The sequence below is a fragment of the Pelobates fuscus genome, chromosome 11 (genome assembly GCF_036172605.1).
Source record: "Pelobates fuscus isolate aPelFus1 chromosome 11, aPelFus1.pri, whole genome shotgun sequence".
Classification (NCBI taxonomy): Eukaryota; Metazoa; Chordata; class Amphibia; order Anura; family Pelobatidae; genus Pelobates; species Pelobates fuscus.
This window is the reverse complement of record NC_086327.1, coordinates 87962213-89115645: the sequence shown is the minus strand read 5'-3', so window position 1 is coordinate 89115645 and position 1153433 is coordinate 87962213. Positions and strand designations below refer to the sequence as shown.

Here is a 1153433-nt window from a genome sequence, read left to right as displayed (position 1 = left end):
ACGTATAGAATGCTGCAATCTGCTTATGCATGCTTTTGAATTGTATCTCTGAGTGTAGCGGAGCTGCAATAATAAAACCAATATATCCACTGGTGTTCTGTAAAGCATGCAAGAAAACGTTGTTCTGCAGAATAATCCCAATGACCCAGTAACTGGCCGACACACAGTTCTGGTAGTCAACTGGTTACTGGGGGATTGGGATTATTCTGCTGAACAGGTCCTCGGCGGAGGTACTCAGCCAGGGATACAGGGAGCTCCATTACACTGAAAAGCTAGACATCAAAGATATAGTGGAGACAATGAAAGCCATTAAAATATATACATTTTACTTTAATTTGCATTGTAAAATGAAATGTAGTTTGTAAAGCCAAATCTACCTTTATTTCTACTCTGTGAGTGATTACCAGCTTGTAGAGAAATTAATTTATTTTCCAGAAACCCATTCCACCCATTTGATGTCTGCAAATGGGCCATAAATAACAGCCCCCTGCCTGCCCCTCACCCCTCCTCCCCCACACACTCCTCTTTCTAAAGAGTTAAGGATGCTTTAAAGATAATACAATTCCTACAGTCAGGGAAGGAAGAGAAGTGATTGACATCTCTCATATCCCTATTTGCATTACTGAAATTGAGACATTTTAAATATATTATATTTGAAAAATACACAAATTAGCTGTACTTACTGAATGTGGGCACTATTCTTTATTTTATTTTTTAAACACATTCTGTTGCATTATCAGTGAACAGATAGTAATAGCATCACGGTCCTTACAAATACTTATAAGCAGGGTACTTGACATTTTTTATTTATGTATTTTTGTCACAGCTAAGGTATGAAAAAATAGCATTTTATATGGCAGCTATGCATTCTATGTTTCATAATATGCTGCTATTTTTGAAAACAAAAACTGCTTCACATCGAAGGGATGGCAAAACCCCCACCCAAGCTGCGGCGGCTAAGGGGGCTACAGAGGTTATGGTGTCCAGTGCTGTTTTTATGGTACTCGGTGAGCACTAGGAAGCGTGATTGGCGGAGGTACCAAGTCGGGGTGCCAGACGGTCCACCACATCTGGTGGCAGAAGTGGGATGGCTCCCTAGCGAGTGGAGAAGCATCCTGGAGACACTGGAATCGTTTGGATTATTAACCAGGGGGATGGCGCTAGCATGCGTGCAGCGTCCCTGTCTGCGAAGGAACTCAGCAGGATGAAGCGAGCTAGCCCCCGGGCAGTCTTCCCATACGAGGATGAGGAGTTCCATCGTGCAATGCGTCTCGAAATTCTAGTGGCCACTGATTTACAAGATAGGAGGGAACACGAGCTTTGGGTGGCCAAACTGAAGTCAGAGATTGCAAGTGGGGGACCTGCTTCTGTTACCAGAAGACAGGGGGACTCCAGTGAATGGAACATTGTAGCGTCCTCTAAGCAGAAGTAGTTGTAGTTGGCCTTCCTGTTCAACAACAGTGTACCCTGCAGGGAGCAGAGACAATCGGTCTCGCACCCCAGCAGCAGTGCCTGTCCTCAGGAGACAGGACCTCTGCGGTGGAGGTTGCAGATGGGACCGTGGTCTCTGTACCTGCAGAGCAGGGAAGCTGGGTGGATATCCTGGGGATATCTGGCTGCTGTACCCCCTGCTTCACTACCAGTTCCAGAAACAGGGGACATCATAGACTGGTCCTGGGAGGACATCCAGTTGGCCGATGCAGATGGTACCGAGCAGGGGCGGATTGAGAACCCTCAGGGCCCCCGGGCAAAATAAATCAAGGGCCCCCTTACAGGCCCCACCCATACTCCGCAGCAAGCGCCACCCATGTCCCGCCTCCATGCACCGCCTCCAGCCACACCCTACACAATCTTTAGACACAAGGAACAAAAGTGCAATAATCCCTTCGAGGCCCCAGTAGAGAGTACAATTGAGGGCTAATGGGCCATGGAGGGGGGTCTTTCTAGCAGAGGCTATCTCAGTGTCCTTTAGAGAGTGTGTTAGAAATAATTTTCTCCAGGTCCCATTAGAGACTACAATGGAGTCTAATGGGGCCTGGAGGGGGGTCTCTCCAACACTCTGGTTCCTATTCACAATATAGCAACACAACATAGCTCGCTGATACCTAGGCCAAGTTAGCTCCTCTTACCTTAATTACTGTTGCTGGCTGGCAGTCTGTGGGCTTGCTGGAAGGCTGTGGGCTTACTGGCTGCGGCTGGCAGGCTGTGGGCTTGCTGGCAGGCTGTGGGCATGCTGCCAGGCTGTGGGCTTGCTGGCTGCGGCTGGCAGGCTGTGGGCTTGCTGGCAGGCTGTGGGCTTGCAGGCAGGCTGTGGGCTTGCTGGCTACTGCCGGCAGGCTGTGGGCTTGCTGGCTGTGGCTGGCAGGCTGTTGGCTTGCTGGCTGTGGCTGGCAGGCTGTTGGCTTGCTGGCTGTGGCTTGCTGGCTGCGGTTGGCAGGCTGTGGGCTTGCTGGCTGTAAGCCTAACTGGTGGCCTGTGGGCTGGCTGGCCGGCCTGTGGGCTGGCTGGCTGGCCGGCCTGTGGGCTGGCTGGCTTGCATGCTACTGGAGCACTTGTAGATTATTTAAAGAAATAATCCATGCACAATAACCACTACTGCTCTGTGTAGTCGTTATGGTGCCAGGAGGGCCGGACCCCCCTTTCAGAGTAAGTAGTCAAACCGTTTAAGAACAGTTTGACAACTTACCTGGGGTCTGCTGGGATATGAGGCTGTAGTAGGGTATAGGAGCAGTGGTGCAATGTGTAAGGGGTGCAGTGTGTGTGTGTGAAAGGTTCAGTGTGTGTGAGGGGGTGTAGTGTGTGAATGTGTAGGGTATGTGGGGCAATGTGTGTATGAGGGGGCTGTGTATGTGTGTGGCAATGTTAGTATGGGGGGCTGTGTGTGTATGGGTGGGCAGTGTATGAGTGTGTGAGGCAATGTGTGTAAATGTGTATGGTGTGTGTGGGTGTATGGTGGGCAGTGTGTGAATGTGTATCGTGTGTGGGGGCAGTGTGTTTATGGGGCTAGAGTTCACTCTCACCACTGCGACCACCAGGAATCCCAGTGCTGAGAGTGAACTCTAGCCCGTAGCTCCAGGGCTAGAGTTTACTCTCGCAAGAGCCGTAACGTTGTCGTGGTAACCGCGGCAACGATCTGTGCTCGCGCAAGAAGGACCCAGAGGAGCTGCAGGCTGAGCTCCCGGGTCCTCTCTTCCTCCCTCCCCTGCCGGCTGCCCGCACGGTGCCTGTGGACAGGGGAGGGGGCAATTGCCCTCCTCTTACTCCCCCCTCCCCCTCTTCTTACCCCCCTCTTCTTACTCCTCCCTCACTCTCTTCTTACCCCCTTCTTACTCTCCCCCTCTTCTTACTCCCCCCTCCCCCTCTTCTTACTCCCACCTCTTCTTATTCCTCCCTCTTCTTACTCCCCTCCCCCCTCTTCTTACCCCCTCCCCCCTCTTCTTATCCCCCTCCCCCCTCTTCTTACTCCCCCTTCCTCTTTTTACTCCCCCCTCCCCCTCTTCTTACTCCCCCCTTCCTCTTTTTACTCCCCCCTCCCCCTCTTCTTACTCCCCCTCCCCCTCTTCTTACTCCCCCTTCCTCTTTTTACTCCCCCCTCCCCCTCTTCTTACTCCCCCTTCCTCTTTTTACTCCCCCCTCCCCCTCTTCTTACCCCCCTTCCTCTTCTTACTCCCCCTTCCTCTTTTTACTCCCCCTCCCCCTCTTCTTACCCCCTTCTTACTCCCCCCTCCCTTCTTACTCCCCCCTCCACCTCTTCTTACCCCTTCTTACTCCCCCCTCTCTCTTCTTACTCCCCCTCCCTCTCTTCTTACCCCCCTTCCTCTCTCTTCTTACCCCCTCCCTCTCTTCTCCTAACCCCCTCTCTCTTCTTACCCCCCTCCCTCTCTCTTCCTACCCCCCTCCCTCTCTCTTCTTACCCCCCTTCCTCTCTCTTCTTACCCCCCTCCCTTTCTCTTCTTACCCCCCTCCCTTTCTCTTCTTACCTCCCTCCCTCTCTCTTCCTACCCCCTCCCTCTCTCTTCTTACCCCCCTTCCTCTCTCTTCTTACCCCCTCCCTTTCTCTTCTTACCCCCTCCCTTTCTCTTCTTACCCCCCCTCTTCTTACCCCCACCCTTTCTCTTCTCCCCCCTCACCCTTTCTCTTCTTACCCCCCTCCCTTTCTCTTCTTACCCCCCTCCCTCTCTCTTACCCCCTCCCTCTCTCTTCTTACCCCCCTCTCTCTTCTTACCCCCCTCCCTCTTTCTTCTTACCCCCTCTTTCTTCTTACCCACCCCCCTCCCTCTTTCTTCTTACCCCCCTCCCCTCCATCTCTGTTCATTTCCCCCCTCCCTCTCTGTTCATTCCCCCCTCCCTCTCTGTTCATTCCCCCCTCTGTTCATTCCCCCTCCCTCTCTGTTCATTCCCCCCGCTCTGTTCTTTCCCCCCTCTCTGTTCATTTCCCCCCCTCCCTCTCTGTTCATCCCCCCCCTTCCCTCTCTGTTCATTCCCCCCTCCCTCTCTGTTCATTTCCCCCCCTCCCTCTCTGTTCATTTCCCCCCCACCCGCTCCCTCTCTGTTCTTACCCACCCTCTCCCCTGTAGCGTGGCCGAGCTGCTGTCCGGTCCGCGGTGCCCGGCCGGAGTGATAGGAAGGTGCACACTGAGCACCTTCCTATCACTCCGGCCGGGCATCATGGACCGGACAGCAGCTCGGCCACGCTACAGGGGAGGGGAGGTGAGAAGCTGCAGCCGCCTGAGCGCTCTTACGAGAGCGCTCAGGCGGCTGCAGCATTTAAAGGGGCGGCCGCCCCCCGCAGAGTGTGCCGCCGGGCCCCCTGATGGCGGGCCCCCCTCCCGGCCGGGCCCTCGGACCATGTCCGAAGTGCCCGACCGGTCAGTCCGCCCCTGGTACCGAGCTATCTGCACCAGCCTTACAGGAATGCTGTGCAGCCAGCCCAGATCCCCAACAGCAGCTAGAAGTACCGGCAGAGAGGGCAGTCAGTTGTACTACCCAGCGGCAGCATACCTTACAGAGAGAGGAGACAACCGGTCTCTCTCCCCAGGGGCAGTAGGACATACCGGGAGAAGAGACAGCTGGTAACTTTCCTCAACTACTGTGGGAGCTCATGGGAATGGAGACAACCGGTCCCACTCCTCAGCAGCAGTGCCTGTTAGCAGAAGACAGGACACCTGAAACAGAGGGTGCAGATGGGACCGAGGTCTCTGCACCAGACCTAGACGGATGCTGGTCAGCCATCCCAGATCCCCAACAGCCCCAATGAGAATACCAGGGGGAAGAGGTGGTTCATTCCTCTTCTCAACTGCAGATTCCCAACCGGGTCCTGGGGGTAGTGGATGGGACGGCAGTATCCCCTGATCCCATCCCAGCGGAAGAGCTGGCATCAGGGCAGAGTGCAGCTGGCCTCTGCCCTACCTGTCCCTTTGTTCCAGAGCTGGACTATCCACAGGCCAGCTCAGCGGAGGCACTGGCTACGGGGCAGAGCGCAGCTGGCCTCTGCCCCTCCAACACTGACAGCTCCACGACTGCATAGGCGTGCGCACGGGGTGTGCCGGGTGTGCCTGGGCACACCCTAATCCCCATGGCACGCACTATGTATTGAGTCCTGCAGGAACAGCGTTCCTGCACTTTTATTTGAGCAGGAACGCTGTTCCTGCAGGCACTCAGTGCCCCCTTCCAGACCCATGTTCCCCCTGTCAAGGGGGGGGGGGCAAGAGGTGATCGACCCCCCCCCCCGTCGGGTGCCTGTCTTCATCTCAGCCGCGGCGAGGGAGCTGTGTGTTCTGTCTGCTTCCTCTCGCCGTGCGCCGTTTGCTGATGCCGGAGCCGGAGTATGACGTCATATTCCGGCTCCCAGCTACAGCAGACAGCCCGCGCGGTGAGAGGAAGCAGACAGCACACACAGCTCCCTCGCCGCGGCTGAGATGAAGACAGGCACCCGACCCACTGGACCCCAGGGACAAGTCCACGCCAGCACTCCAGGTAGGGAGGCTGGGTGGACATTTTTTTATTAAAAGAAAAATAATTTGTATGTGTGTGTCTGTAAGTGTGCCTGTGAATGTATGTGTGTGTGTCTGTAAGTGTGTCTGTCTGTCTGAGTGTGTGTGTGTCTGTGAATGTATGTGTGTGTGTCTGTAAGTGTGTCTGTCTGTCTGAGTGTGTGTGTGTGTGTGTGTGTGTGTGTGTCTGTAAGTGTGTCTGTCTGTCTGAGTGTGTATGTGTCTGTGAATGTATGTGTGTGTGTCTGTAAGTGTGTCTGTCTGTCTGAGTGTGTATGTGTCTGTGAATGTATGTGTGTGTGTCTGTCTGAGTGTGTGTCTGTGAGTGTATGTGTGTGTGTGTCTGTAAGTGTGTCTGCCTGTCTGAGTGTGTGTGTGTCTGTGAATGTGTGTGTGTCTGTATGTGTGTGTCTGTGAGTGTGTGGGAGTATGTGTGTGCACGCGTGTATATATATGTGTGTGTCTGTGTATGTGTGTCAGTATATATATATACACACACACACACACACACGTGTATATTATTTTTTGGGGGGTAGGAAAAGAGTTCCCACACTTTATTCCCCAGGACTTCTCCGGAGATCTCCGGATCTCCCCTGTCGGCTCACGCAGAGATGGCACTATCTGAGTGCCGGCTCTGCTCTTAGCCTCCATGGGCTGGCGGGGAGATCTACCTCACTAACCCACAGCAACATGGAGGGAGGCAGGAGAGGACCCGGGGAGCTCTAGACAGCAGCTCTGCCAGGTTCCTCTCACAAGATCTGAGCATTGCCACGGCAACACTCAGATCTTGCGAGAGTTAACTCTAGCTCCGCAGGCTAGAGTTCACTCTCCACTGGACCACAAGGGATGGCGCATGGCAGCAAGGATCCCCCTCCCTACATAAGGTAGGGAGGGGGGATATTTACTAATCTGCCCCCACCTCCACAATCCCTCCAAACATACAGCCCACACACACACAGCACCTAGACACATACAGCACGCTCACACACACAGTACACTAACCGCACCCTCACAAACACACACAGCACCTTTACAAACACACAACACCCTCACACACAGCACACTAACAGCACCCTCAGAAACACACACACACAAACAGCACCCTCACAAATACACAACACCCACACACATCACACAAACAGCACCCTCACACACACAGCACCCTCACACAGCACAGTAACAGGACCCTAACAAACACACAAACACCCTCACACACAGCACACTACCAGCACCCTCACACACAAACAGCACCCACACAAACACCCTCACCCACATAGCACACTACCAGCACCCTCACACACATCACACTAACAGCACCCTCACACACACTAACAGCACCCTCACGCCACCCTCACACAGCACACTAGCAGCACACACACACACACACAGCCGTGTATGTGTATATGTATATATATATATATATATACACACATGCGGCGTGTGTTTGTGCTTTAGGGTGCACACCCTAATGCAATAGGCTGCGCACGCCTATGAACGACTGGGAGCAAGGGGGAGATCGGGGGATGACGGATATCACCCACATAGTCCCGTGGAACTATCTGGGTTGAGCAGGGAGCAAGAGGCTACCTGGTCAGCTACTTGGTTTTGGGTGGGCTTCCCGACTAACTCAGGTACAGACCAGCAGCAGGTCTGGTACCTGTTTAGTCTTCCATTGGGGGGGGATATGTGGCAAACATAACCTCGCCACAAGCTTCTGGAGAAGTCTGCTTGCCAGCCTCCTGCCTCAGGACTATGGGCCCAGCAGGATACACTGTAAAATACACTTTAAAAGGCTCTGTTCATGTGATTTGGGAATATATTGTTTGGGAACCGAACAACCGCACGAACCAGAGACCACTCGTGTGCTTGTTAGGCCCAATTGAAACCTTGTAACGAGTTCCACTGCAGTGTTCTAATTGTTCGTCTGGGTGGCCGCAATTCGTATGAACGACCACGAGGTGGCAGCCATCTTGTTTGCAGGCAGCGGTGTTTGGTCATCGAGTTCATGGAACTGAAATCGGACACTGAAACTCCCGAACACCGCTGGATTTCCATAATCGCCTGCGTTCGGTTCTATACAACTTAGAAGGGCACTGTTCGGTGGAATCTTTCCCACGAACAAGGTGAACAAGCTACATATGTTAACTATGGATTCCATTCGGTACTTTATGACCCTTTTATACTCCTGAAAGAGACCGACCGTTAGCACTGATTTCATGGAACTGTTTTGGGCATAGGACTATGTGTGCTGTCGGTCAAATAATAACTTCCATGGACAAACTGAACCACCGATCTGGGTGATATGCGAGAATGTAACTTTGGTGGGGTTTCTATGGATTTTGGGGGTACTTTTTGGATGTTTATAAATTGTATGTTTTTTGTACCTGAGAGATAATGTAATTAGATGTTTTCTTCTCAGATAATTATCTTGCAGGCACAAAGGATCATAGGAGGGATTTTCCTGTATTGTTGTATTGGAAACCCCTTGCAGGGGCTTTTGCCTCCAATAAACCAGATGACTCCCAGCTTAAGCCTTGGCTCATGTGTGGGCGGAACAGCTATTCTGCTATACCACTTGCTCTTTTACTGGCTATACAGCGATACTCTCTTGGAGGAGAGGTCTTCCCACTGGAAGCTGGATCCAGGTGTTTGGTCCAGGGTGAGAAGGGATGACGAGACCCCCAGCCAAGCTGTGGCGGCTAAGGAGGCTACAGTGGTTATGGTGTCCGGTGCATTGCTTATGGTACTCGGTTAGCACTAGGAAGCATGATTGGTGGAGGTACCCAGTCAGGATGTCAGGCGGTCCGCCACATATTCATTTTTAAAATGTTATATGGTGGCATTCTGAATGTAGAGTAATATATTTTAGTGACCTTCAAACTTGTGCACTTACTTTTATGGAGTGTGATAAATCGTTTTAAAAAGGGACTTATATTCACCCAAGATAAATGTATTTTTTTTTAAAGTTGCCATCAACTAAATCTGTCCTTTGACAGCAGCAGCCCGCTGCTTGCTGCTGGGTTGTCCAACTAGGGTGCCTTATATCTTTATTAGAAATATAGAAACATAGAATGTGACGGCAGATAAGAACCATTCGGCCCATCTAGTCTGCCCAATTTTTTAAATACTTTTAATTAGTATTTAATTAGCCTATCCCACGCATGCTTAAACTCCCTCACTATGTTAACCTCTAGCAGTTCAGCTGGAAGGCTATTCCATGCGGCCCCTACCCTCTCAGTAAAGTAATACTTCCTGATATTATTTTTAAACCTTTGTCCCTCTAATTTAAGACTATGTCATCTTGTTGTGGTAGTTTTCTTCTTTTAAATATAGTCTCATCCTTTACGGTGTTGATTCCCTTTATGTATTTAAATGTTTCTATCATATCCCCCCTGTCTCGTCTTTCCTTATTGACCTAATGACACACCTTGTGAGATGTGGGAGATTGGTATGCTGTTTATAAATACCTATTTTTAATTGATGTTCTAGGCAAGTATTAACCTTGCACAGCTTTAAACATGAGGCTAGAATAAACAAATATTGTTTATATTAGTTTAACTGTCAATTGTCATGGTTGGACAATTAGCACTTGTATTTTGGAGTTTTCAAAGTAGCAGGATGAAAAATATGTTGTTCCACGGAGGCCAAATAATTGATGCCTGAAATTCAGGTCATTAGTTCGAAAATGTGAAATATTATTTGGCATGTCATCAGAAAACAGCATCTACAGCAATTATGAAAACTGTTTCCAAGTCCCAACTCACCAGTAGGTATAGATGGACATATCATAGATTATTGTCAAATTGATTAAATAGACAACAAGATTACATCATGACTTGTATGATGAGTCTTGGCAAAAGCTGTACACCATGAGCATCACAAAGATGGAATTAATAGCAGGGTGACCATTCAGAAACTGCTGGTATCCAAGGTCAATGGATGTGTAGGCACATAACCTTGTGTAAGGAGTGCAAAACCGAAACTGTAGAATGGGAAAAGAAATTAGGTCTGATAAGTAAAATGTCACCATATTTGCTAAATTTAGGCAGTTTTGTGTTTAGGAAAACCAATGGATGATTCAACATTCCGTGTGTGTTAATAGTTGTGTAAAATGCAGGATCAGTAAGTGTTTGGACGTCCATCTCATGCGAGTCATTAAGGTCAATGATTGCTCTGTATGATCATGTGTTGATCAAGAGATATGGGTCCATTATATTAGACCAGGGATGCCCAAAAGGTAGATCCCAGATGTTTTCAAACTACAGCTTCCATTATGTTTTGTCATTCTAAAGGCGTACAAAGCATTATGAGAGTTGGAGTTTGAAAACATATGGGGATCTAGCTTTTGGGCACCCCGTGACTTTATGGCACAGACATGATGAACGTGTATTTACAAATATAACTCTTCTTTACACAACACTTAGGAAATCCAAGAGTGGTTCCATGAATATCACAACGAAGTCTCCAATCACCAAGTATAAACATTAGTAGACATTTAGTGAAATTTGGGGGCGTTTAAAGTGAGAACATTTCCAGAGAAGTGAAAGTTCCCCCCCAAGAAAACATATATATATTGATTATAGTACTAGCTTGTTTAGAAGTATTAAAAGTACATTGTAATATGCACCAACGTGTACTTAATATGATGTAATTTTGGTGTTCACTGACTAACCAATTAATTGTGGTGAGTTAATCTCAGACTAAGCTGTCTTATTTATTTATTTTTTTAACTCTGCTATTTTTTGGGCTAAGTCAGTCATCATTGCAGTGAAACTTGCTCCTAAGTGAAAAACATATATGTGGGGCAACTCTTCAACTTTTTGCAAACAGGGACAAAATGAAAAGAAATCTCTATTATAAGCTCATATAAGCTATATATGGTATGATATTACACATAGTATACAGTGTCTTGCATAGTCACCCCTTTTGCATGATTACACATTTTACACTATTATAACCTGGAATTAAAATGTATTTTATTGGGATTTTTTCTGTTTGTTTCATACAATGTACCTATGACTTTGAATAGTAAAACTACAGACAAATGTTGGTTACATAAGTATTTGTCCATCTGAGTTAATACCTGGTATAACAAAATTGGATTGAAACTGTTGTTTATCACCAATGTTCAAGTCTTTCCACAAATTCTCAATCGAATTGAGGTCTGGGCTTTGACTGTTTGACTGATTTTAAACTTCTCCACCGTAGCTCTGGCTGTGTGCCATCATCCTTCTGGAAGGTGAAATTCTCGAAAACGTTATTATAGATTAAAACTTACTTTCCTTTAGAAATGCCTCTCATATGGCTCCATCCATTTTGCCTGAAATCATGACCAATTTCTTAATCCTTGCCAATTAAAAAAAAAAACTCCCCACATCTGCATGCTAGCACCACTGTCCTTCACCATGACGATGGTGTGCTCTAGAAGATGAGCTTTCGGCATTGCTCAAATTCCATTTTGAATAATGTCTTTAACAGAACTCCAGGGAATGTTCCAAAGATTTCTTTTTTTTATAACCAAACATTGATTGTTGCTTCTCCAGATTTTATACTGGGATTCTTGCTCAATGGTCTTCATGATCTATTTGCCAAGTTATGCTTTATAAAGGTACACTAAAGTCACCCAGGCCTCTTCATCTATGTGAAGTGGTCTGGGTGCAGTGGTCCAGTTCGTTTAGCCCTGCAATGTAAAACTTTGAACAATTATGTTGTTTAGGAAACTGCAAATAAACACACCTCCAGTGGCTGTTACACTGATAGTCACTAAAAGGCACTTCCTGCTATAGCAACTGAGTAAAACATGGTCACTAAACTGCAGACTCCTAGCAAAAGCATTGATCCAATACATTCTATTGGGGACATTTGATGGACATGCGTTACTCGCCACACATACACATAGTGTCACCGATGCTCCTCTGTGGAAGAGGCCATGCCTCCTCTGTGATGCCGCAAGAGGAGGAGAGGTTAGAAGCTCTGAGAGAGGCACCAATACAGATAGGGACAGAAACACTAAAGCATTAGGAATGCATTTTTGTATTCCTAACACGTTTATATTCCTATCGCTTTAGTGTTCCTATTACCAAAAACTGAGACTTTCCAGAAAAAGATGTATATTCATTTTTAGATCACGTGACACTTTAATTGCATACAATTTGACTCTATTCAACTAAATGTAACGTCTGAGAGCAGTTAGCTGCACCACAGCTTATTCATGGATTTTATAGTAACTGGTGTGAATGCATTTGTAACCAAGTAATGTCGAGGGATTTTGTTATTTTAGTTTTTATGTCACAGTAAAAAAAAAAAAAAAAAAAAAACATGTTGGTATGTATTACAAGTCAAATGGTAGAACTCCCAATTAAATCCATTTAAATTCTAGGTTAAACCAGTACAGATGGAGGAAACATGGAAGGAATTGGATATTTATGCAAGGCACTGAACGTAAACTATTATGCTTAACAGAAATGCTTTTGCATCAACTAAAGGTTCAAATGCTAGTCATATTTATTTTTTGTGCAAACCATTTACATTTTTTCCTTGCGCTTTAGAATATTTTTAATTCCATAGTAGAGATGAGTACAAAAGAGAAAGCATCATATCCACTACAATATTAAATCAGAGAAAAAAAGTTGTGATATATGGATCAAGAGATTTTTTTGTAGGAACATTCAGTGCAGGTCTAATATAGAGATGTCGCGAACTGTCCGCCGAACCGTTCGCGAACATTTCGCTGGCGAACAATAGCGTGTTCGCGGCGAAACGAACATACGCAATTTCCGGTCCGCCCCCTATACGTCATCATTGAGTGAACTTTGGCCCGGAACCTCACAGTCAGCAGACACTTCCTGGGAGGAAGGGTCTGCTGCTGATTGGCTGGAATGTGTCTGCTGACTGTGAGGTTCCGGGCCAAAGTTCACTCAATGATGACGTATAGGGGGCGGACCGGAAATTGCGTTTGTTCGTTTCGCCGCGAACACGCTATTATACCAGTGAGGTTAACCACCAAAAACACCCACAATAAAACAAATCAAAACAATTAAGGTGTAAGTGACTAATGAAAAAAAAAAACACAGTATATAATAATATACAGGAAATATGTAGGAAAACCAAGGTGTTAACCAATACTGAAATACTGGACATGGCTCTGCACCACATGAGTGGCTCTTTAAAGAGGGCAATATTTTTTCTTGCTATATTCATATTACATGTGTTATTTCTTTCCGATTGCTTTGAGATAATCTGGACACAGTTTGCAAGTGAATCATATATAAGTATTACGTATGTGTGCGTATATTTCACAATATTGGTTAACACCTTGGTTTGTGTGGCTACATTTTACTACACGTAAATACGCTCAATATAGTGGTGTTAGTGCTGGCACTCTATATGCGGTCCATCTGTTTTTTGTTGTTTGTTGTTTTTAAGCAGTTTGACAAAAAAGAAGGATTCTCTGGCACAAAGAAAGGCCATCCCATCTATTTCAAACTTTTGTCCTAACTTTTGCAGTTTGTTTTTTATGTAAATTAAAATTGTCTGTTTAGTGGAAGCGTTGCAGTATGCTGAATCCTGTGCTTAAAATCTATCATCGCATGTACAAATTTTCCTCATTATGACATTCCAAGCAGGAGTGAAAGAAAGGAAAACAACCTTAAAAAGTTTAAAAACACTTTGACGAAAAACTGAGAAATTACATCTCATACAGACCCTTCCTCCTTAACCATTACACTTAGTTGTGTATTTAAAGTACTTTAATTCCCATTTTAACCTTTGATATTCATAAACGATTAGTGAGAGCCCGTGATGAGCTACATACAATGTACACCGGCTAGTTTCACAGCTTAATTTGAGGCAAATTTATCGTCAATTCGGTGTGGCAATTTGTTTGATTTTTCTTTTGTACACCAAGTTTCTATTAAAAGGATGGGTGAGGCATAAGAGAATGAGAAATTGAAATCTGCTTGGCAAGTCACATATTCACCAAACAATTTTACCAGAGCAGAAGCGGAAAATACTCAACATTTCAAATGGCCAACGAAGGACACATTCTTTTTGGGAGTGGAATTGAAGGTGTACCCAAGGAAATTGGACGATTTCAGAAATATTCAGACTTCATGATGTACCAATAGACAGTAATTTATTTGTACAAGTCAGACACGTTTTAATTGAAATACACAGTTTTATTGGTGTGGGGCTTTATGACACACTCAGTCACACTGACATTTGTATTCCTTAAAATAATGAACAACAGGATAGAAGAGATTGAAAAGGGTAAATTGTGCCTAAAAGAAGGAATGTCCTTCCAAAAATGGGACAGGTACGGTATTAAAGCCAATATTGGCTCACCATGAATTAGGCTTATTAAAACCTTAACGTTACATTTAAATGATCAGTTTACAATTAAAATAAAAAAGGCATTACGAAAAGCTAGTACCAGCTTTATTGGCTCAAAAAAAAATTAGATTCAATCTTGGATGTTCCAAACAGACAAAGCTGATTTTTTTTTTTTTTTATAAATCTGCATCGTGCAAATTAGCAAACCTATTATAAAATCTATAAATATATATATATATATATATAATAAATCATATTATTTCTAAAAAAAATAAAAATAAAAAATAATGAAATAATAATAATAATATTTTTAAAAAATAATAATAATTTGGGCTGATTAAAAAAAAAAAACAAGCATGTATTTACAGTTTAGGTTTGGAAAATGAAAATATAGATGACATATTAACATGATTTTATTTTGAAGATGTTGCCTGTTTGGGTCAGCCTGTTGCATTTGAACACCTGTGTGGATTTGTTTTTTAATATATTGAAAAAAACATTTTTAAAAAAATAATTTTCTTTCGTTTACTTCTTACAGGGTCTGAATGTTTGTGGAGCAAACATGTGTGTATTAAATAGCAGAAAGAATGCTCAGAGGTGTCATCCTTATTGGGCAGCTCTGAGTTTTTTACTTTGCATTACTGAGATTTCTGGAAAATGGCAAGCGATCAAATTTCCCAAATTCCCCACACGCCATTTCAGCTCTAAGAGCAACAGGTAACTTAACAAGACATCTCAGTCTGGCTGGGTTGTATCTTATTTTTTTATAACTGACCCCAAGCATTGCAATACTCTTTCTCTCTCTGCGCCATATACTCACTTGTTAACCCCTTCATGGCTGTAAAAAATAAAGATAAAATGTTTTTTTTTTGCAAGCGACACAATCATCAGGGTTGGATTTTCCTTAATGCACATATATCTATATATAGGTGGTACGAAAACATTAATTATGTGGGTGTGGCTCTATGTGAGCCCAGCCCACTTTGGCCATGCTCCTTCCTGTCCGCAACGCCGCACTTGTAATATTAATTTATTTTATGTGTATGAATATGTGCCTAGGCTGTAAGGCCAGCCCTGATCAGCATTGAAGGGGTTACAATAACTAGCCTGGCTGGGCATTATTCTTTTATTTTAAACATAGGCTTTGCCATACGTAGGGTTCATCAAATACCAACTAACATTTTTCAACTAACCCCCCCAAGGGAATTTATTTGTTTTATTGAACAGATGAAAATAGTTTGTAAATTTTACATGGAAACAGATATTTAACAATACAAACACATTTTACAGGTTACTCTGTAGAATAGTTTAATACGTTATGTCTATTGGTGACATTGTTTAAACAAAAAAATTCCTGGGGAATGTGCTTGATAATGATAATGGCTTCAGTATTCATCATTTCTGCTTTTCAAGGGAGTTTTACATAAATCAAAATATCTCTGAAAATTATAATTAAAATAATGATGTCTTTCCATGTGTATAACAATCTTTTTTTTCTTCCTGATTTACTGTTATATAAATGACAGTACGGTGTGATCATAAACCCCCCACCAAGAATGAAAGGTGTCATGGAATTCTCTCTGTATTCCTGTGTTAAGTCATTATGCATTTCAATCTAGAGTTGTCATGTCACCATCTCAGCGAGACATGATTACAAGAAATTGATATTTTACATTGATATTTTAGCTGTATTGGATTGGTCTACATATTGGCTAGTAAATCCTTGAAGCATCTCTTTAAATATGGTGTGACAACATTATTTCACTCTGGATCAGAAACAGGAACATTAAGTAAGTCCCTTTATGTGCTCACACTCAGATGATATATTTGCATACTGTGGTATTTTGGGGAAGTTGCATTTCCAAACATGCCAGCAAGTTCTTTACAAATATCTAGAAAGAGGTAAATTTAAATCACACAATGTGGTAAAGACTTTTGTGGAATGATTTGCCAATATTTTATAACCAGCCTGAAATATTGCAAAATTAGTGTAATCTCCAATATTTTGCACCCGCTCCCTATACCTCTCTAAATGATAGATAGAACAAAATAATACATTTGTACTCTGATTATTGTGCAGGGATAAACAAATATATATTTTTTTAAATCTAAATCTATGTTTTCAATATTAAACCCAGGTTTAAATAAATGTAACTCTTAATTTTGACTTAATGAAAAGCAATCAGTAGTGAACAGGTTGTTGCATTTTTATGGTTACACCTTCCTGAGCTCTGCTCCCATGATACATGATAAATTAATTCTTGTTACTATACCACATTACAAAACACAGGTGATTTAGATAGGAATATGCTCCAAAAAGTTTCCATTGATAGCCATTTGGTGATGCATTTAGGGCCTTTCAATTGCCAATTTCATATACAGCAAACACAAAAAAACAAATTGCATATTCATTACACCCTGCAGACTCTCACTTCCAAGATGAAGTTGCAAGACAATCAAGAGGAACAGATAGGTGTTTGTATTCCTTATACCCCTGTTGTAAGTGGTATTCATTCATGTTTTTTCATCAGTGAAACCACTGTGTCCCGGTCAGCTTCTCATGTTTGTTGTTGCCTGTACACCATTCCAGCGATATCTGGAGGCAGTGCAGCGTAAATGGGATCTGTTAAGTGATCTCTTTAGAAGAAATGGGAAGACTAAGATTGGGACTTTTTTTGTAAGGGGAAAAAGTTTTGTTTTTCTTCACAAGAATGTGCAAAAATTGAGCAAAAATAGAATTAACAATGTGCCGTGTATCTCCATGTACAGTGAGGTTTCCTTATAATGCTCTTTTAATTGGTGCATGATCTCAATAATTTAGTAAAGAGGAACAGTTTTTTGTTTTTTATTGAAAATGGCGGGGGGGGGGGCGACGGCATATATTAGGGGCAGGGACATTATCGCATTAGGAATGCATGTTTGTATTGCTTACGCTAAAGTGTTTGCACATTATTTACACATAATTTTTGGGTACCACCCTAACCAAAACAAAAAACAGATAAGGCAGCATTAGTTTTACAAATTAATTTTACAATTTCTACACCCAGGTATATTTAATAAAATATAGTCTGTAACTGCAACTGTATTTCTGTTTGTAGAACAAATATGTATGTGATGTTTGCATATATAAATTCTTGAGTGCCTTTCGGCATGTAGTGTAGGAATGCATGTGTGCATATTGTCAATAATTACTCTGAAGCAAATACGTGCTTCTCTGTGAATGTGTGACTGCATGTAGGTAGAGTATATATATATGTATGTGTAAATGCATGAATTCATGGCCACAGTGTGTCAGTGTAGTAATGTGCAATAAAACAGGTTGAGTCAGCACAGGATACAAAGGCAACCCATTCGTAAAGTAGTAAACTTCAGGACGTACTGCGCGGCATTGTGAAAATTAATAATAATAGGATTCTCAATATTAAATCTGTCTCTGTGCAAAAACAAGCTTTGTTACCTTATTGTAACAACTAAATCCCAGGTGATTAGGAAGCTGCACAAATTATTTAACTCTGTGTTGTGTCACTAATGACTCTAATGAGCAATGCATCCAAATGAAAATACCGCTCCCCCCACAATTAAATGTTTGGAGTAGAACACTCAGTCACAGCTATCTTTTAACAAATTATTTAAAAGAACAATGCAGATATCATAAAACTTCAGCAGATTGAATTCCTGGTTCCTGGGATCTGTGAATATGCAATCCAGATTCACTGCTGAACAGTTTACCTACCGATTAGGCCTGAAGCCTGGTCTTCAATGATGACATGCTGAAGGCATATCTAAGCCCTGGTTCCTGCCATACCAGGGGTATGAAAAGGCAGTGTGTTTACATTAAAAAGCCTGGAATGACATTAAGCTGTAGTTGTGCTGGTGACTATAGTGTCCATTTAACAAAACCCTACAGCTCAACAAGCAATGTCAAGTATGTCAGATCTTACATGTATTCCATACAAACAGACCAATATGTTCATTTTAGATATTTAAATTGTTGCAACATTGTAACATCTACATAAATTAGATACTTGAGTTTGATTTAGAAAGAAGCCCAAAATGCCCATAACTGATTTAAGGTTCAAGTAACCTTCCAGCTGGTGGAAATCTAAGTTACAAAAAACTACACCCATCACCACCAAATCCTTAAAGTCCAACCAAATATCTGTTTCTGTGGGTGATGCAAAAGAAGGTTAAAAACACTGAAACTATTTCCAGTACTGCCATAAGGAAAAAAATCCAATGACTTATTGATTACAAAATCATGTTTATCAGATATCTGTGATATCAACACTCTTACTAACACATTAACTATTATATCACATAATAGTCTGTTATTCAAAAAAAATAAAAATCTAATTTTAAAAAAAGAAAAATAAATCTCAAACGAACCCGAATAACCTTAGACAGAGAATTAAAATGTTTTGTCATTCTTACTAGAAACAATCCTTTCCTCTGCGGTAGGTGAAATCCGCTTTATTCAAGTCTCAACTTGTCCGATGTCAAGTTACTCAGACAGCTGTATGTATTGATGCTGCATAGATTTGTATAGAGCTATCATATCCAACAGAGACGTTTTATGCCCAAAGTTAACAAATGTAGGCTTTTTAGGGGTAGATTTGCACTCACCATGTAACACTAGTGTAGCTAGTGTTATAGTCCTGCTGAATGGTTATTGGTACCCTTTATGTAATGAGTTGCAGAACAGCAAGGAAAAGTGACTAATGTAGTTCTAATATCTTTAAAGGTTTTATAATACTTAAATATAAATAACTTTCTTCTGAAACATTTAAATATAATATATGTCGAGGTCCCTGGCTTGTTCTGTGTCCCCAGCGACGTCACGCCGATGGAGCACCATATGCGCATGCACACTAGTGCTTTCCCCATACAAAAGCATTGAATAAATGCTTTCCTATGGTGATTTTGAACACACTGGATACCCTAATTCAATGTTGCTCTGTTAAAAGCCAGGAAGTGTCTCTAGTGGCAGTCTGGAAGACAGTTAGTAGAGTTTGTCTTAACCCTGCAATTTAAACATTGCAGTTTCTCTGAAATTGCAATGTTTTTACTTGCAGGGTTAAGGGGTAAGGGGCATTTTACCCTGACCACCTTCTTTGAACACGGTAGTCTCCTCTAGTAGCTGTCTAGTAGACAGCCACTAGAGGAGGACCTAACCCTGAAATGTAAATATTGCAGTTTATGAAGGGTAGTGGGAGTTGGCACCCAGACCACTCCAGTGGGCAAAAGTGGTCTGGGTGCCTGGAGGCATAAGATATTTCTCTCTAGATATAAGATAAAGCCAGGGACTAATGAAAACAGAAAATTGGGCAACTACGTGGGCCGAATGGTTTTTATCTGCCGTCACATCCTATATTTCTGTATTACATTGCTAAAAAATGTTTTAAAACATTTAAAAGAAACTCATTGAAGAACTGGTGTTCCACCAGCATGTTTTTGCTAAGAGTATTTGGTCTGTTCTTCTGCATCACGCAAATGACTGTAAATGTGATGGTACCTTTATGGCTCAAAAATATAGGACTGCATTCTAGGAGTCTACGAAAGTGCTGAAGACGTTAGTATACCATTATCAGATATTTATAGAATAGTTATTTTTTTAAAATAAATGTTTAGTTTTTTTGCGTTTGATCTTTCTGTGTGTGTTTTGGAATGTTATTATGATTTTTGGCAATGCATCTAATGCTTTGGAGTGTGAATGAATAGGAAATTATCTAAGGTGCAGACGTCCAGATAAAAGGTAAGGGTTAAAAAAAAAAAAACAGAATTCACATCAGTTTGTGCGCAAAACTGGCTGTTCATTTAAGAGTTTTAAAAAGTGCTGGCATGTAATAAATGTACACTTTAATGTATGACATCCAAATTGCTAGTAAACAGAAATTAATTTGTAAGCGATGATGTGACCTGTTTGTGCTACATGGCTATTGGGTCATTCTAATTACAGCCATGGTAGGCCGGTGAGTAGAACATTTAGGTTACATTAGAGTGGGAACCATTCATAGGGAATACTAATATGATATTTTTCTGATACTCCATAATGGGGTTGATACATAGGACAAGCTATTCACTTGTTGTCCACTTTAAATGTGTATCGTTTTTGTCGAAGAACCTTCCAAGAACCTATTCATCTACCAGTAGTCACTTGATGGATTTGTTTTCCTTGCATTCATTGTTTAAACACCTCTAGGGCTTAGAGATGCTCCTTACTCAAGACACTAGTAGAGGCAATTCTGGGCCCTTCGTGCATGGACTCTCTGGAATATGAAGATGAGGTTCCTGGGATCCATTCTGCCAAGGAGTACCGAAATGTCCAATTAAACACTTTTAGGTCCAGAAAGCACCTTGGAAGGTTCTGTGAAATTAAAACTGATTGCAGGCAGACTTTGTTTCAGAACCACCAACACAGTCTTCTTATTATAGTATACAGACAAAATATATTTTGTTTGTGTAATATCTTGGTTTGCAATCTGGATTCAATAAGCTCTATTGTAAGCACATTTGTGAAGAATATTAAGATGCCTGTCTTCATTGCAAGTTTTTACCTTCTGTTTTGGACCAATATTTAACTGCACATCAGGTCTCCTAACTTAGTTAGGACAGCCCTGCCGTGTTGATTTTGTTCCCAGACAGTACAGCACAAGCACCATATGAGACGTTCTTGTGCTCTGCTGAGGGACACAACAAGGACCACCACCCTCTACAAGGTCCAGAAAAACCAGGCTGACACAACTTTTCTGTGAGCAGCCCTGCCCCCTTTACAGTCAGGATCACCCACTTTGGATATCACCAGTGACAGCTATATTGGAAAAAATATGGATTTCTTCTGAAATGGATGATTTTTTTTCCTGACTCTCTTGTTTTAACCTTATTTTTTTGTGCTACACCTCTGAGGTGCTTAGAGTACATTGAACAATACAACTGGGAGCTATCAATATACTGTACAGTAATTTCTGCCAGTTAGCTTCAGTATCAATAGATATTTTATGGTAAAGATTCTTGATAAGAACAGAGAAGGATTAAGAACCCAATGGGCCATAGACATTCTACCGGTTTAGAGACCCTTCTTCATTCTTTATATAGGGATGCAAATGCATGGTCCCTTGGCCCTAGTTAGCCTTTGAAAGTTAATCCTGAGCTGGATTTGAATTAACTTTCTTGGAACAGAATTATTGAAAAGTATACTCATACAGACCTCAATATAGGATGACATCACAAATACCATTGGGATGTACAGTTTGATTTTTATACTAATTTATGTGTGGCAATAAAAGTTAGATCTAAAACATATTGCAGATGAAAGGGACTGTGTGATGAAAGAGTTATACTTTAACTGCAATATACTGTTCTTATATATGGAAATTATTGAAAGAGTGATTTATTTTTATTTTGTGAGTGCAATGCAAGACACAGATGCCAACATTATTTAAAAAAATACATACACTATTTGCACGGTATCATATCAGATAAAACTGTTCTAGATAGAGTTTTCGGACCTTAGATGGTTAATAATAATATTCAATGCTTTTATGGCAATACAAAATTAAGGACAAGACACTCGGAGCTATATAGAGTCTTATCTGTGACATCACTGTACAAATTTGGATCATCAAGCCTCACCCATAAGTAAATCTGGTTATATATTCTTCATCCCTATAGGCCAGTGGTAGGCAATCTTCTGCACTTTAGATATTGTGGACTACATCTTCCCTGATGCTTTGCCATCATTATTGCTGTAAGAATATTATGGAAGATGTAGTCCATAGCATTCTAGGAAGAAAGTGAACACACTAAAATGAATAAATATAAAATGTTTGGTGAGTCAGGAATGCAAAACAATTTCTAAGGTGTGGACAAAACCAATGTTTTGGATGACATTGAATGGCGTTATGACCAAGTCACAACCATGTGTCTCTCACAACTCAACTAAAATGTCAAGCTCTGTGTAGGCTTCTCTGCTTTATGGGAAATCTTACCCTACGTGTAATAATATTAGGATTCCTGCAGTGGAGATATTTATGGAATATGTTGAGAATGGGGGAGGGAAGTGAGAGATATCATATATTCAGAACAAACGTACACTGGGAAAAACAATGATACACTCGCAACTGGATCACTCCACGAAGGTATCCAAATGTAACAAATGGATATAGCATCAATACGTCTCAAATCCAATGCAAAAATTAAGTAAATCCGTAAAATTCTGCATCGTTCAATCTTACATTCCGTGATTACTCATGTGAAAACGGGTCTCTGCCTAAAGCATTGCATGGTATGCACTCTTGCAGGTCACCTGTATTCATGTGAGGACTTCTAGAAAATGGAATGGCTTCGGTACAACAATTGTAGACATATTTTAATATATATGTATTATTGAATGCATGGTTTAAAGATTTGCTGACTTTTATTTACTCCACAGTAGCTATGATTCATACCACTCAGAGCAGACAAGCATGCTTCCAATTCTCTATGTCAATGGCATATTATGTTAGCACCTCGAATGTTTGAGAATTACCTTTGTGAAGACTCTTACCCACCCTGGCTGGGCATTATGTGAAATGTACTTTTTAGACATCTTAGATGCCGAGATTAGCCACAGTTGCTCTATTTGTACATAATATAAAGTATTCCTTCCTAGATCTGTGTTTTAAACACTGCACTATTACGTACATTTCATTGTTTGTTTTTTGGTTTTTTTTCAGAGTGAAAGAATTGAAAAAGGCCAAGGAACTTGAAGATATAAAACAACGTCCCTTAGCAATGTGACAGCGCTTTTCAGACTGTTTTCATTTTCTGTTTTTAGCAGAGACATGCAACAAAAAAAAATAAAAAAATTAAATAAAAAATAAAAAATAAAATAAAAACCACTGCAGATTTCGAGAGATAACCTGCAGGATTTTAACAGTAATCTTTTGGTCATTGCATTTGCACTTTCATAGACAACTTTTGCTTTGTTCAGCAAGACATCTTGGAATTGAATCTTCTGTTGAATCATGGGAAACAAAATGGCGCCAGGCAGAGTTCGAGAGTATCTCTAACCTTTCCGAGGGTGGAGAGGTGTGTGATTCACATAGGGCTGAATTCAAACAACGTGTGGAACTGTACAAATATTATACCAAAAATTATTGAGAAAAGGTGGAAATGCACAAGCAACAATTAAATGCTACACCCAGAACCATTGATTCGCTCACAAGTATTGTGCCCAGGAAAACACAAGATCGTGAATATGCTGGAAGGGTTTGGATCATGATTCTTATCTTTTTCTTCTGACTTTTCTCTGTCGCTTATATCGTCTTCATTACTGGGTCTTCACTGTTGCAGATATTTCCAGCGCTGAAGAAGTCAACCCCATACATAACATATGCAATATATATGCATATATGATTAGATATATTAATGCTTAGAACATTTTTTCGAATTCAATAAACCTGCACGAATCCTAGGTTTTACCTTCAAGAATGTGAATCTTTTAGAAAACCATTAGGAAACCATTGATGTGACCTCTAAAAAAAAAAAAGAACATGTACCAAACAAAACTTACCAGAACTTAAACCATTCTTCAGAAACAAAAGCTATCATTGGGTAACAAGCTTTGTATATAGTCATTTATTTACATATGCTCATTATATTTTTGACAGAAATGTTTGGAGTCCATTTTGGGTTTGCGAAAGGCCAATGCAAAAATTCATTTGGCAAAGAAAAACGTTGGCTTTGGAGATACATTGAAATGATGTTAATCCTTTTTCATATAGCAGTTGATGTGCGGTTTGCAAAAGGTGATAAATATACATATTCAACGTCAACAAAAAATGTGCTCTGTATAATTTTTATTATACATTGTACATTAAAAACTGTTGATCAATTTACAGAAAAAAAAATATAATAATCTGTCTTTTCTGGGAGTAGTTATTTTAAGTTCCCTAAATATTGTCCTCACAAATGCTAAAAGTGATATCTATGCATCCTGTGTTTTAATCTTAAATTAGAAAGATGATTGTAATTTTTCCATTTTTTAAAATTAATAAATTTGATCATCTACTAATCACTGGAATTAGAGATATGTATATAAAATTAATTAGAGAGGATTACTTTTTAAAACTATGTTTTCTCATTGTTATTTATTCTATATTCATATACCTGTAGACAATATATTCATAGCTGACAACAAAATCATGTTATATCTATTTATATATACGTATATCTATTTATCTATATAGTTAGATGTATAGGTATACAGGTATATATAAATATCTACATAGTTATATATACGTAAAATGCCCATAGGGGTTGCATTTACATTGCGTGAACATTTTAACACCTAATAGTCAATGTGGTGCTGCGTGCAAGCCAGTTAATATATTTGGGGCTTATCTATTAACATACCTGAGAAAAATAAATTGTATATACAATAGAAGGAATTTGGAAAGAAAAATACTATTTGAGAGAGATTATTATTGAAATGAAAGAAAATTTGATTATATCGAGGTGGGTAAATAACACGCCGGAGACCACTAATATTTGTATAGTCTGTTGGAATGAAAATGAAAAGTGTGGATGTATTGTTTTGTTTGTACATAATGTATATATTAAAAATAATTTAAAAAAGATACGTGCATGAAATCAAGACACAAAAGAAGTGAATAAGCAAAGCATTAGTGGATATGGTCTGTAAAATTAAACAAAACTTTATTTCACTATAAGAGTACTTTATTTTAAATGTTCTTTAGAAGAACATTTTGCTAAAGCATGACTAAACTGCAAAAAAAAGAGCTACTGTATTTAGACTTAGAAAAAAAAAGCCGAATAACATTATTATTAAAAAAAAAAAAAAAAAAATGTTTACATTTCATTTTTGGCTACCAGACCATTTTCATTTTACTTTTATTTTATTTTATTTTATTATTTTTATATATATTTTGCCAATGGTGCCAAGTAACGTGAATGCTATATCGCTTAAGAAAATTTATTTAAATTTGCAAAGCAAACTCATAAAAAAAACAAAAAACCTATATAGCTTAACGCCATACACTCACTCCAATAAAGAACATGTAGAATGAACTTAACAGTAAATGAAATATAAAAAAAAAAAAAAAATATGAAATAGTATGAAAGTAGAAAATATGTCTCACATTTTCATATCTCCTTGCCGGAAGCTAGAAAATGTGAAATTATCGCACACACACAAAAAGTGTAAAATGTAAAAAAATATATATATAATTAAAAAAAATCAATAAAATTGATGCAAACTGGTCTTGTAGGGGACTCATGATTATTTATTATTTCCACACAGAAACAAGCCAAAGTAGTTTGATAAAGTAATGAAGGAATGGAAATAAAAAGAGAGGCCGCAGTGTTAATCGTTAGGCTTTGTTTGCCAGTAATGTCTAAAAACTTTTACTATACAAATCTGCTAGCTATTTGATTGTAGGGGGAGGTGAGAGTACCATGTAAAGGTTTATCAGCATTTTTCCCCTGCCGAAACAGTTTTTACTGTATAATTTTTTTTTATACTGATAAATAAAATGTAAATCTTACACAATGTGCATATATAAGATACTTTTAATCAGGTTGCTAAAGACGAGGGGTTGAAAACGAAACTCAAAATACATACTGAGGACAGTACTCTTGCTGCTTTTTTTAAACTGTTGTTCATTTTCTTTCACATAAGATGTACAGATAGCCGGTAAGCCGCTGATGTATAGGTTATATAATGCTCAGATCACACACAAAGCACCATTATGAATAGTCTGTACATTTGAGAAAAAAAAAATAGTTCTATACTTGCTCTTTTTTGACGGGACATTGATTGTTCCAAGAAGAATGTATTTTATTATGTATTCATGAGGAATGGAAAGCAAAACATATCAAAATGCCTTTTTGAACTAAGTGACACTGCTCTTATGTACTAACATTAGCAGAACTTTTAGAATTTTGTTATCTTGAAGTGTAAATTTATATTCCACTTTTCATGACGAATGTACCTATTTCTCACCCTAGCAAGAGTACTGGTCTCAGTGTCAATGTTGTATCCTCTGTATATTTGTACTTAAAAGGTTTATGTTGTGCAGTATGTCGATATGTTACCAGATTCAGCAACATGCAGGGCCTTCTAAGTCGGTATAACGACACCAATAGCTGTCAGAGAGTCTCATTCTCGTGCATTCAATGAAGTGAGCTATCTCCGATAATGGACATCTGATACAGCTCGTTTTTGCTACAGACCTATTTTTGGCTGTGAATCTTAGATCTGAATGTAAGATGCAAACAAATCGTTTACTTGGAAGGAGTTACATTAGCTTTCCCAAGTGCCAGGATTCTTGTCATACAATGTAATTGTTAATCTTATCCTGTCTCTCTGCATTTTTATTCGTTTGGTCTTTTTTTTTTTGCTTCAAATGTGAACATTTAAAAAAAATAAAAAAATTACATCTGTGCTGTGTGAGAGAAATAAAAAATATAACGTGAAATCCCTACATGGTTGCACGCTTACGGCAGTTCCACACAGTAGTTGGCGCCAATGGGGTTCCCAAGGCTTGCATGTAAAGCTAGTATAGATGTCTCTTTTTTGTAAGTTTTATTTTTGTAATTGTGCATGTAAAACATCACTGAAACTAATGGATCTGTGGAAGAACTCAGCTGCTGGAACCATGCAAAATGTTTTGAATTGCCCTTAAAATATGGAAAATGTTTTCTGAATGCTTTATATTCTTTCTGCTGTAAATTAAAAACGAATTAAATTTCCCCACATTCTGTGTAGTTTTTTTATTTATTATTTTACATTTTAACATGCATGCTTTCTGATGTACTCTACAGCATAGCAATAACTGATATATAACCAACTAGAAATATCACAATATTCTATTACAATACAATAAACATAATGGCTTATTGTGCTTTCTGTGGATGCAAATTACTGGGCAACCATAATTTTCTAGGAGTTTAAGTATTATGTTTACAAATCTACATGTATTTAGCAAATATGTGTTGGCAATGTTGAAAAAATTAAATTAAAGGATCACTATAGTGTCAGGAAAACAAACCCGTTTTCCTGACACTATGTCACCCTTAGGGGACCCTCACCCTCAGGGTCCCCCTCCCGTGGTGCTGAAGGGGTTAGAACCACTGCAGCAGCTTACCTTAATCCAGCGCCGGGCTCCCTCGGCGCAGGTGACCTCTCCTCCCCCGCCGACGTCAGCTCGAGTGGTGCTGAATGCACATGCGCGGCAAGAGCCGCGCGCGCATTCTAACAGTCCATAGGAAAGCATTTCTCAATGCTTTCCTATGGACGTACTGCACGCTGGATGCGAAGTTCGCATCCAGCGTCGCAGAAGCGCCTCTAGCGGCTGTCAGGAAGACAGCCATTAGAGGTTGGATTAACCCTGCTATGTAAACATATCAGTTTCTCTAAAACTGCTATGTTTACATGTGAAGGATTAAAACCTGAGGGACCTGGCACCCAGACCACTTCATTGAGCTGAAGTGGTCTTGGTGTCCCTTTAAATGTAAAAATCTATACCTCTCTATCCTGGAATAGAGTGTCTCCATATTGGCTCCCTATCAATTCTTGTTATATGCTCTGCCTTCCTGTCACTCAGCAGACAGAGCAATGGAAAGAGGAGAAACAAAACAATGTTTTCTTTCTTCATCCTCCAAGCAGTATGTGTCTTAAAGGGACACTATAGTCACCACAACAATTTTAGCTTAATGAAGCAGGTTTTGTGACTAGATCATGCATCTGATGTTACACTGCTTAGTTTGCTGCCATTTAGGAGTTAAATCACACCTCCCCTGGCTCTGACTGACACAGCCTGCATTATTATTATTATTGCCATTTATATAGCGCCAACAGATTCCGTAGCGCTTTACAATATTATGAGGGGGGGATTTAACTATAAATAGGACAATTACAAAAACTCACAGGAACGATAGGTTGGAGAGGATCCTGCTCAAACGAGCTTACATTCTATAGCATGAAAACAAAATGATTTCATTTTCAATCAGATGCAACTTACTTTAAAAGCATGTATCTCCTGCCCTGTAAATTAAATTTTAATTACCTACTGTAGGCTCCTTCATGGTCTAGCAAGCTATTAACAGTGCAGGAGATAAGAAATTCTGCATTAAACAGAACGTGCAATAAAGGAAGTGTAAACATTAGATGACTCTTTACAGGAAGTGTTTAGGAAGGCTGTGTAAGTCACATGCAGGTATGTGTGACAGGGTGTATATACAAAGTGATTTAACTCTTAAATCGCCAAAAATTGAGCAGTGAGTCTGCAGGGACATGATCTATACATGCAAACTGCTTCATTACGCTAAAGTTGTTTTGGTGACTATAGTGTCCCTTTAACTGTACCTGGACTGAAGTGGATTGTGATGTCAATTTCTAAATCCTTATTATACATTTCAAATAAAATGGACCATCACATGAAAGAGAGGTTAAAATAACAAAGGTTTCAATCTTTTATTCAATGTTGCAATGTCCACAGACGTTGCAGTTTCTCTTTAATGTCCTTTTTATCCTGAGCCAAAAGATGTGACAGTAAGAAGCTGCCCACATTTTAGAATCTTTAGCTCACAAACATTCTCTGCTCAGAAAGTGTAGCGCTATCATTTATCATCAAGATCACGAGATATATGCACCAGCGTCTATTTTTATTGCTGGTGTTGGGAGAGATTGTTAGTGATGATTTAGGGTTTGAAAGGGCTAGTTTTGTGAGGGACCTAGAACAATGGTTGCAGTTGGGGTCTTGGGGTTAGGCTTACAGGTAAGTCAAGAATTTGTTAGCTCAGCGTAAGAATGATGACAATTAACTCATAGGGTACTATCGGCCAGGGGTCAAGTCCTGGGGAATAAAGTGTGGGAACTCACTCGAGTTCCACCCTCACCCCACCACCAGAAAAAAACAAAACTTGCATGCATATATAAACACGTACACACACACTCAGGTGCACACACACACTCACAGAAACACACACAGACTCACAGACAGACACACATACTCCCAGACACACACGTACACACACACACACACACATACTCAGACACAACACACACACACACACACTCACAGACACACACTCCCAGACACACACACACTCCCAGACACATACACAGACACACACACACATACACTCCCAGACACATACACACACACATACACTCCCAGACACATACACACACACACACACTCACAGACACACACACACTCCCAGACACATACACACACACACACACACTCACACACACACATCCACTCACAGACACACACACACCCAGACACACTCACAGACACACACACTCACAGACACACACATACACACATACACTCCCAGACACATACACACACACTCCCAGACACACACATACACTCACAGACACATACACACACTGACAGACACACACACATACACTGACAGACACACACACACACTCCCAGACACATACACACACACACTCCCAGACACACACACATACACTCACAGACACACACACACTCACAGACACACACACACTCACACTCACAGACATACACGCATACACTCACAGACACACACACACATACACAAAAATTATTTGTATATATTTTTTAAAATTTAAAAATGTCCACCCAGCCTCCCTACCTGGAGAGCTGGCGTGGACCTGTCCCTGGGGTCCAGTGGGGCTTCAGTGCAGCCGGCTCTTGTCTCGCTGTCAGATGCGGCGAGGGAGCTGTGTACTCTCTGCTCCCTCTCGCCGTGCGGGCTGTCTGCTGATGCCGGGAGCCGGAAATGACGTCATATTCCGGCTCCCGGCATCAGCAAACGGAGCGCGGCGAGAGGGAGCAGAGAGGACACAGCTCCCTCGCCGCGTCTGACAGCGGGACAAGAGCCGGCTGGGGGGGATCCTTCAGGTGGCCATTAGGCCATTAGGCCACCTCTTGGGCCCCCCATGACAGGGGGAACACGGGGACATTTGGGGGCGGCATTTTTTGCCGCCCCCTGAGTGCCTGCAGGACCATAAACGGGAACGGCGTTCCTGCACTAAAAAAAAGTGCAGGAACGCCGTTCCCACGCGTTCCTGCAGGACTCGAGCCCTGCTATTCACCTTAACTGTAAGCTGGCCACAATCATTGTGACATTAGTGTGCTTTGAGCTGACAGGATATCAGCTGATGATTTTAACCCCTTAAGGAATCCTTCTGGAATAAAAGGGAATCATGACATGTCAGACATGGCTGCCATCAGAAATTTTGGGGCCCCTGACAAAGCACAAGGTCTGCCCCCCTCCCCCCCCGACCCCACCCTCCCGGGCCCGCCCACGCCCTACCTAGTCCGCTGACAATGATGCGGGACTGAATGTGGTGTGTATAGTGGAAGTGAATTAGAATGTGTGTAATGGATGTAGTGTTTGTGTGTATTAGATACTGTTTGTGCAGTGAATGCAGAGTGTGTTAGTGTAGCGGATGCAGTGTGTATAGTGAACGCAGAGTGTGTTTGAGTAGTGGATGTAGTGTGTGTACAGTGATGTAGTGTGTGTTTGTGTAGTGGATGTAGTGTTTGTATGTACTAGATGAAATGTGTTTAGTGGATGCAGTGTCTGTAGTTGATGTAGTGTGTGTATTAGACGCATGTATAGTGTATAGTGAATGCAGAGTGTTTCAATTTGTGGTGGATGTAGTGTGTGTACTGTGAATACAGGATGTTTGTGTAGTGGATGCTGTGTGTACAGTTGATGCAGAGTGTATGTTAGTGTAGTGAATGCAGAGTGTGTGTCAGTATAGTGAATCCAGAGTGTGTGCATAGTTTAGTGAATGCAGAGTGTGTGTTAGTGTGTAATAAATGCAGAGTGTGTGTTAGGGTGTAGTGAATGCAGAGTGTGTCAGTGTAATGAATGTAGTGTGTGTGTAAATTTGTAGTGGATGCAGAGAGTGTGTTAATGTGTAGTGAATGCAGAGAGTGTCTTAGTGTAGTGAATGCAGAGAGTGTGTTAATGTGTAGTGAATGCAGAGAGTGTGTTAGTGTGTAGCGGATGCAGAGTGTGTGTTAGTGTAGTGAATGCAGAGTGTGTGTTAGTGTAGTGAATGCAGAGTGTTAATGTGTAGTGAATGCAGAGAGTGTGTTAGTGTGTAGCGGATGCAGAGTGTGTGTTAGTGTAGTGAATGCAGAGTGTGGTAATGTGTAGCGAATGCAGAGTGTGTGTCAGTATAGTGGATGCAGTGAGTGTGTTAGTGTGTAGTGTATGCAGAGTGCATGTTGTATTAGTGAATGCAGTGTGTGTATTGTATTAGTGTATGCACTGTGTGTGTTAGTGTATGCAGTGTGTGTGTTGTATTAGTGTATGCAGTGTATGTGTTGTGTTAGTGTATGCAGTATGTATGTTGTGTTAGTGTATGCAGTGTGTGTGTTTGTGTATGCAGTGTGTGTTGTATTAGTGTATGCAGTGTGTGTTGTGTCAGTGTATGCAGAGTGTGTGTTGTGTTAGTGTATGCAGTGTGTGTTGTGTTAGTGTATGCAATGTGTGTTGTGTTAGTGTATGCAGTGTGTGTGTTGTGTCAGTGTATGCAGTGTGTGTGTGTTGTGTTAGTGTATGCAGTGTGTGTGTGTTGTGTTAGTGTATGCAGTGTGTGTGTGTTGTGTCAGTGTATGTAGTGTGTGTGTTGTGTCAGTGTATGCAGTGTGTGTGTGTTGTGTCAGTGTATGCAGTGTGTGTGTGTTGTGTCAGTGTATGTAGTGTGTGTGTTGTGTCAGTGTATGTAGTGTGTGTGTGTTGTGTTAGTGTATGTAGTGTGTGTGTGTTGTGTTAGTGTATATATTGTATAGTGTGTGTGTGTTGTGTCAGTGTATGCAGTGTGTGTGTTGTGTCAGTGTATGTAGTGTGTGTGTGTGTGTTGTGTCAGTGTGTGCAGTGTGTGTGTTGTGTCAGTGTATGTAGTGTGTGTGTGTGTTGTGTCAGTGTATGTAGTGTGTGAATGTTGTGTCAGTGTATGTAGTGTGTGTGTGTTGTGTTAGTGTATGTAGTGTGTGTGTGTGTGTTTTGTAAGTGTATGTAGTGTGTGTGTGCTGTGTTAGTGTATGTAGTGTGTGTGTTGTGTCAGTGTATGTAGTGTGTGTGTGTGTGTGTGTGTGTGTGTGTGTTGTGTCAGTGTATGTAGTGTGTGTGTGTAAATGTCCAATGAGGAGGGGGAGGGGGGGCATGTTAACATAATAAAAAAAAAATTAAATTGTTTCTCCCCCCTCCCTGCTTACCTTTGTCCAGGGAGGGAGGAGATTCCATCCCTGGTGGTCCGGTGGGGGGCCCCCCGGCTCCCTGTTACCGCAGAGGGGGCCCAGGCAGCACACAGCCTCTTCTCTTCTCTCCTCCAATAACTCTCGCAAGACCCGTGGAGCGTTGCTATGGCAACCGGGTCTCGCAAGAGTTATTAGCAGAGACGAGAAGAGAAGAGGCTGTGTGCTGCCTGGGCCCCCTCTGCGGTAACAGGGAAGCCGGGGGGCCCGCGGCTGCACACATAGATAGCGATATTCGCTATCTATGTGTGCAGAGAGGGGAAGTGGGGCCCGGGACTGCCAGAGCAGTCCGGGCCCGTGACAACCGTCATGGTTGTCACCCCCTGATGGCGGCCCTGATGTCAGACATGTCATGTGTCCTTAAGGGGTTAAGAGTGGCTGAGTGGCCATATGGAAATTCTACTTTGTCACTGTTGTCAACCTTTTCCACTCTGATAAAAAAGGGTTACTTCAAGCACCATGACCACTTCAGTGATTTGAAGCTGTCATGGTGGTAGAAGTCAGCATATGCTGTGTTTCAGTTGCACACTGCACACGCTGAGATATTTTTAATTGTGTGCTCTGGGCTACTTACACTGCCAGCACCTGACATTGGCAATGTCAATTATTTGCATATTTTGCTTCTGTCTTTAGTGCGCTGGTGACAGACATGCTAATATCCACCTTTGCAGGTAGGAAATTGTCTCCTCCCCAATTCTAAAGTGCAACTTATGCCCTACTTATGTACCTCTCCCCATACTCCACACACCTTTCTCCATTTGTGGTTCTCTCCCAACATTATCCTCTTGTTCCCCTTCCTGTTTATCCCCCCATATATCTCTACTTATAGAAAAATTGAATGTGAAGGCAGATAAGAACCATTCGGTCCATCTTGTCTGCCCAATTTCCTAAATACTTTCATTAGTCCCTGGCCTTATCTTATATCTAGGATAGACTTATGCCTATCCCATGTATGCGTAAACTCCCTCACCATGTTAACCTCTACCACATAAGTTGGAAGGCTATTCCATACATCCACTACCCTCTCAGTAAAGTAATACTTCCTGATATTATTTTTAAACCTTTGCCCCTCTATTTTAAGACTACGTCTTCTTGTCGAGGTAGTTTTTCTTCTTTTAAATATACTCTCCTTTACTGTGCTGATTCCCCTTTTATATTTAAATGTTTCTAATATATCCCCCCTGTCTCATCTTTCCTCCAAGCTACACATGGTAAGATCCTTTAACCTTTCCTGGCAGTGGCGTACATACCGGGGTCCACCCTGCGACCCCGTATGTACCCACTGTGGCCAGCCTCTTCTCCTGGGGGGCCCCGGAGCTGGCCACCTCAGGGCCCTCCAAGGCTGGTCCTGGTGTCACAGTGCGGGCTGGCAGGCAGGCTGGCGGGCGCGCGAGGGAGCACTCTCCTCTGTGTGCTCCCTCTCCCCTGTGTGCTCATCTTCTGGCTCCGGCATCAGTACGCGACGCGCGAGGGAGCTGAACAGGAAGCACTCAGGGGAGAGTGCTCCCTTGCCCGCCCGCCAGCCCGCCCGGTGACACCACTGGACCCCAGGGAATCCCCTCAGCTCTCCCAAAGGTAGGGAGGCTGGGGGGATTAAATTAAAAAAAAAAGTGTTTTAGTGTGTGTGTGTGTGTGTGTATGTGTATGTTAGTGTGTTAGTGTTAGAGTGTGTGTGTGTGTTAGAGTGTGTGTGTGTGTGTGTGTGTGTGTGTGTGTGTTAGAGTGTGTGTGTGTGTGTTAGTTTTTGTGTCAGTGTGTGTTAGTTTGTGTGTGTCAGTGAGTGTGATAGTGAGTCTGTTAGTGAATGTGTGTTTTGTAAGTGAGTGTGTATGTGTCTGTCTGTCAGTGAGTGTGTATGTATGTCTGTCACTGTGTGTGTCTGTCAGTAAATGTGTGTGTCTGTGTCTGTTCGTGAGAGTATGTGTGTCTGTTAGCTAGTGTGTATGCGTCTGTTCGTGAGAGTGTGTGTGTCTTCAGCACTTACCTTTCTCGAGCGCCGGACTCCCTTGGCGATGGGGATCCCTCCACCCCGATCCGCCTCTCTAGCTCCAAATGCGCATGCGCAGCAAGAGCCACGCGCGCATTCAAACCGCCCATAGAAAAGCATTACTCAATGCTTTCCTATGGACGTTCAGCATCTTCTCACTGTGATTTTCACAGTGAGAATCGTGGAAGCTCCTCTAGCAGCTGTCAATGAGACAGCCACTAGAGGCTGGATTAACCCTCAGTGAAACATAGCAGTTTCTCTGAAACTGCTATGTTTTCAGCTACAGGGTTAAAACTAGAGGGACCTGGCACCCAGACCACTTCATTGAGCTGAGGTGATCTGGGTGTCTGTAGTGGTCCTTTAAGTGTATGTGTATCTGCATGCACTGGCGTACATACCGCGGTCACAGGGGTCACAGCCCTGCGACCAGGTGCCCGCTGCCATGTGTTGCGGCCCCAGCCAGTTCAGTTTTTGCACCGGGGCCCCATGGGTTGTGAGTACGCCACTGTTTCCTAAGTTTTATCCTGCAATCCATGAACCAGTTTAGTAGCCCTTCTCTGAACTCTCTCCAGAGTATCAATATCCTTCTGGAGATACGGTCTCCAGTACTGCATACAATACTCCACGTGAGGTCTCACCAGTGTTCTATACAATGGCATGAGTACTTCCCTCTTTCTACTGCTAATACCTCTCCCTATACAACCAAGCATTCTGCTAGCATTTCCTGCTGCTCTATTACATTGTCTGCCTACCTTTAAGTCATCAGAAATAATTACCAGATTTGACTAATTACATGACGTAAAGTCATGATTTTATAAAGGACACGGAGGCGAGTATTAGGCTTTATCTCTTTCTTTATTCCTCAGCAGCAAATAAAGGATATTGATATTTTTAATATAGCAATAACAAAAAACAAATACCCTTCAGGGTTAACCATATTACATTCCAGATATATTAACCAATGGGATCATGCCTTGTACTATGTCCCCTCATGTGACCTAAGCCACTCCCTCTTTCTAGCTGACGCCGAAGCTGAACACATCAACGGGAAAATTCATGAACTTGGATAGTCTCCGGTAGAGGGTTCCGGTGAGTCTTCTGGTATAATTAGGGGTTAGAGGATGATCCCGGTTGGTCCATCAAAGGGTTAAGCTGTAGGAGACAGAGAGATATATGGTAAAATATATTCCAAAATCGTTTTCATGCATATAAGCTGTACCAGTTTTTCAAAACGTTCATATATGAAACCTTTTCCTTAAGTCCAGGAAATTCCGATTCAAATTTAACATTAGTGGTGTATCACATTGCACCTGAACATCTAAATCACTCTTACCTGTTTATAGGCAATTGGGTGGGAAGATGCATGTATGTTTGCTTACCTGTCATCGGGTGGGCTAATACTCGCCTCTGTGTCCTTTATAAAATCATGACTTTACGTCATGTAATTAGTAAAATCTGGTAATTTTATTAAAGGACACGGAGGCTCATATTAGGCTAGTTTAAAGCTGTGAGATGACCATAGAGGAGATATGTTCAGTTGGCCGAAAATAGTATTCTTTAAATGTCGATTCTGGGACCAATCAACTGTGCGGAGAAGGTCCTCCAGTTTAAAACCCGCTGAGAATGCTTAAGAGGCCATAGCGCCTCTTATAGAATGTGCTCCGTAAACTGATGTGTCGATGCCAGCAGCAGACATTATCCATTTCACCCAGCGTGCCAGCGTTACCGTGGATACCGGGTGATGAGGTCTCCTCACCGCCAAGAATAGGTCGTGTATTCCGAACTGACTGGGTCCTTTTTTCGTATTCTTGAAGGCATGCCATCGGGCAGAGGTTAGCGTTGTGAGGAAATGATGGGTAGAAGACTGATGTGATTTTTGACTTCGTACGTCTGGTGATATTAAACAGGACACCCTGTGGGGTGAAGGACCGCGCATCGACATCTAGGGCTCGAACATCTGACACCCTTTTGCAGGAAATTAAGCACAGGAGCATAGCCAATTTTGCAGACACCTGCTTGAGTGTGAGATCCGAGTTTGGAGGCCATTCATCCAGTAAACGAAGGACCTTATTAACATCCCATAAGGCCGTATATCGGGGTTATGGTGGTCGTGCAAATTTTATGCCTCGTAGGAGGCGACAAACCAATAGATGCTTTCCAGCTGGGAAACGTTCCCATCCACTGTGGCCGGCTGAGATCGACGATCTGTACACATTTATGGTGCGGTAGGCCAAACCTTGGTCATACAGGGTAGTAAGGAAAACCAGGACGTGATTCAAAGGAGCACGTATGTGATCCACGTGTTGTTCCACGCACCAACTACACCATGTGTTCCAGGCATGAGTATAAGATCGTCTTGTTCCTGGGGCCCAAGCTCCTGCCAGTAAGTCCAAAGTTGTTCGTGGAACGTTCGGCAGGGCCCAGGTTCCCCAGAGAGGAGCCACGCTAGAAGCCTGAGGTGGCCTTGTATCAGAAGTGGGTGAGAGTTCCCATCGGGGTCTGATAATAGGTCCGTGGTTCCTGGGATCAGTCTGGGAAGGTCGATAGACATTTCCATGAGTGAAGGGAACCAAGGCTGTGCCATCCAGAACGGTGTTATTAGAACTAGCGATGTTCGGGAGCGTTGTAGGTGTAGGAGAGTCCGTGCTATAAGTGAAAAGGGAGGTAAGGCATAGAGCCGGTCGTTTGGCCAATCTTGTAGGAAGGCGTCCACTGCCAAGGCGTCTGGGTCCGGTCTCCAGCTGAAGAACGAAGGGAGTTGAGCATTCAGCCGGGAGGGATGTGCATCGGGCCCCAGAGTTGTTGGAGGTTATGGAATATCAAGTGGTTCAATCGCCAAGCACTGTTGTCTCGTAAATGCCTTGAGTTCCAATCTGCTACCGTGTTGGAGAGTCCCGGAAGGTATTCTGCCTGTACTGATATGTTGCGGCTCAGAAAGAAATGCCAAAATTCTTTCGCCAGGTTCGTGAGTATTGTCGATCTCGTGCCACCCAATTGATTGATGTAACGAACGGCCGTGATATCGTCCATGCGCAACAGTATGGAACAATTGGTCGTGTGTCCGAGGAGGCTCCGGAGAGCGAATGACCCCGCTAGGAGCTCCAAACCATTGATGTGGAGTTCCTTTTCTTGTGAGGATCATTTTCCACCTGTAGAGGTGGGACCACAACGAGCGCCCCATCCGAGTCTGCTCGCGTCGGATTCTATGATGAGATCCAGGGTGGTTCCGAATATCGCTTTGCCATTCCATGCTTCCATATCACCGTCAGATATGCATCTTGGAGGTCCAGTTTCACCATCCAGTCTCCCAGTCTTAGTCTCCCAGTGATGGGGCTGGGCTGCAAGACAGGACTCCACAGAGTCAACAGCATGCACGCCAGGGACCAGATTGAACAGTTGTAAGTATGTAATTGTGTCTGTGTGTATATGTATGTATCTATGTATGTCTCTGTATGCATGTATGTAACTGAATGTATGTTTGTCTTTGTATGCCTGTATATATATATATGTCTGTATGCATGTATGTAACTGTATGCCTTTATATCTTTGTATGCATGCATGACTGTATGTCTTTGTATGAATATTTCTGTATGCCTCTATGTATGTGTCTGTATGACAGTATGCCTCTGTATGTATGTATGTATGTATGTCTATGTATGTATGTATGCCTGTATATCTCTGTATGTATGTGTCTGTATGTCTGTATGTATGTTTCTATATGCCTGTACGACTCTGTATGCCTTTATGTCTCTGTATATATGTCTCTATGTGCATGTATGTTTCTGTTTGCCTGTATGTATGTTTCTCTATGTCTGTATGTACACATGTATGTGTCTGTATGTCTCTGTATGTATTTTTCTGTATGCCTATATGTCTCTGTGTGCCTGTATGTATGTATGTATGTATATGTCTTACGGTATACCTCTGTATGCATGAATGTCACTGCATGCATGTATGTGTCTGTATGCCTGTATGTCTGTCTCTTTATGCCTGTATGTCTCTGTATGTATGTTTCTGTATGCCTGTATGTATTGATGTCTCTGTATACATGTATGCCTGTATGTGTGTATGTATCTGCCTTTATGTTTCTGTGTGACTGTGTCTGTATGTCTGTACATCTCTGCCTGTGTGTCTCTGACTGTATTGTGTCTGTATGTCTCTGTATAATTGTTTCTGTGTATGTATGACAGTGTACCTGTATGACTTTGACTGTGTGCTTGAAAAATGATGCCTGTGTGCCTGTGGCTTGGGAGGAAATATACACAAAGGGATCTGGAGGGGAGGGAAACAGATCCACACAGAGGGACTGTGGTGGAGAAGGAGACAAATAAAGGGACTGGGGTAAGAATGAGACACACAAAGGGTCTGGGGAGGAAGTAAGATACATACAAAGGGGGTTGTATGACACACTAAAGGGGGAGTAAAATACACTTGAGCACAAAAGGGGGGGGATTACAACAAGACACACAGGTGAAGATGCGTTTTTTTTGTTTTGTTTGTTTTTTAAGAGGGGGTGGCAAAATGCATCTTCACCTGTGTAGCTAAAAATCCTTGCACCGGCCCTGCTGTTGAGAAACACATACCCTCCAACACTGGCATCCCAAGAAGCGGGACACTGGTGGGAGGGGAGTGAAGTTGGCGGGCGATGAAGCAATCAAAGGGGTATGTCAGTTCATTTTTCTGGTAGGTCAGTGTGAATGCCTGCCAAGCAAGTAGGCCAGTCTACTAAAGGCAGGAAATGCAGGGAGCACTGTTTCCGTGCCCCTGCAGGCTCCAAGTGCCCTGAGTATAGCACAAGCATTTGTGCTACACGTTTTGGAGACCATTTCCAGGGGTCCCCAAAAAAAAGGACACCAGGGAACAAAATCAGGACAGTAGGACAATAACCACAAATTGGGAATGTCCCACCAAAATCTGCATGGTTGGGAGGCATGAAAACGGATCTTTAGGGGAAGATGAATTCCTATAGTTATTGGTGACCTAGTGAAATTCTGCAGTGGTCCTAAGGGCAGAGGTAGTCTCTCATGAACTGATCATATGTCCATCTGGGACAAGACTTCATTTCTGAATCCAGATACTATTGGCCTGATTGAGAACTTAAAATTGGAAATGTAGATGATTTACTATATGCACCCAATCAAAGACCTCAAATGCCCTTAGAGGCTCTGTTATGGCTTCCTTCCAATTTTAGTAAAAAAATAAATAACTGGGTAATCTGTTTTTTGGAAAATGTCTAGCTAGACCCTCCTTTGGATCTGCTAAAATTAAGATTGGCTTATCTAGTTCTGTTACATCTATAATCACACAGCAGATGGATCTATGAACAAGCAAGTGGCAATAAAAGTCTAAACCTGCTCCAGTCAACCATCATGGAAAGGGCTCAGAAGATTGTTCTATAATTCTTAGCATTTTCGATTCCAGGCCCAAACAACTTCAGGGCAGTACCCCACAGTCACACTAATGGAAATTGAATCCCAGGCTTTTATAGCAACTAACCAAGCTATGGAATCTACCAGATCTAGACCTTACTGCCCCAGTCATCAACAATCATCTGACAGTATTCTCTTCTCAAAGGTTTCACCTCAAACCTTGAAACTGGGTGCCCTGTCCACCCCTGGTCCTATAACCTGGAGTACTTATTTCCACCAATACCTCTAAAGAAAATCAAAAAAGAACATGTTTAGTTTGTAGAAATCATAAAATTTTGGCTCTACAGACCATGGTTCTGTTATTACACTTTCTAACAATGGTGCTACCAAGTGAACTCTCTCTCATTATGAACTTGCCGATTCAGGGTCCAACATCTCATCAATCCAGACACAAATTATATTTGAGGCTGAACAACAATCCAGAGAATTGTTTAGAATCCAGAGGATTTTCTGAAGCTATTGTTTCTCCATTGTCCAAAAGAAATTCAACACACTCCACGTTTTACAGAATTTATATGATCATCTATACCAGGGGATCCCAATAATTTTTTCCTGTGGAACCCTTTGACATAATGCTCTAACAATGTGGAACACCCCCAAAATTTTGGGCGTCCAGTGGGGCTGCTGGGCTGAACAGCTGGTGTGCGGGCGTAGAGTGTGGGTGGCGAGCAGGGCCGGACTGGGAAAAAAATTAGGCCCGGGCATTTTTCAATCAGAGCGGCCCCCTAAGAAGGGGGCGGGGCCAGAGAGTGTGTGTTTTGTCATCACTAATGACAAGCACGCCCCCTCTCAAAGTGAGCATGTTAGTTCAATGCGCAGAGCCCCACTGAAGAGCTCTGGCATTAGAAAAAGGCCCTGAATTTGTTCTGCGCAGCGCAAGCAAATTTAATAACATGCTTGCGCTGTGTTTGCTTTTAAATTGTCTCTGGTGTCTCCACAAGTGGGATACCAGAGGACAAAAGGGCCAGGAAAGTGTATGGTGCATGTGTTTGGAGCCTGCTTGAGGGATTGCGTGTGTGTAGAGTGTGGTGTGGTATTGTGTAAATAGGTCAATTTCATTTGTGTTTGTGGTGTAATATGTGTGGCTAGGGGCTGTAGAGAGTGTGTGTATAGGGAGCATAGTGTTATAGGGGATGTAGCGAGTGTGTGCATACGGGTTGAAGTGTGTGTGTATAGGTGACGTAGTGTTTGTAGGGGTTGTAGAGAGGATGTGTTTAGAGAATGTTGTATGTGTTTGCTGACAAGGAATGTAGTGTGTGTGTAGGAGATCTACTGTGTAAAGGACCCAGAGTGTGTATAGGAGATTGTGTGTGTGTGTGTGTGTAGAGGATTAAGAGTGCATATAGGGTAAGGGATCTAGCGTGTATCTGGAGCGTAATGTGTGTAGTGGTGCAGTGTGAGGGGTGCTTTAGTGTGTGTGTATATATATATTTGGACATATTGTATGCGTGAGGGGCGCAGTGTGTGTGTATGTAAGAGGGGTGCTGTGTGTGAGGGTGTTTTTATGTGCCGTCACATTCTAGGTTTCTAATTTTCTTAGTCTGTTAACTCACTGAGGGTTATTTTATTTATATATATATATATATATATATATATATATATATATATATATAAATATAAATAAAATAACCCTCAGTGAGTTAACAGACAAAGAAAATTAGAAAGAGCTCATATATATATATATATATATGTGTGTGTGTGTGTGTGGGAGTTTGCTGTATATGTGTGAGCGAGGGTGCTGTGTGTGTCTGAGGGTGCTGTGTGTGTCTGAGGGTGCTGTGTGTGTGTCTGAGGGTGCTGTGTGTGTCTGAGGGTGCTGTGTGTGTCTGGGGGTGCTGTGTGTGTCTGGGGGTGCTCTGTGTGTGTGTCTGGGGGTGCTGTGTGTGTGTGTCTGGGGGTGCTGTGTGTGTGTGTCTGGGGGTGCTGTGTGTGTGTCTGAGGGTGCTGTGTGTGTTTGAGTGCGCTGTGTGTGTTTGAGTGTGCTGTGTATGTTTGGGTGCTGTGTGTGTGTCTGAGGGTGCTGTGTGTGTCTGAGGGCGCTGTGTGTGTTTGAGTGCGCTGTGTGTGTTTGAGTGCGCTGTGTGTGTTTGAGTGTGCTGTGTATGTTTGGGTGCTGTGTGTGTGTCTGAGGGTGCTGTGTATGTTTGGGTGCTGTGTGTGTGTCTGAGGGTGCTGTGTGTGTCTGAGGGTGCTGTGTGTGTGTTTGAGTGCACTGTGTATGTTTGGGTGCTGTGTGTGTCTGAGGGTGCTGTGTGTGTCTGAGGGTGATGTGTGTGTCTGAGGGTGATGTGTGTGTGTCTGAGGGTGCTGTGTGTGTTTGGGTGCTGTGTGTCTGGGGTGCTGGTGCTGTGTGTGTGTCTGGGGGTGCTGTGTGTGTCTGGGGGTGCTGTGTGTGTGTCTGGGTGCTGTGTGTGTTTGTGTGCTGTGTGTGTGAATGTATATTTTATTTACATTTAAATATATATTTTTTATTAATAAAAAAAAAAAAAAGTTATACCCCCCCTCCTCCGTTCTTACCTTTTAGCCTGGAAGGAGGGGGGGGGCTGTTCTGCCTGTGGGGAGAGGGGGATCCGTTCTGCCTGGGGGGTGGGGGGCGTGCCGTGCAGCTTCCTTCCCTGGTGGTCCAGTGGTGAGAGTGAACTTTAGCCTGAAAGCTATAGTTCACTCTCGCGAGATCTGAGCGTTGCCGCGGTAACCGCGGCAACGCTCAGACCTCGCGAGAGGACCCGGCGGAGCTGCTGGCTAAAGTTCCGCCGGTCCTCTCGCCTGCCTTCCTACCTCACACCCTCTCCTGCCGGCGGCCGCCTGTCAGTGTCTCTGGGCCGGTGAGGGAGATCTTTGATCTCCCCACCGGCCCATGGAGACACACAGTAGGGCCGGCGCTCGGGTAGCGCTAGCCCTGCAGGGGCTGGCAGGGGAGATCCTGTGATCTCCCCTGCCGGCCTCGGCCCCACGGCCATCGCGGCCCACCGGGCATTTGCCCGGTATGCCCGATGGCCAGTCCGGGCCTGGTGGCGAGGGAGCAGTGATCTTCCTGCTCAGCTCCCTCGCTTGCCTCTTAGTGATGCTGGGGCCAGAGTGACGTCATATTCCGGCTCCGGCATCACTGTGGTGAGTTTGAGCGAGCTGAGCAGGGGAGTGTGCTCCCTCGCTACCAAAGCGCGGTGGCCATTTTGTTTGCTGGAATTTTGGCAGAACCCCCTATTGGAAAATGCTGATCTATACAATACAATTTCCCTGCTTTTGCCTCTTATTATTGATACTCTTTAGTTTTCTCAGATTGGTCTTTATAAATGGCTTAGTCTAAGTTTACACAGTGTTCTATTCTGGTGGGCTTTGGATTTTATCATGTCAACGTTTCCTACTGTCTACAAAAGAGACCTCATCTGTTAGTTTTAAGAGAACTTATTTTGTCTCTTCAAGCTTCATATATATATATTGTCACCTTTAAATGCCCTGCTTTGGTAGCCATAATATCTGCGAGGAAACGATCCAGGAATCAGGCAATATTCTCAGAAAAATATTCACTAAGCATTGCATAGGTAAAACGATTAATTATCCAACAGGCTGCTTCGGCCAATACCCATATTCAAGACAGCTACCTGAGCTTCAGCTAACAAGTTCATTAAGCATTATCCCTTGGATCTTCATGTCAAGAATTTGAGTTTTCACAGAAAGGTGCTTAAATGAAAAAACTCCAAAGAACTGCAACCATTACAGTGGGCTATAGTGGTTGTGGTGCATGGAGTACTCTGTTCCACAACCACCACCCAAACATAAGGTTAGACTAAGGTTAGACTAGGACTTCCGGGAACCATAGCAACTTAATTGAGATGAAGGGATGGTGGAGAAGGAGGGCATGGTGAAGAGAAGGAAAGAGTAGGAAGGAGGGGAAAAGAAGGAGAGGGGAGGGGAGGAGAAGGGAGCAAGAATGAAGAGGAGAAGAAGAGAAGAGGGTAAAGAAGGGAAGGAGGAAGAAGGAGAGGGGACGAAAGAGAGAAAAAAAAGAGATGGAAAATGGGAAAGGGGGTAAAATTGAAAGGCTTGAAAGGGAATAACATAGAGAGGGCAATGAAGGTGGCCCATTGCTTAAGAAAAGAATCAAAAACGTCAATCATAGATTAACATGTTGTGAAATGGTGCCCCTGTCTCAGGTGGGTGTCTCTGCCACATTAGTGGTAGCCTGCCTGGGTTTCCGTTGCCTTTGATCCAGAGGCACTGCCTGTAGATGGAAATAAGCAGGGAGGTAATGGTCTAAAAAAGTGGTATTCAACCTGGCCACTAGTGGGTGATTCATGCTTTCATGGTAGGGGGTGGTGGGTTTTATCTGCGACCCTCGGTTATCCGTCACAACCACATGCTCCGTGCAGGCCCTCGCCTCCCTCCAGCCATCGAGAGAGACCTCCCAAAAAAGCCCAACACGCATTGCATCAATGTCTCTGTTTGCTAAATCTCTTTCGATGGGTACAAGGAATCGAGCGCGCGGTTGCACACTTGATCAGGACGGATGGGAGTGTGATAATGTAACACACAGGAAGAGGAGGGTAGCTGATGCACTTGATGTGAAAGCAGAGACAGGAAGAAGTGCGGCGTTTAGTGGCTAAAATTTAACTTTGACAAGCTAAATTCTGTTTTTTTTTGCTTTGTTAAGCTAAGTTTTGTTATTTTCTGTTTACTTGGTTTACTTAACATATAATAAAAGAAAGAAGGAAAAGTAAAAGAAGTAAACCAAGGAGAAGGAAAGAAAAAAAAAGAGAAAGGAAAAAAGAGTCCCCAGATATATAGATATTCCTTTTTTATTTATTTTTTAAATTTTTTGTTGGCTAATAATAAATTGGGCTACCAAGTTCACCCTTCATGCTGGTGACTGCAATGAGGAAGGAGAAAAAAGAAAGGAAAAAAAGGAAAAGGAAGAAAAAAATAGTAAAAAGCAAAAATCGAGTTTTCACCTTTAACTTTCTTTTACTTCAATTTAAGCAGCTCCCACACTAGCAGGCGCTGCATCAATGGAGATGCGGAAATTCATTAAATTGTAATCATATATGTGTAAACAAGCATTAAAGCGGCACTGTCATGGTCGTTTTTTTTTATTTAACCCTCCTTCCGACTACACTACATCTAATTGCCCCCCCTAGTTACCACCAAATGCCCCTGGGTCCCCCATATTACTTTAATAAAAACTTTATTTTGTGACCGGACCTAGGTCCTGGGCACCACCATCTTAGTGTGGGCAGATGAAGGCCCTGTGGGACACGTCATTTGCCCACACTAGGTAGCGCTGTGCAATTCCCGCGCATGCCCAGTTAAACACTTGCGCATTCGGATGGGAATTTCGTCTATTCATTCGTCAGAAAGACGAATAAATGAATAGAAATTTCAAACTAATGAACAAAGACCTCTTCGTTTGTTCGGTTTATTACAAGGAGGGAGCTACTGGCTCGCAGCTCCCTCCTTGTAATATGTGAAAAAAGAAGCAGGGGGAGCAGTGCTCTCCACCATTTCCTAACTCCCCCATACCCCCTGTCATTCCAGGAGGGTCAACATGACCCCCATATTAGCATAAGGGAGATTAAAATCTCCTGAATGCCCCTACTCGCTATGCTATGAGTAGGGGCATGTCTACTAAACAGTGGCTGTTCACTGTAAAAAACAAAACAAAAAAAAACATCCTCTCCCTGAATCAAATAAAGTGGGATCTGGCACATGTTTGGGCATTTTCTAAAATAATTAACAGGGGAGGACTATGCAATGGAACTGGGACATAGGGTCCCACCCTGTCCCCCACCCATGATTGGTAGGTAGGGGCCCCAAGTAACAAAAGGGAGGACCTACTGTCTCCCCTCATGGCCCCCACCCATGCGTGGCGGGTGGGGGCCCTAAGTAACAAAAGGGTGGGGACCTGCAATTTGGCTCACAGCACTCTGATTGGTTGGTTTAAGCCAACCAATAAGAGTGCTCCGATAGGTAAATTTGAGCCTTGCAAGTTACCAATCAGACAAAGGCTGGGGGGGGGGAGAGTCTTAGGGCCCGCAGCCACCGCTCAAGAGTGGAGGCCGTGGGGAGACAATACGTCACCCCCCATTAATACTAAGGGCTCCCACCCGCCGCTCATGGGTGGGGGCCGAAGGGGGAAGACAATAGGTCCCCCCCATTGATACTGTTTAGTAGACATGCCACTACTCGCGGTGTAGTGAGTAGGGGCAGAAGGGGGAGTTAAATCTCTCTCATTTACTAATACTAAGTAATTTTTTACTTAGTATTAGTACATTTGTCTGAAACACCAATCTTGGTTTTTCAGCCTTTCAGTAGTTAGCTCCCTGATACCGTGGGAATTAGGGAGCTATCTACTAAGTTGCTGCAAGATACAGACGCAGCACGAATAGGATCGGCATTTCATTCATTCGAATGAAATTCCGATCTGAACAGAAAATACTGAATTGCGTCCTAACATGAATGAATAAACTATTCTCATTTTGTTAGGGCGAAATTCAGCAGTTTCGCTGGCGTCCTGTCCATGTGACTAGACGTTCGGGAATACGTTCGGGAATACATTCAAGTGAGTACTGTGAGAAAATTTCTGTGACCCACAGGAAGTCCCTACTTTGTCTTATGTTTTAAAGAAAACTAGAGCAGATAGGAAGAAACAGATAACAGATCTTTAGAGAGGGAGAGAAGTGGAAGCAATTGGGGAAAGGTAAGTTCGGAATGACAGTGCCGCTTTAAGTAAAATTAAAAAGATACATTAACATTTTTTAATTTTTTTTTTAAACCCTCCTTTCTGTAAAAGAAATGTGTACTTGCGCTAAAAAGTGTGTTAATGCGGCACCGGTGGGCGGTAAGGAAATGTTACCATCAAAAGAGATGCAGAAGTGGGTGGTAGATATTAAAAAGGTTGACTACCCCTGGTCTAAAGGGTCTGTCATCTAATAATTAGTGAGATTAAGTCTTCTAACTAGCATTCTGAGCCAGGAGGGCTCAGTTGAGAGGCCGCAATGCTCTCCTGTAACCAAGGGTGGAAGGGGAGAGATCCGGATACAATTGTACCTCATGTTGGTTATAGGTGAGTGCGGCGGACCGCCTGGAACCCCAGCTGGCTACCTCCGCCAAGCAGGTTTCCTAGCTAGAACTGGGACACCTGCAGTGCTTCAGCCCCCAGTCAACGCAACTTGACTGGGGTCTATCCAGAGTTTCCCACCCTGGAACAGGGTCCTGTGTACAGCTTCAAGTGATTAAGCTCTCCTGCTAAGAGTATAGATGTGTAGCTAGGTCACCCAAACACTAGCCGTGACTTAGGAAAGGGTGAAGTAGAACTGGTTTTATTGAATGAACCACAGATTTATATAGGTGTAATCATAACCGGGGGTCATCAAACAAAACAATACAAGTAACTTCTTAGAGTCTTGGTGTCTAGGACAGAATTAGGTCAAGAGTCCATAACTGAATTACCTGCCTGACGCCAAGATCCATTGCACAATAGCCATTGTATAATGAACTAATTATCTTCCTTTCTGTTCTACCTTTTATACACACAGACACGGTAACACAATTATCTCCCCTAGTACAAGAAAACTCCTAAAATACATATAATACTATACAACAGAGGAAGGGGGTCTCTGGAACAATAGAACAACGCCCTTCTGGGAAAACAACAAGGAAAGGGGGGAGAGAATATCTAACAAACAAATACATTACAAACCCTGTACCTACGTAATCTATGGACTATTTATGTAATCTACCTACATAAAGTGTCCATCTTCATCCCCCAGTGATGGTGAACACTGTCACAGTGCACATCCCAGCATCGCTCGCAGCTTTCAAGATGTCCTCCTTCAGGGGGAAGAGATTTAGGCAGCAGACCACAACACATTAGAGTCCACCTGGAGGGTTCCACGGATGAAGGACCCTGTTGGCTCTTACATAGTCAATGGGATCAGAAGGGGATCAGAAGGGGATCTCCCTATGAAGCAGCTCATTAAAAATTGTCAGGATGGAGCAGAGCTGGCCTGGTGATTCCTCCACCTCAGGGAGGCTCTGGAGCCTCAGATTACTTCGCTATCCATGTCTGCAAGATTTCTGGCCATGCCTCGATGAAGTCTGCGTGGTGAGTGAGGGTATTAGCTCCCTGAGTCTGCGCAGAAGTAAGTTGGTCACATGTGGCCTCCCGCAAAATCCGAATGTCTGCCTATCGATACCTGCAGTGGCCTCTTTACTGCTGCCAGAGCCTCCTTAGTTGAGAGCTCTAAAGGTAGCCAGTTTGGGTATTCATGATCGATGTGTCTTTCCCAAGTCAGTTATCACTTAGCAACTCAAGGTCGTCAAGGAGAAGACGGATCAAGCGGCCATCTTCCCCATTAACCAAGCCACACACACACCATTATTTATTTTTTATGTCTTAAACAGGCAAACAGGAATAGCGAACCCTATAATGATCCTACACATGTACGTAGGAAAATAAAATTACAGAGGACATACGGTAATTTAGTACTAATTATTTTAGTTCCAATTTGTGGACATAATATAATTAATTAATGTGCAGGGCCAGTGCATCCTATTAGCATCTTCCTCTTTACTGCCTTGGTCGGCTCCAGTGTTTATTGAGATGTGCATGCTACTGATGCTGATGGAGATTATACACCTCTGTATGTGCAGTGTTTCAAGTTGAAATGCTGCACGTACATACTCCAAGCAACAAGACCACTTCAAATCACTGAAGCATTTATGGTGCTTGATGTAATATTTTAATGTAGTGGTTATGATGCAAAGTCCACAGTCTATCAGGTGTAAACAGTGACTTTTCTGCCTGGCTGTCATTCAGAGTTGCTTATTATTTCGATCCTGCAATCTTTGCAGGATGACGTACGGAATAAGGAAATCAAACGCTCCCATAGAGATGCATTGGAACATTGCGTTTGATACCTATTGAAACGCATGTGCAGTGGGCCCTCAATGCTTCTCTATAGAGATCGTTAGCCAGGAGTGGTGTGATTATGGCTTCATAAACAATGTGTTTTTGTTTTTTAACCCCTTCAGAACGGAGTCAATAGTACACGTTCTGATCAAAACAAAACAAACAAAAACTGGAATTTGCGCTATATGTCTGTTCAACCGTAATTCACCTCTTTCACATTAAATGCACCCACACTTATTGTATATCATTTTGTTCAGGAGAAACAGGGCTTCCATTTTATATCAAATATTTATATATGAAACATAATTTATTATGAATAAAATTAAAAAAACTGTGAGAAATTTTACATTTATTTTAAAATTTGTAGTTCCGCCTCACATTTTAGCTGTAAATGTCATAATACTGTTAGGTTTTACTAAAAAATGCACATATTTGTAATCAGCGATGTCAAACAAGTATAACAGTACCCCCCATTAACAGGTTTTATGGTGTTTTGGAAAGTTACAGGGTCAAATATAGAACGTTCCATTTTCAAATTGAAATTTGCCAGATTAGTAATGTTACCTTTGAGATGGTGTGGTAGCCCAGGAATGAGAATTACCCCCATAATGGCATACCATTTGAAAAAGTAGACAACCCAAGGTATTGAACGTGGGGTATGTTTAGTCATTTTTAGTAGCCACTTAGTCACAAACACTGGCTAAAGTTAGCGTTCATATTTGTTGTTGTGTGAAAAAAAGCAAAAAACTAATATTTGGACAGTGTTTGTGACTAAGTGGCTACTAAAAATGACTGGACATACCCCATTTGCAATACCTTGGGTTGTCTACTTTTGCAAATGGTATGCCATCATGGGGGTAATTCTTATTCCTGGGCTTCCATACGGTCTCAAAGGCAACATAACTAATCTGGCAAATTTCAATGTCAAAAAAATGAAATGCAAGCCTTATATGTGACTCTCTAACTTTCCAAAACACCATAAAACCTGTACATGGGGGGTACTGTTATTCTCGGGAGACTTCACTAAACACAAATATTATTGTTTTAAAACAGTAACAATAATATAGTCCATAAAAGTGCCGTTTGTTTGAAAAAAAAAACGTCACTTTTACTTAAAATATCATCATTGTAATACAATTTACCAGTTTTAAACACTAATATTTAAGTTCAGCGAAGTCTCCCGAGTAAAACAGTACCCCCTATGTACAGGTTTTATGGTGTCTTGGAGAGTTACAGGGTCAAATATAGTGCTTGCAAATTCAATTCTCTGCACTTTCTCCCTGTGTTGGCAGGCATGTCAATCAAATTTTAATTAATCCAATGACATAATTATGTTGAAAAATTACTTAAATATACACGTAGAATTTTAATATATATGCATTTATAGGTATTTAAATTCTACGTGTATACTAATGTAATCTTTTATGTAATTATATGTATTTATCTATATATATATATATATATATATATATATATATTTGCGGTTATTTGTATTTTATATATAGATAGATATATATAGAATGTCATTCTAAGTGTAACGACGTTAAAGGACCACTCTAGTGCCAGGAAAACATACTAGTTTTTCCTGGCACTAGAGTGCCCTGAGGGTGCCCCCACCCTCAGGGTCCCCCTCCCGCCCGGCTCTGGAAAGGGGAAAACGGGTAAAACTTACCTATTTCCAGCGCTGGGCGGGGAGCTCTCCTCCTCCTCTCCGCCCCGTCGGCTGAATGCGCACGCGCGGCAAGAGCTGCCGCGCGCATTCAGCCGGTCGCATAGGAAAGCATTTACAATGCTTTCCTATGGACGCTTGCGTGCTCTCACTGTGATTTTCACAATGAGAATCACGCAAGCACCTCTAGCGGCTGTCAATGAGACAGCCACTAGAGGATTAGGGGGAAAGCTTCTCTGAAACTGCTGTTTATAAAAAAAATGGGTTAACCCTAGCTGGACCTGGCACCCAGACCACTTCATTAAGCTGAAGTGGTCTGGGTGCCTAGAGTGGTCCTTTAAGGTGTTAAGAATTGAGCAGTGAGACGGTAGAGCAACTATCTACACAACAAAAAAAAAAAAAAATGTTTTCTTAAAGGCACACTGTAGACACCCAGACCACGTCAGCTCATTGAAGTGGTCTGGGTGCAATGTCCCATGTCCCTTAGCCTCCTCCTCAGAGGCTAACTCTGGTCCATTATCTGACGCTGGACATCCTCACGCTCTGCATGAGGACCTCCAGCGTCAGATTTTTCCCTTATAGGAAAGCAGTGATTAATGCTTTTCTATGGGGAAATCCTACTGCGAGCACAGCCATTGCAGCGCATTAGGTCTCCCCTGCTGGCTGATGTCGGCGGGGGAGGAGTGTGGGCTGAGCCTTACCCAGCGCCGAGGGAAATTGGCGCTAAATTCAGGTAAGTGACTGAAGGGGTTTTAACCCCTTCAGCACCGCAGGAGGGTGTGCGCGAGGGAGGGGAGCATTGCAGGAGCCTATAACACAGCTTTGTTTTCCTGGCCCTATAGAATCCCTTTAAGCCAAAGTTGTTTTGTTGAAAATCCCCTATCGAAAATGTTTAATTTCAGCACCGTGGAAGAGTCCAGAATAGCTCTAAGAGCAGCTAAACAGCACTCCCTTACTGGGAATCTGGGGAATCTTCTGAGCATATTGACGTCTCCATTGTACAGCGCTACGGAAGGTGTTGGCGCCGTATAAATCATAATATTAATAGGCAGTCTGTGAAAACTTAATGTGTCCATGTTAGTGATTGCACAGATAGTATTACAGGGGTAGTCACACTCATACTGGGAGTACAACCATTATAGAGCCCAGACTGCTACATCAATGGATGATGGGCGTGGTAGTCTCCAGGCAGGCAGTGGATGATGGGCGTGGTAGTCTCCAGGTAGGCAGTGGATGATGGGCGTGGCACACACAGACTAGCTGGGAATGACGTGAGTTCCCGGCGTGCTCACGCGGGATTAGCTTCCTGTCCATAGAATGCAGGAAGGAAAGGCTGGAAACCGTAACATCGTGAACAATACCCACTGCCCAACCCTCGGCGTCTGCCGTGCCCCGCCAATCATAGCCCTGCCCAGTGACAGCCTTGTCCAATAGCAGCTCTGTCCAATCACAGCTCTGTCCAATCACAGCGCTGCCATTTTACAGTTCAGCCAATCACATTCTCAACCAAGCCTGTCAGATCGCAGGCCCACACTTTCAGAGCCCTGCCCAATCACAACCACACCCTGTAATAGCCCTGTCCAATCCTAGCTCTGCTCTATCATAGCCCCGCCCAATCACAGCCCTGCCCTATCGTAATCCCGCCCAATCACAGCCCTGCCATTTCAAAGCCCCGCCCAATCACAGCCCTGCCCTGTTATCATCTGACAGAAGTATTCCGTACCGTGTGGTGACAGTGAGCGCAGCCCAGTGTGTCCCTTCGCATTGATCATGTGAGTATCCCGGGGCCGCGGGAGGGGGCTTGGTCTCCGGTATTATCACTGACTGACCGGGCCTTTCACAGGCCATGTGACTGGGTCAGTGAGTTATAGGCCAGGGGTACAAACCATGGAAAGAGTCACAGGCCATAACACTGGGTCATGGGGTCCCAGCCATGGAAAGGGCTACATGGCACAGGGACAAGGGGTACAGGGTATGGTTACAGGCCATGGCACAGGGACAAGGGGTACAGGTCATGGCACAGGGACAAGGGGTACAGGTCATGGCACAGGGACAAGGGGTACAGGTCATGGCACAGGGACAAGGGGTACAGGGCATGGTTACAGGTCATGGCACAGGGACAAGGGGTAAAAGGCATGGTTACAGGTCATGGCACAGGGACAAGGGGTAAAAGGCATGGTTACAGGTCATGGCACAGGGACAAGGGGTACAGGGCATGGTTACAGGCCATGGCACAGGGACAAGGGGTACAAGGCATGGTTTCAGGTCATGGCACAGGGACAAGGGGTACAGGGCATGGTTACAGGCCATGGCACAGGGACAAGGGGTACAGGGCATGGTTACAGGCCATGGCACAGGGACAAGGGGTACAGGGCATGGTTACAGGCCATGGCACAGGGACAAGGGGTACAGGGCATGGTTACAGGCCATGGCACAGGGACAAGGGGTACAGGGCATGGTTACAGGCCATGGCACAGGGACAAGGGGTACAGGGCATGGTTACAGGCCATGGCACAGGGACAAGGGGTACAGGGCATGGTTACAGGCCATGGCACAGGGACAAGGGGTACAGGGCATGGTTACAGGCCATGGCACAGGGACAAGGGGTACAGGGCATGGCACAGGGACAAGGGGTACAGGGCATGGTTACAGGCCATGGCACAGGGACAAGGGGTACAGGGTATGGTTACAGGCCATGGCACAGGGACAGGGGGGTAAAAGGCATGGTTACAGGCCATGGCACAGGGCCAAGGGGTACAGGGCATGGTTACAGGTCATGGCACAGGGACAAGAGGTACAGGGCATGGTTACAGGTCATGGCACAGGGACAAGAGGTACAGGGCATGGTTACAGGTCATGGCACAGGGACAAGGGGTACAGGGCATGGTTACAGGTCATGGCACAGGGACAAGGGGTACAGGGCATGGTTACAGGTCATGGCACAGGGACAAGGGGTACAGGGCATGGTTACAGGCCATGGCACATGGACAAGGGGTACAGGGCATGGCACATGGACAAGGGGTACAGGGCATGGCACAGGGACAAGGGGTACAGGGCATGGCACAGGGACAAGGGGTACAGGGCATGGCACAGGGACAAGGGGTACAGGGCATGGCACAGGGACAAGGGGTACAGGGCATGGCACAGGGACAAGGGGTACAGGGCATGGCACAGGGACAAGGGGTACAGGGCATGGCACAGGGACAAGGGGTACAGGGCATGGCACAGGGACAAGGGGTACAGGGCATGGCACAGGGACAAGGGGTACAGGGCATGGCACAGGGACAAGGGGTACAGGGAATGGTTACAGGGCATGGCCCAGGGGTACAGGGCATGGTTGGAAGGGCATGGCCCAGGGGTACAGGGCATGGTTGGAAGGGCATGGCCCAGGGGTACAGGGCATGGTTGGAAGGGCATGGCCCAGGGGTACAGGGCATGGTTGGAAGGGCATGGCCCAGGGGTACAGGGCATGGTTGGAAGGGCATGGCCCAGGGGTACAGGGCATGGTTGGAAGGGCATGGCCCAGGGGTACAGGGCATGGTTGGAAGGCCATGGCCCAGGGGTACAGGGCATGGTTGCAGGCCATGGCCCAGGGGTACAGGGCATGGTTGCAGGCCATGGCCCAGGGGTACAGGGCATGGTTGCAGGCCATGGCCCAGGGGTACAGGGCATGGTTGCAGGCCATGGCCCAGGGGTACAGGGCATGGTTGCAGGCCATGGCCCAGGGACAAGGGGTACAGGGCATGGTTGCAGGCCATGGCCCAGGGACAAGGGGTACAGGGCATGGTTGCAGGCCATGGCCCAGGGACAAGGGGTACAGGGCATGGTTGCAGGCCATGGCCCAGGGACAAGGGGTACAGGGCATGGTTGCAGGCCATGGCCCAGGGACAAGGGGTACAGGGCATGGTTACAGGCCATGGCCTAGGGACAAGGGGTACAGGGCATGGTTACAGGCCATGGCCCAGGGACAAGGGGTACAGGGCATGGTTACAGGCCATGGCCCAGGGACAAGGGGTACAGGGCATTGTTACAGGCCATGGCCCATGGACAAGGGGTACAAGGCATGGTTACAGGCCATGGTACAGGGATAAGGGGTACAAGGCATGGCAATGGTTGCAGGGGTAGGCAACCTTTTAGCAGCACTGTGCCGAAATAAGATTGTGATGTCCCGTAGCGTGCCGATACTATTTTTTTTAAATTGAGGTGTGTATGTTGCCGTATTCTGCTTATTATTTCTACTGCAGTTGCTTTGTATCTTTGTATTTGTGCATATATGAGTGATTATATTTTATATGTTCATGAGTAGTTTATGGTATCGTGCGTGATACCTATGAATGTGGGCTGTGTATGGTGGCTGTTTGGGGAATTGTGTGTGTGTGTGGATGGAAATGTCACATTGTGTGTTTGGTAGTGTGGGGCTGTTTGGGGTATTGCATGTGGGGTTGTGTGTGGGCTGTTCATATAATTTGTATGAGAGGAGGGTTATTCCTCATTTCTGTGTGTATCTAGCAGTGTCTGTGGCTTCCCTGGGTTCCAATGGGGACCAGGCTGGCCAGGTACAGGTCAAGAACAGGAGCTGCAACAGCTGTAGGCTGCTCTACTCCAGTGCAGATTCCCATTTACAAGTGCTGGAATGAAGTGAACTGAGATCACTTCCTCTATGTGCTGCAATGCATAAATTGAGGATTGTCCTTCACCACCTTATCGTATTCGCAAATATCTGAAGATTCACTGGACTCCTGATAGGCCAGAGCCTATTTGGCTCTAGGAGCCTCGAGTGCCGTGCGAAGACGCCTCGAGTGCCGTGCGAAGACACCTCGAGTGCCGTGCATGGCACACGTGCCATAGGTTGCCTACCCCTGGTCTAGGGTAACTGACTTACTACATGGCAGGTTTGCAGACATGACAAAGGGGCAGAAGCTACAGGGTTTTGGCTGTTTGCAGTTGTTACTGGCATGGCAGAGGGTTACAGGAAGTCATGTGTGTATGTGTGTGTGTGTGTGTATATATATATATATATATATATATATATATATATATATATATATATATATATATATATATATATATATATATATATATATATATATACGCGCGCTCGTCTCTTCAACATAACAAATACATCTTGAACTTGGTGCTGACCCGCGTTTTATTTATTTATTTTTATATATATATATATATATATATATATATATATATAATCTATATCGTGTACTCTGAGGTGTTTACAATCAATATGTCAAATTTAATTTTCTTCTTTAACCCCTTAAGGACACATGACATGTGTGACATGTCATGATTCCCTTTTATTCCAGAAGTTTGGTCCTTAAGGGGTTAAAAAATACACAATGTCCCAATCAACGTTTTCAACCCCTGTCGGTCTTTATCAAGATCTTATGGGAAAGCATTGGATTGGTCAAGGAGGCAGATCAGGGGCAGAGCCAGCACAAACAAAACACAGTCTCTGCCAGTCAGCATCTCTTCATCAATGCACCTCTATGGGGAAAGTACAGTGTCTCCAAGCAGAGGGTGGAGACACTGAATGGCAGTGCTGCTCACTGTGCAGCACTGACCGGAAGCACCCTAGCAGCCATCTGAGGAGTGGCCAGTTGAGTTATCACTAGACTGTAATGTAAACACTGCCATTTCTCTGCAAATACAGTGTTTACTGCAAAATGCCTTAAGGGACGGATTATACTCACCAGAACAAATACATTAAACTGTAGTTCGGGTGACTATAACGTACAACAGTTTTTCTTCTTAGTTGTAATTTTTGTAAATATTGAAATATAGAGAAGTATGCTGAAATATAGAGAAGTGTGCTTTGGTGGTGGAGCGAAAGGTGTTTTTTTTTTTTTTGTTTTTTTTTTCTCTATTCTTCAAATATGTTTCTTGGCTGTTCTGATTGTTGCACTGTAGATAGCAGATATTCAACCAAAACTGACTATTTGCCAGTGATGTCATCATTGCTTCTATTGTAATCTGTCTCTAATATACAGATACCGTGTTATTGTATTTCTGAGTGAGTGACTTTTATTGGTTTAAGGCCTTAAATTATCAGTCGTCATCTTTTTTATTTTTGTGAGTGCGTCACAGTTGGTTCCCAGACTTTGTTGGAAAGTGTTTTTTGTTGCATGCATTTCCTATTACACTTTACAAGAGGTGGATGAAAATAATTGCATTGTGTGTCTTTTGCAAGACAATTGTTATACAATAGTGTGTGTATCTATGTGTATGTGTGTGTGTGTGTGTGTGTGTGTGTGTGTGTGTGTATATATATATATATATATATATATAGCACAGTGTTGTCGTAGCGTTCCCATAATAACACGCGGCAACGCTCTGACCTCCATGCTCACGGGAGGATCACAGCCTCTCCCTTAACAAACTGCCAGGAGGCCGGTGAGGGAGATCTTTGGTCAAGGATGATTTCGGAGTGGATGTTCCCCACCGATGCTCTAAAGCAATATAAACAGTACAGTTCAGTATAGTGGATATATTGTCAATAACTTGTCTGGCACCCAGACAACATCTTCTCCACAGCCACATGAATTCACACATGCGTATTATTGATGTTCATTTCAGTAATAAACACTCAAAAACACCTTTTTAGCCTATTTTATTTATTTTGAGTCCCTGTTTTAAATACACTTCATGTGTTTCTTCTGTTCTTGTTGGAACACTACATTTTGTGTGTATATATATTATTTTTATTTTTTTATCTTAAAATACTTTATTTTGTTATGCTTTGGGCGCCAAACATGCGTATCATACACAACGGTGGTGTAGGTGACAGTATCATATAATGGACATTCTGGATATTGTGTGTTAGAACTTTGCACTTTTTATATTTAAAATCAACAAATGCGTAAGGTAAAATAGAAACACAGCTTAAGACACTTTTACTAGCGTGGGTAGACAGTACTCTAGATTGAGTGGTAGTAGAAGGGGTGCGATCCAATGTGTGTAGTATTGAATAACGTGGGGTTTATAGATACTATATACAGAGGGACCTCAGTTCACGAATTTAATGCATTCTCCGGGACGTTTCTTATTGCGAAAACTTTGTAAACCGAAACGTGGTTTCCCATAGGAATGCATTGAAAACCAATTAATCCGTTCTCAAGGTCAGAAAAAAGTCAAAATTAGCTGGCATGGAAACCAACCCACAATGCTGAACACAATAAAAGGCATGCAAACGACGAAGCTCAGCTCCCTACCTTTCCACAGTTTGAGAAATGCACCAAAAAGTCCCAAAACAACAGCAAACCATTCCAGAATGGCTCCAAAACTCGATGCAAAAGCCGCTCCAACACCTCCACATTCGGCACTACATGTTACCCGCAGGGGTCGGTGCTATAAACCTCCCAGGTGCAATGCATCCTGGGGAAACTTGCTTTGTATTGCGAAACAAATTTGTAAACCGAGGCATTATTTTTAATGGATTTTCATTTGTAAACTGAAAATTATGTTAACCGAGGCGTTTGTAAACCGAGGTCCCACTGTATACTGACTGTCGTGACGGTAGTTGGTAAGGTTCCACATATGGATTATTAGGGTGGAAGCGTAGTTTTGAATTCCTGTTAGATAGGTGTGTGAGTAGGCTACATAAAGGCTTCTCCTCCATGAGGAGTTATGGAATTCATGGGTGTTATAGGAAAACTATATGGTTTTTTTTTTTTTTATTTTTTTTTTTTTTTTATAAATAAATTCTACAGACAACCGTATAGATATACAATCAGGACAATGTTAACATTTTACAGATAGATATGCTCCTAATTTATACATTGTGCTAGTGAAATTGATGGCATGTTTATAGATTTAACAATATTCTTTCCTGGAAATATATCCAAAATGTTCACACATCTCTGCCCACCTCAAACTATTGAATGATAGCTGTATGGTGTGCACTTCAACTAATTGAAACTACTTGTGTAGTCGCTATATTTGTAGTTTTGCTGTGCAAAATATCCACTGACCCCATTAAAATAGCCTCGAGGTAACCATCAAATTGTGGTAAATTAGAAACTAGAAAACTTTTCAATTGCACGCCATTCACAATTTGCCAGTTTTAGCCTCCATTTTGCAATTCACAAATTCCCTAAAACAAAAAAATAATTAGTTTTTGGCATGGCAGAGCTTTGCCGCTGACCTTAATGGAATTTTTATTTTTTTTTTCCTTGATTTTTTTTTTTTGGGCGATTGTAGGCACAAGTTGAGACATCTACATCCTATTTTAAGTGGGGAACACACTGTCCCTATTTCGGACAGGGCAGGTGAAGGGGACAATTCTCCATTCTGGGTGATTCAGGGTATCTCCTGGTCAAGCGCTCTGTACCCGGAGCAAGCCCAGGGTCACTGGAGCTAGCTAAATAGTACAACTGTCCTAAAGAGTAAGGGCACAGGTTGGAGAAATTATTAATGTGGTTTTATTTCTTTTTTTTATTTTTTATTTTTTTCGGGGGGGGGGGGGGGGGTGGGAGGAAGAGATTGGCTTGTGGTTCTGTACCATAATGACACTATCATAGTCACTGATCAGGGCTGGTTCATTATAAGCCTCATGTTATTTCTATTGGTTTTACAACTTTTGTAAAAAAAAAGATTTTATTATTATTGTTTGTTTGCAAATGGTTCCCTTTTTTTTTTTTTTTTTTTTTTTTTTTTTTCGTGAGCCTTGTAACATGCTGGGTTCATATCGTTCTCTTTTATTGAGCAAACTGATACCTAACCTTTACCACGCAGTGGTTCTTTCCTACACAGGCTAAGCAGTAGTGACTTCTATGTTACTCTTTGACACCGTTGATTATGCTCTCCTTCAGACTCTTCAATCACTCGGTTTCTGTGACTCTGTCCTCTCCCAACGCTCATTCAGCACCTCCTTTTCTAATGATACCTCCTCTCCTCGTCCTGTCTCAGTTGGAGACCCCCAAGGCTCTGTCCTTGGTCCCCTTCTATTTTCTCTTTATACTGCCTCTCTTGGCAAACTTATTACCTCTTTTGGATTCCACTACCACCTGTATGCTGATGACACCCAGATATATCTCTCCTCCCCGGACCTCTCCCCTGGCGTCCTGCAGAGTGTCACTGCTTGCCTTTCTTCCATCTCTGACTGGATGCCCTCCCGCTTTCTGAAACTCAATCTCTCTAAAACTGAGCTCCTTGTCTTTCCTCCTCCTAATACTGATCCTCCTTTTTCGCTCTCCCTTCAAGTTAGTGGTATCCACATAAGGCCATCCTTGCAAGCGCTCTGTCTTGCCGTCATACTTGACTCTGGCCTCACCTTTGAGCGTGTTGCATGTTGCCAAATCCTGTAGATTCCATCTTAAAAACAGCCTGCATCTGCCCCTTTTTTTTACGCAAGATGCTACCAAGGAGCTTGTCCAGGCTCTAGTACTTTCCTGCATGGATTATTGTAACCCTCTCCTAATTGGTAATCCCAAAAGCCGTGTTGCACCGTTACAGTGCGTAATGAACGCTGCTGCCAGACTGACTTTCCTCTCTAGTCGGTTCTCTCACACCTCACCCCTCTTCAGTCCTTACATTGGCTTCCTGTATCCTTTGAGTCAATTCAAGGTACTAATTCACACCTATAAAGCACTGAACAATTCTAGCTCCTATTATATCTCCCCACAGATCCATAGGTATGTCCATTCTCAGTCTCTCCGCTCTGCCCGTGACCACGTCCTGTCCATTGTTCGCACCCATACAGCCAACTCACGCTTGCAGGACTTCTCGCGGGCGGCTCCCTTCCTATGGAAAAGTCTGCCTACCGCCATCAGAATCTCCTCTAGTCTTCAATCGTTTAAGAAGTACCTTAAAACCCATCTCTTTAGGAAAGCTTATCGACTCCCAGAGTAACCTCTACCTTACATACCTGTCTCTTGCTCTCTCCTAAAGGGCAGCACTCTACTCTCTCCTCCAGCTCTGCTTCACCCCCACCTTATTTGTTTGCAAATTCCTGTCATATTGTGTTTTATACCCCACCTCCTATAAAATGTAAGCTCATTTGAGCAGGGTCCTCTTCAACCTATCGTTCCTTTAAGTTTTCTTGTAGTTGGCGCTATATAAATGGCGATGATGATAATAATACTCTCTTCCTGCAAGGTATAAATCAAGTAGCTATGCGCTCAGTTAATCCTCTGTTATTTTAAAGGGGAAACTATAGTCACCAGAATAACTACAGCTTATTGTATTTGTTCTGGTGAGTAGAATCATTCCCTTCAGGCATTTTGCAGTAAACATTGTCCTTTTCAGAGAAAATACAGTGTTTACATCACAGCCTAGGGATACTTCCACTGGCACTCCTGAGATGACTGCTAGTGGTGCTTCCTGGGGCAGTGCTGCATACTGTGTAACACTGCCATTTAGTGTCTCCACCCTCTGCATGGAAACACTGAACCTTCCTCAGATGTATTGACGCAATGAATCTCTGAGGAGATGCTGATTGACCAGGGCTGTGTTTGACTTGCGATGGCAGTGCCCCTGATCTGCCTCCTTGACAAACTCAGTCAATCCTATGGGAAAGCATTGTGATTGGCTCAGAGAATCACTTCTGATTATTTCAGTCAAGTAGGCATATCAGAGGCAGCAGCTGCAGACTCAAAAACAAATAGGATTTTGCTACATTTAGGGGTCTGAAGGTGGTGGATACATGTTGGATTTTACACCAATGAAGAATACATGTTTGTGTTCTTGATCCTATAGGGTTCCTTTAAAAAAATAACATCTGTTTTGTGGGATGTCATTTTTCTGCATATATCGGATATTGTCTAAATTTGCTTTCATTAATGTCTGATTGTAACAATGCACAGCGAAAATAAAAATTAAATGTAAAAAAAAAATGTTGTTCAAAGTCATCAGGTGGATTTTCTGTAATCTACTGTTTTAATTTAAACTTTGTAAATCTGTTTTCAAATCCTTATAGCTAACTGTAATTAATCAATCCCCAAAACTTGGGAAATACCTCTGTTTCGAGAACTAGTGGCTTTTAGTGATTGTCAAATTCTGACGTCCTGTCTATTTTGAATTCATGTACTTTTCTTATGATGTGCAGAGTATGACTGTGTTCTTCTTGTAAGATTTTTCACTTCAAAATGTAGTTGTTATGGTGCCAGGAGGTCACTGATGCTGGCTTTACTTAAATGGTTAAACTCTTCTCGTATGGTTTAAACCCAAAGGCTGTGTTCCAGCACTGACTCTCTCTGTCCTCCTGTGTTTTCAATATTTGGAAACCAGAGGGCTTTTGCAGAATCCCAGCTGATTGGCTGGAAGCAGTCAGCTCACACTCTCAGCCAATCAGTGACTTCCCCATTACATAGTTACATGGCTGAAAAGAGACTTGCATCCATCAAGTTCAGCCTTCCTCACATTTGTATTTTTTGCGGTTGATCCAAAAGAAGGCAAAAAAAAAGTTTGGAGCGCTTCCTATTTTGCAACTGTTACGGTTGCCTCCAGGCTGGCTGGAAGTTGGACCGTAGAAAAGGATGCTCCTAGCGCTCACCAAAGGATCATCAGCACCGCAGCCACCATAAGCACTGCAGACTCCACGAACCACCGCTGCTGGGCTGGTATCTCGCCGTCTGCTCTGCGCCCTGGACCTACGACCAGGCTCCAGGTTCCAATAGGCGAACCTCTTCCTTCTGTACAGCGAAGCAGGATCAGGAACAAGAGCTCTTACAAGAGCTCAGTAGCTAAGGGAGTATGAAGAGCATAGCAATCCCTGTAGTGATTATAGCTGTCCCCTACAAACATGAGTCAAGGCTGCAAGTTAGAGGGTCAGAATAGGTCTCAGGTGCTGGAACACCCAGCCTGGCTTTTATTGAGGTTACATGCAAACATGACACTCCCAGGGGGAGGCATAAATTCACCAATCACACATCCCCTCCCCTCAGATAAACAGTTAAACCAATTATTACATACAATAAAAATACAGTTTTCACACACATACTGTAACTTTAAAACCATACATTCAATTTCCATAAAAGTTACATATTCAGACTCAGCATACATCAAACATAAACACTTCCAAAAATCAGCCAAATCCCTCCAGTGGATCAAAAGTTAGCTGGAGGTCCCTTTATGACCGACCGCAAGCACAATTTCCTGCCCAAAACAGTTCCATAGATTTGGGCTGTGCGGTCGGTCAATTTCTAGCATAAAAACGGCTAAGTCCCATTCGAAGTGTGGCCGGTATTCGAAGTGTCGAAGTGGAGTCGATGTTAAGGGTTGGCGGTGTTCGAAGTTAAAATGGCCGCCGCCACGTGGTCCTTTGTCCGATGCCGGCCACTTCGGTAACTTCGACAGCTTCGACTGTGTCCGAAGTGTCATATACAAAAGTACCAATCCTTCCCCAAAGTATTTAAAGAGCTAGGGACAGTATAATACAATCCACCTGCCCAAAAGTAGTTCTTAAAGGGTCAGTACATTATGGTAGAAGTCCATAAGCCCCAATTCAGTCCCTTAAAGGGCAATATCTCCATGGGGCCATAGTCGTAAGGAAGGAGGCTGGCAAATAGGCTTCTCCACAATCCAGGGAAGCAGGGCAATTTTCCATTTAAAGGGCCAGTTACAAATAGCAGTTTGTAACAGCAACAAACTAGAAAAAATTTATTCTTGGCCTCATGATCTATATATCATTCATAAAATGATATATAGATCCTCCACTGAGTTAACACTACCGACAGGTGAAGTGAATAACATTGATCATATTGATCTAACGGTACCTTTCAAGGGGCAGCATAAATTGGGGATATATTAGCTAGTGAAAAGTCCGTTTTTGGATTTCATGTGTTGGAAGCAGGAAAAGTGGGCAAGTGAAAGGATCGGAGTGCCATTGAGAAAAGGCCAGATTGTAATTGCTAGACGACTGGGTCAAGTATTTCCAAACCTGTAGTGTTCCCAGTATGCAGTGATTAATACAGGGCATGAAAAAATTTGCATGATGATACTTTTTATGGATCTTCAATAAGATTTCAACTTTTAACTACGAAAGACCGTGAGTGCAAGCCTATTGTTAATGTGTGTGTGTGTGTGTATATATATATATATATATATATATATATATATTAGTGTGTGTGTGTGTGTGTGTGTGTGTAAAAAATAAATAAATATATATATATTTTTTTTAAATAAACGTACAAAAATAAAATTCTTAAAGGGTCACTATAGTCACCAGTACTGCTAGAGCTTACTGTAGTGGTTCTGGGGTCTATAGCCTGTCTTTGCAGGCTTCTTAATGTTAACACTGCCTTTTCAGCAGTAAGGCAGTGTTTGCATTGCTGCCTAGTAGCATCTCTAGTGGCCGTCACTCAGATGACTACTAAAGGTGCTTCCTAGTCCAGTGCTGCACAGTGTACAGCACCTACATACATCATTTCCACACTCTGCATGAAGGTGCTGAACGTTCACCCATAGAGATGCATTGCTTCAATGCATCTCTATGAGGAGATACTGATTTGGTGCAGCGTTTTGCCAAGCATGTGCAATAGCCTGCCAATGCTTTCCTATGTAAGACTGCTTATCTCGGCTGTTGTAGCGGGGCCCGTCGCAGCTAGTCCAGTGCATTGTGGAAGTAAAGGTAAGTAAAATCATCTATTTCAGCACAATTGAGTTGGGACTGTTACCTAAACAGCCACACTAGAGCTATAGTGTCAGGAATACATGCTTGTATTCCTGACACTATAGTGTTTCTTTAATCTCCTATGTCATCAGCTATTTAACACATAGTCAATCCCTCTCAGATCATACTTACTACATATGCATAGTGTGATCTGTTTTTATGTGTGCTATTTCATCTGTCATTTACTCCCCTCGAGGTGATGTGGGAATTTGTTATGCCTGTTAGTTTACCCTTCTTATACTCGTGTTGAAAAGGAATTGGCATTCATTCTGTACAGATATTTTATTGCTCTGTGCTTTGAATATTGCTGTACTGTCTGTGTCATGCCATTGCTACTCCACAGAATTGATTGCCAGGGCAAGGACAAACTGAGAAATGTAACATGAAACCCCATGTATTGAATTGGACAAGTGACAACTTGTGAAACCACAGGCAACGTTTGTTGAGAACCGGTTTAAAAGGGAAATACTGAAGTCCCTGTAAGGACTAAATGTAGATATAATATTTGCCTCCACTTGATAAAAGATTTTCATAAGAGTGCAGGAGCCTCATGATTTTATCATTTCATGGCAAGATGACAGGAATTTCAGACTAAAATCCTATAAAATGTAAACACAAATTGTAAATTGGCACTCCAGGTTGAAATTAATAAATGGGAACTGCTCTTCGTTGATTGATTTGCAAAAAATAAACTCAGAGTTTATCAGGTGTTCTTAGGTGCTTCCCAAAGCAAGACATGGTGTATATGCACACAGGTGTTCCTAAATCACCTTACAAATACAAACGACAAGTACGTGATAATACAATTACCACACAAAATGCAACACCCAAAGTGACACTTTAAGGGTATACTTCCGAATAATTGCGTCTAATATCAGTAGTACAAGTCTTTCTTGGGAAATCTAAAAGAAATAAACAGTGCCATACATAGTTAAATCCGTATAATAATAATACAATCGGGAGAAATGTGAGATGTCAACTTGCAAATATAGAGCCGTGCCAGGCTCTGTATAATCAGCATAGGGCTGCCAGTAACTGGCTATGAAAGTGCTCCAAAGTCGGATCTTGTTGTATCCAAATTTATTAAAGCAATAAATGTAAAATGGAATAAAAATTACAATAACATTTAAATCAGCAGTATGTGGAATATATAATACCGCAATAGATAAAAAAAAAAAAAATTCTATAATAAATCTTCCATACGGTTCCGGGTCACATGACCGCCAGCGTCCACTTCCGGTAACGTGCGTGCGTCATCACGCGCGCACGATGATTACCTCTCAACCCATGCAGGCAGTGCTCTAGCATCCATATCAAGTGTGGGCAACAAAGAGTATGAGGAGAATCCCAGGGAGACACCCACAAGAAAAATATATGTAATTTATTTACAATATATATAGAAAAAAATATATAAATTACAAAAAATTAGCCAAATCTAAATTCAAGCCATTTGGATGAAGAGAATCCATCTTAAAATCCATTGGCTTTCTATTCTACATAACTCCCTGAAATTATCCTCGCCCCTCCAATTGTGTTCCCTCTGGCTTATAGCAGCTCCTCCAGCTCCCCAGTGTAAATCTTGCGAGACCCACAACCTAGACTGCTTCATTAAAGGGTTATTCCAACTACCATGATTGCTTCTGCTTTTTGGTTATGGTGGTAGAAATACATATGTGCAGTGTTTCAACTTGAAACCCTACACATACTGAATTATCTTTTTAATTGTGTGCCAGGGCTAGCTGCACCCTAAGCACATGTGACTTAGCCAGCTCAGAACTCTGTTACAGGTTGCCTTATGTAAATTCTGTGCATATTTTATATCTATCTGTGAATGACCAAACCCAGAAAGTACCTCTAGTAGCTGTTCAAGTGATGGCTACTAAAGGTGACCTTGGGCAGCAGTGTAAACACTGCCTTTGCTCGAAAAAGGCAGGGTTTGCACTTCTAAAGCTTTAGGGATAGGCTATTTGCTAGTGGTTCTAGTGCCTAGTGTCCCTTGAAGAATAACCTTAAAACAACTTTCCAACAAAGAGCACTATGAGTAGAATGCACTTCAAACATTCTAATTGATTCTGATAAGCCAATTAAACATGCGAAGAGGTATACAATAAAGCTGTATTTTTTTAAATTGATTTTTATAGTCGTAGTGGTTATGGTACTAGGAGTGCCCTAGCGCCATCACGCAAGAAGATGTCAGTTTTTAGCACATTTTTAATCATATTGCTCTCTGTGAATTACCTGGAATTAAAGGGACACTCCATTACCAAATACAAAAATAAAAAACACTTTAGCAGATATGCCCCAAATTATTATTATTATTATTATTATTTAAAAAAAAATAAAAAATATTATTGGGCACAATTGAAAAACCGCTAGCAAAACCTGCTTGTCTTCAGCCTTTGCAACCTCCTCCCTTCTAACCCCGGCCAGACTTTCTGTGTCTATCCAATCACAGACCTCCCTTTCAGCTCAATGAGAAGTCTTCACAAGGCAGGTGCTCTGGGCAATTGGTGCCTCTTGAGTTTAACTTCACTGAGCGAACCGAACCAAAAAGTATCGTTACCTGTTGTTGCTTGAAAGCCAAGGGGGTTGTAACCAAAATAACGTATAAAATTGTACATTTCTATTGAAATTTACACTTTTTGCTAAATGATGATGCTCTGCATGCCTTTAGAATGGCAAAGCGTCATGAAAGCTGTAGTTTTTAAACTTTTGGGGATCTAGCTTTTTGGCACCTTTTTAGAAGAAACTGCGTTGATACCAGAAATAATGGATCTACTGAGGGGTTGTTTATATCTGTGTATTTTTGGTATAGTATATAACTATATAGTTCCTTCTGCCCCAACCCAGCACAAAAATGGTCATCTGATGTGGAAGGCTAATGAGCGCGCGCCGCAAGCGCATTAGGCCCGCCCTATAGGAAAGCATTACTTCAATGCTTTCCTATGGGAATTTAACTGACGCTGAATGCCCTCATGCAGAGCATAAGGATGTCCAGTGTCAGTCTTTCCAAACTTCGGTCTAACTCCAGGAAGTGCCTCTAGTGTCCGTGTGACAGTCAGTGAGATGAAGTGGTCTGGGTGACTATAGTGTCCCATAAAATCCATAGTTTAAAACTTTATCTATAAACTCAAATAATTTTGACTGAATCACTTTAGCCGGAAATTTAGCCGGATCACTTTTTTTAAAATAATTTTTTATGAGTATTTTGTCCAATGGTAAAACCTTTGCCGTATTGAACACCATCTTAAGTGCTCCTATTTTATAAATTAAAATATTTTAGGTCTGTTGTTTAACCCCTTAAGGACACATGACATGTGTGACATGTCATGATTCCCTTTTATTCCAGAAGTTTGGTCCTTAAGGGGTTAAAGAGGTACCACACAGGTGTTTAACCCCTTAAGGACCAAACTTCTGGGATAAAAGGGAATCATGACATGTCATGTGTCCTTAAGGGGTTAAGAGCAGCTTTTTGTTTGGACACCAAGTATTCTCAAACGTTTTTGTTAACTATATGTTAAACAGCCGTTTGAGACCTACCTGAGCCCTATTGTAGCAAAAAAAAAACGCTATTGCTGAATGGTGATCAAACATCATCCTTTGCAACTACAGTTTGTTGATAAGCAGCTCGGAAATGATCCAGTCTTTATACAATGTTCATCACATGATGCAGCTAATTTCAAGATATGAATGAGAGCAGATAGTCACATGCATACCCCCTCCTCCATGTTTGTCTCTCCATATCAAGAATGAAAGGACACATCAGACGCAAACTTGTGACTTTCATTGTATAAAAAGTATTTGAAACACCACACTCCTACACTATATGTTGGATTACAGATTATGCGGTGTGAGTGCCATGTCAACTCAAACTTTTTGAGTTACTTATTTTAACAAAATACTTTATAAATACCTTTTCAAGTCAACGTATACATACCTGCTGAATAAACAACCATTTGGATGTTTGCACCAATAGACTTTGTTCTATTCAGTTTACACTGGTCATTCTTGGCATGTTTGTTTTATTGCAGCATTTTAAGAGGACACAAATGAGACTTTTAACCCCTTCACTACTGGGTCTGTTTTAATTGGGAAAAATAGTAGCATAACATTTGTTTGAAGCAAGGTATGCTTAGCTATCACATAAACGCATAATAATACAGCAGTTTTGTTTATAGATTGTGTTAAAGGAAAAACAAATGTTAATTGACACAATACGTTCAGCGTTACATAGTACACAGTTTATCTTTTAATATTCTGCACAGGGTCTAAAATGTTTCTGTAAAAACAAATGCATTTTTATTTTTAAAATTTGTTTTTTCACATACAGTTGATAAAGGGTGAAATACCTTGCTTATAGGTAATTGTAAGGCACCTGAAGGCCTTACTAGCAGTGCAACATATTAAAAATGGCGACAAAATGTAAAAATGTCTGCATTTGAGAATAATGGTAAAAGCAATTAAATCCTCTATTTCTAAAGTATAGGTACTTTAAAACCACTATAACAATCTTTACCATATCACTGTCGGTATTACATTAGCAATTCGGAGATTTGATAAAGTCCTTTCACTCCTACCTGACTGTAGGAATGGTAGGACCCATTGAATCTTGCTGTACTATTTGAAAGCAGGAGGTGAGCTTACATTTTTTGCATATTTCTTTGGCAGAAAATCTGTGTTCCTCTACAGGCTTGTAAGCATAACTAGAGTATAAACAGGGGTCAGTGAGGCTTTATTTATGGACTAGATTTCTTACTGCAATATATACAAAAATAACAATTGAGGGGGTTAAAAGCTGTTTGAATGTAGCAGAACAGTGTTTGACAATTTTTTTTTTTTTTTTTTTTTTTTTTTTTTTTTTACAAATAATTGGCAGAAACATTTAGAAGACAGGTATGTTCTACTTGGCATCCAAACTTCAGCTATCCTATATGTAGAACTATATATAGAAAAAACTAATTTGATCAATTGTACATCCTCCCCTATTTATACAAATATAGTTCCTTTTTGTCCACAATGTATTGAAATATGGTGGTAATTGCAATTCTGTCTTTTTTGTTTTGTTTTTTCTGTGGTTTTTTTTCTGCATTGGTCACGACTGTAAAGATTGAAAAAGTTGTTAATTGTGACTCTCTTGCGTAATACAAAGATTCTTCAAAAGTATATTGATTTAGGGACTAATTAAATACTGTTCAGAGAAACATGAAAAAGTATGTTCTTTCTTGCATGGCATAATGAATAAAGTGCTGCTAAAATACTGTATTGTGTAACGGGATGTGCAAATAATTATTGCCAATGTCTTGCATTCTGTAGCAAAACAGGGATGTGGACTTGTATAGCCAGATGCCTGGGAATGTAGTGCCAGTCAGCCTGTGTGGGTTTATTTTATTTTTAGTTTTTTCCCTTCTTTCACCCTGGTTCGGTTAAGCGGCAGAGCTGGTTCAGGGGTGGACAGATCTGAGGCAGTGAGCATGTGATATGTACCTCAGGTGGGTGCAAATAACAGTAATTGCTCCCTCGCAGTCTGGTTCTCTATAATTAGGGTGCAACCTCTGGGATTACTGTGATGCGCTCTCTCACTGAATGCCAAATCCCAATGTAGCGATTACTGTGGTGAGCAGTCCACACACTCTTAAATTGAACCATCAGGTAGTTTTAACCACTGTTGGACCACCAGGGTTCACAGTTCCAATCCCTGCAGAAAGATGAGGAGGGGGCAAAACCTCTCACACACATGAATTACACACATCACACACAACTGGTGGGCTCTGTACACAAATATATTACGCACACACACTATGGAGGGCAGTGGTGAGCTACTTTGGTTTATTCACTAAACTCTAAATTTTGCAGATTTAAATATGAACGTGGGCTAAAGGTTAGCGAAGTTGTGTTTTCTTTTTTGGGGGGTGGGGTTTGTTTTATTGTGAGATTATGGACCGCAAAAAACGGGGCGCAAGAATATACTGAGAATGGGCAGCAGCTGAAATAGCCTGCCCTTCGGTGGGTCCCCGATCAGATTTCAGGCTGGTTTTAGCTCATCTTGTGCCATTACAGAGAAAACATCTCTGAAACATATCAGACTGGTCCCACCCATACGGGCAGTCCACATCCGAAAAGTCAGCAAGTTCCCTCTGCACGAGAGACACCGCAACCCCAGACGATCTTGCGCCCCCATTTTTTTCCCTCCATAAATTTAAAGGGTAATCCAGACGTGGACCCATTGCTCACGGTGCCTAGAGAGATATCAGCTATGCCTCACTGATGATGCCTAACAAGCCTGAAACGATCGTTTGGGGTTGCTGTGTCTCTCGTGCAGAGGGAACTTGCTGGCATTTCGGATCTGGACTGCCCGTATGGGTGGGACCAGTCTTGTATGTTTCAGAGATGTTATCTCTGTAATGGCACAATATGAACTAAAACAAGCTTGAGATCTGACCCACCATAGGGCAGGCTACTTCAGCTGCTGCACATTCTCCGTATACTCTTGCGCCCTGTTTTTTGAGATTATGGATAGGTCAGCGATTAATTAAACAACCAGGCTAATTGCCACATGTAAAGAAAATTCTAAAAGGAGAGGGATAGGGAAAGCAATCCCGCCCCTGAAGCAAAGGCCTTCATCCAGGCATTCCATATTTTCAGAAAGTGTGGTTTTGTTAATAGCAACTGTTTTTTTTTGTTTTTTTTTCCCCCCATTTTAATCAAACACCAAATCTTGGCTATCTGAGCTAGTGAAGGCGGGGCTCTCTATTGATGTCATGGCCAAACAGAAGCACAAATTTTGCGCAACTCATGAAAGGTTCAGATCCCTATACTCCCTATTTAGGAGAGCAACCCAAGGATCTGGGGGCAGGATCTTGTTAAGGCAGCAGGGTCATTTGGCAAACAAGCAGTCCCATAGTGGCTTTAGCTTCAGGCAGGACCACCAGGCATGCAAGTACGTACAAGCAGTGATCGTACCGGGTTGAGCCTTTGCCAGTTTATATGGATGGATATGCCATCACTCTAGCACCTTTTAACAGTGTACCTTAATCTGGGCGGAATGAATAGGGTGCATCAAGTTAGAAAATATGTCCGTCCAGTCACTCCCCTCAAACTTGGGGGCCCCCCAAGTTGTGTCCCCATTTAGAGATGCAGCATGGTCGGATAGGATTGGCCAAGGGTAATAAATGGACATACAATAAGAAGAAAGCAAACCTTCCTTTTTTTTTTTTTTAAACTTGACAAACTCCTGAAATGTGGGTTCCCCATCTAGTAAATTCCAAAGAATAGCCACACGAAATGGAGTTATTTACATGAAAGTATTAGGATATATACCAGTAAGCGAGAGAAAATCCAGGCACTCCAATAACTTTAGGCACATTTATTTGTACATGTGGAACACTGCAACGTTTCGACCCAGGATCGGTTCTTTGTCAAAGAGAGAATGCAATTTGCTCCCCTCCAAAGAGAGGTCACCCACACCTAGTGTGTGTGAATTCTAACCTGGGCCGATAGTAAAGTCAAATGTTAAGGATTACAAATATGTATTCCCAACGCTTTGGTGTTCCTATCCCAGGTCTGGTGTCCCTCACATAATTAAAGGGTTTAAAAATGTTTTGCTGACTTTTTTTTTTCCAGGGCAGAGGCTCTCTCATTGCCATTTACCTCTCTCCATCAAGTGTGCCTTCCTCAGTTGGTGAATATCCACGGAGGAAGCCACACTTGGCAAAATGCGTCTTGGTGACTATTGGACTTGTGTTTTATGCTCACTTTATTGTTTTATTTATACCAATAAGTTTGTTTACCTTTACCTGATTCCTGTAACCCATCATTCTTTGGGAAGATATTGGATCATCCATACGCAGTCTATATAGTGGGGTTTGGATCTCCCAGAAAGGATCACAAGGAAATACAAACCTGAGCCAGGTTTTTTATATGGCTTTATTTTTGTGAGTGTGCATTAATGAGATCCTCCTATATTTAGGCTTAAATAAGGATAATCTGCTCTATTGTGTATCCCTCGGTTTCTATTTTAGCACTGTTGGCTGTATTAAGAAGAGAGGGAAGTATTATTAGCTCCACTTGTGTTTTTGTATTATGTCTTAAGGTGTAGGTCAAGGGGATACCTGACAGGTGTCCTGAGCTAATCACTACTGAATGATATACTATTTGCTTTTGTTACAAATTATATTGTGGCTGTTTGTTTTTATAAGCCATCAACTGTTGCTGGACTTTGAACCCTTTTTTATTTTATTTTTTTTTTATATGTAGATATGCCATCCTGTTGCGTTATCGCTGGATGCTGCTGCTCCCGTGAAATTAAAACCATGCATTTTAACACTTTGAGTATCAATGGTGCACAAACTGCATTGCGCCACACCCCTGACACTCAAAAAATATACTTTTTCCAAATGTCTTTTTTCCAGTCTTTATTCGTAGAATAAAAACAAAAAACTAAGCACAAGCTGAATTGGCAAAAGAAAATTGTCAGTTGAGCTCGCAGTTGCGTGTTTGTGGTTATTTTTTTTTTTCTTCCTTTATTTCTATTTTAGAGGCTGCATAGACCATTTTTATATTCTGGCCACTAAATGATGTAAACAGCTTTTGACCACACGGTGGTGCTGTATAGCTAACTACATTTGTATAAACACGCTATTCATGTTACAATGGTATTAACATTGGGCCCTGTATGGAAAACCCATCATCCTACTCAGGAGTACCGTACAAATACTATAATCTAGGGGTAGCTCATTTGAAGGCCAAACCGCAAGTCCCAGTTTTTTTCTGAAACCAACAGCTAAATTTGTAAACATGTACAGATGGCAGTAAAATATCTCGGGTCTTCAGAGTCTTTTCAGCAGGAAATTTCTAACCTCTGATTAGTTATGGCTAGTGGTATCATCTGGACTTTGTCCATGCTGTACCATGCCCTACACACGATTTCATAGAATTTTGTCTGAATTTCAGAACCATGGCAATTGGTATATATATTTGAGCAGGGTACCTGTTTTGGAATGAGAGGGGTGTTTGAGTGACAGCCATTAGAGGTGTCCTTGAGGACAAATGTAAACCGAAAAGGCAGTTTTAAAAATGTCAGACTGCAAGGACAGTGTCTTTACACCTGAATTACTACATTAAAGGAACAGTGTTGGCACATTAACAGCTTAATCTTATTGAAGATGGTATGATTACTGCACTCCTACCCCCAAAATACTTTATTTCACGAATTAGAAGGCTTGGAAGTGTGGCGTCAAGCCACGCCTTTTAGGTATGAGAGCCAAGATTCTTACTTCTCTGCTCTCATATCTTAAAATACTTGCATGTGCAGTGTTGCCACAGTCTGCCATAGAAAATCATTGTATTCAATGATTCTCAATGGCAGAATCTGAGGCGCGACAAGTGCCACGCATGCGCCTAAGATCCCAGATATTCCTCTAGGGAGCGCATTGGATTGGACAGTCATCCTCGAGTCACGCCTCCAGGATGATGATACTCGAGGAGCAGGTTGTGGCACACCGAGGGAGAGACTGCACTGGACAAATGCAGTGTAATTTGTTTTATATGTCTTTGTAAAACATAGAGGGGCCATAAACTAACTATAGTATTGGGAATACGGATATGTGTTCCTAGCTCTGTGTTCCTTTAAGCTGTAGTGGTTCTCGTGCTTAGATTGTCCATTTATGTGGTTTAAAGGCACTGTCATATACTTGGGTATATTTGTAGACTGTGCTTATCCTTTTTGCAGGTGAAAGGTAGGTTAAGCACTTAACAACCACATGACTGTCTATGCCGTCATGCAGGGCTTTAATGCCCAGTGATGGCATAGACAGTCATGCAGTAAAAGTACCAGCAGAGGTTAAGTACCCCTATGTATTTTCTGATCTCACGGGTACCCTCTGTCAGCTGGGGCCACAGTTAGTAGCCCCAGACTGACAGATTAGCTCAAAGTAAAGCTCAGACACAGTATTTCTGTCCCTGACTCCAAATATATATAACACCTTGGGGTCCCCTCTTCCTCTGACAGTCGGTGACAGTCAGTCCCCAGACTGACTAGAGGGCTATAAACGGCAATGACGATGAGCGGGGGGTGGATGGGAAGCACGTTTAACTAATTTCCCCTAGATTTGTGATAAAATGGTTAAATGAAATGTGTCAAAATGCTCTTAGTTACATATCCATGTGGATACATTTGGATTATCCATTAATGATACATTACCTGGAAGAATTAAACAGCCATGCGTTAGTGTATCACGCTTAATAATCATAGTCCTAACCAATGAACATGAAAAAAGTGTTAAGTAGCCATTGCGTCTTCGCCCGATGAATTCTTATAGTGGAATAGTCATCTGTAACAAGTGTTACTCAGACATAAATGTGTGATTAGTCCCGATATAAGGAAGACCAAGCATAAGAGGACAGCGACAGAGGATAAGAAGGGGGGGGAAACAAAGGGGAGTGGGGGGGGAGAGGGGTTAAAGGACCACTCTAGGCACCCAGACCACGTCAGCTTAATGAAGTGGTCTGGGTGCCAGGTCCAGCTAGGGTTAACCCATTTATTTATAAACATAGCAGTTTCAGAGAAACTGCTATGTTTATTAATGGGTTAAGCCTTCCCCCAAATCCTCTAGTGGCTGTCTCATTGACAGCCGCTAGAGGCACTTGCGTGATTCTCACTGTGAAAATCACAGTGAGAGCACGCAAGCGTCCATAGGAAAGCATTGTAAATGCTTTCCTATGAGACCGGCTGAATGCGCGCGCAGCTCTTGCCGCGCGTGCGCATTCAGCCGACGGGGTGGAACGGAGGAGGATCGGAGGCAGAGAGCTCCCCGCCCAGCGCTGGAAAAAGGTAAGTTTTTCCCCTTTCCAGAGCCGGGCGGGAGGGGGACCCTGAGGGTGGGGGCACCCTCAGGGCACTATAGTGGTCCTTTAAGTTAAAAAATAAAATAAATTTAATTGGCACATTTTACAAAGTTTTAGCTTTGAAATTGTAGTTGACTCCTTGCAGTAATTGTTTAACTTCTTAAACCATGTTAAAATCCAATACATATTGGGTGTTTTAACAATGACTAATTCTTACAACATGTAATGAAAAGATGTAAAAATATCTGAAAATCTGGCCCCTACTTTCACAGAACGCTAGATCTCTCTGCTATATTCACACATTCAATCGAACTGAGGTTAGGCTGCTGCTTCACTCCCTGCACAGAGTGGTGGTGTCATCGGCCATTGCCCTGTGTGGTATGCCTAGTCCAAATTCTGACCACATTGGCAATTCTTATCTTTGCTTAAGTCAAAAGTGGTTGGAATTCAGTCGGACCGATTGATTCTGCAACATTGGTACGGATGAGGAAGTCACTGATTTTCTGAATGTGCTATTTGCAAATGACTGATAATTTGAAGACCTATTTGCCCACTGAGAGCGTTGGCAGCCAGCCGGCAAATGGTTTCCAAAAAAACACCTTGGCAGCACAAGCCTTATGTATGTGGCAGCTGACCAGCGCTTATTATCAATCCGCCACATGGAAAAAGTACAAAAAAAATTTTTTTTTAGAATTGGTAAATAACAATCTAATGTGGGTCAAGAAGATAACTGATGTATTTTTTACCTCCCTTTCATACTGCACTGTCAGTAGGCGAATAGCAAGTGCTGCAGATTGGTTCGCAAAACAGTGTTACAGGATTGGTGAGACTGACCGAATGTGATCGCAATTTGGACCAGGCAGACCACACAGGGCGATGGCTGATGTCAACAGCTCTGTGCTGGGAGTAAAGCAGGAACCCAATGGTCAGATTCTAGGTCAGTCTGACCGAAGGTGTATGAATATGGTAGAGGGGTCAACTATTCTGAGAAAGTAGTGGGCAGATTCAGGTATTTTTACATATAATTCATTAAAAAAAAGAAATACCAATGCTGCAAGGATTCTTAAAATAAAAAATAATTTCAGGTGACCGTTGTAATTTAAGGAGTTAAAAAATATATATATGTATATAATCTTTCTTTGTTGGATGTTTTGTGTGCAAAAAAAGTCACTGTAAATTATTCTATTTATTTTTTTTTGTATTTAGTTTTGGTCTGCTTGCATCATTTCCAAACTCTGTATAGCAGAGGGAGCTGAGATGTCTCATGCTTGGCTCCCTTGTTTGCTTTGATAAGTGCACTGTACAGATTGCTCTGCAATTGGTGAGCGATCAAATGACTTTCAAAATGCTAAATAAACCAGTTTAGATATTTTTATTGGGATTTTGCCCATTTCTGTTCAGAAATTAGTTTTCCATTAGCACGGTTATTTACTATACCCTTGCCTACCAACCACCCTCACAAGACACAAGTACAGCCTCCTGCAGCACCGCACTAGACATAACTGCTTGTACCAACCACTTAGTGGCTGTATAGTGGCTCAGAAATGATCGTTCACTCTGCAGATATGCCACAACACCCCATCACTTTTACACGGCTAATTACTAAAGTGTATTTCAATAAATGTCAAGAATTCAAAGTGATTTTGAAATTTGAGGCCAAAGTATTTTTTTTTTTTTATTTTTTTTTTAAGTTCACTTTGAATTCTTGATAATTCTCACTTTAATTGAATAACCCTGTTGGCGATTTTAAGTAAACATCCACAAACCGTGTTAAAGTAGCTCTGTCAAATTGTGATATTGCCACTTGGGTTGTGGTGGCCCAGGGGTGCAGCAGATGTGAGTTATACTTACCTGATGATTTCCCCAGTGGGCCCCACCATCTTCAGTCGTCTTCAAGCTCTCTTTTTCTGACTGACCCAGTCTTTCTGTGGCTCTCCAATCAGACTTTCAGTGCAGCTCGATGAGACGTCTTTGCAAGGCAAAGTGCACTGAGCAGTTGTCTGCCTCTTGAGTTTAGCTCAACTGAGCTAACTAAACCAGGAAGTAACAGGACCTGCCGTCTACTTGAAAGCCAAGGAGGGTTGCAAACCTAGTAAATTTGTAAGAATGAAGATTTCTGCACTTTTTGTAAAATGAAAAATGAGGACACATGCTATTCACACACGCAAAGCATTTTAGCAAGCTAAAGTTTCAAGAGTGTCTCCTTAATCTCAAATAAAACAAAATGTATCATCAAAGCTTTAGAATACTGATCTAATCACCTTAGAGGTCCAATGTAGGATCTCCTGGGTTGAACAAACAAAGACCCTTAGGGAGGCAAGAGTTTTACTGCACATGTGCTGCCAAAAATTCTTGGTGGAATTTTTATCTGTCTATAGATATACAGTATAGTTTATTTGCAGTTAATTACATTGTGTAAGTGCTCGAAATGTCTTCATCAACATTGCAACATTCCTCTCCAACATTCCTTTCCAACTGCCACACTGATATTTAAAGGCCTGAAATTAACTGTCACTTTGTATGTGTACCCATATAACCTGTTGTGACCTACTTTGGGGCCACAACCTGGGTAAAGAAGGGATTGACAAATTTGCTTGTAATCTAGGAGCCAGCTAAAAAAGTTAGGAGCCAGATTTTTCAACGTCACACACAAAAATAAAGAATTGAAAATAAATAAATTTAAGGGACACTATAGTCACCAGAACCACTACAGCTTGATGTAGCTTTTCTGAAGTCTATATACTGTCCCTGCATACTTTTCAATGTAAGCACTGACTTTTCAGACTAAAGGCAGGGTTTACATTGCAGTCTGGTAACACCTCTAGTGACAGTCACTCAGACGGCCTTTAGAAGTGCTTCAGTGTGCAGCACCTACATTAATGCTCCCCATAGGGATGCATTAATTCAGTGCATCACCCTGAGGAGAGGTTGACTGCGCAGCACGATGTGCATGTGCAATAGTGTTCCAATGATTTTCTATGGGGGAAGCATTGGATTGCCTGAGATTATCAAGATTGATGATCTCAGCCATGGAGGTTGGGCCAGCCGCAGGCACACCAGCACAGTGTGGAATAAATGGTGAGTAAAAACACCTTTCCCATGTGATTGGAGGGGGGCAGGTCACCTAAACATACACACTCACAGACAGACACACACGCACACTAATTTGATACTCACTGAGACACTCTCACTGATTTCTCACGCACTCACTCTCAAATCATTACGCTTTATTATTTTAAATCCATCCTGCCTCCCTATCAGTTTTCCCTGGGGGGGCTGCTGTCAAATGTCTGCTCTGCTTCCTAGAGTGCTGTTCAGTGATGCAGGGCTGGAATGATGTCATATTCCGGCTCTCGGCATCACTGGAGGGTGCGCAAGGGAGCAGAGCTGGGAGATTACAGCTGCCTCGCCACCTCCCCCCTTCATTGAATGAATGGCCCGCTGCTCTCAGTGAACCGACTGCCTGCCCGCCTCAACCCTCTGTGAGCCAACTGCCCGCTAGGACAAATTTCCTGCTCGCCATGGTGACCTGGCGCGTGGGATTTGTCAAGCCCTGATTTAAAGTACTTGCACTCAGGCTCTGATTAAAAAAAATTGTCCAGGTGCTTAAAGCAAGCTGTGATGTTTCCAAAAATTAGGAAGAAATGGTAACGTTTACAGACATTTCTTTAAAATAACAAATATGGGGGGGGGGGGGGGGAGAGAGAGAGTTGTCCTAACATATGCAACTTGTGTATGGCCCCATATCCTCTTTCTACTTTTTGTATTGTTTTTCAAGCATACCCTGTTGGTATTATTACATAATGCCATCCAATGTATACAATTAAGAACACACTATAGAGCTTTGAGCTTTAGGGTGACAGAACATATTTTCTGTAAAGCCCCAAATGCCCCATTGCTGCACCTTACATAACTTGATCCTCAGAGTACAGTGTAGTTTATAAGGGTTTTTTCAGATTTGGAACAGTTTGCACAGTGTACTTTATAGAAGCAGGTGGATCCCAGAAATCAAGACAGGGAGTTGTAACATATACATGGTGTACAAGCTGAACTGTACTTGGCATAATTTCAGAGGTCAATATAAAATGATTTAATTACCTGCCTACTTCTATTACCTCATCTCTGTAATCTACTCCCCACAATACAACAATAAGCAACAAGTCTAGTACAAAAATCTAAATGCTAAGTTTTGTGCTCTGACTTTTTTTTTATTTATTTATTTATTAAAGTATCTTGTAATGTCTGAAAGCAAGGGGTGTGTGATGTGGAATTTAGATCGACACCCAGGGCTAGCAGTTTCTCTATTCTTTTAGCCCTGCCGCAGACCAGTATTGGTGCAGTGGAAGGACTTTCCACTGCGGAGGCAAAGGCGTTTAGATGAATAGCAGAACTACCATACCATTACCATAATAGCTGTTTGTATTCACCAGATATTGCATTTACCTGTTGGTTCACTCACTTATTGTACACGAGCACCACTGTATACAGTTAGTTTCTCATTTGATTAGTTCATAAAATGGATTTATTTTTTCTTTTAACTGTTCCAGGTCTGGAAGTTGGCTTCCAGGTCTGGAAGTTGGCTGGCACTCTATTTAGAGTATATTACCTCCCAGTTCCCGTTGGTACACTACTCTTTGTTAACCCACTGACAAATGGAGAGGCTACACCCAGGGTTATTCACAAAATCTTTGCAAAATAAATCCAAATGGCAAAAGTGAAGCAAAAATACCCTTGTACCCCTAATTTTACCCCAAAAAACTGGGAAAACGTATTGACTCGAGTTTAATACTAGGGTGGGAAATGCAGCAGCTACTGATAAATTTCTAAAAAAATTATATTATTGAATATTTATTTACAGTGTGTGTGTGATGCAGAGCCTTGGTGGGGGGTGGGCATTTTTTTTATTTCATTATTATTAATTTAATATATTTTTTTATATTAATAAAAAAAAAATATTTGTATTTATTTTTATTCGTCCCCCCTCCCTGCTTGTTAGCTGGCCAGGGAGGGGGGCTCTCACTCCCTGGTGGTCCAGTGGTGTGCACTGTGTAGGAGGGGGGCTGGCAGAGAGCTGTAACTTACCTTTCCTGCAGCTCCTGGCAGCTCCCTTCGCTCTCCTCCGGTCCGTGCAGCTCCCAGGTCAGCTCCCACTGTAAGTCTTGCGGCCGCGCGGAGCGTTGCCACGGTAACCCGTAGCAACGCTCTGACCCCACAGCGCTCAATAGGGCCTTGCAGAGGGAGCTGACCTGGGAGCTGCACGGACCGGAGGAGAGAGAAGGGAGCTGACAGGAGCTTGCAGGAAAGGTAAGTTACAGCTTCCTGCCAGCCCCCGGTCCTTGTCTGTATTATGGCAATGTAAGTTGCCATAATACAGACAATTAAACTGTGCTTAAAAACTCGTCTTATGCTCGAGTATATACGATGGATTGAATTAGTGAAATTGCGTTTAGAAAATAGGCCTGTCAGTGTCCATGGTTCTAGGCAAGGGCCCCCTATCTTTGATATTATCTTGTATCAGGACAAGTAGGTTGTCCTGACTGACTAGTAGATTGGGCTACCACTTTAGTCCCTTGAACAAGTAGATTTTATTTTATTTTTTTTATTTCCACATTCCTGGTGTAACAAGGTTCATTTATAAAAATGCCAATTGCTCTTGACATCTGCACTTTTTGGAAAATCGAAAAAGAGAACATACTGTTCACACATGAAGCACTTCATGAAGATTTAGATGTTTGGATTGTTCTTTTAAAGTGTTATTGTCTTTGTCTTTTTCTCTATCTTGTTAAAACATGAAATATCAAGGTATAAAAATGTGAGCTTTTTGAGTCTTAACTTACTAATCGGCCTAAACATTTGTAGCCATAAATGCTCATGAAGCACATCTTTTGTCCTCACAATAGACTGTCAGTTTATGTAATCACCTGGGTGTATTTACAAAGAGTGTCAGTGAATTTGTATCCGGATGTATGTGTCCTTTTCCCAACTGCATGTCTGTGACCCAGTTATTTAGATTCACAAATAACTTTGGTTAGGGGCTGTGACAAATGGAAGAATGGTCTCTGTTACATGGGTGGCAGGGGGACTAGAAGTGGGTGCTCCTTCCCCTGCTGCTTTGTTCGATATATCCGCTCGTCTCTCTCTACCAGTTTTCTCGTCCCCATTGGCTCACTCCTATTCACCCTAACCCGCATTCTTTCCCACTGCTATTTCCTTTGCCTGCAGATGGGTCACCTCGTACCTGGTTTCTGACAGCATTGGACATTAACAATGACCTGTACTTAGTACTGATCTCAGGGCACCTTTACAGTGCCTCCTAATGTAATTGATGGAACCAAAATGTGTGAGACATCACTACATTGCGAGAAACCCGGAGTTATTTTATGTTAAATCTTTGCTGTAACTAGTGTCTAGTAGTGTGTGAGCTAAGCATCTATTGGCACACCTTAAATTCTCAGTGTGTTACTTCCCTTGTCTCATGCAATGCTTAGTGACAAGGGGGTCCTTGGCAACTAACCTTCTTCCCAGAATTACTTTGTCCCCATTCATTTTCCTATCTTGTGCCGCTTGCGCCTCATAAATCCGCTGCAATCTTATCTAGTCTTAGGGCCCTTTCTAACTTTTTTTTTTTTTTTTTTTTTTTTTAATCCTCTCCTCCGTTCTGAGAGACTATAAAGAGTAGATATCTGAGGCTTTTTTTTCTTTATCGCATTTACATTTAAAATGTATAATTTAATTTAGCAATCCATATTTCTTTCAAACGTAAGCATTACGAAAGTTAGTCACTTTTTGTTTACAAAAGCCTTAGTATGGTCACCTAATTTCTAGCAGTTGGGTTTAAACATTGTTCTGAAACGTTGTTGCAACTAATAAATCTCTGATCTGTTGAAACATTATTTAGTAGTATTGTGATCTTTTAATTGGGGAATTTGATCTTTTGCATACAAAGAGTTTACCTTAAAAATAGGGAATGGTTGCTAGTTACTGTAGTGTACTTTCTGGTCGTGTTTTGTAAGCGTACATTACTGTAAATAACAAACTGTACTGTGTAGAGTTGTTTCCCTGTTCTACATCAGGGAAGGTGTGTCTGTACACGTGTGTGTGCTTTAGGCATGACCTAGTACAACGCTCACATTTCTTTCCATGTGAAATCTCTTCTTGTATTCAACCTTATACTAGCAAAATGGTGGTTGTTTTTGTTTTGATTTGCTGGGAACCCTCTACATTTTGTCACTGGATATTGCCATATGGATTACATTAGTTGGCTATAGGTGCTGGAGACAGATTATTAGCCTATGGTTCTAAGCAATATAGTGTCATCCAGATTGCAATTGGAATGTGGAAGTGCTTAAAAGGGCACTCTGCACACAAAAACCTTTTCATCTTACTGAAGTGGCTTTAGTGCATAAATGTTGTCCCTTTACGTGGACAATTTAAAACATTTGCGTTTTTATTTTAATTTTATTTTTTAATCTGCAATGTTTACATATATTTGAGAACATAAATCTAGTTGTTCAGCACTGTGGAATATGTTGGCGCTTTGTAAACTCCAGTAATGGATAACCGATAAATAGTGGCTGTTGGACACCTACTGTGGGACACCGCCTCCTTACGACTTTTCATTTTCTTGAAGCTCGTAATTTCTGTCCTCACACAGATCATGATGATGCCAAACACATCCATTGCACTGAATTGGCAGAGATTGCCGTACATGTACCCTATATCCCCAGTGTTTCTGTCCGCAGCTTTGGGTTGGACAAACGTCATCAGAGTGTACTCCAAAACTTATTTCTAGCATACTTTTTGTCTAATCCACATGTTTTTATGTTCTCCTATTTTGACATATCCCTGATACAAATGTAAAAAATTATCATATTGTGTCTGAAACGTTGTAACAATTTTAAGTAGTCCTACAATGATACAAAATGTCACCATCCTTAATTTGATTCTTTTAGGTCTACTCCGGCACCAGCAGGCTCCAGCGATGTGGCGTCCAGTAATCGTCGTCTGCAACAGACACAAGCTCAAGTCAATGAGGTCATCCTGTTTCCATGAATGCAATTTTAAGCATTTTTTTCCCTTTTAGTTGTAACAGCACCTGTCACATTGACCCAATTTGCTCCATTAAATGTAAAAGGTTTTGGTTTGGTTTTTTTTTTTTTTTTTTTTAAGCTGTATTTCACCTGTGAGATTGAACATGTGCCAAAAAATAAATAATAAAGACCACCACAGGATTTTACAACATGACTGTGATTAAAATGTTCCTGTCCTTAAGTTCATAAAACAAAATAAGGGGTTCAAGTTCATCCATAATATATCTTGGTGTTGAACAAAGCTTTTTTTTTTTTTTTTTTTTTTTTTTGTGATAAGAGTTAATTTGTTTGACGCAAAATATACAAAGGTGATATTTGTTTTTTGGGGGTTTAATTGCCATGTCAGAAGACTACTAGCATCACCACTCTGCAAGCATCTTCATGGCAGCGCTGAAAGACCTACTTCTAAACAAATGCTCTATTTATCCCAGTTCATTCAAACCCCAGGTTTATCAGAAAGCTCAATTGGTTTCCGCCGCAGCTCTATTTTTGGCTTTCCTTTTGTCACAGAACTCGGCATAAATTTTTCATGTGTCGATTTTGTGAATGACTTTAAATTAAATCTATGTGGTTTGTTTGGCTCTTGCTTTAAAAAGAACATTTCTGTCCTGCTGCTTAATTTACTATTTTCTCTAAAGGCTTGTTTGCATGCATGTTTGTAGTTTCATTGTACTGATTTAATAATTGTGAAATAAAATGTTCCTTTTTTTTTTCCCCATTCTTTCTTGTGTATATGTGTGTTTTTTTTTAGTTTTTTAATTTTTCTGTTTTTTATTGCATTAAAATTGGAGCGATATTTATTTATAATATTCAATTGTTTATAATTTAGGTGGTGGACATCATGCGAGTTAATGTGGATAAGGTCCTAGAAAGGGACCAGAAGTTGTCTGAGTTGGATGATCGAGCAGATGCTCTACAAGCGGGTGCATCACAGTTTGAGACTAGCGCTGCCAAGCTGAAGAGAAAATACTGGTGGAAGAACTGTAAGGTAATGACGTTTTAATGCATTCTGCAGGCCACTCTCATTGCTGCTTGGATGTGGAGGATGCTTTGATATCCCAGGCAGCCTGTTTTAGAATCTTTGGTTGAAGTGATTATCTAAATTGTCCCATTTCATTACATGTTTGTTTGGCTTGAAGGAACACAAGGTACAACTCATCAATATTTAGTGATTGGTAGCCTTGACATTGGACATTGATTTGTTAAATTAAGAGTGGGGCAAACGGAGGAGAGGGGGGGTATGTGTATTGGGAGATATTTCATGGCTTGACATTGTCAAGTGTGTAACCTATTCTGGAGAAATCAGCAATCTCTGATAGGAGTATCTTTAATATCAAAGGCTACCTTATAACGAATAGTACTCTTCTTACTCAATGGGTTTCCCTCCCGCCAAATTTCCTTCTGTACAAAGGCATAGAAAGCAAAACTTCAGAGATTTTTTTATTTTTTTTGCCATTAATTTTTTATACTTTTAACTTTCCCAGCCAAAATGTCTTCCGTTATTGTGTGTGAAAAGGAGTTGGCGTGTTCTTTGATACCGATTTCATGGAATGGATCACAAACTAATCATGCTAAATGTTCTAAATGTGTTTCTCACAATGCAGTTAATAAGATTTTGTTCTGTTGATTATTTACCACCAGCACAATTGGTTCACATTTTTCGCTCTCAATTTCATTTATGCTGGTGTGGCTGCTTGAACACTTGCACATATATGGTGGTTTTGCCCTATTCTAGTGCAATTCAGAATATAGCCAGGGTAAACTTCCCACTTAAAGCGGCACTGTCCTGCCGAACTTACCTTTCTTTAATCACTTCCTCTTCTCTTCCTCTCTCAGGATCTGTTCTACATTTCTTCCTGTCTGCTCTAGTTTTCTTTAAAACCTAAAACAAAGTAGGGACTACTTGTCTTATGGAGGTTTCCTACGCCTGACCAGCGGAGGAGCAAAGTGTGCTTCATTTCCTGTGTTCAGAGCAATTTTCCCACAATTCTCACCTTTCCTCTGTGCTCCCGCGAAGCCTCCTTTCACTTTTCCCGGGTGTCCTGTCATTTAGACAGAACACCGGCAAAACTACCGAATTGCATCCTAACAGAATGAGAACAGTTTCTCCATTCGTGTTAGGACGCAATTCGGGACTTTGTTCCGATCAGAATTTCATTCGAATGAATTAAACTCAGATCCTAGTCGTGCCGCAGCTGCATCTTGCAGCTGCTTAGTAGATAACTCCTTAATTCCCACGTTATTAGGGAGCTATCTACCAAAGGGCTGAAAGACCTAAATTGGTCTCTCTGCCAAATTTACTAATACTAAGTAAAGAGTAGGGGCATGTCTATTAAACAGTGAGCACCCCTCCCAAGCCCCCTAAAGATTACGTAGTTGTTTAAAATAAAAAATAATTGTATTCCCCCCCCACCCGTGCCAGTCGAATGAGGGCTATTAAAGGGGGACCTAGCATCGTTTACCCCCCCCCCCCCAAATAGAAAAAAACCTGACGCTAAAAAATTATCTTCACCCATGGAGGGCACGGCGCAGAATGAACTCCGCAGGGTGGGCAAAGGCTTATAAAGCCTTCCCACGCCCTGCTATTGGGCTCGGAGCGCTCTGGTTGGTTTAAGCCAATCAATCAGAGTGCTCTGACAGGTAAATGAAGAGACTGACAGGCAAGTCTCTACATTTGGGTGCACATAGTAGGATCGGGGAGCAGCGCCTGTTATGGAATTCCCGCGCTCCGAATGATTTGGAGGAGGGAAGGAAAAAGACATGGATTTAGTGTAGTATGTTAGGATCTTAAGTGGTGGTAAATGAAGGAATTGCACTTACAATTTTCTGGAGCTTATACTCCTCTCCAGATATGTGCGCCTGGATGGTATAATCCCAGTCTATGGGTATGTAGATGGTCCTTGGATGTCCTCAAAAGGGGGTCTCCAGAGGTAGAGAGATAGATATAGATAGAGATGGAGATATAGAGATATAGAAACACAAAATAGTGCTCTCTGGATGATACAGAATAAAATGTTAAAAGATGGAGGTATACTCACAAGTGAAGAGCAAATGGGATATTGCTCACTATATGCAGGCGTAGGTGGTATGATCCCACCAAGGATATCACTCCTCGAGTCCTCCAGTGGGGGTGTTAGAGAGTAGAAAGGAATTATATTTAAAAAAAAAAAAAAAAAAAAATTAAATTATAAAATAAAAGGATAGGCTTCGAGGCTCCAATAGCATAACTGGGCAATTTTTATTGGAGACAAAAAAAAAACTGACATAAAACAGCTTTAAAAACGCTGTTTTATGTTACTGATTTTGTTTGTTTGTTTTATGTTCCCTCCTCCAAATCACTCAGTGTGGGAATTCCATAACAGGCGCCGCTCCCCGATCCTACTATTTGCACACATCGTACCACCAGAAAAGAGGAGAGGTTTCAGCAGCTACATACTATAATTACAAGTACTGATATTCCACCAACCCCTCTAAGTCTCTACATTTACCTGTCACAGCACTCTGGTTGGTTGGCTTGAAATCCAACCAATCAGAGTGCTCTACGTCATTTTACACAGCGTGGGAAAGTTATTTGGCATTTTTCCACGCTGTGTAAAATGACACAGAGCACTTTGGTTGGATTTCAAGCCAACCAATCAGTGCGGTCTAAGCCTAATTGCAGGGCGTGGGAAGGCTTTATAAGCGGAGCTCAATATGTCTTTCTCCCCCCCCCCATTGTTATTTAGGGGCCCCACCTCATGGAGTGGTGCAGGGGGGCATGCTAGGTCCCCCCTTTAGTTTAATAGCCCCCACTCGAGCGGCTCGGGAGGGGGATACTATTTTTTTATTTTTATTTTTTATTTTAAAACCGTGAGCAGCCACAGGATGAAATTCCGATCCGAACAAAGTCCCGAATTGCGTCCTAATACTAATTGTGAAACTGTTCTCATTCTGTTAGGACGTAATTCGGTAGTTTTGCCGGCCTTCTGTCTAAATGACAGGATGTTTGGGAGAAGTAAAGTGAAAGGAGGCTTCGCGGGAATACAGAGGAAAGGTGAGAATTGTGAGAAAATTGCTATGACCACAGGAAATGAAACACAATTTGCTCCTCACCTGGTCAGAGATGATCAGGTGTAGGAAACCTCCATTAGACAAGTAGTCCCTACTTTGTCTCTAGTTTTTAAAGAAAACTAGAGCAGACAGGAAGAAATGAACAGATCCTGACAGAGAGAGAAGAGGAATCGATTAAAGAAAAGTAAGTTCGGCATGACACTGCCGCTTTAATGTTGAAGTTTTGGGGATTTTATCCTTCATGTCTTATCTATCACATAAGAGTTCTTTGTTTTGTTTTGTTTTTTGTTTATGTATTTAAATTTTAATTATTCCTTCTATAATCGCTATTGCTAGTTATCTCCAACTTTACCCTCTTTATCTATAGTAGTACAGGATCTTGAAAAGAATGAGAGGGTAGAACAAATGGCTACTATTTTGGTTCAATAGTTTCAAAAGTATGGGACCAGTTTAAACGTTGTCCTGTCATATAACCTGATTGGCGAAGAGAGATGGAAAATAAAACCTGTTTATCATACTTCTACTTAGTTTGGTTCTGTGGTTATTCAGAGATGATATGGGTTGTACTGCTTTTGTTGTAATTGTAACCACTAAAATTTAAGGATTGGGCAGTGTGTTACTATTAAGTGGAGGAGCTGCATATGCGAACAGGTTGTTTTTAAAGATATAAAAAGCCACCCAATGCTGGTTGCATTGCAATTCATGGAACTGAAACTCAAAATGTTCTTTTTTTTTTTTTTTTTTTTTTTTTTTACAAGGGAAACTGTTTTTAGGTTGTGGTGTTTGACTTTTGTTTTTTTCTTTTTGCATGAGTATCATGGGCACATCTTGAGGACCAAGGAGTATAATTTGTTTGCATTTAAAAAAAAAAAGTGCAGTCATGTTATTACACCTGAGTAATGGTCTGAGAAACTTTTTTTTTTTTTTAAATTTTTTTTTTTTTTTTTTTTATGTAACTAATAATTAAAAAAAATATATTTTTTTTCTTCTTCTAGATGTGGGCAATTCTTATCGCTGTAGTCGTGCTCATAATCATCATCATTATCGGTGAGTATTATTTGCCCCTTTAAGAAAGGTTGTGTGTTTTGTATTTTTGTTGCTTACAACGTTTCAACAATTTTCTTTTTTTTTTTTTTTTTTTTTAATTTATTTGTAACTTTGCAGTGTGGAGTGTTTCGTGATCTTCTCAGGATCCATGGATATGAACTGATGCCACGCTGAATAACAAGGCTGCAGTTCTCAATCAAATCTGCTGTATGAAAAGTATATATTCATATATAGCTAAATGATTTTGTTTGTTTTTTTTCACCCCGTTAAGCATTGTTTTGCCTTTAGAGTTAAGACCCTTTACCAGAAAACAAAACACACTCCATTTTTTTAAAAGCTTAAAAAGCACAACCAGCACTTTTCACTGTGTCTTAAAAAGGAAGTGTTTTTTTTTCTACATATATTATATATATTTTTTTTTTCAACTGTGAATGGTTTTTGATCCTCGTTATCTTGTAACGTGCAGGTTTTTTTTATTCACACCTGCAGAAAGCGTGCCTCCAATTTTGTTATCACTATTTGATTTGTATGCAGCAAAAACAAAAGATTAAAAAACATAATAATCTCTTCAAGATCAATAAGAAAAAGCAAAGTGCCTTAAAATGTTTAGCATGCGTTTACAGGTGGACTGGTCATCTCAATAAAACAATACAGTATAATTCATTCATGCTGACATTGGGTCAAAATGGAATTGCCAAAAGGTCTTACTTATTTACCAAAGTGCCTTTGCAGATTGTCTCAGATGAGTGCTGAAAAATGCAGTCCTGTAAGAGCAGGAACATTTAAATAGTTCTCTGATTATCTTGTCCAATAATTGTAGGTGACCTTCAAGTTACTGTGTTCAGTTTGCAATGCCATTTATTGTAATTTTTTTGTTTGTTTATGCATACATAGTATAAGCACATTTTGTATGCATGCTTACTAGAAGCACAATTGGTGTAATTTGACACGGGACTTGGAAGTACCTATTGCAAAAAGCCGCCAGGTATGAAATTTGTTAAATGTTATGGTCAGTGGCGATTTGGAGTAATTCTTTTTATGGCTTTGATTTTTAATATTTTTGGATAAAAAAAAACATAAGAAACAATGTCATGATATAATAAAAAAAAAAAATTAAAAAAAATATGATTGGATTTAATTTGCAAACGTGACTTGCTCATGCAAAACTAATATGATCTCCACTTCATATAGGGTAAAAATCAAAATTTATAGTAACATTAAGCTGTCCACATCGCAAGTTTGTCATTGTGTCAAGTTTATATAATTTGTATGCTTTTGATGTAGCTTACTAGTCAAAAACATAGTACATCCTTTGTAATAGATCTATTTGCTGGCACATTTTGCTAGCATTTCTGAATTAGAAATTTTCATCAATGTGTTTCCACTTGAATACAAAAGATCCCCAAATCGTCCGGTTTGTGTCAGGCTTTATAGACTTTGACTCTGAACCTTTTCTTCTTCAAAGGTGTGCGCAGCCATTGAAGGAAACGTAGACTAGACAAAGTCCTTTATAAATATAAAAGGCAGTATTGTAGAGTTTTACCCCTACAGGCACTTGTGAAAGTTGCAGGAACTATGTGAAAACTCTAGCTGACATGCACATCCTACTTGTTGGCATGAAACTGGCGTGTCTAGTTATTAAAACTTATTGTTACTACTGACTTAGGATGATTCAGATGAAGGGGGTCTACCCACCATCTAATCAACCACACCCCTGTACCTGCAACAACTGAGACTGTTATCCATTGGATTGTATACTGCTATTACGCCATCTATGTGAACTCACAATGTTATGCTTGCACACATATTAAATGGCACAAATGAAGATTGTTTAAAATTATACCATAACCTCAAATCCCCTTGTTTCTCACCTGGTGTTTAAAAGTTTATTTTAATGCCAATTATGGAGGCTAAGCTTGCTTTTATTTTTGTTTTTTTTATTGCAGAAAAGTTGGGGGTTACTGCAGTTGATTGAGTAAATAAAACCTTTTGGGTTGTACATATCATACTTTAAGAAATTGTTTTGCAAACACCAAAAAGCAGCCTTTAGAAACTCTGTATATGTAAAATGGTGTCAGTTCCTGGGTGAACGTTGTCTTAAATACCTGGCTTGTGATTAATTAGCTTACAATGTTACATGTTGTGCAGTATGACAATTTTGGAGTCTTTTTCTTTAAATCTTTTTACTTATTCTCTCATTTATGTTTTCAAAAATAAAAGAAAATGGTTTGTGTATAAGCTGAATTAATTGGATTATATTAGTGGGAGTGACATTTTGATTTAAATACTCTGCCATAGTTCAGCTTCAGTGTCTGTTCCAATGGCGATTTATTCATTTTTGCCTGTTCAAGAGATGCAACATGTCTGTAAAGGGTACAGTGAACAGTTTTAAGTCAAATACCTTAGCTGTTTTATCTGTTTACATGGATGTTGGAAAATACCTTTTTGTAACTGCCTTTTTTTCTATACGTTTGACTAACTTCAGGCCTGTCAGCGCACCTATCAGATTACCTATCAGATTGTCAAGCTCACACATACTAAAGTAAAACGTACTGTAGATTGAGATGTTCTAGTCCACCTTTTTAAGACTGCAAAAACTCTACCAAAGTGTGCTTAAATCCAAATGTGCCTTGAGACACACTTTTCTTAAACCAATGTTTAAAAAAATTATCTACACAGGGAAATTAGAGAATTGTGGGCACACCTGGAACATGTGTTTCTAAGTAGTGATGCTTCTGTAAAGACCAAAATAAATATATATATATATATATATATATATATATATATATATATATATATATATATATATATATATATAAATGAATGCATAAAATACAGATAAAGGAACAGCACACACAAAAAAATAGTTTTAAATTTTACAAGGCTACTTAAAATCCCTTATCTTGGCAAACAAACTCAGGGATACAGTTACACCATGGCCATATTGTGTTAAGCCCTGTTATGTAGTGGTGGGCCATGGTGTAACTGAATCCCCATATTTATTTGCCAAGATAGGGGATTTTAAGTAGATGCTTTTTTTTTTTTTTTTTGCTTTTTGTTTTGTGCTGTTCTTTAATCTGTGTCTTTAAAAATTATTCTAATTTGTGTAGTATGCTATTAAAATCCATGAATGCTTGTGGTGTATATTTTACTGTGTTTATAGAGTTAAAGTTCATTAAAGATTTTGTCATTAAAGTTGTCAAACACATGTCTTTAAGGTTATTATTTTTAATAAAATCTTGCTTTAAGCTTTTCAGCCAAAGTTAAGTTTTGATGCTAATGAAGAGTATGTGCTTTATAGGATTGCAGACTCATCTGAACTTGTAACCTTTTAAAACATGGTCATTACACTGTAATGTCTTGGTGGTGTTTTCCTCCTCTATGGAAGTCCCTGTTAAAATTACTATTCCAAACTTTCGATAACTGTTTTTGGAATACTTTAAACACTTAGTAGTGCATTCTCTTATTGCCAATGAAACAATCTGTAGCCTGTTGAAAACTGAGTGTATATACCCGCGTGCATAGCAAACAGACCTACGCCATTAATTAAATAACATCGCCTCTTATGCAGTCTGTACTGAGGGGTGGACACAATGCATTTGTAAAGTCATCAGGGATTTTGGAGAACATATTATAAACCTCTACGTGGATTTTCTTGTTTAATACACCAATACCAAAAAAAATGTTTTCAATAATAACTCTATTAATTATTAAAGTTGAGAACTGTAATGCTAGTGCAATGACTTTCTTCTAGCTGTAAATCCATAGAGGAGACGTATAGTAACCAGAAAGCATCTATAGCTTCTCTTTTAACCATGTTTGGGGATATTGAAACATGTAGAGGTGTGTTTCCTAAATGGTAATTCTGTGGTATATTGGCAGTGATACAGCTTCACTGTATGTAGGATAATCCCCATAAAAGTGTCAGAGTAGTTACCTTGTGTTGATAAAACTCTTGCCTAGTTAAAGAACTCTCTAGACACCATAACCACTACAAATGTTGCTGTTCCACTTGCTGCCAAAACTCCTGCTACAAAAAGCTCCTGCAAGGCTTCCAGTAAGCTCTGAGCTAAGCTCCAGCGTTCAGGGCTGCAGTTGTTGGCTGAGAGGATCAGTTGAGTGGTCTATGTCAATAAGTGCAGCCAGGCATAGCAGGCTACTGAAACTTTAAGTGGTGTGTCTACTTATTGTGGGATTTTGCAAGGGCACTATATGGTTATTGTGCTTGTAATGTCTCTTTAAGGATTATGTTTTGTTTTTGTTGTAAAATCTAATGTTTTGTGTTTACTGTTTTCTATATAAATCCTGTAACTAGAAAACAAATTAGGTTTATTTGTAAGCTTTTGCGCACTAACACTCATTTATTGTAAAATGGAATCAAATAAACGTTGCCCTTTGTTTGAATTTATTTCCTTCTGTTGTATGTATTTTTACACAATGGGATCTTTGTCTTTTGAAACTGTTATCTAACTGAATTCTTTTCAAGAATAAAAGTACATCAGGCTGCATTTCAATGTATCTCAGTCTTTAAAACATACTGATGGTTCAGATTATGTCAGCATCCCATTTGGACTACTTCAAATCACTAAAGTGGCCATGGTGTAAATTTTTAACTTTTTCAGCAAAAGTGGAAAGAGTTAATTAAATTAAGAACCAAGATGTGGAATTCCTGTCTACAGACAAGTTGTCTTTTAGAACTATTCTGTAGATTTCTAAAAAAAAAAAAAAAAAAAATGTGTGTGTGTGTATATATATATATATATATATATATATATATGATATAGATTATCTTAAGCAAACAAATATGTTTGAATGACTATCTGTTCCTGTCCAAATCTGAGATGATTAAATTGCGTATACGCAGAAGTAAATTCACACTGACACATGGAGTTCAGGTTAAAAGAACTTCAGAAAATTTAATGGCATCTGGTTAAAAAGCGGGTATGCAGACCCTTTTAAAGGCAATATTACATCATCATAGAATATCAAGATAACAACAAATAAACATCATTAATTGGTCTATGTATTAAGTGGTAAGTTAAATGCCCTCCCATCTATATTAGTAATTGGCTTAGGGGTTTGAGTGGCTAGTGGGGCATCCTCCCATCATGGGATGTCGTCATTTCTGACAAGGATGAGACATGAGATTCAGTCGCCATTGTTGATTAGCACGAGGCTCACTCGATGGGAGGGGGAATCTGGCAGCCAGCCATTTTGAATACTTGGCACCGTTTAGCTTCAAGGTTAGTTTCTCAGGCTTTTTAGTAAATGAACATTTCATTATTATGGGCTAGCTATGGTATACTTTGTTACATATTACAGGATCTTGATAATTCCGGTGTTAGTCATATCCTTCTAGAAAATACATACAATACATTCTCTTTCTAATATTCTAAATGCTGTTCGGAAAATCTGTCATATAATGAAGTTAAATGGAGTTAGTGCAAAAATGTAATAAAGGTTTAATAAAGGTTTTTTAATAATTCTACATCAGTCCCCCCTATGAAATGTTAGATTCTAAAAAGATAAACTTTATTTGTTAGTTCCAGAAGACATGTTAGCCCAAAGGCACAAAACCCTATGAAGTAACAGTTCTTAAAGTCTTCTTAGTTCTTCAGAGGGACATCATAAAATAGACCAGCTTACATTACCATATGGACCTGTGTTATCTGGAGTATAGGCACAACAAGTCATGGTGACCGGTAGTATTTTACATACACCCCCCTTCTCAGCTAGAATCATGTCTAAGGCCATTCTGTTCTGGAAGGTCATCTGGGATGTGGCCTACAACTGTTCGGCCAAGCCCTGGAGGGCATCTCTGGTGTAGTTGACAAAACGTTGTTGGTTGCAATAGATATAATAAATGCAAATCAAAATATTATTATTAGCAGTGACGGTTGGGAAAATGGACTCAAACTTTCCTTTAACTGCGAAATCATCTGGAACCCCCCCTTGGCACACCTATGGCATCAATATATATGTATATATGTGTCAAACTTCCCTTTAGAGGGGTGCTCCTCTTCGTGTGCTGAAGCATGAATGTGGTGTGTCAAGAGTACCTTGTCATGTATTATGTGTATGGACATAATAACATTGGCTAGGGCACATTTGCTTATTCATCATAGTATTAAAACCTGTCCCACGCTACATCAGTGTAGGTGGACTCGGATCATTTAGTCAATATTAATATCACCACAAACTCAGGATGGGCAGATAATCCTGAAGAAGCTTGGCGTTTGAATTTTTTTAGCTTCACGAGGTCTCCTTTTGGGGTCCTCGGCTTTCCATCGATGGCAGGTGGTCAGGCATTATTATGGCCGTCAAACACCTACTTGGTATCTTTGTTTTCCAACAAGTCATTTTTCCTTTAGAGTCAAAGGTTTGTCAAAATCAACAAATGTTACTTCCCATGTTGCAGAGAGAGTCTTGAATATGGAACAGTGAATCCACTGAGTGATCTCTGCAACTTTCACAATGCACTATTGGGTATATGGTCTTGGTTGTCACATTGATGACCGGCTAGGCTTCTGGCCATCCTGACAAAATGTCTATTATAACTAGTGCATATTTGACCCGGCAGCTCTTTGGCACCTGGATATAGTCACTTGGATTCTTGAAAGGGATAGTAGTGAGAGTTAGCTAGGTGCTTAGGATTCTCCTCCTCTTCTGCCGGAGCTGTCCTTGGCACAAATGACACAGGATCGGCAGTAACTGATGATTAGAGGAGTAATTCTAGGTGCTTCAGAGTATTTAGAGATCAAAGAGTTCATGAGGGTCTTGGATAGGTATAAAGTTCCATGGGTCCACTGTCCAGTACATGTTTTTGGGTAAACAGAGCTTGAGAGTGTTGGAGTACAGCCCGTCTTCAAGGGTTGCCCCTTTCTGTTTTTCCAGCTTTGTATTTCTTCAGGGTCAGCAGCTGCTTGTCATTCTTTCAGAAGCTTGAGATCTGTGGATAGGATCTACATGGTGAGTATAGAAGTTTCTTCAGCGGACACCCTTCTGTCCACTTCCCTTGGTGTACTTGTGGCTTGGTTGGCAGCTTGGTCAGCTGAGTGGTGCTTCTTGTCTTCCAGATTGATCCAAAATCATGTGCCGCACCCAGGGCATATCTTGAGTCAGTGTAGGTATTGGCATGTCTTTCTTCAGGCATTTTGTATGCCACTGAAAAGGCTGTCAATTCAGCGTCTTGAGCAGATGTGGGTGAGGAAAGTGAAGATGCTTGACGCACCTGATCTTCTGTAGCAACAGCAAATCCAGTATGGTACCTTTCCTCTTTATCCGCAAACAGAGTGGAGTCAGGATCTGGTAAAGCTACTGCATGCCCTGTTGAAAGGTGTCTTGTTTCTTCTTTCATCTGTTCAAAGCAACCATGAGGAGCAGTAGAAGAGGTTTCCTCACCTATTTCTGTGTGAGATTGGGGGTATTTGTCTTTCTATTTACAGTTCTCTTGCTGACCCCCTCTCTGTAGAGTGCTGATATTGATTTTTAGTGTTTCATGTTTTTGTTCTAATGAGTCAGGTTCCTTTCATGAGATTTCTGGGGACTTAGTGAAGAAAACATGAGGGACAGCCACCTCCCAGTGATGATACAGGTGTCTTACTTCCATGGGTATCTGGGTCAGGACCGCACTATTTCCTTGAGAGTGCCCAAAACAGGTCTTTCATGATGAAGTGCACCTCCAACAGTCTGAATAATTTTTTGTGAGTGTGGTATTCCCCCCTGGGAAGTGGCGGAAGAGTGGCCAGAGCAACTTTTCTTCAAAATATAATGTTGTCAGGTAGAGGTAGAGTTGTCTATGGGCGGAGGAAATTGGTAAGGAATAAGAAGGGAGGAAGCATATAAAGGATATAGATATGGTGGTGGGGAGATGGAGGAATGAGTAGTGGATGGAGCGAGAGGGGGAGAAGGTGGAGTAGGAAGGACAGGAGAAGTAGGAAGAGGAGAAGGTGGAGTAGGAGGAGGAGAAGGTGGAGTAGAGGGAGGAGTAGAAGGAGGAGGAGAGAGGAGAAGGTGGAGTAGAAGGAGGAGGAGAGAGGAGAAGGTGGAGTAGAAGGAGGAGGAGAGAGGAGTAGGAGGAGGAGAGAGGAGTAGGAGGAGGATAAGGTGGAGTAGAGGGAGGAGAAGAAGGTGGAGTAGGAGGAGGAGAAGGTGGAGTAGAGGGAGGAGGAGGAGGAGGAGGGAGGAGTAGGAGGAGGAGAGAGGAGTAGGAGGAGAAGGTGGAGTAGAGGGAGGAGTAGGAGGAGAAAGTGGAGTAGAGGGGACTGTAGATGAAGGGGAGGGATCGGTGGAAGGAGTAACCGGGGGTGGGCAGGTAAGGGAGCAGACAGGTGATGTAGCAGTGGAGGATACATCAGAAATCAAGACTAGGTAGAAATTAGGAGGCAGGTAGGATTCTCTTCCGCTATGGAGGCTGCAAATAGCCCATGTACAACAACTATTAACTGACCCTATGCTTTCCCTAGAGAAAAATAATAAAAGGCTAACATGCTCATCTTGTCTGCACAGACCTCGAACGCTTCACTCCGTGGGTGTCCCGCAGTGGCTAACCCACTACATCTCCCACACCAGACTTGTGCCCGTGGAGACAGACGCTATCCCTGACTCTCCATTCTTTATTTTATTTATTTATTTCTAATATCTCAAAATGTAATTCTTACTTATATCACAAATATACATTATCACAATTTTATGTCTCGCAAATGGGATAAAACTTATTCTACTCTTCACTGATAATGTATTTTCAAAACATACAAAATAGACAAATAACATTGTCTTCTGCGAAATAAATGAAAAAGATAATGGAGATTTTGTTAAGCTTTATAAATAGCTATACATTAATTCACCTTTCTTGTTTTCCAGTTTCTGGCTGTTAATGACAATGTACAATGTAATAGGGCAGCTGGAAATGCTAGCAGAATGCTTGGTTGCATAGGGAGAGGTATTAGCAGTAGAAAGATGGAAGTGCTCATGCCATTGTACAGAACACTGGTGAGACCCCACTTGGAGCACTGTATACAGTACTGGAGACCATATCCTCAGAAGGATATGGATACCTTAGAGAGAGTTCAAAGAAGGGCTACTAAACTGGTTCATGGATAGCAGGGTAAAATTCACCAGGAAAGGTTAAAGGATCTTGACAGGTATAGCTTGGTGAAAAGACGAGACAGGGGAAATATGATAAAAGCATTTTAAATACATAAAGGGAAACAACACAGTAAAAGCGGAGACTATATTTAAAAGAAGGAAAACTACCACAACAAGAGGACATAGTCTTAAAATAGAGGGACAAGGGTTTAAAAATAATATCAGGAAGCATTACTTTACTGAGAGGGTAGTGGATGCATGGAATAGCCTTCCAACTGAAGTGGTAGAGGTTAACACAGTAAAAGAGTTTAAGCATGCGTGGGATAGGCATAAGGCTATCCTAACTATAAGATAATGCCAGGGACTAATGAAAGTATTTATAATACGGGGCAGACTATATAGGCCGAATGGTTCTTATCTGCCGTCACATTCCATGTAATGTACTTGCTGCTAGTAACAGATCTAGAATCAATACACTATAATGCCCAAAGTCTCAACTTCTATGCATATGCAATAATAAAATATCTGGGCTTACATCAACAATTATGTTAGTCAGTCTTTAATCTTGGAGGCAAACATTATCCAATAAAGACAGATTTGGAGCACACTCCCCCCTTATCCATTTGTTAATAGTTATGCTTATAATGTTTACTGGTTCCTTTTCAATTAGATTTAAAACATTTTGAAACCAATCCTTAAAGCGGCACTGTCATGCCGAACTTACCTTTCCTCAATCTCTTCCTCTTCTCCGCCTCTCTCAGGATCTGTTATTCTTTTCTTCCATTCTTCTTTAGTTTTCTTTAAAATTATAAGACAAAGTAGGGACTCTTTGCCTTATGGAGGATTCCTCCGCTTGACCAGCTCTGACCAGCGGAGGAGCAAAGTGTGCTTCATTTCCGCTGGTCAGAGCAATTTTCCCATGATCCCTAGCTTTCCTCCCAGTTCCCACAATACTTCCTGTCAGTATTGCCGAAAGTCCTGTCACTTAGACAGAACGCCGGCAAAACTGCCGAATTGCATCCTAACAGAATGAGAAGAGTTTCTCCATTGGTGTTAGGATGCAATTCGGTACTTTGTTCGTATCGGAATTTCATTCTAATGAATGAAACTCCGATCCTATTCATTGCTGTGGCTGCATCTTGCAGCCGCTTAGTAGATAACTCCCTAATTCGCTATCTACTAAAAGGCTGAAAGACCTGAATTGGTCTTGAAGCCAAATGTACTAATACTAAGTAAAGATGACTTAGTATTAGTAAATAATATGCCCCTACTCGCTATACCGCGAGTAGGGGCATGTCTAGTAAGCAGCCTGTGGCTGCTCACTGTAAAAAAAAAAAAAAAAACACCTAATAACCCCCCCCCCCTGCGCGGGGGTTAAAGATGGGGGGACCTACTGTCCTCCCCCCTGGCCCCCACCCCTGCACGGTGGGTGGGGGCCCTAATAAAATAATAAGGGGGGGGACCTACTGTCCTCCCCCCTGGCCCCCACCCCTGCGCTGTGGGTGGGGGCCCTAATAAAATAATAGGGGGGGGGACCTACTGTCCTGGCCCCCACCCCTGCGCTGTGGGTGGGGGCCCTAATAAAATAATAAGGGGGGGTACCTACTGTCCTCCCCCCCTGGCCCCCACCCCTGCGCGGTGGGTGGGGGCCCTAATAAAATAATAAGGGGGGGGACCTACTGTCCTCCCCCCCTGGCCCCCACCCCTGTGCGGTGGGTGGGGGCCCTAATAAAATAATAAGGGGGGACCTACTGTCCTCCCCCCCTGGCCCCCACCCCTGCGCGGTGGGTGGGGGCCCTAATAAAATAATAAGGGGGGGGACCTACTGTCCTCCCCCCTGGCCCCCACCCCTGCGCGGTGGGTGGGGGCCCTAATAAAATAATAAGGGGGGGGACCTACTGTCCTCCCCCCCTGGCCCCCACCCCTGCGCTGTGGGTGGGGGCCCTAATAAAATAATAAGGGGGGGGACCTACTGTCCTCCCCCCCCTGGCCCCCACCCCTGAGCGGTGGGTGGGGGCCCTAAATGAACCCCCCCCCATCAAGGTGACTAGGGGTCCCAAGCCCCTAGTCACCCCCCCCCCACCCAAAACATTCTATCCCCTACCTACCCCCCTCACCCTAAAAATAGTGAGGGGGGAATAAAATAACTAACCTGTAAAAAAAAAAAAAATTAAACTTACCATTTGACGTCTTCTTTTTTCTAAATTCTTCTTTCTTCAGCCCCCAAAAAAGCCAAATAAAAATCCATCATACCCGTCGCACTTTAAAAAAAAACAAAAAAAAACCGAGCGCAAAAAAAAAATTAATCCATGTTCACCCATGGAGGGCACGCCGCGTACTGAGCTCCGCAGGGCGGGTCAAGGCTTATATAGCCTTGCCCCGCCCTGCAATTAGGCTTAGAATTGCCTGATTGGTTGGTTTAAGCCAATCAGAGTGCTCTGTGTCATTTTACACAGCGTGGGAAAATTCAAAAGAACTTTCCCACGCTGTGTAAAATGACAGATCACTGTGATTGGATGGTTTTCAAGCCATCCAATCACAGTGCTCTGTGTCATTTTACAAGCGTGGGAAAATTCCAAAGAACTTTCCCACGCTTGTAAAATGACACAGAGCACTGTGATAGGATGGATTTCAAGCCATCCAATCACAGTGCTCTGTGTCATTTTACAAGCGTGGGAAAATTCCAAAGAACTTTCCCAAGCTTGTAAAATTACACAGAGCACTGTGATTGGATGGCTTGAAAACCATCCTATCACAGTGCTCTGTGTCATTTTACAAGCGTGGGAAAGTTCTTTGGAATTTTCCCACGCTTGTAAAATGACACAGAGCACTCTGATTGGCTTAAACCAACCAATCAGTGTGTTCTAAGCCTAATTGCAGGGCGGGGCAAGGCTATATAAGCCTTGACCCGCCCTGCGGAGCTCAGTACGCGGCGTGCCCTCCATGGGTGAACATGGATTAATTTTTTTTTTGCGCTTGTTTTTTTTTTTTTTTTTTTTTTTAAAGTGCGACGGGTATGATGGATTTTTATTTGGCCTTTTTGGGGGCTGAAGAAAGAAGAATTTAGAAAAAAGAAGACGTCAAATGGTAAGTTTAATTATTTTTTTTACAGGTTAGTTATTTTATTCCCCCTCACTATTTTTAGGGTGAGAGGGGTAGGTAGGGGTTAGAATGTTTTGGGGTGGGGGGGGGTGACTAGGGGCTTGGGACCCCTAGTCACCTTGATGGGGGGGGGTTCATTTAGGGCCCCCACCCACCGCTCAGGGGTGGGGGCCAGGGGGGAGGACAGTAGGTCCCCCCCCTTATTGTTTTATTAGGGCCCCCACCCACCGCGCAGGGGTGGGGGCCAGGGGGGAGGACAGTAGGTCCCCCCTATCTTTATTTAGGGCCCCCACCCACCGCTCAGGGGTGGGGGCCAGGGGGGAGGACAGTAGGTTCCCCCCCCTTATTATTTTATTAGGGCCCCCACCCACCGCGCAGGGGTGGGGGCCAGGGGGGAGGACAGTAGGTCCCCCTCTATCTTTATTTAGGGCCCCCACCCACCGCGCAGGGGTGGGGGCCAGGGCGGAGGACAGTAGGTCCCCCCCCCCTATCTTTATTTAGGGCACCCACCCAGCGCTCAGGGGTGGGGGCCAGGGGGGAGGACAGTAGGTCCCCCCCCCTTATTATTTTATTAGGGCCCCCACCCACCGCGCAGGGGTGGGGGCCAGGGGGGGGAGGACAGTAGGTCCCCCCCCTTATTATTTTATTAGGGCCCCCACCCACCGTGCAGGGGTGGGGGCCGGGGGGGAGGACAGTAGGTCCCCCCCTTATTATTTTATTAGGGCCCCCACCCACCGCGCAGGGGTGGGGGCCAGGGGGGAGGACAGTAGGTCCCCCCCCTTATTGTTTTATTAGGGCCCCCACCCACCGCGCAGGGGTGGGGCCGGGGCGGGGGACAGTAGGTCCCCCCCCTTATTGTTTTATTAGGGCCCCCACCCACCGCGCAGGGGTGGGGGCCAGGGGGGAGGACAGTAGGTCCCCCCTATCTTTATTTAGGGCCCCCACCCACCGCTCAGGGGTGGGGGCCAGGGGGGAGGACAGTAGGTCCCCCCCTTATTATTTTATTAGGGCCCCCACCCACCGCGCAGGGGTGGGGGCCAGGGGGGAGGACAGTAGGTCCCCCTCTATCTTTATTTAGGGCCCCCACCCACCGCGCAGGGGTGGGGGCCAGGGGGGAGGACAGTAGGTCCCCCCCCCTATCTTTATTTAGGACACCCACCCAGCGCTCAGGGGTGGGGGCCAGGGGGGAGGACAGTAGGTCCCCCCCCCTTATTATTTTATTAGGGCCCCCACCCACCGCGCAGGGGTGGGGGCCAGGGGGGGGAGGACAGTAGGTCCCCCCCCCTTATTTTATTAGGGCCCCCACCCACCGCGCAGGGGTGGGGGCCGGGGGGGAGGACAGTAGGTCCCCCCCCTTATTATTTTATTAGGGCCCCCACCCACCGCGCAGGGGTGGGGGCCAGGGGGGAGGACAGTAGGTCCCCCCCCTTATTGTTTTATTAGGGCCCCCACCCACCGCGCAGGGGTGGGGCCGGGGCGGGGGACAGTAGGTCCCCCCCCTTATTGTTTTATTAGGGCCCCCACCCACCAAGCAGGAGTGGGGGCCGGGGGGAGGACAGTAGGTCCCCCCCCCTTATTGTTTTATTAGGGCCCCCACCCACCGCGCAGGGGTGGGGGCCGGGGGGGAGGACAGTAGGTCCCCCCCCTTATTATTTTATTAGTGCCCCCACCCACCGCGCAGGGGTGGGGGCCAGGGGGGAGGACAGTAGGTCCCCCCCCCCTTATTACCATTTATGTTTTTACAGTGAGCAGCCACAGGCTGCTCACTGTTTAGTGGACATGCCCCTACTCGCGGTATAGCGAGTAGGGGCATTGGGGAGATTTTAATCTCCCTTGTACTATTATGGGGGTCATATTGACCCCCATAGAGTGAGGGGGGACCTAAGGGGCTTATGAAGTGGTGGGGAGCACAGCTCCCCACCGCTTCTGTCTTTACATATTACAAGGAGGGAGCTGCACGTCGGTAGCTCCCTCCTTGTAATAAACTGATCGAACAAACGAACACTGATACTCAGTGTTAGTTTGTTCATCTGATTTTTTCTATTCATTCATTCGTCTGTCTGATGAATGAATGAATAAGTGAAATTCCCGTTCACATGTCCAGGTGTTTCACTGGGCATGTGCGGGAATCTCACAGTCTGTGTAGTGTGGGTAGATGACGTGTCCCACAGGGACTTCACCTACCCACACAAAGATGGCGGCGCCCTGAATAAAGATCGGGGCAGAAGATACAGATTTAAAAATAGGTAATCTGGGGGGCTTAGGGGCATTTGGGGGTGACTAGGGGGTCAATTGGATGTAGTGGAGGCGGGAGGGGGGTTAAAAAAAAAACGGGATTCGGCATGACAGTGCCGCTTTAATTGTATTACCATTTGTTCAAGAAATGTTTGTTTATTAGAAATTTCTTTTAGTAAATATTCTTTAAGATAACCCTTCTTCCAGCATGTTATCAATTTTTGTACACAAAGTTAAAACACATTTGTTACTTACACGTGAATCGATATATATATATATTCTATCTACATATTAACCATCAGTTATCACAGACACTTTTCTGATATAGGGAAACTAATAGTAGGATTATTTTAGTAATTGTAACTTTCTTGTTTATAATATGTGGGATTTAAGGAAAACAGCATGTCTTAAGATAGGATGAGCATGATAGGAGTAGGTCTCGTCAGCCATGACAGCCATGAAGTGGATATATGGGCGGAAATGACCTCACTGATATGGTAAGGGCAGAAGTAAGGGCAGGAGCCAGGACTGATGTCACTTAAGGACAACCTTCTTGGGGCGGAGCCTAACCACCGAGCCGACCAGACGTGCTGTAAATCAGCTCCCACAAAAAAACGACGAAAACGGACACGTTCTGGAGCCTGAGTGCACCCATCGAATCAGGGTTACCATGGGGCGTCGAATGAAGCCACAAACGAGTCGTAAATCGCCCGGAAACCTGAAATCCGTGTATGGGGCCTATCTGTGCCGGAGCCAGGGAGAGACGGCCGCTCTCCTGGACGGTAATGCCAGATATCGACCCTTTCAAGCACCCATCTCTATTCCGCCCCCCCCCCGAACCGGTGGGGGTTATCCCGGTCCGCAATCTGCTCCACGGACACGCTGCCGAGCAGACCACACAAGCATGGCACGGGCGCACTAAGCAGCAGGCCCTCAACGAGACCAACTAAAATGGCGGACGGCACACTATCCCGCATGGTGAAGATGTCGCAGCCACCGACCGCACTCCTGAGGCGCCCAGAGGCAATCCGGTCCCACCCCTGGGACTCACCTAGGGGGAGACAACAGGCAACCCGACCCAAAACGCCTCCACCACAGATGAACGGCAAACGGAACCGTGAATGCCGGGGAAGGAGGGGACTAACCCCAGGTATAAACCCATCTCACCTACCCATCCATGCGCAACCTTACCCACCCGGGCAGCAGGCCGTAGGGCATAGAGCCCGTAAGCATCATCCACATCGGCGGAGGAAACAGAGACTCAAGCGACAGACAACGACCCGCTCTTCCGTCTCTCCCACAAGTGGAGTAAACCCGGACCCCAGGGGCAACCGAGTTTGTGGAACGAAGATGCAGGCCTGCACTCCAGCCTGGGGCCGGAGGGACACCCTCTCTGACACAGGTATTGCAGCGAACCACAACTACCTAGAGTCGGACAATCATCGCCTATACAGAGCCGGCATCGGGTGATAGAGAACCGGATGGAGGCTGCATGTAAGCGCTGGTACGGGACACTGTCGCACTGCTAGCCCTGCATACTTTGGGCGCTAACATGCTCTAACAGCGGATTTGTAAAAACGGTTGGACATGCTTTTGGACTATATGATTTCCAACAATCTTGTCTTATACCTTGCTATGTAGGTGAACAGTAGCAGGTTTAGATACACTTTATATGCTGCCAGCAAAAGCATCTTAGAGCTTAGACAGTTAAGCAACACCGACACATACCTGCCATTTGACCTTACCCCTACTAGAGGGCACACGCTCACATGCAATTGATTTATAACCAGGATGCATATATGTACATTGGAGACCATGTAACTTGTTCCACATATGAGCATTACACTGTACAGACAGGGACCGGTGCATAGGGGTACACTAATATTGTTTACATGTCCAAAACCAAACCGTTTAAGCGTTAGTCTACCTGGGTGATACTAAGGGACAGGAGGCGCTAGACACCAATGGAAGCTGTGTTACAGTTCACTTAGTCCATACGCAGGCCCTACCCGCTTACTTTATGTGATTATCTGCTACGCTACAGTGGTTATATTCTGTTGTGATCTGTTCGGTAGTTTTTGGAGCAAATCCAGCCTGAACCGTGCTATAATTACTAACTGCATGTCTTAGAAATAATATTGTATTTTGCTAATCCTTTGACATTCTAACACGTCATGCAGTGCTCATGAATATATTATGTTGTTCCTGAACGACGAGATAAAAATTTAAAAAACGAAGCATCGCTATCCCAGAAATGTAATAGTTTAAAGCTGACAATGTTTAAACCCTCTACTGTAATCAAACTATACGTTTCCCTCCTTCTCTTCTGTACCCCATCAAAACTGCTTCAATAAAATAAAGATTGACAAAAAAAAAAAAAAAGGACAACCTTCTTTTGTTCTAGGGGCCATTTTCTTTTAGGGAATTTCAGCTTTACACTAAATTATAGCCTAATAAAATAAATCAGAGAAGCAACATTCTGTTCAGCAAAATGAAATACCAAACTATGGACAGACTTGACGGATTAAATAAGACAAATTCCATTGCTAACACTGAAGAAACCAAAAACTCCCCCCCCCCCCCCCCCGCACACGGAGAACAGAAGCAGGCGAGGGAGGGAGGAAGGGGGGGAAGCAAGAGAGGAGAGAAACTACAGGCACAAGATTTAACCATGTCAGCACTGGAAGGACAGTTACGTTACAGTTATTGCAAGCAAAGGGACACAAAAACACAACATTTACTGAGAAACACAGCAAATCTCTCCTGATCCAGCCAGGTCAATCCTAATATAGTAATATTCTCAGTGAAACTCAATACAAAACCCCCACCCTCTACCAGGGTGGTCCTCTGCCATCTAATGGCTAACACAAAATACAAGAACAATTATTATGATATACATACATTCTTAACCCTTTGTGATCTAGTTCTTCCTCAACCCAACCTTCCTGCTGAATAGCTTTTGCTACTTTGTACCAGGCTTCTGCAGTACGTAGTAAATCATTATCTGCAAGCTTGCCTTTCTTCTCTGTCAGTAATCTACGCCAACTTTCTGGCTGCAATCTACCACATGAAGGCACAGCAATCTTACACACCTTAGCAATCTTTTCACCCTCTCTGTCTTCAACTAGATCACACGCTAACCAGCCCTTACCGGGCTTTTCTAATCCCTGACCCATTCCCCCTATAAAAGGCGTCCCAGATATAGAGGAAAGAAGGTTTTAAACAGAGTGTCTACAATGCTCGACTGCCACTTGAAAGGGTGGGTCCCCCTAAGTGCGTCTTCCCAAAACGTAGACTAGTCACTAATTCCGCCTACCCGAGGTAGCCACGGATTGGAGCGAGGTGAGAAGTGTGTGACCAATCACTTCTCTCACAAGAGAAATAGGAGTGGAAAGTGTAAATAACACAAAAAGTAGAGTAAAAAGTAAAAGTAAAGTGAAAGTAGAGACAGACACAGGAGTTTGAATGACTCCCAATTAAGACAACATTTCAATAAAAATACAGTGCATGCATCACAGTTCAAATAAATTCAACAATAATCCCTTTCCTTTACTCATGTGGCCAAAGCCACCTCCCTCAACCTCGTAGTGTCCCCGCTCGGAGAATGACTTCCTCAAGTCTCACTACCAGCGGCCACAGAAAACAGCTAACACCGGCCCGAGATCTGTATGCCTCCCCCGTTACAGCAGTCCAATAAGTGTGGCCACCACTATCCTCACCCTCGTAGCGCCCCTACGGACCCACCCGTAAGTCTCACTACCCCGTGGTGATGGAGAGAGCAATGCCTGCCCGAATCCACGCACCACAAATAAAATTGGAATGCCACCAGCCTCAGCGCTCGAAGCTGGAGGGTACCACCTCTCTGCAAGCAGAGCTATGTGCACAATGAGGCTAGCTAGGCTATCAAAGTGACACCATGGGGAATCCCCAGGAAGCAGTGAGTCTACACCCTTCCACAGACTCCCCCCACCTCTTTTTCCTTACTGCTGCAGCTACCCAGCACCTAAAAGAGGTAAACAGGCAAAGAAGACCCCCAGGAAAACTTCCACAGGTCCACCCCCCTTTTTCCCTACAGCCACAGCCACGTGGCTCCTAAAAGGAGTAAACAGGCAACAGAGGACCCCCAGGCAAACACCCACAGGTCCACCCCCCTTTATCCCAAAAGGGGTAAACAGACAAACAGAGGACCCCCAGGCAAACTACCACAGGTCCACCCCCCCTTTATCCCAAAAGGGGTACACAGATAAACACTCTACCCGGGCACTTAAGCTAAAGACAGACCAATACAAACACACCCAGGCAACAGATAGTCAAAAATGCAGGTAAAAAGTATTAACAAATAAGGTATAGGTTCTCTGGGCAAGATATTACCTGTCTTTGATGTCCTCTTGGCAGCAGTCACAGACACTTGAACAGATAATTCAAAGGGGAAAGAAACGTACCGGGGCTGCTGCAGTCTCCACCGTGTATTCAGAGGTGATCAATCTCCTTCCTTCCCCTAGGATTCATCTACCCAGGTCTTCTTGGACGGCTGCCAGATAGGTCATAACACAAAGCCCCACGTTGGGCGCCAAATTTATATAGATTATCTTTCTCATTTATCGTTTTTATTTATGCATAACTGCATCACATATCAGAGCATGTAAGGTACGATACATAGATAAGAACATTGCGCGTACATATCCTTTACAGTCTTCAACATACAAAACTTAATGTGATGCATATAACGGTTTTAGTGTAGTTTTGTAAGGAATTTCGTACTAACTGGGGAGGGGGATGGGGTACAGAAGAAAAGAGGGGAGAGGGGTGGGGGGGGGCCCTGGACTCTTACACAATAATACATAATAGTACAAGTGTAGTAGCATAGCAGGTTGTTATGCAGAACATATTAGTGTGAACACACACTATACTACTCTTTTGTCCACCTGGACTTCGTGTCTTATCTCGCCAAATGTTTTTTAAGAGGTCAGCCAGCTTGCCCACTCTTGTTCATATTTTTCCAAACGCCCTGACAGTTTATATGCCATCTTCTCATAAGCACTTATTGTATCCAATTTGGTTGTTACCACTTCCATTTGAGGGGCCTGCTTGCATTTCCAGTTACCGGCTATTGCTATTTTCGCTACCGTAAGTATATTTAAAACCACCTTTTTGTGGGGGTGTGTGCTAAGGTCAGGTATAGTATGGAGCAGATAGTTTTCTGGGCGTAGGGGTACGTTGAAACCCGTCTTATGAAAGATTAAGGTTTGGATTTGTTTCCAAAAATCTTGCAAAGAGGGGCATGACCAGAAGGTGTGGAGCATGTTACCAGTGCTTGCCTCACATCTCCAGCACTTGTCCGTAACACCTGTATACATTCCCGCTAACCTCTGTGGGACTAAGTACCACCTCATGTTCACTTTACAGTAGGCTTCCCACAATGAGAGGCCACTCGAAGCTTTTTTTGTGTTTTTCATTGCCACCTGCCAGTCCTCCCGGGGAACTTGATATCCTAGTTCCCTCTCCCATTTCATCATGTATTGCAGTTTGTCAGGGATATTGTTGGTGGTGATCGCGTTGTAACATAAGGAAAGGGGTTTAGCAAATTTGGACAGCGATATTTGGCTAGGAGTGAATGCAGGGTCTATCTGTCCGCATAGTGTCTGTTTGCTGCGGGTTTGCAATATGTTTTTAATTCTTAAGTACAAATACAGGTCTCTCGAGTCTAGTCCTAATTTGACTTGTAGTTCTGGAAAAGGTTTTATCTCACCCCCTGTCATAAGGTCACCCACCGCCCTGGCTCCTTTAGCCATCCATTTTCCTACCTGTATGTCTGGGGAGTAGGCTGCCAGTGTTAATAGCGGAGCCTTTTTGAAAAGTTGTGTTGGGTCCAACACCAGAGGGCACCAGATCCTCCACGCCCTGAGCAAGATGCTCGAGCAGTGAAGGTTCGGGCCCGCTGATGTCTTAGGCATTGCACATGTCCACAAATAGTGAACAATGTCTTTTGTGTCCAGGCATGCATTTTCTAAAGACATCCATAATGGGGCGTGGGGTGAATTATATTCTCTAATGAGCCTTATCCCCTGTGCCAGAAAGGACGCTTTGTAGTAGGCTGTAATGTCGGGTACGCCTAACCCTCCCCTGTTGTATGGGAGACCCATACTTCCTTTGGCTACTCTTGGGGGTTTTCTCTTCCATACGTGTGCATTGATGGTGCTTTGGAACTGTTTGAGCAATGAACTTGGCAGGGAAATAGGCAGGGTTCGGAAGAGATACAGGATATGTGGCAAGATCATCATTTTAACCAAGTTGATACGACCTAGCCATGAAACCTCCATTCCCACCCATTTGGCGAGGGTAGTTGTGATGCGTTTAAGCATAGGGTAATGATTTTCTTTGGTTAATTTATGAGGGGATTTGGTGAGTTTAACTCCCAGGTATTGTATAGAGTTTGTGCGCCAGTCAAAAGAGTGGTGCGACGTCAGCCTGTCCGTTACATCTTTTGGTAAATTAATCGGTAGAGCTTGCGTTTTGGATATATTGTTTTTGTAGTACGACACCAAACCATAGTCTTTCAACAGGTTTAAGAGAGAGGGCAGGGAAGACTCTGGTTTGGTAGTGAATAGCAAGATGTCGTCAGCAAACAGAGCAAGTTTTTTGGTACCCCCTGGGGTGTGCAACCCATGAATAGACGAGTCCTGTTTAATGATTCTGACCAAAGGTTCCAAGCACAAGATGAAAATTAAAGGGGAAAGTGGGCAGCCCTGGCGGGTCCCGTTACGAATGTCAAATGTTTTGGATACAAAGCCAGTGCTAAACACCTTGGCTGAGGGGTTTTGATACAGGGCCATTATGCTAGATTGAAAGGTCGGTGGGAACCCCATTTTAGCAAGTGTGAGTAGCATATATCTCCAATGTAGACGGTCAAATGCCTTCTCTGCATCGAGCGCGAGTAGAAGTCCCGCTTGCTTCGAGGCATTTGCCCAGTCTACCAGGTTTAAAAAGTGTCTGGTGTTGTCACCTACTTGTCGGCCTTGTACGAAGCCGGCCTGTTCTTCCGAGACCAGGTCCGGAAGTATCTGTTTTAGCCTGGAGGCAAGTAGCTTGGCGTACAGTTTGGTATCCGCATTTAAAAGGGAGATCGGGCGTAAGTTTGCGCATTGTGTGGGGGGTTTGTTGGGTTTGGGGAGAGTTACAATGTGTGCTTCCAACATTTCTTTGGGCATAATCCCTACATCTTTGATATGGTTAAACAGCGATGTGAGGGGACCGGTTAGCTGTTTGACTAGTGTTATGTAATAATAGTTGGATAGTCCATCAGGGCCGGGGGCCTTGTGTTTGGGCAAGGAGAGGATCGCGGTCTCTACTTCGTCTTGCGTGAAGGGGCTCTCTAATTGAGTGCATTGCGCCTGAGTTAGTCTAGGTAGAGGTGCTTTATCTAGAAAACTGGAAATTTCGTCATCTGTAGGTTGATGTGTAGTGGTGTTGGTCTCTAGTTGGTATAAAGAGGCATAATATTTTGCTAGCTCGTCTACTATATCTTGGGGGTTATACAGTTTATCCCCTGTATCTGAGGTGATGTAAGGAATTTTAGATTGTAACTTTATTTGTTTCGCTTTCCTTGCCAACAGTCTACCCGCCTTGTTACCTAATATGTAGTGTGATTGTTTCAAAAAACGTAAGTGGCGCTCGGTTGTGGCTAGGTGGAGGTTGTGTAGTTGCCTGCGGAGTATCATCAGTTTCTTGTGTGTGGATTTGTTTGGGTTTGTTTTGTGGATGGTCTCTATTTTAGCCAGGTCCTGCTCTGTACTTTCTAGCAGCGTTTTTTGACTTCGCTTGGCCCTAGCTCCCATTTGAATCAGTTCGCCCCTCACGACCGCCTTATGGGCCAGCCATTGCATGGTAGTGGACGACGGGCAGTTTGCATGGGTCATAAAATACTCCCCTACTCTGGTTTGAAGCCTCTGGAGGTGGACCGGCACGTCCAGTAGCCCCTCATTCAGTCGCCATGTACCTCTACCTCTAGCTGGGTACGGTATGCGCATAGTCACTATATGTGGGGCGTGATCGGACCAAGTAATCGGACCTATCGACGCCTTGGTGGCAAAGGGTAGTGTTTTAGTGTCTAGTAGGCAGAGGTCAATCCTCGTGTATGTCCTGTGGACTGCAGAGTAGTATGTGTAGTCTCTGCCACTCGGGTTAAGGCCTCTCCAAGTGTCGTAGTAGTCATGGTCATTCAATAATTTCCTAAGGTGTTGACCCAGGGAGACTGAGTGGAGTTGGGGTGATTTATTGTCTTCCCTTTGGATATCGACCTCAGGGTCTGGGGCGCAGTTGAAATCCCCACATATAATTGTGTGACCCATTTTCATGCTGTCAATCTTGCGGAAAACCTTAGTGAGGAAGGATTGTTGTTTAACGTTAGGCGCATATATAGATGCTATCGTCATCAGCAGGCCATTTAGAGAGCCTACTAATATCAATATTCTCCCATCGCGACTTGCGAATTGTTGGGAAGGAGTGAATACCCAATCTTTGTGAAAATATATAGAGACACCTTTGGCCTTAGTGGGGGACATTGCATCGTAGCTCTGGGGGTAGTGTTTAGTATAAAATTTGGGTGGGTTTTTAACACAAAAATGCGTTTCCTGTAAGCTAACAATGGCCGCTTTAGATTTGGACATCTCTACCATCGCCATTCTTCTTTTATGTGGGCTATTGAGGCCTTTAACATTTAGATTAAATATTATCAGGGAGTCACCCATAGTCCTGTGGGAACGCCGACTGGCGTTGGGGTTTAAAGGGAACACTTGCACCTCTTGTTGGGCGTTGTGGGGTCAGTCCAGAGCATAGGAGGTTTGGGGGGGAAATAGAGGAACAGAGAAAGGGTATAAATAACGAGCAACTATAATACATATAAAGCGCCATTAAGAGCGTCGGCGCTCTTCGTGGGTGAGATGCGAGGGGGCATACGGCCCTCCTCGCAGTACTCATCCTGGGGTCGCACCGGTAAGACGGGCCGAGTGAGAAACAGCCTGTCATTAAGCGGTATTGTTCTCACCCATGTTGTCTGTATTTTGCCCCGTACTGTACTTTCGCGTATATGGTTTGGTTATTATCTACGGCCTAGAACTCATCTGGGGTAACTGAGGTGTAACATACAGATTTCACGTAATATTCACATTTGGTATTTGTCATACTCACAACCCAATGTATTGCATGGTACTTATCATGGTGACATTATAAAGGCAGAATGTCTTTTGGTTGGCATATGTGACAAAGTTCAAGTTCGTGACAGTCGGGGCAAGTACCAGGTCTCAGACGTGTTTTTGTGGCGAGCCCGCCATTTGCCATTCTGCACGTGGTCTATTCGACGATTTTGAGCTCGCAGCGTCTCGGTCTTGTAGCGGGAACAGTCCCCATTCTTTCAGCAATCGCATCCCCACTTCCGGATCGTTAATAACGTGTGACTTGGCGTTTCTCCATACGAGTAGTTTTGTTGGGTAGCCCCATCGGTACTGTATATCGTTGTTTCTCAAAGTCTTTGTGACCGTAATAAATTCTCTGCGCCTGCTCATCGTCATGGCCGACAGGTCCGCAAAAAGCTGTACAGTAGCGTATGGGTCCGGTAGTTTAGGTAGTTTTCTTGCCGCTTGCAGTAGAGAGTCTTTCGTCGTATAATAATGAAAGCGCACTACCACATCACGTGGCGTGTCTTGCCGCAGGTTTTGCGGTTTCGGTAACCGGTGTGCTCGGTCCATGAGCCATTCATTATCCGCCATGTTTGGCACCACTGCTTTACATAGGGACAGGAGGAATTGTGATAGTTGGTCTCTTGTGACGGATTCTGGTACGCCGCGAAAGCGTATGTTGTTACGCCGTGAGCGGTCTTCCATGTCCGCGATTTTGCTTTTAAGGAATTGGTGTTCTTCCAATAGGGATTGAACTGTGTCCGCCATGGTATCTTGCGCAGCACAAATATCGTCAGTGCGCGCTTCTAGATTGTTCGTTCTTTCCCCCAACTCAGCTATCTCCTTCTTAATGTCATTTGTGGCCTTCTTTAAATCCGATTGTAGGGAAAATCTGAAGTCTTGCAGCATGGCAAATAACTTCTATTCAGTGACCGGAGCGTCTGTGTACTGCAGCTCCTCGCCTTCAGTGTGGATATTTGCGGCCTGCACTGTTTCCAGCTCCTCACCTCCGCCATCTTGCGCCGGTCGCGGCCGGTCACGTTTAGTCTGGCGGATCGGGTCTGTAAGTTTGGTTTGCTTTGCAGGGGCCATACCAGGTGTTGTAAGGGTATCTCGCCCGGGTGTCGGTGTCTGTCGGGTGGAATTGCTGCTGTAAATCACGCTTTAGGCTGTGTCGGACCGGGAGCTCTCACTCCATGCGTCCGTCCACCTCGGCAGTCGGCCACGCCCCCCTATATAGATTATCTTAAGCAAACAAATATGTTTCAATGACTATCTGTTCCTGTCCAAATCTGAGATGATTAAATTAAAGGATTTTTTTGTATCAATAAAATAAAACTTTTTTAAAAGTGTGTAATAAAATGTGTGATTGTTGCAATGTCAGTGTGTGTGTGTGTATGTCTGTCAGTATGGGTGTCAAATCATTGTGTGTGTGTCTGTCTTTCAGTGTTTGGGTGTGTTTCTCTGACAGGCCCCCCTTCAATCACATGGGAAAGGGCTTTTACTCACTCTCCATCATCAGTCTGAATGGATCAATATACGGTCAGGAACACAACCATGTATTCCTGACCCTATAGTGTTAACACCACCATCTGGGCCCCTCATGCCTCCCTAAATATAGCAAAATCTTACTGTATTCAAGCCTGAAGCTGTAACGCTGCATGTGTTTGCCTCAGTAAAACAAGCAGTGTACTGACATCAGAAGTGGTAGCCTGATCTAAGCACAATGGTTCCCCATAGGATTGGCTGAGACTGACAAAGAGGCAGACCAGGGGGAGAGCCAGTATGATTCAAACACAGCCCTGGCCAATCAGCATCTCCTCATAGAGATGAATTGAATGAGTGAATCTCTATGAGGAAAGTTCAGTGTCTGCATGCAGAGGGTGGATATACTGAATGTTTGGATGCATTTTTAGGCAGCCATGACCCAGGAAGGATCTCTAACAGCCATCTGAGGAGTGTCCAGTGAAGTTATCACTAGACTGTAATGTAGACACTGCATTTTCTCTGAAAAGACCGTGTTTACAGCAAAAAGCCTGACGGTAATAATTCTACTCACCAGAACAAATTCAATAAGCTGTAGTTGTTCTGGTGACTATAGTGTTCTTTTAATGAGCCCAGCCAATCCAATGATTTCCCATAGCAAAGCATCGGGAGGCTTTTGGCATGCATGACAAAATGTTACGCTGTGCCAATCAGCATCTCCTCATCTATGGGGAATCTTCAGAGCCTGCGCCCTGCATGAAGACACTGAACGTAGGTGCTACGCACTGTGCAGCACTGACAGAGGGTGCACTTCCAGAGGCCGTCTGAGTGACTGTCACAAGAAGTGTTAATAGGCAACTATGTAAACACTGCCTTTTCTCTAAAAAGTGTGCTTGGACAGGCCATAGACACCAGAACAACTACATTAACCCCTTAAGGACACATGACGTGTGTGACACGTCATGATTCCCTTTTATTCCAGAAGTTTGGTCCTTAAGGGGTTAAGCTGTAGTGGTTCTGGTGACGTGTCCCTTTTGAGAATTTTATTTTTGACATTGAAAATCTGGCTCCTAACTTTTTTTTGCTGGCTCCTAATTTGAGCAAGCCCTGGTTTATGTATCTGCATATGTCAGTGTGTCATTGTTTGGATATGTGTGTCTGTACATTTGCATGTGATTCTATCTGCACTGTGAGAAGCAGGGGGAACCTGGGACTGAAAAGGTCAGGGGTGCCTGGGGCAGAGGAAGCGCAGGAGGGAGCCTGGGGCAGAGGAGAACGAAGGGGAGGCCTGGAGCAGAGGAGGATCATGGGGCAGATGTAGAGCAGGGGAAGCCTGGGGCACAGGAAAAGCAGGGGAGCCTTAGGCAGAGAAAGGTGTCTACATTCTATATAACAGCAACTATATTATTAAACCTTTTATTAATACAAGGGGTACAATTTATGGGAATGGGCTGCCAAGAGGTACTCAAGTTAAAAAAGGTTTAGGAGAACATTAGGGTTCTTTTTTTGTTTTTTTTTCTTCCCACTTTGCATAGTTAAAAATCACTTCAGGTTGAGTTTAACTTATTTTTGATCAGCAGAATAAAGGTTTAAATGTGAAAGCATGGATTTGGTAGCTTATTTTTTTATTTTTTTAGCTCAGAACTCCTTTGTGGAGTCCAGATGCTATTTGCATTTGAAAAATATTGTAGACTTTATGGAAATGTTCACAAGGCAATATTTTTTTTTTTTTTTTTTTTTAAAGCCTCACAGTCACCGCCTGGGGCCTCTGCAGAATTTGCAAAGACCCCCAACGTTGACATTGCTGCTGTGGGGGTGGCTAAGCAAGCTAAGATTTTCTTACCTGATTCTGTCCCTTGCAGATGCTGCCATCTTCTAGAAGTATAAGAAATATACAGAAACGGCGTAGTCCATACTTTATCTCTTAAATGAGTTGTAATTTCAGTGAAACTCCAACACAGTCAGTGAGTGTTTATTTTATTTTTTCAGTGGAGGGATGACCGTTTTAAAGGTTGAAAGATAAACTTCTCAAACAACTTTCCCTGAAAAAGGTAATAATGCAAAAAATATCTGCTCCTCCTTAGACAGCGGAGTTAGAAAGGATGAGTAATGCACATTCCAAGTTACATAATAAACGTCGGCTACAATTTTCTCTTGTTTCTTTATATTGTCAGCCTGAGCATGTTATGGCACATGGACCACTGCTTAACCCCTTAAGGACCAAACTTCTGGAATAAAAGGGAATCATGACATGTCACACATGTCATGTGTCCTTAAGGGGTTAAGTCCTGTATTTTGTGCTTAAGCAGAACATTGTTTGCTAATAGATATACAAGCTGTTTAACGTTTCTCTTGCTACGATGTTGTGGCTTTTGAGCTCTGCCAGTTGGTGGGAGTGGATTGTAAAAGGTAGTGTGGCCCTTTCATTTTTTTTTTTTTTTGTATCCCTCTTCTCTCCTCACCTCGATACATTAAACTAGTTCTGGTGACATTAGTGTCCTTTTTAAAGTGTCTGTCACTTGAACGTTTTTCTTCCTAAATCTGTTTTAAGGGGGGGCAAGAAATAAATATTTATATCCATGCATGCCTAATGTCCACGATGAAGGCACACCTATGGAGGACATATCAGGTATGAAAATAAAAAGAAACGATTGGGGTTAAACTCTAAGCACCAAAACACCTTTTGCTTAATGAAGTAGTTTTGGTGTATATCTGCAGTCTCACAGCTCAATTATCTGCCATTTAGGAGTGCCATCATTTTATGTAGCCCTAGGCACATGTTTATTTGAGGTTGTATTCCCCCCCCCCCCATGATTGTAGAACACCCTATCTAATCTGTTCTTAGACAAATGTCCATGGTTTAACCCCTTAGTGACCTCGGACGTACCTGATATGTCCACGGCAAATATGAGCATGATCACTTCCAGCCGTTCTAACGGTATTCCAGTGATGCCTCGATGTCGAGGCATCCTGCAATACCTCCCCTGACTGCGGGGCCACGGCAGGATCGCTCCCCTGGAGCGATCGGCTTCCAGGTAGCCCCACGTGGAGCCCGGCAGAGAGGCAGAACATCGGAAGCCATCATGCAGGCTTCCGATGCTCTGCCTGTCTCCTGAGTGCCTTGAGGCATCGAGGCACCCAGTAAAATAAATAAAATGTTAAAAAATCATTAATAATCCCCCCCCCAGGACCCCAGACATGCCTAGTACGTCTGAGGTATTCCTAAATTACTTACCCGATCGCCGCCGTTCCCCCTTGCCATCGATCGATCTTCTCCATCGGGGGGGGGGGGGGACTGTCTGACAGCACAGACAGTCTCCACTCGGCAAAATAGAACCCCAAGGGCCATGTGATCGCTCTGTAAGAACGGTCACATGATCGCCATAGGCTTCCATAGTGTTGGACAGGCAGTCCCCCTGCTGGTAAAAAAAAAAAAGTAAAGTTTTAAAATAAAAAAAATTAAGTTAATAAATTATAAAATATGTATATATGGGAAAGATAGATATAATATATATATTGTAGTGGACCCAGGGTAACCCGACTGGTTACTTCCGCTAATTCCCTTCCTTCAGCCGGTCGGGAACCACTTAAAAGGTAAAGAGGCCAATTTCCCCTCCAGTAACTGGACAAGACATTTCTGGAGGTACAACACAATTTTATTGGCCATACACGGCTTTTATGCATACTCAGTGCAAGGGATGGATCACACAGACATACAAAGACATCCCATGATCCTCCCCCTCCCGGGGTCCCAGCGCAGGAAGGGACTCCATTCCCTTTGTCCCCAAAGCCCACCACTAAATCCCCAGGGTTCCCTACACCAACAGCCAGGGGTCTTCTTCCCAAGATCCTCTGTGCCTGGGAGCCTAGGCGCTGGAAAAAGGGACTATCCGTTTGTCTCCCAGGCATGAGAGCTCGCCAGTGCCCCAAAAGTGCACACACCAATCTTGGGGATCCTCACCTCGGTCCCTTGATCGATACGAATGCTCCCCCTGGATGGCGTTCGTTTGTACATATGGCGGCCACCCAGGGGAGCAATTATTAATTACTTCCCTTGCGGTTTCACACCTATGTTGCGGGTGCAAGCATTCTGATTAATTGGTGTGAACGTTCTAATGGGGCACCAGGGAGGCCCTCGTTCGGGATTTGAATGAGTCCGGAAACAATCCACGAATGCTCCCCCTCGTGGCCTTAGGAAGTACGAATGGCAGCCACCTAGGGCAGCACTCATTAATTGCTTCCCTTGCGGTGTGCGGTTTTGACACTTATGTTGGAGGTGTGAACATTCTATACTAAGATTCTAAATGAGGTATTGGGGTGGTTCCCATTCGGGAGGTGAATAAATTCCCTTCGAGGAAGCACTCCCAAACTGGGAATGGGCACAACAAACGAAATACAGAGATGACACACATATTACAAGCGGGAAGCATACGAACCGCACATCCACCACACATATATTATATATAACGTTTTTTTTTATTAATCTATATATTAATGTAAAATTACACACGTGTATCTACATAAAATATAACTATATAGTGTATACATATATTATAAAAAATAAAATAATAAAATATATATATGTAATTTTATTCTAACTGTATTTTGATAATATATATTTATATCAAAATACACAGATATATAATTTCATTCTATGTATATGTAAATAAATAAAAATACATAAATTTCATAAATATACACGTAGACTACAAATATATAAATATATATATATATTTCAATTCTACGTGCATGAACTGCTCCAAGGTCCCTGATAACTAAGAGGTAGCAGACTTGGCGGAGGCACTCGGTTGGAGTACTGGAGCTCCGTTACATTGGTGGCAAGCGACGGGATCTAACGTTCGAATGGACCTCCTGAGGAAAACTAGTCAATGGCCCAGCTCTACGAAAGATTAAAACAAATAACGCTAAAGGATCTGCTGGAACCTCGGGAATACAGCAGGATTGAGCTGGGAGGAAGCAGAGTTTCAAAAGAAAGTGAGATGGTGGCCCAGTTTGTTGGGAGCAAACCCTTCACCGGAGCTGGTGGTTCAAATTATGGAACAAGAGTCCATGTCAAAGACGGCACAGAAATCCAGCATGTATCTAGGAGAGGCAGCATCGCTACCAGGATCTACTAAGGGAGGACAGCGTAAGAAAATGAATTATGCTGCTTTTAAAAACTTTACAGATGGTGAAAGGGAAATTGATGCATATTTACAGGATTTTAAAAGACAATGTGCTCTGGAAGGTCTGGATAAAGAGAACCGGGTAGCGATACTGAGCAGCAAATTATACGGAAGAGCGGCTGAGGCTTAATGGGCAGTACCCAACTCAGACATACACAATTATGAGCGGGTAAAGGAAATGTTATTGGCCCGGTACGCTGTGACACACAAGGCCTACAGGAGGAAGTTTCGGGGGCTCAAGGCTTTACGCTGAGTGGCCTTTCCGAATGCACAGGGCAGCAAAGAATTGGATGCAGGACTGCCAGGCAACCTCTCTGGATGACGCTCTGCAATTGCTACTGCTAGTGCAGTTCTTTGATCATACAACAACAGAGATCTGGGACTAGGTGAGGGACCGTAAGACTGGAACCGTGGAGGAAACAGACAAATTGGCTGATGGGTACCAGGATGTCAGGAGAATGTCAGAGGGCGAACCCCTTCAGGCCATCCTATCCAGCGCAAAGCGCACCACCCCCACCCAGACCAACTCTAGTTATGCTGGCCTCTACCCCAGCACCCTTCCGACGCACTACGCCCTTGTGCCATGGGTGCAGTCAACCGGGACATTATAAAGCTAACTGCCCACACCGGAACCGAGGGAGCTGGGAACGTTCCCCCCCCACACCCACAGCCAGCTCGGGTTACAGTCCACTACTACCATGCTCACAGACAGCAACTACCTAGCCTCAGACCAATGCTCAAGCCCCTAATTACCAACCTTGGACCACCACTAACAACGAGGGGGAGAACTCCTCCAACTCGCAGGCACCCAGATACCCGTCCCGCAGTGGGGTACAGTGCCATAAGTGCAATCAGTTTGGACACTATCGACGAGACTGTACCCAGAGCAGGAACCAAGCTGTATGGATCTGACCAGAGTCACCCCCTCCAGCACAGACAATGGTCCCCTACTATCATGCAGAGGTTCCCCCAGTTGCACCCAAGTTCGAACCCACCGAGGAGGAATTGGGTACCCTTCACGAAGCTGACCCAGTGCAAGCCGCTACGGAGAATTGATAGCACCATCGACAATCCGTCCAGTTAAACGGAAAGCCAGCGCAAGGTCTCCGAGACACGGGAGCCATTCTCACCTTGGTCAAGCGACACCTGGTCCCAAATACCGCCCAAGCCAGAGGTTCTGTAGTTGTACGGGTAGCAGGGGGGCAATACACCAGGTACCCACTGCGAGGGTCCACTTGAATTGGGGTGCTGGATCAGGTCTGATTGATGTGGGGTTGATAAAGGAACTCCAAACAGACGTCTTACTGGGGAACGACCTAGGCCAGTTGACCTCCGCATTCCTGCTGTTCCAGATCCCAGGCTCACATCAGCATTCAGCATTTCTGACAAATATTAGTGTTTCAAAACAGTAAAACATATCACAGCGATGATATTGTCAATGAAAGTTTTTTTAATTTTTCACACACACAAACAGCACTTTCACTGATGATATCATTGTTGTGATACGTTTTACCGTTTTGAAACACTAATATTTGTGTTCAGCAAAGTCTCCCGAGTATAACAGTACCCCAATGTACAGGTTTTATAGTGTTTTTGAAAGTTACAGGCAGGGACGGCGCTACTGTTAGGCAAACTAGGCATTCGCCTAGGGCGCCAGCGTGATAGGGGCGCCCACCGCGATATTTCCTGGTGGGCTCCCCCTATCTTGAACCACAGCGCTGAGCGAGCAGCTCTAGAGACGCTTCCCCCCTCCCCCCCTTCAGCGCCGGGCTGCTCCGCCAGGCGCCAGAAGATGGGGGCGCCCAGAGGAGCCCTATCACAATAAGGCAGAGCAGGCACCTTCTTACCTAGATTAGAGGTGCCTGCTCTGCCATCAAATGCCGGTGACCGGACGAGAGGGGTTGGAGTATGCAGGTGGCAAGGGAGGCTCTTCTTGCAGCCTCTCACTCCTCCCTCGCGCGCCCTCTGTGATGCCGGGGGCCGGAACATGACATAATTCCGGCCTCCAGCATAATAAGCGGCGGGCAGGAGAAGTGAGGATCTGCCCCACACTGGACTCCAGGGAGGGTAGTGTTTGAGTGTTTGTCAGTAAGTGAGTATCTGTCTGTGTGTGTCTATCAGTGAGTGTGTGTGTGTGTGTGTGTGTCACTGAGTGTCTGTTTGAGTGAGTATATGTCTGTCAGTGAGTGTGTGTGTATTTGTGTCTGTCAGTGAGTGAGTATATGTCTGTCACTGAGTGTGTGTGTCTGTCATTGAGTGTGTGTGTGAGTGTATGTCTGTCAGTAAGTGAGGGTGAGTGTATATCTGTGAGTATGTCTGTCAGTAAGTGTGTTTGTATGTCTGTCAGTAAGTGTGTGTGAGTGTATGTCTGTCAGTGCATGTGTGTGTCAGTGAGTGAATGTCTGTCAGTGAGTGTGTGTCAGTGAGTGAGAGTATGTCTGTCAGTGAGTGTCTGTGTGTGAGTGTATGTCTGTCAGTGAGTGTGAGTGTATATCTGTGAGTATGTCAGTCAGTGAGTGTGTGTGAGTGTATGTCTGTCAGTAAGTGTGCATGTGTGTCTGTCAGTGAGTGTGGCTATGTCAGTGAGTGAGTGTGTCTGTGTGTCAATGAGTGAATGTCTGTCAATGAGTGAGTGTGTGTGTGTGTGTGTGTGTGTGTGTCAGTGAGTGAATGTCTGTCAATGGCATCAAAGTGGTAATTTAAACCAGAGGGATCCAACAGTTTCTCTTCAGTTTTTATTAAATGTTTTAAATCAGGCACACATACTGTGGCCATCCAGCACTGGCTGATTAAGGTCACCTAGGTAATTATTTCATCACAGCTGTTCTGGTTCTTAAATATTAATATAGCGTTGGGGTCTGGTAAATGTCAAACGTTTAAACATTTTGCATATATTCAAATGATGATGGTATTAATACGATTTCTATTCCGTACTTTTTATAGAGTACTTAACCTGGAAAAGGGTCTTGATGCCACGTCCACGTCTTGATTATCTCCCCTGTAAAAAACGCTTAGAGATATCTGGAATTAAATTGTTTAAGCGATATTTAGACTGTGGGTCTGGGTCATGTATGTACTCTGGTGAGCAAACAATTTCCCTTAAAGCAAAGTTAATTTCAGTGTATGTGGATTTTGTGGGGGGGTTGTTTTATTTTTTTATAATTCTTTATTTTGATCGTGCAGAGAGGAACAATAAAGCTTACAATGCCACATCCGCAGAGACAGGTGCACTCATTTCAAAGTCTAACATAGGCATGACCTTGAGAATCAAAACACAGGTTTTTGTTAAGTAATAATAAAACAGGATATGTTTCAGCACGAGTTTGAAAAGTTGAAGAACAAGTAATAAGAGTAATGCAATAAAACATGCAAATTTGTAAAGGATTAGAGAGGGGTTTAGAGCGAGCTATATCAACATAAAAACTAAGCCTGGTATACTATAAGACAGGAGTCCACTATCAGTATGTGAACAAGATTGGTGCCTATGCCAGCAAGATTTTCATAGCAAGCCAGGAATTTGCTGGGGCCTCCATACTCCTTAACCCGATTCCCCGCTTTAGGTGACAGGTGAGTGTTGCAGTGGACTCAGGTATTTGCCGGATAGTCTCTATGCTTTCCCTTTGTGGATATTCAAGCGACCTTGGTGAGTCTATTTAGGCAGCCGAATTTCCGAAGTGTAGTAGTGCCGAATTGCCGAAGCACAGTATTGCCTAAGTACTAATATACTTACCCATTGAAAGAAGAAGAATGTTACACTGTATACAATTTCAAATAAAAAGTATACAAACCATAGCCAGGATTCACACTGTAAGCATTTGCAACACTTACAACAATCAAGTAACATGCATTCATATAAAATGTAAGTTACTTAGCCAGTCATGTAATGACAGGAATGAATAAGTAGATAGCTCCCTAATACCGTGAGAATTAGGGAGTTATCTACTAAAGATTACTTAGTATTAGTAAATTATGCCCCTACTCGCTATACTGCGAGTAGGGGCTTGTCTATTAAACAGTGAGCAGCCTGAAGGAGGGGCCTATTGCCCCACCCCCCGGCCCCCACCCCTGAATGGCGGGTTGGGGCCCTAAAGTAAAATAAAGGGGGGGACCTATTGTCCTCCCCCGGAGGCATGAGCGGCAGGTGGGGGACCTAAAGTAAAGTAATCGGGGGGGTTTAATGTCCTCCCCCCTGGCTCCCACCCCTGAGCAGTGGGTGGGGGCCCTAAAATACTAATTAGGGGGGGGGACCTAATGTCCTCCCCCATGGCCCCCACCCCTGAGCGGTGGGTGGGGCCCTAAATAAAAAAAATAACTCCCCCTCCCCCAGGTGACTAGGGGTCCCCAAACCCTTAGTCACCCTCCTCCCCCAAAAAATTAGGGGAGGACATTAGGTCCCCCCCTAATTATTTTTAGGGCCCCCACCCACTGCTCAGGGGTGGGGGCCAGGGGGAGGACGTTAGTCCCCCCCAGTAAGTTTTTAGGGCCCCCACCCACCGCTCAGGGGTGGGGGCCAGGGGGAGGACATTAGGTCCCCTCATTCTAATTTAGGGCCCCCACCCACTGCTCAGGGGTGGGGGCCAGGGGGAGGACGTTAGTCCCCCCCAGTAAGTTTTTAGGGCCCCCACCCACCGCTCAGGGGTGGGGGCCGGAGGGTGGACAATAGGTCCCCCCCCACTATTATTTTACTTAAGGACCCCCACCTACCACTCAGGGGTGGGGGCAATAGGCTTTTTTTTTCCTGTGCTCACTGTTTAATAGACATGACCCTACTCGCGGTATATCGAGTAGGGTCACAATTTACTAATACTAAGTAATTTTTACTTCGTATTAGTAAATTTGGCTGAAAGACCAATTTAGGTCTTTCAGCCTTTTGGTAGATACCGTCGGAATTAGGGAGTTATCTACCAAGCGGCTGCAAGAGACGTTCCGAAATTCCGAAGTGTCGAAGTCCCGAAGTGCCGAACCGAACAGAAAATTTTTCCCATGCACATGCCTAGATCCGACAGGAAACACCAAACAGGCAAAATGACCAGAAACTAGGTTTCAGACAGGGCTGGCTTTTACAGCCTGCTAATTAGGTGCAGCTGACCCCAATTGGAAAGGGCTGCAGGTGGATCAGTGCCGCTTAATCCAGGCAAGGAGGTCATGAAGCAGAAAAATGCAGACAGAAACTGAAGCCCCCTGGTGGATGTCATGGCAGAGACTTGGATAATGGAGCAGTGAGTTCAAACACAGCCAGGTCTCTTAAAGGGGCAGAGTAAATGGTGGGAACCGCACTCATTCCCAGCGGCCACAGGTGCTCCAGAGCAGGACCAGCAATCCCAGGATAATAGGTAAAGAAGAATGACTCACAGGCACTCCGAATTCAAGCCGCAGGCAGTTTTATTGTAACAGAATGTAACGCAACGTTTCGACCGTAAAGGCTTGAAAAAGACCTTTCCGGTCGAAACGTTGCGTTACATTCTGTTACAATAAAACTGCCTGCGGCTTGAATTTGGAGTGCCTGTGAGTCTTTCTTCTTAACGCCTAAAGGACACATGACATGTGGGACATGTCATGATTCCCTTTTATTCCAGAAGTGTGGTCCTTAAGGGGTTAAAGGGGCAGTCACGCCTTGCTGTCTGCAGAGCTGGGGCTGAGCCGTGACAAAATCAGTTATGTAATCTGTCAAAACCAGAGTCAAAATACAATGAATGCAAAGAATTTGTTATAAAGAAGAAAAGACTTACAGAAAATGTATGATATTCAGAAGACCTGGTGCATGTTTTTTGATTTGCCGTGGATAAAATTGTGAGGGAGTAAAGGTTATACCTTGTATCAAAGTGGTTTCCTTTCGACCATTTACTTGAACCTTCCCTATGGTTTCCTGCAAAAATCTCCTTGGTCTTGCTTTTTTATCTTTTGGCAAAGATCAAATGTAGTGACCCACAAGAGAAATATGTATGCTCTGGCTAGAAGGCTGAAGAATGCTGTGAAGCCCCCAATGATTAAATAACATGCTGTGTATGTTTTCACATACACAGTGTGGAAAACTAGCGCCAATGATTACATTTTATAACATATAATATAATTTAAGTATTTGGAAATTAGCACTCTCCTCAGCACACACCCTATACCAGTGGATGCCCCTTTACAGGGACACTTACTTGTGGCAGCACCACAATTTTTATTAATAAAAAAAAAAAAATTGACAGATTAGGACCAATTATTACAATTATTTATCTGGGTGGGAGAAATAAGCTTACATTTATTATTTTTTTTTTTAAACGGGGAAATAACATACACCTGCTATTGCTTATGTGTGTCAAAATTAAAAGAAGGAAAAATAAAACTGTGTCACTTTAATTCTGTAATAAATTTGAGTACTGCAGAGCCCATCCCCTTGATGGAGAAACTTTTGTGAGAGCAAATAGACATGTTAAAAATGTCTCAGCAGTTTTGCACATGTCTGTTTTCCTTACGGAAGGAATTTCAAGGGACCTCCTACTGACTTGCTAAAGTCAGCTGGAGTCATGCAATTGGCCTTTATATTGGGGTCATCATTGGCTCAGAAGTGGGGTTGCTTTTCCCACAAAAAAAGAGAAGCAAGAAACCATCTGGACGAGGCAGAATTAGAGCAGAAGCACCTGCCCAATGTTCACTGTAAGTATATAACAATATATTTTTATCTCCCTCAATAGCCTCAGTGTCTGCCAGAGTACTAATTTGAGAAGAAAAGATTTTACTTAATCTATTATCACTATACAATGTGTGCGTTTTCATAGAGAGATAGATCTAGATAGAAAGAAAGATGTAGCTAGAGAGAGAGATGGATATCTCTATCTTGGATCCCGGTCAGCCCACGTTACTAGTAAGTGTCCCAGGACTAGACATCTAATGATATATACCCACCTGAAAATTATGAGGGTAACACAAACAAAGAGTGTAATGCTGGCTCAGATGTCTCATGGATTAGCAAGGTCCACGTCAGATACTAGCGAACCAGAGCAATCTGACTAATGGGCTATTGGAAAAAAACTGGACATGAAATGAGAACTAAGATCTGCTTGACTGCTACTACAACAGCAGATCCAATTAAACTTGCTACATAAAATATATGAGGGAACTACACTAACCCCAAACAGCTAGTTACACAACTTTGAACATTGTCATGAGGAGGCTAGTGTCACAACTGGAATTAGATGGACTTATACAAACCTCATACCACTGACATGAGCCTTACAGTGGGTTGCCATCCTGAATCTCCCCCAAGATGGGAGGTGATCATAGAAAAGTTAGTAGTCCTTGACTTCAGGACAAGATCACCAAAGATCACTGGAAAATTGTCACCACACAGTATGCTAGCAGCAGTTAATGACGCACTGTCCACACTCTCAGCCAACACCCTCACAGAGACCAACAAGCTCATGTACACCACTACATATATGGTCCTCCTCCAACTGCTTAACTACAAGCTGAAGGCTTAAATAGAAATAATGCCCACAAGGGAGACTAAAACTGGAAGCAAAGATAAAGGCAACACGTATGCAGGTTACTAAGCTGGATCAACTTTAGATGGAAAGATCTACTAAGAAAATAAAAGAGAATGTAGGAACCAGTCACCATCACAGTAGGAGATATCCAACAACAAGTAGCCCACATGAAAAGTTGGTCAGCCCCACAACCTGTCATGATCTAGATCTACTATATAAAGACACTAACAATGCTGCATGAATATATAGCAGCACAAATAAACCAGCTACTACCTAACACCAGAAAATACGAATCACAATACCCTCACAAGTGAACATCTTCTAACTACCGACCAATCACCTGACTCTCCACAACATGGAAGCTCCTGTCGGGCATCATAGCCTCCAAGATCGATGACATATGCGCTAATACTCCGTAATACTCAGAAGGAGATTGGAAACAACACCAGAAGATCAACACACCAATTTACACCAGGCACTCACATGGGATTGTAAGACCAGACAGACCAATCTGTGTACAGCCTGGATTGGCTTCAAGAAAGCCTATGACATAATGCTTGGCTGTATACAAGATCATAAAAATGCTAAAGAGCCTTCATCAATAAGACCAAAACACGAGACACTCATGCTAGCTGAAAGGTTGTAAAATTCCACACTGCATGACTGGGGCTGTGATTTTGGTTGCTGAGCAGATTCTAATAGTTTCAATAGTTTTATTCTGTAACGATTGTTGCTTCTTTTAACTATGGAGTCCTGCATCCCACCATCTTTAAACTTCACCAGCCGTCACTACCACATACGTTTTTTGGTTGACATAGCAAATAATTATTACACTACTTTTGAGAAGCTGGGCACACTAATGTTACTTATGTATTCCACCGTGCACCTTTTTATTCCTGTCACAGAATAATGTCACATGATCACTAGTTCAAAAGAATCCTCGTAGACAAGTGTTTGGTAAGAATCGTGGCTTTTTTTTGCCAGCATCTCATGCTGATGATCTGGTGTCCTTTTCTCTTCTGAGAAAGGCCTCAAAGAATAGAATTGGTGCAGTGCCAGATGTCCTCTTCTGCACAGGTCCAACCTTCAGTCAACCTGGCATGCATGGGTGCTGTACTGTCACCCTCCGTTTCTGCAAATTTTAACGTCTAACCTACTTGACTCTTTGCAAAAAAGAGGGAAATGCTGGACAATAGAAAACTCATATCATCATCGTAGACTACCAGTGCCTGTCCCTTCTATACCCCAGGAGTGAAAATTATGTTTGAACACTGCTTCTTATTTCCATAGTAAACTAGCTCAAATATTTGTCAGTGGGTTGCGTAAGGAGTTCAAATTTACATGGAAATGAAATGATAGCTGTACGTTTCCTGTGACACATGACACTAGAGAGAGTATGATGTATGCAGTAAATGGATGTGATTCATTCTGCCTGTCCCATTCTGATGCTCATCCTACGTTCATTTTTTCTCCTCTCTTCTAAAACATTAATTGCTTTTACCATTTTAGAACCTATATTTTTATCACTGTTTATTGACAGAGCACTTTCCCCATTATTATTTTTTTTTTAATTCTTTATTTTGTTCACTCAGCAGGTGATGAAGAAAAAACAATACAATATGTGGCCTGTTGCCCATAACGGTCACATATAATAACAAAAGCTTTGTCACTGGCTGAGGACATGGTGTCCTGCTGAGTGGGTTTTTTGTTTTTAGGGAAGCATGTTAGTCAACAAAGTATTTTAACACCAGTATGACCCCCTGGCACCTATAAGTGGTTTACTTATAAGTCGGTCCATCTGGCTTGAGGTGTTCCAGGGATCGGGTGTGGCCCCCTCCAAGATTTCACCGGAGTAGGTTAACTGAACTATCATGGGTGGGGGGAGTGGTACCTGTGCCAATGTTATTGTGGACATTTCTAGCTCAAGGTAGCGCTCTGTGCGGGCCCATCTGCATCTGATTCTAACATGGGAAAGGGAGTCTGTGAATGGGGCGGTACTTTGGTACTCTCTAGTTTGGTAGAGAACAGATGATCACAACATAAAAGACAAAGAAAAAGGGAAAGGAAAAAAAAGGGAAACATTTGTGAGAACAAATATTAAAATGCTGGCATAGTGTCCTTCAAGCGAAGTAACAAGTAAGACATAATATGCATAGTCACTGCGTGTAACGGCGGGTTCTGTGGCATCCTGTAGGATGGAGTCTATTCCTGTCTGTGTTTCTCCCTCACGTTGTGCCGCCCGCTGGGTTGGCACGCTGGGACGATCTGTGTACAAACTCCCTTACTGTGGTGGGGTCCAGCCGGATCAGGGCGGTTGTGGATTCCGCTTGCGGCGTTATTAGGTCCAGCTGTGTTAGGTGAGAGTCTAGCTCCTGTAGGCTTCTTGCCCGGTATGCGGTCCCTTGAAAGGTGAACGTCACGAGCCTCGGTTTGCCCCAGTGGTACTGGATGTCTTGTGTTCTTAGATGTTGCAGGCTCGGTTGTAGCCCTTTACGCCAGCTGAGTATGCTCTTAGTTAGATCAGGGAACAGCTGTAAAAGTCCTCAAAAAGTAGACGAGTCCTCAAAAAGTAGTGGGGTTTTCCCCCTGCACGCTGCCAAGACAGTGGCCTTGTCTTGGTGGGTTTGGAATTTCACAATGAGGTCAGCTGAGGCATTTGAGGGTGCTTTTGCTGGCTTGGGCAGGCGAAACAATTTGTCTAGTTTCACCTGTTTGGCTTGTTTGGGTTGCAGCAATGTTGCCATGAGGCGCCGCTCGTAGTGTGGGAGGTCGGCAATCCCCTCTGATTTTTAAGTTGTTTCTCCACCTGTGGTCTTCTAAGGCCTCCACTTTGTCTGCTGTGTCTTGTTGTAGTTTGTGGAGGTCTGATATTCTCCGTTCCAGAGTGGTGATGCGGCCATCGTGGTCAGTGACGTTGGTCTCCAGAGAGGTAAGTCGCGTGTTGGCCCTTTCCATAATCTCTTTGAATGTTGCCCTGTCGGCAGCTAGGTCTTGTCTGAGGTCTGTAAACATTTTTGTTAGTAGGGCTGCAGTGACCGGTTCTCCTGCTGGGGGTGCTTTGGTCGTGTGCCCTTTAGATTGGGTGGCCATTGCGCCTTCCCCCAGGTCTGGATAAAAGTCTTCTGAGGAGTCAGAATACTCGGCTTCTCCCAGTGCCATTTTCTCCCTTGCGGCCTTCTGCGAATTCCTCAGGAGTTCGCCGATATCGTGGCTAAATGGTGGCTTGTCAGGCCTCGTTTTTTTGTTCTTCTTGCCCATCTTTGCTTCCCCCACCAATAGGTAAGGTGTGGGCAGGGCCGGCCTTAGGTGTTCAGGCGCCCTGTGCGAAACAATCTTGTGGCGCCCCCCCCCCCCCACCCTCACCCGTCTCTGCTTGGACCCCTTCAAACTATTTTAGGAGCATTCACAATCTGTCACCTCCACCCCCTTCTACAAAACCCCTGCACCTCTTAACCAAAACCCCTGGCCAGATCTTCACCAAGCCCCTGGCCACCCCTTCCCCTTCATCAATGCCCTGGCCATCCCTTCATCAAACTCCTAGCCACCCCTTGCCCTTCATCAATCCCCTCCCACCCTATCAATTCCTGCCACCCCTTCATCAGTCCCCTGCCCCTCTCATCAATTCCCTCCCACCCTTTTCTCAGCCCTCTGCCCCTATTCATCAGCCCCCTGACCCCCTCATCAATCCCCTCCCACCCCTTTAACAGCCATCTGCCCCATTCATCAGTCCCCTGACCCCCTCATAAATCCCCTCCCACCCCTTTAACAGCCCTCTGCCCCATTCATCAGTCCCCTGACTCCCCCCTTTTATCAGCCCTCTGCCCCCATTCATCAGCCCCCTGACCCCCTCATAAATCCCCTCCCACCCCTTTAACAGCCCTCTGCCCCATTCATCAGTCCCCTGACTCCCCCCTTTTATCAGCCCTCTGCCCCCATTCATCAGCCCCCTGACCCCCTCATAAATCCCCTCCCACCCCTTTAACAGCCCTCTGCCCCATTCATAAGTCCCCTGACTCCCCCCTTTTATCAGCCCTCTGCCCCCATTCATCAGCCCCCTGACCCCCTCATCAATCCCCTCCCACCCATTTATCACCCACCTGCCCCCCTTTAATCAGCCCCATGCCCCCCTTTTCAATTTTCTGCCACCCTTTATGAATCCCCTGCCAATTAATCCAATCCATGCCACCCCTTCATCAATCCCCTGCCCCCCTTAATTAAATTCCTGCACGCCTTCAACAAAACCTATTTAATACAAAAGAAAAAAAAAAAAGAACAGTCACTCACAGTAAAGGCTGCTGCTCCCTGGACTGAGCTGTCTCCGCCGATTGAAGAGCACCGGGCGCCGCCTTCACTCACTGAATTGGATCCTTCCGCGGCTCCCTCTGATGACAGAGCACGTCGACGTCACGCAAGTACGCGGCGTAACGCCCCCACGCTCCTCCTCCACACTCCACACAGAAGTGGATTCCCGGCCGCTGCTCTCTGCTCATAATTTGCAAGTCAAGTGCAAAGCAGCATTTTGCACTTGACTTGCTCTTCACTTGAAATACATAACTCGGCCGGCCTGCGAGCTGTGTTGGCCGCCCGGCGCCCCTGTTGCCATGGCGCCCTGTGCGACCGCACAGCTCGCACACCCCTAAGGCCGGCCCTGGGTGTGGGGTAAGTAGGTGCCGAATCTCCACCGGTAGATTGGTTAAATTGCTTGTTTTGGCCCAGAGCTTTACACAATGTGTCTGTGCTGGTCTGCGGCTAGCTCCGCCCCCCGTCACATTATTTTTAAACATGATTGATTCAAAATTGAATAGGCACTTCAAATTATTTAACTTTTTTGGGTGCATTTTTAAAATGTCTTTTTTACAATATTAAAAAATAATTTATCAATAAAGAAAAAATATTTTATATAAAGTTAAATCATTTGAAGTTTATCTCAAAATGTTAAATCATTTAGCTTATCCCAAAATATTAAAGGGACACTTCACTGCCAAAATAAAATTTATTTATGTTTTAAATCACTGTTTAGTAGCTATACCACAAATGAATACATGCATTATTTAATTATGCATTTTTTTTTGGCAATGTATCTGAAGTTATAATGACTTTTGTCCAATTCAATACTTCCCTTGGAGATTCATTGAGATGTAGGGCTCATGAGAAAAAATCCCATGCTGCTACGCCAATCAAATCCTGAGAAGGACTGCATCTAGGGCTCCGTTATAAGAAGCACTGTACACATTTAGAGTCATCATGCTGTGTGCATGATTACCATGTATGCACCAAAATCATTTAATGAAGAGGAACTGATTTTGGTGCTTACAGTGTCCCTTCAAGTATTTTCGATGGTTATGCACTCCTATTAAAACTTTATTTCTCTCCATATTCAAATCTTAAAAAAAACCAAATGTGACTTTTTTTAAAAATACATAATCCCACCCTCTTCACCATGCCTCCCCTTTTCAAAAGACATCTTCCTGAATGGAAGTAGTTGGGGTATGTACAATGAGAGATCATTGTGAGCCAAGCTGTAGATATGCCTGCTGCAAAACCAATCTCTATCCACTCTTAGTAACTGCCTCCTTCCCCATTATTCCATCTTTGAAATATTATACAAATAAGAATTGGACAGTTATTGGATGTCGGGCAGAGTCAATTCATCAAAGCCACTCATTTCACACTGATGTCTCATTGGCTGAGCTACATTTTTATTTGTATTTTTTTAATTCTTTATTTTTGCGTGCATGTGAGCATTATTCAACAGTTCACCTGCCACAACAGCTGGTGTCTATGTTTGTTTAAGCATTCAACAACATTTTGGCAAGAGTCTATGCACATTTATTTTTTTGTGTAAGAAGTGAGTCGTTGTGAAGGTAAGTGGTACCAGTCGCGTCTGTTATAGGGTAGGGGTCCTTCACTCCAGTCTCCTTGGCTGGGTCGTGTTGGTTCCTGGTGAGTGTCCGTTAGTGTGTCAGGTTAAGATATGTAATGTTAGTCGTTGGTCTACTAAAGTGTTGCAGTCTAGTTAGGGGAGAGGGGGGGGGTGAGTCCTCCGCGTCTCGGTGGGTACTGTGACCGTGTGGTCTAATGGGGATAGTAGAGTCCCTTGCTCATTAGATGTTTGCACTGTGGTGTATGTTATGTGCGCCTAGATTACCCCTTGGCATGGGGGGGGGTTATCATTCAGTTGGTAGGCAGTCAGGATCTGGTCTGGGCCTCTGCTTCCCTGTCAGTAGTTATGGTCTGAAGTCTCTCTAGGTGATGTGGATTGACGCTGCATGGGGAAATGTCCCAAAAGTCTCTTGGTGGTCTTCAGGTCCGGTTCAGGTCGTGGCCACTGCGCGCTGCTCCACTTGAGGCCTCCTCAGCACGAACTCCGGTGCTCTGACTGCATCCCGCCCAAGGGGGTACATGGTTCTCGCCGGTGGTCACGCTGGTAGAAGGGCGTTCAGGGGGAGACCCAGTGCGCCCAGGGCCCTCGTGGATTCTTGCATGTTGCTTACGGTATGTGGCGTGTCTCCCCTCATGATGTGTAGGGTGTGAGTTGGGCCCCAGCGGTACTTGATTTGGTTGGCTCGTAGCACTGCAGTGAATTGTTGTAGAGATCTTCGCCACGCTAATGTTCCGCTGGAGAGGTCTGGGAAGAATGACAGGGTCATGTTTTCAAAGAGGTATGCCGACTGTTCCTTGGTGGCTGCTAGGACTGCAGTTTTATCCCTCAGGTTTTGGAATTGGAGCACTATGTCCCTAGAGGTGCTAGGTGGTGCCCTGGTCAGTCTTGGCAGGCGAAATATGCCGTCTAGCGTAATCGCCCTGGCGGTTTTCGGGGTCAAGAGTGCGGTGAGGAGCCGCCTGGTAAAGTGTGGGAGCTCCACGTCTGGAACTGAATCAGCCACCCCCCTAACCTTTAGGTTTTTGTAGCGTCTTCTGTCTTCCTGTAAAGAGAATCGCTGGTCATGTAGTTGGTTCTGTTTTTTCAGTGCACTGATTGCAGCTTTTAGCTCAGTTATTTGAGTGGTATGTGTTGTGGAGATTCCCTCCACTGTCTGGAGTCGACCTGTCAAATTTTTTAAGTCATCCCTTATCATAGCCACGTCAGTCGCGATTTTTCTATGATGCTCAGCCATGAGGTCTCCTATGGCTTCCATAGTTACCGGTTTGGGGTCAGTCGCGGGTGGCTGGGTCCATGTCTGGGCCGGCTGTTTTAATGCTGGGGCCGGTGATGGGTCTCCCTCCATGTCGTCTGAGGACCCCTCGTAGAAGTCCGAGCAGCCGCCATGCAGGGACGCCATCTTGGAGCTCGCGGCCTCATGGGCCTGCCGCCAGAGGTTCCCGATATCCATGCCGGGTCGGGGCTTATCCGGCTTTTGTTTTTTCATTTTTCTCCCCATCTGGTCCGAGGGGGGTTCGGGACTCACCGTGCGGTTGTTTCCGCCGGTGCCCAGGTGTGGAAAAGGTGGGTTTTGTAGTAGTTTTACCCGGAGCTCCTCCACCATGAGTCCGTATGCTTCCCAAGCTTAGCTCCGCCCCGGCTGAGCTACATTTTTTTACTTCTGATCTGGAAGACATTATGTGTCTTCCAGACTCAACTGTAAAGGAGGTGGTCTTTTTCTCCCCTCAATGTACTTTCCAACCAATCATAACTCCCACTGCAATATCCTTTTCTTCTTTTGAAGTTCACACTGTCAACTTATTTAAACCCACTCCTTTAAGAATTGCTATTATCTGCCGCCCCCCTGGTCATCCTACGCTATTTATTGAGCACTTTTCTTCCAGGCTTCCCCACTTCCTCTCATCTATCACTCCTTCCCTTATACTTGAGGATTTCAATATCCCAATCAACATCCCCAACTGCACTGATGCCTCTCGTCTGCTCTTTGTAACCTCCTCCTTTGGCCTTACGCAACGGTCCAATTTAGCAACCCATACAGCGGGAAACACTCTTGATCTCGCCTTCACCAATCTCTGTACTGCCTCTAATCTCTCCAATATTCATTTTCTTCTATCTGACCACCATCTGCTGACTTTTGACATCGGCATATCGAAGACCCAATTGACACCACAATTGAACATCAATCTCACAGAAACCTCCAATGTCTTGACCTAGAGCATTTCTCCACTAATCTCCAAACTCTCCTTTTACCTATCTCAAACCTCACCTGTCCTAGTTCTGCAACCTCCTTCTACAATTCCACCCTCTCCTCTCAACTAGACATCATGGCACCTCCTACATTTAAATGCAGCAAGTTCCCCCAACAACAACCTTGGCACACCAAGCTGACTCAATAACTCCAAAAATGCTCCAGAACTGCTGAACGCTGTTGGAGAAAGTCTCACTGTACGTCTGACTTTCTCCACTATAAATTTATGCTGTGCTCATACAGCTTGGCTCTTTCCTCTGCAAAAGTAAATTACTTCAATACCCTCATAACCACACTCTCCCGCGGACCCAAACTACTATTTCACACATTTAACTCTCTTCTTCGCTCTATTGTTCCTCTTCCACCTACTAACTTGACCGCCTCAGACTTTGCAACTCACTTCACTGACAAGATCTCTACAATCAGGGAAGAGATCTCTCATCTTTCTTCTTCCTTTCCTTACAATACTCCCCCTAACCTCACTCCCTGTAATGATATTGATGTTACAAAGTTTTGGAGTCCAGTAGCCAGATCAGCAATGTTTTCTGCCAGAGGTAGCCACTTGTTACCCAGGTGGTTGAGCCCCTGAGCCTTGAGTGTCTGTCTGGTCTTAAGCAGAGATGGGAGACTGGAACAGAGAGATGATAATCGTCGTGAGGCAAGCCGAGGTCAGTGGGAAGGAGAAGCAGCAAAGTCAAAACGGTCCAAATTCAGCAACAGGTAGGAGAAACAGGAACAAGCTTGATTAGAGAGTACAGGAACCACAATAAGCTGGCAAAGGTACAGAGACAGGAAGTGGCTTTTATAAGCCAAGAACCAGACACATGACCAGACACAGCTGAAGAGACTTGTCACTGATACCATTGCTTGTAGAGTCAAGGTTACCAGATCTCAGGTAAATTTGCAAAAGGCAGGCTGGTGTACTGGTAAGGAAGAGGTTTAGCTGCATGTAAACCAGGGTTCGAAAACCAGCAGAGTCAGTTCCTCACACTCCCTCTGCTGTTCTATGTTCATTCGCACCTGCTACAGCGGAAGAGGTTTCTGCTCTGCTCCAGTCCTCCCGCCCCACCACCTGCTCCCTAGATCCAATTCCCTCACATCTCATCCGTCTTCTTCTCTTTCTCTACCTCTCACTAAAATTTGCAATCTCTCTCTCTCCTCTGGTATATTTCCATCGCCCTTCAAACATGCAACTGTAACCCCAATTCTAAAGAACCCTAACTCCCTGTCCAACTACCGCCCTATCTCACTACTGCCTTTTGCATGCAAGATCCTTAAAAGAGTTGTGTATGTGAGATTGACAGACTTCCTTGAGACCAACTCTTTGCTAGACCCGCTTCCGGCTGGTTTCCACGCTAAGCACTCTGTGGAAACAGCACTAACCAAAGTATCAAATGATTCTACTTGCTGCAAAATCCGTGATCACTACTCTATCCTAATTCTCCTTGACCTTTCTGCAGCTTTTGACACTGTTGATCATCAACACCTTTATCTCATCCTTCGCAACATAACGGTCTACAAGATATTGCTCTCTCCTGGTGCTCCTCCTACCTCTCGCAGCACTCTTTCAGTGTTTGTTTCTCTGGCTCTGCTTCTTCTCCCCAACTCCTCTCTGTTGGTGTCCCCCAAGGTTCAGTCCTTGGGCCCCTACTGTTCTCCAACTATACTGCCTCCCTTGGTAAACTCATTAGTTCCTTTGACTTCCAATATCACTTCTATGCGGATGACACGCAAATCTATCTGTCCTCTCCTGATCTCTCCCCATCCCTCTTGACTAGTGTCTGACTGCCTCTCTGCTATTTCTAACTGGATGGCTGCCCACTTCCTTAAACTCAACTTGACCAAAACTGAAATTCTGGTCTTTCCTCCCTCAACTGTTGCTACTCCTGTGTCTGTCTCCCTCCAAGTCAACGGTGCGAACATCAGCTCCACCACGCGGGCTCGCTGCGTAGGTGTTCTCTTTGACTCCGACCTCTCCTTCACGCCTCATGTTCAGTCTATTGCCAAATCCTGCCACTTCCATCTCAAAAACATTGCGTGCATCCGACCCTACTTAACGCCAGATGCGACTAAGGTGTTGGTCCATTCCATTGTCCTTTCTCGCCTTGACTACTGTACCGTTACAGTCCATAATGAATGCAGTGGCAAGAGTCATCTTCCTGTTCGCCCGCACTGCCCACGCCTCACCCTTCCTGTAAGATATAGGGCTCAATTTAAAATTCTGGTTCTTGCTTTCAAATCTCTACATAATGCTGCTCCCACCTATCTATCCTCCTTAACCCCTTCAGGACGGAGTCAATAGTGCACGTTCTGATCAAAACAAAACGTAAACAAAAACTGGTATTTGCGCTATATATCTGTTCACCCGTAGTTCCCATCTTTCATATTAAATGCACCCACACTTATTATATATCATTTTGTTCAGGAGAAACAGGGCTTTCATTCCATATCAAATATTTATATATGAAACCTAATTTATTATGAATAAAATTTAAAAAACTGTGAGAAATGTTAAATTTTTTTACAAAATTTGTAGTTCCGCCTCACATTTTAGCTGTAAATGTCATAATACTGTTAGGTTTTACTGCAAAAAAATGCACATATTTGTAATCAGCGATGTCTCACGAGTACAGTACCCCCCATTAACAGGTTTTATGGTGTTTTGGAAAGTTACAGGGACAAATATAGAACGTTCCATTTTTAAATTGAAATTTGCCAGATTAGTAATGTTACCTTTGAGACGGTGTGGTAGCCCAGGAATGAGAATTACCCCCATAATGGCATACCATGTGAAAAAGTAGACAACCCAAGGTATTGAACGTGGGGTATGTTTAGTCTTTGTTAGTAGCCACTTAGTCACAAACACTGGCCAAAGTTAGCGTTCATATTCATAAAACTAATATTCGGCCAGTGTTTGTGACTAAGTGGCTACTAAAAATGACTGGACATACCCCATTTGCAATACCTTGGGTTGTCTACTTTTGCAAATGGTATGCCATCATGGGGGTAATTCTTATTCCTGGGCTACCATACGGTCTCAAAGGCAACATAACTAATCTGGCAAATTTCAATGTGAAAAAAATGAAATGCAAGCCTTATATGTGACTCTCTAACTTTCCAAAACACCATAAAACCTGTACATGGGGGGTACTGTTATTCTCGGGAGACTTCACTAAACACAAATATTAGTGTTTTAAAACAGTAAAACTTATTACAACAATAATATAGTCCATAAAAGTGCCGTTTGTTTGTAAAAAATGCAAAAAACTTCACTTTTACTTAAAATATATAATTTACCAGTTTTAAACAGTAATATTTGAGTTCAGCGAAGTCTCCTGAGTAAAACAGTACCCCCTATGTACAGGTTTTATGATGTCTTGGAGAGTTACAGGGTCAAATATAGTGCTTGCGAATTAAATTCTCTGCACTTTCTCCCTGTGTTGTCAGGCATGTCAATCAAATTTTAATTAATCAAATGACATAATTATGTTAAAAGATTACTTAAATATACACGTAGAATTTTAATATATATGCATTTATAGGCATTTAAATTCTACGTGTATACTAATGTAATCTATTATGTATTTATACGTATTTATCTCTCTATATATATTTGCGGTTATTTGTATTTTATATATAGATAGATATATATAGAATGTCATTCTAAGTGTATTTTGTTACCAATATATATATATTAATAACAAAATACAGTTAGAATAAAATTACATATGAATATATAATTTATTTTACATTTTGTTTCAATATTTTATTTATTTATTTAATAATTTTATTTATTTATTATTGTAATTATACGTATATATATATAATATATGTGTATATATCTATTATATATATAATATATATACATATTTTATATATGTAACGTCACTCTAAGTGTATTTTAATACTAATATATATACTAATATTACTATTAAAATACATTACGCATGACGTTACATATATATTTGTATATATATTATATATATAATATATATACATATATTATATATATAAAAATGCATTTATTTTAATTTTACACATGTCTAATTATTTTTTTTAATTCTTCCCACCAGCAGGGGGACTGTCTGATATTTCAGACAGCCCCCCTGCTGGCAGATCCACAGCCAGCTATAGCGATCACATGGCCCCCGGGGGCCTGATTTGCCGTGGGGGGGCTGCCTGGGCTCTGAGGCAGCCCCCCAGAAGAGGATCGCGGCGGAGGTGAGTACCGCCGGACCTCCTGGGCTGCAAGCCGTTACGGCGTTCTATGCCGCCGCAGCGGCTTTAAAGCCCTTTAAAGCCGCGACGGCATAGAACGCCGTAACGGCGTTAAGGGGTTAATACACAATTATGTCCCTTCTAGGCCCTTATGCTCTGCTAAAGACTTACGTCTATCTTCTGTCCGTGCTCCCACCTCTGATGCTTGCCTTCAAGACTTCTTGAGGGCTGCACCGTTCCTGTGGAACTGGCTTCCTTCCTCCGTTAGATGCTCATCCAGTCTCCACTCCTTCAAAAAATCATTAAAAACCCACTTCTTCTTAAAAGCGTATCAATTAAACTGTTTATAACTCTTGCGTGATTCCTCTCTTGCAACTGTCATTAGTCTAATACTATCCTTACCTTTTGTGTCATTTTACCCCACTCCCTATAGCATGTAAGCTCACTGAGCAGGGCCGTCAACCCCTCTGTTCCTGTGTGTCCAACTTGTCTGGTTACAACTACATGTCTGTTCGTCCACCCACTGTAAAGCGCTGCGGAATTGGTTGGCGCTATATAAATAACATAATAATAATGTGAAAAGGGAAAACAAGGCTAAGGGGATAATGTTATATTGCAGAAAGCTGCAACACATTTTTTTTTAATTATAAAGAAACCTCAGAAATTGGCTTATATTGTGTTGGTGCCCAGAGTGTTCTTTTGAATTGGGCAGTGGAATCTTAGGTTAGATAGGGCAGAAAGCTTGGGAAATAAATCTCCCCATTCACATTCTACTTTTGTATTGTTAGCTACAATAGATGGCTTGTTGGCTGGCTTAGAGGTCCCGATTTGGGTGGTGTTGAGTGACAGTCATAGTGGGATAGGCTTGAGATCCAACAAGTAATCTATCAGCGAGGTAGATACCAACACTCCAGCTAAGAGTACAGTGAGGCTTTAGAAACCTAATTTTTATTTGGCATTGCTGTGCAATGCTAAACAAGATGTTTCCATATAAGAGTGAGGGGGGTTAAACTCTCTTTGAATCCTAGCACAAGCACACTACAAATATATAGTTAATTTTACCAGCATATTCATACAACTCTAATAATATCTATTCAAGGAACGAATAGTAAACTTTGCTCTAATTTACAGAACTTAAACACGGTACAAATACAGAACGTGGTCTTTTCAACGAACACTGATCAAAGCATTCTGTACCATAGTATTTGCATATGGTCTATTCTTTCAGTACAATATACAGACAAAAAGTCATACTTTCTAACTGATCTCCTAATTATAAAATTACCTCCATTTCCTGTGAACCTGCGTATGTTGCACAAAGGATTATTTTCAGAATAACTGTTTCCTGTTCGACATTATGTAACAACACAACGACCCTTAACTAGAGTCTTACGCTATGGTTTCATTCGGTTTATCATGAATGTGAAACACACTATTGCAACTTTGCCATTGAATCATCTAATGAGACTATAAATAACAGGATGTTCTTCAGCGAATGGAAACAAGCGATGCCAAAGGGGAACCCCTTAAAATAATTGTTGTGTCCTCTGCTTTGTATCAGGTTAATATAAAGCACGCTTTGGCACTTCTGTAATAATACATAAATGGCACTAATGAGAAAAAAAAAAATTCTGAAAGGATTGCTATAGTTGACAAAATAAAATACAAAAAAACAATCCACAATTTGCAGCTGGGTAATCAGATACATTCATGTGTCAGCCACATCAATAGCACTGTGCAAGCTATCTCTAACAGATCTTATAAAACATATATTAAGCCGCACAGACATGTTATTTATATTTTAACGTCAGTGCTTCTGGATAGTTATCACTCTGATGCAGTTATGGTTGTGACGCGCATATTCATTAAATAATTATTTCCGGGTTTAACAGCATAGGAAATGTATCCCCTAACAGTCCAGGATTTAGGGATTACCTAGTTGTGTCCAAGGTGTTTTTAAAAAGAAAGAAAAAACACTTTAGACACAACAGGGTAATCCATAAATCCTAGACTGGTAGAGGGTACTTGAGGACTGGCTTGGGAACCACTGATCTTGATGAAGTTGCTATAGTGACTCTTTGTGTTCCCCCTTCCATAGTTGCCACAAAGCTCAAAAGTTTAATAATTAGACGGCTTGGGAGCGTAGCTACAAGCCAAGTTCTCCGGGCATGAGACCCGGGACATTTTCTGAACCTCATACCCTACAATACCATTATATCACGTGCATGTGCGCTGTACCATCATACTCTTCCAGTGGTGGAACTACCGCGGTCGCAAGGGTCGCAGCTGCAACCGGCCCGTCTCTCCAAGGGGCCCAGTGACCGGGTGCCCGCCGCCATGTGTTGCGGCCCCGGCCTGCGCGGTGGAACCGTCGGGGCCGCGCGTTCTGGGTCCCATCAAGTGGCCCATGCTGTGTGTGTGTGTGTCACTGTATGTATGTGTGTGTGTGTCACTGTATGTGTGTATGTGTGTGTGTCTATATGTATGTGCATGCTCCCTTGATAAAGGCTTCTTAGCCGAAACGTTGTTTTTTTTTTATTTACTCTGTCCCTGCTTCTCACTGAACTTGGTATGGTTTTTTGCATTTTTGTATATGTTTGGGTTTTGATTATACTAGTATTACAGTGGTCTGTTTGCATGATACTTCTTTCATTTACATATCACGCATTGTGCATTTATATATGTCCAGAATTTTTTCTGGTAAATGCTTTACAATAGTATGACTTTGTATTTTTGTTGATAAAATTTAAAGAGACATTCCTATAGTATATACCCATTTAATAAAGATTGTTTCAGATATATAAAGATTTATGGTTGTGCTCCTTACTCTATTCATATTGTTATGTATTTTGGGTTCTTCAGGGGATAGAGCCTTATGTAAGTGAGCACCCAGTATTTATTTATTTAGCCTTCTCCTGGGGCTATTTTGTCGTTTAGTCGAGTGTGCCCACCTTGTTTCATTTGCATTATATGTATGTGTGTGTCTGTTGGTATGTATTTGTCTCTGTATGTATGTGTGTGTGTGTGTGTGTGTTTGTCTGTATGTGTATCTGTCTGTCTGCATGTGCATCTGTATGTCTGCGTATCTGTATGTCAGTATGTGCCCTGTGTACCTATATATGTGTCACTGTTTCTATCTGCATGAGTGTCATTCTGTGTATTTGAATGTTTGTCCTTAAGTGTTTGTGTATTTGTCTGTATGTGTGTCTGTGTATCCGCATGTGTGTCAGTGCATCTGTATTTGTGTCAATGTTTGTATCTATAGGAGTGTCATTCTGTGTATCTGTGTATCTGCATGTGTATCTGTGTATCTGCATGTGTGTCTGTGTGTATATATGTGTCTGAGTGTCAACATGTGTATGTTTGTGTATGTATTTGTTATTGTCACGTATCCTTCCTATCCATGTGTCAAAAATGGAGATAATTACCTTCCGAAGATTGAGGGGAGTGGTGCGCGGCAGTCTTCTGTCATGATGCCTGGCTTGTGGACTGCGGACCTACGCAATTATATAGCCCCACGTCCGTCCACGGTAAAGACGATGTCGACGTGCGGGTGACAACACGCAAAAGACGCATACTCACATTTTGGGATCAAGGGCTAGGTACAGCCAATCAGATCTGCAAGAGGGTTATTTAAACTCACTTATTCCTTAGCTCATTGCACTGTCGTGGTTTCCCTTAGATGATTATCCGAGAGTGTGTTGCTGATCGTGTTTTTCTGTTTTTTGGCTTTGGCTTCATTTTGACTTCTGGCTTTTCCTTATAGCTGTGTCTCGTTCTGTGTCCCAGTGGTGTACCTTCAGCAGTCACAGAGGTTGCAGCTGATGCTGCATAACTTCAGGGCTGGTGCACGGCTGCACTTGTTTACCTGCATTTAGTCTATCTGTTACCTGGGTGTGTTTGAATTGGTCTGTTTTGGTTAAGTGCCCGGGTTGAGTGTTTATTGGTTTCCCCTTTTTGGGATAAAAGGGGGGTGGACCTGTGGTAGTTTGCCTGGGGGTCCTGTGTTTGTCTGTTGCCCCTTTTGGGATAAAGGGGGGGGGGTGGACCCGGGGGATTTGCCTGGAGTCCTGTTGCCTGTTTACTCCTTTTAGGAGCCACGTGGCTGTGGCTGTAGGGAAAAAGGGGGGTGGACCTGTGGAAGTTTTCCTGGGGGTCTTCTTTGCCTGTTTACCTCTTTTAGGAGCCTCGTGGCTGTGGCTGTATGGAAAAAGAGGTGTGTTGGAACTGTGGAGACTGTGTAGACTCATAGTTTCCTGTGATCCTTCTTGTGTCACTTTGATAGCCTAGCTAGCCTCATTGTGCACGTAGCTCTGCTTGCAGAGAGGTGGTACCCTCCAGCTTTGAGCGCTGAGTTGGAGTCATTCCGGTTTTTATTTGTGGTGCGTGAATTCGGGCAGGCATTGCTGTCTTCATCACCACGGGGTAGTGGGACTTATGAGTGGGTTCATAGGGGCACTACGAGGGTGAGGATAGAGGTGGCCACTTTTAGGTGGACTGCTATACCGAGGGAGGCATATGGATTTCGGGCCGGTGTCAGTCGTTATCCTTGGCCGCTGGTAGTGAGACTTACGAAAGTCGTTCTCCGAGCGGAGACGCTACGAGGTTGAGGGAGGTGACTTCGGTCACACGAGTAAAGGAAAGGAATTACTGTTGATTTTATTTGAACTGTGATGCATGCACTGTATTTCAATTGTATTGTTGTTTTGTTTGTTTAATTAGGAGTCATTCAAACTCCTGTGTCTGTCTCTAAAATTCCACTTTACCTTTTTTACCTTTTCTATACTTCCTGAGTTATATACACTATCCTCTCCTATTTCTATTGTGAGAGAAGTGATTGGTCACACACTTCTCACCTCGCTCCAATTAGTGACTAGTCTACGTTTTGGGAAGACTCACTTAGGGGGGACCCACCCCCCCTCTCGGGTGTCAGTCCACCATTGTAGACACTCTGTTTAAAACTTTTTTCCTCTATATCTGGGATGCCTGTATATGAGGGGAATGGAACAGGGATTAGAAAAGCCCAATAAAGGGCTGGCTAGCGCGTGTGATCTAGTTGAAGATAGAGATTGCTAAAGTGTGTAAAATTGCTGTGCCTTCATGTGGTAGATTGCAGCCAGAAAGCTGGCGTAGATTACTGACAGAGTAGCAATGCTATTCAGCAGGAAGGTTGGGCTGAGGAAGAACTAGATCACAAAGGGTTAAGAATATATGTATATTATAAAAATTGTTTTTGTATTTTGTGTTAGCCATTACCCTGGTAGAGGGTGGGGGTTTTGTATTGAGTTTCACTGAGAGTATTATTAAATGTTGTGTTTTTGTGTCTCTTTGCTTTTACGATAACTGTAACGTGGCTATCCTTCTGTCTTGTTACTGTACAGCATTGACATGGTTAAAGAGATTCTGCTGGCAGTCTCTCTCTCCCACTTCCCCCGCCTTCCTCTCTCTCTTGCTTTCTGTGAGGGGGGGTTGCGTGCTTGCAGATTCAGATTTGTGTTCCGTAGAGTTACTACTGATAAGACTTAGCAATGGAATTTTTGCTAGAAAATATTCTAATTGTGTATTTTGTTATTTTAATAGAAGTTGTGCCATTTATATGACGCCAACAGATTCCGTAGCGCATTATATATATATATATATATATATTTTGTGTTTTGTGATAAGGCAGTGGAAGATCGTGTGGGAGACTAGCTCACAAGAATACATTCCACCTTTCTGAGGCTGTATTTCCTTTCGCCGTGCAAAGTATTTTCTCAAAGACTGGTGTATAAGATAGGGAGTCGGGGATGTAGCTCAGTGTTGATTACGAAGGTTAGGAAAGTGAATCTGATGCAGGAATAGAGAATTATTTGGACGAGTTAAAAATGTAAAGGCAAGTGTGATTTGTTGCAATACTATGCAATGTGGATAGAGGGAATATGCAAAGTTGTTAAGTTAGATTGTGAAGAGGAAAAGTGATTAATGGCTGTAGGCAAATTGTTTGAATCCTGTGAGTTTATTTTTTGCACCATGTTATTTCAAAGCTTCACGGGCTGTTAAATGTATAATGTTTTCATTTGTCTTATTTAATCTGTCAAGTCTGTCCATAGTTTAGTATTTCATGCCCTAAAAGAAAATGGCCCCTAGAACAAAAGAAGGTTGTCCTTAAAGAGACACGTCAGTTCAGGCTCCTGCCCTCACTCTGCCCTTAGTGAGGTCATATCCGCCCATATATCGTGTCAATTCGAGATCTACTTCTACCACGCTCATCCTATCCTAAGACATGCTGTCTTCCTTAATTCCCATATATTATGAACAAAAAAGTTACAATTACTAAAATTATCCTACTATTAGTTTCCCTAAATCAGGAAAGTGTCTGTGACAAGTAATGGTTAATATGTAGATAGAATATATATATATGTCTATCGATTCGCGTATAAGTAACAAGTGTGTTTGAACTTTGTATACAAAATTGATAACATGCTGGAAGAGGGGTTATCTTAAAGAACATTTACTAAAATAAATTTCTAATAAACAAAGATTTCTTGAACAAATGGTAATACAATTAAGGATTGGTTTCAAAATGTCTTGATCTAATTGAAAAGGAACCAGTTAACATTATAAGCATAACTATTAACAAATGAATAAGGTGGGGGTGTGTTCCAATCTGTTTTTTACTGGATAATGTTTGCCTCCAAGATTAAAAGACTGACTAACATAATTTTTGTTGTAAGCCCAGATATTTTATTATTGCATATGCATAGGAATTGAGACTTTGGGCATTATAGTGTATTAATTCTAGATCTGTTACTAGCAGCAAGTGCCTATTCCACGCATGCTTAAACACTTCTACTGAGTTAACCTCTACCACTCCAGTTGGAAGGCTATTCCATGCATCCACTACCCTCTCAGTAATGTAATGCTTCCTGATATTATTTTTAAACCTTTGTCCCTCTATTTTTGAGACTATGTCCTCTTGTTATGGTAGTTTTCCTTCTTTTAAATATAGTCTCCACTTTTACTGTGTTGTTTCCCTTTATGTATTTAAAATGCTTTTATCATATTTCCCCTGTCTCGTCTTTTCACCAAGCTATACCTGTCAAGATCCTTTAACCTTTCCTGGTGAATTTTACCCTGCTATCCATGAACCAGTTTAGTAGCCCTTCTTTGAACTCTCTCTAAGGTATCCATATCCTTCTGAAGATATGGTCTCCAGTACTGTATCCAGTACTCTAAGTGAGGTCTCACCAGTGTTCTGTACAATGGCATGAGCATTTCCCTCTTCCTACTGTTAATACCTCTCCCTATCCAACCAAGCATTCTGCTAGCATTTTCTGCTGCTCTATTACATTGTACATTGTCATTAACAGCCAGAAACTGGAGAACAAGAAATGTGGATTAATGTATAGCCATTTATAAGCTTAACAAAATTTCCATTATCTTTTCCATTTATTTTGCAGAAGACAATGTTATTTGTCTATTTTGTATGTTTTAAAAATACATTATCAGTGAAGAGTAGAATAAATTTTATCCCATTTGCGAGACATAAAATTGTGATAATGTATATTTGTGATATAAGTAGGAATTACATTTTGAGATGTTAGATATAAATTAATAAAATAAAGAACGAGAGTCAGGGATAGCGTCTGTCTCCACGGGAACAAGTCTGGTGTGGGAGAAGTGGTGGGCTAGCCGCTGCGGGACACCCACGGAGTGAAACGTTCGAGGCTTGTGGAGACAAGATGAGCATGTTAGCCTTTTATTATTTTTCTCTAGGGAAAGCATAGGGCCAGTTAATAGTTGTTGTACATGGGCTATTTGCAGCCTCCATTGCATTTCTGCCTAGTCTTTATTTCTGATGTATCCTCCATTGCTACATCACCTGTCTGCTCCCTTACCTGCCCACCCCCGCTTACTCCTCCCACCGATCCCTCCCCTTCATCTACAGTACCCCACTTTCTCCTCCTACTCCTCCCTCTACCCCGCCTTCTCCTTTCTCCTCCTACTTCTCCTCTACTCCTCCTCCTCCTCCTCCCTCTACTCCACCTTCTCCTCCTCCTACTCCTTCTTCCTGCTCTTACTCCTCCCTCCTCTTTCTGCTCCACTTTCTCCTCCTACTCCTCCCTCTACACCACCTTCTCCTCTCTCCTCCTACTCCTCCCTCTACTCCACCTTCTCCTCCTCCTACCCCTTCTTCCTGCTCTTACTCCTCCCTCCTCTTTCTACTCCTCCCTCTACTCCACCTTCTCCTCTCTCCTCCTACTTCTCCTCTATTCCTCCTTCTCCTCCTCTTTCTCCTCCTCCTACTCCACCTTCTCCTCTTCCCACTTCCCCTGTCCTTCCTGCTCCACCTTCTTCCCCTCTCGCTCTATCCACTACTCATTCCTCCATCTCCCCACTACCATATCTATATCCTTTATATGCTTCCTCCCTTCTTATTCCTTACCAATTTCCTCCGCTCATAGACAACTCTGCCTCTACCTGACAATATTATATTTTGAAGAAAAGTTGCTCTGGCCACTCTTCCGCCACTTCCCAGGGGGGAATACCACACTAATGAAGAATTATTCTAACAAAAAATTATTCAGACTGGTGGAGGTGCACTTCATCATGAAATAACTGTTTTGGGCATTCTCAAGGAAATAGTGCGGTCCTGACCCAGATTCCCATGGAAGTAAGACACCTGTAAGGGAGGTGGCTGTCCCCCATGTTTTTTTCTTCGCTAAGTCCCCAGAAATCTCATGAAAGAAACCTGACTCATTAGAACAAAATATGAACAATCAATTCACAACTCTCTACAGAGGGGGGTCAGCAAGAGAACTGTGAATAGAAAGACAAATACCCCCCAATCTCACACAGAAATAGGTGAGGAAACCTCTTCTACTGCTCCTCATGGTTGATTTGAACAGATGAAAGAAGAAACAAGACACCTTTCAACAGAGCATGCAGTAGCTTTACCAGATCCTGACTCCACTCTGTTTGCGGATAAAGAGGAAAGGTACCATACTGGATTTGCTGTTGCTACAGAAGATCAGGTACGTCAAGCATCTTCACTTTCCTCACTCACATCTGCTCAAGACGCTGAATTGACAGCCTTCTCAGTGGCATACAAAATGCCTGAAGGAAGACATGCCAATACCTACACTGACTCAAGATATGCCCTGTGTGCAGCACATTATTTTGGATCAATCTGGAAGATAAGAAGCACCACTCAGCTGACTAAAAGCTGCCAACCAAGCCACAAGTGCACCAAGGGAAGTGGACAGAATGGTGTCCGCTAAAGAAACTTCTATACTCACCATGTAGATCCTACCTACAGATCTCAAGCTTCTGAAAGAATGACAAGCAGCTGCTGACCCTGAAGAAATACAAAGCTGGAAAAACAGAAAGGGGCAACCCTTGAAGACGGGCTGTACTCCAACACTCTCAAGCTCTGTTTACCCAAAAACATGTACTGGGCAGTGAGCCCATGGAACTTTATACCTATCCAAGACCCTCATGAACTCTTTGATCTCTAAATACTCTAAAGCACCTAGAATTACTCCTCTAATCATCAGTTACTGCCGATCCTGTGTTATTTGTGCCAAGGACAGCTCAGGCAGAAGAGGAGGAGAATCCTAAGCACCTAGCTAACTCTCAATATCCCTTTCAAGAATCCAGGTGACAAAGAGCTGCTGGGTCAAATATGCACTAGTTATAATAGACATTTTGTCAGGATGACCAGAAACCTAGCCGGTCATCAATGTGACAACCAAGACCATATACCCAATAGTGCATTGTGAAAGTTGCAGAGATCACTCAGTGGATTCATTGTTCCAGATTCAAGACTCTCTCTCTCTCTGCAACATGAGAAGTAACATTTGTTGATTTTGACACACTTTTGACTCTAAAGAAAAAATGACTTGTTAAAAAAAAAAAAAAAAAAAAAGATACCAACAAGTAGGTGTTTGATGGCCATAATAATGCCTGACCACCTGCCATCGATGGAAAGCCGAGGACCCCAAAAGGAGACCTCGTGAAGCTAAAGAGATCCAAACGCCAAGCTTCCTCAGGATTATTTGCCCATCCTGAGTTTGTGGTGATATTAATATTGACTAAATGATCCGAGTCTACCTACGCTGATGTAGCGTGGGACAGGTTTAATACTACAATGCATAAGCAAATGTGCCCTAGCCAAGGTTATTATGTCCATACACATAATACATGACAAGGTACTCTTGACACACCACATTCATGCTTCAGAACATAAAGAGGAGCACCCCTCTAAAGGGAAAGTTTGACACATATATATATTGATGCCATAGGTGTGCCAAGGGGGGTACCAGATGATTTTGCAGTAAAAGGAAAGTTTGAGTCCATTTTCCCAACCGTCACTGCTAATAATAATATTTTGATTTGCATTTATTATATCTATTGCAACCAACAACGTTTACCTGTCACCATGACTTGTTGTGCCTATACTCCAGATAACACAGGTCCATATGGTAATGTAAGCTTGTCTATTTATGATGTCCCTCTGAAGAACTAAGAAGACTTTAAGAACCGTTACTTCATAGGGTTTTGTGCCTTTGGGCTAACCTGTCTTCTGAAACTAACCAATAAAGTTTATCTTTTAGAATTTAACATTTCATAGGGGGGACTGATGTAGAATTATTAAAAATCTTTATTGAACTTGTATTGAATTATTGTACTAACTCAATTTTAACCTTACACTGTGACAGACCCTCCATTTTGTCCTCATTACCTGACAGATCCTCCATCTTAAACTACATTACATGACAGAATTTCCCAGCAACATTTAATACAATGAACAGAGACTGTATTTTCTATAAAGACATAGCTGACTCCGGAATTATTGAATCTCCTGTAACATGCAACAAAGTATAACCAAGGCCAGAGCCAAGGCCATGAGAACACTGTACTAATGAAATGTTCTATTCATAAGAGAACCTTGCACCTGACCACAAGACCTGACATCACTGACTGTGTAAAATGACGCTCAAGCCCCCCTTTCCACCGAGTAAACCTCATGCTGGGAAAGATGGCGCTTGAGCCTTCTGTCCACACCCGTGTCCAGAACAATACCACCTCCCGGTGGGAGGACACCTAGCTAGTCACTCAAATCCCTGAGCCAATTAATAATATTGATGGGTGGACACTGATATAGTCACATAACATTTAATCCAATTAATGATGTTTATTTGTTATTATCTGATATTCAATGATGATGTAATTTTGCCTTTAAAAGGGTCTGCATAACCGTTTTCTAACCAGATGCCATTAAATTTTCTGAAGTGCTTTTAACCTGAACTCCATGTGTCAGTGTGAACTTACTTCTGCGTATACGCAATTTAATCATCTCAGATTTGGACAGGAACAGATAGACATTTAAACATATTTGTTTATTTCTAAATTAATCTACATCATAATACACTAGAAAGACACCCCCCCAAAAAGTGTAAAAGTGTAAATTCAATCGTTTATATGGCAATATTCCTGAGCAAAAGTGATATTGCCGTATAAACGATTGAATTTGGAACTTCTCCTCTCCATATACTGCGAGACAGACACCAGCTTCCACTGCTATCCAGTCTCTATTATATACATCTGATCCTTGATTTGGATAATACCCCTGACAGGGTGACAGGCGTGATTACCATCTCTCTCTTGTAAGTTCTCTACCACGTGCAAAATGTATCTTTGCCTTATTTACTTCACCATATTTTGTGTTTTTGCCATTTAATAGATTCCACATATACAGGTTGTATTGTTTTGTACCACCCTCTACTGATACCGGAGAAACTGACGGAAGCCAAGCACAGAGAGATGGACACAGGTTTCTTCAGGAAGGAAGAGATTCTTTATTGGATCACCGATCGGGACTCAGAGGGACTAATGTCACCAAAATACAGCAAGTTCTGAGCCCCGGACAATAGTGCAGGCTCCTTATATAGGCACATAACTCCTCCCATATTAAGCTCCACCCGCACATTCTCTTGACCAATCAATACAAATAAGAATTAACTTCCTGCTTGACCGCATGGCCTGTCCAGCACAATGGAGGAGGGGAATACTACATCCTGTATTCTTGCACATGCTCCGTACACTACTGATCGTATCTTGCCTCGTGCAACCAACTGATCGATATGTCAGCATATGCACGTACACATGCCACGTGGTAATCTCGGCCTACTAAATTTATTTTTACCGAGATTCCACCACATTCCCCCCTTTGATGCCTCTTGATATTTCACAATTACTTGAGGCATCACTTAACCTTGGTTTGCATACACCGCAAGTTACCTTGAACCAGACCAGACTTATCTTATGATGTGAATCTTCAACACTCATCTTCCTGCATTGGTTCTCCCTGATCTAGAGCCTTATATTTATATATAGCCATTATCTGTGCAGCAGCCTTCCTTTCTGCTATATTTTCTATCAGGCTTTGCACAGACCTAACTACTAAGGGTATAAGACACGGCAGGAGTAGACACAACATTAAAATCAGTAGGACTCCACCTACCACTGCCTTAAGCCCTCCAAACCACTCATACCAGCTACCAAACCAACTGCTTGGATTATACCCTTTCCATACCTGAGTAGGCACATGCGCTAGTTTAACCATATGGCTAGTAAGCTCAGCTATTGCTTGCCCTTCGTCATCTATTTGAAGACAGCAATTGCTCAGGTTAAACTTCCCACATACACCTCCCTCTACTGCCAAAAGGTAATCCAAGGCTAATCTATTTTGGTATACTGCTGTCCTCATCCTGGTATTATGCTTCGCTAGAAGATTGAGCGCTTGTGATGTCTCGTTAGTAATGATCTCAACCACTGCCTGTAATCTTATAATACGGTTGAGCATATAAATTGGGGTTCTATAACCAAAGGTACCGTCCTCTGCCCACGTGGCTGGCCCATAGTAATCTATAATACGCTGGGGAGGCCATTCATTATCTTCCCAGGCGCCTATCTCTATGGGTCCCCTTTTCTTCCTATGATTCACATCATACACTTTAACACCTAAAGTCTCACCTGTTTCAATAGGTAACAAGAAGAAGGATGGTTTGAGCATACCCAACACACATGCCCCTTCCCAGTCCTGTGGCAACTCCGAATAGGCTTTCTTACCACAGATCCAGTACAAATTTGCTGGGGCTCTCCAGGTAGATGTGATGGATAGATCAAACCACACATCCTTTAAATTGGCATATCTAGCAAACGGGTTAGATGGTTCTGAGACATTTGAAGCCGACCACCAAGTTGTATTCTTTGTATCATCATCATAAGCTTTTTGCCCTAGACAAGTTAATTCTCCTACAGAAGTATTATACATCATTCCTTTCCTCGCTATGCAAACATAACCTATGATGGAGGTCTTTAATCTCCACTCAGATTTACCTCTAACACTCATATGATAATCGGCTTGTGTAGATATTAATTGGTCAACTGCCTCAGAACCGGACATTACCTCCTTTGCTTCCCAAGGCCATTGGTCTCCCATGTTAGTACCTCCACACACATAGCAGTTGGTAACATTAAGACTACCGGCAATACTTTCGGCTAAATCAATAAACAGGTTTTTAGCATTATGGGGGATCTTATTATCTATGCTCATCTCTTCATAAAAGGAATGGTATACTTGATGAGTCTGGGAGGATACCGTATCAGTCTCTATCCCTATAAACAATACTGTCCCAGGATCTAAACCCGTCCCATATATTTGAAACCCAAATAAATTACCATATTTATCTAAGAACTTGTCGGGGTTATTTATAAGTATATGGACTGGATTGCATTCCATAGACTTACAATATGGGCTGGTAGGCAACTTAGTCACAATCATGTCCTTGTCTACTGTCTGTCCCCAAGTTGCCCACCCCACACAAGACCAATATGGGCAAAAGTTATAATCTCTATTTGGTATCTAGGACTCACATATTTATTTTTACTACTGGGACAAATATATTTATCGTTAGACCCATACGTCCTCTCCCATCTAAGATCCCCACATACATTCCACGGCTTTCTACCACTTGATATCGCCTTACACGCATCAAATAGCAGAACACCCGAAGAATGTACGGATTCTAATACCGTCTTATTAATTAGGGTCCCCTGAGGATCTCCATTCCTGAGAGTCAACCAAATTGTACGAGGTTGATACTCCGGACTGAAGCACTTAGGTTCTCCTACTCCTAAATGGCACACACTATATTCTATATTTAGGTATCTACATCTTGATACATCTCCTTTACACTCGTATTGTGAATGCCAAATTAGGGTTTGGGAAATATGGTTACCTGTTCTTGTAGTCTTAATGCATACCTCACAGCTAGGAGTGTCGGTACCTCTACCTTCCTGAATATAAAAATACACATATAAAAACATTATCAAGAACACATCTTTCGTCGTCATCCTCAGTCTTCGTCCGTGCGAAGGCACCTCTGCTTCCAGGATGTAAGGGCTGCAGGGAATGGAGTTCTGCTCGTCTTCACAGGGGTCCCTTCGGGACTTTTCCTGGCTTATACACTATACGTCGGTGAGCGGACAGGCTTTATTATGGCCTTCTCACTCACTTACCAAATCTCTGAAACAATAAAATTTGTAATCCACAAGGTTCCTCGTCACTCCGACTGAGTCGTGCGCTTTAACCGGATCTTGCAGGGATTCTCTGGATCTGCTGTAACTTGCCAAGAATCGACTGCTGCTGGTTTAACCCTGGAGTGATGTATCTACAGAGTCACTTCGGCTACTTTTATCGCTGTAGGGGTAGACAAAAGAACAACATAAGGACCTCTCCACTTGGGCCCTAACGGTACATTATTCCACTCTTTAATCCACACTTGGTCTCCTGGGTGGTAACTATGAACTGGGGGATAAATATTCACAGGTAATCTATCTTGTACCCATTTCTGTACCTCCTCCATAGTCTTACCCAACTCTACAACCTGCTGCCGGGTAATTCCTTCTCCCAACTGACTCAAATCCCCCCTTAAGTTACCAAGTACGGGAGGTGGTCGCCCATACATGATTTCAAAAGGAGAGAGGCCCATCCTTCTGGTAGGTGTACTGCGGATTCGCAATAGAGCTATGGGCAAGAGAACGTTCCACTTAAGTTGGGTTTCCTGACACATTTTAGCCAACTGATTCTTAATAGTTCTATTCATTCTCTCTACCTTACCAGAACTCTGGGGTCTATATGCCGTATGAAGCCTCCACTTTATACCAAGCATATGAGTCAGTTGTTGTAGGCACTGATGAACAAAAGCTGGACCATTGTCCGATCCTATAGAGCAGGGTAGTCCATATCGGGGTATTATTTCTCGTAGCAGGAATCTCACAACTTCTCCTGCTTTCTCTGTACGAGTAGGACATGCTTCTACCCAGCCTGAATAGGTACACACAACCACCAGCAGGTAGCGATGTCCACCAGATTTAGGCATCACTGTATAGTCAATTTGTAAATCGGACATGGGGAGTCCCCCCATAAACTGGACTCCTGGTGGCTTTACTGGTCCTTGTCTTGCATTATTTTTAGCACACGTTACACATCTTCGTACAATGGCCTGAGTCAAGTTGGACAATCTTGGTATGTAGAAATGTTTTCTGAGAGATTCTTCTGTGCTGTCTCTCCCAGAATGTGTCCCGTTGTGATAGTTTTGGACAATTTCTACCGCTAGTGATGCTGGAATGACTATTCTTCCATCTTCTAACTGATACCATTTGTTCTCCAAATACTTTCCAGGTTCAGTCTTTAACCACTCCTCTTCTTGAGCTGTATAAACTGGAGTCCACTGAGACAGTGGAGTTGGTATAAGAGCAGCTATATGCCCCACATACTCCTGTCTTCCCGATTCAGCGGCATGCTTAGCTGCACTATCTGCCATCCGATTTCCTTTGGTTACATCACCATCTCCTCTCAGATGCGCTCGACAATGTATAATACCGACTTCTCTCGGCTCCCACACTGCTTCCAATAGTTGTAGGATTTCAGCTGCGTACTTGATTTCTTTGCCTTCTGAATTCAATAGTCCTCTTTCTTTATACAAAGCTCCGTGGGCATGAGTGGTTAAAAACGCATACTTGGAGTCCGTGTAGATGTTCACTCTTAAACCTTCAGCCAATTGTAACGCTCGTGTCAGTGCTATCAATTCTGCCTTTTGTGCTGATGTTCCTTTTGCCAGTGGCCAAGCTTCTATCACCTTGTCTATTGTTGTTACTGCATATCCTGCATAGCGGATCCCTTCTTTCACATAACTACTGCCGTCGGTGTAATATTGAACATCGGGGTTCTGGATGGGAAAATCACGAAGATCTGGTCTACTTGAAAATACTTCATCCATTACTTCCAAACAATCATGTTGACTTTCAGTAGGTTGTGGCAAAAGGGTAGCTGGATTTAAGGTATTTACAGTCTCTAAATGCACTCTTGGGTTTTCACACAACATTGCTTGATACTTGGTCATACGGCTGTTACTAAACCAATGATTTCCTTTGTAATCCAACAACGTCTGTACTGCATGTGGGACTCGTACATAAAGTTCTTGACCCAGAGTGAGTTTATCGGCTTCAGCTACTAGCAGGGCGGCTGCAGCTACGGCTCTTAGACAAGGTGGAAGTCCGCTGGCCACTGCATCCAGTTGCTTAGACATGTAGGCGACAGGTCTTTGCCATGATCCCAAGTACTGTGTCAATACTCCCACAGCCATTCTTCTTTGCTCATGTACATACAAGTAGAATGGACATGTGTGATCAGGTAGACCTAATGCTGGGGCACTCATCAAAGCCTTCTTCACATCTTCAAATGCCGTTTGCTGTTCTTGAGTCCATAAGAAGGGGTCGTGCTCTGTACCTTTGATAGCTGCATACAGAGGTTTTGCCAGTATCGCGTAGCTGGGAATCCATATCCTACAGAATGGATATAGACAAAAAATGGGATACAGCTGAATAACTAGAAAAAAAAGAATATAAAACACATAGTGAAGTACATTAACAATAATTGGATTTAACCCACAAAGATTGCACTCACAAGATAGTGTAGGGTAATGCGCCTTTAAGCCCACACTGGGCTAAAATGGTATTTGCCTTCCACGGATCGGTTGCTCTGTCTTTCACAGGAAATGGAAGAATGCCAGTTGAAATGTAAAAAATATTTTTCTTTATTCAAAAGGCAAAATAGCCTTGAAAGATTCAATCAGTAAAATTATTTTAAAATAACTGCAATCTAACGCGTTTCGTCCAAACAACTTGGACTTCATCAGAGAAAATTCTGCAGTTTTAACAATCACATAAAATACAAAGCATGCATAATCCCACCCCCAACAGAGTCCCTTAAATACAACCAGTCCGTGTGTTGATTGGAGAATTCTCTCCTGGAACCACTTCTCCCATTAGGGTATATTGCCTCCAGATGGCTCTTGTTTTGTAATTCCGCGGCAAAAAAACATAGCCGTTTTTCATCCGTCTAGCTTATCAAGATATGCGTTCCAAATGTCCGTTTCCGGTTGCGTTCCAAGCGCATACTTCCGGTTGCGGACGGCGACGTACGTCATGACGTCAGCGTTGCGTTCCAAATGCGGCATATGCGTTCCAAGCATGAAACAGCCACTTGAACAGTTAAATAACTGAAAAAAAATCTCAAAGTAATCGCAATCAGTGATCAGACTTTCAAATTCAAAATAAAAACTTATAAATAACAAAAAGATACATCATCATTCAATAGAGCTGTAGGACTTTCATCTTCTGCCAATTGCCATAGTATAAATATATACATAGACTCCAAAAATTATAATGAAAAAAATTATATATGTGTACACTAAAAAATAAATAAATATAAATAAAATAAACAAGAAATGAACCAAAAATGAATAAAATTAAATAAAAATAAAAATAAATATAAAAATAAAAATAAATATGAATAAATAAACAATAAAATAAATATAAAAATAAATATAAATATGAAAAAAATGAAAGAAATGGAAACAAAAAAATAAAAATAATAAATAATCAATGATAAATAATAAAAAAATATCATAATAATAAAAAATAAAAAATAAAAATAATAATAATGATAAAATATCAATCTAAAGAGAAAAAACTTTTTATGTGGCAGAAGGTGGAAATCCCCCCTAAATTCCAAAGACATCTCTAGAAAAAATACCCTTATACCATGAAACTGGCCAAATCAACATCTATATTTAAACCTTTGGGTGTTAAGGTATCCAATTGATATATCCAATAGGTCTCCCGTTGTGCTAGTTTCAATTCCCTATTTCCTCCTCTCCAGTGGGCGGGCACATGTTCTATACCACAACCCCTAAAATCCCTCCAATTAAAGGCCTGGCATGTATTGCAGTGCACTGGCACTGAATGAGTTGTTATGCCTTTCCTTATATTGTTAATATGTTCCATGAGGCGTATTTTAAGAGGTCTTTTTGTTTTTCCCACGTACTGTTTGCCACACGGACACTGCAATAAATAAATCACAAAATCCGTGTGGCATCCAATACTGGACTTCACTGGGAAAGAAATTCCAGAAATATGACTTGTAAATTGAAGAGTTAAGCCTAGGTTCATTCTTGAGCAAACCCGACAAATTTGGCATCCCTTAGATCCCTTTGTATGTGAAATGACTTTCTTTTTAGGGATATCCTTTCTAGGGAAACTGGGAGCGACTAGATCTTTAAGGTTTTGACCCTTCTTATAGATAATAGATGGCCGGTTTGGAAGGATACTTCCAAGAATTGGATCCTGGAGTAATATGGGCCAATGTTTTTTAAGGCACCTATTAATTTTCCAATGGTCTGTATTGTATTTTGTTATAAATGAGTGTCTAAAATGTTCATTTTGATTATTTTTCGGACGTTTAATCAGTAAGTCACTTCTGTCTTTATTCCTTAATATTCTAATTTCTTTTTCAATCGTGTTCTTATCATAACCTTTATTCACCAATTTATTTTTTATATGTTTCGCCTGAGTTTCAAAATCTTGAGTGTTAGAACAATTTCTACGTACCCTTGTGAGTTGACTTTTGGCAATGCCTCTTAGCCAAGGTTGATGGTGGCAACTTGACTTATGGAAGTAACTGTTCCCATCAGTTTTCTTAAAGAAACATCTGGACCTAATTTTATCTCCCTCCCAATATAGGCTTAGGTCCAAAAAATTAATAGTGTCTTTGTGCCACTCCGGTGTAAATTTCAAATTGAAGGAATTAGAATTTAAATACTGAACAAACAATAAAAAATCCTCTTGAGTACCCTTCCAGATGACAATCACGTCATCGATGAATCTCCGCCATAGGACCAGGCTCGCCCGCCAGTCATGCCCGCACCAAACAAATAGGTCCTCCCATCTGCGCATATAGATGTTGGCATAACTGGGGGCGAACCTGGTTCCCATGGCGGTCCCTGTCAACTGAAGGTAAAATTTACCCTCATGAAAAAAATAATTATGTTCCAATATAAATTTGATTGCCAACAAAATAAAATTTTGAAGTGCATCATCAACCTCGGGATCATCTCCTATAAAAAAATGAACTGCCTCAATGCCTAACTGGTGATGGATGACTGTATATAATGACGTCACATCCAATGTTGCCCAGCTGTATTCCTCCTTCCAATTAATATCTTCAAACTCATGTAAAATGGCTGTGGTATCTTTGATATATGAAGGGGCACCCTGGGCATACTTTTGGAGCTTTGAGTCAATAAAGGCTGACAGATTCGCTGTGATAGAGTTAATGCCACTGATAATTGGGCGTCCAGGAGGAAAAAACAAATTTTTATGTAACTTTGGCAAAAAGTAGAAAATGGGGATAACGGGAAAATTGTTAAACAAAAATTTAAAATTCTTTTGAGATATTACATTATTTTCTAAGGCTCTTAATAACAAACTTTTTAGTATAGAGTTAAATGTTCCTGTCGGATCTCTATGGAGTTCTACATAGGTTTCTGTTTGACCCAAGATATTTAGGGATTCTTGATGATAATACTCTGCAGACAGGATGACAATCCCCCCCCCCTTTGTCAGCCTCCCTTATAACTATATCCTCCCTTTTAGTTAAATTTTTTAAACACATGGTCTCTTCCTTTGTCATATTAAAATTCTTTTGTTGGTTGCTATTTATCTTTTTGAAATCCTGGCAGACCATATTCTCAAAGGTTTCAAGATGGGCACCCTTACTTTGGACAGGGTAAAATTTAGATTTTGGCTTAAATTTCGAAAAACCATTGTCTGTATTTGAATTAGATTTTAAACTAATGGGTGGATTGGATATTGATAATGAACCAGCATTATGATTAGTTCTAAGATTAATGGAAGTATTAGTCAATGGTAATGGAATGGTACTTTTTTCAAAATGTCGTTTAACTGTTAATGTTCTTATAAATTTCTTTAAGTCTATGAATAAGGCAAAATCATCCACTGTACGTGCAGGAGCAAACTTTAGGCCCCGTTCTAATACACGTATTTCCAATTCAGTTAGTGGTATTGATGATAAATTAAATATACCTACATTTCGTTCTTTTAATGGGAAGATCTCTCCTTTCTGTACTGATTTAGGGGTTCTTCCTCCATTCTCATCCTTTTGAGGGAAGTTTGTGTTTGGAGGGGCGAGTAACGATTTGGATGTGCCCAAGTAGTTTTGCGTGGTAAAAAATAATCCGTTATCCGTTGGTCTTTTTGTATATGGCTTCTCTCTAAAAAATCACTGGTACTGGGAGGAGTATTCTCTCTGTGATCAACTTTTTCCCTTGTAGCATCTACATATGGCCTCCTACCTCTATAGTCAATTCTTTCCCTTGTTACATCTGCATATGACCTCCTATCAAAGGACTCCCTTTTTTCCTCATTTCTTTTAGGAGACCTTTTCTCGCCATTCATTCTCCTATTAGTAGGGGACTTATAGGAATATGAATTACTTTCATTTGGCCCCACTCTGTTTGTTTGTGATACTCTCTGTGTTCTATATAACTCCCTATCACCAACCTTTGGTCTCCATTTATATTGGTTGGTGCTGGTGGAGTTTCTATTTGCTGTTTTCTGGGTTTCAAATCTATTATACGGAATTGTTTTGGTGGACCGTCTCCTACGGGACAATTTGTTGACTGTAGAAAAAACATTATTGAGTTTATCTTCTTTGTCTCTCCTATATTTTTTACTTTTTGTCTCCGCTATTCTTTCATCTAATGCCTTCAATTTATTATTCAGTTCCTCCTCGTGTTTTACAAGTTCAGAACTGTCTAAATCAAATGATTGTTTATTATCCAAATCTTGTAGCTGTGTCTCTAGGTTGCTTTTCATTTCTTTAGAGAATTGGATCGCGTAGCTGGGAATCCATATCCTACAGAAGCCTGCTGCCCCCAAGAATTCTCGCACTTGTCTTCTATTCTTGGGTATCGGTATTTGGCACACAGCTTCTTTTCTCTCTGGCCCCATAATTCTTTGACCTTCAGAGATATGGAATCCCAGATATTTGACAGTTGGCAAACACAACTGAGCCTTCTTTCTAGACACCTTGTATCCTGCCTTCCAGAGAATGTGTAGTAGATCGTGCGTTGCTTGCTGACATATTTCCTTTGTAACTGCTGCTATCAACAAGTCATCTACATATTGTAACAATACACACTCTCCTGGGATGGACTCGAAATCCAGTAGATCTTGACTTAGAGCTGAACCAAATAGGGTAGGTGAATTTTTAAACCCTTGGGGCAGTCTTGTCCAGGTCATTTGGCGTTTTGAGCCCGTCACAGCGTTTTCCCATTGGAAAGCAAAGATACATTGGCTTTCTGCGGCAATTCGGAGGCAAAAGAAGGCATCTTTGAGGTCTAAGACTGTAAAATAAGTAGCCCCGCCCGGAATTAAAGCAAGCAGGTTATATGGATTGGGTACAACTGGATGTATACTAACAACCGCATCATTGACTGCTCTCAAGTCCTGCACAGGTCGATACTCATCTGTACCGGGCTTTTGAACAGGCAGCAATGGGGTGTTCCAGGGGGAAGTACAGAATTTTAGGATACCATACCGTATGAACTTATTGTCAGGGTACCTGTGGTCTCTACCTCCGAAAGAGGTAGAGACTTAGCTGTTCCTCCATCCAGACGGTCTGATGGCTCCCTTCCCCGCGGTCTATCCGGTCATGCTAGACCGGCCGCGAGGGAGTGACTGCCTTTTACAGCATCTAGGCAGGAAGTAGTCATCAGGACACTCCCCCGGAACGACCTGTCAGTCAATTGCTGCAGGACCAATCAAGACGCCTCGGAGGCGTGGTTACTGCTCTGAACAGGGTATTTAACAGAGCTTCTTTCATTAGCTCATTGCCCTGTCGTGGTTCTAGCTTGTTCTAGTCACTCAGTGCTTGTGTATTCTATTATCCCTTTTGGTTTTGACCCAGCTTGTTTACCTTACTCTGCTTATCTCTGTTACCCTTGATTCGGCTTGTCTCTCACTTACCTGTCTTCTGTTACCCTCGACCTCGGCTTGTCTTTGACCATTCTATACTGTACTACTTACGTTAGTCCGGCCATTCTAAGGTCCGGTATACGTATCTGGCTACTGTTTGTACTCTGCGTGTTGGATCCCTGTCCCGATCCTGACATTACGACAGGGCCAATGGATCCTGCAAGTACAAACAGTAAGCTGGCTGCTCCTGATCCTAGGTTTGAAGCCATGGATCACAGAATGGATCAGATGGCGCTTGCGCTACAGGCTCTATTAGCTTGTGCCAATAACCCACCAGAGGAGATACGTAATACCCCTGTTTCTCCTGTCGGTTCAGGTCTAGAGGTAGCCACAGTGGGTGCTTCTTCTCACATTACCCCCCCAGTACGCTATGGTGGGGCTCCTGAGAAGTGTCGTGGTTTTTTAAACCAAATTAGTATCCACTTTGAATTGCAACCTCGCTCTTATCCTACAGATAGGGCAAAAGTAGGATTTATTATCACCCTACTCATTGAGAAAGCTCTGAGATGGGCCAACCCATTATGGGAGAACGATAACCCATTAGTTTATAACTATAACGCATTTGTAGCTGCTTTTAGAAGAACATTTGACCCTCCAGGTAGAAAGGTTAATGCAGCCAGATTACTGTTGCGCCTGAGACAGGAGAACCGAACACTGGTGGATTATGCACTAGAGTTCAGGTCTCTGGCGGCAGAAATCAAGTGGAATGAGCAGGCGTATATGGATGTATTTTTGAATGGCCTATCTGATGTAATCCTTGATGAGGTTGGTACCAGAGAACTCCCTGAGAATTTAGAGGATTTAATTTCGTTCATCTCTCGTATAGATGAACGTCTAAGAGAGAGACAGAACACTCGAGAGAGGAACCAGAGACCTTCTTTTAGGTTAGCTCCCGCTTTTCCAAGTCCTGACTCCACGATATCTTTGCTTACTGAACCTATGCAGATAGGGTATACCCGCCTCTCTGAGGAGGAAAGACAGCACAGGAGAAGAGAGGGTTTGTGTATGTATTGTGGGGCCAAGGGTCATTTACTCTCGAACTGTTCTAACCGCCCGGGAAACGCTCGCACCTAAGTCTCTCTAGAGGACAGGCCTTGGGTGTTTCTATTTTGTCCTCTACTCCTAATTATAAAGATCACAGGCTTCTGCTACCAGTTTCCTTAACTTGGGGGAAGGAAGTAGTAAGGGCTATGGCATTGATAGATTCCGGTGCTGCTGAGAATTTTATCGACCAAGCCTTTGCTAGTAAGAACAATTTCCCATCCCAGCTAACGGAGACACCTTTGGCCGTTGAGGCCATAGATGGTAGACCACTACTAGACCCTGTTATCTTTCGTGAGACCATACCCATTGATTTAAATGTTGGTATCCTACACGTGGAGAATTTATCTCTTATGCTCATTTCGTCTCCTTCCGTTCCCATAGTTCTGGGGTACCCATGGTTGAAAAAACATAACCCTATTATCGATTGGGAGTTAGGAGAGATACTCTCATGGGGCCAGGGCTGCCAGGATCGGTGTTTGTGCAAGGTTTCTCCATTAGCTAATATTAACATACCGGAGAATCCTACTCAGTCCACAGAAAGACAAATACCAGACCTTTACCTAGACTTAAGGGCAGTGTTTGACAAGAAGAATGCCGATTCTTTGCCTCCACACAGGTCATTTGACTGTAAGATTAAGCTTCTACCCGGCACTATGCCTCCGAGGGGCCATGTATATCCTTTGTCTGTTCAGGAAAACTCGGTTCTAGAGGAGTATATTCGGGAGAATTTAGAAAAGGGATTCATCAGGAGGTCTTCTTCTCCGGCCGGGGCTGGGTTCTTTTTCATTAAGAAGAAGGATGGCACGCTGAGACCATGTATCGATTACCGAGGCTTGAATAAAATAACTGTCAGAAATGCCTATCCTATCCCACTGATTACCGAGTTATTTGATCGTCTTAAGGGCTCCAAAATCTTCACCAAGTTAGATCTCAGAGGGGCTTACAATTTGGTGAGAATCCAGCAAGGTCACGAGTGGATGACGGCATTCAATACCCGGTATGGCCATTACGAATACACTGTTATGCCATTTGGACTATGCAATGCGCCTGCAGTATTTCAAGATTTGATTAATGAGGTACTTAGGGAGTTTCAGCATGATTGTGTTATTGTTTACCTGGACGACATACTAATACACTCTAAGGAGATTGAGACTCACCATAGACAGGTCAGAAAGGTATTACACAAGCTGCTGCAACATGGTCTATATTGCAAATTGGAGAAGTGCAGTTTTGATCAGTCTCAGGTAGACTTTCTTGGATACGTGATTTCTGGGGAAGGTTTTAAAATGGATCCTGTAAAACTCCAATCTATTTTAGACTGGCCCTTGCCCAAAGGAATCAAAGCTATCCAAAGGTTTATTGGTTTTTCCAACTACTATAGGCGCTTCATTAAAGGATACTCCTCTATCATTGCGCCTATTACCAATATGACCAAACAAGGGGCTGATACTAAGTTCTGGTCTAAGGAAGCTCTTGGTGCTTTCAAGACTCTCAAGGAACTTTTTGCCTCGGCTCCCATTCTAGTCCATCCTGATACGACTCTGCCTTTCTTGTTAGAGGTCGATGCCTCATAGACAGCAGTTGGGGCTGTTCTGTCTCAAAGGTTAGGGGTGGATAAACCGTTACACCCTTGTGGTTTCTTCTGTAAGAAATTTTCTGGGCCTGAGAGCAGATATGACATCGGGGAAAGGGAACTGTTAGCAGTCATTAAAGCCTTAAAGGAGTGGAGACATTTGTTGGAGGGGACCCTACACCCTATTACGATTTTGACGGACCACAAAAACTTGTCCTATATTGGGGAGGCTAAGCGCTTATCCTCTAGACAAGCTCGTTGGTCCTTATTCCTGACTCACTTCAATTATGTACTGACTTACAGATCTGGTTCTAAAAACTCTAAAGCCGATGCATTATCTCGCCAATATGAACCTTCTACTGTACCTGAACCAGTTCTTTCTTCTATAGTTCCGAAATGCAATATCATTGCTAATACGAATCTCAGGATTCATTCTCCATTACTGGCCGAGATCATTAAGTTGCAACATCTAGCACCTAAACAGACTCCTGCGGGTCGTCATTTCGTTCCTCCTGCTCTTCAACTGGAACTTTTACAGTGTTTACATAATAGCAAGATGGCGGGACATCCTGGTATTCGTAAAACTTACGCGTTAATCTCTAAGGACTTCTGGTGGCCTGCTTTACGGAGGGATATTGAGGAGTTCATCGCTGCATGTGAAGTTTGTACTAAAACCAAACAACCCCATACGCTTCCATGTGGATTCCTGCACCCCTTGGAGGTTCCAGAAAAACCACGGTCCTGTTTGGCCATGGACTTTATTGTCGATCTACCTATCTCTAAAAGACAGACTGTTATCCTCACCGTGGTTGACAGGTTTACTAAGATGGCACACTTCATTCCCCTGCCTAAACTCCCGTCTTCTCCCGAATTGGCAGAGATATTCGCTAAGGAGATTTTTCGCCTACATGGGATACCCTCTCAAATTGTATCGGACAGAGGCTCCCAATTTGTTTCCCGCTTTTGGAGGTCCTTCTGCTCTCAACTTGGTATTAAATTAAACTTTTCTTCTGCCTATCATCCTCAGTCTAACGGAGCTGCTGAACGTACCAACCAGAAAATTGAACAATAGTTACGATGCTTTGTTTCTGAACACCAGGATGATTGGGTCGGTTTGATTCCTTGGGCGGAGTTTGCACACAACAATCTGCGATTCTACTCATTCAAGCCCCTTCTTCATGAATTATGGTTTTCATCCGTCTATTCTTCCTTCGGATTCTCCTTCCCAGGGGGTGCCGTCGGTTGATGTTCATGTTGCCAATTTGAGGAAGTTGTGGGATCAAACTCGACAAATCCTTGTGCACAACTCTATGTTGGTTAAGAAACATGCTGATAAACGTAGAAGGGCGGCTCCGGTCTTTGTTCCAGGTGATAGGGTATGGCTGAGCACGAGGAACATCCGTTTAAAAGTGCCATCCATGAAGTTCGCTCCTCGTTATATTGGACCCTACAGGGTGCTGACCCGTATCAATCCTGTTGCGTATCGTTTAGCTCTTCCTAATACCTTACGCATCCCGAACTCGTTTCACGTTTCATTGCTGAAACCACTCATATGTAACAGATTTTCCTCCACAATAGCCCCTCCTCGCTCCGTTCAGGTGGAGGGTCAGGAGGAGTATGTGTCACGTTCTGTTCCTGGTTGCGGATCATTCTGGTAATGGCTTCTGGTATCCAGTACTCCTTTTGCTATTCTTGTTTAATATTTCTTGGTTTTTGGTTTTCTATTCTGTGTCTGGTTTTCTTTATGCTGGGATTTCTGGGTTCATTCCTATAGTTCGTCCCTGGATTTCCCAGTCTCCAGGTTTCCTTTAAATGTTTGTTTTATGTGCCACACCCTTATGTTTCCAGCTTTCATTATGTGTTGGAGTTCCTGCAGGCAGCGGCTCAAAGCTTCTGTCTTTTCTTGCAGGTAAGTGCTATATATGTGTTCTTAATCTGTGGTTGTTTTAGCATACATTAGGCAGTGTAGGACCTGCCAGATATGGGGTACATTGGCGTTGTTGGCAGGCTTATGCAATGTATGATCATATAGTGTGACTAAACCCCCATGATTTCCATATGTAGTACTTAGTTATTTCTCCTCTTGTTTTGCCTATGTTATCTTGTCGTGTCTTAGTTTGTATATACCTGTCCATGTTCAGCCCTGTCCCGTCATGCCCATGTTTAGTTAATGTTCCCTTATGTATTGTCATGTTCTGGGTTTAGCTTCCTATCCTTCTCTGGTTCTGGGTTCTACTAGTTATGTCTTGTTTTCATGTTTGGTGCCTGTTCTAGCTTTGTCTTGTTTCTAGTACTGGATACACCCTTGCTGCAGAGCCTCCCTATACAGCTCCTGGGAGGTCTGCTTATTTCCTAGCTCCTAGTTCCTTGGATCCGCAAAAGCTGAATCAGGGTTCTGGTTGTGGCTGCACAAACGCTGGTGCTCAACACCAGGGGGCGTGCGGTTACCCTGCACCAGACCCTGCTAATCCACCTCCACGCTGAAGACTCCCACTTCATCAGGCATTATGGGTCCCGGTCCATGCGCCGCCGCCTGGACACTGTGTCTGGGTTCCGGGCACCGGACTACCACCCTGACATATGGCCGTAAGTACAATGGAGTTCGTGGAGTGGACCCTGCAGCTTTCCTGATCTGTTCTGTCTGTGTCATGTCTTGCCTGGATTTCGCAGCATCAAGAGTACCTGTATCCGCAGTGGTTGTCTTGCCCTGCTTTCCTGGCCTGGCCTGACTGTATCCTGTTCAGTCTGGATTATGCAGCATTCAAGGGTACCTGTATCTGCAGGTTTCATCTTGTTCTGCTTTTGTTCCTGTTTTTCCGGCATGCAAGAGATTCTGTATCTGGACCAGTCTGCTGGAGATGACTTCCTCATTCCTGTTTTCTGTTTTGGAGGGGGTCGATCTGCTAAGCTGTTCGTTGGTCGATTCTGGTGTTCTCTTGTGATGCCTCGTTCCTGTTTGCTGACATACTCCTTTTCTGGTGGTGATCTTCATTCATTGCTGGAGGCTCTTTTGCAGGAGGCCTTTCCGGTGGGGGATGCTTGCCTCCGTGGAAGTCAAGAGGACTTCGTTGCAGTATCCGCTCACCATTCCTGGTCTCTGCCTGAGAGCTGTTGGGAGCATCCGGACATTCCTTTCTGGTGGTTCCTATGCAGGAGACCTTTTGGTTGGGGGATCCTTGCCTTCGTGGAAGTCAAGAGGACTTCGTTGCAGGATCCGCTTTTGTTCTTGGTCTCTGCCTGGGAGCTGTTTGGAGCGTCCGGAGTTCGCTCCTTAAGAGGGGAGTTATGTCACGTTCTGTTCCTGGTTGCGGATCATTCTGGTAATGGCTTCTGGTATCCAGTACTCCTTTTGCTATTCTTGTTTAATATTTCTTGGTTTTTGGTTTTCTATTCTGTGTCTGGTTTTCTTTATGCTGGGATTTCTGGGTTCATTCCTATAGTTCGTCCCTGGATTTCCCAGTCTCCAGGTTTCCTTTAAATGTTTGTTTTATGTGCCACACCCTTATGTTTCCAGCTTTCATTATGTGTTGGAGTTCCTGCAGGCAGCGGCTCAAAGCTTCTGTCTTTTCTTGCAGGTAAGTGCTATATATGTGTTCTTAATCTGTGGTTGTTTTAGCATACATTAGGCAGTGTAGGACCTGCCAGATATGGGGTACATTGGCGTTGTTGGCAGGCTTATGCAATGTATGATCATATAGTGTGACTAAACCCCCATGATTTCCATATGTAGTACTTAGTTATTTCTCCTCTTGTTTTGCCTATGTTATCTTGTCGTGTCTTAGTTTGTATATACCTGTCCATGTTCAGCCCTGTCCCGTCATGCCCATGTTTAGTTAATGTTCCCTTATGTATTGTCATGTTCTGGGTTTAGCTTCCTATCCTTCTCTGGTTCTGGGTTCTACTAGTTATGTCTTGTTTTCATGTTTGGTGCCTGTTCTAGCTTTGTCTTGTTTCTAGTACTGGATACACCCTTGCTGCAGAGCCTCCCTATACAGCTCCTGGGAGGTCTGCTTATTTCCTAGCTCCTAGTTCCTTGGATCCGCAAAAGCTGAATCAGGGTTCTGGTTGTGGCTGCACAAACGCTGGTGCTCAACACCAGGGGGCGTGCGGTTACCCTGCACCAGACCCTGCTAATCCACCTCCACGCTGAAGACTCCCACTTCATCAGGCATTATGGGTCCCGGTCCATGCGCCGCCGCCTGGACACTGTGTCTGGGTTCCGGGCACCGGACTACCACCCTGACAGTATGAGGTTAACTCTATTATTGATTCTCGAATCTCCCGGGGGAGAGTACAATATCTGGTTGATTGGAAGGGATATGGTCCTGAGGAGAGGAGTTGGGTACCTCAGGAGGATGTTCATGCTCCCCGTCTCCGCAGGGCGTATCACTCTCGCTTCCCATCTCGTCCCGGTTCATTCCGCCCGGTGGGCGTATCTGAGAGGGGGGGTACTGTCAGGGTACCTGTGGTCTCTACCTCCGAAAGAGGTAGAGACTTAGCTGTTCCTCCATCCAGACGGTCTGATGGCTCCCTTCCCCGCGGTCTATCCGGTCATGCTAGACCGGCCGCGAGGGAGTGACTGCCTTTTACAGCATCTAGGCAGGAAGTAGTCATCAGGACACTCCCCCGGAACGACCTGTCAGTCAATTGCTGCAGGACCAATCAAGACGCCTCGGAGGCGTGGTTACTGCTCTGAACAGGGTATTTAACAGAGCTTCTTTCATTAGCTCATTGCCCTGTCGTGGTTCTAGCTTGTTCTAGTCACTCAGTGCTTGTGTATTCTATTATCCCTTTTGGTTTTGACCCGGCTTGTTTACCTTACTCTGCTTATCTCTGTTACCCTTGATTCGGCTTGTCTCTCGCTTACCTGTCTTCTGTTACCCTCGACATCGGCTTGTCTTTGACCATTCTATACTGTACTACTTACGTTAGTCCAGCCATTCTAAGGTCCGGTATACGTATCTGGCTACTGTTTGTACTCTGCGTGTTGGATCCCTGTCCCGATCCTGACACTTATCCAGATAAGATTGGATGTTCTTCTTAGCCTTCTGCGGGATGTGATATTGTCTTAGGCTTACTGGATAAACCCCAAGTTTTAGTTCGATTTTAATAGGTGGAATATTGTGGGCCAGTCCTGGTGGGTTGTTCTCTGCCCAAACTCCTGGTATGTTGAATAAGGACTCATCACTCCTAGGGTTTTGGCTAGTCAACGCTGTATAAAGTCGCCACTCTTCTTCCTTTGGTACGGATAATGTCATAATACCTGAAGGTCCATTAAACTTTAAGGATGTTGTTCCATTTGGTAAGAACGTAATCTGCGCTTGTAACTTAGATAGCATATCACGTCCCAGCAATGGACTGGACATTCAGGCATATAAAGGAATTGATGTTTTACTACGTGGCCTCCCAATGTACAGAGTCGACTTTTAAGAACCGGTTTTGCAGCACTTCTTCCAGTTGCTCCTATTACAGTAATAGTTCTTCCAGATGGAGGAGCAACTAGATTAGTCACCACCGAATGTTCAGCACCAGTGTCGATCATGAACGCACTCCTTTTTCCCCCTATTGATACATCGACCATAGGCTCCGCTCGACCAAGGGGGATGGAGCCCGGTCGGTATCAATAGTCCTCCTTGACCGTGTCAGCCAATCCTACAAAGTCCCTACCTTCTCTATCGCGGGACCTTTGCGCTGCTGGATAGTACCTATCTTCCCTTACACTTCCTCTGTTCCCATTACTCCCTCTATTACCATTGCTCCCTCCGGGGCCTCCTCTACCTCTCGCTCTGCCTCTAAATTTTCCGTAACCTGCCCTGGGTAGGTCTCTCTCGTACTGCTCTCTTTGCGGACGCTCGTTTCTCCAATGCCCTTCTTCCTTGCAATACGCGCACTGATTCCTACTCAAAGGCTCCCTATTCCATCTACTATCGCCTCTATCTGGGCCCCGTCTATCTACGCCTGCGATCGCTACCGCTAGCATATCAGCCTTTTTACGCATCTTGCGCTCTTCCTCTTTCTTTGTCTCTGTTTCCCTGTTCATGTACACTTTATTCGCTACCTCCATTAGTTGGGTGATAGACATACCTGCAAACCCTTCTAACTTCTGTAGCTTGCGCTTAATATCTCCGTAAGCTTGGCTGACAAAGGCGGAGTTTACCATTCGGGAATTATCTGCGTCTTCCGGATTAAAGGGGGTATACAAGCGGTATGCCTCCAATAATCGGTCATAAAAGACACTGGGCGCTTCATCACTTTTCTGAATCACCTCAACTGTCTTCGACATATTAATAGCTTTCTTTCCTCCGGCTTTCATGCCAGCAATTATAGCGTCTCTATAGGCTTTAAGTTGGACCATATCTGCGCCATTAACATTCCAGTCGGGATCGGTGTTAGGATAATGTGTTGCGGCCCATGCTGCTGGATTGGCTTGGTTTAAAGCACGGGCTCTATCCTCTAGCGCTTTAATGGCCGCTTGGTTAATCCTTGTCCTTTCCTCATTATTAAACAAAGTCATTAATAACTGCTGGCAATCAGCCCATGTCGGATTATGTGTCTGAACTATCGAGGTGAACAGATCGGTCATAGCTTGTGGTTTCTCAGTGTATGAGGAATTGTGGGTCTTCCAATTCAAGAGATCGGTAGTCGTGAACGGGACATATACGAAGACTGGGTCAGCATGTGCCATTTGACCTGCGGCATCGAGATAGGCCGACCCGGGATTCAGACGAAGAGGCATCTGATAATGTCTAAGTTGTTGGGTACCGGTCAGTTGTCTGGTTAGTATAGGGCTACGTGGAGGGGCGTCAGTTATGGGTTCCAGTCGGGGGGAAATAGGGCATGAGGATGTGGGAGCTTGATTTTGGGAAAAGCTGGTAAATAGAATACTCCCAGCCGAGCTAGAAGAAGCTTGACCGGAAGTTTGAAGTGGCGCCAAATCAGGATATTTAGATCTAACGGGGGTTGGTTCTGGTTCCGGAAGGGGAGGTTTAATACGAGGGGGGGTGGATTCTGTACTAGAGGAGGAAGCGGAAGTGGATGAGGGCAATGAGGGGAGGGGTATAGAACTTCCTGCATTCGCGTCATTTCCTCTTAAAGGGAAGTAAGGGGGCGGCAAAGGGATCTCGGACTCAGGGGGCGTGTCCAAAATGGGCCTAACCACAGTCCTAGTGGACAAACAAGTTCTGGCCACCATGAGGCGACACTGCTCCTCGTGGCATATCTGAATCCATTTTGGCGAGTCGTTTACGGCCTGTCTCCAACAATCAATATATGGAAACTGTCCGTAAAGTTCAGGCCTACCTGACACAGCCACGTGTACACGCTGTATCAGGGTTGGATCCAAACTACCACGTGGCGGCCATGCCGCAACCAAAGTAGGCCACTCCCTAGTGCACAAAGTGACCAAACGTACAGGAGACATTTTAACACCAAAATCACATGTTTTGAATCCCTTTTTAAAATTCTTTACCATACAACCTAAGGGATCCGGAATCGTTGACTCCGACGCGCCCATACTTATCAATGGAACGTCGTTGACAACGAATACTATGCACGCGTACTATTCAACAGTCACACCCGTTTCCTCTGGCAACAGCACCACGTGGTACGGTTACCAAGTGAAACGTACACAATAACACAATAAACACTCAGGGAATTCCCGTACACACACAGCTGTTACACCAGTCACTAGATAATCAATATTATGCCCTTTGGCGAAACTATACAGTCACCCACGCTATAATTCTCTATATATGAATTACCCGTCTATAACACACCCCAGTAACATCGTCTTTTACAAATAGCGGTTACAGTACGGTTAGCATAGGTCAAAGCACAATTTAAGGTCACAATACAATTATTAGTGGTTATGGTGTTAAACATGCAATGGACGACAATGATTAGTACTTATATACAGTGTCAGTAAATATACAGGGTTATGGTACCGTGCACTATGATACAGCAACACACTATTAACACTCTCGCTAGACGGCTGAGCTCGCGCTATCTAACAAGATATACACTTTACTAACAATCTTTAACACATTTACAATCCCAACTAAACTATTGGCCAGTACCTTGAATGGACTACCTAAAACTATGTACACCCGTTTTGGTTAGCCACACTGCCCAAGCACCACATATAGCGAACTAGAGGACCGAATTTACACAGACGCCTCTTAGTCGATTACTCTATCAAAAATCTAGTGGGTTCCAAATTTACACGCCTTCCCACTTAGCCAAGATAGGTTGAGAGCTAGCGAACCGAATTTACACAGGCGCCGCTTAGTCTCCCGGTCCCTCCGACCTAGCGAACGTAATATACACCCTAGAACGCTAGTCTAGACAAGACACCGGTGTCCGGCTAGGGCTATTTACACAGGACCCCGCCTGACTAACCAAATCAAACGGTCTTACTAAAGAGCGTTCGATTGAGCGGTGCGCCTTCGCTCCTTCCCTCCGACAGAGGGGGCAGATTCCATACACAATTCAAACCCCTTATGGGCCTACCGCACAATCGGTATACCCCTAGTGGGTCTGCCGTCTAAAACAGCAGTTGTCTTACCTCCTCGTTCCTGAACCTGAGTTCACACTCATCGACGGGGACACCCCAGCACTTCTTACGTAGAGGCCGATGATCTCCTGGACAACAGACCAGTGGCGCTGAGACGAAGGGAGGTCCACGCAGAAGTTCAGGGGTGCAGCCGTAGAGAACGTGGGCAAAGATAGACCGTCTCACGCCTCTGCCTCTCAGCTACCGTTGAACGATGAGCTTCCCGGCCAATGCACCAAATGATACCGGAGAAACTGACGGAAGCCAAGCACAGAGAGATGGACACAGGTTTCTTCAGGAAGGAAGAGATTCTTTATTGGATCACCGATCGGGACTCAGAGGGACTAATGTCACCAAAATACAGCAAGTTCTGAGCCCCGGACAATAGTGCAGGCTCCTTATATAGGCACATAACTCCTCCCATATTAAGCTCCACCCGCACATTCTCTTGACCAAACAATACAAATAAGAATTAACTTCCTGCTTGACCGCATGGCCTGTCCAGCACAATGGAGGAGGGGAATACTACATCCTGTATTCTTGCACATGCTCCGTACACTACTGATCGTATCTTGCCTCGTGCAACCAACTGATCGATATGTCAGCATATGCACGTACACATGCCACGTGGTAATCTCGGCCTACTAAATTTATTTTTACCGAGATTCCACCACACTACCTGTGTATACCACCCTTAGGAATACATATTTGTATTGCTGACAATATAGTGTTCCTTTAACATCTTACACACCATACTCAACAGGAGGACACTAAGAGTGAGCTCTTTCTACAATGTATCGGCTATAGCATCAACAACGATATACCTCCTTTCAAGACGAATATTTTGCTTATTCCTGTAACACAAGGATGTACATGTGGGTGGTGTGTGTATGTGGGCATGATGTATATTTGTGTAGCTTTCAATTTGTGGGCCCCATGATCTTCTATTGCCCAGGGCCCCATGAGTTGTCAGTCCACCCCTGCATTGAGGGGCTGAAAGGGGAATGAGACACATGGAGGGGCTGAAGGGGAATAAGACAAACGGAGAGGCTGGGTGGATAATGAGATACATGGAGGGGCTGAAGGGGAATAAGACACATGGAGAGGCTGGGGGGTATGCGACACATGGAGATGCTGAAGGGGAATTAGACACTTGGAGGAGCCCCAGGGCAATTTTCGCACTGGGGTCATGGTGGCTTCTAGTTACACCCTTGTGCACATCCTATACTCCTGTTTATCACAATAATGCAAAGCTGGTATTTCTGAAATAATAGTTATATTTAGAGTCACCAAAAGGCTGGTAAAACACCAATACCAATTCCACTCTCACACCTGCTCCCATTATGTGGGACACGTCTTGTATTTGGAGTGGCCTACTTACACTAGCTGTTGCTAGGTGCAGCTTCATGGAAGAATATTTGCCAATAGTTTGACAAAATATTCTGGGTATTTTTTAGACTGGAGAGTCCTTTTCAGAAGGCACAAAGAACAATAAGTAGGAAATACAGAGATTAAGGCAATTAATAGCCAAGAGTTATTTTTAGGTTGCACGCAATTGGAGTAGGTTTTCTAGTGTTGTGCGGTATTATTATACAGATAGTAAAAGGAGGAAGCTAGCACTTATCACCAGGAGAAATGATGTGTTAAATCATTTTGTGATACCTTAAGAGTAACAAATATATATAAATTGGCAATTAATTTGTCTGTCTGTCATTTCTGCTACAGGAGTATGGGTATGACTGTAACACTACAAGAGAAATGTAGCTACCCACCTGTTTACTAGTAGGCAGAGCGGGCACCTGAGTTCAGGGCCAGACTGGCCCACCAGGATACCGAGAAATTTCCCGGTGGGTCGGCATACTATTCGGCCGGTGCGTTGTGCGACCTGCGGGCTGATGCGCACTAGGTGTAGCGTGGCCGAGCAGTCAGACCGCGGTACAGAAGCTTCTGTTCCCTTACCCGGTCTGACAGGAAGTGCTCACAGAGAGCACATGATTGCTTCCTGTCAGACCCGGTAGGGGAACAGAAACTCCTCTACCGCCGTCTGCCTGCTCAGCAACACTACAGCAAGGTACAGGCCTACAGGGGGAGGTGGGGGTGCTATAATGGGACACATTGGGGCATGGGAGGGGGCTACAATGGGACACATGGGGGCTGGGGGGCTATAATGACACATGGGGGCTCGGGAGGGGGCTAAAGGAACACATGGAGGGCTGAGTGCTAATAAGGGGGCTCATTGGGCACATGTGGGGACGCTGCTGAGACACATGGGAGGACTAATGAGACACATACAAGGCTTGGATGGAGCTAATCGAACAAATGGAGGGCTAATGAGATGCATGGAGGAGCCGGGGGGGCTAATGAGACACATGGAGGGGCTAGGGGGTAATGAGACACATGGAGTGGCAGGGGAGTAAAAAGACACACAGAGAGTCTGTGGAGAAAAAAGACACGGTCTGGGGAGAAAGAGACAGAGGGGCTGAGAAAGACGAACAAAAGACACACAGATGGACTGAGGAAGGGGAGAATGAGACACACAAGAGCTGTGGGGAAAGAGATACACAGAGTTGCTGCGACCTGGGAAAGAGACTCACAGAAGGGGAAATCTGTCTAAGCCTGTCTCTGATGCCTTCATGTTGGAGGTCGGGCATGCAGCCATAGAAAAAGAATGTTTAGCTCTTGTATGGGCCCTCAAAAAGTTCCCACTTTATCTTCATAAACGAGACTTTACAATTGTCATGGATCACTCCAGAGACTATGGCTGCCTACTACGGTGGAGCCTATACTTACAGCCTTATAATTTTAATGTGAAACAGACAGGGTCATGCTCACGGAAGCGCTGATGGCCTCTCAAGAAAAGAGCACTGTTAACAATGTTACAGACAGATTTGTTGGTTCTCGTCAAGACCAACCCAATATGCCCTCTCCTTGCTGGAGGGGGAGGGGGATTGTGGAGAAGTGTGGCAACTCAGTCTCCACTTACTGTTATGGTTGTATTTCTATCTTACTGTTATTATTTTATTATTATGTTACACATAGTTTCGGAGAAAGAGAGGTACTTTAGCAGGCGTCCTGGGTGCTTGTATGGGCAGGACATGCTGCATGTGCCAGCGCTCTAAATGTAACGCTTTGTTTATTTTTTGTGTTGTTCTGTCACTGACGTTGCTGTGCTGTGTCTCTCTGGTTGTCGGATATCTGATAATATCCATAAAGTTTATAGAACTAAAACAGTGGTTCAGGCTCTGTTATTAGGAATATGACATCTAATATCCAGTAGACATATAGTAAGAAAGCCCTAACTATCCTATAACATATAAAACAATAACACAACAAACCTATTTTTCAGTTTTTATTTAGGTCAACTGTACTGTTTTTGGTTTTTTTTTAAGGAAAAACTAAAACCTGGCCAGGCCTGTAATTGGACATAAAGTTCCAATCAGCCAGAGAGTGAAACCAGTGTCAGGTCTCACTGCTGACTACAATGGAAACATGAAGGGGGCTGGACTTGGGCGTGGCCTCTCCTCCCCCGTCCCGCCCAACTGCAAGCTCGAGGCCCTTGTGGAACGTGCACACACAGGTGACAGTCCGCGAGGCTCGAGGAAACAGCACCAATGGTCGGGTCTCACAGCACCTCCCAGCCCCGCCCCGGCCAGTCAGAGAGCGGCATGGCGCGGAGTGCGGCCAATCAGCGGCCGGGGGCGGGGTCCTGTCACGTTGCACAGGGAATGTGTGTTGTGTGTGGTTTCAATATGGGGAGTCAGACTGGCAGCGGACAGTGAGCGGGTACACACTGTGACTGTTCCTCTCACAGAGCGCGAGACACCGGGGACACAGCCAGCCAGCAGCAGCAGCAGCACCACCACCACCGGGACAGAGCGAGACCTGCCGGCCTGGTAATATAAACTGGGTGCTCCTCCACACCTGTACACACACACACCCCCGGCTGCACACGGACTGTCTAATAATACCCAACACACCTATATACACTACTGTAATATACTGCACCCCTCACTGTAATAATACCCCTCAATAGATACTGTACCCCTCACTGTAATAATATCATCCATATATACTGCACCCCTCACTGTATTAATACCCCTCAATATATACTGCACCCCTCACTGTAATAATATCATCAATATATACTGCACCCCTCACTGTAATAATATCATCCATATATACTGCACCCCTCACTGTAATAATACCCCTCAATATATACTGCACCCCTCACTGTAATAATATCATCAATATATACTGCGCCCCTCACTGTAATAATACCCCTCAATATATACTGCACCACTCACTGTAATAATATCATCAATATATACTGCGCCCCTCACTGTAATAATACCCCTCAATATATACTGCACCACTCACTGTAATAATATCATCAATATATACTGCACCCCTCACTGTAATAATATCATCAATATATACTGCACCACTCACTGTAATAATATCATCAATATATACTGCACCACTCACTGTAATAATATCATCAATATATACTGCACCCCTCACTGTAATAATACCCCTCAATATATACTGCACCGCTCACTGTAATAATACCCCTCAATATATACTGCACCTCTCACTGTAATAATATCATCAATATATACTGCACCCCTCACTGTAATAATATCATCAATATATACTGCACCCCTCACTGTAATAATATCATCAATATATACTGCACCCCTCACTGTAATATCATCAATATATACTGCACCCCTCACTGTAATAATATCATCAATATATACGGCACCCCTCACTGTAATAATACCCCTCAATATATACTGCACCCCTCACTGTAATAATATCATCAATATATACTGCACCCCTCACTGTAATAATATCATCCATATATACTGCACCCCTCACTGTAATAATACCCCTCAATATATACTGCACCCCTCACTGTAATAATATCATCAATATATACTGCGCCCCTCACTGTAATAATACCCCTCAATATATACTGCACCACTCACTGTAATAATATCATCAATATATACTGCGCCCCTCACTGTAATAATACCCCTCAATATATACTGCACCACTCACTGTAATAATATCATCAATATATACTGCACCCCTCACTGTAATAATATCATCAATATATACTGCACCACTCACTGTAATAATATAATCAATATATACTGCACCACTCACTGTAATAATATCATCAATATATACTGCACCCCTCACTGTAATATCATCAATATATACTGCACCCCTCACTGTAATAATATCATCAATATATACGGCACCCCTCACTGTAATAATACCCCTCAATATATACTGCACCCCTCACTGTAATAATATCATCAATATATACTGCACCCCTCACTGTAATAATATCATCAATATATACTGCACCCCTCACTGTAATAATATCATCAATATATACTGCACCCCTCACTGTAATATCATCAATATATACTGCACCCCTCACTGTAATAATATCATCAATATATACGGCACCCCTCACTGTAATAATACCCCTCAATATATACTGCACCCCTCACTGTAATAATATCATCAATATATACTGCACCCCTCACTGTAATAATATCATCAATATATACTGCACCCCTCACTGTAATAATATCATCAATATATACTGCACCCCTCACTGTAATAATATCATCAATATATACTGCACCCCTCACTGTAATAATACCCCTCAATATATACTGCACCGCTCACTGTAATAATATCATCAATATATACTGCACCCCTCAATATATACTGCACCCCTCACTGTAATAATATCATCAATATATACTGCACCCCTCACTGTAATAATACCCCTCAATATATACTGCACCCCTCACTGTAATAATACCCCTCAATATATACTGCACCCCTCACTGTAAAAATACCCCTCAATATATACTGTACCCCTCACTGTAATACCCAGGCACCCCATACTGTACCCCTCACTGTAATACCCAGGCACCCTATACTGTACCCCTCACTGTAATACCTGCGCACCCTATACTGTACCCCTCACTGTAATACCTGCGCACCCTATACTGTACCCCTCACTGTAATACCTGCGCACCCTATACTGTACCCCACACTGTAGTACCTGCGCACCCTGTCTAGTAGCCTTCACTTTAATACCAAACCAGAGTACCCTTCACTATATTTCCTGGGCACAAACCACTGTATCACTTGGTATTGCACCCTGTGGGGCATCCAGCACTCTAGCTTTCATGTTACAACCTGGGCGCTTTAGACTGTCTCTCTTGCATAACTACCAGCGCATCTGGATTGGGTCCTCACATTACTACCTGGGTACCTGAATCTCCTCACAGTAATATCTGAACATCAGGCACTGCATCCCTCACATAAATTTATGCTCACCTGGCAATGCTCACCTGCATTATTTGGACATCTGGCTCTTGTCTCCCTTGTATCTGAACCCTGAATCCTGTGCCCATTACATTTATACCTGGATATCTGGCAAGGTTGCACTTGCAATAATATATGGGCACCTGGCATTGTTGTCTCATCCACTCATTCATTAGCAATTGGCACTTTTACCCGACCCTTTTCCCTTCACACTCATTACTGGAAACCTTGCTTGATACCCTCAGGTTTACATCTACCATCACTGCCGTTATATAAGTGTCTGGAAAATGTACCCCTATATGTAGACATTGCTCTACCTTCCATTAATTCCAAGACTCTGCTTATTTCATGTTAATATGGGTGCTTCTTCTACATACGCCAGCAATAATATCTGTTTACCACATCCTTTTATATGTACCCGAACCTCAATATGTACATGCTGAATGCACACATGTACCCCCCATGTGCATTAATACATATGCCCTTTGAATGTAAACCTGTCCCACAAATAATACATTTATTCTCATTGAACATGTTGTTTACTCTTCTGTTATGTGTTTATTAAGAATTGTACCTTACATTAATCTGTCAATGTTTTGAATACCTGTTGTGCTATATTTATTACACATATATCTAGCTATGGAAAATGCACATCTGTTTTCATTGTATCCAGTGGTTAATGCACGCCATGTATGATCTTTGCCTCAGATCATTATTGGCATAGCACCTTTGTGCATTAATTGAAAAGTTTGATAAAGACGGTTGATCTATGTTAGAACAAGATGCTGTATACCCTGTCAGCGTCTTTGTGCAGAATTTTTCCATTGTTATCAGCTAACACTTCAGTTCTGCACTGCTTTCTGATCATGTGGATTGCATGGATAAGGCACATGACAACATGCCTCAGAGCCTGTAAAGTAAATTTTTCTTAGTGCTCCAGCCTCCTGGCAGGTCTTCTGCTGAGCTTGTGTAGTTTTTTTTACACCACAACGTCAGATCATTTTGATCATGTTTCACAGTGCCCTTAAATTGTCTTCTATGCTGGTCTTTTTGGGCTAATAAATGTTATTCAATTTCATGCCTTAAACAATCCATTCAATGTACTTTCCCTGCTTCATGCATTACATTATAAATGGCTTATATTTATTTATGCTTTGCTTTTAAGGTGAAGTGATGGCTTACGTTGGCACCTGAACCTTTCTGAAAATAATGGGAAATTTAGTTGTGAAACGTACGATTTCCAATGTTGGCTATTGCTGTTTTAGTATTAATGGTAAATGCTGTTTTTGTGATAGAGTTCTAAAAAAAATAGTGTCAAATATATTGGTCCAGCTGGTTTGCCATTCAGGTTCATTTTTAATACTTTATAACTATAGAACACGGCAATTAAAGGGCATCTGTCACTTCAAAATAATGTTTTAATAGCATTATCCTTTCATCACGTTTTGAAGGGTAATAGATTTTTTTTTTGTGCATGACAGGATCTATAGTGTTCCCTGCTTTAGTTCGAGTAGAATATCAGGTTTTCAAACACTTTGTGATCCAAGGTGCGTGTATATGACTGAAGGAACCTGTTATACACAAGATTTAGGGGATTTGTTTGCATACACTTCATAAAAACAACAACAAAAACTGTCGAAACATTATAATAAAAAATAGGTGTATCTTTAATTCTTAAGGTTTTGTTTTAAACCGCACTGATAGATACTAATAGTAGATCTGTATGTGAATATTTCAACGTTTTCAAGATGCACTTTCCATTGGTTTCTTTTTTTATATATTAATAATAATGCTGCTGGGCTTTAGGAACCCTGAAAGATGGCAAGTTGTGCCAAATGCATGTAGTATATTAGCACTGAAAGCAGAGCCAATAGAAATGGCTGAAGAGCTGGCTGCATTCATTGGTTGTTCAGCAGCTTAGAAATCATCAGCTTTGCCATTCACGTGAATCTAACATGCTTTCTAGAGAACACGATTCCGTGCAGCAAACAGCTCTCTTTTAAACACTTTTTTTAAAAAAAATTTTATGTGGTATGTAGCCAAAACAATTTGGTGCTTAACCCATTAATTACGATAGAATTGTATCAGGCTTTAAAGAATTTCCAACTCATTTTGCACATAATGAAGCTGTATAGATCTGCAAATGCTAAATAAGTAGGAAATGCCATGCAGGCATTTAGATCTTTAGGAACTAGATTTGACTATGACCTGAAATAACATTCATTTTTATTTCACTCCAAAATGGAATTCTTGTTTATCAGTAAGCAGGACTGTATAGAGCTGTCAATGGTTAATGAACAAATCTGTTTCGGAATCAAGTTCATAGGAACCATACTGTGGTAACTTTGAGGTGTTGAAAAATATATTCTAGTTATTATTGAGAATGTTATATATAATCTGAGCTTTTTTGTTGTTGTTAGTACTGATATTAATGTACAAAGCAAACATATAACCATAATTATTTTGTATGTCACTCCAAAACATGATGATTTGTACGATTTTTATTTGAGACAAGTTCAGTCCATGTGCTGGAACATTCCATGTTGATTCATCCTCTTTTAGGGTTTTGCCCCTTAATTACGTTTTATATAATCTCCTTTAGGGTGCTAGGTGTGCATTTTACAGTTGAAGCAGTGCTTGTTCTTAAGACCCCAATGAATGAGGCGGTACTTCCACGTGTTTAATTCATTGGCTAAGACGGTATTATGTCTGCACGTCAGTAGGAGATCACAGTTGGACTTTGGGAACAGGCGGCAGGGATGTGTGCGTCCAGGCTAATGACATGATTCTTGTGTATGCCATCAGTGTTGCCACAATGCTCTGTTCTCAAATATTCCCAGTCACATTTCATAACTGACAAATCTATACATGCATACATGTCTTGTACAGGGAAATAATTTGGTCTAGTTTTATACATTTTTTTTCTGTTATCTTTTATCTTCATCAGAAGCTTATAATTGTCAAAAGAAAGATGCATAATTCTAGCCAAATTAACTGATTGGTTAATTTTAATTCATTACCAGACTGAAATCTCCATTATAATGTTGACAATTTAAAAAAAAAAAAAAACTATTTTAAGGACTGCATTCAATCTATTTTAGCCCTGAAGTCAGAATTGTTGTCTCATCTTGAAGTGATTTGAGGCAACAGTTGAAAACCGCTGCTTTAGAGAAATGATACCTGGTCACTGCAGTAGTGTGCCCCAAGTGGATATCTGTGGGGATGTATCAAATGCCCATTCTCTTATTATGATCCATCTGGCTGTCACGACTCACATCCCTGGATATTCAAATTGCCAGAAACACTGCCATGTTTACTGCCACCATAAATTGTCCACTTCTAGCTATCACCGATTCTTTATTTTACAGTTGAAGGTAATTTAAACTAAAATTGCTATTCTAGTGACCATTCTTTTTATTTATTTTTGTATATATATATTTTTTTTTTTTACCTGCCGCATCGTACAGCAATCCCCTGCTACAAACCGGGTTTAGGCAAGAAGAACAAAGGCAAATTGTTTCTCAGTATAGTGAAAACTGACACAATTTCAGATTTGAGTTTATAGCAAGATATATAAATATTATTCACCTATTACATTTTGTTATTGACATACTTTGTCAATAGTGACCTTACAAAGAAAATAACTACTGGTGTATATATTCTTTGTAACTGACATTTTTATACTTTTGGCCATGCTAAAGATACATTTTTCTTTTGTATCAAAGGGCATTGTTGAAGCTTAGCCAAACACTTTTTATTTACTTATAACTGCAAAAGGGACAACATGTACCTATGTTGAATTACATCCAAAAACCTTCTGCAAGTGCAGCTTTTGCCCCCTCCCCCCCACCACCCAATCTGTTAACCAGACTATGACTTGGTCTCTTGTAATCACAAAGGCTGACACTGGGGATTGTATTAAACTTTATCATTTTATTTCACAAATTATGCTTCTGTGCTCATAAAGTTCTTGTCTACATGCATGCTAATTTCTATTCTCTAATTTTGGGGTGGTTGTTTTCTCCTTCCTTTCAAGCAAATGTTATAATTTGTAAAATTTTAATACACAGAAGATCCTTACCACCTCTTTGAGTATGAAGATTGTTTTCATTTATGTTTACTATTTTCATTTTCTCTGCTTAGAACATTATATCTCCTAATTGGAATGATGTGTGCTATAACTCACTGTTCATAATGTATTTAATCTGATTTAATAATATATTATTTGGCTAGAAATATGTTGCTAGTTGACTTTGGTTAGGTTTAAGAAAAGAACACTGGAGTTTATGAAGTCCAATGGTGGTTTGCTCAGTCTTGTATGGCTTTAAAGTGTTTATTTCCCCCCTTTTTACCCTTCTTCTTTATGCTAACATCACTCAGTTTTGTTGCGAATACCCTCAATATAGCTGTGTAGCTATATTTAGGCATCAATCTTCACAATGTACTGTTTTGGGAAAATGTCTAATTAGCTGGCAGAAGATCGGCATTTTAAAAGAGATAGAGGAATGACAAATCCACAGCCGCCAACTGGTTATGCAATGCTACCTTGTACACACCTATGGCACTGAACATTTTGTACAAATGTTTTTCTCTGCCAAATCTCTTCGCACACATGTTCTAAAACAAAGAAAATGCCAAACGCGGACTAGACATGTGATGTAGAATATAAAGAAACAGCAACATATTTCTCTGTATCTTCATAAAAACCAGACCAGCTGTTTTTGTTTAAACACACACCAGAACAATTCTGTTCCCAGCGTTTGTGTGAACTCCTACACAGGCTTTGAAATCAATAGTCACAGAATTGTTTTGTCCTGGCCATATCATGGAGGGCTATTGCTGGGGTTACAATTATTAGACTTGTTCCTCTTATCATGTTGTTTAGATTTCAGTAAGGCTGTGGGGTGTGGGGAAGATGGACAAAACTTCTTTGGATTTCAAGTTGTTGACCTGTTTCATTCATAACATAGTAGGTGGTATACATGAATTTCACATGGGGAAAAAAATATTCACTAATCCTTATAAAAACTGACAGGAGGAAAATATTTACTATTCAACCCATAGCTGTAGAAAGAAAGCACGTTGCATCTCCATTACAATTCCACCGTCATTTGCTAATTTCCCAGAAATTTGTAGGAAAAAGGGTACCTGTTTGACAGTTATGGTTTAGATATTTTAGCTCAAGTCCATTTATGTGGGGCCCACTGGCCAAGTTTTTTTTTTAGTTTCGACGAGCAGGGGAGTCTACAGAACTGTACTGACAGATGTGCGAGCACATTCAAAAATCTGTGCTTCCATACACACAGCCACGCTCAAATCTTGATTCCCTTGCACACAAGGGGGACAATCGGGGACATATCTTGGACTTGGACCTACTTCTCTATCCTCTGATGGGTGGCTGCAGAAAAATACTTGGAGGGCTGAAAATGGTTTGTGGACCACTAATTTTAGACCCTTTATCTAAAGCTTTGTTTCAGTAGGACATTTAAAGGAGGTGTGTGCATAGAAGTGGCACTGTGTCATATACTTTGCATGTATATGCAAAAAAATGATAGAAAATAACTCTGCCTGGTTACTCCAGGCTTCATCTTCTGGCCTCATAGCCATTTAAAGTAACAATCACCTTAACCACTACAGATCACTGTTTTCAAAATTTTGACATCTTACCTGGAGGCTACGGGGCTCTTCACGACTAGCCCAGCATTTTTGAAGAGCTGAAAGTTCCTTAGGGAATATTGCTCTCGGCCAATGAGCATTGTTGAGCTTGGCACACGAGTGCTAAAGGAAGTTTTTGCTCTGGAACTTGTAACTCTTTGGTGATGGAAGTGAGAATTGGTTGGCATCATGATACATGGAGCTGTAGTAGTTATGGTGCTTGGAGTGTTTCTTTCACCTTTTCAGCCCTTGTCTTGTGCTGAAGGAAGTGCAGTGTACTAGGACATGGCTGAGTAATACTGCTCACATGGATAGGAATGTGTCTATGGTTTGGTTTAGTCAGTAGAAACTGTACTGTAATAGTTGTCTCTCATACAAATGTACAGTATGTTCCCGATAATAGGTGTGTCACAGGAACAAGTAAAAATATATTAGCTGTACTCTTAATGTTTGGCAGACCTGTTAATTGTGTTACAGTAACGAGACAGATCATGTAATGCTAGAATGTAAACCACGACAAAATTGTGTCTAATAATCCGCATTCAGATCCTACTTGCGGAGCTTTACACAATTACTGTCCGGAAGAGTCCTATTTTCTTTGATGTAAATGACGTACAGAGTATCTTTTTCTAGTATCTGATTGTGATGGCTTTGTCATTATTTCTAATCTTTAAGATACAAAGAAACGTAAGTCATCTTTCATTGTGCATTCTTCATCCCACCTTTTCTGCTACAATCTACTGTATTTTAGTCTGTATCATGTGATCCCAACTGTGCTGGCATATTGATTAGGAAAACAAAATTGTACTTAGCTGGCATGCTGAGTAGAAAATTGATGCTCTCAAATTGTTAAATATAGGAGCATTGGAAACAGGATGTGTGAGTAAATTCAGCACCCTAATAACGGCCTAATTATAATCATTACAATTCTTATTAGACTTTTTCACTGTGCATTTCTTTCTTTGTAATGTACGTCATCAAATTTGCTATAGTGGGGATAATCAAGGCTGTTGTGGTAAAAACGTAATTTCAATTCACACAATATGCTAAAAAGCTGTATTTTGTGAATTGACGGAGAATTTGCTGTTCTGAAACATTTGTAATGATGAGCAGACATTGTGGGACTGTGATGGAGTCTTTCATGAATTTTCAGTAAGTCTGGATTAGTTATTATAAATGCAAAGTAGCGTTAGTCATATAGATTTTAACTTTTTGGGTGCCGGAGGATTGAACAGCACATTGCTAGTAATGATCTATGACAGAACTTTTGTATGACATATTAGAATTACTGCTAGTGTGTTGATTAGTAATGAATTAGTTATGTTGACTATTTTTAAAGTACTAAATATTGTTTGAAATGATGAACTTTTTTCATGCTCTAGATACTGTAAGAGACTGGAAATTGAGCCGATACTGTGTTTCTGATATGAGAGAAGTGATTTGATTTAGTTGGAAGCAGCCACAAATACATTTTTATGCATAAATATGTGTGTGCGACATATAGAAAGGGGAAAAAAGCGAAAGTTACCAGGGTCTGAAAAAGTACTCTGCCTGTTGCTGATTCGCCAAAAAAATAATAACCTGAATGATAGCACTCCAAGGACTTGGTTCACAGATCGATATAAAACTTAGCTTTTATTTAACGTTTGCAAAAAAAAATAAAAACATTTTGACGTTTTAGTTTGCATATTAGCAAAAAATGTAAAAACAAATGTCATGTTTCAATTTACATATAGATATAAAGAAAGATATATATATATATATATATATATATATATATATATATATATATATATATATATATATAAAAGGTATGTACACTTGCCCTTTTCAGGAGCTATAATCCTGCTCTGACTTTAGTGTCTGGGCTGTTTAATCCCCTCTTCGGATACAGTGTGGCACCTATGTGGTCGAGATTCCTTATGGTAGCAGAGGCTCTTGCAGATATATAAAAGGAGAACAGAGTAAATTAATATTGTGCAGTAAATTTAGGCCTAAAATTCTAAAAGTAAGTCCATATATACATTTTACACTCATAGTTTATATATTGACTTACTTCTTGAATTTTGTTGTCTACTAAATATAGAAACGTATTTCTTGGTGTTTCCCTAATAATTAAAACCATACTGGGCAGTATAGAGCCAACAATAAATCTTTAATTATTTTTCTTTTTTACACTGCTTATAATTTATAAAAAAACAAAACACAGTTCCTGCTATTCTACACCCACCCCACACACTCGCTGGAGGAGGAAAGCAGAGCTTAATTGTTTGAAGCAGTTTACAACAGATAATTAATCCTGTCACAGGTTAATCTGAGTTTTGCTAATGTGTTTTTACTGCGACTCAGTTGGGTTAATCGCTTCCTGTTCAGATTTGCGACATTAGAATCATCCTTTCACTTAACACAATTGGGCCAGTAGGCAACATATCAGTCACCCTGGATGTAGCAGTGGCGGATCCAGAGCCTGATCTCGGGAGGGGCACTTGTAGATTATTTAAATAAATAATCCAGACACAATAACCACTACAGATCAGTGTAGTGGTTATAGTGCCGGGACCCCCTCCCAGAGTAAGTAGTCAAACCGTTTAAAAACAGTTTGACAACTTACCTGAGGTCTGCTGGGAAATAGGGCTGTCATAGGGCATAGGAGCAGTGGTGTGTGTGAGTGGTGCAATGTGTGTGAGGGCGGCAGTGTGTGTGTGTGTGTGTGTCTATGGGGGGGGCAGTGTATGTGTAGGGAAGTGTGTAGGGCAATATGTTTATGGGGATAGTGTGTGTGTGTGTGTGTGGGGGAAGTGTATGGGGACAGTGTGTGTGTGGGGGGGGGGGAGGGGCAATGTGTGTGTAGGTTGTGTGTGTGTGTGATAAGGCTAGGGTTTTTTTTATAATATGCTTTTTTTTATTTTTATTAAATATTCATGATGTCCCCCCTCCCTTCTTACCTTTTACTGAGGGAGGGGGGACATTTCTCCGTCCCTGGTGGTCCCAGTGGTGGTGAGGTGAACTCTAGCCCATAGCTACAGGGCTAGAGTTCACTCTCGCGAGATTTGGAGTGTTGCCGTGGTAACCGCGCCAACGCTCTGTGCTCGCGAGAGTAGGACCTGGAGGAGCTGCAGGCTGAGCTTCTGGGTCCTCTCCCTCCCCTGCCAGCACAGTGCCTGCGGACCGGGGAAGGGAGATCTCTGATCTCCCTCGCCGGTCGGCAGGCACATTGCAGGGCTAGCGCCTGCATGTGCTGGCAGGGGAGAGGGAGACCCTTGGTTTTCTCGGGGTGGGGAGGGGGGGCAGTTGCCACCCCCCGGATCCGCCACTGGGATGTACCGTAGTTAGTTTGATTGAGCCTCATGGGAAATGTAGTTCACAAATATTTTGGATACCAAGGTTGGCTATCAATTGGCTACATTTCTCTGCAAGCATATTGGTGAAAAGAAAAATATGAAATGGCTTTGCTCCCATTACTTTGGGGTTTTTAGCTGGATAAACTTGATATGTAACAAAGTTGCATTTTTGTTATAACCCTTACCCTTTAATAATCCCACTCCGTCACGCCATGCAGGTATGTGGTGATATTATCCATTTACACAAGCAGAATGGAAACCTAATGATATTTTATGCTAGACTGGACAATCCATGGTAGAGTTCTGGCTACCCTTGCAGCCTTTAGCCTGGATTGGAAAATAGGAGAATGTAAACTACAAGCATCTGCCGTGTCTAGGATAGACAAACCTTTCCTAGGAAATAAGAAGCTGGGTAACCTCATATTACTGACGCCACCATTTAAGGATATCTCATATGGTGCCTCGGTGTGCTGCCATTTTTCTTCGCAGTTTTGTCAAAGTTTGTAATTTTGTTGTTGTTTTTTTTTTCTTTTTCAACTTTATGTACTTATTACAATTTACTCGACATGGTTCTCTAATGCATTTTGGGACATTTTAGTAGCTCACCTATTTAAATTATTCCATAAATGCATACCATTTGCAAACCTGAGACCACGGATACCCTTATATGCTACAGTTTGAGCTTTATTTACGTACCTTTTTAAAAAAAAAAAAATTCTTGTCTATTTTTTTACGTTTGTGGTTTATATTTTTATTTCAAACTTTTTACATATACATTGATGGTTTTTGTGCTTTTTGTTAAACATCTCTTCATGTGTCCCATTGTAATGATTTCACCTTAACTATATTCAGCAACATCTCCTGAGTACAATACCCCATATGTGTATCTTTATAAAGTAACAATTTTAAGCCCAGTCTAAATCATTACTCCTAAACCAAACCCCAATTCTAAACTAAATTCTAATCCTAAATCTCATAATAAGCTAACCTTAATCCTAACCATTACCCTAATTCTATACCTCACCATAATTTTAATCCTAACCCTAACAATACTGTTTGAAGGATGCTTGCTGAAATCAGCAGAAGGATGCTATTGCTGTCCCTAATGCTAACCCAAACCCTATTCTGAATTTTAATATAATATAGGGTTCAAAGTTGTTGATGTTTGACTCTTCATACTTCTGGAATAAACTTTAAGTGTCCGTCTGTCTGATCCATCAATCCATCTACTAAAGTGAGGCTGCCTCTGAAAGATTTGTGCCTTCTAAAGAAGCCAAACTTTAGGCAACACCAGCAATATTTAATGTGTCTCCTGCTTCACATAACTGCTGAAATGCCATGTTACTTGAGCTATGCCATAGCTAGCTGCTAGCAATTAATTTTTCAGGATATGGGTTTATTGCGAGCGTTTATTTATAACTTGTTGTTTCCTAGGTATCTGTTTTGTGATCCATGAAACCACTCATGTTTATTCCTTTTTTGTTTTGTTCAGTTTTATAATACTTTGTTGTTGTTTTTGTTTTTTTTGTTTTTTTTTAGGTTGAAGTGCTTTACCTGTGTTTGCCACAGATTGTGATTGAAACTTTCATGAGCAAGGCATTGTAAAAAAGAGCAACAAATGTGGAACATTCTTGAAAATAATTTTATATTGCTCAGAGTTCCTTATCAAAGATTGATGTACTCTCCAGAAGTGGATGAACAATCCTGAACTGTTTTGATTGAAAATACCTAATTTGGTGTGGGTAAATCAGTTACTTCCTCAGTATTTGAGCAATGGTAAGTAGTGTGTCTTGTGTATAGTATTCACAACAACTATGACTGCTGAGCCTCAGAACGAGGTCTTGATCCAAAATGAGGAGTGGTCAGCAGCTACACAATCTGAAGCTGAGGTTCCCCGAGAAAAGACTTTTAACTGTGAAAATTTAGTAGAGCAAAACTGTGAGCACCACGAAGACATGGAACTACATTCCAGTGGGTCCAACGGGAACGACTCAAGTGGACATGACTGCAATGGGCATGATTCCAGTGGAACTGATTCTCATGTCAATGAGCCAAGTAGAAGATCAAATTGTGCTTTTAGACGGCCCAGCAAATCAACGGGAAGCAGCAACAACAGGTTATTTTCAATTTTATCACCTACATATTTTGCAGACCATGTTCGTTTTCCCTATCTAAAAGGACACGTTCTCCCACACAGTCTTTGCAATATTTATGTAGAGTATTATAAAATGTATCTGTATATTTTTAATAAGTGTGTGTCTGTGTCTATACATAAAAACACATGCAGCGCATTAAGACACTTTTTTTTTTTTTTAATTTTTTTATTGCACTGCTCTTACACAAATCCAAAACAATATTTTTTTTGACACAATTGCAAATATATTTAACTGAAATATCAAATTGACATAAGCATTCAAACCCTTAAATCAGTACTTAGTTTTAAGCATCTTTGCAGAGATCACAGTCTAAAATCATTTAGTTATGATGCAACAACCTTTGCACACCTGGATTTGGGAAGCTTCTGCCATTCATCATTATAGATCCGCTCAAGCTCTGTTGGGTGGGGACAGTCTGTGGATAGTCATTTTCATGTTGCCTCAGAGATGTTCAAGGCCAGGCTCTGGCTAGGCCACTCCAAGATGTTCACAGAGTTGTCCTTAAGTCACTCTTGTGTTGTGGCTGTGCTTGGAGTCCTTGTCCTGTTGGAAGTTAAGCCTGAGGTCCTGAGCACTCTGGACCAGCTTTAGGATAGTATTGCACAGATGATGAGTCGTGCCTGGTTTTCTCCAGACATAATGCTTTGAATTGAAGCCAAGTGGTTCAATCTTTATTTCAGCAGAACAGAGAATCTTATTTCTCACAGACTGAGCGTCCGTTAGATGCGTTTTGGCAAATTCCAGGCATTCTTTAATGTTTCTTGCAGTTGGCCAGTCTGCCATAAAGACCATATTGGTGGAGTCTCGCAGCGATTATTGTCCTTCGGCACGTTTCTCCCATCTCTTTCAATTATGATTTTTATTTTTTTTTACAATTTTTATCTATCTGTCAAAGTAAGGCGAAATACATACATCTGCGCTTAGTTTCAAGTGTCTAAGCAAAGGATCTAAAAATAAATTGTAATAAATTTGCAAAGTTTTGAAAATCCCCAAAAGCTTACACTTGCATAGTAAGAGTAGGTTGTATGTTTTGTGAAGGCTTTCAAATTTTATTTTATAAAATGTAACAAATTAAATCCTGGCATATACATGTTTTTACAGTGAACAAATGGACAGAGTTCGCTCTCACAAGGAACTGATGACCATGGTTCAAGAAATGAAACGGCGTCTCCCTTCAGAAAAGATAAATCGCAGCAAACCGAGCACAGTGGATGCATTAAACTACGCCTTGAAGTGCGTCAGACAGGTGCAAGGTGAGAGGGCAGCTAATCTCAATGAAAAAAAACGTGTATATCCTGTATATTATTTTCAGTGCGACTGATTAGATTTGGGGCTTGCTTTTTAACTCTGCATCATCAAACAAGCATTTATTAAAAATAAAGTTTTTTTTCTCTTTGTTAAAAGATTCATATTACCTATTGTGTTTTCCTCCTTTTCTACAGCAAATAGTGCATTTTTCCAAGTCCTTGGTGACAATGGAACATCTCGAATGGATGCCACAGTTCATACAATTGAAGATTTACAAACCATTACATCTGAGCATCCACCAAAGAATACGGTAAGCTCCTTTGTTCTGCAATGCAGGTTTATTATATCAATCCACTTCCTCTGCTTGCTAGATTTAGTATGTGGAGCATACATACCATAGTTAAAGAAAACACTTAAAGCTGCACTGTCACTTCAGAGTTTTCATGATGAGATAAAAATTATGAAACACCCATTGACTGTTGGAAATTAATTTCCAAGTTTTGGCTTAATTTAAAGTTTTAAAGGACAAAATAGTCTTATGCACAGTACCGAAGCTTACAAAAGTTGTCAAAAAGCACAGCTTTAAAAGAGCTTCAGCTATTAACTTTTTTGGAGTATTCAACCTTAGAAGTGGTTGTTCGATAATTATTTTTTTGTAAATCGTCTGAGAAGTTCTATGGAGATGGCAGAGCTATTTTGTTCTCATGAGTATATGTGAGGTTGCAACAGTGACATTGGCTCCAAGGGAACAAAGTAGCAGGAGCTGAACTAGGCAGAACCCACAAAGTACCTTCAAGTACATATCTGTACCTTTAGATAAACTCTCATGCTGCCGCAAAATGTGCAAAGAACTGAAAACCAGTAGTGCAGCTATAAACACAAATGTGACATTTAAATTCAGTAGAGAACGCATGATGTTTATAAAATGTTACATTATTTCACGTTTCTTTTTTTATTTTTTAAATTAAAGTTACACCTTGTTAAAGTTATCTGTAATTGATTTTAATTCTCAGGATACATTTGTCATTGTGTTTTCAATGACCTCTGGGAAGATGGTTTATATCTCAGAGCAGGCTGCATACATTCTAAATTGCAAGAAGAAATTGCTGGACTCTTCGAGATTTGTGGAACTTTTAGCTCCTCAGGACGTAAGCGTCTTTTACAAGCACACAACTCAATCTCACCTTCTACCCTGGAATATAGGTACCGAGACAGGTAGGACACATTTTATGGAGAGCTTTCTCTGTCCAGGTCAAAGTTGATCTAGTTTAACTCTGATATGGGTAGCTTGATATCATCACAATTTATTTTTAAGTACTACGGTCTCTTGTTGCTTGCTTCTATTTTTTGTAAAGACCCCTAAAGGTGATTTATCTGATTCCTTGGTAGCGCCACGGGTGATGTGGAAAGTAGAAATGATTACCTCCATTGTGTTGGTGATTTCTGGCAGATGAAGCCATGTGAAACCACTTTTGCTGATATTTTCTTGCACTTGTGCAAGAGGGTAAAATGGTCCTGTGTTGTGTATGAAGATGTCATCCCATCCCCTGTTAGCAGCTTATAAAAAATGTCATGAATGGCAACTTGAGTTGTTTGAAGTTTCACCATGCCACATTTTGCAAATTATCTGCCTAAATATAAGATAAGGTAATCCCTACTTGCTATATGAATTGCTGCAATAGAATTTAATTTTACATTTGTATGTGGTTATCCTAAATAATATACATTAATGAAAAAGCTCTGTGTGATCTCCTGAGAATGGCATATTTGAACAAAGCACACAGAGGTGTAGGAAACAGCCATAATTAGGAGTCACATCCACAACAGTACATGGCTTGACCTTAAATCTCCATTGAGTGGTCTGGAGTATGTTTTTTTTTTTTCTTCTTTTTTTTTTTTTTTTTCTTATGGTTTAGTAGCTGCAAGGACTGCAGTCAGTTCAATAATTCATCATCTGTTTTGTGAATATTGATTATAACCCTTTAAGCAGGAAGCTATTAGGCTGATTACATGCTGTAACCTTTTTAAAATATATAAAAGTCTTACCATAACCACAAGTTATTTGAGATTATCAATTAATCATTATAATTATTATTTTTTTGCAGCATCTTTGTATGAGTACACTCAAGTGAAATCCTTTTTCTGCAGACTAAGGTAAACTTCCAAGGCTCACGTTTTTTTATTTTTTTACTTTTTTGTTGTTGTTTGTTTACCATTGAAATAGTAACTAAAATGCTAACTAAACATTTCTGTACTGTTTAGGATATAAAATGTGTGTAACATTAAAAAGAACACAAGCTTATAATTGAAGATTATTGATTGTATGTTCTTAATATTGTTATGACCAATACAGTTAAAGTGATGTGTGTGTGTGTGTGTGTGTGTGTATAGTGTCAACATATTCCGATGTACAATAGGAAACAAGCCAAAAAGTTAGGTTTTATTCAAGAGGGAATCGGGCCAGAACGAGTGAGTGCCAACTTCGCAAGTTTTGGGTTAAACCATTTTAAAGCATATTTGCCTGTTTTTTTCTGGCTCTATTAAAGTGGATTTCTTTGCATATTTAATGTTGAATGAAAGGATGGCATCCAGGGTTGCTAGACCCTACAACCACTTTAATGAGCTGAAACCGTTATAATGCCTATAGTGTCGCTAATCCATTATGTTTATATGCAGTCAGCGATAGGTTAGTCATGTGGGTGTGCATATGGGGGTATCACTTTATAATTAATAATACTAATGAATAGATTAGGAAGATAAGGATTTTAGCTACACACTGAGCAAGGCATGCATGTGTTGTATAAGTCATTTTCTGCAGAGCTTTAGGCATCTGCTTGTGTACACCCCTGTTGCTGTTAGAATATAATGTTATGTAACCTTGTGAGCTAGGATTCACATTAGTCTCATTATCCCAGATTCCTGAAAGATTTAATACTTGATTGAGTTTAATTGGAACTTTGCCTTCATTATTTATTGCCTGCTGTGAATTGAATGATTTAGAAACATAGAATGTGACGGCAGATAAGAACCATTCAGACCATCTAGTCTGCCCAATTTTCTAAATACTTTCATTAGTCTCTGGTCTTATCTTATAGTTAGGATAGCCTTATGCCTATCCCACACATGCTTAAACTCCTTTACTGTGTTAACCTCTACCACTTAAGCTGGAAGGCTATTCCATGCATCCACTACCCTCTCAGTAAAGTAATACTTCCTGGTATTATTTTTAAACCTTTGTCCCTGATGATGTATACAAAAATTGGTTAAATTATGTGGTAATACAACTGTTGTGGCTGGCTGTACTTCATGGAAAAGGTAAGCCACAGCAGCTGGTCTGCCCCAAAGGATAGCTACTACTCACATGTCTTTTTCATATCCTGATTAAAATTTGGATATTTTTTTTTTTTTGTAACTTTTACTTTCATTTGCTCCTTTTAACCCCTTGAGGACGCTAGACGGTTCAGGACCGTCATCGGCATTTTTCCCTTGCCGACCGACGACGGTCCTGAACCGTCCTAAATTTAAAATGTACTTACCCGATCGCCGTCGTTCCCCCGGCGGCGATCGGCGGTGCTCCCGTTGTGGGGAGACTGCCTGCAGCCCAGACAGTCTCCCCATGGCGGTTTAGGACCCCTGGGGCCATGTGATCGCCCAACAGGGCGACCACATGGTCACAATAGGTGTCCTAGTCTCTGCCTGCAGGAGGACTGTCTGTGCTGACAGGCAGTCTCCCTGCAACTGTAAAGTAAAAAAAAAAAATTAAAGTGAAAGTTAATAATAAAAAAAAAAAAAAAATATTATATATGTGTATATATATGATATATAGACATATATTATACCTATATAATATATGTCTATATATCATATATATAATGTCATGCTAAGTGTATTTTTATATTAATATGTACATATATTAATATAAAAATACACTTATAATTAATTTACACACGTGTATATATATAATATATATAATAACTATATATATATATATTATATTATTATAAAATACGAATAATAAATAATTTAAATTAAATAAAAAAATTAAAAATAATAATAAAAATTAAAAAAAAATTATATCTATATGAAATTTTATTCTAACTGTATTTTGATATTAATATATATATATAGTTATATCAAAATACACTTAGAATGAAATTGTATATATATCTATGTATATATTAATAAATAAAAAGAATGCGAACTATTCATATGTCCATATACAAAATTACATAAATAATTATATAAATATACACGTAGACTTCAAATATATAAATATGCATATATATTTAAATTCTACGTGCGTATTTATGTAATATTTTTACATAATTAAGTTATTTTATTGATTGCAATTTAAGGGACCTGCCTGCCAACCCAGGCCAAAAGTCCAGAGAATTTAATTTGCTATCACTGTATTTTACCCTGTAACGTTCTACGACACCCTAAAACCTGTACATGGGGGGTACTGTTTTACTCGGGAGACTTCGCTGAACACAAATATTAGTGATTCAAAACAGTAAAACATATCACAGCGATGATATTGTCAGTGAAAGTGACTTTTTTTGCATTTTTCACACACAAACAGCACTTTTACTGATGATATAATTGTTGTGATACATTTTCCAGTTTTGAAACACTAATATTTGTGTTCAGCAAAGTCTCCTGAGTAGAACAGGACCCCCCATGTACAGGTTTTATAGCGTTTTTGAAAGTTACAGGGTCAAATATTTTTACATTGAAAATGGCCAGGTTGGTTACGTTGCCTTTGAGAGCGTATGGTAGCCCAGGAATGAGAATTACCCCCATGATGGCATACCATTTGCAAAAGTAGACAACCCAAGGTATTGCAAATGGGGTATGTCCAGTCTTTTTTAGTAACCACTTAGTCACAAACACTGGCCAAAATTAGCGTTCAATTTAGTTTTTTACTTTTTTCACACACAAACAAATATGAACGCTAACTTTGGCCAGTGTTTGCGACTAAGTGGCTACTAAAAAAGTCTGGACATACCCCATATTGAATACCCTGGGTTGTCTACTTTTAAAAAAATATGTACATGTGGGGTGTTATTTAGCAATTTATGACAGATAATAGTGTTACAATGTCACTATTGATACATTTTAAAAATGTATGTTTTGAAACCGCAATATCCTACTTGTACTTATAGCCCTATAACATGCAAAAAAAATAGCAAAAAGCATGTAAACACTGGGTATTTTTGAACTCAGGACAACATTTTGAATCTATTTACCAGTTTTTTTCATTCGCTTTTGTAGATGAGTAAAAGATTTTTCACATAAAATTCAAAAAACTTGTATTTTTTTTAATTTTTCATATTTTTTCATTTTTTTTTTAAATTAAATTACATGAGATTATATAAATAATGGTATGTAAAGAAAGCCCATTTTGTCCTGAAAAAAACAATATATAATTTGTATGGGAACAGTAAATAAATGAGAGAGCGGAAAATTACAGCTAAACACAAACACCACAAAAGTGTCAAAAAGATGCCTGGTCGCAAATGTACAACATCGCAAAAAAAGTCCGGTCCTTAAGGGGTTAAAATAAACATGCTCATTCTTAAAATGTATTTGATGAGGGAAAACACTGTATTTCTTTCTTTACAAATATTATTTTACTTTGAAAACTGGCTGTAAAATGTAGAAGGGTTATGCCGAGAAGCAAACTAAGCATCCAAATCTTTAAAATAATTAGTTGAAAATTGCTGGCTGTTATACTTTGTTATAAATTCACTATAATATACAAAGGATACATTGGGTATAGGAATAATTCTGTATTTTCCCCTTCATTCTTGTTTCTGTTGTAAGGTGTGTGTGTGTGTGTGTGATTATGTAACTATCAGGTTTTCTTCTGAGCAAGGCATGTGTTGATGCTGCAATTAAATCGTATTTGAAAGGATTATAGGACCGTAAACCTGTGTGTTGAAGCTCAGTTAAAGGCTCACATGGTTACGCATACGTACTTATACAAAAAAGCCATTGTTAATTATTCTCCTTTCAGATGACTTTTTGAGATTTTTTATTTATTTGATATACAAATGTCAGATGCGTGCAACAATGGAAAGGCTAAATAGATGCAAGGAGCTGCCTACCATGCGGTGCTTGATGTTTCTTCAGTCTTTTCAAGCTAGTGGCAACACTATGGATTTCCTAGACGTGTGTGTGTGTGTGTGTGTGTGTGTGTGTATGTATATATGTATATATATATATATATATATGTGTGTAGTATATATGTGTGTAATATATATATATATATAATTTTCCCACTCTTCCTGGCTGGTATATTTATTCCTCATTCTCGTGTCCTCTACCAAAGGCCTAGGAGTCTGAGGGTTCTGCGCAGTATTTTATACAAGTGGCACATCATATTTATTATGACCCAAGCAACTACCTTTAATAAATAGCTCTACGGCAATCTCTGGTGCAGTGTAAACCAACTTCAAAGTATATGATAGTGTTTAGCCAGATATATATATATTTTTTTCAATTTGACAATTTTTATTGAGTTTTTCCAGGGTACAGAAAAGAAAAGGGGAATGTCAGGAGGTAAAATGTCGTTCATATAAGAAATACATTGTGGTTTAACATTGCGTTGTACAAGGTGTCCATCTCTGGACCATTGTTATATTGTATCTATACTCATTCCTACGGCACAGAGAGCCGAGATTTGTTACCTCTTGACAACATTTTGTGTACTAATTCCTAAAGCATTTTGTCTTTATAAGCTGGGTGGAAGAGGGAAGGAATGGGCTTGGGGCAACTGGAATCATGGGATGGGGCATTAGGAATAGAGAGGTGTCTGTAGTAAGTGGATGATTCAGTCCTCAGGTGTTATCCACCTTAAGCAAGTGTGTGTGTGTGTGTGTGTGTAGGTGGGGTAAGTGACACTATGTTTAGAATAGCCAAATATATTTAAATATAAAGTTTTCTGTTTATTTCAGTATAAATTAAAGGTCACAAAACTTAATAAGATATACCGAAAGAATGTTAGGCAGCCATATATCCTAATATTAACTTTAGGCTTATAATGTTTTAACTGATGATTTTTTTTTTTCTCACCTTTTTATATCTCTTTTTACCTTTAGAGGTGGGAAGGATCGGGACCATGAGCTTCGCTACAATCCATATAGGATGACTCCCTATTCTGTCAAAGTGCAAAATCCTTCTAGCACTGAGCCAGAGCCATGTTGTCTTGCTTTAGTGGAAAAGATTCATTCAGGATATGAAGGTAAACCATTGAAATTAATATTTATATATATATATATATATATATATATATATATATACACACAATACTCTGTAGTGGTTATGGTGCCAGAAGTGTCCCACAATGTAAGCAGTCAAGCAGTTGGGGGTTCACTGAATGCCAGACCTGCCTCTTTACAGCAGGATTGAGAGCATAAATCACCTGCTAGGAGTTTCAGTTTGCTCCTGAGCCAATTTCTGCAGTGCAAAGCCATCTCATTGGCTCAGAATATGTCATCTGATCATTCTCAGCCAATGACCTAAGCCATGCGCCCAACAGGCTTGGCTCATTCAGAGAGCTCCCAGTTGCAGTGAGGCAGAGATAATCATTTATAAAAGTGTTTTGCATCAGCATGAACAGCATAGTGTCACTGGACACTTTGATGGCTTCTCTCAAAGAAGCATTCGATTTAACTGAGCACTGTGATTGGCATGCAATACCATGAGAAGCATTGGCAGAGATCATCCACGAGGATGATCTCACAGCAGGATAAGCAGCTACAGCACCAACACCGACATTTAATTATGATTTATAAAAAATGGAGTTTACCATTGTGTTTTACATTCCACAGTGGAGAACAGTAATCTAAAAACACAGAGGAACATGCTAGTGTTATAAATAAATATAACCATAAAGCTAACCATTAAAAGGACAGTCAAAGCACTAAAAGCACTTTGTTGTAATGAAGAGACTTTGAAGCATAAATGCTTCCTTCACAGCCTTGCAAGTGAAAACGATGGTGTTTCTGGGCATTGGCATGGTTTACATTTTGTAATCTTTACACCTCTAGCGGCTGTCTGATTGAAATAGATTCAGTAATTGAATCTGTTTGGTGTCCAGGGTCAGCATACTGGCTGTTTAGAGTAATACTGATGCTTCTTTTAGAGACCCAATAAAATGGTGAATTGTGGTGATTGCCACACGCAGCATGTGTCCTCAATGTTTCTACAAGCATTTAATTAGTGTTCCTTTAAAATGTTTACCCCTTTTTTCACATCTATTTTTAAAAATCCATTCCATTTGATGCTTTAGGGTCTCACAAGAGAACCCTTTCAGCAAATATGCACTGACTGTTCTCATACTCTGATGACATTGTTATGCTGAGGCAGGCAGCAGCAAAGTGAAATTCTCTGTTGAAACATTGAATCAAACGTATACAAACCATGCAAAAAACATTAAATCTCCCCAAAGACCCATATGTTAAAAGGAATCCCTAGTAACCAGGGAAGACTAGATGTGGCCTTTCTTTAACTCCCTCTGGTGTGAGGGGTTAGTAACTGGAAGGGAGACATGCACTTTATCCACAGTTTCCCTTCAGTGGGGTGGATAAAGGTATAATGTAAGACAGCTAGAGGTTCCCCCAAGACAAGGAAATATGGAATGGCACCATCAGGCATTGTAAAGTTGTCAGAAAAAGAGACTGACATCTCTCTCTGTTCTGATTGGTCCATAATTTTCTACATTTGTCAAAGGACTTAAGCATCTTAAAGAGAGTTCTTCACTAAAGTGAGAATATGTGGGAATTTAAAATGAATTCAAAGTACATTTCAAATTGAAGACCGAAATGACTTGGAGAGTTTTTCCAATTTGGCTATTTTTAGCCTAAAGTTTGGAATTCCTGATAATTCTCACTAGTGTTTAACAATCAATGTGCTTTTATTAAACCTACCTAATTTGTACCCATCATAATGCTAAGTGTACTTGTCTAGTAAATTGCTTCTGATTTAGTACATGTACATGTAGTCACTCAGTTGAAGTCACTCATTTTATCTATTCCAGAATATCTAAAGATATCTATGTTAATACTGCTAATTTATTTTCAGCTCCTAGAATCCCTATGGACAAAAGAATATTTACTACAACTCACACACCAGGCTGCGTCTTTCTGGAGGTAGATGATCGGTAAGTTGTCATCTGGCTCATCATAATTCCACTGTTCTGATCAGTGGTACAAGAGAGAAGGGATACAGTTTGCCTGCTCCCTCACAGCTCTTACCCTAAGGCAAAACTGGATTCTTACCTTCTTAGCATGTAAATCATTGGAGTGCCCATTTAAACTCAGAAATGTGAAACGTTGACAGTGTAATAAGGCCAAAATAATAGCATCTACAAAATAAAAAACAACTTTTTAATTTGTAATTTCCTTGCCAGTAAATAGTTATATTGTTATTGCAGGTTTTTATTTACTATACATTATCAAAATAGCACTCAACATTGTTGCTGAAATGTATCTTTAATATGTACTCTGTGGTTCTGTTTCCAGGGCTGTCCCTTTACTAGGTTACTTACCGCAGGATTTGGTTGGAACCTCTGTTTTGATGTATTTGCATCCCGAGGATCGTCCTTTAATGCTAGCAATGCATAGGAAAAGTAAGCACCTTTTACCTATTTAAATATACAATTTTTGTGAAGTGTTTGTGTATTCTGTGTGTCTGTTTACAGTTTGTTGTGTACATTGTTCAAATGTTAATGGTCCTTTATGATGTCAAATCCACAGTGCTTGCAGATAAATACTGCATTTACTTATCAGAAGAGATGCAAATTATGTCGAGAGCTTGAACCTCTTAATTTTTCCAATTAAATGTTTTAGCCTTAATTTGTTTCCTGCGTTTCTCTTTATAACATGGTATCAAATTGCAAGGAATGCATGAAATTGTTACATCCAGTTAGATCACACTGTGTTGGTAAACCATATGTAAGTGTATTCATTTTAAAGAAATCAAAAGAATTGCATGGATTGATGACAATTGTATATTCTCACTCAGTTAATTTACTTGGAACTGATTCATCATGCTAGGCATTTAAGAGAGCCATAAAATTGTTCTTGTTGTAAAAAGCAGTTTGGAATTGTAGTCGGTGCTCTTAATGTATGTTTTTATTTTAGTTCTAAAATATGCAGGTCAGCCCCCGTTTGAGCATTCACCAATCAGATTCTGCACGCAGAATGGAGACTATATTACACTGGATACCAGCTGGTCCAGTTTTGTCAATCCATGGAGCAGGAAAGTAGCTTTCATTATTGGGCGCCACAAAGTCAGAACGTAAGTTATTGACTGTTCATATACTATCAAATTAAATTTGGCTTGGTTGAAAAGTGATAACAAAAAAATTAATTAGTATATTCTTTTTAATATTTGTGTCTGCTTTATAACTGGTGCTTCTTGTGTAAAATGTCTCTAATCCAATAAGTTTGTTAGCATTCACATATTGGATGTTTATTCATTTAAACAGCCGTGATGAGTTAACAAAAATTCCAAAATAGGCACGTTTTCATACTTATCATTTTGCATGCATATTTTTTTCCCATGTTACATATAAAATAGTTTAAATAACTAAAATCTTTCCTATCGAGTGTTTTTTTTTTTTTTTTAATGTCAAGTCCTCATTTTGTGCTCTATTCTATAATACTACTCTACCCTGGTATTAGAAAGGTTAGGAATTTGTTATTTTGTTTAAGAGACAACTATGGTCTACATTTAGCTTTCTATTCATATATTTATTTTGCAGTAGGTCTAACCATTTGTGTATGATTTATGTCTGAGAATTTGACATTGAGGGAGAAAGGAGTTCCCCACTAAATTACTGTGTCCTCTTTACCTCTGATAGGGGTCCACTCAATGAAGATGTTTTTGCTGCTAGAAGCCGAGAAATAATCAATGTTGACAAAGAGATTAAAGAACTTCAAGGGCAGATATACAAGGTTCTTTTGCAGGTATGACATTTAAAATGAATACTCAATGATCTAATCACTCCTCTTTTCAAAAAAGAAATAAACTTAGTTGATCAACCTTTACTGGGTGTATAAAACACACTTGGTTATTGCCTTTCATTATGAGCATTGGCGTTATACGTATTGCATTATCTAGCTATAGAGCTCCAGATTTTATAAAGTTTCTCAAAATGCTTTGTTAGTGAGCTGTGTGGCTGAGTAACACGAAGTCTTTGGTCTGCACTAGTCATCCCTCATAGTTTAAGTGAAAAGTCTCTTCCGGTTTGTGCAACACAACCATGTTGCCTTTTTTTTTTTGATGTTGCGCAATGCACTTGAACTGTCTTTTCAACCTCTTGAGTTTTATTTGCTTAATTACAAGTTAGCCTAAGTTGACTCTGCTGCTGCTCATGTTTATGAAAAATTAAGAGACTCCTACTCTTAAATGCACTTGTGTTTAATCTGTTAGTTCCCTCCACATCTGTCACCCTTCTGAATTAAATTAATTTGGGAGATGATTAATCTGCATACCTGACCCCTGATTAGGGAATCTAGCCTATGCAACAATTAATGCCAAACAATAAGGACTCTTCTCTTGCGTGCTTTGAAGTCACCAAAAACGAGTGCTGAGCTTGAGCTTTGCAGAGTTTTAACTACTGAAAGGGGTAGGTTGATGTATGTGCTTGACACTAGTACAGCATATTGCCTCCAAACAGAGATCCTCTTGAAGTTAATGGGACCTGATTGTTCACCTTTGATAGGTTTTCCAGTTTGTTTGTTTTTTTAATTTGCTAATCACTCTTGTCTGGTCTTAATGAAAAATTATTTCTAAATGTCACCCAAAAGAAAGTTCCATAAGTCACATAAATCTAAAATACACAGTCTGTCAAATACAGAAAACACATTTTTACCTTTCTTCTTATTTTAGTTTCTAATATTACTTAAACCTGAACCTGTATTTGGTGTCCTTACTGTTACAATCCATTAATAATATAAAAAGGCTAATGATGAACAATCCTTTCTTTAAAAATTTTTTCCTGTACATTGAAAGGGTATTATGTAAAAAAAAAAAAAAAAAAAAAAAGGAATAATGAAAAGTCAGGACCATGTTTATTTAGGCCACTGTAATTTTGAGGAAGGTTTTGAAAGCGGATTCTTTGTTGCAGATATTCCCCCCCCCCCGCCCCTTTGTGAACCATAATTTGCCTCCACAGAGAAGAATGGGGCATTACATCACTACTAGATGGTACAGCGCTGCTCAAGTCATTTGTTCACAGGGATACCATTGAAATATTTAGCCTTCACAGACCAGTCTACAGCCAGCTCTGAGTGATTCATTAATCACATGGATCTTTCATTGCAATCATTATCTGTTCTAGAAACACTGCAAAATGACATTTATTATATCTGTATACCTTTGAAACAAAACAAAAAAGACTCTAAATACCATCAAGTGCAAGAATGCATCAGATAGAATCATTCAAAAAGTGTTTTATGTTTTTTTGTTTTGATTTTATTGTACTTTTTATTACTGTCCAATTTTTTTTTTTTTTTTTTAAAAACAAGTCCACATCATCCCACCTTGTTACCTGTTGATAAGTTGGTACTGCTACCACAAACAAATAACTATCTCTCTGGTGTTAAAAATAGGGATGTTTTTAATGTTGTTCATTTTATTTTAGTTTAGATCACCCAGCCCCTCCTTTGGGTTTAATAATAATTATAAAAGCCTTTAAACTTACCTGCAGTGTCAGGACAATCTCCTGTATGCAGCCCACTCTGCCCATGTTAGATCATCAATCCTGATAATCTCTGGAAGTGACATCGTGATAGCCTGGGTATCTAGGCATATGTAATGGCAAGTTTAAAAAGGAATGAGAAAGTAACATGGGTGTGGACTACTACCATGATGAGTGAATAGGGGTATGACTAATCTTTCGCAAAAACACTGCTGCATTCACAAACACAATACGTCCCTGCATTCACACATAGTAGACATTCCACTGTAAAATCTCTGTATTCACCTTAAGCACAAATACAGTCCTACATTAAAGGAACACTTTGATGACCATAACAACGTTATCTCCATAAAGTTATGGTACCTGGAGGTCCTGGTGCTCACGCGTTTTACAAATGGTTTTAACCCCTCTTGGCCTCTATTCCTCCTTTGTCCCTGACTTCAATATGTCCGCATCAGGCCTCGGACTTGACGGTAATGGGCTCAGAGCAACAGTTGACATTCTTATTCTATCAGTGGCTTTCTATTTAGAACAATGCTTGAGAAACATATGCTTTCATTCTGTCACCAACACCCAGTTAAAGGCTTCCGCATTTAAGCTGGGGAAAGAGGAACCTGGAGGATGGGCAGCTTCTGAACCTTTTTGAGGCTAAACCGTTCATTTCATAAATGGTCTAACCCCTTAGAGGTACAGTCCTTGGAAAATGTCTATATTTTTGACAAGTTAGTGGATATATTCAAAAAGTCATGTTTTTTTTTTTATTTATTTTTTTCGTCTGCATGTATTCTTTGGGAATATATGAGGGAGAGGACACAAAAGCTGCAGACCCACGCACTTTCCCCAGTGCATACACTATTCAGAGGTTCACCATTGAAATTAAGTTGTTATGGTTTCCAGATTGTTCTTCAAACACACTTGCACACTAGGTTGCAAACAACCCATGAGTCAAAAACTAAAATGGCTAGAGAGCAGTGTTTTAGGGCTGGCTAATGTTTCTTGACTTGAAATTTAAAACACTGATTTATCAAATTCACTGTTTAAATCCTCATATTAATTCATCTTTATAGCCTGTTCACAACAATGGGTCCAGTGGATATGGCAGTTTGGGAAGCAATGGATCTTATGAACATTATATAAGCATAGCTTCTTCCAGTGATTCCAATGGAAACTGTGTGGATGAGACTCACAAAGAACCGGTAAACCAATTATATAAGCTTTCTACTTGTGGTTTGTTTTTAACTTCATTATTGATTTATGTGACTGTGTCTGTGATTTGCATCAATCCACATATACAAATTACTTTTGGCTATCTATATTCTTTTTAATTTTTCATTGTAGGTGACATTAAAGCAAGTCTGTACAGACATAAATCGTATCAAGAATTTAGGGCAACAGGTGTACATTGACAAGAGAAGCAAACCTTTATCCAAGAAAAGGGAGATCTTTGAAAAGCATGTACCCAACGGTGAGGATAGCCCCTGATTTTGTGCATGGGTGATTTGGTTAAAGTGTTGTGAAAAAAAATATCTAACAGTCTGCTGAGATGTTTTGAACATAATCTGTATCATTAAAACACATATGAGACTGGGAAGAAATGTGATCCAAGTGGCTTTGATGATGGTTTGAGTGTATATACTCATATACTCCTGAGAAGCCGTAATTATCTTATTTGTTTGAGTCATTACTGTGAACTGTTAATATTTCTATCTGGAGGAACAATTTCTATTATTTATTCACCACTAGTCCAGAAGCAGTTACAAGTGTCACTGTATCTCCTTCTTGCTATTTACTTGCCCTAGTATTCTAGATCAACCCAGGTTTAATCTCAGCAAAGTACGAAACTTCAGTTTGTAAAAATCGTGGTTAGGACCCAAAATTGGATCCATGTGTTATTTCCAATTAGTCAGCATTTATTGAAATCAGCATATTCTATTGCAAAGGGCCTAGGCAAACACCAACACTGATTTAGTTTTTAGTTTTTTTTTTTTTTTTTTTTGTTTACAAATAGTGCAGTGGTGACACCTATTGCACTGCACAGAACTGATCTAAATGTATAAGGCTTAAGGGGACACCCAGACCACTTAATCTCCAAAAAGTGGTATGGTTCCAGTGGCTCTATCCTTTTAAACCCTGCAATTTAAAGCATTGAAGTTTTTTGTATGTGTGTGTGTGTGTGTGTGTGTGTGTGTGTGTGTGTATATATAAATATATATATATATATATATAGATAGATAGATAGATATTTACACACACTGCAATGGTTAATTCTTTGACTGCACTTCTGCTGAATTTTACTCAGTCATGTGATGGGGAAGTCCATAGGAGAGCTTTGAATACAATGCGGGAGACAGAGCAGATCCAAGGGAGCCTCAGTGCTGGAAAAAGATCCGCAAAGCTTTCATTAATTTTTATTGTACGGGGGGAGAGGGAGACACCTGCATATAGAATAAAAAAAAAAAATACAGGATTGTATTCCTAACAGTATAATTTTTCTTACATTTGAAGTGGGGGGGGGAATATTTTATGTTTAGCAAATTCTTTTCTGATTTTGAAAAAATAACTTGTTCATTTTTTTTGTTTGTTCGTTAACAGTGAAGTCAAACCCAAATATATTCTTGAGACCACAACATGAAAATGCCACTGTTGAAGGACAAGCAGCCACTTCTTGTGATGCATCCAGAAAGGGACAACATATTCCCTCCTACCAGCAAATCAACTGTGTGGATAGTATTATTAGGTAAACATTCTATACTCCCTGTGAGTATATACCCTGATTCTTGATTCGATAGGCAAAATAATAAATTAAGCAAATTTGTTCGATAGGCAAAAGAATAAATGAAGCAAATTTGTCCTCCTGCATAAATGCAGTCATTGTGATCGATCAATCTCCTACTTGTGTATAGAAATGGAGATGTGCAGAATGATGATTTGTCTAAATAGATAAAACCCATTCCCATGAATTTTGTGCTCTCTTTTTGTCTTCCAGGTACCTGGAGAGTTATAATATTCCAGCATTAAAAAGAAAATGTGAATCCTCAACAAACACTACATCTTCATCTTCAGAAGAAGACAAACAAGGCTGTCAGGGACAAGAGGACCTGGAGGGTTTGGAAGGTAACAATTTTTTTTTTTAGAATACTAGATGTCTTTTTGTTCAACAGGTTGATCTTTTGCAAATAGTAGGAGATTGTGCGCAGTTCGTTCTGCTAGTAAATAGGTTAAACAGCTTACCTTTTTCTTAAATTGACTCTAACAACCTATTTAGACTATACAGTGAAAATGATCACCACCGTTCAGATTAAAAGATATATATATATATATATATAAAGATCAAGTGTAGGAAAAGCACTCCAAGGACTTCTTTCAATGTAGAAAACAAATAAATTTTATTCGGCAACTGCCATGAAAACTCAACGTTTCAGTCCTGTGTCAGGACTTTCGTCAGGATCCTAACGAAAGTCCTGACACAGGACTGAAACGTTGAGTTTTCATGGCAGTTGCCGAATAAAATTTATTTGTTTTCTACATTGAAAGAAGTCCTTGGAGTGCTTTTCCTACACTTGATCTTTATAAATTTTGCTGACAAGCACCGGGCAATATCTACATTTCTACAGGAGTGCAAGCATTGGACAATATTATATATATATATATATATATATATATATATATATATATATATATATATATATATATATATATTCAAGATTGTTCTAACTAAAACAAATAAATAACTGCAGTACTGCATTACTCTGATACTCATTGCATTGCAGACTTTAAAATTATTATAGTTTTGTGTTCCTAACACTTTAGTGTTCCTTTTAAATTGAATGATCCTGGTACCATAACCACTACAGTGAGTTCCCTGCAACATTCCTACTGTAAATGGTAAAACCCTTTTTGAGAGTTTTAACTCCTATTTGGGGATCCTAGACACCCACGTTCTAGTCCCCTGTTTATGCATCTAAAGCTGAAGGAATACTTTAGCGAGATCTAAAGTTTATCCCTAGTTGGATGAAATGAAATGAATAAGCATCAGCGGACACCATCAGCCAATGAATTCTGTGCAAAGATTGGTGGATTGCATGTTGCTAATGCGGAAGTAGAGACTTAAGTGAAACCTGAAAAGGGGGCTATACTTGGTGGACCTTGAAAAGTGTCAAACCCTCTGAAAAGGATTGGACTACTTTTGCACCAAGTAGCTCCTGGCTCCATATCCACTACAGTACTCTGAGTCCACCTTTAAAATATCTCGCTTTTTGATTTATTTTTATTTGTGTGCATTAACTGATCTTTGGGGCATTATTTGCTGAAGCACATGGAATTGTAACTCTTAGCACTATTACCTCTGCAATATGCTGTATTGGTTATGATGACTAAGGGGTCCCTTTATTTTAGTAATTGGTTGCTAATTGCCTATAAATATTTGTGGCATGCAGAATGAGGGAATTAGCATGTCATTTAGATTGCTCCTCCACCAGGTTTTTCCATTGTTTTGAAGGGGGGAGGGTTTAAGAAAAATGATCTGCACTGATTGTGCAACATATATAGAGAATATCAGTGTCCAGGGGAAATCTGCAGTCCGATGACTGTCCTGAAATAGAGTAGTCAGAATTTTTCATGTGTAGACTGTAGCTGTTGCTTTATTATGAGAATTTGACACTTCCAACAGTATGATGAATTGTTAAAAAATAATAATAATAATAATAATAATAATAGGGACATGGACCGAAATGTTGCTATTTTGGCGTGCATGTAGAATATATTATGTATGTGTGTACTTTAACTTCCTGATAACGTTTACAAATGAACTTATAGACTTTACATATCCTTATATTTTGTTGCATTTGTTGAACAAATCTGCACTGAATTAAAATGACCTAGTATTGTCTGCTGACTATTTTTTTTTATCTGGTGTCTAACAGAAAAAACAGATATGACATTCATGTGCATGTGTGATAAACTTTACACTTCGAAGTTATGAGCATCAATGTCCTAAACCTTTTTTACGTTTAAATGTTTAACCCCTTAAGGACCAAACTTCTGGAATAAAAGGGAATCATGACATGTCACACATGTCAAGTGTCCTTAAGGGGTTAACGTTTATCACCATATGCTAAAACAAAACCTCTCTTATATTCAGATTCATTCTTAAAGGAACACTATAGGCACCCAGACCACTTCAGCTCAATTAAGTGGTCTGGGTGCCAGGTCCCTCTAGTTTTATCCCTGCAGCTGAAAACATAGCAGTTTCAGAGAAACTGCTATGTTTCACTTGGGGTTAATACAGCCTCTAGTGGCTGTCTCACTGACAGCCGCTAGAGGCACTTCCGTGATTCTCACTGTGAAAATCACAGTGAGAAGACGCTGGACGTCCATCGGAAAGCATTGCGCGCATATGCATTCGGAGCCGACGTCGGCAGAGGGTGGAGAGTTCCCCGGCGCTGGAAAAAGGTAAGTGGATGAAGGGGGTTTTAACCCCTTCAGCCCAGCAGTAGGGGGGCCCTGAGGGTGTGGGTGACCTAATGACTCTATAGTGCCAGGAAAACGAGTTTGTTTTCCTGGCACTATACTGGTCCTTTAATGATCCCCGGTGCAATTAAATCTGAAGTGTAACTCTTGCGGACCTCAAACATCCAATATGTTTACATACATAATCTCAGTTTTGCAGCTATTATCTTATGGTTTAAAATACATGGGCTTTCTTTTAAAGAATGGCATGGTTGGGAGGCTTGCATATGGGAGCTGCAGTTTTGGCTCTTTACATATGCTTTCAAATAACTTCTAATTACTACATCCTGTAATCACATCTCCTTTTATCTGGTTACTTACAACAAATATTGTGATCTGTATAAAACTAAAGAACTGGGCTACAATCGAGGAAACACACTTGGAGCATTAACATTGTCTTCTCTTACATGACCTTCACATTCACGTTTTTTTGTTTTGTTTAGTTTTTTTGTTTATTATGTTTGTTTTTTCTTCCCTAAAATATGTCTTAAAGGAAGAATATTTTAATATATTCTGCTTGGTAAAGTTGTACTGGTCTTTATTTCCTCCACCAGCCTTTCTTGGTTATATCACATTAATAGTATATTTCGGCTAACTGCTGTAGAATACTTGGGGAAACAGCAGCTGGCATTGGAAGGAGGAAATAGCCTGCAACAAAAACCTAAACGTCTATAGCCATGACCACTTTACCAGTGGCTTATATTAATATACACTACACCGTAGCAAAAACTAACAATATAGTATATTCTTTTTCTGTTTGGATTAGTGTATTGTAAAAACACTAATTGGTTTTCTTCTTCGGTAATACCCCTGTGGAGGTTCCTAAAAGATCATTTGAAAAAACTCACAATTTGCCTTTAAAACACATTGTCATCGCCTTTGTGTTGTATCGTTGCAAGATGTTCCTGTGTTAACTGCACCCATCGCCACAAGCCAGTTATCTGCTGAATCCATGGTAACAACAGATGCTCAGACAACAGCCGCCGTGGTGGGAGCTCCGTTGACAGATTTGACTCTTTCCATCAAGGCCATGAGTGTGGTTTCTGTCACCAGCCAGTGTAGCTACAGCAGTACAATTGTGCATGTTCCACAGCCAGAGTCAGGTATCTATCCACGCCTCAAGGGTTTCATTTGCATAGAAAAATTGTTTTTTTATTTTAATTTTTTTTCAGTTTTTCTCCTCAAAATATACAATAATACATTTTAACAAAGTCACAGGCAAGAGCTAGATTATAAAAACTGCAATATCTACTAAAGGTAAATAATGCATTGGCTGCCAAATAAAATGTTTCTAAAACTCGATGACTTATTCTAGGAGCACATAATTTCCTATGAGGTACAGAAACAGTCCATTGATATAGAGCTATATCAGAGCAAATATTATATATAGCAATTTTAGTAGTTATACCCCTTGAAAATATGCATGTATTTTTTTCCTGGAGGTTTTCTTTGGGGGTATATTTAAAAAAAAAAAAAGAAAATTGCAAGCCCTCCCCTTTTTGCCTACGATTACTCCAATCGGGCTTCGCATTGAAAATCCTCTCTGCTTATGCATGTAGTACAGCTCACTGAGAAAGGGGGGTAAGGCTGGAGTGCACTACCACCGAATGCGTCTGCTGCTTCCATTAGCTCTCTGGGGAGTTAACTGAAGAGGAAAGGCAGTCAGGGAGGATTTCTTCCTCTTCAGTTATAAAAGTTACATCCTCCAGTTATAAAAGTGGGAATTTCTATTGAGCCTACATACAGCTGCAGTTTAGACCCGGTTCAATAACCAAACAGGATACATAATTAGCAGACTAAGTCTGCTTTAAAATGCAAACCTTTTGGGACATAATAGTAAAAATTTGCCTCTTAACACATATCACATAGATGTTTGAAACCCCGTTACATGATATGAACTGAACTTAATTCAGCTAACGAGCAATCTTTTTTATTTTATTTTATTTTTTTGTTATTTTTTTTTTTGGTCCCTATTTCTAGAGTTACTTTTCACCCCAGAGTAGTTTTTTGTTTTTTTGTTGGGCACAGGTCCCCCGTTCTTTCCTATAAAATCCTCCATGTTTTTGGCACCGGATTCTCTTTCCATCCGATGCAATCTTAAAAAATGTGGTCAGTGATGCCCTTGCTCTGTCTTCATCTGCCCTTCCTTCCCCTCCTCCCTAATCTCCCACTCCCATTACAGGGAATCGACTTGATGAAAAGGTGGGTACTCTGGGGAAAATGTATGCTTCATAAAGGAAGTAGAGCTTGCCTTAAGCTCCACCCTTTGTCAAGAAATATCAAGTGTAGGAAAAATACATAAGACAAAGTATTCCCTACTTTGGTCTTGTGTTTTTAAATAGAAATAGATCAGAAAAGAAAAACAGATTGGTAAAGAGGAAGCAAAGCGGAAATAATCGTAGAAAGTTAAGTATGGGGTGACAGTGCGTTTTCTTAAACCAGAGTCAGTTTATTTCCATTAAAAAAAATGGAAACTGCTGTTGGTATTGTTCTAATGTGAGGGCAACATTGGCAGCCAATGTAGGTTTGACCTTTTTATTAAATATAATCATTTTTTGTAAAGGCTCATGTTTAGGAAAGCACCTGAAGGATAAAGATATATGCTCCATGACATAGCTGCAAAATTATTGGTATTTTGCTTATTTTAAAATAAAATGGCTGAAAAGTTTGAAATTTAATTAGTGACTTATTTATTTTTCTTGCAGTTAATCTTGGCTGAATGGTCTAAATTTCATCATTATTATATTTAAACATTAACAAAGTTCACAAATTTTAATTTCAGAAGCCAAGTTATTAAAAAACTAATACCCCCCAAAAAACACTTTATGCATACCATGTTTTTGAGGGGTTGATCGCAAATTCACCCCTTTTTTTTTAAAATCGAACTCATCTACACAAACAAAAATACAAAAATACCAAATGATTGGATGATGAAATTGCTCACAGAATACAGATTTTAATGTTTTATTTTTATTTGTAATCACAAAGTGTATTTTCCTAAATAGAAGTCAACTTGTATCTTTTGACACCAATTTGGCTCGTGTTTTTTTTTTTTTTTTTTTTTTTTTTTTTCACTCCGGGTGCTACATGTAAAGTATGAGAGATTAGGTATAAGCTGGTCTGTTAACTTGACATTTTTGCCACTGTAAATCTGCAATATATCCCATAAAAATAACAAGTATGTTTATTATATTCAGAGGTTACAGCTATAGAAGATGCTACAGTTGGTAGCGAGCAGATTGAAATGAGATCTTCTCAAGCAGCCGGATCCACTGTAGCTCCTGAGGAATTTAAGCAAGTTGGTTTAACGAAGGAAGTACTATCTGCCCATACTCAGAAAGAGGAGCAGAATTATGTTGACCAATTTCGGCAAAGGATTCTCCAGTCTCCATACAGCAGCTACCTCCAGCAGGACAGCAGAAGTAAAGTCTGCTCTCATGAACAAGGTATGTAAGTGTGATTTTGATGATTGAAGTTATGTCCTCTTTAACAGCTAATCTTTAATTATCCATTAATTTAAAAAATAAAATAAAATGGAATCTTGAATCAATGTATAATTGTTTGCCATGTGTCACTCTCTTTCTAAAATGTAGCTACCTAGCCTAAAGGACCTCCATCAGACAAATCAGCACATAGTGTTGAAACTTAATTTCAGCTAATTGTTCCTGTCCAATTTTGCTTTTCTGTCTGGTAAATCAACACATTTTGTTAATGTTTATGCCATTATGGTCATAAATGATCACTTGACATGCAAACATGATATGGTGACATATGTTAATAACATTGTATTGGCTGAATTTACTGGTGAATATAGAAAAAAAAATATTTTTATATTGTAGCATAAAATTGAAACCTAAATGTACAACCACTTCAAGTGGTGTGACTATCCTGTGGCAGGTATTGGGATTTACATTTCTTCCCTGAACATTTGCTGGCAATTTTTCACAAAAATATACCTTTTATTATAACATGCCTGTAGGGGCCTTTCAGATGTATATTTGTAAACAAAGTTTGCGTTTTAATCAGTTTTTATTTTTTTCCACATCTATCAGCCTCTTGCAGACTATCACTATAATTGTTGTTTTGTACTCTATTCATCTAAAAGTTTAATGTGTAATAAAGGGGGAAAGATTATTCCATTATCTGAAGCCTCTGCTCCTTCCAGTTTGAGTATTTTTATGTTTGACTTTTTCTTTGCAGGGGAACATTCTTCGCAGCAAACAACACCAGCTGCTTGGAAGAAAGGAAAGAAACATGGAAAACATAAAAGGCAGAAACCCATGGAATCATCAGATAGCAATGGTTCTCGTCCAAATTTACCTCCAAGGCCAAGGAGACCAGGACCTCAACCACAGTCTTGGCCACCATCTGATGTATCCCATTCTAGCCCTTCAAACCTCGCCTTTCCCCCTCCAGTGATGATACCTATTCAGCCAGCATATCCGATGCCTGGGTTTCCGCTCCCACCCATTGGTACAATGACTGGAAACTGTCCTGCCTCATCCACAGCCACTGAGTGTCCACCTCAATCCAATATATCCTACAACATGCAACCCGCCATGCAACAATTTCCAGCATTTCCATCCCCGTACATGGGCACACTCATGGCAGTCATTCTCCCAAACTACAACATGTTTCCACAAATAAACCCACCAATGCCTCCACCTTTCTTTCAATCTCAGTACCCTGCTTCAAATTCATACCCGTATACTGGAATGCCTGGTCCAGCCCAAGGTATGCCATCTCATATTCCAACAGACTTTGTGGACCCAACTTCCCGAGCTTCATCTCCTATGTCAGCAGAGGGACAAGATGAAATACAGAATGAGGATCCCAGGCTCTTCAGTAACTCAAGGAGTAGCTCTCCTCTGCAATTAGTATTACTTCAGGAAGAGTTGCCAAAACCTGTGGAACCTCCAGAGGGCACCACGGTTGAAAGCAAAGCTGATATCAAATGTGTAAGTTTATAATCTTTCTAGTGTCAAATCAAAATTTGTGTTGACCTGTTTTTTCACCTTAAAAATCAACTCATTTTAGTTTTCTAAAAAAAAAAATTCATTTTGAGTGACCACAATTGGAGCTTTAATATCTAGAGAAATTGGGGTGCAAAGTTCTAAAAATTACATGATCAACAGTGACTTTCCATTAGGTTCCAAAGCAATTGAACAAGGATAACTGTTCATCATGATTATCCTATGTAAACAACCCTAGTAATCTCTCTATTAATGCCTTAATATTAAATAATTCCCTCCAAGTACCTTCCCATCTGGCTAATGTGAAATCTGTACCTAAAAATATGTCTGTTGTCTGATTGCGTAGCATTCTGGCGCCAAATGTCCAATTATGGTTCTCTTGCTCCCTCTGGCCCTCCATCTCCATGCTCCTGTCTTCCACTTCCCTCACTGATTTTTGGGTGAGGCAATAGCTGCACCTGCACACAATATTGAATACTTCTCTATGAAAGCATTTCATTAGGCCACAGTGACAGGGAGGTGGACTGGGGATGCAGAGAGAACCTGGGGTACTTTTTAAATACTGGTATTATTCCATGCCATTTTACTATACCAGCAAAGATTGTTTTTGGTTGGAGTTGCCCTTTTGTTTTATAAACGTTTTTGTGAAATAAAAGAGGGCCAGTTGACATTTTTCTAAAGTTCTCTGAGATAAATAAACTTTAGAGTCTTACACTATTTTTCTCTTCTCAAACCTTTTAGCTTCAACTAGACAACACATTATGTAGATTATTAAACAAAAGTTAATACATAAAAAAGCACTCCTTTAAACACGTTTTGTAGACTTTGTTTTGTAGACTTTGTTTTCCAATGCATGTGCAAATAGTGGGCTTGTTATATATATATATATATATATATATATATATATATATATATATATATATATATATATCTCCTAACCTTTGTATTTGTCCTGTTTCCTGTAGGTGGATGGAGCTGAGGATAGCGGGAACAATGACAGCCACTCAGCTTCCAGTGAACTGTTTGATCTCTTACTTCAAGAGGATTCACAGTCTGGCACTGGATCTGCAGCCTCTGGAAGTGGGTCAGCTAATTCAAGCTGTTTAGGGTCTGGATCAAATGGTTCTACCTCAAATGGAACTTCTGGAAGTGGCATAGGTAGGGATATGATTCAGTGCCTAACCATATTGAACCGGTAGTTTTTATTTTCAGGTATTCATTATCATATTCAAACAATGCTCAAACAATGGCTCAAAATAAAACATAGCCTTTAACGTAATTTACTGTATACCAGGACTGGCTGGGAATGGAACAGATTTTCCAATGCCGGTTATTAAATGTGGCACTCCAAACATCATAACTGCCTATGTTTTTTGCATTGGTTATGGTGCAAGGAGCTAAAGGCCCCTGTATCTCTTCACACTGTTTATTATCACTGCAGTGATTTGCAAAAATTACTGCAGCTAAATGCTTACCACCACCTAGGACATCACAGGTCACTCAACCCAAAAGTACAAGTATGTATGGTGTGTTTTATGTATGCAATATGTATCTTGAGTAGGCGCTCCCATGGCTTTTTATCACTTGCACGCACATCATGTCTTAGCTTCACTTGTGGGGGGAAAAAACATGAAAGATTCCAAAGGGCAGTAGCTCATATATACACATAAGCACATTGTAAGCAACAGGGGGATCAGAATAGACTGAGAAATCTCACCCTCTCTCAGGTCTGTACAAAAGTTTTAGATTTGCACCAAACATTAGGCTTTTTCAAGAAAGTTTCATATGTTTCACTTCTTATGTTATATTTTGCATTTTTTCTATAATGCCTTAATGAAGGCATTGTTCTTTAAAAATAATATTTTTGTTAGAGCTTGATTATCCTAGTTCTGTTGACAGTATAACTGTGTGACCATATTTAAAGCATGTTTGAAGTATCCATCACAGCTGGAGGCTCAGAGATGTGTGTCCCCTGGCTTGTGTTCCACATACAAGGTGTATCTTCAAGCCCTCATCAGTCTTTGTTTCAGTCAAACTCCGTAATGGAAGCTGTTACAGAGGTCTTATCAGAGGTCTATTACTGTGAGACTATTGTTGAACCTTCTCTTCTTATCCTTGGTATGGGTCTTTTCTGTACTTTCCTTCCTTCATATGTAGTAGTTACATAACAACTGGCACCCAGAAAAATATTCGATTGGGTACTTGTGCCCACTACCACTAGTAGCATTAGTAGATTTGGATACCAATTCACCAATAGATTAGATCTACCATATTTGACAGTCCTTGTATACTTGTAGTTTTTTTTTTTTACATTTTATTTTATGTTTGCTTTAGACACAATTTAACTAAAACATCTCTATCTGTTAACTTGATCTATATTTTGGAACTTTTTAAATTCAGATAATAACGATGTTTATGTTCTTTCATAGAAGCTGGATCTCATATTTATCGCTTTCACCATTGTTTGGGTATTTTACTAAAATGATAATGTTTCTAATGTGTTTTACAGGTAACTTTTCTGTGCTTTCCTCCACTTTAAAATGTCAGGGTCACTGTGGACAAGATAATCACGTTATAGCTTTTGTTTGGTTTGTATTCAATAAAATAATAATATCCAGACAATATTAGGTGTGATCAGATTATAACTAGTAATTGTGTAATTTCTCAAGCTGTAATTCTGCAAGATCATATTCAGATCTGGGTCTGAATATTTTGGGTCTGATGAATTTACTTCTGAATTGATCACAGTGCATTAGCTTTCGCTTTTCCATATGTGTGCAGCAATGTTGATTTTTATGTTTTATATTAGATTTGCGATTTTATATCCCTTTTATTTATACTGTGTATTTTAGAGCTAAGTCACCTTGTATTGAATATTTTGATGTTATTAATGTAGTTTTATTTGAAAATGGTACATTTTCATTATTTTATTTCTTGTTTTTTTTTTATTAAAACTTTAAAGGGAGTAGTAACAGCAGCAAGTATTTTGCTAGCAAGTCCTCTGATACCTCCAAAAAGGGTCATAAGCGTCCAGAGGTGTTGGAAACGGATAATTTCCCCAAGGCCGCTGGAGACTCTATCTGGACTATAATAGAGCGTACACCTACTCCTCTAATGATGACCTATCAGGTACCTGAGAGGTAAGAGGAAAAAAAAAACCAAAACATTATTTTCAACTATTTTTTGTTTTATGGTTTTATTTGTCTGCTTGTTACACATTTCTGATTCTTCCTCTGTGTGTGATTGTCTCCAGGGATAAAGAAACTTTGTTAAAAGAAGACTTGGAAAAACTTGCTGCAATGCGGAACAAGCAGCCATGGTTCACTGAAGAGCAGAAAGAGGAGCTTGCAGAAGTGCATTCATGGATAAGGAACCGGACAATCCCTCAAGAAATAGACACACAAGTAAGAAATACCTGCCTTTTTATTTTTATACATCAGCTTTAGGTAGAAATACACATTGTCTATATTTTGTGCTGGCAAAATCACGTGCAGATGTGTAGATTAAATAATACATTCCAGAATACAGATTAACTATATTTCTGTGTGCACTGTTCTCTTAATTTAGGGCTACTTAAAAATCCCCTATCTTGGCAAACAGCGTGGTGATTTCGTTACACCATATAGCCATATCGTATAAGCCCAAACTTTGTCAAAATGCCAGGGGGCCGACACTGCGTTTAACACGGGAGAAATAAACCTGCTAACTGCAATATTTACTATTTAAACTGCTGCCAGATACTCTTCTCACATTTTTGCTTTCCTGTGGTCACTTCCAAATGGGCACCTGGAGTGGAGGAGCAGGGTACTCAACTCAAAATGTGGTGTATATTTGGAATCTGTTCATGGTTCTAAATATACCCAGGAAAAAAATAAAATTCAGGTGCATGCATTTCTTAGCAGTAGTAGACGCTGCTTGCTATAAAGGCCAAAATCTAGATTAAGGAAACAGTGCACATAAAAAAATTCAATTTAAAATCTTACAAGAATACTTAAAATCACATATCTAAGCAATCAAAAATGGGATTTGGTTGCACCATATGGCTGTACCATGACACTCCATTTTGTCAGTATGCAAAAATCTGTAGGCCTACACTAAATTTACTTTATTGCAATGTATTCAACTTTCACCTGTCATGCAAATCTTACATACTGGCATGTTGTGGATATTTTACCTAATGCTCTATATAGTTTGTCTAAATGTCTGGAAAACATTTCATGATACAGATGCTAGCTTACATTTCATTATCATGGGCATATTGATACACAATACAGCTGTGACAGCCTGTGAAATACATTTAAAGAGAAACTTCAAGCTGGATGTACTTAAAGGACAACTATAGGCACCCAGACCACTTCAGCTCAATGAAGTGGCCTGGGTGCCAGATCCCCCAGGTTTCAACCCTGCAGCTGTAAACATAGCAGTTCCAGAGAAACTGCCATCCATGTTTACACTAGGTTAATCCAGCCTCTAGTGGCTGTCTCATTGACAGCCGCTAGAGGTGCTTCTCACTGTGAAAATCACAGTGAGAAGATGCTGCTGTCAATAGGAAAGCATTGAGACTGTCTGAATGCGAATGTATATGTGTGTGTGTGTGCGCGCAGCTCTTGCCACGCAAGGAGGAGGAGGAGAGTTCCCCGGCGCTGAAGAAAGGGAAGTGTTAAACCCTTTCAGCCCGGCGGGAGTGGGACCCAGAGGGTGGGGGGGACCTATAGACCCTATAGTGCCAGGAAAACTAGTTTGTTTTCATGGCACTATAGTGGTACTTTAATTATTATGTTTATGAGAATACATTAAAATATTTTAAAGGGACACTATAGTCACCTGAACAACTTTAGCTTAATGAAGCAGTTTTGGTGTATAGGACTTGCCCCTGCAGCCTCACTGCTCAATCCTCTGCCATTTAGGAGTTAAATCCCTTTGTTTATGAAACCTAGTCACACCTCCCTGCGTGGGACTTGCACAGCCTTCCACAAACACTTCCTGTAGAGAGAGACCTATTTAGGCTTTCCTTATTGCAAGTTCTGTTTAATTAAGATTTTCTTATCCCCTGCTATGTTAGTAGCTTGCTAGACCCTGCAAGAGCCTCCTGTATGTGATTAAAGTTCAATTTAGAGATTGAGATACAATTATTTAAGGTAAATTACATCTGTTTGAAAGTGAAACCAGTTTTTGTTTTCATGCAGGCTCTGTCAATCATAGCCAGGGGAGGTGTGGCTAGGGCTGCATAAACATAAACAAAGTGATTTAACTCCTAAATGACAGTGAATTGAGCAGTGAAATTGCAGGGGAATGATCTATACACTAAAACTGCTTTATTTAGCTAAAGTAATGTAGGTGACTATAGTGTTCCTTTAAATCTTCAGAGGGAAGTGGCTTAGACATGTCATCCAATTTGTGGTCTCCTATTGAAACCACGCTAGTAACAGTCAAAATGGCTACCATAAATTTGAATGACAAGTGAATGTAATTACTCTGTTTCACTTTGGAAATACTAATGACCATTTAAGCCACATTGGGCATCTTCTGTTTTTTCAATTTGTGTGGCCAATCTGTAATAGTTCTACAAAATGGCAATTATTAGGGCTGAATCGATAATTGTTGCCCTTTTAATAGTAAGCCAAGCAGATTAATAAACTTCCATTACATTTGAATGTAATGCCTTTTGTTTGTCACAGTATAATAGTTTCACTGTCAATTCAATATATTTTTGTGAAATCTGATTTATTCCTCTTTACCCACAGGGTTGTGTCACGTGTGTGAGCATTGCAGCAGCAGCAGACATAAAAACAGAGAAAAATGAAAGCCACCCAGATGCTGGCACCAAAGTAAACAACCAAGGACAGCAACAGTGCCTGAGTAACAGTACTTCTAATTTGGGAGATGCCACAAACTCTGACACATGACTTCCTTTGTAAATACTTTTTCTATAATATTTAAGCTCATTTTCAGCACAAAGACAGCCGAAGAGTTGCCATCTTTCTATTAGCTGTGGGGGGAGGGATCTGTCAAAGATTCTAGTGCCGATTGTTTAAAAAAGAAAGACTGTGCCAAGACACCCTGCCCAACTGCATCGAGGGCAAATGGGTTTCTGATTACGCAGCTGTTACATTTCCCACTGGACCTCTTCAATGTTCTTTGGAAAATGAATACTAAGTTCTATGAACGTCAAATATTTTAAAACATTTTCAACAAACAGAGTTGCTTTCTTCATGCACCTTACTGTTTAACATGCTTCATTTGTAAATACCACAAACTTGAAACAAGTAATAGGGGAAAGCATTGTTTTAAATGATATTTTTTTTCTTTTTGTAAAATATGCCTGGTTGATGAAACCATATTGTGTAGAAATAAACACGTGTATACCTTTATTTATTTTTTTTGCTTGTTTTTTGTTTTTCTTCAAAAAATTGGTTGAACGTGTACTGAAGAGAGAGGTTAATGTGTTTGTCATTTCAATCTTTACTTCCTTGTAAGGGTGAGGAAAATGAATTGGGGTGAGGGGGCTGTATTACGGCAAATTGAAAATATCTCATGGATCTAACACGGCGTCGAGCCAAACAGGGCAGTTAAAGGAACAACATGCAATGGTTCCATTTTACATTCCGTAATATACAGCTAATTTCTACGCCTTGAGGTATAGCTACATTTTCTAAAAGAGTCTGTGGAGCACTGGTTTATTCTGCAGTAGTTTATAGAACTGCTATCATGAGTTTATGGAATTTTCTTATGACATTCATAGAAAATATGGTATCATCTGGACTGGGTGAGGCAGTTTCTCTTCTTGGGTCATTGCATGAGCTGCAGAGCCTGACGATTTGCAGAAAGAGAGGTCATATCAAAAGTGAGACCAAATCAATTTGAACAGATCAGGTATCTAATCTTAAAATATTCAGGTGCTAGTTATCTGATAAATACTGCTGGCTGTTTATGTAAATGATTAATAATAAACAGAGGTACAGGTAATGCATGAATCCTTAATAAAATGTAAAGAAAAAATCACACCTAATCCATTGTTATACAATATATATTACAATTTCCTCATAGTCTTCAATTCTTTAGCCATAGGAATATAGAAGCTATGATCTGCCATTTTGTAGCCATTTTATGATTGATAGAAAATGAACTGGTGTAATTGATCCTTCACGGACATATATCCAGTTATTATGCACTTATGGTGCATGAAAGTCCCAGGCTCTGGATTACCTCAAGGGGTTTAGCCATTTGTTTGGGGCTTAACCCTAAGGTCTTCAGTCTGACACCTGTCAATACTGCCCACTCGCTTGCATTGCAATCCGCGGATTCATAAGGAAAAGCCCGGCTGGGCGCCGCTGAGTGTGTCAGCCGACACTCTCAGAATATCAGTAGCACATCATTTGCAAAATGGAGCCAAAAAGATATCTGTTAAAGACTTTGTGGTTAAAAACCAAACCAAAAGTTTAATCTTTTGAGGAAGCTGGCTTTTATGACCTCCTTGCACTATAGCAACTGCATTACAATTAAATAGTTATGGTGCCCAGAGTCTAGGAAAATACAGTTAATTCTAGAGAAGTTTGTAGAATAGGAGATATATATAATAAACCAGGACAGAAAGGAATGGATATTTATTGCAAAAGTGCACTCTCTTTGTGTAATACTTTCACAATATTGCCCAGCGTTTCTAAAGTATTAAGTGTGGAGTGCACTCTTCCTAATTAGTCTTACAGAGCCCTATAATATAGATTTTTTTTGATTTTTTTTTCAATATGTGTAGCTACCAGAGGCGTAACTAGAAACTACTGGGCCCCAGTGTGAAAATTGCCCTGCCCTCCACGTGCCTCATTTCCTTCCCTCATAGCACCTCCATATGTCTAATTTCTTACTCCCACCAGCCCCCCAATGTGTCCCCCCAGCTCCTTACATGTGTCCAATTCCCTTCCCCCTTCTGAACCTGCTCACCGCCATAGTATTTGTCTGACAGAAAGCGTTCTCTTAGTGGGCACTTCCTGTCAGACGCGGTCCCTTCGGCCACGCTACACACAGGGCATCGGCCCTGAAGGCATACTGGCAGCCCATGATTGCAGCTGTAGCAAGCAGGTACGCCACTGGTAGCTACATCGAGAAGCAGTTGTCTGGTGTGAAATAAAAATGTAAAAAACATGTATATAACACATATCCTGCTTTCTCATTAATTATCGTGAAGGGCTACACATTCTCACATCCAGTGCTTCAAACACCCCCCTCCACAAGTCCTATGTTCTAAACAAAAGCTCAGTGACTGGATAAGAAGCAGTGCCAACACTGTGGCCTGCAAACTTAAGGTAGATCCCCAACTCGCAAAGCACTATGAGAGTTGTATGACAGACAGGGATCTATCTACCTTACTTTCCATCCTTGCTATAGGGAGGCCCAAAAAAATGATTGCACCAGGGCCCCATCTACTTTAGTTCTGCCACTTGTAAGGAGGATACTGGCCAGAAAATCAACAAATAGGCCAATGATACAAGAAAAAGCTGGAAATATTCACACAACCCTGTTCAAGTCTGCAAGATATACAAGTCTGGGGCAAACGTTATCCTTCCAGGAGTAGGATAATGATCTAAAACACAGCAAAAGTCCAAGTGGAGTGTGTCAAATGTTTGCCAAATACAAGCTCTTAAGCCATTGTAATTTTTCTTAGAAAAATTGCAGTGTCTAGATGTGCAAAGCTAATGGAAACTCACCCTAAAAAATACTCTGCTTTAAAGGATCACTCCAGGCAGCATAACCACTACAGCCCCGCTGTACCAGTGGATGCAGCTTCTGCTTCCAGTCTTCTCATGCATGCAAATCTGGTTAGTTCTACAGTGTTAATCTGGGTCATATAGAACCATGCTCATTGGCTGAGATCATTAGCTGAGTGATCATAGCAGATTAGCACATGCCATGCTTAGCTCTATGGAAACATCTGGCTTCTTCTGCAGCAGGAATCCCAATATGGTGCAGGCACCCATGGGACCCAGTTAAGTTGTCAAACCATTCTAAAACAGTTTGACTACTCCTGGCAACATAATGACTACAGCCGTCTGTAGTACTTATAGTGCTTTAAAGGGACACTCCAGGCACCCAGACCACTTCTGCCCATTTTAGTGGTCTGGGTGCCAACTCCCACTACCCTTAACCCTGCAAGTGTAATTATTCAAGTTTTTTTTTTTTTATAAACTGCAATAATTACCTTGCAGGGTTAACTCCACCTCTAGTGGCTGTCTACTAGACAGCCACTAGAGGGCACTTCCTGGTCCATAGCACAGAAAACCTGTGCTAGAGCATCGCTGGACATCCTCACACTGTGTGAGGACCTCCAGCGTCGCTCAATTCCCCATTGAAAAGCATTTTCTATGGAGAGCTGTAATGCGCATGTGCGGCATTGCTGCGCACACGCATTAGGTCTCCGTGGCGGGCGGGATCGGTCTGGCACACCGGCCGACGTAATGAAGAGGAGGAGGAGGAGCGGCGGTGACCTGATACCACCGCCGAGTGACAGCGGCGGGGGTCTCAGGTAAGTGACTGAAGGGGTTTTCACCCCTTCAGCAACCGGGGATTGGGAGGTGGGAGGAAGAGGGGACCTGCAGTGCCAGGAAAACAGATTGTTTTCCTGGCACTGGAGAATCCCTTATAAGATGAGTGAAAATTGGTTGCCTGATTTTGAGGGTAAACCACTCATGAATACATTTTAATGTATATAATAAACCTATATTTTCTTTCCACAATGCTTCTGAAAGCTGAGCTTTGCTGCTTTTGGAATCGGCACTGAAAGGGGTAGTTACTACAATACACATACATAGTCAGAGTTTTTAAGATTTCTAAACTAGAGTGGTCAGACTTACAGAAATATTTCAACACTTCAAACTAACTCTAAAGATCTTTTAAAGGGACACTATAGTCACCAGAACAAATACACCTTAATGTAATTGTTTTGGTGTCTAGAGTCTGTCCCTGCAGGCTTTTTAATATAAACATTGCCTTTTCAGAGGCACTTAGACAGCCTCTAGAGGTGCTTCTTGTATCAGCGCTGCACAATGTGCAGCACGGACATTCAGTGCTGAACGTTCCTGATAGAGATGCATTGATTCAATGCATCTCTATGAGGAGATGCTGTTTGTCGCAATGGATCATCAAGTTTGTATTTCGTTAGCTTTTGATAACCATCTGGTGTCAGCATGACTCTTCAGTAGTACTTTTAACAAACTCATTAAAGTGTCCCAGCAACGGCTTGAATGGGAAAAAGCTGGTACATATTATTCACAATGCCAAAAATTGTACACTCCTGACACCTTTGCACCATTGTCATAACCTTCACCTCTCACTTCTTGTGTGTCGGTAGAGGGTAACTGTGGGCATAAACCTTTACCATCGATACCCACCATTTATTCCCTAAATGAAAGTAAATAGTAAATAGGTCACTGCTCTATTATAAATATATATAAAAAATAAACTTTAACATAAACACTATATACATAATTACTCTCTATTAGTAAATAGATATGTCACTGAGTACCACCTTGCCAACCAAACATAACGTAGGGCAGCTGCCCCCTCCCCCCTCGTACCAACCAGTACAAGGCCTTTTCTTGGGCCTTCCATGACGTAATGCTAACCACTAGCCATTTATTGGCTCAAGGGGCACGTCTGTTATAACTGTAGTTGAGGTTAGGGGAGGGACAGCCCTACCCATCCACTTTCCACAGACTGCTGGTCTAATCCCCGGTTGACAAGGGCCATATACCACCACAAGACCTGCTAGTTTACCCCCTAAATCAGTGGGGCTATCCCAACACCAAAGCCTCCCCCAGTGCACCCTGCAACATTAGGTTAAACAGATCCAGTCCTACCTCCGTCAGGTGGACCCCATCACTCCTAAAATACATAGCTGCGTTACGCTCAAAGATGCGGTCATGCACAGTGAGCCTCCCCTCCCCCCCCCCCCCCCCCCATTTCCCTTACAAACTTCGAAACCCATTTGTTAAGCTTAATTCTGCCCCGTTCCAGAGCCCTGGGGTCTCTTGCCCCCCTCCAATAGTTCAGAGAGAGCACCTCGGACCATACCAGACACACTCTTGGGAATCTGAGCCATAGCTCAGCCAAATCTTTCTGGATCATCTCCCCCAGATCCCAAGGTCACTCTCCCAGCATGAATCAGGATAACATCAGGAACACCGAGCAGGCTGGACAAACGGACCAATTCGGGCAACAGGTGCTCCCACCGCATCCCCAGGGTACCGAACCAATGGACTTCTGCCATCGCTGGCGACAGGCCCAGTTGTAGTCCCCCAGGACGATGCACCCTGCTGTTGCGCCCAAAGAATATATGAATGGCCGATGACCCATACTCGCTTTCCGGCACCTACAACAACAAAAGGGAAAACAAGGGGACAAGTTGGACGAACGTATGATTGGAACCTCCCAGATTCCCATCTCCCAATCCTCTTGATAACTTCCTCAGCCAACCCCATGCGAGGTGCTTCAGTGGCAGCCCCTGTCCAAAAGGAGTGCCCCCCCAAACTCTGCACTAGGCAGCCCCAACACCTCCAAAGCCATGTGGAAAAACCTGATAAAGTGGAACCTGGAGAGGAAACTAGCATCCCCCTGAACCAACAAAGAACCCACGCCTGCTGGGCGAACCTCCAAGAAAGCATGAAGACAAGCCAAAGGACAGATCATAGAGCCCGGGATGCTACGTAACGTGACCCACATCAAAGAACGTCCATCTTGGACTTCTGAATCAAAAACCTTGCTACATCCATTTCACCAAAGACATTCCCATGGCCCTGAAAAAGGCAAAAGAGAACGCCAACCGAAATAACACCACTTCGAATGGAGAGAAACAGACTTGCGGTAAAACATTGAACAATCCCACCATAAGAGCAACTGAAACCGTCCTCCGAGAGTCCGCAATCTTGGGCCACTTACGCCATCCCCTCATAACCAATGAAACAAGAACATCCTTAGTGATGCCTGAAACCTTGGTGAGCTTAAACCAAAAGCTCAGCCCAGCCAACTTCCCAGACACAGCCAAGGCATCCCAGAACCAAATTAGCTGTAACAAACCTTGTACACACTCACCATCAGACTGAAAACCCCCAAGGTGCCTCTCGAATTCCAACCATTCGCTCTATGCCTTGCCATAACGCTGCCAAGTGAACTCTGAGAACGAACCCAGAATCCAAGACATTATTCGGTCAGCCCAAGTCCCCACAGATCCACTGGGCATGGGTTCGTCCGCACCAGGCACTGCCGCCCGGAATTCCCAACACTGAAAACGTAAAAGAGCATCCGCTGTATTGTTAGCAACCCCGGGCACATGTACAGTCCTACACATTCAGAAGCAAACAGCACAGGACCAGGCACCTCAGAAGCCAAACCACCGGAGGAGAGGAAGAAGACAAATTGTTGATGGCCTGCACTACCCCCATATTGTCACAGTGGAAGACCACCCCGCAATCCCTGAGGAGATCACCTCAAATATCCAGAGCCATCACGATAGGAAAAAGCTCCAAAAAAGCCAGGTTCCTGGTCAACCCCATCGAATGCCAAGCCTCCGGCCAAGCTTCAGCAGTGAACCTCAAAGATGGCTCAAAACGCACCTGCGGCATAGATGGAGCTCGGCATGGGACACCTCAGGCGCCTGCCAATATGACCGACCATTAAACCCATCCAAGAAGACAGAGCAAACCACCAGATCATCGCAGCGATTAAATACCCTTCCCCTAGGAATAATCCGGCACACAAAGTGCATCTTACCCAAGAGCGACTTCAGGTGTCGCAACTGAATCTTCCTGAGGGACATGGCGGCAGAGGCCAAGTCGCGCAGTTCCAAAACCTTATCCTCAAAGGCCGGTTACAGCCTATCAGATATAGAAGAGGGGTATTTAGGCCCAGTTCTCATCCTGCTCAGTGCCCTGTCGTGGTTTCCCTTGTGGTTGTCCGAGAGCGCGTTCCTGATTCAAGTTTCTTCTGTTTTTTTTACTTTGGCTTTGATTTTGACTTCTCTGTATTCTGGTATCCCTGATTTCTAGCTTTCCCTTATCGTTGTGTCTCTTTCTGTATCCCCTGACCTCGGCAAGTATCCTTACTACTCTTTGGTACGTTAAGTCCGGCCATTCTAAGGCCCGGTAATACATTACCTATTAGTCATCTGTGTGACACAATTCTACATGCTGGATCAACTAGTAATCCTGACACCAGCCCTTCTGAGAAAGGACGACATACCGCCCTGATACAAGGCAGGGCAAGTCATAATTCTCCAAATAACTCTCCAAAGGACGGGTGAACCGCCATCCGCTGGCAAAACTGTTCGTCATAGCTCCACCAGCTCAACCTCCCATATACCTGTACAGTCGAAACCATATCCTGATTAAAGAAGAGGGCTGATCATTTCTCAGGCGCCTTTTCCCATATGACACTGGCCAGGATCGAAAAGACCTTGATCCAAAATTGTTTTCGGGATCTTCCAATACCGAAACGTTTCTTTGTCCTTCTCAGAGTCATTAGTCTCCTTATCAGGAGGGGGCAAATCCTCCAAGGGGAGCAAGGAGAAGATCTCAACAAACCACCCCTTCCAAATTTTGTCCCACACCTCCTGGCGCAAATGCAGCCCCAGTGGGCCTGACCCACACATGTAGGCCGCACCATGCTTGGCCGGCGCAACCTCCTTGCCCGATGGCACCACCGTGGGCGGGGAGGATTCTGGGACCACTGGGGTGGAGGCTAACGGCACCCTCAGCTCCTCATGACGAAGTAACCGAAGTAGGGTCCCACCCCGCTCTAACCTGCGCATCCAAGGACGGGGCTGCAGAACTACGCTCCCAGTTATCCAAGAGTCCTCTCAGACACCCCATCAAGGAACTCCAGGCCCCAGAACTCCCCTGGCTACCCCCACCCACCGCCCGACCATCTACCAGTGCAGAACCAGACTCACCAGTGGGCGCGGAAGTGGATTGGAGTAGCGGAGCCGTAACTGCTACCGGAGGCTGGGCTGGAGCTGCCACCTCTATAAGGAGTGAAACTGGTGTCACACTCAATGAGGCCTGGAACATGGCCTGGTCCGGAGCCACCTAGGGAGAAACAACAGGTGAAATCCCATCCCTCCCCCTTGACCCAGTAAAATAGACCCACCCCAGGGGGACAGGGAAGGCAAGGGGTGCCTGGTAAGTCCAGACGGCACCCCATGGCAAGGCAGGGGGCTAGCAGAGCTACCACAGGAAGGGGTAGGAGAAAGACGCCTCACACTACTCTCAGCCACCACCCGCACTTCAGGAGGGGAGGCCTCTGCCCCCCGAGAGACACCCTTAAGCCTACTCACCCGCCTGGATGCCCGACCACCGCTCAGTCCAACTTGGCCGTGGCATTTTCCCACGCTGTGTAAAATGACGCAGAGCACTCTGATTGGTGGATTAAGTAACCACCAATCAGAGTGTTAGAGTCAACTTACACAGCGTGGGAAAGTTCCGAAGAACTTTCCCACGCTGTGTAAAATGACACAGAGCACTCTGATTGGTTAGCTTGAAATCCAGCCAATCAGAGTGCTCTGTCATTTTACAGAGTGTGGGAAAGTTCTTTGGAATTTTCCCACGCTGTGTAATTTGACTCATAACACTCTGATTGGTTACTTAATCCACCAATCAGAGTGCTCTGTGTCATTTTACACAGCGTGGGAAAGTTCTTTGGAAACATTTTTTTTTCTTTTTAAAGTGCGTCGGTTATTTTTATTTGGCCTATTTTTGGGGCTGAAAAAAGAAGATTATAGAAGAAAGAAGACATCAAATGGTATTTAGATAAGGGTCCCCCCACATTATTTTTAGGATGAGGAGGGTTGACTAGGGTTTTGAGGATCCCTAGTCACCTGGGGGGGTCTAAATTTTTATTAGTTCCCCCCCTTATTGTAATTTAGGGGCCCCACCCGCCGCGCAGGGGTGGGGGCCTGGGGGAGGACAGTAGGGTCCCCCCGCAATTCTTATTTATGGCCCCCACCAGTCGCACAGGAGTGGGGGGCAATAGTGGGGGCTGCTCACTGTTTACTAGACACGCACCTATTCGCGGTATAGCGAGTAGGGGCTGAATTTACTAATACTAAGTAATCTTTACTTAGTATTAGTAAATGTGTCTGAAAGATCAATTTAGGTATTTCAGCCTTTTGGTAGATAGCTCCCTAATACCGTGGGAATTGGGGAGTTATCTACTAAGTGGCTGCTTATTTTGTTATTTTTAAGTGCTTTCCATATCCACATTTGTTTGCAGGGCACTTGTCCTACTCTTACACACATTTTACTTCCTTTTGCAGCCCTCTAGCCCTTTCCAGGAGTTTTTTAGAGCCATTTTTGTGCCCAAAAGTTCGGGTCCCCATTGACTTCGGACTCGAACATCCAGGTGTCCGCTCAACTCTAATTACAGCATAAAGTGTTACCTTCAGAAAGTGTCCCCATTTTGTTTTTCAGTTTCAATAGCTTTTTGTAGTGAGACATCAATAGACTCTCTGCTTAACAAACTCTTGCCATTGATTTCCATCCACAAAACCTTTAGCAAAGATTTGTTACATGTTGTGTTCCATAATACAATTACATTTATTTCCAGTCTTTAAATCTTACTTCTGGGATGGCATCATTTGGTTTGTGTGTCCTTGAAACAAAAAATGGACTTACAATTTTCTGAATAAATAAGCCATTTGAAAACTTCTTTAAACAAACCGTAAATTATTATTATTTTTTTTTTTTTTTTTTTTAAATTCTTTATTTTTGTTGTGCAGGTGATTACAGGGCATTGTCATACGCCACAACAACGTTCATTTACATAAAGTTACATATGAGTTAAACAGTGGCATGAGAAACTTGCACAAATTTTGTTTTTGTTGAACATGCTAATCTAGGCAATTTTGTGTATACGTTAGCAATCTATTTGACAAACGATTATATCTACATTGGGCCCCAGCGTTGCACATAAAAAGAAAACAGTGGTCTAGTATTTATATTTGTGTCTACATGCTGAGTTACATGCTAGTGGATTCGTTTTTGTAGTCGCTTATGTAGTCGCTATATGGTTTTATATGTAGCTTATCTCATCTATACAGTCCGCATTTATACTAGTTTAGTCGCAAGATTTTGTGAGTGCAGAGTATAACACAAGCTTACAGTGACATTACACATGGGAGTATACAGGAATATACAAGAGTAGGCTTAATAAGGTTGAGAAATGTCAAAATACTGCACTTTTTATAATAACAAAGAATAAAATGATAAAGGGAAGACTTGTCATGGAATAGAGAGTAAAATAAATCAATCAACAGGCTGCTCTAGCCGAGTAACGTAAAATAACGCTGCAATACTTAAAATAGGCATCTATGTTACGGAGCAAAATCACAAATAGGTGTAAACTCGCTTGAATCTGAGCTAGTCTGGACATAGTTACTTTCATGGTACATCCGAAAGATTACCAGTGGCTTCTCACCCCACCAACCCCTTTGTGAACAGGCTAGGAATCTGAGAGGGAAGCAGCAATGTCGGCATACACTCGTGTGAGTCCAGTTAAAGTAGAAAAACCTTAGCGATTGCGAGCACCCAGCCCATAGCGTCCTGGTCTCCCTGTTGTCAGCCGATGCCTTTTAGGTGGTGAGTGGGAGCCCCCTGTGTCGGTCTGTGCTGCCTTGATGTGGGTTGTAGTCCCTTCAGTTTGGCAGTGTGTGGCTTGGGTGCCTCAGCGTAGTTCGGCGTCAGTGTCGGTGAGTGAGCTGTAGCTTTGATAGTGGGTCTCTTCCGACTGTGTGTTGTCAGGCTGTAGCTGTAAAAGGTGCATCCAGTGGGACTCTCTTGTAAAGGTGCCGCTTCTTGCCGGATCTGCCCGCAGGTACATTCTTTTCAGAGGGAGCGGTGTGGGCCGCTTCTGGGCCTCGCTGCCGGTTTTGGCGCCAGCATCTATGGTCTCCGCCATCTTGACTGCTGCGCCTTGGTGTTGGATCCGGGCGGCCCTGCTGCTGCTCCCAGGATGGTCGGGGCATGCTGGGGGTGGGGACAGGGATCACCCCCCCGGTCCATAGGGGGGGGAGAAACGGGGCCATGTCTCCATGGGTCTAGCTCCTGTCTGAGCACCAATGGGCAGGATAGCGGGGCAGCGGCCGTCTGCCCCACTCACCGCCGGAGTAGGCCTCGTTGGCGCCAGTGAGGATTCATCCACCAGGGGACTGAAACCGGTCGGGCCAGCCTCACCCTGGGTCCGGTACTCTCCACCCGATGAGTTTCACCGTCGTTTGTCAGCTTTTTTATGCCAATATAATCAGATTTCTTGTTCTTTTCGTTAGAAGTTTCAGGAGCGGGTCTGACATGCAACCATCTCGCTCGGCGGCCTGGCCCCTCCCCCCACAAAACTGTATTTTGAAAATGTCCTACCATCTTTGGATGTTGACTCTTGAAATTCTGCAGTTTTTCCTTGGTCATGTCCATACTCAATAAGGTGACACCTAATTTTATCTGTTATGCAAGGCCAGGAGGGTGGATCATTTATACGTTAGAATCCCTGGATAGGAATTACATTGCAGCTTTTAGATGTTTGCTTCATTTATGATATTTAAGGTGCTAAGTATCTCATCATTGACAATATCTGATAATGATGATTAATGATGTTTTACTCACAATCCAATTGCTGTTTAATAGCAACATTAAATTCTAACGCTGAATACTCGTTACTATCAGATTCCAGTGACAAAACTTTAAATCGTCTCTTCAGAGACACTGGGTACTTCAGTATTCTCATCGTTTGATGCAGATTGTACTAGCCATTTTCACATTGATGACATTTTATTTTGTTTTTTCCATTTCGGCACGATGTCTTCTCTTACGGTATACTGCCCCACTTGGTCAAATACATTGTAGCGTCATATTCAATAGACTATAATAAAAATACTACTCTGTAAATTTAATACACCTAGTTCATCTAAATATAACTCTAACAAAAATCTTACAGATTAACAACCTGTTGTCTTAGAATCTGGCAATTCCAGGAGTAGGGGAACCATTTATTCTTAAGATCCCCACTGCTAGATTCTTATGTTTTTTTGATTGCTCCATGGAAGTATAATTTCCTGGCTCATAAATTTCTCTGTTTGGCTCAACAAGCATACAAATATCTGCAAATCTATATAAATGGAACTATAAATTTCATTAAGATATACTGAGCTTGACAACAGAACTTCCATCATTCTATATTGATCCCGACACTGAGCATGGTACATCATAACTCCTATCATTATATATTGATCCAGATACTGAGGGTGGTATAGCATGACTCCTATCATTATATATTGATCCAGGCACTGAGGGTGGTATAGCATGACTCCTATCATTATATATTGATCCAGACACTAAGGGTGGTATAGCATGACTCCTATTATTATATATTGACAGGCCCGTCGCTACCGGACAGGCAAACCAAGCAACTGCTTGGGGCCCCGAGCTGGCCGCAACGGTTGTCATGGGCCCGGCGGTCCTGGGGGGCCCGGACTGCTCAGGTCGTCCGGGCCCCACATTCAGTGGGTACATACCGGGTCGCAGGGGGCCCTGCGACCCCGGTATGTACCCACTGGGCCAGCCTCTTCTCCTGGGGGGCCCTGCACCCGGTCACCTCAGGGCCCCCCAGAGGCTGGCCCTGCTGACACCCGGCAGGCGCGCGAGGGAGCACTCTCCTCTGAGTGCTTCCTCTTCAGCTCCCTTGCGCACCATACTGATGTCGGAGCCGGAAGATGACGTCATCTTCCGGCTCCGGCATCAGTACGCGGCGCTCGAGGGGGTTGAAGAGGAAGCACTCAGCCAGGGAGAGTGCTCCCTCGCGCGCCCGTCGGGTGTCAGGGAGGACATTTCAGTGAGTGGGGGTGTGGGAGAGGGAGGGAGGAAATTTGAGGGGGGAGGGAGGAAATTTGAGGGGGGAGGGAGGAAATTTGAGGGGGGAGGGGGGGGAGGAAATTTGAGGGGGGGAGGGAGGAAATTTGAGTGGGTGGGGGGGCGAGGGAGGAAATTTGAGTGGGTGGGGGGGCGAGGGAGGAAATTTGAGTGGGTGGGGGAGAGGGAGGAAATTTGAGTGGGTGGGGGGGGAGAGGGAGGAAATTTGAGTGGGTGGGGGGGGAAGAGGGAGGAAATTTGAGTGGGTGGGGGGGAGAGGGAGGGAGGAAATTTGAGGGAGTTGGGGGAGAGGGAGGGAGGAAATTTGAGTGGGTGGGGGGGGAGAGGGAGGGAGGAAATTTGAGGGAGTGGGGGGGAGAGGGAGGGAGGAAATTTGAGTGGGTGGGGGGGAGAGGGAGGGAGGAAATTTGAGGGAGTGGGGGGGGGAGAGGAAGGGAGGAAATTTGGGGGGGAGAGGAAGGGAGGAAATTTGAAGGGGGAGAGGAAGGAAATTTGGGGGGGGGAGGAAGGGAGGAAATTTGAAGGGGGAGAGGAAGGAAATTTGATGGAGGGGAGGGAGAGGTAGGAATTTGAGGGGGGAGAGGAAGGGAGGAAATTTGAGGGAGGGGGAGAGGAAGGGAGGAAATTTGAGGGAGGGGGAGAGGAAGGGAGGAAATTTGAGGGGGGAGAGGAGGGAAATTTGAGGGAGGGGGAGAGGAAGGAAATTTGAGGGAGGGGGACAGGAAGGAAATTTGAGGGGGGAGGAAGGAAACTTGAGGGGGGGAGAGAGGAAGGAAATTGGAGGGGGAGAGGAAGGAATTTGGAAATTTGGAGGGGGGAGGAAGGAAATTGGAGGGGGAGGAAGGCAATTGGAGGGGGGGCGAAGGAAGGAAATGAGAGGGAGGGGGAGAAGAAGGAAATTGGAGGGGGGAGAAGGCAATGAGAGGGAGGAGGAGAAGAAGGAAATTGGAGAGCGGGGGAGAAGAAGGAAATTGACGGGGGTAGGGGGAGAGATTGACATCCATCACACACACACACAATGCACCCCTTGCACACAGAAAAACACACAATGCATTACACACAGACACACATACACAAGCAATGCATCCCTTACACACAGCAACACACAATGCACCCCTTACACACACTCAGTGCATCCCTTACAGCAGTGTTTCCCAACCCAGTCCTCAAGGCACACCTACCAGTCCAGGATTTAGGGGTGACCCAGTTGTGTCTAAGGTGTTTTTTCTTTTTTTTCTAAAAACACCTTAGACAAAACTGGGTAATCCTTAAATCCTGGACTGGTAGGTGTGCCTTGAGGACTGGGTTGGGAAACACTGCCTTACAGACACACACACTGCATCCCATACATATACAAACTCACCTTGCAGCCCTTACACATACAAACACAGATTCACACAATGCATTCCTTACACACATCAGGACATCCCCCCCCACACACACACCCCTGTGAACAAACTCATTGGTGGAACATGAAGGTGGACCCTGGGACCCAGACCTTGAGCTGTGTAAATGGCCCTCAAAAAATGGAGCTGCTTCCCGTTCTCACAGAACATTGATTTTTGTGACCACAGTTACAAACCGCCTCCAGAGAGCCTGTTCTACACAAGACCAGTGGAGCCAGACGGCAGCTGAAGCCCATCATCATCCTCATCTGGTTGTAAGTAGGCAATCTACTATATTATTCGTGGCACTAATCTCTAATTTACCTCACATTAAAGGGACACTATAGTCCCCAGAACCACTGCAGCTTAATGTAGTGGTTCTGGTGTCTATAGCCTGTCCCTGCAGGCCTTTTATTGTAAACACGGCGGCACTGCAGCACTGTGTTAGTTAACATGGCAGATCATATGGGTGGGGCACTGTGATGTCACATGGGGGGCGGCAAACTTTACTTTTGCCTAGGGCGGCAAAAATCCTTGCACCGGCCCTGCAGACACTGCATCCCTGTGGGCGGACTCGCCTGTAGGCCTTGCGTGCATGTAGGGGGTGGGGGGGGGGGGGTTGGAGTTTGGGGGTGCCTCCATGTCCGTTTTGCTTGGGGCCCCCAAATTCCTTCAAACGGCCCTGTATATTGATCCAGACGCTGAGCGTGGTATTGCATGATCACTATCAATACAGGGAGTGCAGAATTATTAGGCAAGTTGTATTTTTGAGGATTAATTTTATTATTGAACAACAACTCATTAATATCAAAGCTGAATATTTTTGGAAGTAGTTTTTAGTTTGTTTTTAGTTATAGCTATTTTAGGGGGATATCTGTGTGTGCAGGTGACTATTACTGTGCATAATTATTAGGCAACCTAACAAAAAACAAATATATACCCATTTCAATTATTTATTTTTACCAGTGAAACCAATATAACATCTCAACATTCACAAATATACATTTCTGACATTCAAAAACAAAACAAAAACAAATCAGTGACCAATATAGCCACCTTTCTTTGCAAGGACACTCAAAAGCCTGCCATCCATGGATTCTGTCAGTGTTTTGATCTGTTCACCATCAACATTGCGTGCAGCAGCAACCACAGCCTCCCAGACACTGTTCAGAGAGGTGTACTGTTTTCCCTCCTTGTAAATCTCACATTTGATGATGGACCACAGGTTCTCAATGGGGTTCAGATCAGGTGAACAAGGAGGCCATGTCATTAGATTTTCTTCTTTTATACCCTTTCTTGCCAGCCACGCTGGATGCGTGTGATGGAGCATTGTCCTGCATGAAAATCATGTTTTTCTTGAAGGATGCAGACTTCTTCCTGTACCACTGCTTGAAGAAGGTGTCTTCCAGAAACTGGCAGTAGGACTGGGAGTTGAGCTTGACTCCATCCTCAACCCGAAAAGGCCCCACAAGCTCATCTTTGATGATACCAGTCCAAACCAGTACTCCACCTCCACCTTGCTGGCGTCTGAGTCGGACTGGAGCTCTCTGCCCTTTACCAATCCATCCATCTGGCCCATCAAGACTCACTCTCATTTCATCAGTTATAAAACCTTAGAAAATTCAGTCTTGAGATATTTCTTGGCCCAGTCTTGACGTTTCAGCCTGTGTGTCTTGTTCAGTGGTGGTCGTCTTTCAGCCTTTCTTACCTTGGCCATGTCTCTGAGTATTGCACACCTTGTGCTTTTGGGCACTCCAGTGATGTTGCAGCTCTGAAATATGGCCAAACTGGTGGCAAGTGGCATCTTGGCAGCTGCACGCTTGACTTTTCTCAGTTCATGGGCAGTTATTTTGCGCCTTGGTTTCTCCACACGCTTCTTGCGACCCTGTTGACTATTTTGAATGAAACGCTTGATTGTTCGATGATCACGCTTCAGAAGCTTTGCAATTTTAAGAGTGCTGCATCCCTCTGCAAGATATCTCACTATTTTTGACTTTTCTGAGCCTGTCAAGTCCTTCTTTTGACCCATTTTGCCAAAGGAAAGGAAGTTGCCTAATAATTATGCACACCTGATATAGGGTGTTGATGTCATTAGACCACACCCCTTCTCATTACAGAGATGCACATCACCTAATATGCTTAATTGGTAATAGGCTTTCGAGCCTATACAGCTTGGAGTAAGACAACATGCATAAAGAGGATGATGTGGTCAAAATACTAATTTGCCTAATAATTCTGCACTCCCTGTATATATTGATTCAGACACTGACGGTGGTACATCATGACTCCTATCATTATATATTGATCGGGACACTGAGGGTGGTACAGCATGACTCCTATCATTATATATTGATCGGGACACTGAGGGTGGTACAGCATGACTCCTATCATTATATATTGATCGGGACACTGAGGGTGGTACAGCATGACTCCTATCATTATATATTGATCGGGACACTGAGGGTGGTACAGCATGACTCCTATCATTATATATTGATCCAGACACTGAGGGTGGTACAGGATAACTCCTATCATTATATATTGGTCCAGACACTGAGGGTGGTATAGCATGACACCTATCATTATATATTGATCCAGGGTGGTACAGGATAACTCCGATCATGATATATTGGTCCAGACACTGAGGGTGGTATTGCATGACTCCTATCATTATATATTAATCCAGACATTCAGGGTGGTACAGCATGACTCCTATCATTATATATTGATCCAGATACTGAGGATGGTATAGCACCACTCCTATCATTATATATTGATCCAGACACTGAGGGTGGTACATCATTACTCCTATCATTATATATTGATCCAGACACTCATGGTGATATAGTTTGATTCCTATCTGTGGCATAAATGCCTCTGACACGTGTTCCTGGAGGGGCCTGCTGGACTATGGGCCCTGTAAAAAGGCTGTTAAAAGACTTAGTTCATGCCATTTTCCTATGCTGTTCGGGAACTGAACAGGCTACGAACCATGGACCACCCAGAAGCTTGTTAAGCCCTATCATCACCTCTTAATGATTCTAACTGCAGGGTTTTAATTGTTCATCTGGGTGGTCGCAGTTAGTATGAACGACCTCAAGGTTGTCCCGCAAACGCAGGCAGTGGTGTTTTGTCGTTGAGTTCATGGAACTCAAATCGGACACGGAAACTCCCGAATACCACTGGACTTCCATCATTGCCTGCGTTCGTTTCTACGCCACCTGGAAGGGCACTGTTTGGTAGAATTGTTCGTCTGGATGAGTGGAATAAGCTGCATGGTATGACTATTGACTACGTTCGGTAGTTTGTTCGTTTTTAAACTACCGAACTTGACCGTGTTCCATGAAAAACCTGAACCCCTGAACCGTTCTAGGTGATTTTTGGATATGTTGGTAACCCAAATCAGGGGATGTGACTTTTCTGTGGTTTTTATGTGTTTTAAGGGGTACTTTTGGGGTGTTTGTAAATTGTATGGTTTTTCGTACCTGGAGATAATTGAGTATGTACAGTTCCTGACTCAATTATCTCTCAGGCACAGGGGAGAAGTTTGTGACTTGCATACATTCTGTAACTGTGTTGCCATTAAACAGACTACTTCTCAGCATTAAGCCTTGGCTCATATGTGTGGGGGATTGCCATACTGCTCTTTGGATTACTGTTCCTGCTATATTATCTTGGAGGAGAGGTCTTCCTACTGGGAGCTGGATCTAGGTGTTGGTCCAGGGTGTGAAGGGACGGCGAGACCTCAGCCAAGCTGTGGTGGCTAAGGCGGCTGCAGTGGTTATGGTTTCTGGTGAGCACTAGGAAGTGTGATTGGCGGAGGTACCCAGTCGGGGTGCCAGGTGGTCCGCCACACTATCATTATGTATTGATCCAAGAACATTACAGGAGATTCCCAGGAGATGTGCGTCCAAATAAAAAAGTGTCAATTGCAGATTCCCTCTTTTTTGACAACATCCACAACTTAACATCTTTATCTTCAGATGTTTAAAACTTATTTCTAATGTTTTCCAGTACTCAGCCCTCCTCCCCACACAGCCCTGCATCAATGACTTAAAGAATATATATTTGACAAGAGATAAAAACTTTTATTTTGCCCATTGACCTCTGTCAATCTATTCTGGTGCTTGTCATTAATAGCCAATTTCTACTGGTTGGTAAAGTTAAACCTACGAGTAAAATTGCCCTGGGGCCCCACTATTCCTGAATCAACACATAGACTCATAAAACTAGTTTCATACATGATCTAACTTTTCACGGTGGCACGTTTATTCCATATCATCACCAGGGCTTATGCTCCCCCACCTGAGAAGCTATGGGACCAAATTACCATCAGACTAAGTTAGAGGTTTTATTATTAAGACTTTGACTTGGGCTGCCTGACATTCTAGTATTATATAATAAAGTTAGGTTACAGTGAATATGAATATGATTTCTTACATTTTTCATAGAGAAAAATTAAAAACATTTTAGCCTCTATGAAAAAATGGCAAGCCGTGTTAAGGGTAGAGAGGATTTATACAAACGACGATGGCATCAGTGGTTGGAAATAAGAGATCAGTATGTGCCAATGATGAATATTGCTACATAGCCCTTAAAAAAAAAAATATGAAAAGGAAAAGAGAAAGGAAAGAAAGAAATATTTTTAATCTCTCTCTTTTTTTTTTTCCTTCTTCTTCCCCCCCCCACCCCACTTGTAGACAAGACAAGATAATGGTTTGCAATATATGTAAGAGAGATAAATGATACTGCATGTGATGATATTGTTTATAAATCTATATGCAATTGGCAAAAAATTTAAGGTCTGTCCCCCCCCCCCCTTGTTTTTCTTTTCTGTATCCTATATATTTGATAGTTTTTTTGGGTCATATCTTCAATGACCGATGTAATCAACATAAAAATTTTAATAAAAACAAGATATATATAAAAAAAAAGATTTCTCACATTTTTATGCCACAAAAAGGGGAAAATTCCTTCTTGACTCCATAATGGCAGCCAGATTTCTCCTGGGGTCACAAATCTTGGATCAACAACACACATTCATGTTACATACATAGGCACTCTATCTTTATATCCAGTGATGTGGACAGTACCTCTAAGGGATTACAAGTAATTCACTAGACTAGCCCATCCTCCACAAAAGGCTGTTGCTGGGAGTGGAGTACACTGCTTGCTTTATTTCCTATCTATACTGTAATGATGATCCTGTAGCCCCATGTAGCTAGAGCGCAGCTAAGCGGAAAAAGGCCTTGACAGGGGTTAGGAGGCGGGCTTAGGAGGAAGTAAGCAAGGGTTGGATTATGGGTAAGTAGGATTGGCTATTTAAATGAGCAGCCATTTTAGGTGAGTCATTCTAACTTCCTACCTGGTTGAGTTTGTGTTCACCTCGGTGTGCGCGGACTTTGCTTGGTTGGATTTTCTTTGTCTCCTCTGCAGGACCAATGGACGACGTAGAGCGATTGCTGGAGGGGATCAGGTCGGCAGCACGGCATCAGGGTGTGGACTGGCTACGGGCGCAGCTCGGCCCTGCCCTGGCGGAGGCGGCGGATCGGGACGGCGATGGCGGGAGACCGGTCAGGGCCCGGAGGCCCCCGAGGAGGCTAAGCCCGGGCACGGGGCCCGGTGAAGTTGTCCCCGGAAGCAGTGGGGTTCCGGTTGCGACCGGCAGCAGGCTCGGGAGCCGCGTGGTCGAGGCCTTGCCTCCCCGCGTGCGGACGGAGCCTCGGACGAGCACTCGGAGGCAGAAGGATGTCGTGGACGGGGGCGCTGCTGCTGTCGGGTCGGAAGTGGCCGGGCGGCCCCCTGGCGTTGCAAGACCCACGGAGGGGAGGTCTGGGCGGGCTTCCCCCCCATCGGAGAGTACCGAGGACGACGAGGCCGGATCCGGGAGACCGCATGGCCGGCCCGGGAGGCAGCAGGCAAGTGCAGGGGGCTCCGGCCGGGGCCCTCTTGGCGGGAAGGTTGTTAGGGGGAGCTCTGCCACGGAGAGAGGCGGTAGTAGGCCAGTGGGGGGTGCCCAGGCCATAGTCCCAAGGGGGGTGGGTCCCGGGGCCCCTAAGCGAAAACGTAGATCGAAAGGTGTGAGTTCCAGGGGCGGGGGGGGGGTCTCGAGAGGCCAGGTCAGAAAGCGGGTCCCCCGTAGGGGCGGTGGGTAGGTCCGGGCTGTCGGGGTCTAGTCAGAAGGGGGGTAAGGGTAAAGGGGCGGTGGGGATAGGCGCAGGAAAAGGGGTTCCGGAGGCGGTCAGTCGGAAGAATGCAGGAGGTCGGGGACCGGGATCCTCGGTAGTGGTCGGGCGGCGGGGGGGCCCGGATTCTGGGAGTGGTAGCGACAGTCCATCACCCGTTAGATCGCAGGGGTCCCGGGAGGCGCGGGGGAGGTCGGGTCGGCACTGCTCCCCCTCGGACAGCTCGGCAGGGGAATGTGCGGCAGCCCCTAGGTATGGTCGGCAGGGGCGGCCTACTAGTAGAGACGGGAGGAGTCGTAGCCCCAGGGGTTCCAGGGTGCCACGTGGTGGTAGAGGTCAGCGGGAGGCTTCGGTACAGAGCAGGCGCTCCCGGGGTCGTGACGGGAGGGGTATTGATGTCCGTTACACCCTACCCAGGACTTCTTCTCCTTGTCCTAGGTCTCGGAGCCGTTCCGCCTCCTCGCAGGCTGGTCACCGGGTGGGCTCCCCGGTCGGCGAGACAGCAGCGGAAGTTCCTCTTCCTGGATGTCGGGCGATCTGCACTGCAGCCCCCACCGTCCCGGTTTCGGGGGGCTTGGCCGGTGAGTCCAGTGGGTCACTACACTCTAACGCTTTAATTACCACACTTCAGGCACTACTCCACTCATTGGGGGCGGGGGGTGACACTAGCGGCATTGGTCAGGTGTGGGCTCCGGGTGTTGTGGCTCCAGGCTCTCGGGTTGGGAACTCCACAGGGCCTAGTTCGGGCGGGGACATGGTGTTGCCGCAGGACGTAGGGGAGATTGGGAGCGAGAGGGCTGAGTTGACAGGGGGCATTCCCGACGCGGCTAGACAGCACGCGTATGTGTCGTTTGCGGGCCCGTTGGGGGTCCATTTGAAGCAGGATGTGAAGGATAAGATATGGAAGGGGGAGTTTTGTGAGATCTTCTCCCTCCTCCCCTTGGAGGACTTTATAGACCTCAAGGAGGAGGATAAGAAGGACGAGAAGAAGGAGGAGGAGGAGAAGAGGAAGCGGTATCGCAAGATTCCGAAATCCTTTGGGAATTGGCTGAGGGCCTTTTGCGTGCTGGCTAGCGTGCTCGGCGAGAAATCGCCGGGGTTATGCTCCTCGCTGTTTTGTTATTTGGATGGCATTTGGGAAGCGTACCGGACTTACGGAGGGTTGGCGTGGTGGCGGTATGATGAGCAGTTTAGGCAGCGGCTGGCGGCTAACCCGGGTATGCGGTGGGACCAAATGGACCTGCCGCTCTGGATGAAGTTAATGATGGCGCAAAAGGCGCAGCCCTTTCAGAACTCGGCCGGCGCTAGGGGGCAGTCCGCCTCGTCGGCCGCCTTACCGAAGGGCTTATGTTGGCTCTATAATGAGGGCCAATGCAAATGGGGGACCACCTGTCGCTTCAAGCACGAGTGCTCCGGCTGCGGAGGCGCTCATGGGCTCAACCGCTGCTTCAAGAAAGGGAAGTCCGGTGGCGCCGGTGCTGCGGCCGCGGCCGGGGGAAGGGGAGCATCCGCTTCCCCTGGGCTTAACCCCAGTGAGGCTAAGCGCGATGGAGCCATGGCTAAGCCGCTACGTTAACAGGGCGGATGCCGATGTGCTCCGGGCGGGTTTTGAGAAGGGGTTTTTCATTCCGTTTCAGGAGCGGGAGGGGGGATCGGGAAGGCTGCGCAACCTGAAGTCTGTGGCTGACTTCCCGGACGTGGTTAGGGAGAAGCTGGGCAAGGAAGTCGGGCTGGGCCGCATGGCGGGCCCGTTCGCAGTGCCTCCGCTGGAAGGCCTGCGGATTTCCCCACTCGGGGTGGTTCCCAAGAAGGAGCCGGGTAAATTTAGGCTCATTCACCATCTCTCGTACCCGAAAGGAGAGTCGGTGAATGACGGTATTCATAAGGACTTGTGCTCTGTGTCTTATGCGTCTTTCGACCGGGCGGTCGATTTGGTCCGGCGGGCCGGGCGTGGGGCTCTGATGGCGAAGGTGGATATTGAGGCCGCGTTTCGGCTGCTGCTGGTCCACCGGGACTGTCATCACCTGCTGGGGTGTTTCTTCGAAGGGGACTACTTCGTGGACTTGTGCCTGCCCATGGGTTGTTCCATTTCGTGCTCCTATTTTGAGAAATTTAGCACTTTTCTCGAATGGGTGGTAAGGGTGGAAGCAGGGAATCGTTTTATTGTACATTATTTAGATGATTTTCTGTGCGTGGGGCCAGCTGATTCCTTGGATTGCCTGCGCCTGCTGCGGACGGTTGAGTGGGTGGCGGGCCACTTCGGGGTTCCGCTGGCGGCGGATAAAACTGAAGGCCCGATCACGTGTCTGAGTTTCCTGGGTCTGGAGATTGACTCCGGGTTGGGTGAATGCCGGCTGCCTCGGGATAAGCTGGACAGGCTTCGAGGGGCGGTGGCTGCTGTAGCGGGGGCGCGCAAGGTTACTCTGCGGCAACTCCAGTCTTTGATTGGGCTGCTCAATTTTGCGTGTCAGGTAATCCCGATGGGAAGGGTCTTCAGTCGCAGCCTGTCGGCTGCTACTGCGGGGGTTCGGTCTCCGCACCATTTCATCCGGGTGTCGGCGGCCATGAAGGAGGATCTGGGCATTTGGGATGCCTTCTTGCGGGATTTTAATGGGACGGTGTTGTTCAGGCAGGAGGGCCAGTCATCGGCCGAGCTTGAGCTTTTCACGGATGCTTCGGGCAGCGTGGGTTTTGGGGCATACTTTGGTGGCTGCTGGTGTGCGGAGAGGTGGCCGGACTCTTGGGGTTCGAGCCCTCTTATGCGCAACTTGGCTTTCCTTGAGTTATTCCCGTTAGTGGTTGCGATGGCACTATGGGGCGACAGGCTGCGTGATCGGAAAGTGGTCTTTTTCTCGGATAACATGGCGGTGGTTCACGCGGTGAATCGTCAGTCTGCGGCCTCAAGGCCGGTGGTTAGGCTGCTTAGGCGACTGGTATTGCTGTGTATGTCTCGGAATGTTGTTTTTCGCGCGCGGCATGTTCCCGGTTATTTGAATGAGCTGGCTGATGCTCTGTCTCGTTTTCAGTGGTCCCGATTCTGGCTGGTGGCGCCGGGGGCTTCGAAGGACGGGCAGGTTTGCCCGGACGAGATTTGGCAGCTGGGAACATCCTGCTTGGAGGACTTGTGAAGGCTTCCCTGGCACCGGCCTCTTGGGCCTCGTACAGTAAGGTTTGGGGCCTGTGGGAGCGGTCGCTGGACGGGCTGGCCGTGGACAGCGGGGAGGCCCTGCGGGATGCTTTCCTGTGGTACACTTGTCAGTTGCTGGCGAAAGGGGCGTCGCCTGCCATGGTGGACAGGTCCATGGCGGCGATGGCGTTCTGGTTCAGATGGAATGGGAAGGAGGACTTTACTAAGTCCTTCATTATCAGGCAGGCCCTGAAGGGCTATCGCAAGGGACGCAGGTCGCCGGATACCAGGCGCCCGGTGTCGGTTCGACTACTGGGGGATTTGGTGGGTTTGTTGCCCGAAATCTGTTTCGATGGGTTCGAGGCTTCACTGTTCAAGGTGGCGTTTGTTTTGGCGTTTTTTGGGGCATTCCGAATTGGGGAACTGGTGAGCGCTAATAAGAGGGTGCAGGGGGGCCTGCAATTTTCGGGGGTTCGTGTCTTGGATGGGAAGGTGGTGGTGCACCTTGGCAGATCCAAAACGGACGTCCGCGGCGTGGGCCGGGACGTGGCACTGGGGGCCTTGCCGGGCTCGGCTTTGTGCCCGTTGGCTGCTACGGCAGAGTACCTGGCGCGGAGGCCAGTGATGGGGGGTTCCTTGTTGGTGCATGCCGACGGATCCTCCCTCTCTCGGTTTCAGTTCACGAAAGTTTTTCGGTTGGGCTTGGGCAAGTTAGGGCTTCATGCTGAACGATTTGGAACGCACTCGTTCCGTATTGGGGCTGCCACGGAGGCGGCTCGGTTGGGATTGGGGGACGAGGTGGTGAAGCGGATCGGGAGGTGGGAATCAGTAAGATTCCGTTCCTATGTCCGATTGGGTCTGTTGGATTAATGAGTTTGGGGACCGTTTTATGCAAAAAAAAAAAAAAAAAAATTTATAACTGTTGGGGATGAGAAACTTGTAACTGGCTGTACTGTAACGGTTCACTGTGTTATTTGGGCTGGGGTGGGGGTCTCTGTCGGACTTCCCTCATCATTTGTTTTTCCCCCCAGGGCGTGAGGCATGGATCGTGGGCCATTCGTTTGTCTTCTGGGCCGAGAGGAGGGCCGCAGCTCGAGCGCAAGGCCAGCAGCTGGGTTTTCCGAGGGGCCAGTTGGCAGTTCGCTGGTTTGGGTATCGGGGTTTCTGCTGGGGGGATGTTTGTGGTAAACTGTTTGGGATGCTGGCGGCGGGATACACGCCAGACTTACTGGTCCTGCATATTGGGGGTAATGACCTGGGCCTTACGCCGCAACGACGGCTGGTGAAGTGGATGAAGCAGGACATCAATAAGTTGAGGGGCCTGCTTCCGGGGGTCATGTTGGTGTGGTCGGAGATCGTCCCGAGGCGCCGGTGGCGGCACGCTCGGGATCCGTTAGCTATGGATCGGTGCAGGAAGAAGGTGAATAGCTTGATGGCAAGCTTTGTGCGGAAGGTAGGGGGTGTGGTAGTAAGGCACCTTGAGCTGGAGGAAGGGTTGCCAGGATACTACCGCTCGGATGGTGTTCACCTCTCGGAGGTGGGTTTGGACCTGCTCAACTTGGGTTGGCAGGATGGTATCCGGATGGCTCTGTTTCTTCGGGGTGGCGGAGCTCAGACAGCTTAAGGGGTCAAGGTCTGAGCTTGTGGCGGGACGGGGAGCCGAAGGAGAGGAAATAGGCTCCCCTGGATGAACGTGAGGTGGAATAACAGATTGTGGTCATCGGTGGTTAAGTGGTTTCGAGTCCTGGAGGTGACTCAGAACCTGGTGGGGCAGGGGTATCCGGGTATACCCCTGCCGTGGTTAATGGTTGGTTGGCACTTTGGAATGTTGGTGTATGTTATAAATATGTTATAAATATGTATAGGTGTTATTATATGGGGGTCATTGCCTTTTGTATGGTAGCCGAAGGAACAGGATGCGAGGGGGCGGAGTATGGGGGGCAATGACCCATGTTAAATATGTTAATTTATTATTGTTATTGTTATTATTATTATTATTATTATTATTATTATTATTATTATTATAATTATTGGTTAATAAAGCTGTGGACAAATTTCCCCATAATACTTAGTGTCCGTGTGTTATTGGGTTAGGTTATGGGGGTTGGTTTGTCCTGGATTCCGACTTCCCAAATGGCGACTATACACCTGTCATGTAGCCCCATGTAGCTAGAGCGCAGCTAAGCGGAAAAAGGCCTTGACAGGGGTTAGGAGGCGGGCTTAGGAGGAAGTAAGCAAGGGTTGGATTATGGGTAAGTAGGATTGGCTATTTAAATGAGCAGCCATTTTAGGTGAGTCATTCTAACTTCCTACCTGGTTGAGTTTGTCCCACCCACCCTCCCTTTGTTTGTTATGTGTTTACTTCACCCGTTTCTTTCACAGCGGCGGGACGGGGAGCCGAAGGAGAGGAAATAGGCTCCCCTGGATGAACGTGAGGTGGAATAACAGATTGTGGTCATCGGTGGTTAAGTGGTTTCGAGTCCTGGAGGTGACTCAGAACCTGGTGGGGCAGGGGTATCCGGGTATACCCCTGCCGTGGTTAATGGTTGGTTGGCACTTTGGAATGTTGGTGTATGTTATAAATATGTTATAAATATGTATAGGTGTTATTATATGGGGGTCATTGCCTTTTGTATGGTAGCCGAAGGAACAGGATGCGAGGGGGCGGAGTATGGGGGGCAATGACCCATGTTAAATATGTTAATTTATTATTGTTATTGTTATTATTATTATTATTATTATTATTATTATTATTATTATTATTATTATAATTATTGGTTAATAAAGCTGTGGACAAATTTCCCCATAATACTTAGTGTCCGTGTGTTATTGGGTTAGGTTATGGGGGTTGGTTTGTCCTGGATTCCGACTGCCCAAATGGCGACTATACACCTGTCATGTGATGTCAGCCATGCCTTTATTCTATGGTGTTCAGTCTCAGACAATCACGGAGGAAAGTGAATGGGTGATGTTAGAAAACCCTTCTAGGAGCAGACTGAGCATGTCTGCAATGTATCCTCAGTTGGGGCAATTTCCTCCAATGCTCCAAGATCTCAACATGCCCAGCTGCCTCACCAGCTGATACAGACTACCATTAACCAGGAGGGGGGTAAAAGGTAGAACTGATATACTGTTAGATACAAAATAAAAAACACTACGTCACACTATAAAACACATGCATAATGTAAATAATCAGTGCTGAAAAAAGGCGCCAATTTTCCAAAACAAGTATATCCAACCCCTATTCTGGAAAAACAAAACATGTTTCTATATTTTAAGGTCTTATTTAAAACACCAGGAATATATCTCTACCCTCAGAATGTACTGCATATTGCCTTTTGTGTAGCTGACATCTTGAGGACCCTGAACAGCGCAAGGAGGTAGAGATGGCAGCTCCCTGACAGTTTAGTGATCTGAGCTGGTTGGTATTCAGATCTTCTGAGCTGGATTGACAGTTTGTTTCATGCATCTTTAAATAGTTTTGGACCTGTAGGCAAATATGGCCGCCTTTTCTACCTCAGATAGTGGCTGTCGGGGTACATGCTATATACGGTATATGCATATTAAATATAAAACTGTGTGGGAATAATGCAGCCAAACAATCATTTGGTTTTAAATCTGACTGACAATATTGAGTAAATCTTTGTAATCCCTTCATATATTATGAGAAGGGTTCTTTCAATATGCAGGGCCATGCACAAGACAATTCTTTGGGCTTCCCACCATCACACAATAATAAACACAGCATGATTACCGACACATACTTAACTTGCTACTCAAACATACAACTGGCGTGCACTGCAACAAAATTAGCTACACAATCCCAAACATATCCATAGAAACATACAGATATGTACTACCACGATTAATATACGTTTATTACCCTATCTTTGTTTTTATCCTTAGCCAGGGAGAGGGAAAATACATGCTTCGGTGGTACTTAGAGACTCTCAGACTTTATCTCCACTGGGTGCAGGCTCTTCTAGCGAACCCTGGCATTATGTGGTATTAACAACTTGCCATAGTGACCCTCAGCAACACTTTAAAAGGCTGGCTAAAAGGCTAAAATTTGCAAGAGGCGTAGGAAGGAATCGGTGGAGGTGGAGGCTGTGAGTCTCCCAGGAGTCCAATTCCATGCAGGCCTGCAAGGGCCACAGCTATATATATATGTAACATATATCCACACTTTATGAATATAGAGTACAGGTCCCTTACATGTGTAGGGGCTGTACACCCCTCAAGGCAGACCTGCATGAGAGATTGGATTCATTATCCTTAAATCTCAAAAGATTGAAATTATTACTTAGTAAGTATGTATAAGACCTCAAATATTACTTAGGTAACAAAGTAGCACATTGGGATCTTAAAGGGAGAGGAATGAAGAGGGTATTGGATGTTCCTTTATGTTCTAGGGTGCTACACACTAGAGCCACGTATTATTTCTAATACCAATTACATTGTAATTATTTATTAACACTAATATGTTTTTTTATTATTTATTTCACAATATAAGGAGACGTATGTATTACGTATTTTTTTATTGATCACATTGCTTATGCTCCACCCCCATTATGTATTGTGTTTAGATTCACATATTAGTCCTGATTATTAAATATGGAATGTACTGTAAAAGTGCATTTTTGAAAGTTTAAGGACAAATATTACAAGGGCTGAATTACAGTACTAAGCCTTTTCTATATTTGGTTGTCTGAAACAAAAACTTTTATAGTAAACACAGAACAAAAAACAAGCAAACAGAATGTAAACATTTACATTAAAAAGCCTGTAGGGACATCCTGTAGACACCAGAACCACTATATTCAGCTGTCCTGATCCCAGGTAAGAAGTAAAGCCTGTGGAAAACAGTTTGACAACCAACATTTGGGTAGGAGGGAGGGCACCAGGATGCTTCTGGCAACATAACCTTTATAAGTTTACAAGTTATAGTGCTTTGAATGTTACTTTAATAGAGTACTGTAGACTAATTATCGGACCAGATGATGTCCAGTTCTAATATCTTTAAAAAATCTTATCTGTTATATAGAAAAATAATTTGACATTCTTGTGTTTTTTCCAAGGGATGCAAATCTCAAAATAAGGGAAGCAACCTCAAACCTCATAAACCTGGCATTTATGCAAAATGCTTAGATCGTGACAAAGTATTGAAACTCAATATATTATACAAACCACATGATAATTTAAAACTGAACACATGCACAGAAAACAAAACAAAAATACTTGAAAACTATTTATATATTGCCAGCATCATTGGCAGAGCTGTCTACAGGGAAAGCAAAACACTTTAATCACTGTGACAATAACTGCACACACGGTACAAAATTGGGGGGTTTGTAGCCTTTAAGATAGGTGAGGATTATAGGAAATTTAATTCACAAACATCTACTACTAACGTTAGTTATCAATGGCCCCGAGCCACAATCATTGACCCCGAGCCACGATCATTGACCTATAGATGCTGACTGCCTGAACTATCTATATACGTAATAGGTTCGAGCTGGACGCATGAAGCACAGATTGAGGAGAACTTGTATGTCCATTTCTCTTTGATCCTGACATTTCTTTCTGGTGTATGACACTCTCGTTGTGAACAAGATTTATTTAATAATGGGCCTGTTGTCAAGATTCCATGTCAGAGACTGATGATGGGTCTTGAGAGAATTGATAAGCCTTATATATCATTGGGATGTTAGGCATTAATACACCATTAAGTGAATGCTTGTTGTAAATCCTCTTAGGGTTTGTTTGAAACATTACATGTTGCAACAGTTTTTACTTGAATTTCTGAACTTTTAACACAGATGTACAAATAGCTTAGTTGTGTAAGTCGAAATACAATATATTTTAAATCTTTTATGTTTCTTTAGCATATAATATTTTTCTGGTAATTTAACACGGTTCTCCTATTTACTCTAGATCAGTGGTTTTTAGCCTCTTGTTCAGGATGTGTAATTGGGCCCCTCATATTATTTCAGTGGTTCCCCAGTGGAACTGTCACATCATGTTTATCAAGTAGCAGGCAACGGCCCACAATTAATTAGGAGATTTGTTTCAGGCTGAATCAAGATGACTTGATTAGACTGAAAAAAACAAATTCAAAACAGCCCAATAATCTACGTAAACCTGAGGGAACCGAAACAGCAAGTGACTAAATTGTTTTGGTTGCTTTGAAATTCCAGTTTCACTATTTGCATGCTTGCAGCCAGCAAGCAAAACAGTACAAAAAATAGAGTGGGGTGGCTCAGGTGCACACACCCATGTTTATCAAGTGAGGTCTTCAAATTGAAAAATGGGGGGTTGACTGGTCACTATTGAACCCCTTTCCCCACTTGTGTAAATTAAAAACATTAGGAAACCCATCCTAGCTCACCCTTGCCCCAACCTGTGGATTGCATTTTGGGAACACTAATTAAAATAAACAAGTGGTAGACACCTAGTTTCCCCCACACCTGCCACCCATTTTTAGCGGTGTTAGTCTCTAGTTTTAATTAGAGTGAGCAGCTTCTGACTGAACACAGCTTAGTATATTCTAGAGATTTTATACCTCCCTTACATGAATATGGGAGTCATATTGATCCACATAAGTTTTTTTTGTTTTTGTTTTTTATATTAATCTGACGGCTGGCTAGCAAGCGGTAACCAGGTGCCACATGATTAACCCTTGTGCCGCCAAGGTGCTGATAATCGGTTTTCATGACAAAATTTCGTCCATATTGACAAGCATGCTAAAATACCAAATATTTGTACTAATCAAATCCAAGAGGTCCTTAGTCCTTCGTTTAATATCTGATGGAGATGTTTGCACTGACTCCATTAAAAAAAAGGCAAACACATACAGACAAACACAATACAATTTAATGTAATTTGTGTCATGCATATATGAATTGACCACTTGGTAGAGATCAGATGACAGAAGGGGTAATGTAAATTGCATAGGAGTGGGAAAAGGGTCAGATGGTTCACCCTATGGATTGATCCTTTGATTAATCAAAGACTCTGCAAGGTGTGAGAAGTCACACATAAGTGGCCTGAAAGTCTGGTTTAAATATAAACTAACTCTCTAATTTGCCATATGTCTAGTTTCCCTCTTAGATAAGTGAATGCTTTGATATGTTAATGGTCATTATCTCTGTGTTCCAGTATTATATCCAAAAGAAACATTAATATTTACCCACAGATTAATAATTAAGCCTCATTTTTATTATATTTAGAATGGGACAAGCACAATCTTCTAATCAAGCCCAAACATGATTTGTGTAACTTAACCATAGGGGAAGGGATTGTGATGTCCGCTATATTGGGTCACAAGTAAAGAGTGTGACACATCTATTGATTGGAAATATAGTAACAAATTCATAGACGCAATTTTTATTTCTGCAGCAAATACATAAGAGGAGATAGAACCAAATGTTTCCATTTGGATTGATGTTGGTCTGGAACACAAGGGGGTGTTCACTTGTAGTTATTATAGGTACGCCTTGTCTCCACCTCTGCGCGAGGCTTGGTAATCCACATGGTATATATCTAATGATACTGAAGTGTGTATTGTACTTGCTTGGGGCCAGAATCTAATTCTGAGTGAGTCACCATCTTGCTTGCCAGAGACCCCCTGGGGCATAAGTTTTACTTTAAAAACCTGAGTAATTGATTATGACTTCTGTTATTGTATCCCTTTTGTTTTTATCTGTTGTTGGTGTAAATAATTTATCATCTATTTTTTGTATGCACTGTGACTATTTTTTTCTCATAATAAATATTCCTTTTTTTAAGTTCTGCCTTTGTCTGGTTAAGAATCACGTTACCTGAATAGACTTATTAATGAGTGTTTTGCAATTGCTTAGGTATTGTTCTAAGTTGTATTTGGTGTTTTTTTATTATTGATTTACCTGGGGGACCATGGCACCCCGTTTATAAATTGTTTTGGTGGTGGCAGCATTAAAATAGTAATATTTATATTATTATGGATAAGGGTGGGTGGTGTTAAGTGGGTTTTTATAATTATTTCCGGTCTAGTTCAGACAAATAGTGAACTTTAACCCTTTGACCACCACAACTACGTCACGCACACTCTTGAAGTAGGGTGCATTCGTGACACTATTCACTAAAGTGAGAATTAAAATTTAAGGCCAAAGTAACCAAACTGTAAACGTAGCTGACTTACAGGTTTTTTTTTCCAGTTGGGCTATTTTTAACTAAATTTTAAAATTCACTTTGAGTTCTCACTTTAGTAAATAGCCCTGTCAGACTGTGACTGTATCTAATTCCTTCAGTGCAATCAGATATTCAACATTTCATATGAAGTTATAGCATTGTAGAATTGCTGCAGATTTTCTGTGAAACTCCACCATGTTCTGTGGCTCCCAAATGTCCTGATTTTGGCACCTTAAGGTAGCCGTATCCACATTTCGTGGTCACTTATAAGTACTGATAGGCAGCACATAAAAAGTGTTGCCTTGCGGAATATAGAATTTACAAGCTGTGCATTACATTAAGAATTCAGTGAGGTATCCGGAAGAATATACATTATATATACTGCGTGTTTTGTGTTTTGCAATTAGCACAAAGAAATTGTGTGCTGGAAAAAATGTTGGATATCGCAACGCTATACATCCATCTATTGTGTTATAAATGAATTTAGATGTAATACCTGTATGTCCTCTCCCAGGTCCCCTAAGAGAGAAGAGACCAGGGGCTACAGTGAATTAAAATCTTAAACCCCAATGGGTGTCAAAGATGTGCCTCTAGGGATATTGCTGTGATAGTGTATTGGAATTTTTAACCAATGCATTAACTAGAAAGATTAATGTGTCTATGTGAATAGGCACACTTGATATAAGCTCTACCTGCTCATTATCGGCTTCAGTAAAACTATTTTATAGTACAAGTCAGGAATTAATCAGGTTTTTTTTTCCAACCTCCCATCCCTCAGTGGGATTACTGTTCCAGTGTGTACCAAGTAGAACTGCCAAAAATGCAAACCAGATTAATGTTTCTACTGGGCATATATTTTATGCTGACCTGTTGGTAAAATACCAGCTTTGATCCTTCATTCTCAGTTTTCCTGAGAACCTAGAGACATAAAGTAGGTACTTAAGAAATTTATATACGACTCCCTTGATTTGGGAATTATTCAAATGTGGGTCGGGGGATTTAAATGGGTAGAAACCCAGAATCCTTAGATTTAGTGAAAACGGTTAAGAAACATGAAGGCAATAAAATGAAGGGTTTGAAGAGTTAAAGCTTATATTCAAGGATGGCATTTCTGTAAGGCACAGGTAGCACTTGGTTAGAATGCAACTAGTCGGCATTATTCATTGCTAACTTTTCTTTATTGTGATTTTGGTGAGAGTTCTCCTCCGTGAGGATTTGCTCATTAATTTGCTGCATCTGTTCTCATTTGACACTAGAATTTTGGTGTATGGTTCACCTATCAGTTTGTTTGTTTTCTTGTTCTGTGTGTGTTGGTGCATTTTATTTTATTCATTTATTTTTAATCAAGATTAATAACCAGAGTGAACACATTTTGTAATTTTCAGATAGTTTTAACACTACTCAAAAAACACAACTTAACCTTCAGTCTTTGTCATTTTTTTTTATTTTCATATCTTATTAAACAGCTATTTTGGAAAGCAGAAAAAATATACCAACTATTTGCAATACATAAAATATTTATTAATTTCAAAATGAAAAATAATATATACTTAATTATTCTAGCCTACACATTCCTCGCTTTACAGTTTACTCAGGTGGTTTAAACCAGGCGTCAATTTATACAGCTTTCCGGGGCAAATCAAGTTTTGTAGACATAAGCAGAATATCTCCTTGTCCTTAATTTCAGACACAGTATTTCCAGAAGCATTCTGACAAACTGCCCCGTTTCTTATACTGCTTTTTGTCTTTTGTTTGCAGACGGTTCAACAATGATATCCTTGGGTGCTTGCCAAACAAACTCTGAAAAACAAATGCAGAAAAAACATTAATTTGAATGTAAATGTAGTCAAAATATGTCCAGCAGCATCACAACATGGTGGGTGCAATTTTAATTTGCCCAAACTTCGTTTATCCACCTTCACTAGTTTCAATCCAGGTTTCTCAGGGGGTAAGGCATGGGAGAGTTTGCAAGGGGGCAATGGCAATTGTCTCCCTAAGCTACTAACTACCGGGGTTGTCGTTGAAGGTCATTAGTCAGTATGAAGTGCGTTGAAATGTTTGTTAGTAAATGCATACGTGAGGCAGCAGGCAGTTATTGTAAAGGGACTTTGTTGTTTTAGCACAATATGGGTTTGTGAATGGGCTGACAGCAACTGATCCACAGGGATATTTCCCATTGGATATCTGCATCTGGATGTCTGTTTACAAGTGACTGCAGACCATGGTGATACAGTGTCAATTGTACCATAATCATAACACCAATTGTCATTGTGGCAGTTGTGACAAGGGTATGCAGCTCTTTGTGAATGATCTGCCATGTTGTGAAGGCCATTTCGAATGGGTAATAACAGGCCACTCATTTGTTCTTGACATCCAGGCAAAAAGTTACCAGTCCTCACCTCTCCAATGGGATATCTGTTCCTATATAGAGTCTCAGAGCTCGTACTTCTTCAGGTTTGTGTGTTACTTGGGAGACATCTTTCCCAATATCACTATAATGACCAGATATCTCATGCCGTTTTCAGAAGCTAAACTGTGCAAACATTATGCCACAATGGAATAGTTTACTTCTTGAACACCCACAGATAAATAGAACCTTAAGGACAGAACCTTATAAATGTTTAATGTTTAGAACATTCCATTATGGATTAGGACCTGATTGTTATGGTGACATAGACAAACAATTGCTAATTCTAGGATTATGTAAGGGATCAGAGTTATGTAGATCTGTGCTATATGAGAAGTCTCCACTCACAGTTTAGATACCAGATGTGGAGGCTGTGGGCATAGACAATGCTGTTGACCAGTGTTGCAGATGGGCTGTGCAGCTTGTGGAAGGAGAAACCTAAATGTCGATGCCAATTAGAAGTAAGTTTGTTCACCTAGGCAGTACATGCTTTGTTTCAATCATTGATACACGTGGATAAATGCTATATTTCCGGTTGCTGTCATTTTACAGGCACTATATAAATAATCAAATAATAATAATAATTGTCGAATGATAAGTGATATGTGGTTGTCAGTATTGGTGGAGGTGGGTAGAGTGCAGGTCTTAAGGACATGAGTGGACCTTGGTAACCTGTTTTTTAGCCACAACATATTTTGGCTATTGGTAGTAGAAATGCTTAATAGCGGCTTTTTAACAACAAGCATGGAAATGAAATTATTGTTTGGTGTATTCTGAAACTCAAAAATAATAAAATGTGGTAAAACCAAATCACTGTAATTAATTTAATAAAAAAGACATTACCATTTTTTTTTAACATTGGGGCAGTTATAGCAGTTTTGTTCATTTGGTGGCAATAGGTATGTGCAGCCACAAATGTCTGTCACGTTTGCTTCAGTGACCTATTTATACATCTATCATGTTAAACATTTAGAGGTACAAGTGCATTTAGAGATGCAAAATACTAAATCCCTTGTCAGCGTAAGAAATTTAGCAGCCCTCTAATTTTGTTTGAGGACTGACAAACTGTAAAGGTGAATTGTTGTAGACTTACCCAAGGAATGGAAAACATAGCTGACTTGATGGATGTTTCCCATTTGGTGATTTCTGTCTAAAATTTGCAAACTTAAAGTGAATTCCCAGTGATTCATAATTAAGTGAATAACCCTGCAAGTCAAGCTACACTGGCCTGAACTTGCTTTGTCATTCACTAACATAACCCCCAACAAAGGTGGGACACTGATGAGAGAGGGGTAAATGGGCAACGCGATCTTGTCACTGGCTTTGCCCAAAAGGGACGGACCTGCTCTGAAAGTGGGGGGAGGCGATCGGATTACTGGCAGGTCAGTGTGAATGTATGCCACGTTGCCTGCCAATCAAGCAGGCTAGCTAACTGAGGGCAGACCATGCAAGAAGCACTGTTTCAGTGATCTCCGCAGGATCCTAGAGCCCTAAGTGCAGCACGAGCAAGTCTAATGATGTGAGTGTGCTACTCTCTTTGTGGACAGTTACCTGTAAACTCCAAAAAGAGGATACCAGGGAACAAAGACAGGATGGCAGTACAGGGCCCAAAAATCAAGACTGCCCCAACTAAAGATGGTAGGGAGACATGCACTATTTAGTGAGCATCATCGTAAGAAGCATAGAAGGACCTACACACATTGAAGGTTTTATCAAAAGAGTAATTACTTTGTTGCATTTTGATTTCCGGAACACCTTGTGGTGAAATATGGAATTTCAACAAAAATGCAAATATGTTGCGGTTGTGTCTTAAAACTTTAATTTGTCTGAAAAATTAAAATCCATCAAATTAATAAAGATAATTACATATCTGATTCAAAAGTGTAATTAAAATAGTAACATTGCCCTGAAAAGAGGCAATCTAGTATGAAATATTAAATGCAGCCTAAAATGTCCAAACCTAGCGGGAAGGAGTGTAATATTTATCTTGGGCCCATAGGGGTCTCTTCAGTAAATGCAGAATCTTGCCCCAAGATTATAGGAAAAAAATATAGTAACAATCTGAGCATAAAGATAAGTGTGCAGCAATGATAAAGATCTGGCAGCAAGGGTTATTCATCAAAAATTAAACGTTGCTTTTTGGTCAGTTCCTGGTTATCAAAGCATCCCAATGACAATTGCTTCTCTGCCCACTCCGATTTGGAATATTATTAAACTAATCTTTCTATATTTGATCAAACATAATAATGGCAGCTCTTTATTCACCAAATGATTATATTATTCTTTTTTTTTTTATATTATGGAATAGAAAATAACAGGCGTTCTCAAATGTATAGCAAAGCAGCTGATAGCTCACCTCTTTCATGCTGTCTTCCATGTTGTAAGTACCTAGACTGAGTCCTAATTGAAGGAAACAATAGGAAAGGTGTTAACATGTGTTTAGCATTAGACTATAGGTCAGGATTGCTGTAACAAATCAGCTGAATGTAACTAATCGATGGCAACAAGGACACCCCAGGGTGTCAGGGATGAAAAAAAGATAAGTAGGCCGTGGGAAGACTTGAACCATGACTTTTTAATATGTATATGTGACACTTTTACTCAACTGCCTGAATTGACCAAGTAAAAAAAATAAAATAATGTTAATTAAATCCCAATATTTGAGAAATTGCATGGGTTATTTACTAAAATAAGAATTCAAAGTTAATTCAAAGTGAGTTTCAAATGTAAAGACAGGGTAGCTGAATTGAAAGCTTAGCTCACAGAGAATTTTCCCAATTCTTCTCCATGAAGTGGTGTGGGTGCAGTGGCCCTTTGGTTTTAACCCTGCAATGTAAAATATTGCAGTTTTGTATACTTTATTTTTTCGAACAGCACCCCTGCTGAGAAATGCATATTACTGGTGTGCCCCCAATCCCTCATTTTTTTTTTCTATTGTAGGGTTAAACACATCTCTAGTGAACGGCTGTCTTCCTGACAGCCACTAGAGGCACTGCTGAGTCAAACTCAGTTTTCAATCAACTAGTGCTCCTAGATCAGCATTTGATTGGTGTAGCACAGCAATTTGCTGCAAATGCACACTAGCCACCTAATGCCAAGGAGGCAAAGTGGCCGTGACGAGCCCAGAGTGGGAAGAAAAGTAAGTCAGATTCACCTTTCAATCACTCCCAGGTGAGGGAGGACAACACCTAAATAGGTGGCGGGACCCTGTAGTATTAGGAATAGGTTTTTGTGTTCCTAACGCTATAGTGTCTCTTTCTTAGAGAAGAACTACTGGGTTTGGCAACCAAGTTCACTAGCTAATTCTCAGCAGTCTCAATTTAGCACATTCTACTTTTGCTGAGAGGTAACAACAAAACCCTGATTACTTTCAATGAAAATGTGTGTTCCCAAATCACATCTCTTCTTAAACTCATTGCTTTATTCTACCATAGCTTCTTGGGATATCAGACCAGTTGGTGTCTTCAGGGTGGGACAAGAAGACCCTTTGTCCCCTCTCCTGCAGTAAAGATGTGTGGGGGAGATATATCATGAGAAATAGGGGCTGTTTTGAGAGCAAATCGCTACATGTTCAAATAATCCATTTGGTTACATGGTGATTGCTCCTTATTTAGCACCTTGCTCCAGAATAACAGATGTTTTATCTTGATAAATCTCCCACATATAATCATGGGGTTTTGATAACGTGTACCTGGGATCACCCAGCAGTACAAGGCACTCATTAAAAATGTCCCCTAATATCTTGTGGCACACAAAGCAGTACATACTGTACAGGTACTGGAGATACTTCCTATTTAAAAAAAAAAAAAATGAGTAGATCTCGAGGACAGTAACGTTAATCATGCTTTTGGTAAATCCTTTAATTCAATTTTCTCATATTCTGCTAAATTGGTGCTCTTGCTAACAACCTTATCAAGAATGAAAAACACACTTGAGGTTTATTTATTAATCTGTGAATTATTGTAGAATACTGGCATTGAATTTTCACATTTTAGACCAAAAGAAGCAGTGTTCATAAATTGTCATTTGAGACATGGTCCATTAAACTCTCAGATCAGCAAAAAAAAACAACAAAAAAACAGGATTTATTTTTCGTTGGTATTGTTGGTGTACCCAAATTGTTTACACTACATTTGTTTGAAAATCCCAATGGTTAATAAAATTATAGTTGAACATGGTGTTATCTTTTTCATCGATATACAATCCCTACGTTATGTTATGATACATTTCTTATTTACCTTCTCTACTGAAAAAATCATCTCTATCTTCCCCCAAACGATGCTTGCCTAGAAATGCTGGGAGATTCTGCAGTAAATATGTCTGATCGAAATTATTTAATTCTCCAAAGTCCAACTTTGAGTCTAGATGGAGACAAAAAAAAAAAAATGAAAAATTAATTAATTAAGATTAATCATTGTTTTAATCATTTGAGAATTTAGGTTCTCCGCTAATAGTGTTACTTTTTATTGGGGAAAAAGGGGCAAATATTGATGCTAGTATTGTTGAAATCTCCTAAAAGGGACAGTAAGAGTTTGTGTAACTAGCCAGTTTGGAGCTACATTGGTGGAATAGTTAATATCATTTTTAATATGTAAAAAAAAAGACCTTCACTATTTGCTCCAAGTTTATTGAAGCTTTTCCACTTAGACCACTGAGACCATTTAGAAAAAGGAAAAATGTTATAAAACTGTCTGTCTGAAACGTAACTCTTTGTTATTCTTACCCTTGATCACACATAAAAAATTATGAAATTAAAATAATTTGTGAGATTTCAACGCACACTGTGCCCAGAAGGTATAGTTTTATCTGTGCCTAAACTTTTATATTTTCAGCCCAGCCAAGGGGATTAGCAAACAGTGAAGTGACGAGAGCTGCTGTAAATGTTAAAATGTAACAACAATAAAAGAAAATCCAATTTCAAATTAATAAACCCAATCTCATAACTATATCTTAATAAAATGACCTGAAATTTCCTAGTCCTAATTATATACATTAAATGTTAAAAAGTGTTCTGTCGGTAACACCATCCCTCAGAATATATTGCCACTCTATAAATAATTGCATATCATAGATTATCCATTTGTATAATATAATAAACAATTTATTATAATAAATCTTTGTAAGGTTAATATTTAGGGATAATACATTTTAACTGGTTGCCTTATTTCAACATTTTCACATTAGAATTGAATTACTGCTAAAATATATAAAACAGTATATCAAGGTAGTAAAGATAGCACTCACAAAACATACGTACTATATCTAAGTAAAAAATTAATTGTTTTTAGATTTGGTTCTAATGAGTAATAAAAATGAGTGATATATTGCTACCATACTCTTAGGTACTCAAAAAGTGCTTTATGTTTAAAGATATAAACGTCTCGTTACATGATTTCTTTTTTTTCTTTTTTTTTTTATTTTTTTTGGATGAGGCTGCATAATTCAATAATTATGTAATATTGGGAAACAACACTTGTCTGTAATAAAGTCCTATATTTTGTAAATTGGATAAGTGTTAAAGGGAAACTGTAATTTTTCATTTTATGTTTACTTATCCCTATATTTTACAAACATGTATTTGTAAGGTGTGAAAAATAAAATTAAAGGTCTAAATTACCACCTCTTTATCGTGCCACTGGGTGCCTCCAACTTTGCTCTCTATTAATCATATATTTTTATAAATTATATCCTTTTCATCTAGCAAACAGCATCGTAAAACCATCCAGAAAGGAAGATGAATTAAACAATGTTTATATTTTTCCTCTTCATATTCCTGTGCCTGGACTGAATAATTTGATACACTTTTAAATGTAAAAGAAAATACAGCATCACTTGAAAAAAAAATGTTGACTAAAGTAATATGTGATTCCAAATGTTTTATTCAATGGTGTAATTTATAGATAAACAACTGTTCTAATTTAAGCAAATACATTTGTCTTTGTCTTCTATCTACATTTAACCCCTTAAGGACACATGACATGTGTGACATGTCATGATTCCATTTTATTCCAGAAGTTTGGTCCTTAAGGGGTTAAACCTGAATTAGTAAATCTAGCATTTAATCATAAGCATTAAAACAGAATAGGCAACATCCCTGATAACTCAATGACAATGCATCCGAAAACCACAAATGAATGGATTAAATCAATATCTTGAATTAATGGATTGCAAAGTAATGTCCTTGATTCTCTTTGAAGTCAAGTAAGTAAAATGAAACCTATACAATACATTTAAAATAAAATCTAATTTGACATTTCAGGAAAGGACAAAAAAACAAAAAAACAATGAAGTTTCTCTTACCTGGCAATTGATATGAGACCTCACTAGAGTCAATTATTGGATGTGACATTAGAGGAGAGGAAAAGCTGGCAAGCACAAAACAAAAAAATGTAAGCTGATGCATGGTTGCTGGACGGGAATAGGAGTCTGCTTCTGAGACCTGGGTATTATCACAATCTGTTCCTAAACAAAAGTGTCTTCTCGATTAAAATTCTCCACTTATATACAGTTTCATTACGTCATAGCCTACATCACTCTCTAGCACGCCATCTACAAAGAATAATGATAAGCCAATAGTTCCATTGCCTGTGAGTTGTAAATGCAAAACACTTTGCTTGATGTAATTCTTCACAGTTCATAGACAATAAATTTACTGTCTCGTGGGCCTTTTTGAAAAGTGGTTACAGTACTGCAGCAAATGTGGCGTGGCAAGTTTGATGTGAATTAAAAAAAACAGCCCCGATTATAAATCACGAGTTAACAAAGGGTCAAGTCTTGTTTGAGATGACCAAGGCAATAAGACAGGTGATTTATGGACCTCTACCTGTTTTGACGTAGGAAGCATGAAATGTGGAATTTTTTTTTTGTTAGAGAAGTGAATAGATGAGATGTCAAATTCTGTTGAGGGCATCCAAGCCAATAGATTTAGAAGATAAAGTGACCGTTAATCCCATTTGGTACATCTGTTTAACCCCTTAAGGACCAAACTTCTGGAATAAAAAGGAATCATAACATGTCAGACATGTCATGTGTCCTTAAGGGGTTAACTTTCAATGAAGAATTGGTTGTTACATGTCAGCAATTTTAACAATTTTCTATTTATTTGCGAAACTGTTAGCAAATTAAACTGATTGAAAAAAAAAAAAAAGAGTATATTTTAGCCAATTTGTTAAAGTACGGGACACCAATCGCATATGTATAACATATCATTTTTTTAGGTTAAATAAATTCTGGACTGCATTTAGTAAGCACAAGGCTTGGTAAAGGGTCACTCCAACCACCATGGCCACTTCTGCTTTTTATAAGTGGTCATGGTGGTTGGAGTCTGGATGTGCAGTGTTTCAGCTTGCACATCCAGAGATTTTTTTTATTGTGTGAGCACACCAGCATACGTGATTTAGGCATCCCAGAACTCTTTTCTTTTTGTGCAATTGTAGTGTTTCTGTATGCAGTGGAACCTTGTTCCAGAAGGCTGTTCGAGTTTCGATTTGTTAGACAACCGAATCAACATTTCCCATAGGAATTAATGTTAATTTGAGTAATCTGTTCCAGACCCCCAAAATTACAGCATTTTAACACAAATTTTACTGTTTAATAATGCCTTACATGCATAAAACCATATACAAATAAAATAATAAACACAATGTACAGTTAATGAAATGAAAATGTCACTTCACTTTAATTGTAATGATGAGAAATGATGGCGTAGGTGGAAAGGAGAAGACCTATCATTGTCTGGATGGGAAGTCACTGTAATTACAATAGGTACTAACTGTTCTGGCGTTCTTTCCCTTGATCGTTTCACACCACTGAAACCTGATTGAGGCTCACTGGACACTTTTTTTCTTCACTACAAATTTGTCTATTGAGACCTGCAGTTGCCTATGTTTCTAAAGTGAGACATATCATTATCATTGAACATGTTTGTGGCATGACTTACAGCAGCTTTATCAGGGTGATATTTTTCAACAAAATTTGGCACTTCAACCCACTTCTCACACATTTCTTTGATCAGTGCAATAGGAAAATTTTCCCTTCCCTCCTCCTCCTCCTCTGAAGACAATTCCTCAGATGACCTCTTTTGCTGCTCCCTCTGAGGGTCTTGGAGCTCTTCTGTGGTGAGTTTGTTCTGGTGATCCTCCACTAACTCCTCCACATCTTCATCATTCACCTCCAAGCCCATTGATTTCCACAGAGACACAATTTTTTCAACAACAGGAGCATCCTGTTCAATACCATCATAGACTCTTTCAGGGACAGCCTGTGTACTGAGTTGTATTGGGGGGCAAAAACCTCACAGTAATAAAACTGAACTCCTCCATCAATTTGTCCTCCAATCCTGGAGGGTGAGCAAGAGCATTATCCATAAGAAGCAGAGCCTTGACAGGTAAGATGTTTTTCTTGTAGGTATTTTTTTAACACTTGGCCCAAACACCTCATGAACCAACTCAATAAATAATTGCCAGGTTACCCAAGCTTTGCTGTTATCCCTCCACATCACCTGCAATTTGCTTTCCAGGACATGGTTTTTCTTAAAAACCCTCGGGTTTTCCAAGTCGTAGACTAGCAAAGTCTTCAATTTAAAATCCCCACTCGCATTCACACCCAACAACAGGGTTAGCATGTCCTTCATTGGCTTGTGTCCTGGCAATGATTTCTCCTTTGTTATGTAGGTCCTCTTTGGCATTTCCTTCCAAAACAGGCCTGTCTCATCACAGTTAAACATTTGTTGAGGATAAAATTCCTCAGCCTCTACATAGACTCTAAATTCAGCAACAACATTTTCAGCCTCATCTTTGTTAGCACTGGAAGATTCACCATGTCTCACCACACTGTGTTTGCCACTTCTCCTTTTAAACTTTTCAAACCACCCTCTACTTGCCTTGAAAACTTCACTCTCAGCACTCGTTTCAGGGGTGATTTTCACAAGATCAGCGTGCAAATGTTCTTTTTCACAAATTATTGCTATCACCGGCTAACTGTTTTTCATTTATCCATATCAATAACAATTTTTCTACTTCTTCTAGTGTATGGCTTCTTTGTTTTGTAATCGCGTTCACCCCTCTAGAAACATTGGATTTTTTAATATGGCACAAATTGTAGATTTGGCCATACCAAACTGTGTTGCTAGATCAGAGACACGGACATCACTTTCATGTTTTAAAATAATTTCTTTCTTCAACTCTATTGTCACAATTGCACAATTTTCCTCTTGGGTTGGCTAATATCCTTGGGACCCATGGGGAGTTTTTGCAGACTGAATGGAGCTCTACGTGAAGACTTAATTACATTTATTTAAGACTAAATGCAACTCTATTTGAAGACTTAATTGAACTCTATTTGAATACAGAATAGAGCTCTATTTGAAGACTGAATGGAGCCCTGCTGACAGAATGGAGCTCTGCTGAATGGATGGAGCTTTTGCTGTCAGAATGGAGCTCTATTTGAAGACTGCATTGAACTCTATTTGAAGACTGAATAGAACTCTATTTGAAGACTGAATAGAACTCTATTTGAAGACAGAATGTAGCTCTGCCCACTGAATGGAGCTCTGCTGACTGGATGGAGCTCTGCTGACTGGATGGAGCTTTTACTGGCAGAATGGATCTGTTTGCTGACAGAATTCAACTATATTTGAAGACTGAATAGAACTCTATTTGAAGACTGAATGGAGCTGTTTGCTGACTGATTGAACTCAATTTGAGGACTGAATTGAACTCTGAAGTCTAAATGGAGCTCTGCTTACTGAATGGGGCTCTGCTTACTGGATGGAGCTCTGCTTACTGGATGGAGCTCTGCTGACTGAATGGAGCTTTTGCTAACAGAATGGAGCTGTTTGCTGACAGAATGGAGCTTTTGCTGGCAGAATCAAGCTCTGCTGACAGAATGGAGCTGTTTGCTGACAGAATGGAGCTGTTTGCTGACAGAATGGAGCTGTTTGCTGACAGAATGGAGCTGTTTGCTTAGAGAAGAGAGCTGTTTCCTAACAGAATGGAATGGCAATGCGTTACACTAACGACGTACCAACGAGTTTACCACCGAGATTACCATAGAGGTGAATGTCGCGTGATGTATTCGGGTACCGAGGAACGTTCACATACCAAAATATTTTTTACTCAAAATTTTAGTTTGACTTCAGAATTGTTTAACCGTTCGAGTTCCAAGGTTCCACTGTGTATATATGAATCACAACCCCTGAAAAACACGTTTTGGAGAGAGTACTGATTGTGCATTACTGTAACAGTTTCTAAGACCAGGTGTGTTAAATAAAGATTGTCTCTTCAGCTGTTTGCTCGGTTACATTTACCATAATGTTCGGAGGGATGTTGGCTATGATTAAAAAGTTTTCGAATTTTTACAAATCAGAACTTTTTATATAAGTTTTGAAATTTTGTTTTCAACTCACTACAATTCTGTGTTTTGTGAATTAAAAGGAAAATAGTTTTACTTCTTATGTGGTGTTTCCCGGGCACAATTCCCTGCCTCCACTAATATAGGAGAGTTAAATGTTCCTAAGCAGAAAATGAGCTAAGCCCTGCACTGCTGAGCATCGGTCAGAGCTTTCGACTGCCATTCCAGAATGGAGCAGCAAACCCCAGTATAAATCCTACATGTGATATAATTATGCATTTTTAACTTACTAAGTGTGATATTATTATGGGTACATAGTATGCTAAGTACAGGGAGTGCAGAATTATTAGGCAAATGAGTATTTTGACCACATCATCCTCTTTATGCATGTTGTCTTACTCCAAGCTGTATAGGCTCGAAAGCCTACTACCAATTAAGCATATTAGGTGATGTGCATCTCTGTAATGAGAGGGGGTGTGGTCTAATGACATCAACACCTTATATCAGGTGTGCATAATTATTAGGCAACTTCCTTTCCTTTGGCAAAATGGGTCAAAAGAAGGACTTGACAGGCTCAGAAGAGTCAAAAATAGTGAGATATCTTGCAGAGGGATGCAGCACTCTTAAAATTGCAAAGCTTCTGAAGCGTGATCATCAAACAATCAAGCGTTTCATTCAAAATAGTCAACAGGGTCGCAAGAAGCGTGTGGAAAAACCAAGGCGCAAAATAACTGCCCATGAACTGAGAAAAGTCAAGCGTGCAGCTGCCAAGATGCCACTTGCCACCAGTTTGGCCATATTTCAGAGCTGAAACATCACTGGAGTGCCCAAAAGCACAAGGTGTGCAATACTCAGAGACATGGCCAAGGTAAGAAAGGCTGAAAGACGACCACCACTGAACAAGACACACAAGCTGAAACGTCAAGACTGGGCCAAGAAATATCTCAAGACTGATTTTTCTAAGGTTTTATGGACTGATGAAATGAGAGTGAGTCTTGATGGGCCAGATGGATGGGCCCGTGGCTGGATTGGTAAAGGGCAGAGAGCTCCAGTCCGACTCAGACGCCAGCAAGGTGGAGGTGGAGTACTGGTTTGGGCTGGTATCATCAAAGATGAGCTTGTGGGGCCTTTTCGGGTTGAGGATGGAGTCAAGCTCAACTCCTAGTCCTACTGCCAGTTTCTGGAAGACACCTTCTTCAAGCAGTGGTACAGGAAGAAGTCTGCATCCTTCAAGAAAAACATGATTTTCATGCAGGACAATGCTCCATCACACGCGTCCAAGTACTCCACAGCGTGGCTGGCAAGAAAGGGTATAAAAGAAGAAAAGCTAATGACATGGCCTCCTTGTTCACCTGATCTGAACCCCATTGAGAACCTGTGGTCCATCATCAAATGTGAGATTTACAAGGAGGGAAAACAGTACACCTCTCTGAACGGTGTCTGGGAGGCTGTGGTTGCTTCTGCACGCAATGTTGATGGTGAACAGATCAAAACACTGACAGAATCCATGGATGGCAGGCTTTTGAGTGTCCTTGCAAAGAAAGGTGGCTATATTGGTCACTGATTTGTTTTTGTTTTGTTTTTGAATGTCAGAAATGTATATTTGTGAATGTTGAGATGTTATATTGGTTTCACTGGTAAAAATAAATAATTGAAATGGGTATATATTTGTTTTTTGTTAAGTTGCCTAATAATTATGCACAGTAATAGTCACCTGCACACACAGATATCCCCCTAAAATAGCTAAAACTAAAAACAAACTAAAAACTATTTCCAAAAATATTCAGCTTTGATATTAATGATTTTTTTGGGTTCATTGAGAACATGGTTGTTGTTCAATAATAAAATTAATCCTCAAAAAAACAACTTGCCTAATAATTCTGCACTCCCTGTATGATACAGGTATTTTATGGGTATATTGTATGTTAAATGTGATATTGTTGCGTATATAGTATACTAAGTGTATGAGTATATCGTATTCTCAGCATGTAGTAAACCTCACAAAGCTTGGGTAGAATGTTTTCACTGATCTTGCCAAGTACGGAGAAATATGTTGGTCCATAATATCTGTTCCAGGTAAAACTACCTCCATGAAGGAATAGCATTTTCAAATTACATGCAAAGTGTAACATCATTATTGGTAAATAGTATGTATATGAATATATATTTAATCAGCCACAACATTAAAACCACCTACCTAATATCATGTAGGTCCCCCTTGTGCTGCCAAAACAGCTCTGATGCATTGAGGCATGGACTCCACAAGACCTCTGAATGTGTCCTGTGGTATCTGGCACAAAGACATTAGCAGCAGATCCTATAAGTCCTGCAAGTTGTGAGATGAGACCTCCATACCTGGTCTGCAACAATTTCTAGGTAGGTGGTACATGTCAAAGTAACATCCACATGAGTGGACCCAAGGTTTCCAAGCTTTACAGTAATTTGAGCTACAGTAGCTCTTCTGTGTGATCAGACTAGATAGCCTAGCCTTCACTCCCCACCTGCATCAATGAGCCTTGAGCGCCCATGATCCTGACACCAGTACACCGGTTGACATTCATTGCACCACTTTTTTTTTTTCAAATTCGTATTTTATTGAGTTTTCAAAGTATGAAATTGGGGGGGATACAGAAAGGAAAAAGGGGAGGGGGGTATCCACAAACATACATATCCAAGTTTCGTGTTACGGTAGATACAGATAGTTCGTTACAATTGTGGTATTCCATAGACATAGTCTATTATACAAGCATAATATAGTATAGACACACTACATTGCATGATTGTTGATGCAGAAACACTGTAGATCTAGTTTTGACAAAGCCAGAGAGTGAAATGCCAGTTGCTAAAACTCATATTAGTCACCAGTGGGCAGATTGGGAGGGTTATGGGGAGAACCCATAAGTAGATTTGATTTAACACTTAACAGCATACAATGTTTAGCGTAACAGACAGGGATTGAAAGCATAACATTCTAGCTAGTTGCACCACACCTGCAGGTTAAATGTGGGTACATTGCGTTTACATAATAAAGAAGGCGCATTTTGACGGGAAATAGACATTCAAAACATAAGATTGCGATCAGGAAAATTCATCTGTCTGGAAGCGCCATGTGTATACAGCATTATAAATGGTATTTAACGGCGGGATTGAAACAGATATGGGTGAGTAACCCTTCGTTATCAGTTATGTATTGTATGCCAGGTTTATGGATAATGCTTACTCTCTTATGTAGTACCAACTGGGCCTGTACGGCAGATCATTTGGAGCTGTGATTTTCGGTTATGTAACGGCTCCATCTCAGCCAGTTATTGTGCGCTATGTCTCTACGTTTGGACGTAGAGGAGGTCAATGTTTCATGTTTCAAATATTGTTGTATTTTGTGGTGTAACTGTTTTGGTGACGGGCAAATCTGTTGCTTCCAGTGGCAAGCAATAAGGTTCCGTGCAGCTAGGATTAGCATAATTAACAGGTGTTTGTCCTGTGGAGGGACCTGATCGGGAAATATTAGGAATATGGAGTTGGTGGGTGTAAGTATTTCCCTTAAAAGTCCCATGGAGTTGCCCAGATGTTGGACCTCTGCCCACAATGGTAGGATAGTGGAACATTCCCACCAGATGTGACTCATAGTTCCCATCCCATTAGTACATCGCCAGCAAGTTAGTGGGCTATTCGGATAAATCTTATGTAGTTTGTGTGGAGTGAGATACCATCGATACACTAATTTTTTATGTGCCTCTACATGAGTATAGCATGATGTTACACCTTTGAGTGCACCAAGTGATTGCAACCATTGGTCATTGGTGAATTGTGGGTGACCTTCTTTATGCCATTGAGTCGCAAAAGCAAAACTCGTCAGAGGAGGATGTTGCTGTAATACGGCGTATCCTAAGGATAAAGCTTTGGGCCTGAGTGGTGCTTTGTGGCACCTATTGTACATGGCTATAAGCTCCATGTTCGGAGTGTTAACATCTTGGCTTGGTGTACGTACCCTGTCTATAATTATGCTTTTAAGTTGGAGGTACGGGAATATATAGCTTGACGGTAGAGCATACTTAAGTTGGAGATCAGGGAATGGCACTACGGTCCCATGTTGGTACACATCATTAATATGCGATATGCCCTTTTCTTTCCATTTGTGGAAGAACAACCATGGTGATATGGACTGAAGCGCTGTTATTGGGGCCCACGGGGAAAATTGTGTAGTGTTCGTACGTTTCTTATGTAGGTAATCCCACATCTGGATCGTGAGTTTGGATGTAGGAAGCACCGAGGTATTTTTATCCCTGAGGTGTTTGGGCGTCCATAGCATGTCTGCTACTGAGGAGTTTGGGGAGTAGCTGTTTTCCATATCTACCCATTGAAATAGATGTGGAGGGGCATGCAGTTTTATTGCTGCTTCTAGTATCGCAGCTTTGTGATAAAGTGCAATGTTAGGGAGGCCTAATCCCCCTTTGTTTGTCTGCCTTTGTAGAAGCACGCATGGAAGGCGTGGTTTCTTGTTATTCCATATGTAGTTGTTTATAAGGCGTTGGAGTTGTTTGCTCAGTGATGGTGATAAAGGGAGATGCAGCATCCTAAATACATACAGAAGTTTGGGAAGGACCACCATTTTTACTGCATTAATTTTCCCAAGCCAAGACAACCTCACATCTTTCCATTTGCGTAATGTGTGCAGGCAGAGGTTCGGGAGTTGGGATAAATTGAGGGTATTGATTCCTCTAAGTGTGGGTGCAATTTTTACTCCTAAGTACATAACATGTGTAGTTCTCCAGTCAAACTTGTGTTGCTGTTTAAGCGACTGTACCAACTCGTGCTGTAGCCGAATTGGAAGGGCTTGGGTCTTTGATTGGTTCAGTCTATAATACGAAACTCTGCTATATTCTTCGAGGGTATTCATGAGATAGGACAAAGATTTATCGGGGTCTGCCAGGGTTATGAAAATGTCATCAGCGAACATAGCCAGTTTGAATTCGTCTGTTCCCACCCGTATCCCTCTAATTTGGGCATGGTTCCTTATCATGTGTGCTAAGGGTTCGAGGGAGAGCACAAATAGCAATGGAGACAATGGGCATCCCTGTCTCGTCCCATTTGTGATGGTGAAGGGGCTCGAGACAAAGCCTGCACTAGTGACTCTGGCTGAAGGCTGTCGATACAATGCCATGATCCCCTTTATAAAAGATGATGGAAAACCATATTTAAGCATCACTTGTTCCATGTAGTACCAGTTCAGTCTATCGAAGGCCTTCTCCGCGTCCAGCGCTAGGAGAAGACCTTCCAATCTGTTTGTGTCCATATGGGCCAAGATATTTAGAATTTTTCTAGAGTTGTCTGACCCTTGCCTCGATTTAATAAAACCTGACTGGTCATTATGTACAATGCGTGTTAAGATCCCTTTCAGTCTCTCCGCTATAAGTTTTGCATATATCTTAGTGTCACAGTTCAAAAGGGATATAGGTCGAAAATTTGGGCATACGACTGCAGGTTTGCCCGGCTTCGGTAATGTGGAGATATGCGCTTGAAGCATCTCTTTAGGCATACAACCTTTGGTGTAACAGTGATTTATAAGCAGGGTCATATGTGGGAGTAATGCTTTCGTAAATGTTTGATAATACAGGTTTGTAAACCCATCTGGGCCTGGAGACTTATGCGCGGGTAGATTTTTTATTACTGCCGCTACTTCTGATTCTGTGAATTCGCTCGTAATCATTGTTATTTCCTCGTCTGTGAGAGTAGGTAAGGTCATTTTGGATAAAAACTCTTGGACTTGGGCAGGGGTGGGGACGTGTGTACCCTCTGAGTCTTTGAGGTTGTATAACGTACTATAATATTTAGCGAATTCATCCACAATGTTTTGCGGGTGCAGTATTTTTTGTTTGTCGGCCGTTAGGAGGTAGGCTATTTTGGCATTCGGTGAACGCTCTTTAAGTTTCGCCGCTAGTGTAGCGCCGGATCTATTACCATGCGCAAAAAATTTATGTCGGAATTTGTGTAAAATATAATTCGTTTTTTCTGTCTCTATATCACTTAGTTGTGTTTGAAGAGATTTAAGAGTTTCATAGTGGTCTTGGGAAGGGTTTGACTTGTTCGCGTGAGTCAACTCCGTTATTCGTTGTATGAGGTTTGTATATTTAGCAGTCCTCTGCTTATTTCTATAGCTGGCATGTTTGATCAAATTACCCCTGATTACGGCCTTGTGGGCCTGCCAGTTCGTGGCTATGGAAGTCTCTCTTGCATCGTTTATAGCAAAGAAGGTGTGGATATCGTCTTCAATGCTTTTGACTATGTGTGGGTCGTGTAGTAACGTTTCGTTGAGTCTCCATGTGCCTTGACCCTTGTGTGGGAAGTGTTCCTGTATTGTGAGTAGCACAGGTGCATGGTCTGACCATGTCATTATCCCTATCTGTGAATTGATGATTTTTCGGGTCAGAGCAGTGGGTATTAAAAACCTGTCTATTCTGGAGTATGAATTATATACCTGCGAATGAAAGGTAAAATCCTTTTCAGAGGGATGCAGTATCCTCCATATATCTATAAGGCCTGCATCATTTATTGTCTGTCGTATTTGCTGTGTAAGGAGAGTGCGTTTTCGCGAGGTCGTTCTATTTACCCTGTGGGCGGAGGTTGTGTCGGCATTGCTGTCGAGAATAAAATTAGTGTCACCTCCTATGATTAGGTTCGTGCAGGTGAATCTATGGGCTAAGGATATGATTTTGGACAGAAAATCTCTTTGATTGCTATGCGGGCCATATATATTCAGTAGTGTGTATGGGTCTTCATTTATAGTGCAACATAGTAAAAGGAACCTGCCTTCCTTGTCTTTAATTGTTTTTTGGAGCTTAAAGGTAACATCCTTGTGTATCAGAATAGAGACGCCCCTCTTTTTCTTCGTGTACCCAGAATGGAACCCTAGGGGGAATTGTGCGGAGGTGAATTTGGGCATTTTGGTTTTAAGGAAGTGGGTTTCTTGAAAAAACGCAATTTGGGCTTTAAACTTAGTAGCTTCAGCCAGAGCCAGTCTCCTTTTATGAGGGGTGTTTAGGCCTTTAGCATTTAGTGAAAATATAGTTAGGGTCGTCATCTGTGGGCGTTGGAAGCCGCTGAAGGATTGCACCACTTTTTGTGGGTACTAACCAGTGCATACTGTGAACGCCCCACAAGACTTGCTGTTTTGGAGATGCTCTGACCCAGTCGTCAAGCCATTACTTTTTAGCCCTTGTCAAAATCACTCAGATCTGCTTCCTAATATATCCCACCCCTTGACAGGTGCCATTGTAACTATATATTCAATGTTATTCACTTCACCGGTCTGTGATTTTAATGTTGTGGCTGACCAGTGTACATTTTAACATGGGGTGCATAGTTATTACATAAAAGTATGGTAAACTAACAATTTAGTATATAAATCGCCGAGGAAAAAAACAGCTATTTGTGAATGTGTGAAATCACCATTTGTATGTCATATGTGTGATGATATATTATTATATATTCCGTACACTATGAATGATAATGTATTGTACTGGCTAGCAGCAGTATACTTCAGAAACATTTTATATTACATGTTGTCTCTGCTCCTTTTATAGAGTTGGGCAATGTACGACAGAAAAATACAAAGCTAACAATTTATCAAGCATCTCAGACCTCGGCAGCCTTTCTAACTTGTAGCTGGGTATTTTTGGATGTCAGACTGTTCAATTTATCAAATTCAGAAAAATGATATTAAAAGAAATGGTCAAAGATGGTCTGCAGACGTGCCATGTGCCATGAAGATTCTTAGATTCTAAATAGGACTATTTTCCGATAAAGTTTCGAGATGCCTCATCTAATGTTTTAAAATGGATGAGACTCATTGAAATGATTAAATGATTTTATTCATTATTTTTATAACATATCTAGAAGGCTAATGTGTCAAATTACACAACAATTCTTTTTTTGCCAATCGAGATGCTTAAAAGTGTCTGTTTGTTGTTGTGATATTCATAATTAAAATACATCAAACATCACTTCGAACTGCATAAACTATCTGTTTATCTGCATACCAGTGATGTATCTATAGCAACAACACCCAAAAGTAAATAACAACTTCATATTCACTAAATTGAGCTGGGCTGGAAACAAACAAATGTTGAAGAATACTCACAATTTGCTCTTCTGAGCTAAAATTTTTAATTCTTTGTTGTCACCCAGAATTGCTGTTTTTTTTTTTTTTTTTTTGAATTCTTTATTTTTGCGTGCATGAAAGGTAACAGACATCTTTCCTCGCCACAACAGCGTTTGGAAAGCGAAGCATTACACAGTTACTATACAGTTATGGCATGAAAACAGTGCACATTATTTTTTTTAGTGACAGTATGTTGATATAGACATGCAGATTGCCGAATGTTGGAGCTAGAGGTATGCAAGATTTAACGAATTAATAAACATCAACTAAAATAACATACGAGTGGACCAAAAGGTTAAAGCGTTGGTTTCAGGTTTATAATGCTAACAGTGCTTGGGTGGGTATTCACTATAGTATGGTGCATTATTACATAGGTATTCTAGAATGCATAGCTGCATCGCTATTACAGGCACCTTTCCCTGCTCAGTGAAGAGGACAGGTGGGGTACACGATTAGGTAGAGCGATGTGTCATAAAACTGCAGTTAGGTTGCGCTATTAGCCACGGTCATGGTGCGGTAGCACGGTTATAAGGAGGCTCATGCATAGAATTGTTTGCTATAGAGATGAGCATAACTTAATGCGTAGCTCGACGTGTAGTACACCACACATTATTTAATAAGGTTAAGTAATAAGCATATAAAGTTAAAGCAGGGGTACTTGGTTATAGAGCAAGTGAAATATATTGCTGGTAGCTATTGGTGGACATTTGCAATATATCGCTAGTTATCCATATAGCACATCAAAAGGATGTCCCCAGAAAAATTATAAACAAAATATTAAACATAGGCAAACATCTTGAAACATATGGGAAACTGTCCTGAGAGAGAGGGGCACCAAAACAAATAGGAAGAAGTGTAAGCAATGGGTTCTACATTGGTGTGAGCAGAGTGGCCTCGACCAGAGAGTCCGGTATCCGCCTGTCCCCTTACATGGGGCTGCGTGTTGATCCAGGTGGTTCAGCCTATCCGATGCCCTTACGTGAGGCTGAGTCTAGCGGGTCTGTTGGTGGCGCCGTTGGTCTTTGCTTCCAGGCTGTCTGATTTCGACGGGAGCTCCTTGCAGTCGATTGTGTGCAGGTATGGAGCGTCTGTGAGGCTGTTCCTGTGGTGGAGAAGTGGCTCACCTGCGGCCTAGTAGTAGTTTCCGCCGATTCAGACTGAACAATCCGCCATCTTCTCCTTCTGCCAGGTTGGGCTTTTCCGTGTTTGGGCTTGCATCGGGTGGAGGCTTTCCGGTGGGGCTGCCTGCAGCTCTGCACCGCAGGGATCCCCTTAGGTGTTTTAGCTTTGTATGGGCTGTGTCCAGGGGCAGTGTTGCGCCGTTTAGGCGCTATCAAGATGGACCCTGTCTTGTGAGTGTTCGTGATATGAGGGGGGGTCATCCCACTTTTTCCCTTACTTTTGCGCTTCCGACCCTGCAACACCTCGCTGGGTGAAGGTTCAGCTTGTGTGGACACCAGTAAAGCCTCCAGCTTCTCCCAGAGTGTCTGGAATAAGTGGTCGTACTTGAGTTTCGTTTCCTTCTGGATCTTGAGCTCGGCCTCGGAGCACTGGCTGGCCGCCATTTTGTGAGTTTCGTCCGCTGTCTCTGGACTCTGTGGGTTTATCGCTTGGGCCTTGCGTGGCCGGTTAGTCTCGTATAGTAGGACCGGGATATCCCCCGCCGGTCCAGAGGGGGGGGAACGGGGGTTCCATGCCTGTGTTCCCTTCGTTTTCGGCGGCGGGGAGGCGGCAGGCTCTCCCGCGCCTACCGCGCCAGTAGGCCTCACCGGCTCGTGGGGTGTAAAGCGGGTCGGTCGTCGCTTGGAGGGTGACATATTGTGTGTCCCGGTTTCCCTGCACGTTTGGTGGCCTTCATCTGGTTCTCAGGTGTCGTTTTGGTAGGGTTTTCTCGCTATTTTAGGCGTTGAGTGCAGGAGCTGACATGAATTGCTGCCGTCCAGCTCTGCGGTCCGGCCCCGCCCCCCAGAATTGCTGTTTTTTTGACTGACCTTGATAGTGTTTTCATCACATACAGTCACCACCACCTCTTACTATCAACTACCTTATAAAAATCAGCCAGATGCATTTTGACACATATATTTGACAGTGGTAATTAGGCTTAAAGGAACACTACATTTGGAAATAATATATCATTTTACAACTTAGTAGATATACACCCATTGAAAACATGCATGCATTTAGTTCTGCGTTCTTTTATTGGCGGTGTATCTAAAGACAACTTGTAAAAGCTGTGGATCTCTTGTCTGCAGCCTTTGCAAGCCCTCTTCTTTTTCCCCAGCAAAGGTTTTATTTAGAAGTTTCTAGTGAGAAGTCTCTGTGCTAGAGCCTCCAGCTCACGTGCACATGATCACAGATTTCCATAGCTCTAGGTGAGCTGTGTTACAGGCATTCGCGAGCTTGCACAGCTCACCTGCCTCTTTCGTTAGCTTGGTGAAGAAAACCTCCCTGCCTGCCTGATTCTGCCGCTCAATGTGAAAATCTGAAATGCTTTATGCGTATAGAGTGTATCTTCAAGATCCTTGTTGCTGTCTACCACAAACTTTATATAAATGTTTTACTCAGTAGACACATGTTTGGTATATATTTGGTGTTCATAGCCAGCTATACATCTTGCAGTCCTGTATTGTAAACTGTTAATATTTAGTGATATTGTTAGTGTAGCATATGGGTTACTGTTAAGTGTTAAGACATTGGCTGAACAGATGTAGAAAGGGCCCCGGTGTAAGACATTTTTTTTGCTCCCCCCAGCGCAAGGGTGGCCAAAAGGCAGATTTCCATCTGTTGTACGTCTCCAACAGCAGGGAATCCACAATTTGACCATCCTTGCAGTATTTTATTTGCCTGCAGTTTTTGTGTTTTTGAATGTAATCATGTTTTTTGCTTTGTTTTAATGCTACCCAAGAGTTCTCAGCAGCTCATCCTCCTGTGCTACTAGGGTTGCCACCTGGCTGGTATTTTACTGGCACAGCCGGTATTAAAGCACCACTATAGTGCCAGGAAAACATATTCGTTTTCCTGGCACTATAGTGCCCTGAGGGTGACGTCACCCTCAGGGACCCCCTCCCGCCGGGCCCTGGAGAGAGGAAGGGGTTAAAATCTTACCTTTCTCCAGCGCCGGGCGGGGAGCTTTCCTCCTCCTCTCCTCCTTCCTCGCGACGTCATCGGGGAAGCGGGCACATTCAGCCGGTCTCATAGGAAAGCATTTACAATTTACATTTACAATGCTTTCCTATGGACGCTGGAGTCTTCTCACTGTGTAGCGGCTGTCAATGAGACAGCCACTAGAGGCTCTGGAGGCTGGATTAACCCTCAGTATAAACATAGAAGTTTCTCTGAAACTGCTATGTTTATAAAAAAAAAAAGGGTTAACCCTAGCTGGACCAGGCACCCAGACCACTTCATTAAGCTAAAGTGGTCTGGGTGCCTATAGTAGTCCTTTAAATGCTGTGTGGCTGGTGCTGGTATTGCAAAAATCTTGACAATACAATTACCGGTATTTGATGCTGTGTGGCCATTGCAAATATGACAGTATTGCAAAAAAAAAAATAATAATAATGTGCTGCAATAATGGCACCAGCCCCCAGAGAGTGCAGTGTTCTCAGGCCGTGCTAGGAAAAAATGTTGGTGCTCTGCTGTGTGGAGAGGGCTCAGATGGGATGTTGCAGCATGTACCTGCCCTCTAATAGAGTCCGTGTGGGAGGAGTGGGAGGAGCGGGAGGAGCTACAAGACAAGGTAAAGCATGGCAACAGGACCTGAGAGCAGGTATGTCTGTGCATGTATATATTCAGCAGACTGTGTGTGTATTCAGCAGTCTGTGTCTGTGTCTACATTCAGCAGCCTATGTTTGTGTATTCAGCAGTCTGTATGTATTCAGCAGTCTGTGTATATATTCAGCAGGCTGTGTGTGTATTCAGCAGGCTGTGTGTGTATTCAGCAGACTGTGTGTGTATTCAGCAGACTGTGTGTTTATTCAGAAGTCTGTGTGTGTATTCAGCAGGCTCTGTCTGTTTACATATTCAGCAGTCTGTGTTTGCATATTCAGCAGTCTGCATGTATTCAGCAGTCTGTGTGCTTGTATTCATCAGGCTGTGTGTGTATTCAGAAGTCTGTGTGTCTATTCAGCAGGCTGTGTCGTTGTATATATTCAGCAGTTTGTGTTTCCATATTCAGCATCCTGTACGTATTCAGCAGTCTGCGTTTGTGTATAAAGCAGTCTGTGGGTGGAGGGCCGACCCGTCCATAGACCGCTGTGGAGCCCAGGCTCCAGACAGCACAAAGACAGTCATCGTCATCTAAAACAGGAGTTCCCAACCCGTGGCGGTGGTGCAGCTGTGTGAAGGTCCATCTGGTGGCCTATGCCCTTCGGGCCACCCAATGGACATATGCAATGAGGGGCCCGGTCATGCACTGCGACCAGGTCCCTTCCTACCCACAGGGAGAGCTGGGAGGAAGTGACAGCGTATCACTTCCTCCCAGCTCAAACACACAGAAGCAGGAGGGAGCCGCAAAGATGAGACCGGACCAGAAGGCCCCCAACTTCCACCAGCCACAGCCAGCAGAAGGTAAGAAACTGCTGGGTGGCTTAATTTTTTAATGTGTGTATCTATAAATATGTGTATTATTATTATTATTATTGCCATTTATAAGCGCCAAACAGATTCCGTAGCGCTTATGTATCTGTGTGTTTGTATGTGTGTAATATATGTGTTTAGTGTGTGTATCTGTGTGTTTGTGTAAGTGTGTATCTGTGTGTTTGTTGTGTGTAATGTGTGTAGTGTGTATCTGTGTGTTTGCATGTGTGTATTGTGTGTCTGTGTGTAGTATGTGTATCTGTGTGTATGTGTAGTGTGTGTATCTGTTTGTTGTGTGTGTGTGTGTAGTGTGTGTATCTAAACACACAATAACTTACACAAACATAGTAGACACACACTCACAGTATACAGACACTGACACATGCTTAGACCACAGTATGCACACTCTATTATACACATTTAGACAACAACACACTGCTAAACACACTACTACACAGACACTCATACTGTGGTGGAATCTCGGTAAAAATAAATTTAGTAGGCCGAGATTACCACGTGGCATGTGTACGTGCATATGCTGACGTATCGATCAGTTGGTTGCACAAGGCAAGATACGATCAGTAGTGTACGGAGCATGTGCAAGAATACAGGATGTAGTATTCCCCTCCTCCATTGTGCTGGACAGGCCATGCGGTCAAGCAGGAAGTTAATTCTTATTTGTATTGATTGGTCAAGAGAATGTGCGGGTGGAGCTTAATATGGGAGGAGTTATGTGCCTATATAAGGAGCCTGCACTATTGTCCGGGGCTCAGAACTTGCTGTATTTTGGTGACATTAGTCCCTCTGAGTCCCGATCGGTGATCCAATAAAGAATCTCTTCCTTCCTGAAGAAACCTGTGTCCATCTCTCTGTGCTTGGCTTCCGTCAGTTTCTCCGGTATCATTTGGTGCATTGGCCGGGAAGCTCATCGTTCAACGGTAGCTGAGAGGCAGAGGCGTGAGACGGTCTATCTTTGCCCACGTTCTCTACGGCTGCACCCCTGAACTTCTGCGTGGACCTCCCTTCGTCTCGGCGCCACTGGTCTGTTGTCCAGGAGATCATCGGCCTCTACGTAAGAAGTGCTGGGGTGTCCCCGTCGATGAGTGTGAACTCAGGTTCAGGAACGAGGAGGTAAGACAACTGCTGTTTTAGACGGCAGACCCACTAGGGGTATACCGATTGTGCGGTAGGCCCATAAGGGGTTTGAATTGTGTATGGAATCTGCCCCCTCTGTCGGAGGGAAGGAGCGAAGGCGCACCGCTCAATCGAACGCTCTTTAGTCAGACCGTTTGATTTGGTTAGTCAGGCGGGGTTCTGGTGTAAATAGCCCTAGCCGGACACCGGTGTCTTGTCTAGACTAGCGTTCTAGGGTGTATATTACGTTCGCTAGGTCGGAGGGACCGGGAGACTAAGCGGCGCCTGTGTAAATTCGGTTCGCTAGCTCTCAACCTATCTTGGCTAAGTGGGAAGGCGTGTAAATTTGGAACCCACTAGATTTTTGATAGTAATCGACTAAGAGGCGCCTGTGTAAATTCGGTCCTCTAGCTCGCTATATGTGGTGCTTGGGCAGTGTGGCTAACCAAAACGGGTGTACATAGTTTTAGGTAGTCCATTCAAGGTACTGGCCAATAGTTTAGTTGGGAATTGTAAATGTGTTAAAGATTGTTTAGTAAAGTGTATATCTTGTTAGATAGCGCGAGCTCAGCCGTCTAGCGAGAGTGTTAATAGTGTGTTGCTGTATCATAGTGCACGGTACCATAACCCTGTATATTTACTGACACTGTATATAAGTACTAATCATTGTCGTCTATTGCATGTTTAACACCATAACCACTAATAATTGTATTGTGACCTTAAATTGTGCTTTGACCTATGCTAACCGTACTGTAACCGCTGTTTGTAAAGACGATGTTACTGGGGTGTGTTATAGACGGGTAATTCATATATAGAGAATTATAGCGTGGGTGACTGTATAGTTTCGCCAAAGGGCATAATATTGATTATCTAGTGACTGGTGTAACAGCTGTGTGTGTACGGGAATTCCCTGAGTGTTTATTGTGTTATTGTGTACGTTTCACTTGGTAACCGTACCACGTGGTGCTGTTGCCAGAGGAAACGGGTGTGACTGTTGAAAAGTACGTGTGCATAGTATTCGTTGTCAACGACGTTCCATTGATAAGTATGGGCGCGTCGGAGTCAACGATTCCGGATCCCTTAGGTTGTATGGTAAAGAATTTTAAAAAGGGATTCAAAACATGTGATTTTGGGGTTAAAATGTCTCCTGTACGTTTGGTTACTTTGTGCACTAGGGAGTGGCCTACTTTGGTTGCGGCATGGCCGCCACGTGGTAGTTTGGATCCAAACCTGATACAGCGTGTACACGTGGCTGTGTCAGGTAGGCCTGAACTTTACGGGCAGTTTCCTTATATTGATTGTTGGAGACAGGCCGTAAATGACTCGCCAAAATGGATTCAGACATGCCACGAGGAGCAATGTCGCCTCATGGTGGCTAGGACTTGTTTGTCCACTAGGACTGGTGTTAGGCCCATTTTGGACACGCCCCCTGAGTCCGAGATCCCTTTGCCGCCCCCTTACTTTCCTTTAAGAGGAAGTGACGCGAATGCAGGAAGTCCTGCACCCCTTCCCCCATTGCCCCCATCCACTTCCGCTTCCTCCTCCAGTACAGAATCCACCCCCTCTCGTACTAAATCTCCCCTTCCGGAACCAGAACCAACCCCCATTAGATCTGAATATCCTGATTTGGCGCCACTTCAGACTTCCGGTCAAGCTTCTTCTAGCTCGGCTCGAAGTGTTCTATTTACTAACTTTTCCCAAAACCAAGCTCCCACATCCTCATGCTTTATTACCCCCCGACCGGAACCTCTAACTGACGCCCCTCCACGTAGCCCCATACTAACCCGACAACTGACTGGTACCCAACAATTAAAACATTATAAGATGCCTCTTCGTCTGAATCCCGGGTCAGCCTATATCGATGCCGCAGGTCAAATGGCACATGCTGACCCAGTCTTCGTATATGTCCCGTTCACGACTACCGATCTCTTGAATTGGAAGACCCACAATTCCTCGTACACTGAGAAACCACAAGCTATGACCGATCTGTTCACCTCGATAGTTCAGACACATAACCCGACATGGGCTGATTGCCAGCAGTTATTAATGACTTTGTTCAATAATGAGGAAAGGACAAGGATTAATCAAGCGGCCATTAAAGCGCTAGAGGATAGAGCCCGTGCTTTGAATCAAGCCAATCCAGCAGCATGGGCCGCAACACATTATCCTAACACCGATCCCGACTGGAATGTAAATGGTGCAGATATGGTTCAACTCAGAGCCTATAGAGACGCTATAATTGCTGGCATGAAAGCCGGAGGAAAGAAAGCTATTAACATGTCAAAGACAGTTGAGGTGATTCAGAAAAGTGATGAAGCGCCCAGTGTCTTTTATGACCGATTATTGGAGGCATACCGCTTGTATACCCCCTTTAATCCGGAAGACGCAGATAATTCCCGAATGGTGAACTCCGCCTTTGTCAGCCAAGCTTACGGAGATATTAAGCGCAAGCTACAGAAGTTAGAAGGGTTTGCAGGTATGTCTATCACCCAACTAATGGAGGTAGCGAATAAAGTGTATATGAATAGGGAAACAGAAAGTAAGAAAGAGGAAGAGCGCAAGATGCGTAAAAAGGCTGATATGCTAGCGGTAGCGATCGCAGGCGTAGATAGACGGGGCCCAGATAGAGGCGATAGTAGATGGAATAGGGAGCCTTTGAGTAGGAATCAGTGCGCGTATTGCAAGGAAGAAGGGCATTGGAGGAACGAGTGTCCGCAAAGAGAGCAGTACGAGAGAGACCAACCCAGGGCAGGTTACGGAAACTTTAGAGGCAGAGCGAGAGGTAGAGGAGGCCCCGGAGGGAGTAATGGTAATAGAGGGAGCAATGGGAACAGAGGAAGTGTTAGGGAAGATAGGTATTTTCCAGCAGCGCAAAGGTCCCGCGATAGAGAAGGTAGGGACTTTGTAGGATTGGCTGACACGGTCATGGAGGACTATTGATACCGACCGGGCTCCATCCCCCTTGGTCGAGCGGAGCCTATGGTCGATGTATCAATAGGGGGAAAAAGGAGTGCGTTCATGATCGACACTGGTGCTGAACATTCGGTGGTGACTGACCTAGTTGCTCCTCCATCTGGAAGAACTATTACTGTAATAGGAGCAACTGGAAGAAGTGCTGAAAAACCGGTTCTTAAAAGTCGACTCTGTACATTGGGAGGCCACGTAGTAAAACATCAATTCCTTTATATGCCTGAATGTCCAGTCCAATTGCTGGGACGTGATATGCTATCTAAGTTACAAGCGCAGATTACGTTCCTACCAAATGGAACAACATCCTTAAAGTTTAATGGACCTTCAGGTATTATGACATTATCCGTACCAAAGGAAGAAGAGTGGCGACTTTATACAGCGTTGACTAGCCAAAACCCTAGGAGTGATGAGTCCTTATTCAACATACCAGGAGTTTGGGCAGAGAACAACTCACCAGGACTGGCCCGCAATATTCCACCTATTAAAATCGAACTAAAACTTGGGGTTTATCCAGTAAGCCTAAGACAATATCACATCCCGCAGAAGGCTAAGAAGAACATCCAATCTTATCTGGATAAGTTCATACGGTATGGTATCCTAAAATTCTGTACTTCCCCCTGGAACACCCCATTGCTGCCTGTTCAAAAGCCCGGTACAGATGAGTATCGACCTGTGCAGGACTTGAGAGCAGTCAATGATGCGGTTGTTAGTATACATCCAGTTGTGCCCAATCCATATAACCTGCTTGCTTTAATTCCGGGCGGGGCTACTTACTTTACAGTCTTAGATCTCAAAGATGCCTTCTTTTGCCTCCGAATTGCCGCAGAAAGCCAATGTATCTTCGCTTTCCAATGGGAAAACGCTATGACGGGCTCAAAACGCCAAATGACCTGGACAAGACTGCCCCAAGGGTTTAAAAATTCACCTACCCTATTTGGTTCAGCTCTAAGTCAAGATTTATTGGATTTCGAGTCCATCCCAGGAGAGTGTGTATTGTTACAATATGTAGATGACTTGTTGATGGCAGCAGTTACAAAGGAAATATGTCAGCAAGCAACGCACGATCTACTACACATTCTCTGGAAGGCAGGATACAAGGTGTCTAGAAAGAAGGCTCAGTTGTGTTTGCCAACTGTCAAATATCTGGGATTCCATATCTCTGAAGGTCAAAGAATTATGGGGCCAGAGAGAAAAGAAGCTGTGTGCCAAATACCGATACCCAAGAATAGAAGACAAGTGCGAGAATTCTTGGGGGCAGCAGGCTTCTGTAGGATATGGATTCCCAGCTACGCGATACTGGCAAAACCTCTGTATGCAGCTATCAAAGGTACAGAGCACGACCCCTTCTTATGGACTCAAGAACAGCAAACGGCATTTGAAGATGTGAAGAAGGCTTTGATGAGTGCCCCAGCATTAGGTCTACCTGATCACACACGACCATTCTACCTGTATGTACATGAGCAAAGAAGAATGGCTGTGGGAGTATTGACACAGTACTTGGGATCATGGCAAAGACCTGTTGCCTACATGTCTAAGCAACTGGATGCAGTGGCCAGCGGACTTCCACCTTGTCTAAGAGCAGTAGCTGCAGCCGCCCTGCTAGTAGCTGAAGCCGATAAACTCACTCTGGGTCAAGAACTTTATGTACGAGTCCCACATGCAGTACAGACGTTGTTGGATTACAAAGGAAATCATTGGTTTAGTAATAGCCGTATGACCAAGTATCAAGCAATGTTGTGTGAAAACCCAAGAGTGCATTTAGAGACTGTAAACACCTTAAATCCAGCTACCCTTTTGCCACAACCTACTGAAAGTCAACATGATTGTTTGGAAGCAATGGATGAAGTATTTTCAAGTAGACCAGATCTTCGTGATTTTCCCATCCAGAACCCCGATGTTCAATATTACACCGACGGCAGTAGTTATGTGAAAGAAGGGATCCGCTATGCAGGATATGCAGTAACAACAATAGACAAGGTGATAGAAGCTCGGCCACTAGCAAAAGGAACATCAGCACAAAAGGCAGAATTGATAGCACTGACACGAGCGTTACAATTGGCTGAAGGTTTAAGAGTGAACATCTACACGGACTCCAAGTATGCGTTTTTAACCACTCATGCCCACGGAGCTTTGTATAAAGAAAGAGGACTATTGAATTCAGAAGGCAAAGAAATCAAGTATGCAGCTGAAATCCTACAACTATTGGAAGCAGTGTGGGAGCCGAAAGAAGTCGGTATCATACATTGTCGAGCGCATCTGAGAGGAGATGGTGATGTAACCAAAGGAAATCGGATGGCAGACAGTACAGCTAAGCGTGCCGCTGAATCGGGAAGACAGGAGTATGTGTGGCACATAGCTGCTCTTATACCAACTCCACTGTCTCAATGGACTCCAGTTTATACAGCTCAAGAAGAGGAGTGGTTAAAGACTGAACCTGGAAAGTATTTGGAGAACAAATGGTATCAGTTAGAAGATGGAAGAATAGTCATTCCAGCATCACTAGCGGTAGAAATTGTCCAAAACTATCACAACGGGACACATTCTGGGAGAGACAGCACAGAAGAATCTCTCAGAAAACATTTCTACATACCAAGATTGTCCAACTTGACTCAGGCCATTGTACGAAGATGTGTAACGTGTGCTAAAAATAATGCAAGGCAAGGACCAGTAAAGCCACCAGGAGTCCAGTTTATGGGGGGACTCCCCATGTCCGATTTACAAATTGACTATACAGTGATGCCTAAATCGGGTGGACATCGTTACCTGCTGGTAATTGTGTGCACCTATTCAGGCTGGGTAGAAGCATGTCCTACTCGTACAGAGAAAGCAGGAGAAGTTGTGAGATTCCTGCTACGAGAAATAATACCCCGATATGGACTACCCTGCTCTATAGGATCGGACAATGGTCCAGCTTTTGTTCATCAGTGCCTACAACAACTGACTCATATGCTTGGTATAAAGTGGAGGCTTCATACGGCATATAGACCCCAGAGTTCTGGTAAGGTAGAGAGAATGAATAGAACTATTAAGAATCAGTTGGCTAAAATGTGTCAGGAAACCCAACTTAAGTGGAACGTTCTCTTGCCCATAGCTCTATTGCGAATCCGCAGTACACCTACCAGAAGGATGGGCCTCTCTCCTTTTGAAATCATGTATGGGCGACCACCTCCCGTACTTGGTAACTTAAGGGGGGATTTGAGTCAGTTGGGAGAAGGAATTACTCGGCAGCAGGTTGTAGAGTTGGGTAAGACTATGGAGGAGGTACAGAAATGGGTACAAGATAGATTACCTGTGAATATTTATCCCCCAGTTCATAGTTACCACCCAGGAGACCAAGTGTGGATTAAAGAGTGGAATAATGTACCGTTAGGGCCCAAGTGGAGAGGTCCTTATGTTGTTCTTTTGTCTACCCCTACAGCGATAAAAGTAGCCGAAGTGACTCCGTGGATACATCACTCCAGGGTTAAACCAGCAGCAGTCGATTCTTGGCAAGTTACAGCAGATCCAGAGAATCCCTGCAAGATCCGGTTAAAGCGCACGACTCAGTCGGAGTGACAAGGAACTTTGTGGATTACAAAATTTTATTGTTTCAGAGATTTGGTAAGTGAGTGAGAGGGCCATAATAAAGCCTGTCCGCTCACCGACGTATAGTATATAAGCCAGGAAAAGTCTCGAAGGGACTCCTGTGAAGACGAGCAGAACTCCATTCCCTGCAGCCCTTACATCCTGGAAGCTGAGGTGCCTTCGCACGGACGAAGACTGAGGATGACGACGAAAGATGTGTTTATGATAATGTTTTTAAATGTGTATTTTTATATTCAGGAAGGTAGAGGTACCGACACTCCTAGCTGTGAGGTATGCATTAAGACTACAAGAACAGGTAACCATATTTCCCAGACCCTAATTTGGCATTCGCAATACGAGTGTAAAGGAGATGTATCAAGATGTAGATACTTAAATATAGAATATAGTGTGTGCCATTTAGGAGTAGGAGAACCTAAGTGCTTCAGTCCGGAGTATCAACCTCGTACAATTTGGTTGACTCTCAGGAATGGAGATCCTCAGGGGACCCTAATTAATAAGACGGTGTTAGAATCCGTACATTCTTCGGGTGTTCTGCTATTTGATGCGTGTAAGGCGATATCAAGTGGTAGAAAGCCGTGGAATGTATGTGGGGATCTTAGATGGGAGAGGACGTATGGGTCTAACAATAAATATATTTGTCCCAGTAGTAAAAATAAATATGTGAGTCCTAGATGCCCAAATAGAGATTATAACTTTTGCCCATATTGGTCTTGTGTGGGGTGGGCAACTTGGGGACAGACAGTAGACAAGGACATGATTGTGACTAAGTTGCCTACCAGCCCATATTGTAAGTCTATGGAATGCAATCCAGTCCATATACTTATAAATAACCCCGACAAGTTCTTAGATAAATATGGTAATTTATTTGGGTTTCAAATATATGAAACGGGTTTAGATCCTGGGACAGTATTGTTTATAGGGATAGAGACTGATACGGTATCCTCCCAGACTCATCAAGTATACCATTCCTTTTATGAAGAGATGAGCATAGATAATAAGATCCCCCATAATGCTAAAAACCTGTTTATTGATTTAGCCGAAAGTATTGCCGGTAGTCTTAATGTTACCAATTGCTATGTGTGTGGAGGTACTAACATGGGAGACCAATGGCCTTCGGAAGCAAAGGAGGTAATGTCCGGTTCTGAGGCAGTTGACCAATTAATATCTACACAAGCCGATTATCATATGAGTGTTAGAGGTAAATCTGAGTGGAGATTAAAGACCTCCATCATAGGTTATGTTTGCATAGCAAGGAAAGGAATGATGTATAATACTTCTGTAGGAGAATTAACTTGTCTAGGGCAAAAAGCTTATGATGATGATACGAAGAATACAACTTGGTGGTCGGCTTCAAATGTCTCAGAACCATCTAACCCGTTTGCTAGATACGCCAATTTAAAGGATGTGTGGTTTGACCTATCCATCACATCTACCTGGAGAGCCCCAGCAAATTTGTACTGGATCTGTGGTAAGAAAGCCTATTCGGAGTTGCCACAGGACTGGGAAGGGGCATGTGTGTTGGGTATGCTCAAACCATCCTTCTTCTTGTTACCTATTGAAACAGGTGAGACTTTAGGTGTTAAAGTGTATGATGTGAATCATAGGAAGAAAAGGGGACCCATAGAGATAGGCGCCTGGGAAGATAATGAATGGCCTCCCCAGCGTATTATAGATTACTGTGGGCCAGCCACGTGGGCAGAAGATGGTACCTTTGGTTATAGAACCCCTATTTATATGCTCAACCGTATTATAAGATTACAGGCAGTGGTTGAGATCATTACCAACGAGACATCACAAGCGCTCAATCTTCTAGCGAAGCACAATACCAGGATGAGGACAGCAGTGTACCAAAATAGATTAGCCTTGGATTACCTTTTGGCAGTAGAGGGAGGTGTATGTGGGAAGTTTAACCTGAGCAATTGCTGTCTTCAAATAGATGACGAAGGGCAAGCAATAGCTGAGCTTACTAGCCATATGGTTAAACTAGCGCATGTGCCTACTCAGGTATGGAAAGGGTATAATCCAAGTAGTTGGTTTGGTAGCTGGTATGAGTGGTTTGGAGGGCTTAAGGCAGTGGTAGGTGGAGTCCTACTGATTTTAATGTTGTGTCTACTCCTGCCGTGTCTTATACCCTTAGTAGTTAGGTCTGTGCAAAGCCTGATAGAAAATATAGCAGAGAGGAAGGCTGCTGCACAGATAATGGCAATTTATAAATATAAGGCTCTAGATCAGGGAGAACCAATGCAGGAAGATGAGTGTTGAAGATTCACATCATAAGATAAGTCTGGTCTGGTTCAAGGTAACTTGCGGTGTATGCAAACTAAGGTTAAGTGATGCCTCAAGTAATTGTGAAATATCAAGAGGCATCAAAGGGGGGAATGTGGTGGAATCTCGGTAAAAATAAATTTAGTAGGCCGAGATTACCACGTGGCATGTGTACGTGCATATGCTGACGTATCGATCAGTTGGTTGCACGAGGCAAGATACGATCAGTAGTGTACGGAGCATGTGCAAGAATACAGGATGTAGTATTCCCCTCCTCCATTGTGCTGGACAGGCCATGCGGTCAAGCAGGAAGTTAATTCTTATTTGTATTGATTGGTCAAGAGAATGTGCGGGTGGAGCTTAATATGGGAGGAGTTATGTGCCTATATAAGGAGCCTGCACTATTGTCCGGGGCTCAGAACTTGCTGTATTTTGGTGACATTAGTCCCTCTGAGTCCCGATCGGTGATCCAATAAAGAATCTCTTCCTTCCTGAAGAAACCTGTGTCCATCTCTCTGTGCTTGGCTTCCGTCAGTTTCTCCGGTATCAATACAGATAGTATACACACACACACTACCTCACATACACAATGCCATGTGCACAGACAACGTACAAACCTTGTAAGTAATTTATTTTTGATTTAGAGAACAGTCTCCTTCCATATGTTCTCATTCTCTTATATACATTGTGTCCTGCGATATAAATAATAATGTCACACATATAGAATTAATTCTGCAAAATAGCATTGCTGGCATTTTGTTTCCAGAAAATGTGGCAACCATTTGTGCATGGGCAATTGAGGAAGCATTTTTCCGAGCAGCAATGCAAATCTGTGATTGGCTGACTGTGTCTGCTGAACACATACAGCCTATCACAGTGCCCATTGCTGATATGAATCTGTATGGCTAGAAGGAAGTGTGCATTCTCTCCCTTGGCCATATCTTTATTGTGGTTGGGGTTATGGGAAGCAAGGAACTCTCATTCGGTGTAAAAATGCTTTAAAATGGTTTAACACTAAACGGAGGGACAGTGCCAAGGGGACTCCAGGCACTATCACCAATTCAATTAGATGAAAAGGGAATAGTGCCTACAGTGTCCCTTTAAATCTATAAAGGTTGGAGTGACCGTTTTATACAAAAGGAAACAGTGTGCACAAAGCTGAAGTAAATGTAAAAACAAAAGGGAAAATGTTTGTATTTAACTCCCATTATGTCTGATTCAAAGACCTGAAGGTCGTAGAAGGTTGCACTCTAAGACAGGATATTAGAAAAAAAAAATTTTTTACTAGTCACAAGTTTAGCAATAGTAATAATTTACTAATCAAATTATCACATACTGTGATATTTGTAAATTTAAATGAGCAAATATATTTTCAAAATATATATATATATATATATTAACATGTTATATATAAACGATAATGCATTTAATAATGTTATTATTTTGTAAGTGATACTTTATCCCTTTCTACCTGAATTACAGGCAATAATAAAAAGTAGTTATATGTTATCCTACTTTGTCTATAATGTTCTAATTTCCAAGCACAAATCTTCTCCTTTTGGTTTTAATTTCCATCCCTTTTGTCCTGAGGTTAACCTTCCACAAATCAACTAATTCCCTCTTTTCATAGTTCATTGGCTTCTGGATTTGGGATATTAAACATGATCTGACAACCAGTAAAAACTGTTTGTATTTAGGCATTGACATATGTCAGCATGGAAAATATACTGAGCTGTGTGAAGTCCGCTGTGTTGAATGCTTGTTCTATTTAACTAGAGCTTGTCAATCTGGCTGCTAATGTCCCAACTAATCATGTAGTTGCTGACTGCGCTGTTTGCAACAGATTTGGAACCCGTTGCATGCTTTTTAGCTTTCCGATGTTCAATATGAGACAATGCCAACTTGGCATGACTGTAACTTGGAACTTATGTGGCATCGCCCCCAATGTTTGGTAGTCTACAGAGATGAATCGCTATCAGTTTTATGGGCAAGTGCCCGCTCGAACGCCCACTGACAGCTGGCTACACTCTAGCAACAGATACCTCTTTCTGTATTAGCTGTAGGTTACAAGTTTCCATCTGTTGCAATATTGGATTAATTAAACACTGAAATATAAGAACGTGTGTATGTTTACAGAACCGAAATATAAATCATTGCTTTAGCACATTCAGTGCCAGACAGCTGCCACACCCACTAATCAACGATTTACGAGTAAACCTTCTAAATAAGTTAATAATTCATTAATAGTTGGGTACGAAATTTAAAACATTTCGTATAACGAATATTACTGACAACCATTTATATGACAAAACTGTTTTCAGAATAAACAGAAATGCTAAAAAAATGTAAGTATCTGTGTTTTATTGTGTGATGGTAATTCGATCAACGCATCCGACTAGGTGTTCCTTGCAGGTTGCGCACATTGATTGTCTTGCGTCCTGCTTCCGCATAGCAATTGGAAGCTGCCCACTCTAATGGCGCTTCCTTAAGTTCGAAAGTCGCAGAATGTCCCTTCATGGTCGGAGTTGTTCATGTCACCCAGGCGACTTCATTTCCGCACTTTTCCGAAGTAATCAGAGCCCAAGTAACCTTATTTAAACGTGTTTTGACCTTAGTTCAGTGCCCGATCATGCTTTATATCTTGGTTCTAGAGTAGAGCGTTCCTTAAGTCTTCTTTGTATTTTCTGGTATTGACTGCAGCTTGTTTGTAGGAATTTGAGTACCTCTGTGATCCTGACCCGGTTTGTCACCCATTTTCCGACTATCCTGACCTTGGATAGGTTTCTTTGCCTCTCTCTTTATTTATTACGTGAAATCTGGCCACTCTAAGTCTTGGTTATACGTCTATTTCTGTTCCTCCTGTTTGAGATTCCTATTTCCTGCGTGTATGTCCCATTTCTGTTCCTGGGACATAATGATAGTCTTCAGAGCAGAGAAGGCACCAGATTTTCTAAGTTTTGGAGGTAATCAATTTTCTAATTAAACCATTATAAAGCAAAGTATTATTTCAACAAATGTTAGTGTCTCCCATTGTTATGTCATTCTTAACCCTCTCCTGCTCTTTTATTGCCTCCTGCTGGTGGAATACAAGGATGTCCTCATGCTCTCACCCTTATATTCCACTAATGAAGGAATGGTGCCAAAACTAAGGGACCCCAATAAATCTTAGTGACAGCTACTTCGTAGGGGCCCTTTGCGCCAATGTCACCTTCTTGTAGGTTTCACGATTCTTGGTGGTGATGATGACGCAATAACTGGAGTACATAGTAATTAAAGCAGTTTAAACTGAATTCTTGGCATAGACTATGACTCTTGAGTCCATAAACAATGGAGTTGACTTTGACAAGGGAAACTAAAAAGAGTAACACAGGAAATTATGGCATGTATTATTTAGAGCCTCCTTCAGGGATCTCCTGCAATATGGAGAAGGCATAAAGTAAGTGTCAGGATTACTGTTTGATCCAGCATGTAGAACTGTACAGCACGGATGACAAATAAGTAACGTATTACCGGTCCTTAGAATGGCCGGATTTAACGTACAAAGAATAGTCAAAAATACTAGCCGAGGTCAGGGAACACAGAAAGGGACACAGCGATGAGGAAAGCCAGGAGTCAGGATACCAGAATATAGAGAAGTCAACAAACAAAGCCAAAGTAAAAAAAAACAGGTAGAAAACTATAAACAGGAACGCGCTCTCGGACATCCACAAGGGAAACCATGACAGGGCACTGAGCAGGATGAGATTTGGGCCTAAATACCCCTCCTCTAGATCTGATAGGCTGTAACCGGCTTTGACCCCAAAGTCAGTTACCAGCTTTCATTTGCATAATTGCTGCTCAGCATTAACCCTTCTGTGGATTAGGTTGCTGCTCGGCACAACTTTTCCTGTGTGGACAGTAAATGTCATTAACCACATTTTTATAAGCGGATGAATACGTGACAGTAAGTACCCATATAGGGGCAGGAGACCTGTGGTGCACAGTAGGGAATGAAAATCATGTGGGGATGGACAAGCACAGGTTTGAAGTTCCAGAGTGGAGGAGTAAGACTAACAACGGTGAAGTATACTGAAGTTTGAGCAATTGAGAGAAGATCTGTGAGAACTTTAGTGGACACAAGGTCTTTGAAACATTGGAAAAGGGAACTGAGTTTACCATGAGTTGAATACTTAGGAGAAATACCTGTATGAATGGGGTAACGGTTCCAGGAACGATTGTGAACTGAGGTCAGAACAGTTACGGAAATGTTAGTACCTTTTTAGAATTTTATGAATGAGGCGCTATAGATTGGCTTAGAGCGTCATCTGAATGCTCCAAGCCAATCAGCAGTGACCATGCTCAATGCTGTCCAAGCCTTCCGTGAAGAATTTCAGAAATAGGAATGACAGGGATCAGACTTTGGTGTTAAATAGTTTGTGTACAGTATAACCACAGAGGTAAACCAGCATCATCCTTTCATTTTGATGGCGTTCGTATGGTACCCAGAGTGTTCCTTTAAGTCCTGGTACTCTAATTATTCTCCACTCTTCTTCAGGACCATGTGAGATGGGACCCTGATATGATACATCTACCTCCTAGTTATTCCTGTTTGCCCTATTTTTCTATTCAGAATACAGAGGAATTGGAACATTGAAGCCTTAATTTAAACCTTTTTATTTGGTTAGTAAAAGTTTGAAAATAAAAAGTTTTCAAAAGACCTTTCCTGCATCAGTGGAATTCCCATAAAGCTTTTAAAATATCATGAAATACTCTATTATTTCACATCTGAATCAGGATACTAATACTCAGATAAGAATTTTTTTTTTATATATCTAAATACTTTATTGCCCAACCACGTAATATAATAATATCCTGATGTATGTATTATTACATACTAATCAAAATATCTTCATAATGAAACTTTTTGAGCGTAGCTTAATATATATTCCGTTTTTTTCAGTAGAGAAATCATCTGATGGGTGAGAAAACTTTAAATGTACTACCCTTTAAACTACGTTCCTAGTATACTAAACAACCATCACTAAGTTAGTCAGTACTACGGGCCTATTGATTCATTTATTTCAATTAATAAAATGTATGTTTTAGGCTTTGAGCCAAGGCACGTACCTTTCTATTAGTCAGAGTTTTATTAGGCACACTTCCAGCTTTAGAGTATTCCTAAGTGCAGGCATTAATATACTCTTTCTATCCTCCTTTAGAAGCATTTGCCCATATTTATTAGGATGTGACGTGGTCTGTAGTGAATGAAATCTCCCTTATTTGCAAGCATATCATGTTTTCAAATTGCAATGCTGCATAACATCCTTTGGAGTGATATTATTTCCGAAATAATTAAACCAAGGACAAAGTGAGTGATACAATTTAATTAGGCATTTAACAGAGCTCGCCATGTTGTCTGTAAAATGGGTTATGTCTTAACATTGTTTATAAGAGACCTTTTAGATGATGATGACAAAAGAAGCAATTTCATTCCCGGAAGATAATGTTAGATGGAGTTCATTCCATCCAAATCAAATTTTTTTTAGCCGCTGACTTAGCTTGCTGAAAATGAAACACAACTTATTTCCCCTTTGGATCATGTCATAGTGACTGGCATGATTAATGAACTCATTTCAGGTGGTGGTATATGAATTCTGCATATTGACCAGCAGTATAATTCAACAGACTCCTACTGGCATAAGAAACTTATAAAAGAAGGAAACATGTTGAAAGAATGGCTCAGTAAGCTACAACAACTTTAAAGTATATATTAACATAATTTGCCAAGTATGTAGTTACCCTTCTTACATAAACTTAAAACGTATACTAATGGTTATATGAATTTAAAATGGTATAAGAAATTCCCCCCCAGTTCTCTTGTCTTTATCGCAGGAAATATTGTTACGTAAGTGTTTTTTTGTGCGGTATATTATATATATATATTTTTATATATATATATATATATAAATCTTTATTTTTCAATTTAAAAATTTCATTCATATACAGCTTTTTCAAGAATAAATTTGGAACACGGTACAATAAGTTGCGTTACAATAAAATATTATGCGTATTTAACAACGGGACCGTGTTTCATATGTTCAAATACTCATTTTCTGCTATATCTACAGTCATACAAAAGAAAAACATACGATACCGTTCGTCTTATATCCGTACTCATATATCACTGCGACCTAGGGGTGGCTATCTATAGGGGAGGGGGGGGGGGGGGTTGAGTTTTATGCTTAAGGAATCTATCCCAAGGGGCCCAGACTTCATTACCGTATATACTCGAGTATAAGCCGAGTTTTTCAGCACATTTTTTGTGCTGAAAAACCCCAACACGGCTTATACTCGAGTCACTGTCTGTATTATGGCAATTTGCATTGCCATAATACAGACAGGGGCTGTGGGGGCTGCAGAGAGATGTTACTTACCTTTCCTGCAGCTCCTGTCAGCTCTCTCCTCCTCCGCCGGTCCGTTCAGCTCTTCTGTCAGCTCACAGTGTAAATCTCGCGAGAGCCGCGGCTCTCGCGAGATTTACACTGGGAGCTGACCGAGGTGCTGAACGGACCGGCGGAGGAGGAGAGAGCTGACAGGAGCTGCAGGAAAGGTAAGTAACATCTCTCTGCAGCCCCCACAGCCCCCTCCTACACAGTGCCCATCCACTGGACCACCAGGGAAGGAGAGCCCCCCTCCCTGGCCAGCTAGCAAGCAGGGAGGGGGGACGAAAAAATTTATATATATTAATAATAATAAAAAAAAATAATAATAATAAAATAAAAATAATAATAAAATAATAAATAATAATAAAATAAAAAAATTATAATAATAAAAAAATGTAATGAAACAAAAAAAATATTAAAATAATAATTAAAAAATAAAAATGCCCACCCCCCACCAAGGCTCTGCATCACACTCTGCATTACACACACACATACACACACTGCACTCATACACACACACACTGCACTCATACACACACACACTGCATTCATGCACACACACACTGCACTCATACACACACACACACACACTGCACTCATACACACACACTGCATTCATGCACACACACACTGCATTCATGCACACACACTGCATTCATGCACACACACTGCATTCACACACACACACTGCACTCATATACACACTGCACTCATACACACACACTGCACTCATACACACACACTGCATTCTCATACACACACACTGCATTCTCATACACACACACTGCATTCATATACACACACACTGCATTCATTATATACACACACTGTAAATAAATATTCAATTAATATAATTTTTTTAGGATCTAATTTTATTTAGAAATTTACCAGCAGCTGCTGCATTTCCCACCCTAGTCTTATACTCGAGTCAATACGTTTTCCCAGTTTTTTGGGGTAAAATTAGGGGCCTCGGCTTATATTCGGGTCGGGTTATACTCGAGTATATACGGTATATTTCTCTCTAGATATCTTACTTAGAGCAATTCCAGCTTCCATACTACGTTGATATTCTATCTGTGTGCATATATCATGCCAGTTTAACGCACCCATATTTCTCCAATTTCTGGCCATAACAATTTTTATTGCCATACAGATATGAATCATAAGAATTTTAAATTTTATGTTGCTTTTTGGCAAATCTAAATGAAACAAAAACATTTGGGGCGTAGTAACAGTTTGAACCTCATAAATAAAATCTACCAATTCCGATAGCATTCATTTCATAGGTTTCAACTCCTCACAATCCCACCAGATGTGGGGGAATGAACCCAACTCCCTACCGCATCTCCAGCAATCTGGTAGGAGTGTGGGCTGAAACCTATGGAGGCGAGTAGGTACCAAGTACCAACGGTATATAATTTTAAAGTACACTTCCTGTATATTCACCCCGTGTATATATATTTTTACAGCTTGTAAGCCCGAAAACCAATCCTCAGCCGAGGATGAAAAATGGAGTTCTTGTTCCCATTTATTCATTGCAGGCGCTTTATCTATTTGCCTTTGGCTTCTTATAAGTTGATTAAATCTGGAAGCAATTTCTTTTTTATAATGAAATGCTACAAACTGATCGTGTGGTATATTATATTATAAATCGACAAGCTAAATGTTTTTTTCTATACACAAGTAAGAACCAGATATAGTATTAAGCTATATATGTAGAGATGCTTATTTGTCTACGTTAATATATTGTGAATAATGTAATATTTAATGTGTGTATGTTTGATGTCATGTAATGTTATGTTTTTAAAATAATAAAAGAAAATATTAAACAGAAAAAAAAAGAAACTTACAATGTCCAAGGAAATAGAATTAAAGAACAAAATAAATACCACACAGAGATGACAGACATAGTTGATAGAGAAAAAGACGATAGAGGTAGACAGAAACCACTGCTTTCAAACTGTCCCAAATCCCAATATCAGCGGGTTCTACACTAATATTATCATAGGAAATAAACATGCTAACTATAAAACTTACTTCATCAAGGACAACTGTCATCACATTTTCAATTCTCATATTTTAAAAGTTTATTACATTTAATGAAACAAAGTGTTTTTTGTTTTGTTTATCTGGCTGAGCAGCCATGTTAGGTTAGACTCTACTGTTGCTGCTCAACCTAACGTGCTTGCTGCAGGAGTTTGCATAGAGCAAATTAGGTTGGGCAGTAGTTGGTCTGATAACAGTAGAGTATGAACTAACATCAGAGCAGCCAGATAATAAAAAGTGAAATTTTCTAAAAAAAAAAAAAAAAAAATTCAATATACATAATTTAACAAAAAAAATAACATTAAGTTCATTAAATGTAATTTAACTTTTAAAAAAAAAAAAAGAGAAAAAAATGTTTGACGATGCTTCAGAATGCTCTCCTTTGTTCTGGTCACTTCCAATAGGGCACCTGGTGTGGGGTGGTGAGGTTCTCAACCTATGAAACGTAATTAAATAATCTTTTCTGGACTTGCTCTATTTACATATGATATGATATATCCATAGATAGATAATTAGACAGTTGCTATTTTGCTATGTTAAGATGATATACTTTAATGAGATTTCACAAACATAAGTGTGCAGCAGAACGTTCCTGGAATGTCATGTACAAATACACGGATAGATTTTTGCAGATAAGCACAAATGTTCTCAACTTGTCATTCTAAACATAGCATACACTGATCAACCACAACATTAAAACCACCTGCCTAATATCATGTAGGTCCCCCTTTGTGCTGCCAAAACAGCTCTGATGCATCAAGGCATGTACTCCACAAGGCATCTAAACGTGTCCTGGTATCAAGACATTAGCAGAAGATCCTTTATGTCCTGCAAGTTGTAAGGTGGGTCCTCCATCGATCGGATTTGTTGTTCGATCGGATTGAGATCTGGGGTATTTGGAGGTCACTGCAACACATTGAGCTCTTTGTCATGTTCCTCAAACTATTCCTGAACATTTTCTGCAATGTAGCTGGTTGCATTATCCTGCTTAAAGAGGCCACTGCCATCCGGAAACACCATTGCCATGAAAGGGAGTACATGTTCTGCAACAAACTCTAGGTAGGTGGTACATGTCAAAATAACATCCAAATGGATGCCAGGACCCAGGGTTTCCCAGCAGAACATTACCCACAGAATAACATGGTCTCTGCCGGCCTTCCTTTTTCCCATAGTGTATACTGCTGCCATCTCTTCCCAAGGTAAATGATGCACATGCACCAGGCCATCCACCTGATCTAAAAGAAAACGTGGATCATTAGACCAGGCGACCTTCTTCCATTGCTCCATGGTCTAGTTCTGACACTCATGTCCACATTAAAGGCCCTTTTGGCGGTGGACTGGGTCCTCAAATGAAACAAACTGCGATGCACTGCGTGTTCTAACATCTTTTTATCATGGCCAGCATTAATGTATCAGCATCACACACTTCTGTGTGATCAGACTGATACCGGAGAAACTGACGGAAGCCAAGCACAGAGAGATGGACACAGGTTTCTTCAGGAAGGAAGGTTTCTTTATTCGGATCACCGATCGGGACTCAGAGGGACTAATGTCACCAAAATACAACAAGTTCTGAGCCCCGGACAATAGTGCAGGCTCCTTATATAGGCATATAACTCCTCCCATATTAAGCTCCACCCGCACATTCTCTTAACCAATCAAAACAAATAAGAATTAACTTCCTGCTTGACCGCATGGCTTGTCCAGCACAATGGAGGAGGGGAATACTACATCCTGTATTCTCGCACATGCTCCGTACACTACTGATCGTATCTTGCCACGTGCAACCAACTGATCGATACGTCAGCATATGCACGTACACATGCCACGTGGTAATCTCGGCCTACTAAATTTATTTTTACCGAGATTCCACCACATTCCCCCCTTTGATGCCTCTTGATATTTCACAATTACTTGAGGCATCACTTAACCTTGGTTTGCATACACCTCAGGTTACCATGAACCAGACCAGACTTTTCCTATGATGTGAATCCCTTAACACTCCTCTTCCTGCATTGGTTCTCCCTGATCTAGAGCCTCGTATTTATATATGGCCATTATCTGTGCAGCAGCCTTCCTTTCTGCTAAATTTTCTATCAGGCTTTGCACAGACCTAACTACTAAGGGGATAAGACATGGCAGGAGTAGACACAACATTAAAATCAGTAGGACTCCGCCTACCAATGCCTTAAGCCCTCCAAACTGCTCATACCAGCTACCAAACCAACTACTTGGATTGTACCCTTTCCATACCTGAGTAGGCACATGCGCTAGTTTAACCATATGGCTAGTAAGCTCAGCTATTGCTTGCCCTTCGTCATCTATCTGAAGACAGCAATTGCTCAGGTTAAACTTCCCACATACACCTCCCTCTACTGCCAATAGGTAATCCAAGGCTAATCTATTTTGGTACACTGCTGTCCTCATCTTGGTATTATGTTTTGCTAGAAGATTGAGCGCTTGTGAGGTCTCATTAGTAATAATCTCAACCACCACCTGTAACCTTATAATGCGGTTGAGCATATAAATTGGGGTTCTATATCCAAAAGTACCATCCTCTGCCCACGTGGCTGGCCCATAATAATCTATAATACGCTGGGGAGGCCATTCATTATCTTCCCAGGCGCCTATCTCTATGGGTCCCCTTTTCTTCCTATGATTCACATCATACACTTTAACACCCAAAGTCTCACCTGTTTCAATAGGTAACAAGAAGAAGGATGGTTTGAGCATACCCAACACACATGCCCCTTCCCAGTCCTGTGGCAACTCCGAATAGACTTTCTTACCACAGATCCAGTACAAATTTGCTGGGGCTCTCCAACTAGATGTGATGGATAAATCAAACCATACGTCCTTTAAATTGGCATATCTTGCAAACGGGTTAGATGGTTCTGAGACATTTGAAGCCGACCACCAAGTTGTATTCTTTGTATCATCATCATAAGCTTTTTGCCCTAGACAAGTTAACTCTCCTACAGAAGTATTATACATCATTCCTTTCCTTGCTATGCAAACATAACCTATGATGGAGGTCTTTAATCTCCACTCATATTTACCTCTAACACTCATCTGATAATCGGCTTGTGAAGATATCAATTGTTCAACTGCCTCAGAACCAGACATTACCTCCTTTGCTTCCCAAGGCCATTGGTCTCCCATGTTAGTACCTCCACACACATAGCAGTTGGTAACATTAAGACTACCGGCAATACTTTCGGCTAAATCAATGAACAGGTTTTTAGCGTTATGGGGGATCTTATTATCTATACTCATCTCTTCATAAAAGGAATGGTATACCTGATGAGTTTGGGAGGTTACCGTATCGGTCTCTATCCCTATAAACAATACTGTCCCAGGGTCTAAACCCGTCCCGTATATTTGAAACCCAAATAAATTACCATATCTATCTAAGAATTGGTCAGGATTATTTATAAGAATATGGACTGGATTGCATTCCATAGACTTACAGTATGGATTGGTAGGCAACTTAGTCACAATCATATCCTTGTCTGCTGTCTGTCCCCAAGTTGCCTACCCCACACAAGACCAATATGGGCAAAAATTATAATCCCTATTTGGGCATCTAGGACTCACATACTTATTTTTACTGCTGGGTCAAATATATTTATCATTAGACCCATACGTTCTCTCCCATCTAAGATCCCCACATACATTCCACGGCTTTCTACCACTTGATATCGCCTTACATGCATCAAATAGCAGAACACCCGAAGAATGTACGGATTCTAATACCGTTTTATTTATTAGGGTCCCCTGAGGATCTCCATTCCTGAGAGTCAACCAAATTGTACGGGGTTGATACTCTGGATTGAAGCACTTAGGTTCTCCTACCCCTAGATGGCATACACTATACTCTACATTTAGATATCTACACCTAGATACATCTCCTTTACATTCATATTGCGAATGCCAAATTAGGGTCTGGGAAACATGATTACCTGTTCTTGTAGTCTTAATGCATACCTCACAGCTAGGAGTGTCGGTACCTCTACCTTCCTGAATATAAAAATACATATAAATAAACATTATCATAAGCACATCTTTCGTCGGCATCCTCAGTCTTCGTCCGTGCGATGGCACCTCAGCTTCCAGGATGTAAGGGCTGCAGGGAATGGAGTTCTGCTCGTCTTCACAGGGGTCCCTTCGAGACTTTCCTGGCTTTTAAATCACTCGTTGGTGAGAGGACAGGCTTTATTATGGCCGTCTCACTCACTTACCAATCTCTGAAACAATAAAATTTGTAATCCACAAGGTATCCTCGTCACTCCGACTGAGTCGTGCGCTTTAACCGGATCTTGCAGGGATTCTCTGGATCTGCTGTAGCTTGCCAAGAATCGACCGCTGCTGGTTTAACCCTGGAGTGATGTATCCACGGAGTTACTTCGGCCACTTTTATCGCTGTAGGGGTAGACAAAAGAACAACATAAGGACCTCTCCACTTGGGCCCTAACGGTACATTATTCCACTCTTTAATCCACACTTGGTCTCCTGGGTGATAACTATGAACAGGGGGATAAATATTCACAGGTAATCTATCTTGTACCCATTTCTGTACCTCCTCCATAGTCTTACCCAACTCTACAACCTGCTGCCGAGTAATTCCTTCTCCCAACTGACTCAAATCCCCCCTTAAGTTACCAAGTACGGGAGGTGGTCGCCCATACATGATTTCAAAAGGAGAGAGGCCCATCCTTCTGGTAGGTGTACTGCGGATTCGTAACAGAGCTATGGGCAAAAGAACGTTCCACTTAAGTTGGGTTTCCTGACACATTTTTGCCAACTGGTTCTTAATAGTTCTATTCATTCTCTCTACCTTACCAGAACTCTGAGGTCTATATGCCGTATGAAGTCTCCACTTTATACCAAGCATATGAGTCAGTTGTTGTAGGCATTGATGAACAAAAGCTGGACCATTGTCCGATCCTATAGAGCAGGGTAGTCCATATCGGGGTATTATTTCTCGTAGCAGGAATCTCACAACTTCTCCTGCTTTCTCTGTATGAGTAGGACATGCTTCTACCCAGCCTGAATAGGTGCACACAACTACTAGTAGGTAGCGATGTCCACCAGATTTAGGCATTACTGTATAGTCAATTTGTAGATCGGACATAGGGAGTCCCCCCATAAACTGGACTCCTGGTGGCTTTACTGGTCCTTGCCTTGCATTATTTTTAGCACACGTCACACATCTTCGTACAATGGCTTGAGTTAAGTTGGACAATCTTGGTATGTAGAAATGTTTTCTGAGAGATTCTTCTGTACTGTCTCTCCCAGAATGTGTCCCGTTGTGATAGTTTTGGACAATTTCTACCGCTAGTGATGCTGGAATAACTATTCTTCCTATCTTCTAACTGATACCATTTGTTCTCCAAATACTTTCCAGGTTCAGTCTTTAACCACTCCTCTTCTTGAGCTGTATAAACTGGAGTCCATTGAGACAGTGGGGTTGGTATAAGAGCAGCTATATGTTCCACATATTCCTGTCTTCCTGATTCAGCGGCACGCTTAGCTGCATTATCTGCCATCCGGTTTCCTTTAGTTACATCGCCATCTCCTCTCAGATGCGCTCGACAAGGTCTTTGCCATGATCCCAAGTACTGTGTCAATACTCCCACAGCCATTCTTCTTTGCTCGTGTACATACAAGTAGAATGGTCGTGTGTGATCAGGCAGACCTAATGCGGGGGCACTCATCAAAGCCTTCTTCACATCTTCAAATGCCGTTTGCTGTTCTTGAGTCCATAAGAAGGGGTCGTGTTCTGTACCCTTGATAGCTGCATACAGAGGTTTTGCCAATATCGCGTAACTGGGAATCCATATCCTACAGAAGCCTGCTGCCCCCAAGAACTCTCGCACTTGTCTTCTATTCTTGGGTGTTGGTATTTGGCACACAGCTTCTTTTCTCTCTGGCCCCATTATCCTTTGACCTTCAGAGATATGGAATCCCAGATATTTGACAGTTGGCAGACACAAATGAGCCTTCTTCCTAGACACCTTGTATCCTGCCTTCCAGAGAATGTGTAGTAAATCGTGGGTTGCTACATTTCTCTTGTGACTGCGGCTATCAACAAGTCATCTACATATTGTAACAATACACACTCTACTGGGATGGACTCGAAATCCAGTAGATCTTGACTAAGAGCTGAACCAAATAGGGTCGGTGAATTTTTAAACCCTTGAGGCAGTCTTGTCCAAGTCATTTGGCGTTTCGAGCCCGTTACAGCGTTTTCCCATTGGAAAGCGAAGATACATTGGCTTTCTGCGGCAATTCGGAGGCAAAAGAAGGCATCTTTGAGGTCTAAGACTGTAAAATAGGTAGCCCCGCCCGGAATTAAAGCAAGCAGGTTATACGGATTGGGCACAACTGGATGTATACTAACAACCGCATCATTGACTGCTCTCAAGTCCTGCACAGGGCGATACTCATCTGTACCGGGCTTTTGAACAGGCAGCAATGGGGTGTTCCAGGGGGAAGTACAGAATTTTAGGATACCATACCGTATGAACTTATCCAGATAAGATTGAATGTTCTTCTTAGCCTTCTGCAGAATGTGATATTGTCGTAGGCTCACTGGATAAACCCCAAGTTTTAGTTCGATTTTAATAGGTGGAATATTGCGGGCCAGTCCTGGTGGGTTGTTCTCTGCCCAAACTCCTGGTATGTTGAATAAGGATTCATCACTCCTAGGGTTTTGGCTAGTCAACGCTGTATAAAGTCGCCACTCTTCTTCCTTTGGTACGGATAATGTCATAATACCTGAAGGTCCATTAAACTTTAAGGATGTTGTTCCGTTTGGTAGGAACGTAATCTGCGCTTGTAATTTGGATAGCAAATCACGTCCCAACAATTGGACTGGACATTCAGGCATGTAAAGGAATTGATGTTTTACTACGTGGCCTCCCAATGTACAGAGTCGACTTTTAAGAACCGGTTTTGCAGCACTTCTTCCAGTTGCTCCTATTACGGTAATAGTTCTTCCAGATGGAGGAACAACTAGGTTAGTCACCACCGAATGTTCAGCACCAGTGTCGATCATGAATGCACTCCTTTTTCCCCCTATTGATACATCGACCATAGGCTCCGCTCGACCAAGGGGGATGGAGCCCGGTCGGTATCAATAGTCCTCCATGACCATGTCAGCCAATCCTACAAAGTCCCTACCTTCTCTATCGCGGGACCTTTGCGCTGCGGGATAGTACCTGTCTTCTCTTACACTTCCTCTGTTACCACTATTACTCCCTCCGGGGCCTCCTCTACCTCTCGCTCTGCCTCTAAAGTTTCCATAACCTGCCCTGGGTGGATCTCTCTCGTACTGCTCTCTTTTCGAAAACTCGCTTCTCCAATGCCCTTCTTCTCTGCAATACGCGCACTGATTCCTACTCAGGGGCTCCCTATTCCACCTACTATCGCCTCTATCTGGGCCCCGTCTATCTACGCCTGCGATCGCTACCGTTAGCATATCCGCCTTTTTACGCATCTTGCGCTCTTCCTCTTTCTTACTTTCTGATTCCCTATTCATGTATACCTTATTTGCTACCTCCATTAGTTGGGTGATGGACATTCCTGCAAACCCTTCTAACTTCTGTAGCTTGCGCTTAATATCCCCGTAGGCTTGGCTGACAAAGGCAGAGTTTACCATTCGGGAATTCTCGGTGTCTTCCGGATTAAAGGGGGTATACAGGCGGTATGCCTCCAATAATCGGTCATAAAAGACACTGGGCGCTTCATCACTTTTCTGAATCACCTCAACTGTCTTCGACATATTTATGGCTTTCTTCCCTCCGGCTCTCATGCCAGCAATTATAGCGTCTCTATAGGCTTTTAGTTGAACCATATCTGCGCCATTAACATTCCAGTCGGGATCGGTATTAGGATAATGGGTTGCGGCCCATGCTGCTGGATTGGCTTGGTTTAAAGTACGGGCTTCTTCCTCTAGCGCTTTAATGGCCGCTTGATTAATCCTAGTCCTCTCCTCATTATTAAACAATGTCATTAATAATTGCTGGCAATCAGCCCAGGTTGGATTATGCGTCTGGACTATCGAGGTGAACAGGTCAGTCATGGCTTGTGGTTTCTCAGTATACGAGGAATTGTGGGTCTTCCAATTCAAGAGATCGGTAGTCGTGAACGGGACATATACGAAGACTGGGTCAGCATACACCATTTGACCTAAAGCATCAAGATAGGCTGACCCAGGATTCAAACGAAGAGGCATTTGGTAATGTTTGGGTTGTTGGGTACCGGTCAGTTGTCGGGTTAGTATAGGGCTTCGTGGAGGGGCGTCGGTTATGGGTTCCGGTCGGGGGGTAGTAAGACGTGGGGATGTAGAGGCTTTATTGTGGGGAAGGCCGGTGAACAGAATATTCCGAGCCGGGCTAGAGGAAGCCTGACCGGAATCTTGAAATAGCGCCAAATCGGAATAGATGGACTTAACGGGGGCTGGTGTCGGAAGGGGAGGTTTAGAATGGTGGGGGGTGGATTCTGAACTGGAGGAGGAAGCAGATGGGGACAACAGGCGAGTGGGTGTAGAACTTCCTGTACTTGTATCACCTCCCCCTACAGGGAAATAAGGGGGCGGCATAGGGATCTCGGACTCAGGGGGCGTGTCCAAAATGGGCTTAACCATGGTCCTAGCGGACAAACAAGTCCTGGCCACCATGAGGCGACATTGCTCCTCTTGGCATATCCGGATCCATCTTGGCGAGTCGTTTACGGCCTGCCTCCAACAATCAATGTATGGAAACTGTCCGTAAAGTTCAGGCCTACCTGATACAGCCACGTGTACACGCTGTACCAGATTTGGATCTAAACTGCCACGTGGCGGCCATGCCGCAACCAAAGTAGGCCACTCCCTAGTGCACAAAGTGACCAAACGTACAGAAGACATTTTAACCCCAAAATCACATTTTGTAAATCCCTTTTTAAAATTCTTCACCATACAACCTAAGGGATCCAAAATCGTCGACTCCGACGCGCCCATACTTATCAATGGAGCGTCGTTGACAACGAATGCTATACACTCACTCTATTCAACAGTCACACCCGTTTCTTCCGGCAACAGCACCACGTGGTACAGTTACCAAGTGAAACGTACACAATAACACGATAAAAAACACTCAGGGAATTCCCGTACACACACAGCTGTTACACCAGTCACTAAGTAATCGATATTATGCCCTTTGGCGAAACTATACAGTCACCCACTCCATAATTCTCCATATATGAATTACCCGTCTATAACACACCCCAGTAACATCGTCTTTTACAAACAGCAGTTACAGTACGGTTAGCATAGGTCAAAGTACAATTTAAGGTCACAATACAATTATTAGTGGTTATGGTGTTAGACATGCAATAGACGACAATGATTAGTACTTATATACAGTGTCAGTAAATATACAAGGTTATGGTACCGTGCACTATAATACAGCAACACACTATTCACACCAGGGCCGGACTGGGACAAAAATTCAGCCCGGGCAATTAAAGGCAGAGCAGCCCACTATTAGGGGCGGGGCCAGAAAGGGGGCATGTCATGTCACCACCATTGACACGCACACCCCCTTCCCCCCCCCCACCAAATGAGTATGTTAATGTGACTGCTCCAGAGCATCCAGTGCTCCTGGCTAAAATAAATGCCAGGATTTTTTTTGGGGGGGAAGGGGGGGGGTTGAGTTTGTGCTGCGTTTGCTGGCGATTTGTCTCTGGTGTCCTCAATAGTGGGATACCAGAGATCAAAACAGGAACCGGACTGTTAAAGAGTGTTGTGCATGTGTGGGGATGTTCCTTGTGTTGTTGTAAATGTTTGGACGTTGCATGTGTGTAGAGCAATTGTGTGTGTGAAGAGGTCTGTTTGTGGCGTACTACATGTGGCTAGTGGCTGTAGTGTGTGTGTCTCTGGGTTGTAAAGTATGTGTGTTTGTGTGTGTGTATTTATATAGGGCCTGTGGAGTGTGTGCATGTAAGGAGCTGTACTGTGTGTTTGTGAGTGTATCTAGGGGCTCTAGTGTGTGTATGCATATGGGAGCTGTAGAGCACATGTGTATAGGGGGGATAATGTATGCATAGGTGGTGTAGTGTGTACAAGGGGTGCAGAATATGTATTTATAGGGGATATAAATTAGTGTGGGTGCATGCAGGGGGTGTGATGTGTGTGTTTATAGGGGTATAACGTATGAGAGTGCAGGGAGTGTAGTGTAGGTTTATGGGGTATAGAGTGTGTTTAGTGTGTGTATGTGAGTGTCAGGGGAATAGTGTGTATATAAGGGGTATAGAGTGTCTGTGTAGTGTGTTTGTGTGTAAGTGCAGGAGGTGCAGTGTGGATATAGGGGTATAGAGTGTGTATTGTGTGTTAATGCAGGGGCTGTAGTGTGTATGTAGGGGTATAGAGTGTATGCAGTGTGTTAATGCAGGGGGTGTAGTGTGTTTGTGTGTTAGTGCAGGGGGTGCTGTGTGTGTAGTGTGTTAGTGCAGGGGGTGCTGTGTGTGTAGTGTGTTAGTGCAGGGGAGCAGTATGTTTGTGTGTTAGTGTGTTAGTGCAGTGTGTGTTAGTGCAGTGCGTGTTAGTGCAGTGCGTGTTAGTGCAGTGCGTGTTTGTGTGTTACTGCATTGTGTGTTAGTGCAGTGTGTGTTAGTGCAGGGGAGCAGTATGTTTGTGAGTTAGTGCAGTGTGTTTTAGTGCAGTGTGTGTTTGTGTGTTACTGCAGTGTGTGTTTGTGTGTTACTGCAGTGCGTGTTAGTGCAGTGTGTGTTACTGCAGTGTGTATTAGTGCAGTGTGTGTTTGTGTGTTACTGCAGTGTGTGTTAGTGCAGTGTGTGTTAGTGCAGGGGAGCAGAATGTGTGTGTGTGTTAGTGGTGCAGTGAGTGTTACTGCAGAGTGTGTTTGTGTTTTACTGCAGTGTGTGTATTAGTGCAGTGTGTGTTTGTGTGTTACTGCAGTGAGCGTTAGTGCAGTGTGTGTTAGTGCAGTGTGTGTTAATGCAGGGGAGCAGAATGTGTGTGTGTTAGTGGTGCAGTGAGTGTTAGTGCAGTGTGTGTTTGTGTGTTAATGCAGGGGAGCAGAATGTGTGTGTGTTAGTGGTGCAGTGAGTGTTAGTGCAGGGGTGCAGTGTGTGTAGTGTGTTTGTATGTGTGTAATGTGTTTGTGTGTGTATATGGCCTTAAATTATTATTATTATTAAAAAGTAAAAAAAAAAAAAAAAAAATCAATTTATTCCCCCTTTTAACTTTTATGTGGGGGAGGGAACATTCACATACCTGGTGGTCCAGTGAGGGGGGGGGGGGCTACGCCACACACACATCCCTGGCGGTCCAGCGGCAGGTAATTCAGTCTGTACCCCGCAGGGTACAGACCATCTCTCTCTCTCCCTCTCGCAACGCTCTGATAATCTCGGAGCTCGCGAGAAGAAGAGAACGGAAGCTGCTCGCCGTGCGCGGAGGGAGACCGGCTCCCTTCCCGATCTCCCCATCGGCCCATGATGGGATAGAACTCCATCTTGGGGCCGGTGCTGCTGCGCATGGGCCGGCAGGGGAGATCTCTTGATCTCTTGATCAGTCCGGGCCTGATTCACACTCTCGCTAGACGGCTGAGCTCGCGCTATCTAACAAGATATACACGTTACTAACAATCTTTAACACATATACAATCCCAACTAAACTATTGGCCAGTACCTTGATGGACTACCTAAAACTATCTACATCCGTTTTGGTTAGCCACACTGCTCAAGCACCACATATAGCGAACTAGAGGGCGGAATTTACAACAGAACCCTTTTAGTCTTTCTACTCTATCAATAGTCTAGTGGGTTCCAAATTTACACGCCTTCCCACTTAGCCAAGATAGGTTGAGAGCTAGCGGACCGAATTTACACAGACGCCGCTTAGTCTCCCGGTCCCTCCGACCTAGCGAACAAATTGTACACCCTAGAACGCTAGTCTAGACAAGACACCGGTGTCCGGCTGGGGCTATTTACACAGAACCCCGCCTGACTCCAAATCAAACGGTCTTACTAAAGAGCGTTCGATTGAGCGGTGCGACTTCGCTCCTTCCCTCCGACAGAGGGGGCAAATTCCATACACAGATTTAACCCCTTATGGGCCTACCGCACAATCGGTATACCCCTAGTGGGTCCGCCGTCTAAAACAGCGGTCGTCTTACCTCCTCGTTCCTGAACCTGAGTTCACACTCATCGACGGGGACACCCCAGCACTTACTACGTAGAGGCCGATGATCTCCTGGACAACAGACCAGTGGCGCCGAGACGAAGGGAGGTCCACGCAGAAGTTCAGGGGTGCAGCCGTAGAGAACGTGGGCAAAGATAGACCGTCTTACGCCTCTGCTTCTCAGCTACCGTTGAACGATGAGCTTCCCGGCCAATGCACCAAATGATACCGGAGAAACTGACGGAAGCCAAGCACAGAGAGATGGACACAGGTTTCTTCAGGAAGGAAGAGATTCTTTATTCGGATCACCGATTGGGACTCAGAGGGACTAATGTCACCAAAATACAACAAGTTCTGAGCCCCGGACAATAGTGCAGGCTCCTTATATAGGCATATAACTCCTATATTAAGCTCCACCCGCACATTCTCTTAACCAATCAAAACAAATAAGAATTAACTTCCTGCTTGACCGCATGGCTTGTCCAGCACAATGGAGGAGGGGAATACTACATCCTGTATTCTCGCACATGCTCCGTACACTACTGATCGTATCTTGCCACGTGCAACCAACTGATCGATACGTCAGCATATGCACGTACACATGCCACGTGGTAATCTCGGCCTACTAAATTTATTTTTACCGAGATTCCACCACAAGACAAGACAGGCCTTACTCCCCATAAATTATCCTTGACCACCCATGACTCTGACATAGTTTCATTGGTTGTCCTTCCTTGCCACACTTTTGGTATGTACTTATCACTGCATACGGGGAACACCCCAGAAGACTTGTTGTTTTGGAGATGCTCTGACCAAGTTGCCAAGCCTTATCAAAGTCACCTAGATCTTTTCACTTGCCCATTTTTCTTGCTTCCAACACAAATTCAAGAGCTGACTGTTAACCTGCTCCCCAAAATATCCCACCATTAACCCCTTAAGGACCAAACTTCTGGAATAAAAGGGAATCATGACATGTCACACATGTCATGTGTCCTTAAGGGGTTAAAGGAACACTATAGTCACTTAAACAACTTTAGCTTAATGAAGCAGTTTTAGTGTATAGCCAGGGGAGGGCTGGCAGCCTTAAGCCTGGGGGGCAAAACCAGTCAAGTGGCCCATTGCGCCACCAAATCAGTTCACCATCCATGCCCACCTTTTCCTGGTTTTATAACGGATATTGATGTTATGCTAATCAGTAGCTCTTTGCCATACCCGCTCCTTCACGGCTCTGACTTTCAATGTTGTCAGAGCACAGGCTGAGAATCTCTGAGCCTGTGCTTTGACTCACTAACTGAGCGCCGGAACCACGAGGGAGAGGATATGATCTGACTGCACCTACTGCTGGTGCGCACCAGTGGACCACCAGCGAATCGTTTAAATTAAATATGCTGGTGTACCCAACTTGTGAGCTGTGTTGGCCGCCGGGCGCCTCTATTGTCATGGCACCCTGCGTGACCACACAGCTTGCCTACCCCAACGGCTGGCCCTGCTGACACACACTGATGTTACTACTTAGACATCCCTCAATATTAATACAGAGATGAGAGTAAACACCAATAAACTGTGGAAACAGAGCTGATCCCCCAAATTTATAAAGGTTTGCTTAGAGGATTTATTCAAGATTAAATCATGCCTCCTCCTCTCTCCCCCATGCGCTGCTCTGTAGGCTGGGAGGAAGTGAAGAGTAATCACAGTCTCCCAGCACAACGCCACCTGTGGCTGCATGGGGAACAGCTGTTTAATGTAATGCTTGCAGGACGGCCAGCTGCCGCAGAACCTCTTTGTTTCCGTCTCTGCAAAGGGCTCTAGGCACTGCTTGTTGTGAGTGTGAGCCACTGTAAATTAGGGGCGGAGGGCACTTGCACTGCGGTCAAGACGGGTCTGGGCAGGAGGAGAGTGCAGTGCAATCAGTGCACTCCCCTCCTGTGGGTCACCAGTAGACTGGTGCGCCTGCCCAGGATCAGAGCCGGTGCAAGGATTTTTGCCGCCCTAGACAAAATATAAATTTGCCCCCCCCCATATGATCTGCCATATGAACTAACGCCAGTGCTGCACACAGTGTGTGTTTACATTAAAAAGCCTACAGGGACCAGCTATAGACACCAGAACCACTTCATTAAGCTATAGTGTCCCTTTAATGTGATGTAAATTATAGATTAGTGTCACTAATAATATACTAGATTGCCTACTTACAATTAGATGAGGATGATGATGGGCTGGAGTTTGGCTCCACTGGTCTGGTGTAGAACAGGACCTCTGGAGGCTGTTTGCAACTGTGGTCACAAAATTCAACGTTCTGGGAGAATTTGAAGCAGCTCCATTTTTTGGGGCCTCTTACACAGCTCAAGGTCTGGGCCCCAGTGCCTGACGGTGAGTATGCCCATAAGGCCCACTCATAAGTCCACTTATATGTTCCACCCACCCATGAGCTCGCTCACAGGGAGTGGAGTGTGTAGGGGATGTGTTATGTGTTATCTAATATGTGTGCTTATGGTATGTAGTGTATAGGGATACCAGTTTGTGCAGGTGATGCAGTGTGTTTGTGTGTAGTGGAAGCAGTGTGTATTTGTGTATGAGGGATGTATTATGTGTTTCTGGTTGTGTGTGAGGGATGCATTGTGTGAATCTGTGTTTGTATGCATAAGGGATGCAAGGTGTGTGTCTGTATGTGTGTGCATTGAGTGTAAGAGATGCATTGTGTTTCTGTGTGTATGTAAGAAAAACAGTGTGTGTGTTTGCATGTGTGTGTAAGGGTTTGCATTGTATGTTTCTGTGTATGTGTGCAAATGATGCATTGTCTTTGTGTGTAAGGGTTGCATTGTGTGTGTGTGTGTAATGGATGCATTGTGTGTTTCTCTGTGTGTAAGGGAAGCATGTTCTGTTTCTGTGTATGTATAGGGATGCATTGTGTGTTTCTGTGTATGTATAGGGGTGCATTGTGTGTTTCTGTGTATGTATAGGAATGCATTGTGTGTGTGTGCGCGTAGTGTTAAAGAGCTCCCTGTCTTGCCCCCTGTCCTATAGAGCTGTCCCTTCTGTCCCTTAGAGCTCTCCTCTCCCCCATCCTCCCCTAGCGGTCTCTTCTCACCCTTACCCACCCTCCCTGTGCTCTTCTCATCCCCCCTCCACCCTCCCTGTGTTCTTCTCACTCATCCCTCTGTGTGTTCTCACCCCACCTGTGTTCTCTTACTCCCCCCCCTTGTTCTGCTTACCCCCTTCTTCTTATTACTCCCCCCTTCTTCTTACCCCCTTCTTCTTATTACTCCCCCCTTCTGCTTACCCCCCTTCTTCTTCTTACCCCTCTTCTTCTTCTTACCCCTTCCTTCTTCTTCTTCCCCCTTCCTTCTTCTTACTACCCCCTCATCTAATTACTCCCCACTCTTTTCTTATCTCCCTCCTTCTTACTTCCCCCTTCTTCTTAGTCCCCCCTCTTATTATCCCCCCTCCCCTCTTCTTACTCCCCCCCTCCCCTCATCTTACTCTCCCCCCTCCCCTCTTTTTACTCTCCCCCCTCCCCTCTTTTTACTCCCTCCCCCCCTCCCCTCTTTTTACTCTCTCCCCCCTCCCGTCTTTTACCTCTCTCCCCCCTCCCACTCTTTTACTCTCTCCCCCTCCCTCTTTTTACTCTCCTCCCCCCTCTTTTTACTCTCTCCCCCCCTCTTTTACTCTCTCCCCCCTTTTTTACTCTCTCCCCCCCTTTTTACTCTCTCCCCCCCTCTTTTTACTTCCCCCCCCCTTTTTACTTTATCCCCCCTCCCCTCTTTTTACTCTACCCCCCCTCCCCTCTTTTTACTCTCCCCCCCTCCCCTCTTTTTACTCTCCCCACCTCTTTTTACTCTCCACCCCCTCCCCCTCTTTTTACTCTCTCCCCCCCTCCCCTCTTTTTACTCTCTCTCCCCCCTCCCCCTCCCCTCCCCTCTTTTTACTCTCTCCACCCCCCTCCCCTCTTTTAACTCTCTCCCACCCCCCTCCCCTCTTCTTACTCCCCCCCTCCCCTCTTTTTACTCTCCCCCCCTCTTTTTTACTCTCTCCCCCCCTCTTTTTACTCTCTCCCCCCCTCTTACTCTCTCTCCCCCCTCCCCTCTTTTTACTCTCCCCCCCCCTCCCCTCTTTTTACTCTCCCCCCCCTCCCCTCTTTTTACTCTCCCCCCTCCCCTCTTTTTACTCTCTCTCCCCCCCTCCCCTCTTTTTACTCTCTCTCCCCCCCCTCCCCTCTTTTTACTCTCTCTCCCCCCCTCCCCTCCCCTCTTTTTACTCTCTCCCACCCCCTCCCCTCTTTTTACTCTCTCCCACCCCCCTCCCCTCTTTTTACTCTCTCCCACCCCCCCTCCCCTCTTTTTACTCTCTCCCACCCCCCTCCCCTCTTTTTACTCTCTCCCACCCCCCTCCCCTCTTTTTACTCTCTCCCACCCCCCACCTCTCTTTTTACTCTCTCCCACCCCCCTCCCTCTTCTTACTCCCCCCCTCCCCCTCTTTTTACTCTCCCCCCCTCTTTTTACTCTCTCCCCCCCTCTTTTTACTCTCTCCCCCCCCTCTTACTCTCTCTCCCCCCTCCCCTCTTTTTACTCTCCCCCCCTCCCCTCTTTTTACTCTCCCCCCCTCCCCTCTTTTTACTCTCCCCCTCTCCCCTCTTTTTACTCTCTCTCCCCCCCTCCCCTCTTTTTACTCTCTCTCCCCCCCTCCCCTCTTTTTACTCTCTCCCCCCCTCCCCCTCCCCTCTTTTTACTGTCTCCCACCCCCCTCCCCCTCTTTTTACTCTCTCCCACCCCCCTCCCCTCTTTTTACTCTCTCCCACCCCCCCTCCCCTCTTTTTACTCTCTCCCACCCCCCTCCCCTCTTTTTACTCTCTCCCACCCCCCTCCCCTCTTTTTACTCTCTCCCACCCCCCTCCCCTCTTTTTACTCTCTCCCACCCCCCACCTCTCTTTTTACTCTCTCCCACCCCCCCCCCCCTCCCCTTCTTCTTTCCCCCTCCCCTGTAGGTGGCCGAGCTGAACTCCAGTCCGCGGTCCCAGCCGGAGTGATAGGAAGGTGCTCAGTGTGCACTTCCTGTCAGTCCGGCCGGGTACAGGAAACAGAAACTCCTGTTCCGCGCGGAACAGGAGTTTCTGTTTTCCTGTACCCGGCCGGACTGACAGGAAGTGCACACTCAGTGTGCACCTTCCCATCACTCCGGCCGGGACCGCGGACCGGAGTTCAGCTCGGCCTCCTACAGGGGAGGGGGAAAGAAGAAGGGAGGGGAGGGGAGAAGCAGCTGCAGCCGTCTGAGCGCTCTTTACAGGAGCGCTCGGCGGCTGCAGCATTTAAAGGGCCGACCCGCCGCGGCCGGTCCTAAAAGAATTTCGGGCGGCCTTGGGGGGCAATTGCCTCCCTGCCCCCCGGCCCAGCCCGCCCCTGTGTATAGCACTATAGATCATACCTCTCAGGTTTTACTGCTCATTTCACTGCCATTTAGGAGTTAAATCGCTTTGTTTCTGTTTATGCAGCCCTTGCCACACGTCCACTGGTTCTGATTGACACAGCCTGCATGAAAAAGACTGGTTTCACTTTCAATCAGATGTAATTTCTTTCTCTGTAAATTGAACTTTAATCACATACAGTAGGCTCTAGCAGGGTCTAACAAGCTATTAACATAGCAGGGGATAAGAAAATCTAAATTAAACAGAACTTGCAATAAAGAAAGGATAAACTTTAGATGATTCTTTACAAAAAGTGTTTAGGAAGGCTGTGCAAGTCACATACAGGGAGGTGTGACTAGGGTTCATAAACAAAGTTATTTAACTACTAAATGGCAGAGGGGCTAGATTTAGGTGACCGGCAGGAGGGAAGCACACAGCGCTCCCTCCTGCGGGTCACTTAATGTAGCGTGGCCATGCGGCGCGGACCGCGTGACAGGAACTTCTGTTTCCTGTACCTGGCCGCCGGCGGAATAACAGAAGGTGCTCACTCAGTGAGCGCTTAGCTTCAGTCCGCCGGCGGCCGGGTACAGGAAACAGAAGTTCCTGTACTGCGGTCCGCACCGCAAGGCCACGCTACATAGGTAGGACCACTGAGGGGGTGGGAGGGAGAAGGGGGAAAGGACCACTAAGAAGGGTGGGAGGAGGGGGAAGGGACCACTAAGGGGGGGGAGGAGGGGGAAAGGACCACTAAGGAGGTGGGGGAGAGAAAGGACCACTAAGGAGATGGGGGGGAGGAGGGTGAAAGGACCGCTAAGGGGGTGAGGGGAGGAGGGGGAAAGGACCACTAAGGGGGGAAGAGGGTAAGGACCACTGGGGGGGGGAGGAGGGGAAGGACCACTAAGGGGTTTGTGAGAGTGAGGGGAGACAGAGGACCACTAAGGGGGGGGGAGAGGGGAAGGACCACTAAGGGGTTTGGGAGAGGGGGGAGGGTAAGGACCACTAAGGGGGATAAGAGGGGGGAGAGGGGAAGGACCACTGAGGGGGAGGAGGGGAAGGACCACTAAGGGGTTTGGGAGAGGTGGGGAGAGGAGGACCACTAAGGGGGGGAGAGGGAGGACCACTAGACCACTAAGGGGGGGGAGGGTAAGTACCACTAAGGGAGGGAAGAGGGGAAGGACCACTAAGGGGTCTGGGAGAGGGGGGAGAGGAGGACTACTAAGTGGGGGAAGAAGGGGAAGGACCACTAAGGGGTTTGGGAGAGGGGGGGAGGGATGACCACTAAGGGGGGGGAGAGGGAGGACCACTAAGGGGGGGAGATGGTAAGGACCAATAAGGGGGGGAAAGGGGAAGGACCACTAAGGGGGGGAAGAGGGGAAGGACCACTAAGGGGGTGGGGGGAGAGGATGACCACTAACGGTGGGGAGTGAGAAGACCACTAAGGGGGGACTGCAGAGGGACAGGGGCCAAGGGAGAGCACTAAGGGACAGAATGGGAGATCACTAATTGACAGGAGGGGAGAGCACTATAAATTTTTTTTAAATAAACAGCTGCTCCCCTCTCAGTCCCTATCCTACCCCACAAACCCTCTCTTTTACACTACACACATATACAATGCATCCCTACTCACACACAGACACACGCGCACACACAGAAGCAAAATGCATCTCTTACATACACTCAATGCACCCCTTAAAGACACACACTGCATTAAATTACATACACAGAAACACACCTTGCATCCCTTACACACACACACGCAGAAACATACAATGCATTCCTTACACACAAACACACACTGCATCCCCTATACACACACACTACATCCCTTAGACAAATTGGTATCCATATACATTACATTACATCCTCTACTATAACACATAACACATCCCCTAGACACATACACTCCACTTCCTGTGAGAGAACTCATGGGTTGGCCATATTAGTGGATTTATGAGTGGGCCTTGTAGGCATACTCACGATCAGGCCCTGGGGGCCCAGACCTTGAACTGTGTAAGGGGCCCCAAAAAATGGAGCTGCTTCCTGTTCGTTAATTGCTGTGAGCACTGTTACAAACAGTCTCCAGAGAGCCTCTTCTACACCAGACCTGTGGAGCCTGAGCCCATCATCAGCCTCTTGTCCTCATCTAGTGATAAGTAGGAAATCCAATATATTATTAGTGGCACTAATCTCTAATTTACCTCACATTAAAGGGCCACTATAGTCACCAGACACACTACAGCTTAATGTAGTGGTTCTGGTGTCTTTAGCCTGTGCCTGTAGGCAATTTAATGTAAATTTAATGTAAACACATTGTCTTTTCAGATAAAAGACACTGTGTGCAGCACTGCCGTTGGCCCATATGGCAGACCATTACAAAAAAAATTACAATAGTTTCATCCTGTTCTCCGCTATGAGCCCTTAAGTAATACATTTGTCCGGACAGATCCTTGTAATTGCTTTTTATAATAACAAAGGTTATTATACCATTACCTTCAGTAATGTATTTCCAATGCTTTAAAATGCTAATACTGTTCTCATTTCATAACTGCCAAGATGTCGGCAAAAAAATATTTTTTTATTATTAATTAGAGTATTTATGAAACTGTTATGTTTATGTTCGGAATTCTATTTCAGAGAAGGCATACGCTTAGGTGACAGAGTTTTAGGTTAGTTAGTTAGATGACAGAGCTAGTCACATGGGGCAAAGACAAGCTGAGGTCTCTGTAGGATAATATTTATTACCCCAATAATATTTATCACACTGTGTTCATTGTCCGAATTTAGTAATGTATAGTTATGTCCTCAATATACAATTTGTTACTCCACCAATTCTAAGCAGAAGGGATGATTTAGCAGCTACGATCTTCTTGTGGTACCAATGATCATTGACACTTAAAGGTCTGTAAACACGTAGATGGGCAAGAGACACAAGGGAGTACTAAACATTTTATTGATATCTGTACAGAACTGGTAACTATGTAAAACAAATAACGATCTCATAGTCCCAATACATTTTCAAGCACATTTATACTATTAACAGATTGGTAAAAGGGCACTATACCTGCCATTGAATATTTACATTTTGACTATCACAGTCTTTCCATAGATAAATTATTGACATGTTAGTTAATGGAATCATTGGACATTCAATGTCATCATGGTGAATGTCAAATTCAATACCTAAAAAGTTACTGAATACACTTTTTGATAAATATCCAATGTCCTGCACATTAGGCACAAATCTGCTATCTAACACAACTTTTAGTAACATTTATCTATTTTTGCATTACCTACCATCTTTGGGTATGAAGCAATAACATGGTAGTTGAGGTGATGAGTATGGCATCAGGGTTATCCCTGCAAAAAGAGGAGGATAAGAACCCATCAAGTTATGCGTCCAATTGAACAGACAGAGCCAAAGTCAAAGACCGTTATATTATAATAGTAAACGTTTTACTGCTAATAAGCCAACTGTGTGAGAATCAAAATAGCTGTTTGTCAAAAACAGCTATCGAGAGGTACGACTTAGATACACCCCCAGTGGTGTTTCTCGTCAAAATTGCCGAAACTGCAACAGTAGTCTGTGTAGCATATGGTTGCAAGACAAAAACGGTGGTACCAGGACTTAGCGTAGCCTAACATTGCAATTATTTTATACATTAGTTCTTTCTTTTACTTACGTAATCAACATCTGGTGCATTCATTAGACAAAACGGCGTTACCATACCTTAGCAGTACAACTATAGTAGAATCCTGAAATCGGGGGGAAAAAAAGAAGAAAGAAACGAAAAAAAAAAAAAAATTGGCAAGCTCCAAAAATGACAAGCAAATGTGCGTAGGGGAGTTTGCACATTAAACAAATTGACCTTGAAGTATTGAGTCCAGAGACCATTTACAATACATTAGCTTAGTGTTCTACTTTGGATTTGTGGTTAGGTTAATGAAATTCCTTATCAGAAAGTACTCTCAACGCAAGATACAACATTTAATCATGTCTTCCATTTCAAATCATTAGAATAAACAGAGGTGGCTTGGCGTTTAATTTGTTGAAAGTTAATATTTTATTATTAAAGCAATAAATATATTAAATGGCATACGCCGCAATACTAAGTTGAAAGCAATCACTGATGGCCTTTGGCAACATGTTTCAAATCAATAAGGTCTGAGATGAATTTGTAGATTGATTACTGACGTCAAGACTTCTAAAACAACCTTTGGATTAATGGCATGGAGTTTTGCAGTTGAAGTGTACAAAGTGACGTGTCATCCAGATACCTTTAAAATACTTTTGACAGGGCATTTTCAATAACATAACATTGTGTGTATTGCAGATGTTACTGTAACTGTATATATATAATATATAGTGTTCAAGTAGAGATTACAGCTGTATTATTCCAGTGATGTAGATGTAAAACACAGATAAAATTGGTCTATTTAATACCTTTTTTATTGGACTAACAGAATTTTGTAATGACAAGCTTTCGGGAGAACCTCCCTTTCTCAAGTCTGAAGCATTTTTGAGCAAGACGACACATAGAATTCAAACTTGAGTTGTGATACAGGGGTTAAAGCAACATGAGTGCAGATAAGACAGGTTTGATAGAACATAGACACCATTCTTGCAGAGGGTCGTAAATATATTATGTGATGATCACAGAGTGAGGGGGGAGTGAAAGAAAAAACAAAAAGGGAACAGTGCAGAAGATGGTGCTAGAAGGGGGGAGTATTAATATAAAGAATGCATGAATTCCCATCCAAGAGTTACAGGATATGCATAAAGGCATATGTGTCTGTGTATATGCAGACACACGTACACACTCACACTCATGTACATATACCTATACACAAGTAGTGCATATGTACAAGTATACACAAGAACATACACTATACATAAGTACATACAATATACATATAAATACAACCAAATGCCCAAATTAACGTGCATGCACACCTACACATACATCCACACACAAGCACCAATACATGTACCTACACATATACCAATGTGCCTACACATACATAGACCCATATATATGTATATGGTAGATCTTGAACAGAGATTCCTAGAAATACAGCACACCAAACCATACAAATATTATCGCTATATCGATGATATCTTCATAATTTGGACTGAAAGCGAAGAAAAACTGATACAGTTCCATGACACCTTTAACACATTCCATCAATCAAACTAAAAATTGAATATTCCACTAGATCTGTGAACTTTCTGGACACCACTGTGACATGTAACAATGGCACAATCCACGCCTTGGCTTACAGAAAATCCATAGACAGGTGCAGTTACCTTCACAGCTCCAGCGTCCACCCCTTCCATACTAAACAGGGCATCATCTACAGTCAAGCCACTACGTACCATCGCATATGCTCTGATCCTAATGACCGTAATTCCCATCTAAATGTACTCTCCCAATCTATGAGACAGAAAGGCTACAAACCAAAGACTATTACCAAACAAATCATATCTGCTGTAAAAACTCCACGCACGCGCCTGCTACAGTACTGTCACAGCTCCCGGTGATTCTGCCAGCGTGGATACACAAAAAGTAAGCAACCACACCGACAGAAACAAATCTCACTTACTTTGTTTGCAGCAGATCACTGCCCGACCTCCCTCCATCAGGTCCCTAGCGGGTGCGACGCACTTAAGAGCGGCCACAGCTGCAGTTCGGATTTTTAGAACAAACTTACCTTCGCCCACACCAAAGATGGCGCCAACGTGCGTGCGACGTCACGTCATAGACGAGCACACACATTCAGAGGTCGGAGGGGTCAGAGGTCGGAGGCAGCCAATTACAGCCAAAGGAGGGGTATTTAAACCCATCTTACCTTTCTGTCAGTACCCTGTCGTGGTTTCCCTTAGTTGGTGATCCGAGAGCGTGTTCCTGAGCGTTTATTTCTGGTTATTGACTTTGGCTTCAATTTGGCTTCCCTGTATTCTGGTATCCTGGACTTTTGGCTTTCCCTCATCATTGTGTCTCCTTCTGTGTCCCTGACCTCGGCAAGTATTCTAACTATTCTTTGGTACTCTAAGGCCCGGTAAGACGTTACCTTTTAGTCCTAGGTGTGATATAATTCTACGTGCTAGATCTACTAGTATATTTGATCCTGCAGAATTATGTCAGCACATAGTAGCTTGCGAGAGGAAGCTAGAGGAGAATGATCACCATATGGATCGATTTGCCCAGGCTTTCAGTACGCTTCTTACTTGGACAGCGCATTTCCAGCCTGAGGTCCCTCCGATACACACACACACATGTACAGACACATCGACAAAATGTATACAGACACACATACACAAACACACACCGACATTCAAACACACACATATGCAGACACGTACACTAACACAGACACATACATGCTTTAGTCACCCTCCTGTTTCCTACCTTTTAGGTGCAGAAGGGTGACTTCCCTGGGGTCCAGTGACTCAGCGTGATGGAAGTCAGATTTCCCACTCCCATATAGTGGCGTACATACCAGGGTCGCAGGGGTCGCGGCTGCGACCAGGCCCGGCCCACCAGGGGGCCCGGCCGCCCTGCGACCCGGTATGTACCCACTGTGGCCAGCCTCTTCCCCTGGGGGGCCCAGGAGCTGGCCACCTCAGGGCCCCCCGAGGCTGGCCGTGGTATCACCGGGCTGGCGGGCGCGCGAGGGAGCACTTTCCCCTGAGTGCTTCCTCTTCAGCTCCCTCGCGCGCCGCACTGATACCGGAGCCGGAAGATGACGTCATCTTCCGGCTCCGGTATCAGTACGCGGCGCGCGAGGGAGCTGAAGAGGGAGCACTCAGGGGAAAGTGCTCCCTCGCGCGCTCGCCAGCCAGATAACCCGCCCAGCAGCCCCACCACCACTGGACCCCAGGGAATCCCCTCAGCACTTTTAAAGGTAGGGAGGCTGGGGGGATTAAATTAAAAAAAAAAAAAGTGTGTGTGTGAGTGTTAGTGAGTGTGTCAGTGTTAGTGAGTGTGAGTGTGTCAGTGTTAGTGAGTGTGTGTGTGTGTGTTAGTGAGTGTGTGTGTGTGTGTGTGTTAGTAAGTGTTAGTGAGTGTGTGTTAGTGAGTGTGTGTGTGTTAGTGAGTGTGTGTTAGTGAGTGTTAGTGAGTGTGTGTGTGTTAGTGAGTGTGTGAGTGTTAGTGAGTGTGTGTGTGTTAGTGAGTGAGTGTGTGTGTGTGTTAGTGTTAGAGTGTGTGTCTGTTAGTGTTAGAGTGTGTGTGTGTGTTAGTGTGTGTGTTAGAGAGTGTGTGTGTCTGTTAGTGTTAGAGTGTGTGTGTGTTAGTGTTAGTGTGTCAGTGAGTGTGTTACTGTGTGTGTGTGTCTGTTAGTGAGTGTGTATGTCTGTCACTGAGTGTGTGTGTCTGTTAGCTTGTGTGTATGTCTTAAGCACTTACCTTTCTCCAGCGCTGGACACCCTTGGCGCTGGGGATCTCTCCGCCACTCAGCTCCGAATGCGCATGCAAACCGCCCATAGGAAAGCATTACTCAATGCTTTTCTGTGGATGTTCAGCGTCTTCTCACTGTGATTTTCACAGTGAGAATCGCAGAAGCTCCTCTAGCGGCTGTCAATGAGACAGCCACTAGAGGCTGGATTAACCCTCAGTGAAACATAGCAGTTTTTCTGAAACTGCTATGTTTTCAGCTGCAGGGTTAAAACTAGAGGGACCTGGCACCCAGACCACTTCATTGAGCTGATGTGATCTGGGTGTCCGTAGTGGTCCTTTAAGTGTATGTCTATCTGCATGCACTGGCGTACATACCGCGGTCGCAGGAGTCGCAGCCCTGTGACCCCTCTGACCAGGTGCCCACCGCCAGTTCGCGCAGAGTAAGCGCGCGGGGGGGGGCCCACGGATCAGTTTTCGCACCGGGGCCCCATGGGTTATGTGTACGCCACTGCTCCCATAGTATGTATCTGAGTGTGTGTATGTCAGATTGTATGTTTGTGTGTGTTTATCTGAGTGTCACTGTGTTTATTTGAGTGTCAGTGTGTGAAGCTGACTGCATCTGAGTGTGTATGCATGTGCCATTTTGTGTATCTGAGTGTGCATGTGTGTGTGTGCGGGCGCGCGTAAGGGGAATAGCGTGTGGGGCAGGGGGTCATTGTTAAGCCACCTCCCTGAAATTAGATTTTGGATGTTGGGATGTCTGCATGCTTCTGCCTCTTAACCCCTTCTGCTCCCTGTCCTTTCCAGTTTCTCTCAGCTTCTGCTCCATTGACCTCTTCAGCCCCTTACCATGCCCTACTTTAAAAATATTATCTGCATTACATGTTATCCAGACACTTTATTCTTCAGGGACTGTATACCTGCACCTTGATGTGTTAGTGTGTTAGTTTGACAGTTATTTTACTTCACTTCATTTTTTTTTTACTGTTTTGTTTAATAATTATAGTTATATTGCACTTACAAGTTTGAAAGAACACTATAATCACCCAGATCTCTTCAACTCAATGAAGTGGTCTAGATGGAATGTTCCTGTCCTCTTAACTCCATTAGATTGAACAGCAGATGACGGCAGAAGAGGTTGTTAAACGTATGCAAAACTTTTTTATTTTATTTTTTATTTTAATGCACATGGGGCGACCTGAAAAAGAGTAGGGACACCTCAACCTGCAAAAAGCTCTGACCATATGGACTCTCAATGCAGCCAAAAGCTTGATACCACTCTTTTGGAAAAATGAGATCGCCCCACCCCTCACTCTTTGGTTCCAACGCAACTATGTTCCATGGAGGATCTCACCTTCCAATCGAGTGGCAGAACACAGGCATACTTTGATTTCTACACTTAGCAAAGGGCAGTTTGGGCCATTTTTTCCTCTTCCTTCTCTCTCATTATTTTTTTCCCACTCCACTAATCTTTACATATCCCCCTCCCCCTGCACCCTACTTTGCAATGGGAACGAGCTGGAGCACAGGCTCATTGGATGTAGACAGTTACGTCAAGTTGACATCCGCCCTTACCTACCTATTGTTCTGGTGTCACTGTGTAATTGTCTTATTTATTGTAAATCCCCCCCTTTTATAATATTGTATAAAAAATTAACGCGGACAGTTTTTCTTCGGGAAACGCATTTCTGCAACAAGTCTATTCCCTCTTACAGTAAGCAACTCCAAAAAAGCCAATAGGTTCCAAAGTATTCATGAGAAAATCCAATTCGCCTCAGTTTTATCAAGATCCTTATTCGTATTGCCACCTCTCCAAGATACATTAACTTTCTCTATTGCTGCAAATGTAAGCCCTGTATGATCCTGACTATGGATTAGGAACTTGATAAACATGGAATTTTTTATTTTTTTTAATGAATACATTGGAGCCTACTTGTTTGAATGGGAAGTTTGAACTGAATGCCCTTTTAACTAATCTATTTCCTAATTATAATTATATTATTATATTATTTTGTTTGTTTTTGTGAGTGTATGTCTCTCTCTCTCTCTCTCTCTCTCTCTCTCTATATATATATATATATATATATATATAAAATTCCTTTTTAACAGTTTTTTTTAACCATTTCTTTATATTTCTTATATATTTTCATTATTTCTTGAAATTAGCTTGTATTTTAAAATTTTATAGCAACATCGGAATATACATTTTTAAATAGCTTTTCAATTTTGAAGTGGCGTATTCATTTCAATCCATTTTTAAATAGCTTTTTAATTACAATCAGTTTTTTACATAACCTTTTTCTGCCCTATCAAAGATCCATGTTGCTGCTCCCTCGTGAATGCAACAACATTCTCTCAGAGGTTTATTCACTAAACTCTGAATTGCAGTGATTTAAAACCGAATTGCAAAGTTTTAGCAAAAACAGCAGAGCTGTGACTGTCTCAATTGGATAATTCTTCTAAATAAGCTATTTTGGCCTATATGTTGACTTTTGGTTTCCATTTAGGTTGGATCACCTGTCACTTTCCTCCACAGTGCTCATTGCTCTCTCTTAACAGTCTGTGTATCCTCCCTCATCTCCCGCCCCCCCCCATATTTAATTTTTGTTTCAAATTTTTTATAAATACAAGATCATGGACACGACAATACAACATAAAACATAGTTATTATTATTATTATTATTTTATTATTTATATAGCGCCAACAAATTCCGTAGCGCTGTACAATGGGATTATGTGTGTATATATATATATATATATATATTTATTTATTTATTTATAAGCGTTATGTATCTTTTACATCGTTTGATTTAACATATTTATATTTGAAAGATAAATATTTCAAAAATGTATTTTTTACGTATAAATACAGTCACAAGACCATACAATACAACATAAACACAATTATGTGATTGTAAGTGTAACACTGTGTTGTACCTTCCTTCATATCCCTTTTTTAAACACAATGCTCCTATTCAAAATTTACATGTTACCTCGCATAACAAACATACCATGAATACTATTACAAACTATACTAAATTAACGAATTCCTGCGAGGCAGACCAGACTTTCTAGGATATCGATGTTTTATGTTACCTGTAACGGAACTCCCCGTACTCCGACCGAGTACCTTCCGTTGATGGACGCTTCCTAGCTTGTGCCGAGGACCACAAGCACTGCACCGGACACCACAACCACCGCAGGCTCCACAACCGCAGTAGCTTAACTGGAGTCTTGCCGTCTTCTGTCCACCCTGGATCAGCTTCTGTCCTCCAGGACCGTGTGGGGAAGACCTTTCCTCCAGGAGAGCGTATCGGGAACAAGCTGTTAAAAGAACTAAGTGATTAAGGCTCAAGGGAGAATGCAGAGCATAGCAATCCCCAGTGTTAATATAGCTGTCCCCTCCAATCACGAGACAAGACTACGTGTTGAGGGTCAAGAAGATCTGTGTTTTAATTAGCACCAAAGGGCTTTCTTTTGTGGAGGTCTTACACATACAGGACCGCCGACAGGGTTTTGCAGAACAACCAATAAACACGTAGTATACAGTACAAACACTCCTATCAATTACACACAAACAGCCTTTCCCCTGAGTGCTTCCTCTTCAGCTCCCTCGCGCGCCGCACTGATACCGGAGCCGGAAGATGACGTCATCTTCCGGCTCCGGTATCAGTACGCGGCGCGCGAGGGAGCTGAAGAGGGAGCACTCAGGGGAAAGTGCTCCCTCGCGCGCTCGCCAGCCAGATAACCCGCCCAGCAGCCCCACCACCACTGGACCCCAGGGAATCCCCTCAGCACTTTTAAAGGTAGGGAGGCTGGGGGGATTAAATTAAAAAAAAAAAAAGTGTGTGTGTGAGTGTTAGTGAGTGTGTCAGTGTTAGTGAGTGTGAGTGTGTCAGTGTTAGTGAGTGTGTGTGTGTGTGTTAGTGAGTGTGTGTGTGTGTGTGTGTTAGTAAGTGTTAGTGAGTGTGTGTTAGTGAGTGTGTGTGTGTTAGTGAGTGTGTGTTAGTGAGTGTTAGTGAGTGTGTGTGTGTTAGTGAGTGTGTGAGTGTTAGTGAGTGTGTGTGTGTTAGTGAGTGAGTGTGTGTGTGTGTTAGTGTTAGAGTGTGTGTCTGTTAGTGTTAGAGTGTGTGTGTGTGTTAGTGTGTGTGTTAGAGAGTGTGTGTGTCTGTTAGTGTTAGAGTGTGTGTGTGTTAGTGTTAGTGTGTCAGTGAGTGTGTTACTGTGTGTGTGTGTCTGTTAGTGAGTGTGTATGTCTGTCACTGAGTGTGTGTGTCTGTTAGCTTGTGTGTATGTCTTAAGCACTTACCTTTCTCCAGCGCTGGACACCCTTGGCGCTGGGGATCTCTCCGCCACTCAGCTCCGAATGCGCATGCAAACCGCCCATAGGAAAGCATTACTCAATGCTTTTCTGTGGATGTTCAGCGTCTTCTCACTGTGATTTTCACAGTGAGAATCGCAGAAGCTCCTCTAGCGGCTGTCAATGAGACAGCCACTAGAGGCTGGATTAACCCTCAGTGAAACATAGCAGTTTTTCTGAAACTGCTATGTTTTCAGCTGCAGGGTTAAAACTAGAGGGACCTGGCACCCAGACCACTTCATTGAGCTGATGTGATCTGGGTGTCCGTAGTGGTCCTTTAAGTGTATGTCTATCTGCATGCACTGGCGTACATACCGCGGTCGCAGGAGTCGCAGCCCTGTGACCCCTCTGACCAGGTGCCCACCGCCAGTTCGCGCAGAGTAAGCGCGCGGGGGGGGGCCCACGGATCAGTTTTCGCACCGGGGCCCCATGGGTTATGTGTACGCCACTGCTCCCATAGTATGTATCTGAGTGTGTGTATGTCAGATTGTATGTTTGTGTGTGTTTATCTGAGTGTCACTGTGTTTATTTGAGTGTCAGTGTGTGAAGCTGACTGCATCTGAGTGTGTATGCATGTGCCATTTTGTGTATCTGAGTGTGCATGTGTGTGTGTGCGGGCGCGCGTAAGGGGAATAGCGTGTGGGGCAGGGGGTCATTGTTAAGCCACCTCCCTGAAATTAGATTTTGGATGTTGGGATGTCTGCATGCTTCTGCCTCTTAACCCCTTCTGCTCCCTGTCCTTTCCAGTTTCTCTCAGCTTCTGCTCCATTGACCTCTTCAGCCCCTTACCATGCCCTACTTTAAAAATATTATCTGCATTACATGTTATCCAGACACTTTATTCTTCAGGGACTGTATACCTGCACCTTGATGTGTTAGTGTGTTAGTTTGACAGTTATTTTACTTCACTTCATTTTTTTTTTACTGTTTTGTTTAATAATTATAGTTATATTGCACTTACAAGTTTGAAAGAACACTATAATCACCCAGATCTCTTCAACTCAATGAAGTGGTCTAGATGGAATGTTCCTGTCCTCTTAACTCCATTAGATTGAACAGCAGATGACGGCAGAAGAGGTTGTTAAACGTATGCAAAACTTTTTTATTTTATTTTTTATTTTAATGCACATGGGGCGACCTGAAAAAGAGTAGGGACACCTCAACCTGCAAAAAGCTCTGACCATATGGACTCTCAATGCAGCCAAAAGCTTGATACCACTCTTTTGGAAAAATGAGATCGCCCCACCCCTCACTCTTTGGTTCCAACGCAACTATGTTCCATGGAGGATCTCACCTTCCAATCGAGTGGCAGAACACAGGCATACTTTGATTTCTACACTTAGCAAAGGGCAGTTTGGGCCATTTTTTCCTCTTCCTTCTCTCTCATTATTTTTTTCCCACTCCACTAATCTTTACATATCCCCCTCCCCCTGCACCCTACTTTGCAATGGGAACGAGCTGGAGCACAGGCTCATTGGATGTAGACAGTTACGTCAAGTTGACATCCGCCCTTACCTACCTATTGTTCTGGTGTCACTGTGTAATTGTCTTATTTATTGTAAATCCCCCCCTTTTATAATATTGTATAAAAAATTAACGCGGACAGTTTTTCTTCGGGAAACGCATTTCTGCAACAAGTCTATTCCCTCTTACAGTAAGCAACTCCAAAAAAGCCAATAGGTTCCAAAGTATTCATGAGAAAATCCAATTCGCCTCAGTTTTATCAAGATCCTTATTCGTATTGCCACCTCTCCAAGATACATTAACTTTCTCTATTGCTGCAAATGTAAGCCCTGTATGATCCTGACTATGGATTAGGAACTTGATAAACATGGAATTTTTTATTTTTTTTAATGAATACATTGGAGCCTACTTGTTTGAATGGGAAGTTTGAACTGAATGCCCTTTTAACTAATCTATTTCCTAATTATAATTATATTATTATATTATTTTGTTTGTTTTTGTGAGTGTATGTCTCTCTCTCTCTCTCTCTCTCTCTCTCTATATATATATATATATATATATATATATAAAATTCCTTTTTAACAGTTTTTTTTAACCATTTCTTTATATTTCTTATATATTTTCATTATTTCTTGAAATTAGCTTGTATTTTAAAATTTTATAGCAACATCGGAATATACATTTTTAAATAGCTTTTCAATTTTGAAGTGGCGTATTCATTTCAATCCATTTTTAAATAGCTTTTTAATTACAATCAGTTTTTTACATAACCTTTTTCTGCCCTATCAAAGATCCATGTTGCTGCTCCCTCGTGAATGCAACAACATTCTCTCAGAGGTTTATTCACTAAACTCTGAATTGCAGTGATTTAAAACCGAATTGCAAAGTTTTAGCAAAAACAGCAGAGCTGTGACTGTCTCAATTGGATAATTCTTCTAAATAAGCTATTTTGGCCTATATGTTGACTTTTGGTTTCCATTTAGGTTGGATCACCTGTCACTTTCCTCCACAGTGCTCATTGCTCTCTCTTAACAGTCTGTGTATCCTCCCTCATCTCCCGCCCCCCCCCATATTTAATTTTTGTTTCAAATTTTTTATAAATACAAGATCATGGACACGACAATACAACATAAAACATAGTTATTATTATTATTATTATTTTATTATTTATATAGCGCCAACAAATTCCGTAGCGCTGTACAATGGGATTATGTGTGTATATATATATATATATATATATTTATTTATTTATTTATAAGCGTTATGTATCTTTTACATCGTTTGATTTAACATATTTATATTTGAAAGATAAATATTTCAAAAATGTATTTTTTACGTATAAATACAGTCACAAGACCATACAATACAACATAAACACAATTATGTGATTGTAAGTGTAACACTGTGTTGTACCTTCCTTCATATCCCTTTTTTAAACACAATGCTCCTATTCAAAATTTACATGTTACCTCGCATAACAAACATACCATGAATACTATTACAAACTATACTAAATTAACGAATTCCTGCGAGGCAGACCAGACTTTCTAGGATATCGATGTTTTATGTTACCTGTAACGGAACTCCCCGTACTCCGACCGAGTACCTTCCGTTGATGGACGCTTCCTAGCTTGTGCCGAGGACCACAAGCACTGCACCGGACACCACAACCACCGCAGGCTCCACAACCGCAGTAGCTTAACTGGAGTCTTGCCGTCTTCTGTCCACCCTGGATCAGCTTCTGTCCTCCAGGACCGTGTGGGGAAGACCTTTCCTCCAGGAGAGCGTATCGGGAACAAGCTGTTAAAAGAACTAAGTGATTAAGGCTCAAGGGAGAATGCAGAGCATAGCAATCCCCAGTGTTAATATAGCTGTCCCCTCCAATCACGAGACAAGACTACGTGTTGAGGGTCAAGAAGATCTGTGTTTTAATTAGCACCAAAGGGCTTTCTTTTGTGGAGGTCTTACACATACAGGACCGCCCACAGGGTTTTGCAGAACAACCAATAAACACGTAGTATACAGTACAAACACTCCTATCAATTACACACAAACAGCCTTTCCCCTGAGTGCTTCCTCTTCAGCTCCCTCGCGCGCCGCACTGATACCGGAGCCGGAAGATGACGTCATCTTCCGGCTCCGGTATCAGTACGCGGCGCGCGAGGGAGCTGAAGAGGGAGCACTCAGGGGAAAGTGCTCCCTCGCGCGCTCGCCAGCCAGATAACCCGCCCAGCAGCCCCACCACCACTGGACCCCAGGGAATCCCCTCAGCACTTTTAAAGGTAGGGAGGCTGGGGGGATTAAATTAAAAAAAAAAAAAGTGTGTGTGTGAGTGTTAGTGAGTGTGTCAGTGTTAGTGAGTGTGAGTGTGTCAGTGTTAGTGAGTGTGTGTGTGTGTGTTAGTGAGTGTGTGTGTGTGTGTGTGTTAGTAAGTGTTAGTGAGTGTGTGTTAGTGAGTGTGTGTGTGTTAGTGAGTGTGTGTTAGTGAGTGTTAGTGAGTGTGTGTGTGTTAGTGAGTGTGTGAGTGTTAGTGAGTGTGTGTGTGTTAGTGAGTGAGTGTGTGTGTGTGTTAGTGTTAGAGTGTGTGTCTGTTAGTGTTAGAGTGTGTGTGTGTGTTAGTGTGTGTGTTAGAGAGTGTGTGTGTCTGTTAGTGTTAGAGTGTGTGTGTGTTAGTGTTAGTGTGTCAGTGAGTGTGTTACTGTGTGTGTGTGTCTGTTAGTGAGTGTGTATGTCTGTCACTGAGTGTGTGTGTCTGTTAGCTTGTGTGTATGTCTTAAGCACTTACCTTTCTCCAGCGCTGGACACCCTTGGCGCTGGGGATCTCTCCGCCACTCAGCTCCGAATGCGCATGCAAACCGCCCATAGGAAAGCATTACTCAATGCTTTTCTGTGGATGTTCAGCGTCTTCTCACTGTGATTTTCACAGTGAGAATCGCAGAAGCTCCTCTAGCGGCTGTCAATGAGACAGCCACTAGAGGCTGGATTAACCCTCAGTGAAACATAGCAGTTTTTCTGAAACTGCTATGTTTTCAGCTGCAGGGTTAAAACTAGAGGGACCTGGCACCCAGACCACTTCATTGAGCTGATGTGATCTGGGTGTCCGTAGTGGTCCTTTAAGTGTATGTCTATCTGCATGCACTGGCGTACATACCGCGGTCGCAGGAGTCGCAGCCCTGTGACCCCTCTGACCAGGTGCCCACCGCCAGTTCGCGCAGAGTAAGCGCGCGGGGGGGGGCCCACGGATCAGTTTTCGCACCGGGGCCCCATGGGTTATGTGTACGCCACTGCTCCCATAGTATGTATCTGAGTGTGTGTATGTCAGATTGTATGTTTGTGTGTGTTTATCTGAGTGTCACTGTGTTTATTTGAGTGTCAGTGTGTGAAGCTGACTGCATCTGAGTGTGTATGCATGTGCCATTTTGTGTATCTGAGTGTGCATGTGTGTGTGTGCGGGCGCGCGTAAGGGGAATAGCGTGTGGGGCAGGGGGTCATTGTTAAGCCACCTCCCTGAAATTAGATTTTGGATGTTGGGATGTCTGCATGCTTCTGCCTCTTAACCCCTTCTGCTCCCTGTCCTTTCCAGTTTCTCTCAGCTTCTGCTCCATTGACCTCTTCAGCCCCTTACCATGCCCTACTTTAAAAATATTATCTGCATTACATGTTATCCAGACACTTTATTCTTCAGGGACTGTATACCTGCACCTTGATGTGTTAGTGTGTTAGTTTGACAGTTATTTTACTTCACTTCATTTTTTTTTTACTGTTTTGTTTAATAATTATAGTTATATTGCACTTACAAGTTTGAAAGAACACTATAATCACCCAGATCTCTTCAACTCAATGAAGTGGTCTAGATGGAATGTTCCTGTCCTCTTAACTCCATTAGATTGAACAGCAGATGACGGCAGAAGAGGTTGTTAAACGTATGCAAAACTTTTTTATTTTATTTTTTATTTTAATGCACATGGGGCGACCTGAAAAAGAGTAGGGACACCTCAACCTGCAAAAAGCTCTGACCATATGGACTCTCAATGCAGCCAAAAGCTTGATACCACTCTTTTGGAAAAATGAGATCGCCCCACCCCTCACTCTTTGGTTCCAACGCAACTATGTTCCATGGAGGATCTCACCTTCCAATCGAGTGGCAGAACACAGGCATACTTTGATTTCTACACTTAGCAAAGGGCAGTTTGGGCCATTTTTTCCTCTTCCTTCTCTCTCATTATTTTTTTCCCACTCCACTAATCTTTACATATCCCCCTCCCCCTGCACCCTACTTTGCAATGGGAACGAGCTGGAGCACAGGCTCATTGGATGTAGACAGTTACGTCAAGTTGACATCCGCCCTTACCTACCTATTGTTCTGGTGTCACTGTGTAATTGTCTTATTTATTGTAAATCCCCCCCTTTTATAATATTGTATAAAAAATTAACGCGGACAGTTTTTCTTCGGGAAACGCATTTCTGCAACAAGTCTATTCCCTCTTACAGTAAGCAACTCCAAAAAAGCCAATAGGTTCCAAAGTATTCATGAGAAAATCCAATTCGCCTCAGTTTTATCAAGATCCTTATTCGTATTGCCACCTCTCCAAGATACATTAACTTTCTCTATTGCTGCAAATGTAAGCCCTGTATGATCCTGACTATGGATTAGGAACTTGATAAACATGGAATTTTTTATTTTTTTTAATGAATACATTGGAGCCTACTTGTTTGAATGGGAAGTTTGAACTGAATGCCCTTTTAACTAATCTATTTCCTAATTATAATTATATTATTTTGTTTGTTTTTGTGAGTGTATGTCTCTCTCTCTCTCTCTCTCTCTCTCTCTCTCTATATATATATATATATATATATATAAAATTCCTTTTTAACAGTTTTTTTTAACCATTTCTTTATATTTCTTATATATTTTCATTATTTCTTGAAATTAGCTTGTATTTTAAAATTTTATAGCAACATCGGAATATACATTTTTAAATAGCTTTTCAATTTTGAAGTGGCGTATTCATTTCAATCCATTTTTAAATAGCTTTTTAATTACAATCAGTTTTTTACATAACCTTTTTCTGCCCTATCAAAGATCCATGTTGCTGCTCCCTCGTGAATGCGACAACATTCTCTCAGAGGTTTATTCACTAAACTCTGAATTGCAGTGATTTAAAACCGAATTGCAAAGTTTTAGCAAAAACAGCAGAGCTGTGACTGTCTCAATTGGATAATTCTTCTAAATAAGCTATTTTGGCCTATATGTTGACTTTTGGTTTCCATTTAGGTTGGATCACCTGTCACTTTCCTCCACAGTGCTCATTGCTCTCTCTTAACAGTCTGTGTATCCTCCCTCATCTCCCGCCCCCCCCCATATTTAATTTTTGTTTCAAATTTTTTATAAATACAAGATCATGGACACGACAATACAACATAAAACATAGTTATTATTATTATTATTATTTTATTATTTATATAGCGCCAACAAATTCCGTAGCGCTGTACAATGGGATTATGTGTGTATATATATATATATATATATATATTTATTTATTTATTTATAAGCGTTATGTATCTTTTACATCGTTTGATTTAACATATTTATATTTGAAAGATAAATATTTCAAAAATGTATTTTTTACGTATAAATACAGTCACAAGACCATACAATACAACATAAACACAATTATGTGATTGTAAGTGTAACACTGTGTTGTACCTTCCTTCATATCCCTTTTTTAAACACAATGCTCCTATTCAAAATTTACATGTTACCTCGCATAACAAACATACCATGAATACTATTACAAACTATACTAAATTAACGAATTCCTGCGAGGCAGACCAGACTTTCTAGGATATCGATGTTTTATGTTACCTGTAACGGAACTCCCCGTACTCCGACCGAGTACCTTCCGTTGATGGACGCTTCCTAGCTTGTGCCGAGGACCACAAGCACTGCACCGGACACCACAACCACCGCAGGCTCCACAACCGCAGTAGCTTAACTGGAGTCTTGCCGTCTTCTGTCCACCCTGGATCAGCTTCTGTCCTCCAGGACCGTGTGGGGAAGACCTTTCCTCCAGGAGAGCGTATCGGGAACAAGCTGTTAAAAGAACTAAGTGATTAAGGCTCAAGGGAGAATGCAGAGCATAGCAATCCCCAGTGTTAATATAGCTGTCCCCTCCAATCACGAGACAAGACTACGTGTTGAGGGTCAAGAAGATCTGTGTTTTAATTAGCACCAAAGGGCTTTCTTTTGTGGAGGTCTTACACATACAGGACCGCCCACAGGGTTTTGCAGAACAACCAATAAACACGTAGTATACAGTACAAACACTCCTATCAATTACACACAAACAGCCTTTCCCCTGAGTGCTTCCTCTTCAGCTCCCTCGCGCGCCGCACTGATACCGGAGCCGGAAGATGACGTCATCTTCCGGCTCCGGTATCAGTACGCGGCGCGCGAGGGAGCTGAAGAGGGAGCACTCAGGGGAAAGTGCTCCCTCGCGCGCTCGCCAGCCAGATAACCCGCCCAGCAGCCCCACCACCACTGGACCCCAGGGAATCCCCTCAGCACTTTTAAAGGTAGGGAGGCTGGGGGGATTAAATTAAAAAAAAAAAAGTGTGTGTGTGAGTGTTAGTGAGTGTGTCAGTGTTAGTGAGTGTGAGTGTGTCAGTGTTAGTGAGTGTGTGTGTGTGTGTTAGTGAGTGTGTGTGTGTGTGTGTGTTAGTAAGTGTTAGTGAGTGTGTGTTAGTGAGTGTGTGTGTGTTAGTGAGTGTGTGTTAGTGAGTGTTAGTGAGTGTGTGTGTGTTAGTGAGTGTGTGAGTGTTAGTGAGTGTGTGTGTGTTAGTGAGTGAGTGTGTGTGTGTGTTAGTGTTAGAGTGTGTGTCTGTTAGTGTTAGAGTGTGTGTGTGTGTTAGTGTGTGTGTTAGAGAGTGTGTGTGTCTGTTAGTGTTAGAGTGTGTGTGTGTTAGTGTTAGTGTGTCAGTGAGTGTGTTACTGTGTGTGTGTGTCTGTTAGTGAGTGTGTATGTCTGTCACTGAGTGTGTGTGTCTGTTAGCTTGTGTGTATGTCTTAAGCACTTACCTTTCTCCAGCGCTGGACACCCTTGGCGCTGGGGATCTCTCCGCCACTCAGCTCCGAATGCGCATGCAAACCGCCCATAGGAAAGCATTACTCAATGCTTTTCTGTGGATGTTCAGCGTCTTCTCACTGTGATTTTCACAGTGAGAATCGCAGAAGCTCCTCTAGCGGCTGTCAATGAGACAGCCACTAGAGGCTGGATTAACCCTCAGTGAAACATAGCAGTTTTTCTGAAACTGCTATGTTTTCAGCTGCAGGGTTAAAACTAGAGGGACCTGGCACCCAGACCACTTCATTGAGCTGATGTGATCTGGGTGTCCGTAGTGGTCCTTTAAGTGTATGTCTATCTGCATGCACTGGCGTACATACCGCGGTCGCAGGAGTCGCAGCCCTGTGACCCCTCTGACCAGGTGCCCACCGCCAGTTCGCGCAGAGTAAGCGCGCGGGGGGGGGCCCACGGATCAGTTTTCGCACCGGGGCCCCATGGGTTATGTGTACGCCACTGCTCCCATAGTATGTATCTGAGTGTGTGTATGTCAGATTGTATGTTTGTGTGTGTTTATCTGAGTGTCACTGTGTTTATTTGAGTGTCAGTGTGTGAAGCTGACTGCATCTGAGTGTGTATGCATGTGCCATTTTGTGTATCTGAGTGTGCATGTGTGTGTGTGCGGGCGCGCGTAAGGGGAATAGCGTGTGGGGCAGGGGGTCATTGTTAAGCCACCTCCCTGAAATTAGATTTTGGATGTTGGGATGTCTGCATGCTTCTGCCTCTTAACCCCTTCTGCTCCCTGTCCTTTCCAGTTTCTCTCAGCTTCTGCTCCATTGACCTCTTCAGCCCCTTACCATGCCCTACTTTAAAAATATTATCTGCATTACATGTTATCCAGACACTTTATTCTTCAGGGACTGTATACCTGCACCTTGATGTGTTAGTGTGTTAGTTTGACAGTTATTTTACTTCACTTCATTTTTTTTTTACTGTTTTGTTTAATAATTATAGTTATATTGCACTTACAAGTTTGAAAGAACACTATAATCACCCAGATCTCTTCAACTCAATGAAGTGGTCTAGATGGAATGTTCCTGTCCTCTTAACTCCATTAGATTGAACAGCAGATGACGGCAGAAGAGGTTGTTAAACGTATGCAAAACTTTTTTATTTTATTTTTTATTTTAATGCACATGGGGCGACCTGAAAAAGAGTAGGGACACCTCAACCTGCAAAAAGCTCTGACCATATGGACTCTCAATGCAGCCAAAAGCTTGATACCACTCTTTTGGAAAAATGAGATCGCCCCACCCCTCACTCTTTGGTTCCAACGCAACTATGTTCCATGGAGGATCTCACCTTCCAATCGAGTGGCAGAACACAGGCATACTTTGATTTCTACACTTAGCAAAGGGCAGTTTGGGCCATTTTTTCCTCTTCCTTCTCTCTCATTATTTTTTTCCCACTCCACTAATCTTTACATATCCCCCTCCCCCTGCACCCTACTTTGCAATGGGAACGAGCTGGAGCACAGGCTCATTGGATGTAGACAGTTACGTCAAGTTGACATCCGCCCTTACCTACCTATTGTTCTGGTGTCACTGTGTAATTGTCTTATTTATTGTAAATCCCCCCCTTTTATAATATTGTATAAAAAATTAACGCGGACAGTTTTTCTTCGGGAAACGCATTTCTGCAACAAGTCTATTCCCTCTTACAGTAAGCAACTCCAAAAAAGCCAATAGGTTCCAAAGTATTCATGAGAAAATCCAATTCGCCTCAGTTTTATCAAGATCCTTATTCGTATTGCCACCTCTCCAAGATACATTAACTTTCTCTATTGCTGCAAATGTAAGCCCTGTATGATCCTGACTATGGATTAGGAACTTGATAAACATGGAATTTTTTATTTTTTTTAATGAATACATTGGAGCCTACTTGTTTGAATGGGAAGTTTGAACTGAATGCCCTTTTAACTAATCTATTTCCTAATTATAATTATATTATTATATTATTTTGTTTGTTTTTGTGAGTGTATGTCTCTCTCTCTCTCTCTCTCTCTCTCTCTCTCTATATATATATATATATATATATATAAAATTCCTTTTTAACAGTTTTTTTTAACCATTTCTTTATATTTCTTATATATTTTCATTATTTCTTGAAATTAGCTTGTATTTTAAAATTTTATAGCAACATCGGAATATACATTTTTAAATAGCTTTTCAATTTTGAAGTGGCGTATTCATTTCAATCCATTTTTAAATAGCTTTTTAATTACAATCAGTTTTTTACATAACCTTTTTCTGCCCTATCAAAGATCCATGTTGCTGCTCCCTCGTGAATGCGACAACATTCTCTCAGAGGTTTATTCACTAAACTCTGAATTGCAGTGATTTAAAACCGAATTGCAAAGTTTTAGCAAAAACAGCAGAGCTGTGACTGTCTCAATTGGATAATTCTTCTAAATAAGCTATTTTGGCCTATATGTTGACTTTTGGTTTCCATTTAGGTTGGATCACCTGTCACTTTCCTCCACAGTGCTCATTGCTCTCTCTTAACAGTCTGTGTATCCTCCCTCATCTCCCGCCCCCCCCCATATTTAATTTTTGTTTCAAATTTTTTATAAATACAAGATCATGGACACGACAATACAACATAAAACATAGTTATTATTATTATTATTATTTTATTATTTATATAGCGCCAACAAATTCCGTAGCGCTGTACAATGGGATTATGTGTGTATATATATATATATATATATATATTTATTTATTTATTTATAAGCGTTATGTATCTTTTACATCGTTTGATTTAACATATTTATATTTGAAAGATAAATATTTCAAAAATGTATTTTTTACGTATAAATACAGTCACAAGACCATACAATACAACATAAACACAATTATGTGATTGTAAGTGTAACACTGTGTTGTACCTTCCTTCATATCCCTTTTTTAAACACAATGCTCCTATTCAAAATTTACATGTTACCTCGCATAACAAACATACCATGAATACTATTACAAACTATACTAAATTAACGAATTCCTGCGAGGCAGACCAGACTTTCTAGGATATCGATGTTTTATGTTACCTGTAACGGAACTCCCCGTACTCCGACCGAGTACCTTCCGTTGATGGACGCTTCCTAGCTTGTGCCGAGGACCACAAGCACTGCACCGGACACCACAACCACCGCAGGCTCCACAACCGCAGTAGCTTAACTGGAGTCTTGCCGTCTTCTGTCCACCCTGGATCAGCTTCTGTCCTCCAGGACCGTGTGGGGAAGACCTTTCCTCCAGGAGAGCGTATCGGGAACAAGCTGTTAAAAGAACTAAGTGATTAAGGCTCAAGGGAGAATGCAGAGCATAGCAATCCCCAGTGTTAATATAGCTGTCCCCTCCAATCACGAGACAAGACTACGTGTTGAGGGTCAAGAAGATCTGTGTTTTAATTAGCACCAAAGGGCTTTCTTTTGTGGAGGTCTTACACATACAGGACCGCCCACAGGGTTTTGCAGAACAACCAATAAACACGTAGTATACAGTACAAACACTCCTATCAATTACACACAAACCCTCCCCTCTGCCTGTGATATAATTACTGAACACAATGGGTTAAAGTAATTATCACAGGCAGGAAAAAATATACTTTTTACACATACACTGTAACTTTAAAAATATACATTCAATCTTCATAATGACATATTCGAACTCAGCACACTTTAATTACGAACATATCCAAAATCCAGCCAATTCCATACAGGGGTTAAAAAGTTAGGTGGAAGTCCTTTACGACCGACAGCAAGCACATTTTCCTGCCCAAAACAGTTCCATAGATTTGGGCTGTGCGGTCGGTCTATTTTACACAGAAAAATTACAAAAAAAAAGTCCCATTCGAATGCACGAACGGAGCCGTTCGTGCATTTAGCTTAGTATAGCAGTGAGTTCAAACTGCCGAACGGGACTTCTAGCTAGCTGAAAACTGAGTGTAGGAGAAGGTAAAGGTCAGCGGTGTTCGTTGAAATTCAGTTCCATGGATTTGGCTACACATACCGCTGACCTCGTTCGAATTAACAAAGATGGCCGCCGCCACGTGTTCGTTTGTTGAATGGTGGCCACTATGTTATTATTATTTATTATTTATATAGCGCCAACAAATTCCGCAGCGCTTTACAGTGGGTGGACGAACAAACATGTAATTGTAACCAGGGGCGGACTGAGAGCCTTTGGGGCCCCCATGCAAAATTAGATCCCAGGCCTTGTGAAGGCCAAATATATGTGCATTAAATAAATGTTAAATATAACTCTGACAGGTGGAAGAGTGTGGGAGGTGGTGACAGGTGGCAGAGTGAGGGAGGGGGTGCCTGGTGGCAGAGTGAGGGAGGGAGGGGGTGAGTGGTGGCAGAGTGAGGGGGGGTGACTGGTGACAGAGTTAGGGAGGGGGTGACTAGTGACAGAGTGAAGGAGCGACTGGGTAACTAGTGACAGAGTGAGCAACGGGGTGACTGGTGACAGAGTGAGGGGGTGACTGATGACAGTGGGGGTGACTGGTGACAGAGGGAGGGAGGGAGGGGGTGACGAGGGACAGAGGGAGGGAGGGGGTGACTGGTGACAGAGAGGGAGGGGGTGACTGAGGGAGGGGGTTACTGGTGACACTGGGGGGGTGACAGAGTGAGGGAGGGGGTGACTGGTGACAGAGTGAGGGAGGGGGTGACTGGTGACACAGTGGGGGGTGACTGGTGACAGTGGGGGGGTGACTGATGACAGAGGGAGGGAGGGGGTGACAGAGTGAGGGAGGGGGTGACTAGTGAGAGTAAGGGAGCGGGTGACTGGTGACAGAGAGGGAGGGGGTGACTGAGGGAGGGGGTTACTGGTGACAGAGTGAGGGAGGGGTGACTGGTGACAGAGTGAGGGAGGGGTTAACTGGTGACACAGTGGGGGGGTGACTGGTGATAGAGTGAGCGACGGGGTAACTAGTGACAGAGTGAGCAACGGGGTGACTGGTGACAGAGTGAGGGGGTGACTGATGACAGTGGGGGGGTGACTGGTGACAGAGTGAGGGAGGGAGGGGGTGACGAGGGACAGAGGAAGGGAGGGGGTGACTGGTGACAGAGAGGGAGGGGGTGACTGTGGGAGGGGGTTACTGGTGACACTGGGGGGCTGACAGAGTGAGGGAGGGGGTGACTGGTGACAGAGTGGGGGGTGATTGGTGACAGTGGGATGTGACTGATGACAGAGGGAGGGGGTGACAGAGTGAGGGAGGGGGTGACTAGTGAGAGTAAGTGAGCGACAGGGTGACTGGTGACAGAGTGAGGGGGTGACTGATGACAGTGGGGGGGTGACTGGTGACAGAGTGAGGGAGGGAGGGGGTGACAAGGGACAGAGGGAGGGAGGGAGGGGGTGACTGGTGACAGAGAGGGAGGGGGTGACTGAGGGAGGGGGTTACTGGTGACACTGGGGGGGTGACTGGTGACAGAGTGAGGGAGGGGTGACTGGTGACAGAGTGAGGGAGGGGTTGACGGGTGACACAGTGGGGGGGGGTGACTGTGATAGAGTGAGCGACTGGGTAACTAGTGACAGAGTGAGCAACGGGGTGACTGGTGACAGAGTGAGGGGGTGACTGATGACAGTGGGGGGTGACTGGTGACAGAGGGAGGGAGGGAGGGGGTGACGAGGGACAGAGGGAGGGAGGGGGTGACTGGTGACAGAGAGAGAGGGGGTGACTGTGGGAGGGGGTGACTGGTGACAGAGTGAGGGAGGGGGTGACTGGTGACACAGTGGGGGGGTGACTGGTGACAGTGCGGGGGTGACTGATGACAGAGGGAGGGAGGGGGTGACAGAGTGAGGGAGGGGGTGACTGGTGACAGAGAGGGAGGGGGTGACTGAGGGAGGGGGTTACTGGTGACACTGGGGGTGGTGACTAATGACAGAGTGAGGGAGGGGTTGACTTGAGACACAGTGGGGGGGTGACTGGTGATAGAGTGAGCGACAGGGTAACTAGTGACAGAGTGAGCAACGGGGTGACTGGTGACAGAGTGAGGGGGTGACTGATGACAGTGGGGGGGGTGACTGGTGACAGAGTGAGGGAGGGAGGGGGTGACGAGGGACAGAGGGAGGGAGGGGTGACTGGTGACAGAGAGGGAGGGGGTTACTGGTGACACTGGGGGGGTGACAGAGTGAGGGAGAGGTGACTGGTGACACAGTGGGGGGGGTGACTGGTGACAGTGGGGGGTGATTGATGACAGAGGGAGGGGGTGACAGAGTGAGGGAGGGAGTGACTAGTGAGAGTAAGGGAGGGGGTGACTAGGGAGGGAGGGGGTGACTAGTGACAGAGGAATGGGAGGGGGTGACAAGTGACTGAGGGAGGGGGTGACTGGTGACACAGTGGGGGGTGACTGGTGACACAGTGGGGGGTGACTGGTGACAGAGTGAGGGAGGGGGTGACTACTGACAGAGTGAGTGAGGGGGTGACTAGTGAGAGTAAGGGAGGGGGTGATTAGAGAGGGAGGGGGTGACTAGTGACAGAGGGAGGGAGGAGGTGACGAATGACAGAGAGAAGGAGGGAGGGGGTGACTAGTGACAGAGAGAGGGAGGGGGTGACTAGTGACAGAGGGAGGGAGGGGGTGACTGGTGACAGAGGGAGGGAGGGTGACAGAGTAAGGAAGGGGGTGACTAGTGACAGAGTGAGTGAGGGGGTGACTGGTGACACAGTTAGGGGGTGACAGAGGGAGGGGTGACTAGTGTCACAGGGAGGGGAGTGACTAGTGACAGAGTGACTCCCCATCTCCCCCTTATATCCTACCTTTGTTCTGCTCCCTCTGGTCTCTTCCAGGCTGCTGCTCCTTCCCCTCGCTGGCTATGAGAGGTCTGTGTGAGAGGAGAGTACAGGAAGTGATGTCCCTTCCTGGCCCCACCCCTCCCATCACACAGAGTGCCGCGTGGGACAGGAAGGAGACCTGGCAGAGAGGGAGAGGAGGTAATGCTGCCAGGTCTCATTAAGTGGGAGGGAGGAGGGGGTTAATATGCAGAGGTAGGTTGCTGAGGCCCTGCGCTCCATCAGGGACCCCACAACCTATTAAAGGAAGAGATATATATCTTTTTTTGCCGTTCTAGTTGGAGAGATCTCTGATCTCTCCAGCTGGAGCGTGGCTGTGCGGCCAGGCCCCTGGCTGTCTCTGGCCCTCGGTCCATGACCGATGTGCCCGACTGGTCAGTCCGCCCCTGATTGTAACCAGACAAGTTGGACACACAGGAACAGAGGGGTTGAGGGCCCTGCTCAATGAGCTTACATGCTAGAGGGAGTGTTGTAAAGTGACACAAAAGGTAAGGATAATATTAGACTAATGACAATTGGAATAGAGGAATCAGTCGGGAGCTATTAAATAATAGCTATTAGCTATTATTTAATTGATACGCCTTTATGAAGAAGTGGGTTTTTAATGATTTTTTGACTGAGTGGGCCAGGGTGAGCATCTAACGGAGGAGGGAAGTGAGTTCCACAGGAACTGTGCAGCCCTCGAGAAGTCTTGAAGGCGAGCATCAGAGGTGGGAGTACGGACAGAAGATAGACGTAAGTCTTCAGTAGAGCGTAAGGGCCTAGACAAGAAATACTTGTGTATTAGGGAGGATAGATAGGTGGGAGCAGCATTATGTAGAGATTTGAAAGCAAGAACCAGAATTTTACATTGAGCCCTTTTATCTTACAGGAAGTCAATGTAGGGACTGACAGAAGAGAGGTGCGGGCGGACAGGAAGATAAGCCTCACCGCTGCATTCATTATAGACCGTAACTGCGCACGTTGGGAGTACGTAAGACCACTGAGAAGCTGATTACAGTAGTCTAGGCGAGAAAGGACAGTGGAATGTACCAGCACCTTAGTCGGATCTGGCGTTAAGTAGGGTTGGATGCGCACAATATTTTTGGCAATAGACTGAACATGAGGCATGAAGGAGAGGTCGGAGTAAAAGAGAACACCTAGGCAGCGAGCCTGCGTGGTGGAGTTGATGGTAGCACCGTTGACTTGGAGGGAGACAGACACAGGAGTAGCAACACTTGAGGGAGGAAAGACCAGAATTTCAGTTTTGTTCAAGTTGAGTTTAAGGAAGTGGGCAGCCATCCAGTTAGAAATTGCTTAGAGGCAGTCAGAGACACTAGACAAGAGGGACGGGGAGAGATAGGAGAGGACAGATAGATTTGCATGTCATCTGCAAAGAAATGATATTGAAAGCCAAAGGAGCTAATGAGTTTACCAAGGGAGGAGGTACAAATAGAGAACAGTAGGGAACCAAGGACTGAACCTTGGGGGACACCAACAGAGAGGAGTTGAGGAGAAGAAGCAGAGCCAGAGAAAGAAACGCTGGGAGAGGTAGGAGGAGCACCAAGAGAGAGCAATATCTTGTATACCGATATTGCGGAGGATGAATAGAAGCTGTTGATGATCAAAAGTGTCAAAAGCCGCAGAAAGGTCAAGGAGAATTAGGATAGAGTAGTGACCACGAGATTTTGCAGGGAGTAGATAATTGGATACTTTGGTCAGTGCCGCTTCCACAGAGTGCTTAGCACGGAAACCAGACTTAACCCCTTAAGGACACATGACATGTGTGACATGTCATGATTCCCTTTTATTCCTGAAGTCTGGTCCTTAAGAGGTTAAGCAGGTTTAGCAGTGAGTTGGACTCGAGGAAGTCTGTCAATCTCGCATACACAGCTCTTTTTCAAGGATCTTGGACGCAAAAGGCAGCTGCGAGATAGGACGGTAGTTGGACGGGGAGTTAGGGTCAAGGTTGGGCTTTTTTAGAATTGGGGTTACAGTTGCATGTTTGAAGGGCGATGGAAATATGCCCAGCTTTGGTGGTATAATCCCCACCTGGGATGTGCAGGCACCAGGAAAAGAGTCTGCAGCACAAAATAATAAAATAGGACTTAAAATATATTTAAGAAATTACTTTAAGTTAAAAATGTATAGTTAAATCCATACACGATATTGTGAATAGAAAACGATTGGTTGCATCAATCTCACACTTTATGCATTTCTCCCAGCAGTGGTAGGTTTATCACCAATTGTAACATATATTGTTTCTTTACACAAGATTTTTGTCGAATATACTGCTGCCATACATTGCATGCTATAGTGAGCGCCTACGCTATCTTTGCTTTACATCCACTATAATTTAGTCTTTAGTTAATGAAACCATTTCCTGTTACCCTGTTCTACATAAAAAAAAATAGTTTTTCTTATTCACTATACTATATATATATATATATATATATATAGGAGCACCCTCTCCTATATATATAGTTTATACACAGTTTCTCTTGTATCTCCTGCTTTGTAATTTAACTTTAATCACACACAGGGTGCTCCTGCAATAAAGGAAGTGTAAAGATTAGAGGACTCTTTACAGGAAGTGTTGTGTAAAAGGCTGTGTAAGTCACATGCAGGGAGGTGTGACTAAGGCTGCATAAAAGTGATATAACTCCAAAATGGCAGAGAATTTAGTACTGAAATTGCAGGAGCATGATCTATACACCAAAACTGCTTTATTAACCTTGATTTGTTTTGGTGCCTATTGTGTCCCTTTAAGCCTTTTTGTTAGAAAACAAATTATAGCAGATTTTTACATGAATGGCAGCAAAATCACTGATAATTAACCTACTTTCTCTTTAGCTGTAGAAAGATGGTGTACAGAGGTGTTTTTTTCTGGAGGTAATTATTTTATATAAACACTATGTCCAATGCATTTGCACTTTTCTCCTTTTTTTTTTTTACAGCACTTCCCCCTGTCTCAGTGCCAACACACTGTGTATGAGGTTCCTAAAGGCTCTATCTGAAATGCCTTCCCCACCAAAAAAAGTCCAAAGGCACTGTATTCCGCCCACCAGCAGGTGGCGCACTTTGCTCTGACTTGTCTATCTACAGCCTGGATTTGTGTGTGTGTCGCTTTTCAGTTCCGCTTTGTGTTTGTTTCCGGGTCAGCGGGGAGGCAGACTAGACAGACCTGTGGAGTGCTGGTGGCAGTCTGAGCCGGGGGCAGTACTGGAGGGTGTGTGTTTACAGCCTCGGGGCGATATCACACGGAACAACAGCACTGCTTATTGAATACAGTGTAATGGGTTAACAGTGTGTTATTAATGCAGGTTAATGGGTTAACAGTGTGTTATTAATGCAGGTTAATGGGTTAACAGTGTGTTATTAATGCAGGGTAAGGGGTTAACAGTGTGTTATTAATGCAGGTTAAGGGGTTAACGGTGTGTTATTAATGCTGGTTAAGGGGTTAACAGTGTGTTATTAATGCAGGTTAATGGGTTAACAGTGTGTTATTAATGCACGTTAAGGGGTTAAGTGTGTTATTAATGCAGGTTAAGGGGTTAAGTGTGTTATTAATGCAGGTTAAGGGGTTAACAGTGTGTTATTAATGCAGGTTAAGGGGTTAACAGTGTGTTATTAATGCAGGTTAATGGGTTAACAGTGTGTTATTAATGCAGGTTAATGGGTTAACAGTGTGTTATTAATGCACGTTAAGGGGTTAACAGTGTGTTATTAATGCAGGTTAAGGGGTTAACGGTGTGTTATTAATGCAGGTTAAGGGGTTAACGGTGTGTTATTAATGCAGGTTAAGGGGTTGGCGGTGTGTTATTAATGCAGGTTAAGGGGTTGGCGGTGTGTTATTAATGCAGGTTAAGGGGTGAGCGGTGTGTTATTAATGCAGGTTAAGGGCTGAGCGGTGTGTTATTAATGCAGGTTAAGGGCTGAGCGGTGTGTTATTAATGCAGGTTAAGGGCTGAGCGGTGTGTTATTAATGCAGGTTAAGGGGTGAGCGGTGTGTTATTAATGCAGGTTAAGGGGTGAGCGGTGTGTTATTAATGCAGGTTAATGGCTGAGCGGTGTGTTATTAATGCAGGTTAATGGCTGAGCGGTGTGTTATTAATGCAGGTTAAGGGGTGAGCGGTGTGTTATTAATGCAGGTTAAGGGCTGAGCGGTGTGTTATTAATGCAGGTTAAGGGCTGAGCGGTGTGTTATTAATGCAGGTTAAGGGCTGAGCGGTGTGTTATTAATGCAGGTTAAGGGCTGAGCGGTGTGTTATTAATGCAGGTTAATGGGATAGCAATGTATTAATGCAGGTTAAGGGCTGAGCGGTGTGTTATTAATGCAGGTTAATGGCTGAGCGGTGTGTTATTAATGCAGGTTAATGGCTGAGCGGTGTGTTATTAATGCAGGTTAATGGCTGAGCGGTGTGTTATTAATGCAGGTTAATGGCTGAGCGGTGTGTTATTAATGCAGGTTAATGGCTGAGCGGTGTGTTATTAATGCAGGTTAATGGCTGAGCGGTGTGTTATTAATGCAGGTTAATGGCTGAGCGGTGTGTTATTAATGCAGGTTAATGGCTGAGCGGTGTGTTATTAATGCAGGTTAATGGCTGAGCGGTGTGTTATTAATGCAGGTTAATGGCTGAGCGGTGTGTTATTAATGCAGGTTAATGGCTGAGCGGTGTGTTATTAATGCAGGTTAAGGGGTGAGCGGTGTGTTATTAATGCAGGTTAAGGGCTGAGCGGTGTGTTATTAATGCAGGTTAAGGGCTAAGCGGTGTGTTATTAATGCAGGTTAAGGGCTAAGCGGTGTGTTATTAATGCAGGTTAAGGGCTGAGCGGTGTGTTATTAATGCAGGTTAAGGGCTGAGCGGTGTGTTATTAATGCAGGTTAAGGGCTGAGCGGTGTGTTATTAATGCAGGTTAAGGGCTGAGCGGTGTGTTATTAATGCAGGTTAAGGGCTGAGCGGTGTGTTATTAATGCAGGTTAAGGGCTGAGCGGTGTGTTATTAATGCAGGTTAAGGGCTGAGCAGTGTGTTATTAATGCAGGTTAAGGGCTGAGCGGTGTGTTATTAATGCAGGTTAAGGGCTGAGCGGTGTGTTATTAATGCAGGTTAAGGGCTGAGCGGTGTGTTATTAATGCAGGTTAATGGGATAGCAATGTATTAATGCAGGTTAAGGGCTGAGCGGTGTGTTATTAATGCAGGTTAATGGGATAGCAATGTATTAATGCAGGTTAAGGGCTGAGCGGTGTGTTATTAATGTAGGTTAATGGGATAGCAATGTATTAATGCAGGTTAATGGGATAGCAATGTATTAATGCAGGTTAAGGGCTGAGCGGTGTGTTATTAATGCAGGTTAATGGGATAGCAATGTATTAATGCAGGTTAAGGGCTGAGCGGTGTGTTATTAATGCAGGTTAAGGGCTGAGCGGTGTGTTATTAATGCAGGTTAAGGGCTGAGCGGTGTGTTATTAATGCAGGTTTCAGTTTTATTTTTTGAATTTGACAATTTTTATTTTGTCAGGACACAAATAGAAGGGGGGTACAGAAAGGAAAAGGGGTAAGGGGGGAATAAGCATTTGCATCCAGCATTGACATATTGATGTATTCCTTGTTTTCATACAGGGTACTCTGTATCATACATGCAAGTTTACACAGTATTTACACAGTAACAATGGTTTGGTGCCGTTCCTTTGTGTCTGCTTATGTAATCGTGTCAAGATTTGTACTTTGGTTTTCGTAGGTTAAAGAGTTACTCAGTCTTGTGTTAGGGTTGGGAGGGCGCTTCCCGCGCCAAGGTTATTCTGCGCTGTTTAGTGGTATACAAGGGATGTCGGGTGCTAGTGGCGCTTTCGTCAGTGCTGTTCTGTTGTATTCCATTAGGAGGGGATGGAATAAAGTGGTGGTTAGGGGGAGGGGGTGGTAGGTGATACTTTTAAGCACGGATGTCGGGATTGTTCCTGTCGTGAGGTGTAGTGTTATGGAGGCTATTATGCTCCTATCGTGGAGCTTGTAGTGGTTTCGAGTCAGAGCACTAGATGTGTCAAAGTTCTACTTGTGGTGCATTGCTTGGTAGTGCTTAAGAGGGTTCTGACTTGTATTTGTCCCACAGTTCACAGGCTGTGGACCAGTAGGATGCTTTCGATCTTGCCTTCCTTGCCATCTGTTCGTAGTGCTTAGTTGCGTCTATAGCTGTGATACATTGTTCGATTGTAGGTGGTCTGGTCTGTTTCCAGTTTCTGCTTATGGTCGCTACTGCTGCCACAATAATGTGGTATAGGAGATATCTGTGGCTTTTTTGTAGTTTTGGTGGGAGTAGTAGGAGAAGAAATGTTTCGGGAAGGAGTGGTATGTGTGTTTTGGTACATTAGGGTGCTAGTTTTGCCACATCCTGCCAGAATGTTGTGAGCTTTTGACAGTGCCACCAGGTGTGGATCATGGTGCCTTTGTCCGCCTGACACCTCCAGCAGACGTCTGACGAGTTGGGGAAGCTATGTTTAAGGCGTGTGGGTACCAGGTACCACCTGTACAGTATTTTGCGTGAGAGTTCCACATGAGTTGCGCAGAGGGTTAGTTGCTTGTGTGCCTTATAGATGTTTTTCCATTGATCTTCCGAGAGTGGGTGCTTTATATCTTTTTCCCAAGCTGCCTTGAAGGACGGAGGATGTTGCATTTGTGCATTATGTTCCGAGGCGTAGATTAAAGAGATCATTTTTTTTTTTTTCCGGTTTGAGTTTCAGGCATATCTTTTCCACTTCCGAGAGGGGCGGTGTTGATGGGGCTATCGGTTGATGTTTCGTTTGCGAAGCGAACCAGGCTTGTATTTGTCTGTAGCAGTTGCAGGTATATCGAACTCCTGTTGGAGGTCGGTTAATTGTTTTAGGCGGGTACCTGTCATGAGTTGGGATAGGGTTGTCACTCCGTGTTCGTTCCACACTTTTGTAGTTGAGATCCGTTATGATTGCGCTCACTGCTTCTATCGGCAGGGCTGGGGAGATATTTGTCATTATGCCTGTTTTTTGTTTTCTCTTTATTTTTGTTGTGCTTGAAGGTTACATATACGCTTGCACTGCCCCAACAGCGGTAGTTTCTCTGAAACTGCTATGTTTATGAAAAAATGGGTTAACCCTAGAAGGACCTGGCACCCAGACCACTTCATTAAGCTGAAGTGGTCTGGGTGCCTAGAGTGGTCCTTTAATGCAGGTTAAGGGGTTGGCAGTGTGTTATTAATGCAGGTTAAGCGGTGAGCGGTGTGTTATTAATGCAGGTTAATGGGATAGCAATATATTAATGCAGGTTAAGGGGTTAGCACTGTATTATTAATGCAGGTTAATGGGTGAGCAGTGTATTATTAATGCAGGTTAAGGGGTTGGCGGTGTATTATTAATGCAGGTTAAGGGGTGAGCGGTGTATTATTAATGCAGGTTAAGGGGTTGGCGGTGTGTTATTAATGCAGGTTAAGGGGTTGGCGGTGTGTTATTAATGCAGGTTAATGGATGAGCGGTGTGTTATTAATGCAGGTTAAGGGGTTGGCGGTGTATTATTAATGCAGGTTAAGGGGTGAGCGGTGTGTTATTAATGCAGGTTAAGGGGTGAGCGGTGTGTTATTAATGCAGGTTAAGGGGTTGGCGGTGTGTTATTAATGCAGGTTAAGGGGTTGGCGGTGTGTTATTAATGCAGGTTAATGGATGAGCGGTGTGTTATTAATGCAGGTTAATAATGGGTTAGCGGTGTGTTATTAATGCAGGTTAAGGGGTTAGCGGTGTATTAATAATGCAGGTTAAGGTTAGTGTGTTCCCCCCTCCCCTCATCCCATAGTGTGTTCCCCCCCTCCCCTCATCCCATAGTGTGTTCCCCCCCTCCCCTCATCCCATAGTGTGTTCCCCCCCTCTCCTCATCCCATAGTGTGTTCCCCCCTCCCCTCATCCCATAGTGTGTTCCCCCCTCCCCATATCCCATAGTGTTCCCCCCTCCCCTCATCCCATAGTGTGTTCCCCCCTCCCCTCATCCCATAGTGTGTTCCCCCCTCCCCTCATCCCATAGTGTGTTCCCCCCTCCCCTCATCCCATAGTGTGTTCCCCCCTCCCCTCATCCCATAGTGTGTTCCCCCCTCCCCTCATCCCATAGTGTGTTCCCCCCTCTCCTCATCCCATAGTGTGTTCCCCCCCCTCATCCCATAGTGTGTTCCCCCCCCTCATCCCATAGTGTGTCCCCCCCTCCCCTCGTCCCACAGCGTGTTCCCCCCTCCCCTCGTCCCACAGTTTGTTCCCCCCTCCCCTCGTCCCATAGTGTGTTCCCCCCTCCCCTCGTCCCATAGTGTGTTCCCCCCCCCCTCGTCCCATAGTGTGTTCCCCCCTCCCCTCGTCCCATAGTGTGTTCCCCCCTCCCCTCGTCCCATAGTGTGTTCCCCCCTCCCCTCGTCCCATAGTGTGTTCCCCCCTCCCCTCGTCCCATAGTGTGTTCCCCCCTCCCCTCGTCCCATAGTGTGTTCCCCCCTCCCCTCGTCCCATAGTGTGTTCCCCCCTCCCCTCGTCCCATAGTGTGTTCCCCCCTCCCCTCGTCCCATAGTGTGTTCCCCCCTCCCCTCGTCCCATAGTGTTCCCCCCTCCCCTCGTCCCATAGTGTTCCCCCCTCCCCTCGTCCCATAGTGTTCCCCCCTCCCCTCGTCCCATAGTGTTCCCCCCTCCCCTCGTCCCATAGTGTTCCCCCCTCCCCTCGTCCCATAGTGTTCCCCCCTCCCCTCGTCCCATAGTGTTCCCCCCTCCCCTCGTCCCATAGTGTTCCCCCCTCCCCTCGTCCCATAGTGTTCCCCCCTCCCCTCGTCCCATAGTGTTCCCCCCTCCCCTCGTCCCATAGTGTTCCCCCCTCCCCTCGTCCCATAGTGTTCCCCCCTCCCCTCGTCCCATAGTGTTCCCCCCTCCCCTCGTCCCATAGTGTTCCCCCCTCCCCTCGTCCCATAGTGTTCCCCCCTCCCCTCGTCCCATAGTGTTCCCCCCTCCCCTCGTCCCATAGTGTTCCCCCCTCCCCTCGTCCCATAGTGTTCCCCCCTCCCCTCGTCCCATAGTGTTCCCCCCTCCCCTCGTCCCATAGTGTTCCCCCCTCCCCTCGTCCCATAGTGTTCCCCCCTCCCCTCGTCCCATAGTGTTCCCCCCTCCCCTCGTCCCATAGTGTTCCCCCCTCCCCTCGTCCCATAGTGTTCCCCCCTCCCCTCGTCCCATAGTGTTCCCCCCTCCCCTCGTCCCATAGTGTTCCCCCCTCCCCTCGTCCCATAGTGTTCCCCCCTCCCCTCGTCCCATAGTGTTCCCCCCTCCCCTCGTCCCATAGTGTTCCCCCCTCCCCTCGTCCCATAGTGTTCCCCCCTCCCCTCGTCCCATAGTGTTCCCCCCTCCCCTCGTCCCATAGTGTTCCCCCCTCCCCTCGTCCCATAGTGTGTTCCCCCCTCCCCTCGTCCCATAGTGTGTTCCCCCCTCCCCTCGTCCCATAGTGTGTTCCCCCCTCCCCTCGTCCCATAGTGTGTTCCCCCCTCCCCTCGTCCCATAGTGTGTTCCCCCCTCCCCTCGTCCCATAGTGTGTTCCCCCCTCCCCTCGTCCCATAGTGTGTTCCCCCCTCCCCTCGTCCCATAGTGTGTTCCCCCCTCCCCTCGTCCCATAGTGTGTTCCCCCCTCCCCTCGTCCCATAGTGTGTTCCCCCCTCCCCTCGTCCCATAGTGTGTTCCCCCCTCCCCTCGTCCCATAGTGTGTTCCCCCCTCCCCTCGTCCCATAGTGTGTTCCCCCCTCCCCTCGTCCCATAGTGTGTTCCCCCCTCCCCTCGTCCCATAGTGTGTTCCCCCCTCCCCTCGTCCCATAGTGTGTTCCCCCCTCCCCTCGTCCCATAGTGTGTTCCCCCCTCCCCTCGTCCCATAGTGTGTTCCCCCCTCCCCTCGTCCCATAGTGTGTTCCCCCCTCCCCTCGTCCCATAGTGTGTTCCCCCCTCCCCTCGTCCCATAGTGTGTTCCCCCCTCCCCTCGTCCCATAGTGTGTTCCCCCCTCCCCTCGTCCCATAGTGTGTTCCCCCCTCCCCTCGTCCCATAGTGTGTTCCCCCCTCCCCTCGTCCCATAGTGTGTTCCCCCCTCCCCTCGTCCCATAGTGTGTTCCCCCCTCCCCTCGTCCCATAGTGTGTTCCCCCCTCCCCTCGTCCCATAGTGTGTTCCCCCCTCCCCTCGTCCCATAGTGTGTTCCCCCCTCCCCTCGTCCCATAGTGTGTTCCCCCCTCCCCTCGTCCCATAGTGTGTTCCCCCCTCCCCTCGTCCCATAGTGTGTTCCCCCCTCCCCTCGTCCCATAGTGTGTTCCCCCCTCCCCTCGTCCCATAGTGTGTTCCCCCCTCCCCTCGTCCCATAGTGTGTTCCCCCCTCCCCTCGTCCCATAGTGTGTTCCCCCCTCCCCTCGTCCCATAGTGTGTTCCCCCCTCCCCTCGTCCCATAGTGTGTTCCCCCCTCCCCTCGTCCCATAGTGTGTTCCCCCCTCCCCTCGTCCCATAGTGTGTTCCCCCCTCCCCTCGTCCCATAGTGTGTTCCCCCCTCCCCTCGTCCCATAGTGTGTTCCCCCCTCCCCTCGTCCCATAGTGTGTTCCCCCCTCCCCTCGTCCCATAGTGTGTTCCCCCCTCCCCTCGTCCCATAGTGTGTTCCCCCCTCCCCTCGTCCCATAGTGTGTTCCCCCCTCCCCTCGTCCCATAGTGTGTTCCCCCCTCCCCTCGTCCCATAGTGTGTTCCCCCCTCCCCTCGTCCCATAGTGTGTTCCCCCCTCCCCTCGTCCCATAGTGTGTTCCCCCCTCCCCTCGTCCCATAGTGTGTTCCCCCCTCCCCTCGTCCCATAGTGTGTTCCCCCCTCCCCTCGTCCCATAGTGTGTTCCCCCCTCCCCTCGTCCCATAGTGTGTTCCCCCCTCCCCTCGTCCCATAGTGTGTTCCCCCCTCCCCTCGTCCCATAGTGTGTTCCCCCCTCCCCTCGTCCCATAGTGTGTTCCCCCCTCCCCTCGTCCCATAGTGTGTTCCCCCCTCCCCTCGTCCCATAGTGTGTTCCCCCCTCCCCTCGTCCCATAGTGTGTTCCCCCCTCCCCTCGTCCCATAGTGTGTTCCCCCCTCCCCTCGTCCCATAGTGTGTTCCCCCCTCCCCTCGTCCCATAGTGTGTTCCCCCCTCCCCTCGTCCCATAGTGTGTTCCCCCCTCCCCTCGTCCCATAGTGTGTTCCCCCCTCCCCTCGTCCCATAGTGTGTTCCCCCCTCCCCTCGTCCCATAGTGTGTTCCCCCCTCCCCTCGTCCCATAGTGTGTTCCCCCCTCCCCTCGTCCCATAGTGTGTTCCCCCCTCCCCTCGTCCCATAGTGTGTTCCCCCCTCCCCTCGTCCCATAGTGTGTTCCCCCCTCCCCTCGTCCCATAGTGTGTTCCCCCCTCCCCTCGTCCCATAGTGTGTTCCCCCCTCCCCTCGTCCCATAGTGTGTTCCCCCCTCCCCTCGTCCCATAGTGTGTTCCCCCCTCCCCTCGTCCCATAGTGTGTTCCCCCCTCCCCTCGTCCCATAGTGTGTTCCCCCCTCCCCTCGTCCCATAGTGTGTTCCCCCCTCCCCTCGTCCCATAGTGTGTTCCCCCCTCCCCTCGTCCCATAGTGTGTTCCCCCCTCCCCTCGTCCCATAGTGTGTTCCCCCCTCCCCTCGTCCCATAGTGTGTTCCCCCCTCCCCTCGTCCCATAGTGTGTTCCCCCCTCCCCTCGTCCCATAGTGTGTTCCCCCCTCCCCTCGTCCCATAGTGTGTTCCCCCCTCCCCTCGTCCCATAGTGTGTTCCCCCCTCCCCTCGTCCCATAGTGTGTTCCCCCCTCCCCTCGTCCCATAGTGTGTTCCCCCCTCCCCTCGTCCCATAGTGTGTTCCCCCCTCCCCTCGTCCCATAGTGTGTTCCCCCCTCCCCTCGTCCCATAGTGTGTTCCCCCCTCCCCTCGTCCCATAGTGTGTTCCCCCCTCCCCTCGTCCCATAGTGTGTTCCCCCCTCCCCTCGTCCCATAGTGTGTTCCCCCCTCCCCTCGTCCCATAGTGTGTTCCCCCCTCCCCTCGTCCCATAGTGTGTTCCCCCCTCCCCTCGTCCCATAGTGTGTTCCCCCCTCCCCTCGTCCCATAGTGTGTTCCCCCCTCCCCTCGTCCCATAGTGTGTTCCCCCCTCCCCTCGTCCCATAGTGTGTTCCCCCCTCCCCTCGTCCCATAGTGTGTTCCCCCCTCCCCTCGTCCCATAGTGTGTTCCCCCCTCCCCTCGTCCCATAGTGTGTTCCCCCCTCCCCTCGTCCCATAGTGTGTTCCCCCCTCCCCTCGTCCCATAGTGTGTTCCCCCCTCCCCTCGTCCCATAGTGTGTTCCCCCCTCCCCTCGTCCCATAGTGTGTTCCCCCCTCCCCTCGTCCCATAGTGTGTTCCCCCCTCCCCTCGTCCCATAGTGTGTTCCCCCCTCCCCTCGTCCCATAGTGTGTTCCCCCCTCCCCTCGTCCCATAGTGTGTTCCCCCCTCCCCTCGTCCCATAGTGTGTTCCCCCCTCCCCTCGTCCCATAGTGTGTTCCCCCCTCCCCTCGTCCCATAGTGTGTTCCCCCCTCCCCTCGTCCCATAGTGTGTTCCCCCCTCCCCTCGTCCCATAGTGTGTTCCCCCCTCCCCTCGTCCCATAGTGTGTTCCCCCCTCCCCTCGTCCCATAGTGTGTTCCCCCCTCCCCTCGTCCCATAGTGTGTTCCCCCCCTCCCCTCGTCCCATAGTGTGTTCCCCCCTCCCCTCGTCCCATAGTGTGTTCCCCCCCCTCCCCTCGTCCCATAGTGTGTTCCCCCCCCTCCCCTCGTCCCATAGTGTGTTCCCCCCCCTCCCCTCGTCCCATAGTGTGTTCCCCCCCTCCCCTCGTCCCATAGTGTGTTCCCCCCCTCCCCTCGTCCCATAGTGTGTTCCCCCCCTCCCCTCGTCCCATAGTGTGTTCCCCCCTCCCCTCGTCCCATAGTGTGTTCCCCCCCCTCCCCTCGTCCTATAGTGTGTTCCCCCCCCTCCCCTCGTCCCATAGTGTGTTCCCCCCCTCCCCTCGTCCCATAGTGTGTTCCCCCCCTCCCCTCGTCCCATAGTGTGTTCCCCTCCCTCCCCTCGTCCCATAGTGTGTTCCCCCCCTCCCCTCGTCCCATAGTGTGTTCCCCCCTCCCCTCGTCCCATAGTGTGTTCCCCCCTCCCCTCGTCCCATAGTGTGTTCCCCCCCCTCCCCTCGTCCCATAGTGTGTTCCCCCCCTCCCCTCGTCCCATAGTGTGTTCCCCCCCCTCCCCTCGTCCCATAGTGTGTTCCCCCCCCTCCCCTCGTCCCATAGTGTGTTCCCCCCCTCCCCTCGTCCCATAGTGTGTTCCCCCCCCCCCCTCCCCTCGTCCCATAGTGTGTTCCCCCCCCTCCCCTCGTCCCATAGTGTGTTCCCCCCCCTCCCCTCGTCCCATAGTGTGTTCCCCCCCCTCCCCTCGTCCCATAGTGTGTTCCCCCCCCTCCCCTCGTCCCATAGTGTGTTCCCCCCCCCCCTCCCCTCGTCCCATAGTGTGTCCCCCCCCTCCCCTCGTCCCATAGTGTGTTCCCCCCCCTCCCCTCGTCCCATAGTGTGTTCCCCCCCTCCCCTCGTCCCATAGTATGTTCCCCCCCTCCCCTCGTCCCATAGTGTGTTCCCCCCCTCCCCTCGTCCCATAGTGTGTTCCCCCCCCCCTCCCCTCGTCCCATAGTGTGTTCCCCCCCCTCCCCTCGTCCCATAGTGTGTTCCCCCCTCCTCCCCTCGTCCCATAGTGTGTTCCCCCCCCCTCCCCTCGTCCCATAGTGTGTTCCCCCCCCTCCCCTCGTCCCATAGTGTGTTCCCCCCCTCCCCTCGTCCCATAGTGTGTTCCCCCCCCCCTCCCCTCGTCCCATAGTGTGTTCCCCCCCCCCCCCCTCGTCCCATAGTGTGTCTCCCCCCCCCCCCCCCCCCCCCCCTTGTCACATAGTGTCCCTTAGTTACTTATCTGTATTGTAGCATGGGCCGGCAGAACTGCGCACACCGCTGTACAGGAACTTAAATTTCAGTTTCCGGCCGGACTGAAAGGAAGTGTGCACACTGAGTGCGCACTTCCTTTCATTCCGGCTGGAAACTGAAATTTAAGTTCCTGTACCGCGGTGCGCCCTGTTCTGCCAGCCTACACTACAATACAGGTAAGTAAAGCTTCACATTCGCTCCATAAGACGCACAGACATTTCCCCTCACTTTTGAAGGGAAAAAAGTGCGTCTTATGGAGCGAAAAATACGATATATTCCCCTGTCCGCAAAAAAACACAGTTGTGTTTATCATTAATTTTTAGAAATCAAAATGGGAGAAATTAATGCTTTTAGTGATGCAGTTTTGTAAAGAATCTGTAGTAACTTCATATTTTTCTATAACAGTTGGCTGGAAGGATTTTTTAATTATTGCATTTGTTCTATTCACAGAGAAACAGAGTGTGGCATGCAAGGAGAAAGTCATGAAAGAGGATACATCAAAGACCAAAATTTGCTTTTAAAGGTGTATATGAAAGAAATTAAAGTCATGGGTGAAAGAAGGAGGACAGAAGCCGCTAAAATGAAAAGAAAGACGTAGTTGGATTTTGTATACAAATATCTGCATCTTTATACAGTCATCCTAAGCATTTTGTTTCCAAGAGAATTGTGTATCCACTTTGGAGATTAAAATGCCTAAGTTTCAAGTTAGAATTTTTTGTATAGCCATGCCTTGTCTGCATTTCACATGAAAAAGTTGCAGTCAAGAGAGGTCTGTCCAAAAGGAGTGTGTATGGACTGAGTCGTACCAGCCATATCCTTAAAACGGTATTGGTTTTACGGAGGCTAACACTTTCGTGATGGGTCGGAAAAAGAAGAGTTTACATGACTATGCTGCAGAATTCACTGATCTGACAGTGAAAAGACATTTAATTGAGCATAAGGATTCTGGGCAAACTTCATGGGTAGAAACACTGTATTGTAAATCATGTGAGATACCCATGCGTGTCAGGAGAGATCGAATACTGGAACACCTGGCCTCTGGAAGGCACTATAGAAACCGGAGACTCATTAAGCAGCATGGCAGCAGGGCCCCACTTCTCTTGTAAGTCTATTTTACTTTTAGTAGGCAGTTGTTTGAAGTAATGCTTCCTGTAGAAGGAATAAAAAAAATCAATGCTTTCAGTCTTCTATAAAATTACAAATCTTTATTTTTATCAGTTTTCTAACAGTTTGTGAATTTTATAATTAAATGCCAAAGTGGCCAAACTGCTAGGAAAGCTGACTTGGAGAATGTTTCCAGTTTGCCTATTTTGGACTTGTGTGTGTTTGTGAAGGGATGTAATTTGTGTAAAATGGGCAGGAGGGGAGGCATTTTTAATTTTTAATATTTTTTCTTTTTTTTTTGTTTCCCCTCCCTGCTTGTTACCTGGCCAGGGAGGGGGGCTATGGCATTCCCTGGTGGTCCAGTGGCATTGGCTGTGCAGTGGAGGGGGGCGGCAGCAAGCTGTTACTTACCTCCCAGCAGCTCCCTGTGTAAATCTCACGGCCTGCGTGCCGCGTGGAGCGTTGCCATGGTAACCCGTGGCAACGCTCTGCGGCCACGTGACTTGCGAGATTTAGACAGGGAGCTGCTGGGAATGTACATGCCACATGTAGTGGATGCAGTGTGTTTAGACAGGGGAGCTATGTGTGTAGTGGATGCAGTGTGTGTTTGTGTAGTGTGTGTATATAATGAATGCAGGGTGTGTTTGTGTAGTGTGTATAGTGAATGCAGTGTTTGTGTAGTGTGTATATAAAGTGAATGTAGTGTGTGTGTGTGTGTGTGTGTGTATAGTGAATGCAGTGTGTTTGTGTAGTCTGTTTATATAATGAATGCAGAGTGTGTGTTTGTATAGTGTGTGTGTGTATGTATATATCATGCAGTGTGTGCATTATATATACACACAGTGTGTTTGTATAGTGTGCGTTTGTGAAGGGATGTAATTTGTGTAAAATGGACAGGAGGGGGGGGGGGGCATTTTTTATTTTTAATGTTTTTTTTTTTGTGTTTTTTTTGTCCCCCCTCCCTGCTTGTCACCTGGCCAGGAACGGGGGCTATGGCATTCCCTGGTGCTCCAGTGACATTGGCTGTGCAGTGGGGGGGGGGGGGGGCGGCAGCAAGCTGTTACCTGCCTCCCAGCAGCTCCCTGTGTAAATCTTACGGCCTGCGTGCCGTGCAGAGCGTTGCCATGGTAACCCATGGCAACGATCTGCGGCTGCGAGATTTAGACAGGGAGATGGAGGGAGCTGCTGGGAATGTGCATGCCACATGTAGTGGATGCAGTGTGTTTAGACAGGGCAGCTGTGTGTGTGTGTGTGTGTGTGTGTGTATATATATATAATGAATGCAGGGTGTGTTTGTGTAGTGTGTATAGTGAATGCAGTGTTTGTGTAGTCTGTTTATATAATGAATGCAGAGTGTGTTTGTGCAGTGTGTGTGTGTGTGTTTGTGTAGTGTGTGTGTGTGTGTGTGTATATAGTGCAGTGTGTGTGTAGTGTAGGTGCATTATATATACACAAACACACACACAGTGTTTGTGAAGGGATGTAATTTGTGTAAAATGGGCAGGAGGGGAGGCATTTTTTATTTTTAATATTTTTTTTTTGTGCCCCCTCCCTGCTTGTTACCTCGCCAGGGAAAGGGGGACTATGGCGTTCCCTGGTGGTCCAGTGGCATTGGCTGTGCAGTGGGGGGGCCGGCAGCAAGCTGTTACTTACCTCCCAGCAGCTCACTTCATCTCCCTGTCTAAATCTCGCGAGTCACGTGGCCGCAGAACGTTGCCACGGGTTACCATGGCAACGCTCTGCGCGGCACGCAGGCCGTGAGATTTACACAGGGAGCTGCTGAGAGGTAACAGCTTGCTGCCGGCCCCCCCCACAGCACAGCCAATGCCACTGGACAACTGCTTGCTGCAGCCCCCCCAGGACCGCCGGGCTTGTAATGGGCCCAGCGGTCCTGGTATGTATTATCGGCATCTATATTGGCCGATACCGATATTGCCGAAAATACAGAATATCGGCTGATCCCTAATGTGGATGTTACTTTGACATACACCCCTTACCTAGAGATTGTTGCAGAGTGCAATGGTAATTGTGTTACCTGATAGCAGTGGCCTCTTTTAGCAGGATAATGCACCCTCCCACAGTGCAAAAATTGTTCAGGAATGGTTTGTGGAACATGACAAATAGTTCACAGTGTTTACTTGGCTTCTAAATTCTTCAGATCTCAATCCGATTGAGTATCTGTGGGATGTGCTGGATTAGCAAACCTTATCCATAGAGGACCCACTTTTCAACTTGCATGATTTAAAGGGTCTGCTGCTAATGTCTTGGTGCCATATACCACAGGACATATAACATTCAGAGGTCATGTGGAGTCCATTCCGTAACCCCTTAACGACGAGTGACGGACGAGGTCCGTCACTCAGGGGAAACCCTTAACGACGAGTGACGGACCTTGTCCGTCACCCGTTAAAATTAACCCCAGATCGCCGCGATCGCGGGGTTAATGGTGCTCCGGTCTGCCTCTGTATTAGAGGCAGACCGGGAGCACCGTATCCGGCTGTCCCAGTACATGTGCCCGCTCTGACAGCATGTCAGAGTGGGCACATGTGCTCAGTATACTCACCTTCCGCCTCCCTGCACTTCCGGGTTCACTGTGAAGTGCAGGGAGACGTATCAGTGCTTATCTGCCCCCTGTAAAAAAAATAAAGTTAAATTAAAATTCCACTCCCCTTTACCCAGTTTAATAAAAAATTAACCCCTTCCCTGCCAATTGATCACTGACTACAGTGATCAATTGGCAGGGATTTCATTTTACTATGATCTGACTTTTTTTTTGAACCCTCAGGGGTTAAATTTATTTTATTAATTAATATAAATATTTTAAAATGATAAATTTAGCTAGCTGGGGAGGGTAGAAGTTAGTGGGGAATTGGGGGATTTAGTGTTAAGCTAAATAGGGGTTAACGTTAAAAAAAGTTTTAAAATAAGCTTTAAAAAGTTTTAATAACGTTTAAGTAAAAAATAAAAAAACACCCCCCTTTACCCAGTCCAAATAAAAATTAACCCCTTCCCTGCCAGTCGATCACTGCCTACAGTGATCAAAATACAGATCACAGTATTATACTGTGATCTAATTTTTTTTTTAACCCCTGACGATTAACTTTTATTTATTTTTTAACCCTCGGGGGGTTAAATTTATTTAACTAATTTAAATATTGTTTAATTAAATATTTTGCTAGCTACGGTGGGTGGGAGTTATGGGAAAATGGGGAATTTACTGTTAGTGCTGCTAAAGAAAAAGCTTAGAAAAATGCTAAATCTGTAAAAAAAAAAAAAAAAAAAAGTTTTAAGAAAGTTTAGGAAACTTTAAAAAGTTAAAAACGCTCATTACCACTACACCTGGAACAAACTAGAGAAAAAATTATCCCACGCCAAGGTTCAAAATATGCCTTTTGAATTACCCCAGGGTGTATTCTTTAATAAATAGTATGTGTTTGTGCGAAAGTTTCAATAACCAACCATCTAAAATACTCCAAATTGGAACATGGACACAGCGTAAAACTTCAAAGTTAGAAAAAAAACTGGCTGCGTCTCAAATGTGCCCCTTCAACATCCACATATACCTGGCAAAGGTACATACGGGGGTATTGCTGTACTCAGACCACATAGCTGAGCAACATATGAAGTATTATACAGTTGTAGCACACATAAGGTTTGCAAAATATACTGTGCAAACTCACTTTGTGTGTCAAAATGGCAGAAAAAACGCTTATTACCAAAAAAAAATGATCCCACGCTAAGGTTCAAACTATGCCTTTTGAAATACCCTGGGATGTCTTCTTTAAGAAATGGTATGGCTTCATGGGGTATTTGGATTATATAGCCTGGTAAAATACTCTAAAATGGGACATGGGCACAGCGTAAAAATTTAAAGTTTGAAAAAAATGGAATGGCTGTGTCCCAAATGGTTTTACCGATATAATCGGCCGATATTCAGTATTTTCGGCAATATCGGTATTGGCCAATAGAGATACCGATATTGCCGATAATACCTCCCAGGACCGCCAGGCTCATTACAAGCCCGGCGGTCCTGGGGGGGGGGGCGGGTAGCAAGCGTTTACTCACCTTCCTCCAGCTCCCCAATGTAAATCTCGCGAGACCCGCGGCACGCTGCCGCGAGACTTACTCTGGGGAGGTGGAGGAGCTGCAGGGAGGTTAGTAAACGCTTGCTGCCCGCCCCCACAGCTCAGCCAATGCCACTGGACCACCAGGGATTTCTCCCCTCCCTGGCCAGGCAACAAGCAGGGAGGGGGGGCAACAAAAAATAAATAATAATGATTAAATATAAAAAAATAAAATAATTTAATATAAAAAAATTAATAAAAAATGACCCCTCACACACTCCATTATTATACACATACACTACACAAACACACTGTGTATATAATGCAGTGTTTATATAATGCAGTGTGTTTGTATAGTGTGTATATAATGCAGTGTTTGTATAGTGTGTGTTTGTATAGTGTGTGTTTGTATAGTGTGTGTTTGTATAGTGTGTGTTTGTAAGAATACCCCAGGGTGTATTCTTTAATAAATAGTATGTGTTTGTGCGAAAGTTTCAATAACCAACCATCTAAAATACTCCAAATTGGAACATGGACACAGCGTAAAACTTCAAAGTTAGAAAAAAAACTGGCTGCGTCTCAAATGTGCCCCTTCAACATCCACATATACCTGGCAAAGGTACATACGGGGGTATTGCTGTACTCAGACCACATAGCTGAGCAACATATGAAGTATTATACAGTTGTAGCACACATAAGGTTTGCAAAATATACTGTGCAAACTCACTTTGTGTGTCAAAATGGCAGAAAAAACGCTTATTACCACTACACTTGGCACAAGCTAGCGGAAAAATGATCCCACGCTAAGGTTCAAAATATGCCTTTTGAAATACCCTGGGGTGTCTACTTTAAGAAATGGTAGGCCTTTGTGGGGTAGTTTGAATTTAAAACCTGCGAAGATGCTTGGAAATTGCACATAGGCCCAGCGTCAAAATCCAAAGTTCTGTAAAAACTAATATGGCTTGGTCTCCTATATGGCACTGTAGCTTCACGAAATAGTGCCAAAGACATTCATTGGGGGTGTCTTTTTACTCTTTTTTACATAATTTGGGGGTTTTGAACTTAGTGGCACATATGAAATATTCAAAATGCCCAGCAAAAATGCAATCCGTATGTAAAAAAAAAATGCCCAAAATATTTTTTTACCACATACTTTGGCATTTATTGGTGGAAAAAAGGGGACATGCTAAGGCACAATATGCACCTTATGAGATACCCTGGAGTGTCTACTTTTACAAATGGTAGGCCTTTTTTTTTTTATGAACAGTCAAAGTGTTAAAATACCCCAAATGGAAGCATAGGCTCATTAAATCCGTCTCTCAAAACTCTACTGTGAATACTGAGAAGGACAGGTCTCCTGTATGGCACTGTAGCTTCCCGAAATAGTGCCAAAGACATACAATGGGGGTGTCTGGGGGGGGGGACCTACATGGTATTAGGCAGGTAGTAGTAATGTTGTGGCTGATCAGTGTATGCTATGTTTGGAACGAAAAGAACCTGTGAATGAAGGTGTTCAGAAATAGAATAGAAAAATTCCCAGACCTAATGAGAAAATTTGTACTTAGCTGCAAAAATCTATCAGTGTATTTGTGCACGACATCTCAGTATGTCATTTATCTTATTGACAGAAGTCTACCCTGACAATTGACGGATAATGGTAAAACCATTGTCCGTGTTTTATTTAAGGAAAGTTATGTATCATGACAAGTCCACTAGCAGGGAACCCAGGTAAGGCAGAATATTTATATTATTGTGCTTCTATCCTTCAAAAGAACAAAGAGTTCTACTTTTAAAGGTAACTAAGCAGAGGGTAAGATCTGAAACTTTGCTCAAGGTACACAGTTCTTCCAAAAAGTGTGCAACACAGAAAAGGCGAGTTTTAAGCCAGGAATTTCTTTAAAGTTACACAATGTGTGATGTCACAAACTGTACTACTACGCACCATGCAACAGCAGCAAAAAATGCCAAGACTTATGAAGCTAACTTCCTCAGCCAGGATGCTAACAACAAACAGAGAACATATGTAGAAGATGACTTGATCTTGTGAACACCTGTTTTTTTTGTTTTTTTTTATCTATAAATGAGTGAAGAGTTATTTGCACACAACCTGTTTTTTTTTTTTTTTGTTTTTTTTTATATTTACAATCAACCTTTTAAATGGACACTATAGTCACCAGAACAACTACAGCTTAATGTAGTTGTTCTGGTGAGTATAATAGCTCCCTTCAGGCATTTTTGTGCAATCACTGCCTTTGCAGAGAAAAAGTAAGCGTAATGACGTTTTTTTTTTTTTTTTATATATATATACAGAGTTGGGCCTAAAACGAAAAAAGGCAGTGTTTACATTGCCCCTAGGGACACCTCTAAGTGGCCACTCCTCAGATGGCTACCAGAGGGGCTGCACAGTAGGCAGCCCTGCCGTTCAGCGTCCACACACTCTGCATGGGGACTCTGAATTATCCTCATAGAGATGCAATGACTCAATGCATCTCTATGAGAAGGTGCTGATTGGCCAAAATTGTGTTTAGCCCTGCCCCCTTGACGATTTTAGCCAATCCAATGCCTTCCCCATGGATTGGCTAACAATTGTCATGTATGTGCAGTAGGTCCCCAATGTTTCTAATTGCGAAGCTTTAGATTTGGACAGAGATAATCTGTATTGATCATCTGAGAAGAGGTAGAGCCAATGCATCAAGTAGAATGTCTTGGGATTGGATTACAAGTAAGCGTAATGGCGTTTTTTTTTGTTATTTTTTTGTTATTATTATAAAGAGTTGGGCCTATAATGAAAAAGAAAGACACAGACTTTAAAAATAAATATATATATTTTTAAAGTTTGTGCTTGTTAAAAGCACAAATTTTGTATTTTCATCAGTTTCTTGTTGGTCCCAATCCTCTCTGCATGTTAGGAGTGTATAGGTGCTTCTTCAAATCCTTGCAAAGATTAGCACTTCTTCAGTTAAAATCTAGACGTTTGTGGAAGATACACTGCACTTATTACAGGTACACTCGATAAAAATGTACATTACACCCATGTTAGCATGTGGTTAACAATTGATGCAAATATTACAGTGATGTTTCCTGACTGGTTTCAGTATTGATGTACTGAGCTGAAATGAATTTATAGCTGAAAGCTTACTACATATTTTATGATAAGATTAAATGGATGTCAGAGACCTGGGACAAGAGGTGAAGGCTGAATAAAATTCCTGGCAATTGTCAAACAAATTGATTCTGAAGATTCGGTTAGTTCACAAATGAACTATATCAGAATCATCTCAGCCGAATCAGAATTAAAACCCTTTCAAAAAGGATTTTTTTATTTAGATGATTCTGCTTCGTTTGTGAACAAACTGCATTTTCAGAATTGATTTGTTTGACTGACAGAAATCTGATTCAGCTGAATCGCTTTAAACAAAATATCTGAAGCTGATATGTCAAAATTAAAGATTATATTGCATGGAGTATAAAATAACTACTGCTCGCACTTGCTATCTGTGGTCATTGGCATAATTTTGATCTCTTAGCCAAGTTAATATATGGCAGTGGGGGAGCATTGTGTGGTTTGAATCAGAAGGTGAAAATATGGCCTCAGGACAGGAAATGGGTTTGGCTTGAATGGCGATGGCGATAAATGAATTCTCAGGGAACGCCTAGGAAGGGCTGACACAATAGATTAGTGACAAATTGTGTAATTTGATATTTTCCATTTTTTTCTCCCTTTGTGATCAGATCTACAGGTGGAGATTTTGGAACATCCCTTCCAATGGCGCTGGACTTCTCTTCTCAGCCTTCATTTCTTCTTCCGACAAATCAATGCACTACTAGCAACTCAGCTCAAAGCAACTCAAATATAATATCTTCTCCATCGTCATACCGTCATCCACCCTTGCTGTCAGTTCACCCAAACACCATCAGTTCTACTTCAAATGTTAATTTGGTTAGGGAAGACCAAACACCTTCTACCTCTTCCACTCACCCATCATTTGTCTCCATCCATGTCCGAAATCCATCAGTGTCTTCAAAGCACACCAATCACAGGCACATAATTTCTGAAGCCTCCAGTAGTGTTCTCCCTGGAGGGCTGTATAATAACAACCGTTCTCAAGAACACCCCATTGGCCTAGCAGTGATTGATGTTGGCAATGCCAGCAAGGCACTGCTGCAAAGTTTGACAGAAGAAAATGGATGCTGCCTGTATTACATTGTGGAAGACCAGTTGTCAGAAGTGGAGAGAGCATTTAGTAGTGAATTATTAACAAAGACCAGGATATTGCAAGAGCAATATGTGGACATTGTTTTCAGTGACCATAGGTAAGATTGCATTCCAGTAAATAATGGAAACTGTTATGGCAAGAACAATGTCCAACCATATGGTGCCTATGTGTGACACTAACCTTGTTTTTAAGTTTTTCCACTTTTGTCTGAGCTCTGGTGGCCACCCATTGTAAATAGTTAAACCATTTTAAAGGTGTTTGACTTCTTAATTATGGTCAGCCATACTTCTTCCCATCTTCACTACAGCCGACAGAAGAGGGCCAGAAGCTCCTGTTTATGTGCTCTTGTTAGTTCTTCTCTGCTTTGCTCTGCGGTGCAGCATAAGCTGATTCCTCAACCAATAAGCTTAACAATTCACCAATGGACTTGGCTCAGGCAGTGAGCGTCCCTCTTTTTGTAGGATGTATGGGTGGTCGAGAGTGGTGTCCAGCAGACTTCAAGAAAGAAGGCAAACCATAAATTTTTTGTATCTGGCTAAACAATAATCTATACATATATTTTAAATTGTACAGATGCTAGCTAACAGCGAGCTTGTGTAGTGATTATTCTCTAAAAAGTGATACATTTATTACTTTTTCATGCCCGACAGTTTAAAGGGAAATTTGAAACACCAAAACTTTAGCTTAAAGAAAAACTTTACAAAGATGTATTCCTAAGACTAACATGTTCTTTAGACCCCTCAGCCCCCTCCTATATTTGTATAGGGTTAAATAATCCTTTATTCACTTACATTGGGGCTGGGTCACAGTCCACCTCTCCCATCGTCATCTGATTGGGGGTCCTAATGCTCATGCGCGGTAAGTGCTGCGTGAGCATTAGGCCTTCCCCATAGTTAAGCATTGCCTCACTGCTTTCCCAAGGGGTTTTCTCTGACATGGAAAGCGGGAGGACGTCCAGAGGCAGACTCAGTGAAATTCTTGGAAGCGCCTCTAGTGGCCTTATGGTAGACAGCCACCAGAGGCAGTCTTAGTGCTGCAATGTTAACATGCGATGAAGTGGTCTGGGTACCTATATTGTCCCTTTAATGAAGTGCCTTTGGTGTACAGAAAATGCCCCTGCTGCCTCATTGCTGAATTATTTTACACTTAAGTTAAATAACTTTGTTTATGCAGGCCTAGGTCTATCTCCTGCTCTCTAATAGCCCGCTAGAGCCGCCTGCAGCAGCCTTGTGTGTATGATTAAAGTTCCATTCAAGCAGAGCAGGAGACAAGACCACGTTTTCCTGTAGAATCTGATTGAAAATTAAACCATTTTTTTAATGGAGGCTATGTGAGTGACAGCCAGGGGAGCTGCAGCTGCATAAACAGAAGCAAACGTGACTTAACCCCTGAATGGAAGAAAATTGAGCAGTGAAACTGTAGAGATCTGATCTATACACTAAAACTGCTTCACAAAGCTAAAGATTGTTTGGATTTTCCCTTTAAAATCCATATGTCGGGCAAAATTAGATGGTGCTGATTTCATAGTCTGACATTTCCTATGTACTGTATATTGCTGTAGTGTATGTATCATTGCGTTTTATAGGGATAGACTGATTATCAGTCTGGCCGATATTATTGGCTGATATTCTGTATTTTCAGCAATATCGGTATTGGCCAATAAAGATACCGATAATGCAGACCAGGGTCCTGGGGGGTCCAGCACACTCTTACTTACCTTCCCAGCAGCTCCCTCCAGCTCCCCTGTCTAACTCTGCGGACGTTAGAGCGTTGCCACGGGTTACCATGGCAATGCTACGTGCGGCACGCAGGCCGCGAGAGTTAGACAGGGTAGCTGCCCCCTCTGCAGAGTCTATGCCACCGGACCACCAGGGAATGTCATATCCCCCCTCCCTGTCCAGGTAAGAAGCAGGGAGTGGGGACTAAAACAAAATGTAAAAAAAAATGTAATATAAAAAAAATAATGCCTCCCTCCCCCCATTTTACACACATTACATACCTTCATAAACACACACACACTCACTCTGCTTTCATTATATACACACACACTAAACAAACACATTGCATTCACTATACACACACTACACACTGCATTCACTATGCACACACTACACAAACACACACACTCTGCATTCATTATATACACAAACACACACTGCATTCACTATGCACACACTACACGAACATACACTGCATCCACTATACACACACTACATAAACACACTGCATTCACTATGCACACACTACACGAACATACACTGCATCCACTATACACACACTACATAAACACACTGCATTAACTATGCACACACTACACAAACACACACTCTGCATTCATTATATACACACACTCACTGCATTCACTATACACACACACTACACACACACTCACTGCATTCACTATACACACACTACACACACACTCACTGCATTCACTATACACACACTACACACACACTCACTGCATTCACTATACACACACTACAAACACACTCACTGCATTCACTATACACACACTACACAAACACACACTGCATCAACTATGCACACACTGCATCCACTACACAAACACAAACATACTGCATTCACTAATCAAATACTCTCACTGCATTCACTACACACACATCAATTCTTGAAAACAAAAAATTCTGACTGGCATGTATATTTTGTGCATTTACCTTAATAAAAAAAAAAGATTTTCTAAAAAAGAAATGCATAATAAACATGTTCAGTTAACAGCAGATTTGTGTAGAAATAGTTTATTTTTTCAAAATGGTAAATGTACAGAATATCAGTATCGGTAAGTTATCGGCTCTAAAAAATCAATATCGGTCGATCCCTAGCATTTTATTTATTTTATGTAATATTGAAGTTACCAACATATTGCTTAGAGATATAAATTGTACCTGGATCATTTTTTATGGTCCAGAATCTGAGTGCATCCCCTAATGCTTGTGCATGCAGCCGCAAACTGAAGAGCATTGTGGGTGCATTTTTTTAATTTTATTTTTTAACCTGTCATTTATTCATTTTGCAAAATAATGAGTGTTCAGTTAAAGCAAATTGTGACACTCACACACTTTCCCTATTTGGACTTTTGCATCAATGAGTGCCTTCTCCACCGCAGATGTTATTGGTTACATATCCTAAAATGCTTTGGCAGCTGGGAACTGTGTCATATCTCCAATGTTACTGTCCCAAAATCCTCTCTTCTCCAGAAGCTGGAATAGCAACATGGAAGACACAGTTGACCGCATGTGGGAGGGCAGAAATTGTCTTCGTTCTTTATATAAACAAAGCCAAAATTCAGTACTATGACAATAAGAGGTAAAGGACTGTTTAGAAAATCTAGACTTCAATTTATTAGGATAACATTTAAAATATTTTTTTTTACCATTTCAAGAATTGCTTTCTAGTATTTTCTGATACATTATTTGCTTTAAATCATTCCTGTTGTTGTTTTTTCAGGGTGTTGGGAGTTGTGATTTGTTCGCCTCCTGAAGTAGCAGCTGTGATGGTGTTGGAGAGCCTGAGGGCAGGTAAGGGCTCCGAGTTTCCATATGTGGTGGTCACATCTTGCCAGCATTAGTCATTACTGTGTTCTAATGACTAAGGTGTGCAATCCTCAGTGCTTGAGAGCTGGTAGAGGCACAGGCACTCATTGAGCCCAAGCATGCCAGTGTCGTTCACATTTACCTTGCTTCAGTTCTATATAATTGGGTAACAGGACAGGGCTGCAGTAATTACTGGTGTTCAATAAAATATGGCCATTATTGGGAGGACAAATAAAATCTGTTCTTTAATGTTTGTAAATGATTCCTATTACATTGATTCACTGTATTAGGCACCTAATGATTTTAGTTTGTTGGCTTTTTTTTTTGTTGTATTTTTTTTATCACAGTTATGACATTATGGTCATATTTAGAAAGATGTTAAGATTTTTCAGAAAGATTGTTTGCACGATGTATGCATTTTGGTTATTTGTTTACTTCTTAAAGGGACACTATAGTCACCTGAACAACTTTAGCAGCCTCACTGCTCAATCCTCTGTCATTTAGGAGTTAAATCCCTTTGTTTATGAACCCTAGTCACACCTCCCTGCATGTGACTTGCACAGCCTTCCATAAACACTTCCTGTAAAGAGAGCCCTATTTAGGCTTTCTTTATTGCAAGTTCTGTTTAATTACGATTTTCTTATCCCCTGCTATGTTAATAGCTTTCTAGACCCTGCAAGAGCCTCCTGTATGTGATTAAAGTTCAATTTAGAGATTGAGATACAATTATTTAAGGTAAATTACATCTGTTTGAAAGTGAAACCAGTTTTTTGTTTTTTTTTTTCATGCAGGCTCTGCCAATCATAGCTAGAGGAGGTGTGGCTTGGGCTGCATAAACAGAAACAATGTGATTTAACTCTTAAATGACAGTGAATTGAGCAGTGAAATTGCAGGGGAATGATCTATACACTAAAACTGCTTTATTTAGCTAAAGTAATTTAGGTGACTATAGTGTTCCTTTAAACAACCAAATGTATTGCAGTACTGTACAATCCGGTGTACACAACATGCTAAGAATTGAGATTTGGAAACTGCAGATAAGAGTCCTGCTTGAATGAGTTTAGTCGTGCCGAAATAATGCACCTGAAACCATAGACTAAGTGAAGAACATATGACTCATCTAGTACACAAAGGTTACAGATGCAGAATTCTTTTTTTTAACCCTTTAAATTTTGTAAAAATAAGGTTTTGTATAACATAAGGTTAAATTATACATTTCTTTTTGTGTGTTATTTCCAGGGAAAGCCGTACTTTGCGAAAAACTTTTGAGTTCTAACAGACAAACAGCAGAAGCGTGCTTTGATGAAGCAGACCGATATGGCAATCCCCTGGTCTGTGGCTTCTACAAGTAAGAGAAGACTTTTTTTTTTTTTTTAGTTTCTAGTCCACGTTTTACAGTTATCTTATGCTCACAAACTTTTGCTATTCAGTTGTTCATCACATTTTACTATGTAATGTATAAATGTCCTCTTGTCTTGTGTCCTAGTTGGGTGTCTTGCTAAATATATTTACTTACATACATAGGCGTTTTGACCCAGCGTTGAAGTTCCTGTATAAGAAAGTCCACAGTGGCAACTCACTTGGAAGAATTCAGAGAATATCATGTGTTAGCCGGACATATCCCCCTGCTTCACTCAGCAAGCTTAAAATGTCAGGTACTAGATTGTTTGCCTCTAATTCACATCATAACCAATTAATGAGCTGTGTCAGATGTGGCCATTGAGGGTTACAATCCCAAAACGTTTGAAGTGGAATCATCACTTTTAAAATCAGGACTATCCAACCTGCGGCCCCCCAGATGTTGCTGAACGACAACTCCCATGATTACCTGGCGATCTTTTTATTGAAAGAATCATGGGAGTTGTAGTTCAGCAACATCTGGGGAGCCGTAGGTTGGACAGCCCTATTTTAAATGTATTTGAAAGATTTAGCAGTTGATGTCACAATCCACACTACATTGCTCACATGAGCATTTCTCCACAGAGATGCACTAGCTCAGTGTATCTCTGTACGGAATGTTTGGTATCTTCATGCAGACTTGTTTCCTAGACTTGTTGAAGGAAAATATAGATTTTATTAAAGACAGGAGGCAAGTGTTATGCAATATTCTTTATTTCAGCACCAAAGGTTAATATGAACAAACAAGGTAGTATGTAAAGTAAAAATGACAACCAAACTATAGGTATCAGTGACAGCCAATCAAACTTAGCCAAGTCTATAAATAATATTCATAACAATAAGTCTGTAACCAACTCCTCTTTCACGCTGCAGTGAATCTTGAAGAATAACAAGTCAATATGGAAACTTTAGAATAATAGAAGAGCAATTTAAAATGGGAACCGACCTCCAATAAAGAAGCTGCAGACAGACAAAAGCTTGAAAATAATCACTGTAAAACAAAAAAGCAGACAATTAAAGATGTGAAATTCTAGACAGACAGAAGGCTTGTACTATGCACATAACTATATATGATTACACTGTTACAAAGTGGACATAGATAAATATGAAACAGGTTTAAAATAGAAAAATGTAAACGTCGATTCAGATAACCAGTCAGATGATTTAAACATGCCATTTAAAGAACCACCTGCCTGCAAAGCTTCAGTGAACGTGGCTCCTCTATTAGAGTGAATACCAAATACAGGTAGATGTATCAAGGACTGCCAACGAAGGACAATTTAATTCATCTTAGCTGATGTGGCAGAGGAAACCGGCAGAAAAGATTTTCAATATGAAATAAAGAATTAGGAAGGGGAATGATTGTGTAAACCAGTACATTCTTATCGGCTGTTGCTGAGACCTGTACCTGGAGTTTGTTTGGGACTTTTTTTCTTTCTTTGCATTTAAACTTTTTTGTTCATGTTAAAGTAACTCTTTAATCTGTGGCAGAACAGAGCCAATCTCTTGTTTGCAGAAGGATATATTTAATTTATCTCTCTCTATCAGGTGGAATTTTCTATAATGCTGCCTTACTTGATATTGATACTGCCAGCTGGTTACTGGGAGAGAGCGCTCCGGATACAATATTCTCTCTAGGACATGCTTTCTGTCAAGGTAAAAAAAAAAAAATTGCTTAACGCCGTTAGGGTGTCATAATGTCATAAGCGTATATTGAGATATATATATATATATAATCTCAAAATACACTTAAAATTATAAAGTGTGTGTGTGTGTGTGTGTGTGTGTATATATATATATATATATATATATATATATATATATGTGTGTAAGAAATTATGACCCTCTTACAAGGATATTCTTTTAGGGAATGTGTGACAAATAAGACACAAACACAAGTGTATAATAAAATGTATTGTTAATATTAATTTAAGGATACTGTTAGATTTTAAAAAGGATATACACGTTACACATTATAACCATAGTTAGTCCAAAACCAAAAGATAGATAATAAAAGGGCAATACTTAAACATTTCAATGGAGGTCTTCCCCTTGCGCCTTCATCTTGGGTAATCTGGGACAGACTATCAGTTCACCATGGCCCTGCTTGCTGTGCTGTCCTCTCCAAAGAGACAAAGAGAGAGCGAGCCTTCCTTGGATGTTGTCCTTTTGGAGACTGATTCTTGGAGTAATAAACTACAAGTCCCAGAATTCCTTTTCCCTCCCAAAAGTGGTTTATCCCGCCCTCTTTCTCCAGAGAGTTCCTTCTTTACACAAGTCTTTCCCTTTGATCTCTTCCCTCCAGCCATAGTGTAACATTGTGAAAGAAGTAACCAGTTAGGGTTGGTTTCTTGGTAGTTTGGACAGCTTGGGAAAACACACACTTCCATGGCTACACCTAGATGTTAATTACTTTGGTCTTCTGATAACATACATGGAATACTGGAAGGATGTAAGCTTTTGTTTTAGCTTGATGTTGTAAAATGCAATTGAAAGCTTTGATCCTTATCACAATGACCCCCAATGATATATATATATATACATACACACACACACACACACACACACACATTATTAAATATATGGTGTGTGTGTGTGTGTATATATTTATATCTTCAACGTGTATATTTATTTACTATATTTACTTGATTAATTATAATCCAAGGGACCTGCCTGACAACCCACGCAGAAATTCCATTGAATTTAATTTACATGCCCTATAGTTAACCCTGTAACGTTTCATAACACCATGAAACCTATACATGTGGGGTACTGTTGTACTCGTGAGACTTCGCTGGACATAAATATGAGTGTTTTAAAACTTGGAATGATGATGATATCAGTGATAGTGCAGCTTTTGTGTGAAAAATGCAAAAAACAAATATGAAAACTAACTTTGGCTAGCGTTTGTGACTAAGTAGTTACTACAAAAGACTGGACTTGGGGGGGCGTGGCTAGCTGAGCAGCTAAGCAGACGTGTATACAGAGAGCTCCTGGAAAATCAGCTAAAAAATACCTCAAAAGGCCACGAAAAGCCTGCAGAATAACGCCACAACCGGGCTCTTGGCGACCCTGAACCCCCCAAAGGAGAGATGGGGCGCAAACATAGAAAATTGCTGGCTTCTGAGGCTTCCAAAATGCCAGACATTAGGTGGTCGTTCGATAGGCCGCAACAGCCAGCCAAGATGGCGCCTAGCAGGCCTCGAGGCTCCAGTGAATCAGAGATGTCCCCGGACGAGGAGGCACCAGAAACAACACAAGCCCCTAGTGGGATATACAGAAAAGATGACTCTGATTCAGATACATCACCCTCTACCAAAGGGGATATCAAAAGGCTCCTGCTCGAACTCCGAGGAGTCTGGAAGAAGGACCTGGATGAGGTCCGCGGAGAACTGGGCGGCATCAGGGCCCGCATCGGAGCGGTAGAGACCCGAGAAGTGGAACGCAGTGACACCCTGGCAGAGACCCAGGTTAATGTAGAGGACCTCTCCCAGTAGCTCCAGCGACTCACCCGCACCATGGAGGCTAGGCACCGAAAGAAGAACATACGCATCCGCGGGGTGCCTGAAACAGTAGGGCCCGAAGCAGTGCTGGAGTTCGCTAACAAACTGGCCACAGTGATGGAGGTGAGGGAAGAGGGAGGGCTGCCGCCAATAGCTATGGCGTTCCGGATCCGAAAGGCTGCGACGGCCCCAGTGGACGCCCCCAGGGACATAATCGCTGTCACTCGGAACACAGCGGTGAAAACAGCGATCCTGACCCGCTCACGGAATACACCCCACACCGAGGTGGATAGCTGCCTCGTCAGAATCTTCGATGACTTACCATTTGCGGTCCTGTAGGAGAGACGTAAATTTATGCCAACCACCAAACTGCTTAGAGACCACGGAATCAGGTACCGGTGGGGAGCGTCGGGTACCCTGGTAGTGCCACACGGGGAAACAGTACTATCGCTCTCCGTCACAGATGACCCCACGGACTTTCTGAGGCGACTCCAGATACCGCAGCTGCAGCCCGCTCCACTAGGAGCGAACCGAGCTCACCCCGCGGAGAAACTCACCACCGAGAGAGGAGGAAAGACTGGCATGGCGACGGCGGCGGAACGGCGATTCACACAAGGGCAACCTCCATAGTGCGGCTAGCCCGGAAGAAAGAACGCAGCCGATAAGACTGTCCATACCCCATATGAACCGCTACAGCAAACCACCAGACTGAGAAACTTTGAACTCGACATGAGTCGTTACAGGTCACCAGATCTTAAACTTTATACAAGAGGTTACAAGTTTATACCAGACAGTTTTCCCTTTTCCTTCTTTCCCACTTTCTTTTTTGTTTTTCAAACTCTACATGAGACACTAAGTACTTTAAACTGCTCACGTTAAACTCTAGGTGAGAGGCAAGAGAGCTATACCAATATGTATATCTTTACCTCTGCACCAGCTGACCAAGGATGGCCCCAAAGAAGACAACATACTACTCTAAAATGTTTATTTTTATAATTTTTTATTTCTAAACTGTAGTTATGAGAGGGATGTCCCTAACCTGTTTTTTCTTAATCAACCCCACAAGAGCAACCAGTGTGAGGTACCACAAATATTTTGAGGGCTGTAAATGTCTATAGGGCTCTGTAGATAACATACTACTTTAAAATGTTTCTTTTTATAATTTTTTATTTCTAAACTATAGTTATGAGAATGTTACACTAGTAGGTATACCAATCGCTCTATATGAGCCGTCCGAGGGATGTCCCTAACCTGTTTTCTTCATTAACCCCTCAAGAGCAGCTAGGGTGAGGTACCACAAATGTCTTGAGGGCTGTAAATGTCTATAGGGCTCTGTAGATAACATACTACTCTAAAATGTTTTATTTTTATAATTGTTTATTTCTAAACTGTAGGTATGAGAATGTTACTCTAGCAGGTATACCAATCGCTCTATATGTGCCGTCCGAGGGATGTCCCTTACCTGTCTTTTCTTAATTAACCCCACAAGAGCAGCTAGTGTGAGGTACCACAAATGTCTTAAGGGCTGTGGGTATCTATAGGGCTCTGTAGATAGCATACTACTCTAAAATGTTTATTTTTATACATTTTTATAATTTTTTATTTCTAAACTGTAGTTATGAGAATGTTACACTAGCAGGTATACCAATCGCTCTATATGAGCTGTCCGAGGGATGTCCCTAACCTGTTTTTTCATAATCATCCCAACAAGAGCAGCTAGTCTGGGTTACCTCAAATGTTTTAAGGGCTGTAAATGTCTATAGGGCTCTACAACCCCCACCTGAGCTGCCACCGTACTCATCCGGGTCCGAGACACGAGCACTAACTACTAAGATAGGGGGGGACCATAACGGGGGCACAAAAGGGACGGAGGGAGACGGCCTACGTGAGGAACACAGAAGGGAGAACGGAGAGATGAACAGGTCAACAGTGGGTGACAAATAGGGACCAGACATACGATCAGGCACCACAACGCCACAGGATCTGGGGGACCTCCCAGTCCATAAATAAGACTGTAAGGAGACCACTCACGGACAGGCCCGCCAAATAACAGCGGGAGACTCATTGAGAGACAACCGGGTGACCCGAAAACCAAAAGAGACAAAAAAAGAGACTGAAGGGGAGGAGGGAGCGAAGAAGGGCAAGGGCTGGTAGGCACATGTACCACCCAATGGAACAAGAGAGACACCTCACGAATAGTGGGATAGAGATGACACCCACGACTGAGGAACGAGAACAAGATAAGAGGGAACCTCAGGGGGACACATAAGGGGATCCATACAGTAACCCAATAGCCTAACCACAGGGGACCCACCTGCTCAATCGCAATTGATTATTATATACCACTGAAGTATAGAGATGCTTGTTTCTTATGTCTGTATTATTCATTTATATGTTTGCTTTTATTCTTTTTGAACTGGAAATTGTATACTATTACCACAAACCGTGGAAATTTTCCACAACAAAAATAAAGAATTAAAAAAAAAAAAAAAGACTGGACTTACCCAATTCTGCATACCCTGGGTTGTCTACTTTTGTGAATAGTATGATGGGGGGGGGGGGGGGGGGGAGAGAGGGGTAAATCTCATTCCTGGGCTTTCATACAGTCTTAAAGGCAGCTTAACCAATCTGGCAAATTTGAATGTGTAAAAAACTAAATGGGCAAGCCCTATATTTGACCCTGTAACTGTCAAAAACTCCATAAAACCTGTACATGTAGGGTACTGTTTTACTCATGAGTAGTCGCTAAAACAAATTGAGTGTTTTAGAGCAGTAAAATGTATAATGACGATGATATAATCAATGAAAGTGCAGTCTTTGTGTAAAAAATGCAAAACATTTATATGAACGCTAACTTTGGCCAGGGTTTGTGACCAAGTGATCACAATTTATATGAACGCTAACTTTGGCCAGGGTTTGTGACCTACAAAAGACTGGACATACCTCATTTTGAAGACCATGGGTTGTCTAATTTTACAAATGATACGCATTGCTGGGGTTAATTTTCATTCCTGGACTGCCATACAGTCCCAGAAGAAGACAGCATAGGCCCAGCAAACCAACCTGGCAAATTTCAATGTGTATAAGTAAAAAAAGGGAAATCTCTACTTTTGACCCTGTGACTCTCCAAAATATCATAAAACCTGTACATAGTGGGTACTTTTGTACTTGTGAGACATCGCTGAATACAAATATATGTAATTTATTGCAGTAAAAACAAACCGTATTATGATATTAACAGTTAAAATGTCATGCAGAACTTGAAAAATGAAATGTCTTAATTTCTCAAAGTTTTTAAAATGTTATTCATATTAAATTATGTTTCATGTATAAATATTTGATATGACATACTAAAAGCCCTGTTTCTCCTGAACAAAATATATATAATATGTGTGGATGTACTTAATATGAAAGAGTTGAATTATGGTTGAACAGCGCAAATTCCAGGTTTTGTTTACATTTTGTTTTGATCACAACTTGTACAACTGACACCATCCTCAAGGGCTTAAGACCAATAATGTTTTCTTTATTATTAAATGTATCTGTTGATCTTTATTTTATATATATTTGTAACCATTAAAATTAACATTTAAGGGAAGTTTGTGACATAAATATTGCAAGGGGAATGTTTGTAAATGGATGTATTGTCAGGAAGTTCCTTGTTTTTATTCATGTAATTTCTGGTTATTTAGAGGTGGCAGCGATGAAGGATGCAGACACTGTAACCATCAGTATGAAGTTTGCCAGTGGAACCATTGTCAGTTTAGACATTAGCCAGCACTGCACAAAAGCTTGTGACCAGAGAATAGAGGTAACCCTCCTTCATTAGCTCTTGCCCCATCTCTGTGTTTGTAACATTAAAGGGACACTATAGTCACCAGAACAACTACAGCTTATTGAATTTGTTCTGGTGAGTAGAATCATTACCTTCAGGCTTTTTGTTGTAAACACTGTCTTTTTCAGAGAAAATGCAGTGTTTACATTACAGCCTAGTGATAACATCACTGGCCACTCTTCAGATGGCTGTTAGAGATCCTTCCTGGGTCATGGCTGCCTAAAATGCATCCGAACATTCAGTATCTCCTCCCTCTGCATGCAGACACTGAACTTTCCTCATAGAGATTCATTGATTCAATCCATCTCTATGAGGAGATGCTGATTGGCCAGGGCTGTGTTTCAATCATGCTGGCTCTGCCCGTGATCTGCCTCCTTCACAGTCTCAGCCAATCCTATGGGGAAGCATTGTGATTGGATCAGGCTACCGCTTTTAATGATGTCAACAGACTGCCTGTTTTTCTGAGTCTAACAGCATGCAGAGTTACAGCTTTAGGCTTGAATACAGTAAGATTTTGCTATATTGAGCTAGGCATGAGGGGCCCAGGGGGGCTAGATGGTGGTGTTAACACTATAGCACTACAACACTACATGTTTGTGTTCCTGACCCTATAGTGATCCTTTAATGAATAGTGTAACCTTTGAATTTAATATAAATTGCATAAGGTTTACCACGTCTACTTTTCTGTACTGTACGGTTTGGCTAATTAAAGTGAAACTGTACTTTTTACATCTAGCAAATTTAACATCTAGTAAATATGAGGTAGGCAACCTTCTGCACTCCAGATGTCGTGGACAATATCTTCCTTGATGCTTTGCCAGCATTAAGACTGTAAGAGCATTATGGGAGATGTAGTCCTTAACATCTGGAGTGCCGACGGTTGCCTACCCTTGTACTAGATTGTTAATTATGGAGGGCATTGGATTGGCAGATTGTGGCTAGCACCACAAAGGTTCTGCGTGTCTCTGTGAGAATGTCTGATTGGATACTATTTAATGGAACACTCCAAACACCTTTAGCTGGGCAGTGGATTGTCCCTTTAATGTCAGTTAATAGTAATATTTATAAGTTAACCACATATTCACTGCTGAACAGTGGGTTACAGATACACTCCTCTATGCCACTGAATTTCCAGTCTCTAATGCTTATATTAATGTGTTATAATGCAAGATTTCCTTATCTGTACCTTTTTATTTGACAGGTTTTAATTTAATATTTTTGGAGAAGCTTTTCAAATGATTCTGTATTTTTGGATAAACTTTTAAAAGTATTTTTTTCATAATATTTAAATGTAAAAAAAATTGTATGTATACAATATCATTTTTTACATTTCAATATTTTGAAAAAAAAATATTTTAAAAGTGCATGCAAAATTTGAAATTATTTAAAAAGCGTATCCAAAAATATTAAATCAAGGCCATAGAGGGGTGTTTTCACCAGAGAAGGAATTGTGTTGAATTAAGAACTTATTTGCCAAAGTAGGTGAAATGGAGAAATTCTCCTAACTATGTATTTTTACAACTTGGCTTGTTGCCTACATTTTGAAATTACATTTTCAGTTCAATGCAATTCACTTGTTGCATTACATTAAAAAGTTCTAAGGCTGTGTTTTTTTCGCTTTTTTTTATTTTATTATTATTAGCTGTATGGTTCCCAAGGTTCTCTACGTGTAGACAATCAAAACCCACTGGGCATTGTCGAGAATGGCACAACATTCCCATCTGCTCAAACACAGGATGAAAGATACAAGGATGCATACAAAGAACTTTTCCGCCATTTTCTTAGAACCATTAAGGGTCAGTAATGTTTGTTTTATTAGAACAATTCATGTATACTATTTGTTGTTTTAAAAACTGTAAAGCATAAAGAAAGAGATTGGTAAAATACTGCAATAATCTTTTTTTTAAAAGTACACTATAGGCACCAAAACACATTTAGCTTAATGAAGCAGTTTTGGTGTATAGAACATGTCCTTGCAGTCTTGCTCAATTCTGCACCATTTCGGAGTTAAATCACTATGTATATACAGCCTGTATCACACCTCCTTACACAATTTTTCTAAACACCTTCTGAAAGGGAACCTAGAAATTCTAGGCACCTTTATTGCACATTCTGTTTTAATCTAGGATTTCTTGTCTCCTGTTTTTTTAATAACCTCTGAAGCCTCATGTGTGTTATTAAAATTCAATGTGTAAAGGAGGAGATCAAAATATCTAAAGCAAGTTAACATCTGATTACAAACGTTTTTTGTGCAGGCTGTGTTTAAAAGTGATTTAAAGGAACACTATAGTCACCTAAATTACTTTAGCTAAATAACGCAGTTTTAGTGTATAGATCATTCCCCTGCAATTTCACTGCACAATTCACTGTCATTTAGGAGTTAAATCACTTTGTTTCTGTTTATGCAGCCCTAGCCACACCTCCCCTGGCTATGATTGACAGAGCCTGCATGAAAACGAAAAAACTGGTTTCACTTTTAAACAGATGTAATTTACCTTAAATAATTGTATCTCAATCTCTAAATTGAACTTTAATCACATACAGGAGGCTCTTGCAGGGTCTAGCAAGCTATTACCATAACAGGGGATAAGAAAATCTTAATTAAACAGAACTTGCAATAAAGAAAGCCTAAATAGGGTTCTCTTTACAGGAAGTGTTTATGGAAGGCTGTGCAAGTCACATGCAGGGAGGTATGACTAGAGAAACTGCTATGTTTACACTGCAGGGTTAATCCAGCCTCTAGTGGCTGCCTCCCTGACAGCCACTAGAGGCCGCCTCTGCGATTTACACTGAGTAAATCGCACTTATCTGATGCTGGATGTCCTCACAGAGTCCAGGGTCAAATAAGTTTCCAAAAGGAAAGCACTGAGTAATGCTTTCCTATGGGCAGGTTTGAATGCGCGCTCTGCTCCTGCTGCACATGCGCATTCGGCTCCATTCGGGAGCTGACATTGGTGGGGGAGGAGACATAACCAGTGCAGAGGGAGCCCGGCACTGGAATAAAGTAAGTGGCTGAAGGGATTTTAACCCCTTTAGTGCCAAGGGAGGGGGGGGGGCTCTATTGCCAGGAAAACAGTTTTTTTTTTCCTGGCACTAGAGGATCCCTTTTAACTCCTTAATGGCAGAGGATTGAGCAGTGAGACTGCAGGGGCATGAGCTACACACAAAAACTGCTTCATTAAGCTAAAGTTGTTTTGATGCCTATAATGTCCCTTTAAAGCACTATAGGAAAAGCAATTCTTGACCTGAAAAGCTAATCTAGTGCTGATAGCCATCCTTCATGTCTGTGTTAGTTACTGTGATTTTCTCTTTGAGGCCTGCTTAACTTTTATTTGTTGGCATGTCTATTACCCAAAGTTAGACAGTTTGTTTCTATTGCATTTTAGAACATAGTTGATAGGAGACTGTAATGAGAAATTATTGATTTAATATTGTGACTCTTTCTGTTCTAGGGAAGGAGCAGCCAGTTATCACTAAAGAGCAGTACATTTGTGCCCTACAGGTAGCGGCAGCTGCAGAGCAATCCTTCCAGAATGGCTCCGCTGTGGATCTACGCAGCGAAGTGGTAGATGTTTCAATCATAAAGACGGAGATTGTGTGAGCCAGTAGCAGTATGTGCAAAGAATTCTTGGTGGTTTCACCTTCGTGTGACCATTAACGTTCTTCGTGTGGTGACCTCCAGTCATTACATCTGCTAAGCAGTGTTAATACAAGCCTACCGTAATAATCAATATCTCCTTTGTTAGAGCAGTATAAACCATTCTTTGCCGCAATTTCTTAGGTTCTTCAGTGGGAATCTAATGATGGTCTTCCTGCCCAGATGTTTTGTTACTGCCCTATTCTAATCTCTGGTGTATTATTGTTCTTTAAACTTGAAACTTTTTGCATAAGTAGTGAAGAAAATTGGGTGGCTACCTTTAGGACATCTAAGGGAAGTAGCAGAATTCACAATTCCTAAAATACACTCTATCCAAGCTTCCACCTCATCTCTATGATTAGCAACACAGGACCAGTGACAAGGAATCAATTTTACATTTTTAATTTAGTTTTGCCAGCTTGCGTTCCTCTCACTGCCTGTACACATTGTATATTAGAAGGAATCGGTCATGTACTGAGCACCATTTGAGAAATCAAATACTCAAACATAGTTTGTTTATTTGGAACAGCTCAATGACAATAATTTACCATGCTGTTCAGACACAAGTTGAATTGTCTCTTACAGAGGTGTATAGTCAATCATTTAAGGGCATTACACCGTATGCACTTAATATACACTTGTATGTTAATGTATTCTCTGAAATATGTTTTAAGAAAAATGAAAGGGAGTGTACCCCTGTCTCCTAAATTCCTTGATAATCCTCCGACAAATCTTTTTGATACTGGAAGTCTGTTAAAATGATTGTTTTTCTACCAATATTTATATGTAAAAATAGGCTGCTTTATGCTATGCATTTCAAAGACCAAAAAAAAAGAAAAACCAAACAAACCCAAATGTTTTATTGTCTATTTGTCTCTGGTTAAAGAGCTGCTAAACTTTAATAATAACTTTCACTACCATGGTCAGAGAAGAAGTTATTTTTAAACTGCACCCAAAATGGCGAAAGGAGACATTATAAGACACGTTCACTGGAGTGTGCACTGCTTTTTATGCAGTATATATTAAGTAAAGTTAAATAATCTAAAATGGAAAGCAATACCAAAGACCAAATACAGTAAAACTCCCCAGAGTTCTAACGGTCCTTTTTAATCACAACCCATGCTGTGGTTTAAAACAATTGTGTTTAAAACAGTGTCCCTGTGCTCATTTGCATGTGAAGCTTTGAATTCTGGCATCGGTGTGGAAATATGATTTATTACGTTTACGTGCCTGAGGAGACTTTCCAAAGTCTAACTTAAGATATGCATATAATGCACGTGTGTGTGTGTGTGTGTGTATGTGTATATATATATATATATATATATATATATATACACACACACACACACACACACACACACACAAAAAACAAGGTCCTGCACTCACTCGTCAGTTGTACTTGCCAAGGTGCTCCTCCAGCCTTTTAACAATACATGCACTCGAAGAAGGGCACTCACTGGTCTTCTTAATTTGCAAACTTTATTCACCAATGTTCAGTAACTTTACAGTATCATCAACGTTTCAGTCCTCATCCTAAACTGACAGGGGAAGTGAATAACATTGGTTATATTGTTACAACGGCACCTGTCATGAGGTGGGATATATTAGGCAGCAAGTGAACAGTCAGTTCTTGAATTTTATGTGTTGGAAGCAGGAAAAATGGGCAAGTGAAAATATCTGGGTAAACTTTGACAAGGGACAAATAGTGATGGCTAGACAGCTAGGTTTAGAGCAACATTAAAGCGGCAAGTCTTGTGGTTTGTTCCAGTATGCAGTGGTTAGTACCTACCAAAACTGGTGCAAGGAAGGACAACCGGTGAACCGGCATCAGCGTCATGGGCTCCCATGGCTCATTGATGCACGTGGGGAGTAAAGGCTAGCTCATCTGGTCCGTCCACTCAGAAGAGCCACTGTAGATCAAATTGCTGAAAATGTTAATGATGGCCATGATAGAAAGGTGTCAGAATACACAGTGCAGTATCGCAGTTTGCTACATATGGGTTGCGTGGCCGCAGACCAGTAATGGGCAGTAAGAGTGCCCATGATGACCCCTGTTTACCTCCTGAAACTACTTCAACGGGAAGGTGAGCATCAGAACTGGACCATGGAGCAATGGAAGAGGTCTGATGAATCACGTTTTATTTTAGATCAGGTGGATACCCAGGTGCGTGTGTGTCCATTTACCTGGGGAAAAGATGGCAGCAGGATGCACTATGAAAGTAGGCAGGCCAGTGAAGGCAGTGTTATGCTCTTGGCAATGTTTTGCTGGGAAACCTTCATTTGTTTGAATGCTTCTTTCACATGTACCACCTAGCTAGAGATTATTGAAGACCACGTATAGCCCTTCATGTCAATGGTGTTCCCTGATGGCAGTGGCCTCTTTCAGCAGTTTAAAGCACCCTGCCAGTCTGCAAAAATTGTTCAGGAATGGTTTGAGGAACATGATAAAGAGTTTGAGGTATTTCCTTGGCTTCCAAATTCCCCAGATCTCAATCTAATTGAGCATCTGTGGGATGTGCTGGAACAAGAAATCTGATCCATGGAAGTCCCACCCCACAACTTGCAGGACTTAAAGGATCTGCTTCTAATGTATTGGTGCTAGATTCCACAGGACTTGTTCAGATATCTTGTGGAGTTCATATCTCGCTGAACTGTTTTGGCAGTGCAGGGGGGACCTACAAAACATTAGACTGGTGTTTTTAATGGTGTGACTGATCAGTGTATATGTATATTTGTGTTTGTGTGTGTGTGTATATGTATATGTAGTGTGTGTATATTATTTTTTTTTGCAGAAACTGTAAAAGCAAAACATTTATAAAACATACCTCTTGCATCATAAAGAGGCTTGAACATGAACAAATGCACTCTACTGCTTAAACATAGTGAGCATAGGAGTGTGTTAATGCATCTTAATTTGGCTCACACTGCTCGCCACCCCCAAATTACGATAAAGTTGAGCCTTTTCACTAGTTCTTATGTATGGATTGATAGTGTAGCTAAGCACGTCTTACTACCACATAATGCACACAACTATGAGCAGGTCAACGAATCTTAAAAAAAAATGTTCTTGGTATTTTTAGTTCAAGGTGTATTCTACAAGTAAATTTTATTAAATAAGCACAAGCAAATTTGAAACTTTAGTGGCACTGTAATAAACATGATCCTGTTTTCATACCATTTCGCTTTACATTTGGGCATGTGCAAATATGTATCATTTTTCGTTTGGTTGTGTTTTTAAAATTTGCATTTTTCTGCAAAGGGATTCATCATATTAGATTCCTAATATTTATCCTCTCATGTAAATAATATTTTTATTCCTTGAAGACAGGATTTGCTATCACATTAATCAGACCAGTGATGGGACTACTGCTGGTGTAAGCAGTTTTTTAACAGGGGTCCTGTTGTGCTCTTAAAGGGCCACGATACCCAATCGGGTCCCTGTTTACTTCCTCCCAACTTCATTTAAAGAGTGCTGCACGGGAGGCAGAGTAGGATATGGCACAGGTAGAAGTGGGGAGAGAGAATAGAGGAGAGCGCTGCTCCAGACCTCACAGTCCCAGCAGCCGCAGTTAGCAGCAGGACCCCAAGCAAGCCAACCTCCTGCGCACAAAAGTTATGTTAACAGGAGGGTGACTGCAAACATGAAAATCATTACATGTCTGTGTGTGTTAATGTGTATCTTTGTAAGTATGCATGTATGCAGCAGTGTATTTGCATGCATTCCTGCAATCAAATACCAACACAATATGCAAACACACCCCTGCAAACATTTCTGGCCCTTACTGACATCCTGAATAATCTGTGTGTACGATACTTTTTTTTTTTTTTTTTTTTTTTGTATGCGAAGCTTTAGACGACATGTTTACTAGTTATTTGCTGCTAACATATACCCTTTCATTGTAGATATTGATACAGAGTTCATCATACTGGGTAACTATAACATTGTTGCATCTTTGGAGTATACATTCTTTTTTCAGTTAAAAGAGTGATCCAGTCTGTCATGGTCCCAATTCTCTTTTAAATAAACGTATCATTTCTAAGGTTAAAAATTTTGAATTTCCAATGTTCCCAACAAAGCCGTGCATAAGCAATGTTGGCAGTAAATGGGATAAGCAAGGGACTAAGTCATTTGCAGAGTTATCCAGTAAAGTGAGAATTGTTGGGAATTCAAGAAGAATTTCGCATTTAAGGCCAAACTTTAAAAACCTCTAGTGCTTCTAGTTCGGCCATAAAATCTACTTTGGCCATAACATTTGAAATTCACTTTGAATTCACAATAATTCTCACTTTACGGACTGTAACCCTATGGAGTTAAGTTGAAGAAAATATTTTCTGTCTGCATACATTAGTAAAATTGTTTGTGCAATGTTTATACTTTACCCATCTTTAGAATTATTGTTAAATTGCAAAAAAAAATTGCAAAGCAAATATATGTTTTTTATTGCTCATCATCTTCTGATATAGGCCACTGACATACTATCAATATGTGAACAAACGTTTTCTTTACACGTGAGAATCTATGATGTATAAATGTAAGGTTTCTCTTATTCAGTATTTTTTGGAACTTTGTTTTTTTTTTTATATACATTAAATAACAGAAGTGCCTTACATTAATAAGAATAGGATTACTTGAGATCAAAAAAGCTGCAAATGTGATGCTCTGTTCTCTATCATGTGTTCTCATTGTGCTTTTTTTTTCCCTTCCCTTTTTTATGCAATGTAAACTTGCTACAAAATATTCAATAATTGTAATAACTATTTTATAAACACTCAAGAGAATAAGGTATGACAACCCGATTGCTAATTAACAATCCATATTGATCCCATTTTTGCACCTCCACAACCACAATGCAAAGAGCTCAATGCCCACAGGACAGGTTGGCATTATTAAGATTACAAAAATGCATCCGCATATGTTAGTGAATAAGTAGTAAGCCCAGTGATGTTAGTTTGTTTTTAAAGAACTTTTACTTTTGACATATGTATGATTATCTTGGTAAGCACAATACATGGGAAATTATATTTTCTTTTAATTACACCTACAGTTTTCAGTGCATGGTATATTTACATTTTTTTTTTTTTTTTTTTAAAGTTGCTCTGTCTTCATCTGGGATCTTTGCATAATTTGCAAAGACCTCAGACGGTGACATCACAGTTTGGGATCCAGTGGCCATGGAGGCAGGGGAAAGTAGGTTATACTTACCTGAACCTGTCCCTTGTGGGCGCTGCCAACCTCTTAGTCTGGCCCTCTTCAGCTCCTGGCTCTTAAGCGGCCAGGAGTCTACATCAGCGCTGTGCAAGAGTACAACATTAAGAAAAAGCTTTTATTTCCCTACAGCCTTCACTGGTGATGGCTGGGGTAAATAGCAAGCTTGGTAACTTTTGTCAAGCAGGAAGGAAAATACTGAGACAAAATAGGACCTACTTTGTATCAGTATATCAGTGTGTCTAGATCCGCTTTGTTTTGACATTTAGGTTAGGGGAAGACCACTTCTAAAAATGTATTTTCTTGTTAGTGCATACATGTTTAAAACTCAATTTTTCTAAAGTTATTAACATTCATTACATTTAATTAATTAATATTTGTTATAAATGCAGAGGGTTTAATTTAATGGCTAATTGTGCACTTAGATTAGCATTAATGCTTATAAGTGTTTATTATGGTTTGATCCATAATTGTGTTATTGAACATATAATTACATATCCTTTGTCGGGTTTATTTAATGAATATTGAGTTGTGGCCACTTTAGAAACCTCTGAGAGTATTTGAGTTGAAGAAAAAATAAACGCAACTTTCCCAAATTGTTTTTTTTTTTATTTTACAACTTGCCTATTCATGTCTAAATGTTGTAAGTTTTTTGACAGCTGGCTATTTAATAAATAATAATTGACTTTTTATGTGGAAAAAAATGCACCTTTGGAGATTTACAGGAAGATAAAAAACTGAATATATTTCCATGTTGCCTTGCAAAAAGCAGATGTAGTGTTAGTTATCCCTGATATAGCACAGTTACCCTCTTCAGTGTTTTTATTTTGTTCCTGCCCCTTGCCTTTATATGCAATATACCGTATATACTCGAGTATAAGCAGAGTTTTTCAGCACATTTTTTGTGCTGAAAAACCGCAACTCGGCTTATACTCGAGTCATAGTCTGTATTATGGCAATTTGCATTGCCATAATACAGACTGGGGGGAGAGGGGTGCTGGCAGAGCTGTACTTACCTTTCCTGCAGCTCCTGTCAGCTCTCTCCTCCTCCGCGCCGTCCGTTCAGCACCTCGGTCAGCTCCCAGTGTAAGTCTCGCGAGAGCCACGGCTCTCGCGAGACTTACACTGGGAGCTGACAGAGGGAGCTGCACAGACCGCGCGGAGGAGGAGGGTGCTGACAGGAGCTGCAGGAAAGGTAAGTACAGCTCTGCCAGCCCCCCTCTCCCCCCCACTGAACTACCAATGCTGGACCACCAGGGAAGGAGCCCCCCTCCCTGCTATGTATCAAGCAGGGAGGGGGGACGAAAAAAATATATAATTAAAAAAATAATAATAATAATAATTAAATAATAATACAAAAAAATAAAATAATAATATAAAAAAATAAAAAAAATAATAATATATTAAATGCCCACCCCCACCAACACATACACAAACACACACTGCATCACACACACTGCATCACACACACTCACACTTCATTCATATACACACACTGCACTCACACACACTGCACTCATACACACACTGCACTCATACACACACTGCACTCATACACACACTGCATTCATACACACATTGCATTCATACACACACTGCACTCATACACACACTGCACTCATACACACTGCATCACACAAACTCACACTTCATTCATATACACACTGCACTCACACAGACTGCACTCACACAGACTGCACTCACACAGACTGCATTCATACACACACTGCACTCACACACACTGCATTCATACACACACTGCACTCATACACACACACACACACTGCATTCATTATATACACACACTGGAAATAAATATCCAATTAATATATACGCACACACACAGCACTCATACACACACACACACACTGCACTCACACTGCACTCATACACACACACACTGCACTCATACACGCACTGCACTCACACACTGCAATCATACACGCACTGCACTCATACGCACTGCACTCATACGCACACACTGCATTCATACGCACACACTGCATTCATTATATACACACACTGTAAATAAATATTCAATTAATATAATTTTTTTAGGATCTAATTTTATTTAGAAATTTACCAGTAGCTGCTGCATTTCCCACCTTAGTCTTATACTCGAGTCAATAAGTTTTCCCAGTTTTTTGGGGTAAAATTAGGGGCCTCGGCTTATATTCGGGTCGGCTTATACTCGAGTATATACGGTATTATCTTGTTCATAAACATCACATATATTGTGTTATTTTCATTTACATGAACAAGCATAGCCTATTGTCTTCTCCTTTAATAGTCTTTATAAGTTGTAGAAAAGCTAAAAAAATAAGATAATGCAATTTTTTTGCTTTTATAGAGTGCAGCCCTCACAGTTGTGTTTTTTTACCGTCGTTCAATTTTAGATTTCTGATGTGGAAGTGAAACTTCTGCAGTATCTACCGTATGTAGCAGAGCGGACGGTCTTTGGGTGCTGGGAGAACCCTTATTTTTGTGAAATGTCTCGAATATTGTTTGGGAGTATTGGCTTTGGTACTTAGTTATTTAACTGTGGTAAACTGCATTATAAACACCAATGCAAAAAATTAATGTTTGAAAGAAAGTGGTCAACCTTGCAAATGTAATACCTTTTATTGATGTTCCAAATTTAAGTTTCATTTAAAGCTCTTGCATTTATTTATGGTTCCATTCCTCTGATTGTTTTGTTAATTTATGTGACATTAATGGTGTAAACACATATAGGAATCCAAAGGCAGCTCATAATTAAACACAAAATATATTTATCCTTGGTGGTGGTTTATCTTCATTGAAATGTACGTGTTACTCCAGATTTGTATGTGTTAGCATAATGTTTGACAAATCTGTTTCTGTGTTTTAACATGTCTTTTACAAGGGGCATTGACGGTTTTTAAAATGTTCCTTCCAGAAACCCATTTGGTCACTTATTATTTTCTTTGCATTCTCAGCAACACATGATTCAGACATTGAAATAGACACCTATCAAAAAGACCTAAATACCAACGTCTGTAAATCCCAAGTAGTACGCTAAAGCAAATAGAAATAAATCAACATTATTTCCATTTTTTACTTATGTTTGTAAAATAATGATTTTTTTTTTTTTTTTTTTAATTACAAAAGAAACTGAAGTAGAATGCTCACTGTGTCTAAAGGGGTGTCCGCTACACCTGGCTGATTATACCAATGTTATTACAAATAACAGCATAGAAATAATATCCTAAAACTGGCCTGCTTACGAAGCTTAAAAAATACTTTTATTAAGCTTGTCATATATCATATTTTACTGTAATACGAGTCACAGTTGCCTTTCTTACTACTTACTACTAATCGTACTACAATTTTAACTATTCTCTTTATGTGTAATTCTAATTTGTTTTTTGAAAATTATGAAATGCATTCAGATACCACACATCTTTTTATGTGTTATATACAAGTTAGTGATGCCCACAAATATAGAAGACTTCTCCACCCAAATTTACATGCCAACAGATTGTAAATAACCGGAGTTAAGAAAAAAATATTGTAAGATAGTTTAGGTTAGGGAAGAACAGAAGCACCCATTGTCTTATGGTAGTCATTTTGTATTTTTAATTGAAATGAACCAATTGACTAGCACAGGTTTAGTGCACCATTGAACAGTGGAGATTAAAAGCAGTTGACTACAAATGGTAAGGCGAACAATATATTTTATTATGTGACACAGAAACAAAAATCGCGATCACAACAAAAAATACAATTCCATTGATATTACACTTTTCAAAAAAAATATGTACAGTCAAGTTTGGAGTATATAAATTAATACTGCCAATGAAAGTATTACATCACCTTGAATTTCAAATGAGTAAAGAAAATAAAATTAGGGCAATTTCCCTAATTGCCACAGCAGTTAAAATGTATCCACCTTCTAAACATCCCAGTTTTTAGCTATGACCCTGTAAGACCCTTACATCCAAGGTGGAGTTACACATAAGGGAACAGGGAAGATATGTGTGTCCCCAGGCTACGAACTTTGGTTATTCAATCAGCAGGTTAGAATTTCATGATATACCTTCTTTAGCACAGATGAGTTAATTAGTGGCTCACTAACGCTCAGTGAGATTCTTGATCACGATGGTAGTACCATCAAACACTTAACTGATTGAGGATCTATAGGATGGGTTTGAAGAAAAATGAGCTAGAGGATCACGGACTGTAATAAGCGTGACATGTTCTACTCTTGCCCCCACAAGGTAGCTATATAATGGCTTTGGTCAGTGTCACCTTGCAGGAAAAGTACATTTATTGATGCACATAGCCCTTCTTCATGTAATAAATCATCACAATTTAGATTTCTGACCTACTATATTTTCTAGATGTGAAAAATCTATTACTCTACATATCATAATGTGCTTTTATTGAAGCCTTCCTACCCAACCAGTGTCAGTGAATTAAAAAAAGTCTAAAGTCCTTTAGAATACATCATCATGTTTTTGTAGATATCCTCTTCCACTACAGCCGACAGCCTGCCTAGGAGTTTCCATTAGCCAGCTCATTGGATCAGAGCATCAGCTGATGGCTTGCAGCAAAGATCTAAGCCCAACAGTGCCAGACTGTAGTGGAGGTGGGTAGCTGACTTCAGGTGAGAAGTTAAAACCATTCTAAAATGTTTTTGACTACTTCCAAGATGGGAACGGGCCACTTACGAGGGTTATGGTGCTTGAAGTGTTCCATTAAACTGTTTTTTACAAGTATCTAGAGATGGTAAACCCCTAAATGTACATTTTCTGGGGTGCAAAATCCCAAAAATTAGGAAATGATGTGGTTAACCTAAAACCCATAAATGCTGTTTTACCCATTAAGAACTACTGATAAGGCAAATAGTTATGATATAGCCCCAAAAGGACCCAGACTAGCCAGTTAACTTTTCTTATTTTGTTAATCAATGAATCAAACCTGTTTTTGTTTGTTGCCGGGGAAGGGGGAGTGGGTTCGGGGGGGGGGATGATTGTTTGAACTGAGCATTTAAATGTTTACGTACAGAAAATACCCTTGCCCTGCAAGGAGTTCTGCCCAAAAATATACATTAAAAAAATTTAAACATTTTTTTAAAAAATGGCAAAAATTATTTATAAGCATTATAAAACAATATACCTGTTTATGCCAAAAAGTATGTGTGTGCAATGAATTTGAGCCATCATGCTACACCAGCACACCCCATAGCACTGAAAGGGTTAAATCATTTTTTTAAATTTTTTTTTAAATGAAATATTAGACCTTTACATTCATACACAAAATAATTTTGAGAGATTATAAGTCTTGACGCAGCAAGGACATCTATTTTCTTGCAAACTGTGCTTTAAACTTAACAACCAAATTTAAGTGGTAGTGAGTGTGAATTTTGAATTTTTAAGCCACGAAAGCTGAATTGAAAACATAGCTAATTTTAAGATTTATTTTTTCTAATTTGGTTATATTGGTCTAAATGTGAATTTGAGAATCACCCTGCAAATCTATAGACAATAGAGTTGCCAGATTATAATTTCACTTGCTAAAAGACAGCCCTGGTATACATAATTAGTTTTTGGGTTTTTTCAGTCATCTGCTCATACAGCAACCCCAATTGATAAAGTGTTTTAAATTTGATGTAACTACTAGAATTGTATCACTATCATATACCGCCCAAGTGTCCCTCTTTTCTAGAAGCCCCATATTGTTGGTGTGTCTGAGTGTATAATAGAGCTACACAGCAATAATGTAACTTTAAACTACACTAAATGTGTAAATAAGATACATTGTTCTTGTTCTAACGTACATTTTAGCTGTATAAATTGTTGATAACTCATCTAATATGTCACAGAACAGCCTTGCCCCTGTGCACGTTTACCTACCAGATAGTAGAAGGTCTCTAGTCTAGACCAAATACAACTGTCAGGATTATGCATTAAAGTGAGGATTGGTGGGCATTTAAATTGAATTTTAACTTAACGGCAAAGATAGCTAAACTGGAAAAAATTATCCAAGTAAGTCATATCTCCTTCAGCTACTTTGCCCTTACATTTGAAACTTATTTTTAATTCACTTGAAATTCTGAACAATTCTCACTTAAGTACATAAACCCTGTGTGAGTCTTAATTTAGAGTGGCTATGGACTGTTCTCACAGTCTGTGGGTTTGGCAAAAAAAGAAGAGTCTGAATGGGGCTAAATATCAACCTGTTGAAATCCCATATCACAATAAAAAGGCCTTACCAAACATATTTATTCAAAATGGCTGTCTTCCTCCGAGAAATGATGTATCCTACTTTGACATGCAGTTTTCTCACCATAAAATTAGCAAAACCTACAGTCTTATTCACTAAAGTGTGAATTGCTGGAAATGCAAAATACATTTAAAATATTCGGTTATAAAACCAAAAATAAATGTTTCAATGTCTGCTTTTTTTTTCTGCTTAGCTATTTAAATTTTGGCTTAAATTTAAAATTCCTATTTTAGGGCATAATCCTTCCTGTGCATGATTTTGCTCAGCCAGCCAGCGTTCATCATCATTTGCAGGAATAAACAGGTTTGCGGAAAGAGGTAAAATAAAATCTTAAAAAGCTGACAACAATACCATTAACGGGTCAAATATACTTTTCTGCAAATATACAAAGAAACAGACTGCTACATTACATGTTATATTTACATTGACAGAAATACATTAAACAATTTCTAGAGTAAAAAAAAAAAAAGATTTTGTTTTGTCCCAAAGTAATGTACACTTTTCTGTAATCTTGTTTAGTTGGTTTTGGTGTAATTAACTATTCTTTAGTTAAACAGAGAATTCAGAGATAAAAAAAAAAATACAGAGTTCTAGCGTTTTTAAATTAAAAAATAACTTCTGCACGTTTACTTATTTGACTGTAGGGGGCAGGCATGTCTTGGTGATATATCCATGTGTTATTTTTTTTTCGCCATGATGACATTGGTTAACATTTAAAGACTTTCTCAGGTTATTCTTATGGATTACAAGTTACGATCTTGAAAATACCGTATAACAATGCAGAGTTGGAAAGCTTGAGGGTAGATGGTCCCCTCCCCCCCCCCCCCCCTCTATGTAAGCCAGTAGTACTGAATCACTACTAAGTCATTCAAGAACATGTGACTTGCCTGGGATTCAAAGTGATTTTTATGTTTTAGGCCAAAATATTCAAATTGGCTAATTCTCCAACTCTGCTTTTTTTTCTACAATTTTTAACTCGCTTTAAATTCCTGACAATTCAGACTTGACCATAAAAAACAAATGACATCAAGTGATAACTGTTTTTCAAGGAGATAATGCGGTCATGGTTGTGACAGTGATGTAATTTTTTTTCACTAGGCCAAGAAGGTCTGGACCAGAAGTGGCTGCCTTTTTTATTTTCTAAAAATGTCAGAGTTCCAGAGACTGGGCCCGCAGAAATGAGGGGAGACAGCTGGAGCAAGTACCGATTCTTGCAGTCCCCCACCAGTGATAAATAGCAATGGATTGATGGATGTGAAAGGAAAACTGGGAGAGGAACGGATGGGTGGGAGGCATAGGAAGAACACGAGACCAATGTATGTGACTGACTGATTAATGAATGAGAAGAGGACAGAGTGGGCAGTAGTGATAAGAGGAACGGGGAGAGGAATATATGGGCGGGTGTTACAAGGGGAAAGGATGGATGGGATTGATAGGACGGGGGGGGGGAGGGAGGGGGGTACAAGCACTGACTTTTCTTAGCAAAGAGAACATGATTAGTGGAGTGCTGTAACTGAGAACTCTGCCTCCTACAGGTGGGAGGAATAGCCTTTTATTTACAGTTAAACACTGTAAAAATTAATGTTTGCATCATAATACAAAACATTTTTAAATAACATTGGATTACAACTCACAACTCCAAAAAGTCACATTCCATTATTAACTATAAATAGAAATGCTCAAATGATTTTTTTTTTTATGTTAACCCATGTTAAAATCAAGAACTGGAATAATACAATAATGTTATTTAACACCATCAGTGGCCAGCAAGGAAGCCTCTCATATACAATTCTAAACCAATTCTAAACATCATATATCTGGATAGGTGACACTTAGCACTCCAAGTGCTGGTGGTCTCTAGATGCGGTCTTCAATCTTGGTCCTCAAGCTGTTAACAGGACATCATGTCCCAGAACCCCTGCCAGCCAACTCTAGGAGCTTTCAGGGATATGTAGTCTAGCAAAAAATGGAGAGCCAATTTTAGAGTTCCCAGCTGTAGCAGTTGTAAAGCCCTGATATTACGCTAGGATTTAGCAGATGCAATGAATGATTTCATAACAGCTTACCTTACAGATAAATAAAACAAATAAACAAATGGGAATAAGGGTGAGGTAAATATATATATACACAATTCCAGTAGGTCACAGACATTAAATGCCTCTATATAACAGTTGTACATGCCCCTAAAACGCAGCTGAATTGAGACCGACCAGACCTATGTTTAACGTATAAAGCACCCTCTGCGGTGCAGTTATATACTCCTTTCTCTTTCATCCACATGTGTATTAAAAACGCACATGAAAGGTGATTTTGAAAATATCATACAAAGAATAAAAAGACACTTAAAATACTTGTTTTTGGCAGTTCATCAGGAAAGAGAATCATTCTTTTCGTCCTATTTTTGCCAGCCAATGGCAGACATCTGGAAATAGATGTGTCTCCCTTATCTGTGTCAATCCATAGGGTCTTCATGATTGACAGGGAATCTCTCAGAGGGGATATCCTTAATTAAAAGAGAACACAACATTCACTTTTTTATGTCAACTGAAGTTTCCAGACATGCCTTCCTTGTCCCAAAACCTTGTTACAAAAACATCTTCATGCAATCGTACGTAGACACTTGTTCTTGTGGTTTCACCCACTAAATTGATCCCCTTAATTAATTTACCATGCCGTTTTAACCGCTCAATGTGCACACTTATTACAACCTTTTTTTTTGGTGGGGTTGGGCCTGGCTCAGTTACCATTACAGTCTCTGTTTTGTTTTGTTTTTCTGTTGAACTTATGAGCTGCACACGGTTCTGCCATTGCTGTGTCTCGCATTATCAAGAAGGTTATATCTTTTGGTCTGCTTCATCACAGGTTGTGAAATTCCTGACTCGTTTAATTTTAGTTGATGTCACTTTCTGCAAACTCTTCCTTTATGGACTGTTTACGCGATTTGCAATCGGGTAAATCAAAACCAAAGTCTGCCCAGTCATCAGCACCACTCCGGTTCGGAATAGTGATGGTATGGCGGACACGGAAATGGACTGCCTCCATAACACGCTGGCGCTGGAGCTCACCGGAGCTGCCTATGGAAATGGTAGAAGCGTTGCTGCTTGACCGGATGAGCTGCTGGGCTCCATAATCGTGGCTCTTGTTCAGCTCTTGAATCCCTCTCCATATTATAGTTTTGTAATGTTCTGGAATCTTCAATGCTCCAAGATCCTAGAAGTAGCAAGTGATATAATTAATGTTTTAAAGCATTAGAAGTTTTCAGATCTTTATAAAACTCACAAATGCTTTGTGTTAATAAGTTATATAATTTGTGTGCAAATAAATAAAAAATAATAATAATAAACCAGTCTAAATCACCATCTGATGTGTCAGTTTGCTTTACCTTGAATGCATAATCTGTTAAACTTCCAATGTATTTTTGCCAAAGTACCAAAAACATCACCAGGCACAATTTTTTAAAATCTAATTTTGGCTTAGATTTTATATTTTTGGATAAGCTTTTCAAATGATTTAATGTTTTAAGCATTTTAAATATTTTTTTCAAAAATATTAACACATCAAAAACTGTGTATGTGTGTGTATATATATATATATATATAATTAAATAAAAATGTTTTTTTGATGTGTTACTTTTTTTTTTTTAAATTATTTAAAGTTAATCCAAAAACATTTAATCATATGAAAAGCTGATCTGAAAATATTCAAGTCAAGGCCTTTGTAAGATAGCATTTTTGTGAAGATTTTCCCAGTAAGCTTATTTTGTTTGATCTCTAGTTATGTGGGTGGGTGCTAAAGGAAAGCAAAATCCCGCACTCTTGCTTAAATGTTCTAGAACTTCTGGGATTTTAGTCTTGAACTGGTGTTTCAGTCCCTCGCTGCTGTTGCCCATGCAGTCCCACAGGAATTCTACTCTGTTCTACAGGGCACTGATGTGCAATTCATTTTAGTAGTAAAAAGGGGGTCATTCAATAATAAAACATTAATTTAAACTTTATTCAGCATATTATTTTTTCAATATTTTTTTTCAAGTGTAACAGGCATGTTACACTTATCAGGTTTTGCCAGAGCCCTACAAAATCCAAAATCTTTACCCCTCATCCCCTATTATGAAAACACTAATCTAAAATATAATGCTGTTTTAATATGTATTTGTAGGCAAGAGATGAACCAAGTGTAGTTTGATACTAAGAGGTATGAAAAGCATTATATAATACAGACAATGGTAAATAGCGGATACGGATCTGAAAACATGTTTTTCTTGAGATTTTTCATTACTTATTAATTATACTCCCGCCCCCCAGCACAAGAATCCTTGTAATTAGCAACACATTGGCCCATGCCACTCAGGTCCTGCTGACATCTTGCTGATGGGAGTCCGCAAGTGGGCTGGCGGGAGTTTAGTTAAAAAGCTTCAATATTTCCTCTAAAGAAGACGTGATATTTCTTACTATTGTTTTTTGTGATTTTTTATTTTTTTTTGTGTGAAATATATAGCAACTGTATTAGAGAAATGTATACTTTAGAAATATGTGAAAGCATGTTGGAATTTGAATTCTCTAATCTCATGAAATATTTCTATACAATTAATCGGGGATAAAAACAAGTGTAGTCACGTACCGGAGGATAGAATCAAAGTGCATTATCTTAAGCAGACCGCATGCATGTTAAAACAAACATACATCTAATGATCACCCATAAAAGCCAGTCACACTGGATGTAAGTAGAGCAATACATTGCGTTAGGTGAAATGCAGTGTAGATTATCCACAGCTTATCATTGGTGCTTCAGATATTTGGGACTACATTTCCCAAGTGTACCCACACATCTAGATCACCAGATGTTGTAGAACTGCAACTCCCATGCAAAGCATCATGGTAGTTATAGTTCTGAAACATCTTGTGATCTACCTTTTGGGCAGCCCACGCTCTAGACTGAACATAATAGAAAATGTAGTTCAATAGTAAACTTTGGAACATGATGGATTTAATCTGTCCTAGTCCTATTTCCTTAACTGGTCTGACATTTTTATTTAAAATATTATTTCACATAACACGGGTCCATTATCTAAATCTCACACACTAATAACAAGCAGAGGAACAAACAAACTAATGTACTCATTTGCAAAAAGACTTCTTAGACTTAAACAAATAACTACTTTTTATGCTTTTTACTAATCAAGTGAATTGCTCATTTCATATTTCAGCAATATATATTCAAAATGTAAGCTGTCATATTATAATACTTGAGATTCTCACCATGAACATTTTATCGACTATTTATCACAGTAGTTCAATTATTTATCTTTGACATTGTTTTATCTTTGCTTGTTTTAAAAAAAATAATAATAATAATTAACTAGGAAAATTTGACATAACATCCACTATTAGGTTGTTTTTTTCTGTACACTGTTCAGGATTTTCACTTTAAATAGCTCACTCCCTACCTCAATAACCAGATAAGATCCACTTGATCCCAACACCTTGAGATAATATTTAACATACTGTGGCTCACTGGTCAGGGGAGCAGTCCAGAAATCACTATAACAGCATGAAACACGTCCTGGCCCTATCCCCATTCTCTCTCTTTAAGTTTGTTTATATTTTTATCAACACTCTTCAACAAAGCGGACATTTTAAAGGGGTACTTCCACTTCAGTGGAAGTTACACCATTGAGCAATACATTAAAAATAGTCTATAACTTATCTTTATCAGAAGATTGCTGTTCATGGAGACAACGCATTTTTACGCCACGTATAAAGTACCTGAAATACTTGAAGGTACCGTGGTGATTAAGACTGTATTCCACACAGCAGAAGATTGACTAAAATTGGACTGAGGTATTTACCGAGGTATACCACCCATGCTGATGGCAAGAGCAAAGTACGAAATTATTTTTCAAATTTCTGTTTCATGTAGGGTATTTAACTGCATCTTACATGTCAAGTCTACTAATTTTCGTTGGATGAAATAAGAATACATCTAAGTTTAAAGAGGCAGTATTGTAAAAAAAATTGTATGCCTGAATAAAAATGTATGTTATAAATCTGAGTTTATTTTTTGAAATATAACATACATTTGAATCTACAACATTTTGAACAAGAAGAACATCAGGAATCCTGAGACTGATGTTACGGATTTTGTCGGACAGTTGAAGTTGTGCGTGATGTTATGGCAATGTGCATTAACATAAAGCAACATTGTACTAACTTCAAATGGCAGACATCGAATTAGAGTCTCATGGAAAATAATTGTCATCTCCAGGCATCAGAGAAGCATAAAACTTTACTGTCCATATTAGAAAATAATCTTGTTTTTTTCCCCCCTTATTATCCCATTAAGGAATATATGGCACTATGTTTCGAACTAGCAAATGTTACATAATAAAACTCTCCAGGTGTCCATATTGCCAACTAATGACCATCAACAGCACTGGATCCAACTAATTAATTTATCCTTATTAATGTTCTTCTGCATTGTATGGATTTTGAGCTTAGTTTGTATACTTTTTACCAATAAAATATGCCACGATTTCTTACTAGCAATTTAATTGCTAATTTTTATATGCTGTGTGGGTGAGCCATCAATACAAAGTTAGGCCCACATGCTAAATATGAAGCAGCTAAAAGAGAGCATTTCACTAATTTATACATAGAACATTCAATATGTGGAATATATTGAGTAATACAATATTTCTCGATTGTGTCAGTTTAATCTTGGTAAATATGGTCCTGTGTACATATTCAATATCAGCATCGCAAGTTATTCCGTTATATCACTCTAAGTCTAGGCAGTGACCTTTTTGGGGGAAATACTACAGCTCCTCTATGTTTCATCTGTGGTTTTGTGAGCATCTTTTTTAAGTGAAAGAGTTAGAGCGTGTTTACATTTGAGTCAAGTTCTTCATTGCTTTTATGGTCTGATCATGTTTCGTGTTAGTTAGAGTCCACCATCACCACCACTAGAAAGCCTGTACCACCACATGCTGAAGCAGAAGCCTAGATAGAGAACAGGAGAGCACCACAAATAGTGGCCCATGGCCAAGGCCTACTGAAACTCTTACATGGAACTTCCAACTAATATATTGCAGCTTTTGCCAATTCATTGGAGTTATAGATCCGGATGTCTACAATTTATTTGGCCACCTATAGGATCTATGGCCAAACTAAAGATACATAATCTAAGCACTGCAGAACTTTTTGAAACACGCTTCCTATGATGTTCAGACATGCTGAAGGCTAGTCAAAGACATGTTTACAAATATCTGTGACTAACCATCACTGATCTAGAGTTAGTCTAAGGTGTGCCCAAAAGGTAGATCCCCAGATGTTGTAAAAGTAAAAGTCCCATGATGCTTTACATGTCTTTAGAATGACAAAGCATCATGAAAGATGTAGTTTCAAAACATATGGGGACCTACCTTTTGGGCACATCGGGTCTAAGAGAACATCTATGAATTGCATGATTCTTCCTAACAATACAAAATGTCAGATGGCCCTCTCTTCTGGGTTTCCTAGGCTATTTGGAGATTGTAATCTTAGTAGTAAGACGCCAATTGCTTAAATTAATTTTTATGTTATCATTGCTGTGTTCAATCCCAGTATCAGTTATTTGATAACAGATTTATTTGTCTATTTGATAACCGATTTATTTGTATGATTCAGTTTGATGTTTTTGATACTCTTTGCTTCACACATAACAAAACAAAAACTATTTTGTCTAAAATTAACCATCGTTACGTAACAAAATAGATAAGAGTACACTTCATAAAAAGATGTTTTATAATGTAGGAAGCATGGACTGTGATCTCTGTTACGATAAAGGTAGCCACATGTGTTCTTGAATGACATTGGTGTCCTCAGATGCCTATATTATCTAATATGTCTGGCATCTAACAATGAATCAAGTGTAGGAATCTGCAGGTCCTGAGTTACAATTTCTAGTATCTTGACTTGTAGTCAGTCATGTGAATTAGGTTCATAATATCTAGAAATCACAAGTTGATACAACAGCTCAGAGACAGGTTTCTCAAACTCTGTTCTCCAATGCTGATCTGTTCAGCATCTCTTAAGGATGGGATCAATGTTTGGCATTCTGGCTAATGAAACTGGCAGTAAAATATGCTAAAAGCCTAAAAAATGTGTACTTGAGTTCTGCCACAGACAACATCTGCTTTGGTGACTGAACAGAACCCTTCTTTCGGATATAATCCTACAGAGAACAGGGATTGAGAAAAAGGATCAGAATTGTTATGGCAATAGGCGATATCTGTTGAAGAGATGGAAAAATAAGATTCATAGGGGATTGCGGTCATGTAAGAGGGACATTGAATATATGATTTTGACTATAATTAAGGTTGTTGTAGAAATATAAATGACAGAAAGAATGAGTGGAGGTTTGATAGGTTATTCTCTCAAGATAATTGTCTAGCTAGAAACAATAATGAATACAATTAAACCAACATTAAATGTATCCACTGTTCCATGGCTTAATAGAGCAAATTATAGAGATGTTTGGATAAAGCCAAGAGAACTACACTTTATACTACAAATACATTATTGTATATCCCTAGCTGTCGTGTGCATGTATGATTAAATCCAGAGATGTGTATGTAAAGATTGATCATTGCAATGCAAGTTCCCCTCCTTTTTGAACAACCTGTCCATACATTGTTTCTTCCTCAAAGCATTTACCTCTATAGTTAGGTTCTGCAGGTGGTAAATATTCTGTAAACCTTGTGATGTGAAATACTCGATGCAGTTTGGACACCCCAATCCTGTTAAAAAACTGCAGAAACAAAAGAATTTGGAAAATAAAGCAGCATTAACTCACAAACACAATGATGACACATTTGGAGTCATTTATACGCCTTCAAGAGGACATGATGATGACTAGAGGGGGAAAATCTTTGGAGATGAGATAAGCTGCTCGTTAATATCATATGTCATTATTTATATATGTCATATCATATGTCATTCAAGTAAGCCCATGTACTTTAAAAAAAATGCCTTTACTTAGTATAAAGATTTTGTAGAAGAACATCGGAAATGGAAAATGACAAGACCTAAGTTGATCCCTCAAATCAGAGATGATAGATACCTTGTTTTGGACATGTAGACAGGGAACTAAGTCTCAGCTAGCTTTTGATGCTTCTTCTAAACCCTGTAAAAGGGTTCTGCTGTTACTGCCTTATTAATTACACAGACAATAAAGGTTCTAAACAAGTGCTAAAATTAGAACATGAAGAATTATGTCTAGGATACATGTCTAACAATGATAAAAGATGAGAGTGCTTTATGGTGCCATTTGTTTGAGGACTATTCCATCTCAGCCTGCTGTAGACTTAAACCACACAGCACAGTGCTCACCCAGGAGAACATTAATGTTCCTAGATCCATAATTATACTTATGATTTTTCTAAATAATGTCTTTGTAAATAAAACACTACTTGGGCTTCTTTTATAATTACGTTTACATGCACTATCCTTGAGCATTTTTTTTTTAATTCAGATACCTTTGCAGCCCTTAAAGAGTGTTTTAGGCCAGATACAAAGCTGATTTCTTTGGAACTAACGTATTCCTCTCTTCTGTAGTGTAGGGAAATTTAGCTTCGCCCCAAACTGCAACTAGTTCTAGCAAACAATGCTGATTGCAACAACCATTGCACATACCTAACCATTTTGTGTTTATGATAATGGACTACCAGGCCTCTGAGACACACCACTCAGTTTCAGACATAGTAAATGGTATTAAAATGCCTGTCTCACCCGTATCACTCCCATAATATGGATTTCCCACCCATTTCTCTGAATTTAATAACGATTTTGAGGTAATTTACTAAACCCGGAATGACCAGTAATTTGCAAATTTCAAGCGGGGAAAAAAAAAATTAGCTGGAAAATAGATGATTTGAAAAATCTTTACAATTTTTTTTTTTTTTTTATTTAAATGACTGAAAATTCATACATCCACTGAGACAAGTATCAGCTATCTCCATAAATCTAAAACACTGGTTCCACAATATTTGGAGGTAGGATCCCTTAACAGTTGTATGGAATTGAATACAGTTGACTGTATGAATGGATGAGTGAGTATTTGGTAATTGCGCATCAATGGCCTAAGAAGGTCTTCAATATCTGAAATAACCCTTTTTAATTACCTGTCTAATGTGTTAGATGTAAGACAGCTCACATTGTGACTTGAGTTCTTATTGAGGGGATATGCAATGTTAATAGTACTACATAAATCACTTAGTGATACATACAGTGGTTATATATAATACATTGGTCTGATTGAAATATATTATTTAACACACAGCTGCCAAACTGTTCTAATCAATGTATAAGCAACAGAGACTTTTAGAGACTCATTTAATCTTATTTTTTTTACCTTCAAAATCAGATCTGGGGCTGTATTTGTAAGGTACACAGAGCAAACACACTGTTTTAGGTACGTGGCATCAATGGTTTTGTAACTGAACTAACTTCTGCCAAATCTAAATAGAATTATGTCAAATTACGGTAGTTAATTCAGGTAGGTAGTTGCAGATAATGTGTCCGAGTTGTGATTCTTTTACAAATAACTACAACAAATCCAATCAAAAGTAGAAAACTGGTCATATCCAAACTGGATTTGTTTAATACTTTCTATCTATAGATTTTAGTATAGATTTTACAAGTAAGTTGTCAATTGCAGGTACCCACTACTGTTAGTAAGAAAACACCTAGCTACCCTGAATACATAACGTGGTATGTAAAAGTGTGCTTAATAAATGTATTTTTAGAATTATTCTTATTTTTGTTTAACTTTACACGTTCTTTGGCAGTCTCATACAGAGGTGATTGGCATAGCTAAAATTGGTCAATCACAGAGCAGCGGGAAGTATCAAATTGGCTACGTAAATCATAGACAAAGCGAACCATTCACTTACTGTCTGATCCCAATAGAAGGTCAGGGAATGGGCTTAGATCATACATAGAATTAGAATCTGATATGAAAAAAAAATCAGCACTAGAATACATAAATACAGTAATATAGTTCCTTAAGGATGGATAGGTAGTTGGAGCCAACATGTCATCATAAGGGACAAATGTCCCATCAGAATATGTCAGTGTTTGACTCTGAATTAAGACAGGATTCCTATTGAGTATTATATTGAGCAAATTCAACTTTCTTTGTACAAACGAGGGAGTGACATTTCAGGACTCAGGGTTTTACAAATTTTTTACATTAACACTTATGTTACTTTTATTTTGTCTAATACAATTAATCTAACCACAAAATAGTCACGGTTTTTCAATCAATCAATGTACAATCAATGTACTAATGATGTTGGTTTTAAATGTGTAGAAGATGCCTATTTATATTTTTGGGGTGTGCTTTCCCACTTTCTAAATTAAAAAAAATATTGCTAGAAGTACAGACAGACAGATAACGTGTATTATTATTAATTGGCAATTCTACAGTCCAACACTAGATGCCAATGGATTTACAAAAACAAATACATAGCAGCATCTCTTTGCTTAACTTATTACTAGCGATTACTTTCTTATTGCCATTAATTACTGTTACACAAATTAAAAAAAAAATGACACATTTATGTACATTGTAAGATTTTGTATGTTTAAAGATATCAAAATTACTTATTTTGGTTTAAGAATAATAAATCAAACTGTTTCTAATCAATGCTACCTACCTTTAACACCTGATCCAGACAATCAAAGTGTATTTGAAAGCTAAATACATAACAGGGTTTTTTACGAACTTGAGAATTCCAAGTGAATTCAAAGTGACTTTTAAATTCAAGGCCAGAGTAGCCTAACTGAAAGCATTGCTTTTTGACATTAATTTGTAATTCTATCTGAATTCACTTTAAATTCTCACCTGGTGAATAACTCTGTCAGTAAGAAACAGAAGTAACCGTAATTAAGTCCTAAATGTAGGAATTAGGATGGGATGTTGATGTGGTTTAAAAGTTAGATGCCATGATACTCCGTTAATGAAAGCCACTGTTTAGGTTAGAGTGATGCAGACGTTCAGAAAACAGAGAAAAAGGAAATATACCTAACGAGACTGGGGTCCGCATTATAGGGTGGGGGTGGAGTGCAGTGCGATCCGGAAACCATAGATTGTGATGAATGACCTCCGTTCATTTCTCCATTGGTTTGCATGTGATGATTGTTGAGCATTCCGGGACCTGGGCATCAAAAATGTAATGAAAAAATGTATATTAGATTTAATTTTGCCACATTTGTCAAGAAACTTGATGAAGCATGATTATACTTTTTATATATCACAGAAACGTTCACAGTGTTTGATACAGTTTTAAAAACAATGTATCACATTTGATTTGCAATAAAAAGCCAAGTTGAAACAAAAAACAAAAACAGCACTGGTAACCCTACCCTCAGAATACATATCAAAGAGGCATAATCACTGGTATCTTGCACAGGTAACACAATGCAAAAATTGAAAGTATTTGTACCTAAGCAGTAGGGATCTCACCCGTGTTCCATGATGTCATATCCTGTCTCCCTCAGATTCTATTTGCAACTCACAAAAAGAGCCCAGCAAAAATGTTTGAATTACCCAGGGAACCAGGGCCGGCTCTACCATAAGGCGACACAGGAGGCCGCCTTAGGGCGCTCCGGCCCAGGGGCGCAAATGTCAGGGTGACCGGCAGGAGAGAAGCACACAGCTCTCCTCTCCTGCCGGTCACTTCCTGTAGCGTGACCGAGCGCCGGCTGCTGCATCCCCACAGACCAGCCTTCCTTACTGCATCATGCCACGGACTGTGTGGAGGGGGCGGGGATATGAACACGTCATATCCCTGCTCCCCGCGTAGCATACAGCCCGGCTGGCTCCTTGCAGGAGCTGGAAATACCGCCCCCTCCGGATCTGCATGGTTGGAGCTGCATGGGAGAGCAGAGAGGAGGGGCTGGGAGAGGAGATCAGCCCATAACTCCCAACTATCTCAGCCAGATCTTCACACTGGATTCCAGGGAAGCCACCCTCCTGCACCCAAAAGGTAGGAAACAGGAGGGTGGCTATAAAAGTATATATGATTAGCATGTGTATGTGTGTGTATCTGTATGTCTGTCAGTGTGTGACTGTGTGTGTATCTGTATGTCTGTCAGTGTGTGACTGTGTGTGTATCTGTATGTCTGTCAGTGTGTATGTGTTTGTATCTGTATGTCAGTGTGTATGTCTGTCACTGTGTCTGTGTGTGTCAGTGTGTGTGTGTGTATGTCTGTGTATCTGTATATATCTGTGTGTCTGTGTATATCAGTGGGTGTGTATGTGTATCGCAGTGTTTGTGGCAATGTTTGTGTAAATGTGCATAAATCTCAGCAGTAAAACGACTACATACAAAGACACCCCTGCATTCAAACGTCAACACAACACACCCCTACATTCACATAAACATACTCTATACTGTATACAAAAACATGCTTACATTCAAATACATAAACGCTGGCCTGAGATGTAAATATGTACATGACTGCATGTGTGACTGCTTGTGTCTTTATGTCTCTCTATGACTATGTCTGTGTCTGTATGTCTCTGTATGACAGTCTGTCTGCATTTATATGACAGTTTACCTGTAAGTGTAGATTGTTTGACTGTGTTTGTATGCATGTGTTTGTTTGATTGTGTGTCTGTATATCTTTGTCACTGTGTGCCTAAATAACGGTCTGTATGCCTGTATGATTGTGTGTTTCTATTTTTGTGTCTTTGTGCATATATGTATTTTTGCCCATTTATCTATGTTTGTGTGGGAGAAAGAGACAGAAAGGGGCTGGGGTAAGAAATAGACTTAGAATGTGGCTGGTGGGGAAGTAAGATATAAACAAGAGGGGTTGTAAGAGACACACTAAAGGGGGTGTAAGAAACAAAAGGGCAAGACATTAAAGAGAGGGGATATGAAGCACTAAAGAGGGTAAGAAATTCAAAAGGGGGCTACGAGACTCAAAGGTGAAGATGCATTTTTTTGTTGGGGGGAGGGGGGGGGAGCAGCAAAATGCATCTTCGCCTGTGTAGCCAAAAATCCTTGCACCGGCCCTGTGTTCACTGGGATCACCATAAACATCTTATGTTAAGTACTTAGAGACTTAAAAATTTGGTTTAAACCATTTTAGTCTTGCTAAGGTTTGTCCAGCCCTAGTCCTCTGTCCTAGTTCCATGAGAACACCAGCCTTTTTTACAAACAGATTAAATAGTAGACTTATGGATCAATTTTTGGCCAAATTTCAATCATTCAAATCTCTGAAGTACCGTACGGTCATACAACTGATCAAACGACTAGCTCAATGTTTGTTTGTTTCGGGATTCAAAGTCCCATCCATAGAACGACAAAAAGAGATGATTGGTGGAGGAAAAAAAAAAAGATATTTGATGGTTAGGGCATCAAGTGAGTAGTGACCAATAGAGAGGGGAAAAGGCAAAGTCGATTGAGGTGTGCCAAATTCAATGGTCAAGTTAGGCCTGTAAATAAAGAGGGCCTACCTGGGAAATAACAAAATAGAGTTAATGGATAAAAAGGGTGGGCTTTGTCCAATGTTTTGGCTGAACCAAATGTTTCCGCAATGAATAGTAATCTTGTTGAAAACAATTAAAGCAAAATACAGTTTTATTAAAGTAGAGTGACCAGATGTCCACAATCAACCTGAAAACTGATTTAAAAAAAAAAAAAAATTTCATAAGTTTTTCATGAGTGTCTCTGGTTTAAGAGATTATCCAGTCAACATATATTTTTCAGAGTGATGTTTACATACCCATTGGACCCAAGTTTGGGCCTGTGTTTGAGTTGTGCTGATTTGGTTGCCCCACCAATTGGTTAACAGATGGTAGCTTGTTAATCCCTCCATGCATCTTATTTATTGGTGAAAGGACAGGACCATAGGATGATTGACTCTGTAAGTGATTCCTGCAGGGGAACAGTAAGAAATGAAAAGTAAGAACACACTCAGATTTTTAGAGTAAAAATTATTTTCATCAATATAATTAGAAGGGTTTTTTTCTGGAGTGCTATTGAGAATAGGGTATTACGACTAGTTTCAGAAAATCTGGATAAGCAAGAGTATTAGAACCTTTTAATTCATGTTTTTCCTTTCCATAAAAAGTACCAAGATATTTTCTCCTTCCAATATAGAGGGGTACATGTGAACTCCAGCAGATAAAAATATTGTGTGGTAGTATTAATCAATAGAGGAGAACTTAGAAGGTCACCATGACAATTTCATTGTTTTGAAGTGGTCATGGAACTTGGAGTGTGTATGTGCAACGTTTTCAAAAATGTGAAAATTCTCCTAGTCAGCTACTTTGGTCTTAAATTTGAAATTCACTTTGATTTCACTTTGAATACCTGACAATTCTCCCTATAGCGAATAACTCTTAAAGACTTTGCATAGACCTGGAGCACTGATCAAATTACCTTGGGATTTAGCATCTTTGTTAAGATGACCGCTGGCATATAAATGGAGTTAAGAGCCATGGTGCACAACGTGTCTTACATCATTTGTAAACATTTCAGCTTTTTGTCTTGATTACTCGGACAGCAATCAGTACGAAAACATCCTTCTGTGATATGGTGCTAATTCCCTCCTCTCCTTCCGTTCCCCTTGTTTTGCCAGTACTTATATTTATTTTTTTATTTTCCTTTTTAACTTTTCCTGGTATTTTTTTCTCTTGATGCAATATCTTTTTTTTTTTTCTTTATGGCATGTCATTATTATTATTTATTTATTTTTAACAATATTCATCAATAATTTTATAAAACCTCACAGTAAATATGGGTGGCCATATTATCATTTCTTATAAACACTGACAGGTACACTCAACGAAGTGATTAGTTAATACTATGAGTTCTATTTATGTGTCCATGTTCTTACGGTCTCTGTAGAAGCTGCTGCTGTTGCTGTCTATATGAATCGACCAACTGCTGAGGGACCAACTCCACAAGTTCCAGGCTTTCCTTTATTTTCATCAAGATTTCAAAGTTCTCACGACCACGGACCTATAAATCATGGAATCATACAACATGAAATCCAGATTACTCTACATAACAGTACAGCAATTTCTGTGATTATATTTGTAAAAGCTGACTGCATCGAAAGTTTAGCAAAATAAATGGATGCAGATGTAAGGGAGGGTGCTTTTTTTTTTACAGGGTGCTTTTCTGTACTTTACATATAAGTTAATGGTGATCATAAGTGGGTCCTGAAATTTCACTCACTCATTTGTACAAAGAAAGTTGAGTTTGCTCAATATAATACTCAATAGGAATCCTGTCTTAATTCAGAGTCAAACCCTGACATATTCTGATGGGACATTTGGCCCTTATGATTACATGTTGGCTCCAACTACCTAGCCATCCTTAAGGAACTATATTACTGTATTTATGTTGCGTCACAGACTACTCATGATCACTTACCGGTAAGTAAAATATCTCCTCCTCACCATGTCTTCTCTTCTTAATGTTGACTCCCAAATTTGGCATCCCTGGTGGGCTCTGTTTGCAGGCCGCTGTAAATGAATAATCTTATTAGTAACCTCAAACTTCTACATTCTAGAATTCTCTTATCATTTCCAGTGAGGTTGACTTGTTGAAACAAGCAAAAATGTGGGAGTTTTAGTGAACTTGTTTGGACTCAAAGAAAACTATTTGCTATAATTTAATGTGCCCATTTTACCAACGCAAAAGACAATACAATTTGTTATTCTGGATGCCGATTGTGCATTAACATTCAGTGTTGGGCAGCCACCAGGTGTAGAGTTGTTGGATTTGAACCCTTAACCAGCTATAAACTGCATTCTGCCTTCCTAGTTTGTGCATCAGTCAAACTGATTGACTAAAAGCAAGTTATCAGGAAAAATATACCTTTATACATCGTAAGATATGTTAATATAAGGTCCTTTGCAAATGTTTAATGGTTTGAACGATTTAAGTCCATTTTTTTTCTTTTTTTAATGTCTTGACATCAGTGAAAAAAACAAATCTTGAGCACAGGTCACCTGACCCAACAGATTGTCTGCATATTCTACAGAATTCTGTCTGTAAAATATACAGGGAACACAGCAGTTGAGACAAAATAATTAGCTAGTAACAACAATCTCAATAATCTAATCCTAATAACAAGTCTATTTGTGCTGTATCGCAGATTTTTTAAAATGTTTTGTTTAAACAATTTGACAAGAAATGGTTTTCTCCCTGGAATCCAGAGACCACATCCTTCACAGCTGCAGTGATAACATAGAATTTACACTTCTGCATTATCAATATAAATGCCTTCCAACATTGACAGCAGGTAAAAAAGGGTCAGGGGGCACAGAGATCTACCTTGATTTATAAGGTTATGGTCCCTTTTTCCTCCTTCCCCTTTTTTGCCCATCATAGACCTTTAATAATTCAAGGAATAATTTTATTTATATACAGCATGTATGTACCGCGAGGCTAACAAGGCATTTGCCATGGACGGCACTTTCCAGGTGGTGGCAAAAACCTCCACCCCCCCCAAATACGTTTTATGGAGGCCCAAGAGCTGGCAGGCTGGCCACCTTTGGGCCCCCCAAGGCAGGCAGACATTTGTGTTCCGGGCAGGTGGAGAGGGAGCATTTTCCCCTAGGCTCTCCCTGCTCAACTCCCTCACGCAACCCGCAGTGATGCCAGGAGCCGGAATATGACGGCACCTGGCATCACTCTGTGGTGAGCGAGGGAGCTGAACAGGGAAATTACAGCTCCCTCGCTGACAGCTTAAAGCGGCTACACTCCTACCTGCACATCTTCCCGCCCAGCAACCCCCACTGGACCCCAGGTAAAAATCCACCCAGCTATCCCAAAAGTAGGGAGCCTGGGTGGATCTTAATTTAAAAAAATAAATAACAATAATTGTGAGTGTTGAGGGAAAATGTGTGTGTTTGTTTGTCAGTGAGTGTGTGTGTTTGTTTGTCAGTGAGTGTGTGTGTTTATCTGTCATGGTGTCTGTCAGTGAGTGTCTGTGTTTATCTGTCATGGTGTCTGTCAGTGAATATCAGTCATTGTCTGAGTGTCTGTCTGTCAGTGAATGTGTGTGTGTATGTCCGAGTGAGTGTCTGTGAGTGAGTGTGTGTGTCTTTAAGTGAATGTGTGTGTAACGGTCAGTGAATGTGTGTGTGTTTGAGTGAATGTGCGTGTGTGCGTCTGTCAGTGCTTGTGTTTGTCTGTCAGTGTGTGTATGCATACACCTGCATACCAATTGACCTATGTTATGTTGATGTGGTGCTGTAATATTTTTCTTGGCTGACTGCTTTTTGGCATTTGGGGTATTGCGATTGACTAAATCATGAAATGTATTGATTCCCTGAGCATTTGGAGAACTTAAGCAACAATACATAGGGTACATTCAGGAAACACTTCAGGACATAAACATTATTGTGTGGACACACATACTGCAATTGTAAATTAACTCCTTGCCTAATATAAGCTTAATCTGTATACATGCACATGCATGTGCCTAATTTAAGCTTAATCTATATAAATGGACATGCATGCGTGTGTGTGTGTGTGTGTGTGTGTGTGTGTGTGTAGATATACAAATATTTATACATTTCTCTCTTGTGTGGCTTATAACAACATCATTGTTTTAAATACCTTTTGGATTGTTCACTTACTGCGTTTATTTGCATTTCCATTTTTTACAGCTGTCTCATTTAAAGCCGCCTGTTCCCGAAAGTGATCTTCATCAGCCTTTCGGTCTCTGCCAGGACAGGCACAGATACGACCTTCAAATGACCTTCTGCCCAATACTTGCCCGCTAGACAGCAATAAAAAAAATCCAAACTATATTTCCTTTAAAATGCATTACACAGTTGGCACCATTGTCAGTCACATAATTGCTCTTTCAAAAAAAAGAACTGTGACTAACTCTGAAGAGCAAACTAAAATATATCAAATGGATGACTTTGAACAAAAATATTAATACATTTTTTACAAGTATATGAGTTTGTTTAGGCAGGGCCTCTTCATCTACTGTTTCCGTATGACAAATATGTTTTGTTAGAATGAAATGTTTGTTTTGTTTACCTATTGTATAGTGCTGCGGAATGCGTAGGCGCTATATAAGTAATTGGTCTGTTCATCCTTACTGTTTTTATTATTAGCATGTACCTCAAAATAAGCCAAACATTGTTTGGTTGGGTAGTCATGATTCTTCCACATGTGAAAATAATGGCAGCTATTAATGTGTCTTAAAGAGCAGTGGTAATGCAACAATGACATGGTGGCAATTTATAGACGAAAGGTTCTAAACCCCGTCTTCAAGGTACCTCCGTGGTTGAATGTTTTGTCAGTATCCCCATTGGAACAGTATTGGAAAATGCCTGAATCCTGGATTGTTAGTTTTCTTTGAGGACTAAGACGACACCATCATAGACAATAATTCCACTTTACATTATGTAGCCATACTGCTAGTAACTGTGCAGACAACATTGTATTTAATGTTAATGATCCAAACTAGTAAGTATTTGTTTTTGGCACAGATTTTAAAGTTATAGCTGTGAAAACATGGGTGTGCACATGTGTGTCCATTAAAACTTGTTGCAACTAACTTATTTTTCTAAGACTTCTCCAGCACGATGCATCGATTACAAATGTATTTTATTATTAACCAGTCTTATCGACCTTACATTTTCCTGATGACAGATCCAATTTAATCCCACTACTTTAAAGAGTACTAAGGTTAGAAGGTTAGAACTGGAAACATACAATATCTATATGTAAAATATTTAAACAAAAAAACAAAAAAAAACCACAAAAAACGATATATACCAAATGGAAATAATGACGCCAACTCACTCTCTTGTCTCTAGTGTAATGATGATCAGAATGGGGCGCCTGTTCATTCCTCCAACACAGCTGCTATTGCACATAAAGTTATATAGGATAGTGGTGAACTCTGTGCCAACCTAAATGGATTAAAAAATAAAAAAAAAATGCAGTGAATATCATGCAAAAACTATTGATTAATACAGAGGGGAAAAAAGGCAAGCAGAACAATAGGGAGGAGAGACTGATAGGAATTGACTATCACAGATCTGAAACTCTATGCAGAAAAACATGGGAACTGTTTAATAAGACTTGCAGGGTTCCTTTTAATAAAGGAGTAGTTATTTTAATTGTATCAGTACTGGCTGGCTTCCAGTCAAGGGGGCAATTCATAAAAATGTTTTGTTAAATTTTTTTTTTTTACAAAGTTCTAGAAGTTAGGCAATCACCATGGGAACCAGTAGACCCAGCAAAACATTTGATTGATGCCTCTTCCCATTTTACATATTTGCACCACTTTACAGAATACGACATTTTGATGAATCTTCCCTTATGAGTGAGTGATATTTTGTGATATATACTTTAAAACAAGTTTAGAACCAACACCTATTACTGAAATAAGCACAAGCAGTGTTTAACGCTATAGCTTGTTAAAATGAAACACATTTGGACACTAGAGGGAGCCACTAGAAAGTTTATATTATTATTGTGGACGTGCTGAAATTTGCAGAGTGGTACTTAAAAGGAAAATGTGAATCTTTAATTTAAAAAGTGAAAACATATATGCTTGGTGAAGGACCTTCTACAAGAATATGGCTCTGTCTTAATCTTTAATATGAAACTGTCCCTCTCTCTTTCCATCTCTTTACTTAGAGAGACAAGGATCATTTTGTACACTAAAGAATTCTAAATACTTAAGGATGGAACATGATCGGGGCATCCAGGTCCCTCTGGTCTATTATTTTATAAGAACTCAAATTCCTATGCAACTTAGTCGATGGGAAAAATATCTGTCAGAAATCTTTGGCCGTCTGAGAATGTGTAGTAAGGAAAGCAATCATAGGTGGGGACTAAACAACAATTTAAAGATTGTAAATAATAACGTTTATTTTTTTTGAGCAAATATAAGTCAATGTTAAAGTATCTGTGGGTAAGTCCTTTCAAGGTATCAACAAAGCCATCAGATGTAATTGAATGGGCACTACAAGCACCAAAACAACTTCAGCTTAATGAAGCAGTTTTGGTGTGTAGATCATGCCCCTGAAGTCTCACTGCTCAAATCTCTGCCATTTAGGAATTAATTCAAATTGTTTATGCAGTCCTAGTCATATCTCCCTGCATGTGACTAACACAGCCTCCCTACACATTTCCTGTAAAGAGAGATCTAATGTTTAAACTTCCTTCATTGCACAGTCTGTTTAATTTAGGATTTATCTAGAGCCTGCAGGAGTTTTCTGTGTGTGGGTAAATAAACAAATAACAGCTGTACCTGTGGCGGTTCATATGGTACCATAACACTTTGTCTCCCAGTAACTGGATCATCCACGTATTGAGATAAATTATTGCCTTCGACACGTATAAGATGGCTTGCTGGTGCTGCCTGGCCTGGAAATTAATACACAACATAAATACAAGATAATGAGGAGGAATTACAGTAAGATGTACATAAACTTACTGCCAAATAAAGTACACATTTTGTTTTTACAATTATATTTCTCTCTTCAGTGATATCAATATACACAAACTGGACAAGGCAGTAGACATTTTCACTTTATATATAATTATTTTTAATACATCCAGGTGACCTAACACAATAAAAATGAATAGTGGTTTCCATTTCATTCTTAAAATGTGTCCCCATGGATCAATAGAACCCCTTTTCAGCTACTCCAGCAGCTTCTAAGTGTTAACACAGAATTTTCTGGTCTTACTCCTTAAACCCCTTTGTGACAGTGGACATACAGTGTACACCCCAAACCCTTCTGTAGTTGATGACAGTGCATGTACAGTGTACTGCTGTTGTCTACATCCTAGGTAGATTGGTTCTCAGGGTGTGATCACCCTGGGAGTCAATCTCAGTGATTATATACCTTAGCTGAAAGCAGTGGCCTAGGCCAGTAAGGTAATGTCATGCATGAAAAAGGGCATTCATTCTCGGGATGAGAATATCATTTTGCCTCTTTATAAATCACTGGTAAGACCACATATTGAATATGCTGTGCAATTTGGGGCACCTGTTCTAAAGAAGGATATTATGGCACTAGAAAAAGTGCAGAGGCGGGCTACAAAATTAATAAAAGGAATAGAACATATCACCTATGAAGAAAGGTTAACAAATGTAAACCTATTTAGTTTACAAAAACATCATATAACATTATACAAATATATTCGGGACTAATACAAACCATTGTGTGGAAATCTATTCACAAACCGGACTTTACATAGGACACGAGGTCATGCGTTTAGAATGGAAGAAATAAGATTTTGTCCAAGGCAAAGGAAAGTTTTTTTTACTGTAAGAACAATAAGGATGTGAAATTCTCTGCCTGAAGAAGAAGTGGTTTTATCAGAGTCCATACAGATTTTCAAATAGCTACTAGATGCATACTTGCAAAAACAAAATATTCAAGGATATAATCTTTCAATGTAGGGTAATAACTGCTTGATCCAAGGATAAATCTGACTGCCATTCTGGGGTCAATAAGGATTTTTTTTCCTAGCTTGTTGCAAAATTGGAAGTGCTTCAAACTGTTTTTTTTTTTGCCTTCTTTTGGATCAACAGCAAAAAACAAATGTGAGGAAGGCTGAACTTGATGGACGCAAGTCTCTTTTCAGCTATGTAACTATGTAACTAAGACAATGTGATCCCTATGATCGGTTTTCACAGAAGTCACTTAGTTTGATATAACAGCGTAGAATTAAAGAGACACTCCACTGTACAAAATAACAAAATAACTTTTTTAAATCACTGTTTAGTAGACATACCCCAAATGAAAACTTGCATGCATTTGATTATGTACTTTTGCAATGGGGATATATTTAAAATTAATTTGCAAAGCCTGCAATTATCTTGTCTGCTGCATTTGCAAGCTCTCCCCTTTTAACCCCACCCAGACGTTCTTTGCGTGTCCAATCACAGACTTCCCAATGAAGCTCAATGAGAAGTCTTTGTAAGTCAGGTGCTTTGGGCAATTGCTGCTTCTTGAGGTCAATTGCATTAAGCTAATGAAACCAGGAAGTAACATTACTTGTTGTCTGATTAAAAGCCAGGGTTTTGTAACCAGGTTCATTTATAAAAGTGTCAATTTCTATTGAGACCTGCACTTTTTGCAAAAAAAAACAAAACATTGCTAAAGTTGTTTACAGTCTGGAGTGACCCTTTAAAGTTATTTTTATCTAGTGTTACAACTAGTTAAGGGTAGGATGAGTTTGGATTAGAAGAAGGATCAGGGACTAGGATTAGTATTAAGGTTTAGAATTAGTATTGAAGGGATACTCTAAGTACCATAGCCACTTTGTTGAAACACTTATGGTGCAAGGAGGATTACACTGTATGTGTAATGTTTCTTCTTGAACCAATGTTTCTTCTTGAACCAATGACAATATTTTTTCATTAATTGCCCATGATTAACGCTACCTCCAACAGCGGCATCAGTCAGCGAAGAGTTTCGGCTGGCTATGCAGAATCTGTGAAAATTTAGCATTCGTCAGCATGCACAGTAGACATGCGTGATTCATTTAGTTCCGAACGTACATTTGTACGAATTTCATGCCATTCGGACATTCAAATGCTTATGAATGTCCGAAGTGCTGAAGTCCCGAAGTTCGGTAGTTCGGAAGTGCCGAAGTGCCGAAGTGATTCGATTTCTGAAAAGTGGCAAAACAAGAGAGAGGGAAGGAAATTATGTGAATGATCACAGGAATCTTGACCAATAAGCTAATTCCTTTGAGCTTGCCTGCTACCATGCTTTGATGTGGCACGTCTTCCAAGCTTGATTCCCCCCATCCCTGGCTGCTCTTGACTTCAGAACATCTAATACTTCTGACTGGTTGATTGGATTATAGCTTCTAAATCATTTGATTGGACACTGCCCAACCTGAACAAGGATATTTGTCAGATATGCAGCTAATGCAAGGTAAGTATGTAAAACTTAAGAAACTTAAGAAAGCCGATTAAAAAAATAACTGCACTTTTTAATATATATATTTTTTTATTATTATTTATGTGCTTCATTAAACCAATATATATATATATATTAACCTAGACTTTTCCTTTAAGGCAAGCATTTGATTAGGTTTAAGGGTAACATTAAGACTAACAGTGTTAGAACCAATGTTTGGAGTTATGATTAGGATTAGAATTCCAGTTAAGGTTAGACTAAGATTTATATTTCCTTCGTTCATTCAGTAAGAAAGAAGCTGGAAGTTAAGTTGAGGTTTAAGTGATGATAAAGTATATTAAAAACTATATATTTCTTTAAATGCACTAGTTCTGTAAAAAATATTGAATACAATATTTGTCTTTATTCTTTTTTTGTGCCATTTTTAATATTTTATTCACACTTAATATTGTGTTTTACATTTAAACAGAGCATCAGAAGAAAGTGTATATGTATATTAAAACATACAGAGTATAAATGGGAGCACTTAATGAAAAGGAGTGATTATGGTGGAACAAACACATAGCAAAAGAAACCTCACACAAGCGCATCCAATTTTGAAAATAAGTTCAACGTCTCAATTGTATAGAATTTCCAGCAGCCAAAGAGAATGTTATTATAGCCAACTTGTGATTCCTAATTAAAGGACCACTATGGGCACCCAGACTAGCTCAATGAAGTGGTCTGGGTGCCATGTCCCCCTAGTTTTAACCCTGCAGCTGAAAACATAGCAGTTTCAGATAAACTGCTATGTTTACATTGCAGGTTTAATCCAGCCTCTAGTGACTGTCTCCCTAACAGCCACTAGAGGCGCTTCCACGATTTACACTGAGTAAATCACACTTATCTGATGCTGAACGTCCTCACCGAGGCCAGAGTCAGATAAGATCCCCATAGGAAACCATTGAGTAATGCTTTTCTATGGGCGGGTTTGAATGCTTGCGTGCCTCTGGCCACACATGCGCATTCAGCTCCACTCGGGAGCTGACATCGGCAAGGGAGGAGAGGTAACCAGTGTCGAGTGAGCCAGGCGCTGGATTAATGTAAGTGGCAGAAGGGGTTTTAACCCCTTCAGCGCCGAGAGAGGGGGGCCGAGAGGGTGGGGGGCTCTCCAAGAGCCTATAGTGCCAGGAAAATGGGCTTGTTTACCTGGCACCATAGGATCCCTTTAAGTATATTTTCTATGTGTATATAAGTGCCAGAAAGCAAGTATAAATTAACTAACACTAGTAATAACAATATATATATCAATATAGAAAATAAACAGGATTTTTAATCTTGTCCACACGGCTCTCACCGTCATTAAAGTCCCGTCCCAGTTCATGGTTAGGACACCGTTTCACCACTTCTGTAACATGTTCTGCTTTCTTATAAACTGGCATTGCCCGAATAACTGTGCCAGGTGGAGGATGGGTGGATACTTTGATCTGAATGGGGCATGTTTTTGCAATCTGGCAGTAGAGCTTCTTCAACAGAGGAGAATACTGAAAAAAGAAATACGAAAATTATTAAAGACAACACTTCATGCACATACAATAAAACTAGCATAGCTTTACCCAAAGTCAAAGTTAAACCCTTTTATCCAGATATCATAGTTCTGAGATAAATAGGTAAATTCTCAGGGTTAAAGGCAGATATAATGGATGAATGAATAGATAAGCTCAGAAGTGCATCATCAGTAGAATCTGTTCAACCCTTCCCAGCAGGATTGACTCAGCCCTTCATCCTTCTAAGGTAGATGCAATGAGTACCATTATATTGGGTAATAGTAACATCCCCTGGATATTATGACAAGGTAACATCCCCAGGACGTACTTAGAAACCAGAGTAATCTGAATGTACCTTTCCTGGTTAAATACTTGGTTGTTTTTATTATTATTATCATCAGGTGTCAGATTGAATGAGTATATTGTCAGGGTAAATGGTCAGAGCCTCGTGGTATTTGGTGATGAGCAGTATATAAATGTGAAGGGGTAGATTAGATTAGCTTTTTTTTTTCATGCAGGCTTTGTGAGTCACAGCAAAGGGAGTTGTGGCTAGGGCTGAACATCATGATCTCATGATGGGTTTAGCTATCAAAGTGACACATAAGGAGTCGGACTGCGCTAGAGGACCAGACTATAAAATCTAACTGAATTAGTTCAAGGTAACAACATTCTAGAATAAGGAATAGGTACCTGGAACTCCAAATGTACTAGGTCTACTCTTGTTATGTAAAATTTGAACAGCGTGCCGTGCTTGCATTCTCCAGTGGCTGAATCACGTTTCTATAGTGCCATGTTTGAGCAATTTAATGCCCCAACCCCAGATATACCTCCTATGTCAGGAGTAGGCAACCTTCATTACTACAAATGTTGAGGACTACATCTCCCACAGCCATAATGCTGTCAAAGCATCAGCGCTCTGTGCGAGGTCTTTCACATGGGAATTAAATCTCTCACTGCAGTAAAATAACTCTTCAAGCCTGCGTGAAGAGTGAAAATGGCTGAATTACAGGAATAAAACACTCACTGGATATTACAAGAAAATAAAAATATATTTAATTTTGACAAAAAGTATATATATATTTTTTTTAATAGGACCGAATGGCTATTATTTTTTATTTATTAACAATTTATGACCCTCATTGTTATGTCTTAACATGTCATTTATATGTCACATGATGCTTAGTATATTTAGAGCTGTGATCCCAAACAAGCCCGTGCTAAGTTTGCAGTATTAATAAACATCAAAGGCTCAAGCTATTCTTTCCTTTATCTAATAGTTTGCTTTATATTTTGAATCATAAAATCTGTCTGGTCTTTTATGGTTTTACTTTGTATTAGTAGTTCAGTATCCTGTAAAAATAAAAAAAAAAATAAAAAAATTATATTTTATATATTTTATATATATTCAGAATTCTGAACTTCTGATACAAATATATATGTGTAAAATTAAAGATTATCCTCAAACAGGTTAGGACAGGCAATAGACCTTAAACATGATCCCAAAAAATTCACCTGGAGCAAAAAAGGCCTTCATGCACCGTTTGGCTCCGCATTGAGATCTGCCGAGACAAGTTTGGAGGAGCTGGATGTCAATGATGGTTTAAAAAGGATAAAAAAAAAATAAAATACAAAGAAGTGTTTTGCTAATTTGGAGGATGGTGAGATATTAGACTATGGAAAGTAGTGCTTCAGCAAGGAAAATGGTTCTAGTTCTGTCATTTTATTTTATGAAACAATTTAAGTGAAAACTGCCATTTTACGCATTTCCTCTTTACTGAACATGATGATGATGATTGGAACATTTTTTATGCAACTTGTGCAGGGTCCCTCTATCAGTATTAATATGCAGTGTAGCAGGATCTGAGTAAGCATGCATTGTAGGATCTTCAATGTCGGTGTCAGAATGTGATGTAGAAATTGTTTCATATATGGTTAATAGGGCAGTCTCTGGACCACTCTCACAATGCAGTGTAGCAGTCTCTGGACCAGTCTTACTTTGCAGTGTATCAATATCAGCATGCAGTGTAGCAGTCTCAGTAGTGGTCTTAGTATCTAGTGTAGGAGTCTGTATATCAGCATGCAGTGCAGCAGTCTCTGTAGCAGTCCAAGTATGCAGTGTAGCAGTCTCTGTATCAGTCTCAGAATGCAGTGCAGCAGTCTCTATATCAGCATGCAGTGTAGCAGACTAGCAGTCTCTTTAGCAACCTCAGTTTGCAGCGTAGAAGTCTCTGTAGCAGTCTCAGAATGCAGTGTAGCAGTCTCTGGACCAGTCTCACAATTCAGTGTAGCAGTCTCAGTAGGGGTCTTAGTATCGAGTGTAGAAGTCTCTATATCAGCATGCAGTGTAGCAGTCTCAGTAGGGGTATTAGTATCGAGTGTAGGTAGCAGTCTCTATATCAGCATGCAGTGTAGCAGTCTCTTTGTCAGTCTCAGTATGCAGTGTAGCAGTGTCAGTATGAAGTGTAGCAGTCTCTATATCAGAATTTAGTGTGTCAGTCTCTGTATCAGTCTCAGTATACGGTGTAGCAGTGTCAGTATGCAGTGTAGTAGTCTCTTTGTCAGTCCAGTTATGAAGTGTAGCAGTGTCAATATGCAGTTACAGTTTGTGTATCAATCTCACTATGCAGTGTATTAGTATTAGCATGCAGTGTAGTAGTGTCAGTATGCATTGTGGCTCTGTACCAGTCTCAGTATGCGGTGCAGCAGTGTCAGAATGCAGTGTAACAGTGTCAGTATGCATTGCATCAGTCTCAGTATGCAGTGTAGCAGTCTCTATATCAGAATGCAGTGTGTCAGTCTCTGTATCAGTCTCAGTATGCAGTGTAGCAGTCTCTTTGTCAATCTCAATATGCAGTGTGTAGCAGTGTCAGTATGCAGTGTAGCAGTGTCAGTATGCAGTGTTGCAGTTTGTGTATCAATCTCACTATGCAGTGTATTAGTATTAGCATGCAGTGTAGTAGTGTCAGTATGCATTGTGGCTCTGTACCAGTCTCAGTATGCGGTGCAGCAGTCTCAGAATGCAGTGTAACAGTGTCAGTATGCTTTGTATCAGTCTCAGTATGCAGTGTAGCAGTCTCTATGTCAATATGCAGTGTGTAGCAGTGTCAGTATGCAGTGTAGCAGTGTCAATATGCAGTGTTGCAGTTTTTGTATGTCTCACTATGTAGTGTATTGGTATTAGCATGCAGTGTAGTAGTGTCAGTCTCAGTATGCAGTGTAGTAGTGTCAGTGTGCAGTGTGGCAGTCTCTGTACCAGTCTCAGTATGCAGTGTAGTAGTGTCAGTGTCAGTATGTAGTGTGGCACTCTCTGTAACAGTGTCAGTATGCAGTGTAGTAGTGTCAGTGTCAGTATGCAGTGTGGCAGTCTCTATGTCAATATGCAGTGTGTAGCAGTGTCAGTATGCAGTGTAGCAGTGTCAATATGCAGTGTTGCAGTTTTTGTATGTCTCACTATGTAGTGTATTAGTATTAGCATGCAGTGTAGTAGTGTCCGTCTCAGTATGCAGTGTAGTAGTGTCAGTGTGCAGTGTGGCAGTCTCTGTACCAGTCTCAGTATGCAGTGTAGTAGTGTCAGTGTCAGTATGCGGTGTGGCAGTCTCTGTACCAGTCTCAGTATGCAGTGTAGTAGTGTCAGTATGTAGTGTGGCAGTCTCTGTACCAGTCTCAGTATGCAGTGTAGTAGTGTCAGTGTCAGTATGCAGTGTAGTAGTGTCAGTATGCAGTGTGGCAGTCTCTGTACCAGTCTCAGTATGCAGTGTAGTAGTGTCAGTGTGCAGTGTAGTAGTGTCAGTATGCAGTGTGGGAGTCTCTGTACCAGTCTCAGTATGCAGTGTAGTAGTGTCAGTGTCAGTATGCGGTGTGGCAGTCTCTGTACCAGTCTCAGTATGCAGTGTAGCAGTCTCAGTATGCAGTGTACCAGTCTCAGTAGTGTCAGTATGCAGTGTAGTAGTGTCAGTATGCAGTGTAGTAGTGTCAGTATGCAGTGTAGTAGTCTCAGTATGCAGTGTAGTAGTGTCAGTATGCAGTGTAGTAGTGTCAGTATGCAGTGTGGCAGTCTCTGTGCCAGTCTCAGTATGCAGTGTAGCAGTCTCAGTATGCAGTGTACCAGTCTCAATATGCAGTGCAGTAGTCTCAGTATGCAGTGTAGCAGTCTCAGTATGCAGTGTACCAGTCTCAGTATGCAGTGTAATAGTCTTTGTACCAGTATCAGCATGCAGTGCAACAGAGTCCATGAATCCGTGTCTGTAGCAACAATGTAGCAGCTTCTGTATCAGACACGGAAAGCTAAAAGTTGCGTAAAATACAATTATCATCTAAAATTAAAAGCCTTGTTGACTTAATTATTTTATATAGATGAATACATAAGAACAATATTAGTTGTATCCATTCACACTGTGTATATTGTCAAGTCCAGTATAAAACAAACCTGGAAGAATGGATTTTCAGGATTTGACATATTCCTGGCCTTTGAAATCCACCCACTTATTGTTTTTACCTCCCAAAAGTGTTGAAGAAATATCAGACTTGGGCAGGAATAATTACTCATTTAAAACAAGTTTTTACATATCCTGATTCGTGTAGCCACATCCATATGGTTTAATTGTCAGATCTCTGAATCCATCCTATGGAATGTAACCTAGATTAATGCTTCAGGAATCTGGGAAATTACAATGCTGGGTACATTGTTACCGTATACACCAGTTACAAAATTTATTGATTTTAGTAATAGGAAAATCATGAAGATAAATTAAAAACATGTATTCATAACCGACAAGGTGGAATTTACAGGTTGCCATTACATTACGCCCCATCTGTACTTTGCAATCCATCCACCTCACAGGTGTGGCATATCAAGATGCTAATTAGACAGCCTGATTATTGCACAGGTGTGCCTTAGGCTGGCCACAATAAAAGGCCACTCTATAATGTGCAGTTTTATCACACAGATGTCACAGATGTCGCAAGTTTTGAGTGAGCGTGCAATTGGCATGCTGACTGCAGGAATGTCCACCAGAGCTGTTGCCCATGAAGTGGATGTTAATTTCTCTACCATAATCCATCTCCAAAGTCGTTTCAGAGAATTTGGCAGTACATCCAACCAGCCTCACAATCGTAGACCAAGTGTAACCACACCAGCCCAGGACCTCCACATCCAGCATCTTCACCTCCAAGATCATCTTAGACCAGCCACCCGGACAGCTGCTGCAACAATCGGTCTGCATAGCAAAGAATTTCTGCACAAACTGTCAGAAACCGTCTCAGGGAAGCTCATCTGCATGCTTGTCTCACTCATCGGGTTCTCGACCTGACTGCAGTTCGGCGTCTCAACCGACTTGAGTGGGCAAATGCTCACATTCAATGGCGTCTGGCACTTTGGAGAGGTGTTCTCTTCAAGCATGAATCCCGGTTTTCACTGTACAGGGCACATTGCAGACAGCGTGTATGGGATTGTGTGAGTGAGAAGTTTGCTGATGTCAACATTGTGGATTGAGACGCCCATGGTGGCGGTGGGGTTATGGTATGGGCAGGTGTATGTTATGGACAATAAACACTGGTGCATTTTTTATTGATGGCATTTTGAATGCACAGAGATACCGTGACGAGATCCTGAGGCCCATTGTTGTGCCAATCATGCACGACCATCACCTCATGTTGCAGCATGATAATGCACGACCCCATGTTGCAAGAACCTGTACACAATTCCTGGAAGCTGAAAACATCCCAGTTCTTGCATGGCCAGCATACTCACTGGACATGTCACCCATTGAGCATGTTTGGGATGCTCTGGATCAGCTTATACGACAGCGTGTTCCAAGTCCTGCCAATGAAAAGGAGTGGACCAACATTCCATAGGCCACAATCAACAACCTGATCAACTATATGCGAAGAAGAAGTGTTGCACTGCGTGAGGCAAATGGTGGTCACATCAGATACTGTCTGGTTTTCGGACCCCCCCGGATCCTCCCAATGCAGTACATAGAAAAAGTCTTAGATCTTTGAGTTCAGCTCATGAAAAAAGGGGGGAAAAACAACAATGTTGCGTTTATAATTTTGTTCAGTGCAGATTCAGCCTGATCAGAATAGGGTTGTTTAGGATGAACTCTCCCATGCCCTAGCTTAATAGCCAAGCCATCAGTCTTCCTCTTCATGTATTTATTCTCAGTCTGTCGGATATTCTGCTGGCATCCTATTTAATAAAGAGACCATTTGATTCTGATTCAATCAGGCTTCATGTTGCCTATGTTGCTTTTCTAACCAGCATCCATACCAATGCAACCCACCACTTACATTTCCATTAGTACAGGACACTGAATAATCAAATATTCGAGGGCTTGAAATTAGCCAGAAACTACAGGAGGAGGTACCGGAGTTCCCAAAGCACGGTCTGGCTGAGAAGGACCATCAGCATACAAGCATAACAGTCTAATTAGGGATAAACCCAACTGTGTGGATATTTGTGTGCATGTGTGTATCTGTACAAACAGCACTATACAAATATACCAGGTCACTGAATTGAAATCAACTTGTTTGAGCAATATATATTGGTTTGAAAACAACGGTATGTAACAAAGAAACATGCACAAAGAAATATTGATACACTAAAAAGTAAAAATACTATGTGTGGTTTATTCACAAAAGCCAAGAATTATAAAGAACTGTCAAAGACAGCTGACCAAAAAAATTGTTGAGTTGGACTATTTTCCACAAATCACCCTATATTTACCCTATATTTGCTTTTGTTGAAAATCCATTACCGAAATTTGTCACGAATCCGTGTTGGTGAATAAACCTTTTTGTGTTAGAATGCAAAAGGGAAGCAAAATAAAGAAACCTTCCTCCTATCATATCTAGGCACAATGGGCAAGCTTATAGCTGCAGCAATTTATGCAAATCTGTTTACACCGAGACAGATATAAGGGGACCTCTTTGCATCATAAACTGTCAATGAGCATATGTAGTGTCAACGATGTTTGTAATGTACCTTTGAGGTCATTGCAAGGCCGCAAATGCTGTCTGAGTTCAATAAATAAGGTTTATCCCATTCAGCATTTTATTTTTGCTGTTCATAAAATATAAGCTTAAGCTGATCCAAAAGAATGAAATTCAAGCCCCTGTGTGAAATAAATATTTTCAAATTATCACAATCTGTTAGAAAAACTTTTCAAATAATGTATCTAGAAAAAAAAATCGACTCTATTCTATTTGTATTAAAGTGGCTCTGTTACCGTCTGGGGTGTTTGAATAATTGGCAAAGATCCACAACGGTGACATCGCCACTGGGGGTCTGGTTGCCATGAGAGAGAACGAGGGCAGAAAAAAGTGGGATTTGCTTACCTGAACCTTTGTCTCAGTACATCTTTTGACTGGGTAGGAATATCAGTGAAATTGGGTATTTCATGAAAATGGGATCTTCAAGAAATACTTATTTTTGATATGGTGGTAAAGAGTCGTTTTAATACTCGCATCCTTTTCCCCTGGTTCATAGGCTGTTCAAGTGATTAATGTTATCTTTTTTATCTTAAACCCCTTAACAACCTTTTTATTTTACGCAGGCCTAATAACGTCATTGTTTGTAAGTATATTCTTTTCTTTCTCAGCTCCATATTTGAATTATTACGTGACCAATTCATTTGATTAGACAGAGTGATTAGGTGCAGGTCTGCCTTAGGCTGGCCACAATAAAAGGCCACTCTAAAACAGACTTGAGTGGGGAAATGCTCACATTCGATGGCATCTGGCCATTTCACATTGGCTCCTTTTCAAGGCTATTCTGAGCTGAAATTTTCCAGTTTAGATTTTCTCCAATATTTTTCCAACATTATTCCCTCTTAATAATGCGAATTAATATTACGTTTTAATATTTGCATTTAAAAAATGTATACTAGTCAAATACTCTCGTTAATAGCCATTTCTACAACCCATTGTTGACTTCTTTGTATGTTCATTCCAAATCATTATTGATATTCCAAGTTTTATAAGAATAATTATTGCCACGGTAATCCATCTTACGTTCTTCTGTGACGAGCAGCTTACATGTAATAAACGGCTAATGAGGGGATAATTGTCTATTAGGTCCCTCAGTGTCATGTTAGCCTGAAGGCTTGTAAAAGAAAAAAAAATACCAAAAGGACAGGAGATAACTATTTACATCAATTAGCTGCTTAAGCCCTTAGGGATAATGGGTTGGGTAACATGCCTGGCACCTCATTGATCTTTAACCCCTTAAGGACCAAACTTCTAGAATAAAAGGGAATCATGACATGTCACACATGTCATGTGTCCTTAAGGGGTTAAAGCCTTTAAAAATTGGATAATTTGACCAGATAGAGTTTTCTTTCCAAGACTTGTTCTACATAAGCATTATTCTTCACCCAAATTGGTTAAAAAAACTACTTCTACCAATAGCAAGACTATTAACCCCTTAAGGACCAAACTTCTGGAATAAAAGGGAATCATGACATGTCACACATGTCATGTGTCCTTAAGGGGTTAATAAAATGCACATTCTAAACTCAGCATCTGAATTATTCCTGAAAATTTAGAATTGGTAATCTAAAGACTTTCTAAACATCATGGGAAATTCCTATGTCAGCCACAGAAGCAGACATAGGCATTTGTAAGCGAATGTAGAATTTTTAGAAAATATTAAAATTTTTAGTCTTGTCCCCTATATAAGCACGTTTTTTTGGGCATTAAAGGAATTGATTATGTAGCAAGGAGTGGTATCAACATTGTATTTTATTATGATTATTAACATTCACATTTTTTTGGTGTATTGAGAGGTGCATGAAAAGTGCTACCCAGCAATATGTAAAATATGTAACATTCATGCAGCTTGGGTTTGTCCTCTCTTTAACATCTGCCCGATGTCTGCTGCAACCAATACTGACCACCACTTGGAATTTACACTGAAAACAGTGAATGCAACAATTAACTGAAATAGCATAGCCAACTTAACAGAGTACTAACTAACCCTTTACTTTCCACACCTTAATGGTAAAACCAGGAGATGCCTAGTCTACTGGTCCCATGATGGCCTAGTCTACTGGTCCCATGTGGGAAGCAACAAACTCAGAGAGTTCAGCAGGTAAAATTTAGCGGCTAGCAGGGAAACTAGTTGGTAACTAGCACGTACCATGTCTATGATCTCACATGTTAATGGCACCTACTTTCCTATCATAGCCTCACCCGTGACTATTGATTCTATCCTGTAGAATTGCATACTGTGGTAGTTGTTCAACGGACATGCACAAAAAAGTACACATTTAAAGAATTTAAGACAATGCAACCAAGTCGAACATTTTCTTAACCTCTGCTATTTCCATCTTCTTCTTTTTTTTCTATTTTTTTATTCTATTGTTTATTTATTCTAGTTTCCATTTGTGAATTCTCCACATTAATTTGTAGAGGATAGAATCCTGAACGTACCAGTAAATGAAAAAATAAAATAAAATAAGAAGCTCAAAAATATTTAACGATACATAATAATAATTGTAAGTGTAATCAAAATGAAATAAATGATAGGAGTTTACACGGACGGCTTTCTGCTAGGCTCGGAAAATACATCATCAACAATTTGGGGGAATTTCTAGCAGCCAGGTGCTAATGTACTGTTTAATATAGTCAAAGGACCCTTTTATGTAGACATTCCCAGACAATCCTGAACATGCCCGGGAAATAAAATTTCCAGAAGAGGAGATGTGTATTATATTGAGTTCTTAGGTAACAAATTCTCTCATTATGCCATGTTATGACATGGATAAACCTCTGCTAAATAGCGATCCATTTGCCCCCGGGAGAGAAAAACTACAGTCCAACACAAACATGTCTCTACTTTACACTTCTCGTGTTGTAACAGCTCTGATATCTTCTTCAAATATCCTTCAACATCATCTATTTAAACCATGCATATTTTAATCATGTTCCCTATTAATTTCTGTACAGTGTCCAATGGTTGTTATTCACTAAACAGTGTGATAACATGGTATGAATTAACAGACACGCTGGATCTGTTGAAACAGTAATAGACAACTCCCTTATCTATTGACTCTTTATATTGTTCCAAAGTTTGATGGATGGGGAGACATCAGTGACCATTCTAAAGAGAGGAGAAATGCACAGTACTCCCTTGTTTACTAGGAGCGCTTCCCTCAACCCCACAGTCTATGAGTGAATAAGATATAGGAGGGCTCAAAATTTCCACTCCCCACTAGCCATTGGCAAATGAAAATGTAGCCCTTGTGAGTAAAAAATTACCCCGGATTAAAAAAATAAAAATTTCCCGGAGGGTGTGCCATGGATTCTCCAGGCTTGCAGTGGCTAGTAACTTTTAAGGCCTGGCTAGTAGAATCAGACTTGAAATTTTATGCTGTGAGTTAACATTTTAACTCGTAGTAAGGTTAAGTATTGTCAAAATATTGGGAGCATTAATGGGGTCTCCTATGGATTTATCCAGACCTCATTTTTTTTTATGAGTCCCTGTCTGCTGCTCCTCTCAGAGAAAATAACATAATGACCAACTTAGTTGTAGTCTAGAACAGTGTTCCTCAACCCAGTCCTAATAGGCCACCAACAGTCCAGGATTTGTGTATTTGCCTGTTTTATTCCAATGGAGATACTGGCAAAACCTGGACTGTTGGTGGTCCATGGGAACTGGGATGGGGAACACTAGTCTAAAAAAAAACAAAAAAAAAACAACTAATTTTACCGTAGTAGATTTCTAGACATTAGTTTAAAAAAAGAGGACATTAGGAACATCCAATATCCATGATTTGGACAAACTAAGCTGGACGACTATGAAAGTTAGTTCAAAGTCAGAGTTTGACGAATGACTGACTTGTTATACTTTAAATAGGCTGCCAGCTGTTTTTACTTGCCTTACCCAACTTTAAGTTTACGTTAGCAAGTATAGGATGCCCCAGTTATTACTTCTGAGTTGTGCATCTGGCTGTGAAAGTAAATGTTTACCTCCTATTTCTAAGTGTGTCTAAGATTAAAAACATTCACTATATATGCATGTTAATTCAGAGAGGATTGATCACGCCAGTCTGCTAAATGTTATGTGATCAAACAAAAGAGGACAAGCATAAGAAATCTCTTTAAGCACTATTCTTGGTGCGAACATCCTATCTGTTGGACCAAGTAAACATTAATTTTGAGGGCTCAAGGCACTGGAATAATATTCAACAATCGGCAATAGTTGGGTGCTATTCTCCGCTAAGATTAAACACATATATAGAAATTAACACTGATGACCTCCAATGTATATACATGTATATATTATCTTAAATCCAAAAGAATTCTCCTTTTTTTTCTATTTTTTTAAGTGAAAAACATAATTTAAACAATGCAAAACTAAATGGAATATCCAGTGCGTATAAAGTGTATGGAGATAGCTTTAACCAACATAGCCCATTAGATCATGAGTGACTGAAGATAATAGGAGTTGTAGTTCATCGACTACTGGATATTCACATGGTACCTGCTGCAGTCTAATCATCTGTTTGGTTTTTGCTGTAACTAAATCAATCAATCAATCAATCAGGGTTTAGCTGCAGGGTTTATTCACTGAGCAATGAAATGTAGTTCATTAAACACTGTATTACACAATTTAGGTTAAATTAACCAAGACGTGACTTGAGCTGGCATTTTTTTTCTTCCAAATCCGTCTTTTTTGCCATTGTTTGGCAAACTGCTTTTTAGTGATGAGTGGTTTCAGTAGTTTTTTAGACATGGTTAAATGTAAAATCTTTCTTCACTCATAACTAAACAAGTGAGATACTAACAATTCAGTTATGCTCAACAAATGTCAAGGTAATTGTACATTAGACTTGTGCGTTTGGTTTCCAATAAGGAAAAAAATGAGAAACAAGAAAACTAAATAAATCAATCAATATTTATATATTTAAAGGGTTACTCCAACCACCATGATCAAGTGGCCATGGTGGTAGGAGTCTGTATGTACAGTGCACCTGAACTTTGGTGCTGGATGCTAGTTGCACCCCCAGCACACGTGACTTAGGTAGCCCTGAACTCTGTGCAAAAAATACATCTGTTGTCAGTTCGCATTGCAAGCTGGTGACAGATGTTTTAAGGCGGTGCCTGAAAGGGGAAGTTTGAATGTGCTCTCCCTTCTTTATTTTAGCCCTCCCCACCTACCTGCAATATGTAATGGTCTTTTTTCCCCCAAAAAAAATCTTCCCGTTGCTCCATTGTCCACCCCTGACTTCCTCCCTCCCCGGCTCAGAGCGTGCATGCACTCTGAGCAAGCGAGAATGAGCCAATCAAATGCTTCTCGGTGAGAAGCATCTGATTGGACCTCACAAGGGAGGCTTTGATGTCGACAGGAGTGTTGGAACTATTGTGGGATTACAGTTAAGTTTCTAATTTACTTTACAGGATTTTAAGGCTGTACCTAATAGTAATGCCCAATAGGGCAGTATAAATAATTATAATAATAATAAAAAAAAAATAAGATTTAATGAGAAAGGTTTGGGGTAAATAAAAGTAGCAAAGTAAGAAAAGACCCAACAGATAGAGTACCAATGGGCAGACATCACTGTTCTTTTGCAAACAAATGTCTTATTTTAATCTTGTATGCTATGAAAGCATGCTAAAGAGTTAACCATAACACACCCTATTGAGCTTAAACTTTCTATAATAAGAACCCATTTGTATTGTGTCATTACTTCATTAGGCAGTAAAACGTAACCATGCAAGTTAATATTCCTGTGCCCAACAAATGTTACATTTCCTAGCTGCTGTTGTCCCGTCCTTTTTTGGGGATTGCTTCAATAGTCGCCGCACTAAGACAATTTATCGACTTTAATCTATGTTCTAATTAGGATTGTATATTGTACATATCTTCATTCACAATAGTCCGATTATTTTAAAACATTGTAGTGCTCGAAGGCATCTGTAACATATCGCTCGGCTCTGACTTTTTTTCTTCCACTTCAAAGATTTAACTGCAAACCACAGAATGAAATAATTTTATAAACTCTACAAGCGACACACGCTACAGTAACCCATCACTGGTTTGGTAACCAGTAATGGAATATAGCACCTTTTGGAATGATTGGAGGTATTGTGATGATTAAACATCAGTTGATATTCTATGCACAATTAAACACTTAAAGAATATACATACAAGTTATGGCACTTGCTCATTCTTACTTATTTTTGCTCTAGGGCATCAAATTTAGTGTAGTTATGAAGTGAACATTAGTAAACGTTATGGTCAATGACCCACTAAAACGAGTTTGTACTAAACTTGCAAATTAAAGGACATTCTAAGTACCAACACCACTACATTTTTAATAGTGGTTTTGATGTAGAGATGCTGTCCCTTTTCTATCCAAAACCTAAAGCTAGCAGTTTCTGATAAATGGCACTGTTTAAACTTGAAAGAGCGCATGTCTCTAGTGGCTGCCATATTAAAGGGACAGTATAGTCACCCAGACCACTTCAGCTTAATGAAGTGGTCTGGGTGCCAGGTCCCCCAGGTTTTAACCCTTCGGATGTAAACATAGCTGCTATGTTTACATCCAACCTCTAGTGGCTGTCTTCCTGACAGCCGCTAGAGGCGCTTCTGCTACGCTGGATGTGAAAATCGCATCCAGCGTGCAGAACGTCCATAGTAAAGCATTCAGAAACGCTGACGTCGGCGGGGGAGGAGAGGTCAGCGCCGAGGGAGGATGGATAAAGGTAAGTAGCTGAGGGGGTTTTAAACCCTTCAACGCCAAGGGAGGGGGACCCTGAGGGTAGGAGGACCTAAGGATTATATTGTGTCAGGAAAACGAGTTTGTTTTGCTGACAATAGGGGCATTTCCTCATTACGACCTTTGAAAATAGAAGGCTGTTACATTCAGCATGATAGCACACACGATCAGAATGCTAATCGCTATTAATGCTTGTCTATAAGAAGTTCCCGATTAGGTGATATCTGCATGTGTATTGTTGGGTCCCAGTGCTTCTATGAGCATCAGTGGATTGGACAAAAGTCAACAATAGGATGACTTTACCAGAAGAGAGCAGCTGTTTAGAATACTGATTCAGGATGGACTCAAGGTACATTTTATGGTAATTTTTTTTCTTCTTGTAATTTATAAAGGGAGGGCTAACCTGAATCTAATCTGAATCTAAATAGATCAAGAAACACTCTAAGGTAAATATATATATATATTTTTATGTTGGCGTTCCTGTAAATTGTTTCCTTTGTCTTACTTTGTGATATGACTAGTAAATCGACAATGGCCAAAACATATATCTAAAACAATTGGTTTCCAATATGTCTATTCATTAACAAGGGAGTGACAAAGTTAGAGAATTAATGTAACTTTTTTGTCAAATATTTCACAATTTCTTTATCGGTTCACCATAATCCACTGTCCTTTTTATTCACTAAACGGGTAATTGTTGGGAATTGACTGTGAATCTTAAAAAATTGGCCAAACCTGTAAATTAAAAAAAAAAAATTCATTCTTTGTAGCCTTGCTATTTTGCTGAAAATCTGAATCTGAAAATCTGAAAGTCTTAGTTTAGTGTATAACTCTTTGGGGTTTGTTCACGGAAAACATGATTTGTAAAAAAAAAAAAAAAAAGAAAGAAAGAATTTCAATACAGTTCAATGTTTAGTGGACAAACCCTCTGGTGTTGTGAATAAGTCCCCAAATATTAAATTCAAAGAAGATTTTTGTTGACACAAACACACACACACGTAGGTTTATAGTTTGTGTAGTATTGTTAAACACTTAAGTCCAATTATCAATATGCATTACTATATCACAAACTTCACTTTCAGCCCTATGAAAACAAATTTATTGAGCATTATTTCTCCGGAGAACCGCTAGCTGATGTGTCTTAACACATTTCCAACTGATAAAATAGTAGTTATCGTCAGCTGTTGACAGGGTAGTGTCTAGACTTGCCTGTTTTGGGGTTATCTTATTCAATTTTTTTCTCTTTAAAGGAAATTATTTGCCCAAAACAATTACATTTTCCCACCCATTTGATCATCCCGACCCCCTCCCTCTGCTGTACATTCCAGCTTGCGCAGAATAGGCTTTGGATAAACTTACTTATAATTGTAATCAATGGATCCCCAGCAACGCAGAGAGACAGAGAGAGAGAAAAAAATAAATACAGCCGGAGGTTGTTAATTTCTTTTTTTTTACACTCCTACCATGCAGCTGTATTTGTGTCTTGGAACAGGTTTGGACAGGATAGCGGCACAGAAGTGGTAATAATATGTCTGTCATTTTACACTGGCATGTAGGATCTTGCAAACCGCAAATACCGTTAACTGGCTTGGGTGAATCTGTTACGACAGATCCCGGGATGCATAGGGATTGCAGTGCATAATCTGAATGTTTCAGAAACCTTCCTGAATAATTTTACCTTGTTTGGTACTATATCACAGAACCCACCGAAAACAAGGTATATGCAAGCAGACTAGATGTCAATAAAATAATTGCAATAGAGACAGCCCAATGAGTACCAGACTTGTCTGTGTTGCCTTGCCCTCTGGCAGTGAGATGCTTGGTCATTTTAAGCAATGTTGGCTATACTTGGTACACAATATTTTGGGGGCTGGCATCACAGGACGCATAGCCAAATTTTTAACTTGCTGAGCATAATATTTCATGTTTATACCCCACCTCCCATAGACTGTAAGCTTGTTTGAGCAGTGTCCTCTTCAATCTATCAGGTTTTTTTTTTTGTAATTGTCCTATTTATAGTCAATCCCTCCCCTTACAATATTGTAAAGCGCTACAGAATATTTTGGCGCTATGGAAATGCCAATAATAATAATAATAATAATAATAATAATAATAATGTGGTCAGCAACGCACAACAGCTGACGCTTCAGAGTTTAGCCATCACGGCTATAGATCCCCAATAATTTCAGTGCTTGATATTATTATTATTATCCATTATTAGCCATTTATATAGCGCCAACAGATTCCGTAGCGCTTTACAATATTATGAGAGGGGATTTAACTATAAATAGGACAATTACAAGAAAACTTACAGGAACAACAGGTTCAAGAGGACACTGCTCAAAGGAGCTTACAGTCTATGGGAGGTGGAGTATAAAACACATTAGGACAGGAAATATCAATCAAATAAGGTGGAAGTAAGCAGAGCTGTAGGAGAGAGTAATGTGCTGCCCTTTAGTAGAGAGCAAGAGACAGGTATATGAGGTTACTCTGGGAGGTCATAAGTTTTTCTAAAGAGATGGGTTTTAAGGCACTTCTTAAACAATTGAACACTAGGGGAGAGTCTGATGGCGGTAGGCAGCCTATTCCATAGGAAGGGAGTCGCCCGCAAGAAGTCCTGCAAGCGTGAGTTGGCCGTACGGGTGCGAGCAGTGGACAGGAGAAGGGCAGAGCAGAGACCCAGAAGGGGCATACCTATGGATCTGTAAAGATATATAAGAGGGGCTAGAATTGTTCAGTGCTTTATAGGTATGGGTTAGCACTTTGAATTGACTCCTATAGGATACAGGAAGCCAATGTAAGGACTGACAGAGGGACGAGGTGTCAGAGGACCGACTAGAGAGGAAAATCAGTCTGGCGGCAGCATTTATTACAGACGGTAGCGGGGCAATACAGCTTTTGGGAAGACCAATCAGGAGAGGGTTACAATAAGCCATTTCTCATCTAGATACTTTTTTAAGAAAATTCTTCTGTGCAGAAGAATAGCGAACCTGGTCGCATTTTTCCCCTTAATTTTAATATTTCAGATGGACTCTTTTTTTTAAACCTCTTTTCTTAACACTAAACAGTGGTCCAGCCTACAAATGTCCATTAGGTGTTTTTAAACGCAAGGCTCTACACATGGAATGATGCAGTGCAAGGATCTGCAAGGAGAACAAACCTTTCTAATATGTCTAGAATGGTAGAACAGATGCCTAGACCAGAGATTAATAAATGTAGCATTAGGATGTTTGTAAATTACAATCTCCATGAAGGAGTATGAGAGGTTGTAGATTGTAAATGTCTGCAGTAATACAGATTATGAACTCCATTAATCCACTGTCACTTAAAACCATGTTTAATTTCTCCCTAGATTATGTGACTATGTGTGTGTGAGCATGTGACTGTGTATCTGTGACTGTGTATGTTTGACTATGTGCATGTGACTGTGTGCATTTGTGTGTATGTATGTGACTGTGTGTGTAGGTGTATGTATGTGTAAGTGACTGTGTGTATAATTGTGTAGTTATGTTGCAACTGTGTGTGGCTGTGTGTCTGTGACTGTGTGTCCATGTTTGTATGTGAGTGCATGCATGATTGCATATGTATGTATGCATGTCCCTATATGTATGTGGGTGACAAAAGAGGGTAAGGAACAGACAAGAGGTAAGGGGGGTTAAGAGATACAGAAGAAGTAATGAATGTGGGTTAAGAGACCCACAAGAAAGTGAAAGGATTTAAGAGACACACAAGGTTTAAAAGGAGATCAGGAGAAGCACACAAGTAGGGCGAGGAGATACATTTTCCTAATTTATTCATTTAACATTTACAGAAATATTGAAGGTATAAAATGTAGGCGACGTGTGATTTCTCTTACCTGGAAATATAAGTATAAATCAAAAAAAATATTTTGTTATTTTGTTCCAAACAGTTGGTCTAAAAAATAGAACTGTTCAAGCACACTGCTTAAAGATATCTGCACGGACCCACATGGCATTATCAGCATTACACATTCCAATCAAATAATATCTGTAAGTATAATGCCCGTATACAGTAAGTGAAGCTTTACTGTGTCTGAGGGTGATGAGATAATGTTATGCCCCGATGCAGAGACTCGGAGAGCCAAAATGGAACCCCAGTAGAGAATTTGTATTTTTTTCCCCTCCAGAATAAAAAGTATGCTGTTAAATGAAATGAATAACAGAAAGTAAGAAGGGCTTTGAGGATTAAATACGTTTGCATTGCCTTGCACTAAAAAATACAATTAATAAATGTGTTTACACAATTGTGTCAATGAATGGGTTAAGTGTAATATATCATGTGTTGTTTTCAATCTCATTACGACCCATCAGTGATGAAGAGGTGAAACTATAACACTTTTAGGCAGATAAACTTGCGGAGTGTCCTCCCTTTGTACTTTTAAGTATCTATTTCCTGCCCTGGCTTACTTCTGTCTCACCTTTTTAAGGAGTAGGGAATGACAGGCACCTGTGATGATATATTGTCTGACTTTATCTGTGTGTGTGTGGAATGGACATGTAGTTTCCTATGTGGCCACAGGAGGCATGTAATGTTAGTTAGACCTGCAGTCAGTATTTGTTACCTGTCTTTGTTCTATCTTACTTCTTTGGGATATTACAGAAATCATTATAAAATACCTGGTATAAACATCCTAGATTTCTATCTCTGATTGAAAACATTTATAGGGCCATTTCTTTTTTCTTTTTTATAATTCTTTATTTTTGGTGCAAGTCATGACAATTTTGACACACAAAAAAAAAAGCCACAGCGGCAAATATAAGTCAGCAGACAATTGTCTTAGCGGCCTGAGGTGTGACATTAATGAACACTGCACATTTTCTTTTGATAGCTACTCTATAGCTACTAGACAAGTACTAACATTTAGTATAATCTTTGCAGGAAACACATCAGTGCCTAACAGGGTTTATCGATGCGTTTGGGGTGTTGGTGAACAAGCCTGGCCGAGGTGATGAAGCCGTTATAGGGCCATTTCTCCATTACAAAAATGCATTTGCTTATAGAAAATTAAGGAAAGAAACGTGTTGAGGTTTTATTTTTGGTTTGTTATTGAAAAACAAAAACCCCACGGGTTTTGACAAGGTACCAGAAGGTGACAGTTCAGTAGAACAAGGGAAGCTATAAACACGACAGAACTAATAAAAAGTGGGTCATCTGTGCAGAAAATGTTCCACCCATTTTTCTTTAATTACACTTAAAGGCATACTTTATGTGCTTTAGTGTTTTTGGTGTCAGGAGTTAGTGGCCAGCCAGTGTAAGTAACGGATAAAAATGTACATATATTTACTCACAATGGGCAACCAGTGATCGGCTGAGTTCATCAGTTGACTATCTCGGCCAATCGTTGCCATCCTCTTGCTGTTAACATTGCTTCTACATTAGCCCAGAGCAGAAACGGAGAGCTACAGTCCTGCTCTTTGCTATCCATGTTAAGTGTCAAACAGTTTAATACTTAAAGGTAAGACAGGCTCCAGGCACCATAACAATTTCATTGAGATGATGTTGTTATAGTGTCCAAAGTATCTTTTTAACCATTAACAATGAGTGCTGCAGAGAGAGGGCTTCAACCTGGCCTGCATGTTTAGGCCTCCTTACATAAATGTTTAAGCCCTTCTCCCTCCAGTGTGCATATATATAATTTTTTTTAAATTATTTAGTATTAGGGTTCTGCAGCTCAACATACTTAAATATAAAAAGGTATACAGTGTATATATCCACTGATAATGAATATAAATTAAATACTTTTATTTGTCTCAGTTGATACCAAGTAATCATGTTAATAAGGATAAGATACACTACTTGAGACTATGGAAGGTACGTAATGATTGAACTATTTGCTTCTGCCAAACTAAATTAAAGAGTGTTGAATTTAACCATATCTTTAGGAGTTGGGGATTTGTGCTTATTTAAACACATCTAAATCCTGAGTGTAATAGGGTAATGCTGAAAATGGCCTTGCCCATGGCCACTAGCCCATTTGACGGCATGTTGTGTTGTATGGAGAAATTGAGCCTTGGTTGGCATATGGACCTGTTTGCCAGCTTCAGCCACCAGAATAATATGATTTTAGCTGGGGGTTACCCAGTGAAATCCTTCTTGTGGCCCTTTGACAAACTAAATTTCTTGCATATTACTTCTCTATATCAATATACTGCATTTTAATTCTGTATATCAATATGTTCACATCTCTCGGGATTGTGATGAAAGAAGGATTCAGTAAAAATAAGGGAGTATACTGAATAAATATGTGAAATATGGGAAGATGTGACAGTTTTAAGGAAAACAATTTTGAGATGAAATTATAATGGAATAGCTGGAAGGCTCTTAGTTAATTTATTACCTAAAAAGGAGAGAGCAGTTTCCCTTCAATCAAAGAAAAAAATAGTTTGAAGGACTGTGGAATGTTTGAGGAAGGATAAATAGGTCATTTCTAACAAGTAATATTTCTGGGATTTTATAATACCTAGAAGAGGGCAGTTGAAATTTGTCGATTGCATATAAGAGGGCAAGTCAAATTTAGATTTTCGCATGACAGCAAAGGTAGTAAGAAAATGAATATCTAATCCACAGTTTAAAAGAAGAAGATGCTATAGAGAGCTGTGGTCTGAAAGCCACCTTGTTGTCCACCAACAAGATTAGTCATAAGCTTCAACCAGGGCCGCCATCAGGGGGTGACAACCATAACAGTTGTCACGGGCCCGGCGGCCCTGGGGGGCCCGGCCGCCCGGGCCCCACGTGTGGGGGCCATCGGGTGGCCCACACACTTAGGGCCACCCGATGAGCCCCCTCCTTCAGGGGCCCGGTCAGCGCTGTGGCCGTTGTATAGCGCGACCGGGCCCCTTTAAAAAAAAAAAAGAGCAGCCGCAGCAAGTGCTGCTGGGAGGAAGTAGTCACTTCCTCCCAGCTCACTCCGCGCGGGAGGAGCGCGCGCGCGGCAATGAGGGAGAGCCAGCCGACTACTCCCATCAGCCCCAGCCACCCTCCTGCAAAGAAAAGGTAAGAGACAGGAGGGTGGCTGGAAAATGAGCTGTGTGTGTGCATGTGTGTCTGTATGTATGTGTGTGTCTGTATGCATGCCTGTCTGTCTGTGTATGTATGCATGTATGTCTATGTATGTATGTCTGTATGCATGTCTGTCTGTATGTATGTCTGTGTGTCTGTATGCATGTATGTGTATGTCTGTCTGTCTGTCTGTATGCATGTATGTCTGTATGTGTATGTCTGTATGCATGTATGTCTATGCATGTCTGTCTGGATGCATGCATGTCTGTCTGTATGTCTATGTCTGTCTGTCTGGATGCATGCATGTCTGTCTGTATGTATATGTCTGTCTGTCTGGATGCATGCATGTCTGTATGTCTATGTCTGTCTGTATGCATGCATGTATGTCTGTGTGTCTGGATGCATGTATGTGTATGTATGTCTGTCTGTGTATGTATGTCTGTCTGTGTACGTATGTCTGTCTGCATGCATGCATGTATGTCTGTCCGTATGTCTATGTATGTATGTATGTATGTATGTATGTCTGTATGCATGCATGTTTGTGTGTATGTCTATATATGTATGTCTGTATGCATGTATGTGTATGTATGTATGTATGTATGTCTGGATGCATGTCTGTGTGTATGTCTATGTCTGTCTGACTGCATGCATGTATGTCTGTCTATGTATGTTTGTGTATGTATGTATGTATATGTATGTATATATGTATGTCTGTATGTATGTCTGCATATCATTATGAACGTAGGTCTGTGTGTATGTGTGTATGGATGTCTGTATGCATGTATGTCTGTCAGTATATATGCATGTATGTCAGTCTGTATGTATGTATGTATGTCTGTATGCCATTATGAATGTATGTCTGTGTATGTCTGTATGCCATTATGAATGTATGTGTGTATGGATGTCAGTGTCTGTATGTATGAATATGTGTGTGTGTGTATGTATGTTGGTGTCTGTATGTATGTATGTGTCTTTATGTCCTCTTGCATGTGTGTCTGTATGTATGTTAGTATGTGTCTGTCTGTCACTATGTATGCCTGTGTGTATGTCTCAGTATGTGTGTGTCAGTATGTATGCCTGTATGCGTGTATGTCTGTTTCAGTATGTGTGTCTGTTAGTATGTATCTGTGTCCTTTTGTATCAGTGTGTGCGTTTGTGTCTGTGTGTGGACTCAGTGGGCGGTATTTGGAGGCGGGCCCCAGGGGGCCCAGACCCTGAACTGAGTTAGGGGCCCCAAAATTTCTGGTGGCGGCCCTGGCTTCAACCACTGATTTCCTGGCTTTAACCCCTTAAGGACCAAACTTCTGGAATAAAAGGGAATCATGACATGTCACACATGTCATGTGTCCTTAAGGGGTTAAAGACCATCCAGCTTTACCTGTTTTGCAAAAGTAGGCTAATTATTCCCAGAGTTAGGAATCTTGTGAATTGTTCCATTCCATCTTGCGTTAAGTTTCAAGGGGTATCCCCACTTATAGCGAATATCCTTTTAATCTAGTGTGAAGGTGACTTTTTTTTAATCTTTCCTCTGCAAGAGAGTGACCCAGACATTCCATGAAAAATTTTAGTTATCAGAATTTTTCAGGTAAAGTTATGCTGGATTTGACCTGTTGTAAAATTGCTTCCTTTGTATGTAGAACAATCTACTTGAAAGAAAAATTGAAGTCAATTAAGCCTGTGGGCTCTGTCAATCAAAAGGTCTTATTGAGTAGCCATAGGCAACCGTGATTGAACTGCATCTTTTAAATATGCAGATAACTTGGCTACAGCCACATAGATATTCCTAGAATATGAATATTGTTTATCTGGCTGAAATCTTCGGTATCAGCCATCTTAAATTATTGTTATATGCATAGCATGCTCTAAGTCAGGGGTGCCCAAAAGGCAGATCCCCTAGATGTTTTAAAACTACAACTTCCATGATGCTGTGTCATTCTAAAAGCATTCTAAAGGCACGCAAAGCATCATGGGAGGTGTAGTTCAACAACATCTGGGGATCTACCTACTGGGCACCCCTACTCTTAGTGTTCAGTTCATTTACTTATGGTAAAGTATTTTCTGATTTCTGTTGGGCTGTGCTTTTGAGTCAGAATTTAATAACTTTTCAGCATTTCTTCCATTTAGGAAATTATGATGGGAGCCTCGTGTCTTATGCCGGTAAATTGCTTCTCCTCCACAATTATGTTCAATATATAAAATCATCAAAATAAGTGGTTGTCCACATTTGGTTCTCTCCGTTGCTCCATATTTGGCCATTTTATTTGCACTCTGCTGTGCCATCAGTTATGTACTATCATTTCACTACAAAAAAAAACAAACAAAAACAACATACATTGTGTAGAAGCTTTATCAGTAATTACTGCCTTGCCGGAGAGCTGGACGGAGAGCTCATCTAACACAAGGCCATTAGTTTAAACCTTGTGGTATGTATCTTTACACCTCCAGGCATACATTTCTAAATCCCTATTTGAATACTACAGCATCTATAAATGTATGGAGTGCAGTCAATTATTGACTCACTGTTAGGTTTTGCATGTGGTGGAACAGACTGGGGTATGACATCTCATGGATGGCAAAATCTTGCGAGTGTTAATGAGTTTACATTAATGTCCTTGAAGTAGACAACATGTTTACTTACTTGTGGTTTACCAAAACAACAAGCACATCAAGAACACGTGCCTTTCTGTGCTATAATGCCTTAAAACGTCTCAGTCACCTTCTAAGCTCTTTGCATATTTTGCAAAGAACAACGATGGTGACTGCTCTTATTGTTTTCCGGTGGCCATGGAGTGGGTGTGGGGAGGGGGGGGGGGGGGGAGGTAGAAGAGTTGAATGGAATCTTTAGAAGAATTGCAAACACTGAGCAAAAGGAATCATGTACTAATCAAAAGCAATTAAAAAACTGCTATGAAATGAACATCACTTCCTAAAGCTGCAGATATGCCCATATTACAACAACAAAGGGGCAGCCTGGCAACGTTTTGACTCAAAAGTGAGGCTTTGTTAAAACTGTGTGAAATTGGCTGCATAAACATTCTTTTTTTTTTGTGGCACAAATCAGCACAAACAAATGGTTTATTTTTCTTTACATATTAAAAACATGGGGTGCCAACCTTAAACAGCTATTTGTTAGAGTGACACTCCAGGCCCCTAAGGTACTTTAACTTGCAGAAATGCTCTATACGTCAACAGTGTGTCCTCTGTTTTCATCTTACAAAAAGTGCAGATAGAAATTGTCACTTTTATAAATTAAACTTGTTACACCCCCTGGCTGTCAAACAGACAAGAGGTCCTGTTACTTCCTTGTTTGTTTAGCTCAGTGGAGCTAAACTCAAAAGGCAACATTTGCCCAGAGCACCTGCCTTGCAAACACTTCCCATTGAGCTTCATTGGGAAGTCTGTGATTGGACAGCCACAGAATGTCTGGGTGTGGTTAGAAGGGGAGGGTTTGCAAAGGCGGCAGACAAGAGATTTACATCTATTTTGGGCAGTGTGTACGTAAGTGTTGTTTGTATACTTGGGCTGGTGAATACTGTAGCTGTTGCTGCTGGCCAACAATAGAGGGAATTTGAACAAAGGGTAAAACTTTCTGGGTATATTTACTAAGCAGTTATTTAAATTATTTTTTTCATTTGGGCAGTGGAGTATCTCTTTAATAACTAATCCCAAAGTAAAACAGTGATACAAAAAAATCTTTTTTTTTTTTTAAATTGTTGTATACTTTTAAAATAATGAGTAAACATTAGCAAAAAAAAAAGTTTAATAGCAGTTCTTGCAATTCATGGATAAATCCAATATTTTAATCTGCTCCAAGGCTGATAGATCATACTTCACATGAGATTAACACGTTATCTTTCAAAACCCTTGTATTAAAATGTAAATAGAGAAGTAAAATCCCTTAATCTTACATAAACTGTTTACATGGATTTATTATTGTATTTCTGTTGCCACACTGTTAATGTAGAAGTAAACTTACACATTAGTCCACCCATCTTTGGATGGTGACGCTAGGCTGAGAGTATGGAGGAGGGTAGGTTAGCCCAGCACTTTTAACCATCATTGCTGCCTAAAATTGGATAGCAAGTGCCGAAATCCCCTTCTTTATCAGGAAAACTGAATAAAATTGACTGGAGTTTAGTTGCTGGGAGAGCCCTATCTTTTGTCAAATCACTTCACAATAGATTGGTGCAAACTGGTGGAGGACTGCTCGTTGCCCCATAACCACTTTAATGATCTGTAGGGGTTATGGCGCTGTTATGCCTCTTTAAAGGAATACGATAGAGTTAGGAATACAGATAGGTATTCCTAACACTAAAGGTTTGCGCTACCAGTTAAGGTCACCGGCCCACTTCAAAGTGAAGAAATAAGGATTTAAACATACCTTTGCTCCCAGTCTTGCTGGCCCCGCCTCCATGGCTGAGATCATCAGTTTTGACAATCTCAGCAATTAAAAGCTTTCCCAATTTTCCGATGCAAAATGGTGCATTGCTCCAATCAGCATCTCCACATAGAGATACATTCAATCAATGCATCTCTACAGGGAGTGTTCAGTGTCTCTGTAGCGGACCCCGAGTAACCCGACCGGTTATCCCCACTAATACCTTCCTTCAGCCACTCAGGAACCCTTAGAACCAGCAGGCATCCATTTTCCTCCAGTAACTGGACGAGGCACAGCTCTGGGAGTACAACACTGACAATGCTTTATTGGTACAAGCTTAATTTATACACAGACCCTCGCAGGGGTCTCCATTCCATTCACCACAATTCCCTCAGTCTTAGGCTGGAGGGGGATGGTTTACAGATAACCATCTCCCACTCTGGGAGATACCAACAGTACAACATTTACAGACAATAGGACACATTACATATATGAGGAAACTTAGGGGGCTCTGCACCCCGGGAAGGAAAAGGGGTACACATATAAATATATACATCCCTGGATAGCCCCGGGTCCCAACTAGGATCCCTGCAAATAGCGGGGCTATTGGATGTACAAAGCCTGAGAAATCGTCGTATAAAGTCTAGGCTCGAGGCTCTGTACATCCCCGCAATTAGTTCCACAGAGTTGCTTGGTTTAGTCCGGTGAACTACACGTCTAAACCAAGTAACAGCCAATCCGGAGAAAAGGCGCAAACCAAACACGACAATCAGTGTTTGGGGAGGGGAGGCGTTCCGCTAGCCAATCAGGGAAAAGGGCGTGAAACCAAATTGCGCCAATCAGCGCTTGGGGCGGGAAGGTGTTTGGCCGGCCAGTTAGGAGAAAGGGAGTGAAACCAGGTTAAACGGCAGCCCTTCTCCTATTGGCTGGCATGGAGTTCCAGGCGGCGAGCGGGACTCTGCAGCCGTGAAGCAGTCTCACAGTTCCAGGGATTCTCTGCTGGGCCCGCACTCTTTGTGCAGCCACTAGCCCGAATAGGGATTAGGCTCCTTCAGAAATAGGTAGGTCAATCCCCACCTGAACAGCCAGTAACCCAAAAGTGTCCCCACCAACCTCAGGAACCCATTCGTGGAGGTTCGGTGCGAAGACCCCACAAGGGAAGCGTCTCCTTTTGGAATACGAATGCTCCCTCTGGTTGGTGTTCCCAGGAAAGCACTCCTGGCTACCCAGGAAAGCACTCATTTACTTCCCTTGCGGTTTCACACGTATTATATAGGTGCAAACGTTCTAATTGATTGGTGTGAACATTGTAATGGAGTACCGGGGTGTTCCCCGTTCGGGAGACAAACGAATTCCGTTCGTATGAACGCTCCCACTTGGGAAACAGAGCACAGTACGAAACAGACTGGGAAACACACGAGTAAGCAGTGGACACATGTAGATATGGCACTCAGTGATGGCATTCCGTCACTGTCTCCATGTAGAGACACTGGACTAGGAAGCACGTCTAGCGGCTGTCTGAGTGACTGCCAGTAGAGATGTTACTAGGCATTTACATTGCTTGGCCTGCAGAGACATGCTTAACACACCGGAACCTCTACATTAAGCACTACATTTAACGTTATTTTTTATCCCCTTCAATGGGATATAAATATAATCTTATTACAAAACAAATGAAGTCATTATTAATTACGGTCTATTATCAGTGGCAACACAGCTCATTAGCACCAGTTGTTGGACTTTGTGCCTGTGAGATGAGACTCCATTAAACTAACTGAAAATGTAATTATGACCTGAAGAAAAATGTACACAGGCAAAGGATAAATGGGAAAAGCGTGTGATGTTGGTTGATGGAGTTCAAATACATTGCAAAAAATAGATGGCGACGGACCATAATTTATATTTGACTGGTATTGGTAAATTAACTATGCCTTACTCTTTAATACAGAAATGTAGGTAGCCATCACTGCCTTAATGGATCATTACCAATTAGAAATCCCTCCCTTTTAGTCTAATTGTAATAAGAGACCAAAACACACAAAACAGGAGATTATTTTACTTCCTGCTGACAAAAAGTTGCATTTTGCTGCTGTGTATACAACTCTCACACTACACTTATACAATAAAGCCGTCGTCCAACGGATATACTCCCCTACACCTTGTGTTGTTGAAGCATGAAAGGTTGTAATTGAAAACCTGTGTATATGGATAAAGCACCTTTATAATCTCAAAGGACTTTAAAGACTCTCTAGAGAACTGGCCATAGTTCTGTTCTTTCTGTGTTGTTCCTTTGTAACAGCAGCTATTTACCACAAGTGTATGGCATGAAAATCACTTTGTGCTAGTCAATAGTCTATTTCATTTTCTAACTTCTATACGGTTTGGTTGTTTCAATAAAATAATGCACTTTGGAATTCATATCACTTGCGAAGTATGTGGTACTGAAATTTTATTTGGAGAGATGGCCTAAGTATTTTTCTCTTTTTAGTCACTAATAGCTAAGTTTGACACTAGGTGTTTTTCAAACTACAACATTTTATGAAGTGTAGCAATCTACAAATGTGTCTGAACGTCATGAAATAACATTTAGCTTTCATGCAGTTAAACCTGAACTGTACCTATTATCATTATTATTTATAAAATCTGTAATTGTGTAACTTAGTCAATTACAACAAGAATTATCTTAAGTATAATAACATATGAATATAAAAAAAATATTTAGCACTAGTTAATCACAAATAATAATTCCGACATTTATTGTTATAGAGGGAACCAGGTAGGGAAGTAAATGGGTGTTGGGGTGCGGAAGGAATGTCCTTATAATTCCCAGTACAGGACAATACGATTACAACAACATTTAGAATTTATATAGTAAATATAATTGATACTGAAATGGTTTATGTCTGGTGCTTTTTCCTAATTCAAATAAAATCAAATAGCAATAAATAATTCTATATAAACATGTGCTTATAGAATAGCAAAATGTTTACATTTCATCAAATTATTTGCATATATTTATGTCTAAATGGAAAGGAATCCATAAAGTCATTAAACTGTCACTTCCCAAGATGTTTGATATATTAGGTTTACCCATCTCCTATATTTAGCAAAAATGTTTATGTGAAGTCTGAAAAATATAGCTAAGTTTATAGATCCACACTTCTATTCTTCTGCCATAGTTAGTGGAAGAGGGTAACACACAGTGTTTCTGTCCTCCTCCTCATTTGCATTGTGTGCCCTGCGTGTGCCTGGACTGAATTGGATTATAATGACACTTGCTAAATCTAATATATGCATTTTAAAAGAAAATGGAACATCACATGAAACAAAAGCTTAACACACATTATAAGCAATTTTAAATGTTTTATTCAAAGGTGATTTCCAGATAAGTAACGGTTACACATTTATATTTCCATTAGTTATAACTTTGAGAAAGTTATGCTTTTATGAGGAGACAGAAATATTATACAAACAAAACAAAAAACAACAAACAAGTCGGATTTATGTAACTATGTTTTATCAAATCAACGTGGAACAAAAATGTATTTCCTTGACATATATATTTTATTCCACAACATAAATAAAGATTTACTACAAAAAAAGTATATAAAAAAAAAAAACGAACAAAAACAAGAAAAAAAAAACCCAACAGAAATGTCAATTTCAATACAATATACATTTTCTTTACAAGATTAAATGACTTGTGTAAAATGTATCAATGCTTAAAAGAAGATTCCATTGACTGGCCACATTGGAAGTAACAGAAGAGAAATAAAACCACCTGGATGTCTGATTGACAATTATAAAGGTGTTTCTGTCCCTAATTAGAAAAGTGACAATTTATTTTGTAATCAGCACTTTTATAAACTATCACAAATGTTACAGGCTCCAGACACATAAAGCACTTCAGCTTTATGCGTGTGGACTGGTCCTTTAATTATAAAAAAAAAAATGAATAATCACTATTGAAATAAAGAAAGGCTAGAATGTTAAAAAGAATCTTCGTAGCCAAAAATAATATTGGGTTTCATTAAAACCCATCTGTGTTAATATTTCTAAACATCAGCTGACTTATCTTTAACACATTTGATGTTAACACATATATTTCCTGTCTCTACTGCTGAAAATATATTTCCCAGCATGTAACTGCCCTCCTCTACCCAATTTACTGTTTGTTGACTTTCTATAACTCTCAACATGTTTTACTGATGGTTAAAAAAACAACAGCCAAGAAACCAATAGAGATGACATTTACAAGCTGCTAATGAAGGTACAAAAAAAAGTATGTCTTCAGTTACTTGAGAATTGCCACTATAGATAATGTATAGAGAAAGTAAGTCAAGTTCTTTTCAATGACTTATTTCTATATGCATTTATTTTAAGGTCTAGTTACCAAGTTATTTATAGAAAGTATGAATCAAAACAAGTGGTTATTGTGGTTAGAGTGCCCATTTAGAAGAGAAAAGGACAAAAGACATATCCTCGGCTTGAGGCAGGCAGAGCATCATACCAGTTGTAGTTTATTTGTAAGACGATATGATATATTAAAAAGGAGACCAAGAGACATTGGCCAAAGAAAGAATTCTGGAAAGCCGAGCATCATGGGAAAGTTAGTTCACCAACAGCTGTACTGCCAAGTTTAGCCATCACTCACCTATACAACCATATACAAGTCTTTCAGAAGCATACCTTTTGTTGACTATCTGCTATGGGCTACATTTTATATCCAGATACTGAAAACATCTAAACATTGACCGTCACTTTTCTTGGGACACACCGCGACTTATCCAGCCTGCGGCTGGACGATGTCTTTTGTTACATGTTTAATTGAGGAGCTGATCCACCACTCCCACACGATCATTGCTTTCCTTGTTTATTGCCCCATGTGGAGATGAATGAATAGAAAAAGTGGCTGGGAGGAATTCAAGCCTAATCCAAAAAATACTACAAGTTAATTAGGCCAGAGGTTTCTGCAGGACTGGCCAGATTATTATTATTATTTATTTAGAACCTACATATTCTCCACTGCTTTACAAATATACAAGGGGGATATTTGACAACAAGTACTTGACATACAAATATTAGCACAGACAAGAGGTGAAGAAGGCCCTTCTGAAACAAGCTTACAATCACTTAAATGTTCCAAATTCTGCAACCCGCTATTTTGGACTGAGTTATTGTTGGACTGGACAACATGAACTGGAAGATCCCAGCCTGTTCTTGCATATACATCACCCACATTTTATACTTTAGGAACAATATACAGTATATATACACTTGTAATACCTCATCTACCTAATTTAGATTTGAACATTCATAACATTACACATATATGTGTAATATATCATCGAACTGCTATCCCATGAAGTTCCAAATAAAAGAGCTACAAGGCTATTCACCAAAGTGAGACTTGGGAGGAATTCAAAGTGAATTTAAATTTGGGGCTCAAAACAGCCAAGATGGACAAATGATGCACGTCATCTGTCCTAATGTGTCTTATACCCCACCTCCTATAGACTGTAAGCTTGTTTGAGCAGGATCCTCTTCAACCTATTGTTACTGTAAGTTTTCTTGTAATTGTCCTATTTATAGTTACATCCCCCCTCTCATAATATTGTAAAGCGCAATTTTCACTTAAGTGCATAACCCTATAAGTGTTTTCTCATATTTATGCCTTGTATCGTTGTGCAAAACTATTTGATAGCGATCTAAATGTGCACAATTTCGATTCCTAATTTAGAAAATCAGACATCTGGACTTCTCGACTGTCTCACTTTCACAGAATGAATTCATTTACTGACACAGGCAATGAGGCTTGAAGAGAAAGAGCTTCAGTATTTGAAAATGAGACCAAGTTAATGTCAACTGGTGAAGCTATAAATCAACCACAACTGCAGTGAGTCTTTTCGAGACAAAGTCCACTTTCCATTATGAAAATATACAAAACATGTATACATAGTATATTCCGGAATAGAAGCAGCTTACGAAAACCCAAACAAATATGAAAGTAGATGCAAAATACATGATGCTTATGCGTTTCCAATCTATCTAAAATAACATTGATTAGAGTCTCATAATGACTCTCCTACAAATATGGCAAAACTCGAAAGTGAAGATATCTTACCTACATCCATACCAGCTATGCCCAATACCAAGATTTTAATGAAAGCATAGGGAGATTATTTACTACTTATTTATGTCCTCTGATATACGGACTATCTCCTTCATCATAGTTTTTAAATATGAATCACCAACATGTTTATTAGATCTTTTTAGTCTATAATACGGCTTTGGTAGTTTTAATGTGTTTCTCTTAGTGAGTCATTTGGTGACTCAGAATTCAAAAACCACAACTGACAATGTTTACTAAAATGGAATGCCATGGTCTTTATTCTGTATTCATGATAAAGTGAATACAATAATTGACTCCATTCACTGTGCAGTGATACAGATGTACATGTGTCCAAGGCAGGACTGGGATAAACATTTGACCTGGGCATTAAAAGATCGAGCAGTTCAACAGAAGGATGTGGGGCGCGAGAAAGCGGCATGTTGTGTAATTACCTATGACATACATGCCCAACTATAGTGGAAAGTTTGGCTGCCACTCTGGGGCAGATCATACGCAGAGTTCTGTTGAAGTGTTCTTACAGTGAAATTGAACCCTTTAATTTGTATAGTGCAGCACAACTGTGATTATTGGCACACCTTCTATGTTTGCCGGTAGCTTTTCTTTTGAAGTCCCTATTGTGTGTGTGTTTGTAGACTGTTAGTGGTGTTGTATGTGTGTGGAGAGGGTGGTTGTGGTATTTTGGGTGTGGCTGGGACTGTATGTCATGTAGCGTGTGGAAGAATTGTTGGTACACTGTATGTGTGTTTGTGTAGAAGGCGTTTGTATTGTGTTAAAAAAATATTACTAAAAAGGAAAGTTCCAGCACTGGTGAATGTATCAAAACACTGCGATGTCAGAGCAATACATGTGATACACATGCCCATGAGGACCGCAGTATAAACATTGGCTGTGGGATGCTGAGCTTGCCCTCTTTGGGCCAGTACTAAAGCAGCATTGGTCCTATACAGGTCAGTTGGGAAAATCCATTGATCTGCCCAGTCGGCTTCAGTCTGTATGGATCACACTATCCAGTTTAGATATTTTGACCTTAAACGTGAAATTTACTTTGATTTCCCAACAATTCTCATGTAGAGTTAGACACTTTTCGCCCCTCAAATCAGCACTTTTTGCATAGATTTTGCAATCATAGGTCACCCAACATTCTTTCCTTCTTTTCGTTTCTTTTTTTTCCAGGGAGAGTGATTTCTGCTAAAAACATGAGGAAGTTATTACAGTTCCCTTCACTTCCTCCCGGGGAACACAGAGCTGCACGGGGCTGGAGAGAGGCGGAAGGAGGGAGTCTGGAACAGCGTCTGCCTACTCCCATTAGCCGCAGCTAGCACCACTAACCAGATGTCAAATGCTGCTGCCCAGTCCCACTGGACCCCAGGGACGCCACCCTCCTGAGCCAAAAAGGTAGGAGGGTGGCTAAAAATATGTATTTTTCTTTTATAATTTCTGTGTATCTGTCGTGTGTATGTCTGTATGTGTATTTTTCTGTGTGTATATCTGTATGGGTATTTGTCTGTGTGTATGTCTGTATGGGTATTTGTCTGTGTGTATGTATGAATGTTCGTGTTTGTGTGTGTGTGTAGATTTGAGTGTATCCAAAATAAATAATACTTTGTGTTGTGTCTGTCTGTCTCTGGCATGTGTGTGTCTGTCAGTGTGTGTCTCTGTGTCTGTCTGTTTCCATGATTGTCTGTCTGTCTCTGTGTCTCTGTCAGTGTGTGTGTGTGTCTGTCTCTGTCTCTCTCCGTGTCTGTCTCTCTCAGTAGGTGTGTGTCTGTCTTTGTCAGTGTGTGTGTCAGTCCGGGAGTCTGTCAGTGAATGTGTATGTTTAGGTCACCAGCCCCCTCCAATCGCATTGGGTATTATGTTTTTACTCATCTTTTTTTTTCCAGCGCGTGCCGGTCTCGCCGTAGCTGGCCCTGCCTCCGTAGCTGAGATTATCAATTACCAATCAGCATCTCCTAATAGAGATGCATTAAATCAATTAAAAACATCTCTATGTGGAACGTTCAGCACCTCCATGCAGAGCATAGAGACGCTGAATGTAGGTGCTGAACATTGTGCACTAAAATAGGAGACATTTTAGTGGCCATCTGAGTGACAGTCTCTAGAGGTGTTACTAGGCAGCAATGTGAAAACTGCCTTATCTCCGAAAAGGCAACTTTTACAGTGAAAAGTCTACAGGGACAGGCTATATACACCAGAGTCATGACATCAAGCTGTAGTGGTTCTGGTGACAATAGTGTTCCTTTAAGAAATGTATTTTTGTCGTTGGGGGGGGGGGGACTGGCTCCTAACTTTTCTTAACTGGCTCCTAGATTGAATAGAGAATAACTATAATAAACATAAGAATGGATATATATGTATAAATTGGTATATAGCTGCATGTGTCTGATGTGTTTTCACATCATATATTAAAACTATCACTACAAAACTAGCTTACCTGATGGTAAACAGAAAAGCTGTCAATCCTTACAAGCCCATGCAGCTTCATACAGCATCCAGTTCTGATAATTCCCAAGGAGAGCCCAGGATTTTTGCATGTCTCATCATGCATGCCAAAGATTACGTTTTTACTTGTCTCTTGAAAACAGAGGGGGAGGGAGGGGGGGGGGTGTATAAGTGCCAAAAATCTATTTTCTCCGTGGTGTACCACCTCTATGTTTTGTGTAATAGCAAACCAACCCCTCCCTCCCCCCCCCCTAAAAAAAATGCTTTATTCAGATATGATAACATGTTTTTGTGGTCTATTTACAATAAAACAAAATAATTATTGTGTCATTCAATAGCAGAACTAATGAAAAGATAGCCTTGGTGAAAACAAAATGGGGGGCCATTTATAGAGCAGGGGTGACCAAAAGGTAATTACTTCCGTTACCAACTACCTTGATGATTTACCTGCTGGAGAACTACCATTTGCAGGGTTGTATTTGTGTGCAAATGTAAGTGTGTTTTGGTATAGAGTATGTGTGTATGAATGTTTGTGTTTTTGCATATAATGCTTATGTTTGTAGTGCCAGTGTTTCAATGCAAGGGTGTATATGTTTGTAGTGTCAGTGTATCAATGCAAGGTTGTATTTGTATGTAGTGCTAGTGTTTCAATGCAAGGGTGTATTTGTGTGTCGTATTAGTGTTTCAATGCAGGGGTTTGTTTTGCAGTGTTGGGGTTTGAATACAGGGTGTCTTTTTTTGCAGTGTTCATGATTGAATGCAAATACCAGAGCATGACGAAGAATAGGTAGGAGAATTTGCATGAAGTACTATCTCAGATAGAGATGTTCCACAATGAAGGACAATTTGTAATGTCAACAAAAAAATATCACTAGTCACAAGCTGAAGAGGACCATACTCAGGTGGGCTTAGAGAACACTGAAAGCTCAGTAAATTTGCTTATAGCTATTGAAAGAGAAGGAGAAAGGTACATTTGAGTTGTACTTGGGTAGTACCCATCTCTCCCTAATGTATTTACTCTCATATGGGTAACCAATTGTGGAATTTAGGGAATCGCTCACTTATTGTAGTCCTGATCAAGCTACTATTGCAAAAGTTAAAGAGGCTGTGTCACAAAATATAAACTCTGTTTAATCTGTTCCTGTATAGATGTGTGTAAGTGCTCTAGTAGGGACTACTTTTCCTTATGTAAAGCAGTCAAGTTGACAAAACTTGACAATGGGTGATGCTTACACAAGTTTCTGTTTCAGTTTAATCAAATTTACCCACAATCCACCAGTAAAATCAATACCACAGATGGGCAAACAACATACATCATAGACAGGGGAATACAAAATGGCTGTGTCCAGGCACTGAGATCTGGCACAAGAGAGAAAACATATTACATTTAAATTAAAGCAAATGGCAATGGACAGAGTAGTGTTATTATAATACGAATAAAACTGAAAGAAACGGAAAAACAAAACAAAACAAAAACTACTTGATAAGCTTTTTACTATACAGATAGCAGTGTAGTGTCTTGACCCGTTCAGGAGATAAAATATCCACTTGCTACTGGCAAGGAGAGTCTCCGTACAGAGAAGTTTTGAAAAGCTCTGGGGGTTGTCTGCAAATGTGGGGTTAACAACCCCCCCACAATATCCTGGAAGCATTTCCACGCACTAAAGAATAAACTATTAATTAAAAGAAGCATTATTTCCTGGCTCTAAAACATGAGACCACTAAGTAACTAACTAATCCAACTAACGAGAAGCATGCTACAAGCTATTAGAGGAATACGCCAAGCACCATAACCGCTACATCCTACTGTTGTGGTTATGGTGTCAATTGTGCCCTGGCTCTCTCCCAATGTAAGCAGTCAAACCATTTCAGAATAGTTTGATAACTTTCCTGCTGTATGCCAGGCGTCTGCCATCTTCTCTTCTGCAGCTAGAATTCCTGCAACGAACACCCATTGGTTTCACTGACCTAACCCCTGGCTTGCTGGGGTGGCTCATTGATGATAGTGTCAGGTAAGTGAATCAGCTAATTCGCACGGTTCTGCAACACCTGACTTAGCTCAGTCTACAAGCTTCCAAATTCAGAAGAGGCAAAGATGGTACCTGGTGGACCCCAGATAAATTGTCATATTCCCCTTAAAGGGTGGGCACGAGGCACTAATGGCAACAAAATCACAGCAGCGGACTTACTGCGCTTACTTCTATAAAGTAACATACGAAGGTCTAGTTGCCACTCCACCTTACTGTAATATAACTCAGAAATATCTTATAATATATTAAGTGTGCCATGTGAAGGGTCTGTTGATAGAGGACGCAGAAAAATTACATCATAACCCCATACTCCCCAGCAACAGGATCTTCACACTTTATTTTTCTTATGATCCCTTTTAAAGTGGGCAAACACATGATAACATGAAACAGAATGACAGAAGAATAGTCATTCAAAATATTGCCTCTTATCTGTTGGCTGACATGTTAATAGATAAATAAAGCATCTTTTATTTATTTATCTCAGATGACTACAGCTGAAAACTTGATACATGTGGTAGAAGTCACATTTGTTTAACGTTAATGATTTTGTAGCTCATAAAAATCCCTTTTACAATCTGACTACATAAAGGGAACCTGTGATGTGTTAGCCATACATTTAATGTACAGTAGCTCTAATAATCAATCAATCTGAGACTGTAAAGTATCCACCTCCATTCCCTTTACTCTGCATCTTTTTAACCCCTTAAGGACCAAACTTCTGGAATAAAAGGGAATCATGACATGTCAGGCACGTCATGTGTCCTTAAGGGGTTAAAGAAAGTTATTCATGTAGATCCGAGAACAGGAAAAAAAAAAAAAAAAAAAAAATCAATATCTCTCCCTTTCAGTTAGCCCACATTCCAGTCTGATACAAGTTCTTTGTGCCATTAAATAAGGAACCTTTACCATTTGCACAACATACTGATCCCACATATCCAAAATGGCGGCAAGCCGCCTCTGAACAAGAGATAAAGCACCTCATACAATCATCAATAGGAGTAGCTGAAACTTCTCTAGGTACAATGAGCAGCAGGACCACAACTGATTAACCTGGGGAGATCCTAGTCATAAGCAGGAAGCCAAAAACTGGGCTGCTCAAAAGGGTTTATGCCGATCTGAAACACTAGCACATTAGCATGTTCCCTTTGCATGAGAGATGCAACATCCGCAGACCTCCACTGTTTCTGCATTTATCAGGTCTCATCTGTGAGATGACACCCCTCTAGACACATTGATCAAGGGGCCCACATATGGATTCCCATCGGCCTCTTTCCTTTCAGTTATTAATTTTTTATTCAGTTATGAATTATTCCCTTACGTTTGGTTACCAGTTAGGTGACCACAGTGGCCACCTTGGCCTGTTAGACCCCTTTCTCCCCAGCACTTCTCAATGACTCAGAGCACCCCACCAGGCACTCTGGGCCACTTAACTGCAAGGGTGCTCTTAACATTGTCTATACCGGATATTGTACACATGATGGAAGTGCCCCACAGGACTACAAGGGATCCAGCTCACCCTTCACTGGACTACTAACCTACTGCAACTCACAACATTTAATTATGTTGAATTGAAAATTTACTATACAGCTGCAAGACATTAGATTTTTTTTCTTTACATTTAACCTCTTAGTGTTTGATATGGTCACTTAATACTAACCCATTAGTCCTGCTTGTGCTAATATTCTGACTGTCATCATGTAAGTGCACATCCCAGAGCATCTTTTAACAAGTGAAGATGGTAACTCTATCCATTGGCTCCTGATGTAATCAACCAATGAAGCGAATCTCTATTAATCTCCGCCACAATGGCTTGACAAGTGACGCGGCTTTGTCTATCTACTGTCATTCACTACCTCATAATACTGAGGATGGCTTTATGGTATTAGACATATCTTTGTTATCAGATCATGAACTTTGGAGTGGGTGGGCCCACAGTATTACAGATTATTAACCCTACGTTACCCTTACGTTTTACACTACTGACAAGACGTCTTGGCTCCCAATATGGTATGGAGTGGAGTGTTAAGTCTATGGGAGGCTTGGGGTACTTTGGAATTTTGAGCTTGTTCATGTACACCTGTAAACCAATTCTGCTGCTGAGATCCCTGAAGTTCTGCTAAACAACATAATGAACTTACATCAAGCATCTGTGTTTTCCCACAATCCTACCTCCCTAAATTGATAGCTAAAGAAGAAATGGTACCAACAATCTTTATTCCACAATATTGCTTTTATATACTATTATATACGGTGTAATTGTTCGTTTGGTTCCAGTTTAGGCCAACCCCTGGAGCGAATAGCGAGGGGGGAGCATGACTGCTGCCCTGATGGGTTGGCATAGCAACCAAAAGGATACAGATGGTTTACACATGGAAGTGGGGAATTCTGTGAAAATTACCAGACTACTGGTGAACAATGCTGAGGGAGCCTGACAGTGTCTTTCCCCACCCACCTCCCTAATGGTTCTGTTCTGGAATTGTTGTTGTTTGTGTTGTGTTTTCTCTGTTTTCCATTTTGTTACAGCTGCAGGCTTCTTGCGCCAGCAAGTTTGGATAATAAATAATGCCCGGACGGGCTTGGGGAGTCACAGCCTGAATTTGGTTGATGACGAAGGACAGGCTGAAGAGGCTCTGGAAGACGTTTAACGTGTACCTGTCTGCTGGGTAAAACCAGCAGCTAACAGTATTTGGTTATGCTGGTTTAAATAAAGCTGTGGCCGTTGCCCTTACCCACTTAACATGGTGTTGCATTGCTTATTGGGAATGGAAGGGTAACGGGATTCGGTGATCAAAGAAGTCAGCAGTCAAGTAGACATAATCTGTTTTCATTATTAGGAAATCAACATCTCATCACAAGTTACAAAAACTAAACACAACCTGAAAGGAAACATATTTTGCCCCGTGGGTGATGGTTTGGATACTGTTTTTAGAGCACTGGTGAGTAAGTGCTAAATTAGAATGGTTTATGGTAACAGGGGCTTTAGTGCTCTATTACTGTATAAAAAATGCCTTTGGTCCATAGTGCACTGTTCAACCCCAAATGGAAGAGGGCAGAACTACCAGAGTAAAAAAGAAAAAACCTGACCATCTATCCATTCCATAATTTAAAGTTGTTGTTTTTTTTACCATTTCCCAATACTCATTGAATAATACACACAGATGTGTCAATCTGTGGAATACCGTGAATGATTTAACCACGAGTGACCCACTTGGTACAGCACTAACTGAGTAAGGATTATTTTGTCAGTGTACTTTGTCAAAGTGACTCCCATATACTGCTGTTCATGAGTATACCCATATATCATAATCAAACACATGGCAATCTGGCAAGTGGCAACTTTATCGAAGGGGTCTTTTCAACCAGGGTGCTCAGACAACAGGATACATTTTGAAAAAATAAAGGTTGACAAGTCATGGAAAATGGGACAAATATGTTCAGTTTGGACCTCTTATCAGATGCCCAAGATTTAACTTTCTGCCCAAGGCACATTAGCCAAATTAAGGGTCCTTGGCACTATTACGGCACAGACTTCTTGTAATGAGGGATGTACATTTTCCCAACAGTGATGTGAATAGACTTTTTATAAGCATCCATATAAACATTTGTGTGATCTGGCTGCAAACATTTATAGAGTAAGCCCAATTTATTCTAACTAATGCAGATATAATTTCCTCTTCTATTTTAGCAAAAATCACCAAAATATTGCTTCAGGGAGCACTCTTTATACAAAATACTTTTGTCACATGCACTCTTGTGAATACAATGCAAATTAACTGGGTGACCACACTCATAATTTCATGTAACTCATTTACAAAATATGAAATTTGGCTAATTTCTAACATCCATTAAATGTGATTGTCGTGTATATCAGTTGTGGTCTATTGTAGTTGTGGTAACTACTCCCCCCAACAAATTTAGTTTTATGTATTTATTTATGTACCTACTTGTTTTATTGCACGTAAAGGTAATTTTTCCTAATTTATTTTGGAACATAATCTCCCTTCTCAAACTTTTGTATTAGGCTGTCAACAAAAAATAACAGAGAGATTTAGGACAATGGAAGACTGGGGAGGGTATTTTTGTTCTTTTTATCTGTCCTTCCAATCTGTGTTTGAAAGTGTTTGAGAACCATTAGCTGAGCACAGGAATCAATCAGTTTCTCAGCAATGTTGATGTGCTTAATCTGTCTATTGGTACTAAGGTCAGAAACACTATCTTAGATAAATCTTGGACAGGGCCCTCTTGGGATACTTTTTCTTGCAGCCACTAATTTGGTACGCTTTTACAGGCATACCCCCTTTACCCACCTCAAATCCATTTTGCACTTTTAAATCACAGATTTTTTTTCCCTCTTAACTCTTTTCCTCGTATTCCTTATAGTAGAATGCTTAATTTAGAGACCAGTATAAACTATTACCAACAACAAAACAACCGCATTGGAAGATATTATTTTCTACGAGGGTCATCAATCATAAAAGACAGAATAGCAGACAAACTATTGCTTTCCTAGAGAAACCCAGGGTCTTTATTACCACGAGTATAGGTAAGGCAGTACTTTTACCTAGTGTTACAAGATCTTGGTTTTTGACAAATATCCCTTTCAGTTTTTATATCACATGGGAAACCAAATGAAAGTCAGTAACTGAAGTCAATCACTTGATTTGACATGAGTTTACAATAGATCATCAACACAGCGATCAATCACAACAGTGACAATGGAATTTTTATAACGCACTGATACACTTTAACACTCTGAGTGCCGGAAAGATCAGATTTTTGGCACTTGTCTTTTTCAGATGACTCTTAGAAAGTCTATGTCCACTGAGAGGCTTCAATCAGCACCTATGAAGCCTAGAGAGCATCTTTTTTTTATGAAGGATAAACAAACACGGGGCAGCTTTAATGGACTATGTTCACACATATTGTACAACCTCTCGGTTAGCCAAGCATCATAACTCCAATTTAGCAAACTAACCTAGAAGGCAAGGTCAGGCAACTACAGCACACCAGATGTTGTGGACTACAACATTGTTAAATTTTGTTATTGTCTCATTTGGTAAATTCCCCTCTTATTGTAAAGCGCTGCGGAACAAGCTGGTGCTATATAAATACCAATAATAATAATAATAATAATACATCTATCCTAATGCTCTGCCATCATTATAGCTGCCAGTGCATTATGGGAAACGTAGTCCACACATCTGGAATGCCGAAGGTTGCCTAGCCCTGCTATAAGGTGTTGCCTGTTGCTCCAGCCCCTGCATTTTAGCTTTACTGTTGACATTTTAAGTAATTATTAAAATGGATTGCTATTTTGCATTTTCTTCTTAGCATGGTGCAGGTCTTCCCAAACAAACATAATATAGGCTTTGCACCAGTCACCGAATAAAAGTATAGCAATTTTAGTGTAGTAAATGTGACATGTTTAATTTAGTATCTGAATTCTAAAGTTCATTGTTAAGGAAACAGGTACTATATATTAAGTCATACCTGATTTTATCATGCATCTATATTGAAAAATGACTAGATAAAGGAATAAGATAATTAATGTGATTGCTACATATCTGGCAAGCAAAGGTGTTTGCGTTATCCGCATTACTATGCCTAGAAAGTTTCTAAATCGGTTTTCCTTATAAATATTAACCCTTTAATGGAGATGGACCACCCAATGTAGAGGCTTGTATATACTCAAATCAACACAGATGCCCCAGATGTAGGGAATCTGAGCATCTGCCTTTTCACTGTAAGAACCTATCCATCCCCCTGGAGAGTCTGCCCATTTGTATCGAGTCCAGAATCTAACCACCCTAATAATTTGCCAATTTCCCCCAAGAATCAGTCCACTTAAACAGAGGACCAAGAAGTCTACCCAACATCCTGATAATCTATATATTCACCTATGAAAATTAACCATTCTCCCTGACATTTTGACCATTCATCCTGCAATCTTAAGTTTTCAGCAAAAATAAAAACAAGGAAAATTCTCACACATGGTCATAACAGAGAAGTATTATATTAATAAATAACTCACTGTCCATGTAGCGGACTTCGCTGTGCTAGATTGTTGGAATGTCACTTCAAAGCTGTGTGTTCCTGGATAGTCTGTATTTGATGGGATGACAGGAGCAGGAGACATGGCATCAAAGGTCGAGTTGGGATGCGAGTAGGGGGAATGCGTAGGGACATTCGAGGTATGTTCTGGGTTGTAAGGGCTAGTAGAGGCCGCTCGGCTTCCGATGCTCTGATCCATGGTGTTGTTCAGCAAATTAAACTGGGACTGCAGACGGTGGAAAAGAGGAGGAGAAAACAGGTACAGGTAAGAGGAAAGGAGCATCAGCTGCATTTAAAAAAAAAAAAAGAAAGGTGTCTTATTACAAGATTCTTAAAGACTTGCTTGCTGTGGAGTCATTTAAAACATTTCCTGAGCTTTCTACTTTTTGGTAACAGGTCAACACTTGTAAGAGAATAAAGTGACAGATCCCATTGTGAGCGCCTACGAGACACAGGAATTACTTCTATTACAGCAAACAGCTCAATGTGGCATAATGGGTTGTAGAGAATTACAATATTTAATTATAAAATTTCTCTAAACACCTCTAAGTAAACAGATCATGGGTACCTTTTTAAAAAATATTATTACTTTTTGAAATACCAGAAGTATTGCATGTTTTGGGGATTATTTCGACTGCAAGAAAAAAAAATTTGCAACGCTATAATTCTGTATGAAAAACATATTTATCGCGTCAGTGCAAGTTTAAAACATAAATTATAAAACGTTTGGCAGCATTATGCTCACCTCATATTTTGCCTAATAAACATCTATCTCAGTAAAAGTAATTTACCTCCAAATCAAAAGAAAACCTTACCATTCCACTATTTGCTAGTTCTTATTTTATAATACAGAATATTTTGTGACGTATTCCATAATACACAGTGTGTAACTAAAATAACATAAATAATCAACTGTATTTAAACTGTTGATCAAGAATGAACAACTGATTTGACCCGAATACTCAGTGATGTATTCCATAATTCTCACCTAACCTATGGCTACAGGCTGGATTAGGATCTTGGGAAATGTAGTTTACTTGAGAGCAAGAGTAAAAAATAGACTGTATTGTTATTTACTAACATGTGAATTGCAAGAAGATCAAAGTGAATTTCAAGTGTTTGGCCGAATGAGCCAATCAGAAAAAAAACATAGTTGACTTTTTTGATAATTTGATAATTTTTCCAGTTTAGTTATATTTGGCCTATAAATTCACACTTTTAGATTTTTATTTTTTATCTTTTTTTTGTGAAACCTTGTAGCATTTTGTTCTCTTTAATGAAAGCAAATTCAATGAAATTATTTTTTAAGCAAGGCAATTTATGTAAGAACCCTTCTGATGGTACCTGTCTGCGGCTGTCACATGTGACTGGCAGAGAGGTACCCATATTGGCAGGTTCTCACTGGAAAAAATTGAACTCTTTAAATTTCTGATTTTATTCTGCAAAAGGAAATGTTCCCTCCAGAAGGTTATGGTCAAACCAGCCAAACAGTAGCGCACCTAATATGTCAGTTGAGCCATTGGTATATCTGCTATTGTGTGCGAATACATCTGCAAACCAAATCAGTGGAGGAGTCACCATGATCGCGACCAGAGCACCGTGGGATATAGGGTATGAAAATTGTTTTATTTTATGCTTACCATTTTATTTATTTACATTTTTTTTTCTTTAGGATCTTTCCTTGACTTTTTTTTTATTGAATGCTGCCGTTGTGCCAAGGAAGCACTTTTCATGTGCTGCCACTCCACATAAAAAGGTGTACATGTCCAGGAAGACATGGTGGATAAAAATCCTAACTGGAGAACAAATCCTTCACGTTGCTGTCGCAGTTAGTGGATTTTTAGTTTCCCTAAGGATAACCCTTCATTTCCCTCGACCAAGGCGTTAAAAAAAAAAAAAAAAAAAATTTTCTCGCTCTATGTTAGCTTCTAGTAAGTTGTGTCAACAATGTACGAACGAGTACCAAATCCGGCATTCGGGAGGACAGACTTCAACGTTATTGTGTTACCTGCCCTAAAGGATGTGTGTTTACAGCATTGTAGTGACAGACAAAAGACAATGCATTAAGGGTAAGTAGGGTTTTGTTTATCAGAGGCAGTGGCTAAGGAAAGCTGCAGACAGCAACGAAGGTAAAAGCTGGAAAAGGACGTGGGACAGACTAATTAAACCCTCTTATACACCTAATCCGCTGGAGTAGTTTAAGGCAACCAACTTAACTTCTGGGTATGAAAAAAGCTTTTGTATTTTGTAACTTTAAATGCATGGTGAGGTCATATTGTTTAGCAGTAAAATCCATGGAAATATCAGGTTAATTCTTAAAAAAAAAATAAAAAAAAATATCATTTTATATCCTAAATGCATTTTCTATGCAATAAAATATTCTTCTGGATCTACCGGTCTACACTGGTCAATCTGATCAATATGAATAAAATCATTAATCTAAGGCACTGAACATGTTTTTCTAGAAACATCTTAATTGCAGTTGGTGCCCTACTACATCAACCACAGACAAAAAAAAAAAAACACTATAAGTGCATGAACCAATCTGAATACATCAGCAGACCTCCCAACTCAATTTCAGCAGGACAGTCCCTATTTTATGGGGGACAAGCCCTGTTGTTCTGGGTTTGTTCCCTGATGTTCCACACTTAAAGATACTAGGAAACTGTACCCTGGAAGTGTAGCTCACGTGTATCATAAGACACGCTTGCACACGCTAAGAGCACTTGGAATGACATCATCTGGCCTTCATGGTGCCAGCCAGCATGATTGTCACTCAGTCTTGCGTGCGTTTATGTCTAGCTGACATGCCTATTTTTGGTTGGGTCTGCCTTTGCCAGCAGAGCAGTGATGTGATTCTTGACCTGTTCCCTTTCACCCCACCCACAATGTTGCAGAGTTTGTATCAGTAGAGTAAGTAGCAGGGAAAACATGGAATTGTGTGAAATTCAATTTGCTAAACTCGGGTCAAAATAGTAGACCTAGCAAAAGTTCCAATGCTGGCACGACCCGAACGAATTTCGGGCTCCTGTTCCACTGTCTGGATTTTGTCCCCTGCAAGCAAAGCTTGAGTGCATCATTAGTCATGCTCACACAGTGCGTTCATGCTAGGTTGACATAGTCAGTCTCTGTGCAATCCCACCCTCTTTCTGGTAGCATTGGTATGCCCACTTAGGGCTGCCCATTCCCCCCCACTTTTATACCTCCCGATTGTAGGAAGATGTGGGATCATAAAATAAAGAATAGAATGGAATTGGAGAAATTCTCTAGTTCAGGGTTTATTTCTATGCTTGTTGCAACCATTTAAATTGATCATCACTAAATAGCAGCTCCTGTCACTAGCAATTAGCAGCCATTTTCATGGTCCAAAATGTAACATTTAAAGGCTGATAGGTTTATCGTGTTCCATAGAGATTAATAGGACTCACTAAACCTCAAGCAGCACCTAGATTCCTTTCTAAACTGTAAAACCTACCACTTGTCACTAGCAGCGTAACATTACAAGTACCTCATCTAAGGGTAGTGAGGGAAATACAAATAATTAACTGCTAAATCTTAACAAAAACCTTTATTAAAAACAAATATACATTTTTATATAAAGTAATACATACAGTAATGTAGTAAAAAATAAATGCGTGCATTTTATATATAGTACTAAAACATATCTACCAGCTTGGTTTATGTTGTTTTCAGTAAATACCTGTGACATTTGGCAGGTCAGGTGCATAGAAAACCTTGACAGGCGCACAGTCGGATTTGCCGGCATATGCGCTAACCTTACCCAAACCCCCATTAAAACACGGACACAGGTTATACTGTTGGAAATAATTAGTCCACAGCTTTATTAAATTATTAATAAAATAATTAAGGAATAACAAATGGGGTCATTGCCAACAAATCTTATTAAAGTTAACATCCCCCCATATACATAACATACCCCTAGCAATGACCCCACAATAATAACAATAGATAACAATCTAAAAAACATGTTAATACAGAAACTGGCCGTCCAATATGACCACATTTCCACCAGGTTAAATTGTAGGGGTGTACCGAGACACCGCTACCCACCATATCGATTGTAGGGGTGTACCAAGACACCGCTACCCACCATATCCATTGTAGGGGTGTACCAAGACACCGCTACCCATCAGTTCCAGTGTAGGGTGTACCAAGACACCACCACACCCCCAGGTTCGGAGCCACCGACGGGCTCGAACCTACCAACCACGTGCAACACTGCCCAATCCACACTAAACCTCAGGATGCCCACTTTCTCCTCCATCTACCCTCCAATTTAACCAGGCCATTCCCCGCCGCTGTGAAAAAACGGGAAATCAACTAACCTAACCAAATACAGGGAGGGTGGGAGGGACAACTGACAGGTAAGCTTAGGTTCAGTTAAAATGGCCACTTCATATAATGGCTTGTGTAAATATTCCCCTTATGGCTCCGCCCTACCCAGCATGCTAGCTGTCCTCACTTCCTGTGGTTGCTATGCCTACCTCCTGGCTCTGTCAAGGCCTATTCCTCTTAGCTGCGCTGATCCATGGGCTACAATACACAAAAGTTGACAATGGCACATGATGGCAATTTTTAATCACAAACATCTACCTGCAGCTGGTATTTAAAATGTTTGAAGGAGCACTATAGTGCTAGGAATAGAAAGCTGTATTACTAGACAGCCACTAGAGGCAGCCTTAACCCTGCAATGTAAACATTGCAACTTCTCTAAAACTCCAATGTTTTTACTTGCAGGGTTAAGGGAACAGTGACGCTGCACCCAGACCACTTCAATGAGACGAAGTGGTCTGGATGCCTATACTGTCCTAACAGTTGCTTTTTACTGGCAAACAAGGAAACAAGCCATCAGTTATTTAGGTCTAAATTTAGCAAAGTTGATTTTGAACTTATCACAATGGATTATTCATAGCAAAGGACAAAAATAACACTTTTTTTGTAATAACAAAAAATTGATCACACAACAGAGTACTGCAGAGATCTACCTCTGCACAAATCGACTAATTTTAACATGGAAGCCATTGCTACCATTCTGCAGACACTCACACATTAAGGAAATGTATAGGAAAGAAACTTTATTTCTAAAGCATGTATAGAATAGTGTTTGCTACTTTCAAGTTAGTTAAGGGAATATTAGGAAGTACATTCTCATTCCTCCTAACTGTCCTGCTATTGGTGTCCCATGCAAAGACTGCTATTGCGACTCTCTCTGAATGGTCCTCTATGCAGGTGGCTGTCCAAGAGGCTGTCTCAGAGTCTGTTGTGCTTGATGCAAGGCTCATATGCTCCTTCAGTGGATGGACATGCCCATCCATTTTGGGAAATCATTTAGGGGCATCACCGGTTATGCAATTTGTGTCATTCGTGACACCCCCTCGGATGGCCCGCCCCCTCGTCTCAAGTCCAGAAGGGCCAAAGTTGGGAGGTATGCATTCCTATTAAAAGGGTTATCAGACTACTAGTTACCTACCACTACAAATCTCCAGCTACAATGTAACTCTTGGTGATGCATTATGGGGCAATATGAGCAGGGGTGGGGCTAGTCTGAGAAATTTTAAGCAACTTACTAATAACAATTAATGCAACTAAAATGTTATTAGAACAAAAACAATATATCTAATTTACATAGACTGATTCCTAAACAAATTTATTGGAGTTTAGAGAAACCTTACGTACAAGTAATGCACAGATGTAAGTTTTAAATTTGTTGATTAATTTTCATCCCTCCCCCACTTTTAATTGACCAAAAGTGGTCAATTTTGAAATAGAATGTAAGTACGTGCAAACAAAAGTCAGTACACGGACACTTGGCTGTTTACTAAAAAGTAGTAAATTTAAAAAAAAAAATTAGAGCAAAACAGAATCTGTAAATCTGTATATGTAAACTAGATTAATTATAAATAGGATGTATTTACTAAAGTGAGCATTCAAAGTGAATCTAAATTTAAAGTCAAAATAGCAGAACTAGAAAAATACATTTTATATTTATCTACTTTGTTCTTAAATTTGAAATGTAATCTGAATTAATTTGAACTCTCACTTTAGTAAATGACTCGGTATGTGTTTTTGTATATAAAACAGAAATACAGATAGACAGACATCCAAAATTCGTATTTTCAATATTTTTGTTCACCAATTTGCTGTGTAGTAGCTCGACCACCCAATGTAAAGCAATCTCAGCCAAGGAGTGTGTTCATTTTCCTTCCCATCAGAGACATTCTGACTACAGGCATACCCCACTTTTAAGTACACAATGGGACCAGAGCATGTATGTAAAATGAAAATGTACTTAAAGTGAAGCAACACCTTTTTTCACTTCCCAATGCATGTACGGCATTGCAATAGTAATTTACAGGCATAACTAATACTGCAACTGCAGATTTCCAGTGATTTTATTTCCAGTGATTTATTTAGTGATTTCCAGTGGGTTTTTATTCAGTTAAAACAAACAGTAAAAAAAAAATCTCATTCCAGATTGTACCATTTATCTTTAATGTTTTACTCATCTGACAACCTTAAACTGGGAGGAAAAGTAAAATAAACCTGCCCACTGGGCCATTTTCTGTCAATACAGTGACAATTTGTATTTGTTAGCAGCTTGTTCGCACACTTTGTTTAGAAACGCCTCTTCATCACTTTAAGCATGTATGGTTTAACTTTGAATCCTCAGAATTGTGGCTAATGCAGCTAAGCTGCTAAGTTATAGTTATAGAAAATGACAGGGTAAGCCCTTTCACTGGATGGCAGCCGATTGCAGATATAGACAATGTATAGGCAGAAAAAAATATATATGTTCAGCTAGGAGTAGACATTATAAATTTGAGATGATTAACCTGTGCCATGTCAGAAGGTGTGAAAAGTTCTTGCCCCAATAACACTGAACGGAGCTGCTCCGGGTGAGAATAGAACCTTCCATTTATTGTTCACTCGCAAACAGAAGAGGCGTGGGAATGTCTGTATTCGCGAGTGTAATTTAAGTGAGTGTATGTAAAGCGGGGTATGCCTGTACTTTAATTATCATCAAAAAAGAACAATATTTTTGCGTGACCTTGCTGAAGACTGAGCAACATTCTTTTTTCCCTAAATGCCAGACCAAAAATATTACACTTCATTTCTCTAACATACAGTACCCATAACACCAACATCACGGCCAGTACTCACAAACAACTCACAGCTAGCGGTCACATTCATGTTTAACCCCTTAAGGACCAAACTTCTGGAATAAAAGGGAATCATGACATGTCAGACATGTCATGTGTCCTTAAGGGGTTAAAGCCAGCTCACCACACATAAGACAGATGTAAGCCATGTGCATGTCAATGCCAGGACATACGAGCATATCACAGGCAGAGCCACATGCATCTTACAGCCACAGCCAGCACCCTCATGTGCATACCTTCCAACAATTCAAATGGACAAATAGGGACACTTTAATTTAACTTTAAAACACACACTGATTTCTAAATACATTTATTGTAGTTTAAAGACACAGTACTGTGGGTATGATTGCTGTGGAGCTATGTTATACACCCAGACAACAATAATATGGGGGGGGATAGATGGATCTGTGTGCAAAATAGGGACTGCCCTTCCTAAATAGTGACACTTGGGAGGTATGCATGTATGCGTGTATATCACTGCCAGAATAGGACACCTACTACCACACACCCACCCACATCATATTTAGGAAGTAAACTTTACAAAATTTAAACACACACAAGCAATATGACAGCAATGAGAGGAAAAGACATTTCAAAGCAGGAGGAAAGGATGAGGTTTGGCAGCCATGATAAGTGTTAATATCGTCTGTAGTGCTGTCTGTCTACTCTCAGTGTCTATCATGCTGATAATGGATAGCAAAACATGGAATAATGCAGTAAAATGGTCCCACTGGGATACTTTAGGTACCAGGAGCTATTTTTAATGTCATGGTAGGCTGGCACCTAGGCTTTGCCAATCACTGGCCTAGTTACATCTCAGTAAAATGTGTATTTATCTATTCTGAGCAACCTAGATGTGTAAAATCTACTTTTGTAACATATCCACCATAAAATAAGGCAGTCTAATATTTCTGCTTGTTTTAATTACAAAAAAAGCAGATTGATAAAAGGCCAGTATTAAATCTTGGATTACCACCTGTTAGCTCTACAGTGAAACTTTGTTTAATGGTTTGCCCGCACGACACAAGCCCATAACTTGCCCAGTTTCTTTTTTTTTAATCCAGGCTTCTATTGTGGGCTTAACACTCATCATCTGTGCTCACTGAGAAGTCTTAGTATATAATCATATCTGCATCCATGCTGTGGGGATTGTACTAAATAAATTGAGAAAGTAGCGAACAGCCCTATAATATATACATCTCTGTGCTCACAGAGACCTAAACTGCAGTCTTTAATCAAAAATGAAATGTATGTAGCTACGATAGTGGTTCTCAACAATTTCCTGTACAAAGTATCTTTAGAACGGCCAAAAACTTTTGATAGTTCGGGTTCTGGCCTCCTGGTGCATTACACTGATATCACAGGTGAGTCGGCATCAGCTTGCTCAGAGTCATCGGTCCCTAGGCTTCTTGCTATTGCTTCATATTGCAGCCTGTCCCGTCTCTTTCTTTTATCTTCTGCAGATTTCACTACTTTCCCATACCTTGCTTTAATTCTCTTTCTTACCCTCCCTTTTCTTTTACATTTCTCTCCTCACCTTTCTTCAATTCTTCTCCTCTTTTCCAATGTTCTACCCCCTCAATCTTTTCCGCTGCACTCTCCTTCGTACATGCTTTCTCGATACTCCACTGTCTTCCACTGCTATCCCTTACTCACGTCTCTTTCCCACTTTGATTAATCCTACTCCTTTTTACTCTTAAATAATCTCATTATCACTTAATACTTTTTTTCCTGCCTCGCATTGCTCCCTCTGCTATCCTAGTGATTGCTCCATGGCCCCCATTCAGTTTTTCCGACTACCCGCATCACCCACCAGTAGTCTCACTGAATGTCCCATCTCTCTCACACTGTACTTTTCCCATGTTCTTTTTCCCTTATTCATATTTGCGCCTTGCACTGCTGTTTCCTCTAGGCATATCTATATCTGCCATACTTACTTTTTTTTGGCTAGGGTGGAATAAAGTCTGGTGAGTAATGGGGGATTGAGTGAAAAAGAGACTGTGGAAAGTGGGTTGAGAATTCTGAGAAAATTAGAAGACTATTTGTATAAGACAGAGGACCAGTGGACAGACAACATGGAAAACCTCAAACCTAATACCTATTAAGAAGGGGAGAAATAATTTTTGGAGAAAAAAAAGTGCAGAAGAGTACAGTTTGTATGCTGCCGGAGAAAGTGAAGAGAAACGAAAGCAACCTGATAAATAATTTAATGTAGCAATTTTGGAGAAATAAGTGAAATTAATAGTTGATAAAAAAAAAGGTCTATTTTGAAAGCTATAGTAAAAGAAATTTGAACATTTTAGGTTGAAGCGCCTGAGCAACGTTGCTGAGTTGGGGAATTATTCAAACTAGAATCTTTTTGACATAAAAATGTATTTCCTTCTCAACTCTCCACAATACTTGGTTTAGGTTATGTTTGAATACAATATAGCACAACTAGATACAATGAAGATGCAAGGCTAACATTCTCAGAATAAAGCTATTGTCCTAAAGAGCTTACACTGTTAGTGAATTCAGTGCTTTAGATCACAAACAGCATGAGAAGTTTGATTACACTGATTAGTGTGTACACAGAGTTTATTACGGTGCTGGTTGCTATGGTAGGGATTTGGATAAGATTTAAAGGCAAGGCAAAACATCGTTTTCATATGAGCTAACTAATATTGGAAGTCATGATATATTTTTTTTGGCCCAATAAATATAAAAAATAATAAACAAAAAAAATCTGAATCTGAAATCTGAATTCTGGAAATATACAAACATTTATAAACCATCTCACTATACTGTAGTGAGTAATGAATTAAATTGAGTTTCTGTGCTGTGGTGTAAAAAGAGAGGTTTATAGGGGACCCAGATGACACTGAGTTCCAAGAATCCTGAAGGTTCATCTTTTTCTTATTATATATTTTTTTTCCTGGTAATTAGTGCAAGAGTCCAAAATTGATACATTTTTCATGATGTCTTTGCTGGCTCTAATTAAAGCAATGATTATGGTAGTAGGTTACGCACCTCCAATCACTGTATTACAAACAATCCTGGGGAGAACAGAGCTCCTACCCAGACACTCATCCTAAACTAGTAGGGACTGCATACTCAAGGCACCAACTCTGTATAAAGATAAAAGATAAAAGGAGTGAAGGAGAGTCCACAAAATGTTATGTTCTGGAAGGTTATCCACCACTGTTTATATCCAGTGCTGTACTGTACATGTAAAAATATCAAGCTTTGGTATCTGCTATCAACATGCAACTGTCTATGTGGTATAATCTAATAAGAAGGCTAGTACAGAGCCTGTGTTCTGGCTCAACTATGGACTCAATGCGAAGCAAACTCCTGCAAGTTAAGCGTCCCGGGAAAAGTCACTGGCATAATATGTTCTCCAAGAGACATTAGAACCATTGGGGAACTCAACTCGAGTAAATTAGTTGAGAATTTAATTTTGAATCAATAGTAGAATCATTGGTAATTCTTTAGATCAAGAGCTGGGTTAAACCCCAGAGGTTTATTTTTTTTATTTTTTTATTTATATTTTTTTTACTAATGCTAGGATATCCTAACAGCTTATATCGGGTTTACATTAATAAAACAGAGACATGTACATACAGACTTCATCATAATTTGACAAACATATAAAAATCATGGTGAAATGTAGAGCATGGGACAGTAAGTGAATCATATTTAATGTCCAATAGACTCTCTGGGGGCAGGTTGATATAACAATATTGTTTATGAAAAAAGTATTTATGTCTAGTCGTGTGTTGGCACACAATGGTACGAAGAGCTAATTTCAGAGGCAGTATGGGTGCAAGAAGAGAAATATCTATTTCTGTTTTCAGAGAGAGAACAAGGACTTCCCACAAACAGAGACCGGTGATACAAGCCAATACATCATTTGTAACAATAAATATCAGAGAAGTCGAGAGTTAAAGGGACACTAAAATCATCAGAACCACTAAAGCTTAATGTAGTTGTTTAGGTGATCAAATAAAAAGGCTGGGTTTACATAGCTGGCTACTTACACCTCTAGTGGCAGTCACTCAGATGGCCACTAGTGGTGCTTCCTGGGGCAGTGCTGCACAGTGTGCAGCAGTGGTGTTCAGCGTGTTCACACTCTGCATGGAGGTGCTGAACATTCCCCGTAGAGATACATTGACTCAACTCAATGCAACTCTATGAGGAGTTGCTGATTGGCACAGAGCTGCCTTTTGTCACACATGCGTAATAGACTCCCAAATACTTTCCTATGGAAAAGCATTGGATGGGCTGAGATCATCAAAATTGATTATCTCAGCCACAGAGGCCGGGCCAGCCATGGTGAGACCAGTGCGGCGTGGGGAAAAAAGCAGAGTAAAATTACCTTTAATCTCCAGAGAGAGTGGGGCCAGTGCTCTGATGCTGCATTCCAGCACTATAGTATCAGGAATATATGTTTGTATTTCTGACACTATAATGTTCCTTTAATTACATCTAGCATAACTGACAGCTATCATGGCAATAGTAAATGCAGCATTGACACTTAAGCAGTTAATCGGTAATGCAGTGAAACCCAAAATTACAGGTACGTTAGAGATAGGTCATATTAGTGAATACGAAACTTAATTATACTGGCAACAGGTGTGAGCAGTAAATGAGTAAAGGAAAACACAGTTGTATTGGCAACAGGTGGAATGCAGGCCTGAGAGTTATACCAGTAATTATGCAAAGTGAATTGGAGATCATTCATTTGTTTGGAAATTAGTGTACATAAAAACAAAGAATTAGCACCGGGCATTGATTTCACATGTCTTTTATATAAAAGTCCTCAAAGGGCTTTGAATTGTATTCAGTCAAAAGAAAATTCCCTTTTGAATTTCAAAATTTAGATCAAAATATATTGGAATCTAAAAAACTCTGCATATCACAGTCAGATTTATAAACCAATAAAACACTAGCAGGGTCAGTCACTAAAGGAAGAACTGTTTGGAATTCAAAGTGAATATGAGATTCAAAGCCAAAGTAGCAGAACTGCGAGCATAGTTGACCTGGAGAATTTTTCCAATTCAACTACTTCGGTCTTCAATTTGAAATTGACTTTGAATTAACTTTGAAATCCCAACAATTCTAACTTTAGTGAATAACTATTCCAGTGTCAATAGATCTGATTCCAACTTTTCTTCCTTTAATAATGATGGCAAACCAGAATAAGATTACTTAGAACAGAGACCATTGAGGGGGGCATTCACTATACACTGAATTGTTGTAAATTGAAATCCCGATTGCAAATGTAGGCAAAAGAAGCAAATCTGTGACGGCAAAAGAGTTTGAGAATGTTTCCAAGTTGGCTATTTTAGCCTAGCTATCGCAGTTCAGATTTAATTTAAAATCAATTAGGTGTTTGGTCAGTTAACCACTGACATTTTTATCCAAAGAGCTGTAATTGGATTTAAAGTTTGCACTAAGTGACCTGTACTTTTTCAATGTAACTGCAAACCCAATAACCCTTATTTATTCTAGCTATAGATGTGTTGCATTTTGGCTGTAACCAGCGCTGCTGATTTTGTTGGTGCTATAAAAGTAAATAATAACAAATTGTGTAGTTAAAATTAAATGATATCATAGAATCCCAGGTAGATTCATATTAGAACCTTTCAACAAGAACCAACAGGTAGCTATGCAGCTGGTACTATACTATAATGCTCGTTGACAGTCACTGATTTAATTGCCATAAGGGCACCTATTGAGTTTTAAATCAGTCTTTAAAGCAAATGCTGACTTTCATTGTGTTATCCGTTCTTGTATATGTCATAAATAAACTCAGCACAATAAACTGTTAGTTCATGTTAGGTCATAATAGCCAATTTGAAAAGAAAATTTTCCTCCTCCATTTTTTGCTTTAAAATTTACCAAACTGTATTTTCAATTTACAATTTCTACAATAAAATCCCTACTCATAAGGTTACATATATAACAAGGTCATATATAAAAATAATATAGTGCAGGGGTATTTGGAATGCCAATACGTCAACATGTTTTCCAGAACTTCCTTACAGTGATAATAGTAAATGTGTCAATATTTCATATAAAATTAATTCTCAGTAACTTCATTTAGAATTCTGTTGATAATGATATTCTGTATAATATATATATTTATATTATATAGAAAAATAAAAAGATGAGCGCACTCAATGGATTTCCAATGTCATTATTGTATTCAAATGTTGCCAACAAGTATCAACGTTTCGACCTTGCGGTCTTTATCAAGATCTTGATAAAGACTGCAAGGTCGAAACGTTGATCCTTATTGGCAACATTTGAATACACTAATGACATTGGAAATTATTGAGGGCGCTCATCTTTATATTTTTTGCATATATTCATCCAGCGCAGCGCGGCACCTTGGTTTAAGTCTACAGTTCGTTTTTCAGGTAGAGTGCCAGACTTATTGCATATATATATATATATATATATATATATATATATATATATATATATATATATATATACACACACACACATACACATACACATATACACACACATACACATATATATATACATACACACACACACACACACACTCTCTGAGATGATGGTTTTATATATTTAGATATGTGTTATTTATTTATTTATTTTTAATTTGGTCCGTTGCATAAAACCAAAACAAACAAAAAAATACCAGCAAAACAAACCGTAATATCTAAAAGTTAGAAGATGAATAAATGTGATCATTCTAAGGTTTTTAAATAACAATTTAATGTGCATCTAGTTTGCATCATGTAATAAATCCATTCAAACAAATAATACATTTCATATTTACTTTAAAATGTATTAGCATTATGTTATCTACACTATTAAATGTCCTAAATATACTTCAATGGATTGTTGATGTTTGCATTTTTGAAAACCAAAAGCATCAAAAAACACACAAAACTGATAATAAAAATAAGGAATAAAAAATGATTTTTATCAAAAATTTAAAGATCACTCCCAAAATAATGTGGGTTGAAAAAAAAAGTGCTTTTTGAGAGTTGTTTGCATTTAGATGAACTGTATGAAGAAAAAAAATATAACAAGTCAACAAAACATTTTCACACCAGAATAGTTCTACACAAAATAAAAAAAATAAAAAAACATGAAGAGGGGAAAAAAAAACCAAATACTTAATTGTTAAAAAGGTTTTTTTGTTTTTGTTTTTTTTACTTCCCTAGGACCGACACAAGCCGATTAACCATATACAAACCCTCTAATTTCCAAATCTCACGCATGCCAGGGTACAAAAAGCAACAGGTGTGAAAATAGCAGGAAAAGACAATTAATGTGACTGAGAAGTTGAGCCAAAGCCAAAAAAGCAAGAACATTTAAAAAAAATAAAATAAAAAAAATCATACGCATAGGAAGAAGGAGGGGGGGGGGGGGGGAATGGATGACCTACCGTATAGTGTTGCTGCATTGGGTCACTTATGTACAGCATCTTAGCCTTCCTGGAATAAAAGTGTAATATGGAAAGGTCCCAGCAGAGAATTCATGGGGTCGCAAAGATAATTAATGGAATGGATGAGAAAGCAGACATAAAGCTGTAGCACAGGTGCGCTGCAAGAGTGCATGTGTCTTGAAAGATGCTGTGGTACATGTAAGCTGTTTATTGGGTTCTTCTATTATTTTCCCCATCTCCCCAGGTTATGTGAACAAGCTGCATCTAACAACAAATGTAGTTCCTCCCCCTTTTTTTCTTTTTTCTCATGACTATTCATTAAACCACAAGGCAGGTTCAGGCTTGCCCGGTGATGCATTGGACTGCACCAAGTGTCCCCACTGGGGGGGGGGGGGGTGGCCGGGGCCCTTCTTTATTACTATACCAAACACATTTTAATTCCATAAAGCTGGATTCTTGCAATCAACAGGGCCTCTGCCTAATGCACGTTTAACTAGAAACTCTGAGACTTCTACAGAGTCACCAGGGTATGCTAGTTATTTTGAAAGAGAGTAGCAACCCATTATTTGTGCCTTGGTTTTATCACCACGGCAACATCAATATGTCTCATTAACAAGTCAAGATTAGGGAAACACAAAGTTAAACTTTACGGTACAGTGAGACTTGTGGACAGTTCTATGTGTAACATGAATACCAGCTTGTTGACATATTGCATTCGCTAAGCATTCATTGACTCTTATTTAAGATATAAGCCAGAATCGTTAGCATTCATTTTGATGAGCTATGGGTGACGCACATTATTATATCTATCTTGGTTTGATAATACAGCATAAATTGCTAAAGTAATTAAAACAAAAAAAGAAAAAACTAAATAAAACCACTTTAACAGACGTTAGGGGCATTTACTAGACAAGGAGGAATATGTTGTCTTCAACACCCCAGATGCTGTTGACTACATCTACCCTGATGCTTTGCCAGTGTTATGGCTCTAAGAGCGTTATGGGAGATGTAGTCCACAAAATCTGGAGTGCCGGAGGTTGCCTACCCCTGTACTCGACCATATTAAATCTCAGGTCACTGATGGCTGAGATAAAGTATCATAGGTAGACCACCTGCAGGTTTTGTTTGACTATAATGCTAATGAATCTTGGCCAAGCTATACAAGATCTAACCCACACATTAAATCAAGGATCAAGTATAGATAACCTATCGTTCATCAGTTCTCGTTGAACTAAAATTCTATTTAGGCTGACTGAGCATTTTTAAAGTCCCAGTTTAAGTGGTGAGAGACTGTTGGGCTGCCACTATTGCAACCACTAGAAAAGGAGATGATGTTTAATATTTGGGACCATTGGTTTAATAAAAAATAAAATAAAAAAATAAGCATGTAAAAATGTGGCTAAAGTGTTGTACATTTTACATTGGTCAAATAGAACAATTCATCAACAGGTCAAGTCAATAGTCTAGAGATCAGCAAAGCATCATGGCATTTTTTTTTTTCCATTACCACACATCTATCATTGCAGTAACGCAGAAGCATACAACAATCTACTATGACAAGACAGGAAATGGATGAAGATATAAATAAAGAATACCGATAGGGTTGTTTACTTAACTTCGAATTGTAGAGAATGAAGATCTGAAAAAGGAAAGCGGAGGCCAAAATATCGGCTCTGGAAAAATTCTCAAACTCCGCAAAACTTGGCTATCTTTTGCCGGAATTTTGACATTTGGAATTTTTTATTCACTACAAACTTGAGTTCATTCAATAACTCTGATTATACACATACGTGAACAATAAACTTTAAAGGCCAATGATTATGAAGAAAAAAATAACCACAAACAAGAACATCATCAATGTAACTAAGTTATTATCAATTGCCTAAATAGCATGATACTTATTTTTCTTCTATGAAAAATAACCTAAAATATTTTTCTCTCTAAAATGCAAGCCATTTGTTTTTATAATGGAGCACAAATGAGCTACCGAATATAATAGTTGATATTATTCAAAAGTATATATTTTGACGGTTGTCAATGCATTAAAAAAGCGAGCAAACAATTATATCCATGAAAGGCAAATGGTACCAGTACTGTCAATTTGCACAAAGCGTAGCTTAAATAATGCTGTTGGATCTCCAACATGTACATCTGCTCTTCTATGCTATTGATATATTTAGGAAAATGAATTACATTTATGGTAATGATGCGATGTTTAGTAATTATAACTATACACATCTGGGAGGTAATCTTTTGCACAGACCGAAGATGTCAAAATTCAAGGGTTGGATCGAATGATAACATATGCCAGAGTTATCCTATCATTATAAGTAGACATGAATTCCAAACAGCCTGTGAGACTTTTTATATGAATTCTAAATAATATAAATACTTAAAATTATTTTAAACACTAACTAAGGTGTTCTTTAGGTCAAGGGATCTTCATTAGTTGTCATCATCGTGACTGTCATGGACAGATAGGATCCAACAAGCAAAGACAAGCACAGCAAATACCAAAGAAAACAAAACTTAATACCGGACCTTAGAACGGCCAGATTAAATGCCAGTAGAATATACAAGACAAGCCGAGGTTAGAGATACAGAAGACAGAATAAACGTTAGGAATAGCCAAGGTCAAAATACAAAAAAATACGAATCCACTCTCGGATTAACCAAACAAATGGAAACCACGACAGGGAATCAAACAAAAGGAAAAAAAGAGAGTTTAAATAGTCTAGGAAAGGCTCTCATTGGTTATTGGAACCTGATGACGCCAAATCGTGCGTGCATGCCGATGATGTAATGACACATGCATGTCCGGATCACCTGCATCCAAAATGGGCGATATTTTTAATTTCAGCATATCCATGCTGTTCGGGCGCAGGTTGGGCTCGTGAACTCCCCGGGTCGGCAGCATGACAGTGACATTGTCAATTGGATGGGCTTATCAACACATAAGCATTTATTTAATTTTGGGCAGATTGTAAAAAAATATATCAATTTAATCAGTAGTACTGATATATAATAAATATATGCCAGTAAATTGTCTGCCTGTAAATTAAACAGAACTTGGAAAGCTATTGCCTACGTTGAATGCCCTTGATATATAGTCACAGTCAGTTGAGGGTGTGTAGAAGCTGCAATCAAACGCTTGGCTTGGTCTATAATTAGCGGTGTGTTTTCCACCTGATCCTCCTGATTTACTCTAGCCATTCGTGAAAACAAAGCCTGAATGAGGTGAGAAAACTAGGCAAGGACCCTGCAAGATCCAGTTACTGACCCGGAGACAGGCACACTCCCCTGGAAAAAGGGAGACGGGATAAACGTGAGATCTGTTAGGTGAAACAGTCCTCATCATTTCTGTCTGCTTGAAATGCATGTTTGTATACTTGCAGTTCTGCATTCCCCCTAATGCTGATCACCTCTATTTATAGTGACCTTAAAATGATGCTATCTGGGTATCATGATCCCATAATCCTTAAAGGAACAATCCACTCCACAAGAAAACAAAAACAAACCCTCCACCACCACTATTTACTAGATATACTTCAAATGAAGTATTCAAATTTAATTATGCATTTTTTAATTGGGGGTATATATGAAGCCTGCTGCAGATCTCTTGTCTGCTGCATTTACAAGTCCTTCCCTTCTCCACTAACCCAGGCTTTCTGGGGCTGTCCAATCAAAGACTTCCCAATGCAACTTAATGAGAAGTCTTTCCAAAGCAGGTGCTCTAAGCAATTTCCTGCTTCTTGAGTTTAGCTCCACTGAGCTAAACAACTAGGAAGTAGCAGGACTAGTTGTCTGATTGACAGGTTTGATGTGCAACAGTAATTTTTGTATTAAATTTTGGGGAGTTTTATTGTGTTTGGTCCCACCACAAATTATTTGGCACCTAGATCTATAATATACATAGTGTGTGTGTGTATATATATATATATGATATGCTGATATATATATATATATATATATATATACACACACACACACACACACTCTCTCGCTCTCTCTCACGCAAAGGAAGTAAAACCTAACATAGCTCCAGCTGGTGCTAGTCAAAGAGAATCCGTAAAAGAAACCAAAGCAAAAATAATGTTCAGCGAGTTAGCAGGGTAACCACACAATACTCAAAAAAAAAAAAAAAAGATATAAAAAAAAGCTCAGAGTCTATACTAAAACACAATGTACTAAATAAAAGACTCCACATACTGGAAAAGTTCATAAATTCTCTACATGAGCATACAACAAAAATCCATAGTCCATATATATATTAAATGTCTCAAAATCTTGAAAATCAGAGATTAAACTGTGCTTGATCAAAAAAAACAAAAAAAAACACAAGATCGCAATGCAACTATTTTATTGAGACACACAGAAAAGCAACAGAAATGTACACATGATAAAACATGTACACACAAACAGACAAGTTACATTTACCTACAACTACCTTACCTATAAATTAGACATAATTAGACACAAAAGTCTATTAGAATGTCTGTTTACAAAATAAGTAAACATTGCTGTAATGCAATTGGGTAGCGATAATAACTAATAAAAAAAAAAAAATCAAACAAAAAATTTCAAATATTTCCTTTAATTGTTGTAAGGTATATTAGCATGTTAAGGTGTAAACTGAAATAAGCCTTTACTTCCCCATTGTAGCAAAGAATTTGAGATCTATTCTTGAGTTACTGCTACCATATCGTCCGGTGATGTAAAAGAATCTTAGTAATGAATAATGTACCAGAATTATGTCACATCTAACTACACTTTGCAAACAATGGAAGAAGAAAATAAAGTATTGATAGGTGTTTAAAATCTGTATTATGCCACCAGTTAGATCCTTTGTTTACCAACATGCCAAGAATGAAGGTTTCTCTCACAAATGGAAACTTTGGAACCAGTAATTTATAATTTAGTAATTATAAGCTACAAACGAGGTACTTTATTCACTTTTATCCCATATCAAAATGCAGTTTCCCCAATGACTCACTGCAACAAGAAGTATTTTTAAAGGAAATGGTAAGCCATGCTTACCATGATTGGTTCATTCATGTTCCTCATTTGGTAAATATCCATATTGACTTCCCTTCGACTGGAGACTTCACCATTATTTGAATGGCTTGATTGAGGCAGGTCAAAATACGTACCATCCGGTTCTCTGATAAAACAAATCATCAAATCATGATCACAGGTTAATAATAGATTTGGTGTGGTATCAGTTTCTCAACAAACTAGACAGGTTAATGACATTTCATTCAGATTTTTGTTGACAAGCATACTTGTGCACGACAAGAAAATCTGGTTTGGCCAAACCATTTTTTAAAAAAAACAAAAAAATTATATTTTTTTTGTGGGGGGCATGGCCTAAACCAATGAATAAATGAAAAGGGTATGAGAATTGGCCATTCAGTGTAATGCAAAATATCCACAAAATACAAATCTAATGTATAATTTGCAGTCTGCAATTTGGTTCACAGATCAAGTGAAAAATTCTATACATTTATTAAATATATAATGCAGATAGTTTTTTTACTGCTTCTCCTCATTGACCTCTATTGGTCACTTCTCACTTGATCTTTAAATAAAATCAACATTTTGTCACTGTCCCTGAGCCACCAATTATGTTTTTACCATCAATCACCTTTTTTTAGCGCCATAAACGGATTTCAGAATCACAAGTCAAAACAAACATGATCGCACGTTTTGTTTGATTCATGATTCAGCTACATTTTGGTTCAGAGTTCAGAAAGTTGACCAGTCACCCAATCGACCCAACTTTAGACAAATTGCAGTTTGGAACAAAATGAATCTCCAAGTCTATTGACAAGTTTCCATGTTAACGATCAGATTAGGCCAATAAAAGATTTGTGTTTCACCCACAGGGAACCAAGACTACAACCAACAGCCATGCAAAAAACTTAAGAAAAATAGATTTGGAAAGAAATTAAATCAATATAAATAGGGTTATTTTGGCTTAAAAGTTTCAATTTATGTTATCACTGCGACATTACTGCTCTGTGATTGAATTCATTAGACTCTAGAAAACCCAGCTCTTGGTAGTAGCTGACTAAAGACTGTTCTTGCACTACAATGCCTACCATATTCATTGTGCCACTGAGACATTAAAATCTGTTGTGCAACAATGGGCATTATTGCCAATCATTGACCAGACAAATGCTGAAATCAGATAATCAGTAAATCAAAATAGCTTTTCTTATTCATAGCAGTGCCACAATATTGTAAGGGTTCGAGATCCGACATATAGACTTATACTGAAACTAGGAACGAATAGAATTACTTTTCACTAAACTCATGGTGGCAAGTAAAATCATTTCATAATAGGAAAGACAAATTCTCAATTTGAACAGCTGTAGGTCTTCTAGGCAATATAGTTATTCGCAAAAAGACACCTATTTCAAATGTGTTTCCAAACCCAAACTCTGCCCTTGTAGAACAGACAACCAGCTGTGAATGTACCGTGCAACGGGCCAACAGTGAATACCAGCCCTTGCGTCATCATTTAATTGGTACATGTACGAATGATGAAGAACTCCTAAAGTGATTATTATTTAGTGAACAAAAGCATTAACATGGGAATTGTGGAGGATAAACAAATGATGTTTGGTCCGGTGTAATGCGAGACCTATCACTTCCAATCTTTAATAAGGGTTCTGAATTCTAACTCCTAATTTATGTATTAATTGCATACATTGTAATAGTTCTCTAAATAACATTTTAAAGAAGACTGTAGTTTGGCATGATTGCCAAACCTTTCGATATATTGTTCGTTCATAGTACAGATAATATAGTTTGTTGGCAAAAAAGAAGAGTTTATTAGAATAATGACAGTTGACAACCGCTCGCATAGCTTGCCCTTTGGTGCATCACCACTCTGGCCTCATACAGGTTTTACTCACTTGTGCCATTACAGAGAGCAATGTAGCCAGTTGCATAACAAACTGATTCTATCCACATGGGCAGTACAGATGTGAAATGCCAACAGGCTTCCTCTGCATGACAGATACGGCAGGCCTGCACAATGTTTTGACCTTCCTTGTGCCTCATCAGTAATGGGTAGTGGATACTCCCTTAGGCACAGGTTGTCCATGCTTGGATCACCCTTCTGACTTCCATATGACAAGGGACTCCCTAAATCAAAAGGGCTATCCGGACATGGACCCCTTACTGTGTCTTGGGGGTATCAATTACCCCTCACTTACTAGACAAAATAAATGTCCTTGAGTTGCAGAGAAAACATGCTGATATCTCACAACTGGACTGTCAATATGACTGGGATTAGTGTGATTTGTAAGAGGCTCGGGTTAAATCCTGTATGAGACCTGAGAGGGCATACACCAAAGGGCAAGCTATTTGAGCTGTTGTCCATTCTCAGTATTCTCAAACTCTTGGTTTTGGCTAATAAAGCTTGTTAGTATTAAGGGAACGTTAATAGTACATTACAATAAATGACTTACAGGGTACTCCAGAGATGTTCAAATGTAGTCCCTTCATCGGCCGGCGAAGATTGGGACATCTTCACAGATGAGGAGTCAGACAAAGGATATATGACTCTGTGATTAGAACACAACAGAGTTAGCAGTATTTGCAAAGATCCTTTATCGACATTCAGACATGTAATATTGAAAGCCTTTTAATTTGCCTTTTTAACAAGGAAGGCATTCTAAAAGTTCACTTGTGGCATATTAGTGTATGGTCTATCATTGGTGCTTATGATTAAGGTGATCTAGTTTGACATCGCTCCTTGTGTCCATTATTGTTTTATCACACTGTTTTATAGTGTTATCACATTATGAGGTCTAATATTGCCAGAAAAAGGATTTCCCTTGGCTGTGGAACATACCATCTACTCATCTTAAGTGGTTGTGGTATTCTCATGTTATGCCATTTTCACTGGAATACTCAGAGTGCAGAATTTACAACTGTTATCTTTGTAAGATATGAATTTCTAATTTCGCCTTTTAATTGCCATTATATACTTAAAGTAATATATCTTTAGGAACTTAGTTAGCAGAGCTTTCCATGCACCTTGCCAGTGAATATCAAGGATGCATCTATGCTGCTACGACAGGCTAATTAGCACTTGTCAAAATTATTACTATATATCCACTATATTGCGCTTAAAGGAACACTATAGGCATAAAAACAACTTTAGCTTCATGGAGTGGTTTTGGTGTATAGGTCATGCCCCTGCAGATGCACTGCTCAATTCTCTGCTATTTAGGAGGTAAATCAGTTGTTTTATGCAGCCCTAACCACACCTCCTTGCATGTGACTAGTACAGCCTTCCTACACACTTCCTGTGAAGAAACATCTAAGGTTTATACTTCTTTTCATTTAGAATTTCTCATTTCCTGTTCTGTTAAGAGCCTTCTAGACCCTGCAGGAGCCTCTTGTGTTGATCTACGAGATATTGCTCTCTCCTGGTGCTGCTCCTACCTCAACCAGCACCAGTCTCTGCATTGGCTTCCCATAAGATACAGGGCTCAATATAAAATTCTGGTTCTTGCTTTTAAATCTCTACATAATGCTACTCTCACCTATCTATCCTCCCTAATACACAAGTATGTCCAGTCTAGGCCCCTACGCTCAGCCAAAGACCTGCATCTATCCTCTGTTCGTACTCCCACCTCTGATGCTTGTATCCAAGACTACTCTAGGGCTGCACCGTTCCCGTTCCCTTTTCCGTTAGACGCTCATCCAGTCTCCACTCCGTCAAAAAAATAATTAAAAAAAACTCACTTTTTCACAAAAGCATATCAATTAAACGGTTAATGGCTCAAAAAAACCCCACAATAAGTCTTCTTCATTGAATACTATTCTACCTTATCTTTTGTGTCACTTTACCCCACTCCCTCTAGCATGTAAGCTCATAGAGCAGGGCCCTCAGCCTCTCTGTTTCTGTGCGTCAAACTTGTCTGGTTACAATTTCATGTTTGTTAGTCCACCCATTGTAAAGCGCTACGGAATTTGTTGGCGCTATATAAATATAATAATAGTCATAATTTACAGAGCAAGAGATAAAAACCTCTAAAGCAAGTAAACATCCATTTGAAAATGAAACCATTTTTTTCATACAAACTTGTGAGTCGCAGCTAGGGGAGGTGTGGCTAGGGCTACATAAACAAAACAAAAGTGATTTAACTCCTAAATGTCATAGAATGGAGCAGTGAGACTGAAGGGGCATGATTTAAACATTAAAATTGCTCATTAAGATAAAATTGTTTTGATGCCTATAGTGTCCCTTTCATTTTAAACCATTAAGTGTGACACTCAATTACCTATAGAAAAGACAGAAAGAAAGCAGAGTTAAATTCTTGTGCATATAGAAGTCCACACAACTCTCTTCTGTGAGCATAATAACAAACAGCAAATCTGAGGAGAATACATAGGTGGTCATGGAGTCCCGTGCAAGACTTCCCCTTGATATTATTTAATTTTATATATTTGAAGTTCCCCTATGAGTAACTATTAAAGATATTGTGGGCAGGGAAGGCCTCAGATGAAGATAGAGTAAACTTAAGGCAGGTCATGGGATATTGGCTGAACTGCATGAATACAACTGGAATGTTTACCCCCAATCATTTTCTCCTGCATTATTCTGATATCTAATTTGTCACGGGGAAGTGGGTTTTTGGATTACTGAAACGGCTCTAAAAAATAAAAAAAAACACATCTAAAGTGGACCTTAGCATTTCAAAATATGTTATTTTTTTTATTAAATGTAATGACTTTCACCAACCTTTGCTGCGGTTATTGCAAGATGGAGCTCTGATGTAATTAAACACTTTGCTTCGGCTTGTAATTAAACACTCTGCTAATGCTTGAACCTAAGCGGCCTATGACATATTGCAGATTTAACCCTTTTCGCAATGGAGAAAAATGACAATATTCTAAAAATCTCTCTCATACTGAAGGATGTTTAATTGACTCAAGCAATTGATGACCCACGTGTCTGTCCTTTAACATGCAATACCTATCAAGACTGTGCAGAAGCAAGCAATCATAGAGTGGTTGGTTTTTGCAGTCATTCGATTTATTCAACATCATGTTCTTGTACTATTAGTTTTATTTGCTGGTAATCCCAGTCTAGAACTTTAATTGTTCATAAGAAACAACAATAATAATAATAATAATAATGCATTTGCTAGACAATACAAGTGAATCCTGAGACATCCCTTGTGGTTTTATGTGATTAAAGGAGTGTGAGTATAACTCTGCTGGAGTCAATGACATTAAATTGTTGCCACTTCCTTTGTGGGCTCTCGCCGAAACCCAGACATCACTAAAGCCTCTAGAGGTCTTCTGCACGTGGAATACAGAATTAGAAGTTGCATTTCCTATCGTTAAAATGTGCCAGATTTGACAAGCCTAGGCCTGCCTGGTACTGGTCACCAGAGTGATAATATGTCACTTTATTATCTTCATAGCCTACGTACGAAGTGCATGTTAGACTGCCAAGAGGTTTCAGATTGGAAGATTTCACTCCACATGTTGTAGTAGAGTAAGCCTGGCAGCGCCCTACTGTGCACATTAGGTACGCAATATCTAGATGGACGTTTGTGCAAAGTAGGATTGGTGCAAGACAATGGCTATGTACCAAGCTCATGCACATAAACCATTTCTTAGACCGGGGGTGGGCAAACACTTATTTTTCTGTTAAGACCACAACTCCAACATTTCATAGACTGGCAACGCATGAGCTGCTGGAGATCTGCTAAATTGAGTTTCCTTGCATCGGCCATTTTGCACAATAGCATTTTCTATGTTATATTTATGAATTTTACTTGCCAGAGATGGATATTGAGACATGATTGTTGGTTGATGATATAAAAAAAACACTGCTTGTATGTCACAACTAGGAGGACCTATGATCATGGATAGATTTATCTTCCAGACTCTGCTGGGCATAAAGACCTACACTATAAAACTGATTTATAACACATAAAAGGCTTTGAGCAAGAGAAGCAAAGGTTTCTAAGTAGCATTAATATGACCAAACATGGACAGAGTACTTAAGAAGAAAAAGCAGGGTTATCATTAACCCACTTCTAGTCCAGGGATCACATATAGTGTCTGCACCTTTTCCAAATCTGAAATAAATGTACTTGATTACAAAGCTTCCTGACGAATTTAACCTAATAAATGTACAAGAAAACAATTTAAAAATATTCCATACAATGGCAGAAGAGGGGAGGGGGGCTAGCTGGATAGATGTGTTTCATGTACTTTGTGTTTTGTCAACAGACAGGCTTAATATGTGTTTCATATCAGTACAACAAAGACTGATGTTATAATGCAATGTAATAATTTCTTTAAGAAGGAGATCGCTTATGTATCAAAAAACGATTTAACCCATCGTGAGTTTCTTGCTAGTTTACAATGCGTCTGTGCGCAATAATCCAAAATATTTATTAGGCAATACAGTAAAATGCAAGTCAATTGAAAGAAAGCAAGAACATCTTAATTTAATTGGTTTATAAAACAAACAAAAATATGGGTTTGTGTTATCCATACTGGTTTTCAAAAGAAGTGCAAAAAAGCAACATATGGACCGCTTAGGAGGTACCACCACCCCAACTTCCCCCCAAACTGCAATAAAAAATATAAAAATCTTCTTAAAAAGTCGGAAGTAAGCCTTTATTACAGCCATCGATGGGTGACCTAGCAAGGTTTCAATTCAAAAGTAAGTCTTCGTCAAGCCTGGCAAGTTCAAGAACACGTATAAGATATTTATTTCATAGCGGTTAGGCATCATGTTCAACAATAACTTTAGGAATCTATCTAAACAAATTGAAGAGGAATGAAATGAATTAAAGGGCTACTTCAAGCACCAAGACCAATTCAGTGCTTTGAAGTTGTCATGGTGCTCAGAAATTGTAAGTCCACCTATTGGGTGTGATTAACCGGCCTAGAACAAGAGTTCTAGGCTGGCTAATGTCAATTATCTGTATGTTGGAGTCGGACATCAAAAATCACAGCATGCAGGTGTCCAGTGGCAGCATGGCCCTCACCTCAATACCGCCTATGTCCTTCTCTCTACTTCCTCCCTCCTCCAGACTGGGCGATTGGAGGGGAGGAGAATCAGAATGGGAGGAGAACTCTGCCTCAGTACTGAAAAGGAAGCAAGTTTTAGCTTTAGTTTTGGGGGACCAGGAAAGAAGGGGTTTGCTCTAACCCAGCAGTTCCCAAACTGTGTGCTGCGGCGCCCTGGGGAGTCGCAAGATATTTTCCCAGTGTTATGATGATAGCACCAGGAACTGTGCCTCCCTCTCCCCTGTCGGCACTGGAGGACCGAAGGGGAGATCAGAGATCTCCTTCACCGGCCCGCTAGCACTGTAATGCTGGCAGCCGGCAGGGAAGGGAGGGAGAGAGGACACGGGGAGCTCTAACCTGCAGCTCCGCCGGGTTCTCCTTTCGCGAGCTCGGAGCGTTGCTCCGAATCTTGCAAGAGTGAACTCTAGCAGTTCCTGAGGCTGCTAGAGTTAATTAATTCTCACCACTGGGACCCCCAGAGCTTCTCACCGGACTACCAGGAATTGCAGGAAATGTCTCCCTCCCAGGCAAAGGTAAGCAGGGAGGGGGGATATGAAATTAATTATTTTTAATTAAAAAATGTGTGCATTTGCCCTCTGACCCCCACAGACCCCACACCACACAATAACTTCCCACACACACCCTGCTCCCCATACACAAACACACTTACCGCCCTACACACACACTGCCCCCCATCCACACAATTGCCCCGATACACACACACTGCCCCTACATACACACAAACTGTACCCCTCACACACTGCCCCCACACAACCTGCCCCCCATAAACACTGTACCCCTCATACAACCTGCCCCCCACTGCACTCCTCACACACACGCACACCTCACCCCTCACTCAAATGCACACTGCACTCCCCCATACACACACACATTGCTCCATACACAAACACACTACCCCATACACAAACACACTGTCCCACCATGCACATAATTGCCCCATGCACAAACACACTGCCCCACCATGCACACAATTGCCACCCCATGCATACACACACTGCCCCTCATACACACACTGCCCCCTCCACAACCTGCCCCTCATACACTGCCCCCCCCCCCCACAAACACACACACACTCTACCCCTCATGCACAAGCTGCCCCACATACACACACACACACTGCTCCCCTAACACACATGCAGACTGCACCCCATCACACTCACTGCTGCCCCTATTCCCTTCTACAGCCCCTATCTCAGCAGATCCCAGGTAAGTTGTCAAACTGTTCTTAAACTGTTTTACTACTTACTCTGGGAGGGCACTATGGCACTACAACCACTACAAAGTGCTGTAGTAGTTATTGTGCCTGGATTGTTTCTTTAAATAATCTACCAGTGCCCATCCCAAGATTAGGTTCTGGATTTGCCCTTAAACTTCAAGCGTTTCTGCGGAACAGGGGCCCAGTATATGCCGCTGCGCTGTACATATACACAACCTAGAAAATGTTTTCACTTGGGGTGCCTTTGACAAATATTAAAATATTAAGGCGCCTTGAACCTAAAAACTTTGGGAACCACTGCTCTAACCAAAAATAAGAGTTCTTTGGGGGTTAAGATAGAGTGTTGTCAACAGGGTGTTGTAAATCAGCCATTGAGCATGAAATGGTAAATGGGGATTCATGGGTTAAATATTGTTTTGCAATGCAGAACAAAAGTTACTATAAATATACATGTTGATATAAGGGGGAACCGACACACTCAAATAAATAGACACCATTACTTCCCGTTACAGAATTAGATTTAGAGCAAGAAAAACGCAATGTAATTGTTTACTAAAGAAACAGCTCATTTTAAGACAAAATAGCAAAATAATAGCAGAGTAGAAAAATCTACCTATAATATGGGTATCTAACTCTTCGTGAATTACCATTAGGGAGATGATGAAGGCATTGACACAAGGCTAAACCTGCAGTTGGGAATTGGTACAGGCTAATTGCACTGAAATTGGTGTATGCTTTGCTCAACGTGAGCCATTAGGATGTCTTTACAGTTCCAACAGGGTACCAGCATAGTGCACTTCAATTTAATATAATGCAGTTAGTAGAAATACAGGCACAAATATTTCAATAATATTTTTACTATTGTAGTTTCAGGGCGAGTCCATAAATGTAATAGCTTTGACCTGGCAATAAATCAAGTACTAATTTTGTACAATTAGTGTTTGGCAGATAGGCAATTCCATACTCCATGAATCTTAACAAGCTCGATATCATTCTGTAAGCTCTTTTGAGCAGGGCCCTCTTCAACCTATCGTTCCTGTAAGTTTTCTTGTAATTGTCCTATTTATCGTTAATTCCCCCCTCTTATAATATTGTAAAGCGCTACAGAATATGTTGGCGCTATATAAATGGCAATAATAATAATAATCTGTCCACAATACAGATGAAGTAATGTAGAGCTAAATTGTAGCAATGCTACATGTAGTCTTTACGTACTCTGCTGCCATCATCAGGCGTTTTTTTGGTACCACATGTAAAATTACATTCGCAGTGGGAGCTGGACCTATTGAAGAAGCAGCAAGGCCATGTCCCTGGTGCCCCCCAACACCACCTGTGCTTATAAGTCACCTGTTTTCAAGCAGAGAAAAAAAAAAAAAAAAACATCAATCGGGAATCCAAAGGATCGTCATTATCAAGAAGACTGGGAAAAAGTGAGCTCTATAACAAAAAGTTTGCATTTTAACCCCATCTTAACAGAAAACTTGTCAGTATTGAGATCATATAAAGGGATTTGCCAAACATCTTGTTGCAGTGGTCAATAGGTCAAGTGGTCCAGGAGTCAGACGTATCAGAGACAGGGCAGAAAAGCCCTTTTACTGTCAGTATTACCACTGGGTCTGTGTAAATAAAGATAACCAATAACATAATGGAATCCACTACAGATTAATTTAATGGTTATGATGCTTGGAGACAGAGAATTCCTTTAAACTGACCTGAACTGTGGCATCCCATTTTTTCATAAATCGTCCTTAGGAAATGTCCATGATGTTCAGTCAGACTTAAAGGAACACTATAGTGTAAGGAATACAAATGTGCATTCCTGACACTAAAGGTATTAATAGCTGTTTAGGTGACCCTCCTACTGCCGCTGGTTTATCTTTTTCCAGCACTGAGTGAATTTGGTCGCGGTTGGCCCCACCCTCGCTCTACCCCCTTGACTGAAATTATCAAACTTGATGATCTCAGCCAATCCAATTGTTTTCCATAGAAAAGCATTAGTAGGCAACCATGCATGCTCAGCAAAACGACGCACTCAGCCAATCAGCATCTCCTCATAGAGATACATTAACTCGTATCTGTATAGGGAAGTTCAGCGCCTCCATGCAGAGTGTGGGGACAATAAATTACAGTGCTTCCCGCTGTGTAGCACTGACCCGGTAAGCACTTCTAATGACCGTCTGAATGACAGCTACTGGAGGTGCTCTTAGGCACTAATGTAAACACTGTCTTTTCTCTGAAAAGGCAGTGTTTACATTAAGGGGACACTATAGTCACCAGAACAACTATAGCTGAATGTAGTTGTTCTGGTGAGTATAATAGTTCCCTTCAGGCCTTTTTCATGCAAACACTGTCTTTTCAGAGAAAAGGCAGTGTTTACATTGCCTCTAGGGACACCTCCAAGTGGCCACTCCTTAGATGGCCACTGGAGGTGCTTCCTGGGTCAGTGCTGCCGAAAAGGCAGTCCTGACATTCAGCGTCCCCACGCTCTGCGTGGAGACACAACATTTTCCTCATAGAGATGCATTGATTCAATGCATCTCTATGAGGAGGTCCTGATTGGCCAAAACTGCATTTGGCCCCTGCTCTCTTGACAATTTTAGTCAATCCAATGCTTTTCCCTATGGGAAAGCATTGGATTGGCTAAAAATCTGTCATTTTTATGATGTCACAAAGGACCCGCGCAGGGCTGGAAATAAAGGGGGGGTGATAAAATTTTATAGGGAGGCTAAGGGGGGGGCAAGCCACCTAAATATTGGGTTAAACACTATAGGGTCAGGAATACATGTTGTGACTATAAACAACAGAACAACTACATTAAGCTGTAGTTTCTCTAGTGACTATAGTGTCCCTGTTAATTTACAAACACATGCAGTGCCAATGCTATCGATAACAGCTTAAAGGAAAAGTGCCCCCCTTTGTTTATTTTAAAAGTAAACGTAGAAACTAAACTACTTACCGTTTGGTTATGTATTTATGATGCTTGTCAAGTTGTCATGATGACTTTTTTTTTTTTTCAAATTCTTTATTTTGGTGATGACAGTTACACAATATTAAATATGCTTTGTTTGGCTCACGCAGAAGCCCATTGTTTTTGTCTTGGTAACCATCTGTTTTTCTTATCGTATTTAATAAAAACGTGAATCTAACAAACATTGTAAACTTGTTTAACATTTGTCACTTAGTTGTGTGTTACAGGGTTGATTGGTTCGTCATTTTTGTCTCTGTAATTGGTCACTCAATTGTGTGTAATTCCCCCTGATTCATGTGTCAAACTGTTCCCATGGTTCCCATACTTTTTGGTAAGTAGATGTGGTGTTTCGCACCTGGGCCGTCATCCTGTCCATCAGACAGTTGTCTCTGATTTTTGTCCGTACTAGTGTGATAGGTGGGGTGTCTGACTTATTCCAGTGTTGCGCCAACGCCCTGCGTGCTGCCAGGTTCAGTGAATTTAATAATTTTTGGTTGTATTTGTCTAGCCCTTCGGTCGGTCGTCATGATTACTTTTTAAAAATCAATCCCTAAGCATAATGTCTTGCAATCCATGACTCCCCTCTCTCTGTGAAGGTAAAGAGCCCTACGACAAATGTATGTGCCAACGGCTGGCTAGGAACAAAATAATGGTTAAACAAAAGTCTCAGTCTTTCTAAAACATCATCACATCTGGAGTGCATTTTCTTTCTTCCTATAAACGTAATCAGAATTAATTTACATGTGATTCTACCAACAGTTGGGTGAACCGAGTATTTTTGTTATTATTCGCCTGTTCTAAGTATCACATTGTCTTGTAATTATTGCGCTTGGTAGCTTGTGGAGTTCCCTTGTGTATCCTGAGAGCATCAGTAAAGATAACAGATTTAGCTATTCCTTGAGGAGTTCCAAGTAGGTGCAATATGTACAACATCTGTGTGTGCAGATTACTAAGGGGACCATATGTTGTGTAATTTTTCCTATGCTCAGTACTATGTCTGGCACATATGAAGCGACAAATACCGGGAAAGTGAAATTAATATTCTGCTTTCTAGTTATGTGAAAATAAACAGAATATCGCTAATCACTTATAAGCTTAGGGCAGGAAGAGGAAGTAAAGCTTAACAGAGGTCATTCGTGTTTTGTCTAGTTATTCGTAAAATGAAAATGCAATCTCTGGTTGACAATATATTTAACCCATTAGTGGAGTAAGTCATTTATTGCTCTGTTAACGAGGAAACGCCACTTGTTTTAATATTATATATGTCACTAACGTGTTTGTGACAAGTGATATATAACATTGGGGAAAAAGGACACAGAAACCATGCAAGGGATAAACCCTCATGGACAGAGAGTAACCCTAATAAAACATACATTTTAATAGATTATATAAATATTAAAAACCTTGAACTCAAGAAAGAAAATGAAGTTAATATCTATAATAGCATAAATCCTACAGTAATAGTAAAAACGAACGAAAAAATTAGATAAACAAAAATAAGATAATCTCAGTAGAAAAATATATTAATAATAAGAAAGAAAGAAAGAAAGAAATCCAGAGAATGTCCACTCTAAAACTGTGGAATGTATGAATCAGTTAAACTGGAAAGTATCGCTACAATATTGTTATTTTACATATTGTAACTTTCCAGTTTGACTGGAGGAAACATGAAATATTAGATGGGTTATGGAGGTGGAAGGACTGCAATCAGTGTGGGAGGGTGGGGATATATCCGGCTTCCAGGGAGAAGCAGTGGACGTATGTCGCCAGCATCCAGTACACGCTGACAACAGGCATAAAATATTCACATAATTGACATTAGTCCCGTGTGCCAGTGGTGCGATTAGTTCCTGGCACACAATTGGCAATAACTCTATATGTGCTGTGTTTGAAACTGGAACACTGCACATCCAGACTCCTACCACTCCTCTAAAATCATAAGTGGTCATGGTGGTTGGAGTAACCCTTTAAATATGAAATTCCCTTAGAATTCTCAATTTAGTGAATAACCCTGTTTATGTTCAAATCCACAACGCTGTACCAATGATGCAACTCTTTCCTGGAATTGGTTCCTTGTCAATTGATGTTATAAGCTCTTCTCTTTTCTATCATTTAAAAAACAGCATTTGCACCTGGTAATCAGCACTGAGTGAGAGCGTAGAGAAAAGGGGAGAACCTGAAACATTATTTTTATTTATTTTTTATCCTCCAATGCTATCTGCTTGGGACTGAACTGGGTTGTGACTTGTCAGTTACTAAAGCTTCATATACTTTTAAAGGGAGACAGATCATCATACAAAAAATGATCAGCTAAACGTTATACAGGATATAGTGACTCAATTCAAGCACTAGCTTTGGTTTATAATGTTCTATTGTGGAAAAGTTGGCTTACATATTAATGTTTTTAAATGTCTCCCCCCCCCCCCCCTCCCATATGCAAAGGATAAATTGTATATTTTAAATTGCAAAAAGGTGCATAAAATACAAATGATTTTCTTAAAATACTGTCTGTCTAGCTACACTAGCAAACTGCCAATGAGTCTATATGTTCTGGGGCAACAATGACGCAACTCTAGAATTAGCATCAGGTGCACTTGTAACTTGCACTGGAGTTCCTGAAGGCTGTGAGCATGACACCTCTGGATACCTCACTGTTTTAAGGTGTTATAGTTGGATGCTGTCCATGGGGCATAGAGATCTCTGTGATGCTCATGTTTGGTGCATCCAAGTATAGAATCAAGGCAAAGAGATATGACATTAAAACCTAGCACATCAGTACCGACAAAGGAGAACAGCTTCGGCGGCTGCGAGCACAGATTTTCCCTCTCACTTTTCACTTTTGTATGGTATGCTATGGGAGATTGGGTACGTCACCAGACGCAGGGGCCTACAAACTACTTACATAGCCTCTCCATCTTGCCATTGAAATCAATTTGGTCAGACAAGCAAAACGTAATTCCTTGCATTAGGTTTTAAGGCACATGAACCAAATATTACTCTACAAACAGTCAACAATCTTTGTATAGGCCGTTCGCTCTTGTATAGAGCACAGTTCACAGTGGGTTATGGTGTCACACAATATGTGACTCATTGAAATCGAAGAAATCAGGGCTGTAATGGATGTTTCTTACCGACTTCAATATATAATTACAACTAAGTAAATATTACTAACTTCTTCATTCACAAAATAGGCTCCTGGAAAGTGCCAACTGAGTGGCAATGTGAAGTCCATTAATAAAACACAATGAATATTCAGCAAAATGAAAGCAAGGAAAATAATACCTCTAAATATGATTTAATTTATACTTGCATTAATCTTCTACTTAACCTCCCAGAGTGACTCGCATTCCGTAACAAAGCAGAATGACCCAGGTCACTTGGGAGAAAAGATTAGAGCAATTCAGAAAATTCTATCTGGCCATACATGTTCTCCAATTCAGAGTGACTATATTTACTTTCGTCCGTCATCTCAAATATCCTAACTTTCTTTACAATACACTTAACTCTTTCCTTTCCCCAGAATAGCTACACTGTAAGTTGTACTTTTGCCCAGGTGGACTATGATGCACTAGACAGGCTAAGCATTTTTACAGCTGCAATCTCTTTGACAAAACTCTTAATTTTAATTGGATATACTGATTTTATTCCTTTTTATGTACACTATACTGCAAATCAGCTCTATGAAACGTGAGTGATTCAGAGTTACCATTTTTTTCTGTAAAGTCTTGAAAGTCTACACAATATATCTAATTTGAAATTTTAGTTTTTCAGTATAAAATTACAAGAGAACATGTACATCAATAGAATACTAGTGTGCACTATTGCTGTAAAGTATAAAATCCTTGGACTGGTACACAGTATAAATTAAATTGTTAGAAAGTATAACATTATTTTGTTAAGGTAAACTTTACCCACATTATATCACTGTGTTTTGGCTTGATAGATCAATAAATTGACCTTATTTGAGTGAGTTAATAATTCCAGTTTATTGATTATGTATGTATTTATTCTCTGTGTTGGCCCTTATTCACTTTAGAAACTTCATGGATAAGTTTAACAAAAACAACAACAAAAAAACGTAATAGTTGGTATTATCGGTTTCTCTAATGTGTTGAAGGACTGTTTGGATATAAGTAAAATATAAAAACATATAAATGTGCAGTCACTGGGCTGGTTAAAAAGGAATTGTCGTGCGTGAGTCAAGCACAATACTGTAGCTATTGCTTTTTCATTTATGATCCTGTTATATTTTTCTAAAAACACAGAATATTATCTTTGCGTTCATGCTTCCACTACTCTAGGGCAGCAGCAATAGCTACAGTATGCATCATTCCAAATATATAAACAAAGCAAAAGTTACCTGCAAGTTGACAAAAATCCCAACATACTTTTAAATAATGGAAATGTTTAGTATCACAACAATGACCAGTGCAATGGCCTCTTAAGAAAGTTCCCTTGACAATGGCAAGTGAGCTTAAAGGGACACTCCACTGCTTAAAAAAAAAAAAAAAAGCAAAAACTAAAAAAAAACCACTACCCCAATGAAAACATGCATGCATTTAATTTAGCTTTTTTTATTGGCAGTATAGCTAAAAACAGCTTGCAAATGTTGTAGATCTGATCTGAAACCTATACAAGCCCCTCCTTCTTCTCCAGCCTGGAGGTCCTGTGACTGTCCTATCACTGACTTCCCAATGCAGCTCAATGAGACGTCTTTGCAAGGCAGGTGCTCTGAGCAATTGCTGCCTCTTGAGTTCAGCTCTATTGAGTTAAACAACCAGGAAGCAACAGGACTGTTTGTCTAATTGAGAGCCGGGATGGGGCAATTTATAAAAGTACCAATTTCTATTAAAATCTATACTTTTTGCAAAATGAAAAAAAGAGGACACACTTTTTACACATAAAGCACTTCATCCAGATAAAGTGTTTTAGGTGTTTAGAGTGTCCCTTTACATTGTAATGGCCAATTGGACATTGCGGTGATAGTAAAAATTTCTGTTATTTAAATTTGTTTTGGGATATAGAATTTTGGGTTTGCAGTCTTCTGAAAAGGCATAGACATGGAATTTCATGTAAATTTACCCTACATTTCCCAAATTTACGCAATTTATTTTTGGTGTATCATTCATTTTCTTCCCCAAGTTCTCCATCTCTGTATCCACATTATTATTAGCCATGCTCAAAAGCTGAGCCTTCATAGAAGGAGAAAAAAAACAGACTGATTCATGCTTGCTGAAACAATTCATCATACGAGAGTATTATGGAAGAAGTAAGTTAATTAGAATAAAATGCCTTTTCTGTGCCATCACAGAAAGCAAATTGTGAAGTTTTGTTAAATGATACATTTAATAGACGAATAAATGGATGAACACCACGTGTAAAAGTGGGTTTTGTGTGCTGAATATGGAAAACCTTCTATCTAAATTTGACAGTTCCTCTTTAAGAAGTGAATGTATTTCCTGAAACATCTGTTGCTGCAGTTATCTCTAAATGGCCCTGAGATAATTTATAGCTGAGGAATGATGCTGTGTTAATGGTATGTTTTGATTTTTTTCATTGCTATTAACCCATTTGGAGAAGAGAAACGTTGTTACATAAATATTGTCCCTCGTTTAGGCCGGATGTTGCCTCACTTGTGTGCACACATTGCATGTTGCCTGATTCTTTCATACGAGATATAGTGAATTCTATTGACACTAACCAAAATAAAAATAAAACAACAGCAAAACATGCTACTCTCGGTATCAGTAAGCTAGGCTTCATAGTGATTCTATTTGGCATGAAGTGAAATTATTGTCACTATGTTTCACTGTCTAATCGAGAGTTCCAGCGTGCACACGCACATTGTGGTCAGGTGTGGTGACATCAGAAACCATGTGATCCCATTCACTGTAAGGAGAAGTTTTAGTTTTAAGGTTGTTTAATAAAAAAGTGCATTATTACTGTGTGTGTAACGCTATATTCAGCACCGTCCTACACAGTTCTCTAAAGTAAGAATTTTATTTAATCTGCTACTAATATCAAATGCTTAGCTTCTTCCCACCCTCAACCCAAAACCTAATATATATCAATACCTACAATTATATATATACAAATAAATATATATCTATACACACACACACGTCCAAACTTTTGCACTCCAACAGTGAAAAAATAAATAAATAACTGGTGCCCAGTCACAAATTCATAAATATGTACAAAAATACCGGCACTCTAAGGTTTTCATTCAGCTAGGTTCTTTACTTGACGAATTCCCATATAGGTCAAGTTGACTTGCTGGAATTCGTCAAATAAAGAACCTACCTGAATGAAAACCTTGGAATGCCGGTATTTTTGTAGATATATATATATATATATATATATATATATATATATATATATATATATATATATATTTATTTTACACACAAAAAACATACACACACTGCATGCCTAAAATGGACTTTGGGACTATCTTGTTCGTATAACTTATTACGCTGTCTATGACATTTGATACCACTGTATTGTTATCGGGCGCAACCTGTTTTACGTTTTCTTCCATTTACACACACACACACACACACACACCTATAGATTTGTATGTACGAAACCAGGAAGACTGCGATCATCTAAACATGCATACATTATAATGGTACTGCTGGAACCAATTCCCTTCGTTTTGCACCCCTTCTTGTCACAGGTGACTAATTCCAGGGCCCTATTTAACAGTGCACTACAGAGACACCCAGGAGGATGGATTTCCCAAGTAAGAGGATTAATCGCATAAGAGCAGGCATTAGATTGCTAGAGTAGGGCCTGCCAAAAATGGGGTACATTGACGTTGTGGTAAGCATTTTTGCAATGTATTATTAAACACTGTAACTAAATCCCCATTAGTTTTGCCTCTCAGGTGTTTTTAAAACCGATTACATTTTGTGTGCTTTGAGGCTCATATTAGATAGATAGATAGATAGATAGATAGATATACAGCCCATAACCCTACTGTCGTCCTGCTAGCAATATTCCCATAGAGGTATTGGGGAGAGAGAATCATACTATCCTTGTCTCCCCAGCTCCTCTCCCAATATGGCTGTAACCGGAAAGCAGCTGAATTAAGCACAGTAGGAGCAAAAATATAATATAAGAGACCATTCGGTGGCATAATTTAATTATAATGTCTCCTGAACATCCGGTCACCTACTAGCTAAGTCAATGCAGTGCCATGTTATGAAAGCCTAAACGAGCAGAACACACCCCTCGGTGGCTAGGAAATGTGGGATAGCAATAATTTATTCTGAAAAACGACCTGTGCTTCTGGGCGGAAAGCTATGTTTAAATTTGAAGGCCATTGTTGAGGAACCTTTAGAAATATGATACAGAAATGCAATGCACCAGCCTATGTGTGTGCCCATAAATATATAAGCAATTCTATAAGCTAGCAATTAGATATGGACTCTTTTAACACGTGTGAATAATGGCTGACGTCGTTTTACTTTGTAAAACTGGATGAATGCATTACGTGTGAGTTATTTATCCGTCTGGCAGTGAAATGGTTAACCTTTTCCATTCAAGGCTTCGTAGTGAGAACACTTTAATATGCACATAAGTATAACTAGCTAATACCCGACAAGCGATCAAAAGAAGAAAGCTCGTAGCCATCTTGTGAGTTAGGCACATTGTAAAAGTGTGCCTACGACACATAGTTACTTCTTCCCATATTTAATATTGTTTGACTCTCCAAGAATAATGCTCAGTTAGACCTTACAGATACAAAATGTTTGGTTGGCTAGTAATGCGTATTAGAAAAAAAAAAAAAAAAATCATACAAAAAAATAAATAAACTCAACACAAAGAAATCGGAGGGGTTTCTTTTAGAAAAAAAAAATCAAACAAACTGAGAGGCAGCTTTTAATATAAATTTGCCAATAAACAAACCAAGGCATGTCTTGAGTAAAACAATGATACACTATATGTTAGTAGATTAAATGAAGATTTTTACAAATCTTCTTCCCAAAACAGAACAAGCCACTAATCCCGCCACGAGCCACTAATCACACCACGTTGATAGCAAAGCATGCTTGCTTTGAAGTCAGTAAGTTCTGCTGTATGCTGTCTCCCATGTATAGAATTCCTAAACATGCTCAAATACTAGAACCCATTTGTTTGAGTCTGATCATCTTCAAGGATTCGTGCTCTTACCCTGGTTCGCAGTTTGTTTGTTTTTTAAACTTGCTTTTCTGTTGTTGGAAATACCCTCTCTTTAGCAGAATGAATATTTAGTTCGCCTACGGCCGACGTATCTGTATTGGGAGTGGGTGGAACCACAGCAAACCACGTGATTTTATTTGTCATCAAAATGTAAAAAAAAATTTAAGGACGTTTTTAGAGTTCTATTTATGTTTAGAATGACTACAACTATTTCTATATAGTAGAGATGTCTTGTCCAAAAAAAAAAACAAAAAAACACAACTAAAACAAACAAACAAACCCAAACTATGTCAATTAAAAGTTCTTTGCAAAGAACATAAAGTTGTATATGGTGAATTCAAATAATAAAACGGTCATTTATAATCATGAATTCAATCTCCCTTATTGGTTTGTGGAAAGGATAGGTCTTTCTTTTGTTTAACGCATCATATAGATAATTCATAAAAAAAAAAACTATATGCAAAATAATAAATTATAAATAATAATTTAGCTGCACGTACTGCAAAATCCCATGCTGTGTGCACCATGATCATGATGTTCACTTATTTTTCAACAGTGCTGCTGAGCTTGCTCTATTAAGCAGGGATTTATGGACCACGCAAATATTACTGGTAGTTGCTGTTCAATAAACTTTTTGTTGTAGAAAGCAGACAGCCGAACTACATGTGCCAGACTAAACAAAAACAAAAACAACCCCCATCCCCAAACTAAAGAAAGCGTCTTAATCTGAGAAAAGTTTACTGAAAAGGTTTTTATGGGGGAAAAAAAAACAACCTTTCCAATTCTTCCAAATGTTATAAGAAGCCATTTTTAGCAGGTTTTCTTAATGTTGCTAAAAGCCTTTTCCCATGCATTGAAAAATAAAGACTTTTGGTGCGTGAATGGGTGAAGGTAGCCGAGGATTAGGGCAGAAGAGGGACTGCTTTTGCATCAACATTAACATACTCCCTACATAAATGCTCGCTTTTATTGGATGAGATTCCTGGACTCTGCAGTTTTACATAATAAACTTTAAATAATTCAGTATACATATATATATATATATATATACATACACACACACACATATACACACATGCCTAGATTAACACAGAGGCTAATGGAACTGAAGTGCCAAAACTATGCCCACAGAATAGAATAGGAATGTGTAGTAGAACAAAATAAGTGTGGACTGGCTGACTATAAATTGGTTAAGATAAAGCTGACTTTGCACACAGTGCATATTCTCTTGTTGCTTTGGTCTCTCTATCAGTGTGGCATGTCCCCTTTCTTCTACACTCAATGCACCCACCATTTTCTCTGTCTCAGACTGCGTACCAGGAGCTTCTGCCCAGGGCCGGCATATTAATTAGGCCACTTAGGCAGAGTCATAGGGCTCCAGTTACCAGAAGAGGCCAGCACCTATTTCAACTGTGTTTGGGTCTTTCTGAACCACCCAGGCAGACCCAATAATGGATGGTAATACTGGCCACGAACAAAAGTAGAGGATGTGTTCTGGATGGCAACAGAGTACCCACCACACTGACTGCATCTGAACCTTTTCTTTTAGGTAGATTGAGGACGCCACAGCTGTGTGTTCCTGCCCTCTTCCCAATGCGTGGGGAAGTCACATGTGGGAGGTATGAAGGAGGCTGAATGGAAGTGGAGCATGGCAGTGGACATGGTAGGTAGCAGGACCAACAGAAATAAAAAAGTGTGAGTTCTACATAGACTGATTTCAGTGCCCCCAATGCCTGCACCAAAAACTGATAGATGAACAATGGGAAATGGCAACCAGAAGTATGAGACAATCTTCCACATTCCAACATCAAGGTACTAATAAGTCTAAAATGGCCATCATGCAGTAAGTGAACTCACTGATGGCAAATGTTTGTTCCTGTGCCACCAGTGTCATTTATGTGCCTCCATGGCAAGCATCTTAATTCCTGTGGTTCCAATATCTCAATTATTGAGCCACCAATAGTAAACATCTCCATCTCTGTGCCTCCAGTGAAACTGTTACAGATCCTTGCATTAGACATCCAAATCCAGAGGCTAATGATAATGAGATGTACCATATATTCTCACACTCTTTACCTGCTATACTACAATATCAGAAAAGGGGGTCCTGCACCACTAGACGCACAGTCTCTCTCTAGCCATAGCAGCCCAACTGGGTTTGGATAATGGGCATATTCATTACGTCCAGCTACAAGGATAATCAAGGTCCTTGCATTAACAGCAGCAGGTTCTAAAATATGAATACATAGAGTCCCCTGTTACATTGTCAAGCTATTATACAATATGTCACAAACAGTAATAGCAAATATTTTGATGGACTTCATATAGTTGAACCCAACTCATTAAACAAAAGAAAAAAGTTAACCTTGGCTACCAAGCATAATATATATTTATATTTGTTCTTACTGATTGTTGAATAGTCATCATTGGGCAAGGTGATATTTAAAATGGGATGCATGGGCTCATTGCAGGACTTAAAGGAATACTATAGTGCAAGGAATATAATGCAAGGAAGTTGCATTCCTAACACTATAGCGCTCTTATGCACCCCCTCCCCCACACTGTAAGGGTTAATAAACTTGCTTACTGTACTCACCCAATTCCAGCTCAGACCTCCCTCGCCACTGGCACTAATTTGCATGTAAAAATTGTATCAATATCATGACGCAGTGACGTAACCACGTAGGTTACGGAGTGACGCAAAAGTGGGCGGAGCAACTTAGGCACCCGGGAAATCCGAAGCCGACGCTCTGAGTTACGGAAGATTGAAGACACAGCAAAAGTACCTATCCGTGGAGGGTGTGTGGAAACCAGCTGATGTATTGATCAAGCCCAGGCAGGGGCACCACAAAACGTGTGTGAGTAGCAGCTGGGTCTGCATATGCTCACTTTTTGAACCTTGTAAGAGGCTATTTTTATTATTATTGTTTCATCTAGGACTCCAACCCTTGAATGTGGATAGGAGTGTTTTATGTCTAGTGTGTATAATAAATGTATTGAAGTGTTACTGTGCTTCACTATCATATGTTTTTATTTCCATATACATCTGAGTTGAAGTAATCCCAAGATCCTTCTGGGAGTTTGGATTTGATTTGCGCTCCACCTGCATAAGTATACTAATTTGCATGTGTAGGGAGTGACGCAAGCGCTTTAGGCCCTCTAGGCGACCAAAAGTCACCTAGCAAGCAGGAAGTTCCTCTAGTGGCTGTCAGATTCTCAGAAACTGCAATAATTAACACTGCAGGGTTAAAGGGATAGGGACAGTGCACCCAGACCACTTCAATGAGATGAAGTGGTCTGGGTGCCTAAAGTGTTTCTTTATAAACCTTTTCTACCTAAGGAGGGAGGGCGGAGTCTCTAATGAGATAAATAGTTTCTGTTAAACAGTGTATCAGCAAGTCATGCTCAGAGAAAATATCTGCAAATAACAGAGTGCCCGAATTCCACCTCCAAATTCCAAATATGGCAAAAGACAAGATGACCAGGTGATCTGAATTACGTTTCTATTGTTGGCTGAGCTACAGTGTCAATTGTAAGCCATCATCACTTCTGTATTCTGACACTATCAAGATTACTGATGCAGATATCTATGCATTGGTGCAATACTTATGTTGGCACAAATATTGCAATATATCATTGGAATATAATATAAATATAATAATCTGAAAATGTAAACAATTAACCTAAATGTATTTTAGATTTGACTGGCTATTTCTGTATTTATCTGTGTTCAAGGGAAACCAAGAGAAAATGGGCCAAGGGGGTCTTATTGTCTACTGCCGGATGAAAGCCAATAAGAACTGGTTTATTGTATTATTGTACTCCATCCATTCTGGTTTTTAGTAATCCTACAGGCTCCATCAGGCACACACACACATATATATATATATATATATATATATGTTTACAGTCTTCATAGTTCTTTTATTGATTTATTTTCATATAGCCGACGTAACGATAATGATGGCAATAATAATCTAAGACAGGGGTGCCCAAAAGGTAGATCCCCAGATGTTCTAGGACTACAACTCCCATGATGCTTTGCATGCCTTCAGAATTGCAAAGCATCATGGAAGGTGTCGTTCACCCCTGATTTAAGGCATTTGGATCCTTTAACAAATCTAATTTGAAGTAAATCCTGCAATGTGTGCGATGTGTAGATCAGTTCCTGACTCTTTGTATAGAATTTTAACTTGTCAAACTAATGTTTATGCAACAAAGATTAACTTTTTTTGGAAGAGAAAGAAAAGCTATAAATAAGAAAAGTTTCTGTAAACCAGATTATGCCCTACCTGCTCTGTAGTACGTTCTAAATCCGTGAAATTTCTAGTAGAGAGGAACGGCCTATTCTTACGAAACAGCCTGCACAAGAGACATGGAGCGTCCTTGTCTCCTAGGTAATGGCATAAACGCTTGTAAGAGAGTTAGTGAAAGTGTGGCTTGGGTTTGTATTTCTTTTCCTGGAACATTAAGCACATATAAACTGGGAGTGCTATGCTTGGTTTGTAAAGAGCCTGTGATGTGAACTGATACGTAGTTGCCAGATTTAAAAATTAACTCGTCTATTCTACTTTTAACTCTTTGGCTTCCACAGTATATTAATAAATTCATCCTACCAGGTATGTGAACTTTTACTGTATTGATTGTAAACAATACAAAAACAAAACAGAACAAACCTGTTTGGGTGGAATAGGTTTAACTCCTTCATGACACATTATTCCAGGTCTGCAATAACAAGGGAATTTACTGTGTCATAAAAGGGTTAAATAATAACAGTGTGGCACTGTATAAACAATGTTTTCGTAGGGTTATATAAATGGTAAAGAAACTTCCTTCAAAATGGGAAACCTTGGTTTGATTCCCAGTCACACCACATCACCAGTAAGTATAATATATATATATATATATACACACACACACACACACACACACCTATCTACCTACCTACCTCAAATCCTTATACAAGCTTGTTTGAGCTCGTAAGCTTGTTTGAGCAGGGTCTTCTTTGACTCTAAATATCCCCTTTCTATAATTGTAAAGTGTTTCGGAATATGTTGACACTATATAAATGCTAAAAATAATAAGATACAGTCCTGAATTACATGAACATAATGAGAATGCAATTTTGCCCAAGGTCAACGACTGTATGGACATGCTGTGCATTGTGAATTGTGGGGAGGGAAAGGCTCAATCATCCTCCTGTGATGTGACTTATCCTCACTTACTGCAGGGGGAGGGATGTTCTGGAGGATGGGCCTGAGCAGATAAGTCTAAGGGAGCACGATGGGGGTTCCATTGCACCAGGCTATACATGCTGACAACAGCCAATATGCATAGAATTAACATTAGCCAACCAGGAACTTTCATTCCGGACTGGTTAATGATTTTGCCAGAGGTCGAGTTACACCTCTAACTCATTTTAATTTTTCCTGATGTCCCTTACCTTCATTTTCATCAGTAACTACTGAACAAAAATATTCATTGACTTTATCCTTTTCTACATACCTTCCTTCTTTTGATTTTAATCTAACGAATCCTTGTTTTACTTTCCTTTTCTCATTTATGTATATAAAAAAGGTTTTATCCCCCTTTTAACTGACTGTGCTATTTTCTCTTCTGTGTGTTATTTGGAAGCTCTTATAACTTGCTTAGCCTCTTTCTGCCCAATCTTATAGATCTGTCTATCTTCCTCACTAAATGCATGAAAACTTTTAGTTTTTTACTATTTTGGCCACTTCTGCGGAGTACCACAGTGGTTTCTTAAAGTTTTTGCTCTTACTGACAAGCCTAATGCAATTTTCTGTTGTCTTCAGCAGTGCAACTTTTAAATAATCCAATTTCTCTTGGACTCCATTTAAATTGTTCCAGTCTGATAATGTCTCCTTTGCACATATTCTAATTTTAGAAAAATCTATTTTTCTAACGTCTAAAACTTTTGTGTGTGGTGTGACTCAGTCACTGTTCTTATATTAAACCACACTGACTGATCATCACTGGATCCTAAACTTTCACCTACAGTAATATCTGATACCAAATCACCATTTGTTAACACTAAATAGAAACCAGCTAAATAAATAAATAGATAAATACAAAAAAAAATACATGTTTACAGCATCATTCAGATAATAAAATAAAAAAAATTCAAACTTGAAATATTACGGCTTGCAGGTTATTGAAGATATGGAAAATTATTTTTAAAAGTGACAGCAATGCAAGTGTGGGTATTAGTGACTCACTATGGACCTAATGTGTTACTACTAAAACTTCAGTTCAGCCGGTTCATTTTGTCTGAAAATAAAATTTAGTTTGGTGTTTTCTGATTGTCGTCCGTGTGGCGATTGAGCTCCTCCAAAAATATTATCCATGCAAAATATTTGGGGAAACGATCAAAGGACTGAGCAAACAGGGTGCAAAAATGGGTCAGTGAACTGCCATTTGTATCACAGAACAAGTGAGAAAAAGTAACAAATAGAAGGAAAGAGAGGAAACAAGATCAGCAGAAAAACTAAATTAATATTTACATAATTATATAAATTTTTTATTTAATATGTAAACATAGATATATTTTTTTTAACCCCCCACTCCCCCACTATTGGTTATGTTTTACTTGATCTGTGAATAAAAAGCAACATTTAGTAGTTGTCCATATCCATCACACATTTTTTCCCCCATCAATCTCTTTTCTTGGCTCCACGATGAAACTCCCAATCATGAATCAGTCAAACATGCTCGTTTAAATCGGTTATATGCCTATATGGCACTTCATAGTTTCAAAATGTGGACATCCTGGTTTTGTTTTACTTTTTTCATTTTTTGTTGACTCAATTATATTTTTCTTCAATGGAACAGATTTATTTAAGAGCTTTTTTTTTTTTTTACAGCAAGAACAATAAGGATGTGGAATTCTCTGCCTGAAGAGGTGGTTTTGTCAGAGTCCATACAGATGTTTAAACAGCAATTGGATAAATACTTGCAAAAACATAATATTCAGGGATATAATTTTTAATTAGTGGGGTAATAGCTTCTTGATCCAAGGAGATATCTGACTGCTATTCTGGGGTCAAGAAGGATTTTTTTCCTAGTTAGTTGCAAAATTGGTAGTACTGCAGACTGGGTTTTTGATTCAACAGCAAAAACAAATGTAAAAAAGGCTTGTTTCAGCTATGTAACTATGTAGCTAGATTTGTAGCTATCTACATTTCTATGCACACCCAGCCATGTGTGGTCTCTTGAAAATGGACACGCTAAGCACCAGTACAGAACTACTGCAGCTAAACCCCTTAAATATTTTTTTTTAAGTTTCTCTATTTTTTAACTACTTTTAAAAGTTTTCAACTATTCTTGTGTATTATGAAAATAGATTAATGTATCAGATTTGGATGTTAAATGCCTTATATGTCTAGGATCTAAACTCATTTTTGGAAGTAAAAGCTAATCCTATATCAATACCACCAACTATATATCAACCTTACCCTAATCCTATGCTTACACTAACTCTAATCAAACACCTACCCTAACCGTACATTATCCTTAACCCTAAAAAAGCATTAACTGTTACCCTACACTAATTTTAACTCTAAAGGATTTCCTCTGTTGATACGCCTTGTGCTCTTTGTTTGTCCCCTCTACTGTGTGATTTCAACATGAGAGGGAGATCTTCTCATGCAGCACACGGTGATGGGCAAATGGCAAAGTTGGGGAGAGAGACGGAAGGGGGGTCAAGAGAAGGAAGGGGTGGGGAAGAGAGAGATAGATGGAAAGAAGTGGGTGAAAGAGAGACAGAAGGAGAGACGGAGAGAGAGACGGAAGGAGAGACGGAAGGAGGTGGGGGAAGGAGAGACGGAAGGAGGTGGGGGAGGGAGAGACGGAAGGAGGTGGGGGAGGGAGAGACGGAAGGAGGTGGGGGAGGGAGAGACGGAAGGAGGTGGGGGAGGGAGAGACGGAAGGAGGTGGGGGAGGGAGAGACGGAAGGAGGTGGGGGAGGGAGAGACGGAAGGAGGTGGGGGAGGGAGAGACGGAAGGAGGTGGGGGAGGGAGAGACGGAAGGAGGTGGGGGAGGGAGAGACGGAAGGAGGTGGGGGAGGGAGAGACGGAAGGAGGTGGGGGAGGGAGAGGGAGAGATGGGAGGAGGTGTGAGAGAACGGGATGGGGACAGTGTAGAGAAATAGGGAAAAGTTGCAAAGAATATGTAAAGAGGAGAAAGAGGTATGGAGATAGAGGAAGGATGGAGAGAGATATCATAGAAGATAACTATGGATGGAGAATAATGAAATTGGGAAGGAATCAATAAATGTACACGCTTAGGACCGGGGCAGCACTAATAATAAATATATAACTCTGCATGGCATTCTTTTTATTTTAGAGATTAAATCGAAAGACACCTACATTTTCTGAGAAGAGCTCTTTAACTGATTGGGAATACAATAATAATATCAAGAACGCCTACGTTCTCTCTAAACAATTAGCGCAAGCTGGTGTCTGGAGGTATCTGTAAATTATCTGATTTAAACAACCTTTTTAAAGCACAATTCTGGTCAATCTGTAGTTAAGAAACACTAAACTCAGGATGTATGTAACAAATAAATGAGATATTCAAAGCTGACATTTAAATCTAACCTTTTTTTTTAAATGCTTACAGTAAACAAAAAAAACACTTTATGATTTATTTATTAAAAAAAATTACTTTTTTGGTGTATTAAGCATATACATAACACAATTTGCTTTTTAGTGAATACGTCCTTCTGAAGTTCCAGTATTTCTAGGTACACACACACACAAACTGATACTCAGTTACATATTGACACAAATCTGAGGGTGTAACAATGATATAGAGATATACAGAGATCGATCGAGATCGATCGAGATCGATCGAGATCGAGAGAGATCGAGAGAGATCGAGAGAGAGATCTTTGAGTGTATTATCACTCTCAAAAGAAAAATATCGGCACAAGCAGAAAAATCCAGGGGAAGGGGGACAGCCTACAGATCAGGTAAGTGAGGGATGAGGGGGCAGCCTACAGATCAGGTAAGTGAGGGATGGGAGGCAGCCTACAGATCCGGTAAGTGAGGGATGGGAGGCAGCCTACAGATCCGGTAAGTGAAGGATGGGGGGGGCAGCCTACAGATTAGATAAGTGAGGAATGGGGGGGGACCAGCCTACAGATCAGGTAAGTGGGGGATGGGGGTTATGTCTGCATTGTTTCTATTTAGATAATGACTATGCTTCTTTCTTATTAATATTTATGGACTTATTTTCCATGAAACGTTATCATTATGTACTTAAGGGCAGAGTTTCACCTTTATCCAATACTTGATATGGAATTCGCAAGACCAATTTATGCACTTGAAAAAGACTGACTGAATGGTTTTGTGCTTTCCGTATACGGCTTTATCTTAGTTTTGTATTGCTAGCAGTATACTTTTTATTGTTTTTATACCTCCTGTGTTGTTTGTGTTTTTCCCAATAAATTGTTTTGCATTTCATCCAAGTCTGGAACCAAGATCTTTGAAGGGAGGCAGAACCTGGGAGCAGTGATCTGGAGGTTATATTTATTGAAGAGTCCTGAAAGTCTGAGCCTGCAATAAATAGGCTCAGCATCATGTTTAACCAGTTGACTTACATTTTTTAGAAGTTCATTAATATATTGCACTGTGATCTGTATTCTATGCTTTATTACAGATATCTAGTGGCTTATATTTACTACCCAAGATCCCGCAGTGGTAGTATTTTATTGTTCTAAGTGTTTGCTCTCAGCTATTTATTTTATTTTCTATTGATATTTAAATGGACATGACCAATATTTGAATTAATTGTGTGACAATCTTTGGAAATAAAAACAATAAATGTAGTCCAGGCACTCAGGATCACTCATGCAACATTTGTAGTGGAAAATTAGGAAAAACATGCAACGTTTCAATCTCAACTGAGATCTTTCTTTAAACAAAAATGAAAAAAAGATCTCAGATGAGATCGAAACATTGCATGTTTTTCCTGATTTTCCATTAAAACTGCTGCATAAGGGATCCTGAGTGCCTGGACTACATTTACTGTTTTTCCATTGGAGTGGGGTTAGTCAGCCCCAGGGGCACTAGGACCAGGATAAGAGTGCGTATTCATCCTTTTGTTTAGTCTTTGGAAAGGGTCAGATTCTTCACTTTTTGTGCCAAAGTGCTGCTAAGAGCTTCTGCACTATGCCAACTTTAAATTTGTTTGATAGATGCCAAAGTATCGATGTCTAAAATGCCAGAAGATTAATTATATGGTTATCGGCAGAGACTGATCGTGATTGGTTAGAATAAAACACTTTTGTAACAATAAATGTTAAAACACTTGGAGTTATTCAATAAAGCTCAAATTTTATATAAAATGGCAATCTAGTATTTATTAAACACAGAGGATCCAGTTCAAAACTCAGCAACTACGATTCTGAGAAGTTTGAAGGAAGCTTAAATAAAAAATAAAAAATAAAATGCCATTGAGTTAATATCCATAAATGTTTTTTCCTCTAATCATTACGCATAAAATAAATACAAAACAAAAAAACAATCAGATCAAATGGAAACAACACAGACAATTTGCAAGTTACAAAGGCTTAGAATTTTAGTGCAAACAACCTTTAACGTCTTTAAAAGCTAAACAGTCACAAAGTATGTTCCTCTTTAAAATTAAAGAGCTTTTTGGAATGGAGCTATAGATACAAAATGCAGAACTTGTCTTAGCTCCTCCTATGCTCAAGCTGATCTAGAAAAGAGTGTTTATTTTATTTGTAGTCCAATTATCTCTTGTTTACCGATGTCTCATTCTTAATTTGCAGTTTCCTCCAAGCCAAAGGAATTGGTAGCAAGTACAGAGTATCTCTCACATTTATAGTGAAATAATTAGTCTGGATGTTGGCTGTGAACAAAAATTAGGGACTACAATGCATGTTTGGGCATGCTTTTATGAAACAGAAAGATGGGAGACTGCTAATTATGAGACTGTTTTGTTGACATAGTTGGGCTACTGGGAACAAAATAAATGGAAATAAAAATGAAATTGAGAGTCTAATCACATAGTGTTACAACCTATTATAGCATTTTGACATGTTAGCTGGAGGTAATGGTCACACAGGAACACAAGACATATCAAACAGAAGTATAATCCACGTGTTTGTAGCATGAAAAAACGTGCATACATTTAATCCATCTGATAGCACTGTTAAAGTCAGAAATGTTAAAATGTGGTTTTCTGCGGAAGAAACTTAGTCAGAATTGGGGGCAGAGTAAGAAACACAATGACTATCAGATACATTAAGATATAATTTCACAAGGCTAAAAACAAGTATGAAAATCAGTAAGGATAGATCATGAAAGAAACAACGTAATAAACACTTTTTCTTCAGACTTTCATGAAGACTTTGGACAGTCAACTCTCAATTGACTCCATAGGAATGAATCAGTATTCCTATCATAGAACCCACCATACTCTGATGTGATTAGGAATGATGATGTGTTCTGATGTCCAGTAGAGCGTGATTGCATTTATAGATCAAGTTAATGGTGTAGTAGATATTTGTGGACTTGTTACCTGATCATATTTAAATTAATAATAAACTTAAATCCTAAAGTACAGCAATGTAGATAGATAGATATTTTTCTAAAGCGTTTCATAACAACTTTAACCAAATGACTAAATTAAAAACAAGCGAAGAACACCTGCCAGAGTGCATCTATAAATCCCACAGAGCCAAATATGTCTCTCGAGAGCATGCCTCCGCAGTAAGAAACATCAGATGAGCAATTAAATTCACCAGGCTGGGCCCTTGGAAACAAAGAGAATTGAAACTCCAGCTGTATTATAAATGGAACAAGATGTTCCCAGATGTCACTGGTGCAGAGAGAGAAATGGCAAACACAAACACTCAGCGGTATTTTAGTAAAAAGATGATGATTTGCCATAATTTGTCTGTACCAAAACAATTTGCCAGCTCACAGTGTGCTGGTAACTTTTAAGGCCTGGCTAGAAGCATAGGACTTAAATTAGGCCTAATGTCAATGTATGTTTAAATGGTAGCAGGTGAACATTGAATTTATCATTTCAGTAAAACCCTTTGCCTAATTTCAGTAAACCTCTTTACATACTGGTCAATTCCTCCCTTTTATTCTATCCATCCTGCCTATCTTCTATCTATGCCTCATCGATGCAGCCACTTAATTAAATTGGGTTTTACATAATTAAAATAGAATTTCTGCATGTTGTCCATTCTCTTTCAGCCAGAAAAACAAATGATTCCAGGTTGCAAGTTCTCTTCTTTTTTTTTTTTTATTATCTTTTTTATTAAAGAATTTTGTAGAGTTACAGAAAGTATGCAAGTGGTTAGCATGGTGAAACACGCAGGTTTCGAGTATGGTGCATAACATCTGACATATCGAGATGCGCAGTTCTCCAACTGAACCCTAAGATCAGAGACACGTAGGTCGCTAGATAAGCGTGTAGAGGGTTACATATATAACTCAGAACGATCTGTTTCTGCTAGATTCTATATTTGCTAGCATTTTTGACCCTTGTGCATATGCGTACATACACTTACATATACTTACATATATCGTCATGTTTAATGAATTGAACAGTATACAACTAAGCTGCTGGGTCTGCGGGTCCACAGGGGGGTTGTGTGGAGCGCGCAGGCACCTGGAATATTGCTTGGGCCCTGTGGGTTGCTCGGTGGTGGATATAGGTATTTGCGTAGTGTGGGCTTCCCTGCAGGCCTGTCCCCACTTCCGTCAGTTGTAATGAAGGGTTTGCAGCACCAGTTAGGCAAGTATTTTTATTTAAAGGGATACTATAGGCTCCCAGACCACTTCACCTAAATGAAGCGTTTTGGGCTCCATGTCCCCCCATTTGTAATTCTGCAGCTGAAAACACTGCCTTTCTGCAGAACAGAAAGGGTTTCATTGCAGGGTTTAAGTGCCTTTAGTGGCAATAACTCAGGTAGCCATTAGAAGTGCTTCCAAGGAAATAGAGCAAAAAATAAATTCGATCAGATTCTCTCAGACAGACCAGCTAATTAGCACAATGTTTTGGCACACATGCATAATAGCCTCCCGGTACTTTCCTATTGGGGAGCATTGGATTGGCTGAGATCAACTCAGTTAATGAGGTGTGCCAGAGGGAGAAAAGGAAATAAGGCTGTGGGGGGACAGTCAGCTAAATAGCCACCAGGGTACTATAGCATTAGAAATACACATTTAGGTTCCCGGCGGTATAGCATTCATTTAACATTGATAAAAACTGCTGTTTAGTTTACAAATTCTGATTTTCTACTGTATTTACTGAAGTGAAATATCTTCGTTCCATATTATCCTAATAGATGTGCTGTGCTCAATCAGGGTAGACCAAGGGATAGTGGGCTGTATTATTTCATCTTAACTATTCTGGCCTTCCCATTCTTTCACACATAGTAACCCCTCTGTGTACTGCAATAAACGTGCAACTCAAATGTTATAAAACTTTGCTTACAGCTGCCCCAGCAACACCTCCATCTATACCCTCCCCCATTCTGATACCCTGTGCTTTTATTTGTATTAGCATAGGGCTAATGGTGCGGACGCTGCAGGCCCATTCCCATAGAATAGGCCCATTGACAAAAAAAAAAAGAAAAACCAAACACAAAAAGTTATCACATGCTCCTGCCTAGTGTATAGGGAATGTTTTCTTTAAAACATAAGACAAACTAGGAACTACTTTGACTTATGTATTTTTCCTACACTGGACTCTTTTGACCAAAGGAGAAGTCTAAGTCAGCTCATTTTCCTGTGTCAAGGGGAGAAGGGTGAGTACTTTCTCTGACACAGGACATGGAGAAAATGGAATATGAGAAAGGTAAGTTTGAAATGACAGTGTCGCTTTAAGTATGGGAACTTGGGTGGTATGCAGTGGAACAAAAACTTGTGTGGACTGGCTGACCATAAATTAGTTAAGGTAAAGTTGACTTTGTGCAGTGTTGATCTCTCTAACAGTGACATGTACCCTTAAATCTACGCTCAATAGATTAACCTTTTTCTTTGTCCCAGGCTGCCTACCAGGAGCTTCTGCTTGCTACATAGAAGGCAAGGAGAGGACAAGTGAGTGCTGAGGGACACCAGAGAACTATCCCAAGAAAGCGTAGAGCAAGGGCATCATTAGACGCATTTGCACCGAGCTCAAGGTGCTGAAATAGCACGGTCTGCCTAGCCCACCCTTAGTTGGCCGGCCAGCGTGACTGGCAGCCTGGAATGTATTCATGCCAGGCTGACCTTCCAATTCTTTGGGCAGACCTGCCCCCTTTCTGTGCGGTGTCAGTGACAAGATTCACATCACCGGCCCACCTCCTATTGGCCTGAGTTGCAGAATGCAGATGTTTGGGGGTATGGAAGCAAGAGATTAGCATAGGGTATGTGTATTCCCTCCAGCACTACCTCCACCAGATACATGACACTTGGAAGGTATAACTGTTTTAATGTTTTCTGTCAAAATGATTCTGTACTTAGGCCCATTATAATTGTCAGCACCAGGCCCAATCAGCTGTTAGTCTTGCTCTGCCTTGTTTTTCTAAAACGGTCAATCCCACCTCACCACCTTCCACTTAAAGAGTTACTCCAACCAAGAAACGCTGCACATGTAGACTCCTACCACCATGACCACTTCTAACAGCAGAAGTGATCATGGAGTTACTCCATCCAAAAATGTTCCACATACAGATGAGATTTCTACCACCAGGGGGTTAGAGTAATCATTTATAATTATCCCCACTCATGGTTTTACACTTTGCCCCCAATCATTTAGAGCGAAATATAAACCCCCAAAAATAATAATTTAATTGTATTGTCTTCCACTCTGCTCTCCCCATAACGCAATCCAATCTTAAATGTATTTGCGTTACATACAAATCTACGTGCAATATTGGATCTTCATATCTCCCATTAACCATCTCATGCAAAAAGTCCACCCTTCAAATTTTTAGATAACAATAGTCAGATTGTAAAAAGAAACTGCTTTCTATTGTAAAACAGGTTTTTATAGCAGAAATTAGTCATTATTTTCTACAGCCTTTGCAATGTTGTGAAAAATTATTTTCCCACTTTCCAGTTTGTCCTATTTTGCATATTTGTTACACTAGTTTGTTTCAGATGTTCACACACACACACACACACAATGTAACAGAAGACAAAGAGAACAAGAGCACAATATTAATTTTTTTATTCTTTTTTATTTAGTTTAGTTATGGGGAGAAAAAACATTAGCCAACGCCAACTGGCCCTGAGTGATACAGTAATTCCACTCCTGAACTTAATGGCTAATTGTGCGACCTTTAGCAGCAATAATTGTGGCCCATTCTTGATCGCAGAATTGCTATAATTCACCAACATTGTTTGACTGAATTGGTTTACATTTTCTCTATTTTGATAGAATGGCTCTCACTGACATTCATGAAGTGTCAAAGCATAAGTAAGTTTGCAACTCTTTTCAGACTGATATACCTCCCAAAACTTTTTTTCTTATAAATTCTTCAATAATTTATTTGGGTCATAGGATAGCATGAAGCTTGAAGATACCTCATACCCTACTTTAGATCATGGGTCGTCAACCTGATCCCTACCGCCCACTGGGCGTTTCAGGATTCCAGGTGCTCGGTAGGGATTTCCTCATTTTGAGAGATTGGGCAGGCGGGCGGGTGCGAGCCGGCGGTACCCCTGCAACCGGGTACCGCCATCACCATTTGCGGCCGCAAACCGTCGGGGCCGCCGTCCAAGGGGTCCATCAGGTGGCCCATGCTGTCAGGGCCACTCGATGTATGTGGATTGTAAGGGGGCCCGGTCAGCGCTGGGCGCTTTAACAGCGCGACCGGGCCCCCTGTGATTACATCACAGAGCTGGGAGGAAGTGACTGCATGTCACTCCTCCCAGCTAACACACAGACCGCGCGGGAGGAAGCAGAGGGAGTCAGAGTGGGAATTCTGACTCCCATCCACCTGAGCCACCACTGGACCCCAGGGAATGTCACCGTCCTGCACGTAAAAGGTAGGAAACAGGAGGGTTACTAAAATATTTTGTGTGTGTATGTGTCTTTGTATGTAGTGTGTGTGTGTGTGTGTGTGTGTGTCTGTATATATGTATGTGTGTATGTATGTATGTGTGCCTGTCTGTTATAGTGGGCAATAATAAGTAATAGTAAGTGGGCTACCTAGCTCAGCCTTCCTACTGGGCATTGCTATAAGGAAGGTTAAAAATTGAGGAGGGAGAGGAGATCATAGCCAGGGGAGGTGTGGCAAGGGCTGCATAAACAGGAACAAAGTGATTTAACTCCTAAATTTCAGTGAATTGAGCAGTAAAACCTCAGAGGCATGATCTATACCAGGCTTCCCTAAACTCCGGCCATCAAGATGTTGCTGAACTACAGCTCCCATGATCCGCAGCCTATTTCATTCATAGAATCATGGAAGTTGTAGTACAGCAACATCTGGAGGGCCGGAGTTTGAGGAAGCCTGATCTATTCACTAAAACTGCTTCATTAGGCTAAAGTTGTTTAGGTGACTATAGTGTTCCTTTAATATTGAAACAAATGTACTTCCTATATCCAATTTACCGCATTATTACATTTTTTTTTGCATATGCCTTAAAAACACTTTTTTTTACCCAAAAAGACTTTCCTTGACTCAGTTCAACCATTGCCTAACCTCACTTGACCTATACCTCATCGAGTCCTATTAGTCAACCTCATTTCACCACACTTCCTCCCATATGTCTTTCCTACTCAGAGTCCATAATCCTTACATCCTTTCCAAATTCAAAAAGCAACACTGTTAAATTCTATTTAACACAAAAATAACACATCCTAGATCTGAATGAACTAAATATTCTTCTGAAATACTTTGTTCTTTACATAGTTAAGCGCTGACAACAAAATCACACAAAAATAAAAAAATGGAAATCAAATTTTTCAACCCATGGAGGTCTGGATTTGGAGTAACTTTAAAGTGGAAAAACACACTAAAGGCTGATCCAACTTTGATTTAGTGTCCTTAAAACAAGTCAAAATGAGCCTCAGTAGTGTGTGTGGCCTCCACGTGCTTGTATGACCTCCCTACAACGCCTGTGCATGCTCCTGATGAAGTGGCGAATGGTCTCCTGAGGGATCTCCTCCCAGACCTGGACTAAAGCATCTGCCAACTCCTGGACAGTCTGTGGTGCAACGTGACGTTGGTGGATGGAGCGAGACATGAAGTCTTAGATGTGCTCAATTTGATTCAGGTATGGGGAATGGGCAGGCCAGTCCATAGCATCAATGCCTTAGTCTTGCAGGAACTGCTGACACACTCCAGCCACATGAGGTCTAGCATTGTCTTGCATTAGGAGGAACCCAGGGCCAACCGCACCAGGATATGGTCTCACAAGGGGTCTGAGGATCTCGTCACGGTACCTAATGGCAGTCAGGCTACCTCTGGCGAGCACATGGAGGGCTGTGCAGCCCCCCAAAGAAATGCCCCCCCCACAATATTACTGACCCACTGCCAAACCGGTCATGCTGGAGGATGTTGCAGGCAGCAGAACATACTCCACAGCATCTCCAGAATCTGTCACGTCTGTCACATGTGCTCAGTGTGAACCTGCTTTCATCTGTGAAGAGCACAGGGCGCCAGTGGCGAATTTGCCAATCTTGGTGTTCTCTGGCAAATGCCAAACGTCCTGCACGGTGTTGGGCCCTCATACCACCCTCATGGAGTCTGTATCTGACCATTTGAGCAGACACATGCAAATTTGTGGCCTGCTGGAGGTCATTTTGCAGGGCTCTAACAGTGCTCCTCCTGTTCCTCCTTGCACAAAGGCGGAGGTAGCGGTCCTGCTGCTGGGTTGTTGCCCTCCTACGGCCTCCTCCATGTCTCCTGATAGCGCCTCCATGCTCTGGACACGCTGACAGACACAGCAAACTTTCTTGACACAGCTCGCATTGATGTGCCATCCCGGATGAGCTGCACTACCTGAGCCACTTGTGTGGGTTGTAGACTCCGTCTCATTCTACCACTAGAGTAAAAGCACCACCAGCATTCAAAAGTGACCAAAACATCAGCCAAGAAGCATAGAAACTGAGAAGTGGTCTATGGTCACCACCTGCAGAACCACTCCTTTATTGGGGGGTGTCTTTTTGCCTATAATTTCCACCTGTTGTCTATCCCATCTGCACAACAGCATGTGAAATTGATTGTCACTCAGTGTTGCTTCCTAAGTGGACAGTTTGATTTCACAGAAGTGTGATTGACTTGGAGTTACATTGTGTTGTTTAAGTGTTCCCTTTATTTTTTTGAGCAGTGTAAATAACTACTGCTTAACAACTGAGCAGAAATTTGTAAAATTCAACTAAGTTAATAATTATTAGCTACTATTCAAAAAGGCTTTAGGGTTTATTTACTGAACAGTGAGTTGTGGCGAATGAGAACAAAAATACAGATAAAAAAAGATTTAAAATGAAAAAATCTCCAATTCAGACAAGTTTGAGATTTATTTACTTTGTCTAACTTTGCTATTTTGATATTATTAAATGACCACAGCTTGCTGTTTCATTATAAAACTTTTTTAGAAACCCATAAAAAATAAATAAATAAAAAAAATGGTTTGGCTCCTTAAAGATTTTTTTTTTTTAAATGCTCCCTTGGGTCAAAATGGAAATACGAGAGAGGAAAACATATTCAGTCCAAGTATCAATTAGTAACAATAGTGACAATCTTTGCAGATCACCATAAATCCGTCGTAGAGAAAATGCACACAGACCAGTTGGCAGCAGTGAAGCCTGTTATTAAAAACTAGTTGCATTTGGTGTGGCCTCACCTGTGCACTCACTCATACTTGGCTACATTGGCAGCCATGGTAACAACCATAGTAACTGAACGCAGTTAAATCCTGAAGGAGTTACCACATTTCCCATTACGATTAAACACACTGGGAGGCCGTCTGTCAAACAATTCTTTGGGGCTCAGAACACTTTTTTTTTTTAATCTGGATATAAAAACCAACAACATTTCCCAAATTTATCAAAATAATGATATATACCTTGTATACCATTCAGATCAAATTAACAAAATAAAAAAAAAATAAAAAAAACTGGTTTCTCTCTATCCCAATCCGATTTAAGATTTCTGTCTGTCTTTCTATTTAAGTTATCTTTCATTTCATTCATTGTTTATGTATACAATTGTATTCTTTACGTAAAAGCTAATTGAACATACACTTGAATGGAAATGTCGATATTTCTCAAAGACTGTAGCCTTTTAAATTTGGAATAATTTATTTAATTTGCTGAACATTTAGCCAGACTGGTTCTCTGGAAATTATATTAAAAGAACACAACAATATGTTTTTTAATGTTTCTCTTTTTAATTTAAATGTAGGTCCCTCCTTCATCTCCTAAAAATGAAACTACTTACCTATAATCCAGCAGCGAGTTTCTCACCACAGCTCCACTCCAGATAGTGATCATCTTCTAGTCAATCCAATGCTTCTCATAAAGGAAGCATTTGCAGGCAAGGTGCATGCGCGGCATTTGCCGAGGTCTGCTGGCAGTGTTTCTCATCGAGATGCATTGAAAACAATATTTCTTTATGAGAAGACTTCAGCCTGAGTGAGTGCTCTAGAACAGTGGTTTCCAAACCAGTCTTCATGGCACCCCAAAGTATCCAAGAATTATGTATTTCCCTGTTTTATTCCTATGGAGATACTGGCAAAACCTGGACTCTTGGTGGGTTTCGAGTGCTGGGTTGGGAAACAGTGCTCTGGAAGAATGGGGAACTAGATCCTCCTGGCTATTTGGTCAGGGAGTTATTTCTCTTGAAATCTGCATTTTATCAAATAAGACAAAAGACACAGTTGACTCCAAAAGTGATTTAGGTTTTTTTCCCCCCTTTAATCAATATAAACACTGAAGCTTCCTAGAGGATCGGGACACGTTTATCTCGGTAGCCATGCTTGCTTTGGTGTCTACACATTCACTGGTTAGTTTAAATGTGATGTCTGTCAAACGACTTTAAACATTTATTCCGGAAAGAAAAAAAAAAAAAAAGGCTTCTTGCATTCAGTAAAGATACAGATTATATCCATTTTAGAGGTTGCAAATCACAGATTTATTCCAGAGCCAGATCAACACCAGGACTATTGGAAAATAAGCTCTGGGCCCCTTTATTACATTTTCCAGGCCCTTTTAAACATTGGCCCTAAAACAACCACAATATAAATATTCTTTTTTTTAAAGGAAATGTGCTGCTTTCACTGCAGTGGTGTTGCACTTTCACTCAAAATGTCATATTTATTAATGGCCTCATGGCACTCGGTCTTTAATTAATGTTGTGCATGCACCCTCAAAGTCAGATATGTGACATCACAAACACACAGGACGAGTCCAGAGGTATTTTGGACCAGCAGTAAGTTTGCTATAGATCACACGTGTAGTCTGTAAGAAAGCCAGATGTAAATTCAACTTCTTTCATTATGCCCATCAAATTTTACAGATCCAGGTCCACAAAGCCCTAAAATCAGCACTGTTTGTAAACATGGATTTTTCTGTCACTGACTTGGGAATTACAAATATTAGCCAAAAAAAACTAGTCAAGCTGAAACAGTTAATTATACGAATAATTGGTTCATGTTAAATTATTTACTAAACTCTGAATTAACCCCTTAAGGACACATGACATGTGTGACATGTCATGATTTCATTTTATTCTAGAAGTTTGGTCCTTAAGGGGTTAAGATCCAAGTTACAAAATTCTCTCTAAAATATCCGAAGTGGAAAACCTTCTCCAACTCAGCAATAGGCACTGTTTGAGTATTTTAGACAAACCTTTTTGCATCTGAATTTCAAATCACTACAATTTAGATTTTGGTAATAAATACATTGGTCATTTCTCAGTTTGGGGTATCATTTTAACCCAAAGTACTGAATTGGAAACATTTTCTAACTCAGCTATATTTCCAGCCTTGACATTATGGTCTATAATGTACAATTATCTCTATGTCCCTATTTATTAAACACAAATGACTATATTTATTTGCTAAACATTCGATTTGAAAACTGAACTGCAAATTTACAGCTAAAATATCCAATCTGTGATTATAGCAAAGCTGGACAAGTTTTCCAAATCGTTCTTGTTTAAATGTGGTAAATTGGTTCCCATTTCACTATTGTTTAGTGAATAACCCTGCATATATTGAAGATTAGAATTATCCCTTTAAAAAGACTACTAAAGGCCACGTTAACTCAATGCATGCACATTAGGTTCCCCTATCGCCGTGATGTAGCAAGAGGAGGAGACCTAGCCAGCATCTCTAAAACTAGGGACAGGGACACTATAGTATTAGGAATACAGCTTTATTCCGAACGCTATTGTGTTCCTTTAAATATGCCCCTGGTGGCTGTCTTCCTGACAGCCACTAGAGGCTCTTCTGCTGTGAGAACAGAGTCAAAAATCGGTTCTGACAGCTAGTCCCCATTTCATTGGAGAAACACAGCGCTGTGCTTTTCATCCCCAATGTTCCTATATGAGGAGCATTGGATTGGAACAAAAAAGAAGAGGCAGTGTGACAAATCTCAGTGCTGGTAAAAAAAGAAAGAAAGAAAAAAAAAAGGTCACTAGCGCTTTTTTTCCAATCTTTTTTATTTGGATGTGAGGGGTAAGGAGAACCTTAAACTAAGGGAAGAGGAGAACACTTAAGCTCTAGGAAAACAGATTTGTAGATCATGCTATAGTGTTCCTTTATCAATTTAAAGTACTGTACATGGAAGGGTGTTTTTGATGTTAAAGTTGCCAGATACATATTGGGATATATTCACTAAACTCGAAATGTCGTGAACTAAAATCTGGATAGCCAAACTCTACCTTGAGCTGAATTGGAGAATATTCCCAGGTAAGCTAATTTGATCAGCTATTTGCAATTCCAATTCCTTGCTACGATTCAAATTTTAGCAAATAAGCCCATAACTTTTTGTGGACACATCACATGGAAATGCCTTGATGAATGGAGCACCAACATGCTTCAAAGGGAATCCCATGAACTACTCAATGGCATTTCTTTGGAATTCCATTTGAATAATAAATTGGTTTCATTCCTGCAGCAGTTGAATCCTATATCCAGCAAGATTAAACATTTTACATGCTGCATGGAAATGATATTTACCCAGAAACACATGACAGATGTGCCAACTTCATTCAGGGCCCTCTGACAGCTCGTGGGTTAACATTTATTGTGGTCAAGAAAGGCATTATATCCTCTCTCTGCTGGTATCAATTAGCATATTTAATGGTAAATATATTAGAGTACACAGCTCAATAAACCTATTATATAATCAGCTAGAATCATGGCCTACAGGGTTATTTACTAAAGGGAGAAATCAGAGTAAATTTCTCATTTAAGGCCAGAGTAGACAAACTGAGAACATAACTGACTGACAGAATGTTTCTAGTTCGGCTACTTTGACCTGAAATTTGAAATTCACTTTGAATTCTCACCTTAGTGAATAGCCGTGCTAGTAATATATAGGGTTATTATTCAGTAAAGTGAATTTCAAATTTAAGGCCAGGGTAAACATAACTGACTGACACAACGTTTAGAAATTCAGATATTTTGGCATTGAAATTCACTTTGAATTCTTACTTGGTGAATAGCCTTGCTAGTATTAAATATACTGCTGTTAACACAAAGAAAAGAAACACACACACCATGTATTATCCTTCAAACACCTTGATTACAGTTGCCATATCCGAGTGACAAGTTACTGTATACATTCCCATTCAAGCTGCCTTGTACAAATTAGAAACAACACAATATGACTCAATTTACCAATAACTCAAGGTATACAAGAAAAATCGGATGTATTTGCTGCCTCAATCAAGCCTGGCAATAATTAATAGAATTTATCGCAATCAGTGCCAAATGCAACTTTCTCCTGATAACTCAACTGACACATAACATGCCAAATATTATCACATGCAAACGCAACTGCATCCAAGTAATTATAAATGTTAAAGGGACACTATAGTCACCAAAACCACTACAGCTTTATGTAGTGGTTCTGGTGTCTATAGCCTGTCTCTGCAGCTTTAGCACTGTATACACTGCCGTTTCATAGGAAAGGCAGTGTTTACATTGCTGCCATGGAACACCTCTAGTGGCAGTCACTCAGAGGGCCGCTAGAGGTTCTTCCTAGTCCAGCACTGATGTTCAGCGTCTACACGCCCTGCATGGAGACGCTAATTGTTTCCCATATAGATGCATTGATCTAATAGACCTCTATGAGGAGCTAGCGATTTGCGCGGCGCGGTATTTTGACGCACATGCGTAATATCCTCCCAATGCTGTCATATGGAAAAGCACTGGCTTGGCTGAGATCATAAAGATTTATAATCTCAGTCATGGGGGCACTGACACTTCAGTGTTCCTTTAAATTTCACAATTTAGAATATTGTAAAGTGCTGCAGATTAAGTTAGCCCTATATAAATGCCAAAAATAATAATAATAGTATTTACTAGTCTGCAACCCCTTGAGTAACAGAAACCCAGTTTGCATGCACAGAGTTAATACCTTGATTATAGTTCCCAAACTCAAAGCTAAATGTCTTTATAATGCATATAAAAATCATAGCTGAAAACAAAAACAACAGCCAACAAAAACTAAGCAATTGTCCATGCTTAAATAGTTAAATAAAATAAAAAAATAAAAAGCCAAATATATTACAATAGGAATGACATTTTTCTCATGAAAAATCAACTTACTTCTGGTATCAGTTCACAAAATTCTTTAAATCGAGATATGGATTTTAGAGCATATTCATAAATAAATCTATAAACAGCTACATTACAACATACACACATTAGCATGTCACAAACCCACACTTTGGCATGAAAACAAACAACAACCCAACAAATCAACCTTCTCAATATACTTTAAGAATTGTGTTTGGAAGGTTGCAGATAAGTCCCAAATAGAGTTCTGTACTGTAACTAATAGCAGAGAGCACATTTTTATTTATACACAGAACAAGATAAGCAATCTACCTGAGGTCCCAGTCTGTCCTGATGGTGCCTTGCACTGTCCTCTGTTTAATCAGCGTCACTGGCATGAAAGTGGCTTGGTAGGGTCTGCTGTACAGGCTTGATCAATCCACTTCCCCCCTGTGCAAATCACACACTGTCAGGTGTTCCTAAGGCAGGTCCTGGGGTATTTACATGCAATAAGCCTGGCTTGCCACAAGAAATTAAAGAATCACAAAGCTTTTTTTTTTTTTTTTTTTTTTAACTCTTCATAACCAAGGATGAGTGGGAACAGATGACACCTTTGTAGTAGCGGAGAAGAGACTAAGATCTGACTGCAGTGCACTCATTAGATTATAGGTCTAAGAGTGGGATGTAGGTGACAGTAATGAATGTTTGAAGCTCAAGAGGATCTACAGAACAAGGGGGAGGGGGAACCAAGAACCAGCCGCCTCTATGTTCTTACCAGGCGGGAAGGGATAAGTCTCTTGGTAGGAGGGCAAAGGGGGGTGGTGGGTATTAGGCTGCCACAAGGGTAGAATGTAATGCTTTAGGGGGTCTGCAACAGTCCCAAATGAGATGATCTAACCATACCTGCAAAGCAAACTTCAGTCATAGAGGTAATAAATAGCAAACACCTGATAGGGTTAATAAGCTGGACTAAAAGGAGTTATTTAAGTTATAGAATGCTATTAGTTGTCTTCCAAAGATAGTGCTTTAATGTGTAGGCTGTTATTATCTTGATTTTCAAAGGATGACATTAATATTGAAGGTATGGGGGTTTTCTTTGGTAGAATGCAGCTGTCGCTATTTAAAGCAATTTGCTGTCTGTCCACTGAAAGGAATCACTACCTGCTGCAGGAATCCGGGTACACAGAGCTTACTGTAGCTACAAGCGGATAGTTATTACAGTTTAATGTAACTCATTCATATGGGGAATGGAGTTTTTGTAAGTCAACATGTCAGTAATGGGATAGAAAATATTGGGGATTCAAACACTAAACTCGGAATTATAGCGCATTGAAATATGAAAGACATAATGTAGGCAAAAAAATAAAATAAGAAAAAAAATCTCCAACTCAGCTATAGCCACAGATTGGCTTTTTTAAATTTAATTCTAGAATTCGGATTTTAAATTATTGCTATTCTAAATTTCGTTACAAATATAACAACTATTGTTTGTGAGACATTTTGTTTCTAAATTGCTATTTTGCCAGTTGTGGTGATTTTCTTAAAACAAATCTATGGAAATAAACAATGCGCACGATATGTTGAAATGCAGTGGAAGAATGCAATTATATTTAATTAATGCCTCTTATGTTGTGTATTTTATTATTTGATATGTAAAATCTAAAAATTACAAAGTAATATTATCTTATTGATGCATACAAACGTTACATGCATATCATATTTGCTTCTCTAATATGCTTAATAAATGGAATATATAAACATCTATCTATCTATCTTGTATTTCTTAAAATGTAGGATATATTTCCAAATTAATTTAAATTATTATTCATTACTAGAGAAGTATAAGGTTTATTATAAGCCATAGTGCATATATGATATGTACGTTTTTATTAAAATTAACTTTTTTTTAACTATGTCTTATTTATGCTCTTATTTCCGTTAAATATATCTCAAATAAAACATGGATTAATTTGAACACGTCATTCTAGAAGTGTAATAGGAGCTCAAGGAAACGATTGTGTCTTAAAATAATCGTAATATTAATAGCTAGCTGTGGTCCTTGGTAGCCTATTATTTGCAAATGTCTTGGGACACCTGCAAACATGTCAACAATATCCACGTTGTTTCTCAATAGTTACAGTTGTATGAAATACAATTACAATATGTATTAGAATGTTAAAGTAAACAGATGCTGCAACATTAAAAGGAAACATGTACAAGAGCCAAGTATATTGTATGAACTAGAAATTAATATTACAGTGATGATCCTATATTGTAAGGATACAGGCACCATCATAACTGCAAGGATACATAAACGAATAAGCTACATACTTTCAATAGCACTTAAGTAATCAGATTAGTTACTAGGCAGACTTAAATTAGTTCCCATATAGATGCCATTGCTTACAAAGACTGTAAGTTGTTGACAAATGTAGTGTATTTGCAAAGGCATCTATGTATTTATTCAGCATGTATTAGTAAAAATAAAAAAGTGAAAGATTCATAACTGTGTATGTCTGTAACAATGTTGATGCTAATTTATTAAAACCACCCACCAGAGCTATAACAAAATACAGATTAGAATAAATTGTACACTGTTTCCTGCAGTGGGAGATACTGTGAATAAAATATGCCTCATTTTTAATCTTATTTATTTATTTATTTTTAAATTATTTATGTAGTGTCTCTGGGAATACAAGGTAAATAACACATTTTCTAGGTCAATAACGATAGACAGTAAACTAACTAAAATAAAATTGTTAGAAATTGTTTGTGAATGTGCTGTGAAGGTTGACAAAGTTATTTTTGTACTAAAGTAAAAATTTTAGCGAATTGCAATTTTAATTGCAAATAAAGCTAATTTGTAGAAATTCTCTGACATAACTATAGCCACATCTTGACTATTTTAACCTCAATTTAACATTTCAAATTTTAATTTGCTACAAGGCAAATTAGCAAAATGAATTCACCTGTTTTTTGCAGGTGAAGCAACAAATATTTGCATACTATCTGCGCAAGCAGTCAACAAGCAAATGATTAAAATAATGATTCGTAACATATTGTAAATTGAAAGCGGCACTGTCATGCCGAATTCCGTTTTTTTTTAACCCCCCCTCCCGCCTCCACTACATCCAATCGACCCCCTAGTCACCCCCAAATGCCCCTAAGCCCCCCTTACCTATTTTTTATTCTTTATTTTCTGCCCCGATCTTTATTCAGGGCGCCGCCATCTTTGTGTGGGTAGGTGAAGTCCCTGTGGGACACGTCATCTGCCCACACTAGACAGACTGTGAGATTCCCGCACATGCCCAGTGAAACACCTGGACATGCGAACGGGAATTTCATCTATTCATTCATTCATCAGACAGACGAATGAATAGAAAAAATCAAACGAAAAAACAAACACTGTTAGTTTGTTTGTTCGGTTTATTACAAGGAGGGAGCTACCGGCGTGCAGCTCACTCCTTGTAATATGTAAAGACAGAAGCGGCAGGGAGCTGTGCTCCCCACCACTTCAATATGACCCCCATAATAGCATAAGGGAGATTCAAATCTCCCCAATGCCCCTACTCGCTATACCCCCCCATTACCCTGATGGCCCCCACCCGCCGCCCAGCGGTGGGGTGGGGGTGGGGGGGCTGTAGGTCCTCCCCCCCCTATTACTATGATGGCCACCACCCGCCGCCCAGGGGTGGGGGCCGGGGGGGGGAAGGACAGTAGGTCCCCCCCCTCTTATTACCATTATGGCCCCCACCCGACGGCCAGGGGTGGGGGCAGGGGGGGAGGACAGTAGGTCCCCCCCCCCTACTACTATTATGGCCCCCACCCGCCGCCCAGGGGTGGGGGCGGGGGGGGGGAGGAGGACAGTAGGTCCCCCCATTATCTTTATGGCCCCCACCCACCGCTCATGGAGTTTAGCTATAGCAATGCTGCTTGCTTATGATGGCTTTTTGTAATGATAACTTGAATTAGAATTAGCAGTTATCTGCTTGCAATGTCTGCCAAACCAAATTGAAGAAATTAGGCCGAAATGTATTTACACAGATAAAAGGTAATATGGGGGCACACCCGGAACCTTTATTTCTCAGCAGTGGAGACCAAAATTCTTACAAAATACAGATTAAGGAATAGTGCACAAAAAAAATACAGTTTAACATTTTACAAGGATACTTAAAATAGCCTATCTCAACAAACAAATATACGTTGTTGTTTGTCTCCCATGTTAAAATTAGTGGGGTACTGTGATGTAGTGGTGAGCTTAACACTATATGGCCATATGAACCCCCATATAGTGTTAAGTCCACCATTACGTGACAGAACCCCAATATTGGTAGGTCCTACAGTAATTTTAACATGGGAGCCCAGCAACAACTTGTGTTTATTTTCTCAAATAGTTGATTTTAAGGAGCCTTTGTAAAATGTAATACTGTATTTTTATGTGTACGCTGTTCCTTAATCTGTATTTTGTAGAAATGTATTTCTAGGAAGCCTTTTGCCAATTCTTTTTAATTTCACCGGGCTATGTGTATTTTGTCCTGCGTTGAAATTATTTGGTGCTTTAATTTGATAAATCCGTATCATTCGAAAAAGGGATAAAACCCGGAGTACATTCACACCCATTCGGAAAATGCCCGTCATTTGTTGATTGATTGTCCAAGATTATTTTTTTCAGGATTTATAGTTTTAGGATCTATTTGGATTTTTAACCAATAAACCATTTTGTCTGTCAACACACGGCCCATAACAGGTTTTGTTTGGTAATTTTAATTTTTACTAGAAAAATATTTCTCCAAGTCAGATATGTGTTCAGTTTGGCCTTTGACATTTTACATTCACTTTGAACTCCTGACAATTCCCACCTTAGTGAATAAACCCGTTTGAATAAATGTAATAATTTTACAATATTGCTGAAAAAGCCCCTCTTTATTTTATTATTAATGAACCCATTTCTCACAGGTTTCACAGTATTCCCATGCATTCATTCATTGGACAAGCTGTGACAGTTACCACACACTGGGTTTTTATTTATTCTGCTGTTTTAATTAGTTTTATTAACATTATGGCACATATTTCGTGGCTTGCTTATAGAGCTGTTGCCCTCCCCTGTGATTAGGGTCACACCGGGAAAATGCCCGGGTCTACTGTGAGGTAAAAATTTCCCGGCATCCTTCCCGCCTCAGTGACAGGAGATATTGCCGCCGCACGAGCCCGCCTACAGCTCCTCTCTACATCTGTTATACATGTAGCCCCGCCCCCAGCCTTCACCTGACTCGACCCCCTGCTGTGTCAGTTAGACGTGACTCCGCCCCCCTAGCGGTCTCTTTTTAGAGGCTGCATAATAATGATCCGGCTCCGCCCACCAATGTATTTATCCGCGCCTCCTCAAGGTGAATGTGTGCAAGCCACGCCTATTTCTAACGGTCTGATAGAGTCCTAAACACCAGAGACAACTGCGACAGGCTCAAAACAACTAGACAAAAAGTTCATGTGAATACAGTATACTGTTGGGGAGCGCAACGTCTGGTGGGTTATGGATAAGCCGGTGGGGTTCTGTTGTCTCTAGTGTTTGTCACTCGGTCACGTCGTTGCGTTGCGTGTCACGGATCGCCCCGCCCCCTTTCTCTGGCAATGGCTCCAGCTGCTGCTGCTGTGGTGCTGAGCTGAGCAGGATGGATTTCTCTGAGGTGTTCAAGCTCTCCAGCCAGCTGGGCAGGTTTTCCCCTGATGGCAAATACCTGGTGAGTGTGGGTCCAGCTTGCCCTGATACCTTCCACGGGCTTATGGTGATGGGAGTGGTCATGCACTTGTTGGACATGCTCCAGTGGATTGTCCTCTCTCTGTATACTATCAGTCTGATTATTAATAATAATAATAATTAATAATATTGGGTCAGTGCAGGTGTCCAACATGTGGGCTGCCAGCCTTTTGAATTATTATTATTATTCTTCAAAACAAATGAGTTTCACAAAGTTGAATGGTGCACTTTAGATGCTTTGATCTATGAAATTTTTTTTTTTTTTAAAGTTGAAGCAGACTCATTAAAGGAGCACTGTAGTTGTTATGGTGCTAGGAATGCCCTGCCAGCTGTAGTGGTTATGGTGCTTGGAATATTTCTTTAACTATACTGCGAGTATTAGCAAAATAATAATAACCAAGCTGTGTATGTAGCTGAGTTGGAGAAGGTAGACTCTAGGTAAGTTGTCGAACCGTTTTCAAATGGTTTTATTCTTTACCCTGGGAAGGTGCCAGGGTACTTGCTCTTGGTCCTTGGCGTGTTCTGCTAACTTGTGTGCATTATGACAAATATACTTTAAAGGAACAGTAGTGTTGGGAATGCAAACCTGTATTCTTAACGCTATAGTGTCTCACTAATGATTTGGTTGACCCTCCTTTTTCACTTTTACTTGCTTTTCAGCGCTTGCTGCGCCAATCTCTGTTCAAGGACGCATTGAGAGGCTAGTGCCATGCTGTGCCAATTGAATGCTCTCTGTGAGCAGCATTTGATTGAGAACCAAATCTAACTTGGTTCGCAAAGCCGAAAGAGTTAAGTTTAACCCTGCAGTAAAAACATTGCCATTCCTTAAAAAAAAAAAAAAAAAAAAAGGGCAAAATGGTTTTACATTGCTGGGTAACTGCACCTTGAAAATGTCATTGAGATGAAGTGGTTGGCTGCCTTTAGTGTCCCTTTTAACCCCTTACTGACCAAGGACGTATCAGGTACGTCACACAAAAAACGGTTCTTAAAGAACGCGGACATACCGAAATTAGAGGTCTGGAAGCGATCATGACTCTAATGGTATTGCAGCGATGCCTCCTCACTGCCGCCCATGTGGCGCCCGGCAGTGTAGTGCAGAGCATCGGAAGCCATCAGACAGGCTTCCGATGCTCTGCCTGTACTCAGTGCCTCGAGGGGTCGAGGCACTCAGTTAAAATAAAAATAAAAGAGCAGTCACATGGCCACAGTGCTGCCAGCAGGGGGACTGCCTGAACTGGTGAAAAAAGTAAAAAAAACAAAAAAAATGAATAATTTTATTATATATATATATATATATAAACAAACAGTCCAGTCCTTGCACTCAGATATATCCAGCAAATAATGCTATATATTATTGCCGGGTGCATACATTTAGCCACAACCAAAAACACAAAATATAAATATGGGCTAGCACTCACGGTCTTTTTGAAGTAAAATCAGTTCTTTATTGAAGAATCTTAAAAAATCGACGTTTCAGCCCAAGTTCTGAGCTTTCATCAGGATCAACAAAACAAATTTGTTTTGTTGATCCTGATGAAAGCTCAGAACTTGGGCTGAAACGTCTATTTTTATTTTTTTATATAAAGATTCTTCAATAAAGAACTGATTTTACTTGTTTGTGTGTGTGTGTGTGTGTGTGTAAAAATACACTTAGAGTAAAATGACACGTGTGTGTGTGTATGTATATATATATATATATATATATATATATATGTGTGTGTGTGTGTTAAAAAAAGTATTTATATATATATATTTATATGTAATTTTAATCTAACTGTATTTTGATAGTAATATATACATATATATTATCAAAATACACTTTTTTTTTTTAATAGATCTCTCTCTCTCTCCCTCTCCCCCCTTAACGACCGTGGATGTACTAGGTACTTCCGGAAAAAAAAAAAAGGTTAAGGACCGCAGACGTACCTAGTACGACCGCGGCAAATAGGAGCCCAGCAGTCCCCCTGCAGCAGCTCTGGCCAACCCGGCCCTCCAGGGCCATGTGATCACCATGATCACATCGGCGCAATAGAGGAGTGTAGGAGTTGCCAGCTGGGGGACTGTCTGAGTTGTCAGACAGTCCCCCAGGCTGCTAAAAGTAAAAAAAAAAAAAAAAAAATACAAGCCAATGTATTAGTATCTGGCTTATGCAGCTCTGCAGAATCTGGATGCGGATCACCAGCTTCAGAGGAGACCCACCACCTTGTAGGGACCCTGTTAACAGAGTTAACCATTCCAAAATAGTTATAGGTAGGGGATAGGGATCGACCGATTATCGGTTTTACCGATATAATCGTCCGATATTCGGTATTTTCGGCAATATCGGTATCGGCCAATAGAGATACCGATATTGCCGATAATACCTCCCAGGACCACCAGGCTCATTACAAGCCCAGCGGTCATGGGGGGGGCGGGTAGCAAGCGTTTACTCACCTCCCTGCAGCTCATCCAGCTCCCCAGTGTAAATCTCACGAGACCCGCGGCACGCTGGCTGTGAGACTTACACTGGGGAGCTGAAGGAGCTGCAGGGAGGTGAGTAAACGCAGCTCAGCCAATGCCACTGGACCACCAGGGATTACTATATCCCCCCTCCCTGGCCAGGCAACAAGCAGGGAGGGGGGACAACAAAAAATAAATAATAATGAATAAATATAAAAAAAATAATAATAATTTAATATAAAAAAATGTTTTTAATAAAAAATGACCCCTCACACACACATTATACACATACACTACACAAACACACTGTGTATATAATGCAGTGTGTTTGTATAGTGTGTTTGTATAGTGTGTGTTTGTATAGTGTGTGTATATAATGCAGTGTGTGTGTGTTACACACACACACACACACACACACTGCATTATATACACACACTATACAAACACACTGCATGATATAAACACACTATACAAACACACTGCATGATATAAACACACTATACAAACACACTGCATGATATAAACACACTATACAAACACACTGCATGATATAAACACTGCATTATATACAGTGTGTTTGTGTAGTGTGTTTATATAATGCACACTACACAAACACACTGCATTATATACACACACTACACAAATACACACACTCTGCATTCCTTATATACACACTACACAAACACACACACACACACTTTGCATTTAGTATATACAGAATTCACTTTACACACACACTGCATTAACTTTACGCACACTACCCACACACTACACAAACACTCTGCTTTCATTATATACACACTAGACAAATACACACAGCATCCACTACACACACTAGACAAATACACACTGCATCCACTACACAAACACACACTGCATCCACAACACACACTACACAAACACACACTGCATACACTACACACACACTGCACAAACACACACTGCATCCACAACACTCACACTACACAAACACACACTGCATCCACTACACACACACTACACAAACACAAGCAGCTCCCCTGTCTAAACACACTGCATCCACTACACGTGGCATGTATATTTTGTGCATTTACCTTTAGAAATAGTTTTTATTTTCCAAAATGGTAAATGTACAGAATATCGGCAAATTATATCGGCTATCGGCCTGAAAGTTCACAGAATATCGGTGTCGGTATCGGCTCTAAAAAATCAATATCGGTCGATCCCTAGTAGGGGATAGCTTTTATTTGGGTGGGGGGTGACTAGGGGCTTGGGGACCGTGCCGCTTTAACCCTGCAATCAGAGAAACTGCAGTGTTTACATTGCAGAGATAAGTCCATCTCTAGTTTCTTCCAAACAACCACTAGAGGCAATTTCCTGCTCCCTAACGGAGTTTAACTCCGTGAAATGAAATTTGTCATCCTTACTCTTTGCATGAGTACATCTAATGACTTCAAATTCCCCATAGGTAAGCACTGATACAATGCTTTCCTATGGGGAACCTTTAATGCGCGTGTAGTTGAAGGAGTGGCTGTGCTGGAATTAAGGTAGGTACGGGGGGGGGGGGGGGGGCGGCGGCGGCGGCACCCTCAGGGCACTATAGTGTCAGGAAAACCGCTTTGTTTTCCTGACACTATAGTGATCCTTTAACATAGGTGCTGCACAGTGTGAAGCACTAACCCAGGAAGCACCTCTAGAGACTGTCTGAGTGACTGTCACCAGGCAGCAAAGTAAACACTGTCTTTTGTCTGGAAAGTTAGTACTTACATTGAAAAATGTTTAGGGGCAGGATATAGACTTCAGAACAACTACATTAAGCTGTACTGGTTCTGGTGACTATAGTGTCCTTTTAAGAATTTTATTTTTGGCGTTGAGTCCCTGGCTCCTAACTTTTCTACCTCGCTGCTAGATTCCAAGCAAATTTGTCAAGCCCTGACTTTCCATTTACCAGCGCCGAGATCCTTTGGTGCTTGGTCGTGCTCTGCCTACGCCAGCTGATGGAGGGGAAACCTTTGCGAATGTGCGTAAAGTTCCGTGGATGCAGTAGGCCTTCCCCATAGGAAAGCATTGATTCAATGCTTTCCTGTGTGGTTTTGCTTGACACTGGATGTCTGCAAAGTGTGAGCATGTCCAGTGTTGCTTCATGCAGTCCTACTTGCATTGCAGGTTTAAGGGAACAGGGACACTGAACCCAGAGCACTTCAATTATCATGAGGGGGATGACCAGCAGAAATAGGGGCAGGGACACTATAATGATAGGAATTGAAATCTTTATTCCTAACAATATAGTGTTCCTTTAAACATTGAAAATGCAGTGGTGTGATTTATTAGATGAATACCGGATTCAATACTAATTTTTGGGGTGAAAGTGTCTCCAGTGCCTAGCGTGGAAGACCTTGTTCAGTATTGGGTTCAAGGTACGTTTTTAAAGATTATTATTTTTTTTATTTTTTTTAATTATTATTATTAAATGTGGAGGGGGGGGGGGGGGGTGGTGGTAATGGTGTCCAGTAGGGAATAATAAAGCTGAAAAGAGTTATAGTAAAGAAAATGTATATATTTTTCTGCATTCTAACATGTCATACCGCTCTCTTTTCTGTAGGCATCATGTGTACAGTATAGACTTGTTATCCGTGATGTCAAAACATTACAGATTTTACAGCTGTACACTTGCCTGGATCAAATTCAGTATTTAGAATGGTCTGCAGATTCCATGTTCATCCTTTGTGCCATGTACAAGAGGGGCATTGTGCAGGTAAGATCAAATGATGGTATTTTCTATAGGATTATAATGTTGAAATCAGTAGGCAGTAATTGATTGAGCTCTATAATGATTTAAATGCTTGGAGTTGAGAGGAATTCTGTGCTCTACAACCTATATGGATACCTGCATCAACTTCTTAAAGATTTAATCAGTACATTCTGACGGAGAAATCACATGCAAATTTATAGATGAAAACATATACATAACCAAAGATTTTGAATGTTTTGACGATTGCCACCACATTGGATGTAGGAAAATCCATGGACGTATTGGATGTAGGAATATGTCATTCCATATTATTTAGCACGGAAATTACTTATTAGGCATTGTCACTTCCCTAACTTGTGGGCTAACAGATGCATATAGCCACTCATGACTGTCTTATTTCTAGTAGTGTCAATTGTTAAATTTTCAAGGGACATTCTTAGCACAAAAAACACTTTAAGTTAAAGGGTTGCTCCAACCATCATAACCACTACAGAACACTGTAGTGGTTATGATGATAGAAGTACCCTGGTGCCGTTCTCTGGTAATAGGGTAAACTGCTTTACAATGGTTTTTCCTACCTTGTCCTCCACTGAAGCAGGATTTATAACAGCAGAGCTAATGATTATGATCCTGCCACTCATTTATTGGCCTGAGTGCATCAGTTAAGCGCTCCTAGCCATTAATTAAATTCTGTTCATTGAAATGTTTTGAAACTCCAGTTCTGACTCACGACACCTTGATTAATGCTGCTGTAGGTGGTTACACCACAGGCAGCACGTGGATTAACCCCTTAAGGACACATGACATGTGTGATTCCCTTTTATTCCAGAAGTTTGGTCCTTAAGGGGTTAAACTCTCTATGTGCAGTGTTATAAAACAAAAAAAAAACACTGCACATATCGATTTTAGGCACCATGAAGGTGTCATGATTCTTGAAGTTACTCTTTAACGGGTTACTCCAACCACTAAGTCCACTTCTGCTTTTATAGTTTGTCATGTTAGCAGGAGCCTCTATGTGTCTTAACTTGTGTTGGGTGCTATTTACACCCTGTGTTCTGGCCTGCCTAATGTCCCTTCTGTGCAAAATGTACTTTTTGTTGTCAGTGCACACACTGTGCTGGCAACAGACTTGGTATCCTTTTTGCGTCTGTCTCACCTCCCTCCTTCATCAAATACAGCCATATCTGCCTCCCTATATGAGTGCTTGTGTTTTATTTATTTATTTATTTATTTATTTATTTATTAATAGTAATTCCCACCTAATCTTTCTTGCTGGCATAGCGCACGCATATATGCTCTGAGCTCGCAAAATGGTCCAACCAGAGGCTTTTCTATGAGAAAACAGTGTGTTCACTATAAGTTTTTATCTTCCGCTCTGTTAATTGAACTTTAATTGGACAAAGTAGGCTTTACCAGGCTTCTAGAGAACGAGAAAATTTATGAAATTCTAGAACAGACTCAGGTTAATTCACTTTCCCCACATTTTGAACAAATTCTGAATTACTAAAGCTAGTGGAATTTGGCCAACCCGACCAAATCTGTACCAATCGTCAGAATGCATTTGTTGTCTGGTTTAAAATCAGTACTTGTTACATTCAAATCCTATACAAAGTATAGGATTCAGAATATGTAAAAAGCACTGATTTAAAAAAATAAATAAATGTTAAGGACTGGATGCATCCAGTAGGATGCACATTTGCAAGTTATCATTACCTTGAATAGTTTGAAGTAATATTTGTCAGCTTGCAGCACTAGCAGCCAGTGGGCAAATGGTTAAATAACCCTCGGCATATGAACCTCCATTATGCCCCTAGTTGTCATGTGGTGGGTGGGGGTATATCTGATAAAGTGTGAGCGTCCGCTAAGGTAAAAAGAGAAAGTCAAGAGAAACCCGATGTGTTTCCCCCCCCCCCCTCTTTTTCCTCACCAAAACTACTTAATCTTAATGAAGTGGTCTTGGTGCAAAGATCTTGTCCATTTATTTGGACAATGTTTTAGCGAAACGGTAATGTTTACGTTTCTCTGAAACCATGCCTCTAGTGATCGTCAGACTCTCATTCAGTGTCTTCACGCATTGCCTGACATGGCAAGCATTTCTCTGAGTTGCATCAGATTGGCGGAGTAAGACAAATATGCACCATTCTGGCAAAGAACAGTTTATTAAAATGCCTTCTTGCCCTTCCTAGATTTCTGCATGACACACAAACTTGGTGCTATTACAGCTGGTAGCACCTGGTATCATTAGCCATTAATCCCTATTAGACTATTGTCAATGAATTTTTTTAAGGATAGCCCTCCACAGCACTGTGGGAAAAAACAGAGGTCTTTCTAGACAATTCATTTTGTATTTATAGAAACATAGAAACATAGAATGTGACGGCAGATAAGAACCATTCGGCCCATCTAGTCTGCCCAGTTTTCTAAATACTTTCATTAGTCCCTGGCATTATCTTATAGTTAGGATAGCCTTATGCCTATCCCACGCATGCTTAAACTCCTTTACTGTGTTAACCTCTACCACTTCAGCTGGAAGGCTATTCCATGCATCCACTACCCTCTCAGTAAAGTAATACTTCCTGATATTATTTTTAAACCTTTGTCCTTCTAATTTTAGACTATGTCCTCTGGTTGTGGTAGTTTTTCTTCTTTTAAATATAGTCTCCTCCTTTACTGTGTTGATTCACTTTATGTATTTAAATGTTTCTATCATATCCCCCCTGTCTCGTCTTTCCTCCAAGCTATACATGTTAAGATCCTTTAACCTTTCCTGGTAAGTTTTATCCTGTAATCCATGAACAAGTTTAGTAGCCCTTCTTTGAACTCTCTCTAAGGTATCAATATCCTTCTGAAGATATGGTCTCCAGTACTGTGTACAGTACTCCAAGTGAGGTCTCACCAGTGTTCTGTACAATGGCATGAGCACTTCCCTCTTTCTACTGCTAATACCTCTCCCTATACAACCAAGCATTCTGCTAGCATTTCCTGCTGCTCTATTACATTGTCTGCCTACCTTTAAGTCCTCAGAAATAATCACCCCTAAATCCCTTTCCTCAGATGTTGAGGTTAGGACTCTATCAAATATTCTGTACTCTGCCCTTGGGTTTTTACGTCCAAGATGCATTATCTTGCACTTATCCACATTAAATGTCAGTTGCCACAAGTCTGACCATTTTTCTAGTTTACCTAAATCATTTGCCATTTGGCTTATCCCTCCTGGAACATCAACCCTGTTACATATCTTAGTATCATCCGCAAAAAGACACACCTTACCATCAAGACCTTCTGCAATATCACTAATAAAAATATTAAAGAGAATGGGTCCAAGTACAGATCCCTGAGGTACCCCACTGGTGACAAGCCCAAGCTTCGAATATACTCCATTGACTACAACCCTCTGTTGCCTGTCACTCAGCCACTGCCTTACCCATTCAACAATATTGGAATCCAAACTCAAAGATTGCAGTTTATTGATAAGCCTTCTATGTGCAACAGTGTCAAAAGCCTTACTGAAATCTAGGTAAGCAATGTCTACTGCACCACCCTTATCTATAATTTTAGTTACCCAATCAAAAAAATCAATAAGATTAGTTTGGCATGATCTCCCTGAAGTAAACCCATGTTGTCTCTGATCTTGAAATTCATGTGTTTTTAGATGTTCAACAATCCTATCCTTTAACATGGTTTCCATCACTTTCCCCACTACTGAAGTAAGGCTTACTGGCCTATAGTTGCCCGATTCCTCCCTATTACCTTTCTTGTGAATGGGCACAACATTCGCTAACTTCCAATCTTCTGGGACTACTCCTGTTAACAATGATTGGTTAAATAAATCTGTTAATGGTTTTGCTAGTACACCACTAAGCTCTTTTAATAGCTTTGGGTGTATTCCATCAGGTCCCATTGACTTATTTGTCTTTACTTTTGACAGTTGAAATAGAACCTCTTCCTCTTTAAACTCATGTGTAATAAATGACTCATTTATCCTTTTTTTTTAACAGAGGTCCCTTTCCTTCATTTTCAGCTGTAAATACCGAACAAAAATATTCATTGAGGCAGTCAGCTAGACCTTTATCCTCATCTACATACCTTCCTTCTTTTGTTTTTAATCTAACTAATCCTTGTTTTACTTTTCTTTTCTCATTTATGTATCTAAAAAAAGTTTTGTCCCCCTTTTTTACTGACTGTGCTATTTTCTCTTCTGTGTGTGATTTGGAAGCTCTTATAACTTGCTTAGCCTCTTTCTGCCTAATCTTATAGGTCATTCTGTCTTCCTCACTCTGGTTTTTTTTATAATTACTAAATGCTAACTTTTTGTTTTTTACTATTTTGGCCACATCTGCGGAGTACCACAGTGGTTTCTTGAATTTTTTGCTTTTACTGACAAGCCTAATGCAATTTTCTGTTGCCTTCAGTAGTGCAGCTTTTAAATAATCCCATTTATTTTGGACTCCATTTAAGTTGCTCCAGTCTGATAATGACTCCTTTACACATATTATAATTTTAGAAAAGTCTGTTTTTCTAAAGTCTAAAACTTTTGTTTTTGTGTGGTGTGACTCAGTCACTGTTCTTATATTAAACCACACTGACTGATGATCACTGGATCCTAAACTTTCACCTACAGTAATATCTGATACCAAATCTCCATTTGTTAACACTAAATCTAGTATGACCTCTTTACGAGTTGGCTCCTCAACGACTTGTTTTAGAGACCATTCCAGTAGGGAGTTTAGAATATGTGTGCTTCTGGCACAAGCAGCTATTTTTGTTTTCCAATTCACATCAGGAAGATTAAAGTCACCCATGGTGATAACTTCCCCCTTCATTGTCATTTTAGCTATTTCTTCAACTAGTAGATTATCTAACTCTTCAATTTGTCCTGGGGGCCTATAAATCACACCTACACGAACTACTGTGTGATTACCAAATTCTAACGTAACCCAAATGGACTCTATGTTCGTCTCACTAACCTTTATTAGGCTAGATTTTATGCTATCCTTCACATACAGGGCCACCCCTCCCCCTTTCTTGCCTTCCCTGTCTTTTCTATATAAAGAGTACCCTGGTATTGCTATGTCCCAGTCATTTTTTTCATTATACCATGTCTCAGTAACAGCGACTAAATCTACACTATCAGTTGCCATTATTGCCACAAGTTCATGGATCTTATTCCCTAAACTGCGAGCATTTGTAGACATGACTCTAAGCTTATCATTTTGTAACACACTTGCTACAGGCACCTTCTGTCCTTGTTTTGGGGGACAATTGGATTGATGTTTTATCACCCTTTTGCCCCCCCTCCTAGTTTAAATACATCTTAGCAAAACCTCTGAACTGCTCACTGAGAACATTTGTTCCCTTTTGAGAAAGATGCAAACCATCTTTTTTGTACAGTTTATTTCCATTCCAAACAGAGCTACCATGAGCAATAAAGCCAAATCCTTGCTCCCGACACCATTCACCAAGCCACAAGTTAAAGTCCCTAATACGCATCCGCCTGTCATTCTGAGTGTTATGCACAGGCAGAACTTCAGAGAATGACAGTGTGGAAGCAACCTGCCGTATATCATTGGCAAAAACACTAAAAACTTCCTTAACCTCTGAAACCTCATTGCAAGCCAAGTCATTTGTCCCTAAATGGACAAGTACATCCAATTCACCTTCCTGCTTTGCTTGCTTAACAATATTACAGATACGTCTCCTGTCTCTGTGAGCAGTAGCTCCGGGAAGACACCTCACAAGACCACCATTGTCAATCTCCACACCTCTTATGATGGAATCCCCCAACAACAACTGCTTTCTATTAGGCCTCATCATAGTCTTCAAGCCTCTCTGCACAACACCACTAGCCTCAGTGCCTCTTTCCACAACACCTCTAGCCTCAGTGCCTCTCTCCACAACACCTCTAGCCTCAGTGCCTCTCTCCACAACACCTCTAGCCTCAGTGCCTCTCTCCACAACACCTCTAGCCTCAGTGCCTCTCTCCACAACACCTCTAGCCTCAGTGCCTCTCTCCACAACACCTCTAGCCTCAGTGCCTCTCTCCACAACACCTCTAGCCTCAGTGCCTCTCTCCACAACACCTCTAGCCTCAGTGCCTCTCTCCACAACACCTCTAGCCTCAGTGCCTCTCTCCACAACACCTCTAGCCTCAGTGCCTCTCTCCACAACACCTCTAGCCTCAGTGCCTCTCTCCACAACACCTCTAGCCTCAGTGCCTCTCTCCACAACACCTCTAGCCTCAGTGCCTCTCTCCACAACACCTCTAGCCTCAGTGCCTCTCTCCACAACACCTCTAGCCTCAGTGCCTCTCTCCACAACACCTCTAGCCTCAGTGCCTCTCTCCACAACACCTCTAGCCTCAGTGCCTCTCTCCACAACACCTCTAGCCTCAGTGCCTCTCTCCACAACACCTCTAGCCTCAGTGCCTCTCTCCACAACACCTCTAGCCTCAGTGCCTCTCTCCACAACACCTCTAGCCTCAGTGCCTCTCTCCACAACACCTCTAGCCTCAGTGCCTCTCTCCACAACACCTCTAGCCTCAGTGCCTCTCTCCACAACACCTCTAGCCTCAGTGCCTCTCTGCACAACACCTCTAGCCTCAGTGCCTCTCTGCACAACACCACTAGCCTCAGTGCCTCTCTGCACAACACCACTAGCCTCAGTGCCTCTCTGCACAACACCACTAGCCTCTGTGCCTCTCTGCACAACACCACTAGCCTCTGTGCCTCTCTGCACAACACCACTAGCCTCTGTGCCTCTCTGCACAACACCACTAGCCTCTGTGCCTCTCTGCACAACACCACTAGCCTCTGTGCCTCTCTGCACAACACCACTAGCCTCTGTGCCTCTCTGCACAACACCACTAGCCTCTGTGCCTCTCTGCACAACACCACTAGCCTCTGTGCCTCTCTGCACAACACCACTAGCCTCTGTGCCTCTCTGCACAACACCACTAGCCTCTGTGCCTCTCTGCACAACACCACTAGCCTCTGTGCCTCTCTGCACAACACCACTAGCCTCTGTGCCTCTCTGCACAACACCACTAGCCTCTGTGCCTCTCTGCACAACACCACTAGCCTCTGTGCCTCTCTGCACAACACCACTAGCCTCTGTGCCTCTCTGCACAACACCACTAGCCTCTGTGCCTCTCTGCACAACACCACTAGCCTCTGTGCCTCTCTGCACAACACCACTAGCCTCTGTGCCTCTCTGCACAACACCACTAGCCTCTGTGCCTCTCTGCACAACACCACTAGCCTCTGTGCCTCTCTGCACAACACCACTAGCCTCTGTGCCTCTCTGCACAACACCACTAGCCTCTGTGCCTCTCTGCACAACACCACTAGCCTCTGTGCCTCTCTGCACAACACCACTAGCCTCTGTGCCTCTCTGCACAACACCACTAGCCTCTGTGCCTCTCTGCACAACACCACTAGCCTCTGTGCCTCTCTGCACAACACCACTAGCCTCTGTGCCTCTCTGCACAACACCACTAGCCTCTGTGCCTCTCTGCACAACACCACTAGCCTCTGTGCCTCTCTGCACAACACCACTAGCCTCTGTGCCTCTCTGCACAACACCACTAGCCTCTGTGCCTCTCTGCACAACACCACTAGCCTCTGTGCCTCTCTGCACAACACCACTAGCCTCTGTGCCTCTCTGCACAACACCACTAGCCTCAGTGCCTCTCTGCACAACACCACTAGCCTCAGTGCCTCTCTGCACAACACCACTAGCCTCTGTGCCTCTCTGCACAACACCACTAGCCTCTGTGCCTCTCTGCACAACACCACTAGCCTCTGTGCCTCTCTGCACAACACCACTAGCCTCTGTGCCTCTCTGCACAACACCACTAGCCTCAGTGCCTGTCTCCATGACACCATTACACTCTGAAAGTGCAGAAAATGAATTATGTAGAACAGACTGTGCAATATGCCTTTTATCCACAACTCTAAGTCTACCAGATCCTACAGTAATCCATCTGCCATTCCTAGTATGTCTCTGTGGCAGTGGCTTTGCAGCAGTTCCAGCCTGAGTTTGTTTACCAGATAGTTTACAAATTTCAGACTTCAAAAATACAATCTCCTGCCGCAAGATAGAGAACTGTCTACAGATTAGACAACAACTAAACCTCCAAAAAGTGGAACGCGAAACAAATGCATAGCAACTATTACACTGAACTAAGTCTGCCATTCCAATGAGATCAATTATTTAAATCAAACGAATCTTAACTTTTTATTTATCCTCCTGAATACCTCAGATTACCTCCAGTTTATCTCCAGAATATCTCCAACCACAGACACTTAGAAGCAACACTCTCCAGAATATCTCCAACCACAGACACTTAGAAGCAACACTCTCCAGAATATCTCCAACCACAGACACTTAGAAGCAACACTCTCCAGAATATCTCCAACCACAGACACTTAGAAGCAACATTCTCCAGAATATCTCCAACCAGACACTTAGAAGCAACATTCTCCAGAATATCTCCAACCACAGACACTTAGAAGCAACACTCTCCAGAATATCTCCAACCACAGACACTTAGAAGCAACACTCTCCAGAATATCTCCAACCACAGACACTTAGAAGCAACACTCTCCAGAATATCTCCAACCACAGACACTTAGAAGCAACACTCTCCAGAATATCTCCAACCACAGACACTTAGAAGCAACACTCTCCAGAATATCTCCAACCACAGACACTTAGAAGCAACACTCTCCAGAATATCTCCAACCACAGACACTTAGAAGCAACACTCTCCAGAATATCTCCAACCACAGACACTTAGAAGCAACACTCTCCAGAATATCTCCAACCACAGACACTTAGAAGCAACACTCTCCAGAATATCTCCAACCACAGACACTTAGAAGCAACACTCTCCAGAATATCTCCAACCACAGACACTTAGAAGCAACACTCTCCAGAATATCTCCAACCACAGACACTTAGAAGCAACACTCTCCAGAATATCTCCAACCACAGACACTTAGAAGCAACACTCTCCAGAATATCTCCAACCACAGACACTTAGAAGCAACACTCTCCAGAATATCTCCAACCACAGACACTTAGAAGCAACACTCTCCAGAATATCTCCAACCACAGACACTTAGAAGCAACACTCTCCAGAATATCTCCAACCACAGACACTTAGAAGCAACACTCTCCAGAATATCTCCAACCACAGACACTTAGAAGCAACACTCTCCAGAATATCTCCAACCACAGACACTTAGAAGCAACACTCTCCAGAATATCTCCAACCACAGACACTTAGAAGCAACACTCTCCAGAATATCTCCAACCACAGACACTTAGAAGCAACACTCTCCAGAATATCTCCAACCACAGACACTTAGAAGCAACACTTAGAAGAAGCAACCAAGCTCTATTAGCCAAGCTAATGACAACAGCCCTTATATACTCCTAAAATCACCTCCCACTAGGAATGTTTAACACCTGGGTAGGCCTCTGCTTATTAGCAAACAATAGCTAATTTACACAGCAATCAATAGCAAGCAGCTACCTAATCCAATCAAATGCCTTATAATTACCAACAGGAAATCAAACCTTGTGCAATCAGTAACCTTTTCCTACAGATGAATCTTACCTGTAACAGTAAAAAAGAAAACTCTTAGCACAACTCTTAGGCAGTTGAAGCTTCTGTAAAACTCTCCAGAATATCTCCAACCACAGACACTTAGAAGCAACACTTAGAAGAAGCAACCAAGCTATATTAATTTATAATCCACTAAGAACAATAAAGCTGGCAAACTTGAAATGGGGGAAAAAAAATGTAAACAAATAATGCTTGGGCAGCACAATGTGCATTATGTGTGTTGTTTGTGTCATGCCACTATGGCAGTAACGCAGCATCACTTTTGCAGTGAACACATACCAGTGTACTCACCTATCACATATTTACCAACATCTTTATGGTATCTACCTAGTTTGGGAGTGGGATAATCTACCAATGGTATAACTAACTTCATATTTTTGGTTCCAGCTGCCAATTGGATCATTAATCACTTGTAGTCATTACTGTGACAGACACTGGCAGGGTGAGATAACTAATGGTCCTGTTCACTGGCTGCATTGCTATGGCATGTGTGCTTTCTGTGTACACAATACACTTGTTAGCAAAGTCACTGTTCATGAAGCGGTTATCTTGAATAATCATAATTTCACCATATCTAAACACTGTGTTATAATGAGATGATAAATGACATTAAAAAAAATATAGGGCCAAAATGGTTCAATTACATAAAAATCTGACTTGTAGGGTTTATCCAAAACGTAAATTTTGTCTTAAACATTGTAAATAAATTGTTGCTTTTAGAAAGAAAACGTTATATAAAACAGCACATACACGGAGTAACCCAAATGAAATGTATTTTACTATTAACTAAATCTATAGACTGAAGTGTTACAAAGTTTCAAAATGAAAATGCATTCTGATTGTTACTGTTGCATTTGACATTTAAAACCCAGTTGTTCATAAAATGTCGCTTTTTTTTTTTTGTCATGTACTGCTGTGTAATTGATCATTAAGGGGTTAACTAAACAGGATTCAGAAACTGCAAGCTTTTCATTGCTTAAAACAAGGTGACTCCACAAACAACCTGTAAGAAGATCCCCATTATCTGCAGGGCTAGAACACATTGACTATGCTTAACTACCAATTGTTTGCCATAGTGTATTAAAGAATGAAACGAGATAATTAAATCCCTAAAAATTCACAGAACAAAATCGGTCTGCGGCACAGATTTATTCCACAGGACGTTTCTTTATCCAAAACAACAGTTGTCAAATACAGAGTCAGACTACTACTTAACAGCTGAAATATCTGTCATATCTTCCAACTAGTAATGCTTAGCATTATCATAAGCAATGTAAACAGCACACTTTTTTCAAGAGTTAATCGTAACAGTGATTTTACCAAAAGCATTTGTTTTTAATGGATAAATAATTGGTGCGCTCCCATGAGGCCTGAAAGAATTTAGGCATTTTTGTTGCATGCAGTATGTCTTACTTTTGGAGAGGGATCCAGCGCCAGTCCTTCATAGTTATGGATGTTAAGATGAGCACCACGGTATGTTTGGTCCAGCAGCTAAATGTTTGTTTTCCCCCCTCCCCTCTTTTTTTGCCCCAATCCAGGTCTGGTCTCTGGAGCAGCCTGACTGGCACTGTAAGATTGACGAAGGGTCAGCAGGGCTGGTGTCTTCCTGCTGGAGCCCAGATGGTCGTCACATTCTCAACACATCAGAGTTTCATGTAAGCGTGGGTTGATTGCCTGCCCTACTTCGTATCAAATGTTAGCGTCTGCCCTCTTGTTCTGAAAATAACCCCCAGTGGGCTGAAAAGTATCCGGTTCCCAGGATGGAAGTATATTTCTTTCATTCCTTTTTTTTTTTTTTTTTTTTTTTTTTTTACCCTTCTTTATGTCTGAATAATCACATAACATTATAAACAGACACATCCTGTCACCTTACTGTGTCTAACATACTGTAAGGTCAATGTATGTCTGCATGCCTGGATATTTATAAAGTTCTAAGGAGATTGCTGATTCTCACCAGTTTGGGAAGGGGGGTGTTGCTAGTGTACCCAGCTTTCATTGAATTTTCAAGTTTTCTATTTTTGAAAGTGGTACTTTCATTGAGAATTTTTAATAAGATTGCTCACTTAACTGGGAATTTTTGAGGGGGTTTTAATTTTTAGGACAAGATAAGCAGAAGTGGAGGATATTTACAACTTTTTTTTGCTTAAAGTTTGCAATTCTCTTGGGATTTTTTCCATGATTTCTCATTTAGTGAATAGAATTGAAATAGGGCACATTTAATCTGGGTGGCACCAACATTTAAGATCGGATTGTATGTTAACCTTTTCCGTTTATTTATATGTCTGTAAATGTGTAATTCTCCACATTCGTAGTGCAAGATTTTCACATAATGTGTTGTGTGTCATTTCATTCCACCATGTGGCAACTCATTATTCTGATAATATAATGCAGCCAGTAGAGCAGTGGTTTCCAACCAGTCCTCAAGGCACCCCTACCAGTCCAGGAATTAGGGATTACCCAGTTGTCTATGGTGTTTTAAATAAATAAACACCATAGACAACTGGGTAATCCCTAAACCCTGGACTAGTTTGGGAACCTCTGTTGTAGAGATTGCATAGTTATAGTTAGCTGGCTCTAGGTTTTGGGACTAGACTAAGCGTGTTATGTTGAATTTGTCACTGTATTAATTTTGGCAATATAATGATTTCATGATACAGGGTACACTTGCATGCGTTGGAGATTGAACAAAAGCACAGATGTGCCTCTGAGGCCAATCATAAATGTAACTCAAATGAGGTGATGTTAGCCTGATATTGTTTTTGTTTTTTTTTCACCTGAAACATAAAGCTACTGGACATGTCCCCCAAATCAGTGACATCATCTTTACATACTAGGGCGTTTGAGTGCTTTTATCACTTCACTTCTACTGAGGGGAACATTGGTGACATGCTGTGTTGGAAGATATACATAAAGCAGGAACAATGTCAGTTTATTTTGTAAACGCTATATTTGTAAACTAACCTACTCTATTCCGTGTATTTAAGCAAGTTACATTATCCCTAGATAAAATAACATCAGTTTATCCAGTCAGTTACCCGATATTACACGGATTATATTTAACCCCTTAAGGACACATGACATGTGTGACATGTCATGATTCCCTTTTATTCCAGAAGTTTGGTCCTTAAGGGGTTAAGGAAAACTTAATTTAACCTAATAAGTGCCAATTGCAATAATTACCATCATAGCAATCTGTTGTTCTCTCTTATTCCAAAATGTAATTTAAAATGGAATGATTTACTTCAGGACTGAATGATGCTGCCAAAGCTAAATAAGCAGAACATCTCTTTGGCCTAGGGCAGGCATTCAGTGTTAAAACGGTCTGTTGTGATGTACCAGTCAGTCTCTGAAAGCTGAGTGATGGGTCTCAATGCATTGATATACTGATGACTTCAATTAATGCAGAATCCCTTGTCTTTATCCTTTTAACTTGGGCCTTCCGTATAATTGTATGCATGGACTATTTGATTTTTATTGTGTGCTGAGTTAAAGGAATTGAGGTGGTCACACACTGGGGACCCTTAATACAGAGCAGTTTCCTAGTCTGTATTGCACACCCGGTATTTAAACATAGTAGTTGGGAAAAGACTGGGAGAGAATTTTTTTTTCCTGCTATGATCCCACTTTGCAGTTGTACAAGGGAAAGGGTAGGAAGGGGTTTTAGAAAAGACTACAGGATAGAGACATACAGGGTGCGTCAGAATCGACTAAGCGGTTTGGAGGGGTCTATGCTCAGGCTGTGGGGGGGGGGGGGGGGCAGGTGCACCTGGTCTCATTGTGTTCCATCCGTCACCCCATTTTAGTAGAGTTGGACCGGAGTACATCGAGCTTTGCCGTGTGGGCGTATTTTAAAAACAACCAGTCTGTGATCGCGACACAACGAGCTTTTCCGCGGCGGTTCAACATTCCGCGCAACAATGCTGTTCCTAATTCGAACACAATTTGGTCATGGGTTAGGTGGTTGGAGGAAACTGGTACCATGCTTAGAAGAGGTACATATGGCCAACGCAGGTCTGGAAAAATGTGCACCTGGTGAGAGCAGCAATTGAGCAGTTGCCAGGACGTTCTGCTCGAAAGCATGCTGTTGCTTTTGGAATATCAGACCGTAGTCTGAGGAGGATTCTTCATTTAGATTTCTAGTTTTATCCCTACAAGATGATGTTGGCTCAGGAATTGAGTGTAGCAGATTATACCAACCGCAGAAATCTGTGTGAGCAAATGCTTGCACAGATCCCTCCCGCAGCAGCTTTCTTCCGTAGCAACAAGGCACATTTTCATCTAAGTGGAGCTGTGAATAAGCAAAATGTCTGCTACTGGGCTCAAAATAACCCCCGAATGATTCACGAAAGTAAATGTAAAAAATAAATGTACAAAAAAAAAACCAAACAATTTGCAAATGCTTAAATCTGGTAACCGCGCCGGCCACCCCACATGACCCCTCAGAGAGACCAGACATCTGGGAAACATTCCTTTCAAAACATTGAGTGAATTTCGGGCTGTAGCCCCATCCTGTTGGAACCAGAACTCCCCCAATTCCTCTTCAACAATCTCTTCCATTCTGGGCTGCAGGAAATTTTCCAACATTGAGACATAACATTCAGAATTCACGGTCACGTCTTCCTTCTCAAAAAAAGTACAGGCCTATAACTCCCAATTGTGATACGGCACACCATTAGTTTAAGGGAATTGTGATACGGCACACCCTAAACTAATGGTGTGCCGTATCACAATTGGGAGTTATAGGCCTGTACTTTTTTTGAGAAGGAAGACGTGACCGTGAATTCTGAATGTTATGTCTCAATGTTGGAAAATTTCCTGCAGCCCAGAATGGAAGAGATTGTTGAAGAAGAGGAATTGGGGGAGTTCTGGTTCCAACAGGATGGGGCTACAGCCCGAAATTCACTCAATGTTTTGAAAGGAATGTTTCCCAGATGTCTGGTCTCTCTGAGGGGTCATGTGGGGTGGCCGGCGCGGTTACCAGATTTAAGCATTTATTTGCAAATTGTTTTTTTTTTTTTGGGTAAATTTATTTATTTTTTACATTTTATAAATTTATTTTCCCTTTGGGATATCTAAAGGAAAAAGTGTTCAAACATCTCAGTCAAACTCTACCAGAGCTAATTGAAGACGTTAACGCCATGCACTGCGATATGTGTGAACAAGCTGTACAAAACGTCAGAGATCGTCTCCAACAGTGTGCTGCTGCTAATGGCCGCTTTCTCGAGGACATTATTTTCAAAACTTAATGAATATAAAATCGTATTTACTGCTGAATTCGAAAATAAACAGTTCTGCTGCACCCTGCAGAAGGTAGTATAGTGGAGAGACTGGGGGGGATGTTGGGGACACAGCCAGTAAGGAGGTGTGATCTAGTTATCTGGATGAAATAGCGACCATCCACACAGAGATATTCAGAGAAAATGTGTGATTAACACTGGAAACTGCTCATATTCTGGCATTGCATTCATAAACATACTGCCATGTTCACAATTACATGACACACACAGAAACCTCAACACACTCACAAAGCACAGACCTGATGCAAACACAGATGGTCTCACACATACATTGTTCACAAGTAGTATATGCATTCAGAGCCAATGTTGTGGTATGGGTATGGACATACAGGCATAAATGCATATAATCATATCCACACTCTCATAGTCATGCTTACAGACGGAAGTATGATCTCATGTCCAATAATATTTGGCCAGCCCTGGCCTTGGGTTTACATGGAAAAGATTGTGTTGCTAACTTATAGCATTTCTTCCTTGTGAGTTAAACAGTCTCCTTCAACCACCAAGTATGACTAGGAAGATGGTCCGTGATGATGAACCCCCTCACCTGTTTTGGCTCCAAGTTCTGACTCAATACAAATAAAAGCAACATTTCGCTTATATCGTTTCCCAAGTTTACTATCCTGAGGTTTGTGTGACTTGTTTCAGAACTTATTTGAATGAGTTTAAAGATGGCATGAAATTTTCCAAAAATATCCCAGACGTGCGTGATTAGTTTGGACATTGTTCAGAAGTAAAGTCCAGAGGAAAATCGGCTTATTTAGTTTAGAATTTTGTAAAGATGGGCCAGCACAAAGAGGAAGTGTGTGTGTGTGTGTGTGTGTGTGCATATATATATATATATATATATATATATATTATATTTTTTATTTTTTGTGAAGGACAATATCCTTTTTATTTGCTCTGAAAATGCTTGCAAACAAAAGATTTAGAGTACAGTGTTTAAATATCATTCCATGTGTTCAGTAGCTTTGTAACACAAATGGTTTCAGTGCAAGATTAATTGTACAACAGAGGCAGAGGAAGGTGGTCTAGAAGGCACCCATGAAATTGAAAAAAAATTTTTTTTTACATTAATTATTAATTTTATAGTTTCCTTCCTCTCCCCCCCCCCCAATATTCTATTTATATTTTTCTGTGAAAGCTAGTTTTTCTGTTTAATAGCTTGCCCCGCCCCCCCCCCCATTTTTATTTTTTATTTTTTTACCCAACAGCTGTGGATTAAAATGGGTTAAAGTAGTAAAAAAAAAGTTTCAAAAATTTTTTTTTTGAAGACCTCCTTTTCACCCCAGTTGTGGCATGCAGGATATGATACCATGTTTACTATTGGAGACTTCCATATTAAAGAAATTCCTGCCTGTTTCTTGTTCCATGAACTATATGCTACAGGATGTGTAGGGTAGTTGTATAGCTCATCCTTTATATTTGTGCATGCTCACTCCTTCACTATCTCCCCAATTTCCTCCTGATCCCCCAACCATTACTGCGATTTCTCAGCAACGCTGCATTGGCACTACTTTTAACAGTCATACTTTATTGATAAACCCTGACTGGTGGTGTCTTGTGTATACTGCTATGTACCACACTCAGCAGTACTTATCAATAAAGTATCACGACACTTTTAAGGTAGTGCTATTGCCGTACCACTGGTACTGATGGAATATGAGCTGAAGTAATCTGGCAAACAAATGGTCTAGTTTATTCAAAATGGGTAAGATGAGGGGAAAATAGAGTAATTTGCAAGTTATACAGCTGCTGTATAACCACCTTAGGCTCATCATTGCAGAGTAGTAGCTAGTCGTCCTTCACCATTTGCGATATATTTATTGCAATGTTTAGAGAATTATCAGGTTGAAGAATTTCCCAGTTGTTCAAGTTAAATACAACTGTCAGCCATAAATCTCTGCAGGCTCAGTTACCTGTCCTGGGCTGCCTGCTGTAGATTTCTCCCAGCACGTGCTTGTGTAGGCGGTGTGTATTTCTGAGCAGCCATCAGAACTCAACATGACCCCCACACGATTTCATTAAGGTTTTGCCAAGAAGGCATCTGTGTCAAGATAGATTTACTTTCCAGCTGTAAACAGATTGCAAAATGAACTTGTTTCGGACAGCTGCTTAGCTTATGTCAGTGTCTGAGTTGTGTTTACTGTCAAGTACAGTAAATCCATATCCCACAGGGAGCGATTGCTGCGCATTCGTGTTCCAGTCGCATTCAGAAGAGTTAATATTCTTGTATTACACGGTTTTAAGAACAATGTCTCATAACGTGAGGCAATTACGGAGAGACAGCAGTTTCACATTAGCAACATGGTACTTACAAAAAGCAAATTGTTTTGACCACGGGTGTGAACATTATAATTATAGGATAGAGTTATACACTGCGATACAGTCTAGACCTGCACTATTCATTTCTTTTAAAGACCGTCATGCTGTACAGAGCACAAAACCACACTGAGTACTTTGTTGAACAGGAATTAAAGGATACTTCAAGCAACCAAATAGTTTTACATTGCTTGGATGGATTATAGTGCAAAGAGGTCCTCTGTCCCTGCCTTCCTATTTCCTAGTTAATATTTGTAGCGATAAGAAAAGCAAAATGCTGCAGCTGTAAGCACTCACTAGTGTCAAAGATGTGGTATTCTCAGCAGTCCTACTAAAATTATATATCTGAGAATGGCTACCAGCTACTTTAGCAGTCACTACATAAGATGCAAACCTTAATGGTTAAAGGGTTCTCAACCACCATGACAACTTCAGTGATTTGAAGTGGTCATGATGCTAGAAGCCTGGATTTCTGTTTCGGCTTGAAACACTGCACATTCAGAGTTATTTTTTATTGTGTGCCAGGGGCTAGTTGCAAGGAAAAAAATGCTTTCCCCTTCTTGATTGCTTATATTTCCTTTTTGTAATATTTTTTTTTTTTTTATATACATGGATTAAATTGATACTGTAAGCACTAGAGCAACTACAGCTTAATTGTGCTATGTTTGGAGGGCTGGCATTCAGCGTCTTCATATTTTACATGAAGACGCTGAATGCTTCCCATAGTGATGCAACACATTTGCAGGAGCATTCTAATGTTTCCCTTTGTTCAAGAGTTTTTCTGCCTCTTATCTTCACTGATGATCTCAGGCAGGGGAGGTGTGGTACAACTGTTGTGGCTAGGGCTAAAAGGTAAATCATTCTTTATTTTTCTATTTTTTAAAAATTCTTTATTTTGTCTCTGACAGGTCCATGTATCGTTATGCTGCATTTCAGCGGATGGCTTACGCAGAAGCCGCACATTCCATTGTACAGTACATTTCATTACAGGCTTACGCAGAAGCCACATTTTCCATTGTAGATTGTATTGCAATATGGGGCTTACGCAGAAGCCAATTGTGCGTTTATATTTTTCTTAATCTGTCAGGGTTTTGTTTTTTGTTGAAACTGGTACACCGAACGTTGTGTACCTATAAACATTTATGTAACATGGGTTTGTGCAAGAGAGATTTTTTTCTTTGTGTAAGTTGCGGCTTTTCAGCGGGTGTCCAGGGCTTTGGTTTTCTGTCCCCCTCCTAGTCCTGGGATGGCTGGGGTCTCGTGTGCTATTCATCAAATTGTTCCCAAAATGCTCTACTTAATTTGTGGTACAATATAGAGTTAAATGTACGTCAGATTACAGTAATCTCTAATTTTTTTTTGTTTTGTTGTGCATGGTATAACATCATCACTTGCGCTGCCACGACAGCAGAAGCAAGCACATATAGTTCAATATAACACAAACAACGGCATGGCAGTAAAAGCACAGCACATTTTTTATAGTGTAAAATGGTGCATGAGTTACAGGCTATTATGTTTGAGTATCTGTGATAGAAGAGAGGTGTAGCATAGCCTGTTGTGTTGCCTTCTTGGCCCATTGCCTCTGATGGGAAAGTAAGTTGGCTTAGATTTTGTAGTGTATAGGCAGTGTGGGCCGTATGCCTCTTGGCCTGGTAGGGGTAAGGGCAGTGTGAGCCTACGTGCTTAAGAGGCTAGCACCCATAAGGTGACAGGTTGGTACTGATGTGAGGTCGTGGGGGGGGGGGGTGTTAAGAGGTGTTACCCTCGAGCCAGTGGATGGGGGAAATTATGTCAGCCGACATTGCATCTAATGTGAGGGTTCAATCAAAGATGTTGTAAAAACAATATTATAACTGTGGAACATATAACTGAAACATATAACTATTGTCAGCCTATCAAAGCTAGAACGGTAGCAGTCTGGTGAAGCACTGAGATTGAATTAGTTAATCAGGGGATGGCTGCTGTGGCAGGCTTAGATGGTCCGCTTAGCTGCTGGCACAAACGGGAGAGTCTTAGCCGGGTTCCAGGTGTGCGGCTGCTGCTTGGTCGTTTGCAGTGTACCTTCTGGTGTCACGGTCAGTCCCCAGCTGTTGTAGTGTGTCCTTGATTTCCGAGGGCTCCTGGACCTTGAGTTTGCCAGATTCCTGGGGGATCAACAGGCATTTTGGGGTGCCCCATTTATAGGGTATGTGGTGTCGTATCAGTTCCGTCGTCAGCGGGTTTTAAGGATCTTCGCCAGTCCAATGTTGCTCTGGGCAGGTCTGGGAAGAACAGTAGCGTGTGCCCTTCAAATTCGTATGGTGATTTATTCCGCAGTGCTGTTAGAAACGCTTGCCTATCCGGCCCATTCTGAAATCGTATGATGGCATCCCTGTTCACCTCAGTGGAACGTGATGGAGGCGCTGGGAGTCTGAAGCATCCCTCCAGGGCCATCATTTTGGCCTGCTTGGCTGAAAAGAGGTGTGTGTGTGTGTGTGTGTGTGTGTGTGAGTAGTCTTCTGACTAAGTGGGGAATTTCTGCCGTGTCGATTTGCTCTGGGATGCCCCTTATTTTAACATTTTTCCACCTCCTATGGTCTTCCATCGCCACCAAGCGGCTCTGCGTCTGGGCCTGTTCACGACGCATCTCGTTGAGCTCGAGCTCCATATTATTGAGGCGGACCTCGTGGGTGGCCGTGGTTATCTCCGCGTTGTGGAGGCGTCTCGACACTCCGCTAATCTCCTCTTTGAAGGAGTTCATATCGGTAGCTATATTACGGCGGAGGTCGTCCAGCAGGGCCTTCGAGGTTCCCTCTGTCACCGGTGAGCCTTCTGACCGCTTTGCAGGTAAGACAGCACTCGGTCTGCTAGCTGTAGTGGCCAGTTCATCTAGATCTGGGAGGGAAGTTTCACTCGAGGAGTAGGACAACCCATCGGAGAGAGGCGCCATGACAGGCTTCACCGCGCCTTGCGGCCTTCTCAGGAGTTCCCCGATGTCGGCGGAAATTGGGAGTTTATCCGCTTTGTATTTTTTTGATTTTCGTCCCATCGTTATTGGAGACCGGTCCTCTCGCTAGGCAGTCAGGTGTCGTGCTGGAAAGGTAGGTATACAGGCTGTGTTGTTAGAAATTGCCCGGAGCTCTTTCGTTATGCGTCCGGACGGTATGGCAGCTGGCTCCGCCCCCCCGCCCCGTAATCTATTTTGTAATTTTTTTTTATAATTTATTTTTTTATTTTTTCTCCACAAACTCACCCTTTTAGCAAATGTCTCCAAACTGCAGTGTTAACTTATTTATTTTGCGCTAAAAATATTAGTGTGCATGATGTCTTAGTCTTCTGGCTTCTATTGGCATTCTACAGCAGAAAGCGGACAACTGAACTGCACCTTGTAGAAACCCTTATTGTGTACATGAAGCACTACTTGTGCAGTGCTATAGAAATTTAATTTGTATGATTCACTTCACAAAAGCAATACAAAATTACTTTAAAGTCCCTAAAGTTGTTGGTCTAAACTCTGACATTTCTCAGTGCAAGTACAAGAGTCTTTGGAAGGGGTCTGCCTGCTGCTAAGATTTTTTTTTTCCTTTGTTTTATTAATCCATATCCCCTAAACTACTCTCCAGCAGGTATATGCAATATCTAGCAAAGTACCAAGCCTCAGCCCCATTCATCAGATTGTTAACCCAACCTCTGTAATTATGTCACTGTATGCAAGGAAGCACACATCTTTGCACCATAATCTATGCAATAAGCCTAGATAATTGTTCCTACAATGACCGATTAATGTATTGATTGAAGTAACTAAAATGTTGTTAAATGTTATTGTTTTTCTTGCAATCCTGTGCTAAACTTTGCAGGAGCCCAGGTTCAGGTAAGTATATCACGTAATCTGTACACATACATGTGCTGACATTTTCACTTGCATACACATTTTAAAGCTTCAAATAAACTGAATAGATGTTAGCAGAAGGAAAATAATTATATTGTATCTAATTTTAAAGGAACACTATAGGGTCAGGAACACAAATGTGTATTTCTGACCCTATAGCATTAAAACCACCATTAGTGGTTTGTCCACCTACCCTTTACTTACTCCCTTTAAAAGGAGAGAAAACTTTCTTTATTTTCATGTGCTGGCGCTGGTTCCATTAATTCAGTGCTAACGGTCGGTCAAGTTCGGTAGTTTTAAAAACGTACAAACTTCCGAACGTAGTCAATAGTCATACCATGGAGCTTATTCCCCCTCATCCATACAAACGATTCCACCGAACAGTGCCCTTCTAGGTGGTCTACAATCTGAATGCAGGCGATGATGGAAGTCCAGCGGTATTCTGGCGTTTCCGTGTCTGATTTGAGTTCCATGAACTCGACGACCAAACACCGCTGCCTGCATTCATGCGAACAAGATGGCCACCACCTCGTGGTCGTTCATACGAATTGCGGCCACCCAGACGAACAATTAGAACACTGCGGTTAGAATCGTTAAGAGGTGTCAATTGGGTTTAACAAGCTCCCGGGTGGTCCCTGGTTCATGCACCGGTTCGGTTCCTGAACAGCATGGGAAAATGGCACAAAGTCTTTTAACAGGATTTTTGCAGTGCCCATAGTCTTTGGGCAGCAGGCTCTCTAGCCAGGCGTGGCAGAGGCATTTCTGCCACACTGTAAATATATATAATATATTATATAATTTTTTTAATTTATTTTTTTATTTCCTGATTATGGACTAACTATTGGGATTAAATCTTGCTGTAATGTGTGGTTTTCAAATGGCTGGAATGCAGTCGTCCTCGTAGCTTTTCAATTAACTAAAGTGTTTTCCCAATTACCTCGGATAACCTGGTACAGCAATTTAAAATTTGAGCTGTGTGGTGATGACAATGTCTCATTAATTTGCCAAAAGCCATAAAGGTGCACCTGTCTGCTACTGCAAGATACTGGCACGGACAGTCTAACGCCTTTTTCTACAGCATTCGATCTGGGGCACTTTAGTAATCTGACAGATTTATACCCTTAATTATAAGCATGTAAAGCTACTTGCATATTGATTTATATGGTAGAGACTTTGGCAGCAGTTAAGCACAGCAATATCTTCCATCATTTTTATGTATTTGTTTTGGTTTCCTTCAAGTCTGTGTTTTGCTACAGTCCTTATTCCTAGCAGAACAACTTTTATTTTAAAAACTTTGTTTAGTGCATCAATTTCCTCAAATGGATTTATTGTAGGTGTGTAAATAAAGCAATTTTAGTATTTTGAAATCCACAAAAGTCCCCGAAGCACTAGTCTCACAATGTTAAATGTGAGCACCAGACCAACAATCTTTCGTTGTCCTTGAAAGCAGGATTGCGTGTGCGTGCCCTGAGATGATTAGAGGGAACTCCTCAAACTCAATGTGGTCTGTAGTATTGTTGGATAGTCTCAAGGCAGCATCTGAAGTTTTCCAAGGCGTACCAGACCCTTATCTAAGGAATATGTGCTGCTTGGAACAATGCAGTAAGATCATTGGAAAGTAAAAGGGAATTCCCAGTGACAAGATATCTTGTGGCCATTGAGGGCGCATCTCCATTGAAGGTGCTTTCAGCGGTGGACAGGTGTCATCATGGCCACTATGACCGGTCTGCAACTACGCAGCCCCACATGTAGCAAACTGCAATGCACTGTGTGTTCTGACACCTTTCTTTCATAGCCAGCATTAAGTTTTTCAGCAATTTGAGATACAGTGGCTCTCTTGTGTGATCGGTCAAGACGGCTGCCTTCACTCCTCACATGCATAAAGGAGCCTTGCGCGCCCATGTTCAGAACACTGGTTCACCTGTTGTCCTTACTGGCACCACTTTTGGTAGGTACTAAACATTTCATACTGGGAACACAACACAGTCTTGCTGTTTTAGAGATGCTCTGACCCAGTTGTCTGGCCGTCGCTATTTGGCCTATTTGAAAATCACTCCGATATTTACGCTTGCCCATTTTTACTGCTTCCAAAACCTGAAATTCAGGACTGTTCACTTGCAGCCTAATATATCCCACCCATTAACAGGTGCCATTGTAACAATATAATCCCTGTTATTTACTTCACCTGTCAGTAGTTTTAATGTTGTGGCTGGTCAGTGTATGTACACACTTGTCAAGTTCAATACACACAGAAACTAAACAGAACAAAACTCCTAAAAGGCCCAAATCCATGTCATTGACAATCTCGGCAATGGTGACTCCATTGACAGCCTTCCCTCTGACCTCGGAAAATATGCTACTTCCACAATCTCAACAGAAAGAGAACTGTCTTAATAGCCCAAATAAGGAACATGATCAAATAGGAACCTCAATATGGACAATCCTAATCTAAATAAAGTAGGCTTGCCTTCTCGCTTCTTTTATGCAGCATGTTATTAGTGGATCAGTTACACCTTATAAAAGATTAATGGCGTGGTTTGTGCAGGTCCAATGGGGCTTCGGATGGAAAAAATCCGTATGAATACAAGGTTAGCATCCAGTCTACACAGTTTGTGTGCTAGCTCCACTCCATCATTGATTTTGTAGAATTGTAAATTTTACTTTATAAGTGGTGTAATAACTGGGGAAGAGGTGAGAGTTTGGTTAGGATTTTGAATGAGTTTAAGTTTTAATCTGTATATTTGCATTCATGTATAAACTTTAATTTTTTTTTTATTTAGCTGAAACAGACCTCAACTTGAACATATTTCTGGGTGATGGACCCACTTAATACTGTAGTGTTTGCTTTATATTATATCTTTTAATAAACAAATGGGTAAAGCGACTTCAGACAAATTATAAATCCATTTAGTTTAATCACTGTGGCCAGACTTTCTGTATGATGTAATGTACAACTCTCCAGTAGTTGGACAAAAGTCCCAGGCATAGGTTGAGCTGCAAGTATTAATATGAAATGTTAAACAGGCCTGGATTTCAAGGCAGATGTTAAATTATGACGCCTGCTGCAAGCCTTGATTACTGTTAATGTATTAATGACCGCCACTGATTTAGCATGAAATTAACTTGGAGGTTTTCCAAATCGACAAGTTAGTAATTAACCTGCTGTGCAAACCATCACTTGTACCCCCTGAGCACCATGCTGAAATAATCCATTGTAATTGCAAATGGCCTGGACTGACTGAAATGCTTTGTGTCGAAGAATGTGCACAGAATAATCCTCTGAAATCCTGTGTTGACAGACGCAGCTATGTAAAGGGGCCTGGTGACCCAGTCAAGTCTGGGACGCTGTTTGACAGTCACTTGAGACGCTAGGTTTTGTAGAAGTGATTCTTGTATGGTGAAAATCACCAGTCCATTACACCTGTCACGAACTGTCAGGGCCTTTGAGACTTGGCCTTCTTTATACCGATGTCAGAGACTTGTTTATCACATTACTGTCTCAACGCTTTTTATTTCTCAGCTGTTGGTAAAAAGCTATTTTAGAAAACCCAATATTTCTTTTTCCCTTTTGGGGTTTTTGCTAAAAACGAAAAACAAAAATATGAACAGAATGAGGGAATACTTGAATAAAAACTTTGGGGGAACACAGATCACAAAATGACATCCCTCATGTCTGGAATCTATTTTTATTAATGAGAAATTAGCATTCCAGAACGTTTTAATTTGGGCACAATTTTTTTTTTTCACATTTTAAGCACTGAATAAATCCAACTTTATTTTACGTGCAATATATGAAATGGCTTTTCTTCTCTGGGAGTCATTGAGCTCTTACTCCTGAATAGGCAGGTGAAAAGCTTAAAGGAACACTGTAGTGTTGGGAATATATACCTGTATTCCTAACACTACAGTCCTAATGCCCCTTAATAAATTGTCTCAGCCCCCTGGCAAGAAGAAAACAAAATAAAATCGAAATAAATAAAACAAATTACTCACCCTTCCCCAAGTTCGAGTCTCCCTTGGTGCTGCCGTGACTGCCTTCTTCAGTGATGTCATCCTGGAGGCTCCGGCCAATCAAATTCTTCTCATATCTGTTACTTCCTGGTTTGTTTAGCTTAGTGAAGCTAAACTCAAGAGGCAGCAACTACCAAGAGCACCTGCCTTGCAAAGACTTCTCATTGAGCTGGATTGGGAAGTCTGTGATTGGACAACCACAGAAAGTCTGGGTGGCGTTGGAAGCAGAGGAGAACTGCAGCTTTTGTAAGGTATTTTAGATATATCCCCAATCAAAAAAATGCATAATTAAACTGTCATGTTATCATTTAGTATATATCGAATTGTGTGTGTGTGTGTGTGTGTGTATGTATATATATTTGGTTGTTTTTTTTTTTTTTATCCCTTTAAATGCTATTGCAATGCATTACATTAAATCAGCTGTTGAATTTTCACATCAAGTTTCTAGATTTTCTAGAATATTTTGTAGAGTTTGTTTCCTCAAGATAAAACAAGGAGGCAAGTGAAAGGATACCATACAAATTCCACATTACCTTTTGCAGCATTTCCTAAATTCCCCCTTTAATAGAACTGGGGTCCTATGGGCAGCACTTAATCCAGAAAGCGTTGGTTGAAATATGTGGTTTAAATGATTGTATTTGAGTTCTGCAGCTGTTGAGTCTGCACTGAGTGGGTGCAGAGTATGCGTGTGTAGGCTGCAGATCCACACTAACCTTGAGAAGGCAGCCTGAAATACCTCACCCTATAAAATACAGAGTCATCTACCTTCATCTCAAAAGAAGATGAATACAATAGTAAAGTGTTTAATCTATATATTATGTGTACGGTTTATGGAATTGGGGAATCTTGTTTAAATCGCTCACTGGCTTCAGAGAACAATGTTTTAGGAATTGCCTACCTTCCAGATCTAATTCCACTTTGGCCAGATTACTCAACAGAACATAAAATCTACATTTAGATATCGTTTAACTTTGTAACAAGTGCGTAGGTAAAGCATATGCTTGGTTGGTAGTTGATATTTAAAACTTGCTACATAGTAGAAGAAAAGCAAAACATCGTAAACTGCTATTCCAGCAACTTTAGCATAGTTTAAAAAAATGCTTCAAATACAATACTACCTTTACATGTTCGTAAAGGTTTTCACTATATTTTAATTGCATCAAGTTCCTTTTACACGTCTTTGTATTCTGCTTTTTAGTTGATGATCTCTACTGACCCTTTATGTATTTTATATTTTATAATCCATTTTGATCATAACTTTCTAACATCTGCATTGGCTTCCAGTTAGATATAGGGCCCAATTCAAAATTCTGGCACTTGCTTACAAATCCCTACATAATGCTGCTCCAACATACCTATCCTCCCTCATACACAAGTATGTCCCGTCGAGACCCCTGCGCTCATCCCAAGACCTACGCCTATCCTCTGCCCGGATCCCCACCTCTGACGCTCGCCTTCAAGACTTCTCTAGGGCTGCACCTATTCTGTGGAACTCCCTTCCCTCCTCAATCAGACTTTCACCCAGCCTCCACTCCTTCAAAAAATCTTTGAAAACTCACTTCTTCGTTAAAGCGTATCAATTAAACTGTCAGCAGGCTTCTCATCCCCCACCCCATGACTCCTTTCCTGCAACTGTCAAAAATGACCTACCAAGCACTCAATAAACCCTTCTCTAACAAACTATTTAATTCCCCTACTTTAACCCGTTTGTGTCACTATACCCCACTCCCTCTAGCATGTAAGCTCATTGAGCAGGGCCCTCAACCCCCTCTGTTCCTGTACGTCCAGTGGTCTGATTATGTGTCTGTTAGTCCACCCATTGTACAGCGCTACGGAATTTGTTGGCGCTATATAAATAATAAAATAATAATAAATAATAATAATAATATGTAGGTCGTGGTTTGTTTTAAATGGACTGTCTATTCAAAATCTGACCTAATATTCTATTATTGTTTATATAGATCTATAGAAATGTATAATAATAATTTGGAAAAGCATAGAGGATGCTAAAGTGTTACATAATATAGGCCAAATAACTTGGAAAATGTCAGTTCCATCTCAGAAGTTTTAAATATTTATTATAAGGTTTGTTGACTGAGCATTAAATTGTGGTGAGCTGATACTAAATTTCAAAGTATACACTAAGGAAACTGCCATTTTGACCTAAACTTTGCTAAACATTTGACAACTCACCACTGTTCATCGCACCATAGATGTTTCATATATTAAATTTAGTGATACAAACAATCAACCCCCATGTTTAAAATAATGGGATATGTCTTCATTTATAAGCTTTGCAGTTTGAATCTATCTATGCAAATAAGATCCATTTAGGTGCAATGAAACCCTACTTAAACTGTTTTTCCCTCCACAGCTGCGGATTACTTTGTGGTCACTTAGTGCAAAATCAGTCTCTTACATAAAATATCCCAAATCATGCCAACAAGGTAAGGTCTTGTCCTTAATGTATTTTGTTATCCTATTAGTTCTTTTTTTGTTACCTAAAATTAATAATTAAATGCTTTATATAAAATGTCCATTTAATATAATTTTAGAAACATTTTGATTTATATTGTAAAGTCAGATTATAAAAAAAGGTTGGTGGTCAGATGCTTTATGTCTTGGTAGCAATGAGATTATTACATATTAAATATAGGTTTCAGAATATAGTTTTTTGCACACTATTACTACAGAATTTGGCATTCAGATACTGAACTAGATAGGTTTAACATTCTGAACTACATTTTGTTTGATACCCTGCCATCCTTAAAGGGAAACTATGGGGTAAAGTTGACCTATATATGCATTATATACATGCAAAAAAGTAAATATACTGTACCTAAAAGTCCCTGACTGAATCACTATTTCACACTAAGATGATACCGCCAATCCGCAACATCTTATGGTCTGTGGGATCTAATCCCCTAAATACCAGCCAGCAAGGATCTGAGACAATTAGTTATCCTCAAAGAACAGTTCCACTCATCCGTCAGGATGAGCGTAAAGTGTAGATCTAATGCTTAGATCCCCCCACTTACCAGGATTCCAGTGGTGGGTACAGCTACCTACACTGCTTTCCAAGCCCAATCTGATGTCAACGCTGCCCTCACTGAGAAGCATTTCATTGGAATGTTTATCGTGTTCAGAGCGAATGTGCACGCTCTGAGCTAGGATGGTGGGGAGTGGGTGGTGGACAGAGGGAGGAAGGGAATAAAAAAAAAAAAAGTGTCAATGTAGGGAGACTGGAAATAAAGTACATGGAGGGATGGCAGATCATGGTTTCCTCTTGCAGGCTGATATTAGGTGTATTTTATGCACAAAATTCACATTGGAACAGAATTCTGAGCTGCCCAAGTCACGCGTGTCATGGGTGTAACAAGCTTCCAGTGCAAAAGTGCAAATATCTATGGATGTGCAGCATTTCAAGCAGAAATCCTGTGGGTACAGAATCCTACCACCATGACCACTTATAAATGCAGGAGGGGTCATGGTGGTTGGAGAAAACCTTTAACCAGGCTATGTTAGCCTCTTGGTAGAGCTGTAGTTCGTAATTAAAGGGACACTACAGTCACCAGAACAACTACAGCTTATTGAATTTGTTCTGGTGAGTAGAATCATTACCTTCAGGCTTTTTGCTGTAAACACTGTCTTTTCAGAGAAAATGCCGTGTTTACATTACAGCCTAGTGATAACTTCACTGGCCACTCCTCAAATGGCTGTTAGAGATCCTTCGTCATGGCTGCCTAAAATGCATCCATCCATTCATTCAGTATCTCCTCCCTCTGCATGCAGACACTGAACTTTCCTCATAGAGATTCATTGATTCAATTAATCTATATGAGGAGATGCTGATTGGCCAGGGCTGTGTTTGAATCATGCTGGCTCTGCCCCGATCTGCCTCCTTGTCGGTCTCAGCCAATCCTATGGGGAAGCACTGTGATTTGATCAGGCTACCACTTCTGATGACTGCTTGTTTGTTTGTTTTTTGAGGCAAACAGAATGCAGAGTTACAGCTTCTGATTTGAATACAGTAAGATTTTGCTATATTTATGGAGGCATGAGGGGCCCAGGGGGGCTAGATGGTGATTTTAACACTATAGGGTCAGGAATACATGTTTGTGTTCCTGACCCTATGATGATCCTTTTAACCCCTTAAGGACCAAACTTCTGGAATAAAAGGGAATCATGACATGTCACACATGTCATGTGTCCTTAAGGGGTTAAGCAGGGACAAAGTTGATATAAGCATAAATAAGTTTTACATGCCTTCTAAGAAAATAATTAGATCTTTTTTTTTTTTTGTAGCTCTGTATGTGTCAACAAAAGTCAATCATACCTTCAACCCCTTAAGGACCGCTGACGGTTCAGGACCGTCAGCGGTAAAATGTGCGTTTGGACCGCTGACGGTCCTGAACCGTCATAACGGTCAGGGGCTACTTACCTGATCGCCGTCGGTCCCACGGCGGCGATCAGTGCTCCTCCCGGTCCAGGGGGACTGCCTGTCTGCCCGGGCAGTCCCCCCTCGGCAGATCAGGACCCCACGGCCATGTGATCACTCGATCACATGACCGCAGTAGGGGTCCATGTGTCTGCCTGCAGGGGGACTGTCTGTGCTGACAGGCAGTCTCCCTGCAATTGAAAAATCACAAATAAAGTGTAAAAAAAAAAAAAACAATCAGTGTAAAAAAAATGTGTGTGTGTGTGTGTGTATATATGTGTATATATATATATATATATATATATATATATGTGTGTATATATATCATATATATATAATGTCATACTAAGTGTATTTTTATATTTATATATACGTATATTAATATAAAAATACACTTATATTTAAATTACACACGAATATATATAATAACTATATATATATATATATATATATATATATATATTTATATTATAAAATACAAATAATATGTTAATAAAAATAAATAACAAAAAATAAAAATAATTTTTAATAATTAAAAAAAATTATATATATGCAATTTTATTCTAACAGTATTTTGATATTGATATATATATATATATATATATATATATATATATATATTTATATCAAAATACACTTAGAATGTAATGATATACCGGTATATATCTATGTATAAATAAATAAATAAAAATAATACGAAATATACATATGTCCACATACGGTACATAATTACATAAATAATTTCATAAATATACACGTAGATGTCAAATATATAAATATGTATATATATTAAAATTCTACGTGCATATTTATGTAATATTTTTACCTAATTAAGTAATTTTAATGATTGCAATTTGAGGGACCTGCCTGCCAACCCAGGCCAAAAGTCCAGATAATTTAATTTGCTAGCACTGTGTTTAACCCTGTAACTTTCTATGACACCCTAAATCCTGTACATGGGGGTACTGTTTTACTCGAGAGACTTCGCTGAACACAAATATTAGTGTTTCAAAACAGTAAAACATATCACAGCGATGATATTGTCAGTGAAACTGAAGTTTTTTGCATTTTTCACACACAAACAGCTCTTTCATTGAGGATATTATTGCTGTGATATATTTTACTGTTCTGATACACTAATATTTGTGTTCAGAGAAGTCTCCTGAGTATAACAGTACCCCACATGTAGAGGTTTTATAGTGTTTGTGAAAGTTACAGGGTCAAATATAAGGCTTGATTTTACTTTTTTTTTTTTTTGAAATTTATCAGATTGGTTAGGTTGCCTTTGAGAGCGTATGGTAGCCAAGGAATGAGAATTAGCCCCATGATGGCATACCATTTGCAAAAGAAGACAACCCAAGGTATTGCAAATGGGGTATGTTCAGCCTTTTTTAGTAGCCACTTAGTCACAAACACCGGCCAAAGTTAGCGTTTTTTGCATTTTTAACACACAAACAAATATAAATGCTAACTTTGGCCAGTGTTTGTGACTAGGTGGCTACTAAAAAAGACTGGACATACCCCATTTTGAATACCCTGGGTTGTCTACTTTAAAAAATATGTACATGTTAGGTGTGTTTCGGGGATTTATGACAGATAACGGTGTAACAATGTCACTATTGATACATTTAAAATATATATATATTGAAACCGCAATTTCCTACTTGTATTTATAGGCCTATAACTTGCAAAAAAAAGCAATAAAGCATGTAAACACTGGGTGTTTTTAAACTCGGGACAAAATTTTGAATCTATTTAGCAGTTTTTTTCATTAGCTTTTGTAGATAAGTAAAAGATTTTTCAAGTAAAAGTCCAAAAACATGATTTTTTTTTTTTTTTTTTCACCATATTTTATTATTTTTTTTAAATACAATATATGACATAATATAAATACTGGTATGTAAAGAAAGCCCTTCTTGTCGTGAAAAAAACAATATATAACTTGTATGGGAACCGTAAATGAGAGAGCGGAAAATTACAGCTAAACACAAACACCACAAAAGTGTTAAAACTGCTCTGGTCCTTAACGTACAAACATCGCAAAAACAGGCCGGTCCTTAAGGGGTTAAACTACTTATAAAACTTGTTTGTTGATTTTTTTTTTTTATTATTATTCAAAAACTTTATTATCCACTATAATTAAGAACAAAACATCAGAGATGACTGGATTATCTGCTTGTCTGACTTGTTTACCTTTGACCTACAGGAATCTCTTTTACGAATGATGGTCGGCACATGGCTTTGGCTGAGAGACGTGATTGCAAAGATTACATTAGCATATTTGTGTGTAATGACTGGCGCCTCCTAAGGGTGAGAAATACTTTGGTACACTTGTTATGTGTCTGTCCATTTAATACCTAGATTTCTTAGTACTTAGTTTGTAGAATTTACTACACTACATCCAGGGGACTTTCCTGGATTAGTTCTTGGCATTAAACAAGGGGCTCTAAACTTAGCTCTATGATCTTCATTTTGACACACGTATTCTTTGGACAAAGACATAATGTACAAAAGCTGAGTACATTAATTAGGATGGAAATGTTTGCTGTAACAATATGTCATTGTAAAAATGTTCTACTAAAGGCCTTTTATCCAGATAGTGCTGCAATTACCACGCATAGTTTTGCAACTATTTCCATAGTGAAAATTGATACTACTAGTAATTGGGAGTTATGTTTATATGTGTTTCTGCCATCATTTTCTGCAATGGTTTATTACAGCTAAACAATGCATTCTAGTAAAATTGACAGAAATAAGTTAAGCAAACAGGCGATGATGTCCCTATTTTAATGAGCCTACTGCCTCTTTAATATTGCTAGAGACTAATATTCAGCATCCCATTATCTGTATGTCACTATACATTCATACAGTGCTTCTGTTTGTTTTCTTTTCCTGTATTGAGGTTTTTTTTTTTTTGGTTTTTATTTTATTTTTTTTAACCTTGTAAAAAGTTATGACTGCCACAAATTCCTGGCATCTTGAATCTGAGAGATATTCTAAGCACCAGAACAACTTTATCTTAATGAAGCAGTTTTGGTGTATAGATCATGCCCATGCAGGCTCACTGCTCAATTATCTGCCTATTTAGGAGTTAAATCACTTTTTGTTTCTGTTTATGCAGCCCTAGCCACACACCACCTGGCTGTAACTCTCACAGAGGTCATGGAAAAAAACTTTCATTGTCAATCAGATGTTGCTTTGTTAACTGAACTTTAATTACACACAGGGGACTTCTGTAGGCCGAGTAGGAAGTTGAAATATTAGATTTCTCTTTACAGGAAATGTTTAGGGAGACTGTATAGATCACAAGCAGGGGAGGTGTGACTAGAAGTGCAGAAATAAAGCGATTTAACACCCAAAATAGCAAAGAACTGAGCAGGTGGCGTGTTGAGACATGAAACAAAACCACTTACGGTAATTAGGCTAAATTAGGTTTGATTTTTTTTCATAGCGTCCTTTCAGTTAGTTTTCCTTTTACATTTTTTTTTTTTTTTTTAAATAGAAGTTATGTCACAATTTGTGTAGCAGTGATGCTCTGTAAAGTAATAGATTCACTGTAAGCATTGAAAGACATTTTAAACATTTACATAATCATAAATAGACACCGAGATTGTTCAGTGCATGTCAATACTCAGTAACTTATTACTACTCTACTATATGTAGTGCATGTTGATAATGTATTTCACTGCTTCTTCTGTTCTCATTTTTCAGCACTTTGAGACGGACACTCAGGACCTTGATGGGATTGCCTGGGCTCCCAATGGCTGTGTCCTGGCAGTGTGGGAGTCTTGCCTGGAGGTATCCTGCAGAACATCTGAAGCTTTTTAGATTTTGAGTGTCCATGTTGCATTTCTGCAATAAACAAATAGAGAGAGGGCGGACTGAAAGTCCAATAAGAGAATAACGTGTTAAAAAGGAAGTCCTACCTTTAATAAACCTAAAGGAAATAGTATAGGGAATTGACCAATAAGAGGAAGGTAAAGGCTAGAGAACAATCTAAATGTCTATATTAGAGACATATAGTAGAAGGCATATAGGCACAGAAAAAGCTGTATATAAAATCAGCTAAGAAGCTGAAAAAATGCCAAACTGCCTGTCCAGAGGAACAGAAATATACAGAGGTAAGAAAAGGGGGAGGAGGGAGAAATTAATTAAATTATTTAGAAGGAGAGCCCCTCTTGAAATCCCCCAAAGCCAAATGTTAAAGTAAAGCAAGGTTGTCCTTATTATACCTCGGCACCGTGGATAAACCACTAATGCCTACCTGAACCTCTGTCCCTTCCTCAGCTAAAATAAACAAAACACACTTAAATTAACTAAAACTAGTGCATAGTGCTACCAATAAGGGTGAAAAATGAATTAAATAAACAAATTTCTCTATTTCTGCAATAAACACCATATGCTATTTTTTCCTTTTGGAGCTGCTGCACTGAAGCCTTTAATTGACTACCATATCATTTGTCACATGAGATGTTCCTGTTGCCTATGATGCCCTTTTAGTGAGCATACAGTTCAGTCCTCACAATGTGTGACTCTGTAATGTATGAATTGTCTGTTGAATTAAAACAATGAATCGTTCTGTATATTTCAGTACAAGATGTTGCTTTACTCTTTGGATGGCCGATTGCTTTCCACCTACTGTGCTTATGAGTGGTCGCTGGGGATTAAGTCAGCCACGTGGAGTCCGAGCAGCCAGTTCCTTGCAATTGGAAGTTTTGATGAAAAGGTAGAAAGGGATGCCTGGTGTTTTTCAATTACAATTACATGGAGATCTCCGTAATCATGATCTCTCTATCCTTGTCTGTCTCTCTCTCTCCAAGGTGAGAATTCTCAATCATGTTACATGGAAGCCAATCCATGAACTAGTACATACAGCCACAATCACAGACGCAAAAGCTGTAAGTACCAGTTCCTTTGGAACGTTGCAAAAATTATGTCTATTTTTCATCAATTAATCCATATCGGAAAAGATGATGTATTTTCCAACAGTATGTTGCTGTCCATTTTTTCATTTTCTCAAAACCGTTGCCATAAATATCTTCATCAATGTCTTCCATTGTTCCAGCAAATCTTGTTTTTCCTTCACAGGTTGTGTATAAGGAAGTGGAGAGATGCCCAGGGATTGCAACTGATGAACTTACTTTTCCTTTACCAAAAGGAAAACCTAACAGCCTGTTTAGTATCCGCAGTAAATGTAAGAAATCAGCCAGTCTCTTATATTTTAGTTCTGCATCCTTCTATTTCTCTGGGTGGATAGGTGTGTGGTTTATCATTCTGAAGCCGGGTATAAACTCTATAGTATATTACAGCAAACCTCAGCATACCTGTCCTGAATCACAGTTTTTCATCCACTCCAAACATTGAATCTTTGGTGCGTAAAACATTGCTTGACTTGTGCCTTAGCATTTCAGAGCTAATAGATGCTGCTAACGTTTGCTGGATAGTTTTTTTGAATTTAAATTAATATGATGGTATGATGTAAATCAAGCATGTCAAACTCAAGTCTAGCACGGGCCAAATAAACAAGGTTTATGTAGGCTGCAAAAAAAAAAGACTCACTCACACATTTACACATTTTTGCACACACTCACATCATTGTATTTATCCCTGAGGTCCAGTGGGAATCTTTTATCTGGAGATTTCCTTACTGCTGCTCACTGCTCCCTCACGCGCGCAGTTTATTGATGCCGGGTGTTGGAATATGACGGCAAATTCCAGGCACTTGGCATCACTACAGACGGCGGGCGCGAGGGAGCAGTGAGCAGCAGGAAGACTGAGCTCCTCCCAGCCGGGTAAATTTAAGCAAAGTAGGAACCTGCAATGTGGAGAAAGCAGGTGCCTATTTTGCTTTAACACTGAGCACGTCTCCAACTCGCAGCTCCGCGGGCCGCAAAGATGTCCATTGTGGGCTGCGAGTTTGACATACTTGATGTAAATCAACCATTTTCTCATTGAAACAGTTATGCTAAGTAATTTGGTAGTCGTATACTTCAGAAGGAGGAGCTAGGAACCCTTGACAAATAATTTAAATCTGGCATCAAAAGAACTTAAATTCTTCAAGGAGCTCAATCTAGGATTTATGGTTTTGCAGGGTAAAATGCTGTGTGAATTACATATATTCACATTTCATACCATTGCTGGTATTGTATGTAGTTAATTTCACAGAAAGTAGCCGTAAAGGCAGGAACTTTAGCTGCTAATACAATGTGTTGATCTTACTAAAGCTTAAACTCGCTTTTGTTCTAGATGAGATTGTGAATGTACCAGTAACTTTAAGAGGTGTTAAACCTGACTCCGATCGGGCGAATCCTGAACTTGGAATTGGAATGTTGGCGTTTAGTCTCGATAATCGTTATATGGCATCTAAAAATGGTAAGCAATGGAATCAACTGCACAAGTGTGACCCCTGCGTCTCACGATATTAGTCAGAAGCATAAGATGGAATAATGTGGGTGGTGGGGTGGCTGGGGCAGAGGGTGGTGGGGTGGCTGGGGCAGAGGGTGGTGGGGTGGCTGGGGCAGAGGGTGGTGGGGTGGCTGGGGCAGAGGGTGGTGGGGTGGCTGGGGCAGAGGGTGGTGGGGTGGCTGGGGCAGAGGGTGGTGGGGTGGCTGGGGCAGAGGGTGGTGGGGTGGCTGGGGCAGAGGGTGGTGGGGTGGCTGGGGCAGGGGGTGGTGGGGTGGCTGGGGCAGGGGGTGGTGGGGTGGCTGGGGCGTGGGGTGGCTGGGGCAGACGGTGGTGGGGTGGCTGGGGCAGAGGGTGGTGGGGTGGCTGGGGCAGAGGGTGGTGGGTGGTGGGGTGGCTGTGGGTGGTGGGGTGGCTGGGGCAGAGGATGTTGGGGTGGCTGTGGCTGGTGGGGTGGCTGGGGCAGAGGGTGGTGGGGTGGCTGGGGCAGAGGGTGGCATAAATACCTTATGTTTCCCTGGTGGTCCAGGTGGCGGCCAGGCTGTTTCCCTGGTGGTCCGGTGGGCTCCCTTTACAGTCTGCAGCTCCGCCGGGTGCAGAGCTGCAGACCACGTGGTGAGTTTAGTCTCGCGATGTCAGTCAGAGTGTTGCCGTGGTAACCCGCAGCAACGCTCTGATTGGGTGAGATCGCGAAACCCACTCAGTCTGCAGCTCTGCACTCGGCGGAGCTGCAGACAGGCTGGCTCTCTGCCGGGTAGGCATAGGAGGGGCCTCGCACCCGGCGGCATTAAGGGCAAGCCGCCGGGCCCCCTCCTGTGTCGGGTCCTCGGTCTCTGACCGAGGACCCGACCTGTCACACTGCCCTAAGGCGATTTAGGCGGCCGCGAGGCCCCCATCAGCGCGAGGCCTTAGGCAGCCGCCTAAATCGCCTAATTAGAGAGCCGCCCCTACTCACCTCTGCCGGTCAAGTTGATTGTCCCCACTCACCTTCACCCTTATAGCATTACAACTCTCCTTGGTGGGCCCTCTTTTATTTACAGGCCCACTCTTACATAGGTTTTCGACACTCCACAACCAGCTTCATCTCAGACACTATCCATTACGTATTAAATTCCGAGTGTGTATATGTATACATATACATATACATATACATATACACAAAATACAGAATCCAGCGCACTCGCTTATTAACTAAACAGTGATTTCAAATCTTAGAGATTGTAATAGTTTTATTTAAAAACACATCACCTAGGCAAAAAATGATGGGGGTTTAGTTACATTATATGATCATACATTGCATAAGCCTGCCAACTACATCAAAGTACCCCATATTCGGCAGGTCCTATCCTAGTAGCAGCCTAATGCTTGCTCTTATGAGATTAATCCACTTACTTGGGAAATACTTCCTTACTGGGACTCTCTGCAAGTCAAGGCTAAATAGGGCCCTGGAATGAGGCACCTGTAACAGGGAGGGGTGCAAAACCAAGGAGTTGGCCTGGGATGGATGGATGGATAGATTTATTAAACTTCCCCAACATCCTCACCCAGTTAATATTGTTAAGAGACAGATACAAAAAATAGATTACCGTGCCGAAAACATAATAAAACCCATGAGTGAAGTCACATAAAAATCATATATACGTACTTTTTTTTTTATTTATTATTCTTTGTTTTGACCGTGCTTAGAATAACATATATTATTGCACAGCCACAACATCTTGTGCCAGAGAGTAATACAACAATATTCATTAACATTTGTGTGGCCTGTCAATTCTTGCACTTTTTATATTTTAGTCGCAGCCTAGTAAGTGGTATCTCATAGCTAGGGGTATGTGCCCGGTATAGTGGTGGGGACTTGTCGTCCCGTTTAGGTTCCTTGGCCATGTATAACCTTTATGTGGTCTGAGGTCAGTCGTGGCGGTGGGTCCCTGATCGGTTCGTAGTATGTGCGTGGATCTATACGGGCCGTACCTTATTGTGATTTGTGTTCAGGGGGCAGGTTCCCTTTTTTATGTCTATGGGGTCTTTGTCTGTTGCAGTGTATGATATCTCAAAGAAAATGTAAAAAAGAGAGAGACAATAATAGTGCAGTATATCATTAATAAAGTAAAATAGAGTGATATAACGAAAGCTTACTCACAATTTACAGAGTTTACAAAGAGCTCTGCTGTGTTAAGCGTAGACGGTACAGTCCCCGTCACTGGATATATTTCAGCTGTAGTGATGGTGGACTTTATTAGTAAATGGACTAGAGCATGGACCTGCTCTTATAATAAAGCGCTGTAGTGGTATCCATAATATTGTTCACAATTGTATTCTTGTCTTTTCTTGCAGATAACATGCCATATTCTGTTTGGATATGGAACATCCAGAAAATGAGATTGTTTTCAGTTGTGGAACATAGTTCGGCTGTCAAATCTTTTGTCTGGCATCCAGTTCATCCTAGACTTGCCATCTGCACTGGAAATACCAGAGTATATTTGTGGTCTCCAACCGGTAGTGTTTCTGTGCAAGTGCCAGTGGAAGGTAATGTATTCGTAACATATAAGCATCTCAAGGAATTAAACAAAGTATGATAAGTGTGATATGTTCTACAGAAAAGAAAAGCTGCTAAAACAAGATGACCTCAACGGGCATTGCAGGGAAATACCTTCCTTCTCGCATAGGTAGTGGAGATTAGGAAAGTGGAAGAGTTCAAATAAAATTTAGATAAACTCATGACTTTGAACATGGAATAAAATAAAGAATATACACAGGGCTATTTACTAAACTTAGAATTGTCTGGAATTCAAATTGGATTTCAAATTTTACATCCAAAATAACCAAACTGGAACTGAATTGGAGGATATTTCCAGTTTGGCTATTTTTGTTGTAAATTTGAAATTTACTTGGAATTCCTGACCATTCTTACTTTAATAAAACCCTGATAGTGTTTTAAATAGGAAATTAAAAGACTAGCTGGGACAGTTGGTTTCCACTTGCTGTTAAAAAAAAAAATGAAAAATTATATTCCGTATATTTATTTCAGTGAAATACAAGTATATGAAAGTACCTGGCCTGTCTGGTTGCATTTATCATAGAACACTCTTGGTAGTGATGTGGTAGACGCTTAGTACTGCATATTCTCTTAATGTTTCTAATGTATTATTCTCCAGGTAGGGCTTGTGTACATGTAGTACAGCTTTTGTGCTTTGGATGTACTGGTAAATAAATCCGTCTATGAGGCTGCTTTGAATACTAACCTTTGGCACTCCAGCTGCTGTAAACGGTGTTTGCCAGGAAGTTCTGCCAACACTTTTCCTGGCAGAGCATCATTGGAAATATATAACTGAAGTGTGAAAGGTCAGCCGTACACTGGCATAGTATTTTAATCCTATTGTGCGTCTCCTAAACTGAGCTGCATCGTTTTAAAAGAGGTTTTCTTTCATGTGTAAATTGTGAAAATTTGGGGAAAATTTACAATGTACACGTTGCCTCTTCCCGCATGTTTAGAAAATCAGCTAGTTTAATTATGCACTGATGTGTAATCCCAAATTTATATAAAGCCCCCTTGGCAAAGGCTATAAGAAATGTAAAAGAACGCGCCATCACCAAAGTAAAAACGAACTGTAATAGTAATATCCATAGAGTGCATCAGTCACATCACGCCATGTAGATTTTGTGATGAGGGACATTGTGATTTCTTAGATGCATTTTATCTAATACTTTAGAAGAAATGTAATAACGTTTTATGATGGAACTGAAGCTCCTTCACTTCGACTAGTGTGGAAACAAATCTGCTACATGAAGTATGAGGACAAGTGAGAACAGTAAATGATATATATCATATCATATTGATATATTATTCGCTCAAACTGTGGCACATTTTTATTCTTGATTTCTTCCATTCTTACTGTACATGATTATAGTTTTTGAGGATATAAAGGGCAAACTTTTCCATTTTAAAATAATATACTTGTTTCTCCCTTCTCCACATTTTTTTAATTTATTTTTTGGACACTGCCCCCCATTCTTTCCCCAGCAATTCATGCCTTCAGCTGTATGTATTCTCATTCTATCCAATCTAGGGGCCTCACATACATCAAGCGCACTCCAAGCTAATCTCAATTTTCACTAGGCACCTCCTTGCATTTGGTTGGCATATTCCTCAATCACATCACTTCTTAGCAGTCAGTTAAAATGCTCCCTGTATGTTATCTTCGAATTTCCTCCCTTCTGACTTGGCTAGATGGCTACAGAGTCCAAAGAATATAATCAAGACTGTCATTTGTATAATACTAGATAGCAGCTCATGGTTTGCTATACCTTTTGTATTGGCTCGTCTATACTGACATGTCTATTAACGCTGATTGTACAGCATTGCAGAAAATGTTGGCTCTTTATAAATACCAATAGTAATGATTAAAAAAACCTTATTTACCCTTTTAAAATTGTGTTAATGCAACTCCACAGTTTATTTTACAGTCTAGAGTAAAAAATAAAATGTGCATCTCTCTTTATTTATTTTATTTTTTTAAGCACATGTATTAACTTTATATAAAACTTCCTAACTGGAAGAGCACACAGATCATCATCAAATGTATAACATTCATTCTCTTTATATGAACAAAAGGATAACTTGCTAATCATAAGCTATAAACAGTGTTGCAGTCTTGGTGATAATCTCACAAACCTCATGTAAATGTAGACTGCTTAAATCCTAGAGCGATGGTGTCAATCTGCAGCCTCAATGCACTACATACTGTTGGCAGTGAAGCATCAGTGGATCTGATCTTAAGAACTCCCATACAACTATCCTAAATTTTAAACCAGTATGCAGGGTTTTGTATTTGTGTGTATGTATGTATATATTTATATATATATATTTTTTTTTTTACATATTGACCGTTATGGTAAACTATGGAGTTTTAATTTAGATATTTGTGTTTTCCTCTAGGCATGTTTAATGTCCTCTCAATGTCTTGGCACCCAATGGGAGAAGATACTTTGCTTCTAATGAGTAAGGAAAACTTGTGTTTATGTTACTTGGAGTCTGAAGACAACGAAAACTAAAGTAAACAAAGCTAGTTTGTTTTTACAGAACCAGCACATTACTATTGAGTAGCAATACGTGGGAGTAATTAGTTTGCCTAATTCTCAGGAATAGTTTTTTTTTTTTATCTGATAGGCCTACTAAAATTGAATTTGTATAATGTGATTTGCTCAGGGATGTTTTAACATTTCTTGTTAAAAGAATGTACATTATGATGTAAATATATTTGTAGATGTAAAGATATTTAAATTTGCCAATAAATAATTATTTCACTAGATCTGGCATATATTTTAAAGTTTGACTTGAGGATACAATCTATTGGGGATAAATATGACTTTAACAATGTATTTAAATGGTCACTGTTACCTCTACAGCTCATCTGTTTAACTTGCTTTCAGTGTTCTATGTTTATCATTCAGGTTGGTTAGATAGTGCAGTAATATAGTTTTTGCTTTATCCATGCAGCTGAGGTGGAGATGGGTTAGAAGAGAGAACCCTAGTTAGTTCCAAAATGGTTGGAAAAAAAATAAATAAAAAAAAATGTGATGGCACCAACAGGCTTACATAACCACTACAATGAGCTGTAGTGTTGCGATACTTAGAATGATCCTTTAATAACTGAGATGGGATACAGTTAGGACAGCTGTGGTCTACATATCTGTGATGTTAATTTGCTCTTACAGTACATCAGGAAAACCACACACAAATGTATTGACCAAACAACTGAATAAATATGCTGGCAGTTTAATCACACATAGTGAGTGCCTCCATATCCCCCTTATTGATACCCTAATGACATGGAAACTCAAAGGTTTACTATAGTGCCAGGAATACAAAGCTGGATCGCTGTTCTCTCAGCAGGCACTAAAGCACATGCATGGAGAGTGCCCCAGGCGCAGTAGGCTTCCCCATTAGAAAAGCACTGAATCAATGCTTTCCTATGGTGAAATAGACTCTAGATGTCCTCATACAGAGCGTTATGACATATAGCGTTCTTTACCATATCAAAAGTCTGTTAGGATCCAGGAATTGCCTCTCTGGTAGACCGCCACTAGAGGCACTTAGTGCTGCAATGTAAACATTGCAGTTTCTCTGGAACTGCAATGTTTTACATTGCAATACTAAGTGCAGTAGGGACACTGTACCCAGACCACTTCAATGAACCGAAGGGGTCTAGGTGCATGTAGTATCCCTTTAAAGGCTCCAATCTGCTGAGGAATATGTTATTGAGCCTCTGTTCTAGGTGATTAATATTAACCAACAAATATTCACCTGGCATAGAAGGCAAGGATTGCTATATTATGTATTTATCATCTTTATGTATACACTGGGGAAAAAATAATTTTGGTTAAATTATGTAGAAGACTTAAGATGGTCTATTTTGGGATTTTAGAGTTTGAAAAAAATAAATTTTTCTTTAGAAAGTAGAAAACAAATGTGCAGCAGTAGAGAGAATCCCAACTACGGAGCCTGCTCTGCATAAATCACAGTGATCAGACCACTTCTTCTCCCCCTGTCGGGATGTTGCAAGGTGAAGAGATCTTCCAACTGCACATGTGTAAATCTGTCTGGCATTTTCCAGCATTCCTAGGGATAGGACACTGATTAGTTAGATGAAGTGTGTGGAAAGAAGAAGCAGATAAAACCTGGGAAAACAAACATTTTGTCAGCCTGCAAAGTGAGGTTACTGTCTCATACAAAGCTAAAGTTTTTGAATGAGACAGTTGTCTCAAAGCAATGCATATCACTTTTAATAAAGTAGTTTTTGATGTGTAGAGACTGCCCCTGCAGTATCGCTGCTCAATTCTGCCGTTTAGAAGTTAAATCACTTTAGTTTTTATATTTTATACTGAGGCTGGTGGGAGCTGACATACATCTGATAAAATGAGTCAAACAACTTAAGTGGCTTACAAATTAGGTCAACCTCATCCAATGGTTTAAGCTTTTTGTTTTGTTTACACTTACATGGCAAGTCACCATTTTAACCCCTTAACGCCGTTACGGCGTTCTATGCCGTCGCGGCTTTAAAGGGCTTTAAAGCCGTTGCGGCGGCATAGAACGCCGTAACGGCTGAAGCCCCCAGGAGGTACTGTATACTCACCTCCGCCGCGATCCTCTTCTGGGGGGCTGCCTGAGAGCCCAGGCAGCCCCCCTCCGGCAAATGAGGCCCCCGGGGGCCATGTGATCGCTCTCAAAGAGCGATCACATGGCCCCCTATAGCTGGCTATGGATCTGCCAGCAGGGGGACTGTCTAAAATATTAGACAGTCCCCCTGCTGGTAGGAAAGTTTAAAAAAATAAATAAATACACATGTTAAAATAAAATACAAGTATTTATATATATATATATATACATATTATATATATGTAACGTCATACAAAGTGTATTTTAATATTAAAATACACTTGGAATGACGTTACATAAATATAATATGTATGTTTATATATATTAGATCTACATATATATATTATATATATATACGTATAATTAAAATAAATAAATAAGATAAATAAATAAATAAAATATTGAAACAATTTAAAATAAATTATATATTCATATGTAATTTCATTCTAACTGTATTTTGTTAATATATATATATATATGAAACAGAATACACTTAGAATGACAATCTATATATAAAATACAAATAACCGCAAATATATATATAGATAAATACATATAATTACATAAAAGATTACATTAGTATACACGTAGAATTTAAATACCTATAAATGCATATATATTAAAATTCTACGTGTATATTTAAGTAATTTTTTAACATAATTATGTAATTTGATTGACATGCCTGACAACACAGGGAGAAAGTGCAGAGAATTTAATTCGCAAGCACTATATTTGACCCTGTAACTCTCCAAGACACCATAAAACCTGTATATAGGGGGTACTGTTTTACTCGGGAGACTTCGCTGAACTCAAATATTAGTGTTTAAAACTGGTAAATTGTATTACAACGATGATATTTTAAGTAAAAGTGACGTTTTTTGCATTTTTTACAAACAAACGGCACTTTTATGGACTATATTATTGTTGTAATATGTTTTACTGTTTTAAAACAATATTTGTGTTTAGTGAAATCTCCCGAGAATAACAGTACCCCCCATGTACAGGTTTTATGGTGTTTTGGAAAGTTAGAGAGTCACATATAAGGCTTGCATTTCATTTTTTTGACATTTAAATTTGCCAGATTAGTTATGTTGCCTTTGAGACCGTATGGTAGCCCAGGAATAAGAATTACCCCCATGATGGCATACCATTTGCAAAAGTAGACAACCCAATGTATTGCAAATGGGGTATGTCCAGTCATTTTTAGTAGCCACTTAGTCACAAACACTGGCCAAATATTAGTTTTTTGCTTTTTTCACACAAAAACAAATATGAACGCTAACTTTGGCCAGTGTTTGTGACTAAGTGGCTACTAAAAAAGACTAAACATACCCCACGTTCAATACCTTGGGTTGTCTACTTTTTCAAATGGTATGCCATTATGGGGGTAATTCTCATTCCTGGGCTACCACACCGTCTCAAAGGTAACATTACTAATCTGGCAAATTTCAATTTGAAAATGGAACGTTCTATATTTGACCCTGTAACTTTCCAAAACACCATAAAACCTGTTAATGGGGGGTACTGTTGTACCCGTGAGACATCGCTGATTACAATATGTGCATTTTGTTGCAGTAAAACCTAACAGTATTATGACATTTACAGCTAAAATGTGAGGCGGAACTACAAATTAAAAAAAAAAAAATCAAATTTCTCAGTTTTTTTTTTAATTTTATTCATAATAAATTGTTTCATATATAAATTATTTTATATGAAATGAAAGCCCTGTTTCTCCTGAACAAAATGATATATAATAAGTGTGGGTGCATTTAATATGAAAGAGGTGAATTACGGTTGGACATATAGCGCAAATTCCAGTTTTTGTTTACGTTTTGATCAGAACGTGCACTATTGACTCCGTCCTGAAGGGGTTAATGGACAAACAAAACTGAATATTAAGAACCAGCTCTTAATTAGCTGTAGAGGCCATTTCTGCACCCAAATGAAATAAGTTTTGGGTTTTTTTTTTGTGTGCAAATTAGTAAATTCATTTTTTTATTTTTTGCAGCTGTTATTCATTATACACCCTTTATTAAAAGGGACACTCAACTGCCCCAAAAAACTGTTAAGTGAACATACCACAATAACTTATATGCATTTTTTTTCCAATTATGTATAAATAAATGCTTGCATAAAAACAGCTTGCAGTTGCAAACCTTCCCCTTCTAACCCCGCCCAGACTTCCAATCAGACTAACCAATGCAGCTCAATTAAAGGTCTTTGAAATGCAGGTGTGCAGGGCAATTGCTGCCTCCCGAGTTTAGTTCCACTGAGCTAAACAAACCAGGAAGTAACAAGACCAGTTGTCCGACACCAGGGTGGGGGATGGGGTCGGTTGTTAATTTATAAAACTGCCAATTTCTATTAGTCTGCACTTTGTAAAATGGAAAAAATATATCTTTAGTTTAGTTTTATGTAATTCAAGTGTCCCTTTAAACACTATTTATTGAAGTTGTTTAAATAAAACAAGAAAAACACAGTATATTACAACTTTATTTCCAATATTATGCACCGAGAAACATTAAAATATTTAGTACATGACATATGGACAGAAAATTCAAAGCTTTAAAACAAAGGAACAGTTCAATGTATTAACATGCATCGAATACTGAACTTGTAACAAAAAGTGGAAAGTATACTGCTTAGACCTTTCAATCCAGATCCCGAAATTTACATAAAAATCTAGAAACACCATAGTAAAGCACTAAATGTATAGCAGCAGAGTTAGTGATATGTGCAATTAGCAGCAATATTTAATTTGGCATGTGTTCCAAAGCTACACCTAAATATAATTTAGTGAAAGAACAAGAGCTTAGAAATATAGATTAGAATAGCTTTTTTCCCATCTTATGTGGCTTTCAACAATTATACCATGTTAGAACATACCACAACCATTTTCATATACAATTTATTTGAATGGTTATCATGCCCAGTCATTTCTGTAAATGGGCAATAAACTTGATGTAATTTCGGGTTTGCCCTTAGAGTGCACTCCACACTGCATTAGCACATTTGTAGGAGGGGAGGCTCTTTTATTGAAATAAGTAACCTTGGCACTTCAGATATAGACCAGGGGTTCTCAACCTTGTCCTCAAGGACCCCCTGTCAGTCCAAGATTTAGGGATTACCTGGGTGTGTCTAAGGTGTTTTTTTTTTTTCTAAACACCTTAGACACACCCAGGCAATCCCCAAATCCTGGACTGGTAGGGGGTCCTGAGGACCCCTGATATAGACTATATTTCCCACAATGTAATGGGAACTTTAGAACACAAACTCTGCAATATCAGGCCTAGTTGTCACATTTGCATTTTTCATGTGCCTGACAAAAGGGGTCAAATGGCTATCCAAATAACTGTAGGAGGTACATACATTTTAATGGACTTGTAGCTAGACTTATTAAAGGCAAATCCACGTTTAATGCACTTTTTAGATACAATATAAGTCAAACAAAAATATATAAGTGGTGCATGATGAAAAAGCATTCGCCAGAAATAGTGTTTTTTAATCAAGCAATAAAAGAGTTATCCACTTAATTTTCTGAACAAGGAGTTACATGATTTAAACCAAAAGAGCCAGAGTGGGAGATATTTCTACCCTTTACAAGTTTTTTTTAACCCCTTAAGGACACATGACATGTGTGACATGTCATGATTCCCTTTTATTCCAGACGTTTGGTCCTTAAGGGGTTAAAGGATTATTTAGACACCATAACCACTTCAGATTATTGAAGTGGTTATGATTCTAGGACCCTGTTACTACACCCTTAGGTTGACAAATTTGTCAAAGTGGCAAATCAGGCTTGAAATTAAACATAGGTTAAAATTCTAGGTCACACTGCTAGTCCGTTTAGGCAGAGAGCCATGAATTAAACTTCCCACTTTGCATAGCAAATAACATCAATAAGTTAGTGTAACACTGCTACTTGTGATGAGCTTCTGCAAATCCAAAGACTACCTCATCTCTCTGATTGGTGCTGTGTAGGGACATGCATGCCTAGCTCCAATCATCACACAAACATTGAAGTCTTTGTATTTGCAGCATGCGCATATCTTTCTGCGTGCCGATAGCCAAAATGTTTGTGAATACTTGCCCTCTGTCTTAAATTTGTCACGTTACTTTGACAAACTTTTTTCAGTCTGTAGATGCTTGGTCCATTTGGTGAATCTATAGAAACTGCTTTGAGTTCGGCACTGATGAGGTGCAATGTTGCAGAATGTTAAAAATAAATAAATAAATCTACATTAAAAGGAGTGTTCATTTTAGGAAGGTTTACAGAATTTATCTTTGCTTACAGTGTTAACGCTACATTTGGTAAATGTATTACTAAAAACTGCAGTGAAATTGCTCTTTATATAAACCTAATAGTTAGTATACAGTGTGTTAGACAATAAGCCCCAACAAAGTAATGTGAAGTGAAAGAGGGAAAATCCAGTGGCCTTTGTTACAATCAAACTGATCAAAATACAATTCCATGTGCAACACACTTTTGACAAGTAATTATCAATCAAACCAAACTGTAGGAAGGCGTTTAGTTACTTGGCATGTAGGAATAAGGTGCATCATCTTTGCAAAGTACTAAAAGTAATACATCCGTTTATCCAAGGACAAACATAGGCCATAAATTAAATACAGAATTTGAAAGTCAACACTACAAACATATTAACACACAAAGCTATATACACATTAAATGATACATTGTATTTTTCATGGACTGTGAAATACACTGTATTTTGTGCTTGTGAACAAATTATGCCAACCGCAAGAGGTTGATTTTCACCTGGTGACATCATACACAATTCTTGATACAGTATTTCAATACAGAAAGATCAGGCTAATACCCCTTTGCAGCTGATCTAGATATATCAACTACAGTGATGGTCACTGAATTCCCGAGACTCCTGCATGTATTTTACAATGCTCACCTCTAACTTAGAATGCCATGGAATTATGTGCCTATTTTGGCATTCTGGGGGAAACATGCATCACATAATATCTGAACAGAACGTATGGGTAAGTATGTATTTTAATATTTTAAATCTATGTTTACTTGCACTTTTACTATAGAAATGTATACTTAAACTTTTAGTACTTGGTTAAAGCAGATCTTATTTGCGCTATGGGTAAAATCTGGTCCATATGAAAAACATGTTTGATCAGAAACTTGTTTTGTTTTCTTTTCCTATCCGCGATAGATAAATTGTTGTCCTGCTGCTAAAATACTATGTCATGATCCTTTGCCAGTCACAGCCGATTGGTTGGCACTGATTGTAGATTTAGAATTGGCAGCCTATTACTGGCAATAGGGTCATGTGAGCTGTTGGCTGCCCATCATTGCCCTAGATATACCTTACTCAATTTTGTTGTTTTTTTTTTTTTTTTGAGATGAAGGAAATGTAGCCATTCAAGAGATCCACGTAAATGCAACTTTAAACAAAAGGCATGGATTTTTTTTCCTTTTCTTAATTAAAATCCGATTTTGCCTCTTGACATAGAGTATCCAAGTTTGGCCTCATTGTTGATGAAAGACATTAGTCCCACATAAGTTTCAATCATTAGTGGATGTTCCAAAACAAGTACCCCATTAGCTCTTCCTGGCAATGGATTCTCCCGATGCGCTCTCTTTACTGCCTGAATCAACTGGACGCGGAAGTTTTCCAACTGTAAAATAAAGCATGAAAGTTTCAAATATTGTTTCTGAAACAGTCTAATCTTTTAGTTAACGCATTAGAATGAGTCTGTCAGAAAGAGGAAGTCACAAACAGGGTTAATCACTTAACAGTGAGTTGTTAGGAATTCAACATGCAACAATTGCAAGTTTAGCACCAACTGTGAACATAGCTTACTTGGAGAACAATTTCTAGCTCAGATGTTTTAACCTCAAATTGGCAGTCACCTGGTGAATTTAGGGCAGTTCTTAGTTTAGTAAGTAATCCTGAAAGTGTATTTCATACACCTTTGTCTAGGCTTGCTAGCAAATATGTAGTGTATATGGTTTATACATACTTGATTGTGGTCCTCTACAGAATGCTAGGCACTGTGGGATCTCACCCACCATTTTACACTGCTCTCTACTTCAATAACATAAAAGACACAATAGTCACTACTACAGCTTGATGTAGTGGTTCTGATGTCTATAGCCTGTTCCTGCAGGCTTTTCAAAGAAAAGGCAATGTTTACATTAGAAAAGAAAATGTTACCTGCGCTCTCTCCTTAATCCCTATGTATATTTAGACAAATGGAGGTCATTTAGTTGCTCCAATGGCCATTGGAGGGAATGCCCGCCTGCCAACGTCAAGGCAGACCCCCCCCAAGCGGGTCCTAACACTGACCCTTCAGCCTGCTTCCTTGAGCTTCTGGCAAAGATATCTCTAATGAGACAGAAAGGGGTATTTTTTATATACACCCCTATACTTATTAACCCTTAATAGGGAACACATGGGATGGGCGGCAGCATTGTAACCAGGTTGTGTGATACAAAGTAAATACTTTTTTGTATTAATGTTTACATTGGAGCCTTGTAACAACTAATAGCAATCACCTAGAGGTGCTTCCTACTCCACTGCTGCAAAGTGTGCAGCACCTACATTCAGCATCTCCAAGCTCTGCATGGAAACACTGAATACACTGTATAGAGATGCATTGCATCTCAGTGAGAAGATGCTAATAGACTCAGTGCAGCATTTTGCCGTGCATGCGCATTAGCCTCCCAATGCTTTCCTACGAGAGCTTTGGATTGACTGAGATCATGAAGACTGATTAGCTCAGCCAAATAGTCAGAGCGGCGTGATCTGGTAAAAAAAAAAAAAAAAGCGAGTAAAAGCACTTAACTTTTATATAATCATAAAATAACTCACAACTAAGCTGTTTTCATATGTAATAAAAGATGACCGTTTTCATTTAAAATCCCACTGTCAAAGAATGAATGAGGGAAAAAAAAACCTTTCTATATGTAACAGCTAGTCCCTACTTTTTTGTGCCTCTATAGAGGGATTAAATAAGTAACCTCTAAAGATAATTTTAATCTGTAGGGCTCGTAATAAAACAGGTGAACTGAATCACTGTACCCTCAATTTCTCCCGTCCCCTGTGTTGTGAGATGGCTTTGACACAAGCTGTACTGTATCATTTACGTTATGTGCTGGGATTTCTTTTTATTATTTAAAAAAAAAAAAAAAAAGTTAAAGCATCCTGCCACTTGTGTAGCAATGAACTGTTTGATGTGCAAAAAGGACAACAAGATGAACAAACTCACCTTGCACAGTGGAACAATCTTATCTTCTGCTAAAGCCATGGGATGCTCAGTGAATGTAGTGTAAGGCATATTGTTTGACCAGGGATTCCACTTATTTACAAAAGAGGTGCGGCTGCTTTTATTCCAGAGAATACGAATTCCAATACCTTCTCGTCTAGAGGAAAAAAACAAACAAATACAGGCCAAGAATTAGAATAAATATAATATTAAAACATGGACTGGGGAATCAAGAATTGATTTAATACCATATAATACAGACTAAGCTGTTTCATTCCTTCTTAGCCTTCTACTTAATATTGGATTGCAGCTCTCAGCAGCCGTAACTCCATCGATATAGGTTAAGTTATTTACCGGTAAAGTAGCAAATGACTATTCTCCCAGTGTGCAGGCAAGGTGCGCTCTCAAGCAGGGTAAGAATATCACCCCCCCCCCCCCCCTCCCCCGGTTTTATATGTACACCATCAGGGTTACTCAATCTCCCCATGATATCATTGAGTCACAGCACATCCAATTACTAAATTCTGCTACAGAGAACATTAAAACTGCCAACCTCTGCTGCATGATAAATAGTTTAGATGACAAACCCTCTTTAAGCACTACACACACATGCTGTAGGAATGCACCAGATACTCTTTAAACAAAAGAGTAGACGACTTACTTGCTGAGAGACATGTGAGGGAACTCAAACTCTCCAATAGAAATAGTATCAATGGCGTTGAGGCACACTCTGATCACTTGCAGACACTGCAAGCTAATGAAATCATACTTGCAGATCAAGAGAGATTTATCAGTGATTAGTACCAGACGTTCTTTGTCATTATTCCAATGATCAACTCTGTGAAGATGTTGGAAAAAAAGGAAACAGAATTACGCAATCATAAAAATAATCAATATCTAAATACCGATTTAGCACTGCATATCACACTATTCTAGAATATGTTTGTGGTAAAGTGTGAAAATTATATTGGCTGTCTATTAAGCCTGACTTTTAAATAGCATCCACAGAACTAGGTGTTACTCATTTGTTAAAATTCATGGGGTAAAGAAAATGACCATGATGCAAATTGGTGAAACTGTGAAAAGTAAGACATAGGTACAATAAAAAATATATATTTATATATTCCTGGCAAATTAAAAAACACACTATAATCACCAGAACCACTGCAGCTTAATGCTTAATGTATATAGCATGTCACTGCAGGCTTTTCATTGTAAACACTGCCTTTTCAGAGAAAAAGTAAATGTTTACATTGGTGCCTAGCAACACCTCTAGTGGCAGTCACTCAGATGGACACCTTTTTACTTTTACTGTATACGTGTATGTCTAATAATGACTTAGAGGCTTATTATATAGCATTTCAAATTTTTGGCACTGAAAGAGTTAGTGTGCAGGTGGCAGCACCCAACTGCTACATTGAGCATTTCATAAAGATACAATCTTCTTTCACTAAATTCCAACTCAGTCAAAAGATATAAAAAAAAGTCTAAAATATACTTTATCTCCTGGTAAAGTTTTTAGTTGACAAATATTGACAAAAGTTATAAAAGCACTACCTACACCAAGTAAGAATCCGGCATTGTCTCATTTTCTTACTCACAGTAAGACACTATCTTTTCTAGACATTACTATTGAACTCATGCGCAGCATTGGCATGGACTCCTGGCAATTGATTTGTGTGGCTGGGGCTGCATAAACAGAGATTTACTCCTAAATGGCAAAGAAAATGAGCAGTGTGACTGCATGGGCATGGTCTCTACACCAAAACCACTGCACTAAGCTACAGTTGTTTTGGTTCTTAGAGTGAGTGTCCCTTTAATTCTTCGAGAGACTGAGAGTTGTGAGATTCTGTAAAATAACACACTCATGTCATGATTAGACATTTGGAAAAAGACATGACTAAACAAGTAAAGACAACTTTTTGGCTACCTAAAATGTTAATATACGGTCTCTCTTATGACTTACTCAGTGAGTAGCCAGACACTGTGTACTTCACCATCCTCTGTGGGCAAAACAACCATACGAATATCATTCACAGCTTGTTCAAGAGTTCCAGGCTACAAAATAAATGAAACGGGTAGTTAGTAATGAAAAAATAATTGACTTCATCAGTGCTGTAAACAGAACACACTTATAAATAGCATACCCGTATTTAATGAAACACTCCAGGCAACATAACCATTACAACCAGCTGTGTCCTGACATACTCCCAGTCTAATCTGACAAGACATTTTATAATGGTTTGACAACTAATCTGGATCCAGCCAGATGTCCGCAGGCGTAGACCTACCTTCAAGAGAATCCAGTTAGCTCCACTAAACTCTGTATCAGTGACCGGCTTAGCTCAGTGAAGATATCTAGTTTCTCCCACAGGAGAGGACTAGTTGTGGAGTGGAACAACAGAGAAGTTACAAAACCAGTCAAAATTAAAAATGTCTTTTACCTTCTGATCTGTACATTATGTGTAGCATTGCAAGAAAAATGTATACATTCATTTAAATCTCTTCTTGATCTATGGTTTCTTGTAACCTGGATGCTAAGAAGCAAGTGTAAAACTCCAGACAAATCCTGTGTTTTGTCCTGAGCCTGCTGACCCTAACACATCTTTTCGGTTTTCTTTCAGCACATCAAGTGAAAATGGTGTTTAAATTAGGGATGATTCTAGTGTTAATGACCTAATAATCTAAATTTAATTAAAGACACGAGGCAGATATTTGCTTTACTTTCTTCATTCAAACCTCCCAGCAGCAAAGAAATGGTTTACAATGTATAGTAAAAATTCAACCAATCACATTAAAGGTGTCAGTAACAAAGGGTAATGAAGCTCCTCCCACTTCCTCATGATGCAGCGTCACCAATCGGAGACAATGAAGTAACAATAAACTGTGTCCTCAACCATGTAAACCAGGTAGGGAGGTACGCTGCATTCAAATCCAGAGGGGTCAAACAGAATGTTCATCCTAGAACAGTGATGGCGAACCGGTGGCACGCCGGGCCCTCTCTGTGGGCACGCGACCATAGGTTCGCCATCAATGCAGAGTAGGCAGCTGCCTGCCCAAAACGGCAGGCGCCTACTCTGCTTTCTTGTTGGGAGGACCGGAAGCAGGAGGGAGGGATCGAGGAAGCAGCTCCCCTGTCCTCCCGCGAGCTGTGTGGAGCGTTGCCGCGCGTTACCATGGCAACGCTCCACACAGCATCCCTATTTCCCCCCCTCCCACACAGCATCCCTATTTCCCCCCCTCCCACACAGCATCCCTATTTCCCCCCCTCCCACACAGCATCCCTATTTCCCCCCCTCCCACACAGCATCCCTATTTCCCCCCCTCCCACACAGCATCCCTATTTCCCCCCCTCCCACACAGCATCCCTATTTCCCCCCCCTCCCACACAGCATCCCTATTCCCCCCCCCCCCCCACACAGCATCCCTATTCCCCCCCACACAGCATCCCTATTCCCCCCCACACAGCATCCCTATTCCCCCCCACACAGCATCCCTATTCCCCCCCACACAGCATCCCTATTCCCCCCCACACAGCATCCCTATTCCCCCCCACACAGCATCCCTATTCCCCCCCACACAGCATCCCTATTCCCCCCCACACAGCATCCCTATTCCCCCCCACACAGCATCCCTATTCCCCCCCACACAGCATCCCTATTCCCCCCCACACAGCATCCCTATTCCCCCCCACACAGCATCCCTATTCCCCCCCACACAGCATCCCTATTCCCCCCCACACAGCATCCCTATTCCCCCCCACACAGCATCCCTATTCCCCCCCACACAGCATCCCTATTCCCCCCACACAGCATCCCTATTCCCCCCCACACAGCATCCCTATTCCCCCCCACACAGCATCCCTATTCCCCCCCACACAGCATCCCTATTCCCCCCCACACAGCATCCCTATTCCCCCCCACACAGCATCCCTATTCCCCCCCACACAGCATCCCTATTCCCCCCCACACAGCATCCCTATTCCCCCCCACACACTAAAGGACTGAGTTGGGAACCACTGCCCTAGATAATAAACCTTAAAATGTCCTACGAATAGTAAACGAGATACATGCATTTTTGGATGTGAAATAAATGAATGTGGTTGCGTTCAGATGATGCCACCATCCTGTGTCTAATGTTGCAATTCATGTATTTCGTATAGAAAGTGACCAAATATAGCCAACACTTATTTACTGAGAGTTCCTGTTTCAGAGGGACATAGCTCTGAGACAGAAAAGTTTGCATCAGAGCTCATCAGAAATAAAACCCACTTTCATGTGCAGTACATAAAAGGTCCATGACAAAGATCCATAACAACAAGCAGTGTGTATGAACATAGAGCTCCAAAGTAAAAACAATTCACAATATTGTTCTAGGGGTGCTTTGTGTTTTAGAAGGTGGAGGAGGTAGGGAGCAGCTCCCAGCAGACCCCAGGTAAGAAGTCAATGTGTCAGGAAAACAGTTTGACTCCTTACTGGGGAGGTAGCGCCAGGGCACTCCTGGTACCATAAACACTACAATGCACTGTAATGGTTATGGTGCTTGTAGAGTTCCTTTAACAATGAATTGTGGTAAAAGGAATGTCAAAATTTACATTTCAACCTAACATAGCCAACTAAAGCAGAGTTGGCGAATCTCTAACATTCATCTACTTTGTCAAATTTGCAATTCATTACAACTGCCTAAAAGCCTATTCACTAAAATCCCAAACAGCAGAATGGAATGGAGTCGTACAAATATTGCTATTTCGGCCAAAAGCTTGCCATTTGAAAGCCTTTGGCTACTAAACAGCAAGATAGGGAAGAAAACCCACCTATTCAAATTTCAATTTAAGGGTGCAAGGGTTCAATTTAAGGGTTAAACAAAGAATCTCAGACTCAAAAAAAATAAAAATCACAATGTTGCATTTAGGTTGCTAATAAATGGAAAACATTTGGCTAGTCTCAAAAGGAAAACTTGGTTATTTGAGCAATTCTGGCAATTCCGTTTGTTGTATGTTTAGCTGTCACTATTGAAAATTGTCAGATTTGTGTGTTCCAATTTCCCTGGTACTAGGGAAACTGCACCAATAACTAGATTATTCTAATTTTACATTAAACCTAAATCCCTTCCCAAACTCTACACTTATTGGCATCTCTCAAAGACAGACTGCCTTGTGGCTACAATTCAGCTGGAGTCACAATGCAAAAACCATGAAATTACCAGCTTCACAAAAAACTGAAGACAAAAATAGAAACGTTACTTTATTTTCACCTTTTAGCAAAAAAAGCATCAAATACAAAACAAAGACTAAGGGTGCACGAAAATCATGGCAGTTGTCAAACCATATAAATTAAGCACGGAAGGTTCTAAGTTGAACTATTTTTCACGCTGCCAATGAATATTTTGTTACCAACATTTTTTGTGACATTCACTTCTACCCTGAGAGTTACAATTTAAAACACAGTAACCTGGAATACAGGCTCATTTCTCCCAGTGGATTGTTTTTATTTAGGTTTGTATTGAGCAAGTTTGCAAAGTCTTAAAAGACTATGGCTCTGTACTGACAGTGCTGTTTGTTGTACTTGGGCATGTGGTTTTAGTTCCATAATGAGCTCCAACGTACTCTTGGGACTGATCCTCCATGAATGCTACTGTGACATAAAAAGTGTAAGGTTGTTTTTACACTTAAAAAACTATATGTATATCACATTTTCTAATTGTACTTTATGAAGGAGATCCTTGTTAATATATAAATATATACAGTGTATTGACTTGCACAACAGATTTAAAGTTTTTGGTGGTTTTTGAATATGCCTGCTTGTTAATAATGAGCACATGTGGGATCTGCATAAATATATGGCACTTTATAATTGTGATGTATTCATTTAACATATTTTTAAATTAGCACTTTAATAATACTTGCACTGCTGTTATTTGTACATATTGCAATAGTAGCACTTAAATATAAGAAATGCTGACACTTATTTTTTTTTAACTACTATTTTTGTGTATTGGCATATTTTAAACATAAATAATAGTGCCAAATTATACACCTCACATCTGTTATAGCTATTCCTCTGAGTAGGATAAAAGCTGAATATATTTGGGAGTACCAAAACTTGATCAGTGATAATATAATAAATTTAGCATTTACAGAAATGTATCCTTTAGCTCTTAGTACATGTACCCTAGAAGTACACACACCAAGTGTTGAGGGAATTTTGTGCGCCCATAGAGGCGGCCCACTGGGAAAGAATGGAGGTGAAGAGGGAGCTGTACTCTTCATGATCTTCCAGAACTGCTCCTACGTGCCCTGCGGTGATGTCATGAGCCAGTTTTGAGGTCACTCTGGCCACGGCATTACTAAACAGCATGCGAAGGAGCAGTGCTGGAGGAGCATAAAGATGACAGCAGCCACGGAAAGGGTCCACTCCAGGCAGGAAGGCTGAGTGGATTTAACAAAAATAATTGAAGAAATAAATAAATAAAATTTGTGAGTGTGTTTCAGTGCCCTCTGGGTGTAACCGTGTGTGTGTGTGTGTCAGTGCCCTCTGGGTGTAACCGTGTGTGTGTGTGTTATAGTGCCCTCTGGGTGTAACCGTGTGTGTGTGTGTGTGTTATAGTGCCCTCTGGGTGTAACCGTGTGTGTGTGTGTGTGTTATAGTGCCCTCTGGGTGTAACCGTGTGTGTTATAATGCCCTCTGGGTGTAACCGTGTGTGTATTATAGTGTCCTCTGGGTGTAACCGTGTGTGTATTATAGTGTCCTCTGGGTGTAACCGTGTGTGTTATAATGCCCTCTGGGTGTAACCGTGTGTGTGTATTATAGTGCCCTCTGGGTGTAAGTGTGTGTGTGTGTGTGTTATAGTGCCCTCTGGGTGTAAATGTATGTGTGTATGATATTTACATTTTTTGACTTTATTACTTCATATTTATATTTCATGCAAAATATTTACATTATGTCATTTATTTATTTTACAAATATTCTTTACTACCATTAATCAAGCTTGTTCTTCAATATGGGATAACATTAAATATCAGGCTCTATGCATTTTTATATGTAAAAAGTAAAAAAAAAAATTACTTTCTTGAGGCAGGGGTACTTAGAAATTCTGTTTAGACCTGCAGGGGTACCTCTTCGGAAAAGATTAAGAAACATTGCTTTAGCCGACGCTTTCACAACTGCTTGATAACTTTATCAAAACAAATGTATCCTAAAATACAACAATACGAAAACACCATGTACTCAGCTCAAGATTTTCTTAGCCACACACTTGAACTGATCATGAATTCCATCAATTTTTACAAGGAAACATATCACTGTATTCAGACACTAAACAACAAATTACACACAGTGCAGAGCAGTTGAGAGAGTTTAAATAAATATGATTTATGAGAAGTCGCACACCTCTTCATTGCCGTGGATACTGTAAACCCTAAAAATGCCATAAACATCAGTATCTGACCTTTTTAGCATGAATATAATTTACCCTGTAAGTGCCAGAGGCATTGGCATGCCATGCCTTTGTATTACCATTATTCATGTTTTTACAGTACCAACTAATTCCGCAGCACTTTACATTATTATAAAAAGGGGGACATTTAACAATAAATGAGACAATCACAAAATTTTACAGGAACAATAGGCAAATGCGGACCCTGCTCAAACGGGCTTACAATATAGAGGAAGTGGGGTATAAAAACACAACAGAAAAATGGGCAATCCTGCATGTACCAGGGACATTGGCATGCCATTGCTATAAACCTGTTTGGCACCGATATAGTTAACCCTGTGTATGCCAGGAGGTTAACACACAGCCCTCTGACACTGATATGATTATCTCTGTGCGTGGCAAGAGCATTAAATCCCACTTACATAAAACTAATATGGTTACCCTACAAGTGCCAATACTATATACCTCTCCCCTGTTTGGCACCGATATAGTTAACACTGTTTATGCCAAGAGGTTAACACACTAGCCCTCTAAAACTGATATGATCAGCTCTGTGCCTGGCAGGAGCATTACACTCTACTTATATGACACTAACATAGTTAACCCAAAAGTGTCAGGACTATAAACCTCCTGTTTGGCACTGATCTAGTTAACCCTGTGTATGCCAGTTGGTTAACACATCAACCCTCTGACACTGATATGATTAGCTCTGTTAGTGGCAGGAGCATTACATCCCACTTACATGGTTAACCATAGAAGTGCCATGATTATAAGCCTACCCCCGTTTGGCACTGATCTAGTTAACACTGTGGATGCCAGGGTGGGTTAACACACCAGCCCTCTGACACTATGATTAGCTTTGTGAGTGGCATGACCATTAGATCCCACTTACATGACACTAACATGGTTAACCCTAGAAGTGCCATGACTATAAACCTCCCCACCTGTTTGGCACTAATATAGTTAACACTGTGTATGTTAGGGGGGTTAGAACACCAGCCCTCTGACACTGATATGACTAGCTCTGTGAGTGGCAGGAGCATTAGATCCCACTTACATGGTTAACGCTATTAGTGCCATGATTCTAAACCTTCCCACCTGTTTAGCACTGATATAGTTAACACTGTGTATGCCAGGAGGCTAGCACACCAGCCCTCTGACACTGATATGACTAGCTCTGTGAGTGGCAGAAGCATCACACCCCAATGACATGACACATGGTTAACCCCTAGAATTGCCATGATTATAACCCCCCCTCCCCCCCCTGCTTGGCACTGATCTAGTTAACACTGTGGATGCCAGGGGGGGTTTAACACACCAGCCCTCTGACACTATGATTAGCTTTGTGAGTGGCATGACCATTAGATCCCACTTACATAACACTAACATGGTTAACCCTAGAAGTGCCATGACTATAAACCTCCCCACCTGTTTGGCACTGATCTAGTTAACACTGTGGATGCCAGGGGGCTTAGCACACCAGCCCTCTGACACAGATATGAGTAGCTCTGTGAGTGGCAGGAGCATTACATCCCAATGATATGACACTAACATGGTTAACCCTAGAAGTGCCATGACTATAAACCTCCCCACCTGTTTGGCACTAATATAGTTAACACTGTGTAGGTTAAGGGGGTTAACACACCAGCCCTCTGACGCTGATATGATTAGCTCTTTGAGTGGCAGGACCATCACACCCCAATGACATGATACTAGGTTAACCCTAGAAGTGCCAGCCGCTCAGAGAGGTGACAGCCCTGTGTCTCTCACCCGGAACACGAAGTACTCCTTGACTCGGGCCTGCATGGTGGGGTTGTGCACGGTGAGGCAGCGCAGGGACTGCAGGTTATAGCCGGAGGGTTGTTGTGGGGTAGCCGAGCTCTTGTCGGGGCTGAGCTGCAGCTCCAAGGCGGCGGGGCTGGTGTCGGAATCATTGAATTGCAACATGTCCAACGCCGACACAGCCACACACCCACACTGTTTACATCCGCTGACTTCCTCACCCCGTGACGTCACATCCGCTACATGGCTAGGGCTTCCACCGTAGGATCACGGGAGTTGTAGTTCAACTTCTTTCAGACTCAAATACTATTGTCCATTTACCCCACCCATAGAATATGAGGCAGGATCCTTAGGGATAAATGTAAACTGTGCCTTTTTTAGGATAGACATGGTTTAAATAGAGAGACTGCAGGGGCAACCTCTTTGCACCAGAACCACTACATGAAGCTGTAGTGGTTCTGGTTCTTAGAGGGTCCCTTTAACTTTGTGGGATTAACTTTTTTCAATGGGCCCAAATATATTAGCATGGTATTTCCTAACCCCAGGGACTTAATAGTGTGCCCTCATGCTATATCAGGGGGTCTTCAACACTTGGAGCATGCACATCAGTCTGTAGTACACTCACTATATAATTGCTCACTGTAGCAGACTTGCCTTTCTCAGGGTAGCGCAGACCCCACTCACATTGGAAAAAGTCCAACTAATGCATTTTATGAATTTATTTTGTTACATATTAAACTAGCTCAGTTCAGTTGATGATTGAGTCTCTGAGCTAATAGCAAAGTTGAAACTGGCTTGCTAAGCTTATGCCAGCCATACCATTTCAGACCCATTAAAAAAAATGCTGCATTAGATGTTAAATTTTTCTAAAAATACAGTTTTTCAAAGCCCCTCGCACACATAACTAACCACAAACCAAGCTACGTAGCAACACGTACATAAATCAGCATGCACACACGCAGAGACACACATTGGCACCATAGGTATGCATGAGGGGGTGTACAAGGCGCACCCAGGCACACTTTAATGAGTGCCAGTTTGTCCTCAATGGTCTCCTGTTAAAGACGGTAAGGGCACATTGTTTAGCTTGTGATGTTTTTAAAGAAAAAAACATGGCTGTCTCTGTATACATATAGTTATCACTACAGAAAAAAAATGCATAACCCCTCCAACATTGGCACCCCGCTAGACAGGACACCAGTGGGCAGGGTAAAAGGGAACTGGCCAGTAAATGCATCACTGGTGTAGCCCAGAAAGAGGGCAGGTTGGCCTGGATTGGAAAGTCCGCCTGGTGTGAATGCAGTCACCAGAAAAAGTGAGTCACCACCAGAGAACAAAGTCGTGACAGAGGAAGAGGACTTCGTGTGCATTTTGATATGTGAAGTTTTAATTGATGTTGAGGTGGTAATTTTCTTTGGGTGCACGCTTATGACTAACATACATAGATGAGTACCATTAAATTGGGTAATAGTAACATCCCCTGGACCTACTTGGAAACCAGAGTAATCTGAATGTACCTTTCCTTGTTAAATACTTTGTTATTATTATTATTATATATAATGGCTGGCATCCGAAAACACGAGCAAGTAGGCAGAGTCACATTTAAAACAGAGCACAATTGGCAGTTTCTCATAGCACACAGATCAATACTCAGTCACTATTGATGAACCTGTACCATAACTATATCAGATAAATATAATTACACATTGTATAACAGAACTAATAAAGTAAATATTTGTTACCAGCTTTTGTGAGTTTGAAGTCAATTCACGGAGCTCTATTGCTTCATGGACAGTCTTTTCAGGCTTGAGATCGGATAGGAAAAAGTGTGCTGCCATCTTAAATGATGTTCATTTAGCCAGGCAAGCAAACCCAGTGTAAGAGGACAGATATTAGCCAGCTATAACTTTTCCTTCAGAACGTGTGACTGTCTTTTACAGGACTGTTTTCAATCTGGGAATCCACCCCCTCACAGTTTTATTTACATTTGGATAACACTTGGTTTCTGTAAAGTCTCAGCATCCTGTAATTGTCTTTCTGAGGATTAGCTATTCATTAACATGTTAATTAAGGGACAATGCAAATTATATGCTCTTTTCAACAGGCTTTTGTAGACAATGTCAGACTTCTTAGGGTGTGTCCTTAATATTTAAATATTATACTAAAGGGAATGTTGTAAGGAGTTTAAGTGAATCTGGCCTAATTGCACAACAATGTTTCAGAATTCCACTGGTATTGTCTGGCCATTCTTTTCATGAAAGGATATTGTCTAAGTCTTCAATACAGGATATGGATGTATCAGGTGTCCAATGACAAGGATTCAGGCACATGCAAACCTATGGCATTTATGCAAATTGTAACTGTTATCTCGCTGTCTCTGTTCTCTGTAAGATGTGTCTGCTAGTCTTTTGAACTTTTTGTAAGTCTCTCTGGAAAAACCTTGTTACATATTCTTCTTACAGACTCCCTTTGAGACTTAAATAAAGTAGTTTAATTCATCTTTATTTTCACACCATGCCAGTCTAACTGCGCCCGCCACTATGCCCCTGGTGAGGATAATCTCAACCAATGCAATGCTACCCCATAGGTAGAGTTGGCCTGTGATGGGGCCATGGCCCCAGGCAGCACTTTGACAGAGGCGGCATTTTGCCCCCCATGTACACTTTAAGAAGCCTGATGTACGGTGTCTGGGTCGCCATGGCAATGCTCCGGCATGTATTGTGTGCCATGCAAGCCTGATGTTGCTGGAGGTGGAAGAGGACACTCCTGGGTCCCCTTTTCATTGTACAAGCATGCTGTTCCACCGGACACCTGGTAATCTAGTGAACCCCTTCCTGGCCACAGGTAAGAGGCAGGGAGGGGAGAATAAACATAAATATAAAAAAAAAAAAAAAACCTGCTCACCCCTCACAGGCCTTATTCAACATAAAAAACACACACACACACACACTACATGGACCACACAGACACTGCATCCACTATACATACACTGCATCCACTACACACACACTCCATCCACTACACACTGCATCCACTACCCACTGCATCCACTATACAGACACTGCAACCATTGCACACACTGCAGCCACTACACAGACACTGCATCAATTACACACACTGCAACCACTACACAGACACTGCATCCAATACACAGAAACTGCAACCACTACACAGATTCTGCATCAATTACACACACTGCATCCACTACACAGACACTGCATCAACTACACAGACACTGCATCAACTATACACACTGCAACCACTACATAGACACTGCATCCAATACAGATAAACTGCATCCACTGCACAGACACTGCATCAACTACACACTGCATCCACTATACACCCACTCCATCCACTACACAGACACTGCATCCACTATACACACTGCAACCACTACACAGACACTGCATTAAATACACAGACACTGCATCCAATAAACAGACACTGCATCCAATAAACAGACACTGCATATGTTGGGAAACACAACAGCATGTACTGCATCAGTGGTGTATCCTGGTTTTGTGCTGCCCTAGGCCCCCACCCCCTTCTAAATACACACACACACACACACACACACTCACTGACAGACACATATACACTCAGTGTCAGACACACACATTCACTGACAGACCACATACACACTCACTAACAGACAACATACACACACTCACTAACAGACACACACTCACTCACTAACAGACAACATACACACACTCACTAACAGACACACACTCACTAACAGACACACACTCACTAACAGACACACACTCACTAACAGACTCACTAAAAGACACACATGCACACTAATAGATACACACATAGTAAAACTCACTAACACACACTCACTAACAGACACACACACTCTCACTAACAGACACGCACAGTCACTAACAGACACGCACAGTCACTAACAGACACACATACACTCTCACTAACAGACACACACATTCTAACACATGCACTAACAGACACAAACACACACACTAACAGACACACACATAATAACACACTGACTAACAGACACACACACATAGTAACACTCACAGCCAGCCAGTCACTGCAGTCGGCGAGGGAGCAGTGATCCTCCTGTTCAGCTCCCTCGCGCGCCGCGTAGTGATGCAGGGGCCGGAGTGACATCATATTCAGGCTCCAGCATCACTGCGGCGCGCGCGAGGGAGCTGAACAGGAAGATCAGTGCTCCCTCGTCGCCTGCCTGGAAAAGGCCGCCACTGCATTTGCCAGGGTGATTGGGGGGCGCCTTTTTTTGCCGCCCCCCAGAAAGTGCAGCCCAAGGCAATGCCTTGTCAGTCTCACGGTAAATACACCCCTGTACTGCATACTATGTATATAATTACCACTTGAGCTGTAGATGACGCTGTGCAGTTTTGAGTACTGTTTACATATGCATATGAACTTGTTGGTACTCACAGGAAGGAAGTTCTTTTGTTTTTTCTCTTGCTCTTTGTCTCTCTTCCTTTTGCCTTTCACCCTGCTGGCTGCTGTTTTAAGTAACTGATATGTTATAAATGTTTGCTGTTTTATCCACACAAGTAAAACCTAGTTTGCTTCTTCACAATCTAGCAGTGTCTCTTTTTGATGCATAACCAACAGCATCCACTACACAAACAGAACATCCACTACACACACTGCATCCACTACACAGACTCTGCATCCTCTGAATAAACAAAGACACTGAATCCACTACACAACCACAGACACTGCATTCACTGGACAAATACACACTCTGCATACACTATAAACACAAACACTGCAACCACTACACACACTGTATACAATACACAGACACAGCCTTCACTACACACAGAAGCTAAATTCACTACACAAACACAGATATTAGATTCACTACACACAATGCATCAACTACACAGACACAACATCCGCTATATACACACATTCTTCATCCCTAATAATAAACACACACACACACACACACACACAATGCATTCACTACACACACTGCATCCACTACACACAGACTCTGCATCTACTGCATCCACTACATAAACACACAGTCTGCATCCACCATACACACACACAATGCATTCACTGCCCACACTGCATACACTATACACACTCATAACACAATAGATGCGGGTGTGATTTGATGGGCGTGGTTTTGGTGAGGGGGTTGCATTTTAATCTTGAACCAAGGCAGCGTAATGTCTTAGGCTGGTCCTGGCCATAGGGAAGCATTGGGGTGCTACAGTACATACATGGCAATCGCTGCACCAATTAGGAACTACTAGCATCCCTTGGAGGAGTGTTTGGCACCTTCATATAGAGCGTGATAATGTCGAATGTCAGTCCTGGAAACAATGCTTCATTAGACTGCAGAGGTTCTGGTGCTTAGAGTGACCCCTTAATATGCATAACCTCGGTCCTGCAAAGCCTGCTGGATGGCAATACGAGTGACAGCAAGGACCAGGGGGCTGGGCCGGGGGGCAGGGAGGCAATTGCATCCCTATACATACACACACACACACAATGCATCCCTATACATACACAGAAACACACAATGCATCCCTACACACACAGAAACACAACATGCTTCCCTTACACACAGAGAAACACATAATGCATCCATTACACACAAAGACAATGCATCCTTTGCACACATACACAGAAACACACAATGCAAACCCTTAAACACACATGCACACACACTGCTTCTCTTGCATATACACAGAAACACAATGCATTTCTTACACACTCTCAATGCACACACTTACAGACACACACCTTGCATCCCGTATGCTCTTGCATACAAACACAGATTCACACAATGCATCCTTTACACACAACCAGAAACACACAATACATCCCTTATACACAAACACACACTGCTTCCACTACAAACAAATACACTGCATCACCTACACAAACTGGTTGTCAGGGTGGTAGTCCGGTGCCCGGGACCCAGACACAGTGTCCAGGCGGCGGCGCGTGGACCAGGACCCAATATGCCTGATGTTAAGTGGGAGTCTTCAGCATGGAGGTGGATTAGCAGGGTCTGGTGCAGGGTAACCGCACGCCCCCTTGTGATGAGCACCAGCGTTTGTGCAGCCACATACCAAGACCCTGAATCAGCTTCAGCGGATACCAGGAACTAGGAGCATGGAAATTAGCTGACCTCCCAGGAGCTGAATAGGGAGGCTCTGCAGCAAGATTGTATCCAGTACTAGAAACAAGGCGAGACTAGAGATAGTCACCAAACATGAAAACAAGACAGAACTAATAGAACCCAGAACCAGAGAAGGATAGTAAGCTAAACCCAGAACATATACACAAGACATGAGGAAAACATGAACATAACATGGGCATGACTGGACAGGACTGTACATGGACTGGGTATACGAACTAAAACAAGACAAGATAACATAGGTGAAACAAGAGGAGAAATAACTAAGTACTACATATGGAAATTATGGGGATTTAGTCACACTATATGATCATACGTGGCATAAGCCTGCCAACAACGCCAATGTACCCCATATCTGGCAGGTCCTACACTGCCTAATGTATGCTAAAACATCCTAAGTAGACATATATAGCACTTACCTGCAAGAAAGGGCAGAAGCTTTGAGCAACTGCCTGCAGGAACACTGAAACAGAAAGGAATGATGGAAAACAAACAAACATTTAAAGGAAACCTGGAGACTGGGAATCCCAGGGATGGATTACAGGAATGAACCCAGAAATCCCAGCATAAAGAAAACCAGACATAGAATAGAAAACCAAAAACCCAGAAAAACTAAGCAAGGATAGTAAAAAGAGTACTGGATACCAGAAGCCAAGTCCAGACATCAGAACAGAGCAGAGCAAATCATGACACTGGTATCCCTATACACTACATACCATAAGCACACACATTAGATCCTCTACTGTCACGACTAGTAATGTGGTCCAGCACGCAGAAACTATGTAAACATATACATAAGTAAGAAAAGGAAAATAATAGGATAGAGCGTAAACCGGACCTTAGAATGGCCGGACTAATACGCTAGAGACAGAGAATGGTCAAAGGGAAAGCCGAGGTCAAGGAAGCCAGAAAATACTCAATACCGATTAAACAAGCCAAGTCAGGGAAACCAGAGATCAGAATAACCAGGGAAACGCCAAGGATCAGGATACCAGGAAATCAGAAACACGAGAATAGCACTTTCAGGAAACCAGGAAACTGAAACCACGACATGGCAAAGTAATGGGGAAAGCTAGGGGTTTAAATACCCCTCTCTAGGCTATGATTGGTCAGAGGGCGACCTCTGAACCCAAAACGTGCGTGTGCGTTGACGTCGTGACGTCACCCACACGTTGGTATAATTCTCGGGGGCGGGGCTAGCAATAGACGCGACCACGCGGTCGGCGCCATCTTGGATCTGGGCGCGATGCCCGGAAGAACTACGTGCGCGGTTCCCGGCTCGCCGACGAGCAGGTAAGCTCGTGTAGTCGGAGCGGTCGTGCCGGTCGGGCACGACCGTGAGGCTCGGCGGGCCGGTGACCGCAACAGTACCCCCCACTCGAAGACCGCGCACCGGGCGGGAAGGACCCGGCTTAAGAGGAAAGCGGTTGTGAAATGACCGGATAAGACGGGGCGCATGGACCCGGTCAGCAGGAACCCAACAACGTTCCTCGGGACCATAACCCTTCCAGTCAACGAGATAGGACAAGACACCTCTGGATAATTTGGAGTCCATGATAGAATGGACTTCGTATTCTTCTTGATCACCCACTACCAAGGGCGGAGGAGGAGTGGATACCCTGGTGTAGCGATTGCAAGTAAGGGGCTTGAGCAGAGACACATGGAAAGTATTCGCTATTCTCATATGAGCCGGTAGTGCCAAAGAATAGGTCACTGGATTAATACGTTGGGTAACTCGAAAGGGACCAATGTACCGAGGGGCAAATTTCATGGATGGGACCTTAAGCTTGATATGTCTTGTGGAGAGCCACACCCTGTCACCTGGAAGATAGACAGGATTAGCGCCCCGTTTCTTGTCAGCTTGGACCTTTGCTCGGAATGAGGCTTTTTGCAGAGCTGAATGGACGGAATCCCAGGTATCATGAATCGATTTTAAACGGGTGTTCAAAGCGGGGATTTCTGTGTCTGAGAATGCAGAAGGTAAAACAGCGGGGTGATAACCCTGATTAACAAAGAATGGACTGTGATTAGAAGATTCATGAGTGGCGTTGTTTCTGGCGAACTCAGCCATGGGTAAGAGCTCATACCAGTTAGATTGATTGGCATTTATAAAGCAACGTAAATAGGCTTCTAAAGACTGATTCGCCCTCTCTGCTGCTCCATTTGTTTGAGGGTGATATGCTGATGAAAAGGAGAGTTCGACGCCCAATTGTTTGCAAAAGGAACGCCAAAACCTAGAAACAAACTGGGTACCTCTGTCAGATACTATGTTTTTGGGTACACCGTGCAACCGAAAGATCTCTCTCAAGAATATTTGAACAAGATCTTGAGCAGATGGTAATTTTTTAAGTGGGACGAAATGTGCCATCTTCGTGAATCTATCAATAACCATAAGGACTGTATTAAACCCGTTTGAACTGGGTAGATCCACAATGAAATCCATGGCCAAGTGGGTCCATGGAGCACTAGGTATGGGCAGTGGTTGTAACAGTCCAGGAGGTAACCTAGGAGGAACTTTAGAAACTGCACATATTTGACATGCCCCAACATAATCTTTGATATCGTTTCTAAGAGCAGGCCACCAAAATCTCCTGGAGACGGCTGAGAGAGTTTTATGGACTCCAGGATGGCCCGCTGTGAGGTTGTCATGGAACAAATCTTCTTTCGAAACTGAGGTGACACATACAGTTTGTCCGGAGGTTTTCCCACAGGTGCCTGAGTTTGATCTGCTATTATGGCACAGAAGAGTGGAGAAGACACTTCGGAAACAGTAGTGGCAATGAGGCATTCAGGAGGTACAATAGGATATATCTCCTGTTCTGGTACTTCATCTGTCTCAAACTGCCGAGAAAGTGCATCTGCCTTGGTGTTTTTAGTACCAGGCCTGTACGTAATTACGAAATTGAATCGGGAGAGGAACAATGACCACCTAGCCTGACGAGAGGACAGTCTCTTAGCGTCCCCAATATAAGCCAAATTCTTATGATCAGTAAAGATCAAAAGTGGCTCTTTGGAACCTTCCAAGAGATGCCTCCATTCCTTAAGGGCAAGTACAATGGCCAAAAGTTCCCTATTCCCTATGTCGTAATTCCTCTCTGCAGGTGTGAGTTTGCGAGAGTAAAATCCACAGGGATGTAAAGGCGTATCAGGACTTTCTCTTTGAGACAGAATGGCTCCAACTCCTGTCTCTGATGCATCCACCTCTAGGATAAATGGTTTGGATGGATCAGGATGGGTCAGGACAGGTGCTGAGGAAAATAAAAATTTTAATTGTTCAAATGCCTCTCTTGCTTCTTTGGGCCAAGATATACAATTTGTTCCTTTTTTTGTTAAATTGGTTATAGGGGAAATCACGGAGGAAAATCCCCTTATGAATTTGCGGTAGTAATTTGCAAAACCTATAAAGCGTTGAGTAGCTTTAAGGCCCTTGGGTAATGGCCACTGTAAGACTGCCTCCAGTTTGCGAGGATCCATCTGGAAACCAGACGGAGATATAACGTATCCAAGGAATTGTATCTCCGTTTGGTCAAACTGGCATTTCTCCAGTTTACAGTAAAGGCCGTTTTGTAACAGGGTTTTTAGTACAATTCTCACATGTTCGTGATGTGTCTCTAGGTCTGGGGAATAGATGAGAATGTCGTCCAAATACACTAGAACGAACATGTGAAGGTACTCTCTTAGGACATCGTTAATAAAATCCTGGAATACCGCTGGAGCGTTACATAATCCAAACGGCATAACCAGGTATTCGTAATGTCCCATTCTGGTGTTAAATGCGGTCTTCCATTCGTGACCGTCCTTAATCCTGACTAGATTGTATGCACTTCGGAGATCGAGCTTGGTAAAGACTCGAGCTCCCTTCAATCTGTCAAATAGCTCGGATATAAGGGGAATAGGGTAGGCGTTTTTAATGGTAATCCTATTCAAACCCCTATAATCAATACAAGGGCGTAGGTCTCCTTCTTTTTTAGAGACAAAGAAGAATCCAGCCCCGGCTGGTGAGGAGGACCTACGGATATGACCCTTTCTGAGAGCCTCCTTAATGTATTCCTCTAAACAAAGATTTTCCTGGTGGGACAAGGCATAGATTCCTCCCTTGGGAGGCATAGTCCCTGGTAATAAGTTTATAGTACAGTCATAAGGTCTATGAGGAGGTAACCCTTCTGACTGGACCTTGTTAAATACCTCTTTCAAATCCATATACTGCTGTGGAATTTGTGTGGTCAAGGGAGGTGTAACAGGAACATTAATGGTGCCAATAGGTTGTGGGATTTGCTTAAAGCAGACACCTTTGCATCTCTCACCCCAACTCACAATCTCTCCTTCAATCCAATCCAAACGTGGATTGTGTTTAAGGAGCCAAGGGAAACCGAGTATTATCGGAACTGTAGGTGAAGATATAATTTGAAAGGTCATTTCTTCAGAATGGAGAATACCCATTGAAACAGTGATTGGCAGAGTTTCGTGTGTGATGAAAGGCTGGGTAAGAGGCCTTCCATCAATGGCCTCGACTGCTATAGGTTTCTCTTTATGTCTTAAGGGCAGGAGATGTTTTGCAGAGAATTCTTTGTCTAGGAAATTCTCCGCTGCCCCAGAGTCAATCATAGCCTCACATTGAACAGTAGTGTTCTCGAAAGATAAGGTTACTTTGATAAGGAAACGGTTCTCAGTCAATTTAGGGGACATATACATCACACCTAAGGTCGGTCCCCGTACGTGCCTTAGGTGTGCAAGTTTTCCGGCCGAACCGGGCATGATGACCTTAGATGCCCCTTCTTGCCACAATACATACATAACCCCTCGTTACGTCTGTGTTGTCTCTCTGCCTCAGTGAGTTTAGCACTACCCAATTGCATGGGTTCAGGTTCTGGAAGAGGCGTTTGGCTACTCACCACTGGGTTAGAGAAACGAGGAGCTATGGACAAATTAGAGCGTCTGTTACGTTGTTTGTTTTTCTCTCTCTCTCTGAGCCGGTTGTCAATGTCTATCATGTAGGCAATAAACTCGTTAAGATTAACCGGAAGGTCTCTAGCTGCAGTCTCATCTTGTATATTCTCAGCTAAACCTTCAGAGAAAGCAGCCACCAGACCGCTATTGGTCCAATCAACCTCAGACGCTAATGTCCTGAACTCTATAGCATAATCGGCTACAGAACGACTGCCTTGCTTGATTCGCATAAGGGCTTTGGCAGCGTTCTTCTCCCTGCCTTTAGGTTCAAATGTAGCTTTAAAGGCCGTAAGAAAAGTATTGTAATCACGGGCTACTGCGTCACCACTTTCCCATAAGGGGTTAGCCCAGGTCAAAGCTTTTCCAGTTAATTGGTTCATCAGATAGCCTATTTTTGATCTATCTGTTGGGAATGAACCTGGGGAGGCCTCAAAGTGGTATTCAATTTGGTTTAAAAAACCTCTGAATTCCTTAGAATCACCTCCATAGCGAGGGGGCTAGGTTATGGACGGTGGTTTATGTGGTACGGGAACCACTACAGGTGGCGGAACCACAGGTGGTACCGGAGGGACCTCTAAATAGGCAGTCCTCTGGAGCAAGGTCTGAAATGCCTGGGCAAATTGGTCTAACCTGTGGTCCATATCCTCTACCCTACTCTCACATGCGATCATATGCTTGCATAGTTCTGCAGGATCCATGGCCATGTCGTAATGTCACGACTAGTAATGTGGTCCAGCACGCAGAAACTATGTAAACATATACATAAGTAAGAAAAGGAAAATAATAGGATAGAGCGTAAACCGGACCTTAGAATGGCCGGACTAATACGCTAGAGACAGAGAATGGTCAAAGGGAAAGCCGAGGTCAAGGAAGCCAGAAAATACTCAATACCGATTAAACAAGCCAAGTCAGGGAAACCAGAGATCAGAATAACCAGGGAAACGCCAAGGATCAGGATACCAGGAAATCAGAAACACGAGAATAGCACTTTCAGGAAACCAGGAAACTGAAACCACGACATGGCAAAGTAATGGGGAAAGCTAGGGGTTTAAATACCCCTCTCTAGGCTATGATTGGTCAGAGGGCGACCTCTGACCCCAAAACGTGCGTGTGCGTTGACGTCGTGACGTCACGCACACGTTGGTATAATTCTCGGGGGCGGGGCTAGCAATAGAGGCGACCACGCGGTCGGCGCCATCTTGGATCTGGGCGCGATGCCCGGAAGAACTACGTGCGCGGTTCCCGGCTCGCCGACGAGCAGGTAAGCTCGTGTAGTCGGAGCGGTCGTGCCGGTCGGGCACGACCGTGAGGCTCGGCGGGCCGGTGACCGCAACATCTACAATAACACATAACACATCCCCTACACACTCCACTCCCTGTGAGCGAACTCATGGGTGGAACATGTAGGTGGACTTATAGGTGGGCCTTATGGGCATACTCACCGTCAGGCCCTGGGGCCCAGACCTTGAGCTGTGTAAGGGGCCAGGGCCGCCATCAGAAATTATGGGGCCCCTAACACAGCTCAAGGTCTGGGCCCCCAGGTGCCTGCTTCCAAGCCCCGCCTCCAAATCCCGCCCACAGGAATACACACACACAGACACAAAAGGACACAGACACACACACAGAAAGATACACACATACTAACATACACAAATACAGAGACAGACATACACACATACAGGCATACTCACACACACATACTGAAACAGACACACACACATATATACTGACATACATACATACATGCATAATGACATACATACTGATATACATACATACACACACACACACACACACACACATGCATACAGATAGATATATACATACACAGATACATACAGACATACAGACATACAGATATACATGCATACATGCATACTGACATAAATACACACATACATAGTGATAGATATATACATACACACATATATACTGACATACACACACATACATACATACATACTGACATATATACATACTGACACACACACACACATACATACACACATACATACTGACATACACACACAAACACCCACAGACATACATACATACATACATACTGATAGATATATACACACATACACACATACATACTGATAGATATATACATACATACATACATACTGACATACACACACACACAGACATACACAGACACAGACACACACACACACACAGACATTTATACTGAGAAACAGACATACATACATGCAGACACATACATATACACACACACCTCATTTATCAGCCACCCTCCTCTTCCTTACCTTTTCACTGCAGGAGGGTGGCTGGGGATGATGGGAACGGATGCCTATTCTCTCCTCGGCTCCTCGGCTGTCTCTCCCCCCCCCCCGCGCGGAGTAAGCTGGGAGGAAGTGACCGGCCGTCACTTCCTCCCAGCAGCACTTGTGGTGCAGCCGCAAATTTTAAAGGGGTCCGGTCGCGCTATTACACGGCCGTTGACCGGGGCCCTGAAGATATAGGGCTCATCGGGTGGCCCTAAATGCTTGGGCCACCTGATGGGCCCTGGTGCAGATGCACCTGAGGCAGTTTCGCCGCTCCACGTGGGGCCCGGGCAGCCCCCCCAAAAATGGAGCTGCTACCCATTCTACTAGAACTATGAATTTTGTGACCACAGTTACAAACAGCCTCCAGAGATCCTGTTCTACACCAGACCAGTGGAGCCAAACTGCAGCCCAGCATCATCCTCATCTGGTTGTAAGTAGGCAATCTAGTACATTATTAGTGACACTAATCTATAATTTACCTCACATTAACCCCTTAAGGACACATGACGTGTGTGACACGATTCCCTTTTATTCCAGAAGTCTGGTCCTTAAGGGGTTAAAGGGACACTATAGTCCCCAGAACCACTTCAGCTTAATGAAGTGGTTCTGGTGTCTATAGCCGGTCCCTGCAGGCTTTTTAATGTAAACACACACTGTGTGCAGCACTGGCATTAGTTCATATGGCAGATCATATAGGTGGGGCATTGTGATGTCACATGGGGGGCAGCAAATTTTTATTTTGCCTAGGGCAGCAAAAATCCTTGCACCGGCTCTGATCCTGGGCAGGTGCACCAGTCTACTGGTGACCCACAGGAGGGGAGTGCACTGATTGCACAGCACTCTCCTCCTGCCCAGATCCTTCTTAACCGCAGTGCAAGTGCCCTCTGCCCTTAATTTACAGTGGCTCACACTCACAGCAAGCAGTGCCTGGAGCCCTTTGCAGAGACGGAAACAAAAAGGTTCTGTGGCAGCTGGCCGTCCTGCAAGCATTACATTAAACAGCTGTTCCCCATGCAGCCACAGGTGGCGCTGTGCTGGGAGAATGTAATTACTCTTCACTTCCTCCCAGCCTACAGAGCAGCGCATGGGAGAGAGAAAGGAGGAGGCATGATTTAATCTTACAACAAATCCAGTAAGCAAATCTTTATAAATTTGGGGTGATAAGCTCTGTTTCCACAGTTTATTGGTGTTTACTCTGATATCTGTATTAATATTGAGGGATGTCTAAGTAGTAACGTCAGTGTGTGTCAGCAGGGCCAGCCGTTGGGGTGTGCATGCTGTGCGGTCACGCAGGGTGCCATGACTACAGAGGTGCCCGGTGGCCAACACAGCTCACAAGTTGGGGACACCAGCATATTCAATTTAAGCGATTCACTGGTGGTCAGATTATATCCTCTCCCTCGTGGTTCCGGCGCTCAGTTAGTGAGTCAGAGCACAGGCTCAGAGATTCTCAGCCTGTGCTCTGACAACATTGAAAGTCAGAGCCGTGAAGGAGCAGGTATGGCAAAGAGCTACTGATTAGCATAACATCAATATCCGTTATAAAACCAGGAAAAGGTGGGCATGGATGGTGAGCTGATTTGGTGGTGCAATGGGCCACTTGACTGATTTTGCCCCCCAGGCCTAAGGCTGCCAGCCCTCCCCTGAGTGACAGCCGCTAGAGGTATCCTTAGGTATAAATGTAAATGTTGCCTTTTCTTAGGATAGGCACTATTGAAATTGAGAGATTGCAGAGACAGCCTGTACATGAAGCTGCCCCTTTAACCTTGTGGATTTAATTTTTTTCCAGCTTTCGCTCCTAAGAGAAAGATAGCATACCTGTTAATCTACTCTGCCCACCTTCTTGGATACAAGTGGATATGCAAGAGAGCAGACTGCACAGGGCACAGTGCAAGGGTCGGGTCTGTCTGTGAAAGGGGCCGGTCCATTATTGCAAGGGAAAGGTCTGCACCTTAAGAGGGTGGCCAGGTTGATTGACAGTTTGTCTGCTCAAGGCAGACGACGCACGTAGTACTGTCCTACTTCCTGTCCTAGAAGAGCCTTAGTTCCTTCCTGCATCTTGAAATCTGCCAGCAGATTTCAAAATGTGGGATAGAACCTGAGGACCCATTTTTTTCAGGGTCAATACCCCAAATTGCAGGGCTGTCCTGGCAAATTTGGGACCTTTGGCACATATGAGATGGAGAATATCCATTGCCACCATTATATAATCTGGGTAGGAAAGCAGTCGCCTAAGCCATCTTCTGGATACTAATTTTGGGGCATTTTGGCCTAGTCACAAGGCAAGTTCTATGAGCAACAGGACAAATGCTGTTGGGCTATTTTTTCCAGTTGGGGTATATTGACCTTGCAATTAAAATTCACTTTGAATTCTATCCCTGTGTGTTATCCTTGTACATACAATTAGTAATAAACTCTTCATTCATATTAAAAGGAGCAAATTCTGCTGCCTGTTTCAAAATATATCAGTATTTTAATAGCAAATAAAATATGGTAATTGCATTTTTCAAATGATGATGTAGTGAATAATTTTGAGGTTTGGGTAAATAATGATGAATTGCAAAGTTTAGGTCAAAATATTGTTGTTATTTACAAACCTATAGGCTATTTCAGTAGATTGTCAGTTTTCCATAAATCAGCATTTAACCCCTTCACTGCCAAGCGGCTTGCAAAAAAACAAAAAAAAAACACCCCTAGAATCAGAATTTTTTCTTGGAAAGTAATGTTTAAATGTGTTTTTTATTGTTTCAGATTCCATAGAGCGTACATTATTTAATTGAAACAGAAACTAAAATTTTGGTTGGACAAAACTTTTTTTAAAGGGTTGCTGCATGTTTTTTTTTTTTTTTAAAGGGTTGCTGCAACGGCCGTCCAGTCCAGTGTGTGACATTATGTGCCCCTTTTTATTTATTTAATTAATAGCTCCACAGTAGGGGCACATAGGAGGACAGTGATCTGCTGTCAATTGTAGTGGACCACGGGTAACCCGGCCGGTCCTCCGCTATTGCTTTCCTTCCGCCACTCTGGAACCCTTAAAACAAGCAGGCATCCATTTCCCCCAGTAACTGGATGAAACACAGTTCTGGAGTCAACTAAGTTTTTTTTTTTTAGGCATTGACCCCTACATGGAGTCTCTAACACATTACAACAGGTGTTTCAACCCCAAGATCCTGATGGGAGATTAAGGAAGGACAAAGCAGCTAGTTTAAACTGGTCTGGCAGTGTCCCTGGAACAACGCCCTGCTAGGACAGGAAAAGGAAGGGGGAGGGGAGGGGGAGAGGCACAGATAAGCAATACATTTAGAAAGGGTAGGGGGAGGGGAAAGGCACAGACAAGCAATACATTTAGAAAAGGAAGGGGGAGGGCGAGAGGCACAGACAAGCCTTACATTGTTAAATAGCCCTGACCTGAAAACAAGCAGGCAAGCATGTGGGCATGGTACTTAGTGACGGTGTTCCGTCACACATCTCCCTCATGTCCACTTCCGACAGCCACAGCATGATCCACACGGGTCAGCTCGCTGCTGTCTAGAGTGGACACATAGTCGGTTAGTGCCATGCCCGCAACATCACTTGTCCTCAGCAGGCCCCTACAGTCCTGGAGTCTGGCAGTGTGACTTAAACATAAAGCGCCTTTAGCCTGGGAGGCCGTCCAGCCCGGGCTCTGGTACACAGGAGTCTCTGAGCCCGTAAAACCCCCACCCAAACAAGGGTGCCCTCTCTGCCATTCCATCACCTGTGTCTACGCAGTTTTCCCGGTTGGTTGAGGAGGATGGGAGTAGTTGGTGGAGTCCATCGCGGCTCCACTTCCTATTTATCATTGGGGTCGTGGCTGACTTCTGGGGAGGAGAGCAGGCTGTGCTCTCCCCCTGGAGCTGCTCAGGATAATGGGGAGGGAGCAAGGAATACTCCATCTCCCCCTGGATCCCACTCAGCTGCCCGGGGCCTCCCCCCCCCTCCCCCACTCCCATCATGTCTCTGGGCACTACAAGGCTGCTAGGGTCCCTAAACAATGGTGGGCAGAGGCCTGCGAAGCTCTGCCCTGAGGCCAGCGCCTCTACTCCTATTCGCTTCCGGGGCCCTGCAAGGCTGCCAGGGCCCAACTTAGGTTCCCGTTGCCCCTTTAAGAGAGAGCTTGTGATGCAAGCAGCCCTCTTATTATGAAAAGCTGTCCGCGCAACCGTTCATTACGGATGGCGCACGCATGTGGCCTTCTGCAGAGGAAGGGATCGAGTCACGTATGGCTTAAGACAAGAGTGCTCGAGCCGCATGGCTCGATCGGAGGACCCAGGCCAGCTCGCAAATTGGGTATGTAGTGTTACAATAAATCAACATGGGTATTATTTTTATTTACTAAATAGTGAATTGTGATGAATCAAAAATCAAATGTGCAAAATTCAAGTAACAAAATGTCCACTAGAGTCTGTAATCATCATTAGCTAAATCCCTACTTAAAAAGAACAACAAAGATAGTCCTGGAACAGAGCAGTTGCCCAAAAGTAGTTAAAACTTAACTTTTACAATTTATGATTAAAAACAAATAATTAGAGTGGAGACATAAAATCAAACATTATATCCAAATCATATGAGATAGAAAAGGACAAAATTGCAATCAACTATCACGATGTATCTGATTGCTAGCAGAAAATGTAAGAAAACGTTTGATACCAGAGGATTGTGTCTTCACTTAGAAGTGGATTGTAACAAGCTCCTTAAAGTTACTACCTTCTGGTATATAAGTAAAAATACAATCTCCAATACTAGGGTATGTCACCTAAACTTCAAGGGCACCTAAGTTTAGAAACAAAGTTTTATTAGCTGTAACAAAGGTTATTAGTAATATCAAAAGTAATCATTACGAAATTGGACATCTACCCTAGAAGTCATGACTCCTGCATGATCTTTCCACCAAAATAGTAAGCAGAGCTGAGCCCCGAAGCATGATTCCCTACTAACACTGGGGAGATTAAGGTATTTATTAATTGCTCCCCCCCATTGTCAGCTGGACCCATATTTAGGTGCACCACACTTACTGATTAGTTGTGCTCAAAGTGAGGAAACAATGTTGCACTCTGTGTCATTACTATGATGGCTACTGCGAAAAGAGCTCTTTTAAAATACTCTAAATACACAATGTCATATACCCCAGGGTGTCCTCATGTCCGCAATAGTTACATCAGAATTATATAATATGCAAGAAAAATCCAAGGTGGGTGTGAAAAATATTACTAAAAACTAGGGATGCACCGAAATGAAAATTCTGGTCCGAAACCGAAAATTCAGGATGCCGAAAATGACTTTTTTTCCCAAATGATTTAAAAAAAGTTTTTTTTCCCTATAATTTTATTAATATTAGACGTTTTAATGAATTTAATTAATCTAATATGAAAAACTTCCCTCCTCCCTTCTCTTTTAGTGGTCCCCCCCACTTGTTCCTCTCTCCCCCCTCTAGTGTTCCTCTCTCCTCCCTCTTTTTTTTAGTGTTCGTTCCTCCCTCCTCCCCAGTCCCATAGTGTTCCCCCACCTCCCCTGTCCCATAGTGTTCTTTTCTCCCCCCACTCCCCTGTACCATAGTGTTCTTTCCCCCCCCCCTGTCCCATAGTGTTCTCCCCCCCTCCCCTGTCCCATAGTGACAGGAGGATGTTGGGCTCTTAAAGTAATAAAGCAGCAAGAACATATGCATAATGTGCAAAGTCAGCTTTATGTGAACTATTATACAGCTGGTCAGTCCACATATTTAAACACTATAGGCACCAGAACTACAGCTTATTGTATTTTTTCTGGTGGGTAGAATAATTCCCTTCAGGCTTTTTGCAGTAAACACTGGCTTTTCATAGAAAATGTAGTGTTTACATTACAGCCTAGGGATATCTCCACTGACCAGTCCTCATATGGCTGTTAGAGGTTCTTCCTGGGGCAGTGCTGCACACTGTGCAGTACTGCCATTTAGTGTCTCCAGTCTCTGCATGGAGACACTGAACTTTCCTTGTAGAGATGCATTGATTCAATTCACCTCTATGAGAAAATGCTGATTGGCCCAGGCTGTGTTTGGATTGTGCTGGATCTGCCCTTGATCTGCCCCCTTAGCAATCTGAGCCAATCCAATGCTTTCCTATTGGCTGAGATCAACACTTCTGATGATGTCAGCTAAGCAGGAAGACCAGGAGCAGAGCCAACCGCAGCATACTGGAATAAAGGTAAGATTATACTATATTTAGGGAGGCAAGGAGGGCCAGGGGGCTAGATGGAGTTTTTAACAATATAGGGTGAGGAATACATGACCCTATAGTGTTTATTTAATTTAATCTGTACAACATCATAGAACAAGAGCATATGAAGAATAGTAATGACAATCATTTTTATTTTTTTTAAATAAAATTTTATTATTTTTATTATTTATTTATTAGGATCAATGGTTTATTCCAAGGGCACGGACCTGGAGATCAAGCTCCATTATCCACTGTGTTAATCTGGCTCTGATTAAAGACAGGGAGCTGTGCTATATACATACATCACGCAGCAATCTCACCTCTTTGCCTTGTATCTAATTTTCCACATTCCCATTTTGTGTAAAACATGTTTTTTCAACACCTTTTCTAAACCCTTCCCAGATTCACACATTCTTATCTTCACTTTGCCTTTAATATACAATAGAGGAAACTATGCAATTGTTTGATTAACTTAATTTGCAATAAAGACTATAGCCTGTTATTTTTTGACTTTTTGATCTTCTGAGACGACCCTGTCCCTGCAAATCCAAAGGACACTTTTCACTAATTACCCTGGCCCTCCTATCTCTGACACTGCTTAATTGTTTATCAGCAATTCATTCTTCTGCCTCACGTTATTCATTCCAATTTAGTTGTTCCTTCTCTGACATCACATAATTTCCCCACTTTCAACTACAATGCGCCCCATTTTGTTTCCATACCTGTCCACCTAACATCATTGGTCACTGCTGTAAAGATTTGACCTCACTGTCGGTGTGAGCAGTGCCAAATTCAGAGTAGGCCCAACACAAGTACAATGTAAGTTGGTCTTCCTTCCTCAAATGTAAACATGTGATTGCGATGTTACTCTTTGTAGTCCTAATGTTGAAGTATTCTAACTAAGGGTTTTTCTTTTTATGTCTGCATATTGAAACTATTACTATTGAGGATTCCCTTGCAACCACACTTTGACAACATATGCAACTCTTGAAATGTGAGTTTATTGAACAGTATTACTTAACTCTTAAAAACATGAAAGAGAGACCTTGTTGCCGTTTTCTGTATCCTATGCTCTATGGTGACTGCTCACTTTTTTATCCAATAAATCCATTGATTTTTTAACCCCTTAAGGACACATGACACGTGTGACATGTCATGATTCCCTTTTATTCCAGAAGTTTGGTCCCTAAGGGGTTAAACCTCACCTGTTGAAGTCCTGTGTCGGATCTACCGCCTGGAGGTGTAAAGAGGGATTTCTGGCTCCCCACTACTTCCGGGGAGGCACCCTATGAGCGTTTTTATTCATCTCTATCGAGTGTATTCATTTTGCGCACTACCCTGTGTTGTTATTGTATTACACTATAATTGATCTTATGTCCCTTTATAGATTTATACAACCATATCCCGAATAGCTGTTCTCTGTTTTTTTCATATATTGTAAAGGTCGTCCTTGGGGTAACGATCTTGGGAGGCCGTTTTTTGCTATTTGGAAGTTAAGTACTATTGTATATACTTTTATTTTTTATTGTTTCTTTTTCACCTTGGGTGTTATATTTGTTTGCTACCTGAATCCAACTTTAAACTGACATTTCCAAGCAGTGTGATTATAGCTTTTTATAGCTATAGAATTTTTCCAAATTTTAGCTTCCATTATGCCATTCTGATTTAAATTGCTAAAATTCTGAATTTAGAGAATAATCCTGGTTGTTTTGTATTGGATCCAGGGGAAGAAGATTAAATAAAAAAACTAAGTTATAGTTCAATAAAAATTAAACTTATTTTGCTAACAATAAATATATTTATTACTAATACTGCTTTGACTTGGAGTTAGTGTGTCTCTAAACATTAATAAAGAAGCAGGGATAATATATTTTGGATAAAGCTCTAATGATTACATCTGAGAAATAATATCCTGGACATTGATCTAATCGTCTTTTCAAATATTTATTAATGGTGCAAAGTAACTCACTATATATCAATGTACATAGCAATATATCAAACAAAACAAGCCATATTTTTAAAGCATCAGGTCAATTACAAACTAGCATCTCATTTCAGAGAACTCTGAATTAATATCTTAAATGAGAACCATTAATAATCAATAGCGGTCTGCAATTCTTGTATTATTGCATTAATAATACTATGAAAATTGCAAATTATATCTATGATTAATTAGATCTTAACATTGTATTCTTTGGTAATACTATTATATATAATTTATCAGAGTAACATATCATAGTGATTGTATCAGTTTAAAATTTACAATATGTTTCCGCATTATATAGTAAACAATTAGAACCTATACATTTTCTTGATATCTTTTTTCCCCATATATCTCAATGATAAGCACGATCCATTAGTTAGATATAATCATCTATGTTGTCCACAGTTTGATATTCATGCACTTCCCTTGAACCTATTTGCAAACCTAAAATGGCAATTATCTATTATGGCCACGAGATGGCAGCAAACAGCAGCTGAAAAGTATTTCCCAACATTGTTTAAAAAAAAACTTTAATTTTTTTTCATTATAATATGCAGGTTAATAAAAATGTTAAGATGCATGGTAGTATTTGAACCAATCAGCACTGCAGAACTATGGCACTGTTAATAACATAATTACATATTATAATGTTAAAGTCAGTGAGAAATAAATCAAGACCATGATAGATTTATTGGATAGCTCAGATTACAGACTTGTGAAAAAATGGGGACCAGTATTGGACTGACAAAATAGACACCATCTTGGTGCATGAAGTAATTTGCTTCTCTGCTCAAAGGGAGTGTTAAAGGGAAACTTCAGTGCCAGGAAAATAATCTGTTTTCCAGGTCCCCTCTCCCTCCCACCCCCAATCCCCGGTTGCTGAAGGGGTGAAAACCCCTTCAGTAACTTACCTGAGGCAGCGACGATGTCCCACGTAGCTGCTTCCTCCTCCGCCGCTCCTCCTCTGCATTGCGTCGGCCGGTGGGCGAGACTGATCCCGCCCACTGGCCGGGGAGACGTAATGCGCATGCGCGGCAATTAGCGCTCCCCATAGGAAATCATTGAAATTGCATTTCAATGCTTTCCTATGGGGAAATGAGAGGTAATTATTGCAGTTTATAAAGAGTAAGAGTAGTGGGAGTTGGCACCCAGACCACTCCAATGGGCAGAAGTGGTCTGGGTGCTTGGAGTGTCCCTTTAAGGAAGGTCCCACTAATACCTGCCTGCTGGGGCTCATGGGTTAATGGTCAGTATTGTAAGGCTGAATGTAGCTCCACACGGAAATGTATTACTCTGCCAGGTATTCGGAAGGTGTCCAGAGTTTCGGAAGGTGTCCAATATCAGACTTCCCAATGCAGCTCAATGAGAAGTCTTTGCAAGGCAGGTGCTCTGAGTAACTGCTGCCTCTTGAGTTAAGCAACCAGGAACTAACAGGACCGATTATTTGACTGACAGACACGGGTGTAACAAGATTAATTTATAAACATGCCAATTTCTATGCCTGCCTGCTGGGGCTCATGGGCTAATGGTCAGTATTGTAAGGCTGAATGTAGTTTCACAGGGAAATGTATTACTCTGCCAGGTAAAGACTAGTGCTGGAGCTAAGGAGGACTATGTCCTTTTGTTGTGGTAGTTTTTCTTTATTTAAATATTAGACATGTGCAATTCGTTTCGGTCCGAATTTAAATTCGGACAAATTTCGGCAATTGAACATTTGGAGGCTTCCGAATGTCCGTATTGCTGAATTTCCAAAGTGCCGAACCGAATTGCCGAAGTGCCGAAGTCCAGAATTGCCGAAGTCCAGAATTTCAGAAGTGCTGAACCGAACTGAATTTTTTGCCCATGCACATCCCTATTAAATATACTCTCCTCCTTTACTGTATTGATTCCCTTTATATATTTAAATGTTTCTGTCATATCCCCCCTGTCTCGTCTTTCCTCCAAGCTAGTTAGCTGCTACTGAACTTGCATTTTATTTCCTAAGTCTTTTAAGTGTATTGAAAGTATAGCATCGTTGAATGAATATTAGGTGTATTTTCCATAAGCGTTAATGACAGCATAATGTTAGATCTTTCACATTCTTGACAAGGTGACATGTTTCATTCCGTATATTCAAAACTAACGCACTTGCATTCTACTCCTTTAGATGCGGCGTATCGAACGAACGAGTATTTGACTCCATTAAATCCATCTCATGAAATGTCACAATTTTACACTCAGCATAACAAACGGAAATCTATTTCAATTTTTTTCCATGCAAGAAGACACAGATTTTATCCTTCCTTATGCCGAACGAAAGGGATTGACATTTTTATAATTGAATACGTTTATTACATTTAATGGTAAAAAGGAATAGTCTTTTATTTTCTACTGGCAACTGCAGGAAATTCAATAACAATAAATGTTGGGAGTTTAAGATGTATTTTTAGAGAATAAACTTATAAACTAATGATTACTATATTCGAAACCGATATATTCACTAAGACTAAGGTCAAGGAACTAAGTTTAATGCAATTCAAACACATTTATAGATTGGAAATTCTAGATGATCAAAACCGGTCAGGGATTGTTTAGGACAATTCAGAGCCTTAAAATACAATACAGCAATATATTTTGCTGTGCTACATTGAAAAAATACAACAAACCTATACATGTATATGTACATATTACCCTTGTGTTAATCTAGTTTATAACAAGAAATTCGAATCAGAAAAATATAATACTTATAAAAAAAAAGTTTGCTTGCTCCAATTGTAAATCCCAGCTTCTGTTAGAAAAGAAACACACTACATATTTATCTAACTATACAAATCTGTATAGTGTACTTGCTTAACCCCTTAACCCCTTAAGGACCAAACTTCTGGAATAAAAGGGAATCATGACATGTCACACACGTCATGTGTCCTTAAGGGGTTAAAGGATCACTATAGTGTCAAGAAAACAAACTTGTTTTCCTGACACTATATCATCCTTAGGAACCCCCCACCCTCAGGGTCCCCCTCCCTTGGCGCTAAAGGGGTTAAAACCCCTTCAGCCATTTACCTTAATCCAGCGCCGGGCTCCCTCGGCGCTGATGACCTGTCCTCCCCCGCCGACGCCAGCTCCCGAGTGGAGCGGAATGCGCATGCGCGGCAAGAGCATTCAAACAGTCCATAGGAAAGCATTTCTCAATGCTTTCCTATGGACGTTCTGCACGCAGAAGCGCCTCTAGCGGCTGTCAGGAAGACAGCCGCTAGAGGCTGGATTAACCCTGCAATGTAAACATAGCAGTTTCTCTAAAACAGCTATGTTTACATCTGAAGGGTTAAAACCTGGGGGACCTGGCACCCAGACCACTTAATTGAGCTGAAGTGGTCTGGGTGACTATAGTGTCCCTTTAAGGAGGCATATAGACGTTATACCAATAATGAAAACATGCATGCATTTAATTATGCATTTTTTCATTGGGGTAAATCTAAAAATAGCTTGCAAAATCTTCAGATCTCTTGTCTGCTTCCTCTTTTATCTCCGCCCAGAGTTTCGGAAGGTGTAAAATATCAGACTTCCCAATGCAGCTCAATGAGAAGTCTTTGCAAGGCAGGTGCTCTGAGTAACTGCTGCCTCTTGAGTTAAGCAACCAGGAACTAACAGGACCGATTATTTGACTGACAGACACGAGGGTGTAACAAGATTAATTTATAAACATGCCAATTGCTATTGAAATCTGCACTTATTGTAAAATGAAAAAAAGAGGACACACTCTGCACACGTAACGTCGTACATAAAGCACTTTAGCAAGTTGAGGTGTTTTAGGACTTTTGAGTTTCCTTTTAAACATGTTTGTCCACATAGAACGACTAACTTGGTGTAGAGCAACAAACACCTAGCTCTAGGTATCAGCAGCCTCTCTGATAGAGATTGAATCCACAAGCTGACCATATAAGAGCATATTCTTCAATTATAGTGTTTGTACTGGATTTGTTTGGGTGGAAAGTAGAGGGTGCTTAAGAATTTTTGCCGAATGCCAATTCATTCACAGCTGATAGAAGCAAGGCGAATTGTTAGTGTAGGACTCACCTAAAAGGATTTGCCTTGACGTCACAAGTGAGCTTACCCTTTAATGGCCATTGGATACTACTAAAATACCTCCATTTATTTATATATGGATCGGGATTTTGGATAGTGCTCAGGTAGCTATTTTTGTGTTTTATTCTATGCTGTTATCCATATTGTCATTGCTACCACCCAAAAGGAGAGAGGGTTTGAGTGCACGGCTTCATTTTGTTTGTTTTCATTCACAGCAATTTCTGCTATGTTGCCATTATCTATATGTTATGCTTTTCCTTTGGGACTGACTTTATCATTATATAGACTTCAAATGACTATATCATAATATGAGTTAAATTCACTCTATTTACTATCACCTGAGCTGAACAAAATAAACTCCAAGAGGATTTTTACTAAAGTGAAAATTCAAAGTTAACTTCAAATTTAAGGTCAAAGTAGCTGAACTAGTACAATTAATTATTACATAAGTCAGTTTGGTTACTCTGGCCTTACATTTGAAATTCACTTTGAATTTACTTTGAATAACCTTGAAAATGGAGCCAAATTCATCCCAAATCTGAATTGGCCTTAATGATCCCAAATGATTTCTGATATGGGGGATGGGAGGCTGGAAGAAGTTCAGCGCCACAACACAAGTACGCCTCTTGAATGTATAGCCTGTCAGTGGGTATAGTGTAAAGAGAAATTTAATGATGAACTGTCGGTTATAAGATTTTTACACAACCAGATAGCTAAGTACAATTTTGCTTGACTGCCATATGTACCTCAAGATGCTGTTCAAAAGACACCAATGGAAGGATACCCACACATGCATGTTTACACAGATTTATTGGAAGAAGATGCCGGAGATTATGATTATTTAGAACATCTTGGCACAATGTCAGACCATAATCTTATCTTCAATGCACGGCAGCTGCTTACTGGAATGAATGAAGCTGGAACTGTTACCAATTCTCTCATCCAATGTACAGAGAATGTACGCCCGCAGGAGTTTCCCACAATGCTGTAAATGAGAATGCCATGAACCTGTTTTTTTCAGACACAATTAAGCAGTAATCCCCTACTTACCAAAGGGCCCCAGTATAATGTCCTACTTTTTATATCTCCTATGTGTGGCAGGGTATAGGTTGATAATTCGGAGTGGTTTAGCTCTTTGGTTCTCAACCTCTTTTTCTCCCATCCAAGATTTTACTGTGGGACCCCAGATGATGCATAAACCATGGAAATATATGAATTTGCTCTTAGTAGGAGAAATACATATATTAGTAAGTCTTGCTTTTGTAAGTAGTAAGTCTTGCTCAAAGCACCATAACTACTAAAGAGAGCTGTCGTGGTTATGGTGCAAGGCGTGTACTGGCATTCCCACCAAATGTAAGTATTTAGAATGTTTGATAACAACTTGACTTCTTACCTGGGGTCTGCTGGGAGTCAATCTCAGCTTCTATGGAGTTTCTGTTAGTCCTCCTGAGGTAAACCCTGCCTTGCAGGGCTAACTCATTGGCTGAGAATGTCAGCTGATCAGCCTTGTAGTGCTGGGCTTAGATCAACGAAGAGAGTTTCTGGTTAGAGAGGAGGCTGAAAATGGTGCCTGGAGGATTTGACTACTTTGGGGGATGCGAATTCACTCCTGGCACCATAACCACTACAGCACGCTATAGTAATTATGGTGCTTAGAGTGTTCCTAAGTTTAATATTGTATTCAAAGAAAAAAATGATACAAAAGGTAAGGGATAAATCATAATACATATGACAGTACAGAAACAGAGAACACAGACAACCTACCTTCAGATTAACCATAGTTGGTGCTTATTTATATAACAAATTATGTTTGTTCCTACACACAATATTCAGCAAGCTAATAATAAACAGCAGGGGTCCATAGAAAGCATCAAACAGCAGATGAGTGTTGCAGTCACAGCCCTCTCCCCTGTCACACAATGTTCAGATGGTTTAATGGTTTATTGTGATGGAATTGTGGTCGTATTGTGGGGGCCAATCAGCTAGCCTATTACCTATGTCAACCCCACTTAGTACCATGCCAGTAAATGGTGCTATTAACTATTCATTTGATGAAGGGGCGTGGCTAGGAAGGCAGACTTATGGTGCAAGATTCTGCAAAACATTTATTTTTGTTGTTGTGTAAAAAGTTTTGAGCATGCAAAAAATAAATAAAAATACAGCATATTAAAAAGGTCAGAAGCTATCAATGCATTAAAGTTGTATTGGTGCCTGGAGTGTATATTTAAGGGATTGACATCACTCCTTGTCGTGGATGAGTTTATCTACTGGAATTCTTAAAAACGTTAACAAAAGGCACATATCCTTCAGACACCTAACAGGTTAACGAATGCAGTAAAAAGACAAGGATTTGATGGATTGGATGGCATTTGTGCTGTCTTCGCACCCTGAATAAACGTGCGAATAATATAAATTAAACAGTTGAGTGTTCCTAATCATTTAGATTTCAGAGATAATGAGATAAAACTGAAGGTAGCTCTTATTCCCAGTGGGTGTCTATTCTGTATATGAAGTTTACACATTCCAATATATAGAGCAAATTGCAGATGGAAACCATCATATGTAAACATGTGCAAGCTCCTCAGGGGCCCTAAAAAGATACAACGGGAATCCACACAGCAAAAAGTGTATACTATGTGCATTTGCAAACCATATTTATTAGAATTTAGGATAGTAATCTGTTGGTACTCCAGCTATCTTCTCCTGCAACCACATATTTAGCTGCATATTGGGAGCTGATAAACACCACGCTTGACATTCTCTAAATTACAAAATCCATGCACTTCCCAAATAATGACAAATCTTAACTTGTGGTTTTGTCCTTCAGGCTCCTCCGATATTAACTCACTAACTTGATACTCCTGATACTGTTGTCCAGCTAATGCTTGGTCCTGTCTTGCCATCTTGGGATGATTCTCTTGCTCTGTTCTGTTTTATGCAATAGCTGGTTTATAGTACTCTGTTCATGGGCACTCCTTGGTGGTATATGTACTAATTTTGGTGAATTTTCATAATCTGTGACATGCACTACTCCACCAGCACACCACGCTCTGGCACACACCCTCCCATCGCAATTATGTATTTCAGAACTTTGGTAGGTACGTTAAATATTCTTGAGCAAATATAAGGATGGACTGGCATTGGTTGTGTCAAATCTCTAAGTGTATAAAATAGGGCGCAGTATAGAGTAGACAGATTACAGGTTTTAAGAGGTGGCCGGGCTAAATTCTATATTTTATGAATTAGATATATTTAAAAAGTGGCGGAACAGAATACCAAATGACTGGTAAGAACTCTCATAAAGCAGAGGCAAATCAAATTCAGGGAACCAAAATAGGGGGTCAAACTAGCCAAACTGGGGCAGACAACAGACTAGGAATAATCAGAATGAGCCAGAGTCAGTATTATAGAAGCCATGTTAAATTGTATGTGGGCAGAATCTGATAACACGATGGTCATCAGCCAACACAAACACCTATTTTTTGTTGAATAAAGTTGTTAGTTTAAAAAATACACAATTATTCATATCCAAAGTTTATTCCAATAAGAAAAATAAACTCACCATCAATAATGTCACATACTTATCCAAGACAAACTTGACGGAGGGTGGGGGAAGGAGTCCTGTTCCCCAATCCACCATCTGCATTAGTGCCATGGTCTCAGAAATTCTGAATATCTCTTCCTCGGCAAGAAAGACTGCTGACACCTTCGCTACCATTGTCTCCGCTATTTCAATTATTTTACCATTATCACCATTAATATTTTTTGGATGAGCTTTTAAAATGATTTAATAATTTTGGATGAACTTTTAAAATTATGGCGATGTATCTGATTCTGCGCAGTTGTCACAACCTAACACCAATGGCACCTCCTCCACTACTACTAACACCACCCTTAGGCAGAGCAAGGAGAGGGGGAGGATAGTTCCAGTAGCCAAAAGAGCCAGGTTGGTCAGTAACAACTGGATCCCTCATAATCTGGTGAATTCAAAAAAGTGGGGAAAAGTTCATTTAGCATAGCTGCTACTGCCATTGTCACTTACATCATCGTTGACTAACTAATTTAGAATTGTTTTACTGATTTTGATTTATTTGTTATTTTTTAATAAGAGATGGTTTATTTGACTTGCAGTGTGCTTCTGTGCCACTGTTTGTACTTTGGTAATTGCAATCTTCTTCTTTCAGTAATATGCACAGTGTGTGGTAGCTTATAGCACAAGTGAACCCTGCATGCAATGTGTGTGCCAGGTCTGTTTTTTATTTCTTTGTAGGAAAAGAAAATATTCTAAAATGTGGTGGTTGTGGTGCAGTTGGTTATAATTATATATTGCAGTATGTTTGTGCTTTGGAAATGGTGAGTTTTTTTCTGCAGTAATATGTACAGTGTGTAGCTGCAGCTTAATGCACAAGAGATCCCATTGTACAGCGCTACGGAATCTGATGGCGCTATATAAATAATAAAATAATAATAATAATAACCTTGTCTCCAGTGTGTCTCAAAGGACTGATAGGACATTGTTTTTTTTCTACACTGATGGATGGTTACAGAAGCTACAGACTCAGTATGTCGAAAATGCTGTTCTTGTCAGTGTGCAAGGGGTAAGTGTGTGGTCAATTGCCCACTGATTTCTACCTTTTATTTTTAGACAAATCCTTTATATGCAACTTGAAATGAATCCTGCTCCCCATTTTTCATTAATACAAGATAGCAAAACGAAAACAATGACAAGGAATCACTATAAAACTAAGGCATTGATTTAATATTTTTGGATAAACTTTTAAAATGATTTCATTTTTTTGGATACTTTAAAAGAATAATTTAATATTTTGACAAATGTTCTAATATTCTTATATTTGTTGATTGGTCAGACTGAAACGTTGATTTTTTAACTTGGAGCATTAAAAGTTAATTTTTATTTGAAGACTGAGTCCGTGGAGTGCTATCTACCTTTTTCTTATATATATATATATTATTATTATTATATTTGATTTATTTATTATATATAATATTTAAAAAAACATTAAAAAATGTATCCAAAATATTAAGTTGTTTAAAACGTTTATCTAACAATATGAAAATCAGGCCTAAGTCCTCTCACTTTCTATTTATAATTAGCACAGAGTTATAATAATCTGTTATTGGCAAAAATGCCTGATATTGCATAGCCATTAAGCCAGCCATTGTTTCACCAGTTTTTTCACAACTTTTCCTGTTTTTTATGGCTGGCCGATTTGCTTACCAAAATTATTTTGCCACCAAAATCTTCAGGGCCAAACCATGGCATGGACTAAATTTTGCAGTCACAATTTTTTTTCCCCAGCCGAAGTTGTTCAGAAGAACAGAATTTTTCCGCTATGCACAAATCTATTACACCGATCAACTACATTAGACCCACATGCCTCATATTGTGTAGGTCCCCCTCATGCTGCAAAAACAGCTATGATTCGATGGATCAGATTTGTGGGTCCAGCACATACCACAGATGCCCAATTTGATTGAGATCTGGTGAAGTTGGAGACGGAGGCAACACCTTGAACTCTTTGTCATGTTCCTCAAACCATTCCTGAACATTTTTTGCAGTGTGACAGGGTGTATTATCTTGCTGAAAGAGGCCACTGCCATCAGAGAACACCATTGCCATGAAGGGGTGTATGTGGTCTGCAACAATCTCTAGGTAGGTGGTATGTGTCAAAGTAACATTCACATTTCCAAGCAGAAAATTGCCTCCACCTGCCTGCCTTCTTCCCATAGTGCATCCTGTTGCAATCTCTACCCCAGGTAAGTGACGCACCCGGCCTACCACCTTATCTAAAAGAAAACACTATGCATCATACCAGGCAACCGTCTTCCATTGCTCCATGGTCCAGTTCTTCCCCACTGAAGGTGTTTTTTCGGCAGTAATAAGGGGTCATCATGGGAACTCTGACAGGTCTGCCCTATATGCAGCAAACAAACTGTGTGTTTTGACACCTTTCTGTCATGGTCAGCATTAAGTTTTTCATCAATTTGAGCTTCTGTGTGATCAGAACACATGGGCTAGCCTTCACTCCCCACGTGGTCAATAAGCCATGGATGCCCATGATGCTGACACGGTTGCTTACTGGGAACACCCCACAAGACTTGCAGGTTTGGAGATGCTCTGACCCAGTCACTATTTGGCCCATGTCAAAGTCACTCAGATCTTTCTTGCTTGCCCATTTGTCCTGTTTCCAACACATGAAATTCAAGACCTGACTGTTCAATATAGCCCACCTTTGGCAGGTGCCATTGTAACTATATAATCAATGTTATTCATTTCACCTATCAGTGGTTTTAATGTTGTGGTTGATCAGTGTAGTTGCCCATGCAAATTGACTCTGACACTTTTCTTAAATTATGCATCTATCCTAATAATGAGAGGTATCAGTAGAATGATGGGGATGGCTTTAGAAGGTCATTGCTTCTCCAGGGTAAAGATGAACTTTGTCCCTCGGGATGTTTGGCCAGCACAAAAAGGTTATAAAAGGTTATAAAAATGAAGTGGCCTTAACAAGAATTTATTTATAGGTGATTTTTAAATAATGTACACAAAAGACAGGGATATTAACATACTCCATATAAAGAAATCTCAATTAACTACAATTTAAAGTACTTAAATAAGGTTAGAACTTGCCCAAACAAAGTAACTAACACGATGACAGGCTAAGCTCATTATGGTCATAATATAGCCATAATATAGACAGGTATTTGTATGCAACTCACCATTGCCAATTGCACTGGGGATGACAAGGAACTAGAGAAGGTTCCTTGGTCTTCTGTTCTAAACTGCCAGGGAAAAGTCCTGCAGACAACGTGGAGCTGAAGGCTTCGTGTGTTATTTTGCCTAGTCTGAATAACTATTGACTTTGTTATGGCTCAGTCCTGCGGTTGAACTCATACCAAGTTGGTTCACCACAATAAAATTGACACTAAACACTTGCCACCTTAAAGAAAACGGCTGCTTCTATTGGGTCTCTGTAGTGTTTTTTTTTAACTTAAACTTTTAAATTAGTGCAGTCACATTTGATTAAATATTTTCTACAATCACAACTGATTGATCTATAAGATCTTTGTTTTCGGGAAGCGTTCTACACACGTTAGGGTTGGTTTATTCACTGAACAATAAATTGTGGTGAATTGAAATCTAAATTGAACATAATTTTTCTGGTTCAGCCTCCGTTCTGCAAAGATAGCCTTAGATCCTTCTTAATGGTTTCCTGCAGTGATTATTCACAGGGTTAAACTCAAGTGTATTGAAAAGACCTGCATGGGCGATACAAACTATCTAAAAGTGTTCCAAAACAGAATTTTACATTATTATTCTTAGGAATGGCACATTTTCTGATTGATTTGGTCTTCTAATATCTGACCTGTGATTATTTATGCATAAAGGGGACAATGTTCCTTCACGTCCTACAGATGCTCTTTGAGTTGTGAGATTGTGCTGTCAATGCCCTAGAGCTTACAAAGGATTCTAAAATATGCATGATTATTTTATCTTTTTACTCCAAGCTTCAGCAATCAAAAATTGACTTTTCATGCAGCAAGATATTCACATTTCATAGCCATTCACAGGAAGTCTGCAACTTGAAATATGTTATTTGAACTGCTTTTGCTTCATCGCCTACCTAAAACGTGTTCTGAGCAAGCAGTTTTCTCAGCCAAAATCTATAACAATGTAGTTAATAAGTATCGCAGGTGTGATGTATCACAGTGCCCAGAACACAAACATAACAGAACCTAAGCACCGTGTTTAGTAACTGAATAATATTTTCAAAGCAGAACAGACGCTCGGTTTGTGTAAAATACGAGAAAGATTCACAACAGCAACACTGGAGTGATTGTGAAAAAAAATCACGATCCATCTGCTTTCAATAAATGAAATAAAATCAGCTGTAGAAGGGAAAGTAAGATACTCTTGTAGATTATTGAAAAAAAAATGATTTGGTCAACTGAAAAAAATATATTTTCTAAATTTAAAACACAATAGCTAATTTTGGAATTCAGATTTTTTAGTAAACTTTCAATTCAGCTAATTTGGTAAAAAATCTAATGTTTGATTTGACAAAACAAACTTGTTATCAAGAAATCTCCAGCCGACATTAAGGTTTAACCCCTTAAGGACACATGACATGTGTGACATGTCATGATTCCCTTTTATTCCAGAAGATTGGTCCTTAAGGGGTTAATTCAGGTTATGGCAGTAAGCCTTTTTTTTTCCAAAAGCATTACTTTTGAGTGAAATACTGTTCATTGAGAGGTTGAATATTTTATCACTATTTTATCAATTAACAAAGTATGAGACGTATTACTAAACCAGATCATAAACTACTTTCCTCTATATTTATGTCCTAAAGGCTGGCTGAACATCACATTCTGCAGACCAATGCAGTGCAGACCAATTTGTAGTGCCAACTTGCCACTGTTAACCATCACTTGGGGTATGCCCCTGTTCCTTTCATTCAGGTTCAAAGCAAAAAATAAAATTACATGAAATCCAATTAATGAATGCCATTTACATGATCTATAAGGGCACTGCAATCTAGATCAGTGGTAGCCATCCTTCGGCATTCCAGATGTTGTTGACTACATGCTCCCTGATGCTTTGCCAGCATTATGACTGTAAAAGCGATATGGGATAGGGCAGAACATCTGGCGTGACGAAAGGTTGCCTACTGCTAATTTAGATAATTAATTCCAAACCAAATTCTTAGGCATACAAAAGGTTCCGATTTTGCCAGTCTGCTCATTGGAATGGATTTAGGTAATATCTTACAAGGTTATTTACTTATATGGACACTATACTCACCAAGACAACTACAGCTTACAGTTTCCTCTGGGAAAACATTGGTTTGGCTGAGATGATCAATTCTGATGATCTCAGCCAAGTAGGCAGAGCCAAGGCAGGGCCAGCCAAAACGGACCCACGCGGCGCTGGTTGTAAGGTGAGATTTGAACTCTTTAAAGGGAGGTAAGGTCCGATGCCTAAACTGTGATTTTAACACTATAATGTCAGGAATACCTGTTTATTTTCCTGACACTATAGTGTTCCTTTAAGTGTAAATTCAAAGTGAATTCAATGTGAATATTAATAATTTTTTTTTGTCAATCATTATTTTATTGAGGCATAAGGTATAAAGAGTATATATTCGAGTATACAGAAAACAGTTAATAGTACAGTAATATCCTCAAATAATCAATAGAAACAATATAAATAAGCATGAAACTCAATAGGATGCTATGGGATATCTAGTGGCGTGTCACACATTTAGCTAGGGAGCCTCATTTTATATTAGTGTTAACAGGCTATACGAACGTGCTATCAGTGGCCATTATCAGTGTAACGTGGGATCTAAAGCACGGATAACTTGAATTAAGAGTGTTTGAGGGCACAAAGCTAGATATACAGGGTGTTAATACCACTGACACCCCCCTCGGACTCAGCACAGGACAGCACATAGTAGAGTAATGGCATATCAAAAGATAGAGTAAAATATAAACAAGAACAATGTGATCTGTTTTGATTGTGAGCCCATCAGTGCAATAAGACAGTGTTCCCCAACCCAGTCCTCAGGGACCACCAAAAGTCCAGTATTTATGTATTTCCCTGTTTTATTTCAATGGAGATACTGACAGAACCTGGACTGTTGGTGGTCCATGAGGACTGGGTTGGGGAACACTGTCTTATTGCACTGATGGGCTCACAATCAAAACAGATCACATTGTTCTTGTTTATATTTTACTCTCTTTTGAACACTGCAATAAGACATGAACTGTCATACAGGAGACACTGTTGGGTAGCTTCCAACAGTGGGAGAGGCTGTTGGGTAGCTTCCAACAGTGGGCCCGAAATGTTAAGAAGATGAGCCGATGCCCCGGTTCAGAGCAGGAAGAGATAGGTAAACGGCACTGTGAGATGGGAGACAAGAGGAGCACCCCAGAGCACCAGGCCATTATGAGGGCCTGCATCACTGATCCAGAAACTCGGGGGCTCGTTGGTGTGTCCAAGTTCTTCCCTATCGGGAAACGGCAGAAGATCCTGGTGGACTGCCATCGCCAGCGGTGCTGGTTCTTCCGTGTAGGTGGTCGATGCGGCGGGCGTGTATCCTGTCTGGCCTTCAGTACAGGTAGGCCCAATTTGGGAAACTTCTCTTCGCTCTTTCTCATGAGTTTGAGTCGGTCCTGCAAGAAGACGAGCCTCCACTTTTGCCGAGAAGCTCTCAAATTTCATGTTCAAACGTGTTAAGATTCCATCTGCTGCATTCTGCTGGATGTTCAGAGGCTCATGCACATAAAGGGACTGCGTGTCCGGCATCTTGAGGGGGTCCACTGCGGTCTTGGCTTGAGCTGGTGCAAGCACTTGAAATCAGCAGAGGTATGTGGAGCAAGTCAGTGGGGACCCGGATAACCCCCACCTATCTAGAGGGGGTTGGGGAAGAGCTATGGACAGGTGTCGCCTGGAGAAGTGAGAGAGCGGCTGCCTCTACTCAGCTCAAACTCGGGTAGGCCGCAGGGCTCGATCCAGACGATCTGGTGCTGGAAATGCTTGTGTGAGGTATTCACTTGTGCACTGACACCTGCTTAACCGGGTGAGTATTATTTGTGGTCAGATTGGTCAAGTGGCCCCCGATTATACCCAGTTTATTGATACCCGACTCAGGAGCTCTCGTGGAGCACGTCTGGTTGGCTCAGCAGTCAGGCTCCACGCCCCGTGAATTTTAATTTTAAGTTAAAAAATACGATCTGGAAAAATTCTCTAAGTCAGTAATGCTTTTAGCTCGACTACTTTGTCCTTAAACTTTAAATTCACCTTGAATTCACTTTGAATTCTCATAAATGTAATATATGAACTTTTGGTTTGCCTTAAAGACTGTGATCGAAACCAGCAAACTGGCGTAAATTTCTATTGAAGAAATGTTTAGACTGATGTAACAGTATATCTCTGAGAGAGTAACAAATTAAACTCTGGAAGAATGGATCTGTAATCTATAAATAGTTACACATCCTTCTTATACTGGAATCAACTTCAATGTCAACCTTTCTTTAAGAAATATATGGCCAGGTAATTTATGTTTCCGGATAGATTAAGCAATCCTATATAGATGTACTTAATTACTTTTTCCATTGATTTACTTGAAACTACTTTATTGTTGTCGACCTTCCAAACTACTGTAACTGTTGTTTGATCATGTAAGATCAGGAGTAACTAGTCCATTAAATTAAGATATTATTATCTACCTCCTATATATATATATATATATAGAGAGAGAGATACCTATTCGTGAATATATTGAAGGAGATTCACTATCATGGATAATTTAGATTTGATTATGCGCCTTTAGTGAAGGGACATACTTGACGGATAATTAATTTGTAAAGATTATTGATCTGCCTTTTGAGATTAACTAAAAGGCAGATGCTCAATCATTAAATATGAATAAGCAGAATTTAAAGCTGATTGCCAATCTTGATAGGCAATTGATCAATCTTAAAAGGTGATTAATCGATCTGAATTGTGGAAGAAATTATTGTCTTTATAGATAAGCCACAAATTATCCATTAATGTAGGTTGACACACTAATCCAAAGATAATCAACGAAAAAAAAAAAAAGATTAACCAGACACTAGATTTTAAAGGATATAAAATGACGGCCTTGCACCCGGATGTTTACGATCATGAAAAAAATGGAAGAAATATTTTAGGAACTCGATACAGAAAAAATCCTTGATCAGGAGTTTTCATGAAGTTCTCAAATGGATTTCTATTCTTTCAGGATTTGCAGGTGATCTGAAAAAACAAAACAAAAAACAAAACAAAAAAAAACCAAACTAATCCCTCATTGAAAACTATTCTGGCAACCTATGTTTCTTCCCTATCCTTACCTTTTGTGTAATTTTTACCTCACTCCCCTTAAAATAAAAGCTCATTTGAGCAGAGCCCTCAACCCCATCTGTTCCTGTGTGTCCAACTCGTCTGGTTACAAATACTTGCCTGTTAGTCCACCCAGTGTACAGGGCTGTGGAATTTGTAGGCCCTTTTTTTAAATAATAATAATAATTTGGTTTGGGTAGCACTATCCTATATTCTGTTTTATTTTTATTTTTTTATTCTAATTCCCTTATGTTTTCTTTTAGTTGAAAAATTAAAAGAAAACAAATTAGCACAAAAATGTAAAAATATTTTGTGGTGAAATCATTCATTGAAATGTAATTAAAACTAAAAGGACATACTTGAAAACAAGAGAAATCTCAATGTATCCTTCCTGGCAAAATATTTTATAAATAAATAAAATGTGCACAAATCAGTTTGTTGCCAGGAACTCTGAAACGCTTAGGGAAGATGGCAGCATGCAGGGTACATAACAAAACCTATCCTGTCAGTTAAAATATTGAGAGAACAATTACATCACACACACACATTCACACACACACACACACACACACACTTTGTGGATCTTGAAAAAGGCCCAAACATTGGTCACAAATGTAACAGTCATGGTTTGATGATGTAAAATTAAAGAAGAATTTATTTGTTTGTTTGTTTGTTTGCATAAAAAAGTCATACGAACGTTCCAGTTTTTTAAACTGAATGCCAAATTCGGTGTCGGAGGCACCAAGGCATTTGGATTTAAAGGTAGAGTGTCAGTGTGTTTTATTTAATTTTATACTGAACACATATCACAGAACCATAGGCATATGTAGTTCAAAATACAGGAGTAATAATATAAATAAATTACCAATCAGTAAAATGTACAGATGGTTTGGTAGTATAGTAGGTTATAGTATCATCTTTACTACCGAGGACCAGGGGTGGGCTGGGATTGGGTGCAGCGGGGCAATTGCCCCCCAGGCCACCCTAAATCCAGGGCCGTCCGCATCCTGCAAAAAAAGGAAAAATCCTAATAACCTGTCTCTGGCTGGGTGCTCATATCCTCTACTATAGCACCTAGCCCCCTACTAAAGCCCTGTCGCCTTACCCAGCCGCTCTCTACTGGCTCTAAAAGTGTAAAGTTTGTGTGCTAGTGTGTGTGTGTCAGTATGTCTCTGTGTGTGAGTCAGTATGTGTGTGTGTGTCAGTATGTCTGTGTGTGTGTCAGTATGTCTGTGTGTGTCAATATGTCTGTGCGTGTGTGCCGGAATGTCTGTCTATGTGGGCCAGTATGTCTGTCTGTGTGTGTGCCAGTATGTCTGTCTGTGTGTGTGCCAGTATGTCTGTCTGTGTGTGTGCCAGTATGTCTGTCTGTGTGTGTGTCAGTATGTCTGTCTATGTGTGTGCAAGTATGTCTCTGTGTGTGTGCCAGTTTGTCTGTGTGTGTGTGTCAGTATGTCTGTCTGTGTGAGTCAGTATGTCTGTAACAGTGTGTGTGCGTGTGCCTGTCAGTGATTGTGTGTTTGTTAGTGTGTGTCAAATCAGCAAGTGTGTGTGTGCCTGTCAGTGAGTGTGTCTGTTTAGGTGACTGCCCCCCTTTCAATCACATGGGAAAGGTGTTTTTATTCTCCTCTTAGTGCAATGGGTCACTTGACTGGATTTGCCCCCCAGGCCTAATGCTGCCAGTCCTCCCCTGCCGAGGACATCATAGGACTCTACATATAAATAGACAATAAAGAAAACTTGACATTAGGATGGAAGCATCAAGACAGCCTTTGTGCTCACAGCCGTCAGCAAATGGGTATGATTAATTTTCCCTATCGAGATTTGTTATACAATCACAGCTGAATGAGTTATTTGCCCTGTGATGTGGGCACAATTAATACATAATTTCAATATATATTAATACATTTGTTAATTGGACTAATGGTAGTTTGGAATGATGATTGTATAAAAGAGCTTCAATGGGTAGACCTCAACTCATGGGGATGGGCCCTCTTTTGCATTTGTCTATGTATATTGTACTGTTTATTTTCCCCAATTGTCCAGCGCTCCAGAATATGTTGGTGTCTTATAAATGTTTGTAATAAATAAAAGAAATAACACTATTGAGCTTAATCAGGAGTTGTTTTATTTGTTAAGACAAATGCTTAAGATATTGAACTAAAGTCTATAAGCAAGTAATTTTAAAATAACAGGTATTAAAAAATCCTGTAACGAATGGTCCATTATTTGCTACTAATTACCCCCCAGTACATAATAATATAATTATAATATAAATTTCCATTATTCCCCTAACCTGTTTTATTTCTATAAACCAATGTAAAATTAGTGTTCTTAGATATTATGCACATATAGGTGAATTTGAGCAGATCATTTGGTGGTCAATGACCCTAAATATTAAAACTCATCCTTTGAAAACCAATGCTGATTTATCTAACACAATAATCGTTACTTTGTTCTTGTTAACCTTTAAATTATCCATTGTTATATACATCACAGTTTTTGCGCTGCCTAATTTTGTTTGAAAGAATAATTAATGAATGTTCCAATGAAGCATTACTCATTAATATTCACATACGCACAGGTGATAATGATGTATCCAACCATTGCATTGCTGATAAAATAGTATTTTATGCATTTATTGAAATTAAGCATAGAAAGCACATATTACGCTGAGTGGTGAGCGTTCTAATCTTTAATTAGCATGTTTAGATCACACTGTGCCAAGTCTGGCATGCACGATATTAATCAGTATTTTCTCATGCCTTACCATGCAATATATAATATGTGTTATAAGCATTTAACATGATAGGCTTTGTTATTTTACTTGGCATGTTAATCAGATTGATACCTGAAGCCAAGGGAGTCTACTGACTTTTTCCGTAGGGTGAGACCGATGTCGCTAGCACACTATTGTGCTGAGCCAACACAAATGGCAATTTGCTTAGAAAACTAGCAGTTGAGTTTGGGGAGATACACCAGAAAATCTCTGGCATTGCATAAGGAAAAATATGTCACATAGCCAAGAAATCTTTAACTTTATCCTGTTCAGGATGAGGTCACCGGTCCAATGGTAGCTATTACACTAAGCTAAATTGGTATTCTTTCTAATTTCACATAGAGGTTAATTTGCTGAACAACGAGATGTTATGAGTTGATAACTCATTGCAATCTAGACAAAAACCCCAGCTCAGCTAACATCTCAAGCGAGGCATTAACCTTTCATTTTACCAATTCACAGCAGTTGTTTATAAATGACAGTTTAGAAAACAAGTCTTTTTGATTCACATGTATCACATTTGATTAATTGAATTGTCTTACGCACAATATATTTGTATGATTTCTGGAATTATTAAAATGGGTATAACTATGGGGGAGGAGGGGTTGGACACCAGTAAAGGCACAAATAGGGTCCGGGATCCAAGAAGAGACACAACTGAGGTGTGGAATACATATATGTTTGTGGCCCAGATTACTGTCACTCTTTTCCCAATAATCTACCATTAAGCATGTGAAAATATTTAGCTTTTGTGAAAGCATGCAAATTATTGGACACATTTTTCAAAGATGTTTGCAAATATTCATATATCATTAAAAAATCTGTTCACCAGACCTTTGCTTAAAATAATGAGGTCATAATTTGTGACCGTAATGAAACATTTGCCCATCTCTAGTTGATTTTACAGCAGAGGTAATACAGTTGATGTAAGTTGATATATACAAATAATAATGGGAGTTAAACCTGAGAGGCACGCCAAAGTTCATGGCTATTCCATATCCTACTATAAAATCTGGGGCCTGTGGCTTGCTAGTCCCTATCACAATGATTCCTAATATTTATTGAATCACACTTGTTTCAGGGTGCAACGTGGGGTTCCCTATTTCCCTCCTTCCTCCCTCTTTGTCTTGTGTTCTTCTCTCCCACCTTTTGTTGGTATTAATAAATAAAACTGCATTCAATGGCACATGAACCAGATTGTTGATCTTGGATTACTGTTTGTACGTGTGACCTACCATCTGCTTAACCCCTTAAGGACACATTACATGTGTGACATGTCATGATTTCCTTTTATTCCAGAAGTTTGGTCCTTAAGGGGTTAAAGGGATCCTTCAGCATGCTGAAAAGCTTTATTTGTGAAGAGTGTATCCTATTTTTTCATTTTGGAAAAAAAGCTGATTTCAGTATAAATGGACACTTTTAAAATTATACTGATTACACCTCCCTGGCTGTCAATCAGACAACTGGACCTGTTACTTCCTAATTTGGTTAGCTCAGTGGAGCTAAACTCAAGAGGAAGCAATTGCCCAGAGAACCTGTCTTGCAAAGACTTTTCATTGAGTTGCATTTGACAATCTGTGATTGGACAGACACACAAAGTCTGGGAAACAGATAGTAATATACCTATCCCATACACATTTTGTTTCATAATAGTGTTTATTTATTTAGCCAAAAAGGGGACTACAGGCTTTCACTTATTTTTAAATATACCCTAGTGTGAATGTTACAATAGATATGTCGATAACTTTAAAAAGTGTATTGCTGTGTTTACCCATAATGCTCAGCAAGCTTTAGTTTTGCAATAGCTGGGGATCTGTCTTTGGTCGCCATTATCATAGTATACAGACACACTTAAATGTACCTGGATGGATAAATGGAGGTGACCTTGCCCCCAATAGAACCTGTAGCTTGAAAGTAGACTAAATATAAGTAGTTGGAGCACAAACCACTGAGCTATCTTCTTAAACAGAACCACAATATTCAAAAAAATAAAATAAAAGATCAATCATTCTAGTCCCTACCCCTCCATAGGAAACATAGCACATTTAGTAAATTCTTTGTCTATAAATATATACCGTTATTCAATGGCAGAAATTTTCAGTTGCAAACTGAAATTCGAATGGCAAGATTTAGGTTAATATAGGTGATGTGGAAAATTCTTCAACTCCGCTATTGTCACAAGTTGGAGAACGACCACCAATTTTACGATTCGGGTTCAATTCCTTACAATTTAGGGTTCAGTGAATAAGTCTGTAGGTTTATAGACATGAAAACAACACATAAAAGGTTATTCACTAAATTCTGAATTGAAGCAAACTGAAAACCCAAACAGCAAGATTTAGCCTTAAATAGATGATCGGCATAAATTCTCCAATTAAGCTATAGTCACAGATTAGTATATAAGCCACCGTTTTTCCACTGAGACTTTAATTTGTTAACGTTCGGAGTTTAGTGAATAAACCCCCTTGAGTTCATGAAAATTACCCCCTCATCCATGAATTATTTAACCTCTGTGCTACATTCCTTAGGCTCCAACTGACAGATCCCACTACTTATTACATGTAGAACTTCAACAGTCTGCCCAGAAGACATGATACAGATAGAGGTGTAGGAATAAACTGCAGAGCAGCACAAACCATCCAAAGACAGAAAACTAGCACGTCAGCTTTCTACAAGAAAGAATGAATTTTCCAAGACCTGCTTTGCTGTCAGAAGCTCTAGCTCTCCCTGTATTACACCTGAGCTTCCTTAAGACCTCTCCAAGGCACAAACAGAATAAGAATTCCTGTTTTCACATCATTATCTACAAGGAAACCTAGAAGGGGGAGAGACTCTCAAGCAGACAGGAAGGTAAATGAATTTGGTTCTGTGTGTGGCAATGATCTTCACAAAGCAAGCAGCTAGCTCTGCTCACTGGCTGAAGTGAATCCTTTAAGAAAAGGGAGAGAAAGGGTTGTAAAACAGGGAATATCTTTCTAATGTGTCCTAAGGGAGTTGACCTGTCTTTAAATCCCCTCCTCTTTCTGTCTGCCTACTGGCTCCTGTTAGAGGGGGTCTGGTCTGTGCTTGTAAATGGGACTGAATCTGATTCTTCACTCCATAACACAGACACACACGAGTTTCCTACAGAAGAGAAAGCACTTAAAAAAATTCAACAATCTTTGGATATCTCACATCACAAGCAAACAATGAAAAACAGCTGCCTGAGCACATTTTTTGATTGCTTTTTGTAACTTTTATTTTTTTCTTCTTAGACTTACAGACTGTGCAGAGAGATCAATTCTTTCTGGGGGAAAAAAAACATGATTTTTTAAAAGACTGGTTTACATGATCAAGGCTAATTTTCAAGTGTAACTTCCCAGCAAATCTTCATAGCACCCAAAAAAAGATAAAAAAAAAAAAAAATAAATTTAAAAAAAAAAATCACTTTTCAGCAGATTTGGTTTCCTGCAGATGCCAATTCCTTTCTTTGTTACCCAAAGGAAAAAAAAAATATATATATCTGAATTTAATTTCTGGTGGAGAAGAAAACGGATCATATTACCCACAATGTGGCTAAAGATATTGGGGATTCTATTGGTACTTAATACAATGAAAGGATGCTTAGCAACAGATGGACTTCAACTACAGTCATATATGTAAGTATGTTTAATGTATACTTATTCAGTATGTGTCAAGATGTACAAACAGTAGTGGCAAAGAAAAGGCTAGAACTGCCACTTCTATTTATTTATAGTAGACTGCTCTTGGATACAATGTGTCCAGTATTTGATACACTGCTTCCTTTCTGTTACACCAATCTATAAACACATCTTTGCCTCTGTATCATGTACCTAAAGCCTTTACAGGAAGAATTCAAATAGCACTGGGCTGTAGGCAAGGTATACATTAAAGAATACATTGTTAGAAACATCCAACTGTCATACCATTACCCAAGACAATTTCAGATAAAGGTATACTTTATTTTTTTTGATTTTTTTTTTTTACTAAGGAATTTTTTAGAGGTTTTACTAGAATTTTGTAAATTTCTCTTTTATTCTCCTCTATGTTCCTTCTTCTCTCTCTCTCTCTGACCACTTTAAAATACAATAGAAAGCAGTAAATGGTGAGTCTTTACATCCCAGACAATCCACATGTTCTTCAAAAGATCAATACATAGGAACTATTTTATAGCCTGTAGGGGGTGCGAGTTTGCCCAATCTGTCACTGGAAGAGACATTGAGCCTGGCATGTTACTGAGATGGCCCTGGTGACATTACTGTTCTTTTTGTAGTTCTGAAGATGTTCTGGAGAATTAGATGATTTAAAATTTATTATATGAGTTGTTGGGCATGCATGTGATCAGTCTATATAATTTATATCGTTATGTAGTGTTCCTTTAGGCAGTGCAAATATTGTATGCATTTCTTGTGTTTGTTTGTTTGTTTTCTGTATGAATTAGTATAAACATATATTTTTGTAAAAGTGAATTCATTAGATTAATGACCGGAAATGTATGCCAATCAGTCAATTGATAATTAATGCTGTGTAATTGTACATTTACATATGGATGTGACTTGCATGCTGTGGTGTCTTATAGTATTTCACGTCAGTAAGCAGTGCGGTGTTACTGTGTCTATTAGTAGAGGGGATGCGACTTGCTGAACACTGTTGCATGCATCAAGATCATCGATCGACTATCAGATTGTAGACTTGTGCATAAAGGCTTTTCAGCTGGTATGAATTTGAAATTCCTTTTAATCTATGCTCAAATGAATCGGTCCATCCAGGATTTAGCTGTGAAGTCAAATGAATTGAATGAAACTCCTCATGTAAATCCTGGACGGATCGATTCGTTCGTCCGTAGAGTATCATGAATTTGATTCGGTCATGCAAGATGAATAGAATTTGTGGACAAGTCTATCAGATACTAAATTCATGATGTTAGGGTGCTCACCAACGGCCAAATACCCTTTTTTCGGATCAGCTCCCAATATTCTGATTTGTGAGCAATATGTCCTTTCTAATTTGGTTATTTACTTAAGTGAGAATTCAAAGCGAGTTCTGTAATAAATATTAAGGTCAAAATAGTTGTACTGGAAATATTGTCTAAAAGGGGTAGACAACCTTCGGCACTCCAGATGTTGTGGACTATATCTCAACTGATTCTCTGCCAGCATTACAGATATAAGAGCATTATGGGAAACATAGTCCAAAACATCTGGAGTGCAAAAGGTTGCCTACCTTTGGTAGATCCAGTTACTTTTGCCTTACTTTAGAAATTCACTTTGAATTCTCACTGTACTATATAACACTATTAGTTTGTTTGTAAATGTTGCTTATGAATATAAAGCATAAAGCATATGATAACATCTTTTATCATATATGTAATTCATAAAAGTGTGAATTTAAGTTTGGATGAGATCTAAATAAATGTCTTGTCCCCCTCAGGGGTGGATCCTGACCTTCTTTGTTTCCTTTCTCATCAATAGGTGATTAACCCCTTAAGGACCAAACTTCTGGAATAAAAGGGAATCATGACATGTCACACACGTCATGTGTCCTTAAGGGGTTAAAGCAATACAGATGGCACACATTATTAATTAATTCTGTAATAAAAACTGCACGCATATTGATCTACATTTGATATTACAGTAAAAAAGCAATCTTCCAGGCTCTTTGAGCATGAAATACAACATTTCTAAGAAACTCCCATTCTTTTTTAGACACATTTCCATACACTTGGCACAAATAGAGTGATCCTCGGGTTCAGTACTGAACCCATCTCTGGCGGAACTCACTTCGCTAGTCTCTAAAAGAAAATACATATAAAATGGGATTTTTATAATTTGTATAGTGTTAACGGAGGAACCCATTGGCACTATATACATATAATTGTTATTTTATCAGCTGCATTTAAATTTGCTGGATTTTCACCATCCTGTCCTGCAATTGTGCTGGTAGATTGTAAACTCTGTAACTTTATTGCGATCCTTTAGCATCGATGCACAACGCCTTTGCATGCAGACTACCTTAGAGTCAGATTGGGGGTGCCAGGCCAATGTTATCTCATGTATCTTTGTATTTGGTTTATTTCAAGGTGTAGACATGCAGTTCTTCCATAGTGGGTAGCCTTTAGCTCATGTAGTGGTTCACCTCCCAATGCTTTCCAATTCCTTTGGTAGATTAAGTGGAGATGTACCAAAAGCAGAGATAGGCAATAGGTAGATCTTACATTATTCTTAGAGAGATTTGTGTTGCCCAACCTTTACAAATATATTATTTGTTGCAGATAATAAAAGGGTTGTTCTAAGAACCATAATTACTACAGTTATCTGTAATGGTTATGGTGCCAGGAGTCCCTTCGTGCCAATACTCGGTAAGCTGTCAAACTATTACCTGGCACTACAAACATACAAAATTAAGCACTGCACTCAAACTCCCACTACTCCTGGGTGGCAGCAATGATTATAGAACACATCACCCCCAATATAAACAATAAAAACAAAGGAAAAAGTTACTTGTGCACTATCTCAAATGCCTATACACATTTAAATAACTGGAGATTTTTAAATATCCCGTCAGGTGCCCATGGTCCTTCTGGTTTGCACATCTATGCTAGTGCTGCATTAGCATACCAATCCATACCATATTCATGGGCTGAGAGCAGTCTGACCATTTACATGGCTTGATAAAGGCACACATGGTGTTGAAACGTTGCCTGATTCAACTGTAATGGGCAAGAAGGAATAAACTTTCAGAATTTTGTGCAGTCAGACATTTTAAACATGTTTAATCCTACTGCTAGAGAATTATTTAAAGAACACATGTGACCTTACTCATTCACTTCCCTTTGTACCTTATATAAAACAAGTTTTTAAGATTTAAAAATAGATATAATGAAAAAAACATTCATGACGAAGAGTTCTGGTACATGCTTTGAAATTTGCTTTTCAGGCGGCCTGCCATCCAATAAGTCACTCACGCCAAGAATGACATGCCCCATTTACTGCTGGGGACCTGGAATGCTCCCATTATTGGCCTGCCCCACTCATTATTCTTTCTCCAAATTCACAAAGTTGTTCAGTGTGCTAATCTCCACCTCTGCCTCCTGCAAGGCACACTCTGCAGTAGACATGCTTAGTTCCAGACACCCTCTCTTACAAACAGGGAATCCCATTTGTATACACACATTAGCATTGGAAATATTCTAAATGAACAAATAGTAATTGTAGAAATGTGAGCGTCATTTAAAAATCTGTCCATCGTTCCACATTGGAAACGTAATTCTGTCTGTTTTGTCATGATGCGAATTAACGGTTTGTGGCTTTCTTCCCTGAGACAAAATATAATAGTTATGATTCCAGGTAAGCCAGATCTTACCTCTCGAGTCTCTCAAATAACATCTCGAGTCTCTCAAATCTACTGACACATTTCGGCATGCTCTGTACTGGGGCTAGTGACAAGAAGTTAGAATACAATGTCATTGCCATGGGAACAATTAAATTAAGATTTTGAGCCATTTAAGAAAATGGAATTTGGGAAAATGGAGACAATATCTAATTATCTACTTTCTACTGATTGTCATAATTTGTCTGCCCAAATTATCGGCCCATCTGTTGTTGTCAAAGATTTTTGGGAGTTGTATTACATCTATATCTGGACAGATTTTAAGACCCCTGTTCTAGTGCGTTGTGCTGATGCTACTTAAGGCTTTACTGAACCTTTTTTTTTTTGGGTTTTATTAGAAAGCAGTGCTTGTAGGTTTTATATTAATAATATAACAAACTGACTGAAATACAGAGTGATCAAAATTTAATAGGAAGAAGGAGTAAATAAAGTATGTGCAACAAGCACAGGGTAGTAATCTTTAAAATAACACAGAATAAGAAACTGAAAAATGAAACAAAGCATTCTTCAAAAGTAAATGTATGGCTAAAAAGACAAAAAAAAATAACATCTAATGAGTAAAAGAAACATATCCTATATTATGTTACCATATATATAGTCCCAATTGGTAGCCATGTTTTTAAATATTATTTCTATGATTGTGATTTTATTATTTTCTGATTAAACCACCAAAAAAGATGGGAGAATGTGACCTTCTGTTCATCTAAATATGTGTGTATATATCTAAATCTAAATAAAGTGATAGACATGTAGATAGATTGTGGATGGGCAGACAGACCGATGGATGGATAGATAGATAGATAGATAGATAGATAGATAGATGAATAGATTGATAGTGATGCAATGAGGGTCAATAGTGACATATTTTTTTCTGCAGTCTCAAACGCTGGATACCAGAGAAGAAAAGAGATATGTAAGGACGCTGGTGCCAATTTAGCAGTGTCCTGGGAGATGTGGAATTGGTGGGAGTAAGCTAAGATAGTTGCTTCACACTACTTTACTCATCCACATTGGCTATAGATTTACAGTTTTTTACCAAATAGAAGGCAGACAAACAAATACACAAACAAACGTGTAACCAACAAATACGCAAAATCTAGCATTGTGTGTATTTTTTGGCACACTAATGAACACGCTGCCCATGACTGCCCCCCTAGAGCACTGCCATTCTGAAACCTTGACTTCCCGTACTCAGACAGGTGATACCTTATTTCAAGTAATTACACAGACAGAGAGGGACCAATGCTGGTATGGGTCAAGATGATGTAAACATATTTTTATTTGCCTGTCCTTTTATACTAAGGTCAATGCCACTTGGTACCAGGGTGATAGCTGTTACATCTTTACTGGGTTGGGCCGCTGCTGCTGCTATACAATAAGTATCTGTGTTCTCTGTTCTAATACTGGAATGTTCCCACACGGCCAGACTGACACGGTGTTATCAATGTGCAGCCAGAGACTTCTATTAATTCTACTATATCGATAAACTTTTAGAATCATTAACAAATCTGTGCAGATAAATAGTACAATGGGTTTCATATTCAATAGCCCAACATTCCCTATGATGTCACTAACCTGTTTTCATTCCCATCCCGAGTAACGTTTTACTTGTTGATGACGTCATGTTAGGAAGATTGATACTTTAAAACTTATTGTAGTGTACATACTTTTTTTTTTTGTGCTGACATTGCTATTAAATGGACACTGCGTTATTATTGTTATTAAAGCAACACTATAGGCACCATAACCACATCATCTGATGGAAGTGGTTTTGGAGCCCGCACCACCTCACTATTAAATGGTTTACTCATCATGTAGTGGAGAGTCTCGCTTCCTACAGAGTGGCAGCCTGGCTTCCAATGAAAAAATGAAGGAGGTGGAGTTATGCACTGCTTCATGCCATACCAAGAATATTGAGTAGTGATTGGCTGAGAGTGTTAGCTTAATGGTCTCTGCTAAAGCTTCCAGGCATTAATTGGTATGGGGCAATGCTGAACCATAGCTCCACCTTCTCCATATCATCATTGGGTTCCAGGTTTCAGGCTGCCAAGGACTGAAAATGTTTACAAAATAGTGCTTAAACAGTTTAGTAGGGATGTAAGAGCTGGCACCGACACCAGGCACCATAACCACTTAAATCTGGTGCCTATAGTGCTCCTCTGATATAGCTTTAGAGACAATAATTCATTAAGAAATGTAATAGCCTTCTGCTAGCTACAATTCTTGTCTCCCATGTGGCACAGTGGAGTGGATTGGAAATCAATAAAACCCTTATTTAATTTGTCCCTTCTTTATAATCATTAAAGAAGCACTTTAAGTAACATAACCTCTACAGCTCAGTGTGGTGGTCATGTTGCCAACAGTCTTTTGGTGGTGGACCAATGTTTTTGTATGAAGTATGTGTGTGTGAATGTAGGGGTGTATTTTTATGTACTGTTACAATTTTAATGAGTTTTAATGTAATGTTGGCATTCGAATGCAGGTGTACATTTGGATATAGTGTTGTCATATGAAGCTAGGTGTACATTTGTGCTTTTCTTAATGCATGTGTACGTCTTGTGTAGTGTTGGTGTTCAAATACAAGGTTTTGTGTGTATGTAGTGTTTGCATTTAAATGCTGGTGTGCATTTGAGTGGATTATTGTTGTCTGAATGCAGGCTTGTGTTTGAGAGCAGGGTTGTGTTTATATATATATATATATATATATATAGTAGGAGTTTGAATGCAGAGGTGTATTTGTGTATAGTTAGGGCTTGAATGCAGGAGTGTATTTGTGTACAGTGTCGACATATTATTGCTGGGATATTCCCATAAACTGCCACACACATACTGTCATGGATACAAATACACCCTGCCACACAAATTAACACAGGTACACATACACACTACCACACACAGATACACTGACACACACATACTGACACAGATACATATTGATATACACATACTGATATAAATATACATACACACTGAAACACAGACATACACATATACACTGCCACACACACACATGCTGATACAGAAATACACATACACGGCCACAAACAGATACACTGTCACACATGCATATTGACACAGATACATATTCACAATGAAACACTCTGACAAAAAATGGTCAATATTTTTCACCACCCCCCGGTTTCCATACCTTTTGGGTGGGGTCTATACCTTGCTGCTGGCTGAGGCTAACAAGAGTCTTGTCCAAGAGTCTTGGAACTCTAACAAGTGTCTTGGAACTCTTTCCCTGTCTTCTTTGTGCCTCCAACTAGCCTCAAACCTAGCCAGAAATAGGGGGCGGAGTCAGTGGCGGCTCTAGACTTTGAGGCCTTAGGCGAAACTCAAACAAGAGGCCCCCCACTAACACTCATAGTAAAAAAACATATAGGGGTTGAATTGTGTGTATAATGAGCTGTAGTTATAATGTATGACAGGTTTGCAGCGCTGGATACAGAGAGCTAGTCTCTATATTCACTGTTGGGGTGAGTGTGGCACGGTTGAAGGAGAAAGGGTGACAGGGCGAGGGGAGGTGAGAGTGACAGGATGATGGAGGGTTATGTGACAGGGTGAGTGTGGCATGTCTAGGCAGGATGAGTGACAGGATAGGAGAAGTTAATGTGATAGGGTGAAGAGGGGATGAGTTTGACAGGGTTATGGGTTACGTGTTGCACGGCTGGAGGAGGGAGTGTGACAAGGCAAAGGGAAAATGAGCCGGACAGGATTACGTGACAGGGTGAGTGTGGCATGGTTGGGCCCACGTGAAAGGGTTAATGTGAAAAAGGATGAGTGTGACAGGGTTGGGGGTGAGTGTGACAGTATGAGAGAAGATGAGTGTGATAGGATTAGGGGGGATTAATGTGATAGGGTGAGTGTAGAAGAGCGAGGGCCGGTAATTGTGGTATGGATGGAGGGGGTGAGAGCAACAAGATTAGGAGAGGTTAATTTGAGCGAGGCTGGGTGAAGGGAGCATGACAGCATGTGGGGGGTGACAGTGTGTGGGGGTGGCTGTATGTGTGTGGAATTGTGACGTGGGTAGGTGAGTGTGGGATGCAGTGTTGGAAAGGGTGACAGTGTGTGCAGGGGCAGTGTGTGGGAGGGTTGACTGTATGTATTGGTGACAGTGTTGGGGGCTGACAAGATGGGGTGCAAGTGTGTGAAAGGGTAACAGGGTGAGAGCAGTGTGGAGGAATGTGACAGTTTTGGGGGCAGGGTGTGAGTGGGTGACAGTGAGGAGGAAGATGACAGTGTGGAGGATGGTGACAGTGTGGGGGACAGTGTGTGATAGTGTGGGGGGACAGGGTGTGTTAGTTTGGGAGGGCAAGGTGTGTGGGACACAGTGTAGTGAGGGCAGGGTGTGTGACAGCATGAGGGGGCAGTGTGTATGACAGTGTAGGGGGGCAGGGTGTGTGACCATGTGGGTGGCAGAGTGTGTGGGAAACACTGTGGGAGAGCAAGGTGTGTGACAGTGGGGGGCATTTTGTGTGAGAAATTGTGTGGGGGTAGAGTGTGTGGGGGGCAGGATATGTGGTGGTCACTGTGGGTGGCAGGGTATGTGGGGGAAGGTTATGTGGTGATCAGTGTTGGGGTCAGGGTATGTGGTGGTCAATGTGGGGGACAGTGTCTGTGGTGGCCAGTGTGGGGGGCAGTGTCTGTGGTGGTTAGTGTGGGGGCAGTGTATGTGGTGGGCAGGGTATGTGGATGGCGGGGCAGTGTATGTTGGAGCAGGGTATGTGGGGGGCAGGGCAGTATGCGTGGGCAGTGAGGGCAGTGGGGGTGGAAGGGCAGTGGGGGTGGGAGGGCAGTGTTGGGGTAGTGTGGGTGGGAGGGCAGTGAGGGTGGGAGGGCATTGTATGTAGGTGGACAGTGAGGGTGGGAGGGCAGTGTTGGGGCAGTGTATGTAGATGGACAGTGAGGGTGGGAGGGCAGTTTTGCGGCAGTGAGGGTGGGCAGTTTTGGGGCAGTGAGGCTGGGTGGGCAGTGAGGGTGGGCAGTTTTGGGGAAGTGTATGTAGATGGACAGTGAGGGTGGGAGGGCAGTTTTGCGGCAGTGAGGGTGGGCAGTTTTGGGACAGTGAGGGTGGGTGGGCAGTTTTAGGGCAGTGAGGGTGGGTGGGCAGTTTTGGGGCAGTGAGGGTGGGTGGGCAGTTTTAGGGACAGTGTGTGTGGAGGCTGTGACAAGCCTCCACACACTAAAATACCTTGTTTTATAATTTAATTCCCTGGTGGTCCAGTGGCAGCACTCCCTGGTGGTCCGGTGGGATGACTGTAACATCTGCAGCTCCGTGAGAGCTGCAGACCTCGTTCTCACGAAAGCCTGTCAGAGCGTTGCCGTGGTAACCCGCGGCAACACTCTGTGTGCTCGCGAGAACCACATTATGTGATCTGCAGCTCTGCACTCAGCGGAGCTGCAGATCAGAGGCTGGCTCTCCTTGTGGGCAGACCATGTGGAGGGGCCACCCGGCGGCATACTGGGCAAGCCGCCAGGCCCCCTCTCACTGTCGGATCCTCGATCATGGACCGAGGACCCGGCAATTCAGTCTGCCCTAAGGTGACTTAGGCGGCCGCGAGGCCCCAGCAAGCGCGAGGCCTTAGGCGGCTGCCTAAATCGCCTAATTAGAGAGCCGCCTCTGGGCGGAGTCTGGCAACGAAGCCGAGCAGACGCATGGCACACGAGCTGCTGCAATAGAGGAACCAAGAGACCAATCTGGACCAAACAAAATACTATTTGGGGCAGTACCTGGAGTGGAAAGCGACAGGCAGACAAGATGGGCCGAAAAACTAAAAAGTTACGACCCGACAAGCTGAAGCAAGGGCCAAATATAGCTGACCTCCTGAGACAAACACGCGAGGTTGCTGGGCCCAAAATAGCCGACTATCCCTATTTTTTTTTTTCTCTGAGCCCTTCGGATAACCTTTTCTCAGAGGATGAGGAGGTCACCGCACAGCCGGCACGGAGACTGACACAGGCCTCCCAAACTACGGTAACTCACCCGTAACCACCGCAGTCTTACGATCACTCATAGCGGACCTCCAAAAGACCCTCCAAACAGACGTTGCATCGCTTCGGGCAGACATCCATGGCCTGATGGGCCGCATGGGGGCCCTAGAGTCTGTATCCAGCGCCTGCACAGACCAACTTACCACACTCCAACAGGAGGTCCAAGAACTCCAGCGACAAAACGGAGCACATGAACGCCGCTTTGCGGCCATCGAAGATGCATGCAGAGCTAACAATATAAAGATTCATGGTATCCCGGAGAACATTCCGGTATCCCGGAGATGCCACACGTCTTGAGATGCCTCTTGGTGGCACTATTAACCCCGAGACAGGCCAAAAATGTTCACCTGGATGGCTTCTTCAGGGCCACTAAACCGGCCAAAGCACCAAGCTCAGCACCCCGGGACCTAATCTTAAAGTTCCAACACCACGCGTACAAAGCAGCTGTGATAGCGGTGACCAGGGACTGCTCCCCTTATAAATTTGAATCTATGGAATTGACTTTCTTTGCGGACCTTACCGGGGGAACATTGGCCTGGCGGAGGTCTCTCAGGTCCTTCACTACACTCCTGCAACTGAAAGGTTTGCGATATAAATAGCTCCAGACCAGAGCGCTGCAAATAATACACGCGGACACTAAACACGAGATTCGTGACCTACAAGAAGCGACATCCCTGCTGTCCACCCTGGGACTTCCACGGGAACCCTTACACCCCAACGAGACCGCAGGGACAAGCAGGCCGACCCACCGCTGGAACCCAGAAGGGATTACCCCCTTCGTCCCATGCAAAACTAAGGATGCTCCGATATCAGCAGGGACCACCTGAGTTATACCTAACTAAGTGCAGTTGTGTTTTGGACTACCACTTCTTTTTTTTTTTTTTGTTGCTTTTTCTTTGCCTTCACATAATTTTGTTAACTGCTGACATTATAAGTACCTTGCTAAGATGCTACCGCACTATACAGGTAACCCACTCCATACATGCATACCCACGATCGAGCGGTATACCAACCACAGTCACTACCCCTCCCCACCCCCCCGCCTCAAATTCCCATAGAATGCCACCCACACGTACCGCTACCAGAATCAGGCATAATTATATATAAAGCATCATGGCTGACTCCATCTACACACTGCAGCATGCTATCACACTAGTAACCGCACCACACAGAGACTGCATAAGACACGCGTTACCACTGAGCCACGCTACATCCCACGAACACCACGTAAACTACTAACATTAGCGTAACCTCAGTTAGCCAGATCGACATGATATACATAGACCCTCATAACTGTTGGAAATTCCTGCTTTAGTAACGCTTATATTACTATATTTTAAAAAGAAAAAAAGTGCAAGCACTCAAAACCACATTTGTACCAAATGATGTTATTGTACAAGACTTGAACCGACGATTGTGGTTAAACAGATATGTTTGTTAACTCATGCACAAAGAAAAAAAAAAAAACTAGCGAGAAATAAATTACCTGAACTCACATCCTCCCAGCACTGCCATTCAGGAGGGACCCAGTCCAACTGTTAAAGACCTCGACCGGGCTCAAGGTTTGCAATGCCCATTGAGTGCCCTAAGAGTAAGAGAAACACGATGGGTCCCTCAATTGGTAGATCCACCAGTGGTTGTCCCCCAGTTTTTTTTGTTAAACTGCTTGGAAGTGGTTTGAAAAATACAATAATACACGTTGGCATTGCCACTGTCAATTTTATCTGACTGGTGATAGGATGAGAGCATTGGGGAGTGCTGGGGGGGGGAGGGGAAGGGGGTGTCAGTAAGCAGTTGATCCTACATGCAAAGTATAGACCATAACCAAAACAAAGTAGAGAAATCTACATAATAGCATTACTGGGCCTTAGAGTGGTCAAGGTAAAGTCAGAGAAAAGCAGAATAAGCTATGCTGAACCAGGGATCCCAGAGTGTGAAAATTGGATAAATTATCCAGGTCAAAAACAGAATACACCAGAACAAAAAAAGAACATGCCATGGAGTCAACAAAGAACAGAAGGGAAAAGAGCACCATATCAGTGGGAAGTAGGGTTATATAGGGTAATGCTGGGCAATTAGGCAGTATCTTGCAACTTAAGAACATCCGAGTGCGTGCCATTGAACTCCTGAATGACATGAGTAGGTTCTCTCATCATGCATGTGCATACTTTAGTTCTTTATTAAAGTTACTTGTATCTCTCTCTGAGTATATTTTAAACTTGTTTTTTTGTTTGTCATATATGTTTATAATACATTCTCTTTATACTTTAATGAAAAGTGGCGTGTCCCTGTAAAACGCTCCATTATGAAAGTCATTGTTCCAGCTTCCCTAGCTACGATGGTTTAGTAGAGAAACTATTTGATAGTTTATTACTGTGGCTCTGACAACCAATCAGACTGGAACGTCTAGGCTCTAGTACAGCCGGGATGTCTGCCAACACTTGTGGTGACGTCTTGGTGCTTTCAGTCTTAAGTAAAGTTCAGCGATTACCTAGGTGATCATCATCTCTCGGCTATCGTCAGATACACTAGATATTATCTTTAATTTCAGCACCTCTGCTCTATGTATTACCACTTCTTAAACAAGCCTCCAAAGACATTGTGCAGAAATACAATCATATTCTGCAAATATTGTACTGCATGCAAAAAACAGTTATGGAAAAAAAGCAGAGAGAAACATTTCGACTTGTGCAGGTATTCAAAGGATGTGAATGTTTTGTTGGAATTCACAACAGAAAAATAATGGTTATAGTTTTTTTTTTTTTTTAAACATTCCTTTAAATTCTTGTTTTTAGAAACAGGTGTCTGTTGTTTGTGGTTACGAATGGAATTTGTGCGTAAAGAACAAAGTTCATATTTCACAAAGAATATCTAAGAGTGATTTGTAATTCTTTAAATCGCTTTTAAAATTCAAGCTGTTGGACTGCATCTCCCATAATCCCAGATCACAAAAAATGCAGATTGAGAGACGTATAGTCTAGCAATATCTGGGGACAAGACTAACAAAGGGAAGGAGGGCAATTTGGCTCTCTGGATATGTTTTAACTACATTTCCCATAATTCTCTGCCAAGCCCAGATGGAGTACTATGGGCAGTTTAGTTTAATAACAGTTACAGTGCCAAGGTTAGATACTTCCTGATTTACGATGAACCTGCTTTGTATTTCAATGGTTGTTCTGTGGTGTATACGTGACTCATGGTCTACATATTTGGAAAGCCCCCATTTCAAAATAATATTTCTCATTCATAATAATAATAAATCAGGACTTAAGTTTTTATTGGCTGCAGATTTTTGTTGACTACACTGGAACTTGAACAGAATTACTAAAATTCTTATTTTTTTGTAAATGTTGGCTCTAATTGGACTCATGTGACTCATTCTTTTGATTTAATTCTTTAATTCATAATAATTATTTTGTACTGTGTGATCTATTAATGAAAAATATTTTACAGTAACCCTTTCCTTCTGCTAGTGTACATATATGTTTTGTATACCTATGTAGATGTGTCGGATATCTTTTTTTTTTTTCCGTTTTCTTTTTTCGCTAAATCATGTTATTTCACGAATTGGACCTGGATTTTCCAGAAAAGGACAAACTAGTTCATTACAAAAATCCCCTTTGTACAAATTATTTTAAAGTTTTTTTTTTTTGCCCTAAATCCTTAACTTTACAGATCATTTTTCAACTTCGCCTCCACTCTCTATTTGGTATATAAATATGTAGGAAACACTGCATTACAACTTAAATCAGACTTTTAATTTTTTCATTTGATTAATTTTATTTGCTTTGTTTTGATCTTAATAATACCTGTTTGATTCTAGACTGACAACCTGTTAGATTTTTTTTATACACGTGCATCAATAATTTTTAGAAAAAAAAACCTAAGATTACAAGTTCACGTAGTAAATGAAAAAAAAAAGAGTCTAATCAAATGACTAGGTTCAGAAAACTGACACATTAGCTAATTATTTAAATTACCGTCATGCTCATAGAATATGTTTTGATAGAATCATTTTTAATTCTTTCAAAGAACGTACATAGGATCCATTCATTTTCTTTTTAAATGGAGTTGTATTTGAAAACCTTAGGAATGCAGCGAGATTGTAGAATACTGTAATTTAAAAGCGTTCTCGAAGCACGAAGGTCTGTTCTCATTTATTGCTTGAAAGGATAGCGCTGTACTAACATGTCCTAATCGCTCTTAGCCAGAAATTCTCTGTGACTCGTGTGGTTTGTATGATACCAGCGTGAAGATAATTATAAATTATTATTTATGAAATAGCAATATATTTCACAGAGCTGTAAACATGTGCAAAGGACCAGAGAACCATATGATAATCTAAGCATATTAATTCTCAGGGTCAAATATGAATAGCTCAACATCAGCAAGCATTTTAATGAACATTTCATTTAAATTCAAAAGAGAACTCGTTCTAGAAAGCGTATTGCCAATAAATAGTTCCATAGAGGGAAAGCAAACAGGGCAAAGAGGAATAGTAGAAAAAAACGAATAAGTTGGCAAAGGGATTGGCTAATGAAAAGCAGGACATATTTCACTTTCCAACAGGGAAATTTCGGAAGCGCCTAGCCAACCATTAAAGTGACTCGATCTAATCTTCATATTTAAAGCTTATTGCAGAAATCACCAGAGCTGAGTGAACGGTTCTTCACATTTTAACCCCTTAAGGACAGACGACGGATATATTCCGTCATGATTCCCTTTTATTCCAGAAGTTGTGTCATTAAGGGGTTAAGCTTGGTGTAATGTAGGGGGAGATACAGTCAAATTGATTATGGAAAATACCCTTTTCACTGGTAGGTACATCTGCTCTTGAAGATTAGGATCACAAATTGAATTTAACCCAATCAATTGGGGAAAAGAAACATTTAAAAAACATTTTTTTTTAATATGTATTAAAATATTCTAAGGTATATTAAAAGTTGGTGGTTTAATAATAATGGTTAAAAAAAAAAAAGGCTAGCACTTGTTTTAGTGCGAAATGTAATGAAGGAAAAGAGAAACAAGAAACTGTGTAGTATAACAATGTAAGCATTGTGAAGCCATGCACTAGCCAGGACAGATAAAATATCAAACAGTGTAACAAAGATACAAATTAGCAACCCCATCTGCCCTTTCTACTCCTTACAGTATGTAAATTAATACAGAAATACATAAATATACTGGTATAAATGATTTGGACTATTTTGCGTGTAAAATCCTCTTTTTTTTAAATTAGTTCATGTTGAGAATTTGTAATGAACTCCCACGTTTCGCTAGAAGAACAAGTCATGCAGTCGTCATAATGAAAAATCTGGATTTTATATGCCAAGGCCTGAGCTAGATGGAGAGGAAATAACCTTTTTGGGTACTTAATACAATTTAATCTTCTATCTCTACCATGCATTTCACACATAATAAATTATTTTTTTTTACATTAATTCAAGGGTGTGTTTGCATGTAATATTGTGTTTTAAATGTGGTTGTACATTTGTATGCAGTATATGTGTTTGAATAAAAGGGTTTGTTTGTATATGAGTTTGAATGCCTGAGTGTATTTGCATGTAAAGTTTGTGTTTGTTTGCAGGGGAGTGTTTGCATGTTGTATTGGTGTTTGATTTCTGGGACATATGCACATACACTGTGACAGGCATACATATCTACACAGATATTCATACACACACACACAGATACACAAATATAAATTGTACTGATAGGTACACACACTCAGATACACAGACTGACACATACAAACACTCAGATACATACTGACACACAGATACAAACATTGACAGATACACACAGTGACACATATATATACACACTGACACATACACACACATCTTGACACACATATTAGGCATGCATGGGGAAAATTTTCGGTTCGGCATTCCGAAATTCAGAATTTTCGCAATTCGGCAACTTTGGCAACTTCGACACTTTGGAACTTCGGCATTTCAGGACTTCTATTGCAGCCGCTTAGTAGATAACTCCCTAATTCCCATGGTAGCCTGTGGCTGCTCACTGTTTAAAAATAAAATAAAAATCAGGGTCCCCCCTGCTGGGGGCTTTTAAACTAAAGAGGGGACCTATTGCCCCCCCGGCCCCACCCCTGAGCAGCAGGTGGGGGCCCTAAAGTAAAATAATGGGGGGGGGGAACCTATTGTCCTCCCCCCATGCCCCCACCCCTGAGCGGCGGGTGGGGGCCCTAAAATGGAATAAGGGGGGGAACCTAATGTCCTCCCCCCTGGCACCCACCCCTGAGCGGCAGGTGGGGGCCCTAAATACTAATAAGATGGGGGACCTAATGTCCTCCCCCTGGCCCCCACACCTGAGCGGCGGGTGGGGGCCCTAAATATTAAAAAGGGGGGACCTAAGGCCCTCCCCCCTGGCCCCCACCCCTGAGTGACGGGTGGGGGCCCTAAATACCAATAGGGGAGGACCTATTGTCCTCTCCCCTGGCCCCCACCCCTGAGCGGCGGGTGGGGGCCCCAAAAATCCCCCCCAGGTGACTAGGGGTTCCCAAACCCCTAGACACCCCCTCACCCCCCTCACCCTAAAAATAATGAGGGGGGACCTTCAACTAAGAACCTGTAAAAAAAAAACTTACCATTCGATGTTTTCGTTCTTCTAAAATCTTTTTTCAGCCCCCAAAAAGACCAAATAAAAAAACATAATAACTGACGCAATTAAAAAAAGAAAAAAAGAGCGCAAAAAAAAGAATCCATCTTGAGCCGGCGAGGGCTCCGTGCAGACTGAGCTCTGCAAGGCGGGCAAGGCTTCTAAAGCCTTGCCCCGCCCTGCAATTAGGCTCAGAGCACTCTGATTGGTGGGTTTAAGCCATCCAATCAGAGTGCTCTGACAGGTAAATGAAGAGACTGACAGGTAAGTCTCTACATTTACCTGTCACAGCACTCTGGTTGGTTTGCAATCCACCAATCAGAGTGCTCTGTGTCATTTTACACAGCGTGGGAAAGTTCTTTGGAATTTTCCCACTGGCTGCTCACTGTTTAATAGACATGCCCCTACTCTCGGTATAGCAAGTAGGGGCATGATTTACTAATACTAAGTAATCTTTATTTTATTATTAGTAAATTTAGTAAATTTGACTGAAAGACCAATTCAGGTCTTTCAGCCTTATAGTAGATAGCTCCCTAATACCGTGAGAATTAGGGAGTTATCTACTTATTCATTCCTGTCATTACATTGACTGGCTAAGTAACTTACATTTTATATGAATGTATGTTACTTGATTGTTGTAAGTGTTGCAAATGCTTACAGCTGAATCCTGGCTATGTTTGCATACTTTTTATTTAAAATTGTATGCAATGTAACATTCTTCTTCTTTCACTGGGTAAGTATATTGGTACTTGGGCAATACTGTGCTTTGGAACTTCGGCACTTCAGCACTTTGGAAATTCAGTAAATTCGGAACTTCGGGACCTTGGCAATTCGTCACTTCGGCAATTCGTGCACTTTGGCAATTCAGACATTCGGAAATTCGGAAGTACCCGAATGTCCGAATTGCCCGAAATTCGAATTCATATTCGGACCGAAACGAATTGCCCATGTCTAACACATATACATACACACACTAACAAACAGATACATGACATCTATGTGTGTATGTATCTGTGTAAGTATATGTCAATATGTGTATCAGTCTGGATCAGCTCTCTTCTTGTTTATTGTGCCTCCTCCCCACGCAGCACTCGACCTGTATCTGGGAGGAAGTGATCATCTCTCACTTCCTCCCAGACTGCCACTATTACAGGGGCCCAGTCGCGCTGTTAAATGGCTGTGAAGTTTGACCGAGCTCCTGTTCAACAATACATATTGGGTAACCCTGAGTGCATGGCAGTTCTGCTGATGTTCCTGGTTTGGTTAGCTCAGTGGAGTTAAATTCAAGAGGCATGCAATTGTCCAGAGCACCTGCCTTGCAAAGACTTTTAATTGAGCTGCATTGGGAAGTCTGTGATTGGATAGCCACAGAAAGTTTGGGCTGGGGAACAAGGGGATGGCTTACAAAGGCCCAATACAAGAGAGCTGCAGCTTTTGCATGCTGTTTTGATATATAACCCAATGAAAATTCCACAATTAAATATTTTCATTGGGGTATCTCTACTAAACAGTGATTATTTTGTATTGGACAGTGGTGGAGTGTTCCTTTAGTATACCCCTGTAATATAACATAACCTTTATTATACATATATATATATATATATATATATATATATATATATATATATATATATATATATACATACATACTCTTTACAACTGCAATTCCTGTTTCTCTACTGGAGGGAGGACTGGTTAAGCCAATTTGGCATCTATGGGGAAGCTCGTCTTCCGAATGAACTTTGGCCCTTTTATCCTTCAAACTGTTTAGCTGCCATAAGTCATCTCTCTTGTGAGCAGAAGATGGACAAGCACAGATGTGATGCTAAATACCCTGGGATATAGACCCCTCCTCCACCCATGGATTAAATGGCCACTATTGTTCTTCATTTAAGCTTTGCATTCTTAAATACGTTATTACGTGCAATGGGCAGATCTTCTTAATGTTCCTTGAAATGGAACGTTCATTTATGCAGCTTTTTATATCACATCAAAATAAGCATTTCTGAGATTTTCCTGTAGTGTGTTATTATTTTTAACCCCATGAAGCCCAATTATAATTTTTGCTGTCATAATTTAAAGAACTTCTTCCTGCATGACATTTCCTACTCAATCATTATGAGCAGCTCTGTAATGCTCTTAAATAAGTGGACATCCCATTTTTTTTTTCAATATATAATTTTTTATTGAAATGTTGTCATAACAATACAGGGGAATACACAGGTATGCATTGCTGATAACAGTTAGACATAGAGACATAGCTGCAGACTTTTGTATGGGCAACATTGTGTACATATAAGTCAGTTTTTCAAACAGCATACAATAGAAATCCCAATTGCTGACTATGGCCTGCTAAGAGCAGAAACGAGCATCGTGCGGCATTTAAGTATTAACATGTGATGAGGTTGATGGCTGCAGAAGAGGAAGTTGGTTCGTTAGACATAACATAGTATTCTACCCTCGCTATAACTCACAGCAACAGCATGACCCAACATCAAGGGGCTGCGTACCATCATGAAGATAGTATAGTGCTAGACGATGGATAAGAGATAAGCTAACCGCATAGACATGACATGGTGTCTTTGTTGGTCCTGAACAGCCTGGCCAGCTGCCAGTGCCATCCGGCGCTTGTGATGGGTCTTTGCTGGGCTGCACTGATAATAAACTCGCTGGAAAAGTATAGACTGACCACTCTTTTGGAAAAGGTAGAAGAGAAACTTGGCACTCACTTTGAGAACTACCCACCTGTAATAGGGACGCATGTTGCTGGTTCTGCTGTTCCCAGAGGAGAGGGTTCCTCCAAGCCTGACTGCCAGAGTTCCCCCAGTCGTGTGCAGCGGAGTGACAACCAAGCTTCTCTAATGGTGATGTTCACTTGAGCTGATATCTAGATACTTAAGCTGTTTGATGTGAATGCATGCAATAACTTAAATGAGAGTACAACTTATATTGTATTGGGTCCCTTTATGGACAATAAAGTGTGATGTGAATTCTTATATTCAACTTGGTCTCTGTATGATTTCTCTTTCCTATAGTTCAAGATACTCATCCCAAACTGGGTTGTATGCCCACCAATATTGCTTTAAACCTTATTAGGTATTGATTATTACTTTTTTTTTCTCGATATTGGTGCTTCATGAATTTAATGATTAGGCACAACAATGTGTCCTTCCACACACTTCCTGAATGGCACTGTTATAGATGCCACCCAATGCCATTTTTCTTGGTGTTTAATTATTGACTTATTGAGGTGTTCCCACTCATTTATGATTAGATCTTTACTCACTTATTAGTATGTTAATGCTCTTTTTGCCAAGATCTACCCCATCCCTGCCCCACTGTGGGAGATCCGTAGGTAACGGCAGCTATAGAACATTAATCACACAATCTTTTTTTTATTTTTTAAATATAGTGGTTTAAAATGAATAGGATATAGTCAAATCATTTTAAGGGCACACAAAACTGAGCAGCTATAAGCCCTTATTCATCAGGCCAGGAGTTATGAGATGATATTAAAGTGGTTTAGGTGCTGGTAACCCACAATCATTAAAATAAATTAGCACATTTTAAACCATGTGTTGCTGGCTTGGAATGGACTGATTTATCAACTCTATCAATATGTGGTGTCTCACAGGGTCTCCCAGTTGGTGTGAGCTTGTATTTAGCATGGGATATTGAGACATCTTCAACAAATGGTGCCTACAATCAGTGACCCTCAACAATTAAATAATTATCTCATTTACTCTCAGTAACCATGGACACAAATATTAGACTCTTATTTTATAAAAGAAAACCATATTTAAAAGTTAAATGTAGATTTTACAATCTGACATTTTCATTATTTTGTATTCAGTTAAAGTATGTTTATTTAAAGTTAAGTTGAATTTTACATGCACCACAACATTATTGGATAATTACATGAAACAACCCAACACATGCACTTGAATTTAAAACATGCACTTGAATTGAAGTAGACCTGTATGAACTATCATTCTTACTTTAGATTACATAAAACTTTAGATTAATTCTGCATAATCGGTTCTGAATAAATATCTCTGTGTCCCCCTTCTTTGCTCCACGTAGACATTTTTATTGTACTAGTTTGACACATTAACATTGTAGGTACCAGTACTTAGACATAGAAGCTTGTGCTCCTAATGCTTTAGTGTCCCTGACCCTAATTAAAAACAGGTCCCTAATTTGCCATTTAAATTAATATAATTAAATGTTTTACTTACCTTTTTCCAGAATCAAGGCTCTCTTGGCCTTGCTTACGTCTCCACCACCCGCACCATCAAAGAGGAGGCATGGCCCTCCAATTTAATGTTCCTCATAGAAGAGCATCAGGGGCCTCAAATTCATGCAAGTTTCCTTGTATGAATGCATTGATAAACACTGAATCAATCCTTTCTTGTGTGGGCTTCAATGGCACATGACCAAGTTTTACTTGGTGCCTCGAAAGTCTAGTAGCTGTCAGTATGCAGTTGCAGTTTCTTAAATACTTGCAAGGACAGGACCACTGCACCCCAACTTTAGTTGTCCTTTAAGGCATTTGAAGTGATTACAGTTCAGTACTGGTACTGGTAATTTGAAGCATTGTACTGAATATTCTTTAGTATATTGTTGTCACTCTCTAACAGGACATGGCTGTATCCTTAGGCTATTTCTCATCTACCATCAGTTCCACTTTCTTATGTTTGTTTCCCCAGTATTAGCTTCACTCTGATTAGCCCTGTAAGGCCAGATAAGGTGTTCATGTGGCTTCTAGACTCACAAACCTCAGGATTCTCAAGATTAGGGATCATTTTTGTATCTTGATCAAATCTCAGACAGCGATCTCTTGATACATTCCAAAGCGATACTATCTATATTTAAAGCCCCATTATAAATAAGGCAAATTAAATTGTTTCTCTGTATATGTTAGTTACAATTCTATTTTGCTGTGTTTTTATTGTTTTCGATTTTTTTTTAGCTTTTATAAGTCTCACTAGAAGAAAAGATTTATGAAATTATTATTTTTTTTAATTTGCCATAAGATAAGGATAATAGCTTTTAGGGCAAAGTCTCTTCAAAATTACACATTTTTCATCCACGCATGATTAAAAAACTAAATTGAAATAGAGAGAAAATGCGCATTATGCTACTGAAGGAAAAAGAGTGGTCAAAAGCCATTAGCTAACACTTTTTAAATAATATGAAAAAATATTAACTTTATTAAACCATCAACCTTCCCGAGATAACATTCTTTGTATTACTTTTATTTTTTTCCACAAGCATACATCGACAACGGATTGCTCCAGGCAACTTCTGATTACCTGATTGCCTAACAGTTATGTTTTTCATTCTTGTCATTCTGAAAACAAAGGAAAAAAAAAAAAAAAAAAACCTAAGAAAAAAAAGCCAACACAGATATGACTTATGGGTTATCACAATAAGTGCTATTTTATAATTGTCTACTGAAACCGCTATGTTTAAAATGCAAAACATTTCATACATAGCAATGCTTAACAGACAGAGATGCTCCTAACACGTTTCTCAAACAATTTGGTGAGTACAGCACTCCTGTTTTTCGATGAATCTGTATATGAACATTAAACAACATACACTGCTTTTAATATACAATGTGTTTTATGTTTAACGACCTAGAAAAAAAAAAACTGAAACTAAACTATTGTCAAAGAAAAATATTTAACTGAGCAGACGTTAGGTTAGGCTGACAACATCAAAAACCTTCCTGTGCATTATGGGAAATGTAGATCCCAATCATCTGGGATGCCAGGGTTAGTCATCTCTGACCTAAAGGGTTTTTGGTTACAATCATGGGCCCTAACAGTCAGTGGTGTAACTAGAAACCTCAAGGTCAACCCCCCAACCCACCGCACCTATAGAGCAGCAATGGCCAATAGGTAGACCCCAGCTACTGTACAAATTTCATGATGCTTTGCAAGCATCATGAAACAAATGCACAAATACGTATACAAACTCTGACACAAATGAAGAGATACATACACTGACACAAACACTGAAACAAGAAACACATATTCTCTCTCTACAGTCCAGCTCTCTCTCCTGTGGTCTTCAACTGCCTCTTCTAGCTAGACCCCGTTGTGTTTTACTCCAAAGGAGCTTGCCTGCAGCCCTGTCTCCAACACTTCAGCGGCACAACCCCATGGATCACAAGTTTGATATTTGTTGATAGCTACTATATATTTACTTCTTGTTGGGACTTAGAGGGCCCCCAGTTTCAGAGTTTGCTGCCTTAGGTTTGCCTGCACTAGAACTTCCAGTACTTTCCATTCCTTTTCTATTTTTGTGCCACTTGAGTTCGATGTCCACCCTGGTGGTCCTGTTGTGGGCTATTATCGATTCCCTGGTAGTCTGATGGCGATATCGTATGCTCTATCTGCAGCTTCCACTGATCCCCTCTAAAATATACTCTCCATCTGGTTTCCGGTGCACAGAGCGCTGGTTGGGAATCTCCTTGGCTCTGTTCTGACTCAATAAGTGAGTGCCAGAAGCCCGATGGAGATAAACCAGGAGGTACAAACCATGCTATCACTACTGGACCTCCAGGATATCATTTTCATTGGGCCCTGGCTGAAGAAGTGAAGTCCAGTACTGGAAGTAAAGTAAGCTATTAGCTGCTGCTTTCATCCCTGATGGGCCCCTCTGACAGGTGGAACTCCAGTGTACAATTGCAGTTGCAAACCCAGGTGGTAGTGTTACATACTCCACATAATTCTGAAGGCACAGACTTTCATCCGTCACTTTGTGGCATGCACTATCAGTATTCACTAAAGAGACAATAGAAGGTGAATTCAAAGTGAAGGTCAAACTTAAGGTCAAAACATCTTTCAGTTCAGCTACTTTGCCCTTAAATTTAAAGCTCACTTCGAATTCTCACTTTGGAGAATAACCCTGTTTTGAATTTAGCTTGTGGCTTGTTACCTATATGTATTGTAGCGGAGGGCAGTATTAGAGTCCACGATCTCCGCTGGTTTCACAGGTAAATCCACAGTCAGCGCTGAAAAGTAATGCCCCAAAGTCCCCAAATCCTCCCAATAACCAGACGAAACACAGTTTGGGAGTCAACTAACTGGCTTTATTCACAGACTTCCATATTTATGCAGTTCCCCTTGCAAGGGGTCTCCTTACAGATGTTACAGGGGATTTCTCCCAACAGGCAGTGTAATTATCCCAACAGGCATTGCTGCACGAGAGGGATACTCCCACTAAAATGGACGATTAAGTGGATTATCCCCTCGTGCAGCAAAACTGACAATTTACCTAGAAATCCATATTTCGCATAATATTGCTCACTTTCATACGAACAACCGTTCGGTAGATAGCTGGGGTCTGCGGGCACATTTATTGAGAATGCCGCTCAGATCCCAGCTAAACTAACCGAACGCCGCACAAAATACACTTAACCATCGAGTTCGGTTTGAAACTACCGAACATCGATGGGGAACAGAATGTGGTGAACGCGGAACTCCCGAACGCTCTGGAAGTTCAGCGGTGTTCGGATCATTGAGTAGCCGTTTTTAGTACAGGCGCTCGACGACCGAACACCGCTGGAGAGACAAAGGATCCAAGATGGCCGACCGCCGCATGGTCGGTAGTCGAACGACGGCCACCTAGGAGAGCCTTTAATTACCGATCCAAGATGGCCGACCGCCGCATGGTCGGTAGTCGAACGACGGCCACCTAGGAGAGCCTTTAATTACCGATTGCAACATTGGATTGCAACATTGTTGCAATCGGTTAATGAGCGCCACACGACTATAAGTGTGTGGTCTACCTGGGGAGCCCGTATTCAGTTGGCGAACGGCCCGGAGGACCGCAATTCGTCAAACGAAGGGTTTGCATGCTGGTAGCTTAGGGCTGCCAGCATGCGAACGGTCATAGAGAATACACATACAATTATAAGATACAGTCTCCCCTTTCAGCCTCCGGACAACCTTGATCTATTACAGTCCAGAAGTGGCTAGGTTTGCCACATGTATCATTATATTTTTTTTGTGCACCTCATGACTAACTTCTTGTCTGAATCTATGTGTAGTTTTCATATGGACATCAAGCTTATAAAAACGGTTTCTTTATCTTGTTTAAACCTCACGTGGTTTCTCAATAACATTAATATTTTGAATGGTTTTATTGACCCGCATGGACAGGTTTAATATATATCACAACTTGTGATAAAAAAAAGTTAACAAAGTGGAAGATGTCAACTCTAAATAAATAAATCAACTTAGCCCAGCAACTGGACATATAACCATACCCAATTTCACCTATACCCTCCGACTTTGACAGCCAGGCTTTGGGTGAAACAGCCCTCTATAAAGGGCACCCTCCTATTTTAAAAATTGGATTGCACATATTGAAGATTCTAAACTCCCCTTTCTATGGTTACACTCACTGATTCCAAGGCATTCACAAAATCTGTATAGCATACAGTATGCTTGGAGATTGCGAAAATGCTGAAGATCCCTTTTAAATTTTCCGACTGTTCTTGTGTAAATGAATCCCATGCACCTGCAATTGACAGTTATATCCCTATATGTAAGCTAATTATGTTAAATAAACACAACCTCCTGATTTCATAAGAGATCCAGGTGTTTAGAACTGTTACTGCTCCCAAACCCACCCATAATTCATTTCCAACCCAAACCAGCCAGATTCCAGGAATTATGACGAAACTGCAGTATGCGCACTGTCTAAAATCCAAAGGGGGACATAAAGCAAAACCCAACTATGTTTGTTTATATGAAGGCACTCAAAGGGACTTAAAACATGTTTTAAATAATTAATCGAATCTGTAACGTTTAGGAATGTTTACGTAACTGTTTGAAAAATTGGAAACTTTTATGGCACTAACTCATCATCCCACACCAAAAAGTATGTAAAGATCTTTTATTATTTTAATATCTTTCTTATCTTTGTTGGTATAAATATTTTGTTCTTTTAGTAATAAAGTTTTGATTTAACATGAGCATCTGTTATACTAAGAGGATGACAAGTCTGCTATCTATGTTTACATCTAGGAAATGTTATTTGGAGCCTGGTTTTGCTAAGTGTGTGAGTGGGAACCAGCATATCATGAAACAAACAAAAAAATATTTTATACAAAATGTTGATATTACATTTTTCAAATGTAATGGAAATATAAGTTTTTAAAAAATGAACAGAAAAATAATAAAATAGATTCCTTCCAAGAAAAATAAGAAACGATGAGAACTCTGGTAACGGGCAAAAGCTTAGAGAGACTCAATAACTTGCCCTTTGGTACATCCCCGCTCAGGTCTTAAAAAAGTTTTTGCTCACTTGTGCCATTACAGAGAGAACATATCTGAAGCATATCCAACTGGTCCCACCTGTACGGGCAGTCCAGATCCGAAATGCCTGCAAGTTCTCTCTGCACGAGAGATACAGCAACCCCAGACGATCGTTTTGGCCTTCTTTTGGGCCTCGTCAGTGAGGTGTAGCTGATATCCCTCTAGGCAAACTGAACACAGGGTCCACGTCTGGATTACCCTTTTAACTTGGGGTGAGCCAAGTTTATGAATTAAAGCAAAAAAGAAAGGATGAGAACTCATAGGACCCATTGAATGGGATTATATGCCAGGACTTCGCTTCAATACGAAATAATAGGAATAGGAAAAATGGCCACAACAGGAAATCCGGGACCAGAACACATGTCCATCCTTCGGAAGGTCTGTTCCCATAATTAAAATGGCCACAGTAGGAAGTGACACGATCAGAAAAGACATTTGGCATTTGGATCTGTTTTTTTGAGCTCCATATTGTTGGTGTGTCGGAGTGTATAACAGAGCTTCCCAGTAAAAATACTCACAGTAATGCGTCTTTAGCTACAATAAATGTGTTTAGAAATCAGTCTGTGTAAGTAAGATACATTGTTCATGTTCTAAATTAAATTTTAGTTGCATATGTTATTAGTAAGTCACCTAAAATTTCTCAGAACAGCCTGCTCTGGCAACACCTCCAGTCACACCACTAAAATCAAAGTGTCCATTTAAAGTGCCGGGAGGCGTGTATCACTGTGACATAGAGTGCATGGTCATAGGATGCTTCTTTTTTCCCACGTGTCAGTGTGTGGATTACATTTCTGTGCTTCTCTATGACTCTGATGCATTTGCTCCTAGTGACACAGTAATCCTTATTCATAACATCAGCAGCAATTTCAGTGAAATTACCTAAGCACATACACCCGGTTACTTTATTTTAGCAACATTCACATTGCCTTCCTCTAACCAACTTTTTAAAGCACCATTTGTATCCCCATGCCATTTCTGCACGGCTAGCTTTTATTTCTTTACCTGTCTATCATAGGATCATCTTAGCCCCCCTTCCATCTTAGCAATTGCTAAATTTATTTGTGTCATTTTTTAAAGGGGGGATGATTCTGGTGTGATATGCCCTATTGGGCACCATGGAGAAAGTCCCCGCTCTCAATTTGTAGTATAACCTGCAAACAAGTTTTTACTTAGCTGGTATGCAGTGCTGGGCAAAGCTTGAATTCCACCTTTGACATCCCTGGGGTCGAGCATGGTTCAATCACAGGCTTCTCATAGAATAGTGCAGAAGAGGGAGGGAGGGTTTAGAACACCCCCCCCCCCCCAAAAAAAACAAAAAAAACAATATGCAATGGAGAGAGGCAAGAGGCGGCTCAATATGGAAGGAAGGGCGGGATTTTCCCTTTAAAAGAACATTATAGTGTTAGGAAGACAAATGTGTATTCCAAACACTATAGCAGGAGTGCTCAAATGGTAACTGACACCCTCCTCCAAGGCATTGGGATGCTAGTGTGCATATGCGGCAAAATGTCAAACTGCACCAATCAAATGGTCTGTTTGAGACCATCTCATTGACATAACAAATTTCACTCAGCTATTGTGGGACCTCAGTATGACAGCCACTAAAGGCATTTCCCGCAGAGCAGCAATGTTTTCATTTACAGGAATAAAATGAGATGACGTGGTGTGGGAGCCTATAGTGTTCCTTTAAGAACCCTCTCCTCTTAGTAATAACACTGGTGTAAAGTGCTCAAAGTGAGTACAATCACCATGGAAACCAGTGGAACCAGCAGGCAGATACATAGTTACATACTTACATAGCTGAAAAGAGACTTGCGTCCATCAAGTTCAGCCTTCCTCACATATGTTTTTGCTGTTGATCCAAAAGAAGGCAAAAACCCTAGTCTGTACTGTAGTGCTGCCAATTTTGCAACAAACCAGGAAAAAATTCCTTCTTGACCCTAAAATAGCAGTCGGATGTCTCCTTGGATCAAGCAGCTATTACCCCACTAGTTAGAAATTATATTCCTGTATGTTATGTTTTTGCAAGTATTTATCCAATTTCAGTTTAAACATCTGTATGGACTCTGATAAAACCACCTCTTTAGGCAGAGAATTCCATATCCTTTTCTTGCTGGATCAGCTGTCAAGAGTGGAAAACAATAGGGTACTTTTCAATTTGGCTAAAAGCGTTGAAGCCAAAGGACCATTAGCAATAAAACTACAGAGCATTTCTTAATCTGTGTATAACCTGGATTAGACAAAAATATCTAGTCTCCATTGTTTACTCTCTACTGAATATACACAAATGAACTGCCTTCCCTCATGCATTGTCACATTATAGAACATCTTATATGAGTGATGAATTAATGCAAGCAACGTGACATGTTTGAAGGCACCTGGAGGGCTATATTTACACATCGAATGCCTGTAGGTATAAATTCTACAGGTGATCCTTCACCCTTTTAATTAAACATATCAAATGAAAATAACACAGGACCTGAAATGGAGGCACAGCTGGTATAGTTTGCAAGGACCCCCCAGCATTTTGTGCACTTCTACATTAATTCTTGCTGTGTTTTCTGCTGGTCTCACATTCAAAGTTTTATACTAATTCAATTATTTATAAGAAACATACAAGATTTGTTCTGGAATTAATCTACTCTTGCAGTTATATACAATACTTTAATGATGCTGGTAACATCAGAATGTAAGCGTGTGAAGGGACTGTGTGCAAATATAAAATTAAATACTTAAAGGAACACTATAGGGCCAGGAATACAAAAACGTGTATTCCTGGCCCTATAGTGTTAAAAAAAACTAATGTGGCCGGCATTCCCTTGCCCCCCTTAAAAAGTTTTGATCTCACCTTTTTTCCAGCTCTGCCCACGATACTCCTCCTTGACTGAGATCATCACAATTGATGATCTCAACCAATGAGGCGAGGCAGAACCAAACGCAGCGCTTGCCAAAGAACATCTCCTCATAGATATGCATTGAATCCATGCATCTCTATGAGGAATGTTCAGCATCTCCATGCAGAGCAGGTAGACACTGGACATGCAGCACTGACTCAGGAAGCACCTCTAGTGACCGTCTGAGGGACTGCCACTGGAGGTGTCCCTAGGCAGCAATGTAAACACTGCCTTTTTTGTGAAAAGGCAGAGTTTACATGAAAATGCCTGTAAGAACATGCTTTACTCACCAGAACAACTACATTGCAGTTGTTCTGGTAGATATAATATCCCTTTAAGTGTGAGCAGAGATGGTGCAGGTGTGAGCAGCAAGGAGGGGAGAGGATACAACCTTTATAGCCCTGGCAATCGGCCTCCTAGGAGAAAATGAATACTTGGGCATTTGCACTGGACTACTCATACTTAAAAGGAAACTCCAGTGCCAGGAAAACAATCCATTTTCCTGGCATTCAGGTCCCCTCTCCCTCCCACCCCCCAATTCCCGGTTGCTGAAGGGGTGAAAACCCCTTCAGTAACTTACCTGAGGCAGCGACGATGTCCCACGTCGCTGCTTTCCTCTCCGCACCGCCGCTCCTCTGCATTGCGTCGGTCGGTGGGCGAGACTGATCCCTCCCACCGGCCGGGGAGACCTAATGCGCAGCATCTAGTGGCTGTCTAGTAGACAGCCACTAGAGGTGGAGTTAACCCTGCAAGGTAATTATTGCAGTTTATAAAAAACTGCAATAATTACACTTGCAGGGTTAAGAGTAGTGGGAGTTGGCACCCAGACCACTCCAATGGGCAGAAGTGGTCTGGGTGCCTGGAGTGTCCCTTTAAAAAAAAAAAATAGCAAAACCGGATTTCTTTGATTAAAAGCTTCAAATATGTTCATGGAGGTCATTGAAAAGAAAATGTAGCATATGATCTGTGCTTTTTCACCATAACTGGATCCATAATGTGATCCTTTAATGGGATTTCTGTACCATCCTTTTAAAAAAGTGTTCGTATGTGAACCGAGCTAGTGTATGCATTGATCTTTTTCTTTTTTTTTGTGTTAAATTAGCTTTTTATTGAAGATCAAGAAATATCAACATCAAATTAATAGCTGTCAAAATAAGCATGGTATTACATGTGCAAACATTCAATTTTGTTGTGGAGTTGTCACGTATAAGTGCACAGTACAAGTCATGCATTTAGTGGTAGGCCCTGATGTGCACTGGTCTTGTGAGAGTTTAGAGGAGATTTATCAAAATGTTCTGTTCTGAAAAATGGTACAAAAATGTAAAAGGGGAGGAGTCGATGATGTACATGCGTGCTTGGTTTCCCTGGCAATTGATACTATTTTATTTTCAATCCTCAATTTTAATTTGACATTTAAACTGAGTTCCTATGTGCTCCTATAGACTAGCAAAAACATTCACATTCAAAACCAAATCAATCTCTGTTGTGTTTTAGAGTTTGAGTATGGTGACGCAGAGACATATTATATATTAAAGCGTAATGATATAAATTATTAAAGATCCTGCTCAAAGACTTTTTTTCTGACAATCTGGGAAACGAGTCTATGGATTTTAGATTAGGTAAAAATAAAATATAATAAAGATCTCACGAATGTTGTTTGGCTTCATGTAGATTGTAGACAAAATATTTAAGCAACCTGGCTTTAGCAATTGCACAACTCTGCTGAATGTTGTGAAGATTTATTGGTTTACCATTTCATTCCTTATCTTTGACATTTCGCCCCTTTGCTGTAGAGTTTGTTTAAAACAAGCATGTGCTGGGCAATTTATTTTTGAATTGGTACTGGTGAGATATTAATCTGTAGAAGATAGAGAGTAGGAGACGTTAATGATCTGATGGCATTTCTCCAAAGAATGAAATTATTTTTTAAAGATTTTCCAATGAATTCCTTTTTGCGAATGGAACAGAGTACATTTAATAAACACACAAATAAAGTTAAACATGAATTTAAAAAAGGTAAAGCTCTTTAAAAAACAGGTGACGCTATGCTTGAATAATTTTTTGGGTGATTTTGTACATATCAGGGGCCTATAATATATTCGTAGTAATAATAGCATTAATGAAAAATATAACAAAACTGAACTTAACGCTTTTCTCCCGAAGAGACTAAAAAAAAAATAGTTTTATGGTTTTATATCAAAGTAGAAGTTTAAATTTGAGTTAAACTGATAGACATCCTTTATGGTTCAAGATAAGAGATGGGTCATAATTTTTTTTTTAAAGTTCCTCTATAGAAAATTCTTTGATTACAAGGTGGAAAAAGATCTACAGAGTAGGGCTCAAGACGTTTTTAGAAGAACTCTTGATACTTTTTTGAAAAATTGTGATGAATTTTCTGATCAAACAGATATAGAGGAGTAGACGGCCAGAAGCTCCTTTGAAGGATTTAAGGCTTTGGTTGTGTAGATCCATAAAAATCAGCAAGCCACATTTAAAATAGATTCACAATTTTGAGGATTTCAGTACTGTGAAAGCAGAAAAAGCATCATATGGGCCAGATTATGGGCCTGGCCACTGAGTACCATATGTAGATTGTATAGCTGTTTACCTTGAAGAACTATGCTCCGGCGTCCTGCGAATTGGGATGCCAGTGGGAGGGAGCAGGGACGTATCTTACACAAGGCAAACAAGGCATCTGCCTTGGGCGGCACTTTGCACGGGGCGGCAATAAAATCCACCCCCAACGCCCAGGCAGATCCCTTGCTTGCCTTGTGTCCTGGGGGGCTCAAGAGCTGGCCAGCTAGCCACTTTTGAGCCCCCCCAAAGGGGGCAGCTGACAGCGAGGGAGCATGCTCACCTGAGCTCTTCCTGCTCAGCTCCCTCACTCAACGCTTAATGAAGCCGGGAATATGATGTCAGACCGGCTCCCGGCATCACTTAGCAGCGCGCGGGGGAGCTGTGCAGGAAAATCAGAGCTCCCTCGCCGCCAACGCAGCCTGTCCTCCCCCTGCCTGCCCGACAAGCAGCCCCAGTGGACCGTAGGTAAGCAATCCACTCCAGCTCTCGCAGGGAGGCTGGATGGATTTAAAATAATAAAAATAAATAAAAAATTGTGAGTGTTGGTGGTAATGTGTGTGTCTGTGAGTGAATCAGTGTGTGTATGAATGTGTGTGTCTGTAAGTGTGTGTCTAAGTGAATGTGTGTGTGTGTGTGTGAATGTTTGTGTGTGTGTCGGTCAGTGAATGTGTATGCGTCTGTCAGTGAGAGTGTGCATCTGTCAGTGAGTCTGTCAGTGTGTGTCTGAGTAATAGTGTGTCTGTCTATCCGTGTGTCAAATCAGTAAATGTATGTATGTCATTGTTTGTCAGTGTATATGAGAGTGTGTGTCTGTCAATGAGTGTATGCATCTATCAGTAAGTGTGTGCGTCTGTCAAAGTGCGGCCTTGACTTGAAGGGGTGGGAAAAATTTAAATTGCCTGAGCACCGTCCTGCCTAGGACAGCACAAATCCTAAATACACCAGTGGGAGGGAGGTAAAAGGGGTGGGTCAGTGACCTGAACACATCACAAGCTCTGCCCCCAAAGTGACAAACCTTACATAAGGGGGCAGAGTCCATCATAGTTCATGACAGGTCATGTATACAAATCAGGCTTCCTGTCCATCACTCAGGCCGGCTCACTGAAGGCAGGGTGTGCAATGCTTCCTGCGAGGTCCTAGTACCCTTAACATAGAGCAAGCATGTCTAATGCTCTAATGGTGAGGACAGTTACCTGGGTCCCTAAAAGTGGGACACCAGGGAACTAAGCAGGCACAAGACCTGAAATGTCCCACTGAAATCGGGTCAGTTGAGAGGCATGCTGTAGTGTATATGTGATGACACAAAGATATGTGTTAAAATTGGCAGATCATCTAGAGAAATCAGGTGTTTAGTCGTAGCTATGCTTCTCAGATAAAACATAACTAAAAATCTTGATTCTCAGGCCGTTCACAATCTTGACTTAATACAATATTAAATAAATAAAGTCAAAATAAACTTCCAGCTCATCAGCCTTGCGCAGAGATACAATGGTAATAAATTTCTTCTAAACTAAATGTGTGCAGCGCTGTTGAATTGCACATTGGGAGGAGAAAGGAAAGAAGGATCTAAAACTCAGATTTTAAGCAGGTCACACTGTTTAAGTGTTGTAGGACCCATACACAGTCATGCAGGTTTTAATTCAGACTAGACATTTGCAATTCGTTTTGGTCTGAATTTAAAGTCAGATGAATTTTGGCAATTCGGATATTCGGATGCTTCCAAATGTCCGAGTTGCCGAATTTCCGAAGTGCTGAACAGAACCGAATTGCCGAAGTGCCGAATTGCTGAAGTCACGAATTGCCAAAGTGCGAAATTTCGGAAGTGCCGAACCGAAAACATAATTGCCGAAGTGCCAACCCCTACCCCTAACCCTACCCCTAACCTTATTCCTTACCCTAACCCTAACCCTTACCCTATCCCTAATCCTAAACCTAACCCTAATCCTAAACCTAACCCTACTCCTAACCCTAGCCCAACCCCTAACCCTACCACTAACTCTAACCGTAACCTAACCCCTAATTTCCTGAATTTCCCAAACTTCGTAAGTGCCGAACCGAACTGAATTTTTTGCCCATGCAGATCCCTAATTCAGATAGTGTTATGGGCATCTGCGTTACCCCAAATACCAGTTTATTCTTTAGTTCTTCTATGTACCTGTTTGTGAACTGTCAAAATGTTTGCAAAATCCCATGTAACATATGAGCTATAATAATTCTGCAAAGGATAAAGAATAAATGAAAACAAAAAAAAAAATTGTATCGTTTCCTAAAATATTTTCCCCTGAAGATATTGCATTTCCATAACTTTCCCATAGTTCCCAGCTTGATTTATAAATGAGCACAGACATGCTATGTGTTTCTGTCTTCACACTGCATTTCTACAGATACCCTTAGCAATGGATACTGTTTAAAACACATGTATTTTTAAAACCAAAGCAAGGGCTATAATCCAAAAGGACCAGAGATGAGAAAACAGCCGTGGACTGCAGTTTTAACCTTGTGGATCTCTTCAGCATTTCACCAGCTCTGGACTAAAGGTTTAAGGCTAAAAGATTATGGTGCAAACATGAAAAACTCCCCACAGTAAATAGAGACATTACTTTTATGCATCACCTACATACCTCAAGTTAAACTACGAAAAGTCCTTTTTTGGCACAGTAATTTGAGAAACCATATTTCCCCAAATATCCCAGAGTTCCCAACATGCAAATGAGCACAGACAGGCATCGTGTTTTAGACTTCATACTGCATTCCTGTAGATACCCTTAGCAATGAACATTTAGACATGCAGGCCATGCATAACAGCAGTTTCTCTATTTGCACTGTGGAGAGTTTTATCATGTTTGTCAGTTCTTTAGACTTCTGTCTGAAGAAGTGACGTCTACCTGCACCACAATCTTACTGATACCTTGTTACTTCACCTCAGAAAGCCCTTTTATTAAAAATCCTGTACCATCTAAAAACTAAATAAAAAAAAAATAACAAAATAAATATATATATATATATATCTTGATAAAGACCTTTTAGGTCGAAACGTTGATCCGTATTGGCAACATTTAAATACATTTTTTCACTTTATATATATATATATATATATATATATATATACCAAATTTCCAAACAAAATCCATTGAGTGCTCTCATCTTCATTATTTCCTTTATATATATATATATATATATATATATATATATATATATATATATATATATATATATATAAACAATAACATAGGACAATACCAGACCTTGCTGATTTAAACTGGGTGGAAACATTTGTCAGATGGAGAAATATCTCCAGGGATAAATATAACCTCAGGCTCACTTATTTCTAACCACTTTATGTGTCTTCACACATCCCACTATTTTCTACCTGACCTGGCTAACTGTCTGAAGAAGTGACAGCTCCCTGCACATTTTTACGGTACTTGTTTAGTACTATGATATATTTTAATTAATTAATTAAATGATTAATTGTATATTAATATGATTCTTGTCCTCTCCTTGTTGTCATCACACGATAGTACAATTCATAATATCGTTTTGTATAACTTTTTCTATACTTTATCATAGATCATAAGAGACATTGTGACTTTTTCCTTCATCATTTATGTGCTATGTATGTACATCTCTCCGTTGCTCCATACACATTATTCCTACAGATGTAACTTTTTATAGCTGGTATCCTCAAATGCTTTGTACTTACCGTATATACTCGAGTATAAGCCGACCCGAATATAAGCCAAGGCCCCTAATTTTACCCCAAAAAACTGGGAAAACTTATTGACTCAAGTATAAGACTAGGGTGGGAAATGCAGCAGCTACTAATTCTAAATAAAATTAGATCCTAAAAAAAATGATATTAATTGAATATTTATTTGCAGTGTGTGTGTGTATGAGTGCAGTGTGTGTGTGTATGAGTGCAGTGTGTGTTGCAGAGCCTTGGTGGGGGGTGGGCATTTTTTTTTTATTTTTATTTTTTTTATTATTTAAAAAAATATATTGTTATTTTATTTTTATTTTTTATTATTATCTTTTATTTTATAAATATTATTTTATTTTATTAATATTTTTTTCGTCCCACCTCCCTGCTTGATACATGGCAGGGAGGGGGCTCTCACTCCCTGGTGGTCCAGTGGCATTGGCAGTTTAGTGGAGGGGGGCTGGCAGAGAGCGCTTACCTCTCCTGCAGCTCCTGTCAGCTCCCTTCTCCTCCGCACCGGTCCGGTCAGCTCCCCTGTCAGCTCAAAGTGTAAGTCTCGCGGCCACACTATGACCCCGCGGCTCTCGCAAGACTTACACTGGGAGCTGACAGGGGAGCTGACCGGACCGGCGCGGAGGAGAAGGGAGCTGACAGGAGCTGCAGGAGAGGTAAGTAAACCCAGTTTATTATGGCAATTTACATTGCCCAGTCTGTATTATGGCAATGTAAATTGCAATAATACAGACATTGACTCGAGTATAAGTCGAGTTGGGGTTTCTCAGCACACAAAATGTGCTGAAAAACTCGACTTATACTCGAGTATATACGGTATGCATATTTTTAATAAAAATGTAGTGAGTTAAAAGCTCTGTATAATAATTTCTTGAGCAGCATTCTATATAGAAACTGTTTTGTCTAAACTTCATTTACTTGATATGAGAGGCATTTTGGACATTCTTCCCATTAAAAAACACAGTAGTGAAAGGGCAAGAGAGGACTCGTGATCAAACACTGTCAAATGACCACACATGCGTAAAATGTTGTAATTGCAGTCTTCCAAGTCGTTGGACTGATCTTGCTGCTGTCTTCTGCCAGATAATGTCCTCCTACACCAATTATATCAGTTATATCAAGGTTAAGCTAAAGCCAATTGGAACTCATCTACCCGAGGAGCTATTTATCATTGGTACTGGATTGTTTTCTCCCTGTTTATACATTTGTGTATCGCCCTCCTAGCAATGGTAGCCTGGACCAGTTGCTTTGAATGTTATTAGGTCTGACTGCCAAATCTAAAGAAATTAAGTAACATGACTTTAAGTCCCCTGACTCATTTTTGTTCATCCTTTATAAAAGACTAATTGGAAAAATTCTCCAAGTTAGCAATGCTTCCAGTTCAGCTACTCCCACTTTAAATTTAGAATTCACTTTACATTTCTGACAATTCTCACTTTAGTAGGGATGTGCATGGGCCAAATTTTCGATTTGGTTAGGTTCCGAAATTCATGTAAGTAAAAAAATGTGTCTGCTTCGGCTATTCGGACCAATAGCATTCGGTTTGGTTCCACACTTCGGCATTTCGACACTGTGGCAATTCGGTAATTCAGAACTTCGGTAATTCGGACCCTAACCCCAAGCCTAACTCCTAACCCTAATGCTAAAGCCTAACCCTAGACCTAACCCTCACCATAACTGTAGCGGAGGCCTGGTATTCCACAGGTTAACTCCACTAAAGATCCCAGTGAGGCTCAGGAACAAGTAGTAAAAATACCATGCAGTAATAATTACAGCAAACAAAGTAATCCACGAATATCCCCATACAGATGCCAATGACTGGACGACACACAGCATCAGGAGCAGAACTGACTTTTAATCCACTCAACCTCCATTTAAAGCATTCTCCCATGCAAGGGAGGGATTCACCATAATTAGTCCAGTAGCCAATAATATAACATTTACCTCCCACACATCTCCTCCCCTCAGTGTGACACATAATCCTATTAAACATACTGTACTTTTCCCTGAATTCTAGATGTACCCCAAAACACGTAGTGAGAATAATAATTTGGGTATCCCCTGGTAGCCCTGATCTGGGTGACTAACATATCCAAAATTCACCCAGATCGGACCAGGGGTTCGGGAGTTAGGTGGAGGGTGTAATTTGACCGACCGCACACGAGGTGGTATCTGAAAAAGGTCCATGCGTTTTGGCCTTGCGGTCGGTCTCTGTTCGGGAGTTAAAACATAGAAATACCTGCCATCCACAGCTAATCTTCCATTCGTATTAATTCTCTTGTTCAGTACATTGCTTTTACGAGGGGCTGCCTAGTCTCTCCGTTCGTGAGTTATGGAGCTCTGGAGGTCTCAGCGGTGTTCGGTTGTTTGAGTGTCCAATTTGAGTTCCAGACACTCGACGACCAAACACCGCTGAGATTTTCATGCGTAAGATGGCCGCCGCACGTGGTTCGTATGCCGAACGGCGACCACACAGGCAATACAATTAAACAATTAAGCTGCGGTTTGCAGAGTGTGAACGCTTAACGAGGCACACACTTCTCACTGGGGTGGTCTGATGGTTTGGTAGCTTCATTCGTATGAAACTACCGAACCATCATACGAATACTACATACACTTTACCGATATACAGGGATACAATTACACAAATACATTTCTTATACGAATTTCTATGGACAGCATCAATACAATCTGCTACAATAACCCTTCATCCCTAACCCTAACCGCTTGTTTTGCCCCTAACCCCTAACTGAACCTCTAACCCTAACCCTGACCAATTGTTTTGCCACTTTTCAGGAGACCAAAGCACTTCCGAACTTTGGCAATTCTGAACTTCTGTAATTTGGCTCAGTTCGGCATTTCGGAAATTCAGCACTTCAGAAATTCAACACTACGGAAATTCGGCACTTCGGCAATTCCAACTTTGGACTTTCGTAAGCATCCGAATGTCCGAATTTCATGAAATTCATCCGAATGTACATTCGGAACGAAACAAATTGCACATGTCTACACTTTAGCGAATGATCCTGATCCTGAATCGTATTGATTCACTTGATCAAAATATAATTTTTCCTCTGTATAAATAAATGGTAAGAATTTTTCTTCCAGGGCTGCTTTGTATTGTCAGTCTGGCCCTGCCCAAGGCTCATTGATGCAAATGAGGAGCGAAGGCTAGCCTGTCTGGTCCAGTCATACAGAAGAGCTACTCTAGCTCAGATTGCTGAAAAAGTCAGTGCTGGCCATGATAGAAAGGTACAAGAACACAAAGTGCATTGCAGTTTGCTGCATACCAGTCACAGTGCCTTATGATGACCCTTGTCTACCGCCGAAAGCACCTTCAATAGGGTGTGAGCATTATTGGTTAATAGGGTTGCCTGGTCTGATGAATCACATTTTATGTTATATCAGGTGGATGTCCTGGTGTGTGTATATAGTTTCCCTGGGGAAAAGATGGCAGCAGGATGCACTATTGGAAGAAGGAAGTGGGGGCAGTATTATGCTGGGCAATGTGGATGTTACTTTGACACGCAGCACCTACCTAGAGATTGTTGCAAATCACATACACCCCTTCATGACAGTGGTGTTCCCTGATGGCAGGTTAATGCACTCTGCCACAGTGCAAAAATGGTTAAGGAATGATATGAGGAACATGACAAATTGGCCTCCAAATTCCCCAGATCTCAATCCATTTGAGCATCTGTGGGATGTGCTGGAACAACAAATCTGATCCATGAAGGCCTCTCCTTGAAACTTGCAGGACTTAAAGGAACTTCTGCTAGTGTCTTGGTGCCAGATAGCATAGGACATGTTCAGAGGTAGTCCATGCCTCGATGCATCAGAGCTGTTTTTGCAGCACAAAAGGGAGCTAACCAATATTAGGCAGGTGGTTTTAATGTTGTGGCTGATCAGTGTAATGAATAAACCCCACTGTTTTAACAAATTGGGGGGAAAAAATGAATATTCTTTGCAAATATTATCACAAGAAGTATGCAGTTCTTCTTAACCCCACACTTATATATTATATTAATAGCGTTAAATGAGCTGTGTGCTTTTAACTGTTTGATTGCTTGTAGGACTGATTAACACATCATATGTTCTGTGAAACTCTTTGAAGGTGATGTCCCACCTGCTTTGCTGAACATATCACTTTTAACTGTGGTAAATTCACAATATAGTTGCAATATTGCCAAAAATAGCTGGATTTATTCTCTATTTTTTTTTTTTTTTTGCTAAATATGTAAGAATCCCCTCCAAAAAATCCTGAATCTTCAATTGTGCCAAATATGATCTTGGATAAAGCGTTTTTTTAGCTTGTAATGCAGTTGTAGACTGCATTTGGTTTCAAATGAATTGTGATTCATCTGAATTCTGTAATCCTGAATTGCCATATGCCCGAATCACGAAACAAATGAAACAAGAAATGAATGAGCCATTTTGTTTGATGCAAAATAAGATGATTGGTTAGGGCAGCAGTTCCCAAACTGTGTGCCGCGGCATTACTGCTGAACAGGGACCTGGTCAGGTGTCGCGGTCCTTTAAGACTGCGACCAGACCCCTGTTATGACAGCCGGCTGGGAAGAAATGAGAGCCTGTTACTTTCTCCCAGCATTCTGTAGGAAGGCAGCATGGGAGGAGGCAGCCGCAGGGTAAGGGGAGAGGAGCACGAAGAGCTCCAGACCCCTCACTCCCACCAGTAGCAGGGCTCCAAACCACCCTCCTGGAACATAAGGTAAGCTGACAGGAGGGTGGCTGGAGATATAAAAAATAAATAAAATAAAAAATAACTTGTATGTGTGAGTATGAGTACGAGTGTGTGTATGTGTGTGTATGTCTGTGAGTGTGAGTATTTGTATGTCTGTGAGTGTGTGTATGTATGAGTGTGTGTGTGAGAGTAAGAGTGTGTGTACATGTATGAGTGTGTGTGAGTGTGTGTCAGGGCATTTGTGGGCGTGTGGGTGTCAGGGTGGGTGTGCATCAGTGTTTGTGTATATAACAGTGTCAGTGTGTTTCTGTGTCTTCACACACATCTTTGAATTTGCATCTGTGTGTCAGGGTGTGTGTTTTTATGTCAGTATGTGTATCTGTGTCATGGTGTGGGCATGTATCAATGTTTGTGTGTGTCAGGGTGCATGTGTGTATATGTCGGTGTGTATCTGTGTGTGTATATGTGTCTGTGTGAATCTATATGTGTGTATGTGTCGGTGTCTATATGTGTCGGTGTCTATATGAATTTGTGTGTTGGTGTATTTATATGCATCTGTGTGTTAATGTGCATGAATATCTGTGTAAGTATGTATGTATGTGGTAGTGTATGTGCATACATCCAAGCAGTCAAACACCAGCACAACATACAAGCACACTCCTGCAATCTAAATTAAATATTACATACACAACCCTGCATTCAAACGAAACAATTATATACAAACACATCCCTTCACTCAAACACAAATGCTTCGCACAAATGCTTCACACCAATGTACATCCGCATTTAAAAGTGAACATTACATTCAGACACACCCCTGCAATCAAACACAAACATTACATACAAACACACCCCTGTATTAAAACACAATAACTATATTCAAGCACCCCTTCAAACACCAACAGTGTACATTACACTCTAGCGCCAGTAAATGCCGCAGCGCTCTACAGATATACAACCTAGAAATTTTGACTTGTTTTGACTTGGGTGCCTTGGGAAAATACTGAAATATTAAGGGTGCCTTGAACCTAAAAAGTTTGGGAACCACTGGGTTAGGGGACAGCCACTAAATATTGATTTAATCACAGGTCAAGTTATAAGTGATCAATAGAGGGGAAAAAGAGAAGAAGCAGTAAAATAATCTATATCTATGTATGATATGTTTATTAAAAAGATGAAATATCTGAAATCCGTCCGATCTAAAATGTTACAAAGTAGAAATCCGATTTGCCCGAAAAAACACTTTTTTTTTTTTTTTGGATGAATCAATACGGACGAAGCAAATTTTTACTCTGAGCAAAAGACTAGAATTCTGCCCAGAATTTCTCTTTGTAAATAACTCCCACTGTTTTTTTTCCCCTGCCCTGATTAGTCCTTCCAGTTGTCGCGTGATGCAAAGAGTTGATAATGATAGGCTGAAAGGCTTGGCCGCCAGAGCAGCAGAAAAAAAAAGTTCCTTATTTGATTTGTTATATATTTTTTCTGTTTACTTTAGGAAAAAAATGTAGAAAATCTGCTTAGTTTTATTTTCTTAATGTGTTGGTGACTCAGATAATGCATTTATTTCTGTATTGAACAGAGAACAGCTTTCAATGGTGTTTTAGCAATTGTTATAAAAGGCAAGGCATTCTTAAGGTTGAAACTCTGTGTATGGTTAAATAGGAAATGTAAATGCGAGTTTGGAGCTACGAAGTTTTTTTTCTGTTGGAAACAATTCCACTGTTTGATAAACACCATCCACACCCACTCATTCTTGACCTTACTAATCCTCTCTGTCAACTCTAGCTAGTAATAATGACACGAACTTGAGCTATCTCACTTGCATTACACCACATACAAATTGGAATGTACCGAAAGTGGGTACAATGTTTCCAGATTAATTCAATGAATATACCTTAATTGTTAAAAAATGTAAAATATAATCAGAGTTGTCTTTATTGTAACTAGGGTTTTTGACTCATGGGTGCCGGACCCTTCAACGGACATGACTTAAGGTCCTTTATTATTATTAAGGGTATTTATGACCATTAAGTTAGCCTCACAATTCAACCCACATGCCATTATCGCGAATAGGGATTCTCAAACCCACGGTGCCCATATGTTAATTGTCTACAACTCCCAGAATAGTTTTAATGCAATAGATGGCCAGGAAATCATGAGAGTTGTAGTCCAGTAATATCTGGAGGGCCAGAGTTTGAAATGCTTGCTTCAAATAAACCAAAACACTTGGCATACACACCTTATGTAAGCATTGTAATCATCCCCTCCCGTAAAAAAAACACTTTGATAACTTCATACATTTTCTCCATCTACACAAACAAATTACACACATACTCTTTTAAAAACATTTTTTTACAACACAAGGCAATAGTATTAATACAAGACAATAATAAAAATACAAGTCAAACCAAAACCAAACAAACTTCACAAACACACTCCCTACCCCCACACTCCAAGGCCTAGGGACATCATGTTACAACATATAAACTACACATATACTCTTTACCACTCTGCATTTATGCAGACAGCTTTACACACTATAACTATATTTTCTCAACAATAAAGGTTACAATATAACCATACTACCATACTACCCCCAATCTTTCTTCTTAGACCTTGATGCAAGAAGTGAAGACCAATTCTTCCAGGTTGGATTTTTTTTTTTAAATATTGAGTTTAACCTGTGGGACATATTACACTACTGAGTGAGGTTAATGAGCAGCAGATGTATTTACAATATACATTTAGAATGCAGAACAGGCTTGAAACCTTGAAACATATATAGAGAACTCAGAGGTTCTATATAAACATATATAGAGGCTTGAAACATATATAGAGAACTTACACATTAAATGTAGTCTTCAATCTGACTGTTCCTCAGAGGTTTGTCTCACTTTGAATTTGGCTCTCCACATGTCATGTGACATTGGAGTTAGCCAACAGGGAAGAGGAAGAGCTGCTGACCGGGAGAAAGTAGACTAGGTGAAAGTAGAGACCATATGTGATGTTAGCATTAGAAGATAAGGAAATTTTGGTTTGTAGACAGAGGATTAGCCTGTAGTCACCATGGCATGTTACTCAGCTGGCAACCAGCAAGCCCAGTGAAACATTGATTACATTTTTTAAGTAAAACAGCACTTACTTGGCACTGACTGTGAAGAACTTTATCTCTGGGCAATTGTCCCTTTTGCCCTGTGGTAAAAGCGGCTCTGAATAAGAATGATTCATTGCACTTTGAAGAATTGTGTGGAAGAACAAAGATGGTGAGTAGAAACAGTTGTTCGGCCTTAGGAAGGTCATACTGGCCATACCTGACCTTTAGAACAAATTCTACTAATACTGAAATGTAATAATGCAATAATATAATTTGTTAACACAACTAGTGCAATGTGCCTTTTTATGTATTGATTTTAAACATAATTTAATTTAGATTTTTTTTGTAGAGAATTCCTTTTTTCATACAATCTTCTTGCAAAGTGATCTAAAAATAATCAGTGTGTCACCCAATTATTGTTTGCGCTGAATACTGTATAATGTCAAATACCTACTAAGACCCAAAATTAATCCTTTTCCCCCCATGTTTATACTTCCTTAGGCCAAATGTATGTGCAGAGCGAGAGCTGGTAGCAGTAGCACACAAACAACCCATGGTTCAAGCGTTTAGTCGCATGGTCAAAGTATGGAAGCAGGGATGCGCAGGACAACTGTGGTGCGTTGGGTATGAGAGAAGGTAAGCTATTTCTTGAAAAATTACTAGTTTTATATTTTTGCAGAGAAAAAATATTTACTTTGTATTACAAAAAAACAAGTTTATCTTACAAGGAAACATATATTCCATGAAAATACATTTTAAAAAAAATTACATTTTATTTTGATTTTACATTTGGAGACAAATTTATAATACTTGTTACGCAATGTAAAAGCTTACATATTTGACGGGATCAAAATAGATGTATGTGTAGCCCACCACTCAGAAGGGACACTCAGACCACGAAAACTACGAGAGTTTATTGTAGAGGTTATGGTGCAGTTCTTGAACAGCTTCCACAAAAACAGTTCCTCTCCTATCATCCAAAATCAATCCCCTCTGTAGCTGCTGATATAATGTGGAGGATTCACTTCTGTTTTATCTGTACAAATCCACACAAATGTGAGTCGCAGTGAGAGCCTGTGAGCATTTAGGGGCGCAGAGGAACTGGGAAAGGGGCGAGGGGTGGGTTTGGCTGTCAAATGAGTTACATTTCCTATCAAACTGCTCAAAAAATTTCAAACAGAGGAACTTCATCTAAAGTCTCATTGTACCATAGACAGTACAATAAACTGTACTGTTTATCGTACTTAGAGTGTTCCTTTAATTTCTGAAAGAAAAGCCCTTTGTGAACAACGGACATGTTAAACTATTACCCCACTCACTTCTGTTTACCTATGCTCTTTCCACAATTTGTAATGCAATATTATTAGGATTTCCTGGAGGGCAAGGATGTAGCTTGTATTTGATCCTAAAAATATATGGAATTGAAATTCAGCCCTGTTTGCCAATTCCAGTTCTCTAGGCCTGTTTGCTATATAATACATTGCATTGTGTTTTGCTTATAACAATTTTGTAAGCCAATTATCGGCTTTAGCGATTATGCAAAAAAAGAGTGTTTATTTAAAAATAGTACATTTTAATCTGGGGCAGGTGGGGGCTTGGCTTCGAAACTTGTAAAACTTGGGCAGCTATGACTACACACACAGTCACATGCATACCAAGACACACAGTTGCACACATACACAAGTCACATGCACACAGTCTCATACAGTCATACACAGTCACACATAGTCACTCACAGTCACATGCACACAGTGATGCATAGTCACATACAGTCATACACAGTCACATACAAAGAATCACCCAAAGTCACATCCACATTATTAATTAAATATTGTAGTTTATCTTTATAAACACAGTATAAATCTTTTGTCAGATTAGAACTGTATCTGTTACACCTATTCTTTTGCGCTGTCTTATACCCGTCTTGTAGAATGACTTCCTTTATTCCACCTAACTCTCTTTCATCGGATAAAGAAAAAAAATATATATCATTAACCCGAACATGAAATTGAAACTGATAAAGAGTAAGAGGTTCTTGTACAGATGCCAAGATAGAGTGATTTCATCAAAGGGTTCTTTTCAGAAACACTAAAGAAGTTTTGAAAAAGCCCTCCAGGTACGGAATGAAGACAAGGTTCTTTTTGTACATTAGGAGGTTGGTTTTATTATTGACCAACAAAAGGAATGTGCGTATTTTCTCAAATAAAAGTGTGGTTTAATTCTACTGTTAAAGTTGTTACTGGGAAATTAGATCCAGTATATCAGGCAGACTTTCTCTATAAAATGTGTCGTTTTATGTGCGTATTTACAGTCCATTGATAAATGTGTCACCAAAGTCCGCCGATGAGACATGTAGAGGGAGGGAAATACACCCCTTGTCTGCTCTGAGTTTAGAAATTAAACGGACACTTCAGACCCCTAGTTTTATGTGTGAATGTGTCCTATTTTTTTTATTTTACAAAAGGTGCAGATTTCATTAGGGATTAGCACTTTCATTAAAGGGTTGGGCTGCTCAGTATATAGTGGTTATGGTGCCAAGAGTATCTAGGCCTGGTTCCCCGGTAAAGGGGCAAACTGTTTTCACACTTACATGGGTCCCTGCTAGGTAAGGGTGGACTTGCTGTTGACTCCTCTATGAAGCGGAAGCCTGCACATACAGACTCCAGGCTCCATGACCATTTCAAATAACTGAAATGGTCATGGTGCTTGGAGTAACCCTTTAAGTAACTTTGTGGCACCCCCAGCTGTCATTTAGACAACCAGAGCTGTAACATCCTGGTTGTTTAGCTCAGTGGAAATAAACTCAAAATACAGGTAATTGTCCAGAGCACCTGCCTTACAAAGACTTCGCATTGAGCAGCATTGGGAAGTTTGTGATTGGACAGCCACAGAAAGTCTGGGTGGGATTAGAAGGGGAGGGCTTTTAAAGTGTGCCGACAAGAGATCTAATGGCTTTGCTTGCTGTGTTTAGATATTGCAACATTGAAAAAATGCATACTTAAATGCATACATGTTTGGTTGTATATCTATGAGACATTTTCTTTTTAATTTGGGTAGTGGGGTGTTCCTTTAAGGATAGTGTTATCGATATTTATTTTTACATGCAATTCTACATTTTACCAGAGGGAGCACCAACACATTTTTGCAGCTACTTCTTCAGGATAACTTTATATCCTATGTGAAATTCATACTGACTTTCTAGCCAGTTCAATCTTGTAGCCACTCATATGTTTTGGATAGCTTTTATTGCATTTGTGTTGAGCATTTTGAGGTATTGTGTATTGCATTTGCTTTGGATTTAATAATTTATATCAGCATACAATACATATAGCCTTGCCCCAGATTTGCCTCTTCTGCACTGCTACATACAGGATTGGATAGATTATCCATTCCAATCAGTTTCCGATAGTGTATGTAATAGACCAATTGGTATGGATACACTGCTAGCCCTGTGCTTGCATTTCATAAAATGTTTGTACCATGAATGCCATTGATCTTCTACATTGTCTGTGCAAACATGTTTAGGACTGTCCAATCCTGTATGGCAATTATAGCCTGCATGCCCAGGGTTAAGTGCACACAGAGTATAATTGCTGTACAAGGTTGAAAAGTTAATGCAGAATCTCAGGTTCAGACTAGGGAAAGAACCCCAACATACTTTCCCCCCCCAAAAATTGCCTCATTAAACTGTAATAAATATAATTTGATTTTATAAGTGCAGTTTTTTTTTTTTTTTTAGAATGTTCCATTCTACTTGTCTTATCATCGAATATTACTAAGCTAAGTAAAGTCAATTCTCAATTGATATGATAGGGATATGGGCCCAGGACTCGGCCTACAGTAGAAGTAGCTGTTCTCAGAGCTATGTTTTTTCCATCATTTCAGAATGTAGAAGTCCTTACAGATCGGAAGTGTTGTTGATTATCACGTATAAAAGTTACATGAAGCTCCTACTTTATTATAAGGATGAAGGGTTTTGAATTTTGACATCGAAATCCTTCTGTTGTTGGAATTCTTTGATTTTTTTTTTTCTTTTCTAAATTATGTGTCGAAGGATCTTTTTTGGTCGTTCAGAGTTATGGATTGGAGGTCACTGCATTGAATTTAAAGTTTGTCCAAGGCTTGCTGTACTCTTAATGGTAAAGAATAAAGAAATAGTTCATTCTGCATTATTAATACATCCGTTTGAAATTTTCACCGGGAACAGCAAATCAATCACTGTTTTATTTCCTTCTTGTTCCTTGGGCAGGAATTCACACTGAGAAAATGTGGACAAAGCTTCCTTATTAAAACTGGGTGGAATTTAGCATCTAGAAACCTCATAAAGATTACTATTAGTTTAAAGGGACACTATAGTCACCTGAACAACTTTAGCTCAATGAAGCAGTTTTGTTGTATAGAACATGCCCCTGCAGCCTCACTGCTCAATCCTCTGCCATTTAGGAGTTAAATCCCTTTGTTTATGAACCCTAGTCACACCTCCCTGCATGTGACTTGCACAGCCTTCCATAAACACTTCCTGTAACGAGAGCCCTATTTAGGCTTTCTTTATTGCAAGTTCTGTTTAATTAAGATTTTCTTATCCCCTGCTATATTAATAGCTTGCTAGACCCTTCAAGAGCCTCCTGTATGTGATTAAAGTTCAATTTAGAGATTGAGATAGAATTATTTAAGGTAAATTACATCTGTTTGAAAGTGAAACCAGTTTTTTATTTTTTATTTTCATGCAGGCTCTGTCAATCACAGCCAGGGGAGATGTGGCTAGGGCTGCATAAACAGAAACAAAGTGATTTAACTCTTAAATGACAGTGAATTGAGCAGTGAAATTGCAGGGGAATGATCTATACACTAAAACTGCTTTATTTAGCTAAAGTAATTTAGGTGACTATAGTGTTCATTTAAGTATAAAAAAAGTAATTTTCAACAATTACAAAAGTATCAGTTTAACCCTCATAAAAATAGTACAAATAGAACATATATGTATGCATTAGTACTTAAATAGTTTACAGAATAAATAAATACACTTAAAGGAACACTCCAGGCACCCAGACCACTTCTGCCAATTGGAGTGGTCTGCCAATTCCCACTACCCTCCTCTAGTTGTTGTCTATAAACGACGCTGGACGCCCTCACACTATGCATGTGGACCTTTCACCATTCCTGCGCAGTGCAACTAGTCAAACACTTCTTGACTTCCTATCATGGGTCTGCTGGGTGCCGTTCTCCGTCTCCACTACATCAGACAGAGAGCCAGAATCTCACTCTGAGCTAAGCCCGACGGTGCAATGCTTAAAGCGACATTATAGGCAACAAAACAACTTTAGCTTTATGAAGCTGTTTTTGTGTATAGCTCATGACCCTACATCTCACTGCTCAGTTTAGGAGTTAAATCACATTGTTTATACAGCCTTGGTCACACCCCCCTGCATGTGACTTGCATAGCATTCCTAACCACGTGCTGTAAAGAGATCTAATATTTACATGACATTGCTCATTCTGTTTAATTTAGAATTTCTTGTTTCCTGCTCTGTTAATAGTCTTCTAGACCCTGCAGAAGCCCCCCATCTTTGATTACATTTCAATTTACAGAGCAGGAGATAAAAACTTCTAAAGCAAGTTAAAATATGATTGAAAATTAAGCCATTTTTTCATGCAGGCTGTGTGTGTCACAACCAAGGGAGGTGTGGCTAGGGCCGCATGGACAGAAACAAAAGTGATTCAACTCCTAAATGGAAGCTTGTGACTGATATCATTACCAAATATCAATACAAGGTCATAGAAAGGCAACCAATGACAGAATAATGTTATACAGAGAATCTGTGCTGGGGGGGGGGGGGGGGAGAGACTGCTGCTTTGCTTCAGTTGCTTAATTAACACTATAAATCACAATAAATAATTTGTTGCACTTTAAATAACTTTGTCTTAAAGGCACAGCGCACTTATATATAGATTTTTTTGTATTTATTGTGTGTTGTTATGAGCTATAACACTGTTTAAGGTGCTGCTTTTTTTTAAGAATATTGTGTTACGTCTTATAAATTTATCCAAAGGACGAGTATTATTAGCACTTGTACATTCACTTGTCCTTTTTTAGCAGCTTAATGAACACTTAAAAAATATTTTAAAAACTGATGGTTACTTCTTTAAATTACTGTATATGTGATGTGTATTTTTTTACATAAGAAATTTATCAAACAGAAAAAAACATTAAGCGTTATTTAAATTGTAAAGAGAATTTGTCAGCTTCCAGAAATCATCTTGAAATGACCTAAAGCCACATTTTGTTTAACACACTTTCTTTCCGATGTCTGTTCAAAAGTTTTAGTTTAGTGACAGATCCCCTGTGACCGCACTCGTAATAAAATCCTTCACATTTCACTTTCCTCTATCAGCCTCTGCTTTGTTTCACGGTGACTTCAGCACAGCTGGATAAATAATTACATAATATTTTCTTTAAATTAGAAGCAGGGATTATTATTTTCACATAACTAATAACTGTGAAGAAAAACCAAAACATAAAAACATTAAAACACGACAAACAAAAATCGCAAGCCTTTGTGTAAATAGCATAAACCAGTAGCAATTGCTGGACACGTTTCATTCCGTGCTAGAAACATCTGGCAAATAACACATTCCAATATCTTTTAGGTCCTGGGAATGAGCAAACTGTGTCTATTGCCTTTCCCCCAAGTCCCATGCTAAGAGCTGTGCTATGTATAAAGCCGTTCGGAGACCACACATGCAATTTCAGAAGCATTGGCAACATGTTACCATCGACTGCCTGATCTTATAGCCAAATTGTCTGAGCTATTTATTGGAGTGATTCATGGATATGTTTGCATTAAGCATTTCACGGTTCCATTAACCTTCTGCCAGAACCTCATTAAGCTGGCCTTTTAATTCTCTGAAACTGGCATGGGTCTCTATCCAAAAACTATTAAGTCAATCCTTAAAGTGCAGCAGTCCATGCCGCCTCTCGTGCATGTCCTACTGGGAATTATTTGCATTATTATCTAATGAATACTAACCCCACTTACAGTCAGCTTTATACATTGGCAGGAGGCTGGATGTGTCAGTTTAAGAGAGGATTTAATCAGCTGGAGCTAAGAGAACTTGATAAGTCAAGTGAGTGTCACTTCCTAGATATGAAAGTCAACGAAGAGAAGGCAGGTGGTATCAGGATTGGATACCAGTGTCTTAGCAACTGAAACGATTGTTTGTGAATAAATCCCACTTTGAATACTTGTCCATTGACAATCAGCATTAGTATCTATTGATGTACTAGCTCCTGGTTATTGTTAAGTTAAGCTCAATGACTGCCTGAAAGGGTCACCTCCATGAACGTCAATTTAGTTGATTTAATTGACCATCAAAGTAGTTCTTGAACCATGCTGGCTGGGTTAGAATTCTTGAGGTTGCCTATGCGTGTCTTAGAGTGATATGAGTTGTAGTTCGGAGCAACTGAAAAGCTGGATGTGGTTTATCACTGGGTGGTCCATTGTCTTGTGCATCCAGCAGCTTTTCTCTGGTCAAGGCATGGCTGGAGTAGCAGAGGAGTCAAAATTTTCCTGTGGCACTTACAACTCCCACATAGACAGGGTTATTTACTAAAAAAAAAAATGCAGAGTAAATTCAAAGTGAATTTAAAATTTAAGTCCAGAGTAGCCGAACTGGAAGCCCAACAGAATTAGAGAATGTTTCCAGTTCGGCTATTTTTACCTTGATTTTGAAATTCACTTGGAATTTTCACCTTAGAAAATAAACTTAACAGAGTTAACAGAGATTTGTCACTTCCTAGGATTTTCTTAATACGGTGTTAACATATATGCTATATTTAACAAACGTGTTTGTGAGGTATGAAGAATAAAACTAAATCCAAAAACCTACACCGATGTTCTTGCCTCTGTCCTGGAACCAAGCTCCCTGTCAATCAATGTTATGAATGCTGTCCTTTGCACCTGTCAGTCAACACAGAGAGAGCATAGAGTGAGGAGCAGAAGTAGAAACAATGTAACCACGTCTCCTGCAATGACAATATATCCCTTGTCTGTGCCAGGACTGAACTGGATTGTGAAGTCAATTGCTAAATCTTTAATATATGCAAAACAAAATGGAGTATCACATGGAAAAACAGATATAGGGGATTTTCATCATTTCTCTGGTTTAATTTCCAGAGAAATGATGATTCCCCTTTGAGGCTTTACTCATAGGTCAGAGGCATAATTTGGTTACAGATTTATTCAGCCTCTGCAGCCTGAATGTAAGAAATTAGAAAATGTTAAATTCTCATATTTGCTCATTAGTATTCAAAACAATCTAAAAATATTTCACTGCTCAAACGAGGGAACTATGAAATATTATTCCAAGTATGTTTGCCTAATGAGGCAAGAAATATGAGATTTGGAATGAGGGGCCTATGATTAGCTAGTATATTGCTGCTGGTACCTCCTCAGAATTCTATTCTCTATCCCATCTGGTAAACTATTTCAAACAATCCATCACTCTGTAAACCCAGTGGAATGGCTTGCACGAGCGCCACACAGCCGATTCCGTGATACATTTTTTTATTTTAAGTTTATGGGTAGAACTTTTTCTGATAAAAAGAAAATATTAATCTTTATAATTTCATCAGATAAATATGTGCTGAAGATAAGCATGGGAATTAGACATTTTAAATGAACTCAAAGAAAAATATATATAAAAAAAATGGGGTAAATTAACAAACTGGTTTATTTTGGGAAATATGGGAAATTTTGTAGTGGGTGCTGGATGCCACTTTGAAAGTTCTGTGGACAGTGTTTCAGATGCATTTAAGTATAATAGTAAAAGTCTCATTTATAAATTGGATTTTTTTTTAAATTTGATTAGACTTCTTTCTTTAAGGAAGATCTCTGCCACATATTGGCCCAATATGGCCAAAGGGTGTAACTGAATCCCATATGTGTTTGCTGAAATGGATTACTTTAAGTTGCCTTGTAAAATGGAAAGCTATATATTTGTGTGCGTGGTGTTCCATAATCCATATTTTGTACAAGCTGGAGGTACTAGGAGACCGGCAACAGTTGCCCCACATTTTAATTTTATGGCAGGTATGTTAGGTGGAGATGGAGCTGGAGTGGAAGTGGAAGCTTGTCTGTGAAACATGGTCTTCAGTATCTAGAGATGGAGTGCATCAGTGCAATGGTTTGACTGGCAACATGTGCAGAGGGCTACTCAATATTCCTATGTAAGAAGACATGTTTTACCTTTAATAACACAAGCACATTTAATGTTCTTTAACTCATGTCCGTCACTTCCTCCCGACGGAGAACACAGCCGCGCGGGTGGAGAATGGCAGGGAGGGGAGTTCCAGAGGAAAACTCCCATCTGCCTCAGCCTGCCACTGGACCCCAGGGAAACCACCCTCCAGGAAAAGGTAAGAACCTGGAGGGTGGCTAAATGTATGCTTGTGTGTAAGTATGTTTGTGTGTGTCAGTATGTCTGTCTGTGTATGTATGTATGTATGTGTGTGTGTATGTCAGTAGGCCTGTGTGTGTCAGTATGTCTGTCTATGTGTATGTCAGTATGCCTGTGTGTCAATACTTCTGTCAGTGTATGTGTCTGTGTGTGTCAGTGTATGTGTCTGTGTGTGTCAGTATATCTGTCAGTGTATGTGTTTGTCTGTGTGTCAGTATATCTGTCAGTGTATGTGTTTGTCTGTGTGTCAGTATATCTGTCAGTGTATGTGTATGTATGTCTGTGTGTGTCAATACGTCTGTCAGTGTATGTGCCTGTGTGTCAGTATATCTGTCAGTGTATGTGTCTGTGTGTGTATGTATGTTTGTGTGTGTGTGTGTGTGTGTCAGTATATCTGTCAGTGTATGTGCCTGTGTGTGTATGTATGTATGTCTGTGTGTCAGTATGTCTGCCAGTATATATTTGTGTGTCAGTGTATGTGTGTGTCAGTATGTATCTGTGAATGTTTTAATGTCTGTCTGTGTGTATGTGCCAGTACGTCTGCCTGTGTGTGTGTCAGTATGCCTGTGTGTGTGTCAGTATGCCTGTGTGTGTGTGTCAAAACGTCTGTGTGTGTGTGTGTGTCAGTATGTCTGCCAGTATATATTTGTGTGTCAGTGTGTATCTGTGAATGTTTTAATGTCTGTCTGTGTCTGTATGTGCCAGTACGTCTGTCAGTGTGATTGCACATTGGGCGTAATTGGGGGGAGGGATAGGAGGGGCAGGGCCCAGGGGGCCCAAGAAAACGCATTGCCCAGGGTCCTAATCATATTAAAGACGGCCCTGATTATTAGTATTTATAAGGTGAAAATATATTTAGCAGTTCTATAAAATAGGCTCTGAAATGGACACTAGAGGCACCCAACCACCTTGTCCCCTTAACCCTGCAGTGTAAAACATTGCATTTTTTTTTTGAGAATCTACAATGTTTACATTGCAGGGTTTAGGTGGTAAGGTGTGTCTTTTTGCGGATCATACTAAGATATGTAACAGGGTTGATGTTCCAGGAGGGATAAGCCAAATGGAAAATGATTTAGGTAAACTAGAAAAATGGTCAGAGTTGTGGCAACTGACATTTAATGTGGATAAGTGCAAGATAATGCATCTTGGACATAAAAACCCAAGGGCAGAGTACAGAATATTTGATAGAGTCCTAACCTCAACATCTGAGGAAAGGGATTTAGGGGTGATTATTTCTGATGACTTAAAGGTAGGCAGACAATGTAATAGAGCAGCAGGAAAGGCTAGCAGAATGCTTGGTTGTATAGGGAGAGGTATTAGCAGTAGAAAGAGGGAAGTGCTCATGCCATTGTACAGAACACTGGTGAGACCTCACTTGGAGTACTGTACACAGTACTGGAGACCCTATCTTCAAAAGGATATTGATATCTTAGAGAGAGTTCAAAGAAGGGCTACTAAACTGGTTCATGGATTGCAGGATAAAACTTACCAGGAAAGGTTAAAGGATCTTAACATGTATAGCTTGGAGGAAAGACGAGACAGGGGGGATATGATAGAAACATTTAAATACATAAAGGGAATCAACACAGTAAAGGAGGAGACTATATTTAAAAGAAGAAAAACTACCACAACAAGAGGACATAGTCTTAAATTAGAGGGACAAAGGTTTAAAAATAATATCAGGAAGTATTACTTTACTGAGAGGGTAGTGGATGCATGGAATAGCCTTCCTGCTGAAGTGGTAGAGGTTAACACAGTAAAGGAGTTTAAGCATGCGTGGGATAGGCATAAGGCTATCCTAACTATAAGATAAGCCCAGGGACTAATGAAAGTATTTAGAAAACTGGGCAGACTAGATGGGCCGAATGGTTCTTATCTGCCGTCACATTCTATGTTTCTATGTTTCTATGTTTCTATGTTTAGTCCTCCTCTAGTAGCTGCTAGTATGACAAACACTAGAGGTGCTTCCGTGGCACTAAAACTCAGTCACATGATGCGGAAGCCCCATAGGAAACCATTGATTCAAGACTGTGTACGCCAAGCTCACAGCACATGTGCATTAGGTACTTAATGCTCCTCTATAAGGAGCATTGGGTAGGACCATCGACTGTTGCAGTAGGCGGAGAGATGAGTAGCGCCGAGGGAGCCTAAACTTAGATCTATTTATTTATTTTTTTAAATTTGCACCGGGGATGGAACACTAAAGTGTTAGGAATACAGATTTGTATTTCTAACACAATACTATAGTGTTCTTTTAAAGAACTTTCATGTGTGACATTCTGTTGAAGAGGATTCCATGTGTCCACTTCCCTTTCATATAACTTAGAATTGCTCTGGTTTTGGTAACTGGAACACTCAGATTTTTACACTCACCCTATCCATAACTACTCATCATCTTCCTTTGAAACATAGTATAAGTACCTAGAGGTGATGCATTAAAACAATTTGCTCTAGATTAGAGAAGCCGAGTAATTGTTGCTTTTTATACCTTTTCATTTTGTTTTTCCTTTTTTCTTTCAGAACAGCCTATTATACAACATACAGACAGGTTTACAGCATGGATTATCAGATGGTTAATAAGTGCTGTCCAGGATGGTCTCAGCTCAATGATGAAAAGGGCTGTCATTACTGTAAGTATCGCTCTGTTAATGAACGTTACTTAAAAGGAATCCTAAGTAGTTACGGACACCACATTAAACGTGGCAGGCTGGATGAAAGCTATAATTCTAGTTGACAGTGTGAAAAGACCTGTTATCTATTGTTATTTTTGATCTTGTTGCAAAACAATTGCACAACTGAGATAGTTTCTACATTTTACACCAGCAATAGTATTCATGTCATACTGGTATCCTGTGTGATGTTTTTGTATGCATTATATGTTCAACGTTAGTTTATGTTGCCTATATTTTATACTTAGATGCATGTTCTATTTCTTTCGATTTCATATACTGCAGTTAATTTAATTTAGGCATGAGTAATACAGCAAACCATTCTCATTCTACAAAGCAGGACTCGTAGGTGGCCAAAAAGGGGATGGACCACTTACATGAACTACGCCATTGGCACCACCCAAAGGGAGTGGGCATCATCCAAAGAATAGGAAAGTAATTCTGGCATGAATGCCTTTGTTAAAATAACACTCTAGGCACCATAATAACATCATAGAAAGGAAGTTGTTATGGTGCCTGGAAGTACCTAGCACTGGCTTATCTTTAGGTGTTAAACCATTCACGAATGGTGTAACCCTGAAGTCTTCTCTCCAGCACTGTTTATCTTTGCTCCCTCCACATCCACTTTCTTAAACTCTTCAGAACCATAGTCTGGGCGAGCTGCTGGGCAGTGCAACACTGAATGGCTTAGAGCGGTCAGCTTATGCTCTAAGCCAGGGGTAGGCAACCTATGGCATGTGTGCCATGCACGGCACTCAATGTGTCTTTGCACGGCACTGAAAGCTGCTAGAGCCAAACAGGCTCTGGCCTATCAGGAGTCCCAGTGAAACTTCAGATATAAGAAAAGGTGGTGAAGGACGATCCTCAATTTATGCATTGCAGCACTTGTGAATGGGAATCCACACTGGAGTAGAGAAGCCCGCAGCTGCTGTTGCAGCTCCTGTCCTTGACTTGTACCTCGCAAGCCTGGCCCCCCTAGAACCCAGAGAAGCCACCCACACTGCTAGATATACACAGAGCAGCAGAATAACTCTCCCCTCATGCAAATAATATGAAGAGCTCACACAAACAGAATCACAATCCGCACAAACTCAACACCACTAACAATGCACATACATGCACACAGCCACTCGCATACAATACCCTAAACAGCCCCACACATACACACACTACGAAACACACATAGAAACATAGAAACATAGAATGTGACGGCAGATAACCATTCGGCCCATCTAGTCTGCCCAGTTTTCTAAATACTTTCATTAGTCCCTGGCATTATCTTATAGTTAGGATAGCCTTATGCCTATCCCATGCATGCTTAAACTCCTTTACTGTTTTAACCTCTACCACTTCAGCTGGAAGGCTATTCCATGCATCCACTACCCTCTCAGTAAAGTAATACTTCCTGATATTATTTTTAAACCTTTGTCCCTCTAATTTAAGACTATGTCCTCTTGTTGTGGTAGTTTTTCTTCTTTTAAATATAGTCTCCTCCTTTACTGTGTTGATTCCCTTTATGTATTTAAATGTTTCTATCATATCCCCCCTGTCTCGTCTTTCCTCCAAGCTATACATGTTAAGATCCTTTAACCTTTCCTGGTAAGTTTTATCCTGCAATCCATGAACCAGTTTTGTAGCCCTTCTTTTAACTCTCTCTAAGGTATCAATATCCTTCTGAAGATATGGTCTCCAGTACTGTGTACAGTACTCCAAGTGAGGTCTCACCAGTGTTCTGTACAATGGCATGAGCACTTCCCTCTTTCTACTGCTAATACCTCTCCCTATACAACCAAGCATTCTGCTAGCATTTCCTGCTGCTCTATTACATTGTCTGCCTACCTTTAAGTCCTCAGAAATAATCACCCCTAAATCCCTTTCCTCAGATGTTGAGGTTAGGACTCTATCAAATATTCTGTACTCTGCCCTTGGGTTTTTACGTCCAAGATGCATTATCTTGCACTTATCCACATTAAATGTCAGTTGCCACAACTCTGACCATTTTTCTAGTTTACCTAAATCATTTGCCATTTGGCTTATCCCTCCTGGAACATCAACCCTGTTACATATCTTAGTATCATCCGCAAAAAGACACACCTTACCATCAAGACCTTCTGCAATATCACTAATAAAAATATTAAAGAGAATGGGTCCAAGTACAGATCCCTGAGGTACCCCACTGGTGACAAGCCCAAGCTTCGAATATACTCCATTGACTACAACCCTCTGTTGCCTGTCACTCAGCCACTGCCTTACCCATTCAACAATATTGGAATCCAAACTCAAAGATTGCAGTTTATTGATAAGCCTTCTATGTGCAACAGTGTCAAAAGCCTTACTGAAATCTAGGTAAGCAATGTCTACTGCACCACCCTGATCTATAATTTTAGTTACCCAATCAAAAAAATCAATAAGATTAGTTTGGCATGATCTCCCTGAAGTAAACACATGTTGTCTCTGATCTTGAAATCCATGTGTTTTTAGATGTTCAACAATCCTATCCTTTAACATGGTTTCCATCACTTTCCCCACTACTGAAGTAAGGCTTACTGGCCTATAGTTGCCCGACTCCTCCCTATTACCTTTCTTGTGAATGGGCACAACATTCGCTAACTTCCAATCTTCTGGAACTACTCCTGTTAACAATGATTGGTTAAATAAATCTGTTAATGGTTTTGCTAGTACACCACTAAGCTCTTTTAATAGCTTTGGGTGTATTCCATCAGGTCCCATTGACTTATTTGTCTTTACTTTTGACAGTTGAAATAGAACCTCTTCCTCTGTAAACTCATGTGTAATAACTGACTCATTTATCCTTTTTTTTTAACGGAGGTCCCTTTCCTTCATTTTCAGCTGTAAATACCGAACAAAAATATTCATTGAGGCAGTCAGCTAGACCTTTATCCTCATCTACATACCTTCCTTCTTTTGTTTTTATTCTAACTAATCCTTGTTTTACTTTTCTTTTCTCATTTATGTATCTAAAAAAAAAAAAAAAATGTGACATATCAATGCACACACACAATTCCACAAGCAGCCCCCATACACAGCCCACATTCATAGGCATCATACAGGATACCGCAAACTACTCATAAACATATACAATATAATAGCTCATATACACACAAATACAATGATACAAAGATACAAAGCAACTGAAGTATAATTACACAAGCAGAATACGGCAACATACACACCTCAATAAAAAAAAAAAAAAAAAAAAAATAGGACCGGCATGCTATCACAATCTTATTTCGGCACAGTGCTGATAAAAGGTTGCCTATCCTTGCTGTAAGCAAATCAGTAGCTCCCATTTGATAAAAACGGATTAAAAATGTTTCAATAATGTCTTTCGTTATTATATTTGCTGCCATTGTAGTTAAGGAAAATGCTTGCCACATTTTCTGTTGGATAATCCCCAAGTTGGGTGGGATATATTTAATGGATGTGAGTTTTTGGAGCGAGAGGAATCTCAATACTTCCTTCTTACATCCAAAGTTTAGTTGCCTGTCCCAGTAGTCCAACAAAAAAACTGTAATATTCAGAACTCAATGGGAAGCCTGGGACTCCCCAGGCTGTCTACATACCTCTATGATAATATAATGATGTTGAGGTTACTAAATGAGGTGCAACCAATATGAGAAAAATAGCCCTGCATTTTCCTTTGGATTCACACACGTACCAGTCTGTCTTATGGTATAGCATGTTCTGATGCTTCTCTTGGCCATCGTTCTATGTCTCCAATTGCACATGACTAAGCCAAATTAAAGACCGATTATATCCCTATCTAATTTATACTCTCGGGACTTTGCATTCGTTGTTAGCTGAAAGGCATTATAACATGAAACAATAAAATTCAGCATTTTACATATTTGTTCGAATACTCCTCCACCCACCTAGCCGTTCAGAGCTGCTAAATAAAACAATCTCAACGAAATGGGTTGTTTATTCAAAACCATATTTATTACAAGCACATAAATACACGCTGACAACTGTATCTGTGAGCTCATTATTATGTCTTCACTATTTAATTTCATTGTCAAGTTTCTTTTTCCAGTTGGCCGATGTCATAAATAATACTTGGCTGAATCTAATTACTGTTTGTATGAATTAATTGTTGAGCCATGCACTTTGGAACCGAAGCTGATATTTTGCAAAAATTATCATAGAAGGCAAAAAAAGAAGTCTTTGTGAAAGAGCAAAAAACAAACAAACAAACAAAAAATATATTTATAGTTTTTTTTTTTTACATGAAAATACGATATCCTACATATTTAATTATTATACTGCATTGAATCTTATAATCACTTTCAAAACTCTGGGAAGGTATAATACAGAAGTTATTTCTTTTAGTAGATGTGGGTAGAGGTTTTCAAACACCCCATGCCTTAATACTGTGAATATAAATAGGGGCATGGAGGAAGGGGGGTGTAGACAGAGCCAAATTGGAAATAAAAAGCAGCCATGGAAAAATGTTTGTTGGCTCTATAATTGTCAGGATTACTAGTAGATCCAGACACGCAGAATTGTGTCACACCTAGGACTATAGGTAACGACTTACCGGGCCTTCAAATACACGGACTTAACATACCAGAGAATACTTGCCGAGGTTGGGGACATAGAAAGAGACACATGATAAGGGAAAGCCAAAAGTCAAGAATACCAGAATACCGGAAAGTCAAAACGAAGCCAAAGTCAATAACTAGAAATAAACATTTAGAAACAGACTCTCGGACAACCACTAAGGGAAACCATGACAGGGCAATGAGGAAATGGAAAAAAGAGTTTAAATAAGCCTCCTTCAAATCCGACTGGCCATACCCGGCCTTTGAACCCAGAACGCGTGCGCGCATCCTTTGCGTGATGTCACACATGAGCTGATGTCGTCAATACCGTGCATGGACGTGCGGCTACAAATGGGAATGGACCCGCAGCGGTCGGCATCCTTCAACATGTCGGCGTCCTTCAACATGCCGCAGGAGTCACACCGGCACAGGGCTGCCGAGGAGCACCTCTGTTAATGCCAGAAAGACATTTGCCATTACGGACACCACAAGGTGAGGATGAACATGTGACAATAATACATTGTAAAATATAGTGTGTGGGATGTAGAGGTGCATAAAAAACACTTCAAATGGAAAATGATTTATCCAGCATGAAGGACTGCACTCGCATTACTTCAAAATGAACAAAATAACAGTTTTATTCTAAGAAGAAGTTAAACAGAATACACTCATAGAGTTATTCACTAAAGTGAGAATCGTTGGGAATTTAAAGCCAATATAGCAAACTGAACACATTCTCCAAAATATCTTTGCTTTCGGATCAGCTATTTTGACCTTTAACTTGAAATTCTTTCCCTCGGAATTTGCAACAATACTCACCTTAGTAAATAATCATATCGATGTCCCAGTGCCAGTATCTTGACATGTTGCGAAAAAAAGTCTTGGTATTGGACTCAAATAAAATGATGACTATATGCTACTGCACTCCTGCTAAAAATAAAAAAAGTTACGTGTTTATTCTTAAATGAAGATTCCAGATGTTAAAATTACTTTGTGTTAAGTAGTTATGTTGCCCAGAGTATCACGGTGCTTTCTTGCCTTCAAGTGTTTAAACCACTTTAAGACTGTAAGCTCGTTTGAGCACGGTCCTCATCTACCTATTATTCCTGCATCATTTTGGAATTGTCTCATTTATTGGTTTTTTAAAATTATTTTTTATTTTTTTTATTTTTTATTTCAGACTTGTACCTGCCCTGCATACGTTTAGTATTGCATATGTAGTTCGGGCCTTGGTACAATCTCATTATCGATACATCTTGCAGATCTATTAGTCTTGCTAATCCCTCCCACCCGGATCCCAACCTATGTCATTTATTGTAAAATTTTCTCCTTTTTATAATATTGTAAAGCACTGTGGAATAAGTTGGCGCTATATAAAAACCAGTAATAATAATAATAATAATAATTATAATAAAACTGGGAGTTTTCCAAGATCCACTCCTTCTTTTTCTGCTTTGTAACTTACAAATACGGAAGCATTTGTTTGAGCAGCAGTGTTGGCCTCAGATGACATTCTCCGCACATCACTGACTGGACATAATGAATAATGCTTCAGAAAAGTACATTTTCATAAATACATGTATATAAATGCATACTGTTTTATGCATATATACATATATATTACTGCAACACATGTGATACAAAAAACATGTGTGCAGTTAACTTATAATAAATCAAAACTGAAAACACAACAAAATACAATAAAAAAACAAACAAACGACTTATGATAAATCAGGTCATATGTAAGATCTAAAAAAAGAATACATTTGGCATGGCATCTACAGTCTACTAGCACTATAACCACTGCAGCCTTTTCTTTTTTCTTATAGTGCTTAGAATACTCCTTTAACAGTGAGATATGGTAGAATGCACACTTTCATTTTTCAATTAAAAAAATAAATACATTCAAAATTTAAAACCGAAGGGATAAGAGAGCTTATCATCTTTCTCCCTCGGGGTTCAGCAGCCAATTGGCTCTTTCTTGCTATATGCAACGATCTCAAAAACAGTAGAAAACGAGTTGGGGATTAAGAAATAAAGCCCCTATGCGGCTTTTCTCAACTCTAAACTACCACAACCAATAACATCAATATATATGTACATTTATTTTCTCAGGTTTTATATTGACAAATTTAAGGATTTAAAAAACAGTTGTAATGGATTATATATATATATCAGTTCTTATTTTAGACAATATTTTCCCCAATAAAAGAAAATATGAAATATACCCTTTGATACAAATTTGAAAAAAAAGTATTTCTAAACACTGTAGTTGTCAACAAAAGTGAAGAAAGAGAGTTTATTTTTAAGAACTTGATCCAAGTTAAAAAATATATATTTTATCAAGCATGAAAAGCAAACTCTTAGTAGCCCAACTACTACAACTCCCATGAGGTTGAGCCAGCCATTCTTGATCTACAGCCAGCCAGACTGCCAACAATGTGTGTCTCTGGTCACTAGGGAGTCTTTTCATTAAGGACATGAAGTTTAAAACATTTCCAATAACACAATCATTCGTGTTTCAACGGGTTTTGTTTTTATTTAATTAATGGTGTTTTTGTGTGAAACAACCCTGTTCTGTCTGGGTTCCGAAATGTTCTCGTGTTCATGTTTTCCAGCTTTAATTTCTAAATGAAAATATATTTAGGTTTATATACGTTTGTCTCTGGAATGTTGTTTTAATTAGAAAAGTGTTATGTGCTTTGGCATTCGTGCCGCTTTATAATCTATGTTTAAGGTGTAAAAATAAGAGCAATTTAAAGTGTGAAAGTAATTAGTTTACCAGACATGTCTTTTGGGGATAAGGGGAAGTAGACTCTATGTGAAAGGGTTAGCATTAGTAATGGTTTAAAATATAAGATGGCATGTTTATTTCAAAAGTTCATTTGTTTTATTGTACAAAATACCTTTCTGCTGGAATTTAAAATATTCTGTTTGCCAAATACTTATGTAGAATTTGAATAATCGCTAAAACAGTAAAACCTGCCCCTTATAGTTTCGTAAATAAAAAAGAAAATGTCTATTGTTTATTTTGTATTTCTTATGTTTTCTTCCTGTCCACCTCGGGAAATTCCAGCTGTTGCACAGGTTGTTGCTAGTAGAGCACTGTAACGAATGCTGGTATAACAGATACCCATTCGTCTGTTTCCTTCTGAACTTCCAGAGCATGAGTGATTACAGCTCGCAGTTTGGGTATTGAAGTGAACGATTCTCCATACGAAATAACAGCCTCCCAAGTAGATTCTCCCAGTAAAGCAGACACGTACCCAAACATCAGCCGAAACTAGATGAAGGGTGTAACAGAACTAAAATAAAGGTGCCACACTGGCTTTTATGCAAGTCCCCATGCAAGGGGACCTCCCACGTGGATCTTGTGGGGGACAGAGACACAAAGCATACAGCCAATAATAATGCAGGGGAAAACGGTGACACTCCCAGTACAAACATACAATCCCCTCCTCTCTGCCTGGAGATAATTGGGTCAGATAAAGTAATAACTTAATTATCTCCAGGCAAAAAAATTACAATTTCACTAAAACTTGAAAAGTACCCCAAAACACATATTCCCACAAATATCATAGCCCTAATCTGGGTGACCAAAATATCCAAAAATCACCAATATCAGTTCAGGGGTTTTCAAATTCTATGGAAGTCTTAGTTGACCAGCCGCACACGAGGCTCATGCCCAAAAGAGTTCCATAAGTTTAGGTGGTTTGGCCCGATTATTTCGTCAAGTCTGAAAAACTGAATAAATGCACAAACTGCTCCCCCTGGCTCATAGTAGCGATTGTTCCCCTAGTTGTGGGAACAAAACTGCCGAACAGCGCTCTCCTAGCTGTTCAGGAAAAGGAAGCAGGCGTTCGTACAGTTTGGACTGGTGTTCTTGAAGTCAAGTGTCCGATTTTAGTTCCAGACACTCGACGACAGAGTCCGATGCCTCCTTTCGTGCGAACAAGATGGCCGCCATTTTCTCATACACGTGGCGTTCGACTATACGAACGGTGGACACACAGGGAGGTTGCTTAAACGACTGTTCTCTTTGAAGTTAATGAGCCAGGGGGTGTTCGGTAGTTACAGCTACCGAATGGAACAAAGTAAAATAAACAAAATAACTTGGTGATTTCTTCACAAGCACTATATATAGAAAATAAATGTCTGCAAGGAGACTATTTGGGGTTTAATTCGGAATTGGAGGAATTGTGGACAATTGCATGTTTTATGCTAAAGTAGCTGAACTGTAAATCAAGGCTCTAAATATGTAGAATTTTCACTCACCGGTGGTTCTTGGGAGAGTAGAAAATTTAAGCTCAGCTGTAAATAGTATTAAGTTCAACAATTTTTTCATCTTGTCTATATTGGCCTGAAGCTTGCATGTTTGAACCCCAGGCATCAACTGCATCCACTCTTTTTCTGGGGGTATGTTCTCTACATAGTGAGTTGAGGTGGCATTAGATTAAGCTTGTTAAATGTAAACCAAGATAACAAAATTTTAAAACTCAGCAATTCTGATAAAGCTGAGGTTTTTCTCTCTTTTGGCCTACATTTTTGTAAGACATTTCTTAAGTCACCAAGTCTAGCTGTTTAGTGAATAGATAACAATTTCTGGAAAACAAATAAAAAACAGTTTGTATCCCAGTAAAATCTATTGAAGAATTTACTGGTGTAATTAGTGTTGCAGATATGATGAAAAACATTCTTACTTTGGTGGTACTTCTGTGTGTGGACATCTGCACAGAAATTCCATATGTGCGCATGATGGTTTGGTGTCCTCCTTAAGCAGTGCTACACAAACACATGTGGACACATCTATGGCAGAGCAGTGGTAATGTAATTTCAGGCTTAACATGTAAATGAATGATAACTACTGAGAAAAAAAATAAAAGCATAATCTATTGCTAACGTTTAGCTAAATATTGGGTTGTGCAAAAAAACACAAAAGTGACAGTTCCACTTTAAGTTTGTCTAAGTATCAAACTACTAGATGTTACATAATTTCCCAGAAGGGCAACTGCTCTTACCCCTAAATAAGAAGACCACATCATGGCTGTATAGTAACCTTAACCTCTTAACAACTAAGTACTATGCCATCCTACAAATGGAGGGATTTAATGCTGTTAGGGAGGCATAGCACACCCTGGGAGCCAGAATGCATACCTTCTTTATCAGATCTGATCGGGAGGGGGGGGGGGGAGGGGACAACGCCTGACAACCGAAGGAAACAATTACCCCCATCATGGCAAACCATTTGCAACACTAGATAACAAGATGAATAAAGGTATTCAAAAAGGGGTACGGTCATTCTTTTTTAGTAGCTTCTTCTATTGTTAGTAACTATAAACCCTGGCCAATGTTAGAGTTCATATTTGTTCTTTGCATTTTTCATACAAAAACTGTCCTTTCAACGACGAGATCTTCATTATAAGTGTTACTGTTCTAAAATAAAGATACAATCTTTATGAAATGCTTATAATGAATGTGTTGGATATTCATTGAATATCAATATATCATAAGACAAAGCAGAGACAGCTTTGTCTCATGGTAAATGGCTAAATTGATAAAACTTAACAAAAGGTGGAATTAGCGCCTTCAAGTTTCATCAGTTTCCACAGCTGTGGCTAGTGACATTTATGGAAATTAGGCATTGTCTCGCTTATCATGCGATAAAACATATGCTGGCTCCTGCAGTCCCACATGGTCCTCCATAGAGCATTACTCCCAACTGTCCCAATTTCAGCAAGACAGTCCCGATTTTAGTGTCCTGCCGCGCCATCTCATCTTACTTCCATGGTGTCCTGCTATTGGGGACACTAGGGAACTGTCCCTAACATTCATAGCACAAATGCATTATTTGATGCACTCTCGCTATATTTAAGGCACTAGGAACCTGCACTAAAACAGGGCTCTCTGCATGTGCTGCCCTATTTTTCTAGGGTACTTTTGGGGTGTTTTAAAAAAGTATGCTTTTTTCTGAGCTTGGAGATAATTGGATTAGAATTAGTACAGTTACTGATCCAGTTACCTCCCAAGCAGAGGGGAGGGATTGTGTGCTGTGTGTGGGAGTGTCATGCCACCTTATTGTTATTGGTCTGTGACGTTGCAAATCAGTCCCCCACAAGGTCCATGTGAGCATAACCCTTGCATGGGGATTGTCATATAAGGCCAAGTGTGGCACTCATTAAAGATAGATTTTTTACCCCTTCATGTAGTCTTGGCTCATTTTTGGGGGATTGGAGAACTACATTTACTCTGGGGATTGCTATATAACAATACTCCCCTGAGTATAATCACTAGCTCTTTTAAGAGCTGTTCCTGCTACGCTCTCTGAACTAGGAGAGGTCTACCCACAGGAAGCTGGATCCTGGTCTTGGGTCCAGGGTGGGTGGAGGACAGCGAAACCCCAACCAAGCTGCGGTGGTACTTTGGATTTACGGTGGTTATGGTGTTCTGGTACGCTGCTTATGGTGCTCGCAAGTACTAGGAAGCAGTGATTGACAGAGGTACCCGGTCGGGGTGCCAGGCGGTCCGTCACACCTTCCCTCCTGAAAACATGTATACAAATTTTAATTCTAATTTACTTTACAAAACAGAATTTTTTCCATGGCATCTCCCTCACCCGGATTTATTTGTCAGAGGAACACATTTTCTCTGCGAGGACCTATTGACCACTCATTTAATTCCTCCAAGTGTGCTGAAAGTGATAGCTACCATCCATAGCTACATAGTTACATAGGCTGAAAAGAGACATGGGTCCATCAACTTCAGCCGTTCTTTCTTCCCATCATTTCAAACAGTAAAGATTCAATAGGTTATACAATTTCTACAATTAAGGAGAGTGGGAAGAGTGAATGAGCTCTCTCATTTTACTGTTAACATTCCATTAGCATTCCAGAGACTGATAATATATCATTTTAGTTATTTATTTTATGAATATATTGTATTTAACATATGTGGACATTACATTCAAATGCAGACATTTATTTCATATTATGTTGCCATTTTCAGTAAGTTGTATTTCTATTAGTGCCTTACAAACACCAATAGGCAGGTTATTTGACATATCTATTTTTGTCACACCTACTGTTTATGAGAACATTTTATTTTTACTTTTATACTAACATTTCGACCCTTTGTGGAATATTGCAAGATAAAGAACAAGGATGAGACTATATTTAAAATAAGAAAAACTACCACAACAAGAGGACATAGTCTTAAATTAGAGGGGCAAATGTTTAAAAATAATATCAGGAAGGATCACTTTACTAAGAGGGTAGTGGATGCATGGAATAGCCTTCCAGCTAAAGTGGTAGAGGTTAACACAGTAAAGGAGTTTAAGCATGCGTGGGATAGGCATAAAGCTATCCTAACTATAAGATAAGGCCAGGGACTAATGGGCAGACTAGATGGGCCGAATGGTTCTTAACTGCCGTCACATTCTATGTTTCTATGTATATTGTCTAAAGGTTTTCATTAACCCACCCCCCAAAAAAACAAAACAAATAAAATATAACTGAATGAATGAAACAAAATTTGTGTAAATTTAGATAATTTTTCATCTTTAAGTTTATCTGAAAGTGATCTATACAGAAAATTGCTATTTTATTATATGTTTATATGCAAAGTATGCGTCATAAATTTTTCACATAAAGTTATGCTAATATTCTTTTCAAACAAACAAATACTCATTAGTTTTAACTATTTCGTCTTGGTCTTTTTATTATTTAAAGGATTAATTTGTATTGTTTTATGTTGAGACAGTGGAAATGTAGGTTTTGGCTGTCTTCTGTCCCCTCTGAAGCATGGAACAAGTGATGTAGAAATAGTGAATCATGACCTCTATTTGAAAGAAGTGGCATCTATCAAGCATATGAATGAAACCTAAGTTAATGGCTATAGACAGCTATTCAAGGATACCTTATAAAATGGTGATCATTTAGCTTTGCTTTCACAGTCTTTCAAACTGGTTGAAATTTTTTAGAAAAAGAGGACAAATACCATTGTTGGCATACAATAGTCATGACATGAAATTATAAATAATAAAACCAATGGTTAAATATACGATGACTTCTTCCTTTCAGCAGGTCGGGAAAAATGAGATTCAAAATGAATAACAATGCACTGTGGAACTCAAACACTAGAAGCAATGGTAACTAAAAAAGATTGCTTGACCAGAGTGTGACATTTGTAAAAAAAAAACAAACAATTCCTCCAGGAAGGAATCACCAGGGGTCAAGAATGCAGACACGGAGGAAACAGGAAGTGTGTGGACTCTGTTGCCTTCTGTTGTTCGGTTGCATCTTTGTTTAAAATCAATGGTGTTTCATATCTTGATAATGTATCTTACATAGATAACTAGTTTGTCCCTCTTTTAAATCCTTGATCTTTAGATTAAAGAGACTTGGAGAAATACAAAATCGGACTATTTGTTTACTTTAGAGGATGTATTTTAAAGAAGGTCAGATAAATGACCTTGCTTGGGGAAATGTTAAATGTTACAAAATTTCCCAGAATCGCAACTGCTCTTACCCCCAAATAAGAACACCACATCATGGCTGTATAGTAACCCTAACCTCTTAACAACTAAGTACTATGCCATCCTACAAATGGAGAGATTTAATGCTGTTAGGGCGGCATAGCACGCCCTAACGATCGTGCCCTCCTGGGAGCCAGAATGCATACCTTCTTTGCCAGATCTGTCCGGGGAGTTAGGGGGGCAGCCTGACAACTGAGGCAACAATTACCCCCACCATGGCAAACCATTTGCAACACTAGATATGGGGTATGTTCAGTCCTTTTTAGTAGCTACTTCCATTTTTAGTAGTCATAAACATGTAAATGTTTATATTTGTTATTTGCATTTTTCACACAAAAACTGTCCTTTCAACAATGACATCTTCATTATAAGTGTTACTGTTCTAAAATAAAGATACAATCTTTATGAAATGTTTATAAAAAATATGTTGGATGTTTGTTAAATATCAACTGTTACGATTGCCTCCGGTCTATCAGGAGGTTGGATCGCTTGGATGTCCTGGTTCCCAAAGTCAGAGAGTCGAACGAGGTTCCAATCGGTAGAAACCTGTAAATGTAGAATATCCCACTAGCTATAGTAAAGCTAGGATTCACGGATCCCTACAACATGAGTCGAGGCTGCGAGTTGAGGGTAAAACGAACTGAGTTTAATGGCACACAAGCAAGGCAATTTATACAAGTCCTCAGGTCCAGGGACAGCCCCCTATGGACCTGATGGGATACAATGCAACTAGTCAACCAATCACAATACAATGTATCTTTCAAACTAGTACCCGCCCAGCTTGGAGATAATGAGGCCAACGGTTATACAATCCAATTATCTCCAAGCGCCCAAAAGACCAATATTTATGGTATCCGAGAAAACAGTGTAAAAATACATAACTTTGGCATTTTATATACAATATAGTCCATTCCATGAATCGTTCTGTAGCTCAGATCTGGGTACATCCAACATACGAATTGTGCCCAGATCCCACAAACAGAACGGGAGGTTTCTGCCATAGAACGTATTGTTCGGCAGTTTGATTGTGAACACCTGATGGCGGCCATGTTTTTAGGTCGGTCAATGGACAGCGGGACATCGACTCCGTACTTATGGAGCGGAGGTCAGGTACATAGTCACACGAATCCCCGCTATCAGTCTGGTTGTCCCGGCCGTTCGGGATACGAACGGAGACCTCCCGGAAGGGGTACTTAACCTGCGGTTAACCACAAGACGAACGTTCTAATCGATGCCACACGCTAAAACGTAGGTGGTCCCCCATTCGTGAGTCTTTTGGTAGTTTCCCTTCGGGGAATTGTATACGAATGGGGGGTCCCCTGGGACCGTCAATTAGTTTGTGGTTACCCGCAGACCGCAACGCCTTGTGCGGTTAATGAGCGGCACAGTCCGCTCGCAGGGTGGTCGGCCATTCAGTACTTTGAGGGGTGACGAGGTTAAGTGGCGGCACACGCCAAAGGCTGGGTGGTCCATCGTTCATACCGACGAATTAGTCTATATAATAGTTTGTGTAATCCGTTCGTATGGTCTGAATGCCAGTAAAATAGGGTTTTTAACGAAAAGAGTCAGGTTGTAACAATATAACGAGTCCTTGTAACATCAACATATCATAAGACAAAGCAGGGACAGCTATGTCTCATGGTAAATGGCTAAATTGATAAAACTTAACAAAAGGTGGAATTATTGCCTTCCTATTTCATCAGTTTCCACAGCTGTGGCTAGCGACATTTATGGAAATTAGGCATCGTCTCGCTTATCATGAGATAATACATATGCTGGCTCCTGCGGTCCCACATGGTCCTCCATAGAGCATGCCTCCCAACTGTCCCAATTTCAGCAAGACAGTCACGATTTTAGTGTCCTGCCGCGCCATCTCATCTTACTTCCATGGTGTCCTGCTATTGGGGACACTAGGGAACTGTCCCTAACATTCATAACACAAATGCATCATTGGATGCACTCTCGCTATGTTTAAGGCACTAGGACCCTGCACTAACACAGGGCTCTCTGCATGTGCTGCCCTCAGTGGACCAGCCTGAGTGATGGACAGGCAGACTGTCAGATATTCACATCAGGCTGACTACCATTAACTCAGGTGGACCGGCCATGTACTCAGGCAGAACCTGTCCCCTTTCAGTATAACACTGATGTGGGCTCCTGGCAGATGAAGTGCCAAGAACTGAAGATCAAACATGGCAGCACCGGATGAGGGCAGCATTAGGTAAGTATAACCATTGCTGCACCCTCGGGCCGCTGCACCTCAAGGGACGACAAAGGAAGACAACACCAACTGGGATCTTTGTAAAATATGCAAAAACCCCAGAAGGTGACAGAAATGCATTAAAAACATACATCAAGCACTAAGGTCTGTCTAATCTACAGCTTAATGTTCACTCAGGTATCAATTTTCTTAGTTTATATTTTTCAGACAGTTTTTACTTTTTTTACTGCAATGGTTCAGCTGTATTTTACATTACCGCATACAGAGTTACTACCTACCACTTAGCCACATGTAATATATCGGAAACCTAGCCACTGCTTCTATTAACTTATTCAAATACCTTAATTTATTACTTTGAACAATGAAGCTCTTGGGACCATGCTTTGATTACTTAGCACATAAAAAAATAAAAAAAACTTTCCTGTTTTGATAACTGAACGTAAATGTGGGTATTTCTTCAGACGGCTGAAATTCAAATCCCATATACCCTTATTGTGTGGATATTTATGGTATAAGGACAATACTTCACAATACCTTTCTCGGTCACTTAATGGTCTCATGGTCTCATGAGAGATCACAATAGAGGTCCATTTCCAAATTCAGGTCCTGTAAGCGTGAGTGTGCCGTGTTCCTTTAATTTGGATTCTTTCTATTTAAGTTGAGATCACGCATTTGAAGGAGGCATTTGTTGGGAATTGTTTGATTAGTAAAAATACTGTAGTCTTTAATAACTTTGGAATTCCAACAAGGAATTTTAGGCAATCTCCCCACACATTGCATGTCTGAGCTAAAATGTTTGTAGTAGTGAGCTCTATGTTTTTTTTTTGTGATAAGAATCTTGGCAAGGGGAGTAAGCAAAGGGGGCGATAACTTGAAATGAGTGAGAGACTAGTTTATTGTATAGGATAGTACCAAAGTTCAAATGTTGAATGGGTTCAATGACTGTTTTTGACAGCAGCTAAACACTATCATATTATAGACCGTTTCAGGATGTTTCAAACAAAATGTAGTTTTCAAGCTGTGCAAGAATAGCCCTATTTTAACACAGTGTGGAGCCTAAACAAGGCCAATTCATGAGCTATCCTTCAGTAGAAATTTTGTAATTCACTGTCACCTTCATTTAACATTGCCTGATTCAGAGAACTTGCATTAAGAGACACTTTGGGGAAATGTGATTACCTGTTTTCATACATTGTTGAGACAATAGTAAAAAAAAAAACCTACAAAGAACATACCCTTTGTTTATCAGTTTCGTAGGCTCTGGTCCCTCTCTCGTGATGGAATCATCAACCAGAAAAAAGATGTCATATTTTAGCCAGTCTTGAATTATGCATGGGCCACTATCACGAGCTGTATGTTTCCCATGATTCCCTGCACATTGAGTTGTTCTTCCCTAAATGTTACTTATTCACAATATATGTAATGCTGCTTTATAAATTGATTTATGAAGATTTTAGTATTCTTAAAAATACATTAAAAGTGTAAAATTTTGCGAATTGTCTAGGCTGCTGGAACCCTTTAAATCTGCTGTCTGTACTCCAGAACTGTGTAGGCAAAGATTAATAGCAAAATACTTAAGGGGTTATTCACCAAACTGGAAATTATCAGGAATTCTGATTAAATTCAAAGTTATTTTTTGGGGTTTTGGCCTAAACAGCTAAACTGAAAACATTACTGATCATTTTTATGATTCGGCTAATTTAAATTGATAATTTAAATTCCTAACAAATCGCATTTTGTGGCAATAATTACTAAACTCCAAATTATAATGAATTGAGATATGTATGGCAAAGTTAGACAGAAGTAGCTGATCTAGAAAAATCTCCAATTTAGCTTTACTTACAGTTTGGCTATTTCACCCTAAAGTTGCCATTTGTATTTTAGTTTGTAAAATCAGGAGTTTTATGGGCCCATATGGTTACATAATGATCCTGTTAGTGAATACCTCTATCAGACTAAAAACATAGGAACATAGAAACATAGAATATGACGGCAGATAAGAACCATTCAGCCCATCTAGTCTGCTCAATTTTCAAAATACGTTTAATCCCCTGGCCTTATCTTAAGTCTAGGATAGCCTTATGCCTATCCCATGCATGCTTAAACTCCTTTACTGTGTTAACCTCTACCACTTCAGCTGGAAGGCTATTCCATGCATCCACTACCCTCTCAGTAAAGTAATACTTACTGATATTGTTTTTAAACTTTTGTCCCTCTAATTTAAGACTATGTTCTCTTGTTGTGGAAGTTTTTCTTCTTTTAAATATAGTCTCCTCCATTACTGTGTTGATTCCCTTTATGTTTCTATCATATCCACCCGTCTAGTCTTTCAGGCTATACACGTTACGTTCCTTTAACCTTTCCTGGTAAGTTTTATCCTGCAATCCATGAACCAGTTTAGTAGCCCTTTTCTGAACTCTCTCTAAGGTATCAATATCATTCTGAAGATACGGTCTCCAGTACTGTGTACAGTACTCCAAGTGAGGTCTCACCAGTGTTCTGTACAATGGCATGAGCACTTCCCTCTTTCTACTGCTAATTCCTCTCCCTATACAACCATTATTCACTAAATACCAGATTTTGTATGGATTGACAAAATCTGTTGAAAATTAGGGAAATTGATTGCCCCACACGAATCTGCAGCAATTGCTTGGAGGCATTCGGTGGCTGGATTAAAATCATCTGTGTTTTTGCATCTAAATCGAACACAAAGTATAGGATTCTAAAGATTTACAAAGCACATGTTTCAATTAAGATCGGGATCAAATGCATACAGCAGGATGCACATTGACAAATTATTGTTCACTTACTTTCAAACCATCGAACGGTAATTTTAAGTACTATAGATAGTTAAAAAACAAACCTTGGTGGCACAATGGTAAATTATGCATCCGCTGGCTAGCAACCATTAAAAAAAAATTAAAAAACAAAAAGGTGAATAAATAAAAATCCTCTGGTCAATAAGACCCCCATATTACTATAACAGATGCCACCTGCCATGTCTACAATATTTAAACCTAGTGACTGTGCAACCATTGCTGCCCAGTTGATAGAAAGGACTCATCCCGTGGACTTTTAAATAAGCAATGGGCAGGTTGACAGAATATTGTCCCCCCTCCGTCCCCACCCTCTGGCCATGGCTATTATAATATTCAGGTGGAGGACCTAATGTCCCATCCATTGGCAGTGGGTGGGGCCTCTAATTACAATATTCAGAGGGGAGGAACTAATGTCCTCCCCTGCCCCAACTTATGAGCAGCAGGTTGGGACTCTAAGTAAACAATGATGGGTGGATGCACTATTGTCCAACCCTGAATATTAGTACATCCATACTCCTATGCCCTTAAGTAGTTAGGTGTTCCCAATCCCATAGCCACCCCCATAAAAAATAAATTACCATACTCCCCCCATTTTAATAAATATATATAATACCTAGAAAGACTAAAAATTTTACTTACCCATTTGAAGACTTCTTTCTTCTAATTATTTTGTTCTTCAGCCCCCAAAAAAGGGCAAATAAAATCCATACATCCAAACATTACTCATTAATATAATAAAATAAAATTAAAATCACACTGCAATTAAATGAATCCGTCTTCACCGATTGAGGACTCCATGCAGACTGAGCTCTGATAACAGGGAAAGCCCATAAGAAACTATGTCAGCTATTGTCTTGCTTACAATATTAGTAGGAGCACTATGTAATATGAGTAAGAATTACCTGATTGGATGTCTAGTAAACCAACCAATCAGAGCACTCTAACAACCAAGTCTTGAGATAAATGATTATCTATCAGAGCTCAGTCTGCACAGAGTCCTCAATGAGTGAAGATTAATTAATTTTATTGATGGAAGTGTTTTTTTTTTGTTTCTTTTTGTGAATCATTTTCTTTTACATTTTCATTAGTGATGTTGGGATTTATTATTTTTTATTTGGCATTTTATGAGGCTGTAGAACAGATGAATTTGAAGAAAGAATACTTTGGATGGGACTGCAAGTGAAACAGTCACCAGAAAGTGACATAGCTACTGTAATGTTTGAGAGAACTTAGGTTTAAGGGTTTATGGTGAAATTAAGATTGAGGGATCTAGAGCTGGGGTACATAGGGTTAAATGAGTTTATGGTCAGCTGAACCATTCAAGTGGATTTGAAAAGTAACTCCTATCATCTTCTGGCTAAAGGTGATAGGTGTTATGGTCTATAGCTCATCCATTGTGCAAGAGGATTAGAGAGTAAACTGCTATATCTCATTCACTAAAGATATGGAGTTACAATGAAATAACAAGCTTATTATAAATGAGCTATAGTGGCTGTGTGCTATTGTGAAATGCAGTGCTGCTATATCAGTGCTATAATAATTAATCTTTATCATATTTAATCACATGAACAAAATAGAAAGATATTAACACGCTCCTGGCGAAATGCACTGCATATTTTTTTTTTATACTTGTAATAGAAAATGACATAATATGTGTGAATTATAATTAAAACAACTGATTTCGTTGTTTTTGTCTGTGACTAGTATTGATAAAACAGACAAGATACATTAATAGATAGAGAAATAGTGAATTTCCAAACTTGTAAATAAAAAGAACACCCCACACACAAAACAATATATAAAAACAAAAATGTGTCTAATAGTTTCAAGATAGTGACACTAATAATAATAATTAATAATTAATAATATTAAGTTATTCATATTTAACATGCTAAATCTGCATAAAAATAGCTGTTTTGGAAAAAGTTTTTTGGTGACAAAAAAGTATTGAGTCCTCTCACACAATAACTAAAACTGTAATACTGAGAACCATGAAAGAAAAAAAAAGCTTATTCCCCCCCCTCTCCCCCAAACAGCTTTATCAACCATAATCCATTTCCAATGTAGTAATGCACCAACAGTCCGGGAAAGAATGACCATATGTGAGAGAAAATCAGTTTTCTATTTTTAATTAAATCCCTCACAGGAAGACTACCTAAGTAATCATTCCCCGTATGAAAGGTAAGAATGACTCTGTGAAAAGCTAGCTTAGCATGACTTATCCAAAGCGGAACATGTTGCCAAAACATCCTTCTTACTCTCTGTGGGCTAATCTTTACTTCCCTTCTTTTGAAAGCCTAATCGTATTCTCCTTGCCCTTTTAGACATTCCAAAACCGTGTGGATGTTTCCCTCATGGACAGTGATCACACAGCTGGACATAGAGCACATACCATTAATAGATACCGACCAACGTGGTGTGATGGAGATCTTAATATTTTTTTTTTTTTTATCCCACAATTATGGTAACGCAACAGTTTTCAACACTATCTTGCATTTGGATCAAAAATGTAAATCTTTAAACATTTTAATTAAAAAATAAATCTCAACATTGATGAGCAGTAAATATTAATTTTACATAACCTACGTTTGCGAAGTAGCTCAATTGCTCAATTAACTGATTGGAAAGGATGAGGTTTAGTTTTCAGGAGGACCAGCTCAGCCTTACACCAAGGCCAGTAAAATAAATATAATTCATTTGGGTAGCTGTAAGTCTGGGTAAGTCTAAGAATACTAATTCAGTTTAATTTTGAGAGTTTGCACAAGAAACCAATATATATATTTACATATAGATGAGAACTGTAGCTATTTAACCTACATTTCCAGCCGTGTCGATGATTGACAACCAAACATCTTCTTAGTGGTGAAATGTATTCATCCAAACCACAACCGGTAGATCCAACAATGTTTCGTCACTCAAGGGCTTTTTATAAGCTCATATGATACTTGTAGTGCCTAAATGTTGCTGGCCGGGTCCACCTGTTGTAGCTTGGATGAACAAATTTCTATTTCATTTGAGGATTCAATCTTGGGAACCCTAAGCTCCAGTATCTCAAAATAAAATGTATGTCTTCGCACAAATTAAATGTTTTACTTTTAGAAGAGTCATATTTCCATTGACTGATTATATGAATGCCGCATTCTAGGGTCAAGGTTCTGTGCTACACTTTCTAAGTTCCAGGTTTGGGATATAGGACATACTGCTGATTACAATGTTATGTCATTTTTGTAGCAACAGACATCTGGCAACTAAATGTAAAAATATCACATCGGGAATTATGGCGATGGTTTTAAAAATCGAGAAATAACAGCCATCAACAAGAGGCAAAATACTTTTCAATACAGGAACCATAATGTGCAAGATTAGATTGAGAAATGCTTTGAAGATTTGAGGTCTATGCCCTTTGGTGTCAAATAATCCCCAGAGGGAAATGCTGTATGTATTTTGGATCTGGCATCTTGATTTAAGACTATGGAATGTTCACTTTTCTGAAAGCCTTATTTTGAATTGGTTTTACTTTAATTTTAGGCTGGTAGATGTCATTACAAGTCTCCACCAAACATCTATCTTTGACCTTTGCCTTGAGTATTTAAATCTCTTATAGTTCATGCAAGTTTTTATATTATGCTGGAGGGCTCTTTCTAAGCATAGTTTTTTTTTTTTGAAGTAGTGTCATGTGGCTAAAAACTCTTGGTAAAACCTATTGTTCTTATTGTGCTTTGGATCCTTTGCAATAGATAATGTCATGTCCTCATAGAACAATTTGTTAATCCATCAACTCCTGTGCGAGCACTATTACATTACAAGCTTGTGTACAGTAGTGGATTTATATTGCATTAAAATTATTATCTATCGGCATGCAAGCAGGACGCAGGCTGAGGGAGCTCCTCCGATTATCCTGTGATATAAGCAGATAAAGCTTGAAATATTGACCTTGAGCAGCTGAAGTTGACCCATGATATAGGATGCGATCTTTGAGCATTTCTGGGCAAAACTTGAGGCCCGCTCGAGAATGCTGACACCAGCTGCTCGGTTAGCACAGGAGGCTCAGAGGATCCACGGAGAGGAGCTGGAGAGGCCTCTACTGAGCAAGGTGACTTCCCACGCTGTAGTAAATACACACGCACACCCTCTGGGGCAAAGAAAGAATAGGGGCACGGCTTCGGCACAAAGCTCCGACAGGCGGAAGACCACAAGACACCACCGTTACCACAGCATCCACGACATAGATGGAGGGCTTCCCGTCGCTTCCTGCAAAGGAAGGAATCAGGCACACTGATGCCACAGTCCTGGAAAAAAAGCAGTGGAAGCTCGCCCTGGCCCAACACCTTCTGCAGGGGACTGAAAGGTGCTGTTACATACCCACTGGCTGACCCACAGCATACCAGCAAACCGCTGAAGCTACACCTCCACGCCAAGCTGGCGTCTCAGGCCTCAAGGGTGGGCATCGGCTGACTGATGCGGACGGCCACGGGGACTTGCATTACTCACCACTGTTACCAAGCACTGCCTGACTGCATAGCCCGGTCATTGCCTCCAATTTTCATTGTTCTAAATTTCTCTCATTATATTTTGAGTTCTTGTTCCCATCAGCTTCAGATTCCCTTAATTGAAATAGCTAGCTTGGCCCACAGCTGATCCTACCCTTAAAGGCATTTGTTCCGGGCCACTCCAGTCTATTAAGCCAACATTCCGTTTGCTGCTATTGATAAATCTCAGCACAGAAATGCTAGTTTATCTAAAATATTGAAATCTCTTTTTCTTATAGAGAATAGCACAGAGAATAGCTCCCAGTGGCTACTGAGCTACAGAATTAATACCAGATTAGCATGTTATACTATTTTATGTTTGTGTCTTTGACTTTTCTAATGTCAGCCTAAATAATATGTGTTATGCAATGTTATTGACCTCTCACTAGCTTACACAACCTGAACAAGCCTGTTATACCTTAAAAAAATGTGCAGTCTTATCGCATGCTACAGTTTTATGCATCTTGCAATACCTGTATTTGCTATTGTGGCATAACAACTTGTATGTCAAACTTTTGCATAACAAAAATAAAGAATAAAAAAAAAATAAAATATATATATATATATATATATATATATTATCTGTGCAGCCTTGTCCTTGCTCAAATTATTATTATTATTATTATTAGTAGTAGTAGTAGTAGTATTAATATAGTGCCAACATATTTCGTAGCACTTTACAATATTATCAGAGGGGGCGATTTTGCAATAAATGAGACAATTACAAAAACTTGGAACAATTGGTTGAAGAGGACCCTGCTCAAAGGAGCTTACAGTATAGAGTTGTCAAACAAACCTAAAAGCATTAAGTTAGGGTTCTTAGATTCCACATGAAAAAACTAATTCATTGTCTTGTCCTAACTCCATACAATGAGAAGAAGAAATGAAAAATAAGTAAAGCTTCAGGGTACTGCAAACATACCAGGTAGGACATAGGTATTCACTGGCTCCACCACAACCTTGTTCATGGCAGATGGTGGTGGTAGAGAAACAAAAAAAACAATTTGGGGTTCATTAATATCCTTAAATTTAGAGTTGGGAGCTATAGAGAGAGCTCCAAATCTCGATGGTTTTGCAATCTTGGATTTCTCGAACTCTGGCTAAGTGAGTTAATCACTTTTAGTCACTTTAATAGTGCAACCAAGTGAATTGAGTTGAGAAACCAAAAAGCAAATTCAGACCAACTCGTGGAAATTATCAACCAAGGGAGTCTTGAGATACGGCATTTGATGGCAAATTAAGAGAAGCTTTATCAAAAGCATGAAGGTCAGTAGCAAGGCCCTCCACCCCCTCTGTTCCTGTACGTTCAGTTGTCTGCTTACAATTAAATGTCTGTTAGTCCACCCATTGTACAGTGCTACGGAATCTGATAGCGCTATATAAATAATAATAATAGAACAATACATTCCTGGCTAACCATGGTAGCATATACTAATGGGTTAGCTCTGTTCCTTAAAGCTGACAGGACAAGGAATAAGACACATATTTGAAAGGAGCCCAGATTGCTTCTTAATCCAGATCCTATGAAGTTCACTCAATTTCCAGGTGAATCCGGACTATCCTTTTAATATGCTTTTGGCATACTTAGAATATTATTATGTAAGAATATAAGTAGAAAGACATGTCTCCCATCCTCCTAATAAAATAAATAGAAATCTGATACATTTACTGATGTCAAGGCAGCCTACAGGTGGCAGCATCTGCCTCTACATCACGGAGACTTGGTCTCAGAAAAGAGACCAAGACACAGAAGATTTTTCTGGTCTTTTAGAACCTGATATCCTTGATTCTTTAGGGGAATTTAAGATCATGGACCAAGTGGATTACAGTAAAGGCAAAGCCAACTGTAAATTCCAGAAGGATTACAAAAAGCAGAGGCCTTACATTGACATTTCACAAATCTTAATAGATAATAGATAAATTACCCCCAAAGTAAGCTGTCTAGACTTTATTCACTAGAAGAAAACTTCACATCCAGAACTAATTGAGCCAAGAAATCTAGAAATAGAGATCAGGGTGTTCCAGTGGATGTGATCTACTTGGATTTTGCCTAGTCATTTGATACAATTCCACACAAAGAGATACTTTTAAAATTGAAATCAGTTGGTTTAGCTTAAACAAATCTATCTATTTTGGATAGAACACTGGCTTAAACATAGAGTACAGCGAGTAGTTGTAAATGGAAAATGTGCAAATTGGACAAAAGTGGCAAGTGGGTTCTGTCCTGGGTCCACGTCTCTTTAATCTATTTAAAAATATTCTTAAAGTGGGCATTGCAAGTCATTTGTTGGTTGCAAAAGCTAGTAAGGTGCTTTCATGTATAAAAAGGGGTTTTAATTCATGTGATTAAAATATATGTATAAATCAATGGTAAGATCCTACCTTGAATATGTGGTGCAATTTTTGGACACTGGTTTTAAAGAAAATTATAGCAGAGCTAGAAAAAAGTGCGGAGGCGAGCTACAGAATGAATAAGGGGGATGGAAAACATTAATTATGAGGAAAGGCTAAGAAAAAAAATGCATTGGTTTTCTTTAGTACAAACCGCTGTGTTCTAACCTGTTCATTAGTACGAATATAGAGGTCACCCATTGAGACTGGAAGAGAGGAGTTTCCACTTACAGCAGAGGTTCTTTACTGTAAGAGAAATAAAGATGTGAAATTCTCCACCTAAATATGTTGTCTTGATAAAATTAACAAAGATTTATTTTTAAAAAAAAATAATTTATTTTAAAAAAAATAAATTTATTTTGTCAAAAACAGAATATTCAAGGATATATTTGAAATGTATGTGAACAGGTTGTTGATCCAAGGATAAATTTGATGGTCATTTTGGTGTCAATACAAATGTTCTTGATTTTTGTAGCATGATTGAATATGTTTTCCTTCTTTTGGATAAAGAACGTTGTTTCAGCAGTCCAAAGAGGATATTTTATTTCGTCTTGATAGACTTAAAAGACATCTATTTTAATAGTCCAATAGTTCCAGAGCATTTCTGTCTTCTCAGATTTGCAACACAAGAAGGTCATTACTAGTATTGCACCCTACCTTTTGGCTTAAGCACAGCCCCCAGGATATTTTCCAAGGTTTTTAGTGCCTCTCATTGCTAGAATAAGAACGCAGGGAATAGTCCTCTTCCATTATCTGGACAATGTTTTGCCTGTTGCACCAACATTCCAGAAGGCCCTACAACAAAAGGGTTTCGTTATAAAGGAGCTTCTGCAGTTCAGATAGTTAATAAACCATCAGAAAAGCAGCCTAGTTCCAGCCTGATAAATAGATTTTTTTTGGGAGCATCCTTCAATAGTTTTCACAACAGCGTTTCCCTTTGAGAAGAAATAATTCACAAGTTAATAATATTTGTTACCAAATTCAAGACTGAACAAATTGTCACAAAAAAAAGATAAATGCAACTCTTGGGCATTCTGGCATCTACCATAAGACTTCTGAGATGGGCACAATGGCATATGAGAAATTCACACCATTCCTTGTCCAATTTAATTTGAGAGAAGGGAATTGGATGCAATCTATAATAATTTCTAATATAACATCCTAAAAATAAAATAAGGGATTTCCTTTGTCAGAACCTGCATGCCAAATAGTTACTACAGACAAGTTCAAGAATCTGTGAAGCCTACTATTTACATTATGTAGTCCAGGGAACATGGACTCCGCAGGAAGCAACCCTCCCAGGCAATATCCTAATTTGGACAATAACCAGAGCCATTCAACAGTTCTTTCAGGTTAATGGATAACATGGCTTGTTCAGACAATCAAGGAACAGTCTCATATAATAACTTGTCACGTATTCATACGCACATAAAAATTTGGTAAATGGCATTTACTGTCCTGACAGGAAAAGTTGTGCTGAGCAGCAATCATGCACATGGAAACCTGGTAATTACTTTTGGGGTCAAAGGCCGGTCATGGCTAATCAAATTCACAGGGGAGTTTGTGCTGAACAGCAATCATGCACAATATTAAACTGGTAATTGCCTTTGGGGTCAAAGGCCGGTTACAGCCTATCGGATCCACAAGAGGGATATTTAAACCCAATTCTCCTCTTGCTCATTGCCCTGTCGTGGATTCATGCCTATGGTTATCCGAGAGTGCATTCCTGATTTTGATTTTCTGGTATTTGACTTTGGCTTTGTTTTGACTTACCTTATATCTGGTATCCTTGACTTTTGGCTTTCCCTCATCTTTGTGTCTGATTCTGTGTCCCTGACCTTGGCAAGTATTTTGACTATTCTTGGAGACGTTAAGTCCGGCCATTCTAAGGTCCGTTTATTCGTTATCCTTAGTCCTAGGTGTGACACATTACTGCGTGCTGGATCAACTTATAATCCTGACATAACCCCCGAGGGGTAACATGATGTATTCTGGTGAAGAAAATGGATTGGGCTTAAAAGCATACACAAGACCTATCAGCAATACATCTACCTGGAATACAGAAAAAAAGTGTCCGACTTTCTCACGCATGTAACAATAGACAAATGGATATGGCAACTATCTATTCCAGTTTTTCACAACTTGGCAAAATTATAGGGATGTCCCCAAAGTACAATCGTACTTCTCCATAAATACAAAATAAGACGAATACAAAACAGAAAAACTGACGGCATCGCTACCTGGAATGCAATTGTGTGCACTACTTTGCATTCCAAGTAGCATTGCCTTAGTTTTTTCTGATTTATAGTCTATTTGTCCTCCTGTAGAAGCAACTGGAGGTTGAGGTGACAGAAGCACATAAATATTTATTTGCTAAGATTTTGTAGGTTCTATTGATTCCTAACCTCTAATTCCACTGGGCCAAGTTGGCCACAGTGGAACTTCCAGCTAAATACTTGGATTACACCCTAGTCTATACATTCTTTCCAATCCCTTTGATACCAGTAGTATTAAGGAAGAATTGGTTTGGGAATACAGAAAGTAAATAATAGGCTCCTGAGTGTCCCTATTTTGGGCTCAAATCCGGCTCTCCCTTTTTTTTTTTCCTAATGGACCTCTTCTAGGAGCTCCATATTGTTGGTGGGTCTGAGTGTATTACAGAGCTCCACAGCTCTAATCACAGTAATGTGTCTTCAAACTAGAATAAATGTGTAGAAATCAGAATGTATATATAAGATAAATTGTCCTTGTTCTTAATCAAATTTTAGTGTTATTAGTAAGTCACTTAAAACTTATCAGAACATCCCTGCCCCTGGACACACCCTTACTCACACCCGTAAAAATTAAAGTGTCTCTCTATGTCCATTTGAAACTTTAGGAGGTATGCAGTTGGTCACTATCTGTTTTTTTATACTGCATTACAGCTTTGCTGTCTGTGAGTTGTATGAACGTTCCCCATCACTTGCCATGCCTATTCTAACTGACACTAGTGATGTCGTGAACATAAAATTTTCCGTTCGCAAACAGCGAACGCAAAGTTCCGCAAATGTTCGCAACCGGGTGAACCGTCATAGACTTCAATAGGCAGGCGAATTTTAAAACCCACAGGGACTCTTTCTGGCCACAATAGTGATGGAAAAGTTGTTTCAAGGGGACTAACACATGGACTGTGGCATGCCGGAGCGGGATCCATGGAAAAACTCCCATGGAAAATTACATAGTTGATGCAGAGTCTGGTTTTAATCCATAAGGGGCATAAATCACCTAACATTCCTAAATTGTTTGGAATAATGTGCTTTAAAACATCAGGTATGATGTTGTATCGATCAGGTAGTGTAAGGGTTACGCCCGCTTCACAGTGACAGACCAAACTCCCCGTTTAACGCACCGCAAACAACCGCAAACTCCCCATTTGCACAAGGTTTGATACCAAGCTAGCCATGTCCCGTTCCTTGTCCTCACTGATGTCATTGAAGGTCTCTTCCTCCACCCAGCCACGTACAACACCAAGGGTCCCCAAAAGGTGACAACAAGCCCCCTGTATTTGTTTTTAAATGTACACTACTGTTACACCAGATATGAGTTGCACTGGTGTGACACTGTGCCCTAGCAGGCCCTGAAACGCACGCGTGTGACGGAAACTGCTATTATTTCACAGTCAAATTTCTAGTTTTTTTTTTAATGTACACTACTGTTACACCAGTGATTGGCCCATGTCATGCCTACGCCCCCAAAATGTTCATGTGTGGGGGTGCTGGAATGACGTGGGCCAATGGGAGCCTGAATCAACTTTTGGCTCCCACTGCCCCTTTAACCCCTTAAGGACACATGACATGTGTGACATGTCATGATTCCCTTTTATTACAGAAGTTTGGTCCTTAAGGGGTTAAGAGCGAGCTCGTGACTCGAGCCGTGCTCCTAGTGCAAGGCGGGCCACGTGACCGATCACTGCGGTCAGTGCACACGGCCAAGTCAGAAGAGGAGATCAAGCCGCATGCGGCTCGTGTGGAAGCAGGAGTGATCCAGCCACGCGCGGCTCAAGCTTAGGAGCCAGGTCGGGCCCAGGATAAGGTAAATACAGCCAAAACCACTTATCCCAATCACACACCTTTCCTAATGTCCTATCCCTTTAAAAGCATATTACCGCATATTTAATAAAACAGATAGACCCCCCTACTTCATCCAGGTTACCGATCGATGGTTCGATATTCTGAGCCCTCTCTGATTTACTGTACACGACTATTCGATATTCCCACACATTTTATATAGCATTTTATGTTTGTTTGAGACCACCTTAAAAATATTGGATATCGCTTAAAATCATGATCACTATATACTTTCTCTACAAACCTCTAAAACTAACTACGGCTAAATTCATCTTCTACATCAGAACACTACTCCTAAGATTGGGTTGTATCCATGTCTCGGGTCTTTCATTTAGAATAGGGGCAGATTTGGTCTCCTTCAACACTGACACTCCAGTGCATATTATTAAAAGATTGGGCAGATGGAAATCCTCAGTCTACAACCGATATATTCCTCATCCCGAGAAAAAAATGAGGAAAGCTTTTAAAAGTTTGGCTTTGTAAATTTGATGCAATAAGTGTGTTTTTCTTTAATACCTTTTCACCCTCTTTGCATGAACCCAATTTACATATATTACTAATATGTTTCTGAACATATATATTATATTATTCACTCACTCACTCACTCACTCACTCTCTGGGCCGGCCTAAGACATCATGCTGCCTAGGTCCAACGATAAATGACTATGGGGGATAATGTATAATAAACACAGGTTACTGGCTATGGGAGGATAATGTATAATAAACACAGGTTACTGGCTATGGGGGGATAATGTATAATAAACACAGGTTACTGGCTATGGGAGGGATAATGTATAATAAACACAGGTTACTGGCTATGGGAGGATAATGTATAATAAACACAGGTTACTGGCTATGGGAGGGATAATGTATAATAAACACAGGTTACTGGCTATGGGAGGATAATGTATAATAAACACAGGTTACTGGATATGGGGGGGATAATGTATAATAAGCACAGGTTACTGGCTATAGGAGGATAATGCATAATAAACACAGGTTACTGGCTATGGGAGGGATAATGTATAATAAACACAGGTTACTGGCTATGGGAGGATAATGTATAATAAACACAGGTTACTGGCTATGGGAGGATAATGTATAATAAACACAGGTTACTGGCTATGGGAGGATAATGTATAATAAACACAGGTTACTGGCTGTGGGGGGTAATGTATAATAAACACGGGTTACTGGCTATGGGGGGATAATGTATAATAAACACAGGTTACTGGCTATGGGAGGGATAATGTATAATAAACACAGGTTACTGGCTATGGGGGGATAATGTATAATAAACACAGGTTACTGGCTGTGGAGGATAATGTATAATAAACAAACACACACAAAAAAAAAAAAAAAAGAATGCAGCTTCAGAATTAATCTAAATTGCATGCTGTCTAAGAGGTGGGAGGGTATGGGAGGGAGGGTCTGCTGCTGATTGGCTGGAATGAGTCTGCTGACTGTGAGGTACAGGGTCAAAGTTTACTCAATGATGACGAATAGGGGGCGGACCGAACATCGCATATGTTCACCATCCGTGGAGAATGCGAACAAGCTATGTTCGCCACGAACTTTTCGCCAGCGAACCGTTCGGGACATCACTAACTGACACACAATATTTGGGGATATGCTGTTATCACTCAATCCCCATATGAACTTAAATGTGCATTAGAGCTGCGAAATATGTTGGCGCTTTTCAAATGCCAGTAATGCTTGTGTTTAAAGGAACACTCCAAGCACTAAGCAAACTGTAGTGGTTATGGTCCCAGGAGCATCTTGGCATCACTCCAGTGTATTTTTGCAAACCATTTTAGTATGAATTTACAATTTACCTAGTACAAGCTAGGCATACCCTACTTCGATTTGTCCTACAGGAGAATATAGTTAACTCTACTGTGCTAGGCAGGGCCATGCAGGATCACACTCACTGGCTAAGATCGTAAGCTGAATGCTCTCATTTTGTTGAGTGCGGTCCTGTATTGGAGTATGTAGCTGAATATAGTCATCTGGATAAGGATGACTGGTTGGGGCCCTTGATTATTTATTGTTCAGGATCCCTGCAAAGTGACTTGTCAGTCTTCCCAGGCTAACAACAGCCACACACTGTGTAACATAGAAACATAGAAACATAGAATGTGACGGCAGATAAGAACCATTCGGCCTATCTAGTCTGCCCAATTTTCTAAATACTTTAATTAGTCCCTGGCCTTATCTTATAGTTAGGATAGCCTTATGCCTATCCCACGCATGCTTAAACTCCTTTACTGTGTTAACCTCTACCGCTTCAGCTGGAAGGCTATTCCATGCATCTACTACCCTCTCAGTAAAATAATACTTCCGGATATTATTTTTAAACCTTTGTCCCTCTAATTTAAGACTATGTCCTCTTGTTGTGGTAGTTTTTCTTCTTTTAAATATAGTCTCCTCCTTTACTGTGTTGATTCCCTTTATGTATTTGAATGTTTCTATCATAACATGTTAACATTTTAACAATAAGAAGTTATTAAATCATGTTATTATTTGTTATTATTTTGTATTAATTATTTATACTTGAATTAGTTTTTGTGGTTTGTGTTGATTGCAACGACATAATTTGAAGTTGAACTAGTTAAACGTAAACTCTGTCACAGAACAAATATAATTCAAGGTTTGCAGCTCGACGGAGACACCATGCACCTCTCAAAAGAGGAACTAGCATTACAGATCTGTTTATCCTTTGTGTACCAAGGTTGAGTTAATGCCTGGAGCATTACATTGTATTCTTCACAAGAATCATTTACTTGTCATATCTCACGTCGTGTGTCTATGCTGAAATCAGAATGTTCTTGTATTATAAAGGTAAAACAGATGTTGTGCTGCTTCCAATAAAGGAATCGTCAAAATGAATTTTGTTTCTGTATCTTTTTTTTTTTTTTTTTTAATCATCAACTTGCATCCTTTAAACAGACAGAGTGGGCTATGTCCACTAAATTATGTTATTCTACCAAAAAAAAATCAAAGTGGCATATTATATTATTGCCTTTTTTTTCTTTGATATAAAGACCCTCATGTGTCACAGTAAAAGTTCCGTCAGTAAGATTTACTATAATTGAATATGCCTAATCTCCCTTACAAAGGATGTTACAGCATCTGTAGCAGTGAAGGGTAACCTTGGCACAGTATCCGCAATGCCAGACAACATTGTTCTATAAGAATCCTTCTCAGCTTGTCACTTCCATATATATTACATGAACTGGCATGTTCGTTAGGATGAATGTAGTATTGTTATCTCTATTTCTATAGAAACACTACAAAGAGCAAATATTTGAGAATTGTATTGGTCTGTTCGCCATTCTATACTTCAATCTGTACCATCAACTCTGTTACTTTTGTAAGCCTTGAAGATTTGCTCCCACTTTGGAATGGTATTTACCCAAGGGGCGAAAGGACAATTGCTTTAGATTTTTTTTTTATTGTGGGGGCAGAAGGCAAATCCAGTAGCAGAAAGCTGGTATCAGTACACTTGTTCCAAGAACCATACCCATGTATAACGGAAATATAAAACTTGCGCAATAGATGAGTATGTTCGTTTGATCTGTGATTCAGAGTTCGATTTCTAACGGCAAAAAATGGAAGATGTGCCTGATGCCAAAAAATGGGCAATGGAATAGAGAGGCCAGCGGTGGGGACTTAGCTTGGCATGATGGGCAAAATGATGTGGGCTCTACCTCTTGTCCAATCAAGCGAAGGACAAAATGTACTTCAAGCAGGAGTTTTCTAGACACTTTGCATTCAGCTATTGAGGGAGACAGACAGACAGACAGTGATTGCCTGTTTTTAAACTTGGAGTGGGAGCCCATACCATTTATCCAAGTGTTTAGGTTACTGGTGTATCTACAGATCTACTGCCAGTGGCACTTACATTAACTTTAATTCACTGATTTAGAGTTAGACAGGTTTTTCTTAACTGTTTGTAGAAATAAATTATTTTTTGTATGTGTGCTCAGTAAAGAAAAAAAAAAAAAAGAAAAAAGTTCCTCTTGTCTAGCTATTGCCAGTGCCACGTGCATTAAATTTAAGTGGAAGATAGCCTTGGTCATTAGTTCCAGTGTGAGGCTGGTCAGTGCCACTTACACCCATTTTGGTAGCATGCTTAATTGTTTAACTGATCCTAGTGTGAGACTGGGTTAGGTTACTGCTGTGCCATTGCCTCTCACACCAACTTTGATTCACTAATTTTGAGTGCGACAAGTCTTTTTTGTAGAAAGACAATTCTTGTTTGTTTGTTTTTTACGAGTGTGATCAGTAAAAATCATTCCTCTTGTCTAGCTACAGCCATTGCCACTTAAATCAACTTTGAGTCGGAGATATCCAGTGTCACGGATCCTAGTGAGATAGTGGTTACACAGTTACACACATTTTATTTCACTGGTTTAGATCAAATTATTTTACTGATTTGTGATTTATTTTTATCTACTTCTTGTGAATGACTGATAATCTGATTTCCATTTTTCCTTCATCTGAGGCTGTTGAGACCTATCATGTGTTCCTCGTATTTAGGAAATAATAATAATGGAAATTATGACTTGTACGTGTATGTTTGTGTGTGTGTGTCAGTGTCAACATGTCTAAGGTAAATATATTTTAGATTGGAGAATCGTATGGTATATTGCGGATACTGATGTTATTTCGGCAAGATCTATTTAGAGAGATTTTTAGAGAATCGTATCATGCTCCGAGGTCAGGTACTGTACCTTGTCCACTACTGTGTTGTGAGCAGTGCAAAGCTCATATAGTGTGGTTTCTAGACGCTCGGTCCTCTTACCTAGGGTTTGGATTTCATAGTGGAGGTCTGCTGTGATTAAGCGGAAATCTGCTAAAATAGTAGAGGCAGGGGAGGTCTCCGAAAGATGTCATGTCTGATGGGGTGACAATGCCTCGCAGTGTCCATCATCACTGGCCATGCAGTGTTAATCTTTCAGCACTGCTGCTGGCATCTTCTGCATCTCAGAAGCTCTGTTTTTTTTTTTACTGAGGACCTCCTCTGCTTACCAACACCCATATCCTACCAGTGGTGGATCGACACCACTGAATGCCAGTCATACCTGAGCTAGTTCTAGCTCTCCAATAGGTGAGTTCAAATACTATCCTGCTGTGAAGTTTATTTTCCGTTTTCCACCTGACTTTCAGTTGCAGTCTGCACTATTGGAATTTTCCTTTTATATTTACATATCTCTACCTGGATCAAGAGAACCCGACCACTTCCAGATCTACAATCTATATAGACCTACATCACACTCAAGTTTCTGCAAGTGGACCTGGTTTTCTATCTGCCCATTTCTATCGAGACTATTATATATTTTACCTTATATTGATATACAGGGAGTGCAGAATTATTAGGCAAATGAGTATTTTGACCACATCATCCTCTTTATGCATGTTGTCTTACTCCAAGCTGTATGGGCTCGAAAGCCTACTACCAATTAAGCATATTAGGTGATGTGCATCTCTGTAATGAGAAGGGGTGTGGTCTAATGACATCAACACCCTATATCAGGTGTGTATAATTATTAGGCAACTTCCTTTCCTTTGGCAAAATGGGTCAAAAGAAGGACTTGACAGGCTCAGAAAAGTCAAAAATAGTGAGATATCTTGCAGAGGGATGCAGCACTCTTAAAATTGCAAAGCTTCTGAAGCGTGATCATCGAACAATCAAGCGTTTCATTCAAAATAGTCAACAGGGTCGCAAGAAGCGTGTGGAGAAACCAAGGCGCAAAATAACTGCCCATGAACTGAGAAAAGTCAAGCGTGCAGCTGCCAAGATGCCACTTGCCACCAGTTTGGCCATATTTCAGAGCTGCAACATCACTGGAGTGCCCAAAAGCACAAGGTGTGCAATACTCAGAGACATGGCCAAGGTAAGAAAGGCTGAAAGACGACCACCACTGAACAAGACACACAAGCTGAAACGTCAAGACTGGGCCAAGAAATATCTCAAGATTTTTTTATGGACTGATGAAATGAGAGTGAGTCTTGATGGGCCAGATGGATGGATTGGTAAAGGGCAGAGAGCTCCAGTCCGACTCAGACGCCAGCAAGGTGGAGGTGGAGTACTGGTTTGGGCTGGTATCATCAAAGATGAGCTTGTGGGGCCTTTTCGGGTTGAGGATGGAGTCAAGCTCAACTCCCAGTCCTACTGCCAGTTTCTGGAAGAAACCTTCTTCAAGCAGTGGTACAGGAAGAAGTCTGCATCCTTCAAGAAAAACATGATTTTCATGCAGGACAATGCTCCATCACACGCGTCCAAGTACTCCACAGCGTGGCTGGCAAGAAAGGGTATAAAAGAAGAAAATCTAATGACATGGCCTCCTTGTTCACCTGATCTGAACCCCATTGAGAACCTGTGGTCCATCATCAAATGTGAGATTTACAAGGAGGGAAAACAGTATACCTCTCTGAACAGTGTCTGGGAGGCTGTGGTTGCTGCTGCACACAATGTTAATGGTGAACAGATCAAAACACTGACAGAATCCATGGATGGCAGGCTTTTGAGTGTCCTTGCAAAGAAAGGTGGCTATATTGGTCACTGATTTGTTTTTGTTATGTTTTCGAATGTCAGAAATGTATATTTGTGAATGTTGAGATGTTATATTGGTTTCACTGGTAAAAATAAATAATTGAAATGGGTATATATTTGTTTTTTGTTAAGTTGCCTAATAATTATGCACAGTAATAGTCACCTGCACACACAGATATCCCCCTAAAATAGCTATAACTAAAAACAAACTAAAAACTACTTCCAAAAATATTCAGCTTTGATATTAATGAGTTTTTTGGGTTCATTGAGAACATGGTTGTTGTTCAATAATAAAATTAATCCTCAAAAATACAACTTGCCTAATAATTCTGCACTCCCTGTATGTAAGTACATTATTGTATTTTTATTACCCTACAGTCTATTGTGGTGTGATATATCCTCATCATTTTTATTATCTATTATTGGTTTTATCATATCTTTTTACTGGTTTTTGTGGCACGACCTATAATTTTTCTTTCTAAATCCCTCCTCTGTGCCTGGGAGATAATTGGATCAGGAACTGTACTGATCTAATCCAATTACCTCCAATCACAGAAAAAAACACACTTTTTCCCAAACACCCCAAATGTACCCTAAAGTACATAACAAACCCACAAAAGTTACATCCCCTAATAGCCCTGATCTTGGTGACCAACACATCAAAAAGTCACCCAGATCAGTTCAGGGGTTCAGGAATTTCCTGGAAGTCATTTGTTTGACCGACCGCACACATGGTCCCATGCCCTAAACAGTTCCAGAGAATCAAGTCAATAGTCTTACCCTGGAGCTTGTTCCCCTTGTTCGTGGGAACCTTTCCACCGAACAGTGTCTTTCTAAGTGTTATCGAACCGAACGCAGGCGATCATGGAAGTCCAGCGGTGTTCGGGAGTTTCAGTATCCAAAAATAGTTCCATGAACTCGACGATCAAACACCGCTCCATGCGCTCATGCGAACAAGATGGCCGCCACCTCATGGTCATCCATAGGGATTGCGGCCACCCAGACAAACTGTTAGAATACTGAGGTGGAAATTGTTACAAAGTAGCAATTAGGCTTAACAAGCTCCAGGGTGGTCTCAGGTTCATGCGGCTGTTCAGTTCCTGAACCATATAGTCCAAGTACATTAACTTTTATATCGGAGACTTTTATGTCACATTTTACAAGGTCCATAGTCTGTGGGCAGGAAGCTGGCAAACAGGCTCCTCCAGGAACTCGTGACAAACTCACTTGAAAAGGGACATTTCTCACAGTGCCAATGTTCCACAGGTTTACCAAGGGGTTTGACCCTTACTCCACCAATCCCTTCCTGATTCCAATATTCTACACAGGTGGTTCTGTTATTCTTCATTAGAATTCTCCTCCCTCTTTTAACTGTGTACAGGCTTCAATGCTTTAATTTCTGTCTGACGCTATTTTGGTGCGCTTACGTTCCATTTGCGTTCCACCACTTTAATTGACTCTTCCTTGTTGCAGTTCATATCACAGTACTCACTAGTATTTTCTCCAGCTAGTGTGCACTCTCCTCTTGCTGTACCTTACCGACCTTGGCCAAGTCCATTTATATCGGCTTTTGAATCGCCTCATCCAAAGAATACAGTTGTAACACCATCGGCCACCAGGGATGAAAATAGCTCATCCACAGTCATTATTCTTTCTACTTTTCACCACCACCAACACTAACACCACTGTTTCTTTTGTAATGGATCACTTAATGAAATCACATTCTTTCCACAATGAAGGATGGCCACTTTTTTTTTCTCTAGAAAATGTGAATGGCCACTGAACAGTTGATGACCCACTCACTCCTGCTACCCTGAAAAGTACAGATCTTTCTCGCACATAAGTCTGTAGTGTGAATAGCTGCCCTTCAGTATGGAAAAACAGCAGTACCCTATCAGCTTATACTAACTTTGCCTGCGGAGGAACCAGGAGTAGTCACACCGCAATACTCATTCAAGCAGTCTAAAACCTAGCACTATAATGAAAGCATTTGTAAAAAGGGGGAGTATCAGCAGGATGAATTTAAATAATAAAAAAAGGATCTTTAAAAAAAATGAAGAAAAAAAAAAGTAAATGGGGAATTGATGGCCCACTCACCCATTGTTACATTTCATTCTTCAAAAATATCCCCTTTTTCTCAAAGTAAATTGCTGGTGCTGTTAGGGCACTGCTTTTAAAATACTCACTCTACAGACTGGATTTGTGAGAAAGTGTTTTCCTTTGTTTCTAATTACTCCTGCTGCTGCTCCCCATAGTTTAATAGTAATACAAGATTGGAAAAGGAAAACAACCTATTACTATTACTTTACTGAGAGGGTAGTGGATGCATGGAATAGCCTTCCAGCTGAAGTGGTAGAGGTTAACACAGTAAAGGAGTTTAAGCATGCGTGGGATAGGCATAAGGCTATCCTAACTATAAGATAAGGCCAGAGACTAATGAAAGTATTTAGAAAATTGGGCAGACTAGATGGGCCGAATGGTTCTTATCTGCCGTCACATTCTATGTTTCTATGTTTCTATCATTATAAATAACAGACACACACACACTGTCAGTCCCTCTGCTCCATGTTTACACAGATTAAAAATAAGCTCTAATGGCAATACAGTTACCAAACAATTTGCCTCTACCTGTGAGGCATTAAAGTAATGAGTATGTTTCTCTTTATAAAAGTTCTACTCTGGATAAGGATCATTGGGTAGGCTGCAGAGCTGAAGGAAAGTTGTGACAATGTACAAGAAAGCACATTCAACAGCAGTGAGATGGATTGGTTGGGAAAAGGGTACAAAGTAGTATCAAAGTGTTTAGAAACCCTAGTTAACAGTACTGGATCAATTATCTTAAAATGATACGTCACACCGGCGTAGATTGTTTAGAAAAGGTTGTCCTCAAATAACCAGTGACTGAGTAAGTTGGTGACTTGTGAAGGAAGCCAAGAAGAGGCTATCAGTCACTTTCATGGAGCTACAGAGGTCAGTGGCTGAGACTGGATTAATTGTGAACCAGTCAACAATTCTATGAGCTCTGCATCAAGCTGGCTTGTAAAATGGCGATAAAGAAGCCATTACTTTAAACCAGCCATGTGAAAGCTCGTCTGGAATTTTCTAAAAAGATATGGGAAAATGTTTTGTGGTCAGTCGGGACCAAGATAGAACAGTTTCGCTGCATTTCAAAGTCCTTTATATGGCACCAATGAAACACTACCAGAGCTTAACAAACAAGTATGGTGATGACAACATCATGCTGTGGAGGGGCTTTTCATTAGCTGCTACTGGGAATCTTGTGATAATTAAAGAAATACATGGTAATACTGTAGGAGAACATTGTTTTGACAGCTGAAAAGCTGGTGCCCCTGCTGAAAGTTCTCCTTTCAGCAGGGGCACCAATTCTACTACAAGTAAAAAAGAACTTTGGGATGGTATAATAATAAGAAACATGAATATCTTAAAGTGACCCAGTCAAAGTCCGGCTGAAATTATTTTGAAAAACCAAATATCGACTGAACTGGAGACCTCCGCAGGGCTGTGCTTTAAAAAAAAAAATAAAAAAAAAAAAATGTACATTTTTGGTCAGCCACTACATTAAATGGTTTAAAGCATATGTGGGAAAATATGATCTGCACATTAGTATAATTGGAGGTATTATACCTCCCCTATGCTCCCCCCCCCTTGCAATGCTGTGAGTGGGGACATGTCTGCTAAACAGGGACCAGCCAAAAGAGCAGCCCAGTCACTAGTTACATAGTTCAATTTAAAGAACAAGTGGTTGACAGATGACTGTTTAATTAACCCTGCCCTGAGCCTTCCATGGTAGGACTTTAAATAAAATGAAGCTCCCCCACAGCAGATTTCCTATTAAATATGTGGCCAGCAGGTGGAAACTAAATTTAAAATGAACGAGTGGACTTAGTGTCCCACCCCTTCAGCCCCCACCCCTGGTCAGCAGGTGACGGCTCCAGTTCATAAATTGAGGCCTAATACCCCTCACTATAACAATCTACAAATCAATAATAATCATCAATTATCCATAGATGCTGCAGCCATTTATGTACACAGGACTTATATCCACCGGCAGCTCATACCTGGTTTTCGGCTGTAACCCTAATTCTTAGATGTATGGAATGTGGTTTTCTAACCACACAAATTAATGCACAAAATAAATGGACAACCACGAACTGATTTCACAATAAAAAGTGAATCTTCTCTATTCTCCCACGTATGGTTATTAAAATTGATTGAGCAACATGCGGCATGAAAAGTCATAGATAACAATAATGTACCCTTGTACTTTAACCTAACTCCACTTTTAGTGCAAAGCCACTGGCCATCTTGTAGTCTCACAATGCTAATCACAAGCTACATAATGCAGAGCACCTAAAGATATACTGTACGGGTTGTGCCTGAAAATCAAGCACTGCAGCTAGAACCTCAAAATAAAACAAAGGCCAACTGCATATCCACTAAATAGCGTAAAGACATAAGCAAAACAATCACATATATTGAATGCATGGCATACAAACAAAAAGATTTGAAATTTATAATAATGATGGACATAAGCAGCATAGGCACACACAAAGATAACAACCTAATACAAAATATATACACAAAAATGTAATATAAACATATGTACACAACAAGACATGAGGGTAAATTCAAAATCATAAGTGAGCTCCAAATATATATATTATTTTCTTTTTTTCTTCCATTTTTTTTTCTCGCTTTTTTTATTTGTTCTATTTCTTTAAATGTTCATGTTTATCCTCAAAGGCAGGAATCAACCTATGTACTAGCATATCATCACCAATAAATAGACGATTTAAAGGGGAAATCTTTTTCTAAACTACTAGCTAGTAGTAGTGGCCTTCTTTGTCACAAAATGAATATCACCTGGTTTTATTGGAATCATAACTTAATCTCCATACAGAAGGGGCAGATTTTTCTTAACTATACACTTTATGTCATTAAAGTGTCAACTATAAGATGTGGAAATGTATACTGTCTCATGATACTGTCCAATAATAGATCTTTGTTCTCTCATTATGTTTTTTTTTTAGTAGAGCCTTCCTATTTTTATTATTGACTATATTAAATGTTCTCTCTAAAGCCCATACGGGATATTTCATATTAATTACCTTCTTTTTAACTCTTCAATTTGAAGCAAATATAAACTGACACTGTTGCAATTCCAAGCAGGCGAGTAAATTCGCCAATGGGAATACCTTTTACTGTGTGAAAAGCGTGATGGCTGGTGGCCTTCAAAACAAAATTAACATCCGAGTTCCTACTATATGTGGAAGTCTGTACCCCATCATTACTTTTAGTCAATGTCACATCTAAAAACATGGATCAAATCAGTGTTGTATTTAATTGTTAACCGCAATCCTAAATCATTATTGTTTACATACATGTGGAATTCTTGTAGACTTTATTCAGTTCCATCTCATATTAAGATCAACTCATCGATAAATCCACAAAATAATAATATATGAGAAAAGGTTGCTATCTCCATAGATGTGGGTCTCTTCCCACCCATGTATAGATTGGTGTATGAAAGGGCACATTTAGCACCCATCTAAGTCCCATTCCTCTGGACGTAGCATACATGATTGATATTAAAAAAATGTGTTCCAATAAGGGCCTAACAATCACCAAAATTAATCGAATGATGCATAGCCACTATAGTGATTTTAAATGGTATTCCAAAGCTTACAAACCCAGCTTGTGTGCAATCACGATTATGGTGATGTGACATCCTATGTCACAACGACTAAATCCTTCATCATGTTAAATTCTCAAAAATGCACAAAATATGTTTGGTGTGTCTAAGGTATCTAAAAAGGCTGACAACCAACAGCTGCAAAAGAAAATCAATTAGTTCAGACAACCTTTCATTCAAAGATCCAATGCCGATACTATGGTCCTACCTGGTGGAGTTACAAGAGACTTGTGAATTTTGAGCAGATGGTGGAAGATAGGTATAATGAGAGGAGGGACCAACAATTCAGCCAATTTGTCTCCCACTCCTCCTCTTTCACTGCCTTCAAAATGAGAAAAAGTCTAAATGTTGGATCAGAGTCCAATGTATTGTAGGTATCATTATCGTTAAGTCTCTATAATTATCGTTTCGTTTTTTTTTGTGATCCTTGTTATTTTTTTATAGCTTATTTATTTTTAAAGTTGCAATGGGACATCATGGTTTTTTATTTGGTTCTTTTTTTTTCAGCTGAAGACAAGAAGTTTGAAGAAAACAAAAGATCTAATGGTAAGTATGAATGTATTAATACAAGGATTTAGACTTACTGGTACCCCCAAAGGCTGTAGGGTGTATTATTAGGGTAAGCGGGTAGATAGACTTTTTATTTTGTGGCCAGGTGCATGGGGACACATATTCAACGAGGGGGCACTTAAGTACAATGGAAAGGCTGGGCACTGGCATGTCCATACCCCCTTTCTATATTTATTTAGAACCACAACCACTGTCCATGGGTGTGTACTGGGAGGGACACAAAGTTCATTGTGGTCTGCCCCTTTATAATTTTTAAATCCCCAACCCCCACCCATGGTTGGAGCTGGGGGTTATTATGTCCACAGTTTATTAGTTAGCGTCTCCACCAACTGAGTACAGGTGGAGGGAAATTTAGTCCCCTTCATTACATTTTATTTTAGGCCCTACTTGCTGGCTACGTGTGGGTGCACAAATGGGCCCACTATGTCAACCCAACATTGGTATTAAGTTGCAGATTTATCATGCTTAATAAAGACCTATTGGTAGGCTGAAATGTTGCTTGTATGAAAACACATTGTCATTATTTTGGTCGATCACAATACACAACCTAGTGAATAAATCCCTTAGAAAAAATGATATGGGTTTGCCTGCAAAATTAAGATAGAGGGATCAGTGGAATCTGGTACAGGGCTGTGAAATGTCTGCAGGTGTAATTGAACTGGCATCCATATCACTCTCAGCCAGGGAATGAGGAGATCAGCAATTTCCACGTACAGCCTCTCCTACCATTCCTTTCAACGTGTCCCTCTAAACGGGATGTGTTAATCTTCGGGTGTTTCACCTTATAATTACAGAACTTTCCAAATAATCTTAAACTACTCAGAAAAGTGCTGAAATATTTAGCTGTGGCTTGTTTTTAATTTGACACATTTTTCTCTGGTTCAAAGAAAGATTTATTTCTTGCTATAAAAATATATTTCTAATGAGTATGATTCAGGGAGTAACATTGCAGAACAAGATGCCAATTCTGTATAACATCTTCCCCATATAAAGCATGGGTCTGCAGAATTTTCTGGTTCACATAACACTTGTTTGAAGACTAATTAAAAAATGTAGAAATAAAGATGAATTTGTTCATTGGTGCTGCTTGAGATTTTTGTAGGCATGCGCTTAAAGTGCAAAAAACAATGAATATTTCCACGTTAAATATCAAATTAACGAGTAATTGATAAATAACAGATCAAATATTTTCACAAATTAAAACTAATTAAGGTCTCTGAACTTTTATTAAACCATAGATGGTAATTCGCTCTTTTAGCACAATGCTTGTGCAAATGATTTTTAAAAGAACATTCTAAGTAACATAACCACTATAGTGCACTGTAGTAGTTATGGAACCAGGGCTGCCCCAGCGCCCTTAATGTAAGTAGTCAAACTGTTTTAGAATGTTTTGACAAATTAGCTAGAAACGCAAAGTAAAACAAAAGAAAGAAAGAAGCCGCGTACACAATCTTATATAAGTAATGTACACTTTGAACCTCGGAAAAAACAGAAAAAAAACAATAGTGCAATATAGTATAAACAATCAGCAAGTAGCGTATAGTCAATAGTGATAGAACTCACATGTGCTTGAGCTATAACAGAGCTCAGCTGGGATAGCACTTGGACAGAACAATCCCCGTCTAAGGATATATGCAGATGTAGATGTCCAAATGAATCAAATGAGTGGTCGTGTAAGGTGCATGTGTGGAGATAAGCATAAAAAAATACTCCAATGGTGAAATAAGTATACTAAGGTGCAAATAAAATAATGAATGGTATTTTACTCACATTTACTAGAGCAGAACTTGCTCTAGTATAACTGGCGTTGGTGGTATAATCCCCACCCAAGGATGAAGCTGGAACCAGGAAGTGTTGTTTGGAAAAATTTAAAAGGCGTAAAATATAAATATAAAATACACTATTTATTAAACCAAACATAAAAAAAGGATAAGAGCAATAAAAATGAATTATAAGAGTCCACTTTACGCGTTTCGCCTCTTCAAAGGCTTCTTCAGAAGTGTGGTCTCATCATCTTCAAGTATTGTTTATATAAGCAGTCTATTGCTGAAAATCACTTCCTGGTGTGTTAATTACTGTTTCCTGTCTCCATGGCGAAACGCACGCGTCATACCGGAAGTGACGCGACGTGTAGCCATTTTGGTAATATGATGTGTTCCAGCTTGGAACACATGCGAATCCCGCCGTACTTATAAAGTCTTAATTGTAAAGGAGAAGAGATATCAATCATACAGGTTGATATTTACAATGCCATAGAAGCTTGTAATAGATGTGCTTTTGCAACATAAGTCCGGAATGGGAGAAAAGTTAGGGCGGAAATGACTTAACGTTCCATTCGCGGCAATATTCTTGGTATACCGGAAGTATCCTGGCGGCCATTATGAAGCCGGGCAACATGTATAGAAGGAATGTACTAGACACTTGTATTCATGGAAAGAAATGGATACATAGTATCAGAATGGTGGTATACAGTATACATGTCAATAATAGGCATATACAAAGAATAAATACCATAAAAAATATAAATAAAGTATATATATATAAAATGAGAATATATACACAAAATACATATAAAAGGCATGGAAATAAATAAAGATGTCTGATGATGCAATTAAGTTAAAATATGGTCACAAGGGACTGTATATGTAGAAATAGTAATATACAGTTATTTACAAATGTACTAAAGTAGTAATAAAGTAAAATATGTAGCTGTACATTTCTCAGGTGGTTAGTTTCACCTGGGGGAGGATAATAGTTAGGAATGGGTGTTATTATACATCGGAGGAACAATGATATATATAAAAAATATATATATGTATATAATATATATATTTAAAAAAATAACTACTTCTTAAAAATTGCTACAAAAAAATTAAAGAAGTCGAACTCTAAATTAAGACCGATATTTTCACAAATTAAAACAAATTAAGGTCTCTGAACTTTTATTTAAAAATAGATGGTAATTCGCTCTTTTAGCACAATGTTTGTGACATTTAAAAGAACATTCTAAGTAACATAACCACTATAGTGCACTGTAGTAGTTCTGGAACCAGGGCTTCCCCAGAGCCCTTAATGTAAGTAGTCAAACTGTTTAAGAATGTTTTGACAAATTAGCTAGAAACGCAAAGTGCCTGTGCCTCAACCAGTCTTCTCCGCAGGAGAAGCTAGGTGGCTCTTTTCAGTATTCAACTAGCAATCTCAGACAATATTTGCCATCCTGGTAAAAACAGGAAATTCAGCGCTTGTAAAATACTGGTATAGTTCAATGGGACAGTGTAACCACCAAATCTGGTGTTAAAGTCAGATAAAGCAGAGTGGTTGGTGTAGCACCTGAGATGTCCTTAAGAGATATGTGTAACAACAAAAAAAAGAGACATAGCAGGAACTGATATTGTAGCAAGTTAAAATCTCTTGATGAGGTAGATCAATGAGGTAGATCAAATGTGCACTCATACTTTTTAGGAGCTTAGATTCAAGCTCCAGATTGAATGATCTCCACCTAAGGGTATAGTGTAGTTTTAGTTCGGCAGGCAGTCCTTATGGTAGCAGGTATTCTCTTATATTCTCTTATTCTCTTATATTCTCACAATAAAATAGTATAGTGCAGTATGTTAAGCTGAGAGTAAGAAGGTATAAAAATGTACAATCATATATTATGGAACCCCAGTAATGGCTCCTAGTATGTATGTAGATATATATATATATATATATATATATATATATATATATATATATATATATATATATATATATCTATAAAACAATAATAGTGCAGACCAAAAAATCAGCTACTCACATGGGGTAAAGCAAAATTATGTTTTCTCAGTCCCATAGGTGTAGGTGGTTCTTATCTACACCAAGGGTATGTAGACCAGGAATCGAGCAGCAAAATAGTCAGGTCAAATTAAAAAGTACTTTTTATTAATAAAAACAAATCAAATAAAGATATAAAATAATTCAAAGTAAATAAAAACAATATTTCAGTACACTTAACGCGTTTCTCCAGAATCTGACTTTATCATAAGTGTTTACAGAAAGGAGGGGACCTGTGCTGCTGAAATGGGATTGTAAAATTTGAAATTAACAGCCATGTGATGTCATAGTCACTTGACCAAAATTAATTAATATAAAAGTTATCACATTTTTGTAGAACTCAACATAACACAGAGGCATAGTTAATATAAGTAAAGATGAGGTGCAAAAAGTGTGTTTTAATGAGAAACTAACATTTTATTAGTAGTGGCAAGAGAGAAGACTATTCAAGGCTATGTGTGTAATCAAAGCTTAACAACGACTCCATTGGGAGTCGAAACGTTGCAGTGTTCCACATGTTCTAATAAAGGTGCCTGAAGACATTGGAGTGCCTGGACACTTTTTCTAATACTGGGACATAAGTGACTCAGCTGTCGGGTAAACTAATTATCTCTCAGACACAGAAAACTGAATACCTAAAATCCCCCAAAACACAAAGAATACAGTGAAGCAGCCCCACATACCATACATCCTCGGAAAGGTCTCTTTGAAGCGCCCAATCTGTCCAAAAAGCACCTGGATCAGACATATCTAGCCTAAGTTAGACGGTAGTCCAAAGTTCAGCGGGACGTTGCTAGCCTCCAGCACAGGGCTCCAGAGTACTGGGTAGAGATCTCCGGTCACCTAAAACCATAGCGCTTTCACTGGGTACATGAAGCTCCCCCAAATTCTTGGTGTCATTGGATGCGTCATCAATCCCTCTATCAAAAAAGCGCCCTGTTTACTGGTTAAGAGTGCTCTGACTGAAATTTTCAGCGGACCACAGCGACTCCGAGATCTGCTCTAGGGTTCAGAGTTACTCCTGGTATGGCGCACTGTGTCTTCCTGGCTTTCTGGCCAGTAAAGGCTGCTTCTGGGGCCAAGAACAAGTCTAGTTGGCTTGGGAGACACGGCATGGAAAGTCAACACACAGTGAATATTGTCTATTGTCACAGTGTGAGAGTTGGGGAGGCCAGTACTGGGATTAGGTGACATGAAGGTCCGTCACAGACTTGAGCTAGAGCTTTAAATGTGAGTATCAAATGCAAGAGCTTCAAATGTGAGGACCATCTTGTTTTATTTTTAACATTGTATTGTCTTTGCATTTTAATGCTCACTTTACATTTTGTATTACAATAAATTAAACATAGATACACACACACACACACACACACACACTTATAAATTTACAATAGTCATTTTACTCTTAAACCATAACTAAAATTGTGTCCTTTTTCTTTTAAAAATAGGCAGGTTAGCCTGTAATTTATATTTAATGCAGAATGTCAGTAAGATTTCCCTGATCCTAAGCCAGATAGGAGTTACTCTATCAGAACTGGCTATTCACCCCCTCCTCTCTCCCTGCTGCTTCTGCCCATTAACATTCCATCTGGTTGCAGAAGTGTCTTGACACTGTTCCAGCTCCTCTGATAGTGACAATGCTCTCTCTGACACTGTGCCTGGTGCAGCCATTACTAACCTTGCACTGCAGAGGTTTGTCATCTAGGTTTCCCACAATCCTCAGCCAGCTTCAGGCTGGCTGAGCATCCTGGGAAAAGTAGTCCACAAGTCTCCGCAGTGACGAGGCTAACCACGAACAGACTCTGCGCACCATGTAGCAGTGCAATGTTGTTATTGTGTAAATGTTGCTACTGTGTGTTATAACACGCAGTGGAACCAGAGTCTGCTGTTTTAATGTTCTAGCAGTAAAAGCCATAAAACAGCAGTCATGCTGCGTTAACACACAGACATTACACACTTTCTTTTTCAGACATTGCATAGTTAGTGTGCACTATCGCCGTAACAGGTATAAGTAGTTATTTTCCAAACAGCTTGAGCAATTGATTTTAGCACCTTGATAAAGAGATAAAAAGGGGGAATTGAATGCCTGTTGTTCTCAAATTATGTGTAGAGTAAGGTTTCTCCTGGCTACCATATAATTTTAGAAGAATGACTTTTTCTCCATTGTTATGCTATCTTCAAACTGTGTAAACTAATCCTGAAGTTGGAAGAGGTAAACCTAATTTAAAGTGGTTCTAGTGCCTAAACACAGAGACGTCTTAGTATAAAAGCAATTTGTACACTAAGGCTTTATTTAGTGAATGGAGAATTTGGAGAACTGACAAGGGAATAGTAAATGTTAAATGAAACTGGGTTATTCACCAAAGTCCAAAATGTATCAAACTGAAATCCGGAATGGCTTCTGGGGATACTAGACTCAAATCACCAAGACTTGCACTTACTATGCAAATTAGACTCAGAGTAATGAGCCCATACAAGTGTGCTTCAACAGTGCTCTGTGCATGGGGATCTCTGAGTAGGGCTGGCCAGTCCAGATGCTATCTGCCTAGATGCAAGCGACACACCTTCATTGAAGCAGACCAACCACTTTTAATTATTCCACTATTCCTCAAGAGTGCCATTTTAGGTGTGTCCCCTTTTGGGATGCCCCATTCTTGTCCCCTAATTCATACTTTCCAATAAAGGCAGTTCAACTTTTTGCACAGACAGGATGAGAATGGATCCAGAAAGATCCAGGTATGTGTTTCTTTCAAAATATACATGCCTGAAGTATTTTGATAGCAACATATATGGACTAAAATGTAATTAGTTAGTCAAAGAGAACCTTACGATAACCCTATTTGTGACTGATATTTTCACTTTAATAACCTTGGTTCTGTGGTGGGCCGTTGGCACACAAAGAGTTACATTTGTTGGAAGACTTGCAGTGATGTCAAAAGACTGAGCTTTTCCTGAGCTTGTACTAACCTGCGTTTGTTATAAAAATGCTACTTGACTTATGACCTTGTCTACTCATTAACCAAGACAGAGAATCGAGATTGTGAAGGTCTAGCCTGCTTCTGTGGGTTTGGGTTGAATTTATTTATGCAATGTTTCTTTTTAACAGTTATAATCCTCTAACCAAGTACACATGTTTATTTAGATAGTATACTGTATCAGAGCACTATATATGTGCAAGTTAATTATTCACCCTAAAGGTACACTACACTGCCAGGAAACACCCCTTCATTAGATGCAAAAGTGCTGATGTGCAGGGGTGTTTCCGGTTCCCACTGATGGGTTCATTTGTTTTGTCCTAATTGTAAGTTTTTACTAATAAATTTTACTTTTGATATATTGCCACATATTTTGTGTCCTTTTTCCACACATACCCACTCAACGCTACATCGAGGAAATCGCCAAAACTCAAGTATCTGAGAAATGCCTGAAATTATTCATGATCTAGTGAGTGCAACCATTCACCATTCCTTGCACTTACATTTAAACTGTGCTACTCTATATATGGATTTTTTTTCTCCTTCCACTTGTAGATGTTTTGTAATTTCCCCTATACAGTATTTATACTATAAGAAAGCCAAGAGATCTATCATAAACACCGGGAGCCCAATGAAATGTGCATAATTAGTTATTTCATTTGAAACAAGAGTGCAGATCTGTATAGTGGTGGCTGGTGAAGTTTAAGAATGATGGGGCACCAACCCCCCTGATTTGTTGGACTCTGAACATTTAACCCATGAGATGCCATGACCTGTTCAAAGCCAACTGCATTTCGAAGGATGGAAAAGGAAGGATGGAAACTGCAGATATGATCATGACAGACACACTTATCAGTAGTCTTTACAATGCCATTCATTTTTTTTCTTTCTCTGGTGGTGGTGGTGGTGGAGGGCACCCCTTCCTGCCCTTGAGGACCAGTCTTCACAGGAGCTGTATTTTACTAAAGTATTTTGAGGCAGTGTGGTCCTTACCCCATACATACCCCCAAGACTTCACTCTTTCGATGCTTCTTCATTCTGCACTCAACAACTCAGGCAGACTTTAAAAACACATAGGACTTGTAACTGTGTTATAAATAACAGTTTTCTTGTGCCGTAATCCCCAGAAGATACTCGGTGTACTAGCACTGACTGTATCAGTACAGAGTGCAGAGATATTATAACACAGGTAAAATAACATCATTCATTTGATCTCAGCATTGGATTAGAAATTGATTTGTTGCTACACAGTCTGTCTCTAAATGCCAATTCTATTAGTTGAATCAGAGCCCGACAATGTGTGTACTGCTAAACATCACTATATCATGCCTAGCCATCAATACATGGGATTTAGAATTCAGGCATGGCTGATACTTTAAATTCAGAGGATTTTACCACTGGCACTGAAAAGGTTAAACAGCAACTAATAAAACGCCATTATGCACTTGAGTTACAAAGCTACCTTGCCATTGTGGGCTCATTCACTAAATGGTACGTTTTATCTATAGTGTACCTTTAATCTGTAATTCAACAAATATAATTGAAGACTAAACTAATTAAGTCTGGTAGATTCACACAACCAAGTATAGTCTCATTGTGAAGTTTAGAAGTTTTAAATATTTTGCAGATTAAAATGTACACTTTGAAAGAATATACGTTACATGGAAAGATTTGGCAGATATCACCAAAATAATTCAAACTGAGTCTCAGGTGAGAAAAGAATGTTCCTCGGTAAGATCAAGCTTTCTATATATTGTTACTCAATCTTTAAACAGAAGCTGTATCCCGGGACCTGTCAGGAATGAATATATCAAGCTGTAATGTCAAGACACTTTTAGAGATCATCTCTTCTCAGCCAATAATAACGGAATGCTGACTAATCTTGTCTGGTCTATGTTTCGAATAAGTCAGCCTACAGGGGCTTCTTGTGAATGATCTATGAAAAATGAAAAACATAAAATACAGTTAAAACATCAATTTATATTTAAGAAAAAAATTATTTTATAGAAGCCAAAATGATTTAAAAACAAACACCACCACATTATCCTTTTCAAAATAATTATTGGACAGGGTGCATTTCAAAAAAGGACAGGAAGAAACAACCAAATCTAGTGCAGTATTTTTATTGCTGGTGAAAGCAATGAAAATACTGCGCTAGATTTCGTTTTATTGTCTTGTGATCTTTTCATATCACCCTAAACTCAATTGGATTTGAGGACATTACTGAAGGCGCTGCTTCCCTACATCACCTTTTCACATTTATCTCCAGCCAGAAGGAAGAGACTCTAGTTTGGGAAGTCCGAGCAGCCATTGCACAAGCGCTAGAAATCCAAATTTCTTCTATCCACAGGAAGGAACAAACAGCTTAACAAGACGAGATCCCAACCATTTCTGCTAGGCCAATTTCAAGTAACAAATGCAAAAGGGTAATAAGTGCTCTCTTCTCAAGGGTGAGCAGCAGTTCACCAACAAGGTGTTCCCTCTACCTTGTGATAAATGGACAGATAAAATAGAAAGGTGAACAGCGCTAAAGATCAGAAATTGTACATACGTTTAGTAGAAATACTGGCCAGCGGAGTAACTTAAAAAAAGGAGAAACAAAGATACAAATAATGGTACAGTATGTATGAACGATATAATTCCACAAGAACAAAGGTGTTATATTCACACTCACACTTTGAGGAGCTATATCAGCTCGGTGTTAAGAGCTTGGACGGAATAATCCCCGTCTATGGATTTCTTGAGGTTCCAGATCGTTGGTGAGTTTATAGGTGTAAGTATTCGTTATATGAAAAACAAGAGTAAAATACGCCACATGGTCTAGTACAATTTCTGATCTTTAGCGCTGTTCACCTTTCTATTTTATCTGTCCAATTTCAAGTAAAGCTGACTGTCTCTCACTGAAAGAAACAGCACTAAACACGGATATTTTGTTTTATTAAGGGGGGTTCCAGGCTGGATCCCTGGATTCTGAAGTGTTAAATATGGTAAACCTAGCACTGCAAGGGTTAAATGGTAGGGCAGGAAGGGCTAACTAGCATGGCCTAAGTTCTGCCTATAACAGGGTTACTGGGAACTGTCGTTCAGTGCTTTCTGCACATTTTTCACACGATAAAGGAAGAAAATAGGTGTAGAAATCACAGTTACATTGTTCAAGGATAGCACTCATCATGAAAATGTCAACTGGTTGTAAAAATAAGCACGTACTCATCTTTTGCATGACACATTCTACACGTTCTAAAATGGCCTTTTTTGAGTACAGGAAATGGAATGCAAAAATGTAGCAAGTATTTAGATCAAGACTAACCTTTGATCATCCAAGCTCTACGTTGTAGTTCCACTTCCATGCTTCTTTAAAGGAACACTCCAAACACCATAACCACTACAGCTCACTGTAGTGGTATTGGTGCCTGGAGTATTTCTTTAGGTTATCAATAAGCATGAAAAATATGTGCTTTAAAAAAAGATATCTAGAGTTTGTTGTTTTTTTAATTAGATAAGCTACCATTTATGGATATCTCCGAAACACAGATATCCATAAAGGGGAGCTAATATAAAATTGTATTTCCATTAAGCTGTGGCAAATACTGTAGTAATACATGTTAGCTTGCAGAGGTTTAATGCCAGTAGTGATTTGGTTTTAAGCCCTTTATCCTTAGCTGCTGTGTTTCCTGAGTATTCTGCAAACAGTAGTTGGCCTGTCTGTTCGGAACCCTGACAGAAGCAAAATATTCACCATATAGAGAAGGGTCAATTACCCTCTATCACTATTTTTTTAAGCAGTGTTATCAAGGGATGCCATAGGATGAAATCAAAACGCTAGTATTCAGGGGTGGATCTGGTTACTGGACCTTGCATCAGTCACCCTGGAAGAAGCTGCTCTGATAGATCCACCAACTTCATGGAAGAAGCACTGGTGGGGTGTTGGCATAATGGTTCATTTCAAGCATCATCTGTACAGACCCTACTGAGCCCATTGACTCACCAAGCGAGAGAAGGGAGTGGGCCTGAATATAGGTTTCCAAGAATTCCACCCTAGGAATCCTTGATAACTTGCCATTATAGATATCATTACAACCTCCACCACCAATACCTGATTTGTTTATCAATATGTCCGGACACCATTAACATTTAGAACCACTCTGTTAAACAGGAGACTGAGAAGATTTAGTTACCCACTTGAAGGTCACAATATGCTCAGCAGTGATCATCATGTTCATAAACATTCAAGCAGTAGTCATGGAACCCTTACCTAATTTGCTCACATATCCCAAACAAAATGTAACTTTTTTGCCAGTATTGTTTTTGTCAATGTCATGTATGTTTTACTTGACCTATGCAATGAAACATACATCATAAAACATATATTAAAGAAAATAAATATAATCTCCTTTAAATTAAAGACTTGACCATTAAAAGGTCCCAAAGTATAATTTTAAGTTTCTTCAACATATCAAAAAGGTAACAGTTCCCATTTAAGTCACGGGCTGCAAACTGCCTCATATCATTTTTTATTGTCTAAATTTCAGTTATAGTCTATAGGGGAGATAAAATAAATCATGAAACATTTATAACAGGTAAATATAATATTAAATTGAAACAAATGCCACTGATATTAGCAAAGTTATGTTATATTTGGACTGCCTTTTTGCCACAGGATTCCTCTGTTGTGATCTGTAGAATTCTTGTTACGGTCTTGTATGCTGATGCATTTCTGCTTATGGGCATGCAATAAACTTTACTACAGTTTTATAGATTATTTCACATTACACGTTATCTTTCCACTGGGACCCACGTTGCCTTCAGGTGGTGAATTGAACCATCTTAATGCAGGGACATAAATTACCCATTAGAATATTCCCTACCTTGATAAAACAAAAAAGGGTGCCATTTTAAAAATATTTTTATAAATATACTGGCAATTTAAACCTCTATTAAGAAGAAAGTAGTGGTTTAGAATTAATAGCATTTTACTATCAGAGCTGAAAATAAATTAGTTTCTTTTCATTCATTTTGATTATTTTCAAGTGTGTGTATCCCAAATGCATTCCGTTTTGATAAATAGTTTTCGGCAACTAAACCAGCACGAAAATTGTATAAAACCAGATATTTATTTTTTTTCCTGCAAAGAAATGGTAAAGACTTCAGTGAGCGATGTCATCCCACAAAAAGTCTTACTCATAAAATCACTTTGAAATAAAAATGAAAAAAATAAAATAAAGAAAAGAAAATTGATTTGGTATGTTATTTGAATTTTGATCATTCAACAGATTGAAAAAAGTAAATTAAAAAAGTAATGAAATAATGTGTTTAAAATATATAATGACATTCCGGCTGAGATTGTGTAAAGCAAACAGAGGATATTTCAATTAAAAACTTGTAACAGATTAGTTATGTTCCATGCATTCTGAATAAGATTGGTTATACCTTCAAGTGAAACATTAAGGGAAATAACTAAAGCAAGATAATGCAATATCCATGAAAGACACAGAGTCTATGTGTATATCCTGCCACCCCCTGTTGGATGATGGTTCTGTTGTGTATATATTGACCAGAGACAGATCACACATGGCCAGGCCTGATAGAAGCTAGTGCTAGTTACATCGTTAAACGTTTGGGCAGCAACCAATGCCTATTTTAATTTAGCCTTCTCCTATATTGTGGTAGAGGAATTGAGGAGATGGAAAGAGCATGATGTCCATAGCTCGTTTATCAAGAAACGGGACTGAAGCTCCACCATTATGTATACTTTGCAAAATATAGAATAAATGGAATGGCATCACGAGACTAAAATATACAAATGGATATCCTAAAAGTAATTACATAAGGTTTGGAAATGGCATTATTATTCTAAAACAGAAAAGAATCTTCCCTACGGCCAAGATGTTGGAAACACTTAATTATACCACTTTTCCCTCGGACTAAGGGATTAGCTTAAACAATGAAAAAAAAACACAAAGAACCATCTTTCCTCTATCGGTTTTAGAGTTGGCATTATATCAGGCTATTACATTGCTAAATGAGATACCATGTACAATGGCTGCGAACTTTGCACAACTTTAGCTAACTTTTGGATTTGTGTATGATGGTCTTAAGGAGTGTGGGTGCTTAGCAGCAAACCTTCTACGATGCTCCCAAGAACAGTTCTGATGTTGGTGCCAGTGGAAGAGTAAACGATATAACCCGTAACAGAAAACTTTTATGCTCTAAACACTGCAGTACTAAGAGGTCCTGTGTGACGTGCTTGTGTTTAGCTTACCTTTAAGCATTTTAGCTGTTATTGCCCCTAGATACTTCCATTCTCAATGAAATCATGTACTACTGACTGATGAAACTTCAGTAGGGTAGACAATTGATAGACTTGACTTGTTGAAATGCAAGCATCCTATGACATTGTCTACGAAGGTTGCCTTGCTTATATATTTATTTTACGTTTTGGTCTGCTGCGAGAGTGACTCAATTACCCAAAAAGATTTAGAGGGTGTTTGTTTATGAATTGGTCATGTAGAGAGAGAAAGAGAGTGTGTGGCTCAGAAGATGTGGGTTTACATTTGCATTTAATAAATATAATTACTAACTTACAAGAAATAGAAGAAAACAATGTAATTTGGAATATTTTTGCCCAAGATATTGAGTTATTTGGAATTGCAGCTGCCTTATTTATGCATTTATTTACTTGATTTGTACCATGCCTCTATCTATATATAAATCCAATCAGTAGAAGAAAAGACATTTGAGAAAGCTGATTTCAGCTCAGTGGTACCTTGCAAACCGTATAAAGAAGTAGTTTTCTTTCTTTCTTTTTTTTTATTTGTAGTGCTGTCCTCAAAAAAACCCTGTTGAGGACTAATATTAAAAATAACATTCTACTCAAATGTCTGGAGATTAGAACTTAATGCATTTATCTTCAAAGACGATCGGCTTACTAGAGATGACCTGTGGAATGAGATTGTTAACGTGATACAGTAGTGTATTATGGGAAATGTAGTCTAGCAACAGTTTAATGCCAATGTTTTGGCATCACTAATTTAATATCTAGCAAATCTTTGCACACCAAATGTTTCAACTACGCTTGCCATAAAGCTCAAACATTTGCCTATCAATTTCTTTCTATATAAAATCCACAGACAAGTAAATTGTGTCAGTTTTTTTCCTTGAATTCTCAAGACATTTTAAAATAGAACAATCTATTTCAATTTAGTTCTTTTGGAAGGCAGATTTTGCCCATTACTACTCTATAGTAATGCATGGCGAATTTATGATGTATAATAATAATAGTTGCTAAATCCCCCCCTGAGAAGTGACTTCTTTATGAAGAGCAGATGATCATATTATACCATATAGCTGAAATTAGCCTCCTTCTCGCAAAATACAACTTGGGCTTTTAATATGTTCATTATTGTCTCAATAAGCAGTCAATGACATTTCAAGGATTACAATCATGTATGCTGTATGAGCCATCATTTATATTGATCATACTAATGGAATTAGAAAAATATAGATACATTGATTCATGAAAATGCATAGGATGCACTAAAGCATTAGTATATTTGTAATGCTACCAAATGCTACCACCTTCATATATTGTCACAAATAAAACTTAACCTATATATATATTCCTCTCAACAATGTGCACATTGTATGTGCACAATGTGCACATATATATGCACATTGTTGAGAGGAAAGGGGCTAATAGCTTAAGGTAACACTCCAAGCACCATAACCACTGTAACTGATGCACTGAGCCGTAGAGTTAGCCCTGTACTTTAGGACTTAGCTAAGGGTAGCTACCTAAGCTAGAACATCCCACTCTCCATCAGCTGTAGTGGGAACAGGGAATGGTGCCACTCAGACCTCGGGGGGGGGGGGGCAGGGGGGTGTAGACACCATCACCACTACAGCATTACAGCATGCTAAAGTGTTTGGAGAATTCTTTAAACCTACACTTAACTTGCTTTCATGTCTCGTAAATGCTCTGTGCCATTAAAGGGGGGAATTATGCAATTTCCGCACTATATTGATGATACCACCTGCAAGAACCATCCAGGCAGGTCACTCTCTGTAAGAAATACAGAAACCTCAACTACTTATGTTAGCCTCAAACAGATCTCATCAACAAAGTGCAAGTACTAGCCTTTTAAAATGCAAAACGCACACACTGAAAGGGTTATTTCCTAACGTGTGCACTATTGGGTTTCAAAAGTGAATTCAAAGTCAACGTAAAATTTTATACCAAAATAAGTAAACTGAAAATATAGCTGACTGATAATTTCTCTAGTAGTTTACAAAAACAACTTGACTTCTGCATTTAGAACTACAAATGTCTACATTTTGGGTGATCGGCGGTTTGTATTAAATTCCGAGTTCTTTTATGCTAAATGAATGAATCACAAAACAAACTGATAAGACAATGGACAAGACATTTTGTTTCATTTGTGACTTGGTGTTCTGTTTGTGGCTCCATAAAAAAAAAAAGAAAGATTCATGGGAAAACATATCCATGCATTATGCTCTTTGTTTCTCCACTATTTGTTACTTCTTCTCAATTGATCTGTGAACCAAATGGTGCATAAATGCGCCTATCAGTGTACTGCAAAATATACACATGTGAAGGCTTGGCCAGCAGTTGTGGGAGGGGCATGGTCCCCTATTTAAGCCAACTACTTACCTCCACATGTCCGTTTATGTACGTTCCTTAGCGTTGCTTGACCCCACCCACCTCTCCCTTTTTATACTTTTCTTTACTCCTTACTGGGTGGGCCCTCTTTATTTAAAGGCCTACTGCTACGTCGGTTCTGGCACACCTCAAACGACTTTTCCTCTTCTTACACCTTGCTACACCTTCCTACTCTCCGTACACTCTTGCTTTGGCCTTTTTTGCCCCTATCACAAATAATATTTATAATTTTCACTCCTTTTTAGTTCTTCTGAATCATTTTATGTAAAATAGTTGCATGGACAAAATTAGTCTGAAATAATAAGTCTCATAAATTATTCCTGAACCGCCCATTTTGTTATGAATCAGTTTGGGCTAAACATATTTTTCCATAATGCACAAGTCTAAAAATAAATAAAAAAATAAATTTGTTTTGCTCCATAAGCCCACCATTTTGCCCTTCATCCGTATCTGCAGTGTTTTCATTTTTACTACAATAATATTGCTGTAAATTATGTCTTGGTTTCTGAGAATTGTAGTTCAGATGTTAGCTTTTCACAGTAGATAGCTGACATTAAAACATCCGTTCCCATAAATCCTTGCTTTGATCCTTAAACTTTGATTTGGTTTGGACTCAATAAGGCTACGGGAAGTTAAAGGGGAAACTATGCAGGTTATTTTTGGACCAAATATTAATAGTGGGGAAGACCCCCCACTCGTGGCACATGTGCATTAGGTGCCCCGACTCGGATGACTTCAAAGGAGGCAGACTGTAACCCAGTACCAAGGGACATCAGTGACAATTTAGACAATTGTAGTTCTAAGTGAATAAAGGGTTATTTAACCCTTTACAATGCTGGGAGGAGGCATCGGGGAAGAGGGGCTCATTTGTGTTATATCTTTGTATTCCAAACACTAAAGTGTCCCTTTTAGTTAACATCATTATTGTCCGAGCCACATTCTCACTTCTAATTATATAGCCTTTTAAATTGTGTTATGTGTTTATAAATGGTGATGTCCCGAACTATTCGCTGGCGAATAGTTCCTGGTGAACATAGCATGTTCGCGTTCGCTGCCGCGGGCGAACACATGTGATGTTCGGTCTGCCCCATATTCGTCATCATTGAGTAAACTTTGACCCTGTACCTCACAGTCAGCAGATACATTACAGCCAATCAGCAGCAGACCCTCCCTAGCAGACCCTCCCACCTACTGGACAGCATACAATTTAGATTCATTCGGAAGCTGCAATCATTTTTTTTTATTATTATTTTTTATTATTATTTTTTATTTATTTATTTATTTTTATTCTAAATGCCAAACATTGGTATATAGAGGAATATTCACTAAATGCCAAACATTGTTATACAGGGGAATATTCACTAAATGCCAAACATTGTTATATAGGGGAATATTCACTAAATGCCAAACATTGTTATATAGGGGAATATTCACTAAATGCCAAACATTGTTATATAGGGGAATATTCACTAAATACCAAACATTGTTATATAGGGGAATATTCACTAAATGCCAAACATTGTTATACAGGGGAATATTCACTAAATGCCAAACATTGTTATACAGGGGAATATTCACTAAATGCCAAACATTGTTATACAGGGGAATATTCACTAAATGCCAAACATTGTTACATAGGGGAATATTCACTAAATGCCAAACATTGTTATACAGGGGAATATTCACTAAATGCCAAACATTGTTATACAGGGGAATATTCACTAAATACCAAACATTGTTATACAGGGGAATATTCACTAAATGCCAAACATTGTTATATAGGGGAATATTCACTAAATGCCAAACATTGTTATACAGGGGAATATTCACTAAATGCCAAACATTGTTATACAGGGGAATATTCACTAAATGCCAAACATTGTTATACAGGGGAATATTCACTAAATGCCAAACATTGTTATACAGGGGAATATTCACTAAATACCAAACATTGTTATATAGGGGAATATTCACTAAATGCCAAACATTGTTATATAGGGGAATATTCACTAAATGCCAAACATTGTTATATAGGGGAATATTCACTAAATGCCAAACATTGTTACATAGGGGAATATTTGCGACATCACTATAAATACAATAAAAACAAGTACACAAAATACTCAAAATTACGTTTGCATCATGTATGCATGAAATTCATAACTGATCTGGCACTCTTGTGGTTAATTGTTTTTATGGAAAACTATTTTCCACTAAAGACCTTAAATTAATTTTTGCCTTGGAAGCTATTTAATACCTAGCATCCACCTGCAAAACCCTGAACATCTTTTGGGTAAACCAGTATTTTTTCATTTTTTAGAAATATCTTTATTTCAGGACAATTTCATTCATGATAAAATTAGGTGTAATATAGAGATGAGCAAACCAGAACTGTAAAGTTTGGGTTCGTACCGAACATTAGGGTTTTTTGGACCCCAGACCCGACCACAGACATTTCAGTGTATGTTCGGGTTGGAGTTCGGTGTTCGGCGATTTTAATGGCGCGTTTTGAAAGGCTGCAGGGCAGCCAATCAACAAGCGTTTGACTCGTGTGCCCTTAGAAGCAATCACAGCCATGCCTACTAATTGCATAGCTGGGATTGGCCAGTGCAGCATGTGACCCAGCCTCTATATATAAGCTGGAGTCACATAGCGCCGCACGTCACATGAGCTGTTATTAGTGTAGGGAGAGGATGCTGCATCTGTGAGGGACAGATTAGGAAAGAATTCTGGTGTTGGATCTGCAAACTACAGTGATTATTTTTGTGGGTGCTATACTATATTTTTGTACCCTGCCCTGAGCCCAGTGCCACAGAGAGTGCAGTGCACTTGCAACTGCATGTGTGCCAGGCACATTACTTTAATCCTGTTCTGGTAGCTCAGTGGGCAACATCTAGGCATTTTTAAATACTGCAATTTTTTGGGTGCTAAATAGTACATTTGCGTACTGCATTTCTTGCAGTCTAATAAAACCCTTAAATACTACTGTTACATTGTTGGTTTAAAAAATCTAACTTTTTTTGTGCTAAATAGAACATTTGCGGCCTGCGGTGCATTTCTTGCGGTCCAATAAAACCATTAAATACTACTGTTACATTGTTGGTTTAAAAAAATCACACTTTTTTGTGCTAAATAGTACATTTGTGGCCTGAGAGTCAAATAGAACCGTCAAATACTGTGGTTACATCGCACTTTGAAAGGGCCTGAGGCGGATAGCAGTTTGGCGCATGTCCTTCCGCCACCGAGGTTTGCAGGGCATTTCTCTTTGCCTCCTGTTGCATCCTCCTCCTACTCCGCTTCCTCCTCCTCTACCACCTCAGCTTAACACCTTCACCACCAACTTCAGCCAGAGGGAAACGACAGCAAGCTGTTGAAACTCATATGTTTGGGGGGAAAAACCCACACCGCGCAGGAGCTGTGGATGGGCATTGAACAACAGACCAATGAGTGGCAGTTGCCACTGAGCCTCACGCCCGGCCTGGTGGAGTGCGGTAATGGGCGAAATCTCATAGCAGCTCTTGGCCTAGCCGGTTTGATGCACATCCCTTTCCTGGCACATGTGCTGAATTTGGTGGTGCAGAAATTCCTAAAAAAATACCCAGATATATTAGAGCTGCTGCAGAAAGTGCGGGCCGTCTGTGCGCGCTTTCTGTGTTCTCACCCTACTGCTGCTCGCTTGTCTGCGCTGCAGCATAACTTCGGCCTTCCCACTCACGCCTCATTTGCGACGTGCCCACAAGGTGGAACTCCACTTTGCACATGCTGGAGAGACTGTGCGAGCAGCAGCAGGCGATAGTGGAGTTTCAGCTGCAGCATGCACGGGTCAGTTGCTCTGCACCAGATTTGCCCTCCAATAGATCCTCGTTAAAGGATTTAAAGTGTATTCATTCCAATAACAGGGCCTCAAAAGAGTCCTGTATTGTTATTTATCGTCACTACCTCCCCACGTTGGGAGTGGGTAATTTGCGCGCCTGTTGCCTTCCTTGGATGTGTTAGCTGTTTCTCAGGCTCCCGCTCCCCAATCAAACCCAGATTCCCTGTTACACGTGATCACCATGGTAGGCACAGAAAGTACCATCGAAAGTTGATAATGAACTGTACTCTTAATTTTACTTCCTTTTGCAGCCCTCTAGCCCTTTCCAGGACTTTTTTAGAGCCATTTTAGTGCCCAAAAGTTCTGGTCCCCATTGACTTCAATGGGGTTCAGGTTCGGGGTCAAGTTCGGGTCAAGTTCGAGGCCGAACTCGAACTTTTTGCCGAAGTTCAGCCGAACCCGGCAAACCCGAACATCCAGGTATCCGCTCATCTTTAGTGTAATATTAAAATAATATATTTTAAAATCACCAGAAGACATCATTAAAAGTTTAGTATTCCAACAAAGTATTGATATTGCTTAGAATAAGACATCTAGAATACGGCAGAAGTTTTCCGGATGTTATTTTGTATCTATGAAGCATGCAAGCCCAGAGGATGATTATTCTTTTTGCCTTGGTCAAATTATTGGTTGCTTATTTCAAGGGCTGTCTCACACATCAGAGCACATTGGTTTAATTTGGGATTCTTTTTTCATTAATCAACATGTTAGAGAAAATCATTCATTTTTTGAAATAGCATTAAACTGTATATTTTTGTATGTGGATTCTAAATGCCTTTTAAATATAGGAAGTGTAGGAAGTGCATTTTAAATATACGCTCCTGGTATCTCTCTTCAGGACATACAGCCTATTTGTTCAGGACCTGAGTTTTTTTTTATCATACCCCAGTGTCCTGTTTCCCTGTGGGCTCAGTATTTCTGGGGTGTATCACAGAGTTCCGCAGTAATAAATCACTCTACTTTCATTACTCAATTACTGACTGAATAAAGTAGAGGGTTGGGAATGTCCAAGGGTGGAATAGATCTTCATGTCTCTAGGGTATCAGTAAGGTTAGACCCATGCTTGTAAGAGGAAGTCCCAGGTGTCATTTCATACCTGAGGCTCTACTCTACTCTGTTAGTCAGATTAGTGGCCCTTGATGGACAGATGACAGAGTGTAGAATTAAGGGGACAAGACACACTGTTAGAGAGACTAGAGTAGCAAGAGCATTTGCACAGTGTGCAACGTTAGCTTTAACTCAACTAATTTATAGTAAGCCAGTCAACACAAGTTTTGTTACACTACATCCCTTCTAAGTTTCCATACTTAATTCCCTCTGCACAAATCAAGAGCATGTAAAGGAAAGTATATATATTTTTATATATATAAACAAGCCATTACTGGACACAGAGCGAGAATCTTGACCAGCTTGAATGCTACTGCAACAACAGACCGAACGAGAGAGGAGCTGTGGATGAACAAGAGACCATGATCTACCCTAACACCAAAACAGCTGGTTACACAACGTTTGAACATCTTCAAGATAATCTAGAGTCACAACTGGAATTAAATGGACTACAGAATAAATCATTCATGCACCATGCACCCACATTCTAACCTGCCCCAGAGAATTGCCAACCTGACTCCATACCCCAAGATGGCATAACAACAGACATAAGGGAAATTATCCTAGAAAAACTAGCAGTCGTTGACCAGCGGAAAAGACTACGAAGATCATTGAAAAGCTACCACCAGACAGCTAGCTGCAGTTAATGAAGCATTGTCTACAATCCCAAATTTCACCATCACAGAGATGAACAGGCTCATATATGCCACAGCATTAGTGGTCCTTCAACTACTTGACTACAATATCGGGCTCAAAGAGAAGCAATGCCCACCATGGAGACTACAACTAGAAGTTGTCAGGGTTTCTTTGCTGTTTTAAACAGCAACCCTTTTCTGTTTCAGTGATTTGAGTTTCAGTTGCAATTACTATCAGCTCCTTCTGCTTGTTGCCAGGGTTACTCACCTGTGAGTAGTAATCAACCCTGCTGCTAATCAGTTCTGCCTATTTAAGCAGCTAAGCCCAGAACCTCCTTGCCCTTGCGTGGTTTCCTGTTTCCCAGAAGTCTCCTTGTTCCTGTGTTTCCTGTTTGCTCCTGGTTCCTGACTCCGGCCTTGTTCCTGACTCCGCTGCTCTCCGTGCTCCTGATCCTGGCTTGTCTGACTACCCGCTCTGGTGACTGACCCCTGCTTGATTCCTGGACTTTGCTTTTGTTTATTATTTGTTATTTATTAATAAAGGTGTGTTTGCATCTACTTCTGTCTCTGTCTGGTTCCTGGTCCCTGACAGAAGTCAAGATAAAGACAACATGGAAGGAAGTTAGTAAGCTGGATCAACTTAACAGAGGTGGAAAGATCAAAGATAGATCCTGGCTGCTGCGAAAGTACAAGGATTCACCCATACCAGAGGTGCTGAAAACAGCTAAGCAAATACTGACAGCAATGGCAACCAGACTGAGCAGATACACCAGAGAAGCAGAGGCTAAGAGAATTAATGCCTCTTTACCAAAGAACCATTCAAGGTGTATGTACAGCTACAGGGTAACCACCATATCTCCTCGCAAGACCCACCCAGAGCTGAGACTGAACAGTACTGGAAGAATATCTGGGAGAAAAAAACATCTCATAGCACTGAGGCCCTGTGGCTACTAGACCTGAAAGCAGACCACTGCATGCTGCCAAAAGAAGAAACAGTCACCATCACAGTCAAAGATATCCAACAGAGAGCAGCAGACATGAAGAGTTGGTCAGTCCCAAGACCTGACATGATCCACAACTACTGGATAAAGCAGCACAAATGAACCAGGTACCAGCAACAGGCTCCCACCCTGACTGGCTAGCACGAGGCAGAACAATACTGATCACGAAGGACCCTCACAAGGGAACAACACCATCGAACTAATGACCAATAACAAGCCTCCCCACAACATGGAAACTCCTGTCAGGCATCATAGCCTACAAGATCCAGGGGCATATGAGTCAATATATGAACATGAACAATACTCGAAGGAGACTGGAAACAACACCAGAGGATCAAAACACCAACTACTGTTAGACCAACCAGCCACAAGGATTCTAAGATCGGACAGACCGATCTATGCACATCCTGAATTGACTACAAGAAAGCCTATGACACAATGCCACATACATAGATACTGGAATCCTTGGCTCTATACAAGGTCAGCAAGACAATAAGAGCCTTCATCAAGAACTCAATGGGCAAGTGGAAAACAACTCTAGAAGTTAGTGATGTCCCGAACAGTTCGCTGGCGAATAGTTCCTGGCGAACATAGCGTGTTCGCGTTCGCCTCGGTCGGCGAACATATGCGATGTTTGGTCCGCCCCCTATTTGTATTTAGGGCCCCCACCCGCCGCTCAGGGGTGGGGGCCGGGGGGAGGACAATAGGTCCCCCCAGTGGTATTTAGGGCCCCCACCCGCTGCTCAGGGGTGGGGGCCGGGGGGAGGACATTAGGTCCCCCCCTATTGGTATTTAGGGCCCCCACCCGCCACTCAGGGGTGGGGGCTGGGGGGGAGGACAATAGGTCCCCCCCTATTGGTATTTAGGGCCCCCACCCACCGCTTAGGGGTGGGGGCCGGGAGGGAGGACAATAGGTCCCCCTATTGGTATTTAGGGCCCCCACCCACCTCTCAGGGGTGGGGGCCGGGGGAGGACAATAAGTCCCCCATTGGTATTTAGGGCCCCCACCCACCGCTCATGGGTGGGGGCCGGGGGGAGGACAATAGGTCCCCCCTATTGGTATTTAGGGCCCCCAACCGCCGCTCAGGGGTGGGGGCCGGGGGGGAGGACATTAGGTCCACCCCCTATTGGTATTTAGGGCCCCCACCCGACGCTCAGGGGTGATGGCCAAGGGGGGAGGATATTAGGTCCCTCCCAATTTGTGTTTAGGGCTCCCACCCACTGCTCAGGGGTGGGAGCCAGGGAGGAGGACATTAGGTCCCGCCCCCTTATTCTTGTTTGGGGCCCCACCCACTGCTCAGGTGGGTGGGTGCCCATCACTATTGTGGCCAGAAAGAGTCCCTGTGGGTTTTAAAATTCGCCTGCCTATTGAAGTCTATGGCGGTTCGCCAGGTTCGCCCGTTCACGAACATTTGCAGAAGTTCGCGTTCGCCTTTCGCGAACGGCAAATTTCATGTTTGCGACATCACTACTGGAAGCCAATTCCAGGACAATTACTCAAGTGAACATCAATGTGGCATATACCAAGGTGATGCGCTATCTCCAATGCTGTTCTGCATAGGCCTCAACCCCCTTAGCCAGATCATCAAGAGTTGATACTGATACAAGTTCAAGAGTAGAGCTACCATCAGCCTCCTACTCTACATGGATGACATCAAGCTGTATGCCAAGAATGAGCGGGACATTGACTCACTGATCCACCTAACTAGAATATACAGTAAGGACATCGGAATGTCTTTTGGACTAGTGAAGTGAGGAGGATGATAGCAAAAAGAGCGAAGATAATCAGGACAGAAGGAGTTGAAGTTCCAGAAGGCCAAATATAAGATGTAGAGAACAGCTACAAGTATCTGACAACCACGAGGAAGAGGAAAGGAGGATAGCAACATCCAAGTACCTCCAAAGATTTAGATAGGTCCTGAAGTCCCAGCTCAATGGCAAGAATAAGATCCAAGCCATCCACACGTATGCCTTACTGGTCATCAGGTAGCCAGCTGAGATAATAACCTGGCCAAGAGAAGAACTGGTCACCATGGATGTCAAGACCAGAAAACTACTCACTATGAATGGAGGACTCCTACCGAACTCCAGCACCCAGAGACTGTACACCTGCCAGAAGGAAGAAGGTCAGGGCCTGATGAATGTCAAGGCCACAGTCCTGGATGAAACCCAGAGCATCCACAAGTACATCACGAAGATGGCTCCCAAAGATGAACTGCTAAGGGAATGCCTGAGACTTCAACAGATAGAGGATACAGAAAAAGAGGAGGTTCCTTGGCAAGACAAACCTCTCCATGGGAAGTGCCACCGGCAGATAGTGGATGTGGCTTACATGACAAAATCCTACCAGTGGTTGGAAAAGGCAGGACTGAAAGACAGCACTGAGGCACTAATCCTAGCAGCACAGGAACAGGCACTCAACACCAGATCAACAGAAGCCGGAGTCTACCACACCAGGTAAGACCCAAGGTGCAGACTGTGCAAAGAGGCCTCTGAGACAGTCCAGCACCTAGTAGCACCTAGTAGCCAGATGCAAGATGTTAGCAGGAACAGCATACACAGAGAGACATAACCAAATTGCTGGGATTGTGTACCGAAACATCTACATCTGAATATGGATTGGACCTGCCTAAGTCCAGATGGGAGATACCACAAAGGGTAGTCGATAATGACAGGGCTAAGATCCTGTGGGACTTCAAGATCCAGACAGACAAGCTAGTGCTGGCCAACCAACCCGACATCGTGGTGGTAGACAAGGAACGGCAGGCTGCAGTCGTGGTGGATGTGGCAATACCCAGTGACTATAACATCAGGAAGAAGGAACATGAGAAGGTGGAAAAATACCAAAGACTGAAAGAAGAACTAGAAAGGATGTGGAAAGTGAAGGCAGTAGTAGTCCCAGTTGTGACAGGAGCACTCGGGGCTGTGACCCCCAAGTTGGGGGAGTGGCTTCAACAGATTCCAGGTGGGACATCTGAGATCGATGTCCAGAAGAGTGCAGTTCTAGGAACAGCTAAGATACTGCACAGAACCCTTAAACTCCCAGGCCTCTGGTAGAGGACCCAAGAATGAGGAATAAACATATTTATGTGTAAAGTACAGTATATATATTTACTTCCCTTTACATGCTTTTGATTTTATTATTGATATATATATATATATATATATATATATATATTATTATTATTATTATTTTTAAATCAATGGACCTATTCCATGGGCATGGGCCTGGGGCTTCTGCTCCATTGGCCCCTATGTTAATGTGGTCCTGGTCACATACATACACAGTCATAGGCAGACAGTTATATGTACACACACATAGTGACATACACACACAGTCACACATACAGTCAGATAGGCAAAGTCACACAGTAGTCAGTTGCAAACAGTCAGTTACACACAGACACATGCACCAGTCATAAACATCGCACACAGTCATACACATAGTTACAGACACATACATACATACAATCACACATAGTTGCAGGAACACACAGTTACAGTCAGACACCACAGAGATGATCACAGACACACATTCACAAACAGACACAGTCACTGTTACAAAGACACAGAGTCACAGTCAAACATACACAGTTACACGCACAAAACACAGTCAGATGCATACACTGTCACCAAATCTACCTCCTGCGTCGGTCCTACCTTTATGAGCACTTTGCTGGAGGAGCAGAAACTGAAGCACATTCCCTGGTGTCTAGTGATTGAGGAAACGTGGCCTGCTTTCTGCTTCCCCCTCTGCATGTGGCCATTTCCAGAAAGGCATGGCTGGATCTGCCTGGGCCGGTGAAGCAAGTCTCCACGGCTTTTGCTTTGGTGGGTGTCTAGTACTCCTCTCTTTCAAGGCCAAGAGCACATGCTTTACCAGCTTCCGCTACACTATGTCAGAAATGAGTAGGTAGAGAGGAAAAGAGACACAAAGGGTTTTATAGGCGGTGTAAGGGTTTAAAACTTTGCGATGTCCCTTCACGTAAATATGTCTAGAACATAGTTTGGGAAAATAAAATACTTTACTCTAAAATACTTGTTTTAATTTAACGAATGGCTATTTATAGACCACAAAATAATATCAAATGATCTAAAACAAAAGTATTCCTTGTTAGCCAATTGAAATACTGGCTTAGTCACTAGATACATACTATATGCACTAATGTACCAAAAATTTTATGCTTTTGTTTATCTCACATTCTCCATTAACGTCCTACATCTCACAGTTTTTGACATCTCAGTAGATATACCCAGCCAAGGATAATCTGATATGGAAATTGCAAGTTAAATACATGTAATTTTCTCTCTCTGTAATGTTTCCAATGCAATTTATTTACTTTAAGATTCAATGTATTTTCTTGCATTTGCCTCAATTGAAGATTTTGAACGTGGTTGGAAATGTTCTAGAACATTCTATAAAAAGACAGCCTGTTTCATTATCTGACTATAAAATATATTGCTTTGATGTAGAACATCTACTGAAAGGCGAAACAAAATTACAGCCAATATAAAAGTTCCTCAACTGACATGTCCATCCATCCATCCATCTATCCATCCATCCAATATCCAATGCACATGCAACTATATATCAGATAAAATAGTACGGAAGCCTTTTGTGCTGCCATGGCAACCAAGGCTTACAACTAGTGAACTCTCATTGTCTCCTTGTGTCAAATGACTACAGGCTAGAACTAATGAGGCCCATAGAATGTATGAATTAGAAAACATTTGACGTGACTAATTATATCTGAGCAAGGTTGGGACATTTAAAAGTAACATGGATGATATCCCTACTGTTTAATTTAGTTATAATGGTGTTTTATTCAGCACAGTAGGTGGAAAAAGTGCTTTAAAACACCTGAGGTGACAATATTGTAAATGGTATTATCGATTAAAGACACATCAGGCAAAAACTGCTAACTAACGGATAACGCACTTTAGCAACTATCTTTGGTTTGTTAAGGTTTCTAATACCTAAACATTGAGTTTTCAAGCAATGATAAGTGACTTGCAACATATAAGCGAAAATAGCCAACAAAAGACAATTAAGAGATTTGTCAAATTAAAATTTTTTAATATATGTTTTGTCATTTGATTGTCATCGTATCACAACTTTCTCATGAGAGAACCTCTCATCTCTGCTAAATTTATTTAGAATTCTTTTTTAATGATAATATATATGTTTTTCTATTTACTGCATTTCTAGTCTATCTCTTGGGACTCTGGTATACATAACTTTTGTAGCAAATAATTATTTAATTAATATTAAATATTATATTCAATTCACCCACTATATGTTACTGTGTTATATGTTGGTGTTTTATCAATAATTGTAACGACAGCAACAGTGTCTATGGGTTTTTGAGCACAGAGAATATTTTACATTTACTTTACACTTTCTTTAACTTGAAAAATATTAACTACAGTTAAAGTAAAATTAAATCTTTGTCGTTCTCCTAGTTTTTATTTTTTTGTCTACTTTCCATAATATTAGCGCTTTACTATGTCTGCATTCATTTGAAACCAATTATACTGTTTGGCCCCCTCTTGGCAGTTTATTTGTCTTTCCCTGTACCCTTTATTCCACGTTTTGGCCCATGCTGCAAGCCATTCATTTCCTACGTTGAAATTGAAAATATTGGCAAGTATGGATTTCTGCTATAAAAATAGATTTGAGTTTATATATTCTGGGGAGGAGGATTTAAATAAGGAACAGGGTTCGCTCTCTGGAACACATGTAGGAATAATATATGATCCAGTTTCTCTGTCTGCATTTAATATTAGAGTGAAACTTGAGCTAGAATACCAAATTATCTATATATAAAACAGCCTTCCATTGCATTCTTAATGAGACACTCCAGATACTATAACGACTTATTGCCTTTTCACTCTCAAGTTGGGATACTTGGAATATTATTCCCTAAGGTACTTTGGTGTAAAATTTACAACCAAGTAGTGAATTCCTCACAATTCTCTATTTAGTAAGTAGTTCTGCACATGTTCCTCTACCTATATATATATCAAAGTAGTTTCATGGTTTTACAGGGCCTAATATAAATACAAGTGATATTGTTGCACTTGTAACATGATTTCATTATGTATAGTGCCCTCTGATCCTCTATGTTTGCATGGGTTCGTCCTCTTTTAGATTGCAGAGTCTGCAAATGCTGTCCCAGACACTCTTTGCACTATACACATTAAATAATCGTTTAAAGATAGCTGGCGCCACAATAATACCCAATAACCAGTGCAGCGTAAATTCACCCAAGTGCTATGCCAAAAAACACTTATACATACATAGGTTCTGGATACAAAGTAAGGTGATAGCACACAAATGGTAAGCATATTTCACAGTAGCAGCAATAAGTAAGGTAGAACCTGTTAATAAAAACATAAAAGCGACATAGCGCAGACCGTATAAAGTGGTATCCGTGCAGGTAACACAAAGGACACTCACATATTCAAGAGCCCTTCAGGTCGGCTCTGAACTCAGTAGACCTGGTATCCCCCACTCAGGTTGCTGGTATGTAGAAGGTCCCAACAATGTTATTCTCCACAATTGCTACATGATCACAATTGTGGAGATTAACATCATTGGGTCCTCCCCCATACCTCTGAAAAGATGAAATAATAAATAAATAAAAAAAATTGTTCAAATCTACGTATTTACTTAACATGGCTTTGTCATCAAGCTGTATTAGAAAAATTTCTCTAATTTAGCTAATCTACCAAATTAGACTTATTTTTAGCCGAAATTTAGCAATTTGATTCATTTCAGCACAGTTCTTTAGTCTTGTACTTTAAAAAATAAATATTTTGTTTCTTTTTTTGGGTGTGAAAACCTGGATATCGAGGGCACGCTATGAAAAAGAGAGAAATCTTAATGTACCCTTCAGGGTAAAACACTCTAAATAAATAAATCAATATACATAAGTAAAAATGAATACATATTTATGACATAAAATTGAGTTAATACATTTTGCAGAGTACAATACAACAACACAAGGGAATAATACAATGTTTTTCTTAAAGGGCCACTAAAAACATCCAGAACACATCATCTCAATGTCTAAATCTAATTAGAAAGGAGAACACTATAGTTTAAGGAATTCATGTTTGTATACAGGAATCACTTGCTCTTACATTAAAGTGAATAAAACAGAATAAACTTCTATTCATTGTGCTAGCCAAACCTATTCAATAGTATGATATTCTGACATGATGATGTTGATGATTTACTGCTATACCAAGGACTGCTAACTTGGATACGGCATTGTCATAACTCGTAGGCTGACGCGGATTTTCACAAAAAAATTCAGCTATGCTTTCAGTTTGGCTACTTTGGTCTAAAATTTGAAATGTTCTTTGTATTCACTTTGCAATCTCACTTTCGTGAATAACTCTGTAAATCTATTTGGTATGTTGTGGATTAAATATGGGGACCTCAGGAAAATAATAATCACATAAACAGAGAACTTGTAAAGCCTTGGGCATTCAGTCAATAAAGCAGGCCATACTTGTTTGGTGTGTCCCGTTTATTCATATAAACATGGTGCTCCCTCTGTATCACTGTCAACAGTAATACCATATGAAAAATGAAACAACAATCACAAAGATAAATGGTCATGCAGGAGCCTTTAACTAAAAGACCCACATTTTTATTGTTATCAAAAGTGAAAATTACAAGTGGTGGTCACGTTGGATTAAAAAAAAAAAAAAAATCACTACCTAACATGTTTTGTACACAAATATAATAACATGTTTTAATGTGCCATTGTAGCACAATACTTAAAAATAATTTACATTTAGAGCATGGGAGCAGCTGTGCTTCATGATTACACAAAGAAAGTGAACTGTAGGTCAAAATGTGCCAAGTTTACTAATACATAACTTGCATCAACATTGCACAACTGAATATGGAACATGTGGAATATGGATAAACAATGTATTCTACTCTGTGGTTCAAAGAAAACCAACCATTGGTGAAGACATTAAATACAGACGTGCACGAAGGAAAGAAATATTAAGCTAACCACATAGATCTAATCAGCAACTGAATATATTGTTCCAAAGTTTCTGTGTTGTACCCACACCATATCTCCATGATGGATATTCTTGGCACTCCAGATATTTAGGAACTACAGTGACTATGATGCTCTACCAGTCTGTTGACATAAGTAGATGACTTGGCCAGTCCTATAGGAGTAAAATGATTTTTTTGAGATTGGCCAATATGTAAGAGACTTGCTTAATGCTTACACAGTGTTAAGAAAGAACTGTGGCATGTGTTGCATTGTCATATGAACTTTAATAATAGGTAAAGATGGTTCTAATTAATAAATTACACATAAATATGTTCATTTGTCAAATTGCATCTATCCACACAAGACTTCATTATCCAAATGCCTGATGGCATTTCATGAGCAGTAACAGCCTCAGATAACCGATTCCTGTAAACGTTTTTTAGTCTTCCACATTACCGTTGAGGATCTTTGACCCATTCCCCCCTACAGAAGTTCTTTAACTTGCATTAAGTCCAGTAACTTAGGTCCATTTGTCATAGTTTTTCTTGCATATTTAAGATTCTTCTCTTAATCCACTTTGTTTAGCGTCTTGTTTAGTGTCATTACACAAGATATTTAAACATTCTGCACTATAACCTTCCGACACATTGAAAACAAATCTAGATTCTGTCAATGACAGATACATTCAAAGCAATAAGGAATATTATGGACCCAACAGTCGTGAGTTGTAAAGTTCAGAAGGAAGGTTAATCAAACTCACAAACACCAGACCCCAATGTTTCTGCAGAAATGCCTTTACCAAGGGAGAATCATTTGAGGAACTAATTTCTCTCCAAACGCTGTTAAGGCCAAATTATAATTTTTTTTTGTTTGACTTGTCTGTTTGGAGAACAGCATCTCACAAGGTACATACTGGATGTTTGGTCAAGAACATTCACGATGTAACAAGGATGGCATAGTACAATGATGGACTTTCTGTAATGAACATTGTAGTCCACATACATTTTCTTACTACCATAAGTACAAATGTTTCCAAAATGCTCAATTGCGGTCATCATCTGATGCCTTCTCTTCTTCCTGTAAATTCCATTCTTTTGTTACATAATGGAAATAATTCAATAACCTACGCATAATGAATAAAACTGTTTAATTAGTGGCAGAGTAATGTTGCTTGTATTCCTTTCATATGTTAATATGCATTCAGTGAACATCTTTAATGGTTTATATCATATATATATATATATATATATATATATATATATATATATATATATACTTTGTTTTGTTTTTTGCTATAACACGTTGATGTGCTTTGTTTGTTTTATTTTAGTATTAATTCTTAGGATACTTTTGGTTAAGCTGTCAGAAGAATCAAGTCAACCATATGTTCTTCATAAAAAAAAATCACAAAATATAATTGTTTTGTTAATAAACTACCATGTGAAAAGTAATTATAAACAATTACAAAGCAGTTTAAAATATTTGCCATTCCTTGTGAAAAAAAAAAAATTTATTAAATTGTGTTCTTTCTCTCTTGACTAAGAATGTATTTTCGTATTGTCTGCAGGGTCAAAATTCCTTTTTATCTTTGATTACACATTCTAATACAATTAAAGGGGAACTGACACTTCTCCATAATTTACATCATTGAATACTTCAATAACTTCTTTGCTCCCAAAAACGACTTTGTTTTTTGTGTTTCCAAACTCTCGTTGTATTTATATTCTGGCTATATTCTGGCTGTTATCTCACATCTTCTAAAACTTTTCCATCTTTCTGTGCAAAATTCACAGAACACTTGTGTACATCTCAAACTAGTTTTAAAGGACCCACTTGGAACCACTGTTCTGTGGTTTTATGTAAAGACCACTTTTCTAAATATTAAATAATGGATTTTTGGTGGCCATTTAGAAATTAAAAGCACTGGATATAGTGCTGGCCTTAAGCTTCTCTATGTAGGTGTGTTGTGAGAGGGATTTACTTTTTGTCCAATTTTGACTGTTATCTGCCCAAGCTTTTCTCACATTTTTAATTCATACACTTATACCTTTTTTTGTTTTTATCTTTCAGTACATCTCACTGATGCAACCACATTGTGTTTCAATTAAAAATGAAAATGTCTCTTTGCAAGTACTGTGACTACATGCTTTTACTAACATAGATAACCAAACTGTATTGCCATACTCGATGTCTGAACAGGAAGGAATAGGCATTGGGTGGCACAGAAACCATTTAACATCCACCTCCAACTCCACATTAGGTCCCCAAAGCTCCTCTATTAGGAGCATTGGGTTGGACAATTGTGGAAGAGGAAATGCCTCCTCTGTGACATTGTGAAAAGTGGAGAGGTATGCAGAATGAGAGAACCACAACGTTGGATAAAGGTAAGCAAATAATTTGTTGTCTTAACATGTTATTGCTAATTATAACTGATTACAAGTAGGGGCACTATAGCATTAGGAATACAAATTTGTATTCCTTTGGTTGCTCATCATATTTTGTTTTTTCCTTATTATGTATTACATTCCATAACACAGACATCATATTTTATGCAGTTATTACTATTATTAGGCAAAACACGGTGTGAAAGACAACATTGAGATTGGACAAAACTCAAGAAGTTTGCCATTTGCTCAGCCACCAATTAGATCTCAAGTATCTCCTATTGTGCACCAACAGAGGAAGCCTATATCCTTTTCCATATTATACTGATCTTACTCACAACATCGGTCCAAAACCATAGTACCATGCAGTTAGCTTTGCAGAAGACAATCCAGCATAAATGTCATTTTACTAGTTTGAACAGTTTTCCTGAAAGATATGGACGTTCTTATGAACGATTTAACATTGTGAAAAACGGTTAACACAAGTAATGGTTTTGTGCCACAAGCAGAGCTTTATTTGACAAAGATGATGGACTCGTTTTAAATTGATTGTGTTCTTCAAATGTAACTAATTCACAGTAAGAGGTTTTTTATGATTTGACTGCAAATATGATCACATGAAAAGAATTCAGAAATAACTGTCAAATTGTACTGGTTTTAATACACATCTTTATGGCAAAATCATAGATAAGATTATTTAGCATTAAGTGTATCAAATTATGCAGCAATTGTTATCAAGCAGACTCAGAGGTTGCTAATGAAAATGTCAGATATTTTCTTACAGAAATGGTTATTTGACAAATGTGATGACAGAAAGCAAACATGATTATATCTATTCATTGCAGTACATTCAAATGAAATACACTTTTTGTTATATTTAAAGCATACAGTATTGCAGCAAATATTAAAAAGAAGGCTGTTAAAAAGGGCAATTTCTTATTTGCCTTTGTCCAGTATAAATCACATAGTAACGGAATGCTCTGTTACCTTGGTACATGAGGAGGTCAGCATCCTTCCCACCGATTATGGGCACTGACCTGGAATGTGGTTCTGTTTTGTGAAGGCCAATCAGACTGCTTTCCCCCTGGTTTGAGATTGCAATTGTTGCAAGGTTGGGATACCCATGTTTTAAAAGGAGATGTTGCTTGTTCTTCACATTATGTATGTTTGTTTATATTTTTCTAGTTTCCCACACAGGCTTAAAGACTAGTCAGAAAAGGCTAGTCCTTGTTCAAAATAAAGTATAGTGTGGTGTCCTGGTTGATTTGTTGAGGGACCTGTTGGTTGGCTGCTTGGTCCATGTAGCCTGGGACAAGTAAAAAAAAAACTAGGCCTGTACCCTCTTGTATTACCTTTCAGGGAGATGGGCATGCTAAAACCCCATGGACCAGTGGATAGTTTTTTAGCCTGTATCTCCACAGGGTACAGACCATGCCTCCCCCTCTTTTAACCCTGTTACCATGGCAACACTCTGACAATATCAGACTTTGTGAAAGGGAGAGATGGTGGCTGTCTGGCTCAGAGTTTTTGGGTGCTGCCTTGCATGGCTGACAGGGGAGATCCTTTGATCTCCCCTGCCAGTCTTGGTCCATGGCCATAGCAGTCCGCTTTGCCAGGTTTCCTCGATGGCCTGTCCGAGCCTGGCTTTTAGTGCAGTTACACAATCCTCTTCACTGGCTATTGCTTCTTTAGTTATAGTTTTAAATACCTTGGCTGTAGGTGCTATCAGATTAGCAGCCTACTCATAACCTACTGTATTCACTAGCTGTACAAGATTATACTACTAGCAGCACCAGGGCTTGTCGGTCACATGGTTACATAAACATAAATAAAAGTGCTTACAGGAACAAAAACAAGTGGATGAGCTTCTATATCAGTTAACAGCCTTGTGACCAGCATGCTAAAGTGTGAGTTCAAAATAAATAATAATCATGAAACTCCGGATGTGCGTTTTGCTGCTCATAAGGACCTTCATTAAGAAAAATCGGTTAGTTGGAATTAGTTTATAAAAAAAATAATTATAATTATTTGGACAAACTGAATTTAGAGGAACATTGAAGTGGCCTGGGTGCAGTGCCCTAGGCCCCTTAACACTGCAATTTTAATTATTGCAGTTTTTGATAAACTGCAATAAATACATTGCAGTGTTAACTCCACCTCTAGTGGTTGTCTACCAGACAGCTACTAGAGGAACTTCTGGGTAGTTAGGCAACTTTGGTCACCTGAATGACTCTTGCCGCCTTAACGCTATGTGTGTGGACATCCAGCGTCACCCAAAACACCAAAAGGAAGCATTTTATAATGTTTTTCTATGGGTGAAGTCCTAATGAGATTGTGGCGCTTGCCGCGCATGCGTATTAGGCCCCCCCCCCCACTGGCTGACATCTGCAGAGGAGGAGCGGAGGCATTGCCTGAATCAGATAAGTGTTGGAAGTGGGCACGAGGAAGGGGGGCACTAGAAGAAGCTATAGTGCTAGGAAAACAACTCTGTTTACCTAGCACTATAGTTTTCCTTTAAGTTCATGTGTTTCGGTTCATCCAAATTTTTAATGCAGATTAATGACATTTTTGTACCATTATCTCATTAAATAAATGCAACATATAACATGGAAAACATTGGTTAAGTTCATCAATTGCATGAAATATCTTTCCAAAAGTGGTGATAAGAAAAAAGAATAGGGAAAATGCCAATAATCATAAACATGAACCTCAATTTCACAAGATAGCATTTTCCAACAGCCCCTCATTGATTTATTGGTTAAAATGTCACAAATGACTTTGCTAGAGAAACACAGTATTCACTTAATGTTATAGGATGCTGAGCAATCAACATCATTCTATCATATATCAGTAGTGAATGTCTCAATAAATCAGAAAAACTGTTAAAAAAAAAAAAGTAAAGTTCACTGGCTGTAAAACTGCAGCCAAAGGCTATGCTGTATTTATCTTATTTGAAACCTACATTACAGAAATGACTCGAATAGAATACAGTGTAATACAATGTAATAGGAAATAGCACTCATACCTTCTGGTGGTCTTAAAGTTGTTGTTTGCGTTTTAGATAAGGTTATGTATATGCATGCATTTAACCCCTTAAGGACACATGACATGTGTGACATGTCATGATTCCCTTTTATTCCAGAAGTTTGGTCCCAAGCTCATTAAAGGGACACGTTATGTACGAAAACCACTAGATTTTATTTTGGTGATTTTAGTGTATTTATGCTGTCGCTTTACTCAGACAACGTAAAACATTGCGGTTTCCGATAAAATAGCAATGTTTGCATTTGTCCGAGAACCGTTTGTTGTTGCAGTTTTCACATTTCTCTAAACATGTTATTTTATGTAAATACGTGTTGTACTGTTTTGTTGTTGTAGGTGTGATGTTACTTTATATTTGCACTTGCAACTTTAATAAAGAATTAAAAACAAAAACTAAATAGATCTAGTAGGACAGACATTTCACAAAATGACTCGTGGCAAAGGTGTCATCTTATGACAGTGCTACATTTAAAGTCACTAAACTCCTTAGTACAACTAATTGCTTTGCCAATTTTTTTTTTTTTTAAGATTTAATGGCCATATGCTAGATTTGTTTCTAATGCCTAGGGCATCAGTATATTATGTGGATGAACTGCCTTATAGAATGCATGCAGTCCCCACTTGACTTGAGAAAGGCCATCTCTGTAGAAAGACCTGTTTGCCGAAACATTGTCATGTTGCGCGTGTTCCAATAGAAAGTCTGTAGTATGATGGCATTTGTGTGCCTGGGCTCTCTCTGAATATGGAAGCAATGAGTGAGGCTGAAACAGCTGAACTCAATAATTAGAAAGGACATCCACATACTATTGACCTTATAGTGTACCTATACAGCTATTTATAAAGGTAAGGAAATCATCATAGAATATGACGGATGGATAATAAAATGTCAGTAACGATTTGTATGTTGGATAGATAGATAGATGGATAGAGATGGATAGATATGGATAGATATGGATAGATATGGATAGATAGATCTGGATGGATGGAATGTTTCCAGGAAATAAGTCCATAAACCTTTGCAAGTTGCAGATTTTTAAAAATGAAATCAATATGTTAATGTAGCTCAAAACTTAGGAAGTAATGGAAAACATGCATTTGTAATCTTTGAAGCTTGCGGAGAGCTCAGCACACAGTATCCTTTGTCTTAGTGCAAGCTGATATGTCTTAAGGATTTTTCAGACTCAAATGTTCTGCATTGCAGCTCTCTGGCAAGGCATTAGAGAAAAACGAACGTGTTTCTCCTGCATCAAAATGAAATTTGTAACAATTAAAAGTTTATACGCACATGTTCATTTACACACTTAATGGACACTTACTGGACAATTGGACACCAACATTCTATAAATATTATCACTTGCTGCTCGTCATGATGCGATCCCACCACACATTTTATTTGTTACTCTCGTTTTGTTCACTAATCCTTATTGCATTCCTACTATTTTGGCAGTAGGCTCTGCTTATTGGCACATTGCCCAGACTGTGATTGGATACACATGTATCAAAATACTGGGACATATTTATAAAACTGATGCAATTCCAGGACACAATTTTAAAAAAGCATGCAGAAACCTTGTGACAGCTTCAAGTACTCCACTTTCTAACAAAATTGATCCAGTGTTGTGTTAACAAATATCAGAAACAATATTGATTTGATTTATCATTATCTACTAATTGCATGTGTAAAAGAATCCACAGAGTCTAGGTAATACATAATAAGACCTTCATGACAAATAACACGTCAGGGTTATTGTGATACAATGGGATTTGTCCACTAAGATGTAAGTGTAATTTTAATTATTTTATGGAAGCAAATGTCATTTTTAAAATGCACTTAACAAGGGACTTTCTCAGTTACCCGGTATTTTCACTTTGAATGCCCTCCGATTAATGAGGTATTGTCATTTGCTGGCAGTTCTCTCTAACATGAAAATATTATTGGATTAACAATTCCTGTGTCATCTGTTATTGAAAGTGACTGTTGCTATAGAAGCAATGAGTAACTGATACTGATCACTACTCTATCAGAATTTGGGATTGATGGTGCCCTAGTGTAGCGGAGCAGTTGACTATTTTAATTTAGTCAAGTTGTATTATCAGTCCGTAGTTTTCCATCACACTTCTATCTCCTCCATCCTTTGCAATATCACTCCTGTACCACCCTAAACATTCTGTAACGAGAACAGGGGTGACTGGTTCCTGACTTGGGATTCAGACCGGTTTCCTTCCCTTTAGGCACAAGGGATTATAACAAGGGATCATAACCGTTCTCCGGGAATGAATCGATCTCTCTGCCTAATCTATTTTTCCAGGCATGAATTGATGCCTCCACCAATCCCTCAGCCTCATCCTTACACCCAAGCAGGAGTCAATCCGTCTGCCTTCTCCAAACATCATTTCACTATCTTTATAAAGACACATTTTTGGCTTTGAGACCTAGCTCTTTGTCTACAGGTCCTACATCCCAGTAGAAGATCCCAGGAGCAGTGTTGTCGGAGAACAGGCACTTAAACTCTGTCACCAAACTCCTAAATAGGCGTTATACTCCTACTCCTAAATAGGAATACTCCTAAATAGGAATAATTAGAAATCTATTCCAAAAGGAACAGGCTGTTTTTTGTTTTTTTTAATTCAAACTTACCTTTAAGAATGCTATATTCAACTTATGGTGATGCGTTATAAAGTGCATACAACCTTAACATATGGCAAAACATGAAGCTGGGGCAAATTTTCAAAACTGGAGCAAGCCATTGAAGACACTATACTCCATTGGACTTCGTTAGTTGCCATGTACATTGTAATCCTTAGAGCTAGCAGTTTTCAAGTTACACATGCCAGCCTAGGCCTAAATGTGCTACTGTCTCTAGCACATCTTTTATAATTAAGTAATCAATAAATACAAAAAGCTCTCACTGGGTGCACACTAACAAAATGTCTGTCATGCAAAGATAAACGTTAATTGTTCCTTTTAAATTGGACTTTCTCAATTTACAACATGGCAGAGTAACATTTTAATACTCCGTATCTACACATTGTGCTATGAATGGTTAGCAAAGGTATGAATGTCTGCACTTTACCCAGAATCCTCTCTGATTTGTCCCAGAATATTTTGCTTCCTGGTCACATCAGAAAAAAATGCTGCGTGAGGCATATGGGTTTGCATGTGGCTACATATTCCCTCAGCAAAGAAACCAGATATGTGATATGCATTCCTATGAGACCAAATGTCTGGGTGACTGTCTTGCTGGTTTACAATGTTCCCTGAGGTGCAGGCTAGAAAATGTTGGCTATTTATCTGAGGCAGTGAGCAAGGCCTGGCTCATCACAATTCTATTAGTTTTACTGTATACTTCACTGAACATAAGAGCTCATCCAGTTTATCTGCAGTTATATATTACATTGAATACAAAGATTCCGACATTCATTTCATACATTGTATCTTGCAGCAGCTTGCAGCTCCGGGGTATGTTTCAATGGAGGAAAATGCGTGCAAGGTTCAACCCAATTGTGTCTGTGTCCGTCTGGTTTTCAAGGGCCTCGCTGCCAGTATGGTAAGTACTCTAACGAGATTTTCCTGGTAAATTTGTATCTGTTTACTATATGTAAAATCAGTACATGATCTTTCTTAATATTTTTACATTTTGAGAAAACTTTATTTTTATCTAAAAAATATATTGTGTTATACGTAATGTTTTGGCATGCATTCAGTATGTAGACTCTCAATAACTAAGTACATTGTGAGGTTACCGATGGCAATATCTGAATTTCACATAACAAAGATTGGAAAACGTTTCCATGTCATTTCTTCTGGATTATGTTTACCAAGAAGAGCATCATGGGAAACGGTACCAAACAGTGGCAGATCCAATAGTAACCCATCTTTATCAAAGGATGTAAATTTACCGGCTTTACAGCACTTGACTAATACAACACTGTGCAGTTATACTCAAATGATCAATCTCCATTATCTAAATTATTATTATTTCTTTTAATTTTGCCAATTTTTATTGATCTTTTGGGGGATACAGAAAGAAGAAGGGGTGGGGGAAAAGGACAATAGTTAGATAACAGTGGCATGCTTACATATACTTAGTACAGTGGTATGAGCACACCCGTTGGTGCCTCATTGTCAGTAATACATGTGCGTTTTGCAGTATAGAGATTGAATACACAGTTTCCATCTGGAGAATCATGCTACATTAGTGTACTTAGTTCAACAAATTAGGTCATGCTTGCTTCAGGTATGGCGTTGGTGATTTGGATATTCCCTATCTAGGATACCACTGGGAGAAGGTGGAAATCGGTTGTGGGGGTAACGGGGGGGGGGGGGGGGAGGGGGAGGTAACACAGAAGTAGGTGTCACTCCCAGGCGTGAAGTGGCTTACACTGACCTTATTCAGTACCGTTTTGTGTACATGTACATGTGTGTACATTGGTTCATGCCTTTAGGAACACAGCTGTCGGTTGGCAGATACATGCTTTAGCCATCTGCAACTCCGTTCATTTTGGGGGGGGGGGATTATTGCGCTCCATGTATTGGCGCCAATCATCCCATGCCTCTTGCCAGTCCTTCTTTGGAAGGGGGGTTCGCCTGGCCGCTATTTCATATAGCATTGTAGTTTCTAATAGTTGTGTAAATTCGGTGATTGGCATAGGAAGAGGTGATTTCCAGTGTCTACTAAGTACCGTAAGGGCCGCCATGAGTATCTGATATGTTAGGTATTTTTGCTTCCACCTCATTCCTTTTGGAAATATTTGGAGGAGGTATGCTCTCTTGAATCATGGTGGAAACTGCGTCCCAGAATGGGGCTAAGATGGGACAGGTCCACCAAATATGGAGCATCGTGCCTTTATGCTGCTGGCATCTCCAGCATATGTCAGATGCTTGGGGGTGCGCCGCTTTAATGCGAGTAGGTACTAAATACCACCTGTATAGGATTTTGCAAGAGAGCTCCATGTGTGAGACACATTTAGAAAGGGTGTTATCCGCCTTTAGAATGTTTTTCCACTGCTGCGGAGTTAGGTTATATTTGAATTCTTTCTCCCATGCAGTTGTGAAAGAGAATTTTGTATAATCGTTGTGTGTGTGTATTGATTGGTAGATTTCAGGGATTAATTTTTTAGGGGGCAAGAGGCGTAGGCATATTTTTTCTACCGCCGTCAGCTGTGGTTCCTGTACATTTCCAGTCCCAATCATAGTTTGCTTGTGGAACTAGGACTTTATTAGTAAATAGGAAAAGGAGACTTGTGCGTTGAGGTGGTAGGAATCTTGTAGTTCCTTGAAACTTCTAAGTTCCTAATCTTGTAGGAGGTGGTGTAGATGCGTGATACCATGTTCATGCCACAATGTGTGGTTGAAATTGGGGATTATGTATTGTAGTGTTTTTAGGGGCGTGGCTCGTGATGTTTTACCTATCCAACCAACTTTGCGGCAGTGTGTGTCCCAAAAGTGTAGTGTCAGTGCTGTGACTGGAAGCATCACGCTCGTCGGTGGTCTGTGGGTTTTTGGGAGCCATGCCAATATGTTTATGGGGATGTTGTTTGTATGGTATGTCTCTATCTCTTCCCATGGAGTTGGGTGAGTTCGGTGGCATGCTGCTAAAAGTGGGCCCAGGATGGCTGCACGGTAGTAGCTGTCTAAGTTGGGTACACCCATCCCTCCTTTCTCCTGCGGCAGCTATAATGTGCTTTTCACTACCCGTGGTTTGTTATAAATTCCATTAGTGTTTGTTGTGCTTCCAGAAGGAAACGGGGGGGTAATTTTATTGGCAGTGTTCTGAATAAATATTGCAGTTTCGGTAAAATAATCATTTTGATCGCAGCTATTCTGCCTGACCACGAGATGTATTTACCTTTCCATCCTGTTAACAGTGTTTTTATATCGGATAATGTTTTTTGGTAGTTTGTTTTATATAGTAGGGTTGGTGTCTGTGTGATGTTAATTCCTAGGAATTTGAGGTGGTCGGTTCTCCAGTCGTAGTTAAAGGAGCTGCGTAAGCGCTCTAATGCGTCTGTGGGAATATTTATGCCCATTGCTTGGGTTTTGGTCACGTTTAACTTATAGTGTGAGCATTTGCTGTAATGGGATAGGATAGAATGGAAGTTTGGCAAGGATGTGGTTGCTCCAACGTTAGGAGCACGTCATCCGCAAACAGTGTGAGTTTGTACTCCTTGCCTTGTTTGGAGATGCCGTGTATGTTCGGGTTGTCCCTGATGAGCTGTGTGAGAGGCTCCAGGGACAGAATGCATCCCTGCCGCGTTCCATTGGTTATGTTGAGTTGTCTGGAGATGAAACCTCCGTTCGTAACTTTCGCAGTTGGTTTGGAATAAAGCGCCTCTACCAGTTTTAGGAAGTTTTCAGGAAAGCCATATTTGTTGAGGACCGCGCGGAGGAGGGGCCAGTGCAGTCTGTCAAAGGCTTTTTCTGCATCAAGCGATAAAAACACACATTGGGCTCCCCCTCCGCGCCTCCCCCCTAGCAAGTCCAGAACTTTCCTGGTTCCATCTGCTCCCTGTCTGCCACTGACAAAGCCCACTTGGTCCTTATGTATTATGGTCGGTATGATGTTTGCTAGACGATTTGAGAATATTCTGGCTAGTAGTTTAGTGTCTGTGTTGAGGAGGGATATTGGCCTTAGGTTCTGGCATTTGGTCGGAGGTTTGCCCGGCTTTGGCATCTGGTATCGGGTATCTGGCCGGTTGTAATAATATGGTTAAAGGATTTTTCTAGATACGGAACAAGGGATGCAGTCTGTGACTTGTAATAGGAGTTTGTCAGGCCGTCTGGTCCAGGTGACTTCCCGTGAGGGAGAGATTGGATGGCATGTTGGACTTCCTGTATCGTGACTGGGTTTTGTAGAGTGTTTTTTTGTTGGGCTGAAATTGACGGTAGTGTGGTTTGCTGGAGGAAGTCCTGTATGTCTGAGGAGGTGGGTTGGTATAAGTCTGGATCTTCTTTGAGGTTGTATAGGAAATAGTAGTAGGTTGCCATAGTGTTGTTAATGTCCTGTGGGTTGTGGATTTTAGTTCCTTTATTTGTAAGTAGGTAGGTTATTTTGGCATTGGATTGTTTTTGTCTCAGTAAGGTTGCTAAGTGTTTACCTGGGAGTATGAAGTTTGTTTTAGTTTGTGTAGTATGTGTGCAGTTTTTGCAAGTGCTATGTTGTTGAGTTGTGTCGTGGTGTCTTTGATTACCTGTGCCTGTTGCGGGGTAGGGTTTGCTATATTCGCCGCAGTAGCGTCTCTTAAAGTGTGCAACAATTTCAGATATTCCTCTTGGGCTTTTTTCTTTATATAAGACGCTCGACTAATCAACAAGCCTCTTATTACCGCCTTATGGGCTTGCCATAGCGTTGTTGGGTGTATGTCTGGGGTGTCATTTGTTTGGAAGTATGTGTGTAGGGCGTGTTTGAGAGAAGGCATGGTCATGGAGTAGTGAGTCGTTAAGGCGCCATGGTGGTCGCCCCTTGTGCTGGTATTCTCCAGTGAGGTCTACTATGGTCGGGGCATGATCCGACCAGGTGATGTCTCCAATATCGCTATCAGTAACCTTGGGTAAAAGGGTGCCTGCAAGAAAAATGAAATCTATTCTTGAGTGGGATTTATGTAGCGCCGAATAGTATGAGAAAGATTTCTCGGTCGGGTGGTACATTCTCCATGAGTCATAAAGTCCGTATTCCCCCAGCAGTTTATTTAGGGCTTTGCTTTGTGTTCTTAGTGTTGCCTGTCTAGGGGCTGTGGGATTTAACGTGGTGTCCATATTGGGGTCTAAAGGGTGGTTCAGGTCACCGCATAGTATGGTGGCAGCCGTTTGGTGGTCTGGAATCATAGATAATACCTTATGCAAAAAATTATGTTGGTGCACGTTTGGACTGTAGAAGCTAATTACGACATATGGGGAGCCATTAAGTAGGCATTGAAGCATCACATATCTCCCTTGACTGTCTGTTTTAACTCGCAAGATTTCTATGGTTAGGGAAGCATGAAGAAGGATCGATACTCCTTTCGATTTTGAGGAGTGGGTGGCATGGTATTGGTGGGGATAGTCCTTTATACCAAAGTTTGGCACCTTGGAGGTGACAAAGTGAGTTTCTTGGAGGCATATGATAACTGCTTTATGCTTTCTAGCCTCCTCTAGTACCATACGTCTTTTGTGGGGGGTATTCAACCCTCTACTATTATGTGCATATATTCTCATGTTATGACGTTATGGTAGAGATAGCTCGTATGTGGACTCGTGATTTCTATAGTTGGTAGCCTGGTAGGTAGTGGTTGATCAGTGTGCCGCCTGTTGGGCAGTCGTATGACCGTAGCTTGTAGCCTGGGAGTTAGGAGTAGGAAGGGGAAGGGGATGGGGGTAGTGTGAAAAAAAGTATATACAAAGTGACCCAACTGTGGGTCTTGGCACTGTGGCTCTGTGCCATGGGGGTCTGACGCTTGGGTAGCGTCTCTGGTAGTGTGGCCAATGGGCTCTCATATTGTCACGTTTTCAGATATATCAGAACGTTAGGGGGGTATAGTTGCGTGTCTCGCTGAGTGTACAAGCGGGTAGCTGAACCTGGGGTATCTCGCTTGGGGCTGCTGGTAGCTGGGCCTCTTCGAAGGCGCTGCAGGAAGTATCCAGGGCGCTGCGTAGTGCCTCAAGAAGTGGAGACCCTGTTCTTGTGGTTTAACTGTGGTTCCTGGCCTCGCCTTAGTGTAGGCTATGCCTTCTTTTCCCGAGGAGGGTAAGCTTGTCTGTACATTAGTCAGTTGGGGACATTATGTGTGGTTCAAGGTAAATAAACGATTTACATATAAACATTTGCAGTAACAATAACAACAACATGCTAATCAGAAGCAATTGACTTTGGCTATAACATTGTGCTTTAAGCAATATTTCAGGGTGTTATATTGATCTCACATGTTCTCAGGTTGTAGCGGTACGCGGGTTCCATACTGCCGGATCTCAGTGCAGCTTGGATTTCGTCGGAATTTGACGCCATTCTGGTGTTAGACGTCCAGTTGGGCTTGCTGGTGTGTGTGTGGAGTCTTTCATAAGTCCCCATTCGCGCATTTGTTTCACGTCGTCTTCGGGTGTATGAATAATGGTCAGTCCTCCATTTTTAGTGACCAATAATTTGGTGGGGTATCCCCAGCGATATCTGATCCCAGCTTGTTGCAATTCTTCGGTGATTACATGAAATTCTTTTCTGCGTTTCAAAGTCGCTGCGGAAAGATCTGCCAAGATTTTGACCGTTGCAAATTTCTCTGGGGGTTCCCTTCCTGCCGGCGCACAGCACGGCCTCCTTGATGTGGAAGTAATGCACCCTTAGGAGGATGTCTCTGGGTACATTGTCCGGTAAATTCCTAGGTTTGGGGACCCTGTGTACTCTATCCACCAGAAGCATGTCCACGGGTATGTCAGGGGCATATGCCCGAAGGAGGCCTCGCACATAGGTTTGTAGGTCGCAAGGAAGGACAGTTTCTGGGACTCCCCGCAGCCTGAGGTTGTTCCTCCATGACCAGTCCTCTGCGTCCGTCATGCGGGCTTCCATGACTTCCACTTTGTGTTCTAAGGCCGCCACGTGGTCTGACACCTCATTGTGTGCTGTGGCAAACTCACTGAGTTTATGTTCCACGTGCGCTGTTCTGGTCCCGATGTCTGGTACTTCTTTCCGAAGTAGTTCTATTGAGGATTGCCAGGTTTTCACTCATTTTTCTGCCATGATGTTTAATGCATCCTCTAAGTGTGCTTTAGTCAGGTTTTCCTGCTCTCCTTGATGGGAGTCAGCCTGCTGAATGCTTCCCGCCGATAACCTGTCGGTGCCATCTTGGTTTATGCTCCAGTCGGTTTCAGAGGCTGCCGTCGATTTTCGGTGAAAAAAGCTAAGTTTATCTGCTTTCTGGGTGTTCTTTTTCCCCTTGGGCTGCGACATGGTAGCGGATTGAGAGAGCCCGGGTGCCGGAGCAATTTCCTAAGCAGCCAGGTTGCTCGGCGGTTGGCCACGCCCCCCCATCTAAATTATTTTAACGTTAGCAATATGTCCAGTGCTAGCATTTTTTATTTTTTACTTTTAGATAATTTTTTTTATGGTGCTATTGCGCACCTAATAGACATAATGTATGACGATATAAGCATGTTTTAAAGCTTATATCTGCACTAGCAAAAAAAAATCTGTGTCTCACTTATCTTGCCTAATAATATATGCTTTAACACGATGGTCAGAAACCTGCCAGCCGTATTAGGACTGTATATGCCTGGATAAAAATATTATAAAATGTATTTGCATAATGTAAACAAATCAGGTTCTAGATGGTTTACAATGTTGTGTGCAAGGTGCCTTTTGGTAACATTATGTCATAATAGATACAGAAACAAGTAAGATGTTATAGATATTATTAGCCAACCTTGATCTAAGCCAGGCATAGGCAACCTTCCGCACTGCAGATGTTTTGGTCTACACCTCCCATGATGCTTTGCCAGCATTATGGGTGTAAGAGCATTATGGGGGATGTAGTCCACATCATCTGGAGTGCCGAAGGTTGCCTACCCCTGATCTAAGCCATCTCACAACAGAAGAGTACCATGGGTATTTGACACCTAGGGCACCCAATGCAATATTACAAGTTAAAGTGACATTTCAAACATCATAATAACTATGGTTTAGTACAGGCTTCCCCAAAGTCCGGCCCTCCAGATGTTGCTGAACTACAACTCCCATGATTCTTGGCCTAGCTGTTTCATTCATAGAATCAAGAGAGTTGTAGTTCAGCAACATCTGGAGGGCCGGAGTTTTGGGAAGCCTGGTTTAGTGTATTGGTTATAAGACAAGAAAGATATCAATGCATATTCCATCAATTCTTTGGTCAAATAATTTTCAAGTGGTTTGTAAAAAAAGGGATTTACCTGAAAATCTAAAGCCCCCCCTCTGACTGGTACAACATAATTTGTAATTTGATTCTCTCCTTCTCTTCCCCACTTGCATCTTGCTTCTCCTTTTTGTCCTATACTTTATTTTCCTCAATCTTCTGTCTTCTGCTTGTTCCTCCCTCACCAATTGTTTCCCCAATAGTGTCTCCATCTTTATCTCCCCCCCCCCACTATTTGTGCTTCTCTCCCACCCATCTCTGCTCTTGTGTACCTCCCTCCCTCATCACTTATGTCTCTTTCTTTACTAGTCTCTGCTCTAAGCTATGATGTTCCACTTTCCTAAAAACGCACATATTGCCCCTGACGAGTGATGTAGTTCACAACATGTGGAGTGCCAAAGGTTGCCTATACCCCTGCCCTATAGTATACTAACCTAATATATCAAATGGAATGAGAACATTAACAACCAACAATAACAAGGTCACCAATAAGCATGACATCAAAGGCTTAGCATCAAGGGGAATAACCACACTGAAAACTCGGGATACAGGCTTCTGGTGGAACTAACCCCCTGGTCCACCTCTTCACTGCTTACTAAATTATTGAAATATGTTCACAGTGGGTGACTGCTGAATATAATATTCTAAATGCCTTTGTGCTAAGTATTTAGGTTCTCCCACCACAACCCAGACTCAATAACATCACAGGTTCAAACATGAACCATGGTTTCCTACACAATTCCTATGAAACCCACCAAACCCAGATGAATTATATTCTGTAACGAACACAATGTACACATACATTTTGTTTCTTATGCATCCGTGTACTTGCACAGTTTCTATTTCTATACAACGATTCAGGACCATGAAAAATGGAGGCCTTGATTAAAAAAATAATTTATACAAATGTATTACTTGTAGATACCGGATTTTACTTTTTATTTCGATGTTAAGCAAGCTCTGTAGAAAGCTCCAGTCAGAATCACATATTGCTGTTGACTCTAACTATTTCTTCAATTAGGTTCCTGTGTAAATGTTTCAATTTCGGCAAATTCTTTTTACAATTTTGTATCACTCCTTTGCTTTGTTTAATGAATTGCTACACGTTTAAAGCCATTTGGTTAGTTTACCTGAGGAGCTTGCATTAAGCATTTTGTACCATGCACCTATTTCTCCTCTTTATTTGTTTTACACCTATTCTTCAATTAAATCCACTGTGCCTTGAACAATTTGTAATAGTAAAGAAAGTATGTTCTACTTTTGTGATTGTGGCCCACAATCGTGGGCAGTTTATAATCTGCTTAATATGATATATTTATATAGTCCATATATATATATGCTCATGCATATATCCATCCAATTAAATGTAAACAATTTTGCTGTATCTAATACATTTTCTGCAGCTGTAACAAACATTTCTCTATATTAATCAAACAAAATTTACCTCCGCCAGCTCTATATAAAGTATGGTTTGATAGGAGGGTGTACAGGAGGGGGATAATCTTGCTGATATTCGAGTTTAGATTCCAGTATAAAACAAATGTAAAGCTGAGAGAGAGTTTTTTTTCCCCAAATACTAGAAACCAACATTAAAAACAATTATATTTGAAATATATTTTTGTTGGATTTGCATTTCAATTTGATTGTATCACATGTGCATGAAAATAGGAAGCTGTGCTCTGCATTTATATATCTTTTTATTCATATTTACGGGGCACTCTGCAAAAAAAAGCACAAATAATAATAATAATAATAATAATAATAATAATAATAATACTAAGGTTGGCATCTAATGCGTGTGTGTGCATGTATGGAACACAAATGGCCAATGCATATCTAGTAAGCAGAATCATGCTGTATTGACTGTTTAAGACTTTGAAAAACGATGCACAAATCAGGACACTAAATTCATTCTGTGACTTGTGACTTGCGATTGTCATTTATTTTTGCCATTTTTGCATTCATTTAAAACATATGCTTTAATTTTATTTATGTGTTTGGAACAGGGTTTGGCAAAAAAAGAATTCTAGGTAGAGATGCTAAAGCAATATGGCAGCTGCGGTTCTGCAATATCTGGGGATCTACCTTTTGTCTACCTGTGGTTTAGGGTTTAAAAGGAAACTATAGTGCTAATACAGCACTGTGTAGTTATACTCAAATGATCAATCTCCGTTATCTAAATTATTTTAACGTTGGCAATATGTGCAGTGCTAGCATTTTTTATTTTCTACTTTTAGATATTTGTTTTTGAATGGTGCTGTTGCTCCTAGAAAAGCTTTGACTGCCAGGGTTTGCCCTAACAAGTGGCACGGTTATGAGTCGGGGCAAGTGGGGCATACAGTTAACCCTTAAGTACCTAAACAATTTAAAGGGTCTGGAGTTTACCTTTAAATGATTAAGTACCAAGACTGAAAGCTAACCCCATGTGTCTCTTTGGCCAGTAGGATACTTGAGGACCAATTTAAAAAAAAAAAAAAAAAAAAAAAACACTGTTATACTACTCAAGCATGTTTGATCAGTTGTTTTCCCAAATTCCTTCTCTCTGTGGATATAATTGAAACATTCTCCAGATCTATAAATACTGGTGGTTAAGTATGTCACCAAATGAAACAAGTGCTTAAGAACAGGACAGCTGACATTGATTATATGTAATAGAAGGTACATCAAACTCTGCAATACCACTTTTTTCTTGAGTGCATTTCTTCTAAATATTCCAGCGACAGAGTTTCAAAACTAAACATTGTCTTTGTTGAGCCTTTTTGTACATTTTTCTGTATCTCCTACCTTAAAACAAAAAAATTATATCCAAATACAAACGGCACATTCTTCACAAGGTCTTACAATAAACGTCATTCTTCCACTGTTTATTACATTGTACTAAATTCATTTAAAAAAACATTGTAGAATTACGCTTTTAATATAATGAGATTTACAGCCCTGTTATTTTGTTTCATGCTGGCATTAACATTCTGCCATTACTATATATATTAATGCTAATTCATATCACACCAGATGTGCTTTGTCGATTTCCCTTCCAGATGGTGCGTTCGCTCCTAACAGTAAATATCCCTTTAACTGTGTGCATGGGAACTCTTGAGACTTTATTCGTTCGAACAGATTATGAAAACATTCAAGCTATAAAATTACCAATAAGACATAAGGGAGACTGCTGTAGCATCTTTCTTACAGTATTTATGCATTCATGTACCCGTAGGCCTGATGAAATTGAAAATGTTTGTGGACAATTAAGCAACAAACTGTTACATTCCTTTAGTGCAAAACTACATTTACATCTGATCTTTAGCCATTTCTATTGTCTGTGTAGCTTAAGTTTTATTGCTTTATGCTTGCGTCCGCAAGGCACCTTCCGCATTTTATGGCGTGCGTACTAGTGCTTTAAAGCATATGTTGTTGGAGCCTTTGTGATACATAAAGTTTGCTAAACGTTCCCTTTAGAAACCGTTCCCGCCAATATTTACACGTAGACAGTAATGCAAAACTTCTGGAATAAAATGGAATCATGACATGTCACACATGTCATGTGTCCTTAAGGGGTTAAACAATATCCAGTACGTGACACTTAAAAGCACAAAGCGATAAAACGTTCTTTTCCAGGGGAGACAAGCAACTGCTATTCGGTGTTTTTCCAACATTTTCTATGCTTGGCAGATTTGTTTCGGAGTGTTCAGAACGTACGCAGGGAACGTCCCACAAAAAGTATGCGGTTTTATGAATGTTGAACGTTACGTTACAGAAGCTCTTTCCTCTAAACTCTTGATTTGAATCGCAGACATAAAATCACTTACTTCATTCTTTCACTAACTTACAATTGCTGATTCAGGGACTTTTTTTTTTCTTCTTACTTTTATACTACATCTCACGGTAGGAACGATAATTGTTTTTACAGTTGTACATTGTTAGTGTTGAATTGCTCTACAGTGTGTTTGAGAGCTTCCATCACAGCTTGCCTGTAACCAGGAATTGGACAAGTTGATGTGTTGTTACATGCTGATGGGAAGGGGGGTGGTTCAGGCTGTGTTCACAGTCTTGAATGCTATGCAGCATAATCTCTTTAGGCTCTGCGATGATGACAACATACCCACATTAAACAGGATGTGTGTAGATAGTGTACATGCATCCTGTAGATAGTGCAGATAGTGTACTACTGGGTTGAAGGTTTGGAAAGGCAGCATAAGATCATTTAATACATTCTTATTGTGTCTATGTGTATCCAATATTCAAGTTATTGTTGTGCAAATGTAGGCACTATTTTACCTTGTGGGTTTCTCATATTAGCATATTAAATGGCATTCTGTGTTCCCAGCTTTTATCTCAAACTATGCATGACTTGATTGATAGCTAAGGAAGCCAACATCCAACTTGCTTTAGTAAGCACATAGAACAAGTGCGGAAGATTTATGTATTGGACGTTGATTTGTCACAAATTACATTGTCATACTTTGACTATTAGAAGTGAAGCCCATGGGGTAAACTGCTCCTTACTATTACTATACAATAATAATTTAATAATGGGGTATATCAAGACTGAAAATATCACATTGTGTAACAATTATAGGAATGTTCTTAAGGCATAAAATATATGTTCATGTAATTCATTTTTGAAGCAATAGGTATCTCAAGGGAGCTACAGTAGTTCTGCCACTGCATCAAACAAATAATGTAGACTTGATTAAGGAATTAAAAATTGTAGGTAAAAATGAACACGCTTGAAAAACATCTGAGTTGAATAATATTCTCCATACAGTTATTTTAGACTAGCATTTACAATTGTATTATCAATTGTATACAAACGTCATAGTTTAGTGGCTCAATCCTTGACATATCTTGAACAAACTGAAGCGATGTTGAAAAAGAAAAATTGACGCTGATGTCTCGCATTCTGCATAGTGACACAGTTAATTAGGCAGAAAAAGGCACAAGGTCAACAAATCTTCAGCTCAGCATCAATTGATGCCTTTTCAACCTATGACCGACCTGTCTCTGCATGTCTAACAGATTTTTTTATTTTTTTTCTTCATATCACCGTAGAAAATTGAGACCACCATGGAAGAATTGGAAACAAATTTACAGTTTAATACACTAAAAATTGTTTTTGATCCAACATTGTAATCTAAATTCTGCAAACTGGGCCTGAACTCACCACTCTTTCAACTTTAGTAAATAGACCCCATAAAATTATAATTTAACGGGGGGCGTGGCTTGGATACAGACCGGAGCGGACGCATGTCGGCTGGGCTCCGGCTACACACAGCACCAAAAGCCCGATATCATCAGTGTACAACCCCGCAATTATCAGAGCCAGCGACCGGCAGTAGGCAGAGGTATGGGGAAGAGAGCAAAAAAGCTCCGGACCATCGCAGGGGAAGGCTCCCGCGACATCAGCGTCCTCCTGCAGCCGCGGCCTAGGCCCAAAATGGCGGCGCAGCAGGACCTACTCTATTCCTCTTCTGAGGAAGAAATCCTCGATGCCCCAGATGAAATACCCCACACGGAGGGCCTAATCTCCACACATCAGGGGGAAGATCTGACAGCCCCAGCTACAAGGGGAGACATCAAGGCACTAATGCACAACATCCGCGCCTTTTTCAATGCTGACTTGAACATAATCAGGGAAGATATTACAGTAGTCACTGCCAGAGTCCAGGCTACAGAGGACAGCATCCACTCTATCACACAACAGCAAAAAAGCACCAAAGAACAGATGCAACAACTCCTGGCAGCAAATAAAACCATGCAGATCAGACTTGATACCTTGGATGATGCACGGAGACGCAAAAACCTCAAAATAAGAGGCATAACTGAAACAATTGGTGACCAAGAACTGCCGCATTTAATTCGGCGACTCCTGTCTACTTTGCTGCCCCAACGCTCTTCAAGGGGCATTCAAATCGATGGCTGCTTCCGCCTCGCAAAATCTAGCAGGGCACCGGCTGGGGCTCCCCGAGACGTCCTGGTACGCTTCCTCACACTGCGGGACAAACTAGCAACCCAAGAAGCTGTGAAAAACAAAACACCACTTCAATTCGAAACTATGCAGCTCCAATTTATGCAAGACCTATGCCGATCCACCTTAGACTGGAGAAGAGCCTTTCAACCAGTCACGAGGGTCCTACGAACGGCTAACATCCCCTACAAATGGGGTCAGTCTCGCACCCTCACGGCTACTAAAGACGGCCGCACTTACCAGCTTCTCTCCGTAGAGGACTCCTCAGCCTTCCTAAGGGACTTTGGCCTGACCTCACTTCCAGACGGCGCTGCCTGGCCGAACCGCACCTGGGACGTAAACAAGATTGTACCCTTTACCCCCCGCACCGAAGCAGATACCACCAGAAGAGGGGGCGGACGCCCGGTAGCTCCAACTGTACACGGGGGGAACCCCTGCACCCTCGCAGGGACGGACTGACCTCAATCCATCCCATTTGTTCGTTATTTATGCCATTATTATTTTAAAGTACTGTTTCGTATGGCTTAGTTTTATTGTTTAAAGGTTACACTGTTGTCGCCTTCTACCTACACCCCCCCCCCCAACACTCAGGGGTTATTGAGTGTAAGTTAAAAGGGAACACTCATGACAGACCCAACTACATAAGATCCACAGGGTGTTGGGTTTCCCTCCTACTTTAGAAGCCTCAGCGAGTTTAAAAATCCTTGGACCACTGACCAGCTGCAGTTTTATATATTGCATGATTGCACCTAGTCTGCATACTAGTCACGTAACTTACCTTATAACTACTCACACAGTGTCAGGGTCCAAGCAGTTTTTACAAACACTTATGCATCCATAGACTGACACAGCTAAACTCAACTTGTTTCGCTCTCTCATAGCATGTTACCTGCTATATTTTCTAACTCAGTGTCAGACGACAAAGTATATCCCCATTAATCCTCCTATAGAATTATGAATGCTGGAGATATAAATGGGCTAGCACCTGCTCCTGCGGCTATGCAGACCCTTGTAGATACGCACTCCAGATATGACACCACACAAATGTCTTAAACACCTCCTTACTGTACAACAATAGTTTTGTGTTCTTGTCTTATTATTTCATTATTCCCTTTTGTACTGTATATATGCAGAATATGAGTAATATCACCATATGTTTCTTTGTCTCATCACATAGCTCACAGAAGCAGGTACAGACAGGCACTAAGCCAAGTGCGCTCAACCTATTCACAAAATGCAATGCTATAGCATGACCTATCTCCCTATTTTACCTAAAATTGTGATACCAATCGGTGAACCTAAGCTACTGTTTTCCTGTTGTTGTAGTGAAGCTCACAATATAATCTTGTCTATTTTCCTATTCAAAACGAACCTACGTTATAATATAGCTCTGGGAAAGCACTACTAAGCTTGCTCTTAATCCTGTCGTTATACCGTTAAAAAAAAAAAAAGTGCATGTTTTTTCTTACCAATGCCTTAATGCTTACAAGCTGTGTAACTTGTCTCCCTTGTCGCATGCTGTTGGGGCATGACGAGATAGTGTGTAATTATCTGCACCTCAAAAATAAAGAATTTAAAAAAAAAAATAAAAAATTATAATTTAACGTAGAATTAGGGGTCTTTTGTTAGCTTTTAGTCCTTTATATCGTAATTCGTGCAGAATACTTGTGAATTCCATAAAATGCTAGCTTTTCATTTTTTTACTATAAAAATATATACATACGCGTTTTATTTACTAAGCCGGAATCATGGAGACTTGACAAGATAATTGCACAATTTCGCCCAAAACAGGGATATGGAAAATGTTCTCCATTCTTCTGCAATTTTCCAGTTTATCTAGTTTAGCCTAAATTTTGCAAATCTCATGTCAAGTCTCTATTGTTCCATGTTTAAAGCATAAAGGCTCTGCATTAGAGGTTTCTCAATTCATCTGTTGATAAAACATAACAATAGGCAATTAAGAGAAGTCTGTTCACCTCCTTATGGTCTAAAAATGCTGGCCCTTTGCTATTAACTTTGTATGGTAATTATATCTTGTTCTCTAAACATATGCAAGTTATGTAGCTATCCAGGGAACAGCAAGCCTTTCCAACAGTGAATGTGTTCATTTTAATTCTCTAAATCGAATGCTCTGCCACCTGTACTGTTACCAATAACAAGCTTTAAAGTCCCGTTTCTTAAATTCTCTACCCAGCATGGTCACATCCCCTGCTTGGCTTTCATTAACTGCTGATTCTTGAGCTGTAAAATGCCTTCAGCCTTCCAACTACGAGAAACAATAAAGCAACAAGGTACTCGGTTCCTGTGTCCCAGTTAAATGCAATAGATAGAATTTTATGGTTTTTTGTTTTCTTTCTCTCAATTACTTGTTCTAATGAGCATGCTAAACGCTTCTCCCGAATACAATGAGACCTTGCAACAATTTGCATATTTAGTTATGAATGTTAAACAAAACAGAGGAAAAAAAAATCATAGTAAAATGGTTTACTGATAAACACATAATAATTAAAAAGAAAAAAAATACATATCCTCTTTTTTTTGTATTTTTTTTAAAGGGTTTTTTGTTTAGAAAATGTAACAGTCTGTTGGGTTTTTGGTATTTTAGTTTTGTCATGGCTCCAGGAAAAAAAAAAAAAAAAAACTACTACCATTATTCGGATGTCGGGGTAGTTCTCTATTTTTTTTTTAGATCGATTCATTAGGCAGATTACATTGTAGTAAATTATGAATATTAACTAATACCACTAACCTCTTAAGGACACAGCTTCAGAAATAAAAGGCCGGTATGATGGACACTTTACGTCATGTGTCCTTAAGGGGTTAAATTATTTAAGGAACGAAATTACTAAACAGTCTTTTTGAACCCTGCAACTCCCAAAACAGACTAACTTTCTTTTTTCACCATATCTGCATATATAATTTATATCATTTATAATATAATTTAAGCTAGGTTACCTCCCCATCTGCCCAAAGGGGTTCATATCACCCAGAGTAGATGCAAACATCTCCATAGTTAATGCAAACCATCCCTCCATTTCACACTGTATTGAAGATTTAGTGTCTCAAAAGTACAGGGCTGCATTGTATCAACTAGGCGATTTGTGGGAGGGTTCTTGCCACATTACATTGCTAAATACAGACCACAGTTGTACAAATGTCTGGTTTTAGCCATTATATTGATACACATTATCTCACAAAAGTGAGTAAACCCCTCACATTTTTTGTAAATATTTTATTATCTTTTTATGTGACTACACTGAAGAAATGACACTCTGCTACAATGTAAAGTAGTAAGTGTACAGCGTGTATAACAGTGTAAATTTGGTGTCTCCTCAAAATAACTCAATACACAGCCATTAATGTCTAAACCGTTGGCAACAAAAGTGAGTACACCCCCAAAGTGGAAATGTCCAAATTGGGCCCAAAGTGTCAATATTTTGTGTGGCCACCATTATTTTCCAGCACTCCCTTAACCCGCATGGGCATGGAGTTCACCAGAGCTTCACAGGTTGCCACTGGAGTCCTTTTCCACTCCTCCATGACAACATCACGGAGCTGGTGGATGTTAGAGACCTTGCACTCCCCCACCTTCCGTTTAAGGTGCCCCACAGATGTTCAATATGGTTTAGGTCTGAAGACATGCTTGGCCAGTCCATCACCTTTTCCTTCAGCTTCTTTAGCAAGGCAATGGTCATCTTGGAGGTGTGTTTGGGGTCGTTATCATGTTGGAATACTGCCCTGCAACCCAGTCGCCGAAGGGAGGAGATCATGCTCTGCTTCAGTATGTCACAGTACATATTGGCATTCATGGTTTCCTCAATGAACTGTAGCTCCCCAGTGCTGGCAGCACTCATGCAGGCCCAGACCATGACACTCCCACCACCATGCTTGACTGTAGGCAAGACACACTTGTCTTTGTACTCATCACCTGGTTGCCACTACACATGCTTGACACCATCTGAACCAAATAAGTGTATCTTGGTCTCATCAAACCACAGGTCATGGTTCCAGTAATCCATGTCCTTAGTCTGCTTGTCTTCAGCAAACTGTTTGCAGCTTTCTTGTGCATCATCTTTAGAAGAGGCTTCCTTCTGGGACGACAGCCATGCAGATCAATTTGATGCAGTGTGAAGGCGTATGGTCTGAGCACTGACAGGCTGACCACCCACCCCTTCAACCTCTGCAGCAATGCTGGCAGCACTCATATGTATATTTTTCTCAAAGACAGCCTTTGGATATGACGTTAAGCACATGCACGCAACTTCTTTGGTCGACCATGGCAAGGCCTGTTCTGAGCGGAACGTGTCCTGTGAAACTGCTGTATGGTCTTGCCCACTGTGCTGCAGTTCAATTTCAGGGTCTTGGCAATCTTCTTATAGCCTAGGCCAGAGGTAGGCAACCTTTTAGTAGTACTTTGCAACATGGAGATTTTGAAGTCCCTTGGCGTGCTGGTACTATTTTGTTACATTGAGGTGATTATGTTGCCGTATTCTGCCTGTGCTATTTGTGGGTGCATTGTATTTGTGCCTATGTTGGCGGTTATATTGTATAGAATACATTCATGAGTAGTTTATAGTATTTTGTATGATACCCATGAATGTGGGCTGTGTATGAGGGCAGCTTGTGGAACTGTGTGTGGATGATATGTCACATTGTGGGTTTGTGCATGCATGTGGATAGTCCGTAGTGTTGTGTTTGTGGGAACTGTGTGTTTGTGTAGGGACTATTTGTATTAGTTGCATAAGTGGGAGGCTTATTCTGCAGCTTTGTGTTTATCTATCAGTAAGGGTGACTTCCCTGGGTCTCAGTAGGGATGAGTCGAAGGGCAGGAGCTACAATAGCTGCTGCTGGTTGCTTTACTCCAGTGGGGCGTTTTGTTCAGCTGTGCTGGGATATAGTGATCTGAGATCACTTCCTCTAAATGCTGCAATGCGTAAATTGATGATTGACCTTCACCATCGGCAATCACCACTCGGTTTGCACTAAGGACTCCTGATAGGCTGTGTCTGTTTAGCTCTGGTAGCCTTGAGTGCCATACAAAGGCACCCGAGTGCCATGGATGGCACACGTGCCGTAGTTTGCTGACCCCTGGCCTAGGCCATCTTTATGTAGAGCAACAATTAATTGTTTCAGTTTCTCAGAGAGTTCTTTGCCATGAGGTGCCATGTTGAACTTCCAGTGACCAGTATGAGAGAGTGTAAGAGCCATAACATCAAATTTAGCACACCTTCTCCCCATTCACACCTGAGACCTTGTAACACTAATGAGCCACATGACACAGGGGAAGGAAAATGGCTAATTGGACCTAATTTGGACATTTCCACTTCTGGGTGTACTCACTTTTGTGAGATACTGTACATACATCATTTTACATACCTTGAAATTTTAAGAACTCGAATTCCTAAAAAATCCATCAGATTATTTACAAAAATCTATAATCAGAACATTAATACAAGTCAGTATAAAGTGTTATAGAGTATGTAGCATGTTTTATTATGCATCCATGCAATGATTCCAATCTATAACTATCAGGGTTATTCATTTATTGCAAGTTAAAAATGTTACAACAAAATAAAAGAGCTGAGTTGAGAATTTTTTCCCGTTTTTCGTTTTTGGCTTAAAATCTGTAATTCACTAGCCAATAACTAATAATTCATGGTTTAATTAATTACCCTGGGTAAGCAGTTCTGAGTCTGTGTCTCTCCCTTCCTACGTAAGTTACTGCTGTTTTGATGGATAAAATGTTCTTTGAAATTGCCTAGATCTCTGCAGAGTGCTGCTTCCATGCTTGGAGGTTGAGACCCGCTGACGGTTATTTATTTGAACTCTCAAGCTGGATATATGAGTATTTTATTTATCTATTTTGTTACACTTACTGTTTGACAAAAATGTTGTTTTTGCTTCATCATTGACATTTTAGACTATGTTTGAAATATTGCAGGATTAAGATGGGTTTTGTTTGGGGGGGGGGAGTGAAGTTCGGTCAATGGAAAGTTGCTGATGTTTATACTTGTCTTTTGATCATTACATTTAACCCCTTCCCTACTGATATTTTTTCATTAAAAAAAACATAGTGTAGCATTTATTTGAAACTTCACATACATAGCTAGCCGATTAACGGGAGTCAAAAAATAAATGAACTTACACAATTTTAATGTTTAATCTATTCATTGACTTTAAAAAGGAATACTATGAGGGATTTTTAAATATGCATTCATGCATAGTTTTCCTTATTTGTGTATTCTAAAGTCAAGATACGTTCTTACTTATAAACACGTGACATTTGTAATATTGAAAAACTGAATATATACACTGGCAACAAAAAGTTTGCAACCTCTGCCAATCAGGTGAGGTTGTTGACAAGCCGGCTGTTAGCAAGTGAGTTTCGCTTGTGTGCTAACAGCAGTCTGTCATTGGGTGAATTTTTATCACTTCTCCAACAGCAGGAATCTATCACTGGTAATTGGTACACAGTACTGAGATCCACTTTCCAATTACGTTTTCAAATGTGGGCCTTATTTTTAGAAAGCTTGTGTGAGGAGGAGGGAGCAAAACCTCACAATGTTTTCAGGTAGTATATGTGAAAAAAAAATAGAAGAGAAAAAATATAGATAAGTATATATTATAATGTAAATACAAAGAAAGTCCTGCACTCAAACTCCCATCACTCCTGGGCGGCAGCAGCGACCATAGTACACATAAGCCCAAATACATATAGTAAATACTTAAAACCAAAGAAAAAAAAGTTACCTGCGCTCTTTCCACATCCCTATGTATTTTTAAACAAATGGAGGTTTTAAGTTACCTCCAATGGCCATGAGAGAGTATGCCCACCTGCCACGTCAAGGCGGACCTCTTAGGTGGGTCCAATTTCTAACCATTCACCTTGCTTCCTCAAGCTTCTTGCAAAGATATCTCTAATGAGACATAAAGGGGTATTTTTTTTTTATACATCCCTACATGCTTATTAACCTTTATTAGGGAACACATGGGATGGGCAGCAGCATTGTAACATAGCTGCGTGATACAAAAGTGAATACAAATACAAAGAAACAAGTCCTGCGCTCAAACTCCCATTACTCCTGGGCGGCAGCAACGACCATAGAACACATCAGCCCAAAGACATACAGTAAGAACCAAAGAAAAAAAGTTACCTGTGCTCTTTCCACATCCATATGTATTTTTAACCCCTTAAGGACACATGACATGTGTGACATGTCATGATACCATTTTATTCCAGAAGTTTGGTCCTTAAGGGGTTAAACAAATGGAGGTTTTTAGTTACCTCCAATGGCCATGAGAGGGTATGCCACTACATATATTGTAGTATGTCTCACACAGTGGGAGAGTAATAAAGGACATGCACTTACAAATGGATGGTGCTATCAAGAGCCCCCCTTCTATGCACGCGAGCAGTATAATTCCTTTTTATGGATTATTGTTGTATCCATTGGTTCCAGTAAGTGATATGAGATTTATAGAATAAAATCGAACAGATGGACCAATATTGTGTAGTATATCCAAATAATACAGAGAAAATGTAACAATATAAAATTGTACTCACATGATATGGAGCTTGTACAATGGCTCCTAAAATGTAGAGTGGAATGGTACAATTCCCACTTTGGGATTACTGGTGAGCATAATTCTTCTCCAAGGTTTGTATATGCAATAAAACGAAGAGAACAATATATATATATATATATATATATATATATATATATATATATATATATATATAGATAGTGAACACTGTAGTACTGGTTGGTGCAAATAAATGCAAAAGTGAGAGCGAGAGAACATAAATTGGTATTGCTCAGTCCATACAGCATAGGTGGTATATTCCCCGCCAAGGAAAGTGATGTCCAGCAGATATGCAGACTAAAAAACAGGCGTTCTTGAATAAATAATCTAACTATATTCTAATACATAAACAGCTATACAACAATAAATAAGATAAAAAATGCAGGTTTAACGTGTTTGTTCACAAAAGCTTATTCCAAAGTCCTTGCCCAGTGTATGCTGCTCCAAAAATCAGGGATTACTGTATTCAGTCTGAGGGAGTTGATGTATGCATGCACCAATCCCCCCAGATTGTATACTAATCTCCTGGAGGACTGGCCAGGAGAATGGACAGGATGTAGCCAACTGGTTCTGGTTCAGAAATGACATGTACAAACTCAAACACTGCTACTCATATTGCTGCCCACATTGGTACACACATTGCTTCCCCCAATGCACACACACACAGAACAGAAATTCTGCTAAACTGAACCGACATATCAGCTATCCTAAATGTTTCATTAATTTTTTTTTTCTCAAAAACAGGCTTTTGTCGAACTGAATTTTCTCGCTGCGCACAAGACTAGTCCTTTTAGTGGGTCCCACCTAATAGACACAAGCACGTCATATAAATTAGTCCCCAGGCTACTGCGCACAATAAGTTATTTACTGTAATGATATTGCTTTCACCAGAGAAATGAAGATGCTCTTGATATGGGGAAGAGTCTAAAGAGTTTTGCAATTTAAAAAAAGAAATGCTAAATACATTACACTTTACACATAAAGAATGGGCTTTAGATTTCCAGCTGGAGAATGGAATAATACAATAAACATAATTTGGTATCCTAACAAAAAGGGTTAAGAATCAGTTCAGACAAATAGCACAGGAGGGGCCTATGAGTTCCCCCTTTAAGGGTATGTGAGAGCAGTGGTGCCCAAACTTAGCGAGCCATGGAGAATATGTCTGAATACCACGAGAACGACTTCCCCGAACAAGATCTTCCCTACCGTGTTGTTAATATCATACACCTGCAAGGACTTGTTATCCATATCTAATGCTGACACACGGTATGGAATGTTACTGTTTACTCAAAAATTAAACAAATAAAGATTGTAAAAAAAATAAAAAATAAATCAGTTCGTTAGGCAACTCCAGTAATATTATGATGGCTCTGATACATTATATGTTTCATTAAAGGGTTAAAATCCTAACAATAATGGGACTCATAGTCCAATACAGATTAATGCCCTGTTTGTTCTCAGGCCTCCAGCAGGGTGTCCTGTTATGTATATTACATGATTTTCTATTGAAATATAATCTCATAATGCCCACTACCTAGAGCATGAAACCAGCAATGTCAGAAGCTCATGGTTTCTATATATACCAATTTTCAGCATTTGCCGCTGTTTGTCTAAAGCATATTAGGGTCATTTCAGTGTGACAGGGAACTCATTCATCCGAATCCAGAATCAAAATGATGTTATATTGGCAGCATTAGTTTGTACTGTTTTAAAGAACTGGCTGTCGCCTCATCTTGTGAGAGTGTAATGTCGCCACCTACAGGATACAAATAGGTAGTTCTCTTTCCAATGAAGTAAACAGCTCTCCATACTCAGATTAAAAGCATTTATATGTATATTAAACAACGTTTGGATTTAGGGCGGCATTAGTTAACACAGTCCTATATATTTTTATGAAAATTACTTTAATGATAAAGGCATATACCAGACTTCATAGAGTGGCAGTGGGGTATAAAATGAGCATACCTCTAAGAGTCAGTTATTCATTAGTCAATCATTACCACGTCACATATATGATATTGCATATATTCCTATTATATAAAGTTGTGCAATATTTATTTTAAATTCATTTTGGTTAGTTATACTTTTGACACGTTTTGATAACTATCTAGCCTACTGTAACTACGTTACGCTTAATTGTATCAGAGGTGCCACAAAGATGGAAGTATGTCTCCTTTGACAAAGCATTATGGGAAATATATTTTGCAGTAGCTTAGGGGGATACATGTTAGCCACTCTCACATTAAATATGCTCAAGAAAATGTGTGGCACTCATCAGAACATTCATCAACCATTCATTAAATAATTTACAGTTACATGTTTAACCCCTTAAGGACACATGACATGTCTGACATGTCATGATTCCCTTTTATTCCAGAAGTTTGGTCCTTACGGGGTTAAAGTCATGCTACGCAGCTTATAAAGTTATGTCTGCTGGCATACGTCCTTAAAATCCTAGTGATGTCTTGATGAAACACGTAGAGAGTAGATTGAACCAGCAGCCGTCAAGTAGAACATTACATTATATAGCTCCTTTGAAAATATATGCTAAACAGGAGACAAAATGGAGGTTGTAAAGTAGATTATTACCTATATTTGCCCAGGGCTATGCTAAACACAAAATGCTTTTTATGCAAAACAGCTATCTATCATAGTTTTGTAAGTGTGTTTTTAAAGGTGTTTTATTAGAAGTTGTAACTGTAATTTGAATATTAATACAATTATATTTTAAAATAATATTAATATGTAATAATAGAATGGACTCACAGCTCTTTACACATGCTATGTTGATGTGAGGGAGTTTGTGGCTATAACTAATGGTCTGGAAAGGTTTGAGTTAATAGGTAGGTCTTAATTCTTTCTTTGAATATGTCCAGGTAAGTGGCCTTTACCCCTGAGCTGTGGATAGTGTTACACAGAGATGGTGCAGCATGTGGCTCAACACATTTTTGGTGACTTCTTAGTACATTTCATTTTAGATAATTTACTGCTCTCAGAAGGTGAGTTGGGGCACCAGGCTTTTACAAATCTTTAAAGTGTCCGTTTCCCTGATTGTGTAATGATTTGTAGGTTAAAAAGTGAATTTTAATTATATTCGTTATTTTACTTGCAACAAGTGTAGAAATCAGAGGCTGCGGGCAAATGTGTATCAAACTATTGATTGGTCAGTTAGCAACCTTGCTGCAGTATTCTGCACCAACTGAAGGGGATTTAGTTATTTTTCTGTAAGACATTAATAACGTACATTGCGGTCAGGGCCGGATTGACATACGGGCTGATGGAGGCCCATTAATTTAAAAAAAACATATTATTATTTTACTTTTTTTTACTACTCTTTACATGCTCTTGCTTAAGTATGGAAACTTAAGAGGAATGTGGGGTAACAAAACTGGTATGGACTGGCTGACAATTAAATTAGTTAAGGTAACGCTGACTTTGCTCACTATGCAACTGCTCTTGCTGCTTCATTCTGTCTAACACTGGCATGTTCCCTTTCTTCTACATTCACTCCGTACACTTTTTCTCTGTCTCAGACTGCATAACAAGAGCTTCTGCCTGCTAGTAAGAAGGTTAGGAGAGTACTAGGGGACTGTAACGGACCGTTTCACTTACAAGAGGATAAAACCCAGTTTAGGCGATATCCCCCTCTTCCAGATGCAGAGGCAGCTACTGCAACCACCACTTTCCCGACTGGAACCACACGAACACTGGAACAGCTGAACAAGAAAAGCAGACATCAGCTTACACTCCTGGCAGTCAGCATACTGTCCAATTCCCCCAAAGAACGAGACGACACATCGCTTTGAGGGTTAAGCAGGAACTCTGGACTGGCTCATCCAGGCTGGCCTTTATTTCCAACTCACACATACAGGCCACACCCAGGGGGAGGCATAAAAGAACCAATGACATAGATGTTACCTCCCACACATCCCCTCCCCTTAGTGTGACACATAATCCCATTATGCATGCAGTTTAAAATATACTTTTACACAACTTTCCTAACTCTAAAACCATACATCACATTCACATAAAAATACATATCCACAATCAATCCATTCAAGGGAACAACATATTAAAAAATGGCATGGATCAGACCAGGGGTTCAAAAGTTAGTAAAGTATCTTTTAAAACCCCTGGCTTTCCAGCTCAGACTGTTTTTTTACAGAGCCTTCTCTGTGCTGGAGAAGTAATCTAATTATCTCCAGCACAGAGACAGACTCCATTAACCACATGGTTACAGAAAGACATAAAACACTTTAAAATACAGAAAGTTACTTTTTATCCATAACACACAAACATTTCTCATATCCCCAGATAGCTGGGATCTGAGCGCATAAAACTACCGAATAGCGCTCAGATCCTATTCACACAGTACAATTGCCATGGAGCTAAAGTCTTTCCCATAGTCTTTCATTATATGAATAGGCTCCATGGTATAGCTATCTAGGGTATCACATTCCCATAAAGTCTGGTCCATAGTCCAAAGGCAAGAGGCGGGCAAACAGCCCCCTCCAAGGACACGTGGCGAGGTCGGTTTCGCCACACTTCTGCCCTTTACCCCCCAGACTAACAGGGTATCTGACCTCCTGCCGGTCAGTGCCCTGGTTAGTCCAGCAACCCACCCACAAAACAGAAGCAGCAGTACAGCCCACCCACAATAACTGGTTACTACACCTGGGTAGAGGAGAACTTTGTCCAGGTCCAGGTGTCTCACCACGGCTGTGTGGGGGACTGGTAGTCTGCCCTGGTGGGTTGCTGAGTGGGCAGAGACCAGCGGTACTCTGCCCTGGTGCCAGTACTACCGCGGAAGTAGCCTGGTTGGAGCCTGGTTGTGGGAGGGAGAGACCAACTGTCTCCCCTCTGGCTATACTGCTCTGTGGCTGGGGGACAAGACCGACCGTCCCTACCCCTGGTGCTGTAAGTGCAGAGACTACGGTCCCATCTGCACAGATGTGGGGCTTAACATCTCCCCTTGGTGGGTTAGGCTAACGCTGGAGAGAGGGTGTAACAAGCTCCTCTCTCTGGATGGTAAACTGCCGCTGGGGAGAAAGGATGGCACCTTCTGCTCCCTGGGGTACACACTGCCGCTGGGGAGGAAGGACTGCACCTTCTGCTCCCTGGGGTACACACTGCCGCTGGGGAGGAAGGATGATACCTTCTGCTCCCTGGGTTACACACTGCCGCTGGGGAGGATGGACGACACCATCAGCTCCCTGGGGTACACACTGCCGCTGGGGAGGAAGGACGATACCTTCTGCTCCCTGAGACACACACTGCCGCTGGGGAGGGAGGACGCTGCTCTCCTCTCCCTTCACTTCACACTGCCTTCCTGGCATATCACTTTGCTGCTGGGGGGCAGGAACAACAACCTCTGCCCCCTGTAACTCAGCCTGCCGCTGGGGAGGGAGGACGACACCATCCGCTCCCTGGGGTACACACTGCCGCTGGGGAGGAAGGACAGCACCTTCTGCTCCCTGGGTTACACACTGCCGCTGGGGAGGACGGACGACACCATCAGCTCCCTGGGGTACACACTGCCGCTGGGGAGGAAGGACAGTACCTTCTGCTCCCTGGGACACACACTGCCGCTGGGGAGGAAGGACGACCCCTTCATCTCCCTGGGATACACACTGCCGCTGGGGAGGAAGGTCGGCCCCTTCATCTCCCTGGGATACACACTGCCGCTGGGGAGGAAGGACGGCACCTTCATCTCCCTGGGACTTACTCTGCCGCTGGGGATCTGGGCCTGCTGCTCACCATCCCGTTGGGCCCGGTGGAGAGACCTCGGTCCCATCTCCACCTGCCTGTTGTGGTTCCTCACAGGACCAATCTATGAGGACCCCTACTTCGGGTTCTTCCTGCAGCCTCAGGGGGGGGCGGCTAACCTCCTCGGATGCAGCCTCTACTCTGCTGCTGTACCACTCTTCCTGCTCATCATACTCTCCGTCCATCTTTGAGTTTTGCTCAGCCATGACCTGGTTCCAGATCCCCTGGAATATGTCCATGGATATATAACCCCCATACTGGGCCACTTGCTGCCTCACCTTGGCCATAAAATCATCTTCAGCGTCAGAGCCTTCCATACTTGTCTGCTCCAAGTCGCTGGATACCTCTGCTGCCAGGGGCGCTGCACGAGTGCTAACGTTGCCCTCAATTTGTAACTCCAAGGAATTGGTGTTCTGTAGCTGTCCTTCTGGCTGTAGGAACGATCCCGCCGCTTGCCACCAATTGTAACTGACCGTTTCACTTACAAGAGGATAAAACCCAGTTTAGGCGATATCCCCCTCTTCCAGATGCAGAGGCAGCTACTGCAACCACCACTTTCCCGACTGGAACCACACGAACACTGGAACAGCTGAACAAGAAAAGCAGACATCAGCTTACACTCCTGGCAGTCAGCATACTATCCAATTCCCCCAAAGAACGAGACGACACATCACTTTGAGGGTTAAGCAGGAACTCTGGACTGGCTCATCCAGCCTGGCCTTTATTTCCAACTCACACATACAGGCCACACCCAGGGGGAGGAATAAAAGAACCAATGACATAGATGTTACCTCCCACACATCCCCTCCCCTTAGTGTGACACATAATCCCATTATGCATGCAGTTTAAAATATACTTTTACACAACTTTCCTAACTCTAAAACCATACATCACATTCACATAAAAATACATATCCACAATCAATCCATTCAGGGGAACAACATATTAAAAAATGGCATGGATCAGACCAGGGGTTCAAAAGTTAGTAAAGTATCTTTTAAAACCCCTGGCTTTCCAGCTCAGACTGTTTTTTACAGAGCCTTCTCTGTGCTGGAGAAGTAATCTAATTATCTCCAGCACAGAGACAGACTCCATTAACCACATGGTTACAGAAAGACATAAAACACTTTAAAATACAGAAAGTTACTTTTTATCCATAACACACAAACATTTCTCATATCCCCAGATAGCTGGGATCTGAGCGCATAAAACTACCGAATAGCGCTCAGATCCTATTCACACAGTACAATTGCCATGGAGCTAAAGTCTTTCCCATAGTCTTTCATTATATGAATAGGCTCCATGGTATAGCTATCTAGGGTATCACATTCCCATAAAGTCTGGTCCATAGTCCAAAGGCAAGAGGCGGGCAAACAGCCCCCTCCAAGGACACGTGGCGAGGTCGGTTTCGCCACACTTCTGCCCTTTACCCCCCAGACTAACAGGGTATCTGACCTCCTGCCGGTCAGTGCCCTGGTTAGTCCAGCAACCCACCCACAAAACAGAAGCAGCAGTACAGCCCACCCACAATAACTGGTTACTACACCTGGGTAGAGGAGAACTTTGTCCAGGTCCAGGTGTCTCACCACGGCTGTGTGGGGGACTGGTAGTCTGCCCTGGTGGGTTGCTGAGTGGGCAGAGACCAGCGGTACTCTGCCCTGGTGCCAGTACTACCGCGGAAGTAGCCTGGTTGGAGCCTGGTTGTGGGAGGGAGAGACCAACTGTCTCCCCTCTGGCTATACTGCTCTGTGGCTGGGGGACAGGACCGACCATCCCTACCCCTGGTGCTGTAAGTGCAGAGACTACGGTCCCATCTGCACAGATGTGGGGCTTAACATCTCCCCTTGGTGGGTTAGGCTAACGCTGGAGAGAGGGTGTAACAAGCTCCTCTCTCTGGATGGTAAACTGCCGCTGGGGAGAAAGGATGGCACCTTCTGCTCCCTGGGGTACACACTGCCGCTGGGGAGGAAGGACTGCACCTTCTGCTCCCTGGGGTACACACTGCCGCTGGGGAGGAAGGATGATACCTTCTGCTCCCTGGGTTACACACTGCCGCTGGGGAGGATGGACGACACCATCAGCTCCCTGGGGTACACACTGCCGCTGGGGAGGAAGGACGATACCTTCTGCTCCCTGAGACACACACTGCCGCTGGGGAGGGAGGACGCTGCTCTCCTCTCCCTTCACTTCACACTGCCTTCCTGGCATATCACTTTGCTGCTGGGGGGCAGGAACAACAACCTCTGCCCCCTGTAACTCAGCCTGCCGCTGGGGAGGGAGGACGACACCATCCGCTCCCTGGGGTACACACTGCCGCTGGGGAGGAAGGACAGCACCTTCTGCTCCCTGGGTTACACACTGCCGCTGGGGAGGACGGACGACACCATCAGCTCCCTGGGGTACACACTGCCGCTGGGGAGGAAGGACAGTACCTTCTGCTCCCTGGGACACACACTGCCGCTGGGGAGGAAGGACGACCCCTTCATCTCCCTGGGATACACACTGCCGCTGGGGAGGAAGGTCGGCCCCTTCATCTCCCTGGGATACACACTGCCGCTGGGGAGGAAGGACGGCACCTTCATCTCCCTGGGACTTACTCTGCCGCTGGGGATCTGGGCCTGCTGCTCACCATCCCGTTGGGCCCGGTGGAGAGACCTCGGTCCCATCTCCACCTGCCTATTGTGGTTCCTCACAGGACCAATCTATGAGGACCCCTACTTCGGGTTCTTCCTGCAGCCTCAGGGGGGGGCGGCTAACCTCCTCGGATGCAGCCTCTACTCTGCTGCTGTACCACTCTTCCTGCTCATCATACTCTCCGTCCATCTTTGAGTTTTGCTCAGCCATGACCTGGTTCCAGATCCCCTGGAATATGTCCATGGATATATAACCCCCATACTGGGCCACTTGCTGCCTCACCTTGGCCATAAAATCATCTTCAGCGTCAGAGCCTTCCATACTTGTCTGCTCCAAGTCGCTGGATACCTCTGCTGCCAGGGGCGCTGCACGAGTGCTAACGTTGCCCTCAATTTGTAACTCCAAGGAATTGGTGTTCTGTAGCTGTCCTTCTGGCTGTAGGAACGATCCCGCCGCTTGCCACCAATTGTAACTGACCGTTTCACTTACAAGAGGATAAAACCCAATTTAGGCGATATCCCCCTCTTCCAGATGCAGAGGCAGCTACTGCAACCACCACTTTCCCGACTGGAACCACACGAACACTGGAACAGCTGAACAAGAAAAGCAGACATCAGCTTACACTCCTGGCAGTCAGCATACTATCCAATTCCCCCAAAGAACGAGACGACACATCACTTTGAGGGTTAAGCAGGAACTCTGGACTGGCTCATCCAGCCTGGCCTTTATTTCCAACTCACACATACAGGCCACACCCAGGGGGAGGAATAAAAGAACCAATGACATAGATGTTACCTCCCACACATCCCCTCCCCTTAGTGTGACACATAATCCCATTATGCATGCAGTTTAAAATATACTTTTACACAACTTTCCTAACTCTAAAACCATACATCACATTCACATAAAAATACATATCCACAATCAATCCATTCAGGGGAACAACATATTAAAAAATGGCATGGATCAGACCAGGGGTTCAAAAGTTAGTAAAGTATCTTTTAAAACCCCTGGCTTTCCAGCTCAGACTGTTTTTTACAGAGCCTTCTCTGTGCTGGAGAAGTAATCTAATTATCTCCAGCACAGAGACAGACTCCATTAACCACATGGTTACAGAAAGACATAAAACACTTTAAAATACAGAAAGTTACTTTTTATCCATAACACACAAACATTTCTCATATCCCCAGATAGCTGGGATCTGAGCGCATAAAACTACCGAATAGCGCTCAGATCCTATTCACACAGTACAATTGCCATGGAGCTAAAGTCTTTCCCATAGTCTTTCATTATATGAATAGGCTCCATGGTATAGCTATCTAGGGTATCACATTCCCATAAAGTCTGGTCCATAGTCCAAAGGCAAGAGGCGGGCAAACAGCCCCCTCCAAGGACACGTGGCGAGGTCGGTTTCGCCACACTTCTGCCCTTTACCCCCCAGACTAACAGGGTATCTGACCTCCTGCCGGTCAGTGCCCTGGTTAGTCCAGCAACCCACCCACAAAACAGAAGCAGCAGTACAGCCCACCCACAATAACTGGTTACTACACCTGGGTAGAGGAGAACTTTGTCCAGGTCCAGGTGTCTCACCACGGCTGTGTGGGGGACTGGTAGTCTGCCCTGGTGGGTTGCTGAGTGGGCAGAGACCAGCGGTACTCTGCCCTGGTGCCAGTACTACCGCGGAAGTAGCCTGGTTGGAGCCTGGTTGTGGGAGGGAGAGACCAACTGTCTCCCCTCTGGCTATACTGCTCTGTGGCTGGGGGACAGGACCGACCGTCCCTACCCCTGGTGCTGTAAGTGCAGAGACTACGGTCCCATCTGCACAGATGTGGGGCTTAACATCTCCCCTTGGTGGGTTAGGCTAACGCTGGAGAGAGGGTGTAACAAGCTCCTCTCTCTGGATGGTAAACTGCCGCTGGGGAGAAAGGATGGCACCTTCTGCTCCCTGGGGTACACACTGCCGCTGGGGAGGAAGGACTGCACCTTCTGCTCCCTGGGGTACACACTGCCGCTGGGGAGGAAGGATGATACCTTCTGCTCCCTGGGTTACACACTGCCGCTGGGGAGGATGGACAACACCATCAGCTCCCTGGGGTACACACTGCCGCTGGGGAGGAAGGACGATACCTTCTGCTCCCTGAGACACACACTGCCGCTGGGGAGGGAGGACGCTGCTCTCCTCTCCCTTCACTTCACACTGCCTTCCTGGCATATCACTTTGCTGCTGGGGGGCAGGAACAACAACCTCTGCCCCCTGTAACTCAGCCTGCCGCTGGGGAGGGAGGACGACACCATCCGCTCCCTGGGGTACACACTGCCGCTGGGGAGGAAGGACAGCACCTTCTGCTCCCTGGTTTACACACTGCCGCTGGGGAGGACGGACGACACCATCAGCTCCCTGGGGTACACACTGCCGCTGGGGAGGAAGGACAGTACCTTCTGCTCCCTGGGACACACACTGCCGCTGGGGAGGAAGGACGACCCCTTCATCTCCCTGGGATACACACTGCCGCTGGGGAGGAAGGTCGGCCCCTTCATCTCCCTGGGATACACACTGCCGCTGGGGAGGAAGGACGGCACCTTCATCTCCCTGGGACTTACTCTGCCGCTGGGGATCTGGGCCTGCTGCTCACCATCCCGTTGGGCCCGGTGGAGAGACCTCGGTCCCATCTCCACCTGCCTGTTGTGGTTCCTCACAGGACCAATCTATGAGGACCCCTACTTCGGGTTCTTCCTGCAGCCTCAGGGGGGGGCGGCTAACCTCCTCGGATGCAGCCTCTACTCTGCTGCTGTACCACTCTTCCTGCTCATCATACTCTCCGTCCATCTTTGAGTTTTGCTCAGCCATGACCTGGTTCCAGATCCCCTGGAATATGTCCATGGATATATAACCCCCATACTGGGCCACTTGCTGCCTCACCTTGGCCATAAAATCATCTTCAGCGTCAGAGCCTTCCATACTTGTCTGCTCCAAGTCGCTGGATACCTCTGCTGCCAGGGGCGCTGCACGAGTGCTAACGTTGCCCTCAATTTGTAACTCCAAGGAATTGGTGTTCTGTAGCTGTCCTTCTGGCTGTAGGAACGATCCCGCCGCTTGCCACCAATTGTAACTGACCGTTTCACTTACAAGAGGATAAAACCCAGTTTAGGCGATATCCCCCTCTTCCAGATGCAGAGGCAGCTACTGCAACCACCACTTTCCCGACTGGAACCACACGAACACTGGAACAGCTGAACAAGAAAAGCAGACATCAGCTTACACTCCTGGCAGTCAGCATACTATCCAATTCCCCCAAAGAACGAGACGACACATCACTTTGAGGGTTAAGCAGGAACTCTGGACTGGCTCATCCAGCCTGGCCTTTATTTCCAACTCACACATACAGGCCACACCCAGGGGGAGGAATAAAAGAACCAATGACATAGATGTTACCTCCCACACATCCCCTCCCCTTAGTGTGACACATAATCCCATTATGCATGCAGTTTAAAATATACTTTTACACAACTTTCCTAACTCTAAAACCATACATCACATTCACATAAAAATACATATCCACAATCAATCCATTCAGGGGAACAACATATTAAAAAATGGCATGGATCAGACCAGGGGTTCAAAAGTTAGTAAAGTATCTTTTAAAACCCCTGGCTTTCCAGCTCAGACTGTTTTTTACAGAGCCTTCTCTGTGCTGGAGAAGTAATCTAATTATCTCCAGCACAGAGACAGACTCCATTAACCACATGGTTACAGAAAGACATAAAACACTTTAAAATACAGAAAGTTACTTTTTATCCATAACACACAGACATTTCACATATCCCCAGATAGCTGGGATCTGAGCGCATAAAACTACCGAATAGCGCGCAGATCCTATTCACACAGTACAATTGCCATGGAGCTAAAGTCTTTCCCATAGTCTTTCATTATATGAATAGGCTCCATGGTATAGCTATCTGGGGTATCACATTCCCATAAAGTCTGGTCCATAGTCCAAGGCAAGAGGCGGGCAAACAGCCCCCTCCAAGGACACGTGGCGAGGTCGGTTTCGCCACAGGGACAGTCCTTAAAAAGCCTAGAGATAACGCATCATTAGACGCATTTATGCCAAGCTCAGGGTGCTGTCTGCATAGTATGCCCTTGGTTGGTCATTCTACATGATTGGCATGTGCATTCACGCCAGGCTGATCATCTAATGCTTTGACACGCCCCCTTTTTGGGCATGTTTGTCCCTTTAAACGGTTCTAGTTATGTGATTCATATCAGTGGCCCACCCTTTTACCCCGCCCACTGAAATCCTGTATCACCGGACACTGCTGTTAGGGGTATAGGTTTACCTGAAAAATAAAAGCGAAGAGATTAGCATAGGGTATGTGTTTTCTGATAGCTATATCCTGTGAGTTTCCCTCCATCACCAACACCACCACCATCACCAGATACATGACACTTTGGAGTCACAGCTGCTTTCGTGTTTTCTGTCACTAAGATTCTATAATTAGGCCCATCATAATTGTCAGCACCAGGCCCACTGGGCTCCTAATCCGTGCTTGATTGCAGTAGTCTGGACACAATATCGCAACAGCATGTATGAATGTAGGAAAATAATCTCTTGTGAGCAAGTGCGTGATTCTATAAATTAAGTTATTTTTTTTTTTATTTTTTTTACTTTAGTTTATGGATAACACAATAAAGGGGGTTTGACTTAGTTGGGTATTGGGTAAAATAATAAATTCACAATGGAATTTTAGTCCAAAACACTGTCAAAAAACACTGGAAAAAAGGGTAACTGTATTGGGGATTTGTTTTAATTTAGCTATTTTGGGCTTAAAAAAATATAATTGTCTTTATTCAAAAATATAATGTTCTTTAGTTTAGTCAATACACCTCAATACATATTGAATACATAGGGCGATGCTTAGAATATACGGATGCAAATATCAATGTGAACTTTTAATTATTATTTTTTTCACTGAGCCATTTAAGAAGCTTGTCAGACACTACTTAAAGAATAACTATCACTTCTACTTGATCATAATATTAAAAATCACTTGTTTCTTGAGTTAACCTTTTTTGCATGAGGTGCTCTCTTTAAATTTATATGAAAGATTTAGCAAATTGTAGCATAATCCAGTTCTGACAAGGTAAGCTTTCCTATTGATAAACAAAAAATATAAATATTATTTCACCTCTTCCCTCCTCTGTATATTTTCTCTATTCTGAGCATAGGACAGAGTTTGGTAAGAATGATTGATAGGGGGCTAAGATGGAGGCGCCAGTTTGCAAGATAAAGAGGTGGGAATTTCTACATTTAAAGTGACACTATAGGCACACAGACCACTTCACTGAGATGAAGTGGTCTGGGTGCACTGTCTCATTTTAACCTCGCAATGCAAACATTGCCATTTAGTAGGTACAGCAATGTTTTTATTAAAGGGCTAAACAGTCCTATAGTGATGGTCAGGAAAGCTTGGCTCTCACAGGTAAACTCCTCAGATGCTCATTATACTGTTTATTGTATTAATATGTATGATAAGTCATTTTCCATTGGGTTCATGAGACTGCTTTAATGAGATTCACTGCTTAGTTGAGATGTGCGTTTTCTGGATTGCTAAAAAAAAAAAAAGTTTGTTATATTGTTGCAACATTGAGTGGTTGCTTTGCATTTTGAAACACAGCTTGACTGCTCTTAGCTGGTGATTACTGCCCATTTTCTGTTTTATTTTTACTACTATATATATATAAAATATATTTCTGCATAATGCAGTTTGAATCGTTTTGGGTACACTCACTTTTAATTTGAATTAATGCTTGGTATACCATTTTTCACATTTAAAAAAACTATTTATATGCTCTAAATGGTGAGGAAGAGACTATAATATAGCAATAGGAATACAGGCTTGTATTATTTAATAAAGCATATGCATATAGTTTGCTTGTATTCCAAATGCTGTAGTGTTCCTTTAATTTTATTTTTCACAAATCACAAATACATATTTGTTAAATCTAGGGATACGTAAACACAATATGATCAATTCTGAAAAGTGACAGAAGGGCCGAATGGTTCCTAACTGCCGTCATGTTCTTTGTTTCTATAATTCCCCTTTAAAGTATACACAGTTTGCACAATTGTGGCCTGCATCTTCCCTCTGTATGTGATCAGTATTAAAACCAATAATTAATCTCAAAAGGAAGATGAGTCACTGTTCATGATTGATTACCTGCCAACAAATAGTTAATGCATTACCAATGGCAGGATCGCTAATTAGTAATGCTGTAAGTTGGAGGGTAAATTGTTATAAAATCAACAATCTACTGTATTTCCTTTCATTCTTAATATTAAACAGAATGTTACAATGTGTAAAACAAAATAATTACAATTACAAAATATATGTTCACTCATTCACAGGTAATGAGTAACCCTTCATGAAGATTTTCAGCCAAAGATGCATCTAGTTTGCATTAAGGCAGAATTAATTCAATTATACTGTAGTATCAGAAAGAATGTGTCAACTACTTCAAGCATAATTGCTACTTACCTTGAAAGTAAACCATTAAATAAAACTTAGAAAATTGCCTAAAAGTTGTATTACCCCTTTTTTTTATTGAGATACTCTATTTTTATTTTTAAATGTTCGTTATTATTGTTGTGTATTTTTATTGTACATTTTAAAAGAAAATGGAACAGCTCGTAAAAAAATAGTACATTTTAAGATGATTTTTAAAGATTTATTCAAATATTTACTTGGGAGTTCTGGTTTAAGTAGTATATAGACACATTCTTTTTTTAAAAATCAATATATTTTAGTAAACAGAAGGTTGAGGACATTAAACAAAATCACAAATTAACTGGGAGATCATGCCAAACGTTTGAGATTTTTGATTGGGTAACTAAAATAATAGATCAGGGTGGTGCAGTAGACATTGCTTACCTAGATTTCAGTAAAGCTTTTGACACTGTTGCACATAGAAGGCTTATCAATAAATTGCAATCTTAAGTTTGGATTCCAATATTGTTGAATGGGTAAGGCAGTGGCTGAGTGACAGGCAACAGAGGGTTGTAGTCAACGGAGTATATTCGAAGCTTGGGCTTGTCACCAGTGGGGTACCTCAGGGATCTGTACTTGGACCCATTCTCTTTAACATTTTTATTAGTGATATTGCAGAAGGTCTTGATGGTAAGGCATGTCTATTTACTAAGATATGTAACAGGGTTGATGTTCCAGGAGGGATAAGCCAAATGGCAAATGATTTAGGTAAACTAGAAAAATGGTCAGAGTTGTGGCAACTGACATTTAATGTAGACAAGTGCAAGATAATGCATTTTGGGCATAAAAAGGGCAGATTAAAGAGTATTTGATACTCTATTACCCTCAACATGTGAGGAAAGGGATTTAGGAGTAATTATTTCTGATGACTTAAAGGTAGGCAGACAATGTAATAGAGCAGTTGGAAATGCTAGCAGAATGATTGGTTGTATAGGGAGAGGTATTAGCAGTAGAAAGAGGGAAGTGCTCATGCCATTGTACAGAACACTGGTGAGACCTCACTTGGAGTATCGTACGCAGTACTGGAGACCGTATCTCCAGAAGGATATTGATACTTTGTAGAGAGTTCTCAGAAGGGCTACTAAACTGGTTCATGGATTGCAGGATAAATGGTTCTTATCTGCCATCACATTTTATGTTTCTATGTTTAACAGTCTTAAGACCAGTCATATATCAAACTATGAGGCCTAGAGAATACGATGATGATCGACAAATAACAATATGTCAAAACATGTCCAGAGTAAGTATAAAAATACAATGTGTGAAGCAAAATAGGATTCCAAATCCCCTTTTTCATTATTTGTTTTAAATTCAATTAAAAAGAAAAGAAAAAGAAAAGGCGTAGTACAGCATGAATACCCAGAATAAAAGTTGAATAAGTAAAACAGAATCAAAGAGAAAGAACGAAAGCCTAAGAAGACAGAAAATAAAGATAGGCACCTACAAATGGAGTGGAAGAAAAGGATAAAGGTAAAAAAAAGAGACTGACACAATTGAACATAGAGATACAATACAGTAGAGAATAGAAAATTAAAAAAAAAGTAAAAGAAGAAGGGAAAGGGGAATTGTTAAATCAAACACATACGGAAAGAAGAGGTACATAGATGACTTTTAAAGTAACAATCCAGTTCAATCCAGGCAAAGCCAGGACACACAATGAAAATCAGGGGGAGAACAGAAATAGTATCTCTTCTCCTCTTCTACTATTTAAGACCAACGACTGAAAAAATTAAAAATAATGATTGACGGGGAGAAAGAGAGAAAGTGCTCAGATCCAGGATCAATGTGTGGATTTCTATGTTTTATTTTAGTTTTCAAAGGAAACTTGGGGAGGCTGTTCCCCTAATCTGTAATTTTATTTTTCAAACATTATAAAACATGCAGTATTTTCAAATCACATGATATAAGCTAGCGTGTTATTTAAAATCCTGGGAAAAATCCTAGGATGTGAGCGTTCTCCTTGATCCCCTTCTGGACCAAGGTTAGGTAAAATCATATGTTGACATTGTTTTTCAAGGGTTTAAAGCTACTTTTTTAGTGATAGTATATAATGATATTTTATAGCCGAGGACGACTCTTTGACAAGTTACAGATTACGGGTGTTGAAATGCCAACACATCAGGGGAGGAGAGATTTTCACTATGAAAATCCAAGGCCACCAAAAGGGCATACATCAAACTGGGTTAAATGGACCACTCATGGAGAAGCTGTAAGTATTATTTCAAATGCTATTGGGGCACACAAATCATACAATGACATTTATTTATCCAAAAAGATAGACAAACTTCAAACATATTCACAAGACAAGCAATACAGTATAACGTCTAATACATCACAATGAAGAAATATAACACTTGTTTTCCATGAAAATATCTTGTTTTTTTTCTGTACATGATGTTTCTACACAAAATAATTGTTTTGTCTGTATATTATGTGTGTGTTATGCTACAATTCAATTATTAAATTACACATTGTACAGTACTTGTGATAACCCATAAAATCTGGGTTCTGATGTTTTGTGTGTGTTTTTTTTTTTTTTTTTTTAGCAGTTGATATTGAAGGGTTGACAGAAAATGTGTTGATCAGATGATGACTTGAGCATTTGGTCATTTTCATATGTCTGCTCTTGGGCAGCATTAAGTGAAAACTAATTGTGTAACTACGGTGCAATTCTGCAGACAAATTTACATTACCAGCCAGCACAAGCAACTCAACGACTAACTGACAATTAAGGAGAAACGATAGTTATGGAAACCATTTGATTGCATATTATCTACTTTGCCAGAATAAAACACAAACACTTGGTTCAAAATATTACCATTCTCAGCAGAGATATAATTTTCATTTAATACACACATTATATTAATAGCTGGAACAATTATGCTATTATCCTCGTGATACAAAACATACAGTAAACCAGACATAACGGAAATGTTAAGACATGTAGCTTAAATGTTCTATTGTGTCTATTTGCATATATTTTCCATAGAAAAGTAAAGCCATACAACAGTTTAATAATACATATTTTTTTCACATTTTCATGTATGTCCAAGTGCATAGATATTATATTAAATATCTAAAGGCACTCATACTGTAAGCCTCAAACAAAATCAAAGATTGATTGTTTCTGGCAAAAATAGATCATGAGCTACATCATCACCTATTAAATGTGTAAATCAAAGTAGAATTTTATTGTTTGTTTTAATGATGGTTCCACTGAGCATTTCAGAGAGCAACATTGTATGTCCTATTTTTGCCCATGTCAATGAATAAAAGAAAAAACAGGACTCTACAAATATTAAAAATCCTTTGTGGAAAAGTATGGAAGTGGAGGAGAAGGAAAGGGCAAAAAAGAAGACTGATACGGTTAAACAAAGAAATACAACACTGTAAAAATACAAAACTCTCCTGCGAACCCAAACAACTGTTTCACACATTTAACTCTCTTCTTCGCCCTATTGTTATAGAGCTCAATTTGGATGCCAGCCTCCTGCCAAAAGACTATGGGCCAGGTCAGCGACTGTAAAGACCCATATTTTATTCCCGCTGGTTTGGCTTTTTCCATAGAACCAAAGACTTTGCGGTTCCCGGTCGATCCCTAGCGGCACTTAGCGCATCCGCCCCTACTTAACCCCTTAAGGACCAAACTCCTGGAATAAAAGGGAATCATGACATGTCACACATGTCATGTGTCCTTAAGGGGTTAAAGCCAGATGTGACTAAGGTGCTGGTCCATTCCACTGTCCTTTCTCGCCTTGACTACTGTAATCCGCTTCTCAGTGGTCTTACGTGCTCCCAACTTGCACCGTTACAGTCCATAATGAATGCGGAGTTGAGGCTCATCTTCCTGTCCGCCCACACATCCCACTGCTGGAACTGTTTTGGGCATGGGTCCATACGTGCGGTTGGCCAAAACTATAACTTCCAGGAAATTCCTGAACCCCTGAACCCCAGAACCGATCTGGGTGATTTTTGGATATGATGTTCACCAAGATCGTGGCTATTAGGAGATGTAACTTTTGTGGGCGTTTTGTATGTTTTATAGGTATTTTGTTTTTTTTATAAAAATGTGTGTTTTTGTGTTTGGAGATAATTCAGTTAATACAGTACTTGACTCAATTATTTCCCAGGTACAGAGGAGGGATTGACCTAGTTTGTATGGGAGTGTCCTGCACCTGAGAGCCAATGTGATTGTGTATTTGTTTCCACTGTGGTTTACTCACAGGTCCAGGGGGGAGAGCCCCTTGCATGGGGACTGTCATAAAAGGCCAAGTGTTGTCCGCAGCCTTGTCTCGTGATTGTAGGGAACAGCTATACAAGCTATACCAGCTATACCTTCTTCGGATTGCTATACTGGCTATAATCACCAGCTCTTTTAAGAGCTACACAGCTACACCTGCTAGACTCTCTGGAGTAGGAGAGGTCCACCCACTGGAAGCTGGATTCTGGGCTTGGGTCCAGAGTGGGTGGAGGACAGCGAGACTCCAGCCAAGCTACGGCGGCCAAGGGGCTACGGTGCTGATGGTGTCCAGTGCCGTGCTTATAGTACTCCAGGCTACTAGCAAGCAGCGATTGGCAGAGGCACCCAGTCGGGGTGCCAGGCGGTCTGTCACAATTATTATTATTATTATAATCAGCATTTATGTAGCACCAACATATTTTTCAGTACTTTGCAATATTATAAATGGGGCAAATTTTACAATAAATGAGACAATTACAAAATGTTACAGGAACAATAAGTTGATGAGGATCCTGCTCAAAACAGCTTACGATCTTTAGTACTAAGTGGAGAACTGTTACGTTTTACAGGTGTAGTATCCTGCAGGACTACTTAACATCCTTGCTTACCTATGTGATATGCTATGTTAGATTTATATAGTTGTGCCAGCTACAGGAGACATCTGGTTAGTGTAATAATGTGCACACCCATCTTTTGTGTGTCATCCTTTAGCTGGAAGCATCTGCTTCCCCATTAGTAAATGGAAGCACAACATGGAAAATATGTATCACACCACCCCAAGATTACTAAATCATCTATAATATAATAGTTTAAAAAAAAAAAAAAATATATATATATATTTTTCTTTCAGTTTGTTTGCATTAAAAATGTTAAAAAAAAAAAGTTCCTTGCTTAAAACTTGAACTAATATTAAAAATGGGTTTGCTTTTAATGTTTTACTTATTGTATATGATTGCTAGGTAAAACAGAATAAATGTAAAGTTAGTCTGAAATCTATTTATGAATTCAGATCATATCTTGCACAGAATTATCATGAGATGAGTGTAGCATCGTTATTAGTGGAAACAGTTACAGAATAAAATATTGCTACAATTTGCTAAAATGCTTAAAAAATAGACTACCTAATCAGATATCTATTGGCAAGGATGTAAGAAAACAAGGAGAAATAACATTTATCATAGGCTTGGGAAATATCATAGTGAAATATGTTGGCAAGAATCACTGGGATTAATGTTCTGGATATTCATTTGCCACAGGATTCTGTTTACGTGATTTAACAAATGACTATAATTAATATTGGTAATTTCAGAGTGGCATGTGACAAACAAAATATAATGGCAGATACAAGAATGCACCTTTTTTTCCCCAACAAATGTTTATCTTGTAGTTTACTGAAATTGCTAAATAGCTTTTACATTCTTTGTAAAAAAATAAATAAAACATTGCAATAAAAAAAAATCTTTAAAACTGTATTTTAAAAAAAATAAAAATTCTAGTGATGTTACTCATTTGTCTAATTTTGTGAATATAATCATTCAGGGGAAAAAAGAAGCCAAAAAATCGATAATTAATAAAATGTGGCAAAATGATGGATTATTTAGACGCACTACAGGAAAGGTGGATATAAAGTGCCAATGTATAAAGAGTAGAGTTGCAGAAATGAACATAAGAAAATATACACAAAACTGCTGTAAACGTAAAAGTGTACTGGACAATTTGTATACATAACTTCTACTGTGTGATAACACAGATATTTTCTAACCACTCTTAAGAATAAGACTATAAAAGCTTTAAAATCAATATTTAGTTTCACTAACCATCTTTTCATACATTACTAAAGGAACTCTCCAGACAATCATTTATTATTTTTTGCAGGAAGTTAAATGCAGATTTTTTAAAAAAGAGAAAAAATACACTTACTTACCTTGTTGTCTTATATCAAAAGGAAGTGGAGTGATAACTAAAGTAAAAAAAAAAAACAGCTGCTCTTTTCCTGTATTCCATTTATATATTGAAGCATAACAAAGAATATCAGGACTCTGAGACAAAAGATAAGAAAACTCAGAATGTGCACTTTGATGTGTCCCCGCTCAGGATTAAAAAAAAAGCTCACTTGTGCCATTATAGAGAGAACCTATGCAATGTACACATCAAACTGATCCCCCCTCCCATATGGGCAGTACTGATCTGAAATTGGCAATATCCCTCTGCACACAAGATAAAGCAACCACTGATGATCGTTTCAGACTACTTTGGCCCTTGTTAGTAAGGAGTAGCTGTTACCTCTATAGGCATAGTGTGCATGGTCCTTGTCTTGATTACCCTTTTGACTTAGGAAGACCCAAAGCAGTCCAGATCTGAAATGTCAGTAAATAGTTCCTTCTGCAAAAGAGACACCATAATCCCATATATAAAACTCCAATTTCACAGATCACTGAAGTGGGGCTTTATTAGTATTCTATTTCCTATGGGACACTGGCATTGCTTTGCAGTACACCCCATCCTGCCTATGATTTGTCCCAAATGCTACATATATGTGGCAGAGGACACACACAGGTCTGCTAAAAGATGATTTAAAGAGTCCAATGGGAGCCATCACTGAGGCATTTAAATGGGATGTGAGGTCTCCGATACAATGTAGAATGGTGGCTTACATTTGAAATCTTTCTCCAGCACCCTGAGTCTATTATAGTCATCCAAGTTAGATGGAATGGCACTTAATAATGTTGTTTTATCTCTGAAATATCAGTGCAGCTAATGAGGGGGAGGGTTATGGGTAGTGGGGAGAGCCCTACTGTTTGTCAATGTTCTCCAAAATTGTTTGAGAACATATTAGGTGATGGTGTCCCTAAACCTATAGTGTTGTAGTGTTGTACCCACTAGGGAGGGTTTTAGTAGTTATGGGTCTTAGAAAATCCCTTGTAAAAAAAAAAAAAAAATGGTCTGGTCTCCAGGAGGGTGTTTGCCATTTACTTAGCATTTTTAAGCATGTGAATTAACATACAATGTGTGTGTGTGTGTGTATATTATGTATGTCTATCTATCTATCTATCTATATATCTACATATATATAAAAAAGTTCTTTATCCTCCTGGTTTATCGAATCTCTGCCAACGTGTTTTTCATAAAACAGTATTCAATCCACCAGATGTATCTTAAAATAAAAAGCATCTGGGAGAGAAAGATAAAAAATGTTTTAATATGTTACCTTCAAATGAAGACAACATATTCCATCTGTCTTTGTGAGCAATATAGAAAAAGATGTCCTAGTATAATCTCGCTGAAGACAAGGAGGTTTGTCAAATGATTGAAGCTGTCTGGATGTGATCATTGACAATACATCTTGACGTTGTCAGCAGTCTTGCTATAGTCAGTGTACCTTTGAAGCAGTAGAACTGGATAACTTTGTGATATCCGAAAATGTTGCTACAAAAATTCAGGAATTTGTCAACATTTACTTTTTCTGCTCTCCATTAATAGGGTTTTCTAGTATAAGTCTCTAAAAATGTGAATTGATTTTTCACCCTCTTCTGGCTTATTTTGCTGCACATTTTCAAAGAAATATATTGGAAAAAAAACATGCTTTTGCTATTTTAGACTTTAACACCATCTAAATGTTTAATGTTTATGGCTAACACACACTTTTGTTTCAGACTAGATAGTTTTAGACAGTTTAATGATCTGTCGACCTAACTTTGGCTTTTAAAGACCCACTCTTCTGTCACTTCCTACTTGATGACATCTTTCAAATTTAATCTTTACATTTTATACAGCTTGAGGGAATGCATTACAATTTTATTACCATCTCATTGTGTCTTCAACTTCGCTGAAATCTTATTATGTATTTTGTGCCTTATAAGTACAACATTGTGGAAAATAGACTTTAATATATACTTTTAGTAAAATGCAAATGTATCTGTCTTTGTGCCATTCGTTCCATGCCAAAATGACATGAAAAATCGTATGAATAATGAAAAACCCTGCAATCTTTTAAAATTTGGGCATTTTATTATAAGGAGGAAGATTACGATTTAGTTTTATGCCTCTCACGCAATATGGGATGAGCAGTGAATAATAATGCCAGTTAAACAATGGGGAACACAGAGAGCTGCACCCATCTACTATTCACCACCCTCCCCATGACTGTAGGATTGGGGACAATTATGAACTATTTGGGAATATATGCCAAATGTTCCCCTCCTTTGCCACACACTAATTAATTGATTGGTTACAGTTGAAGGATTAAATACTAAATGTCCCTTGAGCCACGAGACCAGCCATAAGATCCCCTCTACTTAAAGCAGAGAGCAGTAATGGTAGGAATTAAGAGGAAATGTTTAAGTAAATGGAAATCCAGTCTTCACATCTGATTTCTAATTCAATCCTCCATAAACACAAACAGTTGATCTCCTATTTATGCTCCTATAGGGAGGGGTGGGAAACCTTTGGCCCTCCAGATTTTATGCACTACAATTGCCATACTGTTCTTAACACCGTAATGCTGGCAAAGCATCAAGGGAGATGTAGTCCACAACATCTGGAGGGCCGAAGTTTCCCCACCCTTGCTATAGGGACACAGGAGAAAAAACTGTACTGGTAGCATGCCTAGACGATTGAGTTGGGAACCACTAACCTACAATATAATAAAATCTTAAATCAGCAGCAAGCACAAATAACCCCTTACATATATACACTCACACTCTTACAGTATACACAAGGGCTTAACGTAATGAGCTCCGGAGTTCTCGCCACATTGTTCTGGGGCCTATTTAACAGGTTGATGATCCACCTAGGAATTGATTTGATAAGCATCAAAAATATTGAAATTGAATAGCACATGTCAATTAGCTACAGTACATTCATATTCATACATCTGGTCTCTTTGTGAGCTCTTTGTTGGAGGAGAATGGCTTCCACAACAAAACGTCGCTGGCAGTAAGGACTCCCCAGATGTAAATAAAGAAATCTAGAATCACAGTTGCAGGTAAATGGCTAATTTCAAGGCTTTTAAAAAGAGACCAATTTGAACACACTATGTTGTTTTCATTAGAATGCAAATATGAATTGACAAGTACTTCAAATTGATATTCTATGGTCATAATTCATAGGAATGTGTTTTTACGGTTTATTTGTAAACAACTATTAATTCTTTAACCGACTACTAAAGGAAACACACATATTGTGCCTATCTTATGAACAACTACATTCAAATATGTAATATAGGAAACCACTTTTTATTTTAACCGTTTTAATGTTTTACAATATGTTACATATATTTCATAGATATTCTTCTACTTCATTAATTATTCATTGTCTGCTATTTTCTTCAGTAGGAAAAGTGCAGTTGGCATACAATCAATTATTGTATTGTTATAGTGTATTATGGGTATGACAGCAAAATATTCTGTTGTGGTCAGTAGGAATAAAAATAAAAGAAAAAACATAAACAATTAAGCCCTGTGCTGATACTCCCACTACTCTTGGGCGGAAGCATTGGGTATAGTATTTATCAGCCCAAATACATAAAACAAAACAAATAAAATTGACTATTCATTATCCCAAATCCAATGCATATTCAAAACACAGAAGTTTCTAGTACCACTCAAATGATCATTAGAATGTAAGCTGACTGTTGGGGTCATAATACACTGCTGGGCAAAGTGTTCCATGTACCTCACTTTTAGACCGAATGTTCGGGGAGAGCCTTTCAGTGATACACAGATGACGTTTTTTCAAATTGGGCTACTACCAGTGTATTAAAGGAACTATAGTCACCTAAATTACTTTAGCTAAATAAAGCAGTTTTAGTGTATAGATCATTCCCCTGCAATTTCACTGCTCAATTCACTGTCATTTAGGAGTTAAATCACTTTGTTTCTGTTTATGCAGCCCTAGTCACACCTCCCCTGGCTATGATTGACAGAGCCTGCATGAAAAAAAACTGGTTTCACTTTCAAACAGATGTAATTTACCTTAAATAATTGTATCTCAATCTCTAAATTGAACTTTAATCACATACAGGAGGCTCTTGCAGGGTCTAGCAAGCTATTAACATAGCAGGGGGATAAGAAAATCTTAATTAAACAGAACTTGCAATAAAGAAAGCCTAAATAGGGCTCTCTTTACAGGAAGTGTTTATGGAAGGCTGTGCAAGTCACATGCAGGGAGGTGTGACAAGGGTTCATAAAAAAAGGGATTTAACTCCTAAATGGCAGAGGATTGAGCAGTGAGGCTGCAGGGGCATGTTCTATACACCAAAACGGCTTCATTAAGCTAAAGTTGTTCAGGTGACTATAGTGTCCCTTTAAGGGTCAGGCAAACATTTTTATAGACAGAAGTTACAGCAAAAGTAACATGACAAGATTACATCAGCTAAACACAATATTACTCATTCAGCAACCAGCAACATGTATTTCTGGTAGCGAGGTAAAAACGGTTATCTCATTGATGGTCGGCAACAGGTTCATTTTTAAGCTGACGTTTAACTAGACTATTTCAAGAATAAGCTGCCCATTTACAGTAGTCATATATTTAATTTTTAACCCTTTCACTGACCTAATGCGTCAAGGTAAAACCTCTTGCTCATCTTGCTGCTTTCAGCTTAAAGGCAAAATTTCACACGTGAGGTGAGCGGCAGCACTTTATCTTGGATGTTTAGTACAAAAACAAGTACAAACACTCAAAATAAAGTATCAAACGCCCACTAATCCTGAATGGCAGCATATAATATTCATCAGCACAAATACATAGAACAAAAAACAAAACAAGTTACTTGCGCACTATTCCAAGGTGTAGGTGAGTCCTACACTAACAATTCACCTTTCAGCTAAAAATAAAATAAAATAATAGTTATAACAGACCATGTGAAATGGAAGAATGCATTTAGATTGCTATTGTTTTCAAGTATCCTCAGTGGAAGCGACACAAACATCAGGCATGTGTAATATACCAGTTTGAGTGACATTGGTGGAGAGGTTAATCAGCTAGTTGAGATGAATCCTTAAAGGAACTCTTGAACACTCCAAGCACCATAACCACTACAGCACACTGAAGTGATTCTGGTGCCCTGGCACAAGTTCAGAGTAAGTAGTCAATCTGCTTAAGAAAGGCTTGATAACTTACCTGGGGTCCGCCAGATGCCTGCAACTTCCTCTGCAGACTAGGGGTTATAGTGCTTGAAATGTTCATTTAAAAAGCAGTTTACTTTAACCCCTTAAGGACACAACTTCTGGAATAAAAGGGAATCATGACGGAATATTTCCGTCATGTGTCCTTAAGGGGCTAAATTGTGGTAAAGTCGTTAGTGGCTTTTGTCCTGCAAAACGGCAATGTTTTCAGTTGCAGCATTAATATACAGAGGCATCGCACCCACCCATCATTGAGATGAAGTGGTCTGAGAGCCTATCGAGTCCCTTTAATGTACAATTGGCCCTAGGAACATCAGGAGAACAAGAGAGCTCCGGTTCCTGTTAAAATGTAATAACTCAATACCTTAAAATTTGGTGAAAGACACAATAAGAATGCAAATTAGCAGATATTAATGAGAAAGTGTATTGCAGAGCAGATCATCAATACAAAAACTCCAAATCGTGAAAGTTGTTCTGTTTGTAAAATAAAACAAAATTTGGTTTAAAACAAAAAAATGTGAAAGCTTAAAAGGCATTCGTATCGCGTGTAACATGGTCTCAAAAACATTGTGTTTAGCAATAGTTACTCTCAATTTCAATTTCAGCTATATCAAAGCCTCCTACTGAGATCTGAGATGAGAACTTCTCTGCTTGAGATCTCCTGCTATAACTTATTAAAGTTTTTGACAAGGATGCAGCAATATAACACATTGTACAAGTCATCAAGCTTATGGCTGTTGTTTACGCTGTCAGTTACGTTTGTCTTTTTCCGTGATAGATTTTTAATAACATCCTTGTGTACTGTTGCCCTTTTATTATCGATCACTTATTCCACACTAAATTAAGCAGATAGTTAGCAATGACAAATCTGTTTTTGAGTAGCATTGTTCATTCATGTGAAGCATGCAGTTTAGATGACTGATATGTGCTACATAATGAGGAAATCATTAACTTAATCTATGTGTATTTTTCACTTGTTGCTAATCTTCTCCATTTAACAGATTTAATCTATGCAAATCTCACAGCTCAATGCCTTTCTTAGAGCAAATACTGGTAATATGTTCCACTAGATTAGCTAGTTGATGTTCTGAAGGCACATCATAATGAAGCAAAGAAGGTGTATGCTAAGAATTAGGAACCGATAAGCTTTGGGAGTTTGGCATGATCATTTCAAGAATTCATCATTGCTTAGAAAAATTTAAACAATAGACAAGTAGCATTAATTATCATCACCATAATCAATATTTCTTCTAAGTTATTTATGTGACCAATGCAACGATGACATAGTTAATAACGGAACTGGTTCTACTCTGGAAACAATATCACTAAATAAAATATTGAAAGCCACTTAAAACTTGTGTTAACTTTCTTTCATCTGATACACTGTTGTCTTTTTAATGTGTGTTAAATATTTAGCCATTGTTTACCGACTTAGTCATTGCAGACCTTGTATTGGAGGTAGAAACATTGTCTCGGTTTGCTGTTCTCCTTTTTTTATAAGCTGTGTCTATGTTGATTTTTGACATACAAGGACAACGTTTATAAGGATTGACATAGAATCAAGTTGAAGGGACTCAATTCTGGTACAGAAGTAAATAAGCATAATTATGTAGCATGGCTTTTATTTTTTAGACCAAAAAATACAAGATAAGTAAAAATAATATAAAACTCCTGGAAAGGGTCAGAACACTTTTAGTAAAATAATCTTCATAAATATTTGCAAATGTGCAGCTTCCACAAGAGCAAAATGTAAGATGCTGTTTGTAGTTGGAAGAGGGTAATGGTTCAGTGGTCAGGCAAGTTTTCAAGCAAATAATTTGAAATGTAACATATAAACTATATATAGGGATACAGTTGGAACCTAAAATAAAAAAGTAATATAACACAGTGTAATACAATTCACATATGTAGTAATGTGGCAAATAGGATTGTACTCACAAACGTTATGATATAGCGTGCAAAGGGTTCCTCACCTAAAATATGAGGGTCCGGTATCCCTCCAAACTCCTCCACTTTGCTTATTGCAAGAACTGTTAGGCTTGGTTTAAAACAGAGGACTCCAATATGATGTAGATATCGAAAAATGTTTTTTATTTAAAATATAATAACAGCAAAAGAAGGACCTTATTTTTTTTTCACTTTGAATTCATTTAGAATTCTGGCTTTAGTGAATTATCCAGTTAGTGTGAAAATAGACTTGCACATTCACTGTAAAACATTAAAAATAAACCCTCAATAAATTCACTAAACTTTGGTACATCCATACTTCTTTGTATTGTAAGATTATTACATAGTAAGTATTAGAACAGCTCAATTCATTAATGATCTGTTAATTTAGAACAGACAAAAAAAAATCTCTTACAAAATGCTATCACAAATGTATGAACATTTATATATGCATGCGTGTAGGAATATCAAACTGAAATGACAACAGCTGTTATATGCCAACAGAAAAAAATAACTTGCTCATTGTCATCAGGAAAAGGAAAGGGTGTGTAAAATATAATGCAATTTGGCTGTTGATCACTAAATTTAATAAAACAGTTGTAATGTGTTCCAGGTATTGTCTAACGGTTCATAACGTTTAGTAAAATGTAATTTGTTTTTGGAACATCTTATATTAATTTGTTTAAATGTAATTCAAATAACCTCTGTAAAATTACATTAGCTCCCTACAAAGGAAAATATACAACTGAAATATAAATGTTACTTTTATAAATCAGACTTTTGTAGAATTAGTAGTAGTTAGACAATGGCACACTCACTGGGGTAAAATTTTTTTTACCAAAGCTGAATTTTCATACATTAATGTAAGTGGGCAAGTGGAAATTTTGAGCCCTAGAAACTTGCATTTTCACAAATAATTATGTTCCATTACTTGATCATTCTTATCTTAAGGAGGTAGTAACAAAGTAATCCTTGCCAAAATAAAGTGGACAAAGTTATCCAGGTAGCAACCACTGTCATTTGGAAAGATTGGAAAGATTACTCTAGTTTTTAAAGGGACAGAGTAGAATAGTAAGTTGAGCAACAAATCAACAGTAAGAGAGGATTGAATAAATGCCTTTTGTGATTGGAACCTAGCAATACTGCTTCTCGGTGCTTCTGCAAACTACAATATACAACCTGTGAAAAGAAAACCTTCAATCCTGCAGTCCCCTTCAGCTTTTTGTTTTTTCTACCTAGGCTAACTTGGTTTATCAGGAAATATATTCCTTAAAGGGATACTATAACCACCAACAAAACTTTAGCTTAATGAAGCAGCGTTTACATTAAAAAGCCTGCAGGAACTGACTATACTCACCAGAACAACTTCATTAAACTGTAGTTGTTCTGGTGACTATAATGTCCCTTTAAGGTCTTGTATAGATGGCAGTGTCTTCTGAGCTATGATAAATCCATCATGATTTTGCTTTCTTGTTTTTATAAATTGTTATTGTACATATTCTTCTATGTTTTTTCAGGGATTTTTTTGAGTTTACCTTTAATTAAAAAACTGAATACTTTTCATTGGAAAAATGCATATCCAAATTAAATCCAAATTAACACATACATTGCACCAATGTTTTGAGATTCACCTATGTAAAAACGGATCATACGTATTATTATTATAATATATATTATAATATTATACTTATTCATATTATCAAAATAGTAGCAGTGAGTACTATTTTTATAAAGTATTCACAGGCTTCCAAACTATTAAATTGAGCTTGAAAAAGTAAAAAAAAAAACTAGTGTTAAAATATGGTAGAAATGAGTTTAAAGGAACATGCATCACTTGACAATATTGTTTTAAACCAAAAATCAAACACTTATAAACAAATATACAAACCAATATAAAGCAAGAAAAACTTTTAAAAATATGTACTAAACATTTATAAACTTACTACATGCGTAAAACTACATGCGTAAAACACCATTTAGTAAATATGAGATAGCATCTAATTTATATAGTTCCTTATGGAGAATTTACACTCCAGATGAGCAATTTAACCTGGCATCACTGCAAAGTTCTTCCAGTTAGTAAATAGCAAATTTGGCTTATTTTTTTTAGTGGAACAAAAAAAAAGGCACTAGGACTTTAATCAAGACCATTGCTTAGTCCCTTACAGCACTATGGGGTATTTTCATAATATATTTATAATAACATTTTATTAAATAAATCATAATTTTCTTCAATTAAAGGCAACATACAAAGTCTGGTGCACTGTCAGTTGCTAGATGCTCTTAAACTAAGGTGTACGCCAAAATGACTTAAAAATAAATAAATAAGAAAAAAATCAAGAAAAAGACATGATAAAAAATGCACTTCAGGCCAAAGTCCATCAGTCTGAATCTTATTATTTTTTTTAAATCCACGTAGTGGCTTATTCCCTAAACAGCATTTAACAGGTGATTAAAAAAAATATAGGAAACAAGTGCCAATATTTTTTACCTTTTGTCAACACATCACAACTCTTCTTGGGTGAAGTCAGGAAAATATAATTTGTTTCCCAAATTAATACAAAGTTAAGGAGGAGACATGATTCACAATTTGAAAAGGCTGCTTCCTGTTTTAAACTCTTGTCTAAACTCCTATCCTCATTCATTCCATACTCTTTTATCTAACCTTCATCCTGCTTCTATCTTTTTTGCACATTATTATATTCAGGTAGAAATCTGCAAAACTTTCTTTTTTTTTCCCATGGCACATTACCCTTAAAACTGAAAGATCTTCTTAAAATTTTAGAGCCATGAATTTTAAAAGTGTTACATTTTTCCTTGTTAAGAACGTGTAATCGTATTAAAGATTACTAAGAATAAAATGAGACATTACCATCTCTTATACACTCTACTTCCCTGATTTATTATGACTTTTACAAATGTTCCATCTTTTGTATGAAAATGTGACCTTGGACATTAACATTGTTCACTTCTAAAGTGTTTTGTTAAGTGACTTATTGGTTGCTCACCCGACCCACAAGTTTAGCTTCTGACTATGTTAATCCTCCTAGCACAGGAAAGGATTTGCAATAAAAATCCTCCGGTATAAGTGTCATATTTTTTTAAAATCTAAGTGATCACCAGTTCAAAGCTTATTTGGAGATGTTTGTCTGTCTGTAAAATAGCCATCAGTGTTCAGTACTTAAGTACATGACATATAAATATGACAATACAATTATGTCTATAATTTTTAACCAAAAAAGCAATGATGGTCCAGGCACTCAAGTTTAATCCAGTGGACAGATCCACTGGAGCAAAATAGAAACATGTTTTCGGCCCACAACAGGGCTTTTGTCAGGTTGACAAAGGCCCTGTTGTGGGACGAAATTTTGTTTCTATTTTGAGCTTGACAAAGGCCCTGTTGTGGGCCAAAACATTGTTTCTCTTTTGCTCCAATGGATCTGCCCACTGGATTGAACTTGAGTGCCCTGTTGCACCCTGGGATCCAGGAGAGTGCGGTATCCATATTGCTAATTATAATTTTTACCAGTCAGGTGTAAAGAATAAGCTTTACAAAATTACACCTTTTATGTTCCTGACAGAACTAAATGCTAAAAGTGTGGGTGCAATACAACTATAAATTCACACAATGGAAACTATGGCATCTCACAATACTTAGATGAGTGACATACTAGTTACATATATAGTTACATAGATGAAAAGAGACATGCGTCCATCAAGTTCAGCCATTAATTATTGGAACTTGCCTCTCATAGCATTTTGGTATCAGGTGGATGATCATGCAATCTAAAGCACAAACCAGCAAACATTCCGGTAGTTTTAATAGTTAGTGTTATATTTGTATAATCATGGGAAGACTGCAGTGTTACTTGAGGTCTTAGATCTACCTAGGGACATGCCAAGGGTCATTGCGTGCAAAGACTCAGTTGCTAAACAGCCCATCATCCAAGCCAGCAATAGCAAGGATTGCGTAGTAGGGAGGAAAGCTAAGAGACATTGCTCTAATAGCTCACCATTAAAAATCCTGTACAACAGAAATAAAGTTCTCAGGTGTACTAGGATGTTCTCCTGAATACTTGGTGTACTGTATGATTGTTTTCTGGTTTATTGGTCTTAGACTGTCACTGCCAAAAAACACGCAGTCTCTTAAAGGACAGAAAAAGCCAAAGAAGCCTTTGATGACATCCAGTCTATTCTTTTCAACAAAATGTATGTTATGTATAAAACATCTCAGATTATCATGTCCGATGATGAAATTCGGTCCTAATTCAGTTTATCTTCAGTTACTAAACACTCCACATTGCAACATTTTAAAACCACTGATGTGTATCCTGATTGCAACACCCTTTTCCCAGGACCCATTCTGAGCAATAGTTCTCAATACGGAGTACAAAAGGTCTTGGACTCACTTTGGCAATGAGGAATCTTCAAGTATTTCATACATTGGAAAATATATGAGCCCCAGGAAATGTTCCAAAGATCCTCCTTTTTGTGTAGTGCTTTTCCACTGTCTACATCCCAAAACACTGGCTCCAAGGTACCCCTGTAGATAACTCCTTATGGGGGTAAGTTCAGCCACAGGGCCTGTCAGAGCACCTCTACTGATTGGCTGTTGTTCAGCGGGGTCTTGGATAGCCTTGATCATGTCATGCCGCCATGCTGCTTCAATGCAGGCTGCTTAGCTGCTGGAAGTGGACAGCTTGTCTGAAGCCATGAGTCCATCCAGTGGATAAGCCAGGGCTCTCTACATCCAGAAACTTAGTTGCTAAGCAACATCCTATCCTAACCAGCATTAGCAAGCAAGGTAGAGTGGAGAAGCAGACAAAAGTGCATGACCTTGATTGGGCTCTCTTTCAAAAAATTTTACTCAACAGAATAAAGTGCTGATGTCCTGAACACTGTGTATTATCTGGCTATGCTATGCGTTGTGTCAGTCATAGTTAAGCCTGGACATGGACTCTATGTTGTTTTAAATTATAGGAAGATATTCAAATAATCTCTGATAATTCCTTCTTACACAAGTTATGGTGTTGAACATGGTACAAGGGGCGTTGACTGTCCACAGGCAACAGGAACGTTATAAGTGTGTATGTGTTTTAACTGGGGTCTTAAGCTAGATTGCTAATAAACAAGACATGTTTGTGTGAACTTAATTATCTAGGAACTAGGGAGTTCCAACTCTTAATAGGTAAAGTCATGCAACAAGACAAGTGGTCATTATTTTAGCTATAGATAAGATAATATTGAATCAAAAGTAAATACTTTTGATTATGAGTTTTTGGCTACATATTTTGACGTACTAATGTTTTGAGTTAAACCATTGCCTTCATAACATTTGATAACCTAATCCTGTTAGTGCTTTAGAAGTGTGAATGCTTCATGTTTTGGAATTTTAACAGAATTTTCTGCAAAACAATTTATATCTGATATACTGGTGAATATATCTTTGTAATAGGAACCATATTTGGGAAATAATTTAAGGGACACTGTCCGGCAAGTGCAGTGTTACAAGAAATACAAACCACTCCCACCAAGGTTTTGCACAGATCCGCCCACTTTACTCCATCTATGTATAGTTCAGCTCACAACAGCCTTATCCCTCTTACAGATCCCAGCAGCAACATTTTTTCTCTAAATTATTCCACTCCTACAAAATCTTCATCCCAATCCCACAAATTGTTAATTATTAATATTGTTATTACTAGTACTTATTCTGCAGAACTTTACAATATAATAAAGTTGTAAGTTTAACAATAAATTCGATAATTACAAAATGTTACGGCAACAATAGGTTGATGAGAACTTTGCTCAAAGAAGCTTACAACCTAGAGAAGGTGGGATATAAAACACAATAAGAAGGGCATTGAGGGGTATAGCAACCAAGCAACAAAGTAGGAAAGTAGCTGAAATGGAAGGTAGCGGTCGAGTGTGGCCACTATGAGTGGAGAGGCATGTAGAAATGCAGGTGAGAAAAAGCAAACAGAAGAAACACCTGAAATTTCAAGATATAAGGGAATGGGAGAGATCAGATAGGTGAAAGTCATAAATGGAGAACATAAATTAACAAGACTATCAGCGCAATAACTCTAACACTAACAAAATAAATATTTAACAAAGCAAGAGTTGAGAATGGAAGTAGCAATAGATTTCAATTAAACAGTAATTCTATACAAGATAGAGGTATATAGGAATACATTTGAAAAAAGAAAGAAATAGGTGAATTAAATAAGTAAGACAGGTATTCTTGAGTAGAGCTTCCAAAATTGCTACTGTCACGAACACACGCTACTTCAAGAGTGTGCGTGACGTAGTTGTGGTGGTGAAAGGGTTAAAGTTCATTATTTGTCTGTACTAGACAAATTTGTCTGTACTAGACAATTGTCTGTACTAGTCTGTACTAGCAAAAAAATTGTCACAGTGCATACTAAAGTTCACTATTTGTCTGTACTAGACAAGAAATTATGATAAAATCCCACTTAACACCACCCACACTTAAGCATAATAATATAAATATTATTATTTTAACGCTGCCACCACCAAGACAATTTGTAAATGGGGTGCCTTGGTTCCCCAGTTAAATCAATAATAAAAATCCACCAAATACAACTTAGCACAATATTCAAGGAATTGCAACACTACTCATTAGTCTATTCAGGTAACGGGATTCTTTACCAGACAAAGGCAGAACTTAATAAAGGAATATTTATTATGAGCAAAAAAAATTGTCACAGTGCATACAAAAATATAGATGACAATTTAAAAATTCTTTACACAAGCAACAGATAAAAACAAAAGGGATAAAATAACAAAGTCCTAATCACTTAGTCAGCTCTTCAAAGTAAATACTTCTGCCCCAGGGGGTCTCTGGGAGGAAAGATGGTGACTCACTTAGAATTAGATTCTGCCTCTCAAGCATGTACAAGGCACACTTCAGTATCAGTAGAGATATAGCCTGTGGATTACCACGCCTCACCCACAGGTGGAGTTAAGGCATATCTATAGAGCCACTAAGTGACCACCCCATTGTGTCCAGACCCACATCAATCCAAATGGAAACATTTGGTTCTATCTTCTCTTATGTACCTGCCACAGAAATAATAATTTAATAAAATAATTTGTTATTTTTCTATTCCATAGATATGTCATAGCCTTAATTGTGACCCAATATTGCGGACATCACAATCCCTTCCTCTTATGGTTAAGTTATGCCAAACATGTCTGGGCTTGTTTAGAAGATGGCGCTAGTAACATTCCAAATATAACAAAAATTACGCTTTATTATTATTCAGTGGGTAAATATTATTTTTTTTTCTTTTGGATATGATACTAGAACAAGGTTAATGACCATTAAGATATCAAAGGGATTGACTCGTCAATTAAGAAGTACAGGCCATATGGCTGAAGTCAGACATTCAGGCTTTTCAAGCGTAGAATCTCACACCTTGCAGAGCCTTTGATTAATTCACAGGATCCATTTATATGGTAAAACCCTTTTCACATTCCTATGCAATTTACATTACCCCTTCTGTCATCTGACCTTTCATACAATCAATTTAACCCCTTTTGACATTGACAATATTCCATCTCTACCAGGTAGGCACTACACAACTTACATTAAAGGATAATATTCCTTAGTGCAATAACCAATTAGGCACTCTTGCCATGCCAGCTACCTCTGCATATGGTTTTAGCTGCTGGCTCTGAGTCCTGAGTGCACACCTATGATTTTAGGATCTGGATTCAGCTGTTATTACAAACTCAAAAATCTAGACTTATAGGTAAGATTTGAATTATTGCATATTTGAATTACCCAGACATTTATTAGGATGGAGGGTCTAGAAGCTCCGTAGCAGACACAGGTGTTTGATCTTCTTAATTGGCACCTTCATTTCTAAAGACCAGCTAGAATTAATGTTTATCTCTTTATAATTAATAATGATAGTGTTTAAAAAAAAAATAGGTAACATAACTCTTGGGAAATACTTAAAATATAAAAAAAACCTATAAAAAAATAATTTCTTATGTCATTAGGAAAAGAGTAAAAAAAAAAATCATTCATATATGCTTTTGTAGGAAAGCCAGTCAAGAAATAAACCATATGAAAAGGCAATTTAAAACAGATAAATGAGAAATAATTTATAAAATAATTATAAAATAAATTAAATCAACAACAAGTATAAAATAATAAAATGGCAAAGTTTTCAAAAGGAAATTAGTTGGATTAAACTAGAACATGGACTGCGATGTTACCTATACACTATCCTACCTCACAATGTATACTTAAATTACAGATGAATTGCTGACATTAAAGTGTAAGCTCTTCTACCAACATGAAGGCAAACCTCTTTGAGTACAACATTGACAGCCAAGAGTCGAATCACAGGTTCTATCCCTGCTGAGACAAATGAAACACAGACAGGTAGATGTATACAAGAAAGGCATATCAATGAGTTTCATTAAAATAAAAATAAATATTTTTATTTCTCCATCTAAAAATCTCTGAGGTTGATTGAGGCATGTTTCTTGTGGTTTCTCTTTGAAATGCCGCCTCCGCTGCTGGAGGTGTAACACCACCTGAAGGCAGTGTCATTAGGCTGTCATCAGCCAGACCGGAATTAGAATTTCAGGCTGGATAATGTCAATTCTATGCAACTCTTGTTGCACAGAATGTCAGTCATTGGCTGAAAGTGGTTAGCTGATTCTCTCAACCAATGAATGGGGCCAGCCATGGCTTCTGGCTTCTGCAACTTTGCAGAATCCATTAGCATGTGACCAGAACAACAGGGAGCATCGGAGCTCAGTGGGGACCCAGGTAAGTCGGCAAATTGTTGCTAAATGTTTTGCATCATTACTGGGCAAATGCAGTGGGAACTGGTAGAAACTGGTAGAGGTCCCTTACTATATTCGAAGAGGGAACTGAGTTTCCACATTTCTTGCTGTGAATGGGACACGTAAAGCGCAAAGATCATTCATACAGCGCACTGTGCATTTTTGCATTTAAAATTCAAGAGAGGCACATGAAGAAGTGCTATATCTTAATTTTTCCTTTAAACTTTTAAAACCCTAGTACTCTATATATAATGCTGTGCATCTTGGTTCACACAAGGAAGACATCATTTTGACAGTTTGAAAAGCAGCAGTCAGTGGGCTGCCACATTAACAGACAAACCCAGCTGTCAGGGATCTAGGCATGATTAAAACGTCATCTTTCTACATATGTGAAATGTGTGTAATAAATGAATTTAAATTCTTCGTATTTTTTGGTATTTGCCTGTTAAAATTTCACCACTACATTTAATTCTATCCACATCATAGTAACTGTATATGTGAAAGCTCTAACCTGTTGCAAACAATCAATGATTTTTTATTTTTTTTATATGCGACTATTAAATATTTGTAGGGTTTTATTAGTACAAATATTTACTTTTTTTAACATAATATTCCTTTCTCTGCAGATTTGCATACATTCTTATGCACAAACAAATTATTTCTTTGCATTAGGTTGTATATTAAATTTATATTTTGTTACGTGCAACATTCCTACAGCATCCAATGTACCATGGAGCAGCACATGCGCGGCAGGAAGCAGTAGCTGCCCAGCTGAAACACTTCCTGTCACAGTCATCCTGCACAAAGCAGTCTGCAAGTGAAATGGCTACTGAGGCACAGAATAATTTAGTCTGTGACCCCATGCCTCCAAAAGTACTGGAGATTCTGGGGCTGGGTCGGGAGGAAGGTTAAGGACTTCAGACTTAGGGGCATGTCTGGAGAGAAAAGGTGGCTTCTGCCAGTTAGGGTACTTAGTCCATAGTCCACCTCCCATGTGCAAGCTGACAGTCTCCCTCCAGAAGCCTAGCACTCATACATGGATCTGGGGAGAGCAGAGAGAGAGATTTTTTTTTTTTTTTACCTATTTACTAAACTGAGAATTCAAATTGAATTTAAATTTTCAGGCCAGGGTAGCTGAATTGAAAGCAGAGATGACTGATATCTTTTTTTCTGGTTAGTCTATTTACACCTTAAATTTGAATTTCACTTTGAATTCACCTTTAATTCTCACTTTAGTAAATAACCCTGATTGTGTGAATGTGTAATGATCATCGAATGACTGTGTTTGCATGTCACGCAAACTTACTTTGTGTGTGTGTGTGTGCTTTATGTATTGAGTAGCTGGGGTTGTAGATACATGCAAGCTACATTGAGTGTGGTGTGTGTAATATGCACTGAGTAAATCTGAGAGTTACGTTGAGTGTGTGTTGAAATTGCACTTAGTGACTTTTTTTATACCTCCCAAGTGTCCCTATTTAGGAATGACAGTCCTTATTTTGGACCCGGTTTCCTCTGTCCCTCTTTTCTATATTAGTGTTCCACTTTTCTAAGAGCTCCATATTGTTGGTGTTTGTGAGTGTGTAACAAAACTCCACAGCAACAATACTCACAGTAATGCATCTTTAAACCACAATAAATGTGTTTAGAAACCAGTCTGTGAATAAGATGCATTGTTCTTGTACTAAATTGAATTCTAGATACAATAAAACAGAGATAAGTGCTCTCTATCTGATAATAGCTGCAATTCACCAACAAGGAGTTCCCTCCACCTTGTGAAAAACAAATCAAAGCAGATAAAAACAAGTAGTTGAACAGCCCTAAATATATAGATTACGAACGTAAAAAGGAGAGAGCTAAATCCGAAGATGTACATCTTAAAATAAAAAGGACACAATAATAGTGCAATATATAATAACAATAGTGCAGATATTTCTATATGTGCCAAATGGAACACTCACACTTTGTAGAGCGATATTAGCTCTATTTCTTGAGCCTGGACAGAATTCTGTTCTTCAGCTTAAATTAGGAGAAAGTGCCTCAGTTTTTTTTCCACAGATAGTGGTGTCTGAAAAACAACAAAGGTGAGTTTTATCGGTCCCCATCAAATGTCTTTTCTTCAAGTACGTAGAAAGTACATACACATAACAGTCTTGTTTCTCTGACCACGTGTACAAGAAAGTAGAAGTTCATATTATTGAATGAGAAATCACCTTTGCAAAGCATATTTGTACAGAGGGAGTTAAGGAGCAGTAAAAACTGTTGTCTTCATATCATGTGCATGAGTCTTCTTTTCCATTTTTCTGAAACACTACAAACTTAGCACAGAGACTGCATCAGCAAACCAGTTACCCAGAAAGAGTTTGACTCAGCGGTATGAACCTAACTGAGCTTTTTGGCGTTCTATCTGGGTTGTTTTGATCTTTTTGGGGGATTTCGGCTGAGTAATTACCCATTAGTAGAATACTGCCATGAACAGACCAAGAAAAGATAAAATTGCCTTATTCATACTGTAATGTTCTCTTCTTAGTCATTATCCATAGTAGCATGTCATTACCTATCAATGCTTTGTAACTAGATATATTTTAATTTTTTAATTTCAAGTTCATGGCTGTGACGAAGTAACCCATTAGGTGATTACTGCCATGGATAATAACTGTAAAAAGAAAGTATTGATATGAGTGAGACAACTCAATCTAGCTAATAATTCTTATGTGGTATTTTGAGCCAAATAATTTTTTTCTGCATTTTTTACATAGACATTTTTTTTCTTATTATCGTTGATGCGGTGTGTGTACTAGAGTAGAAAATAAAACATTTGTGTTCAGGGCCAGACTGGCTCACTGGGATACCAGGAAATTTCCCAGTGGGTGGGTTCACTATCGGGCCAGTGCGCGGCCACGTAGTGCGCACCATCCAGCAGGCTGCACGGAGCAATCCCCTCCTGCCGGTCACAGACTGTAGCATGGCGGAGCAGGCCACGGGTAGAGGAGCTTCTGTTCCCCTACCCTGTCTGACAGAAAGTGCTCCAAGAGAGCACAGAACTGCTTCTTGTCAGACCGGGTACAGTGTGCAGGAGCTCCTCCACCACGGTCTGCCTGCTCTGCCCCACTACAGCAAGGTACAGGGAGAGCTGGGGGGGGACTAATGGGACACATGGGAGCTGGAGGGTATAGGAATGCATGGAGGGCTGGGAGGGGCTATAGGGACCTATGGAGGGACTGAGGGAGATAATAAGGCACAGATATGGGGGGTAATGAGACACATGGAGTGCTGGGGGAATGGATTGAGACACATAGAGGGGTGGGGTGGATTGAGAAACATGGAGGGGTGGGGCTAATGAGACACATGTAAGGCTGGAGGAGCTGGAAGGAGACACATGAAGGGCTGGGGGGGAGCTATAGGGACACATGGGGGCTAATGAGACACATGGAGGGCTGGGGTCTAATAAGACATATGGAGGGGCCAATAAGACACATGGAGGTCTGGGGGGATGGATTGAGAAGCATGGAGGGGTGGCTGGGCTAATGATACACATGTAAGGCTGGAGGGGGTGGAATAAGACACATGGAGGGTCAGGGGAGTAAAAAGACACACAGAGAGGCTGGGGAGAAAAAAAAGATACTAAGTGGTCTGGGGAGAAAGAGACAGAAGGACAGAAAAAGGGGAACAGGAGACACACAGAGGGACTGGGGAAGGGGAGAATGAGACACACAGAGGAGCTGTGGGGAAAGAGACACACAGAGGTGCTGGGACCAGGAGAAGAGACTCACAGAAGGGCTGGGGAAGGGGAGAAAGAGACAAAGGGGATGGGGCTAAGAGATACATGAAAGGGGCTTGGGGGAGAAAGACACAAACAAAATGCATCTTCACTTGTGTCTCCTGATCTCCCTGTAATTTAGAGTCAACCGGTGAGAGAAAGACTTTGCATTAAAGGGACACTATAGTCACCAGAACTTCTACAGTTTAATGTAATGGTTCTGGTGTCTATAGCCTGTCCCTGTATGCTGAGCACTGTAAATGCTACCTTTTCAGAGAAAATGCAGTGTTTACATTGCTGCCTAGGAACATCTCTATTGACAGTCACTAGAGCTGCTTCCTAGTCCAGTGCTGCACAGTGTGCAGCACCTATGTTGAGCTTCTCCACACTCTGCATGAAGGCGCTGGATGCTCTCCATAGAGATGCATTGATGCCATGCATCTCTATGAGGAGATGCTGATTTGTGCGATGAAGCGCAGCGTTTTTCCACACAAGCACAGTAGCCTCCCAGTGCTTTCAAATGGGCATTAAATTGGCGTTGACTGAGAGCATCCAGTTGTCAGCCAGTAAAGAGCACACTCTTGTTACTTCAAAATAAGCAAGATAACGTCATTTTTTGATTGCTGTGCAATAACATACATTCACAATTTTAGTCCAATTACAAAACTTTCCTTAATATGTCAAGGTAGTTAGAAACATTGATTATATGCAAATGCACGTCTGCTTACAACAAATCCGCTCTTTTGTTTATTTTGAAGCAATACAAGTGCTTTCTTTCACGTTTGAGTGATAGTTTTCAGGTTTTTTTTCCCGCTTTCATATCTGCACACTCTGCTGGTGCGTTGCATAATGGGGCTGTTATAAAAAAAATTTCCAGGGCTGCTTTTCATTCCCAGTCTGGCTCTGTTTGTTTTCAGGTATTTCCACAAAGTAGGACAATAACCCTTGATACTCACTATTTCCAGAGGTTGTTGGATGAGATTTTTATGGGGGGTCCCCAGTTTTTCTTTGGTTCCTATGCTGATGAAATTAATGACATTCCCATTTCACGTTTCAGGTTTAGAGAACTAATTGCTTTTGTGTGTCAGTGTTTATTAATGTTTTCATTTGTAATCCGACTGCTGAAGCAGGTTGTTGTTGATTCAACTACTAGAGAGACATACATACCGTATATACTCGAGTATAAGCCGAGTTTTTCAGCACATTTTTTGTGCTGAAAAACCCCAACTCGGCTTATACTCGAGTCATAGTCTGTATTATGGCAATTTGCATTGCCATAATACAGACTGGGGGGAGAGGGGGGCTGTGAGAGATGTTACTTACCTCTCCTGCAGCTCCTGTAAGCTCCCTCCTCCTCCGCGCCGTCCGTTCAGCACCTCGGTCAGCTCCCAGTGTAAGCGGCTCTCGCGAGACTTACACTGGGAGCTGACAGAGGGAGCTGCACAGACCGCGCGGAGGAGGAGGAAGCTGACAGGAGCTGCAGAACAGGTAAGTACAGCTCTGCCAGCCCCCCTCTCCCCCCAGGGCCGGATTAACATAGGGGCTGATGGAGCTGCAGCTCCAGGCCCAGGCCCATGGAATAGGCCCATTGAAAAAAAAAAAAAAAAAAAAAAAATTTAATTTTTTTTTTTTTTTTTTTTACACACACACTACTCTTAGGTTTGCCACCTGACTGGTATTTTACTGGCACAGCCAGTATTTGAGACTGCCTGGCCGTGCCGGTATTGCAGTAATACTGGCAATACAAATGCAGGTATTTTTCTCAGAATAAGTGGAGATTACTCTGCAATACCAGCACCGGCCAGTAGGGGTCACTGTGTGTGGAGAGAGGCAGGGATAGGAAGTTACAGCATATCCCCATAGACATATAATACCTAGACGCCGCATTCACCTCAGGGGGCCATGAAATGCGGGCGCCATTTTGGGCCGGTCACCCGGTGTAGTATTATATGTCTATATATTAGGACTTCTGTCCCTAATTTTTTTTTATTTACTTTGCCTTAGTGACAAATCTCACTTTACTAAATAGTGATGTGATTGTTTGTTCTCCTATTCTCTTTCTGCTATCTCCATGCGGACTTCAAAGTGCAAAAGACAGAGCTCACAATAATAAAGAGTTGTAAATATCTACATTTTATTTTGCACAGTTCCAAAATCCATATTAGTTAGAAATAGGTGAAAAGTAAATACATTACAAATCAGGCAAAGATCCAGTCCCACTTTAAAACATGTATATTAAGATGATAGATTGTGGGGTTAGTTCACATACTTATAATTTTAGCAAACCTAAATCCAAATGCAACGCATAGTTTCAATCTGGAAATTCAAATAATTTCAATGTATTGAGTAAACTTAGTCGATAACGTAAATAACCACAGGAGGTCTTAAAGCAGCAAATGTCAGTTAATTTTATTTAATATCCCAGGATTAAACATCCTGCTACTGGATCTATACACCCTCCAGGTGGATTTTAAGACTAACCATGTTTACTTTGAGGACCTTGCTCTGCAGATCATAGACATATATATTTTATATATGTCTATGCTGCAGATCACACTGTGACCGATCCAAGATGGCGGCCCGCGGCACATCAGCGCCAATAGGAAGTAGCGGTCAATGCGGCGTCTAGGTATTATATGTCTATGCATATCCCTGCCTCTCTGTACTACTCACTGATCCGTGGGGACCAGCAACACAGCACAGAGTCCAGACAGCAGCTCTACAGCTCAGATAAGTGAGGGATGGGGGGGAAAGGCAGCAGGGACACATGGGGACACTGAGACACTAGGGGACACATGGTGACACTGAGACACTAGGGGACACTGAGACACTAGGGAACATATGGGGACACTGAGACACATGGGGACACAGACACTAGGACACATGGGGACACAGACACTGGGAGACCTAGGAACACTGAGACACTTGGGGACACTGAGACACATGGGGATGCACATGGGGATGCTGAGACACATGGGGACGCTGTTTCTCCCAGTGTCCCCCATCCAGTGTCGCTAGTGTCTCAGTGTCCCCAAGTCTCCCAGTGTCTGTGTCCCATGTCTCTGTGTGCCTAGTGTCACCATGTCTATGTCCATAACTGTCCCCATGTCTCCCAGTGTCCCCAAGTGTCTGTCTCCCAGGCAGTGTCCCCTAGTCTCCCAGTGTCTGTGTTCCCATGTCTCTGTGTCCCTAGTGTCTTAGTGTCCCCAAATGGTTCAATGTCCCCATGTCTCCCAGTGTCTGTGTCCCTAGTGTCTGTGTCCCCATTTCTCCCAGTTTCCCTAAATGTCTGTGTCCCCATGTCTCCCAGTGTCCCCGGGCCTCTCAGTGTCCCCAGGTCTCAGTGTCCCCATGTCTCTCAGTGTCCTAGTGACATGGGGACACACTGAGACACTGGGGGAAATGGAGACACTGGGAGACTAGGGGACTGGGTGACATGGGGACACTGACACTGTGATACATAGGGACACTGAGACACTGGGTGACTTGCGAGACTGAGACACTGGGAGCAATCCATCTATACAGCAGAATCAAACTGTGAGTAGTTTGTTGGTTATTTTACAGAATTGTCTCTGATGTCACTCCTTGTGATTATACAAATGATTAAGGCTGGTATTTTTTCCAAGAAAGGTGGCAACCCTAACTACTCTTCACATACTCTTGCTTAAAGTAGCACTACAGGGTCAGGAACACAATCATGTATTTCTGACCCTATTATGTTAAAACCACCACCCTGCCCCCTTCTTGCCTCCCTAAGTATAATAAAATATAACTTGTATTCAAGTCTGCAGCTGCTGGCTCTGCCTCTGAACTGACTGTCTGCTGACATCATCAGAAGTGGTGGTCTGAGCAAATTACAATACTTCCCCATAGGGTTGTCTGAGACTGTCAGCTAGGCAGATCAGGGGCAGAGCCAGCACAAGTCATAGCCCTGGCCAATCAGCATCTCCACATAAAGATACATTGAATCAATGCATATCTATGAGGAAAGTTCAGTGTCTGCATGCCCAGGGTGGAGACACTGAATGGCAGTGCTGCACACTAGGCAGTACTGCCCCAGGAAGCACCTCTAGCAGCCATCTAAGGAGTGGCCAGTAGAGTTATTTTCTCTGAAAAGACAGTGTTTACTGCAAAAGGCCTGAATGGAATGATTCTACTAACCAGAACAAATACAATACGCTGTAGTTATTCTGGTGACTATAGTGTCCCTTTAAGTTTGGAAGCTTAAGAGGGATGTATGGGAACAAAACTTGTGTGGACTGGCTGACAATAAAATTAGTTTAGGTAATGCAGACGTTGGTCTCTCTAACACTGTGGCATGTCCCCATTCATCTACACTCACTACATACACCTTTTATCTGTCTCAGACTATATACCAGGAACTTCTGCCTGCTAGGAAGAAGGTAAGGAGACAAGTGGACCAGCGAGTGCTAGAGGACAGTCCATAGAAAGCATTGAGTGAGCGCATCATTACAAGCATTTATGTCAAGCTCAGGGTGCTGCTTGCATAGTATGCCCTTAGTTGGACAGCCTGCATGATTGGCGGGCAGCCTGACATGCATTCATGCCAGGCTGTCCTTCAAATTCTTTGGACAGACATGCCCCCTTTTTGGGCATGTTCTCCCCTTTTGGCAGGTCTGGTCACGTGATTCGCACCAGTGGCCAACCTTTTACCCCGCCCATTGACTGCCTGCTTCACTGGACACTGCTGTTAAGGGTTATGGATTTAATTGAAAGATGAAAGATATAAATTAGAGAGAGATTAGCATAGAGTACCGTATTTATTCGAGTATAACGCGCACACGTGTATAACGCGCACCCCTAATTTTCGATTCAAAATCGGTATAAAATTTTATACCGATTTTTAATCTAAAATTAGGGTGCTTGTTATACTCGAATAAATATTCGAGTGGGTGCTCGATAATACCGACCGCCGGGCTCATTACAAGCCCAGCGGTCCTGGGGGGGCGGGCAGCAAGCGTTTACTCACCTCCGTGCAGCTCCTCCAGCTTCCCAGTGTAAATCTTGCGAGACCCGCGGCCAGCTCTGACGACGTCAGAGCGTCAGAGCTGGCCGCGGGTCTCGCGAGATTTACACTGGGAAGCTGGAGGAGCTGCACGGAGGTGAGTAAACGCTTGCTGCCCGCCCCCCCAGGACCGCCGGGCTTGTAATGAGCCCGGCGGTCCTGGGAGGTATATTTATTCGAGTATAACGCGCACCCCTAATTTTAAATTAAAAATCGGTAAAAAAAAATTGCGCGTTATACTCGAATAAATACGGTATGTGTTTTCTTATAGCTGCATCCTATGAGTTTCCCTCCAGCACCATCTCCATCAGATACATGACGCTTGGGAGGTATGATTGTTTTAATGTTTTTGGTCGATAAGATTCCGTAATTAGGCCCATCATAATTGTCAGCACCAGGCCCAGTGTGCTCTTAATCCGGCCTTGTCTCCCCCCCACTGAACTACCAATGACACTGGACCACCAGGGAAGGAGCCCCCCTCCCTGCTATGTATCAAGCAGGAAGGGGGGACGAAAAAAAAATAATAATAATTAAATAATAATACAAAAAAAAATATAAAAAAAAATAAAAAAATAATAATTAAATAATAATACAAAAAAAAAATAATAATATAAAAAAAATTAAAAAAATAATAATTAATAATATATTAAATGCCCACCCCCACCAACACATACACAAACACACACTGCATCACACACACTGCATCACACACACTCACACTTCATTCATATACACACACTGCACTCACACACACTGCACTCACAGACACTGCACTCACAGACACTGCACTCACAGACACACACACTGCATTCATTATATACACACACTGGAAATAAATATTCAATTAATATATACGCACACACACTGCACTCATACACATACACACACACTGCACTCATACACGCACTGCACACACGCACTGCACTCATACGCACACACTGCATTCATTATATACACACACTGTAAATAAATATTCAATTAATATAATTTTTTTAGGATCTAATTTTATTTAGAAATTTACCAGTAGCTGCTGCATTTCCCACCCTAGTCTTATACTCAAGTCAATAAGTTTTCCCAGTTTTTTGGGGTAAAATTAGGGGCCTCGGCTTATATTCGGGTCGGCTTATACTCGAGTATATACGGTACTTCAAAATGACTTATTATGTTTAATTAAAGGAAGACCATCACTGTGTAAATTACATAATATAATAGAACATTGAAAATCACCTATAACTTGGTATATTTTCATGTGGTTCTCCATTTTCTTTTAAAGTTAAGTTAAAGAATAGACATGTTTGGAATTTCTAAATCGATGGAAAATGAAACAAATGGATCCATAATGAATCAAAAGCAAATCAGTTTTGTCTAATTCAATTCACAATGTGCAGCACTGACTTTTAGCATCCCCACGCTCTGCATGGAGGCGCTGAACATTCCTCATAGAGATGGATTGATTCAATGCATCTCTATGAGGAAATGCTAATTGGCGCAGCACAGCGTTTTTCCTTGCATGCGCAATAGCCTCCCAATGCTCAGTATTTTTTTTTTTTAATTGTCCCACCACCCTCTCTATCACTGATTGATTGGAAGTTGCGCGACTGTTGTAAAATGTCGGTAAGTTATAGCTTTTTTTTATTTATGGGGAGGACCTAAAGACTAATTATTGTTTTTATTATGTGATTTATATAGAGCAAACAAATTCCGTAGCGCTTTACAGTGGGTGGACGAACAGACATTTAGTTGTAACCAGACGAGTTGGACACACAGGAACAGAGGGGTTGAGGGCCCTGCTCAATGAGCTTACATTCTAGAGGGAGTGGGGTAAAGTGACACAAAAGATGATGATAGTATTAGACTAATGACAGTTGCAAGAGAGGAATTAGTCGGGAGCTATTAACAGTTAATTGATACACTTTTATGAAGAAGTGGGTTTTTAATGATTTTTTGAAGGAGTGGAGACTGGGTGAGCAATAGGGCATTATTCATTTAAACATATATACATTAAAATGGGTTGGAGTATCCCTTTAATCAAGAGAATGCATAGGTAAGTATTAGTACAGCACAGCAATGGGACAACCTAGATGTATTTGATGCCCTGTATTCACTATGACTGTAGGATAGGAAATGTGTCAAGGTGTTCTTATTGCGGTGTGTTCTTACTTATCTATGCATTATGTGCATTTTTTCTGGAATCACTGTTTAGGGAGCTTGCTTGTCTTTGTGTGTGTTTGCTATTTTTAATTGGTGGATCCATACAACTTGCTGCACCGGGATTCAGTTGTAGAAGAGGCAACGGCCAAAGAGGTATGGTTAGCTCAGTGAGAGAGCTACATGTTATTATCCTGATTGCTCAAGGCAGTTCAGAAACATTTGAAGTGCTAAGGTAAGCCATCTTTTAACTAGGCACCATTATTGATAATAGCTACTGCAATCCATAATGCAACAAAGACATATTTAAGCACATAATGAACTGGCCAGTGCTCTTTGTAAATAAATTATGTATCTTAGAATTTCTTTTGATTAAACATAAGGAAAATTCCATTGTAAAACTATTCTTTTGGGTATACATTTTTCGTGATTGGATAAGACAAATACATACTAGTAAAAATTCAAAGAGAATTCAAAGTCAATTCCAAAGGTCAGTGTAGCAGAACTGAAAGCATAGCTGATAGCGGAATTAGAGATTGTTTTCAATTCAGCTGGTTTGAACTTAAATTTGAAATTCCTTTTGAATTCCCATTTTAAGGAATTTGTATACTACATTATTTGATTTGTTGGAAAGAGGCATTCACCATTGCTTGTTCTGATATAGCTCTCATATGGTCAAGTAGTGATGTAAAAGACCTGTGCTAGTTTAATGAAGTCACCAGTTTTTTATTCCCAAACAGTAAATATCAGGAATATCTACAATGATACATTAGACAACTGCCTAGGGCAGAACTATAAGGATGTGGAATTCTCTGCCTGAAGAGGTGATTTTATCAGAGTCTATGCAGATGTTTAAACAGCAATTGGATAAATATTTCTAAAAACATAACACAGGAATATTATTTCTAATTAGTGGGGTAATTGCTGCTTGATCCAAGGAAATATTTGACTGCCATTTCGGGGTCAGAAATATTTTTTTCCTAGTTTGTTTCAAAATTGGAAGCGCTTCAGACTGGGTTTTTTGCCTTCTTTTGGATTAACAGCAAAAACATATGTGAGGAAGGCTGATGGACGCAAGTCTCTTATTGGCTATGTAACTATGTAATATATATGTATCAAACATATGGCTTACTAGGCTCGGTCTGTTTTGCTATAGTACAGTGGGAACTTCTGGGAATTTTGTTCCACACTTCTTACGTCTAGATCAGACTGTTGAGTGCAAGCTGGCTGTAATGTGTACAAGCAATGTGGCAGTTCGAACAAACTGGTGTTACAGACAAAAGTAGAAACTATGATTCCCTGCCTTCTATGTGCTTAATGAGGGGGCATTTAATTTGCTAATTTCTTGTTCTGTCTCTCTGTTTCCTTCTGCTGTGGGTACACTAGATTGTGCTGGAATGTGAGTGAAGTCATCACCACACAACACAACAAAAGAGGGTAGTGATAGAAAGAATGCAGTGGAGTGCTCAGGTCTCACTACTCTTACACCAGGGATGAGCTCTCTCACTGCAAGAAAATATGCTAAAGTGGGAGGAGTCTCACATAGAAAAAACATAATTGTAAATAATCTATACTGTGGGCCTGTCCCAAATTCGAAGTTCTGTCCTGCTGTCCTGGGTTAGTTCTAGATAACTGGTAGAGAAAAAAAACAGAAAATAAGCGCTCTCTACATGAATATGCAGGGGGGCAGCAGGGAATCCATGAGGATTCCCAAAACCTTACAAGAAATACAAGTGAAAACAAACAAAATGATAAACCGCACCAGAGAAGGTTGTGAAAGTATACCACAATATTGTGTTAATATAAATATTAATATTTACATACACTTATTATCAAATCGATGTACACTGGTATATGTTGACTTTTAACAACCTCAAAAAGAGAAAAAAAAAGGAACAACCAATAGTGTAAAATGTTACAATAGGTAAAATATGCCTATAAAGTGTATAGAGTGCCAACTCACACTTTATTGATCTGCTAAGAGCTCTGCTGTAATTCGCCTGGATGGTACAATCCCCGTCTATGGATATATGCAGTTTTGTAGTACTTATCGTCCAATATGTATGGAAACAATAAAGCAGAGGGAGGTCTTATGGTGCAGTATATCTATACACTGAGCAGGTGATAAAATATGAGGTATCCTACTTACAATATACAGAGCAATGGCCTGCTCTGGAATGAATGGCTTTGGTGGTATTATCCCCATCTAGGATATGCAGGAAAACCAGGAGATGCGATGACAGGAACAAAAAATGGTAATAAAATAATAAAAAGTGAACTATTTCAATTAAGATACTTTATTAATGTATATTAAAAATGGTATAAATATATAAAAAGCAATATGGGGAACAGGAGTATCAAATCCTTCCAATACTAAAACTTTACACTGTTCACCCGGCTGGGATTCCTCAGAGGAAAATGCTTTATAAAGGGGCATTATGAAATTACTCACAAGGCAACTTAAGGTTAATGTCTATGGCCCATGATAATTGGGTGGAATCCAAGCATAAGTCCACAAGTAACATATACCCATATTTATCAATATAACTCCTCATAATAATGGAACCATAACTGCAAACCTCTAAATATAAACTCTAGGAACATTGATCCCATCAAAACCTTCATATAGCATTGCTTTGGAGACATGCAAATTGTCCTGAACATCACAGAGTACCTTATTGATTTTTGGTTGATGGTTTCTGAATAAAATATTTGCTTGGAAGTTGCTAAATAACATATTTATTTATCAATGTCTTTAATTGCTCAAATAAAGACGCATGGAGTAATTTGAGTACTTTATTGATTTTTTTTCATCACCTTAAATTCAGATGTTATTTTACAAATTGACTTTTAAAATAATTACTGAATAGTGCTACAGAATGAAAAAATCATTGATTTCAATTAAACCTCTCTTACAATTTGACAGTTAATGTAACTACAGATCTTTCCAGCAGTCCATCCATGTATGGCAGGTTTGCTGTTTTCTTGTCATAGTGTCTACCATCATTAGAAAGTTTTGGAAACCTATCTAAATAATTGTCAACACTTTTGATATTTCTATTATAAATAAGTATGTATGTTATTGCTTTGAGTTTTTTTTCACACTGTTTGCATAATACATATAGAAATTTGTGACTTTGCTTTTTCAATCTTTTTAAGCTAAATTTTAGAAAATACATGGTCTTGCACCATCATTCATGATCTGCTGCTAAATGCCTATTCTGAATTATCAATAGCATTTTCTTTGGGCATTCATACACCTGTGAAGCCTCAAGAGCATCATCTGCAATTGATTTAATTAATATCCTTAAATAACCCATTTTTCACAATCTATTTGTTTTCCCAAGTTGGAACCATGCTAGCATTTATTTAGTAAAACTATTGATTGTAAATATCACATACCACAGTCATGACTATATCACACATTGCTCTATATTTAACACAAATAAACAACATAGCCACCAGAAATACTTTTAGCTTGGCCAAAAGCCCCATGGGAGCTACCCCTTGTTTTCCTCCTTTGTAAACTCTTCTTAGCAATATGTTTATACAACAAATATGGGGTTTCAGTTGAATCCTAAGAGAACATATAATAAAACAAACATAGTGTAGCAATGTAGCAAAGTACTATCCTATTTTTACATGAAATGCATTCACATGATTGTTGGATATATGCGCTTGACAGGTGCCTCGTTTCGATATAGTTGGGGGCTATTAGTACTCTGTTTCTTTCCCAGCAGTTTTACCAAAGACTCATAAGTCGGTTTGGTTGCAAAAAGATTTATTGATAAAATAACGAACTATAAAACTATAGGTCCTACATGTTTTGTCTCTACCTTAGAAGAATTCCACAAGGACAAAAGAAAAATTATTTTTAAAAAGCTGAGTAATAAATAAACCTAAAAAATATCAGGAAATACAACCCAAGTAGTAAAGAACAAAGACATTTACTAATACTTAAAAAAGCGAAATGTGGTTTGGAGAAAGAGGAAGTTAAAGAAAGAATATTAGAACATCTTAATAATATAAAAAAGTTTTTCAAATTGCACTCTATCCTGGTCCACTGCAGCAAGTGTCCCATATTTAAACTTAAGGTCTGCCAGTTTCAGGGAATTGAGATAGTGGAGACACACCGAGGGGAGATGATAGAGAACGGAGATTAGCTAGGAGAGAATCCTATTGAATCGATCTAAATGTTGATCTGGATTTAGTTTGTTTTCTTTGAAATAAGCACTATACTTAAATTTATATACTTTATAAAAACAGAGAGTTTGCAAAGTAAATATAATTAACATATAAAAAATTTTTTTACTGAAAAAGATGATATTTTCAATAAATATATAAAAAACAAAACCTTTACACCTACTAAATAAATTTTAGTATAACAAAACAATGTATGGGTAAAATCGTAATATATACACCACAAAGGGTTATCAAGATTAATAACAGGCTAGTGGAATTAATCACAAAACACATTGTAAGCTGATATAGTTATTAACAAATATATGAATGTGTATCATCAAATGGAAAAAGCACATTCACAGCAGTGACAGTTCATATTTGAGATTTATTTCATGTATATACATATATTTTTTTTTTGTATAATTATTATTCTTTACATATAGGCATGGATTGTTCCTAATGTAACAGGCTCTCCACACGTATTTTTGTCCTGACATAGAGATATACTCCACCATTGGACCTTTTTTGTTCTTTTTGTTTTACATATATGTTCATTTGAATCACAACTATCAGTCTACAGTGTAAGATCTGGATATTGTTGATGGAATTCATCAATGACTGAATTTTGTAAATCAGGCCCCGAACGGGTCTGAATTTTGTCCAGATTTCAGCTGCGCAGATTGAGATCCAGACTGAACGAATCAACTCTAGGCCCAGATTAAAAAAAAAAAAAAAGCCAAACTGTTTGCCCACTAGTTAAAAAAAATGAAGTGAATGATAATTTGCAAACGAACATCTCACCAGATGCATTCGGTTTCTTATTGGCCACAAAACGGTCATTTATACATCTCAGATTTCAGTGTGTAATGATATTGATGTTAGAAAATTTTGGAGTCCAATAGCCAGATCAGCAATGTTTTCTGCCAGAGGTAGCCACTCGTTACCCAGGTGGTTGAGCCCCTGAGCCTTGAGTGGCCGTCTGGTCTTAAGCAGAGATGGGAGACTGGAACAGAGAGATGATAATCGTCGTGAGGCAAGCCGAGGTCAGTGGGAAGGAGAAGCAGCAAAGTCAAAACGGTCCAAATTCAGCAACAGGTAGGAGAAACAGGAACAAGCTTGATTAGAGAGTACAGGAACCACAATAATCTGGCAAAGGTACAGAGACAGGAAGTGGCTTTTATAGGCCAAGAACCAGACACAGCTGAAGAGACTTGTCACTGATGCCAATGCTTGTAGAGTCAAGGTTATCAGATCTCAGGTACATTTGCTAAAAGGCAGGCTGGTGTACTGGTAAGGAAGAGGTTTAGCAGCATGTAAACCAGGGTTTGAAACCCAGCAGAGTCAGTTCCTCACATTACTCCCACCTCTACAGGCGCAGCCTCTGGATGCCCTATTTCGTGGTTTAGCAGGGTACTGTGCATGGAAAGACTGAAGAAGATCAGGAGCATGAATATTGTCCACTGGTTCCCACGATCTATCCTCCTCACCATAGCCTTTCCAATCCTCTGGATGCCCTATTTCCTGGTTTAGCAGGGTACTGTGCATGGAAAGACTGAAGAAGATCAGGAGCATGAATATTGTCCACTGGTTCCCACAATCTATCCTCCTCACCATAGCCTTTCCAATGAACCAAATATTGAAGCTTGTTGCGGAATATCCTGGAGTCAAGAATTTTTTCCACCTCGTATTCATCTTCACCATCCACGAGGACTGGTGGTGGGGCAGGCAGGGCTCGACCAGGGAAAGTATTTTCATGAAAAGGTTTAAGCAGTGCAACGTGAAACACCGGATGTATTTTCATGGAATCTGGAAGTTGCAGACGGAAGGTGACAGCATTGATCTGAGCGATGATCTCAAAAGGTCCCATGAACTTTTGACCCAATTTATGAGAAGGAATCCTAAGCTTAAGATTCTTTGTTGACAGCCAAACCTTGTCACCAACATGATAAACTGGGGCCTCCTTTCTATGCCCATCAGCAGCTCTTATGTAACATTCCTGAGCCTCCGAAAGAGTCTTCTTCAACAGTTCTTGGGAATCTCGTAAGGCGGTTAGCCGGTCAGTGACTGCAGGAATGGAAGTAGTAATTGGGAGACTCACTAGAAAGGTTGGATGGTAACCATAATTGGCAAAAAATGGGCTCAGAGAAGTGGAGCAGTGTTGGGCATTGTTATAGGCAAATTCCGCCGTGGGTAGAAAATCCAGCCAGTCATCCTGCAGGTAACTAATATAGCACCGCAAATATTGTTCTAAAGTCTGGTTTGTTCGCTCAGTCTGTCCATTACTTTGTGGATGAAAAGCTGACGACAGATTTACATTAATACCTAGAATAGAACAAAAATATTTCCAAAAATGAGATGTAAACTGCACTCCCCTGTCAGAAATTACTTCATCAGGCACTCCATGCAAGCGAAATATTTCCCGAATAACTAGGTCAGCAGTCTGTTTAGCTGAAGGGAGACCACGAGCTGGTATGAAATGACTCATCTTAGTTAACCGGTCCACAACAACAAGAATGGTAGTGTGTTCCTTAGAGGGAGGTAGTTCCACAATAAAGTCCATGGATATAGATCCCCAGGGACGATGAGGAATAGGAAGAGGCTGAAGCATGCCAACAGGGGATGAGCGAGGAGTCTTATGTCTGGCACATACATCACAAGAGGACACATACTTCTTAACATCCTCATAATATTTAGACCACCAAAAGGATCGGTTAAGTAGTTCTTGTGTCTTTCGGATTCCTGCATGACCTGCTGGTTTTGAGTCATGGTAGAGACGTAAAACGTCCAGTCGCACTGATTCTGGAACAAACAGACGTTGTTGAAAAATCCAAAACCCATTAAGCATGGTCATATGAAGATCACGAGGAGGATCACGAAAAACTGGATCTTCAGCGTAGCCCTCTTTAATGTGAGACATTAGATCAGAAGGAAAGGTAACTCCTAAAAATCTACTCTCAGGCAAGATGGTGGCTTTGGTTACTGTAGTATGGAGGGGGTCAGCTATTCTAGACAAGGCATCTGCCTTGCCATTTCTGTAACCAAGGCGGTATGAAATCAAAAAATTAAACCTTGAGAAAAATAGGGACCAGCGTGCTTGTCTGGCTGACAGTCTCTTAGCTGATTGAATACATTCTAGATTTTTGTGATCTGTGAGGACAGTAATTGGATGGGTGGCTCCCTCCAAGAGATGTCTCCATTCGGCAAAGGCAGCTTTTATAGCCAAAAGTTATTTTTTCCCTATGTCATAATTTCTTTCTGCTGGTAACATCTGGCGGGAATAGAAGGCACATGGATGTAACAACATCTTAGGTCCAGTCCTTTGAGACAGTATAGCCCCAACAGCTGAATCAGAAGCATCTACCTCTACAGTAAATGGCAATTCTGGCTGAGGATGTACCAGGATAGGGGCAGATGTAAACAGAGTCTTTAATCTGGAAAATGCAGTGTCAGCCTTATTGGACCACTGAAAAGGAGTCCCTTTACGTGTAAGTTCAGTGATCGGTGCAATAACGCCAGATTATTCTGTAATGATATTGATGTTAGAAAGTTTTGGAGTCCAATAGCCATATCAGCAATGTTTTCTGCCAGAGGTAACCACTCGTTACCCAGGTGGTTGAGCCCCTGAGCCATGAGTGGCCGTCTGGTCTTAAGCAGAGATGGTAGACAGTAACAGAGAGATAATAATCGTTGTGAGGCAAGCCGAGGTCAGTTGGAAGGAGAAGCAGCAAAGTCAAAACGGTCCAAATTCAGCAACAGGTAGGAGAAACAGGAACAAGCTTGATTAGAGAGTACAGGAACCACAATAATCTGGCAAAGGTACAGAGACAGGAAGTGGCTTTTATAGGCCAAGAACCAGACACATGACCAGACACAGCTGAAGAGACTTGTCACTGATACCAATGCTTGTAGAGTCAAGGTTACCAGATCTCCGGTACATTTGCTAAAAGGCAGGCTGGTGTACTGGTAAGGAAGAGGTTAGCAGCATGTAAACCAGGGTTTAAAACCCAGCAGAGTCAGTTCCTCACACAGTGCTGTTAATTGGTTTTGATGCGAAAATCACTGATTTTCTGAACTCATCTGAACGAATGTTAAAGAATCGGTCAGATTGACTGAACCCTGATCTCATTTGACTTTAGTAAATCTGAGAATTGCCAATGCCGATGGAATTCAGTTGTTTTCACCAGATTTTGTCCATTCAGACAAAATCCAGTGTTCAGTGAATAACCCTGTATGTCTTTTTGACATTCTCAGTAAAAAATTCGGACCTAAAATCTAGTATTGATGCCAATCAGCCTTTTTGGTTTAATTTTGGAGAGATATATGATGCCTTAATTAAAAATGTGACCATGATTTTATTACAATAAAGGAGAAAGAAGAGACATTAAGTCAATATTTAATTACATCCTCTACAATCCCTTCATCCAAATGAATAATACTCATACAGTGACTTGCTTTACTGTGTAATGGATAAAGACATGTGACATTCCTCTATGGTAGAAAAAAACGAATTATTGCAATAACCTTCTTGTAGTGCTCATTTCATGGGTTCACTAAAATTTAAGTCATTGTGAAGACACAGACTTTGTCCAAACAAGCTTATTACAGTCATTTGTTGATAAAGCCTGAGGCACATGTTGATAAAACAAACCACAAATGGTCAGAGGGATCTGTCACCACATTTAAGACCAGGTTTCCACTGTCTGAGAGCCTTAAGTCTTCACCACCATTTTTTCACAGTCATCGTTATTAAACAAATAAACTTGAAGAGACCTGTTGATATATTTAATATGCATTAGATATGCATCATTTACTTAGCACATTCCTCTATTCGTAATGATGGTAATCATGCATAATAAGTCATAACAGAGAAGGTTGAATGATTTATGAATCTGTCTATAGATATTTAAAAAAAAAAAAAGGCTTGGATGTTTGTTTGCTTAAACACAATATTTAAGGATATAATTGAAATGTATGTAAACAGGCTGTTGATCAAAAGAGAAATCTAATTGCTATTATGGAGTCAAGATGGATTTTCCCCTCCCCCTCCCCCACCCCTTTTTGGGCGTTATTGGAAATGGCTACAAATGTTTTTTTCTTTTTTGCCTTCTCTTTGGATCAACATTGGGCAGTACCAAAACAATATATTGTGGTTTGCCAGAAATTGGTACATTTTTGAGCAGCAGTTGGTATTTTCAGCTGCCACCACTAATTTACACCTTGATTTAATATTTCTCAATAAACATTTAGATTTTTTACTATTATGGAATATATTTCAATTGTGTATCATTTTAAAATATTTTCTATATATGATATGATTTCTGAACTTCTAATGTTTTGAAAAAAAAATAATCCTTTCAAACATTTATCCAAATATATGAATTCTACATTATTATTCGACATTAAGAGAATGAAGAATTCTTATAATTATTGTTATTATTTTTAGAAGTAGTAGTTTTTGTAGTAGTGACATTTATTAAGTAAATTATCCCATACGTGTGTTATTAAAACAATTCATATAATGTATGCCTTTTTAATTATCTGATTTGTGGTAAAATTAGACACTATTAAAAGTAATTTGTCAAAAAATAAATGGCACTTAAAGTAATTGTCTAAATTGGGGATTGTACCAGGTGTATGTGTTAAAAAGCAAAAATGCATTTTATAAATCCATTGAAATACTTCATGTTATATTACATAAGTAAATTTAAAATATATTTTTCTACTTTTAAATATTTTAAAAAATAAACATTAAAAAAATCACATTAAAGAGCACTTTAAACATGTTAAAAATAATTTTTAAATGTTTCCTTTTTATTTTTTGCTAGTTTTCTATGTTGATTTAGTCTGCTAGAAAGAGTTTATTTTTGGCAAATTCTAGAAGTATCATATAATATTTTTGTATTTGTTTTTAAACTTTTTCAAGTGATGGATTCTTTAATGCATCATTAAGAACATTACAATTCGTGCATATATTGTCATGGACTTAATGTTGTTTTTTTTAGAATCTGCCGTTATAATCTTCAGCTTCATACAAAGGATAAACAAATCAAGTATGTATTGACAAACAAATTTGGAAAACTGAGATATGAAGTGTTATATTTACTACAACAGTTTAGATCTCAGTTTTCCAAATTTGTTTGTAAGACTACCTTACATTTTCAAACATGCGTGATTAAAGCAATATATCCTAGGACCTAAGCTGAGAAAAGGCCAGTTAGGCACCATGGTCAGTAACCAAAATAGACCACAGATAGGATCTTCACTCTACACTACTTTCGACAGCGCTGCGAAGAAGCTATATCACAACATATTGCTTCCTCCCAGCGCTCTATGAAAGGGAGATTCTACACTAGGTACACATTTAGACCTCTGCGCTAAAGTAAGTCATGCTCCTGCAGTGATATGGTGAGCAATTTAATATTTTTGAGAGGATGTGGGTGTCTGCATGCATCTGCATGAATGGTCTATCTGTAAGTCTGTGAATCTTCAAATTTGTGGGGATCTGTAAGTGTGTGTGAATTTACCAGCGTGTGTGACATTCTGCGTGTCTGTGAATCTGCACCGTGTACATTTTTTTATATGTATAAGCAGTTCACTTTTGTTTAGTTTAAAGGTACACCTTGCCAAGAGGTAGTTAGGCTCGTAGAAGGAAGAGAGTTTTGTGATTTAAATAGGGAACCAAGACAATATTTTTCCTGGGACAAGGTCCATTTTGCTAGCCTTTGTGAAGAGATTTTCTTGGGTATAGTATGAGCAGTAAGGATTCCTTACTGTTTTTCTTGGAGGTGCTAGACCTGATGTAACCTTGTTCTTAGAACATTGGATCAGAGGTTAGTTTTCTTTTCTGTACTTTCTGACACTGTCAAACCACTATTATACCCTTACTCTCTCTCTTTTTTATTAATGAATGCATCTGATGCTGCTAAATCTACCTACTGCCTCTCAATATACCTAAGGTATAATCACAAGTAAACCCTAACAACTTTTTTTTTTTCGAATTCTTTATTTTTGCTTGCTTCGTATTACATAACATAAAGTCCTGCAGCGCCACAACAGCGAGTACAGGCATATAATGTCAAACAATGTCGTGGTAAGGATGAATAGCACATTTTTTGAGATAATAAGAGTGGTAATACAAGTTGTTAGTGTATGTGTTCAGATTATTACACGCTGTGATCCAAGAGGTATGGCACATACTGCTCTATAGATTAGGTACGTCTGAGGGTTCACAGCCAGGCTATAATCATCTTTGGTTAACATTGAGCAGAGTATAACAATTAATTAACTTTGTAGATTGAGTTAAATGTTTTGATACAGGAGTTTATCTCCTATCTAGTTCTTCTTCAATGTGGTATTGCCAGACAAGTGATATCAAGTTTAACTGACCTGTCTATGTGTATGGGATATAGAGAGAAAAAAGCAAGACAAGTCTGAGCATAGTGAAATGGTATGCTGGCTAACTGACTTTGAAACTAGTTAGGAGTGTGCTTTAGAGTAAAGTAATATAGGCGCTTCTGAGACTGAGTAATACTCTCATTAAATATGGGACAACGTTCTCACAGTTTGTGAAGTCATAAACCCAGGTGATTTTCAGCAAAGTCTGGTGTAGCATTTTAGTGGTCGGTACTAGAGCCCTTCTCCCACTCCGACCTCCGCGTTCAACCGGCGCCGGCTCTGGAGGCTTGGGTCAGGCTGGGTCCCGCTTCAGCCCCTGTTGAGAGTACTCTTCTGCTCTTGGCCCCTACCGGCTTCTGGGATCCGTGTAGCAGGACAGCAGTCATGTGTAGCAGCACATTGGAAGCGAGGCAGGATCGCCCTCCAGTCCCAAGCCGGTAGTGAGTCCTTCTGGGGTATAGGTAGGGGCAGTGTCATTGGTTCCTGTGGCTGGCTTGTCCGGCTATAGCCATGAGGGTCTGCTTTGATGTTGCAGGTAAGTGGGGTCTCTTTCAGCTTCTCTATGACTTTCTTTGTGACCCTGCAATCTCCGTTTGGCGACCGGCATGTGGCTCCGCCAGGTTTGTATGCCCTCTTCGTGCCCCTCCTTTGGATAGTCCGGTTTGCCCTGGGCAGCACTCCCCTCCTCCGCAGCTCGTGGGGTCGCATATGGGCCTTTCGGCGGTACAAGCTAGGTGAGCTTTGGGGGAGGGAGGTGGGCCAGGCGGCAGGGCTGCAGTGCTGGGTCTGTATGCATGCAGGCTCGGTCTGTTCTCATGCTTCTTCCAGAATTCTGCCAGCAATCTGTCCATTCGGACCTCGAGTGGTTCCAGCGTGCCTCGTGTGTCTGATGCCAGCATGGTGTCCGCCATTTTGTGTTCTGTTAGTTGGGTCGGGAGGAGTGTGGCGAGGGAGAGCGGGATGACCCCCGCCGGTCCAGAGGGGGGAAGCCTGTCACCGGTTTCGCTCTGCTAGGTGAAGGACTCGGAGAGCGGCCGTCTCTCTGGAGCCCACGCTTGTGTAGGCCGCAAGCCTCAGTGTCAGCGTTTTGGTGGTGAAGGTGACACAGTTTGGTGTCGCTGGTTGCGCCGTTGTTCCCTCTACTCCGACCACTTCGGCACTGGTTCAGATGGGCAAGCTGCCCGACTTTTTTGTCTAGCATCTGGCCTGGTTTATGGAGCTCAGGCGATGTGTGACTTGTCGGCTTGGCATCCAGGTCCCGCCCCCCCCCCCCAACAACTTTAATTAAGAGTTTATATTCAACGTTCATATAGTCAAAGGTCACGATGTACATATATTTTTGCACTCTTTTTTTTTCCACTGAATTCAGCCATATTTCTTAGCCTTTCAATGATAATTTGGTTATTAAAAATTGTGTATTTTTATTTGTGTATGTGTGAATCTGTAAGTGCATGTTGTGTTAATCGGTGGAAAATATATTGTAATAATAACTGAAGTTACAGCTGGTCACATCCTACTCCGTTCTGTGGAGATATCTGGCCTTGGCTTCTGGTATCCAGTACTCTTGTTTAGTTTTTCTTGTTTTTTTGGTTTTCTATTCTATGTCTGGTTTTCTTTATGCTGGGTTTCTGGGTTCATTCCTATAGTCCGTCCCTGGATTTCCCAGTCTCTTGGATACATTTAAATGTTTGTTTATTTGCCACACCCGTTTGTTTTCCATCATTCCTTTTGTTTCAGCCTGGACCTGCAGCAGTGTTTCAAGTCTCTGCCCTTTCTTGCAGGCAAGTGCTATATATGTCTTCTTTGGTTGTTATAGCATGCATTAGGCAGTATAGGTACTTCCGAATATGGGGTACATTGGCGTTGTGGCAGGCTTATGCAATGTATGATCATATAATGTAACTAAATCCCCATACTTTTCATATATAGTGCTTAGTTATGTCTCCTCTTGTTTTGCCTATCATATCTTGTCTTAGTTTGTATTCCCAGTCCATGTCCAGTCCTGTCCAGTCATGCCCATGTTATGTTCATGTTTCCCTCATGTCTTGTGTACATGTTCTGGGTTTAGCTTCCTATCCTTCTCTGGTTCTGGGTTCTATTAGTTCTGTCTTGTTGTCATGTTTGGTGCCTAGCTCTAGTCTTGTCTTGTTTCTGTACTGGATACACTCCTGCTGCAGAGCCTCCCTATTCAGTTCTGGGAGGTCTGCTTAATTCCTGCTTCTAGTTCCTGGGATCCGCATAAGCTGATTCAGGGTCTTGGTATGTGGCCGCACAAACGCTGGTGCTCAACACCAGGGGGCGTGTGGTTACCCTGCTCCAGACCCTGCTAATCCACCTCCACACTGTGACTCCTACTCTGAACATCAGGCATACTGGGTCCCGGTCCACGCACCGCCGCCCAGACAGTGTCTGGGTCCCGGGCACCGGACCGCCACCCTGACAGTATGGCCATAGGCCCTTGGAGTTCGTGGAGTGGACTTTGCAGATTTCCTGTTCTGCCCTGTCTGTGTCTTGTCCTGTCTTAGAATTCTGCATGCAAGGGATCCTGTATCTGGACCAGTCTGCTGGTCTGCGTGGAGGATGTTGATCTGCTAAGCGGTACGGTGGTCGCTTCAGGTGTTTCCTTGTGAGGCTTGGTTCCTGGTTTCTTGTTCTAGTTCCTGTTGGTTATTCGGCATGCAAGAGTTCCTGTATATGGACCAGTCTGCTGGAGATGGCTCCTTTATTTTTGTCGTGGAGGAGGTCGATCTGCTAAGCTGTACGGTGGTCGCTTCAGGTGTTCTCTTGTGATGCTTGGTTTCTGTTTCGTGGCAGTGCTCCTTTTCTGGCAGTGATCTCCATTCGTTGCTGGTGGTTCCTATGCAGGAGGCCTCTCCGGCGGGGGATCCTTGCCTCCGTGGAAGTCAAGAGGACTTCGTTGCAGGATCCGCTCGCCATTCCTCGCCATTCCTGGTCTCTGCCTGAGAGCTGTTTGGAGCGTCCGGAGTTCGCTCCTTAAGGGGGGCGTTATGTCACATCCTGCTCTGTTCTGTGGAGATGTCTGGCCTTGGCTTCTGGTATCCAGTACTCTTGTTTAGTTTTTCTTGTTTTTTTGGTTTTCTATTCTATGTCTGGTTTTCTTTATGCTGGGATTTCTGGGTTGATTCCTATAGTACATCCCTGGATTTCCCAGTCTATTGGATTCATATGCTGATTCAGGGTCTTGGTATGTGGCCGCACAAACGCTGGTGCTCAACACCAGGGGGCGTGCGGTTACCCTGCTCCAGAACCTGCTAATCCACCTCCACACTGTGACTCCTACTCTGAACATCAGGCATACTGGGTCCCAGTCCACGCACCGCCGCCCAGACAGTGTCTGGGTCCCGGGCACCAGACCGCCACCCTGACACTACCTTAGTGCAGTTTTGAAGTCCATTCACTATACAGAACTTTTTTTACTGAGTTGGCAAAAACTTGCAAAATTGAAAAATCTGAAAAACTCTTATTTTTGGAGTGTTGCGCTATCTTTATTCCCGTATGAAGGGGAGATCGAATATGTGATGTTTGAAATGCCCGAGGATAATTATACCTGCAATGCAATAGGAAAAAGCCCATGTTAGCTTGCTATTTCTTATGTTCCAGAGCAGAACAGATTTTTTAAAACATTTCAGACACCTTGTTTTGATGTAGACATAAGCTATGTGCAATTGAGCCATCCATCTTTGTATCCATTTATTTGGATATAAGCAACGTGGTGGTTCTGGAGGGCTGATTGAAACAAATCTAATACTATTTATAAAACATCTTTGTTTTTTTAACCACACTGATTTTTATTGTTTAAAGCATACATACTCTTGTATAAACCACATGTATATATCTCTTTTACATTTAGCTTGTACTAACATGTTCACGTAGCTTTATTAATGTTTTTGCATCAATAAAGCTACTTATGGGCAGGTCCTTAATACATGTTCAAGGTCACACATAGAAAGCAATGAGAAATGTAGTACAAGTCACATAGGAGAAGCATCTCCTTGTGTGTACCATGGAGAGCTGCACTTGTCTCATTATCAGTGAGTGGGGAATACAATTTTTGGCATTCAATCAAATCACTCAAACTGCAATAGACATTATACAGAGACAGAAACAAGAAACTATTGAATGATACCATTAATCATCTTCAACTCGGTTAAAACATTGTATTTGGTAAAAACATTGTATTTGTTTAGAAACCGAGAGGTGTGTATCACCTGATGTGGAAATGTATATTTCCAATTTATAAATACACTTAATTCCAAATACACACACATGCATATACACACACGCATTCTCACATTCATATACACATCCTCACATGCATACACTCACACACACATTTTATTTTATTTATCATTTATATAATTTTCCTTGGGGTCCAGGGGTTTGCTGCTGAGATCACTCTGTGCACTGACTGCACAGTTCCCTCCAGCTCTGTACTGATGTCGGGACTGGGGTTAAGTTACATTTAGGCACCCTTCATCAGAAAAGGGCAATGAAGAAGCTGTACAGGCAGAGCACAGACTGATCCCAGTAGCTCTGACATCAGCAGAGAAGGTACTTTCTCCTCTGGTAGGCCCATGTCTGCTCTGGCAATAGGGGGGAGTTTCTATGTACCCATCTGAGGCCGGTCAAACAGGGCATACTGCCCTCCCTTTCCCAACCACCCTGGGTTAGTATAGCAAATTGTAGAAAATTGAAAAAGAGATCACAGACTTTAGGTCAAAATACCCAGATTGAAAACAATGTCCAACTGGGCTATCATCACAGTTGGGCTATTTTAGTTTGAATTTTGCAATAGCTAGAGCAAACACAAAAACATCCTGTATAATTTGTATTCCCTAGTACTCTGTTAACGGAGTATTCAATATTCCGTCTATGAATCTCTCAACAAATTGCCTATGGTTCTAAATGAACCACTTTTGTACAAATTTATTTATTTTATAATCTAGAGATGATGAAAGTGGGTGTACAAGATAAATTAGTTATTTTATTGATGGGGTGGGTACAAGGCACTTGCGCTGGTATTTAAGCAGTGAACTATACTGTTTGTTCTCTGTGTCTCAGAATATCTAATGGACTTCCCATATAGAAAAGAATTAAAGAAGAAAATGATACACACATAAAAATAGCTGTATCCCCTGATAGAACAGGTCTAGGGTAGATGTTTCTTTGATCTATTTAAATGAAGTGCACTTAGCATCAATTCTAACTGTCAGCAGACAGAACAGACGCTGTGCAAGTGATTTTATTAGCTATGGGGAGCCATCTAAATTACCCTTTTCAAGTTTTAATGTGAGACATTTAATTAGCTATAAAGACAAAATCATTGCGGGCAGCCCATACAGCAGCTATGAAACTGGTTGAATATAATCTTCTCATAAGTCGTGAGACGCTTATTTTCAGAAATATACTCAATGACATTCAAATGATTTAGCCACGCACTAATTTAAAATCATATATGTTTGACCTGGTTATGATTATTTCAATCTGTTCTAATTTGGTTCTAAGAGAGGATGGAACTATTCATTAAAATTCCAAACATTTTAATAACAGACAGTGGAGGTTTTATAAAATATTGGTGACATACGAATCCCCAATGAAAGAAGGGGCTTGTTTATGATGCCCCCTACAGACTTTAACTGGTGTAGCTGATTTTTTATACAAATAGAATGTTAAAGGGACACTCTTAGCCAAGGATTAGCACAGCACATTTAGCCTACCAATGCTGTCCACGTTGCTGGAATTGACATTGAGAATACAGAATTGTACATTTCACATTATCAACACGGGTGTTGAGGAGATGATCTCAGATCTTCAGGGAAAGCATTTGTTTTTGTCAAATGAACATTGCCAAAAGACTACAAGCAAACTTACAACCACTACAGGGAGCCACTATCTAGGGTGCCCTCACTAAGCTTAGAAAATTGCAAAAAAATACATACCATGATATTTTAATGACTTTTGGATTTATTTATAGAACAATACAGTTCAGCTTTTCTTCTATTTGGTTGGGATGGAGAAGTAATAGCCTGTGGTAGTGGACGTACTAGAAGTGAATGGTTAAAATGTTACACCGACTTACAGCCATGGTCAACATATGCTGTTGAACTGACACACATGGTGGAATACAACTATTGAAGACAATGTGCATAGTATGTGAGTAATAAGGCAGTATATGTCAAAGGAAACCAAATTAATTTCCACTCTTCTTTTAAGTTGACTTTGGTGACTTTTAATTATTTTACAATGAAACAGTGAAAGGGAGATGATGACCTTGCAATCGAAGCTTCTCCAACTTTTGTATGGGTGCCCCCGGTACTGCATCCCTATTTAACCTCACACCAACTAAACATATGCTGGAGGAACTTGAAGACAATCCTCTTTCATAGAGACTATGGGCTCTCTAGAAATGGAAGTTGTCTTTGTGGCCCTGACACCAAAAACGGTGGCGTTCTATCAGGAGAGATTTAATATTATTGCAATATTTTACTTTCCTGATGACTGGTTAAAATGCGGCCACTGTCCCCTTTTCTGTCTCAGTGTTTTACTACTAAGGCATTGCTCTAATGTTCTAGATAAATTGGCTGCCCTGCTCCTTATATAAGTTTTCCAAATGGTCCACAGTACAGTGGTATTTTCCCCTTCCAATTATGTAAACAGTATGCTCTCTTTATACCCTGTGTTTTTGTCAAGAAAATGTTTGTCTTGTCCCGTCGCAAAAACCTGTCTATTGCTTGGATATGAGGTTTGGAGCGCTATTTATCACACCGTCCAATGGTTGGTTGATTGTTGTGAAATTCCTCTAAAAAAACAAAGAATGTCAAGATTACTGCAGATTCTCAGACCAAAGCTTATTAGAAGTTCCGTTAAATATAAGTGGATCGGCTTATTTATATTACTCACTATTTTAACGTACTCCACCATTGTATTTTTTTCTGTTATCTGTTATCTGATATCTGTTTTCAAAACTTCCATCCATCTTTACAAGTTATTTGACCATTTTGACTTATCAATGTTGTCACAAAACATGATATGCAATATTGCAAATATTAAAGATACAATTAAATGTTTACATATATCCAGTCTTTTCTGTAAATGATACGAAGTGATAAATAAATTGGGTACAGCTATATAATTCAGTTTTTATGTAAATATAAGCAGCAGTCTATACATAAAATGCATTGGGTACAGCTATATAATTAAATTTTTATGTATATATACCAAATATACTCGAGTATAAGTCGAGTTTTTCAGCACATTTTTTGTGCTGAAAAACCCCAACTCGACTTATACTCGAGTCAATTGTCTGTATTATGGCAACTTACATTGCCATAATACAGACAAGGGGTTTGTGTAGGAGGGGGGCTGGCAGAGAGCGTTTACTTACCTATCCTGCAGCTCCTGTCAGCTCCCTCCTCCTCCACGCCGGTCCGGTCAGCTCCCTCTGCAAGTCCCAGTGTAAGTCTCGCGAGAGCCACAGGGTCAGAGCGTGGCCGCGAGACTTACAGTGGGACTTGCAGAGGGAGATGACCGGACCGGCGCAGAGGAGAAGGGAGCTGACAGGAGCTGCAGGAGAGGTAAGCGCTCTCTGCCACACCCCCTCCACTGAAGTGCCAATGCCACTGGACCACCAGGGAGTGAGAGCCCCCCTCCCTGCCATGTATCAAGCAGGGAGGGGGGACGAAAAAAATAATAATAAAAAATTAAATAATACGATTTTAAAAATAATAATAAAATAAAAAATAATAACATAACAATAATTATTAAAATAATAATAGTGTGGTGGAATCTCGGTAAAAATAAATTTAGTAGGCCGAGATTACCACGTGGCATGTGTACGTGCATATGCTGACGTATCGATCAGTTGGTTGCACGAGGCAAGATACGATCAGTAGTGTACGGAGCATGTGCAAGAATACAGGATGTAGTATTCCCCTCCTCCATTGTGCTGGACAAGCCATGCGGTCAAACAGGAAGTTAATTCTTATTTGTGTTGATTGGTTAAGAGAATGTGCGGGTGGAGCTTAATATGGGAGGAGTTATATGCCTATATAAGGAGCCTGCACTATTGTCCGGGGCTCAGAACTTGTGGTATTTTGGTGACGCTAGTCCCTCTGAGTCCCGATCGGTGATCCAATAAAGAATCTCTTCCTTCCTGAAGAAACCTGTGTCCATCTCTCTGTGCTTGGCTTCCGTCAGTTTCTCCGGTATCATTTGGTGCATTGGCCGGGAAGCTCATCGTTCAACGGTAGCTGAGAGGCAGAGGCGTGAGACGGTCTATCTTTGCCCACGTTCTCTACGGCTGCACCCCTGAACTTCTGCGTGGACCTCCCTTCGTCTCGGCGCCACTGGGCCGTTGTCCAGGAGATCATCGGCCTCTACGTGAGAAGTGCTGGGGTGTCCCCGTCGATGAGTGTGAACTCAGGTTCAGGAACGAGGAGGTAAGACAACTGCTGTTTTAGACGGCAGGACCCACTAGGGGTATACCGATTGTGCGGTAGGCCCAAAGGGGTTTTGAATCTGTGTATCTGCCCCCTCTGTCGGAGGGAAGGAGCGAAGGCGCACCGCTCGATCGAACGCTCTTTAGTCAGACCGTTTGATTCTGTTAGTCAGGCGGGGCTCTGGTGTAAATAGCCCTAGCCGGACACCGGTGTCTTGTCTAGACTAGCGTTCTAGGGTGTACATTTTGTTCGCTAGGTCGGAGAGACCGGGAGACTAAGCGGCGTCTGTGTAAATTCGGTTCGCTAGTTCTCATCCTATCTGGGCTAAGTGGGAAGGCGTGTAAATTTGGAACCCACTAGACTTTTGATAGTGCGACTAAGAGGCGTCTGTGTAAATTCGGTCCTCTAGCTCGCTATATATGTGGTGATTGGGCAGTGTGGCTAACCAAAACGTATGTAGATTGTTTTTAGGTAGTCCATTCAAGGTACTGGCCAATAGTTTAGTTGGGAATTGTAAATGTGTTAACGATTGTTTTAGTAAAGTGTATATCTTGTTAGATAGCGCGAGCTCAGCCGTCTAGCGAGAGTGTTAATAGTGTGTTGCTGTATCCTAGTGCACGGTACCATAACCCTGTATATTTACTGACACTGTATATAAGTACTAATCTCTGTCGTCCATTGCATGTTTTAACACCATAACCACTAATAATTGTATTGTGACCTTAACTTGTGCTTTGACCTATGCTAACCGTACTGTAACCGCTATTTGTAAAAGACGATGTTACTGGGGTGTGTTATAGACGGGTAATTCGTATATAGAGAATTATAGCGTGGGTGACTGTATAGTTACGCCAAAGGGCATAATATTGATTATCTAGTGACTGGTGTAACAGCTGTGTGTGTACGGGAATTCCCTGAGTGTTTATTGTTATTGTGTACGTTTCACTTGGTAACCGTACCACGTGGTGCTGTTGCCAGAGGAAACGGGTGTGACTGTTGAATAGTACGCGTGTATAGTATTCGTTGTCGACGACGTTCCATTGTTAAGTATGGGTGCGTCGCAGTCAACGATTCCGGATCCCTTAGGTTGTATGGTGAAGAATTTTAAAAAGGGATTCAAAACTTGTGATTTTGGGGTTAAGATGTCTCCTGTACGTTTAGTTACTTTGTGCACTAGGGAGTGGCCTACTTTGGTTGCGGCATGGCGTTAGAGGATAGAGCCCGTGCTTTGAATCAAGCTAATCCAGCAGCATGGGCCGCAACACATTATCCCAACACTGATCCCGATTGGAACGTAAATGGTGCTGATATGGTTCAACTCAGAGCCTATAGAGACGCTATAATTGCTGGCATGAAAGCAGGAGGAAAGAAAGCCATTAACATGTCGAAGACAGTTGAGGTGATCCAGAAAAGCGATGAAGCGCCCAGTGTCTTTTATGACCGATTATTGGAGGCATACCGCTTGTATACCCCCTTTAATCCGGAAGACGCAGATAATTCCCGAATGGTTAACTCCGCCTTTGTCAGCCAAGCATACGGAGATATTAAGCGCAAGCTACAAAAGTTAGAAGGGTTTGCAGGTATGTCCATCACCCAACTAATGGAGGTAGCAAATAAGGTCTATATGAACAGGGATACAGAAAGTAAGAAAGAGGAAGAGCGCAAGATGCGTAAAAAGGCTGATATGCTAGCGGTAGCGATCGCAGGCGTAGATAGACGGGGCCCAGATAGAGGCGATAGTAAGTGGAATGAGGAACCTCTAAGTAGAAATCAGTGCGCTTACTGTAAGGAAGAAGGGCATTGGAGAAATGAGTGTCCGCGAAGAGAACAGTCTGAGAGAGACAGACCTAGGTCAGGTTACGGAAACTTTAGAGGCAGAGCGAGAGGTAGAGGAGGCCCCGGAGGGAGTAATGGTTATAGAGGGAGTAATGGGAACAGAGGAAGTGTTAGGGAAGACAGGTATATTCCAGCAGCGCAAAGGTCCCGCGATAGAGAAGGTAGGGACTTTGTAGGATTGGCTGACACGGTCATGGAGGACTATTGATACCGACCGGGCTCCATCCCCCTTGGTCGAGCGGAGCCTATGGTCGATGTATCAATAGGGGGAAAAAGGAGTGCGTTCATGATCGACACTGGTGCTGAACATTCAGTGGTGACTAATCTAGTTGCTCCTCCATCTGGAAGGACTATTACTGTGATAGGAGCAACTGGAAGAAGTGCTGAAAAACCGGTTCTTAAAAGTCGACTCTGTACATTGGGAGGCCACGTAGTAAAACATCAATTCCTTTATATGCCTGAATGTCCAGTCCAATTGCTGGAACGTGATATGCTATCAAAATTACAAGCGCAGATTACGTTCCTACCAAATGGAACATCATCCTTAAAGTTTAATGGACCTTCAGATATTATGACTGTATCCGTACCAAAGGAAGAAGAGTGGCGACTTTATACAGTGTTGACTAGCCAAAACCCTAGGAGTGATGAGACATTGTTTAACATACCAGGAGTTTGGGCAGAGAACAACCCACCAGGACTGGCCCGCAATATTCCACCTATAAAAATTGAATTGAAACTTGGGGTTTATCCAGTGAGCCTAAGACAATACCACATCCCGCAGAAGGCTAAGAAGAACATTCAATCCTATCTGGATAAGTTCATACGGTATGGTATCCTAAAATTCTGTACTTCCCCCTGGAACACCCCATTGCTGCCTGTTCAAAAGCCCGGTACAGATGAGTATCGACCTGTGCAGGACTTGAGAGCAGTCAATGATGCGGTTGTTAGTATACATCCAGTTGTACCCAATCCATATAACCTGCTTGCTTTAATTCCGGGCGGGGCTACTTACTTCACAGTCTTAGACCTCAAAGATGCCTTCTTTTGCCTCCGAATTGCCACAGAAAGTCAATGTATCTTCGCTTTCCAATGGGAGAACGCTGTAACGGGCTCAAAACGCCAAATGACTTGGACAAGGCTGCCCCAAGGGTTTAAAAATTCACCTACCCTATTTGGTTCAGCTCTAAGTCAAGATCTACTGGATTTCGAGTCCATCCCAGGAGAGTGTGTATTGTTACAGTATGTAGATGACTTGTTGATAGCAGCAGTTACAAAAGAAAAATGTCAGCAAGCAACGCACGATCTACTACATATTCTCTGGAAGGCAGGATACAAGGTGTCCAGGAAGAAGGCTCAGTTGTGTTTGCCAACTGTCAAGTATCTGGGATTCCATATCTCTGAAGGTCAAAGAATTATGGGACCAGAGAGAAAAGAAGCTGTCTGCCAAATACCAATACCCAAGAATAGAAGACAAGTGCGAGAATTCTTGGGGGCAGCAGGCTTCTGTAGGATATGGATTCCCAGCTATGCGATACTGGCAAAACCTCTGTACGCAGCCATCAAAGGTACAGAGCACGACCCCTTCTTATGGACTCAAGAACAGCAAACGGCATTTGAAGATGTGAAGAAGGCTTTGATGAGTGCCCCAGCATTAGGTCTACCTGATCACACACGACCATTCTACCTGTACGTACATGAGCAAAGAAGAATGGCTGTGGGAGTATTGACACAGTACTTGGGATCATGGCAAAGACCTGTTGCCTACATGTCTAAGCAACTGGATGCAGTGGCCAGCGGACTTCCACCTTGTCTAAGAGCCGTAGCTGCAGCCGCTCTGCTAGTAGCTGAAGCCGATAAACTCACTCTGGGTCAAGAACTTTATGTACGAGTCCCACATGCAGTACAGACGTTGTTGGATTACAAAGGAAATCATTGGTTTAGTAACAGCCGTATGACCAAGTATCAAGCAATGTTGTGTGAAAACCCAAGAGTGCATTTAGAGACTGTAAACACCTTAAATCCAGCTACCCTTTTGCCACAACCTACTGAAAGTCAACATCATTGTTTGGAAGTAATGGATGAAGTATTTTCAAGTAGACCAGATCTTCGTGATTTTCCCATCCAGAACCCCGATGTTCAATATTACACCGACGGCAGTAGTTATGTGAAAGAAGGGATCCGCTATGCAGGATATGCAGTAACAACAATAGACAAGGTGATAGAAGCTCGGCCACTGGCAAAAGGAACATCAGCACAAAAGGCAGAATTAATAGCACTAACACGAGCGTTACAATTGGCTGAAGGTTTAAGAGTGAATATCTATACGGACTCCAAGTATGCGTTTTTAACCACTCATGCCCACGGAGCTTTGTATAAAGAAAGAGGACTACTGAATTCAGAAGGCAAAGAAATCAAGTACGCAGCTGAAATCCTACAACTATTGGAAGCAGTGTGGGAGCCGAAAGAAGTCGGTATTATACATTGTCGAGCGCATCTAAGAGGAGATGGTGATGTAACCAAAGGAAATCGGATGGCAGATAGTGCAGCTAAGCGTGCTGCTGAATCAGGAAGACAGGAGTATGTGGGGCATATAGCTGCTCTAATACCAACCCCACTGTCTCAATGGACTCCAGTTTATACAACTCAAGAAGAGGAGTGGTTAAAGACTGAACCGGGAAAGTATTTGGAGAACAAGTGGTATCAGCTAGAAGATGGAAGAATAGTCATACCAGCATCACTAGCAGTAGAAATTGTCCAGAACTATCATAACGGGACACATTCTGGGAGAGACAGTACAGAAGAATCTCTCAGGAAACATTTCTACATACCAAGATTGTCCAACTTGACTCAGGCCATTGTACGTAGATGTGTAACGTGTGCTAAAAATAATGCAAGACAAGGACCAGTAAAGCCACCAGGAGTCCAGTTTATGGGGGGACTCCCCATGTCCGATCTACAAATAGACTTTACAGTGATGCCTAAATCGGGTGGACATCGTTACCTGTTGGTAATTGTGTGCACCTATTCAGGCTGGGTAGAAGCATGTCCTACTCGTACAGAGAAAGCAGGAGAAGTTGTGAGATTCCTGCTACGAGAAATAATACCCCGATATGGACTACCCTGTTCTATAGGATCGGACAATGGTCCAGCTTTTGTTCATCAGTGCCTACAACAACTGACTCATATGCTTGGTATAAAGTGGAGGCTTCATACTGCATATAGACCCCAGAGTTCTGGTAAGGTAGAGAGAATGAATAGAACTATTAAGAACCAGTTGGCTAAAATGTGTCAGGAAACCCAACTTAAGTGGAACGTTCTCTTACCCATAGCTCTATTGCGAATCCGCAGTACCCCTACCAGAAGGATGGGCCTCTCTCCTTTTGAAATCATGTATGGGCGACCACCTCCCGTACTTGGTAACTTAAGGGGGGATTTGAGTCAGTTGGGAGAAGGAATTACCCGGCAGCAGGTTGTAGAGTTGGGTAAGACTATGGAGGAGGTACAGAAATGGGTACAAGATAGATTACCTGTGAATATTTATCCCCCTGTTCATAGTTATCATCCAGGAGATCAAGTGTGGATTAAAGAGTGGAATAATGTACCGTTAGGGCCCAAGTGGAGAGGTCCTTATGTTGTTCTTTTGTCTACCCCTACAGCGATAAAAGTAGCCGAAGTGACTCCGTGGATTCATCACTCCAGGGTTAAGCCAGCAGCAGTCGATTCTTGGCAAGTTACAGCAGATCCAGAGAATCCCTGCAAGATCCGGTTAAAACGCACTACTCAGTCGGAGTAACGAGGAATTATTGTGGATTACAAATTTTATTGTTACAGGTGTGAGTGAGAAGGCCATAATAAAGCCTGTCCGCTTACCAACACATAGTGTATAAGCCAGGAAAGTCTCGAAGGGACACCTGTGAAGACGAGCAGAACTCCATTCCCTGCAGCCCTCACATCCTGGAAGCTGAGGTTCCATCGCACGGACGAAGACTGAGGATGACGGCGAAAGATGTGCTTTTGATTGTGTTTATTTACATGTGTTTTTATATTCAGGAAGGTAAAGGTACCGACACTCCTAGCTGTGAGGTATGCATTAAGACTACGAGAACAGGTAACCATATTTCCCAAACCCTAATTTGGCATTCACAATACGAATGTAAAGGAGAGGTATCAAGATGTAGATACCTAAATATAGACTATAGTGTGTGCCATTTAGGAGTAGGAGAACCTAAGTGCTTCAGTCCAGAGTATCAACCTCGTACAATTTGGTTGACTCTCAGGAATGGAGATCCTCAGGGGACCCTAATTAATAAGTCGGTGTTAGAATCCGTATATTCTTCGGGTGTTCTGCTATTTGATGCATGTAAGGCGATATCAAGTGGTAGAAAGCCGTGGAATGTATGTGGGGATCTTAGATGGGAGAGGACGTATGGATCTAACGATAAATATATTTGTCCCAGTAGTAAAAATAAATATGTGAGTCCTAGATGCCCAAATAAAGACTATAACTTTTGCCCATATTGGTCTTGTGTGGGGTGGGCGACTTGGGGACAGACAGTAGATAGAGACATGATAGTGACTAAGTTGCCGACTAGCCCATATTGTAAGTCTATGGAATGCAACCCAGTCCATATACTTATTAATAACCCCGACAAGTTCTTAGATAAGTATGGCAATTTATTTGGGTTTCAAATATACGGGACGGGTTTAGATCCTGGGACATTATTGTTTATAGGAATAGAGACTGATACGGTATCCTCCCAGACTCATCAAGTATACCATTCCTTTTATGAAGAGATGAGTATAGATAATAAGATCCCCCATAACGCTAAGAACCTGTTCATAGATTTAGCCGAAAGTATTGCCGGTAGTCTTAATGTTACCAACTGCTATGTGTGTGGAGGTACTAACATGGGAGACCAATGGCCTTGGGAAGCAAAGGAGGTAATGTCCGGTTCTGAGGCAGTTGACCAACTAATATCTACACAAGCCGATTATCATTTGAGTGTTAGAGGTAAATCTGAGTGGAGATTAAAGACCTCCATCATAGGTTATGTTTGCATAGCAAGGAAAGGAATAATGTATAATACTTCTGTAGGAGAATTAACTTGTCTAGGGCAAAAAGCTTATGATGATGATACTAAAAATACAACTTGGTGGTCGGCTTCAAATGTCTCAGAACCATCTAACCCGTTTGCTAGATATGCCAGTTTAAAGGATGTGTGGTTTGATCTATCCATCACATCTACCTGGAGAGCCCCAGCAAATTTGTACTGGATCTGTGGTAAGAAAGCCTATTCGGAGCTGCCACAGGACTGGGAAGGGGCATGTGTGTTGGGTATGCTCAAACCATCCTTCTTCTTGTTACCGATTGAAACAGGTGAGACTTTAGGTGTTAAAGTGTATGATGTGAATCATAGGAAGAAAAGGGGACCCTTAGAGATAGGCACCTGGGAAGATAATGAATGGCCTCCCCAGCGTATCATAGATTATTATGGGCCAGCCACGTGGGCAGAAGATGGTACCTTTGGTTATAGAACCCCTATTTATATGCTCAACCGCATTATAAGATTACAGGCGGTGGTTGAGATTATCACTAACGAAACATCACAAGCGCTCAATCTCCTAGTGAAACATAATACCAGGATGAGGACAGCAGTATACCAGAATAGATTAGCCTTGGATTACCTTTTGGCAGTAGAGGGAGGTGTATGTGGGAAGTTTAACCTAAGCAATTGCTGTCTTCAAATAGATGACGAAGGGCAAGCAATAGCTGAGCTTACTAGCCATATGGTTAAACTAGCGCATGTGCCTACTCAGGTATGGAAAGGGTATAATCCAAGTAGTTGGTTTGGTAGCTGGTATGAGTGGTTTGGAGGGCTTAAGGCAGTGGTAGGTGGAGTCCTACTGATTTTACTGTTGTGTCTACTCCTACCGTGTCTTATACCCTTAGTAGTTAGGTCTGTGCAAAGCCTGATAGGAAGTATAGCAGAGAGGAAGGCTGCTGCACAGATAATGGCGATATATAAGTATAAGGCTCTAGATCAAGGAGAACCAATGCAGGAAGATGAGTGTTAAAAGATTCACATCATAAGATAAGTCTGGTCTGGTTCAAGGTAACTTGCGGTGTAAGCAAAACTAAGGTTATGTGATGCCTCAAGTAATTGTAAAATATCAAGAGGCATCAAAGGGGGGAATGTGGTGGAATCTCGGTAAAAATAAATTTAGTAGGCCGAGATTACCACGTGGCATGTGTACGTGCATATGCTGACGTATCGATCAGTTGGTTGCACGAGGCAAGATACGATCAGTAGTGTACGGAGCATGTGCAAGAATACAGGATGTAGTATTCCCCTCCTCCATTGTGCTGGACAAGCCATGCGGTCAAACAGGAAGTTAATTCTTATTTGTGTTGATTGGTTAAGAGAATGTGCGGGTGGAGCTTAATATGGGAGGAGTTATATGCCTATATAAGGAGCCTGCACTATTGTCCGGGGCTCAGAACTTGTGGTATTTTGGTGACGCTAGTCCCTCTGAGTCCCGATCGGTGATCCAATAAAGAATCTCTTCCTTCCTGAAGAAACCTGTGTCCATCTCTCTGTGCTTGGCTTCCGTCAGTTTCTCCGGTATCAATAGTATAACAAAAAAATTAAAATAATAATTTAAAAAAATAATAATAAAAATGCCCACCCCCCACCAAGGCTCTGCAACACATACACACACTCACACTGCATTCATACACACTCACACTGCACTCATACACACACTGCACTCATACACACACTGCACTCATACACACACACTGCATCCATACACACACACTGCATCCATACACACACACAGCATCCATACACACACACTGCACTCATACACACACACTGCACTCATACACACACACTGCACTCATACACACACACTGCATTCATACACACACACTGCATTCATACACACACACTGCACTCACACACACACTGCATTCATACACACAATGCACTCATACATACACACACACTGCATTCATACACACACACTGCATTCATTATATACACACACTGTAAATAAATATTCAATTAATATAATTTTTTTAGGATCTAATTTTATTTAGAAATTTACCAGTAGCTGCTGCATTTCCTACCCTAGTCTTATACTCGAGTCAATAAGTTTTCCCAGTTTTTTGGGGTACGGCTTATATTCGGGTGAGCTTATACTCGAGTATATACGGTAAGCAGCAGTCTATACATAAACTGAGCATTTATCTTATGTTCACGTGCTAGCTATGCACTCAATGTTACAAAATAATGTTAGGCCTTTATTTTTAAAACAAAAAGTTTTTTGTATTTGCAAGGAGTTAAAGAGTCTGCCGCTTGACATGTTTTCATTTCTTTGCAGAATTGAATATACAGACAATTGTGTATTGGGGTTTTAACTACCCTAAATTACAACAGAAAATATGCACAACGTGGAAGTAGGTATAGTGTACTAGCTCAAAAACACCTGTAAAGTGGTATCCCCTACACCACTTAAAACATAGAATTATACATACATAAAACAAGTGGAGCTTTTAGATTTCAGCAGGCGTTCTGTAAAAGTAAAATACATACAGAAAATAGTGCAATATGTCTATAACACAGTATATAGAAAAGGGTTAAAATATTTGTCAAACTCACAAGCCTGGAGTCATACCCTCATATGACTCTGGTGGTATAAGCCTCTTGCCATTTGGGGGTTGTCCAGACCCTTCTTTGGCAGCGTGCTGGATGTTGAGTAATTCCTTTGGTGTCTTTCTGACTGGTTTCCAAAATAGGAGTAAGTACCCAGTGTGTCAGGATTTAAAAAACGATTTATTCCAAAGAAATATAAAAACAAGATATATATATAATAAAAAATACTTATCCCAGGTAATACTGGGTAGACTCAATAGTCTCAAGTTCAAGTAGATAGTCCAAAACGCGTTTCGCCTTCTCATAAGGCTTCCTCAGTTGGCTGTTCTGTGTTCCGTCTGTTCCAGTGGCTTTTTAAATGCCTTGTTTGCCGGTTTCACTAATTTTGTCGTTTACTTCCGGTTTCGGCACTTCCTGTTTCGGCACTTCCGGTTTCGGCACTTCCGGTTTGCGTCCTTTTGGAACGCAACGTGCGTTCCAACATCAGTTTCGTCGTTGGACTTCCGTGTGTGGGCAATTCAACAAGCTTTATTGACATAAGGAAGTGTCCATGTGCGAGAAATACTTCATATAGGAATAATTTAAGTAGAGAAGTTCGTATATTCAGAAAATTGGTACAGTATGGACTCATACATATAATATAATATTCATACTAATAAAAAATTAATTTAAAAGGTGGTTCTTTGCATTTTTGATAAGTGGACAAGCTGGGTCTACTAAAAAAAAAGGGATACACATATAAAGGAGGTAAAAGCATAATAAATACTAAAATGCATATTAATTCATAAAGTGACATAGTTCAAAATCTTTGTTTAGCCCATATGGTATCATGGTATTAAAATTGAAGATAAATTTCATTTCCTCCTTCCCTATCTTTCTAATATAGTCTCCTCCTCTCCAATCTTTTGATACTTGCTTTATTGCACTAAAGAACATTCCTTCAGGGTTTTTTTGGTGTCTTGTTTTTATATTTCTTTGGAATAAATCGTTTTTTAAATCCTGACACACTGGGTACTTACTCCTATTTTGGAAACCAGTCAGAAAGACACCAAAGGAATTACTCAACATCCAGCACGCTGCCAAAGAAGGGTCGGGACAACCCCCAAATGGTCCAGAGGCTTATACCACCATATGAGGGTATGACTCCAGGCTTGTGAGTTTGACAAATATTTTAACCCTTTTCTATATACTGTGTTATAGACATATTGCACTATTTTCTGTATGTATTTTACTTTTACAGAACGCCTGCTGAAATCTAAAAGCTCCACTTGTTTTATGTATGTATAACCCTAAATTACAACCTCCATTCTTTCAGCTCAGATGTAAAAACAAAAATTGTCTTTGTATACATTCAAACAAATGTAGATTTAATTTGCACTTATACTGCAACAATGAATGCAGATCTACCCCAGATGTCAAAATGCAAATCATATCACTTTCAGCCATTACTACGTGAGGTGTCAGGATTTGGCACATGCAAATTATGAAAGATAGCTTCCGTGACCAGTAACCTGCACACTCTGCATGTAAAAATACTGTAGCCTAAGAATCTAGTGATGATGGACAGTTAGGCTCTTGGTTCTGAATAATTTAATCCTTACACAGTAATGTGGCTATTAATTGATCCCAGAGGTACCTCTAATGTAAACCAGTCATTCCATGCATAAATTGTTATCTCTTCTGCAGCTTTTTAAGAACAAGTAATACATTGTTAAATAATTGTATAACATGTATTTTCTTAGATACACTAAAAACGAGAAGCACGATATAATCTTTTTATATTCACTTTATTTGCACAAAATAAAGCATATCATCGAAGTATCTACCAACATTTTTATAATGAACACTATAACATTAGGAATATAAATCTATATTCCTAATGCTATAGTGATCATGTTGCTTGTAGTATTAAATCTCCCCCCCTCCCCCATTCGGTATAGAATGGGTATAACTACTTTTTTTACTCAACTTGGACCAGCTTACCTTTCCTTCCCCAGTGATGAGGCATGGCTAATTCTCATTACAGAGGAACATTGGGGACCTAAAGCTCTTGCACGGTGACCATAGCTTGTGCAGGGCTTCCACATCATGTGACTGAGTTTTACTCGGTCAGTGCAGCCGCTCGAGGTGGACTTAACCAGACTATGTAAACATTGCAGTCTCTCAAAAACTACAATATTTTACATTGCGGTGCTAATAGGGCAAATACACTGCACAGAGACCCCTTCAATGGTCTGGGTAACTATAGTATTCCTTTAACATTGTTTAAAGATGTGGGCTCAGAATGTATACATCTTACTGTTATTATTGTGTAAAATAACTGTCTTCTACCTAGATACAGTGCTTGATATACTTAAAATGAAATACACTAGGAGGTATTTACAATGCACACACATGAGCACGCCAATGACACTCCCACACAAACAAGATAATCTCAATTCTGCACCTGAGAGAGGACTAGTTAAGAGTCCCAAACTCCTCCCCTGTGCCTCAGAGATAATTGAGTCAGGAACTGGACTAACTCAATTATCTCTAGACACAAAAAAGCCCCAATTCACAGACATCCAAAAAATAGCTTTAAAATACAAAATAACCCCTTACAAGTTACATCCCCTGATAGCCCTGATCTAGGTGACCAACATATCAAAAAATCACCCAGATCGGTTTAGGGGTTAGAGAATTTCCTGGAAGTCCTAATTTGACTAAAACTCAGAATAAACTACAGAGCATAGTCAATATTATTACCCTGGAGCTTGTTTCCCTTGTTCGTGGGAACATTTCTACCGAACAGTGTCCTCCCAGGTGTTGTAGAACCGAACGCAGGTTATTCTGGAAGTCCAGCAATGTTCGGGAGTTTCTGTATCCGTTTTCAGTTCCATGAACTCGACAACCAAACACAGCTGCCTGCGTTCATGTGAACAAGATGGCTGCCACCTAGTGGTCGTCCATAGAAACTTCGACCACCCTGACGAGCACTTAGAACATTGCGGCGTAAATTGCTACAAAGTAGCAATTAGGCTTAACAAGCTCCCGGGTGGTCTCTGGTTCATGCGGCTGTTCGGTTCCCGAACCATATAATCCAAATACATGAATGGAGACTTTTACAGTGTATATTATAGGACCCACAGTCTGTGGGCAGGAGGCTGGGAAGCAGGCTCCTCCAGTGGCTCGTGGCAAACTCACATGGGAAGGGGAGTTTGTCACAGTGGACATGAATGGTTTGTAGTCTGGGTAAAAAGTGAGCTATTTATGTTGTATACCTGCTAGGTATAGTTTTATGGTATTGTATGGAAGTTTGAGGGAAAGGTGGCAAAAGGTAGCGAATGCCACCATCGTATGAATGGAGTATGAAGGCGGAATCAAATATGCAGTAGTGAATCTATTGAACAGTGTCATGGCTCTGTCGTATTTTTTTTTTATGTATAATGGGACAGTGCAGCACTATGTGTCTTAGTCCAGAATCAGGTTGGAGAATGCTGGAGTACTGCAAGGAAGAGGTCTGGCTGTTGGGTTGAGGTTGAAGAAAGCCTGCAATTGAGAGCGGGATAAAGCATCAGCAGCTAAGTTATGACAACCCAGAATGTGCTCGCATACCAGGAAGACTTGTTTTGTGGCAGCCAACCATGTCAACCGTCTAATCCGCTTCATGATAATGAGTGATGATTAGTGGCCTTTGTTGTTAATGTCACAAGCTGCCACATTATCTGAGAAACATTTAACAGACTACCCTTGCCATAATGCCCCCCAAGTAAATGTGGCTGCCACAATAGGATAGACTTCAAAGAGAGTGGATGTCTCCTGAAATGATGGTAAGTTAATAGCCTCCATAGGCAAAACATCCCTTAACCATCTGTCACCATAAATGGTAACAAAGCCTGTGTGTGCAGCCGCATCGGTCCAAATAACTGGTGAATCATCAGACAATAGGGGTACAAACATGGATCTGCCATTCCAATTGTCTAAAAACTGTTGCCACATGACTAAATCGGCTCTGGTGTTTATACCCAGGTAAGAGGCACAATAGCCTAGAAATGAATGACCGACCCTGAGGGATGATCCGCATGGGAAAGTTAAGAGTGCCTAATAAAGATTGTAAGTTTTTCCGTGAACAAGCTCCGATCCTCATCAATTCATGTACGTAATTTTTGATTCTCAGGAGGCTAGCCTTTAAACCGACTGTGTTTAATTGAATGCCAAGGAATACCAGGCAAGTGGTGGGTCCAGCGGTCTTGTCTTGTGAAAATGGAACCCTAGGCAGGGAAACAATGCCTGTCCTTGACCCATCCTCAATTGTCAAGAAGTCATCCAGGTAGTGGATCACAAGTGGACATTTGACTATATTGAGGAGTAGCCAACATAGAGTGTCTGCAAAGACATCAAAGAACATCTGGCTGCTTTTGGCCCAAAGGTCAACCTGGTAGCAAAGTAGTAATTTTCTCTCCATTTCACTCCATGTAGATGCCATAGTGATGGCATATTGGGAAGTAGTTTGAACACCCTTTTAATATCCTTCTTACTAAGCCATGCTGCCCTGCTCATCCACAGTATGGCTAGAATGGCATTATCTATGGCGTAGGGAAGATAAAATTAGAGGAAAGGAATTAGAGAGTTGATGGTGGGAATAACAGAAGAATGTGGAGCGGAGAGGTCAACAATCAGTCTCTTTTTATTGGTGAATCTGTTAGTAGCAATGCCAATAGGATTGGTGCGCCAGCTTGCAAACGGGGGGATAGGTGAATGGACCTAACATGAAACCCTGTGTAATTTCTTGCTGTAAGAGCTGATCTACGGTGTTGGGTTATAGAATTGCTGATTGCAGGTTGTAACATTCCAGTGATCCTGTGGGTAGCATGATAATACCGGTGTGAAAACCCCGTGTTCAGGAAGTCCACCAGATGAGATGAGGGGTGATCTTTTAGGTAAAATGCCAGGTTGTCAATATTAATCTCTGTGCCTAATTTTTTGGGGAACAACCTATTTGGGCACATGGACCTAGCGTGAGCTCGGAAGCATAAGGAACAGACGTGCAACAGACGGCAAACGCCGTCTGAAGTTATTACAGATCTGTGCCTTACCAAGGAACATGATAGGTTTGCCCAATTTATCTTTCAGACCACATTGTTCGGGTTTGGAACTACCAGATGAGGCCTGAATAGTGGTAGGAGAGTTGGCTTCACTGGGACACAAATTGCTGGATTGGGAAAAGGAAGCACACATGGCACATGAAGGGGGTCTGAGTCCTGCAAAGTAGCAACAGAAAAGTTTGATATCTAACTGGCTCCAGTCCGAATGAAGGTTGAACTGGGCCAGTGCTGCCGCCGCTTTATCAGAAAAAGATCTATGATAGTCATAGAATGCATGACCACCATATTTATGCCCCAAGTCCACCAATTTGTGTAGATACAGATCTATCTCCTCTCTACGGTGAGGGTGCCATGAGCAAATTACATCCCTATAAAGACCAAATGCCAATACAAATTCTGGGATGGAAAGTTTTTTGCTTAACCTCGGATCTCTGGCTTTGAGAACAACTGAAATGTCACCATAGCAGAATGCTTTGTTCTCAAACTATGTCTTTGGGAAGCGATAAGCAGAGATACAAGGTTAACATCTTTCCCATCCAGAATGTCTTGATGCAGGGCAGTGGGCACCAGGTGTGATATATTGTCAGTGGAGGTGGCTGTGGGGAGATTAGTTAGAGTAACATTACCCTGAGAGCCTGAGTGGGGAGCAAGCAACTCAGGGGAGACAATAGCAGTAGCAGGGGCAACCGCAACAGGGGATTCTAATTTCTAAAGTCTGACCAAGTGCATAGAATTCACCGAGATCATGGAATGCATTTTGGCTACGTTTTCAGCAATGTTCCCGTGAGAGCAGGAACTCAATTCTGGGGTGCCTGGCTGGGCTGACAATAAACGATACAGCTCTGCCTTCCTGGCCGTAGCTTAAAAAGGGATGCCTCGGCTACGTAACTCGGCTGAAATTTTTGGGATAGTCCATGAACGAAGTGAACCCGGGGCAGCAGGGTCTTGAATCTCCATAGGGGAGGTAGGTCTGGTCAGTGGGCCCATCATAGGGAAGGAGGGAGGGGTAATCTGGGAGACCTAGATCTTCTCCAATTTCAGAAGCTTGAGACATGCTGTGTAATAGAGTAATATGCTATGACATAGGGGAAATTAACTCTTCTCAACATAACGAATATAGGAACTGGCTTGCTATTCGAATGCCCGAAGGCGAAGTAATTACCTAAGTGTGGGAGGGTGAGGCCCTGCTAAATGTCAAGCAGCATTTAAGAGGTGCTATCTATGATTGGATCAATGAATGAACCACAAAGTAGTGGTGGGGTGTAGGCCTCTCGGTGACGTAAAAGATACCAAACGTATGGCCGTGTCAGTTGAGGACCTCTCTAACGACTCCTAGTTGAGTCAATTGAGGCTCTATCTATGAAGTGGCCGAGGGTTTAACTTCCGTGGTGACTAAATGCTTTTGAATTGAAGCCAGTTCCTCTAAACCTGCTAGGAAAGGGAATGAATATGGCTTAGTTTGGAATGGGCGGATATGTTGTACTTACCTGCTCATGAGGTAAGAACTGTCGGGATATAAACTGGTCCGGGGACAGCTAAGTATGCCTATGGGGTGATATATACAAGGGACTAGTGAATACCAATTAGAATTGGAAGTTGAAATAAGCGACCTAACCTATAAAAGGTAAGTGCTTGCTAATATCTCCAAGCGGAGAAAGGAATTGCCAGCATGCACTATTGTAGTTGTTAGGAAAATCGCCAATGTCCTCATATACCTTAGCAGTGTTAAAGAAACAGGATAAGACACAAAAGTGTTTCCTGAAGTAGTTTTGTCAACTAACAGATATTGTTGAAAGATCTAAAAAGTAAAGCAATAGACTAGTGTAAGTACCTGAGTACACAAACTACTTAACAACATGGCAGGCAGGTTATCTAGCCGTGTTGGGTATGAAGGTGAAAATTATAATATATGGATGCGTGACTGAGTCTATGATATAACTAGGTAATAACCTGTTTAAGAACATAACCATAAGTACCAACTTCACTGAATACCTGGTAGAAACAATTAGTATGAGAGCAGCCGTAAATTATCGTTTTTGTGCCCGGTGGAGGATTGAAAACTGAAAAACAAAATATGTTCTATCTAAATATGCTATGACCGTATTTACTTACTGACATATCCTACATACTTGGCGTGTTTGGAGGATCTTTATATATTAGCGTGACCCCTAGTGAGGCAAAGTGGTTTGACCACACACCATACAATACACCAGAATGACAACTAAATTGATAAAACATGAAATATGCAGTTGGTTAATGCCAAATAGCGTAAAATAAGTGGGCCTATCATTTGTAAGACATAATAGCATTCAATACACTAAGCAACGGGTTTGGCAGGTGTTCCAAAAGATCTAATGTTATGAATTGTCCCAGATAGGGCTTAAACAAGGAATGACTCCACAGCATGATCATATGCTGGAAATGGGGACAAGAACCAACATAAGGGAGTAAGACTGTATTCTGAAAGCGCAATATAAGTGGCCTAGTGACTGAAAAATGAGCCATGACAACATCACGAGATAGAGCCAACAAGATTGAGTTTGGTAGTGTGTGAAATGAGAGGCCTATTGCCAATGTGCTTTTGCCATATAAAGAATGGCTAAGCTTGTTGGGAGTGTGTGCCCAAGCAAACTCAAGTAATGTGCACTGAGCCGTGAACAGCTGCCCGGACAGGGTGGAACAACATGGCCGCAATTGCCGTTACCTTGACAGGCTTACCGAGCCCCTGGAGCAATTCAGGATGAAGGGGGTAAAGGACCCTTTGTACCGTCTGCCGGAGGAGAGCGTTAGGGGACCGGGAGGTCCGGGAAGCCGTGTGGCTCCAGCCGCGGTGAAGAAGTAGCTACATTACATTATAAGTGTATTTTGAGATATTTGTGTATATATCTCAAGGTACACTTATAATTAAATCATATATATGCATTATATATGTATAATATATTATAAATTGCTTTAATTATTTTTTAATATATTATACATATATAATACATGTATTTTTTTTCACTTTTAGGTGTCAGGGCGACTGCCTGACAGCTCGGACAGTCCCTCTGCAGGCAGCTCCATAGACATCTATTGCGGCCATGTGATCATGGTGATCACATGGCCCTGGAGGGCCGGGGTGGCCGGAGCTGCTGCAGGGGGACTGCTGGGTCTCGGGCAATCCCCCCCGACTGGGTTTGCCGTGGATAGCAGGTCCAGGTAAGTGTAGCGCTCATATTTGCACCTTGTACGTCCGCGATCCTTAACGACAGTTTTTTGTCCGACGTACCTAGTACGTGTGCGGTCGTTAAGGGGTTAACTAAAAGGAGCTTAAGTGATGCTTTTTTTGCAATTGGTGTGTTTATTTATAAGCAACATTGTTACAAAAAAAATAATTTCTCTCTTCATTCTTCCCTCCTACAGAGGACGTTCAAGGTAATTTAAAGAAAAATAACTCATCTGAACTTTATAATGGCTTTTAATCAGAGATAAAAAAAAGTCTTAGGAACCCATCAGCTGTGACAATATGAAAAGGTTTTGTACATTTTGTTCTAAGTGGCAAACAAAATTCACAACAATAAGTGCCACCTGCTATAAATTAATTGTAGATTTTGTCATTTTCTTACTTTTCCCATAGTTGTTGTTCGACTGTTTGCAAAGATTTTTTTTCCATTACCCTTAGATTCAGTTTGAGTTGAGCACTTTTAAACTCTCCCATTTCTTACATAAAGCATCTTTGAGACAAGACTCTACTAAGATAAAAATACCATTAATGTCTGCACAGGTTGCTAAATTGATAGTAACTCCTAAACTTCTCATACTGTACAATATTTTATCATTCCAAAATGATGACTACTCTAGGACTTTTACTCTTAAATAACTCCCTTAACACTTTAGTAGGGAACATACAAGTCAAAAATAACTAGCCTAGGGACTTTACAGAAGTGTAGCATCTATTTTCTGTTTGGCCTTTCAGGACATTCTCTATTTTTTATTTCTTAACATATCTCTTGAGAATTTCCCCTGTTTTTGAAAGCTATGACATAACTCCAAGTTCATTGCACCCGAAGGCTCTGGAAAAAAATGCTTCTAGCAAACTGTGTTTATATAACTTTCTGTTGGAATTTGGTCTTTTTCCAATTTTGTGATGATTTATTTAGCCAACTTACTGCGATTAAAGGAGTATGTCAATTGCATCAACACTCATTAATAGCACTTAATAGAACAATTAACTGATAAGTAGAACATAGAATTGCAAACGCCTATAAATACCTACAAGTTTGAGTTAACAGGGAATTTTTTATTTTTTTTTAGAATCTATGTTTTATAGCGATTAGCAGTGAGTTATTAGGTTTCGATTTGAAAACATACCTGGACTCTAAATAGATATAGTATTTTACTTCTTTATTATATATCACTTTAGTCCTCAAGGTAACACAAGCACTTTAGTTCACCGTCTCAGGTGAGGAACTGGTTAATAGATGTTGCAGGTACTCACATGATTGCTACCCATTGTATCAATTTAAAAGGTATAGATGTCAAATTGACCCTTCTAAGAATAGAACTTGGTACCCTGAGATTTTAGCAGATACTATAGTTGGTGTTTTAATCAACCGATCTATCTCACCATGCCTTTCGTTGCAAATGCATATCCCACATTGTTGCATATTTTATACTTTTCAAAACTAGAGTAAATTTGGTCCGATATTAAAGTGGCAAGTGGCAATTAGCCACTCTCCTAGAAATGTTAACAATATGGTGCCCTTTGCTGCATCCCAGCTGTGTGTATGTACAGACCTGATGTGCTTGACCAGATCTCAATGCAGAAGTAATCCAGCAACTCCAGGCACGTGATTCTGCTTATTATAAGCTTTGTCAGTTGGGACTGGGCAATGTGTCTTTGAAGAGTGTATTGGCAACAACTTGCTTCGATTACATGTAAACCATTTAATCCATAACACCATGAATTCTGGGTTCATGACTTAACCTAAAAGCAGATGATATCTGGAATGCTCAATGACGATATCTGGAATGGTATTTTTTTTATACTTTGAGTATTGCTGCATGTTTTTTTTTTGTTTCTCATATCTCTGACTTACTTCATCTTGATCATTTTGACATGGCACGGCACAAGATTGTAGCAATGCTATGTACAAGTATTATTCCCTGTTTCTTTATCATTCCTGTGAACTTTGCAGATTCCATATGTTTAATGGGTAATGACCAGGACTCTGGGTGAAATATTGCTTTGTCTTGAGAAGTTTTGAGTGGTATGTAAATTCCACTTCTCCACATGTGGATCTACCCAAACAAAATGGCAAATCAAGCCACCATTAAGGTTGACCTGACTTGTTCCGTCTTGGCCCACAACCACTTTGTGCAGCTTCTCACATTTAGTATAGGGACTAATTCCTTTTGCCTTGCACTACCATGAGAAAGGAGGAACACATAAGTCTCTATATATGTTAATTATTTATGAATTGCTTTAAGAGATACATTAAGCACCAAAACTACTTTAGCTTAATGAAGATTTTTGTTGTATAGATCATGCTCCTGCATTCTCACTCAATTACCTTTGTTTTTGTTTATGCAGCCCTAGCCATACAATCCTTGGCTGTGACTCACGCAGCCTACATGACATTTTTTTTCCCAATCAGGTGTGACAGCACAGTGTGTTTAATTTATAAGTTTTTATCTCTCGCTCTGTTATTTGATCTATAATCACACTGCAGTTTCCCTTTAATAGTGTAAAGTTCTTGGTATTCCCCTGTGTATTCTTGTCATTCTAGCATCCAACAACTGCTGGAAACTCAAGTTTCTACCAGTTCTGTTTCAGAACTGATGAGAACCCCAAAATAGAAATTGTAAGAAATGGTCTTTAGAGTTATTTCACATTCAAGTTTTTATTTGCATATTTGGAATTATTATGGTAATCATTTTAAATTCTAAGTTATTACATGTAAATTAATAAATATGTAATCAAATTATAGTAAATAAGAAATATTTAATTATTGATGTGTTTTCATTTTGCCTTCAACCTCCCTTAGAACATGAAAGCATACATGTTAAATGTTAAACTGATCCATCAAACATAACATTGATCATCACTCAGTCAGTCCAACCAACCAATAATTGTTGATAATTCTGTTAAATATCACAAGATCACAAAATTTCAGCTGCCTATGCCTGAGTTATATTATAACATTTATTACCATTTTGTTGACAATGCATCTATAAATCCCCTTGAAAGTGTCAGGATAAATCCCCAGTTTTTATCTTGGCTTTTCATGATAAACAGTTAAAAAGTAATAATATTTTTTAGACTGTATAATATTATCTATTGACTTCAGGTGGAAGGGTTTTTTTTCCTCACCATAACTCTATTGGTTTGTGCTTCACAAGTACTGCCAAGCCTCAATAGCCATCCAGTAACCAACCGTGTGCTGACGAGTTCCATTAACAAGGAAATAGCTGTCCATGAGTGGTTCTCTGGCTTTGCACCTCTTCCTGAATTGCGTTTCAAAGCTGTTGTATACAGCAGACACATACTCCAAGCAATCCATGTTTAACCCCTTAAGGACCAAACTTCTGGAATAATAGAGAATCATGACATGTCACACATGTCATGTGTCTTTAAGGGGTTAAAATTGAATAATGAGGCAAAAAGGTCATACTTTGTTAAATTAATTTGCATATACCCACCTAGAATCCTCTGCAGTAGTAACATCACTGTACATGTTAGATTTGGGAAAAGCAAATATTATGGCTTGACTGGTGTGCAGATTTGTGTGTAAATATATATATCACACACGATCCAGCACATTCACTCATTCACTATATAGCAACTTCAAAGCTTGTAAAATGTAACAGTTTTTTTTTTTTTTTTTAAAGAATCACCTCACCTACGTAAAAGTAATGGAGATTTAATTACTGTATATGATCATACTTTGTATAAGCCTATCACAACATCAATGTACCCCATTTTTTGTCAGGTTCTTATACGAGGAATCTAATGTCTGCTCTTATGAGATTAGCCCAATTACCTGGAAAATGCCTCCTCCTCTCTAAAGGGCAAGGTTAAATAGGGCCCTGGAATTAGGGGAGGGGTGCAAAACATGGGAGTTGGCCTGGACTCCCAAATATATTTATATATAAAACCTGAATATACATACATTATATATGTATGAGGGCTGATCTCACCTGAACATGCATACATTATATATGTATTTAAACAATTACAATTAAATTAATGCTGCAAAACACTGTTGGCATGAAATGACCTTGACCACTGACAACTTTAGCACTATCATTTTTATAACATCAAGATTAATCAATTGATTTAAAAAAAATAATGCAATTTGCAACAGATGCTTCTATCTGACCATGATTGTGAGAGATGTATGAAAACTCTCCATCCTCTAGTTTGTGCTTACATTTGGATACTTGCAAGATTATACATGGCTTCATCTAAGGTTAAAGGGGATAAAATATTGATAGATCTCATTGACATTGAGAAATAACTGAAAGCGGCTGTATATGCAAAATATATCTCTATAGGCAGCCAGTGTTTGGTTAATTCATGAAATTGTGAAGCATATCAGGCATGCATAAGATATAATGTGGTTGTGCATGCATGATAAGGATAGAATGCTATCAAATGGTAGAAACACACATGTCTTGCAGAATATTATATGTAGTGGAAAAATGATGAAACACGAACATATACAGTGTTTTGCTGCATAAAATAATTTGATCATGCTGTCTATGGTTTGCCAATGAGGTTGATTATACTGTGAATTTACAACAGAGGTAGGCTGGTGGAAGGAGGGTTATTGCCCCCTGCCCCTGGCCACTAACATACAGGCAGTGTGGACAGCAGTCTCAAGAGCTCATTATTTGTTTATTAAATGAAGATGGTGTTGGTCCTGCTATATGGATTGTGCTGTGTATTTGCGAGCCTAGCATTGTGTGGGGTCGTGCTTGGGGAAGTGGCCTACAAATGAGGAACAACTTGTCTAAACACTCTCTTATAATTGTGGTGAGTGCAGCAGACGCTGTTCACTTCCTCACAATAAGAACCTGCAAGATACCTCGTTGTATGATTATGAGGTACCTATGAGCAAAACCACTTCACTGCCATGAGAATAATCAACTGTGTAAACTACGCATTGATGGATCACTTTAAAGGTACACTCCCAATCCCATAACATCTTCGCACACTGGAGTTGTTATGGGGGAGGGATGTACAGCACAGTCTTACTTTTGGGGATTAAAGGGATACTACTGGCACCAGACCTCTTCATATATTTCAAATTATATTGCAGGGTTAATTCCTCATGTAATGGCTGTCTTCGAGACAGGAACTAGAGGTGCTTCCAGGTGTTTTGCAGAGCTTTATTCTTTGAATTCTCACTTTAATAAATAACTCTGATATTTAAGTCATGATTCTTAAATAAAGGTGTTAAAAAAGTAATGTGATACTATTTATCAATCTCTGGAATGCTACTGTAATGCTAACAGTTAAATGAGAGAGCCAATTCATGTCTACCCCCTTCCTTACTGTAGTATGATATAACCCATTGAAACGTGTTCTACTGTTTGGAAAGAAGATTGCTGGCATTTTCAGCACAATTGTGGACATTAAATGAGTGGCCAGTGGCTCCTGGCAGAGACATTAGTTTCTCTACAAGTTGGTAATCATTCCTGGAGTATGAATAAAGGTGAGAGAGGGTTTATGGACTAAATTCCATTTGTAAAGTAAATTAAAGTAAAAATGTTATACTCGATTCTGGAAGTGAAGGGATCAGAAATAAATATTGCATTGGTGATGCTCTCTTAGAAATGCTGTAACATTCTAGCAACTACATTTTGCTGCTTAACATTTTAAACACTGTCAGGGTTATTCACTATAGTCTAAATGGACCCGTACTGAATGGGGCAAAACTATCCTGCTATGTACAGCTCCATTCGAACGGCAAAATCCAGAAATAGTTCATGCATTTCAGCAACTCAGCTCAGGCTGAATTAGATCTGTATTTCAGCCAGAACAAATGCTGCTGGATGGTTAAAATATAGACCTGGATTAGCATGAATTATTTTAAGGATAAGTGGCTAGGGGACTGGGGACTTCTAGCTAACTTGAGGGGGAGACAATGGTAAATTTGGGGGAATTGACAATGGCATGTCCATCCCCCCTTTATATATTATAATTAGAGCCCTACCCATTGCTCATAGTACTTAACAATTCTGATTAACTAAGAAAAAGCAAGTGAGCGATAAATTGCCACCGGATGCATTTGGTTCCAAATTTTGTTAAACCCTTTGCTTTGTGACTCTTCCAAATCCCATACTTTGTATAGGGTTCTTTGGATGTGAAAGCACTGGACACTGAATGCATGTGGGTTTTTGAATGCATGTGAGCCGGACACTGAATGCATGTGGGCTATTGCTGCAGATTCGCTCAGACTTATTTGGCTTTAGTAAATATTAGAATTGCCATTGCGGTCTGAATTGGGTCCATTTTCACAGAATCTTGTCCATCTAGGCAAAATCCAGTGTTTGGTTACTAACCATGTGTATTTCAACAGCATTGTATTAAATTGATACTGTACAAAAGAAAATCATTTGTTCCTAGTGTTGAGAAAATCGTACATCCTAGCTTGAAAATCTAGCAGGCATCAGGCAACAATGCAGATATTGGGACAAATAAATTCAATCTCCCATGTTTTTTTTTCTTTATTGATATGTATGATTCCTACTTTGGAAGAAGATACCCCCCACAAACTCTTTGTTATGATTTGTTCAGGATTTGTCCATAAACCTCATTCAACCCAAAAAAAGCTACCCTTTTAACTTTAAAACCTGTTCACCGAACCTGCTATAAAAAGTTCTGTTTTTAGAAAAGTTGGTGTCACCGGTGTGAATGCTCTACGGTGGACAACACTTCCCTGAATTAAAGTTCTTCCTTTAGCGTTTGAGAATGTTTCAGTTATTGTTATTGCTATTTTTAAAGACCAAAGGGATCACAAAAAGTGTGTTTGACTTACATAAACAAGTGGTACAAGTGGTATTGAGGGCCCCGCTCAAACATCTTACAATTTAAAGGCCAATAACCTGCAGAAGAAAATGCAACAAGGAAGCATGTTAATAGAAAAGAGAGTTATTTGTTATTGGTGAATTTAAGACTGAGGTGGAATGTATAGTATATATATTAATTGTATTATTATTATTATTATTTTTTTTATTATTATTGTTTAAAGCAATGGGTGGTGCTGATATACCATGCGATTTGCTGGTGGCTGGGGTATCTCAATCTATATAGTTTTTTACAATAACAAGTTTGGGTCAAAATGTGGATTTTAAAGCTGTCTTAGTTACACTAACTGGCAGTTATAAAATCTCCCAATTACACAGAGCAGATACATGTTTATGTCTGTTTGATGAATCTGGAATGAATGTTCTGTGAACTAGGCCAAAGGTCCAGCTGGATTCATTCATTTTTGTTGAAGCCAGATAATTTATAATCCCTTTCAAAATTCACGTCTTTAGTTTGGCATGTTACCATGAAGATGTGCAGTAACTTTTCCTTCATTCTCTTTGTTCTTTCGATTAGCTAATTTTTTAAGGGGTTTTAAATCAATCAGATGCACTTACGTTTATCGATGATATGGCAGTTGATTTTCTTTTTTTATACAAGAGTTTTGCAATACATGGAATATTGCAATGATTTAATTCCTGTTTATTACTATTGGCGGCACAAATCTCTTTCTTCTTGCAATGCTCACTGTATTTATATGGAAAATGTTGGAATATGCATTTTTACTACAGTGGACATGGTTAGTCAGTAGTGCAAAGTGTTAAAAGTTTATTATTTTAATTTTGAAAAATAAATCAATGAAACCCATCACAAATAACCTTATTTTTTTAATGGATTATATAAATAAATCATTAAAGAAAATATACAAATTAAAAATATTCTAACTGTTCTTGTGTAGCCTTGTATCCACAGCAGCAAAGAGGCCATCCCAGATCAGAACATGTTCCTTCCGTCAGTAGCCTCTCTGTCATCTCTTTGGGGTCTGCTCTTACCCCATAAACCTCATCTATCAGGAGTCCTATTAATTAGAAATGATCTATTGAGAGTTTTGTGAATGGGATGATGCACATGTCTTGTAAGACCAGGGGTGAAGTCCTGGGGAAAAAAGTGTGGGAACTCCTCCCCCCCCCAAATAAAAAACCCACTCGTATGCATATATAAACGCGTGCACACACATACACTCACAGACACACACATGCACTCAGACACTCACACAGTGGTGCCCTAGGCATGACTATACCTGAGCACCCCTAATCTAAATTTACCACCCCTTCCTGTCAAGGGCGCACCGCTTCCTGATTAAGAACCCACCCCTTCCTCTTTAGACTCCACCTTTTCCTGCTCATTTTAAAGAAGTACTATAGTGCCAGGAAAACAAAGCTGTTTTCCTGGCACTATAATTCCCTATAGTGCCCCCCTCCCTCATGTCCTCCCCTCCCCCACTCGACACTGATGGGGTTAAAATCCTATGGGTATTTAGCAGATGCTGGATGTCCTCATGCACAGGGTGAGGACGTCCAGCATCGGTTAGGCGACTTTTGGTCACCTAACCACCCGAAAGTCCTTCTAGTGGCTGTCTGGTAGACAGCCACTAGAGGTGGAGTTACCCCTCAAGGTAATTATTGCAGTTTCTGAGAAACCGCAATAATTACACTTGCAGGTTTAAGGGGACTGGGACACTGCACCCAGACCACTTCAATGAGCTGAAGTTGTCTGGGTGTCTATAGTGTCCCTCTAAGGCACACTCTCTGAAGACACCCACACTGGCAGATACACACTGACAGTAACACACACACTCAGTGACAAACACACAGACGTCACTGATTTGACACACACACACATTCACTGACACACACACACACAAACACACTGACAGACACACACTAATAGTCACACACACACTAAATGACAAACAGACTCTCACTGCTTTGACAGACACTTACAAACATACACTAACAGAAGCACATACACGCAAACATGCACATACACTCATACGCACACACACGTGCATACACTAACAGAAGCACATACACGCAAACATGCATTCACTAACAGAAGCACATACACTCATACACACACACACGTACATATGCTAACAGACGTAAATACACTCATACACACACTGACACAAACACACATACACTAACAGACATAAACTAACATACACACACATACATAGACTAACAGACATACACACACACACTAACAGACATACACACACACACACACATACATACACTAACAGACACACACACACATACACTAACAGACAAACAGACATACACTAACAGACATAAACTAACAGACATACACATACATAGACTAACAGACATACACACATACACTAACAGACATACACACACATACATAGAGTAACAGACATACACTAACAGACATACACACAGACATACACACAGACATACATACATATTATTAAAATGAACATTGCCCACCCATCCAGCCTCCCTACCTTTTAGGAAAGCTGGCATGGATGGGTCCCTGGGGTACAGTGGGGCTGCAGTGAAGCGGGCGGCTCTCTCCCTGTCACACGCGGCAAGGGAGGGTCCTCTCTGCTCCCTCTCGCCGCGTGGGTTGTCTGCTGATGCTGGGAGCCGGAATATGACGTCATATTCCGGCTCCCTGCATCAGAAAACGGCGCGCGGCGAGAGGGAGCAGAGAGGACACAGCTCCCTCGCCGCGTGTGACAGGGAGAGAGAGCCGCCCGCCAGGGGGGGGGGGACAATCAGGTGGAACACAGAGCATTTGGGGGCGGCATTTTTTGCCGCCCCCTGAGTGCCTGCAGGGGGAACGGCGTTCCTCCTGTGAAAAAAGTGCAGGAACGCCGTTCCCACGCGTTCCTGCAGGACTCGAGCCCTGTGTAAGACCACAACCACAAATGCATGTAGCATTTTGTTTCAATTAGTAAAGGCAATGGAAACCAGGTGAGATGATACCAAAACCAGACAAACATATACAAACAATATTTTTTAAATACTGCTAGTGGTTTCTACGCCCCTTGAGTTATGTTAATTTTCCTGACTAAAGTACAGTTTTCTCTCATCAGATTTTTCTTTGTTTCAGACTTATATATTGTTTGAATTTTTCACTTCACGGAAGCTGGAAAAATGCACTATTTAACAACATTTTTCCAGCCATAATTGAATAATGAATTACAAAATCATCTATGCCTCCCAACATTTCGAATGGATAAAGAGGAACAGTTTAATTCTAGTAATGTGAGCGGGTGTGTGACCAAGGGTGAGACTGATCTGAGAAATTTTAGGTGACTCACTAATAACACAACAAGTTACAGATGCACTGTTTTAAAAATGTGAAGAGTCCCCAAAACCACTTCCAAAGGAATAAAAAAAAATACATGCATTAGGTCGAGAACTGAGATTAAAACTAATACATAGATCTGTAAAAAAAAAAAAAAACAAACATAAAAAGGCAATAGTGCAGAAACGTCTATGTATATATGTGGTATATAATATATAATAGTAATATGGGGAGGATACACACACAAGCCTATAGACAATATATGCACTTGGCTGGAGTGTGAAGTATAGTAGGATAATTACAGGAGGTCCTACTTCTTCTTTTGTTGTACGTGTCCTACTACGCTTCACACTCAAGCCAAGTGCATATATTGGCTCTAGGCTTGTGAGTGTGCTCCCTATATTACTATTATGTACCCCATACAGATAGTCCTCACTGACTGACCGGATCTCATTCTTGCGACTTGGTCATAAAACGAATTGGTCTGTAAGTAAGGATGCGTTAGAGTAGGTTTATGATCTTTGGAATTCCACACATAGACCAGCTTCTAACGCAGGGAATCCCTCAAATCTATGTTCGGGGAAAATTCCCTGAACGTAGACTTGCTCACTAACGCAGGGAATCCCTCAGTTCTATGTTAGGAGAAAATTGCCCGAACAAATACCAGTTCTCTAACATGAGGAATCCCTCATATCCCTGCGCTAGAGAGCTAGTCGCAAGTCCGAGCTGTTGTAACACAGGTACGTCGCAAAGTAAGGACTAACTGTATATACATAGACAATTCTGCACTATTGACTTTTTATGTTTGTTTTTTCTTCCACATATCTATACAGGTAGTTCCCGACTTTACGAACTAATTAGTTCCGAAGCCTAGTTCATAAAGTGAGAGTTCATAAAGTGAGAACTAATTTCCCATAGAACACAATGCAATAAACATGGGTTTCGTTCCTGACCAAGAAGTTTTACCATTGAAAACCTATATAATTAAGTACAAATACAAAATGAAAGCATAGCAAATATATGTTGGCTTTCATTTCTAGATATCTGTTTCCAACTCTGTCTGTCTATCTGCACTTATAAAGGCTCAGGTGTACCTTGAGATGGCTGTTACAGTTCACAGCACCTTCAGGTGAGTACACCATAATACAAAGCAGCCCTAACTACACAAACTGTTCCTAAAACTGCATCACAAAGTACACTTGTGTAGCCTGGGTCATTATTGCACCAGGTACAGCAATAATGAAGTACAAAATAAAAAAACTAATATCCTACTCCCTTTACTGCCTGTCATGAATACAAACCCCAGGTCTTCGGAAATGCAGAAGGCAGCACAGTCTCCTCATCCTTACTGCTTATCTATTTAATCATGAAGAGCCCATAATGCTCCGCATTATAATAAATAATGACACCCCCTGCACAGTCTGAGATCAATATTCAACAGTTCAAACAATCATGTCACTGAAGGCAGGTAAATAATAACCAAACTTGCTCTGAGTCACAATTGTTTGCATTAATAGCCATGGTGTTTTTTTTTTTATGATAGAAAAAATGTAAGTCCTTTAAATTACTGTATAATTCCAGACCCGTTTTCGGAGGCCTCTCTGCCATCCCACCACTGGCGGATCCAGGGGGGGGGGGGGGGGGCAACGGGGCAACGGGGCAATTGCCCCCGCCGATATTCTCCCCTGCGGGCAAGTGCAGGGCTGGCATTGCCCAAGTGCCAGCCCTGCAATGTGCCTGTGGACCAGAGAGGGAGATCAGAGATCTCCCTCCCCGGTCCGCAGGCACTGTGCTGACAGCCGGCGGGGGGAGGGAGAGGGAGGAGAGAGGACCCGGGAGCTCTGCCTGCAGCTCCTCCGGGTCCTCCTCTCGCGGGCAACGCTCCAAATCTCGCGAGAGTGAACTCTAGCCCTGAAACGTGGGCTAGAGTTCACTCCACACTGGGACACCAATGAATCCCCAACCGGACTACCAGGGAACGAAATATGTCCCCTGAAATATGTCTCCTCCCAGTAAAGGTAAGAAGGAAGGGGGAGGGGAACATAAAGTACATATTTATTTTAATGAAATAAAAAATAAAAAAAGCATCCCTACCCTCCTTCCCCCCCAATACACACACTATACACACTGCCCCCATACACACATTGCCCCCATACACACACTACACACACTGCCACACAAACAGTGCCCCCCCATACATACACTATACACACTGCCCCCCATACACACACTGCCCCATACACTGCCCCCTTTACACACACTGCCCCCATACACACACTACACACACTGCCCCATACATACACTATACACACTGCCCCCATACACTGCCCCCATACACACACTGCCCCACAAACACTGCCCCCATACACACACTACACACACTGCCCCCATACATACATTATACACACTGCCCCCATACACACACTGCCCCACAAACACTGCCCCCATAAACACACTACACACACTGCCCCCATACATACACTATACACACTGCCCCCATACACACATTGCCCCACAAACACTGCCCCCATACACACACTACACACACTGCCCCCAATACATACATTATACACACTGCCCCCCATACACTGCCCCCATACACACACTGCTCCACAAACACTGCCCCCATACACACAATACACATACTACCCCCCATACACTGCCCCCATACACACACACTACACACACTGCCCCCATACATACACTATACACACTGCCCCCATACACACACTTCCCCACAAACACTGCCCCCATACACACACTACACACACTGCCCCCAATACACTGCCCCCATACACACACTACACACACTGCCCCACAAACACTGCCCCCCATACATACACTACCCCACAAACACTGCCCCCATACACACACTACACACACTGCCCCCCATACACTGCCCCCATACACACACTACACACACTGCCCCACAAACACTGCCCCCATACATACACTACACACACTGCCCCACAAACACTGCCCCCATACACACACTGCCCCACAAACACTGCCCCCATACACACACACACTTCCCCACAAACACTGCCCCCATACACACACTGCCACACAAACACTGCCGCCACACACATTGCCCCCATACACTGCCCCCATACACACACTACACACACTGCCCCACAAACACTGCCCCATACACACACTGCCCCACAAACACTGCCCCATACACACACTGCCCCACAAACACTGCCCCCATACACACACTGCCCCCGTACACACACTACCCCACAAACACTGCCCCCATACACACACTGCCCCACAAACACTGCCCCCATACACACACTGTCCCCCATACACTGCCCCATACACACACTACACACACTACACACACTGCCCCAAAAACACTGCCCCCATACACTGCCCCACAAACACTGCCCCATACACACACTACACACACTACATACACTGCCCCCCATACATACACTACACACACTGCCCCACAAACACTGCCCCATACATACACTACACACACTGCCCCACAAACACTGCCCCCCCATACACACACTGCCCCACAAACACTGCTCCCATACACATACACACTGCACACACTGCACACACTGCCCCACAAACACTGCCCCCATACACACACTACACACACTGCCCCACAAACACTGCCCCCATACACACACTGTCCCACAAACACTGCCCCCATACACACACTGTCCCACAAACACTGCCCCCATACACACACTGTCCCACAAACACTGTCCCTATACACACTGTCCCACAAACACTGCCCCCATACACACACTGCCCCAAACACACACACTGCCACCCTCACATACACACTGCATCGCTCACACACACACAGTCCAAAACATACACTGCCCCCTAACACACACACTTCACCACACACACACACACTGCACCTTTCACACACACACTTCACCCCTAACACGTACCACTGCTCCTATGCCCTATATCCCAGCAGACCCCAGGTAAGTTGTCAAACTGTTCTTAAACGGTTTGACTACTTACTCTGGGATGGGATCCTGGCACTACTGGCGCCATAACTACTACACTGAGCTGTAGTGGTTATTGTGCCTCGATTAGGACACATGACATGTGTGACATGTCATGATTCCCTTTTATTCCAGAAGTTTGGTCCTTAAGGGGTTAAATAATCTACAAGTGCCCCTCCCGAGATCAGGCTCTGGATCCGCCACTGCATCCCACACACACAGACAGACATCAATCTCAGCCATACACACACAAACCCATTTTTTACACTAACCTATCTCTCTATCTCTATTCTTGTCTTCTCCTGGCTACATATTCATCTTTTCTATGCTCCCAAGCATGCTCCTCGGTCAGCATCCACGGAGAGCTGAAACAAAATATCGGCAAAACAAAATGGTGGCACGTCCGGAAAGGCGGGAAAACGTAAAGCGGGGGTTCGTAAACCGGGAAATACCTGTACATTAGTTGTACTGTATTCTTAGAACTCCTCCTAATGTGTGTATTTTGTTTTGACTTACTAATAATAATTAGTGCAACTAAAATGTAATTTAGAACAATAACAATGTATCCTATATAAACAGACTGATTTTTAAACACATTTAGTGCAGTTTTACCGTGAGTATCATTGCTGAGGAGCTCTGTTATACACACACATACACCAACACTATGGAGGTCCTAGAAAAGAGATACAGATTCAGGTCTACAACAGGCAATGTCCTTCCTAAATAGGTTGGGAGATATACCTTATCACAGGTGGAACACCAAGGTTCGATATCTGTGTTTTACAATATACTGATTCCAGTACACAGATTGTTAAAAGCATTGCTGGCCAGTGACATCCTGCTTTATGCTAACAGGTGCAGAATATAATGTGTGATGCTTCCCAGCCCTGTGTTTCTACCAGATACATAACATCTCCGTCTTTGCTAGGCTGCAGATGAGTAGTGTGAAGGAATGTTTGTGCAAAATGAAGGAAATACTTCAGGCTAATCTGACAGGTATTCAAGCAAAAGGGCAAATATTACACATTATCCAGTTCTTCTTGGTATTATCACAATAAGACATAAATCTCTAAAGGTCTGCTTTGTACGCACTAATTTGTTGCTAGGCCAATTAAGAGTAAAATGGTTTTCAATTCAGTTAATTGTCTGTGGATATTTTTGTAAGGACACGTCAGAGAAAAATGAAGCTCAGTTTAACCCTGAGACTTGAAGAGGATCATTGAAACAGCCTCTTTTATATTGATCCATTCACTAAATAGTGAGTTGTGGCATATTAATAGACATCTAACAAACTACAGTGGGACCTCGGTTTATGAATATAATGCGTTCTCCTGGACGTTTCTTATTGCAAAAAAGTTGTAAACCGAAACGCGGTTTCCCATAGGAATGCATTGAAAACCAATCAATCCATTCCGGTGGTCAGAAAAAAGTCAAAATGAGCTGGCATGCAAACCAACCCACAATGAAAGGCATGCAAACAACGAAGCTCCGCTCCCTACCTATCCACAGCTTGAGAAATGCACCAAAAAGTCCCAAAGAACAACTGTAAACAATTTCCAGAATAGCTCCAAAACTCAATGCAAAAGCCGCTCCAATACCTCCACACTCGATGCCATGTGCTACCCACAGGCTCCAGCATGCAGGGGGTGGTGCTAAAAACCTCCCAGGTGCAATGCATCCTGGGGAAACTTGCTTTGTATTGCGAAAATTTTTTGTAAACCGAGGCATTATTTTCAATGGATATTCATTTGTAAAACGAAAATTATGTTAACCGAAGCATTTGTAGATCAAGGTCCCACTGTATAGGCCAAAAGACATGGGCAAAAAGCTACGATTCAAATAATTGAGAACTTTCTATCTGTTGGATATGAATGCATTTCAGATTGGTCAAATTCCTTTTAATCTATGCCCGAACGAATCGATCCAATTAGGATTAGGAGTCTTTTATAATTGATAATATGTCAATAGTCTAGGCACACAAGATTCCTCAGAATGCAGACTGTAATAGGAACATCAAGCTGCCATGACAATGTTTTGGCCACAAACTGTTGCCTTTGTCAAGTCATTTTGCATAAATAAGACTGGACAGGTAAATCCTAGATGGATCAGTTTGTTTAGATTCAGATTAGAAAAAATGTGATTTGTTTGTGTCAACCAATACTCATTTGTGCACAAGTCTAGTTATGAAACCATCACAAATTAACTGTTAGTGCATGGACTATAAAGAGAGCTGGTTTATGGAGTAGCAACAATGCACTCAAGCATGGAATCCTGCATCATTTTATATAATAAATAATTTGCTGATCACGTCAATGGTTATTTTGGCTAATCAGTGAAATGAGATTTTACCAAAACAAAACAGTTTTCCACATCCCCCAAAAGTCCCGGATGTTGTTGAACAATTCAAATCATTGTTCTGTTGTACCAGGCTCTTTTCTCTGATGTCCCACTTTATCATTGCCAAAGGCCATTACAAGGCATTTCTGATCATTTAAAAGTGCTTCAGTAGTACCCAACGCAATGAGTGGCTGAAAATCTTGTTTTTTAGACCAGAGCACATGTGCATCAGATTGACATCTCAATCCAAAGGTGACAAAAAGGCAAACCTCTTCTTTTATATCTCCTACTGGGAAAGTTGAATTCAGAATTGTCCAAAATAAAGGGACACTATAGTCACCAAAACAACATTAGCTTAATGAGGCAATTTTGCTGTATAGACCATGCACCTGCAGTCTCACTGCTCATTCTCTGCCATTTAGGAGTTAAATAACTCTGTTTATGCAGCCCTAGTTACACCTTCTTGCATGTGACTTGCACCGTCTTTCCAAACACTTCCTGTAAAGAGTCATCTAATGTTTATCCTTCCTTTATTGCAAAGTCTGTTTAATTTAGATTTTCTTATCTCCCGCTCTGTTAATAGCTTGCTAGACCCTGCATGAGCCTCTTGTATGCAATTAAAGTTTATTTTACAGATCAGGAAATGCAATATTTTAAGGTAAGTCACATCTGTTTGAAAGTGAACCCAGTTTTTGTTTTAATGCAGGCTGTGTAAGTCACAGCCAGGGGATGTGTGGTTAGGAATGCATAAACAGAAAAAAAGTGATTTAACTCCTAAATGGCAGTGAATTGAGCAGTGAAACTTCAGAGGCATGATCAATGCACTAATTTTTTCTTTAAGCTAAAGTTGTTTTGGTGACTATAGTGTTCCTTTAAAATTCAAATGGCAAAAATAGGACAAAAAAGGCTGATGAAGAAAAATGTGCATATCCGCTTTAGTGCTGGTTTAATATGTCCCAGAGTTTTATTTAGTATATTCTGAATTGTCCCAAATGAAAAATCTTATGACAAAACCAAGATAACATATTTAATGAAAATATTATTTTAATAAGGGTAAGAGAGCTGCAAACTCATGTTTTTAATGCTCTACTTTTATTGCTTATATCACAATTGTATTTTAATTAGTGTGTGGTTAAAGAGGTTTTCCCACACAAGGGTGATTTTAGCTGTATTTACTTTATTTATATTTATAAGTGCTTGATCAATCACACTATTTTACTCTAAGGAGTGATTATAAGATAAAATATCTGATTAGGAAAAAATATCCTTTAACTGGCACAACCCAATGACTTTAGCCAAAATTTAGCAATTCAGGTTTAGTGAATAACTGATGGCATTTTTAGTTATGGTCCTATTACTCTGCAGTTTTAGCAAAAAAATGAATTTGCTGACCATTTTATTTTAAGATTTATTTTTGTTGAAGGTTAGTATACGGCTGTCATTGGGAATTCAAGTGATATCTCACATGCATGCCAGGTGTTTCGTAAAACTAAGCAGAGTTACGGAGTGGTCAGTCTTATAAACATAAAATAGACATCTCACAGGAGTGTGGGCGCAGAGGATCTGCGTACTGGTCCCCCTCACATTTCCTCACATAATGATATCACTGTTTCAGCTCTGCAGAGAACATCCCACACAATATAATGTAATGAGAGTACATCTTAAAGGGACACTACAGGCACCCAGACCACTTCACCTCATTGAAGTGGTATGGGTGCAATGTCCCTGTTATTTTAGCCCTGCAACTGCAAAGAATTATGTTTGAAAGCAACAGTAATGTTTACATTGCAGGATCAAGCCTCTAGTGGCCGTCTACGAGACAGACACTTGAAACGCTCCCTGGCCTTTTACAGAGTTTGAGTGTATGAAAATATGTTGGACATTCTCATGCATTGCATGGATACATCCAGCATCTTCTAAGTCCCCATGCCATACTTTCCTATTTGGAAAGGTTCCCCCCACTGGCGGACCTCAGCACTAAATCAGGTAAAATGGATTTTTAACCTATTATTTCTCACCCGGGAGGTGGGAGGTAGGACTATAGTGTGAGAAATACAGTTTTGCATCTCTAACAGCATAGTGTTTCTTATACTTGAAACCTAAACATGACACTAGACCAGAAATTGTGATTTTGTTTAAAACCCTTCAGATTCAGGTTGATTCAAAATAAATTTCCACATGTATGTTTCCCACATAGCACCTGTATAAACATGTTTTTCTTGAAAAGTCCTTAAGCTTTATGAGTTATGAGCTCTCTTATGCCCAATACGTACCTCCAAATTAGGTAACCAATACACTTTTATTTTACAATTCCTATATTTGGTTTAAGATTCAGTTTATTAGATGAACACTCAGACATTACATATTTTCTCATGTTGGAGAGCTCCATTTTTATTGTAGAGTTAAGTCCCCTTTGTGTCCTAAAATAAAAAGTTATTTACCTCTAATGAAGCAGCAAGAGGCTAGTGATAGCGTAAATGTATAATTTCATAAAATAAGGAAAAGAGGACAGTTTTTTAACCCCTGAAGTGTTTTAGCAAATGAATGCAACTTTTGGGTTTCTAGATGTCTTGAATGGATTCTGTGGCTGGTTAGGTGCGAAACTAGGTTTAAAAACAACAATGAAAAATCCACCCATCTTTTAGAATTATTTAGATTTTAACTCTTTCATAGCAAGGTATTGGGCAAATCACATTATTTATCCCTGTTCTGGCAAATCATCTTTCACGAAAGAGGCTTGTATCTGGGAATACAATTTTTTTTTAAATCACTTTAGTTTGGAAAAACTGCACCTCAGAGGGGATATGATAACATTATACAAATATATTCAGGGCCAGTCAAACCATTATCTGGAAATCTATTCATAAACAGGGCTATACATAGGACACGTGGTGACGCATTTAGGCTGGAAGAAAGGAGATTTCATCTAAGGCAAAGAAAAGTTTTTTTTACAGTAAGAGCAATAAGGATATGGAATTCTCTGCCTGAAGAGGTGGTTTCATCAGAGTCCATACAGATGTTTAAACAGCAATTGGATAAATGCTTGCAAAAACATAACATACAGGGATATAATTTCTAATTAGTGGGGTAATAGCTGCTTGATCCAAGTAGACATCTGACTGCTATTTTGGGGTCAAGAAGGAATTTTTTTCCTAGTTTGTGGCAAAATTGTAAATGCTTCAGACTGGATTTTTTGCCTTCTTTTGGATCAACAGCAAAAACATATGTGAGGAAGGCTGAACTTGATGGACCAAGTCTCTTTTCATCTATGTAACTATGTAACAATTTATAGCCGAGAAAACAAAAGTTAGAAGGTAACAAGAGTAACAAGGGGTCTAAAAGCCAATCTCCTTTTTATGGATTTTTTCTTTGGCCCTCTAACCTCATTTCCTTTTCTCCAATTAGTCTAAACATACAATGAATCTTTGAAGAAAAAAAAAAGCGAGATCTCGCAATAAAAATTGCTATAAAGCCAAATTAGTAAAATATAGAACTTTGTTTCAGCTTGATTAAACCACTTTGTTTATTTATGCTAGAGAGATTTTGTAAAACAGCAGGATGATTTTTCACAATACAAATTAGTAGAACTACGAACGCTTTATTTACTGAGAAATTGGTTAAAAAATGTTCTCCAATTATTTTGTTAGTATCACCTGCCCTTCATAGGAAACATTAGAGGTTTATAAACTAAGCAGTGAGCTATGGGGAACGGATAACCAACTGACTAAATTTAATACAAAATAACGTTCCCAAAAAATTACCTAACTCAGCAAAATTGGGATTTATTTCCCCAAGCTTTTATATTTTGTGGGTCAAATGTCAACTTTAAAAAATGAATAGCTGAGCCAATAAAGACTTAGCTTCCTTTAATTATGAAGGACATATATAGCTTTAGGATGTGTGGATCGAGAATAACTTAAGCAAGTGATATTCTGTATCTTTGTAAGGTTGCCTGAGCAGATGTCATATAAAACACGACCATCTGCCTCAAAGTAATATCATTGAATAAAAAACCCCATAAATTTCTATTACAGTGTAAGTGTCTGCCCTTTTTTGTGGTTGGTCCAGCTCTGTGCTATTAACTATTAACTTTTGTATGGTATAAAACTTTGAAGGTCCCGAAGGATCTGTTGTAGAAATACTGTTTTTCCACACTGTATGATACAAAAACTGATTATACATTTACTCTTTGTTCAAATAATATAAATATGCAACTTATATGTAACAATAAAAATATGTACTAATCCAAACTGGTTTTCAACAATTTATTTTCCTTCTGAATGGATTTAATTCCAACCTAAATTTCAGCAGCCTAACCCAATAAACATGTTGGCTGTTTGGCATAAAACCGATGATACACATGCTTCATAAACACATTTATTACCCTTTTTATAGACTTCCCTTTTAATCAATAGAAAAATAATAAAAATCAAAGGCTATGGGAGTCAATATGACTACAAGATTAATAAGCCCCCATATTCCATACTAAGGGTGGGAGTATGTCCACTAAACCAATGGCCCATGAGCAGTGGTGTATCCTGGTTTTGTGCTGCCCTAGGCAGGACAAAACTCGCCCCCCCCCCCCTCCGCACCACCCCACCCTTTCTCCCTGCCCAGCCTTCTAAATACACACACACTCACTAACAGACACATGCAGTCACTAGCAGACACACACATTCACTAACAGACACACACATAGTAACACACTCTCACTAACAGACACACTCCCTGACATACACACACTCACTAACAGAGACACACACACACACTCACTAACACACACACACACACACACACACACACTCACTCACTAACACACACACATTCACTCACTCACACACACACACACACACACTCACACACTAGTGTTTTTTTAAATTGAACCCCCCCAGCCTCCTTACCTTTGGGAATGCTGGGGGGTTCTTCCTCTCCCTGGTGGTCCAGTGGCTGCTGGGTGGTCGGTCGGCGCTGGCGAGGGAGCACTTCCCCCTGAGCTGCCTGCTCAGCTCCCTCGCGCGCCGCCCGCAAAGTGAGGCTGGGAGCCGGAATATGACGTCATCTTCCGGCTCCCCCTCCGCACCACCCCACCCTTTCTCCCTGCCCCGCCTTCTAAATACATACACACTCACTAACAGACACATGCAGTCACTAGCAGACACACACATTCACTAACAGACACACACATAGTAACACACTCTTACTAACAGACACACTCCCTGACATACACACACTCACTAACAGAGACACGCACTACACACACACACACACTCACTAACAGACACACACACACACACTCACTCACTAACACACACACACTCACTCACACACACACACACACTAACACACTAGTGTTTTTTAAAATTGAACCCCCCCAGCCTCCTTAACTTTGGGAATGCTGAGGGGGTTCTTCCTCTCCCTGGTGGTCCAGTGGCTGCTGAGTGGTCGGTCGGCGCTGGCGAGGGAGCACTTCCCCCTGAGCTGCCTGCTCAGCTCCCTCGCGCGCCGCCCGCAAAGTAAGGCTGGGAGCCGGAATATGACGTCATCTTCTGGCTCCCAGCCTCACTCTAGGGCGGCGCGCAAGGGAGCTGAGCAGGCAGCTCAGGGGGAAGTGCTCCCTCGCCAGCGCCGCCCGCACGGGTTTTCACATAGCCGCCCGCCTGGCTGGACTGTTAGTCGCGAGGCTAACAAGGCATTTGCCCTGGGCATTTGGGGGCGGCGTTTTTTGCCGCCCCCTGGAAAATGCCGCCCAAGGCTAAAGCGTCCCTGCCCATGAGCAGTGGGTAAGTTCTATAACTATTATATTAACACAAGCAGATCATAATATCCTACTATTTTCCTGCATTTAGTCTGACAGGGTAACCAGATAGTTGACATCTCTAATGATGTGTTCAAAAATATAACTTGTGTTAAAAAAATTTAATTTTTGTAAATTGTTAACATTGTACACGGTGGAGGTCACAGGTATTGAACTGTGTAAAAAAAAAAAAGAAGGGTATGTTTCAACTCTATTTGTATTGTGGAATTGTAAATTGAGTTCTGGTTTGATAATCACGTCCAAAAAACCCTCAATTTAAATATTAGTAACCTAAATTTAAATAATTTTAACAAGCTGATAGTTATCAAGGCCCCTATATCTGCTATTATTTAATTTGTATCTTACATGTATAAGTTACGAATGAGTATGTATATTTGGGTGGATGTCTGCCCATCTATCATGATAAGTATATTTCTATGCATTATGATACTGAAGGATTCTAGAACCTTTAGATTTCATTAAAGGGTTACTCCAACCACCATGACCACTTCAGTGATTTGACGCGGTCATGGTGATAGAAGTCAATAGATACACTGTTTCTGCCTCTCTCCGTGCATATTGGTCTTTTTTAAGAAACAAAAAAACGAAACCCTCCCCTTACCAGCCCAGAGTGCATGCATAACCTCTGAGCTGGGGAAATTATTCAATGACAAGCTTCACTATGAGAATCCTGTGCTTGGGCCTTGTGTGGGCCCTGTGATGTCAGATGGAGCATGTAAGAGCGGCGCTGGGAGCTTTGTGCTAGATTCATTTATTTAAGTAAAGTAAGGAAAACCTCTTTTTTTAAGGGTTTTGCTGAAAGTTGTGAGAGGTCTTCCTCATAATGCCAAGTATATTACACTGGAAAGGTCCTCTCTCGCAAAAGGTTTATAGTAACCCTTTAATTTCCCTAAATACATGTCATTCAGTTTCTCTCTTTATAATGACATGTGGGGAGAGGAGATGGAGGGAAATAATTTCTGTCTCCTCAGCTCCTCTCCCAACACACATTTCACTAGTGGGAGATGGCTGACTTAAAATGGCAGCATCAGAGAGGTATGTACTATATATAGATACAGACCTCACCGGTATGCACAAGCACCTAGCTTTTGAACAAAAACTCCTCTAGGAGTCCAATATTGATTTAGTTTCATCTTTTCTATTTAATGAAGGTTTGTTTTTATTTAAATAACAATTCATGTTATTTTATAGACTCAGGAGGTGAGAATTTTAGGGGCCAACATATATATTAGATATTATTAAAAATGTGCACTGAAAACAGCCAAGATGTGGGGTACCTTTTGTGACAGACCACCTGGCACCGCGACTGGGTACCTCCGTCAAGCTAGCTTCCTAGCTCTCCTCTGGGATACGGGAGTGCTTCAGCCCATAGCCGCCCCAGCTTGGCTGGGGTCTCTCCATCAGTTCCCGCCCTGGAACAGGGTCCTGGGTACAGCTTCAAGTGATTAAGCTCTCCTGCAGGGAGTATAGCTGATCCACCCAAACACTAGCCCAGCCCAGGGTGTTGTCAGGATCGGGACAGGGATCCAACACGCAGAGTACAAAGAGTGGAAAGGTACGTATACCGGGCCTTAGAATGGCCGGACTAACGTACCGAGAGTAAAGAATAGTCAGAGGCAAGCCGAGGTCGAGGGAACGAGAAGACAGATAAGCGAGAGACAAGCCGGGTCAAGGGATAACAGAGAAACAGGGAAGTACAACGAGCCGAGTCAAAACCAATAGAGCAAACAAGAATACCAGAGCACTGAGTGACTAGACAAGCTAGAACCACGACAGGGCAATGAGCTGAAGTAAGGAGTAAGCTTAAATACCCTGGTTCTGGATGGAAATCACGCCTCTGAAAAGTACCGATTGGATATCGGACACTTGAGTGACAGATTGCTCGTGCTAGCGTCCTGACGTCACGTATTGAGCGTCCTGCTAGAAAAGGACGTGGATTCCTCGCGGCCGGTGTTTAAGTGACTGGATGAACCGCGAGGAACGGAGGAGACAGCTCGCCTGGACGGATACACCACCAAGTCTCTACCTCCCTTAGAGGTAGAGGCCTCAGGTACCCTGACAGTACCCCCCCTCTCAGATACGCCCACCGGGCGGAATGAACCGGGGCGAGATGGGAAGCGAAGGTGAAATGCTCTGCGAAGGCGAGAAGCATGGACGTCCTCCTGAGGTACCCAACTCCTCTCCTCAGGACCATATCCCCTCCAGTTGACCAGATATTGCAATTTTCCTCTTGAAATTCTGGAGTCAATGATGGAGCTGACCTCGTACTCCTCCCGACCCTCCACCTGAACAGGACGAGGCGAGGAGACCTTAGAGGAGAATTTGTTGCAAATGAGGGGTTTCAACAAGGAGACATGAAAAGAGTTAGGAATGCGTAAGGCAGGTGGCAGAGCAAGGCGATACGCAACCGGATTGATACGAGTGAGAACCCTGTAAGGACCTATGTAACGAGGAGCAAATTTCATGGACGGAACTTTTAGGCGAATATTCTTAGTACTCAACCATACCCTATCCCCAGGAACAAAAACAGGAGCCGCTCTTCTATGTTTGTCAGCGTGTTTCTTGAACAGCGAGGAACTATGTAATAGAATTTGTCGAGTTTGATCCCATAATTTCTTCAGGTTGGCGACATGATCATCAACCGACGGTATCCCCTGAGAAGAGGAAACCGAAGGAAAAATCGAAGGATGAAAGCCATAGTTCATGAAGAAAGGGCTAGAGCGAGTTGAATCGCAAACAAGGTTATTGTGTGCGAACTCCGCCCAAGGAATCAGACCGACCCAATCGTCCTGGTGTTCGGAAACAAAGCAACGCAGATACTGTTCGATCTTTTGATTAGTACGTTCAGCAGCTCCGTTAGACTGAGGGTGATAGGCAGAGGAAAAGTTCAATTTGATGCCCATTTGAGAACAAAAGGATCTCCAGAAACGTGAGACAAATTGAGAACCTCTATCAGAAACAATCTCCGAAGGGATCCCATGTAGGCGAAAAACTTCTCTCGCAAAAATCTCCGCCAATTCAGGGGAAGTCGGAAGTTTAGGTAATGGCACGAAATGGGCCATCTTGGTAAATCTATCCACCACCGTGAGAATAACAGTCTGTCTTTTGGAAGCAGGCAAATCAACGATAAAGTCAATGGACAAACAGGACCAAGGTTTCTCAGGAATGTCCAAGGGGTGTAACAGGCCACATGGGGATGCATGAGATAGTTTAGTCTTGGCACAAGTCTCACAAGCTGCGACGAACTCCTCAATATCTTTACGAAGTGAAGGCCACCAGAAATCTTTGGATATCAGAGAGTACGTCTTGCGAATACCAGGATGACCAGCTATTTTACTTTCATGAAAACATTGTAAGAGCTCCAGTTGAAGTTCAGGAGGAACAAAGTTTCTTCCCTCAGGAGTGTTTCCGGGAGCTAGATGTTGTGACTTCAAGATCTGGTCAAGTAGCGGGGAATGAATTTTGAGACTGGTATTAGCAATAATATTGCATTTGGGTACAATGGAAGACAAAAGTGGTTCAACTGAAGCAGAGGGTTCATATTGGCGAGATAGCGCATCGGCTTTAGAGTTCTTTGACCCAGGTCTGTAAGTCAGAACGTAATTGAAATGGGTAAGAAACAACGACCAACGAGCCTGCCTGGAGGACAGACGCTTGGCCTCTCCGATATAAGACAAGTTTTTGTGGTCTGTCAGGATGGTAACAGGATGTAATGTACCCTCCAATAAATGTCTCCATTCTTTCAAAGCCTTGATAACCGCTAGTAATTCTCTGTCACCAATGTCATACCTGCTTTCAGTACCGGTCAATTTTTTAGAGAAAAATCCACATGGATGTAATGGTTTATCATCGATGGCCTCAACAGCCAGAGGTGTCTCTTTTAACTGGGATGGAATAGCATGCTTGGCAGCAAAACCCTGATCTATAAAGCTCTCAGCAGCTCCAGAATCAATTAGTGCCATAGTCTTAACTACTCCCTTCTCCCACTTTAAAGAAACGGGTAACACAAGCCTGAGCTCCTTGTAGTTGTGAATAGAGGACAAAGTAGAAACACCCAAGGCCTGTCCTCTAGAGGAACTTAGGTGCGAGCGTTTCCCGAACGATTGGGACAATTTAGGCGTAAATGACCCCTGACTCCACAATACATACATAAACCCTCCCTTCTCCTGTACTGTCTCTCCCTTTCAGTGAGATGAGTACTGCCTATCTGCATAGGTTCAGGAATACGTAAGTCTTCGAACTCAGAGATTTGAAAGGTAGGCGCTAGTTTAAAGGAGGGTCTACGGGTCCTATCTCGAGTGTTCTGCCTCTCTCTTAAGCGTTCATCAATACGAGATATAAAAGAAATTAAATCCTCCAAATTTTCAGGGAGTTCTCTAGTAGCGACCTCGTCAAGAATTACATCTGATAACCCATTCAAAAACACATCTATATAAGCCTGTTCGTTCCACTTAACTTCTGCCGCCAAGGATCTGAACTCTAGTGCATAATCCACAAGTGTTCGATTGTCCTGTTTAAGGCGCAACATTAATCTAGCTGCATTGACCTTTCTGCCAGGAGGGTCAAAAGTTCTTCTAAACGCAGCTACAAAGGCATTATAATTATAGACGAGTGGATTATCATTCTCCCATAAAGGATTGGCCCATCTCAAAGCTTTTTCAATGAGCAGAGTAATAATAAATCCAACCTTTGCTCTATCTGTAGGATAAGAGCGGGGTTGTAGTTCGAAATGGATGCTAATCTGGTTTAGAAAGCCACGACACTTCTCCGGTGACCCGCCATAACGTACTGGTGGGGTAATACGGGAAGAAGCACCTACAGTGGCTACCTCTAGACCTGAGACTGCAGGAGAGATAGAAGGAGTACGTGTCTCCTCAGGTGGATTACTAGCACGAGACAAAAGTGCCTGTAGTGCCAAAGCCATCTGATCCATCCTATGTTCCATGGCGTCAAACCTGGGATCCGAAGAACCAAGCTGACTGTTTGTACCTGCAGGATCCATTGGCCCTGTCGTAATGTCAGGATCGGGACAGGGATCCAACACGCAGAGTACAAAGAGTGGAAAGGTACGTATACCGGGCCTTAGAATGGCCGGACTAACGTACCGAGAGTAAAGAATAGTCAGAGGCAAGCCGAGGTCGAGGGAACGAGAAGACAGATAAGCGAGAGACAAGCCGGGTCAAGGGATAACAGAGAAACAGGGAAGTACAACGAGCCGAGTCAAAACCAATAGAGCAAACAAGAATACCAGAGCACTGAGTGACTAGACAAGCTAGAACCACGACAGGGCAATGAGCTGAAGTAAGGAGTAAGCTTAAATACCCTGGTTCTGGATGGAAATCACGCCTCTGAAAAGTACCGATTGGATATCGGACACTTGAGTGACAGATTGCTCGTGCTAGCGTCCTGACGTCACGTATTGAGCGTCCTGCTAGAAAAGGACGTGGATTCCTCGCGGCCGGTGTTTAAGTGACTGGATGAACCGCGAGGAACGGAGGAGACAGCTCGCCTGGACGGATACACCACCAAGTCTCTACCTCCCTTAGAGGTAGAGGCCTCAGGTACCCTGACAGGTGTAAAGGAACTGGTTTATTATGGCCAAGTTGCCTGCTTATATACACAACCCCCAGCATGGGGTCTCCACACAATACAATGCCAGCCCCTCCCATAAATCTCTGTGCCTAGGAGATAATTGCGTTAAAGACTGGTAAGCTAATTATCTCCCAGCAACAAAGAGGCTAACATAAAAATACCCCAAAACATCATAATCATCATAAATAGATAACCCCACAAATAATACATCTCCAAATAACCCTGATCTGAGTATCCAAGTTCTCCAAATAGCACTCAGATCTATGCAATGTAGGGGAAACACCACCATGTTAAAGTACTGACTAGCTGCACATGTGGTCCTGTGCCCAAAACAGTTCCAGGGTGTTTGGTGCTTTGGCCGGTCAACTTTCGGGAGCTTCTGTGGCCGCAGTACAGGGTGCTCCTCCTGGGTCTCTGGTAGCATTTATTCCCCTTAGTCTCAGGCACTTCACTCCAAAAAACGCTCTCCTGGCAGATGTCAAAGTGGTTCACAACCACTAACCAAATTGTCCGGCGAACCGCATGGTCACCTCATGTCGAAAACAGTTCCATAACATTCGTGGCTAAGTCCCGCTGAGGTGACTGGGAACCCACAAAGTTCTCATGCCGAAATTAGTTCCATAGCAACCGCGGCTAAGTACCGCTAAGGGGTATTCATGGGTTTGGTTCAAGCGAACGGCCGCCAGAGAGCCAACATTCAGTTCCATTCACATGAAGGGAAATTTCCAAACTAGGGGCACCCAGGGCAAGCAACTAATGGTGACTGGGGAGGTTTAACTCCCTAACAGGTTCTTTGTATATAGCCCATAGTCCTTGGGCAGAAGGCTAGCTAGCAGGCTCCTCCAGGAGCTTGTGGCATAGGCACATTTGTCACACCTTTCATCCTTCAGGTCTCCGAAAAAAGAGAAAAACCACTATGAAGGAATTATCTTGGGACATTAAGAGTATATTAGAGTTTATTAGTAGCATGTCATGTTTGTTTTATGAACTATTTAAAGAAATAGACAGACAGACAGACAGACAGACAAGCAAACAGATGGATGAAAAATAAGCTATACTGCAAGGAAGAAAGATAGACAGACAGGCAGGAAGACAGACAACACCTTTTCTCTCCCCATTCCATTGTTCCATTGAAAATGTTGTACATATAAAATGATGTTCATCCCCTTTGAAGAAACTCCAATATTTGATTAAAAGTTATATGAGTAGCAAAATATAATATACATTGTATCATTGTATTATATATTATATATGCTCACTCCTATAAACACACAAACATACAAAGTGTGTGTAATATATTTTGTTTCTGTTAATGTATTGGATATGCATGTATATTGTTTGAGATTTGTTGCTATAATAATATGCTTTTGTTCTCCATATATAAGGTCAAGTAGAAATTATGTTTAGATTCATTATTAAGTACAAATTGTATTAAACCCAGCACTGAATGCTGTATTTAAGTGTCATCTACAGTGATGGATAAGCCAAATGTAATCATGTCTGTAAAAATATAAGCAAAACTGTAATGGCTCATTGAACGGAATCACTGTCAAATAACTTAAGATCTAAGCTATCACATTTTGAGAAGCATTCGTGAGACAAATATTAAGTGCTTCATTTTAAACCTGTCGTTACATACATTATGTGAAACAAGGTTAAACAGACATTTAGGCAGCAAACAGCTTACAACGAAACATCTCAAGAATCAAGACAAGTCGAGGCAAGATGAAATGACAATTTGCATTGGCGACCGACTGCAAGTCGTTCCCCAAATGTCTTCCTTGGGTCTGTTATAATTAAAGTATATCAGTATTGGTTTTAAATTGGTCAAAAACTCGACCACTATCATCACTATCACTGATTGACTTTATAACAAAGAGAATTTGAGGACCAATCAGCCACAAAAAAAATTATAATTGTTAAGTTAAGCACTGAAAATATTCACAAGAATTTGCACAGGACACATTGCTGTATATTTTTACTGCCAGCTAACCTAATGTGCTAAACATTTCTATTTTGTGAGCATGCTTGTAAAGCTGTGAAATTTACGATCAACTTGCTAATTGTAAGTAAATAGCTGATTTTGCAAAAAAAAGAGAAAATATTGATTAACATATTTTTGCATCATATTAGCACATGCCTCTCTCAGTCTGTAGGAATGCAACTTAGTTTGTAATAATATTATTGGGAGTTTTGCTGCAAAGTACTACCTACTAAAACACATTTTAACTTGTAAAAGCCAGGGCCGAATTAAAGGACCACTCTAGGCACCCAGACCACTTCAGCTTAATGAAGTGGTCTGGGTGCCAGGTCCCTCTAGGATCAACCTTTTTTTTTTTTTTTTAAACATAGCAGTTTCAGAGAAACTGCTATGTTTATAATAGGGTTAATCCAGCCTCCAAATCCTCTAGTGACTGTCTCACTGACAGCCGCTAGAGGCGCTTGCGTGATTCTCACTGTGAAAATCACAGTGAGAGCATGCAAGCGTCCATAGGAAAGCATTATAAAGCCGAAAGGGAGGATCGGAGGCAGAGAGGAGGAGGAGAGCTCCCCATCCGTTAAGTTTTAACCCTTTACTCTCCCCAGAGCCCGGCGGGAGGGGGTCCCTGAGGGTGGGGAACCTCTCTGTTTACTTTACACTTTACTTTCAGTGGGGAAACCTGCATTGGACTTTTGTTGTTTACTATGGAGTCCTAGAAATCTCAACTTTTTTGTAAGTGGCCTGGCTCTAAGCACCCTTGCTAGTGATTTCTGTAATGTTTATGTATAATGAAGGAATTAATTTGTCTTCAAATAGCATAGGTTATCTTTTTATATTGTTTAATATAAATGTTAATTTGACAAGTACGTCTAATTGTTTTGTATTTCGTTACAAAATTGTCATTGACATCACTGGTAATTATGACAATTTGTGTCTGTGTCGATATGCCCAGAGGCAGTCATAAACACCAACTGGCTAAGGTTTGAGTAATGGCACTATAAGCCCAAGGCTTTTCACTGACCACGGCAAAATTGTGCATCTGTGAGGAAACATAGAGACAGAGGCACAGAATGTTGCCACTAACAGAATGGGTCAAGCTGTATTCACAGTCACATTATACACCTAGTCTCTATTCTCAACACACCTTATAGTGGACTAATATAGGATGACACAAGATAGCAGTTATTATTATTATTACTATTATTATTATTATTATTATTATTATTATTTATAAAGCTCAAATATTCTGCAGTGTTGTACAATGGGTGGACTGACAGACACTTAATTGAAACCAAACAAGATGGACGCACAGGAACAGGGGGGGGGGTTGAGGGTCCTGCTTTGATGAGCTTACATGCTAGAGGTAGTGGGGTATAGTTACACAAAAGGTAGAATTGAAAACTATGGTTGTTAGAATAGTATTCACTGAGGGCTTGAGTGTTTTTTTTAACTATTTTTTTTTTTTTTTTTATGGCCGTTGCAGTAGAGGAATCAGGGTGTTCCCAACTGGTCCAATACGTTTGCCAATATAGGGATTAATTCAATTTATCTTGCAACCATTAGACTATTCACATCCCGTGACTCTGTGTGTATAAAGATTAACCTGTTCATTCCTTATCAAAACTTCATAGATTGCATTACTAACAGACAAATCATCTTAATACGATGTATAAAAGCTAACATCGTATACTGAAATTAGCCTGCATGGGTTTCACATTTCATATAACGAATGGCATGGCCCGGGGCCTTTATGGGTACAGCTACAAGTCCAGATACACTGTCAGCAAATTGGTTTTGATGCCACTGTACAATTACTGTCAGCAGCAGAGACGCATGTTTTAACAAGCTGCATTGCTTCTCGTGACATGACCTTGTGTTGCGTGTAGCATAAAGAGAGAATATCGAGAAGCCGTGCTACTGTACCAGCTAAACAAGACTTTTTTTCACTTCACCTGATGAATGTTTGCTTTAACCAAGTCTCATCCTTATATCTATCATTCACCAGAGGCCTTGAATCTCATTAAACACAAACGTAGCTGCAAGGCATGCTCAGTAACATCTGAAATGGTTATCACTATCCCAGTGGCATGTTAGATTTATGAACGTATATCACCTTTATCTGTCTAACCCTCCATCCATTTAGGGAGAATTGTCTAATAAATCTGCTGCTTGCTCTGGTGCATGGATTAAAGAATTGTACTTATATTCTCTGTTCAGGGCTGACAAGTTCTGAATGGGCCTCTGACCTGCGAATACTGCATCCCATCTTAATCTGACAGGAAGGTATTAATTTGCGCTGTGGAGAGACACAGATTTGCAGAGGTTATATATAAAGCTCTCAGGCTGGGAGTGCTAGCTTTCAAATAACTTATTTATCAAGTGTGGGTTATTAAATTGAAAAGAAGTTCACAGCAATTTTAAAAGTACTATTCATATATAAGTCTATGTCTATATGTATATATAAAATCATAGATCGTATGGGTGCAATACCTGAATAAAAAGTCCTATATTAATAAATAATGTTATTTAAGGGAAAGCAGTCAAGACTATCCATCCCTCTCCCCAATTTTTGTATCGCAAAATCTCAAGTCTGCACTATAGATTATTCAAGCACTTTAAAAGAAACTTGCAGTCGAGTGGTTCCCAACTAAGTCATCCAGCAAACCAGTTTATTCAGGATTCTGGATTCAGGCATTTTGCACCTCATTTTCGTAAGAATACATAGGGTTGTAAAATATGTATATCTATTGTTCTTCCCTTGTCCAGTTTTTTCTGGTTAATATGCTCAAAAAAAAGCCCAAGACAAACTTATATGCTCCATTGAATATAAAAATGTTCCCTAAAATTATTTGTTCAAATTATACACATTGCTCAGATATAGAACATGTATTCTTTTAATTAAAACCTATGTCAGCGATGACACTTGCAATCAGATCTTGAATTAATTACTGCTTTTTTTACAGCAGGAATTGTACTTGTTTATTGTTTTATTATTGCAAATGGTCTAATGAAATATAAGAGCTCTGGCCTAAACAGTTCATATTTTACATTGGTTTGAAATTACATACATAAAGTAAAGGGTCAATCAATAATTCATTGCATATTTAAAGAAACACAATGTGTTAGGAATACAAAGCTGTATTCTTAAAGGGAAACTCCAGTGCCAGGAAAACAATCAGTTTTCCTGGCACTGGAGGGTCCATCTCCCTCCCACCCCCCAATCCCCAGTTGCTGAAGGGGTGAAAACCCCTTCAGTCACTTACCTCAGGCAGCGACATGTCCCACGTCGCAGCCTGCTCCTCCCCCGCCGCTCCACCTTCTTCCTCCGTCGGCCGGTGGGCGAGACTGATCCCGCCCACCGGCTGAGGAGACCTAATGCGCATGCGCGGCAATGCCGCGCATGCGCATTGGCGCACCCCATAGAAAAGCATTGAAAATGAATTTCAATGCTTCCCTGTGGGGAATAGAGCGACGCTGGAGGTCCTCACACAGCGTGAGGACGTCCAGCGACGCTCTAGCACAGATAATCTGTGCTATGATGCAGGAAGTGACCTCTAGTGGCTGTCTAGTAGACAGCCACTAGGGGAGGACTTAACCCTGCAAGGTAATTATTGCAGTTTATAAAAAACTGCAATAATTACACTTGCAGGGTTAAGGGTAGTGGGAGTTGGCACCCAGACCACTCCAATGAGCAGAAGTGGTCTGGGTGCCTGGAGTGTCCCTTTAACACTATAGTGTCCCCCTGGCCCCCTCCCTCGCGCCCTTCTGTGGCAATTAAATTATTTTAAAAAGCCTTTAAAACACTCACCTTAATCCAGCACCAAAGTCCCTCTGTGCTATCTCTGTCTCTGCCTCCTCTGAAGTCAGTACTGAGGGGGAACCTATGCAACATCAAGAGGGAATCAATGCTTTCCTATGGTGGATTAGAAGATGGTGGATGTCCTAATAAAAAGCGTGAAGAAGTCCAGCATCATTTCACAGTGTTAAACTCTATGAAACAGCTGGAAGCGCCTCTTGTGTCTGTCTGGTAACCCTGCAATATAAACATTTAAATTTCCCTGAAACTTTTAGATTGCAGTTTTATATTGCAGGGCTAAGGGGACAGGGCACTACACCCAGACTACTTCAATGAGATGAAATGGTCTGGGTGGCTATAGTGTCACATTACAAAACATAGTCATCCAAGGGGGTGGTATTTTCTGTCTAACAATGTACATGATAATGCCCAAGGCACTATTATGGACATTGTTAGCCAGTTACCCCACCACCTTGGATGACAACGATTTTCAGGACTGACCCTTCTTGGATACCAGGTCCCAATGCACTTTGTTTTTTGAGGTGTTTGATGAGTATTCAAAATATTGTCATTGGCTTTTTTAATGTGGCCCCATGAGTCCTTTGAGACTTTTCTATATTCATTTAAAAACTTTACTTCCTTGTTCACTCCTCTTGCGGGTCAATGACAATTAACATTTCCTCTAAGAATGTTAGGGGCTGGTGGTTCATCTGGCGGTACATAAAATAACTGCACAAGCCTCTTGTGTGTAATTAAAGTTCAATTAACGGAGAAGAAGACACAAACCTCTACAGTAAACACAATGTGCTATAAGATCGGATTGAAATGTATTTTTGTATATGTCACACTATTAGAATCAGGAAGCTGTGTTCTATCTATCTGTCTGTCTATTTATCTATCTACCTAGCTAGCTATCTAATTGCCATCCCACCAGACCAGAATTCATGAAGACTATTGATTTTTATAATTATTTTTAATTGTACCAAAACTTTGTTCATTTACATATATACAGCTTCCAAATATCTAGATCCCTACAGAAAGGCACACAGAAGACATGCATCTTTCTGATCCCCATAGTAGAAACAATATATATAGTCTTTTTCTATATATTTTTCAATAAACACTGAAAAGAGAGGAATCAAAGTGAAATAAGTTGTTTTTCCAAAGCAAACTTATATGCAATTGTATTTAATTTTGTTCCATTTTGGTCTGCAACTTACTGCCAGAGATTTACATGCCTTACATGCCTAATTGTGTGTTAATTTAAAACATTCCTTTTCATGTTATCATTTTTCTCCTGGCTAAGAATTTTTAAAATATGATACACAGTGTTCTTTTGCATGTCATAAGCTAACAAGCTTTCGTGTATCAAGCAGGTTTTACAGTTAACCGTACCACTGGTAGAACACATTTAGAACAGATTTTAAACATGCGCTGTTTACTCCTCTAGCAAAAATAAAAGAGTTAAAGAAAATCCTATTCACTGCACCAAACATCCTATTCATTGCAGTTAAACAAAATCACATTTCTTGCACCGAATTTTAACTGCAAAGGATCTGATGACATTTCTGGGAATGCAGTTTCCTAAAATGCCAAAAGAATGTATGCAGAATGCCTGGATGTGAGCAGAATACTTCCATACATTAAGTAACTGCACTATACAAGACATTTTAGTTTCATTGTATAATGCAAGGAAAGCCTGTAGTGAAGTAAGTGTCTCCCCTATGTCCTCCTTGGCTGCTATACTACAGCCATGGCCATAAAGATTACAATCACAATTATATATTATCCAAAGGATCCTGCAGTCTAAAATAATGATCTACAAATGTTTCTGTGGGAGGAAGGAAAGGGATACTATTAAGAGGCCTTTTGCAGAGATTCAGAAGGACAAAATAGAGTCACAGAAGAGACATTTGTTTATTTGCAGAGCAAAAGTGCCCTTATGGGATACATGCTTTTTATGGGGAAGGATTTAGCTACTTATCCGACAGCTTTGATTATAAACTCTCTATAAACTCTTATAATTAAATCCTTATAATAAGAGTAACGAAAATACACATGCTTTATTTCCTAGTGCAGACATTGCTTACATTGAATATAATTGGAGCAGAATAAGCTAGTAACTATTTATGTTACACCAAACCTCCAAACTCAATTTACTCAATTTATGTCCCACTGAGCACCACACCTCATCCCCAGATGTAGCAGACTGTCACATTCCCCAAAAACTCATAGCAAACAGAAGTCGCCCAGTTTTCCTACTCGTTATCTGAAATAGAATTCGTAAATCGCAGTTTAAGACTGCACTCCCCACGTTGGGTACACAGTGTTTTTTTTTTTTTGTTAAAATGCTCCATGCTCCATGCTGCTTAGTGACCACATTTTTGGTACAATTAACAATAATTCGAAAAATAAAGTCTTGCTGAATTGTAGTCAGGTGGGATGGCAATTATCATCCCTATCTTAAAGGCAGGCTATGTTTTTCTCTCTGTTTAGGTTTACAATTTCCATGACAAAATCATAGAAACAGTATATTCAGTAAGGAATGCTTTACAATTTAAAATATACATTACTATTATTTTTAAAGTGTCGACACATTCAGTGGTGCAGTGACATGCACGTTCAGCTAATAGGGATCAAACATGATCTCTAAAATTTAAGTATCACAATTTCATTAATGAGATTAAGTGGGTAGTAATAAGTGTCACATAAAAATGCTTTATCAGGTGTTAATATTACATGATAATTGCTAAATAGACAGACAGACAGACAGACAGATAGATAGATAGATAGATAGACAGACAGATGGATAGATAGACAGATGGATAGATAGACAGATGGATAGATAGACAGATGGATAGATAGACAGATAGATAGACAGACAGATGGATAGATAGACTATTTGACATGATTTTCTCCTAGAAACCTGTAGAGAGCAGTGTTTCTGTTCGCATTGCACTTTTCCTGTCTACACATCAATCACATTGAAATGCTCATGTATTTGCTTCCTCTCTGCTTAGACAAACTGCATTTCATAATTTGGCTGTGTCCCTGCCCAGGTTTTACATAAAAGTCAAGGAATCTCTACAATATACTTTATAGAGAGTTTTGTCTGATTAGACCAATATTTTCTGGTTTATGTTTTTTTGTATTTTTTCTCAAACTGTATGTTTATTTACTCATTTTTACTATGCATTTTGAATACATTGTTTGGTATTTGTGTCAAATTGGGATTACACATACCAGGGCTTAAAACATCTACTCACCACTAGCCAGTGGTGAGTGGAAATTTTGCACTGGCAAGTAGAATTTCACCCCTGGTGAGTGTGACATAGACACTTTAGACTTGCAGTGGTGAGTTAGTGGCATATAACTTAATATTTGTAATCCTAATTATAAATCAACATTTTTTTTCTCAAAAATGTGTATAGTTACACTAACATTTAAACACCTAATTGCATTTCTGTTGCTGTGCTTATATATCAGATCCAGTCTGAATCCACATTGTAAGAATATAGATGCTATGAACTATGCTTTACATTTCTGTAATGGACAGAAACAGAAATATGTTATATTTGTAGAAATGAACAGCAATCTGTATGTCAAATTTAAGTTTTGTCTTATGTTTATGCATTAACTATGCTCCCATGTTTTACATAAATGATATGCTATGTTTTTACCATTATAATAACTTGGTAGTGAATGCGTTAAGTATGGTTGAGGCATTTATATTTTTAAGTACAATAGCCAATCAATGGTATAGTGCATACCAGAGGTGTAACTAGAAACCACCAGGCCCCGGTGTGAAAATTGCCCTGGCATATGTTTCATTCCCCCCTTAGCCCCTTCACATTTCTCATTCATCTCCAGCCCCTCCACATGTCTCATTCCTCCCCCCGGCCCCTCCATGTGTTTTACCCCACAGCCCCTCTATGTGTCTCATCCCACACCAGACCCTCCACGTCTCCCCCCCCTTAGCTCTTTTATGTGTCTCATCCCCCTCTCTTAGCCCCTCCATGTGTCTCATTCTTCCCCCTTAGCCCCTCTGAGTCTCTCCCACCCCCAGCCCCTCCATGTGTCTCTTCTACCCCCAGCCCCTTCATGTGTCTCTCCCACATCCCAGCCCCTCATTGAGTTTTTAACCCCCTTGCTTGAATGTGTTTGTCTCCCCCTTCTCCAGACCCTCCATGTTTCTCTCCGCCTCTGCTGCTCAGCCCCTGCATGTTTCTCTCACCCCTCCCCTCCTCAGCCCCTCCATGATTCTCTCCCCATCCCCTCCATGATTCTCTCACCCCTCCCCATCCCCTCCATGATTCTCTCACCCCTCCCCTGCCCCTCCAAGATTATCTCCCCCTCCCCTGCCCCTCCATGATTCTAAGAGAATCACAGATTAAGTAGTAGGCTAGTTTTTCCTATATATTTTTAATAGTGCTTATCATTCAAATTGTTAGTTAGTGTTTTCACATAACAAATAAATATATTGTCCCTTTACTGTAACCCTTTTCTAGATAGATGGAATGATAATTAATGTAGTTTGTTTGCTCATCTAATTTGCATAGCCTTTCTTCACAGTGTAATTTTAAAGGGTAAATGGAAAAAAAACTTTAAAATTAATAAACAGATACATAAAAATTAAGATATGAATCTTATTTCTTTATAATTGATAAATTCCAAATCACTTTTGATAGTGCAAACACAATGTGAGCTCAATGCATATTGAGATGCCAAGTTAAGATAGACCTAGAAATCAATGATTTACGTTCCATTGGTTTTTATTTTATTTTGTTATCCTAGATTTAATTAAATGATCAGATATGGTGATTAGGGACTGTATTGGGAAGCAATCCAGAGGAATATACAGTTTAAGAAATCTCCCAATCATTCAAACTCTTCAAGGAGTTTAGTACAATTTCAAAGACAAGAATTTTGTATGTGATACTAACGATACAGGGGTTTTGTATGTGTGATACCAACGATACAGGGATACTGTATGTGTGATACCAACGGTACAGGGATACTGTATGTGTGATACCAATGATACAGGGATTTTGTATCTGTGATACCAACGAAAGTGGAAGATTGAAAAGGGAAAAACAGTGTAAAAATCTACAGGGCTATTCGTTAAACTACGAATTCAAGCTAAATTAAAAGGGATTTTTTGTTTAACTTTACAACCAAGTTTAATTAATTAAGTTTTAGATAATTTTTCCAGTTTGGCTATTTTGAACTTAAATGTTAAATTCACTTTGAATTCTCACTTTTGTGAATAGCTCTACTAAATATAGAGCAAAGATGATGGATTAATGAAATATCATGGGTAATGGTTAAAAACAATGTGTTCCTTAAATTCAATCATGCCTCTGAGAAATGCGGAAATTTAGATTTTGTAATCATATTTCTGGTAAACCACTTGTTGCGTATAAAGAGTTATCAGCCTACTGAGTCATTTGTGGTCAATATAGAGGCATCATGGTGTATCCTAGCAGTAACTCAGAATCATATGTGTATAGGACATACTGTACCTTATGAAAGTCTCTGGACTTCCCAAGGCACTCATTGGACTAGATTCGTCTTCTAGGGACACTGACTAACATAGCTCCCAACATTGGAAGATAGGAAATTGGGCCTAAAGGGTCATTGGTGCCTGGGTGGTCTATCACAGAAAGGACCAGGGCTGCTCACTGAAGAAACACTTCAGCCAGGTCTGCATTCATGCCAAGCTATCTGACACCCACTCAGAGCAAACCATACAGACAGTGCATTATATGGGGGACTGCAGGGAACAAAATCAAGATGGCAGGTCTAAAGCCAAAAACTGGGACAGTCTTACTGAAATATGGACATTTGGGGGTTCATGGGCTAATACATGTAGTTTTACTTTATTTGTCTAATAATTATTCAAAGTGAAATTAGTTTAAGTTCTAATTGATCCACCCACCTCTTCGGGGAGGATTTTATCCTTTCAGCTATTTTGCCAGAGGATCTATCAGAGAATGTAAGGAACTGTTATTTGGCAAAAAAAAAGTGTTATTGCTGCAGACTTACCTGCTGAACCTTTTGATTAGTAAAATAAATATCTTCAAAGCTGTCACTGCCACAAGTACATGTACTGCAGACTTTAGATTGTGGCCTGGTATGAGCAACTAGGGTTGGCACATGGCAGGTATTTTACTGGCATAGTCAGTATTTTGTGCTGCTCAGCCAGTGTCGGTATTGCAAAAATACAGTCAATGTAAATTTTGTATGTCTGGCCAGTGGACAATGGTGTGCCACTGTATTAACCTGGGAGAGCACATAGACCAGCTAAACCTATAAGAACTGAGCTCTCTTTGTAGCACTGTCTGTTCTGTCTAAGGAAGGGAAGGCAGGTTAGATGTGGCTGAGATCAGCACCTTAGCCCTAACTCAGAACCTTGACTGGCAACTATCAGCACCCTGGACACCAAACCAAGGTTTTAGCTGCAAAAGGACTTTCAAACGCTTATATTTGTTAAGCCCTTTAATGCATTATCTCTACAACATTATAAAATGGCAAATGTACTGAAAATCCAAATTGGACTTTCCCATTATCGATAGCATGAGATAACGTTGGAAAGATGACAAGAAGATGGATATGATTTCAGAGGGGTATTGACAGTTTATTTATTACATTTCCATAATATGCCATTATTTCCTTTTCATGTTTTTTTTTATTTAATTTCTTAGTATATCGTAAGGACAGTGCTCTTAGATAGAGTGAGCCCCTAAACAACAAGGAAATACATAAACAAACAAACAAACAAACAACAAGTGGACTTTGCAATGATACAGAGAAGATATCATCATAGATTTTATGTCATAAAACAGACAACCAGCTACAACATCGTTCTGGCTGCTAACTCATTCCCCATCACACTATTCAGACACGAAGCATGACCACCTGAATGTAGTATGGAATGGACATGGCAATGCATTTGTGGCTCAGATTGAAGTAAGACTCCTGGTGGCAATGCAGAAGCCTACATCACACTGTGTCAGTAAAAACTTGTTGAGCCCCAGCTGCTGAAACACGTGGTTATTTACTATAGTGAGAATTCAAAATGAATTCAAATATAAGGCCAAAGTAGCTGAATAGCTGACGTCGAAAATTGTTACAGTGTGGCTATTTTTACCTTGATTATGAAATTCACTGTGAATTCTCACATAGTGCATATCCTGAATATTCCAAATTGCAATCTCTCTGGGAGCAGCCATCTTGTTTGAGATATATTTTTTTAGTTTTTTTGTATTCATAAACTTATATACACTGAGCAGCCACAACATTAAAACCACTGACAGGTGATGTGAATAACATTTATTATATCATTACAATGGCTCCTGTAAAAGGGTGGGATATATTAGGCAGCAAGTGAGCAGTCGGTTCCTGAAGTTTATGTGTTGGAAGCAGGAAAAATGGATAAGCAAAAAGATCTGAGAGACTTTGACAAGGGCCAAATAGCAATAACTCGATGACTGGGTCTCAATCATCTCCAAAGTAGGGATACTTATATGTTGTTAATGTTCTATTCATGTAGAACTTGGAAAATAACAACATAATCTTAATTTCTCACACATTTTTAGATTTTATTCATATTAAATTATGTTTCAAATAGAAATATTTGATGTGAAAGGAAAGCTCTATTTCTCCTGAACAAAATGAGATGATATATAAGTGTGGGTGCACTTCATATGAAAGAGGTAAATTATGGTTGAACAGACATAAAGTTAAATTCCAGGTATTGTTTTGGTTAAGAATTTGGACATTTGCCTCCATCCTTATGGGGTTAATATTGTTTATAAAACTATTCAACATATCTTTTAAATTCTCTCAGATTGTAAACAGCACTTGAATTTAGTCTGCAGGCAGCTAATATTTTCACTTTATGAAGTTATATAATATTTCCCTGAGAATGTGTGGAATGTTTAAACAGTAAAACATGCAGATAAAGTCAGAATGTTATGATATCTCAAAGTGGAAGAAAGCAGGATTAACAGGATTTAAAACACAGAAATCATGTTTCTGTAATGAGAGGGCCCCTCTCTGTCCCAATGGAGCAAGCATTGCCTCATCCCTCATGAGCCAGCATATATCTCCCTGAAGTAACCAAGTCCCCTTTCATTTCTCTCTAGTCACCATACTCCTCTTTGTTTTATCTGCAACCATATTTCTCCACTTCATTTATGATCTGCCAGGCTCAGATGTTATCATCAGTCAGCCTGGATGCTCTATCTTCACCTACAAGCAACATTCTCCATCTTCACCAGCTAGCTGCTGCACAAGAACATCGGTATCATTGGACTTCAAACTGTCCAGTTTTTGGTGTGAGAGTCTGTATTTTAGCTCCATGTCCCATGGTTCCAATTTTGTTCTCCAGTATCCCACTTCTGGGGACACCAGGTTACTGTCCTCAGGCAACAAAGCGGGAGGAGGTCTAATGATGCCCCAGAAGATGTGCAATGGCTACTAGGATCATGTAGAGATCACTTTCTGAATGGTCTTCTGTGTTGGAGACTGGGCAGAGAGGAAGTCAGCCAGCCTAACATGCCCCTTCAGTAGTCAGATCTGCCTACTTTTGAGATGGACCTGCCCATTGTGGGTGTTGCCAGTGATACAAGTTGCATGACTGGCAATGCCCACCAGTGCCAGCTCAACCTTGTCCTAGTTGGAAGGTATGGCATTATAGTAGTACTCCTGTAGTACTTAAGACAGACCCAGGCGGCTGAAAGACTGGATAGCAATGTTAGTGTAAGCTCAGAGTGCATGTTCATTATCCAGACAAATCTCCTTTTGTTATACCATCCTTACTGCACCATCAATGTTTTTTTTATATCACTGGCATGTCGCCTATGAAGTGGAAAAGTTCAATTTCCACATCTGATCCCAAATGTGTGATAGTCCAGACCCTGGGAGATATCAGTCTTAGATTAGATGGAGTGTAAATTTTCACCACTCTGACATTTTGGCCTGCAATGTGCACGTTACTTTTTGGCTCACTTTTTGGCTCACGACTTGCTGCTTAGTGCGTAAACCCCTATAACGCTAATAGTCCGAAAGCCGTTACACAATATAAAAAGGAATATGAAAATCTAGGTTATATAACCAGAGGAAGATGCATCACTCATAATTAAATAGCAATTATTCCGTAGTCTTCCAGGCTATTATAAATAATGCTAGTTGGTTTAGAAAGGAAAAGTTTTCTTAGGCTATTTGATCCAGTCCCTAGTAAGTTTCTGAAGGAATATTTAGAGAGACAAAATCACAGAGGTGACGGGTCCATTTTACGCGTGTGAATAATGTTAATTAGTAATGATAATTCATGCAGAACAAAATTGTCTAAATGCACTGTGCTTCTATTTCTTTGCAATGCTATAATATTCCTCTAGCAATAATAAAATGGATCTGAATATATCTCATTAAGCTTGGTATTAAATTGCAATATCCAGTTCAGTAGCTTGCCAAATGTCAATGAAATGAAAACATTTGCTCGACAGGTATAATCTTACTATATTTTATGTAGCGGTTCTCTTCCTTGGAAACTTATCTCCAAGTTATGTAAGTGGGGTGATGTTGCCTGTGAGAATAATAGGTATTTACTACAGTGGACAAATTGTTGAGTCAAAAATATTAAAACATATAATGACATGTTGGAAATGGGAAAAAATAATAACAACAAATAAACATGTTAAGCTACAATTTAGCATAGGCAGAGATTCAATGTTTTGCTTTATTTTTTTAACTTTTGATCGTAATTACAGAAGTGTATCCAAAGTGATCATAATCCAAATATATCAAATGTTTTTGAACATAAAATCAGGTTTAATGTCAGTCCTCATTGTTAGTCTCACAATCTTGAGATCGATACTAAAAATCACGATGTTAACATGACAACGAATTTGCCCCTACCAGCCCCTTTGTGTGCATCTCCCCCCACACCAGCCTCTTTCTGTGGCTCTCTCCCATCAACCTATTTTGTGTGTCCCTTTCTGTGTCTCTTTCCTCCCAAGCCATACAGACAGACCTACGGGTAAAAATACATACATGCACAAAGACACAAACATACAGGCACAGACAGGGCCGGACTGGCCCACCGGGATACCTGGAAATTTCCTGGTGGGCCGCGGCACCTGGGGGCTGCACTGGTTATGTATGTGCCACTGGTTGGCCGGTCCGGTGGCACACACTCTGAGGGGGCCGGCCGGTGGCCGCATTCCGCGCTGGAGCCGCCGGACCAGGTGGCAGCCTCACCAGTCCGGCGGCACTCCTGTCACTAATGCTGGGGGCTGAAGGAGGAGGGAGCATGTCTCTCTACCATGCTCCCTCGCGGTTCCCACAATTCCCAGCACAGGAACCGGAACCGCGAGGGAGCATGGTAGAGAGACATGCTCCCTCCTCCTTCAGCCCCCAGCATTAGGAGTGCCGCCGGAGAAAGACATTGGGAGAATAGAGAGACAGAGGGGGAGGGAGAGTGACAGAGGGAAAGGGGAGAGAAAGAGACAGAGGGGGGGAATAGAGAGACAGAGGGGGAGGGAGAGTGCCACAGGGAAAGGGGAGAGAAAGAGACAGAGGGGGGAGAATAGAGAGACAGAGGGGGAGGGAGAGTGCCACAGGGAAAGGGGAGAGAAAGAGACAGAGGGGGGGAGAATAGAGAGACAGAGGGGGTAAAATAGAGAGACAGAGGGGGAGGGAGAGTGCCACAGGGAGGGGAGGGAGAAAGAGACAGAGGGGGGAGAATAGAGAGACAGAGGGGGAGGGAGAGTGCCACAGGGAAAGGAGGGAGAAAAAAACAGAGGGGGGAGAATAGAGAGACAGAGGGGGAGGGAGAGTGCCACAGGGAAAGGGGGGAGAAAGAGACAGAGGGGGAGAATAGAGAGACAGAGGGGGGGGGGGGGGTAGAGACAGAGGGGGAGGGAGAGTTCCACAGGGAAAGGAGGGAGAAAGAGACAGAGGGGGTAGAATAGAGAGACAGAGGGGGAGGGAGAGTGCCATAAGGAAAGGAGGGAGAAAGAGACAGAGGGGGGGAGAATAGAGAGACAAAGGGGGAGAGAGAGTGCCACAGGGAAAGGAGGGAGAAAGAGACAGAGGGGAAGAGAGAGACAGAGGGAGAAAGGAGAGAGACACACAAGGGGAGGGGGAGAAAGGCAGAGGGGGAAGAGAGGGGAGACCCCCCCCACGAGGCTCTCCCCTGCCAGCCGATCTCCCTCCCCGTTCCACAGGCACCATGCAGGCAGCCGGCTCCTCTGCGTCCTTCTCGCACGAGCACAGAGCGTTGCCGCGGTTACCACGGCAATGCTCCGGCTCTCACGAGAGTGAACTCTAGCCCTGGAGCTATTGGCTAGAGTTCACTCTCACCACTGCGACCACTATGAATTCCTGGTGGTCACAGTGTTGAGAGTGAACTCTAGCCCCATAGACACACTGCCCCCACACACACACCATACACATTCACACACTGCCCCCATGCACACATTGCCCCCCACAGACATACACAGCCCCCCCACACACACATTCACAGCCCCCCCATACACACATTTCCCCACACACCCTACGCATTCACACACTACTCCCCCCCCACACATACACTGAACCTTTCACACCCCTCACACATTGCACCACTGCTCCTATACCCTACTACAGCTCCATATCCCAGCAGACCCCAGGTAAGTTGTCAAACTGTTCTTAAACGGTTTGACTACTTACTCTGTGAGGGGGTCCCGGCACTCCTTGCACCATAACCACTACACAGAGCAGTAGTGGTTATTGTGCATGGATTTTTTCTTTAAATTATCTACAAGTGCCCCTCCCGGGATCAGGCTCTGGATCCTCCACTGGTATATGACATATATAGATATATATAGATAAATAAAATTATGCCTTTTATATTTACACATATATTCATGTACATTTATATATGCATAATACACAGAGAAATTTCATTAATATGTACCATATATAATGAGCAGATATTGTCCGAGTCTTGTTGCTAGGTGCATACTCCAGCACAATAACATATTTAAAGTGAAGAGCGCACCCACAGGACTTCAAAATAAACAAGATAACGTCAATTTTTTACAGTTGTGCCCTACATACATTCACCATTTCAGTCCCATTACCAAGCTTTCCTTACTATGTCAAGGTAGTTGGACTGAAACATTGATTACATGCACATCTGCTTAAAATAAATAAGCACTTTTGTTTATTTTGAAGCCTATGAGTGTTTTTTTTTTTTACGTTGGAGTAATAATTTTTAATTTTAAGTTCTCTTTTCTAACTCTGTATCTGCACACTATGCTGGCGCGACGCATTATGGGGCTGGTAAATATTTTGAATTCCCAGTCCGGCCCTGGGCACAGATAATTATTCAGGCACACAGTCACAAAGATATACAGACACACAATCATACAGGTACAGACACACATGTGCACAGTAAAGCAATCTACACGTACAGGTGCACTGTCATACAAACACAGTCATACAAAGACAAGATGCAGGCATACAGAGACATACTGAGACAGGCATATAGTCACACATATACATACAGAACAAAGCATACAGAGACGTACGTTCACAATTATACAGAGACATACATTCACAGTTATACAGAGACATATGTTCACAGTTGCACACAGAGACATACGTCACAGGCATTTAGTCACACACATACATACAGAACAAAGCACTCAGTCATATGTTCACAGTTATACAGAGAATGTTGTTCACAGGCACACACAGACATACGTTTACAGAGTGACAGGGGGTAGGAGCCTGTAACCCCCTGTCACTCTGACAGGCACATGGCTAAAGGGAAAATGAGATTACACAGTATATATAAATATTATAAAACTTACCCCCTTGCTGCAAGGCCTGGTGACTCAAGTTGAGGCAGACTGTATTGAAGGCTTCCCAAGGTCATGGAGAGCAGAAAAGGACAGCTTGGACACTTCTTAGTCCAGGGCAGGTCCTTGGACTTGGGTAATATGGAGACGGGGAGGGGGCTGTCAGAAGTATAGAGTGGAGCAGCCGTCTCCTCCAACATGCTGGAGCCGACTGGGATTGTGCCCTTGTCAATAAACTGGGCCAGCCCCCCTCTTCTCTTGCAGAGTGGCTCAGTGACTCACCTGCAGACTCCTGCAGAGGGAGGCCAGCCTAGACAGCGTTGGGACCGCAGGGGAATCTGGGGGAGGAGGTAGTCGTGCCCTCCTCCTGATTTCATCAGGGGAGGACAGTGCGGACTCCATCTCGAAGATCAAGGGGAGTGCCACTCGACGGTCTTCTGCCATGATGCCTGGCTTGTGCGTCATCTCATTGCTTGGCGGCTGCTGCAGACCCACGCAATTATATAGCCCCATGTCCGTCCACGGTAAAGACGACATTCGACGTGTGGGTGACGTCACGCAAAAGACGCACACGCATGTTTTGGGGTCAAGGGCTAGGTACAGCCAATAAGATCTGCAAGAGGGTTATTTAACCCCTTAAGGACCAAAACTTCTGGAATAAAAGGGAATCAAGACATGTCACACATGTCATGTGTCCTTAAGGGGTTAAACTCACTTATTCCTTAGCTCATTGCCCTGTCGTGGTTTCCCTTAGATGGTTATCCGAGAGTATGTTCCTGATCGTGTTTTTCTGGTTTTTTTTTTACTTTGGCTTTGTTTTGACTTCCCTGATTTCTGGTACCCTTCACTTTTGGCTTTTCCTTATTTCTGTGTCTCGTTCTGTGTCCCTGACCTCGGCTAGTTTTTGGACTATTCTCGGGTGCGTTAAGTCTGGCTTTTCTAAGGTCCGGTAAGACGTTACCCTTAGTTTAAGGGTGTGATACTATTCTGCGTGCTGGATCAATATAATCCTAACATCGCTCTAAGGTGGCCACCTGGGTCGCATTATGAATGCACCGGCTCTAATAGTTGGTGAAGTCATGTTGGTGAAAGACATGATGGTAAAGACATGTAAGTTGTAATATTGTGATTGCTTTACTATAATTAATGGCACATTGGCAACATGTTCATCAAGATCAAATTATAGATTGTGATGCACCCCTTCATTACAAAATAATTCCGGTGAGGCTCAGATCCGTAGCTTGATCTACAGTTACTATACTATAGCATTTTCATGACTTTACATTGGATCCAATCTTTGTCTCGGTTAATAAAGTATTTACACAAGTACTTACCATGAATGAATGTATAGAGAACATAGTATATATACTAGTTAGTTAGCATGTGTATATGGTATATGTACTAACATAAAGTTACTTCATCTTTAACCATAACTCCTATGGTGCTTTGACAAAGTGATCCTGGTTGGGGTTGACTAAGCCTAGTGTCATATTGGTCCAAATTCCAAAAAGCTGATTGGCTGTTACCCTCTTGTCTATGCTGTTTGGGTACTTGTCCTACTGTATGGCTGATAGCTACAACATCTATATTGACTGATTTGTTTATGTTAGCAGATGCTTTGCAACTTGCAGACACAGTGAAGTTGAAATGCTGGGCCTCTGAAGATGCAAAATATGTCCAACACTAAGTTAACGACAATATGTAAACAATTGTGTAACAGATGAGCGTATTTAATAAGTTTTTTATTAGAAAATAACTGTGTGTTACTTGACGCTTCAAAAATATTTGCATAAATACAGCTCCATTAAATATTTATACATGCAACTTGAGCATCCCTTTAATAACATTGTTACAATTAAAAAAAATAAAACAAAGCTTTATTTTAAGTAGTGAGCACTTTTTATATTGACATAGTTGCAACTTCACATACATTTAATACACTTGCACTTGTAGCACTTTGTATGAGTTGTAGAAGCACTGAACACTTTTTTTGGATAGACAAAACACATACCAGTGGAAAAAATTTGTACTCTGGACTGTCACTGACCTTTTCACATGAAACTCTTAATATAGAAGAGGTGATTAAATAGACCACTTAGGTTTGTTATCTGTATGCGCGAAGAACAACACATTTAACAGGTTCCTAAGAGATTTCTAATTTGCATAATCCTCATATCAATGTTTGGCAGAAAGAAACATAATCAGACCAGAATTTGTCCTGAAGAGACCTGCCTCAGTAAATAGACAATTGCAATAATTAAATAAAACATCAAAATAGAAAGCAAACAAAGCTCTGAAAATATAGTAATATGTAGCCTACATAGAAGACATTATGTAAAATATATTTAAAAAAAAAAATCAAAAATATATCCTTTAAAATGACTAAATGTGCTGTATTTATGGCATGCAATAGAGAGGGATATAGGCAAATTTATTCTCAGGACCTTTTCCAGATAGCTCTGCATCATATACTTGAAAAAGTTCAAGTGGATGGAGCAAAACGCATCGTCTGTGACATAAGCATTACCGAAACTATGAAGGAGAACATTGAAGAGGCACCGAAAGCATCTAAGTACTGTGAAAGGGCTACACTGTAGGGAACCAGGAAGAAAAATGTCCAGGTACTCCAAAACTCAGCAAGGCACATTTATTAGAGCAAAGTTTTTGTCAGGGTGGCGGTCCGAAGACCGGGACCCCTGTGCCTGATGTGAAAATGAGCGGAGTCTTCAGTGTGCAGAGACTTGAAACATTGCTGCAGGTCCAGACTGAAACAAAAGAAAAATGGAAAACAAACGGGTGTGGCAACATAAAACAAACATAAAAATGAATCTAGGAGACTGGGAATTCCAGGGACGGAATAATGGAATGAACCCAGAAAACCCAGCATAAGGAAAACCAGACATGGAATAGAAAACCAGAAAAAACAAGAAAAACTAAGCAAGGATTGTAAAAAGAGTACTGGATACCAGAAGCCAAGGCCAGACATCTCCACAGAACAGAGCAGGACGTGACAGTTTTCCAGCAACCTTATGACCCTATATTGGGTCTTTCAAGCATGACAAAGACCCAATGTAGGGTCGAAACATTGCTGGAAAACAATGTTCTAATAAATGTGCCTTGCTGAGCTTTGGAGTGCCTGGACATTTTTCTTCTACTTTGGATCCATCATTAGCCAGGGTCTGAACCTAAACACAGCATTTTAACTGTCACTTAGCCCCTCTGGTTTTGTGAACTGTACTTATATGGTGATGTGTTTAATAATTGATCCAGCTTGATTTTAGGGCTCCCAATTGTTAATAGACCACCGTCATGCAGAAATGTTAGTTTTACTTCAGTACCACCAAGTTCCATTTAATTTGCCATATATTTAGATAGCTAGCTCTATATCTAAACATTAGAATGGTTTAATAGAATCAGGGAATTATTACTGGTGACTAACAATCACTCTTGATACTATCATTATGTTGCTGCTATATAAATAATTATAATTCTGCACATAACTGGTTTATTTTATTTATTTATTTATTTATTTATTTAATTCTTTATTTTTGGTGCAATAGATTTTACAAACAGGCCCGTGCTGCCACGACAGCAGACACAGGCAGATTAATGCAGACACGGTCGTGACATTATATTGTTGCACATTTTTTAAATAAAACAGGTTGGAAACGTTAGTGAGGTCGTTGCGAGTAAAATAGTTGTTAACATTTTTAACATGCTTGAGGTATGTTAAACTAACTGTTATAACGGTTCGAGTCTAATCCCGTGGGGGTTGATTATGAGCATTTGCTTCAGATATATAAAACCGGTTAAGTCCCGGTGCTTCAGACTATTATGAATTAATACACAGGCTAGGCTAGGCTGCGCGACTAGTATACAATGCAGTGTGCTAGGTCTAGCATATTGTAAAAATTAATGTCACTGTTGCAGGCAAGGACAAAGCAAAACATTGCATTACAGAGAAAACAGCACAGGTATATGGTTTGGTATAAGCCTTTGCTATGGCACAATAATGGTTTGTAAGGAGGGAGCTGTTCTATCCCTGTCTGACGTGATGGTCTTTCTCAGAGCCAAGCTTGTGTGTCAGTATATGTTTGCAGTGGTATGCTATTGTGACCGCCATGCAGGTGGCATGAGTAGTGCTAGTCTTATGTGTGTAGTGCCTGTGTACCGCTAGCTGTGCAGGGTGAGTGTACTACCTGGGCAGGGATGGACTATACTTTGCTTACGGCTGGTTATGATTATCGTGGCGGGTGACATACATTATAGTCTGTAGGTCGTTGTATCTCCGGCTGATAGAGATGGTAGTCTCTGTGTTATGGGCAGGGTTGTAGGCCGTGCGCCATGGATTGCATGAGTCTGGGTTGCATCACCCGATGCCCGTTCTGGTGGCCTTGCTTGTGTGGCTGAGTAGGAGTCCTGTCCAGAGTCCCTCCCCGGTGGGCTGTTGAAGAGCTCTCCGCTGGTTTCGTCCCCCAGAGTTCAGCTTCGCTGCGCCTTGGCGGGCTTTGTGAGTAATGGTATACAGGGTTGTACTGTGCTGGTCGTTGGTTGCTGGGTCCTCTGAATGAGGGGTAGGTCGGGCCTTATTCTGCAGCTTGGGATCGTGGGTTTTGGCGTACGAGGGACCTGGCACTGTTTCCTGCCTTCTTGAGCTTCGGCTCCGACGTAGTCTGGAGGCCGCTCTGGTGTTGTGAGGGGGGTCCCACTGCAGTGTCCGCCGGGTGGCCGTGCGGATCCACGCTGCCACCGCCCTTATCGCCAGCCTGTAAGGTTGTCTCCTGGCTTTAAGTAGTGCCCAGAGGTAGGTGCGTAGCCGGTCGATGAAATCCTCTGTGTGCTTGGGTGGTTTGATGTGTTTGTACCTGGTCCTCAGCCGCGTCTGCTCCGCCATCTTGGCTGAGCCTAGTAGGTCCAATGTGGTAGCGAGTTTAGTTGTTTGGTTTGCCCGTGTGGACCGGGATAACCCCCACCGGTCCGGGGGAGGGGGAGGGCAGCCAAGCCCCATTCGGAGACCTGGGAGAGCGGCCGTCTCTTCCCAGCTCATGCCCGGTAGGCCTCAAACCTCGATCGGGTTACTCCGGTACCGTGCTGGTTCGATGCTGGTACCTTCGTGTTCGTCTGTAGCTCATGGGTAGTTTGGGCACCTTTGTGGGTTAGTGGGTGCTGGTGGTACGGGGTTGGCTCCGAAGGTTTAGTCTAGGTGCTGGAGCTCAGACTAAAAGCGTCTGATCCATTTGGCGGCTGGCCCCGCCCCCCCATAACTGGTTTATTTAATCTCATATTTAGCACAAAACTACTGTGAGAGCTCTTTAGTAAAAAGATCTCAGCCACTTGTGAGTTTTTGACTTTTGCCAAGAATTTGCCAATCATAAAAACTCAAAGTTACCCACAGGAAAATAATTACTATTCACAGTATTTCATCTGAGACAGTAATTCAATCAATTTAAACAGCTGAATATAAACCATACGTAGGGTACAGGAATAGGACTCCTAAAACTGAATTATTGAAACTAACTAGTAGAACATGGATATCTATATAAAAAAATTTGGAAAACAAAAAATATATACTTTTGTCACTCTGTTATTTCAACTACAAGACCCATCGGCTCTGAGGGCTTTCAGTTCTCCTCTAGCCTAAAATTATTTTACTACTTAGTTTGGCAGGATGTGTAAGGCAATTATGGCAACATAACCACTAGAATAAGCTGTAGTGGTTATGATGCTTGGAGTGTTAATTTAAATTTTCATAAAATTCCTATTTTAGTGAATAACCCTTTAGATGTTATCATAAGAGGCAGAGTAATTGATGATATCAGTTGTAAAGTTATCATATTTGTTTACATTTTTAGATTGAGTTATTGATTAATAACACCATAGCTGTTCTCCACTGGGGCACTGATGGTAGTTAAGGGTGGTTTGACTACTTTCTGTAGACTAATCCGGTATTCACTCTCAACCGAAAGCTTATTTAATATGACAATGCTCCAGTACACAAAGAAAGATCCATTCATTGAGTTTTGACCACAATCCAATTGGAATAAGTTGGAATGATATTTGCAAGCTGATCCCAATTGTCCATCAAATTGCAGTCCACTACCTAACTGCAACTGAATCGAAAAAAAATCCCATCAGCAACAGTCCAACATTTAATATATTAATATTAATACCCGTAATTTGGGAATGAAATGTTCAACAAGCAGGTGTCCACATACTTTGGCCATGTAGTTAATCTCTGTATTTATACTCAACATAAACAAGCAAGTCAATTTGGGTAAATCTAGTTACTCTAGTCTAGATTGATTCTAGGCTAAGAAATATGGAAGCTATTTTCTTTCTGTATTTTTCTGCAATAGTCTTGTCATTATCCTGAAATTAATCTTCTGTCAAATAGTTTCTTTTTGCATTGCATATTTGTAAGTGCAAACATTGACCTTGTCATTTCTTTGTATTAATGGATTATATAGCAGCTGGCAAGTCATTCAGGGTTACTTGTACCATGACTTTTCTCACAGTTCTTGTGATATATAACTCTAGTTCCTAACAAAAAAAAAATATATGAGCCTTAATCCACAGTGATGACTCTAGATACATTGATTATTTCAGATTTTGCAGTTTTTAATCACCTTGAAAACTTTACATTATGAGTGTAGATTTATCAAGGCAAAACATGTGCTATTTTGGGTGTACAGCTCTAAATATTGAAAAACATTCTATTGTTATTCATGTCGATTGGTCCTTATTTAACATTTTGCCCCAGAATATCAACTGGTTTTTGTCTTGATACATTTTCTCATTCATTTTTTAAAATGTATTTTTATTTTAATTAAATTCTACCGTGTCTTATTATTTTCACACACCTTTTGCATGCATCATGCCGTCACATAGTTAATTTCAATTGTACTATTTATTTATTGATACTTACAAATAACCAATTTCTTCTGTTATAATGTTATTTGTTTTTTGTTTATTTTTTGAATTAAATATAATTATATGATATTTGTAAGGTTTTGTATTTTTCTGTATTTATCTAGATTTACTAAATATGTAAAAAAAAAAAAAGTTTTTGTTGTGCTAATAGTGTATAGGAGTGAATTTGTTAGACCCTCCTCTCTTCTGATGTTTGACACAATTAGAACATAAATTATAAAAATTAAAATAAATAAAGATTCAGTAACCTTTGTAGATTTTAAGCATTCAGAAAGTTTAAGTCTGGCATGACTTCAGTTTCAAGAAAATCAACAAAATATTAATAAATATAGAAAATACTTTATTTCCTTTTATTTTCCATTAAGAATCTGAATAAATAATATGAATGGTAGTTTCTTCTCTAATTTCTCTTAAGCAGCTTCTCTGCATTTTGATATACATTATTGACAAGGGAAGCCCTTTCTAATATTGGTATCTTGTTTCTTTGTAGCACAGTTTTTAACTGAGTAAGGCCTGTATCAGGATGTGTGACATTCAAGAACAATAATATTTACAAATTCTTTTTTCAAAGTATTCTAAAATATGCTTTTTCCCCAAGAAATAGAATCAGATCAAATGAAAGCCACTTGAATATAAAGCTTTTACAAAGATCCAACTGATCCACATTAATACATTTTTCAGATGATTTTGCTATAATTTATTAAACGTACTCCGTGGGAAAACATATTTCTTGAGAGCCACTACATTATAAATATTGTTTGCATACTAATATATTTTAGACACAACTGGGTTACTAAGCCTAATTTACCATTTACTTATTCTATAGAGGATAATGTCCCATTAAGTTTGGTATACAAATGCATCGAGCTGGCTAAAATTAAAATAAGTAAAATAATATACTTGTATACATTTAATAACTACTAACTTTAACACGCTGAAAAGAAAGATGTAGAGCTATAATGAGGACACGGTGAAAAGCAATTCTACCTTTTTGACATTACAGGGTCATTTTTATTGCTGCGTATTTCACAGTTTACAGATATTATTGCATTGCGTATGGTTGTTTTGCCTGTTTTACATTCAGAAATAAATAAGAAAAAAACATTTGTAGCTGCAGCTTGGGTAAATTTAGGTAACTTCACTATATGATAAAATATAAAATACTTTTCACATTATCAAGATGGATTAAAAAAATGAATAAACAAAAAAAGTTTGAGTTTGGAACGTAGATCTTGTCATGAATATTTATATCAACCCCAACATGCAGAGTATAAACTCAGTAAATAGGCATGATACCAGTGCTTAGAGGTGATTGGGCTTTACATAGAACAGAATGACAGAAAGGTCAAGAAAAGTTGTAATCAAAGGACACCAGAAATCAGATAAACAGAAATCAGCTCAACTGTTAGACAAAGTCAGGTCAAATACACTACAATACAGAATAGTCAAATTGATGTCATGACGGTGGCGATCATGTGCAGCATCATTGAAAGGGCTGTGGGAACAGCGACCAGAGTCAGAAAGGCCGGAAGAGTGTCAAGTCCCCGCTCCCCTGCTCCCCCGCTCCCCTGCTCTCCTGCCTCGCACTCTCTCCACAGAGAGGCTGCAACAGAGCACGACCCTCTGTGCAATGCACCTAGCCCAACCTTCAACGCTGGCCACTTGTGATCCTCCAGGCATCTCTGTTTCTTGAATGCGGCTGCACAGAAGGCGGAGATTCAGGGGAATCCTATATTTCAGTGAAGAAAGGCCTCTTAAAGAGACAGAGGGCGGAGACCAGAGAAGGGGGTGTTCATGAAAGTGAAGCTACAACAAGTGGACATGCCTCCTCTCCCTCTTTAAACTCTACTAACCCTTGACTCTTTGCTCAGTTATACTGTGCTCCTAATCATTAATACCTTCAGTGCCTGTCCTGTTTGATTCCTGGTATTTGACTTTTGCTTGACTCCTGACTACAATCCTGTTCCGCCTGTCATTACCTTTGGCTCTCCTGACCATTCTTCGTTTGACCCCCTTTTACTGCATTCCTGATTGAGTTTACAGCATTTTCTGCATCTTGGGCTTCATCTCCTAAACAGTGTCCTAATAGAATAACTGAGTCATGTCTACGGAGCACGCAGAAGTAGCTGAGATGCTCAACTCCTTGACGAGACAAATTACCAACCTGACTCAAGCAGTACAAGAATTACAAGCCCAGGCTATGCCCACTGTATCACAACCAGGATGTTGCAGGAGAGCCAATCTCTCTACAAATCCTATGCTGATCATCACAGAAGACCCCCTCCTTCCTACCAGATAGGCCACCAGGTTTGGTTATCCACTAAACATTTAAAAATCCTTTGCTCTTCCAAGAAACTGGGTCCTAAATACATCAGCCCATTCTGTGCCAAGAAAATCATCTCTCCTGTAGCTGTTCAACCGGATCTGCCTTCTCATCCATCCTTTCATGTGTCACTCCTCAAACCTTTCAAAGAAAACACATTCCCTGATCGTATTCTCCCTCCTCCTGCGGTTGTCATTGGGAAACCAGAGTATGAAGTACAAGGCTTCCTAGACTCTCGTGTCCGAAGGGGTATCATCGAATATCTGATAGTCCTGGGAACCTATGAGGAACATCAATGCTCCTCGTCTTCTCAGAAGAATCCATCTCCGACACCTTCTAGTCTGGGTCCTAAGAGTCTCTGGAGTCTCTAATTTGTCCAAGCCATTGAAGAATCTGGTTCAATACAAGAGTCCAAGACGCTTATTCTAGCAATAAATAATGATAAATTGACAACTGCCATGGACTTAAAGATTTCTCTAGTTCTGTATTCGGTCGGCCAATATTTTTCCTTGTTTTTTTCCTTGTTTTCTTTACATGTTCAGAATTTTTGTAAGTTGTTGGATTTTACAAGTTTTTAGGTTAACTCTATAAAATTGCAGTGTTTTGAATATTTCGTTTTTTTGACCCACTGTGTATGCTACAGAGCTACAACAAACAATGTCTGGCTATAATGCTCATAAACCATTGCTAGCCAAGAGCGCACCAAGTGACTAAAAACTCATGAGCGTTTGAGTCTGTTACGTGAATACTGCTTTTTCTGAAAAACAACAGTGATTTAGAAATAGAGGGCATTATGGATAAAAAAAGATGATGTAAAAAGTTTTCAAATAAGAGGAACAGCAACAATTTAGTGAAGATATTGTGCATGTATATATGTATATGGTCCTTCTCCCACCTGCCAATAAAATACTTAACATTAAATGAGTCTAATGCCATAGATTGAGCGACAGGTGGTTCTCTTGCTCCCTGTTACTCTGTAACTCTGTTACTATGTTAGCTGTAGCTATGTTATTCTGCTGGTAGGCAAGAGAAGATTAGACAAGTCATTATAGATGCATGGAAAATTTGCAATATGTTGTGAATTTGACAAAAGAAGTTAAACAGCAAACTATAAAGAAATCAAATGAAAACAGTTCAATACAATTATATTATATTCCTTTAGCAAACCACATGTTCCAAAATCTGATTAAATTAATAAATATTTGGGATCCAAAATTCACTCCGGTATGTCTCTCCATTTCTCCCACTCCTGTCTTTCTCAATACCCTAACCTTATCAACTACCACTGTGTGTTTGCTCATGCTCCTTCAACTTTTAACTCTCCCTATGCCCCCTTCCCTTATACCTCTAACCATGCACCCTCCCCTTTTGTCTCTCCCTATGCACCCTTCCCTTATGTCTCTGCCTATGCATCCACCACTTATGTCTCTTCCGATGCCCCTGCACCTTTCCCCTCCCCTTGTACCTCTAACCATGCACCCTCTCCTTTTGTCTCTCCCAATGACCCCTCCCTTTTGTCTTTTTACTAACTTCGAACAATGCATTGTTGTTGAAGAAACAAAAAAAAATTGAATGAATGAAGACAATTCAAAAGCTGAAATCCTGTTTGACCTTCGAATCCAAGAGTGGGTTGGGCCTGTTAAACAATGTAGGCGACCCATACTTGGTTTCAAGGGTTAGCAGGAGAATTGAAATTAATCTGGTAGTTTAACAAGGGAAAATATATCATTATGCCCATTAACGTTGCTGCATTCCCTGACTGTTTACCACAAGACAACTCTAAAGTCAAGCTCCAAATAGACTCAATGCGTTAGTCTGTTTACTTCAAATGAAACACGGTAATTGCCAATTAACGGCACACTAGTCAAAGAATGAATTTTCATTAATGGCCTTAAGAATTCCCATTATTTCTAGTTTTAATGTTGAAGACTGATTAAATCCTCTGGCTGAGCTAAGCAGAACATTGTGCTCTTTGAGGAGTGAAAGACGATATTTTGATCTCAGCCAATACTTATTACTTGTCAGCGATGCTTGCCTCTCCGTGCCCGACGAGTTCTTGTTCTTAAGTGGTAGGACTATAAGGCCGTTCATGCCATGTGCTCAGCCAGTTAATAATTGGAACTGGAATATATTGTTCCTCTTCATAAAATGTAGAAAAAGAATCAAGGCATAAGAAAAGTGTCTAGAATTGTTGGGAGATAGAGATTAAGAAGTCAGTGAGGAAGTAACAAAATAACCTTGCCCTCCATCCACACTGGATATGAGTCATTACATAATTTAGCCCATAATTGATGTTCTTATGAGCCAGTTAAACTTCAAGAGCTACATAGACATCCTTAAATCTAACTTGTAGGGTATGGGTAAAGAAAAAAAAATATATATATATATAGTTAATATATTGCTAAACCCAAATACACACACCAGTCAAGCCATAAGACTTGCTTTTCCAACAGAAATCTCACTTTAACAGTAGTCTCACTACTGCAAGAGATTCTGGGTAGGCGTATGCAAATGAGCTCAACATAAAACCACATTTTTGCCTCAATTCCACTTTATACATGGATTCCTTGGATTATGTGTTTGCTTTACACAACAGCTTTAGAACACAACTCAGGAAGAGGAGCAAAGCCAGTGTACCACTCATCTATAGCTGTTTCGTTGTTAATGCAACTCATCAGCATGAGGTTGGTTACTAGTTTGCTATGGAGGCTTGGCATTTGCATAAGCCTACCCAGAATCCCTTGCAGGATTGAGCGCAGTTAAAGTGAGATTTCTGTGGGAAAAGCAAGTCTTATGGCTTGACTGGTGTGTGTATTACTTCAGGTGGAAGGGGTTTTCATCCACACTTTTTTCCCCACCACAACTCTCTAGTTATATATATATATATATATATATATATATATATATATATATATATTGATTTAGGAGGGGGTTGACAGTAAATATCGCAACATATTTAAATGTATTTTTCCTTCTTGGGGCTCCACCTATGTACTACTTAGGCATGTCATTATTAAATATTGTGAGTTCAATAAATAAGGTATTTCATTTAATAGTAAGATATTGTTACACTCTTTTATATTATTTTTGCGTCACTGGTCTAATATGGCTACTAAAACATCAGTATTTTGGTTTATTACGTCTCAAGATGGCATTCATTTTTATTTTATTTTATAATTCATGTTTCACTGTTATGTATAGTTTGTTACTTGATTTTAACCCCTTAAATGACAACAGCAGTCTATGCCATCATCTTTAAGGATACTATTCTAAAAGAATGACCCACTAAGTTACTAACTGCAGGGCTGTATAGAATTGCCGAAGATAAATAAATTGATAAAGGGTATGCAGAGACATGATTGGGGGGACAGCATACTGCAGCATTTGGTCCTTAAAGGGTAAAATAAAATCACACTTATTCATCAACAATACCGTTAATACATTTGTTTTATTTAGCCTTTTAATTCTTAAATATGCTGTTTATAACTTATTTTATATATATTTTTTCCTCTTTGGTAAACAAAGTATTATACTCAGTTGAGGTCACTTGGTTGCCAGATTCCCAGGTCTTTTTTAATAATCTTCAAATACTTTTCCAAACAACTTGTAGTGTTATTTACAAGAGTCACTTTGATGTGAGTGATTTATAACATCAGAATACCATGTGAAATATCTCAAGAGTTTTCCCAAAAGTATGACAAATGGTAAAATAGTGGGAAAGGTCTTTGGCTTCGATGGAACTATGCCGAGTTTTAAAGACGTTCGTCAAGATCTAATTAAAAAAAATAAAACCTGCATCAAAGCAGCATGACATTTATTAACGCCCTTTACGGTTCAAAATAGTAATTTCTCACCCTTGTCAAATATGCAAAAAATGTAATTAATTAAAATGTAAACTGTTTATATATTGGAATGTGATATCGTTTTGGAATCAGAACTTTGGAATTAGCTTTTAATGAGCCAAATGGAATATTTAGTGAACTATATAGAAAAGATCACATCAAAATGGCTCAAACTTTCAACTTAAAGATGTACAATCATCTGAACATTTCACATTTCATAGATTTTATTGATGGTACGATATATCCATTTTAGTAGAGTTACAATTCTTTAATTAATCACAATATTTCCCTAAAAAAAATAGGGTCTACTCTATATTCCGAAAAATATTTATTAAAGAAAAAATATATATATATATTCTGCAATGAATTCTGGTCCTAGCATTTCTATAGAAAAATATCTGAGCATATTGCTAACATTTTTCATTCATTGGAATTAATAAATAATTATTGTAGTGTTTCTCATTCATTTCTCATTTATCATATGTCTCAAACATGTGTGTGTGGCCTCATGTTACAAGAACATTCATTACAGGGGTTCATAGGAAAAATGCATTTATTGGTTTCTGCTAAATGTCTCACCACTTGTTCTTCAAAGAAGGAGACAGGGATTTTATGTCTTATTCATCTACGATGCAAAAAGCTAATTTCTTTAGATTAGCAATACAATGGTTAGTACAAAACCTTAAAATATGTTTGTAAGGCGGAATAATTTAAATTGACACCTGCTCCTCTTTGAATTACTAAGAGATTTATTATTTCGGCCTGATCTACGGCAGAAAAAGAACAGAACATTGAAGATAGGGACTGTCATTTGCAACTTATCTATAGTACAAAATGGAGCTCATAGTAGAGAACTGTTACATTCTCAAAGTATTATAATTATGCAAAAAAATAATAATTTTCTTCATTTATTACAAATATGCAGCTTCTACGTGGACCAAAAATGGGATAAGATTACTCAGCCAATCTATTGTGTTCTACTATCCTCCTAATTTTCTATACACACTTGTAATTATATTTAAGCAATTGTATTTTCTTCCTACAAACTTTAGTCTTAATGCACACTGTCCTTCTAGACTAGAGTGTAAGCTCTATGGACTTCTTCCAGAGCACTTTGTTGGAGGTGCAGCAAGCAGGTTTTCTCTATTAATTTTGTGTATGTTTTGTTATTATTGATGCGTATACCTGTCTGTGAACACATCTTTAGGTTTTTTACTTAAAAATTAACTTAACCACGACAGTTATACTTCAATGTAAATCCATAAATATATCGGCAATATATCGATTACAGAGTACAGATTCTGGCCGTATTAGTCCAGTAACAGAATTTTGGAATGACAAGCTTTCGAGAAATCCTCTATTTTTCATGTCTAAAGAATTTAGATTCAATTAACCCCTTAAGGACCAAACTTCTGGAATAAAAGGGAATCATGACATGTCACACGTCATGTGTCCTTAAGGGGTTAAACATCTGAGATATTAACTTGTCTCCCATCTATTCCAGTGTCATCATGTACTCAATATAGTAGATGTTGTAACACTCACAGTTCGCTTATTGCCTGTCTGTACTCTGATTTGATTTGCCCTGCTTTGTAACATTTCCCCCACCACTGCAAGATCTGTCCACAATGACATGCTGGCTTCATTGCCAGCAAGTAACGCTCTGAATGGAGTAACATCAGTCACTCAATTTTCCCTAATCACTGCTAGACTTATTACCTAGGGAGTAATCAGTGCAACCGGAGCACATGTGCTGAGCTTGCTATGCTTAGAGATCAGGAGAACCACCTGTACAAGATTTCTCCTGCTCTACCTGTCAATCGATTCTTCAGCATTGACATGTTGAATAGATTTTTGCAGTGGGGTGAAAAACCTAATTTTGGGTAGGGATTTTCTTCCAGTCTATACATTTGCTAGGAATTCTGCTACCAAATTGTACATACATACATAATTATATGCTTTTTGTGCTCTCCAATGTTAACATTAGTATAATGACACGTACACTTTAATTTGTAAAACACTCTGGATCAATATATACATATATATGTTTAGAATTGCAAAATGAATAAATAAATCGTGCTCTCATTTTAAAAAAAATCTCTGTTATAAAGTAACCAATGCTATTTTGTGTAGACAAACAAACCTCATCTAAAAAGATGTGCAATTAAAAAAATCAGAAGTAAAAGCATTTGCATCTCTCTAAATTTGAATGCATGTACATGTGAGCTTTGAAAGACCTTAGTAGAAGGTCTTGTAGAATGCTGTGCACTACCCAGTGCTGCATCAATTAAAAGGAAATTACAGTTCGTTAAGAAACTGTGAGTACAGATGTGAAGCAAAAGGGTGGAAGTTATTAATTAGAAATTAATAGAGATTTGGTAAGTGAAGCAAACATCTATATGTCATCTCAGATTAAGTTAAACTGGAACCAAACAGCTTGCACTACAGCAAGATGGATATGTTTTCTAAAACGGGTCAAAACTACCAAAAATCAACTTGGATTTTATTTATTCATTTATCTTACCCCATGCAACATTTATTGCTAAATATCTAAATACACACTTTAAACAATTAGGTTCTATGGGCTGTATGTATTGCTCTGGACAGTAAAATATGGCATATTTCAAAAGAATTTAATTTATAAATTCCACAGAATTTGTACATGTAATTACAGATTTATCATAGTTTTTGAGAATAGGTCCTTACGTTAAAAATACATTGTTTTTTGGACACTTCTCCTTTGTCTTATAATGCCCATAAATAATAAGTATAGATTTATCTTGATTCTCTCATGAAGCAATATTCAGCACACTTTTTCTCTCCATTTCTCCTCATTGGACATCAATACGATACATATTCAATGCCATTGACCTAAGTATGGCTGTCATCTACTGAACTTTTACAGAGTTATTCACTAAAGATACTTCAAATTTAATTTTAACTCTTTAAGGTGAAAGTAGCCAAACGGAAAGCATAGCTGACTTAGAGAATTTTTACAGTTTAGCTATTTTGCCCATAATTTTTAAATTTAATCTAAATGTTTAATTTAGTAAATAGCAATGTTAGACATCCTTACATAATGGCCTAAATGACCCCTCCACCCCACAATTTTATGCGAGAAGTACAATTCCTATGGTGTTTAATTTATATGAAGCAGTTTGTATGTTTGAGGGTAATAGCTTCTTGATCGAAGGATAAATCTGACTGCCATTCTGCGTTCAGGAAGGAATTTATTTCCTAGTTTGTTGCAAAATTGAAAGTGTTTAAAACTGGGGGGGTGGGGGGAATTGCCTTCTTTTGAATCAACAGCAAAAAACAGATGTGAGGAAGGCTGTACTTGATGGACACATGTCTCTTTTCAGCCTATATAATTATATTTGTGGTTGGAAATTAATCGATAATGGAATGTGATAGGTGGTGTAGATTTGGTCGAAACCAACGAACGAGTAGGCCTGTAATAAAAGAGGGCCCACTAAGGTAATGATAATATTAATATGTGATGTGGGTGGGGTTAACCAGCGAGAACGGCATAGGTGAGTAGGAGCCTGGGGTTTAAATAGACAAATTACTCCTCCCACAAATTCAGGCCTAATGGCCTTCCTACGTATGAAGCAAAATGGTAATTTATTTAGAAAGTGTTGTTCCAGCAAATATATATTGAGATTTATGCAAATACAAAAATAGGGCTGAAGTTCAAAAATAAAGCAAAACAAAACACAATAATAAAAAACTTGGTGTTGTAGTGTGTTGTCTAAACACTACGGGCAGTCTTCTCTAATAAGAGAACAAGTAGGAAGAAATGCAATGAGCCTAAAGTGTCACTAGGGGCAGCAGTCCTACTTCGAGGAAAAAGAGCATCTAAGCTACCAAACACATTTAATTAAAAAGAAGTATTAATATAAGCACTGTGCTATCATTACACAAGCATACCAATAGGTTATGAAAACAGTTCTATCTGAAACACTTAAAAGTAATGTAAGCACAGATCTACCAATTAAGAACCCTTATCCAACATGGTTATGCATGTTTTTATTTGATTTTTCTAAAACATTTTTATTTTTTAATTTGGGCAGTAGAGTGTCGCCTTACTATATAGCCTTGCTATAGAGCAAATTTAACATGCTGGATCTCAACACACTACAAAATACTGTTTAGTAAATAGGCCCATGAACTGACTAACTTTGTGACCATTGTGCAGTAGATAGCATCTCATTTAAAATGTGCCCTTAGGAAAAGTTTGGAGGATAAATAAAGTATATCCATTACTGCAGACTCCTGCAAAGGCCCACTCAATTATAAAAGATGCCGCATCTTTTTAGGACATTTATGACTGCACTGTATAGTCATTTTATGAGGCAGTCTTGCTACAACGGTACTTCAGATTTTAACCCGAGTTGGTATTGTTGGCACAGGCACCACTAAACTTCATCAGTAAAACTTTAGACTCACAGCTCCTTCTACACAGTGATTGATGGATTGTGTTGTTTTCATCAGACAAATTAAACACAAGGAGGAATACAGCCAAAAGCTACCAAGTCTACTTGTTTGCCAAGTTAGCAAATCTGTCACAAAAAAGATATATATATATATATATATATATATATATATATATATATTTTATTTTATTTTTTTATTTTTTTTTATATCGGAAACTTACTTGGCCAGTGACTTGTCAGAATATAGTTCCAAAAATCTTTTCAACCACTTAAATCTTTCTTTAATGCCAGTGCAAGGAGCTCTAAGTCTAAAAGGCATTTTTGTTATCCTCAGAGAGTCTGAACGGCTATAACATTTTAAATACTAATTAGTAATCATGCATGGTAGATTTAATGGTAGATTTAATTAAAATACAAATGTTAACAAAGACTTTATTTTCATATATTTTGCATTGCTTTTTTCTTATTTCAAAGAAATGCATGATAAATATATCAGCTGACAACAATAAAAAGTAGTGTTTTATTTATATGAAAATACTTTCATTTTATTATACTGATGCATCTTGTATAAATAATGATTTCTTCTTTCTTTGTGGTAGAGAACATTTGCCTGGATCCAAAGCACAATATATATTTTTCCTTTTTTTTTTTTTTTTTATAAAAAAGTGAATCTTTAGCCTTTTACAAAGTAGTTTTATTGACATAGCATGTGTTCTACAATTCAAGTAAATTAATAAACTCAGAACTTTTGGATTTATTAAAACCTTTTTAAAACACAGCTAAGGATATTGCTTTTTTAATAGCTGCATAAGATCAAAACCTATTTCTGCTTAATGACCATTATTTTCATGTGTATTATGAGGAGTCAGAAATAAATTCCATGTAATATCCACCTTTTATATTACGTGACTATAGTCATCCTAACTGCCTGAAAATGACACTCCACTGCCCAAATAAAATAAATCACTGTTCATTAAATAAACCTCTAATGAAAAACATGCATGCATTAAATTATACATTTTCATTGAGATATATCTAAAAACAGCTTGCAAAAGCTGCAGATATCTTGGCTGTAGCCTTTGCAAACCCTTGCCTTCTATCTCAGCACAGACTTACTGTGACTGTCCAATCACAGACTTCCCAATGCAATGATAAGTCTTTGCAAGGCAGGTGCTCTGAGCAATTGCTGTCTCTTGAGTTTAGCTCCACTGAGTTAACCAAACCAGGAAGTAACATGACATGTTGTCTGATTGACAGCCAGGGAGGTGTAACAACATGAATTTATAAAATTGCCAATTTCTATTGAAATCTACATAGAATGTGTTGTACTATAAAGATAGCAGCAAATATCCAGGAGCTAACTAATAAAATAAAATAAATACATAAGTATGTAGTAGAAATGGGACTTGGTCTCAGTTAACACACTTATGTATTCAGATATAGATGTGCAATGTCAAAAATGATTCCAGGGATATCTGTATGGCATGGATATCCTTAACCCAGGAAAAAGAAATATCCCAGGGCAAATTAGTTGTTAGGAGGAACGCTATTATTTTAGGTGCATAACTATAATGTGTATGAAAAAACAGCAGTCCTACTGAAATTAAGACAAGTGATGGGTATTTTATAAAAGTATCTTATTATAGTAAAGCTTTTTATTAACTTTTATTGTATCCATTTTTAAAAAAGTTTCTATTATATTAAATTGTACTGCATTTACTTTCTGGTGTTTAAAATTTTTTATACAATGTAATGTAATTTATTCTGTATGGACTTTAATTAATTAATTAACAACCGAGGGATATATAAGCAGTCCCATATGGAGGTTAACACATACGTCTCTGAGGAAGTAGGGCTATTCCCTACGAAACGCGTCAGACAGTTCACAGAATGTCCACACAGCGACAGCCAGCCAAGGTATTATCACAAGAGCCTAGATATCATCCCGGATCCCAGGCACCCCACTAATATCATCCAACGAGCAGTGCAGTTCCCCTGAAGTGAGGCTCGAGGTGTTCTAAAAATACACACCATCCAAATTCTGATCGCCGGTGAGGAAGGCTTGCGTACCACAGTGCGTTCCGCACTGTGGTACGCAAGCCGTCCTCACCGGCGATCAGAATTTGGATATTGAATTGTGAAGAACATCCATATCCATCCGTGCCTGGAAATAAGGATGTTGTGTATTTTTTACCTTTAATAGACTGGTGTTTTTACTGTGGACTTATTTTTAACTTTATTTTACTATTCTGAAATAAATTTGACTTTTAGATTCTCAGTTGTTTTTTTTAGCAATAATTTTCATATTGCTTATAGCAACCAGCTCTTGGTACTGGTTTTGCTTGATTATCATTGATATCTGACTTGCAGGACAGTAGTCAGTGTAATTTAAGTATTTTTATGCCATCTGGCTATTATATCTTTCATTTTTCATTTTTGATGGAAGTTTAAAATTTGGCATAAGGTTATATTTACCCTGGGATATTCCTTTTTCCTGGGTTAAGGATATCCATGCCATACAGATATCCCTGGAATCATTTTTGACATTGCACATCTATATCTGAATACATAAGTGTGTTATCTGAGACCAAGTCCCATATCTCCTACATTCTTATTTTTTAAATTGTTTTAATTGTATTTATTTTTATTAGTTAGCTCCTGGATATTTGCTGCTACCTTTATAGTACAACACATTCTATTGAAATCTCTAGGTTTTATAAAATGGAAAAAAGTACAAACTCTTCACACATAAAGCTTTTCAGCAAGCTAATGTGCTTTAGGGGTCTGGAGTGTGCCTTTAAATCATTGATAGATGAAGAATAATATTGGAGATTATAATGGAATCATGCTCATACATGCTACTTAAACAAATGAATGATGTCTGGCTCATTCACTAAAGCCGTGAATTCAGAGGAAGAACAAGGGGTGAGTATGCCAGCTGCATTTCGCAGTGAATGCTGAAGTCAGTACCCCCTGGGCTATAGATTAAATATTCATGTATCTTTAAGATTCTAAGGAAAATGTTTTGTATTAGCTTGACTGTTCCTTTCAAGGACAGAAAATTAAAAATAGAAACATAATTAATAAAAAAAAAAAAAAAAAAAAAGGCCAAATAAATAAATACCTGTTTCTATGGAAATATTTATGCGCATACTGTAGCAATTCATGGATTTGATTACGTTCATGTTAAGTAAGAGATTAATTGATTTCTGCATTTTGAGAGATTTTCGAGAGAACCTATTTAATATAAAGCAGATGAAATTTTGAAATTAGAAATGTATAGTAAACTTTCTGGAGATGGACCTACTTAAAACGTAATTGTCACAAATGGTTATTGATTTGCTGCCTGCACTACATCTGGATTTTCTACGCAGATGTAGCTCCTGGGATCACATATATCTGTAAATAACCATTGCAGACATTCAGTAGTGGAAATTTGTGGCTAGAGGTCCACTGATTAGGCATTCCATGGAGTCACGCCACATGTCCTTATGTGAATCTTACCTGGGCTCTGGATCTAATGTAAAAGCAATGAATGTAAACGTGGCATGGTGTATTTTTGCTTCCTCACACTGGGTCACCTGCAAACCAGGACTTTGACTTCACGAGACACTCAAAACACCAAAACAACTTTAGTGTAAAGATTTATTCCAACTAAAAAACAGAGTCCGAGTAACCCTTGAAAGCTGTTGTATACAGCAAACATAGATGCTAAGGAATCCATGTCTAAACTGGCATGAGGCAAAAATGTGATTCCGTGTTGAGCGAATTTGTATATGCCCACCCAGAATCCTTTGCAGTAGTAACATCACTGCAAATTTGTGATTTCTGTGGGAAAAGGAAAAAAAGGAATGTTCATATACAGTAATCAACCACCTAGTATAGAGCTTCATGAGAGAGACCTGTAAATAATCCCCATGTTAATTAGAGAGCGCAATGAAAAATCTACATTAGACGATGCAGCCAGCGATACCGGATTGTTTTTTGCTATTTCCTCCGATGCGGCGTGAATTTTGATTACTCTATTTTAAAATCTTTCATGGCTCATGACATGTTTAAAACACAGAAATGCAAACTGACATAAGGTTTATTTTACATATCTTGCAGTATTTAGTCTCAGTTCCTTCTTTCAAGCTATATTCCACTCCTTATTGGCTGCTAGTGAACTCTAGTGGTCAAATTACAGAAGCCAATACCTTTGTATCTGCCTCTGTTAGTTGCATAACTGATAAGAGCAGTACATGTCTGGCTGAGCATCATGGGAGTTGTAGTCTATTCCGTATCGAACATGCGCTGCACATCAGTGTTCAGAACCATAATAAAGATTTTTTTCTTACTCCTCAGCAAAATATAATGTGCTGTGGTTTTCATTTTATTTTATTTTAAAACTGTTCTCACTTTTGGCTTGAGCTGATGTCAGAGGCAATTCAAGGAGTGGTATGTTTGGCAGTGATGGGAGTTTCATTGTGATATATTTCTGGATTAAGAAAAGTTCCAATAACTAATGTGGAAGGATGTTTAACAACGAGGGTGACATAAGCTTCAAAAGTGGACTAAAGAGTGACTTGTTAATTTTACCTTTTAGGCTACAATAGTCAAACGGAAAAAATAATTGACTTGGAAAATGTTACAATTTCAGCTATTTGGCCTAAACCCTGAAATTTGCTTAAATTCCCCAACAATTCATAAATAACACATTATCAGGTATTCCTGAATGCAGAGTATCTACACTAAACGTAATGTCACTGCCCTATTAAAGGGACAATAAAGTCACCCATATCACATCATCTCATTGAAGTGGTCTAAGTGCAGTTCTCCTGCTCGTTTAACTCTGAAATGTAAAACAAGTTCACATTTTTAGAAATTGAATCTTTTAGGCTCTAAATGTGCTTTTGCTGCACCAAACAGCCACTTCAGGACTATAATATCAGGACGTGACAACTGTGATGATTGTCATGGGCCTGGGCTACACATTCCAAATGTGCACATAAAGTTGGGCTCAAACGTTTGCATACCCTGAGAGAAATTGTGAAATTTTGGCATTTATTTTTATAATGTGACTGATCATGCAAAAACATGTCATATGAAGCCATTTATTATCACATAGTTGTTTGGCTCCTTTTAAAATTATAATGATAACAGAAATCACCCAAATGGTCCTGGTCAAAAGTTTACATACCCTTGATTGTGTGGCCTTGTTACAGATACACAAGGTGACATGCACAGGTTAAAACAGCAATTAAAGGTTCATTTTCCACACTCATGGCTTTTTAAATTGCAATTAGTGTCTGTTACAAATAGTCAATGAGTTAGTTAGCTCTCACGTGGATGCACTGAGCAGGTTAAATACTGAGCCATGGGGAGCAGAAAAGAAATATCAAAAGATCTGCGTAACAAGGTAATGGAACTTTATAAAGATGCAAAAGGATACAAAAAGATATCTAAAGCCTTGAAAGTGCCAGTCAGTACTGTTCAATCACTTATTAAGAAGAGGAAAATTCAGGAATCTCTTGATACCAAGCCAAGGTCAGGTAGACCAAGAAAGATTTCAGCCACAACTGCCAGAAGATTTCTTCGGGATACAATGAAAAACCCACAGGTAACCTCAGGAGAAATACATGCTGCTCTGGAAAGACGGTGTGGTTATTTTAAGGAGTACAACACGATGATACTTGAACAAAACATAGCTGCATGGTCAATTTGCTAGAAAGAAGCCTTTGCTGCGCCAATGCCACAAAAAAGCCCGGTTACAATATGCCCGACAACACCTTGACACGTCTCACAGCTTCTGGCACACTGTAATTTGGAGTGACGAGACCAAAATAGAGCTTTATGGTCCAAATTATGTTTGGAGAGGGGTCAACAAGGCCTATAGTGAAAAGAATACCATCCCCACTGTGAAGCATGGTGGTGGCTCACGGAAGTGTTTTGAGGGGGTGGGGGGAGGGTGAGCCTAAAGGCACAGGGAATCTTGTGAAAATTGAGGGCAAGATAATTGCAGAATTTTGCCAGAAAATACTGGCAGACAATTTGCATTCTTCTGCATGAAGGCTGCGCATGGGACACTCATGGACTTTCCAGCAAGACCATGACCCTGAGCACAAGGCCAAGTTGACCCTCCAGAAAAAGGTGAAGGTTCTGAAGTGGCCATCACAGTCTCCTGACCTTAATATCATTGAGACACTCTGGGGAGATCTCAAACTTGCGGTTCATGCAAGATGACCAAAGATTTTGCATGACCTAGAGGCATTTTGCCAAGACGAATAGGAAGCTATACCACGAGCAAGAATTAGGAGCCTCATAGACAACTATTACAAAAGACTGCATGCTGTCATTGATGCTAAAAGGGGCAATACACAGTGTTAAGAACTAAGGGTATGCAGACTTTTGGACAGGGGTAATTGTGTTTTCTTTGATGTTACATAGTTACATAGCTGAAAAGAGACTTGCGTCCATCAAGTTCAGCCTTCCTCACATATGCTTTTGCTGTTGATTCAAAAGAAGGCAAAACACCTAGTCTGAAGCTCTTCCAATTTTGCAACAAACTAGGGAAAAAATCCTTCTTAAACCCCAAAATAGCAGTCAGATGTCTCCTTGGATCAAGCAGCTATTACCCCACTAATTAGAAATTATATTCCTGTATGTTATGTTTTTGCAAGTATTTATCCAATTGCAGTTTAAACATCTGTAATGACTCTGACAAAACCACCTCTTCAGGCAGAGAATTCCATATCCTTATTGCTCTTACTGTAAAAAAACCTTTTCTTTGCCTTAGATGAAATCTCCTTTCTTCCAGCCTAAATGTGTGACCTTGTGTCCTATGTCCCTGTTTATGAATAGATTTCCAGATAAAGGTTTGTACTGGCCTCGAATATATTTGTATATTGTTAACATATCCCCTCTCAGGCGCCGTTTTTCCAAAATAAACAGATAAAATTTTTTAAACCTTTCATCATAACTAAAATGCTCCATTCCTTTTTATCAATTTTGTAGCACATCTCTGCACTTTTTATAGTGCCATGATATCTTTCTTTAGAACAGGTGCCCAAAATTGCACAGCATATTCAGGTGTGGTCTTACCAGCGATTTATAAAGAGGCAAAGCAAAATTATGTTTTCATCCCGAGAGTTTATGCCCCTATTTATACATAACAAAACCTTACTGGCCTTAGCAACTGCAGATTGACATTGCATATTGCTGCCTAATTTGTTGTCTATAACAATTCCCAAATCCTTCTCGTGTGTGGTTATCCCTAGTTCACTACCATTTAGGGTGTAAATTGCTTGTGCATTCTTAACCCCGAAGTGCATAACTTTGTATTTCTCTACTTTAATTTCATCTGCCATTTTAGTGCCCAGTACCCCAATCTATCCAAATCCCTCTGAGGCAAAACAATATCCTGCTCACATTTTATTACTTTACAAATGTTTGTGTCATCTGCAAACATTGATACATGGCTTTCAATGCCTATTTCAAGATCATTTATAAATATGTTAAATAGAAGTGGTCCCAAAACAGAACCCTGAGGGACACCACTTTTGTCCAGCCTGAAAATTTACCATTAATGACAACTCGTTGTACTCTATCCTTAAGCCAATGTTCTACCCAAGAACAAGAATATTCATTCAATTTCTTTTAGTTTTAAGACTAACCTATTGTGAGGAACCGTATCAAATGCCTTGTCAAAATCCAAGTAGATCACATCCACTGCAACACCCTGATCTATACTTCTACTTACTTCTTCGTAGAATGCAATTAGGTTAGTTTGACATGACCTATGTTTCATAAAACCATGCTGATTATTGCCAATAACAAAGTTCTTCCCAATGAATTCCTGAATATTACCTCTTGAATGTTTATTTGATGTCATGAGCACAACTTTATATATAACAATTATTGCTATATGTATGTGCCCTGTGCAGCGGCGGGACTACTGCTGTTGCAACTGGTGTGTCTGCACTGGGGCCCACATACTCAAGGGACCCATTAGGTGGCCAGAAATCACCCAAATGGCCCTAATCAAAAGTTTACATACCTCTTGAATGTTGGGCCTTGTAACAGACACCCGATAGGCATATGTCTTAAGGGGCCTGGTCATGCGCTGTGGCTCTCTAATAGCGCAACCATGCCCCTTTAACGATCATTGCAGTGCTGGGAGGAAGTAAGCACTGGTCACTTCCTCCCAGCTAACACCCGCATGGGAGAGAGGAGGCACAGGGAAGACAGATTGGAGGGAAGAGACACCTTTGACTCACAGCAGCCCCAGCCAGCAAAGGCCACCCTCGTGCATTCAAATGGTAAGAAACAGGAGGGTGGCTAAAAAAATGATTTAATAATATATATGATACTAAATGGTAAATTCTAATTGCATCAGTGTTAATTGTATTTCTATGTTAAATGTAACCAAATAGCTATAGTAAGTATATGGTCCCAATCAACCTCATTGCCTGTGAATAACAGAAGTTGAAGAGTAATTGCAGTCCTGTGAAAGTACAGTCTCTCAATCCCGTTATAAAATCTAGATTGTGATTGCTTTTAGTGTTTTCCATGTTTAAGGTATTGTGACCAAGTCTCTGAGTTTCATTGGATTTGCTCACCTATAGTACAAATGTTAATTGATAGTAAGTTACCCTATAATTGCCTAATACAGGAAATGATTATTTATTAGATAGTAAATATAAATTTGAACTGAAGCTGGCTTGGGGTGGTAAATTGCTTTTAATCCATCAACATTCTTATTTGTGTATGTGTCTACTTTAAAAGGAAAAAGTCATTATATACTGAATTTTTCCCAATTTCAATATCCGTCTCCTCTAACAAACTGTATTTTATAATGTCTTATAAAGTGTTTTAAAAGCTGCATCAACAAATTAAATGTTCAGCTTTATTTTTAAAGCCGCTGCTAATTAAAAAAAACAATATTTACAAGTAACTATCTACATTACTTAATAATCCAGTTTTTAAATAAGAAATAGTCATTTAATTAACCTATTCACAAATGATATATTATCACACTATCATCATCTGTCTTTCTCAGGTACACATGCCATCATTGTAATCTATACTGAATACTGCTGCCAGATTTATCTTGCTTACTCTCTGTTCCTTAGGGAACCATAAAAACGTAATCAAAATAAAGTTGTTATGGTGCCACGAGGACCTTGGCACTTTCTTACCTGAATGGGTTAACAGTTTAACCACAATGTTTTCTCGAGTGCTTAAGCTCCCTTTCCGCAGCAGCATCCGGCTTCTTCAAATGAGTTCCGGGAAGCGCTAAGTGCCGCCGGGCAGTGGTGTATTCTGGTTTTGTGCTGCCCTAGGCACCACCCCCCCCCCCACCACCCCCCCGCGCCACCCCACCCAACCCTTCCCCCCGCCCCGCATTCTAAATACACACACACACACACACATTCACTGACAGATACACACACACTAACAGACACACTCACACTCAGTAACAGACACACTAACAGACACACACTCACTCACTAGCAGACACACACACTCACAGGCAAACACACACAGTCAGACACACAGTCAGACACACACACAGACTAACAGACACTCTCACAGACACAGACACTCTCACAGACACAGACACTCTCACAGACACAGACACTCTCACAGACACTCTCACAGACACAGACACTCTCACAGACACACACACAGAGACACTCTCAGTCACAGTCACTCTCACAGACACAGACACTCTCACACTCACTCTCACAGACTCACTCTCACACTCACTCTCACTCTCACACTCACAGACTCACTCTCACACTCACAGACTCACTCTCACACTCACAGACTCACTCTCACACTCACTCTCAGACTCACAGACTCACTCTAACACTCACAGACTCACTCTCACACTCACTCTCAGACTCACAGACTCACTCTCACACTCACAGACTCACTCTCACACTCACAGACTCACTCTCACACTCACTCTCACACTCACACACTCACCCACATTAAAAAAAAAAATTTTAATTTATTTAAACACCCCCCCCACAGCCTCCTTACCTTTGGGAATGCTGGGGGGGGGGGTGTCTTTGCAGAGGTGTGTTTCCCTGGTGGTCCAGTGGCTGCTGGGCGGCGCGGCCGGCGAGGGAGCACTTCCTCTGAGCTCTCTGCTCAGCTCCCTCGCCGCCCGCAGAGTGAGGCTGGGAGCCGGAATATGACGTCATATTCCGGCTCCGCCTTCCAGCCTCACTCTGCGGGCGGCGAGGGAGCTGAGCAGACAGCTCAGGGGAAGTGCTCCCTCGCCGGCCGCGCCGCCCAGCAGCCACTGGACCACCAGGGAAACACACCTTTGGAAGTGCTCCCTCACCGCCCGACCGCCCAGCATGTCAGTTAGCCGCGAGGCTAACAAGGCATTTGCCCTGGGCATTTGGGGGCGGCGTTTTTTGCCGCCCCCTGGAAAATGCCGCCCAAGGCAAATGCCTTGTTTGCCTCGCGGCTAATACGCCCCTGCCGCCGGGTAGACGTGCCGCTGATTGGCTAGAGCGGTCAGCTGACAGCTTAAGCCAATCTGTAGCTCCCCATTTAAAAATATGTCTACACACTACGTTTCACGAAAAAAAAAAAAAAGACCTCCTGTTGTCATAACAACTTCATTTCAATTAAGTCTTTCTGCTAGTCCTGATTTAAGCAGTATCTAAAACGTATAACTATCTGGAAGCTTTTCAATTCACTGGATAATTCCTCTCCCTACATCTTTCTTACCTGTTTATCCCAATATAGGTCTCACACCTTTTCATTTTACTTGCAGTTATGCTAGCATCTCTTGTGACGATGCTGTGTAAATGGGGCAGCAAGAGCTTCCAGTAAACTGGAGATGTCAACAACTGAATAAAGGGTCGTGTGAATTGCATAGTTTATGACAAGCCCTTGGAACGTTAAAGAGCAGTAGAACAGCTGACATCATTTAATTCACATTCCTGATGTCATGGAATCGTGTCTTGTCTAACCGTCAAATCTCTGCTCACGAAACGTACATACAGCTGGACTGAAAACTCATTATAATTAACTGTCAAGCCATGTTATTGATTTTAACAAACAGCCTGAGGCACAACATAATTATGAAAATGAAGGAAATTAAATAAGTCTTGTCTCAAAAGGAAAAATACATTCTGCTTTAAGCAACATGGATTAGAGATGGACAAAATAGATATTTATTTGATTGATAAACCAACTGATATAAACTATTACAATATATATATATATATATATATATATTCCCTGGCTCACTGCTTCACTGGCTTTGAATCTTTTACTAAGTTTTCAAGGAAGCCATGATTAAAATGGAATGAGGCAAAAATGCGATTATTTGTTAAACTAATTTGCATATACCCACCCAGAATCCTTTGCGGTAGTAACATTACTGCAGATTTGTGATTTCTGTGGGAAAAGCAAGTCTTATGACTCCACTGCTGTGCAGATTTTTGTTTAACATTGTATTAACTATCTCCATACATATATTATTATTATTATTATTATTATTAGAAGAAGAAAAAAAGCCAGGAACAGGTCAGGGACCACTCAAATACCCGGGGGACACTACAAGAAACCTAATGGTAATGAATTCAAAATGTCAGCGTACAAGATGGTGGAGGGAAAGGGTAAAATACATCACCGCTTAAAGCTTTAGTCTCTTACTTATACATAATAGTTAATTTTAACATAAATTTCTTAGATGACTCATTTTTGACTCATTCTGTACATGTACCACTAAATCCACTCAAAACTTATTACTTTCCCATACATTTAAGGAGGCACACACCACTGCAGATAAATCACTTTAAACATGACTTAATGTTATACATCCATGCGTAAAATCATTTTCTATAAATTTCTAAAAATAAAAACAAAAAACAACATAAATCAATAAACATGTTAAAATTCTTATCATAATATTTTTTATTTTTTTTTAAATGCTAACACACAAATGTGTTATATGTATACTCGTTAATATTTGACATGATGTCAGCTCCTAGCAGGGACATTACAAAGCCTGGATTCAGAAATATTTGCAGAGACTCAATTTTCTTTGCAATTTGTGCAAAATAACAAATACATTATTATACGAAGAACAGATTGTAGGAGAAAACAAAGAGCAAAATATGCTTCTAATTATTTTTGGGGGTGGAGGGTTTGTTTTTTGGTACATTCCCCTCTTAATGTGTTAATTAGATTTGTCCATCCGTCAATGAAATGGACTTATAACAAGATTTTAGCATACTTGGATCTAATAATGAAATTCTCAGAAGCATTAAACCTTGTTCAGGTCACCAAAGGGACATTCTTATTTTCCCATGAATGAACAATTGGCAGCCTTGCTATAATTACCTCCAACAAGAAAAGGAGGCAAAGACTCTTCCGTCGGGTAATTTACTCCAGAAAGTAATGACATAGAGCATTTAGTTTAACCTAACTACTGTACCGGCCAAACATGTTTGTCTGCTGTACAGCTCATAAAATAATGTTTTTTAAAGTGTATAAAGAAAAAAGTTAATAGACTTTTGTCAGTTTCAAAAGTGAACTCAACTAATTCATCTTATTCAAGGCAGTTCAATTATCAATGGAATTAAAGGTCATAGAAAATCAACATTAGACAGCAGGTGAAGATCAATAGGTAGGCCCATTTATCTTTCATTTTCAATTTCTCGAACTTAATTTTGCATCTTAAAACAGAAGTTTCTGCTCTAGTGATGTTTTGGTGAAAAAAAAAATAGTCTCTTTATCAATCAGAGATAAATGTGTTGTTTGGATCCATCATTAGAGATGAGCAGTTTTGTGGACTTTGTGATTAATGCAGATTTGGTGGTTTCAGAGAAATCAAAATTGGTGTCTTGAACCAGATAGGTAATTTAAGGATTCAAATGTGCACAGAAAATTACGACACATAATGTCAGACAGAAACCAAAAATGAATTGAAACAAAATAATAAAACCCCTATGGTTGAGATAATTAAAACTCATCTTTTAATTCTCTCATCTCCAAAATGCTTTCCCAGCCCTAAATTCCTTAGTAGCTACCTAAACTCTAATTTGATTAATTTTGCCTATAGTTAAAAACTCAAACCAAGCATCTTGGGGATTTAAGCTCCTTTCACGTACCTCCCAAGTATCCCTATTTAGGAGGGGCAGTCCTTATTTTGAATCTAAAATCCATCTTTCCCTCTTTCTATCCTAATGTCCCAGTGTTGTAGGAGTTCAGTATTCGTGGTGTTTCTGAATTTATAGCAGAGTTGCACAGCAATAATACTCACAGTAATGTTCCTTTAATCTACAATAAATGTGTATAGAAATCACCCTGTGTAAATAAAATGCATTGTTCTTGTTCTAATTTATATTTAACTCGCACTTATTAATATAAGTCACCTAAGATTTCAGTGAATACCTTGCACCTGGTCACCTCACCCCCCACAACTGTCTCTAAAATTAAAGTGTTTCTCTTTGTTCATATTAAAATGTCTTGACACCCACTCGGGGCATTCCCTTGTAGCATGCCCCAGTGCAGCCCTTTCACTTACCTCGGGTGCCGCTCCTGGCTGCCTTGTCTTCAGCTTTGTGTCCTTCTGGTGTCCCTTTTGATGACTGCCTCTGCACATCGGAGCCCTTTTATGGCTCCTCTGGCCTTGTTTGTGTAGGGGATACTAATACAGGATTGTGAAATTTATAAATCATTACTTTTGATTAAAAAAACAATAATAATATAAATAGATATTATAATAGTGTATATACTCGAGTATAAGTCGACCCGAATATAAGCCGAGGCCCCTAATTTTACCCCCAAAAACTGGGAAAACTTATTGACTCAAGTATAAGGCTTGGGTGGGAAATGCAGCAGCTACTGGTAAATTTCTAAATAAAATTATATCCCCCCAAAATTATATTAATTGAATATTTTTTACAGTGTGTGTATATAATGAATGCAGTGTTTGTGTGTTTGTATGAATGTGGTGTGTGTGTGTGTGTATATGAGTGCAGTGTGTGTGTGTGTATATATGAGTGCAGTGTGTGTGTATATGAGTGCAGTGTGTGTGTGTGTATGAGAATGCAGTATGTGTGTGTATTAATGCAGTGTGTGTGTATGAATGCAGTGTGTGTGTGTATGAATGCAGTGTGTGTGTGTATGAATGCAGTGTGTGTATGAATGTAGTGTGTGTGTATGAATGCAGTGTGTGTATGAATGTAGTGTGTGTGTATGAATGCAGTGTGTGTGTATGAATGCAGTGTGTGTGTGTGTATGAATGCAGTGTGTGTGTATGAATGTAGTGTGTGTGTGTATGAATGTAGTGTGTGTGTGTGTGTGTGTACAATGCAGTGTGTGTGTGTATACAATGCAGTGTGTGTAGTGTGTGTATGAATGCAGTGTGGGTGTGTGTATGAATGTAGTGTATGTGTGTGTGTATATAATGCAGTGTGTGTGTATGAATGCAGTGTGTGTAGTGTGTGTATGAATGCAGTGTGTGTGTATGAATGCAGTGTGTGTGTGTGTATGAATGCAGTGTGTGTGTGTGTGTATGAATGCAGTGTGTGTATGAATGCAGTGTGTGTGTGTGTGTGTGTGTGGGATGCAGAGCCTTGGTGGGGGGTGGGCATTTGTATTATTATTTTTTAAATTTTTATTATTATTTTAATATTAAATTATTATTTTTTTATATATTATATTTTTATATTATTATTATTATTATTTTTACTATTATTAATATATTATTTTCATTTTATTAAAATTTTTATTTATATTTTTTTCGTCCCCCCTCTGGATGGGCTGTAGGAGGGGGGCTGGCAGGAAGTTGTAACTTACCTTCACAGCAGCTCCTGTCAGCTCCCTTCTCTCTCCTCTGGTCAGCTCCCAATGTAAGTCTCGCGGCCGCGCGGAACGTTGCCACGGTAATCTCGCGAGACTTGCAGAGGGAGCTGACCGGAGGAGAGAGAAGGGAGCTGACAGGAGCTGCTGTGAAGGTAAGTTACAGCTTCCTGCCAGCCCCCAACAGGACCGCTGGGCTTGTAATGAGCCTGTAGGTCCTGGTCTGTATTATGGCAATGTAAGATGCCATAATACGGACATTAACTCGAGTATAAGACGAGTGGGGGATTTTCAGCACAAAAAAATTGTGCTGAAAAACTTGTCTTATACTCGAGTATATACGGTAATTAATATAACAATGGCTCTCTGATGGCTACAAATATGAATAGAGCCTTCAGTCTCGATTGACAAATATTGCATCATTTCTGGAGGTGGGAGTAGGAAAAATGGGAAAAGTGTGGGAGCATACTTCCAAACTTTTAGTAGTGTAAAAGTTTGTAGTGTAAGGGTTCAGGAGATATGTGCCTCTAATGTCACATGTCTCTATTTCTGCTGCTATGGTGATGCCCTTACAGACATTAAGGGCACCAATATATTAACATCAAACTTGTTTCCAGTCTCCAATAGAGAGCTCTGGAAAGCAGGAGAAAATAGACATGTGCTGAAGGTTCATATCTCTGCTCCATCACACTTGACCTTCAAGACAAGATGAGGGCACAGATAATGCAAGGTACATTTGGGGCTTTACTCCCAGTGGTTCCAACACCTCTCATAATCCCAATTTACACCACTAGTTATACGTTTATCAAACTATTGTTACCACTGTTCCATGTATATTTATCCCTTAGCTCTCTGACTCTAAAAGGTTAAAACCAATATGTGCACTTCTATAAAAACTATGCTATGCTATTGATCATGCTTGACATATACAATGATGACAATGTACTATTCTAAATGAGCTCATATAACACTGTCTGCTCATTAGAAAATATGTTGTAGCATACAGTTCCTTTCTCCGGTTTCACGGACTAATATGTGATGTTGCAATATTTCTCCCACAGTAGTGAGAATATACAGGAAAAAACCCAGGAGGCAGAGAAATATAACCTGCACATTGTAAAAGCACTGCATGATAGGACCAAGAACAACATTAATGCCGCAACTCAAGATTCTGTTTGTGTTACATGTAGATATAATAGGTTTTCTGCTTTATACTATGTCTGCATTTTGTCTTTCTCAACAGTTTATTTTATTCATAGCTTGCTGTGATCTATTTCTTTCTTGTGTTGGCGTCTTCACACTCTAGTCATTAGTCTTAATGATTAATTTGTTGTCTCAGTCATCTTTGGATGCTTTTCAGATGCTTCTGTCCCCCAACCAGCCAGCTATATGTTCATATTTAATATGAATTGGATAACATTAATATACACTAGCTTGTTGTCTAGCTACAAAGTCTAAAACTATCCAGACACTATACTACATAAATATGTCTAGATGCTTAAAAGGGACAAATAAACTTTTTTGAGACAAGTTTTACATACCAATTTGGCTGTTTTGGGGAGCCATAATCTGTTTCCAAAAGCAATCATTTTTTTGTCGGAATCATTTCAATTAATCAACCAAGGATACTTATGCCAAAAGATACCTCAATATCTAATGGTGGTCCTCTCTGTCATATGACAGATGCTACCAGCAAGGTAATAAAAATTGGTGTGTATTGTGTATCTGACCTACATATGATAGTGATGGGAGGGTTTGGATTGACAGAGAGCAATACGCCATTTCTTGGTGTATGGAGTACTCACTGCAAAAGCTGGAAATCCTAGGAATTGTCAGTAAAAACAAGAACTTCAAAGGTGAGTATTTTAAAACTCCTCAATATTTTTTTATTCACTTTTGCAAATTTTAATGCATCGTCTACATAATGCCTTTAAAATGGGTGCTAAATCACAAAAAAAAAGACCCTCCTATATTTTTTTCAACTATATACATTTTATCCCAGACCTTGATTTACATTTGACACATAGACAGGTATTTTTATTTTTTTTAATGTATACTTCTGCTGAATATAAGCCACCTTAAAGAGACGTGGATGAAAATGTTTGTGAACTGCAATTTTTTATCCATATGCAACACTATAAAAGAAAATGGTTATGTGTGTTTCAAGGCCATTTTGAAAGACCTGTGGCGCTGAAACAATGTGCAGATATCTTAGTAGTCGGTGGGAGTACTTGTGGGAGGCTTCTGTTACTGGTGTTGCATCTCTACTTTTGTGGTACCAGTAAGTTCTGTAAGTAGGTTTATATTCCCTCTACAGGGAATTCTTCAATTCGAAAATGCAGCTCCGCCAGGCTGGGAAGTTAGGAAGACCCCAAAGCTTTGGTATCACTTTTCCAAAGTAAAAAGAAAAGGGATTAGGATGAACATGGGGTTGGTTAGTGTAGTGAGCCCAGTGAGTAGAATCTGTACCAATCTATTCCACCTTGTTTTTTGGCAGATTATGTCAGAAATTGCCACTACGTCTGGTTCAGCATGATACTAGACTCCTCGCTTCAGGAGTCATAATATTAATGCTGACACATTGAAAAATACCTGCAACTCTGAAATCAATGTATTTTCAAAATGTCACATTTTGAAGTAGTTTGTGCCACCCTAGTGTGGTTGGAAAAAAAAGCTAAACACAGTACTTAATTTTATTTCTTCCATCATGTAAAAGGGAATGCCACATATTGCTGGGCAGCACTTTGAAGTCTTGCTGAATGCAAAATTCATAAGCATTTCAAAAAGTGGCAGCCCGAGTTAAAATGTGCATTGTATTAAGTGATCTAAGCACTCAGATATGGTCCTAAATTAGAAAAAAGAAAGACATTTTGTGGAAAACACTGCACCCCAGCAAAATCATTACTTCATAGAACCACCTTTGTCTGCAGTAACAGGTGCATACCTTTTAGGGTAAGTTTCTACTATTTGTCTGAATCCTGCAAGTTTTGACCATTTCTCTTAGCAAGTTTTGACCATTGCTCTTAGCAAAATTGCTAAGCACTTTTAGGTTGGATAGGAAACATTAGTGAACGGAAATGTTTAAGTCTTTCAACATATTCTCAATCAAATTAAGATCTAGTCTTTTACTAGGACATTCTTAGATGTTCCAGTTTATGGATTTAAAATTAGCTTCAGCTGTGCATTTAGGTTCTTTTCTCGCTGGAAGAGTAACCTCCATCCCAGTCTCAGTTGTCTAGCAGACTGAAACATATTTTTCATTTGAATTGTTCTATGTTTGGATCCATTAATCTTGCACTCAGTCCCAACTAGCAACATTTTGTGAAGGTCAAAAAGTTTAATTTTGTGTTCCTCAAACCAGAGAACCTCTTCCTCTTATCTTCCAAGCTGTCCACTTCCTTTTTGTCAAACTCCATCTAGAAATTCATATGGATTTGATTCTCGCCAGTGTCCATAAAGATCAGTTTTGTGAATTGTCCGAGGATTTGATCTATGTATGTTTTTATGTTTCCCCATTTCAATCAGGAATATATCCAGGTCTTCAGATTTAGTACCAGCTTCCGGGTTGGCTTGTCCTTACCGTGTAACTGAGCTATTTGATTTACATCCTTTTCCAGACAGAGACTCTGTTGTGCTATATTCTTTTACATTTTTAATAATGATTTTAACATTGTCCCAAGGAGTGTTCAAATTGTGGAATATGTTTATAATGTAACCCTAATAGGTGATTCCTCTGAACATTATTTTACACTTGCTTTGATAGCTCTTACCTCATGATACTTTTTGTCAAGATAGTTTCACCAGCATCCTCTAGTGCATTCTAGAAACAAGTGTATTGATTTTGAGATTATGTGCACACAAGTAAACTCTGTAAAGCTACTTATGTTGTGGCAGAGCCTGCACCAGACCAGTGGATAAATAGGTGTAGGACCCCAAATTATAACTTCTCAAGAGAGCTAATTAGCCCCTGGTTTTTCCCTTTCCTCCTCAAGAACCTTCAGCACTTCAAAGAAACTGGGACAGCTGCAACCGTTCCAGCAGGACAAGGTGACAATTTCATGGAACTCTACGTCGGCTTGGGCCAGTGTGGCTGCCTTGTGAAATTAGTGGCTTCTCTGGCTCCTGTAATTAAACATGCAGAGAGCACTTTTTGGAGGGGAGGTAGGGAGATAGACAGCCAACAATCGCTTACCAAGAGTCAGGGGGAGCCCCATTTTCCCACTGAAAAACAGACAGTTTTAATGACCGGCACTTAGCCACAGCAGCCTGCAACTCTTTCCAGATCAGGGTGTAGTCTCAGCCCGGTCAAAGTTCACTCCACGATTTCTCGGGCTAGGTATATCAAATTTGGGTGCTTTTTGGACACTTTAATTGGAGAAATTAGATCTGTGCAGGGATGTATAATATGAGTGTGTAAAGTAGGTTAAAGTTATGCTTTTTAAGCTTTTATTATTATGGTGCCCTGGTGTCTATGATTGAATAAAGTAAATTGTATTTAATTGAATTATCTCCCAGACACAGTGGTACCGGGCTATAACCTATTGTCCCAGTTAATGAACCCCTGTTGCTATTGTCCCTATATATACAGCTGTTTGGTGACCATAAACTGTTGTTGTTTTACCCTTTACTGTGTGTCGCCTAGTGTTTGGGGATGAGTTATTATTACTGAAGAGCAACTCTCTCCAGCTTGAAGAAACTAAAGGTACTCACCCATCACGTATCTAACTTCTAAAGACAAGTGATTGTACTAGGACATAACTATGGATTTTATATCAATAAAAGTTGAAAGCTCCAAGTTATTTTTTGTTTTTTACTACAAAATATACCTACTAAGGGGCTAAATACTTACACAAGGAATTCTATTGTTACTTTCCTGGCAAGTCATCTGTAATGAATGGATTAAATGCATGTTTGTTGAGGAACAGATAGCTATTTTTAACATTACGGCCACATCTCTACCTTGCCACGTGAACTAATCCAAGATTAGGGAGGGCAGAGGGTATTAAGATAGAACATAAACTTAATTCATTTAAGCTATCATAACCCGGTTTTATGTTTTGTCTGTTTTCTGTTAATATATAATAACTTTATACCCATAACAAATGGCAGGATTTGTATTGAATTTGTTTTCCATTAAACTTAGCTCAGTCTGGATCCAGGTCATGGTATTTAGTGGAAAACGTTGATGAGCACTTTTATTCTATGCCAGGTCTTCCAGCAGCATCCTGGTAAAAACAACTGACAAAGAAGGTTTAGATGGCAGCTAATCTGAGCAGGAGAATCACAAAAGCATTAGTAAAGTATGAAAAAAAAACAAAAAAACACGCAAGTAAAAGGAATATAGAACACCTGCAAATATTTGGAATCTAGTCTCTTCACGCAATGATATGTTTAGAGACACACAATGAGTAGGAGTTGATGTTGGACCTGGGTCCAAACATATGATGTCATTAGCTATTTCTGTCCTTACCTTGTTTCCGTTACACTAATATAAGACAGATGACAGGGATATTATGTTGAGCCAGATGTTCCTCTCAGAAATGTTTGATAATTTTAATTTTAAAAACAGCTGGCTGATACTGAACATCAGCTGCTCCCAGTGGTCATTTGCTTTTTGTTGGTTATCACATGCTGTTTGCCTTTCCAAAATTTTGGTCAGGAATGTATGGAATAACAAGACTTTTTTTTCTCTAATTTTCTGCTTTGGTTTATCTTTGCCTGTTCACTTTTCCATGTTTATTTGTATTTGTATTCTCTGTAAATGCACATTGCAAAGAAGATATTAGTATATGGAGCATTTATTGGCTTATGATTAGTTTACAGCTTCCAAAAATAAAGAAGAAATTCTATGGAATATATAAATAAAGTAAAAATAATAATTATAATAAAAAATAAAAAAGTAATAAATATATATGTATATATATATTTATTTTCTTCTGTGAATTTGGTGAAAAATAAATAAATAGATAAATATAATTATTATTTTGCTTTTGTGTCAGGACCCAGAGTCCCAAAAATGCCTTTATTTTTTTTTAGATGCACATAGCCACACTTTTTTTTAAATAAGTGAGGGTACATCTCAATAATCTTATAGCATACCTTCCAGTGTTAGGAGAAATAAATTAAGCAAAGTAGATAGATTAGCATGACAAGATGATGGGCTGATATGAAAAGGAGGCAAATTTGCTGCAGTTAATGCTGCCCATACACAGGTGCTGTTGAAACACTTTTGCATGGGCTCAGTTCCCTGAGTTTAGGGGTGATTATTTCTGATGACTTAAAGGTAGGCAGACAATGTAATAGAGCAGCAGGAAATGCTAGCAGAATGCTTGGTTGTATAGGGAGAGGTATTAGCAGTAGAAAGAGGGAAGTGCTCATGCCATTGTACAGAACACTGGTGAGACCTCACTTGGAGTACTGTACACAGTACTGGAGACCCTATCTTCAGAAGGATATTGATACCTTAGAGAGAGTTCAAAGAAGGGCTACTAAACTGGTTCATGGATTGCAGGATAAAACTTACCAGGAAAGGTTAAAGGATCTTAACATGTATAGCATGGAGGAAAGACGAGACAGGGGGGATATGATAGAAACATTTAAATACATAAAGGGAATCAACACAGTAAAGGAGGAGACTATATTTAAAAGAAGAAAAACTACCACAACAAGAGGACATAGTCTTAAATTAGAGGGACAAAGGTTTAAAAATAATATCAGGAAGTATTACTTTACTGAGAGGGTAGTGAATGCATGGAATAGCCTTCCAGCTGAAGTGGTAGAGGTTAACACAGTAAAGGAGTTTAAGCATGCATGGGATAGGCATAAGACTATCCTAACTATAAGATAAGGCCAGGGACTAATGAAAGTATTTAGAAAACTGGGCAGACTAGATGGGCCGAATGGTTCTTATCTGCCGTCACATTCTATGTTTCTATGTTTCTATGTTTAGTTTGTGCAGCACACATGCATCTAAGTGTTCACACTGCACTTATTAGGGGCTTGTCTACACTGTCCCCAGATGCAGGACACCAGAGAACAAACCCTGGATGGCAGTAGAGGACCTCCAAGTCAGGATTGTCCTACCAAATATATGTTTGTTGCAAGTTATGCCTTCAGTCAGTAAGTTCTAAGATACAGAAATAGATTGTCAAGAGAATAAACATAAATATTAAAACATACAGGAGATAAATGGAAAGACAGACAGATAGCTAGGTAATTGAGTTCACATAAATTCACATTTATTGCTACAAACCATTACAAACAGCTAACAACCTGTTATTAGCAACCTCAGTTTCATGTTCTCAAACAAATAATTACTGTATGGTTACTGCTAGTCAGAATTAAGTATTCTGCTCAGAATTCTACTTTTTGGGTAATTGTCCATACCAAATTCGTTTGCTCTGAATGGCCCCGTTACCCGGTCAATGGTGCCTAACCTGACATTGCAGATATTTATGAACTGTGGACAATGCCAACCTAAAGTCACTGCTCTGGGCTAACAGAAGCATAAACTCATAATTTTAGATAAAATGTAATCTCTACATTTTGCAGTATACCTATTTGGCACAGCCTCCTTTATTTTGGAAGCATTAGAAAAATTGCTAATGCCATAGTTTAACATTTAGTAAAATTCTGTGTTCTTTTGATGTTACATCCGCTTCTCACTTACTGTATTTCAAGAGAAAGCTTTTCCACACTGTTTAGTAACATCTGAACAGTCATGTAGACTGTAAGCACTTATGATCATGTGTTTACAATAAAAATGCAAAGAAATAATAATTTGAAGCGATTTTAAGATTTTCCTTATCATATTGTGTAGGAAAATATGAATTTTATTTAAGACAGGAGGTGAGTATTATGCTTTACTCTCTTTACTACTCCAAACAGCAGAAACGACAGAGCTAAATAACAAGTTCAAAATCACTAGAACAAATTAACAGGTACAAAAAAAACAAAAAACATAATAGAATGCAGGAAACCAATCAGCATGCAGGATAGCCAATATAGGTCCCAAGCAGGTAACCCAAGTCCATTTTCAAGCTGCGACACCTGAACATAAATCATAACCATAGAAACTTGATAAGAAGAACAGATCTCAGAAAAAAACCAAGAAACAAATTAAAATCCATTGAATATTATCCAGATTAAACTATACAAGGAGAACAAAGACACACCGGGATGGGTTAATGTTGGCAGGGACAAAACTTGCCTTCCTACACAATATGATAGGGAAATTCTTAAAGTTTTATTGCAGACAGGAGGCTCATATTATGCTATTATGCAATATATAATAAACATTACAATAGAAAGAGGAACAAATTATTACAAAGTTACCCTAGACACACGAGAAATAGAAAGGGAATATAAAGTTTTAAAAGCAGAGTTAGGGGGGCGGGGCCTGACTGCCATGGAGGGAAGACGTGCCGAACTGAAGCTCCTGACTAAGCTACGAAAAAAGGCTAAAAAGGCACCTCCAAACCTCATGAAACGGCACATACTGACCCTAAACGACGACCTGGTACTCAGTCCACACGGTGAACCGGTGATGCGGACTGTACACGGACGACAGGCAACAGGCTATACCCGCGGAGGCATGTGGCCGGGAGCGCAATGGCGGGGAGCAGCGTCCGAGTTACCAGTCCGGAGTGACCCGAGAACTGAGTGCCACACGCGAGTACCCCGCATCCCCCCCATATGGACCGGTGGGGGTGATCCCGGTCCACTACTGGGAGTCCTCCCAGCCATGGTAGGCACAAAGAAACCCACCGGAGGGCTGAGTGACTCCCCAAAGATGGCGGCGACCACGTGGCTGGTCGGCAGCCAGGACGAACAGGGATCTGCGGCCAGGCTGGAGAGTATCTTTCAAGAATTCTGGCGTAAACTGAAGGAAAAGATGCTCCATCCAGCCCAGACCCACTCGGCTACCGAACTGCCATGGAAGCGACTGACGGACTCACGGCACATACACACGGGGCCTGCACTACAACAAGCTCCAAAATGGTGGCAATGCAAACCATACCTGAAGAGACAAGCAGGAATGAGGGATACAAGGCGTACCCGCCCACGGCCTGCCTCACGATCACAAGCCACGATAACAGGCATCATCTGCAGGATCCCGGCTAGGCCTAGAGGCCTGCCTCCGGAACCAAAGCTTTCCCCACAGCGGCAGAAGTGCGGCACCCGTAAGCTACGACGGACCACCCAGAACCTCTATTACCTCATTGAGGCAAACATCGTGGGCCGCCCGCAAAGCCTTCCCATGCCGAAGGCCACATGGAGTCAGTCTCCTAGGCACCGACCACATCGCCGGAGGAGTGCCCGCCGCGGGCGGCGGCAGGACACCCGAGCTCCCCATGGCGCCCAACAAAGGTTGACCCGGCCTCACCGAGAAACCGAGTCAGTGGTATACAGGTGCAGGCCTTCCTACCGACCTGGGGCTGGAGGGTGACCGACACCCACCCGCACCCTGCTGCTCCCATGTGGACCCTCCAGACAAACGGTGCCAACATCCCCAGCAGAGGTATCGGATAAATACAGACTCCCTACCTCACAGCCCTTCCAGTAAAAGCTTCCAGCTGTGAGACACCAGGGTCCCTCTCTGACCAGCTTCAAATGACACACACGGATGAACTTCCGCCTGGCGGACATGTTCCCCCAATGTACTTTGTACTAAGCGTTCATCATATCGTAAGACTGGCACTTAATACTTTAGGTTATCCACGTTTTGCATTGAACTATTTAACTAAAATAACTCAACGAAATGCATATGCAATGTATAAGCCTCACAAAACTTAATCTGGTCTATTAATCTTGTTTAAGGGCTAACGACTACTAAGCATGGTCTCTGTCGTATATCATTTATCGCTCTATGCCTGCATTAATTCTTAACCCCTATGACTTCTCTTTAGACAAGCATGACTAGCCTGTTTATTAATTTACTTAGTATAACCATAGACGCTTCTCTAACGTGCTAGCCTTATATGTGTTCACACTACTAGAAATGTATGTTCACAGCCTGCATTATAGCACACAGTTTAAGTGCTGCCTGACTAGCCTATAAATCCCTTACAATTAGACGGACGCATCACTGTTGACTAGTAGTTTAACCTGCATAGTTACCCTAAAATGAAAAGAGAGGCTGACACAAGTGGGAGTCTATGAGCTGAATATGTCTTGTATACCACACGTTGATATGCTCTAACCCCTGTTATGCATTCTATACTAACTTACGCTATGCTTCAATAAGTGCAAAGATTGACAAATTGTTTCTACAGTCATGTAGTATCAGCATAGATATTCCTTCACTGTTCATACAGTTGCAGATTACCTGCATATGTAATCCTTAAACGTTTCTAAGTTAAGTGTTATCAGCATATGCATCCCTTAAATGTTCTTAGTCATACGATTTCAGCATATATACCCTTACATGTCTCTAACTAGACAGCCGTTCCTTCTGTTTATAATATGTTTCCATTAACCTACATAAAAATAAAAAATAGGCATCGCTACCCAGGAAATGTAATTCAGCATTGTTAACGATGTATTAACCCTATACTGTATACCACTCGTGCATTTCCCTCTCTTTATTCTGTACCCCATTGCACATGCCTAATAAAAGAAAGATTGACAAAAAAAAAAAAAAGCTGAGTTAGAAGTGGCTTTTAGAATATTAGAAAAGGAACCTCCAGCTTGGAAAGCTTTGGCATCAAAAATAAAAAAGAGGGTTGCACTCAATCATAAAAATAACAGGGTGTGACTGAGTATGGGTCATCATACCCCATAGAACATGTATCAAGGAAAGAAATCTCAGTATCAAAGCTTTCCAAGGAAAAAATCTCAGGCACTCACTGTAATAAGTTAAGCAGCTTTAATGGACACCGCAATGTTTCAAACTATGCCTAGGTCTTTATCGAGCTTGATAAAGACCTAGATATAGGTCGAAATGTTGCGGTATCCATTAAAGCTGCTTAACTTTTCACAGCGAGTACCTGAGATTTTTTCCTTGGAAAGCTTTGGTAGACAAAGCTCCTCTAGTGGAATGAGGGCCAAATTTACTAATGTCAATCCCTGCCATAGACATTGTGCTGCGAACCCATCTAGCCATCTAACTGAGGAAACAGGTAGGAGTAGCTTACAATAGAAAATGCGCAATTGTGATTTATCTGAATGCCTGATCAAGGATGTTTTGGATTCATAGCATTTGAGACAATCGACCACACACAGATTAGGGTGTTCCATAAAATAGGGATAACAAATGATACAATATAGAATATGTTTTGGTACATCTAAAAATGTGATACTGAATCCCTTACGGTGTAAATTGTTAATGTGAGATGTCTAATGTTTTGTATGTATGAAAAAAGAAGGGAGTTTAAGAAATAACAAATCATTGCGACCCCCAGTCTCCACCGGAAAATCTGAAATTTAGCCAAATATCCCTTTTCATTAAAATTTATTTTCTTCTTTCACTGTGCATAGCAGCATTGGCATTGCCTAATAAGCAAACTGCTCTTTGAATTTAACTTATTGTGGTGTCATTATGATACAGCTTGATATTTTTTACTGATTCTTTGGTGAGTTCAAACATTCTGCTCAATGGCCCAATAACATCAAGCATTTTATCCTGACATATTTTGAAAGATCTATCTAGACCTTTTCTATGGTCTTTACCCGATTTACACAAAAACTGGACCAACTTGGGTTCCAACTGTGGAGTGAAAAAGACCTTTTTTAGAATAGAAGTTTAAGCATTCAGCCCTATATACATTTTGAGACAGTACACATGGGGACCCATTCTTTCAGCCTCAAGTGTTTGCTGTGATCTGGGTCAAATGAGAGGTTACCTTGCACATCTAATAAGGGAGTTTGTGTTTTAATAAGTTAAATCAAATATAGGCTCTTAATCTATAAAATTACTTACATCTTCAGTAAATACAGAGACAGAGGTGTCTTCTTGTCAGGATCGACACAGGGATCCAATATGCAGAATGCAAAAATAGAAGAACGTATATTGGGCCTTAGAATGGCTGGACTAACGTCGGAAAGAACAGAGAATAGTCAGGAACAAGCCGAGTTCGAGGGAACCAGAAAATAGGTAAGTGAATAAACAAGACGAGTCAAAGGGTAGGAGAACACAGAATAGTCAACATCAGAGCCAAGTCAAATACCAACAAACCAAACCAGTGTAAACACTAAAGGAACAGAGCTAGACAAGCTAGAACCACGACAGGGCAATGATTAATTGCAAGTGAGTACTTTTTATAGTTTGGCTCTTTAAGTGATGACCACGCCCCCAAAATGTCCTAATTCTAAAGTTTCGGCGGGCCATGATGTCATCGACGTCATGACGACGGCGCGCTTGTGCAGTGTCATAAAAAGGGGTGGAGCTACCACGGTCGACGTCTGAACGGCCGAGATGAGAGGAGGGAATGGAAGGAGTGTCCCCATCATGTGGGAGAAGACCCACAGGTTGGATTCCTGCCAGGGCAGTAATCACAGGTATCCTGACAGTACCCCCCCTTCCAGAAACGCCCACCGGGCGGAAGGGACCAGGATGGGAAGAAAAATGCGCAAGAAAAGCCCAGAGAAGACGGGGAGCATGGGCATTCTCATGAGCCACCCAGGATCTCTCCTCAGGACCATAACTCTTCCAATCAACGAGGTATTGCAGCTTTCCACGGGAAATACAAGAATCAAGAATGGACTTGACTTCATATTCATCCTGACCCTCAACCGGGATGGAGGAAGGAGCAGAAGAGAGAGTGGTATACCTGTTACAGGTTAGAGGCTTCAACAACGAGACATGAAAGGAATTGGGAATGCGCAAGGTAGAGGGAAGAGCAAGCTGATATGCCACAGGATTGGTTGTTGCTAAACAGGAGCAGTGCTTCTACGTTTATCTGCATGTTTTATGAACAGTACAGAATTCTGTGTAAGGATTTGTTGAGTCTGATCCCATCATTTTTTCAGGTTGGCCATGTGTTCGTCAACCATCGGCATACCGGTGTAGATAGAATAAAATATGAACAGCAATTATAATTCTATATTTGGTTGAACCTATAATTTTTTTTTATGAATTTAAACTTGTTATTTAACTCTTTCATTACTGCTGTTTGGATTAAAGAGAGTGAAGCATAATAGGAGCCTCCTGACTGCAATAACATTTACAATTTTTCCACAAAATAAGAAGCAAATTCCTTCTTAACTCCAAAATGGAAATATTTTTTTTTTGTTATGTCAGCAAACTGTTACCTCACTCAATTACTATTACTATTAATATCCTTGATTTTTTCCCCTCCAAAATACATTCAGACATTGTTTAACAATCTGATCCATAGAATCTGACACACTCTAAACATTCTTTAGGCAGGAATTTCCACATATTTATTAGTGTAAAAAAAATCATAACTTTCTTTTGCCAAAGGGGAAATCTCTTTTCTTGTAGTCTACATAAGTGACCTCTTGTCCTTTATATAATTAAATTAATGCATAGGTTACCAGAGAGCAGTTCTGGCTATATATTTTATAATGTTAGAATTTCCCCTTTAAGATGCTTTTTTTTCTATAGAAAACAAGTTCACATTTTCTAGCCTTTCTTCATAACTAAATATTTAATTCCACAGGTTTTCTAGTTCCATATTTTTCCTTCTTTAACTGATAATCAGTTTCCATTTAACCTATTTTGCCATTTCTTGGTAAATTACACGTGAACCCTTCACTATATGCTGTTTGCTGAAGGTTCCTGATGGTATTTTCTGTTTTTTTTTTTTTAGATGTCAATGAGTGTGAGAATGATAATGGCGGATGTGAGCACCAATGCTGCAACACAATTGGCAGCTTCTACTGCAAATGTGGAGATGGGCGGAGTCTTAAGGAAGATGGCAAAACGTGTCAGGGTAAGCATAGCTTTCAATGTTTTGGAAGGATGGGAGGTTTGGCTACATTAGAACCTTATGGAAAGGAAATAATGAGATAACAAAACTAGAGATCCGAAACATACAAAATATTTATATAGTTAAATATGAAGACAGACAATTAAACAGGGAGATATTAATTCCCAGACTTTGCAAATAAGTTAAGAAATAAAGATAAATTATGATTTTATTATTTAAAATATTCGGCTGAGACTGTACAGCGGGGGGAAGGGATAACCATGAGAACGCTTATGCATTTCGTACCTCACGGGCATATAGTCAACGAGGTGTAAATCACTTACATTTATACAAGCACAGTTAATTAAATAAACAAACTTAACATGAGATAATTATTATTATTAATTAACATGATAATTAGGCCAAGCAAACTCCATCTTGTATTAGGCCAATTGAAATGGAAAAGACCAAAATTTGAACGATATAGGAAATAATGTGTAATAAACATTTACTCACAAGTTGGAGTAAACTTGGAATTAATAATAACATTAATAACTTAAAATAATAACTTAAAAACCAAGTGTAAAGTCAGAGTCCACACTCCTTGCTTTCGGCAATTCAATAATATTTATTAATAGAGGCTAATCAAACAAATAAACAATACATATACATTTGAAATAGGCTAGTATATGTTTCTACTAAAACTAGTCATTGATTGAATGGAAAGTAGACTAAATTAACATTGTAAAACAGGCATAGACACGTGATACAGTTACCACTCCATTGATCATCAGCTGAGAGTAAGAGAGAGCGAGGGTGTGTATAGTGGGAATAGAGAGAGAGGGAGAGAGTGAGGAGGATGACTTCATAGAGAGAAAGAATGTGCTATTCACGGGACTTTTAACAGGTTAGCCCTTCCTTCTGCTGGACACACCTTCCTCAGTCAATCCCTTAGGATGTAACAGAACCAGAGTGCCTCCTGGGGGAAGGGGTATTGCACTGGAAGGGAAAGGAGGAGGAGTTCATCAACAACCCAACTGGTTTTGCCTGGTGAAAGGCCATGTGCTTCACAGAGGACTCCATTATTGCCTAAGGGTAGAATGGGTCTTGAATCCCTGTAGAACACAATAACACTTCATTGGCATACAGTATGACTGTTAATCAGATCCCCCCAATTATTACATATTCATGAAAGGGTTACTCACATAATTCACTTTTTACGAGGAAAAGAATAGTCAATATCATCATTGTAAATAGCATAATTTCCCCTATATTACGGCATAATAATGGCCATCATATAACTTATACTGTAGTGATACGAATTAGACTGTCACAGTGTATTACCCCAACATGCAGAGTTTAGGATAGCAGGGGACAAGACTAGGATAAAACGTATTACCGGGCCTTAGAGTGGGATAAAAACGCAATCAGAGATGAGCCAAGGTCAGGGTAACAGAGAGACAGTGAAAACGGGAACTAGCCAGAGCCATTCGGAAGGGTACTACGAATAGAGGATTAAGCCCTCATGGTTAGTAGGTTAAGCCACCGCACAAGGTGTAGCATATCAAAATGAGCCAAAGGATCTAATAGAGGCTGAATATATGTCTAATAAAATCTAAAAACAATGGGCAATAAAGAACCAATGGTTGACACTCCTAATATAATAAACATATTGCAATTTTAGAGTTAAGGCTTTTACCAGTCGTAGTGCTAATCTGACTGGCTTTTAGGACAACCAAGGTTATATACACGGAGTGTCCACATTTTTTGTTGAAGTATAAATCTCAATAAAACCACCTATCTCTATGATCCTATAGAGTGTAAGCTCGTTTGAGCAGGGCCCCCTTCAACCTATCGTTCCTGTACGTTTTCTTTTAATTGTCCTATTCATAGTTACGTAAATCCCCCCTCTCATAATATTGTAAAGTGCTACGGAATCTGTTGGCACTATATAAATGGCAATAATAGTAATAATAATAATAATAATAATGAGAAGCTTTGACTTGGAGATTTGTCCTCATTGATTCTCTATAAGAAGCACTAATGTTAGAATGTCCAGCCCTAACAATATAGTCATTTCTGGTCAAAAAGGTATGGATCTTCATTTGCTGCAGAGACCAGATCTGCACCAAGTGAAAGGTAAGTTTTTAATGCTTATGAAATATATGCAAGTTTTAGCAGGTATGCATATTCTTCAACAATTATATGCATTAAAGGATCACTATAGGGTCAGGAACACAAACATGTATTCCTGACCCTGTAGTGTTAAAACCACCATCTAGCCCCCCTGGACCGCTAATGCCTCCATAAATATAGTAAAAATCTTACTGTATTCAAGCCTGAAGCTGTAAATCTGCATGCTGTTAGACTCAGAAAAACAAGCAATCTGCTGACTTGTGGTAGCCTGATCCAATCACAATGCTTCCCCATAGGATTGGCTGAGACTGACAAAGAGGCAGATCAGTGGCAGAGCTAGCATTAAAACACAGCCCTGGCCAATCAGCATCTCCTCATAGAGATTAATTGAATCAATTAATCTCTCTGACGAAAGTTCAGTGTCTGCATGCAGAGAGAGGAGATACTGAATCACATGATGCTGTTCACAGTGCTGCCCTGTGCTCTGCTGACATCAGATCTGAGTGGATGGAGGCATATTATGCCTCCATCAACTCCGAAGTCCCTCTGGTTCACTCTGAGTGACTGCAACTGGAGGTGTTCCTAGCTTTAAATGTAAACACTGTATTTTCACAGAAAATACAGTGTTTACATGAGAAAGGCTGCAGGGAGCTATAGTTCTCACCTGAACAACCTCATTAAGCTGAAGTTGTTCTGGTGACTATAGTGTCCCTTTAACATGTGTTTTTGATATGTGTTTTTTGAATATGAGTTTACTTTTAAAAGTGAATGAATAATGGAAATCCTAGTATTTTTTAAAATGGTGATTGATTCATAAAATTAAAAAATAAAGTTGTGTAATTTTTGTGTAATTTAGATATCCCTGAACAGCAATCTCTATATCAAAATGTCATTGTTGTTTTTAGCAAGAATAATTCAGTTGTGAAGGGTTAAATCAGCAAATTACTAGCTATCCATCTGCAACAAGTTCCTGAGTCTTATTACATAGCAGTGTATTGCATGATAACTACAGACATTTCTTGCTGTCTAGCCTAGCTTGGACTAGTAAATAAACACATTCTTTGTAGGAGGTACACAAATTTAAAAGCAATAAACGGTGGAAATATTTGGTTTTGTTTTATGCTTCTTTTTCTTAACGAGACAATACCACGAGGAAGGAGATTGCATGCAGTTGTTTCTAAGTTGTCTCCTTATAGGATATAGACCGTGGAGATGGATCGTGGAAACTAAACATGTCATTTTAGACATTTTGCAAGAACAGGCAGAAAAATCTATTGTGTCTCTGATAAAACATGTTGAAACATTCAGGGATATTGGTTCCTGGACTCACAGCTATTACATCTCCCATTATAGTGGTTTCTGTAGCTAAGATAAACTTCCATGCATTTGAAACATATTTCGTGCAGAATCTCCAGACTTTAGCATTCTTTACATTGCTTTCAATTTCCTTACCCTAATGGCACACGGAAGACAAATTTACAGCTACAGAAAGACATTATAAACACATTAGGATTTTAGAGAATGACTCAGTAAATCTGTCAATTTTATTCTTGGTTTATTTGCATTGGCTCCATCGGGTTATTTAAAAAAAATAATTAAAAATATACTCAAACGAATGCAGCATCATCATAGAATTGTACATGTTGAGTGGTTATGGGGGCTGGAGTCTCACGGGTGCCCTCTTAACAGTGGTAAACCATTTTTAAGTTGTTTAAAACTGAAGTTGTGTCCCCAGGCGTCCTACTATTTTGTCTTTCTTTGTCCCCATGGCTGCTGTACTGAAAAGGAAAGATTGGCTTAATATATATATATATATATATATATATATATATATATATATATATATATATCTCAAAATACACTTATTATGGAATTATATAGTGGAAAATGGATTCATACTTACCGTAAATTTCTTTTCCTGGCTATTATTCATGCAGCACAGGGCCAGATTAAGAGCCCGGTGGGCCTGGTGCTGACAATTATGATGGGGCCTAATTACAGAATCTTATCGACCAAAAACACTAAAACAGTCATACCTCTCAAGCGTCATGTATCTGATGGAGTTGGTGTTGGAGGGAAACTCAAAGGATGTAGCTATAAGAAAACACATACTCTATGCTAATCTCTTTATCTAATTTATGCTTTCATCTTTCAAGTAAATCCATACCCCATAACAGCAGTGTCCGGTGAAGCAGGAAGTCAATGAATGGGCAGGGTAAAAGAGTGAGCCACTGATGCGAATCACGTGACCAGAACTGCCAAAAGGGGTGAAAATGCCCAAAAAGGGGGCATGTCTGTCCAAAGAATTGGAAGGCCAGCCTGGCATCAGTGTCCCTATGTATCACAGTGTCAGTGTCCCCATGTCACCCAGTCCCCTAGTCTCCCAGTGTCTGTGTCCCCATTTCTCCCAGTGTCCCCATGTCTGTGTGTCCTGTGTCACTAGGATACTAGGGGACACTGAGAGACATGGGGACACAGTGAGACATGGGAAGACTGAGAGACCCGGGGACACTGAGACACTTGGGGACACTGGGAGACATGGGGGCACTGATACACTCAGGGACACTGGGAGACATGGGGGCACTTGTGGATACAGTCATGGGGACACAGGGAGACATGGAGACACTGGGAGACATGTGGACACATACATTTGGGGACACTGGAAGAAATGGGGTCACAGACACTAGGGACACAGAGACATGGGGACACAGACATTTGGGGAAACTAAGACACTAGGGACACTGAGAGACATGGGAACACAGACACTGGGAGACTATGGGACACTGGGAGACATGGAGCCACTGAGACACTGGCTGGAAGGCATGGGGACACATACACTTGGGGACACTTGGAGACATGGGGGCACTTGTGGACATAGACATGGGGACACTGAGACATTTGGGGACACTGGGAGACATGGGGACACTGAGACACTGGCTGGGAGACATGTGGACACTGGGAGACATGGGGACACAGCAATTTGGGGACACTGGGAGACATGGGGACACGGACACTGGGAGACATGGGGACACTGGGAGACATGGAGACACTGTGTCCCTAGTGTCTCCATTGTCAGGGTACCTGTTGTCTCTACCTCTGTGGAGGTGAGACACTTGGACGTTCTTCCTCGCAAAAGGGTTGAATCACTCGTTCCTCGCGGTCCCCTCGGTCGTTTACACGCCGGCCGCGAGGGATCCACTTCCTTTTATGACGCGGCGCTCAGTAGCCGACGTCATGACGACAACCCAACCCGATCTGTCAATCAAGCCCCAAGCACGAATGAGGACTCGTCGGGGGCGTGATTACCTGTTGGAACCAGGGTATAAAGTAGGGCTTTCTACATTTGTTCATTGCCCTGTCGTGGTTCTAGCTTGTCTAGTCACTCAGTGCTCTTGTATTTTGTCAGTCTCTTTGGTTTTTACCCGGCTTGTCTGTTCTACCTCGTTTACCTCTATTACCCTTTGACTCGGCTTGTCTCTCGCTTACCTGCTCTCTCGTTCCCTCGACCTCGGCTTGTCTCTAGACCATTCTTTACTTACTCCTTACGTTAGTCCGGCCATTCTAAGGTCCGGTATACGTACCTAGTACCTGTTTGTACTCTGCGTGTTGGATCCCTGTCCCGATCCTGACATCCATGTCCTAATGTGTCTACCTATGTCTCAGTGTTCCCATGTCTCACAGTGTCCCCTAGTGTCCCAGTGTCCCCATGTTTCCCAGTGTCCCCAAGTTTCTCAGTGTCCCCATGTCTCCCTGCTGCCTTTTCCCCCTCCTTCACTTCCCTGAGCTGTAGTCTGTCTCTGCAGGCTGGGAGCTGCTGTCTGGACTCTCTGTGCTGTGTAGCTGCTCCCCCGCAGATCAGTGAGTAGAGAGAGGCAGGGAGGGATTTGCTGTAACTTCCTAACCTTGCCTCTCTCCATACACAGTGACCCCTACTGGCCATTGCTGGTATTGCAAAGTAATCTCTGTTTATACTGAGAAAAATATTTCCATTTGTATTGCCGGTATTACTGCAATACCTTCATGGCCAGGCAGCCTCAAATACTGTCTGTGCCTTAAAATACCAGTCAGGTGGCAAACCTAAGACTAGTGTGTAAAAAAAAAAAAAAAGGTATTTTTTTGTTTTTTTTTAATGGGCCTATTCCATGGGCCTGGAGCTGCAGCTCCATCAGCCCCTATGTTAATCCGGCCTTGATGCAGCATATACACATGGGTTAGCTCCTCCCCTTACAGCCGATAGAACAGGTATAAAACAAACCTTTAAAAGGCGTATCCCTGCATAGGTCCCTCAGTCAGTTACAAGCTCCTACAGAAGAAGCAAATACAACACTGGGTGGGTAGTATATACTGCCATGAATATTAGCCAGGAAAATAAAATGACGGTAAGTATGAATACATTGTACACTTTCCTGGCAGCATTTACACATGGGAATACCCAAGCTTACCAGGGAGGGACAGAAACATACATAACTGGCAATCAAATAATCAGAACAATCAAACATAGATTAGAAGATTGAACTGAGTTAAGGATGTGACGTCCAAATTGCACCTCATTGATTGCTTCAATGTCCAGTATGTGATGCTGGACAAACGAGATCAAAGAGGTCCAAAAGCCAACTTCACAAAGTTTCAGAAGAGACCATTGCATGGAAGCCCACAATGCTGCAACTGCACTAGTGGAGAGTGACCCGAAATCCTTTGATACAGGTAGAGAATAGCATTGAAAAGCTTTCACTTTAGGCAGGATCTCTGGTGCTAAATGCAAGACAACCATATCCTGTTGACATTCAGTGAATGGGGGTACACAGGATCAAACCTGGAGTTCACACATTCCTCTTGCTGAGGTACCAGCCACCAGCAACAGCACCGTCTGTGCTAACATCATGGAATTTCCTGCTAGAGGTTTGAATGATGGTTTAGTCACAGCCTGTAAGACCAGTGGTAGGTTGCAAATGGACTTCAACACTCTAAGTGAAGGCTTGAGTTTAATTGCTGTTTACATGAAGGAAAGCACCAGGGGCTCCAATACTCAATGGGTACCCTTCACTACAGGTAGAGAATTACATTGATAAGCATTCATCTTAGGCAGGATCTTTGGTGCTAAATGGAAGACAATCATATCCTGTTGAAAATTAGTGAATGGAGGTACACAGAATCAAGCCTAGAGTTCACACATTCACCTTGCTGAGGTACCAGCCACCAGCAACAGCACTTTCTGTGCTGATACCATGGAAGCTCCTGCTAGAGGTTTGAATGGTGGTTTAGTCAGAGCCTGTAAGACCAGAGGTAGGTCACATATGAACTTCAACACCCTCTGTAGAGGCTTGAATTGAATTGCTGCTTGCATGAAGCAAAGCACCAGAGGATCCAATGCTCAATGGGTACCCATCCATGTGGAAAGTGCCACTCTGAGCTCCTTTAGAGTGTTATAATTCAGACCATATCAAGGCCTGATTGCGGAGTAATTCCGACCTCTATTCTTGAGACCAACAGACAAATGCATGCCAAGTTTGTAATCTGTAAAGTATTTATAGGACTGTAAGAGGATCTTAATGATCATCTCAGGGATGCCTATACTTCTAGAGACACCAGCCTCAACACCAGAGCTTAAGGATCCTGGTGTGTCAAGGGACCTTGTAATAGGTCTGGACATTGTGGAATTTCCCTTGGAGGTTCCAAATTCATCTTACTCATCACAGGAATTTAGAGTCTTCGTGGCCTTCCACTGTCTCCTTTGAATTTCCTTTAGGAACGTTGAAGACAGGAAAAATATATACATCAGACTGAGAATCCAAATTTGAGTCAGAGTGTCCTGACCTTGAGCATTCTGGTCCTAAAATGAGAAAAAAAGAAAGCTTCTGGATCTGGTAGTTCCGAGAAGTGGCCATCAGATCTACATAGGGTATCAGCAAAATCTAAGTCAACCCTGAGGATAGGTCGGGACAAAGTTGCCATTCCACCTTGACCACTGTTACTTGGCTCAGGTAATCAGATGAAGTTCCAGAAGCACAGCAAATGATGTCAGAGTGCCAGAACTTCAGTAGAAAACATGAGCACAACCCTGAGTCTCCGGTCAACTCTAGCTCAGCCTCCTTCCTCCTCTCTTGATGCCCAGAATTGTTTTGAATTTTAAGCCAACATCACAGCCTACCCCAGTGGAGGTGCAGATCAGGGACAACAAGGGCGTTCCCCAACTGCTCTTAGATTATGACAGATGCGGCATAATATACCCATGTCAATGATCTGCCTGGAGCCATGGTCCCACTGGTACCTATGGACGGGCTGGACCGGATGCTCCTATCTTGTGTATCATAGTTACATAGTATTACACAGTTACATAGTTACATAGCTGAAAAGAGACTTGCGTCTATCAAGTTCAGCCTTCCTCACATATGTTTTTGCTGTTGATCCAATTTTGCAACAAACTAGGAAAAAAGTCATTTTTGACCCCACAATGGCAGTCAGATATCTCCTTGGATCAAGCAGCTGTTACCCAACTAATTAGAAAGTATATCCCTGTATGTTATGTTTTTGGAAGTATTTATCCAATTGCTGTTTAAACATCTGTATGGACTCTTATTAAACCAACTTACTGTAAAAAAAACCTTTTCTTTTCCTTAGATTAAATCTCCTTTCTTCCAGCCTAAGTGACCTCGTTTCCTATCTATAGTCCCGTTTATATTGTATAATGTTATCATATCCCTTCTGAGGCGCCGTTTTTCCAAACTAAAGAGATTTAAATGTTTTAACCTTTCTTCATAACTAAAATGCTGCATTCCTTTTATCAATTTTGTAGCTCGTCTGCACTTTTGCTAGTGCCATGATATCCTTCTTTAGAACAGGTGCCCAAGATTGCACAGCATATTCAAGGTATGGTCTTACCAGCGATTTATAAAGAGGCAAAATTATATTTTCATCCCGAAAATGTATGCCCCTATTTATACATGACAAAACCTTACTGGCCTTAGCAACTGCAGATTGACATTGCATATTGCTGCCTAATTTGTTGTCTATAACAATTCCCAAATGCTTCTCGTGTGTGGTTATCCCTAATTCACTACCATTTAGGGTGTGAGCTGCTTGTGCATTCTTGACCCTGAAGTGCATAACTTTGCATTTCTCTACATTAGGTTTAATCTGCCATTTTAGTGCCCAGTCCCCCAATCTATCGAAATCCCTCTGCAGCAAAGCATATACTTTAAAAACTGTAAAGTGCACTTTGTCCTTCTGTTTGCCCTTCTTTTTCAACACTTACATGAAAGACTTCCCCTTGCAAGCATTGCTTTCGGTTGAATTCAAGCAGGATGTACCATTTTAGACTGGTTTGACTTCTTACTGGGGTTCGCTGTGCACCACTCCCCACTTCCACTACACTCAACAGAGAGCTTGATGTGCCTGCTTAGGAACTTCCCTTAGGTCTGGACATCTGATTGCTTTCAGTCAATCAGCCAAGCCCTGCTCAAATGTACACCTTCCAGCATTCTGTCGGGTGTAGTACTGCCATAGGACAGCGACCAGTGGACCCCAGGTGGCAAGTCAAACCATTGGGGTTCCTAGTACAATAACCATGCTGTAGTGGCTCTGGTGTTTGAAATATGTAGTGAATGGGCCATGGAGTTGTTTTGCAATGAGAGACAAAACAATTATTTTCTTTTAATTTAATTTAATTATTTATTTCTAGTGAAGAAAAAAACCTTTTATACACAAGGAAAAAAAATCTTCATGAACAGGTTTAATTATTAGATTCTGATTTGTAGCGAATTAAAGTCTGATGTTAAAATGTGGGCAAAATAACGAGTCACAACTTGCCCATTTTTGTCTGAAATTGAATATTCACAGAGTTATTCATAAAATATGAAGATCAAATTATAGGACCTATCTGGGATAAAAGAAGCGCTTACAAGCAAATAATGAATAATAGAAAGATAAATATAATAAGCTGCTACAACACTTTGCTTGGTTCTTTCCTTACACCACAACAGAAATGTATAAAAAAAGATCTTATACTGTGTGACTTGATAACTAGACACCAACACCAGTAAATGAGTGGAGTGCTTGCTGGTTAGTATATATTATCACTACGCAATTACTCACCCTTTATACGCACTGGGTGTACAGATACAATTGGCTCAGTCACCCAGGAAAGCATTCTAGGTTTTGGCCTCTTCTCTGTCTCAAGGACTGTGGTATTCAGGCAGACTTTATGCAGCCAGGATATCCATTAGTAGCACTCTTTTGTAAAATGCACCATTGCATTATCAGCACTCGTTTGTAAACAGCATAATTGCAGTATCAGCACTCTTTTTGTAACCTGCATCATTGCATTATCAGCACTCTTTTGTAAATAGCATCATTGCATTATCAGCACTCTTTTTGTACAATGCATCATTGCATTATCAGCACTCTTTTTGTACAATGCATCATTGCCTTATCAGCACTCCTTTTGTGCAATGCATCATTGCATTATCAGCACTCTTTTGTAAAATGCATCAATGCATTATCAGCACTCTTTTGTACAATGCATCATTGCATTATTAGCACTCTTTTTGTAACTTGCATCATTGCATTATTAGCACTCTTTTTGTAACTTGCATCATTGCATTATCAGCACTCTTTTTGTAACATGCATCATAGCATTATCAGCATTTTTTGTAAAATGCATCATTTCATTATCAGCACTCTTTCTGTACAATGCATCATTGCATTATCAGCACTATTTTTGTAAAATGCATCATTGCATTATCAGCACTCTTTTTGTACAATGCATCATTAGCACTCTTTTTTTACAATGCATCATTGCATCATTAGCACTCTTTTTTAAAATGCATCATTGCATTATCAGCACTCTTTTTGTACAATGCATTATCAGCACTATTTGCATTATCAGCACTCTTTTGTAAATAGCATCATTGCATTATCAGCATTCTTTTTGTACAATGCTTCATTAGCACTCTTTTTGTACAATGCATCATTGCATCATTAGCACTCTTTTTTAAAATGCATCATTGCATTATCAGCACTCTTTTTGTACAATGCATTATCATCACCATTTGCATTATCAGCACTCTTTTGTAAATAGCATCATTGCATTATCAGCACTCTTTTTGTACAATGCATCATTAGCACTCTTTTTGTACAATGCATCATTGCATCATTAGCACTCTTTTTTAAAATGCATCATTGCATTATCAGCACTCTTTTTGTACAATGCATTATCAGCACTATTTGCATTATCAGCACTCTTTTGTAAATAGCATCATTGCATTATCAGCACTCTTTTTGTACAATGCATCATTAGCACTCTTTTTGTACAATGCATCATTGCATCATTAGCACTCTTTTTTAAAATGCATCATTGCATTATCAGCACTCTTTTTGTACAATGCATTATCAGCACTATTTGCATTATCAGCACTCTTTTGTAAATAGCATCATTGCATTATCAGCACTATTTTTGTAAAAAGCATCATTGCATTATCAGAACTCTTTTTGTAACTTGCATCGTGGCATTGTCAGCACTCTTTTTGTAAAAGGCATCATTGCATTATCAGCACTCTTTTTGTAAAATGCATCATTGCATTGTCAGCATTCTTTTTGTAAAATGAATAATTGCATTATTGCATGTATAAACTTACTTAAATGCTCACCATGTGAGCCTCCTAAATATGACCTATTAGTTATAAGGAAGCCTAATGTAATAATCTAAATGACTAATGTACTTACCTGAGGTGGTAAAGCCATGGAGACAGAGGAACAGCCGCAGGCCTGAATTTCAGCATCAAATGGGGATTTGACCAACTGAGAGTGTACACAATTTAAACTATAGGCTTGCATCTGTATCCCATATGCCATTTGTCATCACCAGTGGGAGAAGGTTTTAAACAATCCCCGGAAATGATGGGATACATAAAAGAGGCATAACCAGGTGGTCACTTTATGGAAGTACTGTTTTCTGGGTGTTTAGGGATAAGAGGCTGAACCCTGGTTTGGCCTCATGTATGCAGTGGACCACAGTCAACCCCTGAGAGAGAGAGTCAGGTCAGACCCCCGTTAACTAAAGAGGGTACCCAGGCTGGCGACTCATAGAGATATGCTGTTGCTGGGTCTTCAGGAATAAGAGGCTGAACCCTGTCAGTGCCTCATTGTAACGAAAATATACCCCAACATGCAGGAACTAAACAGAAGACAACACAGAGGGGAGATACGTCTACCGGACCTTAGAGTGTCCGGACTCGACGTATATAGGAAAAGTACAGAGTCAAGAACGATCCGAGGTCAAGGGCACAAAGAGACAGCGTAAACTAGGACTAGCCAGGGTCTGGTACACAGTAAACAGCAAGCCGGCAAACAGAACAGATAAGGATAAAGAGATAACGTAGTCAGAAAACAAAGCCAAGGTCAAGTATGAAGGAACACAACTGAATACAACAAGCGCTAAAGGGAACTGAAACCACGATAGGGCAAGGAACTAAGGGAAAAAGGTGAGTATATATATATCTTAACATCTATTTTGATTGGTCCCTGTCACATCCACGCCCCCAAAAGGTAAGTGTATGGGGAGTGTGGCATGACAGGGACCAATGGGAGGCCTTTGCCAATTTAGGCTCCCACTGTCCCTTTAAGAGCGCGCCCAAGACCCGCGGCGCGCTCTTAGAGTCAGGCGGGACACGTGACCGCTTCTGGCGGTCACTGCCCGCCTTACTGTTGTAGCCGTCGAATGAGCCGCGCGCAGCTCGTGCAGCAGCAGGGCCGCGCGCGGCTTGAACAGAGGACCCCGGCCGGCCCCTGGAAAGGGTAAGTACCACTACACTCATGTATGCAGTGGACCACTCTCATTCCCTGAGGGAGAGAGTCAGGTCAAACTCCCAGTCACTAAAGGGGGTACCAGGCTGGCGACACATAAAGATGTGTTGTTGCTGGGTCTTCAGGGATAAGAGGCTGAACCCTGGCAGGGCCTCATGTATGCACTGGACTGCTCTCATCCCCTGAGGGAGAGAGAGCTTGGTCAGACTCCCAGTCCTTAAAGAGGGTGCCCAGTCTGGCGACTCATAGAGATGTGCTGTTGCTGGGTCTTCAGGGCTTAGAGGCTAAACCCTGGTTTGGCCTCATGTATGCAGTGGACCACAGTCAACCCCTGAGGGGGAGAGTTAGGTCAGACCCTCGTTCACTAAAGAGGGTACCCAGGCTGGCGACTCATAGATATATGCTGTTGTTGGGTCTTCAGGGATAAGAGGCTGAACCCTGGCTGGTCCTCATATATACAGTGGACCGCTCTCACCCCCTGAGGGAGAGAGCCAGGTCAGACCCTCATTCACTAAAGGGGGTACCAAGTCTGGCAACTCATAAAGATGTGCTGTTGCTGGGTCTTCAGGGATAAGAGGCTGAACCCTGGTTTGGCCTCATGTATGCAGTGGACCACAGTCAAACCCTGAGGGGGAGAGTTAGGTCAGACCCTCGTTCACTAAAGAGGGTACCCAGGCTGGTGACTTATAGAGATATGCTGTTGTTGGGTCTTCAGGGATAAGAGGCTGAACCCTGGTTTGGCCTCATGTATGCAGTGGACCACAGTCAAACCCTGAGGGGGAGAGTTAGGTCAGATCCTCGTTCACTAAAGAGGGTACCCAGGCTGGTGACTTATAGAGATATGCTGTTGCTGGGTCTTCAGGGATAAGAGGCTGAACCCTGGCTGGTCCACATATATACAGTGGACCGCTCTCATCCCCTGAGGGAGAGAGTCAGGTCAGACCCCAGGTCACTAAAGGGGGTACCAAGCCTGGCAACTCATAAAGATGTGTTGTTGCTGGGTCTTCAGGGATAAGAGGCTGAACCCTGGCAGTGCCTTATGTATGAAGTCAACCACTCTCATCCTCTGAGGGAGAGAGTCAGGTCAGACACCCAGTCACTAAAGCGTGTACCAGGCTGGCGACTCATAAAAATGTGCTGTTGCTGGGTCTTCAGGGATAAGATGCTGAACCCTGGCTGGTTTTCATGTATACAGTGGACCACTCTCATCTCCTGAGGGAGTCAGGTCAGACCCCAGGTCACTAAAGGGGGTACCAAGCCTCTCAACTCTTAAAGATGTGCTGTTGCTGGGTCTTCAGGGATAAGAGGCTGAACCCTGGCAGGGCCTCATGTATGCAGTAGACTGCTCTCATCCCCTGAGGGAGAGAGAGCTTGGTCATACTCCCAGTCCTTAAAGAGGGTGCCCAGTCTGGCAACTCATAGAGAGGTTCTGTTGCTGTTGCTTCAGGGCTTAGAGGCTGAACCCTGGCTGGGTCTCATATATGCAGTGGTCCGCTCTCATCCTCTGAGGCAGAGAGTTAGGTCAGACTTCTAGTCACTAAAGGGGGTAACAGGCTGGTGACTAATAAAGATTTGCTGTTGCTGGATCTTCAGGGATAAGAGGCTGAACCCTGGCAGGGCCTCATGTATGCAGTGGACCGCTTTCATCCCCTGAGGGAGAGATTGGGTCTGACCCCATGTCACTAAAAGGGCCACCCATTCTGGCAACTCATAGATGTGTGTTGTTGCTGGGTCTTCAGGGATTAGAGTCTGAACCCTGGCAGGGCTACACAAATATTGGGCTGATGAGCATAAAAAAATATAGGGCTGCTTAAGCAGACTCCTTCCAAACTGCTGTGCAGGACAAGGAAAAAAAAAGACTGCCTGATGGGAAGGGGGTGGATCTATTTCAGAGTTCTATTTCCTGTCCTTAGTGCTGTGAGAGGAGGAGCTAACCCACGAGTAAATGCTGCCATGTTTGATCAGGAAAAATATATAGTGCAAAACTGTGGTTTAACCCCTTAAGGACACATGACGTGTGACATGTCATGATTCCCTGTTATTCTAGAAGTTTGGTCCTTAAGGGGTTAGAATGTGATGAGATGTGGTCAGAATGGACTTATTATTAGTTGTTTTCTCTATTAGAAATTATAATATGCTTTCCCCCAACAATTGGCACTATATTTGTGGCTACTTACTTACAGAAGAATAAGGAGAATATATATTCAGTGTCAGTTATATATGGCAATTCATCAATTAAATTGTATTTTCCCTTTTTGAGGTGTTTAAAATTAATTTTAAGGAACAATATCTGTAAGATGTTCTTTATCTTTGTAGTTTTATAACCTAAATAATTTTAACTTGTATAAATTTGTACCAAGTTTATATATATATATATATATATATATATATATATATATATATATATATATATATATATATATAAAACTATTTATATAACACGTTTTAAAAAATGTTTTAAACTATTTATACAATTTTATTTTGAGAGTTACAAAACTACCAAAATTAGTTTTTTAGTGAATAACCTGGTCAGACTTTAATTTGCTACAATTCAATATTTAGTGAATTAGTGATCCAGAGGAAGGCAAAAAACCTTGAGACATACCATGGATAATATGTCCAAGTAAAAAATTCCTTCCTGACCCCATATTAAGGCGATCGGTTACAAGTATGTTCCTGGATCTGACTTACATTTGTTTTATATGAATCTTGCTCATTTACAATTACCCCATAAGTTACCATCCTCTTCATATCCTGTTTAAGTCCATGCAGCAGATTACCCAGAAGGTTTTGATTTGTCCTGATGAGTTCCTGTTTACCCTGTAGTTCCAGTTGCATACTCACTGGCTTCAGATTGTATAAACTCTTGTTACATACTCTGATCTTATTATGATGCATGATGACATCACTGTTTAGTTGTAACCTTATAAGGAAATAGGCACATCTAATGTCTTAGGTTTATTTATCCTTAACCCTTTAAGGATTGAGCCAGTTGTACAAGTTTTGATAAAAAAAAAAAAAAAAAAAGTAAACAAAACCTGGAATTTGCGCTATATGTGGTTCAACCATGAATCACCTCTTTAATATTAAGTGCACACACACTTATTATATATCATATTGTTCCAAAGAATCAAGGCTTTCATTTCATATCAAATATTTATAAATGAATTAAATTTAATATGAATGAAATCTAAAAATGCGTGAGAAATTAAGAAATTAAGTTTTTGGGAAAATATAGTTATTTCCCCTTTTTCGTGTTTGCACATTGAAATTTGCCATATTGGTTTGTTGGGTCTATGTTGCCTTTGAGACCGTATGGCAGCCCAGGAATGAAAATGAACCCCATTGGCATACCACTTGCAAATGTAGACAACCCAGGGTATTCAAAATGGGGTATGTCCAGTCTTTGTAAGTAGCCACTTAGTCACAAACCCTGGCCAAAGTTAATGTTAATTTTTTTTTTCATTTTTAACACAAAAACTACATTTTCATTCATAATTTCATCATCGTGATACATTTTATGGTTTCAAACACTCATATTTGTAATCAACAAAGTCTCCCGAGTATAAAGTCTCCCATGTAAAGGTTTCATGGTGTTTTGGAAAGTTACAGGGTTAACACATAATATATGTGTAATATATATTTTTTTATGTTTCTTTTTTTTTTTCACTTTTAGCAGCCTGGGGGACTACCTGAGCTGTCCTACAGGAAGCTCCATAGACTCCTGTTGCAGCCATGTGATGGCCCTGGAGGGCTGGAGAGGCTGGAGCTGCTGCAGGGGGACTGTTGGGCTCTCTGGCAGTCCTCCCGGACCGGGATCGCTTAGGATCGCAGGTCCTGCTAAGTTCAGGGCAACGGGACAACAGCTGGGCGTGCTATGCCACCCTTTGGCATTGAGGCCCACCCTTTTAAGGACAGCATAGCACGCACGCCATCATTAAGGGGTTAATGTATGTTTATTGCTAAAGATTGTATATAAAAATAAGTCTGTACAATATGTGTTTTATTGTTTCTTTTTTTTATTTTATGATTTTATTTTTATTTTTCAGTGACAATTTAATTAAAAGTACTGTAATTGTTTTAAATGGTTTGGAAGAGGAGCACTGCTATATGTATTCAAAGACAAATAGCTTTAACAATCCAAACATAAACCAAAGATAATGATAGTTCATAATGTCTGCCTGCTGTGGGACTTCTATAGAGTAAAATCATGTATTTATTAAGATGCCCTGTATGAATTTGTCCTTTACTAATTTTGATTGACAGCTTATCTAATTCACAAGACTTTCAGCTGAAATCCTGTGAAACAGTATATATTTAATACATAGATTTTCAGCATAATTCACTAATGCAAGAACCTTTACACCATTAACAAACATTGAAAAGCACCCGTTACTTGTGTTAAACCTTTTTTTACATTTATAACAATGATAGACAGGGTGCTAAGATGGAGGCGACCAGTTTTAGGGTAGATTTAAAAACAGCGGTTTGGATTTCTACATGTAATGCTATTTTTCCTCACGTTTCTTTTTGTCTGGTTTACCCATATCTGTGAATGTAGATAGATTGTGTACTGTGTGTGAATGTAGATGGACTATACTCTGTGTGTAAATGTAGATAGACTGTGTTCTGTGTGTGAATGTAGACAGGGCCGGTGCAAGGATTTCTGCCGCCCTCAAGAGCCACTCGCCGAGCGCTGCGCCCCCAGACGGGCAGGCAGCCCACCAGGAAACATCCTGGTGGGCGCCCCCAGCAGGCCAGCACCCTAGGTGAATGCCTAGTTCGCCTAACAGTTTCGCCAGCCCTGAATGTAGACAGACTGTGTGTCATTGTAGTCAGACTGTGTACTGTGTGTGAATGTAGATGGATTGCGTACTGTTTGCTATATATCTGTCAATTTCCCCAACACATTTGTCTTTTTTAACATAATTGGAGTACCTTCCCTCATATGCCTACTTCCCTTGTGTGTCACTTCATCCCCCATGCTGAAAATGTATCTGTGCAATCCCCCTTGTCACTCATGTGTATCTGCAATCCCTTATGTATCTGAAATTTCATGTCACTCATCCATCTTATCAACCCCACCCTTATGTCTCTGTGGCCCACCATGTCCCTTATGTATCTCTGCATGCCCCCTATAATCTCTGCCATCCTCCCATCCCCACCTCATGTGTTTCTGTCATCCTACCCATGCCGTCATATGTTTATGCCATTTATAAAAAGTGCCAATTTATAAAAGTTACAATTTCTGGTGGAATCTGCATTTTTTTGTAAAATGTAAAAAGGACACAATGGGGATTACCAAAGTGGCTGATGGAGCTGCAGCTGCAGCCCATGCCCATGGAATAGGCCCATTGCAAAAAATAATAATATATATAAATATTTTTTTTACTACTCTTCACATGTGGATGTAGGGAAACAAAACATGTGTGGACTGGCTGACAATGAAATTAGTTAAGGTACAGTTGACTTTGCGCACTATGCAGATTTTTTGGGGCATGTTTGCCTCTTGTGACCCACCCTCATAACCCGCCCACCGAAATCCTGCTTCATTGGACACTGCTGTTAGGGGTGTAGCTTTATTTGAAAGATGAAAGAGAGAGATTAGCATAGGGTATGTTTTTTCTTAAAGCAATATCCTGTGAGTTTCCCTCCAGCACCCGACACATGACGATTTGGAGGTATGACTGTTTTAGGGTTTTCTGTCGATACAATTTTATAAAAAGGCCCAAGGGGCTTTTAAACTGGCCCTGCACATGAGGCCTTTAATGTTGGTTCATTAATACTCCTTAATTTGTTTTAACATGTGGCCACTTAGAATATATATTTAGGAAGCTATACATAGATTGTTTTGACAGAACCAGGTACCTTGGGCAAGATATCAATATTATGAAGAATATAAGTTGTCTAGGTTCTCAAGTAAGGACTTCTACTCTTTGGTTCCTTAACAGCAAAAATGAATCCATGAAAATGGATTCATTTATCTTTGACAACAACCCAACCTTCAAAGTCAAAAAGCTTCACCAAGCCATTTTAAGTAGTATTATAATGCTCTTTAGATGGATGAATAAACCCCATTCACATTATGATGTAATCTGAAACTGGCTTACTGTGAGTAGAATTTAGGTACAGGGAAGACTTGAGCACAGTAGAAAAATAATTTTCCCATCTCAGCCAACGAGCTGGAGCTCTCTGACTGGGCTAAGCCCTGCAGTGCTAAAGGAAGCTCCAAGGCAGGAAGCATCTGGCTATCTGGCTCAGGTAACTTAGGTGGCGAGTGGTTTCTGGTGCATCCCAGGTAAGTGTAACGATTAACCCAACACACAGAACGAAAACCAAGAAGTAGATATAGAGACAGATAGAATGTCCCTAAACTGGTCCTTAGAATGGCCGGAATATAGAAAAAACTTCAAGAAACGTTAAAAACAAGCCAAGGCCAAGGGAAGCCAGAAATACACAATCACGAGAAACAAAGCCGAGTCAGGGGAACCAAAAAACAGAGTAGTTGATAGCAAGCCGAGTCAAATACCGAAAATACCAAAAAGACAAAAGAACGCACTATTGTGACACTATAGACACTAGGAACCACAACAAGGCACTGTGCCTTGGGAAAATTGAGATATGTTTGCGTGTGTGCTAAGCTCTATTGATTAGAGCTCCTGTGACGTAATGACTCCAACACACGGGTGCGCAGCGGGCGGCATCCAAGAGGCTGACTAGAGCCTCTGACAGCATGGGAGTGGCAGTAGATCGGCAGACCACCAGGGTGAGTATAAGAGAGCTTACAGTAAGGAATCAAACAATTCTAAAATGGGCACTATAACCTTTAGAGAGTGATACTGTTAGGGTAGTTAGATCTTCAGCAAAGTATAGGTCAGTGATTTAAGAAATTTTACAGGTAGAAAGATATTTAGCCATGTTACCAGACCTTATGGTGGCAGTGCTAAACATCTAGGTGGAATACCAAAATAGCAATTGATGTGAACAAAATCTGTATCCTGGAAAGCACACCAGATCAGAATTACAATACTTATCAAGTTGGTAAAACTGGAATAGTTAAGACAGGTCGGTGTCACAATTCCCAAAAACTATAACAGAATTATGATAAACTACAGGGCAATTGTCCTAGGCATGCCAAGGTTTAAAATAGGACTGCTGCACTGTGTCATCAATCTTCATTAATTTGGTATTGTTTGTTTGTGCAAAGATGCAAGGTAGAACAAGGTGTAAAGACTTAAAATGAAAGAACCCGATCAGCATCAGGTGTCCAATATTATTACAAGTGCTGCAAAGATCAAGCAGGGTACCCAAAGTGTTTAACACAGGCTGATGCTATATCATCGCAGGTGACCTTACACTGTAGTATTTATAGTACCTGTAGTATTCCTGTAGTAGAAAGGAAAAACACACCTGAAAACAGGTAGAGAATAATCAGGAGCAAGCCAAGGTCAAGGATAACAGATGAGCATCAATACAGGTAAATAAACTGAAGTCTAGGATAACAGAACTCACAAAACTCAGGTACAAACCTGATACAAAAATACAACTAAATTGAGCAATAGAAAAGTCCTCCTATGCATACAGACATGATGACAGGGCTATAAGTACTGTGAGCTGTGGGTATATATATATATAGGTAGCACTTGCAGTTCATAGGCAAGCGTTATAATAATGTTTCTAGAATGTGCATTTAGATGATGTACATGAGACTTTGAGTAACGCATCCCTTTAAGAATAACCTATTGTACATAAAAGGACATTAAAGAGTTGCATCTGTTGTCAGAATTGTCATAGGAATGACCTGTGACACTGTGGAGTTTAAGCAGGTAACATGACACAGAGGTGCCTACAACAAAATGTCCTTCCATTCATCTGCATATACCTCTGACACTTAAAATAATAGCGGATGTCTCTTGGTATAAATTTGATTATGTAAGGTCAGTAGCTCTATGCTTTCCTACTTAGCAGGAAAGGTTGTGGGCCTGGCCCAGGGCATGCTAGGAATGTTATTTCCCCACCCCCCCAAAAAAGTCAGGAAATCTACGATCATCTTCACAGGGGCGTACCTAGAGCATTTGGGTCCTATTTTTACCCCCCCCCCCCCCTTTCCACTTTAAAATGTTAAAAACAACTGCAATTTTTTTTAAAACGTATTTGGCACTTAGCAGTGTTTGTGTGTTTGAATATTAGCATGTTTTTGTATTGTGTGAGTGAATGTACTGTTGGCATTCGAATGCAAGCATGCATTTGTGTGTAGTGTGGCTTTTGAATGCAGTGGCGTGGTTATATACACTGAACAAAATTATAAACGCAACACTTTTGTTTTTGCCCCCATTTTTCATGAGCTGAACTCAAAGATCTTCTCCTTTGCAGAGATAATCCATCCACCTCACAGGTGTGGCATGTCAAGATAAGGCCACAATAAAAGGCCACTCTAAAATGTGCAGTTTTATCACACAGCACAATGCCAAAATGTTGCAAGTTTTTGAGGGAGCGTGCAATTGGCAATGTCCACCAGATCTGTTGCCCGTGAATTGAATGTTCATTTCTCTACCATGAGCTGTCTCCAAATTTGGCAGTACATCCAACCGGCCTCACAACTGCAGACCACGTGTAACCACACCAGCCCAAAACCTCCACATACAGCATCTTCACCTCTAAGATCATCTGAGACCAGCCACCTGAACAGCTGCTGCAACAATCGGTTTGCATTAACAAAGAATTTATGCATAAACTGTCAGAAACCAGCTCAGGAAAGCTCATCTGCATGCTCATCATGCAGTTCATCGTCGTAACTGACTTGAGTGGGCAAATGCTCACATTCAACAGCGTCTGGCACTTTGGAGAGGTGTTCTCTTCATGGATGAATCCTGGTTTTCACTGTTCAGGGCAGATGGCAGACAGTGTGTATGGCGTAGTGTGGGTGAGATGTTTGCTGATGTCAACATTGTGAATCGAGTGCCCATGGTGGCAATGGGGTTATGGTATGGGCAGGCGTATGTTATGGACAACATACACATGTGCATTTAATTAGTGGCATTTTGAATGCACAGAGATACCGTGGTGAGATCCTGAGGCCCATTGTTTTGCCATTCATCCACGACCATCACCTCATTTGGCAGGCAGCATGATAATGCATGGCCCCATGTTGAAAGGATCTGTACACAATTCCTGGAAGCTGAAAACATCCCAGTTCTTGCATGGCCAGCATACTCACCGGACATGTCACCCATTGAGCATGTTTGGGATGATCTGGATCGGTATATACGACATCGTGTTCCAGGTCCTTCCAATATCCAGCAACTTCGCACAGCCATTGAAGAGGAGTGGACTGACATTCTATAGGCCACAATCAACAACCTGATTAACTCTATTCGAAGGAGATGTGTTGCACTGCGTGAGGCAAATGGTGGTCACATCAGATACGGTCTGGTTTTCGGATCCCCCCCCGGATCCTCCCAATACAGTAAAACTGCACATTTTAGAGTCACCTTTTATTATGGCCGGTCTAAGTCACACCTGTGCAATAATCATGCTGTCTAATCAGCATCTTGATCTGCCACACCTGTGAGGTGGATGGATTATCTCGACAAAGGAGAAGTGCTCACTAACACCGATTTAGCCAGATTTGTGAACAATATTTGAGAGAAATAGGCCTTTTGTGTAGATAGAAAAAGTCTTAGATCTTTGAGTTGAGCTCATGAAAAATGGGGGCAAAAACAAAAGTGTTGCGTTTATCATTTTGTTCAGTGTATAAGGGTGGAGTTTGTATATAGTGTTGACGTTAAAATACAGGGGTGTATTTGTGTGTAGTGTTGGTGAGATTCTGAGATGTATGCACATATACACACTGACCCACATGCAAATAAATATACACACAAACAGATACATATTATTATTTTTATTGGTATTTATATAGTGCCAGCTTATTTGGCAGTGCTTTACAATAAAAGGGGGATTTACCAAATGAGACAATAACAATACACATACAATCACAGACCTACACACACAATCACATATATAAACACACATAATCACAGCACACACACTTAACCACAGAGATACACACACAATCACACATAATCACAGACATACACTGACACAATCACAGACACACACACATACAATCACAGACACACAATCACATACACATATAATTAGATGCACACACATAATCATCACATACATACACACATTTAATAATTAAGAGGTCCACCCAACCTTCCTACCTTGCTCTGGGAGGGCTGGAGTGGATCCTTAGTCCATGGTGGTCAGTGGTTGCTGCTGGGATCTCTGTGCTCTTCCTGCACAGGTCCCTCTCACGCACTGTAATGACACAGAAGCCAGGATGACATTGTGACAAAATCCCTGTTTTGCCTTCCCCAGATTCATTCTCCTACTTTGTTCAGACATTTTGTAAATATTTAATTCCCCATTTCATTTGAAGGAACTAAGTACCGAACACCGACCACCCCCTGGCTCATTAAGTTCAAACAAACCACAGGAATTCAGTGCTCTCTTTGTGTGGCCACCGTTCGTATAACTGAACGCCACGTGGTGGAGAAAACGGTGGCCATCTTGTCGCACGAAAGCATGCAGCAGGACTTGGTCTTCGAGTGCCTGGAACTCTGAGTCTGCCACCTGACGGCCCGAACACTGGTGAAAACATACGAACGCCTGCTTCTAGTCGCAGCAAGCCAAGAGAGAGCTGTTCAACAGATTATTCGACAAGAACTCGTGAACAAACCCCACACTATGAGCCAGGGAACCCCTTTCACCTTTTTATTAGTATACCATGTAATTTCGTATGAAAACTCTCAAACTAGACTGCGCTACCCCTGAACTTATGGAACTATTTCTGGGCAGACATCGACAGAGCAGTTGGTCAATTCTTTTCCCCAGTGGTGATTCGACTATGTTCGTGGGACCTGAGCGCTTTTTGAATATGTTGTGCGCTCAGATCCAAGCTATCTGGGGATGTGTAGACTATGGAGGTTCGGTTACATGAAATATGACTTTTGTATTTTAAAGTGTTTTTGTGAAGTATTAAAAGAGTGAATATTTTCTGTACTTAGGGATAATTGACTGAAAGCCAGCCACTTAACTCAATTATCTCCCAGATTCAGATTTCATTGTATTGTTTGTATTGGGAGTGTCACACTTTGTAACCTTGTTGTAACCTTGTTGTAACCTTGTTGTAACCTTGTTGTTATTGGTTGTTGTGTTTGTGTCCCTGTCCCCAACAAGGTCTATGTGGGCATACACCTAGCTTGTGGACTTGCATAAAAGGCCAGCTGTGGCTTCCATAAACAGAATGCTTTACCTCTCCATGAAGTCTTGGCTCATGTTTGGGGGATTGGGAATTATTATCACTACAACTTCTTCTATGCTTGGATGTCGGGAGATTCTATACTGACAGACAGACAGACAGACACATAGATATTCACTGAAACACACACACTCACAGACAGATGCATACACTTACTGACAGACATGCACAATCACTCAGACACACACACACACTCACAGACACTCACTGACAGACAGACACACACACATTCACTGGCACACACACTCATTCACTTCCTCACATTCACTGACACACACACAGTCACATTCTATTGACAAACACACACATTTTCCCCCAACACTGACAATTAATAATAATAATATTATTATTTTTTATTTAAATCAACCAATCCTCCATACTTTTGGGATAGCTTTTTCACCTGGGGTCCAGCCGGGCAGGAAGATGGCCAGAGGTGCAGGTGGGCAGACGGGTGCTCTAAGTTTTCAGCGAGGGAGCTGTGATCTCTCTACTCAGCTGCCTCACGCATCGCAGAGTGATGCCGGGAGCCCGACTGACGTCATATTCACACATACAGTCACAGGCTGCGTGTGTGAGCTGTGTTGGCTACCCGGCACCCCTACTACCATGGCACCCTGTGCAGTCACACAGCTTACACCTTCCCAAGGCCAGTTCTGGTGGCACCCCCCTACCTTGTGGCCCTGAGGCTGGACGCCGGGCCACACACTTGCCCCCCCTTAGTATGCCACTGCAACTTCAGAGCCATCATAGCAAACCCAGGTAGAACCTAGTGATAATGTTTGAAATTTATTATCTGAACTAGTTCATTTTTCATACGTCATAATCACCATTGTATTGTTATAATTGTAATTAGCTCCATCTTGGATGGCATGAATATTTAGGCAGGAATGTAATAATTGTGTTTGAAATGATCTGCAGCTGTGGGTGGCTGTCTGAGGTAGAACAGTATCCATTCTTGTGGTTTGAGGTAGCTTAGCATGTCAGTTCATGTTTTGGTAACATTTCTGTTGAAATCCAGAAATAGATATTTGCATCTTGTATTTTTCCGTAATCAAAAGAACAACATAAACAGATCCTTTGATTTTTTTTCAGATACTGTGTCTAATCCGTGCATAGCTGCTGAGCATGTAAATGCCGAACATACTATCCAGTTTATTTTTGTTCATTGTTAAACAGAAATCAGTTGCAGTGTTGTCATATTTCACAATTCATATAAAGCTAATATGTCAGTTTCTGTTCACAAACTGTTTGAGGCCATATGTCTCAGTCTTTTTTTCACAATTAGAGAGGTCCCGAACGGTTCGCTGGCGAATAGTTCCTGGCGAACATAGCTTGTTCGCGTTCGCCACGGAAGGCGAACATATGCGATGTTCGGTCCGCCCCCTATTCGTCATCATTGAGTAAACTTTCACCCTGTACCTCACAGTCAGCAGACACATTCCAGCCAATCAGCAGCAGACCCTCCCTCCCAGATCTTCCCACCTCCTGGACAGCATCCATTTTTGATTCATTCTGAAGCTGCATTATCAGTGAGAGGAGGGACAGTGTGCTGCTGCTGATTTAATAGGGAAATTGAGAGCTAGTCTAGTGTATTCAGTGTCCACTACAGTCCTGAAGGACTCATCTGATCTCTGCTGTAAGGACAGCACCCCAAAAAGCCCTCAGTCTGCTTTTTTCTTTTTTTCTGTGTAATCTAATTGCACCTGCCTGCCTGCAAGCGTGTGTGTCAGGCTCACAGCGTATACTGTGCCCACTTACCCAGTGCCACCTCTCATATCTGGTGTCACAATAGCTTGCATTTAAAAAAAAAAAACAACAACTTTTTGACTGTAATATAATAGCAGTCAGTTTCCTTCACACGTGTGCGTTTCAGGGCCGGCCAGGGCACAGTGTCACACCAGTGCAACTCATATCTGGTATAACAGTAGTGTACATTAAAAAAAAAAATAGAAATTTGACTGTAAAATAAAAAAAATCAGTTTCCTTCACACATGTGCGTAGTGATGTCCCGGATGGTTCGCTGGCGAATAGTTCCCAGCGAACATAGCGTGTTCGCGTTCGCGGCGGCGGGCGAACATATGCTATGTTCGGTCCCCCCCTATTCGTCATCATTGAGTAAACTTTGACCCTGTGCCTCACAGTCAGAAGACACATTCCAGCCAATCAGCAGCAGATCTTCCATTCCAGACCCTCCCACCTCCTGGACAGCATCCATTTAAGATTCATTCGGAAGCTGCATTCATTTTTTTTATCTCAAATTTTTTTTTGTGCATATAAATGTTACAAGCAGATACTCCCCCCAGACACTCTGTGTTACTGCAGATACTCCCCCCCAGACACTCTGTGTTACTGCAGATACTCCCCCCAGACACTCTGTGTTACTGCAGATACTCCCTCCAGACACTCTGTGTTACTGCAGATACTCCCTCCAGACAATCTGTGTTACTGTAGATACTCCCTCCAGACACCCTGTGTTACTGCAGATACTCCCTCCCCCAACCCTGCGTGGTGGGTGGGGGCCATAAAAATAATGAGGGGGGGACCTACTGTTCTCCCCCCTTGCCCCCACCCCTGCGCGTTGGGTGGGGGCCATAAAAATATTGAGGGGGGGACCTACTGTCCTCCCTCCCGGCCCCCACCCCTACGCGGTGGGTGGGGGCCATAAAAATAATGAGGGGGGACCTACTGTCCTCCCCCCCTGACCCCCACCTCTGCGCAGTGGGTGGGGGGCCATAAAAATAACCTAACTAACCTGTAAAGAAAAATTCAACTTACCATTTGACGTCTTCTTTTTTTGAAAATCTTAAATTTTTTTTTGAAAATTTTCAGCCCCAAAAAAGCCCAAATAAAAAGCCATAAGAACCGACGCAATTAAAAAAAAAAAAAAAAACGAGCGCAAAAAAAATAAATCCATCTTTACCCATGGAGGGCTCTGTGGAGACTGAGCTCTGCAGGGCGGGGAAGGCTTATAAAGCCTTGCCACACCCTGCAATTAGTTTCCTTCACACGTGTGCGTTTCAGGGCCTGCCAGGGCACAGTGTCACACCGGTGCAACTCATATCTGGTGTAACAGTAGTGTACATTTAAAAAAAAACTAGAAATTTGACTGTGAAATAATAGCAGTCAGTTTCCTTCACACGTGTGCATTTCAGGGCCTGCCAGGGCACAGTGTCACACCAGTGCAACTCATATCTGGTGTAACAGTAGTGTTCATTTAAAAAAAAAAAAAAAAACTTTTTTGACTGTGAAATAATAGCAGTCAGTTTCCTTCACATGTGTGCGTTTCAGGGCCTGCCAGGGCACAGTGTCACACCAGTGCAACTCATATCTGGTGTAACAGTAGTTTACATTTAAAAAAAAAAAAAAATTTGACTGTAATAGATTGAATAGCAGTTAGTTGTCTGCAAGCGTGTGTGTCAGGCCTACAGTGTCTACTCTGCCAACTTCTGCCACTGCACAGTGCCACTCATATCTGTTGTCACAGTAGCTTGCACACATAGTACCACTAATCGAAAAAAAAATGCCAGGCAGAGGCAGGCCACCCCGCAGGGGCCGTCGTGCTGTGATTCCATTTGGCCCTAGAATAATGCCCAGTGTTCAGAGGCCACGTACCCTGAACTCGAAAAGTTCTGAGGACATAGTTGACTGGCTAACACAGGACACCCAATCTTCTACAGCTTCCGCTCGGAACCTTGACGCACCATCCTCCTCCAGCTTAGCTTCGGGCACCTCTCAAGTTACCACTCGCCCGCCTGCCACCACCACCAACACTTGATCTGTCAGAGGAGTTTTTCACACATCAGTTGGAAGAAATGAGTGATGCGCAACCATTATTGCCAAAGGATGTAGATAACAGGGATATGTCTCAGTCAGGCAGCATTACACACATGGACGTACGGTGTGATGATGATGATGTTGTACCCACTGCTGCTTCCTTTTCTGAGTTGTCAGATACAAGTGAAGCGGTTAATGATGACGATGCATCCGTAGATGTCACGTGGGTGCCCGCTAGAAGAGAAGAAGAACAGGGGGAAAGTTCAGATGGGGAGACAGAGAGGAGGAGGAGACGAGTTGGAAGCAGGGGGAGGTCGTCGCAAAGAGCCTTATGGCACAGTCAGACAGCATGCATCGGCACCCAGGGTCAGCCAGACAGCACGCCAATCAACGCATGCTGTTGCCACCACCAGAATGCCGTCATTGCAGAGCTCAGCAGTGTGGCATTTTTTTTGTGTGTCTGCCTCTGACAACAGCGATGCCATTTGCAACCTGTGCCAAAAGAAACTGAGTTGTGGGAAGTCCAACACCCACCTAGGTACAACTGCTTTGCGAAGGCACATGATCGCACATCACAAACGCCTATGGGATCAACACATGAGTACAAGCAGCACACAAACCCAAAGCCGCCATCCTCCTCCTGGTCCAGCATCTTCAGCAACGTTAACCACTGCTGTCCTCCTTGCCCCCTCTCAACCATCCGCCACTCCGTCTCTCGCCTTGAGCAGTTCCTGCTCATCTGCCCACAGCCAGGTGTCTGTCAAGGACATGTTTGAGCGTAAGAAACCAATGTCACAAAGTCACCCCCTTACCCAGCGTCTGACAGCTGGCTTATCTGAACTCTTAGCCTGCCAGATTTTACCAGACTCCGCACCAACTGGAGATCGGCAAAGTGGTTTGTGACAATGGAAGACATTTGTTGGCGGCATTGAATTTGACACATGTGCCATGCATGGCACATGTGTGTAATCTGATCGTACAACGCTTTGTGCATAAGTACCCAGGCTTACAGGACGTCCTGAAGCAGGCCAGGAAGGTGTGTGGCCATTTCAGGTGTTCCTAGATGGCCATGGCACACTTTTCAGATATCCAATGGCGAAACAACATGCCAGTGAGGCACTTGATTTGCGACAGCCTGACACGTTGGAATTCAACACTCCTAATGTTCGACCGCCTGCTCCAACAAGAAAAAAGCCGTTAACGACTATTTGTATGACTGGGGTGCTAGGACAGCCTCTGCGGAGCTGGGAATTTTTTTGCCACGTTACTGGATGCTCATGTACAATGCCTGTAGGCTCATGCGTCCTTTTGAGGAGGTGACAAACCTAGTCAGTCACACCGAAGGCACCATCAGCGACATCATACCATTTGTTTTCTTCCTGGAGCGTGCCCTTTGAAGAGTGCTGGATCAGGCCATAGATGAGCGTGAAGAGGAAGAGTTGTGGTCACCATCACCACCAGAAACAGCCTTATCAGCATCGCTTGCTGGACCTGCGGCAACGCTGGAAGAGGATTGTGAGGAAGAGGAGTCACAACCGGCATCCCAGGGTGCTCGTTGTCACCTATCTGGTACCCTTGGTGTTGTACGTGGCTGGGTGGAGGAAGAGACCTTCAATGACATCAGTGAGGACAAGGAACGGGACATGGCTAGCTTGGTATCCAACCTTGTGCAAATGGGGAGTTTGCGGTTGTGCAAATGGACTGTTTGCGGTTGTTTGTGGTGCGTTAAACGGGGAGTTTGGTCTGTCACTGTGAAGCGGGCGTAACCCTTACACTACCTGACCGATACAACATCATACCTGGTGTTTTAAAGCACGTTATTCCAAACAATTTAGGAATGTTAGGTGATTTCTGCCCTTTGTGGATTAAAACCAGACTCTGCATCAACTATGTAATTTTCCATGGGAGTTTTGCCATGGATCCCCCTCTGGCATGCCACAGTACAGGTGTTAGTCCCCTTGAAACAACTTTTCCATCACTATTGTGGCCAGAAAGAGTCCCTGTGGGTTTTAAAATTCTACTGCCGATTGAAGTCTATGGCGGTTCGCCCGGTTCGCCCGTTCGCGAACATTTGAGGAAGTTCGCGTTCACCGTTCGCGAACGGAAAATTTTATGTTCGCGACATCTCTATTCACAATGTCTCTTGCTATACATGTCTGTATACAACTAGAAAAATTCCCTGTATTATTACATACATCATCACATTGATAATGTTGCACCCATGCCCACCTTGGGGTCCCACAAATCATCCCTGGTTTCTTCAAATAACTCAGTTTCTTATCATTTCAATTGTAGAACTAACTCAGACTTCAACATGGCAAGCATTTATGGTCAACCTATTATTACCCTCACGAGGTTGATAAAATCAGTATCAATGAGTCTGGATGAGTGTACAGAATATGCAGTTGTAATCAAAATGATTCAATCCCCATTGAAAATCAAGTTTATTGTCAAAAAGCTGTTTAAAGCTGTTTGTAATGAACAAATCAAACAAAAGCTATTGAAATAGCTCAACACAACGGATGTGTCAAGTGGGTTCGCCAAATTCAACTTAAATTGCAACTTATAATGACTTCTCCATTCGCAACATTTTTCAACCCCTTCATGGCAAGCATATTTAGTACTTAGTAGAGCACCCTTCTGCTGCAAACAAGATGCATAATCAGACAGCTTCTGGCAGTGTTCCAGAGGAGTCTTAGCCCATTGCTCATGAGCAATTGCCTCCAGTTCAGTAATATTCTTAGGTTTGCGTTCTGCAACCGCCTTCTTCAAATACCACTAGATATTTTCTATTGGGTTAAAGTCAGGTGACACTGTAGAATTTTCCACGACTTCTGCAACTAAGCCTTGATGGAATTTGAGGTGTGCTTGGGATTATGGTCTGGTTGGAAGGTCCAATGACCCCCAAGCTTCAGTTTCCTCACAGATGGCATGACATTTTTTTCTGGGATTTACTGATACTTTAGTGAATCCATCTTGCCTTCCACATGCTGCAGGTTTCCAGTGCCAGAGGAAGCAAAGCAACCCCAGAGCATCACTGAGCCACCACCATGCTAAACTGTACACCGAGTATTCTTTTCAGTATTTGCTTAATTCTTCTTCCTCCAGACATACCACTGATCCATTGGGCTGATAATTTCCAGTTTTGTTTTATCTCTCTACAGAACAGAATCCCCAAATGTCTGTGGTTAATTTATATGATTTTGAGCATCTTGGAGCAGATTTTTCTTGTGCTTTTTGGTCAGTAGTGGTGTACATCTATGAGTTCTGTCATGGAAACCTTCTGCATTTAGTATGTACCTTACTGTGCTCATTGAAATCCAAGTGCCTGCTGACACTGAATCTTGCTGAAGGTCTTTTGCAGTCACTCAAGGTTTCACAAACTTTCTTTTTCTGCCCTATCTAGGCAATGTAACCACTGTTCCTTCAACTTTGAACTTGCAAACTATGATTCCAACGGTGTCTATAGGAACATTCAGTGTCTTTGCTATCTTTTTGTATCCTGTTCATTGTTTGTGAAGGGTGATGATCTCTTCCCTTAGCTTTGTGGACTATTCCTTTAACTTACCCATGTTTCTAACATACAGTCAGATGTAACACTCAACAAACCCCTAGCCAGTTCAGGTATATTTTCACTGTTCGAGAAGACCTTGATTAGTTGCATCATGTGAGCCTGAGACAACACCTGTTTTGCATATTTGTGCTGTTTCAGGGATTCTATTCAGGGAGGGGGGGTTGAATAATTTTGACTGGAGAAGTCATTGTAAGCTGCATTTTCAGTTGAATTTGGGTAAACAACTTCAAGCATTCTTTGTGTTGAGCTACCATATATACTCGGGTATAAGCCGAGTTTTTCAGCACATTTTTTGTGCTGAAAAACCCCAACTCGGCTTATACTCGAGTCAATGTCTGTATTATGGCAATTTACATTGCCATAATACAGACTGGGGGCTGGCAGCGAGCGCTTACCTCTCCTGCAGCTCCTGTCAGCTCCCTTCTCCTCTGCGTCGGTCCGTTCAGCACCTCTGTCAGCTCCCAGTGTAAATCTCGCGAGAGCCGCGGGGTCATAGTGCGGCTCTCACGAGACTTACAGTGTGAGCTGACAAGGAGCTGCACGGACCGGCGCGGAGGAGAAGGGAGCTGACAGGAGCTGCAGGAGAGGTAAGAGCTCTCTGACAGCCCCTCTCCCCCCCCCACTGAACTGCCAATGCCATGTATCAAGAAGGGAGGGGGGATGAAAAAAACAAATTATAATAAAATAAAATAATACAAATAATAATATTAAAAAAATTATATAACAAAAAAAATTACAATTATTATAATTAAAAAATAATAATAAAAATGCCCACCCCCCACCAAGGCTCTGCATCACACTCTGCATCACACACGCACTGCACTCATACACACACACACACTGCATTCACACACACACTGCACTTATATAAACACACTGCATTTACACACACACACACACTGCACTCATATAAACACTGCACTCATATACACACTGCACTCATACACACACACACACACTGAATCCATACACACACTGCATTCACACACACTGCACTCATATACACATTGCACTCATACACACACACTGCATTCACATACACACACTGCACTCATATACACACTGCACTCATACACACACACTGCATTCATACATACACACTGCACTCATACACACACTGCACTCATACAAACACTGCACTCATCCACACACACACACACACTGCACTCATACACACTGCACTCATACACACGCACTGCACTCATACACACACTGCACTCATACACACACACTGCACTCATACACACACACTGCACTCATATACACACACACTGCATTCATACACACACACTGCACTCATACACATACACACTGCATTCACACACACACACACACACTGCACTCATATACACACTGCACTCATACACACACTGCATTCATACATACACACTGCACTCATACATACACATTGCACTCATACACACTGCACTCATACACACACACTGCACTCATACACACTGCACTCATAAACACACACTGCACTCATACACACACTACACTCATACACACACACTGCATTCATACACACACACTGCACTCATACACATACACACTGCATTCATACACACACACTGCACTCATATACACACTGCACTCATACACACACTGCATTCATACATACACACTGCACTCATACATACACACTGCACTCATACACACTGCACTCATACACACACACTGCACTCATACACACTGCACTCATAAACACGCACTGCACTCATACACACACACTGCACTCATACACACACACTGCATTCATATACACACACACTGCATTCATACACACACACACTGCACTCATACACATACACACTGCATTCACACACACACACACACACACACACACTGGACTCATATACACACTGCACTCATATACACACTGCACTCAAACACACACTGCATTCATACATACACACTGCACTCATACATACACACTGCACTCATACACACACTGCACTCATACACACACACTGCACTCATACACACACACTGCACTCATATACACACACACTGCATTCATACACACACACACTGCACTCATACACATACACACTGCATTCACACACACACACACACACTGCACTCATATACACACTGCACTCATACACACACTGCATTCATACATACACACTGCACTCATACATGCACATTGCACTCATACACACTGCACTCATACACACACACTGCACTCATACACACTGCACTCATAAACACACACTGCACTCATACACACACTACACTCATACACACACACTGCATTCATACACACACACTGCACTCATACACATACACACTGCATTCATACACACACACTGCACTCATTTACACACTGCACTCATACACACACTGCATTCATACATACACACTGCACTCATACATACACACTGCACTCATACACACTGCACTCATACACACACTGCACTCATACACACTGCACTCATAAACACGCACTGCACTCATACACACACACACTGCACTCATACACACACACTGCATTCATATACACACACACTGCATTCATACACACACACTGCACTCATACACATACACACTGCATTCACACACACACACACACACACACTGGACTCATATACACACTGCACTCATATACACACTGCACTCAAACACACACTGCATTCATACATACACACTGCACTCATACATACACACTGCACTCATACACACACTGCACTCATACACACACACTGCATTCATACACACACACTGCACTCATACACATACACACTGCATTCACACACACACACTGCACTCATACACACACTGCATTCATACATACACACTGCATGCATACATACACACTGCACTCATACATACACACTGCACTCATACACACTGTACTCATACACACTGCACTCATAAACATGCACTGCACTCATACACACACACTGCACTCATACACACACACTGCATTCATATACACACACTGCATTCATACACACTGCACTGCACTCATACATATACACACTGCATTCACACACACACACACACACACACACACACTGGACTCATATACACACTGCACTCATATACACACTGCACTCATACACACACTGCATTCATACATACACACTGCACTCATACACACACTGCACTCATACACACACACTGCACTCATACACACACTGCACTCATACACACACTGCACTCATACACACACACACTGCACTCATACACACTGCACTCATACACACACACTGCACTCATATACACACACTGCATTCATACACACACACTGCATTCATACACACACACTGCATTCATTATATACACACACTGTAAATAAAAATTCAATTAATATAATTTTTTTAGGATCTAATTTTATTTAGAAATGTACCAGTAGCTGCTGCATTACCCACCCTAGTCTTATACTCGAGTCAATTCGTTTTCCTAGTTTTTTGGGGTAAAATTAGGGGCCTCGGCTTATATTCGGGTCGGCTTATACTCGAGTATATACGGTATTTAAATTGCTTTTGTTTCATTTGTTCATTGCAAACAGCTGAAAGTCTGTACATTTTGACAATAAACCTGATTTTCAATGGGGGTTGAATTTTTTTGATAACAACTGCACACTGATCAGCTACAACATTAAAACCACTGACAGGTAAACTAGCACGATATTTAGCATACCGCAATACAAAAATAAAGTGTCTCAATCCTCCTTTTCCTACAGAGCACAGCAATTATGGAATAACCTCAGCGACACAGTCTAATCTTCATTCAATCTAAAATCTTTTAAGAGATCTATGGCAATACACCTCAGCACAGAATGCACCTGTCTTGGTTGAAAATAATTATTACCTGTTATGTGTTACATTTATATATATATATATATATGTGTATGTGTATACATTTTTATAGTTTGTATATTGTATTTTTGTAATATTGTATTCTATTGTAACAATGCAATGTTTTGTGGACAAAGACCCAGGACATACTTGAAAACGAGAGAAATCTCAATGTATCCATCCTGGTAAATAAAGTGAATAACATTGATTATATTGTTCAAATGGCGCTTGCCAAGGGGTGGGATATATTAGGCAGCAAGTCAACAGTCGCACCTCCCATGCCTCCAGGATCTGTCAGTCCCTGCATTGGCTTCCAGTTAGATACAGGGCCCATTTCAAAATTCTGGCGCTTGCTTACAAATCCCTACATAATGCTGCTCCAACATACCTATCCTCCCTCATACACAAGTATGTCCCATCGAGACCCCTGCGCTCAGCCCAAGACCTACGCCTATCCTCTGCCCGGATCCCCACCTCTGATGCTCGCCTTCAAGACTTCTCCAGGGCTGCACCAATTCTGTGGAACTCCCTTCCCTCCTCAATCAGACTTTCACCCAGCCTCCACTCCTTCAAAAAATCTTTGAAAACTCACTTCTTCATTAAAGCGTATCAATTACACTGTCAGCAGGTTTCTCATCCCCCACCTCATGACTCCTTTCCTGCAACTGTCAAAAATGACCTACCAAGCACTCAATAAACCCTTCTCTAACAGAATATTTAATTCCCCTACTCTAACCCTTTGTGTCACTATGCCCCACTCCCTCTAGCATGTAAGCTCATCGAGCAGGGCCCTCAAACCCCTCTGTTCCTGTACGTCCAGTGGTCTGATCTCAATTATGTGTCTGTTAGTCCACCCATTGTACAGCGCTACGGAATTTGTTGGCGCTATATAAATAATAAAATAATAATAATAAAATAATATTAATAATAACAGTCAGTTCTTGAATTTCATGTGATGAAAGCAGAAAAAATGGGCAAGTGAAAATCTGAGTGACTTTGTCAAGGGCTATATAGTGATGGCTAGATGACTGGGTCCGAGCAAGTCTTGTTGGGTGTTCCCAGTATGCAGTGGTTAGTACATACCAAAAGTGATGCAGGGAAGGATAACCGGTTACAGGCATCAGGGGCATGGGTGCCCAATGTAACACAGAAGAGCTACTGTAGCTCAAATTGCTAAAGAACATAATGCTGGCCATGACAGAAATGTGTCAGTACACACGGTGCATTCCAGTTTGCTGTGCATGGGGCTGCAAAGCTGCAGACTGGCCAGAGTGCCAATGACGACCCCTGTCCATTTGAACTGAGATTTTCCAGTTTGGCTATTTTCACCTTAAATTAATTTTGAATTAACCCTGAAGTCAGGGAGACTGCAATCCCAAGACAATTTTTGCCATAACAAGCAACAATGGTTATAAAGCTAAGAAGGCCCCTTCAACGTCCTCAGCACTTTGTCTCTTTTATATCTAAAACAGCTTTCTCCTACAAGTATCTGTTAGCTACCATATTTTGGCCAGTTTTGTGCATGTTGCAAGTCCATCTTGAAATTTGGGAGAATGGTGACATTGTACCAATGCGGTCTGATAAAAAATATTGTTTGAAGTCTCCAGAAGTTGCCAGGTGACCTCAAATATTTGCTTCACACAAAACCGCAAAGATAATCTGTTATATCATGCAGATTTATGTAATATTGAAATTAACTGCAGTTTTAAAATAATAACTTTTTCTCAATATAAAGGGCACTCTGTGTTTTACTTTGCTTGCAGCTAGCTGTTTTAAAAAAAAAATAATAAGAATAATTAATTGCCCTGCACACACAGCCACAATGGCTAAAATTGTAATTAATTATGTATTGCAGTAATTTCAAAACCAGGTGGGTAGAAGTTATCATTATTTCTTTTTTTGTCTTTATTTTTCCCTCATGTTTTCCAAGTGTTGGGCTGAGAGGAAATTGCTCACTGTGACTAAGTAAAGCCTGCTTGTTGCATGCGAACATGTTTTTGTACAACGACGAAAGAAATGCCTTTCTCTCTTCGGCTATGATGCACCTCAGTTACCAGATGTGGAGCATGACTCCGTTGCCTTGTGATATTGAGCCTTAAATCTGCTGAGACACCCCATGCTTGCTTTACAAGCTCATTAATTATAAGCAGATATTCACACTGAATTCCTAGCATTCCCTCCTGTATATCAAGTCTCTTTATGCTGTGCCCTTACATCTCATTTGTAACTGCGCTAATAGACCTGGAGTAGCTAACAGGCAACTCTCAAGCTGTTTTAAAACTGCAATTTCCATGATGCTTCACCATCAGCCTGGTTTAAATGCATTATGGGAGTTCTTTTTCAGAACAGCTGGTGACTTACTTAGGGATTACCCTGCTATAGATTAGACAAATCTCTTAAAGATCACAATAATGTCATACTACTCGATAAAGAATGGTACAATTAGCTGGTCATTAGTTCCATCTACATTCTGGAGCTTGTATCACTTAGTATAGCCATAAATAAAACCCTACATTTATTCATTAGTGTCTTTGTACGATACATGGTGCTCAGGAGTTGCCTCACAAATGACTGACCTCTTTTTAAAATTAAAGGACCATTATAGTTTTAGGAATACAAATGTATATAGTCTCCTAGTCACCATTTGGATGACCCCCAAAAGGTATAAAAGGTATTTTACTTACTATTCACCTGATCCCACACTGCTCTTTCTCTAGCTCTCCCAGCTTCCTTGGATGAGATCATCAGCCTTGGTGATCTCAGCCAATCCAATGCTTTTCCATAGCAAACCATTAGGAGGCTAGTGCGCATGCACGGCAAAACACTGCGCTCTGTAAATCAGACAGTGTATGTGAGACCATCTAAATGAAATACTCGAGTTTCACTTGGCTATTTTTGCGGAAGCACCTCTAATGGCTGTCGGATTAGATTTCAGCAACACCTGGGGCTTAAGCCCAAAGAAAAACTTGATGATCCCCTACAGTGTTAGTGTTGTTATGTTCCCTCCTCCCAACCTAAAAATAGTTTGCTGTTTAAGCTGATTAATGTTTTCCCATTTGGAAATAAAAGTTCTACAGACAGATGTGGGAGTTAAAAATAAAAGATAGAAGATTTTTCTAGCGCTTACAATGTCTAGATGTGAGAGTCTCCCTTGTCTGGTTGTTGATATGGAGTAAAGAAAAATGAAAAATTGGGAGAAGCACTTTGGAGGGATTGTCAAATTTCAAGAGATGTGTAGTTGAAAAAAAGAGGATAAATATATGGTGCAGTATGTCAAATTTCCAAATTAAAAACAGAAGGAAATTCACTTACAGTGTAGGGAGCTATATCTTAGCCCTAGATGTAGCTCCTGGGCAGTACAATCACTGCCTATGGATATAATGAATCAGGTATGCATATGTAACATAAACACAAGAGCAAAAAAACAATAGTGCAATATATCAGGAAACCAAAACTTAATAAATAGTATAAAAAGGCACACTCGCTTATGTTAGAGCCCTCTAATGGCTCCTTGAAAATGGCCTGGAGTAGAATAATCCCCACTCTTTGGATATAGGTGCAGACATGTTTCTTTCTATGGGTAGGTAAAATCCTCACCGTAGATATAAAAAAAACAAAATATAGAATATAGTGCATACCGTGTGGTTATAAGAGCATATAAAAATAGGAGATGTACTCACTTTTTTGAGAGCAAAAAGAAGGTTTTGCTCAATCCAAAACGCTTGGGTTGTATATTCCCAAGGAAAATGATGTATTATCGTCAGGAAGGTACAGGAGTATAATATAGATTACACTTTATTATTACTCACATAAATTAAAGCAAATATGGGAACAAGTATACAAAGCACCACGCGTTTCTCCGAATGGGTAGGCTTTTTCAAGTGCATTATGGGAGTTAACTATAGCTTTTATTCCAGGCTTTCTTGAACACATTATTTGTGAGTTTTGGGGTGATCGCTTGAGGTGTAACAGCCATTGTGCTATTTGTGTTTCTTTAAGACTTGCTGTATCTACATTTTTTTCATATAGCTTTATGTTAACATAAGTTAAGGTTTCATTTAAAGAGACACTAAGTACTATAAAAAAAAACTAGTGCTCTCCTTGAACTCAAAGTCTAGCCCTTCTGCTGCTAGTCTTTCACTTTCACTTTAACATATATTCAAAGCTATCCAAAGCTAGAATGCCAATAATAGGCTGCGAGCAATGAGCTAATCTCATTGTTGTGTAGGGGAGAGGCTTTTTGGTGCCAGGAGAACATTTTTTTTGTCAATCCAAAAAAACAGTTTAACATAAAATTGGTGTAGGGTAATCAAAGACTTGTTGCACCATATCCACGCTACGAGCTGCAGTGTTAATGGAACTTAAACTATTTCTTTTACAATATTGTTGAACTATTTAAAGGTTAATATTCTTAGGGATGTTGATATAGAACATTGCCAATCTGACAATTACCAAACCAAAAAAATAAATAAATCTGATATAAAATGTTCTTATGAAATGAAGGAAAGTGCATAATTTGGGGTAAGCATTTGTCAATAACCTTTGAAAAAATAACACCTCTTCTTCTGAAAGGGTTACTCCAACCACCTTCAGCTTTTTGAAGTGGTCATGATGGTAGAAGCCTTTATATGCAGGGTTTCAGCTTGAAACACTACACATCCAAAGATAGTATTAATTGTGTGATGGGGCAAGTAGCACCCTACTTAGGTACTTGGGCAGCCCAGAAATTTGCATTAAAAAATGTCTGTCATTAGTACGCACTGTGCGCTGCCGACAGACATTCCCTTGCTGGAAGAGCCATCTTCCATCCCTCACTCCCACACTGATATCAACCATCTCATCCTTTCTATTCCATTCTGTATATGTTTGAATTCCCTGCCCTCCCTCCTCATGTCCCTCACTCTACCCTCACTTCGCCAGCTTGGAGCTGGTAAAATGGTCCAATCAAAGAATGAGAAGCCTTCAGACGTGACTTCAGACAGGGAGGGCCGAGCAGCGTCGAGCAGGATCGGGGAGCTTTCCCCGATGCTGGATTAAGGTAAACTTTATTTAAAAATGCTTTTTAGCATTTATATTGAGGGGACCTACAAAATAATGCCAACGTGGTGTTATTCTTACAACAATAAAAAGGTTTGTAAGAACCCTTTAAAAAATTAAAATAAAATAACTTTTTTTCTTCTTTAACACATATAAAATTCACATTATTACACAGGGAAAATTATTTAATCTAACAATCTAACAACTTAGTTAGAACATATGGGACATATTTATACATAGCAAATGCAGAGATGAGTTTATGGGTTCTAAAAGTGAAGCAGTCTCTTATGGAATCCAATGGAATGTTCCTGTTGATTGCTTCTCTTTTGGAACTTTGCCTGAGAATTGCACTTTATAAATAATTTCCATTGCGTTGTTGAATATCCATATAGTACTTGAGTTTGTTTTGCTTAGCTTCCATCACAATATGTAGCAAAACATTGTATATCAGGATGAAATATCCCAGTGTTAGTGCTGACACTGTAGTGTGCTCCGGAGAACAGTAGGATATGATAGAGGACAGTGCAACATACATATTTAGACTACACATGGCATGCTTTGCAATTGTGTTACCTTGTACAGTCCATGGGTTTGACTCTTTGCAGCAGGGCCGCCATCAGGGGGTGACAACCGGCGGTCCTGGGGGGCCCGGACTGCTTTGGCAGTCCAGGGCCCCACAATTACTCTCTGCACATATATATAGCGATGATCGCTATATATATGTGCAGCCGTGGGCCCCCTGCTCCCTGTATTTGCAGAGGGGGCCCAGCGGACTGCAGGAGCACTTTACAGATCTTCCCTGTCTCTAACTCCCGCAAACGTGCAGCCGTTAGAGCGTTGACACGGGTTACCATGGCAACGCTCCGTGCGGGGAGCATACCACATCTCGTGGGAGTTAGAGACAGGGAAGATCTGTAAAGTGCTCCTGCAGTCCGCTGGGCCCCCTCTGCAAATACAGGGAGCCCCACCATGCCACCGGACCACCAGGGATCATGAAATCTTCCCCCCTCCCTGGACCAGGTAAGAAACAGGGAGGGGGGAATAACTTTCATTACATTACATGCATACACTAGTAAACACACACATACACTCTCTGCATTCATTACACTAACATACACTGCATTCATTACACTAACACACACACTGCATTCATTACACTCACACACACTGCATTCACTGCACTAACACACACAAACTGCATTCATTACACTCACACACACTCTGCATTCACTGCACAAACACACACACTGCATTCATTACACTAACACACACACTGCATTCATTGCACTAACACACACACTGCATTCACTGGACTAACACACACTGCATTCATTGCACTAACACACATACTGCATTCATTACACTAACACACACACTGCATTCATTACACTAACACACATTGCATTCATTACACTAACACACACTGCATTCACTGCACTAACACACTCACTGCATTCATTACACTCACACACACTGCATTCACTGCACTAACACACACACACACTGCATTCATTACGCTAACACATACACTGCATTTACTGCACTAACACACATACTGCATTCATTACACTAACACACACACTGCATTCATTACACTAACACACATTGCATTCATTACACTAACACACACTGCATTCACTGCACTAACACACTCACTGCATTCATTACACTCACACACACTGCATTCACTGCACTAACACACACACACACTGCATTCATTACACTAACACATACACTGCATTTACTGCACTAACACACACACTGCATTCATTACACTAACACACACACTGCATTCACTGCACTAACACACACTCTGCATTCATTGCACTAACACACACTCTGCATTCATTACACTGACACACACTCTGCATTCACTGCACTAGCACACACTCTGCATTCACTGCACTAACACATACTCTACATTCACTGCACTAACACATACTCTGCATTCATTACACTAACACACACTCTGCATTCATTACACTAACACACTGCATTTATTACACTGACACACTGCATTAATTACACTAACACACACTCTGCATTCATTACACTGACACACACTCTGCATTCACTACACTAACACACACTGCATTCACTACACTAACACACACTCTCCATTATCATTACACTAACACACACTCTGCATTACACTAACACAAAAATAATATAAAAAGTGATGTCTCACTTTGGTAAAACGCGTAGGTTAGGGGCACTCCCCCAGCTCCCACCTCTCATCTTATGGGTTTAAGATCTATTTTCTCATTTTGATTTAAATAAGTTTCCGATCATTGAAGATTGGGATATAGGAATAGGTTAAACTTGCTCTGCGCAATAGTGATATATTTTATATGCAATGTTATTCATCACAGAAAACATTTCTCTTCATACAAGATTAGGAACATTTAGTGAAAAAGTTATCGCTCAGTGCAATATTTAGTTATACACCTTATTATATTATAGTAACTGCTGATAACCAATTTCTTTGCTGTGTGAATTTATAAATATAAAACTTTAATGTTTTATTATATAATTCAAGATGTTTATTTCAGAATTCCAATATTCAGATCAATACATATTGTTTTAATTAATCATATTATAATCCACTAAGAAACATTTATTTCCTTTTTCTTCTGTATATATTATGTCCCTACAGTATCACTACTCATTTCTCTGCCAATTAGGAGTTAAATCACTTTGTTTATGCAGTCTTAGCCACTCCTCCCCTGGCTATAACTCTTACAGCCTCCCGACATGCTTCCTGAAAAATAGATTTTTAATTTTTAACTTCCCTTTATTTCATGTTTTCTATGTGAGTCACTGTCGGGGGAGATGTGACTATTACTGCATAAACCAAATGATTCAACTCCTAAATTGTAGAGAATTGATAACTGCTTTTGGGTGTTAGAATTTGGTTCAATTGTATACAACACATTGCTACTATACCTCCTCCCCCCTCCCCCCCCCCCCCCCCCCCCACACACACACAAACAAGCACCTTTCCCCCATACTCCTCCTGGCCGTAAATACCTTAATATAACTGTTCCATCTCCATCTTTGTTCTTCAGGCCTCATCTCACACTCATACTCATACTCACTCATAGGAACAGCGACTGTGATGCTCTGCATTTTTTTTTCTTCACCACTTCCCACCCTCCTGCCCACCCAGGTTCTCACTAAATATATAGCATGCTCCTCCAGCTGTTTGAGATTCTCACTCAATTACCTATTCATTGCCATTACATTTTACCAATAGCTGATTCTCTCTGTTAACTCTTTTAGACATCACCTCCAAATTTCCCCTGCTACCTTTTGTTTTAAATCCCCACAGTATCCATTAGATTGTAAGCTCAGGGTCTATCTAGCTAAGCACTTTGTATAAAAGAGCTTGAATGGCTAGTTATCAGCTTACGGGCAGGCCTCTCTCTAGCTTTTGTATTTGTCTGTGTATATTGTACGTTCTCCACTAATTGTACAGCGCTGCGGAATCCGTTGGCGCTTTATAAATACCAGTAATAAATAAATAAATAAAATAAATTAAGCTAATGTTGTTTTGGTACTTAGAAAATCCCATTAACAATTTAGTGAATAATCCTTTGCATTTCCACATTGGTAGAGATTGAGATTTTATTATCCCATTAGTTCATCTGTTTATCAGCTTAACATGATTATTCAGTAAAGTGAGGATTGCTGGAAATTCAAATGGAATTTTAAAAATGATCACAAAGAGACAAATAAGAAAAAAATCCACAAGTCAATTTCCTTTTCAGTTTGGCCATTTTGGCTATACATTTGTAATTCCTGACATTTCTCATCTAATTGACTAACCCTGCAAATGTCTCAAGATAGTTATCAGCAAGTTTACTGTTTAGTGAATAAACCCCTATGCATTGAAGAATAAACATCAAAGAATTCCTAACTGTCTAGAACATCTATTCCAATGGATAAAAAAAAAAAAAAACTAAACAAAAAAACAAACAAACAATATAAATATGTTCAATAGATTTACTTCTCTTTTTAACCCCCCAAAAATGTGGTTTAGATTTATTACTTTCTTTCCAGCTTCTAGTTAGGAAAAGAAACGTATCTAGAAAATGCAGTCTGGCTCCACTCTCAGTTCATTTCAGTTCTTGTATTCTTTTTTTTTTTTTTTTTTTTTTTTTTAAACCCTGTTTCATTCAGCAATCTTTCCAAGAGCTTTGACACTGTGCTTTTCAGGGGGCCTGTCTATTATTGTACCTGCAGGAGGTAGGCTGAGCCTAAATAATTTAAAAGGCATGTGAAGGAGGGGCTGAAGAAAGTCCCAGGGTTTCCGAAGATATACAGTAAAAAAAAAAAATACAACAAACCATCTGCATCTGTGCATGAGTCCAGCAGTTTTCTACATGTTTCTTAGAGATTAGCATTGCTGAGTGCACTGGTCTTTTATGTTCTGTAACATGAGCTTCCCATCGTGCTATTGTTTCCTTATCCTGGTCTACTTCAGCATCTCAGCGGGTACCACTTTTACTTCTGGTTCCCGGTATCTTCGAAATCATTGTTACCCATGTTATTTGCGAAATATAGGATATGGAGCAAGCATTGGTAGCCCCCACACAAGACAAGGTATTTACTTTAACTTTTGTTAAGAGTTAACTTTTATTTTTATTTTTTAATGTGACTGTACATCTAGCATATATATGCGTATCTATATCTACGTATACTTTGAATGATTGGGTGATTGCAGATCATTTGGGGTCTATTCACTAAACATCAAACTGACGGTTACTAATTCATGTATGAATTTCTGGGTATCCAACGTGAATTCAGTTGGACTTTCAAATGTTAGGCCACAGTATCCTAATTGAAAACGTAAACATGTTTCACCCAATTCATCTTTTGCGGTCTCAAACCTGAAATTCACTTTGGATGCTTGTAATATAACTCTTTTTTGAATGTGAGTATGAAAAACAGTTTGCACAATTTAAGCTCAAAAAGTCAAACTGTGACTATAGATGACTTTGAGAATATCTCCAAATCCGCGATTTGTTTTCCTAAAGTATGTAAGTTGGTTTTCATTTCCCTACAATTTAATGTTTAAAAAGTTATCAATCTGGTATTCAGCATTTAAAATATATTAGATAAATGCATATATATTCCTCATAATTATACATTATTTCCTACTATTTCTACTGGAAAGCCATACCATGTATCTACCACACCTTTTTGCAAAATAGTGTTCATTCTCCTGATTTTTTTTCCGGGAGTAATGTGCTGGATAAACTAAAAGATTGCAAGCTGCTATCTAAACCTTAGTTATTATTACACTTATAAGAATATGCATGTTGGTAAGCAAGGGTAAACAAATCATCCTTACAAATATCCTGCATATCTCTTTTTTTAGATACAGTGGCTGAATAGTGCAAAATATTTCTTCTTTATTTATAATGTGTAATTCAACTCCGCTTGATGGCGACACACTTCCGTTCTATAAATATATTCAGGGTACCACTGACCATTTATCCCTACAAGCTGATGCTTTTGAATGGAAGGTCTAGTCTCTCTTTTGGGCTAGAATGCCTCTTTTCCTGTTAGGTAAAGGCTGGGGAAAAGTAGTGTGATTTGGCACAACTTTCTAAAGAAAGAAAGTCAAAATTCCAAATGTTTACATGTACAGCACAAATGTCACATACATATGAACACAACAAAATACATTCTCTGGAGTTGAACACTTATTAGTTGTTTTTTTGTGTGCGTGTCATAATTCTATATTTATGGAATTTGAGAACTGGAATGTCTGTTTTCAATCATTTATTTGGTCTGTTTAATAATCTCTGGGTTAAATAAGTTAAATAAGCTGCTGCTTATTTAACTGGCAAATAGATGGACAAGTCAAGGCTAAATAAATTCTCTATTCCTTGACATCAATAGTAACCTTCAAGTGTTTCTTTTCTTTTGTGACAGTTCTGATTTGGAACCCATGTTATGAATTACCCCTTTGGCATCCTCTCTGGAACGCAGGAGAAAAACAAATAGATTTTCTGTTGTTGCGTATGCTGTTTAATTAACCAATGCACTGCACATGTGCAAGTTGTTAAAAATTCCTAACAATTTGTACAGCTCAATTAACTATGTGAAGGACCAATGGCATGCCAGGAGCAAGTCATTATATGAAGTCATTTACCAGAGCTATGGTCCATGAGAGGTTAACCAATACAAAAGAATAATTCTTTAATTACTGGCACACCATCAAAGTCAAATCCAACTCAGGAATGCCCTGCAAGTCTATGCATCTAGCTGACTCTGCAGTTCTGAGGTTGAAACGTGTGGATCTTAAAATATAAGCTGAATCCAACTTAAAATTTAAAACAGGGCATTTCCTAACAAAGTAACGTGTTCCCCACAGCTTGATGGGTTAATATTAAATGTTGTAGGATGTCATGTGACATGGAACCTGCAAGTTCAAAGCCAACTGGACCAGGGTACTTTTGGCTAGTGAACTATCTTGGCCATGATCACAATCCACAGATGTTCAAGGGATGGTTGGTGCTATAATATATTATTTAATAATATGTGAAATCTCTTTATTTGTATTCTTAACTAGCACAGTGGTAGCAAACTGATAGTTCTAAAACTATTGTGACACAGAAACTACCACGCCAGCTTGATGTGGTCAGATCAAGGTTTTAGCCCTGTCACCTAAATAGGCCAAAACAGTCACATTTAAAATGTTTCCAATTTGTCTATTTTGGCCTATAATTTGACATTTACTTTGAATACTTGCCAATATACACTTTAGTGAAAAAAAAAGCCTGACTGGACAATTACACTAAAAGTATGAACAAGTAAATCAAAGGAATGGAAATAAAGTAACTTGTTGCTAAGAGTGAACATGAGTCAGTTTGACTTGTTAGATCTTTTTTTAAGTGTCTAAATATGTGAGTCAGCACAGTCATTCCTTGACCCGAGGCGGTGTCTACATAGTTTGCACGTGTTGATAATTTTGCTAACATATACAAAAAGAATTGCTGATCTCTAGATGTGTTTATTCTTCTATAATAAATATTAGAAATTCGATATGAAAGAAATTGGAAGCCTGTAATATTGTCTGCAGATTTGGTGGTTAAGTCAAAGGATTGCTATATTACAGAGACACTCCTGGCACTGTGACCGCTGCACCTTGTTTAACCCCTTAAGGACACATGACATGTGTGACATGTCATGATTCCCTTTTATTCCAGAAGTTTGGTCCTTAAGGGGTTAAGTAGTTATGGTAGCAGGGTAACAGTCTCTTCAGTCGTGTTTGGGTAATTTAAACAAAAGAGGAGATAAGGTTGCGCCAAAACAGAATAGACAGAGTATAGTTTTAAATATATAAAAAATCCAACATATAAAAAAATAAAATATAAAAAAGAATATATTATCTTTTCTGTTTTGGTACAACCTTATCTCCTCTTTTGTTTAGTTTTTACTTACTTGTGGTGCTTAGAGGGAGCCCCACCATAGGTGTGCTGCCTCATTTACATGTATTCTACATTATGTGTTTGGTTTTTAGAGCGCTGATTCTTTTCCGTTTTGTTTGGGTAATTTGTTTGAACAAAGAAAATATGGCCTTTAAGTAGTAGCTCCGCCTACAAGCTCTGTCAATCAAAGTGCTAAACCACCAAGCTCTCAACATGCACAGTGCACTGATTTGGAAGGAATTGCAGTTGCTACAACCTGGGAGAAAACACTTGCAAATCCAGGAGCGTACTATCTCTATGAGTACTGGTGCAAGGCGCACTTGGCCACAGGCCACATCAATCTAGAGATGCAAACTGTGATGCCAGCAGCATTATAGGAGACATGGTGCAACATTCATAAGTTGTATTCATGAATAAAACAGAGCTGCTGGTAGTTTGCTGAATAACGTTATTTATGTTTTTGTAAACTGTTTATTCTTATGCATGTGCCTATCCGCTGTATAGGTTATTTTAGTCCTTTTAGACCTTGCAACACTGGTCTCTATATTGCTGGCATGCCTCCCTGGCTGAGATCACCAGTCTTGATGATCTCATCCAATACAATGCTTACACATAGCAAAGCAAAATATATATAATTATTATGTCCCCATTCTCAGGGCCCCTTCCCGATCCCTATTTGACCATGGTGGTATATACATCATTCTGTAATATCACACTTTAGGGGGGCTTATAGTTTTTATATTTTTTGTTAACCACTGGATAAAAAGACCGAAGAGATACTGAGTCAGTGGACCTAGAAGAATAAGTAATTGTGGTGCATTGGTAGTCTTTACTAGCATGAGAAAAAAAGTGAATTCAAAGTAAATTCCAAATGAAATTCTCACAACAATTCTCACTTTGGCAAAAAGCCCAATTAGTGCAGCAAGTAGACGTTATGCAGAAATGAACAATTCAATATATAGTTTAATACATACCTGGATTAGTCTTGCAGTTGATTTTGGAGACAGTACATTGATTGCAATTCTGATTAGAAATATTGGAGGCTGTGTAATGGCATACAATAAGTAAATAATAACAATTCAGTTAGATTGTATTTCTGTATAACAGGCTAAGTAAGTTATTTAGTCATTTCTGAATTCAAACAAACTGACCCTCCAAACAAACACACTGCAGCATTCAAACACTGGTTATCCACTACATACTACTGCACTTAATTGGCGTTAGACTCTATCAACCATACACCTATATTGACCCTCCATTGTGTTCACACACACTGCTTTCACTAAAATAGAAAATACACACATGCTTATACACTGACACATTATATACAACCATATATTTTCTAAAATACACACTACCATACACAAAAGCACACTTGCATTCACACATTTCCACTATACAAAGCTATCTCTGTATACACGCAACTACACTTAGCACAAATTTATCCCTGTTTCCACTCTCACATTTGTATATTTATCTGAACTCACATGTGCTGATGCTAAGGTATACAAATAAGCACATGCTGGACAACTTTAAAATGAACTTTAGAAACCACAAACACTTGCATGTATGCATAATGACACTACACACTAACACAGACATAGTTACATAGTTACATAGCTGAAAAGAGACTTGCGTCCATCAAGTTCAGCCTTCCTCACATTTGTTTTTTGCTGTTGATCCAAAAGAAGGCAAAAAAACCCAGTTTGAAGCACAATTTTGCAACAAGCTAGGAAAAAAATCCTTCTTGATCCCAGAATGGCAGTCAAATTTATCCTTGGATCCAGGGCCGGCCTTAGGCATTTGGGCGCCTTGTGCAAAAAATCTTCACAGCGCCCCCCCCTCCCCCACTCCTTACCCCTTCCCACACACCCTGTCACACACACACACACACACAGGCAGGCAGACAGCCATACACACACACACACACACACAAACACACTCAGGCAGTCATACACAGACAGCCACACACAAACACACACACAGACATAGAATGTGACGGCAGATAAGAACCATTCGGCCCATCTAGTCTGCCCAGACAGTCACACATAGGCAGTCACACACAAACACACACACACACAGGCAGACAGCCACACACACACAAAGGCAGACAGCCACACACACAGCCACACACAAACACACAGGCAGACAGCCAAACACACAGAGGCAAACAGCCACACACACACACACAGTCACACACACACAGACAAACAGTCAAACACACACTATCAGACAGCCACACACACACAGTCACACACACACACACACACTGGCAGACAGTCACACACACACACACGCAGACAGTCACACACACACACACACAAACATAGGCAAACAGTCACACACACACAGGCAGACAGCCACACACAGTCAGACACACACACTCACTAACAGACAAACACACTCACAGACACACACTAACAGACACAGACACACACTAACATACACAGACACACACTAACATACACAGACACACACTAACATACACACACTAACAGACACACACTAACAGACACACACTAACATACACACACTAACAGACACACACTAACAGACACAGACACACACTAACATACACACACACACTAACAGACACAGACACACACTAACATACACACACACACACACACGCACCCACATTAACACATTTTTTTAAATTTATTTAGACACCCCCCAGCCTCCTTACCTTTGGGAATGCTGGGGGGGGTCTCTTCCTCCCTGGTGGTCCAGTGGCTGCTGGGCTGGGCGGGCGGCGCTGGCGGGCGGCTGGCGAGGGAGCACTTCCTCTGAGCTGTTTGCTCAGCTCCCTCGCGCGCCGCAGAGTGAGGCTGGGAGCCGGAATATGATGTCATATTCCGGCTCCCAGCCTCACTCTGCGGCGCGCGAGGGAGCTGAGCATACAGCTCAGAGGAAGTGCTCCCTCGCCAGCCGCCCGCCAGCGCCGCCCGACCGCCCGGCATGTCTGTTAGCCGCAAGGCTAACTAGACATTTGCCTTGGGCATTTGGGGGCGGCTTTTTTTGACGCCCCCTGGAAAATGCCGCCCAAGGCAAATGCCTTGTTAGCATTGCGGCTAACAGACATGCCGTGTGAGCTATGCGGCCGCAGGGCGCCCCCTGCACCATGGCGCCCTGTGCGGCCGCACAGCTCGCACACCCCTAAGGCCGGCCCTGCTTGGATCAAGCAGTTATTACCCTACATTGAAAGATTATATCCTTGAATATTCTGTTTTTGCAAGTATGCATCTAGTAGCTGTTTGAACATCTGTATGGACTCTGATAAAACCACTTCTTCAGGCAGAGAATTCCACATCCTTATTGTTCTTACAGTAAAAAAACATTTCCTTTGCCTTAGACGAAATCTTCTTTCTTCCAGTCTAAACGCATGACCTCGTGTCCTATGTAAAGTCCGGTTTGTGAATAGATTTCCACACAATGGTTTGTATTGGCCCCGAATATATTTGCATAATGTTATCATATCCCCTCTGGGGCAACGTTTTTCTAAACTAAATAGGTTTAAATTTGTTAACCTTTCTTCATAGCTGATATGTTCCATTCCTTTTATTAATTTTGTAGCCCGTCTCTGCACTTTTTCTAGTGCCATAATATCCTTCTTTAGAACAGGTGACAATGTATGCAAATGGACACAATCATTGACAATTACAATACATACAAAAATGCACTTGTGTATTCACATTGACTCTATGAACATAAATACATGCATGCCTACATACTGCGCACACACACCCTTTGTGAATGAAGTCGTGCATCAACCATGTATGTGGGCACCTGTGGTTTGGTCTTTCTTTATGTGTCGATGAAGATAAACAGGAAGTTAAATTGAGAGTGTCCATGCCCCACGTATTAGAAAGTAAGAAGTGTGGTTTCCACTGCTGGTACATCTAACTGAAGACTTATAGCTGAAGTGATTTTTGCTCACTGCAGTTATAGCAAACTGTGCATAGGGTGATAAGGACAGGGGACCCTCTTGTCCTACAAGATATGCAAAGAGCATACATTTAGGAATAATACATTTTTTTTTTTTTTTTTTAATTTCTATTCTTTTTCCAGGCAGACATTGTGTACAGATTGTCTAGTTTGACTCTTCGCTACAGATAAAAGTAGTCTCATGAGTATATGAATGGGATTTCTGATGCCCCAGGAGAGAAAAAGTGATGCTGTCAATCAACATAAAAAAACTAAAGTAAACAAACTAAAGGCTAACACAAGAATTCTCAGAATTTGCTGAAGCGTGGTGCTGTTAAAATCCCACTGGCTCCCAGTATGCAGCAAAAATCAGCTTGAAAAAAATCTCAGTAATGAGGAAAAATTACTGTTAATAAAATATGATTGCAAAGTGTTTGGAACCTTTCAAAGAACCACACAAATTTAGTTTTCACCTTTTGGTGGATTTAACCGTTATTATTTATTTGTTTACCCTTAGAGATTTATATAAATATTTATATAAAAAACATTGTATATAGAGAAATAATAAAATGTAAAGCTATATAGATTCAGATGGTTCATGTTTTAAATGTTTAAACCTCAGTGTCACAGTTTCTATCCCTGGTAGAGTCAACTCAAGATCTCATGCTCAGCCATCACTAAGTAACACTTGGTTAGGTAATACTAGTAACAGCTAGCATACTCGTATGCTGGTACCAGTTATGCCCAGTGTATGCATGAGTGTCCTGCGGGCTGGGGTAGTAGAAGCAACACTAACCTTAAAATACCTGTACGGTACCTGTTATATTTAAAATATATATATATATATTTTTTTAAATGTTTTTTGTTCCCTTCAGGTGGTGTATCTACTCTACATATATTATTTAGTTATTTTCTAAGAGCAAAGCTAGCTTTATAGCATGATGTTTCCCCTGGTTCTATTATTATTATTATAAAAAAGTGCTGTCCAATCCCATGACATTGTAAACTTCACCTATGACATTCCCTGTCATATATATGCGGGATAAAATGTCTGTACAAGCGTTATATGTCAATACGCATGCAAAAATAAAGAATGTAAAAAAAAAATTAAATATGGATGTATATGATTTTGGCAGACAGTAAATATAAATGTGTATAACATCTAAACAGTGATGGGTTATAGCGAGGACTTTAGGGCTGGGCCCGACCGCATAATGTTTGGAATAATAAGCTTTTAAAAAATATATATTGTCAATAAAAAAGGAGTAAACTGCTGACAGGGGACAGGTTTAACTTGCAAAGTCCAGTTAAAATGGTGAAAATATTCCTCCACAACTCCACAACTGTCTCATTGTTAATGAATGATGGCTGGCTGGGGAAGCTGTTAAACAGATGACTTGTGAGAAACTTAGGTTTGTTAAAGCTAAGAGACCAGACCTTAAACCTGCTCAGTCTGTTGCTATCATTACTTTGACCCATTGTGTTTGCACTAAGGTATCTGAGCCTGGATGCTTAATAGTTTATATCTATTACATTATAATCCTAAAGCGCTACATAAAAATTGACTTGACTCTGAGTCTTGTAATGCAACTGTTTTGATTTCAGTCCCCACATGGGACATTTCGTTCATGCTCACTAATGTCTAATATTGATGCAATAATATGCTCAAACTTTGCTCAAGTAGGCAGGTACATACTGTTATCTATAGGCCCAGGGAGCTGCGGCAATGCAAGCCTCTGAACATTGAATACAGAGACTAGCTCTCTGTATCCAGCTCTGCAAGCTTGTCCTTCAATACAACTACAGCACCGTATACACACAATGCAACCCTGTTTTTTTTTTCCATTTTTGGTGTTAGTGGAGGCCTCATGTTTGAGTTTCGCCTAAGGCCTCACAAAGCCTAGAGCCACCACTGCCCAGAAGTGCATATCTGTTGAAGATTCTTGCCACACTATCCACATTTTCAAGGGGCTATTCATACCAACATTGTCTTGTCATTAGTCCTCAAGTCTTCTTCTTTGATTCTTTTATGATTACGTTTCTTCTTTGCTGATAGTTTTAATAATTTCCTAATTTAGAATAATTTATTATATTAGGGCAGGAATAGCCTAACTCAGTACTTTAAGCAGTTTCCTGTATACTAACTAATACATCAAATTCCAGATTAAGAAACAGCACACACAAAATTTTTTTTTATATTTCCCAAGGCTACTTGTAAAATCACCTGTTTTAGGAAACAAATATGAGGATTCAGTTACACCATATGGCCATATCGTGTTATGCCAACCACTATCACCAGGTGATTTCAAGTAACCTTGTAAAATTGAATACTGTGTTTTTGTGTGCGCTGTTCCTTAATCTGTATTTTTTAGAAATGTGGGTCTTTCCAGCAGCACCGCTACTAAGAAATGCATATTCCAAGTGTGCTCTTAATTCCTTTTTTTTTTCTAAGTAACACATAATTTGCATTGGTTTTTAAAGAAATAAAATATATTTTTTGATTATTTTGACATCCATTGTAATATTTCATAAGAGTCCAATGGGATAGGAGGTGGAGTTTGCGGAGTACGGCATGGAATCAAACAGTATCGGTGGAGTCTAGAACCCCACCATCTCAAATCATTGTCAGCTGTCAGTAAGCATATCTCTGCTGACTAAAATACATTATTTTTGCAACTATTTTAAGTGTCTGTCAGTCAAACGGGCTTGCTCTTTGTGCAAGTATATTTAGTTTTCACATGATTTCCATACCTGACTGACGGAAAAATTGGTGGTTCCAGCCAAGAAAGGATAATTCTGCAAAAATGACTGAACCTACTAAAAGGGAAATGCTTATATTTTAATAATGCAATAGCCTGGGTCTAAGCAGAGCCTAATATTATTCCTGATACCCATAAGAATATAGTCAGCTGTCAGATCAGGAGTTTCTGAGTCAAAATATTAGAGTTTGCAAGTGTAATGACTCTGCAAGTCAAGTCATCACTGAGTGATGAGGCCACACTCGCTTCAAAGAGGACACATATTGGGAGTTTGTTTTGGAAGTTTGCCCAAAAAGGATCATCATAGAATTGTGAGTTATTTTGCACAGAAATATCTGCCTCTGCCATTTCAGAAGGTAGATGTGACATCAACAAGAAGCGATATTACTTTAAATATATAAAAACTGAGTCTCAGTGTTAAAAAATATATATATTATTATTATTATTATTATTATATTATTTATAGAGCGCCGTCAAATTCCGCAGCGCTTTACAATGGGTGGACGAACAGACATGTAGTTGTAACCAGACAAGTTGGACACACAGGAACAGAGGGGTTGAGAGCCCTGCTCAATGAGCTTACATGCTAGAGGGAGTGGGGTAAAATGACACAAACTAATGACACATACTATTTTTCACTTATTGGCTATAGAGTCTCAGAACAGTTTTACTTTAAATCTAGTGGGAGATCAGTGTTCTATCATGTTCATATCCCATTTGTATACAGTGGGCTGTTATATAAAGTTAGTAATACATTGTGTCAGCCAGCTGTGGTATTTCGTGCATATGGAAGTAATTAGTCACTCGAGGTTTAGACAATGGCGCATGTAATAGTCACAGCTGTATAAAATCCCATGATATATGATGGCTGCCAGCTTCCCCTCTCTTAATCTTCATTTCTGTATAGGGGAGACTGGAAAGAAGTTCATTCTCTCTGTCATTTTGTTATCCCAGAGCAACGACTATAGACATTGGCACTGAACCATGTAACAAAGGGCCTGCTAAGGTTAAGATACGATTCCTCTCAGCACTAGAAATGGAACGTTACTGAAATAATATGAAAAATGCTTAAATCAATAGACAAGCTCATTCAATATACCATTAATTGGGGTCAACTGCACACATTTTGTTTTTAAAATAGAGGCTAAGGGGTCTACCCACTAAGGACCAACTTTCAACCAAGTTTTTAAATAAAAAATCAGTTCAAAAAGTTGAATGAAGTCTATTCAAGGTAGGGGCATTAAGTCAGCCATTAAGTGCATTACCATCAGCTCTTTGTGCTAATGTGAAGTGCATGGTTCTTAAAGCACCCTGACCCAATCTCATTAACAAGAGTGGCTTATGTGGCAGCCCACCAGGGGTGTTAAGCAGCAGTAACCATTTGGTTCTAAGTTGTTTGTATGAATTTTGTCCCTATTGTTCATGCACTGTGTGCACCCTGCACGAATACTAAGTAGGTATCTCCTTACTCTTATCAGCCATTAGTAATACACAGACCAATAATGTGCCCTTATTAATTAAACGGAAGGAAACGAAATAGCCTCTACACAGAACACCACTGTAAGACTATATAGTTCCTCTCGACATACGAGTGCTATTTGTATGTCAGGGACACCCCTATCACCCTGACAGAAGTGGTTAGATAGCCAGAGATACCACCCTAGGAGCCAGAGCTAAAAAAAACTATAGAATGAAACCAAATTATAAACAACTTGAATAGAGTCCAAAAACAAAAAATAGAAATGAAACTATAAAACCATTAATTGCAGTACTTGAAAACCAAGCAATAATAATGCAATGTATGTTATATGTTTCACGTTACTTAACAAATTAAGCGGGCAAGGTATTTAAATAGTATGCTGTAAATTTTAGCACTAATAATCACTGAAGTGGAGTCTTCTGCATATGGGGCTGCGTAGCAGCAGACTGCTCAGTGTGCCCATGTTGACTTCTGTACACCAGCGATAGCGCCTTTAATGGGGATGTCAGAACTGGGCCATGCAGCAATGGAAGATGGTTGTCTGGTCTCTCGGTCTCAGTCTCTCAGTGGTCTTTTTCAGCAGGATAATGCACCATATCATACTGCAAAAATTGTTCAGTAATGGTTTGAGAAACATAACAAAGAGTTCAAGGTGTTGTCTTGGCCTCCAAATTCCCTAGATCTGAAGTCGAATGAGCATCTGTGGGATGTACTAGAACTTCAAATCTGATCCATGGAGGCCCCACTTCACAACTTGCAGGACTTAAATGATCTGCTGCTAATGTCTTGGTGCCAGATACCACAAAACATGTTCAGACGTCTTGTGGAATCCATTCCTCAATGCATCAAAGCTGTTTTGGCAGCATGGGGGGGATACATTGTATTAGGCATGTGGTTTTAATGTTGTGGTTGATCAGTGTAGTTTATATACTTTTCTCAACCTGACAAAAGTGCCCCAACAAAAACTAAAATATCTGCAACCCTCTTCCCACATATATTTAGGGGAATCATCCATAACTACTACCAGTAAAAACAATTACTACCTTACTTAATCCCATAATTTACAATGTCCATATGTCATTATCTTCAGACATATTTAATAGGTCCACAATATAAATGAATCCACACAACCCCATGGAAACATTTCAAGTGTTAAGTTTGTCCATGCACAAAAGCTTGTCTCTGCCCTTAATATCAATAGAGTTCCAAAATGGCATTTTTCAGCTTGGCAACCCATTCTTCGACTTAATATGAATCAGTAACCCTTTTTTTTATTTATAGATTAATATATCCTATGCTATAACAATTCAGTAAGACATCTTGCTTAGACCATGTCCAGTGTCCTTTGGGTCTCCATTGTGCTAGGAATCCCAGTACCACTACAGCAAACCATTTATTGGGACGCTGTCTGGAAACAGATCAGTATGATAAGATTTTTGGGACCCAGGTATTTAGAACTTCTGGCCTAGAGTTAAAGGGACACTCCAGGCACCCAGACCACTTCTGCTCATTGGAGTGGTCTGGGTGCCAACTCCCACTACCCTTAACCCTGCAAGTGTAATTATTGCAGTTTTTCATAAACTGCAATAATTACATTGCAGGGTTATCTCCACCTCTAGTGGCTGTCTACTAGACAGCCACTAGAGGTCACTTCCTAGTTTCTAGCACAGGTTTCCTGTGCTAGAGCGTCGCTGGACGTCCTCACGCTGTGTGAGGACCTCCAGCGTCGCTCAAAACCCCATAGGAAAGCATTGAAATGATTTTTCAATGCTTTCCTATGGGGAGACTTAATGCGCATGCGCGGCATTTCCGCGCATGCGCATTAGGTCTCCTCGGCCGGTGAGCGAGATTAGTCTCGCCCACCGGCCGACGTAATCACTAGGAGGAGCGTCACGGAGGCGGAGAAAGCGGCGAGGGACATCGCCGCTGTCCCAGGTAAGTGACTGAAGGGGTTTTCACCCCTTCAGTAACCGGGGATTGGGGGGTGGGAGGGAGAGGGACCCTCCAGTGCCAGAAAAACGGATCGTTTTTCTGGCACTGGAGTTTCCCTTTAAACATTACAGTTTTACATATTGAGTGTCTATTCACTCTACAGTCCAGTATATTCTTTAATCTAGGCATTTTCACAAAATTCAGTAACACAAAGTAAAAATTAATTTTAATGCTTACACAAAGTTAAAAACAAGTCTGAGACTGACTTAAAATTTACCATGGAGCAATGCATTCTGCTGATATGACACAGGATTATGAATTATTAAGTTATCTGTGTTTCCAGAATGTTGCACATATTCTGTTGTTTTTGTGTGTATTTCTGTTTTTGTAAAATACAATCAGCAGGGCTTCATTTTTCCAAGGATTTAGTGATTAAACATTTCCAAACATGTTCAAAAAAGGTTTAATAAAACAAGGGGATTTTTTTTTTCCAAATTGAATTCCATTCTGATTAACCTTTTATTTTTATTCTCAAAATATGTTCCAACAATCATCAAACAGTTCTACAACAAATTACAACATGCAAATATTATATGTAAACCACTATAATTATAATTTGATGTTCCCCACGCCTCTGTCCTGTGATATAAAACGTTAAGCATGATTAATATTTGTAAACATTATATACTGTAGATAAGATAAACACAGATACAGCACATATATAACTACTTCACTTTCTCTACCTCCCCTTTACTTGAAGGTACTCTGCAAAGTCCTAACAACTACAGTTAATGCTATTTACACTGATCAGTCACAAATCCAGTGATAGGTGAAGTGAATAACATTGATTACATTGGCACCTGTCATGGGGTGGGATATATAAGGCAATGAGTGAACAGTCAGTTCTTGAATTTCATGTGTTGGAAGCAGGGAAAATGAAGAAAAGATCTGAGTGACTTTGACAAGGGCCAAATAGTGATGTCCAGTGTCTCCAAAATAGCAAGTCTTGTGGGGTATTTCCAGTATGCAGTGGTTAGTACCTACCAAGAGTGGTGCAAGGGAGGATAGCCAGTGAACCGGCATCTGGGTCATATGCGCTCAAGACTCATTGATGCACGTGGGGAGCCACGGCAAGCCCGTCTGGTCCAATCAAACAGAAGAGCAACTGTAGCTAACTTGCTGAAAAACTTGCTAGCCATGATAGAAAGTTGTCAGAACACACAGTGCATTGCAGTTTGCTGCATATGGGTTGAGTAGCAACAGACTGATCATTGGGGTTATGATGATCCCTGTCCACCACCAAAAGTGCCTTTAGTGGAGACGTGAGCCTAAGAACTGGACCATGGAGCAATGGGATAATGTTGCCTGGTGTGATGAACCACATTCTCTTTAAGATCAGGTGGATGGCCGGCTGCATGTGCGTCATTTACTTGGGGAAAAGATGGCAGCAGGATGCACTATGGGAAGACGGCATGCAGGCAGTGTTATGATCTAGGCAATGTTCTGCAGGAAAACCTTGGGTCCTACATTCATGTGGATGTTACTTTGACACATGCCACCTACCTAGAGATTGTTGCAGACCCTTCAAGGCAATGTGGTACCCTGCGGTTGCAGTTCCCTAATGGCAGCATCCTCTACCAGCAGGGTAATGCACCCTGCTATACTTCAAAAATTGTTCAGGATTAGTTTGAGGAACATGACAGACAGTTCAAGGTGTTGCCTCCAAATTTCTGAGATCTCAATCTGATTGAGCATATGTGGGATGTGCTGGAATAACAAATTCGATCCATGGAGGACTCACATCACAATTTACAGGACTTCAAGTTAGTGTGTGTATTTTTCAGTTTCCTATATGTGTAAGTGTAAGTGTCTCAGTTTCCTCTGTGTGTAAATGTGTTTGTGTCAGTGTCCTCTGTGTGTAAATGTGTGTGTCAGTGTCATCTGTGTGGAGGTGTGTATGTCAGTGTCCTCTGTGTGTAAATATGTGTGTGCCAGTGTCCTTTGTATGTAAGTGTGTGTGTCAGCATGCTCTGTGTGTACCTATGTGTGTGTCCTTCAGTAAGTATGCGTCTGTCAGTGAATGTATGTTTCTGCGAGTGTGTCTGTCAGTGTGTGTCAAATCAGTGAAAGTATGTCTGTCAGTGAGTGTGTCCTCTGTGTTTAAATGTATGTGTGTGTCAATGTTCTCTGTGTTTGCTTTTGTGTGTCTGTATCCTCTGTGTCTTGTACTAGTGTCTTACATGTAAAACAATCCTGCTTATAGATGGAGCGATTGAGTATTTGACATTAGACATTTGTAAAGGGGAGGGGTTAGCAAGAGGACCACGCCCATCTGGGCAACCAAAATAAATTCTGCACCAAGGCACCCAGACATGGAAAGGGGTTCAGTGGCCACACTTATCTATTTGTTTAAGAAGAGTGCCATTAATACACATCTAATATTAAGCAACTACCCAGAAACTTGCAAATATGGAGCAGAATGCAGCCTCTGGTAGATTGGGCTCCAGGTGTCTTATATTCTAAAGACATATGCTTCATCATCAACTCTTGTAAACCTTTAAACAAAGCATAAATAAGTCAGTACAATTCTCAGTAAAATCCACATTAATTAATACAAAAGAATAGCAATACGCACTAAAACCATATAGTCAAAATCCAACAAAATGGGCGGGGCCGGGACCTGAAGCGGAGCGGACGCCATTATAGCGAGCTCCCACCTTGCAAATCAAAATCCGCCAAAATCTCGGAAAATACCCACCATCCGACCCGGAGCACACCAGAACAGGGTCCAGAACAACACACCGAACCGGCAGATGCCTTTCCGGTACACTCCAAAGTCGGGGAGTGCAAAACGCAGGCCTAAGGCCTACCACGCTCCGAGCTTACACGGACTCGAGCAGCTACTCAGCGGGACCTACCTACAGGGTGATTCCGATCCGGAAGACGACTTTGACCCGTACGGGCCGGAGACTCACATACCCATGGGAAAACGCACACAGAAGGCTCACATGGGCTCCTCTACAGCACAGGACATTGGAACTCTGCTCCAGCGCCCAGCACAGCCCAAAACTACCACCATGGCCCAAACTCAATCCCACTCACCGGCCCACTCATCATCAACCCAAACAGACGCAGCACTCACAATGCCGGCAACGAACACTGCAATGGGAGACTCTAATTTTGCCACTAAACAGGACCTACAAAACTGGGTCAAAGATATACAGAAGACGTTGGCTGTTGATGTGGGACGCCTGAAAACCGACATGCACAATGTCACAGTGCGAGTCCAAACCTCCGAACAAGACATCACGCACCTCCAAACCGACATGGCTAACATGCAAGACGCAGTACACCAACTGCAAGCCACACAGCATAACTTAATGCTGCAAATGTCCGCTCTGGAGGACCGAGCCAGGCGAAATCATGTAAAAATAAGGGGAATACCTGCAGAGATCCAGGCCACCGAACTGCCACAATACATCCGAAGACTCTTAGCCACCATCTTACCGCCGGCAGCTAATCGAAAATTCGGGCTGGACGGTGTATACAGACTCCCAGCTTCCTCCAGGACGCCTAACTTGCCCACCAGAGATGTCATATTGCGATGCGCCTCCACCCACGACAAAGCACAGCTCCTGGCAGCAACCAGAGGTAAAACCCCTCTTACCTTTGAAACGACCCAGCTGTCGTTTTACCAAGATCTCACCAGGGCCACGTTACAATGGCGCAAGACACTATCACATTTTACAACTCATTTGCGCACCCTAGGAGTACCATACCGATGGGGACCACGAAGATCCCTGATAATCCCCCACAACGAACTCACTCACACGGTAACATCGAGCGAAGAGGCACCAGCACTCCTGAAGAAACTTGGACTACCAGACCTACCTGCCGTCTTACCACAAGTGTCACAGCACGAGATGGGAGACCCGGCCACCAGCATGCCGTTCACCCCGAGAGACAGGCCACAACCGAGTCCCCACACTTGACAACAACAGCTGGAGCAAACACAAGGGCCTACACTACTAGGCAGACTTGGCCGGGAACAGGGTACTTCTCAACCCTCCCACACACTGCTCTAACCAGTAACTTGGCCGATGGACTATGGGACTAAACGTTTTATATTTCTTTTCTGCTTTTTATTTCCTTTAATCCTAGGTTTAAAGTTTATATATGTAATTCCAGCCCTGATAAGTACAAGCTGAGACAAGGCTCTGGGCCTGCGAAAGGTACCAACACACTGATGCTCCCCCCCACCCTGCCGCCCCCTTGGTCAGGGGTAATATACCATCAAAACCGCCTCACACAAAATAGGTCCCACTACCCGATTAAAATATAACATCCCGCACGTAACATACCATAACCACTAATCCTCCTTGCACCCACGCTTCTAACATGAGCCTACACTTAGACATGTAGGGAACCTAATATTAACATTCGTACATCTTGTTAAATAGTATGCTTAACCCCGCATGAGACCAACCTCAGCTCACACTCTGTTTTAGATGGAAAAGCACTTGTTTTCTTACTTATGTTGCATATCGGAAAGTTTCAGCCTGTCTATATTTCTGTGACATGCTAATGAATACTGTTTTTATACCAATGCTCCATTAGAATGTCAGCATACACGCTGCTGTCCTACACTTACTGTTGACTTACATTATGATCTTCCACAATTGATATTGACGACCCACCGACATACCTACCATGTTACCCTTCCTTAAACCTGAAAGTGTTAACTTAAGTGTATGCATGTTTAAAATGTAACTCAATTTGCTGTTTCATGTTTGATAAAAAGAAAAATATGTGCTTTAACAGAATGCCACTCATAGAACTACCATGATTATGCCTGCAGTAGCTGTCGTGGCCCTGCACGCTTGCCTGTACCCTATATGCACATGCAAAAATAAAGAATTTAAAAAAAAAAAAAAAAATCCAACAAAATGTAGTGATAGTAATATGGCTGCCCTTCATACTTCCCTTGAATTTGTTACGCACAACCACCACTTTCTACTTTTGCTTCCTGGATCATGATCATGGAAAACAAATGAGTGGGGAGATTTTGTCTCTTATTTATTTATCTCACCACAACGTTAACTTACAATGTAAATGCTTTCACAGAAATTTCCATCGTTGAACACGAGCTGTGGTTTCTGACAGGATTAGGCGAGTCTGATCATTTGGTCTACATGGATCATAACCAGAGCAGTGGTGTAGAATTTTTTTTTCTGTTGGAGTCTACAGAAATATAATTTTTAATTTGGAAAAATGTACCGCTTTCTGTGCTCATTTGTATTTATAAAATTCTGAGAGTAGAAACACAATGTGTGTGTGTGTGTATGTTTTGCATGTACATTGGGATTTGCAGATGTTGAACAACATACATAGCAGAAGAGTTTTAAATTAGTGAAGAGTTTTGACAGTCTTTTTCATCTATTCACAACTTTAATAGTCATTAGTTTAATGTTGTCCGAGTGGTTTCCACTTGTGGACCAAAGAAGTGCCATGAGTCATGCTAAGCTGGTTATATAGTCCATTCAGTTCATGACCTGAGCAGTGCTAAAAAAGCTACATTTCAAAGCTTGCTAAGGTATTCCCACAAAATGCAGGTTGGAAACAAATTAAGAGTTCATTTGCGCTTAGCATGGCTTACTGGAAGAACTGTGTAAACTCAATCTTTCAGGACTTTGTGTGAAGTGAGGAACTTTTTTTCTAAAGTTTATTTTAGGATATAAGTACTTACAACTGCCAACCAAAATTTCCATTTAAAATGTCGCAGCCTGGAACTTTATTCAGATATGATTGTATGACCCATAATTCCAATCTTATATTTGGCAGTGGAATGCAGACTCTGGTAGATAGGGCTCCATGAGTGTTTCTCTAGAGATATAGCCTTCATCGCAAACAAATTTTTGTTATGAGTTAATATTGGTAGATTATATGTCCTCCTCAGTGCCCTATAGCGTAAAGTTAATTTAGCCTTATCTGACTGAGACACGACTTGTGGAAAAAATGGGTCTTGGTGGTTACTTTGGTAGAAGTAAGTTTTTTTTTCTATACTTCTGGCTATTTTAAAATTACACATATATTAAACTAATGTTTTCTGGAATATATAATATGCAAAAAAATGCAAGAATATGATCTATCCTCTTTAAGAAAGTGAACAAGTAAGAAATTTGGCGAGTGTTACATTCATTCGCTATACTTTCAAGCTATCTAACTCAATCAGGCTAAATATATGTTGCTATCTACTTTTATCTACTTTTTATGTAGATATGTTGCTATCTACAATGTTTTTGAAAATATTGCATTTTTTCTACACAGTGTGTTGTGTTTGAATTCTGACTAGAGTTTGCAAATGAGAAGGAAATTACTGACTGTTATTTATTTGACATCTTTGACATCTTTGACATCGTTTTTATTGCATTAAAGCTGTAATGTCACTGTAAAGGATTAATCAGTTTGAATCTTAATCTTATCCTATATCCTTAAATATTTATAGTTTTATACCTAATGTCTGGTAGCTCTGTATTGTAAACATTTAACTTCCTTCATATATTAAAGGATCCAGGATGTCATGCATCGATGGGCTTTCTTCCAAGAATTCTCACTTGTCGCCCTGAGAACTTTCCAGGAGAATAGCCGATGCTATCTAAAATAATCATGGAAAATAGATACAAGATGGAGCATTTGAAAGCTGTGCAACCATATTGCCCATGAGAATGCAACTTTTTTTTTTTGTTTCCTCATCACCGAGGCAACAAGAAATTCTGTGGAAGACATTCCTTGTGTTCTTCTATGGACATGTGGAGAAAATAAATAAATCTTACATACATTTAAGCAAATCCAGAGTTGAAAGAACGCAATATGGTGTCACCTTAATGACATAATCTGCTACTGGTTATAGTTATGCTTTGCACAGAAGCCTCTTGATGTATGAGACGTCATCTGAACCACATTTCACTACGTGGGGTGTCTCTTGGTTATATGAATATCTTATCTGTTTTTAACAAAAAAATAAAACTACATGGGCACTCACACACTTCCTTTTTTTAATTTTTTATTTCAATTTGCGGGTGCATTAGAGGTTTTACCATAAATATACATTATTTAAAATTAAAATAAAACAAAACATATTTTCTAGTTATGCATTTTTTATTTTGTATATTGGTTTGTTATGCATAGGAATTGGTAGTTTATGGTGGAATTCTTTTTGTTAGTTTTTTTTGGTTTTTTTTTTTTAATGAAAATAAATCTATAAACCTGATATAACACTAAATCAGATTGATTAGTATTTTAATTATTTACTGTAATGTGGAATGTTTATTTTATTTACCAGTTTATGATTGTAAATTCATCAGTCTAAGTTTACACTAAATCGTGTAGCAATTTTATTTTAGTAAATATTATATTGCATTTGTACTTTTTAAGCAATACCTGCAGTAAGAACATCCCCAAAGATCAATTACTATTATTGTCTTATTAAGTATAATAATTATTGTTAATAAGAGGAAGAATGCCTAGACCAAGTAAGACATTCTGAAAATAAGACAATGTTTAATGAGTCATTAAAAAAGTGTATAAATTGGCAATGGGAAAATAAATAAATGAAATATATACAACACAGGAAATGCACATCATGCCTAAATAAACAGAAAATGTATGGACAAAAAGAGATATAACAAATACTACAACATTTATGAAATAAAGTAGATACACAGGAAAATGGTATCCATATCTCTGGGTCAACACTAGAAAGATCCCAGGTAGTGTATTGGAAAATAGTAGCTAGTAAACACTACAAAGCTGACTGAAGCTATAATGCTGAGTAGCCTAATGCATCAACTGGCTGCACTGCCTGGGATCTTTCTAGTGATGACCCAGAGATATAGATACCATTTTCCTGTGTATCTACTTTATTTAATAAATGTTGTAGTATTTGTTATATCTCTTTGTCTCCATTTATTTTCTGTTTATTTAGGATTGCTGTGCATTTTCTGGGTTGTATATACTTCATTTATTTACTTGTCCATTGTCAATGTATACACTTTTTAAATGACTCATTAAACGTTTTAAAAGTTTTATTTTCTGAATGTATTACTTGGTCTAGGCATCCTTCCTCTTATTATATTTTAATTGTCAGGGTACATGCCCTTAACCTGCTTTAGACCTTGGACATATTACTCCCACCAGTCATTTTTCTAATACTTATTTTTAGATTGTTGGAGATCTCCAGTGGAGATGTTTTAGTTTTGTTTTTTCTAAGGGTGCTGTAGATGTGTTTTTAACAGCAGGAGTATTGTCAGCAACCACAAAACCTAAATGAGATACTAAGAGATAGTAGACAATGACAAATACTTTTAACAAAAAAAAAAAAAAAAAGTAAAATCTTATATAGACAACTCTGGAAGTGTTAAAAAAGCACTGTGCCTATTAAAGGACCACTATGGGCACTCAGACCACTTCAGCTTAATGAAGTGGTCTTGGTGCCAGGTAGCTTCAACCCTGCAGCTAAAAACATAGTAGCTTCAGAGAAACTGCTATGTTTACACTGCAGGGTTAATCCAGCCTCTAGTGGCTGTCTCCCTGACAGCCACTAGTGGCCGCCTCCTCGATTTACACTGAGTAAATCGCACTTATTTGATTCTGGATGTCCTCACTGAATCCAGCGTCAAAAAAGATCTGCATAGGAAAGCATTGATTAATGCTTTCCTATGGGCAGGTTTGAATGCGCCTGCGCCTCAGGCCGCGCCTGCGCATTCGGCTCCACTAGGGAGCTGACGTCGACTGGGGAGGAGAGGTCACCAGTGCTTAGGGAGCCTGGTGCTGGATTAAGGTAAGTGGCAGAAGGGGTTTTAACCCCTTCATCACCAAGGAGGGGGGGACACGACAGGGAGGTGCAGGGCACACCAAGAGCTTAAAGTGCCAGGAAAATGAGTTTGTTTTCCTGGCACTATAGGATCCCTTTAAGTATTGTGCTTCATTGTACTTACACCAAGACAGGGGTGTTACTGGATTTTTACTTGGGTTAAGCCTGATGAAGAAGTTTTTTTAATTTTATTTTACATATTTTTATGGTAATAGACGTGTGCAAAAATGAGTCAGTTCGTCCGAATCAAAATCCTTCTAATACGCATCTGAACAAATCTTTTCACCCTGGATTTATTCGTGAACACTTATTCATTGCATTTAATTACACAGGTAAATCCCAGATTAATTGATTTGTTCTACGATTTTGATTTGTACAAACCAACTTAACCCCTTAAGGACACATGACATGTGTGACATGTCATGATTCCCTTTTATTCCAGAAGGTTGGTCCTTAAGGGGTTAAACTCATTTTTGTCCAAGTCTATTATATATGACTAGTATTTGTCTAGTTATGGTGAAATCTAATACATTAATCACAACTGGATGAAGGAGAGGAAAGGAGTGAAATGGATGTGAAATAATTCCATTGCTCATGATGATGATGCTGACAATGCCAACCAGGCATTAGAGTAGAGAAACAAAGATAATAGATCTATATTGTTTTCAGTATTCCAAGTGCAAACACTTCTCTCTAGCAGTAATGGTCCAAAGACCAATTGAAACACATATATACTTCACCAACACCGTTCTCTTCTCTTTCTTCTTCTGCAGATGTTGATGAATGCCAAGTCCATAATGGAGGCTGCCAACAGAGATGTGTAAACACCCAGGGGTCGTATCACTGCGAGTGCAAGCCAGGCTTCCGACTCCATTCAGACAGCAGGTCATGCATTCGTAAGTAATCACTTTCTAGTGTTAAATTCTTGGTCATAATCTTTTTTATCCCTTTGGCATCCAGCAGTCCTAAATTTCACATACTGTTTGGAACATACACACATTTTCTGCATAACAAATTGCTCAATTATAAGCTCAATTACTCCTCATTCCTTTGGAACAAAAACCCTGTACGTATTAATACATGCATGTTTAATACATCACATTAAATCCATTCATAAACTATGATCGTAATGACATGCCTCTCTAATCTATGAGGACACATGTATTTACATTTACTTTACAGTACTTAACGATTGGCAAAACTTCTGCTACCTTTGATACCATTGATCAAACAGCCATTATGTGTGTTTTGTGTTACTGTGATGTATATGGAATATAGAATGCACACCATAACAATCTCAAAAAATGTACATTTTATTATGTACAAAAAAGTACCAGAATGAAAACATATAAGAAAAAATGAATGTAAACAAAATAACAGAAGTAAAGGCAGATACAATAAAATAATAGTAATAAATTACCACAAAAATCCTTACAAGCCTCAGACAGAAACACGAGTCACCAAACCCCCCAACGTTTCGGCACCAACTGGCTGCCTTTATCAAGGGTTCTGTGTGTTACTGTGATATCACTACTTCATCCTACACATTGCTCTTCACAAACATCTCTAAACAGTGTATCCATTGCCACGTCTACTTGGATTTTTTTCTGTCGCCAATTTTAGAGTGTTGTAATTCCACTTGATCCTAATGTTTTATGTACTAGCTAATGATTGTATTTCTACTAATCTTCATAAAAAAAACATGAATATTGAATACAGTATCTATATGAGAAACATACAATAAATTATTTAAACTAAATGAACCATATAGCATGTTTGGGTGCCTTGATGTTAAAAGGTTTGTTTGTTATCCTTGCACTTTTTCCAAGATTAAACCCAAGATCCCAAACAGAGCAAATATTTCCCATTTCTTGTAAAGTACCTTGTAATTCAATTTTTAATTTTCTAGCCATTCTAAGTGAAGGTTTGGCCTCTGAAGGTTTGCCTGATAACCTGTTTAAAATTTGACCTTTATGAATTTCCACAGCTCCAAGGCAGCATTGCATAAATACTGCCCAAAATGTATAGTTTAAACATAGCTACTTATCTCCTAATGCTGCATTTGTTATACATACTTCTGCACATCACTTTTACTGTAAAACCTTGCTCGGTGCTTGATTTTTAAGTGTCTATTTTGAAAATGTTACATCTTACTAGCCCAAACATCCCTGGCACTTTCTATTATTCCCTAAGTGCCTAGGGCAGGAGTAGGCAACCTTTGGCACGCCAGATGTTGCGGACTACATCTCACATAATGTTCTCACCTGCTATAATGCTGACAAATCGGCAAGGTGATGTAGTGCACAGAATCTGGAGTGCCAAAGGTTGCCTACCATTGGCCTACGGAATGGTCATGTGTGTTGTAAATATACTCATATTTGTCAATTGAATGAGGCTCTGAGAATTGGCATTAAAAAAGTGACTTGGAATAGTTCAATTAGAGTAATTTTCTGTCAATTTAAAGTGGCTTTTCTGACTTATTGTATTCCCTACCATTCTCTGATTTTTGATTAACATTAACGTTTGCCACTAGACATATGACCCCCCCAGTACAATCCTCTGTGAGAACAATTTGTCAGACAAAATAGTGACTGATCAGTCAGTCAGGCGTACGCAAATAGAAACACGACTTTCTAATTGAACTGGCAAACACATGCCTGAAAGCATCACATTAAATTTTCTCAGCGTAGCTTTTCTGTTGTCATTATGAAATGAGTTTCCTTCAGCTTCCAAGTGTGCAGCAATCTGCTGGGGCCATGCGAAGGCCAGGCTTGGCAGCCATAACACTAACAGATGTCACGTCTTTTATGTGTCATTCCTTGTCAATGGCATCTGTCTCTCTCTTGCTGAACTCTTTCCAGTATGTGGAAGTGACTTGCAGTTTTGCTCTGTGTTCAAAACACAGTTCATTTGAACCATTCCTGATTTCTAAGAAAATTCAAAAATATTTTACAATTCATTTTATTCCATTAATTTACCTCTACGGAAAATAACTCTGCCATTACAGCCATCACACATTTTCTTGGCACCATCAAATATAATTTTATAAAATTGCTTATAACTATATGCCTATTACTTTTGTTAACACTGTGTGTTAGTGTGGCTGACAGAAAAGTTAGAATACTCCAGGTAAGGTACCGTTTTAGTCTTCATGCTGAAATAAAAAAGGCTATGTGCTTCAGGGCACAAAAATAGGAGTATAAGAACAAACCTAATGGATGTGGCAAAATAAAAACGAAGATCGTTTCCCTTGTTGGAGGCTACCTACACAGAACGTCTCTTGACCAACCATGGACTGGCCATCAAAGCTGTTAAACATTTTTTTTAGCCACTTTTTCAATTAATTAAAAAAAAAAATCTCTTACCAGCATATATTCTCTAGAACAGTCATTCTTTATGGAAGGTGCCTGGGGAGGGTGCATATTTGTACAAGCCTCCATTTAAAATCAGGACTGATATAGACAATGGACTAACAAGTTAACCCATTGCTCTCCTTCACCCTGTCACATTTCCTCTTACCCAGTCCAATACCATCACGTGTAGCAACCCATGCCATAAAGACAGTGCACCTGCATTGCCATGTAGCAACCCAGCCTTGTGTCTCAACCCAAACTGAAAAGGTTGCAAAGATAAAAGCCATTGTTCAATTCTCAATACCTTGCCCCTATTACAGTCCGCCCACTTCAGTGATCTATTATCAGGGTGAAATGTCTGCTCCCAAATAATAGTTAGGAGCTTTTCTAGCCCAATTATCCCAACTGAAGTATTCCTTTTTTATACTGTTGTTCCAAGATATACTGCCTCAGTCAACCCAGTAGTCCACTTAGTGGGGTCCATGGAACACAGAACCAGCACGTAACTAGAAGCTGCAGGGCCCCAGTGCAAGAATCAATGAAGGGCCTCCTCCTTTTATAACCTTCATAACCTCCTTGCCTTGTATGTGTGGTTGGCTGAGATTAATAGTGTGTGTGGTTGGCTGAGTGTGACTGTATATGGATTTGGCATAGTGTAATTGTGTGAGCGGGTTAACTGAGTGTGATTGTGTGTGGGGGTTGGCCGCATGTAATTGTGTATGTTGGTCCGCATAGTGTGACTTTGTATGGGGTTGGCAAAGGCTGATTGGTGACTGGTTGAGTGTAATTGTGCATGGGGGTTGACTGAGTGTGATTGTAATGGATAGAGAAAAGGTGGCTGAAGGGTTAGACAAAGTCCAATCCTAAAGTCACAGAAATTAGGACTAGATGGGCAGCAGGATGGGCATAACCCAGAGCGATAAATCAGAAAAAATCCCCCAATAGTTAAAGGTTGCTGGAGAGGAGAACGAATCCAACCTCCAACCCACATTAACCAGAGGTGCGCCCATACAAAGTGGTATATAGCTCATTTGCCATGGTATACCATATCAAAAAATAAAAAAACTTTAATAAATAATTACATAGAGGTAAACAAACAATAATACAAACTGGGAAAGACAGTGCTACCCTCTGTGGGTCTAGGTTGTAGATGGAGTCTAGTTGTTATTGTGCAGATAAATACAGGAGAGCTTAGAACAGTTATCTGGTGTAAAAGTAATTCGGATAATGTAGGAATAGTCCTGATTATCAGGTAGAAAGTAGCTCCTCAAGGTAGTGGAGACAGAGACAGTACGGGATGTCTACTTATGGGTAGAGTGCATCTGAAATAAACAGGTGCTGCCAGTAGTGAGGGCAACCCTGAGATAGTGTATGAGACACGATGCGTATATCTCTAAGTTTAAACGTCTATAGTGAGCCTCTAGTCTAAGCTGTATACTTAAACATGCTATCCCACAAACAGTGGAGTCAGGTAGAGGAGGCAACCCTAGATTAATAATATGTTAATAAACCAGTTAACTCTTAATCTAGAGTGCACACAGTCTTACAACTGAAAAACGTATACTTATGGCCACAGTGGCAATAGTAGACAAACTAACTGGTAGATTTTGTAGACATAAAACCGTATAATATGGTCAGGTAAAGAAGGCAACTCCAAATAAAAGAGATATATACATATTAATGGTTTAAATTAAATTAAACTCTTGATAAAGGAGTGCCAGGTTTCTTATACCTGACCGAAAAATATAACAGTCAGCTACCAGTGCCCTAAAAACCACCCTTGTGCAAAGTGGCTAGTATGGGCAACCAGTCAGTTGTACCTTGGTAGCCACCCTTGTAGAAAGTGGCTATACAGTAAGAATTAATTAAGTTACAGCTTAGAATTTCTTATAGAGGTAAACCTAGGTGAACAGGCTTGTAGAGAATCCCTAAATCTCCTGTCTCATAACTCCCCTATCTAGTGGTAAATCTGCTGCATATCGATCATACCAAATAAGGACTGACTAGATAATCCATCCTAGTCCCCAAACCCATGAGAGAAAAAACCCCAAACGTGAGAAAAGAAAGTAAATAAAATAAAACGGCTAACTAAGAGCCTAAGACTGGCATCATAGATTAGTAAAGCCTAAATCTGGCGTCCTTGCTTGACGCGCGTTTCGGCGCTATGTGGCGCCTTTATCAAAAGCAAAGGAATACCTGGACCCCGCCCAACAACTAGACTCCATCTACAACCTAGACCCACAGAGGGTAGCACTGTCTTTCCCAGTTTGTATTATCGTTTGTTTACCTCTATGTAATTATTTATTAAAGTTTTTTTTTTTTTTTTTGATATGGTATACCATGGCAAATGAGCTATATACCACTTTGTATGGGCGCACCTCTGGTTAATGTGGGTTGGAGGTTGGATTCGTTCTCCTCTCCAGCAGCCTTTAACTATTGGGGGATTTTTTGTGATTGTAATGGAGTTGCCTGAGTGTATATAAACCAAAAGACCACCCAAGTGCAGCGATATATTAAGGATAAAGATTAATTACTTCCCTTTAGATCTAGGCTGTAACAAAGGATTCCTCAAATCCTCACAAACTAATACACAAAACAAGATACACCTAGAAAAAGCAAAAGCAGAGAACATTCATAGGGAAACAAGGTTTAGTAGAAATGTCCCTGCTGTAAATATTGCACTAACAGAATAAAGGTGTAATTCAAGCCCATCAAGGTTTCTTGAGATATTGCAATGCAATTCCTCAAGGGTACATGCAAAAAAAGGAGGAAGAACTGTACATAGTGTGAAATCTTAATAATATTAAAAACACTTTTATTTGAACACTTACAAGAAGTGGAAAATAAAAATGCCCATCAAAGATCTGTATCCCTCTCTCCAGAGTGGTAAATGGAAGAAGCAGGTAACAGGAATTGCAGGCAAAAATCACCACAGCTCTACGCATTTCGTCTATACAACAGACTTCATCAGGAAAAGTAATAGTAAAACATATGATACAATCAAATAAAATACATCAATAAAAGTCCTATGTCTTCTGTCTTCTTTTAAAAAGTCCCTCTCGCCGTATTCCACGCCCAGTCCACCAATCCGTGTGCCCCATAACACCTGTTCTGAGTTCTCTAGCGTCCGAGTCCATATATGGACTTCCGCCTGGTCACTGTGGAACGCACATGCGTTCCACCAGTCTGGAAGAGATCTTCCTTCTGTACGCGTCCTTCTCAACGCATCATCTATCCGCGGCTGGAACGCATATGCGTTCCACTCAAGCAACTCGCAGCACTAGGAGGAAGAAAATGGGGAGCAAAAAAAATTAAAATATGTGGGTTAACTAACACGTAATTGTAACCAGACAAATTGGGCGCGCAGGAACAGACGGGTTAAGGGCCCTGATCAATGAGCTTACATGCTAGAGGGAGTAGGGTATAATGACACAAAAGGTAAGGGTAGGGGTAGAAAAGTTAGTTCACAGAAAATTTATCACTGAGGGCTTAGTGGGGTTGTTTTGTTTTTTTACAGTTGCAGGAGAAGATTTAGGGTGTGGGAGGGAAAGCAGTCAACAGTTAAATTGATGCACTTTCCTGAAGAAGTGAGTTTGCAATGATTTTATGAAGAAATGTGTGAGTGAATGAGTGAAAGTCTAATGGAGAAGGGAAGGGAGTTTCACAGGAAACCCCTGAGCGGCGGGTGGGGGCCCTAATGTAAAATAATGGAGGGAGACACCTATTGTCCTCCCCCCTGGCCCCCACCCCTGAGTGGTGGGTGGGGGCCCTAAATACTAATAAGAGGGAAGGACCTTATGTCCTCCCCCCTGGCCCCCACCCCTGAGCAGCGGGTGAGGGCCCTAAAAAAAATGTCCCCCCCTCCAGGTGACTAGGGGTCCCCAAACCCCTAGTCACCCCCTCCCCCCAAAAAAAATATCCCCCTACCTACCCCCTACCCTAAAAATAATGAACCTGTAAAAAAAACTGTAAAAAAAACAAACAAAAAAAAAACTTACCATTCGATGTTTTCTTTCTTCTAAAATCTTCTTTTTTCAGCCCCAAAAAAGGCCAAATAAAAAAATAATAATAACCGACGCAATAAAAAAAAAAAAAAAAAATCGACCGCAAAAAAACTCCATCTTCACCCATGGAGGGCTCCGCGCAGACTGACCTCTGCAGGGCAGGGGAAGGCTTATAAAGTAACCAGAGTGCTATGAGTCAAATCACACAGCGTGGGAAAATTCCAAAGAACTTTCCCAAGCTGTGTAAAATGACACAGAGCACTCTGATTGGTGGATTTCAAACCAACCAATCAGAGTGCTGTGACAGGTAAATGTAGAGACTTACCTGTCAGTCTCTTCATTTACCTGTGAGAGCACTCTGATTGGATGGCTTAAACCCCCCAATCAGAGTGCTCTGAGCCTGATTGCAGGGTGGGGCAAGGCTTTATAAGCCTTCCCTCGCCCTGCAGAGCTCCGTCTTCGCGGAGCCCTCCATGGGTAAAGATGGATTTTATTTTGTTTTTTTAATTGCGTCGGTTATTATGGTTTTTTATTTTTTATTTTTCGAATGGTTATTTTTTTTTTTTTTACAGGTTCTTAGTTAAAGGTCCCCCCCTCATTATTTTTAGGGTGAGGGGGGTAGGTAGGGGGATAATTTTTTTTTGGGGGGGGAGGGGGTGACTAGGGGTTTGGGGACCCCTAGTCACCTGGAGGGGGGGACATTTTTTTAGGGCCCCCACCTGCCGCTCAGGGGGGAGGACATTAGGTCCCCCCTTATTAGTATTTAGGGCCCCCACCCACCGCTCAGGGGTGGGGGCCAGGGGGGATGACATTAGGTCCCCTCCTTATTAGTATTTAGGGCCCCCACCCACTGCTCAGGGGTGGGGGCCAGGGGGGAGGACATTAAGTCCCCCCTTATTCCAATTTAGGGCCCCCACCCGCCGCTCCGGGATGGGGGCAGGGGTGGGGCAATAGGTCCCCCTTTAGTTTAAAAGGCCCACCCCCGCATCGTGGGTGGGGGCTCGGGAGGGGGGAGCCTATTATTTTTTTTAAACAGTGAGCAGCCACAGGCTGCTCACTGTTTACTAGACATGCCCCTACTCGCGGTATAGCGAGCAGGGGCAAATTTACTAATACTAAGTAATTTTTTCCGTGGGAATTGGGGAGTTATCTACTAAACGGCTGCAATAGAAGTCCCGAAGTCCCGAAATTCCGAAATGCTGAAATTCCAAAGTGTCAAAGTGCCGAAGTTGCAGAAGTACCGAAGTTGCAGAAGTGCTGAAGTTGCAGAAATGCCGAAGTGCCGAAGTTGCCGAATTTCCGAAGTGCCGAAGTCCCGAATTGCGAAAATCCAGAATTTCGGAATGCCGAACCGAAAATTTTCCCCATGCACATGCCTAGTTGTTAGAGATATCTGAAAATGGGGAATAACTTCAGGATATCTGATCACAATAGTCTAGTATGACCAAGATATATTGATGGCCCCAGTTTGGCCTTTTTTAATGGACCCACCAAGTCCATGTCAATACTTTCAAAGCGGTTATTAACATCTATGAGAGGTATGAGTGGGCCTGTAAGTTTGGGTTATGCGGATGACAATTTGGCATTTGTGGCATGAGCCACAATATCTTTTTACTTCCTCATATACTTCTAGCTAAATGAACCTCCTTAGGACCCATTCTTGAGTTTACCCTGCCCCGAGTGTCCTTCCCACAGAAGCATGTGAGCAAAATCTAGTACCCTTGCAATGAGAAATGAAGGCACAGCAACATTTCAACTGCCCGAACTTCACTGATTACTCAGTAAAGGTCTTTTTTAAAAGGAAAAAAGAAAGATAAGCACTTGTTGCACCTCAAAAGACACCCTATTTACTTTTCTGTGAATTAAGCTAATCTGGATTATTGATCTGGTATTGCCGAATATTACCACCAAGGGCTTCATATGTTCCAGGAATATTATTTTCGGGCTCCATCCCTTGGTCTTTTATATGCTCCCTTGATCACTTCACTGAGTCACCACCCCTTCCATAGAACATGTCTCCTCAAATCACCTATTTGCTCCTGTGCCGATCTTGACCATGAGCAAAAACAAATTCTGTCTGACTCTGATCCCTTGGTGTACTAGAGGCGATATTGATCAAATACATTGGCTGTATTTTTGCACACAGTGAGAGGGTAAAGACAGGGTGCAGATACTAGGCACCTCTATATTGTGTCCAAATGTTAAACTGGATCTACATGAAATTCAAGATAAAACATTCCATTCCACACAAGATCTAAAACCTTTCATCGTCCACTATACAATATATAATACATTCAATTTTAAATTGTGTACATTATTTTTTCTTTTTTTTAAATATCACTGAATGACAATCTTTACAGAAATCAACAGTGCTCTTCTAAGTTAATTTTTCCAGGTTTCAAATACATTTTATACTATTTTTCTTCAACTAAGTAGTAAGTGCACGTGTTGCACATTTTTGGGACTTGAGCTGGAGTTCCCATAAAGGAGAAAGGCAGTATGACAATGATTCAGTCCTGAACAGTTAGGGAGGTATGCACCAAGGGATCTTCCAAAATATTATCAAAACCAATTCTAACATCAAATATTAAACTTACTGCTCTATCCAAATAATTTAACAAGAACCTAAATCTAACTGTGCCTTATCAGATATAGAAAATTATATAGAGCTGACTGCAGTAAAAGACTCGGACAATGATATAACGCTAACTGAAGATGCTGAGATAACAATATAGAATGTGACAGTACCTTATCTGGATAGGCTCAGACAGCAGTACAGATGGTCTGCACATTATGAGGATATTCACAGTTCTACAGCTCTAGGAAAGGATGCAACTACTAGAAGCCTTGCTATCCAATTCCATGATTATGTTAGTCAACTCTCCTCCCATTGACTTATGCAGAAAAACTATAATGAAGCTCTGCCATTAATCACTTAAAGCTTTTAAGCAAATAAGATACATATATGATTAATGAATATTCAAAAACACTAAGTGTATGACAAAAAAAAACCAAAAATATTTGTATTGAACACAGGCTGTCCTTTGCCTTATTAAAATGTGTGAACTATATTTTGTTTACTAAACAATGAGTTCAAAACTGAAGTTTGTGAAATTTAGGGTAACATAACTATGTTCAAGGATCACTATAGGGTCATACACAAACATGTATTCCTGACCTTATAGTGCTAAACCCACCATTTAGGTGGCTTGCCTTCCCTTTGACCCCCCCCCCCCCTATAAAAGTTTAAAACTCACCTTATTTCCAGCGCCGCGTGGGGCCACCAGTGATGGCCCACTACCTTTGTGACATCATCACAATGGCAGATTTTTAGCCAATCCAATGCTTTCCCATAGGGTTAAAATCTAAAATCGGCACGGGGGCAGGGCCAAATGCCCTTTTGGCCAATCAGAACCTCCTCATAGAGATGCATTGAATCAATGTATCTCTATGAGGAAAATTCAGCATCTACATGAAGAGCGTGGGGACGCTGAGTGGCAGGGCTGCTTACTGTGCAGCCCTGAGCCAGAAAGCCTATCCAGTGGCCATCTGAGGAGTGGCCACTTGGAGGTGTCCTTAGGAGCAATGTAAACCCTGCCTTTTCTCTGAAAAAGCAATGTTTAGATGAAAATGCCTGAAGGGAGCTATTATACTCACCAGAACAACTACATTAAGCTGTAGTTGTTCTGGTGACTGTAGTATCCCTTTAAATTCTAAAATATTCCACACTCAGCAATTCGGGGCGAAGGTTTTCTGCAGATCTAAGTTTTCACTTATTACAATTCTCATTTTAGTGAATAAAGCTCTTAGGCTATGTTTCCTAACAGACAAATAAGATAACACATTCTTATGGACTATTAAACATTAAATCACTTGATCTCCTCTGCAAGCTGACTGCAAACATTGTCTCTAATTGCATTTTATGTCTATCCCTGTTTCAGGGATTAAAGCCATTTCTCATTCTAACAGAAACACCGTCCTGGAATCCATCCAACAGAATGGCAATCTTCTAAATGTAATAATATATAGACATAGTCAAAAGTATATTAATAAAAAATAATGCTTGTTTATTTATATTGAGATAAAATGGTAAACTGTGATCAGATGTCTTATATCTGGGTTTAATTTGGCTCTATTTAATTGTTGAAATGTCGAGGGATACATATACATTTTATGTATTAATCCATTTTATTATATATACATGTGATAGGCTGTATGCAATGTAGTTATAAATGCCGTGTGCCATACCGTGGTCACTTGTAAAAATAAATCTAAGAGATGGTCTGCACTGACGGACTTGATAAAACTTAACTTTTAATGTCTACATAAAAAAACAAACAGCTATGATGCTTAACAGCGTCAATGTTTCACTCCCTGCTCTGGACTTTCCTCAGGACAGCATGATATATAGATATTGGTATTCAATGCTTTAAGAAAACTTTTCCATCAGGAATTAAATCGAGTACCAAAATCATCATTTATTATTTCCTTTCTTTTACCACTAGTATAAATGTTAATGTGACAAACGCTCCTTCCCACGAACGTTTGCCACAAACTCCTGGAGGATTGTGGAAGCTGGCCTTCTGCCCACCGACTATGGTCCAGGTCTGAAAATCTGTTTCAGGAAATACCCTACCCAGCTGCCAATAGCAGCTTTCGCTAGGTGCCCCTTGTTTGGCACTTCCCCTTCATTCAAATGGAACGAAGCGCTAGCTCCTTGGCAGCCATTTGCATGAACAAACCCACGAATGGTCCTCAGCGGTACTTATCCACAAATGTTATGGAACTGTTTTCGGCATGAGGTGACCTTGCGGTTTCCAGACAACTTGGTCCAGGGTTTTGAACCACCTTGCAACCTGCCAGGTGAGCGCTTTTTGGAGGGAAGGTGCCTGAGACTAAGGGGAACAAACGCACCCTGAGAGCCAGGTGGAGCACCCCGTATTTTGGAAGCAGGAGCTCCCAAAAGTTGAATGACAAAAGCACCAAATGCCCTGGAGCTATTTTGAGCTATTTGGACAACGTGGGTGCTCAGATGAGGGTTGTTTTGGAGATGTATGCTGTGGGTTATTATTTGTTTTTATGATGTTTTGGGGTACTTTTATGTTTTTATGTTTTGTGTTGGGCTCTCTGTTCCAGGGAGTTAATTAGCTTACCAGTCTTTAATGAAATTATCTCCCAGGCCCAGCTGCTGGAGTCTGTGCATAAAAGGCTTTTTGCTCATTAAAATCAATTGTACTCCCAGAACTATGGGTCGTCTAATTGCTGGGAGGGGAAAGGGCTATTCACTGCTCAGCACTTTGTTCCAGCTTGTGGAGGATTCAGCGGGGAAAGTCCTTGTAGGGACTATAGCTCCCAGGAATGCTGTCATCCAGTCCCTGGGAAGAAATAGAGCTAGTCCCTTATCCTGTTCTAGGACAGAGAGGCTCTAGAAGGACCCCAGTCAAGCCACGGAGACTGGGGCAGAAACGCTGAGGTTTTCCCTGGTTCCATCTAGGAAGCGATCCTTGGCGGAGGTACCCAGGGAGCTTTGCTACAGTTAACTATTCATTCACCTTTAACTTAATACATTTCAACATGGGAAGTTATTATATCAACAAATAAAGGTTAATTAAATCCCAACATTCAACATTCATTCCTCTTCTTCTTCAACACAGTTTATAATTGTTAATTATATTAGATGTCCGTAGGAAAAGTACTACAATCATTCGTTCATCTGCCTACCAGAACACTAACAGTTGGGCACAAAAATCAAGAAGGAGGATATAGGGGGATGTCCCCCTGTGGCCACCGATGTGTATAAAACATACTCCCATTGGTTCCATATTCTATAGTACAAATCTACATTTTTAAAATTGGTATACACTGCTTTCTCCATTAGTCATTGGAAATCTCCCTGGAATTGAATTTCAGTCCAACAGGGAATATCTTCTATTGTCTAGCAAAACATATTTTCGTAGCCATTAAAATTTGAATCAAAAGCATTTAGGGTTTATTTGATTTAGGAAGGTCTAAGTGAAAGAGAAAATTCTGCGGAGTTAAAATGTATGGAGAACCCAACATTTTTCCAATTGCAAGTTTTAATTTATCTCTTAATGGTAATAGTTTTATACAATCCCACCATATATGTTTATATGTCTTCAACCTATTATTCCTGTAAGTTTTCTTGTAATTGTCTTATTTATTGTTACATCCCCCCCTCTCAAAATATTGTAAAGCGCTACGGAATCTGTTGGCGCTATATAAATGGCAATAATAATAATAATAATAATATGATCCAATATTTGAGTTGCATCTCCAGCAGATGTTTTGAGTGTTATTTTGAAATTTAGCACTTGTTTTAGGCACCATGTACCATCTCTATAGTTTTTTAAGAAAGTTCTCGTAAATATTTATATTGTGTATTATATTTTTACAAGTTTAAATATCCTTGCCAACTCTTCCTCCGTGAACTCAACCCCAATTTCCAGTTCCCATATATTAATCCTATTTAATTTATCTTTAGGTTTATGTCCATACATATATATATATATATGACTCCAATGCAAGAGTATATTTTATATAATTCAGTTTTTAGAAGGGGCTTACCTTCTGATATTTAATTTAAGGCCTTAATATTGTTCCCCTTAAAACTGTCTCCAATATATTTAAACTTTTTCCACATAGAACGATTTACATCAGGAATATACCATAATAATATATCTATAGGTAATGTACTAGGTAAGGTGTCCTTGATATCATATCTCTTTTTGAAATTGGTCATAAACCTGAATTGCTCTAAGACTATTTTATTACAAATTTTCAGTTTTTTTAAAGGGTAAGATATCAAGCCAGATCATCCAAATTGGCTCTATGTTTAAATAAGATTGTTTTTCGATTCCTGTTTTGGAAGTTTGGTCTAATTTTTTGTATTTCCAGGCTGTGACGTGTATAATCATTATGGCATTACGTATCATGAATATTTCTGGGAATGAAGCTCCCCGTACCGTTATTATATGTATTATTAAACCCAAACTTTGGCCTCTTCTAGACATCGGCCAGTAGAACACCAAAGCAGCAATACCATTTTTATAGACATTATGAATGCGGCTTCTACAGGTACTAATAGAGTTTGGGATATTTAAGGCTATCGTATTAAATATAGAGATTATTAACAGCTTGTCGATGTAATGGAAAATCTGATTGTCACTTTGGTGTAAAAAAGAAATGTCGGGGGCGGGGCCTGACAGCCAAGATGGCCGGCCGCATAATTTCAGAGCTCCTGCCACATTAGACCAAAGAGCGGAGATACTGGGCGATCCAACAGCGTTAACGACACACGGTGACCAGAAAAGGGCACGGGACAACACAAGCTTTAAAACGAGACCAGCCCGGCACCGGAGCGCCGAAGACAAGCTGACGCTGGCCATGCGGCCTACGCCAAAGCGGGACCTGTGGTCAGGGGGAGGCAGCCGATCCCACGCCGGGACACGCTCACCAGCGAGAAAGCATAACAGCCCTACCACCCCCCCTATGGACCGGCAGGGGATATCCCGGTCCTCGCCGGGGGCAAATATCCCCATATCGCTGAGAACCCAAGCGACAAAACCCTTAAGCACCCAGAACCATCAGGGCCTAACCAAGATGGCGGCCCAGCGGCAGACTAAGACAAAGCACACACTCACCAAGCCGCCCAAGCACATCCCGGAATTCTATAAACACCTCTGTACCTACCTCTGGACGAAGCTGTGTGCCCGGAGACAACTCTTCAGACAGGCAATAAGAGAGGTGGAGGCATGGATCCGCCCAGCTACCAGACGCAGTCTGCGGGAAAATCTCAACCGCGACTATGGAGCAGCTTCCCGAGCGCAACGGAGCCACAACACTACAAGGCGGGAAACGGCGCCATGCTCCCAGGCAGCACTAGTCCTGTTCCCGGGCTTCAAAGCCAGACACACTCCGGCACGCGACAACCCCAGCAACTGCTCAACGGCAAGGCACTAACTCACATGGGGGAACGCATGGATCATACCGTGACATCGCCCGCGACGCAGCAGGGTTGCTGACCGGAGGACTGGAAAAGCAAAGAACTCAGCAGCCACGACCGACCAGGGAAGGAACCAATAGACTTTGGTCACTCAGTGGGACTGGTGCGATGAGAGTGGGAATAGGGTGCACTTGTGAGATTCAGGCTGATGCCATTTTTGTCCCTTTCCACACATGACAACCCAGCCTGGCATATGTCCTGATCGCTAGTCATTGACATTAACTGCTTGTATACTCTACCACTCATATGATACTCATACCCTCAGACCTGTTTATATTTTGATTTTATTGTTAGGTGATGCCCCTTGTCACTTGGGTCCTAGGCATCAACTGTATCTCTGCTTTGCCCACTAAAATACGGATGCGGAGCAAGTGGTCTCTGGCGCTACTAGGTCAACCTAAGACTAGTAACAACTTGTCAATTGCTTAACTAAATGAGGCCTAGAGCTCAGACGTATACACATCTCTGCACATTCCCATACCTATCTAGTCGAATGGCTGCAGGGGTTAGTATGAATATTGCTGAGACACATAGCCTACTGCTTAACTTACTTAGTGTGAGACACATTTGATTAATCGCATATACACTAACCACATCATCGGCAAAACATCTCTTATAGTACTTGTTAACTAATCTAAAGCAACAGTTATATTCAACCTGTTTTACTGTGTACACAAGCTAACTATAGTTTACTCAAATACTACTATAAAAAATTGTGCAGAATAATCTACATGCTACCCAATGGTTAAATGTTTGTTTATATGCTTGTCAAGCTGTTGGTGCATGACGAGCCTGCTTGTTCTATTTTCATGCACACAAAAATAAAGAATTAAAAAAAAAAAATAAAGAAAAATAAATGTCTTCCCTTTTTTGAGGAATATTTTATTTTTTCAGATCTTAAACAGCTGCATGAAAATGTGATCTTTGAGTCTTTGTCAAGCTATATTACAATGTTAATATTTGTGCAAGGGACTAGTACAGGGGTAGACAATCTTTGGCTCTTTAGATGTTTAGACTACATGTCCTAAAATGCCCTTACAGTAATAATGCTGGCAAAGCATCAAGGGAGATGTAGTCAACAACATTTGGAGTGCTGAAAGTTGCCTACCTCTAGACTAGGATAGTGATGTCCAATTGTTTGCTCTCTGATTCTGATTTTGATAGTAGTTCTCAGATTCTGCCTGGACATCTTGACCAACGTAAACAGCAATGTGAATGCAAGAAATTTCAGTTATATTTTATTTTTTTCAAATCACATTTTTATTAACATTTGTTTAAAACATTTGTTTAAGTTTAAGAACTATCACAGAAACGAGAAATGGGCCCGAACAGCAATGAGATCATAACCTAAAAGATAAACGTACACAAATACATTGAAACTATCAGTCTAGACTGTTTTTTATTTTAGTTTTTTTATATTTTTTAAATTTATATTATTTACATAGATGAAACTTTCAGCCAAGAATGTGTATTTCTTTGTTGTAAGGTGATTGTTGATCTCTCCCAGCACCGAAAACAAACACAAAGTAATCTGCACTCAGCTGTGTAGTCATTACTTGCATATGGTTGTATTTTCGCGTGTTTGCAGAATGTGTTTGCCGTCATGTTTGGTTTTCTATTATTTGCATTTCTCGTAGGCAATTTAGCATATTGTTTTTCTTTTTTTGAATTGGAAATTATAAGTGGACTGTGATGCTTGGATGCTATTATCATAAAAACAAAAACATTCAGTGTAATTTATGTTTAAACAGTGATGTCATCACTTATGATTAACTACAATGCTAAATTGTTTCCCTCTCATCAGATACACACTGTGATGACATCAATACTTCCCACATTGTTGTCATTCATGCCTTGCATATTTAAGATGAATTAGCAGGGAAATTTAATTACATAACCGGCGTCGGATTGTACTTAAAATATCATTAGTTATCTTACAAACATTATTGTTAGCCATGAAACCAATTACTTGTGCTTATCTTGTTCGTTTTTACTATGCATGTTTCTTGGGCCATCCAAATACTTCTCTAACTCTAAAAAAAGGTCAGACACCAGAAGATGGTCAAAAAAGGTTATTACAGGAGACAAAGTTAATCAAGAGGTTATATACAGGTCTCTCCATTAGTTGAGAGACAAACCGAAAAAGCCTAATGGGATGGAGATGATATCACTGAGTGACCTTGGATGTTTTGTTTTTTTTTAAAGAAATTATATACATAAGATCATGTTTAAAAGATTATGGGACTACACCAATAGACAGAGGAAAGGTAATGAGTCAGAGTTAGTGTGGAGGAAATGGGAAAATTAGTAATATGGGAACGTATAGAGAAAAGTTACATAGTTGTAGAATAGAGACCACATTTTTCATCAACCGCTTCAATCAAATATGTAATAATATGATGTGTATAGATCATTCCATAGATCTAAATTGCATAATGTATTCTTCATGTGCTATGGCACATCATAAGCGGTATCTTTGCATACCTATGATATTTTCACAGGATTATTATTATCAATCTAAATATAATCCATTTATTGTATTTGTTACTACCAATGCAAGAATTTCTTGGTATAAGACCCCAGACTGATCAGGTAAGATAGGGACACTCTCCTGGTTGTAATTAAAATTAAAACGAACTTGATAAAAAATCATCTCATCTTATTTCACAATTAATTTGTCGCATCTTCATGGGTAGTTAATTTCTACCTTAAAAGAAACACTATAGGCACCTAAACAACTTTAGCTTAATGAAGCAGTTTTGTTATATATTTGTTGTATAGATCATGCCCATGCAGTCTTACTCAATTTCCTGCCATTTAGGAGTTAAATCACTTTGTTTATGCAGCCTTAGGCACACCTCCCTAGCACTTCCTGTAAAGAGTCATCTAATGTTTACACCGTCTTTACTGCAAATTCTGTTTATTTAAAAAATTATTTTCGCCTGCTCTGTTAATAGCTTGCTTGATCCTACAGGAGCTTATTTTATGTAATACAAGTTCAAATTACAGAGCAGGAGATAAAAAAAAAAACTTTTAGAATGAAACCATTTTGTTTTCATGCAGGCTGTGCCAGTCATAGCCGGGAAGATGTGGCTAGGGCTACATAAACAGAAACAAAAGTGATTTAACTCCTAAACGGCAGTGAATTGAGCAGTGAAACTTTAGAGGCATGATCTATACATCATAACTGCTTCATTAAGCTAAAGTAGTTTTGGTGACTACAGTGTCCCTGCCATAGTAGAGACAGGCTGTAATTGCCTGAAAAGCACAGCTTTTTTCTGTCAGCTAAAAAATAATTAATGTAAACTGAGGCAGAAGAAACAGCACCAAAAACACTTTTTGCCCCGTAACCAGTACAATGATCAGACATAGTTATGGTGAATATTGAATAGCCCTTCAGAATTTAGCAAAAGTATTCATAAAATGTGAACTCTGAGCCAGATTAAGCCTAACTAGGAAAACATTATTCACATACCTGATTTAACAAAAATACATTTTACAGACATATATATCGTCTTTTTAACAGTACATTATTTCAGTTTGTTTTATGATAAAACTCCTTACAATATGTTATAGGAATATAGGTAAAATCAGTGATCTCAATGAACTCCTATGCCATGGTCATTTTTGATAGAGGATGAAAAGAGATTGGTTCTGGGCAGAAAGTGCAGTCACTTCAACAACAAAAAAATATGTAATTGCCCAGAACGCACGCAGGACTATCGGGAAAGACCAACATTTGAAAAGCCACCAACATTAGATTCTGCAATATAAGTGTGGGTGTGATCTGAACGAATTCAGAACACGGTTAAAAAGGCTAAACTGTGAGGCATTAGTTACTGCAAATGTAGTAAGTTTATTTTATATGAAATTAATAGAGGGAGCCATAATTAAATCCGTACCACTGGCTGTCATTTCATCAGCTGTTTCTGATTGCCTGAGGCACCGTCCACTGCTATCAATAAATGTCATGTCTTTTGAAATGTCACGTGATGGTGAGTATAGAATCGGAGTTGCTTGCCAAAGATACACATCCATTTTACTGTGTACTGGCAGGTGGCCAGTGGCTGACAAGGTGGAGAGTAAGGGGGGCAGCCCACCTACTCCCTCTCCCGAGGACAAACGTTATTTCAGTGAGAGACTCATTGATTACCATTTAAACACAGAGACGCAGGGAAAATACCACTGAGTTCCATGGGCACAGGGGCACTTGTGTGCGTAGACTGCAATACTACATAAAAGTAAATATATAAATGCTTATTGTATATCAGAAACGGTTCACTTGGTATCCCAAGCCTTTGTGATCTACATAACCCATGATACAATGGCAAATTATCTCTAGATTTTTATTAAAGGTACCCCATGCAGTAGCACACTGATACTCAACTCAGGTTCATGCAAAGGTTTTCTTTTTTGCAATTTGTATTATATTAGGCAATTCAAACACGCACTTAATGAGGCTTATTCATTAAACTAGGGAATTCACACATGAATTGCAAAATGTAGGTGAAATATAATCGCAGGCTAAATATTGTAATCCAGTTTTCAATTTACTACTTAGCATTTAGTGTTTAAACCCTAATATATAGACATCGGGAATTACTTTCTCATTAGACTTTAAAGTGCAATCATCATGCTCAGTCCGTATGATTGCACCTTTGAGTCCACATCTTAAAGGACACTTTAGGCACTTTAATTGCTACATCTCATCGAGTTGGTTTTAGTGCCAGGAGTCCCTAGTACTGTCTCTCCAATCAGTATTAAACAATTTTCAAGTTGTTTAATTCTAAAGGGTCTCAGGCCCCTGATGGAGATATGATAAAGGCAGAGATTAAAGGGACCTTCCAGACCCTTAAAGTACTTTAGCTTGCTGAAAAACTTTATGTTTGAAGAGTGTGTCCTTTTTTGTTTTGTAAAAAGTACCAATTTCAGTAAAATTTGAGACTTTTATAAATTCACCTAGTTACACCATCCTTGCTGTCAATGAGATAACTATGTTACTTCCTGGTTTGGTTAGCACAGTGGAACTAAACTCTAAAGGCAGCAATTGTATGTAGTACCTGCCTTGCAAAGACTTCTCATTGAGCTGCATTGGCAAGTCTTTGATTCGACAGCCACAGAAAGCCTGGGCAGGGTTACACGGGGAGGACTTGCAAAGGCTGTTTTTGGCTATATCTCAATGAAAAAATGCATTATTAAATAAATGCAAGTTTTCATTTAGGGTATATCTACTAGGCAGTGATTTTGATTTATTTTGCATATTGGTAGTGAAGTATGCCTCCAAATAATTTCTTCTAGCCTTACAAATTCATACCAAGAATGGATGCTGTGAATGCTTCCTCATTACCCCAAGAAGCACAGGAATGGGTTGCTGTGGGCTCTCCTTTAGTATATCTCCAAATGTGTGCTGATATACTATTCTTGTTATCAGATAGTTGGGAGATGTTTCTCCCTGATAGTTTAGCTCTGTAGAGGTAAGCTCAAAGTCAGGTATTTGCATACTGCATGTGTCGTTAAAAGACTTCTTAACATGCTGTAACACAATTTACTGAGATGTTCGTTGGCTAATTCGCAAGACTTCTTTATGAGCACTTTGAAACTCATCGATTCATTATGAAAGACTTTTTCACTTTGCAGTCAGGAAACTTACTGTATTGTATTCAGTGTTATCCAAATCTGCAACCTGGGCTTTGCTGGTCTTTTTTGGGGGATGAGGGGGAGGTGTCAGTGATAATTTAGTAGCTAGGCCTTTGAAGGTTTTGGTCACATACCTAGTCATAGAAGAGGTATCTTGATTATGAGATTTATTACCCTTTTTCTCTCTTTAATCATATCTCCATGGAGAATAAAAATTTCCACGCAGATGGCAAAAATAAAATAAAACATTAAACTAAAGCACTTAGCAGGCAGGAGTTATCTGAGTGTGTATCTATCCTTCTTACATGATAGCCATGTCCCCATGCAAAGGTTTTAATGTAGGCATACAGGGTTATTCTAAATATAGGTAGAGAGGTATCAAAAACCACATACGGAGTGATAGTCCCAAAAACAGGTGTAGTGGTGGTAGATAATAATAAAATACAACAATATCACTCCGTATGTGGTTTTTGATACACACTCTCTACCTATATTTACTCTGATTTAGTGTCAGGGAAACACTGTTGTATCAATTACTGTTGTATATTCACTTTTACTCCATTCGGTGAAGCGCCTACTCACTATCTTCTACAGGGTTATTCACTAAAGTGAGAATTTAAGGTGAATTCAAAGTGAATATCCAAACAGGAGAACTTATTTAAGTAAGCTGTGCTTTCAGTTCAGAGAATTTGAAATCTTCTTTGAATTCTCACCTTAGTGGATAACCCTGAACAGTAGAAACTCTGTCCCTTTAAAGCAAACATATTTATAAAATCCAAAAACAGTCCTTAGCTGCACAAACTTGCTGAAATATAAGAAGCTGACACTAACAGTTTACATCTGTGACTATGTAGCATTTTTGGCATGCCTCTGTATTTTATAAAGATTTGGCAAATCATTTTTGGAGTGTGATAATTAATATACAGAATTTATTGTAAATAAGAGTGCAAAAAAATGCACATCCTGGAAAGTGATTTCACATAGTAAGCATCTTGTATTTGTTAATATTTAATTTTATTCCTAGATGTCATACGACACTTAGTTAATATAAAAAAACAAGAGTTGTCAAGAGAATGCGTTTCGATGGGAAAACATTTGTTTCATTTTGAATGGGGGCAAACTTTGAGCAGTTTTGGTGAGATACTTTTTATAGCAGTTTAAAGTCATAATTGATTTGAATGACAGGAGGATTGCAATAACCTGATTAAAAGTATGTAAATTTAAAAAAGTACAGTAGCTACATCAGGTTTTAAAGACATTGTGAAATTGAATGCTTTTGATTCCTGATGGTTGAGTTGCCACCACTGACATTTGCTTTAGTTCAGGGGTAGGAAACCTTCTGCGCTCCAGATGTTGTAGCCTACATCTCCCCTAGCATTATGGGAGATGTAGTCCACAACATCTGGAGTGCCAAAGGTTGGCTGCCCTGCTCTACTTTATGTGATAATATATATAATAGAGGAATGCCTACAAGAGTTTGTTTCACTATGAAATAAAAAGCAGAAAAGAAGACAACAAATTGGGAATGTCTTTGTCAAATGATCAACAAAGCATAATGTGTGTTATGCCGTTCTTCTGCCTCTTTCCTATTCTAGTAACCTTGGAGCTGGCAACAGTCAATAAAGTTCATAATGGACCAAAGTATTGTGGACTATCTTCTCTTTCTTTGGTAAACCTAGAGCTGTAATTTCTTGTGACGTTTACCATGCCACTGCCAAGTGAACACAGCAAACAATTGGAGTAAATGCTCTTGCTGTGGTAATATTTTATAAGAATAATATTGGGCATATGAGGTTTCTCTTACTAACTGGATATTTCGGACAACATGTTGCATTCTAGAACCCATTAATGTCGAATCAATATCTGTATTTCATTATTTTATTTAAGAGAAATAACTATCCTGCTGTCACTCAGCCAATATATATTGTATTCAAAGGCTATATGCACTATTTGCACAGAGTTATAAGATCTTTTTATTTGGTAATCAACTTGCAAATGTTGACCTAAACAGAAAAAATCTTTAAGGGACACTATGTATAGGCATTAAATCAACTTTAGCTTAATGAAGCAGTTTTGGTATATAGATCATGCCCCTGCAGTCTCACTACTCAATTTCCTGCCATTTAGAAATCAAATCACTTTGTTTATGCAGTCCTAGTCACACCTTCCTGCATGTGACTTGCTAAGCTAAACTTCCTGTAAAGAGAGAACTAATATTTACACTTCCTTTATTGGACAGTCTGTTTAATTTAGATGTTATCTCCTGCTCTGTTTTTAGACCCTGCAGGAGCCTCCTGTGTGCAAGTTCAATTTAAAGAGCAGGAGGAAAAAAAAACTTCTAATGCAAGTTAGCATCTAATTGAAAATGTAAGCATTTTTTGCATACAGGCTTTGAGTCACAGCCATGGGAGGTTTGGCCAGGGCTGCATAAACATTAATAAATGTGATTTAGCTGGTAAATGGAAGACAATTAAACAGTGAGACTGCTGCGGCAGGAACAATACACAAAACTGCTTCATTAAGCTAAAGTTGTTTTGGTACCTATATTATCACTTTAAGTTCCACAACAACAGAAATATTTGTTCCAAGTACGCCATATTGACCTAAAAGAACGTTTATTCAAAGTAAAACGCAATGTTTATTGAATTGGGACCCCCCTAGGGTTTCTTTCTGTACACATGGTAACTAGGATGCTTTTGTAAACTTGCAGTTACTGAAGACATGCCACATGTTTCATTTTACAATCATAATACTCTAACTTTAAAAATATAATTATTTAAAATAGAAGCCTAGAAGCTTATATGCGTCTCTCGAGGAGTTTACTTTACTTCAACGACAAAATAAACAAATGTGAATGAGTGCAATTTACTTGATTAAATTGGTTGCAGTCTGATTTTGTTAGTCCTGTGACAAATGATCACAGTGTGGCCAAAATCCAGCAAAAATATATATTTAGCTCACAGTATTCTTAGCCCAAAAGGAACTGATGGTTTGCATTATTTGTTCTGGACTGGAAGAGCGTTTTTCATAATAATAAAAATCATTTTGCAGTTTAGCACGATTATAGCATGTGGACAGTAATAGAGTTGGATAAGCATGGTTGTATACAAGAGTCTAATTCCTTCTGTGCAGACATCCAAAAAATAATGAGAAGCATAGAAAAAGGCTTCAAAGCTTCTCTCCTGTTGTGGAATAGAAACATTTTAATCTAAGTGTGAAAATAATTAATCAAGTTAAGTAAACTAAATCTGTTTCAGTTATACCCTGACTTTTAAAGGGACACTCCAGTGCCAGGAAACGATCCGTTTTCCTGGCACTGCAGGTCCCCTCTCCCTCCCACCCCCCATCCCAGGTTGCTGAAGGGGTTTAAACCCCTTCAGTGACTTACCGGAGTCCAGCGCCGATGTCCCTCGGCGCTGGTCCAGGATCCGCCCACGCTCCTCCCCCGCAAACGTTATCCGGCGGGGGAGACTGATTGCGCATGCGCAGCCGCCGGCGGCGTGAGACCTAATGCGCATGTGTGGCATAGCCGCGCACGCGCATTAGACCTCCCCGTAGGAAAGCATTGAAAAATGCTTTCAATGCTTCCCTATGGGGATTTTAGCGACGCTAGAGGTCCTCACATAGTGTGCTATGAACCAGGAAGTGCCCTCTAGTGGCTGTCTAGTAGACAGCCACTAGAGGAGGACTTTACCCTACAATGTAAATATTGCAGTTTATGAAAACTGCAATAAGTGCACTTGCAGGGTTAAGGGTAGTGGGAGTTGGCACCCAGACCACTCCAATGGGCAGAAGTGGTCTGGGTGCCTGGAGTGTCCCTTTAAGTGTCCAACACATTTTAACTATCCCTGATTTGAGTACACGTCTCTGGAGCTATGAAATTACCAGTGTCAGAAGCAGTCTCCCTCCAGATACGCCTAGAAAATTATTGCACACAAAATTGCCATGTTGTATGTTAATTGGCTAGACAACAAAATATTTGAGCTGTCTTTTGTGATGTCCTTTATATTCGATGTAGTTCAAAATATTATCATCTTCTTCTTGACTTGGGCATTCGTTTTTGGACGAACATTTTTTAGTAAGAATTTTTAGCAATTTGTCCATTTGTCTGAAAGACCAATGGACGAATAGAAATTACAATGAATGAAATGAAGAACGAATTGCTTCTTGGAAGAAATTTCATCCGTGCAATTTTTTTTTTTTTGTTCATTTTAGTCTACAACAAGAAGAGATCTACCAGCTCACAACTGTTCTAAAAAAGCTATTGCTGCTTTGTCACTAATCCAGTAATGGGGATCTGGTACAGGTCCCTAAGTTCCCATGGTAGGGAACGTTATAAAGTAAAAGTGGGAGCTTTTAAAATAAATGGGAGACCTAGTGTCCCTTTCCAGCTCCCACTTATTGGTGGCAGGATCACAAGGAAAAAAGTAATACATCTTCACCATACGAGGGCTCTGCACAGACGAAACTTGCAGGGAGGGGAAAGCCTTATAAAGCTTTCCATGTCATGCAATTTGAGTCAGAGGGCTCTGATTGGTTGACTTCAGTGTTCTGCCAGGTAAATTTTGCTCAAAAAAAGGTTTGACACTGAATGAATGGACTGTGCCAGGGGACTCCAGACACTATAAACAATTCAATGAGATGAAATGGTTATAGTGGGTACAGTGTCCCTTTAACAGGATTACGTAATCAGTTTATTCAAGAATGAATAACCTAAAGTTAGGTCACTTGTGAAGATATTTACAATTAGATAGAAACATCTTCAGCATAAAAAACTATTTATGCATGGTCGTTTTATTTGGCATTTGTGAACTTGTAAACTTTATGGTAAGTTTAGCAGTTGAATGCCTTGGTAAAACAAGAAAATTAACGATATCCCGGAAAAGCATCACAAGAAAAGTTGACTATTACCCCAGGCATATACTAGCACCAAGATTTACATAGTTACACAGTTACACTTTAAATATCAGTCTTTGATATCCTACATACAAACGTAATGTAGTGTAAATTAAAATGTTTTGTTAAAATTGTTTTACAACTAATTTTACATCTCATTTCCTAGAATGTTTTCTCATCATTTCGAAAGCTTTTTAATTTCTTTGTTTTGCTTGTTATGTCTTTTAATTATTTGTTAAAAGACTATTTAATGTCTGTGAGTTCTCCTATAAATCCAATCGCTTTTCCGTGTAACATTTCACATGTAATTGAAATCTCACCATATTTGCATTACAATTAAATTAACATGTGTGTAAATCAAATTCATATGATGTTTTCATTTCCTTCCAGCTGTATACACATGCTCCGTTGGAAATGGAGGCTGTGAACATGACTGCGTACAGATTTCTGCAGCACACTACCAATGTCGTTGCCGGAATAATTATCATTTGAAAGCAGACGGCAAGCACTGTGAATGTAAGGATCCATAAAATTACATTTTCTTATTCTTTTTTTGTGAAGAAACTACACATTTTCTATGATTTAATGATCATGATATAGCAAAAATAAAAAATTAATTTTATCTTACTGGGTAATATTTATGGGAGTTGGAGTTAAGTATGAGCTGTATCAACTATAAAGGTAAAGAAAATCCACTGCAAAAATCCACTAACAAAATTTGGCAACCAAACTGGTACATAATTAACATTATCTCCAGGATTAAATATTCAAGCCATAATATTGGACCTAAAGAGAACAAGACTGTTTTAATAGTCATCGTTAAATTCCTTTATAGAGAAGATTATCTAGCAGCTTTTGGAATGCTATCCATTTATTCTTCATTAAGAAAATCATAAGGTTTAAAAGGCCTTTTAAAACGAGGATAACGGATGTGAAAACTTTAATTTCACACCATAAAAAGTCAGTCAAATAATGCCCTATGCTATCTAGATACTTACCACAATGTAAAACCTATCATAATACAAAAAAAAGAATTAAGCAGTGTGGGGGCCTGCAGTCGCACTGCTCAATTATGTGTAATTTATGAGTTAAATCACTTTGTTTATGCAACTCTAGCCACACCTCCCCTGGCTGTGACTTAAAAAAGCCTCTCGGCATACTTCCTGTAAAAAGGTGTAATTTGTAAACTCCCTTTATTGCACAGAGTGATAGAAATAAGTTCTGTGTGCGATTAAGGTTCAACTAACAGAGCAAGAGATACAAACATCTAAAGTAAACACACTGTGCTTCAAGGTCTGATTAAAAAGGGACACTTTTTCAGGAAGGCTGCGTTAATCACAGTAAGCGGATGATTGGCCAGGGCTGCACAGACAAAGTAATTTAGCTTCTAAACAGCAGATATTTGAGCATTGAGCTTTCAGTGGCATGATCTATACACCAAAACTGTTTCATTAACCCCTTAACGCCGTTACGGCGTTCTATGCCGTCGCGGCTTTAAAGGGCTTTAAAGCCGTTGCGGCGGCATAGAACGCCGTAACGGCTGAAGCCCCCAGGAGGTAAGCTATACTTACCTCCGCCGCGATCCTCTTCTGGGGGTCTGCCTGAGAGCCCAGGCAGCCCCCCTCCGGCAAATGAGGCCCCCGGGGGCCATGTGATCGCTCTCAAAGAGCGATCACATGGCCCCCTATAGCTGGCTATGGATCTGCCAGCAGGGGGACTGTCTAAAATATTAGAGAGTCCCCCTGCTGGTAGGTAGTGTAAAAAAAAAATCAAATACACATGTTAAAATTAAATACAAGTATTTATATATATATAATATATGTATATATATTATATATATAATATATATACATATTATATATATATGTAACGTCATACGTAATGTATTTTAATATTAATATTAGTATATATTAGTATTAAAATACACTTAGAATGACGTTACATATATAATATGTATATATATATTATATATATAATAGATCTACATATATATATTATATATATATATATACGTATAATTACAATAATAAATAAATAAAATAATAAAATAAATAAATAAAATATTGAAACAAAATTAAAAATAAATTATATATTCATATGTAATTTCATTCTAACTGTATTTTGTTATTAATATATATATATATATTGGAAACAGAATACACTTAGAATGACATTCTATATATATCTATCTATATATAAAATACAAATAACCGCAAATATATATAGATAGATAAATACATATAATTACATGAAAGATTACATTAGTATACACGTAGAATTTAAATACCTATAAATGCATATATCTTAAAATTCTACGTGTATATTTAAGTAATTTTTTAACATAATTATGTCATTTAATTAATTAAAATTTGATTGACATGCCTGACAACACAGGGAGAAAGTGCAGAGAATTTAATTCCCAAGCACTATATTTGACCCTGTAACTCTCCAAGACACCATAAAACCTGTATATAGGGGGTACTGTTTTACTCGGGAGACTTCGCTGAACTCAAATATTAGTGTTTAAAACTGGTAAATTGTATTACAACGATGATATTTTAAGTAAAAGTGACGTTTTTTGCATTTTTTACAAACAAACGGCACTTTTATGGACTATATTATTGTTGTAATATGTTTTACTGTTTTAAAACACTAATATTTGTGTTTAGTGAAATCTCCCGAGAATAACAGTACCCCCCATGTACAGGTTTTATGGTTTTTTGGAAAGTTAGAGAGTCACATATAAGGCTCGCATTTCATTTTTTTTTACATTGAAATTTGCCAGATTAGTTATGTTGCCTTTGAGACCGTATGGTAGCCCAGGAATAAGAATTACCCCCATGATGGCATACCATTTGCAAAAGTAGACAACCCAAGGTATTGCAAATGGGGTATGTCCAGTCATTTTTAGTAGCCACTTAGTCACAAACACTGGCCAAATATTAGTATTTTGCTTTTTTCACACAAAAACAAATATGAACGCTAACTTTGGCCAGTGTTTGTGACTAAGTGGCTACTAAAAAAGACTAAACATACCCCACGTTCAATACCTTGGGTTGTCTACTTTTTCAAATGGTATGCCATTATGGGGGTAATTCTCATTCCTGGGCTACCACACCGTCTCAAAGGTAACATTACTAATCTGGCAAATTACAATTTGAAAATGGAACGTTCTATATTTGACCCTGTAACTTTCCAAAACACCATAAAACCTGTTAATGGGGGGTACTGTTGTACTCGTGAGACATCGCTGATTACAAATATGTGCATTTTGTTGCAGTAAAACCTAACAGTATTATGACATTTACAGCTAAAATGTGAGGCGGAACTACAAATTAAAAAAAAAAATTCTAATTTCTTACAGTTTTTTTTTATTTTATTCATAATAAATTGTTTCATATATAAATATTTTATATGAAATGAAAGCCCTGTTTCTCCTGAACAAAATGATATATAATAAGTGTGGGTGCATTTAATATGAAAGAGGTGAATTACGGTTGAACAGACATATAGCGCAAATTCCAGTTTTTGTTTACGTTTTGTTTTGATCAGAACGTGCACTATTGACTCCGTCCTGAAGGGGTTAAGCTAAAGTTGTATTGATGGTTAATGTGTCCCTTTCATTATTTTTTTTTTACCTACTACTTTAAATGATCTTCCTCTCCTTTATCTATAAAATAACACTTTCAGTGTGTGTTTACTTATAACTAAACAAGTCAAACAAAAAAAAAGGATTCAAATACCATCCATCTTATGCAACCCCAGCCCGACTTACTCACATATAAATCACTTCCTGTTGAACTCTTCCTCACATCATGGGGGGCTAGTGACAATAGAGCTCTAGTTATGGAAATACAGCTGAAAATCATGTTGCAGAGACAAAACATAAGTTTGTATCGTTTTAATTAAATAAGTCTACACGAGTATGCATACACTTGGCCAGGTATCATATTTTGAGGGTGCTTCAAAGCTTTAAAAAAAAAAAAAAATTAATCATAGTTTCATCTAAGATTGGATCTGTTTATTTTAGCATATCTGTTCCAAAAATATTAAGGATTCTGTTAACTAAGCTTTGATGTTGAGCTGTGAATTTGACAGCTAAAACGTGAAGCAGCCCAACCCAAACTCAGCATCTCTGTTTTCTGTGTTGATCAAGACCCCTGTTGGGATTTGAAATGCAAAGTTGAGACTTGCTCCAATGTGGAGGAATACATCTTTCATTTAATATAAAATGCAATAACAATATGCCGAGTGACAGGATGAAACAAGAAACACCAGTTGGGAGCGAAGCGCTTTAAAAGTGGGTATATATATGAAGTGGACATACTCACCCTTTTCGAATATAAGAAGACACAGGTACAATATGCTTGGAATATATATAAAAATTAAAAAAAAACAGAGTATATAATGCAACACTGTTCGTTGAATTCCCAGATATTGTGTATCAGTTCCAAAATGGAATCTGACATGACATTTTGCCTGTAAAAGATCGGCTCAAATCTGTAGCACTTGTCTAATTTAAAGGTGGCACACTCCTTCCTCTTGGTACTTGAATAAATATGCTCAAAATTGATCCGTGTGATTTATGCAGAGAAGGATTAAGATCTCACAGGCCCTTGCACCGGTTATTAGTCTCCCTCCCTCCATATTTTTCATATAAGGTTGGTGAATAGGTCCTAGCGAATTCAGTCTAACCCCTGCCATTTATGAGTTAGGTCATTAAATATTATGACCTCTGTAATGAAGGAATTGTATATTTTAAGGAGGTAATTACTGCATATTTACTAAACATTGGAATTATATTGATCTGTTGGGTATATTGTTTAAAATCATCAGGTAATGGAGCCACTTTAAGATGACATTGTTAGAAGTCACTTATGCGTATTGGCAATGAACAAAGAGACATGACCACTTGGACTAACATATTTTTTAGCAAACTGATACAACCACAAATATAACCAGCTCTGCTTGCTTCTTTTCAATTGTTGTAGTCCCTGTCCAAACCCCACTAGATAGCTGCCTATGATTGCCTTATAGTTAATTCTGCTCTAAATTTATGATTTACGAGATAGGGAAAAAGGCAATTATGATCATATATTAATTTCGTCATTCCAACCAAATCTGTAGCACTTGTCTAATTTAAAGGTGGCACACTCCTTCCTCTTGGTACTTGAATAAATATGCTCAAAATTGATCCGTGTGATTTATGCAGAGAAGGATTAAGATCTCACAGGCCCTTGCACCGGTTATTAGTCTCCCTCCCTCCATATTTTTCATATAAGGTTGGTGAATAGGTCCTAGCGAATTCAGTCTAACCCCTGCCATTTATGAGTTAGGTCATTAAATATTATGACCTCTGTAATGAAGGAATTGTATATTTTAAGGAGGTAATTACTGCATATTTACTAAACATTGGAATTATATTGATCTGTTGGGTATATTGTTTAAAATCATCAGGTAATGGAGCCACTTTAAGATGACATTGTTAGAAGTCACTTATGCGTATTGGCAATGAACAAAGAGACATGACCACTTGGACTAACATATTTTTTAGCAAACTGATACAACCACAAATATAACCAGCTCTGCTTGCTTCTTTTCAATTGTTGTAGTCCCTGTCCAAACCCCACTAGATAGCTGCCTATGATTGCCTTATAGTTAATTCTGCTCTAAATTTATGATTTACGAGATAGGGAAAAAGGCAATTATGATCATATATTAATTTCGTCATTCCAACCAACTGACTTCAGCATATAATAGAATGTCATTAAAAAAATTAAACATGTTATAAAGGAGACTCCAGGCACCTTAACTACTTAAATGAGGTCAAATGGTTATGGCACCTGTGATTTCCCATTAAGTAAAAAAGAGATAGGTGGGTTTCTAGACGGAGCAATATATAATTAGACATATTGTCACAAAGGGAGTGAATAACTGAGGAGAAACATTATTTCATTACTGTTCACTTGGATGTATGCTAAAACGTATCCTCTTTGGATTTGTCCCAATAATGTGTTTTGGGTTTATATATTAAAATGGTTTATAATTCCCTTGCCTTTTATTTTAATATATAGTAAGAGGCATGGAAATGTCATATTATTTTAATTTCATTTTGTTTCTTTATCAACAGTAAATGACCCATGTTCCTCTAGAAATGGGGGTTGTTCACAGCAATGTGTCAGCGAGGGGGGGCATGCTAAGTGTGCATGCCACCCTGGCTACAGACTGGCATTGGATGGAAAGACATGTGAAGGTATGGTCACGCATTTTCACTTAACGTAATGTATTTATTTTCTGATGTTTTAAACTGATACTTAAAATGTAATTCTTTTATAGACGCATTTAAGCTCCAAATCATTTGCTTAAAAGTACTCCATTTATTAAAATAGGTATTTGGATCAAGGACTTTTTTTTTTTACTTATTTTGTACTTTTTGTTAGCGTATTCCGGATTTTATCTAGATCACATGTTCCTTATGAGTACTGTAAGTATTTTCTGTTCAATGTTGCACATATATCAATAATCTAAGCACTTTTAAGGATCCACCTTGTGGAAATTATTTGGAGTTTACTGATTACAAAGTGTGGTTCTTTTTTGGAATTGAGGTGGACATGCCTTTTGGTGCCTCTTGGCACCATTACAATTTCATTTTGGTGAAGTTGTTATGGTGAATGGAATGCTCCTTTAATGTAGTATTAAACTGTGACTCTATAAAGCATTATATATTCTTATTTAACTAGAATGTAAGAACTTCTATGGAGATTCTAAGTTGGAGCTTGTTTTAGCTTGGCTTTTATTAGCCTATGCATTTTCAAGCATTTTCTTCGTGGACTGATTAATTAAGACTCCACGTTATAGTTTATTTTTTCTTTTTTTTTCTTCAGTAATAGACTCTTAAAATGTCAGTTAACATGGAAAAAGAGCAGTTACGAATGGAACTTGCCTGAGCATTGAATGCTGTTCTTGGCAAGAATCTGTCTCTGCTTCACTGCTCTTTTTTCAAGTTTAATAATCTCTCTATTATGCCCCCCCCCCCCCACTTCTTTTTAAAGACATTAATGAATGCGTGACTGGCTCAACGGTGTGTGCCCACAGCTGTTTCAACACTCTTGGTTCCTTTCTTTGTGGCTGCAGTACAGGGTATGAATTGGGGTCTGACGGAAAACAGTGTTTCAGTAAGTATTCCACCGGGAGACCATAAATGGTTGCATTAAATAAGGACAAACCCCTGTAACGTCTGCATGAAATCTGCGTCTTCTGCTCTGAATTTTTTGGTGGCTTTTAATGCCAGAGACTTATTATATTTTGCAGATATATTTTATGGTCTCTATACTAATTGTGTCTTTAATAGAGTCTGAGGTCAAATATATATATTTTAATGAGATCATGAGGGGCAAAATATATTTCTTATTTTTATTTCAATAACTCAGCAATTCATATTAAAAGCGTATAAGCTTCACGGTATATTTGTTACTCAACATTTAAACTTTATAAAGTAGCAAATAATAGACAAGATCTTAATAAGTAGAAACCTAAAGTAACTTTAAGTGATATATCCTTTATACATTTTGCGTCATTGATGTCTGCTTCAGCAAAGAGCTCTCTTATGATTAAAACAGTCAAGAGAGATTTTCCCAGTAAGTGGTGTGGACACTTTTGAAACAAGCTCAACGCACAAACCTTACAAGGGCCTCATATGGAGCATTATCATGTCTTATCTAAAACTTGAAATATCACTGTTACACAATAAAAAGTAACAAGGAGAAATCTGATTGCCATTGTGGAGTCAAGAAAGATATATTTTTCAATTTTTGTAGCATAATTGGAAATGACTAGAAGTGGGGTGTTGGGGTTTGCATTCTTTTGGATCAACAGCATAAAAGAACGGGCTTCACAGTTGAACTTAATGGACTTTAGTCTTTTTTCAACCTAGGCAACCTAGGTAATAATGTAACCATGTAACATATACATCTATCACTTGACAAGTCAGAGTCCACAATATAATTTGAGAACTGAAATTACAGTAGGTAAATGCACTGAAACATACTGTCATCATAGCACTGATAATAAAAATGTTATATTTTCCAAACTCGTATGTGTGTGGACTAAGAATCCTGCAGAAAATACGAAATGACAGGGTTAGCCTCAACAAATAATTCAAAAATGCATTTACGAGTAAAACATACTTTGTATACAAGGAGAGGGAGTGACTTAGTGTTATATGATAGTAAAATATCTACAAATGACATATTTTTATGATGACTTGTGATATTTTTTCTTTTTTTCTTATCTGCATACAAACCATGTGAGATTGTCATCACACGGGTATATAAAAGATAAATTCACTGTTGTGTTAGTACAAAGATTTTAGGATCAAATCAGAATATTTGCAAAAGCAAAACTGGGAATAGTTTTGAACATCAAGGATCTGGTGATGTTGGGTTGTTGAATATTTAAATAAATAATTAAGTATTTCAATCCTATGCTAAAGGACTTTTGTGGTAGTCCATGAACCTGAAAATAACACATCATCTTCAAATGAAAGACTATAAAGACTATATAATTAAAGACTATAGTCACCAAAACAACTTTAGCTTAATGAAGTAGTTTTTTGTATATAATTGATGCCATTGTAGTCTCACTGTTCAATTCTCTGCCATTTAGGAGTTAAATCACTTTGTTTATGCAGCCCTAGTCACACCTCCCTGCATGTCACTTACACAGCCTTCCTAAACACTTCCTGCAAAGAGTAATCTAATGTTTACACTTCCTTTCTTGCAAATTCTGATTTCTTTAGAATGTCCTGCTCTGTTAATAACTTGTTAGATCCTGCAGGAGACTCCTGCACATGATTAAAGTTCAATTTACAGAGCAGGAGACAACCACTAGAAGTGCTTTTGCCAAATTGTCTAATTTTTATCAGATGGACTCATAGAGACCATCTTATTGGCCCAGCACAGCGTCTTGCCATGCACTAGCCTTCTTTGGGAATTCATTGGACTGGTTGAAAAGATAAGAAAATACAATTTTTACTTCCTACAGCTGGTGTCCATGGATCTAAACGGCTACTAGGGCACTATTGCGTTAGAAATACACATTTGTATTCCTAACGCTATAGTTCCAGAAAGGATACAGGGAAGCAGTGCCTTCTGGGTGTCCTCAAATTCGTATGGTGGTGAGTCAGTATGGAAAATATGAAGACAAAAAACAGAATAGTGTAGTATATTCTATAGGTGGTGAGATAAAATAAGAGAAATGCCACTTACAATTTTCTGGAGCTTATGTTCAGCTCCAGATGTATGCGCCTGGGCAGTATGATCTCCGCCTGTGCATATGTCGTTCAGCTAAAGTGTCGAGCGTTCAGGGATATTTGCCTCAAAATTGCAGTGTCACAGATATTTACCAATTACATAAAATGAGAACAAAAGCAGAAAATAGTGCTGTCTGTTTTGTTTTTGTAAAAGCAAACGCTCCTAGCGCTATAGTGTTTCTTTAACGAGAGCTTTATTCTAAAAGTGTTTTATGTTTAGCTTTGAATTCAAGAGTGTTCTAATTCATTTTAGCTAATTTTCACTCTGTAGATATTTTCTGGATTAAATGTTCCATGTTGTGTGTGTATCTGTGTGTCAAGGTGTGTGTATATGTGGGCCACTATGTGCCAGTGTGTGTATCTGTGTACACACACACTGGCACATACAAACACAGATACACACACCTTGATACACAGGCACACACCGACACATACAAACACAGGTACACACACTTTGAAACACACACCTTGACACATAGATACATACACACACACACACACACAGATACACACTGTGTGTCAAGGTGTGTGTATCTGTGTGTCAAGGTCATACAAACACACACACACAGATACACATTGACACACAGATACACACACTGGCACATACAAAGACAGATACACACACCTTGACACACAGACACACACCGGCACATACAAAAAAAAAAAAGGTTTATGCAACGGTGCAAATTATTATTTTTTTCAAATTGTTCCACGATGTTGATACACTATGTGAAAGGATTCCACTTGGAAAATTTATTGGGAACCCCTGAACTAGACTTAAACCGGGTAAGACTTTCATGACGTGTATAGAGATTTAATTTTATGGCTATGTTTCTCAAGATGTCCTAAATAATGGCCTGTTTATATGGAACCAGACGAAACATAGATATCATTATTTTTCTTCTCAGAGATTGCCAACATAAATTAACAAAGCTCGACATTTCAGCTGTTAGATGTAAATATTGTGAGTTAAGTTTGAGACTGTGAAATTCAATGGAACGTGGATGGTTTTTAATTATCTGTATACGGAAGATAAAAGCTAGTCTAAAAAAATAAAGTGAATCAATAGTACCGTAACTATAAATATACAAAAACAAAGGGAAAATTAGGACAATCACATAAGTGAAAAGGGCATGAATATAATGTCAGGAAATATTTGCTAAAATCTCTAATACATCCAATTTTAACTTATTGGATTAATGTAGAGATTAAATTACTCGATTGGCTTCTTTTTTATGGTAGGTCTATCAGAATATTGAGTGAATTTTGAGGTTTTGTAACTTGATTAATGGCTTGGAATAGAAGCACAATGGAAGCTAATTAACTTTCGTATTATATCAAAAAAATTCAAAAAATGCAACGTATTTCCAGAATTAGAAAAATTATTTAAAATAAAAACAACAAAATCAGATATATTTAATTAGAATGTCACACAGCTATATATGTCAAACTGTTGCTATGGTTTAGAAGAGTTGTATTCAAAGTAAATGGTAAAAAAAAAAAAAAAAAAAAAATCACTTTGGTTTTCTTTGGTTTCAGGAATCGAGATGGAAATAATTAATAGCTGTGAGATCATCAATGGAGGGTGTTCTCACCAATGTCGACATAGCAATACGGGTCCATCCTGCATCTGCCCTCACGGGTTTGAGTTGGATGTAGATGGAAGAACATGTACAGGTATATAAAAATATAAATATAAAAATATGAAAATAAATATAAAAAAATATTTCTTCGAATGTGTAGCATACCTATATTTTACTTCATATTTATATCCACATTCACAATAGAATTGTCCCTGAAGCCTGAATGATAGTATATGGAGATAGATAAGCAGAAACATATTTTACAAAATGAGTGGATTGTATTTGCAACAAAATAAATATTATTTAGATATATTAAGGAGCAACGAAAAGGAAAAAATTGTGAAGTACTGTAACCTATGATCAAAATATGTTTTACCATTTGAAAGTGGCAACTTTTTAAATTAGAAATCCTAAAAGTTGGCTCGTCATCCACTGGATGTTGTGGTGCTTTGTTTGACCGCACATATGTGCATGCTCCCAAATACACAGCATGGATTATATCTTTATTGGCCTCTAAAATTTTTGCTGCAAATTTCAAACTGAAATACAATACATTTTAGGGATTCATGAGCAATATGGCTCACCAGTGTATGGATAAACATTTTCTGGCAATCAATTTACACCTTGTATTTTTTTGCATGACAAGGTCACTTTAATAATTTCCTCAATGCTAAAGGGCTTTGGAACACATTGTGAAAGGTAAAGCCCTACACAGCAGTTCAGACAAAACGGGTGCCACTGGCTATATTAAATTATGTAACCAACACTGTCCAGCTCAAGGTCACCCCAGTTTACAAATCTATTCAGAAATGCGCCTGCAGAATTTTATAAATGAAGCAATCTTGATACTTATGTTTAACAGACATTCTTCCTAACCTATTTCGAGGCTCTTAGCAAACTCACCACAAAGGCATTTCCTGAGATATTAATTCAGACTGTCTACTGTGTATGCTTTTACAAGGCTGTTTTTCCCTGTAAGCTGTGAAAGATGGACTGTGAAAGACAGAGCTTATATGGCTCAGAGGAAGTGGTAATAAAAGATATAATCACTTGCAAGATTTATGATGTACTGTAACCAGAAAGGATAGAACATGCATAAAAGTATACGATGTGTAACACCCCGAAAAACAAAGGGTTAAAGCTAAAATTCCTTAACAGAATTCTGTTTAATTCTGTGTTCATAAATGACCATTTTTCCAAGTCAGCTATGTATGGCCTATATTTTGTGATTAAAACACATATTTATGTGATTAAAACACTAAAGTTAATTGATGTTTAAATGTATTGAGTATTTTGCAAAATGAGGGAGGAGTAGTGTATTTTACCGTGGTTTTTACCGTTGTCAGCATTGACTTGCTAAATTACAAATTTAAGCCATTCAGTCACTTGCGACCACTTCAGCAGTAATGGTAGGGCATCACAGATGAGCAATGTAACGGCACCCCCAGGCATAAAAAGGGTTAAACCGCCATTTAGAAGATCTTCCCCTTCCAGAGATACAGGCACAGCTACTGCAGAACACCAAACTCCCGAACTGGATACAAATTAGCACTCCAACTCCCTAACTGGAACCTCACGAATAGCTGCTAGCAGACGAACAGGAAAAGCATCCAAGCGGCTTACACTCCTGGCAATCAGTCTCTATCAGCATACAGTAAATCCCCCCAAGAACGAGACAAAGCTCCGTGTTGAGGGTTAAGCAGTTGTCCAGTCATTCGTGCATTAGGTCGGTAGATTGAATCTACCGACCGCCGGGCAGAAAGGCACGAACAAGCCTTTTCTGCAGCCGAAAGGAAGACTTTTAAACATGGGGCCATAGTCCAGAGGCAACAGGCGGGCAACCAGGCTCCTCCAAGCAATGTGTCGAGATTGGTCTCATCACAAGCAACCTATGTACAAAATGGCCAACATTTTAACAAATAACATTTTAACTCCAATAACATTATCACCTAGGGCACTCTATGGATGTTAAGATTGTGTGACTTAGTCATTGGGTACACAGTATATAATGGTGTTTATCACAGTAAAGATATGGCTTATGTTTGTCTCTTACGACTAAATTAAATTCACTAAATTCCCACAGCCATAATGAGTCAAGGCTATTGTTTGAAACAATATTCATTATATATTTGATTGAAAATTTCATCTAATGTTTGATTTTCCTAGCTTAAATTCTGATCTTAAAAACATTGAGTGAGTAAATTGTCAAGATCATAGTCACCACCAATCATTTAATGCTTGTTTTAATGTTGCCCATAATTCTAGATACCGATGAGTGCACTAATGGGGCATCCTGCTGTCAGCAAGAATGTTCCAATAACGCTGGGGGCTACGAGTGTGCCTGCTATACCGGCTACAGGCTTAACCTAGATGGATGTGGATGTGATGGTATGCTTCTTTTTTAAATATTGTTTTGAAATAGAGAATCCCAAAAACTATTAGGGATGTGCATGGCAAAAAAATCAGTTCGGTTCGGCATTTCCAAAATTTGGGACTTCGGCAATTCGGCACTTCGGCAATTCTGGACTTCCCTAACCCTACCCCTAACCCTACCTCTAACCATAACCCTATGCCTAACCCTACCCCTACCCATAGCCCTACCCCTAACCCTACCCCTAACTCTACCCCTAACCCTACCCCTAAACCTGCCCCTAACTCTACACCTACCCCTAACCACACCCCTACATCAAACCCTACCCCCACCCCTACCCCAAACCCAACCTCTACCCCTAACCTTACCCTAACCCCTAACACCTTACCCTAACCCCTAGCCCTACCCGTAGCCATAGCCCTACCCCTAACCCTACCCATAACCCTAGGGGTCAGGGGTAGGGTTAGGGGTAGATTTAGGGGTAGGGTTAGGGGTAGGTTTAGGGTTAGATTCCTGTCATCATTCCCTTACTTTTCCCTCCCTCTCCTGTTTTGCCACTTTTCAGTCATCCGAGCAGTTCCGAAATGCTGAATTTAAATTCGGACCAAAATGAATTGCACATGTCTAAAAACTATTAATAGATTCCATTCTTTCATGTAAAATAAGAAGTAAAGTAGAATATTAGTAAGACACAAAGTGTTTTGGGATACAAAATAATACATTATGGAAGAAGATAATTTGCAAACATTGAAGGATATGGATGTAACAAATATGAGCAATCCTGAAAATACACCCTTTTAGGAAAGCTTACCATCTTCCATGGTGACGCATCTCTCATATAATGGCCCTCTTCATTTCCATAAAAATCCATAGCCCAGTTCACTATCTCTCCTGCACTGTTCAGTTTCTTTCACCCACTACTTTTAGTAGCTTATTTAGACAGAGAGATCTTATCCATCAATCCCTACCCCATCTGACAATCTGTTATTTCTTTATTTCTTTTGTGTCTTCTTTATGCCTTCTGCACATTTTATCTCCATTATATTCTGTATGTAAAATTACTTGTTGACAAATGCACCCATTTTAAAATCGTAATGCGCTATATAAGAAAAAATAATAATAAAAGACTTCCAGAAAACATCCAGAAGATGTACCCCTTATCCAGATTAAGGAAAGCATAGAAAAAAATGCAGAAATAAAGAAAACATTTAAATTAAAAGATAAACATATAACTTGAAATTTTAAATCAAAATCTACATCATCATACCTTAGTTAAAAAACAAAAACACCTTCCAGGTACCACACAGCCAGGTGTGCGCAAATTCCCCTTTTCATGCTTTCATTATGACTATTAGAAATCAGCATTTATGTTATGCTGAGGCAACTGTTTTTTGCTGATATTAAAGAATGTCAAAGTCCTCAAGCCCCTAAACCTAAGCAGCCCAAGCCCTTTGCCCTATCAAGTGACAAGAGAGTACATTTTAAATACATTGCTTTATGTCAACCCAAGAACCTTATAGCACTGAATTTACAGACATATTATTCATTATGAAAGACAAGCTGTTGATTTCAAATAAAATCAAAATAAAGTTATTAGATTTTTTGTTAGCACAACAAAAGTATGAGTTTATTGTGTTGGTCTATTTGATTACATTGGAGGTTTAAATATATACTTTTTTCGAACAGATATGGATGAATGTTCTTCAAATAATGGTGGCTGTGACCATATTTGTGAAAACCTTGTGGGCTCCTTCCAGTGTGGATGCAATCCTGGGTACCGACTGGATGATGACAGTAAAAGATGTATAGGTAATGTGTATTGATGGCTGTGAAGGACAAATGGCAAAACTCAACAAAATAGTTTATAGTTATAAAGTGGCCAGAGATAAAATGGATCTTAGGTAGACCCATCAAATTTAACCCTTCTAAGACAATCCCATTATTATGGATCAAGGAGAGTGCATGAACTTAGCTCAATATATAGTTATTTGTTGGTTGTGCTCAGACGGAGGTTGAGATATATGGGTCAATACCAATGGCAAACTGCATTATGGTAAATCAAGCACAAAATACAGAGGATTATCTAATAGGGTTATTTACTAAAGTAAGAATGCAACGTAAATTCATAGAATGTTTTTGTTTTACCATAAAATTGAAATTCACTTTGAATTCACCTTAAATTCTCAATTTAGTGAATAGTCGTGTAAGTATTTGTGCAAGGTCTGCCATTACAAAAGACAACAATAATGTTCACGAGGTCAGAAATTGTGGAGTATGGACAAGGTATTTGCACATTTGTGGTCAAACTAACTGTGAAAATTGCAGAGCTGGAGACATTTTCCAATTTGCATATTTTGGACAAACATCTACAGCTTTCTGGTCCACTTTTGGCTTAGTAAAGAAACGTCTGATATTTTATAAGAAGACTGTCTAGGCCACTAAATGAAATATTATCCTGAAACATGCTCTAATATATCTGGGTTTAATTTTAATAACAGTAACTATTGTCAGTATATTCACCTTTTATATTTCTATAAGCTGCGCCATTATTTTATACGTTTCCTTGTTTTGACTAGAAAAAAAATAACCATTTCTAAAAGCAATGCCCAAGGCGCACCAGTTTTGTTATCACAAGTCTAGATTCTCTGAAAACTTGAAGAAATCTTATGTATCTTAAAAGGATATAATTCCAGAAAGAAGTTTACATTCGTTATTGTATATCTCACATCTTTTAACCCTTCAAACCTATTTTGACATATAGCAATGTATGTTTCTCATTAAAAGTCCTACTTTTTCTTTATTCCCCAGCTACTCGTAACCCTCAGGAAACAATTTTTGGACAGGAGCCTGTTGTCCGCTCCCTGCCGCAGGTTACTCTGTTACGGGATGAATTTGCACATTTTTCTGATGACGAATATAATGACGAGGAAGAGGAGGCTGAAGCCAGAGGAGAACATACTCTTTCAGAGTCATTTGGTAAAATATAACAAAAAAACACCATCAATAGATTTGTAAAATATTGATAATTATTGAGTTTATTCAGTAAATGGCAGTATGTCGTAATTAACAAAATCTACACCAAGCTAACTGGACAAACCCTAATCCAAGGTATTTGTTTCCACTTCAATTGTCTTGGTGAAGTCAGTTGTTTTAGAGAACCACACTTTTAACTGTAGTAATTATAGATTACATTTTTGTCTTGTGACTCATAAATTATTGCAGTGTGTTCGTTCAATGGTTACATCCATTTACACAACCTGTTAATTAAGAAAGGAGCCTGAAACATGAGAGAAACTATTTAATTAAAGTAACAACTTATCTCTCTGACAAGTGTAGAATTAGGGGTGATCAACTGTTAGCTCTTTAGTTTGTTTTCTCTGATGCCTATCCCATGTGGCACACGCATCCTCACATGTGGACTGCTCACTGGAGTTATAGTAGCTTCCATTTTGGGTGGCTAAATTTGTGTTTGCTGACTGAGAATTATTGTTGTAGTTCAGCAGTGGTCGCATGCTGGGATCATGCTGTTTACCTATGTTTAATTGTCTTGTGTGTTGGGCGGACAATGTTTATTTCTTCTTTGCTAGAAAGTTGTTTTGATATAAGGAAGTCTAAACATCATCTTGGTTCTTGCAGTTTGTTTTGATGGAACATTTGGTCCAGACTGTACCCTAACCTGTGAGGATTGCACAAATGGGGGCATGTGTAATGCAGACTTGGATGGTTGCATCTGCACGGTGGGCTGGACTGGGCTTACATGCAATCAAAGTAAGTCAAAACATGTTTAATATTGTTCTTCATTTACAATTCTATTCTATATTTTTAGATCAATTTAAAACGCGTAGTTTTGGAGGCTAAAAATTAAAACATGTTGAGATGCCAGATTGGTTACAAAAAAAGTCAATAAAGGGTCTCCCCAAGCACCATAATGCCTATTCAACTCTACACTTTGAAAACTCTGTGTTATACTACACAGCCATTGTTGGACTTTTAGTTATGCTTTAGTTGCATTTAGTAATGCTAGGCATTTTATTAAGATTCTCTATGTAAAATAAATAAGCACACCCATTCTGTCCCACCCTCACAACATTCACAATTTATCTATTTGCACCGTAATACAATTGTATGTCATGTCATCTGAGTGCACAGCATTTCTGAAAGTTGCAGTTTAGCTGTTAGCATTCTCCAGTAGAAAGTTGACAACTTAAAGAAACACTCTGGATACCATAACAACTTAATCAAAATTACGTTGTTGTGGTGCCAGGAGAAACCCCTACTTACTTATCCAAAATCTTCTCTCCAGTGCCTTTTAGCTCTGCCCTTTTATTCCAATAAAGTTGATACGGTGCCTGAAGGTTTCCTTTAATTACAACCCCCAGAAACCCATCCTGAGCTCATAAAATCCAGCTGTGAATCATGTGAGTCATTGGAAATAAAAAATATGTTTTAAATCCATGGGAAATTACAGAAAATACAGAAAGTTTTTCTTTATTCAATTATACGGTCCTGATCTTGATGAACCAGGACTTTCATGTCTTAGTCTGTCAGAGATTAGTGGGAGTTACATTCCTGATGAGCAGCTGCTGCCATTTTGATTCAGCTTGGTTCCAAACTAAATTAATAGAGACAGCTGAAATGGCTGTCACCCTGGACTGTACTCCGACCAATCTAGGCAGCACTGGAAACGGTATGTCTAGGTGATAGCAGTAGAGCAACTCCGTTATAAATCCTTACAATTCTGAACACACTACCCATAACACACTATCCTTGCTTAACCAAAGTCCGTACACTAACCCTTACAGTAACCCTATATTCAACCACAACACAATAACCCTGTCCTGAAAATAGCAAGTAAAATAAAAGATAATTCATGGGTCAACATATATTAAGGTAAAATAAAGCTATGTCAATGTTCTTGAGGCATTTTAAACCACTTGTTTAACAATGGTTAGACTTCAATTATAAGCCAGAAATAGGATTGCAATATGTTTATTATTTCATTCAACACATATAAAGGATACATTCTAACATAGCAAATGGTGAGGATAGTATAGAATTCTATAATCACTTTAAACACTTCACATAGGACAACACCTTATGCGCCAAAACTGAAGCGTGATCCCAGTTGCATATTTTTCCCTAAACTCTGCCATATCAGTACATTTGGTGCCTGATTTTCTAATGGACAAATAGCTATTAAAACAATGAATTAGGGATTTGGTTATTTTCCTCCTAGATAAGTATTGGCGTCTGCGGTCAATATTCTTTAGTCTGGACCAGGCATAGACAACCTTCGGCACTCCAGATGTTTTGGACTACACCTCCCATGATGCTTTGCTAGCATTATGGGTGTAAGAGCATTATGGGGCATGTAGTCCACAACATCTGGAGTGCCGAATGTTGCCTATCCCTGGACTCTGAGCTAATCTGCCTAAGATTCTACAAGAACATCTTAACCAAACCTTTAATTATTATACACCCTGTGGATTTTAGCATTTGTAGCTCAGTCTAATGCACTGTTTTAGCAAATTTCTTGATTGAAACTATCATTGTTTTGTTCTAAAAACAAAACATATATTTCAATAAAAATGTTCTGTTTAATAGTGATTTTAAGGTGCCACATCAGCAGCACATTAGGAAGGGTGATTTGTTTCTTTGTCTAAGAAGCCAAGTCATTTGTATATTTGGGTTTGGCATTAGAACTGTGGATTGTATTTCATACTTGAGCTGGTTTGGACGGCATGCCGATAGCAATATCTTTTTCACTAGCTCAGTTTATATTAATATTTAGGGGTTTATCTACTAAGTTCAGTTGTGGTGAAATGGATTAGCTTAATTTATAAGAAATTAACAAATTTGGAAAAATTCTCCAACTTGGCTGTGCTAGCATTTGTTCCCCAAATGCAACAGTTTTATCTAAATTTAACACACACACACACACACACACACACACACACACACACACACACACACACACACACATATATATATATATATATATATATATATATATATTTAAACTTACCACAACTCAATGTTTAGTGAATAAACCCCTACGTGTGGCAATGAATTTGGAACCTCAGGAAATGTATGTCACTTGATTTCCTACGTTCTCACTTTTCAGACCTACTTTTAAAAATTGGAAGCCATATTTTTGAAAACTTAACAGATATTTGGACTGATTCACTTGGTTTGTCCCGGGGTTGAATGACTCAACTTATTCATCTCAATGCCAAACTGGAATATCTGGGTTTGGAATGAAACTCGTTCTAGCTTTATTTACAATTGTGGTATTGGCATTTATGTTTCTGGCGTTTGTATTTTGGTAGAAATTGTTAACTTTACAGCAATGCCAAATTTAAGGAAAAGTATTAAAATACAGGGTGTTTGGATTTTGCATATGCTGATATACTGTAGAGTGCGGTTGGCCTCTGCTATGCCATTGCTTAGAGTCAACTGTTTGTTTCTTTTGTTTCCCCCATCATATTTGAGCCAGATAAGACATTTTTTCCAAACCTCCGTTAATGCTAATGGTTCATTTAAAACAAATTTTAAAATATATATGTTTATATACTATGCATCTGTAGATGCCACACTGTGTTATAGCAGCATGATAGAGATTTATCAAACCAAAACTAGGTGTTTGGAGGGAGAGTACCAAATGAAGAGCAATAACCATGGAAACTAATGGAATGTATTTCAAAATTTAGCAGTTAGCTTCCAAAACAGCTCCTATTCATTCCATGATAAATCTCCCCTACAAGCTTTATGAGTCCATAGTTTGACCTCTGTTCTAGAGCAGCTGTATGCAAGTACGCTCCGTCGAGATACCATGCGACTCTTTGCCAGCGTTCGTAGAATATCTAATAGATAAGTTCCTGTTTTAGACTAGATTTCTCCAGGTAAGGTGTTGGTTTGCACAGCTAACTCTTGCATTCTAGATTAACAGTGTGATCATGTATCCTCTATCAATGACCAGTATCTCTTGTATTCTATACATTTGTAAAACTACATTACCCATGATGCTCTGCCAACTTACATGTGCCTACATTTGCAGTGCGGAGGTTAGCTATTACTGTCCTATAACCACTACTGCATTGCTTGAGTCTGCCTTCCTATGGCAAAACTATATATTCTAGTGAAACCTTATTACATTTATTTCACCCAAGGTTATTTCAGTATGGTTACAGTGGGTTGAAATCTAAACCAGTAAGCAGTGATTTTTCTTTCTGATAAATTGCCTTCTAAATTGCCATTAATACTGTATAAAAGGAGGGAACGTAGACATACTACAAAATGTATGAATTATTTTCCCAATTGATGCCATAATCAGCTACCATCTGACAGTAAATTGTCACACTATTCACACACAGTTTAACACTTGTCTCTCTCTTTCGGGTTCCTCGCTGCTTCTGGTCTGGGCTGATATATGCTAAAGAGAAAGTTCATTCTCCCGCATTATCAAACCAGCTTTCGACTTTATTTTTTGGCTGAGAATGTTAACTGATTCTCTCAGCCAATGAATAATAACCACATTTGGTATAAATTGGTATGATAATGAGGCATTTTAAATATTTCTTTAACATATCATCTTAGACTGAGAGCAGTGTGTGTTACAGATCCAGGTAACTATTAAACTTAAATAGTTTTATCGTTTATTATGGGGTGGAGTAAGAGTACTCCTGGCACCATAACCTCTACAGCATGTTGATCAGAGAGTTGAGATTTCTGAGCATGTGTCTATTCATCCTGTTAAAACTCCAAAGTGGAAAAAGTCAGATTGTGACAGTGTTTATCTACTTTCTCCCTAGTCATTAGCTAGCATTGGTACAACTAGTCAGTGTTCCCTTAAGTGAAATTGGTTAATTAGTCATATGGTGATCATGGCTCCCTTTAGCCTAGTTGGATACATAAGAGCAAACAAGTTAGTTTCCTATGCATAAGCCTGTGTTCATAGTCCTGTTAGCCAATCATCGGCTAACTACTCAGTACCAAAGATGATTTAATGTGGGTCATGATGATCTGAGGATTTTAGACAACAGAGAGATCTTAATGATAAAGATATTTTCCTGGGAGTTAGAGGATTTTACGATCCCTTGTAAACTGTAGGATCGACCCCTAATCATTTCACCGTGTATTCTGAGACTGGGTGTGTTTGCCAATTTAAGCAAATTTCCCTACCCAGGGCATTGCCATGTAATACTGTTTGTACTGATGTGACATTCTAGAACAGGGGTAGGCAACCTTCGGCACTCCAGATGTGGTGAGGTACATCTCCCTTGATGCTTTGCCAGCATTATGGGAGTTATAGTCCATACCATCTGGAGTGTCGAAGGTTGCCTACTCCTGTTCTAGAACATGATTCATTACTCTACAATTTACCAATATATAATAAAGACTTCCAGGCACGACAATAGTCACTGAATTCCATCACCCTCAGCCATGCCATCCATATATGAAAATCTCCTGAAAAGCTGTTGAAAATCACATCATTAAAAAAAAAAAAACATTTTTAATTAGGACCATATTGCTAAACTAGAGATAGTTAACATGTCAAATGTTTAATTAAATGCAGCAGTAAATGATGCAAATTCTTCGAAATTATTAAATTATTATTGCAAAACATTATTAATTGTTTCTTTGGGAAGTCTGGCCATAAATGCATTCCATACTGTGAATAAACAGAGCAAAATATATTCTTTCCAAGACAGGTGTTTAATTTTGGGAAAGTGATGTTCTTATGTTTCCAGGGGCTGTATGCGACTGTTTGCAATATTGTGCAGCCTTGTATTAATATAGAGTGACTAATTTGCAACAAGAAGATATATACGTATATATGTATATACTGTATGCGTTTCTTACCAGATGTTTATTTAAACATGTCATACCACTGGAATTATTTTGTATACATTTCATTTGAGGATATAAATGCTACCAGGTTTTATTCAATCTGGATGGTGACATTTGTTACATTCCCTATTTTTAATTTTTTTTTTGGTTAATGCAGCTTGTCCAGAAGGAACATTCGGCCAAAATTGTAGTATGAAATGTAACTGTAAAAATGGAGGAATTTGTGACCCTATTACAGGAAAATGTCGTTGCCCTCGAGGGATTACTGGAGAGTTCTGTGAGGATGGTAAGTGCAATTTCTGACACCATATAAAATATGTTAGGATTTAATCATCCACGGCACTATCCTTTGATTTAAACAGGTATTTATCATTTGAGCATTTTTCTTTATTTAAAGGGACACTGTAGGCACCCAGACCACTTCAGCCCATTTAAGTGGTCTGGGTGCAAACTCCCATCACCCTTAACCCTGAGCATGTAATTATAACAGTTTTTTATAAACTGCAATAATTACCTGCTAGGGTAAAGTCCTACTCTATTGGCACGGGTGCTTGGACGACTATTGGTCATCTAAAAAAAAAAAGGGCATTCATTCTCGGGACGAGAATATAATTTTGCCTCTTTATAAATCACTGGTAAGACCACACATTGAATATGCTGTGCAATTTTGGGCATCTGTTCTAAAGAAGGATATTATGGCACTAGAAAAAGTGCAGAGGCGGGCTACAAAATTAATAAAAGGAATGGAACATATCAGCTATGAAGAAAGGTTAACAAATTTAAACCTATTTAGTTTAGAAAAACGTTGCCTGAGAGGGGATATGATAACATTATACAAATACATTTGAGGCCAATACAAACCATTGTGTGGAAATCTATTCACAAACCGGACTTTACATAGGACACGAGGTCATGCGTTTAGACTAGAAGAAAGAAAATTTCAAAGGAAAGGTTTTTTTACTGTAAGAACAATCAGGATGTGGAATTCTCTGCCTGAAGAAGTGGTTTTATCAGAGTCCATACAGATGTTCAAATAGCTACTAGATGCATACTTGCAAAAACAGAATATTCAGGGATATAATCTTTCAATGTAGGGTAATAACTGCTTGATCCAAGGATAAATCTGACTGACATTCTGGGGTCAAGAAGGAATTTTTTTTCCTAGCTTGTTGCAAAATTGGAAGTGCTTCAAACTGGGTTTTTTTTTTACCTTCTTTTGGATCAACAGCAAAAAACATGTGAGGAAGGCTGAACTTGATGGACGCAAGTCTCTTTTCAGCTATGTAACTATGTAACTATGTAAACGACGCTGGACGTCCTCACACTATGCATGAGGACTTCCAGTGTCCCTTGAATCCCGGGGGGAGAATTGAAGAATGCTTTTTATGGGGAGATCCTAATGCGAGCGTGGCCATTGCCGCGCATTTGCATTAGGTCTCCCCCACTGGCGGACGTCGGTGGGGGAGGAGAGTGGGCAGAGCTGAGCCAGCACCGAGGGATATCGGCTTTGGACCCAGGTAACTGACAGAAGGGTTTATTAACACCTTCTGCACCAACATAGGGTGGGGGGGGCTTGACAAAAGGGAAGCTATAGTGCCTGGAAAACAGCTTGTTTTCCTGGCACTATAGTTTCCCTATCATTTAGCATCAGAAACTGCCATCACTTTTTAGTAGTTGCCAGAATAAGTTCAACTTTATAGCAATGTCAATGCACTCAACGAAATGCTCACAAATGTGATCTTAAATCATAGACCATTAGCAAGATCACTGAAATTACCCATCTAGATAATCACTGATACAATGCATTCTGGATAATATAAAACATTTTACAGATTCTTTCTTCAAATCAAAGCTTGTTCATCAAATAATAAGATATCAAAGCCATTGGGGAGCTTTCTTAGGCTTTGGAACAAAGCAACTCTCTTGAACGAAAAACATAAGGAATTAAAATACCATGTTGTTGAAAAGAATTATATACATTCAGTAACATCATGTTGGACGTGGTGAATGACAATTTCATTGACATTGTTGATTTGCACAGAGTGCCTATCATAAACTTGCTTCTTATAGTCTATAATAATAGTAATAAGCACACAGTTCATAAACCTGAACATCTTTCATATATTGTATATTGGAGAAACAGATACTGAATACACTGTTATTTTTATGTCTTTTTACATTATAGGTTGTCCAAAAGGATATTTTGGGAAAAACTGCAAAAAAAAGTGCAACTGTGCTAACAAGGGAAGATGCCACAGATTGCATGGAGTATGTTTTTGTGACCCTGGACTTTATGGACGTTACTGCCATCTAGGTAAATCAATAGGCTAACAGGGTTATTTAACCCCTTAAGGACCAAACTTCTGGAATAAAAGGGAATCATGACATGTCACACATGTCATGTGTCCTTACGGGGTTACTAAAATTAGAATTCAAAGGGAATTCAAAGGGAATTTAACATTTTAGGCCAAAGTAGCTGACCTAAAAGCATAGATGACTTTTTCTAGTTTTCTAATTCAGCTATTTTAGCCTTAAATTTGAACTTCACTTTGAATTATCAGTTTAGTGAATAACCCTGTAAGAGTTGTTAAATAACATGATCGTAAACAATGGGGGGAGGACCACTTTACTTGATGAATGTGTGAGTTTTTGGCCAGATAAGACTTCAATGGTGGCACCCATAGTAAGGGCCTCCAGAAAGTAGGAGAAAGGACTAGGGTGGAATGATGGAAAAATGTTTGGATGGGTTAATTGCACAAGACAGAGAGAAAATAGTTAGATTAGAGAAGATGCATCTGTATTCCTCAATTGGACTTGCCCTTAATAAAATATTTCAGAACTAACCAGGTATGTAGTGAGATATAATTCCAGGTAAGTAGTGATTAAAGGGAAACAGTCATTATCCAGTATTTGTAATATTATGTTTAATTACCCCCTATATGTATAAAGGGGACAGTTGAGGCACCTTAAGGCGCCATAACAACTTCATCTAAATTAAATTTTTATGGTGCAAGGAAGCCTCTGGGTGCACTCTAACCTCATATCATTATTTTAACCGTAAAGTTGCCTCCAGCACCGATCCTCAGTTTCAGGTAGCACAAAGTCCCTTTGGGCATGGGCGCTGCTGATAGGTTGATAGTGGTCAGCTGATGTTATCAGAAAATCAGGGACTCTCCATTCTCAAAACTGACTTGAAAAAGGTAAGTTTATTTTCAAGTCAGCTTTGTGAATGGGGAGTCGCTGGTTGGCTGAGAGTATCAGCTGACCACTCTCAGGCAATCAGCATCCCTACTGCCCGGCAGCACTCTGTCCTTCCTGAAACTGACATTTCTGAAGTAAAATTCTACCTGGGGGAGTTGAGATCATTGCTGAAGGCAGCTTTGGGGTTAAACAATTTGAGAATGATTTATCCCTTGAGGTAAGAGTGCACCCGGGGGCCTCCTGGCACCATAACTTAATTTAGATGAAATTGTTATGGTGCCTTGAGTGGTTCTTTGTGACAGAGCTCCCTGTGTCCCATCTGGGTATCTCCACCAAGCTCGTTTCCTAGCTGGAACCGGGAAACCTGAAGTTCTTCTGCCCTAGTCCCAGCTACTTGACTGTGGTCCTTCTGGAGCTTTTCCACCCAACCAGGCTGCAGCTCTCCTTCCAGGCAGGTCTCGTGCCCTCTGCCTATTCCTCTGCAGCTCTGCTTACAGTGTTTTCTGTTGCCTTTACAAAGGCATTTGCAGCTCTAGGGCCTACCTCCCTTGATTTATCCCAGGGCTAGAGGGATCTTGCAGTCAGCAAACAGGTCCAAAGACTCTGTTGCTGGGATCTCTAAAAATCCACACAGGACACAAGTTCTAAAACAAGTGACATACAATGCTTTATTTTACATGGGACCAGCCCATATGTCCGTTACATCAACCTTGCTGTGACAAACTCAATAAAATACAATTAACCAAATCATATCAGAAAACATACAGGAGCTTATAATAACATAACATTTTTAAAGGTGTGTGAAAGACAAAAAATAAACACAAAACATCTCTCCTGCCTGCAGAATTCACAATATGCAAATCTACCTGAATATACAAATGAACAAGTCTTGATATTGAGGTAGTGCATATTGCGGTTGCTACCAACAGAGGGCACCATACAGGCTCCAAAGCCAAATCCGTAGCAATCCTCAAGTAAAATCCGTAGCAATCCTCAGCTTTACAGGAGAGCAGACAAAACATTTAATACTAAATATTTTACACACATCCTGCACCTATAATGGGCATAGCGTGACTAAAATATACGAATAGTCCAGGGACCTACATAAATAGTCTGTCTGAAGCTCCTGGTGATGGTGGCTACAGCCACATACTTTAACAAATGTGTGCTTGCCAAGCTTTACATATAAAGTTAAATGTAGAAATCCATATTGACTTCCTGCCAATCATTTTTATAAGCTCTGCTGTTTTCTTTCATTTAACATATAATATGGAGGTGGCACACAGAAGCAATGTTTCTGTTTTTTCCCTCCAGAGCATTGTGGGTCGTGGCTGTGCCTGGACTAGTCTCGATTGTGATGTCAACTGCTAAAGTTTGAATATGCATTCAAAAGAAAATAGAGCGTCACCAAAATGATTAACATAAATTATTTTTGATTTTCAATGTTTTATTTAGAGGTGTCATTTCCAGTGGAATGACAGTGTCTCTTTATAAAAGTCACTGATGTATGTTGAACAAAATCCTCTGCTTGTCTTTTTAACCGAATGGGTGAGCTGTTAAAAAAAATATATATATTTTAGATTTGTGCAAGGTGTATGTGGGCCTGGGTAGGTATGTAGATATGCAGGAGGTTGAATGTGGGTTTGCGTATAAATTGGTGGGAATAATTAAAATCTCAGAATCTGGACAAAATCACAGGAGCCTTATCACTCAATTGCAAACTCAACATTGACCTGTGAATTATTCAATCTCCAAGGGGGTAACTCAGGGGGATCTCGGTGGTGGCACACAGTCTATTTTCCCAGCAAGCATAACTTTCGATATTGATTTTCTGTTTAGCTTGCCCAAGATGGACATATGGAAGTGGTTGCTCAGAAGAATGCAAGTGTAACCAGCAGAATACACTGGAGTGCAATAAAAAAGATGGACTTTGTATATGTAAACCAGGATTCTATGGAATCTACTGCCAGACAAGTAAGAATTAGTAAAATCCTCTTCAACACATGCAAGAATGAACCCTTTATTGTGACAGAATAAAATATGAATTTATGGCGTAACTTTAATCATAGAGATAGACAACTCAAGATTTTCTCGAGTTGGTGTACTTGTGAGATTTGAATTAGGCAGAACCTTTTTAATTCATACTATTTGAGATTCGTAAACCAGAAAAAACATTACTTTTAAGATCTTATTACACAGGATTGGAAGTTATAATGCACTTGTTTATTTTAAATATTACTTAAAAACTATTAGTTTTACTAAAAAAAAAGGCATACCGTCTGAAATAAAAGTAAAATGTGTTTATTTAAAAAAAAAAAAAAAAAATAGAACTGAACTATGGAGTTAAGCCTTGTGGAACTTAACCTGTTGATCTCACAACTTATTACCTGGGATCACTCTCAATCACAAATAAAAGACACATGCACATTTTGTCACAAATGTTTTTATTATGGTAAAAATAAAAACATGCATGTATGGAGCAGTACATGAGAACCTATTCATACCTGCATTATGGCTGAATGAATATCCTGTAGTCTATCTCCTTTAAGGAACTGCAATTTAAGTGACAACTCTTCGGTTGTCGCAGAAATACAACTCCCAAGATGCATCACCATCATGTAGGCTGATAAGTCATTATGGGCAAGCTATTTGTTCTCCTTCCCTGCTTTAGGAAAAATATAAGTGATTTTATAAAGAAAAATATCATTTTTTTTTATAATTTATTTTTACAGTTTCTGAAATTACTATAGATTTTATTTGGTAGGTACTTGACTGCCAGACACAGGAACATTTACTGGTATCCTATTTTGTTTACAGAATGTGATGTGGGTTTTTACGGATTTGGCTGCAAGAGCAAATGCAGTTGTCAGCCTGGTTTATTATGTGACCACATAAATGGAAAATGTCAAAAACAGTGCCCAGAAGGATATCAAGGGGAAAACTGTGAGCAAGGTAACACCATCTTATATTTGCAATCAAAGGAAATTGGGCTTATCCAAAGGAACATTTGTTTTATGGTCAAATGCATTTTTACAAGGACTTTACTAAGCATGGTTTGATTATGTATGAAAATATTGTAACCACACAAGAACAGGAAACAGTCACATTTCTTGTTTGGAATTAGACCAGTGTGCTTCCACTATAGAATAATTTAGTTTAATGTGTTGCTGTGAATTAACAAGGCTTTGCCTCTTGGAAAAAGTGGAATCAAAAATATTCTGACAATTTAGAATCTTTGTAGTTAAAAAAAAAATTATCTTTATTGTGATAGGTATAAAGCATAAAAAAGCAAAACATTTTGCTTTGATACACATCGTCAAAGTGTCTAAAAAACATACTGAGTACAGATGTGATATACAAAACCAGGATTTCTCTCCATTGGATATTTTAAATGACCAGTACTAAAAGCCAAATGTAATAAGCAAATAGTAAAGCTAGACTTTTGTGTATGTTAAACAAGCAAAAGTTAAAGAACCCTTAGGGAACATAAACCTGTATTCCTCACGCTAGAGTGCTCCTGTCCTTAGTTCTATACAGATCCTCCTCCATGTCCCATAAAAATTAAAATAAAAGTTTTACTCAAATTTCTCTAGTGCCAAGTCTCTCTTGGTGCTGCTCACCTCTCCGCCTCCTGCTACCTCATCGAGCATTAATGGCCTCCTCCATGATAGTCCTCATAAAGGAGCATTGGTGTGCATGAGTAGTGAGCTCCACGTGCGAATTCAAGCTTCCCTATAGCAAAGTATTGTATTCAATGCTTTCCTATAAGTCTGAGTCATGTGACAGCGCCTCTAGTGGCCGTCAGGAAGATACAGACAGACAAACCGTAGAATGTCGACTATATATATTTATACATACACACACACTTAATTAAAGTTAGATGGTCATTAAAGGTTAGTATTAGGTTTTACTATATAGTTATTTAGTGTAAATAAAAATTGGCACAGTTAACAAGGCAAAATGTTTAATTTTCTGTTAAAATACGAAATGGTTTCAACAGGAGTTTCACACATTGGCAGAAGTTCAAATTATTTGGAGTGGTTAATACCAGAACAAATTGAGTTTCTAAAACAATCTGGATTATTGATTATATTGCATGGTTTCAATTTCCACAGCAACTCCTGTTAAACTAAACTGCTTTAAATTCTGTGCCATTGTCAGAAGACAGGATCATGACCAGAACTTTTTAATTAAAAAGTTTTAGATGTACAATAGTTTTTGTAGGTTATTTTTACAATAGTAGCAGCATACAATATAGATTTTTTTTCTGATGTTTTCAATCAGAATACTATGAAGACAACTATCATCAAATGAAGTAGATTGGTATTTTTTTCAAACTGCAGCAGTTTTAAATAGAGCAATCACAGAAGTTGGCAAGTCAGGTTGAGCAGCTCTTGGTCAAACAGCATAATCTGACCCAACAAGGCTGCTCAGCCAGATGAAAAGTAAATATATATATATATATTATTTAAACAACTATTATTAACTTTCATTAAATGTTGTAAATAAAAAACAACAAGTGTAAATTTGATGACAGTTGTCCTTTAAAGCTTTCAATTTCACATGGACTTTGACAACGGTCATCAGGCACTTAATATTTGATATTTTATAATGTCATGCATTATATTAGTAACAATGTGATTATTTATAATCTCAAAAATGCACCTTGCTATTATCTTTTTTATATGTAGCTTGTCTTTCTCTATACTAAATCCAAATAGCTCTAAAAACTATAGAAATGCTGAAATGACTTTATTATTATTTTGGTGCTGTTTATAAACATTGAGAATGACCTTTCCTTTCAAAAAGAGTGTGTCTTCTTTCTTTAACTTGCAAAAAGTGCAGATTTAAATTGGCACTTTTATAAATGTACCTTGTCACTCCCCTCTGGCTACAAATCGAACAATGGGATGTGTTACTTTCTGGTTCGGTTAGCTCAATGGAGCTAAACTCAAGAGTCAGACAATTGCCCAGAGCACCTGCCTTGCAAAGACTTCTCAGTGACAGCCACAGAACATCTGGGCTGGGCTAGAAGGACTTCCAAAGGCTGCAGACATGAGATCTGCATGTTTTAAAACCTGTTTTTAGTTATACCCCCTTTGAGAAAACAATTGCATACCGTAATTGCCTGCATGCATGTTTTCATTGGGATATGTCTACCAAAGAGTGATGCATTTTTATGCATTGTATTCAACTGAGTGTACCTTTTTTAACATCTATGAACATTTTACAATGGAGTAGGCCAAAAATTGAATCCACAAGTGTTATATCTATTCAACACACAAACCTAATAATGTAAACTGTTAGATTTGATGTAATATCACAATCCATTAGAGAATAAAAGAGTTAGCGATTAGTTGTAGGTTTTTTTATTTTGGATTTGTATTGAATACAACTTTTTGTTGTTACAACTTGGCATCCATTGAAAATTCCAAACATATGAATCATGTGAAAATTGAATGTCTGAATTGCATGTTCATGCAGAACATCTAGAACAAGTAATGGCATAACACAGTAATGATGATTGCCGGGACATTCTGTGATGGTAAAGATTTTTGCTTCATTCAATGATGGCTGTAAAATCTTGCAACCCAAAAAAAAATCAAATCATGACATCAGTGTTTTTTTTCCTCTGGTTTGTTTAATTTACCCATATCATTTAGCACATGAAGTGAATATATGATCAGACAAAGAATTGTGGGTTTTATGCATTATTATGCGATCCCCGTAAATCTTTCAATAAAAAGGAATCAGAAAGAAATTAAACAACAAGTTAAAATCTCCACTAGCATTAAAAAAAGTCAACAGTTATGGCTACATTTCTGCTTATTCTCTTTGTAAGGAAAAAACCTTTTTACAAAGGATCAAACATTTTAGCTTGTCATGGAAGGCATGGGGCAGATATATTTGGACTGAAAGGTTTAGATCAGATATGAATGATTTAAAAGGAATCTGGATAATAAAAGCATAATTTTCTCTTCTTAGTAAATCTGTTTTTTTATGCCCAATATCTTCTATCCCAATATACTTCTAGACACTAATACTACTTGTCAGTTCTATATATTTATTCTACAGTGGATTTATGTGATTTATATCTCAGGGTACTTAAGATTCATTATACTGATTTCTAGTTTAATCAAAATTACAGGGTTATTCACTGAAGTGAGCATTCAAAGTAAATCCAAAGAGAATTTTAAATGTAAGGCCAAAGTAGCTGAAATGGAAGTGTAACTGAATTAGATCATTTCTCCAGTTTGGCTATTTTGACCTTAAAGAGACACTCCTGTTACCAATAAATACGTTGCAGGTTGCTGCAACATAAACCTGCCTTTTAAACCACACCTCCTCACTCCAGAAAAAAAAAATGAGAAGAAGAGGACAGGGGGACATATAATATGGATATCACTACCGGTTTGCAATTTCCCTGACTGTCAGGTTGCAGTCAGGTTGTGAATTATAAACCGCTCACTTAGTACTGTTGGGGCCACGCTATAGGCATACCTTTGATAAGGAAGTATTTTGGGCATGAAGGGGTGCAGCATTATGCAAAACGTTTATTGATGCCTGGAGTGTCCCTTTTAATTTGAAATTTACTTTGAATTCTTACTCTAGTGAAAAACCATAAATGTGGTTTTCTTTCTTTTTTTTGTTCATGATGCAGAGTGCTCAGAAGGAAAGTATGGAATTAACTGTCTGAAATCATGTTCTTGCCATGGAGCTCCATGTAACCATATTACTGGATTATGCATCTGTCCACCAGGGAAATTTGGAGACGACTGTGCAAAAGGTGAGCACCATGGAACATTCTTATCGGGTCTAAAAATAATGCTAATCTGTGCATTGCACGGTTTAATTGGTGTGAGAGCGTGTAATGGCTCAATTATTTTGCAATATGTTTATGCATCCTTTTTAGTTTTGCACAGCGAGACAGGGTGAGTACACTGTCACTTTGTGTGAGACAAACTGGATGTGCCAGGTACATATAAATTCCTGCCAACTACAGAGATATAATATACAGCTGGTTTGTAATTAGCTATGTATGTCCATTCATATCTCTAAGTACCAGGCTCAAGTCAAGAATGGCACTCAACCAAGCCTGCATTTATGGATGTGCATGGTTAAATCTGCACACCTTGAATTCAATCATCTGTTCTTCCAATCAGTTGTATCGCTATTATTATGGTAAATCTGTAACAATGGAAATGGGCCTCACCAATCAAACCAATCCACTCCTCCAGCAAATATTTATTATCCTTGAATACCTTGTTAATATTTAAATATTGCCTTGTTCTATTGAATAAAAGGTCACAAGATTCTGGAAGGTCACAGTTGTCCAAAGCTGCTCTAGAAATCGGTCATAAATCAGACTCCTGCCTGCTTCCACATGGTTCTGGCTTTAGTAGACAGAGCCCTTTGTTTCGAATAGAGAGAAAATCGTTTAGGACATTTAGAATCTGCACCAGTGAAAGTCAATTTGCTACTGAAAAAAAAACCATAATCCATGTTCTCATTTAATAAAACATTAACTTTTCTACCCTTTATGCATCTTCAGAATATGACAGATTTAGCTGTCTTTAGTCTTTTGTAACCTCACACTCCATCAAATTATATGTTCCAAGAAACACACTAAAAATGGATTTATTGGAACACAGAACAGTTCTCTTATTCTTTATTTTGTATTATTGCCGTTTCTTTATAACAGAGGGGATACTATATATCTAGAATTGGTAGCAGAGAAAAGCCACAAAGCTATTTGATGTAATCTACAGGTAAAAGCTAGATTTTAAAAGGTCTGCATCTGCCGACACCTCTGTATATTACTAGTTTGAATTGAAATATTCTTGTTCAGAGGAGGAAGATAACTGGATGCTTCCGTGAAAGTCAAATCTCTCTAGAGGAACTTAATTGTTGGTATTGCTAAGGAGAGCTATGGCAGTGTCTTAAAGAGCCATTTAAATAGGAGTCTTCCATCACAGAGGTGCATTAAAATGATACATTGTGATAACCTGAGCATCGCTATCTGAGAGTCGGGTTTCCATCAGTGTATTTTGCATGATTTGCAAATTGTTTTATTTTGAAGATTTGTTCCCCTGTTACATTATTGCATGTTTATTTTAAATAAATACATTAAGTAGTCTTTTTTTTTTGTATTCTTTATTTTGATAGTGCTTTCAAAAGAGTACTATTTCCAATGCACAGTTAGATTACCAACATGAAATGTCTGAATACTGCACTTTTTGTTATTAAAGAAAAGCAAGAGATGGAACATGTCAGTAGACAAGTAAATAGGGAACATATACCGCTGTCTACACACACTGACATTCTGATTAATATTTAATGCCACTGGGTTAAACAAAAATAATAGTAAGAGAGAATAGCATGAGGCATAAACAAATATGGTAAGCAGGACTCTGGATGTTGACATCAAGCATGTGTCACTCTGTGTGCCCAGACGCTTCCTATTCAGGTCACCTTACGCCGCAAATAGGCCAGATTCAGGATCTGAGTTCCTCACCAGGACCATTATAACTTACCTGAATCCAGCGCTGATGTCCCTCTGTGCTGGGTCAGGCTCCACCCACGCTCCTCCCCTGCCGACGTCAGCAGACGGAGGAGACCTAATGTGCATGCGCGGCAATGGACCTCCCCTTAGGAAAGCATTATTCAATGCTTTCCTATGGGGAAAATCTGACGCTGGAGGTCCGTGAGGACGTCCAGCGTCAGATAACAGACCAAAAGTCTGTTTGGATTCCAGAAGCGCCCCAGTGGCTGTCTGGTAGACAGCCACTGGGGCAGACTTAGAGCTGCAATGTAAACTAACATAAGATTTTTTGTGTCTGTTTTGAATATAATTTTTTAATATTAGTTTACTATATAGAATCATTCTTATTTTTATACATATAAAGGGATTATAAATAGAGATCTCTACTTTTATAGGGCACCTTTTTAGTCTTATTTCTCTTTCATATTTTTATTTGTTTTTTATAAGTTGATAATGGGAGTTATACTTTTACTCACTTAGGGATTGTGTATATAGCAACGGAAGTTAACAAAGTATTCTGATTCATTATACCGTTTGAAATTAATAGTATAAAGTTCCAAGCCATCATGTCTCGGTATAGTTAGAGAATAGATTAGGTGGGACTAATGATACCCACTTTTCTGATACAAAACATTAAAAAACCCTAAGGTGAGAACGGAAAGGTTCTTTTCACTTACTGAGACAAGTGTTACCTTGGTGACATGAGTAAATAAAGTAAAGTAATCTAATGTGCCGAATTCTCCAGTTATGGAATTTGGATACACTTTAACTACGAGATTATGTATTTACAATCATTGACTTCCTGTTTAATTTAGAAAATCTTACGTTATTTTACTTTCTTTTTCATGCCTGTAAATATGAGAAACGGCAGTTGTATTTAAACCCGATCAGGCGGGGTTACTATGGTAACAAAAGTAAATAGAGAATAGCAATGGTTATATGCTGCCTATAATAAGTAACTATTTTTTGAGCAATCAAGCACTTACACTTAGTAACTAACTAGTTACATAGAAATCAACTTTGTAGTATACATCGTAGTTTTGGATTTGCCGTGTGCAAATGATTGTCGGCAAAACTGCTATATAAAGAGAACGCAGAGACACAGACCTCATCCATTGAAAAAGCCGCCGAAGCGGAGAAACGCGTTTGGAGAGGTCTGATATCAGCCAGCATCTGGAGTATAAAGAGGACTGTTATTTGATATTTTTTCAGCAGTATACATCTTTGCTAACTCGGGACGCCGAGCATTCAAATAAGGTCTGGACTTTAATATTATCATTTTTTATGCGGCTGTTTTTTAGCTATTTTTTATAGACATATTTTCATATGCAAAAGTGATTGTTTCTTTTCTGTGATATATTTGTCTGCATTTTATCAATAAATGTATATTTTTTACTCAATTTGAGTGTATAAATAAGGTCAGTTTCAAGACCTTTTGAGAGAGGGGTTTATTTTATTTTATGCAACAACGATGATATTATCAGTGAAAATTACGCTTTTTGCATTTTTCACACACAAACGGCACTTTCAGTGATGATATAATTGTTGTGATACGTTTTACTGTTTGGAAACACTAATATTTGTGTTGAGCAAAGTCTCCCGAGTATAACAGTACCCCCCATGTACAGGTTTTATAGTGTTTTTGAAAGCTACAGGGTCAAATATATGGCTTGATTTTCAGTTTTTTCACATTGAAATTTGCCAGATTGGTTATGTTGCCTTTAAGAGAGTATGGTAGCCAAGGAATGAGAATTACCCCCATGATGGCATACTATTTGCAAAAGAAGACAACCCAAGGCATTGCATTTGAGGTATGTTCAGTATTTTTTAGTAGCCACTTAGTCACAAACACTGGCCAAATTTGGTGTTCATAATAGTTTTTTGCATTTTTAACACACAAACAAATATATGTGCTAACTTTGACCAGTGTTTGTGACTAAGTGGCTAAAAAAAATGGAATGACCATAACCCATATTGAATACCATCGGTTGTCTACTTTAAAAAAAAAAAAATATGTACACGTGAGGTGTGATTCAGAGATTTATGACAGATAACAGTGTTACAAAGTTACTATTGATACATTTTAAAAATGTATATTTTGAAACAGCAATGTCCTACTTGTACTTATTGCCCTATAACAGTGATGATGAACCTTTTTGAGCCAGAGTGCCCAAACCGCAATACATGCCAACTTTTCTTTCCTTAAAGTGCCAACATGGCAATTGCGTGTGTGTGGGGGGGTGCTGTGTGTGTGTGTGTGGGGGGGGGGGGTGCTGTGTAAGTGTGTGCATGTGTGGGGGGATGCTGTGTGTGTGTGTGTGGGGGGGGGTGCTGTGTGTGTGGGGGGGGTGCTGTGTGTGTGTGTGTGTGGGGGGCGCTGTGTGTGTGTGGGGGGCGCTGTGTGTGTGGGGGGGGTAGCTGTGTGTGTGTGGGGGGTAGCTGTGTGTGTGGGGGGGGTAGCTGTGTGTGTGGGGGGGGGTAGCTGTGTGTGTGGGGGGTGCTGTGTGTGTGGGGGGTGCTGTGTGTGTGGGGGTGCTGTGTGTGTGGGGGTGCTGTGTGTGTGTGTGGGGGGGTGCTGTGTGTGTGTGTGGGGGGTGCTGTGTGTGTGTGGGGGGGTGCTGTGTGTGTGGGGGGCGCTGTGTGTGTGGGGGGGGCGCTGTGTGTGTGGGGGGGCGCTGTGTGTGTGGGGGGGTAGCTGTGTGTGGGGGGGGTAGCTGTGTGTGTGGGGGGTGCTGTGTGTGTGGGGGGTGCTGTGTGTGGGTGGGGGGGTGCTGTGTGTGGGTGGGGGGGTGCTGTGTGTGGGTGGGGGGGCATCTGTGTGTGGGTGGGGGGGCATCTGTGTATGGGTGGGGGGTGCTGTGTGTGGGTGGGGGGGGTGCTGTGTGTGGGTGGGGGGTGCTGTGGGGGGGTGCTGTGTGTGTGTGTGTGTGTGTGGGGGGGTGCTGTGTGTGTGTGGAGGGGGTGCTGTGTGTGTGGGGGGGGTGCTGTGTGTGTGTGTATGAGAGGGATGCTGTATGTGTGTGTGTGTGTGTGTATGAGAGGGGTGCTGTATGTGTGAGAGGGGTGCTGTGGGGGGTAAGGGTGCTGTGGCAGCATCGCACGGGAGGACAGGGAAGCTGCATCACAGATCCCTCCCCCTGCCTCCCGACCCGGGAAAGCAGAGTAGGCGCCTGCAGTTTCGGGCAGGCAGGTGCCTACTCTGCATTACTGGCGGACCTATGGCCGCGTGCCAACAGAAAGGGCCCGGCGTGCCACCTGTGGCACGCGTGCCATAGGTTCGCCATCACTGCCCTATAACTTTCCCAAAAAAGCTAAGAACATGTTAACATTGGGTATTTCTAAACTCAGGACAAAGTTTAGAAACTATTTAGCGTGGGTGTTTTTGGCTGTTGTAAATGCGTAATAGATTTTGGGGGTCAAAGTTAAAAAAAGTGTTTTTTAAAAATGTTTGAATTATATTTTATAAACATTTTTTATAGTAAATTATATGATATGATGAAAATAATGCTATCTTTAGAAAGACTGTTTAATGGCGAGAAAAACAGTATATAATATGTGTGGGTACAGTAAATGTGTAATAGGAAAATTACATCTAAACACAAACACCGCAGGAATGTAAAAACAACCCTGGTCCGAAACGGTAAGAACATTGAAAAACATTCTGGTTAAGGGGTTAACTTCTACTACCAATACTCCAATATGATCTAAGTAACAGAGATCCTGTAAAGGGTTATTTACTAAAGTGAGGATTTAAAGTGAACTTCAAATTTAAGTCCGACATAGCTGATCTGGAAACATTCTATAAGTCAGCTATGAGGTCTGTTCAGCTACTTTGGGCTAACATTTGCAATTCACTTAGAATTCATACTTTAGTGAATAAACCTGTAAAATCCCAATGTGAGTTCATTAACAGAGACTGCCTAGGTTCCAACCTGCTTATGTGCTAATATCATAAACAGAGCTCCCTTATGTCCTAAACTAACCTAAGCTAGGGGTTTTGATCTGTCAATACAGCTGGTGTGCAGTCAGTTTGGGGCCAGCTATGAATTTACAAGAATTTTCACTGTGAGCCACAACACTGAGGAATCCTCAAGCTGAGTTGTGGTTGGAACCTTTAAATAGTTGCCATATTTCTATGTCTGTACAGATTGCCCATCAGGCCGTTGGGGAACTGGCTGCCAGGAGATCTGTCCCAAGTGTGAAAACAATGCCAGCTGTAACCCGGCAACTGGGGAATGTATGTGCTCACAAGGTTTTACTGGCAGACTATGCAAAGAGTGTAAGTCATGTACTGGTCTAACTGTTGTTTATGATCAAGAAAGTAGCTATGGATTCATTTATAAACAAGATATACAATCTCAATATTTTTACTCAGATAATGTGTGTTTACTTAAAAGGCTTAACTAAAAATGCAACCTTTATAAAGCAAAAGGCTTTTAGTACTGGAATTTCTGCAATTGTCATTTCTTTTTTTTTTTAACATTCTTTATTGTTCAGTTTTTGCAGATTGTTGCTCACAAAAATATTGTGTATGGTATTCAGCAGCGGTGGGTGTACACCATAAAAAGTTGGGGGATACAGAAAAAAAGAGGGGTGGGGAAGAGGCAAGTTACAGAACAGAGATATTGTCACGAGCATCACATTTCTAGGTGATAGCCTTTCGTGCCCACCTGGCCTTGGTTGGTCCGCTGGCAATGATAGTGTATGGTGCTGGTTACCAATCTACCCTTGCCCTTGGCAATTGTCATTTTTTAAGGTAATGTTATGAAAATTGTAAAGGTTGTTGTCTACGCTACATGAATTGACTAGCAGGAGACGAGTAATGTGTACTCCCCTCCTGCTGGTTGCTTTGGCATTGCACCCACTTGTGCTGCCTTATGGTAGCGATGGCCTGGCCGGGGGCACTTTTCCCATGAGGCACAGGGCTGAACCAGTCATGGTCCAGATCCACCCCCCAAAAAGGGCTACCCCTCTCCCCCAAAAAGGGCTACCCCTCTCCCCCCATCCCCAGCTATGCCACTGTATATATTGAATATTGTTGAAAATTCTAAATTTCCATGCATTCTAATTTAAAAATCACCAACAAAGTACTCCACAACTGTAACCCAAAACATCTGTGACAGTTGAAACCCTGACAATGCTGACCGGTTATATTTTTAATATGGTCATGCTAAAACTAAAAGAATTTTTTTTTTACTAAATTAGTGTCATAAATCAAGCAAGGACTCTGCACGGGGATATGGAGGTTTATGCAGATACATGCTATTCCACAAATGTTAAACAATCAATCAAAAAAAGAAAGGAAAAACAAGGTGGCTGGGTCCTAAAATAATATTGTCATAATCCACATCAAGTACACTCCAAATCAAACAATAAAACACACAAACAAAAAAGAATGGTCCGACACTCTCCAAAATGATAGTAGTGTTGTATTTACTCTGGCCCTTCAGATGTTGCTGAACTACAACTCCCGTGATTCTTTGAATGGAATAGATAGCCAGAGAATCACGGGAGTTGTAGTTCAGCAACATCTGGAGGGCCAGAATTTGGAGAACCCTGCTTAGTGCATAATAGGAAGCACACAAACAGCAATATTTCGGCAAGCACAGGAACTTGAAATTTGCTTCCTGCTTTGCACTAAATTAAGCACTGCATTAATTTGTGTTGTTTATGTATTACTTGTGGGGCGATACTGGAGGTCTATACAGCATGTCGATTTAGTGCTCATCCATTCGTCGTAGTATGTAAAAGAAACATACAAACCAACCTGTTGACAAATCAACCTATGTGTTAATACATAGCTAAAGGTGGCTTCCATAGAGCTATGTCCACATTTACCCTCATAATTAACAACCTCCACTGATAAACAGAACAAGTGGAAAGTAGAATCATTATTCACATATACCCTATTATCTTTCTGCAAAAGAATGATTCAACTGTTAGACAGAAAAGCAGAGGGAAGAGTGGATACTAAGCCCATCCAAATGTGAAACTATCCTAAAGGTACCTCGGCAGTAAGAATATATATACACCACAAGGCTGATAGCTACTATGTTAAGAAAGACCTCCTTAGCTTGCCTTATACCTCAGCTTAAAATATCCAATAGCATAGCCTAATCAGCCTACAAATTCCCTGTAATTAGCTATCATTGCTATGCAATACTATTAACCATCACTGAACTTAAAGTGTCCATTAAATCACTGTGGATAGACGAGGTGTATATGGATCAACAGCAAGGTAGGCTTTTTCAGCCTTTGTAACTATATATTAATGTGCAACCTCGTGGGAAAAATTAACAAAAAACGGTCCAACTCATGTTTTGATTCCAAAGAGTGCACCTTTGCCAGGAATCCAACATCAACTGAATTTAGGCAGATAGGTAGTTATATCTTAACGTGGATTCCTTTTTATGTGTTTCTTTGTTTCAATGGGTCCGTATAGTACTGTGTTTAGCCTATAAGGTGTGGAAATATTGTCTATTTTCTTAATTACAGAACAAGGTTTTTCTTGATTCACAACCACATTTTATTTTTTACCAGCATGTCCTCTTGGATGGTTTGGCCAAGGCTGTCAGATGAGATGTGTCTGTCAGAATAGTGCCCATTGCGACCCAATAACAGGAAGGTGTCAGTGCCCCCCTGGATGGACAGGCTATAACTGCAGGAAAGGTATTGTTGAAGCATTCTTCCATATGTTTGTAATATTGAGGTTAACATCCTTGAAAACAGAAGAATTGAAAACAGTTGTACAGAGTTCATGAAAAAAATAGAGGAAACTGGAAGTGATCCATTATTTTCACATTTAAATGGAATGGAAGAATATAAACATTACATTTCCAACCTAATAAATTCCAATAGATGTCAAAGTATACTCCATAAAACTGACATATATGTGCATTATTAGGGTTTGAATTTATATAGCATAAGTAAAAGACTAGCGAACCGGATACTTGCTGAAATGGGGTGTCAGATCAAAAGCTGAGTTCAAAGAAATTCAGGTATATGGCTCAGCACTGCCAAACTTAGAAAATCTGGTTAAACTTACCTTGCAAGAATTTAATTTTGCCAAAGGATAGTAAGAGCTACAGGAGATGTTTGTGTCTTTCAGCTGGCTGTTGTAATCACAGAGCGTGGTTTACTTAATCAAAATACACAATAAAGTATATTTATCTACTGGGTGCAAAAATACACTTAAAGCATTAGAACTACTACAGCTTAATGTAGTGGTTCTGGGAAAAAGAGACTGTCACTGCAGTTACAGCAATGTGGACACAGCCTTTTCTGAGAAAAGGCAGTGTTTATATTGCTGTCTTGTGCCACCTCTAGTAGCTCTCACTCACTAGAGGGGCTTTCTGGTTGCAGTTCTGCAATCTTCTCAGGACCTAAGTTCAATGCCTCCATGTTCTATATTGAAATGCATTGAGTCAATGACTCTCTATAAAGAGATGTTGATTGGTGTTGCAATATGATTGCGTACTAGCCCCTCAATACTTCCCTATGGGACAGCATTGGATCGGATGAGATCATCAGTATTGATGATCTCGGCCTGATAGAAGTGTAAATCGCAGCAAGAAAGTCATGCCAAGTGACTAATGGTGAGACAATTTAATCAGTTCAATATAATTGGGGGGTGGCTTAGAATCTAAATAGGCCATACATCACTAAAGGAAAGCTCTAATGTGTAGGAATACATTTGACTATTTCTGAGTGAGGCCTGATAGTTTTCCAACAAACAGACAATAAATACCCATTACCTACAATATACTTGTTTTATATTCTTTAAATGAAGATTTTTTTAAAAAATATTTCTCTTGAATTGCAGCCTGTGATGACAGCCATTGGGGAGAAGACTGTCTTAAATCATGCAACTGTAGCAATAACGGTGGGAACTGTAACCCTGTCACTGGACAATGTATCTGTGAATCAGGATATACTGGACTACACTGTGATCAAAGTAAGTTACTATCACTGGACTGGATTACACTGTGATCAAAGTAAGTTATTATCACTGGACTGGACTACCCTGTGGTCAAAGTAAGTTATTATCAATGGATTGGACTACTCTGTGATCAAAGTAAGTTACTATTACTGGTCAGGACTACACTGTGATTGAAAGAGTAAGTTAGGGTTGATCTGTCTATATTCACTAACCCTCTGGTTCTCAACTAGATTTCAAGGACACACAACAGTTCAGTATCTATAGATATACTTCAACAGAATTGTGTATTTCCAAAATCCCGGTCCATTGGTGGTTAGTGATGCACTAGAAAGGTTCTGTCAACTTTAGAGTATCACTTTAGTTTGGGTTTGCACTGGATTTCAACAGGAACAAGAAACAAATCCTGAAGTTGCAGTCTCTTGACATGTTTAGCTGAACTAAAAAATTCACATTAGACGTCCTATTTAATAGATTTACAATCAAGGTCACTCTAGTACATGAGTAGGCAACCTTTGGCACACAAGATGTTGTGGAGTATATCTCCATGGATGATTTACCAGAATTATGACTGGTAGAGCATTATGGAAGATGTAGTCCACAACTTGCCCGAGATGTGCCAATGGTTGTCTACCTGTGCTCTAGTAAATGCTTGAAAAGTCCAGTGCTGCAATGCATGGTTCTGTAAACCATGCATTTCTAAACCAATTCATTATAATTATTATGCAGACCATGGCTGATTTATCATAGTGTTCTGCTCTAAACAGTGGTCTAAAATACTAAAAAGGACTATCACCATGGATACTTATGGAAGTAGTTGGCACATTCAATTGGTGATCCCTTCTCTTTTACATTTCTGCACCACTTTTTAGAATAGAACACTTTGATACATATCCCCGAATGCTGATGATTTTGACACGAGGGCACACTGTGGTCAGGCATTGTACATATTTAAAGAACATAGTCAGAAAAACATATTTCAGTACTGGAGTTATCTTCTTGAACCCCTTAAGGACCAAACTTCTGGAATAGAAGGGAATCATGACATGTCACACATATCATGTGTCCTTAAGAGGTTAATTCACCAAAATTATAAAAAACTATATTTCTTACATTTTGCAGTGTTAAATTGTTAATGTTCCTAGTATGACGTAAAATGTTAACAAACTCAAATTCCCATAGTAACCCCTTTAAGGTATATGTAATAATGTTTTTAATCACTGTAGACGTTGATGAGTAATATTATGTGAAGTAGCTATATTGGTCAAGTCGAAATAGCATTACCTTGCCTATTTTGTTATCTTGACACATGATTAATTTGTCTCAAAGTATATTTTTCATATACTTTATATATTTTGTATTTTTACTCTTTGAAAATTTTTAAAAAATACTTTAGAATTGCATATAATGTCCATTATATCGTGTTTAACATTATTTTCCATGCTTTCAAACCAGACTAACACCAGGGGCCAGCATAGCTAAGTGGATATAATAATGATGTGTTGATTTTAAAACATATTACTTTTGAAACAATGTAATTCTGTAGGGATAGTACGGTACCTGTAATATCCTTTACACCAATGGCAGTGATATATATATATATATATATATATATCTTTAATACTTTTTTTATATATATAATCTGTGAAAAATCAGTTGGAGAAAAATGATCACTGAAATATGACTAGCTAGCTACTGTAAGGAGTCTCAAGAGTTTTAAATGACCCATAATAGTATTATATTTTAAGAAATTTACATTTATTAATTTTCATTTTTTACTATAGAATGCCCAGATGGCTGGTATGGCAAAGACTGTGAACATCAATGCCAGTGTGCCAACAGTGCAACTTGTGACCATGTGAGTGGAGCATGTACTTGTGTAGCAGGCTGGAGAGGAACATTCTGTGAATTACGTATGTACCTACACCTTAATTTTAATTATAATTACAATTTTATTTTATTTTTATAGTGGTTTTAAAAAAATATATTTTTTGTCAGTGTAATTTTCTTTATTTTATATTAAAAAGAAAAAAAAACTTAAAAAATACAAAACAATTACATCATCATTCAATCATGTCTATGGATCACGAATTGCACACATTAAACAATTAAAATGTAACCATTTTTGTAAAGGTTTTCAAAACATACATTTCATTGTCTTTTGATCTCTTTATTATTTACTTTAGATGTATGGTTTTTTTTAAGCAGCAGCATTATAATGAAATCTGTACATAACAAAATTAGTCTCCAATGTTTGTCATGACCGGATGTCTTTCAAAGTGGACTTGTTATTAAACTAATATGCTACATCATTTTGTTAAATGCTTATTTTCCAATACAATTTTCAGGACTTTTTGTGAACTTTTTAACTACAAGTGCGCTCATGATAGAGAGAACTTTAATGGCACTTTACTATATAAACAACCAAGCTACATTGATTTAAGAAAAATAATAATGTATGGTTTATCTAGATTGTTTATTATACAATAATTACTATGTAGGGGCCTTAGTTTAATAGAACAGGCCCAGATTTAAAGTATCAATGTATGTAGGGATTGGGCAACAGCAGAAATTCATCAACAGACTAACATATACTTACTTGACTTGTTTATTATATAATAAATGCTAGGACTGGGTTATCGTTTATATGGTAAGAATTTATCAAAAAGACTAAATAAATATCAGTAGCGATTTCAATCCACTGAGTGTACTTCGTTATTTTACATTAAAACCATGGCACATCTGTATTTAAAAAAAACAACAACACAAAACATTTTAAGCAGTTTAATTGAAGTTTAATTAAAGGGTTATCTTGCTTGAGAAATGAAAAACAGTTGGGAATAGTAATAGAAAGTTGATGGTAAGCGAGGTTGGGGAGATACGTTCGCGATGTAATGAATAAGAAAATATATTACAGTCGTAACGGAAGGAGAAGACGCCACAGTGAAGATCAGAGAATGCAATCGATTAATGGGACGAGGAATGTTAATGACAGACAATTCTGTGAAGGAGCCAGCTTATTAGACTGTAGTGGGGGGTACAAAAATCCGCTGATAACTAATGGCTCACTACCAGTATTAGGCATAAGTAACCAAATGAAATGACATGCATCCCCAGTCAGTTTATTTATGCAGTGGAAATGAACACTTATTTTGATACCGTATCTCCTAGCAATTGCCTTGAGTAGAAAGACAAAAATGGAGCACATTAGTCACTCAGAGGAAACGGTCATTAAAATGTAGACATTTACTTGGCTGTTGGCCATGTTGCTGATGGCCGTGTTTATGTGAATAGAAACATGCAAAGATGAAAGGCTTGTAAAATGTAAGTAAACGTAAGCAAACAATTTGTTTTCTGTTTAAAATGTTTGACGGAACATGTGCTAGATCAGGGAAAATTAGGACAAGGAATGAACATTGCGAACTAGGGAGTTTGCACTCAACCAAAACTGGAACACCTCGTTTTTTTCTGGATCAGTTATATTATAGAAAACACTACTAATTCAAGATTCAATTGTATAATGTCTGCACCAGTTCTTCAAATGATGTAGAAGTCATGCTAACCCTTTTGTTCTGTTTTCTGTTTACAGTAACAGATGTCAATCAGTAGGCATTTCTAGGCTGACTACTATGAAATTTCCTATAATTTTATTATCTTCATGTACTTGAATAATGAACTTTAAATATGTCAGGATTGAGATGAGCTTAAACAATGGAAGATTTTAATATATATTTTTAAGGCTACTTTAAGTGTTCTCTATAGATGATAGGTACATCTTGGCATGTTTATCTACAGTACTGTACGCCTAAAATGATATCTTACTCTGTGTCACTTCCTCTATTGAAGATAATAATAAAAAAAATTAATAAAAAATTCTATATCATAGAATCTATTAGTTAACTAAATAATTAAAGACCAGTGACCCAGGCCATCTCACTAATTTACTTCATACACCCTACATGGAATTGTCAGAGTTGTAAGCATATACTATCCTCCACTACTAAAGCATGGAACCTGCTAAAATTTTCTTGAATATAGAAGTACTCATTTTTTTTTTTTACTTTTTTTTTTTTAATCAAGGACTGACTGTACCTTCATAATTACTTTCTTTACATATTGTTATTTGAATGTTTATTTTGCCTTATCTTGCCATGACTTATTTATAAATAGTTGAATAGTTATGCCTTATCCTAATCCTCCTAAAACAAAATGTATGGGGAAAACAAAATGAAAACTTTGGTATATAATTATAAATTACATTTTATGAACTGCTAGGTTTACTATAGTATTTCTTGAAATTTAATGTATACATTATTGTAAAGAAGATAGCACTCTAGGGGGATGACTTCTTAGTAAAGAATACAAACTGCTATTTATTTGGTCAATGTTTTGGTTTGACAGCAGTCCTGAAGAAAGTTTGTGCTGTCAAACTGAAACATTGAGCAAATAAATAACATTTTGTGTTCTTTATTAAGAATTCCCTAGAGTGCCGGTTTTTGAAACTGTAGATTATCTGCTAAATGTTGCACTGGGTCCAAAGTCATAGAATGCCTTGAGTGCAATACTCTGTGTATGTTGATATCTATATATATCTATACACTACTGCAGAATGCCTATGGTTGAACTTCTCTATTTTTCTGCATTATTTTAGCGTGTCCTGATGGGTTTTATGGTCCTGATTGTGCAAACAGTTGTAAATGTGCAAATGGAGCCAAATGTGATCATGCATCTGGATCATGCATGTGTCTTGACGGTTGGGTTGGCACCACATGTAACCAGAGTAAGTTACCATCATTCGAAATTTGGAAATTAGACAATATGTTTAGCTTATTTTAAAAAAATAAAAACAGGATTTGACCATGTTCTAACCTTTCCTATTGTTGGATTAGTACAATATTTCAAAACAAAAAAGCTCAATCACTGGTAAAACTGTCTAACATGAGGCCCTATTCAAGAATATTTTTTGATCAATTTTGCATTACATCAAGTGATATAGGGATATGCATATATCGTGTCATGACAATGAGGGAGCTGATAACAAGAAAATTATCTCTGAGTGTAAATAGCCTTTAGACGACCCTGGGATCGGGATACCTACAAATGGCTAGAACTGTATCTGTGTTATATCTGTATTTATTAAAGTGACTCTGTCACTTCTGTATTTTTCATAAATATATAATATTTCTGAATGTGACTTTTGGAATTTTATTGAAATTCCAAATATGCCAAAAAACAAAGTTTTAAGGTTTTGTCTTATGGACAAGCATGAGGTTGGCAATTGTTGACAAAAGGAGACGCTCTGCTGTCAACATTAGTCCAATCTCATCAGCCATCGCAAGTGTCAGGCATGGGATTTAGACAATGTTTCACTGAGAGACCTAATCTATGGAGGATCCACAGAGTTCAGTGTGCATACACGAGAATACAGCACTGATGAGGCTCCTGTCAGATGAAGCACGAGGTGTTGAAACAGAGCCTGAAGAAGAAAATGTTGGCAGTCACAAGGGACAGCTACAGGGACATGCTTCGGCCACTAGAACTTTGACAAATATGTCACCTTTGGGGGTATCTGCAAAAAATGTGAAGATCCCCCTCCCCCCCAAACTGACAGATCCACTTTGAAATTATATTATAATAAGCTTGTTTATGATTTAAGTTTCAATATTTAGAAGAATATCAATGACACCAAGGTACTGATTATTTTCACAGATAAAATTCCTATAAATAATTAAAATTTGCAGATGTCCTTCTCAGATCTCCCAATGTAAAAAAAGTGTAAATAAAATCCTGTTGAGTAAGTGAAATTCTCCTTACTTTGAAATGACACAAATTCCCTATTTTGGTGAATAAATTCCATGTTCTTTGATAAAATAGATGGGAGTAAGTATCTGAAAAGATTGTGATTGTAATCACTAACATTGGGTAGTTGACTAGTACTGTCTACCGATTTTTTCTGACTATTATTCTCTTAAATTAATTCTACTTAGAATGTGAGCCGGGCAAATATGGGAATCAGTGTAAGCAGACGTGTAACTGTTTAAATGGAGCTACATGTGACCACGTAACCGGAACCTGTTTCTGTTCCCCTGGATGGACAGGGAACACCTGCCAGAAAGGTAAACTTACATTTAAGAACCTCTGTGATCCATCACCTGCATAGTTACATTCTAATAAATATCTCGGGAGTTCAGTGCATATAGATGACAGTATATTGGATCTCAATTTGTTTTTCCACCACTAAGACGACATTTTAAATGAGAAAAAACATGTAAAGCAAAACAGCTAAAACACACATTATTGATCCAAAAATGAGTCCTCTTTTGCTTGGTATGTATGACAGTATGACAGTATGTTTTCTTTGAGAAATCTAGAACATTCCTAAGGTCTAGAGAGTTCAGGTTTAAAAATGTTTTAAATAATGAAAAACATGAATATATATTTTTTTACATTTTAAAATGGATTGTAATCTAAATTGAATCCAAATCGAATATGTGATAGACTTGGAAAGATACATAATGAATATTAACATATTCAATAAACAGTGACTTGTGGTGATTTGGCAATAAAATTGCACATTTCTACCAAAATAATAAAAAAATGTTTTTAAAAAAAGACCTCCTCAGTTTTTTTGGGGGGGGCCCAAAAAAAAATTAGATTTTGCTAATCTGTTTAGCTAATCTGATTTAATCACTGTTTAGTAAATACATCCTTTTATTTATTACCCCTGTAACATATTATTCCCTTATTGCTAGAAAAGCTAGTTCTCTTATTATTTTACAGTTAACGTAACATAACTTAAGTATCTTGATCCAAAGTGTTGAACTGTTGGCTAACAGAACCCTGAATGGGGCATTTTAGATAAAAAATCTATTTTTTTTTAAAGTGAACATAACACTTTTTTTTAAATGCACACTATTTTGGGATCGTACACCGTCTTCTGATTTGCATGACTGATGATCGCATGACTAATTATAAGAATTATGATTAATTCTCAGTAAAGATATATTCTACGTACTTGTGTTGCAAGGATTCATAACAGACCATAATAGAAAACAGCAAAGCAAAAAATAACTACATAGTGTATGGTGCTAGATGCATATTTTTCGAGGAAACAAAAATAAAAAATGACTTGCCAAATTATTTTTCTTTTATAAATGGCTGGTAATTATCTAACATGGAAAGCTATAGTACAATGGTTGACTAAGATACCTGATAGATATCTAATCAGCTTTGCTTAGTAGAGCAGTATTCATTTAAACATAATCTAAATGTAGTCATGGATACCCCCCAAAAAAAAAATATTATAGACAGTCTGCCACCACCTTAAATGATTGCACAGCAGAATTAGATGATGACTTGTATTTTGATTTTTATTCACTACACAGAGTTGCCAGGATTCCACAATTTACATATGAAATTAATATTGGTTTTGGTTTTTTTTTAGCTTGTGATAATGGATTTTATGGAGAAAACTGTCTTCAGCAATGTATCTGTAGAAATGGAGGGACGTGCCACCACATCACAGGGCGCTGCCTGTGCCCAAAAGGCTGGACAGGATTGGCTTGCGAGCGAGGTAGAGTTTGAAATACTTCTTTGCTAGAATTCAGAAATCATACATGCCACTAAGGATGCATAAAAAGGTGCACAATAAAAAGCTTTCATATATGTGTATAAAAATAAAGTGTAATCCAATCAACAACTAACTAAAAAAAATGGTTCAGCACTAAAATGACTGTTTAGTAGATAAGTGAGTGCGCTGGATTTTCATTTTTACGGTTTTGTTCTAAAGTCATATTATTTCCTGTATGTATTAGACAACATACAGTATTGCAGTAGGTAACGCTATTTCATACTTTTTTTTTACTAATCTTCATTTCCTTCCAGAATGCACTGAAGGAACGTATGGGGATGGCTGTCTACAGAACTGCAGGTGCCTAAACGGAGGTGTTTGTGAACATGAAACAGGAGGCTGCATCTGCCATGCAGGGTGGATAGGGGAATCATGTCAAACTGGTAAGCACATTAGTAAAATAAAACATACAACTGTTAAGCCAAAGAGAGCAATCTGTGATCATTTCTGGTGTCAAAATGATGTCTAGACACATGATGACTCTGTAGACATCTTAGATACCAATGATCAGTACTGAGAGGTGCTATTCTAGATAAAATCTTTAAAATTAATATTGAGATGAGAACATCTTTACATGTGAATGCCCAAATCCTAGCCTAAAATAATTCTCCAATGTTATATAATTTAAAGGAATTAAATAAACCACTTTTATGTTAATTTCTGCAAATGTTTGGTGGGTATGATGATTTGTACGTTGTACTAGTCACATTATTTATAGCAGGGGTGTCCAAAAGGTAGATCCTCAGATGTTGTAGAACTACAACTCCCGTGATGCATTGCATGTCTTTAGAATGCCTTTAGAATGAAAAAGCATCACAAAACCAGATGTTTTAAAACATCTGGGGATCTACCTTTTGGCACCCTTGATTTATAGTATGATGCTCATGATGTGGCATTGAAATCAGGGGCGCCGCTTTGGTAATTTTTTTCAAAGATTCACTGGCATCACTAACATAATTATTTGTGCATCAAATTAATAGCGCATATAAAATCAGGAGGAAACATGTGTCACTATTATATTTAACAATGTATGATATATTACTGACTTTGGATGAAAATAAATATAACTGAGGTACTAAGGGATGATAAGTAAGGGAGCTAAGCCATTTCATAGTGGGAGACCTATGAAGTCAAGGTTACACTAGTTAAGGGGAGCTATAAGGAATGAATCAACAATTACGTTAGTTACAACATGACAGATGGGAGCTATAGTTTTAAAATATAGGCAAAAATGGCAGGATTTGGAGTTTGATTGGAAGAGGAGTTTGATTGGAAGAGGAGTCAATAAAAAGTCGATAATTGCAAAAACATAGCAGGTTTGTGGCCTAGGATTGATGGCTGTACCAGTCACCAAAAATAACACTTGCAAAGGTAGATTAACATTAAATGAAAGGTTAACATAAAATGTTAGATATTGACGGGGTTGAAGAATGAAGGGCATCATCTGGTTAGAGACAAAAAAAGACGCAATTACTGCTGTCCACATGGAAATGGTGTCAGTCTGATTTAACCAATGTCTTGCTGGACCCTGACTTCAAACCCTACAACGCTCATCGCTCATGGTTATAACTAAAGACTTTCTTACATTTACTCTTGCTTTGTTCATTAACTAAAATAATGGGACATGTCAGTCCAAGTTTAACATGATGTGTTCTTCGTCGTGAAACCGTATGGTGATATCACAGTATGTGTGTTTTTTTTACTTACTTGCTGAATGTGTCTGAAGGAAATCAATACATTTGCAATCCATTAGACCTTTCCAGATTTAACAGACAGAATGTTCTACTGTACCCACTAATTAGTCTGGCGACAGAACTGTATTCTCAGACAAAGTGCGTAGACTCTTTATGACATGCTGTTTACACTAATCGTTTTGTCATTAAGTCAGAAAACCTTATCATTTCCACTGGCACTTTCCACATTTCTGTTCTTGTTTGACTCTTAAATGGAATATTTGCTGTTACATTAATCTCAGATTTTTACTTGACATTCAGCACCTTCTGTGCCAGAAATGCCTGCATCATATCATAAGCGCAGGCTGTTATTGGCACTGATTGACTATGGATTTAAAACCTACTCTGTGATTACCAGGGAGTTTGTGCAAATCCTCCACGTATTTCAAGTGCAGCCAGAGAATTAGGATGCTCTTATTTTAAAACATGTATTTATAGCTTTCATCGTGATTTATTTTTTCACAGATTTGACTCTTCCAGCCTCAGTAATGATCAAATCTTTTATTTACATTAAAAAAATAATCCCATGTTTTTTAATACATTATACAGATCAGTGGCGTACACATAACCCATGGGGCCCCAGTGCGAAACTGATGCATGGGCCCCCCCTCACTTCCTCTCCCCCCCTGTCTAACTACCTCCTCGACAGACACACACACACACACACATACATTCGGAGACAAACATACAGACAGATACATACAAACACATACATACACACACGACACATACATATAGACAGACAGACAGGCATACATACAAACAGACAGACAGGCACACAGACAGACAGACACAGACAGACAGACACACACACACGACACACATACATACAAAGATACATACATAAAACAGACAGGCACACACACAGACAGACAGGCACACACACAACAGACATACATACAAAGACACATACAAACAGACAGGCACACATACATACAGACAAGACACACATACATACATACAAATAGACAGGCACACACACAGACAGACAGACACACACACACACAAGACACACATACATACAAAGATACATACATAAAAACAGACAGGCACACATACATGCACGTACAAAGACACATACAGACAGACAGACACAGACAGACAGACAGAGACACACACACACACAAGGCATACATACAAAGACACATACATACAGACATACAGACACATACATACAAACAAACACACACACATAATATTTAAGTCACCCTCCTGTTTTCTACCTTTTAAGTGTAGGAGGGTGACTTTCCCCGGGGTCCAGTGGTGACTCCCTGTTCTTCCTCCCGCGCGGGCTCTGTGTGTTAGCTGGGAGGAGTGACGTGCAGTCACTTCCTGCCAGCGTGTGATGATCTCATCACAGGGGGCCCGGTTGCGCTGTTAAAGCGCCCAGCGCTGACCGGGCCCCCTGACAATCCATCTCCATCGGGTGGCCCTGACAGCATGGGCCACCTGATGGGCACTTTAACATGCGGCCCCGGCCGTTTGCCGCATGGACCGGGGCTGCAAATGATGAGGGTGGGCACCCAGTCGCAGGGGTCTGCAGGCCGGCCGGGCCCCCTGGAGTGACTGGCCCAGTCGCAGCTGCCACCACGGTATGTACGCCAGGAATACAGATAATTAAAGGGATACTAAGGCACCAAAACAACTTTAACTTAGTGAAGCAATTTGGTGTATGGATCATGTTCATGTAGTCTCATTGCTCAATTCTCTGCCATTTAGAAGGTAAATCACTTTGTCAATACAGCCCTAGTCACAAAGCATTGCATGTGACTTGCACAGCATTCCTAAACACTTCCTAAAATGGAACCTAGATATTTTAGGTTAATTTATTCAAATGCTGTTTAGTCTATACTGTATTATCCCCTGCTCTGTCAGTAGCCTTCTACGGCCTACAGGAGCCTACTGTGTATGATTTAAAGTTCAACCTAAAGGGACATTATAGTCACCAGCACAACTCTAGCTTAATGGTGCAGTTTTCATGTATAAATCATGCCCCTGCAATAATTCTCACTCACTGCTTAATTCTCTGCCATTTTGGAGTTAAATCACTTTATTTATAGAGCCTAATTGGACATTCTGTTTAATTTAGAATTTCTTATCTCCCGCTCTGTTAACAGCTTGCTAGACCCTGCAGAAGACTCCTGTATGTGATTAAAATTCAATTTACAGAGCAGGAGATAAAAACATTTTAACCCCTTAAGGACCAAACTTCTGGAATAAAAGGGAATCATGACATGTCACACATGTCATGTGTCCTTAAGGGGTTAAGTAAGTTATATCTGATTGAAAATGAAACATTTTTTTTTTCATGCAGGCTTCGTCAATCAGAGGCAGAAACAAGTGATTTAACTCCTAAATGGCAGATAATTGGGCATTATCCATACACTAAAACTGCATCATTAAGCTAAAGTTGTTTTGGTTTCTATAGTGTACCTTTAAGGAGCAGTAGAAAAAAACTTCTACAGCAAGTTAAAATCTGATTTTAAATGAAACCTTTTTTTTTTTTATGCAGGCTGTGTGTGTTACCATCAGGGAAGGTGTAGCTAGGGATGCATAAACAAATACAAACATAATTTAACTCCAAGGTGGCCAGGAATTGAGCAGTGAGATTTCAGGGGCATGATCTACATACTAAAACTGCTTCATTATGCTAAAGTTTTTTGGATTTTTTTATCAGTCTTTATTTGAAGTATTTAAGTCAAAATATACAGATTATACAATTAGTAGGTAATCTGATGTGTAGATTATCTCATTACCCAATTGGGTGTTTAAGAGGTCACAAAGGTGACCCTTCGAGCCATCAATATACGGTATGCTAAAGATACAAAACCGGAAAGAGGCATTGTTAAAACGCTAGTGAAAGGGGAAGTTCAACTCCACTTGAGGGGATAGGAAAACATGTTTGATACATTGGTCAATATGTTGAGGTAGGGTAAGGGATGGAAGAGGTCATTTGTCGCGTCTTGGCTGGGGTGGGATGGGAAGGGTATGCATAGAGTGGGAGAGGATAAAAAGAAGGGGGAGAAAGGATGAGAGAGAGAAAGAGATATGAAGAGAGAGAATGGGAGGGGGGAGAGAAACTGACAAATGAATTGTAAGTATTAGACCAAAATTACTGAGCTGGAAAAATAATTAATTTGAAAAAAAAATCGGCTTGTCTGCTTTGTCTTAAAATGTGAAAATCCTGTGTTGTTCCTCTATAATTTTAGAGAATAAACAAACAAAATATCTGCCACTTCTGTTGCTGTTAACTATATTCCTATCGATGGCAGCTGACAGTGAAGCAGCAACATTGCAAAGCTGACAGAGTAATGGGGGCTGTCGTTCACATCAGCTGCTGTTCAGGTGTTGAATGTCAGTGGCTTATAAGCTGGTCAAAGGGCAAGGTTAGGCAGCAGCCATATTGTAACTCTCAAAACAATCGGCTACATAAACAAGAAGGTTGAATAAAGTTATACAGTATTCAATGATAAAGAAAAGAGATTTGTTCTAGAAATTATTAGTGGTTTATTTTATTTACACATGAGCTATATTATTGTTTCATTATAACTATGCTGTAAAGGGTTAATAAGAATGTTATTAAAAATATTTTAAAAATATTATTATTATTTTTTAAACCATAAAATTAGGTTCGCCTTCTTCTCTGTATGCCACCACCCCCTTTGATACCGCTGTACATCAATTATCAATGTAGTACAACACGCTCTTACGGCTCAAAACAGTGCAATACAGTACTTATTTGTGGGCTGTTATATTACATTCTTAATATCTTCATGTTTTTCATTATTCATTATCATCTAAACTTTCTCATTACTTCATTTAATTCTTTTGCATTTATTTTTTTTATTTTTTTTTTATTTATTTTCTTCTGAAAGCCCCTCTTCCTACCAAAACGTTCCTTTCCCTTTCCCCAACCAACACTACAGAATCTTTAAATAGTTATCCATTCATTATCACCATTTAAAAATATCACCATAGCCTCACACAATATACAAGGCTTGAACAGAAAAATAAAACAGCATCAAGTACTGGACTACTACTCAAAATCGAATGGTGGCATAATATTTCTCCAAGAAACTAATTTCATAAAATACATAATCTCATCTTATTGGGGTATACGTTTTGTTAAGAAAGAACATGTTCCTTGTTGAAGTCGTAAGGAACAGGAATGGTTGCCTTCTAACGATTGAAGGCACACTTAATGGCTATAATCAGAATCCTGAATGTATATGCCCCTAGAGAGCTTCATTCAAATTTATATGAAAAGCTAACTGATCTTCTTGAAATTGGTGTACCCTGTTTACTTTTGGTTGGAGGAGACTTCAACAATTTGAAGCATATTAACTTAGATTGCACTCCTATGCCCAATCAGGGACACTCACAACCCAACTCGGAATTCTATAACAATACTTTTGTGATGTCTGGAGAATAACAAACATAATAAAATTAAAGCGGAATAGAATATCATGAATATTTATGCAAAATACAATATTTTTATTTAGACTAGATCGTGCTTACTTTTTTCAGCAAACAACCCCTAAGAGTAACATTGTGTATAGTGAGTGCTTTTTAGTTTTAGCAGACATCTAAGCTTAAATCTTAGCAAATTGCTCCATCAATGTGAAATGGACTGTTCATCTGGTTGCCTGTGTCTGAGACCGACATTCAATGAGTTCTCTGTGGCTTCTTTTTTTGCACTCTAGCTTGTCCGGTTGGAACATTTGGCACACAATGCAAAGAAAAATGTAATTGTCGACATGGCGTCTCCTGCAATCATATAACTGGAATTTGTGACTGCCCGCAAGGGTGGAGGGGAAAACACTGCGAGAAACGTGAGTTAATTTTATATTAAATGCTATAATGTTTTCCAATTTTATAATTTATATTACATATATATATTTATTTTTTGGTATGCTTTATGTCAAAGAGCTTATCTGGAAAACCTAATTCCTACATGTACCAATATTTTACTTTAGTGAAAAGTTATTGGAGGACAAAGGCACTACAGTAATGTTGGTAGCAAAGGACTCTTCAGATTGCTTAGAGTTTATTCTCTAGACTCCAAGCTTTAACATGTGAAAATCTGAACGGAAGCGAAAATAGCTGATCTGAGCACATTCGTTAATTCCGCTACAGTCACAGATTAGCTATTTGAACCCGAATTTTGCCAGTCATGTTTTGAATTGTATAGTTTAGTAAATAACCGTGCTAGACTGATAATGCATAAACATAAAGAATGGATCAGGAAGCCGGGCTATTAAGGAATTGATAGTAACAGATGGTTTTATTCTTCACAGATAACAGGATTGTTCTTAAATTGAAATGCACTTTCACTCATTCTCTATTTACAATAAAACCAAACCTATAGATTTTACTAATCTGGCAAACCAGTTACTAAATAAAATAAATCCCACTTACGAGCACATACAGAGGAGGTCACCTAGAATAGTGAATAACAGTTTTTATGCCCTTTCATTCCCATTTCACATATCCTTCTTTACAACCCTCGTGTGTCACATTCATACGTACTTCACCTTCATAATCATTTTTATTTCTTATTTCCCCTTAATTTTATGTAACACATCTTCCTCGTTTTACATGCCCTCTCTATAAACCCCATCTCATATGTTTTTCCATCATTCATTTTATTCTCATTCTCACTTCATATCCGTCTCCCTCATCCTTAATGAAACCAGCATACCGATTTTATATTCTTATAGAATTTGTACTTGCTTAGTTGATGTTCTTGCAGGTTACAACAAGTCATCACTTTGCATTTGTCTGCAGTAGGCTGATGATACAATGTAAAAGAAAAAGGGGTGCAGACATATCACGTGACAAAAATTCTTGGCTCCCACTTTTATGACTTCATTAAATATTTTGAACAGCATAGCAAGCAATGGAACGTCGTTAAAGGTGCCACCAATCTCATCCCAATCTATTTTTAAATATGAGATATAGCAGAGGAGGTATCCAGCTCAAATCGCAATGAATGAGCAGCATGTAGAACCATGCCATGTACTCCAGAGTTTCTTTGGTCTTGGGTTGAGAGGAATTGTCCAAGGTGGGAAGGTAAAGTTTCCACGATTGGAATAACTTTTGTTTAAGATTTCTTTGTTGGTCATGAACACCGTATAAAGCGTTGGTTTTCAATTTGGAATTGGATAATATCCATAACTTAATAGGGACAGCCACTAGAGGATTAGAATGGACCTCTTTGGGTAAAAGGTGTGTGGCCTTTGGAGGAGGGCTGGTCCTTAATGGAAATAAGAAGTGGAAGTAAATGTATGGGGTAAAGAATAGAGAGAAGAAACAAAAGGGTGAACCATTTAGTAGGTGAACCCTTCTGAAATACGAGTAACCCAGATAAACCGTAACTTTTAATTAATATAGTGTAAAAAATTAATGTAATAAAAAATAACAATAAGCAGAGTAAATATAGCTTCTGCTTAGATGAGAGTAAATAAAACTCCTAGATTCTTATTCTTGTTTTTTATTACATCAATTTTTTACACTATATTAATTAAAAGTTAAGTTTTATCTGGGTTACTCGTATTTCACCTTCTCCCTGATAGGTTATTCTCTATCTCTAAATGTATGGGATATATCAGTTTAAGATCCCGTTCTGGTATTGTGTAATCCTTCCCTTACTTGTTCCTTGTCGAGTCTGTGTATGAAAGTGTTTGTCCATTTGTAATCACTTTGGATATCTCCCCAAAAAGTTTGGGTTCATCTATATGTTCTAGGTTAGCCCAACTAGACTGTAAGTGAGTGAAGGAAAATTACAATAGATAGGATGGGAAATCGAGATGTCTAGCAAATGGTGGGGAATATAAACTGGATAACATTAGTGTGACTGGGGCATGATGAGACATTGTAAATGATGCTATGGTTGTTTTAGTTACATATGGTAATACTGCTGACCTTACTAAGAAGATGTAAATTTTAGAGAAGGAATCATGAACTAGAGTGGAATGTGTAGTTCCTCTCCCTGCCATTTAGAATCCTTCACAGATCATGAAGATCACAGGAGAAGACAAGATGAGAGAGTCTGCAGTCACTTCATGTGCGGAGTGCAGAGCCCGTCAAGGATCTATCACTGTGTGGGTCAAGGACAGCATTAAAGTCCCCCTTAGTAGTGTAATAAGCTTTGTGAGAAAAGTAACTGTTGAGGAAATAGGAGCATAAAAATTAGCAATACAGTAAAAATTATCATTAACAGTAAGACTGTCACAGCTGTGCATCATATATTGAAGAGTGGAATGTAACAAGATTGCTATTGCACAAGCTCTAGAGTTGTACTTCATTGCTCTACAGGACTGAATCCACAAAGTCTTAAGCTGGGTGTCAGCGGATCATGACCAGTGAGTTTCTTGAAGGAGAGGGATGTGTGGTTGATGATGGGTTAGATAATTTCCGATTTTCTGCCTCTTAATGAGTGTAGTTGTAGTGTAGTGGTTATTTGTGATCTTGGAGACATCTCGAAGCCAGCTGATACCTCGGAGTGGGAAGCTTTGTAGTAGAAAATGATATGTGAGTATGGGTCTCTGCCCATCCCAGCTCCTACAGAAAGAGTCCTAAATATTTCAGTAGAGAGGGGTTTGGTGCATCTAGCAACCATGAGGCCATCTGGCCCTATTGGAACTACTGTTCCTCTCTATTATGTGAGAAGTGGGCTGATGGCCTCTCTCTGTCTGGTAAAGCATCATTTAGAAACGTTGTTGCTTCTCCCCCGATGTGATAAAGAGTGATTTGGAGTGTGTCAGCAACCAGGATTGACGAGAAGAGATATTGTTGCTTGCCTTCAGAAAAACTACAAATCTTAGATTTTTTTTTCTTCTACTGCATTTCTAGATCATCCAATTTATCTTAAGGTATTTTGTTATAGTCTTATTGTGGATTGTAGTTGGTGTAATTCGTCTTCAGTTGTGCTCTGTTGAGTTCATAATTAAGTGATTTGAGATGAGTGAGTTTGAACTGCACTGTCAATAGATTCTTTAATATCTTTAAATTTGGAATAAAAAATTGGATTAAGAAGGTTGGTGACTTCACAGGATGTTGCTCAGGCTTGTTGTAAGATGATAGTGGAAATACATAGGAACTGGTAGGAATGTTCCTCAGCATCTGAGCCCCATGGAGAGGTGGCTAGAGCAGAAGGTGGTGTTGGTTCTTTACAGTCTTGTAGTCTGAAGTCTCTTGGAGGGTGTTTTATCTCTGAATTTATCCATGGAGTTGGAACAAGAGTAGTAAGAATAGGAAAAGAGGAAAGAAGATAAACAAGAGTAAAGAAGAGTGGATATTTAATGTGATCGTGCTGACAAGTGTGTGAGGGTGGTGTGAGGGTGTTGCTGATTATAACTAGAGGGTGTTAGTCAATGGATTGAGGTGTGTTGATTGAGTTAGAGGTGTTCATTAGGTCAACTATGTTAGGAAGGAAGGGAGCCTGGTTTAAAAGAGTGAGTGCTGTGTGTGCATCTATGGCCTGAATTAGGAAGATGAAGTTAGTAGGAGTTTTGTGTGGTATCAAGTGTAGTCCGTCTGTTATGAGGTGTCGATTCATGGGATAGAAATACGTCAGAGCTGAAGTGAGTGTAGTGTAGTGGGAAGGTGAATTTTAGAAAAGTAGGAGAGGATTGCCAGGAATGAGGTGAGTTGGTTGGAGCCTGGTTATGGCTTCTGTGTGTATGTCACATTGCTTGTAATAACGTTAGTGGAATCTTCTTTTTGTAAGCTGTAATCAATCCGATCCAGGTTTCTATGTGGTTCCTCTTCCTCTAATAGAGTTTGTTGTGGTAAGGGTATGAGCTATAGATATTGATAAGGTTGATCGGTTATTTGATAGACTGGTGTTCTCGTTCAGTAACGGCCATTTGTAAGGAAAACGAATACAGAAAAAAACAAAAGTCAACTAAAGTATATACACTAACTCCACAGAGTGATGTTACTATGTATGTGGGTGCTTGATATTTTAAAAGATATAGTGAAGAAGGCTTGTATATAATGAGCGAGGAAGGCTGCTAGGCAGTCTTGATGTTGATAGGTTAATGAATGCATCTAATTGGCTATTTTATGTGCTGACCCCACACCTCCAAGGGTTATGGATGTGAGATTGCAGGTAAGAAACTATAAAACAAGACGAAAATAACAAAAGTTTACATGTGGTCCAGCTGGTGCATTGGTTACTAGAAATTCTAGCCTGGTAGATATTGAAATCCTGGTATATATTGATAAAGATCAGGTAAGGAGTCAAGCTGGCTGTGGATTGTCAGAGGGACCACTAGTAGATCGCGTAGGCGATAGTGATGCTTTGTGGTATCTTGTGAGGTATGCACCACGAGATTTGATTCACTGTTGAAATGTTCTTTAGAGCGAGGTGTTAGGTTGGTGTTAGTTGGGTTGGGTTTTTCGCTACATCGGTATCAACCTTGCTGGTATATGCGGCCTACGCCACTGGCCTTGACTTCCAGTGATCTGAGCCCAAGGTAAAAAAGAGCCCACTCAAGATCTTGAAATATATTGACCAATGGTAAGTCGATGAGAGAGTAATATTTATTTTTATATATATATATATATATATATATATATATATATATATATATATATTTAATTTAGTGCTTAGGAGCTGAGATAAAAGGCAGCCAGCAAAGATGGTGGTGAAACCAGAAGTTTCACACTCTAATTTCAATTCTCTAAAGGTTTAAAATTTAATACAGACAATCAGAATACTACTTTGATTTTAGATGTGTGCACATTTTCCTTTCTACATTTTCCTTTCTACATGTTTCTAACTTTGTAAATACCCACTTTCTCATGAGATATAACATAATGCGGCTTTCATAGGCAAGTCCCCAAACTCTTCCACTATTCCACTAGAAACTGACTCATAAAAATTCACCCCTGGAGAGTGTAGTATGGCTTGCAGTGGATACTACATTTTAAGAGCTGGCTAGTACTATATATATATATTCAATTAGGGTTTAATGATTGAAATTTCACTTTCTGATGCAGATGAATCAAATCATTAAACGCAATAAAAAGTGCATCTACACATTACAAAGTTATGGAACTGGTACTTTAATTTTGAACTGATATGATTCACAGAACATTCCTCATTAACAAAATGTAACATCTAAATATTAATATAGATTTCAAATGTGGTTTGAATCTTTTTAGCATGTCTGCCAGAATCATATGGGGATCGCTGTTCACACCTCTGCAACTGCCCCCATGGAACTCCATGCAATCACATCACAGGAGAATGTGGATGTCCACCAGGATTTACCGGCAATGGTTGTGATGAAAGTAAGCAAATTTAGGAAATAATTAAATTATGTATGGAGGGCAATGAGGTTGTGATTTATTTTTTTAGTATACAATCGGTAAATTTTAACTGATTGATAACTCTAACATGGTTATGATGGTTATAAAATGATGTATGCACAATTCAAATAATTGTAAAAAGACTATTCTTGAGGGCAATAAACTCCTTCCTGTTTGTATTTTATTGTAGTGTATTCAAAGAATAGCATTAAAGGGGAACTGCCTCTTGGAAGAATTCTTAATATTATGTTTACGTGATACATATAAAAATATGTATTTTTGAGGAGTGAAAAATAAAATGAAATGCAGAAATTAACACCTCATTGTCCTGCAACTGGCTCCTCCAGCACCCTGTCAATCCTTGTCATGATCTATGTCCTCTGTACCCAGCCTAAAGAAAGCATACAGAAAAACAATGTTTCTACTTCCCCACTTCATTCATTTACAAAGTGTGCTCTGACTTTGCCTTGTCTGAACTGGATATGGTTTAATTTGCTAAATCTTTAAATCGTTACTCAAACCCAAAAAATGTGTTTTACGAACTTACTATTTTTGCTTAGTTTTAAATCTTCCTATTTTGTCCCCCACCCCCTCTTCCATTACTGAGGCCAAGTTATCCCAGCCAGGGCCAGTGCAAGACTATGCCAACTTCTTAGTGTGTCTCTTTTTCCCCTTGCCTAGTCCCTCTGTGAATCTCCTCCCCCCCAGCACTACCCTTGGACCCTTGTGTGTCTCTTTGTCATCATCCCCCTCAGCCCTCTATGTATCTCTTTGACCCACAGCCCCAATGTGTGTCTTTCTCCCCCAGCTCCTCTGCAGTTGTGCTCAAACGTTTGCATACCCTTGGAGAATTGGAAATATATCTACCAATTTTAAAGAAAACATGAGTGAGCAGGCAAAACACATTTATTGTATTTCTTGTGGGATTCATATTCAACTGTAAGTTATAACAAAATGGCCCAATCATAAAACAAAACATGGCAACAAAGAAAAAAAAATGAAATGATCTCTGTTGAAAAATCTGCATACCCTTAGTTCTTAATACTGTGTATTGCCCCCTTTAGACTGCAGTCTTTTGTAATAGTTGTCCATAAGACCTCTAATTCTTGCAGGTGGTATAGCTGCCCATTTGTCTTGGCAAAATGCCTCCAGGTAATGTAAAGTCTTTGGTCATCTTGCATGAACCGCACGTTTGAGATCTCACCAGAGTGGCTTGATGATTGTAACGGCACCCCGGGTATAAAAGGGGTTAAAGCCTGTTACGGCTCCCCCGGTAGGAGAGGGGTTACTGCCATACAGGACGTTCCCTTACCGAATACAGAGGTAGCCACTGAGCGCTCCAAACTGCCGAACAGCGATCATACGGTTCCCTTATTCTCATAAGCAGCCAAACAGCAATCATACGAATCAGTTATTCTCCCAAGACAGATGAACAAGCGTACTCCATACGAATAATCCCCCCAATGACGAGACAAAGCTCCGTGTTGAGGGTCAGCAGGAATCTGGTTTAATGAGGGCTACATGCCCGGCTTTTATGCAGGTCTCCCACCTGGTGGACACTCCCCTAGGGGACCAGATGGGAGACTGTGACAAGGACATTGCAGTAGCCAATCACAGGGTACACATTTAGCCATTCCCCTTTTGTTACCCAGCACCCTCTGCTTTGCCCAGGGAGATAATTAAAAGTAATTCAATTATCTCATAGGACAGAGCCTAAACGCCATTTTACATGAATATAACAAAAAGGCATAAAAATACATAACTGTAACATATTTCAACATAATACAGGCATTCCACAGGTCCCCAGATAGCTTGGATCTGAGCGCACAAAAGTATCGAATAACACTCAGATCCTATGCGCACAGTCCAATCGCCGTGAAGCCAAAGAGTTCACAAAGTCAGTTTTCATACGAATGAGCTCCACGGGATGTATGGTATGGTATGGTATATTCATGAACAAAATACCGAACACAGGGCCGTTCGTGACTTTCTACCGAACAAAAAGGGAGGTCGACAGCTGCAGCGGTGTTCGTGCCAAAAAGTATCCGTTTTGAGTTCCATGAATTAGGCGTCGAACACCACTGTGTGTTTGTGGATTTAAAATGGCCGCGACCTCGTGGTCGGTATACGAATGGCGACCACCCAACTGCCGTATTAATTAAGAGGTGTCTGCGGTTAACCTCAATGTTCTAATGGGGCCAAGAGGTTAACCAGCAGCACAATTCTCTACTGGGTGGTCGGCCTTTCGGTAGTTTTATTCAGTACATAAAAAGGGAGTGGCATAGAGTCCACATGAACGGAGAAACACGAATCAAACTAACGAATGAAGAAAAAGGGTTACTTCAGTCCAAGACAGAGGGATCTGTCACAAAGCCGTTGAGGATATTCCCTTCCCAAATGTAAAGGCAGCTACCGAACACCCCAATCAGCCGAACAAGCAAACATACGAATAATCCACACTCCAAACAGCCGAACAGGAAAACCATACGAATAATTCCCCAAGTAAGACACGAGGCGCTGTATTAAGGGTCAATAAGGAATCTGTTTAAAATCTTTTATGCAGGTCTCCCACCAGGTGGACACTCCCCTAGGGGACCTGGTGGAAAAGTTACCAATCAGAGCAGTACATAGATAAACACTCCCCTTTGGATACTGTGGACCCTCCTCTCTATCCTGGAGATAATTGGGAAGTAACTCAATTATCTCCGAGGATAGAGGATAAACTCCATTTTAGAAACATCGAGAAAAATGCATAAAAATCTACAATTTATAAACTTCTGAATATAAACCCCATATGCAACATATACCAAGATAGCTTGGATCTGAGCGCACAATATGACCGAATAGCCCTCAGATGCCATACACACAGTTCAATTGCCATGGAGCCAAAGTCTTTCACATAGTCTTTCGTTATATGAATGGGCTCCATAAGATAGCTATCTGGGGTGACTCCATTCGTAGGGGAAAAGTACCGAACGGTACGGCGTTCGTATTAACTGAAGAATAGAAGAAGGGAGGTCAGCGGCTTCAGCGGTGTTCATGAGAAAATAGTGTCCATTTTTAGTTCCATGAAATCATCGATGAACACCGCTGGGGCATTCATATGTCCAAGATGGCCACCGCCACGTGTTCATTCATATGAACAATGACCACCCAGCCGACATTCGACAATTAGGAAGTGTCTAAGGTTAACCACAACGTTCTAATGAGGTTAACAAGCAGCACACTTCCATCCTGGGTGGCCGGCCTTTCGGCAGTTCTTTCGGTGAAATAGGAAATAAGTGTAGGGACCGTACGGACAGGGAAATAGCCGAACAAACAGACGAATCAATGAAAAATAAAAGTAATTTAAAGACAGATGGGTCTGTCACAAAAATATTAAGGCCAGGAGACTGTGATGGCAACTACAGAACCTTCACCTTTTTTTACTGTAACCACTGGAGGGTCAACTTGGCCATGTGCTTAGGATCATTGTCATCCTAGAAAGCCCAAGAGCGTCCCAAGCGCATCCTTCATGCAGAATAATGCAAATTGTCTGCCAGTATTTTCTGATAACATGCTGCATTCATCTTGCCATCAATTTTCACAAAATTCCCCCTTTAGAGCTCACATACCCTCAACACATCAGTAAGCCACCACCATGCTGCACAGTGGGGATGGTATTCTTTTCACTATAGGCCTTGTTGACCCCTCTCAAAAAGAGCTTATGATTGTGACCATAAAGCTCTATTTAGGTTTCGGCACTCCAAATTACAGTGTGCCAGAATCTGTGAGGCATGTCAATGTGTTGTCAGACATATATGGCGCAGTAAAGGCTTCTTCCTGGCAACTCGAACATGCAGGTAATTTTTGTTCAAGTATTGTCGTATTGTGCTCCTTGAAACAACCACACCGTCCTTTTCCAGTGCAGCCTGTAATTCTCCTGAGGTTACCTATGGATTTTTCTTTGTATCCCGAACAATTTTTCTGGCAGTTGTGGCTGAAATCGTTCTTGGTCTGCCTGACCTTGGCTTAGTATCAATAGATCCCCGAAATTTCACTTCTCATTCTGTTCTCGTACTGACTGGTATTTTCAAGGCTTATATATCTTTTTATATCCTTTTCCATCTATATAAAGTCACACCACGGTATATCTTTCAATTTGTATTTACCTCTGTACCAACAGCTTGTATTCCTGGAACCTACGGATTACATTGTGACAAAGCGTGCCAATGTTCAGAAGAACATCAAAACTGCCATCCTGTGACTGGGGAGTGTATATGTGCTCCAGGCTACTTTGGGCATAACTGTCAATTAAGTAAGTGTGTGTCTTGGTATTTTGTTTTAACACTAGAAAAGCAAGTTTAGCTTTTAAATTAATTTCACTATGAAGAAGAAATCTTCTTAATAATTTCTTATGGGTAAAACATTACTAACAGCCCATAAACACAATGGACAAAAGCATGACAAATGCGTAATTAAACATTTGCCTTGACATTGGTCCTTAATTGGTTAAAGCACAAATTTTCAAAAATGTCTTAGGGCTGCCTTTAATGTACCGTAGTTAACTATGAATTAAACCCGGGGAGTTTTTAGAAAAAAAAAATGTATGCTGTTTGACTAAAATAAAATATACAAACAAATACACATAGTGACCTGATTGTGATGCTGGAAAAAGTTTGGGATGGTGTGCTTTCATGTAGGAGCTTAAGGATGGCTGTTGGGAGGAATTAATGTACGTAGATAGAATTGCCTATAGATAGAATGTTGTTTTAATCCGCATATGTAATGGTAATGGTCTTTAATTATTATTATTATTATTATTATTATTATTATTATTATTATCATTGCCATTTATATAGCTCCAACAGATTCTGTAGAACTGAATATTATGAGAGGGGGGGATTTAACTATAAATAGGATATTTACAAGAAAACTTACAAGAACGATAGGTTGAAGAGGACCCTGCTCAAACGAGCTTACAGTCTATAGGTAGTGGGGTGTAAAACACATTAGGACAGGAAATTGATTGATGAGCAATAAGGTAAGAACGCTGGATGATTGTAATTTCTAAGCGGTTAGCTCACTTAGGAAGGAGACAAAAATTTAAAACGTACATGCAAACGTCTAAGAGATATTCATGTAGAAAAAAAGTTCATTATCTAAAAAAAACTTCTCTAAACATACTGAATATTCTTCTGTTTCCAGGTAGTGTCTACTTTCCTAGATTAGATTGCATTGACAGTCAGAGCACTGCATTATTATTTAAGATTAAAAGTTTAAACTGAAAAATAAAGCAGCCCTGAATGCATTGTGCATTAGTAAACTTAGTGAATGTTCTGTACATGGATGGGCATTGTATATCTATTAGTCGTCACAAAAGTGCTCATTTGCATCCTGCTGGTACCATACAGACAGCAGGAGATGCGACTCAAAAATTTTGCATTTCACACCCTTATGATGTGTGCTACTGCGCTAGTACTGCAACATCCTGCAAATTGGTACCTTATGGGCCAGGTAGGCCTACCTCATAATTTAATGGAACTGCCTCAAAGCAGTTTAAGTTGTGTTTATGTTTTGTCACCCTAATTGCTGTCAGATTAGAATATATTTAACGTAGTAAACAAATGCAATGTTTTAAGAAATGTAACTCTTATATTTTGTTTAATTTTAGAATGTGTCACTGGGATGTACGGCCCAAACTGTGAAAACCATTGTAAATGCAAAAATGGTGGACATTGTGAGCCCACGACGGGAACATGCCACTGCCCAGCGGGATACCTCGCAGCTGACTGTGGCACTGGTAATACCCCAAATCTTGTACTTGGATATACCTGTTTTGAATGCGTAATAAGTTTATGATGAGATTATTAAGATGCTCATTGCTTGACCAATTTCATACAGGTAGGACTTGCTTACTAGTCATGTCTGGTTACACCCAGGAATATTAGCAATGCTTTTATAACTCTCATTTTGAGCTTAACATAAATCGGAAAAGCCATACTCAGACTGTAATAAGAGTGAATTTCTCTTTAAGGTCACTTACCAGGTACTGCCTTTCTAATAATAAAGTTTAAGCTGTAATCCATTCCTGGAACAAAGATGGCACCGTGGCAAAGAAATGTAATCTTGAAAAACTTAATCATCTCTTACTATTAACTTGAGATTTGTAAACCAACTTCTTTACTGCCATTTGAGAGTTCTATCTAGAGGTTTTTAGCTACCCTAGGTCAGTCAAGGCTATGCACCCCCTCATCATATACTTTACACCAACACACACCCTTATTTAGTGTCAGCCAGAGAAGACTTCAGGTGGTGTGGTGCTAGGCTCCAATGCTTGAAGTTGACCATGCCCATCTTTGTAAATCCCACCACCACCTAACCTGTTTGTCAGTGCCCACTTAACCACATGTATATTTATATTTACATTCTATCTATATTAAGGAATATACAGCGTATAGCATATATTAAGCGTATTAAATGTAGAGGTAATATTGGGCTTACAATGCCATCTACAGGTCAATATACTGAAAGGCTAAAGGGATTTTTATTTTTTAATCTCTTGTCTGGTAGAAACGGCAGAGCAAAGCTGATAGTGGTGGGGAGGAATCTGCCGAGAGCTGTCAGGTAGGGGAGCAAAGAAAGTTGACTGAGAGAGTGAGACAGACCTATCGAGATACTGGAAGATATAAGTAAATGCCCACAGGGGTTAGTGAGAGTTTGTGGACTGAGAGTGATAAGGCTGCTGAAGAGAGTTTAGAGGTGTAGCAAGGTCATGAGATGCCCGGGACAAGTCTTTTATTTGCGCACCACTTTCTTCCCACTACCAGTTCCATGCCCCTGTCTTGATTGCAGGTCCCTGACCAAGGATTTTATAATATAATAATAATAAATGTGTCTTGGACCCCATTCATTGTAATACCAAAATAACTGCTCTATGCAAGTAGGGTAATGTATTAAAGGGTCAAGGTAAAACGTGAACTGAGGAGAATTGGTAAGCAAATGGCAACATCTAGGCCAAACTGACTTAAAGAAAGAGTTGAATTTAATAATGTCTAGATTTTGCAGTTCCCTTGCAAAATCCCTTTAATTCACTTTTTTACAGGGTTTTTCTCTGACGTGAAACTGATTTTAAAATCTAAGTCCAAAATAGCCAAACTTTAAATATTCTACAAGTCAACTATGCTTCCAGTTTGACTGTTTTGGCTTTAAATTCACTTTGCTATCATTTCACTTTGTGAATCAATGCCTCCTCCAAAGCGGGCACCTCAATTCAGCGTCCCTCCACCATACAGATTCATAGAAACACACAGATTCACACTCACAATTCATACATACGGATTCACTTATGTTCACAGACACTCACAGGTTCACACACAGATTCATGCAGACACCCACACTCTCACAAAAAATATTAAAGTGCTTGCTTATTTAGGCCACCCTCCTCTTGGCTTATCATATCACCAGGTCTTTTAGTCCAGATTAGGCAACTCGATTCTGTGTGTGCAGTTAATTTAGGATCTCCCTCCCGAGCAGCTTTCATGGAGCACTGGGAAGAACTTATATGATGTGACACATTTTCCTCCCAGTGCTGCCGAGCAGTAGTGTATAGGGGAGAGCTAAAATAGTTGGTCTATTTTGGGCATGATCTATGCACCCAACCTGCTTCATTAAGCTAACATGGTTTGATACTTAACAATGCATGCAAAAAAATTCTCCCTTTTTGAAAAATTTATATTCTCTTAGAAATTGAGCTAATTTGACTTTTATATTTTCTTATTTGGAGTCTACATGAAGAAATTAAATGTTCATTAACAGTTACGCTAGCATGCTTTTGTTCTCCAATTTCAGTATGCCCTTCAGGGCGATTTGGAAAAGGCTGTACCCAAGTATGTTCCTGTGGTCCCAACGGAACCTGTAACCATGTGACTGGTGATTGCATTTGTCCTCCTGGACGGACTGGACTGAACTGCGAAAATGGTAACATGAATGTTATTTAATAAAATGTGACATATGTTGATATGTTTCTCCATAAATAAGTCTGACTATTTCAAATAGTGAAAATAAATAAAAGAGCCCTAAATGAGTGTTAGTGGACTCAGTGATTCAGTGGATTTTATGGCTTTTTACTTCTAACCTATTTACCAGTCTTTGGCCCAACAAAATAATACCAGGAAAGGTATCTAATCTTAATAACAGAGACCCACCCAGCACTAGAAGGAGGAAAATGTGTCAAAACTTGTGTCTTCTAGAACATATCTTTTGAATCCTCTGAGCATAAAACCTGAATTCTTGAATGTATGGCTCATTTGATACCTGCTTATATATTGTAGTGTGCACGAACGGTTACTTTGGAGAAGCTTGTCTGCAGAATTGTTCCTGTAAGAATGGAGGACTGTGCCATCCAGTTAATGGATCCTGCCAATGTGGATTAGGCTGGACAGGATTAACTTGTGAACAAGGTAAAAAACAATAAGTTAAACTGTATCATACACTATTACTATTATTATTATTATTATTATTATTATTATTTTGTGCAAAAAGTAGGTGAATTGTGCTCACTACAGTGATATAGACAAGAGAAGGACCATGTCCCTATGAATTATAAGACATAATATCCTTCTTGGACAGAATTCTGTGTGAATTTGGTTCTCTACCTAATGATCCTGGATTTTTTCTACAGCTCTGAACTTGATTTAGACTAGTTTTGTTTCTCTTAAAAGTCACTGAAGTGCATCTGTGATGTTTAGAAACAATAAGTGAATTTTGCATGAGAAATCCAAGGAAAGTACATGGAAGATGTTTCTATTGCATTTTTCACAGATAGTGGGGCATTTCAACACATGAAAAACTGACTTAACCTGAATACCATTCTGATTGAAAAAAGAATGCTCTCGGCTTGTGCGTGATCTGTGGGTGATTAGTTGTAAACTGATGTTCTGTCTTTTCACGTTTTCTTTAAACAATTTCTTTTTTTTTTATTTCCATAATGCTGCATGTAAGTCCTCACGCAGTAGATCATCAATAAACACAATATTTCAAGTCATGCTTGGCTGTAGAAAAATGTACTTAAAATAATACTGTTCTCCTACAGAATGCCTTCCTGGAAAATATGGTGCAAATTGTCAAATGGAATGTTCTTGCCAAAACAATGGAACTTGTGACAAAATCACGGGCGTTTGCATCTGCTTAGCTGGGTACTATGGTAAATCATGTGAACACGGTAAGACAGGCAGATGCTCTACATAACTAGAAGAGTTAATTTATGTAATCTAGAACTTGGAATATAATACTTGTAACTTGGAAATAGGAAATTCAAGAATTAATGCATGTAGGAGATTTGGTGTGACACCTATATAAGCTGAAACCTTAAAATAGAATGTGATTTCTCAACAGAAAACTTCTGATGATATTAATATAAATGTAGGAAAAAAAAAAACCTTCCCTTTTTCCTTGTTGTGTTGTTTGTTGTACAAATTATTTTGTGTAACTGTGTTAAAAAAAAAAAGAGAAATAAAGTTTGAATAATATAAAATGATAACCAAATACATGAAAGACAAGACAGAACAAAAAAAATATATTTAAAGCAGTTGATCCCTAAATAAAGGTCCCTGACCTTCCACAACGCTTCCCTCTAGGCATACCAATTCATACCAGCAATGGACATTGTGCTAGGCTGAAAGTGGTCAGCTTGCACTCCTAGCAGCTTATCAACCATAGCCACCCGATGTTGATCATGCTAATGCTTCCTCATTTAGCCAAGCAGCAAAGAGGGGATTAGCTGCTAGGAACTCTTGTTTAGCATTAAAAAATTAGAGTTTAACACTGACTGCAAGGAAGGGCGCCAAGGGACGCAACACTATATCCACTTTTAAGAGATGAAACTGTAATGTAATTTTCCTCATTTTGTTTGTGAAGTAGGAAACATTAACATCTTTCTTGTCTCATAGGAGTTTTTTCAAAATGAAAGTATACTTTCACCTACGTGATGCACAAAATTGTCTTTTAGGGTATAAGTGGCTCACTAGAATGTTTCTGAAACAATTTTCAAAATATGCAGTATAGATGCTAACATTCTTGCAAACCCAAACAAACATTTGAAACATGAGTGCAATTCATGTAAAAAATATTAGCTTATGCTAATGCTATGTTTTATTTGTTTTTATAAGTATATTTGCTGATCTGCTAGAAATTTAAAACAATAATGACACTTTTTCTAAACACCCAATTTTCACAGCTTGTCCTTCTGGCTTTTATGGAGAAAAATGTCAGGAAAAATGTAATTGTGAAAACGGTATATCTTGTGATCACGAAACAGGGGCGTGCCAGTGCCCAGCTGGTTTTTATGGAAACAAATGTGAACAAGGTTAGTTTTCCTTTATTTTTGAACCATATTAATCCCTTCCATACTTCCATTACTCCATGAAGGACTTTATTGCACTGATGAGGTAGTACAGTTGGTTAATGTACCAGCTTTAGCACTTGTTCAAACTCCAAGGTCACGTGTTCTCTTAATAGCATGGTGATTTTGCTAATTATCTTTTTTTCCAGGGCTGATAAATGCTATTATTTTGGTTAAAAGTGACTAAATCAGCACATATAGAAACTATATAATAGAACACACAGTTCTATTTCCTGTCATCTTACATTGGTGATGTATCCCCATACCATACCTCTCAACATTGGAAAGTATGAATACTGGTCAAACGGTTCATGGGCTTATGGGACATTTTAGTGATGGGACTTTTGCCACCTTTGATGCTGGAAAGGGACTGTTCTGCTTAAAAAGTGGTAGCCTTCCCAAAATTATCAGCCTCATTCATGGCTGGCTAAGTGCAAAAGACTTATGAAGAGCTTTGAGCATGGGTTAAATTCTCTGACAGCAATTCGTGTAGTGTGTGTGTGTCTTTTTCTTTACATTTCCTGGTGTCCTCAGGTGAATGACATCAAGGAGCAAACACAGGATAAAAGGGCAGGACCAAATTCCCTTCAAATGTTTAGAAAACTAAAATGTAATGGATAAACAAAGCAGAATAATAAGAAAATAGTAAAAAGAATTATCTCCTTGATTTGCCCAAATTGGCATTTCAAAGATTAATTAAGAAAGCTTTTAAATAATAGCCCCCATCTAGTATTTTTGGATGAGCTTTGTGAAAGATTTAATATTATGAAAAATATTCAATGTTATTTTTTAGATCTTTTTAAAAATTGTAAATACTTTTAAACATTTATGCAAAAATTTTAAAATCAGATGTCACCTCAAAACTATTTTAATATAGTAATCCTTTCATCAATTTAAAAAAAATGAAATATGTATACAAAAATTAGAAACTCATTCCTACATTAAGTATATTACACAATGGTTTCTGAGGTGACAGTTGTTCTTTAAATCATTAGAAAAAAAATATGCAACAATATAAAATTAAGGTTAAAAGGATAACAACTGTAAGGTTCAAACAATAGCCTTGATTCAATATTTTTGGAAAAGCATCAAAATATTACATTTTATTTTAAAACATATTTTCAATATTTTATTATTTTGACAAATGTATTACTATTTTAATGTTATATTTTGATATATTAATATATATTTTTTATATATATTTTTTGATATTTTAAAAAAAATATTTTTAAAATAAAATGATATATTCATATATAAAACCATTTCAACATATTAAAATATTAAAATATCAAAAATATTCAATAATTTGAAAAACCTATCCAAAAATATTAACTTGAGGCCAGTATTAGGATTTCAGTACAACTGATTTGACTTTAGAGACACTATTCACACAATGTTGCTCTCATGATGTAATTGTAGAGCCTTAGTTATATTATTGTTATAAAAAGTTTCTGCTGTTTGTTTTTGTCCAATACAAGGGCATAGAATAGAAATGTTAAAATTAAAGGCTTGACAAAGACCCCATAAGAGGTTAAAATGTTGCCAGCTCACATAATATGGTGGCCCAATAAAGTAACACAAATCAAGTTTTGATTGGTGAAGCATTTCATTTGTATACTGTCATATTTTACAAACTGGACTAGAATAACTACGTATACAGTCATTTGCAAGGATGTAAACATATTTAAATTGACTTAAGTTACTGTTTATTTTCAGGATGCGAAAAGGGAACATATGGACAAAACTGCCGTAGTCTTTGTGAGTGTGAAGGAAATGCACCCTGTAATCCAATCTCAGGAGAATGCATATGCCATCCTGGGAGAACAGGCAAATCTTGCGATTTAGGTGAGATAAAGCATATTCATGATTTTTGCTCAGCTTTCGACTCCAATTTTAGTTTCTTCTTAAAGGTGACATGTAGCAACTTACCTTGGCCACTCCCCAACCACGATTACATTAGTGAAGTCCACTGCTTCTCTTTCTCTGCTGCACTCTGGTCCACCCGTGCTCCTCCTCGACCGTCACTGATTTTCCCTGTTTGAGGACACTTCCCCAAGCAGGGCTAACCTCCTCAGTAAACACAAAATGCGGGCTTCGTTGCTGGCGTGTGAACATCAACCAACTCCATTCCTATACCCCCTACTCCATTCTATAGTAACCACAGTGCATGTGCTGAATGTGAAAAAAATTGGCCCAGGCATTTTTTTTTTGTAAATCTTTCTTTTATTGAGGCACTTGTGAGGGGTACAGAATAGAAAAAAGGGGGAAATGCATGGGTAATCATCAAAGTGGATTAGTACAGCAAAAACAGTGTGCATTACATTTCCAGAGTGGTATTGCCTCATTTTTTATGTTTTTATAAGTCGGTAAACGGGAACACAATTTAAACAGGTTAACAGTAGATGCTATAAGACAGGTGTGACCCTATCAACATGAGCAGTTATACAGGAACGTACAGGCTGAATGACATGAGCTAGGGCTGATCCGTTAGAGCTACATAAAAACCCATCGGCACGAGGCCTAGTGCTGGTGCTGGTTGCTTGGTATGCAAATTAGGTTACCTTGCTGGTCTGCCTGGGCCCAACGATCTAAACATTTCAATGGTGCTTAACGTGTGACTGATAGGGTGGTGCGTTTTACAAGATACAGTTCAGTGCCTCTTGGTGCCAATCAAGTGTATTTCGAGTAATATCAGCATTTAATGAACGGCAGACGTGTTAAACAGGACATAGCATAGCAAAGCTCTACCAGAGAGGGTATGCAAAATGTGAGTTAAGTTATCTGTGTTTGAGTAAGGAGCTTGGTGTGTTACAATAGGCAAGCTTATCTCGCACCAGTGGAATGGTTTATGTTAGTACAGTAGTGGGTGTTACTGCAAACGCTTAACTACAGGCAGATAGCGGTTTCCATTAGTACTGTTATGACAGGCTAGACAAGCTAATCAAGCTAAACATTAGAGGCATGTTGGGCTAAGTTGGATATAACCCTGTCGGGATATCAATCCTGCCATCTCTAGCAGGATCGGTGCCAGCAGTTTTATATCTACATATTAAAAAAGCTAATTTATGCTCTAACAGGTACAAGTAGAATTGCTAAGGCAGGCTGGTGGCATAACTTAGAAACTATCTGTTAGGTTGCGGTCATAAAGTGTTAACTGTGAAAAGAAAAGATTAAACATCACGAAGTATGTAAACGGAGTCCTCATGGGTAGAACCCTCAGGGTAATACAGGGTTTCTATTTCGGTTGCTTGAATCAGTCCAAGGCCTCAAGTGTGGCAAGTGTCCATGCTGTTGTTCAGCCCACCCCACTTGGAGGAGTTATGTTGTATTTTGCGCAGTTTAGTCCACTCGGTTGTGGGGGGCTGCCTTCTTGATCCGTCGCTCCATTGAGGCCGGGATCAGCTTCTCCATAGTGGGTGTTTTGACCTGTTTGGTGCTTGGCCCCCTGAGTTATGGTGCCCGCGGTGTTTCTCCTAGTGCGTTGCCGCTTAAGAGTCCCGTGTCTTCGGCCCAAGGTCTTAGCGGGGGCCCTTGCCACAGGTCCATTGACCCCATCTCCAGGGTCGTGGGCCCAAGGTTTTGCCGGAGTCCGGCTGTTCCCCTGGGTGTATGGGTGGCGAAGAGGAGTAATCCTCAGGTGGGCTCCCTGCTCGGAAGAAGAGTGGGGAGAACTCTTGGGTGCACGGGGGGTCCCATGCGTTCTGCTGTCGCGCTTCGATGTTTGTTTTCTCTTTATGAGCATGTCTGCGGGCAGAGGATCTCTCCTCCTGCGGCGCCATCTTGGGGCTCCATGCCGTTTAGGAGTGAGGCGTCGGCAGATATGTTGCTGGAATTGCACTTGGCTCTGGTGAGTGCTCTGTTGGTGCAGCCACGCCCGGCGCTCCAACTGTGCCCAAAATGCATCGAAGAGAGCGGTGAGTCTGGCTTCGTAGTTTGGAATTACTGTATGGCGTTCATGCATCTCGCTCGGTGCTTGATCTGTCGCCATTGTAGTTGCGCCTCGTGTTTGCCTATCTTGTTTTTGTTTTGCCTCATATTGTGGGCTCTGTTTGTTGCCGCTTTTCCAGTCGCTTGTTGCGGACCGAGATGACCCCCATCGGTCCAGAGGGGGGGGGGGGGTAGGAGGTGGTGCCCCCGAGGTATGTCCGACCAGGTCAGTCAGCGTGGGAAGCGGCCGTCTCCCCAGCGCTCGATCTCCGGTAGGCCTCAGGATACTTTTATGGGTTCCCGGGGTGGTAGAGGCTTGCCTTTGGTGTCTGTCGATTCCCCCGGGTGTCCCCAACATGTTTTCTCACCTCAGGTGGGCGACTGTGCCGTGTTTTGGGGGGTTTACCCCCTCGAAGTACAGTAGTTAGCAGGAGCTGAAGTGAAACACAGCCGTTCAGCCTGAGTGCCAGGCTCCGCCCCCCGGCCCAGGCATTTTTTAATCACAGCAGCCCACTAAGAAGTGGGCGGGTGGGAGAGGGTGTGTTTTGTCATCACCAATGACAAGCACTCCCCCTCTCAAAGTGAGCATGTTGGTTCAATGATCTTCCAGGGCAGACAATTTGTAGAGCTCTGCTGAAGATCTCTAGCATGAGAAAAAAAGCCCTGTATTTGTCTGCACAGTTGCTTGCAACTTGTCTCTGGTGTCTCTATAAATGGGAAACCAAGAGACAAAAGGGCCAGGAAAGAGTACATGTGTGCATGTGTTTGGAGCCTACTTGTGGGATTGCGTGTGTGTAGAGTGAACTGATTGTGGTGTGGTATTGTGTAATGTCGGTTTTAGTCATGTTGTGTTTGTGGTGTAATGTAATGCATGTGTGGCTAGGGGCTGTAGAGAGTGTGTGTACAGGGGATGTAGCAAATGTGTGCATACGGGCTATAGTATATGTGTGTGTATAGGTGATGTAGTGTTTGTAGGGGTTGTAGGGAGTGTGTGTTTAGGGAATGTAGTATGTGTTTGCTTACAAGGAATCTAGTGTGTGTAGAGGTAATCCAGAGTGTGTATTTCAGGAACGTAGTGTATGTGTGTAGGTGGTGCAGTGTGTGTGTATGTGTGTGTATAAGAGTCTAGTGTATGTTTGAAGGACCCAGAATGTGGATAGGAGATCTAGTGAGTGTGTGTATAAAATAATAAGCATTATATCCCCCCTCCCTTCTTACCTTTTGCCTGTAAGGGGTGACTGTGCTGCCATCTCTGGTGGTGCTAGCGGTGAGTGAACTCTAGCCTGTGGGGCTAGAGTTCACTCTGGCAAGATTGGAGCGTTGCCATGGTCATCTCGGGAGAGGAACCGGGAAGAGCTGCTCGCTAGAGCTCCCCCGGGTCCTCCTCTCCCTCCCCAGCTGGTGGCCGCATGATCTTTGATCTCCCCACCGGCCCATACATGTACACAGCAGGGCCATCGCTCGGATAGCGCTGGCTCTACATGGGCCAGCAGGGGAGATCGCTTGATCTCCCCTGTCGGTCTCGGCACATGGTCATTGGGGCCCCTCGGGCATTTGCCTGAACCCAATCTATTCTTCAGCTGTGTCGTAATAGATGCTAAAATAAATCATATTCAGTAAATTACCTTCATTAAACTCTTGCCATTATTAATAATTGGTTTCCATGTCAATGAGGAAGGCAGTGCCAATACATTTTCTAGTGGGCAGTTGCATGTGGAACCACGAATGATTACTGAAACATTATAATGTCACTGTTTCAACTACTCAATCATTGCCAACCCATTTTAGGTAAAGTAGGGAACCAATTTTGGATATAAAACACTCTCCTAAACTATGTGTAAGCTGATTGTTGAATTCAGAATGGAAATCCTTTTTTTATTCTTGAATGAATTTGTATGCTTTTTTCTGCTGTTGTAACAAGCAACAGTTGTTAAAACAAATCATTGCCTATGTTTTGTGCCATGTGTCATTGATAAATGGACCTGCAGCAGCAAGAACTGAGTTCCAGCATTTTACTCCATGGTCTTACATATACTCATGCCAAGGCAGTGTAAACAAAAACCTACTCATGACATTTTAACCCATAATGAACCAAATAATATATTTTGCTGTCATCACAATCCGGTCCCTAAAGATCTTAGAGAAGCATACAATATTCTGCATATTTAGCTCTGGCAGCTCCATTCAGCCATGCAGTCATTGACCGGAGTGGGTCATTCCATCCAGAAATTAGGTCATTAAAGAAAAGTATTTATTTTGAAGACATAGGCAATTATTGGTCCTTAACCCCTTAAGGACACATGACATGTGTGACATGTCATGATTCCCTTTTATTCCAGAAGTTTGGTCCTTAAGGGGTTAAGGGTTTAATTTGTCCTATGATTTATCACTTATTGAACAAAACACCAACTCTGTGTCCTATTTCCATGATATTGTTTAGAAACAGGGAATAAGATTCCTTTTGTATTTTTTTTATTGTTTTTTAAATTATTATTATTATTATTATTGGTATTTATATAGCGCCAGATTATATATATATATAGTTAATACTACGTTAAACAAAAATCTGCACACCAGTCAAGCCATAAGACTTGCTTTTCCCACAGATATCCCAAATCTGCAGTGATGTTACAACTGCAAAGGATTCTGGGTGGGCATATGCAAATTAGTTTAACACAGAATCACATTTTTGCCTGATTCCATTTTAAACATGGATTCCTTTTAATCTGTGTTTGCAGTATACAACTGCTTGGAACACAATTTAGGAAAAGATGCAAAACCAGTGAACCACTCATGGACAGCTGGTGAAGATAGGCTATACATCTGTAATATGATTTCACTCCTCTCTGTAAACTTTGTCCCTTAGTTAAAATTCTATATTCAGAGTACCAAACAAAGTCCTACCTGGCTGGTGAAACGGGCTCTCAGTTCCAGTATAAATGAGACAGCTGTTAGCAATAGCTGGAATAGAGCTGTCAGACTTTCTTCACTTTTTCCACTGTGCAGCAAAAGCACCAAGCTTAAACAATGCAGCAGTCATGTACTTCACTTGATACCTTGTTTTCGGTTGTAACTGGGCTACACCAAACTTTTATTAAATATACTGTGTCTCACAGTTTCTTCTCGCCCTTACATTAGACTTGGCATGGTCTGGCATTCCCATTGTCTAGTAATCTTTCTGATTTATTTGTCCATGGTCCCAGAGCTTTTAGTCAAGAGATGTCCAAAAGGCCCTAGGTTGGTTTATAATCATATGTTTATGAAACATATGATTTTGAAACATGCAAGTCCAATAAATTAAGGACAAGATACAGAAGAAATTCCATGCTAATTTTTATTGCCCAGAAAAACACATTGTGAGATCTAAGAGGGCGAATAAACAAACATCAGGAGAAGGCATAAGACATAAACCAACTCCCTTCCATGTAGTCCAAGGATTTATTTTTGTTATTTCAGAACAAACTATAACAAGCCAGACATGTGACACTTGATTTTGATTGGCATAATCAAGCATAACATAACAATGAACAAATTCCCTTGGCAGAGTCAGCTTTTGGCATCAGCAGACTTAACTGGCACGCATGGCTCTGCTTGCCTGAGGGTCTTTCACAGACTTTATACCTGCCAACCTGTTCTGCTCCAGCAGCAAGCATCATCTTGCCCTCATGGAGAGGAGTGGCGGACGTTTCTCTTGATATATAAAAATAAAAATATTAGAAAAAAAATTAACTGTATTGCTTATGTGTGCTGAGTACATCACTATCTAAATACATTTATGAGCAAAGATAGCAATGTATCTGTTTAAACGTCAACTGTATGTCCACAAATGCATTATTTTAAATGCATATGATACATTTTTTCAAAAATATGTAATCTACTAAAATGTGCACAATTATTTTATAAGCTTACATTTTAATTAGCAGCAAAACTGACGTATGCAGCTACTGAAGCTCCTTTTTGCCTATCACTTACTTCCTTCTTAATGCTGGGTATTGTTCAGCCAAATGCTTCTCCAGACCAAAGACTTCTCACAGAGCTGGGTGATTTTGAGTTTTATAGATTTGTATTAAAATAAATAAGTAAAATCATACTTTATGGCTATATTACTTCAAGTGTTCATTATCCCCTTCACTACCAAGTGGTTTGCAGTAAAACCACCCTCAGAATCTAGAAAGTAATGTTAGAAAGTAAAGAGTATTTTTAATTTAAACATTCAGTATCCAGCACACTCGCTCACTCACTAAACAGCAATTTCAAGTCTCACAGTATGTAGTTTTATTTAAAAACACCTCGCCTAGGCAAAAAATGAGGGTTTAGTTACAGTACAGGGAGTGCAGAATTATTAGGCAAGTTGTATTTTTGAGGATTAATTTTATTATTGAACAACAACCATGTTCTCAATGAACCCAAAAAACTCATTAATATCAAAGCTGAATATTTTTGGAAGTAGTTTTTAGTTTGTTTTTAGTTTTAGCTATTTTAGGGGGATATCTGTGTGTGCAGGTGACTATTACTGTGCATAATTATTAGGCAACTTAACAAAAAACAAATATATACCCATTTCAATTATTTATTTTTACCAGTGAAATCAATATAACATCTCAACATTCACAAATATACATTTCTGACATTCAAAAACAAAACAAAAACAAATCAGTGACCAATATAGCCACCTTTCTTTGCAAGGACACTCAAAAGCCTGCCATCCATGGATTCTGTCAGTGTTTTGATCTGTTCACCATCAACATTGCGTGCAGCAGCAACCACAGCCTCCCAGACACTGTTCAGAGAGGTGTACTGTTTTCCCTCCTTGTAAATCTCACATTTGATGATGGACCACAGGTTCTCAATGGGGTTCAGATCAGGTGAACAAGGAGGCCATGTCATTAGATTTTCTTCTTTTATACCCTTTCTTGCCAGCCACGCTGTGGAGTACTTGGACGCGTGTGATGGAGCATTGTCCTGCATGAAAATCATGTTTTTCTTGAAGGATGCAGACTTCTTCCTGTACCACTGCTTGAAGAAGGTGTCTTCCAGAAACTGGCAGTAGGACTGGGAGTTGAGCTTGACTCCATCCTCAACCCAAAAGGCCCCACAAGCTCATCTTTGATGATACCAGCCCAAACCAGTACTCCACCTCCACCTTGCTGGCGTCTGAGTCGGACTGGAGCTCTCTGCCCTTTACCAATCCAGCCACGGGCCCATCCATCTGGCCCATCAAGACTCACTCTCATTTCATCAGTCCATAAAACCTTAGAAAAATCAGTCTTGAGATATTTCTTGGCCCAGTCTTGACGTTTCAGCTTGTGTGTCTTGTTCAGTGGTGGTCGTCTTTCAGCCTTTCTTACCTTGGCCATGTCTCTGAGTATTGCACACCTTGTGCTTTTGGGCACTCCAGTGATGTTGCAGCTCTGAAATATGGCCAAACTGGTGGCAAGTGGCATCTTGGCAGCTGCATGCTTGACTTTTCTCAGTTCATGGGCAGTTATTTTGCGCCTTGGTTTTTCCACACGCTTCTTGCGACCCTGTTGACTATTTTGAATGAAACGCTTGATTGTTCGATGATCACGCTTCAGAAGCTTTGCAATTTTAAGAGTGCTGCATCCCTCTGCAAGATATCTCACTATTTTTGACTTTTCTGAGCCTGTCAAGTCCTTCTTTTGACCCATTTTGCCAAAGGAAAGGAAGTTGCCTAATAATTATGCACACTTGATATAGGGTGTGGATGTAATTAGACCACACCCCTTCTCATTACAGAGATGCACATCACCTAATATGCTTAATTGGTAGTAGGCTTTCGAGCCTATACAGCTTGGAGTAAGACAACATGCATAAAGAGGATGATGTGGTCAAAATACTAATTTGCCTAATAATTCTGCACTCCCTGTATGTATATTGTATATATGGCCACATTACCCATACTTTGCAGCCATGTTGCCACTTTGGACACAGACACACACAAATACACATGCACACATACAGACACTAATATAAGAATACATATATACCATTTATGACATGCACATATTTACTCAATACACGCATACATATACACACTCTGATGCATGCACATACAAACACAATGATGAACAGAGACACACAATGACACACCGACACACACACACATACACTGACAGATACAGTCACACAATCACAGTGTGTCTGGCAGCGTGTATTAGTAAATGTGTGTGCATGCTTGGCATTGTGTAACATGTATGTTCCAGAGAGTGTGTGTCTGAAGTGCATATCCTTGTACATCTGTGGGTGCATATCTGTGTGTATATGTATCCATGGCTGTGCCTGCAATGCATCTCTCTGACTGGGGGCATGTATCTGTGTGTTTGTGAACATATGTGTAGAGGGAGCTACTTCCAGTGTGTTGTGTGTATGGGGTGGGCTACTTGTGGTCTTGCTGTGTGAGTTGTGTTTATAGATGGGCTCAATTTTATATGTGTAACGAGTTATTGTGGGCTAATGTCTGTAAGGTTACTGTCTCTAGGGTGGTTCCTGCATCTAAGAGTGCCTGTGTGTTTATGAAGGTAACTAATATCTTGTCAGTATATCTGTCCACCCTGCCAGCCTCACAGCTTTCGTCTCTCACTAATCACAAACTCTGATTCCTCTCTCCTCATCCCTCGCGTGTCCACTCCTTCCCTGCTTTCTAGCAGGCAGGAGCTCCTGGTTTGCAGCCTGAAACAGAAAAAAAAGTAGATATAGCGAGAGTGGCTGAATTAGGACTTGCCACACTGTTAGAGAGACAGAAGCAGCAAGAGCATTTACACAGTGCTCAAAGTCAGCTTTACGTTAACTATTTTATATCCAACCAGTCCACACAAGTTTTGTTCCCCTGTATCCCTCCTAAGTTTTCATAATTATTCCCTCTTCACAACATTATAATGAAAAAGCAAGTGAAGAGTAGTAAAATTAATAACTCCATGGGCATGGTCCTGGTGCTTGCGCTCCATTATCCCCTATATTAATCTGGCCCTGCTGGGGGGGAGGAGGTGATACCACAGGGTGACTGAGTGTGTGTCAGATGTAAGGGGGCATGTGACAGGATGACTGAGTGTACATGTGGGGGAGGGTGGTGTGTTTGCATGAATGTGTGTTAAGGTGGTAGATTGTATGTGGGGAGACTGTATTTCCCTGTTCAGCCTCCCAACAAATTGCTGCTTGTTTTTTTTGTGAGATGTTTACCTCCCTCAGCTCTCCCCTTCAGCCACCCTCCAATTGCTCTATGGGAGGAAGTAACAGGAGCAGGTGTCTTATTGACAGCCCAAGAGGTGTAACTAGGTTAATTTATAAAAGTACCAATTTCTATTGAAATCTGAGCATTTTGTCAAATAAAAAGTAGACACACTCTTCACATACAAAGCACTTCAGCAAGCTAAAGAGGTGAAGACTTTGAGCTGGACCATTTCAGTCCGAAATGCAATTTGCCTGAATTTGGGTGGATCAGATGATTGTTCGAACTTCTTTACACAAAGCCAAAATGTACCCGAGTCACTAACCAACTAAAATGCGAATAAATGCAAGTAAAGCATTTTCATTTCAATGTGTGACTCTGGATTTTGCCCAAGGTGCCCAAAAAAGGGCCAAGTGAGTGATGACTAGGATACAGTCACTAAATGTTGGTTTTAGTGAGATCAAGTGAGAAGTGGGCAACAGAGGTGGATAAAAGAGCAGTAAAAAAAAAAGCTCTAGTATATATTTTATATAGTTTATAAAAATATAGCTTTAAAAAAAATTACTGCTCCTCCTTTCCTTCTATTAGTTTATTTTTCTCACTTAATCTGTGAACCAAATTAAGGGGAAATGCTCCTATCAACATTATGTATATAATTTACAGAACATAGATTGGCCTATTTTCGTTCCTTTTTGTTTTGTCTGATTCAGTTCCTGAATATAATTTACAGCACATAGATTGGCCCATTTTCGTTCCTTTTTGTTTTGTCTGGTTCAGTCTCTGAATCAGTTTTTTAGTACAGAAATTCTGCCAAGCTGAACCAACATTCACCCAAAAATCAGGCGTCCACAAATGTTTTCTACTTTCTGAAAAATTGGTTCAGCAGAGTCCAAATTCTTGCTGTGAAGAAGTCTACAGAGCACCGTTTAGTGAATAAAGACCTAGGTGGTAAAACATGGAATGTAGCAACATATTTTACTCTTGTGTAACGTACTTAAAACAATGTAAGTATTTTAGTAAACTTCTAGGTTTTTAAGATAAAGACTTTGTCATCATGGACTTTTTAACCCTTTAAGAACTAGTCAAGCAAATTCCTTTATACCAAGACACATCAGCAAGTGATTAGATGCATTTTCATCATGGCTCTACTGTGGGGATTGAAGGATGTTATTTTTTTTATAAGTGTCAGAACTGTCAATCTGCATGCTGTTCACTTATAATTCAGTAAGTAGTCTCTGTTCTGTTGTTTTATAGAATGTAAGATAAATCAGTTTGGTCCAAACTGCACTTTCGACTGTGAATGTGGGTGGCATTCACAATGTGATTCTTCGAATGGAAGATGCCTCTGTCTTAATGGATATATAGGACCAACATGTCAAGAAGGTATTTATACCAAAATTTAATTTTGAGATTTGGGGTAACCCTGTAACTTTGAATCATTTTAGCTTCCTTCTTTTAAAGGGTTGCTCTATTTAATAAAAGGTTATTCCAAGCACCTTCACCACTTTGAAGTGGTCATCTTGCTCTGAGTCTGTATGTATAGCGTTTCACTATGAAGTGCTGATCATACAGAGTTAAATCCTTTTGTTGCTGGAAGTGTGAACCGGGGAATCACTAGCCAAACCAGAACAAGAGTTCCCGGCTGGCTAATGTAAATTCTATGCTTATTTCTATGCAAATGCAAAGAACGTAATTCATTGGATGAAAGTGATCAGTTGACGCTCGCAGCCAATGAATGGCAACTGGATCTGCACTCGGCAAAAGCTGAATCTTGTTCACCTAGCACCAGAAATTACCAGGCTCTGACGGGGACCCAGGCAACAGGCCAAACCATTGCATTACAGTTTGCCCCATTACCAGGTAACGGCTTCAGGGTACTCCCGGCATTTAAACTCCTACAGCAGACTGTAGTTATTATGTTGCTTGGAGTAACCCTTTCAAAGTGTACATGTACCTAAATATTTTCATTATGCAATATTTAAATAAACTCTATAACTTATCCTTCGTGACTCCTACTTCTGTGGGTTATTGGTAAGAATCAACAGCAGAAAACCATATTTATGTACCAGTGGCGTACACACAACCCATGGGGCCCCGGTGCGAAAACTGATCTGTGGCCCCCCCCCCGCTTACTCTGCGCGGGCTGGGGCCGCAACACATGGCGGGCGGGCACCTGCGACCGCGGTATGTACGCCAGTGCATGCATAAACACATACACTTAAAGGACCACTACAGACACCCAGATCAAATCAGCTCAATGAAGTGGTCTGGGTGCCAGGTCTCTCTAGTTTTAACCCTGCAGCTGAAAACAGCAGTTTCAGAGAAACTGCTATGTTTCACTGAGGGTTAATCCATCTCTAGTGGCTGTCTCATTGACAGCCGCTAGAGGATTTTCTGCGATTCTCACTGTGAAAATCACAGTGAGAAGACGCTGAACGTCCATAGGAAAGCATTGAGTAATGCTTTCCTATATGGGCGGTTTGAATGCGCGCGTGGCTCTTGCCACGCATGTGCATTCGGAGCTGAGAGGCGGATCAGGACGGAGAGATCCCCAGCGCCAAGGGAGCCCAGCGCTGGAGAAAGGTAAGTGCTTTAGACACACACACACACACTCTCATGAACAGACGCACACATTTACTGACAGACACACACTCAGTGACAGACGCACACAAACATACTCAGTAACAGACACACACACTAACACTAACACACTCACTAACACTAACACACTCACTAACACTAACACACTCACTAACACTAACACACTCACACTCACTCACTAACACACTCACTCACTAACACACACACAAACTAACACTAACACACACTCACTAACACACACTCACTAACACACACTCACTCACACTCACTCACTCACACTCACTCACTAACACACTCACTCACTAACACACACACAAACTAACACAAACTAACACTAACACACTCACTAACACTCACTAACACTAACACACTCACTAACACACTCACTAACACACTCACTCACACTAACACTAACACACTCACTAACACTAACACACTCACATTAACACTCTCACTAACACTCTCACTAACACTCTCACTAACACTCTCACTAACACTCTCACTAACACTCTCACTACCACTCTCACTACCACTCTCACTAACACACTCACTAACACACTCACTAACTAAACACACACACACGTTTTTTCCGTTTTTTTTTTAATTTAATCCCCCCAGCCTCCTTACCTGTGTGAGAGCTGGGGGGATTCCCTGGGGTCCAGTGGTGTTGCTGGTCACCCGGCTGGCGGGCGCGCGAGGGAGCACTGTCCCCTGGGTGCTCCCTCTTCAGCTCCCTCGCGCGCCGCGTACTGATACCGGAGCCGGAAGATGACGTCATCTTCCGGCTCCGGTTTCAGTACGGTGCGCGAGGGAGCTGAAGAGGGAGCACCCAGGGGACAGTGCTCCCTCGCGCGCCCGCCAGCCGGGTGACAGCAGGGCCAGCCTCGGGGGGCCCGGAGGTGGCCGGCTCCTGGGCCCCCCAGCAGAAGAGGCTGGCCCTGTGGGTACATACCGGGTCGCAGGGGCGGCCGGGCCCCCTGGTGGGCCGGGCCCGGTCGCAGCCGCGACCCCTGCGACCCTGGTATGTACGCCACTGTTATGTACAATGCTTATAATACTCTGTAGCGGCGCTGCTATGTAAGTGAGATCACATGATGCTGTTGGTTGTGGAAGCATTTTGGAAGTTGCGAATTACTTTTGTATATTTTCTTGTTTTTGCTAAGTAAATAACAAACTAAAACCAGCTTCTTTGTGCTTTTTCTGATTGTCTTTAATAAATAATTTTAATTATAAATTTATATAAATAGCATATCCAAGTGCTATATTTTATACAAGCATATGTTCAATAATTCTCTCAAAGAATGCCAAGAGAGTAACAAGAATGGCTGAGTTATCACAGCCATATTCTAGTTAAAGAGAATGTTACTGTAGGAGATTGATAAATGCTAAATCTACCATTTAGATATAATAGTGGTTAGTTTGAGACTATTTTTTGTTCATAATTTTTTAATCTAATTTAGTTTTTATTTACACCTAAAGTGCTATTAGAATAGTCCAAAATATTTTTGTACATTTCCTAATTGTATTACTGTTACTTTTCAGGTGGCCCACCTCAGCTTATATCAGCACAATTTGGGGGTCTTCTGAGTAAGTCATAATTTATATGTTCAACCGTTATTACATTTTCTTGAAATATTGTGCATTTTGCAAACCAGTGACAATGTTTAGTATGCACAGTTAAAAACAGATATATCCTGCAAGGTAAAAAATTAAAAATTAGGGTTCAACACCCAAAGGATCTAAAGCATGTTGGGTCATTTATTTATAAACATATATTCCGTGATGATATACCATCCTCTGGTACATGATGTTTAACCTACATGTGTCTTCCTTCTGGTGTGCAGCCCACTGTAAGGAGACGGACATTCAGATCCTGATACACAATAAGGAATCGTCCGTACAGACACTTGAGGCAGCAACCCCACCAGAAAATGATTGCAATAAAAAATAGAAATAAAACAGATTTTCATAAGAATTTAATTACACACTTTTAAATACAAACATATGAGCAGGGATTGAACACAGTTTTTCTAAAATAGTTATCTCTTAAGAGTGTGGGGTAAGCATGTATGGTCTGTATTAAGGGGATATTGCTGGTATACTTGCACATATATATGCATGTCCTAGAGAGTATAGGTGTTACCTGTGGGCACAGTCCAATAGGTCAGGAGGTGGGATTTAAACATAGGATGTAGAGATAAATTTGAGGAATAGAATCTAGCTGCCTTAATATAAAAAACGGTTGCCACCAGCATCAGTGGCTGAGATGTAGGATTTCATCTTACCTATGAAACATACTAAAGTCAAAACTGAATATATTAAAGGGAACATTGAACTTGACTTTGAATATAAGAGTGGTTCACGTTCATAATTGGTAACTTATATTCTTGCCCCAGCTTTCGTTGAATTGCTTTTGATCTCCTGGCAAGCATATCTTGAAATGTTAATAACTGGGCCAGTGGCTTCCCTTTTCTTTATCATATAAGGTTAGGTAGGGGTGATCAAAGGAAAAAAGGGTTATGCTAAACTAATTGAAGAATATGTACTTTGGGATAAAAACCAGTGGACATAAATAGAACATACTGCGAGAAAGTTATTCTCAAGGAGTCTGGCTATCAGTTCTCATACCCTGTCACACTCCTACTGGGAGTTTTCATAACAAACTTGGAAAATTCCCAAAGAAGAAATTCAATCCAGCATAGCAAATACCAAGTACTCCACTGCCAAAATATCAACTTTTTAATGAAACAGAGTAGTGTTTATGGGTAAATTGGTAAATAAACTAATTGCTAATTGCTAAATTTAGAGTGATTGTCTAACTATTGAATGTTTCAGACCGTATGTATTGATGTTAATTCTCTATTTATTTTCAGATGTACAAGCTCGGACATCAAATAGATCTCCAGTTAGGTACCTAATACACGCCAGCAAGCACAGACCATAGACATTTTCTGGTAAAGATTTGTCATCATAAAACCACTAAATATTTTGTACATGGATTATACATTGACGGTCCAAACGTATTTCACAAGGTCATACTGGTGGCAGATAAACAGCATTTGGATTTTTGAATACATTAAATATTCAAGTTAATTGGTGTTGAATGTCAAAGCCAAATGAAAAAAAAAAAGCATGCAAGATAACAGGTCATACGTTTCAAATGATCAGGATGAAAGGACAGCCCCAGAATCTGCTAGATTTATTAGCCAACGTCTGGAAGACAGTTAACATTCTACATCATCGAACAATGGGAGACTGCTTAATCTTTTAATAATTAGTTCTGCATCCAAGACTGTTTTAGGTGATTTAACTTTTGAAAGAGGAAAAGTCACAAAATTGTGCAGACAACCACCAAATGAATAATCATTACTCATATTTTGGACACCTCTTGTTCATGGCCATTTCAATTACCAAATGGGAGACTACTTGGTTTTCATTTTTTATGTTTATTAAGGTCTTGGTCATTCTGAAATGTTGATCTATTTATGTTTAAATATTTATAAGACCGAATTATAATCTTTAACCCCTTAAGGACCCATGACATGTGTGGCATGTCATGATTCCCTTTTATTCCAGAAGTTTGGTCCTTAAGGGGTTAAAGTCACCGCCAAAGGGTCATAGTTGTCTGCTGACCATATGTGGAATCTTATGTACTGAAGAAAAATATATATCAAACAAAGTATTGTATCACATGTTTGGGAGAGAATGTGTTTGGTGTCCAGCCATTTATTATGTGTCTGTCAATTAAACTAACTATGATATCATTATAGCAGTCACAACATCAGACAATGGAATTGTTGTTCATTGGTACTCTTTCAAGACGATGTTACAATTGTTCCAAGAACCTATTCAAATCTAATGAATGGAACAATAGATAAAGATGCATTAGTTTGCAATATGTCTCTCTGGTCTTCAGTCTGTCTCAAAATTGATATTGAATTTCTGTAAGAATGAATGGCCAGATAATGGACTGGGGATTAGTTTACAACCGTAATATACACTGAATTGTGTAAAATGTCCATTTTGTTAAATGTTCTTGGAGCAAAATCAGGTTTTTGCTCTTTTAATTTATCTTACTGGCATACATTCATTGGTGCTTTCAATTCCAATTTTGTTACACCTACATTATTGGATTTAAATACTCAATGCTATATATATGTGTATATATATATTTGTCAATATCCTTCCAGTATAATCACTGTCAATTTAGGTATTTAATTTTTTTTCATTTGTTCCGATGTATTCAGGTTATTTTTTTATATTGTCACTTGAA

At 40.5% G+C, this 1153433-nt stretch overlaps 9 protein-coding genes across 14 annotated transcripts in view; 6 read left to right on the top strand and 3 right to left on the bottom strand.

Annotated features, from left to right (window-relative positions):
* CAMTA1 (calmodulin binding transcription activator 1) overlaps positions 1-25171 on the top strand; it is a 1539661-nt gene extending 1514490 nt beyond the window's left edge. Inside the window, exons 23-24 of the mRNA XM_063436496.1 lie at positions 14863-15041; positions 23036-25171. Of these exons, the coding sequence (XP_063292566.1) occupies positions 14863-15041; positions 23036-23099 (243 nt within the window). The 3' untranslated portion in view covers positions 23100-25171. The remainder of the gene's footprint in view (positions 1-14862; positions 15042-23035) is intronic.
* Positions 25172-52263: 27092 nt separating this feature from the next.
* Positions 52264-90543, top strand: VAMP3 (vesicle associated membrane protein 3). Its single transcript, XM_063436719.1, has 5 exons — positions 52264-52364; positions 83005-83086; positions 83972-84130; positions 88188-88239; positions 88357-90543. Coding segments are annotated over exons 1-5 (312 nt in total). The 5' UTR covers positions 52264-52362; the 3' UTR covers positions 88374-90543.
* Positions 90544-175685: 85142 nt separating this feature from the next.
* Positions 175686-220267, top strand: PER3 (period circadian regulator 3). Its single transcript, XM_063436470.1, has 22 exons — positions 175686-175836; positions 188839-189415; positions 190557-190708; positions 190898-191013; positions 191717-191918; positions 192809-192857; positions 197807-197949; positions 199791-199869; positions 200231-200337; positions 200852-201008; positions 201574-201679; positions 204483-204611; positions 204754-204880; positions 206008-206152; positions 206402-206529; positions 209823-210026; positions 212121-212369; positions 213124-213881; positions 214862-215054; positions 216859-217036; positions 217150-217300; positions 219641-220267. Exons 2-22 carry the CDS (start codon positions 189114-189116, stop codon positions 219800-219802), a joined length of 3837 nt encoding a protein of 1278 aa, XP_063292540.1. The 5' UTR covers positions 175686-175836; positions 188839-189113; the 3' UTR covers positions 219803-220267.
* Positions 220268-253151: 32884 nt separating this feature from the next.
* On the bottom strand, positions 253152-260552 carry UTS2 (urotensin 2). The gene is made up of 4 exons (XM_063436093.1): positions 260369-260552; positions 258307-258429; positions 256425-256468; positions 253152-253461 (listed from the first exon to the last, which is right to left on the bottom strand). Exons 1-4 carry the CDS (start codon positions 260469-260471, stop codon positions 253345-253347), a joined length of 387 nt encoding a protein of 128 aa, XP_063292163.1. The 5' UTR covers positions 260472-260552; the 3' UTR covers positions 253152-253344.
* A 94362-nt stretch (positions 260553-354914) lies between these two features.
* LOC134577889 (myo-inositol 2-dehydrogenase-like) lies at positions 354915-380294 on the top strand. The gene is made up of 9 exons (XM_063436804.1): positions 354915-355391; positions 363190-363771; positions 367143-367213; positions 368468-368576; positions 368753-368883; positions 370175-370282; positions 375822-375940; positions 377607-377760; positions 379417-380294. Exons 1-9 carry the CDS (start codon positions 355147-355149, stop codon positions 379563-379565), a joined length of 1668 nt encoding a protein of 555 aa, XP_063292874.1. The 5' UTR covers positions 354915-355146; the 3' UTR covers positions 379566-380294.
* A 12562-nt stretch (positions 380295-392856) lies between these two features.
* Positions 392857-543046, bottom strand: TP73 (tumor protein p73). Of its 5 annotated transcripts, XM_063436492.1 has the most exons (14): positions 480344-480418; positions 477903-478026; positions 458254-458499; positions 416309-416495; positions 412341-412456; positions 410882-410991; positions 409699-409841; positions 407483-407574; positions 406941-407065; positions 405825-405976; positions 403114-403246; positions 399744-399837; positions 394119-394263; positions 392857-393556 (listed from the first exon to the last, which is right to left on the bottom strand). In XM_063436492.1, the coding sequence occupies exons 1-14, from the start codon at positions 480400-480402 to the stop codon at positions 393543-393545; spliced, it is 1740 nt and encodes a 579-aa protein (XP_063292562.1). In that variant the 5' UTR covers positions 480403-480418; the 3' UTR covers positions 392857-393542. The 5 variants fall into 5 exon arrangements, with proteins under 5 accessions (XP_063292562.1, XP_063292560.1, XP_063292564.1 ...); XM_063436490.1 differs by lacking the exon at positions 480344-480418 and adding an exon at positions 543008-543046 and having other exon boundaries at positions 392857-394263; XM_063436494.1 differs by having other exon boundaries at positions 392857-394263; positions 480344-480432.
* WRAP73 (WD repeat containing, antisense to TP73) lies at positions 526459-573239 on the top strand. The gene is made up of 12 exons (XM_063436495.1): positions 526459-526776; positions 531814-531966; positions 543133-543249; positions 559467-559539; positions 563737-563840; positions 565242-565328; positions 566122-566256; positions 566351-566428; positions 566619-566724; positions 567777-567902; positions 570267-570458; positions 572869-573239. The coding sequence occupies exons 1-12, from the start codon at positions 526708-526710 to the stop codon at positions 572982-572984; spliced, it is 1356 nt and encodes a 451-aa protein (XP_063292565.1). The 5' UTR covers positions 526459-526707; the 3' UTR covers positions 572985-573239.
* A 6229-nt stretch (positions 573240-579468) lies between these two features.
* TPRG1L (tumor protein p63 regulated 1 like) lies at positions 579469-591800 on the bottom strand. The gene is made up of 5 exons (XM_063435833.1): positions 591541-591800; positions 584303-584394; positions 582998-583174; positions 582340-582493; positions 579469-580746 (listed from the first exon to the last, which is right to left on the bottom strand). Exons 1-5 carry the CDS (start codon positions 591715-591717, stop codon positions 580552-580554), a joined length of 795 nt encoding a protein of 264 aa, XP_063291903.1. The 5' UTR covers positions 591718-591800; the 3' UTR covers positions 579469-580551.
* A 43498-nt stretch (positions 591801-635298) lies between these two features.
* On the top strand, positions 635299-1152675 carry MEGF6 (multiple EGF like domains 6). 2 transcript variants are annotated; one of them, XM_063435729.1, is made up of 40 exons: positions 635299-635518; positions 678700-678834; positions 690175-690284; positions 732261-732299; positions 771302-771406; positions 970713-970835; positions 1038450-1038572; positions 1063980-1064105; positions 1069720-1069842; positions 1070642-1070764; positions 1074439-1074576; positions 1076748-1076870; positions 1078540-1078662; positions 1079662-1079829; positions 1080490-1080621; positions 1085861-1085989; positions 1087889-1088017; positions 1090744-1090878; positions 1091722-1091856; positions 1095566-1095691; positions 1101594-1101725; positions 1103987-1104115; positions 1105269-1105400; positions 1107167-1107295; positions 1110034-1110162; positions 1111370-1111498; positions 1112827-1112955; positions 1113267-1113395; positions 1119449-1119577; positions 1124919-1125047; positions 1129231-1129362; positions 1130719-1130847; positions 1132896-1133024; positions 1133378-1133506; positions 1134139-1134267; positions 1135282-1135410; positions 1137163-1137291; positions 1147814-1147942; positions 1150703-1150747; positions 1152034-1152675. In XM_063435729.1, the coding sequence occupies exons 1-40, from the start codon at positions 635334-635336 to the stop codon at positions 1152102-1152104; spliced, it is 4977 nt and encodes a 1658-aa protein (XP_063291799.1). In that variant the 5' UTR covers positions 635299-635333; the 3' UTR covers positions 1152105-1152675. The 2 variants fall into 2 exon arrangements, with proteins under 2 accessions (XP_063291799.1, XP_063291800.1); XM_063435730.1 differs by lacking the exons at positions 635299-635518; positions 678700-678834; positions 690175-690284; ... (1 more) ...; positions 771302-771406; positions 970713-970835 and adding an exon at positions 1015655-1015872.
* The last annotated feature ends 758 nt before the right edge of the window (positions 1152676-1153433 follow it).

Excerpts from the sequence above, each read along its gene's own strand:
- VAMP3 (XM_063436719.1), top strand. Across the intron at positions 83,087-83,971 it reads CACAAGCTCAAGTCAATGAG|GTGGTGGACATCATGCGAGT; the intron begins GTCATCCTGTTT and ends TTTATAATTTAG. Across the intron at positions 84,131-88,187 it reads ACTGGTGGAAGAACTGTAAG|ATGTGGGCAATTCTTATCGC; the intron begins GTAATGACGTTT and ends TTCTTCTTCTAG.
- PER3 (XM_063436470.1), top strand. The coding sequence starts at position 189,114 with ATGACTGCTGAGCCTCAGAACGAGGTCTTGATCCAAAATGAGGAGTGG. Across the intron at positions 191,919-192,808 it reads GAATATAGGTACCGAGACAG|CATCTTTGTATGAGTACACT; the intron begins GTAGGACACATT and ends ATTTTTTTGCAG. Across the intron at positions 204,881-206,007 it reads TGAAAAGCATGTACCCAACG|TGAAGTCAAACCCAAATATA; the intron begins GTGAGGATAGCC and ends GTTCGTTAACAG.
- UTS2 (XM_063436093.1), bottom strand. The coding sequence starts at position 260,471 with ATGCATCAGCTTACATTTTTTTGTTTTGTGCTTGCCAGCTTTTCCTCT. Across the intron at positions 258,430-260,368 it reads GGTCTCATATCAATTGCCAG|ACTCAAAGTTGGACTTTGGA; the intron begins GTAAGAGAAACT and ends GTCTCCATCTAG. Across the intron at positions 253,462-256,424 it reads TGGAAGACAGCATGAAAGAG|AGTTTGTTTGGCAAGCACCC; the intron begins GTGAGCTATCAG and ends TTTGTTTTTCAG.
- LOC134577889 (XM_063436804.1), top strand. The coding sequence starts at position 355,147 with ATGGGTCGGAAAAAGAAGAGTTTACATGACTATGCTGCAGAATTCACT. Across the intron at positions 368,577-368,752 it reads CTGGTCTGTGGCTTCTACAA|GCGTTTTGACCCAGCGTTGA; the intron begins GTAAGAGAAGAC and ends TTACATACATAG. Across the intron at positions 377,761-379,416 it reads TTTTCTTAGAACCATTAAGG|GGAAGGAGCAGCCAGTTATC; the intron begins GTCAGTAATGTT and ends TTTCTGTTCTAG.
- TP73 (XM_063436494.1), bottom strand. The coding sequence starts at position 480,402 with ATGTCCCAATCTTCGCCGGCCGATGAAGGGACTACATTTGAACATCTC. Across the intron at positions 478,027-480,343 it reads GAACATCTCTGGAGTACCCT|AGAACCGGATGGTACGTATT; the intron begins GTAAGTCATTTA and ends TTGTTTTATCAG. Across the intron at positions 399,838-403,113 it reads GCGGACCCCAGTCTCGTTAG|TTTTTTAACAGGATTGGGGT; the intron begins GTATATTTCCTT and ends TTGTTTCTGCAG.
- WRAP73 (XM_063436495.1), top strand. The coding sequence starts at position 526,708 with ATGGATTTCTCTGAGGTGTTCAAGCTCTCCAGCCAGCTGGGCAGGTTT. Across the intron at positions 526,777-531,813 it reads CCCCTGATGGCAAATACCTG|GCATCATGTGTACAGTATAG; the intron begins GTGAGTGTGGGT and ends TCTTTTCTGTAG. Across the intron at positions 566,257-566,350 it reads TTGGAAGTTTTGATGAAAAG|GTGAGAATTCTCAATCATGT; the intron begins GTAGAAAGGGAT and ends TCTCTCTCCAAG.
- TPRG1L (XM_063435833.1), bottom strand. The coding sequence starts at position 591,717 with ATGTTGCAATTCAATGATTCCGACACCAGCCCCGCCGCCTTGGAGCTG. Across the intron at positions 584,395-591,540 it reads AGGAGTACTTCGTGTTCCGG|CCTGGAACTCTTGAACAAGC; the intron begins GTGAGAGACACA and ends TTTATTTTGTAG. Across the intron at positions 582,494-582,997 it reads CCTCACATGTCTCTCAGCAA|ACGAGAAGGTATTGGAATTC; the intron begins GTAAGTCGTCTA and ends TTTTTCCTCTAG.
- MEGF6 (XM_063435729.1), top strand. The coding sequence starts at position 635,334 with ATGCCAATTCCTTTCTTTGTTACCCAAAGGAAAAAAAAAATATATATA. Across the intron at positions 690,285-732,260 it reads TGAAAAGGGCTGTCATTACT|CTGAAGACAAGAAGTTTGAA; the intron begins GTAAGTATCGCT and ends TTTTTTTTTCAG. Across the intron at positions 1,095,692-1,101,593 it reads TGGAGACGACTGTGCAAAAG|ATTGCCCATCAGGCCGTTGG; the intron begins GTGAGCACCATG and ends ATGTCTGTACAG.